The sequence below is a fragment of the Podarcis liolepis genome, assembly GCF_965112155.1.
Source record: "Podarcis liolepis genome assembly, chromosome: 17".
NCBI lineage: Eukaryota > Metazoa > Chordata > Lepidosauria > Squamata > Lacertidae > Podarcis > Podarcis liolepis.
Genome location: NC_139571.1, coordinates 33317857 through 34396185, shown reverse-complemented (window position 1 = coordinate 34396185; position 1078329 = coordinate 33317857). Strand labels below are relative to the sequence as shown.

Sequence of the window (1078329 nt, the reverse complement as noted above, 5' to 3'; positions counted from 1 at the left end):
CCACTGTACATCCTCTTGATATAGAAAGGTGAAAGGACTGAATAGGCTGATCTTTGCTGTGCATAACACTTAGATATCCTCCTTAGAAGTATCCCATCATTGACTACTTTATACTATGTTTTATTTTAGCATCTCAAGGCCAGATTCTTACTTCCTACACCAAGAACTCCAATGTGGCCTGGTTCCCCTGACCAGCTCCTAAAACCAGTGCAGAGGACCAGCCCTTTCAACCACACCCCGTGTTAGAGCAAAATCCCAAAGTCTTCTACATCACAACCTTCCAAGTTCATAAACAACCTTTCCAAAATTCGGACATTGAATATACGTAAATTGAATATATGTAAAAAGAGTCTGGTGAAAGGCGGGTAATAATAATAATAATAATAATAATAATAATAATAATAATAATGGTCCCCGTACCAGATAAGATTGAACTGTGGCCCAGATGTTCAGGTCTGGACTTTCCTTCCGCGCCATTTCCAGGGAATCCATTTGATTGCTGTGGGCGTCGTGGTAGAAATTACTAACACTTCCATTCAATGTATTACAGCGAGACAGCCATCTTTCCCACATCATACATACAGTGGTACCTCAGGTTACATGCGCTTCAGGTTATATTCGCTTCAGGTTATAGACTCCGCTAACCCAGAAATAGTGCTTCAGGTTAAGAACTTTGCTTCAGGATGAGAACAGAAATCGTGCTCTGGCGGCGCGGCCGCAGCGGGAAGCCCCATTAGCTAAAGTGGAGCTTCAGGTTAAGAACAGTTTCAGGTTAAGAACGGACCTCCGGAACGAATTAAGTACTTAACCTGAGGTATCACTGTACATGCCTCCTGGTTCACCTGGTACTCAGCAAATTTTAAGCAAAAAAATTTTAGCAAAATTTTTAGCCTGCCCTCAGGACCAGCACGCATGTGATGGGCTCCATTCTGACACATCCGGCTATTATTATTCCATACACCCGCCTATGATTATTCCATACCATCCACCCTACCTGCACGTGGTTGAGGGCCTTCTCCTGGTACTGCACGCCGTCCCCAGTTCCCCCGGTCTCGTGCCCCGCCTCGGATGGGATCCCATAACTGGTGCAATTTTCATAGTGCATGTAGTCGTACTGGGGGGCACCGCCCCACAGCGCTGGGCCCTTCTTGGCGTCATCCGCCTTGTGCTCCGAATGCTCCATTGCGCTATACTCGACTTCTTCTGCGCTGGGACACGGGTGCTGCAGGACGAACGCCGAGCCCCACAAGCTGTTTGGCCCAAGGCATGGCCCCTTGTCTGCCGACCTCTCCTTCCCTATCCCTTATGTCTTTCTCACTTTCTTCTCTTCCTAGCCCCCAAAGGCGTCTGGGGTAGTGATAGCTGGGTTTAACTATATTTAGAACAACCTTCTTCTGTCACATGACCCCCCCCCCCACCAAAGCCACATCTGATCTGAGCAAGAGGCATTAACTCGGCCTGGATTGAATATCAGGTGTGTGACAGGAGGGAACCCTGAAGGAGCGGGGGTGGGGAGGAGAAGGCAGCAATGAGGGAGATCGGAAGAAGCAGCCGGGCAATGCAAGGCCGGCAGGATGGGAGGGAAGCACACAGAGTTCTCTTCTTGCTCACGGTAGCCAGTCTTCGCCTCTGCATATTTACGTATTCATACGCTAGGATATGCATTGGTATTGGCAGTTCATTACGTCGGCTCCTAAAGTCCAAATAACAGCACAACTAACGCATACCCTCCAGCATTTCTCAATGAAAATAGGGAAACTCTATTCCATTATTATTATTATTATTATTATTGTTGTTGTTGTTGTTGTTGTTGTTGTTATCATCATCATCATCATCATCATCATACCCCACCCATCTGACTGGTTTCCCCCAGCCACTCTGGGTAACTTCCAACATCTGTAAAAACATAATAAAACATTAAAAACATTCCCTATACAAGGTTGCCTTCAAATATCTTCTAAAAAAGCATGGGTAGGCAAACTAAGGCCCAGGGGCCGGATCCAGCCCAATCGCCTCCTAAATCCGGCCTGCGAACAGTCCAGGAATCAGCATGTTTTTACATGAGTAGAATGTGTGCTTTTATTTAAAATGCACCTCTGGGTTGTTTGTGGGGCATAGGAATTCATTCATTCCCCCCCCAAAAAAATATATAGTCAGGCCCCCCACAATGTCTGAGGGACAGTGGACCGGCCCCCTGAAAAAGTTTGCTGACCCCTGTTCTAAAGGTTGCATAGTTACTTCATCTCCTTGGCTCAGGGGTCGCATAACTCTATACCCTCCAACATTTCTCTGATGAAAATAAGGACATCCTAAGGAAAAGAGGGGTGTTCCAGGCAGTGGCGTAGCGTGGGGGGTGCAGGGGGGGCCGGCCGCACCAGGCGCAACATCTGGGGGTTAGGGTTAGGAGGCGCAAATCCACGGGTTAGGGGGCGCAAATTACTTGCCTTGCCCCGGGTGCTGACAACCCACGCTACGCCACTGGTTCCAGGATCTAATCAAAAACATGGAAGGCTTCTGTAAATATGGGACTGTCCCTGGAAAACGGGGGGACTTGGAGGGTTTGCTAACGCCACCTTCACACAATGATAACCACTTGAACCGGTCATGGCTGCCCCCCCCAAAAAAAAATTCTGGGAGCTGTAGTCTATGGCAAGGGTGCTGAGAGTTGCTAGGAGACCCCTAGGGACCTCCCAGAACTACAGCTTCCAGAATGATGTAACAACAATCAATCCCTCTTGACAGGGAACTCTGAGAAGTGTAGCTCTGTGTTTCAAATGTATAGGGTTGGATTCAACTAACCCAGTGCAAGTCAGCTCAAGGTTTCCAGCTAGAGGAGGAACAGGGCTTTCTCCCACCCCACCCCCCACATCCCCATGCTTCCTCTAAGCCTGATTTGGAGGGTCATGACAACAACTAGAGAATGGATAATATTTAAGAATTATGTAAAACTTTATGGTACAAATAGCTCCATATTAGCAGAAATTGAGTGATATTTGTAAAGAAAAAGATCAAAGGAATGTCTACAAAGCAGAAAGAAATGATATTATATAATGTAAACCTGTGTAAAAAAAGAACGTTATATCAAACAGTGTAATGAGAAGGATGGGAAGGATTGTGTTGATGAGTACTTTTACTATGTAAATAACTTTGTCTTTTTATTTTTGTTACTTCTTATTTTTGTTACTTCTTTATTTATTTTTCTTGCTTTATCAATTTTCTATTTTATATAATTTCCTTTTTTTCTACCTGTTAAGATATAGTACATAATGTTTGTATAGACATGCAATTTTTAAATCAATAAAGAATATTTAAAAAACAAACAAACCCCAGTGCACTTGTGCAAGTCAGCTGAAGGCTTCCAGCTAGAGGAGGAACAGGGCTTTCTCTCCACCCCCTGACCCCCACATCCCCATGCTTCCTCTAAGTCTGCTCTGGAGGGTCATGAGAACCCCTACAAATCTGCACGGGGGAGGAGAGGGAATATTGTTTTATTGCAGAAACCTCACATTGACCTACTCATTGGCAAAATGCAAGCTGTTCCACCGATACTTGCCCAAATGGGCTTTATTATGAATAAAACTATTTAAAATATTCATATTTCTGTAGCTGTATGTTCTTAGTGTTAAGTTGTGGGTGAACATATCAGACGACACAGCGATTCTTCAAACAGCTCTTGTTTATTCACAGGCCAGAACAGAACTGAACTGAAGGGTTCAGCCAGCCTGCTTATATAGAGCTCCAGTACAATGTAACTGTAACACCTTTCTGTAACTATCCAATCACTGAACGTCACTTTCGATCCCTTATTTGCATATGTGGACCTGAACTATCTACAGTATCCCCCTGCTGGCCCAGGGTGAGAACTTCAGTATATAACATGTTCTTTGCTGATTCTTTAAACCCATAGGTGTACCCCTATGGGTACAACGGACCCCAGTGCTGTCGTCTAGTGCTGGCTTCCCCAACACAGACTTTCCCCCCTTCTCACTCAGTTTTCTATTATATACACTTCTATCTGCAGCAGCTGGGAAGGGACCCGCTCACTTATTTGCTTAGCTGTGAGAAGAATGAAGGGCACATTTTTTCCACCCTGATGGCCCACTGACAGCTCTTGAACCTGCTCATGACTTGGCCTGTCTGTAAACAAGACAGCTCTCGCAAGGGCAATTAATAGGAAGAAAAGAGGAAGTGAGTGTGAGACCCCCAGATCATATTCCAAGCAGGAATTGTGTGCAGGGAAAGAAGACCCCTCTGCCAATGAGCAATTTTCAGCACCTCTTTTTTATCTCTTGATCCCAAAGAGAGTATGACACAAAGACAGTGGCAGCACCAGGGGGAGAAAAATTGTAGCAGGGGCATAGGGGGAGAAAAATACATTTTTGTGCCAGTGAACTTGGTCCCCACATGTTGGGGGGGTGGAGGGATAAAGATTTTGGGGCATTTTTCCTGCAGGAATACTTGTCTCCTGCTCATCCTCCCCCCACTTGCCCCTCTGATGCTGTCTATGCATAAACAGCAAAACTTCCAACAACTGGTTAGAAGCTGATTTACACTAAAGTGACAATAATTTATGCTTCCCAGTTTGCTAACAGCAGCAACAACAAAATACGCCCCCCCCCAAATACTCTGAAATGAAGAAAACTTAGGGTGACCTATGGATTTTTTTGCATGGAAGGAACATGGGCTCCATTCAGTACCAGTACAGTGGTCCCTTGGTACTCAAACGCCTTGGTACTCAAACAACTTGGAAGCCAGACACTGCAAACCTGGAAGTAAATGTTCCGGTTTGTGAACATTTTTCGGAAGTCGAACGTGCTCCATTTTGAGTGTTATGCTTCCGATTTGAGTGCCACACTTCCGTTTTGAGTGTTACACTGAGTTTTTTGCGATTTATTTTGCACTTTTGTTTTTGCAGCACTTTTTTGTGTGTGTGTGACTGTATGGAACCCAGTTCAGCTACTGGTTGATTGATTGTGTGACTGCAGTACATTGTTTATTGTTTTCATTTTATGGATTAATGGTATCGTTAGATAGTAAAATTCATGTTAAATTGCTGTTTTAAGGGTTGTTTTTAAAAGTCTGGAACGGGTTAATACATTTTGCATTACTTTCTATGGGAAAGTGCGTCTTGGTTTTGGAATGCTTTGGTTTTAGAACGGACTTCCGGAACGGGTTAAGTTTGAGAACCAAGGTACCATTGTATTCAAAACAAATTCCTGGGATCGGAAGACTTTTAATTTCAAGTGCACACCTTCTGTAACTGGCTCTGGTTGGTGAGTCTCACAAGGAGAGTGGAGCCTGCCATCCTGAAGTCTGCTCATCATAGCTGTCAAGTGTCCCTTGTTTGAAGGGACAGTCCCTTATTCCAGTGCCATGTCCCACTGCTGTTCCTTATTGATGGATGTCCCTTAAATGTCCCTTAAATGATGTCCCTTAAATTTCAAAGGAAGCAGCTCCTCTCCCTCCCTCCCTCCCTGCCAGCCAGGGAGGAGGGAGGCTCCAACTGCGTTGCTTGGCTGTGTTGCTCACCCAATAAGAAGTCTAAGAACGACTGGGGGGTGGAGCTTGCATGCCTTGTGTGTGGCTAGTTAATGCAAGCTGAGGGGGGTTTTGAATGCTGGACGCCATTTTGTTGCACATGCTGCTGCAAACTTTGCAGTGCAAAGCCAGGCCGGGGAGCCATCTTAAGTTGAGGCTGCATAGGCCTTGTGGTGCATGTGATTCAGATTCTAGTCAGTTGAACCTCTGGTTACAAAGTTGGTTGGACAGTGTTCTTGAAGCTACCAGCATGAGTTTGACCAGACTGCAGGAGGACAGGAAGACTGGAGTGCCTGGAACAGATGAGGCTGCAGGTCCCTTATTTTGGCTGCTGGTCCCTTATTTTCAAATCTGTAAGTTGACAGCTATGCTGCCCATCCCAGTTTTAAAATACAGTAAGGCAGCTTTTCAGCTGCACACTAATGAGGCTTAAATATACAGAACCAACTAATTAAAATATGTTAAATACTCAAGGTGTTGGTAATCTGCTAAGGTTTGCTTTGTGTATACATCTGATTCAAACACTATCCATCCATATACTCTCAGCAGAAAAACATTCGCACTGCAGTTCAAATACTAACACATACCGTGCCAAATTTTTGACATGAATGTTGCTGTTTCTGAGATCTGCAAAAAACAAAAACAAAAAAACCCTGCCTTTCACTCCACATATTTTTCACACTTGTTTGTAGCTTCTTCAATGCTACTTTTTTTTTTTTACTTGAAAGGGTTTCTTCACTATATGATCCCAGCCAATCACAATCCCAGCTATATGATCCCAGCCAATCACATCTGGAATATAATGACAGTAGCGAACCATATACAGTGGTACCTCTGGCTGCAAACGGGATCCGTTCCGGAGGCCGTTCACAACATGAAAAGAACGCAACCCGCAGCGGCGCATCTGCGCATGTGCGGGTTGCGATTCGCCGCTTCTGCGCATATGCATGATGTCATTTTGCGCTTCTGCGCAAGCGCGAGCGGCGAAACCCGGAAGTAACCCTTTCTGGTACTTCCGGGTCGCCGTGAGACATAACCTGAAAGAACGTAACAAGAAGCGGACGTAACATGAGGTATGACTGTAGCCAGACAGATCTGACTATGTGTTGACTACAATGATGGCAAAGTCTTCTCAATGCCATCGTTTACAGTGTGCATGTGTGAGGTAAGGGATCATATCCCTATAGCCCAGGCAACTGGGGTGATGCTCAGCGTCCAGCAGTTCCATTACCTGCTTTGCGGCATCACTTTAATAATAATAATAATAATAATAATAATAATTTTTATTTATATCCCGCCCTCCCCAGCCAAAGCCGGGCTCAGGGCGGCTAACAACAATCAAATAAACAATCAAATAATAACACATTCTAAAAATATTTCATTATAAAAATTAGTTAAAATCAAATTGATGGCAACCGATTAAACAAAATTCTGTGCAGGTTGCCAGAGGAGGGAGTCAGGCTGCGCCCTGACCAAAAGCCTGGCGGAACAACTCTGTCTTGCAGGCCCTGCGGAAAGATGTCAGGTCCCGCAGGGCCCTAGTCTCTTGTGACAGAGCATTCCACCAGTTTGGAGCCGCAGCCGAGAAGGCCCTGGCTCTAGTTGAGGCCACTTTCACCCTAAACCAGCTCTCGTTGCATGTAGTAAGTTATGCATGACTTGCTAGGCTGAAATGTGGGTAGAGATCAGGATGAGTTGCTGATTGCTCATCCCATTGAAGTTAATGCAGTGTGAATGGATTATAATAACCATATTTGAACGTGCATCTCTCTACATCACATTATGCACTTGTATGCGCACTCTGATGTGAATCTGAATGTGCCTCCTTCTCCACATTCAGTTCCAACTAGTCAGCTGCATATGATTGGACAAAGTGCTACATTTGCAAACAGTTTTCACAAAGGACTGGGGTGGGGGCTGGGAATCACCAAATAGGGAGGTCATCTTTCACAGGGGACAAAAATGTTCACCAGACTTCTCCTTTTGGCACACCACTAACACACACACACGCGCGCACACACACACACACACACACAGAGAGAGAGAGAGAGAGAGAGAGAATTTGCATTTCAAAGAATCAAAGAATTGTAGAGTTGGAAGGGACCCTGAGGATCATCTAGTCCAACCCCCTAAAATGCAGAAATATGCCATATTTCTAGAAGCTTTTTTGGCATAATGAAACTCAAAGTTGTTGAGATTTTTGTAGGAAAGGAAACTCAGTATCAATTATATTAAAGCAGTTAAGACACTTCCATATAACCTAGAAAGCTGAAATATTTTATGCATGTGGCCCAAAGTGCTCCGATTACTGGTAAAATCTGAAAATGGGAGTGATTGCAGACAGGGACCTAATACCACATTGTTGCGATATCACAAACTGGCCATTGAGATATCAGGATGTTTCAATTTATAACGTTTTCTTGATAAACAGAAACAGAATATGAATGGGGGACATCGATTGACTGGCATATTGGTGCCACTAATGTCATGTGGATGTTGGAAGGAAAAAAATACTTTTATGCATGAGCAGCACTGATCTCACAATATCAGTCTAATTCACCCTTGCCTTTGACACCTGAAATGCATATCTTAGGACCCAACCTATTCTCCTGACTGCAGCTTGTTTTTAACTGTCTTTAATATTGTATTTTAAAAATTGTTGTAACCCACTCCGGGACTTCATGGCAAAGGATGGGAAAGAAATCTAAACAATACACTAACAACAACCACTCACATGGAAATAACGTGGTATCCTTGGGCATGTCTCCCTTAAAATTAGGATGGTCCTGTGTCTTACTCTACAGAGGGCTCTCAGAGGACAGCCATCTATCTGAAAGTGTCCTCAGTCTGAGGGCTCTCCAATCCAAGTCTGGTTTGAAGATAAGGAACCATAAAACAGGAGACTTGATGTTGCTCATTGACAGTTAAATATACCAAGAGAAAAGCACACCAAGAAGGTAAGGCCAAGGTAAGTTTCAATAATGGGAGTGCTCCCTACTTGCAAATCAATAGTCAATTTTAACAAGAATGATCCATTTAAAGGTATGTACAGTGGTACCTCAGGTTACATACACTTCAGGTTACATACGCTTCAGGTTACAGACTCCGCTAACCCAGAAATATTGCTTCAGGTTAAGAACTTTGCTTCAGGATGAGAACTGAAATCGTGCTCTGGCGGCACGGCGGCAGCAGGAGGCCCCATTAGCTAAAGTGGTGCTTCAGGTTAAGAACAGTTTCAGGTTAAGAACGGACTTCCAGAACGAATTAAGTTCTTAACCCGAGGTACCACTGTATTCTGACAAGGATTACAAACTCAAATAGAGATTACAAACTTTTCTCTTGGTATATTTAATAACAAGAACTCCAACTTATTTAACGTTAGGTCATTGACAGTTGGCAGGTTCTAGTCATCAGAGCAAGCATACAAGTCGCCTGATGTTTTCCCCACTGTGATCAGATGTATTATATTTCTATTCAAATGGTAGTAATTATTTCAAAAACATGCGTCTATACATATACATTTCCATATGCATATGTTACGCATATTTGTGTCCTCCCCCTCCCCTTTTTTATCTTTTTGGCATTGCAAATCCTCTTCATGACTGGCCACCTCACTCAACATGACTGTTAAAAGTCCTTCCATACGACCAAGAAACATGAGATTGGTCCTCAAATAACACGTGTGTGCATGTGATGAAAGAATGGGAGAGCCTTGAAAGGAAAGGAAAGGGGAGTGGGAGGTGGAGCTCACCTGAGGTGGACGTTTCTTCCGGGCAGCCATACCTGTACCTACCACTGCAGCCCAATTCTCCTTTCTTTCGCCTGTTTCGCAGGCTGAAATTCAGGCTGCTCTAATATAGTGCCCGGCCTCTTACTCCTCCCCACCTTCAGGTCATCGGCTTCAGCATTATGGTGAAAACCCTGAGACTTCCCCTGGCAACCCCTGGCTCAGTGAGGAAGAGGAAAATATACACACTGACCTTGGGTGCCAATGCCTCTCTCACAGTTCTGCCAAAGGGGAGATTTATCACCTCATATGCTACCACTATCTATCACTGGGGGGAGGATTAATTTTATGTTCCCCCCTCACTCACACCTATTTGTTTTCCTACTCATTTGGGTTAGTAAGCGCCTCTTGTTCCCATCTAGAAGCTGCAGAATTAAAAGGTCTGTGATTTCCCAGGTATTCCTCTCCCTGAAGGATGCTAAGGTGTTTGCTTGGGGTGGAAAGATGGCAGTTTTTTAGCATTGCAGAAGAGGTTTAGCATGGTGAGGATGATGGCAGTGGTGCCCAGAACTGGACACAGTACTCCAGGTGAGGTCTGACCAGAGCAGAATACAGTGGCACTATTACTTCCCTTGATCTAGATGCTATACTCCTATGGATGCAGCCCAGAATTGCATTGGCTTTTTTAGCTGCCGCAATTTAGTTGGCAATGCGTACATTGCACAGCCACCACAGGTCTGGAGAGGCACAGAGCATCATGGGAGGTTGAATTGGACCTCCCTAAATCCACAGGTCTGAATCTCTGCCCACGTTGCCCAGACCCTAGTTCCAGCTATGAAGGTTTCAGTCCTGTCAGCTTTATTAAAACTGACGTCCAGGGCACTTTCCCATGTCTTTTCAAAATAGATTTATCTTTTTTCCAGGTGGGCGCCATTGCCATTCTAAGAGAACAAGGGAGAGGTTCATAGTGAACTCCGGCACCTCTTTTTCTAGAAAAATAGCACAGATTAAGCCTGTATTGATGTCTACCTCACAGTTTCTTTGTCCGGCAGACAGAAAAACACTGAAGTGGAAGAACATGCCCTGAATATTGGCTGGGTTATGCTCTGTAATCGGAGCCAAGGTAGGAATGAACCCTATGGAAAATTAAACTGCTGTCTTCTGGACCCTTCCCATAATATGCATTTCCTTCCTTTGAGGCCGTTTACCTCTGTAATCCTATCTCTTTACCTGGAACTAAATGGGTCTTCCTTCTGAGTAGGCATGCATAGGATTTTGCCATAAGATTCTGAGATTTTGGCTCAAACTCCAACACCTGTCAACCCTAGCGACATCTAAATTTATATGCAATATGTTTCCAGTGCCCAGAATAGCAGATGTAATAACGTGTGTTCTGCTGATAATGTTAGAGGGAAGACAGAGCAAAAGGAGAGAGAGAGAGAGATCCTGGATGTGGAGGAGAGAGAAAAGATTGCAGGATTGTTAATTAGGGGAGGAGGAGGAGGAGGAGGAGGAGAGTTAATGTGGCTCGATATTTTGATGTGACAGCCTGCCTGGGATGCCAGAAAGATATGTGAGAGATTATTTGAGAAGCAATAATCTGGGGCTGGGCTGTGTGGGAGGCTGCAGATTTGGAAAATGTTCTTTTTGTAAGGGAGGGTTGGAATGGTGGACTGGATGAGGTCAGTGTGAGAAGAAAAGAATACTGAGGGAAAGTATGAGGAATAGCATATACTGGGATATCCACAGGGAAAGGGGGATGGGATTGGGAGGAGGTGAGAAAAAACGGATTGGGGAGGTTTGCAGACAAAGGAATCAGGTGGAAATGAAGAAGAAGAAAAGGTAGAAACGCCAGAGGCATGTTAGAAAAAGAGGTCCATGTGACAAATACCAGAACACAGACTGAATTAATACAAAAGCCAGCAAAAGCCCTGTCTGTTTATGAGTCACAATTACTACATTTTGTGAATATGAATGGTTCTCATAATGGAGACAAAAATGGGATTATTTCCAGACACAAATTATATAAAGGGTAAAAAAAAAACCCCAACCCCAACTTAAAACAATCCATGCAAAATAATTTATTAAACACCCATTTGGTCTTTATCTTATATGACTTTGATATTGGAAATATTCCATACCAGCTGCAAAAGTCAGTATATTTAGAATATCATATATTTATTTTTCTAGTCCTTATGCCTGTCAAGGCATGTTTAAAGTGTGTGGGCATTGACAGGTGAAAGGGAAGTCTAGGTGGTGTTTTCCCAAGAGGGCAACGCTCCAGTGCCTCTCAGCTTTTTGCTCTGGGGTCGTGGTGCTCATCTCGCTTCATTGGCTGAGGGAGCCAGCATACAGCTTCCGGGTCATGTGGCCAGCATGACTAAGCCGCTTCTGGCGAACCAGAGCAGCGCACAGAAATGCCGTTTACCTTCCCGCCGGAGTGGTACCTATTTATCTACTTGCACTTTGACATGCTTTCGAACTGCTAGGTTGGCAGGAGCAGGGACTGAGCAACGGGAGCTCACCCCGTCACGGGGATTCGAACCACCGACCTTCTGATCAGCAAGTCCTAGGCTCTGTGGTTTAACCCACAGCGCCAGTCCCTACATGGAGGTTAGATCATGTCTAATCTGTTGTGACAATGAGCATTCACCCTGATTTGTTTGTGGGGTGCTTACATGTCTTCCCATCAGCTGTTCGTTCATCCCATACTTTTCAATGCATTACTGTCACTTTCCAAACTGCAAACAATCTCTGTGTTGTCATTTTTAAATAGATTTGCTGTGCTAGGATTAAAGAGCTCTGTTAATCCATTTTAAGTGTGCAAACCTAAAGTTCTGCTCTGTGCTTAAATCCTGCAAAATAGTAACCGTCTGGAGGTGCTCTGCCTCTTGTAAATAAAGCATATGGAATTAAACCATAAATGTTTCCCAGAGTAATTAATTAAGGTTTTGAGTCATCTGAAGGTAGCAGGTGTTCTGTCTGTTTTGTAAACGGAACAAGCCCCTCCAGAAAAGGACATATCCTGAAGACAGATCCCCTCCTAGTGCTCAGTCTCAGGAATCTCCGTAAGGGTACCTTTTAAAAAATGGTGCCAGGACTCTGAGGTTGCTACAGCCTTAAAATAACAGCTGCCTCCTGGAAGAGGGATCAGGTTCAACAGCTCTCTAATGAAAAGAAGAGGCAATTCATGAACCGTATCTTGCTATCCGCACAGCAAATCACAAACACAATCCATTTGAATTTGCCTGTCTCCTGCCACTGTGAAAGGAGTCTCTAAACTGCTCCAAGCTGTCCTTCCTCAATCGAGAGCATTTGGCTGTGTTGGCAGACACAGGTGACACAGAGAGTTTGTCTGTGGGCACCTTACAGCTTACTTTGCATTCAGTGCACTCCCCCTGCTAGTTTCTGAAGCTAAGTACACATAGCAGTAGCTACTATCCATATTGATCAAGTAGTTTCTTGAGAAATACTGTTGCTTGATGCACTTTCCCCCCTCTCAACCAGCTTCAGCCCAACAAGAAAAATTAAACCTTGTTGACTTTGTACAGTGGTACCTCAGGCTAAGAACTTAATTCATTCTGGAGGTCCGTTCTTAACCTGAAACTGTTCTTAACCTGAGGTACCACTTTAGCTAATGGGGCCTCCCGCTGCTGCTGCTGCGCCGCTGCTGCACAATTTCTGTTCTCATCCTGAGGTAAAGTTCTTAACCTGAGGTACTATTTCTGGGTTAGCGGAGTCTGTAACCTGAAGAGTCTGTAACCTGAAGCATCTGTAACCCGAGGTATCACTGTACTTAAGTCCGGTGTGTACATTTGATGCAGTATTTGCACATACGCATGTAAGAGCTTAATGGGGGTGGGGAAACCAAAGAGATCATGCATGTCAGGTGAAGATAATGACTACCCGGCTCTCTAATGTGTACAGCAATGTGCAAATGAGACTCTAAACAAAATGGGGGGAGGGAAGGACTGCGCTGTATTTTAAGCTGCTAACATGTACAATACAGTGGTACCTCGGGTTACAGATGCTTCAGGTTACAGACTCCGCTAACCCAGTAATAGTACCTCGGGTTAAGAACTTTGCTTCAGGGTGAGAACAGAAATCGTGCGGCAGCAGCAGGAGGCCCCATTAGATAAAGTGGTACCTCAGGTTAAGAACGGTTTCAGGTTAAGAACGGACCTCCAGAACGAATTAATTTCTTAACCTGAGGTACCACTGTACATAGCCTTAATCTCTGATGTGCTTATAACTAAGGAAGACGAGGGGGTTGTAAGATGAGAGGAAAAGCTCTGCTTCTTGAGACATTATGCCCTCATGTGCCTACTGTCAGGATGGCCAATGTGATTTGCGGAAAAGTCTAATTCTGGAAAGGAAAACTCATACTTTTTAATATAGAGATTGCGCCCCGCTTTTAATGCAATATCCCCTCACCCCTGCCCTCCATATTCTGGCCCAGGACACCCATTCAGGCCCTATCAAGTGTCTCTCTGTCCTTCCCACCTGCCCCTTGACTCTGCAGAGGAAAAAGCGTGCCAGCTTCAGTGCCCAGCAGGTGGCTTCCCTCGGCCCTTGCTGGCTGTCCCTCACCCTCAGGGCTCACTGCAGCAGCCACAGTTTCTCAGCTACATAATCTTCGCCAGCTTTTGGTTTTACGAGCTTTGCAGGGAAAGTGCCTGATGCGCCAAGCAATAAATTCAGAGCCAGCCAGAGCTCCCTGCGCTACCACAGTTTCAGCACAGCCTCGCAACACACGTCCTAACAGCCTCATTGCCGCTGCCCCCCCGGAACTGAAATCTCTCTCTCTCTCTCTCTCTCTCTCTCTCACACACACACACACACACACACACACACACACACTCCCAGGCTCCACAAGTGTCACAGTGTGTTTTGCTGTCATCCCCTTATCAGAGGCCGGTGACAGTTGTTTTACAAGACAAGTAGATTGCTTTGGCCTTGCCTGTGAGGGATTTATTACATTTGGCAGTCTTGGAAGTTGCTTCCCCCCTCCCTCATTTCTCACTTGCTGTGACATGATTGTTGGTAATTCCAACGTGGGAAGCAGCACAGACCTTTCTTTCTTTTAATTTTATCCCACTGGAGGCTAACCAGTTTCTGACCTTTCAAGTGTCCCTATTTTCCAGATTAACAGGTTTCTGATTTGATCCCGGAACGTCCCACTTTCTCTTAGGATGTCCCTATTTTCATTGGAGAACTGTTGGAGGGCGTGCAATTTGGGCAAGTGAGCTGCAGGGCCAGTCTGGTAAGGCTTTGTGATGGAAAATCTTTTTAAATATGGAGATGCCCCAAACACATCAAAATTGTGTGCGTGACCATTTTAACAGCAAAGAAGCATTTGTTGGCGAGGGGTGCATAAACTTCCCCAATCCACTGCTTACTTTCCCACAGCCTTTCCTTCCAAGTTCTTTCTCTCACCTGAATACCTTTGAGGGATAGGAGCTTAAGTGAGGAGAATGGCACTTTGGAGGGCAGACTGCAGAAGAGATATGCTGTTGTTTGGGGTTCTGCCTTCCTTACCTTCCTATTCGCTTTGCTATTAAAAACTGGCCCACTCCCTCTTTTTATGTGGCTGGGGCAGACTTTTGAATTCTTTTGAGTTTGGGCCAGGTTTGGGGAGTGTGTACCTGCTGGTTTTGCTGGAACAATGGCAGTCACATGCCCTTCAAAGACATTTCTTCAAAGAAATTAGAGATGTCCTACTCTATTGTTATTATTATTATTATTATTATTATTATTATTATTATTATACCCCACTCTTTCTGATTGGTTTGCCTCAGCCACTCTGGGCGGCTTCCAACATATATAACATCTATAAAACATATATAAAAACATAATAAAACATCAAACATTTTAAAACTTCCCTATATTGCCTTCAAAGGTTGTATAGTTACTTATCTCCTTGGCTTAAGCCCAGTCATGGATGACTCTGGGGTTGCGGCACTCATCTCGCTTTACTGGCCGAGGGAGCCGGCGTTTGCCCACAGTTTCCAGGTCATGTGGCCAGCATGACAAAGCCGCTTCTGGTGAACCAGAGCAGTGCACAGAAAAGCCATTTACCTTCCCGCTGGAGCGGTACCTATTTATTTACTTTGACATACTTTCGAACTGCTAGGTTGGCAGGAGCAGGGACCGAGCAACGGGAGCTCACCCCGGCTTGGGGGGTCACATAAATCCATACTCTCCAACCTTTCTCCAATGGAAATAGGGATGTTCTAAGGAAAAGCAGGTTGTTCTGGGATCAGATCAGAAGCTGGGGCAGCATTTGTAAATTTGGGACTATCCATGGAAAATAGGGACGCTTGGAAGTTCTGCATTCAATACCAATGACCATAATATCTTCCTGGGTCCTTTGGTTGACATGGGCTGTGGAGCATTGTATTATGGTGGTTCTCATCATCCTTAAATGAATATTCCTAGGTGGTGCTGAGGGGCTTATTCTCGGCCCCCTGGACACTGGTCTGTGTGGTTCCTCAGGTCCTTATTTTGTCCCACATGCTTTAAAGCATGCAGTTGCTGCGAAACGGCACCTGTGGTTTTAAAGTTAGGTATCGCCAGTCTAGACAGGGTGGAGGTCCTGATGGTCAGTAGACAAAGTGATCCAAAACTGGGAGTACAATGTTCTCTAAATGTGGTGGCACACCCTCGAAGGGATTAGGTTTGCAATTTTGGGATGCTTTTGAATACGACATTGATTTTGGATGTACAGGCCACTGCTGTGGCCAGAAGTGCCTTTGCTTAGCTTCAGCTGGTGTGCCAACTGAGCCCCTCCTGGAGAAGGTGGATTTGGTCACAATGACATTTATGGAACACCCTCCAATCCGATGTCAAGGAAATAGACAGAATATATGAAGGCAGCCCTGTATAGGGAAGTTTTTAATGTTTGATGTTTTATTGTGTTTTAATATTTTGTTGGGAGCCATCCAGAGTAGCTGGGGCAACCAAGTCAGATGGGCAGATTATTATTATTATTATTATTATTATTAACTAAAGTTCTCACTCTGGGCCAGCAGGGGGATACTGTAGATAGTTTTCACTCAGGTCCACATATGCAGATAAGGGATGGAAAGTGATGTTCAGTGATTGGATAGTTACAGAAAATGGTTACTTTTGCGTTCTAGTGGAGCTCTATATAAGCAGGCTGGCTGAACCCTTCAGTTCAGTTCTGTTCTGGCCTGTGAATAAACAAGAGCTGTTTGAAGAATCGCTGTGTTGTCTGATATGTTCGCCCACAACTTAACACTGGCGACGAGGATGGGATCGATGGACATCAGAGCACAGCCAGATGTGGCCACACTCTGAGCTGAATCACTGAGCGAAATCACTGAGCGAAATCACTGGACAGAACCAATTCAGAGCTGACTGTTCTGGCTAGAGCACTGTGTTCCATCCATTGCCCTCTACGCCGGCATCAGAACCATGACTTCACTTGTGCCTCTACCACCGTTTGCCCCAGCCTCTGAATCATGGGACTCCTACCTTGCTCGGTTTGACTGCTACCCCCAAGCCAATGAGCTGACGGAAGTATCACAGGAGCGTAAGCGGGGCCTATTCCTCAGCCTCTGTGGGCCTGAGGTGTTCGAGATAGCCCAAGCATTGATTGCGCCTGTAGCAGTCCAGGCAGCACTGTGGGACACGATCCAAGAGAAGCTCTGCAACCACTACGCGCCAAAGCCGTCCAAGATTGCTGCCCGCCATGCGTTCTACCACCGGAACCAGGCAGAGGGGGAGTCAATTAACAACTACACCACCGCCCTCCAATAGGCTGCAATGCACTGCAAGAATTATTATTATTATTTCTATTATAATAGATTATATTACAGCAACATGCTCTACCTTGCATCTACCCAGTTTGGAAACTGCAGGTTATGCAAAACATTGTGGCCAGGATGCTTCATGGTGTTCCGTTTTCAGACTATGTTATGCTAGACTTGCATCAGGAGCCTGCTCACGCCACAGCTTCCTATCAGTTGCACTTCCTGAAATGCCCTGGAAGCTTGTGCAATGCTATGCAATGTGACGCGACATCACTCCTAAAGCATTATGGGAAGTATAGCCAGCAGACTATCGCAAAGACACAACTCATGCTGTTGCAGGCAGTGTGGGGCTTAAATTCACACACCCACACAGCTTCCCCCCGACTGACAGTTAACTTGTAAGGTTAAGCAAGCAGCAACATCACCCCCTTAAAATACCCCACTCCAAAGAAAGCAGTAGAAAATCAGCCCCCATTTTCAGGAGTGGGTGATGATGACGATGTTTTTGAGAAACATGGGCAGGGGGAATTTCAGCCCAGCCTTAATTCTCAACCACAACAAAACCTGAGACTTTTCTTTTCTCATTCATGAGGCATAAACGCATATATACCTCACAAATAAAATGCCTGAGCACTATGCAAACAGAAGAAAAGGCAGAATAGACTAATTTGTCATGCAGGTGAGCATTCCGGGCAATAGCCTGAAAAAACCCTCTGGCTCTGGATAATGTCTGACCTTGCAGGGGGAAATGATACTCTAGTACAAACAGGAAGGTGATATAAAGAGGCATTTAAACACGTTTATGATAGATCAAGGCCACTGTGATGAAGAGGCCCCTCTGGTGGGAAGTTACAATGCGAATTAGCTGTACTGTACTGTATATTTTAAGTTAGGTCAGTTAAATGGCTCCACTCCATGTTTCTGTGTGTGGCCTAAAAATCTCATCTGAGAACAACCTCCTTGTTCAGTCGTGTGTGTGTGTGTGTGTGTGAATGCGCGCGCACAAGAGGGCACACAATTCCCCTTTGTGTGGGGGAGCAAACGCCTCCCAGATCTTTCCCCATCTTTCATCCTGTGCGATGTGTGCTGTTTGACTAATGTGCTTAATTACAGGAATGTCTGGCCTCATGGCTGGATTACCTGTTGTGAAGTTCAAGTGGGTGAGAGAAAAGGCTGTTGTCATGTCACCCCTGTGGCGATTGCTCAACACTTTGCACAAAACTAATTCACTTTCCCCGTCCGCTATCAGGAGACGGCAGGGTGCAGGCAAAGACCACCTCAGAGCCGGCACTGTCTAGATTGCTTCTTGTACTTCACAGGGCCTTTCTGCCCCCAACTGCTCTGTGAGAAGCAGCTGGCTTTTTAAAAATGTTTATGTTAATAGTATAGTGGTGCTTTTAAATTATTATTATTATTATTATTATTATTATTATTATTATTATTAAATTAAGAACATAAGAAAAGCCCTGCAACATCAGGCCAAAGACCCCGTTTTCAGACCAGCACCCTGTTTTCTCACAATAGCCAACCAGATGCCTATTGGGAAGTAAGGAAGACCTGAGTGCAGCATCACATTCCCTGCTTGTAATTCCTAGCGCCAGGGAGAGGGTGGCGCTGTGGTCTAAACCACTGAGCCTCTTGGGATGGCCAGTTGGAAGGTCAGCAGTTCAAATCCACACGACAGGGTGAGCTCCCGTTGCTCTGTCCCAGCTCCTGCCAACTTAGCAGTTTGAGAGCACACCAGCACAAGTAGATAAACAGGTACCACTGTGGCGGGAAGATAAGCGGCGTTTCCGTGCGCTCTGGTTTCTGTCAGTGTTCCGTTGTGTCAGAAGTGGTTTAGTCATGTTGGCCACATGACCCAGAAAGCTGTCTGTGGACAAACACCAGCTCCCCTGGCCTGAAAGTGAGATGAGCGCCAGAACCCCATAGTCGCCTTTGACTGGACTTAACCATCCAAGGGTCCTTTACCTTTACCTTAATTCCTAGCAAGTGGTATTCAGATATCATTTCATGTTACTGGTAAGCTGCCTTAGAAGGATTTGTATCCTGAAAGATGGGGGGAAATAATTGCAATGTGCATGAATAAATACAGTGGTACCTCCGGTTTTCAAACGTAATCAGTTCCAGAAGACCCTTTGAGTTCTGAAACGTTTGAAAACCGAAAACTCAATACGGAAGCCTCAATACGGAAAACTCAATAGGAAAGCCGTGTGGCATGTTCAACTTCTGAGGCATGTTCAAAAACCGAAGCATTTCCTTCCGGGTTTACGGTGTTCGAAAACCGAAATGTTCATCAAAAGAGACATTCGAAAGCCAAGGTACCACTGCGTTTGATAGCTTAACACCATACAGAATTGAAATCAACAGGCTTAGGTGCAACTAACTTTGCATTGGTCTTTGTCCACAATGCCAAAGGAAGGAAAGCAGACACAAACATCCAGTACTTCTGGAAATCAGCTGAATTAAAAAAAAAAAAAAAGAGTGCTGTCTCAAACACATTAACAGTCTCCCCAGAAGAATTGACTTTTCTCCAAGTAACATTTCTGAGCACCGTGTTAAAAAAGAGAAAAAAGGCGGGGTAATGAATAACATTTGGATTTAGTTAGCAGTCATCTCTGGCCAAGTGCCCCTGTAACAATAAACCAGATTTTTTTGTTTATTGGGATTAAGCCATATGCTGGTGTTGCGCCTTTTTTCCACCGCTGGTGCGATTGGAATAAACAAACCAGCAAGCCTTGTCTTCCTTTTATGCTCAAACTAAGGACCATGGTTTGTGGCTGCCCCAAAAGCCACAATTAGCAAGCCATGGCTTCAGATTAGGTAGCGAGTGGCGCTGTGGTCTAAACCACAGAGCCTAGGGCTTGCCGATCAGAAGGTCGGCGGTTCAAATCCCCGCGACGGGGTGAGCTCCCGTTGCTCGGTCCCTGCTCCTGCCAACCTAGCAGCTCAAGAGCATGTCAAAGTGCAAGTAGATAAATAGGTACCGCTCCGGCGGGAAGGTAAACAGCGTTTCCGTGCGCTGCTCTGGTTCACCAGAAGCGGCTTAGTCATGCTGGCCACATGACCCGGAAGCTGTACGCCGGCTCCCTCGGCCTATAGAGCGAGATGAGCGCCACAACCCCAGAGTCATCCATGACTGGACCTAATGGTCAGGGGTCCCTTTACCTTTACCTATGGTTTGCTAGGGAAAAGCAAACCCTAATTTGGATATAAGGAGAAGCCAAGCCTTCCTAATTTGTTTCCCCCCGCACTTGCACCAGGGAAGGAGTTTCTGATAAATCACCCTAAACCGACAAAAGTTGGCTTATCATTATGCGTGAGTTTTCTTTGCCTAATGCTTTCCCGCTTGAGATTTAAACAATGTCTGTCTCTCACCAGTCGCTGCAGTTATTATTCTTGCGGAGCTCCCTCTAGTGGGAAGTTCTGCTACTGTTACCTTTGGGAAAAACAAGTGCCTTGCAAAAGGCCTGCATCATCCTCAAATAGGGGGTGGCAAGTGAAGCCCACCTTCGAATCTGCTGCGTCTGGACTGTGCCCCCCCCCGGCAACACCAGCACTAACTGCTTCATGAGAAGGATCCCAATTACTTTCCATAGGCTGGTATTGTTTATTTTAATAAGTGTGGTTTGACGTTTCTTGCACGCTGCCTCAAAAGTATCCGGAGCCTGAAATACAGGGTCCTGTAATAAAACTGTAATATAACTAAATAAACAAGACACTGAGGCAAAATCATCCTAACCAAGGATTTGGTGAAACAGGGAATTCATAAAGGCAAGGAAGGAACAGAAGGGTCTTAACCCAAAGCAATATACAGTGGTGCCCCGCAAGACGAATGCCTCGCAAGACGGAAAACTCGCTAGACGAAAGAGTTTTCCGTTTTGGAGGTGCTTCGCAAAACGAATCTCCTATGGGCTTGCTTCGCAAGACGAAAATGTCTTGCGAGTTCCTGCGGGGTTTTTTTCCTCCCCCCCCCTTTTTCCTAAGCCGCTAAGCCGCTTATCAGCTGATCCGATAAGCCGCTAAAAGCCGCTAATAGCGCTAATCCGTCAATGGGCTTGCTTCGCAAGACGAAAAAACCGCTAGACGAAGAGAATCACAGAACGGATTCTTTTCGTCTTGCGAGGCACCACTGTATTTTCTCTCTCACACATATCCTTACGTTTTCAGGTTCCCCATGTTGCTGCATATCATTTCCACTTCAGACGTAATGTTGGCTATAGTAAAAAAGCAGTGGGGGTGTAATGCCTCTGTTTAATTGAGAACGGAGCTCTCACGTTTTTTTTATGTCAAGAAAAGGAGCTAAAGGACTGGGGAATACCAGCCACAGCATTCTCCATGGGGCTACCCTTGAGGGCAGTCCGGAGACCGCAGCTGGTCAGAAGGCGGCACATGTTTTAAGTGGTACGGCAAGAAGGGATCACATAACACTGACCCAGCGCAAACGGGGCACGGGCTGCCCATTTGCTACTGGACCGAAGTCAAGGTGCTGACTTCAGTTGTACAAAGTCCTAAACAACTTAGGAGACACTGAGTGGGATTCACCTAAGAAGTCCTGCAAGCAGTAGGGACCCCCCCCCCCCAGCGCAAGGACTTCCACATGCACCATGGGGCTTTCTCCCAGCACCCTTCAAAGTGGCTTGGGGGTGAGAATCACCCCCCAGAGGGTAAGGAAAGAAGTGAATGTTCAGTAAGGCAAGCTGACACGCTTAGCACAGATGGAAAATTTGTGGTAGCGCAATGTCAAAACCCACCCAGGGATTTGATGGAGTGCCTCCCTCCATGTCGGCCATGTCAGTCCCTGCGATGTGCAGAGGAAGCATCTCTTGTTCCCATTGGTAAGCATGGCTCACTATGTGGTGATGTGGGAGAGGGTCTTCCCTCTGGTACCTTCACCGCCTCCCGGTTTGTGCAACTACCTCCTGTATAGATTTTGTGTTGCTTTTAAAGCACATCTTTCCAGCCAGTCCTTTGGGAGACGTTTGCGAGTGGCTGTGGTTACCGTATTTTTCGCTCTATAAGACGCACCAGACCACAAGACGCACCTAGTTTTTGGAGGAGGAAAACAAGAAAAAATATATTCTGAAAGCAGCGATCCCTCTTGCTGTTCTGGCTTCTGGGATAGCTGTGCAGCCTACATTCGCTCCATAAGACGCACACACATTTCCCCTTACTTTTTAGGAGGGAAAAAGTGAGTCTTATAGCGCAAAAAATATGGTATTTCTGCTGCTGCTACTGAACTGTTTTTGTTGGACTAGTGTGATTTTTTTACAAAAACAAACGATGGTTGAATTAGTTTGTTGTGGTGTGTGTTCACCAACTTGTGATCCTACAGGATATGGGAGTTTATAAATGTAATAAAAGATAGAGTTAAGAAATAGGGGCGGGAGTGGGGTCTGTAGGTGCTGTGCTTCTGTAACTAACCACATAAAAACTTCATTTTACCATCCACATCTCGTAAGGAGTAGTTTGAGAAAAATATAGCAACGCAGGAAAGTGTTAAACACAATGACTGGTGTGGATCAGCCTTCTTGAACTTGTGGCAGCCATGAGTGATGGCAGCTGTGATCCAAAACATTGAAATTCCCCAATTTCAAAACCCAGTGTGAATATACTAGCAGATCTTACATTCTCTAAATCAGTCTTTCGTCATGGCGCTTGTTTATCTTCTTATCTGCGACATGTTCAAGGCTGTAACTTACGCAGAGAGCAGATTTGGAAGAGGATGTACAATTGATAATGGCTGAACTTTGTCCCCTTGTTGCATTGTTCATCTAGGATGGGCTTGTTGTCCAGGTGGCATCAGGAATGTCAGACGTTCCCCAGAGGAAAAAACAGGCAGCTTTTGTCCTGGGGCACTCCTGGGCTTCGTCTGGGAAGCCATGCATACAGAATGCACAAAGGTTGCTGTCTCTAGCTGACCATGTGGGCTGTCAGTGAGCATCCCTGGGCAGCTGTACATTTAGAAAGGGGCCACCTTAGCAGAACACAGAGTTGGAATGCAGAAGGCTCCAGGCTCAATCCTCAACGCCTTCGAGTAGAAAGAATCAAGGCTGAGAAAGGAGCCTTGATGACACACTTGAGCCCTTAAGGCTGGGCCCTTGGTCATGCCAGAAATGGCAAGGATATTCTAAAAGTCCGTATAGTTAAAGCTATGGTTTTCCCAGTAGTGATGGATGGAAGTGAGAGCTGGACCATAAAGAAGGCTGATCGCCGGAGCATTGATGCTTTTGAATTGTGGTGCTGGAGGAGACTCTTGAGAGTCCCATGGACTGCAAGAAGATCCAACCTATCCATTCTTAAGGAAATCAGCCCTGAGTGCTCACTGGAAGGACAGATCCTGAAGCTGAGACTCCAATACTTTGGCCACCTCATGACAAGAGAAGACTCCCTGGAAAAGACCCTGATGTTGGGAAAGATGGAGGGCACAAGGAGAAGGGGACGACAGAGGACGAGATAGTTGGACAGTGTTCTCGAAGTTACCAGCATGAGTTTGACCAAACTGCGGGAGGCAGTGGAAGACAGGAGTGCCTGGCATGCTCTGGTCCATGGGGTCACGAAGAGTCGGACACGACTAAACGACTAAACAACAACAACATTCTAAAAGTGGTGCTAAGATCTGCAACCTGGCTGTCTCCTTCCGCAAGGAAACCTATGTCATGAATACTGGGTACAATTGTGAACACTTGCACCTCAGAAAGGATATAGCAGAGATGGGAACAGCAACCAAAATGATCAAGGGCTAAAGGAATTCTCCTTGGAGGAAAGGGGCTTTTTTGGGGCTTTTTAGTTTTTTCAAAAAGACACATCAGGGGAAGCATAATAGAGGTGTATAAAATTAGGCACTTTGTGGAGAAAGGAGATAAGAGGGGGCATCTTCTCCCTCTTTCATTTAACCTTTATTAAAAGGAGCTTAAGTCTGCAATCCTAACCATGTCAATCCAGAAATTATGGATTCAATGGTGCTTATTCCCAGAGCGAGGATTGCAGTTTACAGGTTTGTATCCCGGACTCGTGGATAATATACCCTTGTGTATGAAATGACAGTGGTTTTCCTACCAGCAATATGAACCGCATTTAGCTGAAACTGACCATTAATTGAGATGGGGGAATAGAGGTTTTTCCTTCATGTCTGCACACCATTGTATTTGTTGTGGCACTATCTTCCTCGAATCTATCATTTGACTGTAACTGGCTGCAATGCACGTTCCGTTTCAAGTTGACTCCTTCCTGCTTTTTCTGCCCTGCATTAGCAACATTCACAAGTGTCTTAGCACCACTTGTGAAAACGCTGTGGGTTGCTTGGCAGCCAGTGTCATAGCAACCTCAAACATATTGCTTCCCTGGTCCAAAGTTGCTCAGGGCTGTAATCTGATAGCCTTCCTACTGGAGCCCGATTTGGCTCCTGGAGATGTCAGACACTTCCTGACTTAACATAAACTTAATCAAAACAGAAGCTTATGGGGATAAGAAGAGAAATGAAAAGTTGGTCTCTCGCGTACGGACAGACTTATTGCCCTTTCCCTAGGTGCACCAAATACATTCGACAATATACATTTGATACTATGGGATGATGGAAGTGTCTTGAGTGCCTCCTTCAAAGAAGGTCATCTATCTCCTCGTTTCAGATAACATCTGACTTTTCCTAGAGACTACCTATATTTTTATCCATGTCAGAGGGTCAATACACTGGAGGTTCAAACGACACTCTCTTGAAGGTTTAATCTTCTTTTCCTGTGATGACTACATGTATTCTCTTGCAAAACAGTCCTGCAAAGTTCCAGCTTGATTGCCAGAGTGGAAGCCTGGTTAGTCTGTTGCAGCAAAAATAAGAGTCTTATGGCCCTTTAAAAACTAACACATTAATTGGGGGGGGGGTTGGATCTCCCCCCCCCTTTCCTGCTTGGTATGAGTGTAAGAATGAGACCTTGCCATATTTATTTCATTGCCGCTTTCCTGCGGTGAACTGTGGAGCCATTGACATGATTATTACAGTGGTACCTCAGGTTACATACGCTTCAGGTTACAGACTCCGCTAACCCAGAAATAGTACCTCGGGTTAAGAACTTTGCTTCAGGATGAGAATAGAAATCGAGCAGTGCTGGCACGGCGGCAGCAGGAGGCCCCATTAGCTAAAGTGGTGCTTCAGGTTAAGAAGTTTCAGGTTAATAACGGACCTCCGGAATGAATTAAGTTCTTAACCTGAGGTACCACTGTATGTCTGAATTAACAGCAGTGCTTTTTTTTTCCTTAAAAAAAATGTTTAGGGGTACTCTCATTTTCCTACTCATATTAAAATACTGCCCCTCAATGAGGCCAAACTTAGATTCACAAAATGTTTAGGGGTATGCGTACCCCTACGTCCCCCCAGAAAAAAAGCACTGATTAACAGTAGCCACTTGAGTCATCTCAGGCATGGGTGTTCAGTTGTGTCCTCTCTGCTGTGCCTAATTCCTTCAATTCCATTTTCTCTCCCCCCCACCCTTTTTTTTTTTAGCAGAAAGCTTCTAATATTTGTAGAACCTGACGTATGAAACAAAAATGAGCAGGCTTCATCAAACTCATTTGTTTGATGGAAAACTAGCCTCCCACCTCAGCTTCAGTATTTTAATCGAGGAATGTAGCAAGGACTGACATTTAGGAATGCGGATCTATGCCATTAGACAAAGAAAAGGCTAAACACCCTTTATGGACCCTTGGTTTGTTTTTGTCTTTACTGCTGATCTTCCCTGGTGGAAAAGTTGATTGCTTCCCCAAAGAAAACAATGACGGTACCCCAGATTGTAGCATAGAAGTGACTGAGATGCAGTGCTTCTTTGGGGGGGGGGACACAGACCCCTAAACATCTTGTGAATCTTTGTACTTTTGCCCATTTACTGTATTTATTTTTCCTGGTCTGAACTATAAAACGGCGATTTTCTTGAGTCAAAATGAGATTACCCCAAAACATTTTAGAAGAAAAAAACACTGTTGAGATGTATGTAATATGTCAACTCAAAAGCAAAACATATTAGCAAAGACAGGAGCTCATGATCATTCCAGCTCAGGTTTATTCCATACAAAACCAAGTGATTTCCAGTTTCCATTAAAAAAAACCAATTAATGCTGGTGTGTAGGAAGTCCAGCGTTATTCTGCTCAAATTACAAGAGGAATGCAAAGTAACCCAGTCTTGTTATACCCATATTACTGAAGGAAGGGTGGAGGTCATGTATGATAACTCTGATGTATTGTTCATCTCAAGTAGTCAACCTGGCAGATTTTTTTTGGGAGGGGGTTTGGCGGGGATGAAATGGAAAAGGCGCTGTGAAGTTTATAGTAGTGCAATTAACAGAACACTGTATTTCTGTCCTCTTTCCCATATGCCCTTCAATACATTTGGAAAAATCCAGTTATTTTTTAAAAATAAACCCTTTGTTCAATACTGATTTTCTTCAAGCCTCTAGAACACTGAGAAAAGCCTGCAGCCTTTGGGGGGGTGGGAGAGAAATGGAGGGCATCCGTCTTCAAAGCAATCGCTTCTTAAATGCATCAGTTCAACTCACCCAGAAGCTAAACAGCCCCTGCTGGCTCCCTGCTCTTCCTTTTCATTATGATATCTTTTTCTTAGCCCTGCACACCCCAAAGGCAACTATGACAGTGTTGTCAACAAGTCCAGGTTAAAGTGGTTAGGGACCCTGATGCAGGCCTCATAATAGGGGGACCATTCCCCCCAAAAGGAATGCATGAAATAAGGTAACAGAAAATACGTTTTGAGACAAACTTCTTATTACATATGCTTCTGTGGGTTACCAAAAATAACCTGAGCACGTGCAGTTTCACAATCCTCAACAGAATGCAAAAACATCCTTAACAAACAGAAAGGAAATACTCTGAGCACTCGCAGTTTCTTATTCTAATCTTACTTCTTGTCGTTTTTTGCTCCCTTCCTAACTTGGGTCATTCACCAACGCTCAGCCTAACCTCCCTCACATGGCTATTGTGAAGATGCAGAAGGAGGCATAAAACAGCTGCAAAAGGAGGTAAATATGTAGACTGCAATATTATAAGTTACCGTATTTTTCGCTCTATAACACGCACCAGACCATAACACACACGTAGTTTTTAGAGGAGGAAAACCAGAAAAAAAATATTCTAAACGAAATATTTTTGTGGTTCATGCTGTGGCCACAGACATGTGATCTGACAGTGAGTTTGGAGTAGCCCAATGCAAAAATCCTGAGGATCCATGTGGATCCATGCTTTGTAACCACAGAGGAGGGAAGGAAGGGGAACCATGGATCCTCTGCTCACGACTGCAGCAGATCCCCCCCCCCGCCACCCGCAGGCATTTGCTCCATAACACGCACAGACATTTCCCCTTACTTTCTAGGAGGAAAAAAGTGAGTGTTATGGTGCAAAAAATACGGTACCTTTACCATGAATTCTCAATGACTGGATTTTGGGAAATTATGCATTTGCGGAAATTAACTTGCAGAGAGTTAGTTCTCTCAGCCAAAATCACATTGGAGTAAAGAAAGGACAAAGGGTGATTCCATGACATCTTTAGGAACTACTGAAGCCCCAAGGACTGGAAAGAAAAGTGCACTAAAAAGCAGCAGGAAAGAAAAGTGCAAAACAGTAGCTTTTTAGGGCACCAGGAATTCCTATAGCCTATTGCTCAAATAACTAATTCATGTATCACCTCATTCATTGGCTAAAAACACTGAAATATGGGAGCAATCAGGCTGGCTTATCTTGCAGAAATCATGTAGAAGCTTGCCTGCACATTTTGCTTAATAACTTTCCTTCCATCAGGGCTAGAGGCTTACTTGGGTCCTGCTGCAATTGGACCACTTGCACCATTATAAATCTGGCCACGGTGAACAGAAAGGTGACAAGGGAGGCCAAGGAGCCAAATAGGCAAGTCCAGTTCCTCTTGCAGACAATTGAAAACATAAACCATTTTCCCCTCTCCACCCCTGCCTGCCTGCCTGCACCAAATGGGCACCATCCCTTGTTGCCCCAACCCTGCAGTGCAAGAACTTGGCCATATTTCCTTGAGAGCAGTTCACAGCACTTTCTAATAACTCCCATGTAATGTCTGATCCCACCGAACCACAGCAAGAGAAGTCTCAATCCCTTCTCCACTTTGCTTGGAGCAAACACCTGGCATTTGTTTGTATCCTGGTTTGCATAGTTTGGCTCAGTCTTCATCCGGTTGTTTGGCCTTTCTCTCTCCAAGGCTAGAATTAGCAATGGGATCCCCTGTCAGTTCTGCCCCTTGCCCTCCCTTCCTTTCCCACCCTCCAATATTCATTTCTGGAGCACACAGGGAGAGAACAATGTGCCAGAGGATCCCCACCCTACCCCTCAGAAGCAGAGCATGGTGGAATATTTTTAGAACTAAGTCTTGCAGCAGTGACGCAGCCAGGGAGGCATACAGCAGTGAAATGTAATTCTCTCTCTCTGTCTCTCTCTCACACACATATATATACTAATGGAGAGTGACTGTGTGTGCAAATTTAGAATATTCCTCAGGGGAAAGTGGGAGAGGGAGAGAGACATAAACGAAGGAGGAATATAGAGCATCTTCTCAGAAAGAAAGAATTAAACATATTGGGAAGGGGAGGTGTTGAACCATCTGACCAGACCTGGCTGTTCATGCTGAGTAAATTAGAATAGAATCATAAAATGGGATGCCCTTCTTTTTGAGTATTTCTAACCAGGGTATCTCACCTAGTAGTTCCTTAAGCTTTTTGAAATCAACCTTCTTAAAGCCCAAAGTGCATGTCCAACGGCACTCTTGCCTCTGCATCATGAAACCCAAGAGGACATGACCATTTCTTCCCAAGGTATCTAGTACTTCCACTTTGTCTATCAGTTCCTCCTTGTTGGTGAGGACCAGTTCTAAAACAGATGACCCCCATGTTGCTTCTTCCACCTTCTGGGAAATGAAATAGTCAGTGAGGCAATCGAGGACTTTGTTTGACCGTACATTATTTGCACCCGAGTCTGAGTTCCAACAGATATTGGGGTAGTTGATGTCTCCCATGACTACTGTATCTCTACTTTTTAAATGTTTGATAATCTGCTCTAGGAAGGCATAACCTAAATCTGCAGTCTGGCTTGGAGGTCTATAGCAGACACCCACAGTCACTGTTGTTTTCCTCTCCTACAATTTTTACCCATATATTCTCAATATTCCTTCCATGCTCCAGGCCATGGATCTCTGCACAAGTGCACACATCATTTACACATAATGCTACTCCTCTTCCTTTCCCGTTTGGTCTATTCCTTTTGAACAAGTTATACCCCTCAGTTCCTACATTCCAGTGATGAGTCTCATCCCACCAGGCTTCAGTAATGCCTATTAGGTCTTATTTGCCACCCTGCATTAAGAGCTCAAATTCATCTTGTTTGTTATCCATACTCTGTGCATTAGCATAGAGACAATTAAAACCGTGAGTTATTCCCTCTAGCTGCTTCCTTCTTGTAGTTTTCTGTGCATCAATGGCACAATTATCCCCAGTACTAGGTGTTCCCCTTTTGTCTGTAATATTGTCTCCCACCCCTTCAGGATTTAGTTTAAAGCTTTCCTGATCAGATTTATGAGAATCTTAACAAATTCTTGCCAACTGTTGTGAAGTTCAACCCATCTCTTGCTAGAAGTCCTTCCTCAAGGAAGAAGACACCATGATCCAAGAAGCCAAACCTTTCCTGGATACCACCTATGCAGCCAGTGGTTTATTTCCAGTATTTTCTGCTCTCTTCCTAGGCTGTAACCTAGGTTGTAACCTTCAACAAGAGTGATGAAAAAGCCACCTGTGCCCCAAGGCCCTTCAGCTTCCTGCCCAGAGTCTATTGCTGCAGCAAAAACCCATCCATCCATCCATCCATCCATCCATCCATCCATCCAACCATCCATCCATCCTATAAAATAACCTCTCTTTGCCCTCAAGCCCTCCATGCCATAAACAGGGAGAAAACAAGTCATATCCAAAGCATCTCCCAACTTTCACAGATGTAACACAACCCCACTATCTGACAGCAAAAACCAAGAGGAGACATGTCCACCCCACAAGGTTAAAGCAGTTTTGCAAAGTATTTATTTGCACAATGAAGGTCAAATGCACTGGGGGTTTTTAATGTACATTCACACTTAACTTGCATGAATGACTCTGAAAGATAGTGAGGAGGAGCTGGCACTTTAAAATATCTCATCCCAGTTTGTTCTCTCTGTTTTCTGTTATAGTATATTATGGTCCTCCTTTGTAACATTCCCTAATACTGGTCTTCACTTCATTATGGAGTTGCCCTCTTCTTAGTTGGCCCCTTTGAACTCAGTTGGATTTACTGTAGAATAAACACAGGTATACTTGTGCCACGCTGACAATCTTTAATAACAGGGTTTCTGAAATTAGTAAGTAAATCCAGCTAACAAAACGTTCTGTAACACTACAGGAACGATTAATTATACATCTCTGGAGCTGAAATGTGGTTTGCAAAATGAGTTGGTCCAAAGCTATGAGCGTTGCCCCATTTAAGGATGCGAGGGGTTTAAATTTAAAATGTGACTTAAAACTCCGCTGGGAGCCTAGCGCTCTCCTGTGGAGCAGCTGTAAAGAAACTTCAAGGAGCCAGGCACGTCAAGCCACTGACAGATTGCAGGAACAATTTCACCTGACTAACCTGGATGCGAGCCTCTGTGATGATCTCTGGCAGGAACTGTGAAAAAAGTGCCACGCAAAATTAGTCTCCCGGGCAAACAAGGTGAAGGAATATTGACAAGGAAACCACATGTCTGGGGTATCAAATTGTACCAACAGCAGTGAGGTGTATCTTGGTGCATTCAGGATGGTGATCAGGACAAGGCTCCCATTTCGGAATTATAGTTTTGACTCTCAATGAAATACGGTACAGAAGGAAGTGTGCAGTTTTAATCAATTATCCTGTTTTAACCAAAGAGCTCAAAGCACAAACAAACAAAAACAAATCATAGCATAAAAACAAGATGAGGACTGTTGTGGTAACTTCTTGGATGACTTCCTGCAATGCACTCAACATGAAGCTGCTTATGAAAAGTGTGTCAAAATCTTCAACTGGTCCTAGTCGGCCAGCCATGTACTATAAATATAACAACTAATGACTTCATGAATTGCCATTGATAGATGGGCTTTGTCATGTCAGTGTTCTACACTGAACAAGCTTCTCCAAAAATTTCCCACAATGCAGGGGGATCATGAAATATGGCCATTGAAAGAGTGAAAATGACACTGAATCTCATATTTTTGAGGCCAAGGAAATTAGCAAACATGTTTTCATGATTTTCATACACATTGCAATGAATTAATTACACATTGCAATTAATTAAGATATGTAGCTGAATCCAATGTTAGCCCTATTCAGAGGGGATCCACTGGGCATGACCAACATATCTGGATACAACTTGTGGGCTTTGGGGCTTTATTTCCAATGTTTGCACATGACAGCACAGTGCAGACCTAGATACTTAAAAAAATTGCACGGACAAGTTTTGTTATCCATCATTTGAAATCAGATTGTGCAGAAACAGATCCTCGTGTTTTGCTCTTTTGGGGAAGCCTCCTCAATGAAAGCAGCCATCCCGCCAGCCATCACCCACACATAATTATTCAATTTGTTGTTTAGCTGGCTGGCTATCTAGAACGCAGCAGCCAGGTATTTAAAAGTGAGCACGTTTCACCTGTCCTCAAGAGAGTTTCGGTGAAACCCAGTTAGTTTCAATTCGCCCTGACAGTGAAGCCTGTGTGAATGCCCAATGTGGCTCCCTGGATGCTAAGAATTTCAGATGAGGCCCTGCCTCAGGTGGCTTCACTGTCAGAGACAAGACAAGCAGCAACACGAAACGATTTCCTCCTCAGTTTGCTCCCTGATGAGTGAGGCCAATTTGGACAGTTCACTGAGGACTGACAGGCAGCTAGTAAATATATTCCTGTTTAGGACCAAGCTAGGAGGAGAGTGGCTATCAAAGCAGGGCTGCATAGATGTGCTTGTTGGGGAGGAATGATGGGGGAAGGAAGTGCAGGGGAACAGCAGCAGGAGGGTAAGGGTTAAGTAACCCACCCCCTGCCTTCTGCTTCTCCCCTCCAGATTAAGTGTTCACTCCCACTGCTTACTTCTATTTTCAGCAAGAATCAGGGCTCCCGATCATGAGAATCTGCCACACATTTAGTTTGGCTGTTTGGAAAGCTTTTTTCAGTGCTGGCTGGCTGTTTTTAATACTTTGTAAGGTTGCTTGAATAATTCATTTCTTTAATATTTTATTGTTTGAATCACTTTTTATTGCACATCTATTCCTGTTGTTGGTTAGATACCATATCCGGGCCAGCTGGTAGGATACATCTTTTAGCATTAAATAATAAAGCCATACAAAGGGCAACTCAAAGAAGGAAGGAGGAATCAAAGTTGAATATTCAGAGTGATTTTGGATAAAGTGTGGGAGCCAAATAGCCACTTTAGGTTTATGCATTTGCAATCGTCTCTCTGCGACTTCTTGAGAAGCTGCTCAACCGCAGCTCCTTCTCCTGCATGCACAACTGCTCAACAGCAGCTTGATATTCTCTATGAAGGTGACCTAAATTTCAGTGTACCTAAATTTCAGGTAAACGGCGTTTCTGTGTGCTCTGACACTCATCATGCTGTCCCGTTGTGCCAGAAGCAGTTTAGTCATGCTGGCCACGACCCAGAAAGCTGTCTGCAGACAAATGCCCGCACCCTTGGCCTGAAATGAGATGAGCCCCGCACCCCAGTTGCCTTTGACTGGACTTAACCGTCCAGGGGTCCTTTACCTTTACCTAAATTTCAGTGGTACTTTTTCAAGCTGCCCAGTGTGGAACAAAGTAGCTGTAGGGAGGTAGGGACTCTAAAGCCACCCTACACCTTAAGAAGCTGGTATATAATGGCTGGAAACACTCAGGTGAAGTGCCTAATCAAGTGAGAAGTGTCACATGGGAGCGGCACATTCAGTAAGTTTGCCTTTTTTTAGTGCAAATTAGTCAAACCTGACTCAGAGGGCACTAACAAGACGGTCACTGTTTTGGAGTGGGATTCAATCCCATTCCAGCAAATTCAGCTTGCACACAATTAAAAGTTGATTTGGTGCTCTTGTACAACAAATCAGAAAGACTGCTCATTAAATTGCCTCATCTAACCTCCCTGCACATCTTGTGCAAGCAAATCAGAATGAATGCTCAACAAACAGGTTGACAGTAAGCAACCTGAGACACTGTTAACAACTTGAAATTATCCCGGCAACCAAATGGGGACTTTGCTGCTGCCCTTGTTCCTGCAGGAGTAACTTAGGATTCTTAAAATGTTCAGTGCTGCTGCTGCTACTTCATCCCTTTATAGCACACCTTAACTCTCTATTGCCTGTGCTCAGACCTGAAAGACAATGAGCATTCCATGTGGCCAAAATATCAGCTGGGTAATATTAGATCCAACAATAAATAGGAACATAACAAACAGGAAACACTGAGTTGTATTCAGCCCAGTTCTATTCAGAGAAAACTAACTGAAATTAATGAACCTAAGTTAGTCATATTCATTTATTTCAGCGCATCTAATGACTAAACATTTGACTAATGTGGGGTGTCTATAGCAATAATCCATTTTGGAAGTTACCAGAGTGCTTTCATATTTGTCTGCCAGCATATTTTGCAACAGCCAGGCTCAGCCATCTTGGTTCCCTGAACATCTCTCAGTGCTGGAGATAGTTATTAGCTAAACAAATGCCCACTTCGGGCTTTAAATGTGAGAATGAAGGACCACATATATCCAGAATGCCATACAAATGGCTCAATAGAGCCCTGACATATATTTCTAGATTGGAGATGGTTTACATCAACTCTAAGGTGTTCGGAAATAAAAAGACCTCCCTGATCTTACATGTGACTATTGCACTTTTTAACAAGGCTGAAATTGCAATATTAGCTTTAGGGTTGAATGAGGTAGATCCTCTCTCAACCTATATGGATGCGCAAATGAAAACAGTTTATGTAAAAATGGCATCAGCTGTTTTCAGCAAGTGGAGTAGATTTGTTACACCACCCGTTGAGAGAACTCTCTGCTGCCATTCCTTTATGGCACAGAAACTGGGACACACCCAACACCCAAAAGAAATATAGCTTGACACATGGACAGCTGCATTTGGCGCCAGATAAAGCTTCCAAACAGTCCTAAGATGGCAAATAGTTCCTGCAACTTTGAAATAGCAAAGGGAGTGGCCACCACAGTGAGGTCTTAAGCATGAGGGGAAAGTGGTGGACAATCTAAATGGAGCTTTAATAAGATCTCATCTATCACTTTTTAAAAGGCTGTCCAGCAACAGCTGGGCGTCAAAAGAAGATGCACTGGGATTGCCTGTACAGCCCATCAAAAATCTCTTCTACCTCTGCTTCTCACATGGCATTTCCCTTTCTACCAGGTCATCTCCAACTTCCACAAAGTGACCAGGGCTCAACAAGGGTACCGCCTTTGCATACGGGAAACTCTTCAGTGCACTTCAGGAATCCATGAACCTCTGGAGGTGGCTGTTATAACCTGTCCACCACTCGTGCGGAAAGTCAAAAATATCACATGTCTAAACCTCACAAGGAAGTGATCTGTCCATAATGAACACTGGAAACTGAAATTCCACATTAGTCCCGATTAACTTGGAGTCTCTAGCTTAGTTTGGTCACTAGCACAATGCCAAAATTGAAGAACTGCATCTCCCAAAAAGAGACAAAAGAGGGCAACAGATTTGAATATGTACATACACTAGTTTACAAGTACAGATGCAGATTTATAAATTACAGAAATTTAAGCAGAAATGCAATGACGCTTCCAATAGCGAAGAAGTTCATGACGAGGTGACTTATGTGCCTCCTCAGCCTGCTACCCTGGTGTTAAATGGGGAAACTTCAAAACCCTCCCTACTCTCCAAACAGGGGGCATACCTCTATAAAGTAGGGTATGTGGCCTCAAGCAGAATGTGTCATAAAGTGGTGCCAGTGTTTCTCTTTTGCATTTGAGATGCTTGCATGAAAGCGGTTGAGTTCAGACTGGTGTCTGGTCTACTGAACGTTACGCTAACCAGAGTCACAGAGAGAGTCGCCGTTCTCAAAATGCATTTCCAAAACACAAATGAGTCAGTGGTAAATTTCATATACAGCAGAGCCAGCTCAAGCTATTTTTGCTGCCCTGCATGACAATTATTATTATTAAAAACTATTTAAATTCCTCTCTTCTGCTTTTTTAAAAAAGCACTCAAGGCAACTAAGAACAAATTCATAAAATAAACGTAAAAACACATGACAACAGCAGTTACTCCCTCCATATTGTGGGTGAAAGGGGCATGTTTTCACTGTCTTGAGTTTTCCTGTTTGCAGACACAGGAAGGCTTTTATTTATTTAGAAAAAACAGTAAACATCATTAAGAATCTCTAAGCAGTATACAAAAATAATATAATTATCAGTAAATAGATAAAATCAGCAAGATTTTAAAAGCATGTATAGTTAAGTTACATATGGTAATAGATAATAATAATAATAATAATTAGTTAAATTATAACAGCGGTTTGACTTCACCCCTGGAGGAACACTTGCTCAAGACAGACAGATGCCAACTCAAGTCTCTGGGTGGATAGTATTCAGCAGGCATCTAATAAACGCAGCAAGGACTATTGGCTAATATCAGTACAATTGTTCTTCCACCAAAGAAATTATGCCAATTAGCCTGGCAACCCTCATAGCCACAAGTACTGCTTGTTGGTTTGAGCCAGCCTCTACTTACAGGCCAAATATCTCAGCTGAAGAAGAAACTTACACCCATTCATAGCCCAACCCACATCACAGCTATGCCAAAATGCTTCACTTTGTGTGAATAAATCAATGTGATTAAATTCTTTGGGTGATGATTATACTATTTTATTTTCGCTTTTTTTAAAAAATGAGCCTAGTAGATGACAGCTGGCACAAAGTATCCCTGCCTTCAAGCTGAAGCTTTTCTGGGTATTTGGCATTAACTGTAATGCAATAAAGCTGCCTTGAGTTATTGCTATGTTATGAATTATGGCCTGTCAGTCTCTCTCAGGACCTGTTAAATATCGCTTCTTCAGGTAACCTGTAATAACGCAGTCTGGCAGACGTACAGCTAATTTATTTTAACTGTAGGTCCACTCTACGATCCTTTCCATAATGAACACTATCCCACTGAACTCTTAATGGGCATGGGACCTTTATTGTGTCCACAAAACGCCACTGCCCAAACACACCATTTCCACAAATCTACCGCATCCACTGAAATGAATGTACACCATTGAGAATGCATGAAGGGTTCTTGTTTGGTGTGGCGTAGGGAGGCCTGCAGTGGGCTATTTAGTCCAAAATCCTGCCCCAAGAAAGGATACCCCTTGCCAATAACTGGCTTATTTTTAATTGAAATTTGCAAACCAATACAATTCCAACGTTTTTATCAGTTTGTTCCATTACGACTAAAACATTTAAGTAATAAGTTATGTTTCTAGCCAGTGTTTGAAATTAACCAGGAGCCAGGTGCATTTTGCACCTGGCTATCGGCCACTTGCAACCAAGTGAAGATACCTGGGCACCAGGAGGGTGCCTGACATCTCCACCGTCTGGAGGTGCATGCCTGGGGATCATTAGATCTTGACTGTTTTCACACACTAATACCACAACCTGTAGAATTTTATCAGTTATAGTTTACCTGCACCATCAAATTAATTTCAAGACCCAAATGCTTTTTCTGTGCAGCCTGAGCAGAAGCAGTCACCATTAAGAAAAAGAAGTCAGTATAGGTCAATATATATATGGACTGTCCCTGGATCAAGTAACTTTTCTTCTCAGAGCTCTTAGCTTAGTTCAAGATTGTCATCTGAACTATCCAGATGTTTAACTGAGAATCAATCAGTCAGTCCCTCATTTGAAAAATAAGAATTTACAGCCATCTTGCCTCAAAATGGCAGCTAGACATTCCGTTTTGGTGACTGCAACCTTGGTTTAAGGAGTCATTTGGCACCTAGATTCTATATATGAGTTTCTAACACAGTTTCTAAGGTGTATACCAAAGATTTTCTCAGCATATAGTGTATCTGAAAGCATGTGAATACAACGAATGTGTCACACAACCACTTTCCCCACATTATCTGTCCATCTCTTGTTATTCCATCATTAAATTTTTTCTGGAGTGTTGAGAATTTGTTAGATTGATAATACAGTAATGCCTTTCCACTGACATGCTTAAGGCAGCGAACAGAATCACCATTCAGGTATTGCCAGTTAAAAGACTCCCCAGTAACAAGCTGGGAAAGACCTCTGCCCAAAACCTTGGATAACCACTGCCCGTCTGAGCAAACTGCTTAATCATTTCTGCACAACAGCACAGAGCGCTCATTATTTTGCAATACAGTATACAGGTCACTGGCAATGATTATTCAAAGAAGTAGCTAAGACACCTTCTATAATATTCATCAGTAATTCCCCATGCATTCCCTGGAGAAAGGGAATTATTATTATATTCCAAAATTATACAAATAAAAACAGAATACAGAATCTAAGAGCTGAACGTTTTCCTGCTTAGCAACACAGAACAGAATACTAATGTAACCTCAAACCACCCAAACATTATAGCTGCCAGCACAATAGATGGAAGACAGAAGAGTAATTTTACTGCAGCGGGCGTTACAAAGATTGAAGCACTCAAGCATTGGTTTTATTGCCTTTTCCTTATCCTGGGGCAACTCTTCACCTCAGCTGCAAGCTAAATGGCAGTATTTCTAACTTCGAACCTCAAACAACCTTACCTCCCAATCCAGCACAGGCAAAAACCAAACTGCTAATTATCTCTTAAGTGAACTTAACTGCTTGGACATCTGTTTGGGGAGGGAGAAACTCTGTTTTTCTTTTGTTTTGTTTTTGCCTCTCAAACCATCAAAGGATTTTCACTCCACCCAGAAAGTGTAGGAATGACTTTTCACGTTTTACACTGGTTTTCCACGATGCTTGGACAACTAAAGGCATCCCAAACAGTGGTTCTCAAGTGGCAGATTACGGGGTACGAGACAACAATTGACGGCTCCCTGGCTGGTGCCCAAGGTAAATGAGAAGTATGCAACACCAGTGTACTCACCAGTGTCTGCTGATACTGTAATGTCCTTTTTGGACGGTTGTCCCCAGTCATATCCAGTGTTTGCAAATGGGGAAACTGGGCATCCCAGGGGAGGTACCTTCCCTTCTGCTTCCCGGTTGCAGGATCATGGAATGAGACAAAACTGAAGTTGTGAGGGCTCCAGCTAAAGGCTCACTGTGGGGGGGATGTGTAACCAGATGCCCTGGTTCTGCTCATGCTCTGACACAGCAGTCATGTCTCTGCTCTAATGCCTCTAACTGCTGCTCTGGCACTGAGTCAGCCCAGTAAATTAAAAGGTGATAAGATTTCTTTCTCCTGGCTCGAGTGGGGTTGTTTCTGTCCAAGGCCAATGATTCCAGAACTGGAAGGGTGATCGGTAGGGTTTTGGTGGAGGTGGACCGGAGGTCGACATTTGTTTGACTCATGGAAAAAGCATTGGAAAAAAGAATGAAGAATGACCAAAACTATTAGACTGAGAAGGATATCCTAGTGGCAAAGGTGCCAGTGCCTGGCTATTACCATTACAGCCCATAATCCAAAGCTTTGTATATTTCGAATGCCCTTGTTGACAGACTCTCAACAGCATCCCCTGGGAAGCTAAGTTCAAATCCCACAGGCTTCAGAGATTGTTCTCATAAGCAGACAACAGCCATAGTCCTTACTGCAAATAAGCTCCAATGAAGTCAGCAGGATGTAACTGTAAACATGCTTAGGGCTGAGAATTATAAAAAATAATTTTGTCCCACTAGTTCTTGTTCTATTCCATAATGCCCTTTCTAAACAATTCCTTTTCTGTTTTACTTAAGGCTACCTTTTTCTAGGGGCTGTTTCAGATGTTCAGATTTCTGTCATGCACATCTAATTATCTGAACCATTCCAGCTGCCTAACCGGTGCATCTTCAGCTTATGACAAAACCTATGTAATGAAAGTGCCCAGTGCACCTGTGGGGATGGAATTCTACAGCATAGCGAGAATCACATGGAGAATGCCCTCTTCCAGACCACTGCCACCCTGGAACTTCTGAAGGTGGTGGAACTATCAAGCCCACCCCCCACCCACCCACTTGCACTGATTTAGAAGGATTCTGAAATACCTATTTAGTAGAAGAGTACAGACTGCAAAACATGGATATTACCAAACCACTTTTGCTTTGATGGCAATAATTCTTCTCTTAGAGGTAGCCCAGGACAATCATATTCCTAAGGGTTTATTTAATGGTGTAGTACCTTGAATAAAATATGCACACACAACATATAGTTTCTCAAACTACATACACACTAAAAACGGTTTCTGCATAACTCGTCTTTAGTTACTAAAGTGAATCCTTCAACTCAGTCAAGCCTATAATTATGAGCAAAAGCATGCAAAATAATAGCTCATTAGCCTGGCAATTTAAGTTACCTTTTTCATTTTTACTTATTAATGCAATTGACGTTTTCATAAGAATCCCAGTGTCTGCTTAATATATTTGTGAAAGTGTTTCCTTTCCACTTTCCCTGAGGCTACCGTTTTCCTTTTTCTTCGGCTGTTTTCTTCTGAAAAACCTAAATGGCTTTTCCTTTGGTTTTTAAATCCTTTAATTTGGGTATTTACAAATTAAGACATTAGATATTCTTAATAAGCAACCTCCAAATTCAAAGTATGCTGTGGGCCAGATAACCATATGGAGGAAAGGACATCAGATCCAATGCAACCATGTTAACAAGTACTATACTTATTGGGGGTAAATTCACACAAGCATGGCGGTTTTAAAAAAGATAAAGTGTGGTCACATGAGGTCAGAACCCTATCTATACAGCTATCATAAACCACACTCCTCTCCTGTAAAATCAACCAAGTGCAACGTAAGATTACACAGGTGTCACTAAGGAGGATCCCTGTTTTGAATACTCAGGGGTCAGCAAACTTTTTCAGCAGGGGGCCAGTCCACTGTCCCTCAGTCCTTGGTGGGGGGGCGTACTATATTTTTTTGGGGGGAAAGAACAAATTCCTATGCCCCACAAATAACTCAGAGATGCATTTTAAATGAAAGCACACATTCTACTCGTGTAAAAACACCAGGCAAGCCCCACAGTAACCCAGAGATGCATTTTAAATAAAAGGGCACATTCTACTCATGTAAAAACACGCAGATTCCTGGACCGTCCACGGGCCAGAATGAGAAGGCGATTGTGCAATTGTGCCGGATCCGGCCCCCGGGCCTTAGTTTGCCTACCCATGCTCCAGACAAAGGGCTCATACTCACAACTACACAGAACTGAAAACTTTACCCACATTCATGACTCCAGAGTTAGAATCAATCATGTTTTGTACCAGTGCTCTTTGGTAAAAGGCCTGTTCTGTAACCTAGTTGCACTGCAGATATAGAGAAAGAGACCATGCCTCCGTATTGGTTTTTTTTTAAAAAAAGTACGCCAGTTAGAAAACAAGATCACTTTTTATTTTGGCACATGGAGATATAGTTTATATACAAAGTTTATAAAAAGTGGCAGTGACAAAGACCTGCCCTCTCCTTTCTCAAACTAGGAGGAGACGTCTGTACTAACACAGTACAGTTATCAAGCACCAATTTCCAGAGAGGACTCCCATGTTTTTTTCTATTTTTACTCAAGAGGAAAGAACCTTTGAGTTGTCACCCTGAGCTGTTCACTGGCCCTGAAATGGCTACTGCTCAACAGGTGTGGTATGCAGTTCAACTGCACTAGGGCAGGACAAGCGGACCTTCCAAGCTTCTGGCCTCTTGTAAGATTATTCTGCCTCATGTTATTTTCCTAACCATTATGTTTGTTTTTAAAAATATATATCAAAATCCTATAAAAATATTTTTTCAAAATCTTAGGCAAAAGAGAATGATAAAGGCTGATCAAGGGCAGCTGGTTTACCATATAGTCCTTGGCTGCAGGGTTATTAGGATGCCAAAAGGCAACAATATACAAGAATGTAACAGCAAAACTTAGGTATGGCATGCAACTTAAAAAAAAAAGGGGGGGGGAGAGGGAATAGAGAACATTTCCTGTCCTCTGCAGCAAACATATGCACCAGTTAAAAGTCCAGGCTTTTAACCACCTGTGGCTACTGGGTGCCAGGACTGTTGCACCACTGGGAGTATACATTTGCACATATAAATAAGACTGGCTCTTGAGGGTTGTCCTCATTTTGCAAGTGAGTTTCCCAAAATGGCAGGTCCCGCAAAAGGGGGCCATTACAGTACTGGAGAAAAGAATGCATAATTAACTGAAGACTTCCTGAATTGTTTGCTCACACAATGGGAGGAGCAAAGCAGATGTGCAATTGGGCATGCAGAGATGATTTCCCTAACTCTGCCAATGTGTAGATTTGCCCTTAAAAAGCCATGTGTGGCATCTGAGCAGCTGGGGGGGGTGGGGGGCTTATAGCCATGCCTCTGCTAATGAGGATCAATTTCACCCACAATGAATAGGGAATCATGGGATGGGTCGGCAGAAAATATAGGCAAATACGGTGTAGGCAAACATCTCTTAATAAAATTACAAGTCTACAATAGTCATCACAGGGTATGCTACCATTGAGAATAATGGAAATTGCAACAACAGAAGTCAAAAAGACAAACTTGTTATATAATTAGAAACACCTTGTGGAATGGAAACCAGTTTCAATTGTTTCCAAGTCCTGGTGTGAGTTTGTGCTAATAATTATCAACTTCTTTGTGAAAATAAGCAGAACAGATTTGGGGGGGGTATCTTTTTAGCAAAATAGAAATTGCACGTGTATTCATTATTTTTTTGGGGGGAAGGGGGTGATGAAAGATATGAAATGACTTTAGCATTAGCCTAAATATTCCAAACTGTCTTTATTAGTCTGCATGTCCTTCATTTATTTAGAAGGTTCCTTTTCAGTTTAGCTAGTGGTTTTGCCAAATTTGCTTAGCTGCCCACAAATCTGTCTTAAAACAAAATTCAATTTATAAAGCATGCTTTTTGTTTTTGTTTTTTAAAAGCTTTATGAATGCTATTTCTCACACTCCTGTTTGTGATAAATACTCACTACCTAGGTGCTCCCCATCAACCTCAATGTTGGCACATAAACACACTACACTTACAAACCCTGAACTGGGTGGCAAGCATCAACAAGTTGCCAAAGTCTGTCTGAAAAAGTGATATTAGAGAAATATGCACAATGAGTAAAAAAGCTGCACAGTGAGTAAGAAAGCTGGCTTAGCCAGGCATGATCAACTTAAAAGACATTTATATGCTAATTTCCGTAGGTCACAATATCTGATAACATATGAAATTCCCAATAAAATCAGAAAAACTGTTAGAAACAACAGAACAAGTATCATATGTTCATCAGTCAACCGCTTCCTAAACAGGACAGCTTAACGCCCCCTACCTTCAATATGAAATGCTGTAGGGGAAGAGTAGCCCTAGACCTCTACAGGAGGTCATCCTATGGCACAGAGTATTACATGGTCTTTGGCCTTAAGGGCAGGGGCCCCCTTAGATGACAGAGTTAATTCCTGGGAACAAGTAAAGGTCCTGGCAAAGAGTGCTACAATACTCTGACATCTCCTTGCAGCGGTGGAACTCGGTGCCTGGGGCATGACCTTCTCGGTGCTTGATCATTCCATTCACCTAAATGGAAAGGTAACAAAAGGCAAAAGAAAGGTTTAGAAATTTAAAACATTATTCATTTTTGAATAATTTTATTTTTTTATCTTGGTTCAGATGCTCTACTGAAATTCAAACCAGACAGGATATTTGTTTACTCGAGACTTTGGGTCTACTGCCCCTTCAAAATCCAGCTTGCACTTCTGGGAGTTCTCGGTCCACATTCTGCTTAAGCCTGCCTTGTAGAATTTTAAGCATAACCTTGCTAGCGTGTGAAATGAGTGAAATTGTGCGGTAGTTGGAGCATTCTTTCGCACTGCTCTTCTTTGGGATTGGGAAGTAGACTGATCTTCTCCAATCCTCTGGTCACTGCTGAGTTTTCCAAACTTGCTGGCATATTGAGTGTAGCACCTTAACAGCATCATCTTTTAAAATTTAAAATAGTTCAGCTGGAATATCATCACTTCCACTGGCCTTGTTATTAGCAGTGCTTTGACTTCACTCTCCAGGATGTCTGGCTCAAGGTCAGCAACCACACCACCTGGGGTGTACAAGACCTCCATATCTTTCTGGTATAATTCCTCTGTGTATTCTTACCACCTCTTCTTGATGTCTTCTGCTTCTGTTAGGTCCTTTCCACTTTTGTCCTTTATTATGGTAATCTTTGTACGGAATGTTCCTTTCATATCTCCAATTTTCTTGAACAGATCTCTGGTTTTTCCCATTCTATTGTTTTCCTCTATTTCTTTGAATAGCTCGTTTAAGAAGGCCCTCTTGTCTCTCCTTGCTATTTTTTGGAAATCTGCATTCAATTTCCTGTATCTTTCACTATCTCTCTCGCATTTTGCTTGCCTTCTCCCCCCCCCCCCCATTTATAAGGCCTTATTGGACAGCCACTTTGCGTTCTTGCATTTCCTTTTCATTGGGATGGTTTCCGTTGCTGCCTCCTGAATGTTACGAGCCTCCACCCATAGTTCTTCAGGCACTCTGTCCACCAAATCTAAATCCTTAAACCTGTTCCTCACTTCCACTGTGAATTCATAAGGGATTTGATTTAGATTGTGTCTTACTGGCGCAGTGGTTTTTCCTACTTTCTTCAGTTTAAGCTTGAATTTTGCTATAAGAAGCTGATGATCTGAGCCACAGTCAGCTCCTGGTCTTGTTTTTGCTGACTGTATAGAGCTTCTCCATCTTTGGCTGCAGAGAATATAATCAATCTGATTTCGATGCTGCCCATCTGGTGATGTCCATGTGTAGAGTCGTCGCTTGTGTTGTTGGAAAAGAGTGTGATGACCAGCTTGTTCTCTTGACAGCACACCCCTAAATTATATCAAATGTCTGTTTGCAGAAGTTGCACTTTGCTTCCCAGAGGCCCCAAAAGCTAACAGTAATGCTACAGGGGGTCCAACAAAAGTTAAACAAGAATGTATCTCAAGTATCTCAAGAGTGCAGCACCTTCTAGAAGTTAGTTGAGAAGCAAGAGTGAAGCACAGCATCCCAGCTCACCTTTACAAGCATGTCAGCCACATGCGTATTTCTGGAATCTTCAGCAAACACAGAGGTCAGAGCCTCTATATACCAGGACCCACGTTTGGTGTTTCTCATAGCAGCTGTGCCTGTGTAAGTAAGTAAGTAAAGTCAATGCAAAGTAGAAAAAGAGGGACAAGAGCAAGATGATCCACCAACAGCAGCTCAGTTCAAAGGTGTAAAACCACCTTTGAGCGGTTCATTAAAATAACATAACAAAAAGACCTTTATGGTACTATTCCAGATACCTCTCAGACAGGCATAGCCACATATCATATCAGAGCAAGTGGGAAGACGCAACTTGGGATTCTCTTTCTTGTTGGCATCGCTTTCTTCGCAACCTGGGGAGTCAGCACGCTCATTCCCATCTATTTGGTCCACTCCACGGTCTGTCTCATCTAATAAAGAGAAAACAAGAAGGCAGGAATTTCACTCACCTCCGTCAAGCATCTTTTCTAAAGGTACATTTCTGATTGTATGTTCAATTAGAAGGGCTTACTATTGAGCATCATCTACATTCCCTGACCTCCTTACTTTTGGCAACAATGACCAAATTTGCCTACAATAGTCTTATTAACCACTTATCTACCTTGCAGTAATTAAATGATCAAAGAGCACCAGTACCCCCCCCTTGGTACACATGGGGTTGAGTCTGGGAACTCATGTCCAAAGTAGTCATGTGTAAGCCAGGCACTGATTTAAGAATCCCAACTGTTTTCATCTTATCTTTCTCCTTCCCCATCAGCCCCTGGAGAATCACCTGCCATAGAAGAGGAAAATCCCATTGATTATATCCCCATTGGCATAGACTAACCAACTGAGAATACTTCATGCACCTGATGCAGTGGACTCCAGCCTAAGGAAGTTTATGTCACAATTAATTTATTAAGTCTTTAAAGTGCTACAGACTCTTTGTTCTTTCTACATTTTGCCAAAGCAAATAGGAAAAAGCAACATGTTCAGGAAGAGCAAGAAAAAAGAAAAAAAAACACTAAGGTTATTAAGCATATTTAAGTAAGGGTATAAACCCGAGGCAAAGCAAATCTGGGAATAAAATCTGAAGAGAAAGTATTTATACATCTTGGAAAGGTTGTTCCAGCTGCTTCCCCTCTGTAATCACCATACCTCTTAAACTGTACAAAAGATGTGTATACATAGGTTAGAGGTGATAAAAGGAATGAGAAAAATGTAGGACAGAGCCCTTGATCATTTTTTAGATAGACTTGAATGAAAACTGCCTGGTTTCAAACAGCACAATCTTCTTGGATTGCATTACAACTTTGGAAACATCAAGCATCCACCAACTAATAAATCAGACACACAAAACCATTTTAAGAAAGACTGAGAACAGATATTTTTGCTCTTGAGCAGCATCACCAACATGTCTAGTAAGATCTATACATATACAGGCATTAGCCACTGTGACTTTTAATATTTAAAACTTCAAATCATCATCATTATCAAAAGCATGGCGAGAAGGGAAGATCTGACTCAGTGACACCCTCAAGCTAGTTTCTAATGATGTCCAGCAAAATGAAGTTTGATCAAATAATGCTTGCAAAGTATTTTCACAATTTATTCCACCAGCAATGAACGTGCAAAATTGGATTAAACCGCCAAACGGTAAACTGCTGCCCAAAACCTTTTTCAAGATCAGAAATTCTGCTTTATTTTCGAGACACTAATTTCTTTCAATTTTGCTGATTTAAAGCTCATCTGAATAGCCCTGAGTCTCCTGTATCAAAGTGATCTCTACTCAGGTTTAAGCAAAATTTAGCAAAACTATAAGTGACCACAGTGTTTCTGCTTAGAGGAAATTTAATTTGGTAGGTACAAGGCTGACAGACAGAACCTTCAAGGTAGCTTCATGAGCACGGGATACTATAAATTTTCCATTTGTTTCTTAGAATAAAACCTGTGTGTTGTTTTTTCACTATCAAGGTAAGACTGAAAAGGAAAATACAAAAGCATGAAGGAGGACTATAACTTTCAACTGTTGGTGAAAAGGAATGGCTTCTGTTTTTCATTACTTCTCTTATCAGCTGAACTGTTCACCTCTTCAAACCATTTTCTATTCAGAAGTTGGAGTTGGACTATATAGTCTATATATGCACTCCAAGCATACTGTGCAAAGGATCTCCAGGTCATAATGGTTTTATAGTGTCTATAGATTTTTTAAAAAAAACAACTAGGCCTGCCTCGAGCACAAATATGTTGCAAAAGCTTCATTTGGTTTAGCCCATCCAGACAGGCTTATTCAGTTTTGAACTGCTTGCTGAAGCCACCAAGCAGAGGCATAAGAACTGAATTTTGGAAGAACTTAAGCTTCTATGTTAAGAATTTCTTAAAGACGGATAATCCACAGTTGGAAATGTGATTGTTAACTTGGAAGGCCTAAATCCCACTTCTGGGTGTCTCAGTCCCATTGAATACACCATTTTGGGATCGCTTCTTGCATAATTTGAGCAGGTCAAAGTCGAGCAGAGTGGTGTTTTAAAAGGAGCATTAAGAGCAAACTGACCCCTCTTCCTTCTCTCTCAGACCAGAAAAACAACTGGGAGAACATTAGCCCCAGAGGCACTTGTAGTGACATTTGCTGGCGGGGCAGGCGGTGAAGGAAATAAAATGTGAAGGAGGCAATTAAGAAAGAAAAGCACAAGCTTGGAGCAAGGTAGAAAAGAGGTGGTGCGTGTACATGTTAGTTTTATTACATTTAAGAACTCGAAGCCACTCTGGGAGCCTTTTCTTCGCTGAAGGGGAGGATTCATTAAGGTCCTGTGCTTGAATTAGTAAGGTTACTGGGAAGTAATGCTACATTTCTTGTAGGCTTATGTTCCAGCATGGCCTCAAATGGCTAAGGAAAGTAACCTGTTTTGTGAATCTCCCATCATCTCCTATACAAGTTACGGTCTCTTAAAACACAGTATAATTGGAAGATGTGCTAGAAAGTTTATGCCAAGAAACTTATGCCCCTCTTGTGTTTCTTGGTACTTTTCTTCCAAAATTCCTTTCAATGGACTTAAGAGTTTCTTCCATGAAGGATCATGTCACTGAAGACGGTGACATTGAGCTTTGAATGTCTAAATTTTCTTGTACATGTTCTAAATGCAGCCGAAGACCCTGTTCCCCATCTGATTTTAAGGAACTTCATAAAAGAGTTTTTCAATGGAATCTCTCTTCAAAGGAATTCATAGTGCTTGTTTTATGTTATGGTGTTATGGAAGGTGGGTTACTGGCCCTCGGACTGCTGCTTTTTTCATTTCCCCCAAATCCAGAAAAGATAGGGAAATCTATAGTCCAGACCAAAGAGCAAATGTGATAAAGTTCCAGGACGCAGGTAAAATCTCCATGCTGGGTTATGATTAGTGTGGCTAACCGCCCCACACAACACATGCAAGATATGGGAATTATTACAAAGCTCCCCTTTGTCACGGTGCTGCAGGGTCTGCAATCTGCTGACCACATGCCATGCAGAGTGAGAAGCACTTACAGAGAGAGGTAGTGGCAACAGCAAGGCAGGGAGGTGAATGTGGGTTCCGCTTATACCTGAGAGAAGCAAAGAGGAGAGTTGAGCGCAAGCTGTGTAGAATGGAGAATGTTTGTGAAGCACAGGTAACCCCACCCCCATACCCTTCTCCTTGGGTTACGTACCTCCCCGGCATGCTTGAATGAAGAACATTTTGGGCTTATTCTGAAGCCTAGGGCAGTTTGCATTATCAAAGAGCCTGAAAATCTCCTGCAGCTGGGGGAAAAAACAAACCCACGGTAAACATTTGTTAGAAAAAACTGCTAAACCAGTTTTATCTGAATCATGCTTTTTAATTGTTATATATGTTATTCTGTAAATCATCATGAGAATATTTATATTGAAGGGTGGCAATGAAATAGGCAAGCAATCACAATATTCTAAATATCATTCAAATATACATTCTGCTCCTATATGTTTCCATTAATTGCTTTCCAACTTCTAGAAATACCTTCATTTCTGCTTCAGGCCAGAATCTATTATAACTTTATTTGCCAGTAGCTGGTTGCCAATTTCATCATCCTTAAATGACCACGTCCTACTCAAAGGAGGACTCCACAAAGGTAAATTACCTGAAGCAGTATGCCATCCACTCCATAGACTCCACCCTCTATGCCATGTGAGAGAAGTGATACTATGCAGGAATCTACATCTCGGTGAACTGGAAGCTTTGAAAAGTTTTCCAACTCCTTATGCATTTCCTGAGAAAAGAGAACTAAAATCAGCAATCCCTGAAACTGCAAATACCAGAGAAGTGGGAAAGGCACAATTAACAGAGCAAAGCCATGTACCAATAACAAGCTTAATGGGGAGCCAAAGAGGGCTAATTAATTATCAAAAATGGTTGAACATGGACCCAATTTCCAGAGAATTTTAAGATTCTGTTTAATCCAAGTATTCAGAGATAGTAATTTCTAAAATTCTGTAACCAGCCAGCCAGTCTGCCTGGGGCCTCCCTCCATTAACCACATCCACTGACTCCAGAGTCGGAAGTAGAAGATTCCTGATGGCAGAAACAGCCCAAGTGGCCCTGGCTGTCTAGGCAAAGGCTGAGAGAAACTTCTGGTTGCTGTGCCCAGCCTCTACAATTCTGGGGACCAAAGTTATTTAATCACTATAACAAAGTTACTGACCTAAGCAATTTTCTGTAGATTTTTATTGAACGTGTGTGGGAGTAATGTAAGTGAAATGCATTAAAATAAATGAATTTACTAATAAAATTGTGAGAATGAACAAACTAAATAAAGTACTTAATAAAAATACAGTAAATTATGCTATCTAGGTAGTAGTAGATAAAAATTCTACATGGAAATACAATCTTTAGTATACATAAAATGCTTGCTCCAGTATACCCAGATTCACATTAGAAATGATGTCAGTTACCCAATTTATTGTGAGGAGCCAATTATAAAAATGACTTCCAGGATGCAGACATTCATCATGCTTGTTCCATTCTCAGGGCTCACCTGTGCAGTCTGATCATGCCGTACCATCACTTGGTACCCAAGATGTCTGAAGAGCATTTCTAGGGCAGTTTGGTCAACATTGCCACCAGAACGGAACTCTAGGTCCGTCTCACTGCTAAAATGCACGTTGCTAAGTATCAGTGCCAAGCCCCGTGGGTGTGATTTCATCCTGTATGCCTGTGAAAAACAGGTAACCTGATGGATCCAGATTCCTAGTATATTATGCAAAGCAGCAAAATCACAAGATACTTATTCATGACAGTCAGAATCCTGTTGCATACCTACATAAATAAACACAAAGGGAGAGGACACCTTACATTTATAGCAGAAAAAACACTGTAGTTTAAAAGGATTTATAGGCTAATGGCCAGAAAAATCCCAGCAATGTAAGGTTTCATGCTAATGCTCAAACAATTTCATATTTGTTTCTATCAGTGTACAGGATTTCCAATTAGAAATTTAATGATGATTTTAAAAGAACTTTATTCTTTTGCCTAAGGAATTAGAAAAAAATGTCCCAGTCTGGTAGAAGCACCAGTGAGAAGCGAATGCCCGGCAGAGACTGTAAGGGAAGGATACTTAAATCAAATGACTGCAATGGAACTCATGCTATCACACTTTAAGAACTGGACTCAGAATCAACAGAAGTCCAAAATGGCATAAGCTCTTGGGAAAATACGTAAGTGGCTTTGGGAAGATGATACAGGTATCTAAAAGAGCACACATCAAAATAAAACTTATTAAACCACCTGCCTCTATTTTTCAGTTTGAGGTGGCTCATAGAACTGCATGCGAAAGTAAAAAACGTGTCATCCCCTGAACAGGCATTTACATTTTGAAGCTGGCTTTCTGCAGATTACCAATAAAAGCATCCAATGCTTGTTTGGGGGGGGGGGACTCAGCTTCCACCCTTCTGGATACTCACCATGTGCTCATGCTCATGATAGAATTCTGGGGTGCATAGCTTCACCTGAGGATAGTGAGGACCATCTCCATCATCCAAAGAATGCTCCACTGGTTCTGCTGAGACACAGGCCAACAACCAAAATGTAAGTGGCTCAGCAACAAAATAACTTCTGTGCAGGTGTAAACTTGGCATTTACAACTATTTAGGGATACCAGATTAATAATATAACCCGCCAATTTTTTAAGCACCGGAGGAGTAAGTCCAGAATGGACTTCCCAGTTACAGTAAAGAGATCAAAATGATTGCAAATCAAATGCATGTTTATGTAGCTTTTTAAAACACCACTTTTTGTGATATTTAGAACATATGTGTATATTAATTAATTAAGTGGGGAGAATCTTAGGATTAAATCAGACTTGATATAAAGTGTATGAATGTAATTAGTGTGCATTTTTTGTTATGAAGGCAGCATTTGCAGGGGAGCTGCAGAAGCCTCATGGCAGTGGAGATGGAGTAGGCAAATTTACTTTCTAGCTCTGAGGGATAGTTCAGTTGGTAGAGCATGCAGCCCTTTAATCTCAGGGTTGTGGGTTCAAGCCCCATGTTGAGCAAAATATTCCAATACTGAAGGGGTTAGACTAGGTGGTCCTGGTGTTCCCTTCCATCTCTACAATTCTCTAATTCTCTCCCTACTATGGTGCTAACAAAAATAGCCTCTCTGATGCTGCTTTCTACATTTCAAGGGAAGCCCCCATTGACACCAATGGAGCATTTCTTTGAAGTGGAAGTAGCAACTTCAAATAGGCATTTGTTGGGACTATATCAAGGAGAGAAAGGGTTGAGGCTACCAGTGAAACACAGACAGAGCCACGTTTTAGAAAAACCCACCAAATGTTCTTGGATTACAGCACCCATCCTCTGTGACCATAACCCATGTTGGCTGGGGTTGATGGGAGTTGGACCCTAATACAGTGGTGCCCCGCAAGACGAATGCCTCGCAAGACGGAAAACTTGCTAGACGAAAGAGTTTTCCGTTTTGGAGGTGCTTCGCAAAACGAATCTCCTATGGGCTTGCTTCGCAAGACAAAAATGTCTTGCTAGTTCCTGCGGGGGGTTTTTCCTCCCCCCCCCCCAATTTTCTAAGTCGTTAAGCCACTTATCAGCTGATCCGATAAGCCGATAAGCCGCTAAAAGCCGCTAATAGCGCTAATCCGTCAATGGGCTTGCTTCGCAAGACGAAAAAACTGCTAGACGAAGAGAATCACAGAACGGATTCTTTTCGTCTTGCGAGGCACCACTGTAACATCTGGAGGGCCACTGGTTCGCCATAGCTGGTTAATACATAAGTTAAACTCCTATGACTTGCTCAAGTCTAGGCACCTTGCCCTGTGCAACCTGCCAAATATAATGACTAATGGCAACCAATTATAGTTTTGTGATTATTTCTGTGTTACAGCTATTGTTAATAGTCATGGATAAAAAACGCATATACTGAATAATTTATTTGGCTGCTAGTTAATAATAAAACAGTTTGCAATTTAGAAGATCAGCAGGATGCAACTGAAACCAAGAGACCTGGCCATAAAATTTGGATGTAAAAAGTAGGCCAGCTTTTTGCATGGAAAATATAAGAACGTTATAGTCAATATATTGTATTCTTAAGAGCCACCGTTCTGAAAACAATAGTCTGGGGACTGAAATACAATTTGCCACACATCCTAGCCATGTTTTATTAAAAACACATGTCACCTAGTTTTAAGTATTTCTGTTATGGAGATGTGAATCTCAGGCACATTCTTCTCTTTAATTTTATTTATATCTAATTTATTTAAAATATATCTCTGTCCCTTCAAAATATATAGGGAGAAAACAATTTCCCTCAAAGAAGTCTGGCCATGAACGATATGCATGAGATACAAGTAAAACAAGAGGAAAATACAAGAGCCCTTTGCAGCATTTATTTTCCAAGCAACCTGCGTCCCCAAAATGGTGCGCTCATGGCACCCCAAAGCCCCCCATTGCACCCCAAAGCCTCTTGCCTCTCCCAGTTTTGAACAATTTTTAATTTAAAAAATTGTGCTTTTTTAGCTTTGTTGTTGGGGTGGTAGGTGAAGAGCCAACTTTTTTGTCTGTTTATTTGTCTTTCTTATGTGTGTTTGGCTCATTTCTGAGCAACACCAATTGGGCATTTTGTGGTGCTCACAACAGTTTATTACATTTCTGAATGTGCCCCCAGGTCCCAAAAGCAACTACACCACAAAAGAAAGCAACTACAGTTTGGAGCATAACATCCAAAACAAAGAAACAAGTGTAATATTAAAGTGGGAATTTCTCCTTATAAATGGAATTGCAGGCAACCTTTCATTACAATTTTGAAGGCTGCATTTGGTCAGATAATATTGTTTCATAGGCTGAGTCTGAAAAAAATAGGCCACAAGTTGCCTATCTTTATGTGATTTCATATATACTATCTTTTCTACACATTATTCTTGGCTCAAATAGATATTTCAAGCAAAAATAGCATTTCATCAGTGGACACATTCTGGCAATTTTCAAAGTATCCTATAGTATCCAACTACTAAATATAGCCTTTATGAGGGAGGAATATATAAATATTCCAAACAAATAAAGCAGCACCACCACCATGTGGCTGCCATAACAAAAGCAAAGGTGGTGGAAATCTATTTTGGATTACAAAAGCCTTGCACACTGATCTCTGACTTTTGTTATTAATATATTTAAAAAATAGCTCCTTGGGGCTAAATGTTTTCAGGCTTGCTCTTACCTAACAAAAATGCTTGATCTTTTCTTAACCAAAGGCAATACTGGAAAATCCACATGCATTTTCCTACCCACACAACAGAAATCTTCTTTCTTTTGTTCTTTGTGTGTCAGATTAAATAGAATGCTAGTAAACAACAAAAGGAAGTTTTTAGCCATTACAATTGCAATAGTCAAATTTCACAAAATTAAACTTACCAAGTTGCCACCGTGGCCTTTTTTGAGAGATTTCTGATTCAGATATAGGAAATGGCAGCTTTTCCTCATAGCCAGAATTCAGCTGAAAGAGTCCACACAGCATTATTAAACAGAAATACAGAGATGTAAAGGAAAAGAACCACCTTCTGTCTACTGGGTATCTATACACACACCAATCATCCTAGGTAGTCTTTACACAAAGCACAGAAAAGATAAGACACATGTAAGTGTATATCTATTGAAGTTAGGATTCCTGGTCCTCTTTTGGGGAATATTCGTTTCAAGCCAGGTGTGTAAATGTATTTACTCCCCCTCCCGACACACATCCCCCCAAAATAATTATCATATAAAACACCACTGGAATCATGTGCCACTCCAGCATAACAACAAAAATAGAAGTGAGGGTATTCAGGAGCATGGAGAGGACAACAGGAGATCACTAAACTAATATGGGGTCCCCCACCCCATTTTTATTTGATCCTTCCTTACCCTTGCATTCCCGTTGCTATGGCTGGGAATGGTGCTCAGGAGCATTTCCACTAAGTGCTGCTGTTTGGTTTCTTGTAAAGCTTCACAGAAAGCTGAGAAGGCTTTGGGACCCCTCTTTGGGAGCAGGTTCAAGAATTCTATGTTTTGGCTAAAACTTCCAGACTTGCCCTGAATTCAGAAAAAAACCAAACATGTTAAAAGATCACTGAATTGGATAGGTGAACCAACATCGTTCCTATGGAGCTTTCACCCTGGCAATCCTGTACATATCTACTCAGAAGCAACTCTCACTGAGTTTAATGAATCTCACTCCTTAGTTTCTGACATCAGGAATCACAAGACAGAGAAGCCAGTAGGAGAACACTTCAGTCTCCCAGGACATTCTATACAAGATCTCAAAGTAGCTGTAATATTACAAAAGAATTTCAGAAATAGACTGGAAGGAGAAGTTGCTGAATTACAACTTATTACCAGACTCAAAACCATGGAGAGACCTGATCTGAATAGAGACATTGGATTCTTATCTCACTATACATGATAAAGCTATTTTTGGCCATCTCACCCCTTCCTTTTTCCTGTAAGACCAATTGCAGTCGTCAACTGGTTTACCACACCTTTCAGCCAATCACCCATTCCCACCACCGTTCTGAGTAATACCCCTTCCCACTCTCTTACTATTATATAAAGGTCTGGTGACTTCTCTTTCAGCGTATCTTAAGAAGTGTGCATGTACATGAAAGCTCATATCAATAACAAACTTAGTTGTCTTTAAGGTGCTACTGGAAGGATTTTTTTAAAAAATTTTGCTTTGACTACAGCAGACCAACACGGCTACCTACCAATATCTAGAACTCCTTAGTGTGTATACTAGGATTGCTGCCTAATTTGAAAGAATGGAATCATGCAAATGTTAACATACATTTAATAAATATATTCAATTTCACTATTCTTTCCTCCTTTTGTCTCCCATATAGCAACCCTGTACGGAAACCTCCAAGGAACTTGCACAGGGAGGATTAAATATTTTACATCACGGAACAATCACATCTTGCACGCGATTAACTTGTGTGATTTCAAGCCTACATGGTTGTAAGATGGCCAGCTGAAATCCCGCAAACTGCACATAAGGCAAGGAGCATAAAAGCTCCTTTTGCACCAGCACAGAAAGAGCTCTTAAGCTCTCTGCCTTGCTTACTGGGCTTTGGGAGGTTCTCACAAGAGGGCTGGTTTGGTTATATGTCTTTTTGCATATATCTGCCATACCCAAGACATAACGCCTGGCCAAGTCATGTTACGCAAAACACAGAGCAGCTGCTAAAAAAAACCCCTATATAACGTTACTCAGGGTGAATCAGACAATCACACTTTACACATTTATTCACACCAGTGTTCGAAACTCCCATTGTTCTAGGCACATTTTGCAACAGAGAATTTCATTAGCACAAGCAATGTCTGAGCTCTGGGCGTAGTACAGTACTGTGCCTATGATTTCAGATTAAAGCTGCACAGTGGACAGAAAGGAGGACCTTCTTCTGCCTCCCCACTTCCAGCCACTCTGAAGACTGGAGAAGAGATCCTCTTAAGAATATTATGGGGGTGGACAGGGGAAGCATGGCTTTATTTTTTGCAGTCTTCGGATGAGGACTAGACCATGTGAAAAATGAACATAAGATTTTAGCTGTGGTTCATTCAGTCAGCTTTGTATTCTTGTTATAAAAAAGTGTGTCTAAATAAATTGTGCCCATAACCTAGGTTTAAGGTGCCATTTAGCTCCTAGCTTTCATATCTCAGTTTCTAACACAGATTCACATACAAAGAAGTTGGCATCCCCTTGATAGTTTAACATACATTTGTATTAAAATATTGGTTCTTTAGAAATACATAGAAATAAAAATGTTTGTGATTTATTACTGGAAAAGTCTGCCTCACAGCTTGGGAACTGGAAAAATTATTTCCCTTTCCAGCATTCTACATTATTTCAATTTATTGGTTAAGTCTGCATCATCCAACAACACAGCTGGACTCCTGCAAACAGAGAAGAAGATGATAGAGTGGGAATACTTCAATAGCACCCAGTGTTTTAAGAGGCATGATGCTCTGTAATGCAAACACTTGTTTTAAAAAGTTAACTTTTAGGAGCTACTGAGACATAAGTGACAAAAGGGGTGCTTGGATCAATAGCTGTTTGATTACTTATGCCAGCATGGGCTTTTAGAACTTAGCCAAGTGCCTCATTTCTGTTCATTCTCTTGCTCTTTAGCCTAGCCTCACAAATGTCCTTGAAAGTTATTAGCCTACCCTATATATTTTTCTTAGAAGGCCTTCCAAGTCTTTTGGAGCACACTGAGTCTGAAAACAGAGGGTACTAACCCTTTTCCATGTTAAAAAGGTCACTTGCAGGCAGTTCTTACCAAGTAAGAAGCTCAGTCCATATTGTTAAGCAAACTACCCTGATTTCACTTGGAATAATACAGGGGTTGGTTTTTGCACTTCTCCAATTTTGTGGTATGGTTTTCCGTTTCAAAAACATAGAACAAGGCAAATAAAGTATGCATATTTAAGATGCGTACCAAAAACTGAATTGAAAAGAAAACTGCAGACAGAATGGACTTCTAAATGTACACATGGGAAATGGACTGGAAATAGATAGATCTGCCCATCCCTAATTACCAGTCTTAGTCTATGACATTTGTTTTATCTAGTTATTTGCTACCGAATACTACTGATCTCATTTGACACACAGGAATAATTGCAGCACTTAGAAGCATAAACAGCAACGATAATTTTGGATAATTAAACTTTTAATTCCAGTTGCTGACAAGAGTAATTGTACCTGTATCATCTCCATCATTGCTTCAGTGATCACATCCTTTTCTATGAGGTGTTCCATCAGTTCCTTCAAAACTAGCTGCTTTGCTAGGGAAACACGATTCTTTTTCAGAGCCTCTTGGTGACATTTCTGCATGCCACATGCGCCCAGCATCCTAGAAGAGATAAAAATCCTTTGTCTTCTAACAATCTACTGGAACACGTTTTCACATTAACCATACACCAAATGAGGAGTGAAACTTGAGTGTTTCCATTATGAATTCTTAGGAACATAGGATTTTGTCTGGTAAATGGAAGAGGGGTATCATGGGGAATTCTGAATGAAAAGAAAACTAGCTGTGAAACACTTGTTTATTCTATTACACAGATCTTTTAGTAAAGAACACACACCTTTTTTTAGTGATTCCTGAACATTCTTTCCTCTCTCCCTAATTACAGTTTTGCATCAGCAATATCCAACAAATATCTGCTGGCTGGAAGGATCTGCTGGCTGGAAGAAGGAAAACAAGAACTTTTGTGATCACGCCAATAGCCCGGTGGGAGTGTGTAGGAGTTAGAAATAACATCAGTTAGAAAAAAGAGCTGCCCTGTTTGTAAATTTCCTTTGTATGAATTATATTCATAAGAATAGTGGGCTGCCTATTCTTGAAATTTTGTAAAAACAGTATTTTGAATTAGGGATTCTGGCAAACATACAGCTAATGCAGATCTAGCAGCTTTTCTGTCCCTGGACTGCAACTGATAAAAATCATAATACAAATGTTTTCTGTACAGAGGCCATTGATGACTACTGAATAAGCCTATAGAGAAAATTACTGTAAGATATGGGCAAAGGACCCAACAATTACTTTGAATCCAACAAAGAATTGAAGTATTTGCTCATGCTATTATTTGAGCTTTTCTATAGACTACACAAAGAAATATCTGTATTATTTATACTCCACTCAGATTTCTAAGAAATTATTTACATCTATATAATATATAGTGTTATTTTATTCCAAATGGAAAAGGTTTTCCAGTGAAAAACAACAACAAAGATATAGTTGCAAAAAAGTTTTTAAAAATTTGTAGGCAAGCGTATTGCTCTGCCCTGCCATATTTTATTGACCAAAATTATAGGTCACCAGCTCTAACTTTCTCATCTTCCAAAAACATTGGATTGCTTTCTAGACCAGTGTTTCCTAAACATCAGCCTTACACTGAAAACAGTCACAGCTCAGTAGTGGCTCACAAATTATGGAATTCAGAAAGAATTTTAAAATGTCTATGCTGAAAGGTAACAATTTCAAAGTTTGTGGGAAAGTAATTTATTTACTTATTAAATTTATAGCGTGCCCTTCCTCCCAAAGAAGCACAAGGAGGCAAACACACAATCAATAAAATTAAAACAACTAAAACCAAGTCTAATACAGATGCAAACTGGGAAAGATTGCTATATTATTTCCTCAGTTCAATTCTGCAATAAACAAAACCATCGGTTTTATAAACACTAGAATGGCCATAACAAAATACTGTATTATATACACTGCATGCTGAACAGAGATACTTTGTTTATACATAGTTACTGCAACATAGTAGTTCTTTTGACTTTTATTCAATATAAATCTACTGTATTTACTTGAATCTAATGCTCACCTTTTTGGGCCAAATTACGTTGCAAAAATTGAGGTGTGCATTTGATTCAATGGCACATTAGACTCAAGTAAATATGGTATATCTTGATTTCTCATGCTGCTGAAATGCATTTTAACTGTTAAGATGTTTGTATTTTAATTTTGATGTTGTTTGGACACCTTGAATTCATTTGGAGGATAACAGTCTAATAAATAATATTCAATTTCCCAATATATTTCCACAGGTGCACACTAGAAATCACCTTCTCACATGGTGATGTAAACCGATTTGGACACTTGGGAAAAGCTGGGTGTTTTTAAGAACAGTTTAAACCTCCAGTGTACTGGTAAATTCTGAAGTGCAGACACTCACAATAACCCCTATAGCTGTGTCCCTTCTAAAACTATTGGACTAGATGACTCGTGGGAATCCCTTCCAACTCTACAATTCTGTGATGGTAAAGGTAAAGGTACCACTGACCATTAGGTCCAGTCGCAGACGACTCTGGGGTTGCGGCGCTCATCTCGCTTTACTGGCTGAGGGAGCCGGCATTTGCCCACAGACAGCTTCTGGGTCATGCGGCCAGCATGACGAAGCCGCTTCTGGCAAACCAGAGCAGCGCACGGAAACACTGTTTACCTTCCCGCTGGAGCGGTACCTATTTATCTGCTTGCACTTGACATGCTTTCGAACTGCCAGGTTGGCAGGAGCAGGGACCGAGCAACGGGAGCTCACTCTGTTCCAAGGATTGGAACCGCCAACCTTCCGATCAGCAAGTTCTAGGCTCTGTGGTTTAACCCACAGCGCCACCTGTGTCGCTGTGATGGTAGGAGCCAACTACTGGGGGTCGAGGTCCCTTAAGCCCCCTCCAATAAAACATTTGAGGGGGCCAGGTCCCTCCAGCGTTGATGTGCTGGAGGGTGTGAATGTGTCAAATGGTGTGCATTTGCCACATCTCATCATCGATTATGCTGCGCAGGGCTGGCCTAGCCCTCCCCAAAAAAAATTTATTTTAAGTTCACACCCCTGCCTTGTCTTTCTCCACCTGAATTTTATACTTGCAAGCCACACCAAAACTACCATCAGTTCACAGCTCGCCCATTAAACTGCCGTGAGACGGATCAATTATACCTGAAACGCTTTGAACAATTAAAAAAACCGCGTTATATAAAGGCCAAGCATTATTTATTCGTGGCTCTGCGGAGTCACTGCATTATATAATATTTTAGGAGCGATGGAAAGAGGCGGGGATGTCGGGGGAGGGAGGAAAGTGCCAGGGAGGAAACGCTGAAGGGGCCCTGGCAGGATGCGCGGCTCCGTCAAACCTCTTTCCCCTCAGCAAAAGCGGCTTCCCGCCTGGGGCTCTGCCGCCAGAGGCCTCTCCCATCCCCCCGCCTCCACTCCTCCCTTGAGGGGCTTCGGCCCCGTCCAGCTCCCTCTCGCCCCGCTTCCCCGCCCCGCCCCGCCCGGCCCCTGCTGCCTCAGCGAACCGCGAAGAAGAGCAAAAGCCACTCACTCGCCTCCGCCGTCGCCTGGCGCTTCCCGGCGCGCGGTAGGCCGCGGGGGCGCGAGGCAGGAGGCGCAGTTTTTCCCGCCTAAAATTCCTCCTTCCTCCAACGGCCTGCAAGTAACAAGACGGGGGGTGGGGAGGAGGAGGGGGGCGAGAGGAGGAGGAGGAGGAGGAACTATTCCCGATCACGTGGCTGCAACTAGGTTGGGGCGCCTGCGCAGGACGGGCGGGACTATGAGAGCGAATGCGCGCGCATTCCAACCCACTCGCTTGGCCAGTCTCTTCCCCCGCACGCCTCGATACCTCAACAAAACTAACCAGAACCCGCCTATTGTGGGGCGCATGCGTGCATTTCTCTTTATTCCGCTGGGTCCGTCCGCTGGCCTCTACTGCGCAGGCGTGCTTCCACCTGCCGTGGTCTCCCTTATTCCCCCCCCCAACAGTCTGCCCGACCTTACATTCTGTCTTCAGTCCCATGAGGATGGCGGTGATGGTTTTTTATTTAAAAGAATAAAGCAATTTCAATAGTAGTTCTCAGCTAGCTAGCTAGCTAGCTCGTTAATTTTAAAAAAGAGGACTTGCAATATCATCATCCTCTGATTATTTGTATGCCACTTTTCCACAAAATTGTGCCCAAAGCGGTTCACATCTCTTGTGATCACTTAAAGTACAACGGTTCAAAAAAAAATGCATATTAGAAACAATTAGAAATAATATCAATCCATTTAAAAAAATAAAGAATCCATGCACATTTTATTTAGTTCACACTGTCCCCGGCTGCCCTCAATGTTCAAGAAGCTGTATACGTGACAGGGTTGCTGTTTTCTGGTCAAATCCCAGTACCAATACAGTAGTTTGGAAATGGCACAAACTTGCAGCCTAGAGAAAACAAGCTGCACTAATGTTACAAGAAACAAATACTTGGGCCGGTAAATTAGCTAAAGGGAGGAACTGGTGCTGTTTTCCATTGCAGTTACGTCCCTATGGATGGTGCTGTGACACAGGTGCTGGAGAAAGTGTCGTGATGCTGTCTGAGACGATGCGTATGGCAGCCAAGACCTTTTGGTACATGAATCTTCTTGCAATATTGCTTTCAATAGCCTAATCTTGCCCTGAGCAATAAAATGTGCAACACAAAATATGGAGGTATTTATCCGTTTTATTATAATGTACAGTACATGCATGGGGAAAGTGCACCAAAAAATCAGAGCAAATTACTAGCGTTTAGACATTTCATAGTGAAAATATGACACTAGGATATATTTCAGGCAACAGAGATTTCTTTTTGGTAGTGCCAGTTTTATTTGCCAAAAATGCATCGATCTACAATTAGGCATATGGTTCAATAATGTGTTCTCTGTGTGGCAATGTCTCCTGTATTTATTCATCAGAATGCTAAAACCACTTCAACAACAACATTAAAATATAGCTTGCTATCCCTAGTATGCATTTTTGAAAATGGCAAATGGAATTTGTCCCATTACTAGATTATATCAGCAATAATTCTCCTGATCTTTTTCAAGCACCTTGCAATCCACAGACGTAGCAGCATGAAAATACAGAAAAGCCCAGGTAAATGGATACTATATTAGTTTCAAATCTTTAAGCTGCTTTTAAACCAACACCTAGGACTATTACTTTGTAAAATAAGTTATGGAAAAGAACACAATTATCTTCATGGTCTGACAGTATTCCCTCTAAATTTATCACTAACCCTAAGACAGAAAAATGTCAGTTGTCTGTCTTCTTGTTATGGCTGCACAGGACTTTTAATCTCAACAGCAGAGCTATTGACAGGCTACCAGAGTTGTGCTCAGGCCATTCACTGGGATGCTACCTACACTGAGCTAAGCTAAGAGGCATTTCTCATTCCTGCCTAGCTTCTACTGCCCTCATCCCAGTCGTCCCAAAGAGCAGAAGCTGCTTTGTCAGGCCCCACACCTCCACAATAATACTTAGTCTTTTGACATTGCAACTTCACATCTTTACAAATTAAATTACTGGCTGTAATAAGCCAATGATTGGTGAGTGTCTGTTGTATGCAGTTAGCTTCACATAAGATACTGCACCTTGCTCATTTTCCTACAGGGGAAAGTTTGGCAATCACAACTTCCCAAGATGCAAAAGTTAAATCGGATACCCTTCATCTGAGCCATCACCATCACATGTGGGCAACAGCCATCAGATGAGAAGGGAGAACAGGTTTCCAAGAAAATAAGAATTAATAATAAGGAATGCTCAATAACAGCTTAGAGATGTCTTTCTGACAGTAAATTTTCCCTAATCACAAAATATTGCACTTAAAGAAACGTATAAGCGTATTGGAACAACCCCAACCTGGCAAGCAATTAAAAAATGAATTTAAAAAACAGCAGCATGCATTTAAAACCTTTTGAAGTACATGACATGCACTTTTATGGCAGCTCTTTGCATTTTGCAAAACATGTACATTAAAGCCATTATAAATATTCCATATTATACAGGTATGAAAGGCAGTGGAAAACAGGCAAATACATGTTTATCTTTTTTCGGTTTAGAAGAAGCTGAGAGGTGAGAGGTAAATATGCTAGAGTTGAAGAGGAAAAGTACCCTTATTTCAGTTGTGGTACCAACTAAGTTTGTCTCTAACCAGTCCCCTCACCCCAAACTGCTCAGAAGCATTGGAGATCCAGGAGATTTTTATATGGCTTTCACTCAGTAGCTCATCAGAAAGAGCTTGGCAATTGCTCCTATCAGCATAAAACATACCTTTCCTGATTTGCACTCTGTTTGACTTGCACCTATGTCTGACAAAACACAGTGCAACATGCGTGATGGGTGACATAATTAGCAACAGAATAGTCTTGCTTGGCACTTTTGATGACACCGTCTAAAGGTACTGCCTCATTGCCTGTTCCATGCCTGTGTTGAAGTGCTTAAGATGTCACCGCAAGTTTCTGCTGGCTTTTGAAGGATATGTAAAGGGGGGGCAGGGAGAAAAAGCAGGTGGCACCGTTCCTATTACCAAACACACTGGAAGCGATAGTCCTAAAATTACGTTTGACCATTTGTTTTGCAATCAACAGTCCCTGAACGGAAAGGAGGAAATGGAACATGTCTCCCAATACCACACACACAGAGAAAAATTATAAACCAATATCCTCTTTAAAAACCCATTAAAAGTTGTCCTCAACTTTGTGGTTTCGAAAATGCCATTAAGTTAACCTTTAAACAAACCACACCAATGTTTACTCTCCCTGTAATCAAAATGGAACATCTGATGCATGCCTACGTTGAACTGACTCGATTCCAGTAGCAACTGGTGGGGTGGCAAAGGGCTGTTCTCTTGCTTTCCAAACACAGAATGTTGTTGCCAGCTCCCGAGAGGGAGAGGCACAGGGAGCAAAGTGGCATGGTGGAAGAGCCAACCCAACACTCCTACTACCAAACCCAAACCACACTGAGCTTCCTGCGCCTTCTTCCTTCCCCTCTCAGGTATCAGCAGTGGCACTTGGTGCTCAGAAGGCAGGTTAGAAACCTCACCCTACCTGGGCTGCGCAGGTCTAAACAGCACCCTCTCTGACTTTTCCTGCAGCCTTCCCCGCAGTGATACCCTCCAAACATTGGCGGACTACAACTCCCATCATCCCTGACCACAGGCCATGTTGGGTGGGACTGATGGTAGTTTGAGTCCAACAACAGCAGCTGGACAGCACTGGGCTGGGGAAGAAGACTGTTGTAGTGTCAACCACACATTCTGTTGCACCGGACCACAACACGTGTTTGTGAAGAGAAATGCTATATTCCCTTTAAACAATACCTTTGAGAAGCATTGTGAAGAGATACCAACCCACATAAAAATAAATAAACCTTTAAAACGTCATTAGAACGTCGTGCTCTTGCACGCTAGTGTAGAATGAGCGGCCAAACAGAAATGAATGCAATCCCGGCTTGATCTTCTCAGCTAAGGCCATTATTATGTTAAGGTCACCCTCTGCCTTCAAGTCCAGGTCTATCTTCAAGCTACGGAGCGATTTAAAAGGCTTCTTGCCTTTTTGCCTGTGGGAGGGGAGGAGAAAGTGTGGTTAAACGGAATGATTCCAGTGAAAACTGTGCCAAGAAAACACACCGCTCCCTTTAGCTTTATACTTACGTATCGTCTTCTATATATTTGATTAGGGTTAAGGCTTTTCGGTGAAGGATTAACAAGAACTGTGCGAGGAACACACGCCTCAGGGACAACCCAGGTTTCAAATGAAAGACCTGTTAAGAATTGCCACATAAAAGATCAGTACACATTACATTAAATGGGGGAAGAGGGGAAAGGGTTCTGTTTAGTGGCATTCTCTCGCATGGCTCACCCCATACACTGCCTTCTGTTATAGACTAGTAAAATATACATTATGATAGGAGTTGGTTACACAGAGGACAATCGTGGATCTTGCAGGAACTCGGGGGGCGGGACAGGCTGCAGTGCATCTCAACGCTCAGCATGCACACATTATGCACTTAAGTAGGAACCATTGGTAAGGGCAGGCTACCCCCAGTTTCTGAAGAAACAGCACTGTCTGCCAGTATGCTGCTGGGCCACATTTAAGGTTTCACTGATGGTATACAAAGCTCTAAACAGTTTGGGACCAGCTTACTTGAGGGACTGCCTGTTCTCTTATGCACTTACCTGGCTACTACGGTCTTCAGGAGATGCACTTTTGGCTACTCCATATACTCCTTAGGTTCACTTGCTAGCCACCTGGAGCAGGGCTTTAAGCACTGCTGCAGCTAGTTTATGGAATTTCCTTACTCCCTTTGGATATCAAGCAGGCACACACAGTACAGTGGTATCTCGGGTTACATATGCTTCAGGTTACAGGTTAACCCAGAAGTAGTACCTCGGGTTAAGAACTTTGCTTCAGGATAAGAACAGAAATCATGCTCTGGTGGTGCGGCAGCAGCAGGAGACCCCATTAGCTAAAGTGGTACCTCAGGTTAAGAACAGTTTCAGGTTAAGAACGGACCTCCGGAATGAATTAAGTACTTAACCCGAGGTACCACTGTACTGTTTTCGGCCCTTGCGCAAGAAGTGTTTTATTTACTGAAGCAGGCTTTCCCTGCACCGTGACCCAGCCATGTGCCTTGCTGAAATTTTCTATTTTATTACGTTTCATACTGAAATTTTCTATTTTAGTGTTTCGTTTTGTGGACAGCCAAGTTTTAGAAAATCATACTGGTTTTCTTATATTCCTGATATTTATAAGTGCAATAGGATTTCTGTACATAAAAATAAAAGAGTGGAGAGGTGGTTTGTTCTTGCTGCAACAGCCACTCTCAAGTGCAGTGTTTTGCTTTTACCTGTAGGAGGTAAATGGCAGCAACAACTTATAGCAAATGTAAAAGGGTGCACACAGAAACACACTTGAGCGAGGATTAAACCTGCTTTCTTCCCTGGTAATTTCAGCCATTGAGAACCAAATCTGCTCATTTTTGTAGTTCTGCTGTCTTTGTGTTTGGCAATGCTGGGAACCAGCTCTTGCAAAGAAAGAGATTATGCAGATGCACATATTTATGTATCAACAATAAACATAAAAAATTGAGTGAATTTTTGGCCCAAGCCCCATAATTAACTTCAGAAATTTAACCGAAGTCAGTGGTTTGTTAACTGCTGATGCTTCTGCAATTACAACTACAATTAATCTGCTAAACGCTAAATGCATACTGAACAAAGACATTTTATTCCTACATCCCTTAACTATATTTGAAGCTTTCCTGCACTTTCCCAGTATTGCCACATGACTTGACTTTAGAGTGCAAATACAGAGAAAAGACAGGCAGTAGGTAATTAATCTCATTAGTATTAGATTAGAGCATCTTCTTTGAAATCACGCTTTAAAATACTACAGAATGGAACCACTTGAGTGGTGTTTTTTAAGGCTACAACTACACAAAAGGAACTCATTAAAAAAATTAAAATAGGTGATATATCGCTCATCAGTTTTAACTCATTAGCATGAACAGTTACCTGATCCAGAAAGGCTTTTACTAAAGTGTCTTGGTGAAGGACATCTTGGAAAACGTTCCTGTAAAAATACAGAGGAAGCATGCAGTAATATGCTGAGTTTCGTTCACAATGCAAAGCTGAAGTACCATTCAGTATCTGTAATCGATAATTCCTTACAGCATTCGAAAACCCAGAAGTCCCACTGTTCTTATATGTGATATAAAATATAAAGTAGGGCTAGAAAAAAAATCATGCAAAAATAGCAGGCAAACTCTTCTATATAAATACTTTTATAGAAGCACGCAATACTTCATATACAAAATGAGACTAAACTGTGCCAATTGTAATTAAAGGATAACCATTGACGAAGGCTGGCTCATGACTTGATTACTACAGCCTCAAGTGCTAATTTGTGTTTATGAATGAGCTCTCACAGACCAAATAGTGGAGAACTTCTCTCATCATCTCAAACACCGTGGGTGGAACTGAGTGTCACGCTAAGGCAATCGTTCCATCAGTGCAAACATTTCTGCTTGCTATATGGAACCCTCTCCTCTGCCACTGAGAGCTCTCCAGATCCTCCAGAGCAGATTTGGGAGAGGCACAGGGGGGGCAGAGGTGGGGGAAAGCCCCAGTGTGCTAGCAGGAGACCTTGCACAGGCTTTCACTAGTGTACCTGGTTAGTTGAATCTGGCCCTGCGTTTTTCAGTGGAGCCATCCCATATACATGCAAGTATAAACTGGACCCGAGTGTTGAATGAATTGTGCGACAAGTCCACCTGATCACTTCTTGCTGCTAGTTTATGAAAAAAGCTAAGAAGCTTCCAAATCTTGTAGAGGATAACCACTTTGGTGATCCTACTTCTCATGCCATTAGCCTCCCAAAGGATGGCATCTCAGGAGAGTTTTTGGTGGAGACAGAAATCAAATTCTCATAACTGCGGAAGCATCCTAAGAAACTCATAGGGAACAAGTTTACAATTCTTGGGGGAGAACAAAAGACTCCCCCTTCAAAAGGTAGAATCTCACCCATGCAAAATGGGAAAAAATGACTGCTGGCTTTCAATATTGCTTGGGTAAAGGTAAAGGTAAAGGTAAAGGGACCCCTGACCATTAGGTCTAGTTGTGGCCGACTCTGGGGTTGCGGTGCTCATCTTGCTTTACTGGCCGAGGGAGCCAGCGTACAGCTTCCGGTTCATGTGGCTAGCATGACTAAGCCGCTTCTGGCCAACCAGAGCGGTGCACGGAAACGCCGTTTACCTTCCCGCCGGAGCAGTACCTATTTATCTACTTGCACTTTGACGTGCTTTTGAACTGCTAGGTTGGCAGGAGCAGGGACCAAGCAACGGGAGCGCATCCCGCCACAGGGATTCGAACCGCCGACCTTCTGATCGGCAAGCCCTAGGCTCTGTGGTTTAACTTGCTTGGGTAATTTGGTCCTAATTTCAGAGCAGAAATTTTGCCTGGATGGCAAAACAGAACCGAAATGATATCTAGACACTGCATTTAAACCATGATAGGTGTCAAGATCTTAAATTCTGCAGCTCTACAAGAACACATACAGATCAGGGGTGAAGCTCTCGTCCGTATGGATAATGGTATCCTGAGCCATCTCTTCATCTGAAGTTGCTCTCCAGAAAGCTGTTAGCTCTGATCTCATGTACCGCCGCTGATTATAGATATGTTCGTGGCAAGGAGGCATCTGTTTCACGGTGTTGATATCTACATCAATGTGTGTGGTAGGATACGGAGCATACATCACTTGACGGAAAGGCAACGTAAAACTTCCAGTGCCATCCTGTCAGAGTGAAAAAAATTAGTCCAGTTACTAAAAAAAAAAGGTCAGAGGAATTAAAAACTATAAGGGACTATCAGATTACAATTTGAAACATTTTGATTTATTGTCACAATATGGCAATAAGTTAGACAATTCTCTCTCACACACACATACATACACACACACACATATATATAGATCAGGAGTCCCCAAACTAAAGCCCGAGGGGCTCGTTTATTTGGCCCATGGCAGCACCCGCTGCCTGTTCTTACCGGCGCTGTACTGCGCAGCTGCCCACTTCCAGGTCAGAGGAGCACCAGAAATAGCTTGTGCATATCCAGGTCAGAGGCCCGTGCACATGAGCACAAGCTATGCGCCAGAAATAGGGTGTGCACTCCCCTGCCCTCCGGCCCACCACGCGATCGGCGCTGGAGACACTGGCCCGAGTTGCGGTAAGTTTGCTGACCCCTGATATAGATATATACATATGTCACACTGAGGATGTGTTCTGTATGGACAGCACTCAGCATCTTACAATTCAATTCTTAGTACTTATACAGTCCCAACAAATTCAGTAGGAATCCTGGAATTGTAGAGTTGGAAGGGACCCTGAGGATCATCTAGACCAGGGGTCTGCAACCTTTAAGACAAAAAGAGCCACTTGGACCCGTTTCCGAAGAAAAAAAACCTGGGAGCCGCAAAACCATTGCGACATTTAAAACAAATATAGACCTGCATGCGCACCGCTGCCCTCCGATCTGACAGCGGGCGGGAAGGTGACGTCGGGACGGTGCATGACTAACGCACGCACTGCCCTCATGCGACGTCACAGCCAGTACAGCACCTGCCACAGTGGGGAGTGTTGGGGCGCACAATGCGCCTCCTCCCCTCGCTAGTATCCGCCCTGGAGCCGCGGCAAAGGTGTAAAAGAGCCACATGCGGCTCCGGAGCCGCGGGTTGCAGACCCCTGATCTAGACCAACCCCCTGCAATGCAGGAATATGCAGCTGTCCCATACAGGGATCAAACCTGCAACCTTGGCATTATCGGCGCCATGCTCTAACCAACTGAGCTACTGAATCCCTTGGGTGCAGGTTTAGGATTTCTGCCTTGATGTCTGTGGACATAAGCTTAATTGAACTTAGTGGGGCTAACACACGAGTAAACTTCTACAGATTGAATTATAAGAGTTTGAATGTTCTCCATACAGAAAGTAGACTCTGTTACAGCCTTACATTTGGGCTTACTTACGAGTAAACATGCATAGAAACTCCACGAATGGACAGGGGACTCCAGATTGTGGATAACAAGTGCCCTTATAGAAAGCTCAGAAGGAAGTATTCCACTGAAATTTTTGTGTTTGCAATTACTTTACCTGGGTTTTATATATGTTATACTGTAATTCATTTCATGATGTCTAATGAGAAGTGATTCATAAATGAAATTTATGACTGTGTTAAAGAGGGAAACACAACTGCAGTTTGTAGTTTTGTTCACTACTGTTACCAGTTTTCTTCCCTCCACCCTGGGGATGGTTTTTTGGGGCAATTATTGCTTTTAAAGGTTTTTTTTTAAAGTTTAAAGGTCCAGTTTGGACTGCCATTTTTTAAAAAATAAAAAACCCCAACCTATTTTTTTACATTAAACATTTCTAGTCAATTATACCAGTATCACTTTCAGAAAAAGATTTCTCCAGTTTCCACTATATGACACATTTAAGTGCGAGAATAAAAGTAAAGATGTTGATTTATCTTTATACTTCATAGCAAGAGAAGAACAGACAGGAAAGTACATTTCCCTTGAAAAACAGTAGTTGTGTTAATGCAAATTAGCAGTTTAACCTATGCTTCCTTTGTCCTGGCTGGATAAATGCTTCCAACTTCTTCACTTCAAGGAAAAACCTACCAGAAACCTGTATTTTAATTTTAAAGGACATTAATAAAGATGCTAACAAAATAAATAATTGATTAATCTAAGCACAACAATACTTCAATTGATTAGAAAACTAATGACTAAAGTTACTGACTCCTGACAAAATGTAGCTGAGCAAATCAAATACCTCACCTTCAGTAATCCTTGCACAAAAAGCCCCGATTCATACTTAAAGGAAGTTTCATTTCTACACAGCCTAGAACACTTTCGCTCTGCTGAAGTAAGAAAGAGGCACAGCGTCCGTACTATCTGTAATACAAAAATACTGTAAAAATACTTCTAGGCAGGGAAATTTAGCAAAGAGAAAACTTGCAAATGAAAATTGTTATATGATATAGTAACTGGGTAGTTGCTACTTGCCAATTACAGGAACCCAAATGACTTTTTGCCAGTTATATTGTCATTTTCTAAGTACACAAGCTTCATATTCTGTTGCTAGAATAATCCCTCCCCCCGCCCTTTACAGGTAAGATAAGAAATCAAAGGACTAATGCCTATGATTTCTGGCAGCATATTGTTCTGCCTGGTAATCTAACCTTTATAAGATACGAGATGCTTACTTTATTAACTTTTTCTGCACTGCTTCCTATAACTACCGAGCAGCCACAGGTCTGCAAGTGTGAACTGATGGCTCTGCAAATTGAAAAGAGAGGCATACAAAATAATATGAAATACTTCACAAGAAGTTTACATGCAGCAGCTAAAAAGACTTTGCAAAGCGTTTTCTTGTCAACAATACTAACGTTTCCAAATGTGGTATGCAGTCTGTACTAAAATCAAACACCAAGGGCCAGAACTATATGGTTAGTTCAGCCACCTGAAATTAAATTACTACAAATCTAGACTTCAGACAAAATTTGCAAAACAAAACAAAATTAAAGGATACCATCTAATAGCTACTCACATTGTATGAATTGCCTTAAACTCCTATGTGAACATCTTGTTTTACTCTGCAGTAATCATTACAGGACAGGAGTCTGTGGTTGCGCGCTCATCTCGCTCTATAGGCCGAGGGAGCCGGCGTTTGTCCGCAGACAGCTTCCAGGTCATGTGGCCAGCATGACTAAGCCGCTTCTGGCAAACCAGAGCAGCGCACAGAAATGCCGTTTACCTTCCCGCCAGAGCTGTACCTACTTATCTACTTGCACTTTTGATGTGCTTTCAAACTGCTAGGTGGGCTGGAGCTGGAACCGAACAATGGGAGCTCACCCTGTCGCGGGGATTCGAACCGCCGACCTTCTGATCGGCAAGCCCTAGGCTCTGTGGTTTAGACCACAGCGCCACCTGCATCCCTGAAAAGAGGCTTGCTTATAGGCAAAAACCCAACCAAAAAATAAAAACGATTTTTCTTCCCCACTCATCAAGTTACCAATCGCCTCCCTCTTTCCCCAAATCTCTGCTTTAGAAGTACTTTCCCAAAAGCAAATGATCATACTTAAGAAGGAAACCTTCATGACAGCTGTCTCCAATGTCATCATCGCTAAGCACCGTGTCACTTATCTGGAATGTGATAAAAGCACAGGGAGGAAGATTACTCATGGTGTATACGCTACAAATGACAAGCAGCCCAGGAACCGATCCTATTTTAATGCAAAAAAATTGCTGAGATTTATACAAAATAAGGAAGCAGACGAAGTCAGAATTTTAATACATTTCATTTACTCATTTATTTTCTATCCTACATCTTATTCCAAAGGACCTTTATCATCCAGGGTCCTGGGTGGACTCCAATCCTCTCTCACAATTCAAGCAAGGAAGAGAGTGACTGTGGAACTAAATGTTCATTGCTTTGCCTGTATAATCTCCCCCGCCCCCAGCTTTACAAGCTCCACACCCACCGCAGTATCAGTATATTTGTTTTACTGATGCATTAATGATCCAGTAAAACAATGCCTAGGACCTAAAAAGATCCTACCTTTGAACTCTCCCTAGATTTTTTTAAAAACACCTGTGGAATGAATCATAATTTTGATAATTTTTTGCACTTTAAAGAGCTACGTACAGACCAGACCACATGCAATTTAGTCCAGTAGAGTTTTAAAAGTGCTGTGATGTCTGTGAGATGTGCCCTTGGCTGCAGGTCCTGGAAGATCTGCTGTTTGCCTTGAAGGCCTGGACTGACTCCAGCTACAAAAGCTGAGAATGCTGAACAGATTCTTGGGCTGGGGTGTTGTTTAGAGGTTTGCGGGGGGGGGGCGTTGCTGTTGCTGTTATTGATTTTAATATTTGGTATCTTTATTTATGGATCTTACTATGATTTATAGTTTAATTTGATTGTGTGCTTCTCAATGTTTTTGTTTAAGACTACTTTTGTTAATTATGTATTTTTTCATGTTGTAAGTAGTCTTAAGCAAGCTTTTAACTCTTGAAAGGTTGGCATACAAATAAATGTACCCTGGTATAAATTCTGTACTGTACTGGCCAAAAAAAAAACCCCAAAGCTAGAAATCCATTGACTAATGAGCTGAAATTCTTTTTATTAAAGGCACTTCAAAGAAAGGGGAAGAGCTGCTTCTTTTCATGAAGCGGCTAACAGTAAGACTTACATCTATTTCTTCTGGCACGCTGTGTGATTTCATAGATGAAAGGAGCTCCATTACAGGAATAACTTCCCCCGTCAGCATTGGAATGATGCTCTGGCCCTGTGCAATAAATAATGTTTTATGAAATAAAAAGTAGAGTGTGTACTTAAAGAACAGAACCTGAACAGGGTGAACATTTTTTGGAGAGGAAAGAGTAACAAGAAACTAGTAAAACAATCCAATGTTATGGAAGTAGACGTCTGCTTGTGTGACAGGACTTCACCTTCCACCCAACCCAATATCTTCCCACGTCCCCAAAATCTGCTCCAGTGGGTCAAGTCAGTTAGTTGAACCCATTGATTTTAATGAGTCTGCTTAGAATATAACTTAAGTTTGATTCAATGCTTTATTTTCCAGATTTGTTCCAGCCTAACAGAAAAATTACCTAGTAAAACATGAATATAATTTTTGAACTGAATGCAATTTTAAAACTGAGTTTCTAAGCTCTTGTGCTAGACTACTTGGTTAAATAAAATTCAAGAGCCTGGGCAGATATAGGACAGAGAAAAATGAATAAGTTAATGTATTGCTAGAGTTGATAAAGAGAAAATACTTGTGGTTTCATTCCTTGTTAAGAACCGTTTCCCTAAAGTCATCTACAACAGGGATGGGGAACCTTTTTTGACCCGAGGGCCACATTCCCTACTGGACAACTTTTTGGGGGCCATATCCCCGTGGTGGGTGCAGCCAGAGGCAAATGTGGGTGGAACAGTGACAGTAAATGTTACCTTTGTTCAAGCTCGTTTCTGTACACATTCACACATACCCTTCTATCCTCCATGAAGGCAACAGAAAGGTGCCATCAGAATTCAAGGAAATATTCCAGCCAGGCAAAAGCATTTTAGGAGGGTGTGAAGCACAGCCAGTGAGAAGTGTGAGTTGGGGAGGGGTGGTGGTTGGAGAAAGTCCCAAGGGCTAGACAAAGATGCCTGGAGGACCACATTTGGTCTCTGGGCTTGATGTTCCCCAACCCTGCTGTATAATAAACCCTCTCCCAGCCAGCTGCAACCCAAAACACATGCACTGCCAGTTCTTTTGCCTGATAAACCAATGATCTAGAAGATCTTCTGTTTTGACAAGAGGTTGATGGTACAAATAAACTGAAGAAGTCACCACTTTAAAAAAAACCACTCTTCATTTAGATGGCCTGTGTACAAAGAGAATAAAATACCACTCAGAATTCTACTTCGCTCCACAATGGCATGGAGTTGGCATATGTTTTTCAGTTTGCTCAGTGTTTCTATTCCATCTTCATGGAAATCATTCTTTTATAGAAAACATTCACAATACCCAGAGGAACCCGCAGTAGCAGCTTCTACAGATGGATGTGGTTGAATGGGAAAGGAGCAAGAACACTTGTAATCCTTCCACTTGAAACTGATGGGACATGAAGTGTCAATATTGAAATGTGCGCAGAGTCTCTCCGCTTTCATCATTCTTACCTGGTCTTCCATTCTCTCTGTGCCCTCCAGGACAGCCTTCTGAATGTGTTCTTGCCTTTCCTAGGCATGGGGGGAAATTGTTATTTTTAAAAGAAAGGTTCTAGTACATATGTGTACATGTTTTAACCCATGCACCGTACAGCCAGCGATCTATAACAAGACATCAGATTCACAATGACACAACTAAGCTGCAGTATCTTAGTCAAAACAAAATCACATTCAATTCTAAACAGGCTAAAAGAAGATCTGTGTTCAGCCATGATCTCAGTGAGTAGCCTCAGTCTCCCCAGATGATTTCAGCCTAGCCTAGTCCATTGAGTTCTTGTGAGGTAAAATGGGTTAATACCACCATATATGTATGCTGCCTTGAGCAGCTCTGTAGTTGAGTAGGGTCCAACAAACAAAGAAGAGAAAAACGTCTGATTTGAGTGACTTACTTCCACACAGCTGCACTTCAGATCATAAGATTCTTCCAATAAAAAGCCCAAGTGTCCCATTCTAAAATGAACTGGAAAGATTATACTTCTTGGAAAGACCAATGCCCTGGATGTTTTTCAAAGTAAAGCCTTGTGCACTGTGTATTTCTTTTGCAGGCAATGATCAAGAAGGGTGCATGAGAATATACCACCTTGTTATTTTTCCATGAAAGTGTGGTTGATAACTATTTAAATAACTGAAAGAAATAAATACACATGGGCATCAAAGTCTTGAGCAGCGTATGGAAAAGTCGTACAGGTATTTTACTAAGTAAAAATAACACACTATAAAAAAGGAAGATTGTTCTTGTGTTGTTGTAGGTCTTGTTAAAGTTCCGTGGGAATTGCACCTCAAAGATAGGACAAAGTAGCTTTGTGTGTGCAAGGAAAAGGCTTACTCTTGTGTAGGCATGGATGAGAGTGTCAGGGCTCCCAAAGTCAAGAGCAGGAGAAGGAAGATTTTGAATTTATTTGGCTAGATCACCATCTGGCAAGTATTATGCTTAGCTAATCACAAGGCTCCAGACTTAAAAGTGGTTACCATGAAGAAGTATCCTACCTTATGCATCCATATCCGTCCTTTTCTTATAATATGTGTCAGCCTGTCGACACATACTCTGTGAAGGGGAAGGTAGAAGCCAAGCTCACTTTGCGGAAGGATTATCGATAGTCCATACGTACTTCTGTCCCCGTTCCAATTCCCATCAAAAATTAAGGACACGATAATGACTCCTTTCTCAGCCAAAACAAAAAACTTTACATCTATTGCACCACTTTCTGCATTACGAAGTATTTCTCCATTCAGAGTATGGTTTGCAAGAAATGTTATTTCTCCATCACTGAGAAGCTGCTGGTCTGTTTTGGGGGCCCAGATGTGCCTGACCCTGGGACCAAGAATATTGTCCCAGTAGGCAAAAGTAGCAGCCAGCAATGGGGACTCTCCACTCAAGGCAATCTCAGTCTTGGCAACAGCAGGAGAAGGAGGAGGACACAGAGCAGACATGGCGACCCCGACTGTCACATGACCGATACCTAAAACCTAGAGTTTGAACAAAGCAGAGAGTGAGCATAGCAGGATTCATATAAAACATCTGTCAGTAATATATACAACAGAGGTACCATATTTAAAGGTAAAGGGACCCCTGATCATTAGGTCCAGTCGTGGCCGACTCTGGGGTTGCGGCGCTCATCTCGGTTTATTGGCCGAGGGAGCCGGTCTTACAGCTTCCGGGTCATGTGGCCAGCATGACGAAGCCGCTTCTGGCGAACCAGAGCAGTGCACGGAAACGCCGTTTACCTTCCTGCCGGAACGGTACCTATTTATCTACTTGCACTTTGACGTGCTTTCGAACTGCTAGGTGGGCAGGAGCAGGGACTGAGCAACAGGAGCTCACCCCGTCGCGGGGGTTCGAACCGCCAACCTACTGATCAGCAAGTCCTAGGCTCTGTGGTTTAACCCACAGCGCCACCAGCATCCCATATTTAGCACTAGTGAAATTGATGCTATATCATCACATACCAGTATCAGAATAGGAGATTAAATACGGAAACGGTAGGAAGTGCATCCAAGTAAACATGCTTAGGATTGTGGTAATACAAAAGAAGAGTTGATCTCCACTATAACTCCTTATGTAGAAAGTAACATTTCAACATTTTTATAAGGGCCAAGAATCCACACTTATTTGGAGTAAGCCTTACCGAGAGATGATTGCACAGCTAGCAGAATAACTCTGAGACAAACCATGCAATGTTTCTGCTCATACAGTGGAACCTCGGGTTGCGGACGTAATCCGTGATGGAGGCACGTCCGCAACCTGCAGTGTTCGCATCCTGAAGCGCCGCGTCTGTGCCGGTGCCAGTGCAATTTGGCGCTTCTGCATAAGCGCGAAGCACGATTCAGCACTTCTGAGCATGCAGCAAAACCCAGAAGTAACCCGTTCTGGTACTTCCGGGTTTCCTGTGGTCGGCAACCCGAAACCTGAAGCTGCCGTAACATGAGGTATGACTGTACATGAAATTGGTGGTAGGATGAGAGTCATCAATTTAGAATAGCAACATCAGCCAATAAATAAAAAGCATAACAGAAAACGAAAATGCTACTTTAAATAATGTTTCCATGTTATAACACCAACGAATGCATGAAGCATTGAGGGAAGCAGAAGGAAATCAATGTCAATGCTTTTCAAAGTCATATTCTCACGCAAGCAAAGCAGTTCCAATGGACTTTGTGTTGAAAGCCAAGAAGGAAGTCATGCAATAGTGAGGAAGTTCCGTAATGAAATGCAAGTTCCATGTTTTCAACATATTTCGCATTGATTTTGACCTACATTGCAAGCAATCACATGACTATAAACAACAGCATATGACTGTCTCAACGCATTTAGTCAACCTGAGAGCAACTTCAACTAATTTCAGGGGTGAATTTACTTCTAAGAAACAAGACTGATCTGACTACAGCCATAATATAAACATACTGAAAAAATTGAAACAGGAGTCTCTGTATCTGTATACACAACTGATCTGAACACAAAAAAGGGAAAAAATAATTTCAACTAAGAGGTTAATAAAAATAAATGACATATGTAGGATAATATAGAATATGCATTACACACAGCAGTGTTACAAACTCAGATATATAAGCTGGGCACCAAACGGCTCCTTAAACCAGGGTTACAGTCGCCAAAATGGAATGCCCAGTTGCCATTTTGGGGCCAGAGGACTTGAAAGTCGTATTTTTCAATATGACTTTTTGGTTCCTGAACTTAATTCTGATTGTGCTGATAAAATATAGTGGATAGAATTCTACAGGATGTGTTGCTAGTGTGTAAAAAAGGGTACAGATCCAAGGATCCCTAGGCATGCACCTTCGGATGGTAGAGATGTCAGATGCCATCCTGGCACCCGGTCATCTTCACTTGGTCGCAAGCGGCCGATAGCCAAGTGCAAAATGCGCCTGGTGCCTGACGGATTTCAAATGCTGCACTCAATGGGATTTTTGTCAAGGCTGCCAAGAAATAATTATTTCAATTCTGCTTAACAAGTTTTAATTATCAACTGTGACGACCAAAATTATTTCCACCTTGCACTTTCAGACGCGTGATCAGTTTTCAATAATGTTACGATGGGAAAATCAAAATCTAAATTACCATGTACATTCGGGCAGAATTATAGATTTGAACCCTCGACCCACACAGAACTGGTTATTATGCGATCAGGAGCAAAACATCCGAGTCGGGAGAGGCTGTGTTCGATTTGGGCGCAGCGTTGGACAAGCAGTATCTGAAAGCTGCAGACACTGAGGCGCAGTGTCTGTGAAGCTCTTGTTTCTGGGAGATTGCTCTCTTTTGGATTGCATTCCATCATGTTCATAACTTGATGGCTGCTGATAGATGAATCTTGCCCTGCGGCAACGGCACCCCACCGCAGAATCAAAAGCATAGGAATTAAGCTGCAAAGCCTTGTTTTGAGCAAGACCAGCTACGATGGAAGCACAGGAAGGGGCTAAGCCAGGCATCCCCAAACTTGGCCCTCCAGCTGTTTGGGGACTACAACTCCCATCACCCCTAGCTAACCGCACCAGTGGTCATGGATGATGGGAACTGTAGTCCAAAAACAGCTGGAGGGCCGGATTTGGGGGTGCCTGGTAAGCCCCCCAAATTTCCAACCTCCAATCCAGTAGCCTTCGGTGCCATGGGCGTAGCCAGGATTTTTGTTGGGGAGGGGGGCAGGCTTTATGTTGGGGGGGCAGAAACTCGTTTAGTTAAGTATTTTTATTGATTTTTAATTGATTTTTAGGGGGGCAGCTCCCCTCCCTGCCCCTCCCCCCCGCCTACGCCCATGGTCGGTGCACCTGGAAATCTTTCCTGCTCTTGAAAACGAGCGCAAAGAGGTTGACCTAGCGCACCATCCTGCCCTCTCAGCATCCAGCCAGGTAGCCATGGGAACCCCCGCGAGCAGGATCCAACCCTGCGCACCGGCGGCACAATTTCGGCACAGCAGCCTGAAGAACCCGCCGCCGCCGCCGCGGGACTGGGAGGAGACCCACCCACCCCCAACCTCACCGCACCCACAGGTGAAACCGACCCACTCACCCTCAGACGTCAAGGGAAAGGCACGCGGCCACCTGAGGGCCGGAAGTATCGCCCCCTCGCCCGCCCGGGCAGCCCTCGAATGTAAACACAGAGCATGGGAGGGCGGCCGGCCACTGCGCGTGCGCGCCGGCCGGCCCTTCGGAGGCAGAGATTCTCTCTCACGCGCTCCTATGAGGAAACGGAAAGCCGACGTAGAGGTACAGGCAGAAACCAGTCATGTGCGCTACAGACTTCCGGCTCCCCAGTTCCAGTCGTTGTTGTTTCCAAGTGTTTTACAGTACTGTATATTGAAGTTCAACATCAAAAAAAAAAAAAGAAGATCATGGCCACTGGGGCCATCACCTGTTGGCAAATAGAAGGGGAGGAAATGGAGGCCGTGAGAGATTTTACTTTCTTGGGCTCCATGATCACTGCAGATGGTGACAGCAGTCATAAAATTAAAAGACGCCTGCTTCTTGGGAGAAAAGCAATGACAAACCTAGACAGCATCTTAAAAAGCAGAGACATCACTTTGCCAACAAAGGTCCGTATACCTTAAAGACCAACTAAGTTAGTTCTTGGTATGAGCTTTCGTGTGCATGCACACTTCTTCAGATAAGAAGTGTGCATGCACACGAAAGCTCATACCAAGAACTAACTTAGTTGGTCTTTAAGGTGCTACTGGAAGAAATTTTTTTATTTTGACTATGGCAGACCAACACGGCTACCTATCTACTAAAGGTCCGTATAGTTAAAGCTATGGTTTTCCCAGTAGTGATGTATGGAAGTGAGAGCTGGACCATGAAGAAGGCTGATCACTGAAGAATTGATGCTTTTGAATTGTGGTGCTGGAGGAGACTCTTGAGAGTCCCCTGGACTTCAAGAAGATCAAACGTATCCATGCTGAAGAAAATCAGCCCTGAGTTGGAAGGACAGATCCTGAAGCTGAGGCTCCAATACTTTGGCCACCTCATGAGAAGAGAAGACTCCCTGGAAAAGACCCTGATGTTGGGAAAGATGGAGGGCACAAGGAGAAGGGGACGACAGAGGACAAGGTGGTTGGACAGTGTTCTCGAAGCTACCAACATGAGTTTGACCAAACTGTGGGAGGCAGTGGAAGACAGGAGTGCCTGGCGTGCTCTGGTCCATGGGGTCACGAAGAGTCGGACACGACTAAACGACTCAACAACAGCAACATATTGAATAGAATAGCGACAAGCATTTTCCACACCCGGGAAAGAGGGTGACAGGAATTCGCGCTCTCGTATTCTCAGGAGCCCTGCCTTCTTTTTGCTCCTGGACACCGTTGCATGAGGGGAAAGGAGAAGACGCTCCTGCGGAACAAAGTTCCCTTTTGGGCTTTGAAATTATGCTGATAATAGATTCATAGTATTGTGGAGCTGGAAGGGACCGTGAGGGTCATAACAAATTTCCACTCACACATGCAAACAAAGGGCAGGGAAAGCTAGCCTTGTGCATTTAAAAGCCTCACCACACAATGGGCAGCTAAAGGACCTGATTGTTTATTCACTAGGTTAAAGGTGCTTCCAGCCCTCCTGCCCCGCATATGGAGGACGTTAAGTTCTGTTACTTGGGAACCGAACGTCTGGGATAAAAACCCTCATTGAGAGACTCTCTTAAGCCTGATGCTATAAGACCTGCCTCCTCGGTGTTTGGACAGGTGCATCCCCTGCCCCCCTTGCTGGTTCTTTCTTCCCTTTACAGCTGGGGCAGCTCAGTCCAGAGAACATGAAACTGTTAATCTCAGAGTTGTGGGTTCGAGCCCCGCTTTGGGCAAAAGCTTCCTGCATTGCAGGGGCTTGGATTAGGTGACTCGTGGTCCCTTCCAACTCTTCAGAACTATGATTCTATGATTCCTACGGCTATATAGGGGATGTTTGCATTAGCCTTTTTTGCTGCTGCAACACACTGTTGATGCATATTAAGCTTGTGGTCAACTAAGACCCCTAAGTACAGAACCTGTCCCTTTACTTTTACCTTTAAGCAACAAGTGAGAGCTGCCTTGAGATGCGAGATGACTGCCTTGGAAAACTGGCCCAAAACTAAGAAAATGAATTTCAATAGGGACAAATGCAAGGTTCTACACTTAGTCAGAAAGAACCAGCTGCACAAATATAAGATGGGGCACACCTGGACTGCCAGTAGTACATGTGAAAAGGAGCTAGGGGTCTTAGTCGACTGCAAGCTTAATATGCGTCAACTGTGTGTTGCAGCAGCAAAAAAGGCTAATGCTGTTCTAGGCTGCATTCAACAAATGTTGTCGAGACAGTTGATGGCAAGCTTCCTTGAGTATGCTTTTTTCTTTTTAAAAAAGGCAAAGCATATTTTTAAAGAAAGAAATAAACAATAAACTGGCACAGTAGCTGAAGCTGCTAAACTGGGCATCTAAGCATAGCCTTAGGTATAGGAGCACTGTAGCCAAACCTATAGCCTTAGCAGAATCAGTGGGACCCCAGACCAATTAGGCGGGATGAGCAAGCCTTGGGGGGAACAGGAGAATCTTTCAAGGATTTGCTTCCTCCCCTCCCTACACTTATTTGACTTCGTCTGATAAGATCCTGCTAGCATAAGACTTCTGCTTAACATGAGTCAACGGTGTGATGATGTGCGATGCAGCAGCAAAAGAAAGTGAATGCTAATCTAGGCTGCATCAACAGAAGTATAGTGTCCAGATCAAGCGAAGCCATAGTACTACAGTCATACCTCATGTTACGGACGCTTCAGGTTACGTCTTTTCAGTTTGCGTCCTGTGGGGACCTGGAAGTACCAGAAAGGGTTACTTCCAGGTTTTGCCGCTTGCGCAAGAAGCGCTAACTCACGAAGCGTAGAAGCGCCAAATCATGCCGCACACCTGCGCAGATACAGCGCTTCTGGTTGCGCTCTTTTCAGGTTGCGAACGGGCCTCCGGAACGGATCCCGTTCGCAACCAGAGGTACCACTGTACTCTATTCTGCCTTGGTCATACCACACCTAGAAAACTGTATGCAGTTCTGGGTGCCTCAGTTTAAGAAGGATATTGACAAGCTGGAATGTGTACAGAGGAGGGCAACCAAGATGATCAAGGGTCTGGAAACCAAGCCTTACGAGGAAAAGGTGAGGGAGCTGGATGTGTTAAGTCTGGAATAGAGGAGACTGAGAAGAGATAGGACTCCACTGTGGAAGCTCCAATACAAACAGAATTTCCCTTGCTTTGTTGCAGTAAAAGACTCCTAGAGCAGCGTGAGACCCTTTAACTGAAGGGGCACCTTTCAACAAAGCTGGATATTGCAATTGGGATGGAACTCCTATATGGTGCTCATTCTATGGTTGCCTGATGCAATGGTGGAGTGGGATGGAGATCAGATTGGGCAAATAGGGTCGTAGAACCCTTCAAAGAATAACCAAAGCCCAATGCACCCAGTGTCTCCTCATGTTTCACATGTGCATGTTCATTAGATTTCACTCATTTGGAGATTTCTCTTTAGTTTAAAGAGACTTGCCTGTCTGTTTCTCAGTTACCAGCAATTCTCCTCTTTCTTCTTATAGCCGTAGATAAATTTGCAGTGCAAACCCATACTTGCCTGTTCGGCAGTAAATCTGATTTGAGTTCAGCGAGGCTTGCTCTCAGTTTAAGTAGACAGAGGGCTGCAGTCAACTGATTTTAATGTGTGAAATTGTGCAGAGGATTGCTGCCTTATTCTAAAGATAGGTGCTACCATCTGTTACTGGGCAAAACATCATCTGTTTAATTTCTGCATGTCAATCAGCTGTTAAAGGTGCCAGAGTGAAGCTGGTAGAACAAAATATCCTTTATTTAATAAAATTTACATACCACTTATCGTAAGAAAATCTCTAAGCAGTGTACAAAAATATAATATAAAATATTGAAATTATTGATAAAAACAGATAGTTAAAAACATTTAAAAGATTATTAAAATCAACAGTAAATCCCTTGGATATCAATGGAATTTGCTTCCACATCTGGAAGTGGATTCACCCACACCCTGTAACCTGGGAGAATAGTCTCAGTTTGCCTTTGGATTGGGTCAGCCCTATGTCTGTCCATTCTGGACCCAGTTTCAGATGACTAAATACAGCAACACACTCATCTTTACCCATTTTCCATTCCATCTCCAGGCTTCCATACTCTCCTGTCCCTTGGCCTGTCATCTGTTTTTGACACCCAGTAGCATACATGATATGTTGGACAATAAACACAGTTGTTAAACAGATTGTCCTGTTTTCAAGTTTCTTAAGTTATACTGTTTGCAATGTTGAGGGAAAGACTTGGTCAACAGATCACTTCCATCAGTTGGTATCCTGGCTGCAATAGATTTACAGACAGATTTTCTGTGATCACATTATTTCATAAATTCTTTCATTACAGCATTCCTTGGTAATCAGCTAGTATGTTTCTTAAAAGGGCAGGAAGCAATTGCATTTCTCCGTAACGCTATTCAATTGTACACAATCAATGTACATGATTTTACATATTTACAAATTCACTGTTCTGCACATAATATGCAGAAATATGGATTGAGTAAGTGCTATTTTCAGAAGCTGAATTCCTTATTAATCTCAGTTTGCTAACTCTCAGACTCAAAGCTTTTAAACAGGTTTTGGAAATCATTAAGATGTGGTTCGTAGTTTTGATCCCAGATTTGCCCTCTCAGTTTATTTGGTTTCAGATGTGGTTATTTAAAAATAAAAAGGAGCAGCAATCATTACACCAATCAGTCCAGCCTTCTTTAAAGCCAGCTTCCAAGCAGCCTATGCTGTAAGTCCAAGAACATTCTGGAAACGTCAGAAAACACAAGTTCGTTTTTTTTTTAAAAAAATGCATTTCCCATGAGAAATTCAGACCTGTATGTGCACATTTCTCAGGAGAGTTCTTTAAAAGCGGGCACAGCAGCTAACATCTTGCACACAGGCCATGTTTCTCATATCATATGGATTGCAACAGGACGACCACAGAAGAAAGTGTGACGAAAAATTGTCCACGGTGCACTGTTCTCATAGCCTGGAGGGCTGAAATTCTTCTTCAAGGACCTCCTCCACAGTCGCGTTCTCATAAGCAGGAGGGGGGGTGAGGGGCTCCAGACGTTCTGCCCGCTCTTCAACACCTTTGAGTTCGTGGGTATCAGAGACAAATCGCTGCAGTTTTGGCGGCATGAGCAACCTGAGGCGGAACCGGGACTGTAGATCTGCCTCCGAGGCACGGCGTGTGCCTGGTGCCACCGAAACCCTGAACGCCTCGACCACAGTCTCTCCGTGGGCAGGAGGCTCAATGACCACGCTGTACGGAGGGGGCTCCACTGGGGTTGCCCCTTGGCTGGAGGTGATGGTCCAGATGGTTGGTCCTGATAAGTAGCCAGTAGTCACCACCTCCTCATATGCCGGGGCCTCATAGGCCTCATTGTCTATGCTGGTAAAAGAGAGGGGAAGTAGTTAAAAACACAAATCATTATTATAGCTCCATACTTTCCACCAAGGAGGATTCTCTGTCCTCTCAACAAACAATAATATCTACCATATTCAAGCAATGGGATCATCAAGTGCATTCTGGCCCCCACAATCACAGGCCTCACCTGTTTTAAAACACTATGATACCAGATGTGTGTGGTATAAATAATAAAATTAGTATTATTATTAAACAGTGAGGGCTTCCCCCAAAAGAATTCCGGGAACTGTAGCTTGCCAAGAGAGCTGAGAGTTGTTAGGGGACTCCTAATCCTTTCACTGGAGCTATAGTTCCCAAACTTTGCTGCAGAGAAGGAGTGACTCTTAAACCTACTGTAGAATTTGATAGACTTTTAGGGTGCTTCCAGATAGAATCCCACCCTCAAATAACAAATCCTTTCACTCTTGCCCCTGGCTTTCTTGAGGCTGGTTCAGATGCAATGCCAACTCATGGTTTTCATTGCTTTTAACAACCAGCCACAAACAATTTTGTTAATATGATCCTGCAGTTCTCCACTCGGAATATTTCATACAATACATTATTTGATTCACTGACCCAAAAGGAGGTGGTAACTGATAGCTCAGGAGAGTTTTTAAGACTTTAGGCCCAAGTCAATAGAGAATATATCAATTACAAGCTATTTGCCACTACAGTTAAGTAGAATCTCGAGCCATTGTAGCTAAACAGCTGAGAGCTAATATACCTCAGAATGGGCTGTTGCCTTCATGATCAGCTTGTAAGCTTCCCAGAATTATTGGTTGGCCACTTGGAGTGTTGGTTCTGACTTTTAAAGCCCTAAACCCCCATCGTTCAGCCCAGACACTGAGGTCCAGCTCCAAGGGTCTTCTGCTGTTTACCTCACGGCAAGTAGTGAGGTTACAGGAAACCAGGCAGAGGGCTTTCTTGGAATGTCCTCCCATCAGATGTCAAGGATATAAAGAACTACACAACTTTTAGAAGACATCTGAAGGCAGCCCTGTATCAGGAAGTTTTTAATGTATGACGTTTTATTGTGTTTTTATATTTTGCTGGAAGCTGCCCAGAGTGGCTGGGGAAACCCAGCCAGATGGGTGGGGTACAAACGATATTATCATCAGCATGCAGGACAAACAGATCCATGGTCTGATCTGGCCATGCTCTTTTCATGTTCTACCACAGGCTTCCTCAACCTCAGCCCTCCAGATGTTTTTGGCCTACAACTCCCATGATCCCTAGCTAGCAGGACCAGTGGTCAGGGATGTTGGGAATTGTAGTCTCAAAACATCTGGAGGGCCGAGGTTGAGGAAGCCTGGTCTACCACAATCTGCTCTTTGTATAGACTACCTCTAAAGGGTCAGCATATGGAAAGGAGAGGAAAGTAGACGCAGCTGCTTACCCAGCCTGACTTTGTCTCCGCGAGCCTGGATTATTTTCTTCCGCTGGATTGCGTTGCTTCAGGTAGAACTCCACTGCCAAACTAATGAGGTAGCCAAGCAAACACAGACCCCCCACCGCAATGAAGAAAAATCCAACAGGGTTGATGTCAGTGGAGAGGGCCAGCATGGTTATTCCAATGAGAAGCGTGGCGGTGAACAGCACCATTAACGTTTGACGCAGGCTCTTCCAGTGTGACGCGGATAACATGGCAGAGGGAATGGTAAGCGTGGCAGTCAATGCGAGAAAGCTGTGCAGCGGCAAGAATGGGCATCTGTCAAAGAGAAAAGGCAGTAATGCTGATGAAGAGACACGGACACATGTGACTCAAGCACATGGCAAAGGTCTCAAATGACACGCCATGTGCAAGCCAAGTACCTGATAACATGAGTGCAAATATATACAGGCAATCATTCCAATGAAGTAACCACTTAGAGCTATTGAAGCACTAGCCCTCATCCAGGATAAATATACAACATAATGAAGGATTAGGGCAGGGGTAGGGACGTCACCTTGCCAACAAAAGTCCATATAGTTAAAGCTATGATTTTCCCAGTAGTGATGTATGGAAGTGAGAGCTGGACCATAAAGAAGGCTGATCACCGAAGAATTGATGCTTTTGAATTATGATGCTGGAGGAGACTCTTGAGAGTCCCATGGACTGCAAGAAGATCAGACCTCTCCATTCTGAAGGAAATCAGCCCTGAGTGCTCACTGGAAGGACAGATCGTGAAGCTGAGGCTCCAGTACATGAGAACTGAGGCTCCACCTCATGAGAAGAGAAGACTCCCTGGAAAAGACCCTGATGTTGGGAAAGATTGAGGGCACAAGGAGAAGGGGACGACAGAGGACGAGATGGTTGGATAGTGTTCTCGAAGCTACCAGCATGAGTTTGATCAAGCTGCAGGAGGCAGTGGAAGACAGGAGTGCCTGGCATTCTCTGGTCCATGGGGTCACGAAGAGTCGGACACGACTAAATGACTAAACAACAACAAAGGGAACCTTTGGCCTGGGGCTCAAATGTGGCCCTCTGTATCTGTCCCCTGGGACTCCCCAAACTATACCCTCCTACCCCAAGCCATACCAATCCTCCTTCCCTGCTTTTGCCTACTGGGACTGAGATAATTCTTCTTGCTGGATGGATGGAGAAACGTGTGTGGGCCTCTGGTTGTGGAAACAGCTGACATTTTCATGGCTGGAATGTGGTCTCTGTTGCTCCACCTGCCACTAGTATGTGGCTTCCGCCCTTGAGCTGAAAGACATCCCTCATTCCTGGAATAAGGAGGATGAGCGGAGCTTGCTCTTCCTTAGACTTCGCTCTTGTGCAACTGTGGAGAAGCTTTGGCTTGCCAGATGATGCCAGACTCCAACTACCATAATCCTTGGCCACTGGCCATACTTGCTAGGGCTGATGGGAGTTGTAGTTTAGCAACATCTGAAGGGCCAAAGGCTCCCCCCGCCCCTCCTGCCCTAGTGGATTCTCAAAGGAAAACATGGAGATGATAGATAGATAGATAGATAGATAGATAGATAGATAGATAGATAGAAATGATAGATAGGATGAAAAATGTTAGATCACAGTTGAGTGAAAATAGATACCCTTGAATAAAATTGTGCTGTTACTTTAAAGGGCTACATGAGTGCTCCTGCAGATATCTAGATAAGCAAATATATTCTCATATATAATTTTAAAGTTAAAAACTGGTCCAAAATTGAGGCAAACACTAGGAATTGGAAGTGAGTGACTTATTGTGAGTGCCATATTGTACACTGGTCTTCAACTGGTGGGTTGGCAACACAAGCCAGGTCATGGCCTAATCCAGGGGTAGGCAACCTAAGGCCCACATTCCCAACATCATTTGTCCCTCTTTTCTATCTATCCATCCATCCAAAATAGCTAATTGGACTTGCCAATGGGGAAGATAGGTTTATGTTTTCTCAATGGCTGGGGAAGCTCGTTCTTCACAGCCTGGAATCTCTCTGCTCCTTTGAAAGGCAGCACCATTGGGCTAGTGGGATGGGCAAGTTTGAAAGCCAATGCAGGCAGAGCCCGGTAGAAAGCTGACACAGCTGTGGGTTGACTAAAGATGAAATCACAGTGGGGTGCAGTTTTCGCTCCGGGAATCTGGCGCAAGATCAGTGGTTCTGCTGCGCGCTGCAGGAATCCCCTTGCTTCCCATATGTTCTGTCTGTACATTTAAATTGTAAATAAAAAACATGAAGACGGCGTTGTAAGTCTCCTATGCTGCTTTACCCAAGAGAAATGAAACCAGGAGACCCTAGGGGGTCTGTGAATGGGCTTCAGGGGGTCTGTGAACCAGGCAAAAAAAAAAGGTAAACAGGTGAAAAAAATTCCAGTGCAATAAATAATAATTATAGAGGGACGCGGGTGGCACTGTGGGTTAAACCACAGAGCCTAGGGCTTGCCAATCAGAAGGTTGGCGGTTCGAATCCCAGTGACGGGGTGAGCTCCTGTTGCTCGGTCCCTGCTCCTGCCAACCTAGCAGTTTGAAAGCACCAAGTGCAAGTAGATAAATAGGTACTGCTCCAGCGGGAAGGTAAACGGCGTCGGCTCCCTCGGCCAATAAAGCGAGATGAGCGCCGCAACCCCAGAGTCGGTTACGACTGGACCTAATGGTCAGGGGTCCCTTTATCTTTTAAATAATAATCATAATAGTTTACTTATACCCACTGCTGATAAAAAAAGAGAGAGGCTCACCCAGGTGAAATAAATGGCTCTCTAACTTTGGCTTCACTTGCATGTTCACAGCACAGTCATGTTGTTCCCTTTGGTGTCTGACAGCAACACAAGCCCTTTTAAACAGCTGCTTTCGGGCCAGCATGCATGGTCATCATGAGGCAGGCTGTGCCACGCATGGACATTGCTCCTTTCAGGCTACAGGGAAATCCCAGATGGAGGAAGTTCTGCTATTGGCCTCTGTTTTGCACTAATAATAGCTTTCTTACTGGACTCTCGTTTCCCATGCCTTAAAATATTTTTTTTAAAAAACCACCAAAGCTCTGTGTGTTCCTGAGCCTAGCAGCAGTGCAGGAAAATTCCACTCTGCAGAGTCAGACGGAAGGTGCTTGCAAAAACCCAAACAAAGGACAGAGGAAGAAAAGGAAGTGAATAAGAAAAAGGAAGAAAGGGTGGGGAGGGGTGGCAGGAGTTGTCTGAAAAAATTATCTGTCTCTCAGCGGCAGTACCCTTTCCTGGTATCTCACCTTCATGAACCAGCATAATAATAATAATAATAATAATAATAATAATAATAATAATAATAATAATTTGTTCCCCGCTCATCTGGCTGGGTTTCCCCAGCCACTCTGGGCAGCTTCCAACAGAATATTAAAATACAATAACCTATTAAACATTAAAAGCTTCCCTAAAGAGGGCTGCCTTCAGATGTCTTCTAAAAGTCTGGTAGTTGTTTTTCTCTTTGACATCTGGTGGGAGGGTGTTCCACAGGACGGGTGCCATTCACTAGATACATTTATCTAGCATGCATATATATATATATATATATATATATATATATATAACACATGTGTTCCAACAACACACTTCCATAGACAATAAACATGGATACAACCCTAGATTTTGAAGGATGGAGGGGAGATAGAATCATAGAATTGCAGAGTTGGAAGGTATCCCGGGGGGGTGTCACCTTGTCCAACCCCCTGTAATGCCATCCCAGGGTAGGCTCGAACCACCAACAGCCAGAAACATTGACCCATATGTACATGCAGCTGGAAATTCCGGAGATTTTTACTATAGTCAATCATCTGATTGAACAGACAAGCAGCTTTTTGACTTTAAACTAGCTGACATGCTCTGTAGGATTGACAGCTATAGTTTTGTTTTTTAAAAAAACACACACAAAAAACCCACTTTCAGAGTGTCTCTAACTGTGTATCTCCCAACTGCGTTTAGGCTATCCAAGATGGCTGAGAAATGGTCATGTAAGCATATGAAACTAACACTTGAGCAAAAGAAAGCCCAAGCGAATCCAAGCATACCTATAATTAACATAATTATGATAATTAATGTGGTGTAGTGGTTAGCTTCCAGCGAAGACCAGGGAGGGAGGTGTGAGTTCTGAACTCTTCTCAGGCATGAGAGTCACCAGGTTACCTTAGACCAGTCACCATCGCTCAGCGTAAACTATTGTGAAGATAAAATGGGGAGGGGAGGTTGCTAAACACCACGTTCCTTAAAGAAGGTAAAGGTAAAGGGACCCCTGACCATTAGGTCCAGTCGTGACCGACTCTGGGGTTGCTGTGCCCATCTCGCTTTATTGGCCAAGGGAGCTGGCATACAGCTTCCGGGTCATGTGGCCAGCATGACTAAGCCGCTTCTGGCAAACCAGAGTAGCACACGGAAACGCTGTTTACCTTCCCGCCAGAGTGGTACCTATTTATCTACTTGCACTTTGACGTGCTTTCAAACTGCTGCTAGGTTGGCAGGAGCAGGGACCGAGCAACGGGAGCTCACCCCGTCGCAGGGATTCGAACCACCGACCTTCTGATCGGCAAGTCCTAGGCTCTGTGGTTTAGACCACAGTGCCACCCGTGTGCCTTAAAGAAAGGCACATTAAATTGTAAATATGTATATATTATAAATGAATCTATTTACACACAGAGCACCAAACCTTCACTAATTAAAAATATAGCTAAATATAGCTCATCTTAAATCATGGAAAACTGTTTTAAATCTTAGCAATAGTATTCAAAACTTAACACCAATTTCTTGGTTAACCTTTAAGATACTTTGCATTTATGATTCATGGTTATTGCTGCAATGTAACGATGAAACATGCATATATTATCAATGACAGCTCACAGCCTCATGCTTTGAGATGCTGTTAAATCTGTATATTTAAAAAAAAGCTTAAAAAGTATTGTAATAACGATGACGGAAGACAAAAGTGGCAACAGTAGTTTGGAAATGCTGACTCAACTTTACAGGAGTAGTTAGTTTAGTGGGTTTGTGCTTTTTTCCTCCCTATCTACCAATCAAGCTTGTTCATAATTCAGGTTGCAAACCTAAACAGGCTTAGTAGAGAGTAAACCACACTAAGCACAGCTTACTCCCGAGAAAATATAAATGTGATTGCAATGTCTGAGCACCAGCTGACTTCTTGCACAGGACAGAAGGAACTACACTCAGGTCATTTAAAGCTTTGTAAAAGGATTCTACTGCTAGACAGAAACACACATGTGACCAATGCTCTCAGTATTTTTCATTTTACTTTGTCTCATGCATGTACACACCTCGGCTACTTTCGCAAGCAACATTCACACAAGTCTCTGACAGCAGCAGCCCCTGACCAGCCCTGGTCACTCACCAAACTTGGATGCTTTGCACCAGCCTCAGCCATGAGGTCTTCCCTCCTGTGGTCATCCCCAGGTAACTGATTGCAAGCTCCTTTGCCAGGGCTCCCAACAAGAAACGCCAGCAGCTTCCCACCTTCACCCTTTAAAGGCACATCCAAACATCCAAGGAGGAAGCTGCGAGTGTAGAAACAGAGAGCTACCCCTTCTTAGATTTCACAATCTTTCCGCCCAAATAGTATTGTCTCCTTTATCCACCTGAGAACGTTTTTCTTTCCTCTTTTGCCCTCCCAGCTGGGCCTCTTTAAAAGAGCAGGAAGGCGGCTGAGGAAATGGGTGGCGTATTGCAAAGAGTGAGTAAGGGGTGTGTGTCAATCTGCTTCTCCAGCTTCTTTTTCTTACTGGGGCGAAGATCTCTCTCTCTCTCTCTTTTATCTTGTAGAAAGCCTTCAGTGACACCTCCCTCGACAGGGTGGGGCATTAGGCCCATCCCTAAATCACATGGCATGTACATAACTATTTATGAGCTCTGTAAAGATATAAACTATGTGTTCTTCCTACTACTCAGGTTGCCTGGCAGGTACCGGTTTTAGTTTACACCCTTGACTTCTGTGCTATATGGACAAAGAGGGAATGGAGCTGCCGTCAGGTCAGTAACCTTCCCAGACGACAGACGAGGCAGAAAGTCTCTGTGTGATTTAAGGAAAACACCTGGGGATTAGGAGCACAGAATAAAAGCGGCGAAAGTTCTTGTGAAATTACAGCTGTGCTGTTGAAATCTTGACAACTGGGTGAAGGATCACTGAAATATTACCCCAACCCAGGATCTAAACTTGCAAAAAGAACAGAGCGTTAGGGAAGTGATTCAACACTGTAGATCAGTGGCTTTGAAACTTTTTGGCTTCTTACTGGCCAGGAAACAAGCCTTTTCTCTTCACAGAACTGAACTACACGGCACATACTCAATTCCTGAGCTTGGAGTTCCCCAGAACAGTTTGAAAATTATTATCTGAGATGGTTAGCCTTTCCTGGCCTGGATAGGGCTCATGGGAATTGTATTTCAAAACATCTGAAGGCACCAGGTTGGGGAAGGCTGGTGTAGATTATTATGTTTTGACCCAGCTAATGGGAAAGCCCCACATTCCCTACCTGGTACTATATCTGCACATCAGGAACACTATGAGATGAGTACCAGGAAAAAGCCAGACACTCTTCCTTATGGAGCAATCATGCACACATTTCCATGAAGCTGTGCTCACTTCACAGCCTGCTATCCTACTCCTTGCTAGCAGAAGAGCACTACAATCTGGAGCAGGGGTTGCTCAAACCGCAGGACCCACTTGAGAAAGTTGAAAATTATGGAGGCCCACCAGTCACAAGTTGATGATGCAATGGAAGAACCAGTCACCAAACGGCAGCTGACTCAAGAGTGGAGTTTGGCATAATCAGATGGCAACTGGCTGACATAATTTTCAGTTTAAATCTAATCCCTCTTTCGAAATTGTTTCTGTTTTTCTTAATCCCTCAGTCCTTCCTGTTATCTCTCGGCCCATTGATGAGGTGACTGCCTCAGGTGGCAGAGTCCACAGGGGCAGCAGATCCCAATGTAGATCTTTTATTTCTCCCTTGTTCCTGATTTAGATATTCACTTCATTCCTGGTGGGGGAGGAACCATTTGGTGGTTTGCTTCAGGCATCAAAACATCACATGGCCACAATACTATGCATGCAAAGGTATTGCTGTTGCTGTGGAAAGTCCAAACAACAGCAAGCCCTGAGGGATAGCTCCGTGGGTAGAGAATGAGACTTAATCTCAGGTTTATGAGCCCCACATTGGTGTGAAGATTCCTGTATTGAGGCGTTGGATTAGATTACTTTTGCGGTCCCTTCCAATTCTACAATTCTGATTCAAGGTGGCTTATCTAATATTTGAAGAGAGGCTGTGCCACTGAGGTTCACCTCTATGTTTCCCTTGGGGATAATAACTTCAGTGGCAATTCTGCCTGGATGTATCCTGTCTCAAAGGCACCAGATGGATTTGTGTGCAACCTGATGTTACATTAACAGGACAAATGAGCCTGTTGTTCTCCAGAAACACCTTTTGGATGGAAAGCATGGGCACGAAAGGAAAACTTACCCAACAGAATGTGGGAATGAAAGACAGCCATTATGTGTTCTTAGCTTGAACCAGATGTACACCCGCAGGGAACACCTCCAAAAAGAGACAAATCAAATGGCGATTTTGTTACAAACTCTTCAAATGATACACACAACAGGGAAAATGAGATCATACTGTATTCGCTCCTAGGACAAAAAGTTCAGCTGAGGAGTTCTTTTTAGCTATCATGGCTGTGCACCATTTCCTGACAAGTGTGGACCACAAGCGCAACTGAATGAAAACCGAATGCCACCCAGGTAAAAGAAGAGGCAAGGCCATTCATATGCCAGTTGAGGCTCTGTATGTGGGTGACAAAGCTAATATTTTTATGGTTTTTCATCATGGGAATGTGTTGAAAACACTCCCATGAATGACTGCCCACTTTACAATTCATATTCACTTTATGACACATGAAGGGAGGGACACGGGTGGCGCTGTGGTCTAAAGCACTGAGCCTCTTGGGCTTTCCAATCGGAAGGTCGGCGGTTCGAATCCCCGTGACGGGGTGAGCTCCCATTGCTGTGTCCCAGCTCCTGCCAACCTAGCAGTTCAAAAGTACACCAGTACAAGTAGCGGGAAGGTAAATGGCATTTCAGTGCACTCTGGTTTCCATCACGGTGTCCCGTTGCACCAGAAGTGGTTTAGTCATGCTGGCCACATGACCCGGAAAGCTGTCTGTGTACAAACGCCGGCTCCCTTGGCCTGAAAGCGAGATGAGCACCGCAACCCCACCGTCGCCTTTGACTGGACTTAACTGCCCAGGGGTCCTTTACCTTTACGACACATGGAATAGAGTTGGCTTAGTGTCATAAGTAAGGATGTTAGCTGGGGAGTCCATGGTTCAATTCTGACTTTAGCCAAGAACTCACTAGAACTGTGTGGCTTGGGAAAGACTGTTTTTCGTCTCAGCCCCCCTTTCCTTCCTTGTGGGGATAATAATTCTGGCTTATCTTGAAGGGTTGTTGACCATGTATATAAAGCAGATATAAACCACACTGTATCAATGATAAATATTATTATACCAGGCCTACTGTCTTGTAATACAAGTTGGCTGCCGTCAGCTTTTAAAAACATAAAAAATATACCAGTGTGCCATATCTGTGAAGTAGGTCAGCTGCACACTGCTCTGCCCCTAATTTTCCCTCTCTTTCCAGTCACCCATTAATTCTCCACATCACCACTTTCCTAGGCTGCCATTGATTTGCCTTATCTTATCATTTGGGTATCCTGAGGCATTTACCTGGCTCTCATTGGGAGGGTCCTTGGCCCAGCCCATAAATTCCATTACGTTTTTAGTCAGTGACCAATTTCAAGGCTGCTGTTTCCATTCTTAAGAAACAGTCGCCACATGCAGGAATGCCTGCATTTGTTCTTTCTGCCCTAGGCATTTGTACACACTGCGACTTATTTACTCCAGAGCCAGGGCACTACCAACACAGGTTGTTATGTACTAAACTTGGATCCTAGAACAATAGGCAAGTAGGATCCTAGAGGCCACTTGTAAAATGAGGCTGCATTTTAAATTGCATTTTAACCTGTATTTTATTTTATTTTTTTGTTTCCCCTATTATGTTTTTACTGTAATTTTTACTGGTGTTAGCTGCCCTGAGCCGGGGAGGGCAGGGTATAAATAAAATTATTTATTTATTTATTTATTTATTTATTTATTTATTATTACTATTATTACTATTATTAGAATGCAACAACTGATTGGCTTGCAGGAAAAGACCAATTAGGCTCCAGGAGGGAAGCAGAATCAGATGGCACTCACTGTGTAAATAATGTACAGTGGTACCTCGGGTTACATATGCTTCAGGTTACACACTCTGCAAACCTAGAAATAGTGCTTCAGTTTAAGAACTTTGCTTCAGGATAAGAAAAGAAATCGGGCTCCGGTGGCGTGGCAGCAGCAGGAGGCCCCATTAGCTAAAGTGGTGCTTCAGGTTAAGAACAGTTTCAGGTTAAGTACAGACCTCCGGAACGAATTAAGTACTTGACCCGAGGTACCACTGTATATAAAAGCCTGAGGTGGGGGGGGGGCAGTTCAATCACTGTTTTACAAGCTGCAATAAAGAGCATGAAATCATTACAGGACTCCAAGTATATTTCACAGGTGTTGGAAACCAAGCACATAGCATATTAGCTACAATCCATATGCATCCTGTAGTTCCTCGAAAAATGCTCCCATTTGATGTGTTTTCCCTCAAACTAGCTTCCATCCGATTTGAAAACACATGCCATGGCTGAAGTGTGCACAGTTTTAGCAGCCGTTGCACGTGGGCAGATGACAGCCTCCTTGAATAGGAGTTGTGGGGACGAGACAACAAATCAGGTCATGACCCTGACCCCTCTGTAGTGTGTACAGCTAGTGCAAATGTGTGTGGGGAAATTACTTCACTGTGTTTTAAGCTGCCTGTGTGGACCTGTTCAGGTGGTCAAATTGTGTCTGACTCGTACTATTTCAGAACACAAAGGGCTTGCATAGTTGCATGTTATTCTATTCAAACAAAATCATTTACACATAGAAGCCTCACCTCCTCCATGGCACACCAATTTTCTACATATAGTGAAATTAAAGTTAAGGTTTTGTTTGTTTTTTAATTGTAGGAAAACTCAGCAATGGAGTCCCACCTGTAGCCTGAATTTATACAGCCAAGCAGCTACAGACTTACCACCTCACATCTGATTTTAGTTCTCATGGTTCTGTGGTCTAAAAACACAAATTCTTCTTTTTCCCTTTCACTGGTTGTTTCTTTTCTTACAAGGTGTGCTGAGTCATGCTGATGGAAATGGACTTTGTTTTTCAGCTACTTGGAGACAGACAATCATTTTTATGAGTACTGAAAGTAGCTTGAGAGAGAGAACATTTCCCATGGTGTGTGCATATAAATAATAAAAGTATTATTATTATTATTGAATAGGATGTCCCTATTTTCATCAGAGAAATGTTGGAGGGTGTATTCTTATGATAGTGTACAACATAAGCAGTGATCCTCTTTCAAACTGCTTTCAGCTCTCCAAAAAAGACATGTTATTTATTGCCAATCATATTGGTTCCAGGACAGAATCTAGACATGGATTCATGTTTATTTGCTGCACATATGTCCCTCAGCACTTAGTAGATTTTAGATATAGGGCAAAGATAGGCATAACAAGTGTTATGTACTAAGCTTGGATCCTAGAACAATAGGCAAGTAGGATCCTAGAATACAACAACTGATTGCCTCGCAGGAAAAGACCAATCAGGCTCCAGGAGGGAAGAAGAATCAGCCAATCAGACGGGACTCATTGTGTAAATAATGTACATAAAATCCTGAGATTTGGGGGGGCCATTAAATCACTGTTTTACAAGCTGCAATAAAGAGCATGAAATCACAACAGAACTCCGAGTATATTTCCACAAGTGTGTTCAGATAAAGCATTAGCCACGGTTTAGCAAAGCAGTGGCATGTGAGCAGGGTGGGGACTCTCCTGGTGGCAACCCTGAGATTACTGGAACAGAGGCAGAGAGATTTGGGAGCTGCAGCTTGGGAGTCTTGATGTCCTGAAAGTATACATGCCATCTATCCCAAGCCTTGCCACCACCTTGCCCCACTTCATCCCTGCCCCAGTGAGTGCATCACAATAACAAAAGGATGCCCCGACCACTCCACCCCCTTCATGTGCTACAGATGGATTAACAGAACAAGAATAAGCCCTATTGAGCCTTGGCTTCTTCCATGCCCCTCTCCAGGGCAGCCACAAATAAGAGATCAGAAACACCCATTTCAGATTACCTCCAGTTTCGTCTGTTGTGTGAACACAGCACAATCAACCCTATGGTTAGTTGAAACTCTGGTTAGTCAACTCTGGCTTGACGTTGGCCTGTTTCAAATAACCTAGGTTGCCTGGTTTGAACAACATGGCAAGCTGTCCTTAATCTGAAACAGAGGCAAAAGCTTCTAACTTCTTTCTCACAGCCATGCCAGTGGGATGGGGACTGTGTGCGCCTGAGATTACATCTAAATCAACCCAATATTTAAAGACTAGTCATGGCAGGTTCTTCAATCGTGTTCGAAATACAGCTTCCTACTGGCTTTGCAATTCATCGGATAGAAGTACAGTGGTACCTCGGGTTACAGACACTTCAGGTTACAAACGCTTCAGGTTACAGACTCCGCTAACCCAGAAATAGTACCTCGGGTTAAGAACTTTGCTTCAGAATGAGAACAGATATCGTGCTTCAATGGCGCGGCAGCAGCAGGAGGCCCCATTAGCTAAAGTGGTACCTCAGGTTAAGAACGGTTTCGGGTTAAGAATGAACCTCCGGAACGAATTGAGTTCTTAACCCGAGTTACTACTGTACATTATTTTGGCACATTGAATCCTCCTTTTAAAAGTATAGATATATTAATTTAAACATTCATGCTTTGCCCTTTTTTTTTAAAAGGAAGTGTTTAGAATAGAAGCAAAAGTGCCCTGAGGATGGTCTGAGGGTGGGAATCATAGACTGGATAATTGGTACCCACATTCACAACCAGTTGGGCTGCAAACTTGCAGAACTGCCTCTCCCTGCCCCAGAGCACAACCCGAGCAATAATTGATATGCCCCTATTTCCCCTTTGAAGGAGTCTTAATAAATTTTGTTAAACCTTCAGATTAACATCTAGAAGCAGAGGAGGACCTCAAGAGGTTTAATCCCTAGCGTGGAACAGACGCATCTTGGCTAAAGTGAGGATCTATGTAAATACAACCACATAAACAGTCTGGGATTCATTCTGAACTGTCAAGTATGATAACCTAGTGAGGGACAATTATATTTTTCTAGGACATTTTTAGAGCTGGGAGACCACTTTAGAAACACCCCAAGTATGTTCAGTCCAAACATATGTACTGTATTTTTCGCTCTATAAGATGCACCAGACCACAAGCCGCACGTAGTTTTTGGAGGAGGAAAACAAGAAAAAAAATATTCTGAATCTCAGAAGCCCGAACAGCAAGAGGGATCGCTATGCAGTGAAAGCAGCAATCCCTCTTGCTGTTCTGGCTTCTGGGATAGCTGCGCAGCCTGCATTCGCTCCATAAGACACACACACATTTCCCCTTACTTTTTTAGGAGGGAAAAAGTGAGTCTTATAGAGCAAAAAATACGGTATGCTCTTGAGCTCTGAAAACAAAGAGTTCTGAAAGGGAAAATCACTGAGGGCAATTTCAGATAAATAGCCAAAGCTTGTACAGATTATCAGCAGGACTAAAGCTCACAATGTGTACGAGGCTTATTAGAGGTGTTCAAAATAACCAAAAGGAGGGTGGGTGGGTGTTTTGTTGTGTTCAGGAAATGGTAGGTTCACGGTGTGAAAGACGGAAAAGTCTTAGCAGGTGACAGGGAGCAGACAGGATTGCTTCAGTCTTCTCACACAATGGAAACTGTGCTTGACCTCATAAAAACAGATTAAGAGATAAATGGACAGAGTTGCATCCCCAGATAGGTGAAGAGATGATACAGGAGCCCTTAGCCCATTGAAACTAATTCATGTCTTCAGGGCCTGGTGAATAGCACCCTAGGGTACTAAAGGAACTTGCAGATATTATGTCAGTGGTTAATTACACTTTTCGGAAATTCTTAAATAACCACAAGACTGGAAGTGGGCGGATGTTCCTACGGCTGGAGCACTACTACTCAAACTATTGACCAGACTGCTGTGAACATTTTTTGATCTTGATTCAGAAGATTAAGAAGGCAAAAGGAATTAATATCATTTTTTAAATCTAGGTTTAGGAATTAATCCAATACAAAAATGTTTCTCTGTACCTGGCACATCAACACCTCTTCATATTGTGTTAAATAATATTTCCAATTTCAGAATTGAAAAGTTTTTGATTTTTTAAAAAATTAAATAAAAGCTAGAAAGACCATTTTCTACCTGCGATCCCTTAGGACAGGGGTAGGCAACCTAAGGCCCAGGGGCCAGATGCGGCCCATTCGCCTTCTCAATCTGGCCCGTGGACAGTCCGGGAATCAGCATGTTTTTACATGAATAATAATAATAATAATAATAATAATAATAATAACAACAATAATAAAAAATTTTGTTTATACCCCGCCCTCCCCAGCCAATACCGGGCTCAGGGCGGCTAACACCAGGTATAAAAGCAATTGATTAAAATACAACTTTAAAACAAGATTAAAATACATTAAAAATGCAGCCTCATTTCAGTAGAAACTCAAATCAAAAACTTTTTGGGGATGAAAACATCAAGATGTGTCCTTTTATTTAAAATGCATCTCTGGGTCATATGTGGGGCCTGCCTGGTGTTTTTACATGAGTAGAATGTGTGCTTTTATTTAAAATGCATCTCTGGGTTATTTGTGGGGCATAGGAATTTGTTCATTTCCCCCCCCCCCCATATAGTCCGGCCCACCACATGGTCTGAAGGACGGTGGACCGGCCCATGGCTGAAAAAGGTTGCTGACCCCTGCCTTAGGAGATGTTTGTCCATGGTGCCACTTTCAATTACAACTGGATAGAAATTATTGGAGGAACAAGAATTTATAGGGAAAGGGAAGAGCATAGACACCCCCATGCCCCCCCCATCTGGCTCTGGGAGGGTCAGGAGAATCTCTAGAAAAGCACACTGTGGAGGAGAATTTCCCATCTCCTCCCACTCAGTGAAGAATTTGAACTAGAGGTTGCTGTGTCTACCAAAATCTTTAATGCCCAGATCAGTGTGATACATGGGCAAAATGCCATTCAGAGACATCAGGTGCTACACATAGCCAAGCAAGCAAAGACATGGATCCAGGAACAACACATATCCCAGTTTAGAAGCTGTTGTAAACAAAAATAGCCCTTTTCCCTTATGGGTTATCCAAGAGCCCCATATAGAGTCCTTACATAGGTTCCCTATTGGTAGGAGAGAATAACAGAGGCCAACCAGAGAATATTGAGAAGCAAAGCAGCTAGTAAGCTTGATCTTTATTGATCTGTTGCAACAGGGTGCTCCCCTCACCCGCAGGAAAGGAGGAGGAACCCAGAAAAATGGGGCGTAAGGCCTTATAAAGACTTTTGAAATTGCCACCCTGTAGATCAAGACCACCCCCAGAAACATCATACATACATCACAGAAGGGGTGTAACCTAAGACCACCCCTCAGATACAAAATATCTACATCACAAAAAAGGCATCTAAAACAGAAATTTGAATGTTGTTTTTCTCCTGTCCTTGTTTATCTCCTGTCTGGCAGGTTACTTGATTGGATTGCCTGGGGAGCCTGGCCAGTCTTTTGTAATGATAAATACTTAGTTCCTGGGCCAGGTCACAGGCTCACACCCTATTCATATCTTAAATGTGCCCTTAAGACAGGATTTGTGAGGAAAGAGACAATGGGAGGTTTTCCCACATTGACCTTGCAGAGAAAACATTTGCTCAGTTTAAGAATCAAAATGGTTCTGGTTGGTCTTCCTGTGCTGATCTATGTACGTGCTTGATTGGTATGCTTATGAACATTACCATATATCTAAGACCATAAAATTCCTATCACACTCCTCTTAAGTCCACTCCCCTGTAGCCTTATGAGGCTTTGCCCTCAGGTGGGAAAAATATTGCGCCCGGGAAAGGGAAGTGGGAGTCAACAGACACTCAAGGAATAGTTTCAGAGAAAAAGCTTTATTTCTACCATCCATGAACTGGTAGAAGGAGCAAGTGTGATAGTTCACAAAAAGCATGCACGGGTTCACAGTCATGTGCACAGAGCATATATACCCCTTTCCAGTTCCCTCCCCCTTTCTCCTCCTTCTTCCAGAGTCCTGCCCCATGAGTTCCTCTGAGCATGAACAGAAAGCTGTCTTGGGACTCTTGGACTCTTGGCACCCTTCCCAGGAAAAGGGGGATGAAAAGCAGTTCAGCCTGTCCAAAGATGTTGCAACTAGAATGAGATAAGATTTGCTTCTCAGGCCTGCTTTGAACAGAGCCTATTCATTAGCCTTTAAAAGTAACATTTTGCCTATGCACAGCATCTTGTGAGAAAAGCAGAGACAAGCAGAGAAAAGCTGTTTTGGATTCTTAGAAGACAAAAGGAGTTTTGGACAGTTTTGAGGCCTGGGGTGATTATTGAAGCCTGGGTGATTTCAGACAGGATTTGGGTATCCTGTCCCTTCATTCCCCCCTGTTTGTTTTTAGACAGCCGCCAGGCCTGTCCCAAATGGACCACTATCCTTTCTTGAGGCCACTGATGCTTGCCTCAAGTTTGGGAGCTGGGAGCTGTCTCCTGCAATTGTTGCTAGGTCAGCTGAACGCCTCCTTCGATGGGGTGCAGTGGCTACCTGCTCAGGAATCCACATGGTAGGAATTAGGTAGGCTGGGAAGCACACTCCATACCATCCCTGTGGGTGGATATGAGAAGCTTGCCTTCCATAAGCCTGCCTGACACACGTCTGTGAGCAGAGACACTACCTTCCCCTTCTGAAGGCCACACCAAGCCAGAAAGAGTTCCTGGCGTGGACTCAGGTGTAATGGTTTGGGCTGGAAACGTACATGTCAGATTGTCACTGGCGCTCTTTGATTTATTGACACAAAGCCAGCCAGTAATTCGGTGAACCTAGCCTTATCTGTGCCATTCGTGCCCAGGGTTATTACCAAGTCGGTGCTGTGGTTCAAGGGGGGCTTTAGTTAAGTTCTGGAGGCTCTGGGTGGAGCTCTAACAGGTGGCAAGATAATGAAAGGGGGCTGGGGCATCATTTCCCTGATTGAACGTCCCACACAAATACCCTTCTCTGCAGGGGTGGTGTAAGGCTATCCAGGGGCCCAGCAACCTTCTATAAAGTTCAGTTATGCGAAAGGAAAGGAAAGGAAATGTCCCCTTTTCAATCCAGGCTGGATTCTTCAGCTGTGCAAAGCGTCAGCGTGATGCAGGAAGGCAGGGTGGTCATCTCATGGGCGTCGGGTCGTCTGGTGGGCATTGGACGTCTTGGGTCTCTTCCAACAAGGCTGGAGCGATGTCAGGGCGTCTGGGTCCAATCTGGGTCCTCATCAGCTGGTTCATAGGGATGCAGAAGCTTGACCAAGGCACAAGGCGTTCTGGCAAAAGTCCACCTGTTAAGAGAACAGAAAAACAAAGACGGCAGCGACTGCACAGAATATATTGATAGATAACATTTGCACATAAGGTAGAGGCCTAGCAAACATGAATTCAAAAGGGTATGCCTGGCAGGAAACTTCGCAAGGGGTTAACAGTTCTGTTCCTTGGGTTAAGTTTTGCCAACTGAGATTTTTTCAAAATTCTCATTCCTGTGCTCTAAATTTCAGAGCTTTTATGGCCTGTAAGCCATGTTGCAAATTTTCAGTTTCCATCTGTCAAAGATTGTTAGTGTCCATAACGATGTGTTCCTTGCTTCTGGCAAAGTTTCAAAGTTTCAAAATTCCTATGTTATGCTGCAGCTCCTTTTTCAGAGTAAAATTGCACCTTAAAAAGAAAAAACCTTTTGACAATGTTCACAGAAAGCATTCACTTGCTTTTTTAAGAAAGTCACTTCTTCAGGTTAGTGCTTGGGGCAAGGGGGGTGGGTAACCTTTGGCCTTCGGGTTTATGTCGCTTGACTGTAAATCCAGACAGTGTGGGGTTCAGGGAAGCTGGCTGGGGAGAATACAGCAGTGTCCTTCTTGGAATAGCAGCCAAGAGATAACGCTCTGAAGCTACCTCCAAGCGCCTGGCACAAGGGGGGGGGGGGAGCTGATGTCCTGTTACTTGCATGATTTTTAAAAAACAGTCTGTTCACATGCTTTCTGCAACAGTCTTTGAGCAAGAACAGAGATGAAAGAAATCATTTTTGAGAAATCCTATTGTTCCCAGCCAGTGGGGGTGGGGTGTGTCGGGCGTGGGGCCTGTGGGCATTCCATTTCCCAGTGACCCTCTTGCCTGCAGATGGCACACTGGCTTCTTCCCTAGGTGTCTTCTGCCCCTCCCGTGGACACCCTTCGGGATTAAGTCTTTGTCTCTGGCCTTCTGGCTGCTTGAAGACAAACCCCTAATTATTTTGGCCGGGTCCTCTTCGAAAGAAGGATTCTGATTAAAAGTGCTTGGAGGTCTGTGGTCCTGGGCGTTGGATGACCCCACTCGGTGGGGCGGGGCCATCAAAGTGGAGTTTTAGCTGCCTCAATTGCAACACCAGTATTGTCCACTGCCCTGAGGGCATTTATCTTGCGGATTTCCTCAATGGTCAGTATTGTAATCCTAGGGCTTCTAATCCCTCGGGTTTAATTGTCTCTTTTTTTAACAGTTCTGTCCTATGCGGCTCTCAAAGCCTTCCCTTCTGTTCCTTTCTGTCAATGCTCATCCTTGCATTGTGCTGCTTCTATCCCAAGAAGCCACATATGGTTCTTAAATGTGCCCTTAAGACAGGATTTGTGAGGAAAGAGACAATGGGAGGTTTTCACACTTTGACCTTGCAGAGAAAACATTTGCTCAGTTTAGGAATCAAAATGGTTCTGGTTGGTCTTCCTGTGCTGATCTATGTACGTGCTTGATTGGTATGCTTATGAACATTACCATATATCTAAGACCATAAAATTCCTATCACACTCCTCTTAAGCCCACTCCCCAATAAAATATTTGAAGGGGCTGGGCCTCCCCCCCCAAAAAAAGTTGATGGGTATTGTCATTCAAATTTTGTGTGTGCTGGGTCGTGTGATTGATAATACTGGCCCACCCATATTTTATTTAAGTTGGCACCTCTGCACCCCAGCAACCTTGTTATTAGGAAGTGGGGTGGGCACTAATTTTTCACCCAGGCGCAATGATCCCATGTTGAAAACAAACACATTTGCATCCACTGTATTAATGGGCTGAGGGACTTTTTTATGTGTCCTTATGACCAACAAGTGGTGGAAGGAGCGAGCCAGATTCTAGTGAGTGAGACTGTCCCTAGCTATATTACTGGTTGTCGCCCTATCACTGGCCAGAGCTGGAGGAGCTAATGGGCAGAGGGGGGTAAAAAGTAAACAAAGGAATTGTACAGCATGGAAATATTATTATTTACAACTTTAAAAAGAGATACAAGAGGAAACTAAGACAAATGAAAGAACTTGAGGAGCGGAATCAAATTTATTTGCCTTTCAACCGTCAAGTTTTTGGATGTGAAAAGGAGTAGAGAAAAGGGTAGGTGGATATGAAGTCTGCTTCAAGCAAAGTGAAGAATAAATACAGAAAATAGAAGGCTTTTCTTTTGAAAAGGCAACTGGAGAAGCCATTTCATACAAAGAAGTCTGGGGTTTCTGTTGCCAAAGTTGTTGTTGTTATCATTTAATTTATATACCGCCCTATACCCGAAGGTCTCAGGGCGGTTCACATAACATATCAAATACACAAAATGAAAACAATAACAACCCAATAACCCCCCCCCAAAAAAAAAGATCCAGCATTTTAGAAAGGGTATAGGATGTAGATCATGTCAAGCAAAGGCCTGGTTAAAAAGGGACATTTTTGCTTGCTGCCTAAAGGTGTATAATGAAGGCGCCAGGCGAACTTCCCTGGGGAGAGCATTCCACAGACGGGGAGCCACTGCAGAGAAGGCCCCTTTTTGTGTTGCCACCTCTGGACCTTTCGAGGAGAAGGCACATGAAAGGGGGCCTCCAAAGATGAACTCAGGATCCGGGTAGGTTCATATGGAAAGAGGCAGTCCTTGAGGTATTGCAGTTCTGAGCCATTTAAGGCTTTATAGGTCAAAACCAGCACTTTGAATTGGGCCCGGAAACTAATTGGTAACCAGTGCAGTTGGGCCAGGATTGGTGCAATATGCTCAAACCATCTTGCTCCAGTGAGCAACCTGGCTGCTGAATTCTGCACCAGTTGAAATTTCCGAACCATCTTCAACGGCAACCCTACGTATAACGCATTGCAGTAATCTAACCTTGAGGTTATCAGAGCATAGACAATAGTAGTTAGGCTATCCCTATCTAGATAGGGGCATAGCTGGGCCACCAGCCAAAGCTGATGGAAGGCGCTCTGGGCCGCTGAGGCGACCTGAGTCTCAAGAGACAGCAAAGGATCCAGGAGTTTCCCCAAGCTACGAACCTGCTCCTTCAGGGGCAGTGTAACCCCATCCGGAGCAGACAACCTCCCAGGGTTAAACAACATGGGGGAAGGAATTGGAGGTTCCACGGGGCTGAAAAGTAACACCCTCTGGGAGTGACCATCCAAGTAGGACTGGAACCACCGCAAAGTGGTGCCACCCACTCCTAATTCAGAGAGTCGCTCCAGAAGGATACCATGGTCGACGGTATCGAAAGCCGCTGAGAGGTCGAGAAGAATTAACAGGGACATGTTTCCCTTGTCTCTCTCTTGACAGAGGTACAGGGCGACCAACGCCAAAACCAGTTTCTGTGCCAAAACCAGGCCAAACCCCAATTGAAATGGATCCAGAAAACCAGCTTCTTCCAAAAGCACCTGGATCTAGTCTGCAATCACTCCCTCCAGAACCTCGCTCCAGAAGTTAGAAAAACCAAGATTGGGAAGATTTTAACACAGGTAAGACTTAGAAGTGAGAAGGGTAGGGGGATCCAGGGGGAAAGAAAGCTGTGCATGTGATAAAGAGCAAAGCAGAGGGGGAGAAGACAACATAGTTCCATTCAATTTCATCTTAGTGCAGGTTGCCTTGTTGACAAAAATGGCTTGCAGCCATTTTGTGATAGCTTCTTTGGGACTATAGATAAGCTCCTTTGCTAATGGGCAGAACTTCATTTTATTTATAATGTGGCTTCCAAGGAGTAGAATAACAAACCCTTTTGAGCAGCAGGCTTAAAAGTGGTGGCATTTGGCATATGAAGCTAGGAAGAGGCATTATTATTATTGTTGTTGTTGTTGTTGTTGTTGTTGTTGTTGTTGTTATATTTTAATAATACCCTACCCTTTTTCCTGATGGGAATCAAGGCAACTGACAAGCATTCCAGGAGCCACTTCAGATTGGTGAAGTTAGAAAAGAATGAAGGCATGAAAAGAGAAACAACTATTGAACCAGAAAAGGTTTGGAAGCCACTAGGATCAAGAACTGGTTCTGGGGTAAGCAAAAAAGGGGGAAATAACTGAGAAAGCAGCAGCAAAAAGCAAGCAGCAAAAAGCAGCAAAAAGCAACTGACCAAGGGTGAGAGTATTATACCTAATTGTAGTTACTGGGCAACTGCAGAAGAGGGTCACTAGGATCAGTGGCGTAGCGTGGGTTGTCAGCACCCGGGGCAAGGCAAGTAATTTGCGCCCCCTAACCCATGGATTTGCGCCCCCTAACCCATGGATTTGCGCCCCCTAACCCATGGATTTGCGCCCCCTAACCCTAACCCCCAGATATTGCGCCCGGTGCATCCGGCCCCCCCTGCACCCCCCACACTACGCCACTGACCAGCATACAATTCAAGAAGGACACTGACAAACTGGAACGTGTCCAGAGGAGGGCAACCAAAATGGTCAAAGGCCTGGAAACGATGCCTTATGAGGAACGGCTAAGGGAGCTGGGCATGTTTAGCCTGGAGAAGAGGAGGTTAAGGGGTGATATGATAGCCATGTTCAAATATATAAAAGGATGTCACATAGAGGAGGGAGAAAGGTTGTTTTCTGCTGCTCCAGAGAAGCGGACACGGAGCAATGGATCCAAACTACAAGAAAGAAGATTCCACCTAAACATTAGGAAGAACTTCCTGACAGTAAGAGCTGTTTGACAGTGGAATTTGCTGCCAAGGAGTGTGGTGGAGTCTCCTACTTTGGAGGTCTTTAAGCAGAGGCTTGACAACCATATGTCAGGAGTGCTCTGTTGGTGTTTCCTGCTTGGCAGGGGGTTGGACTCGATGGCCATTGTGGTCTCTTCCAACTCTATGATTCTATGATTCTATGATTCTATGATTCTAACCGTAACCCTAACCCTAACCCTAAACCTAACCCCAACCCTAACCCTAACCCTAACCCTAACATTAACCGTAACTGTAACCGTAACCCCCACCCCCACAACCCTAACCCTATCCCTAACGCTTACGCTAACCGTAACCGTAACCCTAACCTTAACCCTAACCCTAACCGTTACCGTAACCCTCACCCTAACCCTAACCCCAACCCTAACCCTAACCCTAACCTCAACCGTAACCGTAATCCTAACAGTAACCCTAATCCTAACCCTAATCCTAACCGTTACCCTAGCCCTAACCCTAACCCTAACCCTAACGAAAACCCTAATCGCAACACCCACCCTAACCCTAACCGTTACCGTAACCCTCACCCTCACCCTAACCCTAACCCCAAACCTAACCCTAACCTCAACCGTAACCGTAATCCTAACAGTAACCCTAATCCTAACCCTAATACTAAACCTAACCCTAACCCTAACCCAAACCGTTACCATAACCCTAACCCTAACCCTAAAACCAACCCTAACCCTTACGCTAACCCCAACCCTAACCATAATCGTAACCGTAGCCCTAACCCTAACCGTTACCGTAACCCTAACCCTAACCCCAACCCCAACCCTCACCCTAACCCTCACCCTAACCCTAACCCTAACCCAATCCCTAACCCTAACCCTAACCCTAACCGCCACCCCAACCCCAACCCTAACCCAATCCCAATCCCTAACCCAAACCCTAATCGCAACACCCACCCTAACCCTAACCGCAACCCCAACCCTAACCGTAACCCTAATCCTAACCCTTATGCTAACCCCAACCCTAACCGTAACCCTAACCAGAACCCTAACCGTAACCCTAACCGTAACCCTAACCCTAACCCAATCCCTAACCCAAACCCTAATCGCAACACCCACCCTAACCCTAACCCTAACAGCAACCCCAACCCTAACTCTAACCCTAACCGTTACCGTAACCCTAACCCAAACCCTAACCCTAACCCTAACCCAAACCCTAATTGCAACACCCACCCTAATCCTATCCGTAACCCTAACCCTAAACGAAACCCTAAACCTAACCCCAACCCTAACCCTAACATTAACCGTAACTGTAAGCGTAACCCCCACCCCCACCCTAACCCTAACGCTTACACTAACCCCAACCCTAACCGTAACCGTAACCCTAAACCTAACCTTAACCCTAACCGTTACCGTAACCCTCACCCTAACCCTAACCCCAACCCTAACCCTAACCCTAACCTCAACCGTAACCGTAATCCTAACAGTAACCCTAATCCTAACCCTAATCCTAACCCTAACCCTAACCGTTACCCTAACCCCAACCCTAACCCTTACGCTAACCCCAACCCCAACCCTAACCCTAACCGTAACAGTAACGGTAACCGTAGCCCTAACCCCAACCCCAACCCTAACCCCAACCCTAACCCTTACGCTAACCCCAACCCTAACCCTAACCGTAACAGTAACGGTAACCGTAGCCCTAACCCCAAACCTAACCCTAACCCTAACCTCAACCGTAACCGTAATCCTAACAGTAACCCTAATCCTAACCCTAATACTAAACCTAACCCTAACCCTAACCCAAACCGTTACCATAACCCTAACCCTAACCCTAACCCTAAAACCAACCCTAACCCTTACGCTAACCCCAACCCTAACCGTAATCGTAACCGTAGCCCTAACCCTAACCGTTACCCTAACCCTAACCCCAACCCCAACCCTAACCCTAACCCTCACCCCAACCCTAACCCTAACGTTAACCCTAACCCTAACCCAATCCCTAACCCAAACCCTAATCGCAACACCCACCCTAACCCTAACCCTAACCGCCACCCCAACCCCAACCCTAACCGTAACCCTAACCCTAACCCAATCCCTAACCCAAACCCTAATCGCAACACCCACCCTAACCCTAACCCTTATGCTAACCCCAACCCTAACCGTAACCCTAATCCTAACCCTTATGCTAACCCCAACCCTAACCGTAACCCTAACCCTAACCCAATCACTAACCCAAACCCTAATCGCAACACCCACCCTAACCCTAACCCTAACCCTAACCCTAACAGCAACCCCAACCCTAACCCTAACCCTAACTCTAACCCTAACCGTAACCCTAACCCTAACCCAAACCCAAACCCAAACCCAAACCCAAACCCAAACCCTAACCCTAACCCAAACCCTAATTGCAACACCCACCCTAAGCCTAATCCTATCCGTAACCCTAACCCTAACCGTAACCCTAACCCTAAACCTAACCCCACCCTAACCCTAACCCTAACGCTAACATTAACCGTAACTGTAACCCCCACCCCCACCCTAACCCTAACGCTTACACTAACCCCAACCCTAACCGTAACCGTAACCCTAAACCTAACCCTAACCTTAACCCTAACACTAACCGTTACCGTAACCCTCACCCTCACCCTAACCCCAACCCTAACCCTAACCTCAACCGTAACCGTAATCCTAACAGTAACCCTAATCCTAACCCTAATCCTAACCCTAACCCTAACCGTTACCCTAATCCTAACCCTAACCCTAACCGTTACCCTAACCCTAACCCCAACCCTAACCCTTACGCTAACCCCAACCCCAACCCTAACCGTAACAGTAACTGTTACCGTAACCCTCACCCACACCTTCACCCTAACCCCAACCCTAACCCTAACCCTAACCTCAACCGTAACCGTAATCCTAACAGTAACCTTAATCCCAACCCTAACCCTAACCCTAACCGTTACCATAACCCTAACCCTAACCCCAACCCTAACGCTTACGCTAACCCCAACCCCAACCCTAACCGTAACCCTAACCCTAACCGTTACCGTTACCATAACCCTAACCCTAACCCTAACCTTAACCCTAACCCTAACCCCAACCCCAACCCTAACCCTAACCCTCACCCTAACCCTAACGTTAACCCTAACCCTAACCCAATCCCAATCCCTAACCCAAACCCTAATTGCAACACCCACCCTAACCCTAACCCTAACCGCCACCCCAACCCTAACCGTAACCCTAACCCTAACCCAATCCCTAACCCAAACCCTAATCGCAACACCCACCCTAACCCTAACCGCAACCCCAACCCCAACCCTAACCGTAACCCTAATCCTAACCCTTATGCTAACCCCAACCCTAACTGTAACCCTAACCCTAACCCAAACCCTAACCGTAACCCTAACCGTAACCCTATCCCTAACCCAATCCCTAACCCAAACCCTAATCGCAACACCCACCCTAACCCTAACCCTAACCCTAACCCTAACAGCAACCCCAACCCTAACCCTAACTCTAACCCTAACCGTTACCGTAACCCTAACCCTAACCCAAACCCTAACCCAAACCCTAATTGCAACACCCACCCTAATCCTATCCGTAACCCTAACCCTAACCGTAACCCTAAACCTAACCCCAACCCTAACCCTAACCCTAACATTAACCGTAACTGTAACCGTAACCCCCACCCTAACCCTAACGCTTACACTAACCCCAACCCTAACCGTAACCGTAACCCTAAACCTAACCCTAACCTTAACCCTAACCCTAACTGTTACCGTTCCCGTAACCCTCACCCTAACCCCAACCCTAACCCTAACCCTAACCCTAACCCTAACCCAATCCCTAACCCAAACCCTAATCGCAACACCCACCCTAACCCTAACCCTAACCCTAACAGCAACCCCAACCCTAACTCTAACCCTAACCCTAACCGTTACCGTAACCCTAACCCAAACCCAAACCCAAACCCTAACCCAAACCCTAATTGCAACACCCACCCTAACCCTAATCCTATCCGTAACCCTAACCGTAACCCTAACCCTAAACCTAACCCCACCCTAACCCTAACATTAACCGTAACTGTAACCGTAACCCCCACCCCCACCCTAATCCTAACGCTTACACTAACCCCAACCCTAACCGTAACCGTAACCCTAAACCTAACCCTAACCTTAACCCTAACACTAACCGTTACCGTAACCCTCACCCTCACCCTCACCCTAACCCTAACCCCAACCCTAACCCTAACCCTAACCTCAACCGTAACCGTAATCCTAACAGTAACCCTAATCCTAACCCTAACCCTAACCGTTACCCTAACCCTAACCCCAAGCCTAACCCTTACGCTAACCCCAACCCTAACCGTAACAGTAACGGTAACCGTAGCCCTAACCCTAACCCTAACCCCAACCCCAACCCTAACCCTAACCCTAACCCCAACCCTAACCCTAACCCTAACCCTAACCGCAACCCCAACCCCAACCCTAACCCTAACTCTAACTGTAACCCTAACCCAAACCCAAACCCAAACCCTAACCCTAACCCAAAGCCTAATTGCAACACCCACCCTAACCTTAACCCTAATCCTATCCGTAACCCCAACCCTAACCCTAAGCCTAACATTAACCGTAACTGTAACTGTAACCCCCACCCCCACCCCCATCCTAACCCTAACCCTAACCCTTACGCTAACCCCAACCCTAACCCTAACCATAACCCTAACACTAACCCTAACCCTAACTGTTACCGTAACCCTCACCCACACCTTCACCCTAACCCTAACCCTAACCTCAACCGTAACCGTAATCCTAACAGTAACCTTAATCCCAACCCTAACCCTAACCGTTACCATAACCCTAACCCTAACCCCAACCCTAACGCTTACGCTAACCCCAACCCCAACCCTAACCGTAGCCCTAACCCTAACCGTTACCGTAACCGTAACCCTAACCCTAACCCTAACCTTAACCCTAACCCTAACCCCAACCCCAACCCTAACCCTAACCCTCACCCTAACCCTAACCCTAACGTTAACCCTAACCCTAACCCAATCCCTAACCCAAACCCTAATCGCAACACCCACCCTAACCCTAACCCTAACCCTAACCGCCACCCCAACCCTAACCGTAACCCTAACCCTAACCCAATCCCTAACCCAAACCCTAATCGCAACACCCACCCTAACCCTAACTGCAACCCCAACCCTAACCGTAACCCTAATCCTAACCCTTATGCTAACCCCAACCGTAACCCTAACCCAAACCCTAACCCTAACCCTAACAGCAACCCCAACCCCAACCCTAACCCTAACTCTAACCCTAACCGTTACCGTAACCCAAACCCTAACCCAAACCCTAACCCAAACCCTAATTGCAACACCCACCCTAATCCTATCCGTAACCCTAACCCTAACCGTAACCCTAAACCTAACCCCAACCCTAACCCTAACCCTAACATTAACCGTAACTGTAACCGTAACCCCCACCCTAACCCTAAACCTAACCCTAACCTTAACCCTAACCCTAACTGTTACCGTTCCCGTAACCCTCACCCTAACCCTAACCCTAACCCTAACCCCAACCCCAACCCTAACCCTAACCGTAACCCTAACCCTAACCCAATCCCTAACCCAAACCCTAATCGCAACACCCACCCTAACCCCAACCCTAACCGTAACCGTAACCCTAAACCTAACCCTAACCTTAACCCTAACACTAACCGTTACCGTAACCCTCACCCTCACCCTAACCCTAACCCCAACCCTAACCCTAACCCTAACCTCAACCGTAACCGTAATCCTAACAGTAACCCTAACCCTAATCCTAACCCTAACCCTAACCGTTACCCTAACCCTAACCCCAACCCTAACCCTTACGCTAACCCCAACCCTAACCGTAACAGTAACGGTAACCGTAGCCCTAACCCTAACCCCAACCCCAACCCCAACCCTAACCCTAACCCTAACTCCAACCCTAACCCTAACCCTAACCGCAACCCCAACCCCAACCCTAACCCTAACTCTAACTCTAACTGTAACCCTAACCCTAACCCAAACCCAAACCCTAACCCAAACCCTAATTGCAACACCCACCCTAACCCTAACCCTAATCCTATCCGTAACCCCAACCCTAACCCTAAGCCTAACATTAACCGTAACTGTAACCGTAACCCCCACCCCCATCCTAACCCTAACCCTAACCCTTACGCTAACCCCAACCCTAACCCTAACCATAACCCTAACACTAACCCTAACCCTAACTGTTACCGTAACCCTCACCCACACCTTCACCCTAACCCTAACCTCAACCGTAACCGTAATCCTAACAGTAACCTTAATCCCAACCCTAACCCTAACCGTTACCATAACCCTAACCCTAACCCCAACCCTAACGCTTACGCTAACCCCAACCCCAACCCTAACCCTAACCGTAGCCCTAACCCTAACCGTTACCGTTACCGTAACCCTAACCCTAACCTTAACCCTAACCCTAACCCTAACCCTAACCCTAACCCTAACCCCAACCCCAACCCTAACCCTAACCCTCACCCTAACCCTAACCCTAACGTTAACCCTAACCCTAACCCAATCCCTAACCCAAACCCTAATCGCAACACCCACCCTAACCCTAACCCTAACTCTAACCGCCACCCCAACCCTAACCGTAACCCTAACCCTAACCCAATCCCTAACCCAAACCCTAATCGCAACACCCACCCTAACCCTAACTGCAACCCCAACCCTAACCGTAACCCTAATCCTAACCCTTATGCTAACCCCAACCCTAACCGTAACCCTAACCCAAACCCTAACCCTAACCCTAACAGCAACCCCAACCCTAACCCTAACTCTAACCCTAACCGTTACCGTAACCCTAACCCAAACCCAAACCCTAACCCTAACCCTAACCCAAACCCTAATTGCAACACCCACCCTAATCCTATCCGTAACCCTAACCCTAACCGTAACCCTAAACCTAACCCCAACCCTAACCCTAACATTAACCGTAACTGTAACCGTAACCCCCACCCCCACCCTAACCCTAACGCTTACACTAACCCCAACCCTAACCGTAACCCTAAACCTAACCCTAACCTTAACCCTAACCCTAACCGTTACCGTTACCGTTACCGTTACCGTTACCGTAACCCTCACCCTAACCCTAACCCCAACCCTAACCCTAACCTCAACCGTAACCGTAATCCTAACAGTAACCCTAATCCTAACCCTAACCCTAACCGTTACCCTAACCCTAACCCCAACCCTAACCCTTACGCTAACCCCAACCCCAACCCTAACCCTAACCCTAACCCTAACCATAACAGTAACGGTAACCGTAGCCCTAACCCTAACCCTAACCCCAACCCCAACCCCAACCCTAACCCTAACCCCAACCCTAACCCTTACGCTAACCCCAACCCTAACCGTAACAGTAACGGTAACCGTAGCCCTAACCCTAACCCCTACCCCAACCCTAACCCTCACCCTAACCCTAACCCCAAACCTAACCCTAACCCTAACCTCAACCGTAACCGTAATCCTAACAGTAACCCTAATCCTAACCCTAATACTAAACCTAACCCCAACCCTAACCCAAACCGTTACCGTAACCCTAACCCTAACCCTAATCCTAAAACCAACCCTAACCCTTACGCTAACCCCAACCCCAACCGTAACCGTAATCGTAACCGTATCCCTAACCCTAACCCTAACCGTTACCGTTACCGTTACCCTAACCCTAACCCTAACCCTAACCCCAACCCCAACCCTAACCCTCACCCTAACCCTAACGTTAACCCTAACCCTATCCCAATCCCTAACCCAAACCCTAATCGCAACACCCACCCTAACCCTAACCCTAACCCTAACCGCCACCCCAACCCCAACCCCAACCCTAACCCTAACCCTAACCGTAACCCTAACCCAATCCCTAACCCAAACCCTAATCGCAACACCCACCCTAACCCTAACCGCAACCCCAACCCTAACCCTAATCCTAACCCTTATGCTAACCCCAACCCCAACCGTAACCCTAACCCAAACCCTAACCAGAACCGTAACCCTAACCGTAACCGTAACCCTAACCCAATCCCTAACCCAAACCCTAATCGCAACACCCACCCTAACCCTAACCCTAACCCTAACAGCAACCCCAACCCCAACCCTAACTCTAACTATAACCCTAACCCTAACCGTTACCGTAACCCTAACCCAAACCCAAACCCTAACCCTAACCCTAACCCAAACCCTAATTGCAACACCCACTCTAACCCTAATCCTATCCGTAACCCTAACCGTAACCCTAACCCTAAACCTAACCCCACCCTAACCCTAACCCTAACATTAACCGTAACTGTAACCGTTACCCCCACCCCCACCCTAACCCTAACGCTTACACTAACCCCAACCCTAACCGTAACCCTAACCGTAACCCTAACCCTAACCTTAACCCTAACACTAACCGTTACCGTAACTCTCACCCTCACCCTAACCCTAACCCCAACCCTAACCCTAACCCTAACCTCAACCGTAACCGTAATCCTAACAGTAACCCTAATCCTAACCCTAATCCTAACCCTAATCCTAACCCTAACCCTAACCCTAACCGTTACCCTAACCCTAGCCCCAACCCTAACCCTTACGCTAACCCCAACCCCAACCCTAATCCTAACAGTAACAGTAACGGTAACCGTAGCCCTAACCCTAACCCTAACCCCAACCCCAACCCTAACCCTAACCCTAACCCTAACCGCAACCCCAACCCCAACCCCAACCCTAACCCTAACTCTAACTGTAACCCTAACCCTAACCCAAACCCAAACCCTAACCCAAACCCTAATTGCAACACCCACCCTAACCCTAACCCTAATCCTATCCGTAACCCCAACCCTAACCCTAAGCCTAACATTAACCGTAACCGTAACTGTAACCGTAACCCCCACCCCCATCCTAACCCTAACCCTAACCCTTACGCTAACCCCAACCGTAACCGTAACCCTAACACTAACCCTAACCCTAACTGTTACCGTAACCCTCACCCACACCTTCACCCTAACCCTAACCCCAACCCTAACCCTAACCCTAACCTCAACCGTAACCGTAATCCTAACAGTAACCTTAATCCCAACCCTAACCCTAACCCTAACCGTTACCATAACCCTAACCCTAACCCTAACCCCAACCCTACCGCTTACGCTAACCCCAACCCCAACCCTAACAGTAACCTTAATCCCAACCCTAACCCTAACCCTAACCGTTACCGTTACCATTACCGTAACCCTAACCTTAACCTTAACCCTAACCCTAACCCTAACCCCAACCCCAACCCCAATCCTAACCCTAACCCTAACACTAACACTAACACTAACACTAACCGTAACCCTATCCCTAACCCTAACCCAATCCCTAACCCAAACCCTAATCGCAACACCCACCCTAAACCTAACCCTAACCCCAACCCTAACTCTAACCCTAACCCTAACTCTAACCCTAACCGTAACCCAACCCTAACCCTAACCCTAACCCTTACGCTAACCGCAACCCCAACCCTAACTCTAACCCTAACCCTAACCCTAACCCCAACCCTAACCCTAACCCTGACTCAAACCCTAACCCTAACCCTAACCATTAGGAAGAACTTCCTGACAGTAAGAGCTGTTCGACAGTGGAATTTGCTGCCAAGGAGTGTGGTGGAGTCTCCTACTTTGGAGGTCTTTAAGCAGAGGCTTGACAACCATATGGCAGGAGTGCTCTGATGGTGTTTCCTGCTTGCCAGGGGGTTGGACTCGATGGCCCTTGTGGTCTCTTCCAACTCTATGATTCTTTGATTCTATACTGTTTAGTTTTTGTTCCTTCAGATGTATATAAATCCAGAAAGTTCCAAACATGCCAGTAATTCTGTTCCTAAGTTAATACATTTAGAATACCCATTTTAAAAGCTGATGCATCAAACTGCTTCCTTTGTCTGTAACAGTTGCCTTGCTGATTTCAATGTGAAAAAGCAAATACTGCATTTTGAGGGTGAATCTACTGATGGCAATGGTAGAGGCGGCCTGGTAGAGGCATTGGAGTGAGTAGAGGTTTTCACCATTTTGCCGGCCATTTCTAAGCAAAAAAAGTCCAGCAAATGTTTAAGCACATACATATTCATAGTTAGGGAGGATGAGCCTTGACCATTTTTTCCTGTACATAAAGGGCAGAAAATTTTGTCTGCTAATGGTAAGGCTGAAATGACTGAGAAAATGTTTGAAACCTTATGAATCCTGACTCTCTGGCCATTTCTACTCATACATAAGGGGGTGGCTGATTGTTCCACTAATGACCAGAGCAGGGCCACACAAAATAATAATAACCCACATTTGTGAAACATTTTGGAATAGAGGTCTGTACCCTTAAATCCTGTAGATAAAGGAGGCATGTAGCTCCCAATTTTCTTTGCCTGCGGTACAGAGATGTATGTTTAGTGCAGGAAACATGATCCATAAATGCTGAGACTTTATTAGATATTTAATTTGACCCAAATTGTATTACTGGCTTTTTGGTGAAAACTTGCATGGTAGGGTAGATAGTGGCTGGGTTTCCGACAAATACTAAAATTTGGATCCTCACCAGTACTTCTGTTCCTAAGGTAATATATTTATAAACCTGGTGTAGCAAACTGCTTCCTTTGCCTGTAACCTCTCACTTGGTTACCTTCAACTGCAATTGTAGCTCCTATTAAAAAAACTTTTGAATTATCAGAGGTGGCGATAGGGACTAATAACTAACAAGTAATCTCTAAATGCTCTACCGTAATTATAGCAGCAATACAGTTGTGTGTCTTCTGGCTGAAGGTCAACTAGGTGAGTATCTTGTGCTTGGCTGAGGAGAAAATCTCTGTTGTGTTCTGCCTGCAACTCTTTGTACAAAGATTCTTTCAGGTCGCAGTGAGGGGAACCATTCAAGCACCCTGAGCCTGTTGGAGAAAAGGTAGGCTCTAAATGGAATAATACGTCAAATATGCAAACTAAATATTCCAAAGAGCTTGTATTAAGCAGTGTTGGTAATTCAATCCCTTTTTCAGAAGAGCTGCGAACTCGAAAGCCGAATGCAGTTGCTCTCCATGTTTCTACCTGGAGGGACTTCTCTTGTTGGGACACCGCTGCAGGGGAGGCCCTTTCCTGTGCCACCACCACACAATAAGGTACATCTTTTGGTGGGACAGCCATCCTTGTTTTGTTCCAGCTCTTTTTTTGTACAGACCTCACAGAGCTACCTGTGCCTGAAGCAGATCTGCTCCATTGACAAAAGGCAATGTCAGAGCTCTTGATACATCTAGTGAACATGTGCAGTGTAGGATTGAGAGACACCTGCATCTTGACTGCACTGCTTAAGGTAACCTGCTGCTTTAGCTCCTGTGTCTGGAGGGGAGGGCTGCTGAAGATCCTAGTCTCTTCCAGGTGCACCTCAGTGACACAATAGAATTTTGCAAGCCTTCAGGAAACTTAACGGCAAGTGAACTTCACACTCTACAATTCAGTGATCTTTTTTAGTAGAATCCTTTTGTGCTGGCCTCTCCATTTCCCCCCGCTTGATCTCTTCACAGTTCTGTCGAAGAGCCCACCACACTCACTCAGGTGAAGCCGGCTCTTCCTGCAGAAGTCAGGTCAGTAAGAACAGTGGTGTTCAAAAAACATTTCTCTGGAATTGGTGGGAAAGAGCCGGGGACAAACTAATGAGTCCAGATTGCTTTTCACAGACCAGCAGAAGGAACTTCCAGGCCCATGAATTCACACTTCAGAGGGGCGAACAAAAAGGTGAGCATAAAGGCAGGGTTTTAAGACTGGAACCAGTCTCTCTGTTCTGCACTGCAAATTAATGGCAGTGAAAATGGCACTCTGTGACTTAAACACATCTAGGTGAATATCCCTTGCTTGGCAATGGGATAAAACCTCGATTGTGTTCTGTCTGCAACTTCATAACTCTTAAGGGTTTTCTTTTTTCCTGAGAGAACATTTTGTATTCAGAGTGTTCTCTCAGGTTTTGCTTTTCACCTTGTTGCATTGCCAAAAACAAAAAAAAGCAAAAGACACTGGTGGTCGGCGCTCCTGGTTTCCAGGACGGGGTTCAAATCCCTGCGGTGTCCATGCTTACTTCCAATGCAACCTCTCTCTCTCTCTCTCTCTCTCTCTCTCTCTCTCTCTCTCTCTCTATCTATCTCTCTCTATCTCTATCTCTTTATCTCTCCCCCTTAAGAACTAAATGAAGCAAAGTGCTCCTCTGTTTTATCACTGGTGTGTGTCTAAGACAAGGTGGATTACATGGATGCTTCCCATCCTAGCACACCTTGTCATGGGGAACAAAATACTTACTTCTTTTATATATATAGAAAAGACTGTCTATTAATTTTGCATTGTTTGTTTAGGAAGTAACCTAAATATACAAACAAACGGATCCTATTTAGATTATTCAGAATGTGGAAAAGGCCGGGATGAAAGAGGAAATGGCATGACGTTTGCTCATTAGCAGAAGAAGAACAGCAAATATCAGATGCTCAGGTGTCCTATTTTACAGAAGACAGTTGTCAATTTTCAGGGCTTTCAGAGGCTTGGGATGAGGACAGGTGGCAGTTCTCTGTATGACGGTGTGTCTGGTTTAAAGATACACAAGGAAGAGTAGGGGCACTGAAGTTGCCCATCAACATTGGCAGCAGGCAAAGCACAAACACACAGGCCACAGTATTCCCCACTAAAGTGAGATGTATAGTATGCCTGGGATGCAGGTGGCACTGTGGGTAAAACCTCAGCGCCTAGGACTTGCCGATCGCGTGGTCGGCGGTTCGAATCCCCGCCGCGGGGTGAGCTCCCGTCGTTCGGTCCCAGCTCCTGCCCACCTAGCAGTTCGAAAGCACCCTTAAGTACAAGTAGATAAATAGGTACCGCTTTATAGCAGGAAGGTAAACGGCGTTTCCGTGTGCTGCTCTGGTGCCGGTTCGCCGGAGCAGCGTCATCACACTGGCCACGTGACCCGGAAGTGTCTGCGGACAGCGCTGGCTCCCGGCCTCTAGAGTGAGATGAGCGCACAACCCTAGAGTCTGTCAAGACTGGCCCGTACTGGCAGGGGTACCTTTACCTTTACCTTTATAGTATGCCTATGTAGAATTATAGGGTGACATAATACATCAGTCATACTTAAGGTAATATCATATACCCAACTAAGTCATACTCAGAATCACTGAAATCAGTGGGTCTAGTGACTATGACTTAATAGGATATAAATTACTAATATTTTAAAATGCACATCTACACACAGCGTATGCAAATTGGTGTCCATTCATTTGGCCAAGTGTCAATGGCTACTCTAAGCAAAGACATGTCCAATTTCTGTAATTGGGAGTATCTAGGGATGTGATATTGCATGTTCAGTCAGGCCCTTTTGTTTTCTCCTGATCCTGAGGAATGCGGTTTGACCCTAAGTAAGTTTACTTAGGAGGAAGTCCACGTGCTTCCAAAGACTTACTCCCTAGTAAGTGCACTTTGGGGCAGGGCTATAGCACGCGTTCTATGCAGGGGGTGGGGTCCCAGGCATTTCCAGATAAGGCTGCTAGGAAAGATCCTTACAGAGCCACTGCAAGTCGGTGATACCCAGACATTAGAAGAACTATCCGCCCAGATCTTCAGGAGGGCCAGAATTGCATTGTGAAACATTTTCCACATTAGCTTGTGGAAATTTCTTACTTACTTTGGGGCGGTATATTGCTGAAGGGAACGACACACCTTTCCCTGCAGTGAGATTTTCAAATTCCACACTTATCTGAAACATGCACATTTCTGCTAGTTATCTGAGGAAACATTGTACAGTAAACTGGAAGAGGAAGTGTGAGTCACTGGTGCTCCCATTCCCCAAAATGTACATATATTAGATATACAGTACTGGGGAATGGGAGCACCAATGACTCACACTTCCTCTTCCAATATTTATTTTAGTAATTCCCCTCTTTGAGAAAGTTCCAAAATTACTGAATTAGAAAGAAGTGCATGTGGCACTAAATGTGACACTCATTTGGTACCAATGTTCTGGCCCTGGTTACATGCCACAGAAGTGCTCTGGTTTGGCCAGAGACCAGCTTGTAAAGTTATACATGATTCTGCAAACCACCGTGTTCACCATAAATCTACAGCAATACTCATAAACCTCTCTGTTTGTTGTTTTACAGCTTTCTCAGAAAATCAAGCATGTGTGAAAGGTCACAGCCACGCCATAGATGCAAAGCACATTTAAAACACATGGTCTCTCCCCCACACTCAGAATCGTAGGAACTATAGTTGACCCCTCAGAGAGCTACAATGCTTAGCACCTTCATCAAACTACAGTTCCCAGAATTCTCTGGGGGAAGCCATGTGCTTTAAATGTATAGTGTGAATAGGACCAAAGTTCCACCCGCATTTTGTTGCGTCTCATAGATTTCTCCACTGACAGAGTTGGGGAAGAGCACAGTAGTTTCCTTGCACACGTGCCATTCCTTTCAGTGAGGTGCAAGAGAACTTTATGGCTGGCTGTGCCCTTAAGATATAACTGTGCCTGCAAGCTCTGCTGGAAGATAATAGTCTAGTATATGATGTATGTTAGGTTGGAACTGGAATTCTATTGCCATTGCAGTATCAGCTGTCAGCAAATTCCAATCAGATAATGGGACGGCAGACTAGACAGAGTAAGCAGGTCCTGTACTGCTGTAACTGGAATGCTGTTGGGTATCTAACATGACTCATATTCTGAATGTATTTCAGAACATGTTAACACATCATCTGGGGAAATTCTACTAATGGCACTACGCTCTAAAGAGAGTATCATAAGGCAATCACCAAAAAATGGGCATATTCTGCTGTTCCCCCTATGCTATGGAATAACATCAGTTTCTGCACACAGCTTGTAAAGACTTTATCTTTCCCTGACCCATAAGATTGGACCTAGTTCTTTTGTGCTTGAAACTCTTCCGTTTTTATTTGCTCTTACGTACTGTTGTTTTACTGGTTTCAGGTTGTATTTTGGTTTGAACGATATTGTTTTGTTTTTATGCTTTGTACCTCTAGGAGTTGTTTTTTGTTAACATACTAAGCCCACTTATAAATGCCTTTAAATAAATAAAATATGATATTCTTTCCTTCCAGTCTGTCCCTTCCTACAGTGGCGTAGCGTGGGTTGTCAGCACCCGGGGCAAGGCAAGTAATTTGCGCCCCCTAACCTGTGGATTTGCGCCCCCTAACCCGTGGATTTGCGCCCCCTAACCCGTGGATTTGCGCCCCCTAACCCTAACCCCCAGATGTTGCGCCCGGTGCGGCCGGCCCCCCTTGCACCCCCCACGCTACGCCACTGCCTTCCTAATATTGAGATAATTCACAGACCATGCAGTAATATAAAAACAAGAAAAATATCCACACCTATTTGGAGGAAGAGGAGTGGTTAACCATCTGGCATGAAATTGATATAAGCAACATATATTAAAGGCCATTTTAAAAAGAAGTATTTTACTTATTTTGCTTATAGCCAGTTATCCGACCCCTGAGCTAAGGAGATAAGTAAGTATACAACCTTTAGAAGACACCTGAAGGCAGCCCTGTATAATGAAGTTCTTTAATGTTTAATGATGTTTTTATATATGTTGGAAGCCACCCAGCATGGCTGGGGCAACCCAGTCAGATAGGAGGGATAATAATAATAATAATAATAATAATAATAATAATAATAATAATGGAATAGGACATCCCTATTTTTATCAGAGAAATGTTGGGGGTGTGCAAGTATGAGGGATTTAAACAATTAAACCTCCAAACTACCCTCTGTGTCTCAGCTATGTAGATGGCAGAGTAACCATCATATCGCTGTGCCCCTGTTTCCAAGTTCACATAAACAGCTCAGGAGAATATCATTGGTGATGGCATGAAAGACTGCCAAGAGAGCCATGAAAATAAATAGGGTTGCTCTCCCCTTGTCCCTCTCTAAGCCCAGGCCATCAGGGCAACCAAGGCAGTTTTGGTGTTGAAAGTGGAACTGACACTCAATTAAAATGAGCCTATAAATCAGCTTCATGATTTAATTGACCAATTAAGTTGCATGAAACCAAATACACCTGTTTGCCTGTTGGAATGCTAACTTTCCTGATGTGGTACCAGAACAGAAAGTTTTGTTAAATATATAGAATGCAGAAATGAGCTGTAGTACATTGAAAATATTTCGCATATGTGCCACTGTACATCTGCTTTCTAGCCCGTAGGGAATGACACAGAGCAAAAGTTTTAAGTTTCTGCAATTCTTTGGGCAGAGACAAAAAGCGCCTGATCTTACAGCAGCGTTTTGTTTGTTTTCACTGCTCATTTTCTGGGATGTAAAACCTGTTCTCCTAATCCATCTGATCCAAGTTGGAAAGGGTGAACATATCCTCTCTTCAAACAATCATCCGGGCAAAAACAAACAATGTCATGTTACAGCAAAAAAATACTTTTTATTCAGTTTGATGATTCAGAATGTAAAAACGGTGTTGCTGAATCAGCCCAAGAGCCACAAACTCCCATGTTCTGTTTAGGACAGTAGCCAGCCAAATGCTTCTGAAAATCTTCCAAGCAGATTCCAAGTGGATCCCTTCTCAGCGTCTAGTATTGTGAAGTATTCAGCCTTCTGTTGTTGTTGTTGTTTAGTCGTGTCCGACTCTTTGTGACCCCATGGACCAGAGCACGCCAGGCACTCCTGTCTTCCACTGCCTCCCTGTTATGTACTGAGTTGAATAGGATCCAAACTGCAGCAGTCTGATTGGTCCTAGAACAATAGGTTCCAAATTGCAGCAGTCTGATTGGTCCTAGAACAATAGGATTCAGAATGCAACAGTCTGATTGGTCTTAGAACAATGCAGCAGTATGAGTGGCTGGCAGGAACCACCCAATCATGCTCCAGAAATAAGTGAATCCACAACCTGATTGGTTTACAGTAGAATTCCAGAATTAGCCAATCATGTGCAGCCCATTGTGTAAATAATGTATATAAAGCAGATACTTTGAGGGGACTTTCATTCATTCCTCCTCACCACTATGAGCTGAATAAAGAGCATGAAATCACTTTGCGACTCAGTATATTTCACTCCCGCAGTTTGGTCAAACTCATGCTGGTAGCTTCGAGAACACTATCCAACCATCTCATCCTCTGTCGCCCCCTTCTCCTTGTGCCCTCCATCTTTCCCAACATCAGGGTCTTTTCCAGGGAGTCTTCTCTTCTCATGAGGTGGCCAAAGTATTGGAGCCTCAGCTTCACGATCTGCCCTTCCAGTGAACACTCAGGGCTGATTTCCTTCAGAATGGAGAGGTTTGATCTTTCAGCCTTCTACATAGATATAAAAGCTAATCGGCACTAACAGATTGTTTTTGTACAGCACTGTTGACATGTAAACATTTCAGTACATTAAAATACATGAAAAAAATACATGCGAACCAATGCAATCAGAGGTTTGAGTGTTGGACTAGGACCTGGGAAACCAGGGTTCAAATCCTTGTTCTTGGCCATGAAGCTCACTGGGCGACCTTGGGCCAATTCCTGCCTCTCAGCACAACCTACCTCGCAGGGTTGTTGTGAGAAGGGGAGGAGGTGAACCATGTGAACCACCTTCAAGTTCCTTGGAGGAAAGGCAGAACGACAGTGTCATAAATACCTAAGAAATACAAGGCATGCAATGGCATTCAGATTTCAGACTGTCTTGGAGCAAGAGGGAACTGCAGGTTCTTTTTTGCTCATGACTGTAGGGTCATATTTCTTCTTTTCCCGTTGCAGGGAGACAGCACCACTCATTTGTAAAGGACTCCTCCTTCACATTATGTTAAGTTGTGGGTGAACATATCAGACAACACAGCGATTCTTCAAACAGCTCTTTCTTATTCACAGGCCAGGACAGAACTGAACTAAAGGGTTCAGCCAGCCTGCTTATATAGAGCTCCACTACAACGCAACAGAAACAACTTTCTGTAACTATCCAATCACTGAATGTCACTTTCAATTCCTTATTTGAATGTGGACCTGAGTGAAAACTATCTACAGTATCCCCCTGCTGGCCCAGGGTGAGAACTTCAGGACATAACACATTCCAGAGTTGTGAAGCAGAGGGGATTTCAGCAGATGTAGTTTGCATGGAAAGCATCCAAGATCCCTGAGTTCCACCTACACAACTGTTTAATCGTGCAGTACCCCCATCTTCCTTCTCATCTGGCTATCTTAAATTTTCTCCACCTCTATCCATATCCATATTATTATTGCTTCCTCTAGCTATGATTGTGTCTGCTAGGTTTCGGGAGCTCAGGCACAACCCTCAGTGTCCAAAGCTCTCACAGAATGTCTGCAAGATTTGTAGCTGAAAACCAGAACTCTGTAATTGGAAAGGGAAAAGCCCCAGTCAGGTACCAATCTAACATTTTATGGTTCAAGGAACCCTCAGATAAACAGGTTTGAAATAAGCCAGACTTCCCAACAACTGAAATACAGACGCACTGCTAGAATTTTCAATAACACCTTTGTACATTTCTCTGCCTTGCCGGATCATTATCATTAGTTGGTACCAGGCTGATCCCGGCGAGCTGATTAATTAATTAGTTAATGATTTAACTGTGGCCTCGAAGAGTAATTGTTAATGATTTAATTGTGGCTTTGAAGATACGAGAACAGTATTGTTAGCAGCAAAAAGCATTTAAGGAATGCAGCAGCGTACATAACAAATCTGAAACTGAAGTTTTAGTGCCTGAGGTGGAAAATGGAAACGGTCTTCCCGGTTTACACTAATTAATGTGGTGGAACACATTCTATCTACTGGGGAATTCTCCGCCAGCCCTATTAAAATGAACAGAAATTAAGCAGGAACATGAATGACAGAGTAATTCCTGTTCATTTCAATTGGGTTTTCACAGACCGTTCTGGTGAAATATGCTCCGTGGTTGTTAAGGACAATCAAAGAAACATTTGAACATTTTAGCGTAGTATAGGATAGGATTGAATTTTTTTTTAGGATATACAACCAGAACCAGTATCCATGTCAGAGCATTGGCTATTCCTCTACGGTTTTCCATAACATATTATTGTGAACAGGGATTTTCAGCTCTGACAAAAATGAAAAACAAGAAAAGAGAAAGGCTTCTTTTTGGTGATGAGGAGAGTTTGTTTGTCTCAAATTAGGCTGAGTATAATTGAGATTATCCAGCAGAAGCAAACTCATACTTCTCACTGAGCTTGTATACATACCTAAGGTACATATATTCAGGGAAGTTTTTAATGTGTGACATTTTAATGTATTTTTAATCTTTGTTGGAAGCCGCCCAGAGTGGCTGGGGAAACCCAACCAGACAGGCGGGGTACAAATAATAAATTACTATTACATATGTAAGAGGCTTGTTTATATTTTGTGAATTATTCATGTTCTTATGTTTTCTATTTTCGGGACGTCCCGTGATTGTATTATAAAACAGTTGCGTTCTATGTTTTAAATCAAGCACTGCTAGGAATTGTTGCTTTTTGTTTTCCAAGTTATTTATTATCAGTCTTGGAATGGCAGTCTGCCTTCCTACCATGGCCATACAGTAGTCTAGGGAGTGCGGAAGCCGCATAATTTTCAGTTAGAAAGTTACTGGTGGAAGGCTGCTTTCCAAAATCAAAACAGGGCCTGGAGTCTCGTTGCAACGCTCTTGCTTGTGGTGACTGGAACATGTCAACTTTGGTAGGGCTGCAGTTTTTAACCATGCTGTTTTAATCACAATAGGACGTGTACAGCACTCATTTAGGAAAACACACCATTTTATATATGCTGAGTCCCATTGTCTCTCCCCTACATACATACAGTGCATCCTTGTATTTCCACAGACAGGAGAAGAGCTTTCATGGAAAAGGGAGGCCTGTATTATTTTCAGACAATATTTACTCCATACCTCTTATTTAGAAATTACGCCATACTACATGACATAAGTTTTTGAATTCATGTGTTATTTACACTGGCATATCCCTTGCTGAAAAGCTAAACACACACACACACACACTTTTAAAATGTGAGGGAAACTTCCTTCTGGTTTGATGCAGTTATTCAGCCTTTCTGTTCCTTTGCACCTGTCTTTTCTATTTAGGCTGTGCACTTTAATGGAGCACAAACACAGGTATTTTACGCACAATATCCTGAAACACTCCGGCTGCTGATTTCTGAAGGTCACGCTCCTCTTAAGAAACAACAACAGGCCAAAGAGGTTTTATACACACACTCATGCAAAACCAAGCAGTCGGCAACATCAGTTATATTCCACTGGCTTCTAAGCTGACTGGCTGTAAATGAAAACGAACACTTATTAAACTTTCTGAAAGAAAAATTATAATGCAGTGGTGACTGTCACCAAATGCACATGATCTTGTCCTTGGAGCAACCCCGTCCTCTAGGGCAGCTGGATAGCCTGCAGCTCTTGCCTCTTCCTGGCAGCAGTGGCGAATGATGTGCAGAGCAGAGAGAGCGGCTGTCTTATGCAAAGGCAGTTTCTGCACATGCTGCGGAGGTAAGTACAGGGCAGAAGGGGCTCATCACAATGGGAAGGCAGCCCATTTAGGAGAAAGAAAACCGGTCCTAAACCTCTCTTGCCTTGCAGGGTTATCTTCCGGAGATGAAAAGGCCAGGGAGAAAATCCTACACAAATCCGGAGAGGATTCCCCAAGAGACGGCACCCTATACGCCTCCTTTTGGCAACCCCTGCAGTCCAGCTGGTGTCAGATGCCTCGCTCTGCTTTCCTTTGAACCACATCAGCAAGGCCAGGAGGAGGGTCTTGCAGCCCAGGATCTCCACACACACTGTCCAGGCTTGTACCCTGGAGAGGGTACCTCTGGATGGGAACGCGATCTGTTCCAGAGCCCCGTTCATATCCTGAAGCAAACGCAACCCGCATCTGCGCTTGCGCGGGTCGCAATTCGCTGCTTCCGCGCATGCACGTGACGTCATTTTGACCGTCTGCACATGCGCGAGCGGCGAAACCCGGAAGTAACACGCTCCGTTACTTCCGGGTCGCCGCGGAGCACAACTCGAAAATATTCATCTTGAAGCTACTTCAACCAGAGGTATGACTGTACTTCTGAACCAACTGCAGCTTCTGAACTATCCTTGAGGGTAGCCCTACATTAGGTGCATTGCAATAAGCTACGCCCTGTCCCGGTCCAGGAACGGCAGTCTTTCTCCTGAACCGAACATATTTAAAGGTGCTTTTTTGTATTTTTCACATCCGTAATGTGAACAGAGTTGTTAGCTGTTGTCAGCAACCGTCTGGCCTTCTCTTATCTCTTTAACAGCAACATGACCTGCATAAATCAGCCAGTAGTACTTTTCAAGATACTGTACAGAGATAAGCAGAGGTAAGCAAACCAAGCTTCTGTCAAAGGCAAAGAAGGAGGAAGAGCAGGGGCCCATAAAAAAAGTTGGCAGCCTTAAGAGTACACCTTAGATTGTTAAAGTGTATACCACAAAAGTGGAAGGTGTGGCTATGAAAAACATGTGTTTGAAAGCAAGTGTATCCTGCAAGCGACCTGTGCCAGAGAGGCAGGATGGACGTCATCTCCCTGCTCAGTGAGCATACATTGAATGTCAAACTCAGGCTTATTGCTGTGTATCGTAGGAATAATGAATTATTTCCCATGGGGCATTATGATTTTATTAATGTTAGTGGAATGCACATAGTGTAATATAAGCAGGTAGCAGTAGCAGCCACAGGGAAGCTTTCCTCAGTTGGTTAGAGCATGGTGCTGATAATGCTAAGCTTGCAGGTTCAATCCCTGAAATATACTCAGAGTCGAGAATTGATTTCATGCTCTTTATTCAGCTCATAGTGGTGAGGAGGAATGAAAGTCCCCCCCAAGTATCTGCTTTATATACATTATTTACACAATGGGCTGCTCATGATTGGCTGATTCCGGGATTCTCCTGTAGGCCAATCAGGTTGTGGATTCATTTCCATCTGGAGCTGGATTGGGTGGCTCCTGCAGACCAATCATACTGCTGCATTGTTCTAGGACCAATCAGACGGCTGCATTCTGAATCCTATTGTTCTAGGACCAATCAGACTTCTGCATTTTGGATCCTATTGTTCTAGGACCAATCAGACTGCTGCATTTTGGATCCTATTCTTCTAGGACCAATCAGACTGCTGCATTCTGAATCCTATTGTTCTAGGACCAATCAGACTGCTGCATTTTGGATCCTATTGTTCTAGGACCAATCAGACTGCTGCATTCTGAATCCTATTGTTCTAGGACCAATCAGACTGCTGCATTTTGGATCCTATTGGTCTAGGACCAATCAGACTGCTGCATTTTGGATCCTATTCTTCTAGGACCAATCAGACTGCTGCATTCTGAATCCTATTGTTCTAGGACCAATCAGACTGCTGCATTTTGGATCCTATTGTTCTAGGACCAATCAGACTGCTGCATTTTGGATCCTATTCTTCTAGGACCAATCAGACTGCTGCATTCTGAATCCTATTCAACTCAGTACATAACAATCCCCATATGGGACAACTTCATATTCCTGCACTGCAGGGGGCTGGACTAGATGATCCTCAGGATCCCTTCCAGCTCTACAGTTCCAGGATTCTGTTATTCCATCCTGCATTCCTGGAGCAGAGTCTGCTTTGGAGAAACACTAAGTGAGGATTTGAACTCCAGCCTCTATTTCTGTGAGCCCAACACTCTTAAGGCGCTCTCCCTACACCTGTTCCCTTCCAGGCGTTTTGAACGATGGCTACCTCCAGACAACCTGTTTACTGAGCATTCATTCTGATTTGCTTCCAGGGAGAGCCAAGCAACTGCTACCTCACAACTTCGAGTGCTATTCCCCTGTCACTTTCCTTGCTGCAAAAAGGCCCGTTTGCCCTGGAAGTAGGTTTGTTGCACAAGAGCACACAAAAAAACCCTTTCGTTGCACAGCCTGAGTTTGCTGGTACAGTGGTACCTCGGGTTAAGTACTTAATTCGTTCTGGAGGTCCGTTCTTAACCTGAAACTGTTCTTAACCTGAAGCACCACTTTAGCTAATGGGGCCGCCTGCTGCTGCTGCACCGCCGGAGCACAATTTCTGTTCTCATCCTGAAGCAAAGTTCTTAACCTGAAGCACTATTTCTGGGTTAGTGGAGTCTGTAACCTGAAGCATATGTAACCCGAGGTACCACTGTATGTGATTGAATCCTACATGGAAAAAAAACGTCTGGAAGCAGCCTAAAATTCCTATAATCCTCAACTGGCCCCACTAGGGAACTCTGGGAAGCGTAGCTCTCTGAAGGAAACAGGCGTCTCTTAACTACTCTCATCAGGCCGAAGAAACTGCTTTGAAAGAAGAAGAAGAAGAAGAAGAAGAAGAGGAGGAGGAGGAGGAGGAGGAGGAGGAGTTTGGATTTGATATCCCACCTTTCACTCCCTTTAAGGAGTCTCAAAGCGGCTAACATTCTCCTTTCCCTTCCTCCCCCACAACAAACACTCTGTGAGGTGAGTGGGGCTGAGAGACTTCAGAGAAGTGTGACTGGCCCAAGGTCACCCAGCAGCTGCATGTGGAGGAGCGGAGACGCGAACCCGGTTCCCCAGATTACGAGACTACCGCCCTTAACCACTAGACCACACTGGCTCTGGAAACTGGGGAGCAGAAAAGAAGCGAACCCTGGTTTCTGCTGTTGGGCAGGGGACTTCACACCACTCATCCAGACTCCCGGCAATAACATCAAGGCAAGAGGAGACCAACCTGGCTTCCATCAGAGCTTGCTTCTGCCAGAAAGAACACCCAGCTCCCGTTCCCTGTTATTGCCCTGGGAGTGCCGTAGGAAAGGACACTCTGGCTTCAAGCATCAGCCAAAAGAACAAAATCTGCCTGCCGTTATTCCAGCAAGAACACCAGCAAGGGCAGGTCTGCCAGGTCCTAGCAAGCTATAAATGCTTGCAATGCTTATAGCTCACCATTCTGTTTTGGCATTAAAAACTGATTTTCCTCCTGGCCCTTTCCTCCTTCAGCTCCCTTTCCTTGTGCATTTTGGGTTTTTTTAGTCCATCAGCTCGATGGCAGGTCCCCCCTCTCTCTCTTTTTTGCTGTGAGCCGCTTTGGGAGACAATATTTATCTGAAAAGTGGGATAAAGTAAGTAAAATGAAACACTGAGCTGTATATTCTTGTCTTAGGCTCCATCTGCACTATAAATTTAAAGCAGTATCGTAACATTTTAAACAGTTGTGGCTTCCCCCAAAGAAGTCTGGGAAGTGTAGTTTTTCTAAGGGTGGCGAGAGTTGTTAGAGACCCTGCCTCTTCCCCTTACAAGAGCTAAAATTCCCTGAGAGGTTTAACAGCCAATCCCTCTTCCCAGGGAATTCTGGGAATTGTAGCTCTCTGAGGGGAATGGGCATCTCTTAGCAACTCTCCATATGCCTAGGAAACTACAGTTCCCGTGATGCTTTGGGTGGTACTGCTTTAAATATATTGTGCAGATGGGGCCTCAGTTATATGGTTTTAGAAGGGGCCAGGCCACCTTAGGATGGCAGTGAGTGGGCATTTGTCGCTGAACGATTTCAGCTGATAATGGTTTCATCTTCTGTCTTTGGAGGGGAATTTTGTTATTTATTTATGTAAGTTGTTTGCATCATTTATACTCCACCCTTTCGCAAGAGACACTTGTGGCGCTTTACGTCGTCAAAAACAGCAAAGCTTACTAAAATAGGATTGAAATGGGGAACCGAGACAGAAGGAAAAAGTCAATAACCTAAAAACAGCCCCCAAGGCCTCATATTGGCCAGAATAAAAAGATGTTCAGGAAGCGGCCAAAATATTTGCTTTTGGAGTTAAAAACTGACAGAAGCTGAACTGGACACTGAATTCCTGCTAGCGTGGGGGGTGCAGGGGGGGCCGGCCGCACCGGGCGCAACATCTGGGGGTTAGGGTTAGGGGGCGCAAATTACTTGCCTTGCCCCGGGTGCTGACAACCCACGCTACGCCACTGCCTTACCCTAGATATAATCACTCTCCACTTTAGAAAATAAATATTATTCATTGCAGATAATGCATCCTTGAGAGGAAAGATCCTGGTTCTAACTAAGGAGGCAATACAATACATCTGGACCTCTCAGATGGAGAGAGGTCCAAAACAGATGTTTCCTTTCCTGAAAGCATGGAAAAGTAGGAAATTTAGGTCAGCAACCGGTTACGTGTTGAGGGAAGGCAAGCACAGCTTAGCTCAGGAAGGACAGTCTACAAGGGGATTCCTCTCTCGTACTGTTTCCCATGCTGACACATCAGCTTTCAAGACAAGCTGAGTTGCATCCCAACGTTTCGAACAGAAAAATAAAAATTAAGGGGTGGGGCAGTTCATCAGGCATCTTTGGGAAGGGAGTTCCACAATCTGGGTACATGCACCGAGAGAAGGCTGTCGGCTGCATACACATCATACATTTAAAGCACACACCCCAAAATGAATCCTGGTAACTGCAGTTTGTCAAGGGTGCTGGGAATTGTAGCTCTGCCTGGGTAAACTACAGTTTTTAGGATTCTTTGGGGGAAGGGATATGCTTTAAATGTATGGTGTGTACATATGGTGTGTGCACCAGCCATGTACCGTATTTCTCGCTCCATAAGGCGCACCTGACCATAAGGCGCACCTAGTTTTTAGAGGGGGAAATGAAGGGGGGAATTATTCCCCCCCCCCAGCCCCAAAGAGCAGCAGACAGGCTGTGCACAGCTTGTCCGCTTCTCCCAGAGCTTCTCGGGGCTGCCGGGGGAAGCCCGGGTCCCCCCCCCCAGCCCCAAAGAGCAAAGAAGCCAAGACAGCGAGCAGGATGCATCCCGCTGGCTGTCCTGGCTTCCTCTTTAGCCGTGCGCAACCTCTCCAGCCAGGAGGGGCTGCGCGCGGCTATGGCAATTCCACCTCCCACAAAAGCCCACAGGAGCCGTGCACACTTTAGGAGCATGCGACTCCTACAGGCTTTTCTACTAGGAGGGAGAAGGGACTGACTGGCCTCCTGGGGAAAAGCCTGCAAGAGCCACGCAGAGCTTGTGTCCGGTTCTTGGGGGCGTTTCCTGCCTGCCTCCTCCCTGCATTCGCTCCATAAGACACACACACATTTCCCTTTACTTTTTAGGAGGGGAAAAGTGTGTCTTATGAGCCAGTGTGGTGTAGTGGTTAAGAGCGGTAGTCTCGTAATCTGGGGAACCGGGTTCGCGTCTCGGCTCCTCCCCATGCAGCTGCTGGGTGACCTTGGGCTAGTCACACTTCTTTGAAGTCTCTCAGCCCCACTCACCTCACAGAGTGTTTGTTGTGGGGGAGGAAAGGAAAGGAGAATGTTAGCCGCTTTGAGACTCCTTAAAGGGAGTGAAAGGCGGGATATCAAATCCAAACTCCTCTTCTTCTTCTTATGGAGCGAAAAATACGGTACATCTCTGTTGCCAGGTCACACAGCAGATACTCTTTTACAGATCTTGACGTAGGAAGTAGGGAGGAAGCGATATGGCCTAGATGCTTCCAGACAGGGACTTTACATTGCGAAAAAATTCCACTGTGCATGTTTCACAAGTTCGCTTCCATGACTTCCCACTTTTCTGAGTCACAATATACATTTGTTCTTCCCCTGCTTGACATCTGTGTTGGTGGGCGAAGCGTGACGGGCCAAATTTTTAAATCCTCCCCGCAAGCACTTTTCCCACACCCTCCATTACCTGTTGCCATTCTGGGCGTGCACACAGGTATTTAAAAAAAACACACCACCAATCTCAGGAAATGCACTTGAACAAATGTTACCAACTTTATCCAGCCAGTCTCACAGTGAGTGAAATTAGAGATTTGTGCTTTGGAGTTTGTGGGTGTAGGGGGGGTCAATATCTACTTCCATTTGGTTTTTTATTTATTTTTTCATACTGAGGTGTTCTGCAAGGTGGAAGAGAGGTGGAGAGGTCGTCTGGAAAAAAAACCTCAGTGTGTATTTGTTTTTAAAAACCCAGTGTATGTGCTAATGAAGGAGGTGAGGACAGGTGCCCCACCTAGGGCCGGTCACCCTAGGCTTCAAAACTGTCCAAAACTCCTTTTCTCTCTTCTTTCCTGGGAAAGGTGCCAAGAGTCCCAAAGACAGGAGCTTTCTGTTCATGCTCAGGAAACTCAACATGGGGCAGGACTCCTGAGGAGGAGGAGAAAGGGGAGGGAACTGGAAGGGGAATATATGCTCTGTGCAAATGGCTGCGCTCGCGCTTGTTTTGTGAATCTATCACACTTGCTCCTTCTACCAGCCCGGATGGTAGAAATAGAGCTTTTTCTCTCAAACTATTCCTTGAGTGTCTGTTGACTCCCATTTCCCTGTCCCGGGCGCAAAGCTCTTCTCACCCGAGGCTAAAAAGGCTACACTATGATTTTGGCCTCCCAGGAATTCTCCCTCATTTCCTGTGTTAGGATCTTGAGAGAATATTTCCCTGATCTGGTCAGGCCTTCAGCATGTGGCAGCCACTGGAACGAAGTCTCTTTAGTTTGGTATCAGAAGCTACTGGAAACAAAATGGTTAGGTTGTGCCCAGCTGAGGAGCACATGGAAACAGGGGTGTGGTGACAGAGACACCCACAAAAACGGCACCACCGCACACAAAACAAACTGTTCACACACACACACACACACACACGCACACACACCTGTGACTGAAGATGTATAATGAATTATTTTAACATCAGATTTTCTACAGTAAGTGGCAATCTGGATTAAATGTAAAAAAAGAAGTAGTAGTAATGACTGGCTTTTTAATGCAACAGTGCCATGTTGGAGCTGCAAAAGAGCAACAAGAAATTTCTGGAAAGAGCAGTGCTGGGTCCTCAATAAACTCCCATTTTGAAACACTCCTAGCCATTTATTGCTTTTAGGCGATAACCAGCACTTTTAATGGGTTCCAGAAAAAAGATCAGAAGCCCGCGAGACAGTTTTAACTACAGTGGTGCCTCGCAAGACGAAATTAATTCGTTCCGCGAGTTTTGCGATTTTTTTCGTCTTGCGAAGCACGGTGTCGGGAAAGTTTTGGAAAAGCTTCAAAAATCACCAAAGTCTTTAAAAACCTCAAAAAAGACTACCACACCGCGTTCTATGAGTTGCTCCTCGAAGTCAAGTCGCAACTGTATTAACGGTGTTAAGAAAAAGGAAACAAACTTGCAAGACGTTTCCGTCTTGCGAAGCAAGCCCATAGGGAAAATCGTCTTGCGAAGCAGCTCAAAAAACCCTTTCGTCTAGCGAGTTTTTCGTCTTGCGAGGCATTCGTCTTGCGAGGTACCACTGTATGCAGGTTATGTGTGTCACAGCTCCCAACATCTCACTCTGGTCAATAGTCTGTTCTGGAAAAAGGCAGCCCCACGCAGAGCAATTGCTCTCTGATTGGTTGGGCTGCGTGCCATTAGTGAGAGAGCTGCAAATACTGCATTTGCTTATTGTGCTGCCCTTTTATTGAATTTGTAAAAAGGCAGGTTCATATTTTGTTACATACCAAATATCATTGTTATTTACATAAAAACTTATGCACCAAGTTTCATTTATAAATAGGAAAGGTCACCGTATATATAAATAACAGTAAACCAGTAACAACAATGTAAAAATAAATAAACCATAAAACATGATTTTAGCAACCACAGTAGTCAGAAGGAAGGAAAGTTCAGTTATCAGCCATCAGGAAATGCACAAACAGCATCCCAACTGCAGAAACATCCCATTATTGGTGCTCTCTTGATCTGTGCCATGTGGGCACTGCAAAGGAAAACGCCCTTCTCCAAACCCTGGTGCAATAGGTGGACCCATTGCATTGGGTCTTTATGGTAGGCAGAGAGCCTCACTTAGTATCATCGCCGCCTCCTCTGCCCAGTTTTCCACTGTCAGTCAACATTCTGATTTTGGAAACAAATATTCCTTTAATGGACACTGATGGCTAAGAGATGCTTGCTTAAATTTCCAATGCTATTTATTTTTGTAAATAACACTTATTGTATTTTTAAAAGTTACGGCACAACAAAAAATAGCATCTGCTTGAATTATCATTAATGGGGGGGGGGGGATGGGGAGATACTGAACTTAAGTCACAGAATCATAGAATTGGAAGGGACCCTGAGCATCGTCTAGTCCAACCCCCTTGCAATGCAGGAATCTTAACTAGAGCATCCATGACAGGTGGCCATCCATCCGCTGCTTAAAAACCTCCAAGGAAGGAGAACCCACCACTGGGGGGCCTGTTCCACTGTCAAAACTGCTCTTGCTGTCAGAAGGTTCTTCCTGGTGTTTAGCTGGAATATGCTTGAGGGTACAGGAGACAAGCAATCAAGACACAGTCAATAGGGAGGAAAGTTTCAGTTTTGCAACCTTTCTTTTTTTCTTTTATTAAAGTTTTCTTGGTTTACAAAAGTGTGCAATGTCTCTCTCGTGTTTTTTCCCCCATGCAACATTTTTACAAATCATTGTCATTTGTTGAGACATTAGGAAGAAAAGGGGGGAAGAGGTGGAGGGGGGGAAGATGGGTGGGGGTGGGGTCGGGTTGCGATGTTTCTATTTCACTTACTATATGTAGGGTTTGGTGTCAGCGTTGCTTGTGCAAGACAATAATGCACCACAAAGAACTCATAACCCACCTACTTTCAGCAGCCAGAAGCATCATAGCCAGACACTGGAGAGACCTGTCAGGAGTAAGCATGGACCAATGGTACCAAATAGTATGGGAAACAGCCCTACTAGAAAAATTAACCAATAAACTGAAACTGACACGGGGGGAAATAGAAGACACCTTCACCCCGGTATGACTCCCCTTTATCACAAACACAGCCCAACAAGACAATGACAAAAATCCACCAACAGCATACAAATCAATGTGGCTAACCTGATCCAGTACCTTAAAAAGTAGAGACATCACCTTGCCAACAAAGGTCCGTATAGTAAAAGCTATGGTTTTCCCAGTAGTGATGTATGGAAGTGAGAGCTGGACCATAAAGAAGGCTGATCGCCGAAGAATTGATGCTTTTGGATTATGGTGCTGGAGGAGACTCTTGAGAGTCCCATGGACTGCAAGAATATCAAATCTCTCCATTCTGAAGGAAATCAGCCCTGAGTGCTCACTGGAAGGACAGATCCTGAAGCTGAGGCTCCAGTACTTTGGCCACCTCATGAGAAGAGAAGACTCCCTGGGAAAGACCCTGATGTTGGGAAAGATGGAGGGCACAAGGAGAAGGGGACGACAGAGGACGAGATGGTTGGACAGTGTTCTCGAAGCTACCAGCATGAATTTGACCAAACTGCGGGAGGCAGTGGAAGACAGAAGTTCCTGGCGTGCTCTGGTCCAGGGGGTCACAAAGAGTCGGACACGACTAAACGAGTAAACAACAACAAACCTGATCCAAAACACCTACTCACACATCAAAACAAAGACCACCACAGCCAACCACAAATGAATAACCACACCCTAGGCCAACCCCAACCTCTCTCACCACCAAAGGAACACAAGCGAACAGCAAAGTTTTGCAACCTTTATGACAAACGCTTGAGGAACCGTGTGCCAGCAACTTTAAAAGCTAGCACTGCCCATTGCTTGCTGCCCACTTCTCCGCTTACATTTTTGCAACAACAGCCTAGAGCACTTTGCACTTTCCTAAGACCAAGCCCAGTCGGTAGAACAAGAGACTCTTAACCACAGGGTCATGAGTTCGAGATTCCAGCATTGCGGAGGGTTAGACTAGATGACGCTTGTAGTCCCTTCCAATTCTATGAAGCCTGGTAGGTCAGAATTCCCCAGTCAGATCTTTATAAACTTCATAGCGGCCAAAACAACGACACAAAACCTACAGGCATTCTCGGGGGGGGGGGGGCTATATTTGTTTGGGAAAGTGGGGCGGTGCTTTTTAGCCTCACTTAGCGTCATCGCCTCCTCCTCTGCCCAGTTTTCCACTGTCAGTCAACATTCTGATTTTGGAAACAAATATTCCTTTAATGGACACTGATGGCTAACAGATGCTTGCTTAAATTACCAATGCTTTTTTTTAAAATAATATTTATTGTATTTTAAAAAGTTGCAGCACAACAAAAATAGCATCTGCTTGAATTATCATTGACGGGGGGGGGATGGGGAGATACTGAACTTAAATCATAGAATTGGAAGGGACCCTGAGCGTCATCTAGGTCCAAAACCTACAGGCAGTCTCGGGAGGGGGGCTTTATTCGCTTGGGAAAGTGGGGCGGTGCTTTTTAACCCTTTCGCACCCGCCGCTGCCAGCGCCCGGCGGAAGGGCAGAGACTGCGGCTCCTCTGCAATCCTCGACGGCCGTCTGCCCCCCCCTCCACCCCAAAGGTGGTCATCAGCCGCCTGGGTCCCCGCGAAGGCGCTGCAATGCGGCGAGGCCGCCTCCTCCGTGCCGGCCGCCCGCCCGCCCCTCTCCGCCCGCCTCCCGCGTCTGCTGCAGTGGATCGTGCCGGCCACACTAATCAGCCGCCGCTCCGACGGGCAGCGCCGCCTCCCTCGCCCCAGACGGGATGACGGCATCCTCGGCTCCGCTGGGGGCCAGTGACGTCATGCCGCAACCTCAGCCGCAACCGGGATCTGCAGCAGAGCGGAGCAGAAGTGGCGGCGGCGGCGCGCTGCTCTTTCTTCCTTCGCGGGCTGGTTTCTTTGGTTTCTGGCCACTCCAGACTAGGGCACACAGGATTTGGGCAAGGCAAAAGAGAAAGAGAAGGTGTTCCTTAGCTTTCTCTGCACACACCCCTTAATATATATGAATGAGTGCTTTAATAATAATAATAATTTATAATTATAATAATAGGTAAAGGGACCCCTGACCATTAGGTCCAGTCGTGGCCGACTCTGGGGTTGTGGCGCTCCATCACGCTTTATTGGCCGAAGGAGCCGGCGTACAGCTTCCGGGTCATGTGGCCAGCACGACTAAGCCACTTCTGGCGAACCAGAGCAGCGCACAGAAATGCCGTTTACCTTCCCGCCGGAGTGGTACCTATTTATCTACTTGCACTTTGGTGTGCTTTCGAACTGCTAGGTTGGCAGGAGCAGGGACCGGGCAACGGGAGCTCACCCTTCTGATCGGCAAGTCCTAGGCTCTGTGGTTTAACCCACAGCGCCACCCGCATCCCTAATAATAATAATAATAAAATATATTTATACCCTGCCCTTCCCAGCCAAGACTGGGCTCAGGGTGGCTAACACCAAATATAAAAACAATTGATTAAAATACAGCTTAAAAAACGAGATTAAAATACAACATTAAAACATTAAAATGCAGCCTCATTTCAGTGGAAACTCAATCAAAACTTTCTTGGGCATAAAAACGTCAAGGCTAACTATCCAGACTGGTAGCTGACAGCAGCTTTTTGTTTTGTTTTGTTAAACGATTATTATTTTTTACTTCTGGAAAGGGAGGACGCAGATTAATGGGCATGCGCAAAGTTTTTATGATGATGGCAAGAAGTGGATTGTGAGAAGGCAACAGGAAGGGCACTTCTGATTTTCCACAGATGCAAAATCAGCACTCGTAAGCTCAGGGTCGTGGGTCTAAGCCCCACATCGGGCAAAATATTCCTGCATTGCTGCACGACTAGATGACCCTCGCGGTCCTTTCCAACGCTACAGTTCTATTAAAGAGCACCCATCCCATAATAAACACCCAGCGAGAAGCACTCTGAATATATTTCTTGCTCCAAACTGGAAACCGGAGACACGGTCAGGGACGCGGACTTATAAAAAATATGGGGGGGGGCGGGAAAGCTCATGAATAATAAATAAGCTCATGAATATGCAAATAAAGTGGCGTCGCCTCCTCGTGAGCGAATAGGGGAGAGCGTGCTGCGCCTATTAATCAGCTCCGAAGGAAATTGGGTGGAGCTTTTGCTCGGGAGGGAGGGCAGGAGGCATGCAGCCCGACCCTGTGCATTTTGGGCTGGGGGAGGGGCGGCGATGGCGCTCTGCTGGAGGGGCGCCGGAGATTATTGGGGGGCGGAGCCCCCCCAAATGAATTTTTGAGGGGGCTCGGGCCCCCTCAAGCCCCATGGAGTCGGTGCCTATGGACACGGTTGCACAGAAAAGGGGGTCTGGAAAAGTCGAGTGTGGCAACTTATCTTGGTGAATTGCAGGGTATAACTCAGATGCAGATACTGTATGAAGAAAAGTCACACACACCCCACAAACACTTCATTACTTTTAGCAGGGTGCCTATCCAAACATTTGTTCTGCTCCACATTCAGACCAGTCTTGAGGTCACACACACACACACACACCCCGTTGAACTTCTGGCCGTGACTGAAGGCTTAAAAAAAAACATTCCATCAGGCTTTTGAACAGAACTCTGATTTTATATTTCAAACTAATTTTTGCCTTATTGCATGGGGTCTGTTGCACACTGCTTAGAGACAACTGTGATTAGGTAGCTGTAAACCACCTTAATATTTCAGAATAGGTGGTGTATGTTTTTAATTTTTAAAAAAGTATATTAAGTGCTATGGGCTCCAGTGATTGTAATTACCATAATCACAAATTTACAAGTGGAGAATGGGGAGAGTTAGGCAGGCATTCAAAAAGACCGTGCTCTGCTGTAAAGCAGCACACAGTTCCTCAAAAGCCGAACAGTCCTTCCAAAACAGCTTGTTCTTGCCAGACTGCTGCAAAATTCAGACTTCCCTCTCTTTTGGCAGAACCCCAATTACTTTTCTCTCACCACCCAAGCAAGTGAAATATGCCCAATAGCTGCCAGCCTTCAATTATCATTTAAAGCAAGCATCTTCTAGCCATCAGTGCCCATTAAATAATATTAAATAAGAATGTGGACTCAAGACAGTGGAAAGCTGGGTGGGTAGGGGAAATATGATGATGGATGAGGGACTTCCTACCGTAATGGCCCTCTATCCACTGTAGAGACTAGCTTTGCTAAAGCGACGGATCAATAAGAAAACAGGGACCATCATTTATCCTCTGATTGCGGTGGTGCTCCTGCTTGCCAGCTTGGTGGTGCTGGGCTCAGGTGAACACACATCTGCAACATCTTCTACCACTGACCTCGTGCTGCTCCTCATCACCACCAGCCTATACCTGCCCATCCCACTCTGGGCAGCATAAATTGTGGATACACAGGACTACCCTTTAAATGGATTTCTTCCCAGCCTAGTTGGTTTAGCATTAGGGCACCTGGTTCTCAGGGCCCTTACTTAAGGAATCCCTTGTGCTGTTTCACTACTTCCAGAACGCCCATGGTGTAGATAGGGGAAATTCTTTAGCCCAGTGATCCCCTGCCAAGCTTCCATATGGCTGATGGGAACAATCTGGGAGCTATAAATAGGCGTGTTGTTCAGGGGTGGCCCAGGGGGGCTGTGTTGGGATCTCCGCTCGGCCAAGCTGATAAAGCTCATTTTCCTCCGGAATCGCCCCTGATGATAATGAACGACCTGAGCCTTTGATGAGGCCTCAGGCACATCCCCGATTCAGCAGAGAATCCAAAGCAACACATGGAAGTGATGAGATTTATGGCTACATGCTATGCTTTATTACTAAGGTACTCAGAGAGCAAAGAAAAATATATCCTCTCTCTGTAAGAGCAGAGAGCAACTGCGGAACAAAGGAACAGGAAAACCACTAACGTCACATCCCGTCTCCCATGAGACTTCCAGCAGCCTGGACTGTCTCTGGAATGTAAACAGAGTCTTGTGACTCCAAAGCACTGCTCAGTGGCAAACAGAAACTAACAGGCTGAGCCCTAGGTCTTTTGCTCTCTGCCCCTTCATACACCCCACAAACCTTTCTGCCTTCTCTCTCTCTCTCTCTCTCTCTCTCTCTCTCTCTCTCACACACACACACACACACACAATTTGCTTATAGGCATGCTGCAAAACACACTGCTGGTGAGACCCACCATCTAAGAGACTAAAATCTGCATCTATGCATATAAATGAGCACATGCAGATTTTATGCAAATTTGTGCCAAAGCCCTGTGCCCTTTATGTACCTGGGAGCACCCCTGGCTATAAAGCCTCTACAGCTGGTGTCTTGCCACGCATGAGCACATGACATCCCCCAAAGAATCCTGGGAAGTGTAGTTTATCCCTCACAGAGGGACAATTTCCTTTGCCCTTAAAGTTCCCATGATTTGTTTTGAGGGTTGCTTTAAAAATATGCTGCGTACACAGCCTTAACAGACCTAGGAGGTTCCGTGGCACCTGCTCCAACACCCAACTATCTTAAATTTGTCCTTAAAGCAGGGGCAAGTTGTTTGAGCAGGCACGTAACATTTCAGACAACCTGAAATTCGGCTCCATTTTGGGAAACCTGATTGATTGCGTCCTGCCAGCACACAGCAATGGTGACCACCAGGAAAGGAATGCAAGGGCTTTGTCACTGTTATGTCAGCAAGTCACTCTTTTGTCCTTGGGCTTCCTTGCTGCTTCAAGGAAGGAGTAATCCCTGCCAGCGGTATTGACTGGCTGGATGGCACAGTTACTGCCATCTTCTGGAAATAGTTTGTTTCGCAAGCCTCAGTCTCCTCAGGTTCATCTATCACAGACCAGAGAAGGAAGCTACCCAGGCGTTGCCTCATCATGCAGTTTCATTGAGAAAGATCTTGCATCAGACTTCAGGGATTAAAGCAATGGTTTCCATTGAGCATGTGAATGCTCGTTCTAATAATATTGCGTTACACCCCTTGGGAGAATCTAATCCCCACCTAAACACCCTTGCATGATGAACACAGCCGAAAGATATAGTGGCATAACAATAGCCTTGTGCTAATGGATAATATAAGGGACGTGGGTGGCGCTGTGGTTTAAACCACTGAGCTTTGGGCTTGCCGATCAGAAGGTCGGTGGTTCGAATCCCCGCGATGGGGTGAGCTCCCGTTGCTCAGTCCCTGCTCCTGCTAACCTATCAGTTCGAAAGCACGTCGAAGTGCAAGTAGATAAATAGGTAAGGGAAGCGCTGCTGTGGTTTCACTAGAAGCGGCTTAGTCATGCTGGCCACATGACCCGGAAGATGTACGCCGGCTCCCTCAGCCAATAAAGCGAGATGAGCGCTGCAACCCCAGAGTCATCTATGACTGGACTTAACGGTCAGGGGTCCCTTTACCTTTAATGGATAATATAGGGAGCATAGAATCATATACATGTAGAGTTGGAACGGGTCCCAAGGGTCATCTAGTCCAACCCCCTGCAATGCAACTGTCTCACCAACAGTTGTTTTAAATTACTTTCTTTTGACCCCACGTGCTTAGAAAAATTGGTCAAAATCTTCAGTCATTTGAAAACCAGCAAGTTAAATTAAAAAATTAGCACCAGGGAATATCTTTCATGTGGTTATTGAGTTTATTTTGCAGAATTACAAAGAACACACCTTTTTATCTTTCTTTTTTTTAAAAAAAATCTAAACTAAAACAAGTTTTCTTGGATTTGCTGAAAAGGTTTTCAGCACTTCCTTCTCAAATTCCTCATTCCCCCCCCCCACAACATCAAACAAGTGACCTCAGTGAGCATTTCAATTTCAAATGTTCTGATCATTTCAACTTTTAGTTAAGTATTTTTATTTATTTACTGTATGGGGGGCAGCTGCCCCCTGGCTACACCCAAAGTTTATATAGCTCTTACTACATAGCTTTAGGCAGCGTTTGTTTTTTCAGGGGGTATTCAAGGATACACAGTACCAGCATCTTGTTGTTAAAAAGTGTGGCACTTGCTGTAACAACTTCATGGTGAGTACCGGCAGTGGCGTAGCGTGGGGGGTGCAGGGGGGGCCGGCCGCACCGGGCGCAACATCTGGGGGTTAGGGTTAGGGGGCGCAAATCCACGGGTTAGGGGGCGCAAATTACTTGCCTTGCCCCGGGTGCTGACAACCCACGCTACGCCACTGAGTACCGGCACTTGTTTTTCTAAGAAAAAAAGCACTGGCTTTAGGGACACTTAGGGGAGAAGTGGGGTACAGATCCCTGTGTCAGCTCCTCCAGATTGGCTGGATTAAAAAGAAAAGTGATCAGTTTTCTGTAGGGTTGTAGGACAAAATAAACAGAAAGGTAAAGATGGTAGGCTTGAGACTAGTTTACTGTATTCTATCAGGATTTATGGCATATTCTGGTTATTTTGAACCAATAGTAGCAATTGGTGTAACTGACAGGTTTCTCTTTGCAGTCTCGGATTGGAAACTCACCCCACCCCAGCTCCCCCTCTGGCCTTTTCTATATAGAGCTAATTTTGGAGGAGTCTGAAACAAATCCCTCTGTTTTTGATAAGGACGTACCGTATTTTTCGCTCTATAAGACGCACCAGACCACAAGACGCACCTAGTTTTTGGAGGAGGAAAACAAGAAAAAAAATATATTCTGAATCTCAGAAGCCCGAACAGAAAGAGGGATCACTGTGCAGTGAAAGCAGCAATCCCTCTTGCTGCTCCGGCTTCTGGGATAGCTGTGCAGCCTGCATTCTCTCCATAAGACGCACAAACATTTCCCCTTACTTTTTAGGAGGGAAAAAGTGAGTCTTATAGAGCAAAAATACGGTAATTCCAAGCACATGGGTGCTTCTCCAACCAAGATATAATAATATCTCCCTTCTCTTATGCAGATTCAAGTCTTTTTCTTTTTCCTTTTCCCCCCTTTTTTTGACAATTGCTGCCAGGTATTTGAAGCTTTTGTAGCTGCCCCACAGCCTGCAAGGACAAAGCAGTCAAATGAGTCAAGTTGAAACATGGGCATAGCCACGATTTGTGTTATGGGGGGGGGGCATGACACCCACCTGTCATCATCCCCTGTCTGGCTCTTTCTAGCAGATTTGGAATGAAATGTCTCAATAACAGTTGTTTTAAATTACTTTCTTTTGACCCCAAGTGGTTAGAAAAATCAGTCAAAATCTTCAGTCATTTGAAAACTAGGGAGTTAAATAAAAAAAATTAACATCAGGGTGTACCTTTCATGCAGTTAATGAGTATAATTTGCAAAATTACAAAGAACATGCCGTTTTCATCTTATTTTCAAAACAATCTAAAATAGGTTTTCCTGGAAACCTTTCACAAAATTATCCAAGTGACCTCCGCAGTAATTTCAATTTCAAATATTCTGCTTATTTCTACTTTTTGTTAAGTATCTTTATTTACTTAATTTAGTAGGGGCAGATGCAACCATGCCCATGAACCAAAGTGGTCATGTCACTGCATATGAAAGTACAGTGGTGCCTCGCAAGACTAAATTAATTCGTTCCGCGAATTTTTTCGTCTAGCGAATTTTTCGTCTTGCGAAGCACGGTTTCCCATAGGAATGCATTGAAAATCAATTAATGCGTTCCTATGGTCAAAAAAAGTCCAAACAAAGCCAAATTTGGTACAACAAGAGTTTATTAAGTGCTCTTTAAAGTCACACATACTGTAAAGAGCATTTCAAATTCAAACCCAGATTTTTTTAAAAAAAAACAGCAGAGTGGCCCAATGGTCACAGAAAATCATAAAAATGCAGAAAAAAACCACAAGCTTCCAGATTCTTGCAAACCCCTCCCCAACTGTTCCCCCAGCCACCCAGCACACAGAAATTAAAATCCAGAATTTTTTTTAAAAAACAGCAGAGTGGCCCAATGGTCACAGAAAATCATAAAAATGCAGGGAAAAAAACACAAGCTTCCAGATTCTTGCAAACCCCTTCCCAACACCAAGTCCTTGAATTCCAAACACCCCAACCCAAAATCCAAAACCCCCCCAAAAAGTTTTAAAAGCTTAACTTACCAAATGGCTGCAAAAGAAGTTTTGGAAAAGCTTCAAAAATCACCAAAGTCTTTAAAAACCTCAAAAAAGGCTACTATGTACACTGCGTTCTATGAGTTGCTCCTCGAAGTCAAGTTGCAACTGTATTAACGGTGTTAAGAAAAAGGAAACAAACTTGCAAGACGTTTTCGTCTTGCGAAGCAAGCCCATAGGGAAATTCGTCTTGCGAAGCAGCTCAAAAACGGAAAACCCTTTCGTCTAGCGAGTTTTCCGTCTTGCGAGGCATTCGTCTTGCGGGGCACCACGGTACATGCTCTGTGACTTCAAGCAGCTTCCAGCCCAGCCCAGCCCTGCAACTTTTTAGTTGCAGTGTTAAATCTCAGACTTTAACTTGGTGGGTGGCTTTCTGAGTGTCAGAAAGAATCAGTGGAGTGTCGTCAGTAAAGAGACAGATGGCATGATCACGGTCACAAGTATGGTCTTTCTGATCTTGACATCAGCTCTGATCTTATCAGCCAAATTATTATTATTATTATTATTATTATTATTATTATTATTATTATTATTATTTACTTATACAGTGGTACCTCGGGTTAAGTACTTAATTCGTTCCGGAGGTCTGTTCTTAACCTGAAACTGTTCTTAACCTGAAGCACCACTTTAGCTAATGGGGCCTCCTGCTGCCGCCACGCCGCTGTAGCATGATTTCTGTTCTCATCCTGAAGCAAAGTTCTTAACCTGAAGCACTATTTCTGGGTTAGCAGAGTCTGTAATCTGAAGTGTATGTAACCCGAGGTACCACTGTACCCCGCCCTAGCCACTCTGGGTTGCCTTCAGGTGTCTTCTAAAAGTCAGATAGTTGTGCCACTGCCGAGAAGGCCCTCTGCCTGGTTCCCTGCAACCTCACTTCTCACAGTGAGGGAACCGCCAGAAGGCCCTTGGAGCTGGACCTCAGTGTCTGGGCTGAACAATGGAGGCGGAGACGCTCCTTCAGGTATACTGGGTCAAGGCTGTTTAGGGCTTTCAAGGTCAGCACCAACACTTTGAATTGTGCTCAGAAATGTACTGGGAGCCAATGTAGGTCTTTCAGGACCAGTGTTATATGGTCTTGGCGGCCGCTCCCAGTCACCAGTCTAGCTGCCGTGTTCAGGATTAGTTGCAGTTTCTGGATCGCCTTCAAAGGTAGCCCTACGTAGAGCACATTGCAGTAGTCCAAGCGGGAGATAACTAGAGCATGCACCACTCTGGCAAGACAGTCCACAGGCAGACGGGCTCTCAGCCTGCGTACCAGATGGAGCTGGTAGACAGCTGCCCTGGGCACAAAGCTTCTATTGCGCTAGTGTGAAATGAAGGCATGACAGAGGACATCCCTGTTTCCCCACCTACGGTGATAAAGGGTGTGTCAGTGGCATTATGGCCATTGGAGCATGAGTACATTTCCGCCTCAGGGTTCAGCAACCTGAGGCCCAATCCCCCATTTTGGTACAGCATAAAAAGCCATTCGAGGCTGTCAATGGCCCCAAGTATATCCAGAAAGAGAGGAGACCTGTGTTTGGCTGTGTTGCACTATATTGAGTGTCCTTCAAACAGAGCTCTCTGTATGCCTTCCTGGCCCGAAACCAGATTGATCTCTGTTAATAAAAAGATCCAACCTTTAAGCCATTACCACTGTTAAAATCTTGGCATCCTGGTTCACTTAGGCGAATTGGCCTACAGAAGCTCAGCTCAGTTGGATGCTTCCTTGGCACTGGGATCCTCACTGTCAGTCTGGGCTGCTTCCAGGGTTGTGGGATTCCCTCTCTAGGACTGCAGTGAGCAGGGCTCGCAATCTAGGGACCAAGGTTTCGGGGTCCAGGAGGCGTGCCAAAGATACCACACCCTCTGCAATGTATAGGAGAAACATTAGGGTTTGCCAGTGATAACTGGGGAGTACCATTTGTGTAATATTTTCGACGACAGCTCCTTTGTACTACAGTGGTACCTCTGGTTAAGTACTTAATTCGTTCCGGAGGTCCGTTCTTAACCTGAAACTGTTCTTAACCTGAAGCACCACTTTAGCTAATGGGGCCTCCTGCTGCTGCTGTGCCGCCGGAGCCCGATTTCTGTTCTTATCCTGAAGCAAAGTTCTTAACCTGAAGTACTATTTCTGGGTTAGCGGAGTGTGTAACCTGAAGCGAATGTAACTTGAAGCGTATGTAACCCGAGGTACCACTGTGAAGGATGTTGTTTTTGTACATGGGCAGGGGGGCAGCTGCCTCCCACCTAAATCATTATTAAAAATCAATACAAATCTGAGGTTCTGCCCCCCCTAATAAAAGCCTGTCCCCCAACAAAATTCCTGGCTATGCCCATGTTTTTGTATGGTGCAATTTTCAAAGAATGACTACATTTTGGTTCCCAAATGATTTTGGAAAGTGTGAATTGGGTAGATTCTCCTTTAAATGCCTGCAAAATAACAATTTCTATCCATTCCCTGTCAGACTTGGACCAGGAAGAGTCAAATCTCCACTCAGCCATGACGTCTTTTTTTTTTAATAAAATTTTATTAACAATTTAAACATGACAAATTATCAAAACAAATCATCTTCATTATTCCCCCCCCATTTCCCCACCTCCCCAACAAACCCTCCCTCCCTCCCTCCCCCCTACGACTTCCATCAGCTCCTCTCTTTGATTTCTCAACCAATGTTAACTTCTGCATATTATAAAGCCATGACGTCTTAGGCCACTTAACATCTCTTAGATTATGGGTGTCTTCACATCACTGCCTTAGAGCCCAATTGAGTTTTTTCTCTCTCCCCCCCCCACCTCCCCCAGTGCATTTCACAGCACATTCCCCCCACAGCTGTTCACATCAACAGGACTTTATTAATGTCAGATATGTTTCTGTTTGTATATGCACGGGGGGGGGGGCATTGACAGGGCCAGGGATGTCTTTATCCTATGAAGTGGTCTTCACACTTTGCTAGGGGCTAATTAGGAATGGCTTAATGACTCCCAACTTGTATGAAGCTGGTTTGAGAAACAAGATATGAAGCAGCTGTGAAGGTAAAGGGACCCCTGACTGTTAGGTCCAGTCGCGGACGACTCTGGGGTTGTGGCGCTCATCTCGTTTTACTGGCCGAGGGAGCCGGTGTACAGCTTCCGGGTCATGTGGCCAGCATGACTAAGCCGCTTCTGGCGAACCAGAGCAGCGCACGGAAACGCCGTTTACCTTCCTGCCGGAGCGGTACCTATTTATCTACTTGCACTTGGTGCTTTCGAAATGCTAGGTTGGCAGGAGCTGGGACCGAGTAACAGGAGCTCACCCCGTCGCAGAGATTTGAACTGCCAACCTTCTGATCGGCAAGCCGTAGGCTCTGTGGTTTAACTCACAGCGCCACCCGCATTAGTAGCAGTAGTTCATAACAAAGTATTGCATACGTATGCCTTTTGGATAACGTATTTGTGGGAACATGGGTTAAAAGCCTAGCACTGGAAATGCAGTACTGTAGTTGCACAGTAAAAAGGAGTGTGAACACAGCCAAAATTACCCAGCGGGTAGGTGAAATATAGCAAAATGGAGCCAGTATAGTATAGTGCTTTGTGTGACAGACTAGGACCTGGGAGACGAAGGTTCAAATCCCCTCTCAGCCATGAAGCTTTCTGGGTGACCTTGGGCCAGTCACTGCCTCTTAGCCTAACCTACCTCACAGTGCTGTTGTGGGGATTAAATGAGGCAGAGAAATGTATGCCACCTTGAGCTCTGTGTGGTGAAGAAGGTGGGTTAGAGAAATGTAATAAATAATAATAATAATAATAATAATAATAATAATAATAATAATAATGTGGGATAGTTTGCAGTTGCCCTGTCCCGAGATCCTCGAAGGAAGACTGAAAAACCAATGTGATGAAGAATCTGTAGATAAAACAGAAACCTTCTACCTGGGGAAAAAAACTGACAACCGTCTTCCTCAACAAAGCTGTGTCGAGAAAAGCAGAGACTGAGGTGACCCCCCCCTCCCTCTACCCATTGGCAGACTGCGTTCAGCTGCCTTCTCCCTCCACCCCTCCAGGCGGCTTGGCTGCCAGTCTAAGATGCGAGCCAAGTTTGGAAACAGGCAGAGACAAGGTCATCTCAGACATCTGGCTCCTAATGTCTTATCATCTCTGCTGGAAGGAGGCAGCCAGAGGAGGTCTCTCACCCCAAAACTCGGTGGAATTCACTTCCAAGCAAATGTATGCAGGGGATCGGATTGCGATGGATATTCCTTTTTTAAAAAAATTGTTACAGGAAACCATAACCTTGGTACTGAGGGGTGTGGGCACAAGCCGGATCGTGCCTGGCGACCACCAGTGGGACACTGGCCAATGTCTAGTAAGGCTACTGGTTTTCTTCTAGATAGGCTGGGCAGATCTCAGCCTGCCAGTCCAGGCAGGTACTTTCGAAGCAAGGGAAAGGATGCTTCACAAACACACACACAAACACACAATTCTTGGCTTACAGATCAAGTGTGGTTAGTGTGCTCCTGCAGTGGCAACTTGAATAAAATATTGGGGGACGGCAGGTAAGCCCTGCATAATCAATCACAAGACATGGTGCTCACACACCATTTGAATGGCAATGCCATCAACTGGGGGGGGGCAGCCCCCTCAAATATATTATGGGAGGGGAGCCGAAGGGTCCTTGGCCCTCTAAGAGTTGTCTCCTATGGTGTGCTGGACCTGAAACCTCCACTCAGCCACAGAACTTCCTTTGGGCATAGCTGTCAACCGTCCCTTATTTGGCGGGAAACTCCCTTATCCCAGCGCCGTGTCCCGCTGCTGTCCCAGATTGATGATGTCCCTTAAATTTTCCGGGTTTCATGCTTGCCCGGCTCGGGAGGGCCGGGGTCCTCTGCCTCGAGAGAGCGCGCGCACGAGCTGCCGCATCTCCGTCTCTTCCTTTTCCCCCTCAGGGGCACATCGTGAGGAGACGGGTGGCGGCGGGCAGCAGTGGCGTAGCGTGGGTTGTCAGCACCCGGGGCAAGGCAAGTAATTTGCGCCCCCTAACCCGTGGTAGCCAGGTAGGGGCAGAGAGCTGCGAGTGCAAGCGCGCCCCCCATGTTGCGCCCGGTGCGGCCGGCCCCCCCTGCACCCCCCACGCTACGCCACTGGCGGGCAGGCAGGCAGCCCCTCTCTTGCCAGACTTCCGCCGTGCTGCCAGGGGAAGCCGGAGGCAGTGGCGGCGGCTGAGGAGGCGGCCTGAGGGAGGAGGAAGAGGAGGGGATGGGGAGGGACGCAGAAGGGCAGCACTTCAGTGGCCGTGGCGGTGGCGCAACCGCCTCATGCCGGGCTGGCGGGTGGCGTGGGAAAGAGTCTCTCTCCCTCCCTCTTGGGTGGGGAAATCCCTTATTTTGGCTGCTGATCCCTTATTTTCGAGGCCGCTGGTCCCTTATTTTCAAATCTGTAAGTTGACAGCTATGCCTTTGGGTGACTTTGGGCTGGCCAGGGACCTACCTCACAGGGTTGTCGTGAGGAGAGCAAGGGAGAGGAGGGGAAGCAGCGCACTCTTTGGAGGAAAGCAGCGAAACGCATATTAACGGGACGACTACTAGATCCGGAAAATGCGCACACTGCCTCTTCTTGGAGCGCGCCCTGGGGGGAGAAGAAAACCAGTCTTATACAACTGGCCTGATTAAATGATAGCCATGATCTTCTCCATCATTTGGAGGGGGCGTTTCTAATTCGAGTTGCCTCTGTGGGTCGCAAACCCAGCCCCCTTCCACACACCCCCTTCCTGGCGACGGTGCCTGTGTATGTTGTGCGTCCTGACTTCAGGCTGCTGCGCGCCTCGCAGCGGGTCGGTGCCAGCCTCTCTCCCCACCGCCCTCCTCCCCAGGCAGGTGGAGCAGCAGCAGCAGCAGCGGAAGGGGAGGAGAAGAGGACACTGCAACCTACTTGAATAATTGATAGGCTGGGCTGCCGAGCGGGGAGCCAGCAAACGCGGAGGAGCAGCCGGACGCCGGGCTCCCTGCGCCGCCGCCGGAGCTGCCACCCTCGCCCCCCGCCAGGCCGGAGATGCCAGCGCTGCGCGCAGGTAGGGGGGCTCGGCGCGCCTCTCTCCCGCCGGGCTAATTAGGGAGGGAGATGCGGGCAGTGGCCCCCGGTGGAGGCGGCGCCTTTGGAGACTAAGTCGGGCACGTTCCTGGAGAGCTCCCGGAGCTTAATGGAGCCTCCATCTCCCAGGGCAGTGTACCCTTGAATGCTAGTTGGCCGGCACCCCGGTTGCGCGAGCAGCTGTTTGGGTGCTGGGAAACTGTAGGGGGCTGCCAAACTCGGCTGACCTCTGAGCTGCCCTGGGAAACATCCCCCCCCCCCCCAGCAAAGGCAGAAGGATGGGTGGTAAGAGGACTGGTGGATCCTGGTAAGGAGGCTCACAGCCCAGTAGGGTAGGCACCTTCTCTTCCCCGACTCATTCCTCCTTTTAGAGCATTACAGGCAGAAGTGCAGCAGGGGCAGCGGCTTCCTACTGTTGGGAGCCTGTGCTGTTTGAAAGCTGCACCAGTTGTATTGCCGTCTGCCACAACCCTCTTAACAGGCATAAAGTGAGGGAGAGTAGTGCAGGCAAATTTCTGGTACTGGACGTGTCGGCTGAGGGAAGGTGGGAGGTAGATGTCCACATAACCGGAGTAGTTAGGCTAGGACTCAGCCGGTTTGAGCACCAGCACCCGTCTTCAGCGGTATGGCTCATCAATGCTGGATATGGGAGAATTTTTTTTATTTTTAAGTGCCTTTCTGAGCATGTGTAGAGTGCCTTTCTCTCATTACTGAGTAGCCCCCAAATATATAGGGCTGGTTGGGTGGGGGGCCTGAAGGTCAGAGGTCATGACTTCCATGAAAAAATGGAGCCCCTGGCATATTTCTTCCTGCAAATAGGCACCACTGAGCACACGTAGGCTGCAGGCATACCTGGCACTTGGCAAGACCTGTTTCACTTCTGCCTGTGCCGGAGAGCTGGCTACGCTGAGGTAGAGGTTGCATCTTTGTGGCTCCCTTAATACTGGCGGCGATTCGCAAGAGGCTCTTTGTATATCTGTGCATCTGATAGTGGATATCATCTGTTTAGTATGTGCAATTCGGATCTGCTTCTATTTCCAAACGTTAAAAAGAAACAACAGAATCTGCACTTCCGTGGCGCTGGCTGGCGTTTAGCTGCTGCTGTGTGCCATTGTGTTTGCATGTGAGAGAGGCTGTATTCCACAGAGGGGTAGCCATGCTAGTCTGTTGCAGCAAGGACAACAAAAGAATGCCGTGGCATCTTAAAGACCCAACAGATTTATGGTGGCACAAGCTTTTCTGGATGAGAGCCCTCTTCATCAGCTGCATGGTATTGCTATTTCAGTTGGCAGATAATATACATGGGCACAGAGGGGATTCCTACCCTCCCCCCCCCAGTCTCTTATGTCTCTCATCAGACTTGCAGGTCTTTAATGTGACTCATTTCATTGATGGATGGTGCAGAGGATCAGTCCATGAAATTTGTCTAGACTTCTAGACTGGGAAGTAGGAGGAAAAAGCATGCTCAGTTGTCTTTTTAAAGTTTATTTGCTTTCTGCTGTTCGATTCAGAAACAAATTAAAAATTGCAGCTGGGAAAAAGATACGAGAACAAGTCATCCAAAAACTAATCCTGGAGAAATACGTGACATTTTGCAGCTGACAAGTTTTTTAAAAAACACACTACTTTTTTCTTGTTTGTTTGTTTGTCAAAAAAGCACCACCTTTCAGCAGAGGTAGGAAACCCTATTCAGTTTCAGAGATAACACAGCAAAACATGTGGAGGAGAATATCTTCCTCTTTACGGCACAGAACGGTGTCTCAAATTGAAAGGAACGTTGCGATAATGTCCATCAAGTACAGCAGAGGGCAGCTGTTGGAACCTTAGCAATGCAAAAGCAGATCTCAGTTTGGAACGACAACAAAACGTAGACCCGTCCCAGTTAAATAATGTTCAAGGCTGTGCTAAAATTGTATTAATTCATAACCAGGGTGCTTCTTTAAGAATGACTACTGAACAAAAAATTCTCTCTGCTGTTAAATTCCAGTTTAGCAGCTGGCAGCTTGGATTCAGGCAAGTAATTTTAAAGAAGGAAATAGGGTTGCTTGGGAGTAAATCCCATTTAATTAAACTGGACTTGCTTCTAAGTAGATACATACTCTGGGTCTGCTTTTTCCTCCTTGTTCAAGGCAATCTATCCTCAACTGCGCTGGGGGGGGGGGGGAATTCCAGAAGAGAGGGTGGCTGCTGAAGACCACCTCAGGGTCTGCTCCAGCTCCACTTACTTCTCCTGGGCCACCTACCATCAGTCAACCTGTGGGAAGGATCCTAAATATGCTAAAACTGTTTACTGTGTTTTAAAAATACCGTATGTAATTGTAAGCCACCTTGAATGGATTTATATCCTGAAGGGCAGCATATAAACAGACATAACGATAAACAAACAAACAAAGCAGTTATATAGAATTGCACTGTAAAGTGGTTTTCTGGGCTCAATAGGACAATTAGGGGAGTTGGGTTGCAACTGATCTTGGAAGGCTCCCAAGGACAAGCTGCAATTTGACATACATTATAGTTGACAAGACACTGATATATTTTCATCTCGGCTGAAGATGAGTTGGTGCACCACTGTGAGAGCAGAATGCAGGACTAGTTATGGGCCTTTAATTGATCCAAGAGGACTCTTGCTATGTTCTTATTTCCAGTTTCAGTTCGCCACAACACTCTCAAGATGGATCTTGGGGTTTTGTTTTGGAAATGTTTCAGATCTGAGGGTCTACAAATGCCCCCAGACTACTGCCCCATGGAAGGTGTGCAGGAATACTTGCTTGCCTCTGTGGATACTCTAAAAATTATGAACCACATATATGGATTTATCCATTTTCATCTGAGCTAGATCCAGTTGTGTTTTCTAGTTATCCAACTAGGGAACAGGATTTCCAAATATTGATGAGTTATGGCTTGCTTAATTTTATGAGTCAGTGTGCTTAACTTTGAGCCCCAAAGCATCAGACCCTCCAAGTGTCCTGTTTTCAAGTGACGTCCCTGATTTAGAGAAGCCATTCCAGTTTATTATAATAATAATACTTTATTATTTATACCCTGCCCATCTGGCTGGGTTTCCCCAGCCACTCTGGGTGACTCCCAACATAATATTATTATTAATAATAAAGTGATAAAAAACCAAACATTAAAAACTTCCAGGCCTTCAGATGCCTTCTAAAAGTCAGATAGTTGTTTATTTGCTTGACATCTGATGGAAGGGCAGGCACCACTATCAAGAAGGCCCTCTTACTGATTTGATCCCGGAATGTCCCACTTTTCCTTAGGATGTCGCTATTTTCATTGGAGAAATGTTGGAGGGTGTGAAACATTATTTACTTATTATATTTTGCCTTTCCACCAAATAGTGCTCAAGATGCCTAGGAGCAATATAAATATTCACCTTAGTTTTGCCATAGTTTACGTTAAGATCATTTTTTTTACAGCAATATCCACCTCAGATGGTTAACCGTTGTTATAGCCTACTCTTGCATAGATGAGAGAGAAGGGACTGCATTGGTTTCTCTAACCATCCGTTGGAGCAGCCTTTCTCAACCTGTGGGTCCCCAGATGTTGTTGGACTACAACTCCCATCACCCCAGAGCTCAGGGATGATGGGAGCTGTAGTCCAACAACATCTGGGGACCCACAGGTTGAGAACTGCTGTGTTGGAGGAAGGAGAGAGCTTGTTATCGCCAAGTGCACCTGTAGTTTCATTTATAGAAAAGGTTAAAAGAAATCGAGCGAGACTGCATTCTTGTTTTACTTCCCAAGTGATTGGCATATTATTTGCTAATAGCCCAGAGGCTGCTGTCTGAATATAGAACCTTTTTTTTAACAGTTGGCTATCTAGACTGGTTCAGAAAAGGCTTCCCTCAACTTTTCCTGAACCATTGTATCAAAAGCAGCCTTTAAAAATCCTCAAAAGCAGCATACTGTGTAAGGCTGCCTTCTTAATATGAAGTGCATTTATTTATTCAAGGTATAATAAGTCCAACATAATTGTTCGAAGTAGAATACACTAATCTGAAGCTAGAAGACATTAGGGTTGTATCCAACAAGGTAATCCAACTTGTGCAAGGGCTTTTGCTTGCACAATCGGACTTCCTTTCCTCTGCTTCTTTCGCCCCATCCAATCTGTTCCAGTGGTTCCCTCACCCTCTGGGACGCAGGGAGAGAGGAGCTCACGGATAGGAATTGCCATTGTGAAGGTGGAAGTCCTTGCACTAATGGAATTACCAGGTTGGCTAAAACAAGAGATGTCAAACAATTATGTTAGAAATGGGAGTGGAAATTGCCACCATTTGCATATTCATCAGGAATGGAAATTATTCAAGCAAATACAAGAGGTACTTGCTATTGTTGGTTTTGAGTCCACAAACGTTACAGAAATCACTGTGTTATTTTCTGCATTGTGTTTGACGCTTCCCTTCCATTGCAATACACTGAAGTTAATTATGTACCTAATTAATCAAGCAAGAAGAATAATGTAGGCTTTACTGGAAGCTGAAATGTAGCAGAACGGGAACAGCGCTGATTGAGATGAAAACAGGACGGCCTGGAAATTACTGCCTCCTCACATCCCTCGATACAACCCTGTATCGGTCTGAGTCTTTTGACAATTTCAACAACTGATGTTTGGCTTAGAATTTTGCTGTTATGTCAGTCAAGCTAATAGGTCTATAATTAGAGAGCATAATACAATTATAATAACCATTGTTGTTTCCAGGAAAAAAAGGGGAGAGGGAGATTACAGAGCATTCTATTTGTTTAACAATAAAATTAACACAAAAAGGGTCCTGACACAAAACAACGGCACTTGAGCCAGCTTTGTAGTGCTTTTGAGGGTTTCCACGGGACTCTTATTTTCCCTTTTCCTACCCTCTTGAAATTTTCCTCTGCTGTCCTGTGAGCTAAGGGGAACCCGGAGTGGAGAAGATTTCTTAAAGACTTGATGGAGTGCATCCCTGGGGCAGCTGCGTGCTCTTCTTTCTATCTGATCTGATTGTTGGATCTACCAAATATTAGAAGTTTTTGAACTGACACCTTCAGAATTCAGTGGCTTGGCTGTGCCCAACCATCAGTTATTTTCTAAGATTCGCGCAATCTACTTGAAGTTCTTTTTTTGCTTTTTAGAAGATCCTTCTCCCTGCCATTACCCAAGTGAGAGTTGCATTGTATTCCCAGTCTTCAGCAGATTCCACTCCCCCCCTAGTTTACGGAAGCCAAGCAAGCAGCAATGCTTGGAGGAGCGCTCCCACTGAGTTTGGCAAGAGCTGGAGTGTTCCTGCATGCTGGTGGCCGATGGGCTCCCTCCTGCCCTGGGGAAAACGGATCAGCAACGCTTGGAGGAGCACCCTGACTCCAGCTGAGTCCAGTGAGAAACCAGGGTTTGGTGGTGGTGGAAGTGGGGCACAGTGGACGGAGCCAGGAGGCAGCAATTCCTGAATTCCTGTTTCGCCTCAGGTGGCAAAATAGTATGGGCTGCCCCCATAAGTTATCTTTTATGCCAGGCATGTCAGGGGCCTAATCCGGCCTACTGGTCGATTAAATCCAGCTCAACAACTTTGGGGTAAAATTGTAAAAAAAAACTCAGCTACCTCATTCCAAAAAAAGCTCAACAACGTCATCAAATCTGGCCCTTTTTGAAAAAGTTTGGGTACCCCTGTTTTATGCAGTTTGTCCACCATCAATTATTGTCTCATGAGGAATCTCTCATAAGCCTAAAATACCTAATGGAGGCATTGTGCGGGTTCTTTTGTTTTGGAAATCCTAGTACATTTGCTAATGCAGGTAAGTTTCCTTCACGCGAAAAGATGTTTGCCATATGTCCTCTTTTTCCAGGACACGTCCTCTTTTTCTTGGGTAGAGTCATCATAGTACACATTGGCAAATGTGTCCTCTTTTTTGCACTTCAAAATATGGCAACCCTAGCAGTGCTAATCTTTAAAGTATTATCAGGTCTCCAGGAGCAAATTCAAGCCCCTTGAACCCGCCCTCCCCCCCCCCCATGATTTCTTCACAGACAACTGTAAAATTTCTACTTCTTCGCTGAAGAAGTCAAAGCAGTCAAATTGTTTCTCTCTAGGTCCCAGCCAAATTTGGGAGTCATGGTCTCTGCAGCAAGTAGTAGCCAGCCATTAGTGCCCTTTGAAGAATCATCATTGGCTATTTACTAAACAAAAACTTAGAGAAAAAGATCATGGCATCTCATTTGATGGGCATGGTGATAAAATTACCCCTCATTGTTTTCTAGATTGCCACTTCATTCATATTTGTTGTTATTTTAATATGCTATAAAAGGACAAATTCTGTTCTTTCCACTAAACTGGATTTCTCATCTGCATTTCTGTAATTTTCCATTCTTTCCTGCAGGAACATTATGTAGGAGTAATTTCCACTGAAATTACTGGGATATTCTACTTATAAGGGCTTAGGTTATGTAAACTGAAGTGACAGTGCGGAATGGCAAGATATATGGATCTGCACATCACAGCCCTTGACAACCTGTGTAGTGCACTGTGAGCCAATAAATTTCTGGTTCGGATCTCACTTGGGGGTCTTAAACAGTCCACTGTTTTATGCCTGTGCCCCCCACCCCCGGGCGGGTTGAATATTTATTTACTTTATAGATTCCCACCACCACCACAATCTTCAAATAAAATTATTTTCAGGGCAGCATTATGAAAATAACCACTTGGAGAATTAGTTTTCCCTCATAGCATGTCGGCTTGAGGTAAGCGTATGCATTACTTCATTTTCAACAGGGCTGGCCCAAGAGATTTTGCTGTCTGAAACAAAGAACAAGATGGCATCCCCTTCTATTCCATGTAACACCATCAGGATTGATAGTTGTCTTACTTTTGCCCTTGTGATGGGATAGCATCCTCCACTGCACTGAGGCAGCGGAACAGTTTAGGGGATACTGGCTAGACGACCCAGCACATACGACTCTATTCACCAACATGTTGCTGCTGCTGCTGCCTACCCATAGACCCTTTTATTATTTTGGAAGAGGGTTATCTTGGTTTTGGACTCCTAAAAATCCTGTGGAAATTGTGCAAGACTATTAGAAGGCAGCGGAAATTCTATTGATTCCCATCTGTCCGGATGTTTCTCATCCATGTCCAGTATCTTAAATTACTACTTTGTTTAATATTTAATCCAGAATGTCCTGCTGTTGCTGTGGTATCTTGTGGACCATTCTTGCTCTAATGAGATCTTACTCATTCTCGTTGGCAGAGGAAAATAAAGTTCACATAGTTCTCTTGCTGCTAAATGACTACTATAAATTTAATTGGTGGTGACTCTGTTTTAATTATCGGTATTTGCTCATTTTACTTTTTGCAATGACGTGGCTAATAGCAATAAAGCTGGGGCAGGGAAACAAGGAAAAAATACCTCAAAGGGATTTTATCATCAAGCAGTAGGATCGAGATTCAAGAAGCAACTCCTCTTGCAACAACCCTATGCTCACTTAACCTGGGAGTAAGCCTCCTTGACCATAGTGGGTCTTATTTCTGAATAAACATGCATTGTGAGAGAGGAAATAGGGAAAGGCTGCAGAACCATTCACAAGAGGCTGAAGAGAAGTGAATTGATATGTGTCAGGCTTGTTAATAAGGCTTCATTGATATACCAGTCCCTGATTCCCCCTTCAGCAGCTCACAGACTATTTTCATACCTGGGCTGAGGAGTTCAAAGAGATCAAGCTGTTACTAAGGACTTTTGATGTTCCTTCTGATAAATGAGCAGGGGAAAGTAGCAATCAACCAATCAATAAAATTCTAACAAATTTCAATAGAAACACTATGGGGGAAAACTCTATTTCTCAGTGGCTCCATTCACACACAACTTAGCCATTATTTTAACATGATATGTTCAACAAACCACAAGTCTTCTCATATACGAACAAAGAAGCCATGGCTTGTTTCTCCAAACCTTGCTTTGTTTTCCAGCTTCTCTTGCCTCACGGTTTTGTAACCTGAAGAGCACTTGAGGTGGGGTGGCTAGCTATAAACAAACCATGGTTAAACAAGATTGTTAAGTTAGAACATAAACCATGGTTAAAACACGTAATGGTCCTTAAGCCAGCAACAAACCATAAGCTTATTGTGGTTTCGCGGAAAACAAACCATGGTTAGTATGCTAGGCTGAATACGTAGTCATAGTTGGGCTAAGGGCACTAGGGCTTAGCATTACGTATAAACCAGGGAACTGAGGTGGTGAACCAGGGGTTGCCAATATTTTGGGGCCCTTTAGTGAATTTGAAAGTTTGAGAGACCATTGTGGGCACTTTCTCCTGTGGTAGCTTCTCCCTCCCCTCAACAGACAAAAGATAGAATATGTTTCATGTGCACATGCACACACAATTTTTCTATGGGGGCTGGCTAAATGTTGGATCCAGCAGAATTAAAACAAATTTGCATGGGGTCCACCAAAAACCACCATCAAATCAAAACTTGTTTCAGCAGACTGCAGAGGGGGAAAAAATCACAGATCTGATGCTTGTGAGCACCACGGAAACATTAATCCCAGCCAGGCATGAATACTGCTTGATCTCCATGATTTTACATATTTTGACTGAAAAATCTCTAAAAATAATAAATCACAAAGCACATCTTTGGACACAGGTCATTTGATGGTGTTTCTGAGGGGGAAATTATGAGGATCTGTAAGGATCCATATTTGTGTACGATGGCATTGTTGGTAAACACCAGATCTGCAATTTGATGGCTCAGGTACCAGAGACAGGTGTGATCTGCATTTCAACGGTGGTTGAAACCCTATGAAAAAAATGTGATATCAAGGGGATCTGTTTTGCTAGATTTGACTTGTGTGTATTTATGTATGCATGTGCTTACACACTCCCCCCCCCCGACATTTCATATTCTCTCTCCTGATTCCTGTGGCGCCTCACTTTCTCCCCTCTGCTCCTCCTAACTGCTATTTTCCTTCTCTCCGTCTCCCTGATCACTTTGTTTCCCCTCCTGCCCTCTCAGTTGCTCCACTTTCTGCCCAGCTATTCAAGTACTGAACTGATCCTTGAACAACACACAGCTGAAAGTGGAATGGGAGCAGCATCACACTTCCTCCTTCCCTTCTATGTTCTTTTCGAGAGAGAAATGTACTGTATCTATAAGCACCTCAGGACAAAGCCGGCGGTGGATAAGGGCTGGCTTGCAAGGGAGGCGGGCGCACTCAGAGGCTTCACAGGCCCCTGAGAAATTGTGAGGTTCCCCGGGTTATTTGCAGTGAGGAGGGGATGTGTTATAAATGTGCTTTAAATAAATGCTGTGCACACAGCTGTAATCACTGAAGGTTACTCTCCTAAGACCAGTGCTTTTTTTCTTTAAAAAAAAAAGTTTCGGGGTACTCTAATTTTGACGCAAGAAAACCACCATTTTATAGTTCAGATTGGGGAAAATAAATACAGTAAATGGGCAAAAGTACAAAGATCCACAAGATGTTTAGGGGTATGCGTAACCCCAGAAAAAAGCACTGCCTAAGACTATTTGTTCCTCCATATAAAAGAAATAACCACCACCCCAGCATTTAGAAAACTTGCATGTTAGTTTTCTTCAATAACGACAGTTGTTTTGGTTCCTCCCAATTAAGTTTTCAGCCCAGTTTTTATTATTATTATTATTATTATTATTATTATTATTATTATTATTACTCCAGAAGATTGCTTGCACCAGGGAAATGATCATTCTTCTGGACTTCTTAAGAGCATTTGATATACAATCAACCAGGGTAACTTTCTGGGCCATGTCACATGAATGGGTGTATTTGCAGGTGGCACAAGTCAGATGGGTGGCGTATAAATAATAAAATTCTTCTTCTTCTCCCTGGAGGGCAGGAGCAGACCCGGAAGATGGCTTTAGGAAGACTACTAGTTTGCTGTTTTGTCTTTGGCCTATACAGTACTTCAGTTTTAACCTTGTCCTTTGTGCCGCTCAATGTCTGCATTAAACTGCTGAATAGTGAAGTTATACTGAGACTGGGCATAGTCTTCTATGTGGATCTCCTGATCTGGCTCGTTTTCTTCTGCCATAATAAAGATAGGCAACTAAATTGTTCCCTGCTCATTCCTTGCTCCTCTTTCCTCTGTCTCCCTCCTTGCCAAAACTTCTCAGGTCATCTCCCTTTTGCAACATCATGCTACAAACCACTATAGTATTGCTGTTCAAACAACAGCCCTCGACATACAATTATAAGCATGATGTTTTTTTCATGGAGATCTGGATTTCCCTGCCCAGGAGATGCTAGGTTTTCGGTTTTCCTTCTCATTTTCCTCTTCAAAATATTTGCCTCCTTCATTTCTTGCTTTCCCTCTGACTCTCTCTCGCCTTCTTCCTTGGTTGTTCTCTAGCCCTCCTGACAACCTGCCGTGTCTCCCCAGGAGTTTCCTGCCCTTGCGCTGTGCAGATCCAGCCCTAACTGTGAACTGTTCTTATTTTTGTCATTTGAAGTGTGTCTCAGGAGAGCAAAGGAAATAGCAGTTTAGATTTGGAGGATTTTTTTTGTTTTAAAGCAAGGGGAATAGTGGTTTGGGGACGAATCCTGTAGCCTCTGGAGACAGGGTGGCGAGTTTATGCTGGCACAGAAAGAGGAGACGCCTGTGCTCAGGAGGCCAAATAACCCACAGTTGGCAGAGAGACGAGGATGTTTTCTCGGAAGCGTAGCTTTACCTTTGGAGTCTGTGAAGGGTATGTACCTACGGTATACAGGTTCTGGCTGACCCTGTTGCATGTCCTTCCTGCTGCATCTTCCAGGAAAAGAAGGGTGCTGGATTTATTTTGCATTTACGGAAATTTGGGGGAACTTCCAGAAGAATGAGGGGTTCCTCGAGTCTTTTAGGAAGGGGAGTGAGCTGGATTGCTCTCCGCTTCCAGCACGCAATGCCTAAATCTTCAGGTCTTCCTTTCCCCCCTCTTTCTCCCCTTCCTCTTGGTTTTCGAAAAGATGTCTTGTTGTACGCCGTTATTTCCAAAGACAGGGAAACAGCTGAGCCGGCATTTCTCACAAGACTTTTGCTTTCAGAGCAGAAAATGGGAGTTCTATAGACCCACAGCTGAAAATCGCATCTGGAGAATAGTCCTATCGGTACCGTGGTATTCTGTGGAACGTGAAATGCTAAATATTTCACTGAAATTTCATAGGACTTGGGCAGGCCTGTCGCCAGAAATATTTCAGTGAGGGGGCCTAAAGGTAAACTGGGAGAAAGGAGCGTTAATGTAGAGCATCCAGTATCAAGAAACAAGTATGCTCAAAGTTATTTGATGTGGATGTAGTAAAATTAAATGGTTATAAAGTCTAAATATATAAGTACTTCATGTTTGACAGTAATCCCAGTGTTGCTCTACTCTCTTAGCAGCCAGAATATTGGGAAGTGAGAGCAGTTTTATTCCCTATTGAGCAACTAAGAGGGCATACACAAGGTACTTTTGAAGCACATTTTCCTCCTCAAAGAGTTCTGAGCACTGTAGTTTGTTCAAGGTGCTGGGAATTGTAACTCTGCGAGAGGTAGATTACACTGCCCATATTTCTTAGAGGGGGAAAAATGAGCTTCAAATGTGCTTTAAAGGTGCAGTATAGATAAATTTTGCCTACACATTTCACCCATATATTAGCATAAGAAAAAGAATCACATCTCTTTCTCCACCTTCATGAAATAGAAATATTCCGGGGAGGGCCTGGAATATCCCTCAATTCCCACAGGCCTCTTGTGGTTACAAACCTGGATATTGGTTTATAAGAAGGGTATCTGGAGTTTGCGAGTCACAGGACTGTATTATGGCTAAGGTTGTGAACTGTGAGGCAATTCAAATATCACTTTAACCACAAACTCAGGAAGGGGAACCTATGACCTTCCAGATGTTATCGGAGTACAACTCCCATAATTCCTGTCCATTTGCCATGCTGGCTTTTATCTGATGGGTAACATCTTGAGAGCCACAAGTCCTATCCACACACTACCAACTTAATAGCATTTTTAAACCACTTTAATAGCATTTTTAAACCACATGGCTTATCCTCAAAGAGTCCTGGGAACTGTCCTTTAGTAAGATGCTGGGAATTACCGTATTTTTTGCACCATAACACTCACTTTTTTCCTCCTAAAAAGTAAGGGGAAATGTCTGTGCGTGTTATGGAGGGAATGCCTACGGGTGGCATGCCTATGGATTTTCCTCCTCTAAAAACTACATGCGTGTTATGGTCGGGTGCGTGTTATAGAGCGAAAAATACGGTATATCTGTCGCTGTGTCCTAATTCCCAGGATTTCATAGGAAGAATCATGATTAGCGTGGCTATATGCTATTGCTCAGCCTTGCAGCTATATAAGAAGGTGATAACTTTAAATAATGTGTGTGATGCACTTTGAACACTGAAAAAGTGTCATAAAATGTTTATTATATATTGTTATATAAGGCTGTCAATTAGATATACCGACCAGTAAAACCACATTCTGGCAGTTTTCACAAATACTTAAAGACTTGAGAAGCTAGTATACTTTAGAGGTAGTACAACAAGGTTTTTTTTTTATTTTCTATTTTGCTATTGGCTCTTCCCATCCTTTACTCTGATCATTCCGTGCATCAAGGCTTCCCCTCCTAGCCCACCTTGGCTCCAGGGCTCCAGTAATGTTTCAAATCCAAGCTAGCAACTTTAAAAAGAACTGCAATAGATTTAGAGCTTGCCTCTGGGATTTGTACCTGGGTGACTTCTAGTTGTCCAGCTGTTTTGGCTTGATTTCCCAGATGTTTTAAATCCACATTGCAAAGCAAGCAATGAGCAACTTCATTTGCATAAGACCCTAATTATTAACCCATGTAAATGAATTGTGATTATGTGTGCATTTTTTCCTGTGCTTATTTGTTTGGGAGGAATGTTCATGTTCTTTCAGGAAAGCCTCTAAGTGAGTTTACTGGAAGCAGTAATTACCCCTTGCTGTGCTGCCTCTATATTACCGTCTTTCAGTATTACCATCATCAGTGAGAAACAGATGTTGAAGGGGAAACGGATTTCTACCTCTGCATTGTGCTTCTCTTAATGCAGATAGATTCTCAGAATATCTCAGCTGCAGTCTGGTCACTTAAGATCAAACAGAATGCGTGTCACACTGAGTCTCAGAGTCGCCCAGTCCCTAAAATGGGAATGGTACCAAAAGTGGGAAGTTGTGCACCCTGGCATTCTCTGTGCAGCCGAGTCACACTCAGATACAGGTCTTATAAAACTAGATGAGTTCTCTCATTGTTTTGGTAAATGGCCTCCAAGAGTATTCCCCAGCTACTGCTAATGTTTATTGCCCAAGGAGTTTGTAACTCCCTATTTACTGTCATGTGACTTCTGGGATCAGGGTATAATTTATTTTACATGGCATTCCTTATGCTTCTGTTTCTTGTTAAAATTTGGAAAGACTCTGCTATTGTATGGCTAATCAAGTAAAATAATTTATGTCGTAAAAACTCTTGGGGTCCTGCGAACACATCTTACTCATTCATATACAGTGATACCTTGGTTCTCAAACACCTTGGTACTAAAATAACTTGGAACCCAAACACTGCAAATCCAGAAGTGTGTTTCCGTTTGCGAACCTTTTTCGGACGCAGAACGTGCTCTGATTTGAGTGCTACATTGAGGTCTGTCTGTTTTTGCTATTTATTTTGCGTTTTTGTTTTTGCGGCTACTGATTGATTGTGTGACTGCAGTACATTGTTTATTGTTTTCATTTTATGGATCACTGGTCTCATTAGATGGTAAAATTCATGTTAAACTGCTGTTTTAGGGGTTGTTTTTAAAAGTCTGGAACCGATTAATCCATTTTGCATTGCTTTCTATGGGAAAGTGCACCTTGGTTTTGGAACACTTTGGTTTTGGAACGGACTTCCGGAACGGATTACATTCGAGAACCAAGGTAGATGCGTATAGATACATACACACATACACACACGTAGTGAACTGTTGGACTAACAGCAGGCCACCAAAAGAAATATATGCTATGGAAGTCTGTTGACTTAATTCTCTTTTGGGAATTGTTCCAAGCTTGTTTTTCTTTCACAGAACTCACATCTTCCCTTTGTAAAACCTACCGGTGTGATTTCTAGGATTTTTCTCTTTTTTTAGCAAAGCAGAACACAACACGTCGTTCAAGTTTATTCTAATATTCAGCTGTAACCAGGCATGAGGAAGAAGGGATCAAGAATTAGCTGAGCCAAGTCAAAGTGATGGAAGACCGGGAGAGGTGTTTGTGTGGAGTCCTATTTGGACATAACAAGGAAACTGCAGTGGAACCACCGAAGGGGTAGAAGGAATAGCATGTGGCAGCTTGGCTGCCAGTACTAAAATGGAAAGTGGGATGCAGCAGTAGGCTGGAGGGAATTTTACAAGTAAAAGCATGGAAGTGGGATCACTTAGGATTCACTGCGAACACTGTCCTAGAGGATTTCTAGGTTAGCATTAAAAAACAACAACTTGATTCACTGGGCGGATAAGCCTGGTACTGTTTTCTGTCTGGAGTTTCTGGCATATGCTTATGTGGAAAATACTACAAACATATACCTGTGTTAACTGGCCTGATCAGGGGCAGGGTGGGGGGGAACGGGGTGTTATATTTCTCAGTTATCGTTGAGATTTTGGGGTTTGGTCTTGAACCCATTGTCAGCTGCGATATTTTCTTGGAAATATAATATGATGATCATTCTCCACTGATTTTGAAAGTGTGGGCCAAGGGTCTTACGAAGTGCAAGCATAACAATTCTTAGGCTTGTAAGTAAAGGTGGGTGTCAACATCTGGGAGGGATAGAGGATCAGCCTGCCACATTGGAGATTTTATGGTGCTCCGATTAGAGTTGTGTCTCCTTTTCATGCAGGAGGACTGATGAGGCAGAGCGCTGCATCAGTGACACCTTAGATTCACCTGTCCAGGATCCTCAGGCTGCCCTTAATCCAGCTGTTCAAAATAAGGTAAGAGGCTGCAGAATCCTTCTTTAAAAAACCAACAACTAGAATCCTTGCAGTCAGGTATTCAGTGATTAAGGGTGTGGACTGAATCAGCTCTCTCAACCAACTGGTGTGCATGTAGTCCTGGCCAGGGCCGGCCCGCCCATTTGGTGAGGTAAGGCAGTTGCCTTACGCAGTAGATCTTGCCTCCAGTGAGGCCTCTGCCACTACCTCATCTCCACCCACCAATGTCTGCTCCTCCACAGCCTCCTTTTACTCCCCCACCACCTTTGTGGGGAGGTCTGGGAAGTAAGACGTAGGGAGCTGTGGAGGAAGAGGTGGCGGCGGTAGGCGGAGTGGCATTTTCTGTTTTGCCTGAAGTGGCAAAACGTTCTGAGCCAGCCCTGGTCCTGACTGTTGAATTGGACTGGTGAATTGCACAAAAACCACTGTTTAATTGGTGCAGGTCTCCTACAGCTAGGGATATACAGAGAATCCCTTTTCAATACACGTGCAGCCCCTGGTTAGATCAGAACAAGTAGCAAGGGTTGTGCTTTTAGATGGGAAAACTTCTAGACTGGTATGGAAACTCTTCCTCAGCTTAACAGATAAATTACTATCTGAATAATAAAGGTGATACTGATGTATTGCTTTTTTAAAAAGTGAAAGATTCATAAATCACAAGACCTTAGAATATGTGAGTACTATTTTTCCAGTCTGGTTTCTGAATAATTAGAGTTTATGCAATAGTTTTTCTTTCATGCCTATTTCTGTAACAGTGAAGATAAGTATTTATTTTAACATCAGTGATGAGAAAGTCTCAATCTTATGAAGAGCCTTGCGGACTCAAGTTTTGGGGCACGTGTAAAGGGCAAAATATTAAGCATCATATAATTTCACAACGGAATAAAAGTCTCATCATTTACAGAGACCTCGATCAAAATTTGTGACCTTGGAAATTCATTTCTTATTTCCTGTTATTTCTCACAGGCAGTGGATTTGTTTGAAATGATTGAAAAAATGCAGGTATGGTTTGCTTATTCCATCAAGTTTCAGCTTTCTTTGTGCTGACTCACCTTCTATGCATTAAATCTGCTGTGAGATTGTACCTCCATTGCAACACTGCTGTCGTGTAAAAACCTGCTGTCTCTCATTCCAGTCCTGTCCTGTCCCACCCCCCACCCCCAGTTTTACAGCACCTTCTGCTAACCAGTCTTGTTTACCTCCATTCAGAAAATGTATTTATCTCTTCCCCTTGTTATAAGAAAAAAACTGCTCCTTTTCCCTTATGGGGTATCCAAGAGCCCATATAGAGTCCTTAAGTGGGTTCCCTATTGGTAGGAGAAAATAACAGAGGCCAAACAGAGTATATTGCAAAGCAAAGCAGCTGGTAAGCCTGATCTTTATTAACTGTTGCAACAGGGTCCCTACTCACCACACGCAGGAGGGAGAAGAGAACACAGAACAATGGTGCATAAGCCCTTATATAGACTTTTGAAATTGCCCACCCTGTAGCCCAAGACCAGCCCCCCTAAAACATCATACATACATCACAGAAGGAGGCCGTCTACAGCAGAAGTCCTGTTTGCGAGGATACCTGATATTGGTCACTGATTGCTTTACCTGGGCAGCCTGGCCATTGTTTTGTGATGGCAAATACTTTAGTTCCTGAATCCAGGTCACAGGCTCACCCTATTCATACACAAATACACCCTTAAGACAGGATTTGTAAGCAAAAGACAATGGGGAGCCTTTCCCATTTCCTTTCTCCTAACAGAGAAATATTTGAGATCAGTTTCGGAGAGTCAGAATGACTTCAGGATTGCTCTCCTGTACTATGTCAGACACGTGGCTTATATACTTATATATGTGTTTGCCTTGTATATTTATGAACATTTCATTTATATTTGACACCTAAGAATTCTTACCACACCTTGCTCCTGCTTCTTACAACTGGGGTGGGTTTCTTTCCGCTGAGCTTCTGTTAGCTAACGTTCATTTGCGGCCAAGGATGTATACACTTAACCCCACGGTTCTAGGGATGAAATATTTCGTAGGAGTGCCTTGGCATCCCTGCTCTGCCCCAGCCCTGGCTGGAGGCTAAGTTCCTATTGCCAGTTGGCTCAGAAACTGCAACAGAGGCAATAACTAAAAATGGCACTCCGCAGCCTATATGATTTGTTGATTGCGTCAGAGAACCAGCAGCGCCAAACTGCTGGTGGTGAGGCAAGAGCTGGCAATTATCTAGTTGCTAGGTGCCGGAGGAGCTCTGACGTAAGGAACATGTGAAGCGAAATCCCCCTTCCTTGCCACCTGCCGTGCCTGCTTGTGTTTTCTTCTCTCTGTTGTCACTTTGTGCGGCTGTTTGTGCTAGCAAAGCGAACTCAGCATTCTCTCATTATGCCGTGTTGACTTTCTCTTTTTTATTATTTAACAGAACTTGCATTCTGCTTAAGTGCAAAAAAAAATAAAAATCCCAACAGCGTCTGAGCAACAGATAGATAGATAGATATAGTTAAAAAGATCAAGGTTAAAACGATGGTGTGTTAGAAGCTAAAATTACAGATTAAAACACATAGCAGTTTTACATGTCTGGGTAAAAGGTAAAGGGGCCCCCTGACCATTAGGTCCAGTCGTGACCAACTCTGGGGTTGCGGCGCTCATCTCGCTTTATTGGCCGAGGGAGCCGGCGTACAGCTTCCGGGTCATGTGGCCAGCATGACTAAGCCGCTTCTGGTGAACCAGAGCAGCGCACGGAAACGCCCTTTACCTTCCCGCCGGAGCAGTACCTATTTATCTACTTGCACTTTGACGTGCTTTCGAAATGCTAGGTTGGCAGGAGCAGGGACTGAGCAACGGGAGCTAACCCCGTCGCGGGGATTTGAACCACCGACCTTTCGATTGGCAAGTCCTAGGCTCTGTGATTTAACCCACAGCGCCACCCGCGTCCCACATGTCTGGGTACACTCATGTAATTAAAAGAGTTTTTATCAGAAAAGTGTACGGCAAAGGTGTTTGCTACCTGGATAATTGGGTGCACACACCTTACCTTTTAATCTTAAACTCTCAAGTCTAAGAGGAGGAAAGGAAAAGGAGTAGCCAGGTAGGATTGGAAAACTACACTGATACCTGTCTGGGTGTCTTGAACAGAAACAGTTAGATGGGGAACACCTGTGTGTATGGATGCCTCTATCTCCAGCAAGGCTTTAACTTGATGTTTGGACTGTGCAGAACATGGATTGATTCTGACACCTGGATGAGAGGGGAACATTTGGGAGCAGTTTTGGTTGCAAAACATCATGCTCTTTCCCTTTCCTAAAGCAATGGATCTCAGCCAGAATAAGACAGAATGAGGTGTAGGGGCTCCATTCTCCTATTGCTTACAGTATTTTAGATTATATGATGTGATTATTTCCCAGATTCACCCGTATTTCTGATTAGTTTGCTCCTTCTACACACTGAGCGACTATTGTTATGTAAATGGTGAAATGGGCTTGTGTGTCCTAGGTGTGTATGCCAAAGGCACAAATCCTTTTGCTTTGCAAACAAGGGAGTTGTTTGTTCAGTTTGTGTTGATGATATTCTACAGTTAATTATTATGAAAAAGTAGCAACAACAGGTATGCTGGCTGTTCTCTTTTTGGAATTTAACTTTGGCCATATCCAGGAGTAGGGCTTAAAACTTTGTTGAGTATCTTGCTCTCAGCTGCAGAAATCTGAACTTGTGTTGCAAGGGTGGGTGGGTTGGCAAGGGGGATATTGGCATCAGGTGGAGGGGAAAGGGAAAAGGAGAGACATACTGGGCTGTGCAGTTTCACTCTGCCTTTTTCTCTGTCTAGAAAAGTCGTTTGGATGAGCAAAGGTGTTCACTTCCAGCTCCACTCAAGGTCAGTTCAGCAATTATACGACTGAACCCTCCAATGGAATTTCAGTACTAAAAATGACAACTGTAAGAGCCGATCCTCACATTGTCTTTATAATGCATGGTATAAAAAGCTGTTTCCCAACATCCAGAGAGGGATCAATGAGGCCCAGATAGGGCTATGCATATATGATCAAGCTGGGAATCAGGAGCAAGACAGCAGGGCTGTGTTTTGCTCCCAGCTGAATTGCAGCTTTGAGTGTGTCCCTGTATCAGTGAATGGCAGCCTTCCACCTATGTAGGTTTCAACTGTGGAGCCAAGGGACTAGGAGGTGAGCCAAACTAATGTAACAAATATATGCGAAAGAGATGGGAATTGCAAGGATAGGGAAGAGCTAATGCCAGAGGGATTTCATGAGGAAGACAGGGAGCTGGGGGAATAGTCGTTATATATATAATGTCATTATATATATATACCGGTATACTGTATTTATATATATATTTATATATACTGTCTATATATATATATATATATATATATGCAGGTTTTGGTGCACCTCCGGATGCTGCACCCCCCTGCAATCCCTACACAGATCTGGCTGGCACAGGGCACAAAACCACAGCTCGCCCCTATACACGAAGCCAAGCCAAAGCACAACTAATTACAGTACAGCCATCTTCCCAGAAAAACTCTTCACAAATTCAAGAGGTCAAGACACGAAGGCTTTAGCAACTAATCCACACCTAATGACCCACCTAAGTGGTACTCAGAATATCACTCAAGAAATCACTCAAGATATCCCTCAAGTAATTAAGGAACAAAAGAAGAAAAGAACACTAGCCTGGGAACTTCCCCTCTGCCCAGAACTTTTGAGGCAATACACCACACCCCTCTACAGTATTTATAGGAACTCAAACACTGAGATCCCGCTCTGTTCCAGTAACAAGAAGCCGAAAGCACCAGCCTGAAGATGACGAGTGAGACCTCGTCGAAACGTCGCCTAGACACCCCAACTTTTACACGGGAAGACACCCGAGGACACCAAAACCTGCATTCCTGTACCCGTGAAAATCTACGAAAACAAATATATATATATATATATATATATATATATGCAGGTTTTGGTGTCTTCGGGTGTCTTCCCGTGTAAGAGTTGGGGTGTCCAGGCGACGTTTCGACGAGGTCTCACTCGTCATCTTCAGGCTGGTGCTTTCGGCTTCTTGTTACTGGAACAGAGCAGGATCTCAGTGTTTGAGTTCCTATAAATACTGTTGAGGGGGTGTGGTGTATAGCCTCCAACGTTCTGGGCAGAGAGGAAGTTCCCAGGTTAGTGTGACTTTTCTTCTTTTGTTCCTTAATTACTTGAGGGATATCTTGAGTGATTTCTTGAGTGATATTCTGAGTACCACTTAGGTGGGTCATTAAGTGTGGATTAGTTGCTAAAGCTTTCGTGTCTTGACCTCTTGAGCTTGTGAAGAGTTTTTCTGAGAAGATGGCTGTACTGCACTTAGTTGTGCTCTGGCTTGGCTTCGTGTATAGGGGCGAGCTGTGGTTTTGTGCCCTGTGCCAGCCAGATCTGTGTAGGGATTGCAGGGGGGTGCAGCATCCGGAGGTGCCACTATGGTTTGGCTACTGGATGGTGTCTGTAATTTATCTGTGGAGAGGGTCTGGGTTTGGGTCTGGTGTGGTTGATTGGTGATGGCGTTCTGTGTGCCTCTGGTTCTGGTGTCGGTTTTTGTGGGGAGGGCTAATTTCCAGGTGTCTGGCAGGCGGGACGTGTCGTCACGCTTGTTCATGTTGTGGGGGTGTTTCTCTATCTCGATGGCTTCCATGATTATTCTCTTGTGGTGATGTTCCATGTTAAAGAGCAATTTGGAATCTGCAAAATTAATTTCGTGTCCTGTTTCTTTCATGTGTTGGAAAAGAGAGGAAGTTTTTTCTTCTTTTTTGACGGCATTCTTGTGTTCTGCGATACGTGCATTTATTCGTCTGTTTGTTTGTCCAATGTACGTGGCTGGGCAGACTTTGCAGGGTATTTCATAGACCCCTTGGTTTTCCAACTGGATTTTATCTTTGGGGTTTCTGAGGATATTGGCTATTTTTTGGTTGGTGCAAAAGGCTGTTTTGATATTGTGTTTATGGAGGATTTTGCTAATTTTATCTGTAGTGCCCTTGATATAAGGAAGGAGGGCCATGCCATTGTTTTCTTCTGTGTCTTGGTTTTTGGGGGGTGTTTCTTTTTGGATTAGCTTCGTAACCCTGTTTTGCTGGTATCCATTGGCGATTAACACATTTGAGAGATTCTGTAACTCAGTTGTCAAGTGGTCTTTGTCAGCCAGGCGTTTGGTTCTGGAGATGAGAGTCTTGGCTACGGAGTTTATTTGTGCAGGGTGGTGGTGTGATTGTGCATGTAAGTAGCGGTTGGTGTGTGTTTTTTTCCGGTAGATAGTGTGTCCTAGGGAGCCATCAGGTTTTTTGTAGATTAGGACGTCAAGGAAGGGAAGTTGGTTGTTGGCTTCTATTTCCATAGTGAATTGTATTTTGGGGTGTAGGCTGTTGAGATGTGTGAGGAAGCTATCTAGTTTTTCTTTCCCGTGTGGCCAAATTACAAAGGTGTCGTCAACATATCTGAGCCAAAGTTTGGGTTTGTGTTCTGACTTGTCTAAAGCATTGGTTTCAAAGTGTTCCATGTACAGATTTGCGATGACCGGTGAGAGGGGAGATCCCATAGGTGCTCCTTCTATCTGTTTGTATCTTTGTCCATTGTGGATGAAGTACGTGTTGGTTAGGCAGTGGTTGGTCAGGTCCAGGATGTATTCGGGGGGATTGTATTTGTTTTGAATGGCTGTCAAGGCTTCATTAATGGGCACTTGTGTGAAGAGAGATACAACATCGAAGCTCACAAGTAGGTCATCGGGATGTAGGTTTTGCTTCTTTATTGTTTCTATGAACTGGAAGGAGTTAGTAACGTGTGAAGCGATGGATTCTGCATAGGGCTGAAGTTGCTTAGCGAGAAATTTAGCGAGATTTTGTAGAGGTGAGCCTATGGAGCTGACTATTGGTCTGAGTGGTGTTCCTTCTTTGTGTATCTTGGGGAGACCGTAGAGTTTGGGGCATCTGGATGATTTTTCTCTGGGGATGATTCTTAGCTGGATTTCTTCACTGATAGGAGAGGCTTTTATTTTGGATTTGGTGGTTTTTTCCAGATAGGTGGTGGGATCTGTTTTTATAGGTTGGTAGGTAGGGTCTTGGAGTAGATTTGATAGTTTTGCTTGGTAGTCCGATGTGTTCATCACAACAGTGGCATTACCTTTGTCTGCTGGGAGAATGATTATGTTGTTGTCTTTCCTCAGGTTGGTGAGTGCTTTCTGTTCTTCTTTGTGTAAATTGCTTCTGGGTATATATATATATATACATACATATACTGTATTATCCACAAATGCATATAGTTTGGGTGGAAGAACTGAGAGGCCCAGTTATTATCCTTACAGTGGTGCCTCGCAAGACGAAATTAATCCGTTCCGCGAGCCTCTTCGTCTAGCGGTTTTTTCGTCTTGCGAAGCAACCCTATTAGCGGTTTAGCGGCTATTAAAGGCTTAGCGACTAAAAGGCTATTAGCGGCTTAGCAGCTTAGAAAAAGGGGGGAGGGGAAAAAATCGCAAGACTCGCAAGACTCTTTCGTTTTGCGAAGCAAGCCCATAGGGAAATTGGTCTTGCGAAGCGCATCGAAAAACGGAAAACCCTTTCGTCTAGTGGGTTTTTCGTCTTGCGAGGCATTCGTCTTGCGGGGCACCACTGTGTTTGGACTCAGGAGGCAGGGATGCATGTGATAGGATGTTGGAAGCCTATGCATTACTTTGCAATTTGCATAATCCCCAGCTCCTCACCCCCATATGACCTCTTTGGGTTTTCAGAGAGAAGAGGAGTACATCCCTTACCCAAGCATCCATGAGGTGAGTCGCAGCAAAACCAACCAAGATTTGAGTTCAAATTTATTCGTTTTTTTTAAAAATGAGGTTGGCTCACGTACGCCCTCAAATTGTGGACCAGGTGTTAGTTTGAACTGACAGCATTTAATGACTCCAAGCCTTCATTTGTCTTTGTACTAAGAGTTGTTAGGAGACCCCCTATTCCTTTTGATTCCTAGAGTTCCCTGGGAAGAGGGATTGGTTGTTAAGCCACTCTAGGAATTGTAGCTCTGTGTGAGGAATAGAAGAAGAGTTTGGCTTTGATATCCCGCTTTATCACTACCCTAAAGAGTCTCAAAGCTGTTAACAATCTCCTTTTCCCTTCCTCCCCCACAACAAACACTCTGTGAGGTGAGTGAGGCTGAGAGACTTCAGAGAAGTGTGACTAGCCCAAGGTGACCCAGCAGCTGCATGTGGAGGAGCGGGGAATCAAACCCGGTTCACCAGATTACGAGACTACCGCTCTTAACCACTACACCACACTAGGGGTCTCCTAACAATTCGCAACATCCTTAATGGAACTGCTGTTCTCAGGATTCTACAGGGGAAGCCATATAACTGTTTAAAGTCATATGTTACTGCTTTAAATGTATAGTGCAGGTGGCAGCTGTGACTCGATGGCCAGACCACATTCTGCCATTTTTTAAACGGCTTCACCAGTTCCTGTCATTTCCCGCCTGAACCTGTCCTACTATTAAGATCAATATTTGATTTGCTTCTCTGGGTGCTCGTACTATGTTTTTGATGACAGGGGAAAGCTCATTTTCTGTGGTAGACTCTGACCAGAATAGAATCTGAACTTGATTTTGAAGGTTTACTTTTGTTTCAGATGTGTGTGTGCATGTGAAATTATAGATTGGATTCATTTTAATATTTCTGTGCCGAAAATGTAACTGATCTGTAGAAAAGATTTGTAACTGATCTGTAGAAAAGAGTTTACAACCTGAAAAAGAGACAATGCATGTTCTTTTGTAAACAAAGAAAATCTTTAATAAAAACTATTTTTTATATAAAAAAAGAGAATTCAACAGATCAAGATTTGTTCTGTTTTGATCCTCTGCTCGTGTCCGATCCTACAACATCTCTCTTTCTGGACAGGTGTTACGGAGAGGGTGGCCCTACCCTCTCATCATCTTACCCCAGTTTGGGGGCTATTGGATCGAAGGGACCTCTCACAACCTTCCCATCTCAGGCCCAGAATTGCATGACCTGCCATCCCCTTGCAGTGGCAAAGTGAAGCTGGAGTGTGACCCAACAGCCAAGTTGTACCGCAAGCACTTCCTGGGAAAGGTAAGAGAAGTTCTGTAACTCCTGACTGCTCATCTGCTACTGAGCTGCGTTCAGGGTCCTTGTATCCATTTACAAAGCCCTGAACAACTTGGGTCCTGGGTGCCTTAGGGGGTCACCTGAACCCTTATATCCTAAGCTAGATCACTGAGCCCATTTGAAGAAGTGTTTCTGGTTGTCCCTTGAGTTGGTGAGGCTGATTTGACGTCAACATGAAGATGAAACTTCAGTCTTTGTGGCCCACTTCTGGGGACATACAGCAGGCACCTTCTGAACTATGGCCTTGTCCATACTTCCACTTGTGCCGTGCCTAGAAAGCATGGGTCTGAGCGGTTCTCACATTTGAAAGTTGCCCACTTTCTAAGTGAAATCCCACTATTTAGCAATAGATTGGAACAAACGGGAACCTGGGGGAAACCCGAATTGCCATTTGTTCCAACTGAGTGCTAAAGAGCGGTTTTCCCCAGGGGAAAGCAACAGAACAAGGGGAGGTGTGGAAAAGCCCTAACTTCCAAACGTTTGCTGAAAACATTTATTTTATTTTTTGCATGCAGGGCTATGCAGACAGTCTAGGAAAATGTTTACCATAATAGTCAGCAGGTGATCTGTTTTAATGTTGTGTGGTTTTTATTGTATTACACTTGTTGTGAAGTGCTTTGATATTTTTTTTTGGAATGAAATTGCGTCATTAAAATATTTTAAAATAAATAAATACTATTATTTTATTGGGCACACAGGCTTTTTAAATTTATTATATTCGTTGCCTGCCCTCCTCCTTGAAGTCCCAGGGTGAGTTACATGTAGAAAAAACTAGTACAATAAAACAAAACAAAGAAAAACAGTCCCACTGCAAAATACCATACATATCAACAAAACCAGATTTCAACCAGGGGGACGGTAACAACCTGAGTACAATTGCCAAAGGCCAGGTAGAAGAAGAACATTTTCTGTGATCACCTAAAGCTACAAAGAGATGTTGCCAAACACATCACAATTACCGTATATTTCCGTGTATAAGTCTAGGTTTTCCCCCTAAAAAATAATGTCAAAAATTAGGGGGTGTCTTATACATGGATACATCTCCCCCATTTTCTTAAATCTGAGTCCCCCAAAATAGGGGGCGTCTTATAGACAGAAAAACACAGTAATTTGCTAGTTTAATTGTTAATTATTGGTGTCTTCTGATCAACTTAATATTTTGTCAATTAATCGATGAAGATCCGTTTTAATCAATTAGGTGTGCCTTAAGGGCACACCTTTTATTCCAGACTATTTTAGAACCAGTATAAAAATGAACCAAACAGAAAATACTATCTTAAGAAAGTATTTATTTACGAAAACACTAATTTCATTAAAAATATCCAAGTGGTATACAATAATTAGGGACGCGGGTGGCGCTGTGGGTAAAACCTCAGTGCCTAGGACTTGCCGATCGTATGGTCGGCGGTTCGAATCCCCGCGACGGGGTGAGCTCCCGTTGTTTGGTCCCAGCTGCTGCCCACCTAGCAGTTCGAAAGCACCCTTAAGTGCAAGTAGATAAATAGGTACCGCTTTATAGTGGGAAGGTAAACGGCGTTTCCGTGTGCTGCACTGGTGCAGGCTCGCCAGACAGCTTCGTCACGCTGGCCACGTGACCCGGAAGTGTCTCCGGACAGTGCTGGCCCCCGTCCTCTTAAGCAAGATGGGCGTGCAACCCCAGAGTCGGTCACGACTGGCCCGTACGGGCAGGGGTACCTTTACCTTTATACAATAATTATATGTACAATGAAAACCACAGATCACTGGAAGAGCGGGCAGCAAAAGCCTTGTTTCTATATGTTGGAGCATCCATTGTATCCTAAGTATGGTCAGCTCAGAAGGGGATGGACGGGGAACAGACACAGCACGGAAAATAGAAAAATGACATAAAAATGGCAGAAGCTATATCCCTGAAAATACCACCAGTATTCAAAGATTGTGTCCGTGATGCTGGAGAGAGGCAGTGAACTCATGACACACCCTCAGTGCGCACACCTGCCATACTACAACATGGCAATGCCTTCCGCCCCAATTCAGCCTACTAGGACTTCCCCTGTCTCCTCTCATATTACCTCAAGGCAGTCCAGAATTCAAAATATTACATGTGCCCAGTGGCTGCTAGAGGAGGAAAAGAGTCTCTTGCTTCTACATCCCTTATTCCAATATCTCTTTTCCTCAGGAACATCATAATTTTTATGCCAATGACACAACTTTGGGCTACTTGGTCCTTTCCGTGAAGTATGAACAAGTCGAAAAGCAAGACAACCTCCGCTTGCTTCTGAGGTAAAACAGCCCTTTGGTTCAAACCTTGTGAAATGATTGCACTTTTCAGGTGCTTCTCTGTCTCTCAATGGCTGTCTTAACTAAGCTTATTTGCAACTTTTCACACACACGAAAAAGTCACCAGAATTTTAGAACTGTTTGCAAATCAAAATTACATTTAAAAATAAATAGGAGGTGCTGCCAATAATCCCTTGACTATTAATTTGGCAAGTGCTTGTCTTCCTCACCCCACCCAGCACTGCCTCCAGCACACTTTAAAAAAAAAGAAATTCCCTCATGTTTGCTTTGGGAAAAGTCCACAACTGTTGATGTTTGAGAAGGCTAACAAGCCTTATTTGGGGCACCCAATGTAATATATATTTTTTAAAAAAAATACTTAAATTACTGCTTAATATACCACTTGATTACCAAGCTTTATTTGCAGCATATATAACAATTATAAAAAGAAGTCCGTGGATAAAATAAATTAAAATTTATCCACTTAGTGGGCAAAATAAAATTAAAATTGCCTGCTGCGTTGCCAAAGGGTATAGACCCCTTCTGGGTGTAAAGCTACCCCACTGTTAGACAGCTGATTTTGGGTGTCATGAAAGTGTGGGGAATTATTAGCCATTTAATTTACTGTATTTTTATTGTAAGGGAAGTAGAGAAGGGCTGGTGCGATTTTTCTGTCACAGATGCCAAAATAACTTTGCTGGCTTTAGGTACTGTGAACTTTGGGGTACAGTGGTACCTCGGGTTAAGTACTTAATTCATTCTGGAGGTCTGTTCTTAACCTGAAACTGTTCTTAACCTGAAGCACCACTTTAGCTAATGGGGCCTCCTGCTGCCGCTGCGCTGCCACTGCATGATTTCTGTTCTGATCCTGAAGCAAAGTTCTTAACCCAAGGTACTATTTCTGGGTTAGCAGAGTCTGTAACCTGAAGTGTATGTAACCTGAAGCGTACGTAACCCGAGGTACCACTGTACTAGGGAAGCTGGAGTTGTTGCTGCTTGGTTTCCTTAGCATTTATTTTGTTTGTTTGTTTGTTGCAGGTCTCGAACCAGTACCAAGCACGACTTGATTCCTATTTCTTGCCTGAATGAGTTTCCCAATGCTGTCCAAATGGCAAAGGTACATTGTTCCAGGTCTAGCACCTTTACTGTTAGTTGCTGGGTTATTTTTGCCTTGTAATCCTCCGATGAACCAAATCTGATTCCTTTCAGTTACTTGTCCAAAGAAAAGGTTCCATTTTGCTAAGTCACCCATTCCAGGCAGCATAAGTTAAACAGTCTCAAATTTATGTCCTAAATTTAAATTTATATCCCACTTAATCAATTTTGAATCCTTGAGTACTAGCCTATGAAATCAACTAGAAAATAAATAAGTTGGTGTGTGTGTGTGTGTGTGTGTGTGTGTGTGTGTGTGTGTGTGTGTGACAAATCCCTTGCAAATACAGGACTGTTGAAAGGTTAAATTTGCAAATGTGAATTTTCACGCCATGTTAAATAATTGAGGCTCATCCAATTGGTGTCAGTGAAAATGGTGCCTCAAGTCCCTGCACTGGAAGTGTGTTAACATCTTTTGCTTGTCCTCCTGCAGCTGCTGTGTGAGGATGTGAATGTTGACCGCTTCTTTCCAGTGCTCTATCCCAAGGTAGGCTTGCTGTAGCCCCATATGCAAACTCTCTCTTTCTCTGCCTGTTTTCACTTCTAACTCTGGCTGTTTCTCCACCTCCTAGGCTTCCCAACTCATTGTTGCATTTGATGAACATGTCATCAGCAATAACTTCAAGTTCGGAGTCATCTACCAAAAACCTGGGCAGGTAAACCTCTTTTCTTATGCACACTCAATGCCCTTTTCTATCATAGGCTATTTGGGGAGTCTGGGCAAGAGCTTCCTTATGTCCTCTTGTTCCCCTCCATCATGTCCAGTGATCCTCCATTGTTCCTTTCCGGTACACCATCACTCCTTTTTGGCTAATCATCTCCCCTCCTTTGTCCTCCCCCCATCCTCCCTCTGGCTTCAGCAACTGGGAAGGGGAGCACTTGGAAGTGACATGCAAGTAACTAGGGAGGAGAAACCAAGCTGTAGACATCACCTGAGAAATGTCTCTTTAAGTCCCTGCTGAAAGGACCCCTTTAGGGCAGGAGTCAGCAACCTTTTCCACTTCTCTCAGACCATGTGTTGGGCCGGACTGTATTTTGAAAAGAAAAATGAAGAATTCCTATGTCCCACAAATAACCCAGTCTACTCATGTAAAAACACACTGACCATCCACAGGCCAGATTGAGAAGGTGATTGGGCCGCATCCGGCCTTGGGCCTTAGGTTGCCTACCCCTGCTTTAGGGGATTGGCTATGGCCTATGGGCCACCACTGACTAATATCTGTTCAGAACCTATTCAGCTTATCTTCTGCTAGTGTCAAAGATACACACAGTCTCCACACCTTCCGCTCTGGCAAACAGGGATTGTGGCTTTTTTAGGAAGGTGAAAGGAAAGGAGAGAGAGTGTGTTTGTTTGTTTGTTTGTTTGTTTGTTTGTTTGTTGGTTGGTTTGTTTGTTTGTGTGCTTGTGCATATGCACACACATGTGCAAAAGAGACCTTTATTGTACTGGTTATTGGACTCCAGGATAGGTCAAGAACTCGAATGGGAAATGGTGGCCTTCAGTTTTCTGTTTCCTTTTATATAGACCACAGAGGAAGAAGTCTTCAGTAATACTGAAGAGAGTCTGGGCTTCTTAGAGTTTTTGGATATCCTTGGAGACAGGATCCAGTTGCAGGATTTCCGTGGGTGAGTACTTCAGCTGTAAAAACTTTTCTTGGCCCATTTTTCCTTCAAAGACTCTTTCATCGCCTTAATAGCAGCAGATAGCAGTGGCCCTGTCTGGTCTCGTCCTGGGAAGTGGCAGGAAATTCTAGGCCTCCTACCCTCTTTCACACACCACTGCACACACCAATTACCACAATTCATTTTGTGAATTGTATTTCTGCCTTTGATAAAGCTGCTACCGTTGTTCATGGTATCTCTTCTTCTGCCTGTTCCCCTCTCTCCTTCTCCTTCTCCTTCTTGCCTTATGCTGATCAGCTTCCGAGGTGGCTTGGATGTTACTAGAGGTCAAACAGGATCCGAGTCTATCTACACACATTTCCGGGGCAAAGAGATCATGTTCCATGTCTCTACGATGTTGCCCTTCACAGAGGGAGATGCCCAACAGGTACCGTGGGGACCTATGGAGGACACAATATTGAATAAGCCTCTAGAGTGATGGCAACGGACAGGTAGCTACTTTAGGGTTGATGTGACAAAGGGAAGGTTGTTGGAGCAAGTTGTGATTGGAAAGAAGAGGCCATAATCTGGTCTGGGGTTTGCTTGGTGTGGCGATCACACAGGGCCCCCGGACGTTTGACGGTCTATTGACCCTGTGCCACCACTGTAATTGCGTTCTTCGCTGCCACCAACCCGTTTCTCATGGGTACACACGGAGTCCAGTCAGTTGGTAACATTAACAAATAATCAAGTTTATTTTATAGGCATGAACAAGCTTATGGTTTCAGTTAATTTTTCTTGGCAGTTTCTTAATCTTAGTTCCTTAACTGTCTTATTCGTTCCTAACAACTTCAAACTGATTATCCCAACTAACTATCTATCTGACTCCACCTAACAATTGCTCTCACTCTCTCACCACACAACTCAACCAACCCACAGACTATTCTCCCTCCTCCTCCTTCAACTCCCAACTCTCAACTGACTTTCACACAACTCCAACTCTCACTCTAACTCCTCCTATCAGTTTCCACTGGCCAATCACATCACACCCATTTTTAACCCTTTCCTTATGACCCACCTAGGAGGCAAGCGCCACACTTGGGTTGACAGTTTAAATGGATTGGAGTTTAAGATTGGGGTGGGTGCTGTGGACTTGAGTGGCCAAGCTGGGCAGCTTGCATTGGGAAGCCCAATTCCCCTCTTAACATGTTCCCTTGTGTGTTCCCTTCCAGCTTCAGCGGAAGCGCCACATTGGGAACGATATCGTGGCCATTGTCTTCCAGGACGAAAATACTCCCTTTGTCCCCGACATGATTGCGTCAAACTTCCTGCATTCCTATGTGGTCGTGCAGCTCCACCACAGCGCCCTGGGGGAGACTCTCTACAAGGTAAGTCCACTCGGTCAATACTCTGCTACTTTCACGATGAGTGCAAGAGAGTTCTTCTGCAAGGGTAGCAAACCTCTAGGCTCCTCTAGCTGGCCCTTGGGAATCTCCCCAAGCCACACCCCCTTCCCAGCCACACCTCTCACTGGCCATTCTTTGCACCTTCCTTGAGTGCTAATGCTTCTTGCTTGCCTCATTGGTGGATAGAGGTAAAGGAAAAGGTAAAGGGACCCCTGACCATTAGGTCCAGTCGTGACCGCTTTATTGGCCGAGGGAGCCGGCGTACAGTTTCTGGGTCATGTGGCAAGCATGACTAAGCCGCTTCTGGCGAACAAAAGCAGCACACGGAAACGCCGTTTACCTTCCCGCCGGAGTGGTACCTATTTATCTACTTGCACTTTGACGTGCTTTTGAACTGCTAGGTTGGCAGGAGCTGGGGCCGAGCAACAGGAGCTCACCCCGTTGCGGGGATTCGAACCGCTGACCTTCTGATCGGCAAGTCCTAGGCTCTGTGGTTTAACCCACAGCACCACCCACTGCCCCCTAGGTGGATAGAGAGGGGTGTCTAAATGTGCCTAGAAACTAGCCTACTGTACACAGGTAAAAAATAACAGTTGTTGCTGCTTTAGCCACTAGCCCTGCTATCTGACCGCCCCAACATGTGGCCCATGGAAGGTTGTGCAGAAAGGAATATATCTCTTGGGCTGAAAAGGGTTTCCCATCCCTCCTGTATTGCACTACGGCACTTTAAATCTTAGCCCACTTCTTTTTTTCTTTTAACTTTGCATTGGTTCTCTAATCCTTGGCTACAGTGGGGCGAAATTGTGGAGCACTAGCCAGTCTCTTGCCAGTAACTCTTTTATTTACTTACTTATTTTAGCGGAATTTACTCACTGGTTAATCAAAAACCTCAAAGTGGTTTACTTTTCTTCCAGCCGGAAGAGAACAGGAGTCAAGGTGAAATTTCACCTGATCACGTCTTAAGTCTTAAAACATGCAGAGCTGAGGCTCCAGTCCTTTGTTGCTCTATTGTTCTGTGTACTTTTTCTGATAAGGAGTTGTGTCATTCTCAGAAGTGTGTGCATTTCCCTCTCTTATCCATGTGTAAGTACACATGAACCTTGGTGTACACAAGTGACACTCCTGGTAGCAATGACTCCTACTGGTGATCAAGGGTCCAAGCAGCACAATGACTTGGGAAAGTCAACTAAAGCAACCCAGATAATGACAAGCATTTTAGCTTAACTTCAGTGCTATATTGGCAACCTGGACAAATACTCGAATAAATAACAGGAGGGGGTGTTAAGGTGATGTCACGGACTGGCTTGACGGCAGAGGCACTGGCTGGGGAAACCCCAAGGGAAGAAGGTTCAGAGCCAGGAGATTGATGATGGGATGGCGATGAGTGGTCAGAGAGATCAGACTAGGAGGAGGTGTTGGAAGCTGAAGAGGTAACAGGGTTTAGTGAGCAGGAAGAGGCTGGGGCAGAGAGCAGTCCAGAAGCAGAGGCAGGAGAGGAGGGGGCCCAAGAAGCAGAGACGAGGCAGGCTGCTGAAGAAGTACTTTGCAAGAGAAACAGGGCACATATGCAGTTCTTGCTTCAGGTCACCTACTCTTAATTTGCCACTTTAAAGCAGACTGAGGTCACATCCATACCATACCCTTAAATCACATGGCTTCCTCCAAATAACCCTGGAGCAAATATTTTATATCATGTAGACGTATTCCTAAACCAAATATACTGGGATTAAGTTATGGAAGGAATAAAATAAAAAAATAACCCAGGTTATGACCTTCTAAGAAACGCACTAGTAATATTATTCAGTTAGCTTAAGGATAGAGTCGAAGAAGAAGATTTGGAAATGGTTGGGGTTTGTTCTTTGTTTTTTTGCTAATTGCAGCAAGAATGATACTATGCCCAAACTAGAAAAGTGCTTGCTGTCCCTCTATAGATCACTGGCTAACTAAAATCCAGGACATGGCAAGAATGGTTAAGCTAACAAATCTGATTTGTTAGAGAAGGAAGACACCATGAAAATATGTTTGTAAATAAATTGAGTTTATTTATCCAATATTATGATAAAGAAGGTGCAGGAGCCAGCCAATCCGTATCTATTGTTGAGGGGAAATTAAACAAATAAGAACACAGCAGGAAAATATAGCAATTAGTTTTTATGTGATATTTATTTGTAAAATAATGCAAGTGTTTAATGTATTGGAAATATAGGAAAGGTAGTTAAGTATAACAGACTGTTGGTAATGGAAATAGCTTTTATGCATTTTGATAGTCGAAAAAGGAAGAATACTATGAATGCAATGATTATATGCACCTGGAATATAATGTACAAATGTGCATTTATTTGCATTTTTGCAATGTTATAAAAGGTTTTGCAATGTTTCATCAGACAGCAGTTTAAAACTGACAATGTTTTAATATTATCCTAAGGCTGTAGACGAGCACAGACCCTGCGCAGTGGTCATTCTGTCTGTACTCTAAAACCACTCTGTCCCTTCTGATGGTTGCAGGTTTCTGTTACAGCCCGTGATGACGTCCCTTTCTTTGGGCCTTCTCTGCCAAATCCAGCAATATTCAAAAAGGTTTGTGTGCAGCCAGAAAAACAAATAAAGGCTTACAGGGCAGTGGAATTCTGGTAATGTTTCCTACATTACGATCTATTTATATGAACCGTTTTCTGTGCAACTACCTAGGGCTGGAAAAGCCCCAAACTTGTGACAGCCTGGGCTCTAAAATATTGTAGCACCTATGAACCTGGGATCCATTTTTCCAGCTCAACTTGTGTTCTTAGATGTGGCTCTAGCATTCCCAATATTGCCACTGTTATCATTTAATATGTTCAGAAGCACCTAAAATAGATGCTGCCAGTTTCAGCGTAAGCACCTTCTAGTATCAGTATTCATCAGCTAAGAGGATTAATATGTATTTTCAGAAAAAATTGTAGTACAGCATCGTCTACTTTTTCTTTATAAATAGGAAATGAGGCGTTGCCTCTTTAAATGAATCCATATGTAATAGATTTCCCTGCCTGTCAAAAGCTAAAGCACCATAAGGAAAGATAGCCTTCATTTCCTATATGTCTACATACTGTAAAGGATTTTCTTTTCCTTGGGGACTGGGAGGGCATTTAGGAAATCATGAGTTTTTAGTCCCACATGTCCCACGTGGTTAATTTGAATGTATTCTTCATCTCTACAGTGCCTCTATTGAGGTGAATAGAGGAATATTCTTGTATCTGTGTTTGTTCCTGTACTTAGGTATCAACATGCAATCTAAGTATTAGCTTGCAAAGAAGTATCCTAGAACCTTCATCACTGTCCTTTGTGGCACCAAAACAGTTCTGGATATATCTATAAGAAAGGGTCTTGTAAGACTTAAATACTGTGAGTGAGCATTCTCCTCCTTCTGACAGGGCACAGAGTTCCGTGAATTTCTTCTGGCAAAGCTTATAAATGCGGAGCACAGCTGCTACCATGCTGAGAAATTTGCTAAGCTAGAGGTGAGTCGGTTTACTTTTATTTGCATTCATGTATCTTAAAGAGCAAAGATTGATATGAGTACCAGGAAGCAACATATTGGTGATCAATGACAGGATGTGAAATGAAATGCAGGTTCAACAATAAATTGTTGTTGATTAGTCATTTAGTCGTGTGCGACTCTTCATGACCCCATGGACCAGAGCACGCCAGGCACTCCTGTCTTCCACTGCCTCCCGCAGTTTGGTCAAACTCAGCTGGTAGCTTCGACAACACTGTCCAACCATCTCATCCTCTGCCGTCCCCTTCTCCTTGTGCCCTCAATCTTTCCCAACATCAGGGTCTTTTCCAGTCTTCTCTTCTCATGAAGTATTGGAGCCTCAGCTTCAGGATCTGTCCTTCCAGTGAGCACTCAGAGCTGATTTCCTTAAGAATGGATAGGTTTGATCTTCTTGCAGTCCATGGGACTCTCAAGAGTCTCCTCCAGCACCATAATTCAAAAGCATCAATTCTTCGGCAATCAGCCTTCTTTATGGTCCAGCTCTCACTTCCATACATCACTACTGGGAAAACCATACCTTTAACTATACGGACCTTTGTTGGCAAGGTGATGTCTAAATCCAACCTAGGACTTTCTACACTGCAGCTGTTGCATGGGGAGGGGAAGGGTAATTCCTCCTGGTGACTTTAAACTCAAAATTACACTTTTAATAGGAACTGAAACTCCTACAATAGAATGAAAAGCACACTATGTAAGTGTGACAATCACATTCTAGCCACCCTGGGTCACCTTGGGGGAGACCTGGCCACAACAGAGTGTACTCCTCTCTTGTACCCTCCCATTCCCTATTTAAGGTACTCAGTGCCACCAGATAAGAGATTAACTATTTACCAGGCTGCCCTTATCAAACAGCCTCCAAAAGTTCCCTGGGGTCTCTGAACCCCCCTTAGGTAGCTGATGTTAAATATTCCCTTAGGAGCAAAATCAAATTAAAATTGGTTAATCACATCTACTTAGAATCATAGAATTTTAGAGCTGGAAGGGACCCTGAGGGTCATCTAGTCCAACGACTTGCAATGCAGGAATCTCTTTTTGCCCAACGTGGGGCTTGAACCCACAGCCCTGAGATTGAGTCTCATGCTTTAATGTGAGTCCATAGAGCTATTGAAGCTCTATGATCCAGCTGATTATGTAACTTACCCACATACAGAGCTGCTTTATTTTCTGTCACTCAGCCTGATCTTTCTTCCTTTCTGATTAAGCGTGCACCCTTCCCAGTTTCTATTCTATTTGTTTTTTGAAACGTGTTCTCTTTCTCTGCTTCTGGAGCAGGATCGTACCCGCAGTGCCCTCCTGGAGAGCCTTTATGAGGAGTTGCAGATTCGTAGCCGCAGTATGATGGGCTTGGCCTCTGGCGACGACGACAAAATGGAGAATGGGGGTGGTGGCTTCTTTGAGAATTTCAAGGTGAGAGAGGGAATAGGTGATGCTTAGTATCTCTCTTCCGGTGTAATTTTGCATTTTCCCATTTCATGCTGCTCTGGTGAATATTGTAATAATACTTTGCATTTTGTCCATTGGAGGTATTTCACATACATTACCTTAGTCATCCCCACAACTGCTCTGAGAGGTAGGTTTTTTGCATTATCTCTGTATTTTAGATCTTGCCAGCGGGGTGCAGGTGGCTTAGGGATGGTAGCTTACCAAAAGAAGGAATTTCCTAGCTCTTAGATTAGTCTCTTAGCCACCATCCTACGCAGCTGTCAATATTTGCTTTTCAGAGAACAGATGCCAGCAGGCTACCTGCAGAGGAGGGGAAATCAGCCACAGGTTTGGGGCAGGGCAGATTGGGACTGCAGTTGGTGCCTTGTAAACTGGCCACCTTGCTGCTCAACAGTATACCTCACTAAGCTGGCTGAGGTGGTCTGTAATGTGGTGTTGCGTAACCTCAGTACATTGCTTCTGGGATAATTCGGTGTCCATACTAAGGACAAGGCCTTGATTTAGGCTTTACCTCACGGTATGATGGGTGGTGGTACTCTAGATGTTGTGGGGGCAGGGTTGAATTAACCCCATTGTAATGCTCAGACCAAGGGACGCAGGTGGCGCTGTGGGTTAAACCACAGAGCCTAGGACTTGCCGATCAGAAGGTCGGCAGTTCGAATCCCCGTGACGGGGTGAGCTCCCGTTGCTCGGTCCCAGCTCCTGCCAACCTAGCAGTTCAAAAGCACGTCAAAGTGCAAGTAGATAAATAGGTGCCACTCCGGCGGGAAGGTAAACGGCGTTTCCATGTGCTGCTCTGGTTCGCCAGAAGTGGCTTAATCATGCTGGCCACATGACCTGGAAGCTGTACGCCGCCTCCCTCGGCCAATAAAGCGAGATGAGTGCCGCAACCCCAGAGTCGGCCACGACTGGACCTGATGGTCAGGGGTCCCTTTACCTTTAATGGTCAGACCATTATCTGGCAAAGTTGGGTCTTGTAGTGTCATTCCCTCTCTGCCATTAGGATGGTCTACCCCCAGAGACATATGGAATCCAAGGGGTTCTGGAATGCTTGGGGGGATTTTTCAGAAGCCAAGGTTGGCGGTCCTGTTGAGCTTCAGTGTTGCTGTGGAATAGTGAGATGCATTGAGCAGGTGACGCAATTACTCCTGAGTTCATTTTCCAAAATTGTGGAGCCTGGAGAGCTCACTGGGTTTCTATGGCTCTCCAAGCCATGAAACAGGATAAATGAAGTCTAGAGTACAATGGCATACAATCCAATGCAAAGTCGGTCAGAGGTGGGCTAGAGCACATAGTTGTGCCTACTGCAAAGAAGACTTAATTTGCTTACCCCATCACACCTTTGAGTAGCTAGCCAGCAGAGATGTGCTAAGGGGGCTGCCAACCCCTGTCACTGGGAATAGAGTTCCAGCTGTGACATATTTGCCAGCGGCTTTGAGAATAAAATCACCAGCTGTTGAGCTGAATGCTACCATTGTTACAGAGCTGGGTGAGGTGTCCAACACAACATCTTGCCCAATCTTGTGGGATCAGCTGATGAGGTTTGAGGACGTGGGCAAGGTGTTTGCAGTGGTTTGTCCCACATGTGTGCTCAACATCTGGCCATCATGACTCATCTGAAGTACCTGAGCTCCTGGAGGAGGCAGTGATGCAGCAGCTCCTGAAGAAGCCCTGCTTGAACCCCGAGGAACTTTGATGACGATGGACCAGCCACTAATATTGGACTACCACCCGATCCCTTTTTGGGATAAGGTGCTTGAGAGGGTCATCCAGCTGCAGACACCATTGGAAGGAACTGGTTATCTTGACCCATTTCAGTCTGGGTTTAGGTCCAGTTTGAGGACAGAATGGCCTTAAGCATCCTGATGGATGCGCTTCTTCAGGAGAGGGACAGGGAGAGTGCAACTTTGCTGCTTTTGCTTGATCTCTCAGCAGCTTTTGATGCCATTGACCACAGTATCCTCTCTTACCTTTTCTGCGAGTTGGTGGTTCTGCTCATATCTACAGTGCCAGGTCCAAAGAATAGTGTTGGAGCCGGCATAGGCAAACTCGGCCCTCCAGATATTTTGGGACTACAACTCCCATCATCCCTAGCTAACAGCACCAGTGGTCAGGGATGATGGGAGTTGTAGTCCCAAAACATCTGGAGGGCCGAGTTTGCCTATGCCTGTGTTGGAGGATTAAATGTCTGCCCCCTGGTGGTTGTGCTTTGGGTTGCCATAGGCTAGGGACAACGTGTGTGTGGCTTTTATGAGAGAGCTCTTCAGGAGTTTGTGGGTTAGGTTAGCAGAAGCAAGTTCTGTCCACTTGGAAACAATACCTTGTCTGCCTGAGTCCTGTAGGAAGCCGGGCGTTTCTGAGTTCATGCCTGTTCCTTCCGCTTCCTTCCACCCAGCCCACCAACATCCTATAGTGCTCTTCATGATGTCCTTTTGTGTGTCTGTGAACGTGTCTGTCTCCCTGTTGCCCTTCTCTCCAGCGGGTGATCCGGGGCCGTAGCCAGAGCCTGGATACCATGGGCATAGCCATGAGGAAGCAGCACCAACAGCAGCAGCAGCAGCCATCAACTCCACCCAATCGCCCAGCTACTGCTGGCCTTGCCCTCAACCAGAGTGTCGCCGAAGGCACCAAGGCTATTGCTGCGGTAAGGTATTGGGGAGGTGGCGTCATGGAGTGGAGACCAGCATGTACTCAGTCCTTTGCCACTATCCCCTACTACTGTGAACCCGCTGCTCTTCAACATTATCTGTCTCCAGCTATTAATGTCTCCTTGTCTTGGTCGTGTTTTGTGGCTATTTTCTGTTGGGCTTCCCGCCACCCCATCTCTCTATGTTCATTTCCCTATCCTGTTCCTCTGAGACCCGATTCTATTCATTTGCCGATTCTGACTCTGAAAACAGTTTGAGGAACAGGGAAAGCATTTAGGGAGAATCTGAATAAATTGTGCTATTGGTTTTTTTAATTGCTGAGCACTGCCTTGATGTTTTATGTGAGTGGGCGGAATATAAAAACTTTTACAGAGGAATAAAAGATGCTGATGATACCCTCAGAAATTTCACGTAGACATTTCACGTTTGGTCTTGGGGACAAGATGAATCCCTTTGGGACCCTTTAGCATCGATGCTGAGCAGTAGTTCTCCTGCAGCAGTTGTGGCATCAGTCCCCAAGGCAGGAATGGGACCCCCAAAACCCTATGCCACAGATTCCTAACACAGAACAGGTTATCCATAAGGGGTACAATGTTCAGTGATTCCAAAAGCTACTGAGAGACCCAGGAGAATTAGTGAAGTTGCGTTCCTGGCATTCCTCTCTCGGTACTGGTTATCCTTTGGAGTGACAAGGGTGGTTTATGTGCCAAAAACAGGCCTGAAACTAGACTGAATTTTAATTTTGAGGGAACTAAAAAAGATTCCATAAGAGCCCGCTTATAGAACCTCTCCCACCACCTTGTTGATGGCTGGAGAGGTTTAGGACAGTGTGTTTGTTGGGTAGAGCATACAGTGGTGCCTCGCAAGACGAAAATAATCCGTTCCGCGAGTCTCTTCGTCTAGCGGTTTTTTCGTCTTGCGAAGCAACCCGCTTAGCGGGTTAGCGCTATTAAAGGCTTAGCGGCTATTAAAGGCTTAGCGGCTATTAAAGGATTAGCGGATTAGCGGCTAAAAGGCTATTAGCGGCTTAGCGGCTTAGTAAAAGGGGGGGAAAGCGAAAAAAAATCGGAACACTTGCAAGACGTTTTCGTCTTGCAAAGCAAGCCCATAGGGAAAATCGTCTTGTGAAGCAGCTCAAAAACAGAAAACCCTTTCGTCTAGCGGGTTTTCCGTCTTGCGAGGCATTCGTCTTGCGGGGCACCACTGTACTGCTGACCTTACTTAGGATTGTTCTACCCAAGTATGCTCACCTCCTGACTACGGACCACTTGGTGGGAATCTGCAGCAAGTTAGTTTTGCCTGCCAAGACTTGACTGTTCAGTGACGGACTGCATGGCAGGGTGAGATGAAGCGGTGTCTGGAATGAAAGAACTAAAAGTGTTGCATTAGTGGCTCTTCCTTTGCTTGGCATTAATGTTACCAGTGCATTGGTGCTTTTCTAGTTCAGGACATCCTCTGATTGTCTAAGTGAGCATTCAGTCTTTTGCACAGGCACGGAAGGCACATGATGAGAAGGCCGTTTTCGAGAGTCTGGAGTTGCAATTATAGTGTGGAAAGCATGCTTATGTGAATTTTCATTCTCAAGAGAGTGCTCAAGGTGAGACCAGCACAGCCACCAGAGATGCTGTAGACTGAACCTGGGACCTTCTGCATTCAAAGCATATGTTCTGCTATCCCTGAGCCATACATGCCCAACTCCCCTGGTGATAAGAAGCATGGCGCAGAGTGAATTCCTTCTGTGTTGAGGTTCCTCTGGCATGACTGGAAGAAGTTGGCAAAGTCGATATCTAAGTAGATGTGGCTTACATGTTAAGCCTGCACGGTTCCAAAATTCTCAGTCGGATGTGAGTGCATTGTATGGTTTGGAGCAAGCAATTTAGTGTTTAATCCAGTGGTGGGATCCCATCAATCCCAGCCAGTGTAGCGCAATGGTGTGGAATGGTGGGACTTGTAGACTAGAGCATCTGGAAAGCCACAGGTTCCCCAGCCCAGGTTTAATCGGCTAATTTGGCAGCACTCTAAATATGGCACTTCAGAAAGCTGTATTTGTGATGAAGCTTTTCATTTCTTCTTTTCCCTGATCACTGCCGGGGATTTAGCAGGTTTTCCAAGCACTGGATAGAACTCAAGTATCACACTGTGATGAATGCACAAGCCTTCCCCCCCCCCCATGTGCTGTTATGGGGGCTCTCACAACCCCTCAAGCCAGTTTTGGGGGCATTCAGGAAGGGATGGAAGCCCCATTGCGCAAGCAGAAGTCCTTGTGCAAGGCTCCTTTAGGTGAATCCATCCTTCCATGTCCGGAGAAGCCAGGAAAGGCATTGTCTCCTTTGGGTAATTCTGCAGGGAAAAGGTGATACCCACCATCTGCTGGAAGTAGGAAAAATGCCAAACAAATGTAAGGAAAAGGGGCGCTCTCTACTCCCCCCCTCCCCAGCTTTACTTTTTCTCCCTTCCTTTTTGGGCTAAGCTAGATATTGGAGTAAACATACAGCTAGTGCTGGAAACTGCCTTTAGATGTTTAATCCCTGCTCCAGCCCCTGGCACATACTTTGGCATCCCTGGTAGAAGCTGCATCCCACATTGCCCTGCCCCTGCTCCAGATCTTCAGCTGCTAATTATGTAGGGAGGAAAACTCTTCTGGGACAGAGGGAGAAGATGTGATGGGTTCCATTTTGGGTAGCAGGTGCACATTTACTGTAATGTCTAGCTTAGCCCTCTGGGGCTGTACATGGCTTTACCTTGTGCTTTCCCGAGTCTTTATTTCCCCCTGTTGCTCTTTCATACATGCATTTCTGTCTACCGATCTTTCCATTTCTCCCTCCCTCTCCCTCTCTCTCGCTCTCTCATATGTGTGTCGCTCTTTCTCTCTCTTGGCTGTTTGTCCAACTTTGACAGCTCCCACATCATGCCTGGGCACCTTGTGACTCTCTGGACAGGCTGAAACTGTTAGCATGGGGTAGCAATGCAAGGACAGGCTCTGGAGCCCAGTCTTCCACCTTCCACCTTCCCTCTAGCTCTTACCTTTTCTGCATCCTCCTCTTCCTCTGTCTCTCTTTTTTTCCTACTGTCCTTTCCTCCCCTCTAGTCCTTTGCCCTACCTGGGAGAAGCCCGTCACGCAACCGAGGTAGCCGCTTCAATGGGCGACGCAGTAGTGCAATTGGCATTGAGAACATCCAGGAGGAGAAAAGGTACGGACTGGGCTATAGGGACTTGGAGGACTAGAGGGAGAGGGATGGCTAGGGATGGTGGAGAAATTCGGTTTGCATCTATAGGCTAGCTTACCTAATCAGCACTTTCCTTAACAATAGGCAGACCAAACCACAGCTTCCCTTAAAATTTGCGCACCTCTGGACTTTGCAATGAAGTTCTCCAGTCCAAGTAGTGTGCACAAAAATACACAGCCTGAGGGGCTAAAGTGTGCGTATGAATGCATGAGTGAAAAGAACGTGCAAAAATGCTTTATATTAGGGGAAATTGCTTTGCAGAAAATGTGTATATTAGGGGAATTTTGCTGTAAAATTCTGGTGCATTTTCATAATTCCATTAAAATTTCATAAAATTCTGGTGCATTTCCATAAAATTCCATTGAAATTCCATTTACATACAAACTGGTTTTTCAACAACAAATAATCACAAACTGATGTGGAATTGTGGGGAACCGAAATTACGGTGTGTGTGTGTGATGAAATTGAAGCCTAAATGGAGACACTGGATAAGACTCAAGGGAAGAGTGGCAGAGAGGAGGGACCACGTGCCTTGAGCCATAGGCACATATCAAAGACAAAGGATTGTTTGGAAGAGAGGTGAAGGTGGTATTATTGAGGCATCCTTCCCAGTGCTGTCTGCACCCATTTTGTTTACCTCATTGCTTCATCGGATTTGGTGAAAACCACCAAAAGGACGATAGTCATGCTCCAGTACAGGCAGAAGTTCAGGTACAAATCTCATTAAAGTCCAATGGAAGAGGTAGTGACAGTGGTTTAACCTTAGCCGCCGTCAGTTCATGCACTCAGAACAAAGAGTATTTTATGTGTGTATTGCTCTGTCTCTCTATAAAAAATAAAAATCCCACAACTTCAGTTTTGCCAAAGGACCATTGATTGGGAGGAAGGACAGAACCCAACCTTGCCCTGCCCCTTACAAATTGTCTGCTGCTGAGTCCCATCCCCACAAGTCTCACCCTCCTTGGTGGTACACTTAGGCCATCATGGAAGCTAGAGCAACAATTGAAACCACTTATTAAACACTTATTAGCATAATTTGTGATTCAGCTGCTGACAATGACTGAAGTCTACTTCAGTGTTTCCCAACCTTTTTTGGGCAAAGGCACACTTGTTTCATGAAAAAAATCTCGAGGCACACCACCATTACAGCCCCGTGACGTCAGCGCGCAGCGTCACGCCGGGAGGGACATGAATTGCTAGCAAATTACATAATCACCTCCTTGAGGGCTGGCTCATCTTCTCCGAAGGCAGAACCCCATTAATTAACAGCACAGACTCACACCATAGCCAAGATGAGGGGGGAAAACCTCAGTCATGCACAGTCATGCACATGTGGGGGCTAAATGAGGACGAAGACCGGGCAGAGAGCAGGGTTCAAATCACCCCACCTGGCCAGGACAATCCCTGGGTGCTCCCTTGGGCCACTCGCCTGACCCACCTCGCAGGGCTGTTGTTGCGAGGATAACACGGGGAGAACCACGCGCGCCCCCGGGAGCTCCTTGGAGGAGAAAGCGGGCGATGAATGCAATGCACAAAATATATGAGAGGCGACCAGGTTTTGCAGGTGAGGGGCCCCCGCCAGCCTCCGCTTCCAACACCCGGCGCAACGACGCCGAAGTTTCCCCCCGGGCTCGGCTCGGGGAGCAGCGCTGCTCCCCCCCGGCTCCCCTTCGCCCTCCCGGCTCTCTCTGCCGCCCACTGGGGACCCCCCACACCTGCCAAGTCCGGAGCGCCGGTGGAAGTTGCATGCATGCATGCAGGGCGCCGCGTTGCCATTGCATTGCACTGCACTCCATGCAACGCCTGCACGCATGCATTGCCTTGCACGCCCGCCAAGGGGTCTCCCCGCGGTCCAATGCGTCCCCTCCGGCGCGGATGCAGCATTGCAAAAATAAAAAACCCCCGACGCAGCCCTATCTGGGGGGCAGCCTCCGCCTCCGCGGGGATCCCCGGGCTCCATCCTGCCGCCCGATCTCCGCGGGGGCGCAGGCAGGCTGCGCGGGGTCTGCGCGGTAGAGCCCCTGCCCGCCCTGCCGCCCATTCCATGGCTGGGAGAAGAGCGCTTCAAACAAAACGCCCGGCCCGCCAGGCCACGCTGGGAAACATAGTTTGCGCACCCCGCGCGGGCGCGGAGCCCAAGGGCGAGGGGACTACGGATCCCGGCAGCCCCCGCGCTGGGGACGGAGGGGGAGAGGCCGGGTGCAGGGATGGAGGGACGGGTGGGCGAGCGAGTGAGTGGCAGCCGCCAAGCCTTGGCCGAGAGCCAGGAAGGGCCTCCCCGGAGGAGGAGGAGGGAGGCACAGAGCGGGAGGGAGGGAGGGAACCCCAGGGGTCATCTAGTGACGGCGCCCCAATCGAAAATTTGACTTTTTTAAAAAAAAATCTTTTCAAATTTTTTAATTTTTCCCGCGGCACACCAGGCAACATCTCGCGGCACACTAGTGTGCCGCGGAACAGTGGTTGGGAAACACTGGTCTACTTAACAGTGCAATCTCCATATCTACTCAGAAGTGAGTCCCATTCACTTGTGGGTTAGGGTTATTTACTCCCCAGGTAAGTGTGTGTCCCTCCTCCCCGGTTTAGCAAATACCTTCTGTGCCGCCCCCTTTATCCTGCTGCTCCAGTAAAATTTGACAGGATCATTAAAGCTAAAAGAAGCAAATGCTGTCAGGAGATGCCCCCATGTGTCTTGGGCGGGCAAGGTCTCCTCCGTTTGCTGTCTGTCTGGTCCAAATCTGGTTCAAAGATAAGGAATCAGAAAAAAAGGGGACCAGGAGCCGTGAAGTTGCCCAGTGATAGCAGCACTTAGACATTCTCCTGATGTTTCCCCATAATGGTGAGATTGTATTGCAATTCTATTTAAATTTCAGCAATTATTTCTAAATTTGCAACTTATACATGTGAATTACCATCTGTAGATTTGTTCTCATTTTTTTGCAGCGTATAACTAGCCACCCTACTCTTAAGTCATATGCAGAATGACATGGCGATTCCTTATTCTGGAGGCTGCAAAGTACAGTTGGAGCTGCCATCCTCTCCCAAGACTTTTTCCCTTTAAAGCTCCTGTCCTCAAAATGAGCAGAGCTAAAATATTGAAAGTGAAATCTGATGTGTCCTGCATATTAGTCAAACCTGTGCTATATATGTAGATAGGAGAAGGGACCAACCTACTTTCTTGCAAATTTGAGTACACACAGCCTGTATCCCTGCTTAAATCCTTCTTTTCATGATTAGAGTGCATTTCAGTTGGAAAGAGAATTCTAAGTGAGCTAAACCTAAAAACTGTTGTTTCTGCCAATCAAGATTCTACATCACGCAGTATCATGGGTCTAAAATGTATATAAAATACATTTTAGTTTTGACCTGTTAAATTGGCCTGTTCACCATAATTGAGATTTGGGCTAAGAATGGGAAAGCCCCATGAACCAATGGAAACAATAGTGAATGAATTATGTACTGTTTATATATATATAGATAGATAGTTCAATGTGCTGTTTGCTACAGAGAAAGGCAGGAGGCCTCGCAGGTCACTGGTTAGACTTTTGGGAAAGGGTCAGTTTCCATTCTCATGACCTTTGGAGGAATTCATTCTGTCCCCATATGGGCTGAAGGAGAATTTAAGAGTCTTAAAGAAATGAAGCCACTGGATTTCATGCAAGGACATTTGGCTCCATGTTGTAAATGTTTTTGTTCCCTTTCCTCCAAAGCAAAGACATTGCTGAAAGGATACAGAAAGTGTTGGAGAGCCCAGGGCCCTTCTTTGACCTCAAGTCGGACGGCTCTTCCAGTCCCAGCTCCCCAGAATTCCCCAACAGGAAGAACAAGTGAGTTGAGAACAAAAGAACGCTGGGAAGCCTTGTGTAAAGTGGGGGGGGGGGAGGGAACCTCCATCCTGCCATGTTATATTAACAGGAAAGAGAGGGTGATTGAGCCAATGTACCATAATAAGAGTAGTGGACTAGGACTTTGGAAACCAGGGTTCAAACCCCCATTTGGCTATGAGGCTCACTGGATGACTTTGGGCCAACTGCTGTCCCTCAGCCTAAGCTTCGTTTTTAAATGTGTGTATTGAGCTCTAATGAACTAGAGGACCTGAGCAAGTCTGGGCAGGCTTTTAAGACTTCTCACAAAGTGAGGCTTTTGTCACAGAGGCTTATGAACTGTAATGCTGGGCTGGTGGCCCTTGAGATTTATGAGAGTGGTGATTTGGGGCTTGTGTGTTCCTCCAGCAGAACGCTCTCCGGTCAGACATCAGGGTATTGCGTGATGCAGCCCTTGTCCCGTTCCTCATCCAACGTGAGCAGCTGTTGCAGCGGAGTGAGAGAAAACGAGACGTCGGAGGAGGAGGAGAACGAGGCGGTCAGTGTGGGGGTCTTGGAAATCCCCTTTCCACTCAAGTAGTCCTCCTGTCCCAGCTGAGCAGCTGCAGCATCCTCTAAGGCCCGTTCCCCATTTCTCTTGTGCAGGAGTTGATGTGTTCCCTTGAAGGTCCCCAAAAGCAGGAGTCCCTGACTCAGAGCGCGTGGTTAGACGATAGCGTCTGCACACCCAGCAGTACCAGCTCACCAGGTAAAAACCAAACGAGTTCTTGCAGGTTCTAGGACAAGACTTGTTTGGGTGAACTAATGTGTCACCGTTGCATTATCATTGCTGCTGCAAAGCCATCCCACATTGCACTGACAGCAAGTAGATGGGAACTTTCCCATGTTGATGTCCCTCATGGAGGAAGGATGATAGCACAAGAAGGACTCCTGTACCTATTTGCATGAGAAGGACGTGGCTACAATTTTCCAAGTGAACCAAAGATTCACTATCCTTTTGAAAAAAACCCAGTTCTGACCAAGAAGCAGGAATCATTTGAGAATGACGGCTGTCTTTCCTTGCAGCTGGAAAGCAGTATCACACTTTCAGCTGCTGAAGAACTACCTGGTTTCTTTACAATATGCTAAAGCAAATCAAATACATCCTCTTTTCTTTCTCTTGATTCTACTACCTCCTGACACATCCTAGAGAGGTGGGCTCTGGCTAAAGGCATGAATAAAATGCAGCATCGACCAATGACCCAATGTGGTACATTCCTTTCTTACAGGGACCAGCCACATGCTTCTGGCAGTTTGAAGGCAATATGCCTCTCCTACTGGTGTTCTCCAACAACTGGTGTTTAGGGATACAATGGCTTTGCATCTGGAAGTTTCATTTAGCCCTCGTGACCAAGAACCATTAATGGACATGTTCTCCATTTCGAAACCACTTAAGGGCTGATGATGATACCTTTAAAATGTGCTACCACATTTGAACATATTTAAGTGTTGTTTGGTGGTTTATTCATTTTTTTAAAGCAGCATGGGGAGACCCCAATTTGGATCAGGACTCATAAAAGGCACATTCTTTTCCCCTGAACATTATTCAGGGTGGGTTACATTATAATCATGCCATGAAAAACCAGGAAAACAGGTATAATGGTTTAGGCAATTATAAAAACAAGTAAAACAATTCTAAACAAAAGCAGTGGATAATAGGTTGAATATTATGCTTGAAATTTATGTTCTAAGGCTAGGAGGGCTGAAAATGTAGAACAGTGTCTACTGAATATCTCTACAATGGTAAAACAGGGGCAACAATTTACCAGGGACAGGTATCGGAAAATGGCTGATGTCCCAAGCAAATTAGCAGTACTGTAGCATCCTGTATATAGTTGGCAGGAGCCTGAGTAAGAAAAAAGATGGGTCTGGTGCACCAGAAATAGCTTGATTTAACCTTTCTAAATAAAATGCTTAATTCCTTTCAGTAACTCAGCTGCTCCCTCCAAGCAGTGCTGCAGGCTCCATGGAGAAGGGGAAAGGCAGCAAAGTGGATGCTCATCGTTACAGTCCAGTATGTTCTTCTACTTTTCTTTTCCCCATGAGATTAAGGAGGCAGGGAGGTGATTTCATGGGTTCTTCGTATACTGGAAAGCAGGGGGGGGGGTAAAGGGAAGAATGCTAAAGAAACTGCCACTTCCTTGTTCCACAGGCCTCCATTTTGTGCTGTGTGTGATGTCATCGCTGGAGGGGTGTCTCAGTGCATGCTGGGTAATTCTCAGGTAATCCACACCCTAGGGAGCCTCGGTGCCCTAGGGTAAGGGGACAAGGGCATGTGGGCAAAAGGTGATGGAAAGGAAGAGGGCTCTCTTGGTCACCCTCCGCATTCCCTGATGGGAAAACAGGAGGCTGACTTTGTGGGTCTCCCCAGACACACAGGCGGCTCCTGTGTCTTCTCTTCCCAAACCCCTCACACCAATCTGAACTTCTTTCCCAAGACAACTGCTCTGTGCCCCCATCACAAACACACCTCCGCTGCATCTAGCAGGGTCTGCAAGTTTCTTGGCGAATTCCCCAAGATTCTTGTTTCCCACAATGCCCTTTCCCCCCAGCCCCATCCATCTCTCTGTGTTACTGCAGCTTTTTTTATTTTTTTGCGCTCAGTCATCTCTGCTCACTGGCTAGCTTTGTGCTTCTGTCAATCTGTTTCCTGCCTCTGTCATCGATGGGGAGGTGCATCCTTCATTAGTTTGTCTTCAAGAAAGGGGGAGGGACTCCCAAGGACTCTGGAAGCTTTTCAAGGTAATCAGATGCCTTTTCCAGGGGGCGAGTTACTTTCCCCCCGAATGGTACCTAATCGGACACAATTATATTCTGCCCAGGCTTGTTTCTGTGCAAACAGAACTCATTGGATGGTTACTAGTGCCCCACAGCTTTGGTCGCCACAGGAGGTACCAGTGGCGTAGCGTGGGTTGTCAGCACCCGGGGCAAGGCAAGTAATTTGCGCCCCCTAACCTGTGGATTTGCGCCCCCTTACCCGTGGATTTGCGCCCCCTAACCCGTGGATTTGGGCCCCCTAACCCGTGGATTTGCGCCCCCTAACCCTAACCCCCAGATGTTGCGCCCGGTGCAGCCGGCCCCCCCCCTGCACCCCCCACGCTACGCCACTGGGAGGTACCATAAGAAGCAAAAAACTCAGAATTGCACTGGTCTGATTCATATACCAATTTGTAGCTTTGTTCAGATCCAGTAAAGGCAACCCAATTAACTTGGCTCAATTTGTCACACAGGGGACGTGTCGGAGCATGCTTGCAAATTGTCCCAGTGGGACTTGGAAATACGTTGCGTTGAAATGCTTTTCACCTAATCAGCCTGGCGGATCTGAATATTGCCCTCTCAGCTGCATCCATATTATATTATGAGATTGCTTTTCATGGCTTAAGGGAAATAAAAAAAAATCCGTAAAGCTTCCCATGAGATTTTGCTCATCCCTGGTTGTGTGTCTCCATATATGAACCTGGGTTCTTTATGGAGATTGCTGGTAAAAGACAGGCCACCTGGTTCCCCAGCTGCTGTGCTGCCTGGTATAGTACCACTCCGCCTCTGGTCTTGGGAATGTACTTGCCCTTCGTTAGCATTCACAGATGGAACTGCTTCAATTTGTTAAGCTGTACCAAAGACTGAAGTGTAGGAAGAACGAAGCTGCTTTGGGGTCCCGTGATCACATCTGTCCCTTGAATCTACTCAGCTGTTATCAACTTCCCTGTCTGTGCTTGCAGGATTTGATGCCAAAGTGAGACCTCAACAGCAGCTCACCCAGATGTCCGGAGGAGTTGAATGCTGGACTCCCCAAGAACGCCTGACCTGACCTTTCTGCTTCATTCAGTGACAGCTGCACCACAGGCAGTAAGGAAACCAACCACAAAAGTCCAAATCGTGGCATTCGCTCACCCACATGTGTCATTCTAGTTCAGCAACCTCAGGAGATCAGAAAGTCAAGAGGGGGGAACAGGGGTCTCCTGCCATAGTTTCAGAAACAAACAAGAGGAGAGAGATCTTTCTGTCTGTCCTCATAACTGCTAAAATTTAAAAACCCAAGATGTGCCCCCACAGGGCCTTCTTTGGAAGGCTGTGTTTGTACCCATTCTTCTGAGCACAGGCTTTATAAAACTAAGGAATGAAAGCCCTTATCACTCTAAGGATGGCACCTGGTATGTAAGAGCACCTCAACTGCTTTATGCAGCGTAGGTATCTTGTGCCAAAGTGCACAGGTGTCTGATAGTGGGAGGGGTTTGTGTTCATCTCATCCTTCATGGGATTCAACAGGTCTTTGTTTGGTATCTCACTGTACAACAGTCCCTCCAACCACTCCATTCTCCCTTAAGTCTCTGTGCCATCAAGAACCTATAAATGTGAATTTGTGACCCTTGCTCCATGCTTGTTGTGTCTGTGGTGTCTGGGCTTGCAATAAAAGACTACTGTGACCAATATACTCTTACCTTTGTTGTGGTTTCTTAAGTGTTCCTGTCAAGAACTATTTGGGGTTAAAATAAGGGGTCTGGCCTGTACCACATTATCTTCTCGTGCCTTATTTTAGCAAAGACGAACAGGTAAAAACACTGTGTGACCTTAAGACAGGTCCACCCCACTGAAAGTGTGAGGCATGAGATCAGTTTCAATTCTTTGGTCTTGGGATGAAGTGCTACACACACTTTTGTCTGTTCTTTGATACACAGTGACACTGATCTCAGCATCCAGATACAGGAGGAGTTCTTGTTAGTAAGCAAAGGTTGCAAATTGGGAGGAAACACATCCACCCAAAACCTGTGTGACCTGAAATCAGGGTGATTTCTTGTTCTTGTTTGTTTGTGAAGCACAACACCACAGCGATTCAGCTGTGGCACTCAAGCAGAGGATGTTCACCAAGCACAGAAGAAATCAGTTCCTGCAACTCACTGCTCTACTTGTAATAAGGCTCACTGTAGATGCTTTTCCCGGGAGAAGAGGGCCTTCAATGCTGGAAATGCAACAGCACTTCTTTCCCTTCTCCACCCAAGTCTCTCACGTATCCTAATCTATGTATATTTATCTTGTCTTGTTTAATTAAAGTACAGAGGTACCTCAGGTTACATATGCTTCAGGTTACACACGCTTCAGGTTACACACTCCACTAACCCAGAAATAGTGCTTCAGGTTAAGAACTTTGCTTCAGGATGAGAACAGAAATTGTGCTCTGGCGGCACGGCAGCAGCAGCAGGCCCCATTAGCTAAAGTGGTGCTTCAAGTTAAGAACAGTTTCAGGTTAAGAACGGACCTCCGGAACGAATTAAGTACTTAACCCGAGGTACCACTGTACCAAACAGTTGTTTCAAGTTGTGTCTGAATGATATTAAGATTCACTGATGGTGTGCGCACGTAGCGTATGAAAAAGGTTCTCAACTCCTGGCATTTCTTATTGGTAGTGGAGGTCGTGACAGGCCCTCTGATACTCCAAGAGTTGTTGGCAGTCAGAGTAGACACTACCAGACTACAGAGATGTAGTGCGTGTCAGTTTCCGATGTTTGTAACACATCTGAATTTCAGAAAAGAATCAAATGTTGCTATTATGCAACACTTCTGGGAATGGCGCAGGGGAGCTGTGCTGTTGTCCACAGCACTTTGAAGCCCTCTAATGACCAAGTTGGACAAGATACACCTCCAGGCCCCTTTTATTATGCCATTACATATCCCCAACAAAGAGCAGTCTCTCATGAAGAGCAATACGCACCTCATTGACTCACACCATCTGTATCAATTTCTGCAACCAACTAACTATATTGCCGGAAACAGCAACCAAAACAAGCAACTAAAAGTGAAGCTTCTTTGTTAATGCGTATCTACATCTCCGGTATGCCAGCAACTCACACGGGTCAAATGTGTGTTAGACATAAACCAGTGTGATTGAGGTGCATTGCATGTTGATATCATCGCTGTGTTGCCTTCTCTAGTATCAAAAATCGTGTTTATGGGGTTGCCTTCTGCCCATCAGCCCTCCTGTGTTCACCTTGTAGAAACAGACGCTCCCAAACCTTTGTGGCTTAGAAATCCCATTGTTCCTCTGTAACTCTCAGAGCTAAAGCTTAGAAGATGTGGGAACTGGTCCCAGCCATTTCTCTCCTGCAAAACAAGTCGGAATCAGAGAGCAAATTAGATTCAGAATGCAGAAGGGGGTCTTAAAGAAGCAACAAGTTAAGCCAACACACCAATTCAATAGCAGCAGTGGGGAAATGACATTAATTCCCTACTTCATCTGATGGGTTACTAGATTAAGGCAGTTTGTGTCACTACAACTGCCTCAGAAGGGGAGAAGGGGAGTGATCTAACTCTTCATAGAGCCAGCAGAGTGATGCCTAAGCTATGCAAATTCAACCTGAAGGCAGATGCTTACAAAACTGAATACTCCTCCATCAATAATTCCCAGCACAGTGAAAACTAGGCTAGGCAAGAACTCTTCTGTCAGCCACAAAAAGATTAAATGAAGGAGCATTCAGTCATGCAAAAGGTACCACATTTGTGTCGAGAATCTCTAGACAGAGTGAACGGCATGGACTGGAATATTCAGTATACAGCCTGAGGTATTTAAAGTTGTTGAGGTTTTTTAAGTACCTGCAAGTGGCCAGGACTTTCCTTTTGGCATGTTAGTCCAAACTGGAACCTGAAAGACCATTAAATGATAGGCAACAGCATTAAAAACACTCACCCAAGAGATGTCCCAGCAGCTCTAAGCGATCCGAACCGAAGAGAAGGTGAGGCTCTTCATTAACGTGAGCGACAAAACATGGCAGCCCAAATGCCTGAAGGAAGACATACGACACAAGAGTCGCGAAGGGGGCACTGCTTCATCGACACACTTTGATGCAATGTACATGAACCTGCGAAGCTCAAACGGGTTCAGGTTGCCTTCTGTGTTTGGTGGCTGCAGATTTAACTTACACTTAGGTTCTTAAGAAAGATGGAATATATATCGGAGCTTGAACACTGGGAAGTGAATGTGGTCACTTCCGTTCTGTTAGGTTGTCTGAAAGTCGCTTAAAAGCCTGATGGCTAACCAGGACACACAGATCCAGGAATTTTATACTGAATCAGTATATTGGTACATCTCGCTAAGTACTTGCTGAGTACAGTGGTACCTCGGGTTAAGTACTTAATTCGTTCTAGAGGTCCATAGGTAAAGGTAAAGGTACCCCTGCCCATACGGGCCAGTCTTGCCAGACTCTAGGGTTGTGCGCTCATCTCACTCTATAGGCCGGGAGCCGGCGCCGTCTGCAGACACTTCCGGGTCACATGGCCAGTGTGACATCGCTGCTCTGGCGAGCCAGCGCAGCACACGGAACGCCGTTTACCTTCCCGCTGGTAAGCGGTCCCTATTTATCTACCTGCACCCAGGGGTGCTTTCGAACTGCTAGGTTGGCAGGCGCTGGGACCGAACGACGGGAGCGCACCCTGCCGCGGGGATTTGAACTGCTGACCATGCGATCGGCAAGTCCGTTTCCCTATTGTTTGGACATCCAGGCACTTGATTCCTCAGGGTAACCCTTCAGGAAAAAGGGGCAGGGGGTGGAAGATGCACAGCTGCTGATAAAGTATTTGCAAGGAAGAGGGACCTGCAGAGCTCAAGACATCCGTTGGACTCAAGTTCCCATCATTGCTGATCACTGACCCTACTGGCTGGCGCTGATGGGAGTTGGGGAGTCCAGCAGTATCAGCAGGACCACAGCTTCCCCCGCCCTGGCCTGATGCAATGCCAGTGTCTCACCCCATATTTTAGTGCTTCATCTGTTGTAGCTTTCAGGCGATTCTTCACCTCTGATGAGGAACTCATTTCCAGGAGTTTCCGAGCTTGGTCCGAGGACAACCCTGCTCTCTCTGCAGCCTGAAAAGAGACAGATGGAGAAAAGCAGGTGCCGCAGTCGCTATAGCCAACGTTAATTGGATAACGCTTTAAAAGGTCTTCGGTACTGACACAGGAATTTAACCGGCATGGAGTATTTTAAAGGAGAGCACAGCAAAAACAAAAAATGATTTTGCTTTGCTGAGAAGCAGGTGCAACCAGCAGGCAGGGGAAGTGCTGGTTTTGCAACCTTGCCAGGTTAGATGCGCACACATGAAATGACTTGTTCCCAGATTGTCAGTATTAAGCTAGGCTAAATTCTGACCATATGGTCCACACAGCTGAGCATTGCCTCCCTGGACAGGAAATGGCTCTGCAGAGTGCTGGGCAGAGATCTTTGCCAGGCCTGCTTGGCAGAGGCTGCCAGAGACTCACCATGGGGCTTTCAGTACACAAAGCACACAGCCTACCACTTAACCACAGATCCTTCCTATACATACTAAAGAACACAAAACACTGCAAGAGAAATAGGGTGCAGGTCACGTAGCAGGATGTTCTGAATATGTGGGCGCAGAGAATTTTCACCAGGGAGTGCAGAAAGCAGTCTAAAGCTACACTGAATTGCTTTCATTGAAGTCAGTTTCCCCCCCCCCTTAAAAAAGGGGGACAACACCAAGAAAGCCATGCTAGGAGGAAAATAGGTAAAGGTAAAGGGACCCCTGACCATTAGGTCCAGTCGTGACCGACTCTGGGGTTGCAGAGCTCATCTCGCTTTATTGTCCGAGGCAGCCAGCATACAGCTTCCAGGTCATGTGGCCAGCATGACTAAGCCGCTTCTGGCAAACCAGAGCAGCACATGGAAACGCCGTTTACCTTCCCGCTGGAGCAGTACCTATTGATCTACTTGCACTTTGACGTGCTTTCAAACTGCTAGGTGTGCAGGAGCAGGGACTGAGCAACGGGAGCTCACCCCGTCATGGGGATGTGAACTGCCGACCTTCTGATCAGCAAGTCCTAGGCTCTGTGGTTTAACCCACAGCGCCACCCGCGTCCCAGGTGGAAAATAAAATCACGCAAATCCTCTTCTGCATATTTTCTGTCTGACTAGCTAGAACTACAAAGCTAATCCTCGTGCACTGCAAGGTTACCTGAAAAGCTCTTCCTGCAGGTCCACAATTATGAAGTCTGAGTATAAACTTCTGTCGCAACAGAAGAATGATCACACAGCAGATCTCCACAGGCCAGTCTACAGCACCTAGACCAATTCATCAACCTCAGGTCCCCAAATGCTGTTGGACTGCAACTTCCACCATCCCTGACTATTGACCAAATGGACTATGGGTGACAGGAGGCTGCAGTCTAACAGCATCAGGAGATGCAAGGATGAAAAGCGCTCATCTAGACCAGGGTGTGTCACAAACAGGAGTACAGGCAGCGCTGCAGAACCGAAAAAGAAAGAAACTTACTGCCAAGATGCTCTCTGGCTGGTTTATGTCTTCATCCTGAAGAGACAAGGAGTAAGGCAACCATTTACAAATCTTTCATAGACAAGAGACTGACTGTGCAAGGGAGAGTGAAGATATCAAAAATAATTAATTTCCTTCTGCTACAAGGAACAAAGGTCCAAGAGACGCTCACGGACAAGCGTGCCATGTCACTCACTTTAATCAGGAGTGTAGACCCTGTGGCACTTTCTGAACTACCAACTTCCTTCACCCCTTGGCCAACGGGAGGACTCCATGTTATGCATCCTTGATCCTAACGGAGATGGGTGCCAAGGAACAGAAGTTCACTTCACCAAAGCTATAGCTACAATGATCACACTGAAGTGAAGGGTGACAGGAATGGCGTATGGCTTGGAATTTTGAGGAGCAGTAGCCGTGTCAACTGCAAGCAAGTAAAACTCTTCCTGCTTTGCTGAAGGGAGAAGAGACATGCTGGACCATCCCTGGAGGACTCTGGAGGATGGGTTTTTATTTGTTTGTTTGCTAATTAGTGGCCAGAGAATTGCTCTGTTTATTATTTGAGCATTGCTAATAATGTTTGCTATTATTCATACGGCTGGTATGTTCTTTTTGTTTTTCCATAAATCTTTTGTTATATGAAATATTAGTATACAATATGACCCCCCCACACACACTTCCCCCCAATGGTATTATGTATTGTATATTTTTCTTTGCTGCAAGTCACTTGGAGACCTTCAGGTGACAAGCGACAAGTAAGTTTAATGAATAATAATAATAAATAAAATGATTTCTATGGAGAAACCCTGCAAGTTATATTTGCCCCTTGTTTTTTCATTCCACCCAGACCTATACAACTTTGTTGGTCCCATCAAAGAGGAACAGAGTCCATCAGTCCTGGGCTGTGGCTCCTAAGCGCTATAATACAGCCTTGGGAAACAGTAAAAAGAGAAGATTTAAGGACCCCATGGAGAGCCACCACAGAGTGCTGAATCTGATTTTGGGGGGGTTGAAAACAAAACCTGGCCCACAGCATTTCAACTATCTTGCCTAAGCATCCTGGATAAAAAGTAATTACTTTTTATATTTAACTTTTTTACTGCGTTTTCAAACACACTGATACAATGAGAAGTAGCGTGACGTTCCTTACAGGGGACAGGGTAGAGAAACAGCTGAAACACACAAGAATATAGAAGTATACGGAGGGATTCTGGGCCCTGTTATTTTAATCAAAACCATACATTTTGATAAACGGGGGGGGGGGTCAGGGGAGGGGATGCCCTGCTTTATTTGTGCAATTGATAAATGGAAGAAATAATCGCGACAGGCACAGAACCACCTGGAGAGACGTACGAGTACAACCATACTCACGCGGGACCAGAGGCGCATCCAAAGTTCTCTAGACACAGGCTCCAAAAACTGCGGCTCTGCCATATCCACGGCTGTGACAAAGCGCATGGCTTTCAGACTGCCTGCATTTGGGCACAAAAAGGACCAGAGTCAGCGTAAATGTTAAGAGGGGAGGAATCCATTGCTACAAAATACCAAAAAAAAGAAAAATAAATAAAGTGCTTTGCCCGTTGTCAAAGAAGAAGAGGCCAACCCCCACATTAAAGAAACCCTTATTAGGAAGGTTGGCTTGCATAAAAATTGTGCACTTGCTGAGAGAGTCCCATTTATGTGTGGCAGTTTCATATGCACTCGGAGCTGCCACGGACTCATTGTGCAACGCTTCTCAGTTCTTCTCCATTATCTCCATGTATCCCCACCAAACATCTCCCTCTGCTTACCCTTCTCAAGAACACTCCCTAGGAAATCCTTTACGAGATGCAGTGGCACCTGGTAGAATTTTGCCATTCGCAGGAGGTCCTTTGTCATGTACTCTCCTTTCTTCGGCACCATTGCTGGGGGTCTGTTACCTGTTGCAGAGAATAAGGAGATTTCAGAGACAGAGGCTACTATATCCTACGACCTCTCATCCTTACAGCGTCATCATCATCATGGGACGCGGGTGGCGCTGTGGTCTAAACCACTGAGCCTCTTGGGCTTGCCCATCAGAAGGTCGGCGGTTCGAATCCCCATGAAGGAATGAGTTCCCGTTGCTCTGTCCCAGCTCCTGCCAACCTAGCAGTTCGAAAGCACACCAGTACAAGTAGATAAATAGGTCCCACTGCAGTGGGAAAGTAAATGGTGTTTCCGTGCACTCTGGTTTCCGTCACAGTGTCCATTGAGCCAGAAGCGGTTTAGTCATGCTGGCCACATGATCTGCAAAGCTGTCTGTGGACAAAGGCTGGCTGCCTCGGCCTGAAAGCGAGATGAGCGCCACAACCCCATAGTCACTTAATTGGGTATATAAGGGGTGTGACCCAAGGTGTCCTGGGTCCACACTGCATAAGACTGTCTACACCAAAAACCAGCACCATAAACGTAGCCCAGTACCTAACTGGCAACTAGTGCCCTTCTTTCAACAGTGGATACATTACTCCTGCGAGCAGCCAAACAATGGCATTTTGCATCACCTTCCAGACCGACCTCAAGGGAAGTCCCACATACAGTGCATGGCAGTAATCTAGCCTGGAGGTTACCAGTGCATGGGCAAGAGCAGCCAGGCTCTCCCAGTCCAGAACCAGCCATAGCTATATCAACAGCCCGAGATGTTGTTGTTTCGTCTTCCTTAAATGAACTTCATCAAAATTAGCCTTCACAACCACTAAGTGCAGGATCTGTAATACATGACGCAGCTACAGATTCCCTGATACTATAGAAAGCAAGCAATGAAAACAAAACAAAGATGAAAGCAACACTTGCTTGGGGACGAAACCTAATTTTACAGGCCTTGTTGACTTGGGAAATGGTAGTTTGATTTTCCCAGGGCAAGACTGCATCTAAGGGGGGTATGCAAGAAAGAGACCAATATGGAACGTAGTTCTCATCTACATATTTTATATACCGTATTTTTCACTCCATAAGACGCACTTTTTCCCTCCTAAAAAGTAAGGGGAAATGTGTATGCGTCTTATGGAGCGAATGCAGGGGGGGAGGCAGGCAGGAAAAGCCCCCAAGAGCACACAAGCTCCACGCGGCTCTTGCAGGCTTTTCTCCAGGAGGGTGAAGGGACTGACGCTGCCAGTCAGTCCCTTCTCCCTCCTCATAGAAAAGCCCGCAGGAGCCGCACGCTCCTTAAAGGGTGCGCGGCTCCTGTGGGCTTCTGCGGGAGGTGGGGGTATTGCCATAGCCACGCGCAGCCCCTCTGGCCGGGAGAGGCTGCTCACGCTATGGCTTCTTTAGCCGCGCGCAGCCTCTCCCGGCTGGAGAGGTTGCGTGTGGCTAAAGAGGAGGCCAAGACAGCGAGTGGGATGGATCCCACTCGCTGTCTTGGCTTCTTTGCTCTTTGGGGCTGGGGGAGGGGGGACACGGGCTTCCCCCGGCAGTCCCAGAAGCTCTGGGAGAAGCGGACAGGATTTTCCCCCTTGATTTCCCCCTCTAAAAACTAGGTGCGCCTTATAGTCCGGTGCGCCTTATGGAGCGAAAAATACAGTACATTTCAGTTGAACTCAGTTCTGTTAATCAGCACTTACCAGTCGAGTGCATTATGCCTCCAAGGAAAACAGGTCGGAAGCGCAGCTCCATGTTCCAGATGGGACGGTAGCGGCAGAGAGCCTACATCAGTGAGGAAAGTTGATTGATGATCAGCAGCAGCTCAAAACTCACATGCGAGGAGAGACAGAGAGAGACGGACAGAGGCAGAGAAATAAAGCTATCGAGAGCCAGCAGGCAGGTTGCAGAAGGCAACTTTTGCAAGGCAGATTCAAAACAGCATCTGTGTTAGTCTGCAAGAGGGTAAAACAGACAGGTTGCAGGCGGTACTTCAGAAACAGGCTCACCATGGTATGAACTTTTGCAGGGAATAAACTACTTCATCAGATGCAAGATTAAGAATGTATCATGAATAGACATTGGGGGAAGCCCAAAGATAAAATCAAGTTAATGCCAGAAAACAAGAGGAATGCAAAGACACAGGTTAGCGAGAGTTCTAAACACGAATCTGCAATCTGAACAGTAAGGTAAAGGTAAAGGGACCCCTGACCATTAGGTCCAGTCGTGACTGACTCTGGGGTTGCGGCGCTCATCTCGCTTTATTGGCCGAGGGAGCCGGCGTACAGCTTCCGGGTCATGTGGCCAGCATGACTAAGCCGCTTCTGGCGAACCAGAGCAGCGCACGGAAATGCTGTTTACTTTCCTGCCGGAGTGGTACCTATTTATCTACTTGCACTTTGACGTGCTTTCGAACTGCTAGGTTGGCAGGAGCAGGGACTGAGCAACGGGAGCTCACCCCATTGCAGGGATTTGAACCGCCTGATCAGCAAGTCCTAGGCTCTGTGGTTTAACCCACGGCGCTACCCGCGTCCCTAATCTGAACAGTAGCCTTGACTATTTGTGCAAACTACGGAGGAATCTCAATTGGGCTGGGGCATGAGCTGGAAAGGATGAGAAGGCGGCCATCTAGCCTTGTCAAATAAATGGCAGGATCAACCAACTCCTGTATTCCTCTGGTGATTAATCATCTAGACCATGTTGGGAGGGACAAACACCTGCCCAAACTTCCTGCATCATTGGCACATGCCACTCTACAAGTTTCTAAAGCCAGCCCCCGCGTCATGCTAGCTATGAACGTCATTTCTAAACTTTAAAATTTCTATTCTTAAGGCAAAGGCGCCCCCCTTCTGCATTCAGGATGAATGCTCTATGGGCAGACTGGTTGGAAGCGACCTCTGAACAGCCTGGCAAACTATCTGGTTCAATTCCTAATGAACACCCGCAATCGGAACATGGAAGAGATAATTAACAGTTGGAAAGTTGCAACACTTTCAGCAGCAGCAGTAAACAAGGCAAAGTTCAGACAAAGGTATTTATACTGTACAAAGGTACCGGGTATTTGGGAAGCTGAGATCCCTCTGGGTATTTGCAAAAGCTGCCAGAGCTGCTTCCACTTCAGAGTCATTTCCTTTATTTTATTTATAAAATGCCCTTAGAATTACCGTCCTGTGCTCACTCAATTTTATGCAGCAGTCAGATGGCAGTATTATCACAATAACTGTTGGGTAAGACCAGGGGTCAGCAAACTTTTTCAGCAGGGGGCCGGTCCACCGTCCCTCAGACCTTGTGAGGGGCCGGACTATATTTTTTTGGGGGGGAAGAACTAATTCCTATGCCCCACAAATAACCCAGAAATGCATTTTAAATAAAAGCACACGTTCTACTCATGTAAAAACACACTGATTCCCAGACTGTCTGCAGGCTGAATTTAGAAGGCGATTAGGCCAGATCCAGCCCTTGGGCCTTAGTTAGCCTACCCATGGGTAAGACTCTCCCCTAAAAAAAGCTCACCAACTCTGGGCAATGACAATGGGTAGATCACTGCCAGTTTTATTATATTGGCAGTAGATCACAGTCTCTAAAGAGTTGGACATGCCTTCTAGTCCAACCCCCTGCAATGGGGAAATCTGCAGCTGCCTCATACAGGATCGAACCTGCAACCTTGGCATTATCAGCACCAGGCTGTAACCAGCTGAGCTACCTTTGCACCTGGTTCCTGTGCAAGGTGGCAGTACTTGGAAGGGTGCTCCCGGGTGAAAGCCCTGCGTGGAATTGCAGCCTCGGACTGCCAGTGGGTGCAGTTTTAGATTTAACGGGTTGTTCTTCCAGAATACAATATTGTAATCCAAACACCTGTTGGCCTCACTCTGCGTTTCGCAGCCCTCCCTGCTTCCCACGCGCAGCAGCCGACGCGGGGACTAAATGCGTTAACAGCCCGGGGCGCGTCACGAGCGCTCAGGGGCGACCACTTATTTAACTACCGCGATCGACCGGAAGCACACCGGCGATCTACCTGTCGATCGCAGGTCGACCAGGACACTTCCGACTTTGCAATTCTACTTTTCGTGACCCTCCTAAGTACGGAAGGAAAACCGACGGGACCCACGGAGAGTGGACATCTGAGCAAAGCAAAGTTGCGCCGGAGTTCTTGGCGAGGGGTGCAAGGGCGGCTGTCCCAGCAGGGTGCTGCAATCTGGGGGGAGAGGGGGAAGACTGTCCCGGTCCCCCCTCCATGCCTCCATCTTCCACCGCTGTTACCTCGAATCCCAGCCAGGAATACGGAGACAGCACGTCGTAGAAACACTCCACCAGTTTCTTGCTGCTGCTGCTGCTGCTGCTGCGCAAACCTTGCCGCGCTGCCGCCGCCATAGCCCTCCTTGGGCTGCCGGCTGAGCCGGAGAGGAGAGGACGGGGCGCTCGCGCAAGGAAGGCCAGCATGAGATGGGGAAACGGGGGCTGCACCTCGACAGAAAAGCAACTCCTCGCTCGGGACGGTCCAAGGCCTCCGGGCTCCGCCTTCTTTGGGCTCAAGGGCCGAATCACATGAGGGGGAGAGGCTGCTCGCTGCCGGCCCCCAGCGGCAACCACGCGCTCAAGTCCTATTTCCATTTTTTTCCCTTTAAAAATATGGCGTTTTATACATTGGTCCCACCGTTAAGGAGAATCATGTATGATGGACCAGCTAATAATTCCTTCGTTCGTTTTATTCGTATGCCACTTTTTGCACAAAATCAACAACAAAGATGGACTTACTGAAGAATATTGTTGCCCCTGGCAACCCTGAGAATTCTGGATGAAATTAATATTTTTAAGCTGCTTCTAGAATGCTTTTATCGGTCGAGAAATGACAAGAAATTACTATCTTCACTTGCACTACTCTCAGCTGAGCATCAGCTTTTGCAAAAGAAAGAAAGAAATCTGAAGGTTTTGTTAACAAACAAAAGAAAGACCACAATGTTGATGCTTGATTTATATCTACTTTAGGACATACTATACCTGTAATTTGTTTGCTGAGTAAAATCGAGTTAACAGCTAAACAGTAATAATTTCATTGACTTGAATATTTACATAGACCCCAAATGTTTTTGTTTTGGACTAATTGCAATTTCCAAATGCTCTTCAAAGGCAGTACTGTATATGATCTGAAAGTAACCAGTTTATAGATCAGTATTCCCTGGTCTCTTGGTCCAGAGAGGGTCACAGACACTTCCAACGCAAAGATGGATCCACAATCAACTCTGTAGATTGCGATTGTGTCCCTTCAGAGAAGTGGACCACCACAAACCCATGTAGATGAACCACCCACCAAAAGGACTAATCTGCATTCTATTTTAGTTTACTGGACCTCATCCACTTCATAGCACACCCAGACACTGGTTTACCCAATGTTTCTCACCTGAATTGGATGAAAGGGAGTTGGGTGTCATTTGCATATCGATGACACTTTGCTACAAACTCCCAGGTGAACTCAGTTAGCAGTTTTATACAGCTCCAAGTGGCCCTCTAGGCATTGTAGCATTCCAACTCCCTTCAATCCCAGTCAGCATTGCCAAGTCAGGAATGTGGGTTTGGGAAGTGTTTGGAGTTTGGCAACACCTGGATAGCTAAAGGTTTCTCAGCCCTGAAAAACCAATGGGGGACGAGATGGAATCCCATAGCACAGATCCCATGGAATTTAGCAATAGTCCCCCCCTCCACCACAGCTGGCTTGATAATGAGCTACACCAAGACAAGCCGTGCACGTGGCAATGCATACTGCCAGAGCTACCATGCATCCCAGTCTTCTCCAGCCAGCTGATTAGCAGATCTATTCTCCCGCTTGTCCACCAACTCCCTGTCACCTCCACTTCAAACTGGGTGTGCATATTGCTTCCTCCCTATTCTTTGGGGTTTACTTCACTGACACGCTCTAGGATGAGCACAGAAACACAAGGTTTTCCCCATTATCTTTTCACCCCATTCTTGCCTCAGGGAGGTTCACATGCTTTCCCCATCTTCCTTTATTCTCGCAACAGAACATGCCTGGCTCTGAATACAAGAAACCCATTTATACCCCAACTAAAGACCAAAATGCAGGCAGTTTGACAGAAGCATCATTAGTTGCAGTGCAATCCTTGCACAATGGATAGGTTTTTATAAACTGCTTTGAGGGTTGCTTTTTCTTTTTTTAACCATCAAGCAATGTAAAGGTTTTGTGAAATAAAAGTAAATAAAATGTGTTGGGGAGGGGGGATTATTGGGCTGTTCTTATTTTTGTAATGTATTTTGTAGTTTGATATTGTGATTTTATATTCAGATGTTGTTATTTTATATTGTGAACGGCCCTGAGACCTGCGGGTATAGGGCAGTATACAAATTTAATAAATAAATTAATAATAATAATAATAATAATAATAATAATAATAATAATTTTTGTGCACTTCATCCTACAATGGATTCCAACTACTAGAATCAGTTTTTGATTGCCATCAAATGCCATCGTGCAAACTCTTATGAGGCAGCATCTCTTTACAGCAGGCACCCCCAAACTCGGCCCTCCAGATGTTTTGGGACAATTCCCATCATCCTTGACCACTGGTCCTGTTAGCTAGGGATGATGGGAATTGTAGTCCCAAAACATCTGCAGGGCCGAGTTTGTGGGTGCCTGCTTTGCAGGAAGCATAACAAAACACTTTGAATAGCAGCTTTTTATTTAACGTATCAGTGTGAGAAATTACTGGGTGTCACATGTTTCCAAAGGTATTAGAACTGGCCACACAAAATGTAGTATGAAATACTTGTACATACAGACTTAAGTTTCCAAGGCTGACAGTGATGAAATTATTGGTGTTTTAACATGCATTCCTATGCCACCCAGTCAGTTCATCTTTTGAAGTTCTGTACTGAAATCTATTTATTACACAAGCAAACAGGCCAACTGTATTGCCTAGAAGTGCAATAACTACACCCCCTACAAGCGGCTGACTTATAACTTACTGTCCTATTATCTGGAAAAGTCTACATTACAGCAGCAGCGCAAGGAAACCAAGTGTTCTTTCACACAGACAGCTGAGAATTAGATGCTGCTTCGATTTTCACAAATATTGCCGCATGAAAAGTAATATATGCAAACCTCCTGCTTGCTAGATAAATATGAAGATGATTTTATGCCATTTGTACTTTGCACATTAGTGAATCTGACAACAGCTCTTCCAACTTCCATCTGTTTATTGATGTAAATAAGTTTGTGTTTGACACTTGAGATCAACTACTTCAAAATTTCATACATTCGATATTAAAAGGTGAAGACGAAGATCAAGCAGGTTTATTTCAGTATTGAATCGTCGCTAGCTGAAAAGGAAAGAATAAAACAATTAAGATAATTGGTTCAGCATTCAAATAACACCAGAGTATACAGACTAAATATACCTCAGCAAGCCATGTCAGATATACTGTTGGCAGCTGATTTCTGCAATCTTCATTAAATACTGTAAGATGGTCAAGAATGCAGCCATTTAATTCTCCCCATAATATGAGATACATTGTAATACAATATGAGAGAAGGGGTTCATAGGTGGTTACATATATCTGAAGCATGCATCAAGCATTTTACAACAAATTCCCATTTTTAAACCACACATAGTAGTTAACAGGAGCTTGTTAAACATCCTATTTGTTACATCTGCTTCCAAGTATTTTTCTAACCGCACTAGAAGAGAACTGCCCCAAACACCATGCAATTTAGTCAGTTACTGTTTAATGATACACAAGTCTAAGATAGGAAGTGAATTTCCTATACTCATAACTGGTATTACTATTCCTTCTCAGTTGTTTCCAATAGCTGTTCTTAGCAAGGAAAGAATTGTGCAGAGATGCATACACAAGGAAGCTGGTACTATTCAGAAAGATGATCCAAATTTGTTCTTAGCTTTGAGTCTCTTATAGGTTTACAGGGGGCAGGTGAGGGAATAAATTTCTTTTTAAGGTAAATCATCAAAAGAATGTACAAAAACATGTTTTTCTTGCAGAACAAGTGTCTCTTTGAAATAAGCCACGGACAGTACAGAATATCAACTGTGGAATTCTGCTCACAGAAATCCAATCAATCGAGCCCTTTCTAGTTCTTATGCTCCCCAAAGGTTAACTCTTCAATTAAGTCCTTTTTAGTGACTAGAATTTTAAGTGTCACCTATGATCATTTCCATCACATGACCTGATAGACTTGAGACATTGTACTCTAAGATTTTACACACACACACACACACACACACACACACACACACGTTTTTAAACTTAAAAGATGGACTATATTTAGGAAAAATACCTTCTGCCAGTGCTTTTGCAATTCGTTCCATTTCCTCACGCTTCTTCTTCTCCTCTGCTTCTATTCTCCTTTCCTCCTCAGCAATAGGCTTCAAATAGTCTATCATTAAAAAAATGAATTTTCATGATGACTGTATATTTACAAATGCATTATAATCTTTCTGACCAACGGAAGACTTGATCAGTAAATACTGAGTGTTCATCGTATACTACATATTGCTTCAACTCATCAGATACATGCAACACGTCAAAGTTTAAGTGAAATACATCGGAAATGCCTCAGGAGAACCATAGCGCTTTAGGGGGACTCAAATTTAAAAACTTGGCCCTTTCTGCATTTCTGAGCACTGGCAGAAGCAGTGGATTCCCAAGCTGGCCAGAAAGGAGAAAGGTGGCCAGTAGTGGTGTCAGCTGGCCTGGAGATCTGGATCCCGGAGCTGGTAGGCTGAAGAGCCAGTGGGGCATGGAGGCTGCTGGGGGGCTGCTGAAGCCTGTTCTGGATGTCCCTCCGCAGTTCTTCTGGGCCACCTATGCACTGCTTCTCTCCACACTGTAATTTACAGTGCCACCAGTGAGTGGCGAAGCAAACTGCGGGGTGATGACGCTCTTACATTTTTTTATATGTACAGATATGCACCAACAGTGAACTTACTACTCGGAATTCTTTCCAGAAGATAGATTCTACTATATAATTTTCCCACTTTATGTAAATTATTTTTGGTTTTATTGTTACAAAACTTTGGAAAGCTAAACACGGATACACTAAGCCGAAATATATAGAAAAATAAAAAATTGTCCAGTAGCACCTTAGAGACCAACTAAGTTTGTCTTAGCTACTGGACAATTTTTTATTTTTATATATATTTTGACAGCGTCAGACCAACATAGCTACCTACCTGAATAGCTTTTAAAACACTTTATAGAAAGTGTTTCAGTGAACATGTGCATGTTATTCACATCTTTAAAAAACCCCAACACAAATAAACTCAAAAGCCTGGGGATTCCTGACTGATTCATGTGACCAGGCACTCTTTTTGCAACTGAGGATCTATTCTAGAACATCTTGCAAGGGATTTATAAGAAAGAGGAACACTTTAATACAAGAAGCAACAGAGGAGAAAAGCAGAAGCATTTGCATAATGTAAATCCATGGAGAATCACAAGTGTCTTGAATGTAGAATCAGTGCCTATCTTCATATTTACAATTTTGTTTTCAAGCGCAAATGCAAGAAACTGAATATGGTTAATTGGTCAATTAGAAGCTTATATAAGCACAAGGGACCTGATGCGCTTCATATCTTGTTGGATTCTCAACTTCCCTCAGCCCCATCATAGACAACAGCCAGGGATACTGAAAGTTGTAGAACAACATCTGGTGGACCACAGCCTAACCAACCCTGGATTAGATAACAGTTTTCCTTACCATATCTTTTCTTTCCATAGACTATCCCAATGAGCAGTGCTGAATACCTGCCGAACTGTAAAATAAATTGCACAAGGATGAAACAGAAAGAACATGTCTTAAATACACAAACACATAAACACTTTACCTTGCAGTTCTCAGATTTTAAGGACTACACAGTTTAGAGCAGGTTTGGGGAACCTTTGGCTCTCCATATTTTGCAGAACTACAACTCCCATCACCTCAGCAGCATCTGGTGGTCCAAAGGTTCCCTATTCCTGATTTAGGACAAGCCTTTTACACTACAGCTAAAATAGAAGGCCAAGCACCTTCAGTTAAAAGTCAAATAGGAGGACATTCCATTCTGGAAATGGTTTCACAAAAAAAGGATGGTATTCGGTTAAGTTTTACTCAAAGTAATGATTTTTGCTCAATTATGAATATTGAGTGAAGAGCCAAATGCTTGCGTAAGCACCTTTACCCATTTTAACATTCTGCCCATGTTTGTTTTAACAAATTTTACATACCACTTGATTACAACAGAACCTCTAAGCTGCTTACAAGAATAACAAAACTATCAACAGAAAACATTTAAAAGCAAGTAATTAAAAACAATTAAAATCAGCAGTAAACTAAACAGAGATTAAAACACATCAACATATCTAGATAGGTTTGCCCAAATAAACACACACAAAAAAAATATGTAGGCACCAAAGATAATAGAATAAAGGCCTGATCTCTAAAGACAGGGAGTTCCAATGCACAACTGATGCCACACTAAAACTACAAGCAAAAACAGTTGGTTTTCCAATTAGCTTCCTCTCATTTCAGCTATTACAGTTCATATTCCTACTGAGCATCTGAAAATGCCTTTTAGTATATTTGCGTAAGACACACAACATTCACACACACACTCTTTGCATTTTGAGTTGTTAGCCACCTTGCAGGCATTTACTCCAGAAAATCCAGGCTGAAGGTATTTTCGTAAGTAAACACGTTAACAGATTAGAGGGTGAATGGCAAGCCTACTGGAAGGCTTTTAGGAGGGCGGAAAACAATCAATTGGAAAACGGTTATTGAATACAGCGGACGCTTGGGTTGCAAACATGATCCGTGCGAGAAGCATGTTCGCAACCCACAGCGTTCACAACCCGCAGCGATGCGTCTGCACACGTGTGGGTCGCAATTCGGGGCTTATGCGCATGCACAAAGTGCAATTTAGCACTTCTGCACGTGCGCCGAAACCCAGAAGTAACCCATTCCAGTACTTCCGGGTGGGCAACCCAAAACGTCTGTAACCCGAGGTATGACTGTACAGTGGTGCCTCGCAAGACGAAATTAATTCGTTCCGCAAGTTTTTTCTTCTTGCGAGTTTTTCGTCTTGCGATGCACGGTTTCCCATAGGAATGCATTGAAAATCAATTAATGCGTTCCTATGGAAACCGCCTTCAGACCAGGTCCGGGGACAGTCTGTCCCCCGACCTCTTCTGAAGGCTGGGGGGGGGGGGGAGACGACAAGGGCTTTTCTTCCCACCCCCAGCATTTTAAAAAACCCCGGGACAGCGGAGGACTTCTCCGCTGTCCGGGGCGATGTAAAAGCCCCTGGGAAGGCAGGCAGGGGGGACAAAGACTTTTGCCCCCCGCCCGCCTTCAGAAGAGGTCCTGGACAGCTTATCCCCGCCGCCCCTTGCTTCAAAAGAGGTCTGGGGACAGCGGGGAAGACGCGCTGCGCTTCCCGCTGTCCCCGGACCTGGGGCTGCGGGGAGAAGATCGCTTCTCCCCGCCGCCCCTTGCTTCAAAAGAGGTCCGGGGACAGCGGGGAAGAAGCGCTGCGCTTCCCACTGTCCCCGACCTCTTTTGAAGCAAGGGGCGGCAGGGAGAAGCGATCTCCCCGCAGCCCCTTGCTTCAAAAGAGGTCCAGGGGCAGCGGGAAGCGCTTCCCGCTGTCCCCGGACCTGGGGCTGCCGGGAGAAGATCGCTTCTCCCCGCCGCCCCTTGCTTCAAAAGAGGTCCGGGGACAGCAGGGAAGACCCGCTGTCCCCGGAGCTTGCGGGGCAAGCTTCGTTTTGCAAAGCAAGCCCATAGGGAAATTCGTCTTGCGAAGCAACTCGAAAACGAAAAAACCTTTCGTTTTGCGAGTTTTTCGTCTCGCAAGGCGTTCATCTTGCGGGGTACCACTGTATATGGGAAATAAGTGTGTACACCTGAAAACGCTGGCAGCATTAAGGTAAATTCAACAGTGTAAATAAGTTTTGATGGATGTAATAATGGAATACTGAATGGCATAGGGGGGGTTTGTAAAACATGCAGGGATTTATGAACCATGGAAAGAGAAGAAGCGAAGTCACTGATATCTTGAGGATGTAAAAATGAGTAGTTTAAATTGGTGGTGGTGGTGGTGAGTCCTTGGCCTGACCCAGCAGGGCTCTCCCTATCCTCGCAGGCCCTTCAATAGGGGCCTGGGAACCAAAGCCGACCCCTTCTCCCCGCCGCCTGAGGCTTCCAGCAACCGGCATTCGGACGCCCAGCTGCCTCGGACGCGCAGGCGCAGAAGGCCAGGCGCTTCCCAGCCGCTCTCCTTGACCTCCTCCTCCTCCGAGGTCACCTTCCGGCAGAGGAGGGGAAGCGCCTGACTCGGGTTCCCGCCGCGCGCGGATGGCTGGCCGGCCGCCCCGAGAGAGAGCGACGCCCGACACGGGGCTCCGTTACCTTGATCAGCGGGGAAACCTCCACCGGCGGGATCATCTTGCCTTCTCCTCGTCCGACCGCTAAGGAGGACGTGACGTCAAGGCGCCCAGGAACCGAAGGCCTCGAAGGAAAAGCGTCTCAGGTGACGTGACGTCAGTGCGTCGCGCCTGCGCGGAGTTGAGGGGAAGACGATAGAGATAGGAAAAGCGTAGCGTCTTCTTTAAGTCCTTGACGACGCTTCCGTTGAGGGGGCTTTAGCGGTCTAAACTTCCGGTGAGCTACGAACAAGGTTTTCGCTGAGAGACGCGGGCAAAGAACCATGGATTATTTCGGTTTTGCACACAGAATAGAAAATAATTAAGGCTGTAACCTCAATTATAAGGACCGTTGAGCTTAGTAGCGCTTATTCTAAGTACAGTTTTCACGTCTACTGGGGTTGGCTTATTGAGGCTTTATATCCTTCTATTTTTTCTTATCTCTGCAAGAAGGCGACGTGAGGGACGCAAGAAAGAACCAGTGCGCACGCGCAGAATCTGCCCGTTCTCCCAAGCGGATGAATTTGCTTGACAAAAAAGAAGAACCGGCCCGACCTCCGCATCTTAGTTTTGATTCTTCTAGTGCTCAGTGCTCTTGTTCTTGCGAGGTTGAAAAACTCATAGTGGTGTTGATTTTTTTAGTATTACTAAATACTTTTACATGATGGATTTTTTAAAATTTAAATTTAAATTTTTTTTGCTCTGCCTCCGTACAACTCTGTTATTGTGGGGAACATCCAGTCCTTCTGCCCAAGGTTTTGCTAGGCTGCCATGTCTTCTTTCAGATAGATGATGATGATGAATTTATTTAAATTTGTATAACATCTGCATCTGTAGCTCTCAGGGCAGTTCACAACATTAAAAGACAAGATTAAAAACACAAAATGCGTAATAAAAGTCATGCACAAAATACACAAACCAAAAAAACCCCACCCATCCCCTAAACACATTTAAAAGGTATAAAGGCTGCATTATGAATTATGGTGTTGGAGGAGACTCTTGAGAGTCCCATGGACTGCAAGAAGATCAAACCTATCCATTCTTAAGGAAATCAGCCCTGAGTGCTCACTGGAAGGACAAATCGTGAAGCTGAGGCTCCAATACTTTGGCCACCTCATGAGAAGAGAAGACTCCCTGGAAAAGACCCTGAGGTTGGGAAAGATGGAGGGCACAAGGAGAAGGGGATGACAGAGGATGAGATGGTGGGACAGTGTTCTCGAAGCTACCAGCATGAGTTTGACCAAACTGCGGGAGGCAGTGGAAGACAGGAGTGCCTGGCGTGCTCTGGTCCATGGGGTCACGAAGAGTCGGACACGACTAAATGACTAAACAACAACAAAGGCTGCATGCACACACACTGTAAGTTTAAAGTTCATCCACCCCACTCCCCAAAAAAGGATTCCTGGAAACAAGTTTGTTCAGGGTGATGGGAAGTGTAGCTCTCCGAGGGGTAAACTATAGCACAAGATCCTGTGTGTGGATGGAACAGCCCTGTTAATGTATGGTGTGTCTGCACCCCATGGCAGTTTAAAGGAGATGGCACACAGAAGCCATCTGACACCTCCCCTTGCCTTCTTTAGCAGCTGGTTCCCATCAGTGCATCCAACCAAAAAACCGAGTGCCGTTTGCTCAGCTGGCTTGTGCCAGAGTATTGGACCAAAAAACGGGACATTCTGGGATCCAATCAGAAGGATTCTGTAATTCCGGGATGTCCTGCTTAAATCGTGGCGGCTGAGCTTATATACTACTGGAATCAATAGTAGCTCTGAAATCCTGCAGTACAATAAAATAGGTACTATAAGTAGTTGGAGGGACGCGGCTGGTGCTGTGGGTTAAACCACAGAGCCTAGGACTTGCTGATCAGAAGGTTGGCGGTTTGAATCCCCGTGACGGGGTGAGCTCCCGTTGCTTGGTCCCTGCTCCTGCCAACCTAGCAGTTCGAAAGCACGTCAAAGTGCAAGTAGATAAATAGGTACCGCTGTGGGGGGAAGGTAAACGGCGTTTCCATGCGCTGCTCTGGTTCGCCAGAAGCGGCTTAGTCATACTGGCCACATGACCCGGAAGCTGTACACCGGCTCCCTCGGCCAATAAAGCGAGATGAGCGCCGCAACCCCAGAGTAGGTCACGACTGGACCTAATGGTCAGGGGTCCCTTTACCTTTATAAGTAGTTGGTGGAGTGGGAATGGCACCTTCAAAACTTTTAGGAGGTATACAGATTGTATGTGGGGGTAATTCATATAACAGTCTGTGCAAGAAGCTTATTCTGACAACTCATTTAAGAAGAATATATTGTCTTAATAATCTACCCCTTTTGTCTGAAAGCTGTTTCAATAACTATATAATATAGACTTTAAAAGCTGTTTGAACATTGTTTCCTAAATTGGATCCCGAAGAGCAGGGAAGTAGCAGATGCTAAAGATACACACAGAGAGAGCCAACCAAAAGCCCAGAGAGAATATCATAACACAGTATAATTAGTGAATATTATTAGCATGAGCAGCTGCAAGCAAAAGATATGAATAGCAAGAAGCAACTGTGCAAGAATGTTAAAAGGGTAGAGTTAATGGATATTTCCAACGTGGATCATCATTTTAATTATCAAATATATGGTGCAGCCAAGTTCCTTTTGGTGTTAATGGATCATGGAAACTAACATTACCAGATTAATTCCTGCAATGAGGATATTGCTGTCATTGACATTCAAACTGACACACTATTGTAATGCCTTCAGTGATATCTAATGTAAATGCCGTGCAATATTGGGCTCAGTGTTTGTAGCATATGCAAATTATAAATAAATAAATAAGAAAAAGAGAGAAAATTATACAGATATTGATTGCCTGCATGCTGCTTTTTTAAACAATCCTACTGTGTTCACACACAAACCTATTTAAATATAATATCCCTAGAAGCTTGTTTGAATCAGGATGGTGTTTTATGAATGCTAATGCTTTTTGCTTTACTTTGTCCTAAGTAATGAGTATGATCCACCCAATTACCGAACACTTCTGTCCCACTTATTTCTATGGGAAAGCCACAGCTACCGTCCTGAATTTTTGATCCCCGTTTACTTTTGTGCATTGGCAAAGCCAGAGGGTTTGTCATGAAATCTTCCAGAATCCCTTCCCATTCCTAGTCCATTCATGCTTTTAAAATAAAAATGTGTATCAGAGGCAGCCCAAGAGTGAGCAGGTCCCCCCTCCCTTGCTAGAGAGGAAAATGTTGTTAAATTCTGCAAAATTTAACATTTTGGATCTTCTTTTTTTTGTAAGTGCGCTGAATTACAGTACAGTGGTACCTCGGGTTAAGTACTTAATTCGTTCCGGAGGTCTGTTCTTAACCTGAAGCACCACTTTAGCTAATGGGGCCTCCCACTGCTGCCGGTGCACAATTTCTGTTCTCATCCTGAAGCAAAGTTCTTAATCCGAGGTACTATTTCTGGGTAAGCGGAGTCTGTAACCTGAAGCATATGTAACCTGAGGTACCACTGTATAGCAGTAATGGTTGAGTAATGGAAGACCCAACATTATTGCCAGGGAACACAATGAAACTTTCCCTCCCTCTTCACCTGCTTGCAGTCCTACTCCAGCCGCTGATCTGTTCCTAAGGATCCTGCAATCCGATGTTATTCAAGTGGAACTCTGTGCAAGTGGGACTCCACAACTGGATATTATCCTAAAATATATATGTTTTAATTGATGTTGGATGGTGCATTTAATATTTGAGGGGGTTGGAATTGCACTACCTAATTAAAAATAAAAAAACCTTATGTATTGTCTGCACTATTAACGCTTCTGGCAAGCCGTTGAACAGATAACTGAATCCAAATGTGGCACACACATTACAATGATCTCAGAGTTTTTCACTGTATGTACTCTTAGTTCTCTTTCAGTTAAAGCAAATGACTTACTAGGCAAGTTCATGTCTAAGGAACAGTTGCCCGGCCACTGGGGAACAGAAGGTATCTTGCAGTCCTAGCCATGTATGGAATAGCTCTTGCGAGCTCAGGGTTCTTAAGACGTTTGAGATCTCCTTTGGGAGATCTGAGCTGTAAAGACAAGATCCTCCCCTTCATATAAGAGGCAATTCATAAAGAAAAATTTGCCAGAGAAAGGCAGGCAGAGTAGCTTTCCACAAAAGATGGTGAGTTTCGCCTGCGTGGCGATATAATCTGTTTTTTTAAAAACCTACAGCAGCAACAACATATTCTGATTTAGGCAGTTTTAAGAGTACCTAAATTAAAGTGTACCTTCTGTGACTCACTGCAAATTTTGATTGCTGTTAATTGGAAAAAAGTCCAAATATGTATGGGATAGCTCAGTCCATAAAGGGCCTTCTTGGTAGTGGTGCCCTCTCATCATATCTTAGATAAACAAGATATCTGAAGGCAGCCCTGTTCGAGGAAGTTTTTAATGGTTGATGTTTTATTGTGTTTTTAACATTTTATTGTAGAACATCCAGAGTGGCTGGCGCAACTCAAGTCAGATGGAGGGCATATTATCATTATTATTATTGTCGTGATTTTGAGTCCCATGTAGGGTAAGAAGTCCCTGCATTGCAGGGGGTAAGCCTAAATGACCTTTAAGGTCCCTTCCAACACTATAATTCTATGATAATGGTTCGTGGGTTGCCATTGCTGCTGCTGAATTGTCATGCGGGGTCTATGCTACACTGGCTGAGTTCATTTCCTGCTCTTTTCAGGCCAGCAGAAAAACCAAGAAGAAGGAAGGGGGAGCCAAACGTGCTCAGAGAGCTTCCTCTAATGTTTTCTCCAACTTTGAACAGACACAGATTCAAGAATTTAAGGAAGTAAGAAAGTTCCCTGTCTATGGCCGGGAGGCTCTAAATTACAAATAGGCTTGCTGTTCTGCATTTTTCTCCTAATATTTATCAGGGATCTGCAGCTACCTGAATCTTGAGATTTATGGAAATATGAAATGGAAAGGGGAGTGCACCCAGTCAGATGGGTGGGGTACAATTATTATTATTATTATTATTATTATTATTATTATTATTATTATTATTATTATTATCATCATGCAGACCACACCTGCAGGAAGAAAGCAGGTATTCCCTTTGATGTCACAAACTTGGGATGCAGTTGCAAGACAGAACTTTGTAAATATTTGTTTTGATGGTTTTTTTCATGTTAGAAAGGGGGGTTATCTAAGGAATGAAGCATGTTTATTCTACAGATGAGCTGGTTGAATGCTCATTCCCTTTCCTCACAGAACCTTTGGGATCTGTAGTTCTTCTTGCAGGGTGAGGGAGATTCTCTTAACAACACCAAACTAAAACCATATGGAGCCTTTGTGGGAAGCCATCACACTTAAACCGGTACAAGTAAAAAAAATGAATAAATAAAGTCTGCAATCCTGAACTTTTAGTAGTTTGAGGTTATCCCAGTTTTGAGGACTAAAGTGCAGAAAAAGTTCATTTGGAGACTAATATCCTGCATCACTGGGCTTAAACACAAAATGTTAAATCAGTAATTTATTCTAACCACAAGAACGTTTTATATCCCAATTCTCTCTCTCTCTCTCAATAAATACTTTTTATAGGCTTTTACGCTAATTGATCAGAACAGAGATGGCTTCATTGATAAAGAAGACTTGAAAGATACCTATGCTTCTTTAGGCAAGTGTTGTGAAATGGTCACATCCTCCTTTAATCTCTATTTTGTAGTAACAATTGTGTTTTTTTCCATATAATGTCATTTAAATCTGTTCCTTAGAAAGCATATGTAAAATCATTTCTAAATGCATCCTGTTAACTCAAAGGAAGGACTGGGGTCTGAAATTCAGATTCATATTTTGCTATTGCTCCTAATTTGAGCTCTCTGGGTTTTATAGTGTATAGATTTTTTTTTTTAAGCCTGGCAGATTAAATGGGAAACTGTTGAATGTTTAATTTTATTTTTTTTGCTGGCACTTAAACAAATGATGGTGGCAGTGCCTCTATACCAGGCTTCCTCAAACTCTGGCCTACAACTCCCATGATCCCTAGCTAGCAGGACCAGTGGTCAGGGATGATGGGAATTGTAGTCTCAAAACACCTGGCGGGCCGAGTTTGAGGAAGTCTGCTCTATACCATCAAGCATATACAGTAGAAGTAATTCTGGTACATGCATGCTCTGTTGATGCAATGGATCATTTATTTTCCATTTGATTTTAGGTAAAACAAATGTCAAAGACGAAGAGTTAGAATCTATGCTTAAAGAAGCCACTGGACCGATTAATTTTACCATGTTTTTGAACCTGTTTGGGGAAAAGTTAAGTGGTAAGTTTAACACTCTCTTATTAAAACTACATCTTCCCAGAAATTTGCACTTGAAGCTAATCATGACATTTCAAATGAGCTATTTTCTGTATTGCAGTAAAAGCAGCATTTAGCACTGGACAAAAGTTAAAATGAAAATGAAAGGCTGAAAGTTTTAAAGTAGCCAAACTGATTGCATTTGAGGTTTTCATCTTCTTCCTGGGGTTTTTGGTAACCTTATGGTAATCCAGAAAGTTACACAAGACAGCTCCCAATAAAACCAAAGCAAGATTAAAGCACTCTTACCTTGGGCTGCTTTAACTCTTCATTCCCTCTTTCTATAGGGCATCTGCACAATAACATCATCAAATCATTGTCATCCTGTATTTTCCCTGTGGTTCTTTCATCTTTTCTGCAGCCCCCCCCCCCCCATTTGAAAGGAAGAGTAGGAAAATCCCCACAGACAAGAGATTCCTGTTAATACTCTTCTTTCTGGAGTATCCAGTTTTAAATGGGGTTCTCTATTGCTCAGAAGCAATAGCATGGCCAGCCTAGCTTCAACTGTACCCCATTATTTTCTGCAGGTACGGACACTGAAGAGACCATACTGAACGCATTTAAAATGTTTGACCCAGAGGGTAAAGGAAACCTTAACAAGGATTAGTAAGTATTAGCTACCTAAACAGAACCCCTGTTGGCTGGTGGACAGCTCATATTGCCTGCTAAGGACCAAGTTGCAGTGACAGCGGCGGACCCTTGGCTTTAAAAACAGCTCTGCTCCAATCACCTGTAGAGTGCACAAGCATGCAAAAGGAGTTATGGGTAGGAGGCGACAAACCCTTTCCCCGCAGACCCCTTTCCCCTACCACAGGCCGTCCCCCAAAGGCATTTTGGTGCCCATCCAGGCTTTGAGTTGGAAATGAACCCAGCTCGGAGTTAAAACGTTGCGGGGAAGGGCTGCAGGAATATGTGGCGGATGGGGTGAGGGTTCAGAATGCCTTGACCATTTTGCAATTTGAAACGGCACCCCGTTCTCACTTTACACACACTCGGGAGCAGAGCCACACTGAAATGCTTAGATCCATTGCTGTTGCATGTAGTTTAGGCCAACCTTTCTACTCCTTAAGCCTGCCAACATTACACCACATACATTGGCCTGGCTTACATGTTATGGTTAAGGCAAAATTACTTCGTGACCATACAAATAGGCTGTCTTCCAGAGAGGAGCTTGTCTATTGTCTAAATCAGCGTTGTTCAACTGTGGTCGATCGTGGGTTCCCTTCCGATCGCTGGTTTAAGGAAGTATTGTGTTAAAAGTCTCTGCCCCCGCCATCCTCGCTTTGTCCGACTGTTATGTGCAATGGGCAGTTGTTAGTGGCAAGAAACATGCCTGTTTTGCTGCATCCACTTCTTACTGTGTTTTAAGATCTCGCCCTCCTAAAGAAAGCTCAACAACTTTGGCCTCCCTCCCCCCCCCCCCCGCATGACAATGGGTAGATCACTGCCAGTTGTTTTAGCCAGCTGGTCTAAATCCACGATAGTTAATGTCTTTCCTCCTTAATCACAACTTGTAACCATAGGGAAAGCCTCGGCTGCAGTTTCTGGTTAAAGAAGTGAGATCTTAACAATGACTCTTATGCCAGCCTTTTCATAAACAAGGTAATTTTCTCTGTGTCTCTTCTACAGTATTAAACGCTTAATGATGTCCCAAGGTGACAAATTCAATGCTGAAGAGGTTTGTATGTTCTATTTACCCAAAATCATTTATACTTGGCTTTTTTGTTATTTGTTGTTTAGTCGTTTAGTCGTGTCCGACTCTTTGTGACCCCATGGACCAGAGCACGCCAGGCACTCCTGTCTTCCACTGCCTCCCGCAGTTTGGTCAAACTCCTGCTGGTAGCTTCGAGAACACTGTCCAACCATCTCGTCCTCTGTCGTCCCCTTCTCCTTGTGCCCTCCATCTTTCCCAACATCAGGGTCTTTTCCAGGGAGTCTTCTCTTCTCATGAGGTGGCCAAAGTATTGGAGCCTCAGCTTCACAATCTGTCCCTTCCATGGGACTCTGAAGAGTCTCCTCCAGCACCATAATTCAAAAGCATCAATTCTTCGGCGATCAGCCTTCTTTATGGTCCAGCTCTCACTTCCATACATCACTACTGGGAAAACCATGGCTTTAACTATACGGACCATAACGAAGGCTGATCGCCGAAGAATTGATGCTTTTGAATTATGGTGCTGGAGGAGACTCTTCAGAGTCCCATGGACTGCAAGAAGATCAAACCTCTCCATTCTGAAGGAAATCAGCCCTGAGTGCTTTTAGGATGCCTGTTTTCCAAAATGCAACCAAACTTTTCATGATGTGGCTAGGATCACATTAGTTAGACTGGTGGGAGGTGTCTCTGTTGCCCCCAGTTCTAACTATATATATTTCTCCCTGTTGATGTGCAGATAGATCAGATGTTCCAGAGTTCTCCTATTGACGCAGCAGGAAACCTGGATTACAAAGCTCTCTGCTATACCATCACTCACGGAGATGAAAAAGAATAGTCCGCCTGCTTTTGGAAACTGTGTCAACACCCATGCCCATGAAATAAGAATAAAACAAAATAAATGCATTACTTTCTCTATGACTGCAAGCACTGTGTATTTTATTTGAATATCAACCCTACAGGAAAATGTCGAGTTGGAACGTTTCATTCTTCAACAAGCTACTATATAAAATTTTGCCACTGAAAAGAATTATTTTCAGAAAGGTATCAGTCTGGGGAGACTGCAAGTGGCATTTGCTTGAGAGCAAACTAGATGGGATATGTGACTGGGATTTCCTGTGTGGCTTTGTTTCCTCCTAGTTTGCAGCTTCACATGGCTGCTGTAAGGATTGGTGAAATGGTATTCTGGTATTCTAATGTGGAAGAGAGATGATGAAGTGGAGTAAAACTCCTGCCAGTTTAAATTGTAAATGCAGCATTTTATTCAATAAAAAAATGTTCCAACACATTTTAAAATTAAGGAATGCATAAAATAAGGGACGAAAGAGAATCATTAAGAGGACGTATCTTAGATTGTAGGTTGAATCTCAACGTACAATATAGTGCATTTCTCCAAAGCAAGTATTATGATGATCAGTCAATCAATCAATCAATCAATCAAGTAAAGGTAATTGTGCATCATAAGCCACTCAAAATATAAATACTATTTTACGCTTATAATAAAGTGCAATCAAGGGAAAAGTACAGAAGCTGTTAGCTAGCCTACGTAGGTGCACTTCAAGAAAAGAGACTGGCTTTTTTTCTGAATGGCAAAATGCTGAGCATTTCATTGAGAAGTTGCACCAAACATTAGGTATAGAAAGTTCTTCCTTCCAGCTAAAGGCAACATTCAAGATAAACCGGCAGCTTAGTGGATTAGCCAAAGCTCGGATGACTTTATACTGGAAGTGTATCGGCTCAGCAGAACAACACTGAAGGAAAGAGACATTAAGCAAGAGCTGGAAAAAGATTTAATATCCATAGGTGCTACCCTCAACTTTCTGCAGAAACCAGGATGAGCCCTGGTACAATTTTCACATTCCTAGACTCCAAATCCCTGAGAAATCGGAGGTCTTTAGATTTTCTAACCAGAGATGAACCACCTTGTCTATTGTCCATGAAAGCCATTTGTTTTGGAGATTCACGGGCAGTTGCCCAACACTCTACATAATAATTTTCACTCGTATTCCAGGCCAAATACATCCTGTATGTATTCCAGGAAGCAGATGTTGATTTACTACAACAGCCTATGATATGTAACAACTTAACATTCAAATAATGCCCCCTGATAGCATGAACATGACATGAATACAAATCTTAATACTTTTACTAATTATGACAACTGAAACTTGACTTTAGGAACTAGGGAAAGCTACCTTATTCCAAGACCATGGATTGATCTAACTCGTATTATTAACAGTGACTGAAAACAGCTCTCCGGTTTCAGATGGCCTCTCCCAGCTCTACCTGGCAATCCTATGAACTGAATCTGGGACATTCTGCATGCAAAGCATGTGATTTAACACCAAGCCACAGTCCCGTCTCCTTATTCAACGCCTCAAAAACAGACCCAATGCTATAATTCTCCCTTAATCTTTCTGTGCTCCCTCTGTCACCATGCTGGGGAAACCAAGCCAGATGGGCGGCGTATAAATAATAAATTATTATTTTTATCATTATGAAAAATACTGACTACATTGGTGGTTAGATGCGTCATCTTAGCCCTAGTCACTGACAAAAACGTCCAACCTGCAGCCAAAAATATGGCCAGTGGACTTTGCACGACTCCATTTCTGGGTTTGCACCTGAAATCTCTCTACTCAAAGCGTTTTATGTTCCATGAAGCAAAGCATCTAAACTGGTGAAATGTTGAATATACCCAGTTGTGGCTTGGACCAGGCACGTTCAAGTAGAAGCAATTCCACAGGAATTCCAAGGAAAGTAGCGGTAAAGCTATGACAAGGTCTCGGAAGGAGACAAACAGGCTTCCTCTTCTTCTGATACATCTTTCCGTGGCCTGAACAGACACACCAGGAACTTCAGTGCCACCAAACCAACCCTGACGAAGATGCGCAAGACGAGGAAGGCAAAGGGGACGACGATCTGCATGAGGTGGAAGATTTCTGTACTCAGCTCGCTTACAGCGCAGGTCAGGAAGAAGGCTGCGAGGCTCGCGCAGGGGTAGAGAGCCAGCTTGGCAAACATGAAGGCGTGCTCTTTGCCGCCGTATCGTGCAAAAGGATGCAGCGTTTCCCTTTCGTGGAAGAGGGCCGCGGTCCAGATGCCAAACTGAAAGATGCTGGCGAAGAAAATGGTGACGCAGCTCACCTGGATGGCTTCTGTTTCGTTGTGAGACTTCTCTGCAAAGTCACTGGTCAGCTGGTAGGCCAGAGGCAGACCTCCGATGAAAGCCAACGAGAGGGTGTTGAGGAGGCCCATCAGGCGCGTCGCTTTTGTCACGTGAAGGAAGAGCGAATGGTGGACAAACCAGAGAAGGCCGATAGTAACAAAAGACCCAAAGTAGGCAAGGAAATTCGGACCGTATTCACTCAAGGCATTGATGAGATTCCCGCGGTATTTCTCTCGCACCTCTTTAGCGTCAGGAACATTATCTTCACTGTTGGGGTGGGAAATGATCTTTCAGTTATGCATGCACCGGCATCCTTTTATATGGTGATATTCTATCATTTTCTGCATGTTACTTTAACACTTAGAAATACAGTGGTACCTCAGGTTACATAAGCTTCAGGTTAAAGACTCCGCTAACCCAGAAATAGTGCTTCAGGTTAAGAACTTTGCTTCAGGATGAGAACAGAAATCGGCAGCGCAGCAGCAGCAGAAGGCCCCATTAGCTAAAGTGGTGCTTCAGGTTAAGAACAGTTTCAGGTTAAGAACAGACCTCCGGAACGAATTAAGTACTTAACCTGAGGTACCACTGTATATACATATATTTTTTAAAATCCTTTTTATTAAATGATTTTCATAGTTAAACAATGGTACATATAACATCTCTGTTTTCTGTAAAGGAGGAGGATTTAAATGAACTGGTGGTTTTTGGTCAGTTAGTGGGATAACAGGAGACTGCAGATCTAGGTGATTTTTCTATTTTGCAAGCAACCGCTATGGACAAGCGCTATGTGATATGCAGCGCTCACACTGCCATCTATGAACTACCAACATGAAGCAAGGGTGGAAATTTCATCATTTCACTTCATTAAGGGTAGGTATTGCCCATTGGGATGTGCAAGTACTAATACGATTGCACAAGACACTGGTGGAGGGCCCATGCTCAAGAGAGATTAATGGGAGGTCCACATTGTAAACCCCGCCCCCAAAGTCTATGTGGGGATTCCCTTGTGCTTGACGCAGAAGCTGCAGTTAGTGCAGAATGCTGCAGAGCAATTGCTGATAGGAGTGAGGCTTTGTCAGCATATAGCACTTGTGCTCAGAGACCTGCTCTGGTTGCCAATTTGCTACTGGGCCAAGTTCAGGGCATTACTATTCATATATAAAGCCCTTGACAACTTGGGACCAGTTTACCTACAAGATTGCCTTAACCCATGTGTGGCCACTTGACTGCTTCTATTGGCAGAAGTGGACACTATTACAGGTGCCACATAATACCCGTTCCACATTGGTAAGAATTTGGCCGTTTAGTGTGGCACTTTGGAACTCCCTGCCTATTGAGATCAAGCAGACCCCTTACTGTACAGTGGAACCTCGGGTTGCGGATGTAATCCGTGACAGAGGCACGTCCACAACCCACAGCATTCGTAACCTGCACTGCACGCGCATGACGTGATTTAGTGCTTCTGCGCATACGGCGAAACCTGGTACTTCCGGGTTTCCCGCGGTCTGCAACCTGAAAACACGTAACCCGAAGCATTTGTAACCCGAGGTACCACTATACTTTTTCAGAGCCTGCTAAAAACACTCTTGTTTAGACAAGCCTACCCAGAATCTTAGAAAGTTGAGGCCATTTTAATCTGTTTTAGTATTTTAACTTTTGTATGTTTTAAAGTAGGGCTGTAAATCTTCCCTGGTTTTCTTGTTTTATCTTTTTGTAAACTGCTTGGAGTTATTTTGGGTTTTTTTAACAGTCAAGCAGTGTATATATTTTATGAAATAAAACTCTATACAGTGGTACCTTGGTTCTCAAACTTAATCTGTTCCGGGAGTCCGAGTTCCTACACTCAAGCAGAAGCTGCGTCGGATGTTCGGCTTCTGAAAAATGTTCGCAAACAGGGAACACTGACTTCCAGGTTTGCGGTGTTCGGGAGCCGAATTGTTTGGGAGCCAAGCCGTTCAAGAACTAAGGTACCACTGTGCACACTTTCCCCTCCAAGCACTGTATTCTCATATGAAAAACAGTCAAGGGCAATACTGGATAGAACTAAGATTTCTGAAGACCTACCATATATCCAGAATCAATAGGGTTGCTACGATTGCAAAAACTCCATCACTGAATGCTTCCACTCGTTCCTTACTAAGGGGTTCTGTAAGGTAAGAAGTAAAAGACTCCAGAGGGACTTCGTCTTCTTGACCTGGAAGGCACAATAAGCATGCTGAATGAAAGCGCTAAGCTTTTCTTTTATATAGTCAAAAAGCCATTATTCATTTGGTCTCATTCTCTTTTGGATTCCAGATGCAAAGTGATCCCCAGTGCCAGCTGCTCGAAAACTGAGCACTCAGTAACCTGTGACGCCAATTGAGTGGAAACCAGAGTTCCTAGGCCCCCTGCGGTCGTCCCCTTCCGAGCGGTTTAGAGGCCTCGATTTCATAGGCGTGGTAACCATCGAGAACTATGTTGCACTGTGCAAAATATGAGCAAGCCAGGGCTGAACTGATATTACCCTTGCTGGTACCTTTCCCGGGAAAATCAGAGGCTCACTATGTCAGGTTCCTATTGGAAGACCGGACAAACGCTAGAACATTAGCAGTGGCAAAGTTTTTATCGGTGGTTGCAAGAACCAATGATCCCTATATTTTGAACAAAATGTTTGTTTAACCTGGAGGTAGGCTGTATGAATTGTGTATTGCTTTGTAACGATTTGTTGGGTCTCTGGACCGTAATAAAGATTGATGATGATGAAATCTCATCCTCTAGAAATAAATAAAAATACCTCCACCATGTTATTCCTGCCTACCTCCTCCCAAAGATATGTTGCTTATCCAAGGCTTGATTGGAGAACCTTGCCTGTACAGATTATTGTTGTGTGACTTTTGATCATGTGTTTATCCTTAGACTCCCAACTGGCCAGCTGCCTATCCTATTTCAAATATAATATTATATTAATTGATCTACATTCCTCTCTTCTACCAGAAGTGCCCAGAGTGGCATACAACGCCATCGTAAAACCATATCATATAAGCAATAAACGTGTGAATAGACACTTTCTAAAAGCAACAGAAACCAGAACATACCTAAAGCAAAACAAGATGCAAACATAGCAGCAGCAAGGGTAAAACATACTGTACATTAAAACGAGAAACAATAACACTAGGTATTACTTTTTAAATTAAAGGCGTTTTCAGCTTCTGGTGACAGACAAATTAGGAGCCTGATTATTTCCCATTAGCACTGGAATTCCAGAGTTGTGGCCTAGCCTCAGAGAAGGCCCTGTGTGCTCTGCTCATTTTAGAAGACTGGGAGACAGACTTTCTGTCACAATCACTGTGCAACACAAAGCAAGGAGAAAACAATTTCTTTGGCCTGAATTGTCCTTCTATTTTCATGCTGGACCATACTTTCAAAATCTGCCTCCTAGTCAGTCACCCTAGATAAAGCAATCCCATGCAAAAGAATTAAGTCAGAGGTCCTTCTGCCTAGCTGTGTCTGAGGGAGAGGACAGATTGCAAAGTCCTCTCCATCGAGTGGGCTGGGACCAGCTGCCATTTTGCTGCCTCCTAGGCCATTTCAGCTGGTCACTAGGGTATCAATCACCATATTTTTCAGTGTATAAGACACCCCCATGTATAAGACAACCCCTATTTTTTGAGCCCAAAATTAAGAAATAAGTAATTGCAACACTGCATGTATAAGACGACCTCCAATTTTAAACTTAAAAAAATTGGGGGGAAATATAGTCTTGTTTTGTTTAGTCGTTTAGTCGTGTCCGACTCTTCGTGACCCCATGGACCAGAGCACGCCAGGTACTCCTGTCTTCCACTGCCTCCCGCAGTTTGGTCAGACTCATGTTTGTAGTTTCGAGAACACTGTCCAACCACCTTGTCCTCTGTCGTCCCCTTCTCCTTGTGCCCTCCATCTTTCCCAACATCAGGGTCTTTTCCAGGGAGTCTTCTCTTCTCATGAGGTGAGATATAGTCTTATACACGGAAAAATACAGTATGTAACTAGGGCTAATGAAGGACTCCTGAACTTGCTTACTTTCGGTTCAGTTCCTTTCTCTTTTTGTATAGTGTCTATTAGATTGCCAATTTGGTGGCATGGGCAGCCAGATTTTGTTAAAAATCTTTAAATAAATAAACATAAAAGGATACTCACCAAGGACCTTGCTTTTAAACCATTTGGTTAGGTGGCTGACGTGTGGGAAAAAAATAACGAGCCCAAGAAACACGTAAGCCTGGAAGAAAATAAGAGCTTGTTTATTGCATGGCAACATACTCAGACGAGTTCCAGGGTTTGCAGGAATACAGAAAACTCTTTAGGGGGAATAAACCCCCAAACCTAAAAACCAACCCCTCCCCACAACAGCCTGATGAAGACTGGACATGCTCAGCAGACACAAAATATAGGCTGACAGTTGGAAGCGGTAGAGAGAATGAGGAAAAGGAGAACCCCAAGTAGGGCATGGGGGGCTGGCAGGCTGAAAAGCCCCCACTGTAGAACACAATCCTGCTCTTGCACACAGTTTGGTAATTGCTGTTTGAATGTAAAGGAGGCCTTACCAATGGGATGAAGAAAAAGGAGACGATGGCAGCAAAAAAGCTAAGCGTCGGCCCTCTTAGTATAATCTTCAGAATATGGTTTTTGTAAAATGCCTGGTTTTCGGACTCTTGTATTTGATGGCTGAGTAAATACGGATGGTGGAAGCTATACACTACGATGATTGCCTGCAGAGTGAAGAAAAGACTGCATGAGTACAGGAGACTAATGCCAATCCCAGACATAATGCCAAACCATGGTTTAGTGTTACAAGAACAAGCCTTGAGCTTCTGCTTATTTCTCCACCTCCCTCTTACCCTTGCACACTGAAGAGTTAGCCAATTTCCAATCCCAATTTGCATCAAACCTTTGTTTACCATACTATCCAAAAATAATTGTGAACGATTGTTGTCCACTGTGGTTTGTGCATGCCTACAAATCTGAATAGCAAACCTGTGAGCACAAAGCAATGCAATAATAAACTGGTCCTGTAAGTGCTTGCAGCTTTTGCCGTTTCTACTAGCTGCTGCAAGAAGGGAATCTACGCTTTCCTTTAGGGACTAAACAATTATGTTCTCATATAAGGGAAAGGGAAAGGGACCCCTGACCATTAGGTCCAGTCGTGGCCGACTCTGGGGTTGCGGCGCTCATCTCGCTTTACTGGCCGAGGGAGCATGACTAAGCCGCTTCTGGTGAACCAGAGCAGCGCACAGAAACGCCTTTTACCTTCCTGCCAGAGCGGTATCTATTTATCTACTTGCACTTTGACGTGCTTTCGAACTGCTAAGTTGGCAGGAGCAGGGACCGAGCAATGGGAGCTCACCCCGTTGCGGGGATTCGAACCACCGACCTTCTGATCGGCAAGTCCTAGGCTCTGTGGTTTAACCCACAGCGCCACCCGCATCCCATGTTCTCATATAAGGAGGATAAAACGTGCATCATCATCACCATTTTCTGATTATAACCTATGGAATCTTTCCTGCTAATAATCTCTAATTTTAAATACTGAAATGAAAGCAACAAGACCTGGATAGTGCCGATCACAACACTGCAGCTACTAAACATGAAAATGCCAAATGGTACATCTGGAAATGAGGCCATCAAGGAGAACTGCAAGACAAAACAGGAGATCAGTGATATGCTGCAAAATACACTCACGGAAAGTAAAACCCAATAAATATGTATATATATTTGCTTGGATCAGCTTTTTTAAAAAATATAAAGTTATATATTTGCAAGCTCTGCTTTTCATACCCTTGACACTCAGTTGAATCAATAAACAAATTTGTAAGATCTGCAAGTTATTCTGAGAGAGGCCAAGAGCATATCCAGGCATATTGTATTAACTTGAAGAGGAAAGCAGTAAGAAGTGCTGAATTTCTGAATTTCACTCTTTCAGTGAACAGGTGCTTGAGTACAGAATTCTAGGATGAAGCTTGCAACTTGGGTTTATAAACCAGCATATTATGCCGAAAAGCTACTGGAAGGCATCAGTGCAAGCACAGTGAAATTTCTATGCTAACTGGCAGAGCCCAGTTTCAAGTCTGGGTGAGAAAATTCTTGGACTGTCTGAACAATTCAGACCATTTAGTTAAAATAATTTACCTTCAAAGAAGATTAGGTTTAGAGTTGCAAGCCTCACCGCAGTCACAGAGAACAAAATTCACTGTGACAAATACATAATAAGCTCACTCTGCATTTCCCCTTTGTGGTCTCCTTAATCCTGATTCTTAATAAATTCGCTTAAAATCAGCTTCTGGGTTTTTGACATGCATTTGTGACTGAACGGATTAGCAGCCGGAATCACTTTGGTTTCATGCTAACCCCAGTCTGGAGGCAAGGAGATAACAAGGAAAGGAAACAGGTTCTGGTCTTGTGGTGAGAGGGTAGCTTTTACTGCTCACTTATACCAGTGTTTCCCAACCTTTTTTGGGCAAAGGCACACTTGTTTCATGAAAAAAATCTTGAGGCACACCACCATTACAGCCCCGTGACGTCAGCGTGCAGCGTCACGCCGGGAGGGACATGAATTGCTAGCAAATTACATAATCACCTCCTTGAGGGCTGGCTCATCTTCTCCGAAGGCAGAACCCCATTAATTAACAGCACAGACTCACACCATAGCCAAGACTAGGGGGGAAAACCTCAGTCATGCACAGTCATGCACATGTGGGGGCTAAATGAGGACGAAGACCGGGCAGAGAGCAGGGTTCAAATCACCCCACCTGGCCAGGACAATCCCTGGGTGCTCCCTTGGGCCACTCGCCTGACCCACCTCGCAGGGCTGTTGTTGCGAGGATAACACGGGGAGAACCACGCACGCCCCCGGGAGCTCCTTGGAGGAGAAAGTGGGCGATGAATGCAATGCACGAAATATATGAGAGGCGACCAGGTTTTGCAGGTGAGGGGCCCCCGCCAGCCTCCGCTTCCAACACCCGGCGCAACGATGCTGAAGTTTCCCCCCGGGCTCGGCTCGGGGAGCAGCGCTGCTCCCCCCCGGCTCCCCTTCGCCCTCCCGGCTCTCTCTGCCGCCCACTGGGGACCCCCCTCACCTGCCAAGTCCGGAGCGCCGGTGGAAGTTGCATGCATGCATGCAGGGCGCCGCGTTGCCATTGCATTGCACTGCACTCCATGCAACGCCTGCACGCATGCATTGCCTTGCACGCCCGCCAAGGGGTCTCCCCGCGGTCCGATGCGTCCCCTCCGGCGCGGATGCAGCATTGCAAAAATAACCCCCCCCCCGACGCAGCCCTACCTGGGGGGCAGCCTCCGCCTCCGCCGCTCCGCCTCCGCGGGGATCCCCGGGCTCCATCCTGCCGCCCGATCTCCGCGGGGGCGCAGGCAGGCTGCGCGGGGTCTGCGCGGAAGAGCCCCTGCCCGCCCGGCCGCCGCCGCTGCACTCATTCCATGGCCGGGAGAAGAGCGCTTCAAACAAAACGCCCGGCCCGCCAGGCCACGCTGGGAAACGTAGTTTGTGCACCCTGCGCGGGCGCGGAGCCCAAGGGTGAGGGGACTACGGATCCCGGCAGCCCCCGCGCCGGGGACGGAGGGGGAGAGGCCGGGTGCAGGGATGGAGGGACGGGTGGGCGAGCGAGTGAATGAGTGGCAGCCGCCAAGCCTTGGCCGAGAGCCAGGAAGGGCCTCCCCGGAGGAGGAGGGAGGCGCAGAGCGGGAGGGAGGGAGGGAACCCCAGGGGTCATCTAGTGATGGCGCCCCAATCAAAAATTTGACTTTAAAAAAAAAAAAATCTTTCGAATTTTTTAATTTTTCCCGCGGCACATCAGGCAACATCTCGCGGCACACTAGTGTGCCGCGGAACAGTGGTTGGGAAACACTGACTTATACTCAAAGCCTGGGGATTTGCTCCTATCCAACACCAGAGGCAAAGAGGAGATTTTAGAGAGCCATGGTCTGCAAAGGCACACTGACCACTTTGTTCAAATGGCTTTCTATGCCTGTACAAAGTGTTCCATAATGAGACGTGCTCCAGAATAGATAAGAGTACATACACTTTGTTTGCCTTTCACTTTAGGTGTTATTTACCTGTAATAAGTGAAGTTTTGTGATAACTGGTTAAGCGATTAACCTTCAGCTGACCAAATGATATACCATACATAAATTAAAGTGAAAACACAAGAGTTTATTAATGTTACCCTTAAGCTTTTTAAGCAAATAAGAGTTGTACCCATTTCAGGAAGATGTCAACTCTATTCCAACAAGCAGAGTCTTTAAGTTTTAAAAGGAGTTTACACCTCAATAATCAAACAGAAGGGAAATGTTAGGCAGGAAAGAAGCAGAATGCTTACTTACTGTGTATGGCAAAAAAGTAATGAGCATCATACATGCCTAGGAGAGAAAGAATTCAACATGTGAGAAAAAATGGCTCCTCGGCAGGTAAATGCAAGTCAGTGCCCCTTCTCACATTATCTGCATGGTATGGAAGATGATGCAGTTTGGCTTCTTTCTGCTTAGCAATGAAATGTCAGAAGCCCAGGACTATACTTGGGGGCCTAAGCTGTAGCCTCTTCCCACCCTAACGTTGCCCCAGTTTTCGGAAGGAATGACACTAGCATGGAAAGGGAGCCAGAGAACGTCCAAGGACTTAATACATAGCAGCAGCTCACATTGAACAAAGATAATGCAGTAAGTGTTGCCTGTGGAACCTCTACAACCTTCGGGCTTTATCCAACCCAGGCATGGTTGTACAAAGAAGAACTCATTGGAAGACATCACTGGCTTCCCACAATCATCTGTTTGTAGCCTCAGGCCATTTTCCCAAGTTATGCTCAAATCTGTTTCTTGTGTTAGATCACAACAATTTTAGGGAACAATCAAGCAGGTTGTTCTCTCAGCACAAGACATGCCGAAATGAATGGCAGCTTTATAGGGTTGACATATTACAAGAAGTAAAAATCCAGACACAAAAAGTTGTTGTCAAACACCCGGACATTTTGCTAATTTCCTAAAATTCTTCCCAGATGCTAATTCTGTCATTGGAATCCTGGACCTGCCCAGGAAAATCCAGACGTATGGCAACCCTAGAAAGGCAAAAAGACTCCTGGATAGCTCCCATACATTTGAAGAAGACTTGGACAGAAGGTAAAAAGGTAAAGGACCCCAGATGGTTAAGTCCAATCAAAGGAGACTATGGGGTTGCAATGCTCATCTCGCTTTTAGGCCAAGGGAGCCGGTGTTTGTCCACAGACAGCTTTCTGGGTCATGTGGTCAGCATGACTAGACCGCTTCTGGTGCAATGGAACAGTGACGGAAACCAGAGCACACGGAGACACCGTTTACCTTCCTGCTGCAGCTCTACCTATTTATCTACTTGCACTGGCATGCTTTCAAACTGCTAGTTTGGCAGGAGCTGGGACAGAGCAATGGGAGCTCACCCTGTCGCACGGATTCAAACAGCCGACCTTTTGATCAGCAAACCCAAGAGGCTCAGTGGTTTAGACCACAGCGCCACCCACTCTGCTAAATGCAGGACTCCTGGACAGCTCCCATACATTTGAAGAAGACTTGACAGAATGTCCCTCAAGATTACACAATTCTGTATGTTATGCACTGGGACAAGTTAAAACCTCCAACTGCTTTGGGTAATTATTAAACTATTCATATTTTGCATTTCACCGTCAACAAATGAAGCAAAAAGCATTACACTTATATCCCGGGTGCAGTTATGATGTGCTGGGTGACTGAGACACTAATATTAAACAGTGGTGCAGTAAAATGGATAAAACGCATCATAGCCTGTCAGGGAACTGCCATCGGAGCTAGAGGTGGAGGGAAGGCTCCAGAGGGATGCCGGAGAGGGTCCCAGTAGGGAGAGAGGCAGCCCGTCCGCTGGGGAAGGAAATCAGCGTAACACCAGTGGAGAAGGGGGGCAGATGGGGGAATCGGAGAGGAGGCTCCAAGACTCCTCGCCGGAGACCAGCGGAGAGAGTACGGGTCCTTCGCTGCCCACACCCTCCCTGCGCAGAAGGCTTCCACACAGGGAGACTAGGTGGAGACTAGGCGTCAAAGAACTTTTGTGCTGGAAGAAGTTCAAGAAACGCCCACTGACGGATTCTGCCAGCGACTGAGACAGCCACGAAGCTAGAAGCTGTCCGGTCGGAAAGGGTTCAACCAGGTAACCTAGCCAAGAGTGGCGGCAACTTACGCACGAGCAACCCCTAAACCCATTACATAGCCCATTGCTGTTCTAGATAATTTTGTTTTTTAAACATAAGGATACTGAAATTTGTAAGCAGGAGATTCAAAATTGTTTCGTCTTGGTATCAATAATATTCAAGGCTGGGAATATCTTGATCTTTACACCAGCGTGTGTTTTTTAAAGGACCTTTATTTCACTCACCAAATTTAGAAGGGCAAGCACATCATCTATGAGTTCGATCACCTGAAAAAGTCTGAGAGGGAGGGAGAGAGAACAAAAGCCATTAATAATTGGGCCCTGGTAAAATACTCAGAAAGCTTTGACTGACAAGACACGTTCACTGAACAAGTCTTAATTTTGATGATAGTATCACTTGGGAAGAGTTATGCAGTGTACCTCCATTCTACAATGAGTTTACTCATATTCAGCAGTAAGGGAGAAATGAATGTGAAACTCACAAAGATCAGGTAACCAGGCCTGGTGAACTAGGCAAATCTGCTCACCATCTTGCTAGGCTCTTTGGTAAGTCAGCCAACAGGATGATTCCCTTCCCCATCCCTCAAGCTCTTACACCTACTGTGGCTTAAAGAAACTAAGAGATGGAAGATTTTCCTGCCATTTCTTATCTTATCAAATAAGCTCCCACCTCTCCCTTGACACATACAAAGGGCTCAGCTTATTATCTCACTTCGGCTGGTCATAACTCCAGTGTGTTGAGGACTGGATAAGACAGGAAAAGAAAGGAGTTTCTCCCCACTGTTTCTTATCTTTATACACTAGCAGAAAGGAGAAAGAACTCTGCCTTCCCTGCAAGCCCTCTGTGAAAGTCACAGGACTTTTTTTTGGGGGGGGGAGAAGGTAGGTAGGGGAAGAGGCTAATAAGCCAAACTACTTATTTGTAGATCCCTCACAAACCACCAATTAAATGGGATTTTGAGAACAGCCATCAAACCCAAGCTTGTAAAGAGTGAGCGCTCCTGAGCCAGTAACAATTGTACCCAGGAAATAACAATTTTATTATTTGTATACCCTGCCCATCTGACTAGGTTGCCTCAGCTATTTTGAGTGGCTTTCAACACATATAAAATCATAATAAAACATTAAGCATTAAAATACTTCCGCAAGATGCAGCAGAAGCTTACAAAAGTTGTTTCTTCTCCTAAGGCCACAAATGGCAAACGGATGTATGTGCAGACTGGTCAAAAGAAAGCCTTGTATGGTGGTAACCTAATGAAATTGTCTGGCAGTAGATTCAGGACAAAAAAGAAAAAGGGACTTCTTTTAACCAAATGCAATTCATTTTTTCTGATGTGGAAAATAGGGGGCTGGACTTGATTGACTGTCGGTTTGATTAAATAGGTAAAGGTAAAGGGACCCCTGACCATTAGGTCCAGTCGTGACCAACTCTGGGGTTGCGGCGCTCATCTCGCTTTACTGGCCGAGGGAGCCAGCGTACGGCTTCTGGGTCATGTGGCCAGCGTGACTAAGCCGCTTCTGGCGAACCAGAGCAGCGCACGGAAATGCCGTTTACCTTTCCACCGGAGCGGTACCTATCTGTCTACTTGCACTTTGATGTGCTTTCGAACTGGCAGGAGCAGGGACTGAGCAACAGGAGCTCACCCCGTTGCAGGGATTTGAACCACCGACCTTCTGATCGGCAAGTCCTAGGCTCAGTAGTTTTAGAGGTCTTCTTATGTTCTCTTGAGGATTTGTTTTTCCAAGGCATGTTTAATGTGTTCTTAGCGGCAGTGAATTCAACTGGCATGGCAGGGCTCAGCACAACCTGCAAGCTCTCTTACAGGATGTCTTCCCTCCTTGGACAAGCTACATGCTGCAATTCGCAAGAAGGGCTGGTGTGTGTGTGTACCTTTTCCAACACATTCCTAAATGCATACCTGACATGAGCTGCCCAAGCAACCGTTACTATTAAAAAAGTCATCAGGTAAACGGCAATTTTGGTGGCTAGGAGCTGCTGAACACTTTCACCCAGTTTCTGAAATGAAACACAGCATTTGACAAGTAAGTGCCTGTTATTCATTACAGAAGTTAGTGAAACATGACATGCTGTACTTGTTTTTCACACAAGCAAAAGCACAAAGAGGAAGCGTGTTGCAAAACAAACCTCAAGGTGCAGACTGTGAATTTAAAACCAGAACAAAAAACAAATCTAATCCATTCTTCCCCCTGCTCTCTGAAGACACAAAACCTGAGAATGAAACTCTCTGAATAAAGACAAATCTAGCTTGTGGGCACACTGAATTCTTTAAGGTGCCTGGTAGTTAATTAGGAAGCAGTATAGATGTCTTCTGCTCTTTCTAACCTGGAACGGCTACCCTGTGAACTGCTCAGGAAAGCAGTGCTGTTAGGTTAAAAGCAAAATATGGAGACTGTGCTGTTCCTATCCTGGTGGATGCATGCAAAATAACAGGAAACACAAGAGGCCAGTCGAAAGAGACCCACTTGCCACCTGGGCGAGGGAAAGTGAGGTAGGGGAAGCTGAAGACGAGGGCCTGGATGTGGTCTGTGGGGCACCTATTGACAGAAACTTTAAAATGAACCTGAAACAGATGTTCTAATTTCTTTTAGTACAGTGGTGCCTCGCAAGACGAAAAGAATCCGTTCTGTGATTCTCTTCGTCTAGCGGTTTTTTCGTCTTGCGAAGCAAGCCCATTGAAGGATTAGCGGATTAGCGCTATTAGCGGCTTTTAGCGGCTTATCTGCTGATCGGATCAGCTGATAAGCGGCTTAGCGGCTTGGGAAAAAGGGGGGGGGGAGGAAAAAACCCCCGCAGGAACTCGCAAGACATTTTCGTCTTGCGAAGCAAGCCCATAGGAGATTCGTTTTGCGAAGCACCTCCAAAACGGAAAACCCTTTCATCTAGCGGGTTTTCCGTCTTGCGAGGCGTTCGTCTTGCGGGGCACCACTGTACTCAGAGCTAAATGTCCTCTATACTGGAACATCCATATTGGAGATTCAAAGTGCAATCTAAATTAGTAAACCGAAATACAATCAAAAGTACATTTAATATGAAATATACCGCCTAGAATTATTATTATTAGTAGTATTATTATACACAATACCTGATCTGGGTGTATCTTTGTATGGGCCACGGGCAAAATCTGCAAAAGAAGCAGCATTTGTAACAAACAAAACACCAAAGAGCATAAAAGGGACATTTGAGGAAGGAGGAAATGATCTCTAAGGAGTTTTTGGATGCATAAGCAAAATGGGTATTTCCCAACATGAATTCCTCACCCTGACCTTGCTCACAATCACAGTGATTAAAGCATGGTAGAAGGGTGCCACCCCCATCTTTTCAACCTATCCTTTATTTTACTATTAAAATTGTACCACTTTACTGAGTGGTGCTTATGCCCAAGTAAATAAAGATGTTATTATGTAAAGGTATGCAGCCACAGCGAAGAGAGGGCTGGACATGGGCTAGCGGTGTGGGCGCAAATCTCCTTTCAGCCACAGCGCTCATTGGTTGACCTCACCCACCTCAGGAATGTTGTGAGCAGTGCTTTTTTCCTTAAAAAATGTTTCGGGGTATTCTCATTTTGACTCAAGAAAACCACCATTTTATAGTTCAAATCAGGAAAAATAAATACAGTAAATGGAGAAAAGTACAAAGATTCACAAAATGTTTAGGGGTATGCGTATCCCGGCCTGCATTCCCCCCCCCCCAGAAAAAAGCACTGGTTGTGAGACTAAAATGGGAAAACCCGCATGTTTGAATCTCTTGGAAGCAGAGAAGGGTCTCTGCCCCCTGGAGCAGAAGGGGGAAACGAAAACTGAGGTCCTAATCTGATTTGAGGATTGTGAACACAGCATGAATGAAAGGTGACAAGTCGCTCCCGCAAAAATAAGCAGTTTTCCCAAGTGGTTAGAGCTGACCAAGGTCTAGGGAGCCCACAGTTCAGTCATTCTCTCTCTCTCGGGGCTCATCCACACTTTGGTTTTGTCCTGCCGCTTTCTCCTTACAGCTGAATCAGACCAAATGTTCTGTGGGTTGACATTTGCTCCAATTCAGGGGTTGTGTGCATTGTTGGGTTGTTGTTTTTATCTTGATTACATATTTTGTGCTTTCATATTCTGATTCTGTCCTGTGAACCGCCTTGAGACCTCCGGGTATAGGGCGGTATATAAATTCAATAGATAAATAAAATAAACAAACAGTGGATTTGTCCTGAGGAAAGCAGCGGGGCAAACGGGAAAAGGCCTCTCATACCCCTGGTTTCTGGGCACAGGTACGAGCAAAGTGTGGTCCAAGAGCCCTCGCAGGGTTGTTGTGTAGTCGAGACAGGAGAGGGGAAGAATCTCAAGAGGCTTGGGCAACCCAGCCAGATGCAACAACATGGTTACTACTATTTTCGTTAGGCAGGGTAGAAACGTAAGGAATAAGGCAAGATTATTATTGCCTGTGTATTGCAGAGGTGGCTGCGTGACGCTGAAAGGGCTCATGACCCAGGGTCTAATCCTGCCATGCTGCTTCACCTTCAAAAAGGAAGAGGCGCTGGGGTATAGTTTGGGGGTTTTCATACCTTTATTTTAGATCTGGTTACGTAGGAATTGTTCAGTCTGATTGTGTATTTTTAGGTGTTTTGTTTATTGTTTATGATTGCTTTTGTTGCGCTGCAATTGTGCATTTTTCCCATGTTGTATGGTCTGAACTGATACCATAGCTCATTGCGTAGACTAGAGCATGAGACTCTTAGTCCCAGGGTCGTGGGTTCGAGCCCCACTGGGTGAAGAATTTGTGCATCGCGGGGGTTGGGCTAGATGACCCTTGGGGTCCCTTTTATAAATCTAACTTTGGAAAGGTGGCATACCATAAAAATTATGTGTGTAGGTATGTTAAAAAATAAATAAAAAGGAAGAGGCGCTGCTGCAGAAACCTCGCCCCTTCCATGCGAAAGGGCAGCCCCGGGGTTGCGCCTCGTTCCTGCTCCCAGCCTGTCTAGCGCAGCAGGCGGGACTCCGACAGGTGCAGCTCACCCGCCCTCCCACAGCAAGGGGCGCGCCTGACGGGGCTGCCCGGCTGCCCTCCGAGAGACTCACCATGACGGTGGCGATGATGGAGAGCAGGGCGTCGCTATAGGCCAGCAGGCGCTGCGAGGCCTGGGTGCCGCCGCCCAGCTCCCCGCCGCGAGGCCTGCCCGGGCCGGGGGGCGGCGTCGACGGAGAGACCACGGCGACATAGTCCCCGGCTTCGGCCATCCCGCTCCTCGCATGCCGGGCGGGCCTCAAAGCAGAGCCCGCCCTCCTCGTCGCGGAGGCCGGCCGCCAGCACCGCCCGCCTCCTCCGCCCAGGCCCGCCCCGCTCTCGGCGGCCTCGGCTTCGCGAGGAGGCGCTGCCCGGTTTCCTCCGGGGCGGGAAATTGGAAAGGGAAAGACGCGAAGCAAAAAACCCGCTCCTTGGATTCACTTTGCATTGGGTCTCATTATGAACGAGGATCCATGGGGATGCAGCTCACTAGACCCGAGTCTTCTCGTGTCGTTTCTTTTAAAACCATTAATTTGAGGATTTGCTGAAATAATTTTGGGAATTGGGATGTAGAAAGGGGAGGTTTGGGGGAGTCGACGAAGTAAGGGTTATGAAAAAAAGCATATGAAATTATACATGTTTGTTTGTTTCTTTATTTGTTTGTATTGTCTATAAATTTTTTTTTGTAAAACCAATAAAAAATTCTATAAAAAAAATAAAACCATTAATTGGAGGGGGGGAGGAATATATATTTTTTTGAATTTTCTGTTTTACAATTCTGTGACATATAACCAGGCCCAGAATATTGGTACCTGTTGGGTTGAAATAAACAACAGACGAGTGGTAGGTGTCATACGGGAGGCGTCTTCCCAACAAGTGTCGGGGAGTCCCTTTTATTGAATATTACAGCATTGCCACATCTGTGCTTGTTGCTGATTGGTTAACATAAGTACAAAGCAAGGGTTGCATATAAGACGTTAATCATCGATAGGTTAAAGGTTGGAAAAAGGAACGCAGAGTTTAGACAGGCATGATCTCCTAATGGACTGCACGTTCCAGGGTGGTACGAAAGGAATGTACACAGAGGGATAAGTACAGATTGATATGGTGTGAACTCAAGGTGAACAGAACGTACCAGGGTGGTATGAAAAGAATGTAAAGATAACTACCCATCATCGGTACCAAACACGTGTCACATTTAGTGCCACATGCACTTCATTGTAATTCAGTAATTTTGGAACTTTCTCAAAGAGGGGAATTACACGCACTAAAATAAATATTGGAAGAGGAAGTATGAGTCATTGGTACTCCCATTCCCCAATATATATAATATATATGTCACCTGCTAACACTTGTTTGTTTTTCACACCGTGAACCTACCATTTCCTGAACACACACACACACACACACTCTGAGGTGTGTCTCCACCCCATGCATGCTGTTGAGACAAGCAAAACAAAAAATGCTTTCGTTTTCTCTTGATTTGCAGGGTATTGACACCTGAGGCATCCAACGTTTTCTGAATTAAAATTAGAGGCACACTTCACCAATGGGATTTACTTTTAGAGAGGCCCAATGTTAAAGAATATGAACAGGACCATACCAGTTGGCTCACAGATTCCAGAGCTAGCAGCCACCCATTCTAGAACCAGGTCTAATTCTAGAACCAGTCGAAAAACAAGCAGCCAACACTTAACCAGCAATCTAGTCATACAAAAGATGGTGCCATAAATTCACTTGCATGACACCACAACATCCCCATTGCAATGGTTTTTATTTTATGGCTGAAAAGATGCTGAAGGTAGCTCAAGCTTTGTTGCCTCAAAGACAAACTCCATCTCACTGTTGAGGCTTGGTTGGGGATGAACACTTGCCTCCGTATTCCAAGTCGTTCATTTCCTTGGCCTTTGGTGTTCTGTAGCTTTTAATACACCTCAAGGAAATGGGAGCAATAAAGGAACACCATGAACAAGCCGCTAAGAATCAGGTGCTGGTGGGCTTCCTCCCCCCCCCCCCCCGAGATGACCTTTTGGTGGCCAGAGCACAGATGCCTCCCAGGAAGGACATCTTTTCCACCCTCCCCTTCCAAGCCCAGCGTGCTCCAACCACCATCAACACACCATTGCATACGAAAATTTGCTTCTGCTGAGCAAAGGGGATGAATGGGCACCTGTACAAAGAAGGAAATCATGTGCTCATTCATGCATCAGTTGATGCTTTGATTTCCCTACCTGAGGACAAAAGGCTACATAGCTTGTAGGTTATGGAACTGACCCTGAAACTGACCCCAGAAACCCTTAACAAACTGCAGTGTCCAGAACTGATTGAGGGAAATAATATGTTGGAATGTCCTGTAAAGGTATAGGGTGGGAGTCACCTAATGAGTCCTTTCAGCAGAAACCCTGCATATGGAGATTTGCTTGTGAAATGGAGTGTCCTCCCTTCTCTTCCCCGCTGTCCCCTGCCTGTGTGTTCCCCCAAAATGGCTCTGGGAGGGTCAGGAGAACCCCCGGAAAAGCATGCCGGGATGGAGTCTGAGAGAGGAGGGACTGTTCCATCTGGAAAGTTGAACCACTTGCACTGACAGAACATTCAATAATAACGCAACAGTGGATTGCTCCCATAGGGTGTACACAATCTCAAGATCTTTTCAGACAAAAGATGTGCAATAGCTCTACAGTCTAGACCGTGTCGATTACAGGCAACTGCCCGCTTGCATGGGGGTTGCGTTCCGGGTCTTTGCATGTGTTGGCGGACCGTGCATAAGCCCATTCTGTTCCGCCCCACCCTGCCCCCGTTTCGTTCCACCCCCTTTTTGGGCCACTTCCAGGTCCACAGAGATGAGTGTGTGACGGCCACACCTCAGTTATATGCATGTAAAATAGTCGCTGCCTGTACATTTAAAACCACACACCAGCACTCAGACTCCATTGATTCTAGACTAAAATGTGTGTATGCAGTCTCAAGTGTCTGGAGTGAGAAGCAACTGCTGTCCTTTTCAGCTGTGCCCCAGATTGCAGCCTGTTTATTTTGTTCCATAGAATTCAATGGGGACCCCTGAGTCCCAAGCATGGGGGGGGGCGCAGGCTTTTGTTAGGGAAGGCAGAAACTCAAGTTTTTAAAGTATTTGTATTGATTGAGGGGGGCACCTGCCCCCTGCCACCTTGGCTAGGCCCATGGTCATAAGCCAGCCCCTCTTCCCATAGCTTTTCCCTCAGCCCTTTTTCATGGTGGTCACTTGAGAGTGTGATGGGTTAATAAATGCCAAGAAGTGATCAGCATGCCCTCCCCAATCCAACATCTTCAGCTGCAATACTAGAAACACAAAGGGGTAAGCCCCACAGAATATATCAGGACTAATTTCTGAGTAAACACATACCTGTTTGCAGGTTTATTCAAGTGTGAGTCAAGATGAAATGGTGAAGGAGTTACCTTCATAATAAGATAAAAGGAACAGTGTGAAACACACGTTATTTATTTCCAGAATGTATTAATGTGGGAAGAAAATACTAATTCCTCACCAAAGCCCTGCAATGATTGCATGCTGAAAATGAAGACATTTGCACCCACTGTATTAATGCTGCAAGGGACTTTTTTATGTGTCATTATGACCAACAGGTGGTGGAAGGAGCGAGCCACATTCCAGTGAGTGAGCCTGTCCCTGGCTATAGTACTGGTGTTAGCCCTCTCACTGGTCAAAGCTGAAGGAGTTAAGGGGCAGAGGGATTAGGAAAGAGACCCAGATGGGGAAGATGAAACAGGTTTGTAAACACAACTGCTTAGATTTTTTAAGTAAACAAAGGGATTTTACTCTACTGTGATAGGAATTTTGAGGTCTTAGATATATGGTAATGTTCATAACCGCACGTACATAGATCAGCACAGGAAGACCGACCTGAAGCCATTTTGATTCCTAAACTGAGAAAATGCTTTCTCTGCAAGGTCAAAGTGGAAAAGCCTCCCCATTGTCTTTTCCTTCACAAACCCTGTCTTAAGGGCATGTGTGTGTTTGAATAGGGTGTGAGCCTATGACCTGGCCCAGGAACTAAGTATTTATCATTACAAAAGACTGGCCAGGCTACCCAGGCAATCCAATCAAGTAACCTGCCAGACAGGAGATAAACAAGGACAGGAGAAAAACAACATTCAAATTTCTGTTTATTTTGTGATGTAGGTATGATGTATCTGAGGGGTGGTCTTAGGTTACACCCCTTCTGTGATGTATGATGTTTCTGGGGGTGGGCTTGATCTACAGGGTGGCAATTTCAAAAGTCTTTATAAGGCCTTGCACACCATTTTTCTGGGTCCCTTCTCTCTCCTGCGGGTGAGGGGAGCACCCTGTTGCAACAGATCAATAAAGGCCAAGCCTACAGGCTGCTGTTTTGCTCCAAGTTATCCTGGTTGGTGTCTTTGTTTTTGTCCAAGGGAGCCCTCAGATTTTTCCGTTAACACTACTGAAACATTACTGTTTACAACTTCAAAAAGAGGTACAAGTAATTTTCACCTGTGAGCTGATATATATGTATTAATTAGGTATCTGTCTAAAAAGTGTTAGGAGAGGCAATAATTTTGAAATCAAACAGAAACGGAAAGAAAATAGAAGACCAAAGAAGAATTAATCCTAATCAAAGAGGGACAGTCATTTGTGGACAAAAGATGGACAAAAGTCCCCAAAAGAAAGCTTAGCCAAGCAAAATCTAAACTGAAAACTCAGAAAAATACCAAGATGAAGATTTTAAGGATAATCACCAAAACAAAAAAACCCATGTGAAAACTGGAGAAGGCAAGAGAAAATGAAGGAATATGAAGGGGATAAATCAAGTTTTGCTTACTTTTCAAACTAGTCTTTGGATATAAAAAGGAGCACATGAAAGCACATAGGTGGATATTGTCAGTGAACTGACATCGGAGCTAGAGGCGGAGGGAAGGCTCTCAAATGATGCTGGAGAAGGGCCCAGCAGGGAGAGAGGCAGCTCCGCAGATGGGGAAGCAAATCAGCGCAACACCAGGGATATAGAGGGGCTGATGGGGGAATCGGCGAGAGGGCTCCAGGACTCTTCACCGGACACCAGCGGGGAGAGCACGGGTCCTCCGCTACCCACGCCCACCCTGTGCAGAAGACGTCCACGCAGAGAGAGTAGGAGGAGACTGGGTGTCAAACAACTTTGATGTTGGAAAAGATTTAAGAAACGCCCACTGACGGATTCTGCTAGCGACTGAGGCAGCCACGAAGTGAAGGGCTGCCCAGACTGAAAGGTTTAGCAAGGCAACAAAGCCTGGAGAGGTGGCAACTTACGCACGAGCAACCCATACACATTACAGATATGAAGTTTGCTTAAAGCACAGTGAAAAATGGGATGGGGAAATAGAAAGTTTTTCTTTTAAAAGGCAGCTGGAGAAGCCATCTGATGTTAGGGAAAGTGTGAGGTTTTCATTTCTCAAGCTAGAAAAGTCAAGATTGGGAAGACTTTAGCATAGGAAAGACTTGGAAGCAAGAAGTGTTGGTGGATCCAGGCTGATGAAGTGTAGCTGGTAATACAATAACTGAAAGCCCTCTGCAGTGTCCTTACTAATACTTTGATAATAAGTTTTTACTGAAGCCAGGAGTAGGAGACATGAGAAGGGAGGGATTTTGGGAGCATTGCAGGCATACTTACTTCTTGTCTCTTGCTATAAAGTCTGGAAAGTCCTTGTGTGTACCACCTTCCTGAGGTTCTAAGTTCTTTGTTTTTCATCTAGCCCTGAGAGTGGCATCTAGTAGCACCTGTAACCCTCCCTTAGAATGAGTGTGCCAAGATTTTGGTGTACAGCAAGTGCCGCAAGGTAGCAGCAGCAGAAGCAAAATGCACTCATCACGGCTCAGAGCATTTTACCTAATTTGAAGCTATGGGGGAACTGCAGAAGACGGGCACCAAAACATTGTTGAGGTTTTTTTGTTCCTGAAGATATTTCTAAATCCAGAAGGTCCCAAACATGCCAGCATTTGAGGAAGATAAAAACCACAAGCAAAATGAAGGTGATTTTGCCAATTCCACTGTGGAAAAGCAAAGAAGGCATTTTGAGGATGAAGCTGCAGATGGCAGTGATAAGAAAGAGGTGGCTTGTCCTTGTCTCCTGTTGAGGAGGAGATGCAGAGCGACTGCTCAGGGATGTAGCAACTCCAGGACCCTGCATGAAAGTGTATTATTTCTCTTAGGAAAGTTCTTTAAGTCTGAATCTCATCTCTCTGTTGTGCCTCTCTAGATCAATGGATCATCCAGCTTCAAACAAAACTGGTGGTAAAAATGGCATTCCATGATTGAAGGACATTTGGGTGAGTATCCCTTGCTTGGCTAGGGAGAAAATCTCTATTGTGTTCCGTCTGCAACTCTATGTGCTCTTTCAGGTTGCGGTGACAGAGTTGTCAGAAGAGGCCCTATTCCGTTTCACCACAATGAGGCTCACCTGCAGGTAGGAGAAGACTTCTTCTTTTCTTCCAGCTCTTCTTTTCTTCAGGCTTCGCAGAGTTCAGTGTACGTGAAAGTGAGAGTCGCCTACATTTGGACTGTGCTGCTTTAGGTAAGTTCACATTCCACCACTCAGTTGTCTTTTTTCAAGACATTGTTTTTTGTGTTGGTCTCTCCCTTTTCTCATTTTCTTTTCTGCTGGTCTCTTCACAGTTCTCTCCAAAGATCCTACAACACTGAGATGAAGCCAGCTCTTTCACAAGAGTCACAGAAAGCTGTGGTAAGAAAGCTGTTTTCTTTTTGTTTGTTTTTTAAATCTCATTTTCTGTAAGATTGGTGGAAGGTGACTGGGGACAAACTAGTGATTCTAGATGTCTCTGTTCTGCCCCTCTAGATTAATGGCTCATCCAGCTTTAAATAAAATGGTGGTCAAAATGGTATTCCGTGACTGAAGAACATTTAGGTGAGTATCCCTTGCTTGGCCAGGGAGGAAATCTCTGTTGTGTTCCGTCTGCAACTCATTGGGCAGACTCTTTCAGGTTGGGGTGACTGAGTCATCAGAAGAGGCCCTATTCCGTGTCATCACGATGAGGCTCACCTGCAGGTAGGAGAACACTTCTTCTTTTCTTCCAGCCCTTCTTTTGTTCCGGCTCGTCTTTCCTTCAGGTTTCTCAGAATATCCCTTGCATGGCTAGGGGGAAATCTTCATTGTGTTCCGTCTGCAACTCATTGGGCTAAGACTTTTTCAGGTTGCGGTGACAGAGTTGTCAGAAGAGGCCCTATTCCGTTTCACCACAATGAGACTCACCTGCAGGTAGGAGAAGACTTTTTATTTTCTTCCAGCTCTTCTTTCTTTCAAGCTTCGCAGAGTTCAGTGTACATGAAGTGAGAGTCGCCTACATTTGGACTGCTGCTTTAGATAAGTTCACATTCCACCACTCTAGTTACAGATAGGTAGCCGTGTTGGTCTGCAATAGTCAAAATAAAAAAATTCCTTCCAGTAGCACCTTAAAGACCAACTAAGTTTGTTCTTGGTATGAGCTTTCGTGTGCATGCACACTTCTTCAGATACACTGAAACAGAAGTTGCCAGATCCTTCTATATAGAGAGAAGGTGGGGAGGGGTATTACTCAGAAGGGTGGTGGGAATGGGAGATTGGCAGATAGCTGAGATGAGCCTGTTGACGACTCTTAACGACTGCAATAGGTCTTACAGGGAAAGGCAAGGGGTGAGAAGCTGAGAAATGGCTTAGTCATGTATAATGAGATAAGAATCCAGTGTCTTTGTTCAGACCAGGTCTCTCCATGGTTTTAAGTTTGGTAATGAGTTGCAATTCAGCCAAACTTAAACCATGGAGAGACCTGGTCTGAACAAAGACATTGGATTCTTATCTCATTATACATGACTTAGCCATTTTTCACCTTCTCACCCCTTGCCTTTTCCTGTAAGACCTATTGCAGTCGTTAAGAGTCGTCAACAGGCTCATCTCAGCTATCTGCCAATCTCCCATTCCCACCACCCTTCTGAGTAATACCCCTCCCCACCTTCTCTCTATATAGAAGGATCTGACAACTTCTGTTTCAGTGTATCTGAAGAAGTGTGCATGCACACGAAAGCTCATGCCAAGAACTAACTTAGTTGGTCTTTAAGGTGCTACTGGAAGGAATTTTTTTATTCCACCACTCTGTTGGCTTTTTTCAAGACAATTTTTTTTTGTATTGGTCTCTCCTTTTTCCCATTTTCTTTTCTGCTGGTCTCTTCACAGGTCTCTCCAAAGCTCCTACAACACTGAGATGAAGCCAGCTCTTCCATCAGAGTCACAGAAGTCATGGTGGTAAGACAAGCTGTTTTTTTTTTTTTTAAAAAAAGCCCGTTTTCTGTAGGATTGCTGGAAAGTTACTGGGGACAAACTAGTGATTCTAGATGTCTCTGTTCTGCCCCTCTAGATTAATGGCTCACCCAGCTTCAAATAAAAAGGCAGTCAAAATGGTATTCCATGACTGAAGGACATTTAGGTGAGTATCCCTTTCTTGGTCAGGGAGAAAATCTCTATTGTGTTCCGTCTGCAACTCCTTTTGCTAAGACTCTTTTAGGTTGCAGTGACTGAGTTGTCAGAAGAGGCCCTGTTCCGTGTCACCACAATGAGGCTCATCTGGTAGGAGAAGACTTCTTCTTTTCTTCCAGCTCTTCTTTCCTTCAGGCTTCGCATAGTTCAGTGTACCTGAAGTGAGAGTCGCCTACATTTGGACTGTGCTGCTTTAGGTAAGTTCACATTCCATCCCCCAGTTGTCTTTTTCAAGACAATGTTTTTTTGTATTGGTCACTTCTTTTTCCTATTTTCTTTTTTCTCTTCACAGGTCTATCCAAAGAGCTCTTCTTAACATCTTAAGGTTTTCTTTTCCTGAGAGAACATTTGCAGAATGTTCTCTCAGGTTTTGCTTTTCCCCTTGTTGCATTGCTCAAAAAAAAAAGCAAAAGACACTGGTGGTCGGCGCTCCTGGTTCCCAGGACGGGGTTCAAATCCCTGCGGTGTCCGTGCTTACTTCCAATGCAACTGCTATCTCTCTCTATCTCTCTATCCCTCTCTATCTCTCTCTGTCTATCCCTATCTCTTTCTGTCTCTCTATCCCACACTGCCCAAATAACAATTGGCTCCCTTTCTCTTAAGTATTAGCATGGGAGGGTGGTGACTTCAGTGGCTAGCATGGAGCTATTATAATGATTTGTGTTTTTAACTACTTCCCCTCTCTTTTACCATCATAGACAATGAGGCCTATGAGGCCCCGGCATATGAGGAGGTGGTGACTACTGGCTACTTATTGGGACCAACCATCTGGACCATCACCTCCAGTCAAGGAACAACCCCAGTGGAACCCCCTCCGTACAGCGTGGTCATTGAGCCTCCTGCCCACGGAGAGACTGTGGTCGAGGCGTTCAGTGTTTCGGTGGCACCAGGCACACGCCGTGCCTCAGAGGCAGATCTACAGTCCCGGTTCCGCCTCAGGTTGCTCATGCCGCCAAAACTGCAACGATTTGTCTCGGATACCCATGAACTCAAAGGTGTTGAAGAGCGGGCAGAACGTCCAGAGCCCCTCACGCCCCCTCCTGCTTATGAGAACGCGACAGTGGAGGAGGTCCTTGAAGAAGAATTTCAGCCCTCCAGGCTATGAGAACAGTGCACCGTGGACATTTTTCGTCAGACTTTCTTTGGTGGTCGTCCTGTTGCATTCCATGCGATATGAGAAACATGGCCTGTGTGCAAGATGTTAGCTGCTGTACCTGCTTTTTAAGAACTCTCCCGAGATATGTGCACATACAGGTCTGAATTTCTCATGGGAAATACAAATATACAGTATATAAAAAAACGAACTTGTGTTTTCTAACATTTCCAGAATGTTCTTGGACTGCTTGGAAGCTGGCTTTAAAGAAGGCTGGACTGGTTGATGTAATGATTGCTGCTCCTTTTTTTTTTTTTTTTTAAATAACCACATCTGAAACCAAATAAACTGAGAGGGCAAATCTGGGATCAAAACTACGAACCACATCTTAATGATTTCCAAAACCTGTTTAAAAGCTTTGAGTCTGAGGGTTAGCAAACTGAGATTAATAAAGAATTCAGCTTCTGAAAATAGCACTTACTCAATCCATATTTCTTTATTGTGGAACAAACTGCATATTATGTGCAGAAAAGTGAATTTGTAAATATGTAAAATCATGTACATTGATTGTGTACAATTGAATAGCCTTACGGAGATGTGCAATTGCTTCCTGCCCTTTTAAGAAACATACTAGCTGATTACCAAGGAATGCTGTAATGAACGAATTTACAAAATAATTGGATCACAGAAAATCTGTCTGTAACTCTATTGCAGCCAGGATACAAACTGATGGAATATATCCGTTGACCAAGTCTTTTCCTCAACATTGCAAACAGTATAACTTTAATCAATCAATAAATAAATAAAAATTGTCTAGTAGCACCTTATAGACCAACTAAGTTTGTTCTGCTATAAGCGTTCATGTGTACACAAAAACTTATACCAGAAGAAACTTAGTTGGTCTATAAGGTGCTACTAGACATTCATTTATTCATTCATTCATTCATTCATTCATTTATTTATTCTGCATCAGACCAACATGCCTACCTACCTGAGTCTAATATAACTTTAAGAAACTTGAATACAGGATAATCTGTTTAACAACTGTGTTTGTTGTCCAACCTATCATGTATGCTACTGGCTGCCAAAAACAGATGACTGGCCAAGGGACAGGAGAGTATGGAAACCTGGAAATGGAATGGCAAATGGGTAAAGATGAGTGTGTTGCTGTATTTAGTCATCTGAAACTGGGTCCAGAATGGATGGACATAGGGCTGACCCAATCAGTCTTTTTTTGCTGCTGCAACACACAGTTGACGCATATTAAGCTTGTGGTCAACTAAGACCCCTAGCTCCTTTTCACATGTACTACTGGCAATCCAGGTGTCCCCCATCTTATATTTGTGCAGCTGGTTCTTCCTGACTAAGTGTACAACCTTGCATTTGTCCCTATTGAAATTCATTTTCTTAATTTTGGCCCAGTTTTCCAAAGCAGTCATCTTGCACCTCAAGGCAGCTCTCACTTGTTGCTTAAAGGTAAAGCATGCCAGGCACTTCCACTGCCTCCCGCAGTTTGGCCAAACTCATGCTGGTAGCTTCAAGAACACTTTCCAACCATCTCGCCCTCTGTTGTCCCCTTCTCCTTGTGCCCTCCATCTTTCCCAACATCAGGGTCTTTTCCAGGTAGTCTTCTCTTCTCATGAGGTGGCTAAAGTATTGGAGCCTCAGCTTCACGATCTGTCCTTCCAGTGAGCACTCAGGGCTGATTTCCTTCAGAATGGAGAGGTTTGATCTTCTTGCAGTCCATGGGACTCTCAAGAGTCTCCTCCAGCACCATAATTCAAAAGCATCAATTCTTCGGCGATCAGCCTTCTTTATGGTCCAGTTCTCACTTCCATACATCACTACTGGGAAAACCATAGCTTTAACTATACGGACCTTTGTTGGCAAAGTGATGTCTCTGCTTTTTAAGATGCTGTCTAGGTTTGTCATTGCTTTTCTCCCAAGAAGCAGGCATCTTTTAATTTCGTGGCTGCTGTCACCATCTGCAGTAATCATGGAGCCCAAGAAAGTAAAATCTCTCACTGCCTCCATTTCTTCCCCTTCTATTTGCCAGGAGGTGATGGGCCCAGTGACCATGATCTTCGTTTTTTTGATGTTGAGCTTCAGACCATATTTTGCGCTCTCCTCTTTCACCCTCATTAAAAGGTTCTTTAATTCCTCCTCACTTTCTGCCATCCAGGTTGTGTCATCTGCATATCTGAGGTTGTTGATATTTCTTCCGGCAATCTTAATTCCGGCTAGGGATTCATCCAGCCCAGCCTTTCGCATGATGAATTCTGTATATAAGTTAAATAAGCAGGGAGACAATATACAGCCTTGTTGTACTCCTTTCCCAATTTTGAACCAATCAGTTGTTCCATATCCAGTTCTAACTGTAGCTTCTTGTCCCACATAGAGATTTCTCAGGAGACAGATGAGGTGATCAGGCACTCCCATTTCTTTAAGAACTTGCCATAGTTTGCTGTGGTCGACACAGTCAAAGGCTTTTGCATAGTCAATGAAGCAGAAGTAGATGTCCTTCTGGAACTCTCAAGCTTTCTCCATAATCCAGCACATGTTTGCAATTTGATATTGATTATTAATTGGCTTGGAGCCAGATGGGCAAGGATCACAGGGGACTGCTTACAAAGAGCTTCTTAAGAGCAGTTATAACCCTTTGGACTTTGATCATTATGATAAATGGTTATTAAGGCAGCAGCTCAGGTACAGAGTCACTATAGTTCCCTTCCATGTGTGCTAAGTGAAAACCAGCCCTTGCCAATTTCTTCCTAAGTTATTCTCTTTCTGAAAACAACTTTTTGTCAGGGAACATGTCACATAACGTCGCCCTGAAAGAGAAGAGATTCCTCTTCACGTCTGAGTCTGTTGCTGAGGGACATTCAGGTGAGTGAATGTGTCTTTCCTGTCCAGCAGTTTGGTGAATGCAAAATGTAACTTTCTAATAGCCTCTTCTGAGGCCTCCAATTTCCGAAGGAATGGAAGAGAGTAAGCTTCCAACCATGAATATTTTCAATTTTTGCTCCATCCCCACCTGACGGCTCAGGTGGCTTTCACTGGTCTTAATACAGCAGGTTTAGTGCTTGTTATGTTTGCTCAGTGATGGGTACAGTCTTGCTTTGAACTCTTTAAAAGCATAGCTGTCAATTTTTCCCTTTTCTTGAGAGGATCCTATTCGGAATAAGGGAATTTACCTTTAAAAAAAAGGGAAATGTTGACAACTATGCTTTAAAAGTGCTTTTTTCAATTATTTACAAGAGAGCCTGAAAGCACTGGATGCATAATGCTCTAACAGTCAACTCAGCAAACCGGCGAATGCCTGATCTTCTCACGAAAACACCAGAAGCTGCCCTATACAGTGGTACCTTGGAAGCTGAACAGAATCCGTTCCAGAAGTCCGTTCAACTTCCAAAACGTTCAGGAACCAAGGCGCGGCTTCCAATTGGCTGCAGGAAGCTCCTGTAGCCAATCGGAAGCCGCATAAGCCACGTCAGACGTTCGGGTTCCAAGGAAGGTTCGCAAACTGGAACACTCACTTCTGGGTTTGAGGTGTTCTGAAGCCAAAACTTTAGACTCGCAAGGCGTTTGGGATCCAAGGTATGACTGTACTGAGTCAGACAATTGGTCCATCTAGCACAGTGTTGTCTACACTGACTGGCAGCAACTCCCCCCCCCCCTGGATTTCAGGCACAGGTCTGTCCCAACCTACCTGGAGATGGTGGGGATTGAACCTGAAGCATTATGCATGCAAAGCAAGTGCTCTACCACTGAGGTATGTACGTTCTCAAATGTCATCCCAGTGGTTTCTTTATATAACTGCTTTCTAGCAAACCCAGGTGGATGTTTGATGTACTTGTGGAGGGTATTGTGACCTCTGAAAAGCTCAGAAAAAATGTTGCTTTTAAATAATAATAATAATAATAATAATAATAATAATAATAATAATAACAACAACAACAATACAATGGCGACTCAGCTATACAGCTGCAAATAAAACATTTTAAGTGTGTTTTAAGTGCAGTATACAATGTGATACTAGGTGGCAATGGTGAGCCTTATGGAAAATTCAATGTGTTTTTTAAAATGCTTTTTTATATATACAAAAAAAGCATTTTCAGAACATTTTTTATATGGGCATAGATTCCACCTGGATTGGCTTCCAGGCCAACTAGTGCAGCCTAGGCAGCCTGTTCTTATGCAGTTGACAACTAAATGAATTATAGAAACCTGGCTTATTTTTGTTTTTTTCCTTTCCACCCGTGTAGATAAACTGTGTGACCAGATCAGTGATGCTGTTCTTGATGCTCATATTAAGGTTGATCCAGATGCTAAGGTTGCTTGTGGTAAGTCTCATCTATGGCCTAGCAGAGCAAATTACAGAGGGTTTGTGTTTTGTATTTCGTTACATTTTTGCAGGGTTTTTTTTAAGTGTGCAGTAAAAAATGCAGGTGTTCGTTACTGAGGAAGAAATGGCCTTTCCCCAACAATAAGCTTTATTTCTGGGGAAATAAATATTCCCTTTCCCCCTCTCAAGGTGATGCATCCATTGCAGCTTGAAGCACCTGGTGTACTGCAGCTGGGCAACTATTACTGGCATGTATTGGCCACTTCCTGTGTCAGCACAACTCCTCTGTCCATTTCTGCACTATTTTGAATCCCCGTAACATCTATTTTTCTGACTATTTTAGTAGGTGAACAGCCAAAATGCTTATATTTATTTTTTAGACAATAACGCAGGGGGAAGAACATCAGCAAGACTCCTCACTTCTGTACAGCAGACTACCACTATTATATGTGTGTCCATTTGTGCAACCTTCATTCTAGAACCTAAGCTATTCAACATTACCCAGAATTATAGTGCATTGTCTGCCTAGTTTAATTATAAAGGGGGGGGGTAGCAAAGAGGTGTTCCCCCTGTGTTGTAATTGTATCCCAAGTGGTTGCAAAGAGTCATCATAATTTAAACATTTCAAGCCCAGTGTTGGCTAAATTCTAGACAAAGATTCCACAGTGGAGAGCAGGACCTTAAAGCTAAGGCCTCCATGCTACTAGGAATTAGGTGTTGGAGACAGTACACAACAAAAGGGCTAATGCTGAAATTGTTTTACCAATTGGAAAACAAAAGCTTTATAGCACAATTCTATACACATCCATTAAGGGACGCGGGTGGCACTGTGGGTTAAACCTCAGAGCCTAGGACTTGCCGATCAGAACGTCGGTGGTTCGATCCCCGCAATGGGGTGAGCTCCCGTTGCTCTGTCCCTGCTCCTGTCGACCTAGCAGTTTGAAAGCACGTCAAAGTGCAAGTAGATAAATAGGTACCACTCTGGTGGGAAGGTAAACGGCGTTTCCGTGCGCTGCTGTGGTTCGTCAGAAGCACCTTAGACATGCTGGCCACATGACCCGGAAGCTGTACGCCGGCTCCCTCGGCCTATACAGCGAGATGAACGCCACAACCCCAGGGTCCGCCACGACTGGACCTAATGGTCAGGGGTCCCTTTACCTTTATACACATCCATTAAAACAAAAACAAAATTGTATACACCTGGGCAGTGCTGTTTTTCTCGAAAAAGAGGTGCCAGAACTCACCGTGAACACCGCCCTCATTCTCTTCAAATGGCAGTGGCGCCCACTTGAGAGGTGGCAGAACTGAGCTCTGGCAAGTTTTGGCTGAAAAAATAGCCCTGCTCCTGGGTAAGGGGATATAGAATTATAGCTTTACAGTGCAATCCGAACCATGCTTGCTCAGAAGTAAATTCAGTGGGACATACTTCTAGGACACTGGGATTATAGGGTTGCCATATTTCAAAAAGTAAAAAAAAGGACCCCACACAAATTGTTGAAGACTCTGGAGTTCTTGAGAATTTTTTCTTTTAATGCCACCTTTCGGAAATGCCCCCGGGCATCAATTCAACCTTTGAAATCCTGTTAATGTCCAGGGAAATCAGGACGCATGACAGCCCTATAAGATTAGAAGTGCAGCCTAAACTGTTTAATTATTGAACCAATTAAAATTTGCAGGACTAGTAATAACAGCAGAACCTACACCCTTCAATTTCATGTAGAAGTTGTGTCAGTATCATTTACAAGGGCTGGAAACTTACAGCCAAGGGGGCATATCAAAACATGGCAGGTGATATTGATCACAGACTATTAGCTATTTACTATTAACTGGCTTGGAGCCAGATGGGCAAGGATCACAGAGGACTGCTTACAAAGAGCTTCTTAAGAGCCGTTATAGCCCTTTGGACTTTGATTATTATGATAAATGGTTATTAAGGCAGCAGCTCAGGTACAGAGTCACTCTTTATAGTTCCCTTCCATGCGTGCTGAGTGAAAAGCAGCCCTTGCCGATTTCTTCCTGAAAACAACTTTCTGTCAGGTAACATGTCACATAACGCTCCACCTTTGAAATCCCGTTAATGTCCAGAGAAATAAGGATGCATGACAGACCTATGAGATTAGAAGGGCAGCCTAAACTGTTTAATTATCGAACCAATTAAAGTTTGCAGAACCTATGCCCTTCAAAAATTTGCAGAACCTATGCTCTTGCACTGATCCCATCACCTCCTGGCAAATAGAAGGGGAAGAAATGGAAGCAGTGAGTGATTTTAATTTCTTGGGCTCCATGATCACTGCAGATGGTGACAGTAGCCACGAAATTAAAAGACGCCTGCTTCTTGGGAGAAAAGCAATGACAAACTGAGACAGCAACTTAAAAAGCAGAGACATCACCTTGCCAACAAAGGTCCGTATTGTTAAAGCTATGGTTTTCCCAGTAGTGATGTATGGAAGTGATAGCTGGACCATAAAGAAGGCTGATTGCCGAAGAATTGATGCTTTTGAATTATGGTGCTAGAGGAGACTCTTGAGAGTCCCATGGACTGCAAGAAGATCAAACCTATCCATTCTTAAGCAAATCAGCCCTGAGTGCTCACTGGAAGGACAGATCGTGAAGCTGAGGCTCCAATACTTTGGCCACCTCATGAGAAGAGAAGACTCCCTGGAAAAGACCCTGATATTGGGAAAGATGGAGGGCACAAGGAGAAGGGGACGACAGAGGATGAGATGGTTGGGCAGTGTTCTCGAAGCTACCACCATGAGTTTGACCAAACTGCGGGAGGCAGTGGAAGACAGGAGTGCCTGGCGTGCTCTGGTCCATGGGGTCACGAAGAGTCGGACATGTCTAAACGACTAAACAACAACAACATCCCCTTCAAAATGCAAATGCCCCCCCCAAATTGAAAGGTCTTTAGTTGCAAGTCGTCACCATTACAAAGAAGAATGTTCCATTTGGACAAGGCCCTACTCTGAGTGGATATGTGCCTAATTTCAGGTATCTAGGGCAAGGCCTTAACTAGATGCCTTAAAGATACAAGCAGGGACATAGGTACACACTGTCTATATTGGGGAAAAGAAATATTTTGGGGGGGTGTATACTGGTGTGTGTGTATATATATATATATCAGTATATAACTAGCTTTCTTGAATTATGTTTCTGCAGAATGTGTGGCCAAAACTGGGATGATCTTGCTATGTGGTGAAATTACCTCAAAAGCCATAATTGATTACCAGCAAGTAGTGAGAGACACCCTCCAGAAGATTGGTTATGATGACTCTTCCAAAGGTGGGTTGTGGTACTTGAATAAACCACTGGAGATAGACCAAGTATGGATTCTGTGTAAGAGGAAACAAGTACCGTAGGTACTCATCAGAGCCTCTTGGTGACTATAATGTTATTTTACCTAGAACCTACTCATTTAACAAGCTTCACTAACTGCTGTGAAAGGTGTTGTGTGAAATGGGAAGTTTGAAGCAGCTTCTACATGTTATAAGGAGCATCGTCTCTTTGGAACAGGCATAGGCAAACTCTGCCCTGCCCCCAAATGTTTGGGACTACAATTCCCATCATCCCACCTAGGGATGATGGGAATTGTAGTCCCAAACATCTGGAGGGCTGGAGTTTGCCTATGCCTGCTTTGGAACATGCATGCATTGGCTTGTTCCTCAAACTTTTTTTTTGGCATTCAGCGATGTGACAATAGTGGATGCAATCTAGAGGAGGGTATGCATGTCTGACATTTAAGATAGCAATAAAAAGGTACTGTCTTGTCTAGCAGAAACTTTGGAGAAAACTGAGGACTGTTGAGATGTTTAGGCTTTCTGACGTTTTAATTATATTTTATGTGCTGTTGTAAGATTATTAGTATTAGTAATAGTTGTTTTGAATCCTGCTTTCGGGTTATAAATAAAGGGCACTTCCGATGTCCTGTTTATTGAGCATTCAACTTGATTTGTTTATACATAGCTTGGATGACACTGGCTATTTAATGAGCATTTGTTCTGAATTGTTTCTGGGAAGATTCAACGAAGTTGTGTCGAAACAAGTGTTAGCCCACAGTTTCCAGTGCATTTAGTCATCATTTCCTTTTCTTTTTTTTTTGCAAAAAGTCAGATATTTTATGGTAGCAGGTTTGTTGCGCAAGACCTCACCATCAATTTAAATTACACAACCTGAATATATTGGAATGTGATTGAATCCCACTCAAAATTAGTGACAGCCTGTGCAGTACAATGTGTCTAAATGGTTAAAAGGAGATTGATTGCAACAACTGCTCCTCCTATGACTCAGTGAGTTTTATTTATTTTCCCAGCAATTATGATGTTTAGGTGAAAATGGTAAATGCATTGGCCACCATCAAACAGTGAGTTAAGTGTAATGAAATCCAGATGTAAAAGATACAGAGATGCTGAATTAGAATTAAAATTCAGTTGAAAACCATGCAAAACTCCACCACAAAAGGAATTTAATGTTCAGTCCACCTGGAAATCATACGAACTACTTGCAGGTATCATTCAGAGATTTTTGGAATTAATTAAGTGATTAGTTAATTTGAATTAATTCATTCCAAGCACTGGTGTGATGTGCCAACCAGGCCTCTGCGTCCAAGCCAGTTGCCCGTTATTGTGGCTTGCTATTCACTTCACAGGGTTGGATTACAAGACTTGCACTGTGCTGGTAGCTCTGGAGCAGCAGTGCCATGAGATCAAACAAGCCATCACCGAGGGGAAGACTGGGGATGATATTGGAGCTGGAGACCAGGTAACACGCTTCTGTTTGGGTTCCCACCCTCTTCTAGGAAGCACTTCAGGCCCCTACATTTTCTGTCTGTGACCCCATCTGCGTTGTACATTTAAGGCAGTATCATACTGCTTTAAGTAGTCATTGCTTCCCCCAGAATATCCTGGGAACTGCCTTTTCTTAAGAGTGCTGAAAGTTGTTAAGAGAACCCTCTATCCTCCTCACTGACCTCAAATTTCCAGAGTTCCCTGGAAGGGCGATTGATTCTTCAGCACTCTGGGAATTGTAGCTGTCTCTTGGAAATTGTAGCTCAATTTTAGAGGGAAAGAAGGGGAAGAGGTTAGCTGCCTCACTTCTACCTGTGCATGTGTTGCTTTACAGTGGTACCTCTGGTTGCGAACGGGATCCGTCCCAGAGGCCCATTCACAACATGAAAGGAAAGCAACCCGTGTCTGTGCACGCACAGGTCGTGATTCGCCGCTTCTGCGCATGATGTCATTTTGTGCTTCTGCGCATGCGCGAGCGGCGAAACCCGGAAGTAACCCTCTCCGGTACTTCCGAGTCGCCGCAGGACGCAACCTGAAAAAACGTAACATGAAGCAAACGTAACAAGAAGTATGACTGTATTGCTGACCTGCACTCAGAGTTGTAGAAGAAGCCAATATGCTTATGGTAAATATAGCCATGTGATTTCTAACGCAGGGCTTGATGTTTGGTTACGCCACCGATGAAACTGAGGAGTGCATGCCCCTAACTATCCTTCTTGCGCATAAACTTAACGGGAAGATTAAATCCCTGGAGAGAAATGGAGTTCTGCCCTGGCTTCGACCCGATGGGAAAACACAGGTTGGTATATACCAAGGACTGTCAAATATAATGAGCAGAGCTGAAGTCTGAAATATGTGAGACATGCTTATGTCCCATTGAAATTATCCATTTGAAGGCTCATGTGAACATGGTCAAAGCTATGTTGAAGCTAGAATATTGTAAACAATCAACATATGGATACCGTTCATCCCTGGCCTAGTGTAGACAACTGGCAGAGCCAAGTTGTATCAAGCTTTTGCTGGGCTCTACAGCTTCACCCAACAAACTGTTCGTCTGTTTGAATCATACCCTATGAACATAAATCAAGCCCTGCTGGGTCAGGCCAGAGGTCCATCCTCCACTTCAGCATCCTGTTCTCAAAGCGGCCAAGGCAACTTCCTGTGTCCCAGCTAAAGTCACAGTGATCTGTGTGACCTCTGCTTTCTTTTCTGCAGGATAGAATGCTGATCCGATATCCTACCTGTAGATTGGGTTTAATAAACATTGCTTATCCTTTAGCTTCCACAGTCCATCAATCCTGACTACTACGGTAGTAAGCTAGCTGGTTAGGTAAAGGTAAAAGTAAAGTACCCTTGGACAGTTAATTCCAGTCAAAGGCAACTATGGGGTTGCAACACTCATCTTGCTTTCAGGCCGAGGAAGCCGGCATTTGTCCACCAACAACTTTCCGGGTCGTGTGGCCAGCATGACTAAACCGCTTCTGGTGCAATGGAACAGAAACCAGAGCGCACGGAAACACCGTTTACCTTCCCGCCACAGTGGTACCTATTTATCTACTTGCACTGGTATGCTTTCGAACTGCTAGGTTGGCAGGAGCTGGGAAAGAGAAATGGGAGCTCATTGCATCGTGGGGATTCAAACCGCTGGCCTTCCAATCGGAGAGCCCAAGAGGCTCAGTGGTTTAGACCACAGCTCCACCTGCATCCCCTTTGCTAGCTGGTTAGCAGCAGGTGGATGAATCTTTATTGATATACAGTGGTGCCTCGCAAGACGAAATTAATTCGTTCCGCGAGTTTTTTCGTCTTGCGAAGCACGGTTTTGGAAAAGTTTTCAAAAACCTCAAAAAAGGCTACCACACCGTGTGCTATGAGTTGCTCCTCGAAGTCAAGTCGCAACTGTATTAACGGTTTTAAGAAAAAGGAAACAAACTTGCAAGACGTTTCCGTCTTGCGAAGCAAGCCCATAGGGAAATTCGTCTTGCGAAGCAACTCAAAAAACCAAAAACCCTTTCGTCTAGCGAGTTTTCCGTCTTGCGAGGCATTCGTCTTGCGAGGTACCACTGTGCCAGGATAGCATTCTCTGCACAATATTCCAAGTAGTCGGTGGCTACTGACCTTGATGGCTGTGTTCTTCCTTCACTGCTGAAAGCAGTATTTTACTGAATATCAGTTTCTGGAAACTACAGGATGGGAGAGTGCTCTTGGACCTCAGATCCTGCTTGCAGGAATTTGGTTAGCGACTGTGAGAACAGGATCCTGGACCAGATGGGTCATTGGCTGGATCCAGACACTCTTATTATGTTCTTATTGTCCATACCGATTCATGTCTGCATTGCAGTAAAAGGAAAATTAAAGTGACTAATAGAAAGGTTCTATTGGGAGTTCGGTGGAACTTACTTTTTAGGATCAGGATGCAATAAAATAATGCAACATAAGATAGCGGAAGATAGATGAAAAACAAAACAGTAGCTCAGGCTTGTTCAGCAGAGTTGTATAAAGTGGCGGAAGCAAAAAATATAACTGTTTAAACCTACGGCCAATCTTGTAGGTCACGATGGAATACCGAGAAGTCGGCGGTGCGCTGGAGCCAATCCGAGTGCACACCTTGGTCATTTCTGTACAACACGCTCCTGGGGTGCCATTGCAGAAAATACAGAAAGAGCTGATGGACAAAGTTGTGAAAGAAGTGGTTCCAGCAAAATACCTGGATGAAAACACAGTCTATCACCTCCTGCCGAGTAAAGCCTTTCTAGCAGGTGGTCCTAAGGTATTGTACCCTTAACCTCCAAACCTCTAGATATACAATAATGAGAGAGAGAGAGAGAGAGAGAGAGAGAGAGAGAGAGAGAGAGAGAGAAAGCATGAATTTGATTGGTTTTTCATTTGCCCTGCCTCTTTCTATGGGGAAACTGCTGTTTGCCGCTGAATCAGAACAAATGTCAATCTGCAGGGGGGGGGGGGACATTTGCCAAAGCTAGTAAATGAGATAGAGCACAACCCCAATGCAACAAACAAAGTACCGCAAGGTTACCAGGCTACTGCTTGATTTAAATCTTAAATTTCTACCCTTGTTTGTAGTTTCCCTTTAACCTGAGGCTGCTTAAAAAAGACATTTGTGCTCCAAACAGTTTGTGCGTGTGTGGTACCACTGTTGTAGTGGAATCCTATACATGCCTCCTCAAAAGTATGCCCTGTTGATTTATGTTTACACCTAGATAAGTGGGCATGGGATTGCAATCCCGGTGCCAGGCTTTTTACACTGCAATGACATATTGAAGCGGTTATGATCTTGAGAGATGAATTTGACACTCTTATTGTTAGCAAAGTAAACATCCTGGTGATTTTTTTTATTTACTGTATTACTGCTCTATAAGACTCACTTTTTCCCTCGTGAAAAGTAAGGGGAAATGTGTGTGTGTCTTATGGAGCGAATGCAGGCTGCGCAGCTATCCCAGAAGCCAGAACAGCAAGAGGGATTCAGAATATTTTTTTTCTTGTTTTCCTCCTCCAAAAACTAGGTGCGTCTTATGGTCTGGTGCGTCTTATAGAGCGAAAAATACAGTATTTAAAAAATGTATTTCTTTTCTTTTCAGGCTGATGCTGGCCTGACTGGCAGAAAGATCATTGTGGATACCTATGGAGGCTGGGGTGCTCATGGAGGGGGTGCTTTTTCGGGGAAAGATCCCTCCAAAGTTGATCGTTCAGGAGCCTATGCAGCTCGCTGGGTGGCAAAGTCCCTGGTGAAAGCAGGCCTTTGCAGGAGAGTATTGGTGCAGGTAAGAGGGGGCCAGTGGAGCCTTGGACCAAATGTGGGGGAATTGCACAACAGAGATGAAACCCAGTATGTTTGGAGGAAAGCCTTTATGCTGAGTTCTGCCTGATTAAAAACTGCTTGGGACAACTCTGCACCGCGGGTAACCTTAGGTGGTGTACACACTGCCGTTTACTCTGCATCCAATGAGCTCTCACCAGTTGTTTGGGAAGCGGTAAAAGGTAAAGGTAAAGGGACCCCTGACCATTAGATCCAGTCGTGGCCGACTCTGGGGTTGCGGCGCTCATCTCGCTTTATTGGCCGAGGGAGCCGGCGTACAGCTTCCGGGTCATGTGGCCAGCATGACTAAGCCGCTTCTGGCGAAGCAGCGCACGGAAATGCCATTTACCTTCCTGCCGGAGGGGTACCTATTTATCTACTTGCACTTTGACGTGCTTTCGAACTGCTAGGTTGGCAGGAGCAGGGACTGAGCAATGGACACTCACCCTGTCGTGGAGATTTGAACTGCCGACCTTCTGATTGGCAAGCCCTAGGCTGTGGTTTAACCCACAGCGCCACCTGGTACAGCCATTCATGTCTATCCTGTTGTTTCTTACTAAGTGCTGCTTTTCTGATCTGTTGTTCCCAAAACCAAATTTGAGCTGAGCTGAGAAAAAGCATGACCTAATGCTGTTTTAAGCCAGCAATGTGTGCACATCCTAAGTCTCGTTAGAGGAGATAGTGAAAAACTGTCCTAGGCTGTCTTTATTGAGTAGCACCAAATCTTTCCCTTGATAGAGTTGGCTTGAAACATTCGAAGAACTCTGTTTGCAGCTTTCCTCCCCTTGGATTTTTCTATAGCTGTTACTGATTTTCTATTTGCGAATCAAGGTTATCTTCCAGTCAGCATCCTTAGTCAATGGGAACCATTGCGATGTTACAAATGCTGCGTTTATTGTGGACATTTTTTCAACTGTGTGATAAACAACAGGGTTAATTGCATTCATAAAATGTATTAATTTTATGGGGGTGTGGGTACCTAAGTACATAACTGCTGTGCCTCATGTTGGTACTATGGATAGCACAGATTATACCAGTGTTTCTTCAAATCCTCTAATTATTAAGGGGTCCCTTTTCTGAATGAAACTTGGAGAGATGCTTCACACTTGCATCCAAAGTTGTTTAAAAAGAGTCAGTGTGGTGTGGTTGAGAGAAAGTGTTGGACTTAGACAAGGGCAACCCTGGTTCAGGTATCCATTGATAAAGTAACCAGGAACAGATCCCAAGCTGTAATGCTATCAGTTCATATGAACTCAAATACTCTTCAGCTACAGCGAACTTCTCTATCCTTCAGCTGTCTTACGCAATTGGATTGAGTCACCCACTGGCCATCTCGGTGTTCCATTACGGTACTTCGGACAGATCAGAAGATGAGCTGCTGGATATCATTCAGAAGAACTTTGACCTTCGCCTTGGGCCAATCATAAGGTTTGCCCTTTTAAAAATGGATCTTTGGATGCCTACGGTAAAGTTTTCCCTTCAGATGAGAGACCAAGAATGTGTCCTCGCCTTAAGAGTGCACCCAGTGGATTTCTCACTTTGAAGAGAGGTCAGGATTCAACCCGCTACAAGAGTTTGCTTGTGGACTCTTTAGATAGCGTTTGTTAGTCCCGTGCTACACCTGGTGGGCTCAGCCCAACTTAGAAGAGAGGACCCATAAGAGCTCTAAACTAATCAGGAAAACCTTCTAGAGAACCTAAGTTCCATTCTTATCTCAGATGGTTGGAATAAGATGGTCTGAAATAATGGAGCGTTTGTCCCTACTACCATCATTCAGTCCATTTATCTGAATGGAACGGAACTCCCTTCTGTTTACAGTGGTGCCTCGCAAGACGAAAAGAATCCGTTCTGTGATTCTCTTCGTCTAGCGGTTTTTTCGTCTTGCGAAGCAAGCCCATTGAAGGATTAGCGGATTAGCGCTATTAGCGGCTTTTAGAAGCTTATCTGCTGATCGGATCAGCTGATAAGCGGCTTAGCGGCTTAGGAAAAGGGGGGGGAGGAAAAAAAACCAGCAGGAACTCGCAAGACATTGTCGTCTTGCGAAGCAAGCCCATAGGAAATTTGTTTTGCGAAGCACCTCCAAAACGGAAAACTCTTTCGTCTAGCGAGTTTTCCGTCTTGCGAGGCATTCGTCTTGCGGGGCACCACTGTATTCTAGTCATATGTGAGGAAAAGGTAAAAGAGCTCGCCATCTGAAAAACCCTTAAGGAAGAAGGTTAAAAGTAAAAAAAAAAACCTACTTGACCCATTCAAGATGTGGCGTTGTCTGCCTTCATTCATCCCATCCCATCCCAATCAGGACATCTGAAGCTTCAGCAATGAAACAGTTTAGACAGAGCTTACATAGAAGCTGGGGGTTCCACCCATTCCTAGCTCTCAGACAGGCCCTGATCTGAGCAGGTGCTTTCACACTGTTCCCCTTACTTCTGAGTAGCCTCGCGTGAAGTGTGGTGGCTCTGAAGCCACTTAGGATTTCTCTGCTAGTCTTGTGAGGTAACAGAAATATGTTTTCTTTGCCTACAGAGAACTGAACTTGAAGAGTCCCATTTATCAACAGACTGCATGCTACGGGCATTTTGGAAGAGAAGAATTTACCTGGGAACAACCTAAAAAGCTTGTTTACTAGTTATGGGTTGCTTCCAGATTGGCATTTATTGTGGAATACAACAAATTACTCACAGTATCCACACAACATTGTTGGCATCAAAATGCAGCCTGTATTAATTCCTGCACTGAATCTGGGTTTACCCTTTTCAGAAAAACCAGATTATGGTTTTAAAAAATGTTGACTCTCAAAAAGAAGGGGGGCAAGGTTTGAAAGAAGGCAATCAAATCTAAAGTGTCCGGAGGAATAAAATGTGAAGTTTCTGCGAATAAGTCATTTTATAAGCTTTTAAATATAACTTCATTACTTTTCTGTGCCTCGTTGATTTTTATTAGGGTAATGGTTTGAAAGTAGAACAGGTCCCGGGCTGCAGTATGAAAGAACAAAAGTTCACCACCTTACTGAAGCTAAGCAGGTCTGGGGGTGGTTTGTGTCTGGATGGGCGACTGTCTGGGAACTACATGTACATTGCCATGGGTTCCATGACAGAAGAAAGGTGGAATAGGAATATAAGAAAATAAAATTATGTGTGTTTGTGTGTGTGTGTGTGTGTAGGTAGGTAAGGTAAAGGTAAAGGGACCCCTGACCATTAGGTCCAGTCGTGACCAACTCTGGGGTTGTGACACTCATCTCGCTTTATTGGCTGAGGGAGCCGGCGTACAGCTTCCGGGTCATGTGGCCAGCATGACTAAGCTGCTTCTGGTGAACCAGAGCAGCACACGGAAACACCGTTTACCTTCCCACCGGAGCGGTACCTATTTATCTACTTGCACTTTGACGTGCTTTCGAACTGCTAGGTTGGCAGGAGCAGGGACCGAGCAACAGGAGCTCACTCCGTTGTGGGGATTCGAACCACCGACCTTCTGATTGGCAAGTCCTAGGCTCTGTGGTTTAACCCACAGCGCCACCCGCGTCCCGTGTAGGTAGGTACAATGAGGCAAAGCAGTATGGATGCTTGTTTGAAGTGTATGCTCATGAAAGAAAAAGCAGCTGGAGGAGGGCAAGTTAAATCAGGAAAATTTACCTATACCCACTCTTTCACCACCAGTTCTCCAGGCAAATCAACAGGCTTATGAAGAATGGGCAAACACAGTCCATGCATTCCTTCTTTTCTGCAGGAGAATTCTTTTGTCTGGAATTTTAAAAAGATAAGCCAAATCGTTTTTCCGATTCAGCTAACGGGGATAGTTGCAGAGCAGGACTAACAGGAAGTAGTCCTCTTTGGGTTGGGTTCAGGAGCCACAGATTCCCTATTTGTTTTACACCTGACACCAAGAGAAGTTTGCCCTGGAACACAGAATCATAGAACTGTAGAGTTGGGAGGGACCACGAGGGTCATCTAGTCCAGCCCCCTGCAATCCGGGAATCTTTTGCCCAATGGGGGCCTCAGACCCATGACCCTGGTATTAAGAGTCTTGTATGCATTTCTTTTCTCAAGGTGAGTGAAGTTTTTGTTTTGCTTAATAACTATGGGTGAAATGGTTGCTGGTCTCTGATCATGCCTAAAATGACTTTCTTTTGCAAAAGATATTATTCCCTGTTCAAAGGGGAATTTGGGCAAGTCTTATACAGTAACCTGTTTTCTTGCACCAGGAGCAGTGGAAGAACTCACCTAGGAAGCTACCTTACAACAGGTTGAATCATTTGTCCATCAAATCCCATATTTCTTAGTCTGATTGACAGCACCTCTTTGGGGTCTCGTCCAGTGTTGTTTACATTGCCTACTATGTAATCCTTTTAACAGCAGGTGCCAGGGACTGGGCCTGATAACTTTTGCTTGCAAATCATATACTCTACTAGAATTAGGATACAACCCCTCGTCTCTCTTAGCCTGCTGCAGTAAGATATCTAAGTGGCTGAAAGATTGCCCGAGGCAGGATGTTAAGTGGTAACTCTTTGGAAAGAAACAAACTATATTGCACTCAAAATGTTTGATCAGGACTGCAGTCATGGTAAAGGTAAAGTAAAGGTAAAGGGACCCCTGAGCATTAGAATCATAGAATCATAGAGTTGGAAGAGACCACAAGGGCCATCGAGTCCAACCCCCTGCCAAGCAGGAAACACCATCAGAACACTCCTGACATTAGGTCCAGTTGTGACTGACTCTGGGGTTGCGGTGCTCATCTCGCTTTATTGGCCAAGGGAGCTGGCGTACAGCTTCCGGGTCATGTGGCCAGCATGACTAAGCCACTTCTGGCGAACCAGAGCAACACACAGAAACGCTGTATACCTTCCCGTCAGAGCCGTACCTATTTATCTACTTGCAGTTTGACATGCTTTTGAACTGCTAGGTTGACAGGAGCAGGGACTGAGCAACGGGAGCTCACCCCGTCGTGGGGATTCGAACCGCCGACCTTCTGATTAGCAAGTCCTAGGCTCTGTGGTTTAACCCACAGCGCCACCCGTGTCCCACAGTCATGGTACGTCAGCACAAAATATCACTGAAGTGCATAGGCGCCGACTCCATGGGGCTTGAGGGGGCTCGAGCCCCCTCAAAAAAATTTTTGGGGGGGCTCAGCCCCCCCAATAATCTCGGGCGGGCGCCCTTCCAGCAGAGCGCCGCCGCCGTCCCCCGCCTCCTCCTCACCTGCTCCTTCGCCAGCCAGCCAGCCGCGCGCCCTAATCGGAGGCACTGCCGGAAATCCCGCGAGAACAGGGGAATCCCGACTGGCCACACCTCCCAACCAGCCAATCGGCTGGCTGGGGGGCGTGGCTTGCCCTATTTAGGGCCGGAGCCACTTTATTTGCATATTCATGAGCTTATTTATTATTCATGAGCTTTCCCGGGCCCCCCCAATATTTTTTCTAAGTCCGCGTCCCTGCTGAAGTGCTCTGTTTGAGTTTATTGGTATTTTATATTAATTTGGAATCACAAGATGCAGTCACTGGCACTAGCTTAGCTGGCTTTTTAGAAGAATTAGAACAATTCATAGAGAAGAATAGGTTTGGCAACCCTTGTTGGCATGATACCCAAATGGATACCCTTTGTTCAGTGCCAGTGTACCTCAGAATACCCCATACCCGATACGGGATGTGGCCATGACGTTCTTGTCCTGCTTGTGAACATGCAGGGGTATCTAGCTGGCGGCTGGAACCAGAAAAATGAAATAGACAGGGCAATTCATCCGAACCAGCGAAGCTATTCTTAGGGCTGCTATCCTATGCATGCTTACTGGGGGTGTAAACCTATTGAAATCAATAGGACTTCCTTCCGCAAAAAGCAAGCACAGTAGTGGGCTGTAGGTAAGGAAGCTTATGACGGGGTCCTTGAATATTACAGAAGCCCTCTGAGTACAGGGGTCAGCAAACTTTTTCAGCAGGGGGCCAGTCCACTGTCCCTCAGACCTTGTGGGGGGCCGGACTATATTTTGGGGGGAAAATGAATGAATTCCTATGCCCCACAAATAACCCAGAGGTGCATTTTAAATAAAAGCACACATTCTACTCATGTAAAAACACCAGGCGAGCCCCACAAATAACCCACAGGTGCATTTTAAATAAAAGCACACGTTCTACTCATGTAAAAACACGCTGATTCCTGGACCGTCCGCGGGCCGGAATTAGAAGGCGATTGGGCTGGATCCGGCCCCCGGCCCTTAGTTTGCCTCCCCATGCTCTGAGTATATGCGATTGCATCATCAGAATTGCAGCACTTCGTCATCGGTTGCAGCAAGAGCTACAGGATACACCAAGCGTGGGCGCGGCAAATACCAGAGCAAGCCGGTAGCACAGATAGGAAGCTAATTCGAACTCTGGAAGGAGGCGGGGCGAAGGGCGTGGCTAGGGCGCCAGAAGCCGGCTTGCGTTCTGGCGGAAGAGGCGCGTTTCGTGACATAGGGACCATAGACTCGAAAATCAAGAATGACAACTTCGTGTACAGAGGGGACGACTTTTATTGTAATGCAACCCCGGCGTAATACAACACCTGGCTTGCCAGTAGTACATATGAAAGTGATCCAGCGCCGGAGTCCTAGTATACCACAAGCTCCCCCCCCCCAATTTTTAAAAATTAATTTTCCAAATTTACAACAGAAATAACATACAAAACACAAAAAAGAAAACACATTACAATACTAAAGAGAAAAACAAAAAACAAACAAATAAAAACACTTATTAATTCTAACCTAATTTAACTTTCATTGTTAACTGACTTCCTCGAATCCCCCCTAACTGAATTTCATTGTATAGTATACCACAAGCTTTGCATGAGTCCACAGTGTGATACAGCAGCAAAAAAAAAAAAAAAAGTAAATGCTGTTTTAGACTGCATCAATAGAAGTACAGTGGTACCTCGGGTTACATACGCTTCAGGTTACATACACTTCAGGTTACAGACTCTGCTAACCCAGAAATAGTGCTTCAGGTTAAGAACTTTGCTTCAGGATGAGAAGAGAAATTGTGCTCCAGCGGCGCAGCAGCAGCAGGAGGCCCCATTAGCTAAAGTGGTGCTTCAGGTTAAGAACAGTCCTCCGGAACGAATTAAGTACTTAACCCGAGGTACCACTGTATAGTGTTCAGATCAAGGATCCTGCTCTATTTCTCCTTAGCCAGACCACACCTGGATTACTGTGTCCAATTCTGGGTGCCACAATTTGAGAAGGATATTAACAAGTTGGAATGTGTACAGTGGAGGGTGACCAAGCTGATCACGGGTCTGGAAACCTGATGAGGAACGGTTTAAAGAGCTGGGTATGTTTAGCCTGGAAAAGAGGATACTGAGAGGAGATATGATAGCCATCTTCAAATATCTAAAGAGCTGTCACATGGAAGAAACTTGTTTTCTTCTGCTCCAGAGGCTAGGACCTGAACCAGTGGCTTCAAGTTACAAGAAAGGAGTCTCAAACACCAGGAAGCACTTTCTGAGAGTAATATCTGTTCAGTAGTGGAACAATCTTCCACAATAAGTGGCATATTCTCTTTCCTTGGAAGTTTCAAAACAGAAGTTGGATAGCCATCTGTCATGGATGCTTTAATAGAGATTCCTGCATTGCATGTGATCAGATGACCCTCAGGGTCCTATCCAACTCTCCAATTCTACGATCATTGGGATTGCAGTGTTCCTCTCCCATTAGTGTGCATGCAAGGATCGCCCTGTGAACAGGTCAAACTGAGGTTCCCAAGTCAAACCAGTGGCATATCTCCTATTCTTTTCCACTATCAATTTCCAATGCAAAATTATACAGTCATACCTCATGTTATAGGGCACGCGGGTGGCGCTGTGGGTTAAACCACAGAACCTAGGACTTGCCGATCAGAAGGTCGGCGGTTCGAATCCCCGTGACTGGGGGAGCTCCCATTGCTTGGTCCCTACTCCTGCCAACCTAGCAGTTTGAAAGCACATCAAAGTGCTTCCACCGGGAAGGTAAACAGCGTTTCCGTGTGCTGCTCTGGTTTGCCAGAGTCATGCTGGCCACATGACCTGGAAGCTGTCTGTGGACAAACGTTGGCTCCCTCGGCCAATAAAGCAAGATGAGCACCGCAACCCCAGAGTCGGTCACGACTGGACCTAATGGTCAGGGGTCCCTTTACCTTTACCTTTTTACCTCATGTTATGTTTCCTTCATGTTATGTTCTTTCAGGTTACATCCTGCGGTGACCCAGAAGTACCAGAAAGGGTTACTTCCGGGTTTCGCCGCTCATGTATGCGCAGAAGCACAAAATGATGTCACACACATGCGCAGAAGTACCGAATCGCAACATGTGCATGCGCAGACGCGCAGCTGTGGGTTGCACTTTTTTCATGTTGCGAACGGGCCTCCGGAACAAATCCCATTTGCAAACAGAGGTACCACTGTATATTGGGCACAGGGCCCTCCCACCCAGGAGGCAAGGTGAGGCAACCGCCTCAGGCATCAGGTTCCATAGTACTGGCAGATCCCAATGCAGAGCTTTTATCCCTGCCCCCCCCTTCCTGTTGTAGATCTTCGCTCCCCCTTCTTTCCTGGTGGGGAGGGCAGGTCATCATTTTGCGGTTCGCCTCTGGTGCCGAATAGTCTTGGACCGTGGACTCCTTGAATAAACATCCACAAATTTATTAGTTGAACACATGACAGATGAGGCAATGATATGTACAATTTTATAACATGCAGAGAACAATATGTGCAAAGAATTCAGAGAGGGGAGCTGAGGGAAGTCCTTGTTGGAGGTGGAGACGGAGGGATGGGGGGAAATAATGCAATTTATTATTTGGATTTTTAATTTGGTATGTTGAAAGTGTTTAATGTTGCTGTTGTTTAGTCATGTCCAACTCTTCGTGACCCCATGGACCAGAGCACACCAGGCACTCATGTCTTCCACTGTTTCCCACAGTTTGGTCAAACTCATGCTTCGAGAACACTGTCCAACCATCTCGTCCTCTGTCGTCCCCTTCTCCTTGTGCCCAAAGTATTGGAGCCTCAGCTTCAGGATCTGTCCTTCCAGTGAGCACTCAGGGCTGATTTCCTTCAGAAAGGAGAGGTCTGATCTTCTTGCAGTCCATGGGACCCTCGAGAGTCTCCTCCAGCACCAGAATTCAAAAGCATCAATTCTTCGGCGATCAGCCTTCTTTATAAAAATTATTAAAAAAGAAAAGTCTTGGGCCGGCCCTGTGTGAGGCTCGCTTGGCCCCCGAGGAGCCCTGGCAAACGGCGACGCGGCCCCCGTTGGTGCTGCTTTCAACTCGGTGCCCGGAATCAGGTAGCGCGCCGACCGCTCTTCGACTTTCTCTCTCTATAACCCCTTGCCCACGCGCGTAGGAGGGGAAATCTCCCCTGGAGCTGCGGGGCGGAGCTAGGAGGCGAATGTAGGCGGGGCGAGCGCGTTCGCCCCTCCTCCTCCTCCTCCGACGAGCGTCGTTGGCGGAAACGGGTTTCGGCAATGGGCTGAGGGAGAGGAGGGAGGCGGGGGCGGCGGGGAGTACGGTGGCCGCGGAGGGTCAGGATTGGCGCTCGTGAAGCGGCAGGAGCGGGAGCGGCCGAAGGAACCGGCCTGGCGATCTGCTTGGTCCTGGGAGCGCCAGTCCCCGGCTGCTGCTGCTGCGCCGGGCGGAGTTGGCCATGTCGCTGCTGCAGTCGGCGCTGGAGTTCCTGGCGGGGCCCGGCTCCCTGGGGGCCGCCAGCCGGGACCAGAACGACTTCGTGGGGCAGGTGGTGGAGATGGGCGAGATGAAGCTGCGGATCAAGAAGGTCATCGCCGAAGGTGGGCGGGCGAGGCGGGGCGGGGGGGGGGCCCTTCGGGGGCGCAGGGGGGCGATCTCGGGGGCTGGGGGGGGCAGAGTGAGGTGGTGACCCCCAGGTACTTTCTCGGCACCCCCTTTCCCTCCACCCCTTTCCCCCTTCAACAGCCTCTTCCTCGTCTCTCTCCTCCCCACTCCTCATTTTATTAATTGCAGTGAACGCCTTAGAAATACCCAACCTAAGGCAGGAAATCGGTGAAAAACAAACAATAAAATCAATAGTTTAAGAAGTAAGTCCACTTCCACACCTGCTTTGTTACCTTTCTCTTCCTGTTTTTTTCCTGCTCAATAATTATAATACTAAAATCAGGCACTGTACAGCAATGGAGAACGAAACAGGCCCTCCCAGCAGGCTGCGAATCTAAAGTTTGGCAGGAATGGAAAGTAAAAGGGAAGGAGGGTCTTGCAGGTGCAGGAAGGTAGGGCTGGTAATCGCCACTCACAAAAGCTCCAGTGTTCAGTGGCCGATACTCTTCCCAGCAGGGACATAAAATGGTGGGCAGAGTCTCATCCGGCTAGGATCAGGGCCCAGTAAGGAAGGTGGCAATTTTCTATCAGTTGTTTGGTGTCAACATATTACAACTTAATTCCCTGACAACTTAATTATAACAGCTTAATTCTCTTCTGGAATTTGCCTTCCCATTTCCATTATTAAGGAGCTGTTACTGTTTTACAGAGCTCCATAAAGGTTTGCCAACTTCTTTTTTTCTGGCCAGGACTCCTCTGTCTCCAGGAGCTGTTTGACAAGATCTGTATCTGGCGAAGCTTTTGCTGCATGGAGCTAAACACTGGGGGAAACTTGGCTATTTGTCTGCTTCATGTTGCTGTTGAAGACAGGCTGAATCATACCAACTAGGATAGTTATGCGGTAGATCCCCCACCCCCGTTGAATGGTTGTGGGTAAAGTGAAGAGAGGGCCCTAGATACTGGGGTTGGTTTAGCTTAGCTAACACAGAACATCACTGGTGCAATTTGGAGCTACCTTTATGTACAAGTCTCCATGTACAAGTGATGTGTTTGGGCTTGGAAGATACAACATTCAGAAGCTTCCATGAAATATGCGCACGGGACAAGTGTCATGTCTACACGTCTGGAAGCTTCTGCTTGTTGGGACTTCCAAACCCAAATGCGTATAGTACGTAAAGCATATGAGTAACTTTGACACATATGTCAGATGCGTGTGTTTGTGGTGTAGTGGTTAAGAGCGGTGGACTCGTAATCTGGTGAACTGGGTTCGCTCCTCCACATGCAGCTGTTGGGTGACCTTGGGCCAGTCACACTTCTCTGAAGTCTCTCGGCCCCACTCACCTCACAGAGTGTTTGTTGTGGGGGAGGAAGGGAAAGGAGAATGTTAGCCGCTTTGAGACTCCTTTGGGTAGTGATAAAGCGGGATATCAAATCCAAACTCTTCTACACCTATAGAGGGGCAAAAGCCGCCTGTAAACCCTTCCTCTTATGTTTGTGGTGACAGAGAGCACATTATACAGCAGGGGTCAGCAAACTTTTTCAGCAGGGGACTGGTCCACTGTCCCTCAGACCTTGTGGGGGGCCAGACTATAATTTTTTTGGGGGGGGATGACCCAAGAGTACCATGAGCCCCGGTGGCTGCTTACCTATGTCTTTGTGAGCAGCAGGGGCTAGCGGTGACAGGACGAAGGGCTCCGGAGAGGAGCTGCTTTAAATGGCAACTGCTCGAGCGCTCTGCTGCTGGTGCCAACAAAGTCCAGCCCCCTTCCTCCTCTAGGCAGGGCAGGGAGAAGCCAGGAGGAGGGAGGGAGGAGGTGCTGCCTCTGCCATTGTGTGAAGGAGAGGGAAAGAGCGCACGCATGCTGGCCGTCCGCGGGCCGTATCCAGAAGGCAGTTGGGCCTGATCCGGCCCGTGGGCCTTAGTTTGCCGACCCATGTTATACAGTATCTGTGTCACCCCGTAGCATTGCTGTTACTGTTTCAGCGTTGGTAGTAGCAACTGTGAACCTAGCTCTCTCTGAATTGGAGGTCTCCTGAATAATTAACTCAGTTTTGTGTTTGTCCCTGTGTAAATGTATATACAAGATGGTTAGCTGCAGACTTCTTCCCTGAAGAAGAGGTTGCAGAGATGTCATAGTTTCCTGAAGTGCTTTTATTCATGTTGGGGGAAACTGGATGTTTTGTTTCTTCCCACGAGCGTGTTGGTTTTGATAGCGAATGCTGTGGGGCATGTTTGCATTGCAATTTCCTTCTGGATGACTGTGACATCATAAGTGACTCATGATACAACTCTTCTTCCTGCTGTGCCATGTTCTGCCAGTTTTGAAGTTAAAAATTTTGCATTTTAAAGGCTTGACTCTCGCTACTTAAATATGGCAGTGCCCTCCACTAAAAAGTACGCAAGCAAGGTTGGCATCTTTCACCGGTTCACGAATGCTTCTTTTTTTATTAAGTTTTTCAGAAACTCTCTGCTCTTTCTTTCCAGTAGAGACACATCTGCCTCTTTCCTCCTGTCCTCTCCTGCTGCTTTTTTGAAAATAAATAAATGACAAAGGCGATCCTCACCTCCATTATACCTGGAAGAGAACCTGTACTGTTACCTTTCTGCCAGCTTGAACAGAACAACCCAGCAAATGTGTGGTTGGAGCAAGCTTTAAATATCTGGATAAACTCTATGGCATAATCTGCTTCTGGTCAGATTGCCTGCTTCTGCGATTGGGCATAGATTTGTGAAGATAGCCCTGTAAAAGTGCACTGAGCCAAGCGTCTCGGACTCTTAAGCAGGAGAAGTGTCAGTTAACTATTAATGATGTTGAAGACGGCTGGTGCCACTTTGTAAGCATTATAGCGCAAACCATGTATTTTGCCCTTCGCACAGCAGAAGCATTGCTTCTGGTCGAGTTGTAGGCAAAGGCAACGTGGGATCTCTCTAGCTTCATGTGACTAGATGCAGGTTCTCATTCTCATTTGTGTCAAAATAGATCAAACCTGTTCAACGAGGATCCAGTGAGCATTCCAGTGCAGTCAGGGATATGCCTCCAGAAGTGCTTTTGAACACACATCTGCAGTGTCTGTAGAAGACACTTCATTCATGTGACTATCTCTCACTCTGCTGGGGGTGATTTATGTTTCATAAGTTTGGCAGTTTGCAGTTTTGAAAGTCAGTTTTGCTTTTGTTGATAATAGGTATGTTTCCCGATCCGAATTAGACTGGACTAAAGCAGAAGTGAATAAATAAGAGTGGTGCCAGATTTCTAATCCGACATTGAAGTTCTTGCTCTCTTGCCTTTGATTTTTAACTAGGACACTAAAAACCTATATGTCCTTCTAATTCATACTTAAAGACATAAGTGTATATGCCTTTCTGATTCACAGAAAGGAAAGCGTGCCTTTATACCGCAGTCACGCTAGTTCACATGATAGTCATATGTTAAGACATGCGCCTTTAGAATATTTAGACTTATTTTGTAGGAATTTGTCCAGCTTTTGGGTCCCTTTTCCCTTTGGTTTGCTCTTCCTGGAAAAGCTGCATAGCAGTTCTATTAGAAGCTTCAGTCCTGTTCTGAGAAACCAGGCTCTACAACAGAAACAAACATAAATTGGGAAATGTCAGTTTCATGATTCAGTGGCTTCCAGGGAACTCAGAGGTTATCTGTAAGTGTATGAGGGATTCATTGATGGGAAGATTTGTAATGGTGAACTGTCTCTCCCTCCACTACTGATCTTATCTTACAGTGCAAAGCCACAGGTGTGTGTTGGGTGTAGCTTGTGATGCCCTTTCAATTCATGCAGGTTATTATTGAAGTTCCATATGCCTGACTGATTGATCTACCAGAACTGTGTATATACACCTTGGAACAAGAATGGACAGATGGTACCCTGGAGATTTGCAAGCCTCCCCCAAAGCGTCTATACCTGTTCACTTGCTCCGATTTTCACCCAAATTGTGATAAAATGATTGTAAAGACCCAAAGACAGAGACTCGGTTTCACGAAAGGCAACAGTCGCACAAGATAGCTGCGCAAGTTAGTGCGATTCCTAGGGCGTTTAGAAAACTCTTTTTATAATGGAAGGAAATGCCTACATTTCTTAATAAAAAACCGCTTGGAACAAACTGTTGCGTTGCGGCACCCCAAAGCAAATGCAGAAATGTTATTTCAGGATCACCTTGCATTAAGCAGTGTAGACATTTTCTCTGTGATAAAGCATTTTTTTGAAATGTGTTGGGAATCTTACCACTTTGCACAGTTCTCTTTGTATTTTGTATAGCAGGTAAAGTCTGCATTAAACAATAGCATCACTTTAGGGATTGTAGGCAATTATGGAGATATGTCTGAGCAAGTGCAACAGGTTGGGTGGCAGGTAGATGAGTGAAAAATAGACAGTGGAGTGAAATGGTACTCTCATCCTATAGTACAGCTTATGCATTGTAAAAGTGGGCAGTTGGCCCCCTTTCTATAAGTGAAAAAGAAGGGTGTTACTGTGAGGAGGAACGGGGTTAGCTGAGAGCTCACTGATTTTCTTTAATAAAGAATTAAATGCAGAATATGGCTGGTGCAGCACAACATTTCTTGCAGTGTTTTGGTCTGTCTTAGTTTTCTGACATGCTCTTTGAATGATCTCCCACATAGAAACTGCTTGCATCCAATAAGATAACACACGAGGGAGAGAGGCTTAGGATAGCTCTATCTCTGAATATAATGATTTATTGAATGTAGGAAGCTTCACATGTGTATTTAGGTTCCTCTACCCGCGGTATAAAGTGAAAACGCCCAGGATTCTATGATTTTGTTGTGTGTCAGGTGTAGAGCCGTGCTAAAGTTATCGAAATAATGGTGAGTCATGAGCATAAAGGTTGGGTGTGAATGTCAGCTTGTCAGTGTCACTCTTCCAGATGTGACGTGACAAGATATGAAGACTGAAAGACATTATTTCTTCTGGAAGAGCTGTTTGAGCTGCTGCTCCCCATCCCAGGATGGCAGCCAGAGGAATAATCATGCTTGCCATTTGGAAAATGGCTTATTTAGAGAAGTAGCTGATACGATCCTCTTAACATTGCAGTTAGGAAATCTTAAAAAGTAGAATGCAAAATAATGGAGTTGTTTTTTTTTTAAAAAAAAACCCTCCACAAAACTTCTATAATTCATGCAAGAGCTAGCACTCCAACTGAATTGTCTCTGGTTTGATTTGTTGTTGTTATTGTTATTGTTGTTGTTAATTGAATTTATATACCGCTATATATATCCAGGAGTCTCAGGGTGGTTCACAGAATAAAATCGAGACATAAAACCACAAAATACTTAATAAAAACTAAACAACAACCCACTAGTCTCCCCAATACATTTTAAAAGGGCATAGGATGTAAATTGGATTAACCAAAGGCCTGGTTGAAAAGGAACCTTTTTGCCTGGTGCCTAAAGGTGTATAATGAAGGCGCCAGGCAAATTTCCCTGGGGAGAGCATATGTTAAAATATTCCTTGGAAATAGGGGCTTCCACGTGTCAGGTGCTGGTGGTGGTTGCTCGTGAGTAACCAGGCAGGACTCCAACCTGTCTTTTACAGGTTTTATTGGTGAAAACTATTTACAGTGCAGAACCCCAAAGTTCATATCCGTCTCAGTAATTTGCAGATTCCAGGAGTGGCCCCTTCCGGTTTCTCCCCCCAAATAAGAACTTAGACACCCCAAATCTCCGCCTCCCCTCCTTGCGTTTCACCCCTCTGTGCAAGCTGGGCGATGGAAACGGCATGTCTGCTTCCTGGCCGGCCGGGCTAGATGAGGTGCTTGGGCTCTCAGTAGCATCTTCGAGCCCTCCCCTCGCTTGGCTACCCCCTTCCCCTTCTGCTCCACTGGAAGTGTGGCTTTCTCCGAGGAGCTGCTCCTCAGAAGCATCGGAGGCTCTCTGTATTCCCCTGTCCCCCTCCCCTGTTCTGATGGCAGTCCCCTGACTGCACGTTTTATAAAAGGGTGACATTTTAAAAATCAGTGATGGAGAATATAAAAATGTCTCACATCTGCTAACTTTATGGTGAGTTACTGTGGTAGGTATCATTGGGTTTCATTTTGGAAAGTTCATATAGGCACAATGCAGATGTAATGCTTCTGGTCTCCATCCTTTGAGCTGGCCACATGTTTTGTCTCTTTACTTCCCAGGCCCCTCTTATGCTTTCAGATTCCCCTTCCCTTTCTCCACAATGCCCATGGCCATATTCTCTTAGCCAAACCTTGGTTACCATGGAATGCTGGTTAGTTAACCATTGGTAAGGTTGATGCAGATGTAACTCTTTAACCACAATTAAGACTGTCACAGAAAGGAGAGGAAGCAGAAATGAGAAGGGTGATTGTGTTCATTTGTCTTTAGATAAATCTGCATTGTGGACAGGGTGGTGTTTTAAAACATTCCCTCAAGCTATGTGGGTTCACTGAGACCAATGTGTTGGGGTACCTAAAAAGTATCTGTGGCCTGCTATACCTCTGACTCGCAATTTGTGTCAAGCTGTTTGGCTTGCTATCTTACTGATGAGTTCTGAGAAGTTATTGCCGCTTTCCATCTCCAGATCTTTTAGGGGAGGCCTATGAAATGTTGAAGGTGACGCTGTGGGTTAAACCACAGAGCCTAGGACTTGCCGATCAGAAGGTTGGCGGTTCGAATTCCCGCGACGGGGTGAGCTCCCGTTGCTCGGTCCCTGCTCTTGCCAACCTAGCAGTTCGAAAGCACGTCAAAGTGCAAGTAGATAAATAGGTACCACTCCAGCGGGAAGGTAAACGCCGTTTCCGTGCGCTGCTCTGGTTCACCAGAAGCGGCTTAGTCATGCTGGCCACTTGACCTGGAAGCTGTCTGCGGACAAATGCCGGCTCCTTCGGCCTATAGAGCGAGATGAGCGCCGCAACCCCAGAGTTGGTCACGACTGGACATAATGGTCAGGGGTCCCTTTACCTTTTATGAAATGTTGATGCTTTCATGTAGCTGTAATTGCCTTCCACTAAGTCTTGGACAAAAATTTAGAGGAGGAAATTGGTAGAAAAGGGCATTGAACTGAGTAGGAAGCAAAGACTATAACAGAGGTTGGAGACCTGCAGCTTTTCAGATGTTCCTGAACTACAGATCTCAACTCCCACCACCCCTGACCATTGGCCATGTTGTCTGGGGCTGATGGGAGTTTGGCACTATCTATTATTATTATTATCTATTATTATTATTATTATTATTATTACTACTACTACTACTACTACTACTACTACTACTACTATTATTCCACCCTTCATCTGAAGATCACAGGACCAAAAGTTTTCCCTACACTTGGGCTGTAACTTTAAACTTATCTCTGCTTTGAGTCCTCCTTCAAGCATTTCTATCACAAATTCCCAAGATTCTTTGGAGAAAAAAATATTATTATTAAAGTGGTGTAACACTCCCCATACACACAGATGAGTCTTTAATTTGGTTAAGCTTTTAGAAACTTAGATCTGACTGCTGCTGTCAGAATCTAGTAACTTTTCGAAGTTCTAAGAACTTTCGTTGCTCATTATCTCAGAAATCCTGAAGCTTTACCAAGTACCTGGTGTTTACATTGCAAGTGGATATTTTTCCAATCTTAAAAGAGAAAAGGCAGGAAGTTGACTGGTAGAGAATTTTTTAAGGCTCTGTCCAGGAGGAGGGAATTGATTCTTGATATGCAAATGCTGTAGTGGGCCAGGCTTCAAAGGATGTGACTCGGATAGTAAGGTGTGCCAGGAACACAGCAATTAGTGAAGTATGCCTAAATGATAGTGCATTTCATCCTTCCGGTGATGTATAAGATGTCAAGGAACTACAATGGAAGACACAGCAAAGTGGATTGCAATAGCAAGCCAGTGTGCCATAGAAATCTAGGCCTTAATATGCCTTCTGGAATCTTTGGTTTGTTAGCAAGTGCTGGAGAATCCTCCTTTTCTGCCGGTCAAAGTCCATTGAAGCATCAAGTTTGCAGCGATTTGCAGCCAGATGCTTTTGGGAAGCTCACAAATGGGGCAGTTGCTATCCACTGTTGATGATTCAACTGCCTCTAATGTCCAGAGCTACACATTTCTCATCCTATAGCCCCCAATTAGCAGTCATGGTGGATATGTGTGTCACAGGCTTATCTCTGTGAGTTTGTATAATTTTTTTAAACATATTTTTAATTGAAAATTTAATTCTACGCTAATGGTAGTTAGCAAATACTCTGGCTATAATTTCCACAAGCTAGTTACGAGTTGTGTAAAATAGGTTTAGGATCAATAAATATTCACAACATTCTTTTTTTTTAATGGGAGGTCCCAAATTCTAGCATTATATGAAGTAGAGAATTCAGATTGCGCTAAGCATCTAGGAGCACTTAAACTTGACAAAAGCTTACAGTCTCTGCAGAATAGGGGTAAAGTGTTTTTTTTTTAAAAAAAACAGCCGTCTTGGATTTGTGTATGTTTGGGACTTTTTGAAATTTGTACTCTACAGTGGTACCTCGGGTTAAGTACTTAATTCGTTCTGGAGGTCCGTTCTTAACCTGAAACTGTTCTTAACCTGAAGCACCACTTTAGCTAATGGGGCCTCCCGCTCCCGCTGCGCCGTCGTCACACAATTTCTGTTCTTATCCTGAAGCAAAGTTCTTAACCTGAAGCACTATTTCTGGGTTAGCGGAGTCTGTAACCTGAAGCATCTGTAACCTGAGGTACCACTGTATTATGGCTTCTTTTATGGACCCTAGAATCTTTGAGCTGTGATGCTTTCTCTACAATAGAGGATCTTTACAATAGCAATATGAATCTTTCTGTAACTGCATCCCAGCCCAATAGGTACTTGGGAAAGGAACTGGAATTATTCATTGTGGAGGAAGTTGCCGGCACAATAATTTAAATAGCATAGATCCCACGTTGCCCTGTTCATGGTGTTGGCTTGTTGCATTAGACCGAACTTGAAGGCTTGCTTGAATAAGAAGTATTAGTTTAAACTGTTTTACCTAAGCCTCTTTATATCTCCACATTCTTCGGTTTTAAGCTTCTTGGCATACTGAAAAATGTTGGAATCTGAAGTGCCTTTGAATAACAGTGAGGAATAATGTAGTTTCTACATTATGAGTTTCTAACACTGTCCTCACAAACCATTGCAATCTGTTTATGTGAACATTAGGGGACCAGAAAATTTGTCTTGCGGTGATGACATAAAACACAGAAAAGAAGCCATTAAAACAATGCTGTTCCGCGAGTAGATTTAAGGATATGTATGAAGTAACCTCCGAGCTGTTCTGAGCCCTGTTCAAGTAGCTTCTTTTTTTCTGTGAGAATAATTTGTATTGTTTTGAAAAAAATAAATAAACTCTCCCACCCACCCATCCACTTCCCCAAATTCCTGGGAAGATACACAATAGTAGGTTTAAGTAGCTTCTGATCTAACTAATTCTTAGCTGCCTGCTTTTCTTTTTGCAGGGCAGGTAGTGAAATGGAAGATAAACAAAAACTATTAAACTGCTCAGCCATTCGCAAAGGTGGTTTTTATGAAGGGCGTATAAAAATACCAAGCGGCAAGACAGTCTTAAGCAGAGGAGTCAATTATAAAGCTCACTGCAGTCTTGTCAAATTGGCCGGCTTAAAGCTTTAGAGCTTTTTGTATGGAATGAATCAGTAGTGCTTCTGAACACAAGACAACTTTCAGTATTTTTTGGCACGAATTGTTTAAGGGCTTTGTATGAGAACGGGAGGAACACTTGCATGTGGTTAACATTCCCACTTAATGATCAGCAGCCTTGGAAGTTCCATGGTAGTAAATAATCCTGTGCTCATTCTCAGGATTTTGGCATTTTATTTTAAGGTGTCTCAAGGAGTGAAATTATAATTTCTCAGCTACAAGGGAGGAAATGACAACAGTGGGTGTTTAGATTTAGATGCGTAGAGAGGTTTCCTTCCCTGTGAAGTAATTTATGCCCAGATCTTAAAAGTCTCTGGATTTTAGCTAGACACAAGGGGACACTTTTAAACTAGAGAGCTTCTTTCTTGCATCTGTTTTCAAGTCTTAAGATGGGTAACAGTTTTCATCTCATTCATTTTTATAACTCTTCTGAGAGAGAGCTTACATTCTGTTACTTTATGGAAATGGTGTTGAATTGATTACTGTGACTACATTTTCCTTGCTTCTGTAACCTTGCAACAATCTATTTTTCTGTGTTTTTGGCTTGGTGCCTGGATGCTAAACCATAAATGCATACAAATGTACTCAGTTTTGTTAGGTTCCTGCCCCTGTCCATTGCATTAATAGCTATGTAAAGGTCTTAAGTTTATTCTTAGTTCCAGTGCCTGTGAATGCCAGGATCATTCCTGCTTTTTAACTGCTTCCTGTTAACCAGTGGGGGCAACAAATTAGGTATTACATCCAAACTGGAGAGCATGGCTTGTTTCACTCCAAACAAACCATGATTAGCTGAGAACAAACCCTTAGTTTAATACCATGGTTATAGATTACAGTGGTACCTCAGGTTACATACGCTTCAGGTTACATATGATTCAGGTTACAGACTCCGCTAACCCAGAAATAGTGCTTCAGGTTAAGAACTTTGCTTCAGGATGAGAACAGAAATCGTGCTCTGGCGGCGCGGCGGCAGCGGGAGGCCCCATTAGCTAAAGTTGTGCTTCAGGTTATGAACAGTTTCAGGTTAAGTACGGACCTCCGGAACGAATTAAGTACTTAACCTGAGGTACCACTGTATAACTCTCTGAAGGCAGTTCTCTTGCATAACAGCTTCTATAGGCAGATTCACCTTAGAAACATATTTGTGATGTGAAAAACCTGTGAGTTGATGGGGACACACACACACACACACACACACACACACACACACACACGGAGTGTCTATTTTTGTTGATGCATGAATTGAGGATGCCCAATTTTTGGTAGAGACTCTCTCCACACCTCTTCTGCATCCTGGTCAGTAATACAAGGAAAAGGTCATATTTTTGGGAATCATGCTAGTCCTGTCTCGGACTGCAAGCTGCCTTACTCCTTGAGCCAAAATTATGTGTGCATTAAACCTGAAAACCATGTCGCTAGAACACCTCATAAACTAAATCCAAAGGTAGTTTGGATTCTTTATTTTTAAATCTAGAGTTGTTATATTAGCCTGATTAAGGAACAACATTGCTATAGACTTTGTAAATAAATAAATAAATAGATTTATTTATTTGATGGCTTTAAAACCCCGGCTGTTCAGTACAATTCCCAGAGTGCCTTTGTATGAGAGAGTGATATGGGCTCTTCCTCAGTTTTGCGTGGGTGTGAGAATGTCACAGAGCTACCTTTTTTGAGGCTATTTGTGCCAGGTTTGTGCACTCTTTTAAATGCAAGTTCTGGTACCGTCTTTGTAAGGCTGTGGTTTAGCTGGTTTACTCCAAATGGCGTGGTTTTATCAAGGCCAGAAGGCTGAAGTACTGTATTGGTTGGTGATGTTTGCTTCTGGAAGCCCAGAAGCATTATGAAAATTACTAAGGCTGCATAAGCACCATACCCTTTAAAGCACATTCTTTCCCTCAAAGAATTCTGGGAACCGTAGTTTACATCTCACAGAATTAGAAATCCCACCAGCCCTTTAACTCCAGTGCCCAGAATTATTTGAGGGCGAAATTGTGCTTTGAAGGTGTATTGTCGGCACAGCCTAAGGACAGGGATGCCCAAACTTTTTTCAAAGAGGGCCAGATTTGATGAAGTGAACATGCGTGAGGGCCAACCAAAGTTGTTAAGTTTTTTTGAGGATTGAAGTTACATCCACCATCCAAAATCAGTGAGATGCTCACATTAGTAGTCATAGGACCTTTGTTTTGTGAGGCCTCCTCTGGAAGATGTTCTGTCTGGTTGAAACCTAATTCCTCCTCATCAAGATATCTCATTTTAGTCCAAAAACAACTTTATGGCCAGCCCTCCTTCAAATGTACAAAAGCGGTGGTACCTGGCTTTCAACATTGCATTATATCACCAGCTAAACATTGCATTATATCACCAGCTAAACATCGCAATATATCGATATAGCAGTGTTTGAAGTAAGGATGTAATTATGTAGATACATTGGCTTGCTTCACAGTTTTTCCCACATTGTGATTTTTTCTGAGTCCCAGGGTTGGAAAAAAATCAGTGATTTAAAAAAAAATAAATCGGATTTTTAAAAAAAATTAAATCAGATTTTTAAAATTTAAATTGGATTAGTAAAATAAAATGCTTTTGGAGGAAAAATCTTTCTACAGATAGTTTTCTGTTTAAGTTACATTACAGTCCAAAGTATTTGTTTTAAGCTTTTCATGTGTGCTGAAGTTTTTTTTTCAAAAACCTTTTAACCACATCAGTTAACAAACATGGATACATATGCTATAATGTTTTTGTTTTAGTTAAATAAATTGTTTAAATTGTTGTTCAGGAAATGATTATTTTTCTCCTTCCAATAGTAAGCAGAAAAGTTGTCCAAAAAGAAACAGTTAACTTATTAAAACCTCTCAGTAATTTCATAATTGACTATGTATTTCTAATAGTGTAATCAAATCAGCAATTTTTGATATAACGGTAAAAACTACTCTGAAAATTTATTATTCAAAAAATGAAACCTTCATCTGGTTGTAAATGCTAACATTATACCAGCAAGAATGAGTCTTTCTGTAAAAAAATATTTAAATCAAGTCATACTGACTAGTGATTTAAATTGATTTGATTTAAATCAAACCCACCCTGCTTAGCCCACAGACACAAATCATATATTTGTGATATATTGCCAGGTCAGAAATTACAGTGGTGCCTCGCAAGACGAAATTAATTCATTCCGCAAGTTTTTTCTTCTTCGAGTTTTTCGTCTTGCGAAGCACGGTTTCCCATAGGAATGCATTGAAAATCAATCAATGCGTTCCTATGGAGACCGTCTGGGGACAGAGGGGAAGCGCCGCTCTGTCCCCTCTTTTGAAGCAAGGGGCGGAGAGGAGAAGATCGCTTCTCCCCCTTGCCGCCCCTTGGTTCAAAAGGGGTCCGGGGAGAGAGGGGAAGGCGCTGCGCCTTCCCCTCTGTCCCCGGAGCTTGCGGGGCTGGCAACGGGGAGAAGCGATCTTCTCCCCGCCGCCCCTTGCTTCAAAAGAGGTCCGGGGACAGCGGGAAGCGCAGCGCTTCTCCCCGCCGCCCCTTGCTTCAAAAGAGGTCCGGGGACAGCGGGAAGCGCAGCGCTTCTCCCCGCCGCCCCTTGCTTCAAAAGAGGTCCGGGGACAGCAGGAAGCGCAGCGCTTCTCCCCGCCGCCCCTTGCTTCAAAAGAGGTCCGGGGACAGCAGGAAGCGCAGCGCTTCTCCCCGCCGCCCCTTGCTTCAAAAGAGGTCCGGGGACAGCAGGAAGCGCAGCGCTTCTCCCCGCCGCCCCTTGCTTCAAAAGAGGTCCGGGGACAGCGGGAAGCGCAGCGCTTCTCCCCGCCGCAACAGTAAACTAAAAAAAACAACAGTAAACTAAAAAAAATGGCCACCACAGTTTAAGTTGACTTCAGCAAGGTCTTCAGTAATTGCCTAAAAACAATTCACAAAATCTAGTTGAAGACTGTGCCATCTGTGAGAGTTTGAAACTTTCTTTATCTGTGTTTTGGGTTGGTGCACAATAAACCAGTCTAAAACACACCAGGATTCCAGGAAGAGACTGCTGGAATTGCAAATGAAGCAGCACCGTGATTCAGGAAGAAGATGCAATTTTGCAAAGAAACTTTTGCCTGTGACTTAGTTGTACCTATGACTCAGCCAGGGAGTGTTTCCTGTTAACATGGAACGTATTTTTGTTCAGAGCTCGTGTTTTGCAATCACCCACTCAGCAGTCTGAGAGTACAATCATGTGCTTATGATAGCAAATTACAATACCTGGGCCCAGTTAATCATGTTCTTGAATCCTTTCCCAAATCATAGCCTTCTTGGTCTGTGAGTGATGTGCTTTTTAAAGGGCAGGTTGTCAGCATTCAGTTTTAAAATAGTCCCACTTAAGGTTTTTGTCAGCGTGCCACAAATCGAGCTCTAGCTCGAAGAGATGCTCGACACTCTAGTGTGTGCTGCAGTGCATATGCATTCCCAGGGACCCTTTAGTATTGGCCAGTGGTACAGCATGGGTTGCCAGTGCCCGGGGCCATGCGGAGTAGGGTGGGAGGGAAACGGAGTACACATGCGCATTCAACTGCCTAATGGCGTCTGCGTCACCCAGGAGATCACAGCCGTAGAGATAAGAAATGAAGAGCTGTTCCATCGTCTGGAGAGGTCACTTCCTGGTTCGCTGGGAGAAGCCATTTTCAGTGGAGCCCAGCGATGGAAGCGCACAGCTGTATTGAGGCAGCAATGGGTGTTGAAATTTTGCGCCCCTAAGAACATTGTGCCTGGGGCAACAGCTTTGTACCTCCCCCACGCTTTGCCACTGGTATTGCTTGCAATGCAAGAGGGAGATGCAGGCAGGAGGTCTTGCACACTTGCTGATGGTGCCAGCTGAGCCACTGGCTGATTATTCATGCTTCAAAGCAGGGGCAAAGAATCATGGCTCTGCAGTAACTTATGTGGTGGTGGTGGTGGTGGTGTTAGAAGTGTTCCAAGACTATAACATATAGTGTAAAAGAAGAGCGGAGCAATACAAGTACAGTCATACCTTGGAAGTCGAACGGGATCCGTTCTGGAAGTCAGTTTGACTTCCAAAACGTTTGGAAACCAAAGCGCAGCTTCTGATTGGCTGTAGGAAGCTCCTGCAGCCAATCGGAAGCCACGGAAGCCCCATCGGACATTCAGCTTCCAGAAGAGCGTTCAAAGACCGGAACACTCACTTCTGGGTTTCAATCGTTCAGGAGCTGAAACGTTCGGCAACTAATCCGTTTGAGATCCAGGGTACGACTGTATATTATATCTACTGTAATCTGTGAGCGAATTTGGATCTCATACTTAAACATCAGCCTTAATAAACCACAATATCTCCCTTGGTACAGTTATATTATGAGCCTAAATGAATTCATATCAATTGTGATTTGTCTTCTTTCCTGGTCTGTAAACTCTGAGATACACACTCTCTCTCGTGAGACACACGCACACATCTCCACAGCTTCTATCCTTATTTTTTGAAATATATGACATTCCTTCAGCTCTTTATAATCTTCTGATTCAGGAGGTATCCTGCAGTGTTAGTACAAGCAATGCAGCGTATAGGCTGTTTTTCCTTTCTGACATCCAGTGTGGTGCTGGGGTTAGAGTGTTGGACTAGCACCTTGGGAAGGTACCCCTGCCCGTACGGGACAGTCGTGTCCGACTCTAGGGTTGTGCGCCCATCTCACTTAAGAGGCCGGGAGCCAGCGCTGTCCGCAGACACTTCTGGGTCACGTGGCCAGCGTGATGAAGCTGCTCTGGCGAGCCGGCACCAGCGCAGCACACGGAAACGCCGTTTACCTTCCCGCTATAAAGTGGTACCTATTTATCTACTTGCACTTAAGGGTGCTTTCGAACTGCTAGGTGGGCAGGAGCTGGGACCGAAATAATAATAATAATAATAATAATTTATTATTTATACCCCGCCCATCTGGCTGGGCCTCCCCAGCCACTCTGAGCGGCTTCCATAAAAACCAAAAATACAATAAAATATCACACGTTAAAAACTTCCCTGAACAGGGCTGCCTTAAGATGTCTCCTGAATGTCAGGTAGTTGTTTATCGCCTTGACATCTGCTGGAAGGGTGTTCCACAGGGCGGGCGCCACTACCGAGAAGGCCCTCTGCCTGGTTCCCTGTAGCTTTGCTTCTCGCAATGAGGGAACCGCCAGAAGGCCCTCGGCGCTGGACCTCAGCGTCCGGGCAGAATGATGGGGGTGGAGACGCTCCTTCAGGTATACTGGACCGAGGCCGTTTAGGGCTTTAAAGGTCAGCACCAACACTTTGAATTGTGCTCGGAAACGTACTGGGAGCCAATGCAGGTCTTTCAAGACCGGTGTTATATGGTCTCGGCGGCCGCTCCCAGTCACCAGTCTAGCTGCCGCATTCTGGATTAGTTGTAGTTTCCGAGTCACCTTCAAAGGTAGCCCCACGTAGAGTGCATTGCAGTAGTCCAAGCGGGAGATAACCAGAGCATGCACCACTCTGGCGAGACAGTCCGCAGGCAGATAGGGTCTCAGCCTACGTACCAGATGGAGCTGGTAAACAGCTGCCCTGGACACAGATTTGACCTGTGCCTCCATGGACAGCTGTGAGTCCAAAATGACTCCCAGGCTGCGCACCTGGTCCTTCAGGGGCACAGTTACCCCATTCAGGACCAGGGAATCCTCCACACCTGCCCGCCTTCTGTCCCCCAAGAACAGTACTTCTGTCTTGTCAGGATTCAACCTCAATCTGTTAGCCGCCATCCATCCTCCAACCGCCTCCAGACACTCACACAGGACCTTCACCGCCTTCACTGGTTCTGATTTAAAAGAGAGGTAGAGCTGGGTATCATCCGCATACTGATGAACACCCAGCCCAAACCTCCTGATGATCTCTCCCAGCGGCCGCATGTAGATGTTGAAAAGCATGGGGGAGAGGACAGAACCCTGAGGCACCCCACAAGTGAGAGCCCAGGGGTCTGAACACTCATCCCCCACCACCACTTTCTGAACACGGCCCAGGAGGAAGGAGCGGAACCACTGTATAACAGTGCCCCCAGCTCCCAGCCCCTCAAGACGGTCCAGAAGGATGCTATGGTCGATGGTATCGAACGCCGCTGAGAGATCCAGCAGAACTAGGAAACAGCTCTCACCTTTGTCCCTAGCCCGCCGGAGATCATCAACCAGTGCGACCAAGGCAGTTCCAGTCCCATGATGAGGCCTGAATCCCGACTGGAAGGGATCCAAATGGTCCGCTTCTTCCAGGCGTGCCTGGAGTTGTTCGGCAACCGCTCGCTCAATCACCTTGCCCAGGAATGGAAGATTTGAGACTGGGCGATAGTTGGCCATCGTGGCCGCATCTAAGGATGGTTTTTTAAGAAGCGGTTTAATAACCGCCTCTTTCAGCGGGTCTGGGAAGGCTCCCTCACGGAGGGAAGCATTCACCACCCCACGAAGCCCATCGCCCAGCCCTTCCCGGCTTGCTTTTATTAGCCAGGATGGGCAAGGATCCAGGAGACAGGTGGTTGGTTTCACTCGTCCAAGCAGCCTGTCCACATCCTCGGAGGTAACAGATTGGAATTGATCCCACTCAACTTGACCAGACAGAACTCTTGCACTCTCCCGCCCCGGCCCTGCTCCCACGGTGGAGTCTACTTCTTCCCGAATCTGAGCGATTTTATCTTCAAAAAACTTTGCAAAATCATTGCAGGAGAACATGTGGCCCGTACTGGGCTCCGATGTTGCAGGTGGTTCCGCTAAATTGTGAACCACCTGAAAAAGTCTCCTGCTGCTGTTTTCTGCAGATGCAATAGAGGCGGTGAAGAAATTCTTCTTCGTCGTCGCTATCGCCACTTGGTAGGCTCGACGTTGAGCTCTAACCTGTGTCCGGTCAGATTCGGAATGAGTTCTCCGCCACCGGCGCTCTAGCCGTCTCAACGATTGTTTCATTGCCCTCAGATCCGTGGAAAACCACGGGGCTGTCCGGGCTCCATGCAATCGGAGAGGGCGCTTCGGAGCCAAACAGTCAATAGCCCTGGTTAACTCCACATTCCAGCGGGCCACCAGGGAATCAGCTGAAAGGCCATCAACATGGGATAAAGCATCCCCTACCACTCTCTGGAAACCATTTGGATCCATTAAGTGGCGGGGGCGGACCATCCAAATTGGTCCCACCTCCCTGCAGAGGGGATGGGTTGCAGAGAAGTCGGGATGGGTCGGAGCTCACCCCACCGCGGGGATTCGAACCGCCGACCATGCGATTGGCAAGCCCTAGGCGCTGAGGTTTTACCCACAGCACCACCCGCGTCCCTAGCACCTTGGGAAACCAGAGTTCAAATCCCCCGTTGGCTATGAAGCTAACTGCCTTTCAGCCTAACCTACCTTGTAGGGTTGTTATGGGGATTAAATGGGTGTGTGTGTGTGTGTGTGTGTGTGTGTGTGTGTGTGTCTTTGTCTACCTTGAGCTCCTTGAGGAAAAAGGTGGGACGTAAATGCAAAAACAAAGCAGAACAAATCTGTTGGAATCTGTACTCTCCTGCTGAATCTGTACTCTCCTGCTGGTTCCTCTTTAATTCAATTCCTAGGTATGAACAATACAAGCTTTAATGCTGGTGTGTTGGTTTGTTTGTTTGTGTTGCTTGTCTTGAATTAAAGGTGTCATCTTGCACATGTTCAAGCCCCTTCTGGCACAGTGTATCCAGCTTTCTCTCCTGGGCGATCCCTCCAGGCTTGTGTTAGATTGCCTTAATTTACTAGAAACATTTAAGTTTCACCACCATCTCTCTTTTTCTCTCTCTCCTTAGGTGGCTTTGCTTTTGTATATGAAGCTCAGGATGTTGGAAGTGGCAAAGATTATGCTTTAAAGGTAAATATCCTCAGTTTCTTGGGACTCAACGCATGTCTTTACATTGTTGACATGGTTAACAGTAAGGCAGCAAACATGAAAATACCCGTAGCTTATAATGAATCAATTTGGAATCTTTCCCATAGAAAGTCATGCAAAATGGATTAATCCGTTCCAGACTTTTAAAAACAACCCCTGAAACAGCAATTTAACATGAGTTTTGCGATCTAACGAGACCATTGATCCATAAAATGAGAGCAATAAACAATGTACTGCAGTCACACAACCAATCAATCAGTAGCTGAAGTGGGTTCCACACAGTCACAAAAACAAAATGAAAAGAGCCACAAAAATGCAAAATAAATAGCAAAAACAGACAGAGCTCAGCATAACACGCAAAACAGAAGCGTGGCACTCAAATTGGAAGCGTAACACTCAAATTGGAGCACATTCAGCTTCCGAAAAAAGTTCGCAAACTTGAACACTTACTTCCGGGTTTGCAGTGTTTGGGTTCCAAGTTGTTTGAGTTCCAAGGTGTTTGAGAACCAAGGTACTGCTGTATGTCCTAGTTGGAAGGAAGCACGGCTCTTTCTTTGTATGTTTTTTTTTTTTTAAATCTAAGGGTGTGTATGGGACGTGGGTGGCGCTGTGGTCTAAACCACTGAGCCTCTTGGGCTTGCCGATCAGAAGGTCAGCGGTTCGAATCCCCATGACGGGGTGAGCTCCCGTTGCTCGGTCCCATTTCCTGCCCACCTAGCAGTTTGAAAGCACGCCAAAATGTGCAAGTAGATAAATAGGTACCGCTCCAGCGGGAAGGTAAACGGCGTTTCCGTGCGCTGCTCTGGTTTCGGTGTTCTGTTGCTCCAGAAGCAGCTTAGTCATGCTGGCCACATGACCCGGAAAAATTATCTGCGGACGAACGCCGGCTCCCTCGGCCTGTAAAGCAAGATGGGTGCCGCAACCTTTACCTTTACCTTTTAAGGGCATGTACGGAAGCTATGTTTGTTGTGATGATTTGTACAATTAGTAAAGTAGGAGGCTAACAGTAGGTGGTGCCAAAGCCAGTGACGGGCAGAGCCAATTAAGTCTAGTTTCTTCCTCATCCTTCTCCTTGTTAAGTTACACAAGGGCCACGCTGAGACTAAGGAAGAGGAAGATGACAGGCTTTGCCATCGCCTGGACTGTTCATAACTAATAAGGCAGACAGTGGGGGCTAGCTGAGGGCAGACTGAAGTTTGAGGGCAGTGCATCATTCGCCCTAAGTGGCTGACCTTTGCTGCGGTTTAGTAGTTCATATACTTTCTTGCTGCATCTGAGAAGTAAACTATTGCTTTGTCAAATGCCAGCATTCCTGCTTCACGGTGTCTCTGTAGGCCACCTTCCTTTCTAGTGCATCGCTACTGTAGAGAATCATTGGGATCTTGCCATTCGAGATTTGAATGGTTTTGCAAACTCATCTGGAACAATAGCAGGAGGATAAAGGTGTCCCTTTTTTCCAATTGGCTTTTGTTTCAGAACAACCTAGAATAGCTTTCAGTGTTAAACCTTTGTTTCAGGCTTTTGCTTATTGCTTTTTTGATATATATGAATTGCAAGCCCTTTAACTTGCACCAGATGCTTCCGGAGCGTTGAACAATGAAATACTTAGAGGGGTGCATTTGGATAGTTCTGGGTATAGCGTCATCGATGCTACGTAAACACTTAGATAAGCCATGAAACCTTAGCCTGCACCCTCCCCAGGACTAAAGTTGTCACTAGTGAATGTGTCAGAGCAACTTACAAGTTAGCTATTGCCATGAGACTGGTGTTCCTTCTGCCTGGGATACTTCTGCCCCAGAGTAGATTTGTTGAAAACATAATATTTGTTACATTTCTTAAAACATGCAAGCCTTTCTTCCTCTAAGGGGCTCTGAGTGATATTTTGGTTTCATAAATGACCTGTAAGGTAGATCAATCTGAGCAGCAGTGACTTGTCCAAGGGCAGCCACTGAATGTCATGGCTGAGTCAGAAGTTGAAGGTGGGACGGGACACCATATCAGGCTGGCATTTGTAGCCATATTTCTCCATAACGGGTAGATAGCAAACTTCTGGTGGCCCAAAATTGGGGAGGTGTGCAGGAAAGCCCTCTTCTTAACTTGTAAAACAGACTCTGGCGTCATTACAGTGGTGCCCCGCAAGACGAATGCCTCGCAAGACGGAAAACCCGCTAGACGAAAGGGTTTTCCGTTTTGGAGGCGCTTCGCAAAACGAATTTCCCTATGGGCTTCCTTCGCAAGACGAAAGCCCATAGGGAAATCTCCGGGACAGCGGGGAAGCGCAGCGCGTCTTCCCCACTGTCCTCGGACCTCCTCCGAAGGCTGGCGGTGGGGCGGAAAGCCCTTCTCCCCGCGCCAGCCTTCAGAAGGCTCCTCCGAAGGCTGGCGGTGGGGAGAAAAGCCCTTCTCCCCGCGCCAGCCTTCGGAAGGCTCCTCCGAAGGCTGGCGGTGGGGCGGAAAGCCCTTCTCCCCGCGCCAGCCTTCGGAAGGCTCCTCCGAAGGCTGGCGGTGGGGCGGAAAGCCCTTCTCCCCGCGCCAGCCTTCGGAAGGCTCCTCCGAAGGCTGGCGGTGGGGAGAAAAGCCCTTCTCCCCGCGCCAGCCTTCGGAAGGCTGCTCCGAAGGCTGGCGGTGGGGTGGAAAGCCCTTCTCCCCGCGCCAGCCTTCGGATGGCTGTCCTGAAGACTTGCGGTGGGAGGAGGGTTTTCCTTCCCACCGCCAACATTCAGAATGCTGTTCTGAATGTTGGCGGTGGGGAGGAAAAACCCTCCTCCCACCGCAAGCCCCGGGAACAGAGGAGAAGCGCTGCGCCCCTTCCCCTCTGTTCCCGTACCTGTCCTGAAGGCTTGCGGTGGGGAGAAAAGCCCTTCTCCGCACCGCCAGCCTGGCAAGCGGTTTCCATAGGAACACATTAATTGATTTTCAATGCATTCCTATGGGAAACCGTGCTTCGCAAGACGAAAAACTCGCAAGAAGAAAAAACTTGCGGAACGAATTAATTTCGTCTTGCGAGGCACCACTGTATAAGAAGGTTGTAGAAACTCTAGAAGGACCTCAAAGACCTTCTCATAATGGTGTTGCACCAGAGGGAGAGAAATGGGTGTAAATGTGTGAAGCCTCCAGCCCACGTGTGCTCATGAGTGTATGTGTGTATGCCCTTTTTTCTCTGTGAAGGAGAAATGATTATGAATAGCACTGAGTGCTTAAGCTTTGCCTTCTGAAACAGTGTGCTTATAGAGGTTACTTGCATGTGTTCAACAGTTGGTCGTTAACCGTAACAATCTGCAACAAGTGAAAATTAAGATTCCTGGGAATTTGCACTAGGCACTAAGCTTGCACAAGGTTTTAGGTCACAAGCAAAACCACAAGCATGTGGAATTGCGGAAATCTGAAAGGTGTTTCCATGCAAAATGACATTCCTCATGCCCTTGGTATATTGTTGGACTACAACTCCCATTGGCCATGCAGCTGGTGTCTGGTGGGAGTCGTGATCTGACAAAATTTGGATAGCGTTATGTTGAGGGAGACTGTTATACTGGGCTAAGATTCTCTCCCCCCAAAATGTTGGAACTATTCTTGCAAGTGACTTCATAATAGTAACGTAATTTGAACTTTAAGTGATGGGTCTCTGGTGCTGCCATACTTCTTGTCATCAGTGCTTCACAATGGATGTTGAAGATGGCAAGGCAGGCTGTCCCTGATATTCGTGTGTGGGCTGTGAAATGTCTCTTTCATTATATAAATCATAAGAATATATGCTGTCATAAAAAAGACTGATAATAATTTCTTGGAAAGATAATGCCATGTCTCTCTATGATGAGTGGATAGAAGATACGGCAACTCTAGCAACACATGAACAGATCGCTTTTCAACGCAGATTGTGTACGGATAAATGCAACAATATTTGGAATCCATTCATAAAAAGCATAATGCCTTGTTAACAATTTTACATTTCTATAACATCTTTATTTCCTGACAGAGATTATTATCTAATGAAGAAGAAAAGAACAAAGCCATCATTCAAGAAGTTTGTTTTATGGTATCCTTTTAGAGACAGCCTGAAACGCTTTGGGTAAAGCAGTCCTTAATTATACAGTTATGCATATCCGTCTTTGGTTGTCACAGGTTGTCTAAGGGATCATATCTGTGGAAGTTCAGAAATTTCATAGTTTGGTATAAATGATCCTTTTTGTTTGTGGCACCAGGATTTCTTCTGACACATTAAATGAAGGCATACAGATTAAAATTTTGGCTTGTCTTAATTTTCCCAATTCACATAGGCACTATAAAAAGAAATGTGCTGTGTGACCTGCTCTTATTTCTTAAAACATCGTTGGAAATGTTTCTGTAGCAGTAGATTTGCCCGCACGCTCCCTGCCTCCAGAGAAAGCTGGGAATTCCAGTGGATTTGGGACTGTAATCTCTCAAGGAAACGAGCTGTTCTTTATTGTATAACCTGGCTGCAAAAGATGTGTTCCAAATCTAGCAATCTTTGAAACTTTAACAGATGAAATCCTCTAGAAAAAGCTATCTGGTCACCCGAACGTTGTCCAGTTCTGCTCTGCTGCATCAATTGGAAAAGAAGAATCTGATACTGGGCAAGGGGAGTTTCTTCTGCTAACTGAGCTTTGCAGAGGTAAAATGATAATTTATGTGGGCTCTTTATTGTTTGGTGGACTAATCTAGCAGTTCAGCCAAGCCGGTCCTTCCTTCAGAGATGACTGTGGTGAGGCTGGTCAAAACAGCCTTCCAGCTTTGTAGATAAGCTGGCCAATTTTACTTAGTCAGCAAAAACTTATAGTGGCCAGCTGGGGTCTTGGCAGAGGAGGAAGAAGAGACCTCTGGTAGTACATTTCTATACCAGACACATTTCTATGCCTCCTGGCAGCCTACTTTGGTTTTGATGCTGGATGCTGAGAAGGAATGGAGCACCCCATTCCTGCATGGAACCCTTTGCTATGGCTACTGGGCTCATGCCCAGTAAGATAAAGCTGTTTTCTTTTTCAATTATATTTTACCAAGTTTCAACATTTTTAACATACACAATCAAGATACAATTTTGTCTTTTCTCTTGATTTTGTTGATTTCCCACTTTGTTTTCCATGGAGTTGTTGCTTCTCCCCTTCTGCTGCCCCCTATCTTCTATCTATTAAATCAGGTTAAGGCTGTTTTCTTGTCACAGGGGGTTGCCGCTTACAGCCAGTGTCACAGATACAATCCACCAGGTAGGGTGGAGACGCTAGGCTAGCTTCCCGGAAGCTGGACCTTCCAGTTGTTGCTTCCCAGGAGGGAGAGGGGCAGGACGGTTGGTGCAGTGCAGATGCACGGGCAGAGCCAATCCAGCGCTCTTTCTGGTGCGTTCACACTGCACTGACATCTGGGCCACATCACATCTTGGTAAAGCAACTGTGACCCACCTGCCTGGAAGCTAGCACAGCGGCTCTTCCCAGCCCGGTGAGCTACTTCGCAAGTCACTCTCGCATCTATGGATATGTAGTTCTATACTGGGGCTTCTTAGAGTACAGCCTCAGCCCCCCAGCTCTGCATTTGCCCTGTGCCTGATGTCAGGTCTTCTTTTTTAACAACCATGTGTTGCATGTGTTTGTCTAAAGCCAATTTGTGAGCTCCCCCTCATTTACAGGTGCTCCTTCTGAGCTAGGCACCCACCAGAGCTGTCGACCGCCCCTTATTTGGTGGGAAAGTCCCTTATTCCAGCGCCGTGTCCCGCTGCTGTCCCTTATTGATGATGTCCCTTAAATTTCCCAGGTTTCAAAGGAAGCAGCTCCTTTCCCTTCATCCCTGCCAGCCAGGGAGGAGGGAGGCTCCAACTGTGTTGCTTGGCTGCGTTGCTCACCCAATAAGGAGTCGAAGAACGACTGGGGGGTGGAGCTTGCATGCCTTGTGCCGATCAAATTGGCCACATTGCCTGGGCACTCGCTTTTGCTCAGCGCTTCTCAGAAGGGAGGTAATGGTGGTTTTCCTTTCTGCATCCCCTTTGCTGGGTTGCTGTGCTGAGGGAACCACCGCTTGAGGCTTTGTTTGGCTGATGGCTGGGCTTTCTGCCTTAGGCTCGGAGGGGCTCAGAAGTCAAACATACCTGTGCCCGGAAAATTCCTTATTTTGGCTGCTGATCCCTTATTTTTGAGGCTGCTGGTCCCTTATTTTCAAATCTGTAAGTTGACAGCTATGGCACCCACACAACCAGGAGTCCCGATTATGCAGAGCCCCTATACCAGTGTTTCCTAATGTTGGGTCTCCAGCTGCTCACTGCCCTACACTGTATACAAAGTGAAGCTTGCTTGTTGGCCTTCTTATACAGACACTAGCATGCAATACAAGGTGGTTTGGATGCAGGTGACGCTGTGGTCTAAACCACAGAGCCTCTTGGGCTTGCCGATCAGAAGGTCAGCGGTTTGAATCCCCATGAAAGAGTGAACTCCCATTGCCCTGTCCCAGCTCCTGCCAACCTAGCAGTTTGAAAGCATGCCAGTGCAAGTAGATAAATAGGTACTGCTATGGCGGGAAGGTAAAAGGTGTTTCTGTGAGCTCTGGCACTCGTCACAGTATCCCGTTGTGCCAGAAGCGGTTTAGTCATGCTGGCCACATGACCTGGAAAGCTGTCTGTGGTCAAACGCTGGCTCCCTCAGCCTGAAAGCGGGATGAGCTCCACAACCCCAGAGTCGCCCTTGACTGGACTTAACATCATGGGGTCCTTTACTTTACAAGGTGGTTGTCCCCCTCCCCTTTTTTAATAAAAAAAGGAATATCCAATGTTCGGTTGTGTGACTTACACGGAAGCGATCCATGCATCTGTCTCCCCTAACCCCTCTCTCATAACCTTCTTGTTTATTGAAAACCACATTGGGAAAGGCATTTTAAATTGACGTAGAAATGTCTGGCTCTTCTTTCCTCCCACACAGTTATTCTTTTTCCCCCTTCTCTCCCCCCCCCCCCCGAGACGGATATTAATTAGGACTGTGAGCTTTAATCACAGCTTTAATTGCCGATTAAAATTTGCTCTCTAATTAATTGGTGTGACCGGGACTGAAGGGCACCCTGCCGTGCAGGTCACACAGACACGATGGCTCCTTTGTCCTTGTGCCAAGTTGGAAGAGAAGAAACACTTGGAAGAAGTTTTTTTTTCTAATGGCTTTCCCCTTTGGTCTGTATCCAGAGCTAGTAGATGTTTTGCATTTGAAGTTAGTCAGCTTTTTCTTCTTGCAGAGAGAACTGCAGGCAGCTGAGACTGACAGGGTTCAGTATTTGCTTTTGCTCACTCCTCCACCCCCCCCTCCTGCTGCCCCTGGATCTTGGCCATGATTTGAGAATTGAGGGCTGGGGAATTAACATTTCACATACTCTGGAGTTCCTTGTTTTATATGTGCAGGAGCTACTGCTTAGGAACAGGATAGGAAGATTTGCTTAGGAATCTAATATTGTGTAGGAGGGCATGAGAGGTTTGCTGTTTGTGGGCTAATAACGGGGCAAGATGGCCGCCCATCTCATCCTGGTTTGAGGTGGCCGACCCCTGAGGGTGGAGACCTGGACCCCCATTTCGTGGTGTGTTCACTCACAAGAAGGGAAGAACTAAGGAAGAAAATTAATTGGCAAGTAGGGTGGGCTTTACCCTTTCTGGTCTGGGGTGGGGGCCAAATTCTCACTCAAATATAGAAGAAGCCATGTTGTTTGCTTCCTTGCTTGCTTAGTTTGTGTGTGTGGCGCCACATCTGCATGTTTAAAGTGTTATTATCCCACTTTATACAGTCGTGGCTTCCCCAAATTGGTAGTGTACAGCTCCCCAGGGAATTGCAGTTTGTTAAGGGGTGCTGAGAGTTGTTAGGAAGCCCTTGTATTCCCCTCGCAGAGTGTTATGAATTTTTCGTCCACAGGGCAAGTGGTGGAATTTCTGAGGAAAGCTGAATCCAAAGGGCCCCTCTCGTGCGACACGGTGCTGAAGATCTTTTATCAGACCTGCCGCGCAGTGCAACACATGCATAAGCAGAAACCTCCTATTATTCATAGAGATTTAAAGGTACAGAATCCGAAACAAGCTGATTTATGCAAAGGAGGAGTTTGTTATGAATCCGGAGCAGCAGCCAGTAGCAAGTTATTTAATCTTTTCATAAAATTTATATACTGCTTGAGGGTAGAAAACGAATGAACCTAAAAGCAGTTTATAATATTTAGACTGAGTGTGTTTTGAGTTTGTCATGTAGTAAATGGAAAAGTATTGCATCGGATAATAATAATAATAATAGTAATAATAGTGGTAATAAAGTTATTATTTATACGCCACCCACCTGGGTGGGTTTCCCCAGCCACTCTTGGCGGCTTACAGCGTATAAAAACATAGTAAAACCTCAAATATTAAAAACCTCCCAATAGAGGGTTGTCTTCAGATGTTTTCTAAAAGTCAGAGAGTTGTCCATTTCCTTAGCATCTGATGGGAGGGCGTTCCACAGGGAGGGTGCCACTACCGAGAAGGCCCTCTGCCTGGTTGGCAAAAACATGCTACTAAATTATATTGGCTGAGAATAAAGAGGTGGGAGGATGTTAAGGATTGGTCATACATGTACGCAGCCCACACACTAAGTTAGTTGCAAGCTTAGCGGTGGGCACATATGGAAGTCCAAACCAAATGGATCATGGAATGCTTTTATAACAGTCACTACATTTTAGATCTCTTGGGGCTGGTTCATACAGCCAGCCATATGGAAACATTCTTGTAGTGCAATCCCTAATTAAAAGTAGTCTGGGAAATATTGATAGCTACATGATGTTTATCGCATCTTTCGTTGTACTTTATTCCATTAGGCTAATCTAAGAAGCAGCGTTCGCTGCTCTCCAGAGGGAAGGCCTCTTCTAAAATAAACACACGTATTAGGGAGTGTGATCAGTGCAGCCAGTACAGAATTGATAAATCTTGTGCGCTTTGATGCTGTGAACTTGGAGGATATATGCATGAAAAGCTGCCTTTTTTAATATAAATGTAAGTGTGTCCGCTGAATGTGCACCCTTAAACTCCCCTCTTGATTGTCCGTACAGATAGAAAATATGCTGATGAGTAACCAAGGAACAATTAAACTGTGTGACTTTGGCAGTGCAACAACCATAGCACATTACCCTGACTACAACTGGTCCGCACAGAAAAGAGCAGCGGTTGAAGAGGAGGTGAGAAACCTGGTACTCTGATTTATTTTCAATGTTTTGTAACTCTAGGCTTTTTGGTATCCCTTAAATCCATTAGATCAAATTCTGTCGCAGTGGAAATCACTTGGAAATGTTATTGGGGGGGCATTCTTTTCCTGGTCCTATACAAGATATTCTTAAACTACTGCTGTAATAAAATAGTAGCCTTCAGCTGTGTATGGCTGCAAGCCTGTACACATTTAACCTTGGAATAAGCCCTTGGAATAATAATTGTGCTGTCTGCTAAGAAGCACCACATAAAGTGTCCTTTTCTCTCCGAACCATAGCACAAATACTACATCTCTTGGGTACTTCGGTCTTCTCTGTTGGTTAAGGCTGAATATATTTTGTTCAGATAACGTAAAAGTTGTGTCTAAAAGTTCTGCATTCGGTTTCCAAAGTGAATTGTGAGCCAAGCTGCCTGTGTCGCCCTGATTTGTATAACATTACTTCTGAGAGCTGCTTTTCAGAAACCTGGAACGCTTTTGGCAAGGGCTGGTAGAATAGCATCAGGCACCTGAATTTAGGGAGCAGCAATCTTAGAAGAAAATCAGGGAGCCATGATCTAGGGTGCTGCAGTGCCCTCTCCTAGTCACCAGGGGCCACTATATTTTGCTGGAGCTTCATGATAGCTTTTAAGGCAGTGCTACATGAAGGAGTAAGGGATGCGGGTGGCGCTGTGGGTTAAACCACAGAGTCTAGGACTTGCCGATCAGAAGGTCGGTGGTTCGAATCCCCACGACAAGGTGAGCTCCCGTTGTTCGGTCCCAGCTCCTGCCAACCTAGCAGTTCGATAGCACAAAGTGCAAGTAGATAAATAGGTACTGTTGCATCAGGAAGGTAAATGGCGTTTCCGTGCACTTCTCTGGTTCGCCAGAAAGCGGCTTAGTCATGCTGGCCACATGACCCGGAAGCTGTACGCCGGCTCCCTCAGCCAATAAAGCGAGATGAGCGCCGCAACCCCAAAGTCGGTCATGACTGGACCTAATGGTCTGGGGTCCCTTTCCCTTTACTTACATGAAGGAGTTTGCAGTGGTCTGTTGACTGGCCATGTGGGAACAGGAGGATTGCAAATTTACTGGTCACAGGGTCATCAGGTTGTAAAACGCGAGTGGTGGTGGTGAACTCTCAAAAGGGTGGTCCATTTACTACAGGCCTCTGAAATCATTCCCAGAACAGCATAATGCTGCTTACAGGTTTTGAACTATTGAGTGGTATATAAATGCATTTAATAAATGAATAAATAACCAAGAAACAGATCAAAGAAGATCCCTCTTCTTTGAGAGTTCCCTGCCGCATCCCATGGCTTGTAAGAGGAGGATATTGCTGTCTACATATATATCCAGTCTAACAGACTAGGTTGGCAGGAGCTGGTACAGAGCAATGGGAGCTCACCCTCTTGCAGGGATTTGAACCATCAACCTTCTGATTGGCAAGCCCAGTGGCTCAGTGGTTTAGACCACAGTACCACCCGCGTCCTAGCCAACCTAGCAGTTTGAAAGCATGCCAGTGCAAGTAGATAAATAGGTACCGCTGTGGTGGGAAGGTAAACGGCGTGTCAGTGCGCTCTGGTTTCCGTCACGGTGTTCTGTTATGCCAGAAGCAGTTTAGTCCTGCTGGCCACATGACCCGGAAAGCTGTCTGTGGACAAACGCTGGCTCCCTCGGCCTGAAAGTGAGATGAGAGCCACAACTCCATAGTCGTCTTTGACTGGACTTAACTGTCCAGGGGTCCCTTACCTTTACACCTGACAGACTCCTAGTACTGTACTGTACTGTACTTCGAAACAAGAATTGACTTTCACATTGATTTCCTGAATGTTAATCTTGATTTGCATGCCACAAAGACAAAAAATCATTTTGTTTCTTTTTATTAGTTGCTGCTGCAGGAGTTACAGAAACCCAAGTTTGGCATACAGATTGTTTTGATGAAAATCAAAGCATTTTGTGCTTGGGGTGCTCTAGCTTCCTTTTAAATTTTATTTTGTGTGTGTCTGAATCTCTGCTAAGTGTATAGAAGAAGAAAAATGCCTTTATTTTGTGTGTCTACAGATCACAAGGAACACAACACCAATGTATAGGACTCCTGAAATAATAGATCTATATTCAAACTTTCCAATTGATGAAAAACAAGATATTTGGGTAAGCATTTTCTTTATACGTAGATTAGACCTTGCGTGATACCTTATTTCTGAATATTTCCTGGAATTTGTATTTGTTTAGGGAATTTCTGCCCCTCCATTTCATCCCAAGGTGGTTCATAGTAAACCAATAAAGCATACACAATAACACCACTGCAATACAGACGTTAAAACTTCAAAAATGTGGTAGCGACTTAATACATATAACAAACAAACAAACAAACAAACAAACACAACAAAAAAACAAAACACCTTTTGCTCCTGATACTCTTTCCTTTGGTTAAATATTATTTATCACCTAACATTTCACTAAGCACCGTACAGATTTAAAAACAAGGCAGTCCTTGCCCACAGGTTTTCAGTCTAATAAAGCATACAACACACAAGGAAAAGGGATAGAGAAGGAAGAGGAAAACAGGCAAGCTTACATAGTTCTTAAAATGTGACCACCTTAAACAAACAGTTCAGGAAAAGGAGGAGCCAAAGGCATCTAGAATTTCTCAGGTGAGCCAATGGAGTGTGTGCTGTTACCTCTTTCTCTGTTGTAGTCGTGAAAACCTCTCACTCCTTTATTAGGAATGGGTGAGTTCACTGTTAACACTTTCACCAAATCAGACCCAATAGCGTGAAACCCTTGAAATCAATTGACCTAGGTTAATCTTGTCCATTTAATTTCTTCGGTTGGACTGCCCTGACATTGGAAGCAACCCGAAGTGCTTTAAGCTACCAAACACTGTGCATTGAATTAAAAATAGACAAGACTGTGCCAAATCACCTGGAAATTTACAAGGACAACACAACACAATGAACTGGAGGAAAAGAGACATATAAGCAAGCACACAGATTTTTCAAGACCATTGGGAATGTTAAAGCCAAACAGGGATAGGAGGCTTGCATTTTTATTTAAGTGATTGGGGGGAGCCAGTGCAGTTTCTAAGGAAGTACAGCTAAAAGAAAAGAGGTATTTGGAAGTAATTTCTGGCTATACTCTCCGTTTTTCTAATTGAAGCTGGGAAGGAAGAGGGAGAGGCGGGAGAGAGAATAATTCTCTTGTTGACGGATTTGATAGAATGTACTGATAGGAATGCCTTAAGCACAGTGCAGTGAACAGCAGACAATGTTCCAGCCTTACTGGTGAATGCATTGTGAATACATTGTAGGGACGTGGGTGGCGCTGTGGTCTAAACCATTGAACCTCATGGGCTTGCCGATCAGAAGGTCGGCAGTTCAAATCCCCGCGACGAGGTGAGCTCCCGTTGCTCTGCCCCAGCTCCTGCTAACCTAACAGTTCAAAAGCACGCCAGTGCAAGTAGATAAATGGGTACCGCTGTGGCAGGAAGGTAAACGGCGTTTCCGTGTGCTCTGGCTTCCGTCACGGTGTTCTGTTGCACCAGAAGTGCTTTAGTCATGCTGGCCACAAGACCTGGAAAGCTTTCTGTGGACAAATGCCGGCTCCCTTGGCCTGAAAGCAAGATGAGCGTCACAACCCCATAGTCACCTTTGACTGGACTTAACCCTCCAGGGGTCCTTTACCTTTTGCATTGTGAATACATGGGAGCATGCGCAGTACAGATCTTGTCCTGAGGCACTCAGGATCAGTTTGTGGGGAAGGACAGTAGCTCAGTTTGTAGAGCATCTGCCGTGAATGCAATAAAGTCCCAGGTTCAGTACCTAGAAGTAGAAGAAGAGTTTGGATTTGATATCCTGCTTTATCACTACCCTAAGGAGTCTCAAAGCGGCTAACATTCTCCTTTCCCTTCCTCCCCCACAACAAACACTCTGTGAAGTGAGTGGGGCTGAGAGACTTCAAAGAAGTGTGACTAGCCCAAGGTCACCCAGCAGCTGCATGTGGAGGAGCGGGGAAGCGAACCCGGTTCCCCAGATTACGAGTCTACCGCTCTTAACCACTACACCACACTGACGCTCTGCCTAGTGACTCCCAAGTAGGGCTGGGAAAAGGTGCTGTCTGAAAGCCTGGGGAGCCGCTGCCACTCAGTGTAGACGATACTGAGCTAGATGGACCAATGGTTTGACTCCATTTGGGGTGGTGAAAGCAGCAGGAGAATACGTAGAACTGATGGGCAGGCAGATTGTTCTGTATTGCTCTGCTGGGTGTCAAGCTTACCAAAACTTATGTACTTGATGAGGAATCGATTCAGTGCTTATATGCACATCTTGCTCAGTTTTGACATGATCGCCTGCGTTTTCTGTCCTCATCATCTCTGAGAGAGCGGATTAAGATTCCTGGGTTAGAGAGCAGAATGTGGGAACTACTGTTACGATTATTGGTTAGTTTTTTTGCTGCGGCAGCGACTTTCAATATTTTAAGCAAAAAACAAACACATACGCACATTATAACCAGTATATATATTTTTAAATGAACTGCGTTAAAACATCTCAGCCACACAAATAGGCCATAGATGGTGAAAGGCCTGATTGAAAAAGGCATGTTTTTGCCTGGCGCCTAAAGAGAGAGCAGGAGCCACCCTAGGAAAAGGCCCGTTCTCGTGTTGCCACCCTCTGTTGTGTTGTGGTCGAGATACAAACTTGGGATGGCAGCCCAAGGCTCATTGGTATCCTCTTTCATTGGCAGGGCTCAATCTGGGAAGCCAAGCCATGGTTTCATGTGGGATTTTAGCCAGGATTAAGGCAACAAACTGCGGTTAGCACTCATTATGGCTGCAGCAGATCATCCAATGCTGTAGTCTGCTCCGAAGTAATTGAATACCATAGGTTATTGGGTGAAATGAAATAATAGCTCCCATAGCTGATTCGATTTAAGCTTGAACAACTTAACTATTTAGGAATTTGGGGAGGTTTTGTTTTGTGTGTGTGTGTGTGTGTTAACTTCTGCATTCTTCCCCTGCAGGCATTGGGTTGCATTCTCTACCTGTTGTGCTTCAGGCAACATCCATTCGAAGATGGAGCTAAGCTTCGAATAGTCAATGGAAAATATTCAATTCCTCAGAATGACACAAGATACACAGTGTTTCATGATCTCATTCGTAAGTTTAAGACTGTGATGCTAAATTCACTTGGGGCAAATGAAAGGGGAATGAACTGATAATTTTGTATGGATTTAAGGTTCTTTTTGTTTGTTTCCTCTGCAAAAATGCACCTATGTTTTTTTTTTAAAAAACAGTTTCTGTTCATGTAATTAATGGGAAATGACAGTATACATGCAGGTTGAAGAGAAAATCCATGAATATAAGAAATTAGAAGTGGCAGTGAAGTTAACCGTTCCATCTTTTTATTATTTGAGTGTAGTGTTGACTTTATTCCAGTGCACAGGTAGGGGATTTATGGCCCACCAGGTGATGTGTACTACAACTTCCATCAGCTCAAGCCAGCATGGCCAGTGATCAGAGAATTTTCAGCTATTAACAGTTCGAAGCCCTTGATCACTGAAACAATTAAAGCCACATTTTGTGGTATAACTGAAGTTATGCAAATATTCATTAGCCAGGTCTTTTACCCATTTTGAAAGTCTCTTTGGATGACTGGCAGGATAGAAATCTTAGGGCAGGGGAAACCAGAAATTTGTTTTTGAGGTCTGCAGATTAAACCCGTTTCGATAATCTGTTGTGTCATTTTATTAGGATCGAGTCTGAAAGTGAATCCGGAAGAGAGGCTGTCCATCACAGAGCTTGTGAATCAATTGCAGGAGATTGCAGCTGCTAGAAATGTGAACCCAAAGTCGCCTATCACAGAGGTAATTGGAGCTATTGAGCAAAGCCTTATGGTTTGGGGTCCTCTGCACTGAAACTCCAAATCGCTCGTTGAAGATGCGCCAATGTTGGAATAAGGCAAATAGATTGGCGTGTTTCGTACAATTCTTCCAAAAGCAATGTTGTCAAATAAATTCTGTTCTGTTTCCCATCCTCCTGACTCTGATCTCAGAAGTCAGGGAATAAGGGGAATGAGTAGCAGGTATAGAGAAACCCCAACCTGGTGCCCCTCAGCATTTTGGACTACAATTCCCATCATCCATGGCCCATTGGCTATGGAGACTGAGGCTAACGGAGGCTGTTGGTGGGCTAGAGTTTGGGGGAGGCTGGTAGAGAGCAAAATCTGCTTCATTTCTAGTCATCTTGGCATTTGCACGTGAATAATCTTTTTTATTATTTCTGGACTGCTTGAAATATAAGTGCTGATCAAACTTTGCAACATTCCCTTCCCGCAATCTACCAAACACATTGGGTGCTCCACATACAATGTGACGTTTGCATCCCTCTTGTAAAGTAGATCAGTTCTATCTCTGTATTGCAGAAGAAGCAATATGAGGTTGGGCTGATAGGAAATTGAGAGGGTGATAGTTTGCCTAAAGCTACCTAGCAAGATTGCTTTTGGAGGGCAGAGTTGAAACAAGGACTTTGCTGGTGTAGAGACTAAGAGTTTGAGCTGCAGTCTTCAGCCTTTTTGGACCTGGACTCTCCTCTGACCACTGTGCTGTGTTATGGACCCTCTTTAATACACACACACACACACACATTTACAGTGGTACCTCTGGATGCGAATGGGATCCGTTCCGGAGCCCCGTTCGCATCCTGAGTACAACGTAACTTGCGTCTGGGCGTCTGCGCCTGTGCGGATCGCGTTTTGCCACTTCTGCGCATGTGCGTGACGTCATTTTGAGCATCTACGCATGTGCGAGCGGCAAAACCCAGAAGTAACGCACTCCGTTACTTCCGGGTCGCCACGGAGCGTAACTTGAAAACGCTCAACCTGAAGCATATTTAACCTGAGGTATGACTGTACTGTAAATATTGACTTTTCTCCAGCTTTGATGAGCTATCTTGGCAAGTATAGCTTGTCATGCAGCGCTACAGGAAGTGGTATGTGCTGACATTTCCTCTTCCAGAGTAAAGGAGCATTATCCTTCGTACTTAATTGACCTCCGTATAAATATTTCTGTTTTTTTCACCTCAATTAATTTTTTCTGCCAACTTCATTAGATGAAAAACTCAAATGAATAAAATAGAGAATAGTGGCGGAACCCATTTTATGGCCGGGATACAATTTGTTTGTGGATCCCACCTGGCAAGTGGCTTTAAGATGCTTTAAGATGCTTGTACCCTTTGGTGGGGTGTGTGTTTGAAAGAGATCGAAGTGCTAATTCTGGAAATGGCTGGTTTTTCTTTCCAGCTCCTTGAACAAAATGGAGGCTATGGAAATAACGCTCTGCCTAGGACATCTTCAGCTGTAGTAACACAGAACTCAAAGCCAGCAGGGCAGCTCAACAACATGTACAATGCAGGTATATTCCCAAATATTCCCCCCTCCTCAAAATATGTGAGATCTCCCAGTACCATGTCTGGTTGTACTTCTTGGCAATTTCTTTTTCGACCATTTGTTTAATAATGGGATAAAGCCTTTTTAAAGAAATGCAAAAATATAGGAGAGAGTTTAAGTGTACCACCAAATTGTTTGACACTGAAGCTAATAGACTGAAATTGTGCTCAGTTACTTTTCTGTGCCCTTGGCTCTTAGGTCTGACAGTAGCCGAATGTGACCAGACTTACAGCGGATTCTTTGATATTCTTAGGGGCGGGACGGAGCGGTTTCTCACAAATATCAAGGACACATCTTCGAAAGTTATTCAGTCTGTGGCCAAGTAAGTAGAACTGTAACTGTGCTGATAAAGGGAATGCAGGTCCACAAACATAATTCACCTCTCCCTCAGTGCATTGGGTATTTTATGTACTGTGTCTTTCCCGCCCCCACATGTGGTTTTTAAAAAGAGATGGCCTTCTCCAAAACTTGTGAAAAAGCAGGAAGGGGTGGGTTATGATAGGATCAGCGGATGAATCTCTGCTTTGGGCACTATCCTGATTCAAGATATTGTGGTTATGTGGTTTTGGAACTTCCAAAACGTTTGGAAACCAAGGCGTGGCTTCCAGCTGGCTGCAGGAAGACACGTCGGACATTTGGGTTCCAAAGAACGTTTGCAAACACTCACTTCTGGGTTTGTGGCGTTCGGGAGCCAAAACTTTTGACTCGCAAAGTGTTTGGGATCCAAGGTACGACTGGAAGAGGCATTGTATGTGTGCAAAGTTGTGTCTATCACTAGAAAAAGCTGCTTTTAAAAAAAATAATCCCTAACCTGGTTTATACTGCAAATGTTACATTATTGGAGAGGTTTGAGCTCTCATACTGAGAATATTGTGCTGACACAACCACACAAGTTCAGGACAGAACTAGATGCAATAGGGAGCATAAAGTCTGCTGCCCCACTCAGCAGCAAGGTTTCTGGTTTCACTCCTACCCTTCTGTTTCATGCAGTGCAACTTGGCACTGTGACAACCTGCAATTCCATGCCATCTGGTCTACAGACCTCCTGCTAAAAGCAAGTGGCAACGTGGGATCCTAGCCAAGATAGGTTAAGAAATATGTAATATCCCAGTAGCTGAATGTTTAGAAGGAACATTTGAAGCATAGCAGTTTCTGATTGGCTTGACTCCCCCACCTGTAAAAATAAACTTGTGAAAGGTACAGAAATCCCCATCTGCCGAGCCTGGCAAGCTCCAAATATTATGGGATGTTCCAAATTAGCTTGTTTATTTAGCTGTTTTTCTATTGCCTTTCAGGACCAAAAAGGGGTGCCTCACAATTAAAAGCGTAACTATTTAAAACCTAAAACAGTAACTATAAAATGTAGCGCATAAATAAAGTGCAGTAATTAGAATCGGTAAGTTCGTTCATTTTAAAAGCAGATTGGAATGGTGAAGTTTTTAAAGACTCAAGTTCACAGCCAGACACACAGCTGGGTGGAAGGGACAGGGCTACCACTGAAAAGGCCCTGTCTCTTGTGACTGCCAAACTTCAGTTTGTAGTGTAAAAAGAAGGGGGGAAAGATGGTGCTTAACATATGTATGGTTTGTTTGTTTCTTTAAGTAAGCATGGGCTTCTTATAAATACAAAGAATAGTACAGCTCTAAACCCATAAGGGGGATGCCGGCGGCACTGTGGGTTAAACCACAGAGCCTAGGACTTGCCGATCAGTAGGTCGGCGGTTCGAATCCCTGCAATGGGGTGAGCTCCCGTTGCTCGGTCCCTGCTCCTGCCAACCTAGCAGTTTGAAAGCATCTCAAAGTGCAAGTAGATAAATAGGTACCGCTCCGGCGGGAAGGTAAACAGCGTTTCCGTGCGCTGCTCTGGTTCGCCAGAAGTGGCTTAGTCATGCTGGCCACATGACCCGGAAGCTGTACGCCGGCTCCCTCGGCCAGTAAAGCGAGATGAGTGCCGCAATCCCAGAGTCGGTCACGACTGGACCTAATGGTCAGGGGTCCCTTTACCTTTAAACCCATAAGGATCAACAGTAAACCTGGCATTTAACATGTGATTGCCAGCTCATTCAAAGACTACCTGGAATAAAAAAAAGTAGGAACCGGTCCCTACAAACTAAAATTATGGAACAGATTAGCTACTTTTTGGGCGTGTGGGGAGAGAGGGAGCACACAAGCATGGGGCTACCATAGGAAAATTCTTGCTACTGGAAGCTGCTAGTCTAGCTTCGAGACAGCTGAGGAACTCAAGAGTGCGCCCCCCACCCCTAATATAAGCCAGCCTAACCCATCCTCTGGTGCCCTCCTGGCGATGCCAGACTACAGCTACCCTCAACCTCAGCCAGCATGACCCATGTTCAGGTATGCTGGGAGTTGTGGTTCCAAATATCTGAAGAGCCTCAAGGTTAGTAGAAGGGATTCTCCAACACCCTGCTTCCCTGCAGTTTTAAATATAAGAACTGGTATAGTTAATCACATACGGAAGTTTACCAGTACTCAGTGGAACTCTCGCAACATGGGTGCCCCATGGTGAAGGTTGCGTCGATAATCACAGTGCAGTTTTGGGTGTCTGCAGTGTGCTTGTGTTCTGGGTTCGCCAGCCTTTATTTACCTTTCCTGTTCGGATGATCGGCAGCCACTGCAGCTGGAAGGCATCAGTGGGGTTTGGGCGCACAATTTCCCAGCTGAATGCAGAGGCATAGCATAGGGGGGGTGGGGGGCACATTGCCCCAGGCACTGTTTTTGGAGGGGCGCATGAGCTGTCGCGTCCTTCTCATGCCACTTTCCAACTGGAGGGTGGCTTGAGAAGGACGCAACAGGCATGCACCCTGCCAACCCTGTGCCGCTTTTGCGAGTCCCAGAAAGCGGTGCTGGGCTCCCAGGGTGATGTCGACTGCATCGGCCAGCTGGGCTCTGCACTGCACAGCTGGGCAGGTGGAGCAGCGCAGCCCTGCTTAGCTCCAGTGGGTGGGGGTCACTCCAGTGGCATGCCCCACCCTCATGGTCGCTGCATGCACCCACCCCAGGCACTACCAAAAAACGCTTTGCCATGGCTGAATGGTTATTTATAGCATGGATTCCCCATAGTACTGTACCTACACGTATACTTCTATGGGAGAAGGCAACTTGGGAGAACTGGCAGAAAATGTTGATTTTGGGGGTAGGGCATTCCTCTTGCCCCTGGCACCCATCAGCCGAGCCTCTGTAGACAGAGACTATGGAGAGGGAAAGTCCTTGTCACAAGGCACTTAGCTAATAAGTACCGTGTTTTTCTGTGTATAAGACGCCCCCATGTATAAGACTCCCCCTATTCTTGGGGACTCCAAATTAAGAAAACACCCCTAAGTGCTACCCGTGTATAAAATGAGCCCATAGCTGTCAACCTTCTCTTTTTTTGTGGGAAATTCCCTTATTCCAGCGCCGTTTCCCATTGCTTCCCGCTGCTATCCCGGATTGTTAGATCCCTCGTAGACTGTCCCCGGGACAGGTGAGGCTGCTGATCCCTTATTTTCGAGGCTGCTGAGCCCTTATTTTCAAATCTGAAAGTTGACAGCTATGGACGAGCCCCAATTTTAAACCTAATTTTTTGGTAAAAAAACCCCTAGTCTTATACACGGGAAAAATATGGTACATTAAACTTATAGAGAGGCTTGAGGCTTATTACTGTGGAGTGATTATGACCTCAAGGTTAAGGTAACCAATGGTAAGCCATCTTCCATTCACCTTTTCCATGATGCAGTTTTTGTTGGTTACCCAAGGGCAGAGGCCTCATAGGCCCAAGGGTAGATCAGCCGGCCCTCCTCCCATCTTCCTGCTCTCTCCCAAGTGTGGCGCTCGAATGCTAGCCGCCGTCTTCTGCCAGAGAGAAACCCCTCTGGGATGGACTGGAACCGTCTCTTTCAAGCAGGGCCTTTCCTGGGCAAGGTGAAAAAGCTGACACTTCAGTAAAGGTCTTTTGAGGGCCCAGGTGTGGATGGACTTGACCATGGGGAACTGGTTAGTGACAGTAGGGAGAATTGTATAGCACCTGAGTCGGAGAAACCCAAACCGAAAGCAAAACCCCACTACAGAATTTGTGCTTGGTTAGTTCTTAATGAGCCAAGCCATATTGCTAGTATCCTCCGTGTTGAAATCATGCTGTGCAATAAATCAAAGGCTTTTGTATGTACGTATTATGAACGTACATAGTAAAAAACTACATTTTTCCACTGCAAAATGGTGAGCTATTGTGGTAATCTATAAAACCAGAGGAAAGGGTTTGGTATGAATTTTATGTTCTCGCTGTTAAAGCTGATGCCATATTTAACTTATAGATACCGTATTTTTCGCTCTATAAGACGCACCAGACCATAAGGCGCACCTAGTTTTTGGAGGAGGAAAACAAGAAAAAAATATTTCTGAATCTCAGAAGCTAGAACAGCAAGCGGGATCGCTGCGCAGTGAAAGCAGCAATCCCTCTTGCTGTTCTGGCTTCTGGGATAGCTGCGCAGCCTACATTTGCCCCATAAGACACACACACATATTTCCCCTTACTTTTTAGGAGGGAAAAAGTGAGTCTTATAGAGCAAAAAATATGGTAGATACCTGCTTGCTCCCCAAAAGAAATAATTTGCATGAGCAGCGTAAAGGTTTATTTATGCTTTTATATTGGCTTTCTTAACACACATCCCTTCACCACAAGGCCTCTGGGCAGGTTACAACAACATAGCACACTGCAGCTTATATCTTTTTAGCCAAAATATATTTTATCTCTACTGAGGCCCAGATCTGAAGAACTATGCATGAGCTCCACACTTCGAAAGGGGTCTTGTAGCTGGTGTTTGCTTGTTGCTTTTTCTTTGTAACATGGCACTGAAAGGAGTTTTGAATAGCAGACTTGCTTCCACCCTCACCCCCAGCATTGCTCTAAAGAGCAGACAGAATGCCTTCCAAGGAAAAACAGGAATAAATAGAAATCCCAGTGCCTTTTGGGTTCGCTAACAATAATTTTTGGAACCCATTTTAAGTAATCTGGGACACCGTAGGTGATGAAAGGTCTTATGTCTGAGGTTTTGTAATTCTGAAACTGCAGTTTCCATATTGCTAGTATGAGATAATTTCCAAACTCTGAGAATTACCACTTGCACCATAACCATATGTGTGTTTACTTGGAAGCAAACTGGTTTGAGACTGATGGTGTGCCAAGTAAACATGATATTGGGGGTAGGTAGGCAGGGAGATCCATTGTCTCTGTGCAACTGGCACATATCACTGAAGTGCAACATGACTAACCAGCCTCAGCGGGGTATTAGGAACATTCATGCAAATCGCTTCTGAGCTAAATGAAATGCCATTCCCTTGACTCCTGATGAGGTTTCTATGTTCTGTGTCAATGTTGCACTTGCTTAACGCTCCTTTCAGTTATGATATGAATTGGTTGGATGTATAGTATCACTTGAAGCTCAAACCTTAAATTGCTTCTTATTTTCTTTATATATTTTGCCATTAAATGGTTTCCAAAGGAATGCAAACAAATGAAACTGCAATGGCTAGTGCTCTTTTTATTTGTTTTTTTAGGTTCCTAGCATTAATGGTTTTCATTACCTATAGTAAAGGTAAAGGGACCCCTGACCATTAGGTCCAGTCGTGACCGATTCTGGGGTTGCGTGCTCATCTCACTCTATAGGCTGAGGGAGCCAGCGTTTGTCCGCAGACAGCTGCCGGGTCATGTGGCCAGCATGACTAAGCCGCTTCTGGCAAACCAGAGAAGCACACGGAAACGCCATTTACCTTCCTGCCGGAGCGGTACATATTTATTTACTTGCACTTTGACGTGCTTTCGAACTGCTAGGTTGGCAGGAGCAGGGACCGAGCAAAGGGAGCTCACCCCATCGCGGGGATTCGAACCGCCAACCTTCTGATTGGCAAGTCCTAGGCTCTGTGGTTTAACCCACAGCGCCACCCGTGTCCCTATTACCTATAGTAGTGTTTTCCTAATGTGACTTAAGGCATTCGTTAAGGAGGGAAAGCAATATTTATTTTTCAGAGGGTTATGAGATGGTTGTTTTGGAGAGGGCTTTCTCTCGTTCTCTTTTTATTTTGCATCTTGATTTTGCGTGTGACGCTTATTTCCTTGCCCATTTTTCCCCCCTCCTTCAACTTTCATCAATCCATGCCCACGTTCTTAGCAGTCCAAGGTAAATATGCCTCAATTGTCTGTGTTCTCTGTGTTGCATGCTAACAGGATTGTTCTGGTCTTAACCTGCTAACTATGTCATACTGAGAAGTTTCTGAACTCTCAAGTTATACATAAGAGATGACACGCTAATCGTGGTCAATGCATTGGCCCCTACACATTGGTAGACCTACAACAATATGAATAAAGGAATTGCCCTGTAGATGCCGGATTTCATTCTACTTAAGTATCTTTCGATAGTATTAATACATGTATAACTTCAGAGCTTCTGGTTTTGTTTTTTGTTTTTTCTAAAAAACAAATCTGCCAAATTTCTACATCTTTTTTTCTCTTGATGCTCTAGGAGGCTTAGTTTGGTCAGAATTGAGTATGCACTTCCGGAGTTAACTCTGAATATATTACTTCTGGTAAATGAGTCACCATAGCCACTAGAGGGCCAAGAAAATTTGTGTCCCGGGCTTTTTAGACTCGTCTACCCATCTGAAACCAAAGGGACACATTGGTTGCCAGATGTGAAATGTATTGGCATTATTTTTAGCTGTCGTACCCCACTACAGAACCAGTTTAGGAGGGGATGCTGTGGGGTAAGGGGGAAAGTCCCATTGCGCTAGCAGACGTCTTTCCGCAACCACAGTAACTTAGCTGAATCCTGCCCTACATCTCTTAGTCCAGTTCAGTGCCAGATTTACGTATAAGCTAAACAAGCTACTGCTTAGGGCCCCATTCTCTTGGGGGCCCCCAAAAAAATTAAAGAAAAAAAAACCTGGATGTACATTTCCAAAATATAAGATAAAAAACAAATAAAATAAAACCTACATACAGCAACAGCGTTTTGTGTTGCATAGGCTCCTATGATGTAAGTAATGGGCCCCACATGTGGCATATATTCAACACAAAAAAAACAGCGACAATTTGTTGTTGACAAAGGAGAGCTGGACATATAAAGGGCCCCATTACCTTCAGTAGCTTAGGGCCTCATCAAACCTAAATCTGGCCCTGGTCCAGATAGCAGCTAAGGAGTGATTGGGAGACAAGTTTTAGCTGGTCTTAATATGCAAGGCAGGTTTCGGTGCATGTTGAAGAAATAGAAGCAAAATGTTGCAGGGCAGGGCACACAGGGTGGTGGAACTAAAGAGAATTAAACTTCAACGAAGCGTTTCATATGGACTTGGACCACAAGTGTGAGTGCTTAAAAGAAAGTCGATGTCCTTTTCTAAAAGCACCTGTGTGTGTGATTGACTGACAGTACAGTCAAACCTCTGTTGTCGAACGTAATCCAATCCGGAATTGGGAACGTTCGACTTCCGAAACGTTCAGCAACCGAGGCGTGGCTCGTTCGGGTTCTGAAAAATGTTAAAAAACCAGAGCATTTACTTCTGGGTTTTCGGCATTCAGGAGCCGAAACGTACGATAACGGAGGCTTTCAGGAACTGAGGTTTGACTGTACCTAGCTGGCAACACATAAACCTATTCTAGTTTAGGAATATTCTTTCTTGTTGAGTGGAGACACACAAATCTGATTAAAAAGTAGTGAAATAGAAGACTGGACTGACCAGCTGAACTAAACATTCAGCAAAATGGACTCCATCCAGGGACTGTACTGCACTGGACTGTAAATGAAGGGGTGGGAAATAACTGTATTTTTTTAAAGTGCTTTCTCTGTGTGCACACATATGTGCAAACACAACTTTCCATACACTGTGGAAAGGACTAGACTACAACTGCCCTCCCCAATGTGCAAATTTTCTACTTGCTGGGAGCTTTCATAACATAAACAGGGATATTTAAAAAATGAAACTTACCCCCACGCCCCCACCCTGCCCAGCAGTCTTCAATGGCTTTTGTTAAAAGAAGGAAACTTGTGCCTTCCTGGAATGTGTGTGGGAAGTTTTTGTATCTTAAGGTTATCTGTTTGGAGAGTGGGCATGGGTTGTGCTTGCTCTGTAGTATTTTGCCTCCACAATATTTCCTTAACAGTGCCAATCCTCTATTTCAAATTATAAACACACTTATCTCTGTTAAGGAGTCTAAAGGATACCTGTGGTTCTGACCTAGGTTAACCCGCTTCTGTTCAATTCTTCTTATTTCTGTTTGCTTGCGACTGATACACCTTTATGCTGGTTTATCAATAGTATTTTGTGTATTTCCACTTAAAGTGCTAATCCATCTCTCTTAGTTCAGCTCTCTTTTAAGGGAGGCTCTATCTGTGCACTCATAAATTAGTAATGTCTTTGTTTTTTGCTTAACCATAGAGCAGGGCAAGGGAACCTGGTGCCCTCCAGATGCTGTTGGACTCCAAATCCCAGCAGCCTCAGCCAGACAGGCCAGTGGTGAGGAATGATGGGAGTTGTAGTCCAATATTTTGAGGGCCACAGATTCTAAAGCTCTGCTGTAGAGACTTTCCTAAATCTTTCCCCCTCTGTGTAAAACCATAGACTTAACTAGTTACTAGTGGCCAAGTGAAGCATAAACTGGGTTAGGTGAGTCATCATTGTGGGAACCTAGAAAAGCCCCAGAAATCATATTTTGTTTGAACCCTCTCCAAAAGCGGCAGAAGAATGAGAGAAGTCATCAAAATTGTATTGCTTTGTGTAGTCTTAAATTTTATTTTTTTTAGTAAGCTGTGTACACACTCCTACATCTAACCCCATCAGTTCATTGCCAGATCCTCAAGATGCTACACTGACTCAGCAGATCTGAGAGGGGGGAAGCAGCTTGTCCATTTCATATTGGTGGTGAACCTTGGCCTCAGCATTGGGCCATCTGTAGCTGTTGGCTCAGTGACACCAATAATGTGCCCCTGGGCATGTGGATTGCAGAAGGACCATACAAGGGGCATATTTGAGTCAAGGCTAGCAGAGAGCTTTAATATTGCCCACGAGCCTCCTGCACAACATAGTATATGAACTTCCCCTGTTAGCTCCAGAGGTGGGAAAGATGATTCAGTCATTTGCCACTATTCATTGCAGCAAGGAGGGGAAGGAGAGCAGGGTGTATCTGCCCACTTCACCAAGTCAAGGAAGCTGTGGCTTGAAGTCAGTGCTGCAGTAACCATGGGAATAATGGGATATTAACCTCACAAACCTTTCATGAAGATAAGTCTTCCCCATCCGAGTGCCCTCCAGGCGTGGGGACTACAACTTCCATTATCTTTGACTATTGGCCATGTTGACCGGTAGCTGAGTTGACCTGTAGTCCCATACATCTTGAGGGCATGAAGTTGGGGAAAGCTGATGTAGATCATTGGGAATAGTCTTCTCTCTCTCCCCCCCCTGCCTGCCCCCCATAAGAATTTTCGTAAGTCTGTTGCCTTAAGTATTCAAAACATTCAGTTTCAGGATGTTTGTGCTAGATTCTTTAGATATCTTCTATAATTCGGAAATTTGAGACAGATGTAGGAGAGACTCTCCAAAGGTGGGTGAGAGGTGTTGGTATTCCAACTTGAAGGGCAAGGAAGCTGGCATAGAGAACCTAGTAAGGTAGCTCCCATCCTGAAAACTCCATTTTCGAACCAGCCTAGAGATTCTGTAGTTTTAACTTGAGTATTCCTCTTTTATATTTCAGTTATGCCAAAGGGGATTTGGATTTATCATACATCACTTCCAGAATTGCTGGTATGATAAGATCATCCGTTATCAAATTGCATATTCTAGCTGCTTTTATGAAAACAAAGGCTTGAGCCTCTGCCATCGTTTTATTTCTTCTTCCTTCCCAGTGATGTCCTTTCCGGCAGAAGGTGTTGAGTCTGCGATAAAAAATAACATAGAAGACGTGCGGTTGTTCTTAGACTCGAAACATCCCGGACGCTATGCTGTCTACAATCTGTCTCCGAGAACATACAGACCCTCCAGATTTCACAATAGGGTTTGTAAGCCAGTGCTGCTTTGCCACTGTTCCTTTTGCCATTGCAATGTCTTCTTCTTTTCCAGTAGAAACTCGTAGCCTGGTGCTTCCTTGACATGTGGGAAGCTGTAAGAGTTGCTAGGGTGTCCTCTGCCTGCTTGGCTTCCCTGTACAAATGAGAGAATATTTTTGGAATGGTTTGGACTGTTTCCAGAATGCTTTAAAAATGTTTTGGTATTGATGTGTTTCGTGCCCTGGGCTCCTTCAGAAGGAAGGGCAGGATATAAGTTCAATAATAATAATAATAATAATAATAATAATAATAATAATAATAATAATAATAATTATTATTATTATTATTATTATTTCTGGCCTTTGGCTGAGGCTGGCTGAGACTGATGTAAGTTGTAGTCCAAAACATCTGGAAGCCACCAGGTTAGCGCAATTGTGTGTTCATATTTCACTTCTTTGTGGTTGACTGGTAGCCTCTGGATTTACCGTATTTTTCACCCTATAGGACGCAATTTTCCCCCTCCAAAAATGAAGGGGAAATGTGTGTGCGTCCTATGGGGCGAATGCAGGCTTTCCTGGGCTGCCTGCAGCTCCGCGCCACCCTCCCGATCCCGGCGCGAAGCCATGCGGGGCTCCGGAGGGGTGGCGCAGAGCTGCCTGCGCTCCAGGGCTTCCTGCAGCTCCGCGCCACCCTCCGGATCCCGGCACGAAACCGTGCGGGGCTCCGGAGGGTGGCGCGGAGCTGCCTGCGCTCCAGGGCTTCCTGCAGCTCCGCGCCACCCTCCGGATCCCGGCACGAAGCCGCGCGGGGCTCCGGAGGGTGGCGCGGAGCTGCCTGCGCTCCAGGGCTTCCTGCAGCTCCGCGCCACCCTCCCGATCCCGGCTCAAAGCCCCGCGGGGATCCGGAGGGTGGCGCGGAGCTGCCTGCGCTCCAGGGCTTCCAGCAGCTCTGCGCCACCCTCCCGATCCCGGCGCGAAGCCGCGCGGGGCTGCGCAGAGCTGCCTGCGCTCCAGGGCTTCTTGCAGCTCCACACCACCCTCCGGATCCCGGCGCGAAGCCGCGCGGGGTTCCGGAGGCTGGCGCAGAGCTGCCTGCGCTCCAGGGCTTCCTGCAGCTCTGCGCCACCCTCTGGATCCTGGCGCGAAGCCACGTGGGGCTCCGGAGGGTAGCGCAGAGCTGCCTGCATTCCGAAGCCTGGTGCGCGCTGAAGAGCACCCCCGGCGCGGCTCCCTAGGCTTGCAGATAGCAGGCTGTTCTGGGGGCTGGGGTCGGGGGAAGCTCGGGCATCCCCCGCGCCTGCCCCGTGCCTGGGGAGGGAATTTTTTTTTCTTCCTTTATTCACCCCCCAAAAAATTAGGTGCGTCCTATGGGGCGGTGCGTCCTATGGGGTGAAAAATACGGTAGATGGGGAAACCTGGGCAGAAATCATCGCTGTGATAGTTCCTCAGTGGCCTTGGGCGAGTCACAAATCCCTCACCCTTCTTGCAGCATTGTAGTAAAATGAAACATTCTGCTTATACCCTGAGCTGCTTGGCTAAAATAAATGATAAAACATGTGAGAGAGACATATTTTATCACACCCTGCTTTCTTATGACAGGGGCGTTAACTCCTTTCAGAAAATTGGGAAAGGGTGATGTGCAGGTTCTGGTTTCCGAAAAAGCGTGGAAATTGGTTTAGAGCAGCAGTATAAACAGATGCCATGAGACCAAAAGAAGACCTTAAAAAAATATACCTATACCTATATCAGTGCAACACTTTAATCTACATTGTGTTATGTTGCTAAATCATGAGGACGATTGGAAATGTGCAGAAATTCAGCAAGGTTAGCCTAGCATCTTTCTGTAGTACATTCTTAACATCATGAAACAGATGGCAGGTCGTCCCATGCCTGCTAAGCTGCTGAGCTTCCTTTTATGAAATTTGCAAAATATAATTGAGGGTTCAGAGTCTGAAATAGCACGTCTTGGCTTTGGTCATCTTGTCCGTTTCTGGAGATCTTTTTTGGGGGTGGGAGGAGTTGAATATTTATTTCATTTGTTATATAGCAGGCTTGAAAGCTATACAAGTTTCTGATTAAAATTAGTTAAATCCATGCACCCCACCCTGTACTGTCTCTAAAACAGGTGTCTGAATGTGGCTGGCCAGCAAGGCGTTCGCCAAACCTTCAAAACCTTTATAGCATTTGCAAGAACATGCATTTATGGCTGAAACAAGACCCAAAGAACGTTTGCATTGTGCACTGCCTTGTAAGTAGCAACAGGTCTTGAAATGCCCCTGTAGCTCCAACAATACAAGGAAGTTGGAAAGAAATGTTGACTCAAAATCCTCCACAAATGGATAGGTTGAGTGGGTGGGGTGGGGGGGGGGGCAAATAGAATGGTTTTAAACACTAAGAGTTGTAGATTGCAAAGAGAAGAGAGATACCATAACTTAAGAGTCAACATTTGAAGGTGATAGGATAGGATTGGAGGAGAAACCACAGAGCAGCTGATCCACTTGAAATTTCAACTCCACCACCCCCAAACCCAGTTAAACGTATACAGAAAATGGGGGATTTGAAGTAATATGGAAGTTGGGACTTAACCAAACTGCATCAAAATGACTAAGGAGTATCTGTACTCTGTTCCTGTCACTGGAACAAAGAGAGCTTTCTTCCTCCCTCACAGACCAGAGCTTGTGCCTAATTGCTCGTGAATTCGGTAGTGGACTTGTGACATTTCTTTGATTGAAAACATTATCCAAGAGCTGGTATATAATAAATGACATTTTCCCATCAATAGCTACTGTTCCTACCCTTGTGTCTTTTCTTTTTTGGTAGGACGGAAGAGCTGCATCAGCCGTCGTCGTGTGTTCTTTCTTATGTTTCTGCCGTCTGTTCACTACGGCTGAAGCCGCTGTTTATATGTTTAGCATGAAGCGCTGCCCACCAGGCATTTGGCCATCCCATAAGAGGTGAGTAGTTGTTCAATGAAGCCGTGTTCTCCTATTTTCTTTTCTTTTTTGCAGAAGCCCTGATATATGTTATGAAAATGGAGATAGATGGAAGATTAAAAACAGAAAGACGGGGGTGGGGGTGGGGAGTGGTGCATCACACACAGACATTACACACTACATTGATTTTTTTTTGAATTGCATCAAAGGGCTCTACCTCTCCCACCTCCGGCTAAGCCTAAATACAGTGGTACCTCGGGTTAAGTACTTAATTCGTTCCGGAGGTCCGTTCTTAACCTGAAACTGTTCTTAACCTGAAGCACCACTTTAGCCAATGGGGCCTCCTGCTGCCGCTGCGCCGCCAGAGCACGATTTCTGTTCTCATCCTGAAGCAAAGTTCTTAACCTGAAGCACTATTTCTGGGTTAGCAGAGTCTGTAACCTAAAGCTTATGTAACCTGAAGCGAATGTAACCCAAGGTACCACTGTATATTGTTGGACCTATTATAGATGTGAATGGCATCTGGGGCACTGTGAGGATCAGAGTCCAGCTGGCAGGGCCCTCATTGCCCCTTCCATTGATAGGACTTGAATATCTGTGTAGTGCTTACTTGAAAGCACTTCACAGACCAGCTGCACGATCCGGTGTGGTTGGTTCATTCTTTAGTGAGCAGGAAACAAGTGACATCTGCCACTCACCTGTTTGCCTGGAATAATTGCTGTTTGCCCCAAGCAAGTAGCAAACTATGCAGAAGTTGCAAAATATGGCCCTTTTCTGTAAAGGGTCAATAATTATTTGTGTGAGCTTTAACTGTGCCCTATTAGGTATGCATTCAGTAAGGTACCCTTGTAAATAGCCGCTTGTTTGACTAACCATGACATGTAAAATCTCAACAATTTTATTTCCCAAAGTTAAAACCATGCTCAAGGTGGCTTACAATATATAAAAAAATTATGTAACTGCAAACATAACAGAAGTAGTCATAAACAAAACATTGAAAAGCACACACACAAAGTGAATTATTTCCACATAAATCAGAAGAGGAAAAATATAAAGATATACAAAATTAAAATCAACAACAGTACCTCAGCCCAAGAGTCTGTTCAGCTGCCTCAGTTTTTGTGGCTGGAGCCCCATTCTTCAAGGCTAGGTGGAAAAACGGCCTGCAAGGCACAGAACGTCTTCTAGGACTCATTTCCCTGGGCAGGGAAGCGTTAAAAAAATTGAAGAGAGCTGCCCTTTTATTCTTTTCAGATAATCTGTGGGCCTCAAATGTTGGCATGTAACACATGTGGCTAGAGGGAGCAGGGAAGTATTCCTGTGGACTAGAAACTTTTTGTGGACTTGCAAAGCTGTGAACGACCGACCAGGGTGTGCAGAGTTGAGTTCATAGTTTCACCGACTCGAAGCATTACGTTATTTGACTTCTGCTGCTTCCTTGTTTCCACAGGTATATAGAGTACATGTGCGACATGATGGCCGAAGAACCCATCATCCCCCACAGCAAGCCAATCCTCATCAAGTCTATTGTCATGACTCCAGTCCCTCAGTTCAACAAGCAGCGCAATGGCTGCAGGCCTTTCTGTGAAGTTTATGTCGGGGACGAAAGAGCAGCCACTACCTCACAAGAATATGATAAAATGAAGTAAGTGGGTAGCGAGGCCTGAGTTTTTCAGGGGTCCGTGTTAATGTCATCTACAGTCCAGGCAGAAACTTTCCACTTAGCTTTTTCACCCTTAGCTTTCTTGTGTAGCAACTTGTGAGTAGCCCAGCTTCCTTTAAAACGTTCCTGCGAGAAGGAATAGGAGCCCTGTGTGCGTAGCTTGATGCAGGTTGCGTAGCCTTGCTGCCGCAACCCACCGTCTCGCACCCTCTGGGCTCCTTGGGGGTTGAAGAAATCAAATTGTAACCAGTTACAGTGGTACAGCGGTTCTCAAACGTAATCCATTCCATAAGACTGTTCAGCTTCCAAAACGTTCGAAAACAGAGGTGCAAAGGGCAGTCTGCAAATTGCGTTGGGAAATTGAAAAAACACGCAGCGGAAGTTGTTCGACTTCCGAGGCGCATTCAAAAACGGAAGCATTTACTTCTGGGTTTTCGGCGTTCGGGTTCCAAAACTTTCGTCAACGGAGACGTTCGAGAACCGAGCCTGGCACTCTCCAGATATTGCTGGACTACAGTTCCCATCATCCCTGACCTCTGGTGGCAGGGGATGATCGAAGTTGGAGACCGACAACTTCTGAGGGAGCGGGTCTGCGCATTCCCCCACCTGTGCCGTAATGTTTCTAAATTGCACTGCTGCATATTGACGTGCGATGCCTGGTTTTTCTTCCTCTCCCTTAGGGATTTTAAGATGGAAGATGGCAAAGCTTTGATCCCGTTAGGCATAACAGTCCAAGGAGATGTTCTCATTGTTATCTATCATGCCAGGTCCACTTTGGGTGGCAGACTCCAAGCCAAGGTAAGCTGAAAAGATAGAACTGTATTTTATTTTAATTTTGGTATGAAACTCCGCTGGGGTTCTTGAGGGATATTTTTACAGTGGTACCTCACAAGACGAATGCCTCGCAAGACAAAAAACTCGCTAGACGAAAGGGTTTTTTGTTTTTTGAGCTGCTTCGCAAGACGATTTTCCCTATGGGCTTGCTTTGCAAGACGGAAACGTCTTGCAAGTTTGTTTCCTTTTTCTTAACACCGTTAATACAGTTGCGACTTGACTTCGAGGAGCAACTCCTAGAACGCGGTGTGGTAGCCTTTTTTGAGGTTTTTAAAGACTTTGGTGATTTTTTAAGCTTTTCCAAAACTTTCCCGACACCGTGCTTCACAAGACGAAAAAAATCGCAAGGCGACAAAACTCGCGGAACGAATTAATTTCGTCTTGCGAGGCACCACTGTACTTGCCATAGCACCCAATTCCTATTTCAGGCAATGCATTTGCCCACATGGCTGGACAAGACTGATTATAGCTGCCCTACATCTGGAGAAGCAGAAGAGGAGACAATGCTTCACATGCTTATAATAAATTATAGAAGTAACAAAGGGATTTCACTGGCCAAAGTCACTAATAATATCAGCAGGCAGGGAATATCTCTGGTGCAGTGCACGATATTGCATCACATTAATTGCTTCATTTCACATTATTTCTATTATATCTTATTTGTTTAATTAATTTTAGGTATTTAGATACCGCTCAATGCTCAGAACTTGTATGTGGTGTTCATAAAATGTGCCTTTTTTAAAAAAAAAACACAACAACAGAGAATGAGAACAACTTAAAATTCATCACAAAGACAGAAATCATGTCCTGTCCTTTTCTTTCTTTCTTTGTATTGCTTTGCTAGATGGCATCAATGAAGATGTTCCAGATCCAGTTTCATACAGGATTTGTCCCGCGGAATGCCACTACTGTGAAATTTGCAAAGTACGTTGATAACCTGTTTGGTGATAACTTTCCCCAGCGTAATGGCAACAAGTACTCCCACTTTAACTGCAGAAGTAGTTTTGTAGCCGTGTGTGTGTGTGTGTGTGTGTGTGTGTGTGTGTGTGTGTTAAACTGTAGTTTTCTCTTTAACACTCTTCCTTAACTGTGTATGGTAGTACCTCTGGCTACAAACTTAATTCGTTCTGGAGGTCCGTTCTTAACCTGAAACCATTCTTAACCTGAGGTGCCATTTTAGCTAATGGGGCCTCCTGCTGCCGCCATGCCGCTGGCGTGCGATTTCTGTTCTCATTCTGAGGTAAAGTTCTTAACCTGAGGTACTACTTCCAGGTTAGCAGAGTCTGTAACCCGAAGTGTTTGTAACCCGAGGTGTTTGTAACCCCGAGGTACCACTGTACTTTGTCTCTGAGCTATCACAGCATTGTAACGTGAATTGGAATTAAGGGCTCAGCCTCAGGCTACAGATTGCATGGCTCAGCCCCTTTTCATCCTGTGTGCAGAGGCTCCCCACCAGAGCTGTTTGTTGCTTCTGACAACTCCAAACATGGGTTAAGCGGGTAAACCTGTGGGCACTCTGCATTTGGGACTCTAAAAATTATTCATGAGCTGCTACAAGTTGGCATTGACCTGCGTTGATGATTGTCGAGCGTAATAACCAAACACATGGGTGGGTAAGGCGAGTTTGTATCAGTCCATGTGACCTAAGAAACTGGATAGAGCATCCATTATGGCTGCCTGTTACTCTATTTGGTACCCCCAAATCAATATCAACCACTCAAGGCCCCGTTACCTTGAGACACTGACTTCCCCACAGCTGCGTAGGGTGTTTGTTGGACTAAGGTTCCAACAGGTGCCCTCCGCATATTTAGAGGGGAGATACCTGGGAATTCCCCCTATGGAACGCAGGTGCATTTATGGATGCAATCAGGATGAGGATGTTGTGCATAACCTTCTGCTTTGTCCCTTATATTCAATGCCAGAGAATTTTTTTTATCATCTGTTCTTGACTGTCTCTCAGACCAGTCCCCCCAGGAGGGGACAGTTGAGTTCCTAGCCAATAAATATCTCCAGGTGACAAATCTGGTAGCCAAGTTAGCTCTGGCAGCTAAGAAGCTCCGTTCTAGATATGTTAAAAAAGGTAAAGGACTCCTGACAGTTAAGTCCAGTCGTGAACAACTTGGGGGTTGCGGCGCTCATCTCGCTTTACTGGCCGAGGGAGCCAGCGTTTGTCTGCAGACAGTTTTTCTGGGTCATGTGGCCAGCATGACTAAGCCGCTTCTGGCGAAACCAGAGCAGCGCACGGAAACGCCGTTTACCTTCCAGCTGTTGCAGTACCTATTTATATACTTGCACTTTGACTTTTTTTCAAACTGCTAAGTTGGCAGGAGCTGGGACCGAGCAACGGGAGCCCACCCCATCGTGGAGATTCGAACCGCCGACCTTCTGATTGGCAAGCCCTAGGCTCAATGGTTTAGACCACAGCGCCACCCGGGTCCCCTAGATATGTTAATGCTTCCTAATTTTAAAACCTCATGCTGTAAATTTTAATGTTTTTAGCTTTTATAGGTCATGTTGTGTGATTTCAGCTTTGTTCTTATTATCATCTGTACATTGTAAAGGCCTTTGATTATATACAATTGATTGATTGATTGAATTTGTATCCCATTGGCTTCACTGTGGCTTGCACAGAATACCTTCCCTGTGGATTGTGGTCTAATTCATTGCCATCGTCAACTTGTGTAAAATTGCTGCAGGTACGATCTGGATGCGTGTGACATTCAAGAGAAATATCCGGACTTGTTCCAAGTGAATCTGGAAGTTGAAGTAGAGCCTCGGGACAGGCCCAGCACTGAGCGAGCCCCCTGGGATAACTTGAACACCAAGGGTCTAAATCCCAAGATCCTGTTCTCCAGCCGGGAAGAGCAGCAAGAAATATTAACAAAATTTGGTAATGAGAAAAATGCTTCCGATTTTCTATTTGAGCGTTTTCAGAGGCTTCCGTTTTATATTATGGGGGGATTTATCTCCCCTCCCCACCCCACTCCACCCCATTGCTTTTTTTTTACCATGAGCTCTCATTTCTTCCATCTCCTTAACAGGTGGCATGTTCCTAAATTTCTTGCATTTGAACTTTTTGCCTGTTAGGTAAGCCTGAGCTACCTAGACAACCGGGGTCAACTGCCCAGTATGAAGCAGAAGCCTCCAAGTCAGAATCATCTCCAGAAGGTGCTCCCATGGAGTCGGACTCCCCACCGAGCAGCAGTGCGGAGGCAGATTTCTTCCACACACTGGACTGGCAAGGTAGGGTAAACCAATGGCTTCATTGCACTTCTCTGGTTGCTCCTGTGCTGTCTGTTGCTTGTCACCAGCCTTGCTTTAGGCCTGCTTGCTACAGTAGTCATCTTGGCATCAGTGTGTTCATCCTCTGTGTACTTAAGTCCCACAAAAGTAAAATAAAAATAAAAAATTCTGGGCCGAGAAAAGCTGAAATCTGCAATGCTGCCTAGCCACCAAGTAAGTGGTTGTGCCCAAGGACCCTATGTTGATATAGGGGTCTCGGGGGGGGGGTGTTGTCCACCTGCATTCCTTTCTCCTTTCTGGATGGACCTCAAATCCCCTTTCCCCCTCAGCGGAAGGGTCCTTCTGTGTGAAATTGTCCAAATCCCACAAAAAAAGCCCTGCTCCTTCAGAATTGCAGAGTACAGGCAGCCCAATTTGTGGGCAGCTCAGTCTTCCATCATTTCTGTACAAAGGATCTGGAATGATAGTGCTTAAAATCCCTTCATCCCACCGTGAAATTTGAGTGTTTGTAGGAGGTCTCAGGGGCGGCGGGGGGGGGGGGGAGGTTCCAAGGAATATTCCCCAGCAAATAAAAGTCAGGATTTCTCTTAGCTTCCTTCACTAGAGAGTAACAATTTTGCTTTCTGGGGTTCCTGTGGGTTTTGGTGGATACGGGCTTCCAGAGCTGCTGTCTTGCCATTAGGCCCGTGTCCTGAAACAATGTGTTCCTGCGCCATAAATGCCAGCGATTAGAGGCCCTGTGCTATAGCCGGCCTCCTCTCCCCATCATGGTTGCCAATGCAGAAGCAAAAGGAGAGCTATGGAGTGACTGAGGTCCACATCCCTAGGGCTTGGCAGCAGGCCCATTTGAGGAATGCGGGTTGGGACCTTGGCTGCCCATGCCTTTGGCACTTGGCTGAATTTTACGTGGTCCTTGGCTTTGTGGCACATTTATGACAAGGAAGAGAAAAGGGCCTTACCAGATTTTGACTCTTGCTCCTCCCACCACCAGCATGTAGCCTTTGATGGGTTACCCCCAAAGTAACATGTCCATTGATGGAGCAAAGGTTTCCCATCCCCGCCTTACTCCATTCATCCAGTAAAAGTTGTTGCAAGACTGGTGGAATAGCACCGTTACAGTAAACCTGTTGCAAGAAGGTGTCATGTCCTTCTCTTCACCCAACAGAAGGCAAAGGTTCCGAAGCGGCGCCTGAGGGACCCTTCCCCAAAGAGAGACCTCGGCTGGTGGAGGAAAGGGACGACAGCGAACCTTCCGACGAGGAATTTGCTGCCTTTCCCAGTGAGGTCAGACCAGTTGAGGAAATGGTGAAACACGCCCTGGAAAAAGAGGATGGTGAGCCGCTGTTTGAAGCTGATTTTGACACTCCCACTGGTCAGCCGGAAGAGACTCCCACAGAAGACAGCGTTGACTTGCTTGGCCTGGATTCAGAAGCTCCCCCAGAGCTGCTACAGCCTCCTTCGGAGATGAAGAGCTCCTCCAGCAACGCAGACTTGCTGAGCGAACTGTTTGTTGGCGGTGCCCCAGAGAGTTCGGAAGACTCTACCGCGGACCTTCTAGGAGGAGGAGCAGAATTCTTCTTTGGTGGCCAACCACAGCCCTCCACGCACCCCCACCAGAGTAGTGCCCCCTCAACGGGAGCCGCCTCTTCTTCTGCAGGTACGTAACTGGGCCTTTCCTTTCACTGGAATTCTGATGAGCAGCTGGGTCCACTGCCATCCTAGAAGTGTACACAATAAGTCCGCAGACACGGACTGTTGAGAACTGTAGAGCACTTCTACTTTAATTTTTAGATCGGTTTCCAGATGGCTCTGGCGGGTTTCCGTCTGGCACTCTTGTCAAAAACCCTGGCTGAGCTCTGGAACATTTGAGTTGCTCAGGCTTCCATCAGCTCTGGCTGGCGACCCAGCTGTGCCTCGTTCTCATCAGGGATAGCCTAGCTTGTGTCGTCTATGCTCTGGTAATCTCTAGGTTAGATTACTGCAATGCATTCATTACACGTGGGGTTGCCTCTGAAGATGGTTCGGATGGTGCAAAATCCTGTGGCTGGGTTGCTCTATGGGGCAAGACAGTTTGAGCATATTACACTGATCTTGGCCCGGCTGCAGTGGCTGCCAGTTAGTTTCCAGGCCCAATTCAAAGTGCTGGTTTTGACCTATAAAGCCTTAAACAGCTCAGAACTGCAAACTACGTCTCTCCATATGAATCTGCCCGGACCCTGAGATCATCCTCTGAGGCCCTTCTTCATGTGCCTCCTCCTCGAGAGGTCCAGAGGGTGGCAGCATGAGAACAGGGCCTTTTCTGCAGTGGCTCCCCACCTGTGGAATGCTTTCCCCCTTCATTATCTATTTTTAGGTGCCAGACAAAAACATTCCTCTTCAACCAGGCCTTTGGCTGACTAAAATCTTATACCCCTTTTAAAGATATTTGTGGGTGGGGGGGAGAAGATTATTGGCTTGTTGGGTTTTTTTGTTCTTGTTTTTATCATGTCCTTTGTGTTTTTTATATTGTATTTTTATGTTGTGAACTGCCCTGAGATCTATGGATAAAGGGCAGTGTGCACATTTAATTAATAATGATAATAATCTTGCAGATGCCATGATCTGTCTCCAAAGGAGAAGGGCGAATTACAGGATGGAGGCAATCTCACGTGCCAGTAAACCACAGTGCAGTCTGATTCAGCTGTTGCCTTCTTCACCGAGTAATGGGCATTGGGGAAGGTGCTTGTGAGCCTCAAAGTTCCTCCCGTAGGACACATAGAAAGAGCCTTCTGGATCAGGCCAGTCAAGCCTGCCTGCCCATGAGGCAGGATGAGGCGGTCATCTCAAGCAGTGCCCCAAAGGGTGGTGGTCTCCCTGCGGTCTCCCTGGCCTTATGGAGTTTGCCGCCGCAATGGGGAGCAGCAGAATGTTTTGCTCAGGTGCCAAAACCCCCCAGGAAGCCCCTGAGGCCAATGGTCAAGTCTCATCCAGCATCACCTTCTCAAAGTGGCCAACCAGGTGCCTCTGGGAAGCCCACAAAGCAGGGCCTGAGTGCAAAAGCAATGTCCAGCAACTAGTATTTAGAAGCAGATTGCATCTGACATTAGAGTGTACCAATTAGGGGTATTAGCCCCACTCTAGTCTTTTCCTCTCATTTCTTCAATGAAGATTAAAAAGTTACAAATCAGAACTTTGCAGCAGAAGGTCTCTTAGCTGGCCGTAGTGTAAAATGAGTACAAAAATCAGCATACACTTTTTGCTAGACAGTCTCTCCGGTGGAGTTAAATAATTTGTTTGGGCCTGGCCACACTTCCAGAGGCTCCCAAAACTCACCAGTGAGCTGTGACTTGCAGTTTGGCTGTTGGCCATCTAATAAGCCGATCCGTTTTCTGGATTCTGAATGATTCCTTGAAATAAGAAGCATCCACTTGGATTAAATGCCTAGAGCAGGCATGGTCAAACTTGGCCCTCCAGATGTTTTGGGACTACAGTTCCCATCATCCCTGACCACTGGTCCTGTTAGCTAGGGATGATGGGACTTGTAGTCCCAAAACATCTGGAGGGTCGAGTTTGGTCATACCTGGCATAGAGGTTGTGCGCTGGGAGAAAGCGGGAGGAATGGACCCCCTAGTTTAGAATGGTTTGTCTTCATGTGGAATTTAATAAGTGGTGTATTCTGTTCAAGAGGCCATTTACTTTTTTTAAAAAAGTTTAAGCACATTTGGTAGAGCATGAGACTCTTAATCTCAGAGTCGTGGGTTTGAGCCCCATGCTGGGCAAAAAGATTCTTGCATTGCGGGGCGGGGGGGGGGGGGGCGTGAACTCGATGACTTTCATGGTCCCTTCCAGCTCTGTGATTCTGTGATCATCATAAACATTAATTATTGGGTCTTCCAATTGCTGGAAATGCAGTTGTAACATTGAAATATTTCCTTAACACTAGGGCGTGGAGGCAGGTTGTGGAAGGCAAGAGCAGCATGGTTTTGTCATATGACCACTCCCAGAGGAGGACCAAAAAAACATGCTTTGGTGAAGCGTCTTGTTCCGTTGCTTGTTAATATACATCTTGACGTCGCAGGAGAGAGCAACAGTGCTGTGATTGTTTTGAGTGCTTCCAGATAGGGGATTGCACGCGGGGCCTCAGCTGGCTCTGAGAATTCACTTGCTCATTATTGAATTCCTGTTGAAGCGTGATGAAAACTAGCGGTGCCGGGGCGGTAGCTTTAACTACCTGCTTGCATCAGAAATAATCAGCTGGTGGGGTGGGGAGGTGTTCCCTAAAACAAGCAGATTCCTTTTCCATGGTCATATTCAAAATGGACTCAGTTGAGCTCTAGCTTCGACGGGTGGGTGTGTCAGAACCGGCTGGGCTCTAAAAGCATCTTGGCCTGTGAATACAGCCCTGTGGCAAGGGAAGAGTGTCAGCCAGGCTCCCTGCTGGCCATTGCTTGCCACTCCTTGCTAACTATAAATACTGTCCTCTGAGCAGCTCCAATTAGCTGCTGCTTGACAGTGCTCAGTGAAAGACCTTCCGGCTGGAGACTGCCTTTTTGGCATCCTTCTGTTTATTTCACAGCCTTTGCAGTCACTGCTCTTTAAAAAAAAATTAAAAGGAAAGGGGGAAAAAGATCAGCAATGCCTTCCATTGTGCAGACTGGTACAGTATGGCTTTTTAAATGTTCCTATTAGGGGTAGCAAGTCCACTTGGGTAACTGTTTCTGCTAGGGGAATCTGGCAGCTTGAAAAACTTTCCACTAACTTCAGTTTGCAACTTGATTTTCTTGGGTGGAATTGTTACTGGGCTTGCGTGGTTGACTTGACGTCATAGGGTTTGCTTTGTTTTTTATTTATAGGGAGAAAAAGGGGGACTTTACAGGCAGCAGATCGTCGTTCTTCTTGTTGGTGATTGGCAGAAATCCTTGTGTTGTGCAATAGCGTCTAAACCCCAGTGACGGGTGGGTGGCAGAGGGCAGAGTTGTGCTAGTGTGCTTGGAAGCAAGATACCCTGAATAGTTTTGCGTGCCGCCTTCTCATATTGCCCATCCTCACCCGAGAATCACTTCTTCTTTTTCATCGGATGTCTTGGAAGCATCTCAAGTAACACCAATAATGCTGTGTTTTGTCTCCAGCTGACCCGTTTGACCCATTCACAGTCTCCTCGGGTTCCGACAATCCGACTCTTACTGGCCCCGATCTATTTGGTGACTTCCTTAGTCCGAATGAACCAACCGCACCTGGCACATTTCCTTCCACACACAGCGCACCACCACCTTCCTCTAGCACAGACTTCCTTAATTTAGGTAAGTGCCTTCCTCACTCCCCCTCTTCCCCCGACAGCCACATAGCCTGTTGAGTGACATGCTCCACTCAGATTAGTCAAGGTGGATTAATGTCTAACGGATCGACTTGGTGGTGTTGCTATTTTAACAAGCTTTGTGTCGCAGGTGTATGTTTATCTTTCCCCCTGTAACATAGCTAAAGTTTTGCTAATTTACCTTTTCACAAGCTCCTTTTGGGTGAAGATAGTTGAAATTGGGTTCCCAGCACATCGTATTTCAAAATTATTAAACCCCCATAAGTATTCCCCCTGCCACTGTTCCCCAGCCCAATATTCTGGGATATTCAGTGTATGTTGCCATACAAACTGTCACACACTTAGCTGTGAAATTGTGGCCAAACTTATTCCATGCTTTGAGTTAGCATTAAGGCATGAAACTGACCACTGGCTTCAGAAGTTCATTTCAGCTTCTAGAATGATAGAACAAATCAGCTTGTTGATTTTCAGCACTCTCTATGTGCTGGCATCCTTAACCATTTGTGTCTTGTAACAACATTTTGTACTGCCTGGCACTTATAGATTGCATATCCCTTTAACTAGGAGCTAATAATTTAAGTACTATCTTCTGTATGGTGTAGGAAGTCTGATAGCACTTTTTCAGTTTAAATAAAGTAAGCTAGAAGATAATGGCTGGGTCCCAACTAACAGCACAACCCCAACCATATCTACTCAGAGGTAAGGCCTATTGAATTCAGCAGGATTTACTCCCAGGAATTGGGATTACAGCCTAAATTAGTTTATTTCAATGGAATTTAAGTTCATCTTGAGAACTAGTGGTGGTAACTATTAATTGTTTGGCAAAACAGTTCCTTTAGGCCGGAAAAGGTAAAGGAGGTGGAGATACATAAATGCAGAGTTTTAGATCTCTGAAATCATAAAGGCAAACATAAATAACTATGCCGTAATATTAAAAAGCAAATTGTCTGCAGACTTGTAACTGTTTGTGTCCCATTTTGAATTCCTCTGACTGTCTTCTTTTCATTCTGATTAAAAAACAAACCTGAAGAATTTAATGCAGACATCTGTGGCAATTATGGCATAGGCACTTGGTTTTAATCAAATCAGCAAGAATGCTATGAATTCAGTGTGCTGTACACAGATCTGATCAAATGCCCGCTGCACACAGGAGGACTCTCATTTTCTTCTGTGCTAAGAAAATGCATTTCCCCCCAGCCCATTTAAGGAAAGTGGAGAAAACTGCAAGTTGAAGCCACTGGGCCGACTTTGCAATTGCTTTTTACTATACGCATGTGTGTTTCCACCATAGGCACAGGGAAATGAGAGATCAGGTCGCAGCTATTTCCCCCCTTTTCCTTACTGATTTATTAGAATCCTGTTGTGTGCGAAAATGATGTGGGATAGTGTCTCTGTGTTGGAGCACAACATCAATGCCGCTCGACACACAAAAAAGCTCTTGCTGAAGGCTTGCATGTGTGGGTGTTAACAGGATGTGTAAAATAACCCTCATCTCCTACTTGTAACAACTCTGAACTCTTAGAAGAAGTTCGCACACATTTGTTGTTCAGGCTTCTCTCCTGATTAAACCTAAAAATAGCTGCTTGTGGAATCAGGAAGAGATCTCTCTGCCGACTTAATGGCACACAAATAGCACCTGCTTTTGTACCTTAGATAAAGATGCATAGAGGCTTTCTAAAATTATCAGCTGTGGGTCACTGGATGAGATTTGCTGGCACATCGGGCAGTGACCTCTGTGGTTGTCGTGAGCATCGTTGGGATCATGCTTAGGTTGACAGGCGCCGACACAGGAAGAGGAAGAAATTGGGGAGGGGTGGGGAACCTGGCTTGGAGGAGGAGAAGATCTCCTCCTTCTGTCACTTTGCAAGCAGGAGCAGGGATGCCAGCTCTCCTACCCCCAACCTCCTTGTGGAGACTTGAGGCTGGGGAGCTTTGATCAACCGAATGAGGGAGCTGGAGCAGCTTTGGTCAAGGGCTGTGCCAGATTTACCTACAGTGGTACCTCAGGTTAAGAACTTAATTTGTTTTTCAGGTCCGTTCTTAACCTGAAACTGTTCTTAACCTGAGGTACCACTTTAGCTAATGGAGCCTCCCGCAGCCGCCATGTGATTTCTGTTCTCATCCTGAGGTAAAGTTCTTAACCTGAGGTACTATTTCTGGGTTAGCAGAGTCTGTAACCTGAAGCGTCTGTAACCCGAGGTACCGCTGTATATATAAGCTAAACAAGCTACAGCTTAGGGCCCCACTTTCTCGGAGGCCCCCAAAAATTTAGAGGGGGAAAAAACTGGATGTACATTTCCAAAATATAAGATAAAAAAACCTACATACAGCAATAGTGTTTTGTGTTGTGTAGGCTCCCATTTGTCATGTGCAAATAGCTTTAGATACCTATTAGGTCCATAACTTACCCTTTATCATATATTCAGCACAAAAAAGCGGCAATTTGTTGTTGACAAAGGAGAGCTGGACATATAAAGGGCCCCATTACCTTCAGTAGCTTAGGGCCTCATCAAAGCTAAATCCATGCCTGGTCCAGGGTGCATCCTTGTTGCGTAAAACCAGATGTCACCTTTGCAGGGGGAAGAAGACCAACCATTGCAAAAGAGTGCACACTTGCAACCTCAACATTCCCGCAAGGCGTGAGAAACTTGAGAGGGAGTGCACCCCTTTTCAGCTTTGAAAGCTTGGAGCGGGGACTTGTTGGGACATAGGTTGCTTCTGTCTGGTTCTGAACTTAACAACAACAACAACATATTATTTGTACCCCCCCCCCATCTGACTGAGTTGTCCGCCACTCTGGGCAGCTTCCAGCATATATAAAAACATAGTAAAACATTAAAAAGCTTCCTTATACGGGGCTGCCTTCAGATGTCTTGCCAGCGAGAAGGCCTCAAGGGCACAATATTTGCAGGCCCTGAGCTAGGTGGGCAAATTGTTCAATTTGACGTAAGCCGGGTTTCTGTTTCATGGGCCATTCTGACAGGACCAAGGCAATGCATGAATTAAGCAAACTTAAAAAGCCATTACTGAAGCGGTCATCTATTCATGCCTCAGTGTACCATCCCAGCACAAGTTATCTCCTTGGCTGATAGTGAAACCAAGGTTTTCCACATTGTCAAGTTGCTCTTATGATCTTGTTTCAAGACTTACATGTTTTCCATTACCAGCTTCTGAAAATAACTTACAGTGGTTTTCTGTGAAATTCTTCTGGCGACTGTTTTTGTTTAGTCTGTTTGGTGTTGTTGTATTATGATTTACTATTATGATTTACTAACTCAGAGTGTTGTCCTTTTTAATCACAAAAGATGTGATTAATAGGAGTTGCAATGTGAAGTGTGGACGTTATAATGGAAATTCTCATTGACTGAGCAATGCATGAAATCCCTAAACTGAATTAGCATTTCTTTGATACCATTTGGAGACTTATACATATTGCCCAGTCTACAAGATTCTCTGCATAAGCTGCCAAGCGCATGCACATTCTCTGTTGTGTTGGCCTACATGCATACTGAATGGTCATGTACAGAATTCTGCTTATTCACATTCCCCATTCATATCTTATTAACTGATACATCTACAGTTGCCTTATGTTGAGACAGATCCTTATTCCATCTACCTCAGTATTGTCTTTTCCAGTTCCAGTTGGAACAGTCCCAGACTCCTCAGTCTTGCGTTCTCTAGAAAGACTGGCCACCAAATTTGTGGTCCTGCATAAGAGCTCCTAAGGTGGTGAACACAAGGAGACAACTCTTAAATGAAGTCATCATGCCTCTTCTAGATGGCGGTGGCTGGATTGCGAAGCGATAGTATGTGTATCAGTCTTAGACAGGCTTAAATCTTATGTCATGCTGAACCTGTGTCTTCCTCCTCAGGACATCCTGGTTGTCGTCTTTAATTAGAGAATTAAAAGATCTTCAGAGCACAGTTGTCTTAAGGCTTTGCTGGAGATCTGTTAGTACAGCAGTGACAGAGATTTCTGTTATTGGGGCTTACAGCATAAATGTAATGCTCAGTGTCTTTTCTTAAATGATCTCTGTACACATACCCATTTTAACAGTGAACAGTAGTTGTGATATCCGTGCTCTAAATAAATACTTGACATAAGCTTAATAAGTTTTGGGTGCAAGTTACAGTGGTACCTCGGGTTACATACGTTTCAGGTTACATACGCTTCAGGTTACAGACTCCGCTAACCCAGAAATAGTCCTTCAGGTTAAGAACTTTGCTTCAGGATGAGAACAGAAATCGTGCTCTGGCGGCGCTGCAGCAGCAGGAGGCCCCATTAGCTACAGTGGTGCTTCAGGTTAAGAACAGTTTCAGGTTAAGTATGGACTTCCGGAATGAATTAAGTACTTAACCTGAGGTACCACTGTACTAAACATTTCATCATGAGCAGGAGTAAGCAACATGTGGAACTGTGTTCTGTAAAACCTGATGTGTGCCTACCTTGTCCAGTGTTCGAAATTAGCCAGGTAACAGGCACATTTTGTACCTTTCGACTAACCACTTGCGACCAAGTGAGGATTCATGGGTGCCAGGGTGGTGCCTGACATCTCCGCCATCTGGTGGTGCATGTCTTGGGATCATTGGATCTGGACTATTTTCACACACAAATGCCCCGTCCTGTGGAATTCTATCAGTTATATTTTATCTGCACAGTTGGAATGGATTTCAGGAGCCAAAATGCTTTTTCTGTGCAGCCTGAGCAATTGCCATTAAGAAAAAGAAATTGGAATAGCAATAGGCCAATACAGTGGTACCTCAGGTTAAGTACTTAATTCATTCCGGAGGTCTGTTCTTAACCTGAAACTGTTCTTAACCTGAAGCACCACTTTAGCTAATGGGGCCTCCTGCCGCCGCCGCACCGCCAGAGCACAATTTCTGTTCTCATCCTGAAGCAAAGTTCTTAACCCGAGGTACTATTTCTGGGTTAGCGGAGTCTGTAACCTGAAGCGTGTGTAACCTGAGGTACCACTGTAATAGTTATTCAACTCTGATAATAGAGAGTGGAACTCAATTAGCTGTTTAATATAGGATTGTATCCAATATTAGTCATACTCTTGAGTAAACTCAGAGTGTATGTAACCCGAAGCGTATGTAACCCGAGGTACCACTGTATATATGTGGACTGTCCCTAGATAAGGTGACTGTTCTTCTTTAAGTTCTCAAAGCTCTTCACCTAGCTCAAGGTTATCATCCGAACTAGCCAGATGTTTAACTGAGAATCACAGTCTGCCCATCATTTGAAAAATAAGACTTTAGAGCCATCTTACCCAGAATGGCAACTAGACATTCCATTTTGGTGACTGCAACCTTGCTTTAAGGAGCCATTTGGCCCTTAGCTTATATACCTGAGTTTCTATAACTGCCCCTGCTATAAAGCAGGTTAAAACTGCTTGAAAGCTTTCTACCTGAGATGCCTCCCTCCTTGGCTACAGACAACTCTACCTTTTAGTGGCTAAGTGCTACTCTTGTGATCACTTTAGGACTCAATGTAATCTTTAGTCGCCAGCAGAGAAGGGACCGCAGCAAATTGCTGGCACATCTGCCTTGCGTGCTGAAGTTTCCAGGTTCAGTCTCTGGTGTCTCCAGTTCCTGCCTGAAGCTAGAGCCACCACCAGTCAGTCTAGACAGTACTGAGCTTCATGGACCAAAGCTCTGACTAGGTGTAAGGCAGCTCCCTATGTTAAGCACAGTCTCCTGTAGAGGCATGGATAAGGTAAAGGTAAAGGGACCCCTGACCATTAGGTCCAGTCGTGGCCGACTCTGGGGTTGCGGCGCTCATCTCGCTTTATTGGCTGAGGGAGCCGGCGTACAGCTTCTGGGTCATGTGGCCAGCATGACTAAGCCGCTTCTGGCGAACCGGAAACGCCGTTTACCTTCCTGCCGGAGTGGTACCTATTTATCTACTTGCACTTTGACGTGCTTTCGAACTGCTAGGTTGGCAGGAGCAGGGACCGAGCAATGGGAGCTCGCCCCGTCGCAGGCATTCGAACCGCCGACCTTCTGATCGGCAAGTCCTAGGCTCTGTGGTTTAACCCACAGCGCCACCCGCATAAGCTCCTTGCTTATCAGAGCTGTGACACTCTAGCCTGTGTCTTGGTTGTCCAGAGAGAACTTTTAGCTGGACACACAGAGCAACAAGGCCTCTGGGACCCCTGCTTAGCTACACCAATGACCTGTGTTAATAGCTTTCATTTCTTGGAATGATAGAGATGCGCAGGGAAGGGGAAGTTTGTTAGTTATGGGATCTAGTTCTATAGCCCTGTAGGCTATGGTTTAGTGCTTCTGTATCAGATGAATGTCCAGTAAATAATTTTAGAACGGAGCCACAATCAACGTACCAATTTGGCTCGTACTATTTTGAGTGCAGCTATAGACTCAGCTGCAGCTGCAATTCAAGTATTTGAAAAGTGCAACAAATTATTTTGATTAGGTGATCGCAGATGGTAGCTGAAATTTTGATAAATATTTTGCATTGCAAAGCAAATCTTCTGTAGGTGAGACTTTTTTAAATTAAAGAAAGAAAGCATATGTTAACATTAACGGCTAGTCTGTTTTCAGCTGGGTGCCAGCTATTATAGCTTATAGTTATGTTTCCATACTATCAGATTCTGGAGAAGCATAAATATCTGGTTGTATGTAATCTCCTTGAGTTATATGACAAAATGTTTGTGCTAGAATGGCCGGTTTACAGCTCATGTTGCATTTCAGAGAGCAATATAAGATCCTTTTGAGCTGGATCAGCTCAAACCTTCATCTAGACCAGGGTTTCCCAAACTTGGGTCTCCAGCTGTTTTTGGACTACAAGTCCCACCATCCCCAGCTGGCAGGACCAGTGGTCAGGGATGATGGGAACTGTAGTCCAAAAACAGCAAGAGACCCAAGTTTGGAAAACCCTGGTCTAGACAAATGGTGGACAACCACATTTCTTCCAGGTTTGAGAGCTTATTGGTTACTCAGTGGCATATTGCTTCTCTGCAGATGGGGTCTCTTTGGGTTCTATGGCCAAATAGCTGGTAACAGACAAATTGATGAATGAGAAGTTTGTTTTTAGTCATCTAAGCTAGTGGTGGGGTTCTTCACCTTGAAGTACAGTGGTAGCTTGGTTCTCAAACTTAATCCGTTCTGGAAGTCCATTTCAAAACCAAGGCGTGCTTTCCTATAGAAAGTAATGCAAAATGGATTAATCCGTTCCAGACTTTTAAAAACAACCCCTAAAACAGCAGTTTAACGTGAATTTTACAATCTTATGAGACCACTGATCCATAAAATGAAAGCAATAAACAATGCACTGCAGTCACGCAATCAATCAGTCGGTAGCTGAACTGGGTTCCACACAGTCACAAAAACAAAACAAAAGAGCCCCAAAAACAAAAATGCAAAATAAATAGCAAAAACAGACAGACCTCAATGAAGAGCTGTATTTTGTCTGCTCTGAAGCTGTTGCCAAGCCATTTGGGTGACCCCAAGTTATTGTTTATAATGTCATAAAAAGAGCTCTGCTGGAACAGAATGTGTGTGTGTGTGTGTGTGTGTGTGTGTGAGAGAGAGAGAGAGAGAGAGAGAGAGAGAGAGAGAGAACAAACTCTTAATTGATTTCTAAGAGATAAATTTTTATTTTTTCTAAAAAATCCAGTATAATTGCTGCATTTGAATCTGTATTCCTTGTTAAGATTACACAGCGTTACCTGCCTGCTTTTACCTTATCCCTGAATTTTGGTTTGCATCCCTCTAGGGAATTTGACACCAGACCCACCTAAAATGGCTTCCTCCGCAAGCCAGCCTGACCTTCTAGGCGGCTGGGATTCCTGGGCAGATGCCCCGGCAATTAGCACTGCGGCGCCCACACCACCGAAGAAGTCCACTTTGGAAGGTATCGTGCAAGGGAGTCGCTTCCATTTATTTGGCAGCTGGCGGTATACGCAGAGCTGCCGAAACATTGTGTGTATGTGAAACACTTGGTCACGTAATAGTCTTGGATTTTTATCAAATAACATAGGAAGCTGCTTTATACCAAGCCTATTACATAGAGTAGCAGGGGCTGTCAGACAAGAGTCTCTCCCACCTCACACTGGGGATTGAACCTGAGGCCTTCTGCATGCAAGGCAGATTATTATTATTATTATTATTATTATTATTATTATTATTATTATTACTACTGTTATTTATTCAATTTATATTCCCCCCCTTTATCAGAAGTTCCCAGGGAGGTATGCAACGTTAAAAACACATTGCAGAACATCAGTGATAGAAATGTAATATAAGCATAATAAAAAGCATACTGACAGACAGCCTAACTGTGGTTAGCAATGCAGCTGTCCCTGCCTTATTCCTTCTAAAGCATTAACTGAATGTTGCAAGCATACACAAGGCACAGCCCAGCATGCTTTTTTAGCAGTCATATTCACCTGGGACTGGGACTTAGCAGTCATATTCACCTGGGAATGTAAAAGGAGATTGTTTTAGGTGAGCGTGTGATTCGATGTAAAAAGCACACAGATAACAATTAACACCAAAATGTAAACTTTCTTAATTTGATAAAGATTAGAGCAGGCAAGACCAAAATTCCCAAGCCCCTCTGCATCGTTAAACAAAAAGCCATATATGTATGTATGTATGTATATACACACATATACATATACAGATCATAGCATGCGAAAGTGTAAGTCGTAAGGAATGAACAGAAGCATATTTCATCCATTGATTGAGAAGAATGCTGAATAATGTGGCATAGCAGTATTTGCAGCCACCCATGTGGTATTTTGTAGAGCGTAATAATTGTGTCTTATTACATAGGCCCGGCTTTTACGACAGGAGGACCCACAAATGCCACTTCAGGCCTTTCATTCAGTCAAGCAAAATCACAGAACTTTGACCCTTTTGCTGACCTTGCTAACCTGAGAACCGGCCTTCCAGGTAAGTGTTTAAGTGACCAATAAAAGGAAGAGCAGAGTTGCAGTAGAGTGTGTTTATCCTGTACATTCAAGGTGGATAATGTAGTTAAAATGCTGGAGCGGGTCTGTAAAATAAAAATGTAGTCATTTCGATACAAGAGCCCTTGCTTACTTTGTTTGGTGTTTGGTTTTTGTTCAGTTTACTGGGGCACCTCTACAGGATACCCATCTGTGCTGTGGGGCTTTCCCTCTCATCACTCCTCAAACCAGCCATACAGAGAACATGTTCAGATCTGAGTGCTAGCGGTCACGTTTGGTGCTTGTAGGCTTTTTGTACAAGACAACCAAAGCCCTTTAAACTTGTGAAGTTTTTAGTTCGTGCCGTTTTTAAAGGTAAGGGGACCCCTGGCCATTAGGTCCAGTCGTGACTGACTCTGGGGTTGCGGCTCTCATCTCGCTTTATTGGCCGAGGGAGCCGGCGTACAGCTTCCAGGTCATGTGGCCAGCATGACTAAACCGCTTCTGGCGAACCAGAGCAGCGCCCGGGAACACCGTTTACCTTCCCGCCAGAGTGGTACCTATTTATCTACTTGCACTTTGACGTGCTTTTGAACTGCTAGGTTGGCAGGAGCTGGGACCGAGCAACGGGAGCTCACCCCGCCGCAGGGATTCGAACTGCCGACCTAGGCTCTGTGGTTTAACCCACAGTGCCGCCCATGAATCTGAGAGATCTAGGCAGAAAGCTGAAACCAAGCAGCATCATGCCATAAGATTTGCATCCTGGCATCTGAATTTGGTTGCTTGTAAAGAAGTTATGGCCATCTTTGGGAGTAATGCTGGGGAACGAGGGATGCATTCAGGAACCACTACATGACTAGCTACAAGGCAAGGTTGGGGAACTTGCGGCCTTCCAAATATTGTTGGGCTTCAGTTCCCACGGTCAGTGCTGAGGGATGATGAGAGTTGTAGTCCAACGTTGCAAAGGACCACAGGCTCCCCATCCTTTCCACAGAAGATGCTGGCATGCTTGTTTTCATAGGTTTAAACCAAATGGAATATCTTTTCACATTAAAAAGCAAAAAACTGATATTTGCTTTCCAGGGGCTTCCAGCAGCGGATTCTCAACCGGCAGTTTTGCTCCAAAGTCCACTCCCTCTCAGAAAGCAGGGAACCAATGGCAGGCAAGCAAAACGCAACCTGCTAGCACATCATGGCAGCCCCAGGCGCAGCCAAAGGCTCCAGAACAAGCTAAGCCAAGCGCGCAGCCGAAAGCCAACTACACTGTGAATTTCAGTGTCATTGGAGGACGAGAAGAGAGAGGCATCAGGGCGCCGGGCTTTGGTATGTTCCTCTACCCGATGATGATTATTTTTTGCATATATTAGTTGCTTGGCATACAAGAGTCTCCAAGTGACATACAAAATCTGAAACCATAAAGTGTGGTATGAATCAGAAAAAAAGAACAGTGCATTACAACAGAAACCATACAATAGCCTAGGTAGCAAACCCAAATTAAACAGAAGCAAAAATATACCATCAGTGTGCAGCAAATCATCATAATCCATTCTATACCTTGGAGAAAAGATAATTTTATTGATCTAATCACTTCTTTGGTCTGTAAAGCCCCTTTGCAGAAGATTACATTTGCTTCTGAGTAACAGTGCAATCCCACACTTTCCCAGGTGATAGGGTTTGGATGAAATTTAAGCATGATGCATGTGGCTTCTTGTACATATATATGATTTACGACTTCTCTGTCACTTACCAGTGAACTGGGAGCCTAATCCTTTTTATCTCATTTGCTAGGACAAAAACCCAAAGTTTCAGAAAACGATTTTGAGGATCTTTTATCAAATCAAGGGTTTGCAGCTAAAACCGACAGAAAAGGACCAAAGACCATTGCTGAGATGAGAAAGCAAGAAATGTCTAAAGATATGGACCCTCTGAAACTAAAGGTTAGCTGTTCTTATACCGAATAGTTCTCATCCTGCAACTTCCAGTGTTTGGAAAAGCAGCGGTGTGCCATCTAAGTGGGGGAAGTTGAAGCATAAATGTGGAGGAGGGCGGATGCATCCTGGAGGATGCATGGCTGTTGGTTGAGAGGGGAAAGTGGGGGGCCAGGCCCTCTTGGAAGCCCCTAGCCCATGATAAAAATAAAAAATGAGGATCTGTGAAAACAAAATAAGGCACCAAACAAGGGTGGGGTTGTTTATATAATTAGCAGACCAGAGAGGCTGCAGTCTAACCTTGTGCCATCAGAACTGGCATACTTTTTAATAATATTTGTGAAAATTGTAAAGTCTTTAATGCAACAAAATACATTAAAACGTAATAATAATAATAATAATAATAATAATAATAATAATAATAAATGATGAAGATGATGATGTGCCTTTTACCAAGTCATGCATTTGACTAGCCTGATTTTGCAGCTGTAAGCCAAGTGTGCGTGTCACGTTTTGGTCCGGTGCACATAAAAGTGAGTCGCAAAGTTTATCAAATGCCAAGTGGCTAAAACCTGAGGCCTCTTTTGAGCTTGGGATGCAAATCAAATGAGCCTCCTGGATTTGGCCCTAAGTGGGGCTGTGGCAGAGCACACATGCTTGGCTTTCAAAAGGTCCCTGGCATCTCCCGTTTTAAAAAACTCTTTAAAAGACCTTAAGGTGCGAAAGACACCTTGCAGTGGGAGAGAGAGCATCTGTACAGTACTGGACCTGGTGAAGCAGTGGTTTGGAGGCATATCACTTGGCTTCAGAAGTTTTCCACAACTTGGTTTTGAGTTTGAGGCAACAAGCAAGATGATACGGAGCAGGGATGTACAAGACCTCCTGTGCTTTAGGGAGTAGCAGGACTGATAGAAGATGCATGCATGCGTACCTGTATACATACACACACACATAATTTCACCCCCATACACACCCAGAGCTGCTGCTAGAGAGGGCTTCTTCATTTGTGCTTTATTGAGGGTTTCTTTTAGGGGAAGGGACAGAAATTTCTGTGGCTGCATTCCTCTGCATGAATAGACCCCTTTCTTCTGTTGGAAGTGAACAGGTAAAGGAGTTTGGGATGGCCTGTTTGAGCCAAAGTCCTATACTACTAGTTCATTTCATTTCACTTTTAATTTGTACACTGCCTTTCTGTTTTACTATACGCAAGGCAGTTTACAAGCCGAAGAAACAACAAAGATCACACACCTTATAACAACCTGATGCGATACAGAAATGTCATACTAAAAATGTAACTTTAAACGATTTATATCAGATAAAGTAGTATTCAGCAATCCATTAGAATACTGTGGTACACAATAAAATTAAATATCATCAAGTAAAAATTAAACTGAAATTCACTCTTAACAGTTACAATAAATACCGTATTTTTTGCACCATAACACTCACTTTTTTCATCCTAAAAAGTAAGGGGAAATGTCTTTGCATGTTATGGAGGGAATGCCTACGGGTGGTTTGCCTACGGATTTTCCTCCTCTAAAAACTACGTGCGTGTTATGGTCGGGTGCGTGTTATAGAGCGAAAAATACGGTAATTTCTAAACTAGAATCAAATCAAAATAACAGCAAGTCACTGTGCATAAAATAACACAATACTTGTGTTTGAACTTCTCTCTCTTTCTCCAGATTCTAGATTGGATTGATGGAAAAGAGAGGAATATAAGAGCTTTATTATCTACTCTTCACACTGTGCTTTGGGAAGGCGAGACCAAATGGAAGCAGGTCGGCATGGCTGACCTGGTTACCCCAGATCAAGTAAAGAAGTACTATAGAAAGGCAGTGCTTGTTGTACATCCAGATAAGGTACGTGCTTCTGGCAGATTTGACAAACTGCTAGTGCCAGATTACTGCTATATTCCTAAGTGTAAATTCCAGGTGCTGGGTGCTCCCTGCTCAAGCTGCGTAGCTCAGTTGCCTAGAGCGTGCTGCTGATAATGCCAAGGTCGCAGGTTCGATCCCCATAAGGGACTGCTGCATATTCCTTCAGTGCAGGGGGTTGGATGAGATGATCTTCAGGGTCCCTTCCAACTCTCTGATTCTGTGATCCACTAGGTAGGTACTTCCTACCTAGAACAGCTCAACCAGAGCCTGTAGGAGGCATTGCAGAGGTCCAAAGAAATACACAATGGAACATATAGCACAACAAAGATTTCAGGACTTGAGCCAGCCCATGGGTCTTAGAACTGGCGGCCAGAGGGATGCTAAATGTGCTGCTGTTGCCACCTCTTAGCCAGAGTGGGGAACTGCAGGGAGATGGGCCTTACCAGCAAGGAAGGCTCTGAGCCTGAGTAAGTTAGGTACTTCTCTCCAACTCCTACAAGGGTATCCGGGTTACCTGCTTTCAGCTTGTGGAATGCTGCCCTCATGGAACCTCATCTGGCACCATAATTACTTCCTGCAGATGCCAGACAAAAACATTTCCTTTCTGCCAGGCGTTTTGGCGTATAATTATCTGTGACTCCCTTCAGTGGGTGGGATGTTTTGGTCCTGCCTTTTTAAAAATATGAATGATTTTTAGACTTTCCTCTGTTTTGATTTATACCAGTTTTAACATGTATTGTTTATTGTTGTAAGTCATTTTGAGGGACTTGGTTCTAATAAGTTTAATAAATAGCAACAAAAACTTCCTTAAGGAAGCTGTGATCTAATAATGCGCATCTAGCAAGTGCAGTCTTTCTAGGAATTGCTTTTACCACCACCTTCTTCTTCTTCTTCTTCTTCTTCTTCTTCTTCTTCTTCTTCTTCTTCTTGGCACTGTCCATATCTGTTTCCTGTTCTCTGTAAGCTGCATAGAGGTTTCATTTACCTCTCTGCAGTTTATGAAAAGTGGTATGTAACATTTAAAAAAAAACAACAAAACTCAGAAATAGGAATTGGCCTCTGTGTGTGTAGCTTGTAACACACGTGAGACGGCCTTTGCACAGCGTCCATTATAGCTGGGCACAATTCCTGAATCCGCTCTGTGGCAGCACACTCAGCAGCTTACAGAAGCTTTGTGGATAAGCCCCTAACTTGGTTCCCCAGCTGTTGTTGGACTACAAATCCCATCATCCTTCGCTAGCAGGACCAGTGATCCCGAGGATGTTGGGAGTTGCAGTCCAGCAACAGCTGGGATGTCACGGAATTCTGCTCAATATTGAACCAGAGCAGATTCCAATGTATCGTTAGCAGAGTAAAAACTTAAACACGCTGCATGGTTCCCAAAAAATAGACCAGAGGCAATTGTATTTCATCCAGCAAAGCTTTACTGCTACTGAAGGCAAATGGGCATATTGGTCACAAATCCAATACATTCAGGATTGGCACTGTCCATAAAAAATCCAGTTGCAGCAGACTTAAACTTACAATAACGTATAAGACTAAACCTTATATAGCATGCTATGTACAGAACACCACACCAGAAGGTAAAGAGATAGAAAGAGATAGTGAAACCGAGGCTCCTTCTGGCCTTTCTTTTATAGTCAGCATGACCTTGTCAGAAGAGATAAGAGAACCAGATAAGCCAGCTGTGCTCATCTTCTCTGAAGGACTAACCCAAACATCATGAACCTCCTGCTTGTTTCTTTCACGCAGAGAAGCTTCCAGAAACCTCTTGGATTAAGTAGAATAGGAAAGATCTCTACACATCAGATCAATACCTTCTACACTAAGAAATGCAAACTGACATGGGAAGCCAAGTTTGAGAAACACTGCCCTAAACATTACCAGCCTGCAAATAAATAAATATAAGCCTGCAAGGGGGCTTGTAGCAGCAGCTAGCTGCACCCCTATGCTGGATTTAGAGGAGATTCCCCTCCTCCTGGCAGCCTGGCTTATTGTTGTGCCGGGCACAAGAGAAGGACTGGAGAGCTCTGTTCCTCCTCCGCCAGCCTGCCTTGGAACTGCATGGCATTTCTGGTTGCCTATGGCGACAGTGCAAGTGCTTAAACATGAGGCTGGCATATTGTCTCCACAGCATCTCTACCTCATAGCAAGCAACAGCTTGAGCTGCTTAGATAAGGTGTGTTATTGTTTCCCTCTGTAATGTTGTTGTTGTTGTTTATTGAGTTTATATACTGCCCTATAAGGGACGCGGGTGGCGCTGTGGGTTAAACCACAGAGCCTAGGACTTGCCAATCAGAAGGTCGGCGGTTCGAATCCCCACGGCGGGGTGAGCTCCCGTTGCCCGGTCCCTGTTCCTGCCCACCTAGCAGTTCGAAAGCACCTCAAAGTGCAAGTAGATAAATAGGTACCACTCCAGTGGGAAGGTAAACGGCATTTCTGCTCTGCTCTGGTTCGCTAGAAGGGGCTTAGATATGCTGGCCACATGACTCGGAAGCTGTATGCCGGCTCCCTCAGCCAATAAAGCGAGATGAGCGCCGCAACCCCAGAGTTGGTCACAACTGGACCTAATGGACCTTTACCTTTATACTGCCCTATACCCGGAGGTCTCAGGGCGGTTCGCAGAAAAACCCACAAGTTATATAATCAGAATAAAAACAACAACCCAATAACAACCTCCCCCCCCCCCCCGCAAAGGAGCCACATTTTTAAAGGGCATAGGATGTCAAACAGATCAACCCAAGGCCTGGTTTAAAAGGAACGTTTTTGCCTGCTGCCTAAAGGTGTATAATGAAGGCGCCAGGCGAACTTCCCTGGGGAGAGCATTCCACAGACAGGGAGCCACTGCAGAGAAGGCCCCTTTTGGTGTTGCCACCTTCTGGACCTCTCAAGGAGGGAGGCAACCGAAGGAGGGCCTCAGAAGATGATCTCAGGGTCTAGGTAGGTTCATATGGGAAGAGGCGGTCCTTGAGGTATTGCGGTCCTGAGCTGTTTAAGGCTTTATAGGTCAAAACCAGCACTTTGAATGGGGCTCGGAAACTAATTGGTAGCCAGTGCAGTTGGACCAGGATTGGTGTAATATGCTCAAACCGTGTTCCTTCAGTGAGCAACCTGGCCGCTGAATTCTGCACCAGCTGAAGTTTCCAAACTGTCTTCAGAGGCAGCCCTTTCCTGGTGCGGGCGGGAGGGGGCGTGTCTGCTTTCCTTTAATGCAGCTGTTACAGGCAACTGTCACTTGACTCTTGAGAAGGTTCAGTTGGAGGTGGAAGGATTACGTGGAACCTTCCTGTTAGGACAGCTCACTCTGTAGCTCATTCTTGGTGTTGCGGGTTCGAGCCCCATGTTGGGCAACAGATTCCTGCGTTGCAGTGGGTTGGACTAGATGACCCCCACAGTCCCTTCTTACTCTACAATTTCATGACTCTTTGATTCTAAGCCTAGCAATTGATGCAGAAGAGGCAGGCAAGGTGTTTTGCTATCTTCCACGCCAAGACTTCTGACCAGACACTCCCAAGTCTGGGAAGGGGCGGACTGTTCGTACATTTGCATCCTGGCTGCAGAATTGCTGTGTTGGCAGCAACACAGGATTCTTGCTCAGCTCATGTTTGGAGTGAAAACACCCACGTTTCTTGTAACTCCTGCTCTGTTTTGCTTCCTTGCAGGCCACGGGGCAACCTTACGAACAATACGCCAAAATGATCTTCATGGAACTGAGCGACGCGTGGTCAGAATTTGAAAACCAAGGATCAAAATCACTTTTCTAAGATGCTCCCTTTTTGAAAGCGGGGGTGGATTTCAAAATGTATTTGCAGCAAAAACCGAATCTTCCGAGTGCTGTTCTAGTGTCGCCTCCTTGGATCGAGGAGGGGAGGGGGGCAGGGAACGCTTCCCGGTTCTTGCACACTTTGAATCTATACACTCTCACAAACGGGGTGTGTCTTGTAGGACACAGCGCACAGATGGCACTTTGGGTCCATCGACACTCGGAAGGTGGTGCCCTGAGAGTGGAAAGTTCCAAGCCATCTGAGAGAGGGTTTGAACACACGTGTAATTTTAATGATGGCGGCTAGCGTGGGCAAGATTTTCTGTGGGAGGCATCATCCATTTCAAATCCCTTTTGTGTGTGTGTATGTTTTTTTGTGTTCCCTTCGTTTGAGGAAACACCCAACCTCAATTTGCATTTCTCTTCTCCCCTCTATGTAGTCTTTATGATTTGTCTTGGTTGTTTTTTTGTTTTCCCCTTTTTAAATTTACATGTTTGCCTTATTCAAAGTGCTTTAGTTTACCTTATCAGCTGTGAGTTTGCTCAGCATCTCTTTTCTGGTTTCTGTGCGAGGTGTACATTTTTCTTTGGTATCTCATGTAATCATTCCGGTAATCATTCTGTAAATAATTAAAACATTTTTTTCTGACAACACCTGCGTTCCTTACACTGCATCAACAGTAGCTTAGCCAAAACGGTCGCATTGGTGGGGAAGAAAAGACACGAATGAATCTTTGATGTGTTTGTGGTCCCCCCCCCCAAAAAAAATGTAAAGATGGAAGCAGAGTTTGGCTTTAATTTAAGGATTGCATGGTCTTGTCTTATTTATTATGATCTCCTTTGAGGCAAGACTGTTTAAATATTTATTCCAAAATGTTTGTTTGAAATTATATATATTTGCATTGTCTTCTGATCTCCTTGATGGTATATGTGCCTTTTGTTGGCATAATTGAATTGTTAAGTTGGTAGGTTGATGCATAGGCTGAGACTTGAAATGTGAGCCCAGTGGTTTACCGTATTTTTTGCTCTATAAGACTCACTTTTTCCCTCCTAAAAAGTAAGGGGAAATGTGTGTGCGTCTTATGGAGCGAGTGCAGGCTGCACAGCTATCCCAGAAGCCAGAACAGCAAGAGGGATTGCTGCTTTCACTGCCTAGCGATCCCTCTTTCTGTTCTGGCTTCTGAGATTCAGAATATTTTTTTTCTTGTTTTCCTCCTCCAAAAACTAGGTGCGTCTTGTGGTCTGGTGCGTCTTATAGAGCGAAAAATACAGTGATTTTTTTTGCTTTTGATAGGCTGAACAGAATATGTGTTGCATCATGTAGCTGCATTGGAAAGGTGTGTGTGCACTTTTTGCCATCCAGGGACAACTTCCCCTCACGTGTTTGGAAGCCTGTTGATTCTGCAATTTCATGCGTGTGGATCAAACAACAGGATGATGATCTATGTACTGTCTTGAAGCCTTGACATATCCCTGAATATACCGGCTAGTTCTATGGTAAAGGAAAATACGCTATTTGCCCGGTGATTGGTCTCGCCTATAAAATGAAGAATTGAGCACAATATTCTCTGCTGAGCATCAAGACCAGCTCTGTATTCAATCAGCAATATGGTGTCTAGGTTGTGGTGGCATCTTTTCAATATACCGTGTAGCTTTCAGGTGGATTCCACTTTTAAATCTGTCTGCAAGCCATCAAGGTTTATTCAGTCTGGTTCTGCCACAGAGGAGAATTCTGGCATTGTTATGGAGTAGTGCTTTTTCTGGCAAGCAGCTTTCTGATCAAAGTTGGTACAGAGTTAGACCTCTCCTATCCTTCCACCCACGCTGCAACAAACAGAGACCTGCCAGATTACTTGCTAATTCTATAGTATACTCAGTCAGTGCTGCTCTATTCTGTAGAGAGTGGACTTAGAGAAGGCAGGGAAGAAATGTACTTTGGGATACAACCTGAGCAACCAAACTCAGTCACATAATGTGGCTCTCAGCCTGGGGAAGATGTCCAAGCCTAAAGAGATAAATCTTGAAGCAGAGAATGTGTATGAGTTACAACTTTTTGAAAAGAATTTCCTTCCCCCCCCCCTCAGGTGTGAAACTGCAGGTATTTTTTCCTTGTGCTTTATAAGGCCATGGAAAGGCTGATCAAGTGTGTGGCCATTTCTTGGCTATCTCCAAAATAGCATGCGTAAGCTAAACTCCTCTTTATTGACTCATAGTTCACACCTACACACTTAGGTAGGCCTAAGTGAATCAAGCAGACGATTGGTAGTCATACGTGATGTAGGTGTGAAAAATAAATGGGATTGCGCTTCACTTGGGGGTAGTGAGACACTGATTATCTGCTTTGTATGCACAAGTGACATCGTCGCTGAATAGGCCTTGAGCTTAGCTATGGGCCTGTCTATTACGTGCAGCTGAAGCAACATGGGAGTTGTGGAAGACAGGCTACAGTAAGCTGCTGGGGTGGAGGGAGAGAGTAGGTCCAGTAGAAGATTCCATGCAACTTTAGTTTTGTGGCCCTTCATTGTTTAAGCACCCCTCAACAGAGTTTCTGTTCTTAACCTTGATCAGACCAAAATTTTATCTTGGGAGGCGTTTGAAACCACACTTCCTAGATTCAGTCCACAGGGCTGCTAACACAGCTTTTTGGATATAAACCTGGATCTTGAGTCATGCAATTTCTGAAGAAACGGAGCGGCAGAATTGGTCACGCGGCGGAGAGATCATTAAGAAGGGGGCAGAAAAGTTGTACGTCGATGGCGGCCCAGCCCTTTACGTTAGCAGTGGCAGCAGCAACAAGGAGAAAACATGCCGATATCTTATACTTATCCAATTTGGCATAACAAATTCAGAGGGCACCGCAGTTCATGTCACATTCCGCTTTTCCCAATTAGATAGATGCCCTTCTGTTTCTGCTTTCGCGAGAGAATTCTGCTTTGGGTGATTGGACTGAAGAACAGCATTTCATCTGTCGTATTTGGATGTGCCTGGCGTTCAAACCCCAGTCTCCCTGTCATCTCTGCTGTGGACGTGGGCATAAGTCTTGTGTGCAGTCAGCATCGCATACAGATGTGCTTTTTTAATGTGTTCCTTGCGTCTGGTGCTTTGTGATCAATCCACCTCAGTAGTCTCTAAGTGGCTACATTCACTCAAGAGTCTGGTTCCTTCGATAATGACTCCAGTTATGGACACAGACTTCAAGCCTGTCGTATGGGACCAGTGTCCAGTGTTTTTAATTGTTTGTCTCTCTCAGAATGATGGGAGAAGGGGTGTGTTTGTGCATGTGTGAACTAGACATTTCAATAAACACAGGTTTGTTGTTGAAAAGGCAACCCTGTTCTAGGTTCCTCCCCTTCTGTAATCAGGAGCAAAATGATTTCCTCTTGTCTTTCTGTGTGTTTCCTCACCAGCCAATGATGTGGGAGAGAGAAGTACACAGTGTGATGTCAAAATATTGGCAAGTTTCTAACAACACAATATTAGGAACTCGATGCTTCCAGTTTCAATGGCCGGTCCTTCTTCAAAGAGTGACTTCCATGTTACTCCTTCCCATCTTGGTTGCTCTCAAAGAAAAAACAGTTATGGTGACACCTGTGTGAACCATCTTAAAGCAAGGACAGAATTTCCAGGATATTTTTAGGATGATCTCAACAACAATGAGGACTACAGATTTCTCTCCACATCCTGCCCCTGTTCCAGTCTCAGCCCTCAACTCAGAACTCTGCGGAATGTTGTAGAAGCAGTTGATATTCTCTCCCACCCAAAGAGCTTTTGTAAATGTTATAGAATGGGTGTGTTTTGTAAGAGTTCCACAGCAGTTCAGAGTTTCGTGGCTGCGTGAAAGGAGCATAGATCATGCCATTTGGGTGAGGGAGAACACATTTTTCATTTAAAGGAAAATCCATTGTTTGAGATGCTGCAGCTCCAGTGTATTGCTTTATTTTGATAAAGTGGTTGGGCTGCTAGACCAGATTTGAAGAGTTGTTTTGCACCTTTGGTGGTGGGTGGAAATATATAGTGCAATCTGCACTGAGCACTTGGGAAAGAAGTACTTTAAATGAGATGAATATTGCTCTGTTCGTGTTAATGGTTCTTTTACAAAGCAATGTGAAATGAAAGGCAGGTTCTTGCCCTAAGATGTCTGCAGTCTGAATTTCAGTAGTAAGAGAGGCATTAGGAGAATGGAGAAAGGGAAGGGTAATAAGTGGGAGTACAGTCTTTAATTTTGAAAGATGGCACACTCCAGTTTTGAAGGCTATTTGGCTCTGGTATATTATTGTAACACGGTATAAAAATAAAATACGCTTTGAAACAATGGGCAAGGAGTGAAATTTTCAGTTTAAGTTTTAACAGTTTTATACTTCTCTGACTTTTATTTTAAGGCTGCCTATATTGTGGCTTTGGTAAAATACAAATCTATTTAAATGTTACCAACTGGTGTAAAGGATGTTAATTTTAAACAACCCCAGTGTTACAAGGGATGGAAGAAAGGTGGGTTTTATATAAGGGAGTTAGAAGTGGAGGTGTGCACCTGCGCTTAAGTATCCCCAGTGTCAACAGACTGATTTCGGATGCTTGGAGTGCCTACAGGGTCTTCCCTGGAGCCAGAAGCAGTTCTGAACTTCTAGGCTACGTTAATGCCTCTTTGAATTAAGAGCCAGTTGTCACAACTCCTCCCTGTTGCCTAAAGGAAAGTTCATTTCTAATATGGCTACTGAGGACCCATGATGCAGCCGTCGAGACTCTCACTCACTCCTGTGATTTCTGTGGGATGTACGTGCTGTGGGTACTGTATGTGTTTGGAGGTCACAGCTTAGCATAAGACATTGCCATGACACCAAGACTCTTGGTCCATCTTGTCCAGTGTTATCTACTCTGTCTGGTAGCACCTCCCCTGGGGCTGTTCCATCACCTGCTCCCTGACTCTTTCTTAACTGCATTGAACATTAGAACTCCTGCATGCCAAACCTTTGGTTTACCGCTGAGCTACGGTTTCCCTGCCCACTGGCTGAATCGCAGCCACTGCGGCCTAGCAAGTCAGCTTCAGCTGTACAAGAATAGCTTTCTCACCGTGGACTCGCGGAGATTGCTCTGGGCAATCTGTGAAATGGGCGGATTGGGTGTGAGAAACCACACTTCCTCTACAAGTCATGGGAGGAACATAGAATTGTAGTGTTTGAAGTCAACCTATCTAGTCCAGGCATGGGCAAAATCCGGCCCTCCAGATGTTTGGGACTACAATTCCCACCATCCCTAGCTAACAGGACCAGTGGTCAGGGATGATGGGAATTGTAGTCCCAAACATCTGGAGGGCCGGAGTTTGCCTATGCCTGATCTAGTCCGACCCCCTGCAATGCAAGACTATGCAGCTGTCCCATACAGGGCTTGAACCTGCAACCTTGGCGTTATCTGTGCCTCGCACTAACCAGCTGAGCTATCCAGGCTCTCCATGTCAAGTGTTCAGTGAAGACTGCTATGCTTTTCTCTCCCAGCGGCAGTGTGGCATCAAAAGGAATCGCTCAGACCACAAAGCCCCAAAATGGTATTTCAGACTATAATGTTAATGCCTGATATCTCTAGCTTTTTGTCTGATTTCAGAGCTGCTTCCCCCCCTTTTTTTAAAAAAAAAATCAATTTCTTCCTAAGGTTCTTTTGGATTAAGAAAGGGGAAGAGGGAGAGAAAGCTGCCCAACATATTGATCAGTGGTCCCATCCTGCAAAACACTTCCAGTTTTGCTTTCCCCATGGCATTATCCACTTTTCACCACATGGGGGTGTTTCATAGGAACAAGTAACCACAAACGTATAGATTGAGTTAGATGCAGTGCTACCGCATATCTGATTAAAAAAAATTCTCTTGGCTTTCTTTTCTTTAGCAAGCAGGCAGTCTTGCTTATATTTAGCTGGCGTGAATACATACAGGTGAACCAAGGTTGGGCCAAGCCTAGGGTGGTCATACCTGGAATCCGTCTGGAATGGGTTAGTCCAACCAAGAGTCCTTAAACCCTCCTTGTATTTATATATGGCTTGGCCAATCCAGAGCCCCTCCTCTGCTGCCTGCACTTCTTTATTCCCCCTGCCTGCAGAAGGCTGTAGAGCATTGGTTCCCCATTAGCTAAGGACTGCAGACCCCTTTCCCCCCAAAAGCCAAGCCAGGGAATCCCTACTTTTGAAAACGTTGATAGCTCTTTGGTATTTTTTGTTATGTGAATGGTGCCACGGACCACCTGGGTGGGTTACGTTGACTCTCTGGGGTCCATGGACCACCAAGTAGGAACCGCTGCTGTAGAACATACAAACATGTAGATCTGGGTAACTCCACTTAGGGCCACCCACAGGCTGAAGGTCCTGCTACAAGCACTGGAATGATTGACACAGTTAGATACCCTGGAAATCCTTTTTCAAAAGATGAATAAATCACTATTTCTTGGGTTGATTTTTGCTTTGCTTTTATGGCTTTGAAGTGAATTCTTTGGAATATCCGGAATGGCCACCTGCCACTTAGGATTGCTTCGTTGACCAGTGCAGTAAGTGCAAAATACTAAGCAATGGGTATAAAATGCTTTTTAAGATCAACTATATTAAGGCAATAAAAAAGGGATCTATTACACTCGTATGGGGAGGGGTGGGGGGGGGCTGATTTCAGCATACTTGATTTCTCATTTTTGGCTCTTATTTCCAAATGGCTCTTGTGTTTCAGAATCAAACTTCACATTATTAATGCAACTGTTTTTATGAAGGATGCATGTATTTAAACTTTTTTTTAAAAAATCAAAACAGGAGCATTGTGGACACTTTTGGCAATCTTATCTTTTGGTGAATGTACTGTACATTGTTTCATGAAACTGAGGAACAATGAATGAGGATTTTATTTACTCCATGACATGCCACCATTTCATGTCTTTGTCTTATAGGTAGTCTGTCTGTTTTGGGTTTTTTTTTGGGGGGGGGGTGGAGGGTTGGGATTGGTAAGCGGATGGGCAAAGGGAAACCTAAATCTTATTTTTTCTCGCTTCATGGGAATTGTTATGTGCTGAGTAATTTTGGTAACAGTCAAATGAAAAAAATGTATAAATGTGTGTGTATATAAAATGAGCATTGTCTGAGGTTGCACCTTGTAAACAATTGCAGATAATCTGTTCGAATGTTTGGCACATAATGTGCTCAATCAAAGTACTTTACTTTGAAATTATCATGATTCAATCATTAAAAAACAAAACAAAAGCAGAACATTGCTTTCCTTATTCATACTTATAAAAAGGAGATTGTTAATTGGGTGTGTAAAGTTTGGTAACGTGTGGTGTATGGATTATGGTGGGTGAACACACTGCCCTGTTTTGTTTTGTTTTGTTTTGCTTTAAACTGTGTACATAAACTGATATATGAAACACAGCTGTGTTGAACTGACTCAAGGCTGGCCCAAGACCTCTTGCCGCCTGAGGCATAGGACACAATCCTCCATCTTGTTGGCTACTGTGATAACAGGATATTGGACCAGACGAGCCTTGGCTTGATCCAGCAGAGCGCTTCTTGTGTTCTTATAGCATCCAACCCCACATTTATTGTGTTGAAGCCAACCAAAGTAGCAGCTGAAACCTTTTCTTCAGCGCTATCCTGTTGACCTCAGTGCAGTCCAGGAACTGTGAAAACCTAAATTTCCAGTCTGCATTGGAGTCTCCTAGAAATCTGGAGGTGACCCACATGATAAAGGAAGCTTATCTTCCAGCATGCATTGTGTGTGTTGGCAGCAGAGATCGCTGGTGCCCATTTCGACTGGTTGGGCAGAAGGCAGGGAGGTCAACAGCAGGTGGCACCAAAGCCAACGAATTATAGGTTTGTTCCCATCGTCCTCCCTGCTGCATTCCGCAAGGGGCAACACTGAGACTGGGGGTAACTGACAGGTATTTCCACTCCCTGGGCTGGTTGTAAACAGGAGGGAAGGCAGGGTTGGACCGGCTGAGACTGTTGGGATAGTGCCTCATTCTCCCTAGAATGGATCGGCCTCCATTGCTTGAGTCCCTTCTTCCTCATTGTCCTTCACCCATTGCTCTCTTGCCCAGCTAGCAATCTAACCACAACTTCCTGTAAGCTTAAATGCTCCCTTCTTTCCCCTCCATTTTCCTACCACTAAACACACCATCACATGAAAAGAAAGCTGCAGGTTCTTGCTTTGAAGGACCTCCATACTCATGAGGATTCAATTTGCATGCATGGGCTCTGTAGTAGTTTCTCATTTCCCTCCGACTCATGAGCGTCTGGCTTTTGCCAATGAAGATGCTTCCCTCACCTCTCCCATCTCCACAGCCACACAAGAAAGTATGCCATTATCACATTCATTTGGGTATACATCATCAGTACGGCATCTAGTATCGCCCGTTTTTCCATCTAGAATAATAACATTCAAGCCCAGTCCTTCCGCTCCTGCCAGCCTCCCATTCCTAGTTCATTTGACGGTGCCTCGACGTGATTCCAATACCCATTGTGATTTCGAATCTTAATAGCCATTAGTTGAATCCCGTCAATTTCACTATGACTGTCTATAACACTAAGTGATGTTGGCGTCCTTTCTGACAGCTGTTAATGGAATACTTGACCTCTCGTCCCTTGTTGATGGCTGCTGCTTCTATCGGTGAATCTCCGCTTCTTCATTTTAATGATTGCAGTCAGGAGGGAGAAATCCTTAGGAATGCATTTGTGATTCTTCACTGCAAAACTTGACTTTTAAGGACAGAGGGGGGAAAGGGGATATATAATCCTGCTGAATCAGACCAACCAACCGTGTAATTCAATCGTCTGGTCCAGTCAGCGGCCATTTTCAGAGGCGTACCTAGGGGTTGGCAAAACTCTTTTCCGCCAGGGACCCAGGCGCAGGGGGAGGGGCACAACAAATTCCTAACGAACGATGGGAGTATATGATGCGTATGTGTGTGGCAATGTGCCACCGTTGTCACAGCGAGATCAAACGTGGGAGAAGCTCGCTATCCTTGCACCGTGGGCCAAAGGTTTGTGAATTTTTTTACTCTGGACAATTTTGAATACTTGGGTCGTGTAAAACGTCGTCATTTCCAATACGGCTATTGTGGTGAAGCGGTTTTTTTCCTTGAGGGGGTGCCGATGCAACTCCTTCCCAAGGGGACAAGGGACCCTAGGTCTAACCTCTGGTTATTTTATTTATTTATTAATGGATGAATAAAGTTAGCTCCAGGGGTTGTCCGTGCCTCTGGGCCACAAGTTTCCCCACTGCTGATAAGACAAAACCAACCATGAAAAATATCACTAGGCCTCCCCCTCTCACCTTTGGTGGCATGGGACCTGATTCGAGAGAAGGGGGAGTGTCATGGTTAATTCCTTCACGTCCAGCCTCTCCTGTTGCATCTGACAGATCTTAACATTCATTAAAATGTTGTGTACGGTAAACACAATTAGCCCCGCTTTAGAAACTCATTCTGCTGGTGTCAAGTGTAATGCGAGTGCTCTGGTTGATAGATGATGAACGCAAGTGCTTTCTTTAAATTTCAGCATGGTGCAAATGCTATTACTGGGAGTTCTCAAGGGTGCCCAAGTTCTCAGCAGGTCAAAGAGCATGTAACTATCAGACATTAATGGCCTCTGGGCACATTGCAACAACAATAGAGCTCTGAGAGAAAATTGCAGTATTGGAGCGCTTTAATATAATGTCACTGGCAGGGGGTGGAGGCATCCGTCTGACAATAGGGGAAGACGGTGATGCGACCAGGCGGTGAGGGATATTGCTGGTTATTTATTGCTGTAACACTACAATGCTCAAACCTTGGGTTCACGCTGCTGTGGCCATGAGAAAACAGAGAAATTAAGATAGTAGTTCAAGGGGCCTATAAGTCTAAAATGTACATCCTGTCGCTCTGCAGGAGTGACAGCTGTAATGCTGCCTTTTTCCAGTCAACCCCCATTGTGGGTTGGTAGTTCTGGTGCATCTCTACATGGGTACGTGTTTGAATCATTTAACCGTGTCTGCTGCACAGCATTTTTCGCTCTATAAGACGCACCAGATCATAAGACGCACCTAGTTTTTGGTGGAGGAAAACAAGAAAAAAAATATTCTGAATCTCAGAAGCCAGAACAGCAAGAGGGATCGCTGCGCAGTGAAAGCAGCAATCCCTCTTACTGTTCTGGCTTCTGTGATAGCTGCGCAGCCTGCATTCGCCCCATAAGACGCACATACATTTCCCCTTACTTTTTAGGAGGGAAAAAGTGAGTCTTATAGAGCAAAAAATACGGTAAATGTTGTAAAATTCCTCTTGGCGCTTTATAATGAGGGAGGCTGACACACCTCATCAGAAAGGGCCTTTCACAAATGGGGAACTGACTTCAGGTGGGAAAGGCCTGTCCGAGTAGACACAGCTACACTGGGTAGTACACAGGGATGGAGAAACTTCAGGGGCCAACTTGGACACACGGGGAAATTGTTTTGCAAAAAACGAGTACGTGAGACAAAATTGTAAACAAGAACGTGTATACCAAGAGAATTCACACTAAAAGGCTGGTGGGTTTTCATTAGGTAAAGGTAAAGGTACCCCTGCCCATACGGGCCAGTCTTGACAGACTCTAGGGTTGTGCGCTCATCTCACTCTATAGGCCGGGAGCCAGTGCTGTCCGCAAACACTTCCGGGTCACGTGGCCAGCGTGACAAGCTGCACCTAGCGAGCCAGCGCAGCACACGGAACGCCGTTTACCTTCCCGCTGGTAAGCGGTCCCTATTTATCTACTTGCACCCGGAGGTGCTTTCGAACTGCTAGGTTGGCAGGCGCTGGGACCGAACGATGGGAGCACACCCCGCCGCGGGGATTCGAACCGCCGACCTTTCGATCGGCAAGTCCTAGGCGCTGAGGTTTTACCCACAGCACCACCTGCGTCCTGGGTTTTCATTAGGACTTAATAATGCAGAAACAGGTGCAGGAATCTGGGGAACTGAACTTAAGATTGGAAATAATAGAAATCAGAAGGGATGAATTTGCCCATTCCTTACAAGAGGAGGGCAAAAAGTAGACCGGGGCCTACTGATAGGTCTTTGAACTCAACTCTCAAGCAACAACTCTCTTTCACCCCTGAAACAATACTTGGGGAAAACGGGAGTATATTTTTTGTGAGGGAAAGACTCGGACTTCACATTTAATTCTGGTAATGAAAACAGACCCTGGGCTGACTGTGTGCTTGGAGATAACATTTTATATCCCTTTAAAGTTTGCAGCCTTATCCCCGGTTTCCTGGAAGTAAGCTGTGTTGATTTCAGTAAGACCCATTTTTCAACTGACTTCTATAGGATTGTGTTGCCATTCTAAAATGTGCTGTAATTCTAAGTGTGTGCTTGCCCCACTGATCCACTATGCAGATACTTTGCTTCAGCTGTTGGATCTTGTAGATCTGGGGTGGGGTGGGGTGGGGTGGCAACGTAGATCCCATACCCCTTAAGTCTCCCCACTTCTGTTTTGCATGGTTGCTTTCCTCATAATGGGATGTGGGTGGTGCTGTGGGTTAAACCACAGATCCTAGGACTTGCCGATCAGAAGGTCGGCGGTTCAAATCCCCATGACGGGGTGAGCTCCCGTTGCTCGGTCCCTGCTCCTGCCAACCTAGCAGTTCGAAAGCATGTCAAAGCGCAAGTAGATAAATAGGTACCGCTCTGGCAGGAAGGTAAACGGCGTTTCCGTGCGCTGCTCTGGTTCACCAGTAGCGGCTTAGTCATGCTGGCCACATGACCTGGAAGCTGTACACCGGCTCCCTCAGCCAATAAAGCGAGATGAGCGCCGCAACCCCAGAGTCGATCACGACTGGACCTAATGGTCAGGGGTCCCTTTACTGTTACCTTTCCTCATAATCGAATCCCCCCCCCCCCAAAAGGGAGAGATGTGTCATATCAGTTTTTAGGGAGAGCGACTTTGGTGTCGAGACCAGGCTCCGTTAATGCACTTTTCCCAGGAGTGCACGCTGCCTCTGTCCTTTTCATAAACAGCTTCCACTCCCTGGAGCCGGCGGAGGATAATTTTGCTGACAGCCTTGTCAAGATATGCAGGGTGTGTGGCTTCATAACGCTGCTAGCTGCTATCGCTCAAAGGGCTTCTATTGTTTCAGAAATTGGTAATTGTAGCTTATCTGCGCTACCATCTGTGGACAAACTAAAGCCCGGGGGCGGGAGAGGGGCGCTTGTTCTCTATCACATCTCCTGATAATGCTGGAATTTGCTGTCAAACAGCTCACAAAATAATGGGTTTCCAAGCGTGTCCGCTATTTCAATAGAAACTGGAAATGGCAAAATGATTGTGTGTGTGTGGCATCTTTTGGAATATGATACATCTTTATTGAGACAGCTGGGCAGATATTTTTATCCGAGGACTGAAATAATCACATATTCAATGCTGGAATGGGAGCGTTCTGAAATCCTAAAGCACAACTGGGAAGCGAGTATTTCTGCAGCACAGATTTATGTTGTTTTAATAGTTTCTCTTCAGGAGTCCCTGGGAATTGCAGTTCTGGAAGGGTTAGCAAAGGTCTTTCAACAGAGAATTCTCACTGTGGTACAATTCCCAGGATGCCCTGGCATTTATTTATAGAAAACTGATATAAATTTAAACCTAGCACTATCTACAAGCCCCCTCCTGGCTGTCAAATAATGAAAGTTGATGAGTGAGGTGCCATATGCTAGATTAGCTGATGGTTGCAATGAAGGTCAGATTTAAATAAATTTGCATGTTGCCAAACCTTCAACTTTGGTGCCTTTTGTAACTTAAAAGGAAAGACCATATTTACTGTTTTATTTTTAACACTTGCTCTGGTAGTTTACCAGAACCAAAGAATAATCAAGTGTGTCCTTTACTCAGTGATATCAGTTGTGATACAGTGGTACCTCAGGTTACATACGCTTCAGGTTACATACGCTTCAGGTTACACACTCAGCTAACCCAGAAATAGTGCTTCAGGTTAAGAACTTTGTTTCAGGATAAGAACAGAAATCGTTCTCCAGCGGTGCGGCGGCAGCAGGAGGCCCCATTAGCTAAAATGGTGCTTCAGGTTAAGAACAGACCTCTGGAACGAATTAAGTACCATATTTTTCGCTCTATAACACACACCCGACCATAACACGCACGTAGTTTTTAGAGGAGGAAAATCCATAGGCATGCCACCTGTAGGCATTTCCTCCATAACACACACAGACATTTCCCCTTACTTTCTAGGAGGAAAAAAGTGAGTGTTATGGTGCAAAAAATACGGTACTTAACCTGAGGTACCACTGTGTTGTCTTGTGTTGTCTTATCTATGATGTATATTACTTTTTGGGATGAAACAGTTGTGTGTCTGCCACCGCCAGCCCTGTAATCTGGCAACATCTGAAGGGCACCATTATCCCTTACCGTTTGCTATTTGGACCACATGACAAGACATCAGCTGGCCTAAACACATGTTTCTCTGCCGCATTTTATTCTTTTGCACCAGCTTTTAGCATAAATGGCAAGATAGGAAGAACAAGGCTACAGGCAATTTAATGCTAAGCACAGTAACCTGGGAGTAAGTCCCTGAGGAGCCATGTGCAGGATTGCAGCATGTGTGAAAACAAGTTAAAGTCCCCATTTCGAGTAAGCGTCCCAGGCCTTCTTGCCAAATGAAGAACCCAAACTTGGGTTTCTGCTTCTGCCAAATTATTAGATAGTGATACCATTCCCTCCAACATTTCTCCAATGAAAACAGGGACGTCCTAAGGAAAAGCGGGACATTCCAGGCTCATGACTGTGACTTACATCTAAGTCTCTTGGGAACTAACTTAACTCTTGTTAGTTGCCATGGGACCAAACATGACTCTCTTCTTTGCAGTAGGGCTAATTTGTTTGGAGAGGTGGGAGCAGGACTTTGTACACAGCAAACAGCATCAGGAGCTCCTTTGAAATGAGGCCAATTCAAGCCTCATTTGTGAAAATGTCTGCAGTGGTTGCTTCTATGAAAAGCAAAGGCTTTGAGGAGCCAGTAGTTTGTTTGGGGCAGGCATAGGCAAACTCTGCCCTCTAGACATTTTGGGATTACAACTCCCATCATCCCTAGCTAACAGAACGAGTGGTCAGGGATGATGGGAGTTGTAGTCCCAAAACATCTGGAGGGCCGAGTTTGCCTATGCCTGGTTTGGGGCATTTGAAGAACTGGACCTAGTTTTCCAGAAAACTGAATGAAATGCCAGATGATTCTGCCACATTCCTCCTTGATGGTTTTCTTTGGCATCTGGTCCCTTCTAGTTTCATGGCCCCAGATGAATCGTCATGTCACTTCACTGTGCTTCCTGCAGAGACAACATTTCATGGCCCTGGGCTAACTATTTTATGTAGTACCGAGGAACCTGACTACTGCTGACGTTAATAATCTATTGATGCTTGCAAGTACTTCAAATACCATTTCAAGGTAAGCTCTGTGCTATTCCTGCGCTCTGTGTTCTCCAGGAGACCATGTCCTCCCAGGTAATTGCTGCGTCCCCATTCCAGGAGGAGAGTTATTGTTATACCAAGTGCCCCAGGTGTGTCACAAATGGTGGCATTTGAAAATGGCAAAGCAACAGCATCCTGTGCCTTGAAATGTTGATAGGCAAAGCGCTCTGACTTGCTTTGGCTGTACTTGGCCTGAAAAGCACCAACGAAAGCTATTCAGAAACTCAATAAAAGAGAGAGAATTAGCTGAATGGCAGATTCTTCCTTGCGACCAGCTAAACAATTATTTCATTCTTGTTGCTTCGAGGCGATGCTTTGCTCAATCTATAAAGTTTTTCTGTCTCGCTCTGAGAATGCACAAGGGGCCAGAGCGTCTTTTTCAGTGGAGGAGGCAGAAAAATGTATGTGGCAAATGGCGCCTCTCATATTTGCTGAAGGGTTTCCTCTGCTTTTTCTGCTGTGTGTACAAGAGAGAGAGAGAGAGAAATAGTGTGCTTTAGTGGTTAGAGTGTGGCTAGATTGACTGATGGATTGATGGGTATGTTTGTAAGGGGTATGCTTGGGAATTCCATATGTTAAGGCCAGATTATGCACTAGAATGGGACGCGGGTGGCGCTGTGGGTTAAACCACAGAGCCTAGGACTTGCTGATCAGAAGGTCGGCGGTTCGAATCCCCGTTACGGGGTGAGCTCCTGTTGCTCGGTCCCTGCTCCTGCCAACCTAGCAGTACGAAAGCACTTCAAAGTGCAAGTAGATAAATAGGTACCGCTCCGGCGGGAAGGTAAACGGCGTTTCCGTGTGCTGCTCTGGTTCGCCAGAAGCAGCTTAGTCCTGCTGGCCACATGACCCAGAAGCTGTACGCTGGCTCCCTTGGCCAATAAAGCGAGATGAGTGCCACAACCCCAGAATCGGTCACAACTGGACCTAATGGTCAGGGGTCCCTTTACCCTTTACCTTTATGCACTAGAATGAGGTTTGTAAAAGCCCTGCTTTTCTTCTGCTGTCCATCATAATGCTGTTTGGAGAAATGTATATGACTATTCCTCAGCACAAGCTAGACCCCAGATCTGGACCTTATAAGTAATGTGATTGGTAGAAACATCTTCCTTCCTTCCTTCCTTCCTTCCTTCCTTCCTTCCTTCCTTCCTTCCTTCCTTCCTTCCTTCCTCCCTCCCTCCCTCCCTCCCTCCCTCCCTCCCTCCATTTTTACCTGCAGAAGACCCCAGAGTCCATCGCCTGTCTCCTCTCTCCCCATTTACAAGGATCAGGCAGTAAGTAATATGAAAGCCTATCTCCTTGAGCCGCTGCTGTCAGTCAACTGGCCTAGAAAGACAAATAGTCTGATGTGGTATAAAGCAGTTTCCTGTGTTTCCACTTCTTGTCAGATCCCTCATACCCTCCAACATTTTTCCGATGAAAATAGGGACATCTTATTCCATGACAGGGACACGGGCGGTGCTGTGGGTTAAACCACTGAGCCTAGGGCTTGCTGACCCGAAGGTTGTTGGTTCGAATCCCTGCGACAGGGTGAGCTCCTGTTGCTCGGTCCCTGCTCCTGCCAACCTAGCAGTTTGAAAGCACGTCAAAGTGCAAGTAGATAAATAGGTACTGCTCCGGCAGGAAAGTAAATGGCGTTTCCATGCGCTGCTCTGGTTTGCCAGAAGCGGCTTAGTCATGCTGGCCACATGACCCGGAAGCTGTACGCCGGCTCCCTTGGCCAGTAAAGCAAGATGAGCGCCGCAACCCCATAGTCATCTGCGACTGGACCTAATGGTCAGGGGTCCCTTTACCTTTACCTTATTCCATAATAATGATAATGATGCTATTATTTATACCCTGCCCATCTGACTGGGTTGTCCCAGCCACTCTGGGCGGCTTCCAACATTACACACACACACACACACACACACACACACACACAAAAAAACATTAAGCAACTTCCCGGGCTGCCTTCAGACGTTTTCATGTATAGCTACGTATCTCCTTGGCTTGGGGGGTTGCATAATTCCATACCCTCCAACATTTGTCTGATGAACATAGGGACGTCCTGAGGAAAGGCGGGACATTCTGGGATCAAATCAGAAACTGGGATAGCTTCTGTAAATCTGGGACTATCCCTGCAATATAGGGACACTTGGAGGGTCTGTCCCCTTGATGTGGTCCATTGGAAGACGTTTGATATCTGTGATGCTCAAGGGAAGGAGGGGTGAGGGATGATAAACATATTTTACCTCCACCTTTCCCTTGTGCCCTGTATGTATTGGGAGTGGTGTCGCAATACAAGCAAGACATCTATGTGGTGTTAAGAGGAATAGGAGTATGAGGTATGTCTGAGAAGGGAGCCACTTGGTTAAACGCTGGCATTATCCATGCGCTCTGGAGGGATCTTGTTGCTGGGCTACCACCAGACTTTTTTATTATAATGTGCTGCACGGTGTAACTTGTGAAAAATCCTTGATTCTAAAAAAAATTGAGTTTATTAATATTTTTGCGGCCAGTCGTAGAGGTGGTTCACTCCCTAATGAGAGTGACTTGAACAGAAAGCTTCCCCCTACCTGCTGGAAGCAACGACCAACTTTCTATTTTAAAAGCTTCACAGTTTGCTTCATATCCCAAGCTCCAACTTCAAAGAGAACTGATTTCCTCCTCATAGTCACCTCTTCAGTCACAGCTGAATTTAAAAGAAAGGCAGTGGGGGGAGCAAAGAGCTTTGCAGTGCCAGCAGCCAAGAGTTTTGACAGAGGCCTTTTTTTTCTTCTTTGAAAGGTAACTGAAGAGAGATTTTGTAGAAATTAAAACAAACTTTGAAGCCAAGGAAAGCTAAAAAGGATTGTCAGGCTTGTCACTTTGTAAATTAGCCGAAGAAAAGTGTCGTGGGGAGATGAAAAGGGGGGGAGGAGAAGGGACCTTTTGTAATGATCTCTTTTAACATGGGAGAAAATGTGATCCCCCCCTCCCACTTTTTTGTCCAAAGCTGTACTGAAAGTCGCTGAGGGTCAAAACCTGCAGACAGTCAGTGCCGGATTTACGTATAAGCTAAACAAGCTATAGCTTAGGGCCCCACTCTCTTGGGGGCCCTAAAAAAATTTAAAGGAAAAAACACCTGGATGTACATTTCCAAAGTACAGTATAAGATAAAAAACAAATAAAATAAAACCTACATACAGCAACAGTGTTTTGTGTTGTGTAGGCTCCAAAGATGTAAATAGTGGGCTCTGCCTGCCAGCCTGCTCCCTAAAATATCACTGGTTTGCTCATTTCTATATATAGGGTGCCTACATTCTGCATGGACTGGTTGCATGGCATATATTCAACACGAAAAACAGCGACAATTTGTTGTTGACAAAGGACAGCTGGACATATAAAGGGCCCCATTACCTTCAGTAGCTTAGGGCCTCATCAAACCTAAATCCGGCCCTGCGGACAGTTACTGTTTTTTGAAATTAAAATAATGAGAAGCAACTGATGAGTGTTGTTTGCATGTAATCAATGCCCTGGCCAAGCTCTGGAGCATCCGAATGGCTTGGGCTAGTGACACTGTTAAGTTGTGGGTGAACATATCAGACGACACAGCGATTCTTCAAACAGCTCTTGTTTATTCACAGGCCAGAACAGAACTGAACTGAAGGGTTCAGCCAGCCTGCTTATATAGAGCTCCACTAGAACGCAACAGTAACCATTTTCTGTAACTATCCGATCACTGAATGTCACTTTGCATCCTTTATTTGCATACGTGGACCTGAGTGAAAACTATCTACAGTATCCTCCTGCTGGCCCAGGGTGAGAACTTCAGTACATAACAGACACGATTGCCCCTGAGCACCCTCTTCCACTTTGCGGAGCCTTTTTGGCCCCCTGCTATACTCCAGAGCTTAGGGCGAGGAAACAAGCTGGGAGATGGCTTGAGCTGAATGAGTGCAACCAAACACTGGTAAGGGCTCATTACCAAGCCTACCTAGTGGCAGTGAAGGCAGCCAAGAAGGCATACTTTGCTGCCTCCATGGTATCCTTGATATGTCATCCGGCAGAGCTTTTCCTGGTTGTAAGGGGCCTTTTACAGACTGGCCCAAAGGAGGTGGTAGACCCAATGGTAGCTTGCTGTGATGTGACTGGTTTGCAAAGCATTCTGAGGATAAAATCGCTTGCATCCACCAAGACCTTGACTCTGCTGTTATGGCAGATGAATCTCATGGGTGTCCAGGGCACAGTCTAGTCTTGTGGCGTTGGATGAGTTTCAGTTGGTAAGGCTCGAGGATGTGGACAAGATGCTCGGATCGGTCAGGGCGACCACTTGCGCTCTAGCCCCTTGCCTCTCTTGGCTGATAAAACCAGCAAGGAGGGAATAGCTGGTTAGGCCAGGGAAGTGGTCAAGGCCTCTTTATCAGAGGGGGTGGTCCATGCCTGCTTGAAGGAGGCAGTGGTAAAACCACTCCTTCAGAAACCTTCCATGGATTCGGAAATCCTAACTAATTCTGGCCAGTTGCTAATCTCCCTTTCCTGAGCAAGGTTCTGGAGTGAGTGGTTGCAGACCAGATCCAGGTGCTTTTGGAATAAACTGTATCTGGATCCATTTCAATCGTTGTTTAGGCCTGGTTTTGGCACAGAAACTGCTTTGGTCACCTTGTACGATGACCTCTGTAAAGAGAGAGACAAAGGAAACATGTCCCTGTTAATTCTTCTTGACCTCTCAGCGGCTTTTGATACCACCAACCATGGTATCCTTCTGGAACGACTGTCCGAACTAGGAGTGAGTGGCACTGCTTTGCGGTGGTTCCAGTCCTACTTGGATGGTCGTTCCCAGAGGGCATTGCTTGGGGAATGCTTTTCAGCCCTGTGGAACCTTCAATGTGGGGTTCCGCAGGGCTCAATCCTATCCCCTACATTGTTTAACATCTACATGAAACCACTGGGTGGGGTTATCCAGAGGTTTTGGAGTACGTTGTAAGCAGTATGCTGATGACACTCGGCTCTATTTTTCCTTTACATCTGCATGTGAGGCAGTAGAAGTGCTGGACCAGTGTCTTGCCTCGGAAATGGACTGGATGAGAGCCAACAAACTGAAACTCAATCCAGATAAGACTGAGACACTGTTAGTGGGTGGTTCCCTAGACCAGATGGGTGGGAGATCACCAGCTCTTGATAAGGTTGCACGTCCTCTGAAGGAGCAGGTTCATAGCTTGGGAGTACTCCTAGATCCTTTGCTGTTGCTCAAGGCTCAGGTGGCCTTAGTGGCCTGGAGTGCCTTCCATCAGCTTCGGCTGGTGGCCCAGCTACGCCCCTATCTAGGGATAGCCTAACTACTGTTGTCTATGCTCTGGTAACCTCAGGGTTAGATTATTGCAATGAGTTATACATAGGGCTGCCTCTGAAGACGGCTCAGAAACTTCAGCGAGTGCAGAATTCAGCAGCCATGTTGCTCACTGGAGCAACACAGTTTGAGGATATTACACCGATCCTGGTCCCACTGCACTGGCTACCAATTAGTTTCTGGGCCCAATTCAAAGTGCTGGTTTTGACCTATAAAGCCTTGAACAGCTCATACCTCAATACCTTGGGCTGCAATACCTCAAGGACTGCCTCTTTCCATATGAACCTACCCAAATCCTGAGATCATCTCCTCCTTCATGTGCCTTCTCAAGAGGTCTGGAGGGTGGCAACACAAGAAGGGGCCTTGTCTGCAGTGGCTCCCCGTCTGTGGAATGCTCTCCCCAGGGAAGTTCGCCTGGCACCTTCATTATACACCTTTAGGCAAAAAAAATTTTTTTTAACCATGCCTTGGGTTGATTTTATTGACATCCTGTGCCCTTTTAAAATGTGTTTTTTTGGGGGAGACTATTGGGTTGTTGACCCATTTTCTGTCAGTCTTGTCATGTTTTGTTTGTACAAGAATGCTAGCAATGGTCCATTGAAAGCACAAACTTCATCTGATTATATCAAAACAAGTTAATGCATAAGAAAAACGTGGTTTTCTCTGCTTCCTTGTATTTGTTTTTTATTTTTGTCTGATTTCCTGGTCTTAAACTACTGAGAATTCCATTTCTCTTTCCTTACACTTCCTGGGAGTCAGAGCAGAATCTGTGAACCTTTCTGGATGATTTATTTAATAACAAATATACTGTTATCTGTTCCCCTCCTCAGTCTCCCAAGTGTTGAGAAGTTTCAGGGGTCCCATAATACCGTATACATCACAAGAGGGAGCAAAGTCAGGCTTGTATATTCTGTAATCCGCTTGTGTATTCATTTTGTTTAAATCAATAAAGCTACTGATGCTGTTATTTGCCTATTTAATTTCATCTATTCAATTACACATATTGTGTAGGTTAACTAATATGAACTGTATTGCAAACACTTTAATTTGCGGTGCCGAAATTTAATTCAGTGTGTGGCCCCTCCCGGCCTACTTTGCCTGAGAGTTTGGCCCGCACTGGATTATATGTAGTAAGACGCACTTTAAGGCACGTAAAAGCTCCGCCGCAGTGGCTTTCTGGGAAATGTAGTCTTCCCCACCGCCCTCTCGGGATTGGCTCTTGCCTCAACGCCTTTCTTATAGGAGGCGTCTTGCATAGAGGCCAGGCCAGCCATTGGTCAGCCGGCAGCCAATAGCTGCCGAGAGTTCCCTCCGGGCTTCCCCGATTGTTGTGGCCCGTCGGAAGCGGCGCAGGTGTGCGCAGGCGCGCCTCGCGAACTCACCTGTCTTCCGGCTCTACCTGTCCGCGCTGGAGCCGGAGGATGCGGCTGCGCTCGGGGGTCTTCGCCTCCGCCTGCCTGCTAGTGCAGGCGCTGGGCGTCGGGCTCTTCCTCAGGGGCTTCTTCCCGGTGCCGGTGAGGTCGCTGCCCAGGAGCGGGGCGCTTGCCGGGCCGCCAGCGGAGCCGCCTCCCACAGGTAAGCGCCTTGCCTCCTTCCTGGCGGCGTGGGGGGCGGGAAAGGTGTGGGGAGCGTCTCTTCCAGGCCTTGTGGGGGGTTGCACGCTTGAAAACAACGGGGGGCGACCTCTTTCTCATCGCCCAAGCCGGGAGTTCGTCCCTCCACACCCCTTTTCATGGGAAAGAGGCGTGGGCGGGGTAGCTGCCCCACCCCTAAATCAAGATAATAAACGAAAATAGTTTACAAGTAGAAATAAGTAAAAAGATTTCGACAGGTTTTCCTGAGAACTTGGGGGCAAAAGAAAGGGATTTAAAACAACTGTTGTCCAATCTAAACCAAGTCCTTATTACGGTCAGGGGCCAGCATAAAAGCACCTCCATACATAAATGTAAGGGACGCGGGTGGCACTGTGGGTTAAACCACAGAGCCTAGTGCTTGCTGATCAGAAGGTCGGCGGTTCGAGTCCCCGTGACGGGGTGAGCTCCCGTTGCTCGGTCCCTGCTCCTGCCATTTTGAAAGCATGTCAAAGTTCAAGTAGATAAATAGGTACCACTCTGGCGGGAAGGTAAACGCCAGAAGCGTCTTAGTCATGCTGGCCACATGACCCAGAAGCTGTACACTGGCTCCCTCAGCCAATACAGCGAGATGAGCGCCGCAACCCCAGAGTTGGCCACGACTGGACCTAATTGTCAGGGGTCCCTTTACCTTTATCTTACATAAATGTAACATGCTAGATAGGCAATAGCGTAACTGTCGAAGTAAAAAGGTAAAGGACCCCATGGCAGTTAAGTCCAGTCAAAGGCGACTATGGGGTTGCGGTGCTCATCTCGCTTTCAGGCCAAGGGAGCTGGCGTTTGTCCATAGACAGCTTTTCGGGTCGTGTGGCCAGCATGACTAAACCACTTCTGGCTCAACGGGACACTGTGACGGAAACCAGAGCGCGCAGAAACGCTGCTTACCTTCCTGCCATAGCAGTACCTATTTATCTACTTGCACTGGTGTGCTTTTGAACTGCTAGGTTGGCAGGAGCTGGGACAGAGAAACTGGAGCTCTCTCCATTGAGGGGATTCAAACCGCTGACCTTCCGAGTGGCAAGCCCTCAAGCCTCATTGGTTTAGACCATAGCGCCACCCGTGTCCCGCAAACTGCCAAAGTAGAGGGTACACTTACTCATTCTCACAGTTACAGTAGAACAGCATAAGATGAAAACACATAAAACATGTAAATCAAGCCTTCAGTTTTAGACCCGCCGTGTCGAACTGTTGTTGAGACATTTCATTTTGAATCTGCTAGACAGAGCCAGAGAGAGGGTGATGACAGGTGAGTGTCCTGCCCCCTTCCCAACATAAACCCTGTCTACACCCATGAAAAGAGGCTGTACCTTGCATGCAGAAGGTCCCAGGAGCAATCTCCAAGGAGCCCTCGGATTAAGCCTTTTCTGAAACCCAGGAAAGCCACAGCCAGGCAGTACTGAGTTAGATGCACCCAGTGGTCTGACCCACTACAGTGGACGTTCGGGTTGCAAATGTGATCCGTGCAGGAGGCACATTCGCAACCCGCAGCGTTCTCAACCTGCAGCATCTGCACACATGTGGGTTGCTATTCGGCGCTTCTGCGCATGCGCAAAGCGCGATTTAGCACTTCTGTGCAAGCGCCGAAACCTGGAAGTAACCCGTTCCGGTACTTCCGGGTTCAGTGCGGTGCACAACCCAAAAACACACGACCTGAAGCGTCTGTAACCCGAGGTATGACTGTATAAGGCAGTTTCCTTTGTTTCCCCACAACCACTACCCATCACGTAGCCCAGGAGAGAGGGAGGGCAAGTGAGTAGGGAGTGAGCTGGCAGGTTGCCCACTTTCTGCAGCAAGGCAGACTGCTGGGGATAGTATTTACATTGAAAACCAACCCTTGACTTGACTTGGTGACTCATACATGTCTTAAATATATTTTAGGATTCTCTTCCAACTGGACGAAGGTGCCATCTCCTCTCTTTAAAAAAGCTGTCATAGTACTGATTGATGCCTTGAGAGATGACTTTGTGTTTGGCTCGAAAGGCAAACGGTTCATGCCCTACACAACCCAGCTGGTGGAAAGAGGAACATCTCATAGTTTTGTAGCGGAAGCCAAGCCACCTACAGTCACCATGCCTCGAATTAAGGTGAGTTGCGATATTTGGACATGTGCTTCAGAACAAGGTTAGAAATTAGCCGGGTGTCAGGTGTGTTTTGCAACCAGTGCGGGTCTGATTGCGGCCATGTGGAGATCTCTGGCTGCCATGTTGACGACTGACATCGCCATCTGGCTGGCCTCTTCAGCTTTCTAAAGCAGGTAAGCAGAAGAACTTATTTATTACATTTATATCCCACCTTTTTCTCCAAGGAGTACATGGTTTACCACCTCCTCAGTTAATCCCTACAACAAGCCTGTGAGGGAGGTTTAGGAGGCTGTGAGTGGCCCAAGGTCGCCCAGTTAGCTTCACGGCTTTGTGGGGATTTGAACCCTGATCTCACCGGTCCCAGTCTGACACTCTAACCACTGCACCACCCTGCCTTCCTAGAGCACTTCTGCTATGGGACAGCTATATAAGTTAAGCAAGTAAATAAATATGGGGAAAGCAGAATGTCACTTAGAGAAGGATCTGAAATCTTTCTTTGAAGCTTGAATTTCTTTTATTCTGGGTTTTATTTAATGTTTCAATGTGGTATAATGTCCTTTGAGATTTTTTTCCTTTAAAATACAAAGCTATATAGAAATGAAAGTAATAATCATAAAAATATTAATACATCTCATTTAAAAATGGCCCCTAAATATTCCATTGTTGTGTCCGTAACCTAGGTTTAAGGTGCCATTTGGTGATTAGCTTACATATATGAGTTTCTAATACTGATTCAGAATTGCTTGTACTTTTTTGAGAGGACTTCCAGGTTAGCAAGCACTGTAGGTGTAGGACAGAATTTCAAGCGTCGGCTATCTTTGTGCAGGACAGAGTCTTGCTAGCTGTTTCTTCCCCTTAGAACTTTCCACTGCTTAAGAGGCACCCTGCTTTTGAACAGAGCAGAGGCTTGTCTCTTCAATGGCAGCAACTATTGAGAGGAAACTAGCAAAACTTTGCATGTGGTTGTGGTCATACATTTATGTTCCTCCTTTTGATCCTGGCCATTGGCTTTGTTGTTATACTGAAGGGCAGGCAATGAAAAATCTCCTGTTGTCCCATTGAGGGTGGATGGTTTATAAAGTTTTTGAAAAAATGTTTCTTGAGTGGAACCAGTAATGACTTCTGCTAAGTGTTCATGAGATCAGGGTATAATTTTATCTGTATTCTTTGCCCCAGGGAAATTTGCTTAGCAACTCCTTTGTTTTCTGAGATTATATCTACATTTCCCTGAAGACATGCAAACATACACATGTTCACAACTATGAGGACTAGAAACTAACATTTTTTTAAAAAAGGGAAACAGATTGTTTAATCTGAATTATGGGATGTATCCTGTGGCTTTCTTGGGCTGCTGCATGTAGCTCCAGCCCAACAAAGTACCTACAAACAAATTGGGATCTGGACATCCAAATTCCACAAAACAGAAGAGTATAAACCAGTTATATAAAACACCTTTATATCACAAATATGAACAAATGAAGACTGAAGACTGACCTTTAAGATTTAATTGTGTGTCGGTACATTTTAGGAAGCAACATATTACTACTAGTTGCTGCAGATTTTTTTTAAAAAACAACAACACATGGATCCAGAGCAGGAAAGGTGCTAAATTGTGTTTCTACAGTGCAATTGGTTGCATGTAAGAGCTCCATGAGCTTGCTTAGGCAAATCAACAAAAGCTGCTGACATTTAAGGATGGAAATACAGTCATACCTCGGGTTACAGATGCTTCAGGTTGCACATTTTTGGGTTGCACACGGTGCCAAACCTGGAAGTACTGGAATGGGTTACTTCTGGGTTTCGGCACATGCGCAGAAGCACCGAATCGCAACCCGAGTGTCCACTGTATGCTTTAATGGGTTGCAGGCAACCAGCACGTCCCATTAGCCAGTGGCATAGTGTGGGGGGTGCAGGGGGGGCCGGCCGCACCGGGCGCAACATCTGGGGGTTAGGGTTAGGGGGTGCAAATACACGGGTTAGGGTGTGCAAATCCACGGGTTAGGGGGCGCAAATTACTTGCCTTGCCCCGGGTGCTGACAACCCACGCTACGCCACTGCCATTAGCCCAAGGATTTCTGCTTGCATGGTGGGACGCTACCCCATCCTCCCATGTGTGTACCCTGTGCCCTCCCCTAATCTGTTCTGGAGTGTTAGGGGAACTCCTAGAACAGATGTAGGGGGTGCATAATTTAGTGCTACCTTTTTATATGCAACGACAGCTGCCAGGGTAGTGATTGCCTCTAAATGGACACTCCAACAAAGGAAGAGTGGATTTGCAAATTAAGTGAGTATATAGAACTGGCAAAATAAACTTCAGTTATAAGATATCAATCAAATCAAAAGTTAAGAATGGAGTGGAAGTATTTCGAAGATTATATGTCAAAATATTGTTCTAAAAATGACATGCTAAGAGGCTTAGAATAAAAAGTGCAAGCAATAACAAAGCCAATAAAGAAAGGGGGAAAATCAGAATTTAACAAAAACAGTTTATTATAGAATGCAAGGAAGAAAAGGTAGAAAGAAATATAAAGAAGTCGAATTGCTGTGGAGGGAAGTAGTAGTAATAATAATAATAATTTTTATTTATACCCCGCCCTCCCCAGCCAAGGCCGGGCTCAGAGCGGCTTACAAACAATAATAAAAACAAGTTGAATGATTACAACTTAAAAACAAAATTAAAATACAACATTAAAATATTGAAACATTAAAATATTAAATAGTAGCCTCATCGCAGGAGGAGAAGGAAAGGAAAAAAGAAAGAGAGGGAGGGAATCAAATTGGCTCCAATTTGTAGAGGGTGGGGGGGGGGTTTATAATTAAGTATATAATTATGCAGCTGTTGTAATTTAGATATTATATTTTACGTGAGTGAATCATTGGGAATTTTGGTTATTATGTATATAAGTTAAGTTTCAATAAAGATCTTAAAATTTAAAAAAATAAATAAAAACAATTTAGTGCTACCTTGGACACAACCCAGTACTTTAAAGAATTGATCTGGTCCTATGCATTAAGAGTTTTCCTGTTGGGAGTTAATGGTGGCCTGTTTGTTTTAAAGGCTCAGATCTCCAATATCTACATGTGTCATTGTGGTGATATGATTGTTGAGGGGCAGCAATAACTAATATGTTTTTTTGCTGTATCTTAAATGAGAGTAAGGAGGCAAGGGCTCCTTTATCAGGTGTTGGGTGGAGATGTGAAAGCCCATGTGAACCCCCACCCCACCCCCAGTTTCCCCTCCAGTTTCCCCCTTCCTCATTTTTTTTACAGACCTTCAAATCTCTAGTTTGCATCCAAAAAGATAAAACCCTGCCCAAAATAAGACATGGAAAGGCAGGCTCCCACTTAGGAGCACGACCACGTGGGAAGTTTCAGCTGGGTGATGTGATGAACTGAGCTAAATGTATAGAAGAGAATTATTGCTGGTGTTACTACCTCTTCTTGTTTGTTGCTTGAACTTCCTGTCCTTTGTCAGAAGTGCCCAAGGTAGACCTCAGCATATTGAAGCAACAGTAGAACCTACCTATCCACCAGTCTAAAATCAATAATCAATATAGGGAGGATACTAAAACCAATTCTTCATTTTCCCAAACCAGGATAAAAACTTCAGCAAACAAAACCGAACTGTTAGAACCCAATACTAAGAATTTATCTAGAATGTATAACTTGTTGCTGAAATGGAGTACACAGGATGAAATAGTTAAATCGGCTATGATTAAGTGGGCACAGGATGTTGGACATAACATTATGTCAGCTGACTGGGAATGGTTATGGAACACCGGCATTAAATTTACGGCATGTAATGCCTTAAAGGAAAACATTATGAAAATGGTTTATAGGTGGTACATGACCCCAGTCAAGCTGGCAAAAATCTATCATTTGCCCGATAACAAATGTTGGAAGTGTAAAGAGACTGAAGGTACCTTCTACCACCTTTGGTGGACATGCCCGAAGATTAAGGCCTTCTGGGAAACGATCTATAATGAAATGAAAAAGGTACTTAAATGTACTTTTCCTAAAAAACCAGAGGCCTTTCTCTTGGGCATTGTCGGCCAACTGGTGACAAAGAAGGATAGAACTTTTTTTATGTACGCTACAACAGCAGCAAGAATACTCATCGCAAAGTATTGGAAGACACAAGATTTACCCACTCTGGAAGAATGGCAGATGAAAGTGATGGACTATATGACATTGGCCGAGATGACAGGCAGAATCCGTGACCAACGAAAAGAGACGGTGGAAGAAGAATGGAGAAAATTTAAAAGTTATCTTAAGGACTACTATAAACTTAATGAATGTTAAAATGTTGTGGTTTTCAGAAACAAAGGGTACAGTGATATAAGGTCAGAACACAAAGAGGACTAAGATGACAGAGGTTGGAAAGTAACAATTGGGAGTTGCTATGAGATTATGGACATTGGGATGCAGAAAGGGGGGGTATGGGGAAGTCCAAGAAAAGAGGTTTATGAAAATATGTTTGAAGCTATACGTGTATGTTTGTCTTTTTAAGTGTTTGTTTGTTTTTTAAAAACTCTGTAAAACCAATAAAAATTTTATAAAAAATAAAAATAAAAACTTCAGCAAACAATGGAAGCTGTAGAAACATGGTGACCAGTGCACCTCTTTGAGGAGGGAGTTCTACATTCTTGGGGCTACCACCGGGAAGCCCCCCTCAAGAGTTCACTGCTGCTCCTCAAACCACCATGAGGTTGTCTTCCAATTGTCTGAATCCCAGGCTGGTCTGTAGGGGAGGTAGCACTCCTTCAGATATAAAATTGCCTGTGCTACTTTTTAATCTCACAAAAGATTTTGAAATGCTCCCCCCCTCGTCTTTTTTTACTCATGCACCACTCTGGGCTGTGTTTAGTGTGTTGACTGAACCCAGGGACATAATTAAGCTTTCCCATCACTAACTGCAAGAAGCAGCCCAGGTTTGGTCTTAGGTTAGCTCAGTATGGCACAGGAATGAAGAAGATCAGGGAGGAGCAAAGGGACTGCAAGTTCCTGTCTTGGAGCCTGCAGGTTTGTGCAATCCCAGTAAGCCACAGTTTGGCTGTTGGTGATGTGTAAACTGTACCATACAAGCAATTTACATTAAATATAGACACAATTGGAAATTGTTAAGAAATAATTTAGAGAAAGTCTTCCACCTATTTTTGTAACCAATTACAGCTTAAAGACTGAAAGTCAAATTCAGTAGTACGTAGACCTTGATGGGGGCCTTATTGAGCTGTCAGAGACATAGGAATGGGCAAAATAAAACGAACTTTTCTATTCTAAAGACAAAATAAGATATGCAACTCTCAGGAATCTCTATAGCAAGGAATGCATACTACAGTTGTACCTTGGTTTTCAAACAGCCTAGTTCCTGAATGTTTTGGCTCCTGAACAATCGAAACCCGGAAGTGACTGTTCTGGTTTTTGAACATTCTTTTGGAAGCCGAAACGTCCGATGGGGCTTCCAGTTGGCTGCAGGAGCTTCCTGCAGCCAACCAGAAGCCGCGATTTGGAAGTCGAAAGCTTTGAAAGTCAAACAGACTTCCGGAATGGATTCTGTTCGACTTCCAAGGTACGACTATACTATTTTGTGCATCAGGATAATAATTCCTCAGTACTAATATTAAATGAGTTTCTAATTAAATACTCTGACAACATCAAGAACTGTGTTATTAGAACTTAATGAGCCGTTGCAATTAATTCATCTTGTGCCCTTAAAACTTACTGTGAAGTTTCCAAAAAAAGACATTGCAATCTCTGTCCCAAAATAGATGCCTGTGAGGATTGATTGTCTGCTTCGGAAAGTGGCCGTCATCACAATTTGTCTTAAGTATCGGTTTCTTTTAATTTTGGTGAATGGATTCTGTAAATGATGCACAACAGCTACAGCGCAGTTGATCAACTTTTTAATTTTGTGTGTTGTGAAACGGCACTCGGTGCTTGTCGTGTCTTTTCCTTGTCTCGTTTTTGCTGTACAGCTGGAATCTTTCCAAGTCCAATATTGGGGATGGGCAGAAGTCTGAGGAGAGGGGAGGGATGTGCAGGCAGAGGAAGCAGGGGAGCTGGATGATGATCTGGGGGAAGGGGCCAGTGATATGTGGGGTTTTGTGCAACCCGTGAGGAAGGTGCCAAGGAGAGACAAGGGGAAGAGACTGGGCACCCAGAGACAAGGGGAAAGGAGGTGGGAGGAGAGATTCAGGGAGTCTCAGAGGCAGAAGGGGCTATGCCAGTCCTAGGGAGAGTCTTGCCTTTGGTCCTCGCTTCCACTATCTCCACGCATACGGAGGGTCATAAAGTGATGGGAGCAACTAGAGCGGAGTTGTAGGGTGCTAGCCCCCATTGGGAGATTTTACTTTCTTGGGCTCCATGATCACTGCAGATGGTGACAGCAGTCACAAAATTAAAAGACGCCTGCTTCTTGGGAGAAAAGCAATGACAAACCTAGACAGCATCTTAAAAAGCAGAGACATCACCTTACCAACAAAGGTCCGTATAGTTAAAGCTATGGTTTTCCCAGTAGTGATGTATGGAAGTGAGAGCTGGACCATAAAGAAGGCTGATCGCCGAAGAATTGATGCTTTTGAATTATGGTGCTGGAGGAGACTCTTGAGAGTCCCATGGACTGCAAGAAGATCAAACCGATCCATTCTGAAGGAAATCAGCCCTGAGTGCTCACTGGAAGGACAGATCCTGAAGCTGAGGCTCCAATACTTTGGCCACCTCATGAGAAGAGAAGACCCCTTGGAAAAAGACCCTGATGTTGGGAAAGATGGAGGGCGCAAGGAGAAGGGGACGACAGAGGACGAGATGGTTGGATAGTGTTCTCGAAGCTACCAGCATGAGTTTGACCAAACTGCGGGAGGCAGTGGAAGACAGGAGTGCCTGGCGTGCTCTGGTCCATGGGGTCACGAAGTGTCGGACACGACTAAACGACTAAACAACAACAAGACAGATGAGACTTGATGACATTTGGTTTCTCTCACATTTTTAAAAATGTCAAGATGTTCTTTTCTTAATTTTTTTTTTAGTTGTATTATTTGAGCCAACCCATTTGAGCAACCTGGGGCCTTTGTGGCCAAAACACCACATATAAACAGAGAGTAACATTAACTATAGGTGATTATGTGGCCAAAACTCAGTTGATCCAACAGGCTCAGTTCATTTTAGCAAATTAATTGAAAACCCCTCTCAACTGGTTAGTGAGAATGCCATTGAAAAGCTCTGTTCCTCTGGTTAATTTGGACTGTGGACTGAAGGAAAATGTTATAAATAATCTCAGCTTTGCATTGTGTGTGAACTGGGAATCCTGGCTTACAACTGAATAATGAACCCGTTGTTTCTGGGTTTGCACATAATGCTAGGCTAAGATTCCCATCACCCTTGAACCTCGGCCATGCTGACTGTGGGGTGATGGGAGGGAGGAATCCAGCAACAATTGGAGGATACCACATTGGCTAGCCTTGTGTACATATCTAACAGAGACTTCCTTGGCAGTTGTGTAGATGTGTTCTCTCTGGGTTTGTTTGTTTTTAAGTTTCTCAGAGTTGGTTCATCAAGCCTGTTACAGATGATTGTAATAACATTTCTTTCCTGTCCATGTACCCTTGTCCTAAGGCTGTCTCGTCCTTTTCTCAAACCCTATCAAGATGTTTCCCCCTCTGCTTTTGGGGCATCTGTTTTCAGGCACTGACAACGGGGAGCATCCCGGGTTTCATCGATGTCATCATGAATCTCAATTCTCCAGCCTTGCTGGAAGACAACTTGATACAGCAGGCCAAAGCAGCTGGGAAAAGGATAATCTTCTATGGTGATGATACTTGGGTCCGATTATTTCCAAAGCAGTTTGTGGAATATGATGGAACAACATCTTTTTTTGTCTCGGACTATACTGAGGTAAGAAAATGCTCCGGTACAGTGATGTAAGTAATTGCATTGTTAGGTTTGTGTGCAAACGATTACTGTGTGAAAATTTGATTTATTTTTGCCTATGTGTTCTTGAAGATCTGTGTATTAGCTCCTAGTAAAAAAAGCTGGATTGATCTGTGATATTCTAAAGCATGTTTTAGTTGCCACATTTCTAAAATGGGTATGTTTTTCATGTCTGCGTTGCTGTTTTTGGTGGTTTCTTTTGCAATTGGAGGCAGTCAAATAATTGACAGGCCCTGCCTTCCCATTGTGACAAACTACTAAAAGCTCCATATGTTGTCGTCACAAAATTGCAGGATGGCATTCCTTACTTTAGCTCAGGAATGGAGAGCTTGTAGCCCTCCAGAAGATTCCAAACTCCAACTCCCATCATTGCTGAGCATTGGCTGCAGCTGATGGTGGTTGGAGTCTAACATCATCTTGAGGACCACTGATTCCTCAGCCCTGCCCTGGCCTGCACAAACCCTCGAAGGCTTTGGAATTGCTGTTTGCAGCAAGTACAACTGGTCCAAAAGGACGGCGGTGGTACTGTGGTCTAAACCACTGAGCCTCTTGGGCTTGCTGATCAGAAGGTTGGCGGTTTGAATCCCCACAACGGGGTGAGCTCCCGTTGCTCTGCCCCAGCTCCTGCCAACCTAGCAGTTCGAAAGCACGCCAAAAGTGGAAATAGATAAATAGGTACCGTTCCGGTGGGAAGGTAAATGGTGTTTCTGTGCACTGCTCTGGTTCGTCAGAAGTGGCTTAGTCATGCTGGCCACATGAGCCGGAAAAACTGTCTGCAGACAAACGCCGGCTCCCTCGGCCTCTAAAGCGAGGTGAGCGCCGCAACCCCAGAGTCGTCTGCGACTGGACTTAACTGTCAGGGGTCCTTTACCTTTTTTACAACTGGTTCACTTGGAACGGTTCTCTAGAACTTCAGGCAGGGCTCTTTCCGGTCCCTTTTAATTTTGTATTTACTATGTTTTATATGTTGCCTTTTCTACCAAAGAACTCAATACTATTTATTTATTTTAAAACAACGGATACATGAGATACAAGGAAGCTAGGGAGAAGAGGAAAATAACTTACTTGAATATTGCCTTTTTCATATGGTTATGTTAATGACCAGGCAGAGAATCTCTTCAAGAGATGGTTCTGGCAGGGAAGAAACAAAATGGCGCTTTGTCCTAGCTGAGCCAATGGGGAGAGCCCAGCTTTTTCAAGTGTTCCTGGAAGGGTTTTTACAAGAGCCTTCTAACTGGAGATGCCAAAGATTGAGTTCCCTCTGTGAAAACCGTGCCATGATCTCTGGCTCTTCCCAAGTTGATGCACTTGACATTATTATTATTATTATTATTATTATTATTATTATTATTATTATTATAACAATGTTTTGAAAGGTATAGTCTCTGCGTCTGTTGTAGGAGTTTAAAACTTCTGCCACTGCTTTGGTAGCATGAGGATTGGCAGCCTGGTCTTGTGGATTGCGGCTGAGTGTGCTCTGATTCAGAGAACCAGTTAACCTGCAAAATGCTGTGCTTAGAGGCTGAGAAATTCAGTTAGGTCCACATGGTTACTTAATTCTTATTAACTGGCCATCTGCCTAAAGATCCTTCTATACCAGTGTATCTCAAACTTGGGTTTCCAGGTGGGGTTTTTTTGGACTACAATTCCCATCATCCCTGATTATTGGTCTCGCTAGCTAGGGATGATGGGAGTTGTAGTCCAAAAACAGCAGGCGACCCAAGTTTGGGAAACACTGTTCTATAGTGTTTCTTGGACTCCAACACTCCAGAGGAGAGGGGCATCATGTTTGAACGCTCCCCAGTTGAAAACAGCTCATTGTATTTAGAAAATGAGCGTGTCTGTGAGAGACATTCAGCCTTGACTTCTCCCTTTAGTGTGCAATTTCCCCTCTTGTGTAGGAAATGATCGGAATCATTGCAGTGTGATAAAGTCCAGGAACAGCTTTTCCCCTTGGATTCTGCAGACTGTATAAACTGCAAGCTTGAAAAATTAAGATGGCGTAGGAGTTTCAACCGGCCTTTGCTTTTCCTTTCCCTCTTAAGGTTGATGATAATGTTACCAGACACTTGGATAATGTGATGAAAAGAGAAGACTGGGATTTGCTCATCCTTCACTACTTGGGGCTGGACCATATTGGTCATCTGAGTGGACCGCACAGCCCTTTAATAGGGCCAAAGCTTTCTGAAATGGATAACATCATCAAGAAGATTCATACTTCTCTCCTCTCCAAGGTAGCATGCATATATATATTGATGTAAATTTAATCATGAGAATAGGAACAGCATATGAAGCCTTAGGTTTTTATCCAATGGCATTTATACACTTATCAGCCTGTCCCAATGCATGCTTACTTGCAAGAAAGTCCCACAAAATGTAGTGAGGCTTACTCTCAGGCAAATGTACATAGGTTTACTGCCTTCGTGGTGCTGTCGCCTTTGACGTTTGGGGCAAGTTAACCTGATGCCCTTGAAAATCTTGGCCAATGTGTTAAGGATACGAGTAATCCTAACAATTAAAAACTTCATCAATGCATGTGGCACAATTTCAGGCATTATGCAAAGGCTGTTTTCAGGCGTTCATGGCTATTTCAGTCGTTATGCAAAGGCAAATCCATGTTTGCCACCACCTGACAACTCAACACGAAGCTGCATCCAATGGCAGCTCTCTCGGCAAGGGCACCTGTGTGTAATACACACAACTCAGATTGCACCTTTTTCCAGTGAAATGTGTTCAGTGACCTTAAAGCTCCATAAGGGAAAAGAACCAACTGCCAACTTCTACCAGGGTGTGTAAAAAAAAAAGGGGGGGGAGTTTGTGGCTTAGTTACTTGTAAAAGTGATGCTCAAATCTGAGAATGCCACCTGATCTGGAAATTATTCCATCCTCCCTCAATCCCCGATGCGTTGGGGGACTCTCTGTACTTCCGAAGCCATTAAGGAAATGCCCTCTGAAACTGCTCTAGTGTTTGAGGAGAAATAGGTGCCTTTTTGGTGGTGGGGGGAGTCCTGTCTGTGCTGTGTGGCACAAACTACATGTGCCATGGTGCTGCTCTCTGCCTTTTTCTTTTGGGTGAACAGTACAGCTGTACCTTGGTTGCCAGACACCTTGCGACTCAAACATTTTGGTTCCCAAACGCCGCAAACCTGGAAGTGAGTATTCCGGTTTGTGAACATTCTTTGGAACCCGAACATCCGACGTGGCTTCTGCGGCTTCCGATTGGCTGCAGCAGCTTCCTGCAGCCAATAGGAAGCCGCGCCGTGGTTTCTGAACATTTTGGAAGTTGAACGGACTTCCGGAACGGATTCCGCTCGACTTCCAAGGTACCACTGTAGTGGCCCTCCGTTTGTGAAATGCTCTCCCCAGGGATGTTCGCCCGGCACCTTCATTATATACTTTTAGGCACCAGGCAAAAACTTTCCTCTTCAACTGGCCCTTTGGCTGCTTAATATTCTACAGCCTTTTAAATGTGTCTGTGGGAATGGGGGAGTATTGCTTTGCTGTTTTGTTCTACGTACAGTGGTGCCTCGCAAGACGAAAAGAATCCGTTCTGTGATTCTCTTCGTCTAGCGGTTTTTTCATCTTGCGAAGCAAGCCCATTGACGGATTAGCGGATTAGCGCTATTAGCGGCTTTTAGCGGCTTATCAGCTTATCAGATCAGCTGATAAGCGGCTTAGCGGCTTAGAAAAAGGGGGGAAAAGGAAAAAAAAACCTGCAGGAACTCGCAAGACATTTTCGCCTTGCGAAGCAACCTCATAGGAGATTCGTTTTGCGAAGCACCTCCAAAACGGAAAACTCTTTCGTCTAGCGAGTTTTCCGTCTTGCAAGGCATTCGTCTTGCGGGGCACCACCGTATTTACTTGTTTTTATCCTGTATTTAATTCTGTGAACTGCCCTGAGGTCTTATGACAAAGGGCGGTATATAAATCCAATAGATAAATAAAAAACAAACAATTGGCTGAATGGCAGCCATTCCTCAAACTGCAGATGGGGAACCTGGCCTGCCCTCCACACATTGTTGGCCTCCACTTCCCATCTGCCCCAGCCAGCATGGGGAGCTGGACCCCCCAGCAGCTTCTACAGCGCCATGGGTGCCCTGTTCCTGCTCAAATGGTTTTGACTACGACCGCCTGTGTTTTCTGAGCTTAGATGTTGTGAGTTAAGGAAACGAGATGGTCAAAGGAGTATGTCAATCGCCCCCACTAAGCCCTCTGCAATTTGCTTCCTTTGCAGGAGGAGGGAGAGGTGACTTCACCCCACCTGCTTGTTGTGTGCGGCGACCATGGGATGTCCGAAACAGGGAGCCACGGGGGATCCTCGGAGGGCGAAGTGCGAACGCCCCTGCTTTTCGTCAGCTCTGCTTTCGACAGGGCCGGGGGTAAGGGCTGGATTCCTCTTGCCGGTGCTCTTATTTCAATAAAGAGATCCAGCTGCTTTTATTAAAAAGTGCTGCAGAGGAGTAGCTGCTCCCTTGCGAAATGCTTGTGAAATGACGCAATTTTAGAAAGGCCTGCTTAACGTGTCCTGGTAGACAGACAGCCTTCTTTCAGAAAAAAGAGTTTAAAATGTCTCAGGTCTGTGGTAGCCCTAGCATTAATAACGTCAGGACAGCTGCACAAATTATTATAGCTAGGAAGTGGAAGGGGCAAGGTCGAATATAAAATGGAAGAATGGTACTAAGAACTGTGGTATATAGCTATTAATGATCAATTAACATGTGCCATTAAGGTAAGACAAGGAATATGCAGGAGAAATGATTTTGAGGAGATAGGGAAGGTATTTGTAGAATTTGTACTGTTAAAATGGAAAGGGGTCAAACCATCGCGAGAGGTGTTGAAATTTTGGGAGGTTGGATAGTTGCAATGGAATGGCCTCGGTGCTGGGGTGCACATTTCCCCCCCTTATTTATTTATGATTATTACTTTGTCAAAATAATAATAAATAAAAAATGTCAGTAATCGCCCTTCCGCACTGCAGGTTTTTTCTTTTCCTTTTTTCCTCGGACTACCACTCCCCTCAGCTTTAGGTATCACAGTGAAACTTCTGGGTGTAGTGATTAAAATATCTGCAGGGCACCAGGTTAGAGGTTGTTGTTATTATTATTATTATTATTATTATTATTATTATTATTATTACTACTACTACTACTACTCCTCCTCCTCTTACTATTATTATTACAGCTATGAACGGCTCCAGCACTTTACTCTCTTAGGAAGGTAATAATGGGGAGAATCTTGATCTGTTTTGGTTAAAACGTGGCGCTGATAATGCCAAGGTTGCAGGTTCAAGCCCCCTATGGGACAGCTGCATATTTCTGCATTGCAGGGGGTTGGTCTAGTTGATCCTTTGGTGTCCCTTCCAACTCTACAATTCTGTGATCAGAAGGAAAATGACTGTAGCAAATACCTCTTTGCATTTATCATATTTTTGGGAAGGCAAGCCGGGGAAGTCTTAGCTGGCATCTTTCTCCTCTCAGGTCTCCTGAAACCTCCAGAGCTTGTTCAGCAGACTGACCTGGCCGTCACGCTGGCCATAGGCCTTGGCTTGCCCATCTCACGGAACAGCGTCGGGCAGCTTTTGCTGCCTGTCGTGCAGCAGAAGACGGTGAGAGAACAGCTGCGGTACTTGCATTTAAATGGGTTCCAGCTTAGCAGACTCCTCCAGGAGAACATGGCTACCTATGAAAAAGGCAAGTAAGTTAATGTCTGCGCTTTTTATGATAGCTGTCGAAACATTCTTAACCCACAGGAAACCTGCTTTGAAGAAATAACAATACAGTGGTAGCTCGGGTTAAGAACTTAATTTGTTCCGGAGGTCCGTTCTTAACCTGAAACTGTTCTTAACCTGAAGCACCACTTTAGCTAATGGGGCCTCCTGCTGCCACCATGCGATTTCTGTTCTCTTCCTGAAGCAAAGTTCTTAACCTGAGGTAATATTTCTGGGTTAGCGGAGTCTGTAACCTGAAGCATATGTAACCCGAGCTACCACTGTATTCTGATTGTTAGGGGATTGAAATATGATTTTTGTAGCATGACAGGAGAGAGACAGGATCAAAAACAACTCTTGTTCTTGTGACTCAACAGTCAGGGATGGTTCCCTCCTCTTAAGGCAGAACCTGCCGTTGGTCAGTTTCTGCTACAGTTTGGACATCAGGCTGAGGCATTTTGTAATTTTCTCATTTAAATCCTGCCTGCAGAGGGAAATGGTAGCTCCTCTCCCTTATTTATTTTAATTTAGTTAGTTAGTTTGTTTTTTATAAATATTTTATTAAGTTTTCACAATAGAAAAGCATTCAAGAAAATATACCAAGACAAAGAAAATACAAAATCACAAAAAGCAATACAATACAAAAATAGAAACATTGAACACATCAAAAGAAAAAGAAAAAGGAGATAAAAACACATATAATAACAAAAAACAAAAATTCCCTCTTTCTTAGTTTCTCATCTTCAATTAACTTATTTTCCCGACTTCCTCACGTCTCCCGTTCTTGTATCCCTTTTAAAAATTAATTCAGCAAATTCATATCCTATTAATTTATCTGTTATTAATCCTTATTTTAATTTAGTTTGAACAGTGTATAAAACAAATGGGTTGTTAGCTTTAACTGTGGTTTAAAGTGCTCATAAACACTTACTTGGGTTTCTTTGCAAACTGTGTTTCGGATTCTGTTTTTAAAAGCGAGTTTGCAACTCAGTGGTTGCGAGGGAACCATTGCACACCTTTATGTCTCGATGCAAGTAAGAAGAATCCTTTCTGCAGATCCCTCGAATAACTTTCCGGTCTGCGTTAATGTCTCTTGTGACTAGATCCTGGATTCCAGCAGTTTAAGATGGCGGAAAAATCCCATGGAAGTTGGATCAAGCTGTATTTGGAAGGGAACACCTCGGAAGTCCTCAGAAACCTTGGCAAAAAAGTTCTCAGGCAGTATTTAGAGGCCATCAGGGTCCTGAGCTCTTCCTTGAGCAAGCAAGTGGCACAATATGACACGTATTCAATGATAGTGGGAACCATCATTGTTCTGGAGGTACGGTTGAGTCTACTGTAGCCATCCAAATTTTCAGTTCAGTCAATAAGTCACTTACATTATCTCTTTTTCAAGTTGGGTGGTTCACCTACTTAGAAAGTACTTTGTTCATGCTCTGAAACAAGCTGACACAGCACCAGCCTCTTGACTCAAATTTAGGTGGGAACATATTGGCAAGGAGCAGGGGGATCTTTCTTCAGAAGTCGCTGACCTGGCCTTGCACCTTACATGTGTTGTCTCTGGTTTTCATATGGGCAGTATAAAAATACTGGGATGCGGGTGGCACTGTGGGTTAAACCACAGAGCCTAGGACTTGCCGATCAGAAGGTCAGCAGTTCGAATCCCCGTGACGGGGTGAGCTCCCGTTGCTCAGTCCCTGCTCCTGCCAGCCTAGCAGTTCAAAAGCATATCAAAGTGCAAGTAGATCTGGCGGGAAGGTAAACGGCGTTTCCGTGCGCTGCTCTGGTTCGCCAGAAGCGGCTTAGTCATGCTGGCTACATGACCCAGAAGCTGTACGCCGGCTCCCTTGGCCAGTAAAGTGAGATGAGTGCCGCAACCCCACAGTCGGCCACGACTGGACCTAATGGTCAGGGGTCCCTTTACCTTTATAAAAATACTGTTTTTCTGACAGTAGCGAAAGCTTCACTATCTTGATCCACGCTGCCTATATTTGCGTCGAAAATCTTGTACGTGCAAGACGCCCCATGCTGGATTGCAGACTTTCTCCGCAGTTTCCAAAGTTTTGTTTTCCTACGTGGCATTGGGAAGGGGCTGCTATTTGAGAGACCCAAGCCTGAAACTCTTATGAGCGTGGGGAAATATTTTGTGTGTGTTTTTCCTGTCGGATGCTGGCCATAGAATCTGCGGCTCAAACGCTATAGGTAAAGGTAAAGGGACCCCTGACCATTAGGTCCAGTCGTGACTGACTCTGGGGTTGCGGTGCTCATCTCGCTTTATTGGCCGAGGGAGCCGGCGTACACTTCCAGGTCATGTGGCCAGCATGACTAAGCCGCTTCTGGCGAACCAGAGCAACGCACGGAAATGCTGTTTACTTTCTCATCGGAGCGGTACCTATTTATCTACTTGCACTTTGATGTGTTTTCGAACTGCTTGGTTGGCAGGAGCAGGGACCGAGCAACGGGAGCTCACCCCGTCGTGGGGATTAGAACCGCCGACCTTCTGATCGGCAAGCCCTAGGCTCTGTGGTTTAACCCATAGCGCAAACGCTATAGCATTCGGCAAAAGAGCAAGTCTTGCCTTTGCTCCCAAAATTCTCACGAGCTGTAGATGCAGAGAAACGCTGTCTTGCTTGGCATGCTGGGTAGTTTGAGAAGTCCGCCGGTCTGGTCTGTCCCTTGTGCCATGCACAATGTGAAATAATGCAGGACCCTAACTAAATATAAAAAAGAGCCAGAGTGGTATAGGGGCACGAGAGTGTTGGGCTAAGACCTGGGAGACCACGAGTTCAAATCCCCACTCAGCCATGGCCACTGGGTGACCTTGAGCCAGTCACCATCTCTCAGCCTAGCCCAGCTCACAGGGTTGTTGAAAGGACAAAATGGAGGTGTGCAGTGGGGAGGACCAGGTACGCCCCCTTGAGGCCATTGGAGGAAAGGCAGGATGGAAACGTAATGGTCAGAAAACCCAAAAAACTGCTCCTTTCACCAGTTTTGAGTTCTAGACTCTCATGGGATGTTCTTGCTTGCTTTCTCCTCCTAGGTGCTGGTGCTGCTACTCTTGAGTACCGCAAAAGCTCTAAGCAGCAGGGCGGAACTGGAAGTGCCCCTCTCCCCATTGTGCTCTCTGCTGTTCTACCTGACATGCCTGATGCTCTGTGCGGTTCATGTCGTCGTGTGCACTTCGACGGAGAGCTCGTGCTATTTCTGCAGCATCTCCTGGCTAACAGCCATTGGAGTGATCATGCTGATTTCCGGGCTTCTCTGCGTCATTCTCTCTGCCCTGGAAAAGGTGCTTGTGAACCCCAAACAAATGGCAAAGGTAATAGATACAGGAATGTAATTTAAGCTGCCGGGGAATGTGGATCTGTACTTTTCTTGTGCCTCGTTGCTTCGGAAAACCACTACACCTTTCACATGGTAACTTAAACCAGTGTTTCCCAAACACGGGTCTCCAGCTGTTTTCGGACTACAATTCCCATCATCCTTGCTAGCGAGGGATGATGGGAGTTGTAGTCCAAAAACAGCTGGAGACCCAAGGTTAGGGAACACTGCTTTAAACCTTTGCAAGGAAAAGCATACATCGTGCACCAGCATGCTGCACATTCATGTTCCGCAGCACCACTTCTGCCTGTCGGTAGCCCCTGATAGGCAGACGAGCCCACAATGTTCTCCTTAATGAGACTGACCTGGCACCTACGTCGCAATCTTTTCCATGCTAAGCAAAAGCGTTTCTTTTAGTCCCAGGCATTTTAGCTTGTAGAAAGCGTGCTAACAAGTGCATTGGTGTTGTTACTGTATTTGTACTGCTATACAGTTAGTTGCATACTGCCCTGGAAATCTAAATAGGATGGTCTCTCTCCCCAGACCAACCCCAGGCTGGAATTGGACATTAAACGACTCCCACTTCTTTGCTTTTCCGTTGCCTGTTTAATTTTATTTTTTTAAACCCACCTACTGCTCCTCAACATGCTAGGTTGGTGAGGTCTTGCAGTCCAAGGCTGATACAAATGATCTTAGCGTGGCGAATTGCGAACATCGATTTGCCACAGTGGTGATATTGCTGCCTGAAAGGTAAGCTGCTCTCAGTTATAATGACTAAATTACCAGTGCCTAAGAGCAGAGTTCAGGGAGATTAGTGGTGGTGGAGCTGCTGGCTCGGCTCTTCTGCAGAGCTTTAACGGGCATCTTTTAGTCTTTGCATGAAAGCTGCTTCTCCCAGTAATCCATGTTATCCGATTTTTATACCGGAGCGGTAATGAAAACCCTAGTTTTGAAGTCACGTTGATAGATTTCAGTTTAACTGCTTTTTAACATGCAGTTTCTTGCAAAAGCGCTCTGGGAATACAGTAGTTTTGTATAAAAGTGGCATAAAATTGTGACGGGGGAAAACTAGCACAGAAAAAGGGGAAGGAAATTAAGCCCCTCCCTTTGACTCAAACCCCTTTTTTTGACCAGTTTATGTACATGGGCAGAAGTGTGCAAGCTATGGGGAACCTTAGCTTGGAACGGGTGATGATGATGGAATTGGTGAGCACCAAAATCAGTACAGCTGTGAGTTTATGAGCAAACCTTTTAAAGCTACATTGGTTCCGGTGGTGTCGCTGTATGAGAGATTGAAAAGAAAGCATTAAAGATTACCTTTAGGTTAACAGTGGTAACTTCCCTTGACTTGTAGGTTAGCCTTGTGCACTTCTTCAGAATTTTAACATTGAGGTTTTGATAATACAGTCAGGCCTCGTGTTGTGTTCCGCTCTTGTTACGGACTTTCAGCTTACGAATGTGGCAAACCTGGAAGTGTTTACTTCTGGGTTCGCCGCCCACGCAGAAGCAATCTGCATGCTTCACACATGTGCAGAAGCGATCTGCGTGCTTTGTGCATGCACAGAAACGCTCAATCACGCCGCTCAGAAGAGGTGCTCTAATTCTGGACTTTTTGGGGTGCAAACGGCAACCCGAAACGGATTAAGTCTGCAACTAGAGGTACAACTGTATGGAAATTGAGTAGGAAAAAGGGCATACAAGCATTTTACTGTACATTGAATTAGTTGATTTGGCTCTGGCTGACCACTGTAATCCATGTGCTGGTAACCACAAGGCTGAATTACTGCAGTGCTCTCCATGTGGGGCTGCCTTGGGGGCCTAGCTTGGAAGCTCCAGTTGGTGGCGAATCTGATGGCCAGATTGCTGATGGGGGGGGCACATGGCCATGACTTGACACCCCGGTTAAAACATCTGCACTTGGCTGCCCATTGACTCCAGAGTCATGCTCAAGGTCTTAGTATTAATTTACAAAGCCCTGAACAACTTAGGTCCAGGGTAGGAACTTTCTGAAACCTTACCTTCCAGCTCAGCTGCCTAGTGCATCTGCAGGAGCATTGTCCGTCATCTCCTGAGTTGGCAAGGCTTATCTGACAGCCAAAGGAAACTTAGCCTTTAGTGTCATTGGCCCTGCCTGCCCTGTGCAATGCTCTGCCAATAGAAATTCAGCAGACTTCTTCCGTGCCCTGATATTTATGCATCTGCTGAAAACTTTTCTATACTGCTTATGCATAGAAAACTATTGTTGTTGTTGTTTAGTTGTTCAGTCGTTTAGTCGTGTCTGACTCTTCGTGACCCCATGGACCAGAGCACGCCAGGCTCTCCTGTCTTCCACTGCCTCCCGCAGTTTGGTCAAACTCATGCTGGTAGCTTCGAGAACACTGTCCAACCATCTCGTCCTCTGTCATCCCCGTCTCCTTGTGCCCTCAGTCTTTCCCAACATCAGGTTCTATTCCAGGGTGTCTTCTCTTCTCATGAGGTGGCCAAAGTATTGGAGCCTCAGCTTCAGGATCTGTCCTTCCAGTGAGCACTCAGGGCTGATTTCCTTCAGAATGGAGAGGTTTGATCTTCTTGCGTAGAAGTCTGAGCGTAGGTGGCAAATATTCTTTGATATACCCGTAGTTAAAGAGTTATTATTCCTGATACCTTCTGGCAGTCGAAACTGATTACATTGAATGCATAGACTAGAGCAGTAACTGAATAAGCAAGTCAGTCTTTCTATTTCCCATATATACATCAAGATCCTTTCAAGCACTGCCTAGGCAGTGAAGTCTGAGAGGCCTAACATACAGCATTGAAGCCTATGACTTTGGTCAACTGAATGGCTGGATATTTTTTATATATTTCTCTCTGCATGTTTTATTAGTGTTCAGATGATAACTATTTATTTTACTTGACTGCACTTTTCCAGAGTTGTTTTGTTTTTTTTAGAGCTAAGCCAGTGTTTCTCAAACTTGGGACTACAACTCCCATCATCCCTAGCTAGTCAGGAACGATAGGAGTTGTAGTCCAACAACCACTGGGGGCCCAAATTTGAGAAACACGTGAGCTAAGTGAACTTCAGTTTGCTAAAAAAGGGTGCACTCAAGGATTTCTGAAGAGCTATCCTTAAACCCGGTTACTCTGCAGCAATTAACATATAAAATAGCCATTTCCGAGGTAGCCTTGCCTGCCTGGCTGCTGCTTAGGAAATAAACCCATAGCTTTAGTATGAGCAATGTAATAACCAGCGGATCAATATTATTCTTGCTGCAGCTGCGAAGCTAAATGAACAACTGTAGATGGTTGGGTTTTTCCCCTTGCCTTGCAACACGCTGGAAAATGGGCAGATTTAAAGAGATCAGGGAAACGGCTCCTTGCTTACCTCCTTTAGAATTTTCTGATTGCGAAAAGATTTTCTATTTTTAGTTCCACATCGAGGCACTTCATACTCAGTCGCGTGGCTAGAGAGACAATGCGAACTTTACATGGTAATGCCGGTTATTCAGAGAGGAGCCCTGCACACTCCTTGAAAGAGAACGCGCAGCCGTTTCAATGGCACAATTAACCGAATGTTGACAGCAGCTCTGAATTACGCTGAAATTAACCTTGTTTTGGGCTAGGAATGTAGGAGAATTACATAAAACGTAACAAAAATACCGTTGTCGTTGAAGAAGCCAATGCATGCAATTTTATATGCCGGCGGGCTCTAATGATGCGTTGGATTCTTTCCAAATTATATCGCCAACACATTTTTCTCCCTCCCCTCTTCACAGAATCCAGCTGCCGCTACTTCCAGCTGGTCTGAATTTGACGTGCTTATCCTGGCAGGCACTGTTGGCCATGTGTCAAGTCTGGGCGCCAGCAGCTTCATTGAAGAGGAGCACCAAACTTGGTACTTCCTCGTCAGTACCCTCTGCCTCGCCCTCTGCCAGGAGACCTGCAGGCACTATTTCCTGGCTAAAGACTGCGATCTTCAGCTTCCCTCTTCAGCCAAAGCAAACCCTGAAGAAGTCAAAGGAGCCCACCACCACAGGGATGATGCTGGCTACCTGCAGGACGCCCCGAAAACGGGCAAGGCTGCCAACTCCGAGAGCACGAGGGGCTCCGAGAAGTGGATGGTGTTGGCCACTCCATGGGTTGTCCTCGTTTGCTGCCGTCTGCTTCGCTCGCTAAATCAGACTGGAGTTCAGTGGGCTCACAAGCCAGATTTTGGCCACTGGTTGACAAGGTGCGAATTTTAATTGCTCTGTATTTGTTTTTGGCAGGAGGGGTGATGGATTAAGGCTTGTACATGGTAGTTCACCTGCAGGGAGGTGTAGAGTGGCTGGGAAAACCCCACCAGATAGGCAGGGTATTAAAAAAAATCTACTATTATGTAGGGAAGCATAACAAAAGGTCTTTCTTTTGGGCGACAAGCTATTGATACTTTATGGATCTTGCAGCTTTATTAGCTAGTATTTGTAAGAGTTTGTGTTTCATGCCATGCCTTGGAAGGTTTCCTCATATTTTCTTGGTAACCTTCAAAACAGTGGAACGTAGGTCAGCCATCTACCCTGTGTCACTCAAAGGCTCTGAAAAGGTTATGCAGTTTTTGAAAATTTGGCAGTGGAATGTTCTTCCTCTGTGCACTTTTCCAGGGAGGAAGATGGCAACCCCATAGTTTTCTAGGTTAATGACAATGCAGAGGGAGAAAGATGGGATGTACCATTTGGAATATGGCTGGAGGTTCCCTTACCTCTGAAGCCACGGAGCAACAGACTTTGGCTCTGGAGCACTGTTACTTCATCCCACCCCTCCACCCCGCACTCTACAGACCACTTTGGAAATTGCTGCGGGTTTTGTCTGACCACTCAAGTGCTTTTTTTCTACAAATCAAGGCACAGCTTCACCACCAGCGTCACAGTCAGAACAAGCGCCATCTTATGAAAATCCTGGCGCCTAGGCCAGGGTGGTGCCAGCTCTCTCATGGTCAAAGCAGCCTCTATGCCAGTCTCTATAGCGGTTCTCAACCTGTGGGTACCCATATGTTGTTGGACTACAACTCCCTTCATCCCTGAGCTCTGCTAGCTAGGGGTGATGGGAGTTGTAGTTCAACAACATCTGGGGACCCACAGGTCGAGAAAGGCTGCTCTAGAATGAATGAGTGGATGACGTTCACGGCCTAGCAACGGCTAGTCCAACAACAGCTGAGGACCCCAAATTTGAGAAACTCTGGGCCAGGCTAGTCTTCCCCATGACTTGCCTTTCTATCTCCAGTTAGCCAATAGGGTGCTGAGCCTCAATAGTGCAGTGTATTACTTAAGGCCACTAAATGAGTTCATGACAGAGGCCAGATTTGAACTGGCAGCTTCCTGGTTCACTGTTTAATCATGAAGCTGCTCTAGCTCTACTTGGTAGTTAGATTCATAGAACTGTAGAGTTCGAAGCAACCCAAAGGATCATCTAGGCCAGTATTTCCCAAACTTGGATCACCAGCTGTTTTTGAACTACAATTCCCACCATCCATGATCATGTGTCCTACTAGCTAGGGATGATGGGAGTTGTAGTCCAAAAACCACTGGAGATCCGAGTTTGAGAAACCCTGATCTAGTTCAGCCCCGTGCAGTGCAGTTGTATCTATTTGATGCTTTGCAAAAGACTGGAACAATCTTCCTTTGCATCTGCTTGCTTTCTTTTTAAAAAGAAAGTTTCCTTTTCCATCTAGGAAACAGTTACCTGCTCTTGGGTGGGAAAATGATGCTTTCTGAGGTAACTTGCCGATCCTTAACTTCTTTCCAACAGAATCGCTTGGCCTGTGAAATAAGATTTTTAAAGGAAGCCTAAAAATGAAGGCTTAAGTGTCAGCTGCCGTTGTGTAGCAGCCCACCCTAAATCTGCAGTGAAGCTGCCTTATACCGAGTCTGACCATTGGTTTACACACCCTCACTCTGGCTCTCCAGGTTTTTGGGCAAGGTCTATCCCAGCCCTACCTAGAGACACCAGGATTGGGACCTTCTGAACGTCAGGGAGATGTTCTATCACTGAGCTATGACACTTCCTTGTTATATTCATGTGCAAAAATAAGGTAGGGGGGAGGAAGGTGCCAGGCACCCAGAATGAATGCCATGGCAGGAATAGTTCTCTGTGCTCCATGCTAAAAATACAGCGAAAACTCTGCTCCAAGGCAATCCAAATTCTGTGATGCAAAAAAAAAGCCGAATTATGTCGCTTGTATAAATTAGGCAAGTTTGTGAGATTTCTCTAGTTTTGCATAACGCTGTGCTTGATACTATTTTAATTTATTTATTTTTGCGTTGGATATTCTGCTTCCGCAAATTGTGACGAGGGGCAAGGAGCTGGAACTCGTGACTTCTGAAATTTCACCAGGTGTTGGCACTGCACTTTGAAGAATATATTTGCAACCCTAATGGCTAGAAAGCTGCTCTTTTGCTGGAGCAGAGATTGGGGGGGGGGGGGAGGAAGCAAAGCCCTTTTACAAATGGTGCTTGGAACATTTGACTACCCCAAGCACAATTCCAATTTTCTCAGGGTAGTAAAATTGTCCCCAAGCAGATCCATGTGTGTGATAGCAGAAGAAATGTATTAAGGCTGCAATCCTGAACCCACTTACCTGTGAGTAAACCCTATTGAATTTAGTAGGGCTTACTTCTGAGTAGACATGGTTAGGTTTGTGCTGTAATTCTTCCTTGGATTACCTTTTGTTGGGAAAACCCCCAATGGGGCAATAAATCCCAATAATTTACACTGGCTGGGGCAAATATATCTAGTTATAATTACCTATATCTGTATCTATCTGTATCTAAGGTTTAGGATAGGGATAATTCCTCTGCTGTAATCAAGAGGCAATTCCATTGAGTAATATGCAATTTAGACAAAAGTATATATATCAAGGTATGAGATTTGCTGTTTTTAGGTTGAAACTAGTTAACTCTTCAGCCTCCTTCCCAATAAACAACTTTAATACAGGTCCAACCAACCAACAATTTCAAAAAATGAACTTGCAGTAGCTGAATCTGTTAAAATGGATCTAATTGAAATTATTCTTGTTTTTGCAGTTCTGAACATAAAGCTGAACTTTCTCTCGTGGCATCTGTATCTCTAGTTATGATTTTTATTCTTGTGCAGCGGAGATGTTCTCTGGTTTCAAAAATAGCAATGGCACTTGGACTCTTGGGAGTGTACAGTTACCGGGCAGCCATTGGAAATGTGGAATTTCCATGGCAACGAGACAGCAAAGATATTTCAAAGTAAGTTCATTAGCAGCTATGTAAATGTACTTAACACTGCGAGGTCTAAAAGGAAATGTTATACGAGCGAGCGGTGTGTTGGTTTGGGAATGAGCCTTAAGAGTTTCTGCAGGTTGCCAGGGACCATTGCAAAATGGGAAGCCTCTGTAAGACTGTTCTGCCTTGGTCAGACCACACCTGCAATACTGTGTCCTGTTCTGGGCACCGCAATTTAAGGAGGAAATTGACAAGCTGGAACGTGTGCAGAGGAGGACAACCAAGATGATCAAGGGTCTGGAAACCAAGCCTTATGACCTGTAGTTGAGGAACTTGGTTATGTTTAGAGGAGATGTTGTTGTTTAGTCATGTCCGACTCTTCATGACCCCCTGGACCAGAGCACACCAGGCACTCCTGTCTTTACTGCCTCCCGCAGTTTGGTCAAACTCATGCTGGTAGCTTTGAGAACACTGTCCAACCATCTCGTCCTCTATCTTCCCTTCTCCTTGTGCCCTCCAGCTTTCCCAACATCAGGGTCTTTTCCAGGGAGTCTTCTCTTCTCATGAGGTGGCCAAAGTATTGGAGCCTCAGCTTCAGGACCTGTCCTTCCAGTGAGCACTCAGGGCTGATTTCCTTAAGAATGGATCGGTTTGATCTTCTTGCAGTCCATGGGACTCTCAAGAGTCTCCTCCAGCACCATAGAATTTGAATTATTATAATTCACATAATTATTCAAATAATTCAATTAATTCAAATAATTATTATACTAAATGAATTATTATAATTCATAATTAGAGGAGATAGCCATTTTCAGATATCTCAAGGGCTGTCACATGGAAGATGGAGCTAAGTTTGTTTTCTCCTGCTCTGGAGGGTAGGACTCAAACCAATGGCTTCATGTTACAAGGAAGGAGTAAACATCAGGTCCCTTCCAACTCTACATTTCTGTGATTCTATAATGCGCTGTGGGAATGAGGAGACACCTAGTCAGCTTGGAGACACATGGTTGGCTCATTGCAGGCGACCAGCTGAGTGTTAAACGACAACGCGAGGGATAGTTGGGGATCAGTTTGACAGCAAGGTTCCGCAGATCTCTCCGTTTCCTAGTTGCAGCCACCTGCCCTTTCACAAATGTCTTTGGGGGCTTCTAAGCCAGAAGCATAATCCACTGAACTTTCAAAGCTGCAGGTTCCGTGTGTGACTCTTCCTCCCTTAAAGCTGATGGCTTAATATCGCCATTACAGTGTGAAGAGCAGTTTAGAGGCATGTGGTCTGAGGCTTCTGAAGTACAACAGCTCTTTTTTTAAAATGCATCTTTAACTGGGTTGATATATTATAATCATTTTGTACTGTTGTCATTTAAAATTGTCTAGTGTTTTTTATATACACACACATATATATATATGTACACACACACAGACATATATATATGTGTGTGTGTGTGTGTGTATATATATATATATATATATATATATATACACACACACACACACACACACACTCACACATATATATATACATACACATACAAATACAGTGGTACCTCAGGTTACATATGCTTCAGGTTACAGACTCTGCTAACCAAGAAATAGTGCTTCAGGTTAAGAATTTTGCTTCAGGATGAGAACAGAAATCGTGCTCCGGTGGTGCAGCAGCAGCAGGAGGCCCCATTAGCTAAAGTGGTGCTTCAGGTGAAGAACAGTTTCAGGTTAAGTATGGACCTCCAGAACGAATTAAGTACTTAACCAGAGGTACCACTGTATACACACACACACACGTACACACACACACACACACACACACAAATATATATATAATGAAATGTATGCCTCCTTGACTGGACTACGCCCCAAAAGTTGGCCTATAAATAAGTTCATTAAAAATACAGCAAGAAACTTCTGCTTCTGAACGTCAATGAGAGCACTCATTTTAATAGCTAGAAATCTCGAGAGTGTTTGTAGCTACATGTACGAACTGGAACACTAGGATGCATTCCTGTAACTTTTAAGGAGAGGTGGTTGAATTGATGTTTCCCCTGCAACTAATTGGTGGTCTCTTCATTTATGAAGCAAGTAAGATTTTTAAAAGTAACTTGGACTTGTGGTTTGTGGAGGTCCTTGTCTCTGATGACACGGCCAAATGTAGCCTTTTGTCATCCCCAGTAAGTCATTGAGACCACTTGCATGTACAGCATTTCCCTGTCCTTTTGCCTGATTTTGCTTGATTCATAAAACCAGCATAGTTGTGCTCAGGTAGTTTGTGGGGAAGACAGGTGGGGTTTGGACCAGGCGAAGAATATGGGTATACAAAGGTGTGAAGACCTGGGAGTTGGGTGGGTGACTGTTATTTGTGTACATGCCATTTTCCCTCTGAATTTTATTTTCAGTTGGGAGAATACAGAAAAAGAATTGCTATAAAATATTTTCTCTTTTGAAATGAGTAACATGCTTTTTTAAATACAAGGTTTTACTTGCTTTAAAATGTATACTATGGAGAGTTTTATGTAAAATGATCTACAACAACATTAGAAAGTGATGATTTCTGTGTTTGCTGTAATGACATATACACCCCTCAAATATAATACAGTCGTACCTTGGAAGTAGAATGAATCCCTTCCAGAAGTCCATTCCACTTCCAAAACATTCGAAAACCAAATCGTGGCTTCTGATTGGCTGCAGGAAGCTCCTGCAGCCAATCAGAAGCCATGGAAGCCACGTCATACATTTGGGTTCCAAAAGAACATTCACAAACTGGAACAATCACTTCCGGCTTTGCGGCATTCGGGAGCCAAAACATCCAAGTTCCAGGGCATTCGGGATTTATGGTACGACTGTAAAGGTACCCCTGCCCATCAGGGCCAGTCGTGACCGACTCTAGGGTTGCGCGCTCATCTTGCTCAAGAGGCCGGGAGCCGGCGCTGTCCAAAGACACTTCCGGGTCACGTGGCCAGCGTGACTAAGCTGCATCTGGCGAGCCAGCACCAGCACCGCACACGGAAACGCCGTTTACCTTCCCGCTAGAAAGCGGTCCCTATTTATCTACTTGCCCTTAGGGGTGCTTTCGAACTGCTAGGTAGGCAGGAGCTGGGACTGAACGACAGGAGCTCACCCCGCCGCGGGGATTTGAACCGCCGACCTTTCGATCGGCAGGTCCTAGGCTCTGTGGTTTAACCCACAGCGCCACCCGCATCCCTACTGTACAACTGTACAGTACTGCAAAAGTTTAACTATCTAAATATGCAGCAAGTCATCAACATTATGACTGTGTGAGATCATTCTTCCAAATAGTACAGTTTCTTTTGTTAATAACAAAATTTATACTTTCTGTTTTCAACATTTATTTTCCCCAACTTATTAGCATTATGATTACTTATTAAATTGGTGTACAGCCCCTTCATCCATAGATCTCAGGGCATTCAGTTTATCAGATGACAAACGCTTAAGATACGTGTACTTAAGGTACCATAGGGCAAAGCACTTTGCAGCTTTCTCTAGTATTTGATCATATATCAGTAATTTTGCTTCTACAGAACAGAAGCATACTTTTTGAGGCTGCAATTCTTTGTGTGCTTATCGTGGGAGAACTTCACTAAACAGAATGGATTTTACTTCCTAGCAAGCATGCATAGGACTGCTTTGTGAATTTCATAAACACAGCAAGTGGTATACTTTATAAATAATGCATTTTATACTGATAAAGTCATAAAATAAAGGTAGGGTTTATGAGAACGTTAAATATTGCATATATTTCAGTTCCTCTCCCAAACTTGTTTTGGCAGGGATGGATGAAGAAGAGAGAGAAACCAATAGGTCCTTTTAAAAAAATAATGACTTAAACATTTTCAGAAAGTTTAAGTCTCTGTTATGTAAGATTTGCAGCATATTGATATAAAAGGTGTTCAACACTGATATTAGAAAGTGGAACTCATTTAGCGGTTTAATATAGGATTGTATCCAATATAAGTCATACTCTGAGTAAACTCATAAAAATAGGCCAATTAATTCCAGTTGGTCTACTCTGAGTAAGACTTAGTTGGATGCAACCCTTCATTTAAATGACACATTTGTTTATATGGATTGATTTACTAGTGGCATAGTTTACTTTAACTTTCTGGTGGATGTTCCTTAGGGTCAAATGTTTTCTTTCTTTCTTGAAACAGAACAGAAATGTTATAACTGCTTCAATTGAAAAGAGAGGGTATTTTTAATGCAATTAGAGTAGTGAATAACTTCTTTTTGAAATGCCTACCAAAAACCTGCTTCTGACAGCTTAAGTGCAATCAGCATTTTAATTCCAATTATCATAGACTGAAATATAATGTTGTTGATTTTTTTTAAAAAAAATCTCTTATCATAGAATTGTACGGTTGGAAAGGGACCTTTTTGTAATTTGCTTAAATTGCCGGTCTTTGGTAATACAGTGGTTTTCAAGGTCTCTTGCGATAATGCCAGAGAAATGTTATTCTATCAACTGGACCTGTGAAGATGCCTTAAAGATAATGGAGCTTGCTAACTGAGCAAGATTCGGGATACACACACACACATATATGCATATACATATATATATATTCCCTACCCGCCCTTCACCACCAACGTCCCAGGGGGAATTGCCATAGTGTAAAAAGACAATACTAAAATCCATTAAAACCAACCAACCAACCAAACAAAGGAACCTTCCTTTTTAACATGGAGGAAAGCTATTTAGGGAGGGAAATAAAAACAAAAACACTTACTCCCTTTATTTTTTACTGGTAGGAAGCGCTTTCCAGTTTTTTGTTTACATTCCCTGTTTACTTTGCCTGTTAGCAGCCTCTGCATAATTAGCTGAGCTCTTGAGAATTTTTGAGAGCAGGAAGTTCTTCTGAAAGAGTTGGTTTGTGTGCTTGCGAGGGGTTAAAATTGGCTGGCGCCTCAGGCTTCTATCCTTATTTATCAGTGTGTGTGTTTTAGGAAGGTGGAAGGAGAGAGCAAACAAAGCCTGCAAACTCTTCAAAGTACAGTAGTTGAGCGTCCATTTTGGTGAACATCTGCAGCAAACCCGGAAATACTGGAACGGGTTACTTCTGGGTTTGCCGTATGCGCAGAAGCACAAACCGCTCTGCGTGTGTGCGCAGAGTGTCCCTTTCGTCAAGCGTCCGGGGCTCCGGAATGGATCCCAGACTCAAAACCAGGTACCACTGTATCTGTAAAGTTCAGCTGTGCTTACCCCCGCGAAGCTGTCCAGCTTTTGTTCACCAGTATGTTGCCTTGTTGAAACACTTATCACGAGGTTATTATAATCAGTGCTGGATTTACGTATAAGCTAAACAAGCTATAGCTTAGGGCCCAATCTCTGGGGGCCCCCAAATTTTTTTAAAGAAAAAACAAACCTGGATGTACATTTCCAAAATATAAGATAAAAAACAAACAGAATAGGACCTACATACAGTTAGAGCTTAATAAGTATTTCACTATTAATCATCTACTTAACTGTATTTCAGTTCAACACTTACTTTGATAAAATACATATTTTATGTGCAAATGGCTTTAGAGACCTATTAGGTCCATAAATTACCATATAGCATATATTCAACACAAAAAACAGTGACAATTTGTTGTCGGCAAAGGACAGCTGGACATATAAAGGGCCCCATTACCTTCAGTAGCTTAGGGCCTCATCAAACCTGAATCCGGCCCTGATTACAATTCAAAGGTATGGCAATTTATTGCACAGCCCTAGTGGCAGATGAGATGCTTTGAATGTTAGCATTACTTCTATTTCCTTTCAGTGTGCAGGTACAGGACGGTGCGCAGGTGAGTTCTGGACAGGGCACACTGAGGCGTACCAGGCCTCTTCAGTGCTCCTCATGAGTGCAATGGGAGCCTAGAACATGCTGGCAGCTCCATGGCAGATATACAGGTTTTTCTTGGCAATAAAAAGTTTGGAAGCCCCTGGGTATAATGGGTTTGGCTGCAGCCATCGTTGAAACCGGCGTGTGATTTTAAGTCTAGTTGTTTGAAGCTCCGGCTTCTCTCGCCTTTTCTTGCTCCGATTCCCCAAAACCATTAGAAAGTGCAATTCATCAGGTAATGGTGGTTTACAGAATAACAGGTCGTTTATGCACCCTGGTTGTGTACAAAAATCCAATCCCTGCTGATGTTCAAAAGGCATGTGAATAGTGGAAATCAGCCCGTCAACACCTTCCCCTTATTTTTAGCCCTCCCATCCCTCTTGAGGTATTTGAAGGAGTTCAGCAGGGGTCTGATTGCCTTCAAATTCAACATCCTCCTTCAAAGTGATTTCCAGAGAAAGAAAGAGAGATAAAGGCCCTGTGAGCTTGAGTCAGCTGTTCATTTCTTTGCCTGGGTGCCGGGCGCCAACTCCAATGAAAGACACCACTGAGAACATGGTCCTCGGATGCAGGAATTGTTATTCCATGCACTATGTTTTGGGTTTAACTGCTAAATCACATGTTTTTATATAGATTTGATGCTAAGACTAGTACTCTTTACCTCTAATATTGTTTCTGTGAATTGCTTGTGATTAGCATTCCTTGGGTCGGGGGTCCAATATCCCAATATACTGCTATGAGGGGTAGGGGGTAGACCTCCCCCCAAACCCCTGGATCCAGCAGGTGTTAAGCTATAAGTCAGGCTAGCTTCCTGTTGAGGCAATTGCCTGGGCGATGGTCCATTAAGGGGATCAAAGGAATGGGGCTCTGTGCTTGGTGCAGGTACCTTACCCCAGTTTGTAGGTAGTTGGAAAGATAAAGCTGGGGATGAGAACCAAGAGTTGTCAGTGATGTGAGCTTAGAAGCAAAGCAGCAAACTGGGAACTGAGAGAGAGACAGCTGTGGCTTTGGGGGAAGCAAGGCCCTCTTGGGTGCGAATGCTGTGAACCCCTCCATCATCGGTTCAGGTTGTATGTATGTGTAAATAAACAATATAACAGAAAGATGCCACAGTCTCCGCTGTGCCTCATTCCAAAGGAAACACCGACCCTGGGTAAGTGCTGGAACCCCTGGAATCTTGCACTGCTCGCTTGGATAGTGGGGTGGCATGTGGCAATACTTTTTGCACTGTGAGTAGGAATGGTTAGGACCGCACTATAAATTTCTAGTCGTTATCAATGGAGATGTGATGACAGGTTATGAAACAAGAGGTGAAATGCCCCCAAATCTTTCAAAGTTTGAACAGACTTTGGACGGAGCTGTTGAGACTTTGAAAGGCTGGGTGTTCAAAAGATTTGGGGTTTACTCGGAAATAATTCCTGCTGAGTTCAGTGTCCTTTGTTCTTTGGTAAATGTGCACAGGATTGCAGCGTTAGGTTTCGTCATGGGAATAACATCCCCATAACGGGTATAAAGGCTCCAGATTTTCATAGCTGAATAAACGTACAGGGTTATGATTGAGACTTGCAGAACAAGAAGTTCTGAGGGCAAATTTTACTCAGCATCCCATCAGGGTTCAAAATCAGCAGGGCACTAGGCACATCTTGTGCCTCAAGATTTGTGAGCACCTCACAGAGTCTGGGTGCCATTTTTTACACCATTTTTTGCACCTGGCTGACACTCAAGGATTACTGAAATGTATGTGCTTTGAAGCCTTAAAGTATACGTTAAGGATAGACAATATATTAAGGAGTGTTAACAATAGAGTGTAGCGTGTTTTGAAAACTGAAGTATGGTACCAATGTTTTTTATTGTAAGTACCAAATTAAACATGTATTAACAATTTCTGTTAAAAATGTGATGTTTACGTGAATTGCATATTAATTCTTGCTTATCAAAATAATAAATAAAAAGTGTTGCTGACCGCCCCCACCCCGTGACGACTAGACATTCTGTTTGGGTGCCCACAACCCAGGTCCCAGAAGCCATTTGGCTCCTAGCTTTTCTATCCCAATTTCTAACACTGCATCCCATGGGGGTACAATCCACCAGGAAGATTTCCACACAGAACTCTTTGATTTATTCCAGTCACTTCTTGTTAATGTCTTGTTCCATTGGTAATGGCAACCCAAAATCCATTGCCTTACTTTGCTTCATGGATGGGCCTACTTTGGACTCTTCATTCCTCTAGGAATATTTATTCTAGTTTCAACAGAAGCAGATTTTTGGACCCATCAGACGCTGAATTTGTTCTATATTTTCTCTTTCATTTTAGGGGCATAATTGAAGCACGTTTCGTCTATGTCTTTGTTCTTGGCATCGTCTTCACAGGCACCAAAGACTTGCTCAAATCTCAGGTTCTTTCGACAGACGCCAAGACAAAGTTTATAGGATTGTGGGAAATCTACAGTGGGTTGGTCCTGCTGGCTGCGCTCTTACTCAGGCCCCACAACTTGCCCGTGTTGGTCTTCTGTCTTCTCATCCAAGCCATGATGACAAAGTACGTTTGGAAGCCGCTGGAGTTTGACGCAGCTCAAGTTACCATCATGCATTACTGGTTTGGACAAGCGTTCTTCTTTTTCCAGGTAAGAGCATATTGTCTGTAGAAGGAACATACAGTGGTACCTCAGGTTACAGACGCTTCAGGTTACAGACACTTCAGGTTACAGGCTCTGCTGACCCAGAAATAGTACCTCAGGTTAGAACTTTGCTTCAGGATGAGAACAGAAATTGCGCAGCGGCGGTTTGGAGGCAGCGGAAGGCCCTATTAGCTAAAGTAGTACCTCAGGTTAAGAACAGTTTCAGGTTAAGAATGGACCTCCAGAATGAATTAAGTTCTTAACCTGAGGTACCACTGTATCTCCTTGGTTGTAGCCAGTTTCTTGTTTCAGTTCAAATGCTTGCCTCTTCGGCGATAAACTCTTGACCAGGAACTAGGGCTACATTGAGAATGGAACGTGGACACAGGTTGGCAGGGCCCATTGCTGCAGCTGTTTATGTGGTGGTGGACCTTAAGAAATTTGCTTGAGGGAGACCAGAATCATCAGGTTCTTTTCCATGCAAGTCTTTGGCTTGAAAGAAACCCATGTGGTTGTCCTTTTTGGACTTCAAGAGAGCATTTAACACCTTCCTCTTCATGTTTTTTGTTTTTGTTTTTAATATTTTAGCAAGCTGATCGATGGTTCGTATTTATATTTTGTTTACCAATTAATTCTCATCAGAATTAAATTTTTGTTTTTCATTTGCTGGACCGAAAGGCAGTCTATGGAAATGAATTACTGGGTGTTTTGTGTCGCATTGTGGCAGCCTTGGGTTTCTAGGCAAGCTCTGTTTTCATTCAAAGCATTTAAAAAGACCTCTCGCTTCGAAAGAGACTTAGAGCCACTTACCAAGAAATTTCAGCAATGGCAACAATGGCCAGATCTTGCCAGCTTTAATTCAATTTATGAAAATTCAGATTGAGTCCTTTTCAAAGGTTAATTGTAGTTCTGCTTAAATGCAACCTTCATATGGAAGGGAGAGAAGTGGCATGAAGAATTTCTGTAGTGGCTATTGTACCTTTGTACTACAAAAATGTTTGCCTGTGGAGACTGGCAATTAAGTTTTGAAGAACTGAAAGTCCCAAAATACAGATGATCCTCCTTTATAGTGGAGAACATACTAATGTGTGTGGAATACATGAAGTGTTTTTGGTGTTAGGGGAGGGGTAGTTCCTCTGGTGGGGGACATATTGTGCTCCTTCTGGGATAGTTCTTCCACCTTTGATCCCAACCCTGCACTCATATTTCACCTGCGGCTGCCAGAAGCTGTCAGCATATGACAGTGGCCACACACTGGGAAATGGCTTTGACCGGCTTGTTAAACCAGATGAGGGTAGCTGATGGGTCTCAAACATTTGATAATTTAGGCATGCAAAGACAGGCCCGGCAGATTGAACAGACTAGACCAAAGGTGTGGGTCTAATGGTCAAGAAAGTGGTTTCTACACTTGTAAGGGGCATATGGGGCTTGTCAAGTTGGAAGGGTAGCCCATTTAGGAGAAGGAAAACTGATCCCCAACCTCTTCTGTCCTGTGTCTATACTCATTCATGAGATCAGCTTCAGGAGTAAACCCTGAGGAAAAATCTGTACCCACTACCTTGTGGGACATCTTCAGGAGAAGAAAAGGCAAAGGAGTTAAGGTAAAGGTAAAGGGACCCCTGACCATTAGGTCTAGTTGCGGATGACTCTGGGTTTGCGGCGCTCATCTCGCTTTACTGGCCGAGGGAGCCGGCGTACAGCTTCCGGGTCATGTGGCCAGCATGACTAAGCTGCTTCTGGCGAACCAGAGCAGCGCACGGAAACAGTGTTTACCTTCCCGCTATCCACTTGCACTGCGTGCTTTCAAACTGCTAGGTTGGCAGGAGCAGGGACTGAGCAACGGGAGCTCACTCCGTCACGTGGATTTGAACCGCCAACCTTCTGATCGGCAAGTCTTAGGCTCTGTGGTTTTAACCCACAGCGCCACCCGCATCCCTAGGAGTTAACACTACACAAATCCAGAGTGGAGTCCCTAAGGCAGTTGGATGGTGTCTCGTATGCCTTCTTCCGGTGACTCCTGCGGCCAAGCTGGTGCCAGATGTATTGCTTTGCTTTCCTTTGGATCACATCAACACGGTTGAGAAGGGACTTCTGAGGAAGGCAACCCAGGACTTCCATAGACACTGCCCAGGCTTGCACTGCAGGGAGATCGCTTTGGTGCTGCTAACACAGCAAAAGCAACACAGAAGGCAGCAGTTGTTACCGGTCTCTGCAGCCACAGCTGGCACTGTGATTCCCCAGTCGTTTGACTTTGCCCCCCAGAGGCGCAATCCATTGTCTTCTTGAGACAGATGGATGCCAACAACAGCATGAGGAAACTCTCTCTGGTGAATTTCTTGCATGCAAATTCACCACTCAAGTTTTTAAAAGAGGAAATGGGGATTTACATCCCCTCCACCTGTCCGCCGGGGCACTCAGAACACCTTCTAATAAAATACACGTTCAAGCCAATTCAGAATACTTGGTGCAGGATTAGCGGTTCTGGCAACGGAAAGACACCACTTTATTTTTTCACACCCAATACTTGTTCTTTAAAACCTGTCCTGTTTCTTACTGACACGCTGCTAGGCATACATTCTCTTTTGGCTTTGCTTCACTATTAATAGAACTGCAAGCCCTGCACCCAGAAAAGTCATTAAACACTGCCCCCCCCGCCTCCATGTTAAAAGAAGCTTGAGCGATTAACAGGCAGTCGGTCTTCATAAAATAGTTCATGTGATCAACCCTGTAACTGAAATTGGAAACGCTTTTAGAAGCCTCAGGATTACTATTTTTGGAATACTCTTAAATTAAACTCTGTGTTGCCATTTTCTCTTAGCTGTGTTCTTGTGTAGAACTGCTGGCAATTAAGCAATGCTGGTGAGATGCATATGGTTTCTTTGCAGACTTTCTGTTGCATTAGAGGCTACAGTATATTGGTTGAGTCTTGGTTCATACTTTGGTTTAATTGAATTATCCATCCATGCACCCCTCCTGCGACAGATTGGCTAATGATCCTGAAGTTCTGAGGCAGCAAGTACGAATAGCTTTTAAAGATCCCATTAAAACCTAATGAAAAGTACTGCTTATATACTTCCCTCCATCTCCCTGTACTTATTTAACGCAAGCTTCCTCAGGATTATTCTAGAAAGGAAAGCCTTAAGCTTCTGAAATATTTGGAGGCCTTGCGTTTACAGTGGGGATGTATGTGTGTGTGGAGTTTATAGGGTAGACAGGAGGATGTCTGCACACCAGACTGCTTGGATGGGATCCTGGCGGTGTTAACAGGATACTGTTAGCTCTTGGGGATTGTTTACAGCAGGACCCAAACCAATGGATTCAAGTTACAAGCATGGAGACTCTGGCTAAACACCAGGAAGAACTTTCTGAGGGTAAGAGCTGTTTGACAGTGGAACGAACTCCCTCAGGAGGTGGTGGACTCTCCTTCCTTGGAGGTTCTTAAGCAGCGGTCGGCAAGGTTTACCGGCCATGGGCCAGATCATTCCCACGGAGATCATCTGTGGGCCAGACCGGCACAGTGCAACACCAGAAAGTGTGTCTGCACATGTCTGCGGTGCCAGAAAGAGCGTCTGTGCATGCCCAGATGCCGAAAACTGCGCTTGCACAGAAGCGATTTTCGGTGTCTGGGCATACGCAAACGTGATTTATGGTATCTGCGCATGCGCAGACTTGATTTCTGGCGCCACTCTTCGAGTCCACGCACTGTGCTGCACCAGTTTAGCGCAGCGCGTGGGGGACTCGCCGAGTGGGAGGCTTGGTTCATGGGCGGCTCGTGGGCCGGTAAAACAGTCTTCGTGGGCCGCATCCAGCCCATGGGATGCATGTTACCGACCCATGTTTTTAAGCATAAGTTGGTTGGCCATCTGTCATGGATGCTTTAGTTGAGATTCCTGCATTGCATTCTACGATTCCCATCAAGGCCCCTCAAGGAAGCATATGTAATGTCTCAGAATATCACAAGGTGCTTCCTCTGCGGACCTAATGGACTTGGGTGCGTAGCTTGTCTATGCTCCGAGGGCCTTCTGGCAGTTCACCTCACTGTGAGAAGCCAAGTTAGAGGGAACCAGGCAGAGGGCCTTCTTGGTAGTGGCACCTGCCCTATGGAACGCCCCCCATCACATGGCAAGGAAATAAACAATGATCTGACTTTTAGAAGACACCTGAAGGCAGCCCTGTTTAGGGAAGTTTTTAATGTTTGGTGTTTTTTCGCTTTTTATTATTAATATTTTGTCGGGAGCCTCCCAGAGTGGCTGGGGAAACACAGCCAGATGGGCAGGGTATAAATAGTAAATTATTCCTATTATTGGGGCATGCCGTAGTCCTAAAATGGGTAAATCTGAGGAGAAATCTGATTTAAGAGATTAAAGCTTTTCCTGGCTGCAGAGAACCTTCCAACATACACTTATTTGCCAGGGAATCCTCTGGTATCGGCCGTAGAGCCCTGGAACACTCCAGAGAATGTTCCGGTGTGTTTCAGGGCATTATTTCAGGTCCTACATTACTACAATCTGCTGGGCCTCCGCAGAGCCCCAGATGAAGCGAGAGTGTGCTACAATGTGCTTAACATTTCCCCGTGGCTGCACATTGCAAGGGAAGATTAATAATAGCTGTTGGCAACCGGTGTTTCAGGAAAGATTGCCCAGCGTTATTAATCATCTTTGAGGAGCCCCGATGAGCGTCTGAGGAATTCCGAGTTAAACATAAGGACATAAGATGAGCCTGTTGTTCAGGCCAAAGGCCCATCTAGTCCAACAGCCTGTTATCACAGAGGCCAGCCAGGTGTCTCTGGGATTTCCGCAAGGAGATCCTGAGCCCAACAGCATTTAGCAACTGATATTTCAAGCATTTGGCCCTCCAGCCAAACTCTGAATTCCCAGAAATGTAGTTTGAAAGATACTTCGCCTTCAAGTCCCGTGATTCTGGTTCTTGTTCCTGAGATTGCTCTTACTGCGCTGTCATTTAAATTGTTTTGCATGGTATTCTGGTTGCAAGAACTCCCATAAGAAATTGGAGCCTATTTCGTTTCTTGATCTGAAGCTTTACCACCAGGCTTGGAAATACATGTCTCAGAAATAGATAGCAGTTCTGTTATGTACTGAGGTTCTCACCCTGGGCCAGCAGGGGGATACCGTAGATAGTTTTCACTCAGGTCCACATATGCAAATAAGGGATCGAAAGTGACATTCAGTGATTGGATAGTTACAGAAAGTGGTTACTGTTGCGTTGTAGTGGAGCTCTATATAAGCAGGCTGGCTGAACCCTTCAGTTCAGTTCTGTTCTGGCCTGTGAATAAACAAGAGCTGTTTGAAGAATCGCTGTGTTGTCTGATATGTTCACCCACAACCTAACAAGTTCTCTACCTTAACTTTTTTTTAAGGGCTGTAGAATGGCTTTGTATTCCTTCACTTCTTTTGTTTTGCTCTCCAGGCAAGGAGATACAGGAGGTTTTGCCCTAGGTTGAAGAACGCTTTAACTGCCACTCCGACTCAACCCTTTCGTAGATGCTTAGCACTGATAGTCCGTTGAAGTGTTTATCTCTGTTTTCCCAGCTGGCCAGGCCACCATTTTGTATTGGGGAAGAACAAGTGAAGTTCATCGCTTCTGGGGTGTGTGAATTGGGACAGTGGCTTGTAGGGATATGCAAAGAATATTCCCTTCTACGATTGGAACAAATCACCCTTCCATTCCTTTTTTCCACTTCTGTCTTTTGAAATTCTTTGCTACCGGGGCAAGTCCGAGGGCAAAGACTGTCTTAGAACTGATTTTTGTAAGCTGCTATGAGAGCCATTTTCAATTAAAAGGCAGGGTATAAAAGCTGTATGTAAATAATAAACACACATATACATATTAGCGGGGTAGGGTGAACTATTTACAGTGGTGCCTCGCAAGACGAAATTAATTCGTTCCGCAAGTTTTTTCTTCTTGCGAGTTTTTCGTCTTGCGAAGCACGGTTTCCCATAGGAATGCATTGAAAATCAATCAATGCGTTCCTATGGAGACCGTCCGGGGACAGAGGGGAAGCGCCGCGCACCTTCCCCTCTGTCCCCGGACCTGTTTTAAAGCAAGGGAAGGGGCAGCAGGGAGAATCGCTTCTCCCCGTTGCCGCCCCTTGGTTCAAAAGGGGTCCGGGGAGAGGGGGGAAGGTGCGCGCCTTCCCCTCTGTCCCCTCTTTTGAAGCAAGGGGCGGAGGGGAGAAGATCGCTTCTCCCCGTTGCCGCCCCTTGGTTCAAAAGGGGTCCGGGGACAGCAGGGAAGACGCGCTGCGCTTCCCCGCTATCCCCGGAGCTTGCGGGGCAAGCTTCTTTTTGCGAAGCAAGCCCATAGGGAAATGCGTCTTGCGAAGCGGCTAAGAAAACGAAAAACTCCTTCGTCTAGCGAGTTTTTCGTCTTCCGAGGCGTTCGTCTTGTGGGGTACCACTGTATTTAGAGAAGTGGTTTTTTTTTTTTTTTTTTTTTTAGTCGTTTAGTAGTCATGTCTGACTCTTCGTGACCCCATGGACCAGAGCATGCCAGGCACTCCTGTCTTCCACTGCCCCCCCGCAGTTTGGTCAAACTCATGCTGGTAGCTTCGAGAACACTGTCCAACCATCTCGTCCTCTGTCGTCCCCTTCTCCTTGTGCCCTCCATCTTTCCCAACATCAGGGTCTTTTCCAGGGAGTCATCTCTTCTCATGAGGTGGCCAAAGTATTGGAGCCTCAGCTTCACGATCTGTCCTTCCAGTGAGCACTCAGGGCTGATTTCCTTCAGAATGGATAGGTTTGATCTTCTTGCAGTCCATGGGACTCTCAAGAGTCTCCTCCAGCACCATAATTCAAATCATCCATTCTTCGGCAATCAGCCTTCTTTATGGTCCAGCTCTCACTTCCATACATCACTACTGGGAAAACCATAGCTTTTACTATATGGACCTTTGTTGGCAAGGTGATGTCTCTACTTTTTAAGATTTATTTTTTTTAGTGTACTGTTATATTGCCACCATGGGAAGCACCATTTGGATTTGTTGCCTTCCGTACCAAAAACATGCCATCTCTGGCTCTGCCTTCTGAAAACTAACCAATGCCTGTGCTCGCACTGTTGATCATAGGAAACTGACTCGCAGCTTGTTGGACTGTATGCCCACCTAGCCCACTGTTGTCTACTCTGACTGGCAGCAGCTTTCCAGGATTCTCAGGTAGAGGCCCTTCCCGTCACCTGTGACCTGAGTGTTTTAATTGGAGGTGCCAGGGATTCAGCCTGCGACCTTCTGTACATGCTTTTCGTGTGGTTATGTGCCAGAACAAACCTCTTTCTTGTGCCACATCCACTGTGTGTAGAGGAGGAATGGAGAACCTGTGGGCCTGCAGATGCCTCATTTATGCTGTGGAGCATAATAATAATAATAATAATAATAATAATAATAATAATAATAATAATAATAATTTATTTCTGCCCTGCCCATCTGGCTGGGCTTCTCCAGCCACCCAACAGAACATTAAAAACAGAATAAAACTTCAAACATTAAACACTTCCCTAACAGGGCTGCCTTCAGATGTCTTCTAAAAGTTAGATAGTTGTTTATTTCCTTGACATCTGATGGGAGGGTGCTCCACAGGGTGGGCGCCACTACCGAGAAGGCCCTCTGCCTGGTTCCCTGCAACCTCACTTCTTGCAATGAGGGAACCGCCAGAAGGCCCTCGGCGCTGGACCTCAGTGTCCGGGCAGAACGATGGAGGTGGAGGTGCTCCTTCAGGTATACTGGGCCGAGGCCGTTTAGGGCTTTAAAGGTCAGCACCAACACTTTGAATTGTGCTGGTACTGGTTGACATGGACCCAATGTGTGCATGCTTGTGGTTATAAGGCAAAGGGTGGATGAATGCTGAAACAAGGCCCAAAGGGTTGGTGTGCAGGCCGCATCTCAGGCTCTAATCATGACTGATATTGGCATGGGTGTGTGCCAGGGCTGGGCAATATATCGTCCAAAAGTGGTTTGAAGTACATATCGTGATATCGGTTTCATAGTTTTTGACCTGGCAATATACTGTGAATCATGATGTGTGTGTGTTTGTGTGCTATGCAAAAATCATAATGTGGGGGGAAATGTGAAGCCAGCCAATGTCTCTTCATAGTTCTATCCTTATTTCAGACATTGTGATATATCGGTTTGTTGCGATGTTTAGCTGGTGATATATCATGAAGTTGAAAACCAGATATCGCCTATCCCTAGTGTATGTACAAGCTAGGAAGCCAGAGATTTGTCCTCGTTCCTCACCAAATCTACTGGGTGCTTTGTGGGTTTCCTCTCAAAGTGACACGAAAGTAGATGTTGAGTTTTGTTACCATATAAACATTGTTGTATTTTGCTTTTCGCCCATTTCTGTCTACCTCTTGATATAGAACCTAGTCCCCATTAAAAATTACTGTTCTGTTCATTTTGTTTCTAATGCATGTTCAAAAATTTATAACGAACAAAAGAGAACATTTGTCTGGCCACTTAGGCCTCCCATTGCAGTAGATAGATATTGTGTGGCTGCTTCCTCCGCACAATGCTTCCATTCTGATGGTTTGTCCTCTCCCGAATACAAATTTGTATACGCCTCTGAGCACCGGGCAATGGCTTTGTGAGGCTGGCATCCTCTTGGGAACAGAATTCGCGTAGCACAGTGTAAATATTTAAAATGTAATATCTGCACAGTACACTTTACCTCAAGGTATGCTGCGCTCTAAACTGCAGAATCAAATAAGGAACGAAGAACAGATTCGCTTCGAGCCGGGGGAGTATATAAAATCTTTATATAAAGAAAACTAAAAATAAATAAGCCACTTGTTTGTGATTTATACAGAAGTGGTTCGAATGCCTCTTTTAAACACTGGAGGGATCTCATATTGTCCTTTATACCCCTGAGTTGACAACAACAACAATGGATTATCCCAGGGGTTTTTTCAACTGGAACTCAGTTCCAGCACCTCTCAGGTAGGCACCATTACCATTCTAAGAAAACAAGAGAGGTGTTCATGGTGACCTCCAGTACCTCTTTTTCTAGAAAAATAGCACTGGATTATCCACACGGGACATATTTTAAGCCACACGGGCGCTGAAAGGCCAGCACATGGTCTCCCGCCACTGACCGACTCTCCCGGCAAACTGATGGGATCCATGAACCTATTTAATCCAGGTGTAGGCAAACTCGGCCCTCCAGGTGTTTTGGGACTACAACTCCCATCATCCCTAGCTAACAGGACCAGTGGTCAGGGATGATGGGAGTTGTAGTCCCAAAACATCTGGAGGGCCGAGTTTCCCTATGCCTGTTTTAATCCCATAGTCCCTAATATGAAGAGCAACAGTCGGTTCCCTGTGTGAGCTAGGACCCTAGCAAATAGGAATGAAGAGCATGATGGAGGACTCTAGAAGGCTTAGATGTGACAGTTGCAGAGATCAGATCCAAATTCTCCCCTCTCCAAGCTGCTGTGTACTCCACGTGGCAAAGTATTCAGGTACTCGTGATCATACATTTATGGTCACTTCCCCCTACCCCTGGTAAATAGCAAATGTGAGAGGGGCTTTTGATTGGGGAAAACTGGAAGAAAGGGTTAAAACCTCACCTTTTGCAGCACTGTGTCCATAATCAGCACCACCTTCTCCACACACACCTTCCATATAGGTAATACATTTCCTGATACAAATTGTTTGGCCTTTGAAGGCCTCCTCTTGGTGCCCACACCTGAGGCCTGAGACTTAAAGGGCTCTTTGCTTATGTCTGTTTAAGAAATTGAGTGAAGTGCATAATATCTACATGGTGCCTAGGGAACAACTTGCACCTTAATATCAGCAAGACAAAGGAGATGGTGTTGGACTTTCGGAGGAAGAGAGGAGAACTAGCCCTGCTGTACATCGGGGAGTGCTGTGTGGAGAGAGTCTTTTCCTTTAAATTCCTAGGAGTTTATCTCAGTGAAGAAGTGAAGACCTTACTTGGAAAATCAATACAGCCCAGGTGGTGAAGAAAGCCCAACAGAGACTCCATCTCCTCAGAGCATTGCAAAAGAACGATGTCAATCAACATTTGATGATCTCCTTCTACTGGTCCACAATAGAAAGTGTCCTTTCATACTGCATCACGGTGTGGTACGCTGGTTTGACATCAACTGATAGGAAGTGCCTACAGAGGGTGGTGAATACGGCACAAGATATTATGGGTTGTCCCATGAATCCACTGGATGACATTGTGGAAGAACGTTGCCTCAGGAGAATGAGGAAAATTCTCAGGGATGATTCACACCCTGGCCAGCACTTTCTTGATCTCCTGCCCTCAGGCAGAAGATATAGAAGCATGATTAGTTGCACCAACAGGGTAAATAACAGCTTTTATCCATGGGCTGTTAGGCTACTGAATGAAAAGATAACAGCAGGGCAACTGACTTTTGGGTTTGGTGGGTGTGCGTCAGTAAACGAGGGGAATTAAGACTAAGAGAGCTGAGTGGGTGGTGCTCGTGTAATCTTACTGTATATACAAGTTGTTATTACAAGTGACAATAAAGTATTTCAATTTCAATTTTTTAAAAAATCAGTTCAATAGTGGACAGCTTCCTGAGGTTGGGGGCTGATTGAGTCTCCAGGTCTCTGTTACTATTAATGGTCTTATTTCTTTAGGAAATTTATATTTTAAAAAATGCACACGCACACACATAAACAGTGTACTATAAGGGAAATAAAAAAGCATAAAATGTAGCAGAACATATTGCATAGTGATCAGTGGCCTTTTGCTGATGACAATAATTATCCAGAAATGCTTGGGAAACAGAAAGGTTTCTTAAGAAGGCAGCAGGAAACATGATATAGTTGACGCCTGTTTAATGTCTAGGGCTTGAGTGTGGAACTTCCGGTCTTGTGTAAGGGGCCCTAGAGGTGCCAGTAATGCCTCTTACTGGATGGAGATATATGTACATGTAGAAACCTCTGACTTCACTGTGGCTGAATCACAGCCTCTGGACAGTTGCCCACTAGTCAGAGTGTTGCCCTTTGGGCTAAAAGTATTCCCTGCCCCTGGCCTGGGGGAAAGGTGTAAAGACAGAGTTCTGAAAGTCCGCCTACCCCTTATGACTCGAGATGTATCTTGGATACCTTTACCTTGCAGAATAGCTTTCAAATTTTCACTGTGTGGGTCTAGCTGCTCAGTATTTTCCTTTTCTTCCAGGGCAACTCAAACAGCATTGCGTCTGTGGACGTTTCGGCTGGCTTTGTCGGGCTTGATAACTACGTGGAAATCCCGGCCATCTTCCTAACTGGATTTGCGACGTACTCTGGACCTTTATTGTGGGCCGTTCACTTGCTATGCTATTTGAGCTCCGATGTGAGCAGGTAATCTGTGTGTTTGGGTTTTTTTGCACTGACCGCAGCTTTATAAATACTGCTAAATGTTTAATTTCTTTCTGGCTGTGTGCTGAATGTCACAGTCCATGCTCCAGCGAACTTCGCAAGCCTAAGGGGCGAGCTGGAGACGTTTTGGCAAATGCGTGTTCTCAAACTTGCGTGGGCCGAGATAATGGAACGTTTAAGAGGGCAGGACTGGCAGGCAAGCAGGAGGCTCTTTTTTGTTCTGCCCACTGATCCAGCAATTGGGTTTTTAGAGTCTGGCTGGAGAAAAGAAGTGAAAAATTACTGGTGGGTGGGGAGAGAATTCCTGGGCAGGGGGGATAAACATACCTGCCTGCAGATTCTGCCTTGCAATTGTCCACATTTCCCCCCATATTAGCATTTCGAAAAGGCTTTGTTGGCATCTGTCTGTCTCAAGAGACAATGGAGTGCTGACAATGGAGTCAAACTGCTGCGCTGGCAGCACCAAAGTGACCTTCCTGGGATGCAGTCCTAGGCTTTGTGTATGGAGGTCCTGGGCTACCCAAGCGACAAGACCCCACTCCCACCCCGGCCTCGCTGATGTGGTCCAAAGGAAAGCAGAGCAATACGTTTGGCACCAGCTTAGCTGAAGTGAGGGACATGAGGCAGGAGTTGATAATGCAGGTGAGCTGCGCACAGGTGAGCTGAAAGCGAGCTGCCGGCCAGCCCTGTGGAGCCTCCTTTTATTGACACAAATATGCAAACCAGGCAGATACATTTTGGGCTGTGACCTTTACACATCTTCCGGTCCCGAGATCGTGGGGTGGTACAAAGTTATTTTGGCACCTGTTTCCACCGCGTCATTTCCCCCTTGCACAGTGTATGATGAAGGAGACAATAGGTCTCGGAGACAAAGGTTACAGACAGGACACCGCAGACTACTGAGACTGCAAAAGGTTAAACAGAGGCAACGATGTTCAGACAGCTGTGGCTTGTCTGGGGGGGGGTGCCCCACACCCCAAGGTCACGTGTGCAGGCAGGCTGAGGCTGCCTGCGGGTGGGGACTGTGCTCCCTCCGGACCCCACTCCGCGATCACCCCTACAGTTAGCTGCAGGAGTTGCCGGAAGGAGGCGTACAAGACACCATCCAACTGTCTTAGGGACTCCACTCTGGTTATGTGACGGGTTTACTCCTTAGCCTTTACTTCTCCTGAAGAAGGCAGCGAAGATTTAGTGTCAGAAGTCTGACCCTAAGGGTTGGAAAAGGTGTGCTTTCTTTTTCTGCTTTGGCTCAAAATAACACAAATGGGATACGGCAGGCATAGGCAAACTCGGCCCTCCAGATGTTTTGGGACTACAACTCCCATCATCCCTGACCACTGGTCCTGTTAGCTAGGGATGATGGGAGTTGTAGTTCCAAAACATATGGAGGGCCGAGTTTGCCTATGCTTGGGATATGGCTATGTGGTCAAGAGCACTGGAGAGCCTTGGTTACAAAGATCCAAACTGACAGTCTCCACACCTGTTGACTTTTCCTGAGTCAGAGTAGGAATGATGGGGAGCAGGGAGTGGGATGCCATAGCCTGAGGGCACTCGATGTACCTTCAAGCAGCATCACCCAGTTGGCCTCGTGTCTCCTACCCTTCCCTTTGGGGGTGGTGACTAGGGTTTTCGGTCTGGCCAACAAGGCCATCCAAAAATTGTAGACCCCCCCCATAGAGTGAATGTATATATTCACAATATACAGTGGTACCTCGGGTTAAGTACTTAATTCGTTCCGGAGGTCCATTCTTAACCAACCTGAAACCGTTCTAAACCTGAAGCACCACCTTAGCTAATGAGGCCTCCTGCTGCTGCCACGCCGCCGGAGCAGGATTTCTGTTCTCATCCTGAAGCAAAGTTCTTAACCTGAAGCACTATTTCTGGGTTAACGGAGTCTGTAACCTGAAGCATATGTAACCTGAAGCGTATGTAACCTGAGGTACCTCTGTAAAGGGCTTGCGGCTGAATGTGTATCAGCTTTTTAATATTGAGCACTGGTTTTGAAGCTTTCTCATTATATGTAAGCTAATTTGAAGCCGTTGGCGGGGCTTCCTGGTAAAAACTCAGGAGAATTGCTAACTCAGGAGACCTTGTCGCCTTTCTCCTTTTTAAAATATGGTAGTTCATATTATTTAGGTATATATATATTTATATATAAAATACAATAATAAATAAAATCACCTTCCTCCCCTATAAGGATCGTCAAAGCTGCTTATGTTACAAGTATCAAATAAAAGCACTATTAAACTCCAAAATAAAAACTAGAAGATAATGAAAACAGCAGCTTACATGCTTAAAATGACAACATAAACATTGCCATGTCAAACTTGCCACTACCCTGTAGCCAGCTGCAAATGCCTGGTGGGGTGTTTATAGTTTTTATTATTATTATATTTTATTATTTTCTATTATTTTAAAAATTAGTTGCCAAAAAGAAATAAGTACTTTGAGTTACATATTGGAAAAATGACTCAACTAAACAAATGTTTAGTTAATAACTATTCATAATCTATTTTACAGCAACCTAAAACATTAATTTAAGATGACTTGACAATTAAGAGAAACGTATTTACAGTATTTTTAATTAATTTGAACTATGTTAAAATCATTTAATATCGGCTCCAGAAGTAATGTTTGGACAAGCCCTAGTGGGATGAAAGTGTTTGTTTTAAGTATATAATCTCCATTTTTTTAAAACAACGCAAACAGTTCCTATTAAAACTTAGGACGAACAACAGCAACTGGAAAATTTGGCAAAAAGATTAATTGCATTACATCAGAATGACAAATTTTCCTGGCTGGACTGCTTGATTAAAGAGCTGCAAATATTGTTCATGTTCTTAAAATAGATTCTTAGTTTAATTGGTTGTGTTCCCTTTAGTTTCCTAAAGCCTTACTAGATGGGTGAATTTCGCCTATATGCAGTGTAGTTCAGATCCTTTAAAAGGAAAATACCCCTGTTGAGGCATTGCCACTGACTAGCTAATTCAATCCTTGCAGCGACAGTCACATTAACACCAGTTTATTAAAAAGGTGTTTTCATTCCAAAACCTTTATATAGCTAAGTAGAAAAATATACCCAGGGGCAGGAGAGGTAAATGAACAAGAGCCACATGGCCATCCAAAGAAGTAGACCGAGAGTCCTAAAAGGATTCTGTTAAGATGAAAGTCATAATGTGAAAATAGGTGAATGGCCAGAGAAGGGTTTAATGCTGTGTAGTTAGAACATTTTGGCTTCTGCCTTCCTTGGCAACGTCATCTGCATCACTGAACTCAGCTGGAAAAGACAGCTTTTTGTCACCATATTGATAACACTCATCTCCAGACCCTCAGACCTCATTCGTAGGCTTCATGTCCTAGGGGCTGAGGTCCCTTCGCCCTCTTCAAAAAATATTTGTGATCGATTATGTGGGGCAGGGCTTACCTAGAACCCCTCTCCCCATATTTTATTCAAGTTGGCACTCCTGGCTTCATGCAAATGTTGAATGAGGAGCCCTGTAAGGCGTGCATCCCAATCCCACCTTCTGGAACTGGTCCTCCAGGTTCGAGCAGAACCATCCAAAGTTGGTGCCTCCATACGCCAACCTGAGATCGTACCCAAAGGCTACCATGGTTCATAGTATCAAATGCCAGAATGAACAGGGTGGAACTCCCTGTGTCTTTCCCAGCACAGGTTCAGCCTGACCATGGCAGTGATCCTCCTAACAACCTGCCAGGTTGGTCACCATTATTTCCATATTGCAGATTCCATGGTGGGCAGGAGGGACAACATGAGGACTGAGGTCTTCCTGATTCCACAGTTCAGCTACTTAGCTTCTCTGCCTCACTAGCACACAAGCTGGGAAAATCCTGACTCGCCAGAGGTTATATTAAGAGAACAGGACCTGCCACTGAATTATTGCCAGGTTGCTGTGATTTTCACTTCAAAGTAGAGATTGGCTTATCAGTCTCACTACTGCCCAATATAAAAACCAGCGTTTAGGCCTGTGACAACCATTACTTGCTGAATCCAATGGCTAGTGTGTTCAACGGCACATCATTTTGTTTACCAAGTGCTTTGGTATTGCGTCTCTACAGACTTAGCAAGCCCCTACTGTGCATCAGAGAGATTGCCTGTGTGCCTGTAATTCTGTTTTGCATTACAAAACCTACAGCACATCCCCCCCCACCCCTCCTCCAACCCTTTATTAAACTTAATAAGCTGTTTTTTGTGCAGTACACAATTCTAGCACCGGCTGCAAAGCCTGCATAAATACGTTCTCCCAGGATGCAGATGTTGTCAGAATCCCTTAACAGCCGCCACAGCATCACAAGTGTTATTCATGGTATGGTTAATGCTCCTCACGCAGACAGGAACCTGGAGAGCTTTTAGCTGACCTTGGTTCATCAATAGGCTAACATTGGAGAGGGAAGAAACTCCTGATGAAGCACAATGTTCACTTCAGTTCTCAAATTTCATTGTATTCTGCAACCTCCCTCTTCTCTCTCCCCCCCACCCCCGCCAAACTGTAGGGATCTAGCTGGAATTTGCAAGGAGATTGTCCTTCTGAGCACTGATCAATAAAAATATGTAGAACTGTAGAGTTGGAAGGGACCCAAAGGATGATTTGGTCCAACCCCCCTGCAGTGCAGGAATACGGGGATCGAACCTGCAAACGTTATCAGCACCACGCTCTAACCCACTAGGCTCTGTAATGCACTGTACTGTAAGCTCCTCTGGGAACCTTGGCTGAACTGTGGCAAATGTTTCCAATAAACAATGGCGGCACCTGCCTCCTAAAATAAACCCAGCCTATAGGTATCAAGGGACGCGGGTGGCGCTGTGGGTTAAATCACAGAGCCTAGGGCTTGCCGATCAGAAGGTCGGTGGTTCGAATCCCCCGACGGGGTGAGCTCCCGTTGCTCGGTCCCAGCTCCTGCCAACCTAGCAGCTCGAAAGCACGTCAGAGTGCAAGTAGATAAATAGGTATCACTCTGGCAGGAAGGTAAACGGTGTTTCCGTGTGCTGCTCTGGTTCACCAGAAGCAGCTTAGTCATGCTGGCCACATGACCCGGAAGCTGTACGCCGGCTCCCTTGGCCAATAAAGCGAAATGAGCGCTGCAACCCCAGAGTCGGCCACGACTGGACCTAATGGTCAGGGGTCCCTTTACCTTTATAGGTATCAAACATCGAAGAAACACAGGTCTGGTTTGAGGAGTGGAGAGTAGCTGAACAAATGGATTTATTGCCCCTGTGTTGACCATACATTCATAGGCACACCTTGCTTATCTTAACTAGTTCCTAATGCATGTGACATTCAGGTGCCTCAGTGCTATTTGACGTGCGCCTTAATGATAGCAGATGGACCTCTCAGCTTGATAATTGGTGATGAGCGCTAGAGATGTGTATAGAATCAAAGATTTGATGTTGCGGCCCTTTAGAACGATCATCTTGAGTGCCTTGATGCTGGCGGGTGGGGGCGCATTGTCACGTTGAGTAAATGGAAATAATTGCGCCTGTATTGTGTCAAGCTTTGAAGATCAAATTGGCACAAGACCAGTGGCTAGCAGAGCCAAATAGTGGAAGCTGAAGGATAGGCTTTCTGCCAGCTAGGTGGCTCTGTTCTGGAGTCTTTCGTCTTCATTAATGAAGTGGGATTGGTCTGTCACCTTTTGACAGTTTAAAGCCGGCTTTTCCTCCCATTAGATGCAGTGGGACTGTGGGGTCTTTTGCCAAAAATTAAAAATCTGCTCTTTGCAATCTTACTATTTGGCCTTGAGTATCAATCTGCAAGGGACACGGGTGGCGCTGTGCTCTAAACAGTTTCTATCCTAACGCGATTTTGGTTTTAAATGCAGTGTAAGGTAGTCTCCATGGGAGTATATTGTATTTAATTACTTTATTTTAATTATTTTGTATTTTATATGTCTTGGAGGCCGCCCAGAGTGTCTGGGAAAACTCAACCAGATGGGTGGGGTATAAATAATGAAATAATAATAATAGTAATTGTTGTTGTTGTTGTTGTTATTGTTGTTGTTATTATTATTATTATTATTATTATTATTATTATTATCATCTTTTCTGTGAACCGCCCTGAGACCTCTGGGTATAGAGCGGTATATAAACTCAATTAATCATCATCATCATCATCATCATCATCATCATCATCTCAACCAGGGAGACTAATTTTCTCCCAATTGAAGAACCAGACAGGCAGCTTCTCACCTCATATCTTATAAAATAGTATTGGGGTAACAATGAGGACCTTCAGTTGAGCCATATCTGCAGTATTGTGCAGTACACAGGCCACAGCATACAATGGATCATGTTTCTTATACATACATAGGCAATAGAATTGTCTTCTGCCGAGCCCCTGCTCCTCTGCCCTGAAACACCTGTGCAGTGTGCAGGGAATTCTGGGACATAGAGTTCACACTGGGCCCCATCAGGCCTGTTGCAAATTACCCAGCTCTCTGTGAGAACTGATAGTCAACACATAGCACTTTCCGATGGCCCCATGTTGCCAGGGAATGCCAGTTGCGCTGGGCAAGCTGTCGTTCCAAGAAGCTTGCATGCCATTACTGATTGCCTCTGCGAGGAGCCATTGGCATGCTTTCAAGGAAACCACAGCTCCCTGGAACACACTGGCGGAACTGCTGCTCCAAAAGCGCTATTACTGCTTGGCGGCAACAGCTCCCATTGGACATGTTTCATTTTGGTTCCTTCCCAATTACCCATTCAGCGAGAGCTGTCTTCATGTATGAGCAGTCCCATCATTTCTCTTTATTCCCTGACTGTCATGATGACAAAGCCTTCTCTTTATGACAGGGCTTACAAAAGGTCATGTGTAATAGCTCTACAAAGTTAATGGGCAATAAATCTACAGCCTTGGGAGCCACCGGTATGGCTTTTTTTTTTTTTTAGTTCTCTGTGATTGCCATGTGGTGTCTGCCAAACCATCTCTTGAACTGTTAAGTCGATGTCTGGATTTCTGCCCGGCACTTAGATGGTTCCCATCGTCTTGGGCCTGCTTTGGAACTTAGCAGCGGCAAGACGCCCCCTCCGAACCATCGCTTTTCTTATACAATAAAAAAGGGTGGGTGGGCGGGTGTCCCCAGTTGTAGGTAACAGAAAGACAAAGTCCCAGGAACACAATTTAGCAAAAAAATTGAAAGTAATATGTATGTAAACATGTGCACTGCAGTAAAAGAATACAATGATCTACGAATAATACAAGCCACAGCCATCAGCATTCCTTTTAGTTTTGCTAAGTTGGGTTGCTGTGACCGTCCCCCCTTATAAAACGCCTTTATTGTTGTTGGCATCTGTCTGTCTCAGGAGAAGGCGTGCACCTTTGGGGGTGGAGAGTTACAGCACCTGCTGAGGTATCGAGAAGAACCATATACCGTATTTTTTGCTCTATAAGACTCACTTTTTCCCTCCTAAAAAGTAAGGGGAAATGTGTGTGTGTCTTATGGAGCGAATGCAGGCTGCGCTGCTATCTCAGAAGCCAGAACAGCAAGAGGGATTGCTGCTTTCACTGCGCAGCGATCCCTCTTGCTGTTCTGGCTTCTGTGATTCAGAATATTTTTTTTCTTGTTTTCCTCCTCCAAAAACTAGGTGCATCTTGTGGTCTGGTGCGTCTTATAGAGCGAAAAATACGGTATCCATTGAGACTCAGGCCTCCACTCGGCATAACTCCACCTGAGTTGTTTTTGGCTCTCTGCAGATCGGGCTGCAATGCTGGAAGGTGGTTGTCCTGCATTTCCTAAATCCACTTCCATCTTTCATTTATTACAGAGGCTTTCCTATGCCAGCCCAAGGAAATTATTGGCTAGGGCACTGACACGGGCTGAGATCATGTTTTGCTTTTTTTTTATTTAAAGGAATCCTTCAGCCATGGGGCACGGCTGCTTCTGTTACGCGCTGCTGCGTTCCATCCCGGTTGCCGTGTACATCGTCTTGGTCACGGGCCTGCGGTACCACCTCTTCATCTGGAGCGTTTTCTCGCCAAAGCTTCTCTACGAGGGGGTGCATGTCTTCATCACGGCAGCCGTGTGCACTTTCTTCACAGCCATGGATCACAACCACTTGCGTAAAGTCCAAGACTGAAAGCAACCATTAAGGCAGAGTCTTGCATAATTTCGAGCGACGGACTGAATTTCTACTATGGAATGTGGATTCTTGCCTTTAGATTGATATTTAAAAGTTAACTGGGTAATCTATTTTTGGCAAACACGTTTATACATGCATACATATCTACACACACACACACACACACACACACACACACACACGTTGCATTGCAGAGTCTGTCTTGAAGTGGTGTTCCAAGCGTAACAGGCCATGCGGTCGGGAACTATCTAAATTTCGGTTGGACTATAAATGGATTGTTGGATCGTGTCCCTTCCATGCCAGTTTTCATTGCCTGCCTTAACTACAGTTAAGCATCCCATTGGCATAGATGTTGATTGCAATGGAAACTAGCCAGGCTCTGTTCTCCATCTTACTAAACCAGAGCTTGAAGCTGGTTAGCAGGCCCTGGTCAAGTGGGCATTTGGCTTGACTTAACTAGGATTAATACCCATTGCTGACTGTTAAATGGTGGTTATAGTAATCAGTGGCAATTGATGCTGGAAGAGGTCACAGGCTGCCCCCGATTTCTTAATTGCACCACAGTTGTGTATTCACTACTTGGGTTTGAACATCTGAACAGGACCACCTCTTGAGAAGTTCTTACTGGTCTTCATTCCTTCATATTGGAGTTTAGATGAAAATCTACCAGGCTTTAACCGATTGCTGGGGATAGGGTTCTCTCTATCACTGGGACTGTATGTTGAAATTTTATTCCACTCCTGCACTGCATTTCTCATTTGTTAATCATAACTTGAATAAGTAAAGTTTTTATTAAATTCCATGGAGTGCTGGCTGATGGACCTCACTCAAAAGGTTAAAACTGTGAAGAAGATTCTCTCCAAACCACTTACTCGTATTTTTGTTGTTGTTGTTCCTTTGATATACTCTGAACGTGATGGCTCACAATGTGACAGGATGCTGTGAACTGGAGATTAGACATACACACATACATTCATACACACACGCATCACAGTTCTATGAATGTAGCTCTCAGAGTTTCCTCTCGTTTCCTGCAAACAGCAGTCAAAGACTATGAAAGCGCTCTGGCAGGCTTAAAAGTGCTGGCATATCTGTAAATATGTGTGTGAAATTCTTTATAAGCATTACTGGTGTGTGTTTTTTTATAGGGAAAAGCAAATAATTCCATTATTTTTGATAGCTGAATTGTAGCATGGAAATGTTACAAGTTATATATGTAATTATATAAATAAGCTATCGGCGAATGTCAGTATACTTGCAGCTGAGAGCAAGCTTTGCTTAAGAAATGCAAAATCTATGTTTTAAAAAAAGAAGAGTTATATTTATTTATGCTAACTTTAACTCTCCTGGGTGAGACCTTATTTTTTGGTATTAGCGTGTGTTCAGAGGCTACCTTTCTGAGAATCCAGCCTTGTGGGGTGAGTGGGAGCTGGTTGTGGGTGCTTAATCACATGATGTTAGAAGGGGGGTATGATGCATTTATCTGCCTGTACTTACCCTGCGACTCATTCTCAGATCATGGAGGCAGGAAAAGCCCATAGGCACAATAGAGCCTGGCCCAAACTTCATATTCTCTGTTTATAGTGTGTCAGGCCAAAGCTTGTTCACATTCTCAAGTTACGCACTCAAGTATTATTCAAGCAAGCCCCATATTATTCAAACTTCTTGAGTTTGGTGAAATGGTGTCAGATCTAAACGTCTAGACGAGGTATACCATATTTTTTTGCTCTATAAGACTCACTTTTTCCCTCCTAAAAAGTAAGGGGAAATGTGTGTGCGTTTTATGGAGCAAATGCAGGCTGTGCAGCTATCCCAGAAGCCAGAACAGCAAGAGGGATTGCTGCTTTCACCGCACAGCGATCCCCCTTGCTGTTCTGGCTTCTGAGATTCAGAATATTTTTTTTCTTGTTTTCCTCCTCCAAAAACTAGGTGCGTCTTGTGGTCTGGTGCGTCTTATAGAGCGAAAAATACGGTACTTTCCTTCTCCCGTGCCGTGGAAGGACAGAATGCTTTGTGCTGTGAGCAACGGTGATTTACAAGGTGTTTTCATTCCTTCCTACAGAGATGCAAGCAAGGACCGCAGAAGCACTAACAATGGGATTTAAACAGCATCTCTGCATTTGCAGCTGTTGATCTCTTATTGTTTTTAGCTGCACGGTTCTGAAAGCATTTGATTATTTACATGTTATTGCAAACTCTTGGAATAACAAGCAGGAGCAGAGCAAATAACGCTGCTGCTCTGGCAAACAGCAATGCTAATATTTTTTCCTACTTTAAAAAAAGAAATTTTCTCACTATATTTCTAGGCAGTGTTTTCCAAGCGGAACTGTCTGCCTCCAGAGCAGGCCCTCTCTCCCCGCATCTCAGTTTGAGTCACTGTTCCAGTACAGCCCCAGTTGGAAGGAGGAGAAACTGGAGGTGCAATGAGCAGACTCCTCTGAGGACAGGCAGTTTTGCTCTGTACAGGGAGGGAGGCAGTTGTTAGAGGTCCCTCTGCTGGAAGCAGGGGGTGGGTGCTCACACCTGGAGCTTACCTGCATGCCGTGACATAGTAGGTAAGTACATTGGGCTTACAGGAGTCTTTGATTGGTTTCTTTAAAATTTTAATACTTATATTTCTAGTGCAACAAGCTAATGTGCCCCAGTGCACAATTTGGCGAATTACTGCTCTGGGGTAAATGAACCATTGAATCTTTTTCCAATAAGAAAAAATAGCTTATAAGAAACATTTGCATCATGCCACACGTAAATACAGTTTGAGTTTATCTGAGCAACCACTCTGGCCTGTATATATGCTAATATTTAAGATAGGGTGGCAGTTTTTCAGGCAGTGATTTTTAATAGGTTAGATAAGAATCTTGTTTTAGTTTCAATAACAAAGAGTCTCTCGGGGCCAAACTAGATGAGATGCAGGAGATCTGAATCTAGATTTCCTGGTGCTTTTCAGCTTTATTCCAATGCTGCAACTTTGCACGCTCAACTAGACTGGGCCTGGGGAAGAGGCTTTTAATTCCCAGTGTGTTTCCCTTTGCTTTGCTGGGATGGCCTTTGTATAGGTAGCTATATCTTTTTCTTCACAGGGCAAATGACAACTTACACATGTGCTTTTGATGAGGGAAATGACTTGGAAGGATTGACTTTGCCTTCTCCCGTATCGGAGCCTGATCCAATTCTAGAACTCTGATCACAGATCTTCCCCCATCACCTCCAGTTTGGCTATAACCCTGGTTTAAAATGCAACTTGAATGCAGTGTAAACATGTTTTACAACCTTCCATCACAGCCTCTCATAAAACGGAGGCCATAGCTGCCTATCTCACACACTGACTCAGTTCAGATATTGCACTTCCCATTTGACATCCCAGGTGGAAACCTGCAAACTGATACTGCAAGCCAGGATTACCTCATGATTTGTAAGAATCACACCAGTTTCCCAGTAAGGTGTTATAGCAAGCCAGTAACTCTTGTACTGAGGGACGCGGGTGGCGCTGTGGGTTAAACCACAGAGCCTAGGACTTTCTGATCAGAAGGTTGGCGGTTCGAATCCCCGCGACGGGGTGAGCTCCCGTTGTTTGGTCCCAGCTTCTGCCAACCTAGCAGTTCAAAAGCACGTCAAAGTGCAAGTAGATAAATAGGTACCGCTCCAGCGGGAAGGTAAACTGCGTTTCCATGTGCTGCTCTGGTTCACCAGAAGCGGCTTAGTCATGCTGGCCACTTGACCTGGAAGCTGTCTGCAGACAAACGGCGGCTCCCTTGGCCAATAAAGCGAGATGAGCGCCTCAACCCCAGAGTCGGTCACGACTGGACCTCATGGTCAGGGGTCCCTTTACCTTTTAACTCTTGTACTAAGATGGGCATGTGAGGAAGGAAGGAACCACACAGGGACATGGTGCATTTCTCAATGGTTGAACCAAACAACTGAACTGCTTTTCTATCTAACATAATGACCTAGAGCAAAAAATATCTGACTTCTTAGGTCAAGCATTATCAGAGTGGCACAAGACATTATTATTAGAATCATAGAACCGTGGAGTTGGAAAGGCCAGTCAACCCCATGTAATACAGGAATCTCAGCTAAAGATGACAGATGGCCATCTAACTTCTGCTTGAAACCCTCCAAGGAAGGAGACTCCACAACTTCCTGAGGAAGACTGTTCCACTGTTGAACAGCTCTTACTGTCAGAAGGTTTTCCATATATTTAGTTGGAATCTCCTTTCTTGTAACTTGAAGCCATTGGTTTGAGTCCTACCTTCCAGAGCAGAAGAAAAGCTTGTTCCCTCTTCCATGTGACAGCCCTTAAGATATTTGTAAATGGCTATCATATCTCTTCTCAGTCTCCTCTTCTCCAGGGTAAACATACCCAGATTAGTACATTCCCTTTTCATCTCCATAGAGGACTCTTGCCTAGTAATGACCATTCATTGTTTCTGAAAGTTTTGAGCGCTTCAAGTAAATGATCTTGTGTCGTGTCTTTGCATGGGTATGGAGAAAACCAAAAAGGAACCTTTGATTTCCTAGTGGCTCCTATGTCCATTTGCCAGGAAAGATTAGGACTCCAAAAATGGATTAAGAAGCAATTAGTGAAGGCATCTTATTATTTTTCTTAAGGCCTCATTGCACAGTAGATTTCAATTTGTATGCATTAAGATGTTTTCTTAGTATGTAAAAAATATAAAGGTGCAAATTCAACAAACGTGTTCACAAAAGCACATCTCAGTCCAGTAGACGTGGCAGGGAGCTGGAATTGGCTGCAGTTGCGTATCCCAGCCAATTTCCCTTAAGTACCAGCATATACTAATTTTAATGATTTTTGCTTTAGCAGCATCTGTGCACTTCATGCTTTACACAGCAACATAGACAGGCTTGTCTCTTTCCTAAATAATTTGATGTACAGATGAAATTACAAGAAAGAAAGGGAGAACACCCACAGTGATCAGGAAAAAAATAATTGGCTGGGGCTTTTATGCTTTAACACAGCACTGCAAAAGTATTTTGTCATACATACATGCTTCTTTGCGTATCCAACTTTAGATCTTAAAGGCATGAACTGTACTTCTCATGCAAGTCTAGTTTGCTGCTGCATATTGTGTGCTGTCTGTTAGGCTGTAGTGGACAGCACAGCGCTAAGTGACCTTTCCATGACAACTCCCAAAGAAAGTTATATTTCTTTTGTTCTCCAGATGGGTCACGCGTGGATGTTTTGTTCAACCATCCTTTGTGGTTTGTTGTCTTAATTCTGAGCGAGACCCTAAAAATACAGTAAAATGGTAGTTTGGCTTGTCAAGCTGAGGTCTGTCCCCATAGGGTGTGACAGCCGCTTGCCATGTTGCAAGCAGAGAAGCTGGAGGGGCAGAGAAACTGCCTTAATCATTGTTGGTTTGGTGTAGATCCTATTCTTTACCTATGGTTTGCATGCCCCCATGAAACCATGGTTTATGGCCAGTATTAACCATTGTGAAGGAAAACAAACCATGGTATAAACTACAGTATGTGCAGCATGTTAGGTTTTTTCCATTAGAATTCATCTCTCTTCTCAGCTAACATATCTGTTGGATGGGCTTTGCTTTATGATGAATGTCAGAAAAGAAGTGTTGATGTTTTAACTAGCTTCTGTGCTCATGAGACCTGCTGCTGTTCAAAAGCAGCTTGCTCCCCAAGAGGTTTGTAACACATCTGTCAGGATTTTGGTCTAACAAGGAGATTCTTTTGGGAAGCAGGAAACAGCAACTTTGAATTTGCTGCAAAGCCAGATAGGCATGCTTACTGTATACAATTGTCTCTGCTGAAGGATTTCTACTAGTTTGGAGCCACAACTGCTTCTCTGACACACACACACACACACACACACACACACACACACACACAACCCCTGGCCACTTGACATTCAGGCGGGTAGCTGTGCCAGTTCTTCAGGTCATAACCCAAGATCCCATGTAAATCTTTCAGCTCAAGATTGTTCTAAGAATTGACCTTTATTCGGTGTCCATTTGCTTAATTAGGTAATGCATTGTAGCTCAAATTCCCTGCTGGTTTGAAAAGATTCATTTTAATGGGAAAGTTTGCCTCCCTGCGGTACGATACGAGGCCCATTGATTTGGCCAGTTTGTACAATCAGACTCATGTAGCAAATGTTTTCTTCTTCTTCTGGACTCAGGAACATCGGGGTGCAGCTGTTTGCATCTGTGCGTTGAGAGAAAACGGCATATTTGTATGCATTCTCCCCCAAGGAATATATATATATATATATATATATATATATATATATATATATACACACACACACACACACACACACACACACACACACACAGATAGAGAAAGAGATAGCGCTTTTCCTAGACATGGTACTTAAACTGAACCCTTATTCTGTGGCAATCTAGTTCTCTGCGTAGATAATCCCTCCCGCCCCTCTTTTTTGGGGGGGGGGGAGGAGCAGTTCAAACTAGCCCTAAATCATATATTTGCTGCTGGCAGTAGGAGTACAATATGGGTATGTCTTTAAGTTAACATCTTACCTTAAAAACCTGACAGTACCAAACTATCAAAAGCTATGGATGACAGGTTGAGAGGAGTTCCCTACCAGGACAGACTTTGCTTGTGTGCTCAAGACATCGATTCAATAAAACATATTTTGTTGCATTGTGCAAAATATGAGCAAGCTAGGGCTGAACTGATACTACCCTTGCTGGTACCTTTCCCAGGAAAATCAGAGGCTCACTATGTCAGGTTCCTATTGGAAGACCAGACAAATGCTTGAACATTAGCAGTAGCAAAGTTTTTATTGGTGGTTGCAAGAACAAATAATCCCTATATTCTGAACAAAATGCTTGTTTAACCTGGAGGCAGGCTGTATGAATTGTGTATTGCTTTGTAACGATTTGTTGGGTCTCTGGACCGTAATAAAGATTGATGATGATGATATTTCCTGTTACAAAGCATTCTGGAAATAGACATGGAAACCATGAGGTTAAAAACAAATACTTTTTAAAGAAAGAGGTGGGGCTGATGCAGTGCATTTTGGGGACTTGCTGCAAGTTTATTACTTACTTGAAGTCCACCATGGAATCAAAATTAACTTTGGTATTGAAAGAAAGAATGAGTGGTGAAGAGAATATCCAGAAATTTAGAATTCTGATTTTGGGTGGTTGTGGTGGTAGCAGCTTAATGGTAATGGAGAAAAGTCTAAACCTGCAAGCTTTGAAGGAGTGAGTTGAGTGTGTGTTTAGATGTTTCCAGGCTGAAATGCCAGAAGACTGTTACTTCTAGTTTTATGATAACAAACTGAATTAGCATTTAATAGTTTTAAAGCATTCTTGTTCCTTAAGACACCGACTTTGTACAAATTGAAACGTAGGTTAATCTTTGGGTTGACTTTCAGCCCAAGCCTATGAATGTTTGCTCAGAAGCTCCCCTGTGTTCAGTAGAGCTCACTCTGGGTCACCGTGCATGGAATTTCAACCTGAGAATTGGGAAGGTGTGGGAGAGTCTTCCAGTCAGGAAGCCGAAAGGACAAGGAATACTGCTAGGCCTGAAAGGGTAGCTTTCAGGACTGAAGTGGGCAATGATGACTGTCTAGGCAGAGGAAAGAAATATTCCAAGTCCAGGGCAGAAACTGAAGGCACTTGCAAGAGTCACTACAATGAGAATTTCAGCGTTGGCAGAGTTCCCTTGTTTTCAGCTTCTGTTGACTTCTGATTAGTCCATGTTTTAATTTCCTGTTTGTGTGTGTTCTGTACACGAGTTATTTCTCCTGTTCTGAATAAAGTTTGTTTGTTTTTCTTTTGACTAATTTGGCTCTTGATTGTGCTGTTTTTAAGCATGTTGTCATCTTGAGCACAGCTCGGCTGTTTTTTGGAATCCATCTTGGTACGTTTCCCTCCTTGAAGTTTCTACGCCAGTACTGTATATATATTTGCAGCTCCGTTTCCCTTTTCCCCTCACAAAAATGCATCTTCGTTCCATGTCAGAAGCACACGGGGAAGGGAAGGCCTTATTCCCACAGACCAAATATGCAATAACATATATATTCAAATCCTTATTTAATGGCTGAAAGGGAATGAATGGACTAGATTTCATCAGGCAAACAGCCTTCTAAGTTACAGATGAAGTAAATGCAGATGACAAAGGAGCAGAAATCCACAGTCAGTTCATCAGGGGGGAAAAACACGAGAAAAAGATTTTAGGGAATAATGTGAAAGTGAAGAAGATACAAGAGGATCATGGAATAGCTAGAAGCTTTTAATAGACCTATACCCAGTGGATTTGTCTTTTTCTTTTTTTAAGGAAGCACAAGAAATCTACCCCAAAACAAATAACTGGAAGGCAACAAAATTAATACTAAACTGTGTAACAAATATTGACACAGCATAATTGGACTACAGTGGTGATGTGGACCCACAACTAGCCTGTACAAATGACAGATGGAAAATGCTGAAGTGAGCCAAATTATACATGCAGGACGTGATTAGAAATATCAACACCCGCTGCCCAGCATGGGTATAAAGTTGCTCATGAACCATCGGTGCTGATGACATCTCTTAATGTTCTGCCTAAAACCCTGTTGGGAGACTGGTGCGTCACTCCCAAATGGATTTACCCATTGTAAGAATGATTAGCTGCATGAGAAAAACCCAAAACGTGCTGTGTGTAGCGGACATATTTATTCAAAATTGTGCTGATAGCAGACCTGCACTGCTGTCTCATGACTTCTAAGAGCAACCCACTGAATACACACTCACCCCCACAATTAAGCAGAGGTTACGTTTATGTGCATAAGTGAAAATCATCATATAAGTAGGGTGTGTCAGTATTTCCATCCCTCCCATTGCAAAGATCACCAGATCATGTTTGTTTTACTTTCTGTCTGAGAGAAAGGAGGGGGCGGAAACTACTCTTCCAGACTTGCGTCCCTAGTACTGTGGTGGCTTTCCTTTGATCTGTCTACAGACAAGATGGCAGTATGAGAGAGCTGCTTCTCTCGTACATGTTTGTTACGTTCTTCTATTTGTTTAATCAGTAGAAATAAATTAGGTATGCCACAAAACCTCCACAGCTTTGCTTCTGTTACTCGGCTGCTTTTGAGGTGCTCACATCAGCAAATGTGAGTCCACTGCCCCAGGACCTATTCCTCGGGAAGGCTGTGCTGCTGTTCCTGCGTTCCTGCGATCGGAAGGTCGAAGAAGGTGCTCCTGACACCCAGCCCATGCAGATGCTGAAGATGTGGGCTGTACATGGGTGTATGGGGGGGGGAAGCCTCTTTCCCCCCTGCTTTCCAGCTCTCTCTCCTGCTTTCTCTCCACACAACTCTTTCTTCAACTAGAGTTGAAGCTCTGGGGCTGAGTGGAGGCTGGAGAATATGTGGAAACATTGCTGTTGCTTGCGCCAGCTGCTAGGTGGGGAGGCTGAGCAGCCTAAACCAGGCATGTCCCAAGTCCGTTTTGGGGGCATAATCCGGCCCGCCGGTTGGTTTAATCCGTCCCCTGTGTCTTCCAACAACTTCCAACAATCCTAAAACTATACAACTTCAACCCTAAAAATGCTCAACAACTTTGGGGTAAAATCATAAAACTCAACAACTTCAATCCTAAAAAAAAAGGTTAACAACTTTGGTCGGCCCTCACGGCCCTTCACTTCATCAAAAGTTTGGATACCACTGGCCCTAAACAAAGCTCTGTTGTGCCTCTTTGGGGCTTCCTCGACCCACACTGAAGTCTTCACGCTCCAGAGAGGGTCTCCTCATGAGCCACATAGACTCCCCAGCTCTTCCGCCATTCCCTGGTTTAAATCTATCTACTGTATTTTATTTCCAGGTGCTGAGCATATATGCAGTTGCACATGAGTCAAATGTGCGTAAGTGGTGGGGAGAACGCCTGTATAAAATAGTCATTCTGTCCTTTGTGAATGTTGGTGATTTGTATTCTAATTGGTTGTAGCTGGACTCGGGGAATTACAGGCTTGCATTCATCTAAGACCTCCTCAGAGTAGGCCCTGTTGGAATTAATGAACCTGTTAGTCATGCCCATTAATTTCAGTGGCTCAACTCTGAGTAGGACTAACAAAAGTTACAACTCTATAGATCCTCCCCACTTGAACCTTGTGCTGTGTGTTAGTTGCAAGAAGGTGTGTTTCATTCAACAGGCAACCCATCAGTTTATCTTTGATCCATGCTAATGCCTCTCTACCAGCAGAATTTTGCAGTTTTGCAATATACAAACTATTAAGGTCCAGTACATCGCAATTGATTTACAAATGGATGTTTTCCTGCTGCTATCTTTCCTATGAATAAGATCGTCCGAAATAAATCAATGGACCAGCCTCCCGTGGGGATTTGTTCAGAATATGAAGCGATCTCTGCATTAATGGACTTTCCGGCAACTTTACATTCATGCTGGGCTGAAGATTTTGGTATTTCTGGTAATGTGCTGGATGTTTATTTGGCATTTAGACATCCAGCATCTTTTCTGTCTATTGTACCCGTTACTTTCCTTACAGATTACTCTTTACATCTATATGTTCTAATTGCACTGTGTTCATGCAATTGTAGGATTTTGTTCCCTACCGTATATTTTTGGGGGCATTTCTTGTGCTACCAGATTTTCTGTCTAGCTGACCTCATTCTGCGTCCCTTTTCAGTGCTTGTCCTTCACTGTATCTTGCATCTCTTAATTCCACAACTTCTTCTTATGCCTTGTGAGCAGTGCCAATTTTCTACAAGGAGGTGCTAGAACTCACCACAGACACCTCCCTCGTTCTCTTAGAATGGCAATGGTACCCACCTGACAGCTGCTGGAACTGAGTTCAGGTGAGTTCCAGCTGAAAAAAGCCCTGATTGCAAGAAGTATTACTTCCTGTGCCTGTTCTCAGCTGTGTTTTAAGGAAGAAATGCTGGGCAGCTGGAGTCTTGAGTGGGAAACACTTCTGTGCCATCATGCTTCTCTTGCCGACACAAGAGACAAATAAAAGGAAAATGATTCCATAGGTCCAGCCTTGCATATGTCTCTCTCAATTACTTTACACCTGCAGTTCACAGCTCCTTGTTATGGATGCCACTCCTGGATGGAGCCTTGCACTTGGGTACATTTATTTATGTGGAATGTATACTAGGGCAACAGGGTGGTGCTGTGGGTTAAACCAAAGAGCCTAGGACTTGCCGATCAGAAGGTCGGTGGTTCGAATCCCCGCAACGGGGTGAGCTCCCGTTGCTCGGTCCCTGCTCCTGCCCACGTAGCAGTTCAAAAGCACATCAAAGCGCAAGTAGATAAATAGGTACCACTCCGGTGGGAAGGTAAACAGCGTTTCCATGCGCTGCTCTGGTTCTCCAGAAGCGGCTTAATCATGCTTGCCACATAACCTGGAAGCTGTACGCCGGCTCCCTCGGCCAATAAAGCGAGATGAGCGCCGCAACCCCAGTCGGTCACGACTGGACCTAATGGTCAGGGGTCCCTTTACCCTTTACTATACAGGGGCAACCTTATCTTGAAGTTGATATAAGCTTAGCTGATAGATAAAAGTTGCTTGAATCCAGTCATTCTTAAGGTTATGGACCACCGGTATGAAATTTACGGCATGTAGTGCCTTAAAAGAAAACATTATGAAAATGATATACAGGTGGTACATGACCCCAGTCAAACTTGCAAAGATATATCATCTGTCTGATAATAAATGTTGGAAATGTAAGGAGGCTGAAGGAACATTCTTCCACCTCTGGTGGACATGCCCGAGGGTGAAGGCCTTTTGGGAAATGATTTATAACGAGCTGAAAAAGGTATTTAAGTATACCTTTCATAAGAAACCAGAGGCCTTCCTCCTGGGCATTGTAGGCCAGAGAGTGTCAAAGAAAGATAGAACTTTCTTTTTATATGCAACTACAGCAGCAAGAATCCTTATAGCCAAATATTGGAAGGCACAGGAGTTACCCACGCTGGAAGAGTGCCATACGCAACTGATGGACTACATGGAACTAGCCGAAATGACTGGCAGAATCCGAGACCTGGGAGAAGAGGCAGTGGAAGAGGATTGGAAAAAATTTAAGGACTATCTACAAAAACATTATAAGTTATATGAATGTTGAGAATTTGCTAAGTTTTGGGAAAAACATGCTTCAGTATTGAGATTTGAAAATGATGGAAATTAAGTTATGACTGTGAAAAGTTTAAATTTTAGAATATATAATTAGATGAAAGTACAAAAACACATGAAATAAGGTATTAATTTGCTGTTTATTTTTATTGTAAAGAAAGCAGGGGATGGAAGATGTGGGGAAGTCCAGTTGATTATGAAAAAAGATCTGGAAAAGTGAATTTTCTTTTATTTAATTTCTTCTTTCTTTTTGTAAAATCGCTTTTGTTGTGTTATTGACGATGTATTCTGACCTTGGAAAAAAAGCAATAAAAATATTATTAAAAAAAAAAAAAGAATCCAGTCATTCTTAACAGCTGAATCATACTGGCAAGTACATCATTTGAGTCCTTGCTACCTGGCAAGTTGCAGCTGAATGTTTGAACAATGTTTGGCAGGGCGATTGAGATGACAGGTGATATGAAACACTCTATCCATGACATCATCGTTGACACATGCCAGTGCCATATGAAGTGATCCAGACCCTGAGATATCATCTGAGGCCCTTCTTCGTGTGCTTCCCCAGCGAGAGGTCTGGAAGGTGGCAACACAGGAACGGGCCTTTTTTGAGATGGCTCCCCATTTGTGGAACGCTCTCCTCAGGGAGGCTTGCTTGGACCCTTCATTACATATCTTTAGGTGCCAGGCAAAAAAATTTCTCTTCCCCTGGGCCTTTGGCTGGTTAACATTCTGTGCCCCTTTAAATGTGTCTGTGGGATACGGTTATTGGCTGTTTTTGCTTTATTATGTTTTCATTTTGCATTTTTATGTTGCGAACCACCCTGTGGTCTTTAGATGATGATGATGATGATGATGATGATGATGATGATGATAATAATTTATTATTTATACCCCACCCATCTGGCTGAGTTTCCCCAGCCACTCTGGGCAGCTTCCAATCAAGTGTTAAAAAACAATACAGCATTAAATATTAAAAACTTTCCTAAACAGGGCTGCCTTCAGATGTCTTTTAAAGAGAAGATAGCTGCTTATTTCCTTCACATCTGAAGGGAGGATGTTCCACGGGGCGGGCGCCACTACTGAGAAGGCCCTCTGTCTGGTTCCCTGTAACCTCACTTCTTGCAATGAGGGAACCGCCAGAAGGCCCTTGGTGCTGGACCTCTGTGTCCGGGCTGAACGATGGGGGTAGAGACGCTCCTTCAGGTATACAGGACCGAGGCTGTTTAGGGCTTTAAAGGTCAGCACCAACACTTTGAATTGTGCTCGGAAACGTACTGGGAACCAATGCAGATCTCTCAGGACCGGTGTTATGTGGTCCCGGTGGCCACTCGCAGTCACCAGTCTAGCTGCCGCATTTTGGATTAATTGTAGTTTCCGGGTGACCTTCAAAGGTAGCCCCACGTAGAGCGCATTGCAGTAGTCCAACCGGAGATAACTAGAGCATGCACCTGTGATGGCCTGGGAATCCGATTCAGAGGCTGAACCAGAGGAATCCCAGCCTGCACAGGAGTCCCCGCCTCCAGGGCCAGCTGAACTGGGGCAGAGCCTTGATACTGAAGCGCCTGCACCTGTGCTGGATCCTCAGGAGCAGGCACCAGGTGAATCCACTCTGGCTCCGGAGGTGGTTGAGGACTCAGTGCCTACAGGTGAGTCTCCCCCTGGGTCTAGTAACCCTTCAGCCTCTCCTGAACTGCAGAGGCTCAGGGCAGAGAGGCAGAGGGAACTGGTTTCTCCCAGGAGGAGTGCTCGCCTTAAGGCCAGGAGAGGCGGGTCTCCTGGGGGCCGGGACCGCCCCTGGCCTCAGAGAAGATAAAGGCCAGTCAGCCCGGTCCCAGGTTGCGGGAGCAACGTCGTTGAAGAGCTGTTTCGGCCAGCACCCAGTCCTGTTCCCCCAGAGTTCCTGTCCCTGCCCGGCTCCTCGCTGTGGACCCCGCTTCGCCCGTGGAGGACTGTCTGCCGACCCTTGACTCAGGTCCTGGACCTCGCCCCACGGTAACCTCCACCCTGGACCAGCACAGCACCACTCTGGCAAGACAGTCCGAAGGCAGGTAAGGTCTCAGCCTGCGTACCAGATGGAGCTGGTAGACCAGCCGCCCTGGACACAGAATTAACCTGTGCCTCCATGGACAGCTGTGATGTGAGTCCAAAATGACGTCCAGGCTGCGCACCTGGTCCTTCAGGGGCACAGTTACCCCATTCAGGACCAGGGAGTCCCCCATCCCCACCAACCCCCTGTCCCCAAGAATAGTACTTCTGTCTTGTCAGGATTCAGCCTCAATCTGTTAGCCGCCATCCATCCTCCAACCGCCTCCAGGCACTCACACAGGACCTTCACTGCCTTCACTGGTTCTGATTTAAAAGAGAGGTAGAGCTGGGTATCATGAAGAACACTATGCAAAATAAACTAAGAAGTCAAAACCTGATGACACTGCAGTTGTCATGTACTAATACTTGTGTGGTGGAAACCCATCCTAGCTAGCAGCAGTGCTTGGCTCTTAGCTTGCATTTGCTTCCTGGCAGCGACAGTATATGGACACAGCCATCAGAACATAAAAGCTCGCTTTTAAATAGATAAATGAAGGGATTCCTTGCACAGTGAACTCTTCAACTCAATATTTACATTGGGCTTTTCCCTGCCCCTTTACTTTTGTGTGGGATTGTTTTACTAGACACAGGCCAGTATTGTGTGCTCCTAACAGTGCACCACAGAGCTATATGGTGCAGACATGCCTGCCCTGCCTTCCTAATCTCCTGCAGACCTCAGGACCCCCGTGATAATTTTAGCTCTGCTAATAACAGCTCAGTCACACCTTGCTGATGGTGATTGTGAGAATGAGGTTGAATCATTAGGGTCTCTTGAGCTCCTCTGAAAAGGCATGTTTTACAATCTTAATGAATGCCATGAACTGATATGGAAATTGCCAAATTGCTCTTAATGAAACCACCTCTAACTTCATACTGCAACGTAATTGCTTTTAATTGCTAATTTTCTTCTGTGCCGTTGTGCAATCAGGAAGCCTTTGTGTGTGTGCTTTTGTGTTTCCAGGCTCCTTTGCCCGCTGTAAAAGGGGGAGAGAAATTAGATCCACTTGTTTTGAAGTGTTTGGAGTGTGAGGACCTGGGCTTTAACCCACATTTCATTTCTTCTGCCTCAAAGTTGAGTGTTGTGGGCTTGTTTTATTCTAGGGTGTGCTCGATTCCTTCTCATTGCCTGCAGGGGGATGTGTTGGAGATAGAGGAATGTTTAGCCTTTGCCTGCTATAAAACTGAGCCAAAGTCAGACTTCAGATCAATGTCCTATTGAAGGGCCATTAAAATATTGTTCTATATATGATCCCCAAAACTCTTTGAGGCATTTTCTCCTCTCACATATGTTATCCCAAAACCCCCTTCCTTTAAGGGGGTGGGGGAGGTTTTTACACCAGCCAGAAGAACAAGGCTTTTTCTTGTTTAGATGTTAGAGTGAAAATAGGCCTCTCTCTCATTAATGTCTGGCTTAGGCGGGTAGAGGTAAGAGCAAGGTTGAATGGATGTTCTTGTAACCTCAGACAGGGGGAGGCTGAAAAGGAGGAGGGTAACACAAGAAACAAAGCTATATCTTATTATATACATGTGAACACGTGTCTATGCATTCTAAGGGGTATAAAAAGCTGGCACGCTCAGAATTGGGTGTGCAGATTGCGAGCCAGTGTGGTGTAGTGGTTAAGAGCGGTAGTCACGTAATCTGGGAAACCGGGTTCGTGTCTCCGCTCCTCCACATGCAGCTGCTGGGTGACCTTGGGCCAGTCACACTTCTGTGAAGTCTCTCAGCCCCACTCACCTCACAGAGTGTTTGTTGTGGGGGAGGAAGGGAAAGGAGAATGTTAGCCGCTTTGAGACTCCTGAAGGGGAGTGAAAGGCGGGATATCAAATCCAAACTCTTCTTCTTCTTCTTCTTCTTATCGCGCTGTGTCTTTGTCCTGCATATGCATTTCAAATAAATCCTTTTGAATCCTGCAAGGTTGATTGCCACTTTGTGTGAATCTGTGCTCCGGGGACCCAATAGCAGATATGGAACAGGTCCAACACTATAAATATTTTTTTTAAAGGCTTGTTCTGCTGTTGATCTATCTCCCTCCATATCCTGCTTCTCGAATTTAATTTAGAATGTCTGAGGTAGGTTAGGCTGAGAGTGAGTGATTGGCCCAAGGTCACCTAGTTAGTGAGTTTCATGGCCAAGTGTCTGATTCGAACCCTGGTCTCCCAGGTCCTATTCCAACACTCTAACCACCACACCAAACCGTACTGGCTCTCCAGGAGGCTTTTCTTGTGGTTTTATGAATCAGCTTCAATATGACGTAGGAGGCCTTGCTCTGGCAAGTGGCAGAAGAAAGGACAGACTTTCTCCTCTTAGTCTTCCTTATGGTTCTACTCCCCCAGTGCTGAGCTGAGGCTCTGCAGGTCTGAGATTGGCGCTTGGGTGCAATGGTTGGCTGGATGAGGTTCAAGAAGCTGACATCAAAATCTGCTAAGATGGGAAACCAAGAAGCAGAACTGTGGTTTCCAGCAACTGGCATTCAGAAGTTTCACTGCTTCCAAATGTGGAGGCAGATCATATCGTCATCATGGTTGGTAGCCTCCAATATCCCTCTCCTCCATCCTTGCCTATCCTTCTGCCTGCATTCCAGCCCTACTTTAGATAGTTTACACCAGGCTTCCTCAACCTCGGCCCTCCAGATATGTTTGGCCTACAACTCCCATGATCCCTAGCTAGCAGGACCAGTGGTCAGGGATGATGGGAATTGCAGTCTCAAAACATCTGGAGGGCCGAGGTTGAGGAAGCCTGGTTTACACCAAGTTGGCTCCGCCTCCTCTGGTTCCCGCATCACTGATCTATGAAACACCCTTGTTATGACTCGCCTTTCAGTTCTCTCTGCATGTGTATCTGCTGGTTTCTTAGGTCTTGCTTGTTCCGCTGCTACCATGAGGAGGCAGGGAGTGCATTGGGAGACTAACCCCAACTTTATTTGTAGGGGTGCTGTTTCTGACTCTCTGAAGCATTTTATTTATTGGGAACGTTACAAATGTTCAGTTTACAAAACTTCCAGGGGCCTCCGGAAAATCATTAAAATGCTATCAAATACAACATGACTTTATTAAATTAGCAAAAGCAATAACAGCACAGCAGAGTGATTAGAACCAACGGGACTGGTAAAAAAATAAAATAAAAAATCAATTTAAACCAGCTTTGATGACATGCTGGCAGCACTGGGCAAATTGCGATGTCTTTACCCAGCACCCAAAAGACATCAGATTTGGTAACCTGTGATCATCTCTGGAGTAAACATTCCACATGCAAGGTGCCACAACTGAGATGGCCCTCTTTCCAGTGACCACCAGCCTAACTTCAGAAGATGTTGAAGAATCATCATCAAGGTTTGAGCAGGCTCATATGGGGAGGGAGCCAGTCCTCCAGTGTCCCAAGCCATTTACAGCGTGAAAGGTAATGTCCATCCCTTTGAATGGTGACCATTGGGAATGCACCGGTGTAGCAATTAATCCACTTTGTCTCTTTTCTCACTAGACTACAGAGCATTTATCAGTAGGTTTAACCGAAGCCCTCTGCCCTTTTGCTGCGACACTTGGAATTTCACTTTGATTTATGCGCCTTCAGGCAAGGAATTCTGATGGACGTAATCTTCTGCTAGCCCATCAAAAAAAAGAGTGAGCTATAACATTACATCCAACATTTCCCCAATGAAAATAGGGACGTCCCATTCCACAATGATAATTTTACTATCCACCATATTTTTCGCTCCATAAGACGCACCAGACCATAAGACGCACCTAGTTTTTGGAGGAGGAAAACAAGAAAAAAATATTCTGAATCTCAGAAGCCAGAACAACAAGAGGGATCGCTGCGCGATCCCTCTTGCTGTTCTGGCTTCTGGGATAGCTGTGCAGCCTGCATTTGCTCCATAAGACGCACACAAATTTCCCCTTACTTTTTAGGAGGGAAAAAGTGAGTCTTATAGAGCAAAAAATACGGCATACCCCACTAATCTGACTGGGTTGCCCCAGCCACTCTGGGTGGCTTCCAAGATATATAAAACACAATTAAACATTAAAAAAACTTTCCAATAAAGGAATGCCTTCAGATGGCTCAGGGATTGGATAACTCCATACCCTCCAGCATTTCTCCACTGAAAATTCGAAGGAAAAGTGGGACATTTCAGGATCAAATCAGAAACTGGGATGGCTTCTCTAAATCAGGGACGTCCCTGGAAAAGAGGGACACTTGGAGGGTCTGGCATTAGGGTATGTTGAATTTTTCAACTTTCAAATTCCAAAATTGAGGGGTGCTAAAAAGTTGCAACATAACTTGGGAATTCAATAGATATTTTGTTTGAATTAATATTATTTAGTTTTGCCTGGTAAGTAAAATGTGTGTAAAATTGCAGAGAAATCATTAAAAATGATTGCCAAGTACATGCAGTTTTGTTATATATTAATATTACTTTTTATTATAATAATTATTTAGCATTACCTGACATTTTCAGAAGGTAAAATTATAATTCTTTGGTTTTCCCAAAAGCAGTTGATGTGCTTCTTCATCAAAGGTAGGCTTACCAAGCAAAACCTCCAATCACAAAAATAATAGGCGATTTCAATTCCTCACACCCAAAAGCATGCATATATATATATATATATATATATATATATATATCCCACCCATCTGGCTGGGTTTCCCCAGCCACTCTGGGCGGCTCCCAACTGAATATTAAAAACACAATACAGCATTAAACATTAAAAACTTCCCAATACCTTCAGATGTCTTCTAAAAGTCAGATAGCTGTTTATTTCCTTGACATTTGATGGGAGGGCATTCCACAGGGTGGGCGCCACTACCGAGAAGGCCCTCTACCTGGGTCCCTGTAACCTCCCTTCTCGCAAGAACCCCTCAGTGAAGAAATTTGCACAAATTAAGCCTCACCCCCCGAAACGACGCACCCTACAACCAGTGGCGTAGCATGGGTTGTCAGCACCCGGGGCAAGGCAAGTAATTTGCGCCCCCTAACCGTGGATTTGCGCCCCCTAACCTGTGGATTTGCGCCCCCTAACTCTAACCCCCAGATGTTGCGCCCGGTGCGGCCGGCCCCCCCTGCACCCCCCACGCTACGCCACTGCCTACAACGACATGCTCAGAAATTGACATGTTTGCACTTTTGGCAGCAGAAAAGCCTATGATAAGTGGGGGGAGAACCTTAACGGGCGGTTTTTGAGTGGCTAAACCAGCCGCCTTCAGCAGACTGTTCTATCCACCCCACTGGCATCCCTTTTAATGAAGGCTACATCAGTTGCTGTCAGGAATGAGTTCTGCAGAGCCATCAAGGGCAGCACTGGCAACAACACAGTGTAGTGGTCTAAGCAGGTGGTGATCGAAGCATAGGTAAGTGAGCCTGTTTTTCAAGTCTCAGTACTGCATGCCACCTGTTTTTGGAATGACTATAACTTCACCAGCTTCTCTCCATATTGCTTCAAGCAAGGATGAGTGGGAAACTTCAGTAGAGTGAGTCACGTCAACCAGGAGTGTAAACACAGCCAAGTACATAAAATCCACATCAAACCAAGTTTCTGGTGTCTGAGATACCCTAGTCAGGCATCACCCGGTAATATTGTTGGAGAAAAGGAATAATCAGTAGCACTGCGCAGGAAAGGGCTGTCTCAATTCCCGTTGAGTTGTAAGGGGCAAAGTAAATGGGCTGTAAAACCCAAAACTCTGGTCCCAGGGATTTGGTTGCAGGTTTAGCACCTGCATTCCAATGGGACCCGGCTATACCTTCTCCCATAAAAAGAAATGCGGGACTAGGCTGCCTATAGCTGCACTCAGAACTCCTCATCTCCTGACAAGATTATCTTAATTTGTGCTGCTCATGGATGAGAAGCATCTGGAGACGATTTCATCCAAGGAAGGAACTAGTTCCTGTGTCACCATTAAATGAACTAAGCCTGCTTTGAGCTTTCTGTTTCCCCTTTTGAAACACGCAGTGGGAAGGCATGTAAGGGAGTAAACCTTTGGGCTTGTCAAGATTTCAGAACCAGCCCCCCACTCATCTAAATTAAGATTTGTTCAATCTTAATTTGTATTCCAAAGTATTCCAAAGCCTCTCATAGAGGCTTTGCTTGCATTCCAGATTATTTTCCTACCTGTGCCTTGTTTTTCATTTATTTCAAAGAATTCTTTCAGCACTTCTTTGGCTTTAATTACCCTTTCATCATCTCTCCACAATTCATCATTCATCCTCCCCCTCCCCCTTGTATGTTTTTTAAATTCCATACGTAAAGGAATCCTGACCATTAGGTCCAGTCGTGACCGACTCTGGGGTTGCGGCGCTCATCTCGCTCTATAGGCCAAGGGAGCCGGCATTTGTCCGCAGACAGCTTCCAGGTCATGTAGCCAGCATGACTAAGCCACTTCTGGCGAACCAGAGCAGCGCACGGAAATGCCGTTTACCTTCCCACCGGAGCAGTACCTATTTATCTCCTTGCACTTTGACGTGCTTTCAACTGCTAGGTTGGCAGGAGCAGGGACCGAGCAACGGGAGCTCACCCCATCGCGGGGATTCGAACTGCCAACCTTTTGATCGGCAAGTCCTAGGCTCTGTGGTTTAACCCACTGCGCCACCCGCGTCCCTAAAAATTCCATATGTATCATTACTAAAAAAGAAGAAGAGGGGAGCTCCTTGAGAGTTGGCTGCTAGCACCATTCAACAATCTAGGAATCACAGAATTGTAGAGTTGGAAGGGGCTGCAAAGGTCATTCCAACTGCCCCCCCCCCCTTGCAGTGCAGGAATCTTTTGCCCAACATGGAGCTCAAAACCATGACCCTGGGATAAAGAATCTCATGCTTTACCAACTGAGTTAGCAGCCAGGGTGGTGGACGTAAAAGAGGCAGATTGGGAAATGGTTTTCAGTCTACTCCTGGTAGAGCCATTGAGTGACACTTCAACCCCTGTAGCCTCCATTTCCTGTATTTTCTGCTCTATAAGACTCACTTTTTCCCTCCTAAAAAGTAAGGGGAAATGTGTGTGCGTCTTATGGAGCGAATGCAGGCTGCACAGCTATCCCAGAAGCCAGAACAGCAAGAGGGATTGCTGCTTTCACTGCAGAGTGATCCCTCTTGCTGTTCTGGCTTCTGAGATTCAGAATATTTTTTTCCCTTGTTTTCCTCCTCCAAAAACTAGGTGCGTCTTGTGGTCTGGTGTGTCTTAGAGAGCAAAAAATACAGTAGTATTGACCCTGTTTGGGACAGCAGGAGGAAGCCTGGGACTTCTTGCATCACACAGCTTCTCCTGCCATGCAGATCTCTGTGTGTCCTCACGACGAACACTTGTTTAGTAAGAAACAGAGCTGTTTTTGTTGAAAGCGGCAGCTGTCGATGTGCTTTCAGATGCTGGTGCGTTTTCTTCTCCTTCTGTGGGACCCGGTCATTGGGTAACAGAATGATAAAAATGGAAAGTTAGTTCAGATAGTTTGCCGATGAAAAGGACGTTTCGGGATGCAGTGAATCAACTAACTGCTGTGAATATGATGTGGGAAGATTTGTACCGTATTGGAACAGGATGAGAATAAAGAGGGGGCATGAATAGGGAGCTGAATGAAGCAGGAAGGGAATGAGATCAGTGCAAGAGGTACTGATTGAAAGGGAGCTTCTTTCCCACTGCAGCCCTTGTGATTCTGTTCAAGCTGCCAATTGCTTCCTCTGAGTCAGCGCTTAGTCACTCCTCGTTAGGGAGCCCTTGCTGGGATTGAGCTTTCTTTAGCTGCTTTCCTCACAAGCCACTGCTCTGTTGCCCTGCCCTCGCTGCTAGGTTTGAGACACCTGGAGGAAAAACAACAGCATCCAGCTCATGCTTTTGTTTTGTTTTGTGCAACCTGGATAGACTAAGCTGGTTTGGAAAATGGGCTAAATGCTTATGGCATTCGGCACGCTTGGAACTTTTAAGGGCTCTGTGAGAACCCAAAGCTTGGTGAGAGTAACACAATATGGTGCACTGATTTTTATCTTGCTGCAATTTTAGGATTCGCATATGCTAACAACAGTTGCTTCCTTGTGGTGTAATCCCATGCTGCTAAGAGTGCAGCTGTTGGAAATGGCCATACTGGTAAGGCTAAGGACGTTTCTCCTTCCTTCCTGAGCACCAATATGTTTCTAGAATAATGTGGGATAACACCACAGGGAAGTGGCTCCCACATTAATGTGGATGCACGCGAGGCAGCCCACCACAACCTCCAAAACACTTTTTTGTTGTTAGTCGTGTCCGACTCTTCGTGACCCCATGGACCAGATTACACCAGGCACTCCTGTCTTCCACTGCCTCCCACAGCTTGGTCAAACTCATGTTGGTAGCTTCGAGAACACTGTCCAACCATCTCGTCCTCTGTCGTCCCCTTCTCCTTGTGCCCTCCATCTTTTCCAACATCAGGGTCTTTTCCAGGGAGTCTTCTCATGAGGTGAAGTATTGGAGCCTCAGCTCCACGATCTGTCCTTCCAGTGAGCACTCAGGGCTGATTTCCTTAAGAATGGATAGATTTGATCTTCTTGAAGTCCATGGGACTCTCAAGTCTCCTCCAACACCATAATTCAAAAGCAACAATTCTTTGGCAATCAGCCTTCTTTATGGTCCACGACTGGACCTAATGGTCAGGGGTCCCTTTACCTTTACCTTATACCAGGCATGTCCAACAGGTAGACATAGGTGCCGACTCCATGGGGCCTGAGGGGGCCCGAGCCCCCTCAAAAATTCGTTTGGGGGGGCTCCGCCCCCCCAATAATCTCGAGTGCCCCTCCAGCAGAGCGCCACCGCCGCCCCTCCCCACCCAATTTCCTTTGGAGCTGATTAATAGGCGCAGCACGCTCTCCCCTATTCGCTTACGAGGAGGCGGCGCCACTTTATCTGCATATTCATGAGCTTATTTATTATTCATGAGCTTTCGCGGGCTCCCCCAATATTTTTTATAAGTCGGCGCCCCTGCAGGTAGACCGTGATCTACTGGTAGATTGCGGGGAGTTCCTGGTAGATCTTTGGCCCCTCAGTGATCTCCTCACCCCCCCAAAGAGGAAAAACAATAACAAACAACTTAGGCTTCCTAAAGAAAGCTCAACAACTTTGGCACATCCAATGACAATGGATAGATCACTTCCAGTTTTTTATACTGTGAGTAGATCACAGTCTATTGAGAGTTGGACGTCCCTGCCTTATACTGTAAAACTGCCAATTAAAGAGAAGCAGTTTTGCATTTACATGAACTTTGACTAATTTCAGCCCTTAACCTGTGTACAAAAAAACCCCTTGTCTTACAAGAAATAATTAACTATTTAGAAAATAAGGGGAGTTGTAACAAAAATGATATTGCAACACCAAAGCGAATACAATTGTTATGTTTTTCTTTAGCAAAAGATGCTTGATTACACAGCACATGAATGGCTAGAAGATACTTTGCTCAATACCTTCTGTCAGCCTACGGAAGCATCCATCCTGTTTTCTGTGGGCAGGTGGCAGAGAAGTCTATTTTAAAGCAATTCTCGAAAAGGCCAAGCGAGTTTCCACCATGACTACATGTTTAAGCTGCCTGTGTATATACCCCACATTTGTTGGGGGAAACAATGTTTGCTTTATATGTACAAAGGAACAGTAGAGGCTGTATATTCAAAGATGAAATATATGAAGTATGTGAATTAGTCATAAATTGTGTGCTGTTTCATTTGATAAAAGGTAATGGGTGGTAATCTTATTTGAAAATATTCATTATTTAAACAGCATGGTTATATGTAATTAGAAGTAAAAGAGTTATGTCTGGATACTGGAAATATACATTTCTCCCTAGTTCTAAGTAAAGGGTGTGTTTTTTTTGTTTTTTTAAAAACTTATAGTGTTTTCATTAACTGCCAGGACAATGGGGAGGTGGCAGAGGATTCCAGCTATGGATTGTAGCCAGGACTGGGGGACACCAGGGCAAGCTGGCATTGAGGAAGGAGAGGTTGGTGTAGGAAGTACTCACTGGGTGACTGAGGATGATGAGAGGATGAGGGTCAGTGCACAGGAACGAGAGCACAGGACCCATCACCAGAGCCAGAGGGGCCCCTGTCCCCATGAACATGGCGGGCTCCGAGGCCTAGGGAGCAGAGGGTGACATGCTCCAGGAGCCTGAGGCAGGGCCCACAGCCCAACTCACTGCCTGGCCAGGTGAGGCTCGCTAGCTCTGGGAGGGGGGGTGTGATTCCTCAGCTGGAGGAGGCTTGGAGCAGGTGAGGTCACTTGCCACATCAAGCCCACATGCTGCAATCAGCATGCAAAGTACCAAAGGGCAGCCGAGCTGAGGTTCTGTGTCTGCTCAACTCCCCATATATGGATCTCAGCTTGTTGATGGATCTCAGCTTGGATTCTCCAGACCTCTGTAGAACTGTGCTGACTTTGGTCCTGTGATTTGCCCCTCGACTAGAGACTTGATATTCTGACTTGCCGCCAGGTAGGCCAGGGGTTCGGGACAGATGTGTGTTTTCTTATGTACTAGTACATTGCTGCTGCTATTTGTTGGTTTGTTTGCTTTTAATTATTTTGCATTATCTTGAAGGAACAGAGTAGCTATAAAACAATACATGGGTGTGGGAGTTTGGGGAGCTCTCCCTTCCCTCGTGTTCCAGAACCCAGGGAAACTGGGGTGCTGTGACATGTTGTTGTTGATTAAAGTGAGGGACAGGGAGCTTTGTGGGCAGCAGACTATAAGGTATCATTTGTTAGCTGGGGCTGTGAGTGGTTTACAGAAATATTTAATTTTGCAATATTGTATTCCCCCCTTTCTTCCCCCTTTTCTTTTAATAATTCAAATTGAGATCTACGAGAATCGTGGAGAATATTTTGCTGTGCAATCCCTCCCCTCCTGCAAGTTTCCATGTGCCTCACCCCCCAAACTATCCAGCATTAGTTGCTGTGTTGACGTGCCCCATTTTCCACTTACAAGCGGAGTTGGTTGTGCCCTTTTCAGCTCCTTCCAATTGCCTCTTTTGTGCACTGGTTGCCTAGTAATAGACCATTTCATGTTTCCTGACTTTGCTTACTGCAGAAAACAATGAACAAGTCGAAAGACCCTTATTGAACAGTGTTTTACATAGCCAAATAACTTTTTCTACCTTGTAATGCAGGGAGTGAATGGTAAGAACCATCCACACCACTCTGATTCCTTCTCAGCACTGAACTGTCCCACAATTAAACCCCTTTGGTTTCAAATGTTATAATAAGGTGCCTGCTTTTGTACGGTTTAGAAACAGATATACTGGCTGTGGGGCGCATAAACCTTGAGCATTACGAAAAGTAAGTACTTTTCATCCTGCAAGAACCAGTTGTTTGCTGCTGTTCTGCAATGGACCCAAAATTGTTAGAGGCAACCAGATTGTGCACACCCAGTTTGGTAAAGGCCCTTGGATGCCAGCGAGAGAAAGGCAGCTAAAAAAGCTGTAAAATACAAAGTCGACCAACTAATAAGTGGATGTCTGTATTATATGGTCCCGGCGGCTGCTCCCAGTCACCAGACTAGCTGCTGCGTTCTGGATTAGTTGTGGTTTCTGAGTCACCTTTGAAGGTAGCCCCACGTAGAGTGCATTGCAGTAGTCCAAGCAGGAGGTAACACTGAATGCATGCCTGTCAGGTGTGATCCCACTACCGCTCATGGATCATTTAATGTGTGTGTGTGTTTGCAGGAACAGTCCTCGTATTAAGGAAACAGACAATTGTGTCAGGTGGCAGATGCTGGAGGACTGATTCCCTTTCTTGAGGAATCGCCTAACCTAGTCTGTTACCTCAGGTGCAATAGAGGATGGCACCCTGTCACCATTGTTGAAGTAAGATCGAAGGGCCAGCCCAACTAGCTTATGTACATGGAATCGGTGCCCTTTTGCCCCTTGCCTTGGGCAGCAAAACGTCTTGGGTCAGCCATGGGTTGTGCATCTGAATAACCCTCCCGAAGATCTGACATGAATGCTGGTTCATGCACCTAGTTAACTGTTTATAATAACAGTCAAGATCGTAGAACCTATGAACTGGCTGGAGATATAGGTAATCTTGAGATCTAATTATGTGACCCTGGATTTAATATTGTTTCAAATGCTCATTTATGTAGCTGCTCTTTCTAAGAATGGTTGCCCTTTCTGCCCTAAACATTTTAGCTGTCTCTCAATACTGTGCTATATGACAGTCACTATTTTTACATCTGCTTCCAAACCATCCTTTTGTCTCTGGTGAACTGCCTGCTACATAACTTATTTATAGTCAACCATATCAAACATTGATGGGTTTTTATGCTTCCTTTTGAAAGCCTGCCTACCAGACCATGCTTACTATCACTGAGAGATCCTTGTAAAATTGCATTTTGGGGTCTACGTGCTGCTGCAAAATGACTCATTGTGTTGTACTGAGAGGGGGAACAGAAGGAGGGAGATAACATCAAAAGACGTCTTTTCATGCTGGGAATGGGGGGTGGGGATTTTGCTGTAAATCTTGGAATCCAGCACTGTTGAACATCTTGTTGTGTACTATTTGTGAATCAATGAAGCTGTTTACTAACAACAAGAACAGCAAAAACTCTGTGGAAGTATAAAATCACCCCAAAGGAGCCCTTGTAATCTTACCTGGAGCAGTGTGAGAAATACAGCAGGATGAATTTTCCAAACGATCAGAAACCCTCGTTTTATCCTGTACCCTTGAGTGTTAATTAGCTGCCAAACATTTGCCGAAGCTTCTTGCTTTTATCAGTATTTTTAAAGATCCTTTAAGGAACCTGACAAGTTGCCTGTAAATTGGAATAGAAAAGGTTTAATCCTTCAGGTTTATCTCAAAAGTAATCATGCATTTTTGTGGACTCCAATCACATACATTTCCCCCCAGTTGTAACATTTAATGGGTATCTTGTTCTTCACTGGGAATTCCACACTGAACTCTTGTAACACACCCACCCACACCCCCACCCACACCCCCACAAAAATTGTTTCCTGCACAGAAATAAGAATTCAAGCCAAGAAGGAGTTTTCATTTTCTGCTGGATTTGAAAAGATAGTACCCTGAACATAGGATCTTCTAGACTATTCTGCAACTGGAACAAGCCTATTACTTAATGGCTGGAGAGACAATATCAGTCAAAATGGGATGCCAAGAAAATTGGTGAAGTTATCAATTGACATGCATTGTTCCAAGCATCCTTTGACTCTGTAGAATGGCTAGAATTGCCTTACCCAGAAGCTTTTGGTATAGTTAGCCAGCTGGATGTACTTTGCTGAATGGCCTCGGTGGCTGAGAGCTACTAGCTATTGCACATGCCTCACCTGCTTGGGTGGAAGCTGAAGAAAACAGGCTGGCAGTTGCAGGGCTGCCAGCAAAAAGAGAGCAAAGCTTGGGATTTTGCAGCAGGCAGGAAAGAGCTTTGGGGCAGGGCAGGAGGACTCCAAAAGAGGCTGTTTTTCTTTTGAAGCAACTTGTGCTGTTTCATAGGCTGTGAGCTTCCTTGCACCCACTCCATGCTAAACTTCTCCTTTTGTAAGCACACAGGTATTACAAAAATGCCCTCCTGCACACCAGTGCTGCCGTTTTGGCCACACTGTTCCCAGATTGAGCAATGGGAACAGGACACTAGTGGGATCTGCAACAAAATGTTGCAGCGTGGAGTGCACCTGTTCAGGATTCTAGCTAGCTAGCCTTGCCTTCTTGCAGGAAACCCCATTCCATTCCCTTGAACCCTATGGCACCAGATATATAGGAAGAGGCCCTCATTCGGATCTTTCCAAACTGTGTCACGACACGTTAGTGTGTTGGCTGCAGTGTGTAGTTGTTGTGCGAATGTTTCCCACGCTCCTCATGGAGCAGTGGCGTAGCGTGGGGGGTGCAGGGGGGGCCGGCCGCACCGGGCGCAAATCCACGGGTTAGGGGGCGCAAATCCACGGGTTAGGGGGCGCAAATTACTTGCCTTGCCCCGGGTGCTGACAACCCACGCTACGCCACTGTCATGGAGCTGGAAAGGGTTGATTTGACCTCTGGTTTGCTAGTAAAACCGAATTACTGTGTTGTGAAATGATGCATGTCCAAAATGTGTCATCAACTTGAAAAGTTTGGAAAGCCCTGCCTTAAATGATGGATTCTACTATCATCAGATACTCCTGTGATGAGTTATAGTGAGATACTCCTTGATGCCTAAATACAGAAGGCCAACTGAATTCAGCCTGGCTCAGAAGTTCCTCGGGGTAAACTGGACTCTGAAAAACGCAGGCAATTTGTGTGCTCGAGTCCTGCAGTCCCTGAGCTATTAACGCTAAATTTCTGCGGTTCCTGAGTCAGGCTTCTGTGCTGAAATAGATTTAAGGTACAATAGAAAACGATCATTTTCAGTACGTCCTTGGAGATTTGAGGAACTTAATATCATCTATGTTCTTTCCCCGCTTTTTATGCTTTACCTGTTGGCCCCTGTATTCTCTGTGGATTCTGTTTGTACACACACAAACCTTTGGAAGCCTGTACTTGATCAGCCGGCCAGGAGCTTAAGCAAAGTGTCTCTGCAGTGCCAGCCGTATATTGATTCCATAGGAACCATGCCAAAAAGAGAGAGCACTCTTCTCTGCCTTTGCAGTCAGTTCTCATCCCGGGGAGAGCGAGCGCGTTGCTGTTTCTGAACTGAAAGGAGCAGGAATCCTCCAATTCTATGTGGTGATCTTAAATCAATACACCTGCAGTCCTTTCCATTTGAGCGTTTTGTTCTTTTGGAAATAAGCTTTCACCCTATTCCTCCTCGCACTACCTTTAAATTTCTACCTGAGGATGAGGGTTTTTGTTTCATTTTGCATTCAATTGCTACGTTTTCCCGGCAGGAGTTCAAGAACTGCTTTTGTGGAACAGAAACCATTGACGTTCTGCAATAGCCATGCTGAGGCATAGGTTTTCACATTGCGGCCATGCCGAAGAATCAAACTGAGGACTTCCTCAAGGAGCTTGGCCGGCCTGCACATGCAACACAATGTAGATGCAGAATGGAGTGTGTCGCTTCAGATTGCAGATGGGGGAATTGTATATTTTGAATGCCCCTCCATGCTTAAAAACTCTATGTAAATAGAAAACCGATACAGCTGGTGAAGGGCTAAGATACGATGTTTCTTCCCATGGTGCAAGCGTTATTCATGCAGGGAGATTTTTGTTCTTGTTCTTTATAGAGAGAAATGTTCAGAAACAGAGTTTCCCTCCTTCCAGGTGCAAAAGTGGTGCGATCCATCCTAACACTGCATTCCTTGCATGTTGTTGGAGGAAGCACTGTAGCTTTTGGGATATGCTAGCAATTAACATGAGTCAATTGCAAGCCTCGCTGGCCAGGGCACCATTCACATTAACTGAGTATGTGTCCTAGAAAAGGGAAGTAGGCGGGCTGGTCGGTCTTGGAGTTGTGGGTGGCTAATTAGGTGTGTGGGACGCGGGTGGTGCTGTGGGTTAAACCATAGAGCCTAGGACTTGCCGATCAGAAGGTCGGCGGTTTGAATCCCCGCAACGGGGTGAGCTCCCTTTGCTCAGTCCCTGCTCCTGCCAACCTAGCAGTTCAAAAGCATGTCAAAGTGCAAGGAGATAAATAGGTACCACCCTGGCGGGAAGGTAAATGGCGTTTCCGTGTGCTGCTCTGGTTCGCCAGAAGCAGCTTAGTCATGCTGGCCACATGACCTGGAAGCTGTACGCCAGCTCCCTCGGCCAGTAAAGCAAGATGAGCACCGCAACCCCAGAGTCGGCCACAACTGGACCTAATGGTTAGGAGTACCTTTACCTTTACCTTAGGTCCATAAATTACCATATAGCATATATTCAACACAAAAACAGCGACAATTTGTTGTTGACAAAGGTCAGCTGGTCATATAAAGGGCCCCATTACCTTCAGTAGCTTAGGGCCTCATTAAACCTAAATCTGGCCCTGATCAGAATCCTATGGAATATTCTGAGGTCCTGTTTCTTGACAGATGGATCAATATGAAAAGGAGTCCCTGGACGTATAGTTTCTAAACCAATCTCCTGATGTCCTTGGCTGCTGGAGCACTTGCTGTTGGGTTTAGGTCTTTGGGTGTGGACCAGGAAAACAAAGAAACAGACCCTAACGTGTGAAGTATTCCTAAACTTCCTGTCTGTTGTCCTGGCTAGGGGTAATGGGATTTGTAATCCAAAACATTTGGGGGAGCACCAACTTGGCCAGAGCTCTCAAAATACAAATAAGAGGGGGAAGGGGGGAGGGAGAGAGAGGAAAGAGGTGAGATGAACAAGTATTGTGCATAAATCACACAATATTCCTGGTATTGATCTCCAAGTTTCCCGTAATCCATTTCCCATAGTATATCCATTAAGAGGATTTATGACAAGCATATTTCTTATGAAAAATGAATGAAAGTGATAATGATGAGCACAATTCAGGCTTTGCTGCAATAAACCTAAGCATAAGAGGTGTAATATTTGCTTTCAAGGACGGTGAATTTAAACAATCTGTTTATTTTTTTCATATGAAGATACTTTTGGGAAGGATGGGGACAAAAAAGGAATATACAATGAAAATGATGTCTGGACTTGGCTTTGAACAAAGCAGAAACTTTTTAAAAAGTAGCAACTTAATATATATTGCGGTTCCTAATTAGAAGCCTTGGAGAAAGAGTCCCCCCCCCCCGCTGCTTCTGATGGCAGCAAATTGGTATATTTAAATGTTTATGAGCCTTAATTGCTAGTATTGATTTGGTGAGGAAGGAAATCAAGGCACAATTATGAAGTAAGTTCAGAAGGAGAGCATTTAGCTTCAGATAACTTGAGAAGGAAGGTTCAGACATGGTGGCGAAGTTCAAGTAGCAGATTCTGCATTTGCGTTGAAAGTGTGTAGCACCATGAATGAGTCCTCGGTTTGCGCCAATTTCCTCCCTTCCTGGGTTAAGGGAGCCTACAGAGGATGCTTTGCCAGTAGCCTCCAAAATTTTCAAAATACTATGAAAATCTTTTCCGCTCTGTGGGTTCAAGGAAGCAGAAAAATACAGGTGGTACCTTGGGTTACATACGCTTCAGGTTACACACTCCGTTAACCCAGAAATAGTGCTTCAGGTTAAGAACTTTGCTTCAGGATGAGATCAGAAATCGTTCTCCGGCAGCACAGCATCAGCAGGAGGCCCCATTAGCTAAAGTGCTGCTTCAGGTTAAGAACAGTTTCAGGTTAAGAACGGACCTCCAGAACGAATTAAGTACTTAACCCGAGGTACCACTGTAGATGGGGAAAGCTGGACTTGAGTAGTTCAGCCGAGTTCTCACGGAGGTGGTACCTTAGTCTGTAGTAGTTGGGAGCTCATAGAGTTGAATGCTCTTCCATGCAAAGCCAAAAAATAAATCTCTCTCCCCACCCCACCCTTAGGAAATATGCTGTTAGAGCAAAAGATTATCCTAACTTAGCCTTCTCCCTAGCATGCTTGTTTTCTGTCTGAGGGGTTATGTTTTGTGCTTGTATTGTTATAGAAATCGGGGTTCACTTTTACAGCTCAGCAATTCCCACAGCAGGGGCTTAGGATTTCCCAAGGTCCATTCTCAGTCAGAAAAATAAAAGGAGAAGCAAGGCAAGTCACTAAGCCTGATCTTTCTTGATCTCTTGCAACCAAGTCTCCCTCTCCAACAAAAAGAACAAGAGCCCTGAGCAAAGTGGGGAGCAACTTTTAAAACTTCAGAAAGGGTGCAGCCCCCCACCTTGACAGAAAGACCACCCGAAAACATCACAAAATGTCATCAAATGAGGGGCTGTCAGGTGAAACTGGAGCATGCATAATTTACATGGTTCCCAACTTGTCAATTGTGATACTTTGTGAATTGCTCATCTCACTCTTTTATTATACAGTGGTACCTCGGGTTGCAGACGCTTCAGGTTAGATGCTTCAGGTTACAGATTCCGCTAACCCAGAAATAGTACCTCGGGTTAAGAACCTTACCTCAGGGTGAGAACAGAAATCATGCGGCGGTGGCAGCAGGAGGCCCCATTAGCTAAAGTGGTACCTCAGGTTAAGAACAGTTTCAGGTTAAGAACGGACCTCCAGAACAAATTAAGTTCTTAACCTGAGGTACCACTGTATTCCTGACACACACCCAACCATCCCTTTAGGTATTGTAACTATCCTGTCTCCTTCTCCCTCTCAGATGCATTTTCCTTTCTCTCGTCTGTTTGACAGGTCTCACCTTTCTACTGACAGGCAACCAGTTCAATCCATTGAGAAGTTTCCAAGTTTCCTGCTACAGAAATAGCTGCCAGGGCCAGATACAGTATGGGCAAATCATAGCTCCTCCGTTCCCCTTTTCAACTCACTACTGTGTTTTGGCACAATCATCATTCATAAAACGTGTAATTCACAAATATTTTCAGAGATGAGGGTTACAAATGGATTCTCCCTGGGTGGTGTGTATGTGGCAGGTGTATTCACTTTGCAGTGGGTACAATTGCTTTCCCTGGCAGGCACCTGACAGCACACATTGACAGCTCAACAACAGGGCCACAAATTCACATAACATTTGCATGTGCCAATTTATACATATTAATGTAAAATTTAGAAATAACGGTCATAATTTAAATATAAAGACCTTCTACAAGATCTGATTTTTACCCCGGTGGAAAAGAAGTGGGTGTCCACCTGCTCTCACTTTTTTCTGACACTGTGGAGGTGGGGTGGGGACTGATCCAGGGGTTGGGGGGAGGGAAGAGACCAGAAGGAATAGCACCCATAGTGAGGCAAGGAAGAAGGGCTACCCCTATGCTATCCATATAATCAGTTATCAGTAATCAATATATTCATATATGCTTACACATAATCAAGGCTTACAGTATTTTATAATCCATTTTGAATCAAAGGGAAACACTGCTTGGAACAGCAAAGTTAGGAACTGACCTTTCCCCTACAAACATCCGTGTACCCTGGACAAGGGGAAGACGTGAATCAGAGATTCTGCTACAAAATCCCCTCAGATACAGGCTAAATTAATCCACAGAACAGGAAGAGCAAAACCACAAAAACTCCAAACTCCCTGTCCTGTCATAACTAGGGGAGAGGTTAGACTGAGCGTCACTGCAAGCATCGGAAAGCAGAACTGGAACCCTGTGCTTGACCAGTGCTTGACCAGGAGCTGGTAGCGTGACAAGAGCTTGCTGATTGGCTGATTCTCGCTGACAATATTGTGAATCCCTCATGGTTGTCTCATGATCTATGATTTGCTGTGATTTGCTCAGGTATAAAGACCTCTGGATTTCTGTCAATCGGGGTCCCAGTTCCTTTTGGAAGAGATTCCAAACTGGGTCCTTATTGCCTGGCAATAAACCTCACCTTCTTATTCTCCATTGCTGAGTCTGCCTGATCCTTATTTTGCACCTAGCAAGTACCCACTTACTTTCACGTGCTTCAATAGTGAGTAAAAAAAGGAAGACCCTGAGACAGTACCCCCATGAGCGCCCTCCCCAATTTCTATCAAGATATCTCTCTCTCTCTCTCTCTCTCTCTCTCTCTCTCTTATTTATCTTCCATTGAAATATATACATTCACATCATTATTATCCACTTTACCTAACTGGCTCTTTAGAGCCTATCGATTTTCTTCCCTCCCGCCTGATATGGCTTCCAAAATTAACCTTTATATCATTGCATTTTGTAGGTTTTCCAGTTCTAATTACACTCATTACAAAATGGCTCAAAATTTAAATAAATATAGAAGGGTAGAAAATTTCTCATTACAAGTCTTTGGACACCCCCGCTAGTGATGTTAATTGCTCACAATAATCTTTCTAATATTGTATAAATTGACTCCAGTGGTTTAACCCACAGCACTATCCGCGTCCCTCTAATGTACAGGTGCTGCCATGCTAAAGGAATGCTTCCTGACAAATGTGGAACAGACATTGCATGGCCCTTGCAGAGGTGCCAGTTGTGCAGATCTTGGTGACTTAAGATGGCCCATATAAGGCAACTTCTTAAACTACACTGGTCCCAAACCATTAAGTGCTTCATATACCTTGACCTCAGCACAGTAGTGAAATCGCAGCCAATGCAGATCTATGAGCAGAGGTGTAATATATTGATAAATTCTCACTCCTATTACTGCAAAACGCTGCAGCCCAATTGCTAACTACACGTGCAAAGGAAGCCTTGTGTAGCCTAGTCTGGAAGCCACCAGTCCCTGAACCACTGAGATCGAGTCTTCATACATTCATACAATTTAAATGATTAAATTGCTCAATCCAGCCAAATTTTAAGTACTTCATACTTATTTATTTAAGTAGGTGCTTAGCTCTCCTGTTGAAAATCAATGAATAGGATTTAAAAGTGCTTAGCATTGCATGGATCGTGCCCTTTCTTTTCCACCAGAATCTGAAATGCTCATAATGCAAATGCCTCCTAAAATAATGAATATCTTGCAAGCTTGGAAATAAATAAATTTACACAGTAGCATGCTTGTGCACACAATCCTTATGCAATCCAAGGTGCATGTATACAAAATCAGTTTTAGAAACGCTGTGTAGCATTAAAACAATAAAAATGCTTTGCATATTATTGGGACCGAGTATTGAAGAATAGATTAGGGTAGTTCACTGGGTGGAATTAATTCAACCTGACCCTTTCAGGCTTATTTAAATGTTCTGCTATTTAATTGTAGATGTTTTTAGTAGTCTGCTCTATCGTGAGGCACCGTAACATCTGCATTGCAAATAAATAAGTAGGAGAGGAAACAGTCTCCTGTGTGAAATAAGCAAATATGTGCAGCAGTCTTCAACAACTCAGCCCTTGAATGCATAAGACCAGTTTTAGAAGATTCGTTTCTAGACAAATTGCTTTCTTATTTTGTTTCTGCCATTTGAGCCTAGTGGGCTTATGTTTTGGTTGAGAACATGATTTTCCTTTTTCTGTTTTCCTGACGAGGGAAGGAATTTTTGCATCAGATATGAACAAAGAAATGGAAATATGTATTGCACTGCTTTCTCTCCCCCCCCCTTGGTTCACATTTCCCTTTCCAGAGTATTTTGAAAATAGAGCTGTAGACAGTGCTGGTAGTGAGTTTGGACTCTGCATTCTTAGAGATGGCTGGTCTATTTAAAGAGCCATTTGCACTTTTTTGCAGAGCCCTTGGCAAGGCCAGGTTTGTCAGCCACCAGGAGCCACGGCATATGGCACTGGCCTGGCAAGTACAGTGCTATGACACTTCCCCTTTAAGTTATAGATGTATGCTTTAAAACATCTTAGCTATACAACCAAATCAAGGTGTAATGTGAGAAGTGCCCTTTTCCTTTGTTAAGTATAATGGTCTAATTGACACAGAAATGAAAAATAGCTAAGGGTATATTGCAAAAAGGTTTGACATGGGGCTATATCGAAAGCCAAGGAGAGCACTTTGAACTCTTGATAAATTAATGTTTAACTGGTGGTTGTTCTCTGGTAGCTAACATGTGAGTGTTGTAACCTTAGATCATGTGAGAAGTATTGGGTTGCAAATCTCCAGTTTGAAGGGAGTTGCCTTTGAGTCTTTTATCCCAAACTCAGTGGAGTGAAGATGAAAAATTAAGCTCCCCTGAAGGCAGAGCAAACAGCCTGGAGGCTGGAATGTAGGCTGTGGAAAGAGAGAGAGAGAGAGAGAGAGAGAGAGAGAGAGAGAGACCTTGTCTTTTAGGTCTGTTTGGATTATTTCATATTTTTTTAGATGCTGAGCCTGTGCTGGACAGCACAAGACATTGTATGGATATTTTGGGTGTATCACTGGATGCATTCTGTTTTATTTTAAAGACTTCTGCCAGTAAAATTTTGAATAATATTTTTATGGGTCTGGAAAATGATTTATTCCAAAAGGAGTCAGTTTTTATGCTTCCAGTCACTTCAAGCTGCACAGTATTAATATCTGCAACATCCTTTACCTCTGGATAAAAAAAGTTTTTTGCTACAAAATAAAATAAAAGAAAGCTAGGCATGTGACGTTATTTTAAAGAGAACCTAATTTTACTATCCATCATAGTAAATTGAATTTGGGGCATAGTGAAGCATTTACAATACTTGTAACGGTGCATATTTTTGTATACATGTCAATTGGCATATAGCCCACCCGCTGCCATCGATATGTATGTTTTGTATCAACTCTTACACCTGTAATTTCCAAAAATGCTAAGCAGCATGATTTTCTGAATTAAAACGAATGGCACACTTTGCTCTTACATGGCCTAATAATAAAACTTTTAGCATACCAGAGAATTGCTTGCTCTGAGAGGAGCCCGGAGTCCGGTTTCTGCATGAGTCACTACTTTTCTGAATGACACTCCTGGTGGAAAGGAACCAGCTCACAACTGTGACCCGTACAAAGATGCAACAGGACCCCTCCCCTGAGCCACTGTCTCTTTTTGTTAGGTGGCTGAATACTCCATTCACACCTAATGCAGAGTTGAGAAAAAATTTCCCGCCCCATTTTAAAGAATCACAAATTGTGTTTATTTATAATAATATTTCTATACTGCTCTCTCACGAAAGATCAGGGCGGTATGCAACAACATTTGGAAGCAATACAAAGCAATTGCAGACCCTCCAGGTGTCCCTATTTTCTGGGGACAGTCCCCGATTTATAGAAGCCGTCCCAGTTTCTGATTTAATCCCGGAATGCCCTGCCTTTCCTTAGGACGTCCCTGTTTTCATTGGAGGAGGAGGAGTTTGGATTTGATATCCCACTTTATCACTACCCTAAGGAGTCTCAAAGCAGCTAACATTCTCCTTTCCCCTCCTCCCCCATAACAAACACTCTGTGAGGTGAGTGAGGCTGAGAGACTTCGCAGAAGTGTGACTAGCCCAAGGTCACCCAGCAGCTGCAGGTGGAGGAGCAGGGAAGCAAAGCCGGTTCACCAGATTACGAGTCTACCGCTCTTAATCACTACGCCACACTGGCTCATGGAGATGTCCCTGTTTTCACTGGAGAAATGTTGGAGTGGATGCAATAATCGAATGGCCAACTACTCAACAGTCACTTTAAAGTCTTCAAGAGACACCAGGGAATCATAGAATTGGACAGTTGGAAGGGAACCACAAGGGTCATGTAGTGCAAATGCCCTGTGGGGCAGGGATCCATGCCGTAGCTCAGTGGCCAAGAGTCTGCTTTGCATTCAGGAAGTCCGAGGTTCAACTCCTGGCATACTCAGGCAGAGCTGGGAGGGGCTCCTGCCTGAAACCCAGGAAAGCTACTGCCACTCCATGTAAGAAAACACTGAGCTAGATGGAGCAATCCTGTGCCCCAGTAGAAGGCAGCTTCCTGTGATCCCTAATTTCGAAAGTAAGGAGGCCAGCTGAATCTCTGCCAGCACAGTGTCCCACAGCCTGGGACCAGCAACACTAAATGTCTTGATTTCTGGTTAAGGCAGGTCAGGCCTCTGTAACATGAGGGGCAACTAACGGCACTCCTCTAAATGACCTCAGTTACTTATTAAGGCATTAGCTTTATTATGGAATAAAATTTCATGGACCACAACTCACTTCATCAGATGAATGAAATGTTATCCAGAGTTGCAGACACATAAACATGGAGGAATTTCAAAGTTGAGGCTGCAATGTCAAACCTTGGAATTACAATTCTTCAAAATGCTCAGTGCTATCACTTGTGAAATGAAAGGGGACACAATGGATTTCAATCCCACTACATGGGTCAATTGGCTTACCATTGCCAGGATATAAAGACAAGTGTTTTTCATGAATGTCCACCATTAATGAGGTAATTATGATCATTTCTACCTGACCTCACTGTTTACAATCTGTGTCACACCCTCCAACATTTCTCTGATGAAAATAGGGGTGTCCTAAGGAAAAGCGGGACAGTCCTAGATCAAATCCGAAACTGGGATGACTTCTGTAAATCCGGGACTGTCCCTGGAAAATAGGGACACTTGGAGGATCTGTGGCCACCATGAATCAGGTACTTATGACCGTAGTCATAGCCTAGAGCCATATAAGGTATAGCACAACAGTAAGGAATGTTAGCTTCTGAAGGGGTCTTTCTTAAATGGTGGCAGAACTTGAGAAATGGGTCTGCTCACTGTGATCTTTGAGCTTGAAGAGCCAGGGGAGTACGTATACAGTGATGGTGTAGAGAGGAAGACTCTCACCTAGGCCTCTGTGTGACTTGGGCCAGGCAGAATGGGGACAACTCAAAGTGGATGAATCCACTGCAGGGCTTGATGTTCACCTCTGTAATTGTGCAGCCATCAGCTGAATTTTTCAGTCTCATTCTGGGGGAGGTGACTGGCTTCATCTCATTCCATTTGCTTCTAAATTGATCTTGCTTGCTCTGTGGCAAGGGGGTCACTCAGAGAAAATGGAAAAAGGCTGACCTGTCGGCCTCCTGGGGACTAACTCTCTAAAATGCCTGGTGCTTTCTTGATGGAAAAGTTCTGGTTTACAGACAAAAACAAAAAACCAAACCAAAACCCCACCAGTGAAGCGCTGCAGCCTTTTGATGAGAAGCTAATTGACAGCACCAGACACCCTCCTTTATTGAAGGACTCCTTCAGATGGACAGACCAAGGCTCTGGCCTCCAGGCCAGCTGGCAGGTCTGAGGTCCAATTTTACCCCCATGCAAGAATTAATAAATACATCTCTTTCTGCACCAATGTTTTTCATTGATAGTCAAGTGTGTATGTCTTAACACTATTAGCTCGCTTTTATTTTGCATCCAACATGGGTTGATAGGAAGAGGGCTGAGATGAAAACCCTCACTGTTCTTCATGAACGTATTTGTTAAGAGTTGAAAGTAAAGCTACCTATCCCACTTCAGGGACCTTTTGTGTAGAGGTCGCTTTAAATATACAGTAGTACCTCAGGTTAAGAACTTAATTCGTTCCGGAGGACGGCTCTTAACCTGAAACCGTTCTTAACCTGAGGTACCACTTTAGCTAATGGGGCCTCCCGCTGCCACCACACAATTTCTGTTTTCATCCTGAAGCAAAGTTCTTAACCTGAGGTACTATTTCTGGGTTAGCGGAGTCTGTAACCTGAAGTGTCTGTAACCTGAAACGTCTGTAACCCGAGGTACCACTGTATTTAAGAAGCGTGGTCCTCGTTCTGAATTGACCTGGTTTGGTCTCAGTGACATCCGCACAGTGCCTGTGTAGCTAGCTGGGATCTGCCATGTAACTGATTCGGGGAAACATTCCTGCTGCTTTGAATCGGTTGTTTTGCCTGCAGCGATTTCATGTTCGGCCCATAAGAAAAATGTCAAGCCTATGGGTTCTCCAGAGCTTTTCACTAGGCCAGATGGGAAACAAAGCAGCAGTTGGGTGACATATGCTAACTTCTAGTGACTCTAGACAAAAGTGAGCTTGATCTGCAACAGATAAACCTAGGCAATCCAGGAGCCAGGCACTGAGAGACTCCATTTGGCAGATTTGCTATCCCAATCTCTCAAAGTGGGATCAGGAACAGAGGCAATCTCAGCTTGCCAGTTATGTTGCCCATTTGCCTGTTGTGACCCTGGGATAAGAAGCTTCTAAGACCTACAGGGGCATGAAAGTCACTGGGAAATTGCCACAACTATTTTAATGTCATCTTTTCAATTGTGGCTAAGAACATAGGAAGAGCCTATTGGATCAGGCCAGTGGCCCAGCTATGGAATGCTCTCCCCAGTGAGGTCCACCTGGTACCTTCGATGACATATTTTCAGCGTCGGGTAAAGACTTGCCTTTCTCCCCAGGTTGACTGAGACAATGTTGTTTTACCATTAGTGCATAGCTGTCAACTTAGATTTGAAAATAAGGGACCAGCAGCCTCGAAAATAAGGGATCAGCAGCCAAAATAAGGGATTTTCCGAACACAGATATGTTCAACTTCTGAGCCCCTCCGAGCCAAAGGCAGAAAGTCCAGCTAGCAGCCAAACGAAGCCTCAAGCGATGGTTCCCACAGCGCAGCAACCCGGCAAAGGGGATGCAGCAAAGAAAACCACCATCACCTCTCCGCTGGGAAGCGCTGAGCAAAGGCGAGTCCCCAGGCAACGCGGCCGACTTGATTGGCACAAGGCATGCAAGCTCCACCCCCCAGTCGTTCTTAGACTCCTTACTGGGTGAGCAACACAGCCAAGCAACACAGTTGGAGCCTCTCTCCTCCCTAGCCGGCAGGGAGGGAGGGAGAGGAGCTGCTTCCTTTGAAACCTGGGAAATTTAAGGGACATCATCAATAAGGGACAGCAGTGGGACACAGCGCTGGGATAAGGGACTTTCCCGCCTAATAAGGGACAGTTGACAGCTATGTTAGTATGATACCAAAGTTTCCTGCTGCTGTCAAGCCACTCATTTGACGACAATCAAACTCATTGTGTTTTTTTAAGACAAGGAGCATCCAAGCGTGTTGTTAAATTGAGGAAGTCGTCATGTGATGTCAAAGGAAAAAGAACGATTAACAGTGAGCTCAAGGAAAGCGCTAGGGTGATAGTGGGAGGATTGGACTATCCTAGGTGGCTAAAAAACCCTCTGTGGTCATGGCATTCTTAAATCTCTAATTACTGGGAGCTGCAATGAGAGGAGTCAAGCCATTCTAATTACTCTATGGACTTGGAGAGAGGTGGACCAAACTGCTCTGCCATCAAAGAACATTGGGCTGACTAGGGAGGAGGGATAGGCGCCGTAACTTCCACACCAATCCGTTTGCAGCTCTAAAGCCGTTTGCAGCTTTAGAGTCTTAGCAGCACAAATTTTATTCCTGCTCTTTTGCTAGAAGGAAGGATACAGCTCAGTGGTGCTGATTCCTAGCTGGCTGGCTGGGAGCTAGATTCTTTTAGTCCTGTACTTAATATTATGTTGTGGAAGGCTTAGGTGTGTTTTAAGCTCGAGGGGATGAACACTTGCTTCAAATATGGGTTGTGACGCTTCCTTCCACAGGGCAGTGAAACTGCTAGGGTGAGGCATTGGTGTCCGCCTGTTTGGTGTTGCGGTTGTTACTCTTCTCCGGAGGAATAATGATTCCTAATTGTGTGCTGTATGCTGCAAAGCTAGAATATCATCTATCCGGAAGTAAAAGTGTAATAACTTGTTTGACTTTGCATCTTTTTTGTAAGTGGCACCATGGTAGAGATATTTTATTGGGAGAGGGTGGGAAACAGGGTTTTTTATGGTGAAAGAAGATTCTCAGTATGGTTCAAAGTTCTATTGACAAACAGATTTAAGATTAAATGACAAAAAAGCAGCACTTGGTTCTGGTGATTTGATTTTTTTTACAAAAAACCACATATAAGGATTTAGGTCCTCCTGAACAATAATCACATGTTGTTATGTACTGAAGTTCTCACCCTGGGCCAGCAGGGGGATATGGTAGATAGTTATGCAAATAAGGGATCGAAAGTGACGTTCGGTGATTGGATAGTTTTAGAAAGTTGTTACAGTAACGTTGTACTGGAGCTCTATATAAGCAGGCTGACTGAACCCTTCAGTTCAGTTCTGTCCTGGCCTGTGAATAAACAAGAGCTGTTTGAAGAATTGCTGTGTCTGATATGTTCACCCACAACTTAACACATGTGATCCAAAACACAGGTACAAAGGGGCAAGGAAGTGTAGTGTCTTCCCTAAAATGGTGCCGATGCTATGACATTTGAAGCATTATTCGAATATAAATGAAAAATGTTCAATGGTGACAAAAATGTGAACTTTCAAAGACCAGTTGTTTTACTTTGTGATGGTAGGGGACTTCTGAGGGTAGCGCTACACAGTGACTTGCAGGGAATGCCAAGCCATGGTTTAGTGTAAAGGGATGGGCCTGTGGATGACTGGAGAGATCAGATTTCACACTCCTACCTTGGTTCTCCTGCTGCTATGAGCTAAGCCATGGTTTACCTTAGCCCACAGGCATATTTGCAAACCACGGAAATTGTTGCAGACACCACACATGCTAATAACATTTGCCATTCTTCCATTCTTCCATTGCCACAGCATGGGACAGCTTTCTGACATTTTTAAATAGTTCAGTCGGTTGTTTAGGCAATATTGAAATGTATGCTGTACTTGGGTATGAGCACAGCACTGATTGGACATCAGTGAATGAAGAAAGAGATGTGTTTTCACCAAGTAGATCAGTTGAGTGGACGCCTTGCAGCTACACCCTATGAATCCCATGTGTATGTGTGTGGGCAATCACTGGGGGACAAACATATTTCCATCTCCATTAGGAAGGAGGCAAGAATCAGTGTAACATAGGATGGCAACTACATTGGGATCTGTTTCCCGCAGGTTCAGGATTCATGCCATGGGCTTAACCACTGTGGATATAAAACAGTCTGTCCCTGCTGGAAGAACGAATTACATTGCATACATGTGTGTTCATGCACATTTCAATGAAAATAGTAAAATTATGGTATGTAGTCCACTCATGAAACCGTGGGAATACAAAAAAAAGTGTGTTCTTCCACATCAGATTTTACAATTGTTTAAGTCTGCATTCGGGATGTTTACTTCATTCGTTTTGCCAATTTCAAATATTTGCTATCCATCCATTACTCAAATGGCCATTTTGGAAAACAGCCACCATTGCCAAACAATGATGAATTTGAATTGATCCTATGGTCTGCTTTCATCTGCTTTAAAAAAACACATGCATTTGGGCCCGATTTCATGCTTTTACTATGACAGGAGCAAGTCTTGGTCATGTTGCACTGATCAGATTTTTCTCCACCATGATTTTATAACAGGCCCCAGTACTGCTCTGATTTCTGTCATTATCTGGTGTATATAAATAGACAATGGGAAGAATATTAGGCATGCATGATAAGTAACCTTCCAGAATATGACAACCATTAACAAAATACATGAAAGCATCAATAGTAAAGTTCAGGTTTCATAGCCCATGAAAGAGAGGCTGTATGAACTTTTATTAAGTCTACGAAGCCGCAAGCCTGAGTTACTTTTGCAGTCCTTAGTCTCAACATCTCTTGCTTGCAGACCTACTGATGTGAACATATCAGTATTGGGGATCAGAACTAAAGATAAATCGTCCCCCCCCCAAAAAAAAAACAAATTTCAGAACTCAAGATTCGAAATGGCACAGGATGACCTAATAACCACATATTTCACCATATCCAATACCTCTTAATCCAGATGTGTTATCAATTCAACCATGTTTTTAATTTATGTGTCTTGTTTGTGGAGTGATTATTTTTTATGCTGAAGGGAGCATGTGAAATGAAGGGACCTGAACAGTCACTTGCCTCATCTTCCCACACTTTGTCATTCCTAGTCTGCCTACAATACCAGAAGGGGCCCATCTTCCTCCATTTCACCCCCAAGCCCTGCACCAATGCATGGTGGGAAATAGGGTCTCCTCACAACTCTCAAGCTCAGTCTTGTTCACAGTCAAGAAACATGCTCACACCAAGAATTCTACGCTACGTCGATTGCTCCACATGTAATGCTCTGCTTCTACATGGAAGGATTTTGCAAAAGATTATGGAGGTTTGCCAGTTGGTGTCTTAAAAACTAGGTAAAGATTAATATAGGTAGTATTGTTTAAAGATTAATATAGGTAGTATTGTTTGCTGCCTCTTTAGCTATTTGCTTTAAGAAATCTAGCTCCAGAAGCCGAACTACACATTATATTGAGATATATACAACAATGCCCTGATGAGGTTTTTTACGAAAGGAAAAATAGCCTTGGGAGGATGTGATTTTTCACTGAACAACTAAGTGTTTTTGTAGGATAATGCTATGCTTTAAAATCTTTTATTATTCCAAAATTATTGGCTTTTTAATGTATTTATTAGCACTACTCCATGCTGTCTAATTTTGATTGGATCTTTTCACGGCCTATCAGCAGTTACTCCCATTTAGAAGATGGCACCATGTTAGAGGAGTCATATTCACATTCATTCATTCTCTGTTTCCCTCTCCCCCCACCAACCCCATACACACTCAAAGACTGACTATGCTAAGGGCAAAACTAGATATGGCACAAGTTATACAATTATCAATTGTGCAAATAGGTTTTTCAAAGTATATTACTGGTGTCAGGGATGGGGGCTGAACAAGGACCATGGCCTGTAGGGACAGGAAGTTTTAAACACTCCCCCCCACTGCAGTCCCAATCCACCCAGCCCCTTGCAATGGGAGAAAGGCACTATTCCAGGCTGGGACTCCTGGGAGTGTTAGTGGTGGCAAAGTCCCCTACCCCATGCCAGGGTCCCATACTATATCAGGTCCCTAAATACCAGCAGTTAACTTTCAAAATGCCATTCAAGCAATTGCTAATTGTATGAATGGTATTCGCATCTAGCTTGCCTCTGGGCTCTTCCAGACAACCTATTTGTTGAGCATTCATCCCCATTTGCTTGCACAAAGCTTCAGCAGAAGTGACAATTATATCCAATCTTTATTGAGCATTTGGTTCCATTTGTTTATGGGGGAGGTATATGACTAATGACAGGGATGCGGGTGGTGCTGTGGGTTAAACCACAGAGCCTAGGGCTTGCTGATCAGAAGGTTGGCGGTTTGAATCCCTGCGACGGGTGAGCTCCCGTTGCTCGGTCCCTGCTCCTGCCAACCTAGCAGTTCGAAAGCACACAGTGCAAGTAGATAAACAGGTACCACTCCGGTGGGAAGGTAAACGGTGTTTCCGTGCGCTGCTCTGGTTCGCCAGAAGCGGCTTAGTCATGCTGGCCACATGACCCAGAAGCTGTACGCCGGCTCCTCGGCCAGAAAAGCAAGATGAGCGACGCAACCCCACAGTCGTCTGCGACTGGACCTAACGGTCAGGGGTCCCTTTACCTTTATCCTTTATATGACTACTGAACATTTGTCCCAGAGTCATCCCAATTTGCCTGTGGGCTGTTTATACATCTTCCCGTTAATCATTTGTCCCTCCCACACTTCAAAATACGTTTCCCCTTCACTTTCCAAACTGCAAAAAGGCCAAATTCTTTTTAAATGTGGCACTAGGGCAACAAAGTGCTTTAGTCAACTTTAATTGTGCAGCTCTAAACTTGTGGTATGTGCTTAAATATGTGACAGTCTGGAGACACCCAGATACTCTTTGCAGTTCACACACACACACACACACACACACACACACACACGTAATCTAACTAAAGGAAGTACTTTTCTTCTTTAGTATTCTTATTCTTTACATATGCAAATGTATGCCACTGTGAGTAAAACTCATACAATTATATCAGCCAAGATTTCTCTTAATTACACAAAAGCCCTAATAGAGTTAGATTATGTGGTTAGTGAAGCCTTTAATATGGTAGACTTAAAAATCTCACCAAGCTGTCTAAAAACTACGAAGGCTCAATATCTTCACAGGTTTTTAAAGGTCTGTTCACACAACTGGCGAAGGCATGGAGATTCCAGGTAGCTCTTTTATCATCAGATGAGCTCCATGCTACTATATTGATGCCATAAGAAAACACGGTTGTGTGAATCAGTCCTAGACAATAACATTAACAGTACAATCCTATGCATGTCTGCTCAGAAGTCCCCTTGTTTTCTGTCGGGCTTACTCTCAGATCAGTGTGCATAGGATTGCAGCCCCAAGCTGCAGTCCTCAGCACATTGATTTGGAGCAAGGATCCATTAACATCCATAGGATTTACTTCCACACAGACATGCTTAGGCTTGAGGTTTTTTGGGTGTTTACCCCCATCTCATAGGAATATTTCATTCCCTCTCTACTTCATGCACGCCAGAAGAATTGGACACCATCCTTTCCTATTTTCAGTCTAATCACAGCAAGCTTTTTCACATACCCTCTAACATTATTGCTTAATGAATAGTGGTGATTTTCAAAAGCTGCCAGAAATGACTAACTGAAGCCTTAGTGATATTTTGCAATCTTCTTTCTTTGTAGTCATAAATTTCTCATTGAGAAATTATTAAATACACCTACTACACCACAAACATTAATCACCTGGAACATTTGTGTGCCTTAAAATGAAATCATAATAAAAAAAGGTTCATTCATCTAATTTGCCTGCCTGATTTTTTTTATTTCTAAAATTGTATGCGTGCTTAGTCTTAGTGGACCACAAACTTTTTTTCCTCTTTTTTCAACACCAGTGTGGCCATTCACTGCAGCATATATCTGCGATGTACTTCTTGCATTTGAGGAAGTGTCTTTTGTCTATGAAATAAACTCACTCTGCAATAAGCTTGCTACACTTTAAGGTGCCACAATTATTTGTGTTTCTTTATTTTTTGGAATCATGTTGGTTATACTAGAAAAACCAGTGGCCTCATACTGATGAATGCAATTAATAGTCCCAGATGGCCATGCATGAGCCTCCCAACAGATGCATTCATTAAATCAATGGCACTCAGATGTACATCAGCAACAACGGCAATCTCCCTTGCTGAACTGGAACTCATACATTTTCCCATTAATGATGGCATATAGATGCTATTCAACTCTCTCGCTTTCCCCCAATAAACTGGTTGGCATGTTCCCAATGATTTTGGCAGGACTGGACTATTTTTCCTTCACTTTTCCTCCTGTCCTTAAAACAAGCTCCTTCAGTTATGTGTAATGCCTCAAGCGTAAGGGAGGTGGGTGAGAGTCCTGGATCCAATGATTTCTTAAAAAAAAAAAAAGAGTTAAACTTTAATTTAACAAGTTTAATACTTGAGTGTAACACACAGCTCTCGTGACTTCCCATTCCCCACCCCTGAGCACTAATCTTTGGAACAACTGGAGTTTTAAGACAATTTCAAACTCCAAAACAGCCACCTGAAGCATCTGTACAAATAAAATTAAACTCCCTTTGCTTATATATGGCCATTTTTAAAAATTAAAGTTTGTGCCTAAGTTTTTCACAGTACATTTGATCAGAAAACCTGCTTAATTTCGCTATTTAAAGGACAGGTGCAAACCTTTTTTTTTTTTTTTTAAGTCCCAACCATGAGAGATATATGCATGTGCTTAACTTCCATGTGCAAATCAATGGGACTTAAAAGTGTTGAGCTTTCAGCTGGGTGGTGAGGGGTGGTGTCTTTTTCTGCACTGAAAGATGCTTACCACAGAAATGTTCATGTTTGGTGTTCCACTTTAATGTGCTTAATGTAGCAGAGACATTCGAGGTGGGGTGGGTGGGTGTAATATTGCCATCTTGCTCTGTTTGGAAGCTTCCCAGAAATACCTGCTTGGCTCTGTTGGGAAAAGAGTGTTGGACGACGTGGTCCAATCAAGCATAAGCAGTCCTTTCAATACCAGGTGCCCGTTCCATCTAAAGAGGAGGACATTTAATCCCAGTGAATTCAATGGAAATGTTTCCAAGCACAATTCAAAGTGCTGGTGCTGACCTTTAAAGCCCTAAACTTCTTTTGCCCTGTATACCTGAAGGAGCGTATCCACCCCCTTGGTTCAGCCCGGACACTGAGATCCAGCTCTGAGGGCCTTCTGGCAGTTCCTTCATTGCGAGAAGTGAGGTTACATGGAACCAGGCAGAGAGGGCCTTCTCGGGATCAGATGTCAAGGATATAAACAACTGATCTTTAGAAGATATCTGAAGGCAGCCCTGTATTGGGAAGTTTTTAATGCTTGATGTTTTACTGTGGTTTTATAAATCGTTGGAAGCCGCCAAGATTGCCTGGGGCAACCAAGTCAGATAGGCAGAATATTATTATTATTAATAATTAATTAATTAATTAACAAAAATCACTAGTTTTAACCCCTTCACAATGAATAGGACTGTAAATGCATAACTTTGGATGGACTCTCTCTCTCTCTCTCTCTCTCTCTCTCTCTCTCTCTCACACACACACACACACACACACACACATGTGCACCAACAAGCACCTCAAAATTAAATTAAATTAAATTAAAGCTGAATAAACAGTTGTTAAAAATAAACACTGCAAATTTGAGGTTACTTAACATGAATGTACGTTTTGGTTTTCTTAATGGCCACAACAGCCCAGCCAAACTGAGGTATGAGTCAATCCGATTCAAAATGGAACTCAAGTTAGACACGAGAAAAGTCCCATCACATCCCTTTCAATAGGGTTTGGTTGTGACTGATGTTTGCTGAATTGCTCCCACTGTACTATTCCCACAAAAAGATGCAATTCAGCACAGAAGCTTCCTGGCTTACTTCTGTAAAATAAAAAAATTCCTTCCAGTAGCACCTTAAAGACCAACTAAGTTAGTTCTTGGTATGAGCTCATACCAAGAACTAACTTAGTTGGTCTTTAAGGTGCTACTGGAAGGAATTTTTTTATTTTGACTATGGCAGACCAACACGGCTACCTATCTGTTTCTGTAAAATAGGACAATGTCCTTTACCCATAATGGCAAATTTCCATGCACAGACAAGACATACAGTATAGGTCTGTGACACTTTCGATTACATCTGTTCTTTTGGCTTGGGGAGGGAAATTTATGCATATATGCTGGGCTATATCCAAGTAACTTGGAGTAGACCCATTTGAAATGAATGCAACTTAGTCATAGTCACTACTTTCTATGGGTCTACTCTGAACAGAACTAACACTGGATGCAATTTGTTATTTTAAAGGCAGGGTAGGGAGACTGATAGCATGTACAGTGTATTCACATAACTGGTAGCCTTCTCTGCCCTGGTTTTAAACTCCGAAGCATAAGACCTAGCACAGTCAACCAGGGAATTATCTCATGGGACTCCCATTAAAATGAATGGGAGTTGTTCAAGAGCACAGTACTATTTAAGACTGCAGATCCCCTTCAGATCAACAATGGATTTCACAATAGAGGATTACGCCTTTGGTTTGTTTATTTTTTACTGTGGGTGGTGTGATTCTAAATAAAATAAATAAAATAAAAGCGCTCTGTGAAATCATGAAGTCCCAAATGATAGGGTGGGACTTTATGATACATTCTAGTGTAGAGTTTCTCCAACTTTGTTTATGGTGAGCCCTCTTAAATCTGGAAGCGTGCTGCCTACGATTTTCCCAAACACAGATTTTTTTAAAAAAAGCCTACAAAAACAAGCCTGTATAACTTGTGATCCATCATTCTGAATACAGCGCAACAACTCCAAGATATAGATCTGTAAACTGCAATGATTTAGGCTGCAGTTTGCAAAAACTAGCCTGATGGGTCCTTAGGGTTCATTATGTCTATGGATTTTGCTTTGAGGTTTAGACCTAGCTCTCACACAAGATGGTAAAATCCCTGCCCAGACCGCACCACTTCAGCTTGCTAATGCTGGAATATATGACTAAATTCTCCTACCCACAAACATACGAAACCCCAGCACATAAAAACCGGTTAGTGAGAAAACCACGATTATGATTAGCACGTAGGTAGATGCTTTTGCAGCCACAATTAGCCATGTGAGCCAGCATCTACATTCCGAAGTAGCATAGACCAGATACGTGCTTACCTTCTCATGCACAGCTTGAGATAATGAGGCCTCTCTCGTTTAAGGTTTTCTTTCTTTTTTAAAGGATTCCAGACAGAGCATCTCAATCAGCTTATGCTCTGGCTCAGTGAGATGGTTTGAGGGCTCCTGTTTAGAAGCCAGTTCCAAAACTTATGGAAGCCACTATAACTGCATTCATGCTGAAATCAGGCTAACTGAACCGTATAGGACTACAGGGCCAGCTTAAATATGACAGCTTTCTTGGAGTGTATTGCATTTCCATGTAGGAAAGAACATGTAAAGCACAAGTAGATTGGGACCAAACAGTCTGCATGCTCGCCCCCAATATAAATGCTGTCCATGTAGGAAATCTGTCATTATTTATAGCATTCTCATGGTCTAAACTGCTCATCATAAACCAAACTGTTTCTGGACTGCACTACTACAGGTTTCAGTTATGGGATCACACATTTGAACACTCCATAATAAAAAAAAAAAATTGGAACGTAATAGAATGTTAGCATGCCTGCAGAAATGGCTAGTCTAGGAGCCATTTTCACCCTAATGGGCCTTTCACACACACACACACACACACACACACACACACACACGAGCAGTGCTATTTTTGTAGAAAAGAGGTGCTGGAAGTCACCCTGAAAGCCTCCCTTGTTCTCTTATAATGGCAATGGCGCCCACTTAAGAGGGGCCAGAACTGAGTTCTGGTGGGGGAAAAAGCCCTGTACTTATGGTCTGCCTAGCCCAGGAACAGTTTTAACCACATGATTAGCTATTTGTCTGGACCTGTTCTCGTTCTACTGAAAGATGCCAATATGAATAGCGCATTGACCACACCCTTTAATGTAGGAAGAAGTATGCAATGTGAGCTTTTAAAAAAGAAATTTGGTTGTTTTTATTTAGATACTTCAATAGGGATTTCAAAACTTAATTTAGGCACCAGTTTATCTTACAAAATTCCTGGCCATATATACATCCAAAATGCGGCCTGTCTGCACTGTAGTTAAGGGGACATGATTTGCTAGGAACTTCTCTTCCAAATATCCCTGTGAAGAAGATGGGAGGAGTACACGGGTAAAGCCATCCTGTTCTACAACTCCTATTCATTAAAAAAAAAAAAAGGTGTTGGAGATGTTTCTTGTGGACTGGGCCCAAAAGGATCCACGGAGACAGAATCTATACTAGTCTAGAGAGTAAAGAAATGAAGAAAAAAGGAAGTGCAGTACTTCAAACTAGGTCTTATGCACTAGATAAACATTGTGCTTGCTCTCAGCAAAGGAGAATCTTTTACATAATTTATAATAATAACAGTGGCTCTAACCTTTGAAAAAATGTGAAGCTACCTTGTGAACTGGATTAGTTGCTTTTTATCCAGTTACCTAGGGTGCAGGTTTTGCTTAGTTTTTAAAGGTATATAGTTTTAAATGTTCTAAGGCATATTTTTTTTTGCATTTTAGATTATACAAAGTGTGCAAGTCGAAACAACTTCAGATAACAAAGTAGTGCAGAGAGGCTTTTACCACTGTTGGACTTTTAATCTAAGGCTGCAGATTTTGACTTTGCTCAGATCCTTAATCAAAAAATAATCTTCTGTACATCGCAAAAATAGGACAAAAAACTGTTTTCCTTTAACACTGTCTCTGTTGATAACGCTCACATTCCACAGCAGTCTCCTAAAATGAATTATTATTAATATTTATATAGCGCCATCCGTGTACACGGGCACTTTACAAAGTAATATAAGCAGCAGACAGGTCCCTGCTACAAGGAGCTTAACGAAGGGGTGGAATTTTAAATGGAATTCTGTCTTAATACATAGTAGCAAGAATAATAGGGGAACGATATGAGCTGAAGTGTCTCTCTTTCATCCCTTTGAACAGCTCTAAATTAAGCCTTCCTTTTTATGCCAGTGTTCCAAAAAAATTAAAATAAATTAATTGCCTTCCCTGTGCTACCTGATTCATTGACATTCTCTAGCAGACTGTGGGCTAAACCACCCACCATGCCTGAGATTTGTGACCAGATCTCACAACGCACCTTTCTTTCATTTTAATACAGGTGCAATTGGCTCTGAATTTGATAACTGCAGCTATGCTGGTTGTGTGTGTGTGTGTGTGTGTGTGTGTGTGTGTGTGTGTGTGTGTTTCCCCTCTCGCCAGTTTCCCAATTTAAATTGCCCTGGAATATGCTTTTAGCCTCACAGAGGGAAATTCCAGTATTCTAGAAGGGCTACGTAAGCCATTTCTAGGTGTAGGGCATTTAGATCAGAGAAATGATAAAGATGAAAACATTAAATGCTTTCCTCTTCCAGCACTGCTATTCAAAACAGGGCTGGAGCCCCTTGCACCTGTTTAAAAGCAAAATGAATGTCATGAGAGTCGATCACGGGTCTCCTGTGTCACTTGTGGCTTTGCCTCCAAAAGAGCATTTTTGGTGAAACTATTACAATATCTAGACAAGAGTTTAGTCACTATAATCGGAACCTTTTTAATGCAGTATTATTATTTTCAATGCTCACCTGTTGAATTCTGTCAGAATATGTTTTTTTTTTTAATAAACCATACTTCAAAGGAGTTTGGGTAACTCCGCTGAAAATTGTGACCATCAGTTAAGGCTGCTTAAAGCATATATAGATATATGTATATATTATGTATTTATATTTAAATAAAAACTTATTATTCAAGCTTCTCAGATTAATTAATCGGTAACACTAAAATGAAACTACCTACAAGAATAACTGGCTGCATGTGTACAAAATAGGATTAGACTGTTTTAAAACAAAATAAAAAATAAATATAAGCCCTGCTTTTGCATTAAAAACACAGAACCTGTTTACAAAAAGGAATGTATGAGACGATTTGGATTTTCCTTCTATTCAATATAGCATTTCTATTGTAGTAAAGGAACTGATTTGTTAATTCTACGTTGCAATGACTTTACCAAACATTTTCACTATAGACTTTTTGAAAGCTTTTACAGTAAGAAATTATCAACAAAAAGCAGGCACATTAGTGTACAAAAATGTTGCTGTTGACTCTCTCCCCCCCCCTTTTGAAAGTGCAAGTTTATCATGTGCATCTTACAAGACCAACAATGGTTTTAACTCTCACTGAATTTTAAACTTAAAACATAAAATCTCCCAGGAATACTGTAAACATAAGAGGCTTGGATCAAAACTGCTCTCGGTCTCTCTTCATGGTTAGAAATATATTTGCTTGAGAGGGAAAGATTCATCCTTACATTTTGTGTGTGTTTTTCTTGTTCTGGCTGGCTTTCTAACGACACAATTTTGTAACTCTTAAAGCTGAGGCAATCATGAAGATTCATTTGGAGGGGTGGGGGGGCAGGTGTGTGGGTAAGCCAGGCTGATTCATTAAAACAAAGCAAAACAAATCCGAGCCAAATATGACTGTGTAAACCAACCCTGAAACGTTCGCCATTCAATCAATATCGAAGAAACGGATGAAAAGATTCCACCAGACTAGGGGGGAAAAAGGGGTAAAATTAAAAGGTACTAAAAGCATCATCCCCAAGTAGGCCCAGCCATCTTTAAGAAACCCAAGAGAAAAATGCACTTTGCTAAAACCTCTAGTATGTAGCTATAGATTTTAGTGATAGAACCAAAAGGAGCAGGAAAAGAGAAATCTCGACAAGGACATATTGGAGAAACCTCCAACAGGTTGCAAAACACTGGCAACTTTCTGAAACTCTGTTCAAGACTTCTCCATCAAAGAGGCGATGAAGAGAAAGTGTGCCTGATCTTCAGAAAAACGAAGCCAAAGTGGTCTGGACCAATGTTTCAACTTGCCACCAGATCCGCCCCAAGAATGTGCACCAGCCTTGTCTCATGCTAGGTATCTTACGGGCACCTTCCTCTTTAGACGGAGGGTTCTCGGAGGAGTCCGCGCTACTACTACCACCTGTGGCTTTGGCCTCACCTTGTGCTACTACTGATCCTGCCAATAAAGTGTTCTTGCTCTGCCCCAATTCGCCTCCTGCTGCCCCTTTCGGTCCAGCAGGCCGATTGTCCAAAGGGCACTGTCCGGTGGTGCCTAGATGCGGTTGGCACAGGGCTCCCTGGGATAGATTTCCTCGTAGGCCGGGGGCTGCTCGTTGGGCAACGGGTAGCAATACGGGTAGGACACCTGGAGGTCGGGGTCCATGGGCGAGTAGCCCGGCAGCTCGACGGAAGGGTGGCCTCCGCAGTGCACCTCCACGCCCGCCTCGTCGAACACGTGGAAGACCCCGACGTTGATGTACGACACGGCCTGGAAGGCGCAATCGCCCCCGGGGGACACATCGGGGTCTTCGCTGGAGAAGATGGAGCCTTGGCTGGGGCGCTGCGGACGCCGTCCAACGCCGGTGCCACCACCGCCGCCGCCCCCGGGACCCCGGCGCCTTCTCCGCCGCCCGCCCGCCACATGGTGGTTGTGCCGTCGGCGCCGCCGCCGCCGCAGCCCCCGCTGCTGAGCCGCCTTGTAGTTCTTGACCAGTAGCAGGTTGAGCAGCCCCAGCAGGCACTCGAGGGCGTTGAAGATGGTGGAGATCACCAAGCCCCGCTGGTAGTCCCGCAGCTTCTGGCAGCGCAGCGCCGCCGCCGAGCCGTCGGGGCTGCCGCCCGCAGGCCTGGCCCGGGCGGGCGCTGCTGCTCCTCCAACTCCGGCCTGCAGGAGGCAGTAGTGCGAGTACTTCTTCTCCACCAGCGACACCGTGTCGCCGTCGATGACGGCGCCGGCGAAGGCGCTCAGCACGCCCAGCATGAAGACCAGCGCCCCCAGCAGCAGGAAGTTTTGGCGCCCGTTGGCGGGCGCCTTGGGCGGCGCCTGAGGCGGCGCTTGGGAATCCCCGCTCACCGGCACGGCCACCACCTCGCTGCCCGCGTGGCCTCGAGGGGGCGCTGCGCCCGCGCCCTCGGCGGAGGCGCCGCTGTGGTCGTCGGGCTGGCGGCAGCAGAAGAGCGCGGAGCCCAGCAGCGAGAGGCCGGTGGCCAGCAGCAGCCCCGAGTAGAAGGCTCCGGCGGCGCTGCCGAGGCGGAAGGGCTCCCCCTTGAGTTCGGAGCCCAGCGAGAAGCACTTGAGGCCCACGGCGGCGGCGCTCAGCGCGCAGGCGAGCAGGAGGCAGCTGGAGAGCGCGGCGCAGGCTCCCCGGACACTCCACTTCATCCTCCGCGTCTCCTCCGCCGCCTGCGCCTCCTCCTCCTCCGCCTCCGCGCTGCCTCGCCTCGTCCGCCTCCCACCGCCTGCGCCTCCTCCTCCTCCTTCGCCTCCCTCCTGTCCTCATCCTCCCGTGTCCTCCTCGGCGCCGGCGGCCTTTGCCGGGGAGGCGGCCGCCGCGCGCTGCGGGGACATAATGCTGCTGCTGCTGCTGCTGGCGGCGCCAAGAAGGGAGCTGTCCAAATGCTCCGACGACGACGACGACGCCGTTGCTCGGGCTCTCGCTGCTACCGCCACAGCGGCCGCCGCTACTGCTGCTGCTTGCCGCTTGCCGCCGCCTTCGCCTCTCTGCAGGCAGCCGGCAAGCACGGCTCGCGCGCACGCTTCTCCCTCCCCGCCCCGCTGCCTCCCTCTCTCTTATCCAAGCGGCGGCGGCTGTTGCTGCTGCTGCCGCCGCCGCCGTCTCCCGCGCTCCGCCGCCGCTGCTGGGAGCCAATGAATTATTGATGGCAGCAAGTTCCCGCTCGGAGAGGGGCAGCCACGCGCTCGACGGCAGGGGAGGGGCCGGGCCGGCGCAAGTGGGGTGCGCCGGGATGGCATGGGGGGGAGGGAAAGAGGTTTCTCTCGGTTTCTCCTCTTTGCTGATGCAGACCTCGTGCCACCTCCCTCTCCCCCCCACCCCCCACAAGGGCTCAGTAGCGCCGTCCATTCGCACCAAAGCGTGAGGAGCGCGTCGGTGGGCAGGTGGGCAGAAGCGGCGCGCGCGCCGGGGGCGCCCTGGAAAGTTGGAGAAAGGTCAGCCCGAAGATCTTTCCCTCGAGGGCACCACGAGTGCCGTCGTTTTTCCGCGTCTTCTCCCCCCCCTCCCCTCCCCAAAAAGTGGTAGGTTCGTGCCCCCCCTCCCTTCTTCCACCCCCAACTGAGGTGAGAACTTCGAAGTCTCCTGCACCTGGCAAAGTCCTTCGCGCCCGAAAGGAGGCGCCCGAGTTACCTCAGCGAGAGAGGCTTTCCGCTGGGTTGCAACGAAACGCAGCCCCGGGGAGCGGAGTTAGCTTTGGAAAATAAAAAAAAAAAAGTGGGTGGGCGCGTGGGGAAGGGGGCCTTTTCATTCATCAGGAACGTGGTGATGAATCTCCGCTGCCTCCTCAGAGCTACACCTGTAAAGCGGGGCGGGGGGGGGAGGGAGGGAGAGAAGAGGAAAGATTCCCGCCCCTTCGAAGGAGCTCGTGGCATTGTCGCGAGTTATTTTGATACGCGCCGCTGTCATTTTTAGCACCGAACTAACATGCCGGGGGAGGATGTTTTAGAAAAGGGCGAGATGGGATGTAATTTAAGCAACTGGGAAGAAGCGGAAATTGGCGAGCGGCATGAGGCGTCGGGGAAATCGGGGACGGAGGCCGAAAGTGCTGGTGAAGTTTAATAATAATACATTTTATTATTTATTATTAAAATTATTTTATTATTAGCCCCTAGTGCTCAGGTTGTGCTATCAATGGCTCTCTTCCGCCTCCCCTTTGTGGTGCATCTCTTTGCAAGTTTTCCTCTTGGGTGGGGGGCACTAGCCCCCCCCAAACTCTGGGGGGGTCTTTCTTCGGAGTAAGCATGCATAATATCGGGGTGCACATTTCCCTGGAGTTGCTGGTGACCAAATGATGTTTTATTTACCGTCCCTCATTCTTCCTTAAATGATGATGATGATCTTACTCTTTCCCTATAGCTAATAGCTGTTGCACGCTCTCCGGCTGGCTGGTGTTTGGCAAGAAATGGATGGAGCAGGAGCGAGCGAGGCTTTGACGAGCAAGAGAAAGCAAACGCCCATGGAGGAGCCTATAAACAGGCTTCTGTCTGGACTCTGCTGCCCCCCTGAGCATCGGGCTCCAGGGGGAGAGATGCGTGTGTTTGAAAGCAGAGGGAGGCGAGGACGGAGAACTGACTAGAAGGGGCGCTTTCCATCTCCCAAGCATCGCCTGTCAATTAAAAAGGAACCGTGGAATCAACATGGGGAGGTGACGGAAGGCTTTGCGCTCCTGACAGGGTGGCCACGTAGAATCCGCTTTTGCTGCGCTTCGGGACTTGATCTCTTTCCTTCTCCCTCCTCCCTTCGCTTCTCCAGAGATTTTGATCAGGAGCTTCTGCTGCTTAGCAGTCGGAAGAGATCAGCTCAGTCTCTTCGGCACATTCCTTTCCCTTGCTGGGATTAAAAAAAAGGAGAAGATACCAAGTGGTTTTCATACCAACAATTACTCAGCATGCCGAAGACCTTAAACTCCCTTTAATCCAGTTTCTCGTTCACATGGAAGGCAGAACAGGAGGAAGGAATATTCCCCATTAAAGAAGCGGTATACGCAGCCCCTGCTCCACAGTGGAGTGCCCCCCCCCCCAGCATTAACAGCTGATTTTATTTGAGGTTGATTTGCATTTCAAAGCTCACATGCAACGGAGTTGAGTACTTAATAGGTGGCTGTTTATTAGATTTCATTTTAGAAGCCTGCCAAATACTAATACAATGATGACAGACTGACTTCGAGGCTGAATTTCACATTTGGAGTTCAGTCGAAATATCTAATAAAAAAAAGTCCACATTCAACAGCTGAATATTACAATTGGAATTTTTCAGACCTATAAAGAAAATACAGCATAGACAGAGGTTTTCAGTCACCAAGAGTTATGCTAAAGGTGAAGAGGGAGATATTACCCATAGAATCATAGAACTGTAGAGGGACCCCGAGGGTCATCTAGTCCCACCCCCAGCAATGCAAGAATCTCGACTAAAGCATACATGACATGACCATCCAACCCTTGAAGGAAGGAGAGTCCACCACCTCCTGAGGGAGTCCATTTCGCTGTCAAACAGCTCTTATTGTCAGAAAGTTATTCCAGATGTTTAGTTGGAATCTCCTTTCTTGCAACTTGAAGCCATTGGTTTGGGCTGTACCCTCCAGAGCAGGAGAAAACATAAGCTTACTCCATCTTCCACGTGGCAGCCCTTTAGATATTTGGGGATAGCTATCAACTCTCCACTCAGCCTCCTTTTATCCAGGCAGGGTATAAAACAAACATACCCAACTCTCTCAGCTGTTCCTCATAAGGTTTGGTTTCATTAAGTGCAAGTCAGGTTAAGTAAACCTTAAGTGAGAAGTGACAGCAGCCACGAAATTAAAAGCCATCTGCTTCTTGGGAGAAAAGCAGTGACAAACCTAGACAGCATCTTAAAAAGCAGAGACATCACCTTGCCAACAAAGGTCCATATAGTTAAAGCTATGGTTTTCCCAGTAGTGATGTATGGAAGTGAGAGCTGGACCATAAAGAAGGCTGATCGCCGAAGAATGGATGCTTTTGAATTATGGTGCTGGAGGAGACTCTTGAGAGTCCCATGGACTGCAAGAAGATCAAACCTCTCCATTCTTAAGGAAATCAGCCCTGAGTGCTCACTGGAAGGACAGATTGTGAAGCTGAGGCTCCAATACTTTGGCCACCTCATGAGAAGAGAAGACTCCCTGGAAAAGACCCTGATGTGGGGAAAGATGGAGGGCACAAGGAGAAGGGGACGACAGAGGACGAGATGGTTGGACAGTGTTCTTGAAACTACCAGCATGAGTTTGACCAAACTCTGGGAGGCAGTGGAAGACAGGAGGGCCTGGCGTGCTCTGGTCCAGGGGGTCACGAAGAGTCGGACATGACTAAACGACTAACAACAACAAGTGAGAAGTGTATCAATTTCCTATCCCACCTCTATAGTCACCACACTCTTTGCAATCTCTCTCTCCCTCCTGCCCCCCCCCTTTATGTAAAAGTAACCAATACTTTTAGGGGTTTTCTCATCCTTCTGTGTGGAATAAACTGTTCCTTCAAAACATGAGGCTATAGGTTTCCTTTCAGCTCACAGATTCCTCATTAGATGCCTTATTCTGTACTGTGCCAGCAGTCTCTCTTTCTCACCACCACACTGCGAACACTTTGCGCTCACACTCTCTCTGGTGCTTTAGCAAATAGTTAAGATGTGCCACCCAAATACGCTACCCCAGCCTCTGAGTGGTGTGAGATTCCAGGTGTTCCAGGAGCTAACCCAGTGTTCATTTTTCCTTTTGGGAATGAGGCATGACGGCAACTGTGATGTCTTTATGATATTTACTTTATTTACACATATAGACAACCTGAGCCTATGATGAAGGGGTTCACAGCATTGACACACCAAGAGGGTCTTCTTTCTCCTATAGCCACAGCCTTGGATTCAAACAGAAATCAACTATCATGCTCTGCCTCTCTGACTTTTCAGCTTGCTGCTTTGCGTGCTAAGAGGAAGGCACGCTTGGCAAACCCTCACTGTGTTCAACCAATGTCCCCACTGTGGAAGGACATGTGGTTCCCGAATTGGCCTCCACAGTCACTTACGGACTCATTGTTAAAACCGTATTTACGGAAGACAATCTTACTCGGCTACGAGTGATCGCCAAAGAGAGAGAGACTTTCTACCTCACATAACATAGACTCTCCACTCTATACTGTGTTTTTTGTCCTTCTAACTATGAGCTGGGGGAGGAGCACCACCCATTTGCCATCTCACAGAGAGCCCCCTCTCCTTTGCTTTCTTAATGGCCCATCACCCAGGTGATTACTTGAACACAGGAAGTTAGCCTTACTTGAGTAGCTTTTAACACCAAGGATTAGGGGTGTCTGGCACCCATAGACTCACAGCAATGCATATATTCTCATGCAGCAGGATGCATGCATGTTTCTTACTCCCATAAAAGTCCCTGGTTGTAGCAGAGGAGTCTACACACGGCAGCTCCAGGTGACCAGATCATCATCATTATCATCACCATCACCTTATGGTACCAGGACGGGTTTCAGCAATTAAAAGTCAAATGTTTGGCACATTTTATCACTCATGGTGGTCTTGTAGAATAATAAAATAATTATGGGAGATGGTTTACTTCCCCAAACTTTGGGTTTCCCAAAAAATAAAATAAAAAAGTGCAACCTCCCTCTTATTTCTCAGTATCCCCTTTTTAGTTCTGTTGGCACTCACCACCTTGAATTCACTATTATAACTTCACTATTATAATTTTGTTTAACTATAATGGATGAAAGCTGCTGTATGCCTTTCTTCCATGAATCTGGCTAATCCATTTCCCCCCCTTTCCCTTTTTAAAACTGAAGCCATTTAAACAGTGTACACCAGCAGTAAATCCAGGAAGACTACAAAGTGCAAATAAATACTTTTCTTCTGTCTTGTGTCCAGTGGATCAAATTCCAGTAAACTACAAGAAATGCATTTTTACCTAGATATAATTATTATAAACCCCCTGTCAATCCCTCTTTAGCCATATTACACCCCCAACTAAAAATATCCAGATCCTTTAGCACCAGCTTGAACCTTTAGTTGTGGTTTTCTTTTGCTACCTTTTTAGGTCTAGAAGATCCTTTTTGAAACAAATCGTTCAGAAGAGCCTTATATATAATACCCTGAATGGGGCTGGATCAAATATTGGCATAGTTTCTGTTATGGCACTCGCTGTTCTGTTTTCAGTCCCTTTCTTGACAAACCACTGGCTTTAAATTTGCTTTTTTCATTGCCAGTGCACCCAATCGCACACTCCTGGTGCGGTCTGCTGTTATAGGCACGCTCCTGGAAATCTTCCTCCATCCTCTTCCTGCACGAGCAATCAATTTGGAGACCTCATGAGATAGAGTTGTTCTCTTAGTGGCAATTCTTCAGGATATATTTTCACAGCTGATTCCAGTGGGGGGCTGCCCCTTGCCAGAGCCTTGCTGCTTGTAATCACGCCTGGGAACATATCCCCAGAGGAAAGCAAACATGCTGATTGTACTGAGGACTGTATTTGGACGCACCTTCAGTGAATGAAAGGGCAATGAGAAAGCAGTAGAGATCTCTCCCCATCTCCCTCTCTCTCTCTCTCTCTCTCTCTCTCTCTCACACACACACACACACACAGATACAGCAAATTGGCTAGAGTGCTTCCTGCAACGTTTTCAGTTCAGTGATACTGATGGTGGGTGAAATAGGTTCTAACAAACTGCATATAAAATACAGCACTTAAAAGGCAGGGGTTCTTAAATTGTAGCCTCTGCAAGCTCCAGCTCACAATGAAAATAGTGGCATGGCGTGGGGGTGGTGAAGTGTAGGTGGGTTCCCACGAGGCAAGACACAGTGACAACAGCAAGAACCTTTATTGAACTACATAACTGGACAACAGGGACAAAGCAACCACTTATATACATTTCTGAAGGCCTGGGCCACTCCCACTCCCTATGTGATTGGCTGTCTAGACTTCCAAGCTGCAAATCATGACTCAGAGTTTAAGGGCCAATGACAGAGGCCGAAATCCTGAAATGTTCTGTGATTGGATATCATGTATCAAATCATAACACAGGAGCTCAGATTCCTTAGTCCAGACTCAAGCTCAGGCAAACACAGGCCACTGAATACATAACAGGTGGGGAATGAAGTGTTGAGCTCCTGTTAAAGAGGCACGTCACATTTCAGTTTAAACTACGCATGGCATCTCTGTTCTAGGGCAAATCCCCACTTGTGCCCCATGAGCAGAACTCAACCCAACATGCTGCTGCGGTTATGCATTATTGGGGAGAAGGGTAATGATGGACACAGAAATGTTTATCTCCCATTACTGATCTTCCTGCTGAGGAACCTCTGAGTACAGTGGTGCCCCGCAAGACGAATGCCTCGCAAGACGAAAAACCCGCTAGACGAAAGGGTTTTCCATTTTTCGATGCGCTTCGCAAGACGAATTTCCCTATGGGCTTGCTTCTCAAGACGAAAACGTATTGCAAGTCTTGCGTTTTTTTCCGCTCCCCCCTTTTTCTAAGCCGCTAAGCCGCTAATAGCCTTTTAGCTGCTAAGCCGCTAAGCCTTTAATAGCCGCTAAACCGCTAATCCGCTAATCCGCTAATAGGGTTGTTTCGCAAGACGAAAAAACCGCTAGATGAAGAGACTCGCGGAACGGATTATTTTCGTCTTGCGAGGTACCACTCTAGCCTTAAACTGCCTTAAAGCAGGGATCAGCAAACTTTTTCAGCAGGGGGCCAGTCCACACTGTCCCTCAGACCTTGTGGGGGGGGCAGACTATATTTTGAAAAAAATATAAATGAATAAATTCCTATGCCCCACAAATAATCCAGAGATGCATTTTAAATACAGTGGTACCTCGGGATGCGAACGGGATCCATTCCGGAGCCCTGTTTGCATCCTGAAGCTAACACAACCTGCGTCCGTGGGTCGCGTTTTGCCGCTTCCGCACAGGCGTGTGACATTTTGACTGCCTGCGCATATGCGCATGGCGAAACCTGGAAGTAACGCGCTCCGTTACTTCCGGGTCGCCGTGGAGCGCAACCCAAAAATATTTAACTTGAAGTACATTTATCCTGAGGTATGAATGTAAAAGGATACATTCTACTCATGTAAAAACACACTGATTCCCAGAACCATCCACGGGCTGGATTTAGAAGGCCATTGGGCTGGATCCGGCCCCTGGGCCTTAGTTTGCCTACCCATGCCTTAAAGTGAGCTGGGCCATTGTTCCATCCAGCAGAGTTTTCTTTCCTACATGGACTCACAGTAGCAAACTTGCCCAGGATGGAACACAGGAGCTTTTGCAAGCAAAGTGTGTGCTGTGTGTCACTAAGCTATCATCCTTCCCATAGGCTAGCACACACATAGACTGCTTCCACACAGCCATTGATGCCATTGGTAGTGAGGGAGCTTTGAAACGTCTCATTTTGGTTATAAATTGAGCTCTGATAAGCTTCTAAGGAACCCCAGGTTTTCCTGAAACACAGGGAGAAGGGAAGCTTGTGCCTGGGAAAGAGACATGCATGCTGGATTTCACTTCATGTAAGTTTCTTACATGAATAGAAAGTGAAGGATTTATAAATCTTACTGATTTCAGTAAGTGAGTCTTTCCAGCATGTGTTTAAATCACTCCACCCCCAAAGCAAAAGCGAGTCAAAAGCTCTTTAACGTCTGCCTATTTTCCACCAGAATTCCCCCTCCCCCTGAAATAATAAGTTAAAACTGTTTAATTTTTAACATATTTCAGGTTTTCTAACTAATAAAGGAAGAAGGATACAAATGTTGATTAAAAAAACAATTTCTGGTGAATTTCACTAGATCGTTCTAATCAAAATGAATTGTTTATTTGGATTGTCATTGAAATAAAGTGATCTTAGACTGCTTGTGGTAATAATGTACTGATATGGCTTTTTTGCTTTTGTATTACTGTTGTGTTGTGAGCTGTTTTGGGTGTGTTTATATAACGTGGCATATAAATAATCAAAATCAACATCTGGAAATATCTCAAGAATATATATACAGTATGTTGCCTTTGTGGCTAGCAATCCACTCACCTCTCCCCCCCCCTCCGGGGGGGGGTAATTTTGACATGGTGAGAGATGAAGAGAGAGAAAGAGAGGAGATAAGTGCCTTTTTATCTTCCACCCAAGCTATAAGCCTGTGTCATGCAGAATGCCACTGAGATTTGCCTTTCCTGTTAGTAACTCTTCTGCTTTCGATTGCTGAAAAGAGCTCTTTGGAAATTGCTTATACCACTTGCCAATTGTGTAAAGCTTGTATTTGACTTATTTATTTATTTCATCTTTGTGGTGCCTTTCCTAAGTGAAAACCTTCTGTATTTGCCATATCATAGCATGTGTATTTTCTTGTATTTTTCAACTTTCGAAATGGGAGCACACCATTAATCATGCAATATTACTGCCAAATTTGGGGGGGGTGTGTTTTGTGTGTGTGAACCTGCATTAGCCGCTGTGGGTTAAACCACAGAGCCTAGGACTTGCCGATCAGAAGGTTGGTGGTTCTAATCCCCGCAACGGGGTGAGCTCCCATTACTCGGTCCCAGCTCCTGCCAACCTAGCAGTTCGAAAGCACGTCAAAGTTCAAGTAGATAAATAGGTACCGCTCCGGTGGGAAGGTAAACGACGTTTCCATGCGCTGCTCTGGTTCGCCAGAAGCGGCTTAGTCAGTCTGGGGTTGCGGCTTAGAGATGAGCGCCGCAACCCCAGAGTCGGCCACGACTGGACCTAATGGTCAGGGGTCCCTTTACCTTTACCTTTAGGCTTTTTCCAAGATATGGATTTGGATTGGATGAACTACACTATTGGCCAAAATTGTGGAAACCTTTTGGAAAATATGTATTTCTAAGACTCACAACATCAGCCTTTTTTAGAATAATACCATATATATCATTAGAAAGACAAATTAATGCAGAATATAATTTAACAAACTACTGTATGTCGAATTATCTTTATTTCATCAAAAAGTATAGCCAAATAAAAAAAGTTACACACAGAAAAACATGATAAATGGTATTTCATAACTTATCACAATTTCTGTTAGGGTAGAAACCTTTTACCACAATTATAGTCCTACAGTGGCATCCCATGGAGTGAACCAAGGATTTTAGTTTGTCAGGTGTTATAATGTGAAACCAAGATTGTATTTTTGCTTCTGTCAATTGTGCTTTATTCCTTGGTTGCTTCTGACTAACAAGCTTCTTTAATCGGATCCACAGGTTTTCTATTGGATTCAGGCCAGGGCTGTTACATTGCTTTCTAGGCAACTAGACCTCTCTTTTCACTCTGATTGTCATTGGTCAGTTGTGAGTTAAGGAAATCCGCTTCTTGTTACATAAGGCAGTTGCGCTCTCCTTTTTTCCTAGTTGTTTGGCTATAACTTTTGATAGAACAAAGACGTTGCATTGTATTCCGCATGAAACAATCTTTCTAATGATATATAATGTTATGGTATTATTTTAGAAAAGACTGACATTATGAACCATCAAACTTTAGAAGTAACAACTTCCCCTAATGACTTCCACAATTTTGGCCACTAGTTTAGAGTCTCATACAATTTAAAAGAATCGAGATAGGTAGGTTGTGTAACATACGGTACAAACATTATTGCGAAAGTTAGGATTTATCAGAATCTCTACCAATTCTCTCTCTCTCTCTCTCTCTCTCTCTCTCTCTCTCTCTCACACACACACACACACACACACACACACTCACACACATTCAATTAAGCTTCACTCAGATTAAACCCATTGAAATTAATAGGCTTATGACAGTCATGCCTATTAATTTCAATGACTACTCTGAATAAGACTGGCATAATCTGGATTCAATTTATAATAAATTTGGACACCAATGAGTCAACATTAACTGAGAATCTCAGGGGACACTTACCCCTGAAATTAAGATTTGTTCATCTCACCTTGCTCCATGTTCTGTAAATTAAGGAGTTTATATTGTTATCAACTGGAAGCAGTGCCTTTTCTTTGATAGCCCCTAAAAGGTAGAATTTCCTCCTCCTTGAGGTTAGGTTGGCAAGTTCCTTTCCTTCCTTTACAGACTACAGTGGTACCTCGGGATGCAAACGGAATCCGTTTTAGAGCCCCGTTCTCATCCTGCGCATGTGGCGTTTTGCTGCTTTCGTGCATGCGCGTGACATCATTTTGACCGTCTGTGCATGTGTGAGCGGCGAAACCCGTAAGTAACGCGCTCCATTACTTCCGGGTCGCCGCAGAGCGCAATCCGAAAATACTTATCCTGAAGCGTATTTATCCCGAGGTATGACTGTATTTCACTGTGTTATTTCTAGTCTTGGAACTTTGTCACCATGCCAATGTTATCCAGCTGCTATCTGTTTTAGTTTTTTTTGCATTTCTTGTTTTACTTGCACAGTTGCAGATGGTAGTTTTAAATTAATTTCCATGTACATTTGTTTTTTTTTAAATAATAGAATCATAGAATTGTAGAGTTGGAAGGGGCCTTGAGAGTCATCTAGTCCACTCCCTGCTTTATTATTCTTTTCAACAACTTCGAGAACCATTGTAGTTGAAAAACAGTATTCAAAAACTGCAAATAAGTACAGTGGTACCTCTGGTTAGGCACTTAATTTGTTCCGGAGGTCCTTTCTTAACCTGAAACTGTTCTTAACCTGAAGCACCGCTTTAGCTAATGGGGCCTCCTGCTGCCACCGTGCCGCCGGAGCACAATTTCTGTTCTCATCCTGAAGCAAAGTTCTTAACCCAAGGTACTATTTCTGGGTTAGCGGAGTCTGTAACCTGAAGCATCTGTAACCTGAAGCGTATCTAACCCGAGGTACCACTGTAATCTGTAAATAAATCAAAACACTCTGAAGTTCTACCAGGTTCATTCGGATTATGATCTCCCTTCCATTGAAATCAGTACAACTTATCAGTGTTTAGAATTGGGTGAATGGTGCCCTGAAAGATCTATCTCATTTGTCAGACAAAACACATATCCTGTAAACTTGCAAGACACATTCTCCTTTTTTCAGGTTGCTGTGTAATAATAATGATAATTACAATAAATAGGTTTTGCCTTGTGAACCAAGCTAAGGACGGTTCATAGCCCTTTAAAACCAAAGGTTTCTGAATCAACACTCCTCTTTTTTCAGCTATTAGATAGCTTATAATTAACTTCATGCCCGTGATTGGAATGGCCCAGGTGCCCTGCCACCTCTGACAGTTATGCAGAAGAAAATTGGAGCAGATGAAACTTGCATGACAAACAATACACACTTGCTCAAATTCCCTCTTCTACAGAGCTCCAAAGCACATATTATTTAATGATTGTTTATAGAAGGCTTTGAAACGGGAAAAAGAAGGGCGGGTGGGGGGGTGGGAGCTATAAAAGTGGTAGGCTTTTTATTACTATTATTAGGAGTACAATAGTGGTAGCATTTTAGTTTCCACACCTTTAGCCGAAAGAGAGCAGAACAAGAAAATGTTCATGTACAATATCAGTGACCTTCCTGTATGCATCGTCTCCTCTGCTTGCATGGATGTTAAATTGCAGCGTGCAACACTGCTACATGGGAAATTCTGCTAACTCAGAGTGACACTGAACCCCTAGAGAGCGGTGAATAATAAATTGAGCATTTGCTCTCTGGGCAGCAAAATGCCTATCCTTGCACAGTGAATCTGGTGCTGGGGAGGCGGAATCCTCTTCTGAAGACCTTTGGGAAAGACAGCGCTTGCAGGAAAAGGTCACTGGCAATAACTGGTTATCTTGGGGGCAGCGAGCGTTGGGAAGGGAACCATGAAATAAACCCGCGTGATGAACATTCAACTTGAAGGTTGCTTTCAGACACTGGTGTCGCGTCCCAGCCTCCCGACGCCTCAGACACAGAGGGTCTGTAAGGAAGATCAACAGGAGCGTCCTTCAGAGACGCCACACTCCACAAGTCTGCTCGCTGCCTGGTCTGGAAAAAACAACCACCCCCAGCTGGGCCACCTGAAGAAGAGCCTAGTCTTCTGACTTTGCCCCTGAGGCTGCTAACTCCTGCCAAGCAATGAGCTGGAATCTGCAGCTCTGCTGCTCTACCAATTGCCCCACGGCCCCTCACTTGCCCTTAAGCTCTCTGCTGAGAAGACAGAGGTGCACCCAGAGTGTGTGGCTCCAAGCCAGAACACTTCACCTTTCAATTCCTGGCAGCTCTCAGCTTACCACTTATACAGCAAACTATCGCTCATACCTGAGGTACCTAACTAGATAGAGGGGTCAGCAAACGTTTTCAGCAGGGGGCCGGTCCCTCAGACCTTGTGGGGGGCTGGACTGTATTATGAAAAATAAAAATAAATGAACGAATTCCTATGCCCCACAAATAACCCAGAGATGCATTTTAAATAAAAGCACCCATTCTCCTCATGTAGAAACACCAGGCAGGTCCCAAAAATAACCCAGAGATGCATTTTAAATAAAAGGACACATTCTACTCATGTAAAAACACGCTGATTCCCAGACCGTCCGCCGGCCGGATTGAGAAGGAGATCGGGCTGGATCCAGCCCCCGGGCCTTAGTTTGCCTACCCATGAACTAGAAGCACACCAGGCCTGAGCAGTGAATCATGCTGAGCTGCAGCAGGCAGACTCCTTTGTGGTCCTGAAAGAGTGGCTGTTTTGTGGTCCTGAAAGCCTTTTTTTGCTTGTTTTGGTCACACAGTTTGAGAATTGGTGCTTTAGAGCTGAGTTGCAACTGCTGGACTAAATGAACGGTGTAAAAGCATCAGCTAGCGCACGAGACTCTTAATCTCAGGGTTGTGGGTTTGAGCCTCACCCCGGGCAAAAGATTCCTGCGTTGCAAGGAAGTTGCACAAAATGATCCTCGTGGTCCCTCCCAGTTTTACAGTTCTGTGATTGAATCTAAGCCTGGGTTATCAAAACTAGGGCTCTGCATACATTTGCAAACTGCAAGAGGAAAGAGCAAAAGCAAACAGACTTGCCCTGGGGTCTCAGAAGATGCTGCTATCCTGTAGCAGCTAGGACTGTTTCTGGTTTTGGTTTGTGTTGCTCTCACTTTTCAAAGAGTGTTTTGCCTCAATGAGCATCACCACGGAATTCAGTATTATATTTACCATTCGCGGCTATCAAACCCACTTGTTTCTAGACAACTCCCCACAATATGGCATATGTATAATTAGAGTTAATTAACTCTAATTAACCACATCACATTTCCAACACTTTCTTTCAAGCTGTGTTTAGGAGGGTTTGTGGTAAATAAGCCCACATTAAAAAGTTAGGGTGATTTTGATTATCCCTTGCTTCTGCACTCGTGACATGTTATTATCTTGCTTTATTCAGATTCCTACTTACAGAGATTGCTGTTTAATCCTCGGCTAGGTATCTGTTTTTTTAAAACAACAACAACAGCCTTAAACTATTTTTATTTAGACTGATTTCTTGTATAAGATTGCCTGCATGCTTGTTTTAGATTCCTAGCCCACCCAGGTAACAGATTATCATCTCCCAGTTCAAAGCATTACAACACAGCAACAATGTATCTTCCCAGTGCCCCAAATTAATACCAGCCACAAAGCAGCAGTTCAAATTAAAAACTAACCAAATACCTTCAAAATATGCTTTGGGACCTTTTTGGGGGAGTCAGGGGTCAGGTTGGGGCTTTCTTTTCTTTTCTTTATTAAAAAAGTTTCAACGTACAGAGGATGCCAGGCAGGCGATTCTTTCTCACTAGCAGGTTAAAGGTAAAGGGACCCCTGACCATTAGGTCCAGTCGTGGCCAACTCTGGAGTTGCGGCGCTCATCTCGCTTTATTGGCCAAGGGAGCCGGCTTACAGCTTCTGGGTCATGTGGGCAGCAGGACTAAGCCGCTTCTGGCGAACCAGAGCAGCGCACGGAAACACCATTTACCTTCCCGCCAGAGTGGTACCTATTGATCTACTTGCACTTTGATGTGCTTTCAAACTGCTAGGTTAGCAGGAGCAGGGACTGAGCAACGGGAGCTCACCCCGTCAGAGGGATTCGAACCGCCAACCTTCTGATCGGCAACTCCTAGGCTCAGTGGTTTAACCCTCAGCGCCACCCAGGACAGAAAAGTCCTAGGTGGATTTTCTGTGCAATAGAACTCAGGACCTGCTTGTGGACCTCCATAGGTATCTGGTTGGCCACTTCAAGAACAGGATTCTAGAGTAGATGGACCTTTGACCTGATCCAGCCGGGCCTTTTTATATTCTCACCATCTCTCCTTTGGACCCAAGGGAAGTTCATGTATATTTTACTATCCCTGGGCAAGGAGGAAGCAGATTGGTTACAATGACTTATCCGGTCATAGTGCTGGCTGCCTCCCAACATGTCTTGTTCTTCACTACTGAGGTCCAGCACCGAGGGCCTTCTGGCGGTTCCCTTGCTGCGAGAAGCCAAGTTACAGAGAACCAGGCAGAGGGCCTTCTCGGTAGTGGCACCCGCCCTGTGGAATACCCTCCCACCAGATGTCAAGGAGAACAACAACTACCAGACTTTTAGAAGACATCTGAAGGCAGCCCTGTTTAGGGAAGCTTTTAATGTTTAATAGGTTATTGTATTTTAGTGTTCTGTTGGAAGCCGCCCAGAGTGGCTGGGGAAACCCAGCCAGATGGGTGGGGTATAAATAATAATGTCCAGTAATAATAAAAATAAAAATAAAAAAATTCCTTCCAGTAGCACCTTAAAGACCAACTAAGTTAGTTCTTGGTATGAGCTTTCGTGTGCATGCACACTTCTTCAGATACTTCAGGTATCTGAAGAAGTGTGCATGCACACGAAAGCTCATACCAAGAACTAACTTAGTTGGTCTTTAAGGTGCTACTGGAAGGAATTTTTTTATTTTGACTATGGCAGACCAACACGGCTTCCTATCTGTAATAATAATAATAATAATTTATCTTCAGAACTGGGGTTTGTCTCCCTTCCTCATACTAAAGGGAGCCACCACCTCCTATTTTTTTTTGCTCATCCAGTTCTTCAGATTCCACATAACACTCCTGTCCCCAAGAGAGATTCTGGCACAACTCGGAACTCCTTGTCTTGTACACTGTGCAGCTTCCAGTGACATTTTCTTCTCCTCCTCCTCATTTGCCTTGGTGGCCTGCCAGCTTGCTCCATGGCAGCATTCCAGGCAAACAAAACTGGCTTTGCTTCTCCAACAGCAGGAAGAAGTTGATCGGACTGCAAGCAAAGAAAGTAGTAGAGGGACCTAGCAGTGAGGATCAGGAAGAGCCCACACGAGATGCTCTGATTCACCGGAATTCTGTTTTTAATCTGGAATCGACATTGATTGCTTAGTCATGTGGATCAGTCAGTGAATGTTCAGAGCTATCTTCTTATTCATTTGGTTATTTTTATTGTTGTGAGGCTGGGGAAAAGGCACCAGGCCCCCTCCCACTGAATGAAGTGACCCGAAACTGAGGGATGATGAGTGAGTGACTGCAGGACAAAGTCAGTTGGGTGAGAGAAGTTGCTGAATTTCAGTTTGGGTGATCCTGATTCCTCTTCTATACATTTTACTTACAAAATCATTTTAACCTAGTCGTTTGACGCAACACAGGGACCCACATGTGGCTCGCAATTGCTAGTTGTTAACGTACAACAATCAAAACTGTAATGAAACGATACAGAGAGCTAAAAAATGAAGCCAACTAAAATATGAGAGCGGGTGCCTAAATCTGTTCAAAGGCTTGACAAAAAGGAAAGATAACAGGAATGCTGAAAAGCCATTGAACAATGAAGTGTCCAATCAGGGCTCCTGATTGATGCCTCCACTGAAAAGACCCTGTCCCACTTCCCCACCAACCAGACATCTGTACATGTGAAGACCATGTTGGTCATGGAATACCCTGGGATTTTGTATCAAGTCCAATACATTGTTATTAACAGAGCATATGTTTAATAAAGAACCTTTTATTGAGGGTGAAAGAGGAGAGCACAAAATATGGTCTGAAGCTCAACATCCAAAAAACTAAGATCATGGCCACTGGTCCCATCACCTCCTAGGGGAAGAAATGGAGGCAGTGAGAGATTTTACTTTCTTGGGCTCCATGATCACTGCAGATGGTGACAGCAGCCATGAAATTAAAAGACGCCTGTTTCTTGGGAGAAAAACAATGACAAACCTAGACAGCATCTTAAAAAGTAGAGACATCACCTTGCCAACAAAGGTCCGTATAGTAAAAGCTATGCTTTTCCCAGTAGTGATGTATGGGAGTGAGAGCTGGACCATAAGGAAGGCAGATCGCCGAATAATTGATGCCTTTGAATTATGGTGCTGGAGGAGACCCTTGAGAGTCCCACTGGAAGGACAGATCTTGAAGCTGAGGCTCCAATACTTTGGCCACCTCATGAGAAGAGAAGACTCCTTGGAAAAGACCCTGATGTTGGGAAAGATGGAGGGCACAAGGAGAAGGGGACGACAGAGGATGAGATGGTTGGATAGTGTTCTCGAAACTACCAGCATGAGTTTGACCAAACTGCGGGAGGCAGTGGAAGACAGAAGTGCCTGGCGTGCTCTGGTCCATGGGGTCACGAAGAGTCGGACATGATTAAACAACTAAACAACAACAAATGTTTAATAAAGTATGCAGACTTGAAGACAGCACTAAGGTCATGATTAACTTATGGAATTCACCTCTTGCAAGGTATTCTGATAGTTACTCACTTCAGGCTGCAATCTTAAACTCACTGGTGGTAGTGTCTGATCTGCTGTGCTTGTTGCAGCAGCAGATCATAGAATCATAGTTGGAAGGGACCCTGAGGATCATTTTGTCCAACCCCCTGCAAGGCAGGAATATGCAACTGTCCTGTATGAGGATGAAACCTGTAACCTTGACATTATCAGCACCACGCTCAAGCCAACTGATCTATCCAGGCAAGGGGTTAGGACCTTGCTCTCCATCTTCTGAATTGTCTTGCTTACATAAACAACTACTGAAATAGAATTCCGGGAAACATGGAAAACTTGTTCACTTCTTTGTGACGTTTTGGTTGGTCCTAATTAGGGACGTGGGAGAAATGTGTTTGGCCAGATTTGCACTTCCTGAACCAACGTGCAAAAGCAAAATATCACCCTCCTTTGAAATCCACACTTCTCCAAACTTTGCAATACAGTTCTCCAGCCAGAGAACATATATATATATATACGTGGCAATTTAGCAAGCCAAACATAAGAATGGAAAAATGAGAACTGTTTCTTGTCATAACAACCCTATAAGTTAGGTCACTATTCCCCATCATAGGAGCCAACTCCTAGTGGCCGAGGTCCCTATGGCCCCCCAAATAAAATATTTGAGGGGGCCAGCCCCTCTGCAAGTTGATGGACATTGCCATTCAAATGGGGTGTGTGCTGCATCATGTGATTAATTACGCGGGGTGGGTCTTACTCCCCCCCAATATGTTATTCCAGTTGGCACCCCTGTCCCCCATTGTCAGGGGTTCAGGAGCAGAGGCGAGGGCAAGGGAGGAAACAGAGAGCGAGGGGGAGGAGTCCGAAGAAAAGATGAGTGATGACGACGACCCGAGATCTCCGAGTCTTTCCAGTGAATCAGAAGATTCACAGAAAGGAGCACCAGTGGCCAGAGCAAGGGGGGAGCCTAGGGGGACACCCCAGGAAGAAGGGTCCAGAGGGGGTTCAGAGGGCAGCAGTTGGAAATCGGGGCCAGCGTCCCCAACAGAGCGCAGTGGAGACGAAGGGCGCCAGGTATCGAGCTCTGGCAGCTCGCAGCAGGGGGGAGGACATGAGTCAGGAGTGGCCACACCTCCATCGGGGAGCGAGGAAACGGTCAAGCGGAAAGTGGAAGGTTGGGCGCGCGCGCCAAGTTCAAATGCACAGGAAGGCGGCGCAGTAAGCAGCCCGGAAAGGGAGCCAGGTCCTAAAGCCCGACGCAAGGAGACAGAAGGGTCCGGGGGGTCAGCGTCAGAAGAGTCCAGGAAGGAAGAGACCACGGGGGGCAGAGGGACCCAGAGAAGAACAGTCAGGCGGAAAAGGTGGAGTAAGGCTAGGGTATTAAGTTGGTGTACAGGGGGCGGAGACTCAGACGGAGCTCCGCCGGTCTAGCTTATAAGACGTAGAGCTGCATGCGGCAACTTGGAAATGGAAACTGTAACTCAATAAAGACTTTTATAAAGTGAACGCTGGCTAGCGTGATCCTCTGTGAGCTAGGATCTGGGAGCAGCTCTGACACCCGTGTTGCAGATATGGAGCTGAAAGAGTGGATGAGCTCATGGTAATTTTTGCAATTCAAAATTCCTGACGCATAGCTCATTCATTCTCCCAGCTACTACATTATACCAGAGCTGTGGTTTCAGTGTTATAATTCCATATATGCTCTAAATGTCACTTTTATTAATGAATAAGTCGGTGTGTTCTTTCCTGCCATTTCCCTGGACACATCTCAAGATGAGATTATCCCTCTGTGCACGTTTTACATGAATCAACCTGTAATAAAAAACAAACAGCTTTCTCATTAGCCTTGCACTGTGCAAAGGTCAAATAAACCCTCCCAAGGCTCTGCCTTTGGGGGATGCAGGAGAAGGAGCTGGGGGGGACGGACGAAGAAAGACAGGCTTCCACAGGGGACTCATGATTCTGTGCTTTTAATAATGGGTGAAATTAGTACTTTTGATGTCTTAGATTTGTTGTTTTTGTATGTCCGCATATACCCACGCCCACTTGCCATTGTGTTGAATCAAACGTGAAATGTTTTGGAAGGCTTGCATCTTGGTAGTCAAGATAACCCCAAAACTGATCAAGACGCCATTTTGGTAGTCAAGATAACCCCAAAACTGATAGGAACAAATGCCTCCTCAGTGGAGAAAAGAGTGGTACAGTTCCTAGAATCATAGAATCATAGAGTTGGAAGAGACCACAAGGGCCATCGAGTCCAACCCCCTGCCAAGCAGGAAACACCATCAGAGCACTCCTGACATATGGTTGTCAAGCCTCTGCCTAAAGACCTCCAAAGTAGGAGACTCCACCACACTCCTTGGCAGCAAATTCCACTGTCAAACAGCTCTTACTGTCAGGAAGTTCTTCCTAATGTTTAGATGGAATCTTCTTTCTTGTAGTTTGGATCCATTGCTCCGTGTCTGCTTCTCTGGAGCAGCAGAAAACAACATTTCTCCCTCCTCTATGTGACATCCTTTTATATATTTGAACATGGCTATCATATCACCCCTTAACCTCCTCTTCTCCAGGCTAAACATGCCCAGCTCCCTTAGCCGTTCCTCATAAGGCATCGTTTCCAGGCCTTTGACCATTTTGGTTGCCCTCCTCTGGACACGTTCCTGCATGATGACTGCACCACCTGACTATCTCACAAATCAGATGACAAGAGTGCTTCAAATGCTAAGACTCCATGCTCGCTAATTGGGCAAATGTGGGCATTTCAGCTGATAAGAACCACCTCTTCAGCCCCCTGCCCCTTGCTTTTCAGCCAGTGTGTTTTGTCCTCCTGTAACTGCAATCAGCTCCGTGAGTGGTGAAGATAAAAGGCTTCTAGAGGCAAGAGTTTTCAACCTCTATCAGAGAGCACTTTGGACTTTCCCAGATGGCAGCAGCCTCCCTCCAGCGTTATTTTTAGCACTGCATTAGTGCTAACTGAGATCCAGTGTCAGTGGCGTCGTGACCTGCCTTTGTATAATGCATGGCATATGGGCATCCTTGGAGTGTGGAAATAGCCTTTGTTGGGGGCAGAGGTTCCACAAAAACAAGAGAAGAGGACGCACATTTCTATGCTGGAGAGCTAGAAGTGCACAGACTATAGAGAACTAAATCAAAAGGCAACCCATAATGTGCAGTGCAAGAGAGGACATTTCTTGCTCTGGGAGGTGTGTCGGAAGAGAGAATGCAAGGCCTCCAGAGAAATGAAGAAGGAGAAATGAAGAACTGAAAAAGATTTACAAAACAGTAGAGCCACTGTGATGGGAGGAAGGGAACAGATTGTGAGTGCCCAGTTCTACTTTTCTGATGCTTTAGAAGGGTTTGTTGAACACCCTGGCATTTGAGTGACTGCTAAGCTTCTAGAGACAACAAGCAAGTCACACAATGTCACGGATGCGATGGAGGGCATTGCATTGTCACCAGTTACCAGTACTGGCCTATGACTCCAAGGCAACCACGCTCAAGGCATTTTGCTTCCTGAGTTGCCTCTCGCTGCCTAATGGTTGGGCTGGCCCTGTATGCTCCATCCATGTTGCTCATTGGATCCCGGGTAATGAGATGGGCTAGCTTTTGGGAAGGAGTGCAAATACTGGGTTGCATTCAATGTAATGTTAAGGAGATCATTCCATCAGCACATTCTTCTCCACTCCCAGTACCATGGGTAGGCAAACTAAGGCCCGGGGGCCGGATGCAGCCCAATCGCCTTCTAAATCTGGCCCACGGACGGTCCGGGAACCAGCGTGTTTTTACATGAGTAGAGTGTGTGATTTTATTTAAAATGCATCTCTGGGTTATTTGTGGGGCATAGGAATTCGTTCATCCCCCCCCAATATAGTCCAGCTCCCCACAAGGTCTGAGGGATAGTGGACTAGCCCCCTGCTGAAAAAGTTTGCTGACCCCTGCTGTATACTGTTTGGGGGGGGAGGTTCTCCTGATCCCCCAGAGAGGATTTGGGGGTGTGTGGGTACATGGGGGAAGGAGGAGGAGGAAGTCATTTTGCAAAAGCAGGAATCATTGCAGGAATCTTTGAATCTGGCCCTATATCTTGGGGTAAGGAATAAAACAACCAACATCACTTCACCAGTGTTGTTGACTATGAAACATTACTAGCACATCTATGCTACATACGGTACGTATCTTGGTTTTAGACTAACATGACTTCCTTCAAAGAGCCCTGGGATGTGCTGAGGGTGTTGGACATTTTGGTTACTGACCCTTGGGCTCCTTCTACACAAATAATTCCAAGGGCTTGCTAGGTTGAGGGAATTACTGCTACACTAGTTTTAAGTAAGCCAGGTAGACACACCTAGTTGGGATGCTCTGTTAATTGCAGGATAGCTGACCAGCTGGCCCCTTCAGGTTGTCTGGATAGGCTGTCCCCATTCAAGAAGAGCAGAAATGCTGCCAAACTTTTTAATGCATAGTTTTTGGTTTTTAAGTTATTCCATAGCAGCACAAGGAACAAGCATATACAATATCAGAGGTGGAGTGGGGGACAGAAAACATACGAGCAAAACATGTCAATTTGCAATATCTTTCTACAGAACCAGGCACATGTGGTCAAAACCAAGAATAATAAAAGAAAAGGAAGGGCAAGGGGTGGGGTTAGATAGAGAAAGCAAAGCGAAGGCTCTGGCAAGCCCGTACAACTTGCATATCATGCAAATAGCTCTAAATAAGGGCCCCAGATCTCAGAATAGTTGTGCCCTTTGTGCCTATGGTCAAAACTGGCTTTTTCATATCCTGCAAAAGAGAAGTCCTCTGTCCAAACTGTTGGAGGAACTGTCCAGTCCTACCAATGCTATAAAACAAGTTGCTTAGCCACCAATAAATGTGCAGGGTCCCAGCTGCGAGGTCCCTCCTTCAGGTTCCAGGGCACTGGGATATCATGGAGTATAACTTAAGTCATATATAATTCTTGCCTGGGATAGCACACAACATGGCTTTTTGTTGTTGTTGTTGTTGTTATGAGCACTGCATATGGAGTGGAAAATAAATGGAGTGCAAGTCTGACAATTCCACACCATAGCAGAAGAGACAAACGGTACACTCAGTACATAGGAAACGATGTTTTAAACAAGTCACTTTTTGCATTGGTTAAACCTCAAAGAGAATTCATTTGCAGGCAACGCTTGTTAGAAAAGAGGCAAAAAGCGGGGGAAGAGTTCAGAGGGGAGCAATGAAAGTGATAGATGGCTGGACAATGAGGCTGGCTACACCAAGAGAAGGTGAAGGGAGCTGGAAATGTTTTGTCAGGGGAAAAGGGAGCTGAGAAGTAAAAAAGAAATACATATAAACGCCAAAATGGCTGCTTCTGAGATGAAAGGCATGGGGACCAATTATTTTCAGCAGCCAGTGAAAATGGCAACAGAGTGTGTCTTAGGCTTCAGGAAGGAAAATGTGATAGAATGTGAACTCAGTCATTGGAATCGCGAAGTATCAGATTGGCTGGATCCTTCATGGGACATTTGTCAGTGCCTGAAGTGGCCTAACAAAGGGCCCCTTGTCTGTGGCTCCAGGTTGTGCAGACAATTAAAGGTGGGCGGGTGGAATATGGTATAGTTAGCCAGTGATTTCTCTCTCTCTTTCTCTGCTGTTGTTGGCATCCATCTGTCTCAGGAGACAATGAAGGAGTGCACCTTTGGGGGAGGGGTGAAGTCAAACTATTGGAAGGTTGCAGTGCCTGTTGTGGATGTAGACATCAATGTGGGAGAGACACGTTTTGTTGCAATTGGAGCAGATGAAGGTGTCCAGTTGTGCTGCTACAGATGCACCATGGCGTTTCTTTGCACTCCTCCCAGCGGTCATTCCTCCTCTGGTTCAGTGCTGCGGATACGCAATCTGACTGTTTGTCCCCAGACCTTCGCGTCTCCTTTGCAGGCATGGTCTACCAACGGGCCTGGTGCCTTGAACCAGCTCCCCATAGGGCATGTCCTTGGGGATCCTGCCATTTTCATTCTTTACTCTTTACTCTCAAGATCTCTGCCCCCAGGCGCTTACAGATTAAAGCAGATTTAAACCACTCCAGAGGTTTTGAGCAGCACCCCCCCTTGCCCCCTTCCTCCGTTCACTGATGGGAACTGTAGTTCGAAGTGTTCAGAGGGCACTGGGCTATGGAATCCTGGGGGAAAGTATGTGAATGACTTTTGAGCAATCCTATCCTACATATCTAAGTCCCATTGGACTGAATGAGTCATTTTGCAGCCGAGAAACACACAGGGAATGCCCTGTTTCATTTGGGGGAATCATAGGATTGTAGAGTTGGAAAAGTACCACCAGAGTCATCTACTGTAGTCCAACCCCCTGAAATGCAGGAACCTGTCTTGCCCGACGTGGGTTTCAAACCCACGACCCTGAGATTAAAAATCCCATGCCATCCCAAATCCAATTTAAGGATTAAAGTTGACCAAAAGTTGCATGAGGACCCCGGAGAACAGGCACCCCCAAACTCAGCCCTCCAGATGTTTTGGGACTACAACACCCATCATGGGCATGACCAAGCCAGCATAGACGTCGCTGAGACCGGAGTGCAAACATGCTGGGAATGTGGGCTTGGGAGAGCACATCTTTGTTTCAAACTGTCCTGCCATACAGTACCCCAAATCCTCCTGACACAGTGCATGTGGAAGGAGTTGAGGTGTTGCTTCCGGTGGTTGTAAGTTGCCCAGGACTCACTTCCATAAAGCAGCATGCTCAACATTCCCCCTCTGTATATTTGTTGTACACCGCTTTGATATTTGCAAATGAAATGATGGTTTGTAAGTACGCTTGCTCCACTCAACAAAGCCTCCTCTCTCCTCAACCTCTCTCACTCCACTCTGAAAAGTAAAGGTAAAGGACCCCATGACTCTTAAGTCCAGTCAAAGGCGACTATGGGGTTGCGGCGCTCATCTCGCTTTCAGGCCAAGGGAGCCGGCGTTTGTCCAAAGACAGCTTTCCGGGTCATGTGGCCAGCATGTCTAAGCTTCTGATGCAATGGAACACCGTGACGGAAACCAGAGTGCACGGAAACACTGTTTACCTTCCCACCACAGCGGTACCTATTTATCTACTTGCACTGGCGTGCTTTCGAACTGCTAGGTTGGCAGGAGCTGGGGCAGAGCAATGGGAGCTTGCTCCGTCACGGGGATTTGAACCGCCACCCTTCCGATCAGCAAGCCCAAGGAGGCTCAGTGGTTTAGACCACAGCGCCACCCGCATCTAAGCCTACCTCCCCCCCCCCCACTCCAGGCTAACTCCTTAGACCTTCCCCTTTCCACCTCATGCCACTGCAGATACTGGTGCTTCTGGGTGCCTCCCTCTTCCCTGAGCTCCTTCTCCTGTTGCTTGGGCCAACCCCTTATGCTAAGTGGACAGTAAGTAGCATCAGTGGATTCCGTTTCTGGGGCAAGGCCCCTGAGGCTGGCAGATGGAGGATTTATCAGTGCTAGCCACCCCTCTGCGACTCACCTGGCCTGCTCATCCCACCTGTCTCATCCCTCTGTGGCTCACGGCACCTTTTGTTGAAGGCCATGCAAACTGCTGCAGGATGATGGATGAGAGAGAAAAACTGCCAAGACAGGTCTTGCTTTGTATGGACCACGGAATAAAACCCCAGTTGTTCAGCCAGATAATCAGTCTGGCTTTTTTTTGCTGGCTTTTGAGGAGTTCCAGAGTGCTAAAGTTCTGCTTATGATATCCAGCTGTGCTCCCCCTCCTCTTTTTTTTTTTTAACAGGCTCTGATCTCATCAAAGAGTAACTACAGGGTTTATTCCAGGGGAACTTACTAAAGCTTGCAGTCAAAGCGATAATGCCACTGCAGACACCTTTTGAAAATGGTGCATAAAAGAGCTGACATCCACTCTGCCTGACCTCGGGAGAGTAAGTCTCTGTGTCAGTGCTCCTTAGTGCCTTTTGTCGTCCCCCGCCACACCTTTTCTGCCTTGCAAATGTGCCACTTTCAGACTTGCTCAAGTCCCTGCTGGTGACAAATCTTATGTCCACATTCCAGCTACTGTCACACCATTCTGGTACTATCTGCCATGTGACAAGCAGACATCCTTGGAACAAGACATGCAGCTCCCTTGGGAGTGTCTGTGGTGATACATGCCCCAGCATCCATTTTGATCTGTCACTGTAGCTGCCTGCCTAGACCTACCGGCGTGATTCTTGTGTAATCTGCAGCAAATGGCTGTCTGTGTGTTGCCGAAACTACCACCCCCGCCACCCTGTCTTCGGCAAATCACTCAGCCGCAATAGGCAATATGAGGGAAATTATCCGTAGTGACATACCTGGCTGGGTTGTTGTAAGGACTAGCAAACTAATGGGGGTGAAGTGTGAAATATACTCGGAGTCGAGAGTGGTTTTCATGCTCTTTATTCAGCTCATAGTGGTGAGGAGGAATGGAAGTTCCCCCACAATATCTGCTTTATATACATTATTTACACAATGGGCTGCACGTGATTGGCTGATTCCGGGATTCTCCTGTAGGCCAATCAGGTTGTGGATTCACTTCCACCTGGAGCTGGATTGGGTGGCTCCTGCGGACCAATCATACTGCTGCATTGTTCTAGGACCAATCAGACTGCTGCATTCTGAATCCTATTGTTCTAGGACCAGTCAGACTGCTGTATTTTGGATCCTATTGTTCTAGGACCAATCAGACTGCTGCATTCTGAATCCTATTGTTCTAGGACCAATCAGACTGCTGCATTCTGAATCCTAATGTTCTAGGATCAATCAGACTGCTGCATTCTGAATCCTATTGTTCTAGGACCAATCAGACTGCTGCATTCTGAATCCTATTGTTCTAGGACCAGTCAGACTGCTGCATTTTGGATCCTATTCAACTCAGTACATAACAACGTGCTTGGAATCTGTCATGTGCTGTCTGCAGGGAGGGCCCTACCATTAGGCTGGGTGAGAGGATTGCCTCAGGTGGCATATGGTGGAAGACAGGGGCAGCAGGGCAAGACTATAGCAAGCAGCACCAGTCCACTCCTCCTTTCCTTTTGTCTCTAGAAAGCTTAAAGGCTAACTTTGCCGCCCACCCTCAGAAGAAGAAGAAAGTGTTAACCTCTTCTTCCACTCACAACTCCACTCTTGCTGGGCTGGAGCCCTATTGCGCTCTTCTCCCTGCAGGCTGGGGTGTGTCAGTTGAGGCCTGAGGCCTGGGCAAGGGCACAAAACTCTCCAAAGCAGAGGGACAGATGATGGAGACAGGCAACCCCAGTGTCTGTAGGCCCCCTTGGCTGGCAGCCAAGCCTCTCGCTTACTTGCCAGACTCAGTTCCTGAGGTATCTTTTTACAGTGGTACCTCGGGTTACAGATGCTTCAGGTTACAGACTCCACTAATGCAGAAATAGTACCTTGGGTTAAGAACTTTGCTTCAGGATGAGCACAGAAATCACACGATGGTGGCAGCGGGAGGCCCCATTAGCGAAAGTGGTACCTCAGGTTAAGAACAGTTTCAGGTTAAGAACGGACCTCCAGAACGAATTAAGTTCTTAACCTGGGGTATCACTGTATTTTGGATAACATTTCCAGATAGCTGGTCCCTTTTTAATTTTCAACAATGTCCCCCCCCCCTTCCATTAGTTTTTAAGGCTGTTCTTTCTGTCCAGTCATTTAAATTATTTTTTTTATCCAGTTTTATTATGCATTTTAACTATAGGTGTTTTCCTTATTGTTTTCTGGTCACTTTTAAAATAACAACAGCAGATAGGCTACTCAGAAGCCTAGAATTTATTTCTCCCGATATTATCCACAAGGATGTCGGGACAGAAGGTTTATTTAAGTCTGCAGGAAGACTCACCACGATGAAGGGCCATCACTGAAGACATGGGTTTACTTTATGGGAAGAGGAGCCCCATCCAGCTAATTCTGTCACGCTCTTCTATTGATCCCAGACTGGCTATTTGTCGGGTTTCTTGCTTGCTTTGCTGCTGGAGGCCATTCTCTTAAGCTGGGAAATTGAAAATAAAGCATAAAAGTGTGTGCAGTCCCACCTAGAGGGAATGCTGTGGTTATTTTATCCTTGGTACTTAAATGCTAAAGTGAGAAATGTCAACAGCTCTTCCTAGACTCCATGCCCTGCGAGTTATTATTCTGGACTTTCCTTCTCCTGGATTTTCCCCTTTGCTTAGCAAATGTACACAATAGCCTTTTGTCATCAGGTTGTGAAGGGGAGGGACAGGGCAGGCTCACAGTCCTCTCTGGGTCTGAGACAATCTTTAATGTCCAAGATCTAACCATTTCAACGAGAGAGATGATGATGATGATTAAATTGATATACCACCCTTCATCAATAGTTCCCAGGACAGATCACAGAATAAATCAGAAGATAAAACACAAGTAAATAATTAAACCAAAACATCAAAACAATAACCCCCCACTCCTTTCCCACAGATAGATTTTAAAGGCTGTAGGATATTAATCAGCCAAAGGCCTGGTTGAAGAATAACGGTTTTGCCTGTTTCTTAAAAATATACAGTGGTACCTCGGTTCCTGAACGCCTCCATTGTTGTACATTTTGGTTCTCAAACGCCGAAAACCTGGAAGTAAATGCTTCCACTTCTGAACATTTTTCAGAACCCGAACATGTGACGCGGCTTCCCCTGAGTGCAGGAAGCTCTTGCAACCAATGGGAAGCCGCGCCTCGGTTTTCGAACGTTTCAGAAGCCAAATGGGCTTCTGGAACGGATTCTGTTTGAGAACCAAGGTACCACTGTATAATGAAGGCGTCTGGCGAACCTCCCTGGGGAGAGCATTGCACAAATGGGGAGCCACCACAGAAAAGGCCTGTTCTCATGTTGGTGCCCTCATGTTTAAATCATGGTAAATTCAGAGGTTATGTGTAGGAACATAGGAAGATGACTTAGTCTGAGTGAAACCATGGCTCCATATAGCCCAGTAATGTCTACACGGGCTGGCAGCATCTCTCCAAGTTTCCAAGCAGGGAGCATTCCCAGCCCTGCCAGGAGCTGTTGGAGAGTTAACATGGGACTTCTGCATGCAAGGCAGATGCTCTTGCACTGAGCTGTGATGCTAGAACAGGAGCTTTGTTGAATAAACTGTGCTCTAGGCTACAGGGTTCAGCTGCTAATATTTTTCTCATTATATCTTATTAATTTACATTCTTTTTTTAAAAAAAGAAGAATAACAACTATTCCTTTGTGATGACAACTTATTTTTAACAACAAGGCATGTTATTTTAGCTTCAAGGACCTAATATTTTAATAGGCCCTTCAGTGAACGGTGCAAGAAGCCCAATTTTTCAAATCAACCGTAAATTAATAGCAAATTCCCAGCAGTACTTAGCAATGTAAGCAAAAGAAATAAGCACCCGAGGTTCTGTACTGCTCCGTGGAGATTGCAGTTTAAAGGATAAGCTCACCAGCAAGAGCAATCCTATGCTCACATTAGGTAAAGGTAAAGGGACCCCTGACCATTAGGTCCAGTCGTGGCCGACTCTGGGGTTGCAGCACTCATCTCGCTTTACTGGCCGAGGGAGCCGGTGTACAGGTTCCGGGTCATGTGGCCAGCATGACTAAGCCACTTCTGGTGAACCAGAGCAGCTCACGGAAACGCCGTTTACCTTCCTGCCGGAGCGGTACCTATTTATCTACTTGCACTTTGATGTGCTTTCGAATTGCTAGGTTGGCAGGAGCAGGGACCGAGCAACGGCAGCTCACCCCATCGCGGGGATTCAAACTGCCGACCTTCTGATTGGCAAGTCCTAGGCTCTGTGGTTTAACCCACAGTGCCACCCGCGTCCCTATGCTCACATTATTGTGAGACATGAGAAGCCCAGCGGCTACACCTGCTGAACAGCTACTGTATCTTATGTGTGCTGAGCCTGGGGGGAAAGGGGGAACAGCACCCAAGCAGAAAAACCAAAAAGGGGACACCCACCCACCCACCCACCCACACAGCCCGCATTCCTGAAAACACAGTTACAATACACCAGTCAGAGACTGGGCACTTGTGATGCCCACATGCCACTCATGCAGAGGGAGCCAATGGATTCACAATAATACAGTAGTACCTCGGGTTAAGAACTTAATTCGTTCTGGAGGTCTGTTCTTAACCTGAAACTGTTCTTAACCTGAAGCACCACTTTAGCTAATGGGGCCTCCTGCTGCCGCTGTGCCGCCGCAGGATTTTTGTTCTCATCCTGAGGTAAAGTTCTTAAGCCGAGGTACCATTTCTGGGTTAGCGGAGTCTGTAACCTGAAGCATATGTAACCTGAAGCGTATGTAACCTGAGGTACCACTGTAGTGTGCTTCACTGCTTCAGCACACCTGCAACACCCAGGACCAGGGGCAGAGGAAGGGGGGTGCGGTAGGTGTGGGCCGCCCCGGGTGTCACCACTGAGGGGGGTGACAAAATGCTGGGCAGCGCTCACTGCGGGGCCTGCAATGCGCCTGAGCCACATGTCTCTCCTGGGAGAGATTCAGTAGCTGGCACACGCGCAGGCTCCACACTACCCAAACGGTGCCCCCACTGCCTCCCCCTCAGCTGTAGGGCAGCTGAGTGGGAGGAGGCAGGCAGACTCCAGAGGCCCCACAGTGCACCCTGCCCCTATGGGCGGCTCAGCCTGTCCCTGGGTGCGCTGCCCCAGGCGCCCGAGCGGCTTCTGAGTGGAGGGCAATGTGATGTAGTGGTTAAGAGTAGTGGTAGACTTGTAATCTGGAGAACCGGGTTCGATTCCCTGCTCCTCCACATGCAGCTGCTGGGTGACCTTGGGTAGTCACACTTCTCTGAAGTCTTACAACCTCACTCTCCTCACAGAGTGTTTGTTGTGGGAGAGGAAGGGAAAGGAGAATGTTAGCCGCTTTGAGACTCCTTCGGGTAGTGATAAAGCGGGATATCAAATCCAAACTCTTCTTCTTCGTCATCCTCTATTGCTGCCCAGGACAACACCCTCACTCCCATCAGCCTCAGTAACACAGCCAGCAATGACCATGCCTTCAGCAGCCTCGAAGCCAGAGCTTCCCCCCCCCCCAGCTGGAACTCTCCGGAACTCAGTTCCAGCACCTGTCAGGTGCGTGCCATTGTCATTATAGGAGAATGAGGGAGCCATTCATGGTGCGTTCTGGCACCTCTTTTTCTAGAAAAACAGCCCTGCTCCAAGCATTCCTAAAAAGCAAGGGTTCCAATTACCTTTCCGTGTCTTTGAGCACGAAACACAAAGAGGAAGAAGGAAGGGGGGTGTACAACACAGCACTTATATAACTTCCAGGGCTGTGTTTTGTCCAACTGCTGGTGCGGCTTCTAGACACAGAAAAATTGTGTGCCCTCAGATGAGACATCGCATGAGCCGCTCTAGATTTTACTCCTCCTGACCAAGAGGCACATCCAGAGCCGTGAGTTCTACAAAGACAGTGGGTGGACCTGGGGTCCACCCTACCCTCAGATACAGTGAGGCAACAAATTCTGGGTGTCACAAAAGGGGGCAGCAAATTCTTAAGTTATTTAAATCACTTCAATTATATTTTTATTCCCAGGGAAAATAACTTGTGTGGTTTTCTGCCCCCCCCCCAATATAACTTGGCCAGTTTTGAGTAACATGCACCTTGACTTGAGAAAGAGGATCTCCTTTTCTTTGTCTCGGGGAAGCCCCACATGGGCTTTTCCGAAGACAGGTAGTTCTTTCCCAGTTTTTACTGAGGACAATCTTATGCACATTCATACATTTACACAGAAGGAAGGCCCACTGAGTCTTCGGGAAGTGGACAGAGGATTGCAACCTTAGCCCTTGGAAGTTTGGAAAAGACTCTGCTAGTATTTATCTGTGAAACAGAAATACTTAAGGATTATTCCTGCCAAATGTCTTGTGCTTTGAAGGCAGGAGGAGGAGCTCAGAAAGAAGGGTTCTGTGTGTTCTCTCATATGCATGGAAATAATTGAATCCCAAACTGTTCAGTCATCAGAATTTAAATAAACAGAGCTTCATTTATTCATGAGGCCAAAGCTGAAATATAATGTTATTTCTGTCTAGTAATCAAAGTGCAAATATCTTTTAAATCAAATTTAAGATTAATGAACCCTCCAGGAAAAAAAGAACAGTTGTTCTCCAGCACTGAGGGAGAAATAAACACAGATGGAGAATGTGGATTAATTTCTGTGCCAGCCCCTTCCCTGCAACTTCACTTAAATATGTATTGTTGCAGCATTGAGCAAAACAAACTCTTTGGGGCTGGGGAATTTGAAATAATAATCATTTCTTGAGAGGATTAATAATGAATAGGAAATGCATTCTGTAAGCCTAATTGAACTACATGAGAATCATCAAAAGAATCACTATTTTTTATGGGTAGTAGATAGGTAGCCGTGTTGGTCTGCCATAGTCAAAATAAAAAATTCCTTCCAGTAGCACCTTAAAGACCAACTAAGTTAGTTCTTGGTATGAGCTTTCGTGTGCATGCTTTCGTGTGTGTGTATCTGAAGAAGTGTGCATGCACACGAAAGCTCATACCAAGAACTAACTTAGTTGGTCTTTAAGGTGCTACTGGAAGGAATTTTTTATTTTGACTATTTTTTATGTTCTGGATGATCAAGGTAGGCTCACACAAGAATTTAAAGTTCTTATAAATGTGACCAATGAATTAAACATGGGGGTGGTGGTTTCTTGGTTTAGCTCAACAGGCTTCTATATGTCATTTCTACCATCACAACAACCCTGTGACCTAACATAGGTAAAGAAAAAAGATTTCCCCAAGCCACTCAGTGGGCATTGTGGTTGAGCAGGGATTTCAACTTGGGCTTCTTGCAAGGAGGCTGCCATCCTATACATTCGCTTTAAAGTAAGATGCAATGAATGCGGTAGGACTTACTTTTGAGTAGGCACACGCAGGATTGGACAAAATGGACACAGAATCGCGAATGCCATCCATTCATTTGAGAAGTCACTGGAACAGAAAAATGTTCCGATGTAACCTTATATTATATTTCTATCTGTATACTGCCTTTCATATAGCTTCCTAAGGCAGTGCAGAACATGAGAAATGCAGCAATCCATTAAACCATTAAAATAACAATAAAATCTTCCGAAGAGAAAAAGCAGCAGCAATCCTGGTCAAATAAATATAATGCCTCTTTTAAGACATCAGCAAAAGCCTAGAAATAAAGATAAGTCTTCAAAAATCTCTTCCCAGGGAATCTTTGCTGTAGGCAGATCCCATGGCTGATCATATTATTTTTACAGGCATTACATATGGCATTTTGGACTGTAAGTATCTTTGATCAACTGTATGCCTGCTCATGAAGACCTGGAATGGATACAGGAAGTAGTTCTTTCAGGCTGGTTCTGTTAATGCTGATGTCTCCAGTGAAAGCTAGAAAATCCAGCAAGTGAAAATAGAGTATGGGAATAAGTTATTGAACTAGGCATAAGTCAGTTCTCAGTGAGCAGTTGTACATCAATAGCCTTCAACGTGTTAAGACTTGGGACCCACCTTTAGACCAAACATGCATTTGTGAACCCAGTTAATTAATTTAAAACCACACATTGGTATGGCAATAGTGCTGCTGTTGTGACCCACACCTTAGGGTCAGTTGCGGCCCAGTAATAGTTCCAGGCTCATTAGCTGAAGACCAAATATGTCCAAGTTGTTGTCATGTACAGCACTATGCCCTCTCGAGCACAGAAAGATCATAGAGCTTTGTTTAAGAGTAGCAAAAACCCAGAGAAGCCATTATTATTTTTTAGAGAGTTCAAGGCTGCAGGATATACTGGCCTCATTTTCTGTGGTATATAGCAACATTCATTGATTTTTGTCTTGCTACCCTCTCTTGCAAAATGGCTTTGCAGGTTTGTGAAGCATTACACAACCTCTGCAGAACGTATCTGGCCAGGATGATAGTGGACTGGCCATACATATAATATATGTGTACATTTACAATTGTCTGTCCCTCTCCAGCCTCAAGTTGCTGGCTGCTGTTAGTTGCATAAGGCACACCAGCTTATTAGCTGAAGCTTCCGTGTTACTAGCATTTGAGAGCAGAGAGCTGTCCACAGAGCCTATGCAACTGATGGTGCTGAAAGGAATCTCTAACAAGCCTAGTGGGATATCATTTCAGATTTGTGGGAAGGGGCTTGGGCAGCTTTGAGGAGATATGTATTTCCAACATGAATTACAGAGGCTTGGTGCAAATGCTGTGTCTGAAACATTCAGCATATTTCAGAAATGTGATTATTCAATATTTTCTCTGGACTTTGAGATTTCAAGATGCAAACCCACAATATCGCTTATTTTTGCAACGTTGTGGATTTGAAGTTTGGTGTTTTGATATAATCAAGAGCCATCAAGTTGGATTAAAACTAATGCAAATCTCCTTTCATTTCCACATTAAAAAAACCCTATTGTTTCATTTGAATTCATCAACATCTTCTCAGTTACCTTCCAGATTCAGAAGTAATGGTTGTGTGAAGTTACTGAACATCCAAAGTCAATCTTTGAGGTGATTGCGAGAGGTGTCACAGAATGGTGAGACACCTCACCCTTCAGCTCTCCCAAACTGCTTACAAGGCCCTGTTGTTTGTCTCACCTTGAGGAATAGCCTGTGTTTGTGGACTTCAGTCCCTGGCCTGAGCTGTGGAGAAGGCCGCCTAGTTCACAGTCTAGCATCATGTTCTTACCATGCTGTAAGCCACCCAAAGTGGATGGGGAAACCCAGCCAGATGGGTGGGCTATAAATAAATAAAACCATTATTAATATTATTATGGGCAACTAAATGTCTATGGGAAGGTCACATGCAGGACATGGGTGCAATAGCCTTCTCCTGCTAGGGATCACTAGCAAGTGGTATACAGAGGCAGACTGTCTCTGATATAGGAGGTAATGTATAGCCATTGTGGTTAGAAGCCTTATTGGGCTACTAACAAACTGCCCTGACTGGTCATAAAAGAAGGATTTCTTCAACATTATAGAAAATCGGCTTGCCTCTGAATCGCTGGGTGGTGTTGGTGTTTGGCTTTGGCTGCCAGCGCTGCTCCCACATTCTGTTTGGGGTATTGTTACATCCCTGACTGCTGAGATCATTCTGGAGTTTTTCCTTCTTCAGTGCTAATTCCTGTTTCTCACTCTAGTGCAATAATAAATCCATTAGTGCAACAATATAAATTCTCTCTAATGCATCTTTCCCTCTGGGCTCTAGGCTCTAGGCTGACTCATATTGGGAGACCACTTATAAACAACAAGAACAAAAAAATGTTCTCGTCATTCCCCCCTCCCTCAAAATGAGTACTTTCAACTGAAGTACACTGGCACTGACCTTGGTTTTTCAGAAATCAGGTTTATAACCCCCTCCCCCCGCACCCCCCCCTGAGTTTTTGTGAATTCTTTGTGAGGTTAAAAACGAGGCAAAAACTTTGGAGAAGATTCTCATTTGCGCTCATCTCTGAGCTGATGTATTAAATCAGGAGCAGGGAAGCTTTTCCCCTGTCAATAGTCATGTTGTCTCAAGGGGTTAATCTGCTGCTGGTTGCATGGTGGTGGTGGGGCCACCAGCAGTAGACGGGGTCAGAGCCAAAAGTGGGCAGGGTTGCCCCTTTCTCTCCCCACTCCCTCTGCTCCCACTTCCACTCTCCTGGCTGCCTGCATGAAATTAAGTTGAAGGACCCACAAAATTGGGACAAGGACTGTAGGCTGCCCACCTCATCTTCAATGAAGATCAGCTCCCAGGGGCTGCCTCTCCCCACTTCAGCCCTGTCATCAGAACTGAGATAACCAATCCTGAGGCCATGCAAGGTGAATAGGGAATGTGTTGCTCTCCTGATGTTGGTGGACTCTAACTCCCATCAGCCCCAGCTAGCCAGGGATGATGGGAGTTCTAGTCCCAAAACATCTGGAGGCTCACAAATTGCCTGTCATTGCTATAGAACAACTCTGCACAGCTCTGATTGCTTTTGGATAGGGTGAGTGTGTTTCAAAAAGAATTTGCAAGCATGTCTCTGAAGGCCTTTGGACAGGCAGTGTGGGCATTCTGCACTGGGTTGAATATTTGTATATATACACCTGATGTTTTAGGGTGGAACTATCTGCTACAAGGAGAACCTGAGGTCAGGAACCGGGATTTTCCTTCTAAGGCAAATACAGGTTTGGTGAGGCATAAATAAGGGAGCATTAATTAACATTTCCCCCCTGTTTTGTTTAGCTTTTAGCCATTGATTTTATGCTGGTTTGGTATTTTAGTTGCTGCTGCTAATTATTTTAGTTCTCAGTTTGTTTAAACTATTTTTTAAAGATACATATGGTGGTGTCCTGTAAGCCATCTTGTGAGGGTGATGGAACACATCCCCACGTTCTCACAGTTTGGAAATATACTTTTGTCAAGACAACATCTAGTTAGAGTGAGTTTAGGTTTTCTTTGCTTGCTTTGTTGATATATTTGTTTCTTGAGTTTAATCTCGTTATGGTGCCTTGGGAGGCAGGGGAAGGAAGGAAAGAAAGAAAGAAGGTCATTGTGTCCAATTTCATCCCCTGAGAAAAAAATTTCTACAGATCACCACCCCAACAGATAAACTGTGATGCTTGCAAAGGGAATATTCCTTGCCCTGAACCAAAAGAGAAGGATGTAATATAAATCTGTAATAACAAGTACCGCTGTCCTCCAAGTGTGATATTCTTTTCTTGCTGATCTGTTAAATCTGTTTCACTGCTGAGTATCGGTTGCCGGCTTGGAGGGCACTGTTGGTGAAAAGTATTCGAAGTGCTGACTCAACAAAGCTCTCAGATACTTCAGAAACAGCAGCAGAGAATCATCATCTAGCCTGGCTCTCATTTTGCCCTTGTTTGAGAAGATCCCTTTCCACCCACACCCACCCACCCGCCGGAAAGCATTTCCAAATGCAGGAGTGCATATTGATTCCTAGGAAAGTACAAAAGCATTTTGGCGATGTGGGACGCTTTCCATTTGCTGTTCTTTGAGACCAAACTTTCCCAAGGTCAACTTACACTTCTGCTCCACCTCACTGCGTGTGGAAAGGGCAGTGGCAGATGGCATACTTTGCATGCAGAAAATCCCAGGTTTAGTCTCATGTAGTTCCAGCTTTATCTCAACAGGATTGGGCAATGCCTCTGCCTGAGATTGTGAAGAGCTGGTGGTGGTCAGAGCATGTAATCCTATTTTAATGGTGCAGCCTGGTACATTGCATTTGATGTGTGAGTTCACACTGTTCTAATAATAATAATAATAATAATAATAATAATAATAATAATAATAATTTTATTTATACCCCACCCTCCCCAGCCAAGACCGGGCTCAGAGCGGCTAACAACTAATAATAAAAACAAGTTGATTAAAATACAATTTAAAAGATTAAGGTACAACATTAAAACATTAGGGTGCAATTTCTTCATAGGAGGAGAAAGGAAAAAGAAAGAGGGGGAGACAATCAAACTGATTCTAAGCCAAAGGCCAGGTGGAACAACTCTGTCTTACAGGCCCTGTGGAAAGAAATAAGATCCTGCAGGGCCTTGGTCTCATGAGACAGAGCATTCCACCAGGCCGGGGCCAGTGTTGAGAAGGCCCTGGCTCTGGTTGAGGCTAATCTAACTTCCTTAGGGCCCGGGACCTCTAGGATGTTGCTATATATGGACCTTAAGGTCCTCCGTGGGGCATAATGATGAAACATTGGTAGTGATAGTCCATTGGACTCCTTTTTCAGCATGAGTTGCTTTGAGTAGGAAACCACCCGGTACCATTCACATTTTTCTGCTTCTAACTGTTGTTTCCCCCAACAATTCCCTTTGTTGTGTGAGGACGGACATTTCAGAATAATCTCTGTGTTTGCAATCATAGTTCAGTGGTTCAACTAACATGTAGATAATGGGAAGTATAGGAAGTTTCCATTTCTCAAGCAGAAGATGTAGAGCAAAGGTGCTTTTTTCAAGGAAGGGGAAATACAGAGCATCCATACTTGATACTCAGTAAATAAGGAAAATGCCTGCTTATATTTTAAGTACAATAGTCTTCTGTGCTACCTGTGTGCAAAGCTCAACTCAGCCATGAACTCATCATGGCTGTAATCTTGTTCATACTTACTTGATGATATGCCCATTTGAACCACTTACTTCTGAGTAGGGATGGCTGAATTTGTCATTTTCAGTTTCTCTTCCCCACAGCCCAATCTCATATTCAGTTGGCCCTATTTCTGCATTTGTTTCTGTATTTCTGTTTAATAGTTCTGTATGAAAATCCATACATATTTCACACAATATATGCATTTTTGCAAATGATTTTCATAAGGCAATGCATTTCTTTCTTTGCATTTTTCATTAATATGAACGTTTTCATACATTTTTGGGGGGTGGGTGGAGAACTGCATAGCAAAATTCAGAGGCAGGCAAATTTAGAAAAAAAATGCTTTCTTCAGTGTACTTGTTCAGGAAGTACAAAACAGCACCTTTGTACTTCCTTAACCAAAATATGCTCTCTAAACCAATACTACTTATGAGTAAGCATGCACACAATTTGGTTTCAAGTAAGTAATCATGCCAAAACTCACCCCATATCTGCAACATAAGTACTATTCCGACTGTTGTAAGAATTACCAAAAGTGTTTGTGAGAAGTATTGTTGAGATGTTAAAATGATATACAAATGCTGCATATGTCAATTATTAAATTATTGGGCTATAAGCAACCCAGATTCTGCAACCAGCAAAACAGTGCTTGAATAATAGGGAGCCAGAGAGACCCTCCTCCTCTTTTCAATTGTTACTGGACTTTGTAAATCCTCAACATTTTACTAAACAAAGCAGCATTAGCTTTAGAATAGCACACCCCCCCCCCGAACATGCAACTCCATGGCTGTAGGACAGCTGACAGAAAGAAGAACAGCCACAACTCACACAGTAAAGATTGACATCAGTAACAGAACTGGTAAGTAGAGGTCAAGGTCCAAATTCAACTTCAAGCATTCCCAATTCTAGCACATTGCATCAGACATTAGATAAGGTAACCAAATCCTACCATATGTGAAGGGATCTGATTCTGTATGTCCTTCCAAAAGCAGAGCTTACAGTAGATATCAGTTTCTCTGCAAGTGGGATATGCCATATTGCCTCATACCAATAAGAGACTGTCTAAATCTTTCCAAATTCTGGCTCTTTGCAGTCAGGAGATGTCCTACAATGCAAACTCTCATTTGCACAATCAAAGAAGATTTAAAGTGCCAGTGAAGTGTTCCGTTAATTATGAAATTACGTAACGGGCTGCTGTCTGAGAAGCTCCACCACAAAGGCCGCTTGGTTGCATCATGGAACGAAGCATATGATTATCTTGGTCCTGACAATTTTGAAATTTTGGGCTATCATCTTGAGTTCTCGTATCCACTCCTTTTTATTATTATTTAAATGGTGTGGTGTTTGTTTTTGACTTGGAAAATGAAGTGAACTTTTGTTTATTGTGCTAGCACTTTACAATCTGGCTTTTTCAGTGCTTAAAGAATGAGGGGCAAAAGGCCCTTGGGGAAATCTGCCTGTTCCACTCTGTAAATATCTCTGCCGGATTTTAGTCACATCTAGTCCTCCTGTAACTACCTAAGGCAGTAACTAAGAGAGCCACTACAAACTGCAATAGAGCTACCTCACTTTGCCCTCCCATAATTCAAGCACTGCCTGCAATGTGCAGCCACAGGAATACTGGTGTTTTAGCACTTGCATATAATTTGGTGTGTGTGTGTTAAAGTCCAACATGCCTGATCACTTCTCTGTGTAAGCTCTGTGTCCTCTAGAACATCCACCACAGTTCCCTGCAATGTGGCAGGTGCCCAGAGGTTCCATGGAACACAGGTGAATGTGGAAAGAGTTTTCTGCAGGTAAAAAACAACAACACCTTGGATATAGCTACAGATAGGTAGCCGTGTTGGTCTGCCATAGTCAAAATAAAAAATTCCTTCCAGTAGCACCTTAAAGACCAACTAAGTTAGTTCTTGGTATGAGCTTTCGTGTGCATGCACACGAAAGCTCATACCAAGAACTAACTTAGTTGGTCTTTAAGGTGCTACTGGAAGGAATTTTTTATTTTGACCTTGGATATATAATTGCACACGGCTGGAGAAAATGAAAGCATGTGACGTTTCATTTTCTAGATTTCAGATGGTAGCGCAATGTGAGGGCAGTGAAGGATAATGTTAGACATTCGTAACTAACATTCGGGAGGTGAAATACTTTTCTTTTTAGTGGTATAGGAAGCAGGGAGAGCACAGAAAGCTGCTGTGAATATCGTACAACCCTGGAATATCAGAGTTCTAAGATCCACGGGGAGTGTGCATAAATAGAGTAAGCTTCCTCCTTCAGAAAGCTGACCTCCAGCTCATGGACAGTGGATTAGTGGTTAAGAGCAGTGGACTCATAATCTGGTGAACCGGGTTTGATTCCCCGCTCCTCCACATGCAGCTGCTGGGTGACCTTGGGCTAGTCACACTTCTTTGAAGTCTCTCAGCCTCACTCACCTCACAGAGTGTTTGTTGTGGGGGAGGAAGGGAAAGGAGATTGTTAGCCGCTTTGAGACTCCCTAGGGTAGTGATAAAGCGGGATATCAAATCCAAACTCTTCTTCTATGCATTTTCAACTAAATATCTGGCACATGGCTCTTTTGAGACAAACAGCTGTGACCCAGGAGGGCATCTTCTGGAGAGCTGACTCAGGGCTCTTCCAAAACTCCACTTGTCCCCATGCCTAGAAGGGTTGGGTCTGAGAGGTTTTCCACTTGTCCCTGCTTTCTACATATGGATTTGAGTGATTGCCACACCACTTTCCCAGGGAAAGCTGTTTACTGCTGAATCAAAACAAATGTCAATCCACGGAAAACCTGATTGATGTTTGTTCCGATTCAGCAGTGAAGGGACCAGGCAAACGAAAACCCACCTCATAGAAAATGTGGAACAAGTGGAAGTGTGGACCCAGCCCTCAGAGGTGTGGCCTGGCTGAAGATTCTTTAGTTACTACTCTGTGCAGGCTCCCAGGCTTCCCCAAGAATGAACTTGGTTTTACCTTTAACTTGATTTGCAGCCAGTTCATATACAAACAGCAGAAGACAGGGGCAGCGACAAAAATTGTGAGGGAATGTCTCACCCCCCCATGGTCCCCCTTCAAATATTTCCTTAGTATACATTTTGAATGTCTAGTTAGGTCATGTGAAGCTTTGCCATTCCAAACCAACTGTTCAAAAATTCCATTGGGTGTGCTGAAGATTTTGGACTAAAGTATATTATAAGCGAAAGGCTGGGCTGGATGAATCCCTAGCCAGAATAAAGATTGCTGGAAGAAATATCAACAACCTCAGATATGCAGATGACACAACCTTGATGGCAGAAAGTGAGGAGGAATTAAAGAACCTTTTAATGAGGGTGAAAGAGGAGAGCGCAAAATATGGTCTGAAGCTCAAAATATGGTCTGAAGCTCAACATAAAAAAAACAAAGATCATGGCCACTGGTCCCATCACCTCCTGGCAAATAGAAGGGGAAGAAATGGAGGCAGTGAGATATTTTACGTTCTTGGGCTCCATAATCACTGCAGATGGTGACAGCAGCCACAAAATTAAAAGACACCTGCTTCTTGAGAGAAAAACAATGACAAACCTAGACAGCATCTTAAAAAGCAGAGACATCACCTTGCCAACGAAGGTCCGTATAGTTAAAGCTATGGTTTTCCCAGTAGTGATGTATGGAAGTGAAAGCTGGACCATAAAGAAGGCTGATCGCCAAAGAATTGATGCTTTTGAATTATGGTGCTGGAGGAGACTCTTGAGAGTCCCATGGACTGCAAGAAGATCCAACCTATCCATTCTTAAGGAAATCAGCTCTGAGTGCTCACTGGAAGGACAGATCCTGAAGCTGAGGCTCCAATACTTTGGCCACCTCAGGAGAAGAGAAGACTCCCTGGAAAAGACCCTGATGCTGGGAAAGATGGAGGGCACAAGGAGAAGGGGACGACAGAGGACGAGATGGTTGGACAGTGTTCTTGAAACTACCAGCATGAGTTTGACCAAACTCTGGGAGGCAGTGGAAGACAGGAGGGCCTGGCGTGCTCTGGTCCATGGGGTCACAAAGAGTCGGACACGACTAAACAACTAAACCACAACAACATCTTATAAGTAGCTCTTTAACCTTAGCTAGTTAGCTCTTGTTGGATAGGCTCAGCATCTCAACAAATTAAAGCAACAACAACTTTACAGGTTGGCCAACCTTTTGTTTATATCCCAGAGTTGCATATCTGATGCTAGTCATACCCAGGGTAGACCTACTGGAGTCAAAAGACACAACTAACTTACACCCATTAACTTTAATGGGTCTTTTCTGAGTAGAACTTAGTTGGACACCTTCCTCCTGCCTTTAAGTAGCAAGGGTACAGAGCTGTTAAGCTGCTGAGCATTTTTTCAGCTCTCATTCATTTCAGTGGGAGAGGCCACTGTTGAAATGAGCAAGACTTTAAAAGGTGCCTGTCTCTTGTTACACAACGCCCTTAATATTTTACATCTGAGTTGTGAAAATTAAAATGATGCTCAATCTGCATTTCCTTCCTGAAGTCTTTCAGGAGTAAAAGAAAAGAAAAGAAAAGCCTTTCTAGCATCTCTGTAGTATCTGTGTTTGGAGTCTAGTAACTGTGAAACAGTTGTTAGCTGCTGTACCCTAGGGCAGTGGTTGCAAATGTAAGTGAAAAATGACAACCTGGTTAAGTGATACGGACTTGTATTTGTGTTTTGGTTAATTACCGAGTCTTTCTAGACAGGGATCTCTGTTCCGTAGAGAATGTAGATAGAAGGTACATGCAGGCAATAAGCACGGTGCCTTTGTTGTCATTGTTGCTCACCAGCGTGGTAGAGCATGACAGCGTACATTTGATGCGGGCTCCCAGATTGCTAGTTACTCGCTCACCTGGGGCAAATAGCCATCTGTTGTGGCATAGCACCCGCGTGGCACATGAGCAAGCAGTGTTGCCACCTGCACATTCAGATCATGGTGGGAAAGTGGAGCAGAGGGATGGTGGAGCACGCCTGGGACTCAGCTACATTAGTCAAAAACCCCCCAGCGTTTTAAATGTGTTATAAACATGCAACACCAGATGGCGCTGTAGAGCACAAAACTTTTCTATGCGATTTTACATAGTGGTTTTTTCCTTTTGTTATAATGATTTAACTTATGACTTATTTATAGCGGCGGCAGCCCCCCCCCCCGTGTGTAGATCCACTCCTGATGAACTTACTGGCAACCCTAATCTGAAGGGAACCAACACGGCAAGGAACAGAATGGCCAGCCACTTTGACAGAGGAACAATGGACTAGGGCAGCAGTGGAATCATGTTAATGTTTTAAAGGACCTGGCTTTTTTTTTAAAAAAAAAAGGGGGGGGGGAATGATGCAATTCTCTTCCTGATACATCCCTATGCCTGTAGTCTGCAGTGGTACCCAGACCAAGAATAAGAAACCTGTTGTTTGTGTAGAGGAGGATGGGTATCTAACAGCAGAAAGGGCAATGTAATAGCTAGCTCCTCAGTTGATTTAAAATGATACTGACAGAAGCCACTAATGAGACCTAATTAGTGTATATAATGAAAAAGATTAATTGTGGTCGGATGAGCAATGACAGGGGGAGAATAACACATAAGTCTGAGCTGTGAAAAAAAAAGCAGATTGAAATACAGTTAGGTTTCTTAAATGTATTTAAAACTGGCACAGGCTGATTCCTCAGATATTAAATTGGGTTGCGGACTTTTATTGGTTTTATATTGGTAGATAAATCAAATGTTTTAATCAGCAGCAGTCAAGTTTCGTTACTGAGTCTGTGAGAGTGGAACGAAGCACCGTAGGAGATGTGGGTCTGCTGCTGAGAACAGAATCCCATATCTTGTGCTGCCCCTCCCATCTCCATTGTACCAACTAGCAAAGCTCACACTTGGTGGTGACTTCTTCCCCAGTTTCCCCTCTCCAGTCCATCGACTGTGAGTCCTCCACTGTCCCCCTCTCCACATCGCTGGCTGCTGGTGAGGAAATTCCCAGCACGATGAATTGCTTGTCCACATCTCCATTTGAGCTGCTGCTTTCCCCCAGGGAAATCCGATCTTTGGCGCTGATTCAGAACAAATGGCCACCAGGTTCTCTATGGATTGCTGTTTGTTCTGTTCTTCTATGGTGCTAAAGAGTAGGTTTTCCGGGGGGTGGGGGTGGGGAAGCAGCAGGGCAAAGGCGAAACTGCTTGGACCTGTGCTTTCTAGGAAGTGTAGACAAGCCCCAAATTGCATCACTTAGTGAGAATTCATACATCCCATACATCCCAGTAGTGATGTATGGAAGTGAGAGCTGGACCATAAAGAAGGCTGATCGCCGAAGAATTGATGCTTTTGATTTATGGTGCTGGAGGAGACTCAAGAGTCCCATGGACTGCAAGAAGATCAAACTGATCCATTCTTAAGGAAATCAGTCCTGAGTGCTCACTGGAAGGACAGATCATGAAGCTGAGGCTCCAATACTTTGGCCACCTCATGAGAAGAGAAGACTCCCTGGAAAAGACCCTGATGTTGGGAAAGACGGAGGGCACAAGGAGAAGGGGAAGACAGAGGATGAGATGGTTGGACAGTGTTCTCGAAGCTACAAGCTGAGTTTGACCAAACTGCGGGAGGCAGTGGAAGACAGGAGTGCCTGGCGTGCTCTGGTCCATGGGGTCACGAAGAGTCGGACACGACTAAACAACAACAACAACAAGTGGGAATTCACTAGCCATTACAGGGATGGGGATGAAGAGAACCAAACACAAGGGTGCAATTTCCAGAGGCAGGCAGTCCTGGTTCTTCAGCAGTATCTCTTTCTGCAAGAGTCAATGGTGCATTTTCCTAGCAATGTCCAAAGCCAAGACCTGAGAGCAGGACTTTTGGTCCTACTAATACTGGTGAACTACAATTCCTACCACCCTTTACCATTGGCCATGCCATGCTGGCTGGGGCTGGTAGGAAGATCTGGAAATGCCCTCTCTGTGTTGAAATATGTATATGCCTTTTGCCATGTAACACATAGCCAGGTGGTGTGCAAAATGAAAGCAATGTCAGTAAACAGCATGCTAAAAACAGAAAAACGTAACACAAAATATTTATCCTGTTTGCTGCAGATACGACAATGACATTATTGACATTTCTGCTGCAAAATAATGTTCATTTTATTTTATTGAGGAAGGACCCAGGTCCTTACTGGAAATGTTTAGTGTTGCTAAAGCGAATTGCAATCCAGCTTTTGTTGGTCTGGTTCACGGAGGCTGCGATCCCACATACCCTCATCTAGGAGTAAGACCCATTGGACTCAGTGAACACATCTGGTTACACTATGGCTGTCATTTTACTAAAGCCGTCTTACCTCTTTATGCTTTCGGCCTAATCACAGTGATCTTCCACACTCACATGCCCCAGCTGGATAAGGAAACAGAAGGGGCTTTTGACTGCTGTTCACCTCTTCCTCTCCTCCTCCAACCCAGCTGCCAGGGCTGCAGAAGTCTATTAGAAAACTAGAGATAACACTAACCAGCCATTCATGAGAAAGAGAAGCAAAACCACTTGCCTTATTCCGTAGAGGTTGCAAAGGGTAGGGTATTATTGTTTTGTTTTCTGTTTTGTGGGGATGGCTGAATAGTGGCTGGACAGATCGTGAAGCTGAGACTCCAATACTTTGGCCACCTCATGAGAAGAGAAGACTCCCTGGAAAAGACCCTGATGTTGGGAAAGATTGAGGGCACAAGGAGAAGGGGACGACAGAGGACGAGATGGTTGGACAGTGTTGTGGAAGCTACCAGCATGAATCTGACCAAACTGCGGGAGACAGTGGAAGACAGGAGTGCCTGGTGTGCTCTGGTCCATGAAGTCACGAAGAGTCCGACACGACTAAACGACTAAACAACAACAACAAATTTATCTACCTATCTATCTAATTATGAATGGAATCTTGGAAGAGGGAGTTATCTAGTGCAGCGTTCTTCAAACTTGGGTTCCCATATATTGCTGGCTTATCCATCTCACCATCCCACACCATTGGCTAAGCTGGCCGGGGATGATGGGGGATTGTAGTGCAACAACATCCAGAGACCCAGAACAACAATGATCTAGAGCAAAGGCTTTCAACCTTTTTGAGTCCACGGCTCCCTTGACCAACTACATTCTTTCTGCGGCACCTCTGTGGGGCTCAGGAGCCCAGTTATGTCATCCCTTGCTTGCAGAGCCAGCAGCCTCTCACCCTTTTTCAAACACCCTCCTTTCTGGAGTTCTCCCTCAGCCTCCTCTCCTCTCCTCGGGAGTCCTCCAGGAAGCCGCTGCTGCCACCCCAGTCTCTGAGCTACCACAGCTCCTAGCAACCATCACCCCCTGGCCAACCCCAGAGGCACTACAGTGGTACCTCGGGTTACATACGCTTCAGGTTGCAGACTCCGCTAACCCAGAAATATTACCTTGGGTTAAGAGCTTTGCTTCAGGATGAGAACAGAAATCGTGCAGCAGCAGCGCAGCGGCAGCGGGAGGCCCCATTAGCTGAAGTGGTTCTTCAGGTTAAGAACAGTTTCAGGTTAAGAACGGACCGCCGGAACGAATTAAGTTCTTAACCCAAGGTACCACTGTATTTGCCTGGGGAACTTGTAGCCAGGGCTGCTGCAACAAACAGCTGTGCAAGCCTTTGGGAAGCAGAGATGCGAGAGGACATCAGAGGAGACAAGGAAGGAAAGAGAGACAGAGGCCAGTGTTGCCTACAGCACCCCAGACCATCATTCAAGGCACCCCAGGGTGTCACAGCACACTGGTTGAAAACCACTGATGTAGAGGAGATGCTTTGAAATAACCAGCCTTCAGCTGCAGACCACTGAGATCCAATGCTGTTTTACTTTCCCACAAGGCTTTGCAATCTTTCCCATCACTGAAATGCTTTAATCTAACTCTTCATCTCTCTCAGTTCACAGAGAGCTGGCTGATAATGTACCCTTGTCACCTTCTCTCCCACATTTGTATCTTTTTTGGGTCCCAAATTGACTCTTATTTTAGATCATCAGTAACTGCTATTTATACACCTTCCTTTCTGTTAAGGAGAACTTCTCTGTACAGCTACCAATACAAGGAACATCAAACAGTAGATGTAATCGCAGAGAAGCATGACTAATCTACACCTTCAAAGGTGGCATTTTTCATGGCATTGACCTTATGATTAGCATTATTTTACTAGCAAAACGCCCATCATGGTGATAGGACAGTTTTCAAAGAGGTCTCGTTGAGTTCATGCAAGAGTGCCAGGTTGGGTAACCACTTACACATTGCCAAAAAAGAAGAGCACACAATTTGCATATGCTAATAGATAAATATGGATGCCTAGAAGTTAGCCACAGCTACTAGAATTTAAATACAAATACGACACGTCTCACCATAAGCGGAAGACGTCAGGTGACTTGTGTGCCTACTCAGTCTGCTGACCAGATTCTGCTACCTGTTGATGGGCAACCTCAAAGCCCCTTCTCTCCGTTGGTACAGTTATTTATCTTTAAAGTGAACTGTCTTTCAAACAGAGGACTCCTTCAAACAGGGGGCTGTCTTCTCTAAAGGCGTTTGAGGGGGTCAAGGGCACTTACGTGATGTTGCGACATCCTGACCTCATGTGCGTGACCTCAGGACACCGGGAGGAGCCAGGGGTGGAGCCGAATGTGATGGCTGTGTGGGTTAATGGTTAGTGGCTACCTCCTCTGCCTTCTCTTGGCACTGCCACTGGTGGGAGGCTGCTTCTGCCTTCTTCCCCTCCATGGCAGGAGGAGAAGGAGTCGACTGATGGAACCACGCCATGCTTAACTCCACTCTTGGCTCTGTGCTTTGCCTCTGCACTTTTAGGACATTGGGGAGGCCTGGCTCTACCCCCCAAAAATGGGGGGGGTGTGTGTGGAAGGGCTCAGCCCCTGGGAGCTGATGGCCCTGACAGGCACAGTGGTACAGGGGACGAGTGCCGGAAAAGAGCTTGGGCCTCTCCTCATGTGCTTTACAGTACAGTGGTACCTCAGGTTACAGATGCTTCGGGTTACAGACTCTGCTAACAAAGAAATAGTACCTCGGGTTAAGAACTTTACCTCAGGATGAGAACAGAAATTGCATGGCGGCGGTGCGGCAGGCCCCATTAGCTAAAGTGGTACTTCAGGTTAAGAACAGTTTCAGGTTAAGAACGGACCTCCAGAACGAATTAAGTTCTTAACCCGAGGCACCACTGTATTTCCAAAGGAGATTGTTTCCAGTCTTTATTTGTATTCTGGTTGTGGCTCATTCAAACATAGCTGTGAAAGCCGAAGCCAAATCATAATTTGTGTTCATGTGCAAGGACATCTTGTCAAGAGAGTGAACATTTTATCTTTTTGAGGGGTGGGGGAAGCTCAACTTTGAAGCCCATTTGACACAAGATACAAATGAGACGGAGCTCTCTTTTCACTTGATGAAAGAGATGCACTGATCCAGCAACTTGTTTACTTTTGCTTTGTAGTTTTATCGCAGGGGAGGCAAAAAGAAGCAAACCGGTGTGCTCGCCACGTTCATTTCAAAGCTTCGAAGCTTTGAAAGTGCATACAATATATCTGTTCTGTGTTGGAACAACTATCTGGTTTTATATAGAAGCTAGAAATAAAAGAAACCTACATTATTAAGTTAAATAAAAAGCTTTATGGCTTTAATGTGGCCAGCTTCTATATACTTGGGAGCGGGTGGTACTGTAGTCTAATCCACTGGGCATCTTAGGCTTGCTGATCGGAAGGTCAGTGGTTCGAATCCCTGAGACACGGTGAGCTCCCATTGCCCTGTCCCAGCTCCTGCCAACCTAGCAGTTCGAAAGCATGTCAAAGTGCAAGTAGATAAATAGGTACTGCTCCGGCGGGAAGGTAAATGGCATTTCCATGCACTCTGGCTTCCGTCACGGTCTTCCGTTGCACCAGAAGCAGTTTAGTCCTGCTGGCCACATGACCCGGAAAGCTGTCTGTGGACAAACACTGACTCCCTTGGCCTGAAAGCGAGATGAGCGCCGCAACCCCATAGTCACCTTTGACTGGACTTAACCGTCCAGGGGTCCTTTACCTTTTTGTTTTGTTTTGTTTTGATCCCCTGTTAGAAAGTATTTGGCACATTAGTCTTCTGTTTTGGGGGAGTTGGTGGGAAGGGGAAAGCCAACTGTATTGATAATGGTCATGTTTATTTTAATATATTTCTTGAAAATCAATAAAACATTTGTTTTATTTATTAATAGAGTGTGTGTGTACATGCTTGCTGAGGAATAAATCTGTTTTTTCAATAGCTCTAAGGAGGCAGGCTGGCAGTGGCCATTTCCCTTCCCTGAATGTGTATGAGATAACAACAATGGCATCTCTATGAAATATACATGGTGAGAGATTTTTTCCCCTAGCAAGCGTAGCTGCATAGATGAATCCATTATGGGAGCTCTGAGGAGCTGCCACATGGCCAGAGATTCAAAGCAGCAAGCCTAGGAAATTATTCCATCAACCCTGCTAATACATGGATTAAAATATGGTAGGATCAGCAGAAGGCCAGGTACAGTTGCTCTGGGTATCAGATAAAGTAAAGGTAAAGGGACCCCTGACCATTAGGTCCAGTCGTGGCCGACTCTGGGGTTGCGCCACTCATCTCGCTTTATTGGCCGAGGGAGCCTGTGTACAGCTTCCGGTTCATGTGGCCAGCATGACTAAGCCGCTTCTGGCGAACCAGAGCAGCACACTGCGACACCGTTTACCTTCCCACCAGAGCGGTACCTATTTATCTACTTGAACTTTGACATGCTTTTGAACTGCTAGGTTGGCAGGAGCAGGGACCGAGCAATGGGAGCTCACCCCGTTGTGGGGATTCGAACCGCTGACCTTCTGATAGGCAAGCCCTAGGCTTTGTGGTTTAACCCACAGCGCCACCCGCGTCCCTTCTGGGTATCAGATATAGGCCACCAATTGTAGATTTTAATGGCTCTACCAGTAGTAGAAAGCCTGTAGATGTTTGCTGGACTCCAACTCCCATCCAGCATGGCCAATGATCAGGGATGAAGGAAGTGTTAGTCTAGCAATATCTGGGCTGCTGTAAGTTTCCTGTTCTTGCGCTCCCTCAAAGGTTCGGCACCAGCATGATCATTTTAACTTTTACTTTCCTTCGGAAATGCTCTGTCTCTCATAATCACAGAGGACAGTTTCTCAAATGCAGCCAGAATAGCCTTGCCTGAAATGATATCTGGTGTTTCATGTTTTAATTTGTGAGAATCTAAGATGAGCTACCATATTCTCAGAAAGGATGCTGACCTCATAATTAAGGAGGCTGACAGAGGATGAGCTGTAGTCATACCAGGAGTGCTAATTTGAATAAAATATTTTGGGGGGGGCAGGTAAACCCCACCCCGCATAATCAATTAAAAGATGTGGTGCATGCACACCATTTGAATGGCAATGCCCATCAACTTTTTTGGGGGTGACGGCCCTCTCAAATATTTTATGGGGGGGGAACAAAAACTCCCCAATGTCTTTTTAGACCCATACCCTCAGAACCCACTGAGAAATATCTGAAGAAATTATATGAATTATGAAGGAACTTTCTATAAATGTGCAGTACCATATCTGTACTGACACACCTCTGGAGTCTCAACTAGGCATCTTCTACCTGCTACCCAAAATATGCAAACCAGGTACCCCCGGACACCCTATCTTTTCATGCATCAGGACCATCAAAGTTGTGGAGTCTGATTATATGGACTCAGCATGCCACCAGTACATAAAAGATGCCACTGATTTCGTTAAGAAGCTACACTCTGTTGACAATCTTCTAGAAAACACCACCTATCTTCAGATCATGGGCAGTTGCATGGCTCAACCGTATGCCAACATCTTCATGACTGACTTAGATCAACACTTTATCAGCTTCTCATCTCCAAAACCCTCTGCTCTACTTGACTACCTGAGAAACACTGACGCCACCTGTATCATCTGGACCCATGGACAGGAGGCAAGTGTGCAGTTCCACCTGGATGTCAATCATTTTCATCCCACCAGCAGGTGGGGCCTAGGCCAGTACACAAAAGAGGTTCCCTTTCTGGACACTGCTGTTCAGCTGCATAAATGGACATCTTAGCACTGCTTTATATAGGAAACTCACTGAAAACTACATGCTCTTGCGTGCTTCCAACTTCCACCCATAACACGCCACAAAATCCATTGTCTACAGTCAAACCTAGGCTGCAATTACATCAGTTTGGACTCACTGGACAGACACCTAAAACATTTACACCAGACATTCCTCAGACAACAGTACCCACTGTACGAAGTGGAAAAAAACAGGACAACAAGGCCTGAGTGGGACACAGGAAAAATCAACAACAAGGCGGACCAGAGGAGAAAATGATAGGTCATTACTTGCTGTCACTTTATGTCTCCCAGTTAAAATGACTCAAAACATGTCATCGGTGATGTACAACCCATCTTGAATATGTCCCTCACACAGGCCCTGGGCGGCAGGCCTGTACTTGCTTACAGAAAGCCCCCAACCCCCCAATCACCAGCAGCAAGAGGTCACAGCAGTGATACAGATTCAACGACCAACCCTGTGGCAGACACAGAGGCCAGCTCTGACTCCACCTCTATCCTGGCTGCAGTACAGTCATACCTCATGTTACGTTTGCTTCGTGTTACGTTCTTTCAGGCTACGTCCTGCGGCGACCCGGAAGTACCAGAAAGGGTTACTTCCAGGTTTCACTGTTCGCACATGTGTAGAAGCGCCAAATCGTGCCACGTACCTGCGCAGATACAACGCTTCAGGTTGTGCTCTTTTCATGTTGTGAACGGGCCTCCAGAATGGATCCCACTCACAACCAGAGGTACCACTGTATTACAGGGCCTAATAATGCCACCCACAACACCAGGAGTTCATTCACTGGCACATTTTCCAACATGATAATGCCCTCAGCTGCCAGCCATGCCCTTCTGCTTCTTGCAGTGCCAGATTTATGTATAAGCTAAACAAGCTATGGGACGTGGGTGGCGCTGTGGGTTAAACCACAGAGCCCAGGACATGCCGATCAGAAGGTCGGCGGTTCGAATCCCCATGACGGGGTGAGCTCCCGTTGTTCGGTCCCTGCTCCTGCCAACCTAGCAGTTCGAAAGCATTAAGTGCAAGTAGATAAATAGGTACTGCTCCGGTGGGAAGGTAAACGGCGTTTCCGTGCGCTGCTCTGGTTCGCCAGAAGCGGCTAAGTCATGCTGGCCACATGACCCAGAAGCTGCACGCCGGCTCCCTCGGCCAATAAAGCGAGATGAGCGCCGCAACCCCAGAGTCGGCCACGACTGGACCTAATGGTCAGGGGTCCCTTTACCTTTTTAAACAAGCTATAGCTTAGGGCCCCACTCTCTTGGGCCCCCCAAAAAAATTAAAGGAAAAAAAAACTTTTATAAAATATATACTTTATTATGTGCAAATGGCTTTAGATACCTATTTGGTCCATAAATTACCATATAGCATATATTCAACACAAAAAACAGTGGCAATTTGTTGTTGACAAAGGACAGCTGGACATATAAAGGGCCCCATTACCTCCAGTAGCTTTGGGCCTCATGAAACCTAAATCTGGCCCTGTTTCTTAAATAGGACAAACAAGAGCCAGTCTCTATTCGGAGAGATGGAATATATAGAAAAGAATAAATGGACTCAAGCTTTATAACAAAAATGACAACATAGAAAACTCAGTGGGGGAACATTTCGACCTCCCAGGATGTTTTGTTAACTAACCTAACAATGATCATAGTGTAACAACCGAACTTCAAAGGCAGACTGCATTGTGAAACTGTTGGGTTACAAAACATCAAGAGTCTCAGCTTTGCCGCTTGCTGATTGAATAGGAATTTCTATCACATTACATGTGTCACAATGCCAGGATGTCTTTTATCAACAAAACTGTCCTTTTTGTGGATGCCCACAATGGTTAATGGTAATTATCACCCTCTGTACTTTTCCCCCCCTTCCCCATTGCATTTCCTTCTTCTGGTCTCACTGTTTACAGCTTTACATTCCCCAAACAATGTATGCCTATCCATTCATTTGGAAAAACTCAGCATACCATTCCATGCAACTGATGAAGTGGATGGGAGTCCAGGAAAACGTATCTTAGAGTAATTGAGTTGTGTTGAGGTTCCCTCTGTGTTTAGAGGGTGGGTTTTTTTTTTGGTAAAGGTTTGTGGACAGTTGCAAACCTGCAGGTACCCTGAGCATGCAGGTACCTCTCCCTCGTATAGGGTTTTTGTTTGGTGTTTGTGTTCACTATTAGTACAGAGCATAGAGTTGCACCAATGGGACACGGGTGGCGCTGTGGGTTAAACCACAGAGCCTTGGACTTGCTGATCAGAAGGTCGGCCGTTTGAATCCCCGCGACGGGGTGAGCTCCCGTTGCTCGGTCCCTGCTCCTGCCAACCTAGTAGTTTGAAAGCACATCAAAGTGCAAGTAGATAAATAGGTACCACTCCAGCGGGAAGGTAAACGGCGTTTCTGTGCGCTGCTCTGGTTCGCCAGAAGTGGCTTAGTCATGCTGGCCACATGACCTGGAAGCTGTATGCCGGCTCCCTCAGCCAATAAAGCGAGATGAGCGCCGCAACCCCAGAGTTGGTCATGACTGGACCAAATGGTCAGGGGTCCCTTTACCTTTATAGAGTTGCCCATATTATCCTCTCTTGTTGAAACTTTCTGTAGCGCTGGGGCATGCTATCACTGTGCAGTGTAGAAGAGTGTCTTCATAAGCAAAAGGTGTGTTTGCAACTTGCCATCTCCTTTGATAATATTGTTTACGAATTTAAAAAGAGAAACTGCTCCATCGGCAGGATCGTAGTCCTATATTATCTGATCTTGGACCATGCATTATTGATTTCTACAATGTACAAAAAGAAAAGTATTAAAAGCCTTAGATAAAAATGTAAGGGATAAAAAAATGCTTAAATTGCTTTTGAAATTTAAAATCAATTTTACATGCTCGCTTATGTAGGGTAAGCAAGATTTATTGAGCAGTGGGCAGCATACTAAAATAGCATTTTATTCTACAGCAAAATGAAGATCCTTGGATGAAGGTATGGCTTTTAGTTCTGCCCTGTTCACACAGCAGGGGCAGCTACCTGTAGGGGAGCAGAATGATCCTGCTCATACGAGGGCCAACATTTTAAAAAGTCTTGGTATAACTTCTGAGACCAGGACTTACTAGGGAGGGGTAAGCCTGTTAACTTTGACTTCTCCATTTCTCATTTCCCACCCTTTAAAGTTCAGTTCTCCAAATTTCCACACCAGCATGCAATTTGTTGTTGTTGTTTTAAAAAAACCAAGCCCACATTAAAATTTAGCAGTCTCTTTGCCACCTCTTTCTCAAGGAGCTCAATGTGATATATAGGGTTTCCCCCCTCCATCATTAAATCCCTGCACTGTTGGTTAGGCTGAGAGCCAGTGGCTGGCCTATGGTCACCCAGTGAACTTTCAACCAGGTCCTAGTCCAATACTGGTGACTGGAAGTGGCCCCCGAGACCATGTAACACTGGTCCTGAAAGACCTACATTGACTGCCAGCACGTTTCTAAACACAATTTAAATGGTTGGTACTCACCTTTAAAGCCCTAAATGGCCTCGGCCCAGTTTGCCTGAAGGAGCATCTCCACCCACAATCGTTCCACCTGAACACTAAGGTCCAGCTCTGAGGGCCTTCTGGTGGTTCCCTCACTGTGAGAAGCGAAGCTACAGGCAACCTGACAGAGGGCCTTCTTGGTAGTGGCACCCATCCTGTAGAACGCCCTCCCATCAGATGTCAAGGAATTAAACAACTATCTGACTTTTAGAAGACATCTGAAGGCAGCCCTGCTTAGGGAAGTTTTTAATGTTTGATGTTTTATTGAGTTTTTAATATCCTGTTGGAAGCTGCCCAGAGTGGCTGGGGAGGCCTGGCCAGACGGGCGGGGTATAAGTAATGAGTTATTGTTATTGTTGTTGTTATTCTAAGCACTGCATGACACTGGCTCTGAATGTGGTGATAGCACCATGGGTCTCCATTTTATCCTGCTAATTGGAAACGCCGACAAGTCTTGAAAAGGCTTTCATGGGAAGAGTCTCTTCGTGACATACTTTTTTCTGGCAGTGCCCTGAGAGCTGCTGTATCAGGGACTACATACTACATAAGGTGGGCCTTATTAATATAGTCCTTATATGGTTGTATTCCTAGTCTGCCAGTGTTTATGACGGGGAGTTGGGTTGGGATGGACCCTAGTTGCTCCTCCACTGGTGAAGAAGAGTGCTACAGTGGAAGCCCTGAGCTTCACCCAGGTGCCAGGATCTTCTGCCAGTGAAAAGCCCCCCAGACCTTCCACCCCAAGGAACCCAATCCTCAGTCTGGAATTGGTGCGGCAAAAAGAAGCCCCCCACCCACCTTCATTGGCCAGAGTCAGCAGGGCTTCAGACGCAGCAGTGAATCTGCAATTCCTTAACTTCCCACCCCCTCTCTGACCATTGTGAATCTGTCTTCAAACCTCAGCTATGCACCTCTAGATTCTAGATTCCATTTCCATCCAGAATTAATATAGGCATTCACAGTTTTGCATGTTGGTTCTCAGGCTTCCTCCACCCCACCCAGCAAAACCTGCCACCTCTCTGCACAAATTCAGTCTAGCAGCTTGCACAGATAATGTGGTGGGTTGGTGCTTTTTAAAAAACTGTCTTCTTTACGGAGGTTATAATTCAGCATGAAAACTCTGTTTCCCCCAGTCCACAGCTTCTGGGAGTCTGAGTGATTATGCATAAGAAGATCCTGCCTAGATTAGCATAATAGAAATTGCAACAATAGTTTTTTAACAGCTCATTTAGTAGCGCTTTGATTTTCATTTTTTTAAAAGGGAAAAACAATCATTAATGATGCAGTGCTAGAATCCCAAATGCACACATGCTCAGAAATTAGGCTTGAAAGAGATCTGCCTAGGCTGAAAAAATATGTCTAGAACGATCCTCCTGTCTCATTCTCCCTTTGCTCTTGGTTACTCTATGGAATATGGAAATAACTCAGACTATAGATGCTACTGCTCCTGGGTATCTTCTTCCACTTCACGCAGCCCTGTCAGCGCTCTGGCATTCTTTAAAACTACAGAGATTCCACGGACAAGAAAAATATGTTTCCAAGCACAATTCAAAGTGTTGGTGCTGACCTTTAAAGCCCCAAACCGCCTTGGCCCAGTAAACCTGAAGGAGTGTCTCCACCCCCATCGTTCAGCCCGGACACTGAGGTCCAGCTCCAAGGGCCTTCTGGCAGTTCCCTCACTGTGAGAAGCAAAGTTATAGGGAACCAGGTATAGGGCCTTCTCAGCAGTGGCACCCGCCCTGTGGAACGCCCTCCCATCAGATATCAAGGAAATAAACAACTATCTGACTTTTAGAAGACATCTGAAGGCAGCCCTGTTTAGGGAAGTTTTTAATGTTTGATGTTTTATTGTGTTCTTAATATCCTGTTGGAAGCCACCCAGAGTGGCCAGATGGGCAGGGTATATGTAATGAATTGTTGTTGTTGTTGTTGTTAGAAACTGAAGCAGGAAAGAAAAGTTCACAAAAGAGGAGGAAGAAACATCTGCTCTTTGGGTCCCCAGGGATTCCTAAAGCCTGGAGTCCAAATAACTCCCACATCAGTCACAGTTTTCGTTTCACTCATTTGCTAAAAACACTGAAAGGTGGGATTAGCCAGGCCGCCTTATCTCACAGCAGGGTGCCTGCACATTTTGTTTTATAGTTGTCCTTCAAGTAGAGCCAGATGCTTTTTTTAAGTAATGAAAATTCAGGTCCTGGGCCCTCTTGCACCCATGGGTTGTGGTCCAATTCCACCATTTGCACCATTATAAATTAAAGCACGTCTGTAGGGAAGGATGCTTAAGAAAGCATTGGCATTGAGCTGGGAGGTTTTATGTTTTCCATAGCACACCAGAAGCAGTGGATAGAAGACATTCTTACATAGTAAAATATTATTCAAATATAGAATTATATGGGCTTTTTAGCCTCGCAAGAATCTCTTCAAGAGATGCACTGAACATAGAATTACCAACTGCTGGTTTGAGAGCCTGTGCTACAAAAATCCTGCTTTCCCTTCCTAATACATAAATCATAGCAGAACTGACAGTTTCAATGCAATGATGATGTAACAGCAGGCTCCTAGGTATAGATACCATGGTGATAAGCCCTGCAGGCCTATAACTAACCACTTGTCTGGTCACCTGTGGTGAGTGACAGTTGCATAGAGGTGACCAGCCAGGGAAGCTTTTGCAAATAGGAGATAAGAGGTGTTGGTTGGGTTCAAACAGCTAAGCTAGTGATATGTGGACATGTAGGCTGGTCACCTTTGTAAGCCTATTTTTAAGGCTGTAGTCAAGAATTCCCCAGGTAAGAGGGATTAAATATCAGTTCTCTGCAGGAATGCATAAGCAGCATAAACTTTGAGGTTCCTTTCTATGCCTTATTCCTCCAGAACAGGAATATCTTATTTCCACATCTGTCTTCACGAAATGTTGCATTTCATATGATTGAGGGAGCTGTGGTTGGAGGAAAGATATAGAGAACTGAGGGGAAAGTAGAAAGGGAATGAAATTCTGTTTGAACAGAGTTGTGTGCTTTGTTTTTTTGCTGTGTTTTCAGAAGCTGCATGTAAAACTGAAATGAATCAGAAAAAGAGGAGGGGGGGATAGGGAAACTATGACCCACTAGAAACGTTTACGTAGTTTACAACTCCCATCAGCCACAGCCAGTATGGCCAGCGGTTTGGGGTGATGGGAGTTGTAATCTAGCAACAACTGGAGGGTTGAACTGGAGTCCGGACATGGCTGTCCCAGTAGGGCTGGGGCCCAGTAAGAGAACTGAAAGTACAGTTTTCTGACTTGATCCACACTATTGGTTGCATACACATAGACCTTTAAAAATTTTGTGTGTGTGTGTGTGTGTGTGTGTGTGTGTGTAGTAAGTAGGGATAGGCACATCTGTTAATTTCACTTCTCCCACATTTCCAATTTTAAATTCAGCGCTCTATATTTCTATAGCAATTTGTTATTTTGTCTTTTTAAAATTATCATGAAAATCCATCATTGTTTAATTGCAAATTTCTCCTAATAAACAGGTTTTTATACCCAGTTTTGATTAACCTACACATGTTGGAGAGCTATATCCCCATATATCTTGCCTTCCGTGTGTTCTTTTGACCAGTATATGCATTTCCCTACAAACTTTATCTTTATATGCATTTTTGTAAACATTACTTGGGTGCGGAGAGGCATTGCAAAATTCAGATCAATGTGAATTCCAATGGATGGCTATTTTTCAGTTTGTGTATTGTTCCAGCAAGTGCAAGTTGGGTAGGTTTGCCTTTAAATGCAAACTGAATCAAGTTTCTCCTCAATTCTTGGTAATGAAGCTGGTTTCAGACTCCTTTCTTCGCCTTTCCTTCTTAACCTCTGATTTAGGAGTTAAGTTTCTTTTAAACATACCAGTCCCAGCTGGTCTGCGCACTCTTGGTTATATCTGAGCATCTGGGGCCCCCCTCCCACTAAAGTAATGTAGCAATATAATCAGGACTTCATTTTAATTTCAGATTCTTTCACTTGGTCCCCCAGGTACTGGTGACTCAGAGGGGAATCTCATGAAATACGAAGAGGGAACATGCAAAGGCTTTCACAGAATAAACATTTATTATTTTCTGACAAAACTGCACGCAGGCAAGTTTGGTAGCAGGGGAATAAGAAGAGAACAGCCTCTACCCTGAAGAGAGTTGTGTTGTGAGGATCAAATTCCTGCTCTGACAGGGCTGTGAGGAAAAACCCTCACAAAGAGGATTTCGATTAAACCCTGCTGGTTCGCCAACCTGAAGCTCACGCTTCCATTTCGGGGGGCAGGGAGTGACAAGTATTACTACGACTGAGAACTGTGAGAGTGCATAGATCCCTGGAAGTAACTCTTGTGGCTTTGAGCCACAAGAATTTATAGGATTTATTTGTCAATGCAGACTTTTATGGAATTGGATTAAGTTTCCAAGATCTGCTACGTTAGCCACTTGAATTTTTATTATTATCTTGAATTCAATGCAAGGTGAGCCACAGACAGGGAGTATGAGAGAGCTGGTGAGGACGACGACTACTACTACTACTACTACTACTACTACTAATACCCTGCCCATCTGGCCGGGCCTCCCCAGCTACTCTGGGCTGCTTCCAACAGGATATTAAGAACACAATAAAACATAAAACTTTAAAAACTTCCCTAAACAGGGCTGCCTTCAGATGTCTTCTAAAAGTCAGATAGTTGTTTATTTCCTTGACATCTAATGGGAGGGTGTTCCACAGGGCAGGTGCCACTACCGAGAAGGCCCTCTGCCTGGTTCAGAATGCAAGCAGAATGCAGATTGAGATATTGCTTCATGCCCAATCAGTGTGTCCATTGTTTTCTGCTGAAATTCTGTAACCTTTTTGTACGTGAACTTTCTGGTGTTGTGTGTGTGTGTGTGTGTGTGAGAGTGAGTGAGAGACAGACAGACAGACAGACAGACAGACAGACACTGTGTGCCTCCCACTTTGGTTCTACGGTAGTGCTAGTCTTCTTCTTTGGTGACCACTTGTAGCTGCGTAAGATTGTCTTCCATAAACACGGTTTTAACACTGAGTCCGTAAGTGACTGTGGAGGCCAATTCTGGATCCACACATCCTTCCATAGTGGGGACATAGGTTCCCGGGCGGGAGTTGATCACAGTGTGGATTTGCCAAGCGTGCCTTCCTCTTAGCGCGTTTCTCCCTTTTGTGCTGAGTTTGAGCGACTTCAAAACCCATGACACCTTTGGGATAGGCTGCTCTCCAATCGGAGTGCTCGCAGGCCAGTGTTTCCCAGTTGTCAATGTTTATACTACATTTTTTGAGATTTGCCTGTCTTTGAACCTCTTCTGTTGACCACCAGCACTACGCTTTCCATTTTTAAGTTCAGAATAGAGTAGTTGCTTTGGAAGACGATGATCAGGCATCCACACAACATGACCAGTCCAACGAAGTTGATGTTGAAGACACTGGTGACACTGGTGACCTCTGCTTCTTCCAGTACACTGACATTAGTTCACCTGTCTTCCCAAGTGATGTGTAACATTTTTCGTAGACACCATTGATGGAATCTTTTAAGGAGTTGGAGATGGCGTTTATAAGTGGTCCACATTTCACAAGCACAGTAAGGTTGGTAGTACCAATAATGTGGTGACATTGGGGATGCAGCATAAAACAACTAATAAAGTAGAATGAAGTGTGGACAGTCCAGTATATATCCAGCACTAATGCACTATTATTGCATCAATGACATGTTGTGGAAGACAAACAAAGACAGAAAGTAATGAAAACATGAAACCCTCCTTTTCTTTCAGTGGACGCAGAGTTCCCACCCAAAACACTGGGTTCTCTTTTTATATAGTGGTTGCTTTACTAGATGTGAGGTCTTCCAAGCTGCTGTGTAATATAAATGTTTAACAAGACTTAACAATATGGAGCTAAATGTACTGGAATAAGCACGAGCGAGGTCTAGTCCCTACCATCACACCTCAGTAATGTTAACAGGCATTTAGCAACAATTTGGGCCTTTTCACAGATGTTCGCAGGAAGAGGTGAGGCTGCTATGATCTAGCAGCTTCTTTCTAAAGAGGAACACCAGTGTAATGGATTTCTGCTCGGGCAATTGCAGATTTGCAAGAATCAAAGGCTGTGTCACTCCCTGTTCCCACCGGGAATGGCAAAGCCAGAATTGCTACCCAGCAGGTCAGTCACACTTTTAACATGACAGCATTTCGGTCTCCACTGTCAAAAATCAGTGAGTGTTACAAAGAAGAATCTGATGTATAAATTACAGCTGCCCTCGGGCAAGTTGCAGAACTGCAGTAGATGGCATTGAGTTGTCAGCCCACTGCTGGTGCTTCTCACTGTGACAAACCTTCACCAAAAGGGAAGAATGGGGGTGGGAAGAACCCACCTGGATGCTTGTTGCTGAACATATTTTCATCCCTTAAAAGGAGTGTATCTGCAGGTCACACGCTAGAAATAGATGCAAATAAAGACCCCTGAAACACATTTGGCTCACAGGCTGGGCCCTGTATTCTCACACACTTTTCAGTCGAGGAACACAGGAAAAGTTCACATAGGAAGGCTGAATATTGTAGCCATGAACCAAAGTGCACATTTCAACGCACTTCCATGATAAATATTGCATATAAAGATGTATATATTCATATAGAGTGGTACCTCGGGTTACAGACACTTCAGGTTACAGACTCTGCTAACCCAGAAATAGTACCTTGGGTTAAGAACTTTGCTTCAGGATGAGAACAGAAATCGCGCGGTGGCAGTGGGAGGCCCCATTAGCTAAAGTGGTACCTCAGGTTAAGAACAGTTTCAGTTTAAGAACGGACCTCCAGAACTAATTAAGTTCTTAACCTGAGGTACCACTGTAATGTATTTTCTCCCTTTACACAGTCAGAGGCGGAGAAAGCTGCTCCGGTACCCGGAGTGGTGCCCGTGGGGGAGGGGCTAGCTGCCCGCGGCAAGCGTCCTGGGGGGGGGGGCCGCTGACTGCGACTGGTGTCCCAGGGTTGCACCGGCTGTGGCAAGCATCGGGGGGCAGCAGCGATGTCACCTGGAGCGGCCTGCACCCCCGCAGCCCCTTTCTCAGCCAGTGTACACAGTTATGTGTTTTGTTCTCCCCATCACCTTCTGTATCACGTTACTGCTTTATATTTGAAAAAATATCAATAAAATATCAATTATTGGGGGGGGGGGGAGATTGCAGATTGAATTCATCTCCGCTAGGTGCTGCAGGTATCAGGCAACAGGCAACAGGCAACAAGGTTTGGAGGACAAAGAAACAAAAGCGGATTTCCCTTTCTTTCTTTTTTTTGAAAAGCACAAACAGCTGGGTGTGTGTTTTAATGAAGAATCAGCTTCCACCCAGGAAGGCACTGAAACAAGCCTTTATTAGTTTTGTCACAGGCACCTAAGCAAAACTCTATGGCGTTAATTCCTTGCTTATAAGAAATACAAGCTAAAGAAGCAGACTTGCTTCTTCAAAAAAAACCTAGGAGGGAGAAATTCCTCTCTGTGTGAAGTAATGGCTCTGTTCCTGATGTTGTAGGTATGGCAAACTATAATTAACGCGTGAGAAATTAGAGTGGGTTTGGAGAACAATGGCTTCTGTTTTACTGTTGCACAGTCTCGGCATAATTAAAAATAAGCGTCTAAGTGTTATTTGCTCTCTTCTTGGCTGCCAAACTTGTTTGTTTAGAGATGAAGGAGTTGGGGGTAGGAAGACGCTGTTGGGATCTGTTTGCCTGCTGCAAAGGAAAACCCAGATTGGAAAGAACAGATATGTAAATGAGCAAGACGCAGAGCGATGTGCGACTGTGAATGTAATCCCCACCTGAGCTGCCTTGGAAGCGTTTGAAGAGTCAGGTTGCTTTGGGCACTTTAAGTTTGAGGGAGTGGGGCAGTTACCACACTTGTTCCATCTTGTACATTTGCCTGAGGGAACAGCCGGTGTAGTTCTTCCCTTGCCTTTGAGAAACTTCAGCTAAGCTTCTGTCAGCTGTGTGTGCTATCAGAAGAGTTGAGAAGTCAGAAATTTCTCACAAAGCATTGAAGTTCAGACTGCCAACTCCAGTCAGCTTCTGTAGCTGTGCTCTTGAGTACATACCCTCCAACACTTCTCCAGTGAAACTGTTGTTGTTTAGTCGTTGAGTCGTGTCCGACTCTTCGTGACCCAATGGACCAGAGCATGCCAGGCACTCCTGTCTTCCACTGCCTCCCGCAGTTTGGTCAAACTCATCCTGGTAGCTTTGAGAACACTGTCCAACCATCTCATCCTCTGTTGTCCCCTTCTCCATGTGCCCTCCATCTTTCCCAACATCAGGGTCTTTTCCAGGGAGTCTTCTCTTCTCATGAGGTGGCCAAAGTATTGGAGTATCAGCTTCAGGATCTGTCCTTCCAGTGAGCACTCAGGGGTGATTTCCTTAATAATGGAGAGGTTTGATCTTCTTGCAGTCAATGGGACTCTCAAGAGTCTCCTCCAGGGACATCCTATTCCATAATAATGATTTTACTATTTATACCCCAATCATCTGACTGGGTTGCCCCAGCCACTCTGGGTGGCTTCCAACATACATAAAAACATAATAAAACTTTTTACATTTTTGTTAAAAAAACCCCTTCCCTATACAAGGCTACCTTCAGATGGCTCGGGGGTGTGTGTGTGTCAGATAACTCCAACATTTCTCGGATGAAAATAGGGATGTTCTAAGGGAAAGAGGGACATTCTCGGATCAAATCAGAAACCAGGACAGCTTTTGTAAATCCGGGGCTGTCCCTGGAAAACAGAGACACAAGGAGAGACTGTGAGTAGTGTGTTTTTATGACAGGGGATAATAACAGTCTCCTCCATGCTGTTTAAGAGGACTGAATTATGTGGTTTTTTTTGGTTAAATGTCCCCTCCGGGGTGGGGTGTGTGTGTTTTGCTGATGATCTGTGTCATTCACACACAGACAATAATTTAATATATTTTTTTTATTCCGGCCCCTGGGGCAGAGGGCTACTTGCTGATGGACTTTAATTAACAGCAGCAGTACTGTGAACAATTGGGGGGGGGGGGATAGAAATATAACAGTATCCATTATGTAAGAGGTGATCACACCACTGTCAGGAGAATCCAAGAACAATAGTTATTTTTGCAAATCACCATACTGGGCTGAGATCATGTTAATTTAACGAAACCTGAACAGCTACTGACCAAATTTGAGTAATGATAGTGCAATCGAAAGATGAACAGGTACCAAATAGTGGACCCCATCCCTGGTGAAGTTAGATCTCTTTGTTTCTCAAACATGTCCCCCCCCCATTTCCGCTTTAATTTTAAGCTTCTGGTGAAGTGTTGTGCAGGATGAGCTTCCTAAATTTGCCCTGGTTCAATCTCAATGCCTCTCTCTTCTCTTTGGTTTTATTTATTTTGAGGAGAGGGGTGGATGCAAGGAAAGATGTTGTCTGCCATGGCTGCAGTAACAAGCTGCTGAGGATTCAGCAGTCCTTCTAATAAAAAATAGATGTAGCAACTTGTCTCATTCCTGCACTTCATTTTCGCTAAGAGTTGCATAGTGTCACTTTCTGATTGTCTGATTCAAACACTCCCCCCGGCCCCCGTAATACACATTCTTCTGACCTGCCTCACAGACAATATATTGTTATGGGTTTTGCTGTCAGATTTCTGTCAATAAGAGTACCTTAAGGCAATACCTGGCCACCATCTTGGGACTTGATGCCGCAGTATTAATACCCCTGGATATTGCAGTCTCCATGGGAATGGATTGCTTCTTGCGGCAGTAGGACTCTGGGATGTTATGAAGGGGGGGAACAAGCAGAGAAAGGGCTACAGGACATTACCCCCCCCCAAGGCTGATGCAATTTAGGCAAGTAATAATAATAATAATAATAATAATAATAATAATAATAATAATAATAATAATATTTCTACCCCACCCCCCATCTGGCTGGGTTTCCCCAGCCACTCTGGGCAGCGTTCAACAGAACATTAAAAACAGAATAAAACTTCAAACATTAAAAACTTCCCTAAAGAGGGCTGCCTTCAGGTGTCACTACCGATCAGGCCCTCTGCCTGGTTCCCTGTAACTTGGCTTCTCGCAGCGAGGGAACCGCCAGAAGGCCCTCGGTGCTGGACCTCAGTGTCCAGGCTGAATGATGGAGGTGGAGACGCTCCTTCAGGTATACTATGTCGAGGCTGTTTAGGGCTTTGAAGGTCAGCACCAACACTTTGAACTGTGCTCAGAAACACACTGGGAGCCAATGTAGGTCTTTCAGGACTGGTGTTATATGGTCTCGGCGGCCACTCCCAGTCACCAGTCTAGCTGGATTTCTGGATTTGTTGCAGTTTCTGGATCACTTTCAAAGGTAGCCCCACGTGTGTGCATGAAAGGGAATAAAGGAGATAGACTTCATTGAGTGAGTGAGATAGGGGTCAAAAGGCTGTGTTTGGGGTTCTGCAACTCTAGAATATGGCTTTGGGTGGAGGAGCTGCCTCTCTTTGGAGATCTGATGTGGGACAATGAATTCGGCCAGCGGTTGGAGTGTTAGATTTTGGTTGACTAAGATTCCCCTCATTCCTGACTATTGGCCATAATAATAATAATAATAATTGTACCCCACCCATCTGACTCTGGGCACCTTTCAACATATATGAAAACATACCCTCCAACATTTCTCTGAAGAAAATTGGGGCATCCCATTCCATAAAGAAAATTTTACTATTTATACCCCACACATCTTACTGGGTTGCCCCAGCCACTCTGGGCAGCTTCCAAAATATATAAAAACATACTAAACATCAAACATACTAAAACATCAAACATTTTTTAAAAAAACCTTCCCTATGCAGGATTGCCTTCAGACGGCTCAGGGGTTGGATAATTCCTTACCCTCCAACATTTCTCCAATGAAAATAGGGACATCCTGAGGAAAAATGGGATATTCCGGGATCAAATCAGAAACCAGAAATACAGTGGTACCTCAGGTTACAGGCGCTTTAGGTTACAGACACTTCAGGTTACAGACCCCCCTAACCCAGAAATAGTACCTTGGGTTAAGAACTTTGCTTCAGGATGAGAACAGACTCTCCTTCAGGTAAACAGGGCCACGGCCCTTTAGGGCTTTAAAGGTCAGCAGTGACAAATATTTAAAACCACCATAAGTCTCCCCATTGATCTCCTTAAAAAGAAAGCCCAACCCAAGTAACTGATGCACCCCAGGAATGTATAATAATAATAATAATAATAATAATAATAATAATAATAATAATAAATTATTTGAAGCTACAGTTCCCTGGGAAGAGGGACTGACTGTTAAATCACTGTTAAAACTTTAGCTCTGTGAGGGAAATGGCAGGGTCCAGTGGCGTAGCGTGGGTTGTCAGCACCCGGGGCAAGGCAAGTAATTTGCGCCCCCTAACCCGTGGATTTGCGCCCCCTAACCCTAACCCCCAGATGTTGCGCCCGGTGCAGCCGGCCCCCCCTGCACCCCCCATGCTACGCCACTGGCAGGGTCTCCTAATCAGTCTTAGCAAATTTCAGATCCCAGGATTCTCTGAGAGAAGCACGAGGCTGCTTAAAGTGTTATGGTTCTGCTTTCAAGGCATAGTGCAGTTAGCATCTAGCTCCAAATAGGGCAGCTTCCTAAGTCCCTCAATAGCAACTGAGAGCCACATGGCTTGAGTTGAGCATAAGGGATTAACACCTGCAATGCTCTCCCTCCTGTTAATTCCACCAAGTCTCTTAACAGATGCTGCAATATTTCATGAAAATTCTTTCCTTGTGCCGAAAGGACAGGGTTGTACATCTCTCGGCAGTCAGTTGAGCACTGATTTGTGTGTTTTATGAAGGTTCGGCAATTGAGCTTTAATTAAAAATGCACAGAGGCAATAAATACCCAAACAGGCTCTGACAAGAACTACAGGAAAAGAGCAAGGTACAAGAAACTCTGACGCTAGAGCTGTGAGCTGCGGACAATCTTCTCTCCCTCTCCCCGCAGTAGATGCAGCCTAATTTTCTGTGAACCCATCTAGGCTGAAAAGCAGGGTCCAAATATAATAAATCTGCCATTAAATAATTGGGGAACCCACCACTTGGCATTCCTACCTGTTGCTGTTCCATAAACCACTCCCCCCCCCCAGCAGTGATATGCACAGGCTAATAAACTGCCCAGAAAGTCGTGTGTGTGTGTGTGTGTCGCATTTTGTATATGGAACAGTTACGCAGGGCAGCTGTGGTCAGTTTTTATAGCAGAGGAGGAGGACCTGTAACCCTCCAGGCAATGCTGTCTGGGGCTAATGGGAGTTGGAGTCCAACAGCAAGTGGTATGGGGGGTGCAGTTTCCCTACCCCTGTCTGATGGGGGGGAGAAAGTTCTTCGTAAGATGGAGTCCTAAGGGACGCAGGTGGCGCTGTGGGTTAAACCACAGAGCCTAGAACTTGCCAACCAGAAGGTCGGCAGTTTGAATCCCCGCAACGGGGTGAGCTCCTGTTGCTCATTCCCTGCTCCTGCCAACCTAGCAGTTCAAAAGCACGTCAAAGTGCAAGTAGATAAATAGGTACCGCTCTGGCAGGAAGGTAAATGGCATTTCCGTGCGCTGCTCTGGTTCGCCAGAAGCGGCTTAGTCATGCTGGCCACATGACCCGGACGCTGTACGCCGGCTCCCTCGGCCAATAAAGCGAGATGAGCACCGCAACCCCAGAGTCGGTCACGACTGGACCTAATGGTCAGGGGTCCCTTTACCTTTACCTTTAAGATGGGGTCAGTGCCAGATATTTATGCTCTCACTGAAACTTGTTGCAACAAACAGTATTAGTGGCACACCAAATATTTGCTAGTTTCAGGTTAAAACATTTGCCCTGATATAATTTAGATAGGGGGCCTCTAGCCTGCAGGGCAAATTAGGTCTCAATTTGGCTCACTCGCCTATTCCCCCCAAGCTAAACCCTCCTGACCTACACCTGACATCAAATGGAACATAAATATGGGACAGGTAAATACAGTTCCAAAGAAACCATCGGGAGATTTAAAGTGTTTTCTTGATTGTTCCTTGGCAAGTAGGCTTTGCATTTTCGGTGAGTCATTCTGGGTTGATTTTCTGAAAAAAGTGTGACATACATACATGCATACATACATATGACACCTTTAAAATTGGGTGCCCAGGACAAAGCCTTACTGCAATTGGTTCCACTTTGTCCTGCCGATTTGAAGTCAGTGTTGACCAGCTGATTGGCACTGCCTCTGACTGCAAACCCCACTGGGATGTTGATGTTGATCTTGCTCCCTGCCTCTGATTTAGAATACTAATCAGATGCTCTCCTTTTCTCACATAGGCGATCCACTCAATTACGGAACACCTAGGGGGGTGCTTCAGATGAATTTCCTCACTTATTAAAAGCACAGGAAGAAGCCACAGGGCGACCTTGAGGAGTCCTGCTCCTCACAGCTGCTGCGTATGCCAGCCGTGCATTTTGGTGACTGTGAGAAGTAGCCCTGTATGTGTGCCAATGTACACATAGAGAGATTCGCCACATCGTGGGCTGTGTCAGTCCTGGGCCAGCCAGAGTCTCCTGTCGTGCGGAGGGGCTCTCCACACATACATTCATAGGGCCCCTTGTCACCATTGCCATATGGGCAGACAGCAGGCTGGGGCTTCCTGTATGTGCTCCCCTTATGTGCTGTTAAAGTAGGAAAGGGTTTTGTCTGAATGCTCCTCACCCCCCAAATAATCCCTAGGTAAAGGGACCCCTGACCATTAGGTCCAGTCGTGACCGACTCTGGGGTTGCTGTGCTCATCTCGCTCTATAGGCTGAGGGAGCCGGCATTTGTCTGCAGACAGCTTCTGGGTCATGTGGCCAGCATGACTAAGCCGCTTCTGGTGAACCAGAGCAGCACATGGAAACGCCATTTACCTTCCTGCTGGAGCAGTACCTATTTATCTACTTGCACTTTGATGTGCTTTCGAACTGCTAGGTTGGCAGGAGCTGGGACTGAGCAATGGGAACTCACAGCACCCACATCCCTACACAGCATCAAACATGAGAGATGTGTAAGATTGTGGAGGTTGATGTAACCAGTTGGGTTTGGTAATATGATGATGATGATGATAAGTTATTATTTATACCCCGCCTGGGTTTCCCCAACCACTCTGGGCAGCTTCCAGCAGCATATTAAAATACAATGATTCATCAAATATTAAAAGCTTCCCTAAACAGGGCTGCCTTCAGAAGTCTTCTAAAAAGCTGATAGTTGTTTATTTCCTTGACATCTGAGGGGAGGGCGTTCCACAGGGCGGGTGCCATTACCGAGAAGGCCCTCTGCCTGGTTTCCTGTAACTTCGTTTCTCGCAGTGAGGGAACCGCCAGAAGGCCCCCGGCGCTGGATCTCAGTGTCTGGGCAGAATGATGGTAGAATTGAAGGCTGTATATGTGAGAATTCCCCCTACCCTAAATGGTCAGACAGTTGCTCCATTCTGTCAATACGCTTCAGAGATTAAGGCTGGTGTCTTTGCTAGATCTACCTAGAGGTGTTGGGAAATGAACTTGGAATCTTGCGCATGCAAAGTCAGTGCTCTATCGCTGAGCTTCCGCCCTTCCCCAAGGGAAATGTTCTTACATTTTTAGCTACTTCCATGCATTTTACAAAGAGCACTTCAATGGTTGTTCATCATTTGTATCTAACTTCACCTACAGAGGGGAATGCATGGAGATTAACTCTCTGAACACAAGCGCTTTCATATTTCACAGCGTCAGACTTGTTCTTTTCTTGTCTCTTGGTCACAGAAGTAAAAAAAAAAGTGATTTTTTTTTTTAAAAAAGTGAAAAATCTGAAACTCCACTGCAGAGAAAGTACAACTAGGGCCTCCAGTAGAGCTGAGCGGTCTCTTTGAATATTCAGCATGAAAAGATTCTCCAGAACAAATGTCTACTGTGGAAGTTGGATATCTGTAATACTAGTTTTTCACTTTGGAAGGTTCACTTTGGGCTATGCAACCCCCTGCAATAACCACCAGAGTCTCTCCTCTCTTCCTGTCCTTCTCAGCACTTATTTTCTCTTTTTAAAGCCTAGTTCCCCACCTGTAATAGCGCAGGTACTTTGCTTTCTCGCAGATATGTGCACTGCAGACCTTTAGATAATCACAGGCTGCATTTGGGAGCCAGATTACAGCCAAGTAGAGGTTGATGGTGCTGTTCCACCTGAAAGCAGTTGGCTTTCACTCAGGGTTGAGGGAAAAAAGGGGGGGGTGTCAAGAGGCAGTCTGTACTTTCACTGTAGGACAGGGATTGGGTCCATAATGTGGACCACTAGGTATTGTTGGAGTTGTAGCCCAACAGCACCTAATCCCTGCTGTTACAGTAGGAAAGGGATCAGCCATTTTTCAGTTATTAATTTTTATGTTTATATGCAGTCAGGGACAGTATACTTCTGAACACCAGTTGCTGGAAACTGCAGGAGCAGAGAGGACTCTTGTGCTCAGGTCTTGGGCTTATAGGTTTTCCACAGGCACCTAGTCAGGCCACCGTGAACATCAGATGCTGGACTAGGCGGGGCATTGGTCTGACCCAGCAGGCTTTCCTAATGTTCTCATGTTTATGTTTTTATGGACTACAACTCCCACCAGCCCCAGCCAGCATGACCAATAGTCAGGGACGATGGGAGTTGTAGGAGGGCCACAGGTTCCCAGTGGCTTAGCGTGGGTTGCCAGCACCCGGGGCAAGGCAGGGGGTGGATGGGTGAGAGGGAGGGAATACGGAAGGAGTATGCATGCACATTCGGTTGCCTAATGGCATCCTGGAGATCGCAGCCGCAGAGATAAGAAAAGAAGAGTCATTCCATTGTCTAGAGAGGTCACTTCTTGGTTCTCATGGAGAAACCATTTTCAGTGGAGCCCAGCAATGGAAGCACGCAACTGTATTGAGGCAGCACCGGGTGTTGAAATTTTGTGCCCCCATGGACTGCAAGAAGATCAAACCTCTCCATTCTTAAGGAAATCAGCCCGGAGTGCTCACTGGAAGGACAGATCCTGAAGCTGAGGCTCCAATACTTTGGCCACCTCATGAGAAGAGAAGACTCCCTGGAAAAGACCCTGATGTTGGGAAAGATGGAGGGCACAAGGAGAAGGGGACAACAGAGGACGAGATGGTTGGACAGTGTTCTCAAAGCGACCAACATGAGTTTGACCAAGCTTTGGGAGGCAGTGGAAGACAGGAGTGCCTGGTGTTCTCTGGTCCAGGGGGTCACGAAGAGTCGGACACGACTAAACAACAACAACAAGAATTTTGTGCCTGGGGCAACTGCTCTTGTATCCCCCCCCCAATTGCTCCACTGCGTTCTCCACCCATTCCTAGCAGTGTATCATTCAGGTTTCTATCCGCGTGGTGGAATTCTGAATTGGAATCTATGGAAGCAATTCCAACTGCAGGTCCAACCATTGGACTTAAGAAACGTAGTCAATCTTCACTGGATCCAATTTGTGAAAAAGATGGCCATATGAAGAGTGCTGGGCTTTGGTGTAGGAGAGTGCATGGCATGGCAGCAAATGAAGGAACCATAATAAATATGCACCCTTCCATGGACCTTTGGACATATTCCCTATGAAGGAGCAGCTGTACTCAAGATGCGGACTGTATAGCCAGCCACATGCTATCATGGGATTCCAAGTTGCTTTTGGCCTCTCGACTCCCTGAACCGTATGGATTGAAGCCAAACCTATTTCTGCGTAGCCTGATGAGAACCTCTTCTCTCCTTGGTGGTGGTGATTGTCATGGCACTCAGTGCATCTGCCAGCTCCAGAAGTTTCCATTGCTTTCCTAGCTGAATGCCAGCTGTCCACTTGAAATATTTTTCTTCTGTTGTTTTTTTTTTTTTGCTAAGACAGCAGTCAATAATGCAAAGCTATATGTGAGTTGAAGCAATTGGAGAGCGGGGAAATTTCTGCCCCTCAGAAGAATGGTTCTGGGTGAGTTGGGGCTGCCATATGTCTGGGTTTTCCTGGACATATTTGGGAATTCGTCTGTCAGAAATAGCATCCCGGTGTAATTTCCAAAAATGTTAGAAAAAACCCAAACATATGGCAACCTATGTCTGAAATGTTGGTGTTTAGCTAAAAAAACTCCCAGTTGTTTTGGAGATTTTACACACACACACACACACACACACACACACACACAAAAAGGTTTTGTGCCCAGATTTTCACTTTTTGAAATACGGCAACCCTAGTTAATAAACAGAATTTCATTTCTAGTGTTGTGAAATTTGACTGGAGACACAGAGTGATTGTGGCATCTTTCTATGTTATGTTGTGACAGGGTGGAATATGGAACTTTCTGCTGAAAAAGACTTTATTGAAAGAATATGGGTTTGTCATTAATAATAATTGGAGGCACTGATCCCAATTAACAAAATACTACAAAGATTGCAATTTCACTTTTGTTATGTACTGAGTTGAATAGGATCCAAAAGGCAGCAGTCTGATTGGTCCTAGAACAATAGGATTCAGAATGCTGCAGTTTGATTGGTCCACAGGAGCCACCCAATCCAGCTCCAGGTGGAAGGGACTCCGCAATCTGATTGGCCTACAGGAGAATCCCGGAATTAGTCAATCATGTGGGGCCCATTGTGTAAATAATGTATATAAAGCAGATATTGTGGGGGAACTTCCATTCCTCCTCACCACTATGAGCTGAATAAAGAGCATGAAATCAACTCTCGACTCCGAGTATATTTCAACTTTACAGAATACTAGCAAAATGCTTGTCAAAATGATAGCGGAGGTATGTGCAGCTTGTATATTGCAAGGTTCCCGAGTGTGGGCTTGTGTATTCCAAGACCCCTTGGGCTGGTGCAATGTGTCTCTGTGCACTACACAAACAGATGCACTCCCCACCTCTGCTATAGCATCATTGTCAAAGAAAAAGTGCTTTATATGCATTGTTTATGCATTCTAACACTGTGACGCCAGATGGCGCTGTGGAGTTCCGTTTTTGCCAACCCGACTTCTCATGCAAAGTTCACAACGTGTTTAACTGAAACGCTTCTTTGATGTGTCTAGATCCAGCCTCTGTCAGTGAGGAAGGCAGGGCCGCCAAGCATGTCAACGACAAACAGCAAGCTTATCCTCCATAGACCCAGGTCCAGGACTTTACTTTCTCCTGTTAGGTAAAGGTAAAGGGACCCCCTGACCACTAGGTCCAGTCGTGACCTACTCTGGGGTTGCGGCGCTCATCTCGCTTTATTGGCCGAGGGAGCCGGCGTACAACTTCTGGGTCATGTGGCCAGCATGACTAAGCTGCTTCTGGCGAACCAGAGCAGTGCACGGAAACGCCATTTACCTTCCCGCCGGAGCCTCTCGACCTATTTATCTACTTGCACTTTGACGTGCTTTCGAACTGCTAGGCTGGCAGGAGCAGGGACCGAGCAACGGGAGCTCACCCTGTCACGGGGATTCGAACCGCCGACCTTCTGATTGGCAAGTCCTAGGCTCTGTGGTTTAACCCACAGCACCACCCGCGTTCTCCTGTTACCAACCATTAACCCAAGGATGGCTTAACCCTGTGGCCTGCCAAATGTCGCAGGACCACAACTCCCATCATCCCTGATTATTGGTCATGCTGATGGGCCTGTTGGGAGTTGGAGTCTAACAACATCTGTAGGGCCAAATGTGAACCCCACCCCTGCATTAACCTGTATAAGGGATAGAAATGAAGACATGCAGTTGGGGGTGCAATTTTCCGTCATCTAATGAATGGATATTGAGTTAAAATGGCATCCTGCCCTGGTGACTCAACAATTCAAACTTTGATGATCTGCAAAGATGATCTTCTTTTTTCTTGGTCCCACTAATGTATCTGAATTCTTAGAACTCTGTTTTATATAATAAAGGTGAGTTTTCCATAACCAGAAATCCCAACATAGGTGGGAGGATGATTTGAGGGAGATCCTGATTCTAGCTGAGATATCTTTCTAATGATGCTGATCATAGTACCTGCAGCTACTGAAGGTTGTAATAGGAACCCTGGTAAACATCCCAAGGATGCCGTACATTAATGGCAGGTTCTCTCGAACCCTTTCTCTAATCTGTTTCTTGCTTTTCATTTACCACACAGAGTTCCCATGACCCTAGTTTGCAAGAAGCCTTGCATAAAGTTGCCCAGTTGCCATGACAACAGCACCTGCTGTTTGAGTTAGCTTTTTCTCTCTCTCTATATATAAATATATATATGGTTTTCATGGATAAATTCTTCTTTACTCAATAGCATTATCCACGTTCTTCTCTAACATTCAAGGATGCCAGCGCTCGCATCAGATGCCTCTATGAGTTTCCCAAAATGAAAGTTTAATATCCAGGACCCAGCTGTGAAAAGACGAGCTGAGAGTGTTCAAAATGAATACTGAATGCTGAATCAGATGCACCTTATTCTCTTAGGTTTTATCAACTTCACACATTTTATGGGTTTCGTAGGGTTGATTGCTACATGCATTGTAACCAGTGGTTTCCTGGCCCGCCCTCAATCCATAGTTTCCAGCGTTGAGAATTCATCTTGAATTACTTTCCCTGCAAGGATCAAGGACATGGCTGGGTTTGCTTTGCAGATGAAAGAAGCAGGCAAGTAGAAGGAAGGAGGTCTAACGTTGTGAGGAGACCGGACTTCCGGGTTGACGCGATCTGGAAATGGCGGATTCCCTCCGAGCTCCGGAGGGAATCGGCTCCACTGAGGATGGGTCTTTGCCGCGCCGGCGACGCGGGGACCCTTAAAAACCGCAGGCGCGGAAGCCTGCGGACTGAAGACTCGGCGGGTGCCTTAAGCGCCCCCCCTGATTCGCAAAGAGCCTTTTTAAAGGCTGCGGAGGGGATACGGGGGTGGCGTGGCACTGAGAGTCGATCGCTACCTCGGTGGAGCGAAGCCGCGAGCCATGACCGGAGAGCGCTGACTTCCTTCCTTGAAAATTTGGACTGAAAGAATCACCCGTGAGTAAGACGGATTGGGACTTTATAAAAATTTTACCTTCAATTGGAGACGACCGGGGGGTGTGCTAAAAGGAAGTCCGCACCCCCCCCCTTGCAGACCATCTAAGCAACGACACAAGAGATAAGCTGGAGAGCCTACCCTTGGCGGGGTGAGTTAAAAAGGACACTAACTTTCAAGATTTTACTAAAGGAAATTTTGTGCAGGAGAGTGGAGTTTTGGAAACCTTCCTTTTGTTTTAAACAACCCCCCCTCCCGGGCTCGGGAACGTCCTGCCTTTGTGCCTGCGTTAGAGCTGCGGAGTTTGACAGCTGTCAAAGCTGCCAAACGGGCGGTTTAAAGTGAGAAATTGCCATTTAAGATTCCTATGGACTAAGACGAGTTATAATTGAGCTGAAACTGTTGGAAACAAAGTAATAATAATCAGTTAAAGGATTGTTGGTGAAAAGGCAAATAAGTAACCAGATTCCCCCTAGGGGGAACTCAGTGAAACTACAATGGATACAATGGCTGTGGAAGGAAAGTTACTAGTGGAAATCGAAAGGATGTTTCAATTGGTGGGAATCTTACAGGAGCAGAGCTTGGCCATGAACAAACAACTTGAGACTATGACCTTGGGAACAGGCAACTCTGCTCTTTGTATTGAGGACCTTAATGAGAAAGAATCCACAGCTGATTGGGAAACAATATCTACAGAGCTGGAAGAGACTAAACAACAAGAAAAAGAAGAAGTAATCCTGGGAAGCAACAACCAAAAGTTGACATCTGTGGAATACAAGCAAGGAGACGCTGGGAACATATCCACCACAAGTCTGCGAGAGATACAGAAGAAGAAGGAGGAGGCCCCAAGACAAAATGGAGTACAGGAATTTAAAATAAAGAAATATGATTGGGGCCTCCGTTTGGACTTAGACTTGGAAGAGATAGACTTTGTGGAAATACTTCAGCAGCTACCTTTGAATCTTCTTGTCGGAAGAGGACATACTTTGATGGTGAAAGAACTTTTCCCAGATCTGACGATTGCTATAAAGGACTACCAACAGGACAGGCGGAGAGGAACGGAAATAGATTTGAAAGCCTCGGACGTGAGGAACCCAGGCTGAGAACTCCGAATTTGGATTTTTATTGGGAAGGGACAAAAACCGGGGATGGGAGGGAGGGAAGAAGAGACTCTTAAAAACTCTCAAGACTTTTAGGTTTGGTTAAGATGACTCTTAATTAAGATAAAATGAAAATCGATGGAAGAGAACTTAAGTCCAACTTATGAAAATTAATTTTTATTATAAAAAAGGAAATAAGATGAATAAGATTGTTAAGAGGAGAAATATCAACTTGCTGACATAATCTTGAAACTGGGATGCATGAGGGGGGGTGGGGGGAAGTCAGGGAACAAGGTTATGAAATGGGGATTTGCTGATTTTATACATGTTTTTGTCTTTTGTTTTTTCTTTGTGTATGTTTTGTTTTTATAAAAGCAGAAAACCAAATAAAAATTTTATAAAAAAAAAAATAACGTTGTGAGGAGACCAGCATTGCCTCCTGTGTGCTTGCCAGTGTGTGAGAGCCAGTGTGGTGTAGTGGTTAAGAGCGGTAGTCTTGTAATCTGGTGAACCGGGTTCAATTCCTCACTCCTCCACATGCAGCTGCTGGGTGACCTTGGCCTAGTCACACTTCTCTGAAGTCTCTCAGCCCCACTCACCTCACAGAGTGTTTGTTGTGGGGGAGGAAGGGAAAGGAGATTGTTAGCTGCTTTGAGACTCCTTTGGGTAGTGATAAAGCGGGATATCAAATCCAAACTCTTCTTCTTCTTGCTTCTGCACCCCTACAACTCATGCTTGCCTTGTACATTTGTGAATCGGGGCCAAAATCCATGAGCTCTTTTTTTAAAAAAAAAATATTAGATTTTCCACAATTATAACAAAAACCACAGAGCAGAATGACACACAAAAATAGGAAAAAAGGAAACCACATCAATGAATGGAAGAAGAAAAAAGGAACAATAAACAGATAAACAATAACAACAAACTTAATTCTTTACAAATCCAACCTTTTAAACATCTTGGTTGACTTCCTCTAGTCCTTCCCTTCTGAGTTTCCTTGTAGTTAAAAGTAACAGCTTTCCAATATCATTATTAAACTAAAACAATCCATGAGATCTTAATGACATTCACACAGTCAAGGTGGCGGCGGCTGACAGCAACCCTGAAGGTGTGCACCCACCTGGGGGCCCATCAGCAACTCAGATCTCCCTTGACCTTGTGGCTGCCTTCTCCTGTCCCATCCTGGTGAGAGCACTGCCACCTCTCTCCATTGCCTCTGCTGCATCTTGTGGAATCCAAGACCCTGTGTGCCACTGTTGGTGAAAAGGGGCTCAGCAGAGAAGGGGATAGGCAGCACTATCAAAATGACGAACAATTTACAGAGCCATTTACTAACGGTGTGAGAATATAACTACTGAGTGTGTTGGTATGAGTGGAAGTATATTCTGGTAGGAGTGAGGGAGAAAGTCAAGGGGATGTTATAAGAAGAAAAAACCCGGTTTCTTTTCCCTTATGGGGTACCCAAGAGCCCATATAGAGTCCTTAAGTGGGTTCCCTATTGGTAGGAGAAAATAACAGAGGCCAACCAGAGTATATTGAAGAGCAAAGCGGCTAGTAAGCCTGATCTTTATTAAATGGTTGCAACAGGGTCCCCACTCACCACACAAAGGAGGGAGAAGAGAACCCCAAACAATGGTGTGCAAGCCCTTATATATAGACTTTTGAAACTGCCCACCCTGTAGCCCAAGACCACCCCCATAAGACATCATACATACATCACAGAAGGAGGCGGCAGAAATCCAATTTTGCCAGGATACCTGATAATGGTCACTGATTGCTTTACCTGGGCAGCCTGGCCATTCTTTTGTGATGGATAATAATTTATTTCAGGCATTGGTAATCTCGGCCCTCCAGATGTTTTGGGACTACAATTCCCATCATTCCTGTCCTGATCCTGTTAGCTAGGGGTCATAGGAGTTGTAGTCCCAAAACATCTGGAGGGCTGAGTTTGCCTATGCCTGGTTTAGTTCCTGTGCCCCAGGTCACAGGCTCACCCTATTCATACACAAATATCCCCTTAAGACAAGATTTGTAAGCAAAATACAATGGGGAGGCTTGCAGATAAATATTTGAGGTCAATTTGGGAGAGTCAAAATGGCTTCAGGATTGCTCTCCTGTACTATTTCAGACAAGTGGTTTATATACTTATGTATGTGTTTGCCTTGTACATTTATGAACATTTAATTTATATCTGAGACCTTAGAATTCTTATAACGGGGGAATGAACCCATCCCTGACACAAGGAAAGACAAGGGCACCCTGGAAAACTGTGCCTCTGTTTTTACCTGTTCTACAGGCAGACATCAAAGCAGCACTGTTTCACCTTGGATGTGCGCAGTTCAGAGAGCTGAGATGTTCTGAGCCCAATCTCTGAAACATGCTCTGTTCCCTAGTGAGGGGACACCTTTTCCCACCAGCCCATCCCAAAACCGTGCACAATGCCTTCTGCACAACAACAAATGTCCTTTTCTGATGCATCACATTTTCTGAAGTTATAGAATAATTCAGCAACCGTAGTACATGGGAAGCATCTGTTTTCTTTTTTAAAACCATACTAAATCTATAAACAAATCAAAAAGCCCTCTTTTTAAAAAAAGATGCATGAGACTAGGGGCAGAGCCAAATGCTTTGAAATCCCGGTGAAATTTCTGAGTGGCAGGTGCTTGTGATCATCTGCTATCTCTAGTCTGTATAAAATTAGATTGATGGAGGAGTGATATTTCAGCTCCTTTTTTTTCTCCCAACACTGCAGTTCCTGAAGTCTAGCAACAGCTGCAGCCAAGCGGGCAGTTTGGGTCTAATAGGTGAACCAAAACCTATAATGAGGGATGTGTGTACATTGCACTAAAAACCAGAAGCTCAGGCAATCTTTTTTTTTTTTTTTTTTTTTGAGCTAAGCTAAGCAAAAGCTGAATTCTGTGACCTGTATAAATTGTGGCTTTGCGTGGTTTCTGTTACTTTGCATAATGCTACCATTTTTTTGTGCTACGTTTGCAGAACACAGTTTGGATTTGCTAGTCCTAGAGCAGGGTCCGAACTATGGGATGCTTTGAATCCCCACCCTATGACCACGGGAAATCTCACTTCTCTGCTTTCTGAGACTTAAGCAGAGTCAGGGCTCACACGCTTTCAAACCCGTCTTCACAGCCATGAGAATGAGAAACTCTTTTTTATTTTATTTTTTACAACAACAAAGATTCCGTATCGTGTCCTGCACATTTTATGCCCTCCCAAGGAATCATGCATACAGGTAGCCCAACTATAATCTGTGTGTTTGTAACCTCCAGGACCAATATTTCTAAAGCATTTTACAATGGGCCTGTCCTTCAGGACATGTTCTGGGCTGCCCCATCGGCGCAGAGTGGCCACAGCCTGTCTGGAGACGGAAGGTAGAACTATATTGAGCCCTGCTGAAGCCATCAGTTGCTTCCAGGTTTCTTCTGAGAATGATTCGACGTGATGGTTTTGACCTTTCAAAGCCTGAGACTTGTGTACTCTAGAGTACACCCCTCTGTGTCTGGAACAGACCAACTCACACAAAAACACACCCACCCATGACTACAGCAAACCTTCAGCAATCAGAAGGTTGGTAGTTTGAGCCTACCCAGGAGGAGCTGTGGGGAGGATTCCTTCATTGCAGTGGGGTGGACTTGCAGGGGCACTTCCAACTCTACCATTATGTTTTTGCATATGTTGGATGCTGCCCAGAGTAGCTGGGGCAAAACAATCAGATGGGCGGGGTACAAATATTATTACTCCTACCCCAGACCCTCCAAGTGTCCCTATTTTCCAGGGGCGTCCCTGAAAAACAAGCCATCCTGTGTGGAGGTGACGCTCCGCTTGTGCCGAGGCAAACTTTGCACCAGGCATGCAACAGTGTGCCAAGGAGCGTTGCGCCCACGCTCCCTGACCTTTTGCCTTCTTGGCTAGAAAACAGGGTTTTCCCCCTGACCGTTTGTCCTCTCACAGATTTGGTTACTAGACATAACGCTTGGCTGGAGCATGACCGGGCAAACAGACGTAATCAAGTATCGGGGAAAACATTTTAGGGAAACACCTGCTGACACGTGTAGCTGCTAACGCTGAAAATGTGCTTAGATGGAAATACGTCATGTTCAGGGTAGTTTCACTACTGTTTCCAATTGTTGACTTCTGCTAATAAAAGGAGCCTCTGCAGAACTAGCCGGCAGCTTGCTTTGGAGCATGCTTGCCAGTGTGCTTCTGCACAACTCACCTGCATTCAACCTCCCATCGTCCTCATTATTCCTACAATCCTGGTTTCTGATTTGATCCCGGAATGTCCCACTTTTCGTTAGGATGCCCCTATTTTCATTGGAGAAATGTTGGTGGGTATGGAGTTATGTGCTCCCCAAGCCAAGGTAGTTTCACTGCCACAGGGCTGCACTTCCAAGCAACCGTAACAAACTAGTTTCCAGGATGCTTTGGAGGAAGCCTTGACTGTTGTGTCATTGAAAGTAGCACCATACCACTTTAAATGCACTGTGTGGATGTGGTCCATGGCTTTGCGGGGGGTTGCAAAAGGTGTGGCAAGCTGCATAGGATCATAGAATTGTAGATGTGATGGCCTGGGAATCCAATTCAGAGGCTGAACCTGAGGAATCCCAGCCTGCACTGGAGTCCCCGCCTCCAGGGCCGCTGAGCTGGGGCAGGGGTTTGAACCAGAAGGGCCCTCACCTGTGCCGGATCCTCAGGAGCAGACACCAGCTGAATCCGCTCTGGCTCCGGAGATGATCGAGGACCCATTGCCTGCAGGTGCTCCTCTCCCAGCCCTGTCAGGGGAAGGTGAGGTTGCCTCTGGGTCCAGTAACCCTCCAGCCTCTCCGGAGCTGCAGAGGCTCAGGGCAGAGAGGCGGAGGGAACTAAGTTCTCACAGGAGGAGTGCTCGCCTTAAGGCCAGGAGAGACGAGTCACCTGTGGGCCGGGACTGCCCTATGCCTCAGAGGAGATAAAGGCCAGTCAGCCCAGTCCCAGGTTGCGGAAGCAACATCGTTGGTAACCTGTTCCTGCCGGCACCCTGGCCTGCTTTCCTGAGTTCCTGACCACGCCCGACTCCTCGCTTTGGACCTTGCTTCACCCCTGACAGCCTCCTTACCCTCGACCTAGGACCGGACTTAGACCACGCCGCACGGTAACCCCCCCCCCCGGGACCAGCACAGTAGAGCAGACTCTTTTGAGTCTCTTCCCTGCTGTTCCATTGAATCTATGGGTGCTCTTTGCTACATTATTGTATGTATATTATTAGCCACGAGGAATCTTTGGGATCTGTTTCTGTGAAGCTGAAGCTGAATCAAACGAGGATGCTTCTACCCCCCTCCCCAAATAGGCTGTGCTCATCTGCATGACATTAAGTCTGAAGGTCAAGCGCTGCTAATAGCATTTTTTTAAAAATATGAAAACCCCTCATAATACAAATGTGGGACTTTTGAGCTGAAAAATATGCAAAGGCTATCAGATGATTAAAAATATGCCAATTTAGGCAGATGCATTCTTATTTATCTAAGAGTGATGGAAGTGAGTGTGTGCAAGGCAGTTACGTTTAAGCTTGGTGGGAAACACTTTTATCCATAGTTATGAAGGAAAGCCAAGGTTGGAAGACTGGATCTTTTAAAATAAGTATAGATTTCTGATTTGGTCCTGGAATGTCCCGCTTTTCCTTAGGACATCCCTATTCTCACTGGAGAAATGTTGGAGGGTATGGAGTTATGGGACCCTCGAGCCAAGGAGATGAGGAACTATACAACCTTCAGAAGACATCTGAAGGCAGCTCTGTAGAGGGAAGGTTGCTTTAAATGTTTTATTATTTTTTATAGAAGGTCTGGGGCAACCCAGTCAGATGGGAGGGTTTCTCCTCCCTGCCTTAACTGATGCTCATGGATCAAGTCATTGGGGCTGGGAATAAACCAAGCCTTTTGAGCAACATATACTACAATATAGGGCACACATAGACAAGACATTCACAGCCTTCTTCCTTGGCACAAATGCAAAGGGTTATTCACTTCAGCTTTTTTATATGCCAGACACACCCTAAACTGGGAAACAATTATTACAGGAGAAAGAGAGCCCCTTTGGGCTGTTGGCAAAAAGTGTTTTTTGTGCAGTCTGTCTATTGACTCAAAACAAAAGAAGAAGCAGATGCTACCCATAGGGAAGCAGATAGAATTTCTATCAGGGTGACAGACAAACACAGAATGGGGGAAATCTGACGAGCATTTGAGTGACCAAAAATAAGTTTTGGGGTTGTTGTTTTTTTGCACGTTAGATGCAAACGGTGACGCGCTACCATTTGGACAGAGGATTCTTTTCCCATTATGCCAGAGAGAGGATTCTAAAGGGCTTTGAATTGATGCGTGCCTCCAGCTTGGGTAATGGGAGATGAAATGCATAATGTCCCTGAAAATGGGTATTTGAGCCGACTGGCACAATACGTCTTTGCAAGCACAGGATGCCCAGAGATCCAGAAAATTCCAGTGTGAATATTTTATGCACTTCAATCGCTTCTTTCTAACTGGCGCTCAGATTTTCTGTTCCTAGCGGGCGCTTGGGACAGAGTTGTTGTGCCCATGCCAAGCATCTCTGCAGGCGGCAGAAAGGCCTTTCAAAGGAAGGCTAGGTGTGATGTGCGAAGGGGAACCCAACAGCCAAGTGGACGCATAGTAGCAAGAGTAGCACCAGAAGGATATGGTCGAGCAATTTGGGCGCCACAATGGTCTTCTGATTCAGTCATTCATGTCAGGGGTCAGCAAACTTTTTCAGCAGGGGGCTGGTCCACTGTCCCTCAGACCTTGTGGGGGGCTGGACTATATTTTGAAAAAAGGAGAACGAATTCCTATGCCCCACAAATAACCCAAAGGACACATTCTACTCATGTAAAAACACGGACCGTTCGCGGGCTGGATTTAGAAGGCGATTGAGCTGGATCTGGCCCCCGGGCCTTAGTTTGCCTACCCATGATCCATGTGATGAGTCTACAGTGGTGACAAAGAGGATACAGGATGCAACAGAGATGCTTGCTGAATTCCCCACCATCTCCCCAAAAGGAAAAGGAAAAACGTGAGGGTGAGGCAGACCATTTGTTAGTATGTACTGCAGATGAACGATGATTCTCACGCTGCTTGGCAAACCCATGCAAAACAACAACACCACCAGCAGCTACCAACAGATGCATTAGCCTGGATAGCTCAGTTGGATAGAGCATGGTGCTGATAACAGCAAGGTTGCAGGTTTGATCCCCGTATGGGGCAACTGTGTATTATTGCATTGCAGGGCATTGGGCTAGATGATCCTTTCAACTCTATGATGCTATTTTCCAGCTTTCCCTAGATCTAGGATGAGCCTCCATATCTTTTCCCACACTCTGCCTTGGGGATCCATTGCCATTCAGGACAGCCAATGCCAATGGGATCACTTGGTTTGAAGGCAGCTTCAGATATGCACCCCTTTTTACGTAGCATGAATTAATTTGCTTAAGCTAAGTGTAGGTGTGTGTTGGGGGACGGGACACCCCTGTGGTGCTCCAGAAGTTGCTGGACTGAGAGTCCCAGGCATCATCTGTGACCATTGGTCATGCTGGCTGGGGCTTGATGGAAATTGGAGGCCAACAACTGGAAATTCACCCACCCGACTTAAATTAAGAGTCACTTTGGTGCTCAGGAACAAATTGGGCAAAACAACATAGATTTGTGATAAGGGCTTCTGGGAGGGACAGATTTTCAGGGGTAAAAAAGGGGGGAGATGCTGTGATCCAAAATTGGATCCCCCCACATGGCCGCAAGGAGTAAAGTGGTGGAATCCAGTATCAGCTCAGACCACCCCTCCATCCCTGAAGCTACTGTTTGCCCTGTTAAGTCTGCACATTTTAGGTGTTTTTTTTTAATACTGGGGCAAGTGGACATGTTTTTCATGAGGATAATAGTACAGGGGGAAATTCTTACTCTACCCCCAGCACTGCCCAAATTCTCCCCCCACCCCGTTTCTCATTTTTCAGATTTCCACATCAATTTCCTTTTTTAAAAAAGGTCCTAATAAAAATTCGTCAGCAGTTAATGTAAATTTCTCCTAACAGACGCATTTTTGAAAAGCTGGTTCCCCTGACATAATACTGTATTTTTTGCTCTATAAGACTCACCTTTTCCCTCCTAAAAAGTAAGGGGAAATGTGTGTGCGTCTTATGGAGCAAATGCAGGCTGCGCAGCTATCCCAGAAGCCAGAACAGCAAGAGGGATTGCTGCTTTCACTGCACAGTGATCCCTCTTGCTGTTCTGGCTTCTGCAATTCAGAATATTTTTTTTCTTGTTTTCCTTCTCCAAAAACTAGGTGCATCTTATGGTCTGGTGCGTCTTATAGAGCGAAAAATGCAGTATATGCATTTTTATGCACACATTACCCTAGCAGATGCATTTTTGTACTCATTGCTTGGCTGGAAAGCTGCATTGCAAAATTTGGATGTGTGCAAATTTGGGGGAAATGTGCATTTTTCAATTTGTGTATTGTTTTGGAAAATGTGAATTTGATAGGTTTGCTTTTTAATTTGTACAGAATCAAATTCCTTTCCTATCCATGTTAACATTCACGAACTTTTGAAGAGATGAGATATTCTGTTGTCTTTCATACGCTCCTTAGCCTCTTTGCTAAGATAATAATCAGCAAGATTGGGGAGGAGAGGTGGGGTCATTAACCAGGGAAAACATATGAAAGATTATGTAGGTTTTAGTCTATTAAAAAACCCACAGACTAGCTCTGACCTTTCACAAAGGAATTGAAAGTTTGCTTAGGGTAGTGCCTCTCATAAAATACCCTTTCTGTTGATCTATTATAATTCAGAAGCATAGGTCAAAGCCTGACATTTCCTAGAAGTGAGATGGACATGTTGTGGAGCCTAGTGAGGGTGTGATGGAGAGAGAGAGAAAGAGAGAGATTGAGGAATGCTTGTGGTTTTGTACATTCCAGATTCTTCCCTTCTCTTTGAGACATGATAGAATCTAAGTGGAAATAGATCTTTGGTGGGACTTCCTTCATGGTGAATTTGCCACTGGTTTCCAACTGGATTTAGAAAGGAATGGCCTTCCACATCAGATTAGCTCAGAGTTTAGTTTAATTTAGTTTGTCTTCCTGAATAGCAGCATAGCTGCTGCCACCATTATTGTTGTTGCTGTTGTTTTTGTTGTTATACCACCCTATACTCACAGGTCTCAGGTTCTTCTTCTTCTTCTTCTTCTTCTTCTTCTTCTTCTTCTTCTTCTTCTTCTTCTTCTTCTTCTTCTTCTTCGCTGTAGCTATATGAATCATTTACAAGACATACTCCTTTGTTTTTGGTATGGGATTGCTCACAAAATTCTAGATCAAGGGTGGGGATGATCTGGCCTGCAAGCCACTTGCCGGACCCTCTCCCCCCATTTGACCCACAAGCCACCCCCCAAACCACACCCAGTGCTCCCCAACTGACATTATACGCGGCATCAGGTGTGAGGCTGAAAGAAACACAGCGGCAGAAAGCAGGATTGAACTCTGTTCAGTTATCTCTCCTGATCAAACTTCTTTAAGCGGGGAGGGATGTGGCATTTGCCTGTACTTTTGGAAATGTCTGTACAGGTGGAGAGAAAGGGTTAATAGGTAGACGAACAGAAAATCCCAGAGGCAGAGCCTAGCTGTTTTTGAAAGGCTTAGCCAGAGGTTTAGACAGTTGGGGTAAAGCAGTTGGAAGACAGTTGTAAATAGAGAGACAGTTAGTGTCAGGAGCTCAGCCTACACTCAAGTAGGACCCTGGCAGAGGCACATGCCCAACTGGAATGTTCCCTCCCTCCTGGTCGATGGTTCAGGAGCTTCAAAAGCTTTCTTCTGCCCAAACATCACAGCAACCGATGCCAACCAACACCAGCACACTTAGGGATCCTCAGAGTTTGCGCATCATGCTTAACAGACCTCAGCAACTCAGCATTTTGGCTAATCTACTTTATTTACATATAAACACACACAGAGCACCGCAACATGGCTCCCTCTCTCTCTAGCATCAGACAGCAAAGAGGAAAATAACAAAGGACAATAGTCCCACTTCACGGAACACAGTAACACAAACCTCCTGTCTCCATCACTTCCCACTCTGTGGAGTCAAAACATATACCGTCATGTGAAAGACAAAAGTCCCATGACTGCAATCAAGGAGCAGGAATTCTAACAGTTAGTGCCGCTGGTTCTTGTGTGAGGGGAGGTAGAGGAGTTAGAGACAGGATAAAATAAGACTAAGAGGATAAAGGGTAACAGTGTTTCAAATGCATTTAAAGTTTTTTTGGTGTTTGCAATAAACTACAATCTTCGTTGTTAACTTGAGAACCCGACTAAGTGTTTTACTGGGGAGAACCTGGTTGGTGGCAGCAGATTAGTGGTGTATGGGTCAATAGTCCGTGAAATGACTGGGGGCTCCATACGAATGCCACAAAGAGCTTAGGTGGTTTCAGCGGTGGGCGCCTGGCGCTCCCCAGAATTCGGCACCCGGGTGCCCTGCACTCCTTGCACCCCTGGGGAAAGATAGCCCTGAGTACACAAATCATGGTATCAAATTGAGGCCACCTGCTGGAAAACGAAGCCACATAATGTGTCTAGTTTATGGAGGAAAGTAGAGAATCGTTTTCAAATGGTCTCTCTCCCTTCAGGTAACAGAAAACAAGGGTGGAATGTTTAAAATCATATCCAGAATGACTCAGAGCCAGCATGCTTTCTAGGCCTGGCTAATTCAAGTCTCTTGAAAGGCTCTGCTAGGAAGACAACCCTGTAGATTTCTGTTGCAGGGGAAATTAAAAGTGAAATGCCCCCACTCCCAGGGTAATCAACAGTGTGACCCGGGCTGGGGCAGCGGCAGCAGGATATGTCTTGACGTTAATTGAGAAATGATAGCAGGATTTTATAGTACAAAGATGCCTTCAGTTTGATGTGCTTTTGTGGGGCAAACAAAGATCAAACAGGCCGAATTAAAGTAGAGGGAAGCTTTCAAACCCTCATTATTTAAAAGCCTTTTTTTTTTATTTTCACCGGTGCAGCAACTGTTTCTATGGAGACGGGAACAAGCCAATCTCAACAAAGGAAAAAGAGATGGAGAGGGCTCTCCTTTTGGCTCCCGTTTCCACAGGAACGCATTCTATAACTGAAATAAAGTTGGTGTTACACTCTTGAGCAAACTTGAGGCCACGGTTGTTTGAGCAACGAGCTGTCCTTTCTGCTCCATTGGTCAATTGAGCCAGAATCCAATTCTGCTGAAGAAGGAAGAGTAGTGTCTCCTGGAACGTTTTGCGGAGTTTACCTTGAGAGCTCCAAAACTACGATTTGGGCTGGGGAATCAACAAAGGTCACAACCCCCTAAGCTTGCATGCGGACTGCGCCAATCGGGTGTGTCTTGTGTGCTGGGGCTCTAGCCATGAAATGTATGCTGTGTGGATTTGCTTGTGAAGAACATTCTGACCTTGTTGCAGAAGCGCATAAGGTAGTTATATAACACAAATGAAAGGAGTGGGCTGGGGAAGGAGAAAACTCTGTTGGTAGAGCATGAGGCTCTTAATCTCAGGGTTATGGGTTCGAGAACCTATGTTGGGCGAAAGATTCATGCCTTTTGGGGACTAGGTGGTCCTCATGGTCTCTTCCAACTCTATGATTCTATGATATAGAATAGTTCCCCCCGCCCTCTATTTAAACACCTGCCCCAGTGGATGGGTGTTTCACCATAAACCCTGAAATATGAAAAAGAAGACAGCCGGGTTGACTATATCAGCCTAATTTGGACACAGGAATTGATCCGCATGGTGGGGCAAACCACAGAGGTTATTCCCATCAAATCGTTGCTCAGTCAGGACATTTGCATGACCTTCAGGTGAGAAAAAGCCACAAAGTCAGCTACTTCCAAACAGACCTCCTAGTGGCTCCTAGTTTGCTGCCCGACACATATGAATTCGGCCATAACCACCCCATGCATTTACAGCAAAACAAAACTTGAAAATGTCTCCTGCCCTCATTTCAACACCCCCTTACTTTTATTCTGTGTTTTCATCAGTACAGTGGTACCTCGGGTTACATGTGCTTCAGGTTACAGACTCCGCTAACCCAGAAATATTACCTGAGGTTAAGAACTTTGCTTCAGGATGAGAACAGGAATTGTGCAGCGGTGGCGCAGCGGCAGCAGGAGGCCCCATTAGCTAAAGTGGTGCTTCAGGTTAAGAACAGTTTCAGGTTAAGAACAGACCTGCAGAACGAATTAAGTTCTTAACCCGAGGTACCACTGTACTGGGTTGCCTGCGAGCTTGGATTGGTGCAATCTGTTTGTGTTCAGTGCCAAATATATTTTATTTGCTTTTGCTTAATAATGAATGACGGTAGGTTGCTCAGCGAGAGGAACACCATGACCTTGAGAGGCTGTGGCAAATTTCAGCCTGGTTAGCAGCTGAGTGGGATGACATGGGAAAAGCCATTGCCAAGGTAACCCAAATACTGAATGGCTGCGTTTATGATGCTGGCTTGTGTGCCAATGTCCCAGGATCCCTGCAGTTTGTTACTGTTTTCTCCCTCCCTTCCTTTGAAAGCTCTTTAAAAGATCCAGTACAGCCCACTATGGCAGGAGTGGGAAACCTGTGGCTCTCCATATCTTGATAGACTACAATTCCCATCATCCCTGGCCATGAGGGATTTTGCATCCACATGCCATGCATTTAAGGCACACGATTTCCCCCAAATAATCCTGGGAACATTAGAAGCCAACTCCTAGGGGCTGAGGGGTCTTCGCCCCCCAATTATTTGAGGGATCTGCCCCACAGTTGATAGGGTAAGAGTTGGGAGTTCCTCATAATCTGGAGACACACAGCTTCCACATGCCTGTTCTATGGGTCTTTGCTGACAGCCAGGTAAGAATTTGGGCTGCTAGCTTGAGATTTCAAATATTCTGTTACCTGGGTCAGAGCCAAGGGGTGAAGGAAACAGCAGGTCAGAGGGGACAGGATGGCAGACTCCTGTGGAAGTGGCGCTTATGGGAAAGGCCATAGCTCAATGATTAGAGCACCCTTTTTGCATTCAGAAGATCTGTGGTTCAAACCCTGGCATTGCCGGCCAGGCAGGGCCAGATTTAGATGAAGAGAGGCCCTAGGCTACTCCGTTTGTGAGGCCCCTCCTCACCCCCCACCCTCACAACTAGAAGAAAATGGAAGAGTGTTATAAACAAAATTGAGTGAAGCCAAGTATGATGATGAGTATTTAAAATTCTGCAATTCACAATTTCTCCTCTAAAGGACATAAGATATTATTGGTTGTTGTTTTTTTTATTAACAATCTCAACATAACAAATTATCAAAACAAATCATCTTCATTATTCCCCCCCTTTCCCTTTCCCCTCTCCCCAACAAACCCTCCCTCCCCCCCCCCATGACTTCCCTCAGCTCCTCTCTCTGGTTTCCCAACTCATGTTGTTCTCTGCATATTGTAAAATTGTATACATCATTGTATTATCTATCTACTATATTAACCCTCACTAACATTGTGTACAGTGGTACCTCGGGTTAAATATGCTTCAGGTTACATACGCTTCAGGTTACAGACGCTTCAGGTTACAGACTCTGCTAACCCAGAAATAGTGCTTCAGGTTAAGAACTTTGCTTCAGGATAAGAACAGAAATTGTGTTCCGGCGGCGCGGCAGCAGCAGGAGGCCCCATTAGCTAAAGTGGTGCTTCAGGTTAAGAACAGTTTCAGGTTAAGAACGGACCCCCGGAACAAATTAAATACTTAACCCGAGGTACCACTGTATGTTTATTCAAAACCTGCCAAGGAGTCCCGTTCATTTTGTTGTCTAGGTCATAAGATATTATTGTTAAATGCCATGGTGGTTTTTAAAAATGCATAAATTAACACTGGAAAACTTTTGCAATAACTGAACTTTGTACACCTTTTGTGGTCTGGGCAGGCCTGGAACTAGTTCCCATGTCTTGTTCCTCTCTAAGGAATGAAGTTCAGCCTTCATGGCTGCCTGGGCCATGAAGGGGTGGGGGCCTCAGCCTACTTACCCTATACATAAATCTGGCACTGCAGGCAGGGCTGGGAGATCCTGTTGTCTGAAACCCTGGAAAATTGCTGCTATTCAGAGGGGACTTTACTGAGCTAGATGGACTGGTGGTCTTCCTTTGTATAAGGCATCTTCCTAAGGTAAAGGGTGAAGGGACCCCTGACCATTAGGTCCAGTCGTGGCCGACTCTGGGGTCGTGGCGCTCATCTCGCTTTATTGGCCAAGGGAGCCGGCGTACAGCTTCCGGGTCATGTGGCCAGCATGACTAAGCTGCTTCTGGTGAACCAGAGCAGCTCACGGAAATGCCATTTACCTTCCCGCCAGAGCGGTACCTATTTATCTACTTGCACTGGCGTGCTTTCGAACTGCTAGGTGGGCAAGAGCAGGGACCGAGCAATGGGAGCTCACCCCGTCGCGGGGATTCGAACTGCCGACCTTCTGATCGGCAAGTCCTAGGCTCTGTGGTTTAACCCACAGCGCCACCCGCGTCCCCAGGCTTCTTCCTATATTCCTATAATAAAAACATTTTCTTTATTTCTAAATGCACACACCCTGCAGCAGTACCAACTCCAGCCACTATGTCGTGCTGCAGCTCAGCAGCTCTCTCTTTGCCTGAGAGGGTCTCTGGTGGCCCACAGAGCAAGAGTCAAAGTCTCCTATGCAGGGCTCCTGACACCCTTTATCCTCTGCAATAGCTTGTGACAAACTAGGGCTTCTGCTGAAGAACCTGATTCGCTGGAGCAGCTATGGGAAACTTCTTGCTACCCAGATGCTGATGGAGTCCAGCTTTCATTATGTCCTCCCTTTGGCCAGGGGAACTGATGGGAGTTAGAGGAAAGGGTTGAGCATCTGCTTTGCATGCAATACGTCTTGGGTTCAACCCCCAGGATCTCTAGGAAGGGCCAGGAAAGACCCCTGCCTGAAGTTCTGGAGAGCCACAGCCAGTCAGTGTAGACCATGGGTTCCTAAAGTGGGTGGTACTACCCTCTTGCCGGGGGTGGGGGGTGGGAATTGCCTAGGAGGCGCTAAGAAGCAAAGGGCAGGAAGGGGTCACCGGAGGTGTAAATGCCTACCAGACTTTGAAAAGATAGTACAGTTGTACTATACCTGAAGGAGCATCTCCACCCCCATCGTTCAGCCCAGACACTGAGGTCCAGCTCTGAGGGCCTTCTGGCGGTTCCCTCACTGCGAGAAGCCAAGTTACAGGGAACCAGGCAGAGGGCCTTCTCGGTAGTGGCACCCGCCCTGTGGAACACCCTCCCACCAGATGTCAAAGAGAACAAAAACTATCAGACTTTTAGAAGACATCTGAAGCCAGCCCTTTTTAGGGAAGCTTTTAATGTTTAACAGACTACTGTATTTTAATACTTTGTTGGAAGCCGCCCAGAGTGGCTGGGGAAACCCAGCCAGATGGGCAGGGTATAAATAATAAATAAATAAATAAATATCAGAAGCCCCACATGAAACACTCAGGAATCAAGCTATGTTTTAAGTAGGGCTTTATTCCAATTGCAGTCTTGCATCATCATAAAGCAGCCTTCTTACATCCATGAATCAGCATACACAGCTGGGATTACATACATGGGAGAAGCCATATCATTTATACTAGCTGGCATTAAACCAATTAGCCATCGCCCTGTGTCTCGTGGCGCTGACTCATCACATGATGCTGAGTCAGCATTTCCACTTAGCACAGAGTGTTAACTCCTGGATACCCACAACACTCCAACAAGCATCACTGGGTCACGTTCAGCAGTTTTGTTGCATTAATTAAACCAGATAGTTTAATTTGGATTTCAAATAAATGTGCAATCAATTGTTGCTGTTTGGAACTTGGTTGAGTCACTATCTTCTCAAGTGGGTCATGTGAACCACTATTCTGAATAATGCTTTTTGTAGGGTAGAGGGCCCTGGGGATGCAAGGGGGGGGGGAGGTGGCCCAAAAAAGTTTGGGAACCACTGGTATTGACAGGACTGAGAGAGATCAATGGTTTGACTTGGTATAAGGCAGCTTTTTAGGCCCCTTTGGAGTCCAGTAGCATTCAGAGGCCCAAATGTTCCCCAGCCCTGTTGCACAAACTCCCAATGAGGATGCCAGCTTAAGAATTCCAGCAGCCGCCCCCAAATTCTGGCCTTGGCACACATACTGGCATAACCAGAGGCCAAAGAGCCCAGATGGGGGTGGTTTGGAACCCCAGTGAGAAGACTGGAATGAATTGGAGTGTCAGAAGTTGTTGTGGCATTTCTTTCAAAAGCATCCCAGACAGAAAAGGCTTTTAGTACTGAAATGGTTACTTAGTCTGTGTGGTTTTTTCCACAGGATGAAAATTGCTTCAATTGTTGGGGGCTTTTATTTGCTGCAAAACACGTAACTTCTTTTAAAAAGGCTTTTGCTGAAGTGGATGTATTCTATTTTTGACACCTCCATTCCACATCATTATAATGCCATCCTTCAGAGCCAAGGTTTAGTTGAGTTAATTATGAATTTTATCAGGCCCACTAATGATTGCCACCAAGGCAGCCTTCCTCTGTCTGAAGCCTTCCTTAAGCCTTCTGAGCATTATTGGTCTCAGCTGGCAGATGAATCTCTGCAGCCATGGAACAAAACAATCCACATTCAATTGTTCCCCACCTCCTTTGGACAGAGAGAACCCAAGGCACTTCTTAGATCTGTTGAAATCTGAGTGTATTGGGGAATTAATGCTTCTTCTTCTTCTTCTTCTTCTTCTTCTTCTTCTTCTTCTTCTTCTTCTTCTTCTTCTTCTTCTTCTTCTTCTTCTTTCCTGTATCAACCTCAAATTGAGCACATTATAAATCAGGGATGGGGAAACTTTTGCTGCTCTAGATACCATTCGGACTATGACTCCCATCACCTGTCACCATTAGCCAGGCTGGCTGGGGCAGATGGTAGATGGAGTCCAACAACCTGGGAGAGTGAGCAAAGTCCCCCCAGTCTTGTGGTAAAGCTTCGTGATGAGAATGGTCAGAATTCAGATATGTCACAGGTCTTCATTATAGGGATTCTCTCATGGACATGACCTAGGACTGGTCCATAACTTGTGTACAGCAATATCAACAACAACAACAACAACAACAACTTTATTATTTATACCCCACCCATCTGGACGGCTTCCAACACATATAAAAACATAATGAAACGTCAAACATTAAAAATTTCCCCATACAGTGCTGCTTTCAGATGTCTTATAAAAGTTGTCTAGCTGTTTATCTCCTTGACATCTGATGGGAGGGCATTCCAGAGGGAAGACGCCACTGCCAAGAAGGCCCTCTGCCTGGTTCCCTGTAACCTCACTTCTCGCAAGTGAGGGAACCACCAGAAGGCCCTTGGAGCTGGACCTCAGTGTCAGGGCTGAATGATGGGGGTGGAGATGCTCCTTCAGATATACAGGGCTGAGGCCAATGAGGTCGAAGAGGAACATTTTACCTGGCACCTAAAGATGCATAATGAATGTGCCAGCTGAACCTCCCTGGGGAGAACATTCCACAAATGGGGAGCCATTGGAGAAAAGGCCCGTTCTCATGTTGCCACCCTCCAGACATCTTATGGAGGAGGCACATGAAAAAGGGCGTCAGAGGATGATTGCAAAGTCCGAGTCAGTTTATATGAGGAGAGGAGATTCTCGATTCCAAGAATCTTGGGCATGTGTGGTAGCATCACAGGCTTCAGAGCAGGCTTCCCTTTCCAAGGAATCAGGTGGGAGGGGAGATCCTCTCCCCCCCCCCCACATTTATTTAGCTTTCAATGGCTCCCTGAGGACAACAGAGAAGACACAACCTTGTCCCTTCAGGCCCACGGTTCCTTCTGCCCTTCAGGAAGTCTTTAGCATTACTGGGTGAGCAACGAGAATCAAAATATGAGTGAAATTCTGCTTTGAAAAGATTGTCACTCTGCATTATCGTTTTCCCAAGTAATCTCGAAGGTCTCCGCCTTCTTCCATTTGCTAGGGGCGGGGGGGGGGCACCACGCATATTATGCCAGCGAGCATCTTCCCTGGGTTGTTAAACTCTTCCCTCCTGCATTCTCAGTAGGCCGTTGCTAAGCCAAATGCATCACTGTCAGGAATCAAGATGTTCAAGAAACGAAACAAGCACATAGCAAGGTGGGAAGGAATGTGGGATTGGCAGCAATGAGTGCAGCTAGGATTTTTTTTGGGGGGGCAGGCCTTTTGTTAGGGGGAGCAGAACCTCAGCTATGTATTTTTATTGATTGGGGGGGCGGCTGGCCCTCCCTGCCCCCTTGGCTACGTCCATGATTGGCAGGCTGGTGTGTAATTGTTCCCTAATGAATGTCTTCCACCCTCCAGTGTCAACAGTGCTGCATCCTGAATCTGATGGGCTACGTGGTTGCCTGTTTCTCTTTCCACAGAGAGAAATCACTTGATTGATGGGAGTGGAGTGGACAGAGTTTATTCTTGGGGCTCCAGGGGTGCTTGACGGCCTTGGGAATCCAACTAGAGAAGTGCAAAAAGATTTATTTTAAAATACGAATGCATATCAGGAAATAAAGCTTGCTTGTTTTCAATACATTTACACCCCACCCTTTCCCTGTCATGATTTGATCCCCACCCACCCCATAAATCGCGGCTGCCAAAGCCAGCAAAACAATAATGTGGAGGGGAGAGCGGAAATCTCTGAATAATTTATTTTAAAATGCATCTTGAATTTTGTCAGTGGAATTATTAAGAGCCATTATATCTGCAATGGGTGATCCAGAAGGCTCTTCTCGTGTTGAATATTGGCATAATGCCAGGGATCATGTTGAGGAGGAATGGTGGGAGCCTCTCCCTCTCCCTCTCCCTGCTCCTGATCAGGATCCTGAGTCTTCCCAGGAGCAGGGAAGTAGTATAGATTTGGAGCAGTGGTTTGCAGAGGGACATAGTTCAGAAGGCAGAAGCTAGGAAGAACTGGGTGGGGAACAGCTAGGAGGAGGTGAGCTGGGAGAGAGAGAGTTAACAGACTCATTGTCGCTGAAAAGCATCCAGCTGCTCAGCCCAAGGTCAAGGAGAGCAGATAAGGTGGCAGCACAGAAAGCACAGTGGTTGGGAGATCAGGTTACAAGACCTGATAGCAACAAGGGTGTCTAGGGAGGAAGTGGGTGGAACCCTTAATTGGGAGCACCTTCATTCCTAGGAAATGGATTCTTTTCTCTCGCTGTGATCATTAAAGTTCTAACTGGTAAGAAGACTCCTTTCCCTTCGTTCTGCTTATCTACTGCCCCAGGGGGGAGGAAGCCAATTTCCTGAAGCCTGACACATAACTAGAATTAGATGACTCTGCCTGTCATGGACTCTGGCTCCCGTTGGCCTCCTAGCCTTCCACTCCCCAGGTCCCAATAGGCACCAGCCCTTGTGGCTGTAACTGCTACAATCCTTAGTGACTCTGGGGTCCTGGAGCCGGCCACTTGTGAGTCTGGGGGCTTCCCTTCAAATCCAGGAGTCCCAAACTTCCACATTCCTCCAAATGGCACATGCAGAACTGAGCTCTGCTGTCCCCGCGGCGATTGGGGAAGAAAAATGATCAGAACTGCCAATACGTTAAACTTAAAGCTGAGGATACATTTATTTCCTCAAGTGCTTAATGGTAATTGCACCCGGTATTTCATGTGCCAGGCAGTGAGTCGATAGGAACCCGCTGTTAGCTGCTTTAAGAGATAGATGTCTATAGATTCTATAGACAGAAAGTTGGGAGATGACTTCAGAGGCTAAAGCAGTGTCCAGGGATTGATTTTCCTCCCCCCAGAAAGTAAATTGATCATTTTGTGTTTGTTGTCTATAGATAGCAACAAATGACTAAGATGAAGGGAAAAAAAGTAAAATGGGCAGCTTTGCTAAGGGAGAGGGAAAGGTTATTTTGCCCTCCAGTAAGTGGCAGAATGCGGGTGGCAGTAAGTGTGGGATGCGGGTGGCGCTGTGGGTTAAACCACAGAGCCTAGGACTTGCCGATCAGAAGGTCAGCGGTTCGAACCCCCACGACGGGGTGAGCTCCCATTGCTCAGTCCCTGCTCCTGCCAACCTAGCAGTTCAAAAGCACGCCAAAGTGCAAGTAGATAAATAGGTACTGCTCCGGCGGGAAGGTAAATGGTGTTTCCGTGCACTGCTCTGGTTCGCCAGAAGCGGCTTAGTCATGCTGGCCACATGACCCGGAAGCTGTACGCCGGTTCCCTCAGCCAATAAAGCGAGATTAGTGCCGCAACCCCAGAGTCGGCCATGACTGGACCTAATGGTCAGGGGTCCCTTTACCTTTAAGTGGCAGAAATGAATTGAATAATGTGAAAGAGTGAGCGAGAAATGATGTCTTTTTACACACACACACACACACACACACACACACACACTTTTTTGCTTTGGAAGTTTCATTTTAATTCTGTGAATAAGATTTGTTAGGAAAGCTGTCTCAGCACAGTGTGAGGTTTAGGAGCTCTGACAGTGACAGGATAAGTTGGTAATCATATATTAGACAGAAGGCATGGCAAAGGGAAACACATTTTCAAGTTGTGCCTTTGCTTATATATAGTTCAACACTGTGGTAAGTTATCATTCCGCATGCACACAGCACTGAGAAAACCCCTGATCTAGCTGACCTCGAGTTGCAATCAAGCAAACGTCCAAGAAACGTTCTGGCTACACACCAACCTGTTGTTTCTTATGGTTGACTGTTCTGGACAGTCAATAGCACAAAATGAATTGTTGAGTTGCTGAACGCAGTGTTTGTTTATTTGTTTCTCTGTGGGGAGTAAAGAGCAGCAACCAAGATAAGGCAGTCATGTGTCCTAAGAAAGAAGACAGTTCCCTATCCAAAGGCGTCATCTGTTTGAAAATCTTCCCATTCCAAGTGCATTTTAAAGATAAGTAACCATAAATGGGGCACTAGGGGGGCAAGAAGATGCTCATTAAGAGCATCTGAATGGACTGCTGTTTGAGGGCTGTCCTGTTTAGTTTTAAAAACAAGGAATCTACAAAAAAGGGAGACCAGGAGCCTTGAAATTTCCTCTCAGCACCAGTCATCAAACAGAGCATCAAACATAGTACAGTGGTACCTCGGGTTACAGACGCTTCAGGTTATGTGTTTTCGGGTTGCGCACTGCGCCGAACCCAGAAGTACCGGAACGGGTTACTTCCGGGTTTCTGCGCTCGCGCATGAGCAGAAACACTAAATCATGCTATGCGCAGAAGCGCCAAATTGCGCCCCCCATGTGCCTGCATAGGAGCCATTTACACTCCCCTTAGCCTCATTAACAGCTCCCTTGACAGTTTCCACTGCCTGTATTCAACGGGGATTAGAATTAACTGAAAGGCAGTGAAGTGAGTTGTTGTGTGTGCCTTGCTTATTACTTTAACTTCCTGCTCCTGTCAGCTACTAATTTGCCAGTGTTTGTGGGCAGGGTATCTCTAACACTGTTTCCAAGTATCATTTTCTCTCTCTTTCTCTTTCCCTCCCCTTCAAATGCCTAGTAATAGTGTTTGAAAGTACTTTTCCAGCCCATTCGAAAAAACCCCCAATTTTGAGCTGAACAGCACCTGGTGAAATCTCATACCGTCTCTACATCGTTTGCAGAGAGTTTCACTTAAAAGTCATGATTACAGTTTACTGGCCTTCCCTATGTATTCCTCCAAGAAAGGGAGGGAGGGAGGGTTGCAGGGAGAGGAGGCGATGGGGGCAGAAAACCAAAGAATAAGCAATTGGTTTATTTCCTCAAATGACGTTTATTACTTTTTTGGTTTCCAACAAAAATAGCCCTTAGAGTCATTTTCAGGATAACACAAAGTGAGATCTTGTCCTTGACACACACACACACACACACACAGCAGCGGTGTTTGCCATTCTCAGTGGCGCCGGGGTGGGGCTAAACTAAATTTAGGGGCGCTGGGCGGATCGTTGCACCCCGGCGCCCCATATGCTAAAGACGGCCCTGTATAGGATACACAGTTAGGCTGACAAGATAGGCAGGAGGGCTGGGCTTTTGTACCCTTGAGGAGTTGTGCATAAAATGGATTTTGGCAGGTGTGGTTTGTCACTCAGGGAGTGGGGTGGGGGGAACCGCACACTGAATTCTGTCTTCAGTGCAGCTGTTCTCGTGGTCACTATGGGTACCATCTGGTTCAGGTTACACCCCAGCCTGCAATTCCTTACCTACTTTGTGCCCTACAGTAAACCTTGCATTTTTTGGTCCTCCGCATAAACCCCAGGAGAGGAGTTGGGTTGAGAGACAGTGTGACTTAATCAAGTCTGTCAAGTGAGTTTGTCGTCTGAGCAAAAGTTTGAACCCAGGTCTCCTCAGTCCAAGTCCAACACTCTATTCACAACATCATAAAAATCATAATCATCATCATCCTCATTATTGAAATTTATATACTGCTCTTCAGCAAAGGATCACAGGGCTGCTCATCAGTTGGACTGTAGATCTTGACTTGTACAGGCAGCAGATCCAACAATGATCCTGTTATAATGTGCAATGTGGAGAAGGAGGATATGGTCGGATTCTCTGCTTGAAACCCTGGAGAACAGATGGACCCATGATCTGCCTCAGTACAAGGAAACTTCCTATGCACCGATAAAAAATATTTATGGCTATTGGGCATGGCAACAAAATGGTTGTTTGAAGGGCCTAATGAATTTGCATGAAGCTAAGACTGACCTTGGAGGCTCTGCTCAGTTGTAGTAAGGTGATGTGGGTGGCGCTGTGGTCCAAACCACTGAGCCTCTTGGGCTTATCGATCAGAAGGTTGGCAGTTCGAATCTCTGTGATAGAGCGAGCTCCCGTTGCTCTGTCCCAGCTCCTGCCAACCTAGCAGTTTGAAAGCACACCTGTGCAAGTAGATAAATAGGTACCGCTGTGGTGGGAAGGTAAATGGCGTTTACGTGCACTCTAGGTTCCATCATGGTGTCCTGTTGTGCCAGAAGTGGTTTAGTCATGCTGGCCACATGACCCGGAAAGCTGTCTGTGGACAAACACCGGCTCCCTCGGCCTGAAAGCGAGATGAGTACCACAACCCCATAGTTGCCTTTGACTGGTCTTAACCTTCCATGGCTCCTTTACCCTTTATCTTTACCTTAGTAAGGTGTGTCAGGTAAGCACAAGCATAAGAGATAACAAGGTCTTTTCTGTGATGGCCCCATCTTTGTGGAATGCTCTTCCCTGACTAATTTAAAATGGATCTTAAAGAGCTGGATGCTACAGTCTGTTTTTCATTGGTGCTGCTGGTTTTATATTTGCCAGAAGAGGCATGCTTAATAAGGCTGACAACAACAAAAATTCGCCATTAACCCTGCTTGCTTGTATAATGAAAATGATCTGTTGGGAATGAGTTTCAGCCATCCTAGTTTTCTTCATTGCAAGCCTCCCCAACTGAAGAAGCAAATAGCTTGAGCCTCATTGGATATAACTGGGAACATATGGAGGTGCCACCACCCAAAAGATCCTCACATACTTTCCAACATGTTTCCAATGAAATAGGGACGTCCCATTCCATAATGATAATTTTACTATTTATACCCCACACATCTTACTGGGTTGCCCCGGCCACTCTGGGCAGCTTCTAACATATGAAAAAACATAATAAAACATTTTAAAGACTTCTCTATTCAGTAGTAGTTTGGTCGTTGAACGACTTGGCTCCCAAACAAATTGGGAATGCCGCAACCCCAGAAACGAGTGTTTTGGCTTGTGAACATTTTTGGGTAGCCGAATGTCCGATGTGGCTTCCGTGGCTTCTGATTGAGTGCAGGAAGCTCCTGCAGCCAATCGGAAGCCGCGCCATGGTTTTCGAACGATTCTGGGAGTCGAATGGACTCCATGCCCTCCAACATTTCTCCAATGGAAATAGGGACGTCCTAAGAATTGATGCTTTTGAATTATGGTGCTGGAGGAGACTCTTGAGAGTCCCATGGACTGCAAGAAGATCAAACCTATCCATTCTTAAGGAAATCAGCCCTGAGTGCTCACTGGAAGGACGGATCCTGAAGCTGAGGCTCCAATACTTTGGCCACCTCATGAGAAGAGAAGACTCCCTGGAAAAGACCCTGATGTTGGGAAAGATGGAGGGCACAAAGGGAAGGGGACAACAGAGGATGAGATGGTTGGATAGTGTTCTCGAAGCTACCAGCATGAGTTTGACCAAACTGCGGGAGGCAGTGGAAGACAGGAGTGCCTGGCATGCTCTGGTCCATGGGGTCACGAAGAGTTGGACACGACTAAACAACAACAACAACAACAAGGAAAAGCAGGTCATTCCAGGATGAAATCAGAAACCGAAACGGCTTCTCTAAATCAGGCACGTCTCTGGAAAATAGGGACATTTGGAGGGTCTGCACACATGTGGAAGTCACTGTTTGTTTGAACCAGTATTTCCATGTGGGGACTATGCATACAGTTGCCAGGCCTGAAACTGTAGATTTGTGGAGGAAACAGTTCCTATGTGTAGAATTGCGACTGCCCTTTTTTCAAGCAGCTGCAATTGTGTGCATTGCATCAGTCACATGGAGGAAATAGTTCTTATACCAGCCTTCTGCCTGCCTGGTGGGGTAGCTTCCTTCCGGGGTTCCTACTGGGCAAGTAAGATCCTCTCCTTCAAAAAGAAACTTAATTTCATCCTTTGAACACACTATATAATTCAGCCATACCTTACTGGGTTTGATGTCAGAATCATGGAGGTGCTTTATATAGCCATGCAATCCAAATGGCCTCTCCTGACCTAAGAGTCTGTGGATTCAATTATTGATATCAGATATGCTGCCTTGATGGCTGGGGCTCCTTCCGTCTCTGACAACACTGATAGATCAAGAGAGAGAGAGAGAGAGCATAGCGCTGTGGTTTCTAATTTAAATTGGAATTTGCTCTTTAGCAGGCATGATGAGCAAGAGATTCGCCAAACATAGCCTCCTCGGAGCTTAAATTGCTTTTTCGGTTGGTCCCGTGCACAAAAAATGTTAAGCAAATACAACAAAATAATGCTGTTCTGGCAAAAGTTCAAAGTAATGTTGTGGATGATTGTGGGAATGCTACAGATGTGGCAGGCAAGTCTAACAAAATTTGTCAGGAAGTGTCAGATGTAAATTGGGAGCAATTAGTGCGAAGAGAGGAGTTTGTGCCTGAAATAGAAATTAGATGCCAAGTTTAAATACGTGAGAAAAGTAAATACCCATCTTTTCCCAGGAGAAATTATTTGGGGCTATTTAAATATGTCAAAGGGACTCCAGGAACCAAATACACATTTATTTTTTATTTTTATTAAAAAAGGAATCCTGTAAAATTTAGGTCAGCTCCCTCCCTCCACTGCTGTGAATTATCACAGAGCAAGCAGTTAATCCGCAAGTGAGTTAATCCGGACAACGATTTCCTAAGTAAGTTACCTTATTGTGCTGTGCATTTGTGCGACATCCCGTCAGGTGGGGAGATCCTGGCTCTCTGGTCAGGTGCAGGTGTGGTATGGTATGGCTATAATAGCAACGATCTCTGTGGGCAAATATAGAGGCTGTATGCCCCAGCTGACAGCTGCCCTGGGACTGAAGAGCTGGAGGCAGCGCACTATGGTCTCTGCATTCAGCTAGGCAGCGGTGTCTGGCATCCATTGTAGTAGTTGTAGTAGTCATAGAATCATAGAATCATAGAGTTGGAAGAGACCACAAGGGCCATCGAGTCCAACCCCCTGCCAAGCAGGAAACACCATCAGAGCACTCCTGACATATGGTTGTCAAGCCTCTGCTTAAAGACCTCCAAAGAAGAAGACTCCACCACACACCTTGGCAGCAAATTCCACTGTCGAACAGCTCTTACTGTCAGGAAGTTCTTCCTAATGTTTAGGTGGAATCTTCTTTCTTGTAGTTTGGATCCATTGCTCCGTCTCCGCTTCTCCGGAGCAGCAGAAAACAACCTTTCTCCCTCCTCTATGTGACATCCTTTTATATATTTGAACATGGCTATCATATCACCCCTTAAACTCCTCTTCTCCAGGCTAAACATGCCCAGCTCCCTTAGCCGTTCCTCATAAGGCATCGTTTCCAGGCCTTTGACCATTTTGGTTGCCCTCCTCTGGACACGTTCCAGTTTGTTAGTGTCCTTCTTGAACTGTGGTGCCCAGAACTGGACACAGTACTCCAGGTGAGGTCTGACCAGTCGTAGTAGTAGTAGTAGTAGTAGTAGTAGTAGTAATAATAATAATAATTAATAATGTATTTATACCCTACCCATCTGGCTGGGTTTCCCCAGCCACTCTGGGCGGCTCACAAACAGAGTATTAAAAACACAATAAAACATCAAACATTAAAAACGTCCCTGAACAGGGCTGCCTTCAGATGTCTTCTAAAAGTCAGATAGTTGTTTATTCCCTTGATGGGAGGACGTTCCACTGGGAAGGTGCCACTGCCAAGAAGGCTCTCTGCCTGGTTCCCTGTAACCTCACTTCTCTCAGTGAGGGAACCGCCAGAAGGCCCTATGAGCTGGACCTCAGTGTCTGGGCTGAACGATGGGGGTGGAGACACTCCTTCAGGTATACTGGGCCGAGGCCGTTTAGGGCTTTAAAGGTCAGTACCAACACTTTGAATTGTGCTCGGAAATATGCTGGGAGCCAATGTAGGTCTTTCAGGACCAGTGTTATATGGTCTCGGTGGCGACTCCCAGTCACCAGTCTAGCTGCCACATTCTGTATTAATTGTAGTTTCCGGGTCACCTTCAAAGGTAGCCCCACATAAAGCGCATTGCAACTGTCCAAGTGGGAGATAACTAGAGCATAGTCTGCGGGCAGGTAGGGTCTCAGCCTGCATACCAGGTGGTCCTAGTAAGCCAGCCTCCACCACAGCCAGGGGAGAACATAATGGCAAACAGGAGATCATCCTGGTCCCTTCTATAGGCTAGAGGAAGAACAGCTATGGGGAGCTTGTTTCTTTACTCCCCACCAGAAAGAATGCTTATAAGAACTTTGTAACTAAGAGCATGAGTTTGCTTTTCTCCTCCTCCCTCCCAATTCCTTTTCCTTTTGTGACATGTCTTTTAGAGAGTTGGCCTGTGACCAGGGACTTATCGCTGATCTTTGTAAGTCATTTTGGGAACATTTCAGATTGAAGAGCCAGGTGAAGATGCTTCAGAACCTTCTCAAGTCTTTCTAGATGCAGTGAAAAGTCACAGAACATCTGATCCCAGATCCTCATTGGTCCTATTCCTAGTTTATATTAGTTTGACAATTATAATCAAGGAAGTCAAGATTGTCACACCTTAGAAAAAGTGTAGAATGGGTTTTTAAACCAACAAATAACCAGGCAATACTCACGTAGAGTTTCTACACACCTGACACTCTCAATAATAATAATAACAGTAATAGTAAAACATCAAACATTAAAAATTTCCCTATATAGGGCTGCCTTCAGGTGTCTTCTGAAAGTTGTATAGCTATTTATCTCCTTGATATCTGATGGAAGTGCCAGTTTGCATTTCTTAGTACAGAAAGTATTGATCTGATGTGTAGAGATCTTTCCTATTCCGAGGAATTCAAGAAGGTTCTGGAAACTTTTTCTTTCTATACGTGAAAGAAGCTGGCAGAAGGTTTTTTGTTTGGGTTATACGTTCTGGGAAGCTGAGTACAGCTGGTTTAAACTGGTTCTGCTATCCTTTCTGTCATGGTCGTGCTGACTATAATAGTAAGGCCAGGAGGTTCCTGGGTTCCTCACTCACTTTCTCTTTCTCTTTGATCTAGTGTTCTGTTCTGTATGCTAGTGTTAAGGTTTAGTCTTATCATAAGTATTGTACGTTTTATTGTAAGTGCTGCAACTGGGTTTTGATGGACTGTGCCAATCCTGAATGTATTGGATTTGTGACCATTATGCTCATTTGCCTTCAGTAGCAAGTAAAGCTCTGCTGGATGAAGTACAGTTTGCCTCGGGTCTATTTTTTGGGAACTCTGCTACATGTTTAAGGTTTTTTCCTTCCCAGTAGAGGCTGGGGCAACAGGAAGAGTGTTCCACAGGGCAGGCACCACTACCGAGAAGGCCCTCTGCTTAGATCTGCCTCACTGCTGGATTCCATTGATCCTCCACAAAAATGTGACACCCCCCCATTACCCATCAAGGGAACATGAAGCAGGAAAAAGGCACCCACGCATGCCTGGTGAACTGGCTGCACCAGCCACATACGTATTTCTAGTTTAAATTTGGGTGTCAACAGCCTTAAATGACTTAGGAGTCCTCTTTACAACCAAGTGGTGTATACATTTTCTTTAGTAAATAAATAAAACACAAGTGGCCCCATTTTGGCGGGGGGTGGGTTTAAAGTAAAATATTTTTACGTCAGCCTGCTTTCTTTTTATTAAATTGCTGCTGCCTTTATTAACTGCTGTTGATACGAACTGCCACCGCTCCATTTTAAGGAAATTGCAATGTGGTTTTAATTGGATGATGATGATTGCATATCTAAATGTGTATAATTAGGTCTGTATATAGAAAGGAAAACTGTGCCCTGAAAGGCAGCCTATGAATCAGGTTATTTCTAAACAAACAAACAGGAGGGGGTCCTTTCAACCCCCCAGGGATAATGGGTAAGAAATACTTCCTGCTTCGGTTCCATGTTTAGCACTGTTACACCTGGAATGATGTATCTGGAAGTGTCCTTTTGGTAGCAGCCTTTAACAAAGGAGTACTGCGGAAATATAGAGGCCAATTAGTCAGAGCTTATGCCGAACGTGCCCTTATCATTCACAGACAGGGACCAGTCTCCTGCGAGGGATCAGTCAAAAGAGGTTAGTCTCCTCTCCGCAGGCTGGAAGCAGATCCTGTGCAGACACTGGGTTCAGCATCTCGCGTCTCGTATCAATCACCTTGTTCAATTCCTGATTCAGAGGCACTAACTCATGCGCTGTAAGAAAATGCTGGTTCTTTGGTTCTTCCATATCTCTCTCTCCCTTCCTCTCAGATCATACACACATTCTCATCATGTCTTCTCACCTCCCTTAAGCATTGACACATCCTTCACACACAGTAGCTGAATAGGTTCTGCTGAAGCAGAAAAAAAATAAGCAATCTTCCTTTTGTCAGGTTGATTATCCAATCTTTCCTTTCGGGAACTGAAGTGTACTTGTGCCTCCCCGTTTCCACAACCGCTCTATAGTGGCTTTACTCTGCACATGGTGAAATGCGCCTTTGTCTGCTAAGTGCAACAATTTTGAGCTGGAATCAATAACACTCCAGTTGTTAGCTTTGATTTGTTCATCCCGGTGACTTCTATAATGCCATTTTTCTTTGGTGATTTAATATTGGGAGTTTATGATGAAGCTGCCTTGAGGACAAAACAAGGACACAGAGCTTTTCTGTTATGGGGCCTTTCTTTGTGAAGGAGACATCAGCATTTTATAGAATCATAGAATAATAAAATTGTGGAGTTGGAAGGGACCATGAGGGTCATCTAGTCCAACCCCCTGCAAGGCAGGAACCTTTTGCCCATGGTGGGGCTCAAACTCATGACTTTGAGATACATGGTCTATAGATGGTCATGGTCTTCATGCAATAGCTAAGGTTAAGACCACTCAGTGCATTACCATTCCAATGTTGACCAACACAAGACCAAGAATGCCTGAACAGGGCATATGTTAGTTATACAAAATAAATAAGATGGTAATGAATAGGAATACAAATTATTATATAAAATAAATTTTCAGTTTCTAAACTATCCTTAAAGAAATAACACACACACACACAAGCATCGCATAGGCATCTGGTTGGTCACACAGAGAACAGGATGCTGAATTAAATGGACCTTTGGTCTGAACCAGTAGGGCTCTTCTTCTTGTACACTTTTAGCCTTAATTCGTCCAATTTTGAAAGTCTGTAAGAACCATATTGTCAGGGAACTGCCATCAGCTCAGGGGCGAGAGGGGGAAAGCCGGATGGATTACAGAGAGCCCCCAAAGCAGCACGTCCTCAGCGGAGGAAGGAAGCCACACCTCTAGTGGAGAGGAGATGCAGGGCTCAGAGGAGGCGAGGCAGTGCCAGGACACCTTGCCTGAGCAAAGTGGGGAGGAGAGAGGTCCCCGTTACCCAAGCCTTCCTTGCGCAGTAGGCTTCCGCGCAGAGAGGGGAGGCGCAGACTGGGCGTCAAGAAACTACTCTGCTGGGGAAGGTTTAAGGACCACCCACTCTCAGATTCTGCCAGTGAATGAGCAAGACACGGAATAGAGGCTCTCTGCATTCCAAAGGTTTTTATCACCAATAAGAAAGCTTTAAAACAGACTATTGAGGCATATTGCCTGATTGCTCTCGAGCAACCAACTTATACCTTTAACACACACACATATATAATAATATGTGATTTTTAAAAGTGGGAAGGGGGAAATCCTCTCAAATGATTTGAGGGCTTTTGCATTGCATGGCTCTGGAGTCCTCTATGTTCAAGGAAGGTCATGATGAATTAGCTTCTCTTGCTGTCTTCCAGATCCTCGCCATCTCTGTGGTGTAATTATAGCTTTACTAGGGAGATGCCGACCAAATGTTATAAATCTTTGAAATTGGCAGCAAGGCTAATCTTGCCACTTAGAGCTTAACATTCCTAAACGCATCAGTAGGAGAGGAGGGTCAAGTGGGAGGACTGGTCTACTGGCTACAGTCGTTGCATCGGTTCTTTTTCTTCTTCAGTGGGAGAGCCTTGGGGTTTGTTTGTTTCTGGCAGTTTCTGTGGGGATGGTGCATACTGAGGAACAGGACGCTTCCCGGAGAAAGATCACAGCAGAAACCCAGGTGGCAAGGTGGCTGGAGTTCCAGTACCTTGGATAGCTCCATTTGCACAACTTGCTCCAGCTGAAAGCTGGAGGTTGACTGAAGCTTTCTAAGCCCTTCCACCCAGCTAAGCACCACACTTAGGTGCTCTTAAAGGGCTAATCTCCTTGGCCTAAAGGCACGTGCTTCTCCTACCTGTGCGTTCTTGCCTCCCATGGTCCTTGTGCTACTGGGCAGGTATTGTGCTTGACACCTCAGCCTTTGCTCCGATGGCCTTCTGGTGGTTCTCTCATTGCAAGAAGTGAAGTTGCAAGGAACCAGGCAGAGGGCCTTCTTGGCAGTGGCACCCTCCCTGTGGAATGCCCTCCCATCAGATGTCAAGGAGATAAAGAACTACACAACTTTTAGAAGACATCTAAAGACAGCCCTGTATTGGGAGGTTTGACGCTTTATTATGTCTTTATATGTGCTGGAAGCCGCCCAAAGTGACTGGGGAAACCCAGCCAGATGGGTGGGGTATAACTAATAAAATTATTGTAATTATTAGATTCGATATCAGAAAACTAATTTCAGTTCCTTAGCCAGAGATATAGCAGCCCTGGACATGACCACCTCACCTTCTCTGTCTCTGAGCCTTGGCTTTTGCTCAAGGTTGGGGCCACAGGGAGAGGTGCCCCAGTTCCTTCTGTTGCCTCCTAACCCCCTTTCTGCTTTTGGATGGTACCAGTTGCTAGTGATAACGTTCAAGGAGAAAGAGGTGGATGGGACAGACTTGCTCTCAGACAATGAGAACATGTTGTCTGCTCACAGAATGCATGTTGCACTGAGCGAAGGCTCAATTTGCTACACTATGCAATACACACACAAGCAAGTCTGGGATAAGCTGTCACTAAAGAGTGAGAAACTGTTGTTTTCTGAAATAACTCAATAACATTTGCATTCCTATGAAAAAGTGAATACACTTTCTCTATATAGCAATTTCATGGTTGGGGGAAAGAGTTGATTGCTGCTGAGAAATGGATAATTCATCATCTCAGTCTTGAGTAAGGTACTTAATGGTATTCAGATGAGATATACAAGGTAACCTTAATCCTGTTTTCTTTAGTACATTGCCCCCTCTTATTTGAAATACCTGAAAAGATGTACAGTATCATATTAAGAAGCTCCCAAAGCATTTGCTGATACACACACACCCTACAATATTCATTGTATTTCAGAAAATAATGTCCCTTTTTAAAACAAAAATAAAAAATACACCGCACAGCCCTTAAATGATTTTGAATTAGATGTCTGATTTAATTATTTAGGAATCCAGAGTAATTGAGGATCTTCACAGCGCAATCCTATATTCTAGTTATGCTGCCTGGGGAGAGGGGCAGAGATAATATCACTGCTATGCCAACAGAATGGTTGTCTTATCCTATGTGTCCTCAGGAAAGCACACAAACTCACAGTACTGGAGACATTCCCCCTGCACTGCAACATGCCAAATAGTGTCCCCAGTGTGGTTCACTCCAGATGATGCTGGACTATCAGCCTTGGTTCTTGTGGCCAATGGACAAGGATGATGGCAGTTAGTCCAACAGCATTTGGAGGGAACCACCTTGGCTAACCAAAATCTGAAGGCAACCCTCTATCAGGAAATTTTTTAGTGCCTAGTGTTCTACATTTTTTTATGTGCTGTAAGCCGCCCATTTTAAAAAATACATTGAATTTTCCACAAGCCCCACCATCTCCATCTACGGTCACATTTGTATATTGCACTTAAAACACACTTAAAACGTTTTATTTGCGGCTGTATAGCTGAGTCCTTGGACACTGAAAAAACAGCAACATTCTTTTTTATATTTTATTTATGATCTTCAGTTTTATACATTTCAATAATTTTACAATCATTTTAACATTTCAAAACTTGACTTACTCCCTCCTCTTTCTGCAGTTCTTTAAATTTATTTTGAATATTTTCTGCATATCCCAATTAACTTAATTTGCTCATTTATTCATCTGCTTTAAATATAAACTCTTGTTAAACTGCAGGTTGTTACAACAACCCCACCAATATTCTTATATGTTTATGATTTGTTTGTAAAAATTTCCATTCTTTTATAAAAAGTTTGTTATCTCGATTTCTTATTTTTCCGGTAAGTTTTGCCATTTCTGCATATTCCATAAGTTTGTGTATCCATCTTTCTTTTGTTGGGACTTCTTCTTCTTTCCAAGGAAGCTTCAAAAACTGAAACGTTTCTCCCAGGCTTGCCATATAAGGAAGATACCAGAGCAGAGGAAGGAGTGGGAGCTCTTTTGTGATTGACAGGCCAGAGAAACCACAGGGAGGGAAGCGGGTCTCTTTTAGTCTCTCCCCACTGCCCCCAAATAAGCCTTAAATGTGTTTAGTACAAAGCCGCCTGTATCTGTTCTTCTGAAAACTGTCGTATTTCATGCTTTGCTGCACCTCTTTGATGTGTGCTATTTTCATACAAATTGCCCGTAAAACAATGGGTGAGCTTAAGTGAATCCTTTTTAACCACTTCAGAACTGTAAACTGGCCTTGCAAGAAAAAAACTACTGCAGTTATCCTTCTGAAATTTGCCAGTACAGTCATACCTTGGGGTTATAGCCACTTCAGGTTGTGTTTTTTTGGGGTGCGGACCGCCGAAACCCAGAAGTACTGGAACGGGTTACTTCCGGGTTTCGGCAGTCATGCACACTCAGAAGCGCTAAATTGCGCTTTGCACATGTGCAGAAGTGCTGAATCGCAACCTGCGTGTGAGCAGACGCGCAGGCGCGGGTTACAAATGCTGCGGGTTACGAACGCTGTGGGTTGCGAACATGCACCCCACATGGATCATGTTCACAACCCGAGTGCCCACTGTATTCATTTCCTCGGAAGGGGCTACTGTACCTGCAAATTTCATCCAGTCTATAAGGGTGTTGTCCCTGACTTTTAGCCACATCAGAGATGTCTTGTTGGCACATCTGTCAGGCAGTGATGTATCTTGCATTACCCTGACATAACCTCTCAGCCCCGGCACATCTCAAGACCTGGATTGCTCTGTTAATTTCCTTTCCATTAGTTTATCCTGTGCTCTCAAGCTCTAAATGTAGCGAGGGAAAGGACCAAATGGAAGAAAATTTGATTAAGGAAACGATTAACTTGTCATCAGCATAATCTCAGCAATCCTTAAATAGCGCCTTCTAATTCATGCATGTAAAGGGCGTTAAGGAATATAGTGCTCTAGCGAGATGCTCACCAAATGGGAAGAGTATTTGAAATGGGCAGCATAGCCTAGTTTGTCACTGGAGGCTCTGAATTTTCATACTTACAAATGCAAGAGGAGGCTGAGAGAGCGAGAGAGCTGGTCCACCGGTGGCTGGTGTTAAAATAGCCTTAGCTCTGCATCAAGAAAGCCCTTCGTCAAGGCTGTTTCTAAAAATAAAGATAAAATTTGGCTGCTGCTATAATGATTATAGCAAAAGAAAGAAAGAAATCTAGGGGAACCTTCTTAGAATTCCTGATCTATGATTGCAGTCATGGGATTGTTGTCTTTCACATGACAGTGTATGTTTTGACTCCACAGAGTGGGATGTGATGAAGACAGGATGTTTGTGTTACTGTGTTCCGTGAAGTGGGACTATTGTCCTTTGTTCTTTTTCTCTTTGCTGTCTGATGCTAGAGAGAGAGGGAGCCATGTTGCAGTGCTCCGTGTGTGTTTATATGTAAATAAAGTAGATTAGCCAAAATGCTGAGTTGCTGAGGTCTGTCACACATGATGCTCAAACTCTGTGGATCCCGAAGTGTGCCGGTGTCGGTTGGCATTGGTCACTGTGATGTTTGGGCCGAAGAAAGCTTATGAAGCTACTGAGCGATCGACCAGGAGGGAGGGAACATGCCAGTCGGGCATGTGTCTCTGCCAGTGTCCTGCTTAAGTGTAGGCTGAACTCCTGTGCTTTGCAAATAGCTTCGTGAAATTTGCCTTCATATAGCAGTGAGTTCAGACAACCGTCAGTGATTGGAAATGATTTGTTGGCGCCCGTCTCGAGAGACAATGGAGTGCGCCTCCGGGGGTGAAGTCAAACCACTGTGATACCAGCACTGAAGTGACCTCCCCAGGGCACAAGTCTGGGCAATGTGCTTGGAGGTCCTGGGCTGCCCAGTTGCCAAGACCCCCCCCCCCTTTGGGCCTTGCTGATGTGGTTCAAAGAAAAGCAGAGTAATACCATTGGCACCAGCCTTCCTACATTGCAGGAATTTGGATGACCCTCAGGATCCCTTCCACCTCTACAATTCTATGGTTCTGGGACCCTGTGCTATGCAGCTGGCAGAGTTCTGGGTAATTCATATCCTGCAAAGTTGTTGGAGCTTCCCTGACTCACCAGTAGGACTGCTTTGTTAATCTATAAACAAGCAAACCATTAGAAATATTATTAACATGACACAGCCACCCCTCTGTATATCAGTTAAAGCGTCCTACATATTTATTACTTGAAGATGGAAATATAAATTTGTAAGTTCATATTATAGAAAAAAAGCAATTCATATTAACAATATGCCATCCTTTCCAGTACTCACTGAAGGCATGCCACTCTAGCTGAAATCTTGATTTTTATTATCTTCCAATTCTTAACCTAACACACTCTATAACGGAGTCAGTTGCCAGACCCTCCAAGTGTCCATATTTTACAGGAATGTCCCTGATTTAGAGAAGCCATCCAGGTTTCTGACTTGATCCTGGAATGTCCCATTTTTCCTTAAAAAGGTAAAGGGACCCTTGACCATTAGGTCCAGTCGTGGCCGACTCTGGGGTTGCGGCGCTCATCTCGCTTTCTTGGCCGAGGGAGCCGGCGTACAGCTTCCGGGTCATGTGGCCAGCATGACTAAGCCGCTTCTGGTGAACCAGAGCAGCGCATGGAAATGCCATTTACCTTCCAGCCGAAGCGGTACCTATTTATCTACTTGCACTTTGACGTGCTTTCAAACTGCTAGGTTGGATGTCCCAATTTTCATTGGAGAAATGTTGGAGGGTATGGAGCTATCTGACCCCCGAGCTGCCTGAAAGCAATCCTATATAGGGAAGTCCCCCCCCTAATGTTTAATGTTTTATTATGTTTTTATATATGTTGGAAGTTGCCCAGAGTGGATGGGGTAAGCCAGTAAGATATGTGGGGTATAAATAGTAAAATTATCATTATCATTATGGAATGGGGCATCCCTATTTTCACCGGATAAATGTTGGAGCGTATGAATTGTGTCATTTGCCAAGCTCCACTTATCCAATCACTTCTTGTTAAAGCGTTAACATTTTTCCAATTCTTTGCCATGACCGACTGGGCTGCTGCTAATAAATACGAAATCGTTACATTACTTACATTGCTTTAGGTATATTTGAATGATGAAATCTTTCATTCTGCCTTTCATTAGTATTTGAGACTCTCTGGAGCTGGTTTTGGAGGTAGACAGGAGGACTGGGGGAGGAGGGGGAAAGGGAAGTCCTACTGAATGAACAGAAGTTGACTTGCCTAATGTTGGATCCCAGCCAGAAAGATTTAGCAGGGAAATCCCATATATGGAATTCATTTGATGCTGAACTGCAGCCATGTAGGACAATCCTATCTATGTTTACTTGGAATCAAGATCCACAGAGTTCAAAGGGGTTTACTCCCCAGTAAGAGCACTCAAAGTATTTTACATATTCGCATGGTTGCCACCATTAAGAGAGTCTGGTTTCTTCAATGTCCCTTTATAACCCCACAATAAATTAATGAACAGTATTGCTCTTTTGCATGCCAAGTATGTTTGGTGTGCAACAAATCATCCTATTTATCTTTCTAACCTCATAACTTGAGGCCCAATATATTTGAGCAAGAAACATCACTCAATCTTTTAGACATTCGCCATAATTTTCAATTATTTTTCAGAATGAATTTAATTATTCTTCTGCTGACAACATAATATTGTCCACTATAGCAACACATCTTGTGTTTCTTAGATCCAGTCTTAGATCTTTGGATAACTTGATCTGCCATTACTTTTCCTGCAAGTGGTTTTAACCTCAAAGCAGAAAGCAGAACTGACACAGGACGACTTTGTCATGTAACCCTAATTTTCTTTGCTAAGGTATGGTTTGAGTAACTTATTTATAGAAGAAAAAATGTATGAAAGTATGAAAAATAGATGTACAGCGTATTTTATTGAAGGGTTTTTAAAGGGGGGGGGACATGAATTCAGGTTACAGGTAGATTTAGAAATATATGTAAGAGACACCCAATTCCAGGCTTGATCCTCAGTAAAAGCCCTAGGCTTGATTTCAGAAAGAAATGGGCCAACCATTTCTTGCCAATGTCATTCTGTATAATAATTTCCTGTTTCTCAGGGAATTATTAAAAAAAAAACATTTCACAGCTCGCCTTCAATGGAAGATAGAATCACAGCAGCTAGATCTAATCTACCACTTAAATCTTCTATTAAAAGCCTTAATCCTCCAAGTGCTTTTCCAGAGCAAGCTCCTTTGAAGTCAATTCAGAGCGCTCAGGGGTTCCCATTGGCAAAAGTGCTTTGAGGTTTGAGCTGTCAAATAGCAAAGCAATCAGAAAATATGACAAGTTGCTCAAGATGACATTTGTGAAGATTTAAAACTAACTTTTGCATTAGATCAGCTCTAAAAAAAGGGGCCCGAGGAGCCAGAACCAGGAAAAATATGTTGTTATAGCTACTGGTTGACCATTCCTTTGAATGGCCTCGGTCCAGTATACCTGAAGGAGCATCTCCACCTCCATCGTTCTGCCCGGACACTGAGGTCCAGCACCGAGGGCCTTCTGGCGGTTCCCTCACTGCGAGAAGCCAAGTTACAGGGAACCAGGCAGAGGGCCTTCTCGGTAGTGGCGCCCTCCCTGTGGAACGCCCTCCCACCAGATGTCAAAGAGAACAGCAACTACCAGACTTTTAGAAGACATCTGAAGGCAGCCCTGTTTAGGGAAGCTTTTAATGTTTGATGTATCACAGTATTTTAATATTCTTTTGGAAGCCACCCAGAGTGGCTGGGGAAACCCAGCCTGATGGGCGGGGTATAAATAATAAATTATTATTATTATTATTATTATTATTATTATTATTATTATTATTAAGCAAGTTGCTGCTGAACAGCCCAGAAATTAATGGTCAACGTTTTGTCCAGCGGGAGCTAATATTTGGAGGAAGAACAGTTCGCAATCCCTCTATGTGTGCTTGAAGGAAGGGGGCCATCTGGGCTTAGAAGAAGTGATCCCATAATTACATCCATCTCAAGCAGCAACCCAGACTCTGACACAGAATAGGAGGAGACTGGTAGATCTGGAAAGCTAGCACTGAACCCAGAACTCCAGCCCATGTGTCTAGCGAGGCTTGCCAAACCTCTGTTTGGTTTGCAAGGCTGTTTTAGCCAAACCATGCTCGCACCGACACCTGACATCATATATATATATATTTCATTTTTTTAAAATTAATTTTCCAAATTTATAACAAACATAAAAGAAAAACATTACAATATAAAACAAACAAAAACATTTATCCTGTTAAAATCCCAATTTTGTTATCATTGTTGGGTGACTTCCTCAGATCCCCCTAGCTGAGTTTCCATATGTCATTGTATCAGTTTTCCAATACTTCTTTCAAATGAGATAAACTTAGTCAATTAACATCTTTCTTTCTTTTCATATTATCCTCTATCCATAATGTTATACAATGTAACATATTTAACTCCTAGGCCAATTTGGTACTTACAAATAATTCTGCTTATAGTATCTTAGCATATTTAACTAAATAATCCTTAAATTTCTTCCATTCTTCTTGGTGCGCCTCCTCTTTCTGTTCGCGGATTCTTCCAGTCAGGTCGGTGACACCTGACATCATATAAGACATCAGGTATGGGTCAGGTACAGAGATGGCAGTGCTATGCAAAAATGGCTCACCTGATGGGTGGCCCTGTTCACCTTTCCAATTTGGCCCATGGGAGTCGGGGAGATGAGGATCCAGCCTGCCAGCTGCATCCAGTTCCCCACTCCTGCCATAAATCGTTCATGGAAAATGGGGAGCATTCTCAGTTCAGTTCAGAATGTAACATTCAATAAGGAGTAAATTCCATTGAAAGCGGGACTTTACCCTGAGTGACATTGTGTAGGGTTGCACTGTGTTACTTTCTACTGGGACTGTTAGGAGATTGTGCTACTAAGATAGTTAATACGTCCAATAAAAACATGGTATTTCTTTTAAAAATGAAAATGTTTCTGTTTATTTTGGTATTGGTGTGCTGCCCTTTGGGGCTCTATCACCCTCTCGAGGAAGTTCACGTCACAAAACAAATTAACAGCATGAAATACATATGTCATAATAACAAAGCAATTCAATCTTCAAAACAAGAGAGCAGCAAAATCACAAAATAAAACAAAAATAACAGCAGCAATTACATAATTCTTAAAAGTCTTGATTTCCTATGCAACGTGCATGGAAAACCAAGGCTGCCCCTAAAGCACTTTGCACCATGTTGTCTGTGAACTCTTTGAAGGAAATACCATTGCATGTGTCTTGTACATCTCTCAATGGTAATTAAAAATACCTAGCAGATCACATTTACAGATAATGTCAGAGCTGAACACCTATATTATATATTTCCCTCACTGTTAAAGAATAGTCTGAAAATAAAGGGAGTACTTACTGATGAGGCTTCATGAAGACAAATAGCTTAGTTCATCTAGCTCTCATAATTATCGACTACACTTCCGTTATTATTATATCTTTATTTACATTCACTCAGTGCATTTCAGAAGATGCTTCAAAGCATCTTCCAAATCCATAAAATACAAAACAGCTTAGCAATCATTTAAAAACAATATTCCCTGGGGATAGTATTTCACAAATGGGGACACACCATTGCAAATGTTGTCAATGTGAGCCATGTTCAAAGAAATAGTATCATAGGGCACCAGATTTCATTTTGTTCATTTGATGGTTTCATTGTATACAGTGGTACCTCGGGTTAAGTACTTAATTCGTTCCAGAGGTCTGTTCTTAACCTGAAACTGTTCTTAACCTGAAGCACCACTTTAGCTAATGGGGCCTCCTGCTGCCGCCGCACCACTGCTGCACGATTTCTGTTCTCATCCTGAAGCAAAGTTCTTAACCTGAGGTACTATTTCTGGGTTAGCGGAGTCCGTAACCTGAAGCGTATGTAACCTGAAGCGTATGTAACCCGAGGTACCACTGTATATTTAAAAATTAGACATTCCATACTCAAGATGAAACTGTTTTAGGACAGAACTTTGGAGGTGGAATGGAAAGATTTAATGACTTTTGAAGAGATGCTAATAGAGAGTTGCTAACAGAAAAGGTTCTTTCTTCTTACAACAAGTGAGATGATCAGTGCTGATTTCAAGAGGGCACAGAGGGATAGCACTTTACAGAAAATTAAACCAGAGCAAAATAATTTTGTATTGTGGAGTCACCCAGTAGCATAATGCAGCTATCATTGGATTTCTTACACTGTTTCCCAACACTAGGAAAGACGAGGGATGACAATGGAACCAGGCCACATTTAGTGAAATGAATCATTCATCCGGATGAATGGTCCATTTGTGGTTCCATGTAACTTCCAACAGTTCCATCATGCTACGTTTTTCAGGTGGAAGACTGTAACAACAAAGACATAATGACATTATTAGAAGCTTCTTCCATTACTGAGAGTTTCGCACCATTGGATAAGCCTATTTTTCAGGGGGGAAAGTTTTTGTTCTAGTCTACTTGTAACACCTCTTTCTCATTCAGACTTGGGGTTTATAGTGTTAGTTTCATTGGCTATAGTGCAAACGTTTCTGTCCCAATTTATATTGTTCCTATTGCACTGCAGTACCTGTTCCATCATGGAACTGTAGCTTTTTGATCTACTGTGTGTCAGGATACTGCCCCAAATTTCTTCACATGAGTGGCCACAGTTTGATAACGGAAACATCAGGAAAATTACAATGCAAAACCCTCACTAATTTACAAGTCAACAGAATTGAAAATTGATTTTTTTTTTCCAGGACACAATATGGAAATGAGTGCTAAACTTCCACTAGATTTCCAGAACCGGCTTGTATGTCATGTGAAAGATCACAGAAAACACAGAAATTAACAGGAAAGAAATGTCAGGAAGTCAGAATAAAGTGCTGTCCTTTTTTGTGCTAAATGCAAACCAGAGCCATGGGGAAATCCCAGGCAAACCTCTCTATGCCCCCCCCCAGCCTTTCCTTTCCATTGTCCAAAATATGGTCGTATTGCAGAATTTTTCCAGTGTTTACTTGTCCTTTCCTATATGATTGGCAGCTATATTCCTTGTACGAGATTTTGCAATGCAGGTCACACTCTCCTGTCGATGTGACAGAAAGACTTGCAGGAGACGGTTTGTGCAGGTCTCGAACCTGCCTAGAAAGAGAGAAATGGGAGTCTGGTGGCCAGCCTAGACGACCCATTAGACGTGTGCCTGCTCTTAATGTCAATGCTTTTCCCTTTAAAAAATAGCAGCTCTAAGTGGGATCAGGATTGACCTTTGTGCCCAGGTGCTGCAGCCCTGATGAAAATTGCATGGGTGTGTACACGAAGGATGGGCAAGTCTGTCATTTTTTATATCTCTCTGTTTCACTCTCTTTTCCCCCAGTCTTAAATTCAGTTCTCCACTGTCTATATGGAGTGAAATACAATTACCTGCTGTGCTTTGTTGTATCTCATATTTTCGCAGTTCGTAAAGACTTATGAAAACTTCTCAGATTGCTTACTATTCCTGTAGTGATCGTTTTATCAGGCTGATAATGTATTTTTCTTAACATTTATTTATTGGTTTTTTAACAACAAAATATAAAGAAGCCACGATATATTATCAAACCATATTTGTATTCAGCAGAAGATGATGGTAGGTTTTGGGAGGGAGGCTGGCATTGGCATGCATGCAAGCTCCCCTCTCAGGAAAAATAGCAGTTTTAAAGGAGGTGGTTTTCAAACCATGCATGGGGGCTTGCGTCCCCAAACCATGTCAGAAAATGAACGGCAACAGATCAAAATAGAAAAAATGTGCAGAACAAGTTCGAATATCTGCTGGAAATGTAAAGAAAAAGAGGGTACCCTTTTAATCACATGTGGTGGACGTGTAAAGTAACTATATATCGTAAAGTCCAAGGATTGTCAAGTCCAAAGATTACAATGCAATTTCTGTTGGCAATTCTATTTCATGCTGATATCTGCCTTCTGCATCGTCCTGTGTCTGAAAGTGTGACAAACGGAACAAAAGGCAGCTAATAGTAGAATAATTCTCAGAATAAACCCTTGTTTCGCCCATTGGGCTTCTTCAGCAACAAGATTTCCAGGAAATTCCTCAGTGGGGGTTTTTCAGCCGAAAGTAGAAAGTAGTCCTCAGGAACAAGGGTGTATCCTGAGGACTGCTTTCATATAGAACTACCAATAACATATAGAAGATATGATATGTTAACATCAGGAACTGTGCTTTTTGATATGATGATTAAAATTACAGTTTTATTACATATCATGTTACGTTATTTTACAGCTAGTTACATGTGTGTTGTGGTGTTCAAAAGATGGTTCACGTAATGAGGCAATAGTAGCGTTTGCTTTTTAAGACCAGCCCCACCTGTTTGATCCCGCCTGCTCTACCTGTGTAACAATTAAACAAAATCCACCACACCCCCTTCAGCAGGGTGGCGTGCGGTGAAATTTTTCGTAGGGCAACAGTTAGGGCCAGAGGTGCCAGCTTGCAAGGGCGATAGGGGTGGGTGGGTGGGACATTGTGATGTCACGTGCAGGAGCACACATCTCCCTCCCTAAGCTGGGCAGAAGCTGCCAGGGCTTTGGGAAGGAGGTACCAGGGGTCTGACAGAAGGCTGGAGCCCTGCTGCCTCCTTCCCAAAGCTGAGCGGGCTTTGGGAAAGGGGTGAGAGGGCTGTTGGACCCTTTAGGTGACTAGCTGTCAGAGACTGGACTGAGGAGGAATGGTGGGGATGGTGTAGAATAGGAGGTGGGACTTTACTTGGAACGTCATTATCTAAGAGAGACTGCATCCCTTCATCTCTCTCTCTCTCTCTGTGAATATTGAATAAACTACTTGGTAAGAACTCTTCTTGTTTATCTGCTTCTTGGCTACCACCGTGGGAGAGATAGGATTCCCTGAAGACTGACACTACCCTAGTCCACTGACCACACACCTCTACCCGCTGATACCCTTCAGATGATGATGAACTTCAGCTCCTGTCAACCTGAGCCATCATGGCCAATGGCCTGGGAAGTTGGAGTTGGAGTCTCAACATCTGAAGGACTTCACATTGACTACCCCTCCCTGTCCTATAGCAACCTAAGTACGAAAGATGCCTTCATGCATATTCTTCTTATCTTACCTATGTCTCTGTCTTTCCTTCTCTCTCTCTCTCTCTCTCTCTCTCACACACACACACACGTTCTGTCAAAATATAAATTATAACCTCCCCAGGACAGTGACTTGTCTGCTTATTTATGGTACTGTTCATCACTGTTTGTATAGAACCACCAGGGCACACTTTGTGTAACAGATGTATCCCCCCCCACACAAACACACCACTGGTCTTTTCTTGCAAGGAAACTGTCATTTGCCCCAAGAGCTTCCTCTCGCTTGGAAAAATGTGGTGCACAAGTCAATATCTGCTTAGTGCACAGTCGCACACTTTAATAATCGGCTCTTAGACCCCTGTGGAATCCCACCTATATGTTTTTCTTTGTGTTTAGTCCCACCTGCCAGGTAAAAGAAGGAGAAAAATGCTAGATTTAGCAGGAATCTTATGTTCTGGTAGGTAGCCCGCTATAGGTAGCATACAAAAAGGAACCCAATTTGCCTTTTATGGATGCTGGCAGATTGAGTTTACAATACCTTATTTGCATATTCATTCTTCAGCAGTGTGGAAAATAGCACACGGTTTCTTGGGTAGCTGCTGATGCTCTGAACCATTTTAAAACGTGGAGCTATAAAAAGCTGCTGCTGCTGAATCTGTGCTCCCACCCGGGTTCCTGGTAGCATGTTTCTATCTAAGGCAAGGAGCACATGTATCGGTGTTCTGTTTTAGCTGCTAGCAGCTTGCGAACTCAATGGATTGTAAGGGGGAGGGAGGGAGAGAGAAGGAACAAACCCAAATTTGTGTTGTACTGTTAGATGTTTTGCCAGAAGACTTACTGGAAAGAGATGTTACTTTAAAAAAAGAGGGGGGGGAGGCTTTGTTAAAACTGGGGATTCATCTGTGACAATGAGTTCCGCTTCATGAAATGTCTCTATTGTGAATCCAAATGCCTTCAGATACGTTGCTAACAGCAAGGAGGCAGAACAGCACTTGGTCACGAATAGTAAATACCAGCTAGCAAAGACAACAATGAACTAGGTGGGCCGGTGGTCTGACTCATGCCAAGTCTTAAATAAATTTAAAAAGTCATCATAGAATCATAGAATCGTAGGCAATGAAGCAGGTGGGCCCTAAGTCTCTTGGGGATGTGTTCTTGAAGGAGAAGACCTGACTCCATGGCTCAGAATATAGCAAGTCCCTGCTTAGCAATTAGTCTTGCTACTGGGAGTCTTTGAGATGAGGATACAGGGCAATGGGCCAAGGAGCCCTTCCATCATCCCAATAGGTATCTATAGGACTTCCTTATTTCCCTTCAGGAGTCTATAGTGCAATTTTTGCTTGTACCTTTGTACTCTCTCAAAATTGCCCACAGTCACATTCCTGGTGCCACAGATGCTGCTTCCTTTATTCAGTGGTACCTCGGGTTACAGATGCTTCAGGTTACAGACTCCGCTAACCCCGAAAAAGTACCTCGGGTTAAGAACTTTGCTTCAGGATGAGAACAGAAATCGTGGGGCGGCGGGGCAGCAGCAGCAGGAGGCCCCATTAGCTAAAGTGGTACCTCAGGTTAAGAACAGTTTCAGATTAAGAATGGACCTCCAGAACGAATTAAGTTCTTAACCCGAGGTACCACTGTATCTAGCTTTCATTTCTGCAGCTTACAATTCAGGTGCTAGTTGGATCTTTCAGCAGGGTGAATTTGGCCCAGAGCTGGTTATGGACTCTATTGAGTAAAGGTAAAGGTAAAGGGACCCCTGACCATTAGGTCCGGTCGTGACTGACTCTGGGGTTGTGGCGCTCATCTCGCTTTACTGGCCGAGGGAGCTGGCGTACAATTTCCGGGTCATGTGGCCAGCATGACTAAGCCGCTTCTGGCGAACCAGAGCAGCACACAGAAATGCCGTTTACCTTCCCGCCGGAGCGGTACCTATTTATCTACTTGCACTTTGACGTGCTTTCGAACTGCTAGGTTGGCAGGAGCAGGGACCGAGCAACGGGAGCTCACCCCGTCGCGGGGATTTGAACTGCCGACCTTCTGATCAGCAAGTCCTAGGCTCTGTGGTTTAACCCACAGCGCCACCCGCATCCCTTCTATTGAGTAAACTGTTGAATATATTCTAAATTAGACTAGACATCAGTTGTCAGTTGATGTAGATTGTATGATGATGATATATTTCTTTATACCCCACATTTTCCTCTGGCAGGAGGAGGCGTACAAGGTGCCATCTAACCACCTTAGGAACTCCACTCTGGATTTGTGTAGAATTTACTCCTTAGCCTTTTCTTCTCCTGAAGATATCTTGCAAGGCAGCAGAGGTTCAGGTCAGAGTTTTCCTTCTCCTTGATGGGCTACCTTCCCAGGTTGACAAGCCCCATCTGCCTCTCACTTCCATCTACAACACCACCTTCTTGACTGTTAGACCAGAGCCTGTCTTCACATGCAGGGGAAGTCCCTAACCTACGGTACTGAACCTCCACAGTCCATGCCTCACTATAAATAAGACTTCTTCTTCATGTATGTTATTACTTGTAATTATTATCAATTGGAATTTCTAGTCACTTGTCACCTAAGAAGGTTTCCAATAGGGTTGCCCCATGCCTGGAATTTCCTGGACATAGCCAATATTCAGTCTGGGCAGAAATCGCTGAAACGATTTTGGTGATTTTCATTAAAAATAGCTCAAAAGCTCTTTTTTGTGTGGACAATGACTAAAAAAAGCTCAACAACATTGCCCCCAAAACTCAGCAACTTATGCGGCCGGATTTACACTTTTTGAAATATGGCAACCCCAGTTTCCAAGCAGCTCACATTTAAAAACAGATATATAGCATAAAAAGGTCCACATAGTTAAAGCTATGGTTTTCCCAGTAGTGATGTATGGAAGTGAGAGCTGGACCATAAAGAAGGCTGATCACTGAAGAATGGATGCTTTTGAATTATGGTGCTGGAGGAGACCCTTGAGAGTCCCATGGACTGCAAGAAGATCAAACCTCTCCATTCTGAAGGAAATCAGCCCTGAGTGCTCACTGGAAGGACAGATCCTGAAGCTGAGACTTCAATACTTTGGCCGCCTCATGAGAAGAGAAGACTCCCTGGAAAAGACCCTGATGTTGGGAAAGATGGAGGGCACAAGGAGAAGGGGACGACAGAGGACGAGATGGTTGGATAGTGTTCTCAAAGCTACCAGCATGAGTCTGACCAAACTGCGGGAGACAGTGGAAGACAGAAGTGCCTGGCGTGCTCTGGTCCATGGGGTCACGAAGAGTCGGACACGACTAAACGACTAAACAACAACAACAACATATATCATAAAAAAGAAAAGAATAAAAGTTATATCTATTAACATATTTTTTAAAAAATCATTCAACCCCTCATCTCCCATACAGCATGTTTACACAGCAAGCTTCCAAGTGTACTAAGCACTTTGCATATATTCTCCCTAGCAATCCTTACAATAGCACTGTAAAGTAGGGCGGGCCGTATGGCAGATGGTGAGCTGAGGCTGAGAGAGAGAATATGGCTTGCTTAAGGCCACCTACTGTAGTAAATTCAGCGCAGGAGCAAAATTCAACCAAGGGCTTCCTAACTTGCAAGAACATATGGCGATTTATACTTTGCCCCCATGGGCACATAGAGCTGGTCGAGGGGAGCAATTTTCTCAGAGAACACGGGTGGGAGTATGTGGCTTGAACCTTCCTTCACCCAGCACTTTAGTCCAATAGGATTTGAGGCCCCAGCGACTGCTACCAAATGCTACAGAAGTGGAAGATCTGATTTCCTGCTGTTGCATCTAATTTGACCCTCAGCCTCATTTCACCTGCATTTCACATCTGCTCACTTCCTTTAACTGAACCCAAGCCTGTAGCTGTAATTTACCCTTAAGGGCAAATTTAGACGCAACACTTTTTAAAATTATTTACTGCACATGATCAGTGTGGCGGATTCATTGAGGTTCTGAATCAATCCTATGCAACTATGGCAAGTGTCTTTGGGCCCCTCCAGACTGGTGTTTTGTTGTGGGTGTCTTCAGATATATTTTCTTTACACACTAGCAATGGGTTTGTTCTGATTTAGTTTGTTCTGTGGTGATTCCCCAATGCTAACACATGATTGCTGTCTTGGGGGCGGGGAGCCATAGCACAACGGGAACGGGGCAAAAATCAGGACATTTGCGGTATGAAAAGTTAAGGATTTTCAGCTAAGGGATTATTGCATATGCACAGACTGTGTGGCAGCCCCAAAACCTTTGCAGGAATGAACAGTATTGAAAGTGGGGTCACATGTGACCACCCCAATAGAATCAGGAGCACAAATGTTCATGCATGCACAATGAAAAGGATAGCTGGCCCTTAATATCATGTCCACACACATCCTGGCAAGATTATAGTCTTTTTATACATATAGTGGTACCTTGGGTTATGAGCATAATTCGTTCTGGAGGTCCGTTCTTAACCCAAAACCGTTCTTAACCTGAAGCACGCTTTAGCTAATGGGGCTTTCCACTGCCGCCGTGCCGCCAGCGTGCAATTTCCGTTCTCATCCTGCAAAGTTCACAACCCAGAGCAACTACTTCCGGGTTAGTGGAGTTTGTAACCCGAAGCGTTTCTAACCCAAGGTACCACTGTACAGATATGAATCAACGCCACCTCATTTCCCCCATCTACTGAGAACTATTTATACACAAAGGTTATGCAAACTGAAGTTCAGTGCCATTATAGTAGTATTACAATACAGCACACCATTTGGTCCTGTCCTTCCTTGTACATTTTCCTTGAACCTGCCAATAATTCTTGTTTTATGTAGGTGGCTGAGTGGGTGTGTAAAACACAAAATATCTTTTTAAAGTTTTCTCAAGGCTCGCTTATCACTTTGACAATATTTCAATACTTCCAGAAAGCTCAGAAAGACAGAAATTAATGTATCCATTTTAGCTATCTTTCTAAAACTGCAATCATCCTTATCTTCGGCGCATGGGGGGAGTGTGGAGAGGCCCGCCAATGCAGAAGTCGGAGGACCCAGTTCCAAGGTGACTTTCAACACTGTTTTTTTACAAAGCGGCCTCAGGAACTCAAAAAGGCGGAACCATTTAATTGCAGGAAATGTCACCCACACATTTGTGGTGTGAATTCATATTCAAAGTCCTCTTTAGATCGGCAAATGGGAAGCTTTACACCAGCCTGGAGGGAGAGGATGGGAAAGCTGAGACGTGGAATGATGGAAAGAGGGGTGGGAGAGAGAAAGCCCTTCACAAGCGATCCGTTCAGACCTCTAGCAACAGTGATCTACTGTTCTTCTGGCAACTGTCTGGGTAGGACAGATGAAGGGGGTGGGAGAGAGATAGGGCATTAAAGTGTTAGGAAGAGAGAAAAGGGGTGAGAATGGGAGAGGAAGAGAATGTGACCCTATCTATATTCATTCATTCATCTTGATGTCATTCGTAGGATTTCTTACCTGCTCTTCACCGCAAGGTCCTAAGGAGCCTTAAAGGTAAAGGGACCCCTGACCATTAGGTCCAGTCGTGGCCGACTCTGGGGTTGCGGCGCTCATCTCGCTTTATTGGCCGAGGGAGCCGGTGTACAGCTTCCGGGTCATGTGGCCAGCATGACCAAGCCGCTTCTGGTGAACCAGAGCAGCGCACGAAAACGCCGTTTACCTTCCCGCCGGAGCTGTACCTATTTATCTACTTGCACTTTGACGTGCTTTCAAACTGCTAGGTTGGCAGGAGCAGGGACCGAGCAACGGGAGCTCACCCCGTTGTGGGGATTCGAACCGCCAACCTTCTGATCGGCAAGTCCTAGGCTCTGTGTTTTAACCCACAGTGCCACCCGCGTCCTTACAACAATGTAAAATACTGCATTGGCCCAAATATAAGCTGCACTGCAAATAGATTACACCTTTAAAATTCGGAGGCTTGGGAGCTGTAGATGGGATGAGTGCCGTTTTCCCGCACTCCCGGGCTGCTTCCTGGGCAGGTGGGGGAGCCACGCCGCTTTGCTGGCGGCATAAGGTCACGAATAGAAGCCGCAATTTAACTTTTCATGATCAGAATTCAGGGGGAAAGTGTGGCTTATATTTGGGCCAATACGGCAAATACCATATTAAAATCAATTTTGGCTTTGGCCAGTGAGGCCCCACTTCTTTTTGCAGCACCAAGTTTCTCGGTTTATCCACTATTTTAAGTTCCCACAATGCACCCCAATGTCATGTCGCTTTGAGGCATGGAGGGAACTTCAAATGGCAGCTGGATACAGCTGTCCAGAGCTGATCAGAACAAGATACAGGCTTGGTATTGATGGTGGGCCCTGCCTGGAGCCCAAGCCTTTGGCAGTTGCCCCTGAATGCCAGGTGCTATCCCTGGCCCTGCTATCTCCAGTAGTTTCAAGAAAATCTTGGTTTCTGGGAAGGGCGAAGAGGGGAAATGACACTCTCTGCTTAAATTCTTCATTAGTTCTTTCCAGTGCTTGGATTAAAGTATCCTTTGTGAGGGCTTTGGAAAAAGTAGATGGGTAGGAAAGGGTTCAAGGCCTGTCTGGCTTAGCATCCTCTGTTCTCTTCCTAATGAGGAAAGAGGAGACAGTTGCAGCGCTCTCTCCTTGCAAGATGTCTTTGTTTGCGCAGGCAGATCCTGCTCTCGCTTTGACCAGGCAAAGGCAGCAGCTGCCGAAGCAAGGCACAAAAACAGCTTCTTCAAAAGGCAATAGCAGCCTTGAAAGCTGGCTGGATTGATGTGGAACTGTGGCAGCCGTTCCTCCTCATGAAAGCCAAACTTCACATCGTGCTTCCATGTCCGCCCCTTCAGCACATCAGAGGCTCCCTGTCGTCGGGTAAAGAAGGTTGGGGGCAAGGGGGCAGCTGCACAGCAGGGGGAAGGCCTCAATGCAAGGTACAGGGTTGTGAGGGGCGTCCATGGGCAAGGCATGGGCCCCCTCCTCTTCCTCTCATTCACAAGGCCCTCTCTCTGGGGTCCAGTCTGCACCTCCCAGAGGACAAAACACACAGAACTTACTGCTGCTGTAGACCCTCCAAGTGTCCCTGTTTTCCAGGGACAGTCCCAGGTTTACAGAAGCCATCCTGTTCCATCCTGGTTTCTGATTTGATCCTGGAATGTCCCGCTTTCCCATTTTTCCTCCCCTCCATGTCTTAGAGGACAATTATAATTATAGGGGAGAGGCAAGGCCTCCTTCCACCTGCCTTGCCCCATCCGCTGGCCCTAGGAGCCCTCCTAAGGGAGCTGGTCCTGGAGGAAGAACTGTGAGGGGAGAGATTTTGTCAGGTAACGCCTCCTTCTCCCCCCCCCCCCTGCTCCACCCTCTAGTCTCGGCTTCTCAATTTGTACAGTATTGTATTATTTTATGTACAGTGGTGCCTCGCAAGACGAAAAGAATCCGTTCTGTGATTCTCTTCGTCTAGCGGTTTTTTCGTCTTGCGAAGCAAGCCCATTGAAGGATTAGCGGATTAGCGCTATTAGCGGCTTTTAGCGGCTTATCTGCTGATCGGATCAGCTGATAAGCGGCTTAGCGGCTTAGAAAAAGGGGGGGAAGGGGAAAAAACCCGCAGGAACTCGCAAGGCATTGTCGTCTTGCGAAGCAAGCCCATAGGAAATTCGTTTTGCGAAGCACCTCCAAAACGGAAAACCCTTTCGTCTAGCGAGTTTTCCGTCTTGCGATGCATTCGTCTTGCGGGGCACCACTGTACTGTGGCTTGCCATTGTTTTATTGATTACAGTTTAGAAATTATTTATTGTAACTGCTGAGTGGATTTCTGTTTAATTTTTTATGTTTATATTATTATTATTTTATACTACAGTGGTACCTGTAGTATAAGGGGTTAAGTACTTAATTTGTTCCGGTGGCCTGTTCTTAACCTGAAACTGTTCTTAACCTGAAGCACCACTTTAGCTAATGGGGCCTCCTGCTGCCGCCGCGCCGCCAAAGTACGATTTCTGTTCTCACCCTGAAGCAAAGTTCTTAACCCGAGGTAATATTTCTGGGTTAGTGGAGTCTGTAACCTGAAGCGTATGTAACCTGAAGCGTATTTAACCTGAGGTACCACTGTATTCTAATTGTTGAATGTTGCTTTTTTGATGTAGGTTGCTTATTTTAAAGTTCTTTTATTGTCACATTTCTGTATTGCATTAGATTGTTATAAGATGTACGTTTTTTGTTTCTTCAGCTTGTAAACCGCCTCGAGTATTGTAAGATAGAAAGGCGGTATACAAATTAAAAATGATTGATTGATAAGCGGTGCGTGTGTTTGTGCGGAGATGCAAAAAAAGGAGTTCTGTTTATACTGAAAATAAAACACCTGCATCAAATGAAGGAAAGGGTGAGGCTGGCAGACAAAGCCCTTCCTATAATTTTGAAGGGAAAGGTAACCAATCCACATTAAATTCTTTAACTGCAATGCTTCAAGAGCCAGCCAGTTGTTGTTTTCTCTTCTTTTTACTGTGTGGAGTGTTTATTGTTGTAAATTGAGCTTTACATTGCCTACTCAGAAGTTAGTCCTATTGTATTCAGTGGAGCTTACTCCCAGGTAACTGGGTAAAGACTGTGTGCAGCCTTATACTGCAATCCAAAGCATTTTTACTCTGAACGAAGTCCCAGTGAGTTCAGTAAGATTTACTCCATGGTATGTTCCCTGACAGGGACTCAGGGCAGCTTACAGCTAAAATCTTGTTTCATTCCCTTTATCTGTTGAAGGTGTTGCACATGATCCCTTCCCTCACACATTTTTTCTTTACAACAATCCTGTGAAGTAGGTTCGGAGGAGAGGTTATAATTGGCTCACAGTGACCTATGTACGTTTGCATATGACACCTATGTGTGGGGCGAGATCAAACACGGGAGAAGCTTCCTGATGTAGAATAGGACGTTTCTTTTCTTTTTTCTTTTTTAAAATATTTTTAATTAATTTTTAAACATATTAATTGTCATACATACCACAAAACCTCACATCTTATACAATCTTTTTGGACTTCCATCAGCACCCCTGATGATCCCCCATTTTTATCATTTCTTCTGCATTTCTTAAATTCATATTGCCTTTAATTATCTTAACTAACATCCTCCTCTATATCCAATTATGCAATAATTCAAATTATTCACCTCACAAAACTTCTTGCAAACCTACAAACGTAATCTGATCATCACAATTACTTTTCAAATAGTCCGTAAATTTACACCAGCCTTCTGTGAATCTCTGGTCCCGCCGGTTTCGAATTCATCCTGTTAGTTTGTCTAGTTCTGCATAGTCCATCAATTTCATCCTCCAATCTTCTTTTGTCGGTAATTCTTCTTGCTTCCATTTTTGTGCCAATAATATTCTTGCTGCCCTCATTGCATATAAGAAGAATTTACAATCATTTCTATTTATATCATCTCCTACAATGCCCAGTAAAAATGCTTCTGGTTTCTTAATAAATGTATATTTCAACATTTTTTTCATCTCATTATATATCATTTCCCAGAAGTTTTTCACCTCTTTACATTCCCACCACATATGATAAAATGTTCCTTCTTTTTCTTTACATTTCCAACATTTATTGCTTACCTTATGCATTTTATACGGGTGTAATATACCATCTATACATCATTTTCATCACATTTTCTTTTAAAGCATTGCATGCAGTAAATTTTAGACCTTCTTTCCATAGGACATTTCTATTTTCATCAGAGAAATGTTGGAGGGTATGCTGCTGCATCTCACTTGTTTGCTCTGAAGAGGCAGGTGAACAGCAAGCAAGAGGGAAGAGGAGCCGGAGCAGGGCAAAGAGGCTCCAGGGGTTTGCAGTGGGCCCTTGGCTGGGGCTTTGGTAGAAAGTAGCACTGGTCACCTCAATTTCTCCTTAGCATTTAGTTTTCCCTAGCAGCTGGAAGGGGGAAGAGCAGGGAAATTAGCCATTAAGGGGTGGGGGGCTGGAGAAACCAGCCAGCAACTCTCCTTCTAGGGAGGCCATGTGCCCTACTTTACAAAGGACAGTCCTCTATTTGAAACGGTTGCCCCATCCAAGTCCGCCTTAAAGATAAAGAATCATAGGGGGGGGGGGAGCAGAGGCCTTGAAGATGCCCATTGAGAGTAAGCAGTCACCTGGCATCTTCCTGGCTAGGGCTGCGATCTATTGTACTTCCTTTTAAATTCTAGTAATTATTTCTCCATTTGTTTCTATACACAGGAATCACTGTATGTAAATGTTATGCAAATTGATGCTCTCTTTTGTCCTCTTTCTTTGGTGATCCAAATCCTCTTTTTCTTTTCTTTTCTGGCAATGCATAACTAAGCACCCGTCTCCTTCCCTGTGAGAGTCACAGCAACCCTCCAGCTTTCTTTGCCTTAGTGGGGAGCCTTGAAGTTGCTCAACAGGCAGAGGCAGGCCGCTCCGTGGTGTGTTGGGCATAATGTGTCGCTCAGTTCAGAGAGAGTATTAAATCAACAAGTCTCCAAAGTTTCTCCTGGCCTGTGGACTGTGTAGAGTATTGGTCAATGGGAGCCCTCCTAAGAAAATATTATATATACAGTATATGGAGCCCTCCTCCACCCTCAGAATACCAAATGATACAAGAACACTAAATACTATCCATAGGGTGGAGAGAATATGAATACCATCCATAGGGTGGGGAAAATATAGCCCAATTCTGCAAATTGGGCAGAGGAACCCATTTCCTGCAAAGAACAGTTCTGCTTCAGCAGCACTTCCTTTGTTGTATTTTCGTTATCCATCACCTCCCTAAAGGAGACAGTAAAGCTGTTTGTGATGATTCACACCATGTAATCTGAGTTCAGTGCAAAATGGACATGAGAGAGGAAAATAGACATCTCCATGTACTTAATCGGTGTACCCAAATCAAGTGCGTAGCTCTGATTCCTCAGCTTACGCCTGTTCTGTTACACCCACTTGTGAAAGCAGTAAGACCTGGACCAAATAAGCCACTGGGGCAGGAAGAGAAATGCCCTACTCCATTTTCTCCCGCAATATGTGTTCTCCTCTGCTTCTATCTGGGAGCTTTTGATAACAGATGTGGTTGAAAGTGTTGGATGGCTATCTGTCAAGCATGCTGCGTTCTACATCAAGCAGCGGGTGGTGGATTAGATCAGGTACAGGAAACATCAGGTAAAGGAAATGCAACCCTCCAGGCTTCTCTGTCTGATTCCTGGAACAATTCCTAGGCTTTACTCTTCCCCATCCTCCTTGCATGCTTTTACCTGGCTGGAATGCTTGCTGGGGTGGAGAGATGTGTCTCTGTGTGAAGATGTGTGTAGCAGAAACCTCTGGCGTAGGTGTGGCCTTCTGCAGAAAGGTAAGAGTCACATCTGTCGCTCCACTCTGGCCTGACCCACCACTGACATGCAGTCCATGAGGGAATGCTGCCCTCAAACTAAAACATTCTAGAGACGATCTGTAAAGTGAGGGTCCCTTCCAATTCTATGGATTGTACGCAATGGCATTTCTGTTTCCTCTCCTCTTCCTGGCTGCTAGCAAAATCTGCTCTGGAGGGCCCCTCAACACGCCAGAGCTGATTTTGAAGGTGCACAAGGGACTGGAGGGGAGAGGGAGAGGAGATTTCATTGTGCACAGGGAAGTCCATTGCTTCAGTGGAGTTGCAGCACTGGGAAACGGTCCCTCGTGATTCTAAGTTGCTAAAGATAAATGGGATGTTACACTAAATGTGTAGTTAGAAACTGTGCAGGTTTTTTAAATTAAAAAAAACCCCACATACTAATGTATGTAGATGAAACTAATGTTTCATCAGGAGCACAGTGCTCAAAGAAGGGAGATTTAACCCCTTGCTCCTTGACCATGATCCTGATATGTGTCTGTTTTCCTAATGTAAAATGCAGTGTAGGTGTATGTTTTCATTGGGATAGCAACTGGGTGGCGGGGAGGTTTAAACATTCCCTGCCTACTTTTGTTTTGGGGGGGGGGAACCCCATACAAGGTTGCTAACTATGTTTTTAGTATAAGTTGTAGTTTGGCTCAAAGAGGCCTTTGATGGGCAGAATTAGCTTCTAAAGGGGAAGTGAGGACTCCTGGTGCCCAGACCGGATGCAGCCCCCAGCTGGATTTCATCCAGTCCTCTAAGTCCTCTTCCTCCCATCAGCAGTTCATTGGGGAGCAGCAAAGAAGGAAAGGGGCTTTGATGAAATTGCATTTTGAAGTTTGAGGCTTTGAATAGCCATAAGGCAGGGCTTGCACTTCAGTTGTGCATTGATGTTATTTGTATTCTTCTGCTGGGATTACGGAGTTCTTTTTGCCTTTTGCACAGTCAGGATAAATAAATGGTGTCAGAGAACTTTTCTTAAAAGACTTTTTAAAAAGTCTATAGAGAAAATTGAAGGTTTGCCTACTAAGAACCCTCCATGGGAAATAGCTTTAGTGTGTGATTGTTCATGGGAATGTGACCCACCCCCCAGCAGGTTTCAACTGGCATAAGGTGGCCCCTTGGTCCAAAAACGTTTCCCCCCATCTCTGTTTTAAAATATTGCAGTGCTGTATTGAAGTTGTATACCGTGTATTGAAGTTGTATACTGTGTATTGAAGTTGTATACCGTGCAGGCACGTCCAACGTCTGTGGTAGATCACTGGTAGATCACTGGCTCACCCCAAAGCAGCTCAACAACTTTGGCTCCCCTAAAAAACAGGGCTTTCCTTCCCTTAAAAAGCTCAACAATTTTGAGCTGAACCACAAAAAAGGGGGTGGATCACTGCCAGTTTTTAACTCTGTGAGTAGAACACAGTCTTTTGGGAGTTGGCCACCCCTGTTGTATAGGGTTGTTGCTGCCTGTCTGGGTGCTTGCTTCCCATCTATTCAATTTGTATGTTTGTTTTCCCCCAATTTAATAAAATTTTATTTTATATTCTGTGACATGTTTCACATTTGTACAATAACCATCCAAACAATTCAATCCAAACAATTCAATAGTCTTGACTTCCCTTCCCCAGCTTCCATGGTTTCTTCAGTTTCACATTTACTCTGCATATTCTAAATATTACATACATTGTAATCCTTCAGACTGCCACTTCCATCAGCCCCAGCCAGCGTATTGATGGGATTTGCAATCCATCACCCTCTAGGCAACCTCAGGTCCCCCATTCCTACCATAGATAGATCAGCTGGCTAGACACTGAAATATCTGGCTCATCTCATTGGCATCCAGCCTGAACTTGGCCATCTCTGAATTGCTGTTGTGGTTTGATCCCAAAACTTCCTCCCTGTAACTACCAATAAGACGTTTGAGAAGACACAAGGCAGAAGGATATGAAGGGTTCACAGGAGGGCAAGTGAAAGTAATGGCCCATATTTTCTTTGAAGGCAAATGAGAAGCACTGCTTTCTGTCACGCTCCACATTATTGTGGCCAAGCCATTTTGATAAGACCAAAGCCTGAGGCTGCTGTGTGTTTCAGAAAAAACACAATACAAATACTCATCCTTCAATCTGTTTTTGAAAAGCTAATTGTTACCCAAACCTTACAAAAATACCCTAGGCACTCTATCATTAGCACTCTCATCCCCCCCCCCCATCGGCCAAACTTTGGGCTGTCCCTAACAATTTCCATGCAAAATTGGACAAATATGAGGAAAAAGATGTGCCTATCTGCACTTACTGAGCCGGATGCCCTGGGGAGTTCAATGAGACTCCCAAGGAAGTGTGCCTGGGACTGCAGCTCTAAGAAAGCTTATGCTACAATACGTTTGCCAGTCTTTAAGGTGCCGCAGGATTCTTTGCTGCTTTTGTCACAAAATATTTTACATGGAAAGCCTTCACATAGTTACTTGAAGCGGGGAGAGAGAAGCCGTTCAGAAACGATTTAAAATAGCAACTTTAAAAGGTGTCATCTCAAGACAGCCAATTAGTAAGACTCGAGTAGCCTTTAAAATTGGATTCTAAAAATGCCCATAGCCTTTTAGAATTCCGTCAGAAACAACTCTAATTGAATCCCTGTGAGCCACTGGAAAACCTCATCTTACCACAGTGACAGACTTTCAGGGGGGAACGGTTTTTCTACTTTTTATATTGACTGATTGACCACCACCACTTCATTTCCAGGTCTACATTTCTTACTGCTTGCCTTCTCCTGTTTTCATATCATATCTATACGCCTAATGGTTTTTAAGGATGTTGTCATGCGGCAGTTTGCATGGTTGCTGACAGGTGGCGCTGCAAGCTACAGTGTGGTGACAAACTGGGCTCATATATGCTGGGCCATTGTAGCAGTGGTGGAGACCAAGGGGTAGGGATATGGAGGAAGAGGCAGGTGGGTTGGCAGTGTGGCAGCCAGGTGGCCAACTGAGCATTCCAGCAAGTGGGCAGGCAGCTCAGGTGAGCAAGTCGGTGGCCAATTCAGGTGAGCTGTAGAGGTTTGGAGAGGTCTAAGGGGAGAAGGGAGGGTGGTTTGGGCAAGGAGTGAAGGGAAGGGATGGCTTTGGTGAGAGGAGTTGGTGAGCGATAGGAAGGGACCTCTCGCCCATTTTTCATTCCTTAACTGAAAAGCATACTGCAACCATTGCATTCATTGCCACAACTGCCTAATAAAATAGTTCAGAATTAGTCCCATGTTATTCAGCGTGCCACATTTTAACCTGAAAAGGAAACCAGAGCTAGACGGACAATTTAATAAATTAAATAGAAACAGCCAATCTGTTTTGACAGATATGTGTCCTATGAGGCCAGCAGTGCTCTAAATGTTCCTATTTCAAGAAGTTGTTATCCTGGGCCCAGTGTGGGCTAGCTTCTTTATTTAGTACTACATCCCTATGCCCCCTTTCCTTCACAGACACATTACACTAAACATATCAGATACACAATTGTTTGTTTAATTACGCTATTTAAAATGTGGTATTTTATTAGAAGTTGCAGTTGTGTTGAATGTGGAATCTGTGTTTCATATAGTTGGCTTTTGTTGAGACATGTAAACAATGCAATTTCCTGAAATATAAAATGGTGTACAAGTTAAATAAATAAATTTATTTATCCTGCTCATCTGTGGCATGGATCCTTAAGTTATTGTGCTGTGGGAGGAAGCAGCAGCCACCATGCTCGAATCTGCAAAATGCTTTTTCCTACCACACCATACCCAAACGCTGAGAGAAATGAATGTGACCATGTCGACACATGGTTCAGAGAAAAGCCCTATTTCTGGATTCTGGAAAAGATCTCCATGGGCTCAATCTGCTCCAACCATTAACTGGGAACATCCCCAGAGGACCAACATGTACCCATCACCTTAGACCTTTGGAATAACATTGTGTGACTCCCCGCTCCCCATTTCATGGTTTCAGACTCTTTCCATGCAACTGATCTGAGCAAAGTTTCCTTCCGTTTATTTGTAGGGGTCAAAGGAAAGAGGCTGCAATTGGGGAAAACCCCTGGGAAAGAAACACATATAGAACCTGATTTGAGGGCAGCATTTAATTTTTGCCCAAGTCAGAAAAATAGTTTGAGCTGGCACTGTTGTTATCCCTATCAAATATCCCTTGGGAAATTGCTCTTTCTGAGGACTAACTTGTCTCAACAACTGCAAAGTGGATAAATTCTCTCCCAAAGAAGTTTATATTAAATATGCTCAGAGTTCCTGAAATAGGAACCGTTCATAAACAGAACGAATGGGAGGCAGTGCTGGGTGCATTTTATAGATGAGGGTGGGGGACTGAGGTTGAGAGATGGTAACAGTGGATTTTGAGAAAGCTAATATTTCAGCCACTGAGAATATATTAATGGGGTAGAATTTCTTGAAAACATTCATGTGAAGAATAAATTTGCTGCATGCGGAAAGCTGGCATGTTAAACGAGAAGCCTTCATGTGCTTTCTGAAGTTCCACAAGGTCACAAGAACTGTTCCAAGTGCCTCTCTTCCAATTGTTGAATCAATTCTAAGATAAGGTGCTGCCTGGATTTTATTTTTTTTTAATATTCTATTTAGCTTCTTCGAGCTCCATATTTCTGGTGGGCAGTACTTCTGCCACTTTTTTTTTGGCCTTCACCCCAAGTTATTTTTAAAAGTACTAAGCATTATAAAAACAAATGTGTCTGAAATGGAGGGCGCCTTTTCTGGGTGCATTGCATTGCAGATGGCAATCTTTCTGCTTGCTAGGTTTGGACTGTGTGTGTGTGTGTTTGTTTCAAGTTCATATTGCTGAAAAGAATCCAAAAACCATCCGTTTTCTTGACAACAGAGATTCGTTTGATTTAATGTGTCAAGGAACACCCACTCGCTTCTCTGATTCAGTAAAATGAGAGGAGGCCCCCTACCACGAGGCAGAGTCAGGCAGCTTCTTCAGGCAGTGGGTGTTGGTGGGTGTGGGAGGCAGCGGCAACAACCCCTGCCACCCTCCCTTCCTATCGAGCCATCCTGGCAGTTCCCCTCTGTGAATGACACCCCCCCTACCCTGCACCCCCTAAAGTAGCCTGTTGTCCTCAGGTGCAATGGCGTACTGGTGCAATGAATTGGGCCAGCCCCAAGAGACCCCAGTTCCCACCTGGCGTACTCTGGCATTCCTCAAGGCATGTCCTCTTCAGAAAGCAATACAGTGGTGCCTCGCAAGACGAAATTACCGTATTTTTTGCACCATAACACTCACTTTTTTCCTCCTAGAAAGTAAGGGGAAATGTCTGTGCGTGTTATGGAGGGAATGCCTATGGGTGGCATGCCTACGGATTTTCCTCCTCTAAAAACTACGTGCGTGTTATGGTCGAGTGCGTGTTATAGAGCGAAAAATACGGTAATTTGTTCCGCAAGTTTTTTCTTCTTGCGAGTTTTTCGTCTTGCGAAGCACGGTTTCCCATAGGAATGCATTGAAAATCAATCAATGCGTTCCTATGGAAACCGCCTTCAGACCAGGTCCGGGGACAGTCTGTCCCCCGACCTCTTCTGAAGGCTGGGGGGGGGGACAAGGGCTTTTCTTCCCACCGCAAGCCTTCAGAAGGCTGTTCTGAAGCATTTTAAGATCGCCCGGGACAGCGGAGAAGTCTCCGCTGTCCCGGGAAGGCAGGGAAGTCCAGGACCTCTTCTGAAGGCCGGCGGTGGGCGAAAGTCTTTGCTCCCGACCGCCAGCATTTTAAAAGAGGTCCCCGGAGATTTCCCTATGGGCTTTCTTCTTGCGAAGCAAGCCCATAGGGAAATTCGTCTTGCGGAACGACTCAAAAACGGAAAACTCTTTCGTCTTGCGAGTTTTTCGTTTTGCGAGGTGTTCGTCTTGCAAGGCACCACTGTACTGCTCAAATCATCACCATCAAACCCTTCCCTTGGCCTTTATGCCCCAAAGCACAAAAGTGGGTCAGGCCTTCAAATCCTGGCTGTTGCTGGAATGGACAACCCATTTATGGGTAACCTCACGCATTATGGTTAACACAAGCAACCCAGATATTAGAATGAGTATTAAATCTGTAAGATGCACATGACAGCAAATAGGTAAAGGTAAAGGACGCCTGGACAGTTAAGTTGACTATGGGGTTGCGGTGCTCATTTCGCTTTCAGGCCGAGGAAGCCGGCGTTTGTCCACACAGCTTTCTGGGTCATGTGGCCAGCATGACTAAACCACTTCTGGTGCAACAGAACACTGTGACAGAAGCCAGAGGGCATGGAAATGCCGTTTACCTTCCTGCTGCAGCAGTACCTTTCGAACTGCTAGATTGGTAGGAGCTGGGACAGAACAATGGGAGCTCACCCCATCTTGAGGATTTGAACCGCCGACCTTCTGATCGGCAAGCCCAAGAAGCTCAGTGGTTTAGACCACAGCACCATCCACATAAGCAAATGCTTATGATTAACAATGGCTGCTTATCCTAGGTTTACCAACTGATCCAGGGGTGTCTTGCCCATAGAGGCAAATGGTGCGGGGCGCCAGGGCGCCAAGGCAGAGGCTGGGCATGGCGCCTCCTGGCATCAGCTCGCCACCCTTGCCCGCCTCCGCCATGCCGCACCGAAGCAGCGCTGTGCCTGGAGCCTCTGCCATGGCCACCCTCCAGCCGCTGCCCGCCTCTTCCAGCCCTGCAAAACTGCCAGCAGTGCCATAAAAAGGTCGGCAACTCTTGGAAACCGGGGAGGGGGGCACCAGAGGGATCTTTGTACCACGGCGCCAGATATACTTAAGACAGCCCTGAACTGATCAAGAATAACATGATCTCTTCCTATGCCTTTAAAAGAAGCTTGATCTGTAGACATTGGTACGTGGCACTTTCCATAGTTTGGAGGTAGGAATTATTTCCTGCTAATGTCTTCAGCTCACTCTGCTCTTGAAGGCATAGGAGCATGGAGCTGTAAAACACTTGGCAACTCTCGTTTGACAACACAGGTGTTCCACTTGCTCATAGGAAGATAGGAAGCTCCTTATACCAAGTTGGACTATTGGTCCATCTAACTCAACATTGTCCACACTGACTGACAGTGGCTGTCTGGGATTTCGGGTAAGAATCTTTCCCATCCCTACCTGAACATGCCAGGAATTGAACCTGTGACCCTTTACCTCTGAGCTATGCCCCTATGAAACACGAGCACTTCCCTATTAATTCACATTAATTAATACAAATATTACCTTGCTGATTTCTGTTGACTTGTACATGCCTGTGCGCCACATCTGACCCTTATGGATAAGGGAGACAAAGATTAGAAGGCTTTTTGGGGGGTGTTTGTGGTGGAATGTATCTCAGGATGCAACATGGAAACCACTGGCACTCAAGCTGTCTGTGTATTCAAGACTCTTCTCTGGCATGAAACAAACTGTTAATTAATTGTGAAATCTTTAATAGTAAAGCTATGTCTCAAAAGGCAAGATTACACAGAGAGCGAGTATTGACAATGGGGTTTATATTCATATTCAAAGCCAAGTTCATATTTGTCAAATTACTCAGGGAGAATATGAATTAGAATTCTTTATTACTTTGAGGAATTTAGAAGGTTGGTTGTTTTTGCGGTGGTGCTGCCAAAGCCCTCCCCCCCCCCATTCATGTCTTTTTCTGGTTTCATAATGCGTTTTCCCCATTAGTTGATATTGCTTCCCATTGTTCTCTCCCCTGAAATCCTCATGCAGATATAACAGCCAGGCTGGGCGTAATCAGACGGCAGGCTCAAAGTCTGTGCAACATCAGCCAAACATTGCTGCAAGGCTCATTTGCTTGAGCTCTCTTGGATTGTTCTGCTAGATATATTCTTTGCTCCACTAGATCAGCCTTCTCCAATCTGGTGTCCCCCCAGATATTTTGGACATTAGCCTCAGCCAGCACAGATGAGAGATGTGGGTTGTTTTCTGGGGGAAACTGAAAACATGAACTCTCCTGCCAGTAATTGATGCTAGACTAGGTACCTTCTGATCCTTTGTAGACCACAGCTCTCCACTATGTCATGGTTATGTGTTTTATTACCTTACACCAGCACTGATCCCCCCCCCCAGCTGCCCAAAATCCAGCAATTCAATTTCAGTGTCCCATGCTACTTGCTGCCTCAGATGCATACCTACTCGGATGAAGGGTCAACTTCCAGCCTTTGGGAGGCTGACAAACAACATCAGCTGGATGATTCCCATGTCTGTTGTGCTGGGAGTGGAGTGACAGTGGGTGGAGGGTGGAAAGAGAAAAGGTGCAAAATCAGAGAGAACAAACCCAGAATTGCCACGGGGCTCACTTTCACGTGATTCAGGGTATTTTCAGGTCAGGCACATAGGCCCCTAAAAGGAGGATTTGCCCTAGTACAGAGCAAGCCTCCACTTTCCCCGTGTCTTAGCAGTGCTTCTCACAGATGTAATTATCAATGAATTGATTGTTGATTGAGTTTTCTGCTTTTCGACCACCATGCTTTATGTGGGCTTTCTGCTTTTCCTTTTTAAGTGCTGTTTGCAGGTACATCTGGCTAATGTGTTTGCTGTCCTGTTTAAAAACCTCACACAGTTATTTTTTGATTTCAGAAGAATTGAAAAAGTATTCTTGGTGAGATGGGCTCATGATGTTGCAAACCTACAAGCCCTCGTGAAGCATTTGAGGCAAATGTATGTGATGTTCCCTCAGGCACATGCTGCATGTTTATATCTTCCTGCATTTGAAGTCCAAGAGAGAAGTCTAAGCACACTTGGCAAGCCTGTATAATCTGGGTTCCCAGTAGCAACAAACCTTTTCACTGAAGTGGATTGGATGAAAGTAGGGGTGGGGAGCTGGGGTGGGGGTTTGCATGCATGCACCCACCCTCCTCTTTAAGCCCATCTCAGACACAGGCTTGATCTTGGGTTGAAGACTATCTCTAGGATCAAAACAAAATGTTGCAATGTCACTTCCATGCATAGCTGTCAACTTACAGATTTGAAAATAAGGAACCAGCAGCCTCGAAAATAAGGGATCAGCAGCCAAAATAAGGGATTTTAGTCAACCAGCAGCCAAACGAAGCCTCAAGCGGTGGTTCCCACAGCGCAGCAACCCGGCAAAGGGGATGCAGCAAGGAAAACCACCATCACCTCTCCGCTGGGAAGCACTGAGCAAAGGCGAGTCCCCAGGCAACGCGGCCGATTTGATCGGCACAAGGCATGCAAGCCCCACCCCCCAGTCGTTCTTAGACTCCTTATTGGGTGAGCAACGCAGCCAAGCAACACAGTTGGAGCCTCCTTCCTCCCTGGCCGGCAGGGAGGGAGGGAGAGGAGCTGCTTCCTTTGAAACCCGGGAAATTTAAGGGACATCATCAATAAGGGACAGCAGCGGGACACAGCACTGGGATAAGGGACTTTCTCGCCAAATAAGGGATGGTTGATGGCTATGCTTCCATGGTTGCTGCATGGTTGAAAGCATGTATGTTTGGGCACACACCTTAAATGCCAGACCATGTATTTTGTTTCCTGTACAGTCTTCTCCCAGTTTGGAGGCTGTGCCCATATAGAATGGACAGGGTACCCCCACCTGCAGTAAGTTCAGTAGCCCATATTGCCTTGGGCTGCTGGTAGAGGAAAATTTCCACATTCACAACATGGATGAGGGCTTGAGAATGCAAGGCGAGAGGGACGCCGGATACTCCCATTCCCTGATAAGCTGCTGTGCCCTACATCTTTAGGAGTATGTCCATATTATCTCAGAAGTGTGGAAAGTTCAAAACTTACTTTAAATAAATAACTTTTCAGGACTTCTTCATATTGTTGCAAGCCTCTTAACTCTAAATCACGAGTTAGTCTTCCTTTCAGCAGTCACCCATATGGTAAGGACATTCTTAATGCAGCCCCGTAGGCCCATAAAATGGTACTTATCATATTTGTAAACGCGCTGCAGTTGCCAAAAATGCAACATTTTTGCGATATATGTTTCTGCCTAGCACAAGGACGTTTTATAATATAATTGCAGCTTCCCTCCAAACAGTGGGGAGGTGCAGCCATGAACAGGGATGAACCCTCTAACTTTTGGGCTAGCATAATCAGGAATAATTAGTAGGGGGTTTACAAAAGATTTGGATGTATTCTGAATCAAAAACTGAAGAGGGACCAGCTTTGCCTGGGCCAAAGTGGGATCTCTCCGAATCACCCTGAACCTAAGAGTGGCCTTCCAAAATGCTCTGGGAGACTTTCCTCCCTAATCACAATACTTTGGGGAAGGGATGCTGAAGTCAAGTGCCACCTTGCTTGTTTCTGTTCTTTGTCTTCTCCAGCTCTGCTAGTGAGGCTTGCTTGAAAAATGCTAGACTCACCCAAGGCAGTGAAGTAGCTTCGGGGGCCAGGGGCCAGGGTGAAAATTTTCGAGGGGGCACAACCAGGCACCCCATAACAGGCTCCCTCATCAAGACCGGAGCCACGGGGAAGCAAGACATGCCAAGGCTGAGCCTTCAGGACCAGGGCAACACCGCTTCCTCCTTTTCGTGGCCAGTTGAAGGGATCCCTTATTGATGATGTCCCTTAAATTTCCCGGGTTTCAAAGGAAGCAGCTCCTCTCCCTTCCTCCCTGCCGGCCAGGGAGGAGGGAGGCTCCAACTGTGTTGCTTGGCTGCATTGCTCACCCAATAAGGAGCCTAAGAATGACTGGGGGGTGGAGCTTGCATGCCTTGTGTCGATCAAATCAGCCACGTTGCCTGGGGACTCGCCTTTGCTCAGCGCTTCCCAGCACAGAGGTGATGGTGGTTTTCCTTCCTGCATCCCTTTTGCTGGGTTGCTGAGCTGTGGGAACCACCGCTTTGGCTGCTGGCTGGGCTTTCTGCCTTTGGCTTGGAGGGGCTCAGAGGTTGAACATACCTGTGCCTGGAAAATCCTTTATTTTGGCTGCTGATCCCTTATTTTCGAGGCTGCTGATCCCTTATTTTCGAGGCTGCTGGTCCCTTATTTTCAAATCTGTAAGTTGACAGCTATGCCCAGAGAGCCTTGCTGCAAGGACAGGATGATGAGGCAACACAGTGGTGTTCCTGGCTTCACGTTTCTCTGCTCTCAGGTGGGCCTAGTTTGCAAGGAGAGACTCCCTTGATTAGATGTTGGTCAGTGAAGGGACTGACCGCAGCACCGTCCTGGGTGCCAGCAACCCACACTATGCCCCTGACCCTAGGCATCACCCTCTCGCAAGCCCCACCCCTCACTGGCACTGCTTTGCACCCTCCTTGAGTGTTTCTTCCTGACTGGAATGTGTCTTTGAATATTATTATTATTATTATTATTATTATTATTATTATTATTATTATTATATACCTCCCTATACCCAGGGGTCTCAGGGCAGTTCACAGAATAAAATCAAGATATAAAACCACAAAATACCTAATAAAAATAAAAACAGCAACCCAATACCCTCCCCCAAACCCATATTTTAAAAGGGCATAGGATGTAAATCGGATCAGCCAGAGGCCTGGTTTAAAAATAATATTTTTGCCTGGCACCTAAAGGTGTATAATGAAGGCGCCAGGCAAACTTCCCTGGGGAGAGCATTCCACAGACGGGGAGCCACTGCAGAGAAGGCCCCTTTTGGTGTTGCCACCCTCTGGACCTCTCGAGGAGCAGGCACATGAAGGAGGGCCTCAGAAGATGACCTCAGGGTCTGGGTAGGTTCATATGGGAAGAGGCGGTCCTTGAGGTATTGCGGTTTTGAGATGATAATGCGCCTTGCTTTCCTGGATGGAGGGTAGAGAGGGGTGTGTGCAGAAACCAGCCTGCCGTACAAAGGTAAAATTCACGTTCAATGCACCCACTACCAGAAGGTTGCCCCGATGGAAACATAGCCATCGGGCTGCAAAAGGTTCCCAACCCTGATATACACCCATGCTGCATTGCGGCTATGGACTTCCCTGGAACTCTGCTTGCTTAATTGGTTTGTGGATCGTACTGCCCAAGGGCGTGAGCAAAGCTGTTATTACATAGGAAGGCATAGCAGCGATTGAAGCGATAAAGTCCACTTTGGAAAGAGAAATACTTTTGATATTTTTAGCTTGTTTCTGCACAGCTACCCCCTTATGCTTAGTAATGCAGTAATGCCTATTGATCAGCACATTGCTCATAATCTAAAAACGCAGCGGAGGAAGGCGGCTTTATATTTCCCGAGAAGAAAGAACCCAGCATTTAGGTGTGGTTTCCACCAGTATCTTCATTAAACATTGATGTTGCCTCTTTGCTTCCCCTCCCTGTCTAATAAATATGCCATGGCAGTCATTAAGCTTCAAGAGCCCTGAGTTGTTTAAGTGCTGTAAGATGTGCCCAGCCAAATCGTTGGCTCCTGAGATATTGGTTTTCTGTCTAGATAGTTGGATTTGGATTTCCAAGGGATTGCAAAAATACCAATCATTTATGAAAGAAAGGGAGGGAGGGAGGTAATTGAGACACAGAGAGCAGCTTTTTCTGCCCCGCTCCAAGGAACAGATAAACAAAAGATAGACATGCTTGCGGTAGCATTTCTACAAATGAGGCACTTTCTGCCTTACAGAATACTGCTTTTGTTTTTGAATTCATAAAGCCGTATCAGCTACTGATCATAATCAGCAAAGTCTAAAGAGCCCACCTTGTTGCTTCCAGACAGGTCACTGTAAGCCTGGGGCATTGTGCAGGTGTGAACATTGACATTACCCAATGATAGAAAGCCGTCATTGCTTGAAATGTATCTTTCCACTAGGCCCAGAATTCTAATTGCCAACGAGGTTGAAAACCAAGGACATCATCCAGTCTGAGTTAAGCACAGTTTCATTTATTACAATCTGATCAAGGCCTTTGGAAAGTGGCTTTCCTTTTGCAGTCGGTGAGATGAGGGGTTCATGCTGTCCTGAGGATCATTTCTGTGTAAGTTATGGTACAAAATACCTAGAGCAAAATACCTTTAGTCCAGAACCTGTGGACTGAAGTTTCTTGCAGGACATGTCAGGTCAGCACCACATATCCTAGATGCCAGGGGTTGTTCTTTACATCTCCAGTTGAAGAGGAAGACAATGCAGCTACACTCCTTCATTCCCTTATGGTCTGGTTATTGTTCCCCTCCATCATCTGCTGTGACAACAAGTAACATATGTTGGATAGCAAGGGAGGGAAGACAACAAGGAGAGAGCACGGAAAGGCCTAGACCTGGCATTAGTAGTTGGCATGGTTGGGCCTCATTACTTTATATTGGGCTGAGGAATCTCAGGCTCTGGGGACCAAGCATGGCCCTCCATTCTCTCTATCTGGCCTCTGGGTCTCTCCCCAGGCTACACTTCCTCCTTAGTCACTCACACTGTCTCAAGGCTACCCCACTCAATGGCCCGGATTTGCAGTGCCCTTGGGTATTTTTGCCTGGCTGCAATGTGTGCTTGAGCTCCAGTAATGCCTCTCCCTTGCCTGGATGGAAAGAGAAGTGTGTGAGAGTAGAAACTAGCATACAATATAAAGGGACGCGGGTGGCGCTGTAGTATAAACCTCTGAGCCTCTTGGGCTTGCCGATCAGAAAGTCGGCGGTTCGAATCCGCACGACAGGGTGAGCTCCTGTTGCTCTGATCCAGCTCCTGCCAACCTAGCAGTTTGAAAGCACACCAGTGCAAGTAGATAAATAGGTACCACTGTGGCGGGAAGGTAAATGGCGTTTCCGTGCACTCTGGCTTCCATCATGGTGTTCTGTTGTGGCTGAAATGGTTTAGTCATGCTGGCCACATGACCCAGAAAGCTGTCTGTGGACAAACGCCGGTTCCCTCGGCCTGAAAGCAAGATGAGTGCTGCAACCCCATATTCGCCTTTGACTGGACTTAACTGTCCAGGGGTCCTTTACCACACACACAGAGGTAAGAATCGCATGCATTGTGTTGCCCATTGTTGCCAACCATTAGCATATGGCCTCTGGAAGGATGCTGTAAGGGAATGTGGCCTTCAAGCTGAAAAGGATACCCCAACCCAAATTTAGAAACGCAAGTTTATGTGCATGTCAAATGCAGAGTCGATTTGTTTGCTTCCAGAAATTCTCTCAACTGATTATTGCACACCCACATGTTATGCTCTGTAGTTTGGCTTCACTAGCTGAGAGTTGTCATGTGTAGCTAATTTAGTATTGGACTGCTATTCTACATTTGACATGCATCAGTCCTTAGCATTCGATCATAGTTCATCGTTGACACATCATGGTAATATACTATCTGACATGATGCATAATGGGGCAATATGTAATCTGACATCATTTGAAAGATGCCATGCAGTGATATTTAGTACTTCAGTGTACTGAACCATGAGAACAAAGTTCTGTAAACATTTTCATGCCCATCAAAAAGCACTTCTCACTTATAGCAGCCGTCCAGTGGCCCTTGATAAAACATTCAGTGTTTTTTTAAAGGAGAAGAGGGGTGCATCCCTGTTTTCTTGGGGATTGACCAACACTCTTTTCCCCCGTCCTGTGCTGGGAAACGGAATCACTATAGTTGTTGTTGTTGTTGTTTAGTCGTGTCCGAGTCTTCGTGACCCCCTGGACCAGAGCACGCCAGGCCCTCCTGTCTTCCACTGCCTCCCACAGTTTGGTCAAACTCATGCTGGTAGCTTCGAGAACACTGTCCAACCATCTCGTCCTCTGTCATCCCCTTCTCCTTGTGCCCTCCATCTTCCCCAACATCAGGGTCTTTTCCAGGGAGTCTTCTCTTCTCATGAGGTGGCCAAAGTATTGGAGTCTCAGCTTCAGGATCTGTCCTTCCAGTGAGCACTCAGGGCTGATTTCCTTCAGAATGGAGAGGTTTGATCTTCTTGCATAAAGCATGGCAAAAACAGGGAGCATAGTCTCTCAGGTTGTCGCTTCACAAAATATTGTCCTCCGTTGGATGAGAATTGGATGTGTATTTTTAAATGCACATCCAAAAGTGCATTTTGGCATGACTAGAACGGCAAGGGGCCTCAGAAGAGGGGCATGCAATCGTTTGCCCTCACTTATATGCAGCCACATCTGATTGGCTATGTCTCTATGTGAGCCCTGATTGACTGAGATAATGAAGGTCCCTCAAAAACACATGTTTTACCTTAAATATTCAAAGATTATAATTCATCCCATCTCCAATGTAGCACTTGAAAATATACGACTGCTTATGTGAGGTTTCGTTTCTTTATGCCTGCTGAAACAATTCCAAAGATGGTAGCAAGTCCTCATACATTGACTATGATGTTCGAAACGTGGATATAAATTTGAAATTTCAGATATGCAATTGAACTGACAGTGCTACCAGATTTTGACTAATTACCAATATTTTTTTCATGATGTGGTAAGAGTAGACGGGAACTGCATGCCATAGTCTGTAGAGTGTGGTGTGTGACAAAATGGCAGGTGCTAATGGAAAACAAGACAGACAAAAAGATTGCCACTGCAGAAGAGTCATTCCAATTTGCTGGAAGACACATCATGCCATTGTCAAGACAAGACGCAAGAGATGAAACGATTTTCAAAACTGGAAGAAAGAGGCGGTCAGGCTTTGTGGAATGTGGTCCTGTGAGCCTCGTGGGAAATGATGCTTGTCATGTGCTGGCCTGTGTGTTCACGAAACACACGCATTGATTGTGACAGTCTGCTCCCTGTCTTGCTACCACTGCCATCCTCATGTACAAATGCATCCATCAAAAATATAGTATTTCCTAAAAAAGCAGAAGGATCCAGCAAAGTTTATAAAATTTATATATAGTATATATGCATTAAAACGCTCTCTCGCTCTCTCTCTCTCTCTCCACCCCCCCCAAATGTTTTGCCTTCCTCAAAGAGGAAAAGAATCTGGGGGTAAAGGGCAAAAAGGAGAAACAAGCTAAGAGGAAGGTACATTCAGCAAACCGTCACTGTGATCAACTCCCACCTGAAAACCAATGTCCCCACTGTGGAAGGACGTGTGGATCCATAATTGGCCTCCATAGTCACTTATGGAGTCACTGTTAAGACCATGTTCATGGGAGACAATCTTACTTGACTACAAGTGGTTGCCAAAGAAGGAGAACTTTCTGCTTGTTATCATTACAAGGAATTACGAGGGGAAAGAAGAAGGCAAATAACTCTTCATTAGCCTGCATTCACCCTCTCCTCCTGCCAGGCTTCAGGGAAGCGGCTTCCTCCCTCCCTTTGGCTATGGATAAGCAGAACAAAGCAAAAATGGTCTCTTACCATTTAAAGAGATTTTAATGATCACAGCGAAAGAACAAAGAGTCCATTCTCGGAGTAAAGGTGCTCCCAATTAAGGTTTACGCCTACTTCCTTTGAGTCACCCTAGTCACTTCCTCGTCTTGCAACCTGATCTCGCAACCACTGTGCCTTATCTAATCTCCTTGACCTTGGGCTGAGCGGATGGACACTTTCCAGTGAACTGGAGTCTGTTAACTCTCTCCCGGTTCTTCTCCTAGCTGTTCACCACCTTGTTCTTCCCAACCTTTGTCTTCTGGACTATGTCCCTCTGTGAACCACTGTTCCAAATCTATACTGTCCCACTGCTCCTGGGAAGATTCAGGATCTTGAGCAGGGGGAGGGAGAGGGAGAGGCTACCACCATTCCTCATCTGTGCAGCCCTTCTCAACACAGTTCCTGACCCCCCCCCCCCAATGAATCTAAGATTGAAGGGAGGATTTAAATCCCATAAAGATTCCTCTGAGTCTAGATCCACCCTCAACCAACTCTTACGGTAACTACAAAAGAATGCAGGTACATCTCTGAATAACCATTGTAGGGAAGGAAACTCGTCTTGGAGTCAATATGACCAATTGTACAGACTCTTCCCACCTATTTTATTTTTTAGGTGAAAGGGTTGTATAAACATCTTTGCATATCACTGTCTCATATATTATATTGTAGCTGCTGTTGAAGCAAATGAGGAATTGTGCTTCTCTCACTGTGCTTATTGAGAAGCTATTTAGGTAAGGGCATGAATGAGCTCTAAAAAATAAAAACATCAATCAAGCCTTTCATCTCTATGTGTGGATACATTTGTTTCTTACCTTTAAATTACATCTGTCTTGTAATGGAGATCTGAGTGGTTTTTAGCCTCTTGGCAATTCTGTGTGGCAAGTTTAGCTGCAGAGAGAGAGACTTTCACCTACTGAGCTTCATAATTTCATAGCTGAACAGGGATTTGAATTCTTGAGATTCTCAGATCAAAATCCAAGTTTTTGGCTGCTCTACCAAACCAGTGTTCTGTGGACATGTGAACTCATGGTTCACTGAAGATATCTGTTGCATTCATCATCAGGAATGAATGGAAATGAGAGAGAGAGAGAGAGGCATCAAGTAGATAGATAGATGAATGGATAGATGGATAGATGGGTGGATGGATGATAGAGGGATAGGCAATTACTTCTGACCCCAATTTGGTTTGTCAATTACTTGGTTTGGAGCGCGGCACTAAATGCGGGGTTTGCAGCGCATAACGGCACAAACTAGTGCAAAACTTTGACATCAGTTGGGGGGAAGGTTGTGATCCAGAATTTCAGGGTCACATGTTAATGAAGCTCCCTTAGACAACTCTCCATCCAAGGGACTGTGCCTTCTGTCAGTGGACTTCTTTAAAGATTTGCACCCTTTGAGCCCTCTATTAGTAAAGTGGTTTCAAGATACACAACAAACTGAACATATGCTTTGATCTTTACAGTAAAAATCCGTGGTTGGCTTTCATGGCTTCAGTGGTGTTGGCTATATTGCATCCCAAAAGCTTTAGCCAAGGTTGCACATAGAATCCATAGAAGGGCCAGGGACTTTTTAAAAAGCCAAACATAATTCATTCCCTTCCTAAGCATGCAGTGGTGACTGGTGTCCATTGGTGGAGCCAAAGCCAATGACAGGCAAAGCCATGCCTATGACTGGAGGAGACAGGTGGAGGCTGTCTGAGGGGAGTCTGAATCTGGCAAGGTAGTGCTCCATTAGCCTTAATGGTTCAGGCTCCACTGCATGCCTGCAGCTCCATGCATGTGAAGGGGAACCCATATGGACTTCTAGTGAAGCTGCTTCCACACCTCTGCATTGGGAGCCTGGACAGGAATGGGCCACAGAAAGGCTCACATTATGAGCAGCGGCCGGTGTACTGAGTTGCTCCCAGTATAGCTATTATTCATGGCTGAAGACTGGGGCATGAGGAAAGGACAAACATCTGCCTTAATAATGCTGCCCTTTCATTTTCATGGTAATTCAACTGCAAGGGCGCTAAAGATCGCTGGTCTTTTTATCCATGCAAGGTACCGTGACTTTTATGCATCCACAAGATGCTGTGTTTGACCTGCAGGGTTTACATTCGTAGCCAAACATTAACAATTATTCCAAGCTAGGAGAAGGGAGGGGGGACGACACACATGAACTTGCATTGCAAGTAACAGCCAGATGGAGATGGGAGCTTTTTCAGCACAAAAATGTATGCAAATCAGACGTTTTAATATTTAGGACTAGATAAAAGATGTGAGAAAAAATCATTAAAGACAGGATGATCAAGCACCAAGATTAGTAGTGAATGTAAGTAAATGAGTATGTTTTGCCTCCCCTGCCTGGTCTTATTAATTGAAGGAGTTCGCTAAATAGTGGGTAAGTGATAAAAGCACCGCTTGATGATTTTATTTAGAATTGGGAAAGAACTTTAATCGAGACCTTTGGAAAAGCTTGATTTAAAAAAAGGTTGGTGACAGTAGGGGGAGTGGCTAAGTTCCATTGTGGTTTTTAATATGGTGAGAAAATTAGGGAGCAGAGAGATAGGAGCGAATGGGCAGTTTCAATATAAAGAGGCATTAACAATGAAGTGCCCCTCGATAGCAGGTGTCGATCAACATATTGAACAGAGGCTTCCAAAATGAAGCGAATTGCTTGGTGACAATGTATGGATAGTAGCGATTGCCTGGGATTCATTATGCCTCTCGAGGATGGATATGGAGAGCATCAGAAGGACCTAACGCACACAAAAAGCCCGGTTACGGCTCAACACAATGGCAGATGAAATTCAATTTAGATAAGTGCATGGTAAATTGGCAGAGCACAATGAAAGGAACAATTTGAACTACTTGAACATGCTGATGGGTTCTGAATTAAAAGTAACATTTTCTTGAGGGGGGGAGGAGGAATCTGACACCATTGGACAATCCAGTGTGGAAAGGTGGGGTGGGGGGAAATGATCTGGATAAAAAGTTGGGAGAGAACAATCTTGAAAGTAGATAAGAGAACAGTTCTAAAAACATTGTAATGCTATTAGATAACTGGGGGGCTTGAATAGACCTTTTCAGGTGTGGACGACCTCATCTAATTGTAGACCTCATCAAGCACAAAAAAGGGAAATGGAGAGATGAGGGCAATGGATATTATTAGCACAAGAGAGAATCCATAAAACCGTAAGGACTCCTTAAATGGGAAAGGAGAGAAGAATATAACAGAAGTGCAGTCATTTAAATTAAGGATTGTTCTGCAAATTGTTCAGATGCTCTTAGTCTTCATGGGGAAGATTGTGAAGAGCACCAAAGAACTTAAGGAGCACTGCTGAGAGTGCTCCTAAATTCTCTCATAATTTTGAAAACTCCCCTTCTCTTTATCGGTGTGAAAGAACAAGTGACATACAAAGGCTATGGAAGGCGGCTTCTTGTGGGATCCTTTGTACTTAAGTATAGATACCTGTGAGACCTGGAACTATGCCAGTGACAAAGAATAGTCGCTGGTGGCAGATCCTCCACTCTGACCTTGGCAATGGCCCCTGAGCTTTTACTGCAGCCAGATCACCATGAGATCAAATCCCATGCAAAATTTTCACTTGCACATGGAGCCCATTTCAAAACTGTCCTGAAGGAGCTTTGTTTTTGCACCTAATGGTGATGTTTTCTCTCTCTCTCTGAGCTTACTACTAGTGAGTTGGCAACAGCATTCTGTGCGTAAATAAGGAGCCCTATACAAATGGGAAATGACGCCCTGCAAGAGAAGGTGGCTCCATGATACAGAACAGATAATCTGAAGGCGTAAATGTTATTATAGTTAGGGCTTTTTTCCCCATCCAGAACTCAATTCCAGCACCTCTCAGGTGGGTGCCATTGCCGTTATAAGAGAACAAAGAAGGCGTTCATGGTGAGTTCCGGCACCTCTTTTTCAAGAAAAATAGCACTGATTATAGTCATTATTATTCAACTCCTCCCTGTCTCTCCACACTGCTATCCTGTGGGGGTGATTATCACTTTAGCACATATTCTCACTGGGGCCACTTCTGTACTCCCCTGGAGCTCTCCTCGGTCCTGCAGATTCTGCTTCTGGCTCACTGCTAGGGATACTCGATACTCAACCTGATCCATACCTCCCCCGTCTTGTTTTTCATTAGCAAGTCTCTATCCATTTAATAGCTGCACGACAGGCAAAAATTCAAGAGGAGGAGCATCTGCAGTGATGGGAAAAGTAGCAAATTGCAAAAGTGGCAAATTGGTCTTGTTGTTCTAATGCCAGGACTCTCGTCAACTGAACTCTTTCCCAGTTGGAGTGTGCTGGTCCAGGGGGGAGGTTACCGTGGGGCGAGGTCCAGGACTTGAGTCGAGGGTCGGCAGACTCCTCCACGGGCGAAGCGGGGTCCACAGCGAGTAGCCGGGCAAGGACAGGAACTCTGGGAGAACAGGACTGGGTGCTGGCCGAAACAGCTCTTCAACGGCGTTGCTCCCACAACCTGGGACCGGGCTGACTGGCCTTTATCTTCTCTGAGGCCAGGGGCGGTCCCGGCCCCCAGGTGACCCGCCTCTCCTGGCCTTAAGGCGAGCACTCCTCCTGGGAGAAACCAGTTCCCTCCGCCTTTCTGCCCTGAGCCTCTGCAGCTCAGGAGAGGCCGGTGGGTTACTGGACCCAGGGGGAGACTCACTTTCCCCTGACAGGGCTGGGAGAGGCGCACCTGTAGGCAATGCGTCCTCAATCGCCTCCGGAGCCAGAGTGGATTCACCTGGTGCCTGCTCCTGAGGATCCGGCACAGGTGCAGGCACTTCAGATTCAAGGCCCTGCCCCAGCTCAGCCGGCCCTGGAGGCGGGGACTCCAGTGCAGGCTGGGATTCCTCCAGTTCAGCCTCTGAATCGGATTCCCAGGCCATCACATGGAGAATGGAAGAATGCATCATTTGTGATCTGCCAAGCTAAAGGCAACCAACCAGCTATGTATTTTGGTCTTCCACTCATTTAATGATGGCCCCTTATTATTAATGGGTGCAATTCAATGTTGCACTAAGGTGAATGTTCCGTCAGTGCAAGCATTGCAGCTTGCTGGATTGATTGATCCCCCCCCCCGTGTTGTTCTGAGGATATTCCTTTCTCTCACAGAGCCATTTTTAGGGGTGTCGGGACTCCAGAGGAAGAGAGGAAGGGAAAGTATTGTTGCACGTGCAAAAGCCTTCATGCAGAGCTTGCAGTGATGGGACTCGTTAGGTGAATCCTGCCTATTAATAATAATAACAATAATAATTCAAATTACATTCCTGAGTAGGCAACAAAAATGGGTTTGCTGAGTTGCTGGTGATCTACTTTTGGTTTGGTGGGTCTCAAGTTTTATAAATCTGTGATAATCCATGTGCCTGGTCATAGAAACATAGAATTGTCAATTTGGAAGGGACCCTGAGGATCATCTAGTCCAACCATACGGGGATCAAACCTGCAACCTTGGCATGATCAGCACCACGCTCTAATCAACTGAGCTATCAAGGCATTATTACAGAGACCATAGTTTGACCTAGGTAGAATTTGCTCCATCCTCTGGGACTGATACTTTGCAAGTGTAGACAGAAAACAGAAGGCTGTGATAGGCTTGATGGATCTCAAGTGTGTAGGCCTTGTTAACACTCTGTGCCTGGTTTTCTGTTGCTCTGAGTGCGTGTGCCTTTCTGACCTATTGCAGCTTGAGATACAAATCACAGCTGTTCTGCAAAGCAAGCCTTTTAGTGGGGTGAATTTTAACTGGCGGGTGAAATCAGATTTGATCTAAACCTGGTGAATAGAACAGCATGGTCATTGCAGAAAATCTTTTCCCGTGGCCTTGCGTGCTTAATGTTTCCTGTCTCTTGTCCTCATCCTACAGTATAAACCACTGCTAGTATTAAATACTTCTATGACTGAAGGTTAGAATCACCAGTGGAAACAATTCATCTCTATCATTGTGCATGCATATATATATGGAAAATAAAAGCTCTCCAAATCAAATGTCCTAACCTACGAAAAAAAACAATATTAGAATGTATACAACAAAGTTCTTCTAAAAGCGTAGAGCAGCACTTTCTGTTTTTAAATGGATTGCCTTTTTCCATTTTAATGGTAGGAAATGATTGGTGTGTGCTTCCCAAAAGCAACCCTTCCTCCACCAAAAATGTAAATAGTGCAAAGATAACGGTGGTTCATAGTAGCTCAATGACTCTTCCTTTCTTGTGAACACAACTTGCGGGAGCGGGGAGGAGCTCTTCTGCCTGGTTCTAGCTATTAGTCAGGTATTGTAAATGCAGCTGTTTAAAGTTTGTTACAGGGAGAGGCTGTGCACAGTGTATCTGTGCCTCACATGTCGGAATAGCAATACCTGAAAGCAGCATGGGAATGTCAGCAACAGCAGATTGCAACTGGCTGCCTGTGCTGAGGATAATTCGTGAAAATTGTCTTGGTGAATCAAGTCTTCTTTAGTCCCGCACTATGAGGTAGCAAACCATCCAACATTTCAGTGGGAATAAGAAATATTGGTACCATGTGAAATAGTCAAGCAGGCAGAGATCTGAATTAAAAAGGATGTGAAATAGCCATTCCAAGTATCCTACCCATGTAAATGTTATAGGCTGGATCCAGCCTTTGTCGTGCTTAGAGTAGATATATTGAATCACAGGGACTTGTTAGTGTTACCATAAAGCACCAATGCTGCAGCAAGCAAAGGCTCCAGCAGCTCAGTCAGCTGCTTGTGGCTGGAAAGCCAGACAGGATGTTTGTGACTGTTGCCATGGAAACAAAGGGGCAGCCCATTCTGTACTGAGCACCGGATGTTAGCTCAGTGTGTGTGTGTCATATGACCTGCACTGGAAGTACATGGGAGGAGTTTCTTCTTGCTGTTGTCGAGTGCAGACATGTTTCTCTGTACTGATATGAGAGACAGAAATAAAAGATGTAAATAGTTTTCTGTCTGCTTCTTTCCCCTCCCTGGGGGACACCAAAGGGGAGAGATGAAGAACGGTGTGTTCCTCTCACACATCTGAGAAGAATCGCCGAGACCTCGCCTGCTTATCAGCAGAGTGGAGACGCGGGGAGGTCGACAGGAATATCTGCCGGTGCCTACGCTGTGGCACATTCCTCTGACCCGGGCAGAATTCCAACAGTTAGTCATGAGTAATTTTTATGTCCCACTGGTTTCATTGGATTTCCTCTAAGCATGACTAAGGCTGGAGTCCTAACTCCTATTGCCTGGGAGTAAGCCCCATTAATTTCAATAGGCCTTAACTTCTGAGTAGAAAAGGTTTGGATTGTGCTGTTTGTCTGGATCCGGACCTACTGTACACATCCACTTTTGAGAATATGCATCCCGGAATACAATATCACTTTTGGGCGAGGTGGAAATAGCCATGAAAATAGTAGATAATGTTTTGCACATCCCAATTCTCTCATCAGCCTTTTGCCACTCTTCTGAATTAATTAAATGCGCGCAGCACTTTCCTCTTGCGGCAGAAAGCGCATGCAAAGGAAGGCGTTCCCCCAAAGGAGCAAAGGCATTAACATCCATGCTTATTGCATAACAAGAAGTCGTCTTTAAGTTTAAAGGAGAAGATGTTTTAATTTAATAAGCTGATTGCTCTTGCACCAGAGCACTGACAAATGATTATTATGCGAAACTCCATTCTTCCATGAATCGGCAGATGTCTTTTGACCTACAATGCAATCATTGATCTAAAACTGAATGGGCCACTGGAGAGAAGCCACCGCTCTCTAATGTTAAAGGTGAATGATTGTTTCTACCAGGGAAGCCAGCGCTTAAGGATGTTGTAGACAGGCCCTCATCAGAGTCAATGCCCACAGGTGTAGTGGAAAGGTGTTTATAATGTTTAATACCTTGTGCTTATGCACAGGTTGGTTGCACAAAGAATTCATTATTGTGTAATGTATGTGAGTATGTGATCCTTCTCCTTCAGTGTTTGTGGTCTAATTGGCGAGCCAAGAGCCTTGTAGATTTGTGTCTTCTTTTTTTGTGAAAGTTAGATGTGCCGCCTTGGAGAAAGATAAATGTGGTGTGAGCTAACAGGAGCTTTTGAGCTGATTGAGGGTTGTTTGAAGTTTACCCCCCCCCCCTTCACTTACCGCCTGTTGTGTAATTTCAAGTTTGAAAGTTCAAGGATGCAGTATGCTGTTTTTGCAACTGCAGATGGAAGGTATCTGGAATGCACCCCCTTTTGACCTAGCTGGTTCATTCATATTTTTTTCTGAAGTTATGCAACTGATAAAGCACATTCCTTGGAATGTTGTTAAACATGTGGTAGCCATGAAAGGGGAAGCAGTGTGTAAAGTTCCCCCCTCACTCTGGTTTTGATATCTAACACAACATTTTTCATGAAGTTCCCCACTCATTTGCACCATACCTGCCATAGGATGGGGAAGGCCACAGCATTGGGGCACAGGTAAGTTTCACCAGATGTTACAGAGGGGAAGAGAGGAGCCAGTCACGTAGCTGGATATTTAGTTGGGCCTTTATATAAGTGACTGCCCCAGCTCAGAGCAGAAGCATCTCACGTGTACATATTGTCTAGGAGAAATGCTGAAATCTCCGTATCTCCCAATGACAGAATTAAAGTGCAGAAACACATTTGCTCCCAGTACCATGTACAACATTGGTTTTATAGCAATTGCTATATCATTGGTGGGGTTAATTTGTTGCTGGGCTGTTTTTATCAGCAAAAAGTTATTAGAAGGGATGATAAATGTTTTGACACCAGAGTTTCGTAAACATGGGCCATATATCACTAGAGACAATGGACTACCAAGTACTCATGAATCACAAAATTCTGTGTGCAGAAATCCTGCCCACAGCTACCCCTGGGTGGGCTTGAACCACAACAGTCAGATGCAGACAACACTTTGGATAACACAGCACAAGATAGGGTAAGACAGTTAACTGGAAAGAATAATGTGGCTAATCTCTGGAAGTTTTTAACCACCCCTTGGTTAGAATTCAATTGGTGAATGCAATAGAAATCCCACAAGGCAAACCATGAACACATATTCAACCACGCACCTGGATCTTTGCAAGATGTTACAGGTGACCCCCTCATTGGTTGTATGGGCCCCAAATGCCTTTTGAAGGTGGATTTAGCTCACTGGCTGTTGCCAATTGTTCTGAGTGGGGAAATAAAATGTCAGCAGAAAGTGGTTTTTCAATAAAATCATGTCATTGAACAAAACATCTGCTCAACAAAATCATTCTGGCTCCTGACGGGCTTCTGTCAAACCATGAAATTTCCTGATTTGTCTGGACAGTAGGATCATGCAACACTTGCTACTTGCGCCAGCTGCCTGGTTATTGCTGTGTTTCTGAGCCCAATTTAAAGTGCTGGTTATGACCTTTAAAGTCTTAAGCAGTTAAGATCCATGTTTTTGACAGACTGGCTACAAGCTGCACCAAGCTGCCCACACTTTGAGGTTAGCAACGGAGGCCCTTGTCATTTGCCCACCTGCCGGAGGTCATTACACTGGAAGATATGAAGCAGAGGACATTCTCTGTAGTAGCCCCATTGCTTTAGAATGCACTGCTTTCTGAGACCACAACATGACAGGGCTTTCCAAAAAAGCCATAGATTTTTTTAGAGTGCTTGCATGCAGAAGGTCTCAAGGAACGGGTGACACCAGAATGAAACCCTGAAGAGCTACTACTAGCCAGTGTTGACGACACTGAGATAGGTGAACCAATGGCTTGACTCAGTATAAGCACTCATCCAAACTTCTGCTTGTCCTGTGCCTTAAAAGCATACGTCTGAGCTGTTTCCTGTTTGTCCTGTGCATTCTAGGCATGGGTCCAAGCGGTTTTGCATTTGCTTGGGAAAAGCTGCTCTTTACCTGTGAATCGGAACAAACAGCAATTCGTGGAAAACCCTATTGCCATTTGTTCTGATTCTGCAGTAAAGAGCAGGTTCTCCCAGGGGAAATGGAGGGGTCAATGGAAGTGTGGAGGGGCCTAAGGCATCTTCCTATACAGAGTGCACTTTTCTTCAAAGGCTCGCTTTTAAAGGGATTTTTTTCATTATCTTGCTTTTGCTAATGGGCTTGATTACATTTTAGCAATGTTTTGTTTTATTAGCCACTTGTTGCCCAATACTTAATTAATTAGTGTTTTCATTGCATGTCTTTATAGTATCATAAGATGCCTTGGAAGAGTTTACTCTCAAAGGCAGCATATTAAGTATTTTAAATAAAAATAAAAATAATGCGTTTCTGAAAAATCCCCGCCCAGCACACCTTTAGCCACCAAATAACAGAGACATCTATGTGAGTCATTGGGCCAGCTGGCCATTTTCACCTTGAAAGCTTCTGCCTCTTTGTCTTTGCCACCTCATTGTACAATCGCACTAAATTGCTTCTTCTGTGCTTTGTAATTTAACTTGGCAAAACGACACCTGCGTGAGAGGGGAGGGAGAAACCACCCTGCAGTTTTGCTGTCAGGAAAAAACAGAAGCAATTACAACCATGTATGTTCAAAGTCAAATACGCACTTATGCATCTGACAATCACTTGAGTAGCTGTGATAACCATTTGGGGCGATTTTGTACATGAAGTGTGGATTGAAGGGCTCTATTGTTCTTTTATTTTACTTATTTGCAGAATTCGGGAGGGAGCTTTTCAGCGTAAGTTGGCATGACCTTCAACTGGTCTTGGTGAAATAAAACTTTTGAGTCAGAAGCTGCTTGCAGAGAAGGATTCTTTGCATGCTTCCTTAGGCATAAAGCCGATAGAACACAGTGAGAATTTTTCCCTCATAAGCATAGACTGGGGGTGCTTATGAGGAAAAAGAAGGCATCCTTCCATTGCTTTTCTGCTCCCAAGAGATGCTTCCAATTCTCCTGGACTTTAAATGACTTCTTTACACACTTTGGCTTGTAAGTGTATGTCTGCGACATATTAGAAAAAGCTATCAAGAGATCCCCTCTCTCACAGAAAGGGAACCTATTGTCCTCCAGGCATGGGCGTAGCTGAGGGGGGTAGCTGCCTCCTCTAGAGCAAGTAAAACAACAGAAGTACTTAACTAACTGACAAATCATGTCAGTTCTTCCCCCGCAACAAAAACCCTGGCTATGCCCATGCTTCTAAAGGTAAAGGGACCCCTGACAGTTAAGTTCAGTTGCCAATTACTCTGGGGTTGTGGCACTCATCTTGCTTTACAGGCCGAGGGAGCCAGCGTTTATCCGCATACAGCTTCCGGGTCATGTGGCCAGCATGACTAAGCCGCTTCTGGCGCAACGGAACACCGACACCAGAACAGTGCACAGAAACGCTGTTTACCTTCCCACCGGAGTGGTACCTATTAATCTACTTGCACTTTTTGGCGTGCTTTTGAATTGCTATGTTGGCAGGAGCTGGGACCGAGCAATGGGAGCTCACCCCATTGCGAGGATTCGAACCGCCAACCTTTTGATCGGCAAGCCCAAGGCTCAGTGGTTTAGACCACAGTGCCACCCACGCCCCTCTAGATGTGCCTACAGTCATGTCTGGGTTGCAAGAGAACTATAACTCCCAGCAACCTCTCCCAACATTCTCTGGGAGTTATTAAACAGCAGAGAGAGAAGGTGGTACCTTGCAGAAGAACTCCACAAGAGAATTCCTATGGAACTAAGCAGAAATATTTCACTGCTACCTTCTGGAATCTGCCACCCAAAATACTGCCCTAGTTGTTATAAGAATGCCTAAGACCTGACAAAACTTCAGACAAAATGAGGTTGCGCTGTACTTAATCCATAGTGTGTGCCTGTGTTTTAACCAGACATAATCATAACCCTTTGGGAGCAGAAATGCAAAAGAGTGATCAAAAATGGAAAGAAGAGTGGAACTCTTTTGTGCATTTTTTTTAAAAAAACTTTCCTTTTGTTGCACTTATAAGAAACTTTAAAACGCCCCCCAAAGGAATCTTTCTGTTTGACATAAATGAGCTGAGGGTCCCCCTTGCCTGAGATAGTTTCAAAGTCTTTAAGCAATAGATAACTAAAATATATGGAAGCCAAACCCTTTAATTTGATCAAAGGAGAAGGTCTCCTTTAATACTGAGCAGTGTCCTTATTTCTTTATTAGTTAAATTATTGTCTAATGTTTTTCCTCTTTACTTACTGAGCCAGATGTTAAAAAACTTTTGAATAATAACACACTGTTTTCAAAGTTCCTGCAAAAGAAGTAGCAGCAAAAAGCCAGGATTGCTATATTTCATGCCAGACATAGGGAACTTGTGCCCCCTCCAGATGTTGCTGTGCTGATAATGGCTGGGGCTGATGACAGCAGGGGTCCAAAAAACATCTGGAGGGTCACAGATTCCCCCTTCCCTGTTTTAAACATTAATACTTTAACTACGTTTAAAAAAATCTAAATATTTGATCTTCGTAACTGAACAGCTATCATGCTTTTCTCCAAGTTTCATTGCACAAGTGGACTTTGTGCCATGCAGACATGACCCTACTTAGCACTAGGCTGAATTCTACCCATTGTCCCCATAAACTAACAATTCAGAAGTGACATTTCTTTCCATGGCTGATGGCAAGGTTCCCCCACACACCTGAGTCCTGGCATCTCACTGAAAAAATTAAGCACTGCCCACATTAATTTTTCCAGTACTGAAAGTGTAGTCCCACTATTGCAGGAAAAATCTAATAACTTATGGTAGTGCTTCCGTTATACAGCTGCTAGTTCCATTTGGTGCTCAGTGGCTAAATGCTAGTGCTGAGCTGAGCGTTCGTTGTGTTGCTTTTGCTTTCTCTGCTAGTTCTGCTCTCCCCCTCTCATATATACAGTCACATGAGTCGGTCCCCCGGCGGCTAGCCCTACATATAGTCATATGGGCTGGAGGAAGCCTTGCAGAGAATTCAAGTGATGCCAGTTGTACAACGCTGCAGTGGGCAGAGCTCTTGTTCAGGATTCCAGCCATTCTTTTCAGGATACTCCATTCTACCAACCACTGTCCCGTCCCCCCCCCCCACATTTTTCATGCCCCACCCACAACAGTAAGCTAGCATAACATGGACACTAAGCATGCTCAGTCATCATGGAGCTGTTTGAGGTCACCCCTAATAATAATAATAATAATAATAATAATAATAATAATAATAATAATATTGTTCACCTGCAAACCTTTGGGGTTTCCCAAGCTTGCTAATACCTGTAAGGATCCGCACTCAGACAATGAGTGTACTATTAGTAGACAGCATCTTAAAAAGTAGAGACATCACCTTGCCAACAAAGGTCTGTATAGTAAAAGCTATGGTTTTCCCAGTAGTGATGTATGGAAGTGAGAGCTGGACCATAAAGAAGGCTGATCGCCAAAGAATTGATGCTTTTGATTTATGGTGCTGGAGGAGACTCTTGAGAGTCCCATGGACTGCAAGAAGATCAAACCTCTCCATTCTTAAGGAAATCAGCCCTGAGTGCTCACTGGAAGGACAGATCCTGAAGCCGAGGCTCCAATACTTTGGCCACCTCATGAGAAGAAAAGACTCCCTGGAAAAGACCCTGATGTTGGGAAAGATGGAGGGCACAAGGAGAAGGGGACGACAGAGGACGAGATGGTTGGATAGTGTTCTCGAAGCTACCAGCATGAGTTTGACCAAACTGCGGGAGGCAGTGGAAGACAGAAGTGCCTGGCGTGCTCTGGTCCATGGGGTCACGAAGAGTCGGACACGACTAAACTACTAAACAACAACAACAACATGCATGGAGACTGCCTAAGCTTTAGCCCAGTTGGGTTGGGTAGAGAGCTTCACTGGGCTTGATCAGTCAAGCTCTTGGGATTACACAAGGCTTGCTCCCTTACAGATTTCCCTAAACTGCATCTTGTGGGTTAGCTCAGGCATTGCACAGTTCCCTGGACCCTTAGAATCTGAAGTAGTTAGTGTCCAAGACTTGGAAGCAAGGCAGATAAACACTTAACTTACCTGCTTGATGCTTAGCTGTTCACCAAACACTTCTTCCCCACTGAACACAAAAAACAAAACGTATGGACGTTTGACTTTTAACCCTGACAGTGCGTGATAGCTACATGTCTGCTAACACTGAATGTTGAATTATATTGGGGTGGGTGGGGGGTGGGAATGATAATTTGAAAATATCCAAAGTTCACAAAGAACAATTTAGAAGATTGGGGGCAGAGGAAGCAAATTAATTTCAGCACTAATCTAATCTATTTTAAATGAAGTTTCTGGTGATGAAGTGTGAATTGCTCTGGAAGGAGGTGTAAATGGCTTGTATCAAAGGTCTTCTTGCACAAAAGTGGTAGCACAGAAAGAGCTTCATGGTGGTTTGCAGAAGGAAGGAGGGAGGTGTTCCATTAAGACACAGCACTTGCGTGCCTTAGATTGGAGTTAAGATCTTCGTTGAGTTCTGTGTGGGTTCCAAACCAGTCTGCTCTGGCATGCCGCAGGCAGGGAGAGCACAACCTGCAACAGGGGTAGCCAATGTGCTGCTGTCGTCATATTGTTGGACTACCACTCCCATCAGCTGCAGCCAGCATGGCCACTTGTTAGGGATGATGGGAGATGTAGTCCAACAACTTCCAGAAGGCACTCCCTGTTTTTGCTCAGCCATCTATGGAGAACCTAAGCAATGGCTGGCAGGAGACTCTGTGCAAGGTGTGGGTTGGGATTGCTCAGTAAGTCTGTAAGGTGCTACCAAATTCATTCTGCTGCTGTTGCGCATCAGTGAAGGTGTATGAATCAAATTATTTCTTTGGGTAAAGAGCTGTGAGAAGTGGAAGGGCCCCTAGCTTCTTTCCTTCTGGTTGAGCAGAATTTCTCTCTCACTATTCTCATTCCATTTGGAAATTATATTTGGCTTGGCAAACGCATAAACGAAGACTGTGCGTCGACTCTGGGTGTTTTGTTCAGCTCCTAACGAAGCCCTAATGTTAGTCTTACATTTTTTATGAGGAAGATAGACTTGGTCGGTAATTGCTTCTAAGTGTAAGATCTCTGTGTTCATTTGAGACACTCTATTGATTAAATCTCAACAGTCTGCTGCACAATCGGAAACGGATCAGCCTCACAGCCAACATCTGATTTTACTCTTTAACGTTTTTAAAAAACCATTAATACAAAGGGATCAGATCCCTTTCTTCCTGCAACTTTAGGCATCGCCTTTATTTCTCTTGTTCTGCACCTTACAAAAAATGGGGAACCAGCGCTATCTCGAAACAAACACAAACTTGCTTTGATGAGAATAGGAAGACTTAATTGTTTTGCTATTGGTAAACTTTGCTGCTTGCAGATGGCAAAAGTGGCTTAAGATTATTGTTACATTTCAGTCATGTTTCCTTCAATTCCTATCTCCATCTTTGTTTATCTTAAGTCAAGTATTTTGCAAACAGTGGACTAGGGTTCTGCAGGGGAACTACCACCATACTACAAGAAATAAATGAACGAGAAAATTCCATATGAGCCCAAAATCACAGTCTCTCATAGCCATTCCATATGATTCAACAATGGACCCTACTTTACAAAGGTTAGCCCTCTCTCTGAAGGGCTGACTAGTCCAAGTTCAGTTCATAGAATCATAGAGTTGGAAGAGACCACAAGGGCCATCGAGTCCAACCCCCTGCCAAGCAGGAAACACCATCAGAGGACTCCTGACATATGGTTGTCAAGCCTCTGCTTAAAGACCTCCAAAGAAGGAGCCTCCACCACACTCCTTGGCAGCAAATTCCACTGTCGAACAGCTCTTACTGTCAGGAAGTTCTTCCTAATGTTTAGGTGGAATCTTCTTTCTTGTAGTTTGGATCCATTGCTCCGTGTCCGCTTCTCTGGAGCAGCAGAAAACAACCTTTCTCAGGGCTAAGGAATTGGCCCGAAGTCCCCAGGAACTCTGGGCTCCCATTAAAGACCAGTCTTTTGCTTGCCTGGTTGGTTGCCAGGAATGGATAAGACAAGGAAGTTCTTACCAATGTTGTTTATTCAATATTCACAGAGAGAGGCTTAGAAATATAGCCTCCTGGAGTAATGGTGTTGCTCCAAGTGAAACCCCACCCTCTCAGTCTCTCCCATTATACGTCATCCCTATGGTGGTGGACCTGTGCCTTCTGCCTCTGAGGTCTCTACTCTGCTACTTTCCATGTCTGCCGGGTTCTGGGAGGGTTTTTTTTAATGCTTTCTAAAGACACTGAGTCTGTCAGCTGTCTCTCCCCTGGTGCTTCTTCTTCTTCCTGTTCCTCTCCCATTATTTCCCAGCTTTTCCCCTCCTCTGCCTCTGAGCTGTGACCTCCCACAAACCACTGTTGTAAATCTATACTGTCTTCCTCTTCTCTGGAAGGTCAGGCTGGGGAGGCGGTCTCCACCATTCCTCCTCTGTCCAGTCCCTGACAGTTTTATGGAAAGGCCACTTGAGAGGGTAGGTGCAGTGGGGTGGGCCAGACCCCAAACCCTCCTACGAAATGGAATGTCAGTGAGTCCTATTGCCATGCAAAATTCTTCCGTTGCTTCCAGGTTGGCAAAAGGTACTCCTCAGGGGTGGGGGTGGGAGTAAAGTTGTGGGACTTCAAATTCTGATCCCTAGTCAAAGATCTGTAATTCCAAGGATAATTCTATTAGTAGTCCAGTGCCAACTTGCACAAAAGATATGAGCCTTCTTCTGGAAATCCGTATGTGTGTAAGATAAACACATGGGAGGGGGTGGTAAAGATGAGTGCATGGCCCATGCCTCCCTCGTTGCTGTTCCCATCACCTTCCAATTCTCGGAAGGCAAAGGTCTCCTGGGTCTTGAGGTCTGCAGGGGAAGTAGTAATGGGCCTAAGTCCAAAGCAATACAAGACAAGACCCTGGACAGCTCCCAGCGGGCCCTGCTAGCTGAGTTTGAGGAGGTGTTTTCCCAGCAAATGTTTAGGCTCACCAAAAACCTTAAAAAGGCTGGCAGGGCTTGGCCTTCCGGTGGCTCCTTTGCAAAACCTGTTTGCGGCATTCAAAGGGCCCATAGCCTATTCAGCAATTGCATGTTCCTTCGTGGTGGAGCAGCAGGAGTGGCTCCAGGGAGATGATGGAAGAGCTACCTCATCCAAACCAGGGTCCTCCTCGGGCCAGCACTGGGACCTGGTCGTGGCTGGCGGGGCAGCATCGTTTACCTGGCCTCCTGCCATCAGCAATGTTGTGGCTTACTGGGAAGGGTGAGGTTGGCATGGTGCAAACACACTGATGGAAGTCCCATATTGGCTTATCCAGTGTGTTTACCTAACACCATCCTCTCTGCTGCACCACCCCTCTTCCTCCTGGTAAGCCACAGGAATGCCAGTGTTGGAAAATCGGGTTAGCACCATGACCCTGCGCCACCAACCACTACTGACATGACAGAGGGGAGTCCCTCTTCTGTACATGTGGAACCTTCTCACACATAGTAGAACCCTGGGATATCAGGGCTCTAAAACGCACAGGGGAAATCCACAAATATAGGCAGTTCCCCACTTCAGAAGATCACCCTGCAGAGAATTCCTGGAATAGTGACAAAGTGGGCAGAATTAATGTGCTCATCCCTACTGCCTCCCCTCACCTGAAGAGGGCTAATGTGTGACTCATTTCCAACCCTTTGTTGGGCATTCCACCGAGGAGCTGCCAGAATCCAACATATTGTAATGTCATGGTCATCCATTTTTAATTTATTCCACTTTCTTATATTGTATCGACAAGGTTTTAACGGAGACTTTGTTTACTGCCAGCCGCTCTGAGGCCTCTTTTGAGGCATGCAGCAGGATATAAATTGGGGTGGGGGGAGCACACAAACAATAAATAATATCTTAGATATGAAAGGGACTTAGGAGGAAGTTGATTTGATATAATGATCAAAAATCTGAAAAAGTCATGCAACACCAAGCATTGATGCTTCCCCTCAGACCTTTACAAAATAATTACTTTTCCTCCTCGCAAGAACCTTGACAGCCTTGCTTAATAATAATGTAATCAATATAACATCTCATAATGTCTGACCTCATTGTTGGTTCTCGAGCTCTCCCTCTCTTTTGTGCTGTTGTTTTTGCATTGCGGTTGGTGATGAGGATTTGTCTGTGAGCCAATATATTCAGAAGGATCTTATAACTGGCTAGCTAAAGGTTTCTCGAGGCCTCATGGGAGGAGGGAAGGTTGGAGAGTGCCAGTCTTTTCTCCAGCTCCCTCACTCACAAAATTGGAGATGGCCTTTGGTATGCAGCCATATGGGGAGAGGAGCGATCTCTATAGCATCTGGGCAACCCTCTCCCTCTCCTCCTCCTGTTTATTTCTGCCGAGATAGAGAAGAAGACCATGGCAGCAGGGTTCTTTTGCTAAGTCCTTGGCAGCCGCCATTGTAATATCCCACAAATGCCCTGCAGTGATGTATTGTCACTCTGGGGCACTACGGGTAATTGCAGTGGTCACTGCCTGGCACAATTTGGAATGCCAGAAAAGGGGGTCCAAGCAGTGGTGGCTGGAGCCCATTAGGACAAGTAAGGTGGAAGGAAGAGAGGCCAACAGTAGGTGGAACCAGAGTCAATGATAGATGGAGCCAGAGTCTATGACAGACAGAGCCAACTCATTCTAGTTTTGTCCCCATCCTCCTCTTTGCTGAACTCTGCAACAGCAACATGGACACTAAGGAGGAGGCTGTTGGCAGCCAGGGCCATCTCCTGAACTTGTATACGGGGAGGTTGGCAAGTGGGGGCTGGCAGAGAGCAGACTGAGCTTGGTTGGGCAGCACCCCCTATGCTCTAATGGACCAGCCTTCGCTGGGCCTAGGGCAATGGTGTCCGCAGCAGTGGGCCTCCGACAGTTGCCCAATGATGTCCTCTCTTGTGACTTGCTTCCCCTTGCTCCTACCCATCGCCACAACTTTAACTCAGAGTAAGAGGCATGGATAGGTGGTCTCCTTTTCAATGTCTATCCCCGTCTCCTGATGTATCTTGCTGGGATCTTCAGACAATTGTCTTTCCCCTGTGAAGTTGGAGATGCCTTCCTATGGTGTAGGTCCATTGCTCCTGAGCATCTTGAACACATGGATCTCTTCACTACAGGAAGCACATTGTTTCCCCTCCCTGCCAATGGTGTCCCTGTTGATGGAGGCTGGTCCACTCAGGATACAGGATAGTGCCTGTACTGAAATAGTGTTATGATTTTCAGTATGCTACTCTTCCCCACATGGGATACAGGTGGCGCTGTGGTCTAAACCACTGAGCCTCTTGGGCTTGATCAGAAGTTTGGCAGTTTGAATCCCTGCAATGGGGTGAGCTCCTGTTGCTCGGTCCCAGCTCCTGCCAACCTAGCAGTTCAAAAGCACATCAAAGTGCAAGTAGATAAATAGGTACCGCTCCGGCGGGAAGGTAAACGGCGTTTCCGTGTGCTGCTCTAGTTCGCCAGAAGTGGCTTAGTCATGCTGGCCACATGACCCAGAAAAACTGTCTGTGGACAAACGCTGGCTCCCTCAGCCTGTAAAGCAAGATGAGCGCCGCAACCCCAGAGTCGTCTGCAACTGGACTTAACTGTCAGGAGTCCTTTTTTAAAAAAATGATATTTATTAAAATTTCAGAAACTGAACTGTCAGGAGTCCTTTACCTTTTTAACTCTCCCTCGCAGGGATCAAATGGCAGCCAATCACGCTCACAGGAGAAAGAAATGGAAGTGCTTGAGGATAGCAATGGGAAGGGAGCTAACTTTGTTCCCCAGTGGCCTCAGGCATAGGATACCCACCCTGCCCCTGTCTGCATAACTCCCCCCCCAAAAAAAAGTGGTTCTGTTTCAGAGACATGCTGAAAAGAGGCAAACTTCTATGTAGAGTGGCTGGTTTTAACATAGAGCCAGAGAGAGCATGTCAGGTAATTGATAAGATCAGGAAGTTGTCAGGGAAAAAAGACAGATCTGATTTGTCAACCAAGGCAGAACTCACTGGGTGGCCTTAGGCAAGCCTCTGCTCTCTCAGGGACAAATGACATGAGATGCGGGAAAATTATGACTCCATTTCCCTGGCTTTTTTAAAACACAGCTGTCAGGAGGAGAATTTGGATTGGAGCTGGGACATATAGAAGTTAACCCTCTTCCCCATGCCATTTCCCCACCCAATCTGCTAAAGTCCCCAGTTCGGTGGGTGCAGGAAGGCAGCTAGCCTTTTCCAAATCCTCCATCCTGTGTGCTGCTCCATGCACCTGCAGATCCCACCAACCTCTTGCCAATCACCCTTCCTGATCATAGAATTGCAGAGTTGGAAGTGACCTTGAGGATTATCTAGGTCAACCTCCTTCAATGCAGGAATATGCTACTGACCCATACGGGGATCAAACCTACAACCTTGGTATTATTAGCACCAGGCTCTAATCCAAGGGTCAGCAAACTTTTTCAGCACTGTCCCTCAGACCTTGTGGGGGGCCAGACTATATATTTGGGGGGGATGAGTGAATTCCTATGCCCCACAAATAACCCAGAGATGCATTTTAAATAAAAGCACACATTCTACTCATGTGAAAACACCAGGCAGGACCCACAAATAACCCAGAGATGTGTTTTAAATAAAAGGACGCATTCTACTCATGTAAAAACATGCTGATTCCCGGACTGTCCATGGGCCAGATTTAGAAGGCAATTGGGCCAGATCCGGCCCCCGGGCCTTAGTTTGCATACCCATGCTAATCAACCGAGCCCTTTACATCTCACCCACCCCTCCCCTATCTCCTCACAGCTCTCTTCCCCTTACCCCCACAGCTTGCTCCAAGCACCTCTCACTACACTCCAACTTGCCTGAAGCCCCATGGATGTTTTGAGGGCTCGCTGATGTGGTCTCCATGACAGCTACAGACCAATAGTGGCTACAGGTCCCCAGGACCACCCTCCTTCAGCTCCTTCCTTCCACAGCAAATGTTTAGGGACCTCCTCAGCAGGGACCAGCCTAGGTGGACTGAGTTGGTCTAGGGCCTGAAGGAACTTCACTGAGAAATTGCCACCTGCAGTTGAGTGGCTCACCACCCAGGGCAGCTGGCCACAGAGCCCAACAGCCCCTGACAAGAGCCTTTGGTTCTTTAAGGCATTTCTCATGGCTTGCCAGCAATTCTGCTGCACAACACACATTCTGCTGTAGGATAACAAATAAAAGTTAACGAGTATATTTAAAAAGTTGCCTTCCTTTCTGACATCAAGATGGTCATCTAGGGGGGGTCTTCCATCTGTACCAAAAATGATGTGGTTTACTGAACATGTCATGAGCCCGTAAGGCAACTTTCTTTGTTCATTTTATAAAAATTGCTCCCAAAGCACCTTGGGGAAACATCAGACCAGTCAGGACCCGATTTGCACTCTTGGTCTGCCGAAAGCAATAGAAATCATTTGAAGCTGTGCAGGTAAGCACTGAACTGCTTCCCCTCCAATCATAGGTTTGGAAAGGTAGCTATTTTCTGTACTTCCTTGAATTATGGTTTTTATGGCATTGCGAAGCATATATTACCTTCTTACTGTGTTGGGAATTATACAGATAAGTTTCAGTAAATTTAATAACAGCTAAATGGATCATTCTCAACAATGGCAGGGTTATATCTCTCAATCTGTACTCTTTCAGATTAAGTAGGAGTGTTTGGCAACCAGACTCGCCAGCTGCAGAGCACTCAAAATGCTCTGCCCTCTGGTTTCAGTGCCTATTTATATCTTTACAGAAACTTGTGCTGAAAACCAACAGTTTTTCAAAATGGACAGCTAATGGTAGACACCCCACGGGTATGGATTTTTGGTCAATGGGTTGTTTGCATTATCAGGAAAAGCTGCTTGCTGCTTGTCTTTTGCCGTTCTTTACAGGTCATCACCCAAGGCCCTGCATTACCCTTCAGTTCTGGACCCTCTCCTTAAAATGCTCTGCAGACACGTTCTCATATGCATTATAGGTTAGAGCTTTGCAAGCTGTCAGCTGAGCTGCTGAGAATTTATGGAGCATTCCAACCGCTGCACAGTAAGACGTGTGTTTTAAAATGCCCATCATCTGTGTTAAAAGTTAAATGGAGAGTGTCATTGCCAGTCAGTGTTGCTAGCATCCAGCTGAATGGGACCATCAGCCAGCTAATAAAACGGAAGGACAGCTTGTTATATTTAGATCCGTGACCGGCTAAGACATTTTGCCGCCTGAGACAGGACAACAAATGCCCCCCTCCACACAAATCAAGGAAAGCAAATGCTGCCCTGTCCCAAGCCGAGCTGCATACTACCCATGTTGTTTTGGCACCTGAGACAAGTGCCTCTCCCTATAAGTAAAAATACAGTAAAAGAAATTAGATAATTAACATTTCAATTGCCTTTTCATGTCACTGCCTCACTCTGCCTAATAGTAGGGCCAGCCCTGTTTAGATCCATATAGGTAATCTAAACCTATATGAATTCAGCCTCTTGCTGTTACTTCTCCTCTAACGTTACATTCTTTCTGTTGCTGCTTGATCATCGGTTCAGGATTTTTAAATAAATATACCATGTTTGTCTTTCTAGAGGCTGCCATGTTTGACAATCAGGGCTAGCACGAGGGCAAGTCTGCTCTGATTTAATATTTGCTTCAGATTTCACATTTCTGGTATTCCAGCATGCCATTGTTTATAATTAAGGAGAGCAGAAGGAGACAAAGAAAGGTGGCCTTTTACTGAGCTCTGTAAACTTCAGGGGCTTGTCAATATGTAATGCTGTACTTGTGATTCGTAGCACTGAGCATTTGGCTATGGCAGCCTGTCTTTGGAATTCTATGGGAATTACTGCAGGAAGCCTACCTGGCTGACTCCTTCCTGTCCATTCAGAAGCTTGCAAAAATCCTTCCTTTTTCAGAAGACTTCCACATTTCCCTGTTATTATTAATGATCCTGCACTGAGCAGGGGATTGGATTTGGGGTTTTTAGCCCTGAACTCTTGGCTATGGCACAGACAAACAAACAAAAAGCCTTTCACTTCAGCAGTGTTGTGATAGGAGCTTTTCATGTTGACTCAAGCTCCAAAATGCTGGGAAATTTCAGCTGTGAAGGGCTGTGCAATTCAGCTGGCTCATCCTTAACAAAGCATTAGAAGCTGCCTTATAGAGAGTCAGACCATTGGCTTATCTACCTAAGTATTGTCTACTCGGATTCACAGTGACCCTGCAGGGTTTCAGGCAGGATTCTCTCTCTCCCAGCCCTGCTTGGAGATGCTAAAGATTGAATCTGGGATTTTCAGCAGATGCCCTAGTCCTAAGCCACAGCCCTTCCCCAAAGGGCATGGAGCAATATTTAGGGCTGCATAATTAACTCCGGTTGCTCAGTCCCTGCTCCTGCCCACCTAGCAGTTTGAAAGCACGTCAAAGTGCAAGTAGATCAGTAGGTACCACTCCGGCAGGAAAGTAAACGGCATTTCGGTGTGCTGCTCTGGTTTGCCAGAAGCGGCTTAGTCATGCTGGCCACATGACCCGGAAGCTGTACGCCGGCTCCCTCGGCCAATAAAATGAGATGAGCGCCACAACCCCAGAGTTGGTCACGACTGGACCTAATGGTCAGGGGTCCCTTTACCTTTACCTAATTAACTCCAGGCTCCTTTCCAACTCTGTTATTCTACTGCTGTGGCTGCTTACTTTCTATCTACAGTGGTACCTCAGTTTACGAACTTAACCCATTCCAGAAGTCTGTTCTTAATCTGAAACCGTTCTTAAACTGAGGTGCGCTTTCCCTGATGAGGCATCCCGCCACCGGTGCCCTTCCACCATTCAGCTTCCATTCTTAGACCAAGGTAAAGTTTGCAAACCGGGACACTACTTCTGGTTTTGCGGAGTTCGTAAACCAAATCATTCGTAAACAGGGCTGTTCTTAAACCGAGGTACCACCGTATAGTTTTTGTTGAGCTTTAGTTTGACTGCGGTCCACGTTGCATGTAACAATAAGCCAAACCATGACTTAGATCAGCAGCAGAATTGGAGGAGGAGGGAAAGAGCAGCTGCTCCTTTTCAGGAGCCCATATTTGTGTGCATTCCTGCTAAGCAATGATTTGGCTTAGCGTTGCATGCATAACGGGCCTCTAAGGGCTTTATATTGTCCAGTACTGGGTTTGGGAGCCTGTTTTCAGGCCAATCAAAAGGGGTGTAAATGGCCAAATCATATCAAATGAGCACAAATCATCGGGGATTTCTATTTTCTGCCCCTTTGAGATGAATGGGATTTACCCGGGGAACCTAGATGCTAATTTTGATCAGTTTACCTGATGTTCATTTCAGTTTCATTGGTATCATTTCTTGAGATAGGACTTGAGGAATTTGTAATAGAAAAGCCAGTAATAAATACATCACATGAGTGCAGTGGTACCTCGGGTTAAGAACTTATTTCGTTCTGGAGGTGCATTCTTAACCTGAAACTGTTCTTAACCTGAAGCACCACTTTAGCTAATGGGGCCTCCTGCTGCTGCCACACCACCGGAGCACGATTTCTGTTCTCATCCTGAAGCAAAGTTCTTAACCTGAAGCATATTTCTGGGTTAGCGGAGTCTGTAACCTGAAGCGTATGTAACCTGAGGTACCACTGTACATAGTAAAACTGTATTTCTAACTCTTTTCATGGAGCTTGCATAAGGGAACCTGATGGCAGTTCATGGCCTCGAATAGAAAAATGAAGAAAAAGAGGACCTTGAAGTACAAAATCATAGCTTCAATCTTGGAGACATTGAATGCAATCTATCATTAACATTTTTTTAAAAGTAGCTCCTCTTCTTTAACATATATATTTGCAGGAAGAATTTATAGCATGATGGATAAAACCATATGGTTGGAAGATCTGAAGATCATTTGTCACTATTGAGTCTATTTTGTAGTTTGATGTTTTTTGTACTGGTAATAGTTATAGGTGATTCTTTAATGTTTACCAGTGGCTGGAAGATGCTTGGTGAAATCGGTGTTGATGGGATGACTGCTTGGGTCTGAAGAGAAATGTTATGGCAGATAGAAATCGCTTGACAGAGGTGATAGATGTCTTAGTTTTTCAGCTGGGAGACCAAAAAGGAGGATAGCGGATAGGGGATTCCATGCTGTTTGCTTTTGGGGAAACGGGTGCTGCTTTTTTACTAGAAGCAGAAATTGTATTATATAGCTGAATCTCAAGCTTTGGGAAGTGTGCAGTCATTCATTTCATGATGGAAACCCACAAAATCCCCACAAAATTTGTATTGTTCTTTGCCTTCAGCAAGACCAATATAGATGCAAGACAGCAGTTTTGAACAGTGATTCATTGAAGCAAAAATGCTTCAAGACATTGCCATGGGGCACGAAACCTGAATCTGAATGTTGTGCTTATTCATGGTCACAATCCAAAAGAGACAATAGCTTAAGTTCTAACGCTGATGGAGCTTTGGAGAGGGGGGGGGGGAGGCGACGAGGCTTTTTCTGCTCCACTGTCTCGGCTCCTGGGCTTTCATTTCTGGGTCAGAGTTGTCCTGAAGTCTTTTTGAGCCATGTTGGCAGGGTATAAATTTAGTAAGGAAGGAAAATGAGTAATATTTATGCCATATTCCATCTGTCAGAACTGTAATGAAAACTAGCAAAGGGCATAAGAAAGTCCAGTCCTAAGTCTCTGCTCCAAGGGATCCTTGCAATGTGGCAACAAAAAATGAGTAGAGAGGGGCTTCTTTTCATGAATAGTTTGGGCAGCATCAAAGAGACCCCCTTTTCACAATTTTTCAATACGCGCTTCAAAAGGAGGTTGTTATGTACTGAGCTGAATCCTAGAACAATAGGATCCAGAATGCAGCAGTCTGATTGGTCCGCAGGAGCCACTCAATCCAGCTCCAGGTGGAAGTGAATCAGCGACCTGATTGGCCTTCAGGAGCAGCCAATCAGGCTTCTGGAGGAAGTGAGTCCGCAGCCTGATTGGCCTACAGGAGCAGCCCAGAATTAGCCAATCACGCAGGGCCCATTGTGTAAATAATGTATATATAGCTAGACGTTTTGGGGAAAGTTTCATTCATTGTTACTACGAGCTGAATAAAGAGCATGAAATTCACACTCGACTCCGAGTATATTTCAGAGGTCAACGGTATTTGCCAACTCAGGAAACCTAGGGTGGAATCCAACATTGTGCTGAGGAGTTAGTGGGATTCCTTGTGCTGGCTTCTGCTATGACAACTCAGTTGAATCCAGCCCATTGTCCTCACTTCTGATTGGTTTTGTGTGCTTTCAGTGACATCCTCACGAGGCCAAATCTGATAGGCTATGCAGTGCTTTGACCTTGTCCTGTTTACTCGATAAACCTCTATTGGTTGGGATAATTCATGAGCCTAATTAAGGAAGTTGAAGAGGTAGTAAAGCATTTTTATTTTTTTTGTAAAATCTTTTTTGTTCAGTTTTGCACTCTGCATTTGAGTTCAAACCTTAATCATAATCATAAACATTTAGGATTCCCTGAATTCTTAGACTTCCCACCATGGTTTCCATTATCAAACTTTTTCGACTGCATCACATAATTTCTCTATTTTTCTTAAAGTAGTCCATTTTTACCTTAGTTTTTAATATATTACAAGTGTTACTCAAATCCTGTCAAAGTTTTTAATTGCTTACAGTGTTCTCGTAAATAAATTGTAAAATTTTTCCACTCCTTCTTAAACTTTCTCTCTTCCTGGTTTCTGATTTTCCCAGTCAGTTTCTCCATTTCGGCGTAGTCCATCATCTTCATTAGCCATGCATTTGTCTCTGGTCAGAACTTTATCCTCTTTCCCTCTCTGGGCCAGAGTAGTATCCATGTTGCGTACATAAATACCACTGTTTCTGCTCCTTTGGTATCTCTACATCTATGATTCGTTATTTTAAACATTTTTTTTCAACTCACTATATATCATTTCTCAGAATGCTTTTGCTATCTTGCACATCCACCACCTGTGGTAGTATGTGCCTTCCAAGTAAAACATTTTTCTTATCTTATCTGATCTCATCTCATCATCTAATCTTATCATTTGCTAAAGCAGCAGACGACAGAGAAAGTGTAGCAGCAAACAGGGTTGAAAAGAAGAAGGGAAGATTCTTACAATACCCTCAGACATATTCCTGAGCTCCCAGAAGCACAGCTTTCAACCTGGAAATCAATATCCGAGAACATTCCCACAACCCTGGTGGCAACTCTAAAGCCGAAAGACAGAGAGCCATAGTGTAACATCATCTGCAAAGGACAAGAGCCTCTCATCATTAACACTTGGCAGGCGGTTAAAGCCAATTCAGTGATGGATCAGGCTGCTTGTTCTCTTCCCAGAGGACAGAGTTTTAAACACAGCATGGCTCTTGTAAAGTACTCTATCCAATGTTTGGTCTTGTTCCTCATGTACTCCCTCACATGTGGTGTTGCATACAGACTTAACGCAAGTGTTTTCCCACTTACATTTATTGATTGACTTCAATATTCATTGTTAAAATTTTAAAAAGCCCTGTAGGAAACAGCCAGAACTGTGGCATGAAAAAATATATATTCAGTTAACGTGAATCACCTTTATACTGGCAGGAAGGCCCACAGTACTTGGGTTGGTTCTGCTCAGAAATGGCTCTGATTTCCTTGATTCCCACTGAATTGTATTTCCCCGGCGAGTGTGTTTAATTGTGTTAAGTACTGAAATAGCCACGACTTGAAACCATCAGGGCTGGCTTTAATAGAACAACAGCATGCCGACCTTTTTTGAAAGGAGGAATGAAACACTTAGTCCTTTTCTTCCCTGCAGAGAGATGCACTGAACCATGTTCATTACCCAGAGAATTCTCAATATCACATTCAGTTCCTCTTGCTGTAAAGCCTAATTACTATTCCACAGGGAAAAGCCTTGAGACAAACTCTATCAAAGAAAATCTGGAAGCGTTTCCCTGTGTCCTCAGGGGGACAGCAATGGACAAGGATTCATCTGCCCCAATCCAGGGTTCTCTGAGTTTCTTTACTGAGATACCCATCCTATCCCAAGAGCTTCCCATGGTTTATACTTGTCTAATTTTACCTTCACAACAAGCCTGCAATTGAGGCTAGGCTGAGAGAGATGCCAATTTGCCCAGCAACCAATGAGCTTCATGGCTGTCCTAGGAAACATTTGAACCCAGTTTCCTACATTCACCTTTTGTCATGCTTTGACAAAAAGTGGGCTGACCTCTAAAATCCTTCAGATTGTATGGAAAGAAGATAAAGTCCCTACCAGAGAAGAATGGCAAACTAAGCTATTGGATTATACTGAAATGGCAAAACTAACTGGAAAGCTCAGGAACCAAGAATACAAGAACTTCAGTAAAGAATGGGAAAATTTTATAATTTACTTGAGAGACCGCTGTAAGCAGGTGAAAACATTAGCAGGATTGCAATAACACTTGTAATGCAGAAGATATTATGGCTAAAATAGAGAGACATAAAATTTGGATGATGAAATAATATGCAATTGAAAAGGTTTTTAATAGAACCCATGGAGGGAAAGATGGGAAGTCTAGAGATTCAGAGAAATCTCCAAATATGGATATGTATTTTGTATTGTTATAACTCTATACTTGTAAAATCAAACAAAAAATATTTCAAAAAATAAAAATAAAACAAAATCCTTCAGATTGTACATACAGGCTGCACCACTTCAGAGTGCATGTTTCGAATGCTTCAGAGCTCAGAAACGTTCTACCCATGGAGAGCCAGAATCCTAGCCTCTTCACAGTAAAGGTTATCTTAACTACCAGAGGCCTAAGTAAATAAGAATGTCTTAGCCTGGCATCTAAAACCTGGCAATAATGTCACCAGGCATGTTTCCCCAAGATGAGCATTCCACAAATGCCTGTTCTTCTGGCTGGCCTCTGCAGTGATGCACAACTTTTAATGGGATGGGTCATGAATTCTCCTTCTTACTGTATTGTTGGGTGAGCATTGTAATGAATTTTGCATTGGACATTGACTTTAAATGTTATGGCTTCCAATTGGTTTGTATTTTATCATGCTAAATCACTTGGAGATTTGGAGACTTGGTTGTATGAAGCAACTAACATATATAAAAGGTAAAGGGACCCCTGACCATTAGGTCCAGTTGTGACCGACTCTGGGGTTGCAGCGCTCATCTCGCTTTATTGGCTGAGGGAGCCGGCGTACAGCTTCCGGGTCATGTGGCCAGCATGACTAAGCCGCTTCTGGTGAACCAGAGCAGTGCACGGAAACGCCGTTTACCTTCCCGCCGGAGCAGTACCTATTTATCTACTTGCACTTTGACGTGCTTTTGAACTGCTAGGTTGGCAGGAGCAGGGACCGAGCAACGGGAGCTCACCGTGTCACGGGGATTCGAACCTCCGACCTTCTGATCGGCAAGTCCTAGGCTCTGTGGTTTAACCCACAGCGCCACCCGGGTCCCATAACTAACATATATAGTAATTAATAAATAAGCAAATCATTATATGTTGTCCACCATCCTGGAATCTATTGGATGAAGGACAGCAGACAATTCAAGCATGGTCAAAAAAATAGGCTCATATGCAGAGAATTGTCAGCTCAGAGGCCAGGATAGCATAGTGAGTAAGACTTGGAAACACGGTTGTTTCTTTCTGCCGCAGTTGATTGTCTAGTATCTTGATCTAGCAAACTTTTGGGGAGATTTGTGTCAAATTGAGAGGAAAGATTGGTGTTGAGGTGGGGAGGTATACACGGAATTAATTTCACAAAGTATTGCTCTCTCCCCTCACCACCCCCTGCAAGAACAGACTTTTCATAATTATAGCAAGAAACCTGCCAGTGCAAATGGCTTTAATTGTTTTTAAATAAGGCAGACAGCGCTGCCTCTAATTAGAAGGAAAGCTCCCTGCTTCGAAGGACCTTTATTTCCATGCTAATGTCAGCACACTGCTGCAGCTTAATGTTTGTTTTTGGAATTGGCCTTGTTTTAGGCAGAAGTTTCCAAAAGAGTCAAACACTGGAAATTCTGGGAGCAGTTTGGATCTAGCTGAGCAAGCAAGCACCTGCAGGCTGACTCAGAAAAGCTACGATGCGAACAACAGGGAACGAAATGCTTGAGAGCCAGTGTGGTGTAGTGGTTAAGAGCGGTAGTCTGTAGTCTCATAATCTGGTGAACCGGGTTCGCATCTCCGCTCCTCCACATGCAGCTGCTGGGTGACCTTGGGCCAGTCACACTTCTCTGAAGTCTCTCAGCCCCACTCACCTCACAGAGTGTTTGTTGTGGGGGAGGAAGGGAAAGGAGAATGTTAGCCGCTTTGAGACTCCTTAGGGTAGTGATAAAGCGGGATATCAAATCCAAACTCTTCTTCTTCTTCTTCTTGGGACAACAGTTGTATGGACCCAACAGAGTATCTGACCTGGGGCGGGGACTTGGTTTTCCAAAGTAATGAACTCCCCTGCACATACTTGGGAGTTTTTGTGTATTCTTTTACATCTGAAGCAGGATGTGCCCCCCCCCCAAAAAAAAAGAAGGAAAGAAAATTGTTTGGACATAGTAATCCAGAGGTCAGCAAACTTTTTCAGCAGGGAGCTGGTCCTCTGTCCCTCAAACCTTGTCGGGGGCGGACTATATTTTGGGGAAGAATAAGAAAGAAAGAACAAATTTCTAGGCCCCACAAAAAACCCAGAGATGCATTTTAAATAAAAGCACACATTCTACTCATGTAAAAACACCAGGCAGGCCCCACAAATAACCCAGAGATGCATTTTTAATAAAAGGACACATTCTACTCATGTAAAAACATGCTGATTCCTGGACTGTCTGTGGCCGGATTTAGAAGGCTATTGGACCGGATCCAGCCCCCGGGCCTTAGTTTGCCTACCCATGTAGTAATCTGTGACAGATTGTGTGGAGAAATGGCAGACCTGGTGCAGGGGTGGAGGAAGGGTGGTACATTGGGTGCGGACTGCCCTGGGTGTCACCACTGAGGGGGGTGACAAAATGCCAGGCGGCACTCACCGCAGGGCCTGCAGCGCACCTGGGCCACATGTTTCTCGGGAGAGACGCAGTGGCTAGGGCGCACACAGGCTCCGTGCTGCCCAAACAGTCCGCCTGCTGCCCCCCCCCCAGCTGTAGGGTGGCTGAGTGGGAGGAGGCAGGCAGGCTCTGGAGGCCCCACAGTGCACCCGTCCCTATGGGCGGCTCACCCTGCCTTTGCCCCGCCCCTATGGGCAGCTTCCCCGCCCCTGGGCGTGCCACCCCAGAAGCCTGAGCAGCTTTCTCCTCCGCTGACCTGGGGTCATGAACACAGAGTCCAGTAGCAACCAGGACACTGGGTGAGAGGTTACTGGGTCACCGGGTAAGGAACCAGACCTGGTTCCTGACTCTGGTGGTGGTGATCAGGGTCCTAGTGAAGCTGTGGCTGACAGGCCAGGATATTCTTAACTAGATCTCACAGCCATTGAACTAGAGCCAGGACTTCTGCAGGCACCTTCCTTGGATCCAAGGAGTCAAGTGCTTCCTAATTTACCTTGCCAGCCCAACGGTGCAAGGGAGTGCAAGAGGCGTTGGTCCTTTAAGGAATCTAGATCTCAAAAAGTGGGTGGAGCCAAGGTGATGTGGACTGGAGCCAGAGGCTCAAAAGTCCTCTGTTCACTTCCAGCCCATCTCAGAGCAAGTTGCTCACTTGGGCCTCTCCATGGTGCTGTGGCAACTAATGTGTTGTTAACATATGAGAGTGCTGGAGGTGAAATAGTTAAACAGGTTACCCAATCAGGACCCAGGGGGGTGGAGTCAGAGGGACTATAAAACCAGTTCTGGGAGGGGCGAAGGAAGGAGTTGGTTGGGAGTTGGGTGGTTGGTTGGAGTGGGAGTGAATTGGGATAGAGTCTGTGGGTTGGTTGAGTTAGTGTAGCGAAATAAGCTGAGTCAGGAACAGTTAGGAGCTAGGAAGACAAGGAAATATCTGAGAGGTGGTTTAGTGAGTGAGAGCAGGTAGCGGAAGTTATAGATCTGGATAGGCACCCCATGATTGTAATTGACCGATACTGTTTATGAAACCACACGCTTGTTAAACTGCAATAAATAAACAGAAGTTTATGTTCCAATTTAACCCTGACTGCACTCAGTATTGTACCAGATAGGGCCTGGGTGGTGGCAGCGAGAAATAAAGTGGTGGCACAGGGATCAACAGACGGTTAAATGTCCGGGGACCCTGTGTGATCGCCACAACTAAGGATGGAGTTTTCTGAAAATCTCAATGCCCAGTTTATCTGCATGGATTCCCCCCCCCCCCCAATTCCCCATTCCCTCCTTAATGAGAAGCGAGGTGTCTTCGCCCCATTTCAGCTAAAGATACAAGCAATTGTTTCATTTCATACACATTATTATGGTATCGTACAAATATAATTTTTCCATATTTCCTAAAGCAACCAGCACATAAACAGCAGCAACAAAAATGCGTGAGCAGCTGAGGGTTTGATCCAGTTGGAACTGTCAAATTCTGTGTATGAATCTATTTAAAACTGATGCCTGCCTCATCCCTAATGACAGCTGACTTACTTTGCCCCATGGGATCCTTATGAAGCCAGAAAATTTGAACACAAATGTCTCTTGTTCCACAGTGTTCAGAAAATTAGCTAAGCCACATGTCCCAAACACCTTCTTATTGGGGTCAGAGAGAGCTTGGGGGAGGGAATTCAACTTGTGGAAGGAGGTGTTTTCCTGCCTGTCTTCCCCGTTCTTCCGTGTCTCTTGCCTCCCAAAAAGCTTTTCCCAGAGAGTTGGGACCTTCTGTATGTGGCATGAGGGACTGCAGCTTGTTGAACGAATCAGTGGAAATTAGAGATGCCCCTCAGAGATGGACCTTCAGATCCAGTCTGTGTGCTATACCCTATCCATTTTGTTAAATTTCCCCTGTCATGGAATATGGACAGTCACCCAATTTTCTTTTCTGATTTTCCTTTCAAATTCCAAGACTCTTTCCCTCCAGAGTTTGAGCTGACAAGGCCCAGAGGTACAACTCATTAACATTTCAAAAACTTGTTCTCCACAGCCTTCCTTTGATGTCTGCGGCATCTTGAGAAAGTCTTTATGCCTATCCTGACATCCTTTGGCCTCTCCCGAGTTGGAATGGAAGTCCTTAGAAAATTGTTAGTAGATTCAACTGTGTCTGGAGACAACTTGCAGCTCTGGAAATGAGGTTTGTGGACAAGCCTGAGGGTCCTGTATATCCCAACAATTTTATTTGTAGAGCTTAACTACCGAAAGTTTGATCTGTCCTGGTTTGCAAACCTAGGTGAATAGGGGTTCTCCCCTGTAGCTTTCCTTGACTTTAATGCAATTAGAATTTGTTAAGTGCTGATAAATACAATCGAAAACATAGGCTCAAGAGTTTGTGTTCCTGGGTAAATAAACATTATAAGCAGAGGAGGGAAATATAATTGCTCATTATAACATACTGCCTTAGCTCCAACCAACTCTCCACGGTGGTATAGTGTGGGTTGCCACCGCCCGGGGCAGTGCAGAGCAGGGTTGGGTAGAAGGAGGGAATGGCTGGAGTACACATGGACATTCAACTGCCTAATGGTGTCTGTGTCACCCAGGAGACCACAGCCACAGAGATCAGAAAAGAAAAGTCATTCCGTTGTCTGTAGAAGTCGCTTCGTGGTTTGCACAAAATGAAAGCGCACAGGTGTATGGAGGCAACACCGGGTGTTGACATTTTGTGCCCCTAACAACTGTTAGAATTCCTGCTCCATTATTGCAGTCATGGGATTGTTGTCTTTCACATGTTTTGACTCCACAGAGTGGGAAGTGACAAAGACAGGATGTTTGTGTTACTGTGTTCCGTGAAGTGGGACTATTGTCCTTTGTTTTTTCCTCTTTGCTATCTGATGCTAGAGAGGGAGCCATGTTGCAGTGCTCCGTGTGTGTTTATATGTAAATAAAGTAGATTAGCCAAAATGCTTAGTTGCTGAGGTCTGTTACACATGATGTGCAAACTCTGTGGATCCCTAAGTGTGTCGGTGTCAGTTGGCATTGGTCGCTGTGATGTTAGGGCAGAAGAAAGCTTTTGAAGCTCCCGAACGATCGACCAGGAGGGAGAGAACATGCCAGTCGGGCATGTGTCTCTGCCAGGGTCCTACTTGCGTGTAGGCTGAGCTCCTGACAACAACTACCCCTCTGCCCCCTCCCAGCTACATCACTAGCTCTCCACAAATGAAAGGGCTCCTTCCTTTTGTGGAAGGAATAGGGATCTGGTGGAGGCTTCAGCTGGTGTACAAGGAACATTTTTTCACTGATCTTCCTTCCGCCTGCGCCGCCTCTTTTGCTGCCCCAGAGAGTTACCCAACCCTCTGGAACAGATTTTCGAGTAGTAAAAGGGCTGCAGGGGGAAGAGGAGATTCATTAAAATGACTCCCCATTTCAGTGGCAGCTGCATACCAGTAAATCAAGTTCCACTCATAGGATGCTCCCACCAGCAGAACCTTAATTAGGATCTGAACTTACGTTTTCTGGGTGAGCAATACAGCTAGAATTCTGTACATCAAGGCCAAACTAGATGTGGTACAGAATAGCTATGATAAGATTCTCCTGCTTTTCTATTTACTAATTAGAAACCCCAAGCAGGGAATTTTGGGCAGGGGGGGGAGGAGGATTCAGTTATGTTCTGCTCACATTTTAATGCAAGCCTACCCTGTTTGCGCTTCTAGCTAGTGTGGTGTAGTGCTTAAGAGTGGTAGTCTGTAGTCTCGTAATCTGGGGAACCGGGTTCGCGTCTCCGCTCCTCCACATGCAGCTGCTGGGTGACCTTGGGCCAGTCACACTTCTTTGAAGTCTCTCAGCCCCACTCACCTCACAGAGTGTTTGTTGTGGGGGGGAAGGGAAAGGAGAATGTTAGCCGCTTTGAGACTCCTGAAGGGGAGTGAAAGGCGGGATATCAAATCCAAACTCTTCTTCTTCTTCCTGAAATGATACGTGAAACGAAACACAGACATGCTTCAAGGGTGTATTATATATGTGTGTGTGTGTGTGTGTGTGTGTGTTAGTGAACAAATAATACAAAAACACGTTATATGAGGGAGGAAATGCTTACCAAATTTTGCAAATTAGGAATTTTCATGAGGACTTCCTTTTCTTTCTTTCTTTTTTAAAGGCAAACTGATGCGGAGCTGATTTTGTGGGTGGCATTCAATTGAATTAAATTGTGCAAGCAAAACAATGCCTGCGTGTGCAACAGGACATTCCCCCTTCCTCTGTGCAACATCCCTCCCCCCCACCAAAAAAATATATGTCCTAGGTATCCTCCCAACCCTCTGGAGCAGGGACAATGTGGGGTGTACACAAGGGGAGGAGACAGGGCGGGGAAGTCCCATTGCACAAAGGGAAGTCGTTCTACTTGGGCAATTATTTAGTTGAATGCTATGCTGCCCTGAGATTGGAAAAATGAGATAGACCTAAATTGACAGGTTCATCCAACCCTAGACTGCTTTGAAGCTTGGAACAGTGGCACTCTGGAGGAGGGAGGTCAACCCTTTCCTTCTAGAAATTTTCTAGAAACTGCTCTTTTCCAGAAACTTTTCCAGAAACTGCTCAAGGGGTCAGGGTGGAGTGGGGGTTAGGTACAGGTGTTGTACATGACAACACTGTTAATAGAAGGCACAGGGAGTGATTAACAGATGCTTCAGGGAGAGGGCAAGATGATAAGGTCCAGCTCTCTATCTGAAAGGATCTCTCCCCCAGTCTTCAAAGCGACCCCTAGGGCTACCAATTACTAAATGAAAGGGAGCTGGTGGCACTGTGGTCTAAACCACTGAGCCTCTTGGGCTTGCCGATCAGAAGGTTGGCTGTTCAAATCCCTGCCATGGAATGAGCTCCCGTTGCTCTGTCCCAGCTCCTGCCAACCTAGCAGTTCAAAAGCACACCAGTGCAAATAGATAGGTACCACTGTGGCAGGAAGGTAAACGGCGGTCCGTGCACTCTGGTTTCCATCACAGTGTCCCGTTGCGCCAGAAGCAGTTTAGTCATGCTGGCCACATGACCCGGAAAGCTGTCTGTGGACAAACACCGGCTCCCTTGCCCTGAAAGCAAGATGAGCGCCACAACCCCATAGTCGCATTTGACTGGACCTAACCATCCTAGAGTCCTTTACGTACTAAATGGGAAAACCTGAATTAGATCCTAATCTCAGAACTCCCACATCCCACCTTGTTTAGCCCTCAGCAAAGCAAGTATTTTAAAAGGACTGAATATGCTTTCTTTCTTTTTACGATAGCTTGCCCTCATTGGATTATTGTGTTGAGTAATAACAGGGTGATTTGTCCACTGTTGAGTACTGAGGCGATGATTGCCTCCATAATCATTTGCATGAACGTGATGCTTCAGTAACCAGTTGTCACTTTGTAGACAAAGTACATCGCAAAGGGCAGCCACTGACTGTCTCTGAAAACGTGCAGGCTTCATTTGCATTGTGAAACCAACTCCACAGATGGCTTAAAAAACACACACACCATTCATGGAGGACTGGTCTATCCATTGATATTGGTTATGATCAGTGCTTTTTTCAGGGGGTACTCAAGGGTACTCAGTAACCAGCACCTCTTTTGGGTTAAAAAGTGTGACGCTGAAACAACTTCATCGTGAGTCCTGGCACCTATTTTTCTAGGGGAAAAGCACTGGTTATGACAGCTAAAATATATAACACTGATGTACAGAAGCAGTATACTTCTAAAGGCTATTTTTGGGGGGTGGGACAACAGGAATGGCTGTCATATGCTCAGCTTGAGAAGTGGACTAGCTAGATCATGGGTGGGTGACCTTTCGTATGTGGGGCTGGGGCAACCCAGCCAGTTGGGTGGGGAATAATAATAATAATAATAATAATAATAATAATAATAATGTCAAGGGCCCCCTGGAGGCTAATCTTTCAAGGGGTGCATGCCTTGTGAGCAGGGCTAGAGCCAAAAATGGTTGAGAACAGCTCTCTCTCTCTCTCTGGACTCATCTACACTCATGGTTTTTAACGATAAAAATGACATTCTTTAAAAACGTTAATAATGCATTATTAAAATGTGACACCAGAGGGTGCTGCAGAGTTATCCCCATCAAATAGGTAGGTAGACTTTGTAGAAAAGGAAGCAGAGAAACCAAATGCCTTTATGTTTTAGAAAGATACCAAAAATATTATTCTAAGAACGTTTAAAGAGTGAATATAGATCCAGCCTCTCCCCCTCCCTCTCCACTCCTTACTCTGGATTTCCTTCCTATTTGCCACCCATGTGATATTACACCAAGAACTGTGTGATGTTAGGTCTTAGGAACTGCTGGCTGCCTCACCCCTGAGCTCCATGGACCTTAATTTTGATCCAGTGAGGCAGTTCTCCCTTTGTGAATGCATATCTATTAATTATGCAAGGAGGGGGTGGTGGTCTCTCCTAGCTTTTAATCAATGAATCCCTTATTAAGGGTTGATTCCATCAATAGCTCAGGAGAGTCAGAAGATCAGCACCACAAATTAGAATATGTGTGAAAATGAATATCCTATCTTAGATGCAGGCATCGCTAATTAATGGAAGATAATGTAGATTGATCTGCTTCTGTGATGTGGGCATTTACAGGGCATGTGTGCCTCTGAATACCACTTGCTGGGGGAACACAAGTGAGGGAGTGCTATTGTGCCCATGTCTTGTTTTGGGGTTTCCTAGACGTCTCTGATTGGCAACTGCAAGAAGTTAGAAGACAATGCTAGACAAGATTGATAGGCCTTTAGACTGACCCAGCACAGCTCTTCTTAGTCTTCTGCATGTCTATTCAAAAGCATGTCCTACTGAGTTCAAAATGGCTTACTCCCATTAAAGTAGGTACAAAATGGCCGCCTTATTCCTCTTGCAGAACTGCCCATATCTAGTTTCAGTGGGAGACATGAAAACGTTGTGCAGTAGAAGGTCTTCTGATGGAAATAATATAATGTACAGCAGCCATGTACAACACCTCGATCGCGAGCCCCAGGTCGACCGCCGGGTTGTTTCTGGTCAATCGCAGGGCCTTTCTCTGCAACCTCAGATGCAGTAGCCACTACCACCAGTCTCCACAGCAATGCAACCCTGAGCAGTGCATGGGTGCAGGGAGACGGAGGGAGGCACAAGGGAACTGGGGAGATGTCTGCGTGATGCTGCTGTAAGAGGGGAGGCGTTGCTTAGCATTGCTTTTCCGATCGGGATCAGGACCAGGAACAGCTGAATGACCCCCTTTGGTGGGAAGGGAGGGAGGGCAGGCACTACAGTGGTGCCTCGCAAGACGAAAATAATCCGTTCCGCGAGTCTCTTCGTCTTGCAGTTTTTTCGTCTTGCGAAGCAAGCCCATTAGCGGCTTAGCGCTATTAGCGGCTTAGCGGATCAGCTGATAAGCGGCTTAGTGGCTTGGGAAAAAGGGGGGGGAACCCCGCAGGAACTCGCAAGACATTTTCGTCTTGCGAAGCAAGCCCATAGGAAATTCGTTTTGTGAAGCACCTCCAAAACGGAAAACCCTTTCGTCTAGCGGGTTTTCCGTCTTGCGAGGCATTCGTCTTGCGGGGCACCACTGTATGGGGATCCACATCAGCTGTGCAGCTCTTTTTGACAGAGGAAAGGGTGGGCAGGGAATGAGCATCACGGAGCAAGGAAGGACGCAACTCGGAAGGGAAAGAGTTAACACACACACACACACACAGAGAGAGAGAGAGAGAGAGAGAGAGAGAGAGAGAGAGAGAAAAGCTGGCTCCTCAGATCTGTGCAAACTAATATAAAAATATAGTTTGACTTTTCTCACTTGTTTAGTTACTTCTCAATCTAGTAAGTACAGTATTTGGATCTGTCATAATGATATCCAAACATAACTACTGTATCTGTGAAATGAAGATTTATTTATTTATTTCATAAACTTTAATGACTTCGGAGGGTGGTAGATCGCTGCCAGTTTTTGATACTTGTTGGTAGATCACAGGCAAACTTGAGGTTGGACGTGCCTGGTGTACGGGAACATAATTCCCTCCCCTCCTAGGTTAAAGTTTGCATACTGCATCTAAAAAGCTATGGCCGTGGGGGGGGGGGGAGAGAGAGAGAGAATTACCTTTAAAGCCAAACTCCTATTGCAAGGCGAACTGATGGAGCAAGGCTAATCAATAGCATGATCAATAGTTTAAGAAACAGTTTACAAATAAGTTACATGCTTTCTGATTTCTGAGGACACAGTGGTGAGAAATCCCGCAGCTTTTCATAAATTACTTATTTCAGAGTTCATAACAGAGTAGTTATAAGAGTAGCTGTAAACTGTTCTCGAAATCAAAATTTTGATAATGCCCTGGGAGCTAGCATTGCCCAATCAATCCTGATTAGCAATACAGGCAACTCCCCGTTTGTGCGCAATCAACACATGGCCGGCCACTGATGCACGTGCCATTTTTGACACTGCAAGGGGGTGGGGAAGAATGGGGTGGGGCAGGCTTATGCGCATCCCACAGATGTGCACAGTGCCTTGGAACGCAGCCCACCGAGTAATTATGGAGTTGCCTGTTACCGTAGATTACAAAGACACATTAAGGTAAAGGGTAAAGGGACCCCTGACCATTAGGTCCAGTTGTGACCGACTCTGGGGTTGTGGCGCTCATCTCGCTTTATTGGCCAAGGGAGCCGGCGTACAGCTTCCTGATCACGTGGCCAGCATGACTAAGCCACTTCTGGCGAACCAAAGCAGTGCATGGCAACACCGTTTACCTTCCCCCCGGAGCGGTACCTATTTATCTACTTGCACTTTGACATGCTTTCGAACTGCTAGGTTGGCAGGAGAAGGGACCGAGCAACGGGAGCTCACCCCGTCGCGGGGATTTAAACCGCCAACCTTCTGATCCGCAAGTCCTAGGCTCTGTGGTTTAACCCACAGCGCCACCCGTGTCCCTAAAGACACATTAGTCCACTATAAATTTAGCATAATCCAGTAGGTTGAATTCAGACTATATCTGTTGAATGTTGGTTACATTTCTACATGGGTTAAATATTCGCATTTCTGAGTGGTGCACGTAAAGACAATCAACATAAATTTAGATCTATAGGACATGATAGTCATAGTTTAACTGCAGTTCTGTTTCAGTAGGAACTAAGGTCAGGCTCCAAGGCTGTAGAAGCAGCGACAAAGGACAGGCGTTGGATGTGAATGGAAATAACCAACGGGTTCAGAAAACCTCACATTACTACGTATCTCTTTTTTGCAGGGATAGGGCACCTGTGGCCCTGTAGCTGTGTGTGGACTCCAAATCCCATCAGCCCCTGCCAGCCTGGATAATGGATGATAGGAGCTGTAGTCCAACATCAACTTGAGGGCCACAGTTTGCCCCTGCCCTGCTTGGTTGCATTCCCCAGTTGGAGGTTGTACTTAGAAATGTGGAAGCGAGTGTCCCCATATAAGAACTTTAGAATGCTTCGAACAACTCTCGGAACTGATGAAGGTATAATGAAGTCAAACAAGATTTAATAAGGATAAAGTTTATTGAAAAATAGAGGCAAGTAATTAAGAAAAAAAAAGCCCATATCAAGGAAGTCGGAAGTTGATATTTTTGTAGATTTGTCATGTACAGTATTGTTCTATTGTGTTTTTGTTTGTTTGTTTGTTTGTTTGTTTGTAAGAGATATATTGTGCTATACACACACACACACACACACACACACACATACCGTAATTTTTTGCTCTATAAGACTCACTTTTTCCCTCCTAAAAAGTAAGGGGGAATGTGTGTGCGTCTTATGGAGCGAATGCAGGCTGCGCAGCTATCCCAGAAGCCAGAACAGTGTGTGTGTGTGTGTGTGTGTGTGTGTGTGTGTGTGTGTGTAAGCGGGGGAATCATGCTCAGCTGTCAGCTCTTCTCCCCTTTGCAGAGCAGCACTGTATGGGGCTTAGGCAGGGCCGGATTTAGGTTTGATGTGGCCCTAAGCTACTGAAGGTAATGGGGCCCTTTATATGTCCAGCTGTCCTTTGTCAACAACAAATTGTCTTTGTTTTTGCGTGTTGAACATATGCTATATGGTAATTTATGGACCTGATAGGTATCTAAAGCCATTTGCACATAACCATAGCTGTCAACGTTTCCCTTTTCTTGTGAGGAATCCTATTTGGAATAAGGGAATTTCCCTTAAAAAATGGGAAAAGTTGACAGCTGTGCACGTAACAAAATATATTATCAGTCTACAAGCCCTCTTTAATATTAGATAACAGGTACAACAGCTTGACCTACATTCAACTGTGCTGCACTGCATGCTACATGTTGCCATGCAACGAATCCATGCAGAATGTAGGCACCCTATATATAGAAAGGAGCAAACCAGTGATATTTTAGGGAGCAGGCTAGCAGGCGGGGCCCATTACTTACCTCATAGGAGCCTACACAACACAAAACACTGTTGCTGTATTTAGGTTTTATTTTATTTGTCTTTTATCTTATATTTTGGAAATGTACATCCAGTTTTTTTTATTTTAATTTTTTGGGGGAGGCCCAAGAGAATGGGGAGAGCTATAGCTTGTTTAGCTGATACGTAAATCTGGCACTGGTTAGGCCATGCTTCTCTGCCGCCACTTTCTTAGCCAAATCTGGGAATTGAATCACAGAATTGGAAGGGATCCTGAGGATTTCCAGTCGAACCCCCTGTGATGCAGGAATATGTATATGTAGGCACTGTGTGCGCACTCTATTACCGTATTTTTCGCCCTATAGGATGCACTTTTTCCCCTCCAAAAATGAAGGGGAAATGTGTGTGCGTCCTATGGGGCGAATGCAGGCTTTCACTGAAGCCTGGAGAGCGAGAGGGGTGGGTGCGCACCCACCCCTCTCGCTCTCCAGGCTTCAGGAAGCTATCCGGAGTTCCCCCGGGCGCACAAGGCTTGCAGGCGGCAGCCTGCAGTGCAGAGCATGGGGCGCCCTCCGGAGGACGCCCCGTGCTTTGCGCAGGTGTCCGCAACCTTGCGCGCCCGGCAGGAGTTCCCGCGGGCTCGCAAGGCTTGCGGATAGCAGCCTGTTCTGGGGGCTGGGGTCGGGGGAAGCTCGGGCTTCCCCCGCCCCAGCCCTGCGGCTGGCGGGGGGGAATAACTTTTTATTCATTCCCCCCCCCCAAAAAAGAGGTTCGTCCTATGGGCCAGTGCGCCCTATAGGGCGAAAAATACGGTATTTTAAAAGTGACTTAGTCTCTTTTCTTCTGGAGGCTGTGGGAGGTCAGCGTGATATTGTTGTTCAATAAGTTTTGTTTATGAATAATTTTAAATATGGAGAGAGAAGAATATTTAACCTCAAAGCTTTCGCAGCTTCCGTACATGAGCATTTTAGGCCTCAGCCCAGCAAACAGCTCACTGAACAGCCTCCCTTGCTTCTTTAGATGCCTCCAATCTTCTCATCGGGGGGAAAAGAAGAGAAAGTTGGATGTTAAGAATCCACAGGCCTAATGGGATGGCATATTTGCTTGCTTGCCTCAGTCTGAACGGAAAAGTGAGTAGTATAGTTTATTTATGTTTACTTATTATATTTATTAGATGCCTTTTGGGGGGAAAGATAGAAAAAAACTTACAAAACATTAAAAACAAGGATAAAACAACTTAAAACACACAAGAAATATGAGAAGAACAGATCCAACTCCACCCCAGAAAAAGATAAACAGAAAATTAAGGTACAAGGGCCTGGATAAATAAGGATGATTTTTTGCGTAGTGCCTAAAATCAGATAGTGATGGCACCAAGCATGTGCTCATGGAAGGGCATTCCATAAACAGGGAGCCACCACCAAGAAGGCCACACACCGTATCAGAGGGGCACATGGAGAAAGGCTTCATAATAAGAATGCAAGGACTGTTCATGTGGGGAGAGGCAGTTCTTCAAGTACTGGTATTCTGAGCCGAATAAGGCTTTATAGGTCAAAATCAGCACTTTGAATTGGGCCCAGGAACTAGTTGATAGCAGTGCAGTTGAGCCAGGATTGGTGCTATGTGTTCAGACAGTGTTGCATGGTGAGCAACCTCCCTGCTGAATTCTGCACCGGCTGCCATTTCCAAACCGACTCCAAAGGCAGCCCCACATATAACATACAGTCATACCTCATGCTTCATGTTTGCTTCATGTTACATTTTTTCAGGTTGTGTCCCGTGGCGACCCGGAAGTACCGGAAAGGGTTACTTCCGGGTTTAGCCGCTCACGCATGCACAGTAGGGCTAAATTGTGCTTTGTGCATGTGCACAAGCGCCCAATCGTGCCACGCACTTGCGCAAATACAGCACTTCAGGTTGTGGGCTTTTCACGTTGCGAACGGGCCTCCGGAACGGATCCCGTTCGCAACCAGAGGTACCACTGTATTGCAGTAATCTAACCTAGAGGTTACCAGAGCATAGAGAAGAAATTTAGGCTATCCATGTCCAGATAGGAGTGCAGCTGGCGCCACCAGCAAAAGCTGATGGAAGGCACTTTGCACTGCCAAAGCCATGTGAGCCTCAAGCAAAAGTACTGGAGCGACAAGTACCCCCAAGCTATGCACCTGATCCTTCAGTCTTCTCTGTATTAAGCTTCAATGAATTGGCTCTCATCCAGTCTTTTACCAAGTCTGTCTGTCTGTCTGTCTGTCTATCTATCTATCTATCTATCTATCTATCTATCATCTATACACACACACACACACACACACACACACACACAGACACACACACACAGAAACACCTATATGCAAGACCATACTTTGGTGCCTTGGCCCATACATGTTGCCATGGAAACTGCAAAGTTCTAGGTAACAGTTGATGTAACTCCTAATCCCTTTTAATGGCAGTGACTGTACAAGTCCCACACTAAGCAGAGACAGCTGCACATATCTATAGAAACCACAGGGTGCCGGAGAAGAGTGCTAGCCAGGCCTCTCATCTTTTGTGATGGCAAGGAGGCAGTGTTAATGTACATCGTGCACCTAGCAGCGATGGCTCCATGTTTCCATGGAGACCGGAGGATTCTGCTTGCCTTTGAACAGGCCCGGATCTTTGTTCCTGGGATGGAATTCTACAGGCTGCCAAGTCATATTGGCAATCAGAACAGAAGCCCTCCCAGGCGACTGCTGTGGGCTGCAACAATTTACTTGCGCATGTTTAAGTATTCCAAACCCACCCACGGAAGTGGCGCCTCGCTCCCCTTCACCTGAGCCATCAGCGAGGCAAAAATCACTGGTGTTAACACATCAATCCACGGCTTGCTGCTTCCCCAGGAATATGTTTCGTACATCCTGTTCAATGTCACTCATGCATAGATCGCATCTGTTCAGCCAATTTGCTCTTGTAAGCAACTGCAAAGTCTCCTCCGTCAGGTGTTATCAAAGTTCCCTGGGTGGGTAGCCTGCTGATTAAACACATTGGCACCTGTAAGCTGGTATAAAGGTCAGGTGATTTTATGCCAACGTGAGGAGCTGAAGAAACAGACATTCCCATAAATAAGGGTGTTTACTGTTACCACTGTAGCTGCAGGTTCGGTTTGCCTTCCGGTACTCGCTGTCATCGCCATTACTGCTGTTCCTTCTGGTTTCAAGTACCGGTAGTTGGGAATCCATCCTGCTCAGCTAGCTTTTAGTTAAACTAAACCCTGGCCTCTGCTTGGGTCTCCTGGCGCTGCTTACACAAGGAAACTGGAAGGTGCTTCAGGCAGGAGAGGCAATAGTTCATTCTTAGAGGTTCTTAGGGCACCATCAAGAAACTCCCATCCTTTTTCAAGCCTTTTATGAAGGCTACTGCCATTTCACACAGGATGAAAGAGCGCTCTCTCACCATTAACTCCTCAAACACTGGCGCTGAGGTTGCTGTCCTGTACTCAGGTACCTGGCGTAGGAATGGGGGAGAAGTTTTGGTTCATTTTAATGGGAACCCGTTTAATTTGCTCTTCCCAAAACAACCTTTCAAAATTTGTTAGCCTTTGAAATTCGTTCTTCTCTGAATTTTGCAATAGAGATCTCTGACTAAATAATGTGTATAAAAATATGTATATTGGGGTAGAGTGTCCATTATCTATCTATCTATCATCTGTCTATCTATCTATCTATCTATCTATCTATCTATCTATCTATCATCTATCTATCTATCATCTATCTCTTTCTATCTATCTATGGGGTGAGACCACACAAAATGCATTATATTTGGGGAAATGCCTTGCAAAAGTGAGTACAGTGGTACCTCTCGTTACATACTTAATTCATTCCGGAGGTCCGTTCTTAACCTGAAACTGTTCTTAACCTGAAACTGTTCTGAACACTTTAGCTAATGGAGCCTCCCGCTGCTGCTGCCGCGCCGCCGCGCGATTTCTGTTCTCATCCTGAAGCAAAGTTCTTAACCCGAGGTACTATTTCTGGGTTAGAGGAGTCTGTAACCTGAAGTGTATGTAGCCCGAGGTACTACTGTATATGAAGCAAACGTTCATCTTAAAATGCGTATATTAAGAGCACTAAAATGCTGGTGAATTTTCGTGATTACATTTTTTAAAATTGTAAACTGATGCAGAAATGGGGGAGAACTAAACTTAAGATTGGACCTTTGTTTTCTATACAAAAGAGTTATTTCTATAGTCAAGGGAGTATTTACTCAACAAGAATTTTTGGCATCCCCGTTATCTGTGGTTAACTGTGCACTTGAACAGATGGATAACTTAGTTTTATATAAACTACAGTCGTATCTTAGTTCTTGAACGGAATCCATTCCGGAATTCCGTTCAACTTCTGAAAATGTTCGGAAACCAAGACACGGCTTCCAATTGGCTGCAGGAAGCTCCATTGAATGTTTGGCTTCCGAAAAAAAGTTCACAAACTGGAACACTTACTTCTGGGTTTGCGGCGTTCGGGAGCCAAAACCTTCATGTCACAAGGCGTTCAAGAACAAAGGTATGCCTGTACTTCCATTTGGTAATGCGTGCCTTGGTACTGGCATTGTTCTCTGCATGGGGCTGCCCTTGAAGGTGGTTGAGAAACGTCAGAGCCTAGCTGGAGAGGCCACTTTATTCTTTCATGATTATATTCCAATATATCCGTTGCCTCTTTGTTTCCAGGCCCAGCTAAAGAAACTGCTTTTGATCTTCAGAAAATAGACTCTGCCTCCTTCAAAGAACACCACCTTCTATAAAATCCTTCTTTTGTTTCTTAGAACTGCAAGAGAAACATAGGCCTCCTCCTTCTGAGATCCAGGTTGGTACGCTGGACCTTCTCTATTGGAAAGATGTTTGAAATATTATTATGTTTTTATATTCTGCGGGAAGCTGCCTAGAGTGGCTGGGGAAGCCCAGCCAAGAAGGGCGGGTTGGTACAACAAGAACAACAATGGACACCCTTCTTTTAAGAGTTTGTGGAAGAAAGACAAACCCCTTTCCTCTGAGTGTTTTGAACAATATCAAAAATTGGTTTACAATTTAAAGCTTGCTGCTGTTCGATTTCATGCTTTTTAAAGGGGTTCTATTGTTTGATTGCACAGTGTTTTAAAAAAACCCAGTTGAGTTTGTTTAACCTGTTTGGGCTCTTACCAATGATACGTAAGTTACGAGAATGAATAAATGGAAATTTATTCCTGGGTAAACGTGTCTGAAAAAAATGGGGCTAAAAGTTGAATATTTCATGACCACTAAGTTTTGTGGGGGAATGGTAACATTCCTTTTTGTCTGGCTGGTTATGCAAAAGCATAATTAAAGGTGAGAAGTGTAGCAGCTGATTCTGTGCCCCCAAAAGGAACGCGGTGGCATGTTTGACATGGCAGACCTGTAGAACATGATGTTATGAGGCATGCTATGCTGCAACCTGCGGCTATTGAAAAGGTTTGCCACAAGGTGCCAGTTAGATTAGATCGCTCACTTTTGTAATAGCTGTCAGCTGGCGGCGGCTGTTTTTTCCTGCGGCTGAGCTCTAAGCTTAGGAAGGTCGCCTCTTGCAGAATCCCAGCTGTGCCAGGGACTATATAATAAACAGCTTCTTTATGGCACAGAATCTCATAGGTGTGATTGGCACAGGGTTTTAATGCCCTTTCACGTAACTAGCAGTGCACGTGGGCTTAAAAATGTGCAACGTTACGAAAGGCCTCCATGTTTCTGGGAATGCAGGCATTTGACTGCCAGGGACAGATTCAAGGCTTTTCATTGTCTTGTGCATTTAGAAACAGCCTTGACAGTTTTTAACTTGATAATCCTGACACCAGCTCTATGAAGTAAGTCAACTGAGACAAACAGTTGGTTCACATATGCATATGTTCAGTATCCACTGACATTGCGTGTGTAAATGAGTTATCACAGATGAATCTGCAAGAGATAGAGCCAGGGCCAGATTTAGGTTTGATGAGGCCCTAAGCTACTGAAGGTAATGGGCCCTTTATATGTCCAGCTGTCCTTTCTCAACAACAAATTGTCGCTGTTTTTCGTGTTGAATATATGCTGTATGGTAATTTATGGACCTAATTTATGGACCTAAAGCCATTTGCACATAACAAAATATGTACAGTGGTACCTCGGGTTACAGACACTTCAGGTTACAGACGCTTCAGGTTACAGACTCCACTAATCCAGAAATAGTACCTCGGGTTAAGAACTTTGCTTCAGGATGAGAACAGACATTGTACTGCGGCAGCAGGAGGCCCCATTAGCTAAAGTGGTACCTCAGGTTAAGAACAGTTTCAGGTTAAGAACGGACCTCCAGAATGAATTAAGTTCTTAACCCGAGGTACCACTGTATTTTATCAAAGTAATTGTTGAACTGAAATACAATTAAGAAAAAGTATATTAATAGTTCTCTGGTCCATGGGGTCATGAAGAGTCGGACATGACTAAACGACTAAACAACAACAATATTAATAGTGAAATACAATTAAGAAGAAGTATATTTGGGGGGGGGGCTAGAGAGTGGGCCCCTAAGCTATAGCTTGTTTAGCTTATATGTAAATCCGGCATTGGATAGAGCTCTTGTAGCACCCATAATTACTGAAGATGCAATAGTTTGGGGTGGGATTAATTCACATCAATTGATGGCTTGTGTGTCTGATTGAACCAAGGCTCTGTACACAATACCATTTATTCCAGTTCCAGTGTGCTATTCTGCTCCCCCTCCCCCGATAATCTTTCACCATTTCTTAGTCTTTATGGTTTTTCTGACCATTCTTCACTTCTCGTGGTATTATTCATGTTTCTGGTTTGGTTGTGAGCTGCTTTCAGTTGCCTTGGGCAAGAAGAAGAAGAAACAGCTAAGAGATTTAATAAACAAAACAAATAATGAATTTAATTAATGGCTGACAGGTCACCCACTGGTGGATCATCCCTGCTCTATATATAGACAGGAGATGCAGCTGCGAGAAGATTGCTGTTCCACTCATGTCCTGCCTCTGGGCTTCCCACAGGCATGTGGTTAGCCACTGTGAGAACAGGATGCTGGAGTCGCTGGGGCTTTGGTATGATCCAGGAGGATTATTCCTATGAAGTTGAACCTTGTTCTCATTCACTCTCTCACACACCTGTCTAGGAGCACTGCTTTGCCCTCCGGTTCCTTTTTGCAGAAGTGCCGCCTCCTTCCGTGATTCAGCAAGGAATTAACAGCCCAGTCGAGTCCCAGCAGGGATGGTGATGAACTCTGACAGGTGACATCTGGAGCCAATAAAAAATGCAGCCTTTTATTCCGTTAAGTATTCACACCCTCCCTTCTCCCCCTTGCAGTTGTTTATCCGAACATGACAGAACAATCATCAGAGAGAAAGAGAGGGGGAGGGAGAGAAAATAAAACAAAGGCATTTAACGTTTCCTTGTGTAAGTCCCCCTGGTAAAGCACCACATTCGTGGCTGACTTCAAAGGTGTAGTAGGGGAGGGGTAGAAGTCATTAGCAGCGCATGATGCCGCTTGGTGAAAGCGCAGCAAAGGGAAGGGAGCTCTGATTAATGTACTCCTTTTTGAAGGGTTATGGAAAGCAGATCTGGGAGACAGCTGGAAGACGGGCAGGGATGTAAGAGGGCTTAAATCTATGGCATGTGCACCCTAGAGCAAATCCCAAGTAGGGCTGGGTGATACCTGGTTTTAAGCTTTGTGGCATATCACCAGCTAAACATTGCGATATACTGATATATCACAGTGTCTGAAACAGCAATGGAGCTATGTTGCATTGGCTGTCTTTACAGTTTTTCCCACATTGTGAAGTTCCCACATTGTGGGAATGTGAATTTTGCATAGCGTGCATGCGTGTGCGCACGCACACACATGCACACACGCATACACACATCATGATTCACAATAAATTGCCAGATCAAAAATCCTGAAACCAATATCATGATATGGACTTGAAACCAGTTTTGGGTGATATATCGCCCACCCCTAACGCACACCATGATTCATGATATAGTGCCAGGTCAAAAACTATGAAACTGAAATTGGAAAAGTGAATTAGTACCAACAAAAAAAAGGAATGGCAGGATAAATTATTTGAATATCTTGAACTGGCAAAAATGATGGAGAAAATCAGGAGACAGCCTAATGAAAAGTTCCAAAAGGAATGGGAAATTTATAGAGATTACTTTTTAAAAAAACAGTGCCCCCAAATCAAAACTTGGATTTGCTTTAATTTTTGCAAAACATAATATGGAGTATAAGTATAGTATGTGGAAAACAGCAGAAATGATGAAATGATAAAAGAAGCAGTTTAACAAATAGACAAAACAGGCCCACTTTGGGGAAGACTGATATCTGTCAGAGAATTTTAAAAAATGGGAATAAAGAATATGGTGTCATAAGTCCATGTATAAGAATTTATGGATTTATGGTTGTATGTATGTTTCTTGTTTTGTTGTTGTTGTTGTCATTTTAATATTTTGGTTACTTTACTGTATGTGTCTGTTTATCAAGTAAGAAAACTAACAAAAAGCATGGGGGGAAACTATGAAACTGATATCACAATATGGACTTCAAACTGGTTTTGGATGATATATCAATATATCGTCCAGCTCTAATCCCAAGGTCAGATTCACATAGGATGTCCACCAGTGTTCATCCCTCTGGCTTCTGATGTTTTCCATGGCAAATGCTGGACCAGTTTCTGCCTACAGCCTGCACAGCAGATGGATGTCATTGCAGTCAGTACAGCGGATACTGTCTTGCACGATGGTAGGGGTTGTACAGGATTCTTCTATGCTAGGTTGTTCCCTGTAAGCTCCTCCGAGAGCAGACTATCAGCATTCTAAATAATAAATGCTATTAAGCTGCTCTAGAGTGGCATCAACTTGCTTCTCCAAAGTCTCAAGCAGAGAATTTCATGCCCTGCCACTTGACATTCAGTTATCTGGCAAAGCTAGGGATATTTTGTTTATGCTGCTGTGTTCCCTCCATTTCTGCAACCGGGGAGATGTTACAGGAGTGCATTGCTTAACCAGGTTTGGATTCCCTGGGAATACCAGAGGCATTATGTAATACTTGCAGTTCTTTACAAATATAGAGGTTGAGCATAATTGTGGAGATACAAAATTTAAGTACGCCATTCAGCTGCCAAAGCCAACGGCTGCTTCCTCATCAGATCACCAGGAAGTTTATTAGCATGTTAAGATGCTTTCAGAGCCCAAACATCTCTCTCTCTTTCCATACCTTTCATAAGCTCTATCTCAACCTGCAGTTTGCCCTTTCTTTCCTTCGCAGATATCCAAGGTACATCCATCTTAGCTGGGGGTAGAGGAGAAAGATATGTCTTTTATCAAAATGGTTTTCACCTTCCAAAGGTGTTCCTGACCTATCAGCTGGTCATTGTTGGCCATTATTTGTATCCCTATTAGGGCAGTGCTTCTATTCAACCAAGAAAAATGGCACAAAATAGTGTGCATGCTTTCAAACTCTCCAGGACTCTTAATCAGGCTGCATTATAAAGACAACAAAGAGTGGGAAGGAAGAAATGGCTAGGAAAGAAAGAAAAAAATTGGATGGTAATGAAGCTGTGTGTTGTCATCTAGTAAGAGTCTTAAGGAAGTGTGGGTGTTCCCGGTGTTCATGTGAGGCTCTGTTGGGTACTCTGTAGGTTTCAGTTGCACCAAGGAGAAGCACCCAGGCGTTGTTACCTCATTTCTGGAAAGACACACAAAACAAAACCAAAAACAACAAAAACAACCTCCAGCTATCACGTCTTCATTCTTAGTAGTTCTACAGATTCCTTGGTAGTTGAAAAGCAGAGATTAATTTTAGATGGTGTGATTTTAGAAGCCAAACAGGGTGTGTTCTTCCTGTGGGAAGTTGTAGTCAAACATAACTATGCATGTGCTAGTTAGTGCACGAAGGGGTTAAGACCACAGAGTTCTGTTCCTAGACTCAGCTGCATCACACCCTCTCCTTCGTGAGGGCGGAAGTGAAACAAGGACGGACGTGTCTGAACTTGCTGCAATTTCAGATAACATGTTTGAAACTATATTTTGCACCCTGGGTTCTCTCTGCTGCTGCATGGAACAATACATGAATCAGACCTGTAAAGCTTTTAAGCTTAAGAGTATGTGGTCTGTTCCTTGCTAGAGGGGTAGAGAGAAGGGGCAAGTGTTTTAAGGCAGACTAAATGGGATAAGCAAAAGGCTTTAACAACCTACATACCATGCTATATTGCTGCTTAACTCCGAGAGTGTGCACTATTTTGTGACACTTTTTTGGTTGGCCCCATAAAAATAACACAGATTTGGGGGTTTTTTTCTTATTGGTCAGCACTGCTACCTTTAACTTTTTGTACAATGTGGCATTCCCCTGTACTTCTCTAGCAAAGGAGATGCTTGTTAATTTTGCCGGGGTCCTTAATGTTGTATCCAACTTTACCTCTTGCTCTTTAATCTTCTTTTGTCCAACTCTTAATCCTAAGACATTATTCAGTACATTTATCAATAGATCTAAATCCTACCCTTCAAAATTTCAGGATAGCTTTCACAACTTCCTAACATCCTAAATTGAACCTTGGACCTTTTTGCACAAACAAAATGCATACTCTAGCCCTCTTAAGGTCTTCTAAGGTACATATTCCTCTTCCCAGTAAGCCACAGTCCTGCAGGATTTGAGTTCAACCTAGCAAGAATGTGAGTCCTAAAACAGTGAGTCACACCACTGAATAATTAAAAATCTCTCTCAAAGCCTGCCGCACATTTCTCTGTCCCGCCAGCAGAGCTTTCAAAGGCAGAAGTTCCATGTTAACTGTGCTCTCTGGTCCCTGGATGAGAGTCCACTCCTAGTTATCCTACTGATGTGTCACCAACCCACCCACCCCACCTACCAATGGATCAGCTTCTAGCTGCAGTGAAATTCACAACCTTGCCCAAGCTACGAGAATAATAAATTATTCCAGAACTGTGCTTGTCCATAAATATTAAATGTTTTTCAAACTGCAAGTTCTGACCTCTCTGAGAGCAGATGCCATAATGATGGCACTCTTTGCAACGTTACCTGTATTGCTCAAAATACAGGGGATGTGAAAATACCAACTCGGGTTGACCTTGCATGATTTATGAAAGAAGTTTCCACTTGCGTTCAGTCAGGCAAGCCCATCCAGGATTAATAATGTACCTGGAGAATTTCCGTGTCTTTTCCATGATAAAATATATGCTGGGGTTTTGAAAGGAGGGGTGGAAGTGGTCTTGGGATAGGAGGGGTTTATGGATCATGGGCAGGAATGTGTACATGGACTCACGTGTGCATGGCCAGCACTCAACGCGGGTGGCGCTGTGGTCTAAACCACTGAGCCTCTTGGGCTTGCTGATCAGAAGGTTGTGGCTCGAATCCCCATGACATGGTGAGCTCCTGTTGCTCTGTCCCAGCTCCTGCCAACCTAGCAGTTAAAAAGCACACCAGTGCAAGCAGATAAATAGGTACCACTGCAGTAGGAAGGTAAACAGTGTTTCCATGCACTCTGGCTTCCATCACGCTGTTCTATTACACCAGAAGTGGTTTAGTCATGCTGGCCACATGACCCGGAAAGCTGTCTGTGGACAAATGCCGGCTCCTTCGGCCTGAAAGCAAGATGAGCCTTGCAACCCCATAGTCACCTTTGACTGGACTTAACCATCTAGGGGTCCTTTACCTTTTTAACCTTATGTTCATATACACACCGCTGAGAAGTTTAGGATATTTTGCCGGAGTGATGACGTGCTTGTTATGTATATGTGTTGACTAAGAGATCTTATGCCCACAAGAAGCTCTCACAGAGGACTAAAAAAATAGCTTGCTTTATTATATGAAATAGGAGTGACAATATATATATAAATGCTGTTTCAGACCACAAAGTTACAATCTATACAGGTAGCAAATTTTACGAAGCATACACACCTTGATTAAAGAGTAAAAGGTTCCCTAACTATTTTAAGAGGCTGGCAGAAGTGTGGGCGTGACAATTTTGCTATAAGCCTGCCCTAGAAGTAGAGAAGGGATATACAAGCACACCTGTTCTTAAAGCAAAGCAGAAGTGTGTTGAGCCCTGGGGAGCTCCGGGTAAGTGCTGTCCTATTGAAGCTAGCTAACTACTAGAAAGTCTGGTGTTGAAATAATATCCTTAGCTAATTCCTAGCAATTCCTGTCTCCCCCCCCTCCCCCGAGTTCCAATGTGGTCCCCTAACCCTAAAACCACCTTTGCATAGGGGTGTCGAAGAACCAGCAGCACTGACTGCTTGGTGAGAAATAATAAGGAAAAGTGAGCATTTTAGCTATTCCCGGTCTTCTAATTGTTCTCCCGTTACCATTTTTAAACAGAGGAAAACCATCGCCTATATGTTCACAGTAGGAACACATTTATTAGGCAGCAAAACCCACAAAGACAATCGATTCTCACATTATAACACATTATGATGCTACCTCATGTTATGTCTTGAAGGTCATGTTGGTGATTTAATTTAGGCTGCCTCCCCCCCCTCCCACCCCCACTTTACATTGAAAGCTGACACCGGTCCAACTGGGGCAGCAATTCCAGTCTGCTGCTATAATTAAGAAAGTTTAAGGCCAGGAAGGCCTCCTGAGATCGACGAGCTCCCTGAATTCTAATTAACTAAACTTTTGATACTTTGGTTACTGAAGCATATCTGTCGAAGGGTATCTGTTCCTAATCTAAAGGCAGAAACTCAAGGCAAACCCACCCTCTTTCTCTCCTTTGGCAAGTCTCTTCCAATAGTTAATCATCTTCTCATTTTTAAGAGAGAGAGAGAGAGAAGAATGTGCCTTCTTTCTAATTTGAATCCTTTCCACTTTAAATTCCAGACATTTGTTCCAATTATGCTTTTCACTGCTAGAATAAAGAGCCCTTTAGTGCCCAATACTTTCTCCCCATGGAGGTGCTACTTTACAAACCTTAATCAAGCCACTTCTTACCCTCCTTTTCAATAAGTTAATTAAGGCTTGCTTTTCAGCCTTCAAATCAGACTCTCTGTATGGCCCAAAATCCTATTAAAATTGTGGAGCAGCCCCTTCCTGCAACATATTCAGACCTTGTGGTGTAGTTTAAGCTTGCCAGTTAGTGACTCCATTGGACGGGCCCTGTCCAAAACAGGTGGGATGCTGTAAATACACACACACGTATGTGATGATTGAGGTAAGTGAATGGCAGCAGGGTGGTGGAAGGGGGAGGGCAAGATTAGCTTACGGGGTAACTAGACTTCCTAATAACTTTCCTGGTTTATTAAGACCTTCATTGGGGATCTCTTTTCCGCTTCAAGAGAGATCCATTTGATGGATACACAAACCAGCTCTTTTTCCATAAAAAGGTAAAAAAGGTAAAGGACCCCTGGACAGTTAAGTCCAGTCAAAGGCGACTATGGGGTTGTGGCACTCATCTTGCTTTCAGGGCAAGGGAGCTGGAGTTTGTCCACAGACAGCTTTCCGGGTCATGTGGCCAGCACGCCTAAACCGCTTCTGGTGCAATGGAACAAAATGACAGAAACCAGGGTGCACGGAAACACCGTTTACCTTTCTGCCACAGCAGCACCTTTTTATCTACTTGCACTTGCGTGCTTTCGAACTGCTAGATTGGCAGGTGCTAGGACAGAGCAACGGGAGCTCACCCCATCATGGGGATTCGAACCACCAACCTTCCAATTGGCAAGCCCAAAAGGCTCAGTGGTTTAGACCACAGCACCATCTGTGTCTTTTTCCATAACAGCACGTGTGCAGGCAGTTTTGGGGTTTGGGAAACCCATTCCTTCACTACAGCCTAGGTGCTGTTATGGAAAAAGACACAGATGGTGCTGTGGTCTAAACCACTGAGCCTTTTGGGCTGGTGTGGTAAATGCCTGGTGAAATTTCACACGCCACTCCAGAAAACTTGAAATCCTACAACCTCTTACATGAAAGAAAGTCCTATTGTGGTCAATGGGCTTTACTTCTAAGCATCTATGATTGCATACCCTCTAATATTTCTCCGATGAAAATAGGGATGTACTATTCAATAATAATAATAATAATAATAATAATAATAATAATAATAATAATAATAATAATAATACGCTGCCCATCTGACTAGATTGCCCCAGCCACTCTGGGCGGCTTCCAACATATATAAAAACATAATAAAACATTAAATATTTAAAAAACTTCCCTATACAGGGCTGCCTTCAGATGTCTTCTAAAAGTTGTTTAGTTACTTATCTCCTTGTCTCGAGGGTTGCATAACTCCAACATTTCTCTGATCAAAATAGGAACATCCTAAGGAAAAGCAGGACATTCTGGGATCAAATCAGAAACTGGGGTGGCTTCTGTAAATATGGGACTGTCCCTGGAAAATAGGGGCACTTGGAGGGTCTGTGTTTGTGCTTTGTGACTTCCATTGGGCAGGATTTTAGTGATCCACATAGTCCAGTGTTTCCCAACCGGTGTTCCGCAGCACACGAGTGTGCCGTGAGACGTTGCCTCGTGTGCCGCGAGATGCCTGGAGGGAGGCGGGCGAGTCGGGCGGCGAGAGGCGGGGCGGCGGCGAGGAGAGGCCGCGCCTCCTGCTGCTGCCTGGCGCTCCTCCTCGCAGCCGGCAGCGCTGCCTGGGCGCCTCCGCGCGACTCTGCCTCGCTGGGTTTGGTCTCCCAGCAGAGACGGGTCACACGCGCCCCTCCCTCCCTCCCTCAGCCTGCGCGGAGGGAGAGCCAGAGAGAGGCATCGCTCCTGCGCTCCGAGGCGGATTGAGCGCAGCTGAGAGGAGCTGCTGAGGGAAAAAACTTTCACTTTTGTGCGTCCCTCCCGGCGTGACGCTGCGCGCTGACGTCACGGGGCGGGGCTTTAATGGTGGTGTGCCGCGAGATTTTTTTTCAGTAAACAGGTGTGCCGTTGCCCAAAAACGTTTGGGAAACACTGACATAGTCCTTCCTTGGCCTACTTTGTAATTAGCAGAAACAGAGCAGATGAGTAGATTGTGCAGGAAATGAGCAGATTTCTTTAATTTGCATAGTATATTAAGGGCATAGGATCCATTTCTTCTCCTCCTTCTTTTAGTGTGTGTGGTCTTAATTAGCTTGATACGAAATTTTAATTCTTAAGATTTCAGCAGGACTCCCATGTACATGTTAAAATGCAAGTTGGCAACTATTGCCAGTTTGCATTTACCACATTAACATCACATGTCACAAATGCTTTGCTGCAGACACACTCCCAATTTACAACACATTCTGCACTCGCTGGAAAACTCCAACTGTCTCTTCTTCCTGGAGATCATTCCATCCTTTCTCTCATTACAAGGTGTTTTCTGCTTCCTTAAAAAGATAATTATTTGCATGATTTGACTTTTGCACTCAGATTTGACTCTTTCTGGCAAACCTGCCACTTAGCCATTCCATTTCAAGGTTCTCCCCTTTGCAAGGAATTGTCTTCTCCAGCTGAGGACAAGAGAATCTGTAGCTAGAAGTCAAGAACAGGTCTTTTCCTTGCTTAAGGAGTATCATCTGACTCTGCCTTGCCTTGCCTTGCCATCAGTGCAAGGTGGCTCTGTCAGGTAATGCGACTGATATCCCGACACACCTTTCCTTTGACCGGAACTCAAAAGTGAAGTGTCAGCTGCATCCTCACTTGCCATCCTTCAGGTCACGAGTTCAAGGCTCGCTATAGGTTCAAGCTCTGCCATGAGCCCAACAGATTTTGAGGCTGCAATTGTGAAATGCCAGTGTCCTCGTTCTTTTTTTAAAAAATGATTTGTAGAGAAAATCCTGAGCCTGTACGTCTCTAATAAGGAAAGCCTTCTAACGAGAGACTTGTAAAGTTTAAGTACTGGAGAGACGCAGTGTCGCAGACACAGCCAAAGGCGCAATTAAAACAGCAGAAACCCCAAGAAAAACAGATCCTTAAAGAGATCTGAAGACGTTGCCAGGGACGCGAGTATCCTGCAAAGCAGCCATTTGCGTAAACCCCTTTTCCGACTGACCTGACCAATTTACTTCTAAAGCAACAGCAGATGGCACTAGGCAGATGGCTTGGTTATTCCGAAGCCTCTCCGGAGAAAGAAGGCGGCACTTTGCTATAAGTTTACATTATTTTGACAGCACCCCTGGACTATGGGAGTGAACGGGATCTGAGCAAATGTGATATTTACAAGCGCTTCTGAAAAGGATGGCTAAAGACCTTTCATCCTGCTTTATTTTGTGCTGACAGCTGCGACAGAGCTACGGTGTTACTTATTTATACTGGTAGTCGATGCTACGGCAAAGCTCAGGTCAGGAGGCAGTATATTTATGGAAGGCAACTCCAGCATCATTCTTGCACTTAGCAGCCACTGTGGCCTTTAAAGCATGAGAGCTCTAATATTTATACAAGTTGCTGGGGATCACAAACGGGGAGAGAGATGTTGCACTGTGGTCCCGCTTGCAGATTTCCCACAGGCATCTAGTTGGGCAGGCCCAGCTATAGCTATACAGTGGTGCCCCGCAAGATGAATGCCTCACAAGACGGAAAACCCGCTAGACGAAAGGGTTTTCCGTTTTCGAGCTCCTTCGCAAGACGAATTTCCCTATGGGCTTGCTTCGCAAGACGAAAACGTCTTGCGAGTGTTCCATTTTTCCCCGCTCCCCCCCTTTTTCTAAGCCACTAAGCCGCTAATAGCCTTTTAGCCGCTAAGCCGCTAAGCCTTTAATAGCCGCTAAACCGCTAATAGCGCTAATCTGCTAAGCCGCTAATAGGGTTGCTTCGCAAGACGAAAAAACCGCTAGACGAAGAGACTCGTGGAACGGATTATTTTCGTCTTGCGAGGCACCACTGTACTGACCCTTCCAATGCCGTTAACCCCATTGGAGGTGATGAGAGGGCAGGAAGGAGCTGTGTGGTTAGCCTTGGCGATACAGTGCCAAGCCTTTAAATGTTGCAACACAGCTGTGGAATGGAAGTGCATTACTCTAGTAACATCTAAAGGGTGTCCTGCTCCAACTAGTAACTGATTAAATCAGACCTGTGTAACTTCAGACTCAGAAGCCCTTATTGTGGCCTCCCCGCCCCCATTGTATTTGGGACAGCCTCCCTGCTCTAGGCAAGTTTTGTAAAACTCCTGGTGGGCTCCCATTTATGGATAGGAGGCTTGGTGGACCACCTGTTGAACAGGCTTAATTCTGTCCCACTAAAAGAAGTAGGCCTGATGTTAGCAGGTGGATCATCAGGCAGATGTCAAGAAGAAGAAGAAGAGGAGGAGGAGGAGGAGAAGGAGCTTGGATTTGATACCCCCCTTAATCACTCCCCTTCAGGTGTCTCAAAGTGGCTAACATTCTCCTTTCCCTTCCTCCCCCGCAACAAACACTCTGTGAGGTGAGTGGGGCTGAGAGACTTCAAAGAAGTGTGACTGGTCCAAGGTCACCCAGCAGCTGCATGTGGAGGAGCGGGGAATCGAACCTGGTTCACCAGATTACGAGTCTACTGCTCTTAACTGGCTCTCCAGTATGTCAAGGGGCTCATCTCCTCTAACTCCTTTTCTTCCACTCCAGTCAGCTGAAGGTTTACTTGGAGGGAAATCCTGCTGAATGCAAAGGAGCTTACTCCAATGTACGAAAAGGGTTTCAGTCTTTGAGCAATGTCACTGGCTTCTGAATTTCACCAAGCATGAGCCATACACTTTTACGCATATTGCCTTGGGGTCTACAATTTCCCGGGGTGACACTGCCAGGAAACTCTTTGGATGCATAAAGGGAATGTGTCTCTAACAGGAACATGGAAGTATTTTGGGATGCTTCTTCAAGGTTCTGGTGATACCACATCTGGAATATTGTATTTTGGTTACAGTCATTATTACCTTTCTTTAAGATTGATTCAAAGTGTGCTCATCTTTCTGGACTTTTCCCAGCTACGTTCTGGCTTTGTATGTTGTGCCTGTGTCTCTTTCAGGTTTTTTTTCTGTTTCTCATTTTGACATGTGGGTTCAGTGGTGGTAGTGTTAATAATTTTAGATTTCTTGGAGACCCATTCCCAGGACATGCTACAACAATTTTAAAATGCAGTGTTAAATTTAGTTAGATGGGATTGTAAGCCTGTGGACAAGGTATATTGATTTTAAGAAACAGTATAGGGTGGGGTGGGGACGTGGGTGGCGCTGTGGGTTAAACCACAGAGCCTGGGACCGACCGATCAGAAGGTCGGTGGCTCGAATCCCCGCAACAGGGTGAGCTCCCGTTGCTCGGTCCCTGCTCCTGCCAACCTAGGAGTTCGAAAGCACATCAATGTACAAGTAGATAAATAGGTACCGCTCCGGTGGGAAGGTAAACGGCGTTTCCGTGCGCTGCTCTAGTTCGCCAGAAGCGGCTTAGTCATGCTGGCCACATGACCTGGAAGCTGTACACCGGCTCCCGTGGCCAATAAAGCGAGATGAGTGCCGCAACCCCAGAGTCGGCCACGACTGGACCTAACGGTCAGGGGTCCCTTTACCTTTATAGGGTGGGGTGGGGGGTTGTATTGCTATAACTGCCAACAACAACCAGAAAATGAATCTAAACTGAAATGACTACTTTGCCCCTGAGAGCAAAATTCACTGCACAGTGCAGACATGGAACATCCTTCCCAGCTGACTACCACAAGAGATATTTTCCACAATACAACACTTAGCTGCTTTCGTTTTCTTGAAAAGAGGTTCAGAGATCAGAGCAGGGCAACACAGTGAAAAGGGAAAGTTGGTTAGCTTTAAAAAGACCGCCTGCGTGTACAAGCACCAACAGCTCTAAATCTGAAACAAATTTAGGTGGGAAGTCAAAATGAGGTTTTTGGCTATGAGGATCTGGAACAATCTAAAAGGAACCACTGTAGGAGCAACGGACCTAAGTAGGTGCAATCCTGCCTGTTGCCTCTTGGTCATGCTAGAGTGCAATGAAATGTTGGGAACTGGCTAAGCATTGCACGTGCTGCTTTGCTGGTATAGCAGCTATTAGGGTTGACCTTATCCTGACACAGGGAATAGGATAACACAGATGATCCCTCTAATAGCAATTTTAACGGCTCTGTTCATGATGAGCTGCCACTAACATTGGGCATCAGGATTATTTACAGCTCAATGTTAATGAAGTTTACATCCCATTGATTTCAAGTAAGTGTGTGGAGGACTGCTTCCTTTGGTAGCTTCCATCAGTCTTATCTCTGCCCAACAATATGCATTAATCCCTTGCACCCACATGCTCTCAGCTTTCTGCTGAGATATTATCCTTGTGTCGGAATACAGGCTTGTTTTACTCACCAGACCAATCTGATATCCTTTTTATTTTATTTTTTAAAAAAGCATGGTGGGGTGTTTTATTTTTGCCCCATAGGCCAGGGTAACACAGGGCATATCCTCTTAGAATTTCATCACACAAATTTGATCTAGCTTGTGCCACTGGGAAATCACATCTTAAATGGAAAAGGCAAGCATAAATACAAGTATTTTGAGATTAGCAAGGAGCTGGTGGTCGGCGCTTAAAGGTGAACTTTCAAGTTGAAACTAAATAAATAATGGTGTTCCTCACGGATAAACGTTGCAATATATTTAATTCAATATTTTCATTAGCAGTCTAAGCAAACTGATGGGGGAAAGGCAAGGATAAAAAAATTGTGCGTGACAGCATTGCAGGTAAAGGAAGGGATTAGGGGTTTATCCAGGATGAATGGAATAGTTCATGTTCCAAAATAGAAGTGGCATATAGCGTAATAGCTCAACACATATTGCCAGACACACGCGGAAACCAAAAATAGATAACTTTAAGACTATGTGGCTCATTCATACACATAGAGGGATGCTTCCAACTTTCAGCATTTGAATAGATGGGACTTCTTTTTAGATGGGGCTAATAAATATACAGTTGTAACTTGGATCCCAAACGCCTTGCAAGTCAAACGTTTTGGCTCCCAAATGCCACAAACCTGGAAGTGAGTGTTCCGGTTTGTGAACATTCTTTGGAACCCAAACGTCCAATGCGGCTTACACGGCTTCCAATTGGCTGCAGGAGCTTCCACACCTTGGTTTCCCAATGTTTTGGAAGTCAAACGGACTTCTGGAATGGATTCCGTTCAACTTCCAAGGTACCACTCTATTGGCTAAGCTTATCAGCTGTTTTGTCCTTATTGAGTATTGGCTGGGAAGCTTGTGGCCCCCATTTTCTAAGGCAGCAAGACTGTTGGTGCCTATAAAGCCAGGTGTTGAATATTCTCCATGCCCTGTAGACATGTAAACAGGATCAGTGCTGCCAAGAACATACAGTGGTACCTCGGGTTACATACCCTTCAGGTTACAGACTCCGCTAACCCAGAAATATTGCTTCAGGTTAAGAACTTTGCTTCAGGATGAGAACAGAAATTGTGCTCCGGCGGTGCGGCAGCAGCAGGAGGCTCCATTAGCTAAAGTGGTGCTTCAGGTTAAGAACAGTTTCAGGTTAAGTACGGACCTCCAGAACGAATTAAGTATTTAACCCGAGGTACCACTGTATTAGGAAACAATGGTGGCTGGCGAATCAGGAGGTGGCTATGAGAACAGCAGTTGCTTCTTAAGCTGGGAACTGCACCAGTAAGTTAAATGGAGGACAGGGAGAAAAGCATATACTGTATAGCATTTTGGTGAATGCAAGAATCTGCATTATACTCATACAGCCCGCTGTTCCTTCCATCTCAATATTATCCACACTGTCTGGCGGTGACTCTTCCAAGATTTCAGACTGAGGTCTTTTCTAGTCGTACTTGGCCAGGAATTTGGGACCTTTGGCATGCAAAGCATGTGATCTAGTACAGAGCCAAGGCTAGAGAGCTCATATAACACAGTGGCTAGAGATAAAAGGGGAAAATGATAACACCAGACTGGAATAATGATGGGTGCGTGTGGAGAGATTGTATGGCAGTAATTCATGGATGCTCCATCATTCTCACCAGGAAACCAATCCACCTGGGAGCTGGGTATGAGGGTTTGTACTTGGTGCTTGGGTTGAAGAAACAGGATGGGACTCTTGTCGGCGTGCCATCCAAAACAATTTCCAAACAATCTCCCAGAATAAGTGTTGGAACGTATAAGCCACGCTGGGCTTCTGAACCAACTTGGAAAATGCCAGGCAGCTACGTTCTCCCCCACAAGCGACCCTCGGGATGATTCATCACTCTTCTGTCCTGATGTGCTTCTGCGACATATATCTGAATATATTATTATTATTATTATTATTATTATTATTATTATTATTATTTATTTGTACCCCGCCCATCTGGCTGGGTTTCCCCAGCTACTCTGGGCGGCTTCCATAGAAACCAAAAATACAGTAAAATATCACAGATTAAAAACTTCCCTGAACAGGGCTGCCTTAAGATGTCTTCTAAATGTCAGGTAGTTATTTATCGCTTTGACATCTGATGGGAGGGCGTTCCACAGGGCGGGCGCCACTACCGAGAAGGCCCTCTGCCTGGTGTGAATATATATGCACACAATATGAAAGCAGAGTCCAAGCAGAAGCTAGACATTTGAGGTGTGGAATCTAAGCTACTTTATTATATACAAGTGTTACAGAACAAAGGAACATGGCTCCTCTCTCCTTCTTCTCTGAGAGAGAGCGGCCTAAAAGCAATAGTACAACATAACGGAACGGTGTAACTGAACTTCCGTTCTCATGACTCCAACAGCATGGAATGTCAACACAAACATGTGATAAAAATAACCACACATCCAGCAACGGGGGAATGAAATCCCAACACAAAGATGACGGAGGCAGTTTCTGGTGTGGTGTTGGAGAACCCCAGGACTTTAGCTTTGAAAAACGTTGATCCCCATGGCAGTTCCACTTTGTTCAGGCCCGTTCAGAACGTCATGTCATGGCAGCCTCTCCACATCATACATGGGCATACATCATATCCTTGATATGGATTGGTTGTGTTGCTGTATGTCTGGTGAGTTCTGTATTTGTGGGGAGTGTGCTTTTAGCCTGTGTGCACATAGACACACACACACACAACTTGCCTGTACCCACTCCTGGCATGTAGCCCTCCGGGAGGTAGCTGACCACCATTATAGTCCTGAGCTTGAAAAAGATTAGCATCCCCTCCTCTCTTGAGAACGATCTATAGGATGTTCTACATTTCAACTTCCCTTCACATATAATGAACAGTTATGCCAACAAAGACAATATCTTAATGCCAACGGGCATAATGAATAATTTTCCATCCAGTTTTGCTGGCCTGGAAAGTATTTTCTGGGAGGAGAAGAGGTTTAATGGCGAACACCTGCATCTTCCTTTGGTGCAGATGTGGAACTTGTAGTTTTAAACTCTTGGCTATGCACAAGGACATTAGTAAGGAAACATCTCCTGGCCTTGAAATGTGATTCTCCACCCCCATGTGCTATTCTTTTTGTAGTAAAGCTCTCTAAGTCAAAACAAATTGTGCCATCTACTGGAGAAACAACAGTGGTTACACATATCACTTTAGCTCTGTGCATCAAGCCCTATCTTGAGCATACGCGGCAAGTTTGCCATAAGGATCAGATTAAATATTTCCATCTTAACAGAACCCTAAGAATGGGTAAGAGGGAGAACACACAGATATCCTACAAAGCAGATGTGGCAGCCGCTGAGTAGCTAAGGTCAGAAGGATAATTTTTATCAGTATCCCATAAATATTGCCAAACCTGCCCTTCTGTTCCTCCATTGGTTTGCCAAGACAGTAGCCATTCTATTCTTTCTTATTATCACTTATGCTCCAACATGCCAGAGGTTACAGTAGGGACACTGGTGTGCTTATAACACCCATGGACTATCACATGGACTATCACTGACCAAGTGTGCTCACCCCATTGTCATTGCACGTTGCTGACAGCGATTCTTTAGCCTCTGTGTGCAGCATTCATTTAACCTAGCCTATTTATTTAATTGCTGTTCCAACCTTACTCCCAAAGGAGCCTAATGTGGCAGGAGACCATGCAGATATTTTGAAGAAGTCTGAAGAAATCTGAGGTATACGAGATGCATGCTGTTGATATCTAAAAATGCACCCTCAAAAATAGAGACAGCGATTTACCCTGAACACTAGAAAACAGGAAACGGTGTGGTAAATAAGGGCATCTGGAGTTATTACAAACTGAAATTAGTTCTTTTAAAAAAGTGTTTTTCACGGATGCCACGAACCAGTCCGTGCTGATATTCTCGTTAAATTGGCTGGATGCTGTCCGGCTCCTTCAAGTACCTTTTCAGGGGAAGCCTTTGATAGTGATCTGTAATGTTAACGAACAGAATGCCCGGTGGCTTCATGGATTTCTAGGAGAGCCTCTTCTCCATTTCCTACAGCCTCGTCAGGTGGTTGGGCAGACTGGAAAGAGGCTGGTAGTGTGCAGACATCACTAAGATAATTGGCAAGACATTTTGAACCCTGCTCTCCCCCCCTTTTTTTTTTAAGCAGCAGGAACAGGTTTCTGTGCTATGAACTCCGCTCAATTGGCCTTGATCATTGCTGCTCCTGGCTATTGCTTGCAATCTGAGCTTACCCCGGCTTGAGTAACCCTACTCCCTGCCACTTTTGTTTTGAGATATCCTACCTCTCGATCTTTTGAATTATGGTGCTGGAGGAGACTCTTGAGAGTCCCATGGACTGCAAGAAGATCAAACCTATCCATTCTTAAGGAAATCAGCCCTGAGTGCTCACTGGAAGGACAGATCCTGAAGCTGAGACTCCAAGACTTTGGCCACCTCATGAGAAAAGAGGACTCTCTGGAAAAGACCCTGATGTTGGGAAAGAAGAAGGGGATGCCAGATGACGAGATGGTTGGACAGTGTTCTCGAAGCTACCAACATGAGTTTGACCAAACTGCAGGAGGCAGTGGAAGACAGGAGTGCCTGGCGTGCTCTGGTCCATGGGGTCATGAAGAGTCGGACACGACTAAACGACTAAACAACAACAACAACAACCTCTCGATCGGTCAGAGGGCTTCTTTCCAGCATTAGGTCTTTTCACTGGATTCTAGATGCAAGCTAAACTTTCATCTCAGCTCTCTCTCTCTCTCTCCCCAAGATCCAGCCCCTTCTTTAGAACCCTCCAGGCTTGTTTCAGTTGAGTGTGCTCTGGATTCTCATATCCTTGTGTCAATAAGTAGAATTCCTTGTGGAAGATATTTAGGCTTTTGTGGGTTGGAGACTGCCGTTCTTGGCTCCGTCCATTTTTCTGCACATCTGCAGAATGTGCCATTTCATGTAAGCTCGGAATCAAAAATGTGCAAGCAGGACACAGTCCTTAAAGCCATGTCCACATATGGCACGGCAAGGCAGAGATTAGGATATTGCTTGTTGTCTTTTCTGAGTCTTTAGGGAGGCAGGGCATATATATATATATATATATATATATATATATATGGGACACATAGCAATATTCAAATTATTATAGGCTAAATAACAGGGCAAAAAATCTTTGTCATTCATTTGGAGGAAGAGAACTTGAAGCAATTACATATTTGAAATAGTTTACAGAGTAATCTCATCATGTACAGAAATCACCCTGGGGTTCCTTGAGGGATGAACAGGATAAAACAGTGATGAATAAACAACTTTCTCAGGCTATGTAAATTTTGTTGTGTATCCAGGCTGAGGCTTATCGGCCTCTCTCCACAGTATTTCCATCTGACAAGGACAGTTTTTCTTGCGATGCTGTACACAAAACTATACGTTGCTTTGGATGTGCTTTGAGGAAGAAAATAGATTAACAAAATATTTTGGGTTAATGACTAGGACTATCGTTTACTGAGAGGATTGTGTTAAATTCGTGCTGTAAACTTAACATGATTGAAAATTAAATTAGCGTCTTATAATATTTAGTATCTTCTTGTTCTTGGTTGTTGTTTCTCTAACCAAAGATACAACTAGCCTTTCGGGGGATGAAAAAAAAATGCACAAGAAGAGCCTGCAGGATGAGACCTTTTAGTCCATTTAGTCCAGCATCCCTGTTCTCATCAGATGCCTGTCAGAAGCCAACAAGCAAGGACTGAGTGCAACATCAGTCTCCCTCCTTGTGATTGCTAGCAGCTGGTATACAGAAACATGCTACCTCTAACAGTGGCGGTAGAATACAGTGTTACCTAGGGTTAAGAACTTAATTCGTTCTGGAGGTCCGTTCTTAACCTGAAACTGTTCTTCACCTGAGGTACCACTTTAGCTAATGGGGTCTTCCGCTGCCGCTGTGCCGCCACCACACAGTTTCTGTTCTCATCCTGAGGTAAAGTTCTTAACCCGAGGTACTATTTCTGGGTTAGTGGAGACTGTAAGCTGAAGCGTCTGTAACCTGAAGCATCTGTAACCCGAGGTACCACTGTACAGTGGTGCCTCGCAAGATGAAATTAATTTGTTCCGCGAGTTTTTTCGTCTAGCGAATTTTTCGTCTTGTGAAGCACGGTGTCGGGAAAGTTTTGGAAAAGCTTCAAAAATCACCAAAGTCTTCAAAAACCTCAAAAAAGGCTACCACACCGCGTTCTATGAGTTGCTCCTCGAAGTCAAGTTGCAACTGTATTAACGGTGTTAAGAAAAAGGAAACAAACTTGCAAGACGTTTTTGTCTTGCGAAGCAAGCCCATAGGGAAATTCGTCTTGAGAAGCAGCTCAAAAAACGCAAAACCCTTTTGTCTAGCGAGTTTTTCGTCTTGCGAGGCATTCGTCTTGCGGGGCACCACTGTATAGTCATTGTGACTAGTAGACACTGATAGCCTTAACGGTTGTGAATTTGTCTAATCCCCTTTGAAAGTCATCACTAAATCTTATGGGAGTGAATGCCATAGTTTAGCTATATGCACTGCGTGGAGAAGTTCTTTCGTCTGGACTGAATCATCCAACATTCAGCTTCATTCGATGGCTCCTAGTGCTATGAGACGGAATGTCAAAACATCTTTTGTCATCTCACCGATATTCAGTCTTCTCTCTATGGAATCCAGTGGTCCAAAGATGTCTTCGGCCAAGCTTAAGCAGAAGGCATGATAAGAAAGGTGATTTCATTCTCACTTTAGTTACTATGCTTCGAGAAATGCTTAAAGATCTCTGTTCTCTATGATGTGGGCTTCCGCAATGGATGCCTCCTCTACTTAATTGATTCTAAAAATAATACTTGGCATTCATGAGGCAATCTTTATCATATATTAGCTTCTTAATCAAAGCAACCTTGGAGAGCACTGCAAAATGAACTTTCTCTAAGTGAGGCTCAATGTGTCATCACAAGCAAAGCAGGGGCACAGAATTTAAAAATTAGGGCTGCAGCAGTTTCTCTCTCCCCCCCCCCCCTTCTTTAGAGTGATTTCACATTGCTGGTTTTTGTTTTTTGATTTTGTTTTGCATTACTAGTAGCGTTATCTAGCAACAGCGACAACAATAAATTGGCAGTATATTTTTTTATTTAAAAACTGCAACAATAAAATAAAAAGGGGAGTAGACAAAACATAAAATAATGATCATATTATAAAAATCAATTTAAAAAAAAACCAGCCACATTAAAACGTGCTAAGATGAGCCATAATTTTTCTAAAAGCCAAATCTATCCAACAAGCTCAAAGGCTTATCTAACTAAACAAGACATTGGGTTTTATCCAACTAAGTTTTACTTAGAGTAGAACACTGAAATTAATATACCTAAATTAGCCATGTTAAATCATTTTAGTGGTCTGCTCCAAATGCTGTTGGATACAACCTATTGTCTGATCAGAGAGGTGGCTAAGTAGACCTACTTAAGAACGGTGTTCCAAAACTTGGGTGCAGCCACTGAGAAGGCCCTGTCTTGTGTCCCTGCCCACCATGGCTTAGCACATTGGTGGGACTAAAGCAGGCACTCTCCAGAAGATCTCAGGACTTGAGAAGAAAGCAGCCCTTCTGGTTGCCTGATCCCAAGCTGTTTAGGGCTTTGCAGGTCATAACCACTACCGTATGCAAATCTGTGAGTGTTTATCATAAAGTGACTGAAAAAGCTGCCTTGCAAAAAGTTTGATTTGATTTTGTAAATCTATTCCACCCCCCACCCCCCGGCCCTGAAAGCAATGAATTATCTTCTTAACTAACTAGATAATGAATGGAATGTTGACATTTCCATTCCACCTTAAGGAACAGGCATGAGATTGTTGTGTGTCACATGTCTGTTTCCATTCCAGCACAGTATGCTGGGAACTTCCATTTGTGCATAGATCTTGCTTTTGCTGTTCTCTCCAAGACGACATGAGAGAGAGACAACATATTTCTTTATTCTGATTTATGTTTAATAAATATGTAGCTGTAGCATGTAGCTGTAGTGATGTATGGAAGTGAAAGCTGGACCATAAAGAAGGCTGACTGCCGAAGAATTGATGCTTTTGAATTATGGTACTGGAGGAGACTCTTGAGAGTCCCATGGACTGCAAGAAGATCAAACTTATCCATTCTGAAGGAAATCAGCCCTGAGTGCTCACTGAAAGGACAGATCCTGAAGCTGAGGCTCCAATACTTTGGCCACCTCGTGAGAAGAGAAGACTCCCTGGAAAAGACCCTGATGTTGGGAAAGATGGCGGGCACAAGGAGAAGGGGACGACAGAGGATGAGATGGTTGGACAGTGTTCTTGAAGCTACCAGCATGAATTTGACCAAACTGCGGGAGGCAGTGGAAGACAGGAGTGCCTGGCGTGCTCTGGTCCATGGGGTCACAAAGAGTCGGACACGACTAAATGACTAAACAACAACAACAGCTGTAGCATGACTTCATACACCTCACACCTACTTCTGTGTGTGCAGTACACTCTGCTAATTGCGTGCCCTGGCTTCTAAAGTCCGGGTCACTGTTTTACGTCGGAACACGGGCCGATGGAAGGAGACGTCCGAGCTGGGCTTGCCAGCTGGCCTCCTAGCCCCTCTGCATGCCAACATGGATAACAGGAGTAGATCCATTCCGTCATTGACTAAAAGAAGATGTCCACAAGCTAGATTATAGAAAGTGCATAGTACATTTATGGGGAGAGGGGGGGCTTATGCATTAAAAAGGTGGGCAGCTGCATAGCCTTGATTGTGTGACCTTATCCTCAACTTACAATTTATTCTTGGGGTGGGAGTGGGGAGACATAATGGAATACAAGAAAAGAGCATGCAAACAAAATAATGAACTAGGGCAGGCATGTCCAGTAGGTAGATCGTCTGTGGTAGATCACTATTAGATCATTGGCTCCCCCAAAGGTGCTCAACAACTTTTGCTCCCCTAAAAAAAGCTCAACCTGAACCCCCCCCCAAATGGGCTTAAGTAAAGGTAAAGGGACCCCTGACCATTAGGTCCGGTCGTGACCGACTCTGGGGTTGCAGCGCTCATCTCGCTTTATTGGCCGAGGGAGCCGGCGTACAGCTTCCTGGTTATGTGGCCAGCATGACTAAGCTGCTTGTGGTGAACCAGAGCAGTGCATGGAAACACTGTTTACCTTCCCACCGGAGCGGTACTTATTTATCTACTTGCACTTTGACGTGCTTTCGAACTGCTAGGTTGGCAGAAGCAGGGACCGAGCAACGGGAGCTCACCCCATCGTGGGGATTCGAACCGCCGACCTTGTGATCAGCAAGTCGTAGGCTCTGTGGTTTAATGGGCTTACCTCCTCCCTTAAAAAAAGCTCAACAACTTTTACCTGAACCCCCCAAAGGGGGTAGATCACTGCCAGTTTTTAACTCTGTGAGTAGATTGCAGTCTCTTGGGAGCTGGCCACCCCTGAACTATGGGGTGGAACCTTATTATTTCCAGGTGATATCCAGTTAAATCATACTCTGAGTAGACCCTATGAAATCAATGGACTGATGCGACTTAAGGGCATTGGTTTCAGTGGGTCTGCTCTGAATGTAACACTGGATATCGCCCTGAGATCTAAAGCACTGCAGAAAATTAAAGGGAGGCTTTCTTGATCATAGCATATGGATTGCCCCAGAGTTCAAGGGCTGTGTGCACCTTGTTGTAAATGGCACCAAAGATGAAACCATCCTGAATACAGTTTAAAAACATTGTGTTTATTGTGCAGACCATAAACTTTGACATGCTGTAATCACAATCCAGCTTTTTTTTTTTTAACAACACGGAAGGCCAGAGATTTTTTTTTACAGAAAATGACTGATTTTAATATATGTATTCCATGCCTTTCCATAATCAAAGGTTATTAGCTTTGCAGCAACATGAACTTTAGAGAAGGGTGACCTGTCTCACAGCAAATAAGGCTGCTGCTTGTTGTAAATAATAGTGATTAGATTTACAGACTGCTCTGTTCTGTGCTCTGGCACTAACTGACATCCTACCAGTATGTATGAGACTATGATTTATTGAATTGGAAAGAATATTTTATGCTTATGGCATTACAGCAGCTATGACATGATCTTAAGAAATACATTGCTTACGGTGTGAGCTATACATGCAAGTTGTAGTCCGAAGTAGTGAATAGATGTGAATTGGGACACATCAAAAGAGAATTTGGAAGCTTGCTTTGTAAAGCACCCTAGCCCTGCTTCTCAGACCATGGTGGTGCACACCAGGTACCAATGACAGCTTATAAACGGATCTGGAAAAGAATAAGCAGATGGTATATGAAGGAGGATTGTCAGTGCTTTATGCTGGTGCAGTGTGAAAGCTTCTTGATGTATGATTCCACACACACACACCCCTAGGTTAAGACCGCAAGAACGGTTGGCCATTTGTCATCACATACAGTCCAAATGGAGACCAGATGCCTTTCTGAAGAGGACTCCAGAGTCCAATGCTAAGTTATTGGGTTCAATAGCATTCACCCTGACGGTAGAAGATAATAATTTCTGCCTTTCCAAGAACGGTGGGACAAAATATTCGGTCTTATGCTATGCAGAAAGATAAGATGATCACAGGGCCTTGGTCTACAAATGCAACAGAATAAGACAGAATAAGCAGCACCTCCTCAAACTACAGGTGCAGGATCTCATTTTTTAATGCTCCCCAACATTAAAAATTTCCTTGTGAATAGAAAATCAGCGCAGCAGGCTATCAAATATACTTTCTCCTTGGTGTGCTGGTTTTCTCTTGAAGGGAGTTTACAAAAATGTCCAATCTTTACAAAAGTGGGAAAGAGCTTATTTGATGACTCTCAAGTACTTCTCAGGAACTGCAGTCTCCAAGCTAAATTTGGAAGACTAGAGATGACTTCAAATTAAAAATTCAAACCTGAATGCTTAAGATTAGGCTTCTTAAATCTGTACCTAGGGACCTAAACTTAATATTTCGTTTGAGTGATTAAAGATTAACAGACTGATCCCAAGACTTGCTGCACCAGCAAATGATATGGAAGGGTCTTGTGCCTTCAACTCTGCCAGCTTCTGTTGTTAAGCTGGAATTGCAAGGACATATGCAGATGGATAATACTCGTGCAATCATTAGAATGTAGGAACTATAAACTAGGGATGAGCATTGACCACAAGATTTGATTTGTATCCCTATTCAGGGCTTTGGAAAACAGCATGTTTGGTCCATAGATCATTTTGATCTGAGGCCAAATCCTGATCTGGCACAACGAATCTTCATTCCACCACCCGGCCACTTATTTGTGGGGAAATGTTTTAAATGGTTATAACTGTGGGTTTTATTTTGTTTTACAGAAGTGGATGGAATTTACAGGCAAAATAGCTCCTCCAAAGTGGATAAAGTTTGCCAAATCACAGACAAATAAGTTCAGGGAGGTCGTGCTAGGCACCTTCAACATTTGTATGAGGGTGGGGGTGTTAAGTAAAGTACCGTATTTTTTGCTCTATAAGACGTACTCCCCCCCCCAAAAAAAGTAAGGGGAAATGTGTGTGCATCTTATGGCTGCACAGCTATCCCAGAAGCCAGAACAGCAAGAGGGATCGCTGCGCAGCGAAAGCATCAATCCCTCTTGCTGTTCTGGCTTCTGGGATTCAGAATATTTTTTCTCTTGTTTTCCTCCTCCAAAAACTAGGTGCATCTTATGGTCTGGTGCATCTTATGGAGCAAAAAATATGGTAGCTGTCTATACCTTTTGCATTTTGGGAAAGAAACTGATTAAATTTGCAAGTAGCCCCTTCCCAGGGTCTGAATGTCAACAAATCTCAGAAGGATAGCTACAGTGGTTTTCCTGCAATGGTAGCTTTACCGTTTTTTTGGGGGGGGGCGGAATTAACTTAACCGATGCTCATCCTCAGCCCCCCTAAGCTGAGGCCGTGGCTTTCAGTGTGCCCCCCCGCCAAAGAGCCCTTTTAAGGTTCCTCTGCACGACTATTGATCATACCCAGTGCCCTTCCCCTGCCAACCAAAGTTGTGACAATAAAGAACGACAGCAAACAAGCAGAGCAAAGACTCATTGCTACAAGGAAGGCGAAAACCTAACCTCAAGGATGCTAATTAGGCATTGAAACAGCAGCTGAACATATCCCTAGCAAGGGTATAAAAACGAAGGAGGGAGGGTTGAAGAAGCAGCCCCGTGACCAGGAATACTCCACAGAACTAGCAGGACTGCCAGGGGACAGAAAACTACTGTTACGCCACAACAGTAATGATAATAGTAATAGTGCTATTTAACACCACAACAGGAAGTATCCTTTTTATGAGGTATTTCCTGAGGCGTTTCTGTTTGTGCACTTTGAAATTTTGATAGGAGCAGGATGGGGAATCTTCCTTTGACCCTTGCTTGTGCATTAACAGGAAATATATGCCGTCATAATCAGCGAGCCACACTTTTTGAGGCAGGAGATTTTTATTTTATTTTATGAAAATAACACCAATTAGTTCTGCGCCCTGCGGGGAGGACTGATGTGCTGTGAATCACATCTCTCTGTATGATTGCCTTAACCGGACAGAGAGAAAATGTTGTGTAAGGTTCTGTACTGCTAAGGGAGGGGAGATAGAAATTGATGTGGAAACTTGCAGAAGTGTGTTTGTTTACAATGCAAGAGAAAGCCCCGATAAAGGTGATGGAGGAGAGAGACAAGACGATAGTTGGCAGTGAAGGGTATCGTGAAATATTTATTCCCGAGATCTGTAATGATATATAGAACACCAGCAGCAATAAACAACCAACAGCCCCGTTAAATCAGACCAAATGTCCATTAAGTCCAGCATCCTGTTTGCAACAGTGACCTGCTAGATGCTTCTGGGATCTCAGCAGCAGGGCATGTCTGCACACCAGCCATTGATATTCAGAGCTTACACTGCTTATACCAGCAGTTCCATTTTATTTATTTCTTTTTAAATTCATTATATCTTATTACATATATACTCCAAAACATAATACATTTTTTCTTGGGTTTATTTTTACTTCCCCTCCCGTTTTCCATGATGTTTCTTTACTCAAGGTGCACTGGACCACTGACTAGCTTTTGGGTGCACAGAGCATTGTTGAAGGAGCACCACTGATTGTGCTAGACCATTTCCAGGCCTCGATCCTCTTCAGATTCCTTTCCTCCTATATGAATCACCACCCTCACACACACACATACTGGAGACCCACTTCGGATTCCTATGTTTTTGGAGGTATTGTCAGACTTCAGGGACTCCCCACCCCCGTTTGGCAGTAGAAAAGCAGAACAAAGCAAAAGGAGTCTCTTACCAGTTAGAAATTTTAATGATCACAGCGAGAGAACAAAGAATCCATTTCCTAGGAATGAAGGTGCTCCCAATTAAGGTTTCCACCCACTTCTTCTCTAGTCAACCTTGTCACTACCGTGTCTTGTAACCTGATCTCACAACCACTGTGCTTTCTATGCTGCCACCTTATCTGCTCTCCTTGACCTTGGGCTGAGCAGCTAGTTGCTTTCCAGCGGCAGTGAGTCTGTTAACACTCTCTCTCCCAGCTCTCCTTCTCCTAGCTGTTCCCCACCCAGTTCTTCCCAGCTTCTGCCTTCTGAACTGTGTCCCTCTGCAAACCACTCTTCCAAATCTATACTACTTCCCTGCTCCTGGGAAGATTCAGGATCCTGATCAGGGGGAGGGGGTGGCTCCCACCATTCCTCCTCTGTGCAGCCCTCCTCAGCACGGTCCCTGACAGGTGTTAGGAAGAGGGTATTTTGTATGATGACACCTTTTCTTATGAATGCTCTCCCTAAGAGTCCTCCCAGGCTAGTTCTCATTCACATTCCACTGATCATTGAGCAACTAGTTTAATGTATTGCTCTTTCACATCTCACTTCAATTAATTTAACTGAACCATTTACCTTTGGTTAAATGTGTTGTTTTACCCTTTCTTAAAATCTATTTTTGCTTTGTGTGTTAGCTTTTTTTGCCCACCCCTCCAAACAAAGGTGGGCATGGGATCAAAGAATAGAATTTATTGTTACCGGTCTTGTAACACTTTACACTGTGACGATATTTAGAGCCATCAGCTGATGAAAATGCATATATGAACTGGCTCTAGGTGACCTGGTTCTTCCTATTACCCGTAAACTGAACAAGGCAAATAAGACTAATGAGAGTTTTGCTTGCCAGACAACCTTCCAATAGATTCATCAAACCTTAAGTGCTTTTATGGGCCACTGTGATGTGTGAATCAGCCCCTAAGTGTTGCATAATCAAGTGAGGAGGAATCAAATGGTGTACTTGCAGGTGTAATTGTAAACCAGCCCCTCAGGTGAAGGAAATAATTTGAATTGATGGTGGAGGTGGAGGGAGGAGAATTATCAAGACAGGAATAGAACATCCCTAAAGGCCTGCCAGCAATTTCTGTTCTGCTGTGTTCAAAGAAATGGGAAGCATATGTCATATCATAGGCTCTCTGAGCTTTCGACCTTCTGACCTCCAGTTTATGCACCTTCACCCTTCATTAGCTAAAAGGAAAGGGAAGAGGCTGCCATGCTCTATTAATACGAAGTCCGTGCATGTGTGGATCTCTGGGGAGAATTTAAAACAGGGAGCTTTCTTAAGAAAGCAACCCTTGAAATAGTCCTCTTGGGGAGTGGAATAGAACTTTCCTCTTTTGCCAAGGAGAATAGTAAACAGAAAGGATGTTCTTTCCATAAATGCTCAGAGCCATCTAGGGATAGACTTAAAAAACAACTGTTCTGTGCGAACTGCAGATCATCTGGCAAAACTGTCCTTAGGCTGTACCATTTCAGGCTTCAGAAAAGAGTTGCATGCTTGAATGTTTCCCCATTGGAGGATAAATCCTTGCCTAAAACAAAACGAAACAAAAAACACAGCATGTCAGGGAAATGGCAAGGCTACAACTATCTTCCCTGACCCTGTTTTTTATGTGCAGGGAGTTTTTGTATACGACGACGTCTGAAGTGCTGCAGTCCAGAAATAATCTACCGTGTGACCAGTTGTTTGTGAAAAGTAGATTTTACTCATGCCACTGCTCAGTCTTAGAAATGATTAGGAGAGAGGAGGGATTTGCTTCTGTGGCCACTTTCTCATTTGCATTGAAGCAGTTTTCAATATTGTACTTTGTCGTGGAGTTTTACCGTTTCTTTTAAGTCGCTTTGAGACTTTTGTGGAAAGAGACTCATAAATGGAAATAATATTTATTTATTTATTTATAAAAAATGCTTATAGAACTCTATTTTGTAAAAAAAAAAATTGTATCAAAGAAGTGTACAACAAAGTACGGTACATAAAAACGTACAGTAAAAACATGTTGGAAAGTTAAAAGCAGGCATGAATTAACCAGATTCATTCTTAATTGCCCGCACAGCCCTGGCGGAATAGAAGAGTTTTCAGCAGGCGTTTAAAAGCTAAAACAGTGTGTGAGACCTCCCGCACCACCTTTTTTACATTGGTATAGCATCCTCTGTAATTGCATCATGTCCCACAGGGAAAATCTGGAGATGAACCATTAGTGGTGGAGCTGCAATTACAAATCACTTTTTGAGACTCTGTAGACAAAAAGAGAGGGAAATCGCGTCTGAATATTTGTGGTAAGGATCCAAGGGCTGTGAGTCACATGCAAATCCTGTTAGTCAATAAAAACAAATTAGCTTTGTCTCTCATTTTCCATTGACTATTCCATAGCCATGTATAAGAGAATAGTGCGCCCCGCCCCAAAGGTAAAGGTCTCCTGGACGGTTAAGGCAGCTATGGGGTTGTGGCGCTCAACTCGCTTTCAGGTCGAGGGAGCCGGCATTTGTCCGCAGACAGCTTTCTGGGCCATGTGGCCAGCGTGACTAAACTGCTTCTGGCGCAACGGGACACCGTGACGGAAACCAGAGTGCACAGAAATGCCGTTTACCTTCCTGTCACAGCGGTAAAGGTAAAGGGTAAAGGGATCCCTGACCATTAGGTCCAGTCGTGACTGACTCTGGGGTTGCGGCGCTCATCTCGCTTTACTGGCCGAGGGAGCCGGCATACAGCTTCCGGGTCATGTGGCCAGCATGACTAGGCCGCTTCTGGCGAACCAAAGCAGCGCACAGAAACGCCGTTTACCTCCCGCTGGAGCGGTACCTATTTATCTACTTGCACTTTGCCGTGCTTTCGAACTGCTAGGTTGGCAGGAGCAGGGACCGAGCAACGGGAGCTCACCCCGTCGTGGGGAGCTAACCCTGTTGTGGGAATTCGAACCGCCAACCTTGTGATCAGCAAGCCCAAGAGGCTCAGTGGTTTAGACCACAGTGCCACCCTTCCCTAGAATAGTATGCATCAGTCTGATGGCCCTGTAGTGTGGTTGCTCTTTTGTACATTAGATGCTCAGGTTGCGAACATGATCCGTGTGGGATGCACGTTCGCAACCCACAGCATTCACAATCCACACCTGTGCGATTCGGGTTTGCGATTCGGCACTTCTGTGCATGTGCAAAGTGCAATTTAGCGCTTCTGCGCGTGTGCGACTGCCGAAACCTGGAAGTAACCCTTTCCGGTACTTCCAGGTTTTGGCAGTCCGCAACCAAAAACATTGCAACCTGAAGTGGACGCAACATGATGTATGACTGTAGTGGCTATTTGACGTGCTTCTCACTTATTGCTACTCAATGTGGGTTTGTTCACACATGCATGTTTATCACAAGGAACCTGCACTATCAAGTAATGACTTGCATATGTGAATGGGGCCTTGACAGCTCAAACACCAATTTCAGGCCTTCTGCAGCACTTCATATCACCAGGCGCATATGCCTTGCAGTGGGGTCTTTTGATCCATTCCGCCGTCAAATCTGCCTTCAAATGAGAAATCTAGTGCTGTATGTTGGGCTCTGAACAGCTCCCCCTCATTGAAATATGAAATGGTGCCCATAACTGCCAGGAAGCCCTACCTATTGACCCCAAAGTCATTCTCTTTAACCTCGTGTGAGCATTCGTGGCTGCTCAGCAATCAAAGACAGAGACTCTGCCTTTGCTCAAAGACATTCTGCTTTCCAGGACTGGCATTGAATAGTTTCTGAGCTATGGCTCAGATTAAGATCTTGTTGTCAACAGTCTTCTATCCCGTGGAATCAGCACTTTAAAAAAAGCAACCATTCCTGGTAAATCTTTTTGGTTCTCAGAGTTATAGCGTTTTTTCTTTTTCTTTTTCGAATCTGTGTTTTATACTTGCTCTCCGACTTTGAACCTAGACAAGATGCAACCTCAAACAAAGGCTTTCACTCCACACACAAACCGCTACCCCCATTCCTTGCTTCTACAACTCCTTAATCAATTTTCACCCAAGATAAACACACACACACACACACACACACACACACACACACACACACACCAGCCTCCGCGCAGGCAGCAGCTAAATCCTGCCCCCGGGACCATCACACTTCTCAGGCAATAGCGTTGCCTGGGCTTACTAAAAGAGGAATAAATTTAGTCAAACTGGACAGGCCGCTTGCTTTCTTCCAGAAACATCTGCAAATGATCAGCTTCGAAATTTTGTCTGATTGCTGGACAGCTAAGAAATGCAAGTTGAAACATCTGTGTGTCAGCTATGCACCACTGCAGATCCATCTGCAAAACACATCATGTGCCAGTTGATTGACTTGGGCTAAGATGGGTAGGATATTGAGGAGAAGAAGCGAAATTCCATTGCGCAGGGAAGATTTACTCCTCCCCATACAATTGGCTTTCCTTTCAGCCCCTCTTTTCATCTCTCTGCTTTTCTTTCTTTTGTTTTCTCTTCCCCCACTCCCACCTCCCAGACATGCCACAGTTATGGTTTTGAACAGGGATAAGAAAATAAGGAGCCAATTTGTGAAAATCCAGACATAAGAAATAAAAAAAGTATGGGTATCATCCTGCTCAAAACATGGGTACCATTGGGAGAGGGAACAATCATTTCCCCTCCATATTTTAGACATTATTTTTCAGCAATACAGTGGTACCTCTGGATGCGAACAGAATCTGTTCTGGAGCCCCGTTCTCATCCTGAAGCGAACGTAAGACACGACTGAGCATCTACTCGTGCGTGGGTCACGTTTTGCCGCTTCCGCGCATGCGCGAGACGTCATTTTGAGCGTCTGCGCATGCGCGAGCGCCGAAACCCAGAAGTAACACGCTTACTTCAGGGTTGCCATGGAGCGCAACCCAAAAATATTGAAGCTGAAGCTATTTCATCCCGAGGTATGACTATGATTCCCGATTGAGTTACTATTGTTATAAACTAAGGCTGAACTGAAAAGGGGTGTGTATATATGAATACTTTCTCCTGGGGCTCAGCTATACAGCGGCAAATAGAACGTTTTAAATATGTTGTAAAGTGCAATATGCAAATGTGACACTAGATGGCGACAGTGAACTATGCAAAATGCAATGTATTTCTCAAAATGTTTTTTAACAAAGCATTTTCATGGCGCTTTCTATATGTGTGTAGATTCCACCCTGCAGTAAAACGCACACCAGTTATTTGGCCATTTTTGATGGGGGTGGGGAGGACTGAAAGTGCTCACCATTTGAAATCACAATGCTTCATAGGTCATTCAGATTTGGCATCCCAGATGTAACATAATACTAAAATGCAATCACCCAGTGATTTGGGTTAGTAGTAGGTTCAGGAAATACAAAATGAACTTCTTCTTCAAACCACATCTAATTAACCTATGGAGCTCGGCGTCACAAGATGCAGCCATGAACATTCGCATTGATTGCTTTTTAAAAGGATTAGACATCCATGACGCTTATCACTAACTATAAGCCATGATAGTTAAACTGAACCTCCATCTTCCAGAGCAGTCTATCTCAGAATGCCAGCTGCTCTTGCTTTAGTGCCCTGTTTCTTGGAAGCATCTGGCTGCTCTTAGACACATCGTCTTGGACTAGATCAGGCTTCCTCAAACTCGGCCCTCCAGATGTTTTTGACCTCCCATGATCCCTAGCTAGCAGGACCAGTGGTCAGAGATGATGGGAATTGTAGTCTCAAAACATCTGGAGGGCCGAGTTTGAGGAAACCTGGACTAGATGAACTCAGGGTTCAGTCTAGCACCTCTTATTTTCTTTTTAGCCGTATGCTTTAGTAGAACCATACTGAGAATCTTGTCCTCCTCCGAATATCTTAGTTAACCTTGCAATGAAGCCTGGAAGATTAGGGCACCTGAAAGGCTGAGCACAGCTTTCTCCAGCCTTTTGTCTTCCAGATGTTTTGGACTACAACTCCCATCAGTGCCAACAAGCATGCCCAACAGTCAAGGATGGTGGGACTTGTAGTTCCAAACCTCTGGAGGATAACAGGTTGGAGAAGGCACATTAAGAAATTTTTATAAAATCAAGCACTTTTTTGCCCACTGATTTCAATGTGTGAGGGACTCTGATATTGAAAGCAGGGGCAAAAGTGCTTAACTTTAGTAGGAGCATAACTCATTCCATATTCTTCTATATTATTCCAATACTTCTGGGGATTCCTGTCTCTTTCAGTGATAAACAATTGCCATTTGTGAAGCTGTGATCAGCACAGAACCCCAGTCTGTGGCTGAATTCAGGCCCCTTTCCTGTTTCCCAACTGAACATAATTAGATTGTTGTCCACTTACAATGAAATTGGATAATGCAGGCCTAGTTTTGCTGCTCTAAAACACATAAGAGTGGTTCAGGGGGGAAACAAGTAAGAAGAGCAAAGGAGCCTATGAAATATTGAAAGATTAGGATAAATTATTAACTCAAATTCCAAAAAGTGGCTTGGATCCTACAGCAGCAAGAATCCTTATAGCTAAATACTGGAAGGCACAGGAGTTACCCACACTGGAAGAATGGCATTCGCAGCTGATGGACTATATGGAATTAGCCGAAATGACCGGCAGAATCCGAGATCTGGGAGAAGAGGCAGTGGAAGAGGATTGGAAAAAATTTAAGGACTATCTACAAAAACACTATAAGTTATATGAATGTTGAGAATTTGCTAAGCTCTCGGGAAAAATATGCTTCGGTATTGAGATTTGTAAATGATGGAAATTAAGTTATGACTTTGAAAAGTATAAATTATAGATTATATAGATTATAGTTAAATTATAGTTATATAGATTATATAACTAAATGAAAGTACAAAAACACATAAAATAAGGTATCAATTTGCTGTTTATTTTTATTGTAAAGAAAGCAGGGGATGGAGGACGTGGGGAAGTCCAGTCGATTATGAAAATAGATTTGAAAAAGTGAATTTTCTTTCTTTTTCTCTTTTTATAATTTCTTCTTTTTTCTGTAAAATCGCTTTTGTTGTCTTATTGACGATGTATTTTGACCTTGGAAAAAAAGCAATAAAAAAATTATAAAAAAAACAGAAACAAAAAGTGGCTTGGATCAAGTAGCTTCAAGGTGACTTTTGTTTTGCAAAAAAAATATTCAGGTGGGGCAAAAATCTGAATGATGTGGCAAGAGGAAATGGATTTCTATCAGAAGGCAGGCCTATAGGTTTGCATTATTGTTGTCAAAGTATCAATTGAGAATCCTTATTCCAGAGGCTCACAATTCAGAACTTTTGTGTTTGTTCAGAATTCGTGTGTGTGTGTTTAAGAGAGAAGGGTTCCAGTTTTAGCCTTATCCTGTTCCCCTTTCTTGGGAAACACCATTGCTCTTTAAAACGTAGCTTTGCTGCCAATGACACTTTGCTGCCTGGAGCAAAGAACAAAATCTCTCCTTCCACGTATAAAAACCAAGTGGAATCTTGCCTGTTGCAATAACACAGGCAATAAGATAGCATCCTCAACTGCACCAGAGGGCAGTGAGCTGGCTTAGGGTATGCAGGGTAGATTGACGTGGTACACACAGCTCTGTCCACTCCACAGCCCTCAGGATTTGCCACCTATCACTCAGTCAAGGAGCAGGATCTAGCCTGTCTCCTCTCCAAAGTCTGGATTTGCGGCAGAAAGAGACTAAAGTGCTCCCTGACAGGGAGTCCCTGTACACTGAAAACTAGCATATCAGAAAGAAGGTTCTAGGCTGCCCAGTATTTAAGTTTTGGATGCATAAGGAATAACAACAACAACAACAACAACAACAATTTATTATTTATACCTCGGCCATCTGGCTGGGTTTCCCCAGCCACTCTAGGCGGCTTCCAACAGAATATTAAAATACAATAATCTATTAAACATTAAAAGCTTCTCTAAACAGGGCTGCCTTCAGATGTCTTCTAAAAGCAGTGGTACCTCGGTTTATGAACTTAATCTGTTCCGGAAGTCCATTCTTAAACCGAAACCATTCTTTTTTCCCCAATTTTTTTTATTAGATTTTCCACAATGATAACACCAAACCACAAAGCAAAATGATACACAAAAACAGAAAAAGAAAAAGAAGAAAGAAGAAGAAAAAAGGGAACAATAAACAGATAAGCAATAACAACCAACTTAATTCTTCACAAATCTAACCTTTTGTACATCTTGGTTGACTTCCTCAAATCCCTCCCTTTTGAGTTTCCTTGTAATTAAAAGTAACAGCTTTCCAATATCATTATTAAACTAAAACAATTTCCAATTATAGTCCATCTTATTCACTTTTCTTAACATTCTAAATCCCATTTATTTAATTATAACTTAGTTTAATCCTAGGCCTATTTGTTTCTTTCAAGTAATTTCTAATTTTTTATATTACAATATTTATTTAAGTAGTCCTTAAATTTCCTCCAGTCCTCTTGAAACTCCTCTTCTTTCTGGTCACGGATTCTTCCAGTCAGCTCAGCTAGCTCCGAAAAGTCCATCATCTTCATCTGCCAGTCTTCCACTGTTGGTAGTTCTTAAACTGAAACCATTCTTAAACTGAGGCGCACTTTCCCTAATGAGGCCTCCCTCCGCCGGTGCCTTTCCACTAGTCGGCTTCCGTTCTTAGACCGAGGTAAAGTTCACAAACTGGGACACTATTTCCGGCTTTGTGGAGTTCGAAAACCAAACTGTTCGTGAACAGGGCTGTTCTTAAACCGAGGTACCACTGTATTGTGATGGGGCAGGGTGAGGGGGTGGGGATGATTCATATATTTGAGATGCCAACCTGGAATGTGAAACAGAGAACAGGCACAGCAGCAAACTCATCAGGCAAGCTCTTCTGCTTGTCTGTTTTAGCTCTGAGTTAAACTGGCGCTCTTTGAAGGGGGCCCAGATATTCATTGTGTGGCATCGTAACGAAGCGGATCACAGCACTCCCCCCCCCCCCATGAAACCAGCCGTGCCTTTTGCTTTTGATATTTCAGTGGGTATGGAAGCCAGATGTCAGTATTAAGTCGGCAGACCAGTGATAGGAGCAGGATCGAGGAATGTGCATTAAATAAAAACTCACCAGCATAATCATAAAGTCACCAGCCTTGCAAGTGGGAATATGGATGCAGGTTCTTTTCCATGTTGTAGTTCGGAGACACTTTGTTGTTGTTTAGTTGTTTAGTCGTGTCCAACTCTTTGTGACCCCATGGACCAGAGCACGCCAGGTACATCGTGCAAGAGTCCCCATCCAATTGCATGGTTCATTGTAAAAAGATGAGCTTTAGTGTCACTTTAGTGTCTCCGAATTGATGCTTTTGAATTATGGTGCTGGAGGAGACTCTTGAGAGTCCCATGGACAGCAAGAAGAACAAACCTATCCATTCTGAAGGAAATTAGCCCCGAGTGCTCATTGGAAGGACAGATCCTGAAGCTGAGGCTCCAATACTTTGGCCACCTCATGAGAAGAGAAGACTCCCTGGAAAAGACCCTGATGCTGGGAAAGATGGAGGGCACAAGGAGAAGGGGACGACAGAGGACGAGATGGTTGGATAGTGTTACCAGCATGAGTTTGACCAAACTGCGGGAGGCAGTGGAAGACAGAAGTGCCTGGCATGCTCTGGTCCATGGGGTCATGAAGAGTCGGACATGAATAAATGAATAAACAACAACATTGGAAGTGTTGTATACATTTGTGGTCTTACGTATGCTGATTCAAGTCACACAAGTGAAAAGGCCCCCAAACCGTGTTGCCATCCTTTGTTGGCCACCTGATTTCTGTACAGTGGTACCTTGGGTTACAGACGCTTCAGGTTACAGACTCTGCTAACCCAGAAATAGTACCTCGGGTTAAGAACTTTGCTTCAGGATGAGAACAGAAATCGTGCTCTGGCGGCACGGTGGCAGCAGGAGGCCCCATTAGCTAAAGTGGTGCTTCAGGTTAAGAACAGTTTCAGGTTAAGAATGGACCTCCGGAACGAATTAAGTACTTAACCCGAGGTACCACTGTATTTTATTACAAATTGCAACACAATGGATGGACCTGTCAGCAGTTGGCCATATGGCCACCAGAGGCCGCTGTTGTGTCGGCCATATTGGTAGACAACAGACTTGAGGTCAGCTCATTCGCTAATGCTATTTAGACTGAACAGATGGCAAAAGATCTCCCAGTATACCCTGAGAGTAGTTTTTGATCCAGATAGATCTCCAAGGTGGTAAAATGGCGGGGGTGGTGGTCTAGAGGGATGAATGAATTGAGGCAGAAGAATTTGTGGGGGTGCAGGAGACTTATAGGAAGAAGATGAGGAAGAGAAAGATTAATTACATAAGCTGCTTTCCACTGGTGCAACCGCTGTATACAAATCATCATATACCAAAGAAGTATCTAATGTTTCCTGAATAATGTGCTCTTTTTGCATAATAGTTCTGAACAAATGTGTCAGGCTTTTTTTCTTCCTTTCCCTCTTATATACTGTAGCTGTTAACTTTGACGTAATGGCATATTTTATTTCCATTCAACAACCACCAGCATTTCGACTCTGCTTCCAATACTTTGTATAACAGAATATCGAAGTAACCAATGTCTACACAGAATCACCCACATCCATGTGCTAGCTGACACATGGAAAAAAGAACTCTAAAAAGTTAGTTAGGCACAACTTACCTTTGCAGTAGCTTTATTGATCCTTCTTCTATAAGGCTTGTTCTTCTATATCCTTGACAATTTTATCTTTGATAATGGTTTCAACCAGTTTACCCAGAACAGACATTAAGCTAACTTACCTGTAATTTCCTAAATTTCACCACCTCCGCCACCCTCTTAAAAAAATTCTGTTACATTGGTCACTTTGCAGTGATCTGGTATGGAGGCTGCTCTGAGGTTCAGTACAACTGTTTTGTCAATGACCACATTTAAGGATGTGATTGTTTTTATTTATTTATTTTTCAACAGTGTATGCACCACCTAACACTACAGTATATAAGCAGTGTACGATAAAGTTGCAGGAAAAAAAATAATTATTACTTTTCCGCACCCCGTTTCCCTTTTACTTCATTGTTCAGAATCACCTCCCCGCTTCTTTGACTGGCATTACACTGAGATCTCCCCTACCCCTCTCAGTTCACAGCTGGAAAGATTCTAGCATCCTACTATGTTTATATTTATAAGCTGCTTTCAGGCCTAGTTAGAGCAAAGTACAATAGACAGCATTCGCTGGAAATATTCCACAGAAATGTTCAGAGACTATCAACTTGGGTGCCCATTATACTGTTGTAATCTCCATAGCTACAGCAAAATGTTGGGAGATTGTTCCTGTTGCAAGCCTGAACATTGTTATTCCCAGGCTACAATGACCTGATTAACGTTATTTCCCCGCTTTGGAACGATATTAGGTCGTCCTAAAACGTCACAGGGCATACTTGTTAATTAAAACATTTTTACTTTGGTTTTTTTTTTATGTCAAATGTAAGTAATACCTGGCCACACCATTTTCCAAAACGCTGTTTCTTTTCCTGCTGGTCGCTGGTTGCTCTGTTCTGCTCTGTAGTGTCAGATTTTAATCCTTCCTTCCTTCCTTCCGTCCTTCCTTCCTTCCTCCATATTCTTTGTTATCTGCCCTTCGAATACCATTGGTTTGAATGCTGTGTAAAGTAAAGTAAAGGGACCCCTGACCATTAGGTCCAGTCATGAACGACTCTGGGGTTGCGACGTTCATTTTGCTTTACTGGCCGAGGGAGCCAGCGTACAGCTTCCGGGTCATGTGGCCAGCATGACTAAGCCACTTCTGGTGAACCAGAGCAGTGCACGGAAACGCCGCTTACCTTCCCACCGGAGCGGTACCTATTTATCTACTTGCACTCTGACGTACTTTTGAACTGCTAGGTTGGCAGGAGCAGGGACCAAGCAACGGGAGCTCACCCCGTCACGGGGATTTGAACCGCTGACCTTCTGATTGGCAAGTCCTAGGCTCTGTGGTTTAACCCACAGCATGGAATAAGGCAAAACACTACATAGGCACATCTGAGCAATGTTTCACTGATATAGCAGCATAAAATGATTAAAAATTCAGCGATAAAAAAGACAAGGTAATAGCACATCATGAACGTAAAATGTAGGACGTCATGTGTCCATCTATGTTATCAAAACCATCCCTTAATGTTAAAAGCCATGAGCGTAGATCTGCCCCCAATAACTTGTGTTAGTTTTCTGAGTGCTGTTAGATCACCAACACCAGCCTCTGTATTAAAAAAATTAGAGGCAGCTATGTTGGTCCACAACAAGGAAACCACTTCAAAATTCACAGTCAGGCAATACCTTTCTTTATCAAGCAAATGGCAAGAGCAAGCTTTTGAGTTTCCCAGAACTCTTCCTTAGGCTGGATGTTAAGCAAGGCTGGCTTGATGCTGAAGCTGCAAAGTCTGCATTGGTCACCCATCCAGAAGAATGAGGGATTAGCAATGGCTGAACAGACCTTCCTGGAAACCCCCCCAAGATATGCCAGCAAACATTTTGCGGTAACCAGAAGGAGCGGTAAGCTACAATAATCCTGTAAGCAACTTGACAAAATTTGACCGCTCCTGCCTTTATTACATTTCCCTATTTCAGTCCAGGTTTTTCGGGGGAAATTGAAATGGAATGCTCTTGACTTGAGAGAGTATCATTTGTCATTTACGGAGGTCTTCCTGTCATATCCCGTGAGGATCTGAAATAGCCTCCCTATGCTTAGGGTTACAGTAGTTCTGCCTGCAGGCCATTTTTAGAAACGTCTGGAAGTTTACTTTGTGCCAGCACAGGAAGAATGTGTCAGCGTTAAACCTAAGCCAGGTCATGGTCTTCAATTCAGACAGGCTAGCTGGCCGTGATGAGTGCATTTGGAAGATTTTTTCCCATGTTCAGACTGGAGTCAGCCGCAGAAAGTTAACTCTTGTTTTTCTCTCCTGGGTGCAGAGGGAACTTTTTCTGAATCGGTTGCTCATATTCGGGACTGTGCACTCTGTGCTAAAGAAAAGATGCATCCAGGAAATCCCATTTTTGTGCTGAGAAAAAGCTCCATTCTGTGTACTCTGTAAATAAGGCAGATTTACAGAGGTGTGTGTGTTATTGTATATAATGTGCTCTGAGTTTGGTGGTAATGGAGAAAGTGAAGTTCTACAGAGTATTGAAGCAATACCCCCAACAGAGAACAGACATTTTAATTCAGCCATCTCTAGTGTCAGCTATTTTCATAGCTATGGTCCATACATTTTCAAGTCTCTCTTCAAAACCCTAAGAACTAGACACTTACTTTTTTTAAATAAAAAGAAAGCTAAAATATCTTGACCAGGGGTAGGCAACCTAAGGTCCGTGGGCCATATCCGGCCCAATCACCTTCTCAATCTGGCCCATCAGCATGTGCCCTTTTATTTAAAATGCATCTCTGGGTTATTTGTGGGGCCTGCCTGGTGTTTTTACATGAGTAGAATGTGTGCTTTTATTTAAAATGCATCTCTGGGTTTTTTGTGGGGTATAGGAATTCGTTCATATTTTTTTTCAAAATATAGTCCGGCCCTCCACATGGCCTGAGGGATGTTGGACCAGCCCACAGCTGAAAAAGGCTGCTGACCCCTGCTCTTGACCAATGCCACAGTCTTCATAGCTTTTATACACTTTCATGTAGTGAATCACAATGTACACAAAGAACTGTTGATACTGCAGTTATGCATAGTTTCCCTCAGTGGTAGCAGCATCCTTAGAAATGTGGGGAATGGTGGTTCAGGAGAAGGATTTCTCTCCAGCATCCCCTAAATTGTGGACCTCTCTCCCCATGGAAGCACATGTGGAACCATCATTATTCAGCTTCCACCCTATGCTGATGACACACCTTTTTACCCTGGCCTTTGGCAGTCAGAAGTATTTCTGAGGGATCCACCTCTTCTGTTTTGCTTAGCGTACACTGCACTGTTTTCGTTTGGGGCTGATTTAATCATTGTACAAACTGTACGATTATATCTTTGTAATCCAACCTGGGAAATTATGGCAAAGGGTAGATAAGAAACCTTAAAAATTCATAAACAGAAGCTGTGAAGGAATCTCTGTCCCTCTCCTTTTAGTTCTCTCATTTCATGCGCCTAGTACAATATGACTCAAAATTGTCAGTAACTAGCATGGCCAGGTACAGCTCCTGAACCTTTAAGAGCTGATTCACTTACACATTTTTAGCATCTGATTTTGTTGTTGTTGTACATCCCTTGAGTCCTCAGTGCAGCAGAAATGGCTCAGTGCTTGATGTTTTGCAGAAGCGGAGAGATCAGCCTTCTGCAACCCTGGGTCACCGGATTTTGCTGGGGTACAACTTATACCTAGGCAGCTTGGCCAATGGTCAGGGATGATGGGACTTGCAGTCCAACAACAGTTGGGGTCCAATAGCTAGGGAAGACTAGAATATTGATCAATCACCTACTGCTTTTTTATATGAAAAGAATAGTTTTTATTAAAGATTTTTGTGATACAAGGCAAACAAATAAACGAGGAAAAGTACTTATAGCGTCTCCACTTTCAGTTCATAGAGTCTGTTTTCACAGTTTGTTTACATTTGGTATTGAACACTCTTGTCATAGACTTGGGGGCAGGGGAAGAGAGAGGAGAGAAGGGAGGAGGGCTGAGGAGACAGTAATCTTTTCATTCCACTGCATGGTGTTTGTGTGGGGGTTTTGTGTCAGGGTCTTGAGGATAGGTCCTTTGTTTGTATAGTTATTTGCTTTTATTGACGTTGTGAGATACTGGAGGGTCCAGGGTTTGGCTGGTTGCATTTGGTTGGTTGGTTGCAGTAAGGTTTGTTTGTATGTGGGTTTGGGGTGTGTGTGTTGTTGTTGTGTCACGTTAGTCATGTTGATTTGTATGCTGTTGGGGGGGGGATAAAGTCATAGTCCGGTAGTGGTATGTATGTGATAAAGGAGAACCACAAAGGGGTGAAGGGATTCTCCTTTGCTCATCCCTGCGTTTGTTTAAGTTTGTTGGTTAATTTTTCTAGTAGGGGGTTTCCCAATACATTTTGATACTCCTGATAAGTCCTTCCAGTGTCTAGTTACGATCTTTCTAGCTGCTGACAGTAAGTGATTTATGACTTTCTATTGCCTATTGATGAATAGCGCATGAGAGTTTGGGACACACCTTACGTAATGCATTGAATCATAGAATCATAGAGTTGGAAGAGACCACAAGGACCATCAAGTCCAACCCCCTGCCAAGCAGGAAACACCATCAGAGCACTCCTGACATATGGTTGTCAAGCCTCTGCTTAAAGACCTCCAAAGTAGGAGACTCCACCACACTCCTTGGCAGCAAATTCCACTGTCAAACAGCTCTTACTGTCAGGAAGTTCTTCCTAATGTTTAGGTGGAATCTTCTTTCTTGTAGTTTGGATCCATTGCTCCATGTCCGCTTCTCTGGAGCAGCAGAAAACAACCTTTCTCCCTCCTCTATATGACATCCTTTTATATATTTGAACATGGCTATCATATCACCCCTTAACCTCCTCTTCTCCAGGCTAAATATGCCCAGCTCCCTTAGCCGTTCCTCATAAGGCATCGTTTCCAGGCCTTTGACCATTTTGGTTGCCCTCCTCTGGACACGTTCCAGTTTGTCAGTGTCCTTCTTGAACTGTGGTGCCCAGAACTGGACACAGTACTCCAGGTGAGGTCTGACCAGAGCAGAATACAGTGGCACTATTACTTCCCTTGATCTAGATGCTATACTCCTATTGATGCAGCCCAGAATTGCATTGGCTTTTTTAGCTGCCGTGTCACACTGTTGACTCATGTCAAGTTTGTGGTCAACCAAGACTCCTTGGGATATGGATTCTTTTTATCATGCTTTGGAATGATACAATCCATGATGCAGTCTAACAGCCCACTGCTATGCATGGAAATGAGCCCCTCTGAGCCCAGTCTATGCAGAACTAGATGCAAGTTATCTTGCTGTAGCAGGGATGCGGGTGGCACTGTGGTCTAAACCACTGAGCTTCTTGGGCTTGCTGATCAGAAAGTCGGCAGTTTGAATCCCCATGATGGAGTGAGCTTTCGTTGCTCTGTCCCAGCTCCTGCCAACTAGCAGATTGAAAGCACACCAGTGCAAGTAGATAAATAGGTGCTGCTGTGGCAGGAAGGTAAACAGTGTTTCCTTGCACTCTGGTTTCCATCACGGTGTTCTGTTGCCTTAGAAGCGGTCTTGTCATGCTGGCCACATGACCTGGAAAGCTGTCTGGGGACAAACGCCAGTTCCCTCTGCCTGAAAGCGAGATGAGCACCGCAACCCCATAGTCGCCCTTGACTGGACTTAACCATCCAGCGGTCCTTTACCTTTTATCTTTACCTTCTATTTTGCTGTGATTTATTAAAAGCAGCCATGGGACACTAATCTGGAGTCGAGGGTGGAAATCTAAGCCTTTTCCCCAACTTAAGTCACAGCTGTTTACAGGTACAATGCAGATACACCTGTACTGTGCCTCTCCCCCCCCCCCTCCAAGGCAAATAGCTTTGGTGTGTGGGGAGCAATTTCAGTATGGAGACAGCACAGAAGGGAGAACTACAGTATACCTACTTCTGTGTTACAGCACTGATCCAAAATCCCTCTCCCTCTTCTTATTCACCAATGCAAGAAACATTGGGATGTCTAAGCAGAATTCCCACTTTACAACTAGTTTAGCCTTCAGATAACTTGAAACCCCTGGGTTTAAGCAGGCCTAACTGCATAACATCACTCTGTGGATTCAGTGATGCTTACTCCCAAGCAATCATACATGGGATTGCAGCCTAAAAGTATTACAAAAACTGGAGTGGAATATTGGCTACATTCCTCACAGCGGTTAGTGTGCATGGTATGCCGCCAAAATTTATGTAAATCCAGTTCCATTTCTAATTAGTCCGCCTCTGCACAAAGATAATATTGCCAGGTAAGACTCTGATTAAAACTGTGGTATGGTTACTTTCAGGGATAACAAAAGCTTGTTATACAAGTATTTTTAAAGCCAGTATTCCCTTTGTTGTTTCGCATTTAGCCACTTAAAGAAAACTACAGTATTTCCTAAATCCCAGATAAGCTCTTGTTTCCTTACCTAGAATCCTATTACACGAGATGATCTTACCACAAATCTCTTAAGGCTAGTCTGCAATAAGAAAAAGGTATATTGTTTCCTTGAAGTAATTAACTTGGAGTTTAACTGTCTCATGGTAAAATTGTACTGGGTGCAGGGAGGGAGGAAATTAGGATATAGAGCAAGGGTAGGCAAACTAAGGCTCGGAGGCTGGATCCGGCCCAATCGCCTTCTAAATCTGGCCCGCGGATGGTCCGGGAATCAGTGTGTTTTTACATGGGTAGAATGTGTGCTTTTATTTAAAATGCATCTCTGGGTTATTTGTGGGGCATAGAAATTCCTTCATCCCCCCCCCCAAATATATATATATAGTCCGGCCCCCCACAAGGTCTGAGGGACAGTGGACTGGCCCCCTGCTGAAAAAGTGTGCTGACCCCTGATATAGAGGCTCAGGGTGAGACTATAATGGACAAACAGTGAGGGGACGGAGAGTAAAATGCTGCTGTTTCCAGATAAGTATCTTTTTTCATAATAAATAGATATCATCATTAATTTGCAGAGGTACCAATGCTGTTTTCCCTTACTCTTAACCTGGGTGCAAGGCATCTCCTCATTTATGTATTTTAATGTATTTTTAATGTTTTGTTGGAAACCGCCCAGAGTGGCTGGGAAAAACCAGCCAGATGAGCAGGGTATGAATAATAAATTACAGTGGTACCTCGGGTTACATACGCTTCAGGTTACATACACTTCAGGTTACAGACTCCGCTAACCCAGAAATAGTACCTTGGGTTAAGAACTTTGCTTCAGGATGAGAACGGAAATCGTGCTCCAGCGGCATGGCAGCAGCAGGAGGCCCCATTAGCTAAAGTGGTGCTTCAGGTTAAGAACAGTTTCAGGTTAAGAACGGACCTTAGGAATGAATTAAGTTCTTAACCCTAGGTACCAGTGTGTTGTTGTTGTTGTTGTTGTTGTTGTTGTTGTTGTTGTTGTTGTTGTTGTTGTTATTATTATTATTATTATTGGTGTTCAATTCACTCATGACCACACATTCACAATGCCCTAGAAACCTGGAAATAGTGGGGAGAGACCAGATAGGCCTCAGCAAAGCCCGGATGCATCTCTGGCTTGTGAGTAGATCCTTACCAGAGCCCAAAGGGGACATCTTATTTGGGCTCTGGAGAGGGTCTCCTCGTGAGCCAGAGATGCAGCAGGACTTTGCTGAGGCTTCTGGCTAAGAGCTGAGATGTGGGAATCAGGGGCTGCTGCACTTTCCCACATGTCAGCTGTTATCCAGAAAGCCCCACTGATCTTCACACAGGAGAAGCACTCCCCCCCCCCCCAATAGGTGTAAATGGTAACTATTAATTCATATCGGAGAAAGTAAAGGAAAGTACAGTGGTACCTCAGGTTAAGTACTTAATTCGTTCCAGAGGTCCGTTCTTAACCTGAAACTGTTCTTAACCTGAAGCACCACTTTAGCTAATGGGGCTTCCCGCTGCCGCTGCGCCGCCACTGCGCGATTTCTGTTCTCATCCTGAAGCAAAGTTCTTAACCTGAAGCACTATTTCTGGGTTAGCAGAGTCTGTAACCTGAAGCATATGTAACCTGAAGCGTATGTAACCCGAGGTACCACTGTACTCACAGATTCTGTTAGCCTGGGGCCCAAATTTACTCCATACCCTTTGCTAATAATTGCCACTGATAAACTTCCTGTGGCCTAGTTGGTTTTGCCTTTTGGTTATATCTGCCAGGATACAAATGTAATAAAGATACAATAATTTTAAAAACTTAAGTACATTTGAGTTGCTTTGATTTAGGAGAAGTGAGCGTGTGCTTTAGGCCGCAATCCTGTACACAGCTCATTGGGAATAAGTCCCACTAAACTGAGTACGACTTGTGTCTTGGGAAACATAAACAGGCTTGTGCTGTAAAAAATTATCTCCCTCTGGGTGGGTGGGGGGGGGGAATTGTTTCGTTTTAGCTGGCTTGGGCCCGTGCATTTTTAAAAACTTACCTTGGGCGCTTTAATTTCACGTTTGAACTAGACTCCGGGAATTCTGTGTCACTTCAAGAATAGTTTCTTATGGGGAAAGGGGGGGAATGTAATTTTGACTCCCTTTTTAAAATTCTAGGGCAGCATCAAAAGTGTTTTTGTCAGTAATAGAAAATGATAGCTGGCTGCCAAATCCGTGAAGTCATGAGTTTTGTATTTAACACTTTCTGTGTGCTTGAAGGTGCTAACAATGGGCAGATACAGTTGATTGCCAGCTCCTCCCCCCCCCCCCCCCCCGCTGGCTGTTACATTATCATTAAATCCTTTTATGATTTGACTGCAAAATGGTTGAAATCCAGTTCAGAATCCATGGGGGGTAAAAAGCGAGGGGTGGAAATAATCTTTGATGGGATTTAAAAGGCTATTTAAACCTAGCAGACGATTCCCTAGGCTCCTGTGTACTGCGCTGGCTGGCTAATATAAATGAATGTTAGACTGAGGAAGGAAGTGACTGGAGATCTCTCAGGTTTCTTTTCCCATCCACATGCCAATGTAATGCAAGATTTCCCCTAGTGCCAAGTCCGTTTGGTTTAATTCAACGTGGTTCTGAAAAGTTATGTTTGGTTTGCATCCACACCAAATTCTGTAATAGACATTGGACCCTCCCACTGTGGAATTGCCTGGTTTTTACCCTGTCACATTATGCTTCAACCTTTATTCTTTAGTTATTCAGGACTTCTGCTTTTGGTCTGAGGATATGACAGGCCCCCTTCTCACCTCACTACTTGTACTTCTTCCTGTGCAGTAAGCACTACCTTTGTGACTCCTGTGCTGCTTCTCTGGGCAACATGAAAAGCCCTGGACCACATGGGAGGAGCCCAAGCTGTGGAGCTTAGTCACACAAGCATCACCTCTTCCAGAAGCTTCCTAGTGTACAGAAGACCCGTAGTAGTGTAGGGTCCTCCTATATGGCCTGGGACCCACAGTGCCTCCAATGTAATGTGACAACCAGTACATACTTACGACACTGAACACTGTGACAGAATAGGTAAAGGGACCCCTAACCCTTAGGTCCAGTCGCGGACGACTCTGGGGTTGCGGTGCTCATCTCGCTTTATTAGCCGAGGGAGCCGGCATACAGCTTCCGGGTCATGTGGCCAGCATGACTAAGCTGCTTCTGGTGAACCAGAGCAGCGCACGGAAACACTGTTTACCTTCCCACCGGAGCGGTACCTATTTATCTACTTGCACTTCGTGCTTTCGAACTGCTAGGTTGGAAGGAGCAGGGACCGAACAACAGGAGCTCACCCCGTCATGGGGATTCGAACTGCCGACCTTCTGATCGGCAAGTCCTAGGCTCTGTGGTTTAACCCCAAGCGCCACAGTCTCCAACATTTCTCTGATAAAAATAGGGATGTCCTACTCCATTATTATTATTATTACTACTACTACTACTACTATTACTACTACGACTACTATCTGAAGAAGTGTGCATGCACACGAAAGCTTATACCAAGAACAAACTTAGTTGGTCTCTAAGGTGCTACTGGACAATTTTTTATTTTTATATATATATTAAAATAGGGCATCATTCTTCTTCTTATTATTATTAATCGTCTTCATCTTCATCTTTTTTCCCACCCATCTGACTGGGTTGCCTCAGCCACTCTGGGCAGCTTCCAACATATATAAAAACATAAAGCAATAAACATTTTAAAACTTCCCTATACAGGACTGCCTGTCTTCCGTCTTCTGAAGGTTGTATGTATAGTTATTTATCTCCTTGGCCTGGAGGTTGCATAACTCCATACCCTCCAACATTTCTTAGAACAACAACCCACTCACCAACCTAGTCGAGGAGGGTGTTACTTAGCAACACCCAGGTACTTAGTCTCCCTTCATCAGCCAAGGTTTCTTGGCAGTGAGTGAAGCACTGGGTGGAAGATGTTCACCCAGAGACAAAGTGATCCACATGTCAGCTCCAAGCTCCCTTGTGGCAAGACCCCATTTTCCAGGGACAGCCCCGGATTTAAGAAGCCGTTCCATTTTCTGATTTCATCCAGGAATGTCCCATTTTTCTTTAGGACGTCCCTATTTTCATCACAGAAATGTTGGAGGGGATGTCTTGATTTTCATAAGAGAAATGTTGGAGGGCATGGTAGGACATGCCTGTTTTCACTGGCGAAATGTTGGAAGGGAGACATAAATCTGTTCTATTAACACGGGGCATAGAATCATTTACGCAGTAGGAGCGAGCCCACAGGAAATTAACAACAACAACAACAACAACTTTATTGTCAATGTACAACCTGTGTACAATGAAATTAACCAAGCCTCCCCCCCAAAAAAACTCAATCTCCCGAAAGTCAGTTGCACTATATTATTTTCCACTCAGCAGCCTAACAGCCCACGGATAGAAACTGCTTTTTAGCCTGTTGATACAACTGTTGATACAACTTCTATATCCTGTCCGAGGGTGGAAGATTAAAGAGGTGCTGGCAGGCATGTGAATCGTCCCTGAGAATTTTTCTCGCTCTCCTCTAAGTCATCGATCCCTTGCGATGCCATCTAGCGGGCTCAGAGGATAGCCTATGATATCATGTGCTGTGTTCACCATCCTCTATAAAGACTTTCTGTCCGTGGCTGTCAAGCCACGGTTGTATAATATGAGAGGACACTTTCTATTGTGGAAGGAGGTTGTCAATTGTTGTTTAACATTATTCTTTTGCAAGATCCTGAGAAAATGGAGTCTCTGCTGGGCCTTCCTAACCACCTGAGTTATATTGTTTTTCCAAGTGAGGTCTTCACTAAGGTAAATTCCCAGGAATTTAAAGGAAGAGACTCTCTCTACACAACACCCCCCCATATACAACGGGGATAGTTCCCCTCTTTTCCTCCGAAAGTCCAACACCATCTTCTTTGTCTTGCTAATATTTAGGTGCAAGTTAAGCACCATGTAGATACTTTTTGAACCTCCCCCCCCATTCAGATGCTTCTCCATGAACTCTGTTATCAAATCCTTTGAGCACTTTCCTGTGTTAATGGTTTATAGGTGAGAGGCTGTGATCCTACTTTATCCTGCTTTGATTTTGTTCACATTGCTAGTTCTGAAGAGAAGCTTTGCTTTTTGAAGAGGCTTCTGTGGGGACTTGGGGAGGAAATGAGTTATTGAAGCTTAGCCCGACAGAACATTTAAAGACACAGTTAACTTTAGCATGCAAATAATTTTGTTGACTCTAGTGATGTGTTCTGGTGAGAGGTCTAACTCGTGTCTCTTCTTCCACCCATGGGAAGGAAGCCCCAACCTGACAACAGGGTAGCAGGTAACCAAGGTAGAAAAGTTATTCATCAAATGAGAACCCCTAGTATAGCATCGTGATAGAAAGAAAGAGATACCCCATGACTTCAGATGCTATCTCTGTGAGAGCCACATGCCATAGATTTCAGCACCGCTCCCGTGTAACCACTAAGCCTGCTGCAAAAAATAAAAAATAAATATTACTAGTAAAGCACAATGTTTGAGAAGCCTTTCTTCAGGTACAGAAATACTATATTTTTTTTGCATCCATCTCCCCACCTCAGTAAACAAGGTGTCAGGTGGAATGATGTGATGTTTGATGTTTAAGCAAAGGATTATGTCTTCACTGTGAGTGCTGAGTTTCATTGTCCTACCTCTGTACTGAAGATAACTATATAAAGACATCAGTTATCAGTGAACTATCTTGGATGACTGCATTTTAACCCCTTTCCTGGCTCCCTTGCAAATGGGAGCAGCAGGAGGAGATCAAATTGTAGGATGAAGCTCCAGCACAGGGCTGTGTTCTTCACATACGTTCTTCAAGGCCTATCTTACATCATAACATGCATTGGATTTTCTCCCCAATTGTAAGTTCATAGCAGCTCTCTTCATATCCCACTCAGTGTGTGGATATCAGGCTCTTCCCTGTGCATTTATTGGCCTATTACATTACAAACAAACACAGAACACTGAACAGTCCCTTTAGTTTCCCAGTTCTACTTTTCAAAACTTGTCTTAATTCCTTTCTCACCCATTGATGCTTCCCTCATCTTTACTGTTGTTTTGCTTAAAACCTACATGCACCAGCTGAGCTAGTCAGCGCTACTTTTTCTTTTTCTGTGAAGAAAAGTAATAGAAAATAATTTCTTTTTATGTTCTCTTTATGCACTGATGTTTGAGGCTTGGCTATGGGGTGCTGCTGCTGTTTTTGCCATTCTTGATCCAGGCAGGAGGGTTAATGCAATTCAGCACTCGCTGCTCTCTGGCCATGTACTGCCTCGTCATGCCCTTTCAGCGCCTAAGAGATTTATTTTTGTTTAGCTTTCTTTCTCCATTCACTTTGAGGTGACTATTATTAAAATGTGTTTAGAGTACACTCTTTCCTCTTTATTTTGAGCTTCTGGCTGACTACGCTTGGTAATTACATGTAACCACTTCACTTTGTAATATATTCCCCATATTTCCCTTCCAGCTGACCTAACACTTTCATACAGTAACATACTACAAAGTTCAGTCACCCCTTTTTATCTGAAGGCGTAAATGGGCCTCTGTTGCTTCTGCATCTTTGAAATCCACATCAGTCCTTCTAAGCAAACTTCTTTTCAAATGCAGATAACGTGGAGGACTCAGAACTCCCGCCCCTTGCCCCTTAGTCCAAGGGAAAGAGCTTGTCTCCACTCCTCTGCACATGTTGCTTAATATCCACTTGCCATTTAAAATAATATTTGCAATACCAATGTGCAAATTTGCAAGGGAACATCGTTGTACTCTAAACTGAGCTTTGATACAGGAGGAGAAGTTTGAACTGATTTGATTACAGACCATTCCAAAGTTTGTATTCGTGATGCATTTGAAAGTTTGTAGTTTCTCAAAGTGAATGAAATGTCACATTCGTGAGGCTGTTTTGTAGTCCACTGCTGCTCTTAGAATAAACATGTTGGTTTGCTCTTGGGCATGCCTAGGGGGAGAAATAACAGTTCTGTACATTTTCGGCATAATGTGCTGGGTACTTATTGGCTAGCGCCCACAACATCACCAACACTATCTCTGGATTTGGGGAAGTAAAGAATTAACGCACCTGTCTGGACACCTCCTTAAAAAAGAGGGACATCTGTCTGGCACACATGGAACCGAAACTCAGGATTTATTTTTGTATGAATATCACAGGATATAAGCAAATCCATCTTCTGAAAAGGCACAAGTTGAGGGGGAACTATTCTGCGTGGCTAGGATGTGATCGTATTATTGGGAAACATTGACCTAAGCAGGGACTGGCCAGTGGAAGTTTATTTGGAAGAAGTTTTGGCATGGAGATTTACAGTAGTCCATAAAGACTTGCATCTGTTGATCATGCTTTCATGAGAAAGGGTTGACAATTCAGCCCTATATTTGTATGACCGGACACTTAACGCCACATACCGGTGAATGCTAATGCACATAGCAAAATTTTGTTTGGGTTGCCTACAATTTTCAGGTTAACCTTCTACTCTACTCATAATTAGAGTTACAAGAGCCATCCATCAGGCCACGGAGGAAAGCTCTTCCTTGCTTTAACTACGGTAAAAGGGCACTCAGCCAAGGATGCTTGGCTTGCCGGGTCAGTGCTAATGCCCAGTGAACGTGGACAGTTCCTCAAATCTGCTGTCTTGTTAAGAGGAGCGTGTCTTACAGAAATCTTCCAAGGGGTTCCGTGTACAGTGGTACCTCGGGTTAAGTACTTAATTCATTCCGGAGGTCCGTACTTAACCTGAAACTGTTCTTAACCTGAAGCACCACTTTAGCTAATGGGGCCTCCTGCTGCTGCCGCGCCACTGGAGCACGATTTCTGTTCTCATCCTGAAGCAAAGTTCTTAACCTGAAGCACTATTTCTGGGTTAGCGGAGTCTGTAACCTGAAGCATATGTAACCTGAAGCATATGTAACCCGAGGTACCCCTGTATTTGGGTTCACAACTTGCCAGTGGTAGAGGCTACTTCTTAACTAAAGGAGAAACCAAATTGCACAGAAAGATTTGTAAGTGCTTTAACCTGGTTGCTAAATACAACAGCATATTTAATTAGATATTCACAGTTTGTGGCTGGGTTTTCATTCTTGAATACTTCGCAGACCACTTGAATATTTTGCATCTTTTGTGGGCAAAACCAAACCAAAAAAAAAACCCCACTATGCCCTAAAGCTGGGAAGGAGGAAAGGGACATCTGTAACCTTTTGCCTGGGAGCAAGTCCCCTTAGAAAATGATAGACCCTCTCCATATTCCTGCTTAAGGGAGACATCAGTTGTTTTGTGACATTAGAAGCCATTACACCAAAAGGTCTCAGACCTTTTTGCATGCCTGAAAACCAACACAGTTCATGCCTTATTGCAGCTAAAGGTTGCAACCTTCATCATCCCTGACCCTTGGCCATTCTGGCTAGGACTGAGAGTGGTTCTCCAAGCATTGTTTACAGAAGTGCATACATTAGAGTGGCGATGTGCACCAAAGTGAAGGTATTGGTGAAAATAATATGCCAAAATGCATTATATTAGGGGAAACTGCTTGCAAAAATCTGTTTATTAGTCAAAACTGCATATGAAAATCTGTTTCTTAGGAGAACATGCAGATGAATTTTCATGAGGATTTTTTTTTAAAATTGCAAATTGCTGCAAAACATGGAGAACTGGATTTGAGATTGGAAGTATGAGAAGCTGAGAGAGCCAAAACTGACAGTTCCTCCCATCCCCAGGTGTTTCTCGAAGGTGCAATGCGTGAACATAAGGGTTCACGTGGGCATAATGTTACCATATTGGATTATTTTGATGGTGTTGGTCTTTCCCACCAAATCAGCCACCATCCTTCCTGATGGGATGGCAAATGTTTGTGAAAGACTTGTGCAATCATCCCTAGCCACGGTTGAGTTATATACCAGCATGCCCCTATAGCTTAAAATTATGCTGCATGGAAGCTGTTTCCATGCTGCCGAGAGCATGTATTATTGGGGCTTGACTCTCATAGTAATCAGTGGCGTGTACTTCTGAGTACATAAGATTAGACTTCCAGTCTCATTAATTTTGTTGGGAAAGTTAAGCAGCAGCTCAGTTTCAGTCCCAATGTACGTTTATCTGAATAAAACCAAAACGGCTCAATGAGCTTGGTTGTTTCTGATCCCAAGCTTCCATCTACAGCCTTCTAATAATTCAATTTCATAATTTCCACTTCATTTCCAATAATCTTGTTAGGCAGTCATGATACACACAGTGGTTAAATTATGCTGCTTTTTCAATCCAAAAGTCCAGTTTGCCAGAACATGTTGGTGTGGGGAAAATTCATGCTTCCCCTCAATTTTGTTTGAAGAAAGCATCAATTCCTAACTTTTATGCATTGCAAAGTCTTGCCTAATGGCCCAATCCCAAGACTTTCTGTGCCAGCACGTAAGTGCCCAAGAGAGAGCGCCTTGATTGCGGTTCCAGCTGAATGTCATAAATCATGCTAGAACATCACTGTTCCATGGAGATAAGTCTAGCATTACTTTCAGAAATGCTGACAAAAATAATATATAGGGCAGGTATTCCATAATATACACCCATCCAGATGGGCAAGGTATAAATAATAAAATTATTATTATTATTATTATTATTATTATTATTATTATTATTATTATTAATTAAATGCCTACTTTTAGAAAATAAAATGCACATTTCTGTTAATTTTCATTAAAGTCAAAATCTTATGTTACAACTGGGGTGGTTCATGTCAGTTTTCTGGACTGAGAGTCGTTTCAGAAGCTGCTAACCTTCTAACTCACATTGTCCAACTCTCCAGGGGCATAGCGTAGGGAATGCCAATGGGGCTATGGCCCCGAATGCAGATTTTTGAGGGGATGCGAAGCAGACGCCCCTGGCAGGCACCCCCAGCCCAACTCCCACTGTCAGAGGAACCAACTCTCATGGAGAGGAGCACGGGCACATAGATCGCATAACTCGGCCTTGCTTGGCTCTGGTTTGTGGGTCGCTCTGGTGGTGTCTGTAGTGAGGGCTGCGGTGCCCCGGCAGGATCCTTGACCCTCTGCACTCCAGTATTCAGAAAATGGAAGCCAGTAACTCTAAAACACATATGCAACATGAATGTTTATTCATATGTAAGTTTCATTTAGTGAAGAGCACAATTCATGAGCACAATTCAAGAGTATGTTTCCGAGTGTGCTGGGCCCAGGGGTAACCCGTGAAATGCGGTCCAGGACTGGTCCAGAGTCCAAAGGTTCCGCTGGGAGTCAGTCCGACAGGGCTGAGGCAGGACACGAGGCAGGAAACCAGGCAAGGACAGGTACAGGATCTCAGGCAGGATCTAGCAAACAGCAATGTTGCTCCCGCAACCTGGGACGGGGTCCAACACACAGCTGTCAATGTTTCCCTTTTTTTAAGGGAAATTCCCTTATTCTGAATAGGATTCCTCGCAAGGAAAGGGAAAGGTTGACAGCTATGGTCCGACAGCCTTTTATCTTTGTCGGGGTAGCACCGGTCCTGATCCCCTGGTGCCTTACCTCCCTGTTTCGCCCAAAGGCGAGCACTCCTCCTGTGAGGACTCAGGTCTCTCCTTCTTTCAGACCTTAGTCTCTGCAGTTTGGGAGACATTGGTGGGTTACTAGACCCAGGGGCCACCTCAGCCTCCCCTGACCAAGCCGGTAGTCGAACAGCTGTAAGTGATGGCCCAGCTGAAGGCAACAAGGTAATCCCCGCATCTGGAGCCAGAGCAGGCTCTGACTCAGCCCAGCTGGTGTTTGTTGCAGGGGAACCTGTGCAGACTGGGACTCTTCAGGATCAGGCCCCAGACTTGGTTCAGATGATGCCTGAGGCAAAAGGATCCAGTGCAGACTGAGTCTCCTCTGGTTCCGAGTCTGAGCCCGAGTCCCAGGCCATCACACCGAGCACAATTCAAAGTGTTGGTACTGACCTTTAAAGCTCTAAACTGCCTTGGCCCAGTATACCTGAAGGAGCGTCTCCACTCCCATCGTTCAGCCTGGACACTGAGGTCCAGCTCCGAGGGCCTTCTGGAGGTTCCCTTATTGCGTGAAGTGAGGTTACAGGGAACCAGGCAGAGGGCCTTCTCGGCAGTGGCGCCCACCCTGTGGTATGCCCTCCCACCAGATGTCCAGGAAATAAACAACCATCTTGACTTTCAGAAGACATTTGAAGGCAACCCTGTTTAGGGAAATTTTTTAATGTTTTATGTTTTCTCGTGTTTTTAATACTCTGTAGAGAGCCACCCAGAGTGGTTGGGGAAACTCAGCCAAATGGGCAGGGTATGTATGTATGTATGTATGTATGTATAAATAAATAATATTATTGGTGAAGTAAAACTGTTGCAAAGTGATCTCCCCAGGGCACAAGCCTGGGCAGTTGATATTGCAAAGACATTCATCAGAGCAGGGGGGACTGGAACTCCTGTCTTTGCGAAGTGTTGCTTTTTTTTTCTTTGCCTGAGCTGGACGCAACCATTATGCAAAATGTGCTAGTATTTGCATGCAGCAAATGAGAGAACTGAACGAAAAGTTTCAAGGAGCTGACAAAGCGATGAAGGAGGCCATTTCACTTCGAGAAGATGGAACAAGACGTGGGCTGGTATTTGGGCAGATGTGTTCGTAGAGCAAGCATTTATGAAATCTTCCAAAGCTGTGGAGGGATGACATATGGAGGAAGGATGACAAAAAGCCAAAGAGCCATGTGGATCTGGAGTCTTGTCATCTGTGCGTCAAGCGTCTTGACAGGGATTGCTAGATGTGGCAGTGAGTAAAGCGTTGGTCTGTCTGAAGCAAGGCTGTCAAGAGATTTGAAAGACTTCTGCAAGATCCAAAAAAGGAGGAGAAGGTGAATGTTGATGAAGCAGAACCTTCTCCAGTAGCAGGAGTCTTTGCTAACATGAGGATGGTGGTGTTAAGAACTCAGGCTAGCACAGGGGTAGGCAACCTAAGGCCCATGGGCCACACGCAGCCCACAGGGGGTCGTTTAACTGGCCCACGAGTCACCCCGGAACTGAGCTGCCCACTCAGCGAGTCCCCGCGTGCTGCGCTAAACCGGAAATCGCATCTGCGCAGACGCCAAAAATCGCAGGCGGGCGTGCGATCCATGGAGGATTCTGCGCTGGAGTGAACCGGTGCAGGCCTGGTAAACCTTGCCAACCCCTGCTATCACTATTGCAGCCACATTAGAGATGGCAAAAAGTGCTAAGGCCACCCAGAGCTTGCATGGCTGGATTGTGGTTTGAAGCAGAGACTCCTGGCTCAGATGCTTAACCATTAAGCTACACTTTCTCCTTTCTCTGTAAATGAAAACATCATGTTTCATCACTTCCCATCACATAAAAGCGTGCCTTTTTTCTTCCTTCCATGAACACTAGTTGTTCTTTAGTTCTAAATCATTAAAACTATTTTTATCCTGACTCTTATTTTATGCCACAAATTAACGTGTCACAAGAAGGCCTACGATGAAGCACTCTCCTCTTTATGGCAGTGCTATTTCTTGCCATCAGGGCAGACACAATAAATCTACAGAGCTTGCATAATGTAGTTGCAGAGGCTCAGCTGTGAACCAGGAAGCCCTGCCCACCATGTGCTGCTCCTGCCTGAACTTAGGTGAGCCATTGTGTCTCAGCATCAGTCTCATACCTGCAAAATGGGAGAATCATGGCAATCACAGCAGCAATACAATCCTAAGCAGGTGTCCTCAATATCAAGTCTCATTGTGCTCAGTGTGGCTTATTCCCTGATAGACATCTATAGGATGCCATGTTAGTCTGCCGCAGCAAAAACAAAACAGAAGCCCAGAGGTTATCGTGACACCCGAAAGACACATATATTATTGCATACGTTATCATGGCGGCAGCCCACTTCCTTAGATGCATGGAAGTGTTGTCCTAAGTTGCAGGTTGATGTGCCTGTGGTTTGGAAGGCAGGGGTGGGGTAGGTTGTAAACTGTGAGGCTGGGAGGAAATGAAATGCAGAAAGTACAAAGATGGTGATAATTAAACAATTAGCAGTGGCAATTCACCAAATAGTTGGTGATAGCACAGGCATCCTGGCATTGGGAAGCCAATTAGCACGTGCACTGTGACAAAATTCCATTGCCCTGGTGCTATCCACAAGAGTCGACACTCATCCCCCTCACCTTTCACCCTTCAGAAGCCCCTTTTTCCAAGCACGGCCACTTTAAGGCCAGTTACAGACAGGATGAAATGACTTTCGGATATTGCTGTGTCTGATGTGTGCCCATATATTTTATTTTTTGGCAGAGGATGGCCTTTTTGCCCCATGTAGAATGCAAAGAGGTCACTGCTGGCACTTGATAGCATATGTTGTATAGAAGATAAGCAGGTGAATGAACCCCCGATACTGTGGATGTTATTGCTTGGTCCTGAGCTGGTCTGAGGACAGAGATGCCCTCTGCGTTTGCTGCAGGATCCGATCCTGGTGTGTCTCTCTCTGGCTGTGTTGTTGCTAGTTGAGCAGCTGACTTAGGTTGAGGGAGATGGATGTCTGTAAGCAAGTACAGACCTACCCAACCATGTCTGTGTTTTGTCCTGTGTGGATGCTGGATTGCATCATTGTTTATACTGCTGATGTATTTGTGTTTTATTAATGCATCACTCTTTTCCGGGAATGTTTTTTTCTCCAGGAATGTTAACCAGCACCAAAGGGTGGAGCCTACGTTTTAGATATAAGTAGGTGTGTTAAACTGACCGATTCTATTCATGCTTCAAACCCTACTTAATTCAAAGGACCTTCCTCTCAAAGAAGTGTGTCCCACATCCTTAAGCTGCGTCCCACATCCTTGGGAGCAAATCCTATTGAACTCTGTATGACTTATCTTTGGGTAAATGTGCTTAGGAAAGGACTATTGACCTTAGAGGAAATATTTTAAATACCTCCTTCTTTAAAAAAAATATCTCACTGATATTACCACCCACCCCCCGTCTGCTCAGACTTGCACACCACAAAGTTGTGTCCTTTGAGATGTTGTTGGGCTGTGTACACATTGTCTCTTTAAAGCACTCTGGAAGCACATTCTTGCCCTCAAAGAATTCTGGGCACTGTAGTTTACCCCTCACTGACTTCCAGTACAGTGGTACCTCAGGTTACAGACGCTTCAGGTTACATACACAGACTCCGCTAACCCAGGAATAGTACCTCGGGTTATCAACTTTGCTTCAGGATGAGAATAGGAATTGTGCTCCGGCAGCGGGAGGCCCCATTAGCTAAAGTGGTACCTCAGGTTAAGAACAGTTTCATGTTAAGAACGGACCTCAGGAACGAATTAAGGTCTTAACCCGAGGTACCACTGTACCCAGCAACCTTTAACCCTTTTAAGCGGAGGGTGGATGGTCATCTGTCATGGATGGTATAGTTGAGATTACTGCACTGCAGGGGGTGGGACTAGAATCACTAGGTGACCCCTGGAGCCCCTTCCACCTCTATGATTCTGTGAACGAGGCCTCTGAAGGTCCAACGATTGGATGATTCTTAGGTCTTCAAAAACCCAGTTCAAAGGGGGTCACAAAACCACTGTTTGAGAGGGGCTTCAGAAGATATCTTCAGAAGCCCTCCCCCACAACAAGCCATCTTGCCCTGTGCTCAGCTGCAAACACCCTGCCCTTACCTACCCCACACCTGATTTCAGGTGTAGGACCAGTGGCTGTAGCTTTGCCAAAATGGCCTCCAAGCCAAATGGGGAGGCCGACTTAGCCCATGGGCCAGAGTTCCCCTCCTGTTGGAGGCACTATACCTCTGCATGCCAGTCGTTGGCCATCATCACAAGCGATGAAGGTACTGTTGCCCATTCAGGCCCTGCTTGGGGCTTCCTATAGGTATCTGCTTGTGAGAACAGGATGCTGTCCTCGATAAGCCTTGGGCCTGATCCAGCAGGTTCTTCTCATGTTCTTACGCTTGCATGAAGGGTGGTCTATAAATATTTATTGTCTCTAAAAAAGTTTAATTAGTATTTTAATGCAATCTTATTCCCACCCACTCCCAACAGGTTGGGTTCTAAAACCACAATAACTGCATACCATTGAGCATATCATATACAGTGGTACCTCAGGTTAAGAACTTAATTCGTTCTGGAGGTCCGTTCTTAACCTGAAACTGTTCTTAACCTGAGGTACCACTTTAGATAATGGGGGCTGCCGCCACGCCGCTGCTGCGCGATTTCTGTTCTCATCCTGAAGCAAAGTTCTTAACCCGAGGTACTATTTCTGGGTTAGCAGAGTCTGTAACCTGAAGCGTCTGTAACCCGAGGTACCACTGTATTTAGTATCACTGAATATTTAAAAACTTTCCTATACACAGGGCTGCCTCCAGATGTCTTCTAAAGGTTGTGTAGTTGTGTAGTTACTTATCTCCTTGGCTCGGGGGGGGCACATAACTCCATACCCTCCAACATTTCTCTGCAATATTGGCGGGGGGGACGTGGGTGGCTCTGTGGTCTAAACCACAGAGCCTAGGGCTTGCCGATTGGAAGGTCGGCAGTTCGAATCCACGCGACAGGGTGAGCTCCCATTGGTCTGTCCCAGCTCCTGCCAACCTAGCAGTTCAAAAGCACGTCAAAGTGCAAGTAGATAAACAGGTACCACTCTGGTGGGAAGGTAAACAGTGTTCCCGTGCGCTGCTCTGGTTCGCCAGAAGCGGCTTAGTCATGCTGGCCACATGACCCGGAAAAACTGTCTGCAGGCAAACGTCGGCTCCCTAGGCCTATAGAACAAGATGAGCGCCGCAACCCCAGAGTCGTTCATGACTGGACTTAACTGTCAGGGGTCCTTTACCTTTTTTAAAGGAAAAGTAGGACAGTATGGGATGGAATCAGAAACCGGGACGGCTTCTGTAAATCCGAGACTATCCCTGGAAAATAGGGGCACTTGGAGCAGCCTTTCTGTGTGGGTCCCCAGATGTTGTTGGACAACAACCCCATCACTCCTAGCTAGCAAGCCCAGAGCTCAGGAGGAGTTGTAGTCCAACAACATCTGGGGACCCACAGGCTGAGAACTGCTGACTTGGAGGGTCTGCGTCTGGGTGCTGCAGTTGCTGGAAACCACAGGAGGGGGAGAGGACTCTTAGGCTGGGATCCTACTTGCCCCCCCCCCCAAAGGCATTTGTTTGGCCACTGTGGGAATAGGATGTTTACTATAAGGGCTATTTGGTCCAGCAAGCTCTTCTGCTATTCCTTCAGTTGAAACCACTGGACTTTCTCCCAGGCTACTTTGCACCTGGTCTGCCTCCTTTCCAGGATGGCTCTGGGTAACTGGACGTCCTACTAAGGGAATGTGCCTTACAACTTGCCAGATCGGGAGAATCCAGCAGGAGGCCGACAGGGACCCTGGCGCTTAGGTCAGAGAGGAGAGAGAAAGGGGGAGTTCGGGGTGGGGGAGCGGGGGAGAGAGAGACGGCGGCGGGAGCGAGTTTAGGGTTAGGCACCTCCTGCGGCCAATCCCGCCGAGTGCCTGCCTTCGTGCCTCCTCCATCCAGGGGCTGCCGGCGGGATTGCACAGCTCGGCGCTGAAGCAACTTTTGCAAGGAGGCGAGAGCTTCCATAAGGGAAGGAGAAAAGGACCCGTCCCTGGAGGGGGGTGGGTGGGAGAGGGAATTCCTGCTTCCGCACACACCCCACCCCTCCCCTCGGCATGGCGAGCCCCCCCTTCCCTCCGCCTGGCACAGGGACCCTTTAAGGGGAGGGGGCAGCGCCTGGAAGGCTTGGCTAGGGGATGACTCGGGATTGGGCCGCTGGGGCAGCCGCCTTAGGTGCACCACCGGGAGGAAAACACGGGCCGGGCTTTAAAAAACCAAAACAAACCCAACTCGGCGCAACTTCGGCGGAGGCGAGCGAGCCGATTCCCGCCGCCGTTTCCTTTTCCTCCCCGCTGCCTGCCTGCCTGCTCCCCCCCATCCGTGCTCCGGGCGTGGAGTGAACTAGGATGGTGGTGCACAGCGCCGGGGCTGGCTTGCTGCTCAACTGTCTCCTCCTCCTGCTGGCTGGAGCGAAGCAGAGCCGGGATCCCGCTGCAACCAGCTGCCAGACCCACAGGAAAGTAAGTTCACCTCCCGGGGGAGGGGAGAAGTCCGGGGTGGGGGTGCGGGGGGGGGGAGAGACTGTCTCTTGCAAACTTGGGCAGGATGGCGCGAGGCCAGCAGAGTCGCCTCGAGACTTTTTTTTGCTTATATTCTCCCATTTGGGGGAAGCCTCTCAAACTCGGGTGTGTTTTGAGAGCAACGCACCTTCCCTTTTCTAGGGGGCTGGAGGAGAGCAGCGCCAGAAAGTGGGGTGGGGGATGGACCCCCAGGGGATTGAGCTTGGCTGCTCCGCTGTTGTATCCACGCAGCGCACTTTCGCATGCACGAGGGAAAGTTTTGCTGCTGCTGCTGCTTTGCTGCGTGTTTTTTCTCTCTCCTCTTTTTTTTGCAAACTGAGTTTCACGCTGGGTGCTGGACTTGTCAGCAGGAATTTTGCAGGAGGGGAAAAGTGCTGCCGGCAAACTGGGCTGCCTCATCCCACCCCACCTTCGCTTGCAAGGCAGCCCCACCAGTGTCATGCGGCACATTTAAATGGGTGTGTTGGGGGCATGGGCTGGGGAGGGGGCAGGAGGAGCCCAGAAGCGCCAGGAGAGCGTGTCAGAGCCACGTCCGCATGCACCCTTGCCCGGGAGTGAGGCTCAGCAGTCACAGCCGGGGCTGGACTTCTGGCTCCCGGTGCATGAAATCTGCACTGCCAGTTTGCGAGCGTGTGGAAGGTGTGCTGCCAGGACTCTTTGTTGCTTCTCCTGCTTCGCAAGACACTTAACAGGCGGCTCCTGCTCTGGAATCTGTTGCAGCCTCGAGAGTTGTCTGCATTGAACTCAGTGGCCGGCGGGCGGGGGGGGGGGAGGACTTGCTTCTGAGTAGACCCCAACCTGCCAACGTGGGATCTCGCCTCCAGCAGCTGCGTGCGAAAGGCGGCCTCGGAGGGGGAAACGCCTTTCCGAGAAGCTGAGAGAGAGAGAGAAGTGATGTGATGTCCGCCTTGGCCGTCGTTTGGGTGGAGTGATGTCTTTTTTAAAAAAAGAAAGACATGAGGCTGGGGTGTAAATTAGCCTTTGATGGGATTTAGAGTGCCTTTAATGAGATCCAGCGGGGAGAGGAGATAAGGTTCAGTGGAGGTGCCAGCCTGCTGTTTGTTTGGGTCATCCACTCTTTGGTTTTGTTTACTTTTAACACTTCTCACTCCTCTGCCAATTCCTCCAACCCCCTCCTCCCCCCCCCTTTCCCCATAGCATCCCGCCAGGATGGAAGGCTGGCAGGAGGTTCTTGCATTCCGAATGCACCTCATCAGGGCTTCATTTGTTCTGTTTTATCTCCTGTTCCTTTTAAGGGAGACGTTTTGCTCTTGCACACCTTAAAAAAATGGGTAGGGTTTTAACTGCGCTAAAAAGCCTTTCTCGTACATCCCACATTTTGCAGGCTGTTGAAAAATCTTAAGCTCTAGTTAAAGTAACTTTTCTTTGCCACAACTATTAAAAAAGGGTACATTTTTCTTAGGGGAAAAACACAACCCTGTAGAAAAGAGAGAGTGCAGTCTTCACAGATTATTGGAAAAGCCAAGCTGTTCTGTGGATGGCCCCGATAATCCCATACCCTGGAGATCCTAATTGAGATGCAGAATATGAAGATACCGTGAGACATACTATGAAAAGTCTTTGGAAAAGACTGGAGCGAACAACCTTCTTTAAGCATGTTTACTCAGAGGCATCCCACTGTGTCCAGCAGAGCTTCCCTCCCAAATGTTCCTGGAACGGCAGCTAAGGCTGAACTCTGTGGAGTATCTTTCTGAGTAAGCTTGCTCTGGCCTGACTCCTGAACAGCTTTTAATAAGAAGTGCAGGTGGAAGGAAATATTTCAGCCAACACCACAATCCCCTGCATGCTTACTTGGAAGTCTGGGCCCACTGAAATGTTTACTTTGAAGTAAACATGCACAAGGCCGCCTGCCAGTTCCACAGAGTTAACGTTTGTTTCTTGGAACCCCATAGGTTAAAAATAAGTTACCTAGCTGTGCACAGGATCATGGCCATTGCTGATACGAGCAGAGGGAGAAATCCCAGAAAAGGACAGCTAAAGGAAACCAGCACAGAGAGAATTTATAGCAGAGTCCACAGAACTGTTTTGAAAATTGTTTTTGCCATTCTAATTCTAAATGCATTCAATGGAAGCAAGTTAATATTGATCTATTGCCATGCAGCCTCGACTGGGGCATGAGACAGTTAACATGACATTAGAGCAGTGTATCGTGATGCATTAGGCCCTTCCTGTGTGGGTCATCTGGAAGCGCAGTTGACAATGACAGAAATAAATTGGCATTTAACAAAACAAGCTGTAGAGACACTGGACAAAAGTTAGTCACAAGCAGCAGCTTTATCTTATGTGCATTTATTCAGAAGTGAATCCCACTGAGTTTAGTGGGAGTTACTCTCAAGGAGGCATGCACAGTGGCGTAGCGTGGGTTGTCAGCACCCGGGGCAAGGCAAGTAATTTGCGCCCCCTAACCCGTGGATTTGCGCCCCCTAACCCTAACCCCCAGATGTTGCGCCCGGTGCAGCCAGCCCCCCCTGCACCCCCAACGCTATGCCACTGGGCATGCACAGGTTTGCAAAGCTGTACTGTAGTTCCCCTGAAATAAATGAGACTTGAGCTAGTCCCCAGTTAATAATAATAATAATAATAATAATAATAATAATAATAATAATATATTATTTATACCCCGCCCATCTGGCTGGGCCTCCCCAGCCACTCTGGGCGGCTTCCATAAAAACCAAAAATACAGTAAAATATCACACGTTAAAAACTTCCCTGAACAGGGCTGAACAGTTCCGTTCCATTGCCTTAAATAGAACTTGGTTACTATCAAATCGTGTTTGCTTTTGTCCGGTGGGTCAATATACATCCTCTAAGCATACAGAAAATGGTGGACAACCATGGTGGCATCTGAAACAATGGATGCTACTAACATTCATGGAGTACATGCCTGATGGCTTCAGTGTGCCAAAAGGTTTGCTCCGGAAGAGATTCTTCAGAAAGCTTGTTCCAAAAATAATTGAAAGGCTTTAAACTGTGTATTTAAATTGGGCCCAGAATCAAATTGGAAGCCCGTGCAACTGATAAAGCAGGTGATCATATCCTCTGTCAGCAGCAGTGCTGCTGTTTTCTATTCTAAATTATAGTTTCTGTACACTTCTCAAGGGCAGGCCCATATGCAGGGTGCTACAGCAGTCTAATCTGAAAGTAACCAAGGTGTGTACAACTTCTCTATAAAAGGCCATGGTTGGCGAACCAGTGGAAGCTGGGCAGAAGTACCTGTCTGGGAGCCAAGCTAAGTCCAGCAGTAGTCTCAGATTGCACACCAACTCCTTTTATGGGGAGTGCAATTCCCTCTAGAACAGGGAATTCCTAATTTGATCTCTCATATTGCTTAAACTCACATCTAGTCCTTCACTGGTCCCAGCCACTGATTTAGGAGCTCCCCTAGAATTGGACTGAGAGGAGAGACAGAATAGGGTATAACTAGCATCCTGATAGGGACGCGGGTGGCGCTGTGGGTAAAACCTCAGTGCCTAGGACTTGCCGAACATATGGTCGGCGGTTCGAATCCCTGCGGTGGGGTGAGCTCCCGTCGTTCGGTCCCAGCTCCTGCCTACCTAGCAGTTTGAAAGCACCCCTAAGTGCAAGTAGATAAATAGGTACCGCTTTATAGCGGGAAGGTAAACGGCGTTTCCGTGTGCTGCACTGGTGCTGGCTCGCCAGAGCAGCTTCGTCACGCTGGCCACGTGACCCAGAAGTGTCTCCGGACAGCGCTGGCCCCCGGCCTCTCAAGTGAGATGGGTGCACAACCCTAGAGTCAGACACGACTGGCCCGTACGGGCAGGGGTACCTTTACCTTTACCTTACTAGCATCCTGATAAAAAAAAAATTCCTTCCAGCAGCACCTTAGAGACCAACTAAGTTAGTTATTGGTAGCATCCTGATGACACTTCACCTAGAACTCTGGATTACCTTTCCCAGTGGTTTCATGTAAATGTTGAAAAACATAGGAAAGGGGCATCCTTGCAGAACTCCTCCAGGAGGTAAGGGCATAGAGATGATGAAGACAAGTTCTTCAGTTCTGCTTTGAAACTTGCCCTACAGGAGTTATTGGAACCAACCGCAGTAAGATGGTGCCTCCAGGCTTCTGAGAAAGGGTATCATGCTTAATTCTATCAAAAGCTGCTGTGAGGTTCAACATAGCCAGCAGATTTACTTCCACTGTCTTGCTTCTAGCAAAGCTAATCTATCAGGGTGACCAGAGCAGTTTCTTCCCCTGAACCAGAATGGGAATTAGACTGAAGAGAAACTAGGTAATCTGACATCCCTGGAATTGCAAGTCCAACACATGCTGTGCTTCTTTATTCAAGAATAGCATAGCTGAGGCTGGTTGATAGCTAGTAAGTTCAGTAACATCTAGGAAATGTTTGTTTCATACAAGCCTCATCACCGTTGAAATGCTACCTTAATACAGCAAAGTATTTGCCAACCAGTATTTACCAGCCTTCTCTGGTAGCTTTTTCCAACCAGAACTGATGTGGATCTAGTACATTTCTCCAAGAATCATGCACACATTCTCAGGGTGAACAGATTTAAAAGTATCCATAAAAATAATACAGCATTGTCAACTTCTCTGTGCATTTAGATACCTGCCTCATTTTATTCAAAGACTCCCCCAGTGCATATTGAACTCAAATGTACCAAATTCTCCCCCAAACAAAACTCAGTTGAGTTTGAAACATTTTTTGGGAATATTGTATCTGTACAGGAACAACTCATTAAAAAAATGCTGTTTTTCTAAAGCAAGAGTAGCAGATTCCTATACTCCTGGTTTGCACACAAATGTGGAAGCACTTAGTTGATCAAAGGAGGTACCTGGCTACAGTCAGGAATCCTTTTTGAGTGGGGTGGGGGGAGGATGCTGATTGTATGGTGGAAGGATTTCTAACTGACCAGAAAAGTGCCCCGCCTGGCTTAAGACTCTTTAACAACACTTTTATCTGCAGAAATCAACAGGTGGTGCTTTTTAGCATTATCACCTGCTAATGCCTGGACTCAAGCTGTTGTTTAAGGGCTTAGGTTGCAATCCCTAAACCCACTAACCTGAGAGTAAGCCCCACTGAATTTAATGGCACTTACTTCTGAGTAGGCAAGGGTAGGATTTAAGCCTTGATGACATAAGCTGGTTGAAAAATTGGCAGATCTAATGTTTTTCTCAAACCCCGCTAATTCTACACTGAAGTCCTAAATTCAGTTATGGAGTGGATGAGATATCACTCAGGAACTCCGTAATACAGTGGTACCTCAGGTTACAGACACTTCAGGTTACAGACTCCACTAACCCAGAAATAGTGCTTCAGGTTAAGAACTTTGCTTCAGGATGAGAACAGAAATTGTGCTCCGGCAATGCGGCGGCAGCAGGAGGCCCCATTAGCTAAAGTAGTCCTTCATGTTAAGAACAGTTTCATGTTAAGAATGGACTTCCTGAATGAATTAAGTACTTAACCTGAGGTACTACTGTATCTTTTTGGTATTCTGCCCCTATCTGTATATCTGCCTACTTTGAACATTGATGCTTGCTCTGCAACATCAAATTAGTGTTAGTATCTTCCTCCAAGGCACCCTTGCAGTCTTGCCTGTAATTCTTAAGGCTGCCATTTTCATTTATTGGTGTGCCTCCTCTACCTTTAATAGCAGCTTGATTTGCAGAAATTTAAGAGGACTAGCTTTTCCTGGCATGGGCACAAGGTGTTGCAGAAAAGCTTCTTGTCTGGTTGGCATTATAGGCATGGGAGCAGGACCATTGAAAACAGAAGAAATTGTCTGCTACATTGCTAATACACATTGCTCCCTTTTCAAGTATATTACATAAATGGCACTTGAGCCACTGTGTTTGAATCTGTGTGGTAAGGCTTGTGGTCACTGTTTAGCAAGACTACACTAGGGGAAGGTGGAGTACAGCTTTGGTCTTGCAGTCTAATAAACTGGCTATGAATCAGGAAGTCCCAGTTTTGAATATTTCCTCTGCCACAGTCTTTCAATATAGCCTCAGCTCCCCATCTACAATATGAGGATAATAACACTGACCTACTTCACAGGATTGTTGTAAGGGTTACTGAGATAACGTCACCTCTAGGCCAAAATACTGACCTAATTTACAGGATCGTTGTAATGATTACAGAGATAATATTACTGACTTTTGCAGGAACATTGTAACGATTATGGAGTTATTATATGTCAGGTGCTTTGAACACTTGAAGGCGCTATAGGAATGCTAATTAGTGGAAATTAAACGCTTGCTTCATGTTTTGCATGTGGATTTTGTTTGCGCATGCACACCCTCTTCAAACAGAGGGTGATGTTTTGTATGCAGCTGAATCTGATACCTGTTTTGCTTGAAGTCTGGTAACCTGACCTCTGGACTTCCCTTTGCCATATGTAAGTCATATTTTATTACAGAAGCTGGACCTTCAAGTGAAAAACTTACTATCTGAAGAGGAAAGGGTTCAGTATTCAATACCTGCGCCAACCTTTTCCACCTAAATAGATGGGACTTTAAAGTGCGCTATACAGCAATAAAACACGGTTTCATTTGTTGAGGTTTTTACACTTTGAAAAGCAAGTTTTCCTCTTTCCTTTCATGGTGATTCTCTTGGTTATTTATTGTAAGTACGGTAAATCAGGTCCATGCTTTGGTTTCCCTAGTGAGGATTGGCTTCTGGCAGAGAGATTTATGTGGCTGCTTAGGTTTGCCACGGAGAGAATTGTATTTTAGAAGTGCTTAACTTTGGCTGGGATTTGGTCCAGGGGTTGGTTGAGGTTCTGCATTTGTGTTCAACCTGCAGCTGTAGTTTTGAAAACTCCCCCTTTAATTTCCCATAGCATAGATTAAGCAAATGCAATTGCTGTCTGAATGATAGGTGGGAGGTGAAACGTGTTCAAAGGCAGCTCATTATCTCCTGATTAAAATGTATTGCCACCTGTAGCTTTCCTTGGTGTTAAGTCTGCTTCCATGAGAATGGAAGGTAAATGCTCACATTCACTCACCTTGTGCTAAGTAGCACCAGCTTCACCTGGTTAGTTAAAAAAAACAACCACCCTAGACCTTAAAGGTGTATTGTACCCAATGATGAGCATGTTTGCTTATTTATTAAGTTTTTGTCATGCTCTTTTTCAAATGAAGGTTGCTCTCCGGATCACAGCAACTTGGTCAAGTAGGTTAGAGAGAGAGGGAGGGACAGGCTGTCACCAGTAGGGTGGCCAGGTCAGAAAGTGAGATCCTGTGCTTTCTACACAGCTATTAAAGGTGCAAGAGTCCCCCCTCCCCCCCCCCGCCGTAGATGACTGCCCTAGTTCCCAGTGAGCTTTATTGCTTGAGTGCTATTTAAATTGGACTCTCTTCTTTGCCTTCTACATTTAGAAGAGTACTACTACCGAGAAGCCCCTCTGCCTGGTTCCCTGTAACTTCGCTTCTTGCAGGGAGAGAACTGCCAGAAGGCCCTCAGCACTGGACCTCAGTGTCTGGGCAGAATGATGGGGGTGGAGACGCTCCTTCAGGTCTACTGGGCGGAGGCTGTTTAGGGCATGGGTAGGCAAACTAAGGCCCGGGGGCCGGATGCGGCCCAATTGCCTTCTCAGTCTTGCCTGCGGACAGTCCAGGAATCAGCATGTTTTTACATGAGTAGAATTGTGCTTTTATTTAAAATGCATCTCTGGGGTATTTGTGGGGCATAGGGATTCATTCATCCCCCCCCCAATATAGTCTGCCTCCCCACAAGGTCTGAGGGACAGTGGACCGGCCCCCTGCTGAAAAAGTTTTCTGACCCCAGGTTTAGGGCTTTAAATGTCAGCACCAACACTTTGAATTGAAATGTACTGGGAGCCAATGTAGGTCTTTCAGGACCGGTGTTATGTGGTCTCGGTGGCCGCTCCCTAACAATATTATATTGAACATTGGTCAAGTATATAAAGCCTGGTTTTGCAGAGAGAGTTGAGCCAGAGGTCCCCAACAAAGGCTTGACTTAATATCCTGACATGTCTGTGGGGGTGTGTCTGCCCCACTGAAAATGCTGTGGGGCTGGTGTTGCTCCTTTCGAACTGGCCCTGTGGTTCTACCTTTAACATGATTTGCAGGTGGTGATGTTTTATATCCATGCCCATTGCCCTTGCAATTCCAGCATATACAGTGGTACCTCGGGTTTAAAAACTTAATTCGTTCTGGAGGCCCGTTCTTAACCTGAAACTGTTCATAACCTGAAGCACCACTTTAGCTAATGGGGCCTCCTGCTGCTGCCGTACCGCCGCTGTACGATTTCTGTTCTCATCCTGAAGCAAAGTTCTTAACCTGAAGCACTATTTCTGGGTTAGCGGAGTCTGTAACCTGAAGCGTCTGTAACCTGAAGCGTCTGTAACCCGAGGTACCACTGTAATGCTGTTGTTAGGCACTTCACTGCCTGAGTGGACCTGCAGATATTTCCCATTCCACTCCCCGCCCCAACCTCATACTGTATGTATCTGCAGCTCCAATGATAGACCTTTGCTGCACAAAGCTATTCCCCCTCCTTCCCCCTCCAGTGGAGCATCCATAATTTCCAGAGCACTGCGCACAGTTCCAGAGCACTAGATGGGAGGTGACTGGGTGACATGGCCTCAAGAGAGTCTGTAGTACAGTCCGCTTTGCAGTGAAGGCAAACATTATTTAAAGTTAAAACGCTGCCAGTGACACACTCAGCCTGACTTTGTCCCCTTGTCTTGGAGGGCAGATGGATGGTGGCAGCTGTGGGGGAATGAGGTTGATCTGCCAGCCTTCTTCATCCACTGTCTGAATGGGGAAGCAGTGGCGTAGCGTGGGTTCTCAGCACCCGGGGCAAGGCAAGTAATTTGCGCCCCCTAACCCGTGGATTTTAGCACTCGAGTCTCTTCCGCACCCCCCCCCAGATGTTGCGCCAGGTGCAGCAGACCCCCCTGCACCCCCACACTACACCACTGCTCCCACCACAAGTCTTCAGGACAGCCATCTGAAGGCTGGCGCGGGGAGAAGGTCTCTCCGCCCCACCGCCAGGCTTCCGAGCAGCCTTCCGAAGGCTGGTGCGGGGAGAAGGTCTCTCCGCCCCACCGCCAGGCTTCGGAGGAGGTCCGAGGACAGTGGGGTTCCTGCTTCCTCCAGGAGGGCCGGCCAAACGCGCCCCCCCAAATGTTGCACCCGGTGCGGCCGGCACCCCTGGCACCCCCCACGCTACGCCACTGTGGGGAAGCTCACCATGAGTTGGCCCTTAAATAAAATTGGACGCTTGTAGCTTATGCTGCTGCAATAGCTGTATGGTTGCTTCCTGGTGCCACCTGAATCTTGTGTCCTGCAGTTGCAGCGCTTGTCCAGCGGGTGAAGCTAAGCCACTTGGCTTAAGTGGAATGGAAGAGGGCAGAACAAACTTTCTGGAGAGAATTGAGTGCCTGCTCCGAAACGAAGGGTGTGCGCATGGGTGACCATGATTGCTGTAGAGTAGGAGGAGAAATGGACTGTCTCTCCTACCCCATTGCTAGCAAGTGACCCTCTCGTGTAGTTTTAAATAAAAAGGAGGCTATGCCTACACAAGGGACGCGGGTAGCACTGTGGGTTAAACCACAGAGCCTAGGGCTTGCCGATCAGAAGGTCGGTGGTTCAAATCCCCGCGACAGGGTGACATCCCGTTGCTCGGTCCCTGCTCCTGCCAACCTATCAGTTCGAAAGCATGTCAAAGTGCAAGTAGATAAATAGGTACCGCTCCATCGGGAAGGTAAACAGCATTTCCATGCGCTGCTCGGGTTCGCCAGAAGCGGCTTAGTCCTGCTGGCCACATGACCCGGAAGCTGTACGCTGGCTCCCTTGGGCAATAAAGCGAGATGAGCACCGCAACCCCAGAGTCGGTCATGACTGGACTTAATGGTCAGGGGTCCCTTTACCTTTATGCCCTACACAAAATGTTCTTGGCTTCACAGAACTGTCAGGTAATAGGAAGTCACCAAACAGTATTTGTTAGAGTCATTTGATCAGGGTCACAGCCAGTATTGTTGCTGTGTGCTGCATTGGCACAGGCTTCTAAAGTTGGTTCATACTAATATTTGTTTGGCCAGGAACGTTCCGTCGTCGTCTTCTTCTTCTTCTTCTTCTTCTTCTTCATTATACAATAATGGCAATATGTGTGTCTGTGCTTCTTACTTGGGTACTTTTTTTGGAACTGAAGCTCAAAATGTAAGGTGTAAGTCTGCTATGTTTTTATGGTTTGCTGTGCTGGACAGCAGCAGTTTGCTCTCTTGTTTTGAGGTTGGAACCCACATCCTGCCTTCTGACCAGCACCTTGCCTGCTGCATACCTGGGACATTGCATATCATGAAGCTGGAAAGTGATTCAGGGGTTCCCTTCCCTGCGGTCCGTTTGGGCCTGTTATTCTGATTTGTAAAATTATCTCGAAAGCGTGTTCTGTAGGAAGAAGATGCTCCTGTCATCTGAAGGGGGGATTCCCATAACCCCTCCGTTCCGTTCCGTGCGCGACTTGCCTTGCTCTCTGTTTGGCACCTGATATTTAAAAGCGAGCAAATCTCCATTTATATGTTTCAGTCACTTCTTTCAAATCATAACTACGGTACCTTTCTATGCCCCCTTCCCTGCAAAGATCTCAAGTACATGTTTCCCCCCTCTCTGCTTTCTCTTCGCAACAACACTGTGAGGTAAGTCAAGCTGAAAAATAGATCACCCAGTGGGTGAGTAGGGATTTGAACTCTGGTCCAACACATTATTTATTTAATTTGCATACTGCCCTATACCCACAGGTTTCAGGGCGGTTACAATATAAAAACACAAAATAAATGCAACAACAACAGCAGCAGCAACATAATAATAATAATAGTAATAGTAGTGATAACAACAACAACAACAACAACAACCCTATAACCCCTTCCTCCTCAACAAATTTTCAAAGGGCATTGGATGTCAACCAGCCAAAGGCCTGGTTAAAGAGGAACTTTTTTTGTCTGGCACCAAAAGGTGCATAATGAAGGCGCCTGGCAAACCTCTCTGGGGAGAGCATTCCACAAACAGGGAACCACTGCAAAGAAGGCCCATTCTTTTCGCCATCCTACACAACACCACCATTAGAGATGAGAACCTCCTGGTTTCTGAAGAAGGTTGTAGCTAATGCTTGTTCTATTTGGAGAAGACCTATTGAAATCAATAGACACAACTAACGTGGGTCTACTCTGAGTAAAACTCCGTTGCATACAACCCAGACTTCTCAAATAATATGAGTTGTCTTGGACTTCTGTATTAATTTTTACCTATGGGAGCTTCCAGAGGTGTGGCTCTTCCGGCATGAGATTCAGTCCCTTGGTGGCAGATTCAGGTCAAGCAGAGTCACAGTTGCTCTGGCCCTCTTCCACACCAAGCCTGACCCATCCCCTTACCAAAAGATGGTGGGGTTTTTGTTTTTGGTCATAGGGAGAGCGATAGGAAAATGCACTGGAAATTGTGGGGTGATACTTGCTTGGCACAACATCCTGGGTTCTCCCTGCCGTGCAAATCAGAATTAAGGCTCAATAGATAGCTGGTATCTGCTAACTTCTATGTGCAGGCAAGCGAATGCTTGGTTAACAGGCCATCTGGAAACGGCATTTTCTTTTCTGTTAAGGAAATTCCTAAATTGTCCATCCCTGGCTTTGTGAGAGCCAGTTCTCTTCCCTTATTCCCTTATGGGGGACACAAGAGCCCTTATAGAGTCCTTTGTAGGTTCTCCATCGGTAGAAGAAAATAACAGAGGCCAACCAGAGAATATTGAGAAGCAAAGCAGCTAGTAAGCCTGATCCTTATTGAACAGTTGCAACAGGGTGCTCCCCTCACATGCAGGAGGACAGAGGAGGACCCAGAACAAAGGTGTGCCTGCCCTTACATAGACATTTTAAATTCCCTGCCCTGGAGCTCAAGACCACCCCTCCATACATCATACATACATCACAGAAAAGGTGGTCTACAACAACCCGTCTGCCAGGTTATCTGATAATGCCTTATTTGATTGCCTTTCCTGGTAGTCTGTCCATTTCTTTGAGATGGTGATTTCCCAGTTCCTGAGACAATGGGAAGGTTCCCTCACCCCCTCTCTCCTTGCAGAGAAAAGATTTGGTCAGTCAAAGTGGTTTCAGGACGGTCTTCCTGTGCTGCTCCAGACATGTGGTTTATATATTTAGGTACATGTTTGCTTGGTACATTTATGAACATTTATTATATATCTAAGACCTGATTTTTTTTTATTTCATTAGGTTCCTAGAGCAATATAGCTTTCTCTCCCCCATCAACTTCATCCTACATGGCTGCTGTTTTTTGTTTTTTTAAATTCCACTACATTTTGTGCAAAGAACCACTAATGTTCTGACTTCCCCCACTGTTGTCTTTTAGAAGAGCAGTGTGGGGAATGGCAGGCAAAGCAGCCAGCAGGCCTCCTGATACATAGGAATTTGCCCTGTGTGTTGAACCCAAGCTTCTCCAACATATTAGATAATACTGGCACGCAGTATTGTAGCGCTAATGTTTCCCACTAAACAGTTTTCAGATTATCTTTGAAGGTGAAAATGATGGCAGGTTATAGGGTACTACATTCAGATATGTTCCCATTCGGATTATCAACGAGAAAAGCTTGTTGCTTCTCAAACATTCCTGTGAACCCGCAACACTGAATACGCTTACCAACAAATGACATGGGAAACGTTTCTTTCTAGAATGGAATGTTACTTCCTGTTTTGGTCCTAGAAATGCTATTTTATCCTTTCCTTGTGGGTGGGGGGGGGGGGGCAACAAGAGGCGATGAACTCTTTGGATTTCTTTTTTTGTAGAAAGCTTGAATTAGGTTTGCATCTATTTTTAAATACCTAAAAAATAAAACATATTAGTGAGCCAGCCAAAATAGCTTTCCCCCGAAAGGAATGAACACCTCTCAGCTGCCAAAGGCCACTCGAAGCCTGTGTGCAAGCCAAAATGAAATGGGGGAAAGTTATATGTAGCACTGATTCATTTCAGTAGGACTGGTACATGAGAAGGCCAAGTAAACTATATCCACGTTTGTCCTCCAGGCTAAGGACCTGATGTAAGTAAGTAGATCTAGGCCCTTTTCACACATCAGGTTTTTAGGAGCACACCTAAAAATATGAAGTATGACTTAAGTCACTTCCAGACTGTCGCTGATTTGCAGATGAGATTCAGTCATGCACAAGCAAATCAGAATTAAAGTGATTTTGATGTGGCACTCTTGTGCAACAATAATTTTATCCCCTAAATAGTACTTCCTTGCTGTAAGAAAGTTGCTGTAAGAGTTGTTGTGGAAATTAAAGGCTCTGGCAGCCGTCCATAGATGCCAATGGCTGACGTTGTCTGGAGCCTGTGGGAGACCTGGCTTCTATTGGCCTCATGTTGTCCTATCTGCATCCTAGTGCTCATTGGCATGGTAAACTTGAGGCTGGGCTATACCACTTCAATCTGCAGGTGTGTGTGTGGGTGTGTGGGTGTGGGTGTGAAGGGGGGTGTCACATAAAGGAAATGCCCTCCATCAAAGAAAGCAAGTTGGTCCCTACATATAGAAGAGTAACATGTTGGGGAGAATGCTAGTCTAGAACCGTTCTTTCTGACATGTCAGCCTTTTATTGACTTTCTGCATGGAAGAGCACATAAGAACCCCCCACCAGTGGTACACGCCAGGCTTAGGCTTACCCCTGCATTGAGAAACTAGCCCCTTATCTAAGAGGGCAATTGTCCTATTGCTAGATATCATGATGGAAACAGCTGCCTCTTGGTTTATAAATAATCGGTGGTGAGTAAACCTGCTTATTGTGGTCTCACAGATGTTTCACAGGTCCCATTTTATGCCTCAGGTTGTAAGAAGGTGGTAATATTCTTGACTTTATAAAATACAGTGGTACCTCTGGTTAAGAACTTAATTTGTTCTGGAGGTTCGTTCTTAATGTGAAACTGTTCTTAACCTGAGGTACCACTTTAGCTAATGGGGCCTCCTGCTGCCGCTGCACGATTTCTGTTCTTATCCTGAGGTAAAGTTCTTAACCTGAGGCACTACTTCTGGGTTAGTGTAGTCTGTAACCTGAAGTGTTTGTAACCCGAAGCATTTGTAACCCGAGGTACCACTGTATAGAAAAGTATTTGAGGGATACCCACCTAAGCGCTCTGCTTGGGTTTCATGTTTTTTTTCTCCCATTCACACCCCTGTTTTGTTATGCACGGTTTAGAAAAAAACCTATTATGAGGGAAGAGCAGTTCTGGTGGTGTAAGCTGACTGACCTCCCCTCCCCTCACCCCAACCACAAAATTTAGTTTTAAATTTGCAGTGCAGAGAGTCTTGACAGTCATCACCAATGCCCTGCATAGGACATTCATCCCAAACACAGGTCTTTGTCTCATCATGGGGCTTTCAATACATTAGATTTGAAAACAGAGAAGGGAGTTAATGAAATTCTGAGCGGTCCAGGGGGCAATACCTTTTCTTTCTGCGATGTCTTTTAGATAGACTTGGATCCTTATGTGTGCTCTTTGTCACATAAAGATCAGGCTTGTTTAAAACAAAGGAGTGTTGACCTTCCAACCCTCTCCAAGCCTGTGGTGGCTTTCAGGACTCTTTGTTTGCTTTTAAGTGGGTAGGTGACACTTCTCGCCTTTCTGGGTTTTCAGTTATCTTCATTCATCTTATCACCACATAAAATAGTGGTTTTGTTTTTCTTTCCTTTTAAAAAAAAATCCTTTGCCTTTATCTTTAGGTTAGGTTAGTCTCTTAGTATTAGATTTTTGAACTAATAAAAGCAAATATGGGATATTTGAAGCGTCACAATTTTTTTCATATTGGGAAATGTTGGGGACTTTGATGTTTTACAAAATCACTTGCACGTTTACTGAAATGAAACCAAAGTTCTTGCTTTTTGAAATACATTTTTAAAAAACCTTGGGGGGTAGGTATTTCTATGCTTTTGCAAAAAACAACAACCCCCAAACCTTTCTGTTATCAAAAGGATATATGTTTAGAGAAATGCATTGTTTTCGTGTAAAATATGTGTGTACGTTGCTTATTGCTGTGAACTTTAAATGTCCATTTTAACTTCAGCTTGCATTAGACCAGTTAGCCAATCCTTCTGCTTGCCTCAAAGAGTACTTTCTCTGTTTCTGCAATCTCTTGTGTAGCTGGTCATTAAGGGAATAGTTGCTGGTTTCTAATATCTAGGTAAGAAGCTGTTTTTCTGCCGCTCATTTTTTGGGGGGAAGACTAGTTTTGACGCCATTTAACATTAGCACCGCACCTGCAATCACAAAGCCTAGCTCTACTGCCTCTGACTTTAGAGCCCAGCCAACCAACTTGTCCACCAATTGAATATGACTGACGCTGATCTCCCATGTTATCTCTCCATATAGTGCCCTGTTTTCATTGTTGTGTTTCCTTCTCTTCAGCAAAGTGAGCTGAACTCCTTCCTGTGGACTATAAAAAGAGACCCGCCATCCTACTTTTTTGGTACCATTCACGTCCCGTATACCCGGGTCTGGGATTTTATCCCTGACAACTCCAAGAGGGCCTTCCAGCAGAGCCATATTGTCTACTTTGAATTGGACCTCACCGATCCCTACACAATCTCTGCTCTTACCAGTTGCCAGCTCCTGCCACAGGGCGAAAACCTTCAGGATGTGCTTCCCAGGGACATTTACCGCCGGCTCAAGCGCCACTTGGAATACGTCAAGCTCATGATGCCTTCCTGGATGACTCCAGACCAACGGGGCAAAGGCCTGTATGCTGACTATCTCTTCAATGCCATCGCAGGCAACTGGGAGAGGAAAAGGCCGGTATGGGTCATGCTGATGGTGAATTCTCTGACTGAGGTGGACATTAAGTCACGTGGTGTACCTGTCTTGGATCTCTACCTCGCCCAGGAAGCTGAACGCCTTCGAAAGCAGACCGGGGCAGTGGAAAAAGTAGAGGAGCAATGCCACCCATTGAATGGCCTCAGTTTCTCCCAGGTAAGGGAAACTGAAGTTTTCTTCGCCTACTGTCCTATACGTCCTACGATCTGTGCTTTGACCATTCTTAGTTGGCAATCCACATTCCCCTTTCATCAGAGGTTGGGGGGCAGAGACCACAAAGCGGGCAAAATATTTGAATTGGCTTCTTGCATTGGAATTCTGGAATGCTCCTTAGGGAGATTCCAGAACTTTGCTTCTTGTCAAAGAAGCAAATGTCCCGGCCTTAGGAGGTCCGGACCATAGGAGCACACTCTGTCAAGACCCTCAGCACTTGAAATTTCTGGTTACTGAAACATGTAGATGGATGCACCTCTCCTCCAGTTGCAGAAAGCTGAGTTTTGCCTGCTTCCTCATGTTGTGTTTGACTTCCTAATTAATCATTGGCAACTGCCGCTTTCAACTTAAATAGGGTATTTGGCAAAGTGCTTAGTAACACTGATAGCAGCGGCGTAGCGTGGGTTGTCAGCACCCGGGGCAAGGCAAGTAATTTGCGCCCCCTAACCCGGGCCAGGCAAGTAATTTGCACCCCCTAACCCGGGGCAAGGCAAGTAATTTGCGCCCCCTAACCCCTAACCTGCCGCCGCTGCCAGCTTCTTCTTGCTGCTGCCTGGTCTGGTCTGGTGTGGTTCTCTCCCGTGCTCAGCGCTGCGCTGGGCGGCCGCTGCACTGTCCCTCCCCCAGATAGTCCCTCGCTCTCTCTCCGCACCGCACGCCTGGCACCCAGCCCCTCCACAGTGGGCGGCGACCCAGCGGCTTGGATCGGATTCGCACAGCCAGCACTGCAGTGAGAGAGAGTGAGTGAGCCAGGTAGGGGCAGAGAGCTGCGAGTGCGAGCGCGCCCCCCCCCAGATGTTGCGTCCGGTGCGTCCGGCCCCCCTGCACCCCCCACGCTACGCCATTGGCTGATAGCAACACGGCATGGATTTACTTAGGAAGGGCACCTTTCAGTATAGGATATCATGGAATACATTCAAGAATGCAACATGTTGGAGTGCACATTGACTAATAGCAAACATGTTGAACCAATTTAAAAATTCTCCAGTAGCACCTTAGATACCAACTAAGTTTGTTCTGGGCATAAGCTTTCGTGTGCATGCACACTTCTTCAGATATCTGAACACGAAAGCCCTCCACCAGCCTCCAAACCAGGTCGGGAGACAGCGCTGCGCCTCCCCGCTGTCACCCGAGTTTGCGGGGCTGGCGACGGGGAGGAGCAGGCTTCTCCCCCCCGCCAGCCTTCTAACCAAGTCGGGGGACAGTGGGATGGCGGCATTCCGCCTCCCCGCTGTCCCCCGAGCTTGTGGGGCTGGCGGTGGGGCTCTCCTGAAGCCTGGAGAGTGAGAGGGGTCGGTGCGCACCGACCCCTCTCGCTCTCCAGGTTTCAGCAAAAGCCTGCATTTGCCCCATAGGACGCACACACATTTCCCCTTCATTTTTGGAGGGGAAAAAGTGCGTCCTATAGGGCGAAAAATACGGTAAGTGTTTTAAATTTGTTGTTAGCCGCCCTGAGCACAGTTTTCTGAACCAGGAAGGGTGGGGTATAAATTTATTATTATTATTATTATCCCCCAAAAGTTGGCACTCTCCTACAAATGCATGCATTTTGAAAACCCTTTCTCCCTCTTGGGTGCTTTAAGCTCATTCAGCTGCCGATCCAGACCCTGGGGCAGTGGTTGCCCCTCCTCACTGTTCCACCCAGGACCCCCCCTTGCTCCTCCTTATCACCAGCTCCTGAGCGCCACCGAGTGGCACCTTATTTTTTTTTTAATATGCTTTTTATTAAGTTTTCATTTTAGATATATCAACACCAACAAACAAATATATCAAGTCTTTTTACATCTATCTTACTTTATGCTCCATAGAGCCATTGACTTCCCTCCTTCCCTTCCGCAGGTTTTCTTATTCCAATCTTTAATTCACAGTTTCATTAGTAAAAGACTAAACCGTGACATAAGATTTATTTCAGTCCTGCTAACGTCTTCAAATTTCTACAGTTCTCACTGATATAGACCATAAATTTACTTCATTCTTTTTGGTACTTTGTTTCCTCCTGACTGCGAATCCTATGTGTCAGTTTTGCTAATTCCTCGTACACGACCAACTTTGTCTGCCACTCCTTTACAGTCGGTATCTCCTGTGTTTTCCACTTTGGGGCTATCAGAACTCTGGCTGCTGTCGTAGCATACATATATAGTCTTTGGTCTGTCTTCTTAATATCCTCTCCTATCAAACCTAACAATAGTTCTTCAGGCTTTTTTGGGAAAGTATATTTAAACATCTTTTTTAATTCATTATAGATCAATTCCCAAAACTCTTTCATTTTATCACATGTCCACCACATGTGGTAAAAATCACCGTCCTTTTCTTTACATTTCCAACAGATTTTGCTACTCGTCCTATACATTTTTGCTAGTTTGATGGGAGTAAGATATCAGCGATAAACCATTTTCATTACGTTCTCTTTTAAAGTAGAGCATGCAGTAAATTTTAAATTCTCATTCCAAAGTTTGACCCATGCATCATATTCTATATTATGCCCAAATCTATTGCCCATTTTGTCATAGCTTTTTTTATCAATTCATCAGATCAATTCCCAGAGTGGCACCTTATTGGTGACAGCAGCACCTCCCGGAGGAGCAGGCAGGGACAGCAAGCCTTCTAAAAGTTTGATTTAAAATTTGTTTTAAAGGACAAGACCTGGATCCAATGGGGTTGTGTGTGTGTATGTGTTTTAAAAGAATGTTTATCAAATAGTCTTGTTGAAATTCAGTTTGACTCAAAGCTTGCTGCTCCACTGTCCTTAGAGAACCCGCCAGGGTAATGAACTGTTCACACTGCAAACCATAGAGTCTGAGTTAGTGTGTATTTCTGCACCAAGTCAAATTGTTTATGCTGATGGATTGATAAGACTTAACTAAAAATAAATAAATCCACGAACTACTGCTTTTGAAGAAACAACTGCATAGCAATCCAACCTCATTGAACCAAGTGATGAGTCATGATACAATTGAACATGGCTCATTACAGTTTTCATGAAGCATATGGATGCGTTTTGTTCAGTAAACATAAATACGCCTTTTCAATACTAGGGTTGTGTGTTTGCATGCGTTTAAACAGTACAGCATTGCAAATATTATTTTGAATAAATGAAAAGCACATTGCATTTTATATTCATGTAAACATTTCCCTTCCTGGGATAAACTAGGTCAGCAGGACTGGAGATTGAATTATCGAACTGGGAAAGGGGGAGAGTTCAGAAGAAATAGGGGGCATTCTTTCAGTGGCTGGTGTAGGGCACCAGCACTTTTGTTTTACTGAAACACACAAACACACACACACACACACACACACACACACACACACACACACAACCAACAACACACACACACACACTCAACAATTGACACAAGGCCTTTAAAATGGATTTGAAACCCTGCAATGCCATAATGTGTTGCACATTATGTTGCAAAACATAACATAATGTGTTGTGTTGCATAGAAATCATTAAAAATGATCACCGAGTACTTGTAGTTATATTTATGATGATGTTGATGATGAATTGCTTGACATTTTCAGAAGGTAAAATTAAAATTCTTTGGTTTTCCGGAACCAGTTTATGTGGTTCATTGTCAAACGTAGACTTACCAATCACAAAAATAATAGCGGACTTATTCCTCACACTAAAAAACTTATTTTAAGACCATTCCCTGGAGAAATTTGCATTCCCTAAAACATTTGCACTCCGTAAAATTTCACTCCCTAAAGTGAATAGTAAGTCTAACAGGACATATTTGTCTCTTGGTTAGTGTCAAATCCAATTTCACTGATCAGTTGACAGATAGTGTCACACCCTCCTGGACTCTTCCAGAGCAGTGGTTAGGCCAGTCCATAATTTTCATGACCTCTTGTGAAGATAATCTGAAATGAAAAAAAAAAAAATGCTTTATCTGGCTGCAGTTAAATTGCTGACTTTTGCCATGCTTCTTTAGAATAGATTCCACAAGTTGCTTGCGTGTGGAAAATACTATTTCTCACGAATTTGGTTTTAAACAGTGACCTGTTATTTACTGCTTCCATGCAATTCATGATTTGGGTCATCTACTTTTTGTTTCGCTGCAGTAATTCACCACCACCACATAACGCATATACTTGCATAGCATTATTGCCTGTAAATACTTTGTTAAGAACTGTTTGCTTGAAATGAACAACAGTTATCTTGAGTCAAGTCTTCAAGTAATACATACAATGAATGGCTTTATCGGGGGCACACAGTCCCAACAAAAACTAGTAAAGATTCTACAAGCCGCCCCCCCCAACCCCATAAAAGTTGTAGAGTTGGAAGGGGACCACAAGGGCCATCAAGTCTACTGGGCAATTGAGTTGGGGGGGTACACTTCTTATTTATGGTTGATTTTACATAATGAAAAGGATCTGTACTTCGTGAGCGTTCTCCTGCTATATTTCATTCCCTTCTCTCCCAACAATTCTACAACTACCTGTCAGCTTTTCAGCTGGTGTTGACTGCCATGTCTTGTAGTACCATTATTGAATGGGAAAACCTCCTTTAGATTTCCAGAAATGTCCTATGTACCTTTGAGCTTCCACAAAGAGGTTTATTATGAGGTCCTTACGCACTACCTTTTTATTGTGTTCTGTAAGTAGAGTAAGCTGGAGGTTGGATGCAAGGTTGTAATACCACTAACTGTTAAAAAGGCCCTCTTCAAAAAGTCTTAACTGTATTACATTGCCACCTTAAAAGGAACAAGTCGCCCTCTTACTGGATAGCACCTAAGCGGGAGAGATTTATTCATATGATGCAACCTTGCTGAGACAATTTTTGAGATGTGGCCACATATATTTCCATTCCACTGCACTAAATTTCACACCTGTCGGATTCCCAAGCTATCTTCAATTCTACTCCATACTCAAATTTGCTTTTGATCAATAAATTATATATGGTTGAGGCTAATCTCTCCAAACCTTTAGAGCCCTCCACACAAAGTTTCTGAAACACCACTTGCATGGTAATATTGTACACAATGTATATAATATACACTATATTTCAGTTTGCAGTTGGTCTGTTTTTTGAAGACTGCAAAAAACAGGTATGTGGTGTACTTCAGTTGAACAACTGGGGTGGAAATGAAATCTATTTAGGTATTCATCAGCAGTTTGACCTAAGATATCTCTTAGGAAGCACACTTTTTGCTTTTAATGCTTAGTTGCTGTCTCTCAGTCTTTGCACTGGATTCATTAATACATTTGCTGTGTGCGTGAAGGTCAAATGTGAACAGCCAAGTATTTGGGGAGGGGAAGAGGGGCTCGTTTCTTATAGCTGTCAGTGCATTTTGAAGCTGGAGAAAATGTGATCTGCTCCGCTTCAATCCAATCCAGTCAGTGAAAGTTGAGCATGTAACAGTGTTTAGGTTAGAGATGTATTGTAATCTCTACTCTGTCCTATAATGGTGTTAAGGAAGATTTATGTAACCAGCCTTGTAAATTTCTGGAAGTCGTGTTGCCCTGCTGTAACAGGATTAGCTAGATTGCTGCATGTGGCCAGATCCTGGATTATCTCTTAGCTGAAGTTGAAATACTTCAGGCTTTAGCTGTTGCGAAGTGTCTCCTAAAGGAGTTAAAAATATGCATAAATGTGCTTTTTCAAGTGCCATTTTTTGTGTGCTGCTTAGTACATGGAGGTTGTTGGCATCCGTCTGTCTCAAGAGACAATGGAAGAGTTAGCCTTTGGGCAGTAAAGTCAAACCTGCTGTGGCTGTAGAGACCAATATGGGAGAGACATGTTTCATTGCAGGTGGGGCAGACGAAGGCTTCTACAGGAGCACCACGGTGTTTCTTTTCTCTGTTCTCCTTCCAGCAATCATTGCTAATCTGGTACATGGAGGGATGCATTTGTTTTTAGAGCTAACGTTGGTCACAGGGAGGTATCTAGCGAAGGAGAGTTGGAAACCAGATATTGCCCAGCCCTACTTGTTGAATTCTAGGTATCTGGCATCCACAATCTCATAACAATACAAACACTACTTACATATTTCCATTAGATTATTTGCGGAACACAGTCAGTGCTTGCTCCATTGTCATAATAGCGCCATTTCTTCAAAGTGTCAAAACTGTTCCCTGTGTAGCAGTCTTTTTTGTTTTCTGGCAGATCCTCTGTTTTAATCGCCACAGCTATTCAATCCATTTGCACGACAAATTTAGAAACTGAAATTGCCGTGTTGCGTTCGGAGCTCTTAAGAGAGCTAAAGCAGAAAAAGTCTAGACAAGAGCATCATAATTATTTGAATTGGAATAGGCTGCTCTTTCAAAAAAAATGGTACTGGCTGGGCCTGACGCATAGAGCTGCATGACATTCTAAGTGTTGTCTCAGTCCTTGCCAAATCAACCAGACCAGCGTTCAAAGTACATTCTTGGTGGGCAGAGAAGGTTTACTTGCAAAACGTAGTCCTGGATTTTCTACTTTTGTGCTGACGAATGTGGATGAGGGGAGAAGTTTATTCTTGGTTTTGAATGGGCTGTGAGCCGGGGCAACTCAACGACAGGCCCATGCCGCCTCTGAAAGCGGTTTCTAATGCTGCCACGATTTCAGAACCATTAGGATCCTTTAAAGGGCTGCTTTGAGCATGTCGGGGAGGCTGTCACATTGGATTAGGAAAGACATGCCATCTGCACAGTGGCCCATAGTTCCTGCTAGCTGGAGTGTAATGTTTTCATAACTTCCAGTAATTATGAGCTTGCTTAGGGCTCCTTGATAAAGGCACTCTTGTCTCCCTCAGTTTGCCATTGGTCATGGCGTGTGATCACAAACAACTGCTCGTCAAACTTGAGGCTCTTTTCCTGATCCCTTCTCTCTCCCCCCCACCCCGTCCCGACAAATAACGTTCACAGGGATTACTTATTGTGACATCTTCAGATCTTGTGATGGCTCAAAGGGCTTGGTGATATTCTGGAACTGGGATGCGGAGAGATGGCTTGAACAATTTTTGTCCTAAAAGGCATGGAGGTAACTGACTGATCCTATATGCTAGAAAAGCCTCTCTATTTGCTCCAAATAATTGTTTCCAAATGGCTCATTGGCTAGTCGATTCAGAAGAAAAAGGAGAGTTGATATGTGAATGTACTTAAATTCTGCACAGTAGAAGAGCACGGGAATTTGGTAGAAATTTCCCAAACTGATGTGGTGGTCTCTTACGTTTTCATACCTAGAAGTTTCACCATAAATTATATCACGTTACGTTCTCATTTGTTGAGAGAACCTCCAGAAGAGGTGTAGCTATGTTAATCCATTGCATCAAGAACAATCCAGTGTCACCATAAATAGGAAAACATTTATTATAGCATAAGTTTTTAGGGGCTACAGTCCACTTCATCAGATTGCAAATAATATTTGATGCCTCTGATGCAGCAGATTCTAACCTACAAAAGCTTATGCTAGAATATACTTAGCTTTTCAGCTTTTGTAACAGCAGTTTCAAAGTTTACAAAGCTGTGCGGTTTTCAAAGCTGATGTTTTCACCACAGTTAACCACAGTTTAGGGTTCAGATGTAGTTCTAAATTATCTAAAATGAAAGTGGAACCATCCAGCCTTCTTCCTGCTTTGCTGGGAGAGGAAAGAAGGGAGAAAGCATGAAAGCACAAGGCTCACCGTGGCTCATTCTTGTAAGCCTCAACTATGGCTTAGTGTTACGTGCAAACTGGATCCATGGGGCATCAGTGTATTTTTTTCATGATTTAGTCGGTCTCCTGCTGTTATTTCAGCACTTGGGATCTTCTAGCAGGGTCCTCATGTTGCTGTTGAATTTCTTTTTGTCTTGTTTGTACCATTCTCTCCTCTTCAGCGTCCAAATTACAGCCTTTGTGAACTGGCCTGGTTCAGATGCCAGGCTGAAACGGGGTTGTGGGCTGTGCCTACAGCTTTATATGGCCTTAATCATAGAGAACACCTACCTAGAATCAATAAGGATACATTGGCTTTAAATTTCCTAAGTTTTAAATTTTCCCCATAACTGCAGCGTAGTTCCGAGATACTAATGAACAAATGCATAGAACCTTCTCTGATTTTGTCTTTTTAAAGAAAGTAATTTCTATTTGAAGTCCAGAGTACAAAAGTTCACCACAATATGAAATTTACTTTATATTATTCTCCATGATAGCTGAAAATTCTATTTTGTAAGCAGTAACTGGAGAAAATAAAATGGAGAAAAACTGATCAGTGGTATCAGGTAGTGGTAGGTTGTGAAGATTCAACCAAGAAGAATTAAGTACCTGTTACACATTACACCCTTCTTCTGGTTTTGTTTTGTTATTTGGATGTGCAGTGAAAGTTGGGTTGTCCATAATTATCTAGGTTGACCCTCAGAAACTTTGCAAATAAAACTATTGTTGTGAGGGTTTTTTTGTTTGTTTGTTTGTTCTATATTGGTGCACTTTTCTTGGCTAGTTATATTTTTAAACACAGCTCTGAAAAAAATGTTTAGTGCAGGTTGTAATGGTCACCAACTCCCCATCCAAAATGTCACTCTATGCTCTTTACATTGCGAGTGCTGAAAGAGAGAGAATGTGTGCAAGCGACATGGGTCTCCAATGCCATGGAAAAACTCCTTGACTAACTCCTTTCATGTCGTGAAATCATTGTGGGCTTGCATGTCTGACACCTCAATATCAGTTTCAAGCCACACCGGGATCTCTGCTTTCAAGCCATGTCGCTGAGTGAGCTGTTGGAGGTCTTCCAACCAAGGCCTGTGGCATCCAAATGGCAGATGAAACAAATGGCTGAATGTCAAACCCTTGCTGATTTGTTTGAGATAATTCAAACAAGAGAACAGGTCCTTTCCTGGCTTCGTTTCATGTCGATCTAGATTGCAAATGTGTGCTTTTCAAATAATGAATGTGTAAAGCAGTTGCAAGGGAAGTGTCTAGAAATTCTGACTGGATCAATCTCACTTCTGTGATGAATTGAATTTGGGACAGCTGGTTTTGCAAATTATTTCTTGAGATTTTCCTTCTGATTTGACACGTTTCCATTGTTTCAGTTGTCCATAAATGGATATGATAGAAAGCATAATTAGACTGAATTTGTATGTGCTGTTTTATTCATAGGCAGCCTTTATGACTCAGGAATTGGTAGCTTGAGTTGAGAGTAAGTTAGGTGCACACTATATTGTCTTCTAAACAGAGAGCAGCAAGGAAGCCAACAACAGTGGACAGATCTTGGGGCCATTTCCCCACTCTCAGGATCTATAGAGCTGTCATGTTAGACCTAGTGCCATCAAGAAAAGTAAGCAACCATAGATAGCTGGAGCAACTAGGAACGGCCACTTGGAAAGGCCCATACCAAGACCAGACTAGGCTGTAGCATCTGGACAATCATGGGCTAATTTTTCATATTTCTTTTTGGCCCACTAAGGGAAAGGAGCTCAGATGCTGGACAAAACTCCCAACTGCTGTCTCCCAGCTAGTTAAGCCAAGTGACTTCTCTGGAGAGCTTGGGGTGATGAAACAAGTGGGAGAAACCAGCCTGCAGACTTGATCATTAAGAGGGGTGCACAACTTTTTCAGAGCCACTCGTCTTGTCACCCACCAAGAGATTCAGCTGCCCTCCACCATTCTTCTTCACTCAAAAAAAGGTCCTTTGGGGTCCTTGGAGTGAGGTATACGCTAAGCAGGGTGGCCATGAAAGCGCCTGTGCTGCTGCGGTGGTTTGCAGCTGATGGTACCTAAAATCCCTGGGAGCAGAGGGGTTTCAAATCAGTGTAATGTCAGCACAGGCACTTTCATGGTCACCTTGTCCAGAATGCCTTGCCCTGAGGTCCCCCTTGGATCTTCCTAGAGATTGGCAGGGGAAAGCAGACATCGAGAGCCGTACGACTGGCCAGGTGGGATGGAGTGGGGATGGTCCGTCAAGGAGCATCAATTTCCTCACACCTGCTGCCTAAGACAGTTGCCTTGGTTTGCCTAATGCACTGATGGCCACACTTGGCCCTCCAGCTGTTTTGGGACTACAGTTCCCATCATCCCTGGGCACTGGTCCTGTTAGCTAGGGATGGTGGGAGTTGTAGTCCAAAAACAGCTGGAGGACCAAGTTCCTAATGGAACGGCTGGCTGTGGACAAAAAGCACTACTGTCTTCTCTGGATTGAGTCTTGTTTATTGATCTTGTCCATTACTACATCTAGTGCTATTTTTCTAGAAAAAGAGGTGCTAGGACTCGCCATGAACGCCTCCCTTGTTCTCTTACAATGGCAGTGGTGCCAACCTGAGAGGTGCCAAAACTGAGTTCCGGTGAATTCTGGCTGAAAGTAAGTCCTGCCTACAGCCAGATGCTGATTTAGAACACCCACAACCCTACTTATACAGTGGTACCTTGGGTTACAGACGCTTCAGGTTACAGATTCCACTAACACAAAAATAGTACCTCAGGTTAAGAACTTTGCTTCAGGAACAGAAATCGCGCAGCGGCAGCAGCGGGAGGCCCCAATAGCTAAAGTGATGCCTCTGGTTAAGAGCAGTTTCAGGTTAAGAACGGACCTCCAGAACAAATCAAGTTCTTAACCCAAGGTACCACTGTATTTGATTGTGGGGGACAGATGGGTGTCATGATAATCTGTGTATTGGTGATACTCAACCTCTCCAGATGACTTCTGGCAGTGTATCTAAATTGGAAACATGTATTTTGGTTGTAGTCCTGGGATTCCTGGTGTTTTTCATGTGTGGATTTTGGTTTTAAGCAGCTTCCTCCCATTGCATGAAAGCTGCCTGAAACACTCTGCGGATAGCATTGTATGGACTGTATTCATTTATATTTTGTGATACTGTATTTTTAGGGTTTGAAGATCCAGCAACTAGATTAGGTTTAATCTAGAAGGGTGAGATCTAAACCCAGGGTCTTTAGGTTCTGGTGTGTTAACTGCATGAGGGAATGGGGAAATAATAAAAGATAAACTTTATAATTCATTTTCTATTTCATTCAGTACGTTAAAGAAAGGATCTGAAACCCCTTGCTTGCCATCTTGTTCTAGTCTTGATTGAACACAAAGGGGAGAGATACCTGACTGGGGGCCTAGAGTACCACCAATAATATTTAAAGCGAAACACTCCATTCTGCTGAGACACAAAAGAGACACTGCAAACACTGCCTACCAAAAAAGTAAAAAGTGCAGGATTCACCCAGAGTTAAAAAGACTAGGATTTCCATGCCTACAGTGACACCTGCAGTATATTATGGAAGCACTGCCAATCTGTAATTATGATTTCAGTTGTTTTTCCTTACAGCTGTACTCTGAGCGAGACTCTCTGTCTGTAAAACATGTGTTAGTTATGCTGGGTTGAAGTAGTGGAGAATCTGTCCTGTACATAATGGTGATAGTGATATTTATGAAGTGCTTTTCCAGAATGCTTCACATAGAAATCCTGACAGAAACCTGTAAGGTTCAGCGTTATAATTCCTATATGAAGGAACTGCAGTGAAATGTTGCAGTACGAAATGCTCCTGTTCACTTGTAGAGTCAGCCATGCCCTTTTTTTCCCTAGGAAACTCAATTCTATTCCTCTTTGCTGCACAGTTTTTATTTTTCCTGCTCCAATAGTAAGGCACCATTCCTTGACCACAGAAGATATTCACTTTGGGTTCCCCCCTTCTTAAGGTTGCTTTTGTTGTCCCTCCCTCATGTCTACCATTTTGAATCCCTAACCATGGTTACTTCCATCAGAAATAGGAATTGATATTGCAGGTTGAAAGAATAGTGGCGTAACTACACCTGTGGGAATGTTGAGGGTGGCAGGAGAGGATATATTGTTTATTAATATCCTTCCTAACTTGCACTAGCAAGTTTCTTCACTTAGCAGAGTGCATTCCCCTTCTTACGCAGCAGAAAGCTGGTTGCAAACTCGTGTGAGTTTCTTAAGACAATAAGGAATTCAATCTGGCTTGTCCAGATTGAGATATGTTCTAATATTCCTGGTAAGACCCCTTTTGAATCCCTCCTAAAAGAATAAAGACACCACAGTCTTACTCATAAGTAACAAAAAGTAGTTTTACTTACGATCAGGCAGAGCACAGTGTGATCCCTGAAGGCAGGCTTAAGGCTTAAAGTTACAAACATGTACAAACAGGTTTACCCCATATGGGAGATTTCCTGGGGGACTGCTGTGGCAGCCAGCAGTACGGTCCAGGTGATTCAGAAAGCAGACAGAGGACGAACAGGAAGGTCGAAAAGAGGAGAGGTGGCTGCATGACTTGGCCTTATACCAGGTCTGGAAAGGTTATGCCCACCTACTAGTCACATGCAAGGAAGGATGCTCCAGGCCAGGAGGAACAGGAAGTTTTGACTGGCTAGACCAAACATTCCCTTGCGTGTCCACTCTAGCAAAACAAGGAATGTTGAACTTGACTGTTCCCAATGGATTACCTCCCACATGGTCATGGTGAAAGCTGAACCGGGATGTTCCCAGCTCACATTCATGCCCCGTCCAAGCAGGTGACTTGGTGTAAAAGGATGTCGGAGAATTCTGACAAAAACAAGAGCAGAAATTGCCAATGTCTGCTTATTCCTCCTGAGAATAAAATTGTTCTTGTCTGCTGCTGTTGCTTTCAATCCATAAATGAGATGTTTGCGCTTTGGTGTTCAAATGTCTAACCTGTGCAGCATGAACCTTAAAGCAGTGTCTTTTCCACACTTCTTCCCCTGTGCTTTTGCCACTCAACTCTTCTGTGCTCTGGAAGATCTCAGACAGGATCTAAGATGCAGTCTTAGGACAGGTGGTGGAGCTAACTCCTCAGCGTTGCTTCCCTGTGCAAAACTGAATGGGTCAGTTGTAGAGAAGTGGTGGAAGTTAGCTAAGAGATGTGATGTGACCCCCTCTCCTCTGCTACTTCAGAATGCACAATCAATGAAGGCTCAGGGAAATTGTGTTGCATAGTTTAATACCCATTGCTAATCTTAATCCATTGGTGGTGAAGTTAACAACAAAAGGGCTGAACTAAAACATACAAACTCTGAACATTTTAGTGTCCTGTGTGTTAGATGTTTACATGGAGTATCTGTCTACCTTTGTAAATGAGCTTCTGCCGACATTATATTTCATGTTTTTTGTGGGGAAGGATAATGTTTTGGTGTGCCCTTCCGAGGCTATCCGAATGGAGAAAAGTTTCATCAAAGCTGGTGTTCTGTGAAGCTCTGTCTGGGCAGCAGAAACTGAGAGGATCCTCATTTCGTTGCAATTGTTTGTTACTTTTAGGGTGGTTGCGTATGAACTGCCGCAAAGGAGGAAACCTGTCACCAAAAGACAGGGCAGATTTGCATTTGTTCATTTACATTCCTCTTCATCTGTGCTCCTTCGGTGGGAAGTGCAGGATATAAATTTAATAAATGTCAAGATGGATATTTAGAAAGAATTTAATTTAAATAAAAATGCAATATATTAATACAGCCTGGATAGCTCAGTTGGTTAGAGCGTGGTGCTGATAATGCCAAGGTTGCAGATTCGATCCCCATAAGGGACATCTGCATATTTCTGCCTTGCAGGGGGTTGGACTAGATGATCCTTTGGTGTCCCTTCCAACTCTCCAATTCTTTGATTCTGTGATTCATTACAGTGGGAAGAGGGTGACCTGTGTGCTTACTCAGTCTGCTGCCCTGGGGCTGCTAGCTGTTGATGGGCAGCTTCAAGGCCTCGGCAATCTTATTACGGTTCTGTCTCTCTAATCTGAACTTGGACCAGAGCCCTAAAAACAGATGACTGTCCTTAGTAAATTCGGGTACTTGGCCTCTCGGATTATTATTTTTCATTCAGTTTAGGTATAAATTGATTATTTTAGCTTACTGTAAGCTTTCTAGGGCCAGTGGTTCTGATGCTGGCTGATATTTTTACTCTGGAAGAGATATTAGGGAAGGGGAATCTGTGGCCTTTCAGTTGTTGCTGGGCTGCAACTCCCATCACCCCTAACCATTGGTCATGCTGGTTCTACTGTGCGAACACCCTCCCCAAGGTTGATCTTTGCTGATCCAAAGAATCATAAATGGAAAAGTTGCATGGGTAGCTGCTGTAGATACCACCTTTTCACCTGTTTGTGTGCTCAAATGATAATTCCTCTTTCAAAAAGAAAATCACCCCATGAGTTCCAGTAATGGTGCTAAATATTGGAACTTCAATGTCAACAAGCCTGACATTTCATTCCTTTAAAAAAAATCATTTAATGGAATGCTAAAGATTTTATCTGAAGTTCTCAGGCAAATAGATACTTGTGAAAGGCTATTTGACAATTAGGAATAGTTCCTTGAACACTTAGCAGACCTGTTTTGAAATAATAACACAAATGCAATTGGTTTTCCTTGCTTATTTCTCCTGCACAAAAGAAGTTATCCTTGAAAATGGGTATTTGATTTTGATTGTTAGCAATTTGGGTGAGAGTCTCTTTTGTAATGTGCTGTTCAAAGTGGGCTTCGCGCTAATGTCCTTGAGCTACATCTTTACTTCATTTTAAAATGGGGGTGCAATTAAGTCAAGTTCCCTTTCCTTGCGATCGCTAATGCTGGATTTATTTGTAGTAATTGTAAGCAGAGCCTCTCCAGACTGAGAGGGCGTTAAAGTGCCTGCAGGTGTCATGGCCAAAGGTATTCTGACAGCTCCTTCACAATGCCTGCCATTTACCAGGCGGGGTAATGTTGTTAGTAGCTGCCTTGGACTCTACTCCCGTCATTCAAAATTGTCTCAAGCACACACACACACAAAAACCCTACCTCCCAGTTTATGATCATAAAGACTGAAGATTTGACATTTCTATTCCATGGGCAGGGAAGAGGGGTGCAGGAGATGTGGGCCGCCCTGGCTGTCATCCCTGAGGTGGTGACAAAATGGTACACCATGGGGGGTGGCACTTACCGTGGGGCCTGGCCTGCGGTGCGCCCTGGGAGTGACACGGTGGCTCGGCCCCCACGCTGCCCATGGACTCCATGGGCAGCTCGTAGCACCGCCCCCCTGGGTGGATCACCACCCTGCCCCTGTGCACGGATTGCCCCGTCCCTTCCCCTCCAGGTGCCAGAGCAACTAGCTGCGCCCCTGTCTATGGGGTTTTGCGAAACCAGCAGCACCTCATAGTAAGGACAGTTTCCTAACAATTGCATTTCACAAAAGACATAGCCCTGCTTTCCAAAATGACTAATGTTGATGTTATGTACTGAAGTTCTCACCCTGGGCCAGCAGGGGGATACTGTAGATAGTTATGCAAATGAAGGATCGAAAGTGACGTTCAGTGATTGGATAGTTTTAGAAAGTTGCTACAGTTACGTTGTTCTGGAGCTCTATATAAGCAGGCTGACTGAGCTCTTCAGTTCAGTTCTGTTCCAGCTTACAAATAAAGAGCTGCTTTGGAAGAATCGCTGTGTCGTCTGATATGTTCACCCACAACTTAACAGTTGAGTTTTCCCACCCTCTCCACAGCATTTAGTCAACTTAACTCATCTCTGGATAGCATTGAAATGTGAGTTAAGGTTTCCTACCTCCAGTGGCAGTCAAAAAAAACCGGAGCAGAAGCAGGGAAATATACTAGCGAAAAGTTTAAAACACACCAGCGTCTACATGTCTGGATAGGCTTGCGTTATTATTTTTAAAGCAGGTCCTGAAAGGAATACATCAAAGGCCCCTTGTTGCCGATAGGCGAGGAGTTGCAAAATGTAGATGCCACCAAACAAAAATATCAGTTTCTGACAGTCGCAGAACAAGTGTTCTGTGGCACCTGTAACAGTTCTGCAGATTGAAGCAGCTGAATGATCTCATGTGGGTGGGGTAAGGCAAACGCCCCCCCCCCCCAGTAACCACCCCAAGTCATTAAAGGCAATATACACCAATAGTAACGCTTTGGAGTTGGCCTGGTGACAGATTAGTGCAGATATCTGAGCTGAGGTGTTACATTCTGATAGGATCTTTCTCCTGCCAGCAACAACAACAACAACAAAAATTTACCGGTATTTATACCCCGCCTTTCACGGTTTAAAAACCAGGCTCAGGGTGGCTAACAGCAAATATAAAACATTGATTAAAATGTGACTTAAAAACAGCATAGAATACAACATATAACGTAGCATCAATATCAATAAAATTTAAAAATTCAGGGCTCATTTTTTTGGGGGGGGGGACCCCAGTCAATAGACCACCAGGGCTAACTGGCCAAGTTGGTCCTACTAGGGCCAGCAAGGAGACCAGGGAAGAATTTAAATGTGGGGTCCCAGAAAGGGTTTCTTCATAGAAGAGGAAAGGGAAAAGGTAATAGAGGATCAGGTTCATTCAAATTGAAGGCCAGGCGGAATAGCTCTGTCTTAGCCCTGCGGAAGGAGATAAAGCCCTGCAGGGCCCTAATCTTGAGGGACAGAGTGTTCCACCAGGTCAGAGCCATCACTGAAAAAGCCCTGGCCCTGGTTGAGGATAGTCTGGCTTCCTTAGGGCCCGGGACCTTTAAGCTATTATTTTTCATTCTGCACTAACTGCAATTTCTGGTCAAACTCGAGGAAAGCCCCACATAGAATACATTGCAGTAATTTAATCTTGGAAGTCCTGTCCTGCCAGGATTCAGACTCATCTTATTTTCCCTCCTCAATCCCGCCATTGACTCCAGGCACCAGCCCGGGTCCTGCACAGCCCCTCCTGATTCAGATATTATAGCAAAATAGAGTTGTGTGACATCAGCATAGTGATGTGTATACAGTTGGTTTCCAAAACTCCTGTCACACTCTGTGACCAGGAAAGAAAACCCAAAGTGGGGCTGTGCAGGTGTCTCCCACTGTTTGTTTGTTTTTGTGACAAGATAAGCAGGATGCAATCTTTAGCGCATTTGAGAAACTGCAAAGCATGGCTCTCACACCAGACCAGGGACATCTTTACCATTGGGTGTAGTGGTGCGGTGAGCCAGGGCGCCAAGCAGTGGAGGGCGCCAGGCGGAGAGTCCGGGGAGGGGAGAGCGGGGAGGTAAGGGAGGCGGAGTGGGGGCTTGGTGCCTGCGCACCTCCAGCGCCCGTCGGAGGCGGGAAGGCTCTGGATGCTTTCCCGCAGTCCGGAGCTCACTCCGCTGGCTCCGCGACACACTACCTCCTTGGCTGCGTGGTGTGTGCTTGCACCCCAAGCTCTGTGCATAATAAACAGGACTCTACCACCGCTCCCCCCCCATCCACTCTACCTTGAAAGATCTCCACGCTCAAGGCTACATGCTGTCAACAACTTTGGGGTCCTGGGAAACGGGGGGCGCTGGAGGAGTATTAGCACCATGGCGCCGGATATGCTTAAGACAGCCAGGCACCAGATACTGCTGTTACTGAGGCAGGTTTAACATCCTTCCAGTGGTGTAGCGGTGGCTGTCGGAACCCGGGGTGCATGAGCGGCGGGAGCCTGGCCGGCTGATGCAGCCATTGGAGGGCAGAGACCCATCTATGATTCCCTTGAGTTGTATCCCTTGACTTTTCCTTGTATAAACGAAATGGCTGCCATTGCCTCCTGTAGAGAATGTGTTGAACTTTGGGGACAGTGTTGGCAGGTGAGGAAAAAAACAATTTGCCCGCTCACCCTCTATATGGAAGGTGGGCTAACCTCTACTTGGACATCCCCATTTTAGGGCTAAAGGGTGAGGGTAAAATGAAATAAATACATAAATAGCAGGACAACAGCTCACCTATTACTTCTATGCTTTAATGTGCATTGGAAATTGAATCATGCATTTTTTAAAAAATTGGGTGCATAAAAATAAATATATCTCTGGAAAGCAATTTCTTAGTTCAAACTGAATGCAAGATAATCTTGCTTTTCTGCCAGTTTGGCTTAATGAGTAAACATAGAACAAGAGGGCTTAAAATGTGATGGCTTGCTGCTTATTTTGTACATGATGCTGTTATGTGCAGCTGTATTCCAGGGATTGGCTTGCAAGATTTGGGGTGAACTTGCGTACAGTGGTACCTCGGGTTACAGACGCTTCAGGTTACAGATACTTCAGGTTACAGACTCCGCTAACCCAGAAATAGTACCTCGGGTTAAGAACTTTGCTTCAGGATGAGAACAGAAATCAGATTCCGGCGGTGCGGCAGCAGTGGGAGACCCCATTAGCTAAAGTGGTACCTCAGGTTAAGAACAGTTTCAGGTTAAGAACAGACCTCCAGAACGAATTAAGTTCTTAACCTGAGGTACCACTGTATTTGCACAACCTCCACAGAATTCTCAGAGAGAGCGTCTCTACCTGTTTATGTAACAGTCTTATTTGGTTTACCTGAGAGTCTTGAGCAGCAAATATGAAGAGAGTGATTGACAATATGCATCCTTAAGCAACTGTATATGTGCCCTTGGAGAGCTGGTCCAGTCAGGGCCCCCAAACCATGTATGTACAGTGAGAACATGTGTATCCTAGAATCGTAGAGTTGGAAGAGACCCTGAGGATCATCTAGTCCAACCCCCTGCAACGCAGCTGTCCCGTATGCGGATCAAACCTGAAACCTTGACGTTATCAGCACCACACTCCAACCAACTGAGGAGCTACCACAATTGTTCACTCACATCTATGTAGTTACTGTGGGAAGCCCCGTTTTATCCACGGCAATCCTGTATGCCGTATAAAGTGAGACACTGCCCTTCATTCCGTTTTAGAGAGCCAAGCGCACAAAACCTTTCAGCAGGAGATAAAAATTCGATAAATATATTTGTGAATTGTGAATTGTAGACTGGAAATTCCGGTGTAGCATCCATATATACCCATGGCGCATGAAGTTATATTTTTTTTAAAAAAAGGGATCCGCTCTGAAATCTTGCCTGGCCCTTTCCCTCATTTTTGCCCTGGGTGGGTCTTCGCCGGGTCTGAGGAAAGTTCAGGTTATAGGCTTTGAGCAGGGCTTCAAAAGCAGCTGAGCGGCCGGCGTAGCACATCTAAGGAAGTGCACAGCATCTAAGCAGAGAGTCCCGCTTTTCTTCTCAGTGCTTGGCACGAACCATTACCATGACAAAAGAGGATTATTGACTTTCATAGCCACCCTGCCTTTGATTCGAGGATCGCTTTGATTCAGGGCTAGCGGCCTTCGCTTGCAACATTCGGCGCCCGGGTCTCCTGCGTCAGGTGAAGAAAGGCGAGTGCAGAAACGGATCCATTGTGCCAGAGTACCCACAGCGTGAGTGGCTCGAGTGAGTATGGCAGGTCGAAACGATCCCTAGAGACTATTAAAAACAGCGGAGAGGAGAGGAAGACCTTCTCTCCCTGAACTATAATTCAGGGAGCTGAATTGCTTTCCAAAGGGAGGGTGGGGAAGAAACAAACACGCACAACACACTCTGAGCGAGAAGATGAGGCAAACAGATCGGATGGAACAGATGTGGGAGCTTTTGTTGAAAGGCCTCAGAGGCTAGCGGGGTGGCGATAGGCTAATTTGAGGCGCATAATGCCGGGGCCCTTTCATATGCAGAGCAGTGCTTTGATCCGGCCTGGATGAAAGTGATGAAAAGTGGAGAGGATGGCTGGGGGTCTTTTGTCTTTGACAAAAAAGGCATCTGCCGGGCTCTAACCCTCTCATACCCCACCCCCTTGGCCTAGCAGGCTGCTCCAACAATGCTGGCAAAAGGGACAAGTGTCTCCCCACCCCTGGCCTGACAGCTGAAGAAATCTCAGCCAGGAGAATGAAGCCTGGAGCACTATGTTGACTACAAAGCTTAATCAATTTTTTCCACACTACCAAAAATTGGGGACAGGGAGGAGGGAGAGATTGTGGTGGAAATAGGGAGTTGGGGTGTGTGTGTTTGTGGGGGAAGGTTTCAAATAAAGTTGTTACTTTTGTTCTCCCAGTGCATCCTTTCAGAAGATGCTTTGATGTTGGTGTGAATGCATTTTAGTAGGGATGGTGCATCCTTGTTCGGGTTGTGGGTGGGGTGGGGGGTGAGAAATATTTTTGAAAAGGCAACAAACTTGGCTTGGCTTCCTGCAAGCCAGTCCCAGGAAGGTTTTGGAATAACAAATGCATCACAGTGTAAGGGAGCAAAGGGGGGGGGGGGAGGAATCTGTATTCTGTGCAGTTTATTCAGGGGATAACAATAACAACAGTTGTGTGGGGTTTTGTTGTTGTTGTAAAAGTGTAGTATATATTCTGGTTAGTCAGTTCACACTTTCCAGCTGACTACTTCTTCCTTGCCTAACTTCCCTTCACTTTTCTGTTAGTGAGTAGCAGAGCTACCTATATGCAGAACATCTATTGGGAATAGATTTCCCAGTATCGAAAATCTGCTTTACTGTTGCAAAATTGCTTATGCAGGACATGTGTCGATGGCCACTTTTCATCTGGGGCTATAATTAGTACACTGGATTCTTTGTAGCAGGCTCAACCATGAAATGGCATGCATGGCATATAATGTTTGTAAATTCTGTTGTATTTCCTGCCGTCCCAGGACATTATAACCAGTTTCACCCCAAGTACTTCTCTGAAAGACTTGAGACTTTCTGCTTACCCAAAATAGAGTATTATACAGCTGCAAGAATGATTCTGTTAAAGGACCCAAGTTGTCACCTTGCTTTAAGGGTGTGTCCACTGAATCAAATACCGACATTATAATGAAAAATGTGGATGGGCAGGGAGACCAGGATCTGTATCTTATAGTATGAAATCGGTCTTTTGAACTATTTTCTAATTTGGCAGTGTAGGGGAGGTAGGTTCGAGGGTGGTCCATGAGGAATTTGGAATAGAAAGGATATTATATGGCTTATTGTGAACTTTATAAAATGTATGATGGGGAAGTTGAGTGGCACGGTGCATTTTTCATCCACAGATTTTCTGGGCTGCTTTTGAGGAAAACTTACTCTGTTTGCACTACATCTTTTTTTGGAAATTGTTGTGTTAGGTCAAAGGGAACATCTAGGATGCGCTCTTACCCATGAGTTGTGTGACAGGTTTGTAATTTTTGTGGCCAGTGTTTGCCATGCCCAGGCTCAGTGCGGACCTGCCGTGAGAGAAAGTTAAATATAGGGAGGGAGTGTAATGTAATGTTAAGTGAGGGACACTGGGGAAGTGTGGCTGTGGCTTCGTGTGGGACACAAGGGCACTTTGTGGTAGGGGAAGGAGGTGTGTGTGAGAGAGGCAAGTACAAACCAGGCCTAAGCCATGAAATGTTTACAATTCAGGTAGGCAAAGTGGTTTAGAAGATAGGTGTGGAAGGAGGCAAGGAGATGAGGAAAACTATTTGGATAGGCATGGGGTGGAGAAAATAATATCTGAGGTGCACAGCTGTATACGTAAACAAGGAGTTAAAAATATACATTATTTATTTTTACATTTTATGGATTTAAATACATGTCAACACTCCTGATTCATATTGGGAGCAAGGTGCTAGGACAGGAAGCTTAACTCATCCTTGTGTGCCATTTCCCTAAATAAATGCACCTCAGAGCTGCCAGTTGCCCATTGGGCAAAATGTAAGTAGTGTATATGGTACCTATATGGTGGCGCTGTGGTCTAAACCACTGAGCCTCCTGAGCTTGCCAATTGGAAGGTTGGTGGTTCGAATCCCTGTGATGGAGTAAGCTCCCGTTGCTCTGTCCCAGCTTCTGCCAACCTAGCAGTTTGAAAGCATGCCAGCGCAAGTAGATAAATAGGTACCGCTCTGGCGGGAAGGTAAATGGTGTTTCCTTGTCACGGTGTTCCGTTGCACCAGAAGCGGTTTAGTCATGCTGGCCACATGACCTGGAAACCTGTCTGTGGCCAAACGCCTGCTCCCTCGGCCTGAAAGCAAGATGAGTGTCACAACCCCATAGTCAACTTTGACTGGACTTAACCGTCCAGGGGTCCTTTACCTATTTACCTATACACAGAGGAAGCATTTTAACTGGGGAAACTGCTGAGAGGAGGGGAGTTGATATCATTTCTCCAATGCCATGCGCTTGCTCCAGTTATACACACATGTGCCCATTGCACTTTTAAAACTTTATTTTATTGTATTGTATTAAAAAAACTGCTGGAATTCTGATCTCAGATGTAGCAACACCAGGTCTGGTTTGATCCTGGAGCTGAAGTCGGTGTGGTACGTCAATCTAGTATATGTTCTTAACTTCTACACGCTAACTTATTTCATGCTGCATGTTTAGTCAAAATTAAAACCTGCAAAGTTCTTTATTCAAACATTTTTGGGACAGCAGACTTGTGGACTTGCTCCACTCTGCTGGTAATTTCTAAAGAGTTGGTTAAATTCATTTTAAACAGAGCCAGCTTCTTGCAAAGGTCAGTCTTACATGGTTCACAAACTACTGCGGAGCAGGATCGTTTCCTTTTAGAATCCTGTTCTTTCTGTGAAGAGCTCAGGGTGGTGTATCCTGTGAAAGTAGGGCAGAGTGAAAGAATATTTATTTTTTGGGGGGGGGAGTACAGCTGCGGAAGGGAATATTATACAGATGTGGCACATGTTTTGTGTGTGCATGTGGGGAGATGTGTACTGTTTGTTGATTGGGGGAGGGGTGGAGGTTGCCACACCCACTTTGGCCACACCCACTTTTGCATTGGCCACGCCTTGGGTGTCATATGGCCAGTGGAGGATCAGCTGGAAGAGATTGCGTCTCTTGAATTCCTCATCCCTAACCTCATCCCTTATCTATCTATCTATCTATCTATCTATCTATCTATCTATCTATCTATCTATCTATCTACCATCTATCAAATCTATCTATCTGCTATAATTAAGTTGTTTAGAGGTAGAATAGTGTAGCGGCCTTGTTTGACTGTCCTATGAACAAGGATAATAATAATAATAATAATAATAATAATAATAATAATAATAATAATAATAATAATATATTATTTATGGCTTCCCCAGCCACTCTGGACGGCTTCCAACAAAATATTAAAATACCGTAATACATCAAACATTAAAAGCTCCCCTAAACAGGGATGCTTTCAGATGTCTGGTAGTTGTTGTTCTCTTTGACATCTGGTGGGAGGGTGTTCCACAGTGCGGGCGCCACTACCGAGAAGGCCCTCTGCCTGGTTCCCTGTAGCTTTGCTTCTCGCAGTGAGGGAACCGCCAGAAGGCCCTCGGTGCTGGACCTCAGTGTCCGGGCTGAACGATGGGGGTGGAGACGCCCCTTCAGGATAGTACCAGTTCACATTTTTGCCTCACTAGGTAGCCTTAGGCAAAATGTTATCCCCCAGCCATCATCTGCAATATAAGGATAATGCTAATCTATTTAAGGGGTTGATATAAAGCTTGTTAAAGTAATGTGTATGAAATGGACTCTCAAAGCACTATAGAAATGCTAAGTTGTCGCTTTCCTTATTGGAATTTTCTTTTTGAAGCTAATCATGAAAAAGGAAACTTAAGGATTTGGACTTTTGACACTGCGTTAATTTTTGGGACCCACTTCTCGATTTAGTTTGCATTTTATCCGTTCCGTCTCCCCTTTCCATTGGTCAAAACCTTTTGACAAAGGAAAAAACAGCAACACCTTTTAGAATTCACAGGCTCTGGAATTTTCCCTTGTTATGAAAGCCTTTGACTGTAGGTCACTTAACTGTGTACCAAAGATAAACTCTTCACAAAGGGCACACTGTTTGACGCTGCACCTGGTATCGCAATCGCCCAACATGATAACGTTTGCTAGAACAAACTATACTGGGAAGCTTTTAGGTTTTGCTTCTGCATAAAGGCCTTCCATTTATAACAGCTATTAGCTTTGTGTGATCCATCTGCCATAAAGGGACCACTGTTTACAGAACGTAAAAGAATATCAGTTCTTTAACTGCAACCTTATTCACTGCTTTTGATAAGCCATATTGTACCCCATGTAGGTGCTATCGGGTTGCAATGGTACACGCACACACATACAGTGAACTATGACTTCATCTACATGGGATTCTGCTTCTATTCGCAGCAGAATCCTATGTGTGGTTACTCAGGGTGATATTCAACTATGTTTTACTCAAGAGTAGACCCACTGAAATGAATGGCCATGGCTAACTTAGGTGCATTAATTTCAGTGGGTCTCCTCTGAGTAAAGGTTTGTTCAGTACAACCTTTGGACATAAATGCTGGTATGTTCAATGGAACTTGCTCCCGGAATTGCCGTTTTAGAAAGGATACCTAGTTTTAAGCAAGCCCCAGTGTGGAATGAGAACTGCACAATGCAACAGAAAAATGGAGAACCATGGAAGCCTATAGGTGTAAGATAAAAATATTAACAAATTGATTAGTGGGTTTCCTGGTGCGTTCTGAACATTGTATTCTTTGTGGGAAACTATTCGACGTATTAGTAACAGAAAAGTCAAAATCAATATGCTGATGTAATACTGTCCCTAGCGCAGCTGCTACCAAATTAAAACCGCTTCTTCAACTTCTCATGCAATAAACTTGTACTGATAATCAAACTTGAGGTGAACAGCTAATCAGCAAACCCCCCCTCTCTCATTAATGTAATTTTTCATGTTAAGCAAAAAGGCAGGTTGCAATCATGAGCAGAGTAATGGTGAAAGGGGACAGTCTGCTTAATCCCCCCCCCCTTTTTTGGACATCTACATCCTTGTCTTGCTTTTGCTTACAAGTTGCCCTTATATCCCTCTTCCCCCTCCCTACACAGGAAGACACACCAATCTCTACATACAGGTCCCAATATCCTTCCTCTGTTACGTAAGAGAGGCAGCTGTGGAGGGGAGAAGAACAGTTTCTAGTGGGGGGGGGGAGAGGAGAGAATTAAATATCCCTTATTTTTCTATAGGGCTCTGCTCTGTGAACCGCCCTGAGACCCCAGGGTATAGGGCAGTATATAAATTCAAGTAATAATAATAATAATAATAATACTCAAGACTGTAGCCTTTCAAAAAAAGCAAATAAAAGAAAACAAAACAAAAAACTTTCAAGAAAAAACCCCCTAGGGAAATCTCCCCACAACTGCAAGCAACACATAGTGTGGCCATAAGAAGCATACAGTGCACATTGTGGGAATGTTCAGGGAGGCAGGAGAGGATATATTATTAATATCCTTCCTAACTTGCGTTAGCAAGTTCCTTGACTTAGCAGAGTTTACATTCCCCCTTTAACGCACAGCAGATAGCTGGTTGCAGGCTTGTGTAAGCCTCTCACTATCATACAATTCAGTATTGAATTGCATGTTCCTGGTAAGTTCTCTTTTATCCCTCTTAAAAAGAATAAAGACACAGCAATCTTATTTAAAGTCAATAAAAGTTTACTTACATCAGTTCACAGTTAGATTCCTGAAGGCAGACTTAATTACAAGTATATACATGTGGCTCTACCCCATATGGGGGAATAATCGCAGTGACTGCAAGCTAGCAGTAACTGCAGTTCACATGACGAAAGGAAGATGGAAAAAGAGAGAGTGTGGCAGCATTCCTTGTCCTTTTATTACCTGGACAGGTAAGGTCACGCCCACTGCTAGTCACAAGCAAAAGGAAGGATGTTCCAGCCCAGGAGGAAACAGGAAGTTTTCAACTGGCATGACCCAACATCCATTATAGGAAAACAAGGAATGTTGTACAGTACTTGACTGTTCCCAGTGGATTACATCCCATATACATCTTCCTCCAAAAAAGCTAGTCAGTCTTGTAAACCAGTAAATGGCTCATGCATCCTAATTGTTAGGTCATTAGGAGATTTATTGGTGTTAAGCCATAGTACTTCACATGTTGATAAAAATGATCTTTCTGTTAATTGGAGGTTTGGGTGGTTAAAGATACATGCAGGGTTTAGCTAAGATTTTTATCCTTTTATATATATATATATTTCTTAGCTAATGCATTTAAGGACTTATGGGGAACTCTGCCTTTTCCTCCTTTCCCCCTTGCCTAGGTGATCTTTGCTTTGAATCAGACTCTTTTGCAGCAAGAGAATCTCCGAGCAGGCAGCCTGCAGATCCCTTATACAACAGAGGACCTTATCAAGCATTACAACTGTGGGGACCTCAACTCCATCATCTTCAATCATGACACTTCTCAAGTGAGTCTTGCCCCCGTCCCCCGTCCCCTCATGCTTCACACAGAACTGTTGACCGGCCTCTCCTGCTAGCTAGCATGTATTCCCAACAAATAAGAGTATTTATAAGGAATACTTTTTTTTTTTGCAATTTTAAGTAGTGTGGATTTTTTGTTTGTTTGTATTGCAGTCCACACTTCTCCTTCTCCAAGTGTCTTTGCTGCTGTTTCATGATAAGGTTGCCTCTGATATGTTAAGCGGACAAGATGGAGGGATGGTGATAATAATGAGGGCACTGAATGTTTTTTGTTGTTGTATGAAAATAAAATTGACACCTTTGGTCAGTTTGGTACTTGGGGTTAATACTGGCTCTTCTTTGACCCACCTGGATAAAAAAAAAAAAAACCATTTGGAAGGGTAAGGTGAAGTTAGGAGATGGATGTAAGTTCCAAAATGTTGTGGTTGTGTGTGTGTGTGTGTGTGTGTGTGAGCTTCCACATTCTTGCCAGCTGAAACCATTGCAAGAAGATGGAGGCCAGTCCACTGTCATTCATGCTTCGGTCATGTCAAGATTGTGAACTACTCCCATGGGCTCAGTGCGGGGCTCCCTTTGAAAGTGGTCTAATAGATCCATCTATTACAAAAACTACTACTCATCAAACAGGCATGGCTCAATACGAACATTCCATGTATTTTGATATTTGCACTAGTTATACCAGTATGATTCCAGGACCAATCCAAGGTGCTAATTTTGTCCTATTGTAGCCTTCTGTGTCCTGAACATAGCTGTCAACGGTTCCCTTTTTTAAAGGGAAATTCCCTTATTCCGAATAGGATTCCTCGCAAGAAAAGGGAAAAGTTGACAGCTATGGTCCTGAATATCCTGAGGAATGCCCTTCCCTCCCATATGCTCTCTCAGTCCCTGAGCCTCTGCTCCAGGTGCCATCTTTGTGAGAAATGAGATTGCTTGAGAGCAGTGGAGTTCTTTCCTCCCAAGTGGTTCAGTTATGTGCCTCTTTCCGTCTCTCTTTGGAGACATGTAAAAAGTCTGTTCCCTTGGCTTCCAAGAGTGAAGTGGACTATGTTTTTTTTGACTGTCTCTTTCTGGCTTTGTTTTAAAATGGTTTTATTTTGTTTTGTTTTGTTTTGAAAGGCACGAATGCCCTATAAATAGTTGAGCCTTTGATTAGCTGATGATGATTCAACATGCCAGCTGGTGGCATGGTTAGATATCTTGGTGTTTGTCAGCGGTTTTGCCCCTGTGGTAGATGGCAGGAGTTTAGCCCAGCTCAGGCCAAACGAATAAAAACCACAGCATTCAAAGAAGCATTCTTGGACCAATAGACAAGACTGCATCAGCTGATACTACATGACCCCCTATTTAAAAAAAAAATCCCCTGTTGCACTTTTTTGCTAGTCTGAGCATCAAATGGACTTAGTCTTGTCACCCAAAATTTCTCTTGTATTTTCTCTACTACTCTTGATTGCACAGGAGCCAGATTTGACAATACAGCTTTCCCCTCAAGTTCTGTTAATTTTTAAATTTTAAAATGTTTTATTTCATTGCAAATGACAGCAGACTAGCAAATTTGAATCTGCCCAAATAAAACCTCCCCAATTAATAAAATCCAAAGTTTTCTCTATCATAGCAGCCACAGTGTAATAAAGATAATATTCAGAAATGAGCAGTTGGGTGCTGGCAAAGCGATGGATAGGTCAAAGGCAGTTTGATTTATGCCTTGACTGGCTGTCTCTGGTTGCTAATGGAAAGTCCCAATGTGCTGATAAGCGATGCAGTACAGTTTAAACGCCTTCTGCCATGTGTCTTCGTATAGATAATATCCAGTCTTGCATTTTAGAGCCACCTAGCCCTGGGAAGAGCTGGCAACAGCAGGCAAATGCTGAATGTGGCTGGATGAAAGCACACAGCCAATGCAAGTCTTACTTCCTTCTGCATGAATTGCAAAGAGGGAACTCTGCAGTGGCAGCAAACAGTGTGTAAATCTCACCTTTTCGGTCCGCTTCTTTTTTGTGCCAGAGCCTTGCATCCTGGGCATTCTCTTTCTTTCTTTAATGCTGTTATACCGTTTTATCCTGCCTGTCTTTGCTTAGGGAAAATCCACCAACCCTTACAAGGAGCAGACCTGGCGACCTATGAAAAAATGCAAGGGTTGGTTGATTTGCCTGTTAGTTATTGGGTAGTACAGTGGTATATTGTTATATGTAGACCGTCTTGCAATACAGAAGCAACTGTTTGTTAGAAGCACCTACCATTGCAGCATTATAAGGCGCTGTGGTCTAAACCACTGAGAACAGGGCTTGCTGATCGGAAGGTTGGCGGGAATCCCCACGACGGGGTGAGCTCCCGTTGCTTGGTCCCAGCTCCTGTCAACCTAGCAGTTCGAAAGCACACCAGTGCAAGTAGATAAATAGGTACCACTGTGGCGGGAAGGTAAACGGCGTTCCTGTGCGCTGCTCTGGTTTCGCCAGAAGGCAGCTTAGTCATGCTGGCCACATGACCTGGAAAAACTGTCTGCAGACAAACGTCGGCTTCCTTGGCCAGTAAAGTGAGATGAGCGCCACAACCCCAGAGTCGTTCACGATTGGACTTAACTGTCAGGGGTCCTTTACCTTTACTTTTTTAAGCTATAGAGCAGATGAGAGAGGACAACCCGTGCTATGTCTGTGGCCCACTTAGACAACTGGCAGTGTGCTAATTCTAATCTCCCGAACCCTACACAACCTATGCTGGATGTGCCATGTGGAATGTCTTGTTCAGGGAGCTGCTGTTCTATGTTTCTTCCTTTTTTTTGGAAGAAAGAGCTGTTAGAGCCTTATGTGTCTTGGTAGCCTTTGCAATGGATCATGCTCTTCAGGGAAGTCTTGTCATGTTTAAGGGTCTAGGTAGATGTTAATTATTATTATTATTATTATTATTATTATTATTATTATTATTATTTATTATTTATACCCCGCCCATCTGGCTGGGCTTCCCCAGCCACTCTGGGCGGCTTCCAGAAGAATATTAAAATACTGTGATACATCAAACATTAAAAGCTTCCCTAAACAGGGCTGCCTTCTAAAAGTCTGGTAGTTGTTGTTCTCTTTGACATCTGGTGGGAGGGCGTTCCACAGGATGGGTGCCATTACCGAGAAGGCCCTCTGCCTGGTTCCCTGTAACCTCACTTCTCGCAGGGAGGGAACAGCCAGAAGGCCCTCGGCACTGGACCTCAGTGTCTTGGCAGAACGATGGGGGTGGAGACGCTCCTTCAGATATACTGAACCGAGGCCGTTTAGGGTTTCTGACCCACATCCATTCTATAATTATTTTCAGTGCCCACTTGCAGTGGTGACCAGTAAACCAGAACAGGTACGAGGAAAGGTTGAAGGTGATGACATTACATCATGTAATTTCCTTGCTTAAAAATATCTGGAGAGGCACAGGTTAGCCACAGCTTTATGCTCCTGTAACATCTAGTTGGGCTCTACTATTCGAGTTTTATTTGTATTTCCTTTCCTTTTTAATTTGTACTTCTCCCTTTCTCACACAGGTCCCAAATTTCATCAATTCCACTCTTCCACCTCACGAACGCATCACGGCTCAGGAGATCGACAACTACTTCCGCCAGGAGCTCATCTACAAGCGGAATGAGAGGATGGGCAAGAGAGTTAAAGATCTACTGGAGGAGTATCCGGACAAGAGTTTCTTCTTTGCATTTGGAGCAGGTACGTTTTGCTTGCTGTTGTTTTTAAAGGTCAAATGGCAGCCACATTGGCCTGGCTTGTTCTTCTTGATCAGGCATAGGCAAACTCGGCCCTCCAGATGTTTTGAGACTACAATTCCCATCATCCCTGACCACTGGTCCTCTTAGCTAGGGATGATGGGAGTTGTAGTCCCAAAACATCTGGAGGGCCAAGTTTGCCTATGCCTGTTCTTGATGCTGCTCAGACACAATATTTTTGTAACACTGTGTGCTGAACCATTGGGACTTCCATTCAGAATGGCAGTCCTTTCTAGCTACGGGAGATGAATTACATATCTCAAGTTTCAGCAAAAGCACACCCTTACCATCTAGACCTATGGATTTGTCTAACTGTAGAAAAGAAAGCAGGCATGGGGAAGTGGAATCATAGAATTGTAGAGTTGGAAGGGACCAGGAGAGTAATCTAGGATATTTTGCCCAACATGGGGCTCAAATGCTCTACAGACTGAGCTACTCTCAAGCACAAGGTGTCATTGTAAGGCTGAGTGAATGGCAGTAGCGTCACTAAGTGTCAACAGTTTCAAGAAATGCTTTTATTGTTAGAGAAATATTGTTAGAGGATGTATACATGGAAAAACCAATTTAAATATATTTTTTTAAAAATGCTTTTAGACTGCGTTCTTAGAACAAGGTTCTTAGAACTCTAGGAGGCAGGGGGAATCATAATCAGACCTAAGCACTGAATAATTACATCTGTGTCTGCTTTAAGAGTAAATTATTTCCCACTGGTGTGACTCACCTTAAGAATCAAAAGTTATTGGATTGTTTATAGTTTTGGAGTTGTTCTATGTTATTTTAAACATCAAATTAACCAATTAGTTAATTAACCTTTGCAACACCATTGTTATACATAATAGACATATTTTTTTATATAATAAATTTTATTGATTTTCCATACAATTATACATTTTTATCCAAAATACAACAAATTATCTCCTTTTTTGAACTTCCTTCAGCGTCTCTGATAATCATCCGTATTTATAACTTTAATTACACATTCCCTTCTTTCGTCTATACATAATAGACATATGCCCCTGGTTCTTGTAACTGCAAATTATAAATAATCCTCACTTAGGTAAGGAAAGAGAGAATACAAGGAAACATGCCTTGTTCGTTCTGTTTCTACAAAATTTATTTGTTTTCCGAAAAAAGATAAATTTTAACAAAGAATTGGCAACAACGAAACAACACAAGTAGTGAACTACTAACAAAAAATGAAGATCTAAACTCTTTACAGATGGAGAAAGGGTTTTACTATCTGACAGAAAGTGTCTAATATATTTTGTCCTTACCCACATAGCTACCAAGTGCTGGTCTGATGGGGAGATTATAAAGATGTGATTTTGGGAATCTACTGGGTAGAGACTATACTTGTTCCCTGTTTCTGGTGACTTCAGCCATCAGGAAGCAAATCATTTCTTTTTGCATAGCACCATCCACTGTTTACTTGTACCAAAAACGTACCCCTCTTCTGGATGTTGGAAATACAACTATTCTGTTCTTTTGGCTAACTGTGTGCTTCAAATCTGGAAGTCATTGCTTCGTATCCAGCTTTTTCTTCTGATGCAAATGGACTAAGACAAGACATTTCTCCCTTCTTCTCAGTGTACGGAACCATTATTTTCCATGTAGCTGTCTAGCCATTGCTGCGGCTTGCTATTTATAAACCATCTAATAGTTGTTCAAATCTTTTCCAGTCCGGAAAAGAGTATGAAATAAATGTGTGGAGAACTTTAAAATGATTTGTTCTTGTTCTTGTTTTTTCTTTGTTTTTTCTTTCTGTCATGATTTTAATGCCTTTGATAGCTTTTCGTTCCCTGTTTGGTGTTGAATCTCTATCGTGTGTGCAAATTACCAGATGCCAAGATGAGTCAACTCAACGATTTATTACACTTGTATGCGGTTTAGTGGATATCTTGCATGTCTAGTATTCTGACTGCCAACTTGTTCTCGCTATGTGAAGTTTCCATGAGAAGCTTTTCTAATTCCACAGTACCAGCAAAATGCATGTGGGTGTTACTCTATTTTTAGTGAATGTCCTGAAGGGTCCAGTAAGATTTTAGCACGATCCATGAATGGTTATTATTATTATTATTATTATTATTATTATTATTATTATTAGTGGTGGTGGTAGTAGTAGTAGTAGTAGTTTGATTAATACTTCAAGCAGCCTTTCTCAACCTGTGGGTCCCCAGATGTTGTTGAACTACAACTCCCATCACCCCTAGCTAGCAAGGCCAGAGCTGAGGGATGATGACAGTTGTAGTCCAACAACATCTGGGGACCCACAGGTTGAGAACCGCTGTGAGGCTCATCTAGTTCTTCAGGGGCTTGTTACTGCATTTCTGACCCATAGGGACTTCCTTGTTCCTCTTCAAACCAGCAGATCTCCTGGAGGCCTTATTGCTCCTAACCTCATTAGAACGAATGATTATGGCACCTGTCTTGTGAAGTATGCTACCCCTCATAAAACCTCCAGGCAGGGGCAAAAGTAGACTTTATTTCACCTGGGTCAAAGACCCAGTTTAGCACCCTTCCACATGCATTAGCGTACACATACACAGAGAGGGAGGCTGGGCGCCTCAGTGGTGCACCTCTGGACGCTTCCCCCTGGCTAGCCCCCCAACCCCATAGCTATGGCTCTGCCTCCAGTCATTCTTGTACATTTTTGGTAGCGGGCGCGGGGGAAGTGTTTTTATTCATTTGAAAAGCAAGGCAAGAAATTGATTTCAGTTTGATTTAAATATATATTTGGTTTTAAACGTTTTTGTTTATAACCTTAAGTGGTCTTCATTCTTGATGGCATTATATGTTGCTTCAGGTATTTTACAGAGACATAATAAACAAGCATTGCATTTATTTACAGTGGTGCCTCAGGTTACATACGCTTCAGGTTATATACGCTTCAGGTTACAGACTCTGCTAACCCAGAAATATTGCTTCAGGTTGAGAACTTTGCTTCAGGATGAGAACAGAAATCATGCTCCGGCGGCGCAGCAGCAGCAGGAGGCCCCATTAGCTAAAGTGATGCTTCAGGTTAAGAACAGTTTCAGGTTAAGAATGGACCTCCAGAACGAATTAAGTACTTAACCCGAGGTACCACTGTATTTTTAAAACAACCACTAGAGGCCTAGAAGGCCAAGACTTGCAGGATCGAGGCAGTTGGTTTAACCGTATTACTGACATTAAGGCCTAACAAGGCATGGTGCTATGCTAAGAGCATCAACTAAAGTGCTGTGATTGCAGGAGGTTTTGTTTGTTATTTTGGTTGGAAAATGTTTACATGCCAGGGAGATTCAGAATATTACATCTGCTTATTTTTTACGTAATTGCTATTGGTTTGTGTACACTGTATTTATTACAAACCTGTGTTACTTTACATGGGTAGGCATTTCCTTTTGTTTATCGAAGTTTGCTTTGTAATGGTCTGATGACTGGAGACAAATAAACTAACCTGAATCTAATTGTTAACAGGTGCTGCAGGGTGTTCCAGTTTTCATCAGGTTAAGTGGGGGTGGGCTATTAACGGTGTAAAAAAATAAAAATGCCACAGCATCCAAAGTGCCATATTTATCATCACATCTAGCTTGGCCCTGAGCAGCGAAGCTTTGGGTGGGTTTTACATAGAGGGTTGCTCCATGTCTCCGAGATGAATTTATAGATGCTGATGAATCTCACTGTTCACCTTCTGATTCTCCTTTCTCACATTTCCCTTCCCTTATCTGTGCTCATTTTCTTTCTGGATCCTTCTCTCTCTCTCTTTTTTTTATTACATAGCGATCGTATGCACGTGCGTAATCAAAAGTAAGGCGCACTGTATCAGTGGCGCTTACTTCAGTCCCTGGTAAATGTGCGTAGGATTCAGTTGTTCAAGGAAAATTTCCTAGGGGCTAATTCTCTTGCTCCAGAATAATTGCAGGAAAGGATATTGTTTAATTAAGCAGTTAATTTGAAGAAGGTAGGAAGGAACCACTTCCCCAGTAATTTAAAGGTCTTAGTTGCATGCTGTCTTTTTATGGTGGCTGTCATTACTGATGCTGTTGTATGAGCAGCAAGTATAGGACTTGTTTCTGGGTGCAATTCAAAGTGCTGGTATCAAAAGGTTGTATGGTTTGGGCCTAGGAATATGGAATGTGGGACAGGGCCTTTTCAGTCATAGCACCTAAATTCTGTAGCTAATTACCTTGACTGGGCAGAGTTCTTCTTGACCTAGCCTTTTAGCTGATTTAAGGCCCCATCCCGCTGCTGTTTTTAGTTGGTTGTGGGTTTGAGGTCTTGGCTTGCTTTTATGAATTCTATTGTATTACGTTTCAAGTTCTGATTAGGAGTTGCCACATGGGGCCAACAAGCAGGATACATATATCAGTCCCCCAATGCTGTGTGAACTGGCCTTGTGCATCCAGTTCGAGGACATACCTGGACTGTGAACTGCAAAATGTTGCATCAGAATCAATCATTGGTGAGGTCAGGCTTAAAACTGATTAGATTGAGCGTGCTGTGCCAGTTTGCATATTGCTGTGTTCTTCAGGACTCTAGTGCGGAACCTCAAAGGAAACACAGTCCAAATTCCCCTAACCCTAACCCCGACTTTCCCCAGAATATGCAGTGCATTGATTTTCAACCAGTGTGCCGTGGTACCCTGGGGTGCCTCAAATGATGGTCTGGGGTGCCGCGGGTAACTCTGTCCCTCTTTCCTTCCCTCCCTCCTCTGATGCCTACTTGCATCTCTGCCTCCCAAAAGCTTGCACAGCTGTTTGTTGCAGCAGCCCTGGCTACAAGCTCCCCAGGCGTGATGGTGCCTCTGGGGCTGGCCAGGGGTGCTGGTTGCCAGGAGCTGAGGAGTAGGCAAGCAAGCAAGTGATGAAGCCCAGCCAGCCAGTCCACCAGCCCTTGCTGTTTGGAATGGACGGACAAGTCCTAGGCCCTTATGGGGCAGTGTGAGGAGGCACCTCTCTTTGGGGTGGGGAGGGCAGCTCAGAGACCAGGGGTGGCAGGAGAGGGGAGAGGAGAGGAGGCTGAAGGAACACTCCACAAGGAAGGGTGTTTGAAAAAGGGTGAGAGGCTACCAGCTCTGCAGGCAAGGGTGACGTAATGGGGTTCCTGAGCCCCACAGGGGTGCCACAGAAAGAATGTACAGTGGATGCTCGGGTTGCGAATGTGATCCGTGCAGGAGGCACATTCGCAACCCACAGCGCCACATCTGCACATGCACGTGTTGCGATTCGGCGCTTCTGCGCATGCGCGACTGCCGAAACCCGGAAGTAACCCGTTCTGGTACTTCTGGGTTTCGGCGCGTCCGTAACCTGAAAAAATGCAACCCGAAGCGTCTGTAACCCGAGGTATGACTGTAGTTGGTCAAGGGAGCCGTGGACTCAAAAAGGTTGAAAACCTCCCATGTAGTGCATAGGAAAGTTGTGCCACTTCCATCATGGCCGAGTGGCGTGGAATAAGAGCTGGTCCATCTGCACAGACAGCAGAGTAAAGTGGTAAAACAAATGGGCTGCAGGTAGGAGAAGCTCTTTCTGAACGCGCTTGCTTCCCTCTATGAGAAATACTAAACCAACAAACAAAAACAAGCATGAGAGAGGTCCTACTTCAGTTCATTTCCTCCAGGGAATTTTCAAAAATGTAACACATGCCCCCCCATCTAAAACTTGAAGTTAGACTTCCATTTTACACTGTTAAAACACAACCCCCGCCCCAGTATGTAACCAGGAGGAATGACAGTCTTAACTCCCCCCATCAATAGTATATACAGTCATATATTGGGTTACAGACGCTTCAGGTTGTGTTTTTTCAGGTTGCAGACCGCTGAAACCCGGAAGTACCGGAACGGGTTACTTCTGGGTTTCAGCAGTCGCGCATGCGCAGAAGCGCTAAATCACGCTTTGTGCATGCGCAGATGCACTGCTGCGGGTTGCGATTGTGCATCCCACACGGATCACGTTCGCATCCCGAGCGTCCACTGTGCTGTGGTACCTTGGGTTACAAATGCTTTGGGTTACAAACGCAAACCCAGAAGTAGTACGTTGGGTTAAGAACTTTACCTCAGGATGAGAACAGAAATCGTGCGGCGGCAGTGGGAGGCCCCATTAGCTAAATGGTACTTCAGGTTAAGAACAGTTTCAGGTTAAGAACGGACCTCCGGAACGAATTAAGTTCTTAACCAGAGGTACCACTGTATATAACAAGCAGGAATGACAAGCCCAACTCAGCAGCTCTCTGTTTTGTTTAGCCATTTCTGAGAGGCAGCAACATGATAATGGTGGGATTGTTGCAGCGGCACACACCCCCCCTTCCCAAAAAGCAGGCTTATGCTTCATGGAGGCAGATAGTGCATTCAGAGCTCCAGAGTTCACGGAAAGGCCACTCAGCCTAGACTCCCACAAAGAGAAAAGTGCTGAGTCACAATTCACCTGACATCTCCAGGAAAAGCAACTTGTTAACAAGCTCCATCTCAGACTTTTTGGAAACCAAATCAAGCCAGGAGAGAAGGAAGCAGAAGATTAAATTAGAAATATGTTGTTGGGAGAGCCAGGGGCTTGATCTGCCCACTCCCCCCTGCAAGGAGTTTTCCCACCTGCTTCCCTGCACAGCCCCCTGATTCTAAGGACATCTACTCTTATTATGCTCCCCCCAAAAAATATTTAAATCACGTGGTCCTTCACCTGTGCCTTTGCTCCTTTAAGCCACTTCCTCTTCCTCTAGTGAATGGCAACAGAGAAGGTCTGTTGAAATTCATATTTTTTGTGCTTTAGGCAACTGGGATTGCAAAGAGGAAAGAGCCTCCATAGTTTTTCACATAAAACAGAGAGAATGTCTAAGGGAAGCAAGAAATTGTGCTGTTCTCCTGGTTCCATCCCTGTGCCCACTAGAGCGGTAAAGGCAGTGCTCCCCCCTAAAAAAACATTTAGGGGTACTCTCATTTTGACTCAAGAAAACCACCATTTTATCATTCAGAACAGGAAAAATAAATACAGTAAACGGACAAAAGTACAAAGATTCACAAAATGTTTAGGGGCATGCGTCCCCCTGCATCTCCCCTGAAAAAAGCACTGGGTAAAGGTAAAGGACCCCATGACGGTTAAGTCCAGTCAAAGGCGACTATGGGGTTGCGGCCCTCATCTCGCTTTCAGGCCAAGGGAGCCGGCGTTTGTCCACAGACAGCTTTCCGGGTCATGTGGGCAGCATGACTAAACCGCTTCGGGTGTAATGCGACACCGTGACAGAAACCAGAGCACATGGAAATGCTGTTTACCTTCCTGCCAGAGCAATACCTATTTATCTACTTGTGCTGGCGTTCTTTTGAACTGCTAGGTTGGCAGGAGCTGGGACAGAGCAATGGGAGCTCACTCCGTCGCGGGGATTTGAACTGCCAACCTTCTGATAGGCAAGCCCAAGAGGCTCAGTGGTTTAGACCACAGCGCCGCCCGCGTCCCACTAGAGTAGAGAGATAGCAAGCAGCATTGATTTCCTTCTTCTCCCAATACTCAAGTAGTGATGACATCCTCCATACCTCCTTTCCTTCAGGATACACCAAGAATCCATGACACAGTCTGTACTGCAGCTGACAGGTGGTGGTGAACAGGGACTCCTGCAACAGCAACATTAGACAGGAAAACACAGCCTTAGCCCTGAGCTCCACAGATGCTTGCATCTCAAAGAGAGTGGCTGCACTGCACAGAGGAGAGGCTTCTATCAAGGCCTCTGGTGCTGTTAACATGCCTTTGTGCCTTGGATTTTCTGTGAACTCATAGGTAGAAACTAATGGCGCTGAACTTGCAACCCATGCCCTGTCTGAAATCTAGCCTTTATTTCTCCTCTCTCTTTTAATAAGTTGCTGACTAGGGACAAACTGTTCTTAAAATATATTTTTTGGGGGGGAAGGAACAGCTGTGCAATGTTCCAAGGAGCACAAAGAGGTGGAACAAAAAACATGCCTTCGCTTAGTGTCTAAGCATCTATTTACAGTTGATAGATTTAAAATATTTATACTCTGCCCTTGACAGCAGGCCTCCTAGGCAGCTAACCGTAAATGAAAACTAATATATCCTGTTCAGTTTTCAAGCCAGCCAGCAACATCTTCTTTCAATATACTCCATTCCATCCCTTCATTTCTCCCCTTCCCCAAACACTGAGCATGCTCAGTTCTCAATTTTAAATCCCCTTTAATACCCCTGCCTAAATATTTCTAGTACTTCTGATAACTTTTGGGTCCCCCCTCTTTTATGAAGATGGTGATCTGTTGGCTGCAGAAGGAATGGCACACAGAGTTGTGTTTGCTATTGTGTGTGTGTGTGTGTGCGCACACACACATGCTCAATGTCCACACAGTTTGCTTACTAGGTACAGCAATGGAAATGCACCTCAAACGATAGTGGGGTCAGAAAATTCTGTGGAAATTTTCTCTTAGAGGTAGTAGAACTAAATCATCATCACTCAAATGATTAGCATTTATATAATGTTTTAGTGTTCGAACTTGTAAAGGTTACAACAGCCTCATAAATTAAGTCAGTCTTATCCAAACATTGCAGAAGTAGGGGTGGGGACTGACAGTGGTTGGCTTATTTAAGGTGACCTCCTAGGTTTATGGTGCAAGTGTGATTTTCTGATTTAGAGTTCCGTTTCTTTAATCATTGTGCTGTACCAACTACTAGATAACTTGCTATCAAATGAGCAGATTACATTGTTTGTACTAATAATACTTTGCTTAAAAGCTGATCATAGAATCATAGAGTTGCAGGGGACCCCGAGGGATGCAGCAAATATATTTTTACACCTATAGGACAGCATTACATTGTTAAATTCAGCCATGAGTAATGAGGCTAGAGAACATAATCCATCCTCTCATGGGGACACCAGTCACTCATCTAGCACATACCTCCCAATCATTCAGTTATTGGATTGTTTATTAAAAAGTCTCCTGTGATGCTGCTGTTGTTTAACATGGGTAATACTATTTGCTACCCTTCATTATGCTACCTCTTTGTGACAGTGATAATAAATCAGCATAGTAGGAAAACCAATTCTTTGGTATTGGCTTTAAAGAGTTATTTCTACCACTAAGCAGAGGCAAACAAAGACTTGTCGCCAAATGCGTGCTTAATAGGGAGCCTGCAGACATTCACAGATATCCTAATGAGGATGAATTTTTTTTTAATGCAGCTTTAAGGTTTACTCCCCATATGGGATAGCTGCATATTCCTGCATTGCGTGGGCTTGGACTAGATAAGGGGTCAGCAAACTTTTTCAGCAGGGAGCCGGTCCACTGTCCCTCAGACCTTGTGGGGGGCCAGACTATATTTTGAAAAAATAATAATGAACGAATTCCTATGCCCCACAAATAACCAAGAGATGCATTTTAAATAAAAGCACACATTCTACTCATGCAAAAACACACTGATTCCCAGACCGTCCGCAGGCCAGATTTAGAAGGCGATTGGGCCGGATCCGGCCCCCGGGCCTTAGGTTGCCTACCCATGGACTAGACACTAGATCCTCAGGGTCCTTTCCAACTCCACAATTCTATGATAATTTACAATTTTGCCTTGGCGACACGTCAGCCAAAATTCCAAACCTCCTTGGAGCGAAATAGATCTGGATCTGGTCATTGAGAAATCTAGGTGTGTGGTCTTCTTTTGATGAAAAGTGGGTTTGTAATGACGAAGCATAGATTCTTGCAACTAGTAGTTGTGTGATTTATTTTGTTTGTGACTAATAGCTGCTGTAGTGGATCAAGGCTCTAAAGGGAGCGGCATCTAACTGACATAGTCATGATAGATCTTATAACTCCTCCTGGTTGTTTGTTTTTGCTTGGTAATTGTGCAGCTGATAACTTGCCTGCCTATACATCCTGTCTAACTTGACCCAGAATGTAATAATCAATAGTGTGCCACTAGCAGGGCTGAAAGTGTATATTAAAAAGAAGAAGCTGGCATGTTGGGTAGATTCCTTCCCCTCCCTGCTTGCCCCCTAGAGTAGAAAGTCCCCCCCCCCCCATCAACACTGATTCCCTCCATCCGCTTCTCTCTGTCTGCGTTCAAATAGTGACATCATCCCAAGGATGGGGGTGTGGATGCAATCCAAGCTACAGCTGACAAAGGCAGTGGGAATCCTGGAAGTATCATTCTTCAGGGAGCACAGTCCACATTCCTAAGCTCTTGAGTGGCTTAGGGAAAAGCAGAAGGCATTGCCATGGAAAACAAATACTAAAGTGAGTTATCCCACAGTTGAAGTGAAGATGCCTCTCAGGTTGTTTTTGGGTCTAGTTAAGGATATCTACATATAAAATTATTCTAGGGTGCAGAAGCCATATGCTTCCAGTTTAAATCCTAAAGAGAAACAGCTCTGGGTAGCAAATGTTTGGAGAACCATGATTTTAGGAGTACAACCTAAAATATAAGCTGTGAAACAGCCCAAATTACACCGATATGCTGGCTTCTTTTTAAACGCTGACTTTTTAGCGTGAAGCATAAATTTTGTCTGCAAACTTCAGCCTCCCCCATCCCACCCCGCCTTTGGACTTTGGAAATCGATCCATTGTCAAGTCTTGAAAGCACAAATCTCTCTCTCTCTCTCTCTCTCTCTCTCTCTGTGTGTGTGTGTGTGTGTGTGTGTAAAAGAGAACCATGAAACCATAGTGTTTATATGAGCAGAGATGACCAATCTCACTCCATTTCTGTCTGGATTGGAAGTTTGTGCCTTACTTACTCTCTGGTACAGTGTCTGGCAGAGCTCATACACGCAAGAAGCTACCCCCCCTTCTTCTTCTTTTTTTTGAGTTTGAACAGAAGAATAGAGATTCATGGCTGCCTACCCGCTGCCAGAGTAAATTGACCTCTCAAATCCATCACTTCACCTACATGGGGATAATGGAGAGCCGAGTACAAAAAGAGGAGGAGGGGGGCTTGCTGATGGGACGAGAGCTCAGGGCTTTTCTCTTTGGGGGTATTCAAGTGTGTTAGGCCAAAATAGAAAACAGGTGAAAGAGGCCTACGCTCCCTATCATGCCTCTGTGGGCAGAGACCCCCATCAAGAAGGACCGTTTGATCTTACACTTTGGGAGGGTGAATCCCCCCTCACTCATAGTTGTTTGTGGCTTCTTCTTTTTCTTTAAATAATAATAAAAAAATAGTGTGAAGATGGATTTCTTAATTTTTTTAAAATTCAACATAGAAATCGTTCTGTGACTGCTGGAGGACTGGGGCTGTTGCCTGTGCTTTGGGAACAGAAGTAAAGTATTAATTCATCTCTTATTTGCTAGACTTGGGGGGAAAAGGAGGCGAACACTCCAGCCATACAAAGAGAAGGTCCTTGCCCCAGTTTAATTTTATTGTCTTATTCTGGGGGCGGGGAGAGATGGGTTACTGCAAGAGGGTATAATCCTTTGGGTGTATAGTTTGTCAAGTACTGGCACATTGTTGAGTGGGGAAATAATGAAAAATCTCATTATACGCATTTTAAGAACCCCTGGGTCGGGGGGGGGGAGGGAATCCTTTGCACACGTGCGTTTTTTTGTGCCTGCTTCATTTTCCACTTTGTACTTTTAGTCCTACATTTTCCCACAATTGTTGAGAATGTTTCTCTTTGATCTTGAGGCCCGATCAGTTACTCCTTCTTATTGGGGGAAAGACCCTCTCTTTTTAATGACTTCCTTCTCAAAGGCACAATGCTATTTAGCTTAAAAGGTGTTTAATGCAGCGTAGTCCTGTGTATCCTTACTCAGAAGCAAGTCCCGCTGCACTGCATGAGATTTTATTCCGTGTAAGTGTGCATACGATAACAGAATTAACAATGCTATCAAATAATCCTGTGGCAATTTAAAGACAAAGAGGTAACTCTGTACTGATGAATGTAACATCTGTGGACCTCTTTACATTAAACTATTTGTTGATCGGTTCTTTCCCCCAACAAATATAATCAAGAGGTATGCCAAAGATCCTTTCTTTTTATTCTGTTTTAAGATATATGACTAATGCAACAATTTTGCAACCTCAATAATTTATCTGTAACTTGGAAAACTTGTGATTCCATTCTCCTGTGGAGTTTGGTTTGATCCACTGTACTGTGTTCTCCTAAAGTCAATAAAACAGATGTTCATCTAGACTCTGCATTGGTACTAATCTGAACTGTATGCAATTTTGTTATTTGGCAGCAGAGCTTAATACTCTTCTTCCTTGGCTATAGGTCATTTCATGGGCAACAATACAGTGATAGATGTTTTGAGGCGAAAAGGCTATGAAGTTGACCATACCCCTGCTGGACATGCCACCAACAGGTAACAAACATGTCTTCAGTCTTTATCTTTGTGGTATTAATTATATCCTGGTGGCAGGGCACATGATGCAACCATATTAATGAAGATAAGCAGGTTGGAATCTGGTCAGTGCTTGGGTTAAGGACACTGCCATGAGCACTATGATGAAACAAAGACAGAATATAAATTTAGAGACTAAATCAATCATTTGATTAAAATATATAATCAGATGCCATTATTGTATCTCCGGAATAAATTACTCAAATTTACGCATCCGCGGCACTCTGGTTTCTTCCATTTTCCTTAAAGGGCTGTTGAAATCACTTGAATGACATATACTTAGTTACTGGTAGCAGATTGTGCCACCTGTTCACTTGAAAATATGCTCTCTGAAGTGATAGGAATATTTTTCTGAGTTGATGTATCTGTGATGATTCATTCTCACACTGAAGTCATGACTTGGTGTTCCATTCATCAAGTCAGTATCACAGATGTGTGAGTTAGTCACAAGACACAAAGGTATAGGGGTGCCAATTTGAATAAAATAACGGAGGGTTGCAAGTAAGCCCGCCTTGCATAATCAGTCACAAGATTTGAAGTGCTGCTCTTACATTATGTATTGTAGGGTGCCTCTAATATATGGATTTTTATTGGTCTGTATCTTCCAGATCTTGAGCGCTTCTGTATAGTAGCGCTATCTGTCAGATTAAATGCTTAATTGAGTAATCACAACCCTCCAACAAATTTAATCTTTAAAAAAAAATAATGTATGATCAGACTCTGAAAGTAGGTGCCTTGTTGAGATATTTGGGAGGAAGGGTTGAATACAGAATGAATGAATGAAATATTGGAGGAAATGTAGGTAACTTAAAATTCAGTAAGTGAAAACTACTACTCAGTGTGAGAAAAAGAGGTTGCCTTTTAATATCCCCCCCCCATTCCGTATTATTGTAACTCACCAGGGCAAAGTTACCTTTAAAAATAACCGGTGTGCCCTTAACTTTTTTCAATTAAAACTTTGAACTAAATAAATAAAAACACTTGACGTAACTGATTTTCCTTTCGAAGACTAATTGTAGATAAGAGCCGCTTCATTATATCTGCACCATCCCAAAGTGAACAGGAGCTTTTACTAGCTTAGAGTAGGAGTGATTACATGCTCACCTACATTTCCACAGAACAAAAGCGAATATTCCTTTTAACTTCTGCTACCTCTTTCTGCAAACTCTAATGGCGGAAGTGGCCCTGGCCTTTCTCCTCTGCCTCCTTATCTGCCTAAGACCCCAAACATTCTTCAGGGGTGAGTCACAGATCATTGACTCATCAGATCCAGTGGTGAGGACCACAAGCTAAGTGGTCAGTGAATTGTAAGCTAACACCACTCCTGCTTATCCAGCCTAGGGCTATTCCCTGCTTCATTTTCTTTTTTTGGAAAACAAATTCAGGGTCTTTCCTAAGTCCATCTGTGACCTCCTAGGAGGCTTTTGCATTCCATCCCAAGTTTTTCAGTCTTTGATCGGTCTGTCTGAAACTTATTTTACATTCCTATTCCTGAGTTCAGTGAGTACATTTGACTGAGAATTAAAGGATTCTTGTTTTACATTCCCCCCTCTTCTGTAAATGCATCTTAGCCTCGTGAGAGAAAGAACCACCCTATATTTTGTCAGTATTTCCTTCCACTGTGCATTGTCCCAGTATGTCTTTTAAAAGGATTGGGTGTGATGCCCCCTCCTTATTGCCGATTAGCTACCCTTTGACAATCTCAGATTACGTACTTTCTATACAGTCTAGATTTTGATATGTTAGAATTTTCTCATAGATAAAATGGGGATCTGGCCTTGCATTCATAGAATCATAGAATTGGAAGGGACCCAATGCAGGAATCTCAGCTAAGCATCCATGACAGATGGCCACCCAACCTCTTCTTAAAAGCCTTCAAGGAAGGAGAGTCTACCCCCTCTTGTGGGAGTCTGTTCCACTGCTGAACAGCTCTTATTGCCCGAAAGTTCTTACTGATGTTTAGTCGGAATCTCCTTTCTTGTAACATTGGAGCAGCATTTTTGATATATGAGTTGGATTTTCTTCTGTATTAAAACTGGAGAGACATTTCACTATTGGAGCCCGAAGGGTTTACTTTTAGAAGGTAGCCAGTTCTGTTGTGACTCTGGATCGTTCTGTCACGGCCTCATTAACTGTGAACCCCAAAATCTGGGACCCCCTCCAAACAGGTGCCAAAGTTTTGCAATGGTTTTGCAGCACAAAGTCCACATTTTGCAAACCATGGTTTGTAGTTAACATCCCAAACCCTGACGTTGTAACGATTGCAAAACTTTTGCACCGGTTTGGAGGGGATCCCAGATTTCAGCAACCTCCTTTGTGAATAGTTCTCCAGGATCACAAGAGGTTTACACTTACTTCCTCCAGCACACTAATTGTTCTCTCGGCACACCATTTGAGATAGATGAGAATAACTTCATAGCTTGGAGAATGGCATCACAAAGGTCTGAGCTTTCATTGCATGAAGTGCACTTTGAAATGTTGTCCTCCAGAGCACTTTTATTATCTCAATGGATACTAATTTGGAAGAATCCTGTGTGGTAGGGAAGACTTCAGCAACAAATATGGAACCCAATGCTTCGGGGGGCATTGCACTATTGAGTGGAAAGTTGCAGTCTGGTCCTGAGAAATGCTTAGCAGCTGCATAATCCAATCACTTCGGTTGAATTTAAGTGTTTTCCTGACTATATGGGGTGGGTGGGGATGGAACAACCACATTTATTTGTTGTGCAGCCTGCTTTATTGATAAGTGTCATGCTTTCCTTTTTATACAGAGTTATAACTAGCACCAAGCTATTAAGATTGAGGTGGGGTTTTTTTGTTTTGTTTTTTTTAAAGAGCAGGTAGTTTGTACTGTTGCTGAAGTCTTGTTGAAGAGAAAAACAACTACCAGACTTTTAGAAGACATCTGAAGGCAGCCCTGTTTAGGGAAGCTTTTAATGTTTAATAGGTTATTGTATTTTAATATTCTGATGGAAGCCACCCAGAGTGGCTGGGGAAACCCAGCCGGATGGGAAAGAAAGAAAGAAAGAAAGAAAGAAAGAAAGAAAGAAAGAAAGAAAGAAAGAAATTATTGGAATTTTCAGTGAGGCAAGATGTTTGCAACGATATACAGTAAACTGAAAAATACTCCTAGCCTTTTTATCTCTCTCTCTCTCAATATATATGGAAGACATTCATGTACCCAACCATCCTCCCTCCAATTCCTTTCAACAACATTTTATTTTTCTCTCTAGTGGGAAGCATCAGAAGGTGCTGTCTGCCCTCTCTTCATCTTCCCCGGAATACGCCTCCTACATCATCTCTCAGGAGCTCCACTCTCCCCAGCGACATCCGCAGAAAGAGGAGGAGGAAGAGGAGGAGCTGCTGCCTCATTTGCTTCTGCCAGAAAGCATTGACCTGCTGGACAAAGTGGACAGGAAATACAAAAAGAAGAGAAAGAAGCAGCAGAAGAAGCAGCGCTTGCGCCAGTTCAATGACCTCTGGGTACGCATCGAGGAAAGGTAATGAGCAGGTTGAGGTGGAGCATGATGCTCTTTGAGCAATTGAGGCTGGGGATGCCAGCTTCCTCTTACTGGTAGTGGTTTCAACTGCTGCACAGTAGCAGAATTAACCAGGTGAGGCTTTTTATTATGACCAGAGGCGCTGTTTTGTGCTCCAGATTTGGGGGCTGGCGGGCATCACATGTGCGATGTTATACATGTGACGTGCAACGCATGCGCATCATCGGGAGGAGCCTAGCGTGGCATGGTTCAAAGGCTGAGTGTGAGAGAGGAAGCTGCGCCACTCTGGGCTCCCCTTTCGATCTCTTCCCTACGATGTGATGGCGCGTGTATGATGTCACACATCCACATGACACAGATGGTTGGAAGGAGGCCGAGCATGTTGCACATATGATTTTGCACTCGGCCTCCTCTGCCCCCTCAACATTGAGGGGTCCCAGACCCCTGCCAGCAAATATTGAGGGACCGAAGACCCCTCTGCCACAATGAGTTGGCGCGCCTGATTATGACCTAATTCATAATCTGTAGGGGTAGCCAGCCTGGTGCCCTGCAGCTCTTGTTGGACTAAATCTCCCATATTTCCTGAGTGTTGGCGATGCTGGCTGGGGCTGACAGAAATTGGCATCCAGCAACTGGAGGGCATCAAATTGGCTACGTCTTCTGCACTGCTTCGTCTTCATGATTGTGTATAGCTGGTGTAACGCAGTGTGTGTGACCTGTGAGCCAATAAGTCCCTGGTTCAAATCTAGTTGTAGGCCTGAACTACTTAAATGTGCCACTACCTCGCAGTTCCTAAACGGGCAAGTTATGTTATTGAGGCAGAAGGGAAAATAAGGGACACTTCCACACCTACAAGAAACAACAAAAGGGAGCTCTTTAATACTGAAATTGAAAATAATGCAATAAGCAGGAGATCATAAAAGCTTGAGGCATCAAATACAAATATCCTGTGACAGGTAGATGTTAACAGAAATAAATCCAGGAAAATGAGTGTCTGGTTATCTTTCACAGGTTATAAGAATATTATCTTTCACAGATTATAAGAATATAAGAATATAATCTTTCTGATTATAAGAATATAATCAGAAGCTCTCTGTTGTTGTGGTTATAATTATTACTATTTTTAGCAACAGTAGCTGTCAGTCACTGTAGAAATATAAGGAGCAAGGCAACTGCCCCCCTCCCACAATCCCTGTTTAACATCCTAGCAAAAGTCAACCCTCTACACAAATTTCTGAAAATATAGGAAGAGATCCTTGACAGCTTATATAATAAACGGTCACTCTTTTGTGTTTGGGTCTGGGCCTTTAATAACCTGGAGCAATGAAGAAAGAAGGGCAGAGCTGCCAATTTCATTCAGTTATGAAGTTGGTCTCACTGCATTGCTTTTGGCCTGGGCTCTTAAATGGTTTTTTTCTTCGCTGTCACTACTGCTCTACTGTTAAATTGCCAGCTGGCTCCTTTCCACTGGTGTGTGAGTGTCCTGTAGGGGCTTTTAGCTACAGAGGGGTAAGTGTTTTAAAGGGGTACTAATTGCTTTCAAATTCCCAAAGCCTTCCCCCCACCCCACCTCACCCCACCCCACTCTTCTTCTTTTTTGGCTTAATGCAATTGGCCAATTGAAAGCTGAAACAGAGCATGGCAGCTGGATGGCACGAGCAGTCTGGCATAATTGAAATTAATATGCTTTTTATTTTATTGGTTTGGCACATGTGCTCACTTCAGTTTTTGCTTGGAATTTGATGACAATTTGTATCTCAAGAGTTTTAAGACGGGGTAGGCAGGAGGTAATTCAAGCTGATGTCAGCTTTTCGCTTCAGCCTGTAGAACAGAGGTCAGCAAACTTTTTCAGCAGGGGGCCGGTCCACTGTCCCTCAGACCTTGTGGGGGGCCGGACTATATTTTGAAAAATAATAATGAACGAATTCCTATGCCCCACAAATAACCCAGAGATGCATTTTAAATAAAAGGGCACATTCTACTCATGTAAAAACACGCTGATTCCCGGACTGTCCATGGGCCGGATTGAGAAGGCGATTGGGCCAGATCTGGCCCCTGGGCCTTAGTTTGCCTAACCATGCTGTAGAAGGAGATGCTCACACTTCTTTGTATGAATGGCTGCTCCCTTGACTCTTTCCCTCTGCTCACCTGAGCTTTGTGAACGTCTGATTTTAATTTTGCTGGCCTCTTCAGATTTGGCTTTCCTTTTCCTACCCCGTAAGGCTTATGCATTTTCCTGCACCCACTCTGCATTGTTGGCTAGGACTAGTGAGGACAGGTAGATGCACAGGTGGTGACATCAGGAGATGGGGTATACTTTACTATATATTACAAAAGGGAGCGGGAAGAACTCAGTTTTAAGCTGCCATATTTGACAGAATTCTCTATTTCTTGTAATACGTACCATGTAATTCTATCTTATGGTACAAATGCACCTTTTGGCATGTGTTTATTTTGCTGCTGTTTGTGTGTGAATGACATCAAGTTGTTCTTTCTCTTTCTTCCTTGTAGTACCACTGATCCGCCTCCTCGGATTCGTATAATTAATGGGTACATTACTGTCGAGCCTCAGCCACGGGGCCACGGACGATCCAGTCACATCCAGACAGACACCAACTGCTCCAGTGGGCTATTTCTGTTCTTCTCCACCATGATATTGACTTTCGTGTTGCCTTCAGTGATTATACTGATGTTGGCGTGAACCTTCCATGTAGAACTGCATATTTTTATCTTTTTTCTAAGGATCTGGGGTGAAACGAGAAAAGAACAACTTTTCTGAAGGGCAGATCATCTATATGGATTTTTTATTTTTATTTTTTGCCTCATCCTTTTCCTGAATCTGGACCATTAACATGATTAACTGGTTTGACCGTGCCCAATACAGGAGAAGATGTTTTTGATGAAAGCCATTATTTATCCTTCTCTTGCAGAAGAATTCTTTCATGTTATCCCATGATGATTTTGGGGAATGTATATGTAACATAGCTGTTATTTAGCTGTATGAAACTGACTTGAAAACAATTTGGGGATTTGTTTGTTGTTTCTATGTGGTCTCTTGTGGATGCTATAACGAGCTTTGAGCTTCTCAAAGCAATAGGAACTTGGACTTGAAGGTATTAATTTGGCCAAAATTGTACTGTTTGGAACGAAGTGTTTTCTGCTCTTTGCAGATCCACACAATCATCTGTTTCAGTGTTATCACTGCCTTTTCTGTCCCCAATCTCTGTACTCTTGGTACTTGTCACTTTTTACTGGACTCATTCCTGTGTTTTTAACGATAGCTGAACACACACACACAGTCTTTAGAAGGTAATGCTTTTCACAAGAGTTACCTATTTCATGTCAGGAAAAGCTTTGCCTCTTAAATATTGGTGTGTATGACAGCTCAAAAGCTTGCTCCTCTCTCCAGCGTAATTTGAACCATTTCTGAAATAAGCAAGTGTTTTATTTTTCCTGCCCTTTCCAAAGGGTTGCTAGATCCTAGCCTGGAGCTGGTGACTATCCCTTAAAAGATTTTACATGGGATGCAGATGCTGCGCCTCCTTTGTCTTGTTCCTCTACTGGTCATCTTGCCTATTATGCTTTCTACCTCCGTGATCTGCCTAACCTTAATTTTGCCTTGAAGCAGCTATGGACAGGGGCAGGTTCAGGAGCCAAGTGGATGAACCGGGTACTGGCAAAGCCTTAGAAATCCTAATACAACAGTGATAATAAATAAATACACCTTGTTTCGTCTCCAGTATATATTTATTTCTCAAAGTGATAAGAACTTGGGTGGGTGGGTGGAACCAGAAATGCACACAGTCACCTCGCTGCTTGCTGCTGGAATCAGACTGTTTTGAATGGAGCAGGGAGGGGGAACCACTTTTGTCCAGTGTGCAAGAAAGGCCTCTTTTGGCAGATGGAGGGAGTGAAGTTTGCCTGTTTTATCTGCAAGCTGCCTTGAGTCCCTGCCAGAGAAAAACGCAGGATATTCATCACCTGGCATCTTAGCATGGATATGAACCGAACAGAAAACTGGGTGCTGAAATTAAAGAGTACCCCGGTGCAAAGGACGAAGTGTGCTCCTGACTGCTCCTTGAGTGTGGGACTTGCAAATGGCACTTTTTCATTTCGAGGCTTGCATTTGGTGCTGTTTACACCTGGTGCTGAGTGCAAGCTGCATTGGGACTGGTTCTGTTTGCCTTTGCAGCACCTGAGGAATTCTAATGAATCTCATTTGTGCGTATAGAACCAAGATCTGTAGTCATTCTGGAATAATTAGTTCTCATTATTGATTTTTTCCTGTGTTGCATTTATTTATGAAGAGGCTTATGAAATAATTGGTTTAAGGAATCTACAGAACTTTCAAATTAAATCAACCTACTTGATAGGAGTGAGGACAAAGGTGGAACCCCCCCCCCCCAAAATACGGATTTGTTTTGAAAAAAATATTGCTAGCAGAAAATGTCAGGAAGGTTTTGATATTGTAAGTATATAAATACTATCTTTGAGTTCTGTGGTTTGGGAACTACCTTGTTTTTGTTTGTTTTCTATTTTATTTCACATAACAGTTTATTCCGTTTTTTAAATTATATTTTAAATTTTATTCATTTTCAAGAAACTGGATATAAGCACTAGCATAGCATGGCATCTCTCTGTGCAGCTTGGGCATTCAGAAGGATTTTAGCGTGCGTTTATATTTTATATGCTGTTTGTGTGTCTGTCGAAATTGCTGATTGTGAATTTTCATGCATTTGTCGGTGAAGCGTGCCAGCCTGACTCTTCTCACGCTACGTTTCCGTTATGGAAAGCGGCTGCTTGCATTTTCACCTGACAGTTTGAGCAAACAGCACGTCGCATCTGCAATAAACACGTTACGAAGCCCTGCCAAAAAAAAAAAAAAATAAAAATAGGAAGGCAGTTTCAACCCTGGGTTTTGACACTAGATGTCGCCCAAGCGATGTGGGGATAGGATTTGGGAGGAAAGAGCAGCACGTCGCTTTCGGTTAGATCAGAAAGACCTCTAAACCCCGGCAAGGCACAAAGGAAATTATAGCAAAATGCAATGCCGGCAGCTGGTGCTGCTGCTTCGTGGCAATACTTCGGCGGGGTTTTTAGAAAGGCATTTTCTCCCCGCTGCCCTCCTTGCAGTATGGGAATAATGTCTAACCCGACAGGTTTGTTATACAGCACAGTGGTTACCTCAGGTTAAGAACTTAATTCGTTCTGGGGTCCGTTCTTAACCTGAAACTGTTCTTAACCTGAAACACCACTTTAGCTTAATGGGGCCTCCCGCTGCTGCGCGATTTCTGTTCTCATCCTGAAGCAAAGTTCTTAACCCGAGGTACTATTTCTGGGTTAGCGGAGTCTGTAACCTGAAGCGGCTGTAACCTGAGATACCACTGTACTGTATAAGCATCATCGGATAAGTGTATTGGAAGCACTTGCAGTGTGTTAAAGAACTTCTGTTTCTACAGCGCCGGCTGTTTTACAATGGGGAAGGCAATTTGGCGGAATAATAACGGGAATCATGTGCAAATGGTTGGAGGGAAAAGGCTTCGTTTGCTGAGGGGAGGCAGCTGCACGGCGCGGGCAAAAGCTGAAGGGAGCTGGACGCCCTTCCCGCGCTTTTAAGTTTCGACGGGCGATGAAACGAGGGCGGGCCTCGCCGCCTTGATTGACTGCTGCGAGGGAAAGCGCGCGAGCCGCCGCTTCCAGTAACCATGGAGACCCTCCGCCCCCTCCGCGTACCGCCCGAGGAACCATGGGAAATTGAGTTAGGCGGGAGGTTGCCTGGCAACGGGAGGACTCTCTGGAGAGCGGAAAAGTTTCTGCCGCTTTTCTTCCTTTTCTTGAATGCGAAGAAGTGGGAGCGCTCGGACTTCCCGGCAGTGGACCGCGACTTTTTGAAAGCTCTCCTTTTGGGCAAAAGGTATTTTGTCTCTGCTCCGCCATTCATCCCTGGCCGCCTTCTTCTCTCCCCCCCCCATTTATTATTATTATTATTATTATTATTATTATTATTATTATTATTATTATTATTATTATTATTACTGTTGTTGTTTAGTGCATTGAAGGAGTTCGCACCACTCCCCCTCACAACAACCCTGTGAGGTAGGATAGGCGAAGGGGCAGTGGCTGGCCTGTGGTCACCCCGTGAGCTTTATGGGCAAGTGGGATTTGAACCCTGGTCTCCATAAGAGCTGCAATCAGCAGCAACGCCACTGCTTTTCTTCTATAAAAAAGTGCCACACTTTTAACTAGTGCTTTTCTTCTAGAAAAAAGCTGCCACACTTTTAACCAGTGCTTGTTTTCTATAAAAGAGGCTCCACTTTTAACCAGTGCTTTTCTTCTAGAAAGAAAAAAGATGGCACTTTTAACCAGAGCTTTTTTTCTAGAAAAAAGGCACCACTTTTAACCAGTACTTTTCTTCTAGAAAAAAGGCACCACTTTTAACCAGTGCTTTTCTTCTAGAAAAAAGGCGCCACTTTTAACCAGAGTTTTTCTTCTAGAAGAAGAGGAGTTTGGATTTGATATCCCGCCTTTCACTACCTTTAAGGAGTCTCAAAGCGGCTAACATTCTCCTTTCACTTCCTCCCCCACAACAAACACTCTGTGAGGTGAGTGGGGCTGAGAGACTTCAGAGAAGTGTGACTGGCCCAAGGTCACCCAGCAGCTGCAGGTGGAGGAGCCGAGACGCGAACCCGGTTCCCCAGATTATGAGACTACCGCTCTTAACCACTACACCACACTGGCACCACTTTTAATCAGTACTTTTCTTCTAGAAAAAAGCCGCAACTTTTAACTAGTGCTTTTCTTCTAGAAAGAAGAAAGGTGCCAGTACCACATGCTCTTGAGTACCTCTGGAAAAAAGCACAGATAATAATAATAATTTTATTTATACCCCAGCCACTCTGGGCAGCTTCCAACACAATCCAATTCCAAGCCACGCCCATCGCCGGATAGTGGAAGACTTTTATTTTTTGGAGGAGGGCGACTGCTCAGGGAGAAATTGCATGTGCTTTCATTGGTGAAAAGTGTGGGGCTATGGGGTTGATGCCATGCGAAACAGGACTAAGGCTCCAGTAATGTAGAACTATTGTATTCAGGTATCACTGCTGATCCCAACCTGCAACAGGGGACCAATTTCCAGTGTGGTCTTTTGTTTTGTCTCACATCTATCTATCCCTCTTTCCTCGCTTTTCTACATCAGAGCCCTTATATCTTTAATACTATGGTACCTGTTTTTTAATTGGATCGTTTTAATGGTTGTGTGTGTGTATAACGACTTAAAGGTTTTTGTTATGTACTAAGCTTGGATCCTAGATCAATAGGCAAGTAGGAACCTAGAATGCAACAACTGATTGGCTTGCAGGAGAAGACCAATCAGGCTCCAGGAGGAAGTTAATCAGCCTATTAGGCTGGTAGGTCTTAGAATGCAACAACTGAGTGGCCTGTAGGAAAAGACCAATCAGGCTCCAGGAGGCAAGCAGAATCAGCCAATCAGATGGGACTCATTGTGTAAATAATGCATATAAAAGCCTGAGGTTTGGGGGTCAATTAAATCACTGTTTTACAAGCTGCAATAAAGAGCATGAAATCTCTACAGGACTCTGAGTATATTTCAGTTTTCATGCGACCAAGTAGCAAATAAGTTTTGTTAAATAAATAATAGTTATATAGAAGAGGGATTTATTACAGGTCCAGCTTCTCTTGCCTGAATAAGCAACCTCACACACATGGGCAGTATTTTCTTCCAACCTACTGTTAAAGCTAAAGGAGCTTTTCTAGTGCTGGTTGTCCTTCTTTCTACTTCCTCTGTTAAAAATCGCAACAGAACAACAGCCCCTCCCCAGGCAAACAAGACTATAATGGGTGGGGTTGCAGATATGACTAACTAACTTCGGGGTTTGTGTGTCCCAGCTCATCTGGCAAAGAAAAATACAGTGGTACCTCAGGTTACATACGCTTCAGGTTACATACTCCGCTAACCCAGAAATAGTGCTTCAGATTAAGAACTTTGCTTCAGGTTGAGAACAGAAATTGTGCTCCGCTGGCGCAGCAGCAGTAGGAGGCCCCATTAGCTTCAGTGTTAATAACAGTTTCAGGTTAAGTACGGACCTCCGGAACAAATTAAGTACTTAACCCGAGGCACCACTGTATTCTAAAAGAGAGAATTCCAACAGGTTCGACTCTCCCACTCCATCCTGCCCTCTCAAAACGTTCTCTTTTGTATTGGAACTATATCAGTACGGATAGGTGGAAACAGCCAAGTGTGCTTTTTTCACATAAATTGCATAGAAAGGTACCTGCATATTCTGTTCCATAACTTTATTTCTAAAATGACTGGAGACTTAACTTTAAAAAAAACAAAAAACCAAAGCTCAGCATTTGGGGCTTCCGGCTGTAGGAGCCAATGAAGGCCTTAACGAACGCCAGGTTTGCATCCCCTGTTCCAGTTCATTTGTTGTTATTTCCACCATATGCACGTGTGTTGGATTCCTTGCCTATATTGTACCACCAAAGCAAAACCAACACAATAATCCATGTGTACCTAAACTAAATCTATGCAGAAAAAATTGAAAAGTACTTTGAATGATTAAAAAATATAGCACAAATGACATACTAAAAGAAGGAAAGGAAAGCAGTGTATTTGTAAGGTATTTATTTATTAGAAGTATTTATAAACTGCTCAGAATCCCCAGGGATTAGATTTTCAGAAAAATACAAATCTAAACAAAAATTAAAATACAGCATTAAAACAGCATAAAACTAAATAAGGAGGGGATGTGGGAGAGAGGGATTTGAATTCTGTGTGTGTTTTGGAAGGAAGTTCCACTGAAATTAGTGGAATTTGACACACACACAAATGCACAAAATTTATAAATAAAAATGGCAAATACTACTTTTAGATATTCAAGCATCCCTTTCCTTTATAATCATATTTTTATTTTCTTTTTATAGAATAAAAATGATCAAATATTTTGCTTACCCAGGGGCGATTCTTCAAGCAAACAAAGCACTCTTGACAGTTTGCTGTTTAATAATGATCAGGTTGATTTGTCTCTCCTATTACAGTTTTGTGGCAGCTAATTTTCCTGTGCTGTTGTTTCTTACTATTGGATTGTTTGGAATATTCTGTCAAAGGTTAAAAATCATGAGATAGTGTCGTTAAATTAAACTTCACCAATGATGTGTGTCACTTTCAGGGAATAATGCCTAAAAGGGTGTCATTGCCCTCCATACAACCTACTCCACTACCTTCGGAAGATGCAGATAGCAGGAATGAGCAAGGCAGTTTAAGTGAACAACGCTCGTCTTCAAGTGGGAAGGATTCAATTGCAAGAAATGAATTTAAAAAAAGACTGGTTAGCGCAGCTGGAAATCAGATGCAAGCAAATCCCGAAGCTCTGAAATTTGAACATAACACAAAATCACAAGAAAGAACCAGAAAGCGACAGCAGCCCATAAAACTGGAGCCTCTGGTAGGGTGATTTGAAACTGCTTCATAAGGCTTTGCTTTGTTTTTTGTTCTGTTTTGCTTTATCCTGAAGTTCCCTAGAAACCTTGCCTCTACAGTGGTACCTCGGGTTACATACGCTTCAGGTTACATACGCTTTAGGTTACAGACTCTGCTAACCCAGAAATAGTACCTCAGGTTAAGAACTTTGCTTCAGGATGAGAACAGAAATTGTGCCGCGGTGGTGCAGCGGCAGCAGGAGGCCCCATTAGCTAAAGTGGTGCTTCAGGTTAAGAACAGTTTCAGGTTAAGAATGGACCTCCGGAACGAATTACCGTATTTTTCACCCCATAGGACGCACTTCCCCCCCCCCCCAAATGAAGGGGAAATGTGTGTGCGTCCTATGGGACGAATGCAGGCTTTCGCTGAAGCCTGGAGAGCGAGAGGGGAGATATCCGCAAGCCTTGCGAGCACCAGCCTGCAGCCCGAAGCACGGGGCGCGCTCCGGAGCGCTTCGGGCAGATGTCTGCAAGCCTTGCGAGCCCAGCGGGAGTTCCTGCCCGGCTCGCAAGGCTTGCGGGCAGCAGCTTTCAGCCCGAAGTTCCCGCTGGGCTCGCAAGGCTTGCGGATAGCAGCCTGTTCGGGGGGGGGGGATAAATTTTTTAAAATTTATTTCCCCCCCCCAAAAAAAAACTAGGTGTGCCCTATAGGGCGAAAAATACGGTAAGTACTTAACCCGAGGTACCACTGTAATCCTGTTTCCTTCATTTATGCAACATGTGTAAATATAACAATAGTCCATTACCCACAGCTGACGCTGACATTTACAGGTGTTAGTGGCAAAAAAAAGAAGAGAAGAAAAAGAAGAAGTTTGGTAAACTGGCAGATCTATATTCCCAGCTGCCTTTTGTGATGACTAGAGTTTGTGTTGGACTATTGTTGGATGTTTATTATTTGATCAATTTTGGTTTTTATATCATTTTCATGCTAAATTGAAACACTGTACTGAAGCAGATCTATCCCTCCTAATACCTTAATGATGATTAATGGAACTGATATATTTGCAGCAGCCTAATTTGTGATTGTTGTTTATTTAAATGGTATAAAATTTGTCATGTGCATGGATAATTTTATTTCAAACTTTCTTTCCTAATCCTCAATGCAGCCTGTATTAAAAATATATCAGCAACACAAGCAACCTGAGTATATATTCCAGAAGAACAGGGAGAAATTGTTAGCTGCTGGAGTATTACAACCTACAACGTCAGCAGAGAAAAGAAAATGGCCTCCTCCAGAACCAACATTAGCTGAGCTTCAGCAAGAGTTATTAAAGCAAAGACAGGTATCGCCCACCTTTGCATATTGTGATTATTATTATTATTTTAAAAACCCAGCTTAAACTTGTCTTTCAATAAAATATTTTCAAGGCAGCTTGCACTGCAAATTTCAAGAAATAATAGAACAAGTAATAAAATGTTGTTCTATATGTTCTTGGAGCTAATGAAAAATTACCTGTGAAATATTCTTTATAAGGTGCTTCTTTTATTGCTTTTTCAAGTCTTCTTAAATATGAGGATCTATAAAATCAAATCTCTTAGTTTCTTTCTCTTGCTAAAAGGAAGGATCATTCAATTCATGGCATCATTTGCCCACATTATCTAAATTTGGAATTACTCTGACATGGTTAACTAACACAGTGAAGGATCAATGTGGTGCCTTTGTCTAATACAAGGAGTTCCTCCTTTATTAGCTTCTGTTTAGAGTAGAGAACACTGATCAGATGTTTGAGCAGCTTCTTAGAGAAAGTGTTGCATAGTTTTCTTGCATATTCAGTGGGATACGTGGATTGTAGAGGGTTCTTAATTCTAAGACCCTTGGGTATAATGTCCAGGTTCTTGCATTTAGTAAGAAAGAAGATATCAGTCTGTACCTGTGCAAGTTTCTTGGTGAGGTTGATGGACTTCCATTTCATGCGGCTCAATGTGGTGCCTAAACATTGTGTATGCCATCAAATGCCAACAGTGTCCTTCAGCTCTCTATATTGGACAAACAGGCCAAACCTTACGCCAAAGAATAAACGGACATAAATTTGACATCAAGAATCACAAAACAGAGAAAACAAAACAGTGTATCTGAAGAAGTGTGCATGCACACGAAAGCTCATACCAAGAACTAACTTAGTTGGTCTTTAAGGTGCTACTGGAAGGAATTTTTTTATTTTAACACAGTGAAGCAATTGTTGCTTAATAACCCTGGAGCAAATATCCAACTGTCCCTTTAGGTATTCCAAGGAATCACTTTGCAACAGGTAGATTTTACACGTTCATCAAACAGGGAACGAGAGAACTGAAGCTGCTATTACCACCAGAAGTGTAAGGTTGTAATTGTGATACCTTAATTATTTATCCACCTCGGGGTTGTAAAAGATTTGCACCCTATGGTGATCATTAGGAGTATTCGGAAAATCCCATTTAAAAATCCCATACTATGTTGACTATATGATTTTATGCATTAGGCGACTGTGTGATGTTGTACATGGGTTTCCATAGCCATAAAAGGTGAGTTTCATCATCCTTCCCATAGAAAAGCCAGCATTTTGATGGCCACTTTAAAATAGATCTCTGTGGGAGCTGATTCAATGCTGCAAGTCATCTTTGCAAAGCGCACAAATCTATCGCTATAATGTTGCTGTCAGGGGTTTAGGAGCAGAGGCAAGGGCAAGGGAGGAAACAGAGAGCGAAGGGGAGGAGGCAGAAGAAAAGATGAGTGATGACGACGACCCGAGATCTCCGAGTCTTTCCAGTGAATCAGAGGATTCACAGAAAGGAGCACCAGTGGCCAGGGCAAGGGGGGAGTCTAGGGGGGCACCCCAGGAAGATAGAGCCAGAGGGGACTCAGAGGAGAGCAGTTGGAAATCGGGACCAGCGTCACCGCCAGAGAGCAGGGAAGAGGAAGGGAGCCAGGGGGCAAGCGCCGGCAGCTCACAACAGGAGGGAGGGCACGAGTCAGGAGTGGCCACACCTCCATCGGGGAGCGAAGAGACGGTTAGAAGGAAGGTGGAAGGTTGGGCGCGCGCGCCAAGTTCAAATGCACAGGAAGGCGGCGCAGTAGGCAGCCCGGAAAGGGAGCCAGGTCCTAAAGCCCGGCGCAAGGAGACAGGAGAGTCCGGGGGGTCAGCGTCAGAAGAATCCCGGAGGGAGGAGACCCCGGAGGGCAGAGGGACCCAGAGGAGAGCAGTCAGGCGGAAAAGGTGGAGCAGGGCGAGGATATTAAGTTGGTGTACAAGGGGCGGAGATTCAGACGGAGCTTCGCCGATCTAGCTACTAGACGTAGAGTTGCACGCAGCAGCTTGAGAATGGAAACTGTAACTCAATAAAGACTTTTACTTAATGATCGCTGGCTAGCGTGATCCTCTGTGAGCTAGGATCTTCAAGCAACTCTGACAGTAAGCTCCGTCTCAAAATTGTGGGCATCTACAGCCTCGAGGAGGGGAGAGAAGCAGGTGCCTACCAGCGAGCTCACGAACGGCAGCCGACATGACGGCTGAGCAGCAGATAGAGGAACTCAGAGAAGCAGTGTCACAACTGAATGCAGCGGCTCTCGCATCCAGGAAGAGAGAGGAGGAGGCAGCTGCCGCCTGCAGGGATCTCCAGGTCAGGTTGGACGTGCTTACAAAGCTAGGGCAACAGACACCCAGGCAGGAGGGAATTGGGTTGGCGAGACGAACAGGCGGTCTAGTCTCTCACTTCGATGGGAACCTGCAACAGTATCCCAACTTTAGAGCAGACGTACTGTGCGCACTGCAACTGCTGAATAAAGATTTTAGAGATGAGCAAGAGAAAGTGGGATTCATCATGTCCCATTTGCATGGGGATGCCAAAGCATGGCTGCGCAATTTGTGGAGGGATAACGATCCGGCGCTCCAAAATGCGAATGCCTTTATTAAAGCGATGGATGGGTGTTTTTTATCAAGCGTTGACGTTGATCTTGCTCGGCAACAGATACATGGACTGAAGCAAGGGAGGGCCAGCGTACGGCAGTACCATGCCCGCTTTTTCGCTTTGGTCAGTGCCCTGGAATGGGACAGAGATTCGGCTCCTGTAAGAGACCTGTTTTGGGAGGGATTACACGGCTCTGTGAAAGATGAAATTGCGAGGCGGGAGAGACCCCGAACCACCCAGGAGGTCGTTCAGAGGGCGCTGGCGGTGGGGGTGAGGCTGGAAGAACGTCCGTGGAGCAGGGACGAAGGGCGTGGAGGGCGCGAACCAGCCAGGGGCTCCTCCTTCCTTCCCAGAGAAGCAGCGCGTGCGCAATCCACGCCTCCGTCAGGAGGAGGAGCGGAACCTATGGAGGTTGGAGGTGCAAGGGCTCAGTCAGCAACCAGAGCCCTAGCACCGGCAGCAGTGAAAGCGAAGCCTCCTAGAGGGAACAGGAAGTGTTACGTCTGTGAGGAGCCAGGGCATATGGCGAAAGAGTGTCCCCAGAGGCCCCACAAGCTCACTGCAGCCTCAGCAATGGTGACTGCAGCAACGCAGCAAGGAGGACCACAGCAGGGAAACGACGCAGTCTGGCTGGAGGAAGAGGCACTGGGGCCCAGCCAGACGTGTTAGTGACGCAGTCCCCAGGGATTTTACAGCCCGTGAACCCCCTCCCGCCCAAACCAGTAGTGAGGCTCACCGCATCTCTCCAGCTGCCCAATGGAATCACCATGGACGTGCCAATCACCATTGACTCAGGCAGCAATGCGGACTTTATAGGGCAGGACTTTGTCGACCGGCACGCTATACAGCTGCTGCCGGCCACACTGCCCCTGCAGGTTGTCACGGTGGATGGCAGAGAGCTGCTCGGGGGGCAAGTGGTGAAGCAGACGCCGCCAATGGTGATGCGCCTTGGGAATCACAAAGAAATCATCAGCTTCAACGTCACTCAACTATCGGACACGCCCATTGTATTGGGAATGAGTTGGCTGGACAAGCACAGCCCAACGCTGGCTTGGTACCAGAGGCAGCTGACCTTCGGCTCTTCCTTTTGTGCTGAACACTGCATCGTGCCCCGGCAGGAAGGAGAGGAAGAGGAGTCGCAGCTGCTGCTAGGCACGCTGCAAGCGATTCCCCACAAGTACGCAGAATTTTTGGAAGTTTTCTGCGAGAAGGAGGCAGACAGGCTACCCCCTCACAGACCATATGACTGCAAAATTGACCTGCTGCCGGGGGCGGCGCTGCCTAAAGGGAAACTGTATTCCATGTCAGAGAATGAACTGCAAGAACTCAAAGAGTTCATAGATCATAATTTGGAGCGCGGTTTCATCCGAGAGTCCAAGGCAGCGGGGGGCAGTCCTGTATTCTTTGTTAAAAAGCGGGACACGCCCCAAAAAAGACTTGTAGTGGACTATCGCATTTTAAACAATGGGACCAAGCCATCGGACTTCCCCATGCCCCGGATCGACGACCTCCTAGCGAAGGTGCGGAAGGGAAAGGTGTTCACCAAGTTAGACCTGCGAGGGGCGTACAACTTCATTCGCATGCGGGAAGGAGATGAGTGGAAGACAGCCATGTTCACGCCACTGGGTACCTACGAATATAGAGTTATGCCTTTTGGATTGCAAAATGGCTCCCACGTTTTTCAAGCATTCATGCATCACGTGTTGGCGGGACTTCTCTACAAGACGTGCGTCTGTTTCCTAGATGACATCCTGATCTTTTCGGAATCGCAGCAGGAGCATGACAGACACGTTAAGGAAGTGCTGAGCAGGCTAAAGCAACATAGGCTCTACGCCAAGCTGGAGAAGTGCCAATTTGACGTGACGGAGGTGGATTTTCTGGGCTACAAGCTGTCTGACAAGGGGCTCGCCATGGACAGCGCCAAGGTTTGAGCGGTGTTGGATTGGAAGAGCCCACGCAACCGGAAGGAGGTCCAACGGTTTGTCGGCTTTGCGAACTTCTATCGCAAGTTTATCAAGGGCTTCGCTATGCAGACAGCGGCCATCACGGACACGCTTAGCTCCAAGAAAAAGAAGTTCATTTGGACAGAGCAGGCGGAGCAGTCCTTTCAGGCACTCAAGCGTCTCTTCGCGTCGGAAGAGCAGCTGCTTCATATCAACCCCAGCAGGCCGATGAGGGTGGAGACGGACGCCTCGGACAGAGCCGTGGGGGCGGGTCTGCTGCAGAAGGACCCGCAGGGGGTGTGGCGACCGGGAGCGTTTTACTCCAGGAAGCTCAGCAAGTCCGAGCAGAACTACACCATATGGGACAGGGAGTTGCTGGCCATTCATGCAGCGTTCAAAGCGTGGAGGCACTTCCTGATCGGCGCCAAGCACACGGTGCAGGTTTGCACGGACCACAAAAATCTGGAGCACTGGCGCACGGCACAGTTCCTAAACCAGAGGCAGATACGTTGGGCTGAGTTCTTTGCGAACTTCGACTTCCGCATAGAGTATGTCCCGGGGGACACTAACATCACGGTGGACGCTCTCTCCCGTAAGCCACAGTATCTGGAGGACGCAACGCCAGCGGCCGCCATGCACATCTTCGCACCAACAGTGTGGGCGTGCGCCGCGGCAACCGTGGACCTGGAGGCGGTGTGACGAGCGTTGCAGGATGACTCCTTCGCGCAAGCAAAAATGGCAGAGGTGCAAAGGGGCAAGGCAGCGGCCGACGGTTTCCAGCTAAGAGATGGATTGCTCATCCGTAAAGGGGCCATCTACGTGCCGGGAGACGACCTTCGTGCCAAGGTGCTGCAGCAGCTGCACGACGCGCCCACTGCCGGGCACTTTGGCAAGGAGAAGACGGTGGAATTAGTCGCCAGGGATTTCTGGTGGCCTGGAATGAGAGGGGAGGTCGCGGACTACGTGGCGAGGTGTGACACCTGCCAGAGGGCCAAGCCAGTGCACAGACCGCCAGCCGGACTGTTGGAACCGCTGCAAACTCCGGTCGAACCTTGGGAACGGGTGGCCCTGGACTTTGTCACGGATCTGCCTAGCTCGAGGGGCAAGACGGCAGTGCTGGTGGTGGTGGACCTGTTTTCCAAGATGGCACATTTCATTCCGTGTGCTAAGGTGGCCACGGCGGAGCAAACCGCCAAACTGTTCATAGCCCACGTGTTCAAGGTTCACGGTCTGCCACGGTCTATTCTGTCCGACCGGGGGCGGCAGTTCATCTCGAATTTCTGGCAGAAGCTGATGGGCTTCCTGAACGTCAAGATCAACCTGGCGTCGGCGAGACACCCGCAGACCAACGGGCAAGCGGAGCGGGTCAATGCCATCATGCAGCAGTACCTGAGGTGTTATGCAAATCAACAGCCTGCGACGTGGGTGGATTACCTGCCGCTTGCCGAGTTCGCCTACAACAACACGAAGCACGTGTCCACGGGGGTCACGCCGTTCTTCGCCAACAACGGGAGGCACCCCAGAACCTTCCCGGGACTGGAAAGACTGGGGGAGGGGGAGCCGCAGACAGCAGATGCGTTTGCGTCGGAGCTGCAGGAAGTCCACGATCAGCTGAGGCGCCACCTGGAGCTGGCCAAGCACGCATACAAGGTACAAGCGGACAAACACAGAAGGGTTGGCGAAGAGCTCCACGTGGGAGACTGGGTCTGGTTAGCAGCCCACGCAGTGCCGGCCAGGTCGTTGGCCAAGAAGAAACTAGGGCATAAACAACTGGGGCCCTACCAAGTCGAAGAGCAGGTCAACCCGGTAGCTTTCAGGCTGGCGCTTCCGGAGGGTTCCAGAATGCATCCGGTGTTCCACAGATCGGTGCTCACTCCCTACAAGGCACCGCACAGGTTCCAGGAACCCGGAACGGCGCCGAGTCCGGTCAGGGACAGAACAGGGCACGCGGGAGTGGCACAGAAGGAGCGCATCAACGAAGTCACGGAGATTTTGGACTCCAGATGGGGGGAAGAGGGGGTAGAATACTTTCTCGCCAAGGAGGGCACCCCTGCCAGTGCCAACAGCTGGGTGCCGGGCTACGCCTTGGACGAACCTCTGCTCAAAGACGAGTTTCATGCCCTCTTCCCACATAGACCAATGCCAGCAGACTTTTTCGACGACTGGCTTTTCACGCCCACGCTTTCGGCCAGCACGTTCCGGGGGTTCGACTCGGACGAGGACCCGACACGAGACGTCCGTTCCCCGGAGGGGTCACCCTCAGGATCTGCCTCAGAACCCTCGTATTGGTGGGACGATAGACCAGAGGAGCAGTTCCGCAGAAAGTGGCTGGAGGGTCCAGGACGGGCAACGCCGCCAGGAGGAAGTGAGGGAGAGACGGACATGGACGTTTTCGGGGACGACCCTGGTTTCGAGCACGGCGGCACAGAGATGGAAGCGGAGGTGACCGTCGTCGACGAGAGCAGGGAGGAAGACCCGGGAGACTTCAGATGGAGGCCCGCCACGGGAAGCGAACGATATCCGACGTTCGGCCCTTTGACACAGCAGCACCCAGATCCAGCACCGGAAGGAGGGGAGGGGGGAATGGGGGGCTTCGAGGGGGGGATGGATGTCAGGGGTTTAGGAGCAGAGGCAAGGGCAAGGGAGGAAACAGAGAGCGAAGGGGAGGAGGCAGAAGAAAAGATGAGTGATGACGACGACCCGAGATCTCCGAGTCTTTCCAGTGAATCAGAGGATTCACAGAAAGGAGCACCAGTGGCCAGGGCAAGGGGGGAGTCTAGGGGGGCACCCCAGGAAGATAGAGCCAGAGGGGACTCAGAGGAGAGCAGTTGGAAATCGGGACCAGCGTCACCGCCAGAGAGCAGGGAAGAGGAAGGGAGCCAGGGGGCAAGCGCCGGCAGCTCACAACAGGAGGGAGGGCACGAGTCAGGAGTGGCCACACCTCCATCGGGGAGCGAAGAGACGGTTAGAAGGAAGGTGGAAGGTTGGGCGCGTGCGCCAAGTTCAAATGCACAGGAAGGCGGCGCAGTAAGCAGCCCCGAAAGGGAACCAGGTCCTAAAGCCCGGCGCAAGGAGACAGGAGGGTCCGGGGGGTCAGCGTCAGAAGAATCCCGGAGGGAGGAGACCCCGGAGGGCAGAGGGACCCAGAGGAGAGCAGTCAGGCGGAAAAGGTGGAGCAGGGCGAGGATATTAAGTTGGTGTACAAGGGGCGGAGATTCAGACAGAGCTTCGCCGATCTAGCTACTAGACGTAGAGTTGCACGCAGCAGCTTGAGAATGGAAACTGTAACTCAATAAAGACTTTTACTTAATGATCGCTGGCTAGCGTGATCCTCTGTGAGCTAGGATCTTCAAGCAACTCTGACAGTTGCATTGTGGAATTGTGATTACATTGTGTCAGAGAACATCTGTATTCATCACCCAGATACTCTGTGTGTAGCCATCTTTAGGGTCATTCTGAACCAGTATAGCCTGCACAATGCATAGGATCATTCTGAACCAGTATAGCCTGCACATTGCAGGTGGCAGCCATTTCGTACAGGGTTTCCGTTCCCGGCCCCTGTGTGTGTAGGTGGAGCGCATATGAGTGTGTCTTGTTCCACCCCACCCTCGTTCTGCCTTCTAGGTCCAAAATGACCTGCGTGTCAATGATCCTGCATCAACTGGATGCGCGTAAGATGGTAGCCACCTATATGTATTTGGCTGGACTTCCTTGTTCCTGTTAATTGGAGATAATAGTGTGTAAAAAAAGGCAGTCCAGGGCAGTCTCCACAGCTTCCATTTGCAATATCTACCTCAGATGGGAGGAGTAGCACAGAAGAGATTTTGGCTGTTTGCTCTTTTTCCTTATATCAAAAGCTGCATTAAAACATGCTTTAAATGGTTCTCATCTTCCCAGAACGACAGGCTTCTTTTTAAGGCCAAGTTGCAGTCAATTCTCTTTTTTCCAATTTCTGTTTTATTTTTATGATAATGTTAAATAGCTCTGAAACAGGTTGCACGTTCAGTATTTTATTTCTGTGACAACAACTTTTGAAAGATTGTATATTATTTTTCATCTACAAATTAATTTCATCTATTAATTTCATCTACAAATTAATTTCACGTTAGCTGAGTTTGGATGTGAAGCTAAACTATTATTTGACATTATGTGCAAAAACAGCTGTGAACACTGCCTCTTACCCTTTCCTTCTCTGGTATAGTTATGAAAAGGAGGTTGGAAGCTTCTGCTTATTGCTTTAAATAAACCAGTTTATGGTTACCTGGCATATGAACTGGGGGAAACTCTGGTTAGTTTAAAGTATGGTTTGTTGAAACAAACCAAGATCATCAAACACTCTTAAAGGAACCAAAGTTTAAACTAATCAGACTTCCTCTGAAGTGTGGACATAACATGAAACAATGGTTAGTTTAAAACAGGAAGTGAAAGTCTCCCTGCGATTGTGCTGGAGAAGGGGAAAGGGGAGTTTGCTAGCCCAAAGCTAGCTGCTGCACATTGTGTAAAATAAAAAAAAGCCAACTGCCATGTTAACCAGCCCTTATTAACACAATTGTTATAGAGGCAGTTTTATAATTTTGCATACGTATCTGCAAGAAGGTACTGAGTTTTTCAAAAGTTGCAAAAAAAATATATTAGGGAATCAACTGAACAAGAAGAATTTGAAGATCTATACTTTCCTTTTACAGTTAATGAGTGACAAGGCGGCGCGAGTTCCCACTCCTCCTAAACAGCCACGTGGTGTGGTAAAACTAAGTGCTTGCCTACCAAGTGCCTCTCCTGTTCGTAAATTTAAGGAACCAGAAGATGTTATTAAAGCTAATATTACAGAACCTCTCGAAATTGTAAGGATAATATGTCAGAACAAACATCTTGGATTCCTATACATGACTCCTGCAGTGCCTAGGTCATCAAATGAATATGATTGTTATAACCTGAAGTGAGTAGCTCAATTTCTATTTTATTATGCTCAGTTTTAAATACAGTAATGTTAACTTTGATGCGAATTAAAATTTTACTTTATTACAATACCTGCCTCCTTTCTGATGCTGGCTAATTCTCTTGTGGTCTTTACTCAGTGGGGGGGGGGGGTATGAAACCTAGCATATAGCATACTGTTTGATTTATTTTTCTTATCCAATAGGTGTATTGTTGAACTCACATCATGGATATTTTGATGGAATAATACTACTAATAAGGCTTTGCACTTACATTTTAAAGCTTGGCTTCTTTGCTCTCTTTTTTCTTTAGAAAGGGGAGAGTTGCTTTCAAACAGTTGGTCAATAGACCAATTAGTTTGTACAGCTTAAGGGTTGATGTTATTTTTAATTGCTTATTCTCTCTTCATAGTAAGGTCCCAGGGCAGGTTACAACAATATTAAAATAAAATATTAAAAACAGTTAAAACAATATACAATCAGATGTATAGAGTGGTTCCTAAAATGTATACCTTACCGATGCCAAGGTTGGCATAAAGAGCTATGAATTTGGCATACAGCCAGTGCTTTTTCCCCTAAAAAAATGTTTAGGGGTACTCTCATTTTCCTACTCATATTGAAATACTGCCCCTCAATGAGGCCAAACTTAGATTCATAAAATGTTTAGGGGTATGCATACCCCTGCGTTCCCCCAGAAAAAAGCACTGCATACAGCAATAGTGATACAGTGATGATGCTAGGTGAACCTTTGTGGGGAGTAATTCCACAATTTAGAGAAAGTCATCTTCCAGGCTCCCATTCCCTGCGCTTATGAAATGGGTTGGAGGAGTTGTGCTTTCCCCCTCCCATTAATACAGAATTGGCAACAGGATAGGTGCAGTGGAGCGATAGGAAAACACCGATCTCGAGTTCTGTTAAATTCAAATGTTTTCCTTTCTCTTTTAGAATCGTAACTTACGACTGCGTTAACAAAAATGACTACTACACGATTAGCCCGAATGCAGTTATTCACACGTATAACGGAGAGGTTGAATATCTGGAGCTTGAACGCTGGGAGCAGGAATATCTATATCACAGAGCACTTTCCAAAATTACTATATTCACTATATTTCGCAAATGGAAGGCCTTTAACGTATGGAGGAAACATGTCCGCTCCAAGACGATTCATTTTTACCGCAAAGCTCTACAGAAGAACTTATTCATTGTTAATGCTGTATGTATTTCAATGGTGTGGGGTGTGTGTGTGTGTGTGTGTGTGTGTATAACCCCTGAAGTAATGCATATGAAGGACCTTGAACACTCAGGTAGACAATCTGTGGCAGAACAACCACCACATTCCCTTCAATGGCCTGGTAGCTCGCTGTAGTCAGGGTAGATGGCGGGTATGTGTGGTTGGCTTAATTTGTTTCTTTCATGCACCTTTCCTCCTTCCTGGCAGGAGTATCTCATGAGAATCCCACCCCTGGAAGCAGGGAAAAGCAGCTTTCACCAACTACACCTTCTTTCAATCTCCATTCTCCCCCCCCCCCCAATCTGCTTATGAGAATTAGCTGACTTCCTGGACCGGCATAAGAGGCAGTGCAGAAGGCTAAAGGAGGAATGGGCAAAAATTGCCTCCTGCTTTCAGCTGATATGATCCCCTGCTGGATCTCAATCCCGTTCATGAATGGAAAGGGACATCTAGTTAGGATCTAAGCTGTTTGCTTCAATTGGAGAGAATTTAATGTCAGCTCTGGGGCTGTTGTGGCTCTGGGCCTATTTTGGAGGTATGTTAGAAGAATGACTTTGAATTCTGTGGCTTCCCTGACACATACCAAACATACCTTATTCCTGGCCACCACCATCAGTGGAACAGTGACTGGGGAAGCCTTCAGCAGTGGACCTCCACTCATGGGCCTATAGTGTTCCCCTCAGCTGCCCTCCAAGGGAAGTGGATTATTTCTCTCCAAAGTTGTATATAAAATCAATTATAAGGTTTATTTTTTATTTTTACAGAGGTTTTAATGCTAAACTACATTATGAAACATATGCATGCTAAAATTATAATAAATTTAAATTTTCCTGTTGCTGAGATATATTGAAATTATCATACCTTTGGTTCTGTTATGCCAGACATAAATCAGTATAGAAAGCTGCTGAAGTTCGTAATCTAAAAAGTTATTCTTCCATTTACAGAAGGAGTTATTCTGCGAATGGAAGGGCCTTTGATACAGCAGATATTAACAGAAAGTGAGAGTTGAATTTCACTGATCCTTGTCCCTAGTAGCCCCCTCTGCTGTTTCTTACTCTGTTCTGTAGTAGTTTTTAAGGGTGCTGCAGACGGAATGGAGAATTAACAAAGATCACCCGTCCTTAGTTGGTACTGTGGGTACCTATTCTGTACATGGTCTTCTGGAAACCCATTGTTTCAAAAAAATGACAATGCTAATAGAGTTTTAGGGCTTTAACTTTTGTCTCACTAACACTTTCTGACTTTTTTGTAGTGTCTGAGACCAGCAATACTTAACATCCAAGAAATGTGTTACCGGCTCAGCGATATGGCACTTTGTCAAATTGAAAAGGGCTATTTATATACCCTGATGGAATTTAAAGGTACTCAGTTCAGCCAGCTAAAAGATGTAAGTGGGTTTCATTGGTTCAGTTTATCAAGATTTCATATAAATCTTATTTCTTAGCTTTAATATCAATTATTCCTCTACCTGCACTTTCAGGTGGCAGCTCATCTGTCAGAGTTCAGGGAATTAGCTAAAGAAGTGGTTAGAGGTGCATGTCGAACTACACTGCTCGAAGCTGGTTTCACTCCTGATGATTACTTTTATGCAACAGAGAGTACAGGTACAAATGTGACATTTAAAAAACAATTTCAGGGTCCTTATTCTAGTTGCAAGGAATTAGTCCCAATTCAGACATAAATGAAAGAAACTGCACAAGCTTTTTTTTTAAAAAAAATTATTTATACTTTTCAAATTTATACATTTCATTAATTTTACAATCCATTTAACAGTTCAGAATTTGACTTCCCCCTTTTTCTGCGGTTCCTTAAATTTATTTTTCATGCATATCCAAATTCATTTAATTTGCTCATTTAATTATCTACTGTAACTATATGCTCTTATAAAACTGCAGGTTGTTACAATAATCCTGCTAATGTTTTTATCTGTTTACAATTTATCTGTAAATATTCAATAAACCATTTCCATTCTTTTATAGTTTGTTATCTTGATTTCTTATTCTTTGATCCTTGAGCTCTTATGTTGTCTCTGTCTCTTCTTCCTTCAGACGTGTGAAGAGAAGATCAAACACTTGATTTTGAAATAATCATGGTTCCCCTTGACATCTGAATCTAGGGAACTGTGGTTAGTTAAAACATGCCAGGTTCAGATGGTGATATATCCTGGCTTATTAACAAACAATAGCATTAAGTAACTGAGATCTGAGCAGGCTTGTTCATGTAAGGGTAAACTATGGAAAATGGGGTCATTGATGAATTGCAGCAAAGGGTATCACAGAATATTACAAAATTTAATGTCTAAGACTGAATATGTTAGGTTTGCCTCCAATTGCTACATAGGATTTTAGCAAACTTTCTTAATGACATTGTACCAGATGTTGTTATATGTAGCAAATAATTGCTTCCCCCGCCCCTATGATCAACTGAGTGTGAGCGAAATGATTCTTATCACTGTAGAAATACAGTGGTACCTCGGGTTACATACGCTTCAGGTTACAGACTCCGCTAACCCAGAAATAGTGCTTCGGGTTAAGAACTTTGCTTCAGGATGAGAACAGAAATTGTGTTCTGGCGGTGCAGCAGGAGGCCCCATTAGCTAAAGTGGTGCTTCAGGTTAAGAACAGTTTCAGGTTAAGTACGGAACTCCGGAACGAATTAAGTACTTAACCCGAGGTACCACTGTATTGGTTTAGCTTAGTACTTCAAATGGTTTCAGTAACATGTGCTTTTATTTCCTCCAGAACAGGTAACAACGGTAACAGGAAGACTAAATGCTGGAAGTGCCATTATTCGTCGTTCTGACAAAGATCCTTATGGTGACCAAGCTGAAAAAATGACGTATACTGAACAGGCCAACAAAAGGGCTACTTGTGAAAGGCTGACATGGTTGGTATTTGGCTCTTTGCAGGTCCACGTGTAATAGTGAGCGCTCACACCTTCTTCGGGGGTGCCCTTTGCGGGACTGCACACAGCACCGCGGCCCCTTGGGACCCACCAGTTGGCTGGGCTGGCCTGCCTCCATGTGTTAGTCATTGGAGGTTCCTGCCAAACCTCAGTTAACCAATCAGCCCCGGCGGTCAGTATAAGAATGTATTTTAGTGGAAGTGCTTCTTGCAAGTGAGATGGCTCTAATCCTAAGTGTCTGTACATTCACAAATATATTCACTTTGCATTTACTCCTGGCAAAGTCTCAGTTTCAGTAAAAATGAAGGGCTCTGATACATTGTTCTTTCCTTCCAGCTTTATTCGTCTTGCTGACTACCTTATAGTGAACACTTTGCATGTCTTGGCAGTAAAATCTGTCACTGCTCTTTTGAATTACCTCACTGAAAAGTTGAAAAAGACACCTCCTGCAGACCTCATTCGGAAGTGGAATACGGAAGAAACGCCACCTGAAGTTGCTGTTGTGGAAAAGAAGGTAAGGTCTGAGTTGTTTGAAACAGTTTGCTCCATCACATTGTCCATCGTCACTACAGTGGTACCTCAGACTTCGCGCCCGGCTCCCGATGGCTGCGCAGAGCTGCGCTGAGCCCAGGACTGCAGGCAGCTCTGCGCAGCCATCGGGAGCCGGGGGGGACTTCGTGCCCCGCTCCCGATGGTCGCGCAGAACTGCGCTGAGCCCGGGACTGCAGGCAGCTCTGCGCAACCCTCGGAGCCGGTCTCCCGAGGGTTGCGCAGAGCTTCCTGAAGCCTGGAGAGCGAGAGGGGTCGGTCCGACCCCTCTCGCTCTCCAGGCTTCAGCAAAAGCCTGCATTCGCTCCATAGGATGCACACACATTTCCCCTTCATTTTTGGAGGGGAAAATGCGTGTCCTATAGGGCGAAAAATACAATAATAAATGTTTTATTCTAATTCATACTGAGATGCAGTGATCTTTTGTCAATTTCCCCAAGTCATTAAGGGGTGTGTAAATAAAGTTTGATAATCCCTGTTGTCATTCAGCTATCTCCAGATTAAGATGCCCTCCCCTCCCCTCCCATCAACTTTACCTTTTTGAGAATATACATACAATTAGCAAATTTGTGGACATTTGAGAATACGGACATGACAATAACACTGTTGTGGGCTTTTCACCTACTTTTTCTTGTTGTCAGTGTGTTAGGCCAGAGAAAATGAAATCTTGTTTCTAACCTAGGAATTTATATTCATTTTCTGATTTTGGTTTGTTTTGTTTTAGGGAACTTCAGTGATTATAGGAGCGGAGGACGAAGAGTCACTTACTCCCATGTTTCTTCTAGAGCTAATTTTAGAGATCAATGCTCTGTTATTTGAACCAACTGTGGAGGATTACCAGGTTTAAGAATAATTTTACTTTACTTTAGATTGCTGTATGAAACTTGATTTGTCATCATAATCCTACTTTTGCACGCAGGATATAGCATTTGATTGGACATTGGGTCTGGGATGCATAGGAATCTCTCGGGTGAGCTTTTGATGGTCACGGTTCTTAGTTGGCCTGAAATCTGGCCCGGTGTTGCTGGGAATCCAGGGCAAAACAAAATGAGCAAGGCTCACCCATTATCAATTAACTGGATGATCCACATCTGGATGCAGGTAAACAGGAATGGGGGGGGGCGCGGGTGGCGCTGTGGGTTAAACCACAGAGCCTAGGACTTGCTGATCAGAAGGTCAGCGGTTCGAATCCCCGCAACAGGGTGAGCTCCTGTTGCTCGGTCCCTGCTCCTGCCAACCTAACAGTTTGAAAGCACGTCAAAGTGCAAGTAGATAAATAGGTACCGCTCCAGCGGGAAGGTAAATGGTGTTTCCGTGTGCTGCTCTGGTTCGCCAGAAGCGGCTTAGTCATTCTGGGCACATGACCCAGAAGCTGTACGCCGGCTCCCTCGTCCAATAAAGCGAGATGAGCACCGCAACCCCAGAGTCGGTCACGACTGGAGCTAATGGTCAGGGGTCCCTTTACCCTTTAAACAGGGATGGAGCTAACAGCATTGCAGAAGGAAGCATGTGAAGGGGCTTGCTATATAGTGACAGAGGCTGCAGAGAGGAGTGACCATGTAGCAAAGTTATCTGACTAGTATTCAGAGGCAGGAGTGCCAGCCTTCATACCGAAGGACCCATGGGGACCTCTTCGTAGACCTACCAGTTCTCCAGCGATGCAAAATAATGATGATCAGGGATCAGCAAGTCTTGGTTTGTTTTTGTTATGACCGGAGGAAGATTTAGCGGAGCACAACCAGTTCAGTCGCACTGGGCACAGAGTCTCTGGAATGCTGCCGTTATGATTTAGAATGGAGCATGAGAGGCAGAGGAGCGCTTAATTTGGGTGTCGCCCAGAGCACCACTGAAATTTGAGACCCCAAGATCCGCCACTGCCAAGACCCTCTCCTCCAGAGAGAGGGGGAAAGGGTTTTCTGATATTACACTGAGATTGAGACCCAGCGTAACTGTGGATATGAACTCCTCCCCTCCTCCCCAGCTGAGGAGAAGGATGTGGCAAGGCCAGTATTGGACACTGTCTGCCTCTGAATACTAGAAAATGAGTGGGCTCATGACCTGCTTGCGTGATTCCCATAGGCATTGCAACATAGTGGGTGGGAGAATGAGCTAAATACAAGAAACCCTATGGTTTGAATATTATCTGTGTCATGAAGGCAACACACCTTCTCTCAGCCTGAGACCCCTCTCCCACCTGCAGTGTGGGGATAATAATGCCTACCTTGCGGTATCGTTGTAAATATTGCAACAGTGGTGTGTGAAGAGCATTGAACACTTTAAAAACGCTATACAAATACTAAGTATTGTTTTTCATTTTCAGATTCTTCCAGTACAACCAGCGTTTTTTATACATTTCTTCTATTTTGCCCAACAGGATGGAATGTCAGACATTGTGAATCAGTTTCAGGCAACTGTGTTATCTGTTGCAAACCTTGTTCCTGATAGATATTTTGATGCTTTTACTCGCCCTGTTATTAACAACAAAATTGAAGAAAAAACATGTGGTGAAGGACCAAGCTTGGCAATAATGTTCAAAGATGATAGACATCTCCAGAACATTATCTCACAAATAAAGGTATAGACCACCTTTTGTGGAAGCCTATTTACATTCCTGTTCTCTCTTTGAAATGGCAAGCTGGTGCCACTCCCCATGTCAGCTTATGAGTAAATAAGCACCCCAGCTTGTCACTTGTCCCTTATTGAATCTCTTGCCCTCAATATTATTATGATTAAATATTTTCTGTTAATGTTTAGGAAACAATCTATTCAGGATTTGAAGCAGTCAACTTGTATGCATCTACTTTTGAAAAGTTTCGTTTATTTTTCAAAGAAAATGAAAGCCTTGATTTGGAAGCTCTGAAGAAAGAAGAACCTGGTAAAATTTGTTTCATAGCTTGCTAGGTATTTTTGAAGCCACTCAGTAGTGCATTCAGTGATCTGTTTAGCAGGCTGGATTATGCAAGCAAACATCCATATAGTTTTCATAACGTTCCTGACAACAGAGATTCTTTAGACGTGATCTTCAGAAGAAATTTGTTCTGTTAGAGTGATCCTATATTTCTTATATGGGACGCGGGTAGCACTGTGGGTTAAATCACAGAGCTAGGGTTTGCCGATCAGAAGGTCGGCGATTCGAATCCCCGCAACAGGGTGAGCTCCCGTTGCTCGGTCCCAGCTCCTGCCAACATAGCAGTTCAAAAACATGAAGTGCAAGTAGATAAATAGGTACCACTCCAGCGGGAAGGTAAAAGGTGTTTCCGTGCGCTGCTCTGGTTCGCCAGAAGCGGCTTAGTCATGCTAGCCACATGACCCAGAAGCTGTATGCCGGCTCCCTCGGCCAGTAAAACGACCCAGAAGCTGTATGCCGGCTCCCTCGGCCAGTAAAACGAGATGAGTCGTCCGCGACTGGACCTAACGATCAGAGTTCCCTTTACCTTCATATTTCTTATGCATGTCATATGGTGAACCAGTTGTGATGTACTAACTATTTGTGAGCTACAAAATTCCCGTTTCAAATTGCAGCTTAATTATGAACTCACTAGGCAGCCTTAGGCAAGCTGTTATTCTCCCAGCCTTAGCCCATGAAGCCAGTCCCTCTCAGGCAGAGGAAATCCTTCCTAACTGTACTCCTGCTTGTTCAGAGATAAGGTTCCTTTAATAAGAGTTGCTTTCCATTTCACCTTTTAGGCATCATTCTGGCAGGAGTTGCCCCCTGCTCCCAGAGCTTTTCTGTCCCCTGCGGTTCTGGCACTTAATGAATATGGAAAGGGAGTCCCCATATTTTTAAAAAAATGCGGGGTTGGTGGAGGAGAGGTTGGCTAAGAGTATTTGCCTTGAGCTAAGTCGTGAACCCTGTTGCAAGTGAGGCATGGGCCCCACATTACCTTTTTCCTCCTTTGCTCCTATATCACTCGGGGAGCTTTCCTCTTGCTCTTTTCTACTTCTCATACCCATGCTAAGCACATGGAGCTGGGAGTTGTTCAAACTTTTTCTATGTTTCAACTTCATAATGTACCAGGGCTACAAGGGGCTCCCTGCACACAAAAGGGACGAAGCTTTCTTAATTTGCACAAGCCCTGCCTGTAGATCAAGCGGGAGGAGATAACTCACTTTGGATGCCCTCCACTCACCAATTAAAAGAAATATACATTCATGACAAGTTTTTATGTTGTGAACTTCCCTGAGATCTACAGATAAAGGACGATATACACATTTAATAAAATAATAAGTTCCTACCATTCCTCTTTTGCCAATGGGGTGATGGTGGTCAGGATATTACACCCACCCCGACTGAATATAGAAGACAACTGGGGAAATGTTTCTCTAAAGCACCTGAAAATGTAATGACGATATTACACATCTTTTATATAATAAACAGATGTTAAATTCTTTGCTGAACAACTGGAGAAGTATCACAGACAACACAAAGAAGCTGTGGCCATTAAACAGAAGAGGAACATAGGCTTGTTCCTCATAGATGCACAAAAGCTGAAAGACAAACTGATTCCATCACCAAAGCGCTGTTTGGAGGTAAATCTATCAATCACTTTAATACCAAACTTGGGAGGCCTCAATTTGGCAGTGAAATGGCGCCGTACAAACATAAGATAGTGGCTTCTGCTTCCTCAGGTTATGGTTCAGATGTGTTGAAATACATTAGTTTGTAAATTAAAAACGGAAACAAAATATGTTTGAAAACCTTAAAAGGCCTGACAAGAACTTGGTCATAACGACTTCCAGATTTGGAGAATACTGAGGACAGTTCAGCCACAGATTGCTGAAAATCACTGATGCCAGCTGAAAAAAAAAACCACACGAAGAGAAAATAGTATAGAAATATAATAATCAGATGACATTTGGCAAAACCATTAGTGACTAGAAACCTGGCAAAACTTAACACCAGCATAAATTAAGCCAGCGTAGGCTACTCCTATTCCAAACTCTGTTCAGGAGGAATTTGATTTACACTACCCTTTTTGCAGGCCATGTTCTACTGGGTTTCTATGCCACATGGCTGATCTGAAAGGGGTTTGGAATAGGTGTCAGTCTCTCCTTGCCCTGTTTCCTCTTCCTGTTTTGGAAACTTGCACTGGGTTAAGTTCCACCTACTGAGCCCCAGGTGTGCTGGGGTTGAGAGATTTAACTGACATATCTCTGGCTCAACTTAGTTGAAAGACCTATGCTGGCAGAGCCCCAACTGTGACTGAGCTCAACTGGGAAAGATTCACCAAATTCAGATTCTCATCCTGGCTGATCATGGCTTTGCATTGCTTTGCTAGAGTTTTTTGTTAAGTTTTTTTGTTTAGCCCATGACATGGAAGAGGAGGGGACAGAGGGTGAACAAAGAACTGGGGGCTCTTCCCATACTTTGGATGCCCTTTGGACCGCTGTTTTCCCCCCAGGAACTCTTCTCATTTTGAGACTGAGAGTTTGTTTGGACGATGGGTGAGAACCCAGAGAGGAAGGGCGTGACAGAAGGAAAATGAATTGATATCAATTTTATATGTATTTGTAACTTTGTATGAGGGGACGCGGGTGGCGCTGTGGGTTAAACCACTGAGCCTCTTGGGCTTGCCGATCAAATGGTCGGCAGTTTGAATCCCTGTGATGGGGTGAGCTCCCATTGTTCGGTCCCAAACAGACAAACGCTGGCTCCCTTGGCCTTTAACGCAAGATGAGCGCGGCAACCCCTTTACCTTTGTATGATGTAACGTTTTTATACATAACTGTATTTTGTAATATTTTTGTTTAAGCGGGCTGTTAATTGCATCAGTTTTCTGTACACCACTTACAGATATTTTTAATATAGTAAGTGGTACATCACTGATGTAAATAATAAATAAAAATAATGGATGTATTGCAAGGTGCGAAGTCTTAACTAAGAAACTGATTCTTGTGAATTAGACATCATTGCCCTGATGAAACTTTCATTCTCTGCTGAAATTTTCAATTATATATATTCTTTAAATTCCAGGTTATCAATGGAATGCTTCCTGTAATTGCAAAGAAAAAAGTTACTGCCATTCTTGTTGAGGCAAATGATGCTAAATTTAAACTGGAGTTTTATCCATCTACAACAACAGAATATGTCTTTAGTTTGACGTTCCTTGATGAAATACAAGATCGGGTTAGTTCACTATAGTGATCCTACTAGGTAGCATTTACTGTCTTGGAAAGTACTTATGACAACAGTGGAAAGGAATTGTGCTTTGCTTCCTTTTGGACTCATCTACCTACCTAGCTATATAGATTGTGCTCCATTAAATTTCCCTTAAGAAATAGGAATGCTACACAAGCCATTGTGTTTAATTTGAGACTGTGTATTTCCCCAAAATGTATGATTATTGCAGGTCATGATGAGTCCCTCCTGCCCTACAAATAGCAGTGGTATCAGAAACTTACTAGTATAAAGAACTAGCAAAATGCTCACCATAAGGCTTGTATTATTGCATAGATACCTGCTGGATGCAATGTGTAGGTCCAGGTCACAAGTTTCAGGCAGGTCCCTGCTTTCAGGGGGAAAGGCTAATATTTACTTACTTGACGTATTTGGCAGCTCTAGCCAATTCGAATCATCCCTGTTGCTGTCAGCATAGACCTTTCTTCTGCATACACCTGTTCTGGATTCCAGTCTTTGGTCATACTTGAATGTCACAGAAGGTTGGGACCTGACTTTTGTACAGATGGTAGGAAAAATTACTTACCTGTATACCTGGGACGCGGGTGGCGCTGTGGGTAAAACCTCAGTGCCTAGGACTTGCCGATCGCATGGTCGGCGGTTCGAATCTCTGCGGCGTGGTGAGCTCCCGTCGTTCGGTCCCAGCTCCTGCCCACCTAGCAGTTCGAAAGCACCCTTAAGTGCAAGTAGATAAATAGGTACCGCTTTATAGCGGGAAGGTAAACGGCATTTCTGTGTGCTGTGCTGGTGCTGGCTCGCCAGAGCAGCTTCGTCATGCTGGCCACGTGACCCGGAAGTGTCGTCGGACAGTGCTGGCTCCCGGCCTCTTAAGCGAGATGAGCACGCAACCCCAGAGTTGGTCACGACTGGCCCGTACAGGCAGGGGTACCTTTACCTTTACATACTATTTAAAAGAACCCGAAGTTTACTTTTGTGCCAGTTTTCCCTCTTGCTTTTAATGTAACATTTTGTGGCAATGTAGAATATTAGCACCGATAGTGAAGATTTTCCGTGGAAGCACATTTTCAAAAGAATTAACTGATTTCCCCCCTCAGATTGAAACACTTGAAGTTGACTCAAAAGTCGTAACCAAGATGTATCAGCTTATCGAACTATATGCAGTGCCAACTCCTCCTGAAGATCTTGCTTTGTTTTCGAGTCTGAAACCATCCATCGTTGCTGTCCGAAATGCAATTGACAAATCTGTGGGTGAAAGAGATGCCAACATTGCTAGGTTCTGTCAGCTCCTAGACCTAGATGTTCAGGAACTAAATTTAGAAGTTAAAGAAGTCAAACACCTTGCTCAGGTATAGAAACATTTTTTTTGTCATGTTTATATCCTATAGAATTGCCATTATGGATTTCTGGTATTGTTTACTAGTGATTTGCCACTACCAACATTCTCCAGCACTGTGCACTGAAAGTACAGTACGCGAGATCCCCAGCTGAGTAGCAGGCCACATGCTTCGATTGCAGAAGCCCCAGGTTCAGTCTTTAGCACCTCCAAATAAAAGGAACTGTCAGATAGGCAAGGCTGGGAAAGACCCCTGCCTAGGAATCGGTTCCAGCCAAAGTAGTCAGCTGTGGGTTTGTTGGACCAATGGACTTGGTATAAGACAGTTTTAGGTGTGTCAGGGGGTCAACAAGAACGCCAAGGTTTATAACAGTGTGACGCAGCAGCTAAAAAAGCCAATGCAATTCTGGGCTGCATCAATAGGAGTATAGCATCTAGATCAAGGGAAGTAATAGTGCCACTGTATTCTGCTCTGGTCAGACCTCACCTGGAGTACTGTGTCCAGTTCTGGGCACCACAGTTCAAGAAGGACACTGACAAACTGGAACGTGTCCAGAGGAGGGCAACCAAAATGGTCAAAGGCCTGATAACGATGCCTTATGAGGAACGGCTAAGGGAGCTGGGCATGTTTAGCCCGGAGAAGAGGAGGTTAAGGGGTGATATGATAGCCATGTTCAAATATATAAAAGGATGTCACATAGAGGAGGGAGAAAGGTTGTTTTCTGCTGCTCCAGAGAAGCGGACACGGAGCAATGGATCCAAACTACAAGAAAGAAGATTCCACCTAAACATTAGGAAGAACTTCCTGACAGTAAGAGCTGTTCGACAGTGGAAGTTGCTGTGGAAGTGTGGTGGAGTCTCCTACTTTGGAGGTCTTTAAGCAGAGGCTTGACAACCATATGTCAGGAGTGCTCTGATGGTGTTTCCTGCTTGGCAGGGGGTTGGACTCGATGGCCCTTGTGGTCTCTTCCAACTCTATGATTCTATGAATTCTATGAACATTTGTAACCAACAGTGGTGTATTACCCAAACCTCCAACGACTCATGCATTGCAATGGAGGGATATTTGCCTTCTCCCTGATGGATTCTCCTCTTGCCTGGACTAGGCATGTTTCGCACTGTCCCCATTCTCAATGAACTGATGTTTTGTTTTGTGATCAGAAATCAGTATACCCATCACTCCATATAGTATTCATTTCTTAATATTGAAGATGTCACAAGCAACATCTATACTTCACTCAGTCACAGTTATGTTTTTAATTTTTATTGTTCTGTGCATTGTATTGACTCTTTATAACTGCGTATTCTCTATTTTATACCTGTATTTTCTCTACGCCCGCCCCCTCCCCAAGAGGTTCGGAGGGTGACAACATGGGAGCAGGCCTTTTCTGTGGTGGCTTCCCATCTGTGGAGTGCTCTGTCCAGAGGGGCTCACCTGGCGCCATCATTACATGTCCTTAGGCACTCGGCAAAAACATTCCTCTTTAACCAGGACTTTGGCCATTAAATAATCTATGGGGGAGCTGTTATTATGATCATTTTATTATTCTATATTATGTGTATTGTGTTTTTATTACTATGCCACGTAAATTATGTTTTTAATGTTGTTCACTGCCCTGGGATAAAGGGTGGTATATAAATCGAATGACTGAATAAATATTTTCAAAGCTCATTAGCCATAAATTAACTCCACAAAGTTCTCTGGATTATAGAGTAAGTGCTGTAATGGGCTTTGGCATAATTTGAAATTCTATTTTATGAACTTGTGGCGTGCAGAGAATGAAAGGAAAATGTTCACGGCCCCAACATAACTAATAAATTTGAACAGAGGGTGTATTTTCAAATTGGCAAAAACTTTATGGCCAGCAACATGATCTCAGCCCATTGACATGGAAAACCCAAAGCACAGCAAAAGGGCACTTTAAATGCTTTTATTTCCTGTGAACAGTTACTGAGGTATTGGCCAAGCCCTCCATCATTAGCTTAGTTAAGCAACTATTTGCCTATGTATTAAAGGAGCAGTTAATATAGAGAAATGTTGCAGTAGGGATTAGAAAGGGTAAAAGGAACTCATCGCATATGCATAGCACTGCATGTTAGAGATCATATGCTCCACTGGATTTAACAGTAATAGTTTGACATGCAGCGCTTCTATTTAAACTTTTATGAAAGCTAAATGGTAAAGCAACTTCTTGATTTTTAATAGGATCCTCAGATTTTGGATATAGCTACAGACCAGGAAAGAGTGAAACAAGTTCTAGCAGAGCTGCAAACTATTCTTGATGAGCTACAGAAACGTGCATTTACGTATAAATCCTATCAGAAGAATTTCAAGGTGAATTGGTTTCCAATTCCATGTCTGTTGTGAGGTTGAAATGGGTGTGGGGAGAGAATGAGCCCTATCTGTCTATATCTATAGTTATATCTATGTTTATATCTATGTCTAGGGCTATATCTAGGCTGTTTTCTTCAAAGATATGATAGTCGTCTTATAATATACAGAATTAGGCTATTTTCTATTATTATTGTTATTGTTATTTACACCCTACTGTTCACTCTAAGGTGGAAATGACAAGATTTGATGCTTTGGAGGAAGTTTGTGCAGAGCTGAAATTGAAACAACTGTTATGGGATTCTCTGTCTGAATGGTCAGTACTTGAAGATGAGTGGATGGAGGTAAATTGCATGCATTGCTCTTGAGATGATCAAGTATAAAGAACCTGCACTACAATTATGAATATTGTTTTTAAAAAGATTTGGGGGGTTTTGTAGGGAGATGGCTATTTATGTGTTGAGTAAGTAAAAGGCAGTAATTATTTACAAAGAGGCAGAGCTGCTCTCCCGGCACTGATGTTGCTGGGGAGCAGTGAGGTCAGGGCCACATGATGGATCTGTGTCGTGCACTATATTAGGCCTGAGAGAGCAGAATATATGAGTTGTTCTCTAAAGCTGCAAAGTTTACACACATTCAGTTTGTAATAAGTACCACTGAATAGAGTCAAGTTTACTTCTGACTAAGTATATGTAGGAACTTAGCTTTTTTGTGCCTATCATGCTTGGTATTGATTTAACTCCCTTTATTCTGGAAGAAATATCTTATAATGAACAAACTGAGTTTTCCTCATAGACTAAGCAACCCTTTTTGTAAACTCTCTTCCCACAGGCTAAATTCGATAGCTTGGATCCAGAAAACCTGAATTCTCAAGTTTCCAAGTATGCCAAATTTGTCAATCAGCTGGAAAAGGGCTTGCCACCTAATAATGTTGTGCCGCTGCTTAAGGAGAAAGTGGAGAGAATGAAAGAAAAGGTACAACTGACTTCCAGGTGTATTTCAAGGGAGAAAATATGCAATTTTGTTAAGGATGCCTTTCAAATGAACATTTCAGATTGCATCTTACTTGTAACATCATTATGACTATTTACGAAGCACCTTAAAGGCATGGCCTTCATGCAACCTAAAACAAAATGGAAGAGTTGTCAAAATGAATAGTGTAATAAGACCAAAAGGTTACAGGCCATTTCATTAGTATAAATATCTATCTAGACTAGAGTTTTTGGAATCACTCAGCCATCCTCTGATGGGGCCTTTTTGTTTCTCTAGCCTTCTTGTTTCCTTATAAAAATCATTGGTTTATATAGTAGTGCAAAAAGATTACGAAGTGCCACAGAGACTACTTGTGCAACACGTGTTATCGTGAAAGTATAGGCAGTTTGTTGATCATCTGCGCATTTTTAACAAGAAAAAGTTAAACTAAAATTCTGTGCACCTTACTCTTTTAGGTTCCTGCCATCACAGACCTTAGAAACCCTTGTTTGAGACCCAGACACTGGGCTATTATAGAACAAATAGTTGGCGCACAGCTGATAGATATGGAAAACCCGCTAACCTTAGAGAGACTCGTTCAGATCAATGCTTTTGACTACTCTCAGGAGATTCAAGATGTTTCTGGACAAGCTTCAGGAGAAGCTTCCCTGGAGGCAATTCTCAGAAAGGTACTTTTTAATCAGATGCTTTAAACACCCCCCCCCCACACCCAGTGTGGTGTAGCGGTTAAGAGTGGTAGACTCGTAATCTGGTGAACCGGGTTCGCATCCCCGCTCCTCCCCATGCAGCTGCTGGGTGACCTTGGGCTAGTCATACTTCTTTGAAGTCTCTCAGCCTCACTCACCTCACAGAGTGTTTGTTGTGGGGGAGGAAGGGAAAGGAGATTGTTAGCTGCTTTGAGACTCCTTCAAGTAGTGATAAAGCGGGATATCAAATCCAAACTCCTCCTCCTCCTCCTCCTCTTCTTCTTCTTCTTCTTCTTCTTCTTCTTCTTCTTCTTCTTCTTCACCACACCCACTTGGACTGACGACAAGTAAATAAATTGTCTATTTCATTTACTGAATCCTTGATTCAGAGCACACTTACTGAACTCTCTGGGCCATTGCCACCATTTGCAGAGACTGGTGCAACTCATGTGCCTGACAAGGCCGTGATGGACCTGGAGTGTTGTGTTTTCCCCATGAATAAATAGCTTGGGTTGGCTGACATGGAGTAGCCTCTGCTAAAGTAGTGAGGAATACAGGGATAGCAGGAGAACAGAGGGGTAGCGTACACAGAGGGAAAAGGGACAGTTTTGTTGTTGTTTTGAAGTACAGAGGAGGCACCAAGTGTCAAGATAATCACATTAACGAGACAAACAACAGGCAAAAAAATGACAGGATGATGATTGAAAAGAAAAAAAACTAAGAGAAATGTTAAAGGGAAAACAGAGAAGGTCTAAGATAAACTCTAAGTGAAAAGTTGGCTAAGTGAGGCAAAATGCACTGAAGCAAAGAGTAGAAAACACACACAAAGTACAGGCAAATCATAAAGAGAAAACACACTGGCCTGAGGAGAACAAGAAATGATGGAGCGCCAAGAAAACCAATGAAGGCAGAAAACAGAACTGGGTTACCTTAACAATTGTTTTTCTTGTTTCAACCACTAGTGGGAAACAGATCCCAACCTGGCAACCTTCTATGGTAATTAGAAAAAGGCCATTTGCTTCTTTCAGTTCTGTTAATAATGAATAAATTTTGCTTGGTATAGAAAATATGTGAACAACAGATTTTCAGTAGACATTGCAAACACCAGGGTATTGGGATGCCCCGTTTTACTGGTTTGAATAAATAAACTGAGTAAACTGCTGGTTTAACTCAGTTTATCAAACTTATTTTCAATGCTAATATAAACTGACTTTCCTCCCAACCAGGTGGATGATTCTTGGAAATTGACAGAATTCATTGTTCTTCCTCATCGCGATTCAAAAGATGTTTTTATCCTGGGTGGCACAGATGACATTCAGGTTAGGAACTGCTTTTAAAGCTGTCAGTTTTAAAGCTCATAATTTTACAGAACTCTCTTGAGTAGTGCCCATAAGGTCCAAAACTTATTAAAAATCATATATTTGTGTTTCAGCAGGTTTTTAAAATTTTTTTATTTTAATTTATGACAAGATATGGTACGGTTTTTCACAAGTAAAGCAGGCTTTGTCAAAGCTTCCAGCAACAGAGTGCAATGTGTTGGTGCGAGGCAGGGAAGAGTTTTAGTCCTTTCCTCTACAGACTCCCATTTTTAAAATAGAGCCATTCTACTGCCTGCTTTGTACGTGAATAGTGCAGATAAATGGGGGGGGGGGAGTATTTACAGCAGCCTCATCACACCTAGTTTGGCTTGTTCAAATCAGTGGGACAGATATGAGCATGTTCTTAGCTCTCTGGTTGAAATTCCTAGGCTTACAAGTGCTTAAATTTGCCATGATCAAATGGTTTCTGCTTAGTAACTTCCGTTCCAGCTTTAAACACTGGCTGGCATCATGAGCCAACATAGGAAGATAATCATGTCCCTATGGCATCATCATCAGTATTAGTATTACTCCACCCATTTGACTGGGCAGCTTCCAACCAACTGTAAAAGCATAATAAAACATCAAGCATTAAAAACGTCCCTATACAGGGCAACATACTTTGGCATTGCTATTCTGGCCAAACACATTATGGCACAACAGAACAATTTTATGTGCATGTTCAAAGCATTTGGACTAGCATGAAGTTGATTTCTGCCATGTCTGTCCAACACTACATGCCTAAAATCTGGTATTAAATTTTTAATATTGATATTCCCATGTCAAGTAGAAGTAACAGAATGGGCTTGCCCCACTAAACAAGCATGCCATGATTGTAGCTATGTTGACACAAATCACTATTTTGTTGCAACTGTACACATCTATTATGATTGGGATTCAAGTTTTGATTTCATTAACAGACCTGTTGCAGAGACTTTGTTTAAGTATGAAAGTGTTTTACTTAAGTGATACATTTTAATATCGAAAAAAACTTTATTAGTTTCTGGTCTGCAACAATAGGAAGCTCCAACATATCTTTTCTGGAGTTGGTGGCTCTCCATATACATATGAAAGTCTATCCATGGACTGGCATTTCTAAGAGATTGTAGGGGGAGGAGTTAATTTCCTGTGGTTTTGAAAAGATTAGGGCTGCAGCTTTAATTGATTTAACGAGTAGATCAGTCAACTAACACTTTAGCTGGGAAACTAGTCTGGGCTAATTTTAATTGGTGAGAACACATTTTAATTGGTGAGACTGAGAGAACAATTTTCATACCTTGTATTTAGCCATTTACTGCTGGGAACTCAGTTGTCAAAACTGAGAATTCTGTTTATTGTTTTCCTTCAAGGTCATTCTAGATGACAGTATGATCAATGTGGCAACAATAGCATCTTCACGATACGTAGGCCCTCTCAAGGCGCGAGTTGATGAATGGCAAAAGCAACTCTCTTTATTCAGTCAGACGTTGGTGAGTGTCACCTTATTTAAAAGCATGCTCATTGCCTTTAGTGTTAGCAATAAAAGAGGAAAAGTAATCTTGGAATATGTTACTGTTTCTTAGAAGTTACCCTTTACCTTTGACAAGAGAGTGTTTAAATATCAACTTGGTGATAGTAACATACCTGCATAGGAAGGATTATTGATGATCATGTAATTCATATCCATCTATAGAAGCAATATTGATTCTTTATGGTTTATTCAGTAATGGCCTGCAAAAGCATGTAAGTAGGACAGCAACAGTGTTTGCAAAAGACACTGAATTATTTAAATCTGCGAAGAGTTAACAGAAAAGTGTGAAAGTGCTATTTGGAGATGATACTGAAGTGGCAGCTGCAGCTCAGCATTGTTTGCAGGGGGTGGGGGGGAGAATCATCCCAATTTTACTTATAAAATATGGTATTCAGATTTTTTTTTTGCTTCTACAAATTAGTTGTATGCTGTTGGAGGAATGATGAATAGTACTTCTCTAAAAACATCAATATAGCATATTGCAGCCTTCAAAAAGCATACCAGAATAGAAGAGATTATTTAGGAACAGGATAGAAATGTGCTCCAGAGAAAAACGACACCTTGACATTCTTGTAATTGTCATTATTGCCCTGATCCACTACCCCCTGTGCGATGTAGGAAGAATGGCTGACATGCCAGAGGAACTGGCTCTATCTGGAAAGCATTTTCAGTGCTCCTGATATTCAAAGGCAGCTGCCTGCAGAAGCAAAGATGTTCCTGCAGGTGGACAAGTCATGGAAAGAAATTATGAGAAAAGTTAATCGTCTGCCTAATGCCCTCCGAGCAGCTACTCAACCAGGTATTAATAGATCTAAAATTTGTATTAGGCTTGATTATAACAAAACAATGTTATTCATAGCTGGAAAATGCAAATCACACCTGCTGTATCTTAAGCTTGTAGTATGATTTTGAAAGCCGTGTGCTGCAATGCCTGAGGCCCATACAAACACACACACACACACACCTCAGGTTGTACCTCTCTATTCGTATTTCATTTGACTGATGCTTATGTATTGCTTAATGTAGAGTCTATTTCCACGGTTTATTTTATTCCTGCCATTTTGCCTTCTTCGCTTATATGCAACTTTCTTCTGACTTTTTGGCCTGGTTCGCACATAGCACTAAGCCATGGTTTGTTTAACAAACCACTTGTTTACTTAACCACAAGTTGTCCCACAGACTGTCCAACAAACCATGGCTTGTTTCTCCAAGGTTTGGCTTGTTTTCCAGCTGTTCCGACACTTGTGCCTTTGTAGCTTAAACAGCTGGATTTCAAATATAGTATATGAAGTTGGAAGCTTTTCTGTACAGTGGTACCTCGGGTTACATACACTTCCGGTTACATATTCTTCAGGTTACAGACTCCGCTAACCCAGAAATATTACCTCAGGTTAAGAACTTTGCTTCAGGATATAACAGAAATCGTGCAGCAGCGCCGCAGCGGCAGCAGGAGGCCCCATTAGCTAAAGTGGTGCTTCTGGTTAAGAACAGTTTCAGGTTAAGAACAGACCTCCAGAACGAATTAAGTTCTTAAACCGAGGTACCACTGTATATTACAAACCATCTTTTCCTTTTTTTATCCCAATAAACACACACACACACACACACACACTATTTTCACTGTTCATGCTTATTAAATTATTGTTTCTGCAGAGGTGGTGAATGTATGGCAAACCTTCCTCTTGTACCTAAAGACAGGAAACACAGATCTTTGTCCATTAGACACGCTCCCCCCCACCTGTTTCCTGCCCTGGCCTGGAGCAGTTGTTTTTTATTCCTTCCTACTGTCTACTCCTTGCTAGGTTTGTTACACATTCCATTTTCACTCTGCAAGTTTATTAATTATTGTTTCTTTGATACAGGCCTTTTAGAGTCCTTCCAGAATAACAATGCACTTCTTGATCAAATTCAGAAGTGCCTGGAAGCTTATTTGGAATCTAAGAGAGTAATCTTCCCCAGGTTAGTTAAGAATCAATAAGAATATAATCAAACCATCTACACTTTGGGTGATAGCCATTTGCAATGTCCAATGGACTTCTGCTACCACAATAAGACCTTCCCTTCCTCTCCTACCCATGAAGCCACACTAGGGGATTCCCTGGAGCAGATTTTTATGTGGTGCGGGGAGGCTGCTACAGGGAGGAAGAGAAAAGGGAATGTTGGATGTTGCATAAAGCTTTATTCAGTATAATCTCAGAGGTGCATTCCCATCAGAATTAAGCACATTTGAATCCCATAGACTTACATGGAAGTGTTACATGGAACTTTGGATGGATCTTATTTGTAGCTTTTTGATTTAAACCACAGGTGGTGAACCTGTGGCTCTTCAGATGTTTTTGAACTCCAGTTCCCACCATAGGCCATCCTGGCTAGGGCTGATGGGAGTTGAAGTCCAGCAACATCTAAAGGGCCATATATTCCCCACCCTTGATTTAAACCAGGGAATAATGCAAGTTCTCTCTTGGAAGTTGTGTGTGTCCAGGTGGGTTTGGCGCCTCTTGAGGGAAGGAACTTTGTAGCTTCAAAGGAAGCAGTTGGCTTTCACTTCCCTTGAAGCACTTCCTGTCTTCATCTAGAGCAGATCACCTGAAAGTATTTCTTATCTCCTGTCTCCTCCTACTCAGGTTTGGGTTTGTGCTATTTGACTGTTCATGTCTGTAGTGGGCAAGGAAGGCCCTTTGTGATCCTTTTCGCCTCAAGCTTTTCTTAAGTTCCTATATTTATTTTTTGAAACCACCTTCATTTTTCTGTTGATTATCTGTCTGTTTTATAGTTTCAAGTCTTCTACTTCTTCATCATGCTCCTCTTGGTTTTAGTCCCACTTATTCCCTGCCCATGACTGTTTTGTTACCGTTCTTGTTGAAATAGTGCACAACTTAATTACTGTATTTTTTGCTCTATAAGACTCACTTTTTTCCTCCTAAAAACTAAGGGGAAATGTTTGTGCGTCTTATGGAGTGAATGCAGGCTGCGCAGCTATCCCAGAAGCCAGAAGAGCAAGAGGGATTGCTGCTTTCACTGCGCAGCGATCCTTCTTGCTGTTCTGGCTTCTGAGATTCAGATTTTTTTTTTTCTTGTTTTACTCCTCCAAAAACTAGGTGCGTCTTGTGGTCTGGTGCGTCTTATAGAGCGAAAAATACGGTACTTAATCCACAGGCTTTTAAAAATACATTTATAGAAAAGCATGTTTTACAGAAATGAATGAAATTGCTTTAAGACAAATTAAGTCTGCTGCCTCAAATTATCCTCACAACTTCAGTGTAGAATATATTTTGAAATTTAGCAGATGAAAATACTTCTGAAAAAATAGTTGCATTTTTAACACTTTCAAAATTATCTACAAACAGATTTTACTTTTTATCCAATGATGAGCTCTTGGAGATTTTGGCTCAGACTCGCAATCCTCAAGCTGTTCAGCCCCACTTAAGGAAGTGCTTTGATTCAATCGCTAAACTAGAATTTGCCTATATGGCTCCAGCCGAAGGAGAAGAAAAGGTTCTTACCAATGATATTTTAGCAATGCTGTCACCTGAAGGTGAGAGGGTAAGCAATTATTTAACTCAAGCAAAATGCCTCTGTGTGTGTGTGTGTGTGTGTGTGTGAGAGAGAGAGAGAGAGAGAGAGAGAGAGAGAGAGAGAGGTTCTTTACAGCAGGAAGTGTTATGTGGGGAAGGTAGGAAGAATATTGCTCCTCTGTATGTAATGCATACACATTATGATAAGATGAATTTTATGACTTGCCATGAGCAAGCAGCATAACAGTGTGTGCTTCTGAATCACTCCGCTTTTATTCCACCCTGCCTGGGGCTGTGAGCAGCAAACCTTGATCTAGCATGATGTGTGAACCAGTCCTTGTGGTTTTTCTCCAAATAAACCATAAGTAGTAAACTTAAGAATCAACCTTACCTTACGCTCATGGTTTTTTTGGCAAGAAGCAAACCACAAGTTTCATTGATTGTTGCTCCCAGGGCAGAGCAAAACAGGAACATCCTTTTTTGTTTATGATAAGCCATAACCCATAGTTTGCCGTGATGGTTTATGGAACCAACTCACTGATCAACTCCCACCCCAAAACCTATGTCCCCACTGAGGAAGAACGTGCAGATCCAGAATTGGCCTCCACAGTCACTTACTGACTCACTGTTAAGACCGTGTTCATGGAAGATGATCTTACTCGGCTATGAATGATCGCCAAAGAAGAAGAAGAAGATGACACTCCTGTAGAATCTGTGTCTGTGACCCAGGCAGCCTAGGGTCAAGTGTGGGGGAAGGTTTACCTGTCATTGCAGTGCCATCTCCATCTCCAACATTTTAGTTTTCCCCATAGGAGAGAATGGCAAAAGTTCACTTGTGCGAGATAAAGTAAGGAAACCCACACCCTGTCCTTAGCAACCCCTGCTTTGGATATCCTCTCTTCATAGCTCCCCCTCTTTGTCTGCATAGCCCCATCTTGGATTCAATTTATTGGTTGCACCAGAATGCTGTGAAATGTGGTAGAGTTGCCTCTTGCTTTCCGTTCTGCTCAGTTCACTACTTGATAGTTGCAATGTTTATAATTCATGGTATAGGATTATTAGTGTTTCCTAGATTTATTCTGTATTTTATATATATTTGAAATAATAAAAATACATTGCATAAAGGTGTATTATTCATTGTGTTTTTAATCAGTTAAGGAGAAATCAGTTAAGTTACATTAAAAAAAGCACCAAGTTACCCTCATAGTAAGTGCAAGACTTGCCTTTCTAGGTTGGCTTAGGGAAAGGACTTAAAGCCAGGGGAAATGTTGAAGACTGGCTTGGTAAAGTTGAAGAAGCAATGTTCGCTTCCCTTCGCCGCCTGAGCAAAGCTGCCATTGCTGATTATCAGACGAAGGAGAGAGTACATTGGGTTGTCGCTGGACATCCTTCTCAGGTAACCAGACTCAGTTACTGCTTTATGGTGGTGGGGAGAGCTTTGTTCCTTAGTCTCGAGGACATACTGGTTCTTTGAGCTGGTTATGGGCTTAAAGTTCAGTATATCTCCAAAGTATCTTCTACTTGGAGCTTACCTGGTTACTTAATGCTGCTGCTTTTATAGTGGACCAGAGCTGGGAACCATTTGACACAGACCAAGACTATCACCTTCCTGCATGAGCCCTCTTGAACTCGATGGGAGCCATGCAAAATAGTTGTTCTACAAGAGCACTAAGCAGGAAGATGCTTGTGGAACAGAAATTCGAAGGGGATTTATGCAATTAAAGGAGGAGCACAGTGTTAATTAAAGCAGTTCTCAGCTGTGGATGCCTCTACCTTTATTCTGCCCTGTTTCTGCTTTGTTTTTACATAGGTCGTGCTGACCATTTCTCAGCTCATGTGGTGCCGTGATCTGACTCAGTGTTTAGAAGGAGAGGAACAGGATCATTTAGAAGCTTTGGAAGAATTTGAAAAGGAAAACTTTGAAGTTAGTGTTCATAAGGGGGGGGGGGTTTGAAACTGATCGTATGGAGCTGTTTGACATAATTTTAATTAACTATCCCGGGTAGCAGTTTCCACATGAGAGCGCAACCCTAACTGCCCTCTCGTGTTGAGGAGTGAAGGGTTTTTTGGATTAGGGGGCCCTTGAGAGGCAATGGCTTGACCTCCCCCACCACGCCCAAGAATAGGGATATGCTCTGGCAGTGGGGAGGTAGGGGCAACTAGTGAGAGGGGGCTGAGTGAAGGTGGAACACATGGTTAGGAAGGGTGGAGGTAATGGAGGAACGAGGAGGGGACACTGGGCCATGATGCTGCTCAGGCAGATGCTGCATAGGTTTCCACCTGCTGGCCCTCCGCTGGTGGAGAGAAGTGCCACTGGTCGGGATGGGGGCCCTGATGTGGTGGGGGCCTTATGGGAAACTACTGCCCATAGTATCCTGGAGCTGGCATTGCAGCACAACAAAAATATGCCCCCACCTCCTTTCTGCCCTGGTCAGTCTGGTACTCTCCTTCTCCTGCTGCTCCCTGGCTGTGGTTAGGATCTCTCTGTCTATTGCAGCAAAACCAGCAGTGTCTTGTGGCACCTTAAAGATGAACAAATGTATTATGAAAGGGGTCAGCAAGGCTTACATCGCCTGGGCCGGTTCACTCCTGCGGAGATCGCTCCGTGGGCCGGATCACATCTGCGCAGATGTGATTTCCAATACCGCAGAAGCAAGTCCCTGCCCTGCCCTGCGCCGGTTTAGCACAGCATGTGGGGGCTCGGCGAGCAGTCTGCATGGTTCGGGGGCCATTTAAACTTGTGGCCCATGGACCGCAGGTTGCTGACCCCTGTATTATGGTGTAAGTTTTTATGCCATCAGATTCATCCAGTGGTATCCTGAGTTTCTGGTATGTGTGTACACACACACACACACACTGCAATGGATTAGCCAGTTAACACACAAAGTATGATTAAACTCAGTTTTCCTGGATAATGCCTTTTTATCACAAGACACCTTTTATCGGTTTAGTGCCCACGTGTGATGTTTTTAATGCAAAGTAAAGTGATGTTGGGTGATATTTCAAAAAATGCGTATTTTTCATTCCGAAACTATTCTTTCAAATTGGAATGCAGCTCTTGGCTCAAAGAGCCATTGACTTGCTCAGAATAACAACACTTTATCTCTCCATAACATCTAATCTCTTTCAATATTCTGTCCCTCCCATCCTTAAATATGTAAGTGCTGACTTTTCTTTGAAATTGTTCTTCCTGTCTGTTGCTGTTGTCTGTTTTTCTCCGCTTAGGGCTTCTTTCTACTTCCCAGACAGTAAGGGGTCATATCGTGAATGTGATATCAAAGCACTAGGCCAGTCAATCTGAGTTGGCTATGTCCTGACATCACAGATCGTTAACAAAGCCTGTTCAGAGTGACAGCAGTGCTTCCTTAATAGGCGTTGTAATGATCTTTTAAAAATGGTCGAAATAGGATTAACACAGGGCTGGCTTTTCCATTAGGCAGAGTGAGTTTGGCCACCCCTTGTGGTAGAAGTTGGACACGGAGTGGTGGCAAGATGTTGGAAGACAGCTTGCCTGTACCTCCTAAGCTGATCTCAGGAGGATTCTGTCTTATCATCCAGCTGCTAATCCAGTCACCTTCTATTTCTGAAATGAGGGCAGCATCTTGTCCTTTGCCTTGGGCAGTAAAATGTTTTTACCTGACCCTGGATGCACTTGCCATTGCTGATGAAAATATTCGTAACCACCTTCTCCCCCTTTTGGAACAAATCTACTTACATTAGCAGTAGATACAGCACTTTCATTTTGAAACGTTACTATCTTGAGTAAAATAGGAAAATGTTTCCTAACATTGTGATTTCTTCTCCTTTCATAGAGATTAAATGCATTGGCTTCACTAGTTCGTGGCATCCTTCCCAAGCTCCACAGAAACATCATAACAGCACTCATAACTATTGATGTGCATGCAAGAGACATTGTTACTGAACTTGTAAATCAGAAGGTATATTACAATTTTTAAATGATATTTGTGCAGTTGCAGTTTTAAAATCAACATCTAATAAATGTTGTATATTCTCCGTAAAGGTAGATTCTGTTGACAACTTTGATTGGCAAAGGCAACTGCGTTACTATTGGGACCTGGATCTGGATAACTGTGTAGCTAGAATGGCTTTATCCCAGTACACTTATGCCTACGAATACTTGGGTGCATGTCCAAGATTAGTGATAACCCCACTCACGGTAAGACCTTGCCCTCAACCTCATGCATGTAGTATGAAATGTAAGCGAAAACTGGAACTTTCTGTTAGATATTGCTAACAAATAGTGTTCACCTTTACATAACATTGCTTTAAAAAACTGTTCTGTATAGACATATAAACGTGTTACAGCATCATGTACGCTTATGGGAGGGGAAAAGGTACTGCAGGGATAAGTTGTCAACTCAAGATTACCTTTCTCTAGGGCTGGAGACTAATAATTGTTCTTAAGAAATTTGAAGGTGACACAGTAGAGACATCATTGTCCATGGAACTAATTTCTGTTGCTTCACTAGTTTGTCTGTTCAGCCTGCTCTTGCAGGTTTGTGAAGCACAGCAAATAGCTTGGAAGCCTGTTTTGACCAGTAAGATGGTGAGGTCACAAAATAAGTGAATTAGTGGAATCAGGGCTTCTTCATGTCTCCTTCAGCTCTCCACAAAAGCAGCCCCCACCTATAGCTGAACAATGCACAAAATTTTGAACAAGGTTAACCATCTCATATTAAATTATGATTTGAAGAAGCTCTAAATATTATTATTTATTTGAATTAACTCTTTTTTGGCTATTGTTATTATTTAAGCTTGTTGGTTGCTTTTTATACAAAAAGGTCTGCAAGTGACTTATAACTTATTTAAAAACCTAGGTGTAACAAAAATACATTATAATATAAACACATTAACACAAAAACACGCGCAGTTCATAAAAACACACAAAGAAACCCCCCTCATAATAGCAGCAGAAAGCTACAGTACCACACTAACAGCAAACAACACAAACTATCTAAAGTCTATCTAAAGTGTGGGTAAAAGGTACATTATTGATAGAAAGTATGTGGGAATAGTTTCTACCGGTGTTGGGCCATATGTCAAATATCTTCAGTGAATTATGTTCCCAATGGCTCAGCTTTTTTTTAGTGATCTAATTCATACGTACTAAAGCTATTAGCTTTTAGGAGCGGAATGTGCAAACTTTTGAAGATTATACTGCAGTACAATTGTGTTATTTTAATTAGGACATAATTTCATAGCACTGTTCAGTATCTATGCATATGTAACTTTCTACACTTTGACTCAGGATCGTTGCTACCTCTGCCTTATGGGAGCATTGCAACTTGACCTCGGTGGAGCCCCAGCTGGACCTGCTGGCACTGGCAAAACAGAAACTACCAAAGACCTCGCAAAAGCGCTTGCCATCCAGTGTGTTGTGTTTAACTGTTCAGATGGCTTGGATTACAAGGTATGGAGCACGATATGTGAACACCTTTATTGTTCTGTAGCATTTCATGTTAATGGAGCTGATGAAGTTCCTGCAATTTGTAATTTCCATTAACAAATATTATTTTCAGACACTGCAATAACCGTTGGATGCTGAGCTCATGGTTGGTGTAAAGTATGGGATTGTGAGAGGAAATATAACCTGTGCTTTAAAAAGCCCAGTAGGACTGTACCACCAATGACTGTTGGCAAGATGACTGTGATGGAATACAGTAGTGTCTTCACAACCAACACTACCCTTACTGATAAACTAACTAGCAACTGTTGCATCTTTTGAGGATATATCCCAGATGAAATTCCCTTGGCACCCAGCTGTGTTGCACATGGCACCCTAGACTTAGGATACCTATTTCGATTGGCTCATGGTCCTCTTTTCCCTTGCTTCTTTGTAACCAGGCAGGCAGCAGGTGTAGAGAGACACAACAAACTAGCATTAAAGCAGGATACAGCACTCAGGTGTAGCAATAAGCCACAATTAATGCAGGTGGCGCTGTGGGTTAAACCACAGAGCCTAGGTCTTGCTGATCTGAAGGTTGGCAATTCGAATCCCTGCGATGGGGTGAGCTCCCGTTGCTCGGTCCCTGCTCCTGCAGTTCGAAAGCAGTTCGAAAGCACATCAAAGTGCAAGTAGATGAATAGGTACCGCTCCGGCGGGAAGGTAAACGGCATTTCCGTGTGCTACTCTGATTCACCAGAAGCGGCTTAGTCATGCTGGCCACATGACCCGGAAGCTGTACGCCGGCTCCCTCAGCCAATAAAGCGAGATGAGCGCCGCAACCCCAGAGTCAGCCACGACTGGACCTAATGGTCAGGGGTCCCTTTACCCCTTAACCTAACTGAAGCAGAGATTAGCCAAACTAACTTCAAATCCTGGTTTGTTGGCCACAAGTATGTTTTGTTAGCTTGGTCACCTTCAGGTGTGCAGCTAAGCCATATTTAAGCTACACAAACCACAACAATGATATTTTGTCTAAGTCATTATGGTTATTTTTATGTTTAATGATTTACGGATCTCAGCATACCATTGTAGTAGATAGTATAACTATATCGGTTTTAGAGCAGAATTATATAGTATTTGGTTCATGCCTTGCACTACCAGAAGGAGAGAACTGAGGACATATAACCCAGTGCTCATGTGAACAACAGAGATACACTCCTTTTATTCTATGCCTTAAGAGTTTATTGCCTGAAATCACAGCTTTTGGAGAGAGATAACTGAGACATGTTAACTAAGATGAACTATTGTTCCAGATGATGGGACGTTTCTTCAGCGGCTTGGCGCAATCTGGAGCATGGTGCTGCTTTGATGAATTCAACCGAATTGATATTGAAGTTCTATCTGTTATTGCTCAACAGTTGATAACCATTAGGAACGCTAAAGCTGCTAAGGTAATTTCTGTGTTTTCTGGATAACAGAAGCTCTGTTTCACGGTCTTAATAATTTTCACAATGTAATATTGTTCTTAAATTGTTCTTTCAAACAGCTCTCTCGGTTTATGTTTGAGGGACGTGAAATAAAATTGGTGATGACTTGTGCGGCCTTCATTACAATGAATCCTGGCTATGCTGGACGGACAGAATTACCTGACAATCTGAAAGCACTTTTCAGGCCATTTTCAATGATGGTTCCTAACTATGCTTTGATTGCTGAGGTACCTTTTAATATGTATGATTATGCAGAAAGTGTTTGAGAGCAGAAAATTACAACGTGGGAATAACGTACTGGAACAGTTGTCTTTAAGGGGGCCAATAGTTGAACATCAGGAGAAATACCACCCCAGGATCTCTTTTTCATACTTCTATTAGTATGTCTTGTTTGCAACAGTTAGTTTATTCACTAGGGCATGGGTAGGCAAACTAAGGCCCGGGGGCCGGATTCAGCCCGATCACCTTCTAAATCTGGCCCGTGGACGGTCCGGGAATCAGCGTGTTTTTACATGAGTAGAATGTGTGCTTTTATTTAAACTGCATCTCTGGGTTATTTGTGGGACATAGGAATTCATTCATTTCCCCCCCTTCAAAATATAGTCTGGCCCCCGCACAAGGTCTGAGGGACAGTGGACCGGCCCCCTGCTAAAAAAGTTTGCTGACCCGTGCACTAGGGGGAGCACTAACCCTCTTTAGCGCATCATTACACTCAGGTAGAAATACCTTTCAGATAAGACCAATGGTTCCATCTCAGCTGCATATTGTTGAGCCTTCTCTTGGAGTCACATTGTGCACTTGTTGATGCTCTGCCGATAGTTAAACTTTTATTTTGTAAGAACACACAACATGCCTTTTTTGTACTTTAGGTTATTTTGTATTCAGAAGGATTTGAATCAAGTAAAACACTTGCAAGAAAGATGACTCAGATGTACAAACTGTGTAGTGAGCAGCTTTCTCAACAAGACCACTATGATTTTGGAATGAGAGCTGTCAAATCTGTTTTGGTCATGGCTGGGTAAGAATCTGCATACTGCATGAGATATAATTTTAATTTGGATATTCACTTATCACCATGCCCAACATATAAACATTTTATTTACTTACCCAGCTTAGAAATATATACATCTTATTTATTGGTCCCATTTGTTTTAAATAAAAATGCCATACTACTACTATTGTATCTAAATATTATATTTTTTTGCCGATATGGGTTGCTAAAAAGTTAAAGTTCTTTGTGGCATTAAAGCTCTAGCACTGATTGTTTCTCTTAATTACTGAGATAATTAATGAGACCGCTCCTGGTAATGTAGAGGTAGAGATGGGGTGGGGCAGGGAGAGAAATTTGTTCACGTTTTAATGTGAACCTATTTAATCTACATGCTCTCTAAACCAATACATAAACTGAAATGCAGCTATTCTTCCATAGTTGCATTTCTGCAAATCTAATGATGCAATTCTCCAACCAAAATATGCATACCAATTTTTAAAAAAATAAATTTTATTGGTAATCATAATTCTGTTAATATATGCTTTAAAATGTTTCTATAATTGTAGGTCACTAAAGAGAGAGAATCCAAATCTGAATGAGGATGTTGTATTAATAAGAGCATTACGAGATTCCAACCTTCCAAAATTTCTTACAGATGATGCTGTTTTGTTCAGGTACATTTCGTAGTAAATTAGCGTTTTCTTTAATTAATCACAGAATCTTTATTTTTCCATAAGTGAATATGACTCTTCCGTTATTTCCAGTAGGGATGCTATAAGATAATCATTAAACGACAATAGAAATTAACTACACAACAATTTTCAACAGTATGCATACTTAAACTTACTTGTTTATAACATAAAAAATTTCCTTGACATCTGATGGGAGGGTGTTCCACAGGGCGGGTGTCACTACCGAGAAGGCCCTCTGCCTGGTTCGTTGTAACCTCACTTCTCGCAGTGAGGGAACCGCCAGAAGGCCCCACGGAGCTGGACCTCAGTGATGGAGGCGGAGATGCTCCTTCAGGTATACTGAGCCGAGGCCGTTTAGGGCTTTAAAGGTCAGCACCAACACTTTGAATTGTGCTCAGAAACATACTAGGAGCCAATGTAGGTCTTTCAGGACCTGTGTTGTATGGTCTCGGCGGCCACTCCCAGTCACCAGTCTGGCTGCCACATCCTGGATTAATTGTAGTTTCTGGGTCACCTTTGAAGGTAGCCCCACGTAAAGCACATTGTGGTAGTTCAAGCAGGAGATAACTAGAGCAAGGCAGTCTGTAGGCAGGTAGGGTCTCAGCCTGTGTACCAGATGGAGCTGTTGTCACAGTTACAAGCATGCCTTCGTATTTAGCAAGATCTGTTACTCTGCCATCCTGCTGTTTTCATTGTTTAAGTCTACCAAAGGCAGATTCTGCCTTTATTCCAGAGGTCAGCTCCAGTTTCCAGTGTTCAGAGTAAATTGTCTTACCGACTTCGGCCATTCCATCCAAGCAAAAGGAAGAGGACCCTTAATGCTTATATTTCCAGAACCAATGACTCCAGCGAGGCCTTATTTGTTTCCTTCAGTCAACCCTAGTCTTCCCTCTGAGTAAAGTAGCCCACTTTAACCATCTCCATGTGGCTGAAGGACTATATCACGCCCAAAGAGTGGAAGCCTCTGAGAGTAGTATTGCTTTCTCCCTAGAGTACAACTGTGGCGTTTGCCCTCCTAGGTGTGCGACATTATACTGGGTTCATAAGGAAAGGGTTAACTAAGTGTAAAATGATTAACCAATAGGAACCCAAGGGGAGGAGTTAGAGCTAGAGTTGTTAAGAAGTCAGTTTGGAGTTAGAGAAGAGAGAGGGAGGATAAGTCTGTGGGTTGGGCTAGTCTGTTGTGAGAGAGTGAGAGAATCTGTTAAGAGGAGTCAGTTAAACAGTGGGATAATCAGTCAGAAGGTATTAGGAAGGGGATAGGCCGGTAAAGAAACTAAGGTTAAGAAACTGACAAAAATTATCTGAAACCATAAACTTGTTAAGGCTTATAAAATAAACTTGTTTATTTGGTTTAATGTTAACAACTGTCTGGACTTAGTGTGTACCCGAGAGAAACGGGTTGGTGGCAGCAGGGAAGTGAGCACAGTGGTGGCACAGGGATCAATAGACCGCCAAACGTCCGGGGACCCTGTGTGATCGCCACAACAACCAACTCTGCTCTATGGAAAACTACAGGGTCAGCATGTGGAGGTCAGTCCTACACCTTCCGTACACATCAACAGATGCTACCTTTGGGAGGTCCCTTTCCCCAAAGGCAGCATCTCCCAAAGTCAGTCACACTGTACATTGCTGTTGATGTACATTGCTTTTATGCATACTTACTTGCAAGATTGCCCCATCCTGGATCCATGGAAGAAAGGGGGAATTTGAGTTTACTTAGGAATCCCCCTTTCCTGTGGTTCCAGGGTGGGAACAGTCTACTTACCTCCTAGTAAAGGGGAAATCGGTTGATGAAGCTGAATATATTGTAGAGTCCACACTGGACAGAATCGGGATTCACAGGTAACCTGCATAAAATGTGGGCTATTGTTCTGCTTTGTTGTTTAAGTATTGTCTTGAGGGTAGGAGAGATGGGATAGAAATACTTTAAATAATCAAATAAAGCTTTTGCTTTCATTTCTTTCAGTGGGATTATATCTGACCTCTTTCCTGGAGTCATAATACCAGAGCATGACTATGGAACTCTACAGTCAACAATAATAGATGTCATGCTTTCCAAAGGATTACAGGCTGAAGATACCATGGTTCATAAAGTCATACAACTTTTTGAAACAATGCTGGTAAGGCATGGTGTCATGCTCGTTGGACCAACCGGAGGTGGGAAAACTACAGTTTACCAGGTTCTGGCAGATAGCCTTGCAGCGTTGCATGAAGCGGGTGAAGAAAACCCTTTCTACCAGCCTGTTAAAACATATGTTCTGAACCCTAAATCCATTACAATGGGTGAACTATATGGTGAGGTTAACAATTTAACTTTGGAGTGGAAAGATGGCCTGATGGCTCTTAGCGTTCGAGCTGCTGTGGTTGACACCTCTGAAGATCATAAATGGATCATCAGCGATGGACCTGTGGATGCCTTATGGATTGAAAACCTAAACACCGTTTTGGATGATAACAAGATGCTTTGCCTGGCTAACAGCGAAAGAATCAAACTCACACCGTACATTCACATGATGTTTGAGGTACTTTTCTTTCTCAGGTTCAAATGTTTATTCTAATTCTTCAGTGCATATCTGGAACAAAGATATCACACTATTTATTTGCATCTTTGCTTGTGGCTTTTTAAATTTATATACTGAAACAGAAATATGCAATATCCATGACTTTCAGGTGGAAGACTTGAGGGTTGCTTCACCTGCCACAGTTAGCCGATGCGGAATGGTCTACATTGATCCTGAGGAACTGAAGTGGATCCCATATGTGAAGACATGGATGGCAGGCCTTGAAGACAGAGTAGGTTTTGCAAAAGCACTTTTAACCAAAAGGGAAAATTTTCAGTGTTCTTTTTAACTGACACCCAACGCTCTGTGGTACTGAGCATGCTGAAATCTCATTGGGGCTGTGGGCAGGAGGGAAAGGTTGCTTCTTGTAGCAATATTTTAAAATATATATTTTTAATATTTCTGGAGGCTTTCAAACATGCTCACACCCTCTGGTTTCTCAGTGGCTTTGTTTTTGCTCCACTTTGGTCAGTGTGGGGCACTGCAGTACTGGAGAAAGTGATTTGCGAGCCCATGCACTAAAACCCTGTTCCCGGAGCCCACCACAGCCCCAAGAGATGAGACATGAACAACAATGTATGGGTTTAAATTAGGCCACTACTTTATTTATTTTTATTGGCTTAGGCCTTGGAAGGTATCCCTCTTGTGCCCGATAGGGGCTGAGGCTGCGCAGGGCAATCACGTGTTGTGGGAGGGGACTGGAAAGCGTGAACTTACCCAGCCTGCCCTCCCACTTCACCTAGCTGGGAGTTTGACCTATATGCCGCTGCTGTAGGGCCAGTGACCCCTGCAATCAACCCTTTAACGGGCCCTGCAAACGCCGCCGCATGGGGGTGCATCAATATGCTGCCTCCGACTCACAGATAGACTATAGAATACTGACCAAGGCCTAAAACCGCCAAAGTTGTGACGAGATGCTATGGGGAAGGCGAAACCTGCCAATGCAAGAAAATTCCTTCCCGGTTCTGAATATAGAAACCATCTTACGACCATAGCAGCGCCCGCTGACCTCTAAAGCAGACCATGTTATACGCAGGGAGGGTTGGGCAGGTGAACCTGGAAAGAAAAACAAGTGAGCCTGGGCTGAAGAGCATCGGTCCTTTGCTGGTTCTTGCCCCACCCTCAGCTGGCCGCCCATAGGCCTGCTGAGATGGGGGCGGAGCAACGGCCTCCCTGTAACAAGGTGGGTGGCTCCCCGGTCCCAGGAGCCCGCGTGGTGTCGCAAACCCCGCCCACCCAAGGGAGGGGGTAAGCGGGAAATGTATGTTTCACATATGGATTAATATGTCAAAGATGCTTTCATCTTAGGAGCTGTACTTACTTCTCAAAGTGGGATAAGATAGTAACTGTGTACAAATATTCTGTTTTTTAGATCAATGAGGAAACACGAACATATTTGTTTGACTTGTTTTGCCATTACGTTGAAGGCGGCCTGAAATATGTTCACAAAAAGTGTTCGCAAGCTATATATCAAGTGGACATCAGTAAAGTTACAACTCTCTGCTGTTTACTGGAATCACTGCTCCTTGGAAAGGGAGGTCCCAATATGTCAATGGTATAGCTATTTACCTTACTCCTTGTGTCTGTAGATTATGGGGAAAGACCTCAGTATCAATATTGTGTTATTCTTTTAAATAACTATTTCTATGTGGGTCTTCCCAGATAATCCCTTTTATAACTGAGTAACTCTGTGTGTGTGTGTGTGTGTGTGTGTGTGTGTGTGCACGCACATGTGTGTATTGTTGGATGGGTGATTCCACTTAGCAGTGTATTGTGAACGTGATGCTGCTCATGCATGCAAGTTTTTCTCAAAAAATTAAAATCTCAGTTAAAAAATATATTTTTAGATCATCTGAGAAGCATTCAGGGTGCAAAGGCCCGAAAAACAAGCAAAAAAACAAAACAGTTTTGACCAGGCATCTGAAACTCCATCTTGTGGATGGGAGTTCAATAGAATTGTTGTAGCTTAGGTTTCTTAATTAAAAACATATTAAATGATAAGCACATCATAAAAACCTTCACACAGGAAAATATCTAAAATCAAGTTATATAGAAAATATCATATCTTTGTCGCTCATACCGTATTTTTCGTCCCATAGGACGCACCTAGTTTTTTTGGGGGGAAATAAAGGAAATTTTTTCCCCCTTTATTTCCCTCCCAAAAGCAGGCCGGGGAAACCGAACCAGGTCGAGGAACAGCGGGATGGCAGCGCTGCGCCTCCCTGCTGTCCCCCGAGCTTGTGGGGCTGGCCAATGTCTGCCCGGCGCGAGGGGTGCCCTGCTTCAGGGCGCCCCACCTGCCGAGCGGCAGGCTGCTATCCGCAGCATGGGGAGCCCTGCGGGGAACTCCTGCAGGGCTCCCCACGCTGCGGATGTCTGTCCGGCACGCGGGGTGCTCTGCTTCAGGGCGCCCCGCCCGCCGGGGGGCAGGCTGCTATCCGCAGCGTGGAAAGCGCTGCGGGGACCTCCCGCAGGGCTGCCTAGGCTGCGGAGGTGTTCCTGAAGCACCGGGCGCTCTGCTTTCAGGGCGCCCGACGCTCCGGGAAGCAGGCTGCTGTCCGCAGCCTAGACGTCCCTGCGGGACCTCCTGTGGATGTCTGTCCGGCGCACGGAGCGCTCTGCTTCAGGGCGCCCCGCTCACTGGGCGGCAGGCTGCTATCCGCAGCGTGGGGAGCCCTGCGGGGAACTCCCGCAGGGCTGCCTAGGCTGCGGAGGTGTTCCCGAAGCGCCGGGCGCTCTGCTTTCAGGGCGCCCGATGCTCCGGGAAGCAGGCTGCTATCCGCAGCCTAGACGTCCCTGCGGGACCTCCTGCAGATGTCTGTCCGGCGCGCGGGGCGCTCTGCTTCAGGGCGCCCCGCTCACTGGGCGGCAGGCTGCTATCCGCAGTGTGGGAAGCCCTGCGGAGACCTCCCACAGGGCTGCCTAGGCTGCAGATGTGTTCCCGAAGTGCCGGGCGCTCTGCTTTCAGGGCGCCCGACACTCCGGGAAGCAGGCTGCTATCTGCAGCCTAGACCTCCCTGCGGGACCTCCTGCAGAGCTGCCTAGGCTGCGGATGTGTTCCCAAAGCGCCGGGAGCTCTGCTTTCAGCACGCCCGGCGCTCCAGGAAGCAGGCTACTATCCGCAGCCTAGACAGCCCTGCCCGAACTCCCACAGGGCTGCCTAGGCTGCGGATGTCTTCCTGAAGCCTGGAGAGTGAGAGGGGTTGGTGCGCACCGACCCCTCTCGCTCTCCAAGCTTCAGCGAAAGCCTGCATTCGCCCCATAGGACTCACCCAGATTTCCCCTTCATTTTTGGAGGGGAAAAAGTGCGTCCTATAGGGCGAAAAATATGGTACCTGCTAAGGTATAATAGCATATTATTTTTTACGAAAGAGAATTTTAAATTTACCTCATTCAGATTACTGGAGTTTTCTATATGTTAATTTGATATGGGGGAAATAGTACACGTATTTTTTTAAAAAGTATTTATTTTCCTTTTCTTCTTTGTACAGGAACAATCTAGGTTAAATTCTCTTGTATGCCAGACTTTTGTTTTCTGTTATTTGTGGTCAGTTGGTGGAAATTTAACAGAGAATTGTTGGGATGGTTTCGATACATTTATAAGACAGCAGTTTGAAGATAACCCAGATGCCAAGGTATGAAGCATACTATTTTGCTTACACATTTTCATTTATAGTGATTGTGAGAGCAGCGTAATCTGGAAGAGCAGGAAGAATTTCTCTTCGAATGCAGCCTGTATAGAGGCACTTCTACAAGTGCTCTTGGAGTCAGACATGCCCCTCAAACAATTCATTTTTTAATTGGGTAGCTAAACCCAATTTTTTGTGGCCTACAAAATTCATCCACGAATTCCAGGTGTGAAGGAATATCCATGGATCTTCATAACTGGACCCTATGTTTATCACCCATGTCCCCTCTGAGGGAGGTGCAGAGGGTGGCAACACAAGAACAGGCCTTCTCAGTGGTGGCTCCTGATTGTGGGAGGCCTTTTGGAGAAAGATATGCCTAGTGCCATCATTATCAGATTTAGGCACCAAGCAAAAACATTCCTGTCCACCCAGGTGTTTGGCTCTTAATTGGAGTTATATATTATGATAGCCTGTGTTAATATTTTAGCGGGGTGGGGTAGGATTTGTCCTTTTTATTTTATTGAAGGGATGAGCTCTTTGTGTCAATTATGTTTTAATATTGTTGTGATGAAACTCAGGCATTTTATGCAATAAGCAACAAATAAATGCAATTAGCAGCCATAACTTCTATTGCGATTCACAATGTGCAGTTTGGGCTCTAACATGGAGTGCCTTTTGAAGGGTTCAAAACAAAGCTCTGGTCTTCATGATTGTGGGAAGATGCCCAATAATTTGTTTATTTGTAAAGTTTCTGTCTTGCCTTTTATTATACAATCGTTGGAGGGTGAAATTCAGCTAGTAAAACAGTCATGAAAACAGTCGTTAAAATATTAAAATTTCTAAAATTCAGAAACAAGTTTTATATATAACACCCTTCCACCAACCCGTTTCTACCTATCACCCCAAGCTAATAATTGTCGGCTCCTGCCTTGAAGGAAGAGTAGTTCACAGGTCTAGAAATCAGGGAGAAATTCTGAACAGGGTATGCATGTATGTGACAAAATAATTCAAAACCCTTATATGCCTGTACAAAGAGAGCTGTTTCCCTAATTTGATACCTATCAAATCTATGCTTGATGGTAAGACCAATCGTCCCTTTTGCCATGTATTCCAACCCTTCTTCCCAGTTCTTGACAAGGATGAATGTGATTATTTCTTCTTTCTAGCTTCCAACTTCTGGTGATTTGTGGAGTCTTTTCATTGATTTTGAGACAAAGCGACTGGATCCGTGGGAGCGAATTATACCTACATTTAAATATAGCCACACTGTACCATTTTTTGAAATGCTTGTTCCTACCACCGACACTGTGCGCTATGGCTTTCTTATGGAAAAATTGCTAGCTGTCAGACATTCTGTGTTGTTCACAGGGATAACTGGGGTTGGCAAGGTGAGATTTCTTTTGGTTGCTTAACAAAATAGTTAAATCATTTATATAAATCCAAAAACATCAAATCCACCAAGTTATTAATTAGTAATTTTAAGGGACATTAGTTAAGGCACTGTTTTAATTAAATCTATAGAGATTCCTCAAGAGAGTGGAGAATAGGTAGATAATGTTGCAGGGAGAGGCACTGAATAAATTACTTCTGTAATGTTCTAATTATCTTCTAATCTAATGATGAGGGTAAAAATGGAAAAATATGTTCCAAAACAAAATGATGCATTGTAAACAATTTGCTATTTAACAAGTTTGATTAATATTTTGGAAAACTAAGCCATCAAAATTTTCAGATAGCACAATTTTTTAAATCCAGTGACCATGAAAAAGCTCATCAAGTTAGCTGACATAGCAACTTGATAGTGGTAAATTTCGGTGGCATAAATTCAAAATAGTTGTTCAGGGAACAATCTCTCAAATCTAGATTTCTCTGTGTATAGTCCAGTGGAGAATTCTACTCATTATGAGGAGCTAATAATATTTCCAAATGTAACTGCAATGATTTTTTTGTGCATATAATGCACTGTTGCTTGCTATACTTTTTTTTGTCATTTGAAGTCTGTAGTTGCAAGGGCACTGCTAAACCGAATACAAGAGGAAGCTGGTTATGTTCCCGTTTACCTAAATTTCTCTGCTCAGACTTCATCTATAAGGACACAGGAGATTATTGAATCCAAATTAGAAAAGAAACGGAAAAATATTTTAGGTAAAGAGGTTTATAATATATTTTGTTGCCTAAATTGTGTTGGCTGTATTTCTTGTAATCAACTCTTCATTCTTTTTGCCGATTTCAACAACACTCCACAACAGGTTAGTGCAAAGTAAATTTTCCCAAATTACCTATGGTTTTCCTACAGAATTATGGAGAAGAATTCTCCCAAAGATAAGGCTAAATAATTACACCTGGAAGCAGCAGGAAGAAAGAAGATTCAGAGTTCTTCAGTTTTAAAGCTGTTGGTTTTTAGTTAAATGTAGGCCTGGGGTGAGGAATCTTTGTCCTTCCTGATACTGCTGAACTATAACTCCCATCAAGCACAGAACATGTCCTGGGATTATGGAAATTTTAGTTCAGCAACATCTGGAGAGCCAGAGCTTCCCTGCACCTGATGTAGGCTATAATCTGATGTACTCCATTCAGTTTAACACAGGAGGGCAGCATTGACATTTGGGAAATGCAACACATCTTCACATACTGTACTCTAATGAGAAGTGAAACAATATTTTGACCTGAGGTTGTTATGGACATGTTTCGTTCATCCTCTTTTGCTCCTTCCTGTGCATACTACCCCATGCCCTGCCACTGATACATATATCTCCTTCCTATAAATTGTACAATAATGTACAATTTGCTTTGCTTAGGGCTAAATCTAAATCAAGTGCATTATCTAAGAACACAGTCACATCAGATATACTGAACACCCACACGAGGTCTGAGTAGGGCTTTGGATAAAAATTGCTTAAAAGAGAACTTGGATCAAAACTAGGGGTTCCAGTAAAGGAAAAAAGTTCCATGTAATGCAGGCTGATTGAAAATCAGCATTGTTTTTCACACATCACTGCATATTCATCCAGAAAGGATTCTGTTGCTTTCAACATTAGGACAACAATCTATATTTTGGCATTTATGTTTACTTCTGTAATATTTTAACCATTCTGCCACATTATTCAGGTCTCTAATTTTCTTCATATTTGCCATAGTCAAATTAAAGACTATGAAATAATAAACTTTGGTTAATCAGTGGTCCATTTCAGTTTAACTGATGTTTCAGTTTAACAGCATTGGAAGCCTGCTAATTTCTGAAGTGTAAAAAACTCGGTGCTATTGTGTATTAATTTTGTTATTTGGGGAAAACTTACCAACAGTGGTTTCTCCACTCTTCTGTTGTTTAGGAGCACCAGGGTCAAAAAGAGTTGTCATTTTTGTGGACGATCTAAACATGCCTAAATTGGATCGTTATGGTTCTCAGCCCCCTATTGAGCTACTACGACAGTATCAAGACTTTGGAGGGTTCTACGACAGAGAGAAACTGTTTTGGAAGGAAATACAGGCAAGTCTGCCTTCAGCTGGTTGTGACAGTGAATGCTATAATCTGAGTACCATCTATTCTGTTGGGAAAGTATTGAGGTTCCTATTATGTGCTGAGCTTGGTTCCTAGAACAATAGGCAGGTAGGATTCTGGAAGGCAGCAACCTGATTGGCCTGCAGGAGCAACCCAATAAGGCTCCAGGAGGAAGTGAATCAGCAACCTGATTCACCTGCAGGAGCAGCCCAATAAGCCTCCAGGAGGGGAGTTGAATCAGCCAATCACGTGGGACCCATTGTGTAAATAATGTATATATGGCCATAGGTTTGGGGGGAAAACACACTCACTGTTTACCATGAGCTGGGTTCAGCCTATAGGGTCAGTAAGATCCAGACTCCAATTGTCAGCTGAACAGGACATTTACTTAGGCATTGCAAGGACAGTGCGGCACAAACTCAACCAGCGAGTGGTTGAGGGATGGCACACTTCCAAACAAAGGGAAGCAAAGGGTCAGTTATGTCAATATATGGCAGCACTTCCTTCTGCTGGCTTTCACTGGTTTAATCACAAGGCATAGCAACTTTCTTAGCTTTCTCTCCTTTCTCTGTCCTCAAGTTATAGCAATAGCTCCTGCGTACGTGTTGTTCTGTCCTTCTCTTATGGTTCTCTGGAAAAGCACAAGCTTCACATTCCAGCATTCACTTGCGCATCCTTTCTCTCACACATTTCAGTTTTTAATGTTATTATTTCTGGTTTTTTATGACAATACGCCCCCCTTTAGTTCCAAAAAAGGCTTCCCCACATTTTTTTTGAACACATATCCATCATGATACCTTATACCAAGCATTGGCAAACTCCAGCCCTCCAGATGTTTGGGACTACAATTCCCATCATCCCTAGTTAACAGGACCAGTGGTCAGGGATGATGGGAATTGTAGTCCCAAATATATGGAGGGCTGGAGTTTGCCTATGTCTGCCTTATACATCTCTAAACTTCATTCATTTTGCTTTCTACCTGCTTCATTTCCCCTTCAGCTTATGCAGACACAGCATTTCCTTACACCTGATGATTGCTGAAGGGCATTGAATGAGGTTTAAGGTTCAAGCCACCACAAATACTGTATTTTTTGCTCTATAAGACTCAATTTCTCCCTCCTGAAAAGTAAGGGGAAATGTGTGTGCGTCTTATGGAGCGAATGCAGGCTGTGCAACTATCACAGAAGCCAGAACATCAAGAGGGATTGCTGCTTTCACTGCACAGCGATCCCTCTTGCTGTTCTGGCTTCTGAGATTCAGAATATATTTTTTTTTCTTGTTTTCCTCCTCCAAAAACTAGGTGCGTCTTGTGGTCTGGTGCGTCTTATAGAGCGAAAAATACGGTAATTTTAGCCTGCCTTGATATTTACTATATATAGAATTTCATCAGTACAGTTTGATGCTGAATTAAAAATAAGAATAGGGAATCAGGCATGTTATCTGAGCTGTGGTTTAAATGTATGAAACAAGTTTTTATAGGATTAAAGACTTAAGTATTATGTTTTGACACAAAATATCTATGATCTCCCCCCCCCCTAGGATGTAACTATTTGTTCAGCCTGTGCACCTCCAGGTGGTGGACGTAATCCAGTTACAGCACGTTTCATTAGACATTTCGCGATGCTGTGTCTTCCGACACCCTCTGAGCATAGCCTTAAACAAATTTTCGAGGTCAGTAGCAACTTCCCCACAGTAACAAAGAACAAAAAATAGATTCTTCTGTTCAGTCTGCCATAACCCGCTGTTCTGAGATGCTGGACTTATACAGATTCTTAGTAGCATGTGTTACTTTCTGAAGTGCTGAAAGTTTTTGATATGCATTTATGAACATTATTGAAGATTAGCACTGAATGCAGAGTCCTGATACCTTTAAATATCGGTGCACTTTAGACCAAGTCTGTGGATACCAGATGAGCAAGTGGGGTGCTGCAGGAGAGAGAATGTGTATATGTGCACATGCACACATTGGATCCAGTAAGATGGATCCTCTTGAAATTCCATAATTCCCCCCCCCCAGACTTCCCCACCCTTATAACCATCCTCAAATCACGTATCGCATCTCTCTTGGCTGAACCATAAAAATCACGGAATGGTGTTTTCTAGCACTGGTACAAAAACAGGGTTGTGAGATATGAATCATTATAGATCCTCAAATATTTTTTTTCTGAGGGCCCCCCTCAGAACTGCCATCTTATCATACACAACCTCTGGTCCATATTCCTGTGATTTGTTAGTGGTTTTGTCATCATGCTATCTAAAAAAGTTACAAAAATCTAAGAGGATCTATTGTTCTGGTAGATAAGCAAAAAGAAGTGGGTAGTACCCATGGCACTCTCTAAAAACTCCACATGATCCTGTTTTTAATTGATGTATTTCTTTAATCATAGAATCAGCTGAAGGGACCATGAGGGTCATAGCACTGTATTAGTGAGCTTTTGAATTATGGATATGTATATTGTTACAGATAGGTAGCCGTGTTGGTCTGCCATAGTCAAAATAAAAAAATTTCCTTCCAGTAGCACCTTAAAGACCAACTAAGTTAGTTCTTGGTAGAAGGATCTGGCAACTTCTGTTTCAGTGTATCTGAAGAAGTGTGCATGCACACGAAAGCTCATACCAAGAACTAACTTAGTTGGTCTTTAAGGTGCTACTGGAAGGAATTTTTTTTATTTTGGATATGTATATTGCAATTGTTTGTGTAAGTTGGTTTTTTATACTTTGTAAACTGCTTAGAAGCCTATTTTGGCATTAAACTGCAAGTAAGTAAGTAAATGCCCTCTTTCTCACTCATAGCCACACCTATAGTTGTGGGGCTGAAGGTGGGGACTGATGCAAATTGAAGCAAGTATTAATCACCCCAATGAACTTCAGGCTAAAATGTGCGGTTTTTCCCTGCTTCTGAAATGATACTGATAACGAAAAGGCCTTTAAAATATTTGATGTAGCTGCATAACTTTGAGCTAGCCATGACTATCTTTGATGTAGACTGGCTCTTTCTTTCTTTCTTTCTTTTTTGAGCGAGAGATTCTCCTAAATAAGGCTGAAATGCATTGTTATATTCAGTATTTGCTTGACATGGTAAATGGTCTGCATAGTTCTGTCTAATACTGCTTGGTGTCATCACCCTTTTCTGTGTCTTCACAAATTAAAGCAAGTTGTTTGGTCTTTAAGGTGCTACTGGAAGGAATTTTTTTATTTTGACTATGGCAGACCAACACGGCTACCTATCTACAACTGTTTAAAAAGCATCAGAGCAAACCAAATGCAAATATCCCTGCCCTACCTACTGAGCCCACCATGAAATCTTTGCCATTGAAAATTGCACCTTAACACGATAAACCCATTAGCAGTATTGCTTGTTCACATTTCACCATTCATGCTGATGGATTTGTTTGCACACATGGAAGTTTCTCACTGGGATGAATGGGGAAAACTTTCTGAATACGTGAACTGGCAGTCAAACACAATAATAGATCAATAGTTGGACTGGCAGATGCCTGAAAGAAATACAGGATGTGCTTTTCTGTTAATATAAAAAGATGTAGTTCCACTTTTTAAAAGAAACATTGAAATCACAGCTGGCTTGAGCAGAATAAAAGAGAGAACACCACAAAACTTTAATTACATTTTGAGCTTAAGTTTTGTTTTGTTGTTTTTCCTCGGACTAGGCTATTTTAAAAGGATTTTTGGCTGACTTCTCTACAACAGTAAGGCAGAGTGCAAAAAGTATAGTGGAGGCTGCTGTTGAAATATATCAAAGAATGAGCATTGATCTCCTTCCAACACCAGCAAAATCCCATTATGTGTTTAATTTACGTGATTTGTCAAAATGTGTGCAAGGTAAGGAGTATTTCCACTTGGCACAATCTCTGTACCAGTTTTGTGCTCACATTGTCAATAATTATTTTTCCTAGTAATTTCTCTCTACTGTCTAATGTTAGCATGCTGTGTTTTACCTTTAAATAACTTTATTCTTGGCATATTGCTGTGAAAAAGCAGTGCATTGCATTCCTCTAGAGTTACTGTGAAATTTTGAAAAGTCATTTCAAGAGAATAGAGAAAAGTTAGTAGTAGCAGTATAGACTTGTACCGAAATAGAAGAAGACAGCTAATGCAATACTGCGTAAAAGTAAAATTGTAAAAGTAAAGCTGTGCTGTTAACTCAACACCATGTGCTTTTTTCCTTTCCTTTTTTAAAATCAAAAGGTTATTTTATCATAATTGTGCATAATGTACATCACATACTTTAAAACAAAACAAAATAACTTGTATTACAACAAAGTAAGTGCATAGGGTTGTGCATTATATTGAGCCTTTTACTCCAGTATGTAATAAGTATGTCAATATTGTCACCCCTCTCTAACCCTTGCCGTATTAGTTAGTTTGACCGTGCATACCATTTCCCATAATTTCATAATCTATTATTCATCAGTTGGAGTCCTTATTTTATTTAACTTTGCAAAGATCAACATTCCAGCAGTTAAAAGATGCAGTACAGTTCTGTATCTTCAGATCACACTGAGTACAATCAAAGGGTCTTACAAGAGGTTAAATATAACCTGTTCTAAATTCAATCTCATTTATTCTTTCTACCCAAAAATTCCTTATTCTGAGACAAAACTGGGAAATGTGGACCTTATCTACATTCACTGTCTGTCATCTCCAACATGTATTACAAACATTCCTATAAATATGGTTAAAACTTGTAGGGGCTAAATACTATTGGAGAATTTGCAAAAATTATCTACAAATTTGTGCTGACTTTCTGCTTGGGGATGTTATTCCAAATCCAGTTCTAAACATCTATTGGAATTTGGCAACCCAGCTCTCTCTCCCAGTTATTTTTATAGGTGATCATTGTAATGTCTCTCTATGTAATGATTTTATATATCTTACTCAGCAGACTGAAATCATGCTTTTAAATACGTTAATGTTGCTGCCTTGAAATATCCTTTAATGGATGAGAAGGATAGTCAATTTCTTAATTATTTTTAGCCACAACTCACTCGCCAATAACTCCATGCAAAGTTCATAAGCAGATTTTGCAAATCTTCAAGTATCTTTGCTGATACCCCCCAGTGATATCCCACACAAAACTAAGATTTTAGAGAGTATTACCCTTTTTACATCTTACAGGAGAGGGGACTAATAAGCAAATACAGTCGTACCACGTTTTGAGTCCGCCCCATTTAGGGTCCATTTTGTCTAACGTCCACGGCAAACCCAGAAGTATCGGAACGGGTTACTTCCAGGTTTGCTGCATGCGCAGAAGCACTAAATCGTGCATGCGCAGAGCGGCGCTTTGTCGAGCGTCCCTTTTGTCGAGCGTCCGGGGCTCCGGAACGTATCCTGGATGCCAAAGGAGGTACAACTGTACTGGCAATTTCCACTCCCTTTTCTGTTTTCATCAGAATTCTCCAACATCACTAGACTCCCCCCTGCAACCATATGTTGTTCTGTTGTGGTGATTAATTTAGGGTGACTCAAGGATAAAACCAAGCTACAGTTTGATGCTGCAACCAATAAATGGTGAACACATGTGTGTTAATTGGACATCAAAAGCTGTCACTAACAGTTTTAAAACCCAACAAATCTTCTGCAAGCATGCTTAAGTATTGATTTTAAATTTGCTTTAAAAGGATTTATTCTAGGTTTTTTACATATATTATCGCTTTTTTATGTATTTTCCTATTGCAGGCATGTTGCAATGCAGCCCCATGTCAGTTCGAGACCAGGCACAGATATTCAGGCTGTTCTGTCACGAGTCCCAAAGAGTTTTCCATGACCGTCTCATCTGTAGCGAAGATAAACAATATTTTTATTCCATGTTATCTGACATGGCCAGTAAGGATTCTTACTTTACTAGTATATATTATATTTAATCTGCATACTTCATGCTTGCACAGTTACCATTAACTTAACCCACCTATTTTACATTGTAGGCAAATATTTTGGAGTCTCTATTGATCCAGACTCATTTGTGTCTAAACCCATCTTATTTGGTGACTACATAAAGGTGAGGAATCCGTAGAAAATAGAACTGGATAGAATGATGCCTTTATGATTTCTATAAAATTGGGCTCTTGTTTTTGAGGTACAATGTGACCTGTAAAGTAAAATGAACTCTGCTGTAGAAACACTGTGAATTTAGGTGGTATTTTTACGGTGAGATTTAGTGCAGTTCTTATGCCAGATTGATAAAAGTAAAAAAATTATAGTGCGATATGATAAAAACGGCTAAGAATTAAAACATTCCCCCCCCCCATCCTGGATGCATGTGAAGCATTTCCTCCACTGGCTTGCGGGAAATCTTTGGGAGGAGAAAAGGGTAAGAAGTAAAACCTACACAAATCTGGAGTGGAGTCACTAAGATGGTTGGATGGCGCCTTGTATGTCTCCTTCCAGCAACTCCTGCAGCCAGGCTGGTGCCAGACATATTGCTCTGCTTTCCCTTGGGCTATATCAGCAAAGTCGAGAGGGGGGTCTTGTTGTCATCTGGGCAGCCCAGACCTCTACACATCCTGCCCAGGCTTGCACCCTGGGGAGGTCACTTCAGTGCTGCTAACACAATGGTTTGACTTCGTCCCTGGAGGCGCACTCCATTCTCTCTTGAGACAGATGGATGCCAACAACATCTTTCTTATATTGCTGTTGTTTAGTCGTTTAATCGTGTCCGATTCTTCGTGACCCCATGGACCAGAGCACGCCAGGCACTCCCGTCTTCCACTGCCTCCCGCAGTTTGGTCAGACTCATGTTTGTAGCTTCGAGAACACTGTCCAACCATCTTGTCCTCTGTCGCCCCCTTCTCCTTGTGCCCTCCATCTTTCCCAAAATCAGGGTCTTTTCCAGGGAGTCTTCTCTTCTCATGAGGTGGCCATGGAGTCTCAGAAAAACTAGTATTGTGAGGCCTTGGAAACAGCTTGCAAATAATTCTTGAACGTGAGCAGCACCAAGAAGGTTGCCATCAGTTAACTGAATAGAGTGAAAAAAATAGCCAGCCAGCTTGACATCTGATATTTATTTGAATAGTCCATTTCTTCTGTCAGCTTCTGGAGTGAGTGTGTCTGCTGCTGGCCACAGACAACTCAGCTGGCCTCATTCCTAGACCTCCAGCAGCAGTTTTGGGGCTGAGATATCACTCATAAATAAATAGTGGAGGCTGTTAGGACTGCCCGATAATTTTTCATAAGAAACATTAGTCACTTGAATGTTATCTGTGCTATGGAGATGGAGTTTTCTCAGATGTGAAATGTCCATTAAATTAAAAGGAGCTGTCACATTCAGCAATAGGTTCTGAACCGACTTCAGAGCTGACAGATCAAATCAATGCAGAAAGCAAACAGCTGGTCACCAGATGGCAGTGGCACAGGCATATGGAAGGAACACGTTGGGGGTTTCTTGCTCCTTTGCATTGGAATCTTTCCTAGAGCAATATCTTCAGCCTTAAGAGATAAACCTCAGTACATCTAATTACCAAATATTTACCTACATAAATATGGTTTGTGTTCGTGAAACTGTATTTCATCCAACTGAGGTTTGATGGAAGAAAACTGCTCAGTGGCACGTGATTTCAATCATAAATTGTAGAAAGGATGATAAATAATATGAATGGATAGATAGTGTTGATTTCTTTTATTTTTATTTTTTTAAACAAAGTAATAATAGTAAATAAATTATTATTAAAATGTGCACCCCGCCCCTGAGACCATTCCATTCAGTGGCGTAGCGTGGGTTGTCAGCACCCGGGGCAAGGCAAGTAATTTGCGCCCCCTAACCCGTGGATTTGCGCCCCTAACCCGTGGAGTTGCACCCCCTAACCCTAACTCCCAGATGTTGCGCCCGGTGCGGCCGGCCCCCCCTGCACCCCCCACGCTACGCCACTGATTCCATTCTAACTATCCAACCTTCCAAAATTTCAACACCTCTTGCGATGGTTTGACTCCTTTCCATTTTAACAGTACAAATCCTACAAAGACCTTCCATGTCTCCTCAAAATCATTTCTCCTGCATGTTCCCCATCTTACCTTAATAGCACATGTTAATTTATCATTAATAGCTATATCCCTCACCTCTTTATACTATTCTTCCATTTTATATTCGCCTTGCCCCTTCCACTTCCTAGCTATCGTAATTCATGCAGCTGTCGATCAATTTGCGAGCAAGTCCTTCATAGCCTGTGAACCTTCCACCCTATCGTAAATTGAGAATAATGCTACCTCTGGACTTTCGGTCAGCTTTAACCCAGTGATTTCTGTTATCTCCTTAAACACCTTTGTCAGAAAAATTGTACATATTTACACCCCGTGTCTGTTTCTTTTAGTCATTCAAAGGAGTGGAGATGATCCTCAGTAAACTCTCCAGGAGGATTGCTTAGAAAAGCAGCCATTATACAGATATTCCTCACAAGGAAGACAATACACATTTTCAATTATATTTAACATACACTTAGTATGGTCAGAAAAGGGCAACCTTTCTGGATAGTGCAAGTGCTAGACTCTAGGGATGCTGACTAGAAGGAACATTCCTAACTTTGGGACGTTGTAGATTTGTCCTGGTCTGGTGCATGCAGTGTCTTTTGTTTTGTAGCTGTGTGATTTGTGCTCGTATTGTGATGGTCATTGGCTATAAACAATAGAAGTTACTGACTACAGTAAATGGGTCACAGGTTAGAACTAGAAATATATCTGATAAATTTATATATTGGGGGGGGATTACTAGCATCCGGATGAAAATATTATCTTAGGCTAAATTTAAATAATATGATTGCAGGTAGATGAGGTAATTGAATATCCGGTAGCCTAAAAACCATTGGACATGATCCATTCCCAGGTGGTCACTGCTGCACAGTAAATGAGCCCTCTTTCCTTTCTCATTAGCTGGCTTAATAAGCACTCTATAGCAGTTCAAAAGCACGTCAAAGTGCAGGGAAGGTAAACGGCTTTTCCGTGCGCTGCTCTGGTTCACCAGAAGCGGCTTAGTCACGCTGGCCACATGACCCAGAAGCTGTCTGCGGTCAAACGCCAGCTCCCTCGGCCTATAGAGCGAGATTAGTGCACAACCCCAGAGTCTGCGACTGAACCTAACGGTCAGGGGTACCTTTACCTTTACTAGCTTACTCTTGTGGCTGGAAGGTGAAATACACAAATTATGACTTTCAGTGTGAAGCTCACATGCATCTAGCTTTCACTTTTCTCTTCAGGCCCTGTGTACAAACAACATGTGCCAAGGAGCATAAGTAACTGGCCTAGGAAGGAATGGAATGGTTCAATAAAACAAACAGCTGGTGTGATCTGTTGTTCCCAAGCATGGCTGATTGGGATCTCCTCTCACATGAGCTGATGAACTCACGGATGAAAGGATTGTCTCCCTAATTTGTAATATTCACACATATGCCCAACATGAGAAGTAATGATTTCCCAAGAGTCTGCAAAAATTTCACATAATTAATTGGCTCACATTTCTATTGACTTTGACTCACTCCTGTCACCATTAAGCTATGCTTTTTTGCAGTCAGCATTTGCTGGGGTAGCATTATATTTCCATTCCTTTTGATCGCAATCTTATTTTCTTTTATCTGTTCATTTTAGATTGGAGTCGAGAAAGCTGAACGCATTTATGAAGAGTTAACTGACCTAGAAAAGATTATGGGGGTTCTGCAAGACTATCTGGATGATTATAATATAACCAACGCCAAGGAAACCAAACTGGTATTCTTCCAAGATGCTATAGAGCATGTTTCAAGGTAAATAATTACACTGCCATTAACCAAATATCAATAATATAAATGAGTTAATACTATATTAATAAACTAATGACAGCATGCCTATATAAAGTGGAAAGTACATTTCTGTAAATAAGTTCCTTGTTTTATTTTTAAAAAACAGTTTTTATTGAAGATTTTCTTGGTTTACAAAAGCACGTGCAATGTCTCTTATTTCAAGTTGTAAAGTCTTTTCTACAGATCAGTTACATTTGTTTTGAGACATTAGTGTTGAGTACAGTATAAGGTTGGGGAAGAAGGAGACGAGGAGTGGTGTGCCAAAACATATTCCTTTTTATAGTGTACGTGTGGGGTTTTGTGTCAGCGTCAGCTGAATAGGTTCTGTTTCTATTCGCTTGTTATACTTTCTTGATACTGAGAGGGACTGGGAGGGCCCAGGGTGTGGTTGGCTGTAATGAGGTTTGTGCTTCAGCAGTGGCAAGCCAAGTCAGGGGAAGGATTCAGTGGTACCCTGGACAGCTCCACAAAGGGCTTAGGCTGGGGACTTCATAAGAGCAGACCTCAGGGGTTATTTCAGTGGCAGGTTAAGACTGAGCCTTAAATACAGTGGTACCTCGGGTTAAGTACTTAATTCGTTCCGGAGGTCCATTCTTAACCTGAAACTGTTCTTAACCTGAAGCACCACTTTAGCTAATGGGGCCTCCTGCTGCTACCACGCTGCCGGAGCACGATTTCCGTCCTCATCCTGAAGCAAAGTTCTTAACCCGAGGTACTATTTCTGGGTTAGCAGAGTCTGTAACCTGAAGCATATGTAACCCAAGGTACCACTGTAGTTGCTAACTTTAGCTTCCATGAAAGGAGCCTGTTCATCTGAAAGGGTGCATTCTGCTTTCGGATTCATTGGCTGCAATGCAGCAGGAGAAGATGTGGTCATACAATGACTTCTGTGCTGGAGTTTTCAAGAGAAGGGCATTGCGACCTCCTTGGGCTGGAGAGGTACCTGCACAATGGGCTCCTCCTCAGCAAGGAGTTCTGGTGTAGTGTGTAGATCTGGGAATTGTCCCGGTGGGCATGAAGTATGTATGTCGTTTGGGTCTCTAAAACATGTGACTGAGTATAATGAGCCCATTGCTTAAGTTCAGAATGGCAAAGGGAAGACTCTTTATTGCTGGAGGCCCTCCTTTTCGTAGGCATGAAGGTGGATTTCCAGAATGAAAAGAAACCTTTTGCACTGCTGTGCTGCTTTAGTAAGATGGCAGTAAATGAGGAAGGTAGTGGGAAAAGGCTTCTTGCTTATATCTCTTGCTCAAATGAATGCTAACCATTTCAAATTTATGTTCAATTTCCCCCACAGAATTGCTCGAATGATTCGCCAGGAAAGAGGAAATGCCCTTCTTGTTGGAGTTGGAGGCACGGGCAAGCAGTCTCTCACTAGACTCGCCTCTCACATATGTGGCTACAAATGCTTTCAAATAGAACTAAGCCGTGGTTATAATTACGACACTTTTCACGATGACCTTAGGAAGCTATATAAAATGGCAGGGGTGGAAGACAAAGATATGGTTTTCCTTTTCACAGACACGCAGGTATGAACAGCTGAAATAAAAATCAAATTCACTTTGTGCTTGCTGCTAAAATCTTATCTGGGTAATAAAATTCTACCTGATTTATACGGTGTTGTTTATACAACCAAAATGATTCAGAAAGGGAATAATAAGCTTCATAAAATAACTAAAGGTCAAATAACTCATAGAAACAGGAAACATTTTTAAGGAAGATATCTGAAGCTTTTTATTAAAATGCTTTACAACATTTTTGATTGCTAAAATGTTTGCATGCAATTTTATTATTTTTATTTGTGGTTTTTGCTGGCTCTTATTTCTTTATTCTCTAAGCTGCCTTGTGAGTACTTCACAGCCTTAGATGAGCAGCAGGAGACAGAAAGGAGGTTGGCAGGAGGAACAGCAGGAGCCAGAAATGATCACTTACTGCCACATAGTAATTAAAGGAATTTTCACCCTTAGTACTGTGGGATTAAGGTTCTGTGGGCAGGATTCACCTAACAAGCCCATCAGCAGAAGCCCTTTGTGACAGCTTCCCACCTGTCCCCACCCCCTGCAGCCCCACTAAATTGGGTCGGCAAGTCAGGAGAACCCCCAGAGCAATGTATGTGTGAGGGAAGGGAGGGATCATGCCATTTGGTAAGCTGATATGATTGCTCAGTCAGAACACTAGTAGAAGTGTGATGTTGAATTCCACAATAGGACTTGGTTCTGTGTACATGTGAATAGGATTGCCCTGTTTGACAGCGTAGTAATAAAACCACAGAATGATCATAAAAATGACTTGCTAATCAAGAAAGTTTAAATTCCCGTGTAGGCCTGTTGGCCTCAGAAGCTCTTCATGAAATGCCTGCTAAATCTCTGCTGGTCTAAGAGCATTCCCCATCATGAGACTGGCGACACTAAATTAGTTCAGGTTTCCTTCCTTCAATATTTACAGGTGATAGATATCACAAAGCGGTTGTTAATTAGATATGGCACCTTGAGAGATTGTTCAGGCTCATTGCAGGGACTACCCAGATTTGAGGAACTCTGGGTACCATTTAAGTCAAAAGTTCAGTAGCAGCTCAAATGGAAAACAGGCTTGATTATAGAAAAATCATGGGATATATGGAAACGGGTGTGAAAATCCACAGTGCAGGCCCCAGCTTTGTACAATCATGTGGAAAGCTGGTGGTGGTTCTCCAGCAGGCAGTAACTACTGGGAAAGCCCCAAATAAGGCACAGAGCTACCATCTTTGAATGCACTGTGTACCCAAACAAAGCCTCTCTGATCTGCTTAGAGGCCTTGTCCTTGGAGCGCTCAACTTCACCAGCCTAGAAATAGCATATCACAGTTTTTGAATAACCCCCCTTTCCCCCAACCTGCCCAACTCAGCGTGAGCTAGCAGGCCAGCCTTTGAATGCAGCAGTGAATCTGCCACTGCACTTCAACCCACTGCATTCCAGGCCCAGTTTTGTTAGTCAGGGTCCTGTGCACTCCCACCAGCCAAGTGGAGATGATACCAATTGGAAAAGATGCAGGAAAAAGCCAACCAAAATGATCACTGACCTGGAGCAACTCCCCTATGAGAAAAGATGATAGCATCTGGAGCTTTTTAATTTAGGGAAAGAAAGGCGGGGAGAGTAAGAGGAGGTATATAAAATGAGGTGTAGAAAGTGGACAAAAAAGTATCCTTCGTTGCCTCATAATACTTGAACGTGGGGTCATCCAGTGAAACTGAACATTAAAATATTTGGGACAGACTTTTCTCATATTCTAATTTTAGAGCAAATAAAAGGGTTTTGTTTTTTTAGTGATTTGCTGATACTTTTAATTTCTGATGGCGGACTTGCTGTTTTTAACTCTGCAACACCTTTTCTTCAAAACTGATATTTACAAAATCTGTAGATTGTTGTAGAGGAATTTCTCGAAGATATAAACAACATTTTGAATTCTGGAGAGGTGCCTAATCTGTTTGAAAAAGACGAGCTGGAGTTTGTTATGGCGGCTACCCGACCCAAAGCAAAAGAAGCTGGTATACCAGAGGGCAACAGAGATGAGGTAGGACGCATTATAAATACTACCTTAAATGCATTATATTAACTTTTTTGGAGGGGACAGCGACAGTATTTAAATAACTACATATTCTTACATCTGTAATATTCAGCTACGAAAAGAAGAGGACATTTTCCTGTTGCTGCTGTTCTTATCCTGTATCAGACATTAAACTCATGGGTTTGATATGGAAATAGCCCATAAAGTCACCCAACCTACAGCTTTGTACAGTTTATGAGTGTCCTCAATTTTATTTGTGCTAACAACCTAATTACTGCTGTGCTTTCTTCTTATCCTTGAATTAACATTCATGACTGCCTTTTCTCAGGTATTTCAGTTCTTCATTAATCGAGTTCGCCAGAAGCTACATATTGTTCTGTGCATGAGCCCTGTAGGAGATGCTTTTCGAGCACGCTGTCGAATGTTTCCATCACTTGTGAACTGCTGCACTATTGATTGGTTTGTGCAGGTAACTAATTTCAGTTTTATCGAGAAGTCCAGCTGATGCAGAATTGTTATATTTGATTGAAATGGCTCGTTTCGTTCTATTGAAATGTTTTCCTTCAACAACGACCTCCACAAAATTTCAGTTCCAGTCTAAGTTACAATGCTGAGTCTAAGAGACAGAGCTACAAATCAGGAAACCCCTGGTTTGAACCTCAACTTTCAGTCATAAATTCACTAGTGGGATTTAACCTCAGCCCTCATACCCAATGTGGAAATGATCAGACTGCCTGGCAGACTGACTGACCTACCCATTGAAAGGCTGCAACAAGATAAATGAATGTAGAGGGTTTGAAATGTGATCCGAATTCTAGAATAGAAAAGGTTTTGGTTTAAAAGAGGCATGACAGAAATTAATCCACACACCAAAAAGCATGGAAACAGTAAGTAAGGCGCACACTTTAATTTTCATGTAATGTGAGCAGTAAAAATGTTGTTCTATTGTCTTACATGTTGTGCTAGCTTGCAACTCTGTCTCCTGGCGCCCACACAGTCTTTCAGCCTCAGCTCTGTTCAAAGCTGCTAGAATGTAAAGCACCTCTAATATCGCAGTCATTTTGGGGAGTGGGGCGGGGAGAGAAACACCACCAAAACCCTGATGGAAAATGCCAGAGGCACTGAATGTATAACTGGCGTAAGATTATCTCGGTAATCTTTTTGTCTTTTTTTTCCCAGTGGCCCAGGGAAGCACTTAATTCTGTATCAAGGACTTTTTTCCTGCACATTGACCTTGGAAGTGAACGCATGAAAGAAAAACTTTCCCGAATGTGCGTAGACATTCACATGAGTGTGACAGAGATGGCAGAGCAGTACTATGCTGAGCTCCGACGGCGCTACTACACAACACCCACTTCCTATTTAGAGTTAATCAACCTTTATTTAACCATGCTGGGCGAAAAAAGGAAGCAGCTTGTTTCAGTAGGTTGAATTTTATTAGTGAGAATCTATGCCTTCTTTTCCTTTAATGTCATTTTACTTCTCTCTTGTAAAAATAGCATACATGTTGTTGGATCCTTCTTTCCCTTATAAGAAATGCCTTTAGCATTTGCTTTTTTCACCCCAGGCCTAGATGGTGTATGACTTCATGAGAAATCCAAGGGCTGAGATTTCTTGTTAATTTCCTCTATCATCCACTCGCACTAAAAGGACTTAAAATTATACAGTGCCAGTGATCTTAGTGAAGCTACCCACAAGTGACAAGAGACTACAGTGCAGTCATTTTACATATAGGCATTTGTATCCGGTGACGTCAGCTGAGATAACTAGCCATTAAAAATAATAATATCCTAGCTCTTTATGATCTTCTGAATTATTTCTCAGGCTCGGGATCGTGTGAAGAATGGCTTAACGAAACTATTAGAGACAAACGTACTTGTTGATAAAATGAAATTAGACCTATCAGCTTTGGAGCCAGTCCTCAAGGAGAAATCTGTGGATGTTGAGGCACTGATGGAAAAGTTAGCAGTGGATCAAGAAAATGCTGATCAGGTGCAAAGTACTATCTGTTTATCATATCTTTAGCAGTGGTGTGCCCTTGAAACAGACTAGATTTTTACTGCTCAGTGTTTCCTAGATGTCGCAATTAACTTAAGAATTTAATAGTCCCCCTATAATGAGAAAGGATGAAAGGTGCTGGGGGTGGCACGCAGAGTACTGACTGTTAGACCGTGGGTTGCTAATACAGGTCCCTCTAGGTCAGGCATGGCCAAACTTGGCCGTCCAGCTGTTTTGGGACTACAATTCCCATCATCCCTGACCGCTGGTCCTGTTAGCTAGGGATGATGGGAGCTGTAGTCCCAAAACAGCTGGAGGGCCAAGTTCGGCCCTCCCTGCTCTAGGTGATGCTGGACCCCCAACTACCACCATCTCCGATAACTGGACATGCTAGCTGATGGGAGTTTTAATCCAACAAGATATGGAAGGCACCATGTCTGCTACCTGGTGTTAGATCATTGTTCCATGTGACTTAATGCTGGTCATGGTTCTTTGAACTCTCACTTAACTGAAAAGGCAAGGGATAGTACAACCGTAAGCGTCTGTACTCAGAAGTAAGCTTTGCTGAGTTCAATGTAGCTTTCTCCCCAGTAAGTGAGTTCGGGACTGAAGCCTGGTCTATTGCCTTTTTTGTTCTGATAAAGTACATCTATTCAAACCACTCAGAGCAGTGCTGCTAGGAGTGTTGATTGTTTTAGAACAGGAAGATCTCAAAGGCATTACAATCTCCATTGGTGACTTAAGAAGAAGAAGAAGAAATCACAGAATTGCATTGTATTTCACAATCTTACTGCACATTGCGTTTCTATTTTGCTTCCTTATATTTTGAACAAGGAAAACCAAATATTAAAGTAAGGAAAATGTTAACATTTTTAATAGCTGTTATTCATTTGGTAAAGATGTATTTGGCCATCCCCGTCCCCAGGTTCGGCGTGTCGTTCAAGAAGACGAAGCTGTTGCAAAAGTAAAAGCGGAGGAAACTCAGGCAATAGCTGATGATGCTCAGCGCGATTTGGATGAGGCTCTTCCAGCTCTGGACGCGGCTAACAAAGCTCTTGACTCTTTAGATAAAGCAGATATTTCTGAAATCAGAGTTTTCACTAAGCCGCCTGATCTTGTCATGACAGTAATGGAAGCTATCTGCATTCTTCTAAATGCAAAGTAAGCTAGCGCTTCACCCACATTCTTGATTTTTAGGTTTGATTTCATGTGAAATGATGCTCATTTCCTAGAGCACTTTCCAACAGAGAGTCATGTTCCCCTCCGCAGTGCAGCAAACTTGTGTGGTATCATTATGCTTCAAGGTTTCTTGCCAGTACCTGAGGCAGTGGGGAAACGCAGAGCACAATGGCATCCTGTTAGGGGTATCCATTTTGAATTACAAAATGTTACAGGTGAAGATCAGCAGATTTGAGATTGTTATTTCAGCAGCAGCCACACATTCTCCATTCCTTCTCATTCTGTTCTTGATCTCAGAAATATTGCCAAACATTATGAAGGAGACGTGTGTGTGTCATGATACTAATGATAATGATACTAATTAGCGTTGGGGGGATAAAAATTAAGAACTCAAATTTAATTGGGCATGACAAACTATAATTGTGGTTTTGATGTGTGGGAATAGTCAGAACTCCCTAGTGGTAAAGCACGTCTGTTTAGATGAGCTTGGGCCAAATTCTGACTTTCTCCTCCAAATCAGCTAATTATTAGGGCGTTTGATCATGCTGTTATATGCTTCAGGCAAAGTCAGCCACTGATGAATATCCCAAAGGAATCTAAGGATGCGTTACATCAAGTACATTTATCAGAAAGCAAATGAAAGCCACTGCGAATATTGGTATAATATTTGAAAGAACAAAGAGTCCAGTTTCCAAAGGTCAATTGGTTTACCCTTTTTAAGGTTTTTCCAAAGTGTGACTCTCTTGGATGTTTCAGAATGACTCAAAAAGTGAATGCTAATATCATACCAGCACAGAAGCACGTGTCTTGATCATTGCAACGCCTCCTGTAAGAACCACTTAGTACAGTGGTACCCCGCAAGACGAACGCCTCGGAAGACGAAAAACTCGCTAGACAAAGGAGTTTTTCGTTTTCTTAGCCGCTTTGCAAGACGCATTTCCCTATGGGATTGCTTTGCAAAACAAAGCTTGCCGCGCAAGCTCTGGGGATAGCGGGGATCCCTTTTGATCCCTTTTGAACCAAGGGGCGGCAACGGGGAGAAGCGATTCTCCCCGCTGCCCCTTCCCTTGCTTTAAAACAGGTCCGGGGACAGAGGGGAAGGCGCGCGCGCCTTCCCCTCTGTCCCCGGAGATTGCGGGGCAGGCAACGGGGAGAAGAAATCTTCTCCCCGCCGCCCCTTGCTTTAAACAGGTCCAGGGACAGAGGGGAAGGCGCGCTGCGCTTCCCCTCTGTCCCCGGACGGTCTCCATAGGAACGCATTGATTGATTTTCAATGCATTCCTATGGGAAACTGTGCTTCGCAAGACGAAAAACTCGCAAGAAGAAAAAACTTGTGGAACGAATTAATTTCGTCTTGCAAGGCACCACTGTACTTGACAGTGTGCAGAACTGTTGTATGGTGTAGAATTGGGTAGAAAAGTGCATGATGGACACTGGGTGAAGGGTACTTTATGTTGGCTTATCATCATGGAATCCTGTGGGCATCTCAGCCACCATGAAGTTATCTAGGTTTTCACAATTCTACATGCCTTTTATTTTGGGGGAAATTGTTTCCAATGGACTCCACAGTTGGCTCTGCTTTACTCACTAAGCATATCCCAGTAGGATGGCCCAACAATGGGCAACACTGCCATCTAGTATCCAAAGGTAGCAAAATTGACTTGTGGAAGTATCTGGTGTCCTGAGATGTCCAAAGTTCATTTGCCTTTCCTTCTGGAAGTGAGAGCTGGACCATAAAAAAGGCTGATCACCGAAGAATTGATGCTTTTGAATTATGGTGCTGGAGGAGACTCTTGAGAGTCCCATGGACTGCAAGAAGATCAAACCTATCCATTCTGAAGGAAATCAGCCCTGAGTGCTCACTGGAAGGACAGATCATGAGGCTGAGGCTCCAATACTTTGGCCACCTCATGAGAAGAGAAGACTCCCTGGAAAAGACCCTGATGTTGGGAAAGATGGAGGGCACAAGGAGAAGGGGACAACAGAGGATGAGATGGTTGGACAGTGTTCTCGATGCTACCAACATGAGTTTGAGCAAACTGCGGGAGGCAGTGGAAGACAGAAGTGCCTGGCGTGCTCTGATCCATGGGGTCATGAAGAGTCGGACACAACTAAACAGCAGCAACAACAAAATGTCTCCTCATTCACTGCTTTCCTTCTCCTTAGCCACTTCCTTCCCACTCTTTCCCTATACTTATCTGTTGATTATGGATAATAGTATGATAAGGCTTGTAAAATAGCCACAAGGACAACGTGGCTTATTCCTGAGTGCATAGGACTGTCCTGCATATTTTATATATGTATCGTGCATAAATAGCCGGTGGTTCATATCTTAGATACCACCTTTTCTTAGATACCATGCAATGGGATCAGTTTGCGCTGTATTCTTCCTTTAACTACAATGATAATTGAAGTGCAGCAAACTTTTTTAATAGTGGCCCCCACCCTTTGGAAATTTCTGCCTACAGAAGATCAATTCAATTCTCTAGACAGTTTTTGCCACCAGCTGGAATCATTTATCTCCCCATGGAAGCTTCCAAGTCTTTGTTGATTGCTGATAACTTTTATTAGATTTGTGCTCCTTGTGGGTTTATTAGTTATTGGGATGGATCCAGTATATTTTGCTGGAAACCGCCCAGCCAGATGGGCGTTGTATAAATAACATTGTTGTTGCTGTTGTTGTTAATAGCACAATCCTATGCATGTATACTCCAAATTAAGTCTCACTAAATTCAGTTCCATCTCCAGTGTACATATGATTGAATCTTAAGTTTGTTGAACTTGGTTCCCATACCTAAGATCATGACATTATATAATTTAACAGTTTTGACAATAGCAACCTAGAAGGCACGTTCCTGTAGAGAACCAGCAACTTTGGCTGCCAGTTCAGCAAGTGTCTCTCTCGATTAGATGAAATCCGTAGATGTGCCACTTGACTTTGAATTCATATTATCACAAAATTTTAGCGGCAGCACGAAGCATCAAAGCTGTTTCCTTTGTTCATATCTATTTCCCAAGGCCTGTCTCAGTGCTTTTAAGTTTCTTCTCTTCTTCAAGTTAATGAAATGTGCTTTGGAAATGTAACTGCCAGTTAGTTTTTTATCAAGTATAAATTTCATCCTAGCATTGGTAATAAAGCATGGAAATTTCAAAAATACATGAAACTGCATTGGTTAATATATTCTCTGGGGCATATATTTCTAAATTCCACCACTTCTTTTAATCTTTCAGGCCTGACTGGGCAACAGCAAAACAGCTTCTTGGAGACTCCACTTTCTTGAGAAGGCTTTTAGAATATGATAAAGAAAATATAGGCCGTCAAGTATTGCTTAAGCTTCAGAAATATATCAACAACCCCGATTTTGTACCGGAAAAAGTAGAGAAAGTGTCAAAGGCATGCAAGTCTATGTGTATGTGGGTGAGAGCTATGGATTTATACTCTCGAATTGTCAAGGTTGTGGAGCCAAAAAGACAGAAGTTAAATGCTGCACAGGTGCTTGTTTTTTCAATGTTATTTTGTATGTTTTATTTAATACTGACTGGAAAAAAGAAAATCCCATTCATCTGTGACACTTCTTGGTCTTTTCTGGGGCTAGCTATTTTGCTAAAGAGAAGAGATTTCTCTTGCTAGAGGCAATGGCATATACGGTAATTTAGGAGTATCCCTTCCGCCCAGCAGAAGCCACAGCCAGCCTGCTGATTGACTCCTCCTTGGGGATTCGATACTCCCTGCCTCCAAACCAGCCCTGCCTTGGGTTATGAAAGCCATTTTTTCCTCACTAGGCTCATGTTTGCAGTGCATTTTTTATATATTTTCTCTCATTTCCCCCTCTTCCCTCGTCACCCTACGCATCCTGGCCAAGAGGACAAGGGTGTTCATGGGTGGAAAAGATGGTTAAAAACCACTTTCTTCCTCAGGCCACAACCAACAACTCCAGACCCTGCCAGATGTTATTGCCTGGATCCAGCTGACAAGGTTGGGCTCAAGTCTGTGCGCCCTTGTGTGAGCTGCAACTGTTGAGTAGACTTAACAGATGATCCAATGTGCACTCTCATTTTTCCCCTGGTGTGCTTTTTCTCCTGACCAGCAGGGCTGGATCTATAGGCTGCTGTTTTGGCGCAAGACTTTGCTGCTGCACCCAAGATTGAGGGGGCCCGGTGCATGTTGTGATATTATACATGTCACACATGTCACACGCCGGTGACGTCATGTGCCCAGCATGTTTTGCACACGGGTGATATCACATGGGTGGCATCTAATCGTCAGGAGGAGACCAAGCGCTGAGCCCAGCACAGCACAGCTTCAATGGCTGTCGGCTCCTCTTCTCTCACGTTCAGGAGGAGCTTGCTTTACATCCGGCCTTTTCCGCCCCCTCAATATTGAGGGGGTCAGCCCCCCTGCCAACAGATATTGAGGGGGCCAAAGACACCTCAACTCTATAGAGTTGGCACTCCTGGTGCTGCCTTGGTCAATACTGCCCAATGTCCAATGGTAAAAGAGTTGGATGTGGAAATCTGAGGCCTATGTTCAAAGTCCAGTTCAGTCCTAGAAAGTGTTGCATGATCCCAAGGAAGTCGCTATCAGTCTATAGTATGAAGAGCATCAGGCATTTTCCTTAACAGAACTGTTGTGCAAGTGAACAAAACACATTGTGCAAAGCATTTGGCACAGCAGTAATAAGCATCCATTTTTAATACCGATTAGGCAGAACTTGATGCGACTTTGGCTACCCTTCGTGATAAACAAAAAAAACTGAGGCAAGTGGAAGAACAAATTCAGGAATTGCAAGACCAATATGAAAGAAGTTTGGAAGAAAAAGAGGGTCTTGGTAAGTGGCTGTTTTAAAGACTATGAACATAACGTTACAGTAATGCTTCAGATATATTTTTTCACTGTGTGGGGCTAACTAAATCTAAAAACTCTCATTGAGTCTACAGTACTAATCCAAGATGCTGAATGATATCTTGGAGCCGTACACAGAGCCTAGTAATAGGTTGGAGATAAAAAGATACAAAAAATAATACAAAGAGCTAAAATTTTGCTTATGCTTTACAGCATAATCCTAATCATGTCTACCCAGACATGATTGAATTCACTAAGAATTCACTATTGAATTCACTAAGTCTTACTCCCAGATGTGGGGGGTTCAGATTGCAGCCTTAGTTGTCAGGAATGCCTCCTGGTGTTTCAGCAATTAGACATCCAGAAGACTCTCTGATCTACAAACATGTTAAGAATGTAAGCTTGTTTGTACATCTAAAATTTCTCACATGCACGAAGTTTGTCATTCTCTTTATCCAACATACAAATCCATTTATCAGGCAACATATATATATGTGTGTGTGTGTGTGTGTGTTTATTTCAAATATTTACACAAAACCTGACAATGGCAAACTATTCATACACCAGAAGGCGGTTCATGCTATGTAACAATCTAACACATACGTAGGAATTACATAAAATCTGAGGAGTTGTTGTCCAAGCAAATCTTTCCTTAGAGAATCATTTTCAGAACATCTCTGGGAAGTGAAACTTCCAAGGAAACACTAGAGAACAGAAGGAACTCTAAATGAATTTGTGGGAGAATGTGCCAGTGATGGGGGCATCTGATGAAATGATTTTTACTTCTAGCCTTTATATCTCTGGAGTCCTGTACAGGTTTTTGAGGAGGCTCAGACTTGAGCAACGCATTTTAGTTTGCATATGTAGAAACCTACCCAAGGATAGAGTGTTTGAAAGGAATTAGGCTAGGAGCTGTCAACAAAGAACAAAGGATTCGCTTCCCATATTCTGATTTTCTGTGACATTTCTAACGCTGGACATGTAATGCTTTATTATGTAAAGAGGTCCAAAGAATGTCTTTAAAAAACAAAAACCTTACTACTGTTTTAAAATAAACAGTCTAGTAATTTTCACTCTATTTAGCAAGGACCATGGCACTGACTCAAGCTCGCCTCAATCGAGCTGGAAAACTTACAGCTGCATTAGGAGATGAACAGGTCCGGTGGGAAGAGAGTATTTTGAATTTTGAGGCGGAGATTTCAAACATCACTGGAAATGTGTTCATAGCTGCAGCTTGTGTAGCCTACTATGGAGCCTTTACAGCACATTATAGGCAACTGGTGAGTTAAAACAACACTTCTTTCTCTGTACCATGATTTCTGTGGATATGCCTGTGGGCTTTTTTCATTGTAAAAATTGTGTACTTTATAGAAACGCTTGTCCGTTTCATAACAAAACAGAACCCTCCAAATAAATGTAAATCAGTATAGCCACATTGGAAGAACTGCAACAACCCTGTGCAATAGGCCCTTTGCTTCAGCCGAAGAGTGAATTACCCTTTTCTTCACTGCAAATGGTTGAGCTTTGCTTAGTGAACCGGTTATCTAATGAGGGGATAGATGTAAAAACCGTGGTCCAGACCGGAGGAAACGTACTGTTACATGCCACACCAAACTCCAGGGGTTCCAAACACTCATCTGAGGCTCAGTTCCCTTGGAGTGAAGGTCGGCAGAGACTGTGGTGTCTATAGAATAGATGTTTTTATTAACACACATATCCACTTTTTTTAGTTTTGGGCAAAAATCGCAAATAAATTGGACATTTTTGAGCTATTTCTAAGGCAAAAACCACACTGTCAACATTGGCTGTCATATGTCTGGGTTTTCCCTGACATTTTGCTGTTTTCCACCTATATAGTGGTACCTCGGGTTAAGTACTTAATTCGTTCCGGAGGTCCATATTTAACCTGAAACTGTTCTTAACCTGAAGCACCACTTTAGCTAATGGGGCCTCTTGCTGCTGCCGCGCCGCTGGAGCACAATTTCTGTTCTCATCCTGAAGCAAAGTTCTTAACCTGAAGCACTATTTCTGGGTTAGCAGAGTCTGTAACCTGAAGCGTATTAACCCGAGGTACAACTGTACACTGCTTGCGGCTGCAGTATTCCGGATATGTCTGGGAAATTCCAGACGTATGGCAACCGTAATGGAGGGGAATCACAACATTAGCCTGCCCACAGATCTTGCTTCCCATTAGGTTTTCAGGAGAGCCCAAAGGTCCAGCACAGAGCAAACACAAGCTGCTTTCAGCTCACTCTCACACAACTCTGGCTGTTGTTCTCCTACATAGCAGCTAGGTAAGGCGGGTGGAGGAAAGGCCTACCTGTTTGTTCTATGGCATAGGGCAACTTCTTTGGATATACTAAAGCAGGGTACTTAGCTAACCCAGCCAAAGCCATTTCCTTGGCAAAGGATCTGGTCTGGCAAGGCTTCCTCTTGTGCATTCTACCCTCATAGATACAGGATCCCACCGTTGTTTTTCCTTGGGGTTCTTTTGGGTTTTCCCATAGACTACAGAAAGTTCAACTTGTTTAAGAACAGCAAAGTATTGATGCCCTTAGTGCTAGTCTTCCATACTTTTAAAAGGGGATGGTTTTAATACAAGCAGTGACTTAGCAGGCAAATGAACCTCTCACAGCTCAGCATAAGTTCAGTGTAATCTTTGTGGCAGGTGCTATTTCATCACCTCAGGTTAATAGAGCTTTTAATTAACACTGAAACACTTTCCCAGCTATAATCTTTTTAAATGTTAAAGTATTAGCAAAATATGACAAGGTGTTATTAACGCTATAATGCTAATTTTAAAAATGATGCAAGGCATTTTTAATAAGTTTTAATATCATGTTTCCACTCTAGCAATTAGTTGTTTCTTTGTTTTGTTTTGTTTTGTTTTTTAAAAAAACCCTAGCAGCATTGCCTTAAATCACCTTGCTAAAGTGTCAATAATCAGAAAAGTTGGTTGTTTTTGTTTTTAAAAAAGTTATAGTGTAATAACACATAGCACTCTTAAGGTATTCACTTCAGGATCATATCACTCTACCCTGTATAGGTGGGGGCTGGACCAGTCAGAGTCCAAAAGGTTATAGGGCTGCTTAGTGAAGGCAGTGGAGGGCGGTATCCACTTGGTAGCAATGCTGACGTTAACAAGGAGGAGGGGGCTGGTTTATCTGGTTGGTTTGCCTCCCTTACCTCTCATGGTAGAGGCTACAATCCGTGCTGTCATGCCATGAAAATTGTTTCATTTTCATTTCATTTTTAAAATGGAACCCCCCCCCCAAAAAAGTGGAAAGATTTTCTTAATTTTTTTCCTGATTCAGCCCTCCTCACATCTTCTCACGCTTGTATCAGTAGTACTTTTGAAATTAGTTGGTATTATAATTCCAGTGGTACTTCGTTTTCAGCTACTATAGCCAGATATCAGGAGATGAGTTGAGTCAGCCTATTTGTTTCATTGCTTCCCACCATCAAGACGCCGCTCCTCCTGACCATAGCCCTGTGTTACTAACATCCTTGTATAACATACTAGTTGCACTGGGAGCTGGTAAGGTTTCACAATCTCATTATGGATCCTTACCATTACTGATTCTTGTAGTAGCCCAGTCGTGAACTGATCGACTTAACCTTTCCTGTATGCTATAACAAAAGTAACCTTCCTTGTTTCTTTCCTTCATCTCAGTTAATAGATCGCTGGATCAAACAATGTCAGGAACTAGATATTCCTATTAGTCCTGATTTCAGTCTCATAAATATTTTGGGAGATCCTTATGAAATTCGACAATGGAACACTGATGGATTGCCACGGGACTATGTTTCCACTGAGAATGGCATTCTCGTTACACGGGGGCGACGCTGGCCACTCATGATTGACCCCCAAGATCAAGTAAGTACTCACTTTAGAAATGCTATGTTTTGTTTCAATCAGATATCCACAACAGCCATATTCTGTATTATTGGATAATGATATTTTTTGGGAAATGCTAAAGATCACAATTACATTATCCTCTCCAGCCTGTTATTTCTTCAAAGGAGCCTTCCCATGCCTGCTGCATTATTTCCCTTTCCAGTGCCATTTCCCCTCCTAGAGGAGGATATTGTTGTAGTAGTGATAGAGTAAATTGGGGTTGGATGCAGAAACGAATCCAGGGATCTGCTCACAGCATGCTGTATCTAACTTGATTCTGCTTGCAAGAACTCAGGATGGTTGAGTATTAGTATTACCGTATTTTTTGCTCTATAGGACACACCGGACCATAGGAGGGTGAGAACAGGAAAAAATAATTTCTCCCCCTCTCTGCTCAGCGCCCCTTCAGCGAAGCAGCAGGAAAAACGGAGCCCCTTCCATTTTTCCTCCCGCTTCGCTGAAGGGGTGCTGCGCAGAGAGGGAAAGCTGTGCAGCGCCTCTCCAGCAAAGCGAAGCCTGGAGAGCAAGAGGGATCAGTGTACACCAACCCCTCTCGCTCTCCAGGCGGCTATCCGCAAGCCTTCGGAGTGCAGTGGGAACTCCTGCTGCGCTCCAAAGGCTTGCGGATAGCTGCCTGAAGCCCCCGGAGCGCAGCGGGAGTTCCCTGCGCTCCGGGGGTTTCAGGCGGCTTCAGCCAAAGCAACGTGAAGCCTCCGGAGCACGGGGGGAGCTCTCCCTCTGCACTTTGGAGGCTTCGCATTGCTATCACTGAAGCCAAGGAGCCTGCATTCGCTCCATAGGACGCACACACATTTCCCCTTCATTTTTGGAGGGGAAAAAGTGCATCCTATAGAGCGAAAAATACGGTACATTAATCACCTTATACAGAGTCATCTCAAGGCAACGTACAATTTAAAAAAAGGGAAAGCCAGTTAAGAGCACAAAAACCCATCCTATTTTAAATTATCACTCCAGCTCTAATTGTCATACCAAAAAGAGGACAATTTTTGGTCTTCTGGTTCTACTCCACCCCAAGAAGGATGGGAAGAATTAGACAGAGCTGTGAAATTTGCATTGTCCATTAAAGGGTTGATTATTGGGGGACAACATCTTAATTCCTTATTTACCATCATAATGATAATATCTTTTAATACACAGGCAAACCGCTGGATAAGAAATAAAGAAGCAAATGATGGCTTAAAGATAATTAAGCTTACTGACGCTGGTTTCCTGCGTACCCTGGAGAATGCTATTCGTCTAGGGTCACCTGTTCTTCTAGAAGAGGTTTGGATCTTTTTGCATTAAGCTAGAACAATCTTTCATTTCTTGTTCTTTTGTTTATAACTGTTAAACATGATCCACTGGCTCTGACCAGGTACATCCTTGTCGAATTCTACAAGAACCGTATTTTTTGCCCCATAGGACTCACCGCCCCATAGGACGCACCTAGATTTTTTGGGGGGGAAATAAAGAAAAAAAATTTATTTTCCCCCCAGGCGCGGGGCTGGCACGGGGGAAGCCCGAGCTTCCCCCAACCCCAGCCCCCAGAACAGGCTGCTGCCTGCAAGCCTTGCGAGCCCGGCGGGACCTTCCGCCGGGCGCGCGAGGCTTGCGGACACCTGCGCGAAGCACGGGGCGTCCTCCGGAGGGCGCCCCGTGCTTCGGGCTGCAGGCCGCCGCCCGCAAGTCTTGCGCGCCTGGGGGAACTCCTGCCGGGCGCGCAAGGCTTGCGGATAGCTTCCTGAAGCCTGGAGAGCAAGAGGGGTGGGTGCGCACCGACGCCTCTTGCTCTTCAGGCTTCAGCGAAAGCCTGCATTCGCCCCATAGGACGCACACACATTTCGCCTTCATTTTTGGAGGGGGAAAAGTGCGTCCTATAGGGCGAAAAATACGGTAGTACATACAGTGTACCAAGTATTCTGTCATTTGGAGGATAGTTGCAAAAATTCTGAAATTGGGAATACTTTTCTAGCTTTGCCTGAACAAAGGAAGGAGAAAAAGAGAGACTATCACCCAAGAAGGTAGTTTCTTGGTACATTCTTTCTACAGAGGAAGAAGTGGATTTAAAGAGGCAGTCACGAAGGATAGGAAATGAGAGGTTTATACATTGTATGAATCTTTCTCAAATCAAAAACAAAGGAGAGAGTTAAAACCAGGATGTCTCAGTCTTCATGCGGTTATTATATCATGAAAAACTATTGTATCATGCAAAACTCGCTGTGACCTTGACCTACAGAAAATTTGTCATGCTTACGTCCTGTTGAAATCAATAGGATAATTTGATTGTGACTAACATGATCTGTAGTGGAGTCAGTATTGTTTAGACAATAAATCCATTTATCCATGTACCTTCAGTTGTGGTTATGATTGTTGTGTATTTTTCTAATAAGCAGGTGTGGTTTAGGAAAGCTAGGATGTTTCTCTGTTCATGACTTTGAGAGAAACTAATTTTATTTCTTTCTTATATTTATATTCTGCTTCATCAGCCCAAACTCATGAAGTGGTTTTACAAAATGCAATGTTTAAAGAACAACTGTAATGTGAAACATATATTGCCATCCATGCAGGGAAGTAATAGTATAGCTAGCTGTCTGAGAAGGATTTCTTGTTTGCCATTGCAAATACTTCCTTTAACAACGAGTTCTCTTTGCATTGATTTATTTCATTAGCTGTCGCAAAATGCAAGGCTTAATTGTCAGAAAACTGAAATTAATGGTAACTTAAGCAGAAATAACTAGAGCGATTTTCCACAGTTATTGTCTTCTCCTGCCGTCCGTGATGATTGGTTACCACTTTTTATGATGCTCCATTTTAGACTTTTTATTTTGTGTTATGTATTATGTACTTTACCGTCACCTTTCACTGCGTAGTTGCTTAATAAATCTGAAAATGTACAGGCAAAATGTTCTGGTGTGGATTCTGAGTCCTGTTTAACCTCCAAGCTGAGAACATTCAGTGGCTTTATTGTCCAGTCAGTTGTTGACGTAATAATAATACATAGCACTTATAAATAATTTATTGACTTTTCAGAGCACTTCATTTAGATCATTTTAGCAAACCTCTACAGCAGCTTAGGTGTGGGGGAGAAATTCAATTTTGCTTGCATTATATTGAGAAACGGCCTCACCATACACGCTTCTTAAATCAATACGTGAACCAAACCCATAATTATCCATGGAAATTTGCACTTTTCCAAATTTTGTAGCGAAGGCCTCCCGCCCAACAATATATAGAAAGATGCCTTGTGTCGAGGCCAAATGCGTGCAAAATCTTTATTAGTCAAGACAGCATACAAAAATGTGTGTTCAGGAGAAATTTGTACTAAAGCATCATATTTTCATGAGGAAAATATCAAGCTTCTGTTTAGATATGGGAGACCTGCATTTAAGATGGGGGAAAAATGTGAAACTGAAATTGACAAATTTGTCCATCCTCTCAACAGCTGTATATGGTAGGCAGGATACTTATCCGCACATTGCAGAAGAGTGTTAGCCTGAGATGGTGGCTTCCTGAAGGCCACATAGGCAGCTTGTAACTGAAGTATGATGTGAGATGGGTGCTTTCCAAGTATCTCATTTAATGCTCTTTGTCACTGCAACCACTGCATGGCAGAGATAGTTTACATATATTCTGGAGGCCATTTTTACTACCGAGTTATTGTCAGGGAGCAGATGGGCTGCAACCAGGAACCTTCTGGTGTGCGTACAACTGCCCAGTGTAACGAGCCACCTCGTCTCTGGCTCTTGGCTTGGTCCCTTGGCTCTGATTCTCTGGCATAATTCCCAGCAAACCTCTGACAGCTGCCTGCCCTGACAGATATTAAGTAGTGCTGACATATCAATTGCATTCCCTCCCACCCATGGTTTGCTAAAGAAGCAATTCTAAGTGGCCAAAGCCAGGTGTTGCTAATAGCAGGATTTGTGCCATCGTTAGCTTTGCTCACTTGTTAAATTCTGAAGACTTACAGGGCTGGATCCAGCAGTGCCTTCCCTATGGGAGGTGTCTTCCCTTCATAGAGCTGCTTTCACAACTTGTGCTAGTTTGTGGGTAGAAAAGTGTTATTTCACTTACACAGACGTGAAAAGGGCTGATACTTATGGTTCTGTACAAATGCTAGCACAAGTATTGAGGGAACAAGAAGCTACCTTGCATCCCAAACGCCTTGCATCCCAAACGCCTTGCAAGTCAAATGCTTTGGCTCCCAAACACCGCAAACCTGGAAGTGAGCATTCCGGTTTGCGAACCTTCTTTGGAACCCGAACGTCTGACGCGACTTACGCAGCTTTTGATTGGCTGCAGGAGCTTCCTGCAGCCAATCCGAAGCCGTGCTTTGGTTTCTGAACGTTTTGGAAGTCGAACGGACTTCCGGAATGAATTCTGTTTGACTTCTGAGGTACCACTGTATTTTCTGTCCGCTCACGCTGCTTCAGATCTAACCCATAAGCTAATTTGTACCAAAAAACTAAAGATCCGTATCAAATGATATTCAACGGGGGGGGGGGGGAGTAAAGAACCACAAGAAAATAAGACTCCTGTTACACAGAAGCATAAGTGTGTGCTTTAACTCTGAAATGTTTTCGCTAAGCATAATGCATAAAAAGAAACTCATCTCTTTCCCTCGTTTTAATAGCTTAGAGAGACACTTGACCCTGCTCTGGAACCAATTCTTTTGAAGCAGACTTTCGTTGCTGGCGGAAGACTTCTCATTCGCCTCGGAGATTCCGATATAGATTATGACAAAAACTTCAGGTTCTACATGACAACAAAAATGCCAAATCCACACTACTTGCCTGAGGTATAAAAGTAGTTAGACAAGTCATAGCTAAGAGGGGTTTGGTTTTTTTAAGAAAAAGAAAGATATATTACTTTTCATCTTTGCAAAATTATATTAGGTAGTACTCGTGTATTTTCTCTGCATTTTTTAAGCACCACTTTTTCCTTGTTTGATGGGAAATTTCTATATTGTTGAAATATATCGCCCTTCTTCAAATGGTCCCCCACATGCCAGTCTAATCATATGGGGGGTGCTCTTTGTGGCCCCCTCTTGCATCACCATTGCTTACCTGCCCTTCACATATAGTTAGATAAAGGTAAAGGGACCCCTGACCATTAGGTCCAGTCGTGACCGACTCTGGGGTTGCGGCGCTCATCTCGCTTTATTGGCTGAGGGAGCCGGTGTACAATTTCCGGGTCATGTGGCCAGCATGACTAAGCCACTTCTGGCGAGCCAGAGCAGTGCACTGAAACACCGTTTACCTTCCCGCTAGAGCAGTACCTATTTATCTACTTGCACTTTGACGTGCTTTCGAACTGCTAGGTTGGCAAGAGCAGGGACCGAGCAACGGGAGCTCACCCCGTTTAACCCACAGTGCCACCCGCGTCCCATACATATAGTTACACTACAATAAAGTAACTGTATGTTACAAGTGACATGGTGGGAATAGTGAAAACGGCACTTCATGTTTTCCTCATCCTCTACGATTTATAGCAATGCCTACCTGTGTCGTGACATCATCATGTACATTTCCATAGGAGCCAACTCCTAGGGGCTGAGGTCCCTTCAGCCCCCCACACAATAAGATATTTGAGGGGGCCAGACCCCCCCCCCCCCGCTCCAGTTGTTGGTTATTGCCATTCAAATGGTGCATGCTTGCCATGTCTTGGGATTGATTCTGCAGGGTGGAGATAACCTGGGGTGCCCCCGACATTTTATTCAAGTTTGCATCCCTGTACATTTCACTGCCCTTGCCAGTGGCAGGCAACGATTTGGATTGGGCAGAGAAATGCACAAGGTAATTGGATCACAATGCGGGATTGTTAAAAGGAAAGAAGAGACATTGACACGGGACTATTGTTTTTAACGACATCCTCATGCCACTGTAATGTGATTTGACTGTGACTTGAGATGTCTTGTTTAACTTAATCAGTAGCACTTTAAGGCAGTATTTATTAAATGTTTCACAGCTCCATTGTGAGACAAAGGAATCAATTCCAGCTCATGGTTGCTCTATGACTTTTGGGAAGTAATGAGCAAAATAACTGCAGCTGAAACTAGTATGAACCTTGCCAGTACTCCTGAATGTCAAGCCCCATCAAGTTACATTAGCTTGGTTGGTTTGGCAACGAGTTGAGGAACATGAGCAGTTTTTAACCCCATTGCTCTATGTGATCCAGGTGTATTTTAAAGCATTTGCAATCCCAGTCTTCCATATATGTATGTATATCTCTTTCAAATGCCTTTTTCATGTTTTCATTTTTCATTAGGGTTATTTTTCAGTCAGTTTACTGAAAAATAAGCCATTTTTCAATGTAGAAAATACAGCTTTTATAGTAGCAATTCTGTGCAGAGTTCCTTGGGAATAAGTTCCATTTAATTCAGTGGGACTTACTGCTCAGAAAACAAGTGCATGGTTGCATTTTCAAGTCTGTTATCTGCAATTGTATTAAACCCATTCCCCTAAATTGGAGATACAGACCAGGCATATAAAATATAATTCCATCTACCTGTAAATATTTTTAATTTGGAGGACTATATAATTCAGCTGCCTTTGATGGCCTATAGCTCATAATAGCTTATGCTTTAATGAAAACAATACATTTGGTACTTTAGCCACCTGTCTCCTGTGCTTCTCTTACAGGTGTGTATCAAAGTAACAATTATCAATTTCACTGTTACCAGATCTGGCCTGGAAGATCAACTGCTAAGGTATTGTGGTTGTTGTTTTTAATTCAATCTGCACCACTTTCTAATTAAAAGGTGTACATTAACCTTCCCCAGCATCTGTGGGAGGCTGATAGGAGCTGGAGGGTGCCAGGCTGAGGAAGGTTGGTGTACAACAGGTATGTCCAACAGGTGAATCACAATCTACTGGTAGATCCCCGTGCAGTTTTGGTAGATTGTGGTCGATCTCTGGCTCCCTTTCCTTGGGGTCACTAAAACTGACTCCTGCTCCGCCCCCTTGCCCCGCCCTCCATTGTTGTTTGATCTCTGGAAGGGAAGACAAAGTTTTCTCTATGCTGCTGCTTTCATGCATAGCGATCTTTTTGTGAGTGAATTTACCCCTTTGTCCCTTGCCCTTAACCCCCCCAAAAGACAGACGTTCCCCCCTTTTTTAATCCCTAAAAACAACTTTGAGTTGAACCCCTGAAAAATGGGGTTTTTTTAATTCTGAAAGTATATCGCAGTCTCTTGAGAGTTGGCCACCCCTGGTCTACATCATGTTGGCCCCTCCATATTGTATTATGTAATATGCATAGCATCTATTATAATACAGGAAAAAATAGAGCTTACAAATTTTCTAATACTTGTACAGGGTTTTGTGAAAAAAGTCTGTGTAAAATTTCATGAGATCATTAAAAATGATGGTCAAGTACTTGCAATTTTATTATATATTTATATTATTTTCATTATTTATACGTTATACATTTCACAAGATGCCAGGATTTATAGTATTTATATATTTTAACTTCTGTTTTAGTGATGTCGTGCGACTGGAGAGACCTGAACTAGAGGAACAAAGAACCCAGCTCATTGTCCGAATAAATGCTGATAAGAATCAACTGAAAGCCATTGAAGACAAAATTCTAAAAATGCTTTTTACATCAGAAGGGAATATTCTGGACAAAGAAGAGCTCATCAACACACTTCAAGAATCGAAGGTGGGGGACATTTTAAAAAAGGAACAACATATATAGGATTGTGTGGAATATCACCAAGAGAAATTATTTTAAAATGTTTACATTCTGCTCTTGAGCATTATGTAAACAATGAAATATACAGGATGGGATACTCTAGTCTAATGTTAGTGGCACTGCACTAATCAGAAATCTGTATATTGTGTCTAGCAGCTATAGGGATATTATGATAGTTGCAGCACATACAGACAGATACAGCAGAGTTGTTTTTTAAATCATAATCCCAAGAATATCACATTTTACTTTCCACATATCACGCTACAATCTTTTGCCGTTTGATGCAGTTAGCCTCAGTTTCCTATTTGAAATCAAGCAAATAACCAACTAAGCCCCTTTCCATCAATCTGTTAGGTTAGCATGACAAAATTAGAATGCTTCTATTTTCAAGGTTGCAACATCTCCACCCGCAAGTTTATGCTCATCATTTCCCCCATCACTTAAAATACCAGCTTCCAGTTTTGCTGTAGGAGGAACGGAAATACATAATATGCCCCTCCATTAGTTATTTCACTCATTTCCGCTTGGAATCTGGGTTTCAGAATTTTCAGTATCAGAGATGTTGCTTCAAATATTGCATGGCTCTTACTGAAAATATTGCAGGGGCGCCTTGAAATAAAAATGATGAACGAGTTAGACTTACAACAACAATTCTGCAAACTAAATCTCTTTCCAAGATTGGGTCATAATCTGTGCATCTCGGTAATATAACAAATATAAAAAAATGCTAATCTGTGAAAAACCACATACGTTCTATAATTTATGATCTAGGTTTTTCTGTCTGTATATCCTTGGAAGGCCTTTATATTTTTCTGGAATGGGTCGTTGTAAAGATTCACCATGAAAGATGGTGTAGCATAGTGGCTAAAAGACTGAGTTATGAATCAGGAAGTCCCTAGTCTGGATCTTCCATCTTCCATAAATCACTAGTTGATGTTAGGTAAATTAATCTCCCTCAACCTTAGTCCCAATTCTAGGTGATAGCCAATGTTAGTCATAGAGTAGATTCATTGCTTCCAGTGGGTCTGCTTTGAGTGTGACTTAGCAGGATAATACCTATTTGCAATAGGATAATACTGATCTACTTTATATCATTTTTGTAAGAACTACAGCTAGATAATGCTTGCAAAATTCTTTTGAGTACTTGAAAGTGTTTTGATGATGATGATGATTGATTAATGTGTTTTCAAAAATGAGAATTTTTTTTCCATTCTGAGTAGTTTATTTCATATATTTGAGGTACTCCGTTTCTTATGTGTGTTCAACATGCTACTTTGAAATCTATGTTGTTAGATTACATCCGGTGCTATCAAAGTGAGGCTTGTGGAAGCAGAAACGACAGAAGAAAAAATCAATGCAGCCCGTGAAAAATATCGCCCTGTCGCTACTCGAGGATCGGTCATGTATTTTGTGATTGCAAGTTTGTCAGAGATTGATCCAATGTATCAATTTTCCTTAAAGTATTTCAAACAGGTTGGACTTTCCTCTCTTTTGAGCAGTTTCACATTTGCAGTTTAATTTGTGGGATGATCAGGGGTGGAGGAAGGGGGTGCGGTGGGAGTGGGCTGCCCCGAGTGTCACCACTGAGGGGGGTGACAAAATGCGGGGTGGCACTCACCACACAGCCTGCAGCATGCCTGAGCCACACATCTCTCCTGGGAGTGACGCAGTGGCTTGGGCACCCGCATGCTCTTCGCTGCCCCAAATGGTCTGCTCACCGCCTCCCGCTCAGCTGTAGGGCGGCTGAGTGGGAGGAAGCAGACAGACTCCTTGGAGGCCCCACAGAGTGTCCTGCCCCCACGGGTGGCTGGCCCCACCCCTGGGTTGAGGGCATGCGCGCCGCCCCAGGTGCCCAATCGGCTTGCCCCACCGCTGGAGATGATGGGACCAATGGTGTGGGTGGGTTCCTCACCACGTGACAGTAGGCAGGAGCAAAGAATTGTAGGAGGCATTCTCCATATAGCAAACAGCCATATATTTCTAAGGCTGCAGCTGCAAGACTTCACCTAACTGCAGACCTCTTAATTCCTCTGAAATCAGTATCTAAGATTCAAAGAGATACTTTAGATGTTCCCAAAGGATTATTCGTGTCTAGTCTTTTATGAGCTTTAGTAACAAGCACACCCAACATTATATTTCTTGGATTTCCCTTGCAGCTATTTAACACCACTATTGAAACATCTGAAAAAAACGATGTTCTCGAAGAGCGACTTGCTATACTCCTTTCTCAGACACTCTATGCAACTTATACCAATGTTTCCCGAGGCCTTTTTGAACAGCACAAACTAATCTATAGCTTTATGCTGTGTATTGAGATCATGCGACAGAAAGAAGAACTTACAGACCTTGAATGGAACTTCTTCCTCCGTGGAGCCGCGGGTTTAGATAAGGTATATTTAGGAAGACTTTTTAATATATATTTAATGAAGTTTTAAATTTCTGGATCATTTTCATGATTGTGTGACTCAACTTCTCATTAGAACCCAAAAAGTAAATAGGTGCAAGGGCTACTGTACAACCAGTCAGATTAGAGGTACAACAATTCAGAATACGGCTGCTGTGTTGTGCAATGCATTACATGAGTGAGATGTGAATGACAAAGGGAGCGCATGGAGAATTAGGGACCCCTCTTGTCAGCCAATATTGGCTTTCAAAGCACTTTGGTAATTTATTTATCTATTGTTGCTTTTCTGTACAGAAAAAAATTCCTGGACAGTTTACAAGTAAAAAGCTTAAAACACAAAAATAGCTCTAGGACAGCAGATCTAAAAAAATACTTTAAAATATTTGAAATTTAAAAGCCACAAGGGGTTAAATCTCACATGACACTGAAAAAAATACAATAAGCATGTTTGGGGAGGGTGTCCCATAACCAACACTGAAAAGGCAGCCTATCGGAAATGGCAGCCCATCCAGGAGAATACAATGGCCACTGATGTCAAAAACCACAGAGATGGCCAAGAAAATTTAACAGTATCAAATGCCCCCTATTCCTTTCAGTCAGAGTCAACCCAGAGGGCAATCAAAACAGTTTCCGTTCCAGAACCAGGCCTGAAGCCTAATTAGAATAGATGTAGACAATCAGTTTCATCATAGAATGTTTGCGGTTGGACAGTGACCACATTCTGGAGCCACTTGCCCATAAAGGGATTGTTGGCTCCTATAATTTACATCTTCCAGGTCCAGGCTAGATTTCCCCCTGAGTGACCTAAGAGTGATCTCTATAGGATGCTGATACAACTCTTTCTAACCTCCTAGACCCAACCAGACTTCCTCTCCTTTTTAGATGTAGTTGACTTTGAAGAGAGAGGGTCATGTGCACAGGTGGCTGACTGAACTTCACCAAGCGTGTTGTCTGTATCCTCACTTTCAACCACCGAATGCGGTCCCATAAAACTAGACCAGTCAATGTTCTGGGTGCAGCTAGTCATGGAACTGCATAAGCGGGGGACTCCCAGCCATGCGAGCAACTTTATCTTCAGAGTGTTTTGATAACTCATCACAGAAGGCTACATATCGCTGCTTATTCCAGAGTGCAACAGACTGAAAACATGAATGTATAGGACTGTGTACAGCCCTCCCAGTTTTGCCCTGTAGCCCCAACCCGTAGCCCGTGGATTGGGTTGATCCACCTGTGCCACCCATGCCTTGCCGTGAATTTGGAGACAGGTGGAAGTGGGGAAAGGAGAAGATGCTGGGTCCCTCTGCTGACCATGGGCAGGCAGGTTCCATCCTGAGGGAGGCTGCTCCTTTGCAAGCAGTTCCCCTGCACGCATGATAGCCACTTGTGATGGAGCCACAACTGGCACCATTGGGTCCTCTCTGCTTACCAGCTTGTAAGCAGGAGCAGTTAGTCATGTGTGGTACTTCCGCTTCAGGAGGCGGAAAGAATGAGACGCCAGGCAGGAAGAGGGAGAGGTTGGTGGGAAAGGCATCAACTCACCTGCATCCCTATGTTCTTTAATGAAGATGTGGCTGCAGGAAGGTCCTTTTTGCGTTCAGGGCTGTCTCACCCTGATGTGACCAACACCCAGATTCTCCCAAATCAGCCCAGTTTGGTTTGGGGAATTAGCCAAATCTTGTGCACAGCCCTAGCATACATGTACATACATATATATGACATAATTCTGCAAATGTCGGTTCGATTTCTTTTTGTGTGTGTGCTTGTTATTTTTTAATAACCAGCTTGTTATTTTTATTTTTTTATAACCGACATCGTTATCTACATTTGTATCCCAGCTTTCCTTCAAGAAGCTCAAGGCAGTGTATGCTATTGTTAATGTTTATTTAACACTAATAAAATGGCCTAGATTAGAAAGCCAATGTTTAAAAACTCATACTTTTGATACACAATTTCTAACCATATTTATTTGAAAATAAGTTCTTCATAATTTCAAGTGGGCATGTTTTAGATTATAGCACTTGTTCCATGATGATCAAGAGATTTTCTTAAAAACAACACCTATGTCTTCATTTTGAGGGGTTTTTTTCTGCTGTACTCATATTTGAAATAATAAATTGTCTGACCGCACACTCTACGCAACCTGTCACCACACTACTTGACATAGCCTGTCTTATTTATAATAGGAGCGGACTGAAAAACCTCAGATTCCATGGCTTGAAGATAATACGTGGTTTATGTGCTGTGACTTAGATGAAACACTGCCATGTTTTGCAGGAATTGAAACGGACATACAGACGATGCACATTTTTATTAAATTAGGTAACATGATAAATATGAAATGGGATTGTAAAGGACTTTTCCTATCATGCATCTAAACATGAGAGAGTTGTATGATTCTATGATATGTTGCCTGCTTTTGAATATTAGTTATTTGTTTTTCTATGTTTCAATAGATTTTTGTTAGTGTAACTTGAATTTACTTTTTTCTGTTTGATGATGGCTCGGGGTTGACAAGAGTTATTTGTTATACATGTTGTTTTCACACTAGATAGCATCTTAAGTGAATGACATTGCTGTGGGACATATTAAAATATTCCAGTTGACTTGCAGTACGGTATATATATATATAAAACCTATTTCCACACAAAGGAAATCAAACAGAAGTGTGATTTGTTTCTGGGCTCGATTGGAAGTGCTTGTTTTGACCTTTGAGCCTACGAAAGTGTGTTTAGGTTTGCATTCTGGTTTGGTTAGGTTTTGTTTTAATTTTTGAACTATTTTGTTAATCACTTTAGAAAATAGAAAATGACTAATAAGCACAAAAAATAATTATTATTTTTGTAGTAATGCTTTCCAGATGTGGACTACAGCTCCCATCATCTTTGACCATACTGGGACAGGTTAATAGGGGTTGTGGTCCAAAACATAGAGACCCCACATTGGCTACCCCAGGACTATTGATGTATGTAGTGGTACAGTTAATTCCATAGAATTTCAAATTATTTAGTTGTAGTCATCTGCCAACTGGTAAAAATGTTGTATGTAAGGTTTATATAATATTGTATATAAGGTATGCCAATTTTAAATGGATGTTGTATTGTAGTTTAACCAAACACATTCTGTTTCATCCTATCAGTGTTCACAGCAGTATTCTCAATATGCTTCTCTTGTTCAGAAAATTGAAAATTGCTAAGAACTAACCCCTAGTATTTTCAGAACTGTTACATATCTGATAGAGCTATGGCTTCCCCAGTGTTACCTGAATAATGATTTTCTTCTAGGAAAGGGTGAACTAAAGTGGCTTGAAATTATAATACTCTTTTGTAGGACAACTTGAAATTCGTATTAACCCGGAACAATGGGAAGACTATAAACCTGAAACTCAAACTGAAACTGAAAGCGGTAAAAAAAAAGAAGATAAACCACACGAATCCTGGGACAGTAGGCTGACCATGTTTCAGAAATTAATTGTGGTGAAGTGCTTTATGGAAGAGAAGGTAAGCCATGTCTATTAACAATTCAAGGCACTATCTTAGAGGTGATGCTGCTATGCAGTCAATGTCCCGTCAGAAATGCAGTTTGCAAGAGAGGGAAGAGCTCAGCTGCCTCATTCTCAACAATGAGCAATCATATGGGAAATACGGCCTGTACCTGCCTCCCTCTAGGTGCGTGACTAATTGTGGCTGTGACTCTAGAATAGGACATAGAGACATAGGAAGATGCCTTATACAGAGTCAATCTATTGGTCCATCTAGCTCAGTATTATCAACATTCGCTGGGCAATAGCTCTCCAGGGTTTCAGGCTGAGTTATTTCCCAGCCCTACCTGGCGATGCCAAAAATCAAAGATGGGGAAATTTTGCACTCAAGGCCTGTACTGTACCACTGAGCTATGGCAAGGTAAGGCAAGATTAGGTTTTGACTTACATTGGTCATAACTGTGCCACTGAATTCAGCATGCATATCTCAAAAGCTAGGATGATAATTATCCAACCTTTCTAACTATTAACAGTTAAGATAGGCAGACTGGGAGAGTCCCATGGTCACCATGAAATCCTGAGCATAGATGTTGCAGTTACCCAAGACCACATTCCTAGTTTCCTCCAACACAACACTGGCAACAACCTCAGCCAGGGAGGCCCGTGGGAAGCATATAAAGGGTCAACATAGATCAGGGGTCGGTAAGGTTTACCTCGCCTGGGCCGGTTCACTCCAGCAGAGATCCTTCTGTGGGCCAGATTGCGCGTGCATCTGAGCACGCGTGCCCGCAATTTTTGGCGTCTGCGCAGACGCAATTTCCTGCACTGTGGAAGCAAGTCCCCATGCTGCACTGCGCCGGTTTAGCACAGTGTGCGGGGACTTGCCGAGCAGGCGACTTGGTTCGGGAGCTGGTTAAACGACCCCCGTGGGCCGCTTGTGGCCCATGGGCCTTAGGTTGCCTACCGCTGCCATAGATTCTAATAGTTGGTTCTTTTCAGTGGTCCAGTGTTCGCTACATGCAGTACCTAAAAACAACTAATTCTGTACTGTAAATACAAACACAGGCCTTTTCAGTTTAGCAAGGCCAGAGGTTTTCAACCTTTTTGAGTCCATGGCTCCCTTGACCAGCTACATTCTTTTTGTGGCTCCCCTGTGGGGAAATGCGCTGTACTCCTCAAAAGCCCAGTTATGTTATCCCTTGCCTGCAGAGCCAGCAGCCCCTCACCCCTTTTCAAACATCCTCCCTTGTGGAGTGTTCCCTCAGCCCTCTCTCCTCTCCTTGGGAGTCCTCTGGGCACCACCGCCCCGGCCTCTGAGCTTTCCCCACTGCCCTTAAGAGAGAGGTGCCTCCTCACACTGCCCCATAGGAGCCTGGGAAGAGGATGCCCCCAGCAACAGAGGTCGGCTCAAGGTGAACGTGAGGCCAGTCTTGGGAGGCAGCAGTGGGCGCTGCTGGGCCTGCATGGTGGAAAAGCTCCCTTTCAGCACCTGTTTCCAGGCAGGCCTGCTTGCCTGGCCTCCCTCACCCTCTTGCTTTCTTACTCAGAGGATGCCGCAGCTCCTGGCAACCATCACGCCCTGGCCAGCCCCAGAGGCACCATTCGCCTGGGGAGCTTGTAGCCAAGGCTTCTGCAACAAACAGCTGTGCAAGCCTTTGGGAGGCAGAGACGTGAGAGCGCATCAGAGGAGGAAGGGAAGGAAAGAGGGATGGAGGCCAGTGTTGCCTGCGGCACCCCTGACCATCTTTCAAGTTACCCCAGGGTGCCTCTGAGCTAGGCCATAGACTCAAAACAAAGTGGAATCACCAAAATGATATGATGGTATTATTATTTTCTCTATCACTTGTATGTAACAGAAGCCCTGATACAACATAGTAACGTATTATGCAAAATATTATTTTTAATGTGTTTGTGGGAGGAGATGGGGGGGAGAAGGTTTATTGGTTTGTAGGGAGTGGTCCCTCTTGTTTTATTTTGTATTTTGTGTTCTTATCTTGCATTTTTATGTTGTGCACTGAGATCTACAGACGAAGGGTGGTATACAAATGTAATAAATAAAATGAACGAATGAAGCAAATGAAACCAGTTCTTTTTTTAATCCCTGCATTTGTAAAACGGCTGTTTTAACATTTATAGATTGTTTCTGCACTTACTGAATTTGTAATAGAGAACCTTGGGAAACAATTCATAGAGAATCCCCCAGTTGATCTGGCAACTCTTTATCAAGATATGTCTCCTTCCACACCACTGGTCTTCATCTTAAGTACAGGCTCTGACCCCATGGGGGCTTTCCAGAGGTTTGCAAAAGAACGGGGATATTCAGAAAGGTATAGATTATATATTTTTATTATATGTACTATTTGATTTCCATATGATGAAACATTTGGGTATGATCTCTCTAAGTTTTATCAATGATTCTGTTCTAATAGATACAAAAATATGCATTGTAAAGGATAAGGCAGTTTCTCAAGTAACCTGGTCCTGAGCTGTATAGGCTAGTACCAACACCTTAAACTCAGCCTGGTTGCAGCGTATCAGGCAATGTCAGTCCTGAAAGCAGAGTGTTATATCCTGGTAGTAATTTGCCTCTACAAACAACCTAGCTACCACTTTCTGCATCAAGGGTAGCCCCACATAGACTGCATTACAGTAATCCAACTGTGGTAATAATAGCAATAGTAATATTTATTTATTTATTTATTTATTTATACATACATACATACATGCATACATGCTGGTTTCCCCAGCCACTCTGGGCGGCTTCCAACAGAATATTAAAATACATAGTCTATTAAACATTAAAAGCTTCCCTAAACAGGGCTGCCTTCAGATGTCTTCTAAAATATGGTAGTTTTTCTCTTTGACATCTGGTGGGAGGGCGTTCCACAGGACGGGTGTCACTACCAAGAAGGCCCTGTGCCTGATTCCCTTTAGCTTTGCTTCTCACAGTGAGGGAACCGCCAGAAGGCCCTCAGCGCTGGACCTCAGTGTCCGAGCAGAACGATGGGGGTAGACTGAGCCGAGGCCGTTTAGGGCTTTAAAGGTCAGCACCAACACTTTGAATTGTGCTCAGAAACGTACTGGTTTGGCTACATCAGTTGTTTTCCCCCACTTAGAAAGTTGGGGAGATGAGGGGATGTGTCACTATTACAACCAGGCTGACACTGTCTTTTTAGCTGCACTGTTGTGGTCTCATTGCCCCACAGAGCAACAGGGGGCAAATTTCCTTCCCTGACGTGACTGAAGAGCACACATTGTGGTATTCTTTTGTCATACCTGGGAGCCACAAAAGTCTGTCCTCCTCTCTTGAATCAACAAGGTCTAATGGGATTTTAGAAATAACATGTACACTGCTTTAAAGAAGCCTTGGCCTTCTTTAGGTATCAGAGTTTCCAGTTTTCACATGGTAATGACATGAGATCTACCATAGATTTATGCTCTTTTTCTTCTTCTTTTTAAATATGCCAGCAATATTTGAACAGAAGTTTACTTGACAATGAAAAGTCACATCTCTAGCCCAAGGGATTTTTCACTGTAAAATTTTGTAGCTGTTCCTATCAGTAGAGGAGGCAGTTTGCATAGAAATGTCATAATAATAATCATTTACAAAAATTACTGGTAACTTAAACTTTCAACCAGGAAGGAATGTATTTACCAAAACTGATTTTGAAAAGAGGTATAACTAAAATGCTGGGGGAGTAGCAATATACTTGCATTTGACATCAATCCATATATGAATGCTCATTATATTTGAAGGTGGAGCTCTTTTTATTTGGAGGCCTAAGTAATAGATACAGCACTAGACATAAAATGTCTGAACTATTTCGCAATGCAGTCCGAACACATTTGCTTAGAAGTAAGCATTTTTGAGTTGTCTACCCACGCAATTCAAAAAGTGTGCATAGGTTATCTAAATAATATATGCAAACTGCATGTAATTTGAATACCAACAAAATATATTCTGTCTTTCAGGGTGCAGTCCATTTCATTAGGGCAAGGTCAAGGACCTATTGCAGAAAGAATGATTAAGGATGCATTGAAATCGGGAAATTGGGTGTTTCTTCAGAACTGTCACCTTGCCGTTTCATGGATGTTAGCTATGGAAGAGCTTATAAAAACTTTTACAGAGCCAAGTATGTCCCCCCCCCTTTTTTTTGTTTCAGGCATGCTATATACCTCAGAGAGATGAAGCCATTTTAGGACTTTAACAAAAAAAGGGGGGGGGTTGTAGGTTTTTTTAATAGCTTATAAAACGAGTGTCCTTATTTTGGGTTTTGTGGTACTCATTCACTTTTAATCATCATCTTTATCATTTTAAAAACTGTTCTCATGCATTATCTTCATTATTCTTACAACAATTCTTCTAAGTGGGCCACCATTAGTTATCCCCACATTGTATTTTTTTCCCCTCATTAAATTTTTATTCAGAATTTATAAAGAAGTTATCCCCACATTGTAAATTAATTAGATCCCGCTTAACATAACCTGCTGAAATGAAATGGAATCGGTGAGAAAACTGTTAGATAGTGCCCATAACATTTAAAACACTGTTTTTAATTTGGGAAAGTTTAGGGCTTCACTTTATTCTGAAATGTAATTTGCCTTAAACCGTTGTGTGACTAAAATGTTTTGTTTTTCAGATGTCTCTATCCATGAAAGCTTCAGACTCTATTTGAGTTCCATGCCATGTGCTATCTTCCCTGTCACTGTCCTTCAGAATTCTGTCAAGGTAGTATGTTTTGAATTTTTTTTAGTAAAATGGGAAATGCAAATCCAGAATAAACAACACCCAGAACATTGTGGAGTTGTACTCATTGAGTTAGTTAGTCAGTTAGTTGTCTCCAAATTTGGGAAATAAGGAACACAGTAAAGGTAAAGTGACCCCTGACCGTTAGGTCCATTCATGGCCGACTCTGGGGTTGCAGCGCTCATCTCGCTTTATTGGCCAAGGGAGCCAGAGCAGCCCACGGAAACGCTGTTTACCTTCCCGCTGGAGCGGTACCTATTGATCTACTTGCACTTTGACGTACTTTTGAACTGCTAGGTTGGCAGGAGGAGGGACCGAGCAACGGGAGCTCACCCCATCGCGGGGATTCGAACCGCTGATCTTCTGATCGGCAAGTCCTAGGCTCTGTGGTTTAACCCACAGCAGGAGACCTAAAATAACTGCTATAACCTCCATGTGTGTAGTCAGATCAGCTTTAGGCATCTGCTTCCTTGACACCTAGTTATTTGCTTGTTTGTTAAAAAAATAACATAATGGGGGGAAACAAAAGTACGGAAAAACAGACCCTGTACAGGTTAAATTGTGATAGAGGAGGAGACAAGAGAGGAAAGAGAGGAAGAAAGAGGCAAAGATGGCAGGGAATGAATTTGCACAATTGAGTTATGCAAACTTAGGCTTCATTTTGGTTAATGGTGAGGACTAAAGGGAGAACGGGGGCATCATATAGGTAGGTGTCCTGGAATGGCGTTCGAGGTACAGGCCAGTAAGCGGCAGTGGGTATATTGGAATAGGAGGCCACTTTTCCATGCAGTTTTGTCTTTGCCATCTCTTCCTTGCTCTTGGAATTATATCCCCAGCTTTCTTTCTTACATTTATATGCCACCTTTTGTCTGAGGAGCTCAAGGCTCTAGGTACACGGTGCTAGTCCTTACCATTTCTAGCCTCACAAAAACCCTGTGAGGTATGTTAGGCTGAGAAGCAGTGTGCATTTGAAGTTGAACCCCATATGTTAATGCTTTTTAAAGCATTCTGAATTTGTTGGAGAGACAATCTTTAATAATAATAATAATAAATCTTATTTATATCCCGCCCTCCCCAGCCGAAGCCGGGCTCAGGGCGGCTAACAATCAAATAATCAAACAATCAAATAATCCAACATTCTAAAAACATTTCATTATAAAAATTAGTTAAAATCAAATTAATGGCAACCGTTAAGCAAAATTCTGTGCAGGTTGCCAGAGGAGGGAGTCAGGCTGCGCCCTGACCAAAGGCCTGGTGGAACAACTCTGTCTTGCAGGCCCTGCGGAAAGATGTCAGGTCCTGCAGGGCCCTAGTCTCTTGTGACAGAGTGTTCCACCAGATTGGAGCCGCAGCCGAGAAAGTACTGGCTCTAGTTGAGGCCAGCCTAACCTCTCTGTGGCCTGGGACCTTCAGGATGTTTTTATTTGCAGACCGTAGGTTCCTCTGTGGGGCATACCAGGAGAGGCGGTCCCATAGGTACGAGGGTCCTAGGCCGTATAGGGCTTTAAAGGTTAAAACCAGCACCTTAAACCTGATCCTGTACTCCACTGGGAGCCAGTGCAGCTGGTATAGTACCGGATGAATGTGATCTCATAGCGAAGACCCCATAAGGAGTCTCGCCGCGGCATTCTGCACCCGCTGAAGTTTCTGGGTCAGTCTCAAGGGCAGCCCCACGTAGAGCAAGTTACAATAATCCAGTCTGGAAGTGACCGTCGTGTGGATCACAGTGGCTAGGTCAGGGCGAGAGAGATAAGGGGCCAATTGCTTAGCTTGGCGGAGATGAAAAAATGCCGCCTTTGTTATAGCTGTAATCTGCGCCACCATAGAGAGGGAGGTATCGAAGATTACACCCAAACTCTTAACGGACGGTGTTGGCACTAATTGCACCCCCGCAAGAGATGGGAGTTGCCCCCTCAATCCCATATCGTCCCGTCCCAGCCAGAGGACCTCTGTCTTCGAAGGATTTAACTTCAACCGGCTCCCACGTAACCATCCAGCCACAGCTTCCAGACATCTGGTCAGTGTGTCTGGGGCTGAGTCAGGATGGCCATCCATCAACAGATAGAGTTGAGTGTCATCGGCATACTGATGGCAACCCAGCCCAAAACTCCGGACAAGCTGGGCGAGGGGGCGCATAAAGATGTTAAAAAGCATCGGGGAGAGTATTGCACCCTGAGGCACTCCACACACCATGGAGTGGCGTGATGACAATTCCCCCCCAAGCGCCACCCTCTGTCCCCGACCAGAGAGAAATGAGTGCAGCCATTGAAGGACTGTGCCCTGGATCCCCATGTCGGCAAGGCGGTGGTCCAGGAGTTCGTGATCGACCATGTCGAAGGCTGCTGACAGGTCTAGAAGAATCAGCAGCCCCGACCCGCCTCGATCCAGCTGCCTGCGGAGATCATCTGTTAGGGCGACCAGAGCCGTCTCGGTCCCATGACCAGTGTGGAAGCTGGACTGGAATGGATCCAGAGCCGATGTTTCATCCAGAAACTTACCAAGCTGTTCAGCAACCGCTCTCTCAATCACCTTTATTGCGGTCAAAGACCAGACAGGTTGGGGAGACCTGCGTCCCATGAGAAAAGTTCCATTCAATTACTTCTTTTTCTTCTGCATTACTTTAGTATTATATCCACATGATTTTGCAGAAAATTTGTCTTGCCATGAACTGTACCACCTCTACTGATTTTAATAACGCTACCTGTGGCTACAATTGGTTTCTACTCGTTAAAGCAGTTTTCCAATAACCCAATATCTAGGAGCTTAAAAATATAATTTCCAAATAAAACCCATAGGAGTTGTTCTGTAGTATCAATTCTTACTTGCATTATTCTACTTGCATATATATTGGTTGCTTCTCCTCCTCCTCCCCCCCCCTTGCATAAGATGATTTCTATTTTCTTTGCTCTAAATTTCCTTATTGTCATAACATAGAGTTCCATTTCCATATATTTCCTGGGGTAAGCAATCAGTGCATTGATGTGGTTAAAAGCTGTGAGCCGCCTTCTGAATATAAAATACAGTTTGCATGCAGATAGCTGCTAATTCATAAATTAAACGTGACAACACAGTGAGGAACTAGAAGGCAAACCTATGTAGCTCAGTCCTATATCTGTGCAAGTAAATATTTGTAACTATTTCTTCATGGCAGGATTACAAACTGTAATGTTATCCTAGGATTGCAAGAATATTTGCTGTGGGCCAGTTTATCAGTGCAGATGTTTAGCAGTCAGTCTAGTAACTATATAACAATACATTTATTTATATCTGTATGTATTCAGGTAACCAATGAACCCCCGAAAGGTCTGCGAGCAAACATCAGACGAGCATTCACAGAAATGACATCTTCGTTTTTTGAAGAAAATATCCTGGGGAAAACCTGGAGAAAAATAATTTTTGGCATTTGTTTCTTCCATGCTATCATTCAGGTACCTCTTATTATTTTAAGAATACGAAAAAGCGCAGCAGCAACAACAGCTTCAGTAGCTGTTACGCTGTTCAGAAAACGTATGCCCTCTCTCTTTCTCCCTCTCCACAAATTTGTATTCTGCCTTTCTTCCACATTGCTGTAAGTAGCAGCACAGATAGGGGCTATCCCATTTTTATCTCAATCTTAAGGTCTAGTCATGAGTTTCTTATATGAATATTTTAATTAGTTGTTTTTAAATATTGGAAATTTAAAGGAGCAAATATTATCAAATGTTTCTGAGGACAGAAAATACAATTCCTGTTTGTTGTGTTTACAGCAGTAGATGAGCATCTTTATTGCTTAAATTTAATCCAAAGGGCATATTGCTGTTGAGGAGAGGGAAATGTGCTGTCCAATTACTCTGTGCCCCACATGTAAGAAGGGAGAATCAGGAGAGCCTCCCCCCCCCCCGCAAGCTTCTCATTTGTCTCTCCTAGAGTTTATTCTGCATCCTTTGTTTCACATTTTGTAAATCACAGAACTAAGGACAGAGATAGATTGGGTTATCTGGGGCTACATCCAAGTTTCCTGTACTGAAATAAAACAACCTGTAAATTTTGCGTTTTTGCTGAAGTGTGCACTAAAATATTGCAGAAATGTACAGATTTTAGACCACAACAGTCTGGAAAAGTTAGAAGTTCCATTTCTAATGCATTTGTAATAGTCTCAGTTGTGAAAAGGCTCCTTTTGAATTCTAAAGCAGTTGAATCAGAAGTGGATATCAGTGAAACACAATTATGCCTCAGTTTATCTTGATTACGTCCAAAGAACTTCACTTTGGAAACACGGATGTTTCTAATTTTGAAATATAGATGCCTCCCCTTAGTAGTAGCGTTGAGATATTATACATACTTGAGAATTGGTGTAGGTCTCAGTAAATGCAATAGAACTCCATTCATTTACTGGAGCTTTGAATTAATGTACTGTACAGTGTTTTTGATTAGTAACTGCAATGCGCTCTACGTGGGGCTACCTTTGAAGGTGACTCGGAAACTACAACTAATCCAGAATGCGGCAGCTAGACTGGTGACTGGGGGCGGCCGCCGAGACCACATAACACCGGTCTTGAAAGACCTACATTGGCTCCCAGTACGTTTCCGAGCACAATTCAAAGTGTTGGTGTTGACCTTTAAAGCCCTAAACGGCTTCGGCCCAGTATACCTGAAGGAGCGTCTCCACCCCCATCGTTCTGCCCGGACACTGAGGTCCAGCGCCGAGGGCCTTCTGGCGGTTCCCTCATTGCGAGAAGCGAAGCTACAGGGAACCAGGCAGAGGGCCTTTTCGGTGGTGGCGCCCGCCCTGTGGAATGCCCTCCCATCGGATGTCAAGGTGATGGACAACTACCTGACATTCAGAAAACATCTTAAGGCGGCCCTATTCAGGGAAGCTTTTAATGTATGATATTTTAGTGTTTTTTGGTTTCTGTGGAAGCCGCCCAGAGTGGCTGGGGAAACCCAGCCAGATGGGCGGGGTACAAATAATAAATTATTATTATTATTATATTATTATAAAATCCTGTAGAAGAGTCAATGTTTACTGAGAAGCTAGTGTTTACATCTAATTTTTATACCAGGTTTCCCACAGCTTGCTCTGCTTTGTGAGGATTCCTGAGCAATTCAGAAACAACAGCTTCCCCAAAAGTCACAGAGCCAAGGGAGAACAACCCTAACCAAGACTTTCCACACACCCACTCAACTCTGTAAAAACTGGTTGATTTCCTGACCTATGGACATTACTAGTTAGTCCTCCCAGACTTCCAAAACACTGGCTATACACTGCTGGTATCTAAAAGCCCTGCCTTTCAGCTTGGTCTCCAGATCCACAAGGATCCTTAATGGTGCATATCTCAGATGCAAACTAGGTGCAGTAAAAAAATAAAATAAAATCCTGAGTAAGGAATAATTACCGTATTTTTTGCACCATAACACTCACTTTTTTCCTCCTAAAAAGTAAGGGGAAATGTCTGTGCGTGTTATGGAGGGAATGCCTACGGGTGGCATGCCTACGGATTTTCCTCCTCTAAAAACTATGTGCGTGTTATGGTCGGGTGCGTGTTATAGAGCAAAAAATACGGTATATTCATTACATTTTCCAAAACCATAGGAGCCCTTCTCTTGGTTAATTTCCTAGAGCATGTGTGTCCTACCTGACAGAATGATCTCAGTTTAACAGGATCAATGAATGAATGAAATAATCCATGAAATGGCACTCAGTAGGAAACTAGCCAAACTAAACAGAAGGAGGCAAATAATTGTTACACTAAAAAGACATCTGTGCTCTGGTTTCTCTTCAGAATGTACACATCTTCTGCCTTTTACGATAAAAAAAATCCACAAAAACCACATCGTGAAGTTCAGAGGACCCTGATCAAACCTAATTTAATCTCTTTGTTATCTCTTAATCTTCAAGGAGAGGAAGAAATTTGGACCTCTTGGTTGGAACATTTGTTATGAATTTAATGACAGTGACAGAGAATGCGCCTTATTGAACCTCAATCTTTATTGTCAAGAGGGGAAGGTGCCCTGGGATGCCCTCATATATATAACAGGTACAGTATTTTGCCAGTTTAATAACATCTGTGATATTATTGCTTATCCATGCACACATTATTCCACAGTAAATGGGTGGATGGTGGTTAACAGATTGAGACTGAATCCCAACAAAACACAAGTGCTGTTTCTGATCTTCCACATGGAACCCATTTTTCCTGACAGCCACATTCTCCAATTTTATGTCTGTTTTATGTATCTTGCTATCCACATCTGATCAGCATGCGTACCTTCCTTGACCACAAGGAGTTTGATTTGACACTCTTTTTAAGAATAAACAATGTTAAGAAGAAGTTGAGAATTTGTGAAGAGTCAGGCACGGTGGAATATGTATTAAGTTTAGAATGTATGTTTAAAACATACAGAATCCTGTTTATAATAGTTTAGGCAGTGCATATTTCCTTTTAGGATAGTGATTTTATTTCACTAAAGTTAAAACTGCATTTTGCATGCGTTACAGTGTTTTACTTACCGTACTATTTGGTTTCTACAAATGCTGTTTAAAATGGGGTTGAATTATCTCTGTGATAAAGCACTAACATTTAAAGCGAGCTTTAAATGTCATGCTTGTTTATTCATTTTTGTTTGGTTTTACATTTTTTGCCAGTAGTTACCCGTGTCACAGGATAAATCGTCTCACTTGTTATAAACAGCAAATGTTCTATTTGTCTGTGCTGTGTTCTACCAAGCCGAAGAGTAGAATTACTGCAAATTCTTTGAGCTGAATGCAAGTGCTTTCAGGGTTGCTTGCTAAGTGAAGGCTATTCAGTGGGCACAAATTGCAACTGAAAGTACTCTGTCAGTATGAGTTGTGAAGATTTGTGCATTCACCCATGTCTGTCAAACACTTAGTTACAGCTAATTTGTTTTATTTCAGTGGCGGTCTCACTGAGATTCCTTCTCAGCTTTGTAGGACCAACTATTTTTACTAAGTTGTTTATTATATTTATACCTTACTCCATGGCTCATTGGACCCTAGACCAGTGATTCCCAATTGGTGATCCACAGACCCCGGGGGACCACATAACCCACTCAGGGGGTCCGTGACACCATTCACATAACAAAAACTATCATAGAGATATCAAAATTTTCAAAAGTAGGGGATTCATGGCTTGGTTTTTGAAAAGCATGTGGTCCGCAGTACTTAGCTAATTGAGAACCACTTGTTGTTGTTGCTTAGTCGTTCAGTTGTGTCTGCCTCTTCGTGACCCCCTGGACCAGAGCACGCCAGGCACTCCTGTTTTCCACTGCCTCCCGCAGTTTGGTCAAACTCATGTTCGTAGCTTCGAGAACACTGTCCAGCCATCTCGTCCTCTGTCGTCCCCTTCTCCTTGTGCCCTCCATCTTTCCCAACATCAGGGTCTTTTCCAGAGAGTCTTCTCTTCTCATGAGGTGGCCAAAGTATTGGAGTCTCAGCTTCAGGACGTGTCCTTCCAGTGAGCACTCAGGGCTGATTTCCTTAAGAATGGATAGGTTTGATCTTCTTGCAGTCCATGGGACTCTCAAGAGTCTCCTCCAGCACCATAATTCAAAAGCATCATTTCTTCAGCGATCAGCCTTTCTTATGGTCCAGCTCTCACTTCCATACATCACTACTGGGAAAACCATAGCTTTAACTATACGGACCTTTGTTGGCAAAGTGATGTCTCTGCTTTTTAAGATGCTGTCTAGGTTTGTCATTGCTTTTCTCCCAAGAAGCAGGCGTCTTTTAATTACCACTACCCCAGACCAAAGTGGCTTGCAACAAGAATGACAGCAGCCATGATGTTAGCAACAATGAATCCATTGCAAAGTTGAACGCAAAGTTGAAAATGTCTACTGTTAGAATTGGACTTGGCGATTAAAATCCACCTCCAGACCATTTTAAAAATAGTAAACAGCAGCAGATAAAATACTCTTAATTCAGTTATTCACAATCAGTCCCCTCATCTGGATACCTATGGAATCAAGGACATTTTTACCATTCACTATTTCTGAATTAAGAACATGTTGACTAGTTTTGAGGAAGTGAGGAGAGGTGGCCTGGAGAGCTTTCTGCAGGAGAGAAGGACCTAAGGTTCTACTCAGCTAGTCCTGAGTTTGTTTACTCAGTATGGCTATTTGAATTCCATAGCTCCAAAACAGTCACAGAAAACATCATACTTGGTCTGCACTGAAGAAAACCTGAATTGCATGAGCTTCTCTGTCTCTTCCATTTCATCAGCAGTTGAAATTTTGCTCCCCACAACAGCTCTAAATTTGACTTTGAGATGCTACTGTCATCACATTCAATTCCAGCCAATACAATTTTTGTTTCTTTTCTCACTATATTATGCAGGGACTGTGAAATCCCTGCTATAACCACAAAGGTCTCATTTTACTGCATTACTATCCTCTGTACATAAAAATTAGTTCCTTTAATCCAGCTTCTTAATATCTGGAAACAAAGGTATGACATACACAAAATGTCAGGAGACATTATCTTATTTGAACAGAGCTGGTCAGTAAAACATTATCCTTGGGAGCTATTAATTATTCTTGCCTGGATTGAATTAAATAATGCATATCATCTGTTCCTAGAGGGATGAAATGCTTGCTTATCTCTTCAAAATAAGTATATTAGATGCCAGTTCAAACAAACTCAGAAGATATCAAAGCTCGTTTCACAGTAGCTTTCTCAAGGTAGAAAGAATTTTATCCAGAAAGCAAAATTTCACAATAGCAGTCCTCCATCAGTAGCCATTTTCAAACCCTTCAGGTTTAACCTGTATTCCTTCCAGCAGACAGATATCCTAACAATTTTACAGTAGATTTATTCTGCCAATTGAAAAGTACAATTTTTTCAGACTGATCTTTCTGCCATTTGAGTTATTTTTAAGGAAGTTCACCAAAAAATCAGCACTTCTGACATGGGTTACCATACGTCCAGGTTTTCCTGGACATTTTCACGATTTCCGGAAATTCTGCCCAGATGCTATTAGCGCTGGACAAATCCTGGATATGTCCGGGATGTATGGCAGCCCTATTTAGTAATCCAAATTTCTTAAATAACTGGACATTATTGTCATATAAATATAGTTCTGAATACAAGCTAGTTTGAAAATTTTAAAAATCTGGCTTGTATCCAGCGTTAGTCCTACTCAGAGATTACCTGTTTAAATTATTGAGCATAACTAACTTTCTTTCATTCATTTCAGTGGGCCTACTCTAATTTATTTAGGCCTTCTTTTCTTTCCTGTTATAAGGAAAAGAAGACTCAATGAATTCTGGTTTGAGAACATCACATTTTATCAACTAACCGTTCAGCAATGTGAAAATATATACCCAGAGAAAATGAATTATGTACAAAAAGTGAAAGATGTCATCATAATCTGTAAAACTGATGTTTTGCAGGCGAAATTACATATGGAGGACGAGTTACAGATGCCTGGGATCAGAGATGTCTTCGCACAGTCCTAAGGAGGTTTTTTGCTCCTGAAACGTTAGAAGAAGACTATAAATATTCAGAATCAGGTAACTATATTTTCAAGCTGTGCAGGTCTCACATTAATGGAAGATTCTGTTAAAACAACAAAGAGTCCTGTGGCACCTTAGGTTTACACATTTATTATACATTTTTAGTTGTGAGTCCTTAGTCGCTTTCAGCACAGAACTGTGCAGCTATATATAAAAAACCTGCTGACTGCTAGACATACTTAAATGCTTAATAATAATAATAATATATTTATTTTAATTTATATCCCGCCCATCTGGCTGGGTTTCACCAGCCACTCTGGGTGGCATCCATCTTCCACCAGCAATACAACACAAAATCTATTGTCTACAGCTAAGTCCACTTGTGTACAGGCTCATCGGATAGAGACTTGCCTTTCCCAAACTCACTGTTTTGGCGCTTCAAGCCATATAGCCATTCTCCTTACCGTCTGCCAATTTACTGCAGTGGACAATCAAACCACTGGACAGGGTAATTCCCTCATCATGTGACAGAGACAGAAGCCAATAATTGTGGGAGGCAGGCTCAACCTCCTCCGTTTTTTTCCTCCTGCCTGACAGAGCAGTTTGTAGGAATACGTATATTTTGATTGGTATTTATTGGTTTTGCCAAATTGGCAGAGCAATATTGGCATTCACAAAGTAATTACGTCCCTTGCAGTCATGACTGGCACGCTGTTGTTTCCAGTGAAGATTCCCCAAGTGATCATTCCACAAACACATGTATAAGATACAGGTTGAATGGCTGGCTCCTTCGGAGCGTAAGAGAAGAAGCCTTACTGTACTGGGCTCCCCGCTTGGCCTCTTTCCACCGATGCGACGTTGCGTGCATGTATGATGTCACACACGTGCGACTCGTGGCAGCTGCCCAATCTTATTTATTTTTTTATAAAATATTTATTAGAGTTTCCAATTCTTTACAAACAAAAAGAAAAAAGCAAACATTAAAAAGAAACATTAAAAACACATAAATTTCACCACTTATTTTCTCATAACATATTTCCCTGACCTCCTCATACCTCCCCTTCTTGTATACCCAGTTCAAATTATTTATGCAGCAAATCATTATCTCAAAGCATTACAGCTTAAAAAAGAAAAACACCTTATTTTCTCTCCAACATCTTAGATTATTATAACTTTAAATTCTTACTTATAGAAAGAAAACCATTTTATCATATTCCTTTATACCATTACAGCCTGAAACCACTTAATTTCAATCCAGCATCATTCAACATTCCTTAATTTTACAGTATTTTTGTAAATAGTCCTTAAATTTTTTCCAATCTTCTTCTGCCGACTCTTCACCCTGGTCACGGATTCTGCCAGTCATTTCTGCCAGTCCCATACAGTCAATCAGCTTCATCTGCCATTCTTCCAAAGTGGGCAAATCTTGCATCTTCCAATACTTTGCAATAAGTATTCTTGCTGCTGTCGTTGCATACAAAAAGAAAGTTCTATCCTTCTTTGGCAAGACGGTGCCTCTGCCTCACAACAGCCCTGTCAGATAGGTTAGGCTGAGAATGAGAGACTAGCTCAAGGTCACCCAGCGAGCTTCACGACTGAGTGGGGATTTGAACCCTTGACTCCCACGTCCTAAGCCCACATTGTAGCCACTCAACCACACTAGTGGTTCAAGGACACATTCCAGCCAGGCAAAAGCACTCAAGAGGGATACAGGAGGCAGTGTTGACTGGGAGAGTCCTGAGCGCCACATAGAGAAATCTGGGGGGCTGTATTTATCCCCCTGGATTGAGGTTCTCCACTCCCGATCTAGCAGTAAGCAACATCTGTTTTCTCAGAATCAGATGACTGAAGAAAACTATCATATACAACTAAGAGCACTCTTCCTGCTGAGTGGGTAGAGTGCTTAGGAATACAAACATATCCTCCACCATGTTATGGGGGGCCCCTTTGCAACCAGCAGCAATGTCTGGGTAACCACTGTTGTTTTCTTCAGTTGGGATGTTCCACAACCGATTGCCAAATCTTTACAAAATCTGTGTTACTGACTATCAAACTTTGGGATTGTTCAAATATATAATCATCATCACCATCATCATCAATTTGAGTCTTGCAACTCAAATTGGGCCCATTAGACCCCCAATGTTTAAGCAACGAGGACTAAATTCACTTCTGGGGCCCTTCCAGGATTAGGGGCCCTGAAGCTTGAGCTTCATTAGTTTCATATTAGATCTGCCCCTGGCTGGGATCTCATGTAAGACCCTGGAAAAGACAGCAACACCTTGCTCTGCTTAGACATGATTGCCTTGTTAAGGGGATGCAATTACTGAAGCTTTTTAAAACACACACACACACACACACACACACACACACACACACACACACACCAGGATGAATGTAAATCCATACAGATTCAATTTAACACTTATAGGAAACCAGTTAGGAAAGGCCAGTTTTATTTCACTATAATATGTAAATTGCACATATCTGTTCTGGGAATCACAACATAAACATTTCACTTCACTGTGCTATTTTTATACAGTTAACTTTTCCGATTAGAGCAGCATGTTAAAGTTATTAACAGAAATGCCCCAGTTCAGGGATTTAGGAGGCCTGCAGGCTTTATAGATTCTAAAGAGATTACTGCATATTTTATAAGCTTTACAAGAACTCCTTAAAGTCTTTATTAGATCGTCTGAGTTTAAAGTTTAACACAAGGGAAAAGCGTCAAGAACTATTGGAAGGTCTGAAGTCCTCGTGAGTCTTTGAATCACACCGGATGCATTACATCCTTGTAGATGGTTAAATATAGGTAGCACTGGGATATTTATCGTTTGTGTGCCCTGTTTGCATTAGTCACACTGAACAGATCCACAGATCCATCCTCCTAGAAGGTGGTGCCTTCAAAATGTATATGTAAACTACCTTCATGCTGCTGTTTGTTTATTAGTATTGGATGGTATCCAACTGTTGCCACCTGCTTACACAACTGGCTTCCATTCATGCCAATGGAATGTGCCCTTCCTCTCTTCCCCCATGCAGCCCCTTGGAGATCCCTCAGATTTCTTCCACAAACCTAGGAGACCCTGTGGAGCAGATGCAGTACTGCTGAGACCTGCAGGGAGGGGGGAGAGGAAGTCCTGCAATGGAGGAAGTTCACAGCAGCAGCAGCCCAACACACCAGCTTATTTCATAACAGTAGCAACAATAAGCCCAGCACTACCCTTTCTCTGCAGCCCGTGTACCCACCTTAATGGTTCCTTTTATGCTCCCCAAATGCATCACTCCAGCCCTAGCCCCATATCTTCTCCCATAGGCTAAATTCTGGTCCCTCTTATAACCCAGGGGATGTCGCCTCCTTTGATGTGCTGAAGCTCATTACCTCAAAGGGGATTGGCTTTTCACATCTGTTCAACACTCAGCCCTTTTGATACTTTGAACTTCAAATGCTCTATCCCCCGGGCCAGTTCACCTAACAAGAAAATTAACACTTTTCAATTTTCAATTAACACTTTTCAATTAACACTTGTTGATTGGCTAGGGTAACTGTCCTAATACACAGCTTCAGAAAACTGCCTAATTTAGTTAGTGTTTACCCATGCTAAATACTGGTGCTTAGGCTACAGACTGTGCTTCCTTTGGCAAATACATTTTTTTTAAATGTAAGTTTAATTAAACACCTCAAACCTTAAATTCTGTCACTACTTTGATCTAAATTTTTGGCTGTCTTGTACCCCCATATTCATAAAACTACAAAGCACATGTATGTACTATGGTTTTGAATTAGTTTTGTATGTGAGTAACCTTTTTCTGCTGTGTTTGCCTTTCGATACAATAGGTATATATTTTGCCCCAGTGGCTGACAGTCTGCAAGATTTTAAAGACTACATTGAAAACCTTCCTTTGATTGATGACCCAGAAATATTTGGAATGCATGAAAATGCCAATTTAGCTTTCCAGGTTTGTGAATATATTTAAGATATGTGCTCCAAGGTAATTAAGATAAATGAGTTATACTCCTTAACGTTAAAGGAGAGTTTGGTTTAATGGTTGCAGTTGGTTGAAGAGAAATAACAAGCAGTGCTAAGCAGTCTGTCCACACATGGCTGCTTTTCCCCCACAAGTAGTAGCTTTTTGTTTTGTTTTAAAATCATGTTATGATTTATTCAAAAGCTGCCTTTCATTAACATCAATAGTATCTGTAACAATTTATGATCTAATGGGCTTTAAAACTCTAATGAGAGGAAGAACAGCTTTAAAGTTACAACAACAACCTGTTCATCCAGATTTAATACATTTATGCTATGCAGTTTCCTTAAACAATTCTGAAGCAATTTTTTTAAAAATAGTTTACTGAAGGTCATCTTAATGTGCGTGTGTAGTTAGCATTCTCAGTGGAGATTAGATTTCTTTAAGCCAAGTGGGGGATTATTAATATTCAGTTAAAATTACACAGAAACCCCCAGTTGACATCCAAATTGCATTTCTGTGCCTGAAGGGGCACATTTGGACATTTGTGCACTCCTTCATAAGCCATGATTCCTGATCTCTGTGTTATCATGGCTGCGTGATATTCCGTCACACACATCCTTCTTCTGATTGCACACTATAGTTGGTGAAGAGATCTGTGCGTCTATTAACATCCGATCTGGGGAACTGTGACTTAATGCTGTCTAACAAGTTGGCTTGTTTTAAACAAACTACCATATTTTTCAGTGTATAAGACGGTGTTTTTTGCTAAAAAAAAAAGAGTCCAAAATTGGGGGTCTTCTTATACACGGATGGTGAATGAACAGGGGTATATATTTTTTAAAAACACTATTTACGTTCCTGCGGCTGCCGTGAAGAAGCGCCAGAGAAAAAGAAAAAGACAAAAAAGCAAAAAAGCTCAACAATGCCAGTTCTGGTGCTTTGAATATTTAATAAAATATCAAAGTTGTTCTGTTTGATGTTTAAAATATTGGGGTCGTCTTATACATGGTGGTGTCTTATAGGGGTCGTCTTATACATGGTGGTGTCTTATACATGGAAAAGTACAGGGTATATATAATGTTAACCACAGTTTGTTGGTTCAGAGAAACCGACAAACTATGGTTAAGCAAAACTGAAATAGGAAAGGTCTTCTCTTCCTAGCCAAGCAAGACAGGAGAAAGGGTACATGCACCTGAGGTTTGGTATGGCTCATCTTAGCTACATTCCCACCATTCTAAACTATGGTTTAGTGCAACTTGCAAATGTAGCCAGTTATGGCTTTTCATTGAAAAAGAAGTGGGTTAGTAACAAAACTTCTAGAGGTGTAATTTGATTATTTATGCTGGTTCAGATTACGATTTGACGGACTCATCACCTGTACCATTTCACTTGAATTCTCACTTTGCTATCTGATCCAGTTTTTTATTGAAAGTACAGTGGTACCTCGGGTTAAGTACTTAATTCGTTCCGGAGGTCCGTACTTAACCTGAAACTGTTCTTAACCTGAAGCAGCACTTTAGCTAATGGGGCCTCCTGCTGCTGCTGCTGCTGCTGCACCACTGGAGCACGATTTCTGTTCTCATCCTGAAGCAAAGTTCTTAACCTGAGGTACTATTCCTGGGTTAGCGGAGTCTGTAACCTGAAGCGTATGTAACCCAGGGTACCACTGTAATGCTATTTTTATGTTCTTTATTACTAGTTCAGATCTGGCTGAAAGCTCAACCAGCTTGTCATTGCCTCAGGGTTACTGTCTGTCTGGTCAAGTGAGGATGAGAAGGTGATGGGCACACACACCACTTACTGTTCTTTGTCATTTTTTTCTTGTCAGGTATCTAGCATATAAACAACTGATATTGTCAAGCAAAGGGGTGGTTCTGCAAATGGCAGGCGAAAACAGTTATGATCACCCACTATAAAAAGTGATAATATGGGATGACCTAGGCACATGCTGGCATTAGATGTATCAAATTGAATAGGGCCATTGCATTTGCAAATGTAGTTGTCTGTTTGTGTGGCATTCTTTGTTTAGCTGTGTAAACTGCTGCACTGGAAAGCACAGCTGGAGGTCATCTGCCCCCCTCCAAGCCAAAGCGGAGAGGACACGTTGTTTTAGTTGTGTGACTCTGTCATGACACGACATGTCCTCCGTATATTTCTTTTAAGTCAAGGCAAATGGAAATGCTGTTGTGCTGTGCTGTGTCTCTGGGGGAGAACACTTTGCATGGCTCAAATAAAACTAAAGGGCGATTAAAGAAAATGTACTCCAGTCAATACCACCACCTCCCACCTCAGATTTGAGCTTTCAGTTGATGCCTTGTGAATTCATTGCCGTCAGTTATCCTGCCGTTCTAAGCAGAAGGATTGACTGCCACTGAAAGTGGAGGCTCCATTGGCGGCAGGATTCCCACACACACCCCTTAGTGATATTGCTTGAATTGTAACAAATTGCAGGAGGAGCGGCTTAAGGCAATGAGAATTTAGTAGGGTGGTTTGGAAAAATAAACAGTAGCTGAATTTATACATAAATATGATTGTGGATGAAGGGAAATCCCACCCAGAAGTGTAAATTGAATTGATTTTGAGGGTGAACTGCTGGGAAAAGGATGGTGATGGCCAAGGAAGTAAAATGAATTTTATAGGGATGCTAACGGGGCAGGGTGGGCTCTGTATTTCCACACCCACCTGCCAAATACACCACATAGTTCTAGAATGGAACATATTTCAGGGTACTGTGTATTCATGATTCCCTGACTAATCCACCATACCCCAAAAAACTCAGTTCGCTTTTTTCAAGCCATGCCTTGTAGGGTGTGCTTATGATTTCTCCACATACTTTGCCCAGAAAAAAATAAGAATTTTAAAATATGGTTTTGGATGGATTAATAATGAAATGTAATAAACATAATCAGGATGATAGAAAAATAAATCTTTACTATAATTTTATTTGTTTATCATCCACTCCTCACCCTAAGGTCTCAGGACAGGGACGCAGGTGGCACTGTGGGTTAAACCACAGAGCCTAGGACTTGCCGATCAGAAGGTCGGCGGTTCGAATCCCCGCAACGGGGTGAGCTCCCGTTGTTCAGTCCCAGCTCCTGCCAACCTAGCAGTTTGAAAGCACAAAGTGCAAGTAGATAAATAGATACCGCTCCAGCGGGAGGGTAAACAGCGTTTCCGTGTGCAGTTCTGGTTCGCCAGAAGCGGCTTAGTCATGCTGGCCACATGACCCAGAAGCTGTCTGCGAACAACCGCCGGCTCCCTCAGCCAATAAAGCAAGATGAGTGCCGCAACCCCAGAGTTGGTCACGACTGGACCTAATGGTCAGGGTCCCTTTACCCTTTACCTTTAATATTATTGCAGAAATATATGTGTCAGACTCACATTTTAACAATCACAAAATAAAAGTCAAGCCTATTTTTGGTTATATTAATAAATATAATAGAATCACATTAGGACAATGGCTACACTTTCTTTCTGTGAGTGTTTGTTTAAGGGGGCAAAACAGTGAGAGAAAGGTCAGCAGTTAAAACAATGAATGTTAATGGTGGTTAATAGCCAACACAGTCACCTCAACAGTGACTCAGTGAGACAGAAGTTACATTGAATAAACATTTCAGCAGTACCTATTTTTAAATATTGCCATAACAAATTATAACTTGCATATGAAGTTCAAATCATTTCCTCCCCAGAAGCAGATATGAAAAACAATATTCTTTTTAAATCAGGACTGGGTTTTTAAAAATGTGTTTATTACATTTTGCTTATGGTGTATCATTCATTATAAACTAATGAAGCAGTGTTTAAGATTCAGTGCTATAAGAAGTGAGAGATGGTATTACCCCCCTCCAAGAAGAACCCATCCATAAAACTCACAGTCTAGAGAAAGGATTTTATATCTTCTGCTAGCAAGCTAATTATCCAAAATCATTAAATGTTAACTTTACTCTGTTATTATTATAGCTACATGTGATAACGCATTCTACAAAGTTTAGTGGACTAAGTTACAAATAAGTAGGAGCAATTGCCTGCTTTTTCAAACGAAAGTACTAAAAGTTATTGTTAACTTTATAGATATTGAGGGATTTAAATTCTTACATTGAATCAATAATGGAAATGGGTGTCAAGATTCAAGAATGTACGATAGATGCACTTTTACAAGTGGCAAACTTTGAAGGGAACAAAATGTAAAACTTCTACTTTATGATGAGTTTCATATGCAACCATCTGTGGCCATGTTTTTTTTTTCTTTTGAGCATGAAGAAGGAATTAAATGGGTAGACAGATTTATAAACGTAAATGTTTCTTGTGGAAATCAAATAATTTATTTTGAACACGGACACCCTAAAAACTGAGGTGCAAATTAGAATGTATCACTTCTTTATTACAGCGCAAAGAGACAAATACCCTAATCACTACAATACTTGATGTACAGCCACGATCAACTGCTCAAGGAACAGGAAAAAGCAATGATGAGATTGTTGAGGAGCTCGCTACCTCAATCCTGGCTAAAATTCCTGGTATGGAAGGCACTAACTTTCTTTTCTAATATGACTGTAGTTTCCCCCGCTTAATTCCCTGATTTAAGAAACAGCCGATCGCTGGAATTATGCCATTGATCTTTAAGAGGTAGATCATGCTACAAGCAGTGTTAATTCTCATAGCTGAAAACCTGTGCCTTCTCTCTGTGTCACTAAGTTGCTCTCCCTGACTGCTGCCCTAACTCTCTTACTTAGTTCCACATACATGAATACAGGTCATGCCCCAACCTGAGATGGATTGTAGCAGGGGAGGCTTCACTTGTTTTATTGTAGTTTAGGATTTTTAAGAGAATAAGAAATATTTGGTGGATAAGAGAGAAGCAGCAAGTAGGGAGAGAGCGATTTGTGTGGAAAAATGCCAACATGCTGATCTGTGGTCACAGGGATGGACAGACTCATTGAGAATTGGTCCATCCCAGTTCTACATGTCTTCCCCCTACAATTCCCTCTGGGAGCAACAGAATGCCACCACGTCCCATCGCTCCCATTCATGATCAACTTTAGAAGCAGGCGAGTCTGCTGTTGAATCCAAATTTTGCCAGTTCTTCCTCCAGCAGGTTTATCTCCCATAGAGTAGGCCTAGGTTTCCAACTTTTGTCTCATACACATACATATATGAAAGTTTCTCAGCCAAGAGATGCCTAGAAGATTCACAGATGTTTCTACAACAACTGAAAAAAACTTCTTTAAGAATTTGTGAAGAGAGATATGACCATAATGTTAGCAAGGGAAGATTTGCCCCCATCATAGGCCAAGCAAGTTCCAGCTGCTTGGTTGGATCCATTCCCTCACCTCAGACGTCACAGGTGAAGGCTGAAGGTTAACCATAATCAAGACCAGGAAATGCCACCTGAGTAACCATGGCACCATACGAACACCATGTTATTTCTGTTCCTGACACCACACTTGAATGTGTGCTTTTTTTCTATTTTTTTAAAAAACTTTTGTAAGCCACTTTGAGAACTTCTGAGGGTTATAAAACAGAATATAGGCATTAAAAGTCACATACACTAGCCAATAGATGCCCATGAGGGGCAGAATCAGCCTGAAGCCTTGTTCTGTACCCTCTTGACAGGGGCGGAGGAAGGGGGTGCGGTTGGGGTGGTCCGCCCCGGGTGTCACTACTGAGAGGGGTGACAAAATGCCGGGTGGCACTCACCGCGGGGCCTGAAGTGCGCCCGAGCCACGTGGCTCTCCTGGGAGTGACGCAGTGGCTTGGGCGCCCGCAGGCTCCGAGCTGCCCCAAACGGTCCGCCCGCCGCCTCCCCCTCAGCTGTAGGGCAGCAGAGTGGAAGGAGGCAGGCAGACTCCTCGAAGGCCCCACAGAGCGTCCTGCCCTGGCTCGCCCCCCCCCCGGGTGCAGGGCACCGTCTCAGGCACCTGATTGGCTTGCTCCACAGCTGCCTCTTGACCTTCTCTTTTGCTTTTCAGAAAATATTTGTAGGAAATCACTTCAAATGTCCTGGCTGGCCTCTAATAATTTATAAATATCTGATAAACACATAAGTAAGATCCTGCACTCTGCCAAAACAACAACAAACTTATCTTGAAATGGCTTGGCTTGGTTGGCTATGTTGCCCAACACTGACTATGAAAACAGCTTTTCAACAGCAGCAACAACAGACAGCTTTAACATAATTATTTTATTATTCACCGATTTAAAACTCTTATTTTAATTGGAGCTTCCTCTGAGAAGCAGCACGCAGTGCAGGTAGCGTTCTTGCGGAGAATTTATATTCATCTTTTCTGAGGCAGGTCATGTGGTGAAGAATGCTATATCTCTCTTGTTTAGTTGAGACAAGCTGTTGTTTTAAATAAATACCCACACAATATCTACTTAATTAATCAAGCAATTACTCAAAGCAAAAGAGTTAATTAAGGAAAGAAAAAAATTAATTGGTTGCCAGCCCTACTAAGTAATCTGTCAACCATTCTGACAGCTATAACTGTCTTGAGCTAGTGCAGACCAGAAATGAAGAATGCTATTTTCCACAAGCCTGGAGAGCCCTGCAGTACAATCCTATGTGTGTTTTCTTAGATGTAGTTCAGTGAGATGTATTCTCTGTTGGAATGAAGGAAAGAAAGAAAATAAATATAAAAGAAGATTTCTGTGGATGCCAAGTACACTTTGGTGAGAGAACCGCAGCAGAGATATAAAATCACAAAATATGCAGCAAAGTAAAGCTTGGAAATATAGACCATTAGACCTTTAAAAGATACCCATCTAAGTTTCTTCCAAATTTCCCCTCTTGCTCAGCATAGAAAAAGACCACACGTTTGGGAAGTTAAAACGTCAAATTCATGTGATTTCTCCATACAACATTCAGAAAAAATTGCACAGGCAGTACAAGTTGACATAGTTTCAGTGTTGAAAGTTCCTAAATTATTGGTTTATGAATACAAGAAGGGCTTGTAAGAGCCATGTGGTCTGAGTCTGGAGCAAATAGCTCAGACCTCTTTACAGGAATAGCTCCAGATTCTATTAGCCTGGAGCAAATAACCTTGCTTGAGGAACCCGTGTTAGAAAATGTCACGTATGCCAGCAGCAGAAGTTGTTTGTGGTCTTCAGTTGCTCCTCTCAAGGTATCAGGAGGGCACACATGCTTCTCATACCAGGCTTGCTTTTCCCTTCTTACATAGCAACTATTCTAGAGGCATTCCCGCCTGGCCATGGGAGCCCATCTTTTATTTGTTAGAAGCAAAAACTATGTTTCCGCCTCCTGAGAACTGCTTGGCTTGCTAACCTTCCTACCAGCACCACCTCCCTTCGCCAAGGGCATAGGATTGATAAATCCCATTCCCTGGAAAGCTGTCAGCTGTTTTGGAACTCAAAGTTGCTTTCCCTCATGTATAGTCTGTAAATATCAAGTGTATGGCGCCTGCCAGTTTATCAAACATGGCAAGATTATCGGTAGTTAGATAATTTTGTTTTTGGTGTCCTGTCTTCAGCACATACACACATCGTTTCCCTTTATCATAGAAATCATAGACTCATAGAGTTGTAAGGGACCCTGAAGATCATCCAGCCCCTTGCAGTGCAGGAATATGCACCTGTCCCATACAGTGATTGAACTTGCAACCATGCTCTAACCAGCTTTTTATTAAACAAAGGGCTTCAATGGACTCACTGCTGTGAACAGTGAAATCAGCTTCCCTTGTGAGGTTGGCCATTCTGGTCCACGCAACTTGGAGTTGAAGGGGAGACAGAGAGATTGAGCAGAGGGGTGGCCAGAGAGAACCCAGCCATTGCCAAGTGGGACTGGAAAGGCTGGTTGCCATCCATGCAGACTTACCCTCTCTTGCATTTCATCTCATCTCTCTCTCACACACACTCCTGTGAGCAGGATGAGAGAAGTTGTGGTGAGCGGAATGAATCTACGGAGGTTAGACTCCTGGTTCAAGGTACATCCTTAATCCTAACAACAGGTGCAGAAATGGCTCTGCCAAATGCTTCTGTTGCTGTCAAGAGTATAAGAGACCAATGGGCCTGTTGGGCTTGTGCCGTTTTTTTAAACCATCTATGAAAGTGGGTCAGAGGGAATTTCTCATGTTTCTTGCTGGCCCCCAAGTTCTTACTTAGTAGAAAATAAGGCCCTTAATATATTTTTTAAAAAAATAGTTGCTGACGATGGCTGTATGTTCTAAATGGGTGGTAATGACATGGACAAGCTTTGTTCAGAGATTAAATCAGCATTTGTGTTGCAGAAAAACTTGACATGGACGTGGCTGCTGAAGCCCTTTTTGTCAAGGATGACAAAGGGCGGTTGGACTCTCTGACTACAGTCCTTGGGCAAGAAGTGGATCGTTTCAACCGTCTTCTCATTCTGTTAAGGGTATAACCATATTTTTTTCCTTGGCTGGCATAAATATTGATGTTACTGATTTGCTGTGCTTGTATTTAGAAGCCAGTGTTGTGGAAGGGCAGCCTTACTTATTATGCTAAGAATCAATATGCCCCAAAAGCTACTCTTGAGAAGCTTCTGATCTTAGCATAATATAATAAACCAGAGCTGAATATAATAAAAAGGCTCTTGAGATTCTGCTGGGAGAATGCAGTGAACCTCTAAGGCCAACCAATTATCTGTTGTGTCACTGTCTTAAGATGTCAGCAAAGCATCGTTTAGGATTTCTTTGTTTGTTAAATTTATGAACTGTTAAGTTTGTAGGCTACTAGATTGTAAGAAAACCTCTAAGGAGTTTACAAATTATCTTATAAAAAGAGAAATATTATGCACTTGTCCTTTAAATATTTGGGGGAATGACAATGGCTTTTTAAAAAAGTTTTGAAAAGAAGGCATCTAATAAAATGCTTTGATATTTTATTATTGCAGGGAACATGCGTTCTTATATGACAGGAATTCATAAGGCCCATCCTTCCTCTCCTCCCTTGAATCTGGATGTGATATGTTGTGTCTACTTACAGTGCCATGTTAACCTCCAGCACTGTTCACTGGGATGGGGTATAGGATATTTGCCTCTACACCAGTCTCCCATCAGTGGAGAGGAGAGCTGTTGGGTCTGTCACAACCTCAGCTTCACCAAGGTGGGCAGTAGACTCCCACTCCTGCTGGAGGTTTCCTGAGAGCACCAGGCAGTACAAAGTTTCAAAACGGGGAGTTTCAGGGTACGGTGGCAGTGACTCTGCAGTTGGTACACCTTGGAAAACCATAGCTTTAACTGTACAGACCTTTGTCATCTGTTTTTTCCTGGAAGACATAAGGAATAGGTTGGTGGGCTGGCAGTCTGGTTGGACCAGATAACCAACTTCTCCAGACTACGAATCCACAGGGAAACTGATGAAGCTGTAATATATCACGTGGTAATTTTACAGATGATATGTGAAGAAGTGTATCGTGATCACATCTGTGTGTTTGTTTTTGGCAAATGTCTATGTTCTGGTGCCTCGTTGCTCTTGCCTCGCTTTTCTCCTCTGCTCTTGTTTTCTTTCCCATTCATGGAATTCAGGTGGTACAACAGGGACTTGCCTTTTGCTTATCACTCTTGTAAAGCATACACCAGTGACATTTTAATAATAACAAGAAAGCAAGAGAAAGGTGTGTGCTTGAAGCTAAAGCAACACCCTCCTATTTCTGCCTCGTACAGCTTGTTCCACAATGCTCCAGTGCTCTTGCTTGAGGCCAGGCCCTACAGTGCAGGCCCTTCATGCTTTCTTGGAAGTAAATCCCATTTACTTCAATTGCATCTACATCCAAGATAGTATGCTAGGATTTCAATCTTGCGAAGGAAATTGGAGAAGAAAACCCTCATAGTTTTCAAATGCTACATCACATGACATGACATGAAATGAAATGAAATGTCCAAAGCTTCTTGTACTTCACATCTGTCCTTCCTTAGCCTCTCATTCCCTATATCATTTGATTCTTCCCTTTCAAAAGTTGCTCTTTTCTTCTGCAGCTTAGATAATTTAAGTACTTTCCACCTGGCTTTCCCCCAGCATAGCGATTTGGCCACAGAATGGGATCATATATCTTTGGCTCTAAGGACTGAGGAGTCCCTGGCTGCTACACATTGCTACAGTGGCTGCATTTGGAAGTGCTGCTTTCACAGAATGCAAGATTGATTTTATGATTTTCTATGCCACCCATAAGGGTTGCAGTAAACTTTGTGGCACAGTAGCATATAGTGGTTTTTTAAATTAATTGTTATCAATCTTCATTACTGCTAAAAATACTCAATAACCTTGGAGGAATGGAGTGGACAAAACAGGATAACAGCTCCAAGAACATATCACTGTTTTTACAGGCATATAATTTTACTGACAGGGAATTTTCACCCTTGTTTCTCTGCATATTTGGTTGTGTAGTGTTTGATTACAGATAATCCCCAATGCCAGTCAAGAAAGTTTTACTGCCTCCATTTGGTTGAAGCATTTTGGGGCAAGAAGCTAAAAATATGTAACTAGTTCCCGTGCCTTTAGTATAAAATTAATCAGTGTTAGGCCTGTGGGTTTTGCATTTTCAAAAAAAGCCATCCGTTTTCTTCTAGGAAAAATAGGTGCCGGTACTCATCATGAAGTTGTTACAATAAGGGCAGCTTCTCTGCCCCCCTAAATCAATAAAAATGCTTAACTAACTGAGGTTCTGTCCCCCTAACAAAAATCCTGGCTACATCCATGGGCCCCTCGATGTTCCAAAAGTGCAGAGGTGAAGTGCAGAACTGAGCGCGGCACAACCCCTTCTCCTCTTCCTGCTCCTGCTGTGAAAGGGAAGGAGGGATGAAGCAGCCTCCTGCTGGAGGATTGATTGCAGCAAAAGCAAAGAGAGAGGGGCATTATGAGCCTGATTGGACTGTCATAAAAGGCCTTGGCTAAACACTATCATTGTTTAACTTCCAGACCTCTCTACAAACGCTTAACAAAGCTATTGCAGGATTCGTCGTGATGTCGGAAGAAATGGAGAGAGTGTACCACAGCTTTCTTAACAACCAGGTTCCATCCCTGTGGGCCAATGCAGCCTACCCATCGCTGAAACCTTTAGGAGGATGGGTCAAAGATCTCGTGCTAAGGACAGCTTTTGTAGATGTAAGTATAAATGCTGTTAGTTACGGGCTAGAGTAATTTTAGGGTTCAGAGCTGACCTTTATCTTTCAGCTGTGGGGGATATTACGAAAGCAAGTCCTTTCATTTGGAATCCCTGTCTCAAAAGCTGGCACATAAAATGGCACACATTAATTACTCTTGTTACATCCAATAATATAGCTTTACAAAATACAAGCAAAAACCAGGTTCATGCCCTGAGTAGCTTTTGCAGCTCTGTTCCCTCTCAATCAGGAGAGGCGGCTGAGGTGCTGGGCTGTTACTTGGAGGCAGTTGCATAGGGGCCAGCAAACTGAAATTACCGTATTTTTTGCTCTATAAGACTCACTTTTTCCCTCCTAAAAAGTAAGGGGAAATGTGTGTGCGTCTTATGGAGCGAACGCAGGCTGCGCAGCTATCCCAGAAGCCAGAACAGCAAGAGGGATTGCTGCTTTCACTGCGCAGCGATCCCTCTTGCTGTTCTGGCTTCTGAGATTCAGAATATTTTTTTCCTTGTTTTTCTCCTCCAAAAACTTGTGGTCTGGTGCGTCTTAGAGAGCGAAAAATACGGTATATCCAAAATGCAGAATACTACCTGGGGTTTGATTTGGAACTTGTATAACCCCTGCTTTAAAACAGCCACGGTTCATTTCTGGGCCCAATTCAAGGCTCTCGCACCAGGGTTTAAAGCCCTATATGACTTAGGCCCCAAATTTGTGAAAGACCATCTCCTTCCATTCAAACGCTCTTGGGTATTAAGATCAGCAGACAGGTCCCTCTTGGTAGTTCCACTTCCACTGGAGATTCAGGGAGGTGTTTGCCGAGGAGAGGGAATTTGCTCTGACATCCCCTAAATTTTAATTGAGTAGAACAAGGGGAGAAAAGCAAGTGTAAGGACAAGAATAGACACTTACATGTGCTTTGGCTTCATTTCTTTATGGGATGAAGGACTAAGGGATTGGAGCAAAGTCTTTTTTAGCAAGGGCTTTGAAGAAACTGAGAGAGGTGGCACTGTGTGGGTGTTTTACAAGGGAATTTCAGGCATAAGAACTAGGAAGAAGGAATGAACAGCATCAGCTAAAAAAGCAGGGACCTTCAGGCAATTGAAGTGTTGAAGGAATGAAGGCCATAGGCTGGTTTATTAGGAAGAACAGATAAGGGGGAAACACCATACAAAGAATATAAACACTAATGAGTGGAGTAATAGAAAACCATGTGAAAAATGCAGGCCTTCCCCATTTATTGCAACTTGGCTTCCTTCTCACTTGAATTAATAAGTGCTGCTGCCAAATATGAGTCACAGCAAACAAACAAACCAGGGAACAATTTGCAAAGTGAAGCCAATATTCCCCATTCTTGGCGTTCTTCACAATGCAGGGTTGAGAGTCATTGCGCTATTGCTCCTCCTGATTGGATTAACTGGTTACTTAGCAGCACATGTGAACAACCTACAGCTCCTGGGCTACATGCAGCTTCCACAGGCCTTCCCTCCAGCCTGTCTGTTTGCCCACCCCCAATTCACCTGTATCCCATTCTTCCCTTAGCACAGAGTTCCATTTACATGGGGAGGAGGATGCAAGAGGATAACTCTCCATGGATCTTCCTCCCCATCGCAGTTGTGCTCCTCTCAGCTTGTCAAACAGATGTTCAATTGGGAGAGGAGAGTGTGATTGCCAGCCCAGTCAGCTGAGGAGCAGGGAACGTGCACAGTGGAACCACTGAGATGCCACTGTACACCCTGCCCACAACCCAGCTGACAGACACTAGGAAGAGATGTGCCAATCAGCTCTACCCAGCACCAATGAACTGATATGGGGGGAGGCACATAATGGAAGCTCTGCCTGTTGAATGTTTTCCTCTTCCTTGCTGCCTTCCTCTGTGTGTGTGTGTGTGTGTGTGTGTGTGTGTGTGTGTGTTGGCAAGTTTGTGGGAGCCAGGGGGTGTTTGCATATGCGCACATGCATATGCATATGTGACCTGCCACCAATGCAGCCCTGGAAACCCACCTCTGATTACCATATAGATACATTCATGTGGGCAAAAAAAATCGCAGTGGAATTAAAGGAGCAAAAGGCATCTTTATGTGTGCATTTGTGGTTGATGTTGTTTGATACTATGTAGTAGTAATAATAATAATAGTAGTAGTAGTAGTAGTAGTAGTAGTAATAATAATAAATTTATTATTTATTCCCCGCCCATCTGTCTGGGTTTCCCCATCTACTCTGGGCAGCTTCCAGCAAAATAGTAACAAATGTCAAGTATTAAAAACTTCATGATACAGGGCTGCCTTCAGGTGTCTTCTAAAAGTTCTGTTGTTCTTTATCTCCCTGACATCTGATGGGAGGGTGTGCTATCAGATGGTCAGACAGGGGTAGAAAAGAGTGTGCTGTATTAAGGCTGGACCACATCTGCCCACCTAAAAGAATCGGCTTCGAAAGCCCTTTACAACTCCATTTCCTAGGAAATGCAGGGTCCATTGGCTTCTGATCTTCATGAGAGTTGCCTTTAGCTCAAATCAATATGTGAAAACCACAACTGCAGACATTAGTGAGCTGCCTTCTGATGTACTCAAGGTTTTCTGGACTGGGGCCAAAAGTAATGATTTTTTTTAAAAAAAATAATCTAAAGTCATATCCACTTAGATGGAGGACTAGAATTCTAGCTAAACCCAGTTATTAATGCAAATGAACTGAGGTCAATCCTTGGTTTAGCGAGTTAAATGGAATGTCAGATTTTACACCTAGTATATATCTATCATCTGTTGTGTGTGTTTTCCTAGTTCTGGCTCAAAAGAGGCAAGCCTAAATCATTCTGGATCTCTGGATTCTTTTTTCCACAAGGATTTTTGACAGGTAAATATTCACTATTCCCTCTGTTTCTGATATTCTGGCACAATGACTGCATCAAAACAGTACCACACATATATAGCACAGGATGTACCCGCAGATTTGAGGAAACCTCAAGATGATTTGCAGAAGTACAAACAAACTTTTGCAGAGGAAGACCCTAAAGACTGCATGGAGCAGTCAAGGATGTGCCAGCTATAGTCTTTTTCTGACGTAGGTAGTGGGGAAGAAATTAAATCCATCAAACTTTTGCAGAGGAATCCTAACAGCTGATCAGCTAGATTTTATTTGTTAAAATGGAACACTTGGGTACATTGGATTCCTATCCAACAACAAATGTGTGAGAGAGAGACTGTTTCTTTGCACTTGTGTAATTGTATTCAACTAACATTTACTCAGAGCAGAGTCATTGAAATTAGTACCCCTTACTAATTTAGGCTCATTAATTTTAAAGGATCTATTCTGGGCAAAAGTTAGCTAAATGCAACACACATCCTCTTATTTGAATTGGACATTCGTATACAGAACAAGCAGGAAAATAATGTCTCCATTTGAATTGTCTTTGAATTCTAATGTTAATATGAATGACTCTTTATTGTATTTTGGGTTCTGAATTTTAAAAGTAATAAGAAAATTAAATAAAAATGTGAATGCAGCAATTCTGAGTGAACTAATAAGCCATAATAAGCATTTATGTGTTCTGTTCCAAAATAGTATGCTTTCATCTTTTCTTTGTTTAATTACAGTTACTTCAGCATAGTGGTTTATAATGATTCAGTGTTCTATGAAAAAAGTTTGAAAGTATGGAAATTAAACAATCAGCTACTATTTTGGTTTGGTTTCTAGTAATAAATGTGCCAATGCTTTTCTTTTCTGCGAATGCTATCCTAAATTCTAGTTAGTCTCTCCCTGAATAATTACTGTTGTTGCTTTTAAAACGTGTCCCTCTTATATTTTTCAGGTACTCTTCAGAATCATGCTCGAAAATATAACTTGCCAATTGATGAGCTTAGCTTTAGTTATAACATGGTCCCAGTCTATCGAGATCAAATGCAAGTTGCAGAAGCTTCAAAGTTTTGTCCGTTTGGACACGACTTGCCAATGGATGCTGAGGTACTTAAGTTCCTGTGTTTGTGAACAATATTCGTTTACACAGAAAGAATATATTATTCTGGGTCTGCAGAACATGCCTCAATCTGTTTTGATATTCATTCACACTTTCATCTGGAATTTTCACAAGTCTGTGTTTTGTCTTGTCACCACTGATGCGGAAATATATATATCTCAGCCATCAGCAGATACTTACATTCACTCTGTGTGTTCCATTTAAAAATTAGTGAATAGTCTTTTGCAGCAAAAACAATGAGGCTTTGTCACACAAGTTAATGACGTAGTTAATGACTGAACTATAGCTGCAAACCTAATCATATCTGCTTAGAAGTAAGTCCCACTGAATTCATCTGTGCTTGCTCCCATGTAAATAGGTTTGGGATTGTAGCCACTCATGCTGCCTCACTGTTAAGATCATGTTCATGGAAGACAATCTTACTTGGCTATGAGTGATCGCCAAAGAAGAAGAAGACAACTCATGCTGCCTTGATTTCACCATTAGTATAAACTTGTTTGGGGGAAGGAATTTTAATTTTAAAACCCATATCTCAGAGGGTCTAAAATGAGCAGTCATGTCCAGATGGTTATCCCCAGTTTGTCCCAAAGGGTGGAATTTTAACTGAGGAGTACAGATAAAATCCAAAGGCAACCAAAGTGATCACTTCTTTTCCATGTGGAAAAAAATATATGATTGATGCTTTCTATTGTTTTTGAAAATTCACAACAGGAAGCAGGTTAAGGTTCATATCCTACCCCCATTTACCTGGGATTAAGCCTCACTCTGTTCCGTGGGATTTACTTATTGGTAGGCATGCTTAAGACTGCAGTTTCAGTGCATATAGGCTGCCTTAGCAAGAAACAACACTTCAGAAACAAGAAAAGCAATTAAAATATATCTCAAAGCAATTTGCATATTTATTTTTCCTATGATGTGTGCATGGTGTTTTTTTTAAAAAAATGTTGTTGAGAACTAAGTTGAATAGCTTTCACAACAGACTCTTGTCTGTGCCACAGTGGGGGTCAAGTGGGCAGACTAAAGGAAATTCACATCATAGCATATTTACAATGGATTTCTCCAGCATCACTAATCCTCAGAATTATATTTAAAGAACAACAGAATTTATCTAGTGTAATTTAAATTTCTGTTGCTTCCCACCCCCCATTTATCACAAGAAATATGGGGGAGGGAGCCCTGCGTGTGATCCCAGTAGTAAGAATACTAGGAATAGGAATAGGACAAATAGGAAGAATGGGGACCAGAGATAGGGTGTTCTCAGTAGAATTGTAATGTCGGAAAGGAACCCCAAAAGTCATTAAGTCAAACCTCCTGCAATGCAGGCATTGCAGCTAAAGAATCATTGACAGATGGCCATCAGAACTCTGCTTAAAAACCTCCAGTGAAGGAGAGTCCACGTATTGTATCTTTGTGAGCCATCCCAGGCTCCCCTTGCAGTTAGTGCAGAATGTTGCCGAGAGGAGCGAGACCCTATTAGGATATGACACCTCTGCTCAGAGATCTGTGCTGGCTGCCAGTTTGTTACTGGGTCAGGTTCAAGGTGTTGTTACTGGTATACAATGCCCAGTTGGCTTGGGACCAGTTTATATACTGGGTCACCTTATCCATGCATATGTTGAAGTGTTTCAATCTCTTTTTAGTCTGCTGTTTATTTTAATTGTTTTTAGCTCCTAGTTTTTAATGATAGTTTTCTATTAATTGTGAACTAAGAGGTTTTAAATATATATATATATATATATATATATATATATATATATATATATATGCAGGTTTTGGTGTCTTCGGGTGTCTTCCCGTGTAAGAGTTGGGGTGTCTAGGCGACGTTTCGACGAGGTCTCACTCGTCATCTTCAGGCTGGTGCTTTCGGCTTCTTGTTACTGGAACAGAGCAGGATCTCAGTGTTTGAGTTCCTATAAATACTGTGGAGGGGGAGAGTGTTGGAGGCTATACACCACACCCCCTCCACAGTATTTATAGGAACTCAAACACTGAGATCCTGCTCTGTTCCAGTAACAAGAAGCCGAAAGCACCAGCCTGAAGATGACGAGTGAGACCTCGTCGAAACGTCGCCTAGACACCCCAACTCTTACACGGGAAGACACCCGAAGACACCAAAACCTGCATTCCTGTACCCGTGAAAATCTACGAAAGCATATATATATATATATATATATATATATATATATATATATATATATATATATATATATATCGCTCTGTTCCAGTAACAAGAAGCCGAAAGCACCAGCCTGAAGATGACGAGTGAGACCTCGTCGAAACGTCGCCTAGACACCCCAACTCTTACACGGGAAGACACCCGAAGACACCAAAACCTGCATATATATATATATATATATATACACACACACACACACACACACACACACACATACAGGGTGAGTCCTTTAAAAGAGGCCCCGTGGACACAGAGTACACATGCTCCACGGGGCCTCCATTAAAAGACTCACCCTGTGTATAATAAATAAATGTGTAAGTAAAGGTAAAGGGACCCCTGAACATTAGGTCCAGTCGTGACCGACTCTGGGGTTGCGGCACTCATCTCACTTTATTGGCCGAGGGAGCCGGCGTACAGCTTCCGGGTCATGTGGCCAGCTTGACTGAGCCGCTTCTGGCGAACCAGAGCAGCGCACAGAAATTCCGTTTACCTTCCCGCCGGAGTGGTACCTATTTATCTACTTGCACTTGGATGTGCTTTCAAACTGCTAGGTTGGCAGGAGCAGGGACCGAGCAACGGGAGCTCACCCCGTCATGGGGATTCGAACCGCCGACCTTCTGATCGGCAAGTCCTAGGCTCTGTGGTTTAACCCACAGCGCCACCCACCCTGTGTGTAAGTTCTTACAAAAAGGGAGCATGTTATTGCCAAGAGGTGAATAGTTAGATCATCTTTTATGATTAATTTTATTTTTGTTGGCTACTAGACTTGAGTCGTGTGGGTTCCCCCCCCCCCACCTCTTGATACTTCTTTCAGCTGCCCTCTCCTGAAGATGGTGTGTTGGTCCATGGCATGTTTATGGATGCCAGTCGCTGGGACGATGAGGAGATGGTCATCGAAGATGCCTTGCCTAGGCAAATGAACCCAGTGTTGCCGGTAGTGCATTTTGAGCCACATCAGAATTATGAGCCAGACCCGTCTCTCTATCATGCGCCACTCTATAAAACGGGAGCAAGAGCAGGAACACTGTCCACCACAGGTAACTTGTTTCTTCGATAAAAATGATGGGAAGCATACAATTTTAATTAGTTTTGTACGTAGTAAGAAAAATCTGTATGTGTGGACGCTCCAGACATGAACTCATCTGAGCTATTACAAGTAGGCCATGGCTCTTAAGTAATTTAAAATATTAGGGTGAGCTTCTCGGCTCGATCAAAATTGGGGCTGGCAGCTATGGTCAAAAGCGTGTAACCTACATTTTCTCATAATAGCTGCATAAAGTTTAGTGAGCTTCATATCCTAAACTTTTAGTTGGAAATTGCTGCCACTCACATGGCAGGGAAAGAGACCTCCCTGACTGCCACTGTGCTCTCTTCCCACCCCTTCTCCTCTGTGGCTGCTGTGGCCATGGTGGGAGTGGGATTATTAGGGTGCATTTACCTTTGTGTATGTCCCTTTTGCCGCTTTCCCTGGTTTCCAGAATGCTGGGAAATGTGCTTTCCCAGGGGCACCCAAATATTGTCAGTTTCCCTGGGAAAGTTGCAGACAAGCCATAGCAGGGAAAGGAGGGGCTTCTGATGTTGCACCAGCCCCTGGGAAAAGTGCATGCCCCAGGGACTGCCTTGGCCTTATGCACAGCTATGCAAGGCACCAGCCACCAAAGAGGGGAAGGAGGGAGCCTGCCCTTTTGCAGTTTGCCACCAAAGCGCACCACTGCCAGGGAGTGGAGGGAAGACCACTGGTAAGAAGGGGACAGAAAATGTGGGTGGGAGAATCAGGTCTGTTGGTATCCTAGCCCTTATATTCAGGTTGCATTCAGTCTAAATGGAATAACTGAGTTGAACTACTTACTCCAGATTTCACATACTGTATTTTACACAGGTTTTAATGGTTACTAACTTTAGAGCCAGTGGACACATGGTAACAAAGTTCTTGTTACTTTTTGAATTAGGTCATTCCACCAATTTTGTGGTCACCGTCTTATTGCCTTCCAAAAGGCCAAGTGACTATTGGATCTCCAAAGGCTCTGCATTGCTTTGCCAGCTGAACGAATAGTTGGGACATGGTTGCTGTCCACCAGCATAAGTCTGTCTACATTGTGCCCACACCATATGGCAGGTGCAGAGTTGTAAAGTTACATCAGCGTCGCGCTCATCGCATTGGTATGCTATATAACCACACTGTCAGAACTGTTCCTCCCTTTCAATTGATTTTTTATTTGCATTAGACTTCATGAATAAGTTGGATGTAGTGTTCATTTCCCACTGCTCTCCTTTGCTTTTCATTTACTGCTTCAATATTTTATGCATCGGTAGTACCTTTTTTCTTTTTTTAAGAGTCTACTCCTATAGTATGTGCATGTTTCAAATGAAGAAACATGCTTTGCATCAAAGGGATAACATTGTGAATCCTGTGCTGTAAGCTTTTATATCTTGATTTCTTTGTGAATGCAAATTGCTTATAATGGGAAAAGTTTCTAAGAAAAAAAATTGCAATAGGCAATTGAATGGCTAATTCCATTTTGTCTGAAAAATTTATGCAATAAATGTTTCCTTTTCACACACACGTGCACACCACAATAGTTATTGGGAGGGGAAGGAAATAAGCAGTGCTTGCTTGTCTCCATTTTCAATATGAGTTGGCAGCTTGCAAAAAAGTTGGGAAATGTTACATTCAGCAATAGATCCAATAATAACAAACTCCTTTACTGTACTCATGTTTGTATAAACTTTGTTCTTCCCTGTATAGAAGGCACATGGCATAAGTAGTGTCAACTCATCATATGATGATGACAATTGTCACATCAGTATCTGGTCATCAGAAGCCTTTATCAGGTGACTGATGTCATGCGAAAATATTTTAGGCTGCAGTCCTGACCTCTGGGGCTGGTAGTGGCAGGGCTGGATTGAGGGGCACCGGTGCTGCCCTGCCACTCACACTGGCCAGAATTGGGGGGGGGAAATGCCCCATGCCTGTGCCAGTTTAAAGGCTGGCACATCTAAGAGGCCCAACTTCGACCCATTGTTGCCACATGACAGCAGTAGGGCTGGCTCAGGATCCATTCCGGGGCATTCCAGTGACAGGAATACCACCTTCCTGCCATGTTGGTGGGTGCCTTGGGGTGCTCCTCACCACTGTGCTCCCCCACAAACAGAGCCAGTGGAGTCAGGGACCAACCTCCTCTCCCAAGTACTGCAGATCATGGGTTTGGATTGCTCTCCCCCGCAGTAGCTATAGCTTTCAGCAGTAGAGCTCTCCACCATCTTAATGGGCTTATAGGTCAGCTGAATGCTCCCTTACACATTGCAGTCTGTGACTTACACAAAGGCATTTCATGTGCAATTGGGGGGAATGTGTATCCAAACCTTTGCTCAGATACACATTCAGATGCCTACCTGAACATGCACCTGATTTATACCCATCATTCTCAACCCAGCAAGTGATACACATAATGCTTTCTAAACGTTTGGGACTACGTACATCCTAACAGGCTAGAGTAAATAAGCATTAGACCAATACAATTTAATGAAATTTGATTATGTATACAAACGCATTTGCAGCCTTAATGCTTAACTTAGGGAAAGGTGATAAGTTGTCGTTCTTATGAGTATGTTGGACACTGGAAAACGTTTTGAAGATATTCCCAGGGCAAGCTGGATAAATATTTCAGACCATCACAATGGTGATAAAAGCTAAAACTCGCCATTTATTTGGCAAACCGCAATATCATTCAAGGCAAAAGTGATACATTACCATAGATGAACTTTGCGTCAAGATGCAAACAAAGATATTGAAAATGACACATAACGTGTTTAAGGAAATGACAGCAAATAACGTGTTTAAGGAAAGATTTACAAATGCAGTAAAATGTTCACTAGTGTTTCCCTAGTAGCACTTATACTTGACTAATTACTTGGCAACGCATATGTCGTATATCAGGTTTCATCTAATATTTATCAGAGATCATGACCACGAGTACAGGGAGAGGACACTGTTTACAAAACAAGTAACAGAGCCAGGTACTTTAATCCTGTACCTTGTAATCTCTAATATTGGGGGAGACAACTGGATGCTGAAATTCATTCCAACTCCTTTCCCTTATTGAAGTCGGCACACAAAGTGCACTTCCCAATTTTAAAATCTCATTGTTTAACAAAATTAATGGCATCAATTCGTAATCCCCAATAACCTTTGGGAGTTTTCTGTTGGTTTCTGAGATCCTTATGTAAAATCTTTTGTAACAGCTTCAATGAAATTTGGAGCAGACATTAGTATTGTGAGCGTGCAGATGATGGCAAAGAGTGAAAACGCCACGAGGCACAATCTGTCTATGACAGCAGCAGCAAACTTCCATTCACTGCAGATTTCTTCCCCTTCGTCCTGTTTTCGGAAACGGGCTGCAATGAACTGAACTTCTTCCAGGATTTTCACAATCACTGGGATAGTGTCCATTAAAACTTTCCTTTGAGTAAGCTCGGCATCTTCAGGTGAAGAACTGGGACCTTTCCCACCCTTATCGCTCATATCACTGTTCTGTGGGCAGCAAGGGTTTTCCATGACATGGTAGCTGTAGATCACGTTGCCATTGCTAGATTGGTGTCCTGGTAAGACATTCATTTCTACGCTGCTGACACTTGACTGGTGTCTGGAGTGGCTATATTTGCAAGAAAGGGGTCTTAAGCTCTCGCCAGGTTTTTTCATTCTCAAAAACCAAGCACACCAGTTCAGCAGAACTACACGAACCTGAAAAAAATACAGAAACCATCAGCACATTTCTCAGAAGCTTTGAAAGACCAACTTTACAACAAACACTAATTGCACCAAGAAGCATCAGGGGAAATGTGTTTTGCAAAGGGATTTTGCCATTCTATAAATTTCTGTATGAAGCGTCATAGATCATGACTATCTAGAATGAAACAAAGATGTCAGGAAAAACAATTTTTGTATTAACTGTGCTTCTACTAGACTTTTATGTTTCAGGCCACTAATCTGGAAAATAGATGCCTCAGGTGCATTGCAAGAGCTCTTTTTATAGTTGTAGTGGAAGCAGTCTCCTATGAGTACTTACAAGAAATTAAAATTGGTTAAGAAACTTAACTACTGGAAAGTGATTAAATGATTGAAGTCAAAGAATTTAAACAGGGCTGAACTGTTATCAGTCTTAATCCTTTAATGTATAGCAGTGTGAAGGAGTATTCTATTTATAAAGAAAGTCTCTTGGATTAGCTCATGTAGGTGATAGTGGTATAGATTTCTCTGGTAACTTGTATAATAACAGATTACACCATCTCTATTGAGTATCTTGTTTGAGGAACCTCATGCTTTGTTGAGAGCTAATTGAATCAAAAAAGCTTGGAAAATGGGACCTTGTGTCCAGCCCCAAGGGAAATTAGATTAATCAACTACATATCAACCATGAAGAGGGATCTCTCGCTTGCAGAATAGTTTCCTGACACAACTAGACAAATATCTCTCACCGGTAAGGACCTAGCCTTGAATTTTAATTGCTTACCTCAAACCAATAGTTTTAGCATTGGAATAAATAAAACAGAGAAACAAAATGCTGTACTATACCCCCATGTGATATTAGCCTTTGGCTGCTGCTTCTACTTTGCAAGTTTCCCTTGGGAATGGGCAATGATAAAAGACATGGGGCGGAAGTTCTGGCAACCCATTTTCCCAGTGTTCAATATGCCAGCAGGATTAGAGTCCCATGTTAATAAATAAATAGTTCTGAAAACCTTCTTAGCCGATAGGAGCTTCATGAGAAAAGAGGCTGCTACAGTGGGATAGGAGAGCTGAAAATAATGTCAATGTATTTCATATCCAACGACCAACAAGCCCCTGTGGTTTCAGATAGTACATGGGTAAAGGGACCCCTGACCATTAGGTCCAGTCGTGTCTGACTCTGGGGTTGCGGCGCTCATCTCACTTTACTGGCCGAGGGAGCTGGTGTACAGCTTCCGGGTCACGTGGCCAGCATGACTAAGCCGCTTCTGGCGAACCAGAGCAGTGCATGGAAACACCGTTTACCTTCCCGCCGGAGTGGTACCTATTTATCTACTTGCCCTAGTGTGCTTTCGAACTGCTAGGTTGGCAGGAGCAGGCACCGAGCAACAGGAGCTCACCCCATCATGGGGATTCGAAACACCAACCTTCTGATCGGCAAGCCCTAGGCTCTGCGGTTTAGACCACAGCGCCACCCGTGTCCCTTACATGGGCAGATGAGTCTAAAAAGCCCATGACACAATTTTTCATGGCCCTCTAGCAGCTATGGTGGCTCATTTACCAGAAGTAATATCTGGGGGTGTTGCGAGTGGGGCTTGCATGTGTGCCCCTGCCCCCCTCTGGTTTAACCCTAGTATTACAATAGAACCTTAAACTTTCTTGAAGGAAGCAAGGATCCATCGTTATGTTCAGAAGACAACAATTTTTTCCATGGAGTAATTCCCAGTTTGAACCCTTTGCAACTAAGGAGGTGGGTTGATAGGAGACCCCCCAATCTATTATTTGGAACTAGGCACACCTCTAGAGGCAGAATTTGGTACCTGGCAGGTTCCACACAGGTGAAGAGAAGTACCTGGGATAACAGGCCACTGACACCTTTCAAGCATTCAGGTAGGTAGAAGAAAAGGTGAGGACTGGGAGATTGTTTCCAATCTATTCCTGGTAGATAGGAGCACTAGGAGGGAGGGGAGTGGGTCATTTCCTGTGTGCTTGGAAGATACTGTGAACACTGCTTTTGGTAATGCAGAAATGAGGCCATTACACCAAGTATAAAGGATTTTAAAAGGGATGGGTGCTTGTTTTCAGGCCTTGATCCACACCATTAATAAAGTAGCTCAGAATCCTGGATCTTCACAACAACAGACAATGGCCAAAGGATTGGGTCTCTTTAGAGCTCAGATTAATAGAAGCTCTAGCCTGATGCTGAAGGAGAAAGGTATGGCCTTTCTCAAAGGCTCTATTGGCACGCATTGATTGTTGAAGCGAGTGAATTCAGTTCTACTGATCTTTTTTTCTGATCTATATCAAAAGTGCTCTCGGTCTTGAATCTTTTTTACTTCTACAGATCGCAATGGAACAAGAAGCAGCAATTCAAATAAGTGAACCATACTTTGATACCGCATCTAAATTATTTGAGAAATTTCCCTAACCCTACTGCATATATAACAATTGTCTAACCTCAGCCCACACAAAGAAACTACAAAGTTCTTTTTAAAAATTGTGTTATGGAATAAGGGCGATTTCTAGCAACAGAGAAGATAAATTACATACTTATTGAATGCCATACCTACTCAAGCATATGTAATCATTACCTGGAGGTAGGCTTTGTAATAAATGCCCGAGGTGAATCATTATCTCACTAATAATTGGAGTAAATGTTGCTAATGATGTTTATGTCCAATAAATGCAAACCCACATACTGGCCAGAATCCAAAGATCCATGTGAGCTTTCAACTTGCTTTTCCCCTCAAACACTGCCATGTTGTAAGTAGAGAATTTAAAACAAGGAGGAGGGGAAATCGCCTTTGTGAAGATCAGCCATATGACAAAGGCAGCTGTATCTCTATAGACAATTTGGTCAAAAGACTGCACTTTGGGTTAGAAGTATCTACCCTATGTAAATTTAAAATCTTCCTTGGGTAGACACTTACATAAATCCTTTTCTTGTTTTCTTATGACAGGTGGTGGTGGTGTCTAACCTTTTTTGACCTGAGGGCCACATTCACCCCTGGCTAGTCTTCCAGGGTAGCCAAATGCCAGTAATGGTTGTGGTGACCTCCACTCTTTCTGATACACAGGCATATAACACTACAAGAACATAGCCCCTCCTCCTCAGCTCACCTATGAAGGTCAGCTGATGATCAAGATGAAGTTACTGTCGCCCCTCTACTCATCAAATGATGGATCTGATGGCCCAGTAGGAGGGCCTTGTGTATCTGCGTCAGTGCATTTGGCTCTGCCCATCCTAGGACTCTGCCTATTTTTAAATATATATATTTTTGCCACCACCAAATCAGTGGGGTCTTCCTCCAGAAGGGGGAAGGTGCTTGGGAGGCTGGATCAGGCCCCTGAACTGGAGGTTAGCAACTGCTGTCCTATGCATCGTGCTTTGAAGTATTTTACAACAACCGAGGAAGATTTAATGGCCCATTGTTGTGTGTGACATTCTGCAACCACAGCAGCATGAGCACCCAAATCATTCTCTTTCCTATCCTGGTGTTTCTCCATGTTTTCTAGGCAATTTGAAGTTGCTGTAAGAAGCGATGGGTGTTGCTCTGTTCTCTCAGAAAACTCTGGAAATCCTGTGATACATTTAAATTCTACTGCTGCCACTATCATTTGTGCTGGAGCTCATGATAGACTCTACCCCTGATGCCACAATACTACATTACCCTGGGATTTGAGGTTGCCTTATTAGAATAGAATGCCCTTTTTAAATACAGTGGTACCTCGGGTTACATACGCTTCAGGTTACAGACTCCGCTAACCCAGAAATAGTACCTCGGGTTAAGAACTTTGCTTCAGGATGAGAACAGAAATTGTGCTCCAGCGGCGCGGTGGCAGCGGGAGGCCCCATTAGCTAAAGTGGTGCTTCAGGTTAAGAACAGTTTCAGGTTAAGAACAGACCTCCGGAACGAATTAAGCATTTAACCCAAGATACCACTGTACTTGTGAATGCCTTGTAAGTATTTGGAGAGTCTCAATGAAACATTATAAAAGAGGGGGTGACCTGATCCCCAACTTATCAGGTAGAGGCAGTTAATTGGAAGTACAGGGAGATTTAGATTAGATCCACTTTTGGTTCAGGGTGCCTACAGCTGGTTGTTAGGGCAAATAGATACAGTCAAACCTCAGTTCCGAAACGCCCCCGTTTTGGAACATTTTGGCACCAGAATGCCAAAAACCCAGCAGTGAGTGTTCCGGGTTTTTTTTTTTTTTGGAAGCTGAATGTCTGACGAGGCTTCCGCTTGAGTGCAGGAAGCTCCTGCAGCCAATCAGAAGCCATGCCTTGGCTGTCGAACATTTTGGAAGCCAAACGGACTTCCGGAACAGATTACATTTGACAACTGAGGTTTGACTGTACTACACGCACTGGGCTAGCACAACCGAATTCATGGAGGAAAGCACTATTAGCCCTGACAGATCACCAGATGCTGGGGACAAACAACAGAGGAAGCCCTTGTTGACTTACAGTTTCACTGGTAAACTTTGTAGAAGTACCCAAAGAAGTACCCAAACAGAATGCTGAACTGGATTCACTTTTGGTCTCTCCCAGTGAAACTTTCTCCTTCAAAACTGCTTTTCCCTGCAGGGTTCCAGTCCCATGTTTGCAAGGTGAATACAAGGAAGGAAACCCAGATGGAAAGCATCTGGTAGCATGGACTAAGCACTGATGTCCTTCACTGGGAAGTTCAACAATAGCTAATAAAGTTATCTTCCGAATTTAAATGAGACTCTGCAAACAGACTGTCTAGCTCCTGAACTTTCAGAGAACATCTGTGACTTTGAAATGAACCCTACAACCAAAGGCTATCTAGAAGCTATTGCTCAGATTCCCACAGGGCCTCCTGCAGTGACACGTAATAGATACCAACAGGAATAACTCTTGGCATTCCTGCCTGCAGCTCTTGATTGCATCATAGCGTTCAGCTCCCAGGACATCAATGGAGCCTATTGAACAAGCATAAAAAAGCACTAATGTGGCCCTGGTGGTGAATTTTTAATGTTAAAAAAATTTCATAATATTATAAGCTGACACACGAAATGAACTTATTATATGGGATGAAGCAACTGTTGGGGCAACTGCACAATATGAGGTCACTGATTCTTCCAAATGATATTTATGTAATTAAAAAGCTGTCCGTAGCTTGTAATTAAAAAGTTATCCATACTTTACAGGCTTGAAAAGAGAAGGGTGGGAAACCACCACAGGCTTAAAAAGTGGATTTGTCTCAAGGACCTAAAGTCCCAAGACTAGTGACTCTCTTTGACAGGACCTGATTTACCACTAGAAAGAATGACTCCAAGTAGCTTTCTGCTTATCCCACGCTTTCTAGACACCGGTCGAAAGGTTTTGCCCTTGCCCTGCCACTTTCCCTGGGAAAACCCGCTCTTTAGTGATAAATCGGAGCCAACGTCAATCCAGAGAAAACCCAGTTGACGTTGGCTCTGATTCAGCACTAAAAAATGGGTTCCCCCAGGGGGAAGCCGTGGGCCAAGGGCAAGTATGGATGAGCCCTGAGTCTCTCTGTGCCTTCAACTTTTTAGAACCCACAAAATCACAAAAGGATCAAAAAATTGGCCCTGTATAAAAACTCAGCTGACCAAGTCCTCCCATAATAAATAAGGGCACAAACTAGCACAACATTCATTTTAGCTGGACAGATGTAGCTCATAGGTTACATAAAAATCTACTGAAATTAAAAATTGTTCCTAGAGATTAGTTAGGCACACAAAAAATTAAACTTCCTTTGTACTGCAATATGTGAATGAGTGCTGAAATGAATTTGAGAAAGGAGAGTTCTAGTCAAACTATGTTTTTATCCTAGTACAAGGATTAGCACAAGGGGATTCCCTGCTCTCCCCCCCCAAAAAAAATCTGTTCTGTGGGAATGGGGGACCCGCAGAATAGATTTAGGGCATGTGTAGGGGAAGGAGAGTTGGAGACTATTCAGTTGCATAAGAAGAAATCCCTGTGCTGACAGAGCAATCTGCTTAGCGCTACAGTGAACACAGCCCTCACTATTTCAAATTATTTTTTTAAATCAATTTAAAAATGCACGCTTCACAAGAGAAATGTATGCTTTACCATGTAGATGATAAAATGGCAACCCAGTTGAGACGTTCCATTTGTAAAATGAACAGAGCCTGAACAAACTTAAATCTTGATTTGCAACTTGAGTGGATTCCAATTAGAAACAATACTGGGATTTCTGACGTTACATATCCTTTTAATTATTCTTTCAAATTATTTTTAAGAAGCAGATGAACCATGAAAGACCATTCAAAATGACAGTATTCCTCTCTAAACATTCTTGTTATAATATCTGTTGAAATACAATGTTTCCAGTGTTCAATATAATTTCTAAATTTACTTATTTCTTCCTTGGCTTTTTGGAACATAACCAAATACAAATGCTATTGTTCAATGTATTCAAACAACTTTTTAGGCACTCTATACTTGGCCTCATATTATGTTGTTTCTATGCTATTTACACTCCTTTGCCGTAATATTGGTGTTAGTATTTAAATTCAAACTCTGGGAAAGGGGGGACTCACTCTATTCCTCTGCTTCCTGCTGAACAGATGGCCAGCTCCATTTCAGAAAATATTATCCCAGCCCTAGATTGGACTTTTGATCCCCAGATAATACACCTGCATGACTATTTGCATGCCTATTTTCTCTTGCTGGATCAGGGCAGTGAACTTTATAATCAACCCATATAACCAGCAACATGCAAATTAACAGAGCTGTACATAATTGCTGCAATTAATTAGCTGCTAATAGCTAAAACGAAATAGCCAACATCAAGGCAAACTGCGGAATGTCCTTGCAAAAATTCATTGCAGGTAAAATTTATGCTGGTTAACCTTGAGTGCCACTCAATTAAGCAGTGGGATTTTGTTGGTTAGCGCTGCTCTCAAGGCAGCGCCTCCATCCCTCTTAAAATCGGTTATTTTTCAAGGTGAAAAATAATCACAGAACAATATGCAATTCATTATAAACACAAATGAAATCAAGGCAGCTCTCGGCTCCGTAGGAGAGACTTATTTATGAGCGGGAGACGAGAGTGGCAGAGAACCAAATTTCCAGGAAGAGAATTCAGACTCCTCCATCGATGGGGAATCTGTTAGGATGCCTTTCTTACCAAGCAAAGAGCTACAGGGAAGCCTGTGAAAGAGACAGGTAACACAGCCGACAAGAAGCCTAGCAAGAGAACAGCAGTGCTGATGTGATGGGAATCACAAGAGCAACAGTCCCTCCAGCCGTCTTGGTTTGTATGAGAGAAGCAACTTCTCAGTATTCTGTTGAGGCGTCCTTTTGCACAGCTACAGAGATGAGTCTACCTTCTACCTCTTCCAGACCACAAGCGAACATCCTCTTTATGATGTAAGCCTCCTGCATGTACCAATTACTATTCCATGCAAAATTCACTCTATTCTGAACTGCACGAGGACAGCAATGCCAGAATCTCAATGCAATCCTCAAGGCTTTTGGAAGGTAACGCCTGGCCCCGCAATCTTGTAAGCACAGAATTTCTAACTATTTCCACTGAAACATATAGGGTATAGGGCAGTATACAATATTATTACTATTATTACTATTATTATTATTATTATTATTATTATTATTATTATTATTATTATTTCCCTTGAGTAGCCAGTCGTGTTAATGATTGCGTCATGTTGCGCCCCAAGGAAGTTTGATTTCACCACTGGAGGTGCACTACATTGTCTCTTGAGACAGACAGATTCAACAAGACATTGTTTTACAATGTCTTATTTATATATAAAAATATTATATACTACTATACATAAAAATATAATAACAAGAGTGGTTTACAGCCATCATACATAAAACCATACAATCAAAAACTTGTAAAAATGTTAAAATCAGAAAGCAGCTAACTATTAAGTTATTGTAATGGTCCGTAAGTGGGAGGCATATGAATACTTTTACAAATAAGCAAATAAATGTAAGCCAGGGACTGAAGTGGCCATCCTTGCTTTTTGAGAAGCCTACACACTCTGGATGGGTCACAAATTGTGCAGGTTTAGTCAAAAGCAAATGGGAGCATATCGTATGTGAGACACCTTGACAGAATTGTGAGCTTCTCTTTAAAATATTCTGTTCTTTCTATCACTTCCAAATATATATATATATATATATATATATATATATATATATATATATATATCCCTGCATGTTTTTGAGATTCATCTGTTTGCACTTACCCATTGGGGCATCTTCCCAGCTTGAGGGTCGTGATGATGGAACTGAAGAACGAGAACCGTCACCACCACAGATAAGCCGACAATGACCATGATGCTTGCAAAATATTGTGCTGTGCATTAAAAGAGGGGAGGGAGAAGATAACAAATAGTTACTTAGCCTTTGGGGGCTCCCAGAGCACTTGGCAACTTGGTTGTATTTTTACAGCCTTGACAGCACGGTAAATGACATAAGAACATGCAGTGTATTGTGCATTGCAAAGTTATGTCCGTTAAACATTTCTCAGTTTAACGCGCTTTAAAAAGAAGAAGCTAGAAACAAAATACCTACACACTTCCTGAATTTAACGGGATGCATCCTCTTTTTAGTCTTTTCCTAAGTGGTTGTGTTATACCACTAATTACAGAATATAGACAACGTATCAATGTATTCTGTGTGCGCGCCCTCGCCTTTAGGTTGGCAACTTGTGACCCTGTCTTCATTTTATGGGGACGGGACAAGGGGAAATGGGGGCAGAAGAAAGTGAGGCAAAAAAGGAGGTGCCCCACTAGACTTGCCTAATGGTAGCAGGTACACCTGACCAACCACACCTGAGGTTCACCCCACCCACCCTGCTTCAGGTACTCATTGCCATAATTGTGGACATCCATACGTTGAACATAGGAGAAACACGCATGCAGCCAGAAACGCTTTGAATGTTTGTACTTTAGCAGCTGATTGCACAGCGGAACTAGCAAATCGCTTTTCCTTTTAAACTCATTTACCCCCAGAGTCAGGTGATTAGTTACAGTAAAAATAAAATAAAATACACAAATATCCTCCACCACACAAACAAAACAGGCTGCCTAGTCTTCAGTATTCTCTAATATTCCACAGATGAAAGTAAAAACCCACTCTTGTGTATTTGAAGTGTGCTTATTTGTCCAGGAGAAATCACTGTTCGAAGCACTGGACTTTGCTGAAAGCTCATCTCTGCCTCTGGTACACTGAATTGATTTACTCAGCAGCACCAGCATATATTAATTTTTTGCTCCAATTATCCCTATTTATCTACCACCACTCATAGATTTAATTCAATTTGTTGTGGCCCTGGGGAGGAAGCTGGATTCTGAAGAACCATATGAGCACACTAACAACATTTTAGAAAAGATATACCCCCAAGCCTGTTAACTGAAGGAGAGATCAGAAAAGAAAGGCTGTCTCTGGTAAACAGAGAGAATTGAGGTGTATGGAATTGTGGCCCCAGTGTTAATATCAATCCCCAAAGGAGAGAGAAACCTATAAAAAGATAATACCTTATTAGAGAAGTCAGAACTCTGCATTGGCTAAATTTGAACACCACGATAAGCCGTAGTTTATCTTGTGAGAAATGAGCCTACTGGCCTCCCCAGGACTGAGGTAACCCTGGGGGCAGACTGTCCCAGGTGTCTTCACTTGGTGGGGCATTGAGCAGGCGGCACGCCGACTGTCCGCCATCAGTGGCTCGCTCCACCCCCGGCTGCAGGGCATGCGCGCCGCTCCGTGCACCCATGCCTGGGCAGCGCGGGCATATGCTTCACCACTGGGCAACCCCCCCTCCAGTGCATCATGACAATGAGTTTGGCCACTTTCACTTCTGATTTCAATAAAGCACAATTTAACATTTCGTTCTAACCCTAAACTGTGGTTAGCTCTAACCACAGTTCAGTGAAATAAGCCAGCTTTGTAAACTATGGCTTGAAGTTGGCTTGTTTCAAACAAACCATAGTTAAAATTAACCATGATAATAGTAATCTTCATTGCGGTCCAACAGCCCGTAACATGGATCCAGAATGAAATACAGATTCATACAGACACCCCCCCCCCCAGGGAAGGAAGACCGAAGCGTTATTTGTTTAGTCATGGGTATGATTAACCATGATATGTCAAACAAATGACATGGAAGCTGAGATTAATCATCAACTACTACTTGCAGTACTACTTGCACCTGAGGAGGGAGGAGGACAAGTGAGAAAACCCCATGAGGAGGCTAGGCTTGCTCCTCTCACAATAAACTGTAGCAGTGCTCAAACACAGCCAGTTCCTCAATTCTTTCATGGAATTTCTTCTCTCACAATGCTGCAAAAGCTGGTCTGGCATTGATGGAGCCCAGAGAGATAAGAGGCCAGAATCACACATTGTTCAGAATTCAACAGCCTCACAACAGCTGTCCCTTGAGAAATGCTAGTCATAACACCATACATGTCTGCATACAAATGGGCAGATCTGACAGGGTGGGAAGAATGAAAGAGGTACCACATAACTCTTCAGATTATTTGCTCTACCCCTTGGAAGACCAAGGGAAATGGCAGGGGATGTCAGAGTCGAAAACAAATGTGGCACCCCTCCTTCCTCTCTCTCTTCTCCCTTCCGGAGGTCCGTTCTTAACCTGAAATTGTTCTTAACCTGAAGCACCACTTTAGCTAATGGGGCCTCCTGCTGCCGCCATGCCGCCGGAGAACGATTTCTGTTCTCATCCTGAAGCAAAGTTATTAACCCGAGGTAATATTTCTGGGTTAGCGGAGTCTGTAACCTGAAGCGAATGTAACCTGAAGCGTATGTAATCCGAGGTACCTCTGCACAATCCCCATAATCCCTGACCACTGGTCCTGCTAGCTAAGGATCATGGGAGTTGTAGGCCAAAAACATCTTGAGGGCCAAGTCTGAGGAAGCTTGCCTTAATCCATCTTGACCTTAAGGGTTAAAGGCAGCACCTAAATAAGAATCACAAGCTTAAGAGCAATGTTAAATGCAACATGATACCATACATCTAAAGGTTTATGGGAAGCGTAGTCTACCCCTCACAATGCAAGAATCCCCAGCACCCTGAACCAAATTACATTTCCCAAGTTTCTTTTGGTGGAAGCCATAAGAACTACGCAGGCATAAAACTGGCGTAGGTTTCTAATCCAGATAAGCCCTGCCTGCATTTGCCCTCTCCCCATCTGCCTGCACGGCTGGAGGTATTAACTTTTAACGTTTGCAGCTAATGTAGAGAAACAAGGAGTTCACCCCCTTGTGCTAATGCGGTGGGCGAGTCGCTCCTCCAGCTCCGCTGTAACTAGAGTGCCTAATGAATTTCCATTCTGCTCTGATTCATTCTTTGGAAAGTACACCGCAGGACTGCAAAATGTGTCAGGAAATTGAATTTGGACCACGATACCTGGATGAAAGCCAGGAATGTTGCATGTGATGGATGACAGGTGCCACCTGGAAAAAAAACCTCATCCTTGCCAGAGCTTTAATGCTCTTCTACAATGCTGTTCCACAAGAGCATTTTAAAAAAAAGAGGTATATCAGCCTGCAAGAAACAAGCAAGGAAAATAAAGCTGCCGCTGCATGCAATGAGAAAAGGAATAAGTCCTAACTCCTCCCCATCGCAAAAGCACTGCCTTGGAGAAAGACTATTTGCAGCCCTGCCTTTCAAGATGCAAAGCCGTTGCACCCAGGGTGGGCAATTGAGAGCATGTAGGTCAGGCGTGTGGGGGGGCGGTGCTTTGGCACATCAGAAGTTGCTGGGCTCAACTGCCCACCATCCCCAGCAAGCATGGCTAATTAATGGCCAGGATGATGAGAGTTGGCCACCTACAACATCTGGTGGTGGACCAATGAGTCCCCACAGGTGACAGAGGTTGTGTCCAGTCTCATCACCTCTCTGCTGGAAGGGGAAGCTTCTTGCCTGCAAGACAGGAGAAGGGAACTGCCATGTGCAATGTCAGAAGCAGTGCAGTGCAATGTTGCATTGTTAGAAGTTTATTTAGGGAAGGTTTTTTTAAAAAATGCTGATGTTTTAATGTATTTTTAATCTCCTGTTGGAAGCCACCCAGAGTGGCTGGGGAAACCCTGCCAGATGGGCAGGGTATAATTAATTATTATTATTATTATTATTATTATTATTATTATTATTATTATTACTACTACTACTACTACTAATCGTGTCATATGCCCCAGAATCCTGTTTCTAGAAATCCTCACAATTTTCTCCTATCTTATTTCAAACTCCAAGACAGGGCAGGAATGGAGCTTGCAAATAAACCACATGACCCATAAAATACAGGAAAAGCAAAACAATAAATACAAAGGCAAAAAACATTTCCCCTGCTACAGTAGGTCAAACTAGACATCCTGCAGGAGATCCATAATCAGGATCCCTCTCAGTTTTTGTTTTGTTTACCTCACAGCAGCCGCTGGAAAGAAGGCCTTTTTAACCCTTTCCTCTAATGCTCTCCTGCCAACCTAGCAGTTCCTGCCAACCTAGCAGTTCAAAAGCACGTCAAAGTGCAAGTAGATAAATAGGTACCGCTCTAGCGGGAAGGTAAACGGCGTTTCCATGCGCTGCTCTGGTTCGTCAGAAGCGGCTTAGTCACGCTGGCAACATGACCCAGAAGCTGTACGCCAGCTCCCTCAGCCAGTAAAGCAAGATGAGCGCCACAACCCCAGAATCGGCCACGACTGGACCTAATGGTCAGGGGTCCCTTTACCTTTACTCTCATGCTCAATTTAAATTGTCCTCCTGCCCTCCCCCCCCCCCCCCCGCAGAGCTAATGTCATTCTCAAAAGAGCATCATTTTAGATTAGGGAAAATACACAGGAGGAAAGGATTAAACACACCCCTCCAATCTCCAGGTCTGCTTGAGTTAGATGTGGTTGTGAAGGGGTTTTTTGAGTAGTTTCTCAGTTTGTTTTAGGTCTAAATTATAAATATTTGGAGAGGAGAGCACAAACACTTTAACTACCTTGTATGTTTCTTTTGAAAAAGATTACACATCCGAACATGTTGGGAAGAGCAGAACAATAAATGCAGCTAATTTATTTCTCTGCTAACACCATTCAGCACCATCCCCCTGATTATTATTATTATTATTATTATTATTATTATTATTATTACTATATTAGAATTTATGTACTGCCCTATACCCGGGGGATCTCAGGGCAGTTCACAGAATAAAATCAAGATATAAAACCACAAAATACCTAATAAAAATAAAAAACTACAACCCAATAGCCCTCCCCCCAAAAAACACATTTTAAAAGGGTATAGGATGTAGAACAGGTCAGGCAAGGGCCTTGTTATAAAGGAACGTTTTTGCCTGCTGCCTAAAGGCGTATAATGAAGGCGCCAGGCAAACTTCCCTGGGGAGAGGATTCCACAGACAGGGAGCCACTGCAGAGAAGGCCCCATTCTCGTGTTGCCACCCTCCGGACCTCTCGAGGAGGAGGCACACGAAGGAGGGCCTCAGAAGATGATCTCAGGGTTTGGGTAGGTTCATATGGGAAGAGGCGGTCCTTGAGGTATTGCAGTCCTGAGCCGTTTAAGCCTTTATAGGTCAAAACCAACACTTTGATTTGGACCCGGAAACAAATTGGTAGCCAGCGCAGTAGGACCAGGATCAGTGTAATATGCTCAAACTGTCTTGCTCTGGAAGCAACCTGGCCATTGAATTCTGCACTAGTTGAAGTTTCCAAACCATCTTCAGAGGCAGCCCTACATATAATGCATTGCAGTACAGTAGTGCCCCGCAAGATGAATGCCTCGCAAGATGAAAATCTCGCTAGACGTATGGGTTTTGCGGTTTTTGAGCTGCTTCGCAAGACGAATTTCCCTATGGGCTTGCTTCGCAAGACGAAAACGTCTTGCGTTTTTTGCAAGTTTGTTTCCTTTTTCTTAACACCGTTAATACAGTTGCGACTTGACTTCGAGGAGCAACTCATAGAACGCGGTATGGTAGCCTTTTTTGAGGTTTTTGGCGATTTTTGAAGCTTTTCCAAAACTTTTCCAACACCGTGCTTCGCAAGACGAAAAATTCACTAGACGAAAAAACTCGTGGAACGAATTAATTTCGTCTTGCGAGGCACCACTGTAATTAAATTAAATTAGCGATTGCTTGAAAACAGGAGACCAGATTCCAAAGTACATCACATTTAATTTGGTCCTCAAGAGGCACCATAGTGTCGTGGTAGGGACACCCCTGGGGCAGAATCTCCCTGATTCAACTCTCCCCCATGCTCTGAACTCATAGAGTAGCTGTGAACAAGCCACTGCCTCTAGATCTAAGCCTCCATCTGTAACAATGGGACAATAAATTATGCCTGCGTCCTAGATCATCTATGCGGCACACTTAGGAAGAGTATTACTCTATAAACACTGAAGTAGCATTTACTGTATGTGCTCATTCTTTCGACCTTTTATTGTGGGCAGTGGGCAGTAAGATGCATTGGCTTCAATTAAGACAAGGCAAAAAAAATATCTCAATTATTTGGAATCACTAAAGACCTCTCAGGGCCTTTCTTCCAACAACAAGTTTTTTGTCTCAACCAGATGCTATATTTCTTCATTCTATGCAACTAATTCCCACTACAGTTTTGATGGATCACGATACTTTATTTTCCTCTGTGTTCTAAACTGTTGCTTTTAGCGTTGATTGGAATGGCTGAATCCTTTAGAGATTTCTCTGTTCCAATTATAAGCAAAACTCCCTCTTCGCTGTGTAGAGGCCAAAACAAGTTGTGAATTAAAAAAGAAAAGAAAACCAAAGCTATCAGTTCAGAATTCGACTGCTGGAGATAATATACCATTACAACCATTTCATTTTTTTGTTGTTTTAGCATACAAATGCTGCATCCGCTAACGATTCATCAGTAACCTAAGATTTTATTGCCTTTTATGTTGCTTGAGTTCATTATGTGATTAATTGCGCTTGACTCCTAACAGTGACATGGGACTCCCTAGAAGAAGCAAGGAAAATGGTTCAATTTCCCCGAGTATAAATTTTGAAAAAGCAAGAGCAAAAACAAAAAAACCCAAGCTGGTAAACTGGTAGTAGTTAATTTCCATCTGTCAGGGCTTGCCAAGCTACATTTGACCCAGAAGCTCTATCTCCTGCTGTGTAGGGAAGCAGTGATGATGGAAAGACACTAAAACTTGTTCCAGATCCTTTTTTTGTTTTTGTTTTCATACCGCTTTTCAAAAGCACATCAGAATGGCTCACAAAGTGTAAGAGTCCACTAGGAGTTTGGCCTTTCAGCCACCTGCAGACCAAGTGTTCCTATTTTCCAGGGACAGTCCCAGATTTACAGAAGCCACCCTAGTTTCTGATTTGAATGCCCTTTAGAAGACATCTGAAGGCATCCCTGTATAGGGAAGATTTTTAATTCTTTACTGTGTTTTTATATATGTTGGAAGCTGCCCAGAGTGGCTGGGGCAACCCAGTCAGAGGGGCAGGATATAAATTAATATATATATATATATCTATTATGGAATGTTGTTGTTGTTTAGTCGTTTCCGACTCTTTGTGACCCCATGGACCAGAGCATGCCAGGCACTCCTGTCTTCCACTGCCTCCCGCAGTTTGGTCAAACTCATGCTAGTAGCTTCGAGAACACCGTCCAACCATCTCGCCCTCTGTCGTCCCCTTCTCCTTGTGCCCTCCATCTTTCCCAACATCAGGGTCTTTTCCAGGGAGTCTTCTCTTCTCATGAGGTGGCCAAAATATTGGAGTCTCAGCTTCAGGATCTGTCCTTCCAGTGAGCACTCAGGGCTGATTTCCTTAAGAATGGAGAGGTTTGTTCTTCTTGCAGTCCATGGGACTCTCAAGAGTCTCCTCCAGCACCATAATTCAAAAGCATCAAATAGGGCACCTCTATTTCCATCCGAGAAATGGCAGAGGGGATGCAGTGGAGCTTTTTCAGTACCTTGGAGAGGGCGCTTGCTCTGCATTTCCCATCTCACGAATTCTCTGCAGGAAAGCAGTGCCCGGCTCATATTGGCCAAACAATATTTTCCTGCTTTTCAGCAGAAGCTTTCGGAATTAATAGCCTAAGCATATTAGCTTGTGTGTGTGTGTGTGTGTGAGAGAGAGAGAGAGAGAGAGAAAGAGGTCTCAGAGCTGCATTGCGATTGGCTTTTCTGTGCAAGTACTGCATGGAGGGTGATCATCTAAGTCCCTTTGGAGCCATTGTTGAAATCTGGACTTTTCTATTTCAAAGTTTTCATCAGGGATCAGGCCACATAGCCCTTTCATTTGCCCACAGAGCACATCTTTGCAACAGCTGAACGTAATGCTCCCTGGCATGTTGGAATGACACAGTCCACGGCTAATTAGCAATCTTGTTTGCCTTCGTTTCGAATTTGTGAGGCTTTAAGTCTCCCTTCATCTTTCCGGCAGCTTGTATATAAACCAGAGGAGGCCGTGCTAGAACCTGCTGCTGTTTTTATCACAGCAACTCCCCGTCCTGTGGCAACGCAGCTGTGGCATTTACCCTGCCTACCCTTTTCAGTTTTGTGGCTCGCAGCTATTGTTCTCAGCCTCAGACTTGCGACCGGCACTCATGCATATGTGTGAGTACGTGTGTGGGGAGGGGAGAGAGAAATAGATTTATGAGGGATGAAATCACCATTACAACCTCTCCACTTAACACTTTGGGGAGGGGGAGGGGGAGAAAGAGAGAGAAGCAGAAGCTGCTTACAGGCTGCCAGATTGAGGGCCTAACCTGTAAATCATGAGCCGACTGACAAGTCCCTGCAGTTAAGCTTGTTTGAAGTGAATGTTCAAAAGTACGAGGCCTTATTCGTTTCGGATCCCTTGGCTGCGCATATTTCTCTGGTGTACGAACCTGAGTTTTCCCATTTGTGGCTGTCAGGAAGGCTACAAATGGGCCAGGGGGCTGCAGGAAATCACAGCAACTTCTGTAGAGAGGCCTGGGAGAATGAGAAAACAGGTGCGTACCCTCCAACATTTCCCCGATGAAAATAGGGACGTCCTATTCCATAATAATAATGATGATGATGATAACAATTTTATGATGTATATACTCCATCCATCTGGGTTAAAAACATCCCTTTACAGGGCTGCCTTCAGATGTCTTCTAAAGGTTGTTTAGTGACTTATCGTCTTGGCTCGGGGGGTCGCTTAACTCCATACCTTCCAACATTTCTCCAATGAAAATAGGGACTTCCTAAGGAAAAGCAGGAAGGCTTCTGTAAATCTGGGACTGTCCCTGGAAAACAAGAGACACTTGGAGGGTCTGTGGAAAAATCCATACAGATAGGCACTTTGTAACATAAACATGTTTAGCCATTCATTGTAGCTCCCTGATTTTGTGGGTCTCTCTCATTCTCTCTCTCTCTCTCTCTCTCTCTGTGTGTGTGTGTGTGTGTGTGTGTGTGAGAGAGAGAGAGAGAGAGAGAGAGAGAGAGAGAGAGAAAGAAAGAGAGAGAGAGAGACACTATTTTGAGGAAGACAACGTTCAGCCCTCTATCAAGAAATTGCATTTTTTTCAAGTGAGATGAACTGAAGCTTCTAAATACAGTACTACAGTAGTACCTCAGGTTACATACGCTTCAGGTTACAGACTCTGCTAACCTAGAAATAGTGCTTCAGGTTAAGAACTTTGCTTCAGGATGAGAACAGAAATCGTGCTCCAGCGGCGCAGCGGCAGCGGGAGGCCCCATTAGCTAAAGTGGTGTTTCAGGTTAAGAACAGTTTCAGGTCAAGAACGGACCTCCGGAATGAATTAAGTACTTAACCCGAGGTACCACTCTACTGAGAAGTTGGGGGGGGAGGGGAGAGAGAGAGAGAGACAACCTTTTGGGAATGGACAAAGAGAGCCTGTAGCAAAATGGTACTGGAACTAAACACAACCAATAGCAACAAAACATGCAGTGGAGGTAGATGGGATGTCACATTGTCTGCCCCCTCAGGCTTCGTAGTTTCTCCCAGATTCCCCAGTCCAAAATAACATCAAAATAGTTCACACAAGTTGCGGAAGAAACGGTAAAACTATTATTGGACTGTGCCACTTCTGACTCTGCAGATGGGGGAATCGCATGACTAAATATCCCTCCATGCAAAAAAACAAACAAACCCCAACAATTGTGGACTGGCAACTAGACTTCAAAGAGAAGAACTCTAATTAGCCTTTACATTGACATCCTAGTTTTGAATGCAGAAGGGTTCTGAGGTTGCTTTTTTCTCGTGGTGAAGCATTAAGCCATACGTCCACCTACCTGCAGGCTGCATACTCAACGTCAAAATTCACAGAGGAGAGGTTTGTGGAGCAAATTCATTTCAGCGCTAAAATAAACATTCCCTTTCCCTCCAGCCCCCTAAGGCCTGGTTTTATGTATGCAGATGTGTGCTTCAATTTCCTCATCAGAGATTTGTCTCTCTGTAGAGGGAAAAGAACAATAATGTACTCTGATTTATTTCTTTTTCTTTTTTTTAAGTGCATCACGAGTGTTCATTTCACTGCAGTACAATGCTACCTGATCAGCATAGTATTGGTGTGGGGGTGGGGGTGGAATGGCCATGTCACATTCCAAATGATCCGCAACGCACTCTTTCCCTAGAGCTTGATCACCATGTTGCAAACCCAACTTTTCAAGTGATGCTGAAGACATTTTTTAGGATGTGGGGTTTTTTTGCACAGGGCTTGAAGGGTGACCCCAGAGTATCAGACAGCCCATCTTGAGCACTGCAGACATATTTAATTAACAAACAGTATTCTTAGAGAAGCTGTGCCAACATCAATGATGCTGGCACAGACGTAAAGAGATTATGACAACTTAAGAAAACATTAAACAGAACCCGGAGTTCATAATAATAAAAACCCACCCAAAGCTCTTCATTTCCCACCTCATTCTGTTTGTGTAACTGTTTTAGAATAATTAGGATTAGCGATGCTTGCTTACTTGATAAGGACAGAGGGACAAATGTTGCTGTGGCATTGATTACTCCCTTCTGGCACCAGCCAAACCACAGTTCTTTTTCATAAAGCACTTTTTTCAAAACCAGGCATGCAGAAGCCTATCAGTAGCACACACTTATATCAGTTTTATGGAAGCTTAAATCCCATGCTTTTCCCTGGCAATGCAATTTGGAGTCGGGGCTGAGAATTCTTTGGTGAAAAACCCAAGCCCCCTCGCAGAATGACAGCTTGCAGGGCCAGCGCGCTGAGGATTTTCCTCTTTCGTGGCTCCAGCTGCTCCGGTTTCCCACCCCTCTCACCCTTTAGGTTTGGCTCTCTGACCTTGCTATGGACTTCGGTTGGTCGCCGTCAAGGGGCCTGGTAGGAATTTTTTCCACTTGGCAAATTGGCTCCAGCTATTTGGTTTTACCTCATAGCAAATCGTCACAACTTCCTCGGAGTTGGCAGTTAGGCATTGGTAAGGGTATTGTTATGCAGATGAGAGGGGGGGAGGAAGCGCCATCACCTTCCCCCCATATCAAAGGGTAGTCCAGTAAAGGATTCCGGGGGGCGTTACCCTGTCCGAAGCCTATGGAGGTGTGGGCCTAAGGCACGCCCCTGAGCAGTGACCCCGGGGGAGCTCCTAGTTGATGTGCATCAGCAGGACTCCCCCTACTGGCGGTTAACTCTTCCTGGACTTCAAGCAATCAGGCTGAAGCTGGATAGTCGATAGGACCAATGCCTAAGTCAATACTGCTCAATTCCTGTAACCAATAAAGTTGTGGCCAATTTTTGCCCATTAATCTAAAATGTTGGTGTCGTGTGTCTTTATTTCTGATGGGGGAGGCAGGAACTCGCCACGCAACCAACCCCACAAAATCCCAGTTAAACCTACTCATCTCATTAGAAAGAAAAAGCTTTTGATCAAACCCTCCTAGGTGGAAAAGCCCTTAGGCAGCAGAACATTGTGGGAGCTCTGAGATGGCAGAGTGCACTTCAGACTCCGGGGAGCACATTTTTAACGTTCCCTTATGCTTTAACCAAAACAAACCTATCTGCAAACAGAAAATTAGCAGAGCAGGGAAAATGCTGGCCTAAAATGCACTGCCCTGATAAACTAGCTTTCTACTCACAGTTGACTTGGTTTTAAAAGACAGTAAAATGTTCAGAGTGGTGCACTCTACCACCTCCGAAGTCTTCCAGCTCATTATTCTGCATGAGAACATCTTAACTAGAGTTTCCAAAGTAATAGGTACTCTCGGGGCATCTCTATTAATAAGGAACAGAGCTGCAGCATAGGGGCCTTGTTTGGATTAGCACATGAGGCATATGCCTAGGTACTGAAATCCTGCTGTGGGAGCAAAGGGATGCAGTCCAAATTACCTTTGGGCACGCTTCCCCATCATATTATTCTGCAAAAAGGAGTTTAGCAGTTTGAGCGAACGCCTGGCAATTACAAGCCGAAACGGAATGTAAACTCCGGTCCTTGGTGCACTCTTTGAAAGTCAAACAGCTAGGTACATGCATGCATGATGGATTGCAAATGTGCAGAAAGCAAAAATAAAACAAGCCAGTCTGTGCATGCATTTCCTACAGTTGGTTGCGTGCGAAGAGGTGATCTGAAGCATCAGTCTGTGGGATAGCTCAGTTGGTAGAGCATAAGGTTCTTCATCTCAGGTTCATGGGTTCAAGCCCCACGTTGGGCAAAAAGATCCCTTCTTTGCAGGGGGTTGGACTAGATGACCCTCATGGTCTCTGCCAACTGTACAATTTTATGATTCTAAACTCTGGAACTGCACCAGGAGTGAGGAACCTTTGTCCCCCCCCCCCCAGACGTTGCTTAACTGTAACCCATCAATCCTTGTCCTGCTTGCAAACTTCCCAAGAGGGGTCTGTAAGGCTACTATGAGAACAGTTTGCTGGACTGGACGGGTCTTTGTCCTGATCTAGCCGGGCTCTTATTATTTATTTACATTTGTTTTATTTATAAAATAATTATTTATATTGCCCTCTCCCAAAACATCAGGGGAGGGTACAGCAAAAAACTAAACCTTTCTTGCCTACTCAAGAAAATTATAGCAACTGCATACGAAGGGCAAAAGGATGCCTGCCAAATCTCTGCTGGAAGCGTGTTCCATCGCATGGGAAAAGTGATACTAAATGCTTGATTTCTGGTTGAAGCCAGCTGGGCACCTGTAACACAGGGGACTCGGGGTGATATCAGTGACTGGGCTGGAATAGACGGACACTCTTCGCCGCCTGGGTCTTCCACCTTAAAGTATCCTGGACCCAAATTGTTCAGGGCTTTGTCTACCAACACAAAAACCTTGAACATGGCCTGGTAGCATACAGACCCTCCAAGTGCCCCTATCCTCCAGGGGCAGTCCCAGATTTACAGAAGCCATTCCAGTTTCTGATTTGATCCTGGAATGTCCTGCTTTTCCTTAGGACATCCCTATTTTGATCGGAGAAAGGTTGGAGGGTCGGGAGCCAAGGAGATCAGCAACAATGCAACCTTTAGAAGAGATCTGAAGGCAGCCCTGTATATGGAAGTTTTTAAATGTTTAATGTTTGGTTATGTTTTTATATACGTTGGAAGCTGCCATGGGTGGCTGGGGCAATAATAAATAATATAAATAATAAAAGTATTATTATTATCATTATCATTATTATTATTATTAAATAGGACATCCCTATTTTCATTGGAGAAATGTTGGACAGCTTATAAAAAATTAAAGGTAAAGGACCCCTGGTTGGTTAAGTTCAGCCAAAGGCGACTATGGGATTGCAGTGCTCATCTCACTTTCAGGCCGAGGGAGCCAGTGTTTGTCCACATACAGCTTTCCGTGTCATGTGGCCAGCATGACTAAACTACTTCTGGCACAACGGGACACCGTGACGGAAACCAGAGCACACGGAAGCACAGTTTACATTCCTGCCGGAGCAGTACCTATTTATCTACTCACACTTGTATGCTTTTGAACTGCTAGGTTGGCTGGAGCTGGGACAGAGCAACGGGAGCTCACTCCGTTGCGGGGATTCGAACCACCAACCTTTGGATTCGTAAGCCCAGGAGGCTCAGTGTTTTAGACCACAGCACCACCCGTTCATGGGTGGCATATGGGCAGCCAATAAAGAGGTTTTAGCAGAAGCATCAGGTGCTGTTAGCTGTCTGCCGCACATTGCATTATTTGCTGACTTGAACTTCCAGACTATGCCTAAGGGCAGCCCCGCATAAAGCTCGTTTCAGTAATCCAACTTTATATTGTCTTCTATTAATGCAAACATGTCAGGAGCTTGCAGAGCTGCTACTAAGCTTGTGGACAGGCCAGGGTCATGTAGGAAAGTGGGACCTCTACCTGCCAAGGTGATGAGAAAGAGTATACATGGCCACCCTGCTCTATGCATCAGCAGTGACTTGAAAAGGCAAACTGCACAGGGACCGCTGTCATATGAATTTACCATAAGATTCTGCACCTTATGAGGAGAGGAGACAGAGAAGGGCGGGGAACCAAATATATATGTCTTATGAAAGTATATATCTTCACCCAAAGTAGCAGAATCTATGCTCTGGCAATCTTGTCGTCTCCTTGGCCTAGTTCCTGCTCAGGTGGTAAATGTAGATCCAGGCTGTACAGATTCAGCCTGCAGGGTTCACATGATTCAACACTCCCCTCTGCAACAACAACGATGGTAAAATATATATATCCTAAAGATAGAAGCACATGGAGCTGCACCAGGCAGGCTAGTTCTAGCCTGCAGACTAAGATATAGTGACACAGAAAATCAAGGGACCAGAAAAAGTTCTCTCCCCAGCTTAACACTTTCCTTGCTGAAGCAAAGAGACAAAGGAAACTGAAGGGGTGGAGGTTTCAGTGGCAGCGGCAGCAGAAGAAGGGTGAGCGGAAGACGGGAGACGCTTCCCTGCCTCCAGCCAACACCAGTCATGGTACATCTTGTAAAATAATAAAAAATGTACCACTCTAAGTGTCAGGCAGACACAGGTCTACTAGTCCCCCTCAGGTAGTTTTTGCAGTGAAGCGTCATGCAGCGAAAGATTAGCCCAAGTGTGTTTTGTGTGGCTGAGGTTTTTGTCCTCAGTCATCATGGAAGAAATAGAGGGGGGAAATGTATGCATACAATAAGCCTTATGAACATTTAACATTATAAGTTTGGGGTGCAATGCCAGGATAAGTAATAATTATTCCGAAAGTGCAACTCAAGTTACTTCTGTACTTTCTCTCATGAGGCAAACAGCCTTGAGGAATAAATTTCTACTGGGGGAAAGTCCCACCCAGCACCACAACACTGACTGGATTTTCTACCATTCTGATACAGCCATTAAACTTTTCTTAAAAGCAGGAGAACTGATTTGGCCCTTAAATGCTGGACCTTGCAAAGATTCCAGAAGGTTAGGCGGCGAATCTAGCTCAGAGCCTTGTGGCACAAACTGATTTATAGCAGTACAATAAATCTGTAATAAATCTCTGCGTCTTTAATTAACAATAATAAATCTGTTAGTCTTTACTGTGCACAATACCCCCAAGCTTTTAAAATGTTTTAATATGCATTGTGTTTTATATTAATTAGTTTTATATTACTAGAAAATGAACTAAACTTTTTTTAAAAAAGAAAAACCCAACAACTTGTTGGTGTTCTTAACAGCAAAGATGGCATTTTCCTCCCATGTTAAGACAAGTGTGAATTTGTCTGAGCTGAAACTATTCACATTCCCCCATCCCACCATTTTGCTGAATGTTGGAAAACACCTCCTTTCTTATTATGGTGATTTTTATTTTTTAAAATATTATCTACCGTATTTTTCGCTCTATAAGACGCACCAGACCACAAGACGCACCTAGTTTTTGGAGGAGGAAAACAAGAAAAAAAAAATATTCTGAATCTCAGAAGCCAGAACAGCAAGAGGGATCACTGTGCAGTGAAAGCAGCAATCCCTCTTGCTGTTCTGGCTTCTGTGATAGTTGCACAGCCTGCATTCGCTCCAAAAGACGCACACACATTTCCCCTTACTTTTCAGGAGGGAGAAATTGAGTCTTATAGAGAAAAAAATACAGTACTAGTCCTTTATTTTCCTTCCATGCTTTTAGTTCTCAGGTGATTTCCTTTGCTCTCAGTAGTGTTAATCTATAGCCAAATCTGTTTATTTTATGGGATTGCGCATGTATCTAACTGCAGAAGAAAGGAGGAACAGGAGCCAAGAGGAAAACCAAAACATGCAACCGGATGCCTGAAAGGCGAATGTTCACACAAACTCATTTCCAGGAAATACAGTTTTCAGTGACATATTAGAAGTGAAAAACCAAAACCGACAAATATTTGGTATATCTTTACACAGTTATGATCATTTCTGTATCACCAACACTGAAAGTATTGCATCACTGGTAGGTTCCAGTTTGCAATGTGCTTCTGAACCATTTGCACAAGTGCAAGAGACTACAGCGAGTGCTGTTCACATTGACTCGTGGCCCAGAAAGTGGACGAAGCAGCTGCGTGTACCAAAACTGGCTGATGAACGCTTCAGCATCATCTTAAGTGATGGTTGGCCAAGAGTTTGGGCACAGCCTCAGACATGATTTCAAAGACTAAAGCTGAGCCATTAGAGATGAGCCAAATCTAGTCATTTCCAGTGAAGATTTTTGGCAGTGCCAAACATGTACCGTAATTCCCTTCTGGACATTCTTAGCCCTCTTTGCCGACATGTTTGTTTATTCATTTACATTGCCCACATTTACCCACAGTGATGCCATGATGCAGTGAAATCTGATTACCTTTGCCGCTTTAAGATGTCTCTCTATTAGCCGTAAATAATCCCTGATTAGGTGGGATTATCTACATGACTAAGGCAGGAAGGAGAAAGAAGCAGCAAGCAGAGGGGAAATTGTGCCAGGCAGGGTTGAGAGAGGAGGAGATTCACAAGTACTGAGGGATGTGGGTGTTTGTTTGTGTAGGGGGCTCTATCCCACCCAAAACTGGCTCCAAATGAAAAGTAAGCCTGCTTTTTCTTACAGTACAGCAAAGGTCTCTGCTGTACTGGACTAGAGACCTTATCGCACACTGGAAAGGGGTCTGCATGGCAATGGGATGGTAGCTATGCCATAAGTTCCTCTTGGAATCGTGGTTATTTGTCAAACTCTGCTCATTCTTCACAAACACAAAAAACCTCAGTTTCCCACAGAGAATTAAAATGTCAAGTACCACCATATTACTCCTTAGCCACATATTAGGCTTCTTCAGACAAATTTGATCTCTACACCTAAACTAACCAGCTTTTTTCCTACCACCTTGTGGTGGGGGAGCTGTGAAACCTAGACCAGTGATGATCTGCTCAACTGCATATTCATAAACAGGGGACCTTACAAAACCCCTAGCAAGCTTCCAGTACACACACTCTCTCTTCCTCACAAGGAAACTGCCTCTGAAAAGCTGCCCCAGAACTTACTTCCGCTTAGAGGCGAGGGAGTGTGCAACCATCTTAGAAGAAATCAGGCATTCAAAGAGCAATTGGACAGGTTGCCTTTGTTCTTGCATAATCTGGGTCTCTGCAAGGGCTGGGCTCCCCTGTCAGGCCTTGGTGGACCAGTCGAGCTCCCCAAGGCATTGCAGTAGAACAAGCCACATTTGATTACAGCTGACTGAACTGGGCCCTGTCCAAACCATTGTGCTTTCAGTTCCATGAATATGTTTTGTGAAGGGACTTTTAAATATAAATGGGACTTTTAAATATATAAGGGACTTTTAAATATAAATGAAGCCGGTCTCCGAGATTTGTCTTTCTATCCATTTCTTGGCACATGAATCTGCAAATAGTACCAACATCAGCTTGGATCAAGAGGAGGAATTCAACACCATACTCTTCTGGTTGTTCCCTCAGTGCAGGCACTTCCGCTTGCCACATGAAAAAATCCCCCTTCTTCTCCTTCTGTGTGCTATTCTCCTGAGCCCCACGAAGCCAATTTCAGGGGCACAACGGTGGAGGAAAGGGGGAAAGCCCATTGCACTAGATGGTGTGCCTGCATGGGCTTCCACTAGCGGGATCAGTTAGCTGATTCCAGGCAATAATTTTTATCTTTCCATATATGTTCTTTTTTCCAACTAAAGGAGGAATTTTCACCCAATGCATCTCCAGACTGATACCTCGATTACATAAATGCACACTGATAAAGTCTAATGGATTTATCTAAAAGGGGGCTAGTGCACCATTCCTTTTTCTTCATTTTGTTTAGCTACCTAAAATATTTAGCACACTGCCACTCCTCAGTTCATGGGGTAACAATACTGGGAGGTGAGGGAATCTAACATTTAGGTTTGAAACAACAGGTCCACAATAGGAAAACGCTTTAGTAAAACTCTGCAGCCAAAATAGTAGATTTTAACATCCAGAATACCCTACAGAATAAACATAATTTGTATCCTCTCCAGGAAGAGACAAGGAAGAAGAAACGAAAGATGGAGGGACATTCTAGAGCCTGGGGGCATTATTCTTCTGACTTTTCATAGTGAAGACATTCAGAGCAGAGTTTATGGCTGGCACAGGAGATCATGTAGAGAGAAGTGATGTCTAAGGTTATGTGGGACTGAGGCAGTGAAGAGATTTCAAGTCAAGCACTATAGCACCTTTATACTAATATACTGGCTTAATTGGCTATTATGTGCTCCAAAGGGCACAGAGCCTGCATCAGGGAGCAGATGTATATTTTATATATATGGTGATAAAATCAACATTTACAGAGCGGAATTTAAGACAGGCACTTCCAATCATTGTCTGTGCAAACATTCCAGCTTGCCAGATGAAATGATACTACCTGCTTTCCCTCTGCATACTGTAGGGGAGGTTATCCTGACACCCCCTAAGCTAATTTTTGGGGGGAATGGGGGCACGTGGTGGGAGAACAGAGAGGGAAAGCCCCATTGTGCACACAGAAGGCCTTGTGCAGGGCTCTCTCCCACTGACAGGACCTGTTAGCTGTGTTTAAGTTTGCTGTCCGTTTAAATGAGCCAGACCATTCTCCAACCTTGAATTCAGTTTGTGATTATGCCAAAGTGGGATGTTGCTGTTCAGTGAAATGATCCCCACCCTGGAAAAGTCTATTGGCCTTTCTGGTGTAACAGCCATGTGTTCCTCTAGGCTAGATGCCTTCCTGGTGGCTGCTGTGAGCCTCCCAGGTATGGGAGACATTTCAGCAGGGAGACAAAAATCCAGGAAGCCAGAGAAAGGAACAAAGTACATTTGACCTAGATGGCTGCTTTGCGAGATGCATTTCAAATACATTCGATATGCTCTAATTGTTCAGGCATTACAAATTTTTCTGCAGTTATCTAAAGCATTAATGAGGCTTTTTAGAGATACTTTGTCTAAAGAGGCAGTTGGATGGTTCTGGGAAAGAGCTAAAAGGCTGTGGTTGTGAACTGGGCCCACAACTTTGTTTTGAGATGCTTTCTGAATGACGAATCCATCCTTCTAAATGCCAGATTAGAAGACAGTTGAACTTTGGTTCTCAAACAGAATGCATTCCAGGACTCTATTTGACTCCTGGAACTGTTCGAAAACCAAGACGCGGCTTCCGATTGGCTGCAGGAGTGTCCTGCAGCCAACTGGAAGCGATGGAAGCCGCGTTGGACGTTTGGCTTCCAAAAATCGTTCGAAAACCGGAACACTCAGTTCTAGTTTTTGATCATTCGGGAGCTGAAATATATGAGTTCCAAGGCGTTCAGCAACCAAGGTACTACTGTGTTAGAAGCCAGTTCACTTCACAGTGGATATTTAAATATCTTCAATATTGCCTTATTTTGTATACTCTAGTGAATTCCTGTTGATTTGAGATGTGCTGAGTTCTTCTACACAATCCACTTTTCAGAAAGGATCATATTCTCACATTTCCAAATGCTTTTCTCCTGCTTTCCTGGATAGTTCTGAATTAATTCCAAGAGGTTCAGAATCACTGAGATGGGGCTCTCCCCATTTCTTCACCTCCTTCCATTCTGTTTCACTTATCAGTGCTGTGAAAAAGAGTCTAATTATATTGTAAGTTTCTTTAGGAAGAGAAAAAGATGTTTTAAAAATGAAAGTGAAAATACTTCGGGAATGTGTACATGATTTGATTTAACCATTTTTGTTATCTTTGAATTCAAAGAAAATTTTATACAGATGGACTGCATTTGGACACAATGGTAAACTATAATTTAGCATTATGAGAATGAGCCTCGGGGAATCTGGCTTGCAGGGAGTGCTTCCACTCCACTGAGCACAAGGAGATTAGAAGTTTCCACTTCTGTTTTAGATTCAGCATGCAGTGTCTAAACCATAAACTGTGGTTAATCTTAACTTGAAAAAAGCTAGCCTCAGAAACCATGGTTTGAAGTTGGCTTATTTCAGCTAAGCATAGCGAAGGCGAAGCACATTATGGCTATGTTTGGATGATCAAATCTTGGCTTAATTATAAATTAGGACATGAATAACTTTCATGCAGCTAGGAAGTTGCAGCTAACTGTAGCTTCCCATTTCTACTGATCTGGGAAACTACGGTTAGTAGCTTCCAAGTAAGCTAGGATATAAAGCCATGATTTAAAACTGACTGATTATTCTAGATTGTTTGGTAGCCATCCATCATGGTTCTTCAGTTCAAACATAATAGGGAGCTAAGGTTCACTGTGGTTTCCCTGTTTATTTTCCCGCTTCTATGAAAGGAGAAGCAAAACAGTTCTGTGTGGATGTGTGACACTTGTTTATATAGTGGCTTGTTAAACTGAGATTTCATCTTCTGAATCTTACCGTATTTTTCGCTCTATAAGATGCACCAGACCACAAGACGCACCTAGTTTTTGGAGGAGGAAAACAAGAAAAAAAAATATTCTGAATCTCAGAAGCCAGAACAGCAAGAGGGATCGCTGCGCAGTGAAAGCAACAATCCCTCTTGCTGTTCTGGCTTCTGGGATAGCTGCGCAGCCTGCATTCGCTCCATAAGATGCACACACATTTCCCCTTACTTTTTAGGAGGGAAAAAGTGAGTCTTATAGAGCAAAAAATACGGTACATGGCAAGTCAAGCTAAAATGTGAGAATTTCCAAACGCCTCCTTGTGGTCAGGCCAGAGGAGAAGAGTTTGCTTGTGAGCCCAAGGCTCACTGTAGTTCTGTTACATTCCAACCAGCCTATGATATCTCACACCACAAAGAAATTACAAGAAAGAATTCTAACTGCTGGGGATTTGGGGGAAATGCTAATTTAATTCTTATTTGATGTAAATGGTCTTTGGTGGAAATGTCTGGGGCAGAAGTATAACTGGCTTTATAATAAGAGCGGTTAAGATAAGACTTGATCCTTTTCGCAGTTCGGTTAAAAAACTGCACCCTGCTATATGTAAACATAAGAGCCTTATTAAAAAATCTGTTAGTGGCAGCAAAGGTTTTTACACACCACAGGAAATATAATGAGCCATTGCACCCTACGAGGCGACTGAGGAAAGCGTTTGCAGTGGACAGAATGCACAAATTAATCCGAATTAACGTAGCTTTTTACAGAGAAGCGGAAATTGCAATGAACTTTGCAGAGATGTGTCCTTAAGAAAAATAACACTGGGAGAATTACTGTACATATTCTTAGTTAATGAAACCTCTGTTGGGTGCTGTACGGTTTTAATAATACAATAATTAATAATTAATGGGTATGGGGGAAAAACACAGGAAGAGAAATAAGGAGGAAGAGGAAGAGGAGGAGGAGAAAGAGGAAAAGAACCTGTAACATTAGCCTTAGAGAAAAAAGCATCCTTCATCATAGCTGTCAACTTTTCCCTTTTCTTGCAAGGAATCCTATTCGGAATAAGGGAATTTCCCTTAAAAAAAGGGAAACGTTGACAGCTATGTCCTTCAAACGCACTATATCAAGGCAGCCAGATATCATGAAGTTATTCCCACCCTTCACTTTAGAGATGTTTGCTGGCAAAGGTACTGAAAACTTAATCATTAATATAAAAGGGATTAAATCTTCCATTGGAAAAAAGGGGGAAGGAGAATACTTAGTCACATTCAGGAGTTTGTCTAAATATCTCCCCAATTTGGGTGTATGCGTGAGGGGACTGGGATGGCTTGGGATCCTTCAGAGCCAAGCCACTTTCCCTAATGCTCCAGAACATCCCCTTTATGGCTCTTCCACCACCAGAGCGCCAACATCAGCTGGACCAAAACTTCAAAGGGGCTGCTGTGGCAGATGGGAGAGGGAAGCTCCAATATTAGACCTACCTCTCTGGTCCAATCTACAGTATTTGTGTGTTTTTTACATTTTGCCAGAAGCCCCCCGAGTGGCTGGGGCAACCCAGTCAGATGGGTGGCATAGAAATAATAAAATTCTTATTCTTATCTCATGGTCTCCAGAGACACCCTCCCAGAAATCACAGCATTGCAACTTCAGCAATGCTCTGAAGGCTACGTCCAAAGTACAGTGGTACCTCGGGTTACAGACGCTTCATGTTACAGATGCTTCAGGTTACAGACTCCGCCAGCTCAGGAATAGTACTTCAGGTTAAGAACTTTGCTTCAGGATGAGAACACAAATCGTGTGGCGGCGGCGGGAGGCCCCATTAGCTAAAGTGGTACCTCAGGTTAAGAACAGTTTCAGGTTAAGAATGGCCCTCCAGAATGAATTAAGTTCTTAACCCAAGGTACCACTGTATTGGTTCAACATTCAAGTTACCACTCTGTGTCAAAGTTTTTCCAGAGCTGAACTAACGGGTGAAAACTTAACCTTAGAAGCACTGCAAGAAAGGATGAGGTTTACCATGAACAAATATTCTCACAAAGACTAATAAAATGGTTCTAACAAACTTTAGTCGTCATCGCCTTCACCCCATTTATTTCCAAGGTACCCACTTGTCCATGTCTATTGCACTCACTTCTGCCCCACTGACAGCCTGAAAGAACTATCTTCCTTCTTTTTCCCCTTCACACAGCCTTCTCACCTTCAGGCATTTCCCCCCTTCATGAGCAGCCAGGAGAGCCGCTATTTACAGAAGACGCAACAAGCGATCTGGGGTGTGTGTAGCCCCCGCAAACAGTAATGGCTCCCTCCTCCCTCCTTCATGCGCTAAATAAAGTGAAGACGTTTTCAAGTCTCATTTGTTTCAGCTGGAGAACTAAGGCCATGCTTGTCTCCCTCCAGAGAAACCAAGGGCACTTGAAAGTGCTGCAAATTTGGCTGGGTTGTGAGGCGCCAGTACCCATCAACATACCTATCAAGGGGACGGAATCTGAGGTGGCAGGCATGATCTCAGCAACAAGCAGCATGAAAACCGTGAGAGACAGGAGGACCGTAATACCTGCAATCAAATTGCGAAGGAGACAAAAGGTGAGGCAAGATCTGAATGCTTTCTGTTTCAAAGATTATGAACAGTGAGCGTGTTCCCTTGATTAGGCATGCAATTAAACATTACATATTGATCTCAGAACGTCAACTCGGGAGACCCTAATAAATCAAGGACGCAGAGAAATATGTGTTGCTAGGCCCAGCAGAACTACAGCTGTTTCATGCAATGCCCATTCTGCCATTGTCATCCTGGCTGCTTTCTTAACCTGCATTTTCCTTAGTTTTGAGTAGGTCGGCCACATGTCGTACTTAACAGAAGACAGTCTTCTATTTTGAGGCACTGTCGGAGGACAGGCCTCTATTTGAAGGCATCCTCTACTTGAGGGCTGTCCAGTCCATGTCTTGTTTAAAGACGAGGAGCTGCTTAAAAAATGTAGATCAGAGATCTTGAAGTTGCCCATCAACAGTTGGGCACACCTGCACAGCAGACTGGGCAGGTGCACAAGTCAACTGTTTCCTTCCCCGCTATGGTGACATGTGTTGTCCTTCTGTTTCAACCAGAGTTTCCCAAACGTGGGTCCTCCAGCTGTTTGGACAACAATTCCCATCATCCTTGACCACTGGTCCTGCTAGCTAGGGATGATGGGAGTTGTAGTCTAGAATCCTACCACCTCTGTGTCCCACTTCTGTCAATGTGTGAGTAACTCTAAATTCTCAGCTCTTACCCAAGGATATTTTCTCTCCAGAGTCAGCTGGCAGCAAGAAAACAAGCAATGCTAAGCCTGATATGAGGACGCATGGAATCAGTAAATTCAATCCATAGTAGAGGGTGCGGCGGCGCATTGTCACGGTGTAAGTCACATCTGGATATGGCTCCTTACAGCACTCATAGTACAACTCATTCCTTTTACCTGGGACACCTGCACAGAAGCAAATTTGAAGTAAGAAATGAGGAGAAATCTGCTGCATTCTTACAGCCCTTGGCTACGTTAGTAGGTCTGTGGTCTGGCTCCTCAATCCCCACTCTCATTTTCCAATAATGTAGGCCATGGATTAGGGTCACAGCTCATCAGCAAAACATCTGAAAAGACTCCAGTTCTGAAATTCCGGGGAACCACTGCCAGTCCATGTAGAGAATACTGACCTACAAGGACTCAGTGTAAGGCAGCTGCATATGTTTCTAATTGGGCTCAATCCAGATGTCACACCAAGTCATGCTTTGCCAACCATAGCTGTGGTATGAACTGATAAATCATGCTTTCTGCCCAGGAAGCAAATCAGAATTACAGTGGTACCTTGGTTCTCAAACGTAATCCATTCCGGAAGTCTGTTCGACTTCCAAAACATTCCAAAACCAAGGCATGGCTTCCGACTGGCACAAGTGCCCCAGAAACAAAAGCCAACAGCCACATCGGACGTTCGGCTTCTGAAAAATCATCTAAAACCGGAACACTTGTTTCTGGGTTTTTGGCATTTGGGAGCCGATTAGTTTGTCAAGTAAGCCGTTCAAGAACCAAGGTTCCACTGTATTGTGGCTATAGCCATGGCTGAAGCCACTAGGCCTTAGAGACATAAGCAGAGGGGAAATGACATCACGGAAGCAGCTCTCACTGGGGATTCCCTAACTTACCCTCCCTCCTGCCAATTGCCTGTCTGTAGCCCTGGCCTTGCAGTTACTTCTCTTAGGTGCAGACATGGTTGCCAACTCAAAACCAATTGACGTCACTGGCACTAGCCAATGCAGGCAGACTTCTGCAGTGTCCATGGCCAGAGCATGAGCAAACAATCCCCAGATGCCAGCTAGCTACTTTCCCATATGGCAGGTGGTTGCAGCTGGGAGATCAGGGCTTGCCTGAATCCCGTTTAAATTTGCTCCTCCAGGCATCCTTCCTCTATTACAGGAATGCCGGGCGTTCAAATTGTTTGGATGACTTTGAAGGCTTTGCCCTCTAGCTGTGCCTTAATGCCTCTTCTCTACTTATTCTCAATAACTCTTGAGGATGTAATAATTCTTAGCATCTTGGGAAATAAGGTGAGAAAGCAAAGCCTGCCGATGGATATTTAGCTCTCTCCTGGGGCTAATGCAACTCTCTACGCATTTCATTTTGTACACATACTGAAAAATCCATACAAATCTATTATCCAGCCTAGGGCGGGGGTGGGGTTGGAATTTGGTGAAAAACACGCCATATGATAATCGTCAACATTTCCAAAGAACTGTCATAAGAAATACAGCATCCATCCCTCCTCTGGCAAATGTCATTATAGGACTATAACATGTAATTGGCCATTCTTTATGCTCTCCATCAGATTCAAGCAACAATCAATGGTTATTATAATGTCCAGTGTGATGGCTTGCACTTTTCAAGCTGTTTAACAGCACAGCGGAGCTGAAATGATTTATACCTTTTTTCTGTTGTAGCATACAACAGATGTTACTTCTGTTTTCCATAGATTCCCTGGCACCTCTCTTGAAAACATTGGTTCATTTTCCGCAGGGCTGTGGATTGGCCAAGCAAGCCTTAAAGGGGCATGCCTGGAGAGTCTTGCAAGCCTTGGCTGGGTTTGCTGGGCAGCCTGAGCACAAACCCTAAAAGGGCAGGTCTGGAGAAGCTCAGAGCGCTGTGTCTTTAAAAGAGCATCCTCTGGAAGAAGCTGCCTGGTTTTGGGGGCCACCTTCCCAAAACGCCAGCCATCGAGGTGAAAATAAAGAATGACGAATGCTCAAACTCCCTTGGCAGGAGCGAGATCTCATAAAATGAGATGTTCCTTTCTTTATCTGAGCAAGGGGCAGCAAGCAGTGATGATGAGTGTAGGAACAACATTCTGGACTTTTGTTGTCCCTGAAAAAAGGCCTTTGTAGTGGATGCCCTGTATGCTGCTGCTGCTGCTGGCAGCTTTCCTGACTAGGCCTTGACAACCAACAGGCTCCCCCAGCTCCCCACAAGCACTTTATAGCTCCGCAGAATGTGGGCCTCCAGACCTCTCCAAACCAGGCCGTGGAGAGAGGTTGTGGCGCACGAGGCACCTGGCTGCAGCAGCCCCCCCCCAAGGCCACACCCCACGGAGGGTTTAGAGATGGGTAGAAGCTGGGTTGGGTTGCACCAGTAGATCTCCTGGTGATGTGCAGTAGATCAGCAAGGTTTGCTGACTCCCAGTTGTACATCATCAGCGGCAACAAAATGACTCTCCCCCAAACCTCCGAAATCAGAAGGCTAAGCAGAGGTTGGCTTCTGTGCAAGAGGACTGTGAGATCAGCTCAGCTCTCATACGTATTCAGAGGCACCCTGCTCTTTAATTCTAACTGTTATGGTTTGTTTTTTTTCACCTGGCTCCAGCTGGTGGTCTAGTTAAAGAAGAAAACAATGTAGATCAGACCAGCCTGAAGTCTGTCCACTGCTGCGGATTACTGGGAGGCAGAGGGCGAGGCGGTGTTAGGGTGAGGCTGTTGCAGCGCAAACACATGAGCAGAACCCATCTGGAGGATGTTCACCACATTGACCTTGTTGCCATTTCTCCATCCCGGTAAGCCGCAGAGGCATTGGGGATGGGAGATCAGGTATGTGTTAGAATTCCTGCTCTATGATTGCCCGTCATGGTGTTGTTGTCTTTCACATGACGGTATATGTTTTGACTCCACAGAGTGGGAAGTGATGAAGACAGGATGTTTGTGTTACTGTGTTCTGTGAAGTGGGACTATTGTCCTTTGTTCTTTTTCTCTTTGCTGTCTGATGCTAGAGAGAGAGGGAGCCATGTTGCAGTGCTCCGTGTGTGCTTATATGTAAATAAAGTAGATTAGCCAAAATGCTGAGTTGCTGAGGTCTGTCACACAAGCCATGCACAAACTCTGCGGATCCTTAAGTGTGCCCGTGTCGGTTGGCATCGGTTGCTGTGATGTTCAGGCAGAAGAAAGCTTTTGAAGCTCCCGAACAATAGACCAGGAGGGAGGGAACATGCCAGTCGGGCATGTGTCTCTACCAGGGTCCTACTCGAGTGTAGGCTGAACTCCTGGAAGTATGCACCTCCACTTCTTGCTATTGGAGCAACCACTTTGGGGTGCTTTTGGTATCTCTGTTCCAAATAAGAGGCATGCCCAGAGTAAAAAGGTAAAGGTAAAGGGACCCCTGACCATTAGGTCCAGTCTTGGCCAACTCTGGGGTTGCAGCACTCATCTCGCTTTATTGGCCAAGGGAGCCGGCGTACAGCTTCCGGGTCATGTGGCCAGCATGACTAAGCTGCTTCTGGCGAACCAGAGCAGATCACGGAAATGCTGTTTACCTTCCCACTGGAGCGGTACCTATTTATCTACTTTGACGTGCTTTCGAACTGCTAGGTTGGCAGGAGCAGGGACCGAGCAACGGGAGCTCACCCCGTCGCGGGGATTCGAACCGCCGACCTTCTGATCGGCAAGTCCTAGGCTCTGTGGTTTAGCCCACAGCGCCACCCGCGTCCCTTTAGCAACACACAAAGAGGACATGAATGTCTGCTGAGTGTTGCTAAACATATGCTCAGAGTGAAGCATACCCCTGCTTGCAATTTTAATTTGGAGTGGGGGAAGACAGTGTGCCTCCATTAACAGAAGTTTAGGGAAGACTGGAATAGATTCACTTGTCTTAGGTTCGTTTAATAAAGCCAGCTTACCCACTAAGTCCCATTCTCCGTTGGATATGTAATTGGAAATATCAGCTTCGAGCATCTGCAGATCAAGCAGCCAGCCATTGTGCGTCCAGGAGCCAAACTTCAGATCACATTTCTGCACATCAAAAGGAAACCAGCGGACATCAATGTAACATGTGCTCTTCAAGATGCCTGTAAGTAATTAGAAACGGGCATGTAAATGTTTCTAAAGGGGGAAAGCAGTGAGATCTTAAAGGCAAGAGAGGAAGGGGAATGAAATTGCAGTCATATCCACCTGTTATCAAGAGTTCAAGGGAGCAGACAGCTTTGAAATGCATTCCAAATTGATCTGCTAACAAACGGTGCCTATAATTCTGCGTTTCAGTCATGGTCTTCAGAGGACCATCTGATGAAAAAGCTGATTGAAAATAATAACTGGCACCTCACAGTTAAGCTGCATGGAGCTTAAGCCTCCAAGAAACAGATCTCAGGTACTTTAGCTGCATTGCATCTACTTTTGGGGCTGTGTGGCGTATCAAACCACCGCAAACAAAATGGAGAGCAACAGCAGAATTGCTAGTTGTGGCCGTCATCCATACTGCTAAGCAGATGTTCTTAATTGTAGTAATGTTTCATGCTTCCCACTTCACTAGGAGGTAGGAAATGTCAAGATGGGCTTTGTGAGGAGAGACTCCTTCATGCTATTCTTACGGACTTGGGCCAGGTTATCTTAAAGATTAAAGGTAAAGGTAAAGGGACCCCTGGCCATTAGGTCCAGTCGTGACCGACTCTGGGGATGCGGCGCTCATATCGCTTTACTGGCTGAGGGAGCCGGCGTACAGCTTCTGGGTCATGTGGCCAGCATGACTAAGCAGCTTCTGGCAAACCACAGCAGTGCATGGAAACGCCGTTTACCTTCCCACTGGTATCTACTTGCACTTTGATGTGCTTTCGAACTGCTAGGTTGGCAGGAGCAGGGACCGAGCAACGGGAGCTCGCCCCGTCGCGGGGATTCGAACCCCTGACCTTCTGATTGGCAAGTCCTAGGCTCTGTGGTTTAACCCACAGCGCCACCCGCGTCCCTATTCTTAAAGATTACCTCCTCCCATATATGCCACCTGAACCTTAAGGACCTTCTCCATTTGCCTCCTCCAAGTCAGCTGAAGCAATTATCAAGTACAGAGCCTTTTCGGGAGTGGCACTGTTCCTACTGAACAACATTCCAGAGACTCTTGCCTGGCCCAACTCACCTGACCCTGCTTTATACATGATTGGAGCAGATCCTGGGTAAACACCCACGAATTGGGCATGATCACATGCACTTTGATCAGCTGTGAAAATTGCAACCTGCTCGTAGTCCAACTAAGTTCCATGGATCATACTACTTTTGCAAACTTCTGTTTACTGCCTATCACCAAACGTTCTACAAGTCTGTTTCAAATTACAACTGCAATGCTTCTTCAACAAACAACGACAACAACGACACTTTGGAGCGTGTGCTGACATTCATAAAAGAGCATATAATGGCCATATATTCCCTTGGAATTGATTTCATTTTCTTATAACTTGCTCTCCAGTAAAAACCCGACATCCACCCCCCTTTTTCGTCTTTGATTTACTTTGCTTTCCTCGAGGGGCTGTCTGCTCTGGCATAAATGATTCATGTGACACTAGTCGAAAGCTATGTAAGGGATTAATATTTATCACGTATTATTTGTCATCTAATTATTTCATGTTCCGCCAGTTAAAATCAGAAGCAGAAAGGAGAGAATAACAAAATGCCTCAAAGGTGCTGTTTGTTGTGCAACTTGTGGTGGTGGACAATTAGCTTGTTTTTGTTAGATAGCCAAGTTTTATTGGCTGTTTCGAATGTGCAGAGACTTGATTATGTTAGACCATTACATGCTAGTGACAGTTGGCCTTTCACCACTTGACTGGCAGGTGGAAGAGAGGTAGGCTAAGCAGCCAGGGAAACCCTGGTCTGGTTCCTGGCTTCTTCCTTTCCCACTTCTGAGGTGTCTCCTCCCTCAAGCAATGGTGGCAACTTGGCTGAAGGGTCTAGAAGTGGAGGGAAGTCTCTCCTACCCTGCTCTGACTCTCAGGCTGCATACACACCCAGTGCCAGATTTACGTATAAGCTAAACAAGCTATAGCTTAGGGCCCCCCAAAAATTAAAGGGAAAAAAACCCTGGATGTACATTTCCAAAATATAAGATAAAAAACAAATAAATTAAAACCTACATACAGCAACAGTGCTTTGTGTTGTGTAGGCTCCTCTGATGTAAATAATGGGCCCCACCTGCTCCCTAAAATATCACATATTTTGTTATGTGTAAATGGCTTTAGATACCTATTACGTCCATAAATTGCTATATAGCATATATTCAACACAAAAAAACAGCGACAATTTGTTGTTGACAATGGACAGCTGGACATATAAAGGGCCCCATTACCTTCAGTAGCTTAGGGCCTCATCAAACCTAAATTTGGCCCTCTACACACCATGCATTGAAGCAAATGTCTTCCCTCGGAAGGATCCTGCAAACTGTAGTTAACTCCTCAAAGAGCTGCTGTGCCCAGTCTCCTTTAACAATCTACAGTTTCCAGGATTCGCTGGCGGGAAGACAAGGGCTCATGGTGATCAAAGAGTGCTTTATGAATGGCATGTAATTATCCAAGATGGAAGAAGGAACGGCTCCTCCAATGGAGGAGGAACGGCTCAAGAAACCAACTCCTTTAAAGAGATCAACTCCAATTTGGTCAAAAAACAGAAGAGCAAGGAGTTGGTAAGAGGCTTGTCACTTTCGTTTTCAGTACAACTTTTTCCTCAAGTAAGTTTAGCGACAGCCCCGCACAGCATATTTATACTTAGATTGCAATGACAGAATAATCCCCATACATGTTTTCATATGTGGCATATTCACCTCATCTGGTTATCAGAATCACAAAAAGGAACTTCCGAGTGTTAGGTACTTGTCAAGACCTGTCTTTCCTAATACTCTCTCTTTTTTATATACTTTTCAAATTTTTACATTTCATTAATTTTACAATCCAGTTACCATTTCAAAACTTGACATCCTTCCCCCTCTTTCTGCGGTTCCTTAAATTTATTTTTTTTCACATCTTCTGCAAATCCAAATTCATTTAATTTACTCATTTAATTACCTACTGTAAATATATACTTTTACAAAACTTCAGGTTATTACAATAATCCTGCTAATGTTTTAATCTGTTCACAATTTTTCTGTAAATATTCAATAAACCATTTCCATTGTTTTATAAAGAGTTTGGTATCTTAATTTCTTATTCTTCCAGTAAGTTTTGCCATTTCTGCATATTCCATAAGTTTTTGCATCCCTTCGTCCTTTACTGGGACTTCTACTTCTTTCCATTTTGGGGTAAGTAACATTCTTGCTGCTGTAGTAGCATACATGAATAAGTTTCTATACAACTGAGGTAGTTCTGTCTCTATAATTCCCAAAAGAAAAGATTCTGGTTTGTGTGTGTGTGTGTGTGTGTATATATATGTGTGTGTGTGTGTGTGTGTGTTATTTTGAACATCTTTTTCAATTCATTATATATCATTTCCCAGTAAGCTTTAACCTTACTACAAGACTACCACATATGATAAAAAGAACCTTCTTTCTCTTTACGTTTCCAACATTTCTTTGATTTAGATTTATACATTTTTGCCAATTTACTTGGTATTAGATACCAACAATATATCGTTTTCATATAATTTTCTCTTAAACCATACCACACTGTAAATTTTATATCCAGATTTCACAGTTGTTCCCATGCTTCCATATCTATATTATGACCTATATCTGTTGCCCAGTGTATCAGGATTTTACTTGCTCACCCTTCGTCATTCGTAATACTCTCAGGCACGAACTTCATTAAAGGTTTGTGCAGTTTTAATTAAAGCCTATACTAACAATACAGTTTCATTTAAGCCTTCTAATCCACAGTCACATATATGAATTCCTGATCCAGGGGATAACTCAATATATTAAAAGCCTCTTACCTGGAGGGATATACTGGCAAGATCCCGTATAGTTCACTAGAACATTTGTATGAAACGTTGCATCAAATCTCTCGTCTGCACTACAAAAGACAGCAGAAAAGGTACGTGGGATGTTGTTTACTGGTTGCATTTGTTGCAATGTAAGAGATGCAAAACATTGTAAAAGATGATCCTGTTGTTTTTAGTAAGACTTTAAACTGATTGAAGATCTCTGTCGCCATTTTTGTTTTTTTAATGTTTTCCAGTAGAAATATTGGAATAAATAACTCGAAATCATTGGCTGCAGGAGGATAAGTCAATGCTGCAAATGACACAATACAGGCTGAACTCTGATCCTTTTAAAATGCATGATCAGCTGTAATTACTTCTTCCACCCTACAAACAGATATACAGCGGACGCTCGGGTTGCAAACGTGATCCGTGAGGGATGCGCGGTCACAACCCACAGCGTTCGCAACCTGCGTCTGCGCACTGCGGGTTGCAATTCGGTGCATCTGTGCATGCGTGACTGATGAAACCCAGAAGTAACCCGTTTCGGTACTTCCGGGTTTCGACGGTCCATAACCTGAAAAAACGCAACCTGAAGCAGCTATAACCCGAGGTATGACTGTATGTCTATTTCTTAATTGCAGGCCACTCATGCAGAATTAGGATTTTATGCATTTTCACATGGTGAATCTGAATTTCACTTCTCCCAAGTGATTAACAATGGGGTTCTGACCAAACATCAAAAAGATGGCCAACATGGCTGTTCTAAATGGCAATAAAATCCAGATCTATATAAAATTAGGCATAGGGTGCTGAGTGCCAGAATCATGGCAGAAACGGCCATGTGGTGTAGTGGTTAAGAGCGGTAGTCACGTAATCTGGGAAACCGGGTTTGCGTCTCCGCTCCTCCACATGCAGCTGCTGGATGACCTTGGGCCAGTCACACTTCTGTGAAGTCTCTCAACCCCACTCACCTCACAGAGTGTTTGTTGTGGGGGAGGAAGGGAAAGGAGAATGAGACTCCTGAAGGGGAGTGAAAGGCGGGATATCAAATCCAAACTCTTCTTCTTCTTCTTCTTCTTCTTCTTCTTCTTCTTCTTCTTCTTCTTCTATAAATCAGTTTTTTAAAAAAATCCTCTCCCCTCCAAAATTTGTCTTAGAATCATAGAATTGTAGAGTTGGAAGGGTCTATGAGGGTCATCTAGTCTAACCCCCTGCAATGCAGGAATCTTTTGCCCAATGTGGGACTCAAACCTACGACCCTGAGTCTAAGAGTCTAGTGCTCTACCAACTGAGCTATCTTGCAGCAGCCATCTTTGTTTAGGGAAGAGGCTCTGCTCAGAAGGCTCAAATTTGGTACAAAGCATCAGCTGCATTAAACTGCCTTTGCTTCAAAAGGCACTGATTAAACACTGAGGTTTTCAAGTCCCCCTTCAATTCGGTGTAGCTGTTATGTTACTATACAAAGGGACATTCAGTTTCGGCACCTGAAATACACAAAATCCAACCTTCAAATCTAATTCTACTCAAACAGCCTACAAACAAGAAGAACCAATTTGCCTACCACTGGTGATGGCCAGAATTGTTTCAGACAGGTACTAGAAGCAGTACTTTTAAAGATTTCCTGTTTAAAGTTTAAAAATTGCAACAAAGAAAGACAAGTCAGCAGCTACTGTATATAAGAAAACGGAGCTATAACCCCCTTTTACAATGGCTGCCACTTGGCATTGCTTGAGCTTCTACTTTTTTAGATCAATAATTTTGTACTGCTATATTAACAATGGCTTCTCTATAACTCACCTTGAGAGTCTAAGGACTGGAGGGGAGAATAGCAATGCTTTAAGTAATAAATGAATAAATACAATGGGCTCTAATCCTGACAAGGCTTCTATGACGTTGACTTGGTTTGCCAGTGTTAGGTCTTGTGCCATTTGCCCGATACCACATACTCCAACGTTACTTTTATTCTACAACGAAGCTTAAGAGCAGGACTCCAATTGAAGGATCGTAAGTTGGAGGGCTTAGTCAACCCAATAAATGAACATTTTGTGGAAACAGGGTGGTTCTCAGCCAAATTACACATGGCAATGAAAATGTAAAATTCCAGTTGCAGCAAGGTGTTGGATGCAAAACCACTAAGCATCTTCCTCCTCCCACTCAGTTTGATTTACTTTGATTTGTAAAAGAACAAGGCTCATCACATTGTGCTATCTGATCACGCCTTCTTGCGTAATTGCAATCATGACCCCGGAGCTTAATAGAGCTATGTCGATTTCCATCTGTTCCTCAACTTGCTCGGGTTTTTAAAACAGCCTCAAACATGCCTTCCTTACCTGTTGTACAGAAGAATGTCTGGCACCCAAATCTGATCAGATGGGAATCTTAAATTCTGAACTCCTGGATATTCATACTGATCCCATGACAAATACGTGTCCATCCAGGACTATGGAAAAAGATGGTTTTGCAATTAAAGATCATAGATGCTGGAAAATATGCTTTCAAAAATAATTAGTACAATATGAAATAATGCCAATGATAGCAGGCAAGGGTTATCATTGATGGGGCACAATGGTACTCCCTCTTCTAAATTTTCTTCCGCAGATTCTCCTTGGCGGTGATCTCAAGTCCGTGCTTCATCTGCCATGTCTTTGCCTGCCCTTCCTCCCTCTGGGGTCAGAATATTTCAGCCAACAGAATATTTCTGTCTGCCCACAATACGCCCTGACATTAGAAAAGCTCAGCAAATCCATGTCAGAGGTTTCACCGCCACCACCAAACAGCGCATGACAGTGATAGATCCATTTGTTTAAACCCATGCCTGCCCCCAAACACTTACAAAGCAGGGGGAAATCCAGTGTTCTGTACAAAAATAACACAAGTGGAGCTGAAACTTTCCCTTCAGTGCCGAATTAAGCCCTGTGGAGGCCCCTAGGCAGTCAATAATTTGGGGGTACCCAAATTATCTTCCAATATGTTTTTGATTTGACCAACCAGCAATTTTAACAAACCAATTTCAAGATCAATTCAATGCTATTTTGATATGTTATCGCAGGACCCCTAGAAGGTGTGGGGCCCATAGGCTAGGGCCTACTCTACCTATTTGGTAATCTGGCACTGTTTCCCCTGTACTGTTTCCCTTACTCCTCACCAGTCTCTCTCCCAGTATAATTTCCTATGCATTTAGCTCCGATACCAGAAGTGATCCTGACAGGGATGAACAGACTTTAGGAAACTGAGAGACTAAGCAGGCTGTGTGCAGAGGGTTAGCTCTTTTGACCTGTGTACCTTTTTGCTTTCTATGTGATTGGGGGCTGATCTGGATTCAGCAAATCTGCCACTATCACAGGTGGTTTGAGCTTGAGAGCCAATACAGCCAGCTGTAGAGTTGGTCCGAGGCAAGTGGAGCTGTCCATCTCTGCCTCTTCTACTCTCCCTAAGCACACATTTTCCCAACATAGGGTTGTGCCAGTGCCTTACATTTGGAGCTGTGAAAGACCACCACCCGACATGCAAAGGGACTCATGAACCACATGGAACAAGTCCTCTATATTGTAGGTGTAATGGGTATGAGTTACTCGTGCGTAAACTGGTGCCTTTCTCGGTTAATTTGCCTTGTTAAAACTTTCTGACTGCACAGCCCCTTCTCATGGTGGCTGCCTCAGTCACTGGCAGAATCCGTCAGTGGGCGTTTCTTGAACCTCTTCCAACATAAAAGTTGTTTGACACCCAGTCTCCTCCTCCTCTCACTGCGCGGGAGTCTTCTGCGCAGGGAAGGCGTGGGTAGCGGAGGACCTGGGCTCTCCTCACTGATGTCCAGTGAAGAGTCCTGGAGCCCTCTCTCCACTTCCCCCGTCTGCCTCCCTTTATCCCCGGTGTTGCACTGATTGGCTTCCCCCTCTACTGAGCTGTTTCTCCCCCTGCTGCTGGGTCCTTTGCCAGCATCATCTGGGAGCCTCCCCTTCGCCTCTCGCTCCGATGCCAGTTCCCTGACAGTAGGGAAATTAGAGGCACGACAGCCACCAAATATGGGAGTCACGTGATCAGCTCTCTCTTCCCCTGGTGTTAATAGCCAGTGCAGCCTCCCCCAGCCTGGTCCCTCCAGACATTTTGGTCTAAACGGCCCATTAACCCCTGCCAAAACATTCTGGTTGGGGCTGATGGGAGCTATAGTCCAAAGTGTCTGGACAGCAGTGGCGTAGCGTGGGTTCTCAGCACCCGGGGCAAGGCAAGTAATTTGCGCCCCCTAACCCGTGGATTTTAGCACTTGAGTCTCTTCCACGCCCCCCCCAGATGTTGCGCCCGTGCGGCAGGCCCCCCCCTGCACCCCCCATGCTACGCCACTGCTCCCACCACAAGTCTTCAGGACAGCCATCCGAAGGCTGGCGCGGGGAGAAGGTCTCTCCGCCCCACCGCCAGGCTTCGGAGGAGCCTTCCGAAGGCTGGCAGTCGGGCGGAGAGACCTCCTCCCGCCGCCAGGCTTCGGAGCAGCCTTCCGAAGGCTGGCGGTGGGGCGGAGAGACCTCCTCCCGCAGCGACTTGGAGAGGTTCCCGCTTCCTCCAGGGGGGCCGGCCAAACGCGCCCCCCCCAAAAGTTGCGCCCGGTGCGGCCGGCACCCCTGGCACCCCCCACGCTACACCACTGCTGGACAGCACTAGATTTGGGAAGCCAGGTCTAGTAGAACATATCAGTGTTCTGCATTATTATTATTATTATTATTATTATTATTATTATTATTATTATTTCACAACATCCCTTTCTGCATTTCACTGCCTCTGCTCTGTATCAGTAGCTGCTGCTGGCAGGAGGGAATAGTAACATAGGAAGGTAAAATGTGGTGGTGTTTATTATTATTTACTATACATATGTAGCTGCCCATCAGTGAACATTCCCCATAAAGCTTACAACAAAATATTAAGAACTCAATATACCACAATAATTTAAAAAAAAAAAAACTGTAGTAAACAATTTATAAAACCCTTGGACAGAAGCTGTCTCAAGTAATTCACAGCCAGGATTTAAAACATAGTTGAATAAAAAGATCTTCACCTGGTACCGAAAATACCATATAAAAAAGCACCAGGCAGGCCTCTCTAGGGAGGCGTTCCATACCTGAGGTGCCACCACCAAAAATGCCCTTTCCTTGATAGGTATCAAGAAAAGGGTCTTTTCAGTAGTGGCACCTCAGGTATATAACTATATAAATTCATGTTACAGAGGGGGGATCGAAACTTGCATCTACAATTTTCAACAGCAGTATAGAATTTGCCTCACGTTTAGTTTGGCTCAAAACTTCATGTGGAAATGAGTTACACGGTGTTTTGACATCTGATAAGATCAAATCAGAATTTTATTTTATTTTTTTAAAAGCACAGCAACATTCCACAATTCATTTTCTTCTCCGTTCTCTTTTTTTCTCCATATGAAAAACCTTTCTCTGGAAAATCATTATTTTTAACAACCTGTCACATAGTTTATGTTGATTAATGGCAAAATTACTTACCATCTGTAGCCAAGCATTTGTTATCAAGACCTGGTTCTTTTCATCCTTGAAGAAAATAAAAAGCGGGAGAGGGGAATGATACTTTTGTCAAAGTATGAATAATTTTATTTATATTTTATCCATGTTAGTTCTTGGAAAGATAACCAAACACACATACACCCAGTGAGTAGAATTTAGAATAATCATGGCCAGCTTCTGGCATTTAAAAAAAGGATTCAGATGATAAATAATTAGTGGTTGCAATTCTTGCACATCCTAATGATATTCATTTGCATTCGTTTGAAGTGGACCAGCATTGCTGTGTCACAGAATCCAGTTGTGAAGTGTTCAGCCAGAGGCCATTACAACATAAAATATTAAAAATAAGAAAAAGAGTGGCAAAATGAAATCAATAGCATAGAGTCCAAATAAAAAAAATATGGACACAATCTAGCCAAAGTTAAGCACCTTTGAGGTCCACTGAGAGAATTAAAAATTGATTTCAAACCTCTGAAATCAATAGGATGTGGAAGTGCTTGACCTCAGTGGAACATGTACTATAATTCTAACACAGAAGTAAAGGTCTGGGCTTAATCCACATTGTCCCATGCATACAGCACAAAGAGTTGAACTATGTGACTCCTCTCCACATTCTTCAGTGATATTGTCCTATAAAGTTTGCATCTAGTGCTGGATTTACGTATAAGCTAAACAAGCTACAGCTTAGGGCCCCACTCTCTTGGGGGCCCCAAAAAATTTAAAGGGGGAAAAAACTGGATGTATATTTCCAAAATATAAGATAAAAAACGAATAAAATAAAACCTACATACAGCAACAGTGTTTTGTGTTGTGTAGGCTCCTATGATGTAAGTAATGGGCCCCGCCTGCTAGCCTGCTCCCTAAAATATCACTGGTTTCAGTTCAACAATTACTGTGATAAAATACATATTTTGTTATGTGCAAATGGCTTTAGATACCTGTTAGGTCCATAAATTACCATATAGCATATATTCAACACAAAAACAGAGACAATTTGTTGTTGGCAAAGGACAGCTAGACATATAAAGGACCCCATTACCTTCAGTAGCTTAGGGTCTCATCAAACCTAAATCCAGTCCTATTTGCATCATAAAATGAATGTCTGACTGTCCTTTAAAATACAGACAAACCTCGGTTGTCAAATGTAAACCATTTTGGAACCCTGTTTGGCTTCTGAAATGTTCGACAACCGAGCCGCAGGTTTTGATTGGTTGCAAGAGCTTCCTGCACTCAAGCGGAAGCCACGGTGGACATTTGGCTTCCGAAAAACATTCAAAAACCGGAGCTGTTCAGGAACCGAGATTTGACTGTACTGTGGTAGATCAAGGGCCACATCCCAAATATGTTACACATCATAGATGGTTGTGGAAATCATGTATGGAAGTCCTAGCTTCTTAATTAAAAATAATTGCTTTTTTTTTTAAGTGAGCCACAATCCAACCAAAACAATGCACATTTGAAGTCCCAGTGATTTCAGTAGAATGGATTTAAACAAGTACTTGACTCTCCCATTAAAATCAATGGTGCTTAACACTGACTTAATTATGTCATTGTTGGTGGGCACTTCCAGATGGGCGTTATTGTGGGATCAGCGCTTTTCATGCATACAAGGTTTTCTGCAATGTCCACACAATGTCACTGGCATCAAAATGCCAGCCTGCATTGCGGAGAGGTGTTCTTCGGCCAACCGTGGTCCATGAGGTTGGGTATAGCCAGCTTTTATAGGCTGTGGGTGGACTAGAGTGAATCCTGCTCCGGTCCAGTCTGGTCCACTTCCAAGCCCCATCCACCCAGTGGCCAGGGTGGTATTTGCTTTCCCTTTTATATTAATATATTAAAATGTTTTTAAAGATAAAAGGTAAAGGGACCCCTGACCATTAGATCCAGTCATGGCCGACTCTGGGGTTGGGGCGCTCATTTCGCTTTATTGGCATAGGGAGCAGATGTCCAGCTTCTGGGTCATGTGGCCAGCAGGACTAAGCCGTTTCTGGTGAACCAGAGCAGCACACGGAAACGCCGTTTACCTTCCCGCCGGCGCGGTACCTATTTATCTACTTGCACTTTGATGTGCTTTTGAACTGTTAGGTTGGCAGGAGCTGAGACCAAGCAACGGGAGCTCTCTCCGTTGCGGGGATTTGAACCGCCGACCTTCTGATCGGCAAGTCCTAGGCTCTGTGGTTTAACCCACAGTGCCACCCGCGTCCCTTTTAAAGATAGCTTCCTGATTTATTTTCACTAGGAGCACAAAGATTTTGCATTTTTAAATCCTGTATCTTCAACTTTCTGGGCTGCATCCAGTGTTAGTCATACTCAGAATGGACCAATTGAAATCAATGGGCATGACTAATTGATCCATTAATTCCAGCAAGTCTACTCTGAGTAATTCTTAGTTGGACACAACCTTCCCCTTGCAACAGCAGTCATCCATTTTAATACAAAAGCATACCAAATAATAGACTGTTTTTCCAATTCCAACTTTGGGGAAACTTTGAAGTTCATGTGAGCTTATTCTCATGTCCAATTCCTTTTGTTTTATTAAGCATTGATTCACCATGGCATCACTTTCATTTATAATGCAAGCATAACTCAAAAGGTTTATGTACGCCTGTTTTAGCTGCTAATAATCTGACATTTTACAACAAAATCCTTTTAAGAATTTCCCCTCGCCTTCCTCCTTATTTAGTAAGATCTCCATCTTTGAGAAAATGGAAGATCGTGTATCCTTGCGAATAACAGCTTCACTGGAGCAGAGTAACTGCAGACCACAACACCCTGGGTTATTGGCTCAGCTTTCACTGAGGTGGTTAACTTAGATCTGAGCTTTACCAATATTCAGATTTCAGGTAGGCCTTGCAGGGCCAGCCCAAAAAACTTGGCTTCCTAAGGCAGAAAAGGAAATACTGTCCTTCTAGTCAAGGTGCTGAGCAGTCAAATCTGGCCAAGTTATTTTGACACTTGAGGCAGAATTTCCCAAAATGTTCTTCCCCTAGGAGTAACAATACCACAGGAATAAATCAAACAACACAAAGCCAAAACCAGTTCACTCTGCCAAATGGTAGAATCGGGTCCTTTCAAATAAACAAATGCTCCTCAATGAAAACTAAACAAATCCTTGCACTCAGACCCTCCAAGTGTCCCCATTTTTCAGGGACAGTCCTGGATTTACAGAAGCTATCCTGGTTTATGATTTGATCCTGGAATCTCCCGCTTTCTTTAGGACACCCCTATTTTCATCAGAAAAATGTTGGAGGGTTTAGAGTTATCAAACATCTGAGCCATCTGAAGGGAAGTTTTTTAATGTTTAATGTTTCATTATGTTTTTATATGTGTTGGAAGTAGCCCAGAGCGGCTGGGGCAACCCAGTAAGATGTGTGGGGTATAAATAGTAAAAAATATTATTATTATTATTATTATTATTATTATTATTATTATTATTGAATAGGGTGTCCCTATTTTATCAGAGAAATGTTGGGGGGTATGTGCACATAGAAACTGAGCATACTGGAGAGAAGGATTATCTCTCTGTTCTCTTCCCATCCAGCCCCTTTCCCCTCTTTTTTTGCTTAACATTCAGCTTGAAGAAGACTTCTGATGAACTTGAAACCTTCTCACCACTTTTGGCTAGAGTGTCTACTTTGGATACCATACTTCAAAGCACATTCAAAGTACAGTGGTTAAGAACTTAATTCGTTCCAGGGACTTCCGGGTTGGCGCGAACAGCTAATGGCGGATTCCCTCCGAGCTCCGGAGGGAATCGGCTCTGCTGGGGACGGGTCTTGCCGCGACGGCGACGCGGGGACCCTCAAAAACCTCAGGCGCGGATGCCTGAGGACCTGGTGACTCGGTGGGCACCTTAAGCGCCCTCCCCGACCCATGAAGAGCCTTTTTAAAGGCTGCGGAGAGGGTACGGAGAGTGGCGTGGTGCTGGGAGTAGACCGCTACCCCAGCGGAGCGGAGCCGTGTGCCATGGCTGAAGAGCGCTGACTTTCTTCCTCAAATTTGGACTCAAAAAAGAAGCAACCCGTGAGTAGATTGGAACCTGGACTTTAAAATTTTGATCCGTAAATTTGGTACGACCGGGGGATGTGTTAAGGGGAAGTCCGCACCCCCCCTCCTGCAGATGATTTAAAGCAACAGCAGGAAAACTAAGTTGGAGAGCCTACCCTTTTGGGGTGAGTTTAAAAGGACAGTAACTTTCACGATTGGATGAAAGAAGTGTGGAGCTGGAGTGCAAGAGTGGTGTTTTAGAACTTTTTCTTTTGCCGTTTGTAATCCCCCCTCCTGGGCCCGGGAGAGTCCTGTCTCTGAGCCTGTGGAAGAGGAAAGGAGTTTGACAGCTGTCAAAAGCTGTCAAACGGGTGATTTAAAGGGAAAGAGCTTGCTACCTAAGATCTCTCTGGACTAAAATTGATATAAATTAACTAAAGTGTTTGGATACAAAGAAATAAATCAAGAGGAAAAGGACTGTTGGGAAAAGATTACTGTAACTAGATTCCCCCTAGGGGGAAGTCTGAGACATTACAATGGCTGTGGATGGAAACTTACTAGCTGAGCTAGAAAAAACATTCTATCTTGTGGGAATTCTACAAGAGCAGAGTCTTGTCATGAATAAACAACTTATGACCTTGACTGCTGGAATAAGCAGCTCTGCTGAAAGTATGGAGGACTTGAGTGAGAAAAAATCTGCAGCCGAGCGGAAAGAGATAACGCAAGAAGGAAATGAGACTAAACAAGTACAGGAGAAAGTACAGATGGAAGGTACAAATCAGAAGACCATACAAATGGATTGTAAACAAGAAGACCCTTGGATTATGTGGAGTATAAATCTGCAAAAGATCCGCAAGATGAAGGAAAAGGCCCCTGGAATACTGGGAATCCAAGAATTTAAAAGAAAGAAGAAATATGACTGGGGCCTTCATCTTTATTTTCATTCTGACTCTTATCTTTATTTCTATTCTGATTTGGAATATGAAGGATTGGTGGAAATTTTGCAGCAGTTGGTTTCAAGTGCTTTTGTGGGAAGAAAATCTGGCCTGACTGGGATACAACTCCTTCGAGATCCGAAGACCAACATGAAGGATTACCAACAAAACCGGCAGAGAGGAACTGAAAGAGATTTGAAGGCCTCGGACATGAGGAACCCAGGCTAAGAACTGTTATTTTGGACTTGTACTTGGGAAGGGACGGAAACCGGGGATGGGAGGAGGGGAAAACAGAATTTCAAAAACACTTATGATTTTGGGTTTAGTTAATAAGTTTTGTGTTTTATAAAAAATGGGAAATCGACGGAAGAGACTTTCGAGTCCAACTTAGGAAAGAACTTAATTTTTTATAAAAGATGTAATATTAAAATGGTAAGAAGATAAAATAATAAGTTGCTGATATAACTACGGGAAGTGGGATGCAGGAAGTGGGGTGGGGGGAAGTCAATGACCAAGGTTAAGAAAGTAAGATCTCTGAAATTGTACGTGTTCTCGTCTTTGTCTTTTATGTGTGTGTTGTGTTGTTATAAAAATCTGAAAAACCAATAAAAATTTTATAAGAACTTAATTCGTTCCAGAGGTCCATTCTTAACCTGAAACTGTTCTTAACCTGAGGTACCACTTTAGCTAATGGGGCTTCCTGCTGCCACCACACCGCCAGCATGCGATTTCTGTTCTCATCCTGAGGTAAAGTTCTTAACCCAAGGTACTATTTCTGGGTTAGCGGAGTCCGTAACCCGAAGCGTCTGTAACCTGAGGGACCACTGTATCACATCACTAAAGAATCCTGGGAACTGTAATTTATTCCCTCACAGAGCACCTTTAAAAACGGCACATGTGCTTTAAATGTATGGCATGTACATACCATGTACATGTACATACGCATCACACAAAAAATAGCACACATCTGAATGAATGCATCTGAAATATGAGCTAATTTATAAGTACTGAGCCACATTCACAAATAATTGCTATAATTTAAATAGAAATACATTGCCCATAGCGTGGAAGCGGCTGCTCAGACTGTTCTCCAAATGCTCACTTTTGATGGGCTTCTGCTCAACTTTCTGACAGTTATTTATCTTTAAACTGGGCTTTGACCGGACCGCCCTCCAAATGTAGGACTGTCCTCTGTTTAAAAAAGGAAATGCGGTCATAATAAAGTTATCACGCTTGAATTAGAAATCATATGGCTTTTCCACTACAGCAGAATAACTGCAAAAAAATTCTATTTACTGCTTCCTCTAGTTTAAGATAAAGGAGCACAATGATTCTATCTCACTTTGCCAACACAGCAGATGTGGATGGATAAGAAGCACTCTGACGTAAGGTCACTGCTAGAGCTGAGCATTAAAAAAAAAAATGTTCAGGTACAAAAGTTTTTTAAAAAAACTTCGCACATTGCCAGAATCCTAAACAAAAATGCATTATTCCAAATGTCCTTGCCACCTCATAGAGGTGCTTTATACTGCCTTATTCTGAAGAGAGACCATTGGTCCCTTTAGTTCAATAATGTCTATACTGAAAGGTAAAAGTAAAGGACCCCTGGATGGTTAAGTCCAGTCAAAGGTGACTATGGGGTTGCGGCGCTCATCTCGCTTTCAGGCCGAGGGAGCTGGTGTTTTTCCACAGACAGCTTTCCGGGTCATGTGGCCAGCATGACTAAACCGCTTCTGGTGCAACAGAATACTGTGATGGAAACCAGAGCGCACAGAATCGCCGTTTACCATCCTGCCACAGTGGTACCTATTTATCTACTTGCACTAGTGTGCTATCAAACTACTAGGTTGGCAGGAGCTGGGACAGAGCAACGGGAGCTCACCACCGTAGCAGGTATTCGAACCGCCGACCTTCCGATTAGCAAGCCCAAGAGACTCAGTGGTTTAGACCGTAGCACCACACGTGTCCCTAAAACCTCCATGACAGGTATTCAGTAAAAAAAAAAAAAGAGCTTCCTATGTTGAGCAGTATTGAAAATAGGGCTGCAAAAAACCTCCCCATACCATCAGGAGCACAAAGGACCGTGAATGCACAGCAAAATGGATGCCCAGAGGACGTCCTTGACTGGAAATGTGTGGGGCTTTAATTATTCGTCTAGTCTTGTATCTTGAAGGTCTTTCCTTTCCTTTTCAGTGCCCGAGTTATTCTATCATGTGGTGAATGGTAATTTCAAGTAGGATCCATGTCAACGAGAGGTGAGGATCCAGTGGCCCTCCAGATGTTATTGGGCTACAGTTCCCATCACTTCTGACCACTGGGTCTGCGGACTGGGCGCTGGAGACCAACAACAACAACTTGAGGACCACAGGTGACTGAGCCCTGATGTACACCATGTTTAAGTAGGGCTGCCACCTTTGTTCTGGCAAAACACAGAGTAGGACGGGGTGGGATGGTTGGGGGCGATTCCTTCCCCCCCCCCCATCTAGTGTTGAAATGACTTCAAAGAAATCCTTTACAATCTATTGCAGCCTAATAGGATGGCCCCTCTGGAATTTCTCTCTCACACACATAGATTTGTAACTCTGCCTGTGCTTGGCTGCCCAGAGTTTAAATACGTGACCGTTTACACACCCTTTCAAACACCTGCATTTGAAGAAGACCCCTAACTAGGCAGAGAGAGAGAGAGAGAGAGAGAGAGAGAGAGAGAGAGAGAGAAGACCTGAAATACAGGACAAAACTCTTATCGTACAGGACGTAGCACTTTACATTGAAATACAGGACAATCCTGTATTATATAGGTGACAGGTGGCCATCTTTTGCCTTCCTGTAAAGTTGTCCCTATGGGATGCGGGTGGCACTGTGGGTTAAACCACAGAGCCTAGGACTTGCCGATCAGAAGGTCAGAGGTTCGAATCCCCATGACTGGGTGAGCTCCCGTTGCTCGGCCCCTGCTCCTGCCAACCTAGCAGTTCGAAAGCACATCAAAGTGCAAGTAGATAAATAGGTACCGCTCCGGCGGGAAGCTAAACGGTGTTGCCATGCACTGCTTTGGTTCGCCAGAAGCGGCTTAGTCATGCTGGCCACATGACCCGGAAGCTGTACGCCGGCTCCCTCGGCCAATAAAGCGAGATGAGCGCCGCAACCCCAGAGTCGGTCACGACTAGACCTAATGGTCAGGGGTCCCTTTACCTTTAAAGTTGTCCCTATATGGTTGAATTTATAGTCAAGTATTTGAAAAGCACAGCTGAAGGACCCGTACAGGACAGGTGTCCTAACAGAGCGGGGAATGAGTAATACACCTCTGTGTGCTCTTTTACAAGCAGGATTTATTTATACCACACTTGACCTTTATAACAGAACTGGCCTTAAGCTGCTTTGCCAAGTGGCGCCTATTCTGTCAAAAGTGATATGCAAACTCCGATTAAGAGAGTGAAGGGGCATCGGGGGTGGTGTGAAACCTTTGCTGGAACTTCAATTCCCAACAGTTTCACACCTAATGGAAGGTCCCCGGAGTAAAAAGACCAGATGCTGGAATTCCTTATGTGTTGAAAGCCTTCCCTTCATCGAATGCTCCAGGCAGTGAAAATTAAACCTGACACCCAGATTTTTACACTGTCTCTTCTTGCTCACTACTCTGGTGCTTGGCATAAAGCAGGTCCGTTGCCGAGAGCAGTGGACTCTGCTCTGTGCCTGCATAAGTAGCCCTGGGCGGACTGGGTTTCATGCATCATTTCATGGTACGTGGCATCTTGTCAAAATGATTCAAGGGTCCAGAGTTCCTTGCCAAAGGCAGCTGCTTTCCCCACATACATTAAAGGAAATATCTTAATAATAATCCCATGAATACCTTTGATGTCTGGAAGGTAAGTCTGAAAAGTTTCTGAAGCCGAAGGCTTTTGAAGAGTGGCAATGCAACCTTGGAAACATTGCGCTGTTTGCCATCCTGCCGGGGCCACATAACACCGGTCCTGAGAGATCTGCATTGGCTCCCAGTACATTTCCGAGCACAATTCAAAGTGTTGGTGCTGACCTTTAAAGCCCTAAATGGCCCAGTATACCTGAAGGAATGTCTCCACCCCCATTGTTCAGCCCGGACACTGAGATCCAGCACCAAGGGTTTTCTGGCGGTTCCCTCATTGCAAGAAGTGAGGTTTCAGGGAACCAGGCAGAGAGCCTTCTCAGTAGTGGCGCCCGCCATGCTTCGGGATGCAGGCAGCTCTCCACAAGCCTGGGGAGCCCGGCGGGAACTCCCGCGGGCTCCCAAGGCTTGCGGATAGCTTCCTGAAGCCTGGAGAGCGAGAGGGGTCGGTGCACACCGATCCCTCTCGCTCTCCAGGCTTCAGCGAAAGCCTGCATTCGCCCCATAGGACGGACGCATACACATTTCCCCTTCGTTTTTGGAGGGGGAAAAGTGCGTCCTATATGGCGAAAAATACGGTACCCAATCTTCACTTATTAGTTCCATGTCCAGAATGGAAACCAACCCAGTGAATACAATTGGGTTTTGCTGTTGCTGTCACTTTTTGGACAACAAACACTTCGTAATTTCCCCTGCATTCACATTGCGTTTACTTTACGTGAATGGGTTAGAATGTTGACGTAATTTATGTATACAAATTTAATAAATAATAATAATTATTTATTATTATTATTATTATTATTATTATTATTATTATTGTGGGACATGTGACAAAGATGCAGTTAAAGGCATATGAGCAGGTGAAGAGGGGTTTTTCCCTCAGATCAGTTAGCAAACCCAGGTATTTGCAGTGCATATGAGGCTATGCCATCGCACCTACCTTGCCCTGCACGTGCTCCCCTTTTCCTATTCAGACCCCCCCCTTGCATGCAAGATCTTATTACTGTGACAATACCTAATACTAGAAAAGTCACGGAATGAAGTGTCCTCTCAGCGACCCGGCATGTCAGCAAAAGCAAACAGCTTCTGGGCAAGTCTGAACCATCAAACAAATAATCTGCTTTATATAGGTAAGAATAATCATCTGTAAAGGGGAGCTGGGATTATAGAGAGAAATATTGCTGAGAAGTTCACAGCATGTAAGCCGGCGTCACAAGCAAGAGAAATCCAAGGGCACCAGCAGCGCCTGAAGACACTGTGACTCAAAAAAAAAAAAAAAAAAAAGGGAAAGAGAAAAAACAGCACATCACCACAACCCCCTTTAAAAAAAATGCAAAGGAAGATAAAGACGAGACAAAGCCTGAAAGAAAATATCAACCTGAGAGAGATGCGGCTTGCCATGAAAGGAGCAACTTAGGGAAGCTTTTTAATGTGCAATGTTTTATTATGTTTTTATATGTGTTGGAAGCCACCCAGGGTGGCTGCGGCAACCCAGTCAGATGGGCAGGATACAAATACCGGTAATAAATTTATTATTATTATTATTATTATTATTATTATTATTATTATTATTATTATTACAGTGGTACCTCGGGTTACAGACGCTTCAGGTTACAGATGCTTCAGGTTACAGACTCCGCTAACCCAGAAATAGTACCTCAGGTTAAGAACTTTGCTTCAGGATAAGAACAGAAATCGTGCAGCAGCAACATGGCGGGAGCGGGAGGCCCCATTAGCTAAAGTGGTACCTCAGGTTAAGAACAGTTTCAGGTTAAGAACGGATCTCCAGAACGAATTAAGTTCTTAACCCAAGGTACCACTGTATTATTATTATTATTATTATTATTATTATTATTATTATTATGCCCAAGCCATGCTGAAGCTTTTGCTGTTACTTAACATAACCAATCTCTGTGAAGACGCCTGAATTATTTCATCATTTAACATCACAACAACAACAAAACCATGAAACTCAAAAGAGAAAATGCAGGTTGGAAAGGAATTGTTTTGCAAATGACCAATCCCTTTTCAAAAAAAAAAAAAAAAATTAGGTGACTTAAAAGAAAAAAAGAAAAACACTCTGTTTAGTAAATCGCAACCCTGAGACTTGCGGCTTGAGCAGCCAGGTCCCCTGCAGCGAGTGCACAGATGTCTTTTCAGGCCTAAATGCCCAAGATCTGAGGACAGGACTTCCTGCTGCAGTTGCTGCTGCTGTAAGGGAAGTAGCAGCAGGGAGTCTCTCCTCTCTCTCTCTCTCTCTCTCTCTCTCTCTCTCTCTCTCTCTCTGACCTGAAGCAAGAACTCTGTAAGCAGCTGCTGGAGGAGGAAGGGGCTGCTCAGTTCCTTTCAGTCATGTGGATATACTGAGAGTTAGCTGTGTGATCTGCAGTAGATCGGTAAGGATAGACCTGATTCCCCATAGTTTAACAAGAGCAGCAACACAACAGCCCCCTATTCCCCAGCCCACAATTGTACAGTGGTACCTCGGGTTACAGACGCTTCAGGTTACAGACTCCGCTAACCCAGAAATATTCCCTCGGGTTAAGAACTTTGCTTCAGGAGGAGAACAGAAACTGTGCTCTGGTGGCGCGGCGGCAGCAGAAGGCCCCATTAGCTAAAGTGGTGCCTCAGGTTAAGAACAGTTTCAGGTTAAGAACGGACCTCCAGAACGAAGTAAGTTCTTAACCCGAGGTACCACTGTATTCTGGTTTCACAGTGGCCCATGGGAGGCATGCAAGAAGGAGCTCAACACAACAGCCACCTCTTCACTTGTGATTCCCACCAATAAGGCACCCTGAATGAGGAAGTGGAGGTAGAATATAGCCTTGTCCTCCACTACACAACAATTTCCATTATTCCCTAGGAGGATGGAATGACTGCCAAGCCAGCTACACTCTAGAGAGGAAGATGCCTCCTGCGCCAGTCTTCGCCAAACTCGTGCCCTCCAAATGTTTTGGACTATGGTTGCGCTGGCTGGGACTGACGGGGACTGTAATCCGGAATATCAAGAGAGTACAGTAGCAAGTTGCCCTCAACACAGAATCATAAAATTGTAGAGCTGGAAGGGACCAACCTGCTGCAGTGCAGGAATAACAGCTAAGGGTTGGTTCACTCACACTTGTTCAACACTTGGCATCATCATCATCATCATCATCTATTATTTATACCCTGCCCATCTGGCTGGGCCTCCCCAGCCACTCTGGGCGGCTCCCAACAGATTATTAAAAACACGATAAAACATCAAACATTAAAAACTTCCCTAAACAGGGCTGCCTTCAGATGTCTTCTAAAATCAGATAGTTATTTCCTTGACAACTGGTGGGAGGATGTTCCACAGGGTGGGCACCACTACCAAGAAGGCCCCCTGCCTGGTTCCCTGTAGCGACTTGCATACAGGCACCAGCAGAGAGCAAAACCTACTGTTGGAGTTGACACTTGTGAATCAAAAAGCCATGAATGGTCAGTTGACTAGGCTAGGCCCCTAAATGTTCCCAGTCAATTAGATAGATAGATAAAACTTTATTTACATTAGCCAATGGCCATAGCAACAGTAAAACATTACAGTATACACAGAAAAGGAAATTTGATATAAGAGCACAATTTAAAGTCCTGAATCAGCAGCCAGTTATTGGCCCTTATTCTGATTACCCCTGTTATGAACCTAGCAACCTTTGCTGTTATCTGCTCATTTTGACCTGATAGAAGAAAGGACATTGTGGCAGTGGTTGAGCGCCCTGGGATGGTTAGTACGAGTGGGGTGATGATCTCGTTCCTCAGGTCTTTGTAGAGAGTACAAGACAGGAGGACGTGTGCCGCTGTTTCGGTGCTACCATCTCCACAGGGGCAAAGACGTTTCTCAGGCGGGATCTTTTGGAATCAACCCTCAAGTACCACAGATGGCAAAACATCCAGTCTTGCAAGTGTAAAAGCACGTCTATATTTTAGGATAATAAGTTTGTACAGATATGGGGCCAGAGAATCAAAATGGAGAGTGGAAAATGAATGTACCAAGGGCAGAATTTCCTTATAGTGGCCAGGTTGTTCTGATGCTCAATATCTTTTAGATGCTGACCAGTTAGACTGCTTGCTTTAGTAGGGCCCATAGTGAGTAGGTGTTGTGGGGATAGGCCACAAGAGTGAAGTTTTTGACCCAGTCAATTAGAGTATTAAAATATTAAAGCCTGACACCTCTTTCCCAAAGCCAGGGAAACTTTTGCTTGGCATAGGAATGGAGTTGCGATGCTCTGACAGGGCCTAAGAAGAAGAAGAAGAGGAGTTTGGATTTGATATCCCGCTTTATCACTACCTGAAGGAGTCTCAAAGCGGCTAACATTCTCCTTTCCCTTCCTCCCCCACAACAAACACTCTATGAGGTGAGTGGGGCTGAGAGACTTCAAAGAAGTGTGACTGGCCCAAGGTCACCCAGCAGCTGCATGTGGAGGAGCGGAGACACGAACCCGGTTCCCCAGATTACGAGACTACTGCTCTTAACCACTACACCACACTGGCTCTCCCTCACTGGCTCTTCCATCACCTTCCCAAAGCCCGTTTGGCTTTGTGAAGGAGTCAGCAGCACTGCCCTTGCAAGCTGTGACCTCTGGCCCTCCCTGTTCCCTGACGAAAAAATTTCCCCTATGTCACTGCTAAAAACACATAAAATAAAGACAATCTCCTCAGGTGCAGTGCTTTGCAACAGAAGCCGCTAGAACATCATTCTGTTGCAAGTCATCTATAGATTAGTCACCAAGGTGCAAAATCGGATGGAGGTGGTGATTCTGTGCCTGAGCAACGAGATTTGGTCAAAAGCGCACGTCACAGATGGAGCCTCAAAATGAACAAACCTCTCTTGAGAACGATTTGCCCAGAAGCGTGAGCCGGCATCACCAGCCTGGTGACTAAAGATTCTACCCTAGTCAGCTGAATATTCTGCCCACCGTCCATCAGTGACTTGGATATGGGTTTCCCTGGTGCAACTTGTCATCTTAAGTATTCAGTGGTACATTTCACACCAAAATTTGCAGGTGCTGCAATAAAGGGCACGAGGAACCAGCTGTTATTTCTACTCTATTCATTATTCATTGTTATTGCTGTGCCACATTGCAAGCGTCAAGATGAGAAGGAGGGGGCTGATTTGGGGGTGGGGGGAACAAGCAAACCTCAAAGTAATTGGATTAGCAGCTTTCAAATATAGGAAAGGGGGGCAGGGAGAAATTGTTCTGCATGGTCAAGGACGAGGCGTTAGAGGACTTAAAGCTGAAAGAGGTTGAGTTGAAGGAAGGCTATTCTAAACATAGGCGTACGTCATGAAACACAGAAAATTGCCGGAGGAAGCTGTGAAATCCCATCCATCAGAGATTTTTCAGAAAACAGGCGAGACAAACATCTGTCTTTGAAGGGTTTGGGTATTATGGGTTGATTAAATGCCTATATAGGTTCCTTCCAGGCTTTGAACTTTGCAATTCAGGACAAATACATGTTGCGTCAGAACTATACTTAAGCGGTAACCAATGTGGTGCCGTCCAGATGTTATTGGGCCACAACTCCCATCATCCCTGATTACTGACCATGCTAACTAGGGCTGATGGGAGTTGTAGTCCAACATCTGGAGGTGACCATGTTGGCCACCCCTGCTATGGTTCATCCGGCACCATGAAGGTTAGAATAGAAAGTGTCATCTAATATGTTCTATGTGCTTCTGATCCCCATTTCTTAATGCTGGTCATCGACCGTAATAATATAGATTAGAAAGTGCCATCAGAAAGCAAAATCTGCAGCCGGAAATGACATATGTGAACTGAAAACTGATTAAGTGGAAGACATAAAATAAACTTCCCTAGAAGCTGTTTGTAGCGAGTGGTTATAAGTAAAGTACATTTTGTAGCCTGGGCCTCTCAGATTTAAAATGAGCTTTAAATTGTGTTCCAATTCTGTTTCAGTTTTTTAAATTGAATTTTTAATAGATTTTTACTGTTTTATTTTGTATTTTAATGCTTGCTTGTTATTGCTTTGTGAGTTGTTGAGAAAAGTCCTGTCATGAGTTACATAAAAAATGCAAGAAATACACAAATCCGGGATCCAATCCCTGTCATCTCTTGGTGGAGGCTGGGGAAGACTTTGGGGAGCTGCAGATGGATAAGGTAGACCAGGGTTTCCCAAACTTAGGCTTCCAGCTGTTTTTGGACTACAATTCCCATCATTCCTGACCACTGGGTCCCACTAGCTAGGGATTGTGGGAGTTGTAGTCCAAAAACAGCTGGGCACTCAAGCTTGGGAAACTCTGATGTAGACAATCCTGAGATAGATGGATCGACGATGGTCTAGCTTGGTCTAGAGAAGCTTCCTTCAAAACTACAATGAGAAGCAGCACAAGATGTATTGCTATCCTGAGTGGCTGCACTATGTGATTTGAGAAATGCGGCTCAGGGGACCCTTCCGACTTGTGGAGAATGGTGGTGGGGCACAATTTATGGAATGGAAGCAGCTGCAAGGGACCTTTGAGGTGCCCCTGGTAAAACTCCTGGGGGATCAAAGTGGCCTGGTCTGAATATAGCTACACACATCTTCATCCACAGGTGTGTAGGGTTCATAGCTCTGTGGCAAAACATATGCTATGCATTCAGAAGGTCTCCGTTTGGGTCTCTTATCAAGGAATCATAGAATTGTAGAGTTGAAAGGTACCCCAAGAGTCATCTAGTCCAACCCCCTGAAATGAAGGAATCTTATTTCCTCTTCAAATAGTCTCAGGTAACCAGGCTGGGAATTACTTGTTCCTGAGGCCCTGAGGAGCCACAGACAACGGGCAATATTGCGGTGAGAAGACAGAATAAGTTTGCAGAGCAATGGGCTAAGAAAGACCATCAAAGTTAGGTAGGCGGTTAATTCACCACCTATGTGTCTCCTGAATCTCAGTTTGGGGCATATCTCTTGATTGGTTGCGATTCGTGCAGAGATGCAACGGGCAGCCTCCTCTGTGGAAGGGCAGTTCTGCTGCATGGCTGCATCAGCAGTGTCTTCAACCACACCAGAGAAAGGCAGTGGGCAGAATTACCTGCAAGTCCAGATCATTGGATGTAGCAGGCAGTCCCCTCAGGAACGTTTCATCCCTACATTTTAACAGAACACATCCATTCGTTTGCAACACACTAGGATGCACAAGACAAGAACGCCATTTGGGAATTGCTTCCTTGGTGTTAACTCCCCCGACTTTCAAGTGATTCCCGAGTCCTGTATGTGAGAACCCACTCACGATAAAAAGCGAAAATAGGCAGGTTTAAAATGCAGCAACACGGCAGACGCTCACTCTTTCTGTAATGCAACCTAGCGTAGCTATATTGTGAGAGGATCAGATATGTAATTGCAAATGCAGAGAGGGCATTATTTTCCCCCTTCTGCATATATACACCAAAACAGCCCCCTTTATCTTTTTATAGTCATTTTCCATTAATACTTTATAAATGAAAAATACTTACTGGATGGATAATCCTTTCATTATTGTAGCTTTCTGCATCGTGTTTTTTGTATGTTTCAATCTTGGCGGCCAAGCTTACACAATGGGAGTTAACTGGTTGGGAAAGATTTGTACAGGATGTACTATAAGGATTATGGTTTTATCCCGTGAATCCAGATGTTAATGCTGGGAATAATGTGCTGACCACTGTATATTATAAGATATTTAGGCTGGGTTGTTGATTCCCTTTTTGAAATCTTGGTTTATTACTCTATACAAAGGTAAAAGACCCCCGGGTGGTTAAGTCCAGTCAAAGGAGACTATGGGGTTGCGGCGCTCATCTTGCTTTAGGCCGAGGGAGCCGGCGTTTGTCCACAGACAGCTTTCTGGGTCATGTGGCCAGCATGACTAAACCTCTTCTGGTGCAATGGAACACTGTGACGGAAACCAGAGTACCTATTTATCTACTCACACGTGTATGTTTTTGAACTGCTAGCTTGGCAGGAGCTGGGACAGAGCAATGGGAGCTCACACCGTCACAGGGATTTGAACTGCCAATCTTCTGATTGGCAAGCCCAAGAGGCTCAGTGGATTCAACCACAGTGCCACCCGCGTCCAGCTAAGAATGCAATCCTATCTTGCCTCTTGACTTGCCAAGCATATGGAAAGCCTTCAGCCAGGACATGGGGTTAGACCCAAAGGTACCCTTGAACTAGGAGGAAGCCTTTTCTGCCCATTAAAATGCTATTTCCAATTTAGGGCTCATCCAGACTTCCATTTGTGCCCCAAATTTAAGCATAGGGTCTGCGCTTTTTCCAATATAATTTCCAATATAATTATCGTCTATTACCAAAATCCCTATTACCAAAATACAATCATTTATCATTGTCATTCTGCTGCTCCTATCTCGAATCCTGTCTGTGATTTCATTTATTTGTAGTGCTTTTCCAAATAGTCCAGAAAGGGCCTCCATTCTTCTCTTTTTAAAAATATATATAATAATTTTGATCTTTTAATATTGCCATTTCTGCATAGCCCATAACTGGCACAGGTTGTTGGGCTTTTTTGCCTTGCCACTTTCCCCAGGAAAACCCACTCTTTGATACAGAATTGGAACAAACAGTAATTCAGGTCTTTTGAAGATTGTTGTTTGCTCTAATTCAGCATTAAAGAATGTCATGCTTTCACAGGGAAAGCACGGTGGGGGGAGGGAGTTCTCAGACATGGAGCTTTCAAGAATGAACCTGTGCCTAGAAGGCAGGCACAAAAGGAAGTCTGGATGAGCTCTTAGTAGAAGAGCATCTCATGGAAACTGGGAACCCATATCCAGAGGAGTCTGTCTGCTTATGCCTCCCTTTGTGGAAGACTTCACACAGGCTCATTCTCAAGACCTTGTTATGGGCCTCTGGAATTTATCCACTGCTTCTCATACAATAACCAAGTAACATAACCCCTGGGGCACTGGGCCAAAGCACTGTGAGAGTTCTTCAGGAGTGGGGGAATTATGATTGGACTCCAACTCCCATCAGCCACAGCCAGCATGGCCAATGGGCAGAGGTGATGGGAGCTGTGGTCCCGTCACATCTGGAAGGGCCATAGCTTTGCATACAACAATCCGCAGAACAAGACTAATACATTTTCTCAAAATTATTGAGATTTGTGCCATTGCTCATTCCAGAGAGACAACCACTCAGGTATTAAATGATACAGCAAAAGGCAACACCTTTACATGATGGACTCTCAGTCTTGCCTCTAGGGGTGCCATTTTCTTTCCTGACAATCTGTGTGCCATTGTGTACCAACAGTGAATAATAAACCAGAAGCTGCAACCTTTCCCCCATCCTGGCTCTCCATGATGCTGTAGCCCACCTTCTGAAGAAGTTGACATCAGATTGTTTCTGCACTGGTTGCCCATTGGCTTCTGAGGCTCTGATGGATGCACTAAAAATCCTTATGCAATCTAGGCCCAGCTTGCCTAAGAGAATTCCTCTCTCCTGATGAACTGTAGACGGACATTTTTCAAAGTAGACTGCCTGTGTGCCAAGTCAAGACGACTGAAGACACGCAGAGAAGCGTTATGAGAGGCTCTACCTCAACTCTGAAATTCTTATTTCCTGGAAGAGGGATAGCAAACCTGGCGCCCCTCCAAATATTTCTGGACTACAACTCCCAATCACCCTCCGTGAATGCCGTTGCTATTTTTCCACGACTACATGCAGCAGATGAAAGCTGTTGCTGAACTGTGGCTACATGCAATTTCCAACGTGGAAGTGATTTCAAATATAACTGACCCTGCTCAGATTTGCCTCTCCAGACAAAGGGGAGGAAAAAGAAACAGACACACACCAGTTGCATACACATACAACTTATTTTGCATCACTTGGTCCAGAGTGGATACAGGCAAAGTTTGCAAATTTCACCAGGATCGCTGCCCTCCAACAGCTTGTGCAACCCTTTCAACAGAACCACATGAAAAATACTGTCAGCCAAGCAGTCTTCTTGCCTTGCTGATTAGATTTTACATAGGGACACAAGAAACTGCCTTTTGTCTGCAGTTCAATTTTAGATCCCCTGGATCTGGGGGTGTTTCAAAATAAAGATTTGCAAGGACATTTGCTTGTGCTAGATATTGGATTTCCTGGTCTGCAAAAGACACTAAAAGGGGAAATTGTCCAAATTCCCTTCTCGCAGGGCCTTCGGCCAGATTATGCAGCCAATGAACCAGGAGCAAGGATTACAAAATCTGGCAAAATTACAGAAATCAGAATGTCTGCAGCTATGCCAAGATGGAACACTTGTTTAAATTAAATTCACCAGTGTAGCTAATTTAATGCTTGCTGCTAGATTATTTTTTTTGTTGGCTGGGTACCTTTTCTTTTCTAGTGATTTTAATGGTCATTAATTAACTTTTATTATCACTGCTATTATTGGTGTTAGTTCTGCTTTTAACTCAGCCTTGCAAATAAATGCTTACAATTTACTAGCCCACTTAAAAAAGTGGTAGCCTACACATGTTCAGTTGTGACACTTAGTTCTCTTTAAGTTTATATAAGTTTTCCCCAACTTGGGGGAACCTTGTTGCCAGGAAGAAGCTCTCTTATTTACCAGAGATAGGTGGCTATTTACAAATCTGTTTTAAGTTGGGCTGGGGATATCTTGAAATTGTTATAAGCAGCCTTGGAGATCTGTTTCTGGCCTGAAAGGTGGTTTAAACCTTTAAAAAAAAATAAAGCCAATCTATTTTACAAATCAAAATTCAAATATAGCACTCTTTTAAATGAGTTAAAGGTAAAGGGACCCCTGACCATTAGGTCTAGTTGTGACCAACTATGGGGTTGCGGCACTCATCTCGCTTTATTGGCCGAGGGAGCCGGCGTACAGCTTCCGGGTCATGTGGCCAGCATGACTAAGCCACTTCTAGCGAACCAGAGCAGCGCACGGAAATGCCATTTACCTTCCCACCAGAGTGGTACCTATTTATCTACTTGCACTTTGACGTGCTTTTGAACTGCTAGGTTGGCAGGAGCAGGGACCAAGCAACGGAAGCTCACCCGGTCATGGGGATTCGAACCGCCAACCTTCTGATCGGCAAGTCCTAGGCTTTGTGGTTTAACCCACAGCACCACCTGTGTCCCTAGTCTGCAAAAGAAAAAAGGTGTACTAGCCTGCTGAATGCTGTCCTCTCCTCCACCAACCTCACCATCATGGAAGTCCTTCTTGCTTCTCTCTAGACTACAAGACTGGTGTCAGAATGTTCAGTTCTTGCACTGTAGCCTTTAAGAGGGAATTAAAATTGGGCAGCAGGAATCATGATGTTCCTGTTTACAGTTGCATATATTAATGTTTTATTTGATATAATGTAAGTCTATCTCCACCCCCACTAGATCATGGATGGAGAACCTGGCAGGAGCTGATGATAGTTGGAGTTCAAGCACATCTGGAAGACCACACAGGTTCCCCATCCCTGGCCAAGATAAAGAAAGACTTTTAACATGGAAGAAAGTGTCTCATGTTCATTTAGGAGCATCCATTTCCCCAAGTTACCCCATGGAAAATGCCAAACTTTCATGTCAGCACAAAAGAAGACTGTGAAAAGTGACAAAATCTTCTTTCCTTTTTGGTTGTATTTCAGGCATTTCAGTCACTCCAAAGCTGCTTCTGAACAAGAGTTAATACTTTGAACCGTGTGAGAATAGGAAGGCCAAGAGAGTAATGAAGCTTCTTGACCTCTTTGCCCACAATGTGCCATCTTGAGTACCACTGAATGCAGTAATTATTGGAAACCTCAGAGAGAAATATCTTCCCCTGGAAGAGTTTTAATGAAGTTATTAACTGTGCATCCAAAGAAAGCCACACAGTGGATTTCAATACATCTTGCATTGTAAGGATGTGTTTAGCCCGCCCTGCCTCCCAAACGATAAGCCATTGCAGAGATTTAAACACGGCTTTACTCAAAGCACAAAATAACCAAACCAGAGAGTTAATTTTGCTTGGAAGGAAATGCCCCTTCCACAATTATCCCCTAGATCAGTGTTTCCCAAACTTTTTTGGGCAACGGCACACCTGTTTACTGAAAAAAAATCTCGCGGCACACCACCATTAAAGCCCCGCCCCGTGACGTCAGCGCGCAGCGTCACGCCGGGAGGGACGCACGAAAGTGAAAGTTTTTTCCCTCCCCCTTGCCGGGGAACCTCCAAGCTTTGGGGGTGGGAGGAGGCAGCAGAGCGAGGGACTGAGGGACGGCGGCAACTGAGGCGGCGGCGGCTGTTGTGGTGGTGGCGGCGATAGCGGGCGGAGGAGGGGGCGGCGGCGGGGCTTGAGGAGCCGTCGCCGGGAGTTGCTGCTGCTGTTGTTGCTGCTGCTGCCCGGACATGCCAGCCTCCTCCTCCTCCGCTGTCTCGCGCTCCTCCCTTTTGCACGCGCTGCCCCGCCGCTCGGCACCACCACCGCGGAGCCGCCCCCGGCTCGACGCGGATCCTCGCTGCCGCCGCCTCTCACCGCCCGACTCGCCCGCCTCCCTCCCACGGCACACCAGCCAATGTCTCACGGCACAGTAGTGTGCCGCGGAACACCGGTTGGGAAACACTGCCCTAGATTTAACTCTCATCAATGGAAGCAGAGGTCAACGCTCCTAGACATCTCCAATAACCCACTTGGGGATAAACATGATAGATTTGTGCCAAAAGAGAGTTTCGAGGTTTGTTTTAAATTTCAGGAGCAGGTGCAGGAATTTGTCACACAACTCAGATTTTCTATCAAATGGTTTCTAACATCTTTGACAATCCACTCCCCTCTACCCAACCTGGAACTACAACTCCCAATATCCCTGACCATTGACCGTAAAGGCTGGGGCTGGTGGGTCTTGGAGGCCAAAACAAATAAGCAAATGTGCTCCAAACAAACAAACTGGGACCAATGACTAATTCTTGGCAGTGTCATATATTGATAAAGAGCTGTTCCCCACGTTCTGGACTTAAGAGGGCCAACTGTCTAGTACAGCCCTCACTACAGGACTGATAGATTTGGTAAAAAAAAATTAAAAAAAATCTGAAGGTCACCAAGTTGATGAAGGCTGATTGAGAACACACAGCTGGTTTATACCAGTCTCTGTAAGAAGGGAGTTTTGGCTTAGTACTGGGGGGGGTTGAGAATAACTTGAAAATGTTTTAAGTGCCCATGCCCATCCCTCCTGGCCAAGCCTAATCCACAACTGCTGCACATGATCCCAGACAGCTTTTGCCATTACCCTTTTTCTCTTTTGCAACCCCCACCCCACCCCAATAAACCTTGTTTGCTCCAACATTATCTACTTTCTCCTGAGATCTCTCAGGGGAAAAGCAGATTCCGCCAAAACATATTACAGAACTGAGTTATTGTTGCGGAAAGCTGTCACCAAAGATTGCTAGATACAATCCACGTTTGGTAGTGAAGGTGGAAGATTCTACTAGGCCAGGGACACGGGACACAACAATATTCTGAAGGTGGCAACTACTGTATTTTTCCGTCTATAAGACGCCCCCTATTTTTGGGAACTCAGATTTAAGAAAATGGGCAAAGATATATCCGTGTATAATATGCCCCCCTAATTTTTCACTTTATTTTTTAAGGGGGGAAACCTAGACTTATACACGGAAAACTGCGGTACCTCCAATATATTATCACCTTCCAACTGTTGCTAACTCACTACCACCACTCCTCCTGTTACAGATTTCTGCCTTGCACAATCTGTCTGTCATGGTAATTTGCAGCCTGTTTCATGGCAAGGCAGAAATCTGTAATTTTCAATGACAGATTGTATGCCTGAAGAAAAAGTATCTTGGGACATCTGCTTCCACACTAGCTGTTTTAAACAAACAAACAAGCAAGCAAGCAAGCAAGCAAGCCATATTTTATTCACTTGCTTGTTAGGCGGGATCTCAAACAACATCATGACTAGCCCCTGAGCCTATTGCATTCCATGATTTTCTGTGTCGTTTCCTTGTTTTCCCGAAATCTGATTAATATTGCAATGCCACACTGCCTAGTGGGGATTGGCAAAGTACTGTTAAAGCTTTCTGGGGTCTTAATCAGCCCATTCCTCCATTCAGCTTCTGCCTCTAATTGCTTCCTGTTCAGTGCAGTGTGGCATCAGCAATTGCCCCAGAACTAGTCAGTCACTGCCTCATGTATTTCACAATTTAAACAGAGGAAATGGGTAGCGTGGGGACAAAACTGTAACTGAAGCCCCCTGCCAAGCAGGGAACAGGAACCAACTAATTAAGGAGCAACTATCATATATACTGCTACCACACCGTGCTGAACAGGAAGCAATTAGAACTGGAAGCCACAAGGAGGAATTAAAATTGTGGAGCAGCAACAGAACTTAATTTTGATTAAACACAGATGGGTGGTGGTCAACGAGATCGGAACTGACAGATAATATAGCACTATATTAAGAAGTTGGAACCACCTTTTCAATTCCATTTCAAGTTGATTGTAGAAAAGTAATGTCTCAGCAGTATCAAAGAGCCTTTGTATTGAAACAACTTAGATTGTATCAGAAATTTAAGCAGGAGTCAGGGAAGGCTAATAATTGCTGCTGCATAAAATGAGGACTCCCCTGGAAATTGTAGCTCCATCAGCTATAGCTGAGGTTTGTCAGTATTTTCATGGTGTTAAGTATAGCAATTGAATACTATTCAGTTGCATTGTATGCCTTATCTCTGACATACACTATTTCCCAAAGACATTTTCAAAGGCTTTCATCTGTTATCTCCGGGAGACTTCTGAGTAAATAAAAATAATAGTAATAATAATTCCCACACAGACCAAACAAAAATATGCTGATGCCAGTAGCACACAGGTTAATCCAAAAAAAAAAGCTTGGGTTTCAAATATATACTTTGTATGGAGAGAGTGATCCACTTCTGAGAAATATATCAGTCATACAAAAAGAGTGAGAAGTAACAAAGATTTGAATTGTCTTTATTGCCCTCTCTTCCCGTGACAGAAGGGAGATTGCATGGAATGTGAAATAGGTTCCTTCAAATTTTAGACCAGATCCTAGCTATTTAGGCATTGACTCTAAGCTGATTGCCTCAAGGAGACGGTTTCATTTTCATTAATAACAGCCAGCAGAGAGAGGATTTTCATTGTGGCTATGACATGAAAGGCGAGAGAAGGGAACTTCCTTTCTTCCCCGCCATGGTCCCAATAAAAATCACAGAGACACAGCTGCTGTCAGCTACCCCAAGACAAAACTCCCAGTGGATGCTAAAGGAAATTTCCCTCTTGGGACTGACAGCAGCATTATCAAGGGCAAGTTTATCCCTCCCACCAATGGTGCACCCATGTTTTCTTTCTCCCATACGAATAAATAGCTGCCATTCACTCATATAAGGAAAAAACAAACTGGCCACAGCATCGGGCAGCTGTCCAGGCAACCCCGAGTCCATCCAGTGAACATCTGGGCCTTCAACCAAAGATCCACATCACTTGGTTTGGCCACCGCGGAATGTGTTGGGATACCCTACTTCCCAGACTGCGTCAGGAATTTGTGTCTAGCGAAAGCGACAGGAAGAGTAAGAGGCCAACCAAAACAAAAAGTCTATAAGGATTGGAGAACCTTTAAAGAATATTTAGAAAACTATGGAATAAAAGGAAACATCTTAGCAGAATTAGACTGATCCCCGTATTGTATAAATATAAGTTTGTAGGTAGGTAAAAAGAAATTATATAAGAAATATGTAACTGTGCGGTATAAAGTACTGGATAGACAAAGTACAGTGGTACCTCAGGTTAAGAACTTAATTCGTTCTGGAGGTCCGTTCTTAACCTGAAGCTGTTCTTAACCTGAGGTACCACTTTAGCTAATGGGGCCTCCCACTGCCGCCACGTCGCCGGAGCTCGATTTCTGTTCTCATCCTGAAGCAAAGTTCTTAACCTGAAGCACTATTTCTGGGTTAGCGGAATGTGTAACCTGAAGCGTATGTAACCCGAGGTACCACTGTACAGTGAGATTAACTGGAAGTCAGTTTTAAATTTCTTTTCTATAAATTTTATAATTGTGTTTAATACCGGGAGTATATATGATCATAATTATATTAATCTTCTTATATCTTATAGTGTGGTGGTTTGTTTGATTTTTCTGTTATTTGTTTGTTTGATTGTATGTATGTTTGTTTACTTGTATGTACATCTGTTTTTCATAAATGTATTTATTTTAAATTAATAAAGATATATTTAAAAAACAAAAAAATGGAATTTGCGTCTCGTGTCCCGTCAGATGTGGTTGTGTTTCACCTGGGCGAAAACGATCTGGTTGTGCTGGTAATTACGGACTTGGAGTAACTCCATGCCATGCACCCTAACATTACCATCCTTTGGTCAGAATTTATTCCATGTTTGCAATGGCGGGGTGCCCTCAAACCATCCAGGCTGAATTACACGTTGGAAAAAAATTAACAGGGCTATTCGCTCGGCAATCTTGCGTCTTGGGGGCCGAGTTGTGAAGCATCTGGACATTAAAACCTACAGAAGGGAACTTTTTAGGCCTGACAGAGTGCACCTTACTACCACAGAAAATGAACGCTGGTTGGACGACATCAGGCATGGCCTCCTAGGTTGTCGGACTGCTAAGGGTTTCTTTCAGGTGTAGGTAGTCTTGGTGGCGAGACCACAATTTTGCAGTCTCGAGTGGCAGTTATAGACCTTGGGCGGAATCCTTTAGTCTATCTTCCCTAAATGGGAGGGGAGGGCATGAAGCGGTGACACACGCCTCCCCGCCTGTGGCGGCGATCCCAGGGTTCCCCGTTAAAGGGGTTGTGTTGAGGGGAGTCACTGGCCATACGCTGAAAGGTTATCATTGTGTTGCGGTGAAATGGGGGGCGAGCTCTCTGCTTAAACATATGTCTTCCAGAGCCAGCCCAATCCCCAGACAGATTGGATAAACCTGACGTGCCCCAGATCCCCAGCTGGGGACTGGGAGGAATGAACACCCAACGCCTAAGCCAAGGTCTTCCTACATATGAAAGTTTAATAAAGTTGTGGCTAATTTTAATCCGATAACACATTGTCATGAGTCATTACTTCACCCGGGTGTCGCCTGGGATCAGGGGCTCTCCACCTGGGCACGCAAATAGCTGCCATTCACTCATATAAGGAAAAAACAAACAGGCTTGTGGGCATCGCTGCACCCATGGGTGGCCAGGTTGCTGACCCCAACAGTTGGACTAACCCCACCCACCACTTCTGGCTATGATTGGCCAGGCCTCTTCTACAGAGACTCCAAAGGAGGGGCATAATCTATCTCTGTGCATGTGGTAGTAATGCCTCTGGGAGTTCTCACAACACAGATATAATTCCTACACAAAATTATCAGAATGAAAGGTGATTGCCTAACTCTAGCAATAATATTAACACCTGTTGAACTCTTCCAATGATTGCTAGGATTTTCAGAATGAAGAAATACTGTCACTGTGGGAGCAATGCAGAGCTGGGATTTTCTTCAGCTTATAACTCCCCCAACTGTTGTTCTTTTCACAGCTGTGGTGATGTTCCAAGGGAAGGAGAGCTCTCGCTTGATAAATCAGCCCCACTGCAGATTTTGCTGATGCAATTACTTTGCACAGACTTCTGGCATGACAGGTAAGCTGTCCGTGCATTTGCCTGGCAAGTTTGGAAGGCACTGCACGCAAGCTGTAATTATAGCTTTGCAAAAAAAAAACCCACAAAAAACCCCTCTAAGAACTGCATCTGATGAATCATTTATAGGAACACATGGCTCATCATTTCTTTCAACATACAAGATACCGTACTTCTGCGTAAAATGGTTAAAAAGCTTCATAATTAATCAACAAATTACTTGTGGAACATCAGAGACATCTGCGCATTTCAGAGTCGTAGTTAGCATTCCGAAGTGACAAAGCCATGTGTTAACATTCTGGGAAACACCTAATGAAAGCCCCTCTGGTCCTCAATTACAATTAGATAGCAGACTGGTTAAGATACAGGACTCAGGCGCACTGTTGCGACATTGCCAGTGTCAAGAGAATTTACTATTTAGTGATATTGTAGCATTAGTGATATTGGCACGGGTGGCGCTGTGGTCTAAACCACTAAGCCTAGGGCTTGCCGATCAGAAGGTCGTCGGTTTGAATCCGTGACAGGGTGAGCTCCTGTTGCTCGGTCCCTGCTCCTGCCAACCTAGCAATTCGAAAGCACACCAGGGCAAGTAGATAAATAGGTACTACTCCGGCAGGAAGGTAAACTGTGTTTCCGTGCGCTGCTCTGGTTCGCCAGAAGCGGCTTAGTCATGCTGGCCACATGACCTGGAAGCTGTACGCCGGCTCCCTCGGCCAATAAAGCGAGATGAGCGCCGCAACCCCAGAGTCAGTCACGACTGGACCTAATGGTCAGGGGTCCCTTTACCTTTAAGCTGCATAGCACCTTAGAATCATAGAGTTGGAAGAGACCACAAGGGCCATCGAGTCCAACCCCCTGCCAAGCAGGAAACACCTTAAATGTTAGCACCAAAAACCTTCATTGTGTTAACTCTTGCTATACCACCACGTGACTCATCTGTTGTGCAAATGTTTAGAGGCATTCCCTCCAGTGAAAGGGGCAGTTCCAAACTAGGTCTTTGCCCACCAGATCTGCGGCGACTCCTTTGGAGTCCCTGTGAAAGCTACAAACACTGAAACGAATTGAAAGGACCTGTTGACCCTGCATGCTATATGTGGGTTTCTACGAGGCGAGACGTAGTGATTACAGCAAGAGACTTTATGGAGAGAACAGAACAACAAGGGCAAAACAACTGCTTATATGTATTTCTAAAGGCCTAGGCCACTCCCACTCTCAACGTGATTGGCTGTCTAAACCCCCAAGCTGTGAATCTCAGTGCGTAAGAGCCAATGCCAGTAGACAAAACCTTGAAGATAGTATGTGATTGGATGTCATGCATCGAATCAGAACACGGGGGCTCAGAATCCTAGTCCAGACTCAAGCTCAGGCAAACACAGATCACTGAATATCTAACAGCCCCTATGGCATCATCAGAACCATGCCAAGGCCTCAGAACCTGTTCTATCACTCCTCAGATACTTCTATAGGGCTGTAGTTACAGCCCTATCTCTGCCAGAATATCTCAGAGATCTCTAGGTTCCTGAATAGTCCTGGGACTCAGCTATACTGCTGCAAATATAACTTTTTAAGTGCGTTTTAAGCACATTATACAAATGTGACACTAGATGGTGATTGTGAGCTTATGGGAAATTCAATATATTTTTCAAAATGCTTTTTGAAAAAAAGCATTTTCACAGCGTTTTTTTTCTATGTGTCCAGATTCCACCCTAGTTAGATGGTTGGGAGTAAACGGGACTTAGAGGCCTCTCTGCGGTGCCGCCTCCTAACCTGGAGGGGACCTTCTTTGCCATCCCCCCCCCCCACCTTGCATCGTTGAATAGAGGCGAAGAGGAGAGGATCCCGTCTGTAGGTTGTGTAGGTTGCAGAGAGGCCTCTGGGCCCTGGTTATGTCCTAATTACCTTGCAGGACCTAGAGGCTTTGCTGATTCAAAATTAATTCAGGAATAAAATTGGATTAATTTCCAGACATCCAATGGCTATCTGCTCAATTAATTTTGGTGGGGTTTTTTAATCATTTGAAATTGGATGTGGGGGCGGGGTTGATGTGTGACCATCCATCACTAATTCTCCCCATACCCAAAGTCACACCCCCCCACCTGCTGCTGCCACCACTATTCAGGATCACCAGTCTCCCCACTTTAACTTTGGGTTAATTAAAGCGCAATTAGTGTCACCCCGTCCCAGAGATTCCGTGCTAACAACCATTAGAAGCAAACTGACAAAATCATTTTTGACAGGCGAAATTATCCGCGTGTAATTCTCTTGTGGTTAAAAGCTTTCTAGTGACAGCACCCACAAAGAGTCAGACGTAGAAGGTTCTTTGGAATGTTTGAAATAGTTGTTGTTACACCAATCATCTTATTGCTTTATTCTTTCCTGAAGGTATTTGTTTTTACAATCAAGTGGTGTATAAATTTTATGAAATAAATCTGCAACATTCTCTCTCTTAGTTGTGCCGTATTTTTATGACTACAGAACACTGAGTGCTTTTGGAAGGGGGGGGGGCAGAATTTGAGTTTTAAAAGAAATAAAAACGTGTTACTATCTCACACATTCTCATTTGGGTTTACTTTAAAAGCTAAGCTGCTACAAAGCCACATGGAAAGGTCCTCAAAAGAAAGGCTGGATGTGGAATGATCAGAACAAGGGTAGTCAGTGCAGAGCCAGTGTGGTGTAGTGGTTAAGAGTGGTAGATTCATAATCTGGGGAACCGGGTTCGCGTCTCCGCTCCTCCACATGCAGCTGCTGGGTGACCTTGGACCAGTCACACCCCTTTGAAGTCTCTCAGCCTCACTCACCTCACAGAGTGTTTGTTGTGGGGGAGGAAGGGAAAGGCGAATGTTAGCCGCTTTGAGACTCCTTCGGGTAGTGCTAAAGCGGGATATCAAATCCAAACTCTCTCAGTACGCTCTGAATATTTTGGACTACAACTCTCATCAGCCCCAGTCATCATGTGCCAGTCAATCATGGTGGGAGTTTTAGTCCAAAATATCTGAAGGGCACCATGTTGAGTTGACTATTCCTTAATTAAAGAATAACATTACCACTTGGGCTCATCAATTTTTTTAAAAAACATGATTAAAATCCCACTCCAAATGTTAACAAAATTGGACATACTGCAATAAAGTTATATATTTGCCTTTATTTAACTATCTTGTTTTAGAATAAGGTGGTTGAAATGTTGTCTGGGATAACTTATATATTTTAACAGGTCTGCAGAGAGATCCTTGTTCACCTGGACCAACAATGCTCTACACACGACTGGTTTTTAATTTGTTTTACTTAAGAGCTGCTAAGGAAGAGGAAGCCAACTTACCACGTCAATTATCTGCAGCAATGACAGTTGCAGCTCCACAACGAGGGGCTGTGAGTCATTCACTACCGGCCTTTCCAAGCTGTTATAGTTCTTCAGTAACTCTCTGTAGAGCCGTCTTTGGTTTTCACCTTGCTGGGAGACTATGGGAAGAAGAAAAAAGCACGGTAAGAGAGCATCTTAATTATGACACAGTGTTTTTCAGTCTTCTGTGTGTATATCAACAGAACTAGGTTCAAATCACTGGTCAGTTCTGATACTTGGGAATGACTGGTGTCAGGAGTGGACCCAGTAATCAGAAATCACTGCTCACACCAACTTTGTCTTAGAGAAATCCTTGATATTTCCAGATGTTCTCACACACACACACACACACACACACACACACACACACACACACATTGTAACTCTGTTTTGTGGACAACAAATGTGGGTTCTGCAAGCCCTTAAGGTAGCTAAGATACTGCAAGGACAAACATCTATCACCCAGTTGTTTGAAGATCTCACTGCTCTTTCTACATCTGAATGTGTGCCTTACATTTAGATTTCATTTAGATTAGTTTTTGGACTGCCTATATTAATTTATATGTTTAAAACAGGATTCACAGAATATTTTTCTTGTTAACATCAGCTGGCATTGCCAGCATAATTTCCACGCAGGTCAGAGTCCTCTTTTTCTGGTGATTCTTACGAGGTCACCATGTTGGAGTGAGAGTGAAATAGAGATGTAATTTTAATTCTTAAAGCATAGATGACTTCAGCTTAGCAGAAAAAGACTCCATGCGACTCTTTGAAAATCCCTTTATTTGTGTGCTCAGCTCTGTCTGTTTTGCGCAAAGTTCATTAAACGAAACTACACTGTGCACTCATTTGAGGAAATAACGCACGCATCATCCTTTCTGTACTTGAGAACAAGTAAAGTGAGCATTACATTTTATTAGACTTCAACGCCGCTTAACAATTCCAAATGTTTAGCGAGGCATGTCTTATCAAGCTGTACGTTATTGCAAACTTTCTCCAGGGAATGGGGAAACATGAGAATGTTCTTCGCTATTGCTGCAGTTTGCGTAGATTTCGTGTCACCTGCTTTATGAACTGAAGGAGCTGTCACTTGTTCTCACAGTAAAGAGAAAAGCTTGTTTACGCCACCTATGGTTTTTAGCATAACAAAGGGTGTTTTGTATCTGTCTGTTTGCATCCAGATTTAATTTTTCTTAATATAATATTATGCAGATTCCTATGCAAGCAGAGCGGTTGGGTTCCTGGCAAGTCACCAAGGCAGCTGTTGGTGTCGTACATGGTTAGCCTATCTAATCAAGCTATCTGTTCTTCTTCTTGAGATATAGCCCCTGAGCAAAAGTAGATGTGGAACCAGGAAAATGTGCTGCGGGGACAAGAAAGAAACCCAAAGTAAAAAAAGGACAAAAGGACAATTACAGAGTAACAACTGAAAAGTTATACAAACAGAAATGTGCACACAAGCTCTCAAGTTCTCCAATAATGCACCACGCAGATGCAGATTCCATGCGGTGCAATCTGTGTACCATCCAATTAACACAACTCAGGGTAGAGCTACACAGATAGGTGCAGATTGTATTTTCAGCGGCTCCCACTAGCTATTATGGGATAATTTTAACAGCCTGTAATCTGGGCCAGACATGAGAAAGGGATGTCAAGGTCCACAAGAGGTATTCAGGGAGGTTGTCGAAGTGTAAACGCATTGGTGGAGCCAATCTGACACTTCTGCTGTTGTGCTTGCGCTACGACAACCTCCCTGCCACCTCAACCCTCACTTTTGGTAAGCAACAGAGATCCATTTCTGGGAAGCTAGTGGAGCGGCTCTATCTCACTTTGTGGGCAGCTTTTCTGCTTGAGGCACCTGGAAGTAAGCAGGGATGGTTGTGTCACAGACAGGGGTGCCAACTTGAATAAAATATTGGTGGAGCAAGTAAGCAGATGCACACCATTTAAATGGCAATGCCCATCAACTTTGGGGGAACCCAGCCCCTTCAAATATTTTATCGGGCAGGGTGAAGGGGCCTTGGCTCCTAGGAGTTGGTTCCTATTGTCAAGGATGGTAAATAATGATTGGCAAGTGAAGCAATGATGAGATGTTATTATAATCCACCTAAGGTGTAAATAATAAGTGTTACAAAATAGGCACCAGCCAAACTTCAAGGGTGAGAGTGGCACAACAGCCAGGGTGCCATTGGTGAAGGTCCCCCAGCAAGTCATTTATCACCTGACCTCAGTTAGCATTGACATTGCCAGGAGAGCCAGCTAACCTCAAAGTCTGAGCATGGCAATATAGAAATATTTTAAGTTACCAACCCTTTTTTACTACTGCACACACTTTGAATTTTGAGAAAGTGATATGGGCACAAGTCACAAAATAGCTACCATGGGGGCATAGCATAACACAACATGGCTACTATGTGGGTATGACATAATACAAAATCAGACAGAGAGAGCTGTCATTCCTGCTTTTCCACCCACCCTGCTCCAGACAATCTCAGACTTTCCATGTGCTGATTGTGGAGATTCCACAATATTGATTTCTCTCACATACCCAATGATGCTGTGGCTATCCAATAACAAAAGGGAATGTTCCCTAGAAAAATATACAAGGTAGACACACACTAGAGAATGGACCTTTGTGGCCAGAGGCACCATCTTGCACATAACACACATGTGACATTGTAAAGTCAGGAGATCAAGCCCAGCATGGCACAGCTGCAATGGTCAGCGGCTCCTCCTTTCTTGAGCTCAAAAGAAGCCCACGCCACACTCTGCCTCCTCCAGCCTCTCAACATTGAGGGGGGCCGAACCCCTGCCAAATGATATTGAGGGGGAACAGTCAGTGCTGGTAAGCCAGCTGGATCTGAAAAAGAATCTCTACACTACTGAGGCAACCTGGGCCTCAGTGACGGGGTCAAATCAAGGAGTACCCCCAGACAACTTACCCGATCATTCAGGTGGACTGGAACCCCATCTAGAAAAGGCTGCCTTCCTATTTCCTGGATTGGGAAACCACCAGTTCAGAGCACCTCCTTCTCTTCAGGATTCAGCTTCCTCCAACTCTTTACTGCCTCCAGTAACTGACCTTTTTATTAGTGGTAATATTGTCCTCTTCTGTCACACCATATTCTGACTATGATCTCTTCCCTAACAGAGATAGCTTTCAGGCCGGAACTCTTTAGTGCTCTTAAACTGAAACATTACTTTTCCACAATTAGCCTAGAGTGGAATTAAAATAGAGATTCCACACAGCACTTAATACAATGTTATATTACCGAGCAGTGCCTTTTCTCCATGGGCAAGATCTCTCTAGAATGGAAGGCCCATTCAGCAAATATTCTTTCTGATGTTAATTAAAACCCTGCTTGCTTTATTGGTTCCTGTTGAGTGTGGCAGTGAGATTGCTAGTGAATGTTGTGTCAATTGCCCCTTGAATAATCTCTCTTGATCACCTCAGTGTCAGTTTCTGTTTTCCCTGGAAGGAGAGGCTTTAATTACTGTTTGCCTCTCATTACTATTTTTCGTTCACTTTTATAGCAAAATGGTGCTATAAAATGAATGGGGGGGGGGAATATGGAAGGAACAGAAACTGACATTGGTGGGGCAGCACCCCATTTGTCCTAATGGACTAGCCACCACTGTTGGAAGTCCTGTGCAATGCTAAATTTTGGAAGACACTGTGCTGATGTTGTTGGTGGCAAGGAAAAATAAAATACCGTATTTTTCGCCCCATAAGACGCACTTTTTCCTCTCCAAAAATGAAGAGAAAATCGGGGTGCGTCTTATGGGGCGAATGCCTGCAAGCCTCGCGCGCCCGGCAGGAGGTCCCACCGGGTGTGCGAGGCTTGGGGCGGCAGCCTGTTGCCCGAAGCACGGGGAGCCCTCGGGAGGGCTCCCCCTGCTTCGGGCGAGTGTCTGCAAGCCTCGCGCACCCGGCAGGAGGTCCCACAGGGTGCGCGAGGCTTGGGGCGGCAGCCTGTCGCCCGAAGCACGGGGAGCCCTCGGGAGGGCTCCCCCTGCTTCGGGCGAGTGTCTGCAAGCCTCGCGCACCCGGCAGGAGGTCCCACCGGGTGCGCGAGGCTTGGGGCGGCAGCGGACTGCTTGCGCGCACCTAGAAGCTAGCACGCCCCAAGCTTCTAGGTGCACACCCACGTGAGCTCAGCACGCCCCAAGCTTCTAGGTGCACGCAAGCAGTCCGCTGCCGCCCCAAGCCTCGCGCACCCGGTGGGACCTCCTGCCGGGTGCGCGAGGCTTGGGGCGGCTGCGGACTGCTAGCTTCTAGGTGCGCGCAAGCAGTCCGCTGCCGCCCCAAGCCTCGCGCACCCGGTGGGACCTCCTGCCGGGTGCACGAGGCTTGGGGCGGCAGCGGACTGCTTGCGCGCACCTAGAAGCTTGGGGCGCGCTGAGCTCAGCACGCCCCAAGCTTCTAGGTGCACGCAAGCAGTCCGCTGCCGCCCCAAGCCTCGCGCACCCGGTGGGACCTCCTGCCGGGTGCGCGAGGCTTGGGGCGGCAGCGGACTGCTAGCTTCTAGGTGCGCGCAAGCAGTCCACTGCCGCCCCAAGCCTCGCGCACCCGGTGGGACCTCCTGCCGGGTGCGCGAGGCTTGGGGCGGCAGCGGACTGCTAGCTTCTAGGTGCGCGCAAGCAGTCCGCTGCCGCCCCAAGCCTCGCGCACCCGGTGGGACCTCCTGCCGAGTGCGCGAGGCTTGGGGCGGCAGCGGACTGCTTGCGCGCACCTAGAAGCTTGGGGCGCGCTGAGCTCAGCACGCCCCAAGCTCCTGGTATAGCGCAGCGATCCGCTAGCCCTGGGAGAGCCCCACGGCTCTCCCAGGGCTAGCGGACTGCTTGCCGGCACGCAGAAGCTTGGGGCGCGCTGACCTCAGCTTGCCCCAAGCTTCTGGATTAGCGCAGGGGTCCGCTAGCCCTGGGAGAGGCGCCCGGCTCTCCCACGCTAGCGGAGACCTTGCCGGCACGCAGAAGCTTGGGACGCGCTGAGCTCCGCATGCCCCAAGCTCCTGGTGTAGCGCAGCGCACCTGGGGGGGAAATAAAAATTTTTTCCTTTATTTCCCCCCCAAAAATCTAGGTGCGTCTTATGGGCCGGTGCGTCTTATGGGGCGAAAAATACGGTACCATAGGTATGAAAGGATGCTAAGAGTTTGGGGCAAATATTCTTTGGTGTACTTGGTGTATTTGGTGTACAAGGGACGCGGGTGGCGCTGTGGGTTAAACCACAGAGCCTAGGACTTGCCGATCAGAAGGTTGGTGGTTCGAATCCCCGTGACAGGGTGAGCTCCCGTTGCTCGGTCCCTGTTCCTGCCAACCTAGCAGCTTGAAAGCACATCAAAGTGCAAGTAGATAAATATGTACCGCTCCGGCAGGAAGGTAAACAGGGTTTCTGTGCGCTGCTCTGGTTCGCCAGAAGCGGCTTAGTCATGCTGGCCACATGACCCGGAAGCTGTACGCCGGCTCCCTTGGCCAATAAAGCGAGATGAGCACCGCAACCCCAGAGTTGTCCGTGACTGGACCTAACAGTCAGGGGTCCCTTTACCTTTTTATTCCATAATAACAATTTTACTATACACCGGCTCCCTTGGCCAATAAAGCGAGATGAGCGCTGCAACCCCAGAGTCGGTCATGACTGGACCTTTACCTTTACTCTTTGGTCAGAGAACCCCAGCAGAGATTTAAAATCACAATATATGCAGCAAAGTAAAGCATGGAAATAGAGGCTGTTAGACCTTTAAAATATGCCTTTCTAAGATCTTTCCAAAGTTCTCCTCTTCCTATAACATAGAAAAAGACCACACATTTGGGAAGTAACAAAAATTGGTTTACTTGCAAACTCTCCAAAAGGTCAGCTTCATGTGCTTTTCCATGCAACAATCAGAAAACTCAGACAGTAGAACATGGCTTAGTTACAGTGGATAAAGTTCTGAAATTATTGGTATAGGAACTCAAAAGAAGCTTGTTAGAGCCATGAGGTCTGAGTCTGGAACAACCAGCTCAGACTTCTTTACACACTGAGCTTCTCAGGTAGACTGAGGTACATTAGGCTTGATTACCGGTACTTTCCTCCCAAGGTAGGGGGGAGTAACCTAGCTAAGCCTGGCAGGACAGCCTTACTCTATGGCTTTAACTCCTTTATGCATGTTGGTTATATGAGGCTGTTACACAGATGTAACAGAAGTTAAGTCCCAATTTGCTCAGTTAGCTTTACTTCCAAGTAAGTGTGCAGAGGATTGAAGTTCCAGTACTGGAGCAATAAAGTAGCAACCCATCTATTCTCTCTTTTTTTGGAGTCTCATTCACACCCACTGAAACCACTGGAATATGAGGATAGCAAGCTTATAGCCTAAATGGCCTTCCCAACATTGCAGGACGCGTCAATTCCTTTGGCAGAGATTTGCAAGGCAGACGGCTTGCTTGGTATATTTTGCAGATTTCCGAGAACATAAAGCGTGCTACCGCCATATGCCATTTAATCCCCGCAGATATAAATGTGTCCCGTCTGCTTTCGTTCCTTAGTGCAGTCAGCATTATGGCATTTGCCAACAACAGCAAGCACTTGTATAAAATATACTTAACACCGAGTTTAGAACACAAAAAGCGGCAATATATATGCTTTCCGAAATGATACAGCTCTGATACCAGTTTCATCAGATCTCTCCAAAGTGTCTTGCTCTGTATTTCAGTATTCCTCATCTTTGGGCATCCTGTTTACTTATGGAAGCAATCTGTTTTGATACAACCTTCATACTTAGTTATTTGTTAAATCTAACATTCAGGTTCCACTGGGTGTTTATGGAGCAACAACCAACCTAATTTATTTCTGGATATTAAAGCCTCAATATTTGGCAAAGCAAAAGCTGGCCTGACTGAGAACTGATTCTCAGGTCACCTGAGGCTACTACTAAAGGCACAGGTCCAATGCAGATGGCATGGACAATAGCACAACCCCCACCCCCTGCAAAAAAGGCGGGGGGATAACACAGGATGTTATATAGAAAGAAGAAGAGTGGGAAAATGTGATGGGAATATGCTTTAGCTACTCTAGTGCAGAGTGTTGTTAACTGCCAGGAAAAAAAACTTGTGATGGAAATCAAAATGCACACCAGTATTACAATCCCTGGTACCTGAATTACCTGCAGAATAGGCTGCAATACAGAATGTGCCCGTTTTCTTTCTCCCAGGTGAATGATTACCTTCCATGAAGACTTCCAAGCTGATTAACAATATGGAAGACAGCAACTTCCCTCAGATAAAAGCTAAAATATATTAGCAATTCCTTTAGATTAGAAGTCGGGTCTTTAGCACAAGGGCAAATCCACCTTGTTCATCTGTTTCAGTTCTATCACAGCTCAACTAGCATTCAGTGTCGCCTTAAAGATTCGGAGAATTGTAGGTGGGGCCGAGTGCTGGGAATTCTCTCCTAAGGGACAGGAAACGATGATTAACAGTGCAATCCTAAAAAGAGTTCGGATTTGATATCCCGCTTTATCACTACCCTAAAGAGTCTCAAAGTGGCTAACAATCTCCTTTCCCTTCCTCCCCCACAACAAACACTCTGTGAGGTGAGTGGGGCTGAGAGACTTCAAAGAAGTGTGACTAGCCCAAGGTCACCCAGCAGCTGCATGTGGAGGAGCGGAGACGTGAACCCGGTTCACCAGATTACGAGTCCACTGCTCTTAACCTCTACACCACACTGGCTCTGCACCCACTGTGACCAAACTGGTCATGCTCCCCAAAATCTGCCTCTACCTAAGTAAGTCTCCAGTCAAGATGATAGGTAAGTCAGGGTAGATGGAGTCCAGATTCTCAAGCACATGTGTAATAAGATCCCATTGTAGGTTCTTGGCTATGACAGTGGGAGTGGGAGGGATATACACATTGAACAAGAACATTTCCTGGCTCTCTAGCACTATCTTCGTTACTAGTGATTTACAGCTAGCATTTGTCGACAGGATATGTTCACTTTTTATATGGGGAGCCACTAGGGTTAACAATCCACCTGAAGGCCTACCTTTCTTGTGGCTTTTGGTTGCCGGAACAGAAAAGGCATTAAAACCTGCAAATTCGATGTGACGTGACGACCAGGTTTCTTGTAAACAGACTATATCATGTGCGCTTATTAACTTTGTGAAATCAGCGAGACAAAGCTTAGAAAACCACCCTGCCAACCTAAGTAAGTCAGGTTAGGACTGCAGCCTTAATTACAGTAGTTTTGTATTGTTGACTGGCCCAGTTTTCTGGCATCAAGCTTATCCAGAAATAGTCAAGGTTAACCATTGTACTTAACAGAAAAGCAAAATACTGTATGATGATGTGAAGGACTGTCGGTGTGTATAAGGAACATAGCCGAAAGTTGTTACTTGCAAGCTACTATGCAAATATAAAGCTCTTTTTTCTTTCTTTCAAAGCTCCTTGCATGCATTCAGAGTTGGCTCAGTCCCAGCCTTGAGGACGGTGCCCTTTCTAAATAGTTGAGTTGGCTTCAAGACATAACAGGATACGATGCTTTGCATGCTAGTCCTCTTTTCCTCCTCCCAGGAGAAAACATGACATTTAAAGGGGACCTCCCACTCTGAAGGGGAAAGGTGGCCAAAATGAATGGCTTGCCCTCATTAGAAAATGGAGCACCGCTTTGGCACCAGCTAGGATGGAGTGATTTGGTGTTATGCGCAAGTGTACAATTTGGAGGGTGGCAGTCTCCCCTCTTCTGTTTGTTCCCCCACTCCTGTCTCACTCCATCATTGGGAAGACCCATAGCTCTGTTTACTGTGAAGTAATAACGGTAACCATAGCCAATGCCTTTGAAACACTTATTTATCTACATCTGTATTTATATCTATGCACACACATACTCAGCTGGATTGTCAATATGCACTGGAAAAGCATAAAAAGGCCCACAGGAATAGCTCTGTTGGTAGAGCACGAGACTCTTAACCCTAGGGTTGTGGGTTCAAGCTCTACATTGGGCAAAAGATTGGGCAGGGGGTTGTAATAATAATAATAATTTATTATTTATACCCTGCCCATGTGGCTGGGTTTCCCCAGCCACTCTGGGCGGCTTCCAACAAAACACTAAAATACAATAACCTATTAAACATCAAGATTGGCCTTGATGATCTTCATCATCCCTTCCAACTCCCAGGAATCTATGATTCTCTGCGATCCATAATTCAGCTTGCCAACCACAGTTAATGAAATGGCAGTTTGTGTACTGTATGGTATATCCATACCCATAGTACACTGCCTATGTAATGTAGCACAGATTAGAGCGGTGCTCTCAAAAACTTGGGTCACACTTGCGAAAAAATTGGCCTTAAGGTATTATTGGCCACTTTCACAAGTCCCGTTAAACTACAGTTTATTGGGACATACGTGAGCTGCAACATGCCCTCGGCTTTCAAGTTTCCCCTTTCTCTTCCCACACAACAAAAAGGGAAAGCTTAGCTTTCCATTAGCCGCCATGTGCAATGTCATTTGAGCCTGGACTATGGTCAACACTATTGAGGGTTAGTTTCCACTTTTGAAACCATGGTTTGAAGTTGGTATGTTTGAAATGATCCATAGTTTGTCGTACCAGATTGCATGTCAGACCACAGTTGAGGAAAAAGAAAAAGCTTCTGAACGCTGCCTCACAAAAGTGCACAAGAGAAGAGATGACACAGTTTAGTATGACTTGTGAATGTGACAAGTGTAATATATTGTCCCAAGATACATTTGTTCTGGCTGTGAAACTAATATAAGAAGGGAGAAGAAAAAAGGAGGCCAGTGATCAGTGTGTGTGTGTGTGTGTGTGTGTGTGTGTGAGAGAGAGAGAGAGAGAGAGAGAGAGAGAGATTCATACATGGAAAATTGTCCTACCATATATACTTAGGATTTTTAAAAAGCTGCCATTTGTTCTATTGTTTTTGTAACCCATTTTGGTTTTAACTCACTGAAAACTGGGGCGTATACAGCATATAGAAAACGAATAATTACAAAGTGCTTTGAGTGACTGAAGACGATAATAGGGTAAAGATCAAACCTGAGCTAATGGGAGACTGACTGATGAAGAGACTGATGTTAAAATGAATATACAGAGGGTAAAATAGGAACCGGATGTAGCAGCACGGTTTGTATCCAGGAAGCTGCAGAAAGCACCACTGATTTCTGTTGCTATTCTGAATGTTCCACTAATGAGGATAATGCTGGGACTGGCCTGGATTAAAGAGTTTTGATCCAGATCTGGCAATAATGCTCCCACTGTTCTGTTGACAGGCACTTAGGAATGAAACATCAGGCTGCAAACATACTTTATGTCCCTCTTCCAGTATAGTTATCATTGCATCTGGAATGATGGAATAATATATTCCATGATGTTTCTTTTCTGCGCAAGAGATATCAACATACCCAGATCCAGCTACACACGTTTCTTTTATTGGGACAGATAGCAGTTTCTCGTATTAGAGAAGCTATCCTTAGGAAAGTAGAGCAAGGGGAAGAATTATTCCTACCCACAGTTTCTCCTCTCCATTCACTCAGGCTGTGGGCAGCAGGACAACACTTTCTGAATTTTTAAAGAAAAACTTTTTTTAAGGGGGAGCAGAGACAGACTGCAACCCCCAGACCAGCTCATATCAAATCCACTTGACTGTGGGTTGTGAAGTGAACCATTCAATCCAGTTCATCATCCATCCATAACAGAGTAGCAGATCAGACCACTTTAGACTCCAAGTATGACAGATTCCTTTTCCATCCCTCGACACCCCTACAGTTGCCGGGCTTGGGGTACATCTCCTTTTTGCTCATTCTCTCTCCTCTCATCCAGTAGTGATGTATGGAAGTGAGAACTGGACCATAAAGAAGGCTGATCGCTGAAGAATTGATGCTTTTGAATTATGGTGCTGGAGGAGACTCTTGAGAGTCCCATGGACTGCAAGAAGATCAAACCTATCCATTCTTAAGGAAATCAGCCCAGAGTGCTCACTGGAAGGACAGATCCTGAAGCTGAGACTCCAATATTTTGGCCACCTCATGAGAAGAGAAGACTCCCTGGAAAAGACCCTGATGTTGGGAAAGATGGAGGGCACAAGGAGAAGGGGACGACAGAGGACGAGATGGTTGGACAATGTTCTCGAAGCTACCAGCATGAGTTTGACCAAACTGTGGGAGGCAGTGGAATACAGGAGCGCCTGGCATGCTCTGGTCCATGAGATCACAAAGAGGCGGACACGACTAAACAACTAAACAACAACTCTCCTAGTTAACCGTTACCTTTCACATTGCTGGCCATTTAACCCTGGAATTAATTTCTTCCTTTCTTTGGGGCTACAGGCAGAGTTCCTAGCTATGGAAATGAGAGCTGTCTGGCAGAAGTGCTTGAAGGAAATAAAAATATGAGGGATCAGAACTTCATTAAGAGGATAAGGCTCTGAGGACCACGTTATTTCCAGGAGGAATGACATCTGTGAAGAAGCCCCCCGCTGAAGTTTAATATATTACTTTAAAAACAAATCTGTACAAAAAGTCATGACTTCATTTGTCTGATCCATAAATCTGCTGCCTGAAGAGGAAGAACAAAGCAGGGATGTGACTGGAGCCTGGGAAGAAGATTTGAAAGTACTTAGGGGTTTTGCTAACAAGAAAAAAGAAGTAGTTGAGCAAATTGGCACGCTAGTTTTTTCAGTCATATTCTAAATTACCTCCCGTAACTGTTGTCCAAATTGTTCCCTGGCAGGTTTTCATTCATTTCTTTGTCACTCGTCCAAAAGCATAGCTATTCTTAAGTAGTTAAGGTTGCAGTCCTGCACACACTTATCTTGGGAGGAATTATCATTTAACTCAACAGGACTTATTTGTTTATGAGTAGAGCTCCATAGATTGCAATGCAAATCTACGTGTCTGAACTGCATCACTTCAGAGCACAGGTATGCATTGGAATCAAACTCTATACAGTGGTACCTCAGGTTAAGTACTTAATTCGTTCCGGAGGTCCGTACTTAACCTGAAACTGTTCTTAACCTGAGGTACCACTTTAGCTAATGGGGCCTCCTGCTGCTGCTGCTGTGCCGCCGGAGCACAATTTCTGTTCTCATCCTGAAGCGAAGTTCTTAACCTGAAGCACTATTTCTGGGTTAGTGGAGTCTGTAACCTGAAGTGTATGTAACCTGATGCGTCTGTAACCTGAGGTACCACTGTATATGCATGTATGTGGGATCAGGTAGCCAGTGTGGTGCAGTGGTTAGAGTGTTGAAGTGGGACCTGGGAGACCAGGGTTCAAATCGCCACTCAGCCATGAAGCTTTGGCCTTGGGCCAGTCACAATCTCACAGGGTTGTTGTGAAGAGATAATGGAGGGGGGGGGAGAGACCCTAATCACACCAGCTTGAGCTCCTTGGAGGAAAAGTGGGATATGAATGTTATAAATAAATAAATATTGGGTGATGGACTATATGGAACTGGCAGAAATGACTGGCAGAATCCGAGACCAGGGAGATGAGTCGGTGGAAGAAGATTGGGAAAAGTTTAAAGATTATTTACAGAAATATTGTAAAATTAATGAATGTTAGAATGATGTTGGATTGAAACTAAGTGGTCTTTAGCTGTAATGCTATAAGGGAAAATGAGAAAATGGTTATAAATAGGTAAAAATTTATTGTTATAATATTTAAAAATTGAAGATTAAGATGAATGAAGAGGGGAGGGATTTGCTGAAATAATAATTTGAACTGGAATACAGAGAAGGAAGGTGTGAGGAGGTCCAGGAAATAAGCAAATGAAAAATATGTGATGATTGAATTGTTTTTTAATTATTTTTATTTTGTATTTTTATTTTTTGTATTTTTCTTTTTTCTTTTCTATTTTGTAATTTCTTGAAAACCTTAATAAATATCTTATAAATATATATAAATAAATAAATAAATATTGTTCCTTCATTACAAACATTCAAGCAGACAGAAATTAAGCATGTTGAGGGGCATGGCTGGGCTAGGATATTGTCCCCTAACATCAGGGGTCAGCAAACTTTTTTAGCAGGGGGGCAGTCCACTGTCCCTCAGACCTTGTGTAGGGCCGGACTATATATTTTTTGGGGGGGGTGGAAATGAATGAATTCCTATGCCCCACAAATACCCCAGAGATGCATTTTAAATAAAAGCACACATTCTACTCATGTAAAAACACCAGGCAGGCCCCACAAATACCCCAAAGAAGCATTTTAAATAAAAGGACACATTCTACTCATGTAAAAACACACTGATTCCCGGACCACCCGCAGGCTGGATTTAGAAGGTGATCCGGCCCCTGGGTCTTAGTTTGCCTACCCATGCCTAACATCTAAGGATGGTTTACACCAGAGGTGAGGAACCTTTGTGCATTCCTTTCTGGGCAACCTTGTAAGGGCTACAGAGCCATTGTGAGTAAGGCCAGAAGTGAACAGAACAACGCATATAAATTTGGCTTTTGTACAGCAGGATAGGTTGTACTCACAGAAAGAAAAAGATAAAAGAAAGAGGTGTCATCAGAGTTCAAAGACACATTCCAACTGGGCAAAAAAACCCACGTGAAGCCTTTGTGATTCCTGAATATGAAACCTGCAACACAGATATGTTCTGTTTTCATCATCCCTTAAGAAAAATATCTTACTGTCATCTAGTGGGCTTTCATCCTTTTTGTATCCACTTTCTATACTGTCATTTACTTGTCTTCAGGGTGAATGTCACTGTGGTTTAGGTGACCTTTTTTTAACCTGGTTTCAAAATGTGCAGGGCGAAATCATCTGTCATCTCTCAACTACCTTGTAAGCCTGAAACTTGCATTTAAAAATACATCTCTATCCCAACCCGCAAGGAACTCCTTTGCCAGGAGCTATGTCATCTTCGTTCCTTTCCTTGCACTTCTTTCAAATAAGATTGACATGAGAAGAATGGTTCTTTTTTGTAAAGTCAGATTCCACCTATCTACATAATGTTCTTTTTAAATATTCATAACTCTGATCATTCCCCATCCTAATTCACTTGGACCGTACAAAATGGAATGTTCTCCTGATCAAAGAATAAATTAAAAATCACTCAAGTTCCGGCTACATGGAGAAAGCAACAGGCTCAGGCTTTGAAGCATTTGAAAAGACACTGGCAATTTTTGAGGAGGTAGTTTCCGTGGTGTTCATGAGATGTGTTACCTGTTGAAAACAGAAAAGGCCTCCTAGCGCCAATTCACAAGCCTTGCTTCCCACCATGAAGTGAGCATCTGTTAATCACAGTGGATATACTGGTGCTAACTGTTCATAGGCTCGATGGATAATTTTGGACTTCAGTGAGTGGCATGGCCAAAATGAGCATCATGGTCAAAATGGGTTCCTTCTGTGCAGATGACTACCTGAAAATTGCATTGTATATTCCATGCCAGTGTTTGGAGCTCAGCTCCATATTCCATGACTGTTTATATTTCCTGTACTTTTGTACAGCAGGCTAGGTTCCAGAGAAAAGCAAGGAAACATTCCAACACTTTAAAATATTCAGAAGTGGTGATCCACATGGGGCTGTCCTTCAAGACAGTCAGGAAGCTGTAGCTAGTGCAAAATATGACTGCCAGACTGGTGAGTGGGGCAGCATACTGGGACCATGTGTCACTAATCCTGAGCTTGGATAACTCAATTGGTAGAGCACGAGACTCTCAATCATGGGGCTGGAGCCCCACGTTGGGTAAGAGATTCCTGAATTGGTTGAACTAGAGGACCCTTGTGGTCCCTTCCAACTCTACAGTTCTATGATTCTATGAAAGCACTCCACTCGCTGACAAGGAGTTACTGTGTCCAACTGAAGGGTTAATACTGTCAACATACAGAGGGCCGGGAGGCCAGCTAGCTAGCCCCAGATGAGCCGTTCCCTTCCAGTCATCCCGCTATGAAGACCGTCGGCCTCTGCCTGACGTAAATCAGTGACCCGGGCTTCAAAGCCAGGGCACACTATCAGCAAAGCAAACTGCGCACACAGAATAGGTGTGAGGCTTGTGGAAGCATACTACAACTACAGATTTATTAATCATAAATCAAGACAAAGAAACATGTTGTCTCTCTCTCTCTCTCTCTCGTCGTCTCAGAGCGAACAAGAAAAGCAAAAGCTATGCACAACGGAAGTTCCCAGCAAGCTGTGCTGGAATGTAAACAGACATGTGACACGCAACAATTCCACACATCTGCTCCTTAAGGTGGAATGGAAATGTCAACAAATACTAGCATACAAAGCTCTAAGGGGCTTGGGACTCAGAAATACCTGAAAGATCGCCTCCTCCAATATCAGCCATATGGATGGTGCCACCCAGCCAGTTGAAAAACAGGGGTTTTTCACTGGTGGCTCCCCTCATACAGAATGCCCCCCATAGTGAGGTGCACCTGTCTTCATCGTCATTAATTGGTTTCATAGAATCATAGAGTTGGAAGAGACCACAAGGGCCATCGAGTCCAGCCCCCTGCCAAGCAGGAAACACCATCAGAGCACTCCTGACATATGGTTGTCAAGCCTCTGCTTAAAGACCTCCAAAGAAGGAGACTCCACCAAAGAAGGAGTTTCAAACCTTATGTCTGGCATTCACCACAGCCAAGGTGTGAAATTCAGCCTTGGGGATTTTAAACTTGGCTTACAGCACTGCTGTTCGATGGGCAAATAAACCCATTTTGTTGGAAATTAGTTCTGGAATGTATTGCCCCATACAGTACAGTAAATCAGCCTGCCATTTTTTCTAGTGGCTTCTTATCAGCTCCATGCTCAAGTCCTCTTCCCACAATCATTTCCTGTGTAAAAAGCGCCATGCTTTTGACGAGGAGCACTCTCTTCCACAAGTTGGAGGGCAGACATCTGAAAAGGAGAGTCTCCTTTTATGCATGGAGTCTCCCTCCATGATTAAGAACCCTGGAAAACCCCACTCTCCCTTCTTGCATGCATGAGCGGAATGCCTGAAGGCAGTTTTGGATAATTCACCGCACAGTTGTAGCACAGCAACAGGTACCTTTCAAACTTTTCAGTAGTGTTCTGGGACCGTTTCCCAAGGAGTCATCCTGAAGCAGCTGAGTGGACAGTTATGTGAATCCTTATCACGAAATGCCCTGTTGGGGGTGAGACTTTCATGGGAGAAGGACCCAAGTGATTGACCCTGCCTATGTGCTTGCAGGACTTTAAATATATATATATATATTAAACTATGGGATAAGCCCATGGAAAAGAGGCTCCCACAGTCATGTTTAAAGATTTCACAGCTAGACTGAAACCCCTTTGACATTTTCTGACTCCAGGATTCTGTACAAGGGATGGTTCCCATTTAACATTTTGTACTCAGGTAGAGATGTCCCAATGCAAAATACATGAACCTCTTGTTAAGTTAGTGTGATGTGATGTGCGTGAATAAAATATGGAGAGTGTCTCTTTAAAATATTCAGAAGTGGCAATCCAGAAAGATTCAGACAAAGCTTCCAAGTATTTCAGGACACGAACCTAATTTTACACATGCATGAGCTTCACACTTAATGCTCAACTTTTATATTTAATTTCCAGGAAGCTATACCAAGGATAATGGTTTGAACCTAGAATGGGACCCATCTCACAGGTTACAGAATATGAAGACATCGCTTCTACATAGAAGTTTGGGCAAGTCCCATAATGTATGACAGTGCTACACCCATGAAATTGCACACCCTCCACTGGCAAAGGAGGCCTGTTCTGATCATCTACAGGTGGGATCCAAACAGATTATTACACCCATGTTACTTGGGTGCAAGAGCTCTGGGTCTGGAACTCTGAGATTACATTACACTCAGCAGCTATAGGCTGTGTGCACATGGCATAGTATTTTATTATTTTATTTTTACATTGTATTCTAGAATTGATGCAGACCAAGGACTTGTTTTTTTCTACATGGTCCACACACAGTCTTGATCTATTGCATATCTTTTGCCCCTAGAAAGCACTTCTTGGGAAACTGGTTTCATTTTAAAAAAATAACCTCATTCCAGTTTGATTCTGCATTACGCCACAGTGTGTCCATTTGAAAACAGACATAGGCAGCCCTGATCATTGTGGGGAGGGGTATACGCAAACCTGCCCTATGAAGTTGTGGGTTAATGTATGCAATACTGTCCAACTTTTTCAGATAAATAACAGGGACACACGTCTTCTGGCATATGCTCCTGGGTGACTCATGTGGCCTGCGCCGTGATTTCTCCCTACAAATAATGCTTTTCTCGGGTCAAGATTGTGGCATGTGAGATCGCGGTACCCAAAATGGCCGTCGTGATCTGCCTGTTTTTTCTGTGACACTTGACAGGTATGTGTATGCTAGGATCTCATTCATCACTTCCTTAATAAATTTAAAAAAATTAAAAAAATGTCCAGTAGCACCTTAAGGTAAAGGTGACCATTAGGTCCAGTCGTGGCCAACTCTGGGGTTGCAGCGCTCATCTCGCTTTATTGGCTGAGGGAGCCGGCGTACAGAATCATAGAATCATAGAATCATAGAATCATAGAGTTGGAAGAGACCACAAGGGCCATCGAGTCCAACCCCCTGCCAAGCAGGAAACACCATCAGAGCACTCCTGACATATGGTTGTCAAGCCTCTGCTTAAAGACCTCCAAAGTAGGAGACTCCACCACATTCCTTGGCAGCAAATTCCACTGTCGAACAGCTCTTACTGTCAGGAAGTTCTTCCTAATGTTTAGGTGGAATCTTCTTTCTTGTAGTTTGGATCCATTGCTCCGTGTCCGCTTCTCTGGAGCAGCAGAAAACAACCTTTCTCCCTCCTCTATGTGACATCCTTTTATATATTTGAACATGGCTACCATATCACCCCTTAACCTCCTCTTCTCCAGGCTAAACATGCCCAGCTCCCTTAGCCGTTCCTCATAAGGCATCGTTTCCAGGCCTTTGACCATTTTGGTTGCCCTCCTCTGGACACGTTCCAGTTTGTCAGTGTCCTTCTTGAATTGTGGTGCCCAGAACTGGACACAGTACTCCAGGTGTGGTCTGACCAGAGCAGAATACAGTGGCACTATTACTTCCCTTGATCTAGATGCTATACTCCTATTGATGCAGCCCAGAATTGCATTGGCTTTTTTAGCTGCCGCGTCACACTGTTGGCTCATGTCAAGTTTGTGGTCAACCAAGACTCCTAGATCCTTTTCACATGTACTGCTCTCAAGCCAGGTGTCACCCATCTTGTATTTGTGCCTCTCATTTTTTTTGCCCAAGTGCAATACTTTACATTTCTCCCTGTTAAAATTCATCTTGTTTGTTTTTGCCCAGTTCTCTAATCTGTCAAGGTCGTTTTGAAGTGTGATCCTGTCCTCTGGGGTGTTAGCCACAGCTTCCGGGTCATGTGGCCAGCATGACTAAGCCGCTTCAGGTGAACCAGAGCAGCATACGGAAATGCTGTTTACCTTCCCGCCGGAGTGGTACCTATTTATCTACTTGCACTTTGACGTGCTTTTGAACTGCTTGGTTGGCAGGAGCAGGGACCGAGCAACAGGAGCTCACCCCGTCGCAGGGATTCGAACTGCCGACCTTCTGATTGGCAAGTCCTAGGCTCTGTGGTTTAACCCACATTGCCACCCACATCCCTTAGAGACCAACTAAGTTTGTTCTGGGTGTAAGCTTTTGTGTGCACACCAACACGGCTACCTACCTGAATCTACAACCACTTCCTTATTCATTCTTCATGGAGCATGTTAAGAGGTTTGTGGGGAAGGAGTGGAAAACTTCATCCAAAGGAGGGTTTCAAATGCATATCAAGTAACCACACATACCACACTTTGCGGATGGCAGGATCTAGAATCAATCAGGATTGGAAGCAGCATGTTGATGATGAGCACAAGTGATTCAGGATTGAGGAAAAACTGCATTTTTCTGCTACAAAAGGGTTGCTGTTTGTCATAACTAAATACATTTCCAAGAGTGTGGTGCTGGTGGTGGTGTTGCTTGGAGAGAGAGAGAAAAAAACTTTTCAAAGTTACAATTCTGGCAAAACAGACTATTCTGCCACCTTTTTTAAAAAAAAATTAAATTCCAGTGGCCGTTTATTTACCACAGGTTATTAAATCAGAATTTGACAGCTTCATAAAGGAGTTGAGCTGGAGGTCACCCATATTTCCCCACCAGCTCAGACAAGAAACCATTCGTACAACGGCTTATCTTTTCTTCACAGCCCTACAAGCTTAGCTCTAACCCTCAGGCAGAAAATCTGTGTGTTATCTATAACAGTGAATTTGCGCTTTCTTTCTAAGCCACTGCTGCCGTCACCAGCATCCTTTCAGCCACAAAGCAAGACGCAACAGTACATTCCACACACACAACTAGCTGCAACCTTTCACAGGCATCTAGACTTTCCTTCCTTTGGATGTCCCAGGTGGCTACTTCTGATCTAGACTATTTGATTTCAAGGCCAGGGAATGCTTATTGTTTAGCTTCCCACACTCTGAGTCCCATCTTCACACAGGAGGTCCTGCTTTCTGCAATGCAGAGCTGAACTACGGCATTCCCTTCTACAAGGTGCTGTGACGGCCACCAACTTGGGTAATTTTGAAAGTGGATCCATCAAATTCGTGGATGACAAGGCTATCAATGGTTACTAGACATGAGATCCAGCGCCGAGGGCCTTCTGGCAGTTCCCTCATTGCAAGAAGCAAAGCTACAGGGAACCAGGCAGAGGGCCGACTCGGTAGTGGCACCCGCCCTGTGGAACGCCCTCCCATCAGATGTCAAAGTGATAAATAACTACCTGATATTCAGAAGACATCTTATGGCAGGTACCGCTCCGGTGGGAAGGTAAACGGTGTTTCCATGCGCTGCTCTGGTTTGCCAGAAGCGGCTTAGTCATGCTGGCCACATGACCTGGAAGCTGTACGCCGGCTCCCTCAGCCAATAAAGCGAGATGAGTGCCGCAACCCCAGAGTCGGCCACGAATGGACCTAATGGTCAGGGGTCCCTTTACCTTTACCTTTAGCAAATAGAGTCTCTGGTTATATGTAAAGGGATCATCGCTGCGCAATAACAGCTTTGGCCTCCCACCACACTTCAGCATAAGAACCAGAAATTAAGAACGCTTCACAAAAAAGCAGATTTCTCACACACACCACTCCTCACATTCTTATTATGCTACTGTCTCTCTAGGAGAATTTAATCCCTCCATTATTTAGGCAACAATAAGTTATCGCCTAACTAGCCAATACAATAAGTCCAATGAAAGAAGTGTTTCTCTCAGCCCTTTGTTGCGGTTCTGTCAGGATTTACACTGACCAAAAAAACCAACAACCTAAAGGCAAACTAGAGAAAGTGTCTTTTTGAGGCTTATTTACTCCGAAATATTGAAGCAGTATTTACCACAGAGTGTAGGAGTAAACCAAAAGCACAGTAACGGTAGCTGTGATAAGCAAAAATGCATTTCAGAAGCTTTCACAGAAAACTTACCCAAGTGATCATTCTGAGCTGGTGGAGTAGAGAAGAAATCAAGATACTGTAGTAAAGAAGGAACCTTCCTGCCCCAGTGAAGTATTGGTGGGAGAACCCACACGCTATATGAAATCCCTCTATATCCATATGATATTTAAATGGCAACTCTGTGGGGGTTAATGAAGAGAGGAGCTAAGTTCATTCAGCATTCCTAAAACAATGGACTTTAATGTTACCCAAATTCCGGACTGTGATCTGACAGCAATACAGTACAGTGGTACCTCAGGTTACATATGCTTCAGGTTACAGACTCCGCTAAGCCAGAAATACCTCGGGTTAAGAACTTTACCTCAGGATGAGAACAGAAATCGTGTGGCGGCAGCGGGAGGCCCCATTAGCTAAAGTGGTACCTCAGGTTAAGAACAGTTTCAGGTTAAGTACAGACCTCCAGAACGAATTAAGTACTTAACCTGAGGTACCACTGTATTTGTTTCCTGGCCTCTCCCAAACCATAGATTTCCTTTCACGTTCCAGTACATAACACTAGAAAGCTCCCTTCCTTTGACCCCCCATTGTCTTTCAAGACTACTTTGGATTCTAGTGACGCCCCAAAATATTCCACCCCATCTTCTCTCACATACATCATAAGCAGAAAACGCTAACAATGCTACCTTTACTAGCTAGGCTTCCTCTGAACTCCTTATCTGAAGCACCTGTCCTGAGTTTGTGAATGCACTACAGGTGCGTGTTGTAAAGACAATCTTGTTTGCAGCTCCCAAACTCTGATTTGACAGAAACATCAGATAGCTACAAACACAGGTAAAAGAGCAGAGACAGAAAGTAATGAGATTGAATCAAATTTAAGATGAGAACCAATCTATCCCATCTTTTCATACTTCCCTTAATAAATTCTACTGCTATGATAGATAAGTAACAGTAATAATGGAAGATCTATTAGGCAGGCTGCTTGCATAGCAGGAGTCTTACAAGGCTCAGGGAAGTGCAGGATGTCGCAATAAGAATATTTTTGCAGGGGTGCATAGGCTTCTGTGACAAAAAATGAATATATTTTTTTCTCAAACATCAGTCATCATTGTTATCAGCTTGCCTATTCGCACCTCTCTTCTGCCCTTAATTTGTGTCAAAATTGTACCAGGGCAACCCTGTTTTCCAAGATCAAGAATCCTCAGTCACTTAGTATGGAAAGAAAAGCGCCTCTCAGTCTTTGCTGGGTGACTTTCCTTTGCCCCAGAACAATTAACAGTAAAATGTTCAGAGGAATTCAGAAGGAGGTTGTACACAGGCAGGATTTGCAGTGGAAGCCCAGAATCAAACTAGCCTAAATAAAAACAAAAACAAAACAGAAAAAATATATCTGGGGGAACAGAGAGAGGAAAAAACCAGAGAGTCGTTTTCAAAGGTAGATTGTTTCTTAAAAATATAAAGCGGTATAGAAATGAAATAATAATAAAGGGAAAGGGAAAAGGGACCCCTGACCATTAGGTCCAGTTGTGGCCGACTCTGGGGTTGCGGCGCTCATCTCGCTTTATTGGCCGAGGGAGCCAGCATGTGGCCAGAATAACTAAGCCACTTCTGGAAAACCAGAGCAGCGCACGGAAACGCCGTTTATCTTCCCGCCAGAGCTTGCACTTTGACGTGCTTTCAACTGCTAGGTTGGCAGGAGCAGGGACCAAACAACGGGAGCTCCCCCCATTGCGGGGATTCGAACCGCCAACCTTCTGATCGGCAAGTCCTAGGCTCTGTGGTTTAACCCACAGCACCACCCACGTCCCTCAAATAATAATAATAATAATAATAATAATAATAATAATAATAATAATAATAGATCTTAACACTTGTCTCACCTGGGAGCTTTCCTTCCTTCTCCCAGACTGTCAGCCTGGGAGTTCTTCCCTTCCCTTCAGGATTCTTCTACCAACCTTCCATCACTTCCTGTGTGTGTAATCCTGCGATCCAGCTCTTCTCGGTCTGTCTGCCTCACAAACAACTGCAGGCTGCTTGGCTTTGAACTCTCACACATCAGCCCCTTGCTTTCCTGCTCTCCACCCCCCCCCAGCCCACTTAGTGGAGGAAATAAGGGTGTCTCACCTCCATCTATCACTTATGTTTTCTTGAGCCATCTTAGCACCTATTGAGACACTTCTGCTGAATCTCATTGGCAATCAATAGTCTTTTGTCAGGTCTTAAGAGGTATTGCCTCAAGGTACCCCACAGTGATTGCTCTAAAATGGAAAAAAAAATCAAGAATCATAAAGCAGTATGGGGGGAAAGTCAAGAAACATAGAGCGGTATGGGAGCCCAAGAGACCATCTTACACCAAACCACTGCAGAAGCTGAAAACATTGGCAATCTTCTAGTGCAGGCATCCCCAAACTCAGATTTCCAGATATTTTGGGACTACAGCTCCCATCATCCCTAGCTAACAGGACCAGTGGTCAGGGATGATGGGAATTGTAGTCCCAAAACATCTGGAGGGCCAAGTTTGGGGATGCCTGTACAAGTGCGTGTATTTGTGATGCCCAAGGGAAGAGCTTTAGCTGCCACCAGCTTGTAAAAGGAAGTAAGAACCCAAAGGAGGTGGGCTGGGAAGGGGAGAAATGTACAGGAATGGGAACATTTGAAGAATACAGTTTTGAAAACATGGCAGCTTTAGCTTAAATAGGGCAGCTGGAATATGTGGTACAAACTCAGGTGGACCAATCAAGGTTTGGAAGGAAAAAAGGCAAGCAAGGCAGAGACACTGTGTCTGCTCAACTTTCTCCATTGATTGGCTGTTTCGGGAATGCCACTGGACTGTTTGCTGTTTGTATTGGGCCCAGACTGGCATTTGTCCAGTTAGACCATCTGACTACTCTCTAGTGTTGCCTTTGAGACTGTGTGCCCTATCAGGACTTACCTGTGCGAATGCCAAAGTTCAGGCCACCTGAGCTCTTGAGAAAGGACTCCTCACAGACTTGGCTGCTAAATGGACACATTGCTGCTGACACTCTGCAGAACGCTGTCACATTAATGAGGTCTTCCCTTTAATTTTCCATAAAATATGGGAAAGCTGTATCTGATCATAAGGACTTGCTACTTGGTTGTTTTTGTCAGAGAAGGTTATTGCTCCTCCGAGTCACCCTACTTCCTATGCACTGTTTCCATAGCCTGGTGTTTCTCAGACTTGGGGCTCCAGCTGTCAGGAAAAAGCAGCAATGCAAGAGCGAGCTGCAGGTGTCTGCAAAGCAAAACAGGATGTTGATGTTTGGGACTGTACTATTGGAACAAAGGGGCAGTCTATTCACTGTACTGAGCACTGGATGTTAGCTCAGAGTGTCATCTGACCTGTACTGGAAGTACAGGGGTGGAGTTTTTCTCTCAACTGTTGGAGACTGGAGAGTGCAGACGTGTTTCTCTGTACTGCTGCAATGACAGAAATAAAGACATGTAAATAGATTTCTGTCTGTCTCTTTCCCCTCCCTGAGGGAAGCAGGGAGGAGGGAGGAGTTGGTGTGTCCCTCTCACGCTGAGTGAGATCGCCGATCGTGACTTTGCCTGTATCCTGCCGGGAGACGCAGACGGGGAGGTCAACAAGGATTTCAAGCCTGTTGCCTGGAGAATGGCCAGTTACCTCTGACTGAGGCTTGAGAATCTGACATCTGGTTTTTTTGGACTACAACTCCCATCATCCCTAGCTACCAGGACCAGTGGTCTGGGATGATGGGAACTGTAGTCCCAAATAAGCTGGAGGCCCAGTTTTGGGAGACCCTGCTGTGGCCCTTCCTTCATCGCCTTTTGTGGAAGCGCTTCTGTGACTTCTCTCAGATGGGCCACTCTATCAATCCACATCAGGTCTACACAGCTTGAGATCCATCAAGCCCAACACAGCCTACCAGCCCACTGGGTGTTTGTAAGCTTTTCTGTTTTTTATTGCTTGCTTGGGACTTCGCAAACTGGGGACGGGCCATTAAGCACCTGGCAGGTCACAATAGATGAGATGCCTCCAGCTTGGCAGGTGACAAGTTGTACAGGCCTGGCCTGATTTACGACGGCATGCAGGCAGTTCTTTTAAAATATCATGTTAGCCTCATAATTCCTGCTTGGCTGGAATGCTGGCCTTCAAACAATTGCTTTGTCACAAGCTGCATTAAGTTTAATGGACTTGTATCAGTACTGGGCTGTGGAGATGAGGCTGGATGGTTTTCCCTGCAGGCCAGTGCTCTTGTTGGTGCCTCTGTCTTTGGTTTTTATAGCTCAATGCATTGGGAATGTGCCAAGGGACGGGGACCCATGGCTGCTTCCACCTATTCCTTCCTCCAGACTCATGCTTGACATTGCCCATGTTGGCAGAGTAGCTAAATTTCAGCTAGGAAGCCAAATCAGGAGTAATTCTGTCTTAATTTCAAGAAAAATATCCAAACACTTGTCAATATATTCAAAAACATTTACTTGCAGAACATATCGCTCATACCCTCCAACATTTCTCCAGTGAAAATAGGGACGTCCTGTTCCATAATAGGGAGGCGGGTAGCGCTGTGGTCTAAACCACAAAGCCTAGGGCTTGCTGATCGGAAGGTCAGCGGTTCAAATCCCCGCAATGGGGTGAGCTCCCATTGCTCGATCCCTGCTCCTGCCAACCTAGCAGCTTGAAAGCACGTCAAAGTGCAAGTAGATAAATATGTACCGCTCCGGCAGGAAGGTAAACGGGGTTTCTGTGCGCTGCTCTGGTTCACCAGAAGCGGCTTAGTCATGCTGGCCACATGACCCGGAAGCTGTACGCTGGCTCCCTCGGCCAATAAAGCAAGATGAGCGCTGCAACCCCAGAGTTGTCCGTGACTGGACCTAACAGTCAGGGGTCCCTTTACCTTTTTATTCCATAATAACAATTTTACTATTTATGCCCTGCCCATCTGACTGGGTTGCCCCAGCCACTCTGGGCAGCTCCCAACATATAGAAAAACATAATAAAACATTAAATGTTTAATAACCTCCCTATGCAGGGCTGCGTTCAGATGGCTCAGAGGTTGGATAACTCCATACCCTCCCACATTTCTCTGATGAAAATAAGGGTGTCCTAAGGAAAAGTGGAACATTCCAGGATCTAATAAAAAACCATTTATGTAAATCCAGGACTGTCCCTGGAAAATACGGACACTTGGAGGGTCTGATAGCTGAAGAAGAATATATGCAAAGTATTTACATTCACATGCTTATCCAAGTATGGGCTTTGTTTTTCTTAGTTGAAGATTACAGCTTCTTAAACATTCAAACAAATTGTGTCTTTCTCTCTTTCCAGTACTTGCACTCAGCCTTCTGAGTATGACCCAGCTAGGCCATGCAGGTTCCTTCTGAGCATAGCTGTCAACTTACAGATTTGAAAATAAGGGACCAGCAGCCCTGAAAATAAGGGAACAGAAGCCAAAATAAGGGATTTTGCTTAGCTTATACAGAAATCCGCCACTGATGGAGCCAGGCTGCTTTTGCTGCGACTGACTGTGTTTTGCAGGGGGTTGGACTAGTTGAGCCTAAGGGTCTACAACTCGGACCAAAGAAGAGGGGCAGACAAAACTGATGAACGATGTCGAGATGGCAAAGCTTACAGGCAGAATTAGAAACCAGGAAGAGGGCCTCTTTAATAAAGAATGGGGAAAGTTTATAATTTAGTTGAAAAGCTATTGTAAAGAGTTACATACATTGGTAGGATTGACAGAAAACTTGTAAAAATTTGAACTATGGATGGACAAATGATTTATAAAGAAAGAGTTATGAAAGGGATGCAGAGGGGAAAATTACTACATTAAGATGCTGCACTGGTTGGAGGAGATGCTAAGCAGCACGTCGGGGCTGCCGTTGTCCTGGCGTGAGGAGTTCCATCGGCCCTTCCCCGCCCGAGAGAGAGGGAGGGAGGGAGGGAGAGAGGGGGGAGGGAGAGAGACTCTCGTCCACACCACCCGCGAGCCCAGCATGAGGTGGTTGCGCCGCCGCAGCGGCTGCTGAAGCACCGCCCTTCTGCGTCCATCCCCTCATCTTCCTCCTCCCTCAGGCTGCCTCCCCAGCCGCCATCGCTGCCGCCTCCAGCTTCCCCTGGCAGCGTGGCGGAAGTCTTGCAAGAGAGGGGCTGCCTGCCCGCCCACTGCCACCCGTCTCTTCACGATGCACCCCTGAGGGGGGAAAGGGAGAGACGGAGACGCGGCAGCTCGTGCGCGCTCTCTCTCTCGCAGCGGAGGACCCCGAGCCGCTGCTTCCCTCCCAAGCCGGGCAAGCATGAAACCCGGGAAATTTAAGGGACATCATCAATAAGGGACAGCAGCGGGACACGGCGCTGGGATAAGGGAGTTTCCCGCCAAATAAGGGACGGTTGACAGCTATGCTTCTGAGAGGTTTCCACTTAACAGGCCAGACATTGAATTCCGTTCGCCATATGAAAGCAAGTGGACAAAAGGACCCAGGAGAGGATCAGGCAGAATTAGGTACCCCGTTTTGCCTGTATGTTTGAAGGTAAAGTGTGCATTCTCCATTGAATGCCGTAGGATTTGCTTCTGAACAGATGTGGGAATGGATTGGGGTGCAAATACTGCATTTCTGTCATCACCATCATACATGTAAGCGCTTCACATTCAACAGTCCTGCAAAGCAGGCTAGGAACTGATAGTCCCCAATGGGGGCTGGTGTCCATTGGTACTGGTAGGGTGGAACGAGGACTGGAACCACCACAAAGTGGCCTATCTCCATATAATAGACTAAGAGACCAGCCTGAGAAATAGTGGCTTATTCAAGGTCACCACTGAGGGCTTCCAGCTCAGGCTTTTAACTGCCACAGTACCTAAAAATAAATCTGACTGTTTAAAGAATGATGGTGTATTAACATATTCTATATGTGCTGCTGCTTAACATAGTCCAATTGTGTACCTAGAGTGCTTTCCTGACAATTGTAATAAGGGATGATTGAAAGTATGGAGAAACCTGTTTAGTTTACAAATTCCACACACAGTCTGTTCTCTCCTTCCTCTGCCCCTTGGCATGACACAGCCTTGGCTTTGCCTTCTTTGGAGGTGGTCAAATACTGCTTACAACAGCTCTGTGTGTCACCTCCAAATCTTATGCGGCGTGTTGCAGCGGCATGCAAAATGGCAACAAACTGTTGGTGAAAAATGATTTAGACAACCTGTGAGGAGAGAAGGGCAATAAAGCAGATGCATTAAGTAGAGCAGACATTCCTAGCCAAGTGCAGAATGCCTGCCCTTTGTAGAAGCCTGGCTGCAAGCATATAGATCAGGCATGAAGAAGCAAGCTCTCCAAATGTTGTAGGACTCCAACTCCCATCAGCCCCAGACAGTATGGCCAGTGGTCAGGGATGATGGGAGTTGCAGTTCAAGCACTGGGAAAGCCACTGGTTCCCCATCACATAGAGAAGAGAGAGAGAAATCATTAAGACAGCTATAATCATAGGTGTAAGGGACACGGGTGGCGCTGTAGGTTAAACCACAGAGGCTAGGACTTGCCGATCAGAAGGTCGGCAGTTCGAATCCCCGTGACGGGGTGAGCTCCCGTTGCTCGGTACCTGCTCCTGCCAACCTAGCAATTCGAAAGCACGTCAAAGTGCAAGTAGATAAATAGGTACTACTCCAGCGGGAAGGTAAGCGGCGTTTCTGTGCACTGCTCTGGTTCGCCAGAAGCAGCTTCGTCATGCTGGCCATATGACCCGGAAGCTGTACGTCGGCTCCCGCGGCCAATAAAGCGAGATGAGTGCCACAACCCCAGAGTCGGTCACGACTGGACCTAATGGTCAGGGGTCCCTTTACCTTTACCTTTAATCATAGGTGTTGTGGGGAAGTTCATGAAATACATTGAACCCTTGGGGGTGTGAGCACTATAGAAGTACTGACTATGATTATCAGGGAACCTACTGGATCTGAGGAAACCCAGAACATGTGGGTGAATTTAGACAGCAGAAGCCCTTTCAGACTGGTGGTTTGTACACTAGCCGGGGCGAGGAAGAGTGTCTCTGCAGCTTTTACAGGGTTGCCCAGATCTCTCAAGCCACTTGCACTTTCCACATGCAGAGCTGCAAACAGGTGACTTAAGTAGTGAATGTTGACAATGGTAATGGCCTGATAGGCAAGGTTTCCCAAACTTGAGCCTACGGCTGTTTTTGGACTACAACTCCCATCATCCCTAGCTAGCAGGACCAGTGGTCAGGGAGGATGGGAATTGTAGTCCAAATACAGCTGGAGAATCCTATTAGGGGAAAGTAGGCAACCTCCATCTCACCCCCCCCCCAACAGACCCTGGAGCTAGTTGTCAAACCTGACAATACTAAACAACCGTCTCTGCAACGCTGCATACTTGTCCCAACCCAGCACTGTGTCTGCCTCTCTGTGTGTTGAATGCACAGCATCTTGGGATCCAAAGACATTCCACCTCCACTATGGTCCATTTCATGAGTATCTTTCAAGTGTTACATTCAATGGAGGGAAGGGAGTAGGGTTCTGCTGCCTTTCCCACTTCCAAATGCTACGTTTTCAGTTCAATGTGTTATACTGGAGGTGAGATTTTATTCCTTTCTAACTGCAATGTCAACCAAGTTTCCCAAGTCAGATCAGGGCCCTCACAAATCTTCATGTCCATCACTCTGCTTTTCTCTACTCTATTCCCATGCACAATCTCTCTATAGTTTTCTAGATCTCTGTTTCTCTGCTCTACTCTTTGCAAGGAACAGGTACTGCCTACAGAGTGCTGAAAAGCTCCAGAGAATAATTTTTTAAGCAGAGCAGGGAAGGATTATAAAAAGTAGTTAGCGCTGTTATTGTTAATTACTCACTTTACCTGTGGAGATCTCAAAGCAGCTTACAGATACAATAGAAATACTGCAACCAATTCCAACAATCACAATCACCACCATCAGGACTTTGAATATCATTTCAGCAGATAGATCATATATTGTGCACCTTACAGAATCGTTATATGAACACATATTCTGAAACAGAAGCCATTCCAGATTCAACACTCTCTGATTTGTCTGACAAATAAAGTATTAAGCCATAGTTGGGGCGGGGGGGCATGAGGTGAACACCTTTAAGGACTCTTCTGCCTCCACCTCTGTTTTTACCACTTTGAATTAGGGATGAGGAAATCTGTCAATTTTGGTTTCTCCCAGTTTCTCATTTTTCCAAACTTTAGTCAAGTCCTCCACATTTCCAAATCAGTTTGGGGTAGTGTGTGTGTGTGTGTGTGTGTGTATGTGTGTGTTTAAAGAAGTCCTCGTGAAAACTCACCAGCAAATTTCTCCTACGGTACACAGTTTTCTAGGCAATTCTGCCCAAGATGCATATTTTTGCAAAGCAATTTTCCCTGAATATAACACATGACTAATGTATGCATTTTCACACACACTTTCCCCTAGCATATGCATCTTTGTAAACATTGCTTGACTAGAGAACCGCCCTCCAAAATTTGGAGAGTTTTGAAACAGCACATTTTTGTTGCTTGCTGTTGTAATTTTGTGTCTTGATTTCCCTCCCGGCAGTCTAAGGCTGTGTAGATTGCCTTCCCCTTCCCTCTTTTATCTGCACAAGAAGCCTGTGAGGTAGACTAAGCTGTGAGTTGGTAGTTCAGACACCAAAGTCGCAAAACTGCACATCCTTAAGAGTATTTCATGCTTGCTACTATTTATCAGGTTTGGCAAAGATTTGTTCCGTTCCGTTTTGACGTTCTGCTGTAAATACCGAGACAATGAAACGTTGCAGTTAAAGCAAGGAGGCTGTTTTTTCTAGCTTTGTTGCATGATCTGTGAATGACATTACATAAGAACATAAGAAGAGACTGCTGGATCTGACCAACAGCCCGTCTAGTTCTCAGAATGGCCAAGCAGATGCCTGTGAGATGACCACAAGCAAGACCTGAGCACTATAGCACTCTTCCTTCCTACAGTGTCAGGCAACTGGTATTCAGAAACATACAGTTTCCCACTGTGAAGGCAGCACAGCCATCATGGCTGGTAGCCTCTGGTAGCCCTATCCTCCATTAATATGTCTAATCCTTTTAAAGCCACATGTCCTCCAACATTTCTCCGATGGAAATAGGGATGTCCTATTCCATAACAGCAACAGCAACATTATTTATACCCTGTCCATCTGACTGGGTTGCCCCAACGACTCTGGGCAGCTTCCAACATACAGTGGTACCTTGGGTTACAGACGCTTCAGGTTACAGACGCTTCAGTTTACAGACTCTGATAACCCAGAAATAGTACCTCGAGTTAAGAACTTTACCTCAGGATGAGAATAGAAATCGCATGACGGCAGCAGGAGGCCCCATTAGCTAAAGTGGTCCCTCAGGTTAAGAACAGTTTCAGGTTAAGAACGGACCTCCGGAACAAATTAAGTACTTAACCCGAGGTACCACTGTATATAAAAACGTAATATTTTTTTAAAAAAAGTTGCCCTCTACAAGGCTGCCTTCAGGTGTCTTCTAAAGGTTGTATAGTTACTTATCTCCTTGGCTCAGAGGTTTCATAACTCCATGCCCTCCAACATTTCTCCGATGAAAATAGGGCCATCCTTAGGGAAAGTGGGACATTCCAGGATAATATCAGAAACCAGGATAGTTTCTGTAAATCCAGGACTGTTCCTGGAAAACAGTGGCACTTGGAGGGTCTGAAGCCATCCACATTGGTGGCCATTATTGCCTCCTGTGGAAGTGTACTCCATAGTGTGCGGCCTGGCATGCATTTGTATATTGCTTTTCTGTCCAGGAGTTCAAGGTTGTGTGCATTTTCCTCCCTTCCTCCCCTTTTATATTTGTAACAACCCTACCTGCTTGTGAAAATCATCAGAGATCACAAAGAAAGGAATTTATGATAACAACAAGAAGAGAAAAGAAGTAACAAAGGACTTTCCAGATCAAACTGGAGAGAACTGTCTAATTAATGCAGTAAGAGAAGTGATGCTGTTTTGGACTCGAGCTGAGCTTGATGTATGGGTACGCCCAACAAAATTTAAAATTTGGCTGTATAATTTGGAATCAATGTGATAATGTGATATGATTGGCCTGTTAATAAAAATTATTTTTTAAAAAATATTTGTAACAACAATGTGAGGTAGACTAGGATGCGTTAATATACAGTGGCATCTCGGGTTAAGTACTTAATTCATTCTGAAGGTCTGTTCTTAACCTGAAACTGTTCTTAACCTGAAGCACCACTTTAGCTAATGGAGCCTCCCGCTGCTGCTGCACCGCCGGAGCACAACTTCTGTTCTCATCCTGAAGCAAAGTTGTTAACCCGGGGTAATATTTCTGGGTTAGCTTCGGTCTGTAACCTGAAGCATATGTAACCTGAAGTGTATGTAACCCGAGGTACCACTGTATGTACATAAGCATCAGATCTTGTCAACAGATTGCTGCAGAAGACAAGGGAAGAGTGGGCCTTGAGGAAATCCTGTTGGCACCCCTTAGTGAGTGCATTTAGGACCACAGCCAAAGATGGTGGCTTATCTCTAGACCAGGTTTCTCATGTCCAAGTCGGATCAAGTTACTCAACAGGGGTTTACCCTCTATATTGCCTTGATTCTTACCTTTAAATAAGAACTTTCAAAGTAACTTTCATGATCATCTTTCATAGTATCCAATTTAGCCCTTCGTCTGGCTTTCCTATTCCCTGTCTATTTTACTGAATTGCTTCATTCCCATGCAATTTCATAACTGATTTAGCTGTTGGGTTACGCGTACAGATTCATTTTATGTACCTTATATAATAGATTCATCTTCAGGCTGATGCATCAACAATTCGAGTTAAGCCAAAACCTATTTATTTAAACCCGTAGCCATGATACTAATACAGAAGATTAAATCCAGGTATTGTATCAACTACACAGTGAGCCAGACTCCCCTAGCTAATACTCTTTACTTTTCCTTTTATCCATCCCCAACTTAGGAACCTTGTATTATAGAAATGAACATATAACACGGAAAAGATTGAAACAGAAATAGTTCATCTCCCTCATCCGTACATCTCAAGCCCAATAAAATGATCCACAAGTCCTCTTTAAAGCGTTCCTATCCTAGTCTGCCCTATCTGAGAAATTTATGACATTTTATGTTCAAAATCCAACACTGAAGCCGTCACAGTCTTTTATTTCTATTAATGACATTTATATTCACAGAGAAAGTTGTCAGAGCAAAGAGCTCTCGCACATCCCCCCCTGGGGGGGGGGTCAAAAATATCAGAAGTACAACATCAGTTCACAGGTGTTTGTTTTTTTAGTATATATATTAAAAATCCTCTGCTTTGTTCTATTCCTGTTTGTACTCATTGTACGCATCCCATTGACTTTGATGGGGACAAATAGCCCCTGAAAAAGTTTCCCAATGCACATCTCCAGGGAAATCAGAACAGCTCGTGTTCAGCAAAGGACAAATCATCATCATCGCCACCGTATAATCAGGAAAATCCAGAACTTACCTTTAAAAAAAGACAGGAACAAGGATGCCCAGAGGTACAAGCCGGAATAGACGAAGCCCAGACACCGCTCTGTGAGCATTGTCAAGCCACAATTAGGAGTCTAGGCAGACACCAGACACCGTGAAGGAAGTCTTCCTGTCAGCTCTGAGTGATGGAGAGAGTCTCTGGCTAAGAGGGATTGCAATATCCAGCCAGCCAGTTTTGCTACCGCAAAAGAAAAGGATATTGGTCCAAGTCGCACATCACTGTTTATTGCTGGTAATAACTACATCTAAGTGCCAGTGACTTAATTAAGATTGGAAGAAGGGCTTTTTCTCTGCGCGTCTCTTCTTTCCCTTACAAGCGCTCTGCACCTTTGCTAGTGACAGACAGAGGGAAGAAGCAGGAGCACGGAAGCTAATGTGTGCGGGGAAGGGGGAGGAGAAGGAGAAAGAAAGGGACATTGCTGCCTCTGAGAGATTTTCCACATTCCCTCTCTCTCTCTCTCCAACAGTAACTCTGGGCCAACACGTCAGCAGTGTTTTCTACGCTAGTACGAGAGTGCCTCTAGAGCTACATGCCAGGCAGTGCGAGACGAGAGCGCCGCTCTTTTTCCTTTTCACGGTCGCTGATGGAGCAATTTTCAGTCAGAGAATTACAGCATGACATTGTTTGTGACCTAATGTTGGAAGAAGAGAAGTCTAGGGAGGAAGTTGTTGCCTGTTAACAGCTGTAGGGTTCGGAGCCTTAGGAGGAATCTGTTGCGCCCCAAAACACAGACTTTCTTTTTAGAGGCTCCCCAAAGAGAAAAATAAACCGTCTTTTTCAACCGTCCTGCCTTTTCCAGAGATTGCTTCCTTTCATCCCCTGTTCCGGTCCTTTTTTATGGTCACAAGATTTCGCTGCAAAATTCGTCTTAGCATTCCAATAAACAAGAGAACATGAAAATGTATATCCCTGAAGACTTTCTTTACCCATTACATTTAGATATATATTTTTCTCCAGATCACCAAATTAGGGACATAGGAAGGTGTATTATGCTGAGACATACCACTGGTTCAGCTAGAACAGTATAATTGACTAGTAACAATTTCCCAGGCTTTCAAGTAGGGGACTCTCCCGGTCCTCATCAGGAGATAATGGGAATTGAGCCTGGAACCTTTCGCATGGAAAGAACCTGCTCAGCTATGGTCCTTCATGTCATGCTATGTCATAACTTCATGTTATGACTTTTACGCATGCCAGGAATCTCACTGGAACATCCCCTTGCACATGGTCATTCTCAGGGCACACCATTTTTGCAGCGAATTCTCGGGCAGTTTCATACAGGGGATTAATACAGTGGAACCTCGGGTTATGTACCATCCTCCTTATGAACGCTTTGGGTAACGAGCTCCGCTAACCCGAAAGTAGGTCTCCTGGTAGCGAACTTTGCCCCCGGATGCGAGTGGAAGTCTCGCACCGGCAGTGGCGCGGCAGCAGCAGGAAGCCCCATTAGCGAAAGTGCGCCTCAGGTTAAGAACAGTTTCGGCTTAAGAATGGACCTCCGGAATGAATTAAGTTCATAACCAGAGGTACCACTGAACTGAAAATGGACCATACAGGTATCACAAACGGGACGTTGGCAACAGGACTGGGTTGTGTGGTGGTGTTTTTTTTAATGCACCAGATTTGCCCCAGAAACAATGCCATGTGGACACTGTAAAATTGCATGTCTGTGGAGCACCCTAATCCACAACAACCACCCATGTGGAGTACAATTCTAATCCCTGATGATGATGATGATGATGATGATGATGGGTGGTGGTGGTGGTTAGAGTGGTGTCCTGGTGCTGTTCCACTGAGAGGCCCCCGCTATGCCCAAGTGGATGAAAAGCTACAGGTGGTAGCAAGTGAAAAGGCCCCAAATGGGGCGTTTTAGGGGTACTGTGCCAACAGCTTTGGTTCTGCTTAATTGAAAGCCCTCAGTTCCTTTAGAGCCCAGTCCTCAGGCCCTTCATGCCAGCCTGGAGCTGGCCTAGTAAAATGGAAGATAGAACCACTTTCTGCCTACTCCCACCATGGCCAACAAGCCTGTGAGACAACAGGAGTTAGAGGGTGGCAGTATTATGCAACCCCCGAGCAAAGGAGATAAGTAACTATACAAGCTTTAGGAGACATTTGAAGGGGAAGGAGGTTTTTTAAAAATGTTTAATGTTTTATTATGTTTTGATATCTGTTGAAAGCCACCCAGAGTGGCTCGAGCAACCCAGCCAGATGGGTGGGATATAAGTAAAATCATCATCAATCATCATCATCATTATTAAATAGGACACCCCTATTTCCATCAGAGAAATGTTGGGGGGCATGTATTCATCACCTCATTCTTCCTGGGCACTTACAATTTCTCTCTGATACCCCAAGCTGCCTTGAATGCATTTTTACATAGAAAAAGGGAAGTCTAAATTTTAAAAATTAACTTTACTTGATCATGAAATGGCCCTTCCCTGCCATTCTTTTTGTGGGTCCACGCACCATTTCCCCCAATGTGATTTCCTACTTCTTTCTCCCTCATATTAGTTTTCAAACTGTGTTCTAGAGAAGTTTCTTAGGGAGCTCTCTATGAAACATGAATTGGTAACAATAGACAACCTTCCATAAAATAAAGCTTCTCTGACTCAGTGCCCACTCTCAATCTAAAAAATACACAGCACAAAAGGGAGAGGGATTGCGAGGGAGGAGGAAAAAAACCCACACTCTGGCCCTGGTTTTTACTTACAGAGTTCTTATAAAGACCATCTGGAATGGAAACAGGTCAAGGTGAGGAGGAGTTCAGAGTTGCTGTTCTCTCAGGTGAGTTGAGGCAGGTCCATCCCTCCCTCTGCTGCAGCTGGATGGAATGGCTTTTGCCAGGTGTCCAATGGCTACTATAAGCTTTGTCATCCCTCCAGTGAGTGCTGGGCGGCCATTTTGTACATTTCCCCTGGTGCTCAGGAATGTTCTCTGTTGCTATTAAACAGAAGCAGCATCACTGGGTGGGTGTAAAATCAATATTGTGTGATTTCCACAATCGGGAGCAGCGGGACATAGCTGCACTCTTATGGTAAGTGCAAACTTGTCAGGGTTGCCCACCTCTCTATATTTGTGTTATGCCACACTAACCATGGCAGCCATTTTGTGTTATTCCACATACTCAACGTAGCAGTTGTTTTGTGACAGGTGCCCCCAACTGTCTCTCAAAGTCCAAAATGTGCCCGCAGGTCTAAAAATATCAGTGACTCCAGTTCCAGTCATTCACAGGTCACCCATGGAAAGTCCATGTGTGGCAGCAATTCAATTTTTATCACACCCTATAGGGGAAAGACACCAAATTAAACCAACCTACACCATGACCATCTCTGCAGTAAGCACCCATTTGTTAATAGATTTGATTGTTTATTGCAGTAGAACATTACTAATAGAGTTACTCAACTCTATGACCTTCCAAAAACCAACTGATCTGACATCTCTTTTCCCATTTAATTTTTAATAGCCGGCTTTTGTCATCATAATATATTACAAAAAACGGCACTAGCAAATGAGCCTCTGCTATGGATGCTGTGCTGGGACTTCGGTCTAACCCGACAGTAATCATAATTAAGATTATAATTCTCATTTTCTGTAGAGACATCATGGCAATTAAATCTATTCAGGGAGTAATTGTTTTTCTTCTTTTATAAAAAGATTTCTCTCTCTCTCTCTCTCTGTGTGTGTGTGTGTAGGCTAACAGCAAAAATATATTTCATCCCTTGCTATACTTTTTAACCAGTACCATTCACCAAGAAGGTTAAGATCTTAAGTGAAATATGTATCTGTCACTTTTAATCAAGCTTACCATTGACAATGTGTAAGCAGAGAATGTGAAAACAGGGGTATGAAAAGAAATACTTGTTTTTCCATCCATGTTCCTTGCCAATGTTCAAATCATCGTAGATAATATTGTTTTCTTTCACAGCCAGTTCACACGGTCCTTTCTCAGCCATGTGATCTAATATTTATATAAACATATACATTATGACACTTTATTCTTTTAGATTACATTCTATTACACATTACAATTTCATTCTTAGTTAGCAATTAATATATTATAATTGTCAGTACTTTAGACCAGTAATGTTCTTTAGAGGTTTGTTACATTCCGTCTGTTTTTATTTTATGCTCTGTTTTATTCACTTATAAACTACTTTAGATACTTCTGTACAAATATGAGATATCAATAAGAAGTGAAATTGATCTCCTTTGAAAGGAGGCGGGCCATTTGCATGGGAAGCTGCCTTAGTCCAACTCAGACCATAGATTCACCTCGCTCAGTATTCTATATGGTAGATTTCGAAGGGGCAGAGGAACCAGAGACCAAATTGCAAACATGTGCTAGATTATGGAGAAAGCTAGAGAGCTCCAGGAAAAACATTACTTCTGCTTCATTGACAATGCAAAAGCCTTTGACTGTGTTGACCACAGCAAACTATGGCAAGTTCTTAAAGAAATGGGAGTGCCTGATCACCTCATCTGTCTCCTGAGAAGTCTCTGTGTGGGACAAGAAGCTACAGTTAGAACTGGATATGGAACAACTGATTGGTTCAAAATTGGGAAAGGAGTATGACAAGGCTGTATATTGTCTCCCTGTTTATTTAACATATGCAGAATTCATCATGCGAAAGGCTGGGCTGGATGAATCCAAATTGGAATTAAGATTGCCAGAAGAAATATCAACAACCTCAGAGATGCAGATGACACAACCTTGATGGCAGAAAGTGAGGAGGAATTAAAGAACGTTTTAATGAGGGTGAAAGAGGAGAGCGCAAAATATTATCTGAAGCTCAACATCAAAAAAACTAAGATCATGGCCACTGGTCCCATCACCTCCTGGCAAATAGAAGGGGAAGAAATAGAGGCAGTGAGAGATTTTACATTCTTGGGCTCCTGATCACTGCAGATGGTGACAGCAGTCACAAAATTAAAAGACACCTGCTTCTTGGGAGAAAAGCAATGACAAACCTAGACAACATCTTAAAAAGTAGAGACATCACCTTACCAACAAAGCTCCGTATAGTTAAAGCTATGGTTTTCCCAGTAGTGATGTATGGAAGTGAGAGCTGGACCATAAAGAAGGCTGATCGCCAAAGAATTGATGCTTTTGGATTATGGTGCTGGAGGAGACTCTTGAGAGTCCCATGGACTGCAAGAAGATCAAACCTCTCCATTCTTAAAGACATTAGCCCTGAGTGCTCACTGGAAGGACAGATCGTGAAGCTGAGGCTCCAAGACTTTGGCCACCTCATGAGAAGAGAAGACTCCCTGGAAAAGACCCTGATGTTGGGAAAGATGGAGGGCACAAGGAGAAGGGGACGACAGAGGACGAGATGGTTGGACAATGTTCTCGAAGCTATCAGCATGAATTTGACCAAACTGCGGGAGGCAGTGGAAGACAGGAGTGCCTGGCGTGCTCTGGTCCAGGGGGTCACGAAGAGTCGGACACGACTAAACGACTAAACAACAACAACAAATTATATATGGTGGTCTGCAGAGGCTTCCAAAGACAGGCATTTTCCCCCCACAGCCCTTCCTGGAAATGGCAGGGATTGAACCTGAGACCTTCTGCATGCAATGCATGTGATCTTCCACTTTATTGCCATCCGTATGTATAAAGAGACAATGGAGTGTGCCTCCAAAGGTGAAGTCAAACCACTGCATTAGCAGCACTGAATTGACTTCCCCAGGGCGCAAGGCTGGGCATGGAGGGTCCTGGGCTGCCCAAACAACAAGACCCCTCTCTCGGCCTTGCTGATGTGGTCCACAGGAAAGCAGAGCAATACGTTTGGCATCAGCCTGGCTATAGGAGTTGCCAGAAGGAGGCATACAAGACACCATCCAACTGTCTTAGGGACGCCACTCCAGATTTGTGTAGAGTTTACTCTAGCCTTTGCTTCTCCTGAAGATATGCCACAAGGCAGCGGAAGTTTAGGGTCAGAGATTCCCTTCTCCTAGATGGGCTACTGTCCCAGGTTACAGAGCCCCATCTGCCCCTCACTTCCCTCTACAGCACGTGCAGAAACCACCTTCTTGGCTGTTGGACCCACTACTGGTTTTGTCCACTCAGTCTGCCAGAGACTGTCTTCACATGCAGGGGAAGTCCCTAACTCATCCAGGGTTTGAGACCCATCTGCAACCTTCACCTGGTTTAGCCAGCCAGCAGAAGCCATTCCTGGGTTGTGGCCACTGCCACATGCTGACAGCTTCTAGGAGCCACAGGTGAGAGCTGAGTTCAGGGTGGGGACCAAAGCAGGGGCAGAGGAAGGAGGCAGTGGGGGGCGGTTCGCCCTGGGTGTCATCACTGAAGGGGGTGACATTTGGCATGCTGCCTGCCCGCAACTCCCAAGCCTACCCCGAGTCGTCTGGGGAAGGAGCAGAGCTGTGCTGCCTTGCTGGCGGCCTTCCCCCTTCGTTTTGACAGCGTGGGAGAGGCTTGGGAGTCACAGGCAGGCGGCATGCCATTGCACGCTGCTCCTGGGCTGCTTCCGGGGGGGAGCCTCTTCCAAGCTGCCAAAAGGAAGAGGGAAGGGAGGAAGGCTGCTGACAAAGTGGTGTGGCTTCCTCCTCCCCCCCCCCCCCGCCCAGGAAGCAGCCTACTATGGGTGGCTCACGCTACCCTCCATGGGCGTCTCTCTCCCTGGGACACTCGCTCCACCCACAAGGCCCCGCCCCCGGGTGCACAGTATGTGTGCTGCTCCAGGTGCCGGAGCAGCTAGCTACCCCAGGAGGAGGAGGAGGAAGAGGAGAGTTTAGATTTGATATCCCACTTTATCACAACCCTAAGGAGTCTCAAAGCGGCTAACATTCTCCTTTCCCTTCCTCCCCCACAACAAACATTCTGTGAGGTGAGTGGGGCTGAGAGACTTCAGAGAAGTGTGACTGGCCCAAGGTCACCCAGCAGCTGCATGTGGAGGAGCGGGGAATCGAACCCGGTTCATCAGATTACAAGTCCACCGCTCCTAACCACTACACCACACTGGCTCTCACATTGTGTCCCCACCAGATGTACTCCTCCTCCTCTAACACCCCATATACCACTAAGCTAGAGTTATTGGAAGGAAGGCCAAGACATTGATTCATACAGAGACACAATGTCTCCACAATGAAGTGACTGAATGAGCCAATCAGACACGACACAGAGACGCAGCAGGATTGCCGGCTCTCAGCCGAGGCTGATTGGAAAGAGACAAGGCCGGACTTGTACACAACGACAGAGATGTAAGGGGCGAGTAGATGCATCAGCTCCCAGGGAGTGAACTGACATCTAGATCCACACAAACCTAGACTTCCATTACTGAAAAAGTGGTTTTGAGTTCAAAAGTGTCTGTTATGAAACATGTTGCGTGAAGTGTCAGCCTGGTAATGCACCGAGTGCCATTTCTGTAAGAGCTGACAGGACATGATGTGAAAAGCCTGCTGGGAAAGAGAAAACACAAATGTCAATGCCACGTAACTGCACTTTGCGAGAAAAGAATGGGATGTGTCATAAGCAATTGTTCCTTGAAAAGGGAAAGAGGGTTGCCTTTGCCCAGGCAAAGTATCTGCAACAGTCGTGTAAGACTCTAAGGCAGATGGAGCAACCAGGAGCAAAGTGAAGTGTCCCTGGAGCGGCACAGCCAGCAGTGGCAGCAACAGCAAAGGGACAAGGACCCCTCGCAGAGATTGTTTACAACAGGCAAAGTTAAGCCGGTGAATAGATCAAAAGAGGAATAAATTCTATTGCAGGAAAGGGCGCCGAAGAGGTGGGCAGTACTTGAGGATTTCGTTTTTTGTAGCTAAGTACACTAATAATAGGAACCTGCCTAACACAGAAGTCTGATCTTAGGACCTCTTATTTAAGAGCATAAGAGTGGCAGAATCAGGCTAAAAGCCTGTCTAGTCCAGCATCCTGTTTTCACAGTGGCCAGCCAAGTGGCCACAGGAAGCCCCCAAACAGAGTCTGAGCACAAAAGCAATCTCTCCACCTGTCATTTCCAGCAAATGGGACTCAGAGGCTTGCTGCCTCCCACAAGGAAGAGGGAGTATAGCGATCATGAAAGTGGCTACAGTGATACTTCGGGTTACATACGCTTCAGGTTACATACACTTCAGGTTACAGGCTCCGCTAACCCAGAAATAGTACCTCAGGATGAGAACAGAAATCGCGCGGCAGCAGGAGGCCACATTAGCTAAATGGTACCTCAGGTTAAGAACAGTTTCAGGTTAAGAACGGACCTCCAGAACGAATTAAGTTCTTAACCCGAGGTACCACTGTATAACCATATGTGCTGCCACGAACAGAAATCCAATTATTCATTTCAATACAAAATTCAGTAAGGCAAGCTCTGGAGACTTTGTGATATGCTGATGTGTCATTTTACTCATCACATTAAAACACTTGTTCTCCAAAAGTTTGCCATCTCTGGGCATTCCCACCACAAGTTCTTGTCTCTGTCCCCCCGTCCAGGTGTTGACAGGTGTTGTAGACATGGACTTGGACATGGAAATGGAGTGTGAATCTTGGAGTAACCTGTGGGGCAAGTTTCCCGATATAACCACCTCAGCCAGCATCAAGGAAACAATGCTGAAGATAATACAGAAACGGTACATGAACCCATGTGGAGAACTGAATTTAAGGTCAGGCGGGAAATGTGAAACAGTGAGAAACTGAAATGGACATATTTTACCTTCCCTATCTACCACTGAGTTAGGGTCTTCCCATCGGAATGTGGGAACAAAGAGCAGGTGGGAGCAGCAGGTCCCAAGCTCAAAGACAAAAACTAAAGCAATCCTGCCCCAGCTTATGTGACCCAGTTGGCCAATGCAGATCCTCAATGGCTTATCATACTCCATGCTGCCTTTGGCTGCCCTTTCTGTCCTCCATATTTACAGCCTTTTTCAGGCCATAAAAACATTAGGTGCATTCAACCCCTCATGTTCTGCCATGCCCAATTCCGAAGGTTGGTGGTTCGAATCCCTGTGACGGGGTGAGCTCCCGTTGCTCGGTCCCAGCTCCTGCCAACCTAGCAGTTCGAAAGCACGTCAAAGTGCAAGTAGATAAATAAGGTACCACTCCAGTGGGAAGGTGAACAGCGTTTCCATTCACTGTTCTGGTTTCCCCAAAAGCGGCTTAGTCATTCTTGGCCACATGACCCGGAAAAACTGTCTGCGGACAAACACTGGCTCCCTTGGCCAGTAAAAAGAGATGAGCGCCACAACCCCAGAGTTGTTCGTGGGTCCTTTACATTTACATTTATGCAATCCTAGCAGGGGACTTCTACATGCTGTAGTTTTTTTGTTTTAAATGCATTGGATTCAGAGCCAACCCCTGGAAAGAAAGGTACATCGGCAATGTTCAAAACATATTATTCCAGAGACTAGATGATCTTCAGGGTCCCTTCCTACTCTGCAGTTCTAGGATTATATGATCTATTATGTCTCCTCCTGAGGCCTGGATAGCTCAGTTGGTTAGAGCATGGTGCTGATAACACCAAGGTTGCAGGTTCAATCCCTGTATGGGACAGCTGCATATTGGACTAGATCAGGGGTCTGCAACCTTTAAGACAAAAAGAGCCACTGGGAGCCGCAAAACTCGTCATTATAAAAATAACTTTTTGTCACTTTTTTATTATTTCTTTGTTTGACCCCTCAGAATTACTCCTCCTCATAGAAATAAACGTTAAATTAACAAGTTACCTTTGTGTGTGTGTGTGTGTGTGTGTGTTCTTCACTCCCCTTCAAAACAGTGACCAGCATACATGACCCTTTCTATGCAGTGACCAGCGTACATGCCCCTTACAATGTAGCGTGCGGGAAGGTGACATCGGGACGGTGCGTGACTAACGCACGCACCGCCCTCATGCGACGTCACAGCCAGTACAGCACCTGCCACAGTGGGAAGTGTCAGGGCGCACAATGCGCCTCCTCCCCTCGCTAGTATCCGCCCCGGAGCCGCGGCAAAGGTGCAAAAGAGCCACATGCGGCTCCGGAGCCGCGGGTTGCAGACCCCTGGACTAGATGATCCTCAGGGCACCTTCCAAATCTACAATACTATTATTCAATGTCCTATTGAAAACAAATTCCCGTACAGTAGCTGGCATGAAAATTTCAGGAAAGAAATACACAGAGGTTCCCCCATGGATGCAAAAGGCAAGAGCAGAGATAGCCAGGAAACAAAGCGGCAGATTGGAGGCCATCTGCTGGCGTATCAGAGCTCATGCCACTTGAGGATATCAATTCTCTGACAGCAAAATATGGCTGCTTGTTGCCCAAGAGTTTCACGCAATGTGGTTTCCGGCCAAGGACTGGCTCACGCAAGGCCATCTGGTTAGGGAAAGATTACGTGGCAGTTTGTGCAGGTATTGAATCAGGCAAGGCATCCACCACCCCAGACAAGGTGTTCATCTGTCACAACACTGTCTTCCGTGAGACAACTTGAACATTTGGTCAGCTGCCAGCCAGGAAGAGTAGAATAACTGTATGATGAGGAATCAAATGAAAGGTCAGTGTTGGAAAGTACTGTACACTGATCTCTGTCAATGGCCGGGGAGGAAAGGATGGTGGGTGCAGGGTGAGAATGGCTCTGTTGCCCATGTCAGGTAGCAACACTGAGATGATTTCTGGAAGGGTAGCCCATTAAAACTGTGGCGGCAAAACCAACAAAACCAACAACCTTAAAGCAGCGGTTCTCGAAGTGGGCAGTTCTTTTTGATATTATTAATATTGTTCACGTAGAAGCTGCTAGATAAACAAAACTGACTCTTGTATGGAAATAAAAAATTCCCAGTCCAAAAATAAGGTTCAAAGGCTTTACTCACAGAACTTAACTTCAAAACAACTTAAAACTATATAAAAATTACATTCAGTTAGTTACATATTTCTTATGCTGATCCCAGCATAAGGCATAATTGTCAGTTTGCATTTCTTAGTGCGGAAAATATTGATTCTTTCCTATTCGACTTAACTCAAGAGGGTTCTGGAAGCTTTTCTGTGTGAAAGAAACAAGCAGAAGGTTCATGATGTTTGGGTTATATCTTCAGAGAAGCTGGGTACAGCTGGCTTAAACTGGTTCTCTTATCTCTTTCTGTCAAGGTCATGCTGACTATAAAAGTAAGGCCAGAAGGAGCCTGGGTTTCACTCTCTCTTTCTATCTCTTAGTGTTAACGTTTAGACTTATTATAAGTTATTGTAAGTGAAAGTTAAGTCTGCTGCAACTGGATTTCTTATGGACAGTGCCAATCCTGAATCTATTGGATTTCTGACCATTATGCTCATTTGCCTTCAGTAGCAGTAAAGCTCTGCTGAATGAAAAATTAATTGCCTCTAGTCTATTTTGGGGCGATCCTGCAACATATTTAGGTTGTTACTCTGCATTGGAATCTACTCTGGATCAATACTGAGTAGAATTCCATGACAATAATAACTTAGACTACAAATAACCTGCCTTTTGAGCTAAAATCAAAGCTCCGTCTCTTCTCCATTGCAGCCTCTATTAGCCTCAGGCTGTTTGCTGGAGAAAAACACATCTATTCTCTTCAGTAGCTTAGAACAAAGAGGAACCACATTGCAACATGGATGCTTTCCAGGTTAGCATATGAATAGACCTAAAACGGTATCTTTTTCATATGACTTGAGTTTATCATGTTTTGATTGAGTCACAAATATACAGTCCCATGATACAGCCCCATTAATGATTAACCTAGTTGGCTCCTCTTCAACAGCATGGAAATTTCCAGGCATGCTTCACCGTATACAATATATACTTCCTATTTCAATGTACATTAAACAATTATACTTACCAGTTCTGTCTGCTGGAGACAGTGGCATTACCTAGGAGGGGTGCTAAAAGGCAAGGGGTTGGTAGGGAGGCACCGGGGTGTTTTGAAAAGCTGGTATATTTGTCACACCAAACGTCCATCTATGAGGGACCCACAAAATAGTTTTGAATTATGGTGGAAGAAGATTCCCTTGAATGGTTTGAGTTAAAGAGGATTTTTGGTGGACTAAGATAAGTTTACAGTGGTACCTTGGGTTAAGTACTTAATTAGTTCCGGAGGTCCGTTCTTAACCTGAAACTGTTCTTAACCTGAAGCATCACTTTAGCTAATGTGGCCTCCTGCTGCCGCCGCGCCGCCGGAGCACGATTTCTGTTCTTATCCTGAAGCAAAGTTCGTAACCTGAAGCACTATTTCTGGGTTAGCGGAGTGTGTAACCTGAAGTGTATGTAACCTGAAGCGTATATAACCCAAGGTACCACTGTACATAAAAGAGATAGCAAGTGGGTTTTTAGTCACCTGAGTTCTACTCAGTGAAGACCCACTGAAAGTAATGGACCTAAGTTAGTCATGTCTGTTCTGAACATGACTAACTCTGGATACAACTCAGTGCTTGTAAGTCAGTTAGTGTCTGGTTGTGCAAAGCCAGGAACACACATTTCTGCATCTGCAATTCTTCCTTAGATTCTATTTTTCCAGCTGGCCTAAAATCTCACTGTTCCATTTATTTTATCGGAAGCCTGCCAAGCACTGCCATCCAATTATTAGGACCTCTGCTTGTTTATGAAAAAGTCCTACATTGAATAGGTTATCAGAAACAAAGGAAATGAATGTGGTGTCCTTCAAAGAGCGGCAGGTGGATGTGACAAAGGCACTTCGCAGAGAACCAGACGTTGCTTGAGGACTTGATGAATATTTGTGACGCGTAGTAGGAGCTTTTCTTTTCCTTCTGCTAACCAAATAAATAAATAAAAAGTCAAGAGGAAAGGCCAGCACCTAAAGAACATCTGATGCGTACTCACCTCGAGGAAAATTGAGAAGTAAATCCAGCAGCCAATTTCTAATTGGTAAGGTACAAGTAGCACAAAGATTCACTCGAGGCATGGGGTGCTTTATGCAGGGATGTGTATAGACGCTAGGGGAGGATCTATTAGATATTATCCTTCTTTCCTCACGCTTGTGAGTTCAGCACAGTGCATCCCTTTGCAGCTTAAAAGGAAGCTTAGATAGGCTACTTTTAGCTTTTTAGTTTAATTCATGGGTCGGCAAACTAAGGTCCACAGGCCGGCTCAGGCCCAACTGCCTTCTGGATCCGGCCCGCAGACAGTCCATCGCTGCATGAGTTGCCAGCGCGTATGTTCTTTCCCTCTCCCTCCCTCTCCCTCACATGGCGGCGGCAGCGCCTCCTCCCTCCCTCCTCCTGGCTTCTCCCCGCCCTGCCTAGAGGAGGAAGGGGGCTGGGGTTTGTTGGCCCCCCCCCACAAGGTCTGAGGGACAGTGGACCAGCCCCCTGCTGAAAAAGTTTGCTGACCCCTGGTTTAAGTGAGCCAGTATGCTGTAAGGCAAACTGGATTCTCCTGATATTTCCCCCTTTCCACCTCCCTGCAAGGGATGCTTCTGAGTTCAAGGTGAGGTCAAGCCTCTAACATTAAGGCTGAAGCACTCTGTTAATTGATTGGTTAGATGAAATCATTTGAATCATATTGATTGGTTTTAAAAGGTGTCTCCAGTTAATGGAGCAACAGATTATTTTCTTTAAAAGTTAATTATTTTAAATCAAGAACTTATCATAACTGGCTCCATCTTAGAAGTTGCATCCTGCCGTTTTCTTTCACACGCCAGGTAACAAGTGCCTCATCTAAGATGGCGTCTGCTGATAAAGTGTGTGCATCTTTTAAATACTGGTCCCAGTTCCCCCGCACAACTTTTGTAATGATTGTTTTTATTAATAGACAGATTTATGCAAATTGTATCCTTCATACATTAAAAAGTCATAAGTTTAATTAACTAGGGTGACAAGGGAGTTTTAAAGCCTGAAGGCAGTTTCTATGTTATGTTTGTCTTTCAGAAACCCATGTATTGAGAAGAACGAAAATAGTCTCATTGTTAAGCACCATCAAGCATACTGTCTGCATCCTCACTAGGGATGGGGAGAGAACTTCAGTTCAGTTCACATCTGAAAGTGAAGTTATTTATTTCATATTTGCTGGAAAAACCCACCAACCAAAACACAATATTTTTAGGTTTGCTTTTAAATATGAATAGAACTGAATTTCTTCCCCACCCCTAGTGAGAACGCAGAAAGTATGCTTACCATATACTTAACAGTTAGAGTATTTTAGTTCTTCGCAGTACATGGGTTTCCAAAACCCAGTAAACGTTAAAATTATTGATTAAAGGGCGGTTAAAAAACTAGTGTGCAAAAATATTCAGAAGCTGTTTAAAATCAGCAGTAGCTTCAAGGATATAAAACACATCTCACTTCTACATGTCTGGATAGACTTGCCTGAAGAAAAACATTTTAAACAGATGCCAAAAAAAGAGTACAGTGATGTCAATAAGGGAATTCCAAAGGATAGATGCTTCTACACTCAAAGAACAATTTCTTACAAGTGTGGAGCGGATATTGTGTGGTGCCCGTATCAGTGCCAGTTCCACCAATTAAAGTGGTCATGTGGGGGTATTTGAGGTAAGGCAATCTTGTAGGTAAACTGGTCCCAACTTCTGGTCAACAGTAACCCCTTAAACATGGCCTGTGGTGTTGTACCTGCAATGGCCCATTCACACATGCAAGGCATCATGTCATCATTGTCAAGTGATAAATGTGCATGTCAGGCCTGAGGAATTCTCTCTCTCCCTCTCCCGATGGTTTCAAGGAGCCGGGAGGAAACAAGAAAGCTTTTAATTAAAATTTATTCAATCACTGGCAGATGAAGATGATGGACTATATGGAACTTGCCAAACTGACTGGGAGACTCCGAGACCAGAGAGAAGAGACGGTGGAAGAAGATTGGAAGAAGTTTAAAGAATATTTGAAAAAATATGTTAATATTTATATATTAATATTTAAATATTAGAATAGCTTTGGAAGTGGATATAGGCTGTAGGGTTAGAAGTAGAAGATATTGTATTTTAAAATAGTATTATTCGTAAGTGATAAAATGTGAAGCTTTTTATGGTAAAAGTAAGTGTGATTTAAAAATGGTTAAAAATTATTATATATGTAAAAGATGAGGTAAAATGAAAATCAGGGGATAAAACAAGAATTTGTTTTTATTGTTTGTTTTTCTGTTTGTGTTTTTAGTTGTGTTTAAAAATGAATAAAAAAATGGGGGGGGGGAGATTTATTCAGTCACTGTGGTGACAAAGAATCCCAGTCTTTCCTCCATGATGGAATTGCTCACTCTGACTCTTCCTCCTTCTCCCTTCCCCAACAGCACCGGCCCCTATGAAAACCTCCTGTTGCCAAACATCGCTGTGTACCTGTGTACCTGGTGCCCTCAACGACCGTCACATCCTAGGGGATGGAGCAAACTCTATGCTGTGAAGTGTTCGCTGGCTGCTCTCTCCCCTACCCTTAATTCTCCTAACTCACCACAGCTTGGCTGCTTGCCCGTCTCATAGAATCATAGAATCATAGAATCATAGAGTTGGAAGAGACCACAAGGGCCATCGAGTCCAACCCCCTGCCAAGCAGGAAACACCATCAGAGCACTCCTGACATATGGTTGTCAAGCCTCTGCTTAAAGACCTCCAAAGTAGGAGACTCCACCACACTCCTTGGCAGCAAATTCCACTGTCGAACAGCTCTTACTGTCAGGAAGTTCTTCCTAATGTTTAGGTGGAATCTTCTTTCTTGTAGTTTGGATCCATTGCTCCGTGTCCGCTTCTCTGGAGCAGCAGAAAACAACCTTTCTCCCTCCTCTATGTGACATCCTTTTATATATTTGAACATGGCTATCATATCACCCCTTAACCTCCTCTTCTCCAGGCTAAACATGCCCAGCTCCCTTAGCCGTTCCTCATAAGGCATCGTTTCCAGGCCTTTTACCATTTTGGTTGCCCTCCTCTGGACACGTTCCAGTTTGTCAGTGTCCTTCTTGAATTGTGGTGCCCAGAACTGGACACAGTACTCCAGGTGTGGTCTGACCAGAGCAGAATACAGTGGCACTATTACTTCCCTTGATCTAGATGCTATACTCCTATTGATGCAGCCCAGAATTGCATTGGCTTTTTTAGCTGCCGCGTCACACTGTTGGCTCATGTCAAGTTTGTGGTCAACCAAGACTCCTAGATCCTTTTCACATGTACTGCTCTCAAGCCAGGTGTCACCCATCTTGTATTTGTGCCTCTCATTTTTTTTGCCCAAGTGCAATACTTTACATTTCTCCCTGTTAAAATTCATCTTGTTTGCTTTTGCCCAGTTCTCTAATCTGTCAAGGTCGTTTTGAAGTGTGATCCTGTCCTCTGGGGTGTTAGCCACCCCTCCCAGTTTGGTGTCATCTGCAAATTTGATCAGGATGCCCTTGAGTCCATCATCCAAGTCGTTGATAAAGATGTTGAATAAGACCGGGCCCAAGACAGAACCCTGTGGCACCCCACTAGTCACTCTTCTCCAGGATGAAGAGGAACTATTGATGAGCACCCTTTGGGTTCGGTCAGTCAGCCAGTTACAAATCCACTGAGTGGTAGCATAGTCAAGACCGCATTTTACCAGCTTCTTTACAAGAATATCATGGGGCACCTTGTCAAATGCCTTGCTGAAATCAAGGTAGGCTACATCCACTGCGTTCCCTTCATCTACCAGGCTTGTAATTCTGTCAAAAAACGAGATCAGGTTAGTCTGACATGACTTATTTTTCAGAAATCCATGCTGACTATTGGTGATCACAGCATTCCTTTCTAGGTGCTCACAGACTGTTTGCTTAATGATCTGTTCCAGAATCTTCCCTGCTATTGATGTCAGACTGACTGGGCGGTAATTATTTGGGTCCTCTCTTTTCCCCTTTTTGAAAATAGGGACAACATTTGCCCTCCTCCAGTCTGCCGGGACTTCGCCTGTTCTCCAGGAATTCTCAAAGATGACTGCCAGTGGTTCTGAGATCACATCTGCCAGTTCTTTTAATACTCTTGGATGCAGTTCATCTGGCCCTGGAGACTTGAATACATCTAATCTAACCAAATATTCTTGTACTATCTCCTTAGTTATTCTGGGCTGTGTTTCCTTTGCTGAATCATTTGCTCCAAATTCTTCAGGTCGGGCATTGTTTTCTTTATCGGAGAAGACTGAGGCAAAGAAGGCATTGAGGAGTTCAGCCCTTTCTGTGTCCCCTGTTTGCATTTCACCATCTTCTCCTCTGAGTGACCCCACTGTTTCTTTGTTCTTCCTTTTGCTACGAACATACCCATAAAAACCTTTTTTGTTGCTTTTAACCTCTCTAGCAAGCCTGAGTTCATTCTGTGCTTTAGCTTTTCTGACTTTGTGTCTACACGTGCTGGCTATTTGTTTGAATTCCTCTTTGGTGGTTTCCCCCCTTTTCCATTTTTTGTACACATCCTTTTTTAATCTTAATTCAGTTAAAAGTTCTTTAGATAGCCACCCTGGTTTCTTTAGGCACCTTCCATGTTTTCGTCTCATTGGTATTGCCTGACGTTGTGCTTTTACTATCTCCCTCTTAACAAACTCCCAGCCATCATGAACTCCCTTTCCTTTTAGTATTGCTGTCCATGGGATCTCACCCAGCACTTCCCTAAGTTTTATGAAGTCGGCTTTCTTAAAGTCAAGAAATTGAGTCCTAGTATGCTTGGCTGCTACTTTCCGCTGTATAGTAAACTTCAGAAGAGCATGATCACTCGCGCCTAATGATCCTTCCACATCTACCCCACTAACCAGGTCATCAACATTGGTTAGGACCAGATCTAAAATGGCTGTTCCTCTTGTTGCTTCTCCCACTTTCTGGACAATGAAGTTGTCTGCAAGGCCAGTGAGGAATCTGTTTGACCTTATGCTCTTGGCTGAGTTTGACGTCCAACAAATATCCGGGTAATTGAAGTCCCCCATTACTACTATCTCCCTTCCTTTTGCATACTTGGCCATCTGTTCCAGGAAGGCAGCATCTATGTCCTCCGTTTGGCTTGGGGATCTATAGTAAACTCCCACAATGAGGTCTCTGTTATTCTTCTCTCCCTTAATTTTGACCCAAATGCTCTCACTTTGGCTTTGAGGTTCTAAATCTTGGATCTCTTCACAGGTATACACATCCCTGACATATAACGCCACTCCTCCTCCTTTCTTGTCTGGTCTGTTTCTCTGAAATAGATTGTATCCCCCCATTATTACATTCCAATCGTGGGACTTATCCCACCAGGTTTCAGTGATGCCTATTATGTCATATTTAGTTTGCTGTACCAAGAGCTCAAGCTCATCTTGTTTATTTCCCATGCTTTGCGCATTAGTGTACAGACATTGAAGTCCATTAATCATTCCCCCGTGTCTCTTATTTAAGGATTTTTTCCTCCCTCCACTAGGTCCGCGTGCTGTTTGCTCCATTTGGTCTATGACATTTGGATGATCATCTTCATTAATTGATAGACTCCTATCTTCAGGAGCACTGTCTCCCTCCCCCACATTAGTCAGTTTAAAGCCCTCCTGATGAGGTTTCTGAGATTTTTGGCAAAAACATTTCTCCCAACCGTTGTGAGGTGCAGCCCATCACTTGCCAGAAGTCCATCTTCAAGAAACTGCAGTCCGTGATCTAAGAATCCAAACCGTTCCTGTTTACACCATTTGCGAAGCCAGCTGTTCACTTCCACTATTTTCCCCTCTCTCCCTGGGCCACGTCGTTCAACTGGGAGGACAGACGAGATGACAATTTGTGCATTTAGTTGCTTCAATTTCCTGCCGAGAGCCTCGTAGTCTCTTTTGATCTTCTGGAGGCTATTGTTTGCAGTGTCATTGGTTCCCACATGAACCAAGAGGAAGGGGTATTCGTCAGTGGGTTTTATGATTTTTTGCAGTCGTTCAGTTACATCTTGGATCTTAGCCCCGGGGAGACAGCACACTTCCCGAGACATCTTGTCAGGCCCACAGATCACTGCTTCTGTTCCCCTCAGTAGGGAATCCCCTATCACCACTACACGCCTCCTCTTGGGTTTGGTCGGGGTTCTTCTGTGAGATGTCTGTTCCAAGGTCGCCTGCACATTCCCTGAGGACTGACTTTGCTGCTCGTCTTCATATACCTGATCGACTGTAATGAGGGAGAGATCCTCAAATGGAGTCTGCTCTTCGTCTTCCATGCTAGGGGAGAGGACCTCAAAGCGATTGTGTATTTCTAAACAATCAGAGTGAACCCTGGGCCTCCTACTTCTTTGAGTCACGTTTCTCCATATATCTGGCTCCTGTGTTGCTGAACTATCCTCCTTCTCAGGGTAGTCCCCTGTCTCCTCTCTGGTGGAGACGGTGTGCTCTGTTGCTTCCAAGAAGAGCTCCAGCTCTCTAATTCTTTGGAGCGTAGCTACACGTTCCTCCAGTTGCTGGACTTTGTCTTTTAAAAGGGCAATCAACATGCAATTGCTGCAGGTAAAGCTGCCTGCAACCTTTGGCAAGATGGCAAACATTGCACAGGAATCGCAGGCGACTGCAGCTGTTCCCTCCCCTTCCATCTTGAGATCGTGTCGTTGGGGGTGGCTACAGAGGTCCTCCATCATAAAAAGCTTGAGGACAGGACAAATAACTTCCCCTCCACACACACACACACAAAAAACACCTAGGTCTCCCCCAACAAACGTTTGAGACTAGCTCCCCTAAATCTAAAAGATGGGTATAACTGCGCGCGCCGCTAGGCGCGCGCCGCTGCCCTGCAGCCTCTGATAAGCTCCTCCCACAGCTAATCCCTGCCTCAACAGAAACCCTGCCCCCTCTGACCTTTACACAGGGAAAACAGCTAATCAGCCACAAAGAAACACACACACACACAAGAAAACCCTTTTTGCTCCTTCTTCAACTCTGCCCTGCAGCCTCTGATAAGCTCCTCCCACAGCTAATCCCCTGCCTCAACAGAAACCCTGCCCCCTCTGACCTTTACACAGGGAAAACAGCTAATCAGCCACAAAGAAACACACACACACACAAGAAAACCCTTTTTGCTCCTTCTTCAACTCTGCCCTGCAGCCTCTGATAAGCTCCTCCCACAGCTAATCCCCTGCCTCAACAGAAACCCTGCCCCCTCTGACCTTTACACAGGGAAAACAGCTAATCAGCCACAAAGAAACACACACACACACAAGAAAACCCTTTTTGTCTCTGTCTTGTTATCTCCCTCATAGCTTGGCTGCAATTCAATACAGTGGTACCTCAGGTTAAGTACTTAATTTGTTCCGAAACTGAAACTGTTTCTTAACCTGAAGCACCACTTTAGCTAATGGGGCCTCCTGCTGCTGCCACGCCACCAGAGCACGATTTCTGTTCTCATCCTGAAGCAAAGTTCTTAACCTGAAGCACTATTTCTGGGTTAGCAGAGTCTGTAACCTGAAGCGTATGTAACCTGAGGTACCGCTGTACTGTCTCACTCCCCCTGGTCAGCTACAGAAGAAGGGGGAGCGATTCCCCCCCCATACCTCTACCTCTTAATTCCAGTCCCTGACAGTGCATGTGTGAACCCAAGTCTCTATCCAGCCTCATCTCTTGGAAGTAGTAATGAGATCTGCACATAGTAAATAGCAAGAAAGGCTGCCATATGAATGATAAAGATAAATCTGAAATTATCCACATGGACATATTTCATTGGACCAACAGTGCTGGCTGATTAATATTCTACAGACTTTTCAATGTGTCTGTGGGATGGCGGGGATTGTTTTGCTGTTTTGTTTTACTTGTTTACTTGTTTTTATCCTGTATTTTATTCTGTCCTAATAAATAAGGGCCAACTGAAAAGCTGAAGATGAGTTCTTTTCTTTAATTCTGTATGTTGTAAGCTGCTCTGGATACAATAACCAAAAAGCAGTATATAAATCTAGTATCATTATTTATGTGCAATTTGCACATTTGATACCACACAACTGCCTCCCTATAAAATATATCATCTGAGCCATTTTTCAAACCTCTGCACTGACCGCATGATCACAGCCTCAGCCAGCAATGCATTCAGGATGGCCACGTTACTCTTGGCACTGAACTTTTAAGATCTGCAAATAATTACAAACCATCGGGAATGATTTAAGAAGTAATTTATAATAGTTGCAGCTTAATGGGGCATCGTAGTGCAGTTAATCAATGTCAGATAAACATGGCAGTGGCCATTGCAGAATTCTACTGCCATCTGCTGTTTTCATATCTGTGTGCAGCATCTGCTGTGAATGCTTTTCATTATCCATAGAATACAGTGGTACCTCAGGTTACATACGCTTCAGGTTACATACGCTTCAGGTTACACACTCCGCTAACCCAGAAATAGTGCTTCAGGTTAAGAACTTTGCTTCAGGATGAGAACAGAAATCGTGCTCTGGTGGCGCGGCAGCAGCAGGAAGCCCCATTAGCTAAAGTGGTGCTTCAGGTTAAGAACAGTTTCAGGTTAAGAACGGACCTCCGGAACGAATTAAGTACTTAACCCGATGTACCACTGTATATACAAAGAAATCAAGCATTAATAGAAGTCTTGGAAAGGGAATCATCAGATGATGGCAGAGAATTGACAGCTGTAAGGTCAAATTCCTTGTGTCCTGACTCAGGGCGGGTTCAGCCATGCGCCCTCAACGCTTGAAAGCGAATGATGGCTCACAGATATTTAACACCACAGATAGAACTGTCATATCACTTCATATCACCTCCATCTTTTCAGTGGAATTCACACGTTTAGTTGTCAGTCATCACACATGCATGTGTATCACTTGATTTGCCTGCACAGTTGCTGTGCACTTGATAATTGGCAGCTGAATGTGTGAACTGTGCCCACTGAAGAGCACTGTGTCTGAAGCTGATGTGGAGATTAAAAAAAAGCTCTTGTCTATAGTGTCATATCTGTGAGATTCACATGTCACTTCAAGCTGAAGTCATCATTCTGAAATTACCAGGAGCAGCGTTGTTGTAAAACAGAAAATGTACAGAGAGGTTGTGTGTTGTTACTTTTTTAAGCTCTAGTCTGTGCCACCATGGTTTGTCATACTGGCTAAAAACACGCTTTAAATTAAAGGGAGGGGAACTAAAATTACTTGGTTTTTATTCCCCCACCCCCTGAATTTATAGAAGATTCCTAGCTGCCATGCAGCACACATGCTCTCTAGAAAACCTTGCCCAAAATGCCTTGCTCTCGTGGTTCAAAATTTGTCAGGCGCATTTTGCACCTGGCTATCAGCCAGGTGAAGATGTCCTGGTGCCAGGATGGCGTCTGATGTCTCCACTGCTAGGGTTGCCATATTTTGAAGAGCAAAAAAAGAGGACACATTTGCCAATTTCTACTTTTAACTACTATGACGACTCGACCCATAAATTAATTTTATTATTTCGGTCACAGACCAGTTCCAGCACACAATATCAAGGAAGTCATAAAACACAATAGCGATACATTTGAATTTGCAATTAGGTATAACAGGGACAATACAGATATAGCAAGTTAAAAATATATATAAATTAAAATTTAGTCACTAACATATAATCTAAAATTATCATATAAGGCCTTAATCATTGTGATAGCACAGCTTGTTCCCTAAGTTTTATGACAATCGCACAGAATTTGGCTACCCTTAACGCGATCTCAGGATCCTTGTTCGACCCATGAAATAGAGGACGTGTCCTGGAAAAAGAGGGCATATGGCAATCCTAGCACCATCTGGAGGTGACTGCCTGGGGATCCTTAGAACATGACTGTTTTCACACACTAGGAACACATCCTGTAGACTTCTACCTGTTATATTTTAGCTGCAGAATCAGAATGAATGTCAGGAACCAAAAAGTCATATTGAAACATACGACCTTTCGAGCCATCTGGCCACCAAAAATGGCAACTAAGCATTCCGTTTTGGCAACTGTAACTCTGGTTTATGGAGCCATTTGGCGCCTAGCTTATATATCTGAGTTTCTAACACTGCTCGCTCTCAAGAAAGACTCTTTTGCTCTTCCTGTAGCAAGGAAGCAAGGAAGTAGAGGGGGTCATGGAGGGCTAGAAGCAGTGAGTGCGCTGGTTCACCCTAGCAAATAATTCTTTGAGAAATAACCTTTTCCAATTACGACATTAGTGCTTCCATTCAAAGAACAAGGACCTGTTTTATAACAGGACAATTTATGGTTTAAAAATGGTGTCTCGAAAGCACCCCTGACTTGCCTGGCTCTGTTGCCTCGCCTCCTACGGCTCAAGGTACACTTGTTATACACCTTGGGGCCTTAGTACACATTACTACCTTAGGGTAAAGGACAGGTAATTGATAAATAAAATAATAACAATAACAATATATCAAATACATTTACCTTATTGCCATTGCAGAATCCTCCCCAAGCCTCAGTTCAATGCCACAAAAAGTGCAGCTTCAAAGGGGCTCTTTTATCATTTGTCATTTTGGTCTGCAAATAACAGAACAATAGAAACCTGCTCTGATACTGCCCTATTATAGCTGCAGAGTTTGAAACCGAAGATAGGAATTTCATTACCTTTAGACTGTCCAAGAAATTGGTTTTGTACCTTAGGGTTCAAAATAATAATAAAACCTCTAAACCTCATGGAACAAAAGGCTAATGGGTCCAATCTCTCTGTGCACAGATACAAGGCAAGGCTGTACATAAAACAAGAGCCTCAGGTAAAGACAAGGGTCTGGGCTGCAGTGTGCCATAAACAGATAGTAAATGCACCAGAACGAGGGACGTGCAGGGCAAATCATTTCCAACGACTCTAAAAATGTTATGGCACGGTTTATTTCTATGCCGCTGTTTGGCCAAAAGGCTCCTCAAAGTGATGAACAGCATATTAGTAAAAGAAAGATACAACGAAGGTACAATAAATGGAATAGGCCAATCAAAACAATTTAAAATATCAAAATCAAAAATTCCCACCATGGATATGTGCTTGTGAGCGGCAGTCATGTTCTTACTACAGACACATCCCCCAAATGTTCCATCTCTCGCTTGGCAGCCAGGTTAACTAATATCTCATCTGCTACACTACTCCACCCTCTAAGCCCAACCACAATCTGTCAGCTAGGGGGAGTGTCTTTGACCTCATCACATCCAGAAAGAAGGACCCAAAGGGAAGAACACTTTTGGTGTTTCCCCTTTGAGATCTCTCCACTGGGCTGACCCAGTCCAAATGTTCCTATTTTCCAGGGACATCCCCAATTTAGAGAAGCTGTCCCGGTTTCTGATTTCATTCCGGAATGTCCCACTTTTCCTTAAAGGTAAAGGTACCCCGACCGTTAGGTCCAGTCGCAGATGACTCTGGGGTTGTGCGCTCATCTCGCTCTATAGGCTGAGGGAGCTGGCGTTTGTCGGCAGACATGTGGCCAGCATGACTAAGCTGCTTCTGGCGAACCAGAGCAGTGCACGGAAACGCCATTTACCTTCCTGCTGGAGCGGTACCTATTTATCTACTTGCACTTTGACGTGCTTTCGAACTGCTAGGTGGGCAGGAGCAGGGACCGAGCAACAGGAGCTCACCCCGTCACAGGGATTCGAACCGCCGACCTTCTGATCAGCAAGCCCTAGGCTCTGTGCTTTAGACCATAGCACCACCTGCGTCCCCAACTTTTCCTTAGGACGTCCTTATTTTCACTGGAGAAATGTTAGAAGGTATGGCATTATCTGCCCCCAAGCCGTCTGAAGTCAATCCTGTATAGGGAAGCTTTTTTAAAAATGTTTAATGATGTTTTTATATACAGTGGTACCTCAGTACTCGAACGGCTTGGCTCCCGAACAAATTGGCTGCCGAACGCCACAAACCCGGAAGTAAGTGCTCCGGTTTCCAAATGTTTTTTGGAAGCCAAACTTCCGATGCTGTTTCTGCTTGAGTGTAGGAAGCTCCTGCAGCCAATCAGAAGCCGGGCCTTGGGTTTCGAATGGTTTCAGGAGTCGAATGGACTTCCGAAATGGATTAAGTTCGAGCACCAAGGTACCACTGTATGTTGGAAGCTGCCCGGAGTGGCTGGGGCAACCCAGTCAGATGGGAGGGGCAGAAATAGTAAAATTATCTTTATGGAATGGGACATCCCTATTTTCATAGCAGAAATGTTGGCGGGTATGCCAGTGGTGGTGGCCTCCAAATAAATAGACTTCAGTCCTAGGAATGAGATACAGCTATGGCAGACTTCTTCCTCTCGATAGGCAGGTTAATGTTGAGTGTTTATACCTGGTAGAACATTACCCCATAAAACAAGCAACTTCCCTCACACATTCAGTGATTGTGCAAGAAGAAAGTGGGATTCTGCCTGTTAGAACAAGTTTCTCCTGTGGCAATGTAGCAGGCTTCACATTTGGCCTCTTCAGGGACATTCTTGCCCTCAGCTACTCCACTATTAGGAGCCACAAAGAATCTTCAGGAAACTAATATTAAGACTGATATCTGATCTACAGTTGCACTGTCCTCAAAACACAGAAGCCAGGATGCAAAGCATCGATTCTGTACACCCGAGGAAGCTTTGGGCTTGTGTTCATCACAAAGCGGTTTTTGAAACTGAGGGGGGACTTGTGAAGCAGATTGTGATATAGTGTGAGGGTCTTCTGGTCAGAGGGGGAAAGTCAAAACTCCACCTGGGTTTTTGCAAAGTCTCAGGCATGTCTCAAGGAGCTCTTTCAGATTGCAGCCTTTGGCCATTGGGGTGGTGGCTCTTAAAAAGAGAAGAGCTGTAACAGGTGTGCAGTGTTGTTTGTCCAGGAGGTGGCACCTGGACACTAGAAATGGTTGACACAGCTTCGGATGGTCTGCTTTTAACCATTTGTGTTGATATTTCCTCTTCTATCCGTTGCAGTTTTGATTCCAGCAAGTGAGAGAGAAAAATAAGTAAGTAGTGTGATTTTTCTTTGAATTAGACTGACTTAGAGTGCTGAGCTGCAAAGGAGAGTGTGTGTGGCCCATTTATCTGCCCGTAAGAAGGAACATCAGTTTTTCTGTGAGATGCAAAGGAGAGAAATGCTTGTTTTTCTGCACATTCGTACAGTATGCCTTTCATCTGCCCTGAACTAACCTCCCCTGGAGCTACATGCAGTCTGCAAAGCTTAGTTCCATTACTATGGCTGGGAACATAATACAAATCCAGTTGTTTTTTAAATTTTTAGGTTGAAAACATTTAAATGAGAATAGTTTTGTCAAGTTCCTAGATCGCACTGCAGAATAGGTTTTCCTTTCAAATGACTTGTTTGGTCCATATTCATCCTGATTTGCTTTCACAATGCTTACTGTGAGGTTAGACTATATCCTGTCTTCATTCATTCTGTTTACTTTTAGGAGAAATATTTCAACGATCATTCGTCCTGATTTGCGTCTGGGGTGTTTGCACATCTTCCTGTTAATCATTCATTCATGCCACACTTTTCAATGCATTTCCCCATCACTTCCCAAACTGCAAATGTCCAGCTTTTGTTGTTGCTGTTGTGTTAGAGCAACAGAGCGCTTTAATCTACTTTAAATACATAAAGTTCTGGCATGTGCCTGATTCCCTCCTGCAAAATATTGACAGTCTGGAGGCACTCAAAGCCTGTAAGCTGCTTGTCTCTATGGACTTGAAGTTATTTGTTCAGCTTGATGAAAAGAAAAACCACAGAGACTGAATCACAGGATCTTTCGCTCTCATGGAAATTTACAGCATGGGTGACATCACATTTCTTGATAAGTGGACACACTCCGATCATCACCAGATGCAGACCACTGGGCAGGCATGCTGGATGAGACCGGTGGGAAATGGACACCAACAACAGCTAGAGAGCCACAGCCCCCCCCCACCTGTGATTTGGAAGAGATAGAGCATGGGATGCGGGTGGCGCTGTGGTCTAAACCACCGAGCCTCTTGGGCTTGCTGATCAGAAGGTTGGCGGTACAAATCCCCATGACGTAGTGAGCTCCCATTGCTCGGTCCCAGCTCCTGCCAACCAACAGTTCGAAAGCACGCCAGTGCAAGTAGATAAATAGGTACCACTGTGGCAGGAAGGTAAACAGCATTTCTGAATGCTCTAGCACTTATCACAGTGTCCTGTTGCACCAGAAGTGGCTTAGTCCTGCTGGCCACATGACCTGGAAAGCTGTCTGTGGACAAACGCCAGCTCCCTCGGCCTGAAAGCGAGATGAGTGCCACAACTTCATAGTTGCCTTGACTGGACTTAACTGTCCAGGGGTCCTTTACCTTTTACCTTACCTAGTGATAGAGCATTGAGTAAGGATTGTGGAGACTTGAGTGTTAATCCCTATTCACTGATATGAAGATCAGTGAATGATTTAGGGTCAGTCAATCTCTCTTAGAGCCAAATGGAGTTGCCTGTGGATTTTTAAGCATCAGTAGCAAGCGTGGATTAGAATGGGGAAGAAATATGAATCATTTGAAACCAAAACTATTACATTCCCACTTTCCAAAGCAGGACACAAACTGAACCATAGCCATCCTTCAAAACTCACATTTATCAGAATTTTGTGGTTTAGTTCACCACCCAACAATGTTTACAAAAATAGATACTGTAGAGGAAAGGGTGAATAAAATATATTGGTGGAACAACAGCCCCCCCCCAAAAAAAATGCATTACGGTATATTAAGGGAAAGTCCTTGAAAAAGGTAGTCAAAACTTGTACGCTAATTAAAATTGCATATCAAAATGCGTTCAGCAGAAGAAATTCGCACTAAAAGGCTGATGGAGATTCATGAGGATTAAAAAAAAAAATTCACATTCCTGTAAAATGTGGGAAATGAATTTAAGATTGGAAAAACGAGAAACTAAGAGCAGCAAAATGAATGCTTCATTTCATCCCAAGGTGTGGGTGCAGGATTCTAATTGGGAACCCAGTGCCAGGGCAGGGTAAGTCAAGTACCCTTTTCCCCATTAATTCCTCTCTTAAGTATCTGTTTGGTCTACAGAGTTAACATACAGATATCACTTGGATGCTGCGCCAAGGGGAATTTAATTGGGAAAACAGCAGGCTTGGGGATCCTTTAATCATTTTCACAACATTCCTGTACTGATCCACTCTGGGACTTTCTGCTATTAAAATATAAATAAAAGATGTGGAAAGTTTATATTCATGAATTTTTCCACATTGTATCTAGTTTGGCCTAACCAATTTCACAGGGCTTGCTGCAAGGATAACATTCAATATGTATTGCGCACATATACCCTGTGATCCCCGGAGGAAGCGCAAGGTGCAAATGTGATAAATAAATTTATCAAATGGTTGCTTGCCATCAAAATTCAATGCGGCTCAAGAGAAATGAATGCTCAGATCTGCTTTATAAATATAGAAAGCTCATCCGGAGGCTTTTCTGTCTCCCTCTCACCCTCTCAGGTGAAAACCTGAGAAAGAAACTATCACATTAAAAAAACCACATGCGCGCACACACACACACACACACGCACACACAAACATTTTCTCTTCCTTTCATCTTCCAAAAAGAAAGATTCTGAATCAGTGCCCCGGGGAATCTCTAACAGCCTCTTATTTTAAAGTATGATCCATGTGTCTTATACATGTCCCCAGCCTACCTCAGTACAAACTCCACGGCTGTGTAATGGCTTTGGTTTTCAAAACTACGTGTCTTACTGATGTTTCCCTCCCCCTGCCCAGGCAATGATACAGGAAAATGCACTTTCTCAACACTCGATTTTGTTTACATTTCAATGAGAAACTGCATCATTTGCCATTCTTGAACCAATACACGAAAGGAAACGTGGCTCACCTTTGGCATTTGCTTTTCTCCCGATTTTTCTTTGCCGTTCTCCAACAGCCAAAAGCGTGTAGAAAAATGCATCCATTAGGGGAAAGTACGCATAACGAAAGGGGACGCGGGTGGCGCTGTGGGTTAAACCACTGAGCCTAGGGCTTGCTGATCGGAAGGTTGGCGGTTCGAATCCCTGAGATGGGGTGAGCTCCCGTTGCTCAGTCCCTGCTCCTGCCAACCTAGCAGTTCGAAAGCACATCAAGGTGCAAGTAGATAAATAGGTACCGCTCTGGCGGGAAGGTAAACGGCGTTTCCGTGTGCTGCTCTGGTTCGCCAGAAGTGGCTTAGTCATGCTGGCCACATGACCCGGAAAAACTGTCTGCGGACAAACACTGGCTCCTTTGGCCAGTAAAGCGAGATGAGCGCCGCAACCCCAGAGTCGTTCATGACTGGACTTAACTGTCAGGGGTCCTTTACCTTTACCTTTACCTTTACCTTTACGCATAACGAAAACCAAACATGCATCTATTTGTGAAAATAGCACACAAAATGCATTCTGTTAGGGAAAGTCACTAGACAAAATAAGTACATTACACAAAATTTCTGTGGAAATGTGGAGAACTGCAAGACTGCGAAAAGGAGAAGTAGAGAGAAACTGAAATCGACTGATTTGTCCATCACTAATCATAAGTATCTGTTACTGTACTTCTTGTTGTTACTATAAATCGTCCTGTCCTTCATCAGAGGCTGATATTAACTTTGACACCAGAGACACACATACAACCTTTCAGAACATCAAAAAGAATAGTCAATTCAAACAAAGAGTTCCACTTCTGCCCCACCAAAGTTCCCTGTTCCTTTCGTGTCCCATTTTGTTTTAAAACTGAATTGTTGAAAAGGGCCGTAGCTCAGTGGTGGAGATTCTGCTTTGCACAAAAAGGTTCCCCAGTTCAGTTCCTCACATCTCAAGGAAGGACTGGGAATGTCTCTTGGCTGAAACCCTGGCTAGGTGCTGTTGGTTACTATACATAATACTGACCGGGGTGGACCAATGATCAGTTCATGGTAGCTTCCTATGCCCTCTCTATCTCCAGTGGTACAAGAGCTCCCCCTTTGTTCTTTAACTGGGACAAAACAGGTCGCAGCTTCCCAATTTTACCATGTGAAGAAAATTCTGTACGGCTTGAAACCTCGTTATGAAATCTTGGCAAATATGATTGTCTTTTCTCTCTCTCCTTAATTCTCTCCCTGTGGATAAAATCATCTTACTCCCTCTAGCATCAACAGGCATTAACCGTTGAGTAACTTCCAGTTGAACACTCAGGTACATTGAAGTTTCTCATTTGAGCCTGTGGAGTTTCGCTGCTTTGGGACTGTTTCCCTGGGCTACTTCCTCCGAAATTGATTATAGGTCAAAGATTTAACATCTGTGATCTCCTCTGGACTAAAATACAGTGGCACCCCTACGCTTTTTACAGTAGCATAGTAAATAGACATATTCAGGAAACGGAAAGCAAAAACAAAACAAGACTAAGTTTCTTTTTTGAAAAAGACTAAGGGTATACTTAATACTTGCTTTAACTATGGTTATAAATAAGTGAAAAGTGTAAAGGACCCCTGGACGTTTAAGTCCAGTCAAAGGTGACCATGGGGTTGCGGCGTTCATCTCACTTTCAGGCCGAGGGAGCTGGCATTTGTCCACAGACAGCTTTCCGGGTCAAGTGGCCAGCATGACGGAGGGCTGTGACGAGTGCCAGAGCACACAGAAACGCTGTTTACCTTCCCGCCGCAGCGGTACCTATTTATCTACTTGCACTGGCATGCTTTTGAACTGCTAGGTTGGCAGGAGCAGGGACCGAGCAACGGGAGCTCACACCATGGCAGGGATTCAAACCGCTGACCTTCTGATCAGCAAGCCCAAGAGGCTTAATGGTTTAGACCACAGCGCCACACCCGTCCCTACTTACAAATAAATAAGCAATAGATTTCTATTCACAAACTGGTAAGAAACATTAGAAATAAAAGCAGATAGCTCACTGCTCTTCTCCCCTCCTACAACTGTACATATTCCCTAGATCAGAGGCAGGGGACTGTTTTTGAAGCTGAGGGTGACATTTTCTTTTGAGTAACTGTCCAGGGACTTCAGACCAGTGGTTGATGTGGCAAATATAGAGCACACAAAAGCATAACCTTTTGGAGAATCCTCTTGTGGTTTAACGGGGAAATGATCCAAAACCAAGAATAGAATATTTGTTTCCATTATTTCCGTTTACTGGTTTGGTTTCTAAAATTGTAATACTTTATTTGTCTTCACACTGATGTTATTTGACCTTGAATTGGGTTGCAACATACCCCTTAATAAACAACAGCAGCTTTTTTCTGTCTCTCTGGGACGTCTCCCTCCCTCTCTCTCTCTCTCCTTGGAGTCGCAACAAAGAGACTGCCTTATAACATCAGTACATTGGCCATCCCCAGCATGTGGCTGACCCATCTCCTTTTCCTTCTGACGATGATAGCTTTATTGTCTCTCTTACATCTGTTAAGGGAACAGCAGAAATTGACAATAATCTGCAGTTTAAAATCCCAATCAAGGGAACTGGTTTTCAGTAACCATTATATCATGCTGAGCTTAGCTGCTGGGTACGAAGAACAACTTGGATTTCCTGCTGTCCTGCTGGTTTGGTTGACTGATAATAAAAACAGGATTTTCCTCTCAAGTGGGGACTGCATAATATTCTTAGGGACTGTTTTTTGTTGGTGGTGTAGGGCCCCTCCAGACGTCCTTTTTACTGCATGATGATTTGTGCTCATGATGCTATCAGGGTAGTCATACGCTATCATCCTCCTGATATTATTTGCGTCTGCAAATGTCTAGAGGGCAGTTATGCTAATTCAGTTGCAATCGATGATAGCCTGTAACTTCCTGCTGAAATCCCTTAACTTTTCATACCAGAAATGTTCTGGGTTTTTCTTTTTCTTTCTGTCCCACTTCCGTTGCCCCATAGCCCCTCCAACTACAGATGGCAAGACTGGGGAAGCATCACACAACAACCGATGAAGCAGAATAAATTCACCCTTGTTGTGTCAAGAACGTGCTGCAGAAGACATCCACTCTAAAACACTAGTCTAGAGGGTCCTGCAATGTTACACAGAACTGCCTCCCCAGGAATGC

At 44.4% G+C, this 1078329-nt stretch overlaps 17 protein-coding genes and 5 long non-coding RNA genes across 61 annotated transcripts in view; 12 read left to right on the top strand and 10 right to left on the bottom strand.

The window, feature by feature from the left end:
* CLCN1 (chloride voltage-gated channel 1) overlaps positions 1–39222 on the bottom strand; it is a 109909-nt gene extending 70687 nt beyond the window's left edge. For 4 of the 6 annotated variants that reach the window (XR_014520476.1, XR_014520477.1, XM_083481390.1 and 1 more), the window contains exon 1: positions 995–1362. Coding sequence is in view for 3 of the 6 variants with exons in the window: in XM_083481390.1 (XP_083337516.1) it covers positions 995–1183 (189 nt within the window). In the remaining 3 variants the exon portion in view is untranslated. Of the gene's footprint in view, positions 1–994; positions 1363–38189 lie in introns of those variants that run through there. The other 2 variants (XR_014520475.1, XM_083481391.1) reach the window with 1 other exon arrangement.
* On the top strand, positions 17375–105299 carry LOC310696284. Of its 2 annotated transcripts, XR_014520520.1 has the most exons (4): positions 17375–17384; positions 100822–103373; positions 104563–104741; positions 105144–105299. It is a non-coding gene; the product is annotated as an uncharacterized lncRNA (long non-coding RNA). The 2 variants fall into 2 exon arrangements; XR_014520521.1 differs by lacking the exon at positions 17375–17384 and having other exon boundaries at positions 99074–103373.
* Positions 40609–59921, bottom strand: CASP2 (caspase 2). Of its 4 annotated transcripts, none has more exons than XM_083481536.1 (12): positions 59630–59756; positions 56890–56989; positions 56504–56654; positions 53671–53838; positions 53182–53263; positions 50221–50315; positions 49296–49472; positions 48402–48530; positions 47955–48045; positions 44552–44701; positions 44283–44392; positions 40609–42800 (listed from the first exon to the last, which is right to left on the bottom strand). In XM_083481536.1, the coding sequence occupies exons 3-12, from the start codon at positions 56651–56653 to the stop codon at positions 42666–42668; spliced, it is 1287 nt and encodes a 428-aa protein (XP_083337662.1). In that variant the 5' UTR covers position 56654; positions 56890–56989; positions 59630–59756; the 3' UTR covers positions 40609–42665. The 4 variants fall into 4 exon arrangements, with proteins under 4 accessions (XP_083337662.1, XP_083337660.1, XP_083337663.1 ...); XM_083481534.1 differs by having other exon boundaries at positions 50221–50318; positions 59630–59755; XM_083481537.1 differs by lacking the exon at positions 56890–56989 and having other exon boundaries at positions 59630–59921.
* Positions 60765–78079, bottom strand: C9orf72 (C9orf72-SMCR8 complex subunit). Of its 2 annotated transcripts, none has more exons than XR_014520494.1 (11): positions 77897–78051; positions 74365–74844; positions 73330–73389; positions 71852–71947; positions 70741–70805; positions 69866–69938; positions 69438–69554; positions 67018–67395; positions 65619–66668; positions 63756–63865; positions 60765–63661 (listed from the first exon to the last, which is right to left on the bottom strand). XR_014520494.1 is itself a non-coding variant. In XM_083481523.1 (11 exons), the coding sequence occupies exons 2-11, from the start codon at positions 74806–74808 to the stop codon at positions 63475–63477; spliced, it is 1446 nt and encodes a 481-aa protein (XP_083337649.1). In that variant the 5' UTR covers positions 74809–74844; positions 77897–78079; the 3' UTR covers positions 60765–63474. The 2 variants fall into 2 exon arrangements, 1 of the variants encoding a protein (XP_083337649.1); XM_083481523.1 differs by having other exon boundaries at positions 65619–65676; positions 67160–67395; positions 77897–78079.
* On the bottom strand, positions 81667–90878 carry TMEM139 (transmembrane protein 139). The gene is made up of 3 exons (XM_083481589.1): positions 90098–90878; positions 84712–85023; positions 81667–83300 (listed from the first exon to the last, which is right to left on the bottom strand). Exons 2-3 carry the CDS (start codon positions 84957–84959, stop codon positions 82889–82891), a joined length of 660 nt encoding a protein of 219 aa, XP_083337715.1. The 5' UTR covers positions 84960–85023; positions 90098–90878; the 3' UTR covers positions 81667–82888.
* A 10492-nt stretch (positions 105300–115791) lies between the features above and the next one.
* LOC310696272 (uncharacterized protein) lies at positions 115792–129909 on the top strand. 6 transcript variants are annotated; one of them, XR_014520504.1, is made up of 5 exons: positions 115792–117542; positions 117636–117693; positions 126523–127124; positions 127215–127277; positions 128712–129909. XR_014520504.1 is itself a non-coding variant. In XM_083481597.1 (4 exons), exons 1-4 carry the CDS (start codon positions 116985–116987, stop codon positions 120155–120157), a joined length of 279 nt encoding a protein of 92 aa, XP_083337723.1. In that variant the 5' UTR covers positions 115792–116984; the 3' UTR covers positions 120158–120974. The 6 variants fall into 6 exon arrangements, 1 of the variants encoding a protein (XP_083337723.1); XR_014520503.1 differs by lacking the exon at positions 127215–127277; XR_014520505.1 differs by having other exon boundaries at positions 126523–127277.
* Positions 129910–150376: 20467 nt separating this feature from the next.
* LOC310696204 (rap1 GTPase-activating protein 1-like) lies at positions 150377–200318 on the top strand. Of its 13 annotated transcripts, none has more exons than XM_083481416.1 (24): positions 150380–150656; positions 165535–165628; positions 166595–166630; positions 169443–169490; positions 173381–173419; positions 174533–174724; positions 176919–177022; positions 178058–178136; positions 178605–178658; positions 178744–178827; positions 179697–179797; positions 180092–180221; positions 181006–181161; positions 183685–183756; positions 184587–184673; positions 185984–186118; positions 188634–188798; positions 191891–191994; positions 195738–195854; positions 196263–196389; positions 196497–196599; positions 197819–197904; positions 198043–198112; positions 199610–200318. In XM_083481416.1, the coding sequence occupies exons 3-23, from the start codon at positions 166613–166615 to the stop codon at positions 198064–198066; spliced, it is 2025 nt and encodes a 674-aa protein (XP_083337542.1). In that variant the 5' UTR covers positions 150380–150656; positions 165535–165628; positions 166595–166612; the 3' UTR covers positions 198067–198112; positions 199610–200318. The 13 variants fall into 13 exon arrangements, 5 of the variants coding, with proteins under 5 accessions (XP_083337542.1, XP_083337541.1, XP_083337544.1 ...); XM_083481415.1 differs by having other exon boundaries at positions 150381–150656; positions 196260–196389; XR_014520482.1 differs by lacking the exon at positions 150380–150656 and adding an exon at positions 161140–161370 and having other exon boundaries at positions 198043–198781; positions 199005–200318.
* Positions 200319–201520: 1202 nt separating this feature from the next.
* Positions 201521–211664, bottom strand: GSTK1 (glutathione S-transferase kappa 1). Of its 2 annotated transcripts, none has more exons than XR_014520500.1 (8): positions 211299–211664; positions 208742–208823; positions 206954–207082; positions 206535–206635; positions 204816–205202; positions 203626–204651; positions 202570–202663; positions 201521–201986 (listed from the first exon to the last, which is right to left on the bottom strand). XR_014520500.1 is itself a non-coding variant. In XM_083481571.1 (8 exons), the coding sequence occupies exons 1-8, from the start codon at positions 211647–211649 to the stop codon at positions 201943–201945; spliced, it is 954 nt and encodes a 317-aa protein (XP_083337697.1). In that variant the 5' UTR covers positions 211650–211664; the 3' UTR covers positions 201521–201942. The 2 variants fall into 2 exon arrangements, 1 of the variants encoding a protein (XP_083337697.1); XM_083481571.1 differs by having other exon boundaries at positions 203626–203742; positions 205167–205202.
* A 2565-nt stretch (positions 211665–214229) lies between these two features.
* On the bottom strand, positions 214230–219607 carry ATP5ME (ATP synthase membrane subunit e). The gene is made up of 4 exons (XM_083481600.1): positions 219454–219607; positions 216766–216820; positions 215344–215442; positions 214230–214370 (listed from the first exon to the last, which is right to left on the bottom strand). Exons 1-4 carry the CDS (start codon positions 219487–219489, stop codon positions 214345–214347), a joined length of 216 nt encoding a protein of 71 aa, XP_083337726.1. The 5' UTR covers positions 219490–219607; the 3' UTR covers positions 214230–214344.
* Positions 219608–223469: 3862 nt separating this feature from the next.
* Positions 223470–228352, top strand: MYL5 (myosin light chain 5). Its single transcript, XM_083481592.1, has 7 exons — positions 223470–223611; positions 224170–224277; positions 225030–225105; positions 225643–225747; positions 226311–226389; positions 227413–227461; positions 228174–228352. The coding sequence occupies exons 1-7, from the start codon at positions 223609–223611 to the stop codon at positions 228270–228272; spliced, it is 519 nt and encodes a 172-aa protein (XP_083337718.1). The 5' UTR covers positions 223470–223608; the 3' UTR covers positions 228273–228352.
* Positions 228353–228672: 320 nt separating this feature from the next.
* TMEM175 (transmembrane protein 175) lies at positions 228673–246101 on the bottom strand. The gene is made up of 10 exons (XM_083481520.1): positions 245857–246101; positions 243876–243914; positions 242691–242788; positions 240997–241048; positions 238950–238985; positions 236166–236249; positions 235163–235327; positions 234759–234837; positions 232668–232797; positions 228673–230870 (listed from the first exon to the last, which is right to left on the bottom strand). The coding sequence occupies exons 1-10, from the start codon at positions 246013–246015 to the stop codon at positions 230207–230209; spliced, it is 1506 nt and encodes a 501-aa protein (XP_083337646.1). The 5' UTR covers positions 246016–246101; the 3' UTR covers positions 228673–230206.
* A 2880-nt stretch (positions 246102–248981) lies between these two features.
* On the top strand, positions 248982–255696 carry LOC310696279. 2 transcript variants are annotated; one of them, XR_014520510.1, is made up of 3 exons: positions 248982–249543; positions 252026–253102; positions 254244–255696. It is a non-coding gene; the product is annotated as an uncharacterized lncRNA (long non-coding RNA). The 2 variants fall into 2 exon arrangements; XR_014520511.1 differs by lacking the exon at positions 254244–255696 and having other exon boundaries at positions 248988–249543; positions 252026–252508; positions 252623–253222.
* Positions 255697–258091: 2395 nt separating this feature from the next.
* On the top strand, positions 258092–271243 carry LOC310696241 (S-adenosylmethionine synthase-like). The gene is made up of 9 exons (XM_083481549.1): positions 258092–258272; positions 259652–259729; positions 262891–263013; positions 264377–264489; positions 265171–265314; positions 267064–267282; positions 268109–268291; positions 269621–269754; positions 270850–271243. The coding sequence occupies exons 1-9, from the start codon at positions 258200–258202 to the stop codon at positions 270950–270952; spliced, it is 1170 nt and encodes a 389-aa protein (XP_083337675.1). The 5' UTR covers positions 258092–258199; the 3' UTR covers positions 270953–271243.
* Positions 271244–277743: 6500 nt separating this feature from the next.
* GAK (cyclin G associated kinase) lies at positions 277744–354336 on the top strand. Of its 3 annotated transcripts, XM_083481365.1 has the most exons (28): positions 277744–278107; positions 296515–296576; positions 300568–300627; positions 301110–301224; positions 304478–304620; positions 305634–305759; positions 307829–307918; positions 310787–310922; positions 311517–311629; positions 313063–313174; positions 313408–313531; positions 322942–322991; positions 323093–323241; positions 325358–325480; positions 326053–326186; positions 327616–327810; positions 328509–328626; positions 329507–329586; positions 331359–331552; positions 331750–331905; positions 333071–333562; positions 337014–337184; positions 344937–345074; positions 345998–346117; positions 347197–347436; positions 347902–348050; positions 349727–349903; positions 353584–354336. In XM_083481365.1, the coding sequence occupies exons 1-28, from the start codon at positions 277966–277968 to the stop codon at positions 353683–353685; spliced, it is 4011 nt and encodes a 1336-aa protein (XP_083337491.1). In that variant the 5' UTR covers positions 277744–277965; the 3' UTR covers positions 353686–354336. The 3 variants fall into 3 exon arrangements, with proteins under 3 accessions (XP_083337491.1, XP_083337493.1, XP_083337492.1); XM_083481367.1 differs by lacking the exon at positions 337014–337184; XM_083481366.1 differs by lacking the exon at positions 344937–345074.
* Positions 354337–374732: 20396 nt separating this feature from the next.
* PIGG (phosphatidylinositol glycan anchor biosynthesis class G (EMM blood group)) lies at positions 374733–436981 on the top strand. Of its 4 annotated transcripts, XR_014520478.1 has the most exons (14): positions 374739–375005; positions 376940–377145; positions 384823–385032; positions 387114–387302; positions 389303–389447; positions 390546–390758; positions 391879–392096; positions 393816–394094; positions 397849–398303; positions 401131–401322; positions 409444–409753; positions 420916–421079; positions 428964–430966; positions 431198–436981. XR_014520478.1 is itself a non-coding variant. In XM_083481398.1 (13 exons), the coding sequence occupies exons 6-13, from the start codon at positions 390705–390707 to the stop codon at positions 429187–429189; spliced, it is 1902 nt and encodes a 633-aa protein (XP_083337524.1). In that variant the 5' UTR covers positions 374733–375005; positions 376940–377145; positions 384823–385032; positions 387114–387302; positions 389303–389447; positions 390546–390704; the 3' UTR covers positions 429190–436981. The 4 variants fall into 4 exon arrangements, 2 of the variants coding, with proteins under 2 accessions (XP_083337524.1, XP_083337523.1); XM_083481398.1 differs by having other exon boundaries at positions 374733–375005; positions 390546–390762; positions 428964–436981; XM_083481397.1 differs by having other exon boundaries at positions 428964–436981.
* On the bottom strand, positions 429253–667776 carry LOC310696292. Its single transcript, XR_014520531.1, has 2 exons — positions 667657–667776; positions 429253–429336 (listed from the first exon to the last, which is right to left on the bottom strand). It is a non-coding gene; the product is annotated as an uncharacterized lncRNA (long non-coding RNA).
* TMEM271 (transmembrane protein 271) lies at positions 479524–484683 on the bottom strand. The gene is made up of 2 exons (XM_083481554.1): positions 483899–484683; positions 479524–483842 (listed from the first exon to the last, which is right to left on the bottom strand). Exon 2 carries the CDS (start codon positions 483813–483815, stop codon positions 482706–482708), a length of 1110 nt encoding a protein of 369 aa, XP_083337680.1. The 5' UTR covers positions 483816–483842; positions 483899–484683; the 3' UTR covers positions 479524–482705.
* On the top strand, positions 608645–675171 carry LOC310696289. The gene is made up of 4 exons (XR_014520528.1): positions 608645–608889; positions 662020–662166; positions 671360–671469; positions 675036–675171. It is a non-coding gene; the product is annotated as an uncharacterized lncRNA (long non-coding RNA).
* Positions 675172–729426: 54255 nt separating this feature from the next.
* TRABD2A (TraB domain containing 2A) lies at positions 729427–802298 on the top strand. Of its 5 annotated transcripts, none has more exons than XM_083481477.1 (7): positions 729427–729543; positions 752495–753055; positions 778868–779014; positions 782542–782716; positions 794941–795031; positions 798304–798570; positions 801082–802298. In XM_083481477.1, the coding sequence occupies exons 1-7, from the start codon at positions 729535–729537 to the stop codon at positions 801269–801271; spliced, it is 1440 nt and encodes a 479-aa protein (XP_083337603.1). In that variant the 5' UTR covers positions 729427–729534; the 3' UTR covers positions 801272–802298. The 5 variants fall into 5 exon arrangements, with proteins under 5 accessions (XP_083337603.1, XP_083337604.1, XP_083337605.1 ...); XM_083481479.1 differs by lacking the exon at positions 729427–729543 and adding an exon at positions 736366–737013 and having other exon boundaries at positions 798304–798553; positions 801082–801219; XM_083481475.1 differs by lacking the exon at positions 729427–729543 and adding an exon at positions 736368–737013.
* A 2015-nt stretch (positions 802299–804313) lies between these two features.
* Positions 804314–936414, top strand: DNAH6 (dynein axonemal heavy chain 6). 2 transcript variants are annotated; one of them, XM_083481342.1, is made up of 77 exons: positions 804314–804484; positions 807762–808037; positions 809178–809354; positions 818582–818832; positions 819776–820043; positions 821314–821448; positions 821542–821665; positions 822803–822947; positions 823302–823479; positions 824239–824355; positions 825889–826089; positions 826269–826389; positions 827893–828044; positions 829489–829641; positions 830748–830999; positions 833193–833321; positions 833549–833662; positions 834150–834293; positions 834767–834979; positions 836224–836316; positions 837705–837824; positions 838484–838664; positions 839728–839824; positions 841213–841408; positions 842612–842776; positions 843191–843304; positions 845193–845318; positions 845402–845557; positions 846650–846811; positions 848101–848238; positions 848334–848501; positions 849144–849292; positions 849832–849939; positions 851927–852482; positions 852631–852753; positions 853894–854076; positions 856013–856156; positions 857317–857538; positions 858148–858295; positions 859480–859637; positions 861189–861320; positions 863318–863489; positions 865347–865493; positions 865592–865665; positions 869238–869392; positions 870726–870957; positions 872825–872977; positions 873300–873440; positions 874151–874393; positions 874796–874963; positions 875895–876130; positions 879380–879641; positions 880854–880977; positions 882075–882271; positions 884665–884868; positions 886048–886173; positions 889520–889684; positions 891528–891595; positions 892368–892548; positions 893875–894054; positions 894738–894971; positions 897169–897304; positions 898313–898482; positions 900600–900790; positions 902436–902596; positions 903104–903192; positions 906492–906638; positions 909089–909227; positions 912601–912720; positions 916499–916620; positions 921020–921149; positions 924876–925003; positions 927526–927711; positions 930485–930557; positions 931513–931664; positions 934668–934890; positions 935803–936414. In XM_083481342.1, the coding sequence occupies exons 2-77, from the start codon at positions 807768–807770 to the stop codon at positions 935904–935906; spliced, it is 12516 nt and encodes a 4171-aa protein (XP_083337468.1). In that variant the 5' UTR covers positions 804314–804484; positions 807762–807767; the 3' UTR covers positions 935907–936414. The 2 variants fall into 2 exon arrangements, with proteins under 2 accessions (XP_083337468.1, XP_083337469.1); XM_083481343.1 differs by lacking the exons at positions 804314–804484; positions 807762–808037; positions 809178–809354 and having other exon boundaries at positions 817790–818832; positions 822808–822947.
* Positions 936415–936522: 108 nt separating this feature from the next.
* Positions 936523–1047045, bottom strand: LOC310696222 (neuronal acetylcholine receptor subunit alpha-7-like). The gene is made up of 10 exons (XM_083481508.1): positions 1046542–1047045; positions 1013649–1013788; positions 983965–984009; positions 980797–980906; positions 978476–978555; positions 974473–974640; positions 970557–970751; positions 969758–969844; positions 946815–946924; positions 936523–938594 (listed from the first exon to the last, which is right to left on the bottom strand). Exons 1-10 carry the CDS (start codon positions 1046618–1046620, stop codon positions 938073–938075), a joined length of 1536 nt encoding a protein of 511 aa, XP_083337634.1. The 5' UTR covers positions 1046621–1047045; the 3' UTR covers positions 936523–938072.
* LOC310696283 lies at positions 969769–973148 on the top strand. The gene is made up of 3 exons (XR_014520519.1): positions 969769–969873; positions 970578–970683; positions 972286–973148. It is a non-coding gene; the product is annotated as an uncharacterized lncRNA (long non-coding RNA).
* Positions 1047046–1078329: the final 31284 nt, after the last annotated feature.

Excerpts from the sequence above, each read along its gene's own strand:
- CASP2 (XM_083481535.1), bottom strand. The coding sequence starts at position 56,653 with ATGCTGGGCGCATGTGGCATGCAGAAATGTCACCAAGAGGCTCTGAAA. Across the intron at positions 49,473-50,220 it reads ATCATGAGCATGAGCACATG|GCATACAGGATGAAATCACA; the intron begins GTGAGTATCCAG and ends TGTTTTTCACAG. Across the intron at positions 44,702-47,954 it reads CATTCAAGCATGCCGGGGAG|ATGAGACAGACCGTGGAGTG; the intron begins GTACGTAACCCA and ends TCTCTTTATTAG.
- C9orf72 (XM_083481523.1), bottom strand. The coding sequence starts at position 74,808 with ATGTCTGCTCTGTGTCCTCCTCCTTCTCCTGCTGTTGCCAAGACTGAG. Across the intron at positions 71,948-73,329 it reads CAGAGAGAATGGAAGACCAG|GGCCAGAGCATCATTCCAAT; the intron begins GTAAGAATGATG and ends TTTATTGCACAG. Across the intron at positions 63,662-63,755 it reads AAATATATAGAAGACGATAC|GCAAAAAGGCAAGAAGCCTT; the intron begins GTAAGTATAAAG and ends CCCCTCCCACAG.
- TMEM139 (XM_083481589.1), bottom strand. The coding sequence starts at position 84,959 with ATGTTATCCGCGTCACACTGGAAGAGCCTGCGTCAAACGTTAATGGTG. Across the intron at positions 83,301-84,711 it reads CGGAGACAAAGTCAGGCTGG|CATAGACAATGAGGCCTATG; the intron begins GTAAGCAGCTGC and ends CTCTTTTACCAG.
- LOC310696272 (XM_083481597.1), top strand. The coding sequence starts at position 116,985 with ATGCAGTTGCTCTCCATGTTTCTACCTGGAGGGACTTCTCTTGTTGGG. Across the intron at positions 117,543-117,635 it reads GCTCTTCCTGCAGAAGTCAG|ACCAGCAGAAGGAACTTCCA; the intron begins GTCAGTAAGAAC and ends TGCTTTTCACAG. Across the intron at positions 117,694-120,092 it reads TCAGAGGGGCGAACAAAAAG|CTTTCTCAGAAAATCAAGCA; the intron begins GTGAGCATAAAG and ends GTTGTTTTACAG.
- LOC310696204 (XM_083481417.1), top strand. The coding sequence starts at position 161,327 with ATGTTTTCTCGGAAGCGTAGCTTTACCTTTGGAGTCTGTGAAGG. Across the intron at positions 173,420-174,532 it reads CTTACCCAAGCATCCATGAG|GTGTTACGGAGAGGGTGGCC; the intron begins GTGAGTCGCAGC and ends CTTTCTGGACAG. Across the intron at positions 197,905-198,042 it reads ATGCTCATCGTTACAGTCCA|GCCTCCATTTTGTGCTGTGT; the intron begins GTATGTTCTTCT and ends CTTGTTCCACAG.
- GSTK1 (XM_083481571.1), bottom strand. The coding sequence starts at position 211,649 with ATGGAAATAGGACTTGAGCGCGTGGTTGCCGCTGGGGGCCGGCAGCGA. Across the intron at positions 205,203-206,534 it reads GGATGCGCCTCTGGTCCCGC|GATGAAGACATAAACCAGCC; the intron begins GTGAGTATGGTT and ends TTGTCTCTTCAG. Across the intron at positions 203,743-205,166 it reads AGCCAGAGAGCATCTTGGCA|GCTGCAGAGAGAGCAGGGTT; the intron begins GTAAGTTTCTTT and ends GTCTCTTTTCAG.
- ATP5ME (XM_083481600.1), bottom strand. The coding sequence starts at position 219,489 with ATGATCCCGCCGGTGGAGGTTTCCCCGCTGATCAAG. Across the intron at positions 215,443-216,765 it reads CTATGGAAAGAAAAGATATG|ACTATTTGAAGCCTATTGCT; the intron begins GTAAGGAAAACT and ends TTTTAATGATAG. Across the intron at positions 214,371-215,343 it reads TGCAAAAGCACTGGCAGAAG|CTAGCGACGATTCAATACTG; the intron begins GTATTTTTCCTA and ends TTTCCTTTTCAG.
- MYL5 (XM_083481592.1), top strand. Across the intron at positions 225,106-225,642 it reads AGATACCTATGCTTCTTTAG|GTAAAACAAATGTCAAAGAC; the intron begins GCAAGTGTTGTG and ends ATTTGATTTTAG. Across the intron at positions 227,462-228,173 it reads ACAAATTCAATGCTGAAGAG|ATAGATCAGATGTTCCAGAG; the intron begins GTTTGTATGTTC and ends GTTGATGTGCAG.
- TMEM175 (XM_083481520.1), bottom strand. The coding sequence starts at position 246,015 with ATGGCCGAAGCCGGGGACTATGTCGCCGTGGTCTCTCCGTCGACGCCG. Across the intron at positions 243,915-245,856 it reads CCATCATCGCCACCGTCATG|ATTTTGCCCGTGGCCCATAC; the intron begins GTGAGTCTCTCG and ends CTTCTTTTGCAG. Across the intron at positions 241,049-242,690 it reads GCTTGGGCAGCTCATGTCAG|ACTTTTTCAGGTGATCGAAC; the intron begins GTATGCATTTAG and ends CCTCCCTCTCAG.
- LOC310696241 (XM_083481549.1), top strand. The coding sequence starts at position 258,200 with ATGTCACATAACGTCGCCCTGAAAGAGAAGAGATTCCTCTTCACGTCT. Across the intron at positions 259,730-262,890 it reads AGATGCTAAGGTTGCTTGTG|AATGTGTGGCCAAAACTGGG; the intron begins GTAAGTCTCATC and ends ATGTTTCTGCAG. Across the intron at positions 267,283-268,108 it reads TTCTAGCAGGTGGTCCTAAG|GCTGATGCTGGCCTGACTGG; the intron begins GTATTGTACCCT and ends TTTTCTTTTCAG.
- GAK (XM_083481365.1), top strand. The coding sequence starts at position 277,966 with ATGTCGCTGCTGCAGTCGGCGCTGGAGTTCCTGGCGGGGCCCGGCTCC. Across the intron at positions 311,630-313,062 it reads CAAAGTCGCCTATCACAGAG|CTCCTTGAACAAAATGGAGG; the intron begins GTAATTGGAGCT and ends TTTTCTTTCCAG. Across the intron at positions 328,627-329,506 it reads GTGGCAGACTCCAAGCCAAG|ATGGCATCAATGAAGATGTT; the intron begins GTAAGCTGAAAA and ends TTGCTTTGCTAG.
- PIGG (XM_083481397.1), top strand. The coding sequence starts at position 374,852 with ATGCGGCTGCGCTCGGGGGTCTTCGCCTCCGCCTGCCTGCTAGTGCAG. Across the intron at positions 375,006-376,939 it reads AGCGGAGCCGCCTCCCACAG|GATTCTCTTCCAACTGGACG; the intron begins GTAAGCGCCTTG and ends AATATATTTTAG. Across the intron at positions 390,759-391,878 it reads CATGGCTACCTATGAAAAAG|ATCCTGGATTCCAGCAGTTT; the intron begins GCAAGTAAGTTA and ends TCTTGTGACTAG.
- TMEM271 (XM_083481554.1), bottom strand. The coding sequence starts at position 483,815 with ATGAAGTGGAGTGTCCGGGGAGCCTGCGCCGCGCTCTCCAGCTGCCTC.
- TRABD2A (XM_083481475.1), top strand. The coding sequence starts at position 736,900 with ATGGTGGTGCACAGCGCCGGGGCTGGCTTGCTGCTCAACTGTCTCCTC. Across the intron at positions 753,056-778,867 it reads ATGGCCTCAGTTTCTCCCAG|GTGATCTTTGCTTTGAATCA; the intron begins GTAAGGGAAACT and ends CCCCTTGCCTAG. Across the intron at positions 798,571-801,081 it reads TGGGTACGCATCGAGGAAAG|TACCACTGATCCGCCTCCTC; the intron begins GTAATGAGCAGG and ends TCTTCCTTGTAG.
- DNAH6 (XM_083481342.1), top strand. The coding sequence starts at position 807,768 with ATGCCTAAAAGGGTGTCATTGCCCTCCATACAACCTACTCCACTACCT. Across the intron at positions 822,948-823,301 it reads ACTTGTGAAAGGCTGACATG|CTTTATTCGTCTTGCTGACT; the intron begins GTTGGTATTTGG and ends CTTTCCTTCCAG. Across the intron at positions 846,812-848,100 it reads CAGATGGCTTGGATTACAAG|ATGATGGGACGTTTCTTCAG; the intron begins GTATGGAGCACG and ends CTATTGTTCCAG.
- LOC310696222 (XM_083481508.1), bottom strand. The coding sequence starts at position 1,046,620 with ATGCTCACAGAGCGGTGTCTGGGCTTCGTCTATTCCGGCTTGTACCTC. Across the intron at positions 980,907-983,964 it reads CAAATGCTTGGCTACAGATG|TCCTGGATGGACACGTATTT; the intron begins GTAAGTAATTTT and ends CTTTTTCCATAG. Across the intron at positions 938,595-946,814 it reads CTGGGAAGATGCCCCAATGG|GTTCGTGTAGTTCTGCTGAA; the intron begins GTAAGTGCAAAC and ends TATTTTTTTCAG.